The sequence below is a fragment of the Stegodyphus dumicola genome, chromosome 2 (assembly GCF_044657685.1).
Source record: "Stegodyphus dumicola isolate Sdum_Otavi_A_Nest chromosome 2, ASM4465768v1".
Classification (NCBI taxonomy): domain Eukaryota; kingdom Metazoa; phylum Arthropoda; class Arachnida; order Araneae; family Eresidae; genus Stegodyphus; species Stegodyphus dumicola.
Window position 1 is genome coordinate 6,100,592 of NC_140769.1, and position 1,153,433 is coordinate 7,254,024.

Genomic DNA, 1,153,433 nt, shown 5'->3' on the forward strand with positions numbered 1-1,153,433 from the left:
TTAATTTGACTGATAAGGTGTTATTGAGACTACAAGGTTAAAAATAAAAAAATTATAAAGTAAAACATTTAGTTAAAATTCATAAAATCATTAATTAACTAAAAGGAGGAAAAAATTCTTATAATTTAATGGGAATAAAGAATTAAAAAATTCACTTCACAAAATTTATCTACAGTTTTTCTAAATTCTACAAATATTGCTTGTAGATTTCCTAAAGTCATAAAAAAATTAAACGGAAGATAAGAACAACATAATTCAATCAGTTTTAGAGCAAAAAATGCACAATTTAAAAACATATAAGAGAAAAGAAACTGAGATTACTGAGCCGGGTAACAGAGTGAATATATATATAAATATATTTATATACTTAAGACACAATAACACGCCGAATAAATACTAATTCAGAAGTGAATATATATATAAATATATTTATATACTTAAGACACAATAACACGCCTAATAAACACTAATTCAGAAGTCAAACAACAAAAATCAGCGTTATATATATCACTGTGAAAATTTTGTAAATATAACGCTGATTTTTGTTGTTTGACTTCTGAATTAATATTTATATACGTTTGGTGTAGCCGATTGCAACCAAAATACGACATGTTATAGCAGTCCTATTTACAAAATTTCAACGTTCTGAGGCTACTCGTTTTTGAGTTATGCGAGATACATACGTGCGTACGTACGTAGAGACACCACGAAAAATTCTCTTCAGAATTCATTTTAAATCAGTTTTTAATTTTTTTGGAGGAAACGAGTCTTTTATTCGGTCTTTACGTACAGATGTTACTCAAAAACATCGTTAAATTGAATTCGATAGCGGTCAAAATGGGTATTTTCGTTGAAATAAGTTGCCTGAAACTTTTCGCGGTTACAATACTTCCTTTTTACTTCGTACAAGGAAGTATAAAGGTCTTAGAGAGTAGAATCGGAGCGTGTTCTGTCTGCTGAAGGCCACGTTGCTAATTTTTTTTCACCTGAGAATAGTATTCTGCGGCGTTGCATTATTCTCGCCATTAGGCTCGTCACGCCGATCTTTTAGGTCACAGCCAACTTGCGCGTTACTTTAACTGTGTTACTTACTATTACTTAGTTAAGCCAAATGCTTCATCTTTGATTTAAGCCAAAACTGCTGGCTGTTTTTTGTAAGCACGAGAGCTGCCTTCTGTTAACTTTTATTTGAGTCAAATAAAACGGTTCTTTACACCCTTTTTCCCTATCTCTGCGGTATTTTAGAAGATAAGCAAAAATTCACTTCTTAAAATGCTTCCTAAGAATACGAGACGTTATAAATAATTAATTTAATCATAAGGCGCCTGAACAGGGACGTATTCTTGGAGACAACTGGAGTTGCAGGGGCGTATGAACATTTTTCACAGTTTTGATTTTATTCATTGCCTTTTCGTATAGCACCAGTGAGGTTACAACTAGAAAGGTTCGCGGCCATGCTAAAGCGCTGTTAACCAGCTTGCATAATGCATATAATGAAGTTTGTCTAAAAAATAGGTTATTGCTTAGGAATCAACTAATTGCTTATGCTTTGATATATTATGAGTATAGGCCCACCAGCGGCCGAGCGGTAAAGTCGCTAAACACTGGTAGTTCGGTCCGATGTTCGAATCCCGCGAACGGGCTGGCTGCATGGGCGTTTTCGTGGTTTTCCCCATGTGTAACGTGTATACGAGCCAGTTTCCCTTAGAAAGTCCTCCACGAAGGCATCCCTCCCCTTAGGCAGATAGCACTCGAGGCTTTGCCATGATCACACACACACACACACACATATGAGTATAATAATAAAAATATATGACATATCATTAGGCATTACAATGAATTTGAGATTTTCATTTGAATGCGTGCTAGGGATGAAGTATGCAATTTTTTTTTTATGACGTGGGTTACACGTCGTTAGAATGCTAGTATAAGTGTAAGGTGTAAGATTGCTATTCAGGATCATTCATTCGAGGTTCAGACTTGGTGCGTGAAGGTGCAGTTGCCCCTCGCTCCCTATTTTTGGACTTCGCTGATCTTTTTGCAAATTTCGAACTTAAATTCGACAGCCACACAATACTGACTTCGTTTACGATATCTGACCCAGTCCCATAGGCGGTCAGAGATATTTTATTTCTCAGTTTCAACGTGCCTAGCTCAGGAAAAGTAGGTGGCCAGTGAGTTTGCTCTTGACTTTTCCTGCTAAGCCAAATCGTGATACACGAGGTGACCACGTGCATCAGCAGTTTGAATTTAACAGCATTATTTAATGCTAATTCATCGGTTTGTAGTTTAGTGAAGTGCATAAAAGCATTCACTGTATTTTCCGCCTACGCATCCGCCTGCAGATCGAGCCAGTGCTCTGTTCCGGGGCGTAGGACTCCGTTGTTTTGGTGTCGGATTGCTTACCTTTTCATGCACGACCATGGAGAGGCTTGTTGAGAACTATCATACCCAGGTTTCAGCACTAGAATGCACCAGGGGATGCATTCTAGTTAGGAATCGTTCACTCACTGATGTGGAAGTAAAATTCTACAATTTTTGATAAGCTCACTAGAAATGATACAGGCTTTACAAAAGCGATCTGAAAATATTGATGCTAAACAGGATGATGTTAAAAAGGATCACGTCACACTATTGCTAGTACAAGCCAAAGTTATGCTGAAAATAAAAGAGCTAGAAGTCCGATTAATTTACACTCAGATACCACAGCTAGTGCAGATGAGGAACTCACGCTAGATAAGGAACTTAGCTTAGACGGTGATATTCCCAAACGTAGACGTGGTGATCAGACAGTCCGAACTAAAATTCTCAACCAGACGGCTAAGAAAGTTAAGCATACCTTTTTCGCACTGTTCGAGGGTCTAGTGAGAGTATCATGATATGGGGTATGTCCTGCTGGCATGAAAGGGGTGCCCTGGTGTTCCTCGAGGGTAAACAAACAGCCATGAGATACCTAGATATACTGATAGATCGAGAGAACCCTGCAGTGTTTCATTTTTACCCTGATGGTGACGGATACTTCATTGGCGATAATGCAACTATACATCGTGCCAGAAGTGTTGAAAATTGGTTCGCTGAACACAAGTCTGACTTCCAACACCTTCCTTGGCCACCAAACAGATCGTATGTTAACCCAATAGAAAATGTGTGGGATGGGGTGGAAGGACGCATCCGACACCACTTTCCTCTTCCATCTAATCTACAAGATCTAAAAAGCTGCATAGACAATGCATGGTTTGAGCCATGATTCTGAGTCGACTTCTGAGTCGACTGAGTCGACTTCCGTCCCGGGTATAACGGGTATACCCATACGGAATTAGATGCCAACTCCGCGGATATTTATTGTACCACATAAAAGATGTACATGGGCACGGTTACAGGGCCCTTGATGTCTTGGTTACATTCTATTGTCAACAGAGAATAAGGGATTATTAACATAAGAGATACATAGATTATACAATAATTTGAAGCTATTAAGACTGTACATTTTACATGAGCTATTTTTGCATGAAGATGTTTGAGTGCGAATATCAATGTGTCAGTCGCATGACAATACCCACTATTGGTACTTTTAATGTTATACATGTGACTTACATTAAGCTATGAGGTGAGATTTTAGGAGCAATACACGGGGGAGCATCGATAATCATACACTGTTAGTACCATACGTAAGACATACATTGAACGTTAGAATTGTGCTTTAAATACTACATATAACAAGCATTATACTAAGCACTGAAACAATTAAGACTGTACATGATGTTGGTAATACATGAAGATACCAATGCGAGCCAATTGGTGCTGATTGACACTGTTAATGTCGAACAGGATATATATATTATGCTGTAGAAATGCACAGTAATACCAGTAATACTTATAACATACCAGTACATATGAAAGCTTATGAGAAATTGCGTGATAAACATGAGTGCTGAGAGAACATGATGACACATAACAACGGGGAAAAATAATAATAATAATAATAATAAATAATATTAATAATAATACAAATAATATACATTAAACTGATTAATAGTACTTTAGAAGCCATACAGGAGAATGTGTGAATGTACATAAATGCTAACGATACTGACCAAACTTGTTACATACATTGTGCTGTAGAAGTGTACATAAATACATATAACTTACATTGAGCTGAATATAAGCACTTATGAAACTATATAAGAGGATGGCGTGAATGTACATGAATGCTGAAAGAAACATGAAGGCACAAGTGTACGGAAAAAGAAAAAAAACACAATGTGGCAGATATATGATCAGGCATGATACATACATTATACTGTAGATTTTACAATAATACATATAACGTGCATTATACTGAATATTAGAACTTAGAGGCTATACAGGAGAATGTGTGAATATACATGAGTGCTGAAGAAACTGACCAAACGTGAAACATACATTATGCTGTAGGAGATATAACATACATTAAGCTGAATGCATGATATAACATACATTAAGCTGAAGCTGAATACATGATATACAAATGTGCTGAAAGAAACATGGAGGCACGTGAGTACGGTCCAAATATGATACATACGTACATACATTATGTTGGACAAGTTATGCTATAGAATTTACAATAGTACACATAGCATACTTAAAACTGTATATTAGTACTTTAGAAGCTATGCAGGAGAATGCGCGAGTATACTTGAATGCTGATGATAGTGACCTAACTTGATACATACATTACGTTGTAGAGATTTATAATAATACATAGAGCATACATTAAACTGAATATTAGTACTTTAGAGGCTGTACAGGAGAATGTGTGAATATGCATGAATGCTGAGGATACTGATCTAACTTGAATCATACATTATGCTGTAGAAGTGTACAAGAGTACATATAGCATACATTAAACTGAATATTAGTACTTATGAAACTATACAGGAGAATGCGTGAGTATACATGAAGGCTAAAAGAAACATGAAAACACATGAGTACGGAAAAAGAACAGTGTGGCAGCCATTTGGCCAAGCATGATATAAACATTAATGCTGTAGAGATGTACAGTATAACATTTAAAATACATTAGGCTGAATATTAGTACTTTTGAAAATATACAAGACATGTAGCGGCGCTAAGTGTGGTTACCGAGATGTGCACCCTTCTGTTGGCGTGCCCCTCCCTATACATTATGAGACACTCGTCTATTACAGCCTTGATCTTTAGCTGATTCTGCTTGAGTTTTTTAGTGGTCTTTAGCCAGTGAGGCCAGTAGCTGTCATCATTCGGCTTTCTTAGCCTGTACTGTTCTCTGAAGCTGCATGAGAATAGGAGGGGGTCTGGGTCGCCAACCTCACCACATTCGCAGGTGTCACTGTCCGCGAAGCCGAAGCGATATTTGTATGTGAGGAATGGACCATGTTCCGTAAGAAATTGTGTTATATAATAAGTGGTAGACTGGGTCTCTGTCCTCACTTTCGGTATGAACTTGTAAGCTCGACGACCCGTGGTGCCCTGGTCCCATCTCCTTTGCCACTCTGTTATTAACAGCTCTAGCGAGTGCCGCTTCATAAATGTGATCGGCTTTAACGTGGCATCCTCATCTGTGTCGGCCGATTTGGCTGCCTCCTTTGCCACCGCGTCTGCCAGCTCATTACCTAGGATGCCAGTATGTGCTGGCACCTAGGTGAGACGTGGGGTTTTTACTTGGCTAAGATGGAAAATCTGCCTCCTTATGTCTTGGACTATGGGGCTTCGCGCTCTTTCATTAGCTATGGCAGCCAGGCTTGAGGCTGAGTCGGTGTAAATTTCTATGGGAGTATGCAGGGCATCCGCACTGTATTTCAGTGCTGCGTTGATTGCCAGTAACTAGATAATGCATGGTATTCTGTGGACGTAAATGTACTCTAGAAGCATGTAGACTCGATGCCCAAAAGAGTCAGCGCAGGTTCAATAAAATATTGATCTTGTGTTTCTAATTCATTGGCCAATATGTACACATTATGAGTATAATAATTAGAATGCTTATTCGCCATTATAATTATGAAATAAACATAATATATGTGGCGTATTACGATTACATTGATATATTATATCAGGAATTAAAAAATTATCATTGTTGTTTAAATGAGGATACCTTCGAAATAGAAGAATTTGAAAAAAATTATTTCGCCATTAAAGTTCTTTACCAAAATCCATTGGATAATCTGCGATAATAAAAAATCTGATGTAAAATTTCCGCGGTTAAATATTAAATTTTATCATTTAACTTACCAAAACTGGCTTTCATTTAAAGATTTGTTTGTATCAACAGCCCCTAATAACTATTCACTATCTGATTCATAATAATGAAATCAATCAGATTCATAATAGTAAGTCACATAAATCGAATGCTGCCAAATTATTATAAATAGAGCGCTGATTATTATTAGTGGTACTTACCTGTTATCTCAACCAACCACAGTAGAGGTCTTTTTTCAGAATAGGCTTTCAGTAACACTCTACCGACTTTAGGGCTCTGGATATCTTCTTCAGAAGAATATATATCTATATGTAAAAGAAATATATATATAATAAAAAACACTGTGCCATTAGTGTAATATGAGTGTGGCATTATTGTAGTTAGATGACTTGGTGAATGAAAGATGCAACGGGTTGACAATGGTTCTCTGCATTATAACTGCACGAAGAAATTTTACTGCGTATTTAGAAAGATGACTTGGCGGTAATTTCCACGCATTATTCCTTGATAATACACATTAGCAATGTGGGTGAGTTATGTACTCCCCAATTTTCTACAGCTTACATTTCTTAAACAATGGAAGAAAATTGGAAAAGTAAACTCTGCGTGGCTAGCGGCAAGGCGACACAAGCATCTAGAAGCAGAAGTGAAGAGCGAAAAAGAAGTTGCGATGCAATTAACCTTTCATACCGAATTTCATTTCAGATTACATGACATATATACATTGTAATGTTGCGCGCTTCCAACCTGCACGCAACAATAGTGGTGACCGCTGAGAACTGAAAAGTAGACAAAGTCTTGAGAAGGGTTTAAATCCCTTTTTATTCAACTTTAGAAATTACAAATGCGTGCTCTTGACGCTCACAAACTACGCCGACCCGGCGGTAAAATAAAAATAAGAAACTGAAAAGAGATAATAACAAGTGACTAACTACGAGGCTCTCTAAACGTAACTAACCTCACCGCGTTCTAAAATACCGCTGACAATTCAGCAAACTTCTGAATATTACGTTGAAAGATTAACAATCTGCCGAGGCAAGCACATAGGCCGAAACGCGTGGTTCTTCAATTTCTAACTAGCCACCTCCACGCTCGTGAAGCAAGAAAGCACACTTTCGAACTCGTTTCCCTTCTATTTAAATCAGATTACTTCCGCTGACAATTTGAATCCTTGCGCGTTCTACTAAAATTTACATACTCTGGCATTGGCAATTCCAGGGGAAAGTAAGGCTTGACAGGAAAGATAGTTTAAACTTAAAATAAATGTTAGTTAAAATAAATATAAACAATACATTTGCCGCTGCCAGAATTTTGTAAACTTGGAAGCAGGTCCTAGAAACGACCTGTTGAAAAGTTTCCACAATTCTGAACTAAATTTTAAGAGCCTCGTTTACATAAAAAAAATCTGTTATCTCACAAAAGGTAGAATAAATTTCTGTAAATACTTATTTAATTCTCTCTTCTTACAGCAACCTTTCCTGGACTTCAGCAATCAATCTGTTCTCTTCCTTCCAGCATCTGGAAGGAATAAGTATCAGTATCTTTCTAAATACATTATAATTTACACTTTCTTGACACTGAATAAGTTTTTGTTTTTGAACGATTTATTTTCCTTAGTTACTGCTTAATTCACATTCATTCAAGTATTCAAGCATGAATTTAACTTTACCCTGGCTCTCCACCATGTGTGGTGTCAAACGGGAATATTCGTGTTTTAGTATTGCAACACTTCCCCTAGCCACAATGGTTTGTTAGAATTCAACGACCAAATAGACACACCTTACTCGACATTCTACAACTCGATGAGCTACTTTAACATTCTTAAAATTCAAGTGTAGGTGGAGAACCCTACAAAACACATTCATTCTAAATTCCCCCTCATTCATCTTTAGACATGCAGGCTTTCGCTCTAAAGCATAATTTTATCTACAGTTTAATACTTAGATTTGAATTCATTGCTTTTGAGCATTTACTTTTAGCATCTAAAATTTTATGCTTCTAGACTAAATTCTACTTTTACATAACTTTCAAGTATTTACGTATATTTACAAAATTCTAACACATATGATTTTTACAATTTACCATAAAATGAATAAGAGAAAAATAAATTTTTACTTTACTCATTCTTCGCCAATCTGGCGGCACTGAAACTAAAGTTCTTATTAATACAAGAATACGAAATTATTTTTATCTTCGGCCAAATTTTGGCTTTAACATAACAGAATTAGTCTTTCGACCAACAGAAACTGCTTGTTCTTAGATTTTACACTTAAAGAAAATAATACTTTTGCCTTAGCTAAATAAAGTAAAACAAAACTAAGTCTCGACAAACTAAGTCAAACTAAGTCGAGACACATTGACTTCCGTCAAAACATAGAACTTCGTATTTACGCATAACATTTCGGAACAAAAGAAAAAAATTTTATAGAAGATTTTAACTTATCTTTGAGTTTTCGATGATTGGAACTCCGACATCCTCTTCTGGCAGAATTGCTCCCACGTTATAGGTTTCATCGACGTCAGTCTTCTCCTTGGTGTCCTCCGAGTGTCGTCCACGTTGCTTTTTCTTTTTCGCCCTCTGCATGCTGGCCTCTTGGAGTGGTAGTCGTCGGGTTGCTGTCTTTTCCGTTTTTCCCCTGGACGGCTGGTCTTGGCGTCCTCCGGTCTGGAGTCATGCTTGAATTTCTTCTGTTGGTGGTGGTCGTTTCGTTCCTCTTGCTGTCTTTTCGTTCTCGGGAACGGCGGCCTTGTTTGCACCTGACTCTATGGCCCTGGAAGCGTTCTCCTCGATGTAGAATTTCTACTGCGATACGTTGTAAGTGGTGTTTTCCTCTTTACCAAGTTTTCTTTACGCGGCGGCTTTGCTTTCTTGTATTTCTTAAATGCTGGAGTCTGAAAGATTTCATTTCTTCTTTTCGGTACCGTCGCATGGGTTGTAGAAGGGCTGGGCTTCTCTTCCGTTCTCTGCTTCTTGGGTAGTGGAACGGGTGACGTTACTTCTGGACCTTCTACTTCTTTTACGCTTGAGTCCTGCAAGAAACTTTTAAGGATTTCAAAATAATTTTGATTATAATATTTTTTCACCTGGTCGGGACTTGCTTTACAGATTTCCCCTCTTTCGTTCCCTGGACGGCTGGTCTTGGCGTCCTCCGGTCTGGAGTCATGCTTGAATTTCTTCTGTTGGTGGTGGTCGTTTCGTTCCTCTTGCTCTCTTTTCGTTCTCGGTAACGGCGGCCTTGTTTGCACCTGACTCTATGGCCCTGGAAGCGTTCTCCTCGATGTAGAATTTCTACTGCGATACGTTGTAAATACGTTGTAAAATACGTTGTAAAATAATTTTGATTATAATATTTTTTCACCTGGTCGGGACTTGCTTTACAGATTTCCCCTCTTTCGTTCTCTGGATGGCTGGTCTTGGCGTCCTCCGGTCTGGAGTCATGCTTGAATTTCTTCTGTTGGTGGTGGTCGTTTCGTTCCTCTTGCTGTCTTTTCGTTCTCGGGAAAGGCGGCCTTGTTTGCACCTGACTCTATGGCCTTGTAGAAGGGCTGGGCTTCTCTTCAGTTCTCTGCTTCTTGGGTGGTGGAACGGGTGACGTTACTTCTGGACCTTCTATTTCTTTTACGCTTGAGTCCTGCAAGAAACTTTTAAGGATTTCAAAATAATTTTGATTATAATATTTTTCACCTGGTCGGGACTTGCTTTACAGATTTCCCCTCTTTCGTTCCCTGGACGGCTGGTCTTGGAGTCCTCCGGTCTGGAGTCATGCTTAAATTTCTTCTGTTGGTGGTGGTCGTTTCGTTCCTCTTGCTGTCTTTTCGTTCTCGGGAACGGCGGGCTTCTTTGCACCTGACTCTATGGCCCTGGAAGCGTTCTCCTCGATGTAGAATTTCTACTGCGATACGTTGTAAGTGGTGTTTTCCTCTTTACCAAGTTTTCTTTACGCGGCGGCTTTGCTTTCTTGTATTTCTTAAATGCTGGAGTCTGAAAGTTTTCATTTCTTCTTTTCGGTACCGTCGCATGGGTTGTAGAAGGGCTGGGCTTCTCTTCAGTTCTCTGCTTCTTGGGTGGTGGAACGGGTGACGTTACTTCTGGACCTTCTACTTCTTTTACGCTTGAGTCCTGCAAGAAACTTTTAAGGATTTCAAAATAATTTTGATTATAATATTTTTTCACCTGGTCGGGACTTGCTTTACAGATTTCCCCTCTTTCGTTCTTAAGGTACAATACGACTCCCTTGATTTCCTGAATTACATAGGGGCCTTCAAATTTTGGAACTAACTTTGCAGTAAAATTGTCTGGGGCACTTGATAAAGAAAATTTCCGCTTCAAAACTTTATCTCCAACTTTAAAATCTGCTTCACGGCGTTTTCTATCATAATATAACTTTTGTCTATTTCTTGCCGTATCCGAGGTTTTAACTGCCTGGTCAATAAGTGTTTGCACATCTTTCTGTTTAAATTCTTGCTCTCTTTGTTGCACAAAGAATAATTTATCTAAAGGCGTAATTAACTTTCGTCCTAAAAATAATTCTGCTGGGGTTTTTCCCGAATGTGAGAACATTGTGGCTACATCGATTCTTGTATCGTTATCACGCGCGAGCACGTGCGTCGAAAGGTATAAAAACTGGAAGAACTGGTTTGTCTCTCTTTTTTTCCTTTTTCCCCTCTTGCTGCCTGACGTCGTGTTAACGAGTGTGTGGGCCTTCCACACTCAGCAGTCGCCATTTTGTTCCTGTCTAATTTTGCAGAGAAAGAAGCAGAATGAAGAAATCCAGTACTTAAAGTAGAGTGTTTGATTTGAGACTCACTAAGTCCGGCTGACGTGAATAACATAAAAAAAAACGCGCAAGCAGAATATAAGTAACTGTTCGACTTCAAGATGTGCTTGACCAGCAATGTGTCACCACGTGATGACGTGTAAAAATAATATGAATGTAAAAAGAAAAAAAGAAGAGCTTATAAGTGTGTAACCAGACCGCGCGATAATACGAAGATAAAATTGACCACGTTTCAACCGCAAAATTATTCGATGGGACAGGATTGCGCAAATAGTCACGCTTCGGCATTCCACGGACATTCCATTTCAGTTATCGCATTGCGTGTATCTAAGTTATGATATTTTAGTGTTTATATGTGTGTGATAAATGTGTCTTATTTAATCCAGAAAGTATGTGTATTAAAATAAATATGAGATTTGAAAAAGAAAATATTCGGCTCATGCATGCATCAGTGGGTAAGTCTTGTTAATCTATTTAGTAATGATTATGCAATGTACTAAACACCAAATTTTAGTTTAAAGTATTTACGCAAAATTAATTTGTACTTGATATTCTTAGTATCGACACTTTTGGCGATCACGCCCGTAACACCACATTTATGGTGCCGTGATCAGGATTATAATAATAAAGGCACATTATGGTGCCGTGACAAAAAAAAAAAAAAAAAAAAAAAAAAGGAAATTAAGTTTTAACTGTTTCATTTCAGGTAGAGAACCATTTTATGCCTAAAAATATAACTACACATGTGATTCCAGTTTGATAATTGCTTAAATATTTTGAATTTTGTGATGATGTCTGATATCAAATAGGTGAATATTAGTAATGATTGGATAAAATTTTGAATTTTGTGTTTATCTGATATGAATCATTAAGAAAAAGTTGAAAATTGCATATGTAAAAAAAAAATATATATATAGAATTCCATATGACTGTTTCCTGCTAATGTGAAATAATTTAATGATAAAAAATAGATATGTGAAAATGGTAATATCAATTCAAAATTGGTCAGTATTTAAGAAATTATTCCTGAATGTATATCATATTGTGTGGTAAGGACTATGTAATAACTTGTATCCATGTGAAAAATTTCGATAAGTTACAATAGTGTATTTATGAATGTACTATACATTAGAAGTAATAATAATAGTAATTTAGAGTGATACTAAAGTATAGTAAATTGATTCAGAATGGCTAAGAAAAATAATGTAATGAATATGAGTCTGGCTACTGCTCTGCCTACTTTTTCAGGGGAGCATGACGAAAATATAACGTTTTTTTTAGATCAGTTATGCCAAATGGCAAATTTAAAGAACTGGAATGAGAACAGAAAAAGTTTGGTGTTAAAAATTCAATTGAGGGGTAAAGCATTAAAATTTGTAATTGATAATGAATCGTGTAAAGATATGTCATTTGATGATTTAAAAGCATTACTAAGTAAAAAATTTGCAAAATCTCAGTCATTTGACACAATTCAAAATAACTTTAACTCAATTAGACAGACCCCAGATCAGTCAGTCGAGGACTTAGCGGAAAAAGTGAATACTTATGCCACAAAATATTTTGGGTGCTATCCTAGTTCGAGTGAAGAGGTACATAACCTCACTCAAAAAGCAATGCTTTCAAAATTCTTAGAAGTAAAAAATTTGCAAAATCTCAGTCATTTGACACAATTCAAAATAACTTTAACTCAATTAGACAGACCCCAGATCAGTCAGTCGAGGACTTAGCGGAAAAAGTGAATACTTATGCCACAAAATATTTTGGGTGCTATCCTAGTTCGAGTGAAGAGGTACATAACCTCACTCAAAAAGCAATGCTTTCAAAATTCTTAGAAGCTCTCAGACCAGATTTAAGACTGGAGGTTAAAAAACTAGGACCTATTGATTTTGCTACTGCTGTTAAACAGGCAAAGAACATAGAAAAAGCATTGGAGGATTCTGGTAATAGCTCAGACACATGATTTTTCACCTGAATTAAATACATTAATTATGCAACAAATGCAAAATAATAGAGCCATTGAGGATTTGTCAAAAAAATTCAATGAAATTTTACCTAATGGTAGTGTAAACAATGTAACTAGCCTAGAAAATAATGCTACACAAAGTAGTAGTAATAGAGAGTCTTGTCATATTTGCCAACAGAATCATTGGACTACAGAGTGTCCTTATTTTTCTTCAAACAATAATTTTCAATATTATAGACAGGCTAGAAACAACCAGAGAAGAAATTTTTATATGGGTAACTTTATCAATAGAAGGAATAGATATAATAGTCGGTATGCTTTCATGCAAGGTAATAGACTACAGAACAGTAATAGAAATAGGCCACATTACAGAAGATATAATACTCGTACAAATAATTTAAACTAATGAAGGGTACTTGCAGATCTCCCAGATACACAAAGTATTACTCAAGTGCCCATAGAAAAATTTGGGGGAAACAAGACAAAATAAAAAAAATAAGGAACTCAAATAGTCCAAATACACATAAAAGATTCCGACACAAAATTAAAGAAAGTAATGAACAAAAATTGGTAGCTTCTTGCCAGACTAATAATATCACAGAATTACCAGTAATAGAAATCAAATTTGGCGACTTTGTGGTAGAAGCATTACTTGATACAGGTGCAAATTTAAGCTTAATACAGCCAGACACCTTGCAAGTAATAAAAAATTACACAAATATTCATTACTTAAGCAGATCTGTAAGAATACATACGCTAAATAATGCTACTATCCCATATGTATCTGCTGTAAACTTAAAATTTCGTTTAGGAAATAAATGGCTTGCCAACCAATTTTTTGTTACACAACATAATTGGAACACAAATTATCAAATGATTTTAGGGTATGATTTCATTCAAAAAAATAAGATACTTATAGATGCAGATAAAAGTCAGTTAATCATTGATAACACATATTTTGATCTTTTGGACAAAAGAAAGAACTGTACTAATATTAATGCAAAAAAGGTAGACAAGAATAGTAGACCAGAGGAGTCGGATATTGTAAGAGTAGTATTGAATACCAGAATTGCGCCAAATACAGCAGAGATAGTAAAGTTAAGCATTCCAATTAATATGCAGAAAGAAAAGCAAATAATGTTCTCACCAGACAGGCGAAAAGTGGGCAAGATAGGTGTGACTGATTCAATTCATGAGATAAGTGACAGGCAATATATATTCACCATAATTGAAAACAATTCCAATGCCGCAATTATTCTAAGAAAGGGTGAAAAGATTGGTAAGGTATATAAAGTCGAAGAAAAACAATTTGAAAAACCTAGAGAGCAACAAAATTTGCAGATTAACCATATAACTTTAAAAGAAATTAAACAATTAAGAAAGGAGGAATTAAGCCCAGATGATTTTGATTTAAGTCATTTAGAAGCAGAACAAAAAAATAAGATGATTGAAATGCTCATGAAAAATTCAGCTATGTTTTCAAAATCTTACACCACTCTGGGTGAGACTGATGCTGTCGTGCCACAATTTAATTTATTACATAACTTTCCAATTCAAACTAGACCATACACTATTCCTCGCATTGCTAAAAAATATGCCCAAGAGGAGATAGCCAAATTGTTAGAAGCAGGTATTATAGAGCCATCGACATCGAGTTACAGTTTTCCAGTAATTTTTGTCAAAAAGAAAGCACCACCTAATACTGATCCTAGCAAATTAAAATTTAGAATGGCAGTAGATTATAGATTGTTAAATTGCATAACTGAATCATATCAAATATGTCTACCTAAGATTTCAGATATTTTGCCTAATATAGCAGGTAAAAGTTATTATTGTGTGCTAGATCTTAAGTCAGTATTTTTTCAAATAAAGTTAGATCAGAAAGATAAAGAAAAATTAGCCTTTTGCACGGAACTTGGCAATTTTCAACCAACTCGGTTACCTTTTGGTGCAAAAAATTCATCTGCTTATTTCCATACTCTAATATCAAAATGTTTAGGTGAATTGCAGGGTCCAAATTTACAATATTTTCTAGATGACATAATTGTTGCAGCTAACAGTATAAATGAACTAGTAATTATTTTACAAAATGTGTTTGACAAGTTAAAAAAATTTAATTTAACATTAGACCCAGCCAAATTGCAGTTATGTAAACAAGAGATTACGTATTTAGGTTTTTCGGTTAATAAGAATGGTTTTGCTCCTTCAGATGAGAATATTCAGAAAGTAGCCAAATTTCCTAGGCCAAGAAATGTGAAAGAGGTTCAAACATTCATAGGCATGGTAAATTATTTTCGACACTTAATTTTTAATTATGCAGAAATTGTCAAGCCAATAGTAAATTTAACAAGAAAGAATATACCATTCATGTGGAACGAGAGATGCCAAAATGCATTAGATAAAATACAAGAATTAATTTTAGAAAAACCCACAATAAAAAACATAGAAAATGATAAATCTTTATATTTAGTAACCGATGCTTCTAGATCAGCCATTTGTGGCATATTAACGCAAAAAACTGATGAAAAGTTTTTCCCAGTACAATTTTACTCAAAAATTTTAACACCTGCTGAGGCTAGATATCCTTCAATTAGGAGAGAACTTTATGCAATCTTCAGATCAGTAAAGCAATTTCACGAACATCTGTATGGGAAAAAATTTATAATATTAACGGATGCTAAACCTCTGACTTTCCATATTAGTCTTGACAAACAGCCAGATATTGTAGCACGCTGGTTGTTATATTTACAGGAATTTCAATACACGATGGAGCATATTCCTGGTTTAAAAAACCCAGCAGACTACTTGTCAAGAGTTTCAGAGGATGTAGTGGTAAACAATGTAAATATATTTAAAACCAATGATAATTTGTCTATTCAAAACATAATTAGTAAACAGCAAAGTGATCCAGACATAAAATCAATTATAAAAAAATTACAGGATAACCACAAAGAAAGTGTAGAACAATATTTTATTGATAGTCATACAGATGTAGTAATGATAAAAGTAAAACCTGTAAATATGAGAAAGAAAGACAGAAGTATCCAGAATAAAATTCTAATTCCTAAGGCATTAATTAAAGATGTATTACAGACAGTTCATGCGCCTCACTTTGGTATTCAAAAGACATATGAGTTTGTAAAGGCAAAGTATTATTGGAAAGGTATGTACAGCGATACGAAATGTTTTGTAGAAAAATGTTCAGATTGCTTACAAAATAAGTCTAGACCTCACAACACTCTGCCAAGTCTAATTCCTAAGAAAGATCTTGCTCCTGGAGAGATGATAGCTATAGACATAGTTGGTAAACTGCCAAGATCCATAGATAATAAGTTTTATGTACTCACTATCATTGATCATTATTCCAGATATTTGGAAACAGTTCCGTTAAACAACTGCACTTCTCAATCCATCATAAAATCTTTAAATGATTATTTTGCCAGATTTGGCATTCCAAAAATTTTGTTATCAGACAACGGTTCCTATTTTTGTTCCACAGAATTTACTCAATTTTTAAAATCGCTTAAAATAGAACACAGAAAAAGTTCAATTTATTATCCACAGTCCAATGGGTTGATTGAAAGAGTTCACAGGGTAATGAAAGAATCAGTTGCAGCAATATCAAACAAAATATTTGAATGGCCACAAAAAGTACTGATGTTTAAACTGTATTATAATAATGCTAAACATTCTGTAACTCAATTTTCACCAGCAGAACTATTTTTCGGTAGAACATTAAATACTCCCATAGATAGCAATGATCCTCTTAAATTAGCAGAAGATTTCCAGGAATATTCCAAAAAAATAAAGGAACAATTGAGTAGAGATAAGCAACAAGTAAAACTAAATGAGGATGAATACTTTAATTGTGCAAAAAAATATTTGAAAGGGAGAAAAATTCCAGAATTGAAGTCAGGGGATAAAGTTTTTATGCAGGAATTTACTGATCGAAGGGTGCTACATCCAAAATACAAGAGGCCATATGAGATCATTAAAAAGCTACGAAATGATAATTATATAATACAATTAGAGAATAAAACCACTAAAGTTCACGTAAGTAAATTGTTTTTACAAAAGCCTTCAAGAGTAGATTCAACACAAAATGAGGATTAGGAGTGTAACACAATTGTAAATTGTCGATCAGCAAATCAAAAAAAAAAAGTGTAAAGAAGTTGTGATTATGATAAGAATGTAGTATGTGTACAAGCTAGATAATGAATGATGATCATGTGTGGTATGGGTCAATTTAGTGTAATAAAGCGCTAATTGCACGATTTTGGTAGAGTTGGCTGGTCCATATACCAGAAGAATTGAATTGTACTATGCAGGGTCTCATTGATTAATAGGTAGCAGATTCAAAAAAAAAAAAGTGTGGTTCAAATCTCCTTGTCTTACGGCTGAATCAAATTGAAGGTATGTAATTTAGTAGTGGATCTAATACAAATGTAGCTTGTAACAATGTCATGACATATTGGTATATGAAATGTATATGTAAAATGAATATGATCAAATGATAAAAGTAGCTATGTAATGAAATAGTGAATTTGATTCTAAAATGTAAAGAAGGAAATAAGGTAAACAATGGTTAAGAGGAGTTCCATCAAAATTGATAATGCAAATGTTCTTAGTTTAAGTGATTGATTGGATATTTAATCATATGTGAATTGTAAATTATGTGTCTTAAGTGCCAAATTTTCATTGCCTGGAATCGCATCTGTGGTGATATTTTAGGAAAGAGTAGACATGCATGAGTACGTAAAAGAATAATACTAATGTAAAAAATATATATCACAAAATGTTTAAAATGCTGTTTTTTTTTTTTTTTTTTTTTTTTTTTTTTTTTTTTTTTCTTTTTTTTTCAAGCAATGTGAAATATTAACGTGAAATATGTGTGATAGTGCATACGAAAGCTCAACTGTGTTCATAGAATGAGGAATGTAGGGAGTGCCAACGAAATGATAAAGTGCAGTGCCTTTGCAAATGATGTAAAGATTGGTGTGAAATGTGTATCTAATGCAAACGAAAGTTCAAGTGTGTCCAGCAGAGAGGAATTCCATTTGTCCAGTGATGGGACAATTTTTTTTTCTTCGGCCGGAGGGAATGTGAGAACATTGTGGCTACATCGATTCTTGTATCGTTATCACGCGCGAGCACGTGCGTCGAAAGGTATAAAAACTGGAAGGACTGGTTTGTCTCTCTCTTTTTCCTTTTTCCCCTCTTGCTGCCTGACGTCGTGTCAACTTGCGGTTGTTCCACTGGTTCCACCACCCTCCGGTCCATCTCCAGCACAACAGAACTGTCTTGATAATTCAGTTTGGCCTTCGCGGCTTTTAAAAACTGCATACCTAAAATAAGTGGATTTTGCAAATTTTTTACTACAAAAATTAATACTTTAAGGCTTTCATTTCGGACCTGTATCTTTTAAGATAGTTTTCCGATACATTGACAAGTTTGTCTTTGCGCTGCTATAATTTCTGTGTTTTTATTTTTAAATAATCGAAACCTATTAAAGTTCTTCTTAAAAAAAATATCACTCATAAAATTACCTTCTGCTCCTGTATCGATGAGGGCTTCTACTGGTACATCGCCAACCAGGACTTGTATAATTGGTAACTGTGAGTTCTTTACGATGACCGTATTTACGTGTCTTCTTGAGGGTTTTTTTAAAACTTCCGGGGTCTGGACCCTCGCTTTCACAGGCCCCTCTACTCGTTTAAAGCTTTGCTTTCAACTTCTGCCTTCTGGGTACGCGGACGGTTGTTTTCGAATTTCCTTTTTGGGCCTTGACCTTCGAGCTTCGATGAGTTAGCTTGATAGCTCTTTCCCCCATAAGAGCGGTTTGCATTTCTGGTCTGCTCATTTGAAGATTGCCTTCGGATACTTTGAGAATACGATGCCCCTCTATCTTTTTCCGCTATTCTGCGATTTTGGAACTTGACCGCTAATTCGAAGAGCTCCTACAATGTGCTTGGGTTTCTAATTTCAAAGTAATCTTGAACAGCAGGTAGTAATCTTGGTAAGATTATTTCAATAATCTCCGCGTCGGGTTTCTTCCCATACAACATATCCGTCAACTTAATTTTTCGCAGAATAAAGTCCGTCAACTCTTCTATATCCCGTTGATAAAAACTATATAGTTCGGCTTCTAGCCTTGCTCGATCTTTCACTATGGGGAAGGCCTTTAATAACGATTTTTTGAAATTTTCAAATGTATATGTCTGGCCTCCGAATTCCCCTAATAAAAATTTGCCTATATTCTTCCACCATAGCGAGGCCTGTCCTCTTAGTGCAGATGTGGCGATGGCACCTTTTTGTCTTTCAGGCACAGGGTAGAGCTGGAAGTGATTTTCTAGGCCTTCTAGAAATATCGCCACCGAATTTTTTCCGTCGAAATTGACGTTTGGCTTAATTGACGCTCTCATCGTCTGGACCAGGTATCCAAATCCTTCCAATTGGCTTGCCATTTCTTGTTGATGTCCAGCAGCTTCCATCCAATTTTCGGCCATTTCAGTTCGACAAGTGTTCGGGCGCCAATGTAATGTTGCGCGCTTCCAACCTGCACGCAACAGTAGTGGTGACTGCTGAGAACTGGAAAGTAGACAAAGTCTTGAGAAGGGTTTAAATCCCTTTTTATTCAACTTTAGAAATTACAAATGCGTGCTCTTGACGCTCACAAACTACGCCAACCCGGCGGTAAAATAAAAATAAGAAACTGAAAAGAGATAATAACAAGTGACTAACTACGAGGCTCTCTAAACGTAACTAACCTCACCGCGTTCTAAAATACCGCTGATAATTCAGCAAACTTCTGAATATTACGTTGAAAGATTAACAATTTGCCGAGGCAAGCACACAGGCCAAAACGCATGGTTCTTCAATTTCTAACTAGCCACCTCCACGCTCGTGAAGCAAGAAAGCACACTTTCGAACTCGTTTCCCTTCTATTTAACTCAGATTACTTCCGCTGACAATTTGAATCCTTGCGCGTTCTACTAAAATTTACATACTCTGTCATTGGCAATTCCAGGGGAAAGTAAGGCTTGACAGGAAAGGTAGTTTAAACTTAAAATAAATGTTAGTTCAAATAAATATAAACCCTACAACATATATATATATATAAACTAAACTAAGTGGCGTAACATCTCTAATGGGCCAAGGCCTGCAGTGCCCGAAAATCTGCTATATTGACCGTGGGCCCCGGGGTGCGTAAGCATATGCCCTGAACAAGTGGTCAGCTTGTCGCAGGACCCCCAGTGTTTAGTCCCCAAGCGAACTAGGTACTTATTTTATCGACCCAAGTGATAGAAATCAAGGGATGAAAGACTGAGTCGACCTTGCCCAGCCTAGGATATATATATACCTTAAGTGCATCCGATTGCAACAAAAAGGTGAGATGCACAACTACGTGTTAGAACAGTCCTATATACAAAATCTCTACGTTCTGAGGCTACTCGTTTTTGAATTATGAGAGATACATACGATATATATATACACCTTAAGTGCATCCGATAACAACAAAAAGGTGAGATGCACAAATACGTGTTAGAACAGTCCTATATATATATAACGTTCTGAGACTACTCGTTTTTGAGTTATGAGAGATACATACATACGTACGTACGGTGGTCCGTAAGTGCGTATAGACATCACGAAAAACAAATATCTTCTGAATCATTTTTAAATCCTTTTTGCAACCCGTTTTCAGAGAAAAAGTCCTTTATTCTGTCTTTACGTACAGATTTCACGCAAAAGTATGGTTAAATTGCATTCGGTAGCGTCAAAATGGATATTTTTGCTGAAATATGATACCCGATAATTTTTGCGATTACAATGCTTCCAAGGAAGTAAACAAAGTCAGAAAGTGTTCAGATTTTAATGATCGCCGAAAGGGGTTCTTTAAATTTTAATATCCTGTATTAGTAGAGATTATCGATAGAGATGACTGTGGTGGGATAACGAAACATTTTAAAGGATGTTAGACGAATATGCATTTACACGAACATAGGAACCTTATGTATCTTCTGCATATTTGAAAAGTGAAAAAAATTGGCATGTAGTTCTATCAAAATACTTAATGTTTTTGATTCGATGTGTCACGAATTAAATGCTTATTTTCCCAGAAATTTTACTTTTGATATATGTTTATATTCTCAGCCGTGTCTGTTAGAAAGTAATACTTAATATAAGCTTAATTTTAATTAAAAAAATCAATTATAATTGTGTGCAGTTCCTTGAACTGATTAATTAATATTCATTATCAACTCCCTAAAAAGCGCCTGAGGGTATATTTCAATTTAAAGGAGAGCGATAAAACATGGTGATGTTTCACAGTTATTTACTTATTAATCCCTGAATAATTCGCTTATCACAGACACATTCTAAAGAGCTAAAAATATAAATGAAGCTGCTTGTGTTTAAATATCTGCTTCAATAAAAGTTATATTACGCTCGGAAAACTCATTCATTCCAGTTGAGTAACTCTCTGCATTAAACAGAAGGCGTAAAAAAACAGGAATACAAAAGGTGATTGCAGTTACAGTTATCAATAGAGGTTTTATTATTTTTTTATGCTTATATTTTTTTAAATTATTATTAAATACCAAGGGAACATTGAATCGTACTCTTTTGTAGTTTCAGTTTTAGGAAAAATATTAAACAGTGCTTCAGGCAATTGCCAGAATACGTATTCGCCATTATGATTTTTATTTGAGTGCTTAATTTCTAGGTAAAAATGAAAATATTTCTCTCGGTCCTTTTATACGCATTAATTCTGAATTTTTTTCCTCACCGAAGAAATGATGTATGGTTTTTAAAAATAGATGCGGGGGGGACATCGTATCTACTGCCTTAAGGAAAGAGGCTTGCACAGAATAAAAGAGGCGTACATCTAAAAACGTTGGCATTCAGGTGAAGATATGTATGCTGGAATTTTTTACAGTTTCAGTTGTCTAAGGATTCGAGTTATACACCTGAATTATTCATTAAAAATACATTCAGCTTCCCATTATTTACCTTAAAGGCAGAATGAATAGGTAGTGGATGAAGTTCAAAGGAATTTTTTAAAACAGAATTCAATATTTTGCAAGTTGAGAAAGAACTAGATTTAATATTTCGAAATGTTTAATAACTAATATTTTTGCTCTGAAAAATTTTACTTTAAATAATTATTTTCTCAATGCTTCTTGGAGATTTGTGGCATACTTATATGATTAAACATTAAAAAATCATGCAGTTTATAAGCTCTTTACGTTTTAAATAATAACTGATTATTCACAAAATGAATGAAGTTTTGTTTAATTAGAAAACTTTGTATATTAATGCACATCTATGTACATTATGTAAGCCTTAACCAACACGTCTTGCAGATATAGCGATGATTTTGCTATTGTATGAATTATGATTCCGCTTTGTCCCTTTAGCCGAAAAGGGACGTTAGTCCCAAATGTATCGAAACTGCATTTATATTAGTCTCCAAACTGCATTTTGTGTCGGATCACTGAAAACGTGAGCTTGCTCTGATGTTACTGTCAGACAAGTGAAATAAGTCACAAGATATTTAACAGACCCTGTTTCGTCCCTGCACGAGGAATTTCGTAGGCTTAGGCTGACTATAAGTCAAACAAGTGAGCAACAATCAACAACAACAACAATAATGTGTATGTGAGCCGGATTCCCTTAGAAAGTCCTTCACGAAGGCATCGTTTCCCTTAGTCATATAGCCCTCGAGTACTTCGTCGTAATTAAACAAACCAAACCGAACATTTCTCGTATCGTTCTCTAATTTTCCATTGTTTCTGTTTCTTATGTCATATCTAGGGTTATCGGCCTAACGGTGAAATTGTATACATACACATTATTGCATCGTATACACATATGTATTATATTGTATCATATACACATTGTTGTTGTTGTTGTTAATTGATGCTTACTTGTCTGACCTATAGTCATCTCAAGCCCACGAAATTGCTCGTGCAAGGACGAAACAGGATCTGTTAAATGTCTTATGTTGTTGTGAATTATTTCTTTTTATTCTATATTCTATATATTATTCTGTATTCTTATTTTTTATTCTATATATTATTCTATATTCTTATGTTCAGCCTGTAATCTCTTCAGCCTGTAATCTCTTAGATTACAGGCTGACAGTAACATTAGAACAAGCCCTTTAACCCGCGGGAAGGGGCGTAGGGTATATCATACTCCAACCTTACATAAAGGTGGAATAGTCCTAACTTGTGAAACTGAAATTCTATGCTGTATTTAGTAGCTGAGTTTCTAGTTGTGGTTGACGTTTACAACCGCTTTTCTTTGCCTGCGTGTTTCAGAAAAAGATTTATCGGTATTTTGTTGGAACCTGGGGTATGCCACACCCCATGCGCCTGTCCGCGTAAGTGTTTTTCTGATTGAATATTTAGTTCAGAAATTTATTTCTAGAGTTTAACAGTAAATATTTCTACTCGCAAGTGATTTTAAAGTACTTGACATTAAATTCTTAAAAATTTCTAACTGCATTATGATAAAAAGAATGACTTCCTATGAATTGGAGATGCAACGCCTGTTAGATTTACTACAAATATTTGAAAGCGATGAAGATTGCATTTCGGAAACTGAAGATGAAACTAGGAATATTTTCTACACTGTTTTGGTTTCGATAAGATAAAACATTAATTTCTAATGTTCCTAAAAAAGGAAAAACTGTTCTTATGCTTATATAACGATTATATAACATTATATAACGATCATACTATAGATGATACTATTGGAGAAAATAAAACGTCAGGAATTATATGCTTTTATAATATGACTAAAGGAGCAGTGGATATGGGGAATGAAATGTCAGCCAATTGATATGGATATGGGGGATGAAATGTTATTCAATTGCCAGAATAACCAGGAGGTGGCCCATTGTAATTTTCTTTCCTGCCCTGAAGGTTGCTGTAATAAATGCTTGAATTATATTACGTTCAACCGCTAATCCACCAACCAGAAACAGAAGTCTGTTTTTGAAGGACTTAGCATTACAATTAATGAAAAAAAGTATTGAACAAAGAATCGGAGATTAATACTTTACCAAGAAACTGACGTACTGTATGCAAAACAAAAGCAGAGCTTTCGATGAAGAATTAAAACGAATACATGAAATTCGAAATAACTAAGTATGAAAGATGGGATAAATTGCCCTCGCGCCAAGGACAGAAGAACGTGAATGCAATGTTTAAAATGTGAAAACATTCTGTGCCAAGAACACATGAATGTATTTCGTTCAAAGTGTGAAAAAATAAAATAAGCATTGTGTAGTAGAGATGCAATGAAACTTAGAGGCATGATGTTTATTCTTTTACTAATCTTAACTCTAAGATTATTTTGGAAATTAAGTTTTTGAAACCCAATTATTATTCACGTATTTATAATACACGAGAACAAGAAAAACAGCTTTAAAACTAAATAAAACTATTTTTATCGTATTTTAAATATTGGAGTATGTGATACCCCACGCGCCCACTCTAGTAACTTTTCTTGGTGCGACTTCTTGGCTCTTCCATCCCCAATTTTGATGGAGTGAACTCCGCGGGGAGGGGGGAACGGGTCCGAGGGTCTCCCACGCCCCTCTTCCCCTACTATCACCTCTCGAGAGGACTTTCTGCTCGCCGCGTATTTAGAGTGCCCGCATGCCGCACGGACGCTATACATTTACAAATATCCTTTCCTTCTCCGGGATTCGAACCCGCTTCCCTCGGCCCGGCAGTCAGTGACGCTAACTACTAACTGGGCGGCATACATATTATACGTGGGGCAAACTATGAAAAAGACCATGCAGCCAGCCCGTTCGCCGAGATTTGAACCCGAGATCGATCAACCAAGCCGATAGCTTGAACAAAGATGCAACTACCCGACATGGAGACACATAGATTATTATAGCATGGCCTTCAAAAATCTCTTAGATTACAGGCTACGGCACAATGGCAAGAAGAATGGGACTAGAGCATGATAGGCCTTCGTACACAATATCATATATAGCATATGTAGATTTAGAACGTAACATCTCTAATGCACCAACTAGTTCGATATACTACTGGCCTCGGACCCTTACTTCAATACTATGCTCGACATGGACTTAGTGGTGACACTGAACTCTGCTGCTGCGGAGACATCGGATCATCAGAACACTGTCTCTCCACATGTCCAACATATCCACTGACTACTAACTTGCATATCCCATTGCCGAGTACTAATCGGCAGGCCTTCTGCAAGTTTCCAATTAAGCAGCAACATTTAATACAAAAAAATCCGCCTAATGGATAAATTATCTTCATTAGTCATGAATTTATGCCAAACAAAATAGGTACTTCATAGATTGTGATCACTACCACTCTGTATGGATAATGAACATCTCTGTGCACTTATTAGCAAGAATTGGCACTGTAGTACATATAAATGTAGCATATGTGTATGCGGTAAGTGTATGCTATATAGTACTGTTATAGTTAGTATAAGTCATGATTGTAAGTGCAAAAATAATGGTATATAAAGATGCAATTATCTTATGTAGTTAGTTTTCTGCACCTGTATGCGTAGCATAATGATTGCACCAGTATGCGTCATGTAATGGCAATTGTATGATGTACATGCCATATACCGGCATGTACATCATACAATTGGTATTTGTACTTTAAGTTTATAATACGGTACCATGTACCGTATTATAAACTTAAAGTACTATGTAGTATTTAACTATATCTGTATTTAAATTAAATAAATGTAATGTCATATGTAATTTTTATCGCACTGGTATACAGCACATAAGTTCCGATCGCAGAGTTTAAATTTATAGTGGTATATATAGGTGTAATTAGCATATGTAGTTAGTTTTCTTCACCTGTATGTGAAGTATAATGGTAATTTTATAATGTACATATATTAGAGTAATGTATAGATATGGTGTATTGTATTATATACTCAAAGTCATGTAGTGGTCTTTAACTATATCATGTATAGTCTTTAACTATATCTGGGCTCAAATTATATGAACGTAATGTCATATGTAGTTAGTCTTCGCAATGCTATATAGCACATAAGTTCTGTTTGCAAAGTGTAAATATAATTGTATATATAGATGTAATTGGTATATGTACACTGGTGTGCAAAAATTAAGGACCAGACGGTTTTTTCAATATAACTTTGTACAAAAGCTTTCCAAATCAACACATTTAATACCGTAAGATCTCCAATACGTAAGGACATGAGTAATGTAAGCAACACTTACTAAAAGAGAAATCAGAGGGATAAAAAGAAGCTTTATTGAAGCCTATCGAAGCTCCGGAATCGTTACTGGTGGTAAGGTACGAGCTGCCAAGCGTCTGCCTAGAAAATCCCATACATGCTCGATGGGATTGAGATCCGGAGATCGTGCCGGCCAATCCATACGTTCAATATCCTCACTCTCTAAGAGCTGTTCGGCAGCTACTGTGCGATGACATGGTGCATTGTCGTCCATGAAAAGGAACTGCGGACCCATAGCGCCTCTATAAAGACGCACATATGGAAGAAGAATCTCGTTACAACAACGGGTCCCGTTGACTGAACCTGCGTCGAAGATGTGAAGGTCTGTACGACTACCAAGCATGATGTCTGCCCAAACAAGAACACCGCCACCTCCATACCTGTCCCTTTCAATGATGTTTGAGGGATGATTGCGGCTTCCCCGCTCTCTCCAGATGAGTATGCGATGAGAATCGCTACTCAGACTGAATCTGCTCTCATCTGTAAAGAGTACTCGTCCCCATTCATTGTCTCTCCAGTTCCGGTGTTCCCGGCACCACAGAGAACGCCTTCTCCTATGAGCAGGCGTTAGAGGTACACACCGTACAGGGCGTCGTGCAAACAGACCACCACCGTGCAGTCTTCTGGCCACGGTAAAACGCGATAACGGTCGTCCAGTCGCCTGTGTCGTGTGTCTAGCGATAACTCCCGCTGTCTGCCGCCTGTTTCTTCTGGCCTGTAAGGCAATATACCGGTCAACTGCGGGTGTGATTTTTCGTGGACGACCACTACTAAACCCCCGGATAGCTGTTCCTGTAGTTTGAAATTGTCTCCAAAGTCGTGAAACGATACTGTGAGCAATTCCGAACTCTGCAGCCACACTTGTCACACTGCGGCCTTCCTCCAACTTCCCAATGATTCGACCTCGGGTAAAAGCATCCAGATGTCGTCTAACAGATTGATTATTCGCCATTTCTCGCTGAGGCAGCAACTCGGTGTGATTTTAACTGCTATACGGAGTGCAATCTCTTTGCCAGAAATACTGATCTTACACCGACAACATGCTTTATACTTCTCAGACACTCCCCCCATTACGTCTACCTGCATATCTGCGCATGTGCTACCGTACATCACCTTACTTAATCTCCTGATTGGTCTTTCTGTCCGCTCTGCCTCTTCGTTCAAATGATATGCTAATTTTTCGACTTCGTCCTTAATTTTTGCACTCCAGTATAGTTAGTTTCCTTCACCTGTATGCATAATATAATACTTTGCACTTGAATGCATAAATTGTATAACGTACATACAGTAGTGTATAAGTATGGAGTACCACTATACATACTTAAAGTGCCATGTAGTATTTCAATATATCTATGTTCAAATTACAAGAATGTAATGCCATATGTATTTTGTCATCGCAATAGTTACATATGTATAGGTTTGGTGTACCTTTTTGTATACTTAAAGTACCGTGTAATATTTAACTGTATCCGTGAATGTAATGTCATATGTATTTTGCCATCGCACATGAGTTCTGATCGCAAACTGTAAAAATAGTGGTATATGTAGATGTAATTGGTAAATGTAGTTAGTTTTCTGCACCAGTATATGTATCACCTGCATGCGTAGTATAACAACATTCTGTGGTCAAATTATAAGAATGTAATGCCATATATATGTTACGGTGAAACACCGAAATGGTGAATGTCAACATTCACATAGTCGCTTGGTGAATGTTCGAAATATTTTCCAAATACTCTTATTTCTGACTTAAATCTGTAAATGTCGACATTCACCATGTACACTGTACATTCAAAGTGAGAAAGGAAAATAATAGAAGTTAAAAACTTACTAAATTATGTGATTCAAATCTTATTTATTGCAACAACTTAAACTATTATGACACTTTGAATTGCAAAAGAGGCCCTTACTCTTACAACTGCATTTATTTGTGGAACACTTCCTTTTCTCATGACAGCGTTATACTCCTCTCTTTTCGACCTACACTAGAATATATCCGTGACTGTCGACATACACCGGTAAGGGTCCGTATATACAAGAATGTAATGCAATATTCGATCTTCCACCAACGTATTTGGTGAATGTTGACATTCACCGGTGAAAGTCGACATTCTCCAATTTCGGTCTTTCACGGTAACATATACACTGCACAAAAAGAAAAAGGGTTCTAAATCTCCCGTTTTACTGGGCCGACTGACGAAATTTAAATTGCATTTTTCATGTCTCGAAAGCACGACTTAGGGTATGTATTAGATTTATACATAGCATTGTTCTATAATTTGACACAAAATCGGACTTTTCCTGAAATGACATGACAATTTATCCATATTTCGATTCTCCGACTCAAATTATACCAAACTGCCAAGTTTTGTAAAAATCGCACTACTTATTTTTTAAAAATTAGCTCTCAAAATTTTAGCTCCTCATTGTTAATTGAATTTGATAACTATTTATTAATATCTCGTTTTTTATTAAACTTACTTGATTAATTGTTCCAGAATTTGAAATTTGGACTTATTTCAAATATAATTCGCTCATTCTTTAAGATTTATTTTTAAAATTTGTACTTTTAAGTATTTTTTTAATTTTTCGAAAAATTTTTTGTGTTTATAACCTATGAAATTTTTAACATCGTCTTAAAGTAGATGTATTTCTAGGCACACAGGCAAAACATTTGAGTTTTTTTATTCAGAATTTTCTAAGATATATAGGAGTTTACATATTGAGGCGTTTTGAAATTTGGCATCTTTTTTTACAGCGATAATAACGTCAAATGTCGTTTACGCACTTTGTTAAAATTATTTGAAATTATTTTTCCCGCTCGTCTACGATGAAAAAAAAAAGAAAAGGAAAATAGGTTGATGTAAATTAAGAAGTCCGCCAAGTAAATTATTCTTGGCGAAAACTGAAAAAAACACGCCAAGATAATTTTTTTAATTTCTCCGTAAATTTCGCACCAAATTTTACAAAATTTAATATTTAGTCATAATTTGAGCAGCAGAATCAAAATATGGAAAAACATTGGTATGTTATTTCAGAAAAAGTCCGATTTTGTGTCAAAATACCTATGTTAAAATGATGCTATATAAAAATCTAATATATATCTTAAGTCGTGGTTTCGAGACATGAAAAACGCAATTTGAATTTCGTCAATCAGCTTAGTAGAACGGGAGATAAAAATCTGTTTTTTTTTTTTTTTTTTTTTCCAAAAGTGTACCATGAACTTGGGTGGGAAAATTAGCTGCGCATATATATAGTATGTTAAATATTACTTGAACTATTTTTGGAACGGTTATCAGAATCATGAGTAGTGTATTATAATGCCAACTATTGAACTCTAATCTTTATAATATATTATATGTATTATAAAGGAACTCTAACCTTTATAATATATATAACCTTTTTTTAATAGGCTTTGGAGGTTGGTGTGAGCTCAACTACTATGTAACCCCATTAACATCTGAGGGGGTTCTCTTGATCATGGTGGGCCTGGTGCTATACTGATTAACCGTTATGGTAAAGGGATAGTGCCCACGTTCCCCGTTTCTTATCCTTATCCTTACCAGTGTCCAGCAACTTTACCGCTCGGCCGCTGATGGGCGGTTACGGAAAAGGAAAAAAAAATAATAATAATAATGCAAATATTCATACACCTGGATATACATTCATAATAACACCAAGTAATTGTTGCTACAAATTCAAAGTAAACTATTCACCGTAAGAATGAATATCAAGGAAAAGAAACTGCATGCACTACCAACAGTGAAAAAAAAAATGCTACGCGAATTACACAATATAAATAATGAAACTGCAAGGTGGTCATAAAAAAACTTCCCCGATATATTCAAACCGATATATAAGAACTCCTAGCGGCCTATCCGCTCAACCAATCGAAATGAAATTTCATAATTGTTATTTCAAGGTATGCGCTGATGATTTAAAACAACAAAATTCTCACAATTAGTGTTACAGTGAAAAAAATTCGAAATTTAGACTAACACGGAATTGCTTTTGTATATTTAAAATGTGATAAAATATGTAATGTAATTCTATAAAAATATTGAATGGTTTTTAATTAGATTTATCTTGAATTAATTGTTTTTTATTTAAATTGATCAGATTAAAAAGTTGTAGGGTTTATATTTATTTTAACTAACGTTTATTTTAAGTTTAAGCTATCTTTCCTGTCAAGCCTTTACTTTTCCCTAGAATTGAAAATGCCAGAGTATGTAAATCGTAGTAGAACGCGCAGAGTATTCAAATTTTAACAGAAGTAAATTGAGTTTAAATAGAAGGGAAACGAGATTGTAAGTGTGCTTCTTAAATCGCGAGCGTGAAGGTTGCTAGATAGAAAGTTAAGAACCGCGCGTTTCGGCCTGTGTGCCTATTTCGGCAGTTCGTTGAATCTTTCAACTTCTTAATCAGTAAGTTTGCTGAATCTCAGCTGTATCTTAGAACGCGGTTAAGTTAGTTACGATTATAGAGCCTGGTAGGTAGTGACCTCGTTATTTATTCATCCTGTCATTTATTTTTAGTTGTATTTTTCTATTTTGTTACACCGCCGGGTCGGCGTAGTTTGTGAGCGTCAAGTGAACGCATCTGTGATTTCTAAAGTGGAATAAAAAGGGATTTAAACCCTTCCTAAGAGTTTGTGTAATTTTTACAGTTCATAGCAGCCACTACTACTGTTGCTGACAAGTTGGGGCCACGCAACATTATAAAGTAAAACGAAAATATTCTCAAGAACTGCATCTATTAAGTAGTTGAGCTTGTTAATTAATAACGTGCAGAAAAAGAATATCTTACTTTTTTCCGAATTTAACAGACATTTTTTATTCGTAAAAAGCAAATTTATAGTTAATTAAATTTTTAATGAAATTGAATTACAAATAAATTATAAATTATTGCTGCGAACTAATCTAAAATATCATTTAAATTCTGAAAGCATATGTAAATTAAGTATCAAAATCTATGAATATATAATTCCAATAAATTCCTTTTTTCCGAGTGGCAACAGACTGTGAAATAACGCATTAAAGCGAAGTAACGCTAAATTAAATGAAAAGTGAAGCAAAATCTGCTTTCAAGACTAATAGCCCTGGACAAAAAAACTTAATTTAATTTTGCTGTACCTGTACAAAGAAAAGTGGACGGCATATGTGGAAAATGATGAGGAAGATGTCATTGTTTGGATGGGAAATTATCTTCCATAAAAACACTTAGTAACAATTTTTAGAAGCATCTTTTCATTAGATCTAAACGCTTGAGATTCACTGGGCCTCTCTTACATTCAAAATTTACTTAACTTGATTTTTTGCTGTCTGTGCCTTAACCCTTTGATAGCCAAACCGCCCGAGACCGCCTTTCATTCAAACGACTGCACCCGCCCGAAAGTACCGAGATTGCGATGTTGTTTTCTTCCTTCCCCCCCCTATTATGTGTAGTAGCAGGTGCAGTTTCACCGAATGCATTGTATCAGTTTATTGCAGTCATCTTGTTTTAAAAGCCTAATGGAAGCTTCTTTGTTAGGAAGCAGAAAGAGTGTCATTTTAAAACTTCACTCCTCATTGTGCGTTAAGGTGCGGGAATGGGAGGAAACGGGTGGTAGGGGGTAATAGACAGGGGCGGCAGTTTCGGTATTTTAAGTATACAGGTTAGCGAAAGATTCGGTTTTCTAAGTGTTAAAATGCTTCTTAAGTGATACAGAGATTGTCCCTGAAAATTCTTATGCTGTAGCTTGCTACTTTTTTACCAGGGTGGTATCTTTTAATGAAAATTTTGCATCTTTCCCCACATTCCACAAATTTCACGAATCAGAAAATTGGAATCATTTTTTTTCCTCTTCTCCTGAAGACAATTTTCTCAAAACCGCCTTTTGTTGCTTCTTGTTATAGTTGTTAAAGTTTTTCCCGTTGAACTCATTTTTATGAATCCCGAGTAACTTCTCTACACTTTTTCGTTTTTGATGTCATAAGCCATGGTTTTTCAAGATACATATCGTAAGTCCTAAGTGTCAAAGGGCTCGAAATATTTACTTGCATGGCAATCTGGGCATAATATTTTTCAGGTAGAATTCATGGTCCTCTAAGTCACTTGATGCCAGGCTTTGTTAATGAAAGTTAAGCAATAGAAAATATTTAAATGGAGTCTCCAGAGTCCCAAAATATTAATTTTGTTGTCAGAATATTAATTATGTGCCACAAATATTATATTAGCGTACTTTTTTATCAAGGAGAAATTATGCTATCATACTTTTTGTCACGTAAAGGAACATTATGTTACCATAATACAGGAGAGATTATATTAGCATACTTTTTGTCAGGTTAGAATACGTAATGTCATAGATATTACTTTAAGTTTCTAACAGCTTTACTGTGTATTCTCGTTTCCTATCTATTATTTCTCATTTTCTATCTACTATTCCTTGCCAGAATGAGATTTTAGGAAAGCGTTTTATGCAAATGAGTTAGAAGGAGTATCTAAGGAAGGTTCAGCTTACTTCAAGAAAAGAGACAAGAAAAGAGAGCTTAGAACTCCTTAGTGGCGCGTGTTTGCCGTATTCGTTATTAAATCTACTACGCTCGGCCGTATTATACTGTTGATAATCGCCGGCTAGTTTAAACTAAGGTCCAACTACGTTAGGTATTTGTGTCTAGCTTCGGCTAAGTCAGTTTAGTTTAGTATTAGTTTCTTATTATTCATTTTTTTCATTAGAAGTCACTTCCCTGTACGCCCGAGAAAGAGCCGTCTATTCAGATTTCTTTGAGTGAATAAAGGGTACTTTAACTCTTCTCTGGACTTTGTCGTTACCTACTTGAACTCAGCAATAAGTCGCTCCACAGTTTAGTCAGTTTCTATACATTCAGCATAGACGAAGTAGTGAAGAACATTATAATGCTAGCATACTTTTTGCCAAGTTAAAACACATCATGTTAACATATTTTTTCAGGTTAGAAGACATTATATTAGCACAATTCTTGCTAGATTAAAAGACGTTATGTTAGAGCATTTTTTGCCACGTTGAAGCACATTAAGCTAGCACACTTTTTACCAGTTATAAGACATTACGTTAGCACACTTTTTCAGGTTAGACTTGAGCAAGAAAGTGTACTAAAACTTAAAATAACTGATAGATATGTGAATTGAAGTTTATAAATTGAAAACCCTGCGTTAATGTAAACATGCTTCGAAGCCTAAGATCTTTTATTAAACACAAGTCAAATTTTAAAATCTTCTTAAAGCACTGTTGCGTGGAGGAATTTTGTAAGTAGCTAAGAACGAATCAGTCTAAGAAATTTTCCGCTCATTCTAAGTATGAAAATTTACTCGCATTAAAACCTCTTGCATGTCGAATATTCGTTCAAGTTTAAATATTTAGAAGTATTCCAAAATTCAATAGTGCTCTTAGTTTAGGGAAATCTTACTGAAATCCAGAATTTCGAACTGTATATTCAGGAAATAACTTTATAAAATTCAACTCAACCCAACTAAAATGTTTATTTGAATAATCTCATCGAAGTAGTTCTCATCGATCCTAGTTCCTTGATTAAGTTGAAATAAAATCTTTGAATTTAGAACATTCGTTGAGGGCGTCAAAATTCTATTGAATTTCGGAAATTTCCGTAGCTTTCTCAAAGATATATATATGTATATATTTAAAAATCTTATATATTCCTGGAGTTGTGGTTTAAAATTTGAAATTTTTAATTCTCTGTGATAACGGGAGGGATAAGATGCGAAGTTTACATATGCATAATGGTATCACTCTGATAAAGCACTAGTGTACTGCTTCAGCAAAAGCTTTTACTGTCACAATGTGTATCTCGCTTTAGAAACATTTTAAAACATGCAAAATAACAAATCATATTAAAAAACTTTCGAGTGAAATAGAAGCCTGGGGAATTTCAAGCTAAATCGAATGGTGCGTAGATATACAGAAAAGATAAAAGAAGATCTTCCTATAAACAGTTACCTGATGTTTTTATCGGGTAGGGACCAATAACATCTTTCTCATCATTTTGCACTTACGCCATCCACTTTCCATTTTGCTCTGGTACAGTAGTTTTTTTTTTTTTTTTTTTTTTTTTTTTTTTTTTTTTATTTGCTTAGTATTGTGTTTATCTTAGGTTATAATTTCCAATTTTAATTTTTTAATATTATAATAATTAAATTTTTTAATGATTTCCATTGATTTTTGTGTTATGAACTTGTGTACAAAGTACTGCTGTAAAATTTAGCTAAGGAATCATCCGTGGTCTAGCAACGAATTAACCATTTTTCTTCATTGGCTCGACAGCCCAGGGTGAACATTGACCTTCTCCAGGCATCTCTGCTTTTGGCAACTGTTTTCCAGCTTTTGACCTTTCGAATGTTGAGGTCCTTTTCAAAACAAACGGTCCATCGTACTGTAGTCTACCCCAAGGTCTGCTCGACAGGCCAGGGTGAACACTAGCAATCTACAGGCATCTCTACTTTTGGCAGCTGTTTTCCAGCTTTTGACCTATCGAATGTTGAGGTCATTTTCAAAACAAACGGTCCATCTTACCGGTAGTCTACCCCAAGATCTGCTCGACAGCCCAGTGTGAACACAAGCCTTCTATAGGCATCTCTACTTTTGGCAGCTGTTTTCCAGCTTTTGACCTTTCGAATGTTGAGGTCATTTTCAAAACAAACAGTCCATCTCACCGGTGGTCTACCCTAAGGTCTGCTCGACAGCCCAGGGTGAACACTAGTCTTCTCCAGGCATCTCTGCTTTGGGAAACTGTTTTCCAGCTTTTGACCTTTCGAATGTCGGTCCATCTTACAGATGGACAATCGGTAACAATCGGTCCATCATACCGATGGTTTACCCCAAGGTCTGCTCGATAGCCTAGGGTGAACACTAGCCTTCTACAGGCATCTCTACTTTTGGCAGCTGTTTTCCAGCTTTTGACCGTTAGAATGTTTAGGTCATTTTCAAAACAAACGGTCCATCTCACTGGTGGTCTATCCGTCTATCCCGAGGTCTGACTCCCATGGGCTTTGCCAGAACGATTTTGCTACAACACCGATTTTCTTGCATTCTGGCCAGATGACCAATCCACTTAAGTCTCTGTAGTTTGAAGAATTTTAGATCAGGGTATCTATCGATCTGATATAGCTTCACGATTATTCACACGGGCTGCAAGAAGTATGCAACGCAATGCACTTCTCTTAAAAATCCTTAAAGCTACGTCATCATGTAAAGTCAGCGCCCAAGCGAATTAATCCGTTTTGTAGTATTTCCTACGAACAAAATTGTTTCGGTTTAAGAATATTTCGATCGACTAACAGCCTTGAGGAAAAAATTAAATTCCTGAACCGAGGTTTTATTCTATCACTATCTATTACTTACTCTTGGGGTTTGATCTCTTTATGATACATGTATAGAGTTCTTCAAAAATAATAAACCAGTACAGTAGACGCTGCTTGATGTAATCGCTGTAAATGTTACCATCCGGATATTATTATCCCATTGTGTGAACAATAAGTCGGTTAATATTATCAAAATATATTGAAATGAATTTTTACTTCCTTGTACGAAGTAAAAGAAGGACTGTAATCACGAAAAACTTCGGGTACCATATTTCCCCGAAATTATCTATTTTGACTGATATGAATGCAATTTAATGATGTTTTTGCGTGACATCTTTACGAAAGAATAGAATAAAGAATTACTTTTCCCAAACCGTATCATAAAACTGATGGATTAAAAGGGATTCAGAAAAAAATTTTTCGTGACCTCTGTACGTACATAATGTATCTCGAATAACTGGAAAACGAGTAGCCTCATAAAATTGAAATTATGTAACTAGGACTGCTACAGCATGTACTTGTGCACCTCCCTTTTTGGTGGCAATCGGAGGCACCAAAAGTAGATAAATATATATGTATATACATATATACCCATTCTGTTACTCGTCTCGGTGAGCTTAGTTTTTTTCTTCTTATATATTCGTGAATTGTGCATTTTTTGCTTTATAAATGATTGAATATGTTGTTCTTATCTTCCGGTTAAGGTTTTTTTGCCTTTAGTTAACTTGCATGTTATTGTTATAGAATTACCATAAAATTTGAAAGTCGTTTAAGTGCGGCTAAGCCTAATTTTATTACAACAGCAGCCATATTGGTTTACATTTGAAACTTTGCAGAATAGTGGATTTGTTGGCAATCTAAAGGAACTAAGCTTCGCAACAAAAAAAGCAATGTCTGCTTTTATTATTTCAAATTAAATCATGCTTAGTCCATTCTGGAATTATCATTAAAGTTATTAAATTATCCCATATATTGACTCAGCACAGAGTCCACAACAAATTAAATCAGTTTCTACGCCTTCAGTGTCTTTTTGCCGAGTGAGACCAAAAGTAGGCCTTCAGTTTTGTGCATCGAAAATGTATCTTCTTGGCCGCTGGCCGAATTGCTTCTTTTTGCGTAGAAAGTGCAATTTTAATTGTAAAAATTGTTTTAATTGTATTTGTTGTTTTATGTTTTCCTATATCTTAACATGTTTAATGTAGATATTTTGAGTTTTTATGTATTTTTGCCTTGCTGCGAAGTGAGAACTGAGTTAATGGAATAAGAAAATAAGTTTAAATGAAACGCGGGAAAAAATGCGTATAACTTCATATTCCGAACAAGGAAGTCATGTGGTGTACATATCAGAATCTTCTTAAACTGAAGTAAAGCTGTCAAATAAAAAAATCATCGTATAATGTTGAAATTACTAAATGACATGAAAATAATGGATTTCATCTTAACTAAAGAACATGAATTGTGAGAAATTTAACGCTCGGGAGGTTACTGATGAATGCCTCAAATCCCAATCGCTTTCTGAAACTAATCCAAATACATTATGTACTAAACTTTCTGTAGAAAATAATGAAGAAACCGGAAAATGTCAAGCAAATACTGAGATAAGTTTTCCCCCACCCCAAGGGCTTCCAGATGCCCATATTTGCAGTAGGATTACGTCATTCAAAATTAGATGGCTCTAGGTACCGTTGTTTTATCACAATGCGAGAAACATACGTACATTTATGCAGATTCTTCATAATTTAATTTCGTTAATAAAGGGCTCTAATATTTGGTGTTATCAATTTAAAAAGTGATTCGCCGTTTATAGTGAAACAAAGCAAAATGCCAAAACGAAATTAACAGCCGTTCTGGACAAATTGCCCTTTTGGGCTAAAAAGCTGGAATTTTGGGGGGAGGGGGGAAATAGCCTCTACTGGACACGCCATTTTAGACTGATCAGGTCCGGCACTAAACATTTTGCCTTCTGTGCAAACTCCACAACTCCAAAATCCTGCTGTTCGGTTCCTTCTTAAATTCTAAAACTTTTGCCGCCCCAAATTCTGCCTTTCGGAGCGGCTGCACACACTCTGGCGCCGGTTCTGAATGACTGCGGTTTCGTGAAATGGAGAATTTCATTCAGACAAACGCACTGCTTACTCCAAACAATTCCATTCAAAATGAGTGTAATCCGCTGGTCTTCTAAAAGTTCATTTCCCGTCCCCACGCCTAACCATCCTGGGACGAAGGACATACGTAAGGATATATATATATATTTCTCTTACCCTCCTCGTCGGCAATAAAAGAAAAATTCCCACTTTTAATGCAGCCGGAGACCTGGTGTTCCTGCGGTAAATAGGGCATGACACTGAGTCTCCGACAAGCAAGACTCACTTGCAATACCAGAGGGGGCAGGGCGCGAGTCCGGGCCATTAATATCTGCCGGCCTTCCTGGCATTGAGGGGGCCACAAGGGAGAAGGGTCTTTACCGGGGGTCACGGTTTTTGTGCATTGTCGTTTAAAGTTTGGCCTCCGCTTTTAAACTGTATCAATCACTGACTAGATACCGCAAAGAAGCGTGAAATTGCGACCCTATGTTAACTAATCGGTTTTGGGTTAAAGTCCCTCGCACGATATAAAAAAGGTGGCTAGTCGTACGGGTCGCCATTGTTGTCCACTTTGCCTTTCACTGTAACGCTATTAATTGGTTTTTAAAAAATTCCTTCATTTAATAGATTGGTTAATTGATTTTTTAATTGTTGCACGCTTTTTTTTTTTTTTTTTTTTTTTTTTTTTCCCTAAAGGCATCATTTAAGAGTAAAATATCTCCATTCTTCCCCCCCCCCTTTTTTTTTTTCTTAAATTTTAACTTATCACTAAAGTTATTTTTTAAGAGCATTAAGGATTTAGGTGTATCAAAAATCAAGAAAATTTAAACATTCTACTAAGATTGTTTAATATGGGCAACTGGAAGACCAAATTTGAAATTTGGAGTTTCTTTTATTATCGATTTCATATTTTGTAAAACTTTAACGAATTTTTTATTAACAAACTCAACGATTTAAAAGCGAGCAAAGGGCAACACTATACAGGAAAAAAAAGACCTTTTAATCTCCAGCGCGCGGAACTGTGTATCGGAAATTCTAAAGATATACTCATTTTAAAATTATTTTGCGACATTGCTGTTTAACTGAATTTTATAGTTTAAGTGCAAAGAACATGATATTTAATAAATATAGGTAACACGCAAAACGTTAAAAAAACGCCCCTTTAAACGTAATTTAAAATCTGAAAATATTCGTTTTTTTTTTTTTTTTTTTTTTTTTTTTTTTTTTTTTTTTTGCAAAGTGCAAAGGGGCTTTTTTCCTGAAGGACTATTGTTTTCGTTTTGCGATTTTGCGTTGAATCACTATAAATGTCCCTTTCACTTTATATTTCTCGCATTGTGATAAAACAACGGTACATAGGGCCGTCGAATTTTGAATGACGTAATCCTCCTACGAATATGGGCATGTGGAAGACCAAATTTGAAATTGTCTTATTATCGATTTCATAATTTGTAAAACTTTAACGAATTTTTGATTCACAACTCGAGGATTTCAAAGCGAGCAATGGCAACGTTGTCCAGAAAAAAAAAAAAAAAAAAAAAAGAAAAGAAAAATTTATCTCCATCACGCGAGACTGTGTATCGAATTTTCTAAAGATATGCTCAATTTAAAATTATTTTGCAACATTGCTATGGTTCATGGTTTAAGTGCAAAGAACATATTTAATAAATAAAGGTAACACACAAAGCGTTAAAAAAACGCCCCTTTGGACGTAATTTAAAATCTGAAACCTTTCAGTTTTTTTTTTTTTTTTTTTTTTTTTTTTTTTTTTTTTTTTCGCAGTGTACGTCTTTGTTGTCCCCCATACATTTACCTGTGCCTGTACCTCTAACTAGACATCTCCCTGTTTAAATGCATCTTTATTTAAATCAATTAGATTAAAAAGTAGATAACATATTTTTAAGAACTGGTTTTTTTTTTTTTTTTTTTTTTTTTTTTTTTTTTTTTTTTTTTTTTCAGTTATTTGGTTTGAGTAAGAGAAAATTAAATTTGAAAGTTAAATATCTTGCGCTTAAATGAATGGCAACACATTTACCGAATGATAATATTCTGGAGAGACGGAGACAAGAGTGTTTTATTTTGAACAATTTTGCCAGTTCTCAACTTCAGATAGTCATGTTTGTTAAACACAAATTCGTTAAATTTGTACAAAATAGGAAATAAACCAAAACCAAATTCAAAATTCACAATTGAGTTCCAGTATTGGGGCATACATTCGAGTGGAGGACTACGTTATTCAAAATGGGATGGCTCTAGGTACCGTCGTTTTTCACAATACGAAGAACATACATACACACATGCAGATTCCTTATTATTTAATTTCGTTAAAAATAATACAGGACGATAATATTTGTTGGTAACAATTCGAAAAGTGATTTGCCGTTTCTAGTGAACCAAACGCTTTCTAGTAGCGCGTTTTGAAATTTAGCATATTTGTTGAAAGTGATAAAACAATAAATGTGGCTTAGACACTTTGCTAAAATCATTTGAAAGTCAGAAAGATGTGACTTTTTTTCCGCTCATTCAAAATTTAAAAAAATAGGAACGAGATGCCTTTTTCCGCTCCGGCATAATGGAAGGAAAAGGAAAATTGGTTTTCATATATTAAAAAGTTCGCCAAGTGAATTGGAACTTGGCACAAACTGAAAAGAATTGCGCCAAGATAAATTCTTGAATTTCTGCGTTAATTTCGCACCCAATTTTACAAAATTTAGCATCTAGGCATAATTTGAGTCGTAGAATCAAAATATGGAAAACAATTGGTATGTTATTTGAGAAAAGGCCGATTTTGTGTCAAAATACCTATGTTAGAACAATGCTATATATAAATCTAATGTATATCCCAAGTCGCGCTTTCGAGACATGAAAAATGCAATTTTAATTTAGTCAATCTATCCAGTGTAACGGAAGATATAGAATTGTCCCTTTTTTTTTTTCGCAGTGTATATTTCTGCTAAATTATTTTCCCTTACAGGAATTTGGAAGAAGGCGTAAGCCAGAGAAAGTCCTGAGCAAAAATGTTTCTCGAAGGAGGCGAAAAAATAAATGCAGTCTTAAAAATATAATGTTAATCATGTTAATTTAAATGAGATTTTGTGATTGAGAAGTGTCTCAAGTATTTACGTTTAGAATTTAAAATTCATAGCCAAGGTCATTAAGAACTTTGGTTTTAGAGTAATTTAAAAGTCTGATGGGGGCCAATGTAAGCTAGTCTGTATTAATTTATAATTATGATTTAAACCCTTACCAGAACAATGCAAATTGTCAAACTAGAATGAAATGTATTTAAGTAGAGAGTTTTTAATATTTCAGAAATCTTGGCAGCGACACCAACAGTTTACATTCTATACCGCCCAGCTCTGCTAGATAATATTTCGGCTTTAGCCTTTTTTGGCTAACTGACGTTCATACGCGCTATTAAAGCTTTGATCTACCTTAAGTAGGCTGGTTTGTGCAGTCTCCAACTATCTAAAATTCAGACTTTGCTTTAAACTCGTTGAAGTGTCCGGCCGTGTCCGTGCTTTACACAGAGGGAAAAGGCTTCATTTAGGTGGAGGGGATAGCCTTTTCAAAATCTCAGGTAGACAGTGATTTCCTTTTAATTTGGTTTAAGGTCAATTGTGCAAAATTTTACCAAGCTCGAATAAAATTGCTGTCAATTGTAGAATTATCACAACAGCATGTAACGTTTTAGTAAGAACTGATATTTGCTTTCTCATCATTTATTTTTTCTTGTATTTTTATAGGTTGTAGGGATTTATATTTATTTTAAATAACCAATTTTATTTAACTTGTTTTCTTTCCTATAAGCCTTCATTCCCCTAACTGTCAGTGCCAGAATATTTAAATTTGGTAGCGCGCGTGAAGGAATACAAATTCTACCTTGAAGAAAGAGTTTTAAAACCGAGGTTCAGTAGGAAAGAGAGTGAGAGAGAATTAGGCTACTGCCGTCATCTCTGTTGCGTAAACGTCTGTCCCAGACTTATTGCGGGTTTTCGTGGCATAATGGCATTTACTTGCTGCCCCTAGTTTTCGACGGGAGTTTAAGAAACAGGAATTAATCTGAGCCCTGTAGTTTAGTTCAACGACTTTTACATATCTTCAAATCTTTAGTGAGTTCTTTGATTTCGGTTACCGCCCAAGCAGAGGCGTAGTTTGTTAACGTCGGGTTGACGCATTGTAAATTTTAAAGAGTTAATAAAGGGTACTTTTAACCCTTCTCTTATGCAGTTACTACTCTTACAGTTCTCCCACAGGAGTTAATCAAGTGGACTCTATAAGGTTCTTACTTGCTGTTTTATTAGCCCAAAGGGCGTTAGACCAGAAGGGCTATTAATTTCAAAACGGCATTTTGTGTCGATTCACTTTTCAAACTAATGCCACCAAATATTATCCCCATGTATTATATTTAAAGAAATTAAATAATGAAAAATCTGCATGAATGCAGGAATGTTTCTCGCATTGTGAAGAAACAACGATATCTAGTGCCATCTATAACAGAAAAAAAAATACGATTAGAAGGAAATAAATCAGTGTATCAAGCTGAAGCGGTTGGAATTAGAGAGGCACTTCGGTGGAGTTATAAAAACTTAAAACAATACTTTACAATACATATTTATTCTGATGCTCTCTCGGCCCTACAAGGCTTGGCGAATCCGGAACCAAGCAATAGAGTTCTTTTGGATATAAAAAAGATTCATAACAAAATAAGAGAGAAAAATGGTATATATTTTCATTGGGTCAAGGCACATATTGGTTTTACCGGAAATGAGAGGGCGGATATGCTAGCTTAAAAGGCATCCCTGGGAGAGGGTGATATTTATGACAATCTTAATGATTCCAGAAGAATTACCTTGAGAAAAATGAAAGCAAGTATAACTGAGAAATGGGCTCGGGAATGGAATGGTTCAAATAAAAATAAGGATTACTTAAATGTTAACCATAAAAAAGAAAATGAATGAATTTAATAATATAGATACTATTCGAGTTATCACGGATCATGGTAGATTCCCGGCCTATTTAAAACGTTTTAATCTCCAGGGCAATGATCAATGCTTGGCTTGTGGGAAGTACGGAAATGCAGCTCATTTCATGGAAGAATATAAACTGACCGAGAATGTGAGGACGAGGTTCGGAAAAATAAATGAACAGAATGTAATTAAAAAAGAAAATTCTTGAATAGCTATGCAACAGAAATTATGAGGATTGTGAATGAAAACAAGACTGTCATAGGAATAGGACATTAAATATTTTAGTTTTTCTTTTGTTTACGAGTTTATGCGTTGGGTGAGTGAGTTATGTGTCGTCTTACTATGTTTTGTTTTCTAACCGATTATGCTTTGTATTGCGTGAGTGTATTTTTAAAGATGCACAATCTGTGTTAATCTGTTTAATCTGTATTTTAATCTTTTGTTTCTATCTTTTAACTGTATTTTTGTTTTTCTGTGTCGGCTGTGCTGCGTTAACCATGAGGCCGATTGTTATCGTCCAGGTGGGTTGCAGCATACTCTTAAACTAAACTAAACTAAACCTAGTGCCATCCAGTTTTGAATAGCGTGGTCTTCCAACCGAACATGGGCACTAGAAAGCCCGAACTTAAAATTTCGAATTTCTTTTATTATCTATTTAAAATTTTGTAAAATTTAAAGAATTTTTGATTGAGAAACTCAACTATTTCAAAACGAGCAATGATAACAATGTAAGGGAGGGAACCTTTTTATTTCTAGCGCACGAGACTGTGTATCGGAAATTCTAAAAATGTGCTGATTTTAAAATTATCTTGCAATATTGCTGTTGAATTGAATTTTATTGTTGAATTGCGACGAACATGATATTTAATAAATAAATGTAACACACAAAACGTTAAAAAAGTCCCTTTGAACGTAATATAAAATCTGAAATTTTCAAACTTTTTATTTCTTTATTTTTTATTATTTTATTTATTTATTTATTTATTTTTGGGAGGGCGTACTTTTTCCTAACTCTGTTGTCTGCTTTACTTGCTTTGTTACCGGTCTTTTTTCGAAAAGGAGCTTTCGGAAAATCACCGTCCATTTTGGCCAGCATCATTTGTTTTCGAAATATTCTCAAAAACTGATAGAAAGCTCACTAAATTTCCGTTTAATATTTCTGCATTGTTCTGGAAATTTCTACATTATTATAAAGAGTAAACGAACATGGCGCCATGCAATGCTTTAGTAGAAACTGAGAGCGAGAACGCAACAACGGCGGCGTAACCTAAGAAGGGTGATATATAAGCATAAGGTTCTAATATAAACACCCTGGGTGTAGACCCCATGGGGTTATTTTTTGAAATTTTATGTAGACAGTGACCTTTCTCTTGTTTTGAAGGTCACTTGCTCCATATTTCATCAAGATCGAAATAAAACTGTAGATTTGTATGACTCGCAAATGAAACTTATTTGTAAGCATAAAATGTACTTTCCATTCATTTCAAGAACTGATGAAAGGGTTAGTTAAAAACTTCTCAAGATTTTTGTTATAATATTTCGGACGAAGCGAAAGTTCGCTAATTAATTAACGGAGTTTGAAGGACTTTGAGTTAATAATATCTAATTAGGACCTTATATGCTCATAATCTAATCAAATTTTTATATTCTACCAATATGTAATGAACTAAACCTATATATACTTTGGTAGGTGCCACAAATTATAATATCTTTTCGCCAAATTGAATAAATAACTGTTCCATAAATTCGCATTTCAACTCTCTATACCTATCACTGGTAGTAAAATTATGCATCTTATGTCAAGATTAATACGATGAGGATAAATACAACTGCCATGCTGAAGGTTATTAGAATCTCTCATGCCATGAGTCACGAATGTGTCCTCAATTATTGGATTTTGTATTTCGATACCACACCATTCAGTTTTTTTCAATGCCTCTACAGTCATGCATATTTTTCGAAGACAGATTTCCTGGATTTTATGCGGTTAACGCGCATCAATTTCTATAACAAGATAGTTGTTGTTGTGTTATTGCGATTTATCTCATTTGTCTGACAGTTAAGATCAGAACAAGCCCATGAAATTCGTCGTGACAAGGAGTTCAAGATTACTCCTGTCGTTGGCAAGAACCTTGAGCACTGTGTAGGTGACAGTAGTTCGTTCCTCCCCCCCAATTTTGATGGAGAACATACCTGGGGACGGATTCGAGGGTCTCCCACCCCTCTTTCCCTACCACCAAACTCTCGAGAGCACTTTCGGCTTGCCATACATTTTGAGTGCCTCATGCCGCAGAGACACTATACGTTTACAAATATCCATGCCTTCTCCGGTATTCGAGCCCAGGCTCTTCGGTACCGCAGTAGACTCCCCTAACCACTATACCGTCTGGGAGGCAAAATAGTTATGCTAAGGGCGATTAAATGCATGGTAGTTGCACTTGGTAGTTTCAAAAACAGACATTCTATTAATTTTCTTGTTGCTGCTAGAAAATATGAAATATGTTGTTTTTTAAATGTATATTTTTGTGGTACAAATAAGCCCATTACGTTATAATTTAAAACCTATCTGAAATATATTATCTAGCATGTATTGCCAACAATTGGTTTAGTTTAGCCTGAAAGAATCTAATTGTTGTTCTGAAAAAAAAATTTCTAATATATATATATATATATTTATATGCATTTAAGTTATAATCAAAAATCTGATGTGTACATAATATGACATCCTTGTACGGAGTATTAAATTATACGCAATTTTTCCTGCATTCCATTTAAACTCACTTCGTCGAATTTCACTACAGATACATTTCTCATTCAATTAATTCAATTCCCGCTTCACGACAAGGCAAAACTACATTAAGCCTCAAAATGCCTTTATTAAAAATTGAAAAATATAGAAAAATATAAAACACCAAATACAATTAAAGCATTTTTTTTTTTTTTTTTTTTTTTTTTTTTTTCAATTACAATTACAGTTTCTACGCATAAACAAGCAATTCGGCCAGCGGGTAAGAAGGCAGATTTTTCGGTGCACAAAATTGAAGTTTACTTTTCGTCCCACTCGGCAAAAAGACACTGAAGTTGCAGAAATTGACTTAACTCACTATTACGCTAAGTTCCAAATGTAGACAAATATGGCTGCTATGGTAAAAAAAATTAGGCTTAGCCACACTTGAACAACCTTTAAATTACTGATAATTCTACACTATTGCATGCAAGTTAACTAAAGGCATAAAAACCTTAACCGGAAGATAAGAATAACATAATTCAATCATTTTTAATGCAAAAAATGCGCAGTTTACCAACATATAGGAATAAACAAACTGAGCTCACGGAGCCGAGTATATATATATATATATACAAAACAATTATTTTGAAAACAAAACACAAACATGCCTAGTGTTTTCCCGCATTAAGCTACAGAAAAATTATCATTAAAGACAAATTGCATTCCATGGAGGTCAAAATGGACATTTTCGTTGAAATACGATATCAAAAAATTTTCGCGATCACAATACTCTCTTTGCTTTGTACAAGGCAGTAAAACGTGATAAATGTCTAAATGGAAATCACTAAGCTTAAGTAAGTTTCTAATTGTGAAGCTAACTAATTGTGGAACACAAATAACTCATAATTTCGTGACAATCGATGCCAAGTATTTTTTTACTAAATCAGAGGCAAATTCGTGAAGTTTTTTTACACATTACGGAAATGATGAATATATCCATCCGCCTTTACGGATATGTTGGGCATGTATACGATAAAAAGTTCCGTCCTGAAACTCATACCGCATACTGCGGTAGAGAAGAACCAGAGTACGGTTACGAAGATACTAGAGATTAGCCAGAATTGTGTGTGGAAGTACACTGCTGGCCACCGTAAATGCAACACCCTGAAAGAAGTATGCAAATAACATGAAATTTACAACATGCATTAGCGGAGGTGAGATATGCAAATGATTAGAATTTCAGCGCAGACGCACATCACGCGCGCATGTGGCGACGCTTTAAAGCGCTATTTAAGGCTTGGAGTTTTCGACAATTGTGTTTTTCTTGTGGTTTAAAAAAAAAACGATCAATTATGCCTCGTAGTAAACAGCGATCATCATTTGATCAAGTATAAGAGTTCGACAGAGGAAGGATAGTGGCTCCAGTGTCTGCGCGTACCATTCGACGCCGTTTTCAGCAGAGTGGTCTGTTCACAAGACGTCCATTGCTTCGTCTACCCTAGACGCAGAACCACAGACATCTCCGCCGCCAGTGGTGCGATGAAAGAAGGATGTGGACGGCAGAATGGAATGAAATTGTCTTTACTGACGAGCCACGCTTCTGTCTGCGACACCACGATGGTCGGATTCGAGTCTGGAGACACCGTGGAGAGACGATGCTGAACAGCTGCGTTATGCACCGCCACACTGGACCTGCACCGGGTATTATGGTATGGGGCGGTATTGGATATCACTCTCGCACTCCTCTAATACGCATTGCCGGTACTTTAAACAGCCAGCGCTACATATCCGAGGTGTTGGAGCCAATTTTCCTTCCTTACCTTCAGGGCTTGCCCACAGCCATATTTCAACAAGATAATGCGCGACAACACGTGGCACGCATTGTCCAAGGGTTCTTCGTCAATTGCCAGATTGAATTGCTTCCCTGGACGGCTAGCTCTCCGGATCTTTCGCTGATAGAAAACATGCGGTCCATGGTTGCTGAACGATTGACCCAGATTACATCCCAAGCTGCCACACCAGATCAACTTTGTTAACGTGTGGAAGCTGCTTGGTCTGCTGTACCCCCAAGAACACATCCAAAGTCTCTTTGAATCAATGCCGAGGCGTGTGGCAGCGGTGATCTCCAACAATGGGCGGCTACTCTGGCTACTGATTCTGGAAGGAACCACACTTCAGAAGTCTATAAATTGAATCAATTGATACTTGGTCAATATGTTATCTACTAAATAAATTTTGCTGTGATATCTCTTGTCTTTCTTGGTGTTGCGATTTGGGTGGCCAGCAGTGTACATCCTTGACAAATCCCCAAGTAGGAAACCACATGGAAGTAAACTCGAAGACTGTGCGGCCATTGTTTCAACGCGTCAACTCCTCGTCCTTTGCGCTTTGTGCATTTTTAGAGGTAAATATTAAGTGATATTCTTGCAAATAGTCACTACTTTTGAGACATACTTTGAATGATATATATCTACAAATAGTTTCGATAATGCTATCTGCCGTAGTCAAGCGAACAACTGCCTTATTGAAAGAGGTAATTATAAATGTGTTCATTCAACTGTGCACCAGTTAGTTTTCTAGTCCTTATACCCACGTAAATCCTCTAAATGAAGCCACAGATGACTGTTACGCTACCAAAGATGAGTATATTACGTGTTTCTAAAATATCTAAAAACTTAATGAGATTGTGACCCATAAAATTTTAATATCGGTTGCTTAGTTTATTTTCTATAAATTTTAAATTATTTCTCAGACATAAGAATAACCCCCTATTTATGTTCTTGAGAAGCAAGGTGTGACTGTTATACGACGATCTATCTCTAATCACACTACTTTAAAATTAAATACAAGAATTTATTTGGGTAACTTTACTTTGGATTCAAGCTAAAGAGCGTAATAAACATAATTTCTAGTTGCGCTTAAAATACGAAAACAATGAGTAGAGACATTAGAGGTTTCTTATGCTGGAGAAGTGAAAAATGAGCAATGCCCCTGCCGGGACTCGATCCCGGAGCTCTCGAATACGCGACGAGCATGCTACTGTTACGCTACGAAGGCGTGTAGAAAGGAGGGAGAAAATACCTTACATAGTTCCCTTTTAAAGGGCAACTGGAGATTAGGGGACTCAGTCGCCAAATCCTGGTGGTGGAATATCATCATCATCATCTACCACCTTTTAGTTCGGGCGACATTGTAGAATCATTAGGATTTTTTAAGTAGGAAACAAGAAAAATGAGCAATGCCCTTGCCGGGACTCCGATCTGGGCCTCTCGAATACACGCCGCGTGTGCTACCGTTACACCACGAAGACATGCAGAAAGGTAGAGAGAAAATACAATCTAAATACAAGCTAAGAGAGCCTTTAAATCCTAATAAACTGCTTCTAAAATTTCCTTGTGGTGAAGTGAACCCACCATCGGCCGAAATTGGACACCTCAACTCGGACCCGAATCCCAGCGAATGGGCTGACTCTTTGGGATTTTTTGTGCTTTTCCCGTACATGTAAAGTAAATAGCCTTAAAACGTCCTCCACGAAGCTATTCCTCTCCATAGGCAGATTGCTTTACTCATTTAAACTAGCCTAATCTCTCCTAACCTGTGTAAAGGTAACAGTACTAGCTATCTAAACAATTTAGCACTGATAACACTCCTAAACATATATGGTCGCACTGGTACGACTCAGGTTCGAACTATCAGTATTCAGTGGTCTTAAACGCTTAGCCACTAGTGAGGCCGAAGACAGAAAAACTAATTTGTCTTCCTATTTTTTAACTTTCTTGTTAAATAACTCTGCACTTAGACACCACATTCAATGTTCTTAGTGCATTTTTCAAGAACAGTAAATATTAAGGCATGTCATCATAAGACCAGTCCAAACCTTAAGGAAATGAAAATAACATTTTTATTTAGGACTTAAATGAATAGAAAGTACTGTTTGTGAGAGAAACGAACCTCCGCTACTTGCGACTATTTAAATTAGCATAAGGTAACGATTCAATTCAAATAACATAAAGTTAGCATAAGGTTAAATTAACATAAGGTTCAATTCAAATATAGGTAACATAGTAGGAGACTACACATGAGATAGATTACTTAAGCTGGCTCAAGGTAATTAACGGCGCGCATTTGAAACGTCAGCTAGCGAGATGCTAAAGCTGGAAATAAACTTAGGCAAATCTGGCGAGAAAACGAAACAGTAAGAGGAGACTGCCCGAAGCTCATTCGCTAAACATTCGAGCTTTCAACTTAAATAACCGATAACTAATATGCGTTCTGGTGAGGAGTATGGAAGGAAAAGGTTCAAATCATAATAACCGGTTAATTGACATAAAACCTTATACATTCTTTTCATTTTTTGATTTGTTCTTCAGTTGAAATGATTTCTTTTTTTTTGCCATTTCCAATTTCATCCTAAATATCGGTCACAATTTAATGCAGCCACATAGGCTAGCACCGCGTAACGACGCATTAAAAACGGGCGTTTCCTTGATCTGCCCTATTCCCTCCTTCATCTCCATACCTCCTCAGTCCAAAAAATAACTAAAACAAAATGATGAATCGCTTTTTCCTCTGACGGCAAGAGGGAGAGGGTAGCGATGGTGTCTATACATCCGCCGGCACCTTTAATGAAAAGGCTGCAACGCCAACTAAAAGATGAGAAGCGCATTAACTAACACGTTATCGGGCCACTCCTGGTCTCAAGAGGATCCTGCGTGGCCATTAGACGGCCAGCCTTCTACGTGCTCCGAGGAAGGATATAATGTCTAAATAACAGGTAAGGATCATTTGCAGCTATGCTATACCCTTTGATGAAGTCATTATTTGGAATAGCATGGTCCACTGCCTTTCGTACAGAGCTTTCGGAGGACGAACAATTGTTGTAATTGAAGACGAAATCTGATAGGCGACAAAAAGTTTTACAAATCTTTATTAAATGAGGATTCGGGGATCATTTTTTGTAATTATCTGAAGTTCTAAACTCTTATAATGGTAACTTAGGCATTCATTTTATTGACTTGCATAATTAACGATCCGTTTTCGGATATTAAAAGCATAGTATACTCTCGATTATCCGGAATAATGCCGCCGAAGTAGGTGGCGGCTAAATGAATTGCACGGATAATTAAAGCAATCAATTTATATGCATATGGTATGCGTTTATTTCTCCAAAAATCAACAATTTTACTTTGTTTTAGAGATCGTTTAATTTGTCAAATTTCATTGCGTATTTTCCGAAGTGGTATTTTATCATTGTATTCTGACGAGTTGCCGTCTCTTTAGGGCTCATTTAGGGTAAAACCATGTCAACATGAATGAATCTAAGTTTCCGTGCGTTGAGAGTTTCATGCTGTTTCGGTCGCACTGTCACAGTCACTTGTGAAAGCCTTTAACTGCCCCCGCCCCTTGTTTTTTAAACAATATACTGAACAGTTTGCACATTAATTCCGTATTCTTCAACTAGTAGCTTTATTATTGATTCTCCATGTTCAGATCTTAGGATAAATGTCAGTTCTTGTTTCATTGTTAAAAACACCTCTCTTGCACTTTGTACTGGTAGCATGTCCTTTATTCAATTTTTATTTCTAAAATTTAAAATCAATTTTTTAAAGAATAGCAAGGAAATTTGTACAAAAGTACGTAGAAAACAAAAAACAGTCCCCATGATTAAACAATCGAAAGATGCCTTACGAATATGTACACTGCGAAAAAATAAAAGCACAGTTCTATATCACCCGTTCTACTGGGCCAATTGACGAAATTCAAATTGCGTTTTTCATGTCTCGAATTCGCGACATAGAATATATATTAGATTTATATATAGCATCATGCTAACCTAGGTATTTTGACACAAAATCGGACTTTTTCTGAAAGAACGTGTCAATTTTTTTCCATATTTCGATTCTATGACTCAAATTATGCCTAAATATTAAATTTTGTAAAATCTGATGTGAAATTTACAGAGAAATTTAAAAATTTATGTTGGAGCATTTTTTGCAATTTTCGCCAAGAATAATTCATTTGGCGAACTTCTTAATTTATAGCAACCTATTTCCCTTTCCTTTTTTCATTACAGATTAGCGGGAAAAAATTCATCGTTAATACTTCCAAATAATTATAACAAAGTGCGTAAACCACATTTGGTGTTATTATCGCTTATAACAAATACGCCAAATTTCAAAATGAACCAATATGTAAATTCACGTATATCTTAGAAAATTTGAACAAAAAACTCTAATTTTTTGCAGGTGTGCCTAGAAACACTTAGAGAAGATGTTAAAAATTTTATAGCTTATAATAAAAAAATTATAGAAAAATTTATAAAAAATATTTAAAAATAAATATAAATTTTAAAAAAACAAATCGTAAAAAATGTTCGAATTATATTTGGATTAAGCCTAAATTTCGAATTTTGGAAGAAAAAATCAGGTAAGTTTAATAAAAAAAGAGATATTAATAAATATGTATCAAATTCAATTAGCATTGAGGAGCTAAAATCTTGACAGCTAAATTTTTTTAAACTACTCCTACGAGTTTTGCAAAACTCGGCAGTTCGGTATACCGTGAGTCGTAGAATAGAAATATGAAAAAAACATTGGCATGTCATTCCAGAAAAAGCCCGATTTTGTGTCAAAATACCTATATTAGAACAATGCTATATATAAATCTAATACATATCCTAAGTCTCGCTTTCGAGACATGAAAAACGCAATTTGAATTTCGTCAATCGGTCGATTACTCCATCTCATTATTTAGGTTGCCAACACTTTTATTATTATTCGTGATATAAAATTGGAGATGAATTTTGTCAAGAGAATTATTTAATCTCTTATTCCCATTAAATCATGTGATAAATTATTTTTCCTCTTTCAGTTCATTCATGATTTTATAAATTTCAAATAAAACCTTCTTTTATAATTTTTTTTCCATTTTTTCACTATCTTTTTATTTTTAATGACATGTTATCAATCAAACTGTTCAAACTGGAAATTAATTTTTGAACAATGAATAATCGCTTTTATATTTTCAACAACTCTATTACGTCGAATGGTAGAGAAACGTTCAGTGATTTCGCGAAAAAAATTAGAAGTTAGTTTGAAATCTCATATAAACTTCATTTAAGAGTTTTTCTACTCTGTCCGATGGTGCAAACAGTAAAACTCTGAGAATTTTAGTTTGTTCATCAAACGAAGTAATGTGTGAAAAATCGTTCAAAATTAAAGTATTGATCAAATTTTGATAAAACACTTTTACGAAATTGTACTGTCCGCCACATTCAGTGTGTGCGCAAAATTTGACTTCATAGCTTCATAGTTTAAAAATGAATGGCGAAGGTTTAATTATAATAAAAAATATTATGCGCAAGTTAAATAATAAACGTGGCTGGTTTTACGAAAATATTAGAAAGTACAATAAATATTATTTGTTTTAGCGTTTCAGCTTTTTTTAGCATATATCCGTAAAACACAAGGATAATATTACATCAACTCTCAAAATGATATGCTGATAAACAGGAAAATGTTTAAAATCCCGCAGTAGATTTCGTTAAAACCCTCTGACAGGCCCAGAGTTTACCTAAGAAATCTCCAATTTCTCACAACTGCTATGAGAAAAAAATTATTTTCTTGACTTCAATGGCAGAATACTTGTGGTACTTCATACATGGATTTATGTACATTTCCATATATTGCTTAATTTCTTGGACATATATCAAGATGCACGTACCTATACGTTCTATGTGTACGTGTATACACTTCCTTAAAAAGGTCACAAAAAATATTCTACGCCATATACATACTGTCCTGCCGGTCAGAGGATTGGCCTGCCTTGAATTTATGTTTACCGTCATTGTCGAAAAGAAGAAGCGACATTTTCTCTTCTGTTTGACATTATAGTATATATTTTTTAAATTGTAAAAAATTACCTAACTAATATTTTTTATTATTCTTGCTTTAAAAGAGGAGGAAGAATTTGCTTTTGTAACGGATACATTTGCAGATGTTGGAATTTTAATATCATAAACGTTAAATAGTCCTGTAAGGATTATGTTAATTTTATTAACAGTAAAATTTTAAGTTCCTTTCCTGTCAAATTCTTAACTTCAACTTACTACTTCCGGCCATAACGTAGTTTTGGAATCACGTCCGAATACATAATGAAGAAGAGCAGTATTTAACCGCGAAGTTTTACTTGCTCATTAAGAGAGAATCAGAGTTTCGCCTTTTGGGCTACTCTCTCTCAAAGCTGTTATTACGCTTATATCTCTTTAGTTTAAATTAGTTTTAGTTTACTTCTTAGCCTCTTAAGTTCAAGCCCAAGTGTCGGCTTTTACTGTACACTCCAAGACGGAGTTCTGTTAAATCTTATTTGAATAATAAAGGGTTACTTACCCTTCCATCTTGTTATTTCTTGTCACACGAACTCAAGCGATTATTCGCTTAACAGTTCTTAAGATTCTTCCCGTTCAGCAATAACTTAGCATTTACATAGTGAGGAACTCTACAGTTTAAAAAGTTCAGCAATTTTCGAAAATTCTCCAAAAACCCAGAAATTAGGTTTAAAAGTTTCAGAGAAATTTCAGTAAAAAAAATTGCAACTTTCTATGATGTAGTGAAAACAGTAAAATTCTGAAATTTTCAAATTTTTAAAATGCACATGTAATGAAAATGTACTAAATGATATGTAATAAAAATGTGCTACAGTAAATTTGCATTTGAAATTCAAAAAATTCTTCACGAAGAGAACAAAACAAATCTGGTTTACAAGCTACAAGATTTTATTCTTTTTCACTTTCTGATAATAAAAGGCACGTAGATTTGCGTTCGACTGAAATTTCACTGCTATAATTACAACAAACAATTATGAGATATGCACCCGTTCTTGATTTCATTCTTTTAGAAATGCTGTATACATCGTCTTCTTCCTGTATTAATGAAATTCTTTTTGTGATCTGTTGAGAAAAATCTACCAGTCTTTTTTAGTACTGATACTTCACCAAATTTACAAACAAATTCAACTATTAATCATTGTATTCGTGTTTAGGTTAGGCTGTCATATAATTTTCTGTTAGAGGTTATCAACAACTTCAGTTCCGGTTGAAACTTCCCAAAGAGTTCCTCGTCAAGGTCATGTTCAAGGTCATGTTTGAGAAGATGATTACCCAATTTTCTGGCCAGTCCCAAACCTTCTTTTATTAAACTGTATTTGGAACTACATCATTTTTTTCATTATTACTACATATTGTATATTGTTTGCGTACCTTGCACTGTGTACTGTGTAGGTGCTATGTGATGTGTACGTACTTCATTATCACTTCGTACATATCGTCTGGTTCGGAAATTTTCGTTGAAATATGATACCCAACATTTTTCGAGATTACCGTACTTTCTTTACTTCTTAGAAGGAAACAAAAAATCAAAAGGTACAGAAATGAACCTTGCGAGGATTTATCTATTTATTTTTGACTAGTAGTTAATTTTTAGTTACTTTTCTGTCGCTCTCTTTTCACCCACGTTTTTCATGCCAGGATGTAAATGAGATAGCCAGAGTTTATTCCGATTGCGGAAGAAAAAAGTGCTGTTAAAACGAAAGTTTCACAAGTTGATTTTAGAACGTGTTCTGCCTACTTAAGGTCACGTTGCTGCCGTGACTAATAGCGATTTGATTCTGTGGCGTTGAGTGCTTCTAGCCATTAGGCTTGACTAGCCGGTTTTCTACAAACCAGAGATTTCCTGCGCGTTACTTCATACTATGAGCCGTTAGGCTAATCTAACTATATTTGATTTTAGTTCAATACTACAAGGTATTTTCTCCTTCTTTTCTGCATGCCTTAGTGGCGTAACGGTAGCACAGCGCATATTCGAGAGTCCCGGCGAGGGCATTGCTCATTTTTCATATCTCTTCCTTCAAAATAACCTAATGACTCTCCAATGGCGCCAGAACTAAAAGGTGATGGAAGGAATCCTGGTGGTCATCAATACCAGAAAAGACGGTCTCATCAGTCGTATACTCAGACATGTTGGAAAACTTCCTATTTCTACAACTAAAAGTGCTCCAGCCACATGTCTTTTTGCAACAAGATGGTGCACCACTTCATTGGGGTACCATCGTTCGTAGTTCTTTGAATGACCATTTTACAGGAAGATGGATTGGGCGAGGAGGTCCAATTCCTTGGCCACCCAGATCACCTGATATAACGCCGCTGGAATTTTTCCTTTGAAGATTTATAAAGGACAAAGTTTACAGGAGGAAAGTGTGGAACATTGATGACCTAAAAGTCAGAATTACAACCACAATAGCTTCTGTGGATGCCGACATGCTCGCCGGTACCTGGCGTGAAATTGAATATCGACTTGATATTCTCCGTGCGATGAAGGGGGAACACGTGGAAGTTCATTGAAAGGGTCATGAAACTTTTTGAATCTATCTAACCATTTATGTTATTAATTTTAATCTATATTATTTTATGAGTTATTAAACATCAAAATGAGTCCGGGACTTTATAAACACCCTGTATTTCAGAACCTCGGTGATTATTTCTCCGTGATATGTTTGTCTTTTGGTTGTTTTAACAGAAAACTTTTAAGAGACATTGTGCCAAATGTGGCTTATTCAATGTATTTTCAGATTTTCCTACAAACAACCGAACATTAGTTCATTAAGAATTCATCGAAAAGGCCAAATCTGTCGACCATTTAACCATCTCGTTACCTGTGTACAGTACGTTATCCTATGTACACCGTAGGGGTGAACGATATTATACCCGCTAAAAAAGTGGGAAAAAACCGCATAACAGTAACCCAGCGTTACAATGTATGTCGAATCTATATCCTTTAGGTTTGGAACTTGCAGTGAGTTTTTGCAACTGCCTCTTAAACTATAACGTCATTCTAACAGTAAAACTAACTAACAGTAAAATGCCTCTTAACTATAACGTCATTCTAACAGTAAAATGCCTCTTAACTATAACGTATGATAATTTTAAGTGATCAGCATAGATTCTTCTTCAGAAATTTCAGGAACTTTACTTTTAGAAAACGGAAATCTTCACCTTTTCCATTCATTGCCTTCAGCCTTCACAAACATTTTATCTAACTTAACTAATAGTAAAATGATGCAGAATTTAAGAGAGAAAGAGAGAGACCAAAAGTAAGAAATTTAGAACTAATTTCACAAAGACCCAAAAGAAGTGAAGTTCAGTGCCAATAAATTTCAAAATACCCTATAAATATGTTAAATAAGAAGTGAAGAAATGTGGAATACTAAAATCTAAAATTTACGAAAAGCAGAAAACATCAGAAAAATATAAAAAAGACAAAAGAAGAGGAATTCAATGAAATCTTTTTGAAGCCTTCCCCGACGCAGCGTTAAGTAGGATATTCCGCAGAAATATTTCGAATAATTTTTTTCCATACACTATTTATTGAAAGGGATGCTTTAAATTCTCTTCAGATGCATGAGAACTCCGGAAAAATTTGAAAGCTTTCAGATTTTATGTTACGCCCAAAAGAACAATTTTTCATTTACATGCACATACACATTTCGAGAACATTTGGGATAATGTTCTTTTTGGCCAAAAATATTTAAAAACAGCCTGTGTTTAGAATTTCCGATAGAGAGTGTGGCGCGCTGGAGATAAAAAAAATTTTTTTTTCGTAAAGTGTTGCCATTGATCCCTTTGAAATTGTTAAGTTTGTTAAACAAAAGTTCGTTAAAGTTTTACAAAATTTGAAATAAGCAAAAAAACTATTTTAAAACAGCATAACTTTAGAATTTCTGATAGATAGTCTCGCTCGCTAGAGATAAAAATGTTTTTTTCGTAGTGTTGCCATTGCTCGATTTGAAATCGTTGGGTTTGTTAATCAAAGATTCTTTAATGTTTTATAAAGTATGAAATACACAATAAAACAAATTCGAAATTCAAAGTTCGGCTTTCCATGTGTCCATATTCGTGTGGAGGACGTTATTCAGAATCGGATGTCTCCAGGTAGCGTTATTTTTTCATAGTGTGTGAAAACATACATACATTTATTCAGATTCTTGATTATTTAATTTCTTTAAATGTAATACAAGGTGATAATATTTGGTGTAAAATCTGAAAAGTGATTCAGACTTTTACAGTGATTCAACGCAAAATCCCATTTCGAGACTGGGTTAACGCTGCTTTGGACTAACTGTTGAATTTAAGTTAACTTTAAAATTATGTTATAATGCTCTTCAGGTACAGAAAATCGCATTCAATACACAGCAATACTATGTGGTGCACAAGGAATTTAAAATTTTCAATTTAAAAAAATACATGCAGCAATTAATTTGAAAACATCCGCTCTTACGTAGTTTAAAATTTTTCGCTACACGAACCGAGAGACGCCCAGAAAACTCAGCGTATGGTTAATTTCTTAGCACATGCATTCACGAGAGAGATGGTTTCCTTGGCAAGATTTCAAGACAGTGTGTTTAATCTTGTGGCTGGATCCCTGGTGTCTTGAATAATGGGAGCTTTGCTCACCAGACAGAGCTGTGAGACTGCTTGACATTCGAGTTAACCTCTTGGCAGATGTGAATTAAGCGTCCGCGGTTGGCAGGCAGATATTTTTTCTCTCGATAGTGCGAGAAAGCGAAACTTTAATCAAGTCTGCAACCGCTTTCAGGACAGCTTGACAAAGTGGCTTGCACTGACTCTAACTTCCATCTAACACTAAGAATATATATGCCACAATTTGGAATCAGTTGAACCCCTACGCACTCTTTTTTTCTTATTTATTTGTAAAAGCGGTTGGGAGACGCGCAGTCTAGAATCATGTCAAACTGCAGAGTGAAGAAGCCATTATAGACCACATGGCTAATATCGTCATAAGGATAGAGCAGTGATTCTCAACCTTTTCGAAGCTGCCGCCCCCCCCCCAAAAAAAGGGAATAATTTTTCAACGCCCCCCTTTGTGACCTGCAATTTAGGTAGGGAAAAGGAGGGTTCCTGGATTTCAAAAGGCGAACATGCTAAGTAATTTTTTTCAGCAGAGTTACATAGTATTTTTTTTATTTAACTCTATAGTTTTGATTGGAAGGTAATTACATTCCTTTCGTTAAAACTGAAATGACTAATGGCAGAAAAAAAGTGATGTTTTATGTTTAAAAATTCTTTTTTCTTACTTAAATAATTAAAAAAGAACAGCAAAAAAGTACACTGAAAGAGTAATATCAATGAAAAAATCAAGTATGATCAGTGAAATGTTTGTGCTTGATGGTTCAGAGCCAGTTTCTGAACGTTCGGTTCAATATTTTTCGTGAAATGAAGGAGCAAGTCCCCTCTTTCTACGATTTGAAGTCTACTTCTCTTTTCTGTATCAACTCTTCTTCCAAAGGTATTATGAGCTACCCCGATTTCACAATTAATTTTGATAATATTAAAAAAGGCTGTCGTATTTTTTGATGAGTTTGCCAGTAACCCTAAGACAGACGGTGCCTTCAGAAATTTGGCTCTGATGTTCGGTAGAAACGACAAATCTTTATTTTGTTTGTCAGGATGAATTTTTTGCAGATTCAGCTCACCATCGCATGAGGGATAATCGATTTAATAAATTGGGGGGAGAGTTTTTAAGTTAAGTTCGAATCTAATAATCGAATTCTATTGTCTAAAGTATATGTCATTAAATTTACAGAGGCTGTTCGCACATATTTTAGACGATTTTGCTTTGCTGTAAAAAATTCACAGTTCATAAATGTACTTTTGCATAATGATGGTAGATTAATGACCCTTTTCCACCATTAATGACCCTTTTCCCAGTTAAAGTGCTATGAAAATAAGTATTTACAGAGGGTGTTCACACATTTTTGTAACGAATTTGCAAATATTTATATATAAACAAACCTTAAAACTTTATTTTCTGGTGTGTTCAGTCTGATAGCCCGTTTGTTAAACTATCATATTACATCTTGATTTCCAAGATAAACGTCCTTTTTTAAAAACATCAGAGTTGATTTAATTCCACTCCTCCTTCACGATCTTCCACGGTCCGTCCAGTGTTTTGGGATACCGCTTATAAAGAGCTTGTTTTAAAATTCCAAATGCACAGTAATCCGTAGCAGACATAATCAGGGGTCTTGGGTGGGATGCATTTAACCTTTCCCGGCACGCTACTTTTTAAAGTTGGAGTTTTGATTTAAAAAAAAAAAAAAAGGTAGGCAGTCTAATTAGGCGTAGAGGAGTACACAAGTAAAATTTTGTGAAGATAGCACTTATCGTTTTAATTCTGTGTGTGTGCCCAAAAAGGGCATACTGATTGAATAGAGCTTCGAAAAGAGTGCCGAAACGAGCATTGTTGTCAATTAACTGACCGATAAGATGCGGAGAAACAAAGAAGACAAACTCTCAGTTGTCCTAGATGATCGGTGAGCCCGGTCTGGACACACCTAGGGTTCGCCGTTTGATTTTAGGCAAGATTTCAAGGTAAAAATTTAAAACTAACATAGAATAAAGATATTAGCATACATCAAAAAATAACATAGAAATTTCTTTTCAAACAATTCCTTTTATATCCTTAAAAAATGTGGAAGATTTCTTTGAAAAATGAGGGTCTTAAAAAAATAAACATGGCTAAAATATATGGACTGGTTTGTGTTGAGCTGCCATCTACTACAGATAAAGAAGGTTCAGAGTAACCTATAAATCCTTTTTCATTCAATTTTTCTGGGCGTACAGAAGGAAATTTTTAGGTGTGTCCAGACCGGACACACTCTGCCGCAAAGGGTTAAAGGGAATAGCTGCAATTTCGGGTTCATTTCTCATTTGTTCAAAACACAGAGCATTAAATTTAGAGGTATGGCTTGGAGACTTCTTTTGGAACTTAACATAGTGAAGATTGTTTGAATAAAGAGATGGAATTTCTTCTTTGAAAATAGGTCTCAAAGCATATTTCTGATAGTAACCCGAATTAATTTTGACATTTTTTTCTACTTTCCTTATGTTAAATTTTCCGTTATAAGAGAATCCAGGTAATAACTGAAAAACCTTTAGAAAAACTTTCTTTGTTTTCTCTGAATCAGCAAATTTGGTCTTTTTCTCCTCTTTTTCGGTAATAAATCGATCTTTTTCTCTTGTAGTCAGATAAGTATATCCAAGGCTCATCCACTGTAACTATATATTTCCATTTTTGACCTGCGAAATAATTTTCATACGGCAATCTGCACATAGACTTAAGAGGAGAAACACGTTTCGGCGTTAGGCGATGAACATCATTTTTTGTCGTTGTTGTTGTTGCTTTGTTTTGTTTTGATTAGCTTTAAATCAGATTTTATAATTTTGTTCATAGTTCCTACAGAGATATTTAAAGATTTTTCAGTAGCACTTTAGAGGGCTGGATTTTCCTTTAAAACACAAGAGGCGACTTTACATTTAAAAAGAGCTGCACGTATCTTTGCTGCGCATGCATTTTTTTGCCTTTTTCCCAGTCGGATGTTAACTTTGACGTTTCTTTCCTCCCATAATAATTATGTCACTTATTTTACGTGTATAAATATTAAAACCACGCTCTTTACTTCCTTGTATGAAGTAAAAAGGAAATATTGTAATCACGAAAAGTTTCAGGTAGCATATTTCAATGAAAATATCAATTTTGACCGCTATCGAATGCAATTTAACGATGTTTTTGCGTGATATCTGTACGTAAGGACAGAAAAAAATACTCTTTTCCTTCAAAAAAATTATAAAACTGCTTTAAAATTTATTCTAATGAGAATTTTTCGTGGCGTCTGTACGAACGTATGTACAAACGTATTTCGCATAACTCAAAAACGAGTAGCCTCAGAACTTTGCAATTTTGTATATAGCACTGCTATAAAATTTAGATGTGCACCTCGTATTTTGGTTGCAATCGGCCGCACCAAACGTATATAAATATATTTATATATATATCCACTCTGTTACCCGGCTCAGGTGATCTCAGTTTCTTTACTCTTACATGTTTGTAAATTGTTCATTTTTTGCTTTAAAAATTATTGAATTATGTTGTTCTTATCTTCCGGTTAAGGTTTTTATGCCTTTACTAAATCTGCAAGCAATATTTGTACAATTATCAACAATTTAAAAGCTGTTTAAGTGCGATTAAGCCTTAAGTTTCAAATAACATAGCGGACATATTTGTTTACATTTGAAACAGCAGAATAGTAGATATGTTGCCAATCTAGAGAGACTAAGCTTCGCAACAACAAAGATAACGCCTTCATTTATTATTGCGAATTAAATCATGCTTAATACTTTCTGCAATTTTTTTCGAGAAAATAAGTGTTACTTCGATTAAGTGTTATTAAGATTTACTTCGTAATTTTTAATACAGATATTTTGAGTTTTTTACGTATGTTTGCCTTGTCGCGAAGTGAGAACTGAATTAATTGAATGAGAAATACTCAATCGTCTGTAAAAAACTGTTTCTTTTTTGCTTTGTTTGCTTAATTTCTTGTATGCATCGTTCTAGATATATTGGAGTATTTGAATAGAACATGTGGCAACGATTAGATAATTCTTCAAATGATATAAATTTTGTGCATTCTGAGTTATCGTATGAAACATTTGGTGCATTCTGAGTTATAATATGGTATAATATGCAATACGAAATGATAATTCTGAGTTAAAAAATGACATGGATGAGATGTGAATTTCTCTCTTGCAACGACGACTGCTCTTCTTGATTTTTGGTAAATATTATTTTTACTTGTTCTTCTCGATATGGCTAGTAATAGCGAACCACCAGATAGAGGCAAAATTCCTTGGCATATTACTTTCAGCGATTATGATGGTGCTACTTTGGTAGACGGTTGCACGGATTTTGGCGATTTCTGGGCGATATTTTTTTGGCTAGCAATACGACTTATGGTAAACCCATTGCTAGACAAGTTGTTTATGGTAACCGATACTTTGTTGTCATTTTATTTAAAAAATAATGCCCTTTATTATGCATAAATTCATGGTATCAATATACGACAGGTTAAAAAATGTGAGTACAATTTTCTTTTACTTCATAATTGTATACTTTAATTTTTATTAAAAAATTAATACAATGTTTTAAAAAATTCCTGAGATATTTATTGCCGCATATGTTTTAATGTTAAATAATTAAATCCTATAAAACTTATTTTAAAGTATTTAAGTAATATTTTAATTCTTTTAAAAGTTGGTATGATGTTTATAATTCGATATTCAATTTAAGTAATATTTTAATCCAATTAAATGTTGCGCAACAAAAAGAAATTCAACAAAATCAGTTCATTTTAGCAAGCATTCAGAACACCCCAAAACTAGCAAATTCTAAAACAGATGATAAAACAATAAATCAGAAGGATTGGCAAACTCTAAAGAAAACAGCAAAAAATTCCGAGTCTATCCCATCACCAGATATTCCGCAAAATAAGAGATTTGAAACTCTTAACGAAAATAACGAAGCTATGGAAGTTGCAGATGAAACGCAGACGACTACAACACAGAATAACGCAGAAAATAAAACGAATGGCCTGAAATAGACAAGATGCTCAGAGAAATATGTAAAAACGAATTTGAAGTTACAATCAAAGCCAGACAGATTTTCCTTTACACTACCACAGAAGCCGATTATAAAGCTACAGTTGATAAATTCCAGAAAGCACAGATTAGTTTTCATACGTACCAAATTTCCTCAGCCTCTTCAATTAAAATTATTCTTAAGAATATCCCAAGATCCTACACAAGAACAAGCAATTCACGTAGACTTAGAATGCAGAAGGTTCCCTATAATTAAAGTAAAGCAATTCACGAAGAAAGCAGAAGACCAAATTATCCGTTTACCTATATGTTTCCTTGAACTAAAAGAAATTCTTCAGGAGAGAAAATTCATCAATTAAACAATATGTTCGGATTCAATATCACAATAGAAAATTATCAGCCCAGAAAACGCCCAATTCAATGTTTCAATTACCAGGAGTTCGGGCACTCCCAAAATAACTTCTTCAAAAAGGTCAGGTGCTGTAAGTACGGACAAAATCACAGATCCAATACTTGTAAATTAAAACCAGATGAAAAACCAACTTGCATTTACTGTCAAGAAAATCACGTTTCTTCTTATCGTGGTTGTAAGGTATACAGAAAAAGATTCAATCATTTAGAGAAGATAGAAAAACCACAAGAAATTCCCACTAAAGATGACTTCCCCGAATTAATTCAAGCTTCAGGTTAAACTAATCAAGAAATGCCTAAAAGTACAAAGTTCAGTGACAAAGTTCAGCAGAAAAACCCGCAGGAAAATTTAGCAGAAATCATTAACATTTTCAAAGATTAGAAAACCCTTTATCTCATGAAATCAATAACCACAATAGTTCAGAGAATTAAATCAGCTAAATCAAATATGCAGAAAATTTGCCTAGATTTTCAAGCCATCGAGAGGATTTTGAACTTTGCATATCAAAATTAATTCGCAGCTTCTTTCAAGACAAGCATAGCCGAGCGGCAGAAATCCTCAAGCTGCAGATCCTCACATCGTGGGGCCACGTTTACTTCTCTGTCATTAAAAACACCCTACTTATAATATACTCGTAAAGGCCGCACTAGGCCGATTGCCTCTTAATTGTGTTATGACATAGACATAGACATAATTATCATATGAACGAAATATAACGCTGTTAAGCGAACCTAGCGCCAGAGTGTCGTTATGGTAAACAAATAGAGTGAATTTTAAAGAGTGCATTTATTCTATTGTAGTTTATGCGCTATCGACAAAGTAGATTTAATTCAATCCAATAAGTTTAAATTAAATGCAAGAAAAAATGCGTATGATTTAATATTCCGTACAAGGAAGTCATGTGGTGTACACATCAGATTTTTTTTAATCGAATAAGAGAATTTCTCTTCGGACAGAGCAAAAATATATCCTTCTACCCATTGTTTATTTTTCAGCGACATTTTAAAGAAAAGAATATTTTTAATGCTGCAGACGATAATTAAACCTTATTTCAATTCGATGCCAGTCACGTTTGTATTTAAAAATTAATGTTTAAATTCATGTACAAAATCAAAATCCTTACAAAAATGTGTAAGCACCCTCTGTATATGTTTCTACCTTTATTGGTATTAAATTAGTTAAATATTTTTGCTGTTTAGAAAGATATTTTTCGTGACCATTTAATGTTATCATACAGTTAATGTTGTCAAAATAGCCGTAAACATGATCACATTAGCCGGAGTATACTCAATTCGCATAGATTACCCCACTCGTTTTCCGGACAATAAGAAGGCAGGGATACGATATGTGTTCCATATAAAATGCACTTAATGTGCCTGTAATCTTTACCTTATTAAGCGTAGTATGAGCAGACAAATACATAATCTTTTCATTTAATGATATTCGTTAGAATATGATAAAATTAGGAGACATATTTTAAAGAACAAGTTTCTTTTAACCATTGAATAAATTACCAGCAATGTAAACAGTTAAAAGCACGCTATGTATTCAGACACCACGCATGACACTGGCTCAAATACTTCTACTTTTCTGCGAGTGCTGCCATAGGAGCTAACAGTAAACAAACTGAAATAATACGCGTTTGCTCTTTTGATCGAAGCTCTGGAGGGTGGAGGAGCAGACAAATCCAGACGCTGATTGCCAGCTTGGTTCTCTCGTTTTATATATACATGTTTGAATAACATTTTGCACGAGGCAACCAAATTGTGATTGCTTTTCATTAAGCGGAGCAGGAAAGTGGGCACGAAAGACACACCAGAGGGGGGGACGACCCGAAGTGTGACAGTTATTTATTGGACACGATTCATTATGTATCAATACCACTCTAGTAAATTAAGTTCCGTTTATGGATACAAACAAAAGTAGTAAAAATGTGCCTCCGCCAGAGGACGATCAACAAATTTACGTAGAAGGCCTGGCACGACATGGACTTCGAGGTGCCACTCTCTTTTATTTATTCTTTTGAAAGGGAAGTTTGTAGGGAATTCGAAGGGAAAATGCTTTGTGGTTTCACGCTTCAATATTTATTATCATTTGGCGGGTATTCTAAAGCAAGAGAGGAATTGTTTCTTTACTTGAAAGGGTACTTAGAAGTACTGTAATAACGTTTTAACGCTCTTTAAAAGTCATTCAATTTCTTCTGCTGTTTTTTTATTTAGTTTTTTTGCTGCTATCGTCACATATTTGAGCTTATTTAACCATTTGTGGGTTTTGGTGCAATTCAATACCTTTTTTAACCATCATAAAATTTGCATTAAGTAGTTATTTTGCTTGTTCTTACAGTTTATGATTCCTACACCCGAGGCGTAAACAGTAATTATAAAACATGGAAAATATATGGTGATTTCTAATGACTCCAGAATTAAGTATCTTACGCTTTCCCGAAGATAACTCTGTGTTGTTTCGAAGATAAAGAAAATATTTCGTTTCGGGCAGTGGCAAAACATTTCTTTCAAATGGCTGACTTTTGTTGATTAAAACTGAAAATCAAATGTATTACGCTTTGCCTAGTAGCAACATGTTTCTTTTTAATCGCCCAATTTTCTCATTAAATTTTAAACTTAGCCAAGTGGTATACAGTCACTTTTATATCGTTTATTTAGTTAATCAAAAATTCGTTGAATTCGCTCAAAATGTGAAATAAATAAATAAATAAAAATCGGAAAGCTTTCAGATTTTGCATTCCGCTCAAAGGGGTGTTTTCTTAACGTTTTGTGAGTTACCTTTATTTATTAAATAACATGTTCTTCGCACTTACACCATAAAGTTCAGTTCAAGAACATTATCGCAAAATAATTTTAAAATGAACGTATCTTTAGAATTTCCGATACACAATCTAGAACTGGGAATAATTTTTCCCCCATACAGTGTTGCCATTGCTCGCTTTGAAATCGTTGAGTTTGTTAATCAAAAATTCGTTGAGTTTGTTAATCAAAGTTTTACAAAACATGAAATAGATAATAAAACAAATTCCAAATTGCAAATTTGAGCTTCCAGATGCCCATATTTGGGTCGAAATGCACGTTGTTCAAAATTGGATGGCTCTAAGTACCGTTGTTTTATCACAATGCGAGAAACATTCATACATAGGTTGGCAACAAATCCACTATTCTGCTAAGTTTCAAATGTAAACAAATATGACTGCTATGGTTAAAAAAAAAATTAGGCTTAGCCGCACTTAAAAAGCTTTTAAATTGTTTATAATTCCACAATAATTGCATGCAGGTGAACTAAAGGCATAAAAAAATTAACATAAGTTAAGAACCACATAATTTGTAATATCAATTCAATTTGCAATCATTCAAATTCAAAAAGCATAAGTAAATTCATCTACATACATGAAAAAATATATAATCCTAAAATTTTATCTTAAAAAGTTTTAAAAAATTTTAAACTAAATTAATTTGCATTAAGTGAATAATTGTTGAGGAGACAAGAGACAGATGTTTTCAAGAGGAATTATATATTTATAATTCCCCATTTTGTTACCGGCTCGGTGAGCTCCATTATTTTATTCTTGCATGTTGCTAAATTGTGCATTTTTTGCTTTAAAAATGATTGAATGATATTGTTCTTATATTCCGGTTGAGGCTTTTATGTCTTTGATTAATCTGCGTGTAATAATTGTAGAATTATCAACAATTTAACAGCTTAAGTTTACATTGAAACTCTTAGTTGAATAATGAATTAAGTCAATTGGTATACCAACTTCAGTGTCTTTTTGCCCAGTGGAGTAAACTTTAAATTTTGTGCACCTAAAATTTTATCTTCCTGCTCTCTGGCCGAATTGCTTTTTTTTTTTGTGTGTGTGTAGAAACTGTAATTTAAATTGTTAAAAAAAAAAAAAAAAATGTTTAACTGTTTTTAACTCTATTGGTTTTTTTTTTTTTTTTTTTTTTTTTTTTTTTCGTTTTTTTAAAGTCCAAAGGGAAGTCCCTCAAGGACTATTGTTTTCGTTTTGCGATTTTGCGTCGATTCACTAGAAACGGCAAATCACTTTTCAAACTATTGCCACAAAGTATTATCGCCCTGTGTTATATTTAAAGATATCAAATTATGAAAAATTTGCATAAATGTATGTATATTTCTCGCATTGTGATATAACAACGATACATCGAGCGATCGAATTTTGAATGACGTAATTCTCCTACGAATATGGGGATGAGGAAGCCCAAATTTGAAGCCCGAACTTAAAATTTCGAATTTGTTTTATGATCGATTTCCTATTTTGTAAAACTTTAACAAATTTTTGATTAATAAACTCGAGGATTTCAAAGCGAGCCATGGCAACGTTGTACAGGAAAAAAAAAAAAAAAAAAAATTATCTTCAACGCGCGAGTCTCTGTATCGGAAATTCTAAAGATATGCTCATTTTAAAACTATTTTGCGATATTGCTGTTGAACTGAATCTTATGGTTTAAGTGCGAAGAACGTGATGTTTAATAAATAAATGTAGCACACAAAATGTTAAAAAAACGCCCCTTTGGACATAATTTAAAATCTGAAACATTTCAGATGTTCTTTTTTTTTTCTCGTATTTTACAATTTTTAATAAATATATTTTGAAGTTTGTATGTATTTTTGCCTTGCCGCGAAGTGAAAACCGCCTTATTCGAATTAGAAATATATCACTAATGAAATAAGGTTAAGGGAAGTGCAGCAAAAAAGTGTGTATAATTTAATAGACCATACAAGGTGTGGTGTCCATATCAGATTTTTGCATAACGTTATTTTGCTTATCAATGGTGTTCAGGTATCGATCCACTAAAAGACTCTAATTCTCATCTTAGATCAATTCAAAATGCATACGCACATGTGTAAGTTTGTTCAATGTTCGGATAATGTTTTCTGTTTTGAGTTAAATAGATTCTGTTTAACCAGTAGCTACACATTATCTTTGTCAAATAATATACGCATATACATAAAGAGGGAGAGAAGAATAAATATTTACCATAAAGAAAAATAAATTTAGGGGAAAATTATTCCCTACTCTCTGCGTGAATGACGTAAAAATGGGAAGCAAAAATGCGTGACGTGGAGATGGGTGGACGCTATTGCCCTTTATTTACAAATTTAGACACACGCTCTCCGAATTCGTTATAATGAAATGACACATCTGTAGAAGTAATCAACGACAAAGCTTCGAGCTCCGACTCTTCATGATGGATGGGGCCATTCGTAGGAGTCTACGTGACACATACATACAGCAATGTTCTTTAATAAACACGCCGATTAATTTGTTTTTCCCTCCATTCGTGTACTCTCTGCGTGAATTAAATTATTACTTTTTTGTATTTTTATTTGTAATTTTTGTTTCTTTGTTTGTATTCGGTATTAAATTACTTAACCCGATATTACGTTGATTATATTAAATAATCGATTGGACTCCAGCATTGATTGTTAATTTCCGGTCGATTAAAGATTGAATAAAAATTTACACTCATTCAGTGTAAGCAATTTTGCCGTATTATTTCTTAAGTTTTCGGAGAGAATCTAGAATTTCGTGTTTAATATTGTCGAGTGGCCCACCAGCGGCCGAGCGGTAAAGTCCCTGAACACTGGTAGTTCGGTTCGAGGTTCGAATCCCGCGAACGGGCTGGCTGCCTGGGCGTTTTCGTGGTTTTCCCCATGCGTGGCGTGTTAATGTGAGCCAGTTTCCCTTCCCCGTACAAATGAAGACGGAAAGTACTCAAGTCTCAACTCAAGACTTTATTATTTGAACTGAATAAGTAACCACTGATATGTTTGTTGCTTTCGTTACCAACCTCACTAGTACGGACAAAGGTCACTGAGCTCGGGACACTGCGTCATTGAATCATATGCTTCTGTCGTTGGCAAGAGCATCGAGCCCCATATAGGTGACAGCCCGACTTTAGCTCTGTTCCGTCTCTAATTTTGAGAGAGATCATTCCGGGGCACGGGTCCGAGGGTCTACCCTCTTCCCCTACCAACAACCTCTCGACAGGACTTTCGGTTCGCTGCATGTTTAGAGTGCCCCTTTATCGCACAAACACTATAAATTTATAAACATCCATGCCATCTGCGAGATTCGAACATGAGCTCTTCGGTACGGGAATCAGAGTCACTATCCACTATCCCGGTTGGGCGCCAACCACTTGTATATAGTTAAAGAACAAGCTGGAATGTTCTAGACTTGGAACGTCACAGAAAATTATGAACATTCTCCAATAAATGGAACATAAAGGAGGTAAATCAACAAGAGGGAAATGTAAGCAAATACCAGTTTTTAGGTGGCTTTGGCTTGCCTTTGATGAATTTCGAGCTCGGGACCTTCGGTTTTCGTATCCGACGTCTTACCCACTAAGATACGATGTGCTTGGTCGAAAGAAACAATTCTCAATACAATATTTTGTAAGATTCCAAACCTTGAGTGTCACTGCAATGTGTCTGGAACGTAGAGAACTGCTAAGAGAATAATCGCTTTAGTTCAGTAAACAGAGAACAGAACTCGAGAAGGGTTAAATACCCTTTATTATTCCAAATAAGGTTTAACAGATGATATCTTTTTTGGAGTTTACAATAAAGCCTCCACTCGGGCTTGAACTTAGGAAACTAAGAAATAAAACTTAACTAATCTGAACTAAAAAGATATAGCCGAAGCTATCAAGTTTCTAACAGGGTTGGCCCCTTAACGCTAACTAACGGCGAAGCTATCAAGGGCTTAAAGTACGGCCGAGTGTAATAATAGCTTAAGAGAGAATAACCTAAGAAGGCGAACGCGCTCTAGCCAGAATCACTGGTTCTGTCTCACGAAGTCAGTAGAACTTCCCGGTTAAATACTTCTCCTCATTGACATTCAAACGCGATTCTGAAAATATGTTCCGGCCGGAAGTTGTAAGTTGAAATTAAGGCAAGCCAGGAAAGTAACTTTAACTCAAAAGTAACTGTTAGATAAATTAAGATAAACCTTACAATTTATCTATGTTAACTTTTAAAATAATCTTCCCAGTCTACACTTGCTTTGACTTAAAAAGAATCTGATTTTTTTTAAATTTGAATTGTTATTTAAATACTTATTTTTCAAACCATTTGAGGGAAAAAATCAAAATTTTCTTATTAATCCTTTATTTAAAACTCAGAAAAATAATAATCTAAACGTAGAAAAATAATTTAGCTTGTAGTTAAATGGGAGTAAGAGATTATATAATTATCTACACAGTATTAATCTACAATTTTATATAGCGAATAATAAAAACCTCAGTCGCCGTTAAATAAATTTATAAAGATGACAGCTTATACTTTTTAAAATATAGTTTGAATATTAAATTTCGTGATTAAAGCGCCGACGCTTTTACTGTTTCTGGTATTAAAGTGTCAACTGATTTTGAAAAAGAATTGTTTAGTCTTTTGCTGGCATTTAACCATTAAGACTATTTAATTACTTTTTTATATTTAGATCATTAATTATTGAATGAGTTTTAAATACAAGATTATTTTAAGGAAATACATTTTTACTTCTATTTCTATAGCCTCAACGAGAAGCTATTATTTAGTTGAAAAATCATTTTTCAGCCATCAGTAATCACTCTTTAACTTCCGACAAATTTTTACCTCAAATCACCGAAAAACTCCAGAGTTTTTACCAAAAAAATCAGAAATTATATTTAAACTTTCATACAAATTTCATTTCAAATATTTTTTTCCGCTCTATCCGAGGGAGAAAACAATAAAATACTGCAAATTTTAGTTTTTTTGCTTAAAGATGTTTGCAAAAAATTATTTTAACATTCAGTTTAAAAAATCTCATGTCTGCACCACATGACTTCCTTGCACAGAATATTAAATTATACACAATTTTTGCTGCATTTCATCTAAAATTATTTCCTGGAATATTTTTAGAGATAAACTTCTCATTCAATTAATTTAGTTCTCACTTCGGGGCAATGCAAAAATAGATAAAACATCAAAATATCTTTATCAAAAACTGAAAAATATGGAAAAATATAAAACATCAAATACAACTAAAACAATTAAACAAATTTTTTTTTACAATTAAAATTAGGGTTTCTACGCAAAAACAAGCAATTCCGCCAGCGGGCGAGAGGGCCGTTTTACCGGTGCACAGAACTGAACATTTACTTTTGGTCCCAATCGGCCAAAAGACACTGAAAGTGCAGAAACTGATCTAATTCACTATTCTGCTGAATTTAAAATGTAAACAAATATGGCAGCTATGGTAAAGAGTTAGGCTTAGCCACAGTCAAACCACTTTTAAATTGTTGGTAATTCTACAATTATTGCATGCAGATTATCTAAAATCATAAAATCTTTAACCGGAAGATACCAACAGCATAAGTCAATCATTTTGAAGTTCATAACATAATTCAATCGAAGCACAAAATGCACAATTTAATAATATATAAGAATAAAATAAACTGAGCTCAGGACATATTTATATACTTTTGGTGAAGCAGTCCAATACACAAAATTTCAAGGCTCTGAGGCTACTCGTTTTTGAGTCATGCGAGATACACACATACGTACGTACAGACTTCACAAAAAAATCTCTTGTGAATTCATTTTAAATCCTTTTTGAAACCTGTTTTGGGAAAAAGAGTCCTTTATTCTGTTATTACGTACCGATGTCATGCAGAAAACATCGTTAAAATGTATTTGATAGCGGTCACTCATCCTCCGCAAACAAATGCAAGAAATGCAATAAAATGGTGTTGGTGTATTTAATTATGGCAAAGCACACGAGGGCTATCTGCCTAAGGGGAAGGATGCCATTCGTGGAGGACTTTCTAAGGGAAGCTGGCTCGTATACACGTTACACATGGGGAAAACCACGAAAACACCCATGCAGCCAGCCCGTTCGTGGGATTCGAACCTCGGACCGAACTACCAGTGTTCAGCGACTTTACCGCTCGGCCACTGGTGGGTGCAATAAAAATGGAAAAACAATTTGAAAGAGAAATGCCTGTAAGTTTACGATGATATAAAATTTGATATTGTGCGGGACAAAATGCAGACTTAAGGCGTAAGAAAATATCAAAAATTCTTTAATTTCGAACAAAGCGTAAAATGATTAAACAAATTCAAAATTCAAAGCTGTAGCTTCGATTGGATTCGATGCGTTTGGGTGTAAGACTGCATGTGCTCTAAATCTGGTGTCTCAAGATGCCAACCTCTGTCCATAATGCGATGAATGGTGACAATGAAGTTCCCAAATGTGTGTTAATATCATCTTAGCCCTTAATTTGTAGTGGGTACAATAACCTGAAACTTATTGCAGAGCCGAACTGACAATACTTGAGGCAAATTTCGAATCTGTGACTCTGTCCTCTTAATAGTAGTCTTAAATTACGTTCATATTAATACTCATTTTATATTTAAAACAAGTGTCTTTTTCACCCCATCATCTGCTGTATAAATGACAAAAAAAAGGCAAGAATCTTCGGAAATAAGTCAAAAATTATAAAAATTATCTCGTGATAAGTATTTTTACGTTTTACTCATGTCGCACAGCCGGTATAGCGGTTAGGGAAGCTAACTGCGATACCAAAGGGCCCAGGTTCCAGTCCCGGAGAAGGCATGGATGTTTGTAAATGTAAAACGTAAAATGTCTTTGCGGCATGAGGATACTCTAAATATATGGCGAGCCGAAAGTCCTTTCGAGAGGCTTAGAGTAGGGAAGAGTGGCTATAAATTTCATGGCCTTGTTCTGATGTTATTGGGAGACAAGTGAGATGAGTCAAAAAACAAGAAACACGTTTTACTCATAGTTAAGTTTAACTATCCTTTCACATCTTTAATCCTCATCATATGCATTCGTTTCGGTGCATATTCGACTGTGGACCCTTTTGATCATCGTTGACCCCCTTTACAATTTCGTTGAGTCAATATCAACCCCGTTGGAAACCCAAGGGAACTGAAAAGTGATGTTTTGCTAAATTTTTACTTCCTTACACGAACGGACTTTATTTCTTTGTAACATTCTTCGTCAGAATATTAAGTTATTTACAACATACCATTTTACAAAAATTTCATTACCAAAAAAAATTTCAAAAATTTTTCATTCTTAATTTGCTTCCGAATCTCGCTTTTGTAACTTCAACAGAAAATGCTAAAATTTTAAAATGGCGGAAGCAGAATTATTTGGTTAAATGAACGCATGCTGATACAAAGATAACATTAGAAATGTAAAAAAATTATTATAAAAAATTTGGCACAAACCAATTTCTTTTTTTTTTTTTTTTTTTTTTTTTTTTCCTTCAGGATATTAATTTTTATTAAAATATAGGCTTTGCGCTTACTCGCCTAAACCTGTGAATTTTTTTTAATTTAACATTTTAATTACGCAACTTCAGTGGTGATAATGCGCTGTAAATTTCCTAAAATAAGTGGCAGTGCTAAATGTTAGGTGTATTTTGTTGAAAAACAGCGAACTCATCTATAGTTTGCGCTTTTCATCTTAAATTCTCTGAAGCTTCCTTAACGGTATATGTGGCGCTCTCTACCGTCAGTAAATGACATTTTTAATTCGAAGTAAAAATTTATTTTCTTTTGTGAGATATTATTTTAAGCGATGGATGTTGTTTATAACCAAAAAAAGTTTTAAATTTGTCACAATCCGGACATCAAAAGACTCTTCGAAATTTTAAAGATTAATTAATTAAAAGAATTATATTGAAAAATAAAAAACAAAGATGATGTGAATGAAAAAAAAGATAGCCTTTAAAAACTGCAAAATCATGTATTACAGCAGTTTCAGCCTTCATAACGTCAACTTTTTAAGGTTTGCAGCTTTTCTTTAAGACAAAGTTATTAAATTGCATGCTAAAAAAATTAAAACCTAAAAGGTTTCAGATTTTAAATTACGTCCAAAGGGGCGTTTTTTAACATTTTGCGTGTTACATTTATTTATTAAATAGCATGTTCTACGTACTCAAACCATAAAATTCAGTTCAACAGCAATATCGCAAAATAATTTTAAAATGAGCATATCTTTAAAATTTCCGATACAGAGCGTCGCGCGCTGGAGATTTTTTTTTTTTTTTTTTTTTTTTTTTTTTTTCCCGTACAGTGTTCTTATTGCACGTTTAAAATCTTTTAGCTTTTTATTCAAAAATTCCTTAAAGTGTTACAAAATATGAAACCGATAATAAAAAAATTTCAAATTCAAATTAGGGCTTCCACATGCCCACATTCTCTGGAAGATTACGTTATTCAAATTTTGATGGCTCTAGGTATAGTTGTTTTATCATAGTACGAGAAATATACATACACTTATGCAGTTTCTTCATTCTTTAATTTCTTTAAATATAATACAGGGCTGTAATATTTTGCGGCAACAGTTTGAAAAGTGAACCGACATTTAAAGTTTCCAACGCAAAATGAAATTAATAGCCCTTCTGGGCTAACGAAAAGGCGTGTGGGCTAAAAAAAAGAACCTAGTGACTCTACAGAATATATCTTATTACTCACCACGAAAGACTGTTGTGAAAGGAAAGTACCATTTACACAAAACATCGTCTTAATGCACACATTTTGGTTGATTTTGACCCGCAGCCAAAAAACGTTGCTCAATACCTGTTCTGCATAATTCCTTGGTCCATCGCCTGTAGAAAGTTCGTTATGGTGGGTGGCAGAAACATGAAAGAAATGACAGAGGAGTTATTTTTATTTTATCCTTTTCAAAACTAAATAGATATCTAGCTTAGATATGTAAAAGCTTAGATATGTAGCTTAGATATGTAGAAAAATTCATTGCGGTGCTTGACAGGGGCGTAGCTAGAAGGGGGGCTTCTCTCCCCGGGCGCAGAATCCAAGGGGCGCTAAACTGATGTTACGACATTTTAGAATTAAATGTTTTCCATCCTTGGCAAGCAGTAGGGGGCGCGAAATCTTCAGCTGTCCCTGGACTCTGAAAACCCTAGCTACGACTCTGGTGCTTGAGCATTGCTGCATTCTTCTGATATGTGGCCCCTAGCGAGACTTGAAACTGAATGATGTGTTCTCTTCTTCACTAAAAAGCACTGTGGATCTGCTTCGATGGCCTAAGCATAAATTCTAAACTAAAATTTAAGTCTGTTCTCCTTTAATTACTTTATCAACTTCATCAATGGGACACAGCTGAGCTTTTACAGAAAAACCATACAGCATATAATTATAAGGTATTTTCTCTCTCCTTTCAGAGAAATATCTACTCCATCATGCATATAAATCTCCCTGGTTGCAGATCAAAACCCTTTATAATTTGTCAATCCACGTATCAGGCTTCTGCTTTTCTACTTTCGTTAAAATTATAAACTTGTATTATAGTTAGACAGGTTTGTAGTTATTAATACTAGAATTCACGAATCTCCACGCTCTGGAGATAACAACTAACCTATTCCTCACGTAATTTTCCCCACTTTTTTAACTAATTTTATCCATCCAAAAATCGAGAGGGGAAAATTTAAGCAAGTAAATTTAATTTCAGAAGAACGCTGTTACATTAAGAAAGTAACAAATGAAAAGTAGTCTTGTATAAACTACTGGTAACTATCACAACATTATTTCCTTAAAAGAAACCTACACTCCAATAAGAGTAAATAGTAATATTAACGTTACAATATGTGACGGTTACATCACGCAGAGCTCGATACCTTGTAAAGCCCCTGGGACATCTCACGTGAATGAGTCTTGACCACAGTCTTCTTCTTCTTCTTGAAGCTTGGCTTCCCTTTGGCGCCTTATGCTCCAACTTAAAATAACGTTATTTACAAGTTAAGCCACAAGGACGCATTCCCTCCAATTCAGGGGGGAACGTCAGTCCGAAAATTAAACCCGTACACTAAAAGTGCTTAAGAATTCTTTAAGATGTATTTGATGACAAATTTGCCTAAAAAATAATACCTCCAAGGTTTCTTACTACAATGATTTAAGAGATCAGCTAAGAGGTCAATATTCCTGATTTTCCTTTTCTTGAGCATAATGTTTCTGGCGCTATCGTACTTTGTGCAGTGAATAACTGCATGTTCAGTACTGTCAATCGTATAACATGAGTCACAAAAGGGCGAATACGCTCTACTTCCAACTCCTGTATCGGACTTGGAAGCGTCTGTAACGTAGATATTAAACCCTTGATTCACGTAATCATTAATAATGGAACGGAAAAATTGCTGTATCTCCACATCCGAAAGATTTTTATTCTGGAACTCATACTAATTAGTTTTGAAACAACACTTAACTTCTTCAGAAAAATCTAGTTCATTGTTAAAAGTAATGCACTTACTGAAATCTAGATCGAGATTGCTTAGCTTATCTTTAACACACTGGCTAATGGGCTTACGTATTTTGCTCCACTTGCATCTTTGCAAGCAATTTTTCAGATTTTCCGCAATGGGAGAGGCTGCTGACAGAGAGATATTCTTTATTAGGAACTTCATTGCGGTGATGCATCTTCTTATATCTAAGGCAAAGACCCTGCTTCAACATATAACAACGGGAGAGGAGTGCTGATAGGCGCTCCTATAGCCAGTCTTAAAGCATGATTATAAACTATTTCGAGCTTTTCCTTATTTTGTTGAGAGGTAGACAAAAGGAGACAGCTGCCATATTCTATTCTTCCTCTTATTGTAGCATTTGCAATATTAACGAGATCCACTTTTCTGGCACCCCACCTGGGGCTCGCGATAAATGTAAAAGCATTCAGCATTCTTTCCAGTTTCGGTACTATTTTATTAACATGGACGTTCCAGCTCAATTTACTATCAAACCACATGCCCAGAATTTTAATGTGATCTTCCGTGGGGATGCTAACACCATCAAGCTTCAATAGATTCTCTTCACTACTCCTTGTCCCGCCGAAAATAATCGATTTACTTTTCTCTGGGGAAATGCATACGTTCCACTCTTTAGCCCATCTATGCACTTTGAACAGCGCACGCTGCAAATTACTGACTACCTTGGAGGGCGAAACATCTGCACTGTAGAGGAATATGTCGTCCGCATACACGTAGCAGTCGACATCAGCCGGGATAATTTCATAGATATCGTGCATGAAAATTGTGAAAAAATAGGAGACAAAATGCAGCCCTGAGGGACTCCGCTGATAATATCATAGCTTCTTGAAACAACCCCTCTCCACTTTACTCTAATAGTTCTCTGGTTTAAAAAATTGTCCATCCACAGGATACTATTCCCTTTAACTCCGAATTGCATGATTTTATAGAGCAGGCCATCATGCCAAACTGAATCAAATGCAGCTTTGAGATCTAGAGCCACCAGTTGAACAACTTTCCTTTGCTTCCTGTGGTGCAGGATACTACTGAACAATTTATTAAGCAAGACCAGGCAACTTCTATCTGGAATAAAGCCGTAATGCATGTTAGAGAGTCTTTTACTTTGCTGGATACTCGGAAATAATCTATTGAGAATCATCCTTTCCATTGCTTTGGCAAGAATTTGCGTTAAAGAAATAGGTCTGTAGCTAAAAACCAGCGCACTGTCGCCCCCAGGTTTCAAAAACGGGATAACACTAGCTTCTTTCCAATTCTTAGGGATATGACCCAAATTCCATGACTTGTTGCAGGCCTCAAGGAGTGCATGCTTGCAATCATCAGGTAAAACTGTGATAGCATATCTTGTAAGGTCATCTTGTCCCTGAGCTGAGTTTTTGAGGCTCCTGATAGCTTTATCGAGCTCAAAACCTGAGAAGGGGTTATTAATACAGCTACTCTCTTCGTCACTAAAATCCAGGGGAATGAACTTTTGAATATTGAATCTTGAATAGTACTTAGCAAATACTACACTTTGCTCTTCAGGTGACCAGGCGTGGCCATTCTGGTACTTTAAGATATTGTTAGAGACTTGGACCTGACTTTTGTTATTCTGAATATTTTTAACTATCCTAAATAAATTGCCATCCTTTCTGGAATGACTACAAATTTTTTCCCAATAAAACCTTCTCTTGATATTAATGACCCTCTTAAGGTAAGCATTCCATTTCTTGTAAGAGATCCAGTATCCTCTTTAAAGATGAGCTTTAGCGAGTCTAACACATATCCTTTTCTGGCCAAGAATGAAGTTACATTCTGTGTCCCACCACGGGCTATTTTTGCGTTGAATCGCAATTTTTTTGAGGTTCTCCTTTTTCGTGGCGCTCAAGATGCGGTTGAGATTTTCCAGGTTTCTTTCTTCAGGGCGCAAAGCCCTGAATCTGTTACTGCTTTCTGTAGCTTTCAATTGACTATAAAGCTCGGCAGAGCACAAAGCGATGTCAATGCAGGATTCCATTCCTCCAGGACTTACATGAGTGGGCTTCCCTGTATTTAGAATGCAAAGGTTGTTGTTGTTACACCACTCCAAAAGCACCCTACCCCTGCTGACAGCCTGCTTGACCCCCAAGCCGGGTTGTGACAGTTGAAGTCTCCTAAGATAATAAACTTGCCGGGCAACGTAGCCAGAACTTTATCCCACTCTTTCACGCTGAACTGGCCATTGGGAAGGTAGACATTTATCACTGAAATATCGGAACGTTTTGCTCGGAGATCTACTCTCATAATTTCCCCTCCCGCTAAATCATAACTGCTATCTTGTACAAATAAGCTTGCCCATTGTTTCTTGATGGCAATCATTAGACCCCCGCCTTGGTAGAAGCTTAATCTATCTTTGCGAAAAATAACTTTATAGGGTAAGCAAAAATCGTCTAAATTAGAAAGCCAGGTCTCTGAATAATTAGCACGTCGCAGAAGAATTCTTTCCTGCTAATAATAAAGTTTCTTTTGTTGGAGATACTTCTTGCATTCCATGAACAAAACGTAGGTCCCATCGAACTAGATGAGAAAAAGAAGCAAAGAGAGAAGCAGGAAAAAAAACTTATTTTATGAATAAAGTCCCGGTTTCTAACCTTGGCCAGACTTTTTTTGGTTTGCTCATGTCAAACTTGCTTTAAATGCAGGCTTCCCTTGTTATAGGTTCTGATTTAGAATGGGGCTTCTTGCCCTTACTTCTTGCTACTTTTACTTCCGTATTATGCTCATCCAAGTCCAGGTCACTGTCAGACTCAAGAGCTCTTTTCCCAATATGCTTATCTCTAGTGCATTCTGATATCTCGCTCAACTTTGTATCGAGCTTGCTGAACAAGCTTTCATATTTTTGATCCAATCCTGCTAAGATTTTTTCGAAGTAGTCAGCCTGCTGTTTTAACGCACTTTCAAAAGATCCTTGCAGCGCAGCTATTATTGGAGTCATGACTTTCAGGAAATCTTCCTTTGCAGGAGTAGACACCTGAGTTCCTGCCACCTTCCCATAAGAATATTTGTTTGCTACAGCCTGCCTTGCTTCTACTACGGGAACATGTTGGTCAGCACTATATTTGAGAATATTGCCCTCTTCGATGTATTTGGGACAGTTCTTCGAGGTTGCTTCATGTGAGTTACTGCACAATGCGCACTTGATCTGCTCACTTTGGCATTGTGCCCTGGTGTGATTTTCGCTACATTTGCTGCATCTGACTAATCCTTTGCCTTGGATTGCCTTGGAGGACATTGCCTTGGATTATCGTAGGACCTTGTGATCCTATGTCTTGTCAGCCATATTTTTGCATATTCTGGCAAGTGGTGTCCTGCAATCGTAACGAGTACTCTTTCTGAAGGTTTCTTATTACTGTCTGAAATTTTCGCTAAAACTCTTCTTAAATTTAATACTTCAATCTCGTTATTATGATTCAACTCGTTAGCTAGCTCTGAGAGCTCAACTTCTACTGGAATGGATGATAGAAGAAATTTGCTTGTCAGTTCAGACATGGCAAGCATCGGGGAGACCTTTACATTATGCAATTCAGATATGTTTAAAACGTGCCATGCACATTCAGCCACCGAGGTATTTATTAGAAGCCTTCCATCTCTTATAATTTTAATAAAGTCAAGATTTTTAACTAAAGCCACTTTGCTAGATATTTCATCTTTCAAAATTTTAGGATTGTTTACGTTAATATTCTTCTCTATACCTTTAAGAAAAACAGTGTAATTTCTTATTCCTCTTTCATGATAAATTTTTAATAAACGCTCTGACGATATGGGCGGTTTGTACTGACAGTCCAGGTCAGAGCTCCATTCCATCTTTCTTCATCACACTTACGTCTGAGCGCAAAAAGAAAATGAAAAGGAAAATTCTCCTACCTGAATCTTCACTGAAAAAACCAAACCAGGAGAACAAGACACTCTGTTTTTAGCTTTACTTAAAGCACAAATTAAACACCACAATACGGGAACAAAACCCGCACTTTAACACGTAGCACTTCGCCGAAGTAAACAAACGCGAGTCGAAGAATTCACCACGCAGCTTCGCGTTCCTTCCTTCCCTCAACCTGACCACAGTCAGTACCTCCTACATACAAGATGTACGCATGTAGAAGGTACTGCCACAGTTCCTGAGAGGAACAAAAGAAAAGGGGTGAACAAAACATCCGGAACCGTGAACGCATTAGCAATAGAAGAGGCTAGAAATAAGGTGGAATCGCATGTTTGGAAAGTTTGTGAAGTGTCCGAATTCGCTTCACATAGAACCCGCACAATCTACGTTTCAAATAATAAGAGAAAGTAAAATAGATGAAATGCTAATATAAAAAGGCTTACATTTAATATAAATAAGAATAAAAAATCTGATGTGTATACCACATGACTTCCTTGTATGGAACATTAAATTATACGCATTTTTTGCTGCATTTCATTTAAATTTATTTCCTCGAATTTCATCAGAGATAGCTTTCTCATTCAATCGATTCAGGTCTCACTTCGAGGCAAGGAAAAATACATAAAACCTCAAAATAACTTTATTAAAAGTTAAAAGATATAGAAAAACATAAAACACAAAATACAATTAAAACAATTTTAAAAAATAATTTTTACAATTAATTAAAAGTAGTTTTATGGAAAAACAAGCAATTCGGCTAGCAGGCAAGAAAGCAGATTTTCCGGGCACAAAACTAAAAGTTTCTTTTTGGTCCCACTCGGCAAAAAGACACTGAAGATGCAGAAAGACTTAATTTACTATTCTGCTAAGTTTCAAATGTAAACAAATATTGCTGCTATAGTTAAAAAAAGTCAAGATTAGCGGAACTTAAACAACTTTTAAATTCTTAATAATTCTACACCTGTTGCATGCAGACCGGAAGATAAATGCAATCATTTTCAAAGCAAAAAATGCACAAGTTACCAACATATAAGAATAAAAAAAACTGAGCTCATTGAGCCGAGTAAGAGAGTGGGCATATATATACTTTTGGTGCGGCCGATTGCAACCAAAATGGAAGGTGCACAATTACATGTCATAACAATCCTATATACAAAATTTCAACGTTCTGAGGCAATTGATTATTGAGTTATGCGAGATACATACATACGTACAGACGCCACGAAAAAATCTCTTCTGAATCCATTTTAGATCAGTTTTATAATTTGTTTTGGAAAAAAAAAGTCGTTTATTTTGTCCTTACGTACAGATGTCACGCAAAAACATCGTTAAATTGCATTGGACAGCTGTCAAAATGGATATTTTAGTTGAAGTATGGTACCCTGAATTTTTCGTGATTACAATACTTCCTGTGTGGAGATTCGGATAATACTAAAATTCAAGAATTTCCGCATATAGTCCTTACTTATATGCTTCAGAACGAACCACTCTGGTGTACAAATACACTACAAAATATTACTTGGTAGCAAGGTAAGAAGATGCTTAAATTAACAAAATCGAAATTAAAATTGCAGTAGCACTTCCGCCAGTCTCATTTCAACAGATTTCAAGAAATCCTTTTACTTTATGTTGTAGAGTACCTCACTTTGGAATTCTAAGTTAATGTTGGAAGTGAGGAATCTAAGAACTGATAAGCGAATAATCGCTAGAGTTCGGTGACAAGAAACAATAAGATAGAAGGGTAACTAACCCTTTATTTTCCCAATAAGATTTAACAAAACTCCGCCTGGGAGTGTACAAACAAAACCCGCACTTGGACTTGAAAAAGACTAAGATTTAAACTAAAACTAAGATTAACTAAAGAAGTATAGCCGAAGCTATCAAGGTTCAATTTGAGTTGGCCCGTTAATTTATTTTACTACGAAGCTTAGCAAGGGCCTGAGTACGGCCGTGCGTAATAACAGTTTTGAGAGAGAGAGTGGCCAAAAAGTCAGACTCGCGTAAATCAGAGTTTCTGATTCTCTCTGACTCAGTAAGTAACTTCGTGGTTTAAATACCGCTCCTCCTCATTAAATATTCAGCAAATTCGAAAACTACGTTCTGGCCGGAAGTAGTAAGTTGAAGTTAAGAATTTGACAGGAAAGGAACTTTAACTTAAAATTTAACTGTTAATAAAATTAACATAATCCTTACAATGTTATTCGTATTCAGATCAGTCAATAGATTTTAACTGATAATGTCATTCTAACTAATAAATTGTTTTAATAAATATTCTCAATGATTACAGAAACATTTTTATTATAATTAGCCAAAGGGGCACTTTGCCCAGAAGGGCTATTACTTTCGTTTTGGCATTTTGCGTTGGTTGGCGTAGAAGGCGTTTCACTTTTCAAATTCTTGCCACCAAATATTAGAGCCCTGCATTATACAAGTATTGTATTTAAAAAAATTAAATAATGATTAATAACAAAAATCGAAAGATCGAGATGATCCTTTTTTTTTCGGTGATAAAGTTTTATACAGAAGATAATGTATATATAGCGATTACGTTTGGCATAATATTACAGACCATAAACTTGATGTACATTAAGGTTAGACTATTTCAATACGATCTGGTTAGAGAGATCGATGTCTTCATGAAGGACATTTTAAGGCAGGGATACTCAACTATGGGGAAATTTTATAGTTTAAGGGGGGCGAGGAATGCCGTCAACCTTTTATTGACCTATTAAGAGTTCGTTTTATTTTATAAATACAAAAAAAAAAAAAAAATACTTTTATTCAAGTTTTGGTGGTTATTAACGCTTTCTCTACTTTTCTTGAAACACATTAAAATAATCTAAATTTAAATAAATATAAATGCATTTTTACTTCCTTCTACAAAGCGAAGTACTGTAATCGCGAAAAACTTCAGGCATGGTATTTCAGCGAGAATATCCATTTTGACCGCTATCGAATGCAGTTTCACGATGACATCCGTACGTAAGAATAGAATAAAGGACTCCCCCCCCAAAAAAAAATTATAAAACTGATTTAAAATGAATTCTGAAGAGAATTTAGTGGCGTCTGTACGTATGCTCATATCTCGCATAACTCGAAAACGAGTAGCCTCAGAACGTTGAAATTTGTATATAGGATTGCTATAGCATGTAGATGTGCACCTCGTATTTTGGTTGCAATCGGCCGCACCAAATAATCTCAGTTTCTTTATTCTTATAAATTGTGCACTGTACTTGTATATAATTGTGCACCGTTTGTAAATTGTGCACTTTTTGCTTTAAAAAAATGATTGAATAGTGTTGTTCTTATCTTCTGGTTAAGGTTTTTATACCTTTAGTAAATCTGCATGCAGTTTTTTTAGAATTATCAACAATTATAAAATTGTTTAAGCGCCGCTAAGCCTAATAATTTTCTCCATGGCGGCCATTGTTCGTTTACATTTGAAACAGCAGAATAGTAGATTTGTTGCCAATCTAGAGGAAGTAAGCTTTCCAATAACGCCTTCTTTTATTATTGCGAATTAAATCATGTTTAATCCATTCTGGAATTTATTCGAGGAAATAAGTGTTTGAGATTTATTTCATAATTTTTAATATACTGTCTGTCTATGGTAAGAACAGCTCTCGCCAGTTTGTCTGCAGCTGTCTGTTGCCGTAGAAACGAGCCCTAACCCATTTTTCGTAGGGATGTCTTGAAGACTTACTTCTGAGTTTGCCACCTTGGCGCATTTAAAGATGATTTGGTGATATTCACATTTTGTTTTAGTTTCAAGTAAAATGCTTGTTGACCCTTTGCGTCGACCCCGACATCCAATTTCCGAAAATGAAATTCGATGGCGTAGATAAAGCTTTTGCAGTCAAGAAACGGTCTTTGATATTGCCGTGTGAGGTACAAGTCGCTGAATTTGCCATCCCTCTAGATGTACAATGAGTAAAAATAAACTTGTAGGGAAATAAATTTAAAAATCCGTGTTTATTTTTGAAGAAAAATTTTAATTTCGACATTTAAAAAAAATCATGCTATTATTTTGCTTCTTTTTTGTTTATTTGTTTGCTTGCAAAATCATAGATGACATCTTAGAAATCTACTTGATTGCCCCATTCTCTTTATATAGTATAGACGCACTTCATAAAATAAAATAAATTTAATTTTTATAGTTCTCCCCTCTAGCTGATCTACCGTGAACATTCAAAGCAATTTCTTCAGTCTTTAAATGACGTTCTGCTATGTTTTTATTTCAAAATTTTCTGTTAATTTATTGCTTGTGCTTTAATAATGACTAAAAATTTCATCATTAAATGTATATAGAATCATCTTGAAAGTAAAAGCGTTTTTTTACATACCCATGCTCTCAATAAATACTTTTTGCAAACATTTCTTCTTTTCTCATACCTTTAAACTAAACCAAAAGCTGTTTAATTTAATGGCGGAAGGAAGCGAAGGTGAATTAAAATCAAAACTGCTTTTCCCTTAATTACCAGTGATTTGGGTTGGTTTATATGATTACGGAAAGCCTCCAGGGTTAAATGACTAAGAGGAGGGATGCCTTCATGGAGGGCTTGCTAAGGGAAACTGGCTGTGCGCCCAAAACCGTATCATCTTGCCAACATTTCTTAAAAGTTAAATTGCTGTCAATCCATGTTTCATCGATGTAAACGATGTGGCGTTCACTTGCTCTGAGTTTTCTCATTTCGCGTAAATAATTGTTCCTCCAAAATACAATGTGAGGTCTTTCGATAAGATTTTTTTTTTCTACGCATTCCAACGAAAATTCATTAAACACAAAACTTTGCACAAAGAGTCTTTTTGCCACGGGAAGTCTATTTTTTGCCTCAAGACAGGCAGTAATTTCCGCACAGATGGCACTTTCTTTTCTTTGATGTAAAAGTCTTGTATTGTCTGCCGTAGAACGCATTTGTCAAAATCGTCAATTTCACACTTATGATTAGCAGGGCTTTTACATTTCTTTCCAAGTGTATTCAGAAGTTTATTTTCACCCATTGTTGATACTTCGCTCTTCAAAACTTAAGGAAGAGGAACTACTAAAGAGTTCGAAGCTTCAGAAGCGCAAAATTCTGCGACACTATAAACGATTTGACGTGACTGAGACTTTAAAGGTTGACCTTTCTTAAACTGGAAGGGCATTTTAAAAAATTGGCGATTAACAAAGCACTACGAAAATCAAGCTAAATAGAAGCGAATTTGAGCAAATGCACAAAAGCACAAAAGATATAACAACGAGAATAAAAAGAGCTAATAGTAATAATATAAGGCTTAAGAAAAGATGCGTGCAGCTGGAATGAAGCCGAGAAGACGAATGATAAATAACTAGAGAAAAGAACCGAAAAAAAGTTTCAATGAACCTCTTCGAACAACGCGGTAAAAGATTGCTAATATGGCTGGCGACATGCCGGTTTCTTGCCTGCTATTTCGCACATGCGCAGAAAGGTACGGAGGGTGGATGGATTGCCCCTTTAAAATAAGCTTCAGGGACATACACAGTGTCTCTTCAGTCTGACGGAGCCACATTTGCCTCGAGAAACCTTTACTTCTCCTTAGAGATTCTTTGGATAAACTTTCCTTAAGCCAACAGCCTCCAAAAACAAAATAACAATAAAGCAACTCTTGGTTCGTCTCTATTTGAAATATACTAGCCCTGTTGCTATAGCGACCGCCACTCGCCAGACACCGTGGCGGGAGCTGTTCTTACCGTAGACAGACAATACATGTTTCGAGTTTTTATGTATTTTTGCCTTGTTGCGAAGTGAGAACTGAATTAATTGAATGAGAAATACTGAATCGTCTGTGAAAAACGTTTTTCTTTTTGTTGTTGTTGTTGTTTGCTTAATTTCTTTTATACATTGTTTTAGATTTATTATACTATTTGAATAGAACATGTGGCAACGATTAGATAATTCTTCAGATGATATAAATGTTGTGCATTCTGAGTTAAAAAATGAATGAAATGTAACGCTGTTAAGTGAACCTAGCGCCAGACTCTCGCTATGGTAAACAAATAGAGTGAATTTTAAAGAGTGCATTTATTTTATTGTGGTTTAAGCGCTATCGACGAAATAAATTTAATTCAATCCAATAAGTTAAAACGAAATGCAAGAAACAATGCGTATAATTTTAATATTCCGTACAAGGAAGTCATGCGATGTACACATCAGATTTTTTTAACTCTGGAGAGGAAGGGAAGAAAGGATCATCTAGCAATGGCAAAAGGGGGCATCGACCAAAAAAGGTTGAGAATCACTGTTGTAGGGTAACTAACTGGCTTCTAATTCTCCTCGCATATGAGGGGAAAACCACGATAATTACTTATGCACCCAGTCCATTCACCTGAATTCGAACCTGAAACGAACTGCCAATATTCAGCTTTGTAACCACTCGGCTACCGATGGGACGATGGTAACCATTCGACTACGGTAAGTTAATTCCACTTTGTAACCACTCGACTACCTAGAGGTTAAGAAATAGACTTAAAATGCAGAGTTACTTTTTAATATCAGCGAAACGGAATTGAGAGTTGAAATCATCCTTTGATTTTATATAGAGTGAAGAAGAAAAGGATTAGAAAAATAAGAAGCTGCTTAGAAACTCTTCGTTATATGCTAACTAGGTAACTTCCATTAACATCAAGCTGAGAATAATAAAATGTGATTTGATCATGGAGGTTGGTCATTCTAATTACGACTAATTATCGAGATGATATTTTACGCTACAGAATTTTAAGAATATTTATGGAATCCCATTATGAGCAAATTATTTTTCTGTTAATATTTTTAAGCATTTTATTTATTTTTGCTGCTCGGAATTAATAGGGCTATTTATACCGAAATTCGACTGGAACTAATCCTTTCCTCTTCTACGTGATGAACTTTCCCCAAACAATAAATTATTTAAATTATTTTATGAGCTGTTATGCTGATGATACCGCCTTGCAAGTCAAATCAGAAAACTCAAAACATGAGATTCAGAAGCTCCAAGAATTAAAACCAAAAATCGATGATTGGCGCACAGCACAAAATAGAAATTATTCATCAATGTCCATAAATCTCAACTGTTAATTATTCGTAAAAATCACATGGATATTTTTTTCTAATTAAAACCTGAATCTTTTTGATGAAATTATTCCAAACGTTAGCAAAGCCAAATATCTTGCTATCATTTTCAATAGCAAACTTAATTGGAAAGATCACATCGAAAATGCTAAGAATAAAACAATAAAAGTCATTAACTACCTTTTTCTAATTATTCCAAATTAGGCTTGAGAAAGAAACGTCTCATTTATATCTCAATTGTACCTCCAGTCCTTACGTATGCTTCGCCGGCTTGGACTATTCTTACCAAAAATCATCTCACCAAACTCTAGAAAGTGCAAAATAAATATCTGCGCATGTTTAATTGCGAAAAATTTAAAACCTCATGCAATTTTAGAATCTCTTATTCTTCCTTCAGCAATTATTAATTAATTTAATATTGAAACTTTTAAAACTAAGCTAATACTTTGGCAAGGAGAATTGAACAAAAACAACAGAACATGTTTTTCAGAATTTACTAAAGAAAATAATACAGATTTCTGGTTTAAAGGAACATATGATAAAATTGACAGAAAACATTTTGAAAAATTTCCAAATAAGGAATTAAGTTGGATCCGTGACACATTTTTCTTTGGTATTTTCAATTTTAATGTACCCCTAAATGAAAAAGAACAATTAATTGATATTTCGAGGGAGGGAATACTGTGTGTTCAAGTTAAGGCTCTAACTTGCAAAAAATTTTAGTTATTTATTGCAAACGAATATGCTAATTTCAAAGAAATTAAAGTAAATTATTACGTGTCTTTACATAAAATTGTATAACCTTTAGTTTATATTTTAAAGCTAAATATAACCTTTAGCTTATATTTTAAAGCTTCCAAAATGCTTATACTTATGTCCAATTATTCCAAATTAGACTCGAGAAAGAAACGTCTCATTTTTATCTCAATTGTACCTCCAGTCCTTACCTATACTTCGTCGGTTTAGACTACTCTTACCAAAAATGATCTCAACAAACTCTAGAAAGTGCATCATTACTTGTGCACACTTCTACGTACGCAGTCAAAATTTGCGCGAGAGTTTTAAATTTTCCAACGTAAACTCTACACATGCACTCCTGTTTTGTATATATTACAAACAGTTATTTTTACCTAGTAAATAGCTGTTTGAAATTCGTTTGTATTTTGTAGATTTATTTTTATCTCTACCATGACTTTAATATCATATTCCAATCCTTTAGGAGTAGGAACTAGGCGTTCTAGGAAAAAATGTTCTCCTCTCTTTCATATTTTAAAATTTTCTCTTCTGAGAATTTCACTTGATGTATTTTTACGTGGAGTGCCGTTACGTTATGTATTTTTACGTGACTTTTTACGTTTAGGGTAACATTTTTGTTGATCCGGACATATTGCGAATCGCGGCATAATGTTGCCGATACCGAAACCGATCGGCTTGAAGTTGTCCCAGAACATCTAAACTCACCTAATGTATTTTAACTCGAAAGTAATAGGTTCGTAATTGTCAAATATATATTTGTAAAAATACGAAATTCGCATAGTTTAAAAATTGTGCAAGATTTTTCGTTTCTTGGTAACAATTCATTTCGAATATATTAGGCATTTCGTTTAATTGTTATTCGTAACGTGTTATATGGTTTTGTAATTTTAGTACCTTTAAATGGCCGTAATAGATTGTTTTCTATATTTCTTTATCACGATTTATGCATAATTTTAAATGCTTTATTGTTTTTAGGTTTTAATACAACTCTCTACTTTGATTGTGAATGTTTAGAGGAGAAAGTTCGAGCCCTTTATTTATTTATTTATTTCCTTTCAGTTTCCCATTAGGTAGTTTTTGTATTAGTGATTTTTTGGCGTTTCAACATGGCAGAAAATATGATACGTTTACAAGAGGAGCTTAATAATATACCACTTGCTGATGAAGATGCTCAAGGTAAATTCTTTTTCTTCCCTTCTCAGATATTATGGGAATGCTTTTAACTGTCGTGTTTTAAGTTTTATCGAAAATCTTTATTATCTAGTTAAATATCGTTATTCTTGTATTCGTAAGATGAGAGCGAAGCTGAGACTGAAGGCACAGAAGATCAACAAGATCTTGGGCACCAGAGTTTTGAATCAATTCCATCAGCATACACTAATGGGTCCAATAGTCCTGCGCCGCCTTGTAAGTAATTAATAATGTTTGTAAAAAGGAGAAATATTATCTATATTTTGAAAAAGCTGTAATTTTTCAATTTAAATTTCTTTTAAGTTAAATATAAGAATGGAAAAAACCTATGGTGTTGTTATAGTTATTGAAAAAGGAGAGAGAACAAGTTTTAGAAGTTGTTTATTTAAATTGAGGCATTCCTTATGTAACAATGATAGACCTCAGTATTCAAGAATATTAAAGGTTGCTAAAAAATCCATAGTTCAACATGTTATATAGCAGGGGTGGCTACATCATGGCTTGCGAGTCACGTTCGACTCTTATATAAAGTAAATGTATGAAGTAATAATAAGAAAAAATGGTAAACAAAAATGGTAAGTGTTCAAAAGAAGGTTAATAATTTATTTTAAAATAATATAGACGTGGATTTGGAGCTTTTGAAAAATATAATTCCCTGAATTGAGACATTTGGCTGTTATTAACATTAAGTTTGACCGCCCCTGTTATATAGCATAAACGGCATGTTTAATTTTGAACTGTACTTTTTTATTCCTTTGTAAGTATCCTCATGTATAGTTGGTATATCATTTTCTTAGTAGTAGTAGTAGTATTCTAATTTTTTTCAAATTATTTAATTTATAATTGGGGACAATGAACTTTAGATTAATATTGGTTTCAATAAAAAACTGTTCATGTTAGGAACAGTGATTTGCTGTTCCTAACATATACAGTTTTTCAAGGTGCAAATATTCTCTGTTTATGTATTTTCTTTTTCTTCAGAATAAGAGTTACCAAAAAAATGCCATAATGTAAGTCACTTGAATTAATTTGTCCAAAGCAGATGTTGAAAAGAGAAAAGAAGCCATTTTCACCTTTTCTTAACAAAAAAAGAGAAATAGCATATTTCGTAAAGAATTCATTGCAGCTTCTAGGGTTCCTGGAATGCCCAATGTAAAGCAAAGAGATAAGTTTTGGTATTGATAATGCTAGGTAAATATGATATTATCTTAATGCCTTTATTTTATAGATAACCTATTAGGTTAAGTGGGTAAATGAATTAATTTCAAACTGAATGACAGTTTTATGTAGTCTTTGCCATACTGAAAAAAACTTCAATATAGATTTTGAAAAGGGATGTGGTAGACTTTTTACTATCTGTTTAAATTTTATAATTAAATAAAAATCTTCGGAATATCGTAAGAGGTAGTTTGGCAACATTTTGGTAAGGCGATAAAGTTTACTAGCTAGGACTTTAGCAGTGTACATGGATAAAGTCAAGAGTGTGCGCAATGCCATTTTTGTGCAATTCTGAGATATTTTTTTTTAAGTGAAAATAGGTGGACGTGTACATGGATGATACCGTGTATGCGCAATTCTTAAAAACGCGGCAAGCAAGCTAGGACTTTGGCAGTGTACATGGATAAAGTCAAGAGTGTGTGCAATGCCATTTTTGTGCAATTCTGGGATTTTTTTTAAGTGAAAATAGGTCGACGTGTACATGGATGATACCGTGTATGTGCAATTCTTAAAAACGCGGCAAGCAGTGGGTGATTCTGCACTTTCTCCCAGTTTTACACCTAATCTTCATCATGATTAAGCACTTTTGTTCCGTAAACTTTCTAGCATAAGCGTAATTCAGCTAGCAGATTGTTGGAAAAAAATGTTAAGTAAAAAAAAAAAAAAAAAAAAAAAAAGCATTTACTTCATGAAAACAAAATGGCGTCCAAACAAAAACTAGCAGGTTGCTGTAGCAGGGTTGGTCGCCAAAAAATCGCCAAGTTACCATAATTCAAAGATTAACCCTTGTATGTTATAACTTTTTTAAAAGTAGGAAATGACTTAATTATTATTGTTGAATTTTTTGGAAAGTTCTCTATTTACTTCATGACATTAGTTTAATCGGTACTATTCGGTTTCGAGGGCCGTAAAAAATCGCCAAACTATTGTCGATGTCAATGCTGCCAAAAATAATTGCGGCAACCCTAACGCAAGAAAGGAAGTGTAGTAGCGAATAACTATTTAAGATTGATGTTTTAATTTAGATGAAAAGTTACTTTCATATAGTACTTTTTTATTATTATAATTTATATAAAAAAGGCTAAACATGACTGAATGGAAGCATAAGAGTAAATAACTATTTCAGATTATTATTTTAATTTAGATAAAAAGGTTAATTTCACATCATACAATTTATTATTATTATTATTTATATAAGAAAGGCTAAAATAACTGAATGGAAACATACTCATTACCGGTTTCTTTCCTGCACCGCCATTTTGCTACCGTGTTATCGATAAAGCATAATTTCATCTCATAATTGTTCAAGCATAATTTTCTATCATGAATGATGCCTTTTTTTTTTTTCTTTGAAAAAATTCTATTGTAGACTTTTCTTTACTCGGCAATTCCCAAATTGTAAAATCCATAGCTTTATCATAAAGAGAATAAAAAAATTAAACTAGTATTTCAATGGCGACTTGCAAATATAGAACTATCTAAAACTTACGAAATTTGAAATCAGCACGTTCGCGAGATTTGGCGTGGCGTGCTGTTTAATGAGCGAGTTTGCTAGATTTGGCGCTTTTGCGCATGCATTTTTGCTGCAATTTTTTACGATCCCCGAAACCGAATTGTACCGTTTAATCATCATATAAATTAAAACAGCTTTATTAAGCTGCTGAAAACAAAGTACATGTTTTGAGATCAGTACAGGAATAAGAATGTAGTTCTTTTGGAGTTAATAAATCATAATTGTATTATAAGGTTCTTATATAACCGTCAGGGAAAATGTAAATCTTCTGTTTTAGTTAATATAGTTATGACTGTTGTTCTAAATAAAATGGAGTATTTTTGAGTAGCAAAATTAATTGTGCATTTTTACATTTAATTGCTTGTTAAGAAATGCAATGTTAAGATTCTAAGAGATGTAATATTTATAGTACAAGTACTGTTTCTGTAATGTTATTATTCAGGAAATTAAATATATCATAATCGGAAAAAAATATCTTGGGTTTGTTATAAATTACATTACAGAATTGAAAAATAATGCATACTAGTTTTAACTATCTGGAAGTTTAATAGATGGACAAAATGAAACAAATACACTCTTTAAATGCATGCTGCATTTACATATTTTCTCCCCTTTTTTACTAATTGTATTGTACAAAAATTTAGAGGGGAAAATTATGTGAGTAATTTAATTTCCAAAAGATGTGACAGTAAGAACAAAATAAATGAAAAGTACTCCTGAATAAAGTGGCGGAAACTATTCCGATATTGTTTAAAAGAAACCTGTATTCCAATAAGAATACATAGTAGTATTAACATTACAAATATTTTTATTTGTACTGTCTTGAATATCTCTTGCTCAGGTATCAGTTGCGAATTTAATACTGCTGTGTGTATCATCTGCTATGCTTGCAAGTTGTCATTGTCTTTATTATCATTCACTCTGTTTTTCCAAAAGCAATGACCCTTAGAACCATCTAAAGCAGCAGTTCTCAACCTTTTGACTAATAAATACCACCTAAACAAAAATTGATATCCTTTAGTATCACCACTACAAAGTCCTACTACCACCAGTCCTCTTGAACGAAGCTCAGATCGGATAAATTTATGAGTGTTAGAGAAAAAACTCAATCAGGATGTTGGGGTTTTAATTTTTGAATTATTAGTTAAAAATACTTTGCTTCTTTGCATATCACCAGTTGAGAACCCTTGATCTAAAGCATCAGATAGCTTCATTTTCTTGAAGATATTCACTATTACTGCTTCATCACTCACAGTGTGTGCATCCAAATTCCACAAGCAACTATATTAATGAAATGAAAGTGTGAATAACTATGTGAATGAATTAATTTTTTTTTTAATTTAGGCAAACCCATTTTCTGAACTTCTTGAGGGAGGGGAAGCTAGCATGAATGCTTAAAAAAATTTCAGAACCTAGTGGCTTTAATACCTAAGGGGGAAGTACACGAGTAAATATGGTATATTTATTATTTTTGAGTGCCAGATGTGCCAGAAGTCATTCTGAAGTATTTCTTTTTTATTGGCTAATATTTATATATTTATTAGTGCTAGATCCGGATTTGAGCCCTGATGAAATGGAAGAAAAAACTAGATTAATTTCTCAAGTGTTGGAATTGCAAAATACTTTGGAAGGTATGCATTTTCTCTTATTCTTTAAGACATCTCAGATTGTTTAGTTAACAGAGTAATGTAGGCAAAGATTTTTTCTTTTGTGCATATAAACAAACATTATTGCATTTGCTGTTAAGTTACTGAGTACGTACCATGTAGTATACTGATACTTTGATATGTATTCTCCAAAGAATGTTATTATTTATTTATTATGAAAAGATGTTTAAAAATGTAAAAAATTTAAAATACTTTAATTTCATGGATGGCTTCTAGGACAAAAAGAGAATGTTTAAATTAATTATCAAGCTGTATCTCATTAAGCAAAATTCATTTGAGTTTTGGATGAATAAATTTTATTTCTAACCCCCTTTCCATTTTATGTTTTATGTTGTATGTGTTTGAAAACCTTCTACTTCTTTAAAACATTTTAAGCAGCAATTGACTGTCATTGAAAGCATTATTTTTGGCACTATTGTAATTAAATACTTGGTTTATTAATAATTGGTAGCTGATTAAAAAATATTTTGACTTGCCAGCTAATAAATAGGAAAAGATGGTCCTGATGCAAAAAAGGCTTCTTTTTACAATTATGTATTTTCACGCTCTCGAAATTTGTTCCTTAGAACCAATGCAATTATTCGAGATCATTTGTCACTGACCAAGGATTTTGTCCCATAGTCATTGATAACGCTTTTAAAAAATTTTCAATATGCCATCAAAAAAGATGTTCCACCATTAGAAATAACATTAATAACCTTGTTGTGCTTCCATTTCATCCTTCTGTTAGTTCTAAAATAGCACAAATTCTCCAGAAGTTCAATTTTCAAGTCAGTAAAATGCAAGCTTCATTTCTTAGAGATTATCATTTCCGACTTTACTTCTTGGGGAATTTATAGCATATCATGTTAGTGTGGTTTGAGATACATCAGGCAAACGAAAAGAGTATTCAAGTTTCATATCAAGAGACATGAATGTTATGTCCCAAAAGGGAAAATTAACAAGTCTTCGATAGCTAATCATAGTTGGAAATTTAATCATAATTTTGACTTCAAAAATTATTCAAAAGGCTTCTTCTGTTGGATGAAGCTATTCACATTCACAAAGATTTACCTTGTTTAGTTAATAACGTTAAATTCAATCCAGTCATTCCTGACGCTTTTAAAATTCTACTAACTTAATTTTTAAATTTTCATTACTAATTTTGCCAACAGATGGCACTACCTTTTCATTCACTTTACTGCAGTAGGGTTTAAATAGGGCCATTATGATCACTGCAAATTTCTTTGCTCCTGATGAAGAGAGACTTGTTTGCCCTTGAAATCAATTGAGTTTTTTGTCTAAATCTACATGAAAAACAAGGTTATTTTCCTTATTTATTAAAACTTACTTACCTAGTGCAAGTTTGTGGTTTTCATGTTTTTTTTTTAGAGATTCCCAAACCATTGATGTTTATTTTAAATCATCTGACATTATCAACATATGGAAAGAAAACACACATCGGCAATTTAAAATACAAGTTTTAATTATTAAATAAGGTTTATGCAATACATTAAAAATAAAAAAAAATAAAAAAATTCTTACAATGTGAAAAATCTTTGTGTGTTTTTTTTTTTTTTTTTTGCAATGTTCTCCCTAGGCACACAGCAATCAATTTTCACTTAAAAAAAAAAAAAAAAAAAAAAAAAAAAAATTACAGATTTGCAGACTTGGAATTCTGCAAACTTCAGCAATGCTAATTATCTATGAAATTGTGATATCTGGCGACTGTTTGGCGACCAACAGAGCATGCTTGGCGCAGGTAGCTCTTCTTCGAGAAGGGTTAATGTATTTATTAGGAGTTGCATGTTAGCCTCGGAAGAGGAAGGTAGTAGATTGTACTATGCGGTAGGAGCGACGTACTGCTCTGAGTAACTATTATATTATGCTTTGAATTATATATTTAATAAATGTTTGTTTCGTCTTGCTAAATGGTGCCTTATTAAACCATGAAGTCATCACAACACGCTCTCTTTCGAGAAAACCAGAGAGGTTAGAAGCTTAGAGCGTTGAAAACGGAAGAGGCGTAAAGTTAAGCCTAACTAACGAAAGAAGTGTTCATTTGCAAAAGAGAGTAAAAACGTGAGAATTATTTAATCGAGAGTTTGAAAGGCTTGATTCTAAAGGAAAATAGAAGAAAATGTTCAAAAACGCAAAGAAAGAGGATTTAGTAACAGTTCTATTGGAAATTGGCGAAGAAGCATCCCCAGATTTTAAGCTGGTAGAACTGAAACACAAACTCCAGAATAGCAAGGAATACATCGAAGATGCTGATTTCGTGAAAGAAATTCTGATTACTACAGTGGAGAACAGAAAAAGAAAAGAAGAAATGGAAAGAATGCAAATGGAAGAAGAAAGAATAAGAACAGAAAGAGAACACGAAATAGAACTAGCGAAGATTCGAGCAACTCAAAATGAAGGAAGTAGAAGTCCAACACCTTTAATACAAAACACAGAACGAGAAACCGAAATTTCCCTGGACAAGCTGATCAAAGGAGTAGAAACACTGACTATACCAGTACCGAAGAGAGCAGAAGAATGGAATATATTTTTCGATTCTATCGAAAGAGCATTTAAGCACAAGAAGGTTCCTGAAGAATACAAATCAGAAATATTATTGAAATTAATTGGAGAAAAAGCTTCAAATGTTCTTGTTTATATAAAGGAGGAAGATCTGCAAAATTACGAAAAAGTGAAAACTCTTGTTCTGAAGGAATATCAACCTACTCCTCAAACCTGTTTAGAAAACTTCAGAAAAACTAAACGTTATTCCGGCGAAACGCATATCCAGTTCGCTTCAAGACTAACAGCTACATGGGACTATTACTGCAAGTCAAGAGAAGTAAAGGATTTCGAAACACTCAAGGAGTTAATTATTTCCGATAAATTATTCCAAGCATTAGATGAAGAAACAGCTGCACACGTCGCAATACGCCAAGGAAATAAATGGCTGAAGCCTCAAGAATTAGCTACAGAATGTGATATTTATTTCACGGCCAAAGGAAAATCTTTCGACGAAGTTCGAAATGGAATTAAGCGATCACCGAGATTCCTGGATACAACATGTGCACACGACAAATATATTCCACCACCCATGAGAAAAGAATATCCAAAACACGAAAGATTTCACGCGAGAAGAAAAGAATGTTATATTTGTGGAAATTATCAACACATCGCGAGAGATTGTCCAGACAAAAGAAGAAAGAACGAAACTGCAGTAAATAAGAAGGGAAAGGATGATTCCAAAACTCAAAAAAATTCAAACAGAACATCAAAAGAAGAAGCCATCGTAGCTAAAGTAGACTCATCCCATCTACGATCCTAATTCGCAGAACGCATCGTTCAGCCACTGCAAAAAGTAGATATTTTTATTAACTCTGAGAAAATTGAAGCTATCGTAAACTCTGGAACGCAGATAACGATCGTACATTCATCGCTCATTCCAAATTTAGAGGAGAGAGAAGGAGGTAAAATATTGCTAACACCTGCTTTCGGACAACCAATTGAAGCAAAAGTTTGCCGTGTACCTATTTACCATAAAGATCATGGAAGCAATATATTTAATTTTGTGGATACATTAATTGCAGTGACTGATAAGCTAAATGTGCCTTGCCTAATAACTCCAGAAATATACGAACTGTTGATTAATCCTGCGGCAGAAGAACCAAACGCAGAAAGAAATAATTACGGAAGCGAAAACTTACAAACTTTTTTCGCCAATGCACAGTCAAATGACAGCGTCGATTCCCCCCCGCTAATGCTTATGGAGGAGAAAAACGAAGAGGAGGAAGTCAAGAAGGCGAGTGTTTATGTAAACACAGACTTATCGTCTGCTGAACGCCTACGCGAAGAGCAAGTTAACTGTCCCTCGCTGAGAGAAGCATGGAAGCTAGCAATAGAAAAAAAAGGAAATTATTTATTGATCATCTTTTACATCACCAAGAAAAAATATTAGGACAGAATGTTTTTCAGTTAGTGCTTCCACTTAGTAGAAGAGCACAAGTGTTGGAATTAGCACATAGTTCCATTTTCGGTGCACATCTTGGGATAAGAAAAACAAAGGAGCGAATACGATATTCATTTTATTGGCCTGGATTAGCACAAGATGCTGAAACCTTTTGTAAAACGTGCAAAGATTGTCAGTTGAAAAGTCCAGAAAAGCGATCTGACAAGATTCCCATCACACCGGTCAGAAGGCCAGGATTACCTTTCGAAACAGTTAACATCGACATTATTGGACCTATTGAACCTTCCTCTGCTAGGAAACATAAATATGTGTTATGTATGGTAGATCAACATTCCCGATGGCCAGAAGCCATTCCACTGAGAAGCTTGACAGCAAAAGCCACTTGCGACGCGCTTTTGGAGATTTTCATGAGAACAGGAATCCCTAATACAATAGCTAGTGACAACGGAAGTAACTTCGTTTCAAAATTAACTAAAGAATTTCAGAAAAGACTAGGTTCTCACCCTAGGTTCTCTACACCTGCTTACAGTGCTTCAAATGGATTAGTAGAAAGATGGAACAAGTCCTTCAAGCAAATGTTACATCATGTCATCAGGACTGATCCTTCGAATTGGGATAAGCACATCCCATACCTGCTCTTTGCATACAGAGAAGTACCAAACTGCACCACGGGTGTCTCACCATTTCAGCTGATGTATGGAAGACAACCAAGAGGTCCTTTAGCAGTACTGAAGTCTTCATGGTCAGGAGAAATACCTATACCACCTAATCTAAGTGAATCGGCAGTGGATTACTTACAACTTTTAAAAATAAGGTTAGAACAAGCAGCCGAACAAGCCAATTTAATTGCAAGTGATAAACAACAAAAATATGCTGAGTACTTTAATCGGAGATCAATACCAAAAAATTTCAAAATCGGAGAACAAGTTTATTTACTCATACCAGATTCAAATAACAAACTCTATGCACGATGGACTGGTCCAGGAGAAATCGTGAATCATTGCCCACCTCATTCCTATAAAGTAAAACTACCTGATGGAAAGATCAAACATGTTCATGCAAATAAAATTAGAAAATTCCAAGCTAGTGTCAATGCAGTTGGAGTGATATTTGAAAATGAAGAAGAATTTGGAGAAATTATAACTTTACCAGGAAAAGATCTCTCGACCCCCCTGGAAGATTTTAAAATAGATGCAAATCTGAATTTAGAAAATTTGAATCCGCAGCAGAGAAGAAAATTGATAGCTCTTATCAACAAACACCGAGCACTATTCACCGGAAAGCTGAAAATAGCTAAAGTTGAAGCTTATAAAATTAGATTAATACCCAATATGGAGAGGAAGAAACCTTACATTTATAGGATTCCTGAAGCATTGAAACCCAAGGTCGATGAAGAAGTAGAAGAATTATTGAAATCGGGACTAATAGAAGAAAGTAATGCAGAAATAGCTCATCCAGTAGTTTGTGTAAGCAAAAAAAATGGAGATATCAGATTGTGCTTAGATTATCGAGCTTTGAATGCAGTGACGAAGCCAGATGACTTTCCTATGCAAAATGCCATTGATTTAATGTTCAGTATAGGAAGAGCCAACTACCCTTTGGATTAAGGAACGCAGCAGCAACTTTTCAGAGAGTAATGAATAACGCACTGAAAGAATTTCAACAATTTTCAAGAGCCTATATTGATGACATAGCTATATTTTCCACGGATTTCGACACTCATCTCCGACATCTGGATAAAGTTTTTACCAAACTAGAGTCACTTGGATTTACTATCAATTCGAAGAAATGTTCGTTTGCAAAACCTCAAATTAAATATTTAGGACACATCATTGGATCAGGAAAACATCAACCAGATCCCGAGAAAATAGAGGCAATCAAGAAGCTGGAAACGCCGAAAACGAAAAGAGATCTTAAAAGTCTGTTAGGACTATGTAATTATTATCGCGATTATATCCCAGGGTATGCAGAGATCGCCTACCCACTCACAGAACTCACGAAAAATAAACAACCGGAAATACTCGAATGGAAAGAAATTCATGAGTCAACATTTCAACAACTGAAGGAACGATTAGTGATGTCAACGGAGCTGATCACCCCAACACTGCAGGATCCGTTTGTCATTCATTCTGATGCATCCCAAATCGGAATAGGTACATGTTTGTCACAGCAAAGGGGAGAGAAGCAATTTCCCATCTGCTACGCGAGCAAGAAATTATCGAAACCTCAACAGAGCTGGCCGACTATAGAGCGTGAAACTTATGCTATAGTATGGGTATTGAAGAAGTTTGAACCTTGGATATTCGGTTCATCGGTGAAAATTGTGACTGATCATAATCCTCTAGCCTTTATAGTGAGAAATGCTCCGCAATCGTCCAAATTACAACGATGGGCCATAGCTTTGCAGAAATATAATCTCGAAATAGAACATTGCCCTGGAAAAAAACTGTCAAACGCGGATGCATTATGCAGACTTCCCACTTGTGAACTTTGAACATTAATTTACTGTTCATCTTCACGAACATTTTGTATAGTTAATAATTAGATAGTTTCTTTGCTTTTCATAATCATTTTATAATTTTGTGCAAATAAGATGTTTATGTAATTTGAAATAGATAGAGAAATTATTGGATAACAAATATTCGAGGTAAGTGGTAAATTTAGATATTTGTCTCCCAAGGATTTAAATCATGCTGCAGCATCATTAATTAAAAGGAATGCTAAGAATATAATTTTATATATATATAAGAAACTTAATAATTTCACTGTCATCATTGGAATAATACTAGGGTATATTTTAACATGTTTATAAAAGAAAATATCAACTTGGTTTCTTTGAATTAAGAATTGATAAATTGTTACAATAATAATAAGGTTTGGAACAAGTGAAGTTAAAAATGATTTATCTATGTTTATATATAAAAATGTGTTATCTATGTTTATATAGTAAATTGAGGTATGTCTATAGTAATTGAGATTTGAAAATTAGGAGAGAATGTATAAAAGTATATGTAGTTTTTTTTCTTTTTCACGTTGATCGCAAACAGTTGCTAGATTTTAGTTTCCAGATTGCTGATTGATTTGTAAATAATATCAACAACAATCTTACGACGGGGGTGTGATATCTGGCGACTGTTTGGTGATCAACAGAGCATGCTTGGCGCAGGTAGCTCTTCTTCGAGAAGGGTTAATGTATTTATTAGGAGTTGCATGTTAGCCTCGGAAGAGGAAGGTAGTAGATTGTACTATGCGGTAGGAGCGACGTACTGCTCTGAGTAACTATTATATTATGCTTTGAATTATATATTTAATAAATGTTTGTTTCGTCTTGCTAAATGGTGCCTTATTAAACCATGAAGTCATCACAGAAATGCATTTCTTCATTGTTCCCTTTAGAGATTTTGTGGCTTTTGCCACAAAATTGCTGCATTGTTGCATTGCAAATTTGCTGCATTGTGGAATTAATTTTATCTGAGATTCTTCCATTGCTGGCAAATTCCAAAAGCACATGTTTTAAAATTATGGTTAAGGTAAAAATTACCATGTTTTGTTTATAAAAACAATTCAAGCTTGGAATACAACAAAAAGAATGCATAAAAAAATAGTGACAGTGCATGACTGAAGGATTGTTATGAACATGATTACCTGAAGAATGGTGCCAGAGTTTGGTATATTTGACATTTCGTTACACTCTTTCACGTTGCATTTCCAAAAAGTTTGTTTTCTAGAATACAGCATCACTAAATGTGAATCTGACCATTAACACCTTTGTGGCAAAATATTACATTCCTGCAAAAATTTTTCAGAAATTTGCAGGTAAATCCCACAAGCACATATTTCAAAATTCAGCTTAAAACCAAAACTATCGCAGTTTGCCTTTAGAGCTTCTAATATAACCAAAACAGCATGCACCAATGCTGCTTATTTAACCACTTCACTTACAAAATTTTTTGAAAAAATTGTAAAAAATGATCACATTTTTTTTATTTTATTATTAAATACCGTCAAAAGTTGTTAATTCGGACACCCATAATTCGGAATGATCTATAATCCGGACCTAAAAGCTACAAACTTTCGCCGCATGCGTGTAAGACCTTTACGGCTGCGAATATGCGTGTGTGCATGCGCGTTTAATGCATAATGGACGGTATAAGCTAAGCTAAAATTATCTAATTCAGTTAATGTTGCAGATTGCGTTGTTCCTTAATCTTCGAATTGGATCTGGTTTATTATTTTTTGCAGACTGTTAGAGCAATTTTATAAAAGTAAGCTTGAACTTTCGATTATGTCAAATAGAATTTCCGATATATATTTACTAATATGTAAAGGATCTACAAAGCAAAAGTATGTTTCGAATTCCATTAAACAAAAAGTGGAATTGCTGCAAAAAATGGATAAAGGTAATAATCCTTTGTTTATCTAACCATTCCAAAATCTGTTTATCAATTTCATGCTGCTCTGCGGCGAGGGGAGGGAGGAACGCCGCGGCGCGCAATGAATTGGAAGTTGATCTGTCAGCACTATCCTTATCTTCAGGGCAGATTTTTTATTTTATTTGGCTTATAATTTCTTACTAAATGTAGTATTTCATCTCGATGTACTCTGTCTTTGATATGATTTAAATCAAATTCCTCATCATTATAATTCGCTTCCGATGGTGAAGAAAGTGACAGAGGTTATTGAAAACGAAAAAATTTCGATTGACAAATTAGTCGGTATTCTAGACACAGCAATTATAGGACTTCAACAGCGGAACTTTGTAACTGAAGAAGAAATTATGTCTGTTTATAGAATTAAAGAGAAAGTATTATCACATAAAACGAAGCAACTTAAACAACTTACATTGAAAGAAATGTTTAATAAAGTAAACAAATAAATATTGAGGGTTTTTTTTTTATGTTGATACCCTTTAGATCATAATTGTTCTTTATTTCATAAATTACGGTTCCATATTTTTAATTTTATAATTTCTGCATGCCATCTTACCAGATTTAAACTGATGATCTATAATCCGGAAAAATCGATAATCCGGAATCGCCGAAGTCCCGACGAGTCCAGATTAATGACTTTTGACTGTACAACGAAATGAAACAAATCAAAATATGTAGGTTTTATATTGAATTTTTAATTTTTTGAAGGTGTAAATGCATTTAGTTTTAATATTAGTTTACTATCCCGAGTTATCTCGAGCGAATGAAAACAATTTAAATATTAGTCTTTGTATGATAGTTTTTAAAACAAAGCGCAACACAAAGCGATACCTGACATTCTATACACTTAGCAAACTGCCAATCAAAGCTGAATATTTCCTTTCATTTCCTCAAGGCTGAGTAAAACCGAGATAAAACGAATCGTAAATCAAATTGTGCTTTGCCCGGGATAATAATTAACTGCAATATATACGAACCAAGATAACTCGGAATAATCAGGCAAGCAGTTAAACTTACAGTTATCCATAGTGTTATCTGAGTTGAACACAACTTCTACCAAGGTAGTTGTGATTATACCAAAGTATCCCTAAAGCTAATGTGAGAGCTGTATTATTTTTAAATCCTTACAATCTTGAGTGCTTATGACCAAATAACATCTGAAATTTCACTCCAGTTCGTATAGTGGATGGATTGCTGTGGGTTCACGTATCGGAGAAGTTTTTTATAACCACCCTGTACATTTGATGTAACTCAAATTGATATTTTGAGTATTAAACCTCTGACTGCTTATCCTGCGATTTTTACGAACAACATGAAAGTAACAAAATTTTATCATGCCACAGTTTTTACAGGTTTTCCCCTCTATTTAACAGCACATTTTCCCCCATTTAATCATTGATAATGCTTTTTCTACAGTATTTTAAATTTGAGTATTTTGGTCAATGGATGAATTATTATCACATCAATTTTCAAGTTTCCATAGTTACGTATGGTACATCTAGAAAACCTAGTGTTGAATTTCAGATTATGTGTAATTTGTATTTTATGCATCCTTTTATTTAATTTTATTTACTTAATGTTTTTCAGCCACTAATAATTATTGCAAGTTCTGTTTCTTGGAAGTGGCATTCACACAACTGTTAGGAGCAAAAATATGTGTGTGTAGTAGTAGGCTTGTTAAAGAATGTTTTATTTAAGATCCAAATTTATTTTCAAACATAAATGGTATTTTAGAATATCAAATTTGGCAAAAATATTATTACTCTCTAGAGTCCATAATACTTGTATTAAAATAGTTTATTTTAATGCATAATTGAGTAGCTAATTCTTCTCTCAACATTTCAAGGTTTCAATTCATCATTTTGCTAGCCACATGTCTCTTAACCTCGTAAAGAAGAGCCTTGGAAACCACATATGCTGTTGTTGTTGGGGAAGGGAAAAAAATCTGGAAGCTTTCAGATTTTATATTACGCCCAAAGGGCCCTTTTTTTCAACATTTTCTGTGTTACTTTTATTTATTAAATAATTGACTGCAATATGTGATCTTCACATTTAAACTATAGAATTTAATTCAATAGCAATATCACAAAGCAATTTAAAAAGAGCATGTCTTTAGAATTTACGATACACAGTTTCGCACACTGGAGATAAAAATGTCCCTCCCTCCAGGTACAGTGTTGCCAGTCATTGAGTTTGTTAATCAAAAATTCATTAAAGTTTTACAAAATATGAAATAGATTATAAAACAAATTCCAAATTTGTGGCTTCCAGATGGCCATATTTGAGCATCGCTGTTTTTTCACTGTGCAAAAAACGTACATACATTTATGCAGATTCTTCATTATTTAATTTCTTAATAATATAATGGAGGACTCTAATATTTGATGGCAACAATTTGAAAAGTGAAAAGCTGTTTAAAGTGAACTAATGCAAAATGCCAAAACGAAATTAATAGCCCTGAGTAAATTGCCCCTTTGGGCTAAGAAAGAAAAAAAAAAGCTGAAACTGATAAAAAAACATTAAGACACTTAAATTTTTTGCAAAGATTGAGGACTTGGACGGGAAGCTTGTTTTGAAATTTATCACACTCAACTTTATTTATTGTGTAATTAGTGTAAATATTGAATATTGCCCTTAATATACATACTTTACATTTATATTCTATAAAGTAAATTGTAATGAAATCAAGAATTATTTTCAGAATTTTTGTCTGTATATGGTTACTCTTAAAACTGATTATTTATCAAAGCTTGTTCTTATGCACAAAATCTATATTTAAAAATAATCTTGGTTACAAAAATGTGCTACATATTTTAACCTTCAAATGCACATAGATTTAAAATACATAATAAAAAGTATGCGATGTACCTGTGGATATCATTGGTAGCTCATCCCATTTAGACCTATGAGCTGTAACAATATTTTGAACAACTTTGATACATATGCAACGTTTTTCAAAGTCCTTTACGTTTGTTTTTGTTCTGTGTTGATAATTACACTCAAATGCCATATATATATATATATATGTGTGTGTGTGTAAGATATAACAAAATATGATGGCTGTTCTATGAAATGATTGGTAACCTCAAAATTAACTATTCTAGATTTTATGTTCTCCTTAAGTTCATCTGTTCTCCCAAATTCGAGATCTTTCCACATTACATAACAACCTGAAATTAACCAATCACAGCTTAGATGTACTTTCTGCACCTACTTAGTATATATACTGCTCGCAAGCAAATACATCATTCCTTTTCTTAGCTTCCATGCCAACATCCACGCTGCTTAAGCTTCCCAGTCTAAAATGCCTATGTTTTACTTTTAAAACCAGTGTCATGATTGGATAAATGTCTACCAAGATGATTTGATATTTGTGAAAATAAAGATTGGTGATTCATCAAAATTCAGTTTTGCTATTATAGTTTGTATGCCTTTCCACTCAGTCATGTCTACAGCCACAAGTTAAAAGTACCGGATTCCTCCTACGCAATTAAAATACTACATATATGTAAGCTAAAAAATATGAAAGAAAACTTCTGATTTTAATTGGCTATAGCCTCTTTTATGTTTTATTTAATTTGGAGACTTCCTTTCTCTATCTTAAAAATAGCACTATAAGTCTGAACTGTGCCATTCAAATTAATCATGGAATCCTGCATAATGCAGATACCTCTTGCCCAATCAAATAATTGTAAACCAAAACTTTTTAACACTTTGCAGGCCGTGCATTTATCAAAGTGCCATTACACTGCCGCCGGTACACGCAGGTTCTACTGCTCGCTAATGGTGATATTTACGCAATTTTTCGAAACATAAGTAGTTGGTATATAATTATTATTAAAGAAATCACTAAAATAACTGTTACACTATTTTTATTCCATTTTATTCCAATTATATTTTTTAATTAGTACTAAAACGTTTTATTTAAAAAATTTCACTGCTAGGATCCATAGTTCTTTTTAGTATGATAATTCTGAAAACATTTTCCAACTTGCAGAAAAACGTTGCAGGAAGAACACATGTATGCAGTGGAACTTCTTTTCTTGGTGGCAGTGCAGACTTTACAGGCCCTTCTCGCGTTTTGAATTCTCCCATTATCACTAATACGTGTTATTCTATGTTTTCTCATGCTCCTAGTAAGTCTGCCTGGTGGATCAAACCTCGGCGATCTATTATTATATTGAGCAGCTGATCTTGATTGTTTCTCCTCTTCATTCCCATTAATCCATGCTAGTGCAAGGTTTAGTAAAAATTGTTTGAACCTAATAGGATTTTCAGAATTTTTTATGTATATCTGGAATGCATTGAGTAATGCACAGTTTATGAGATATAAAACCTTTTTTTTCATCCATTTTTTTGTTTTGTGAAGTATGGAATAACACGATAGGTATTGATCGACGTGATCAACACCTTTCATAAATTTATTATACTCTTGTATGCAAATTGGTTTAATGCACTTCTTTCTGGTTCTTTTACTCACACATTCGATCATGTCTGCTGAATGTATCGTAGAAATCATCATTATCAATATTTTGGCCGAATTCCATTTTTGTACCATAATTTTCCCTTTCGTACGAAATTCCATTGACTTATTTTTCAATGTAGCAGATTTTAAACAATTTGGCACTCCTCTGTTTACTCTGGTTGTGCCACAGATGTTTGTTTTATGCTTTAGTAACTCCTCTGCAACCTTTACACTATTGTAATAGTTGTCCATATATACATCGTGCCACAAATTTAAATATGGCGATAGCACGGACAATATTGTCGCAATTAGAGATTTTCCTTGCTCGCAATATATTTCTAAATTGCATATATAACCAGATGTCACCTCGCACACCATATGGACTAAAATTCCATATTTTATAATTTTCACAGGATTATATGTACGAAAAGATAGCCTGCCCCTCCATGGAATGATACCTTCATTCAGCGATAATTCTTTCCCGGGTTTATAAATGTTTTGAAACTTTTCTACCAGGTACAAGTAAACTGGTTTTATTTTATCAAGTCTTTCTTGGCAATGTTCATTATTACTGAAGTGCCAATACTTCCATAACTGCCGAAACCGGTTCCTTGGCATAGTATTCCCAAAAATAGGTGTATGTAATCCAGGGTGAGTAGACCAATAATCGTCTTGTTCTGGTTTTCTTACTATTCCCATTAGGATAACAAGCCCCAAAAGTTTTTTTCATTTCTACAACATTTGTATCAATCCAAGCTTTATTCTTTGTTGATGCATTGTTGTTATCATTATTCTGCTGATTATGATATAAGTTTGTTTGTGTGGCAAACAAATTAACTAAATCGTCCCCAATGAACAATTTCGCAGTTGATAATATATCTGGTGTGTATAGTACCTGTAACCCAAACCGTTCCAGGCAAGCATAAAAGTTAGGTTTAAAATCAACTTCTGACCAATCATTTGCCACAGCTCTTTATCACTTTCAGATTCACTAATTATTGGTCTTCCCTTATTTTTGAATCATCTCACAATTATATTGCTCCTACTGTCCGAATCACTTTCACTATCAATGCAGTTATCCTCTTCTGATAACAGATCAGCATATATTTCCTCATCGAAGAGCACTTTGAAGGATATCTTTAAATCTAACATAAGTTTTCGATACGTGAAGGCAGCGAAAGACAGTCTCAAACTAATAAAACAAGCTTCCACGGAAAAAGATTTCAATAATAGACAGTCTGGTGAATTTGGAGAGGAAAACAGTTGAAACTAATGTTTCCTGATTGTCAAATGTTTTGCTATAGTATGTCTATCTATACAAACGTCGATGTGAAGCATCGTTGTCGGCAAAAATAAGTCATGCGTACGTGACAGTGGCCGATAACTGTTGGCGAGCAAAAGTCACGCCAGCGTGACAGCGGCCCACAAAGTGTTAACTCAAACTTTTGACTCCCTCCTTTCTTCCTCTGAACTGATGTGTCACTTTTCGCTTCAATTTCTGTGCTTCGTGAATGCTTCGCTATGCTAGCTTCTATCATCATAGTATCAAAATATAAAATGTTCTGGTGCCAAGTGAATTGTGGTCACAAATGTGAATTTAAATAAAAAGGAAATTAATCCAGATCAGTTTGTTACTATTTAATATGAATCAAGTATCTACGCTAAACAGCATTTCTACACTTCTACACGTCTACATCTCGGTGTTCTTATATCAGTGCTTCAAAAATTGTGCTTTCATTACATTTTTATGTGTAAGATAAAAACTATGAAAGCAAACTTCTAATCTTTATTGGCTATAACCTCTTTTATTATTTATTTAATTTGGGGACTTCCTTAACCTTAAAAATAGCACTATAAGCTAAATATGTCATTCCTTTCCTTAGCTTCCACCCTGCGAAGAGCTCTGCGCCGCTTGTGCTGTCCAAAATGTTTACATCGTACTTTTAAAAATCTTGTACATGGAAATTATTGTGTTCTCTCTATGATTAGAAAATATCTTGTCTGCAAAGTGGATGATTTTTGATATGTGTGAAAATAAAGGTTGGTGATTTGTAGAAATCTAGTTTTGTTATCTTCAACAGTACGCATTCAACCCTCAGCCATGACGGATATTGAAAGCAATTAAAAATTCTAGTGTTTTCTTCTATTCATTAAATTATGACATATATATATATATATATATGTATTTTATTTGCACCGACAAAATTTATGCATTTATCGTTACTACAACTTCTCATCAGGTACTGCTTCTTTCTGATTATTCACATTCCCTCCCAAAAAGTCATCAAAGTGACTGATTCTTCTTCAAGCTAAGATGCAAAATACAGCAACCATTCATTTTCAGAAATGAACGTGCTCTAGGAATTACATAAAGCAGCAGCCAATTAACAAAATTAAAAATGTAAAAAATATCCATGATAAAATGCTTTTTTGGTTCCATTCTGTCCATGTACAGAGCAGAGCAGTTTTAGCTTGGGAAAAAATATCAGAGAATTGCAGAAACTCGGCATCACATATAGCTTGACATTGTATAAAGTGTTGGTTCTTTCCACATACATCGCAATTTATTTTCACTTAAATAAACATCGAAGAATTGCACAAATTTGATATTGTGCATGCTTTTGTTTTTCCATGTAGGCAGTAATCTGTTTTTGCTTTGAAAAAAGAACAGAACTGCACAATTTGTCTTCGGAACTTTACCTTAAAAAATTTTGATCCATAAAATTTTATTGCAAAGTTAAATTTTGTGAAATGTGGATTTTTGCATTTAGGCAAAAAATGCCATATTTTTGAAGAAAATGAAACACTTTCTTTTTCATCAAATTCCAAAGTTCAATTACAGTTTTCCACAAGGGGAAAATGCTCTCAGTGGAAACAGACACTAATGAGCATTGAACTTGAAGATGGAAACATGGCTTTTGGTGGAAATTTTGGCTTGTCTGCTGCAGGTATAGGTGTACTTGGATTGTCACATAAATGCATTTTCATGATGTCATGGGTTGCCCCGTGCTGTCATGCTTCATACCAGCTGACTTTTTTTAGAGCTTTCTTATTATTATATGAATGCTATACATCTCACATAACAGTTTTCATAATTAGCTTTTTATTATTTGTATTTTTGCATCACTTAAGAGTGTTCAAGTAAACAGTTTTATATGGCAGTCAGTCTTCAAAACTGTTGATCTTTAGAACTATGAATTAATCTTTAGAATCTTAAGAACTGCTTTAGAACTCTGAATGTGTTTTTGTACAAAATTTTATGAAGACATTTTACTATTATGTAGGTATGCAGTCTGGCAGATGAATACACTAACTCATAACTATTATGTGATTTTCTTTTGCATACTATAAATAACAGCCATTTTTTGCTAATGTGCAAAAGCATGCCTTCATATCTAACATTCTGGCTCTCATTTTTTTAATTACCGTATTTGACAGCATATAAGATGCACTTTTTTTCTTAAATTTGGTCTCAAAAAAGTTACCTGCATCTTATACGTGAAGGATATAGGTTAATTTTCAATACTGAATGCTATTTTTAGCTCGATAAAGGTCTAGACACACATAACGTTTTCTACATCTGCCATAATTATTTTGCGCATGCGTGAAATATCTGTCGCCAAAAAGTGCCAAAGCTCGAAGCTGATGTCGAAGTTCGAACAGGTTCGACGGTCACATTACGTCTATGGAGCCTTTCCTTCTTTACATAGACTTTCTTTGACTCAGCCGACACACGTGTCGGTATCAGTGCTACTCTGTATAAATGTGTCGGTATCGGTGCTACTCTGTATAAATGTGTCGGTATCGGTGCTTAAAACTACTTGTTTAAAAAAAAATACCCTGGAAAATATGACTACAGGAAACAAGAGATTAAGCTATACAATTCAGTATAAATTAGGAGTGTTAAACTATGCCAAAGCACATGGAAACAGAGCAGCAGCAAGGCATTTCAGTCTACCACCTACCAGAAAAATTATATGTACTTGGCGACTGCAGGAAGATCAACTGAAGACTGCTAAAAAACATAACCTTCGATCCTGAACTTGAAAATGCCGTAAAAATGTGGGTCATAAATAAGAGGAAATCTGGGATAAGTGTTTCAACCAAAATAAATCAATGAGGCCAAAGGATTTGCAGAAAAACATGGGAATCAGAACTTTTCAGGGTCTGAGGGCTGGTGTTACAGGTTCATGAAAAGGCAAGGCTTATCAATGCACACAAAAACAACTATTGCACAGAAAATGGCAGCAGATTATGAAGAAAAAATACTAGCATTTCGTAGGTTTGTTATAAATGCACGCAAGAAAACTTCTTTTGAGCTTGGTCAAATAGGAAATATGGATGAAATTCCACTCACATTTGATGTACCATCCAACAAGACTGTGAGTATTGAAGGGTCTAAATCAGTAACCATAAAAACCACAGGTCATGAAAAAACCCGATGTATGGTAGTTCTTAACGGAACAGAAGATGACACATTATTCGAAGAAGGTGATACTAGCGATGACGGAAACAGTACTGATGACGATATTCTCGTTTTCGATGATGATGATAGTGAAAAGGATTTTTATGATTTTGAAAGTGGTTAAAGTCTCATTTCATGATAGGCAACGTTTTCATTGAATCTTGAACATTTTCCTTGAATCTGTGTTTTTTGTTGTTTCTGCTTTATTTTGCATTATGTTTGATTGCTTGCCATTCATTCATTTATTCATTATTGAAATTTACATATGTTCAAAATAGCTTGCCGTTTGTTAATTTTCCTTAAGAAAAATATGTTTGGTAATTGCATTTAATGATTGTTTATTTGGCTTTTATGAAACGTAAGAACTAAAACCACATTTTAAGTTATTGTGGCACTATGCTGTCGCACGGACTATGGAAACTTTTTTCCCTTGTGTGTGGTCTTCTAAATAAGGGTGCGTCTTATATGCCATCAAATACGGTATTTTTTAGCTTGACAAAATCATGTTCAGCAAAGTTAACTTTCTGTGGAAAAATCTGTTTGGTACAATTCAGATTAAGAAAGTATGTATAGTTCAAACCTAAATATTGTTGTAATTAAAAAGGGAAAATGAAACAAATTTTAATTGAAATGATTTTTGTTACCGGTTTTTTAAAAAGTCTGGCAATTTTTGCTAGGGACAATTGATGCTACTCTTTTAAAGTTCCATGATTTCACAGAGCATTTCAAAGCCTCTCATAAAGTGTCCTCCTCTTCCTTCATTTGGGTCAATCTCCAAAGCAAAATCATCTAACAATTCATTTAATTTCTTGTAAGTTAAATGTTTTGTAAATGTAAGTTTTATCTTCTTCTTCATTATCGCTGGTGTCTCGTATTCTAAGATCATCCAATTCTTCATTCATCATGTCTTGATTAATTCTTTGACATTTCCTTCTTTTACACCTGAAAGTCATCGATTATAAATTGCTTTTGCAATTTTCAAGTTTTCTTTGGCTTCATTTTCCATTGATGGAAATCCTTTAAAATTGTTAACTTCTGGCAAGAGGTAATGCTAGCAATTATTATTAAATCATGATGAGTGAATGCTGAGCCATATGTGAATGAAATTCTAGGGTTAGATAAATTAAATAGAAACAATTAAGAAAATGCATCTATGTGAAATCATGTTACTCAAATCCGCGCTTGGAGGAATTTACTGTATCTTATAAATGATTTTGAAGATTTCATTGAACTATTACAGTACAAAATCATGAGTTTATATTTCACAATTTTTGCGCTGATAAAATGCTCAAAATCTACTCTGTCAGAAACTTGATATGAACTGTGAAAGTATTTAAAAATTACATGAATTTATCTTTGTCAAATGTTCTCTTGGTGTGAATAAATATTTCAAAATTTCAAAGAATTAAAATAAGTTAATACTGTATGTTGAGAGGAAAGGTTACATTTAGGAAATTGTTACCGTTTCTTGCAGAATTTTCAAATTTATTTTAATATTTTATGCCATTTAAGAACAAAAGTTTTGAAACATTTTTAACATGCTTTCTTGTTAGTTGTATGTTGATTGTGAAAGTTGTAACTGATTTTTTTCAAGTATTTTCATCCCTTCTTTTAAACATATTAAGGGAAATGAATTATGAAGAAAACTAGTTTACCTCTATTTTGAAATTTAAAATTGAGGAAACATGGATCTGTCAATTAACCGTAATGACAAATGGATGCTAATGAGGATTTTTTTTTTTGAGAAACTATTAGGATTTTGTTTAATTCAGCTGTTACTTATTGCTAGAACCCACGGAGAAGGAATCTTAAGAGCTTATTTTTATATTTTTTATTTTTATTGTATTTTAGAGCTTATTTCTGCATAGTAATTTGAAAATTCAGTTTCTCCTTCCAATTTCTTATAGATCTGTCTCAGAGGGTAGATAGTGTGAAAGAGGAGAATCTGAAACTGAAATCTGAAAACCAAGTTTTGGGGCAATACATCGAGAATCTTATGTCCGCATCAAGTGTGTTTCAGTGTACATCACCTAAAACCAAGAAGAAGTATGTGTATATTTCTAATAAAATACTAGTTTTATTCTCTTTTAAACTAAAGAGTTAAGGAGAGTATGGTCTTTAATTTTATAAGGGCGATTGAGGAACTTTTGAAAGCAGTGTAATTAATTTTAAAAAACTTATAAAATGAAACTTTTTGCACCAAAAGAAATCAGAAAGAACATTGCCATTCAGTAGATTCTGAGCCACTGTGATATTTTTAGAAATGAGCAGGCAGATATATTTGCGAAGGCCGGATCCCTTATGGCCCAACTTGATTCCCCTTTGCCTTGTGTAATATTAAAAGAATTGTATATAATAAAATGAAAAATGGCAGAATGTCCTTACATGTTGCTGCAATAGTGGATAAGAAGTGGAATATCCTGCTCAACAAAAGAAATAAAAACCCCTTTTGCCTTACCACGGGCTGTTGGAGTTGCTTGTTTTCGTTTGACAACTGGCCGTTATTATTTACAGCAACAATTACATTGGATTGTCGGATTCAGCTTGTTTCCCTTTGTGACATCAGGTTGATATGGAAGGTGACCACCTCAAGAACTGCCATATTAAAGTTTACTACAGAAAACTCTATCGAGGCTAATTTTTATCCATTTTTTTTAAAAATTCTGTCATTATTCTTATTGGGCTGCTTGTCAATTAATGGCAGAAGTGCCAAAGATGGGCATAGGATTAAAAAAATATTAAAATACTAATGAACTGCTGACCAATAAAAATATATTTACAGCATATTACCACGAAGGAAGGATTCTTATATTTGATCTGTTCCCTAGATTGAGCATATGATTAGCCCTCGGGATCACTACTCACTTCCCCCCAAGCATTTTTAATGCTATATAAGGAGGTGCAACTTGTTGCCGTGATTGAGCCCATGTTGTGGGTATGGCTGCAAGCCCTGTGTGTTGATGTGAGTGGTCATTGCATTGGTGAGCTTCTGCTTCCATGCATGGGTGTGCTTAGTTTGGCCCGTTTGTTGCACTGTGGAGCACAGTATATGTGATGTACTTCATCATTGGTCTTCTACTGGGCAGAGGTGCATCCTATTTGAGGTCATGCACTGTGGTGGCCCTGAGGTGTGAAACATGCCAGTGTGACTATGTGTGCTGAAAATTGCAATCTTTGCCATAATAATTTTGTGAGTTTTTCTGAATATATCAGACAAACAAGATGCAACAAGATCTATTAGCAGTTTAGGTGAAGTGTGATGTAAAAGTTCCCAGTGTCCTTGGGATAGTAAACAACCCTGGGATTTGATTGTGGATCTTTTATATGGCAGTTAAATGTTATACCACTATCGCAAAACAGCTGTGGAGCAGTAGATTTTAATATTTAAACTGCTTTCTAGAACAAACGTGATTAGCCTTCGGGATCATTGCAGACTTTTTCTAAAAGTTGTTTCCACACCTAAATTCAGTAAAATTTTATAATTTTTGATGAAAAAAGTTTGAACTTCACACTAATCTTTGAAATTTTATCTGGCAACACTGTATACTGCAGAAATCATGTAACTGTGGGAGATGACAATTCCTAAATGGCATTGCTTCGGAAGAAGGTTGCAGTGCATATTGTGATATGCAGAGTTGAAATGCAGTGATGCACTAAATGTTAACAGAAGCTATCAAAATAAGCCGTAGATGATCAAAATATGCATGTATGTACAAGGTGTCTGAATAAAATGTACCTAATTTGGAGAGGCCGCTCTATTTAACAGAGAGTTTAAAAGCGTAAGAAAACTGCAAAATTAGATACCAATACTTACAACGTTTTTATTAAACAATTAGTAAAATTCCACCTAAGTTCCCGTATTAGCCCTGAGAATGTCCAGTTCCAGCCATGTCCGCTGTGGGGCCCCATCTTGTTGGAAGATAACAGTGGTTTGTAAATGCTGCATTTGGGGTATTGCATAAATTTGTAACATGTCCAGGTAAATATTTGCTGTCACAGACGTCTCGGCAAAGAAAAATGGTCCTGTGACTGTATCATGTGATAGAGAGCACCAGATACTGATTTTTGGGTTGCTCCATTCCAATTCGTATAGTGAATGGGGATTTTTTGAGCCCCAAATTCTGCATTTGTGCTTATTAATGTTGTTGCTAACATGAAATGTCATTTCATCTGAAAAAAAATCTGATGTGTACACCACATGACTTCCCTGTATGGAATATTAAATTATACGCATTTTTTCTTGCATTTCATTTAAACTTATTAGATTGAATTAAACCTACTTCGCCGACAGCGCATAAACCACAATAGAATAATGCACTCTTTAAAATTCACTATATTTGTTTACCATAGCGACACTCTGGCGCTAGATTCACTTAACAGCGTTATATTTCGTTCCTATTATAACTCAGAATGCACAAAATTTATATCATTTAAAGAATTATCTAATCGTTGCCACATGTTCTATTCAAATACTATAATAAAGCTAGAACTATGTATAAAAGAAATTAAGCAAACAAAACAAAAAAGAAACAGTTTTTCATAGATGATTGAGTATTTCTCATTCAATTAATTCAGTTTTCACTTCGCGACAAGGCAAAAATACATAAAAACTCAAAATATCTGTATTAAAAATTACGAAGTAAATCTTAAATGCTTATTTCCTCGAAAAAATTCTAGGAAAAAAATTATTAAGCATGATTTAAATAATAAATGAAGGCATTATCTTTGTTGTTGCGAAGCTAAGTTTCTCTAGATTGCCAACAAATCTGCTATCCTGCTGTTTCAAATGTAAACGAGCAGTGGCCGCCATCAAAAACATTATTAGGCTTAGCAGCACTTAAACAATTTTAAAATTGTTGATAATTCTAAAAATATTGCATACAGATTTACTAAAGGCATAAAATCCTTAACTGGAAGATAAGAACAACATAATTCAATCATTTTTAAAGCAAAAAATGTACAATTTACAAATATATAAGAGTAAAGAAACTGAGATCACTGAGCCGGGTAACAGAGTGGATATATATATAAATATATTTATATACGTTTGGTGTGGCTGATTGAAACCAAAATACGAGGTGCACATCTACATGTTATAGCAGTCCTATATACAAAATTTCAACGTTCTGAGGCTACTGGTTTTTGAGTTATGCGAGATACGTACGTACGTACATACGTTCGTAACAGACGCCACGGAAAATTCTCTTCAGAATTCATTTTAAAGCAGTTTTATAATTTTTTTGGAGAAAAAGAGTGTTTTATTCTGTCCTTACATACAGATATCATGGAAATACATCGTTAAATTGCATTTGAAAGAGGTCAAAATGGGATATTTTCATTGAAATATGCTGCCTGAAACTTTTCGCGATTGCAATACTTCCTTTTTACTTCGTACAAGGAAGTAAAAAATATTGAAATTTTTGCATAATTTTATGTCACATTGTATTTGCCCATCCAAGGTGTGCAACTAAAAGGGAGAAAAAGAGCCTTATTACTGAAAAGTTGACTACAGGAGAGTAGGTTTCATCATAGGTATCGTGTTTAATTTGCCGATAACCCTGAGCCACTAAACGAGCTTTAAAATGAACAATGTTTCCAAATTCGTCACGTTTAATGTTGAAAATCTACCTGCAACCTAGTGGAGTCTTGTCTTTAGGAAGTAGAACAAGATGCCATACCTTATGCTTTCGCATGTTGGCCATTTCCTCTTCCATTGCCTCTATCCATTGAAGCTTTTCTGTGAATTTCATTGCCTGGTTATAAGTGTTTGGAATTGAAATCTCTAGTCAGCTATCTCGGGTATATGACATTGAAGGAGTGCTAGTTGGGTTGATTTCAGCACTATAAGTATTGCTTCCCTTGAAATCAAACAAGGTAGGATCATACTGAATATTATGTTCAGTGCAATACCTTTCTACATCATTTGGTGATCGTAGTCTTTGATTAGACCCCCTCCCAAAATAATACACATCCGTATGAGTGCCGTCTGGCCTTGGAATAGGTTTACGAAGCCAAGTTACTTGTCTCAATGTAGATTGAGTGTCAGTGCCAATTGTAGAAGAAGGTACATTGGTATAGGTTCTTTCCTCTATTTCAGGAAAATAGCCAACTGGAGTATCAGTAGATTGGAACTCTACCCTTTCTTCAGATTCCAAATCAGGAAGGGTGCCCAGTGCAGCTCCACTGCCACTTTTCTGCATTCCAATTGACTCTTTAAAAGTAGCATTTAGGGTTTCTACTACCTTTTGCTCATTTTCTAACCAAATCTTGTACCCTTTTGTTCGTACACTGTACCCAATCAATCGGCCCTTCGTTGCCTTTGGATCAAGCTTAGAATTTCTTTTAGCCTTTGGAATTCCCACATAGGCAATCGTTCCAAATGCCTTAAGGTGACGTACTGATGGTTTCCGCTTAGTGTACAATTCGAATGGGGTTTTATCTTGGCCCTTATGACAAATTCTATTAAATGAATATGCAAAAATACATTACTGCATCTGACCAAAATTCGGAACTCATTCCACCATCATGTAAGATTGCACGTACATTGTTGAGAGCTGTCTGGTTAAATCTCTCACAAACTCCATTCTGTTCTGGAGTATATACATCTGTAAATTCGTGCTTTACACCATTTTTATTACAATATGACCTGAATTGATCATTATCATATTCTCGCCCATTGTCAGTCCTAAAGTATTTCAATCTAAGGTTCAAAGATCTTTTCGCACGTGCTATATGCCTTTCAAATACTTCAAACACCTGACTTTTCTCCACAATGGGGTACACTACCACGTAACGAGAATATTCGTCAATAAAGGAAACGAAGTAACATTCACTATTCCTACCTGGAATGTTAATAGGTTCCCATACATCAGAAAAAACCTTTTCAAGTGGCCTCTTTACTTGAATACCTTCTAAGGGTCTATAGGAGATTCGTCTTTGTTTATTGATTTGGCAATGTTCACAAAACAAATTAGGTGAGTGCTTTAACACGGGAAGACCTCGAACTGAATGTTTCTTACTAGTCCTGACAATAGCACCATAATTTATATGACCAAACCGACCATGCCATAATTCACTATTGTTATGCTGAACTGTGTATGCCTCAAATTTTACAGATTTGCCCCCCTTTTTCACTATTTTCGGGAACACATGATAGTTACTTCCTATCAACTTAGCCTTGTACAAAGTTTCATTTTCATCATCAGTAACTTTAATTTGCCCATTTTTACCATAAAATCTCGCTCCATTGATATCCACCCTAGGTCCAGATATTAAATTTCGTCTCAGTTCAGGTGAGTATAACACATCTTTAAACAAAATAACCGTATCCCCAAATTTCATTTTAACAGTACCCTTCCCATGAATTGGAAAAGTTACCCCATCAATAGCTACTAGCATATTCTCGTTTTTCACAGGAGAAAAAGTATCAAACAATTCACGATTTTTACAAAAATGATGAGATGCAGCAGTATCAAATATCCAACTATCATCATTTTCCTCCAAATTGTTAACATTAGCTTGAGCTATAAAATGGGACTGAGCATGGGAATTATTTTTACCTTTACTCAACTTGGGTTTATTCTTACACTTAGAAGATGCTTTATTACTACAAGATACAGCTGAGGAAACAGAAGAAGCAGGCGAGGGTGATCTGGAAAAATTACCTTTCATTCTACAGTATTTTTGAATATGACCTGGACGGCCACATTTATAACACTTGAGCCCTTTAATCTGCTTAAATTTGTGTTCACAGTTAGTACTTTGGACTTCTATAGTCTTATTAGAATTTTCCCTATCTATCTCTCTTAAGACGCGTTTCCTCTGCTAGTATTTCAAGTTCAACATTTTTAAATATGAACTTTTCATCTGGCCACCTCAAAACATTCTGAACTACTTGATCAAATCTATCTGGAAGGAACCTAAGAAACTGGAAACATATATATACGTTTCTTACAGCCTGATTAATATCAGCTAATTGTTCAGTTACACGTTTTAATCTAGAAGAAAAGAAACTAATACTTTCATTTGGCTTAATTTTACAATTTAAGAACTCTGAAAACAGGGACATATGTCTAGACCGATAATCTGGCTGGAAGTATTTGGCAAGCGTATTCCATGCCACTACCGGGTCATCAATTTCACATATCAAGTTTCTACATTTAGGGCTTACATTCATATAAATTAACGATAATGCCAAACGACTTCTATTTTGATAGTCGGCAATAATTTCTTTTGTTAATACCCTTAACATCATGTAAATCAGGACATTTTTCAATACCTTTAACCAAAAGCCATGCATTTTTCTCATTTAAGACAAACTTCATATCTTTGGACCATGTAAAGTAATTACATGCATCAAGTTTAGCAATATTATGCATAACACTAACAGTAGCCATATTTGAATTTTAACAAAAACCGCCCCCCAATCTCTTAAGTCCTAAATTCTCCTAATCTAAAAATAGCATCTCCTAAGTGTAAGAATAAACCCAAGTTGAGTAAAGGTAAATGCCGCCTTTATTGAAGAACATGGATGCCGCCCATGGCAGTCACTCACATGGTAGCCTCTGGAACCAAGGAATTTATTCTGGAACAATCATCTTGTGGATATGAACAAAGGAACTTATTCCGGAACAATCATCTTGTGAACAGGAACCAAGGAACTTTATTCACCGGACTGCATGCATCCTTCTGAAGGGGCTGGAAACCGCACACCTAAGTGCCAGGAAAGCAGGAACTAAAAGAAGGGTTGAGCCAGAGCGACGTGAGATACTTATAGCAGAAGTAGGCATGACTTCATCTCACGGTAACCAATCAGCTATCGGCTTTCCAGATGACGTAACATCACGTTTCGTTTTTGCATCTCAATTACGTTGAAACTGTCCATTCTCAACGCAAATAGTGGCAGTAAGAAGTAAAAGTAACTACTATATTACATTAAAATAAGACCTAAACTAAATAAATATTTCAAGGAGGAGAGATGATGCAGTAAAAGGTTTACAATACGTTATATTTTCCAACAGGAGTAGCACATATTGAACTCAGCGCATGTGCAAGCTGGGATAACGTTCTCCACTTGTATTCCCACAAAGTTTTTTTCTTTCTCCGTCACCTAGCTGCCTGTTCGTGCTCGTTTGTAGCGTATGCCTTTTCGTAGTGTAGTATATACGCCCATCGGCACCAGCTCTTTGATGTGTCTTTTGCCGATAAGTGAGGTAGGTGCTACCAATTTTTATGACCTTCAATATTGGGGACACTATTGCAGATTTCAAATATTATAAGAAATTTAATAAATGATATTTAAGGAGCTTCTTCCGCACCCCCAAAAATACATTCCCGCATCCCCAGTTAAGAACCACTGATCTAAACAATCATTGAATCAAAGAAACATATAAACAATCATTAATTGACAATCAGGGCCGCAGCTAAACCTGTTGCTGCCTGATGCAAACTCTGCAAATCCAAAATTCTGCTTCCTGTTTCCTTTTCAAATTAAAAACATTTTGTTGCCTTTGAATTTCGCTACCCGGTGTGATTACACTGATTGTGCATGTTCTGGTGCCGGCCCTGATGGCAGTTTGCCTTCAGCGAGTGATGATGTGTCGAAGACATTGTGAAGTTTTGTAGTGTTTTTTCCCCTTCTAATTACAACTTAATGCAGTAAAAAAGACTCTTTCAATTTTTAAATATTTAGATTCTTCCACTAATATAAAAATATTGTATACTTGTAAATATTGATCTATCACAAATAAATACTTGTAAATATTGATCTATCACAGCTTTATAATGCTCTTGAAACTTTGGATTCTTCTTAAATCTGCATCACAATGGCTCAGATCTTTTTTTTTTTTCTTCTTCAGAATTATCTTGTTATATCCCTTTGTGTTCATTCCATGACAAGCAACTCGTATATTTGTTGTCCTTGAATTTTACTAATTCCAAAAATTTTCTCAACATCTTCTAAGCTGTGACCATCATCAGATTTATTAGAAATTTCCAAAGCTTGCAATTGCCATAAATTTCTTATCAATTTATTTAATAAATTATTTTTAACTTTAATCACATTCTCTGTGATTTTAAATGTTTCTGATGCATTACATGCATTTTCTGTTCCACTTACACACCATCCAAATTTATTTTCTACCGTCACTAATAATGAAAACATTTGGCAGACTTTTTCTATAAAGCATCCATCTAAGCAATGGCAAGCAAATGTAATTTTTCAAGATTTTCTTTATAGAACTGGGTACTCTTCTGTTTCGGGGACTCGATTCAGAAATGTATGCAGGTATGTATGGATAGATGTGTTCATGTATGCATATATATAGGTACATATGTATGTGTGTATACACACACACACATATATGGACATACATACTCCTCTGAATCTGGTCCCCATAACAGAAGTACCAAAGCTATGAGATAGAATCAGGTCACTACTTTTATTTTTATGTTTTTGAATAACATTATGTTCCTTAATTAACAAGAATAAAATAATTATGTGTAGACATTGATCAGTTTAAATTTACTAATAAATTTGTAAAAAGAAATGAAACAAATTATTTAAATGGCTTACTTTTAGGAAATAAATAAATTTTGGACACTGAATAATTTTAATTTATCATATACAGTCAAAAGTCGTTGATCCGGACTCATCGGGACTTCGGCAATTCCGGATTATCTATTTTTCTCGGATTATAGATCATCGGTTTAAATCTTGTAAGATGGCATGCAGAAATTCTAAAATTAAAAATATGAAACCATAATTTATGAAATAAAGAACAATTATGATCTAAAGGGTATCAAAATTTACAAAAAAAAAAAAAAAGCTTAATATTTATTTGTTTACTTTATTAAACATTTCTTTCAATGTAAGTTGTTTAAGTTGCTTCGTTTTATGTGATAATACTTTCTCTTTAATTCTATAAACAGACATAATTTCTTGTTCAGTTACAAAGTTCCGCTGTTCAAGTCCTGTAATTGCTGTGCCGAGAATACCGACTGACTTGTCAATCAGAAATTTTTCGTTTTCACTAACCTCTCTGTCACTTTCTTCATGGCTTTATCCATTTTTTGCAGCAATTCCCCTTTTTGTTTGATGGACATCGAAACATACTTTCACTTTGTAGATCCTTTGTGAGCTCCAGCATTAGAAATTCTATTTGACATAATCGAAAGTTCAAGCTTACTTTTTATAAAATTGCTCTAACAGTCTGCAAAAAATAATAAGCCGGATCCAATTCGAAGATTAAGGAACAACGCAATCTGCAACATTAACTGAAATAGATAATTAGATAATTTTAGCTTATACCGAACGTTATACATTAAACGTGCATGCGTAAACATATTATGCGTGTGTGCAAACATATTATGCGCATGCGCGCGCGCATATGTGCAGCCGTAAAGATCTTACGTGCATGCATCAAAGCGACGCATGCGCAGAAAGTTTGTAGCTTTGAGGTCCAGATCATTGCTTTGAGGTCATTCCTTGTAGCTTTGAGGTCATTCCGGATTATGGGTGTCTGAATTAACGACTTTTGACTGTATATATTTTATTTACGTATAAGCCACACATGGCTCGTGAGCCATGCTATGGCCACCTCTGCAATATATATACAATACTTTGTCTCCAAAAACTTTGCTTGCTGTTTCTTGATTCTTTTTACATCTGGGATTTTTTCTAATACATGCTGTAAAAAAATGCACTAGACAATGACATCAACTCAGCATTTTCGTTTGAATTGATGTCATTTAGGAATCGTGATCTTCTTATCGTGAAGTGTTGCCAAATGAAACTTTAAAAGTTGCTTTGCAGAACAAACTTTTTTTTTTTTAAAAAAAAATCTTTGTTCATTGTCATGTTATTGTGAATTTCTATTAGAAGTCTTGTGAGCTGTATGATGTAAATAAAGCCCATTAAAAGTATTATATGATGAAAACTTGAAAATTTAATATATCAGTAATATAGAAAGTAGAATTTGGTAAACAGGAAGATGATAAGATGATCTGGAAATAGCATAATTAGAACCATGATGCTGTTTGTTTCAAATATGTAATGAAAGACAACTGAAATACTAATGCTGTCTTCTTTTAATGGTGAAAATTCAGCTAAGCTATACAAAGTATTTTGTGTATTTTCAGATATAATTTGTCTTCTGTTAATAATGAAACATAACTTGTCTTCTCTTAATGATGAAAATTCAACTGAAAATAAAAAAAAAAAAAAAAAGTTTCAATTCCTGTATTTAAAATTTATGTGGTTTTCCCCATGTGTGATATGAATATGAGTGAGTTCCCTTAAAACGTCTTCCACAAAGGCATCCCTTCTGTTAGACCAATAACCCTTCTATGCTTTGCTAAATGAAAAAAAAAAAAAAAAAAAACTTATATGTAATCCTCCCCCCCCCATGATGAATGTTTTGATGTGATTTATTTGTATAAATCACATCAAAACTGCATATTAGCCATGCAAAACTACATATAACTGCATATTAGAAATAAAATTCATAAAAAAAATTCATCAGATATTGTTATGCATTGTTTGTGATTAGCACACACATATATTGTTCTGATCTTTCAAAGATTTTTTTAAGTGTTTTCATTGTTAACATTTTCTGATTAAGGAATTTCATTTATTTAAAGTATTACTGAAGAATAATTTAAAAAAAAATTAACAGAAGTACGTAATATAAAGCATCAAAATGTCTTTTTACTATTATAAGTAAAGAAAAAAATAAAAATATGATGCTACATGGAATGACAGTAATAAGCAGAATTAGCAGTTTATTTGTATGGTCATTTGTATGATCAAATAGTAGAAAATAGTCTATTAATATAACATTATGCAGTATGGCACAAAAAGTAGAAATATTTTCTATACATATTTTGGACATAAAAATTATATTAAGATATATATAATTTTTAATGAAATTGTATGGATTGTGTTTATGTGTAATGTACCAAAATTTTGTTTTAAATCTTATCACATTTTGATTTTACAGGGGTTCTTTCAAGGGGAAGAAGTAATTTACATTGCTAACATTTGGTACAGCTTTTTCTGCAAGGAAAAAAAAAAAAAAAAAAAAAAAAACTAGTCTTATTTAACTAAGCACAAAGGCAAGATGTTTGTGCTTTTGGCTTTCTAACACCTATGTCTGAACAAAAATCTTGTGTACAAATATTAATTGTAATCAAGTTATACATAAAATGTATTGTTTTATTTTCCATATATATATATATATATACTTTTTCTTTGCCAGTTTCTTTATCATGCATTTGCTTTGTATATAGTCGCATTTAATTTTATGTTTCTTATAGTATCTGTTGTATTTAATAAAATTTTTTGTTTCAGTGTATTTGCTACAAATATTATATTATTTTAGGAATAATGAATTTATTATGAGTTTTTCCACTTGTAAAGTAGTGCTAAAGTATTTCTTATGTAAGCTAAAGTATTTCTTATTTTAAAGTAGTGCTAAATTATTTCTTATGCATGGATAGTTATTCTTTAAAAATCTTTACACAAACTGCCATTTAGTAACCAAGGAAAAATTCTAACATTCTAAACATATCTTAAGATTTTAAACAATGTTCCCAGATACAGTAAACTCTGTTGTGGCCACTGACTCCAAAAGTGATCAGTATTTCTGAAAACAATATATATATATGTTGATAATTATAATATACTTTTACGAAAATCGTTTTTAATCCAACCAAGACCGTCAAATATATTTATTCCCGTCAACAGAAACATTATAATATTGGTATCAACATAAAATCTTTCTACATAGAATACGAATTAAGAACTCCCAACAAGCAAAAGAAAAAAAAAATATTCTTAATTTCAACATAAGGTAATTTATTTTAGATTTGTTTTTAATGACACATTATGTTTTAAATGCTTCATTTCATTCCTGAAAATTATATTTTTTGTATAAACAAAAATAATTTTTGTATAATTTGTATAAAACATAATGTCTTTATACAAATTTTTACATTTTTTTTTTTTTTTTTTTTTTTTTTCCTTGCTGGACTAGTAGCAAATTGATGTTCAATGATGCCATGGCAGTTCATTTCTGCATTTGAGATTCAGGGTTCATAGCCACATTTTAGTTAAAAAAAAATAAGCACCTATAAGCACTTTTCAAGCACAGTTTAAGAAAAAAATAAGCACTTGTCTAATTACATTATACACAACCGCATAACCTTAAAAATTAGACTTGTAATTTAAAATAATGAGAAATGGAGTATTTATTGAGAGAGAATAAGCATTACCTCAACCATGGAAAATAATTACTTTTTTTTTAAATTTTAAATAACAGTCCAATTTACAGAACTAGTTTACAACGAGAGGAAAAAAACTATACAGAACTAAACTATACAAGATTTAATGATGAAATTTCAGTTCAAAATAGAGAAAATAAATAATAATAAGAAATATTTATTGTATTCGCGTGGAACCAAATAATAAATACAATTCATTTTTTCACTTATATTGATATTTAAATAATTTAAATCTAAATTCTGAACATTTTCTAAATTTTCATTGTATATCAGTTTTCCCGTAACAGATATTGCAAGCAAAGTAATTTAAGTAAAAAAGAGGAACATTTCTGAAATCAGAAGACAGAAATTTGCTTCATGCAGTCATCCTCTAAAAAAAAGCTTAACTAACCTGCATACTTAGAAATTGGCGAATATTCGGACAGTCGAGCAGAAGGGGGGTAGACTGTAGCCGCTCTTTAGATTTCTCCGCTAAATAAATGCTTTTGACATTTTGATATATGCAACGTATAAAAATAAACCAATGGAACTGAAAAGTATTCTGCTTAGCAAGCACAGTCAAACTCTTTTAAGTGTTCATAAACAAATCTCGGACAAAACATCAAAATTAATTATCTCTGCAAGATATGGCAAACGTTATTGCGCAATACGTGCGCCGTAATTCTTCCCTACATGATATTACGCAATCGGAACCAACAGCTGCCGGTGTTGGGAAAATAAAGAACTAAATAACTGGGGTGTTTTTCATTCTAATTTTCAACAGACGGCATTAAATTTCCGGAATAGAATCATTCTTCGCTTGGGTTGGTAGACTGCAGAACTTTTAGTCCTATTCAATCCAGATTGGAAAGTGACAAAAAAAAAAAGGGGGTCCGTGGCTTGTTTTGCAGCGAACTGTAACAGTTTCAATATTCGATATTTTGTGAAGAAAGGGGAGAACCTCCCAATCTTCGTGCTGTATAATGTATTGGCCAAAAAAATGAAATTATTTTGACTATTCGATGACTTTCCCTTTATTTAAGCCATTCCGAATATTATTCCTTAGAAAGCTAATAATCTGTGTTAAAACACAACCATTTTTGGAAGTTTACTATACTTCAGCAGTTACTGCAACTATGTTATTATGAACATTCATGTGCTCATAATATAAGCATAATGATCATAATAAACACGAATATGAACTGGCCAAGCGGAACGAGAATGCAAATTATTAAGATCATGATCGAAATTCAAACGTGTGTAGTATTTGGGTGGGAGGAAAAGAATGCCGAATGTACCGGAATTTTCTACTGCATTCGCAATTCTTTGACCAATAGAACGACGGGCACCTGTCTGTAACCTTTCTTACACACCATAGGTTATGTTAATGCAGAGATAGGGGGAAAAGCTATTTCCGGGAGTATGATTCACCATCTGACATTCCATATCAGGAAGAAAAGTTGTTTATTTAGTTTCGACGTTGGTACGGGGAAAAATAGCGCGTTCATTAAAAAAAAAAAAAAAAAACCACTAAAAACAAAAAAATACGGGCTTTAAAGAAAAAGTAAGCACCTATAAGGGCCTTTATATTTTATTTTCAAATATAAGGACTTATAAGCACTTATAAGGACCGCTACAAACCCTGAGATTATTTGTTATGTGTGTGTGTAGTGAATTTTAGAAATCATGATTATCTTAAGATACTTGTGAAAAAAACAAAAATTAAATTTAGGAATAAAATTGTCATTCAAAAATCACTGTTGGCAGAAAAGTGTCAGTATAGTAAAATATCCAAAATGTTTAAAAGGAAAGAAAGAGATCAAGTAAAATTTTACTGTATGAGCAGAGAGAGTTTTTGAAATTACAAACAAAATTTTATATAAGACCTTTTTTGAAGCCTTCTTTTATATTGTCGCATAGATGAAGGGCTCCTACAAATGAACAGGCAAGTACTCAAGACTTTTTATTAACTTGAACTGAATGAAGAGATACTTATATACAGCTGGTGAACATGCTGGAACATTCCAAACTGGAAATGTTCTGGAAGAATAAGAAGGAAATTTACATAAATAAGTAACATTAACAAAGAAATTAACGTAAAAACCAATTATCAGGCATCTTGCCGTTGATGGGTTTCGAGTCCTGCGTCTTCTCCGCTAAGCATGAGGAGCTCGGTCGAAAAGAGCAATTTTTGCTACATTTCCCCCTTCTTAGGAAGAAGCAGCGTCCCGCTGCGATCTGGTCTGGCTTCTTGTAACAGGTCTCCTGGAAATATTGGGCTTTCCTTCATCATCTAGTTGTACTTTTGGATCAAGCTTCAATCTCAATATGTGAACAACGTCTTTTGAATTCTGAAGTTTCTTATTTTGTTCCATACTTTCTACTTCATACGTCATGTCAGAGAGCTGTCATGTTATTTGATATGATCCAAAGTAACGTCTTAGGAGCTTTTCGGATAGCCCAACCTTTCGTACTGGAGTGAAAACCCAGACAAAGTCTTCGATCTTGTTAAACATCAATTCTTCTTCAGCTCTAGTGATCAGATGCTGCGCATCTTCGGAATCTTCGATACTGTATGGGAAGATTACGTCGAGAGGAGTCTGGATATCTCTGCTATAAATGAGAAAGAATGGGCTGAATCCCGTTGTGTCTTGTTTGGCTGAATTATAGGCATAGGTTACAAATGGTAGAATAGTATCCCAATTTTTCTGTTCAACTTACATGGACAACATGTCTGCTAGTGTCTTATTGAATCTTTCAGTTAAGCTATTAGTCTGAGGGTGGTAAGCAGTTATCAGAAGATGAGACATCTTGCATAGATGAATTACTTCTTTAATAACGTTGGATAGGAAGTTGCATCCTCGGTCACTTATCATTTCATTGGGGGCACCATGCTTCAGTACAATTTCTTCAACTATATACTTGGCAATTTCGCGCCCTCAGTTGTCGGTATTGCCTTTGTGACTGTAAATCTGGTAAGGTAATATGTGCAAACTATAATCCACTGGTTCCCATTTCGAGTAACAGGAAAGTGTCCAAGTAGATATATTCCAATTTTGGTAAATGATGTGTCAGGGTGTTTTATAGGATGAAGCTGTCCTGGTGGACATCACGGTGGCGATTTCCGTCTTTGGCATTCTCGACAGTGTGGTACATACCGCCGTGTTCTTCCATATAGCCCTGGCCAATGGTACTTCCTCCTTATTTGGTCGTATGTTTTGGCAAATCCGAGATGGCCAGTGGTTGGAGCATCATGAAGACTTCTTAGAACCTTGCTACAAAGTTGCTTTGGTACCACCAAGAGCCATTGCTGTCCCATAGGATCATAGCTTCTTTTGTACAGTGTACCATTTCTGATTTGATAATTTTGATATGCGTCACCTCTCTTGAGAGTTGTAATGATGGATTTTAATCGTTTGTCCTTCTGCTGATCTTTTCCGTAATCTATGATCACTGCAAAGAAAGGGATGTCTTCATTGTTCTCAATTATTGGTTCTATAAGAGGCTTCCTGTATGTAGTGAATCTGTATCGGAGTGTTTACGATCGCTCTTGTAGATGATATTTATGTCCTATTCCTGCAACCTGAGAGCCCACCATGCAAGTCTTCTGGATGGATCCTTAACATTGGCCAGCCAACATAAAGAGTGGTGATCTGTGACTACCGTGAAGAATTTTCCGTAGAGGTATTTCCTGAATTTACTAATTGCCCAGATGACGGCAAGGCATTCTTTTTTGGTGGTGGAATAGTTCCTTTCAGCTGCAGTAAGCGACCTAGATGCATAGGCTATTGGTCTTTCTTTGCCATCCTGGATCCGAACCAGTATTGCACCGATGCCATAGCCGCTAACGTCAGAATGTATTCTAGTTTCTGCGGCTGGGATAAAATGTCCCAAAACAGTACCACTGGTCAGCAGCCTTTTGAGCGTTGCGAAAGATTCAATCTGTAACGCATTCCAAGAAAATTTTGCATCTTTCTTCAACACGTCATGCAGGGGCTTTGCGATATCTGCGAAATTTTTGATAAATCGTCGGTAGTAGAAAACAGAAAACATTGGCGATATTTTTCGGAACAGGAAACTTTGCTACATCCTCTACCTTTTGTGGATTGGGATATATCCCATGTTGATCGACTAAGTGTCCCAGTACAGTCAGCTTCTTTTTGCCGAATGAAAATTTTTTGGAATTTAGCGTCAGTCCTGCTCTTTGGATACATTTCAGTATTTCCCTTAAACGCTTTTGATGTTCTTCAAAATTAGGTGCGTACATGATTATGTTGTCGAGGTAGCAAAGACAAATATTCCATTTGAAACCTCTTAGTACCGTGCCCATCATCCGTTAAAATGTGGCTGGAGCAATGCATAATCCGAATGGCATGACTTTAAATTCATGACCAAGGGCTGTCTGATGGTTGTATCACATCTTTTTTTAGCATTCGTTGCACTTCGTCTGCAATCACACGCCTCTCAGTGGCGCTGACACACGGTATGGCCTTTGTTTGATTGGTGCACTGTCACCTGTACCAATCTTGTGCTTGTACCAATGTCCACTAAGCTATGAGGAGCTCGGTCGAAAAGAGCAATTTTCGCTACATTATAAAAGATCACTTTTTATTACTTTAAAATATTCACTAACAATAATCGAGAAAATTATGTATAAAATAAATCATTTCCTAAGACTGTTTTTTGCAATATTGTTTTTTTGTAATTTGTAAATTACTCGCTAGTGTTACTAATAAACCAGTATACCAAACTTTTTGATATTTTTATTTTACTCCTGGAGGAGTATATTTAACGAACTTGAATCTGGTAAATTTATTACACAATTTGATAACCTTCATAGAATACTTCCATTATTACATATTTTGTTGTTTATAGACCATAAAAATGATTCTATGTGTTTAAAGAGAATAGCAAAAGAAAATGCTCTATGGAAAAAAAAATAAGATAAAATGATGATGATTCTGCTAAGCATGTGCAAACTTATAGGAGGGATCTATTGCTCAATGAAACTTGGAATTATGTAGCAATACAAGAAAGCATCATCTTCATGTGTTAATACAGTCGTTTTCACTATAGCTAGACAATCATTCCCCACCTTTTCCAAAATTTAAAAAATACATATGCTTTAAGATTTAGATTTTTTTAGTTCAAAGGAGCATTAGCTCAGATGGGCTGTTATTCTTGATGCGGGATTTTGTGTTGAATTACTGTAAAAGGCTAAATCACTTTTCAAATTATTGCCACCAAATATCATCACCTTTATTACTTTAAAAGAAGAATGTGCATTAAGTACATTCATAGGAAAATGTGCATGAATGTAGGTATGTTTCTCACATTGTGAAAAAATGACAGTACCTAGAGCAATTAAATTTTGAAAAACATAATCCTCCCCCCGAACATGGGCATCTGGAAGCTCAGATTTTGAATTTGTTTTATTATCTATTTCATATTTTTTAAAACTTAACGAATTTTTGATTAACAAATTCAGCAAAGCAAGCACTGTACGGAAAAAAAACATCTTTATTTATATTACTGTTGAACTGTATGTGGTTTAAGTGTGAAGAACATATTTAATAAATAAAGGATAATACACAAAATGTTAAAAAAATGCCTAAATTCACGTATATCCTAGGAAATTTTGAATAAAAAACTTTAATAATATATTAATATAAAATTCTTTGCAGGTATGCTTAAGGTTATAATTTAAAAGTTTTACAAAAAATTTATAAAAAATATCTAAAAATACAAATTTTAAAAACAAATCATAAAAAATGGCCAAATTTTATTTGGAATGGACCTAAATTTCGAATTCTGGAAGAAGGAGTCAAGTAAATTTAACAAAGAACAGAGATAGATATTAATAAATATATATAAAATTGAATTAACATTGAAGAGCTAAAATTATGAGTGCTAATTTCATTTGGATTGAACCTAAATTTTGAATTCTGGAAGAAGACAAGTAAGTTTAATAAAGAACAAAGATATTATAAATATATACAGTACAAAGTCCAAAATTCGGACGTCCATTATCCGGAATGATCTAAAATCTGGACCTCAAAGCCAAAAGCTTTTTTTTTTTTTTTTTTTTTTTTTTTTTTTTTTTGGTATGCATGCACATTTGATTTTTCCTTCCATAATAAAGTCATTTAAAAATTCCGATTCTTAATTTCACTTGGGCACTATATAAAATACCTCATTATGGAAAAACAATCGTGTAAGCATAAATTTGTGAGATTAATAATTTGGCTCTGCAGTTGAGTATCTGCTTGGCATACATCTCAAACTAAACATTCACCTATTTTATATCCCTGATGCCACCTGGCGAGTCATTATTTATTATATTTTGCTTTCATCACCGCATGTTTTTCAAAACATGGCAGCTTCAGTAATAACTCGTGCAGTGATGTCTAAACTTTTTTTTATATTAGTAATTGAATAACAAGAGTATGGCAACCTTTTATGCTAACATTACATTTGGCGATGATTATAGATTTTTAAATGCTATAAGAAATGTTGACGAAGAAAAATTCAACAAAAATTTCTTTTCATATGGTAAAAATAGATTTTGCTAATGAAACTCATAGACCAAAAGATTACATTTGGTGTTATTTTATAATTAAGAATAAGTGATATGTTATTCACCATAAACCCAGAAGCGACGGCAGAATTTGGGGAAGACAATTTTTGCAATTTGGGGAGAGACCGAGTGGCAAAATTAAGGGATGAGAAGTTTTTTATGATTTAGGGAAAGCACCTGGAATCCAAAGTTTAGGCGCGTCGGAAATTTAGAACTTCGGAAGGCACTTTGTAGCAGAATTAAGGACCTGTAGAGACTGCACCAGGTGGTATCTAGCCTCAGCCCTAGATAAAGCCTTAAGTATATGAGGGAGTTTACTTATTTAGGACTCGGATTAGTTTGAAGCATGTGCAAGAAATACACGTAGGTACAGTAAATAACTAAACTATTTAGGCTTAATTCAGTACGCAGTAGGAGCAAGACAAAATTTAGCGAAACAACTTGGCTTTCGTCGCCAATCTTGTGATACACAGCCAATAATGCATAATGGACGCTATAAAGCTAGGCTAAAATTATCTTTACTGATTCTAAGGCATTTCAGTTAATGTAGCAGACTGCGCAGCTCCCTAATCTTCTAATTTGATCCAGCTTATTATTTTTTGCAGATTGTTATTATTACGGCAATTTTATAAAAGTTAAGCTTGAACTTTCGATTATGTCAAAAAGAGTTTCCAATTCTGGGTCTGCCTAAGAATCTACAAAACGAAACCATGTTTTGATATCCATTAAACAAAAAGTGGAATTGCTGCAGAAAATGGATAAAGGCATATTAATTATGCAAGGAGCATGGCATTAAAAAGTTGACTGTACATGACATAAGAAAAAAGAAAAAGGAACTTTTTGAATTTTTTGTGGAAGCAACTTAACATACATTGAAAGAAATGTTTAATAAAGTAAACAGATAAATAATAAGCTTTTTTTTTTCTGTAAATTTTGATATCCTTTAGATCATAATTGTTTTTTATTTCATAAATTACGATTTCATATTTTTAATTGTATAATTTCTGCATGCCACCATACCAGATTTAAACTGATGATCTAATATCCGGAAAAATGCCAAATCTAGAATCGCCAAAATCCCGACGAGTCCAGATTTTAAACTTTGTACTGTATCAAAATTAATTAACATTGAGGAGTTAAAATTATGAGAGCTTTCGTCAGTCAGCACGGAAGATATAGAACTCTCCTTTTTGTTTTGTGCAGTGTACATTAATAATGTTCCATCGTATTTAAAAGTTTTAGATAAACTAAAATATTTCTTCCATACTTAGGATTTCTCAGTTTAAGAATATTACAAAATGAAATTAACAGAAGAAATAAAATTTAGAATATCTAATTAATTATTAATATATTTTATATCAGAATCACATTTAAAATAGTTAAGTGTTTTAAAGTGAATTTATATCAGTTTGGAGTTCTTTTGAAATAGCATCTCTGCACAGCATGAAAACTTCCTAAAACTTCCATGTTCTTTATATTTCAAGCTTGGCGATTACACATGTTAAGTGAACTCAAGAATTAAGTGTACACTATTTATTACCTCTGTCGCTGCTTTACAAAGGATGGTATCCTAAAGAAAGATATGATCATTTCTCACAGCTGAACAATGCCATTACTGCAGGAAAATAGCATTTCTGCTCATGCATTGTTGTGAATTTTAGTTTGTCTGTTTAACATTCAGTCCTCCCAGAAGTTTATATATATTAACTGTTCAGAAAAACAAAATTGGAAACATTACTAGTCCTTTAACACATTATAAGGTCCTAGTCATGTACATATGCATACTGCAGTTTAATTTGATGGCTCTTAAATTTATACATAAAACTCAAGTAATTTGATGTAAAACCACAATTTTATAGTTTAATGTTGAGATGTCATCATGTTAGGTGTATTTATGAGAATAGCTGAATAAATTTAATTATATAATGGAAGCATATATCATCAAAAAATGATTTTAATATTTTAAATGTTATTATATAAAATGTATTTAATCAAACTATCTCTCAAATATGAAAATCTAGATTACTTGTAAAATATACACAATTATAATACAATAAGCTTTTAAAATATATTCTCTCAAGCTGATTTTTAAAATCCAATTCTTATTCTTTCTGATATCGGCATGACAATACATTTTAGCCCAGAAGGGTTATTAACTTTGTTTTGGAATTTTGCATCGGTTCTTTTTTTCAAATTGTTGCCACCAAATATGTTAGCCCTATATTATAATTAAGGAAATTGAATAATGAAAAATCTGCATGAATGTATGTATGTATGTTTCTTGCACTGCGAAAAAACAGTTGTACCTAGAGACATCAAATTTACAATAAGTTGTCCTTCACTAGAATATGGGACAAACCTGATAATTTTAAAGCGAGCAATGGCAACACTGTACCGGGGAAAGGATTTTATCTCCAGCACGAGACTGTGTATCAGAAATTCTAAAGCTATACTCTTTTAAAATTATTTTCTGATATTGCTGTTGAATTGAATTTTATGATTTAAATACGAAGAACATGATAGTTAACAAATAAAGGTAACACACAAAACATAAAAAAAAAAAAAAATAATAAAAAAAAAAAAAAACCCTCTTTGGGTGTTATATAATTATTTTTTGAAAGTCATATCAAACATATCACTTTTTTCATTATTCATTTTGCTGGGTTGCAGTTTTTACATTTTTGTCATTTTCCGGTGGTGATTTGGGTGCAGGAGGTACTTTAGGAGGTATTATTATACACTTAAGAGCATCTTCCTTTTGTCGAACATCTAAGATTCGGCATTCATTTTTCAGTTCATTTTGCAATTTTTCAAATACTTTTTTCTGTAAGGATAAAAGAATTTTCAGTAATACAAATTTTACAAAGAAAACATTATTAAAAAAATTAATGAAATACTATGACACAAGCAATTTCTACTTCCACAGTTTTCTGAATTGTGTCAAGAAAGCTACATCCCAAACATTTTCTCTTAAATTCTGTTGGGATGTTTTATGGTTTATGCATTTCATTAAATACTTGGACTAATGAGGTATCAGCATTCTTTGATCTCATCTAAATAATAAGTAAAGTCCCAGTGTTGCCATGTCTCCATGTCACCTTACTAGATTTAAACTGATGATCTAGAATCTGGTAGACTTTTGGCCATCTAGTGCAAATACTGCCACCTGGTTCCTCCCAAAATTGTAAAACATTTACTGCCCCTAAATTATATCTGCTGGTATAGTTACACGGGTAGCAACAGTTCTGACGCTGGCCCTGCTTAGATGTAATGATGTAGAAATATTGGTTGCACAGATATTGATCGGTTATGAAAAGCAAACTGGGCAGCCAAGGCAGATTAAATGTTCATATTTTCCAATTGACATTTGTGGCCACGATTCACTTAGCACTCTAATGGGGGCCTATTTCCAGAACGTTTATATTTTTGATATTGCTGCGGTAGGATGAAAGCAGTACAGCAGCAGAGGTAGAAGCAAAGAACATAGTTATCCAATATGGCAGCTTATCAAGGGAAAAGTTTCGGTTCTCGAAATTTTGAGTTCCAGATTAGCTACGTCATCATCATTATTAAAAGTCATATAATCTGAATTCATCTAGAAATGATGCAGTCCATAAAAATTATTACTATCTCTAGAATAGAGAGGGGAAATACCTAAATTAAAATGAGTAATGGCTATTGTTAACTAAAATTATAATTTTGATTTACATATTTTTTATCTTACATATGTGTTTTTTCCATTTAAGAAAAATGAGAGCTCAAGGTTGGGAGACCTTTGTAATAGCTGTCATTTTTGTAATTACTTAATTATAAACTCAGGTATACCATCAAACAAATCTTATCCTCAACTGATTAATAACAACAACAACAACAACCTACTTTTCCTGTATCATTTACCCTGAGATGCCTTTTGATTATTGCAGCATTTTGAGCAATTAGTATATAACTCAGTTAATAATTCCACTTTTTTTGCTTATATAAATAAACTTCATGATTTAAAATTATAATTCTTATGTTATAAACTATATTTTGGATAAAGGGATTGTATATTTTTTGTGTGTTATGTACAGCTATAAATTTGCGAGGAGAAAGAGAATAGAATGTGCTGCACTTGCTTTACAGTATAAAAAAGGTCAGGAATTTGCTGATCGAATTAAATAAATGAGTCAATACCTAAGTTTATCAAATAAAATATATATATATACCCTTAAGTCTTGTGATTCATTATTTCCTGAAGTTATAGCAACATGGACTTCGCAGTTTTTAGAAATCCATCTTTGTATAGTCTTTATCTTCGTGGTCAGATCATGATCTGCTATTCGACCATTAATTGGTAGTTTTTTTAGAACTTTAGCATTAGATGTTTTCTTTTCTTGCTTCAGCACATCAGCACTGGATATTAACTTGTAAGCAGGATACATTTTACCAAATTTTGTATCATATACCCTCACCAATCTAAAATGTTTGAGGAAAAAAATGATAAAATTAATCATTTTAAAAGCACTAATGTATTTCTTTTTTTTTTTTTTTTTTTTTTTTTTTTTTGTTTAAGCTTATGCAGATGCTATAAAAGATCTCATACATGAAACAAAGAAGTACACAAATACACTTCATAATTTACAAATTTTTCATATGACATTAAATAGAGATTTATATAACTTCAGCATTGTTGTTAAGTACAAATATTTTTTTCTCACCATTCTTAATGATAATATGCTTTATTTTCACAAATAAAATATCTGTTAAGATTTGACAATATTTTAATACTCTCCCACCAGTTAACGAAGATGTTTGCAGAAGTTTGAAGGAAGATATAATTCTTTTTTTTTAGTTAATCAACACATACAAATTATGAATAACACAAAAAACTGAAATAGATATGAGCTGAAGTTTGCACTTATCATTCTGGTAGAAATTTGAAAGGAACAGATCATTCAGTCTCATAATTCTAAAAACAGCCCACTGCATGCTGTTCAGTAGAAAGTAAATATTGCATCAATAATTTTTTCAAAATGATTGAAGTTGAAGAATAGAGAAACAGCGGTTAATCCTCCGACACGCAAGGCCGTACAGCCTAGAATATTTTTTGTGTTGTTTGTACGAACATATATATATATGTATGCATTTTGAAACACGTCCAAGAAATTAAGGCAATATATTAAAGGTGTATATATGCAAGTATAAATTAACAGAGATATTTTGGCACTAAAATAAAAAAAATACCTCTTTCTTGTGGCAGTTTTCGGAAATTTGGGCTTTCTTAGCGAAACGTCCCAGATAGAAGGTTTAAACTATATTCTTCTCATCAAAAATTAAACTGTCTAATCAAAGATTAATCAAGATCACACAAAAACCCGCTCGGAAATTATATGAAATGTGTAGTGACATCATGATTATTCATTACTTGTGTTACATCATACCATTTGCTGACAATTTTGTTTCTCAAAAATGGTCAAAAGGAACGTACATTAATATAGAAGTAATTAATTAAAGACAAAATGTTCCACATCTTTGCATGCAAAATTCTAGATTTTTGAGGATTTTTTCTTGAGAGAATTTTTCCATTCCTAGGATCAATTTAAATTCAAGACTTTCAGTTGGGGGGAGGTGCAGCTTCAAATTAATGATTTCTTTTAGCTGAAACAGCATTTTTCATCAAATTTTCCTTTATTGTAGGTGAAAACTTTTATTATGTATATCTCAGCAAGTACACAAAAGTATAGCATTTTCAGCACACTAAAATATAATGAATATTTCACTAATTAAAAATTTACTATGTTGACACCACACAGATTTTCTCAGTGCAAACAGCCAAAGTTTGCATTGCAAAACAGATCCAAGTATTAAGACTCAGGTAATAATCTTTTTTATTAATGCAATCACTTTCACACATATGGGCAATTTTTTATTTCTTTTATCAAATGATGGCTTACAAAAAATTATATATAACATGTATTTATACCATTACCTACTTATTTTGTGTTTTAATTAAGTATTTACTTTCATCTTAAATATCAATAAATAAACATATTTAAAAGCAAGTCTTCACTTTTATTTGTTTGGGTAGACATTTCGGTGCTTAAGAACTAAAACAACCACCTTGGTGCCATACAGTGTTTTTTTTAAAGCAAAAATAATGGTGACTTATAATTGCAAAAACATAGTTACACACATACATATGATTACACAGTACATAATTTTCAAATCTAGACATATAATATCCAGACTGATCTAACATATGGGTATCTTGAACACCCAATCAGTGTCGTAGCTAGGGTGGGGCACGGGGGGTCATCTGTCCCTGGGCGCAGCATCCAGATGGTGCCAAATTGATGCTACGAAATTTTTTTAAAGAAAAGTTTTCCATTCTTGGCACACAGAAAGTGGACGCAAATTCATCAGTTATCCCCGGGCGCTGGAATCCTAGCTACGCTACTGCACCCAATCAAAACAAATAAATAATAATTAAAAAATTCTCCCCTTCCTTGCAAAGTCTAGGAATAGAGGATATAATAAGAAATGGAAAAACGTGCTATAAATGCGATTTTCCTCCATACTGAATGATATTCCTGCATATCGCTAACGCCTGCTGGCTAGGAAGTCACGCTGTAGCCAGTAACTATGCATTGATTGACATTGTATTGATGTTGGCCAGAATTATACTTTCAGCCCTTCAATAGTTATGGGGAGGGCAGGACAAGTGTTATATATTTTGCTGCCCAGTGCAATCTTTTTGGGCTCTAAATTCTGCTGCCTAGGGCCTCTTCTAAATTCTAGAAATTCTGCCATCCCTAATTCTTGCTGCTTGGTGCTTCTCCAAATTCTAAAATTTTTCCCACCCATAAATTCTGACACTTGATCCGGGTGCACTGGTTGCATGTGTTTTCACACTCTCCCTGTAGCGGGGGGCATTTTTCTAGCTGATTTAAGCGATAAGTGAAACCCCAAATGTGGCATGTTACCTTATTAAACTGTTGATCTGAAATCCGGAATCACCAAACTCCTAATGATTCTGGATACCTAATTGGATTGGATTCTCCTAATGATTCTTTGCACTGTACATATATTTTATGTTTTAATTTGTATTTATCCCAGAAATAAATCAGTAAAACCTAATTACAAGCAAGTTCTTATTTCTTTTAAAGGAATTTTTATGGTGATCACTTTAAGAATAGATTTCTTCAGCAATTTTTAGGTAAAATACCACATTCCTGCAGAAATTTCACCATGGTTTCTTCCACTACAAATCCCACCAGCATGCATTTTTAAATTCAGTTAATGGCAAAAAAATATCATTATTTTTCTATCAAAAAGTTGGAGTACAAAAAAGAACATGTACGAAAAGCACATGGTTGCCTGAAGAACTTATGAGCGTAGTTGCCAGAGTTTGGTGACTATTCTACTAAGCTGAATGCACTAATATTTAAGTACTGCCGAAACTTCATAGCGACTACTTTAATAATACATTCAGGATTGTTCCCTTCAGAAAATTTACAGCAAAATACTGTATTCTTACAGAACTTTACTGCAATTTCTTTCATAGCATGCAAATTCCCATGAGCATATTGGAAACAAAAATATCATTATTTAACCATAAAAGCAATTGGAACTTGAAAAATATCATTAAGTATGCAAACAGCAAACCAAAGAACTGTTATGCATATGGTTACCTAAAAAATGGTTATATTCATGTTTGAATTGAGAATTTGGCAACTTCTAATAAAGTAGTTGTGCTAACATACATGTACCTAGTTAGACACTATATTTCAAATGTTGATTACTTATAAAAACTCGGCGCCTATGCACATCATCTGATTTGTATCAACCAAATGAGTCAGCAAAAGAATTCAGAATCAGAACCACCATTTTACAAAAAACTTCATTTTGTTGCATTAGATAAAAAAAAAAATTCATCAAAATTAAGGTAGTAACTTAAAATTAAAAATCTAAGAAATCTACATAATATTTTGCAGTATGTATAGATAATTCTTGCAAGCGTACTACAGAGGTCCCTTCTTGGGCCCACCCTCTTCAATATTTACATAAACGACATTCCCACTGCACTCGCAATGTATGCAAATGATACAGTGATCCTGACACAAAGTGCATTTGTTAGCTATCCAAAGCTTACAAGTACACATCCAAACACTTGAGATTTAGTTGGAAAAAAAGACTCAAGCCATCCTGTAGGTACCTCATATTGGGGTGAATCTCAGTAATTCTCTTACATAGACCCCACACATCACATCTATTATTAAGAAGTTTAAAGCCCGTAAAGCACAACTCTTCCCCTTAATTGTTCGAAACAGCATTCTATTTACTGACAACAAGCTACTCATTTACAAATCCATCTTCCGTCCAATATTATGTTATGCATGCCCTGTATGGACTTGCTCTTCTCATACTAATAGAAAGAAACTCCAAATGGCACAAACTGCATTTTGCGCCAGATAACAGATTTGCCATGGTACATATGTAACAACAGAATTCACCAGGAACTGAAAGTCAAAATACTAAGTGCCTGTTGCTACTGGCTTGCTAAAAACTTTTATTAACATCAAAATCTGATAGATAATCCTGTTATCAAAATCTGTGACTATGATGTTAACGACCCTCTGAACTGTAACAGACCAGAGTCTGTTCTAAACATGAATAATGATCAATTACTGTTCGTAATTTTGCCTGCTAGTTATGTGCATTTCTGCTGTAATGTGTATGCTCATATTTCACTTAGTTTCTCTGCATACCTAATTTCAACTCAACATATTGTAAGTTCACCCATACCTTAATTTATAGCAAGTCTTATCTCATACTACCTTACTTGAAAGCACTGTTACTTACATGTAATAATTAAAAAGTAAGATGCAAAATTATTACATCTTACTTTTTAATTATTGTTACATGTTTTCAGGAATTACAACAGTTCGACAGCTTTCTAGTTTAACAGCTCTATTACATCTCTTACTATCAAAGTTAATTTTACTCATTATCTATATCATTCAAAGTTATTCAGCTCATATATTAAATTATTTTGCCAATTTATTCCTAAAAAAAAGTTACTATTTTAGATTTAGTTTATGTTTTTGATACTGATTAGAAAAGTACAACTCTATTCAATTAGGGCTAAGGTCTCGCACCTAGGTATCCTGCTGTGTACACCGTTCCACAGAGGAGATATAATGTTGCTTTTAAACTTAAAATAGTTAAATGAAACCCAGGGTTTAATCCTAGTATATGGTAGACAACGGATCTGGTGACTTTCGCCAACATTATGGTGAGCAGTTATTATTTAATTTTCCATTTGTTCTTATATTCATACTGGAATTTATACACGTTATACGAATGTACTTGCCACCTGGCAAGTTAAGTTCATATACAAAATTCGTAACTTACGAAAGATTATGTTTTCTTGCTAGTTTTTCAGTTTCAGGTTTAGGTTTTAAACCTAATATTTTATCATCCTGATCAACCAATGTCACTAATTCAACAGTTTCTTTCACTTTTCTTTTAGGTGTATTCTTCTCGCACTGGAGAGGACGAAAAAAATGTATATTACGAGTTATAAAAGTCAATTTACGATAAGACTCCGCAATTCTGAACATCCTATGATCTAAATATTATTACAGACAACAAATATATTTTAATTAGTTCTAAGCCCGTTTTAAATATATTATTTCCTTTGTATTCACCTACAATCAGTTGTTCTAAAATTATGAATCGGAACAGAATAATGATTCTGATCTTCTCTCTAACTACCAACAATAAATAATAAATGAAATACTCCTAACAATCACACCAAGGTTCTTTAATATACTATCACACTATTAAAGTAAATAAACATTATGAAAAGCTGCTATCAGCTGTGTTGAGTTGTTTACATTGACTTCAAAAATTGCAGTGAATGTGAAAAATTTTTGTATTATGTCAAATATAATAAAAATTATTTCACTTCTAAAAGTTACATCGAGAAGTTTTCAAGCTTATACTATGGCTACAATAAATCAGTATGTTGCAAAGAATAAATATATAAATACATTTAGTAATATGGCAACAAATCGAATGTGTGAGGTGATCTGTTTATGTTGACTGTTTAAACTCTATAAACGTAATTCAAAGCAATGACCCTTTTATCGTAAAATATTTTAGTAGAAACAGGATCGTTCTGTTTTTAGTTTTCTGTGTTTTCTGTGTCTTTTATTAAACATAGAAATATATAAATATTCTTTTGCCAATGTATGGATAAAACATGATTTTGTGATCCTAAATATGTTTTATTGATTACTATCTGTCACTGACTCTTTATTTTAAAATCAACAATGGTGATTAATAAAAATTATTGTCATTCCTAATATGCATGTTTGAAATGCTTCTGATTTTAAACAGTTTTCCCGAGTTATTGTCTTCTGTAATAATATTCCTTAAATTAACATAAAATATTTTATATTTATTTTTCAGAATCCTAGGTTTAAATTCCCATAAAAAAGTACTGAAATGCCGTCGTTAAGTAAATTAGATGCTATATATCGCAGCATTATGCTGGCGAAGTTTTTTACGAAAGGTTGGGGCAAGCCTGATAATTTGAAAAGGTATTTATTATTTTTATATTAACAAATTAAAATTTTAATGTAAAGTAAAATTTATTCTTAATGCATTAATTTGAGTTGTTATGAAATTTGTAAATATTTTATAGAATTTAATGTTTCGTGACCATATGTATTGATTTCTAAAATCTTTTGATTCCTTTAAAATGACTGATTTAATTTTACTTTTAGACTTTTTGCGTTTCGTAAAGTGATAGCAAATCGTGAGACATGTCAACATTTAGTGGAATCTGATTATCCTGTTATCATTGACAATGTATGTAAAAATTTTTTTAGTTATTCAACTATTAACTTTTCTTTTTAAGTACTTATATATAATTTTTAAATGTGATCTCAAAATTATTATTAAATTCTTATTGTGTATTTTTATTTTAAAGCATAAAAGCATTTAAATATATTTAGAATTAGAATGTAAAAAGATGAATCATAGAAGATCATAGAAAATTCTATGTCATTTGAGAGAATGCTAAATTGATTTTCCAATCATGATGAAATTCTAGGAATTTAAATTTTTTATAATTTTTGAGTTTCGTATGTATGCATATTCTATTAGGGTGTATCATATCATCATTACATACAGTGGCTCACATTTGTTTTCAGACATGTGGGTTTTTCAGTTTTATTTGTAAGTATCAGTTACTAAATGTTAGCAAACTGGCTTTCTTTCATGTATACTATTGGTCATCTTTTTATCTTTTTACTTGCATGTTTTGAAAATAAATTCACATAAATATTTAAACACTTTGAACAAACAGTTCATACTCAATAAGAACACGGTACTTCGATATTTTATTAGATAATTAAATTACACTTTTCATGTGCTTTGTCATGAATTCAACTAATTTTTTCATATAAGAATGTCCATTTTGTTCTATTTTTCCGTATGTATTGTTTATAGTAGAGCTGTGAAAGAAATGTCATGTTTCCTGGTTCTTTTTCCTACTCCCTCCATACATGTTCAAAGTAATTTTAATTCGGAAAATATGGAAAAAGCTTTGATAACTTCAAACCACAAGCAAAGTAGAGCAATAGGCTTTTCTAATTAAGTTCTTTATTAGATTCTTCACAAGAATTAGTCCATCATAATTTTAGAAGTTTAGAATTCATCTATCATATCCAAATCTATTAAATCTTGACTTATCTGTAAAAAACACTGCTTCAGTAAGATAAATCTTTGGCTGATTGCCCACTTTATACATGAGCCCTAATGACTGTTCTGATAATTTCACGGTTAACTTTTATTCAACTGTTCTTTTAAATCCCATACAAGTTTTATGATACTAATGTTTGGGTTTTGTTTGATATTTTGTATTATTAATCTCCAAATCCTATGTATTACCTTAGAATATGGTCCAGAATTTAGGGCATTTTCAACAGCTCTTTGGAATTCCCATCATTTCATAGGATCAAAGATAGCTGAACATTTTGCATCAAGATTTTTTTTTTTTTTTTTTTTTTGATATTTCAAATACTTTTCCACCTTTAAAATGATGAATTGTTAAATATCTTAACAGAACTTGCTGTTAATCCGCAGCATCTTGTCATGTTCACTTCATATATGGAACTCTTTGTATATTTTTCTATATAATTGATAATTTGCAAATGCAGATTATAGTTCTTGTGATGTATTACCATTTAAAACAAAAAAATTATAAAAAGAAACATAATCTGTCAAAACATTTCAACAAAACTTTCCAGTGTCCAAATTATTATATGAGTTACTGATTAAGTATATTTTAACTTGATATAGAATTAATTTAGAACTGTTGAATATAGAATTAATGTAGAACTGTTGAGTATTCAACATTTATGGCTTGGCTGCAGAGATTATAAAATATAAAAAAAAAATTATTTATTTTCATTACACAAAAATATATTTGAAACTTTTGGGATAGAAAATCCCTCTAAAGACTCTGCTAAATTTTGTTTTGCTAAGGTGACCAATTTTTTTACAATGAAAAGGAGGACAAAAAGTTTAAGAAAAAAGTAAATCGCAAATAGATGAAACATTTTATTAATTTAAACACAAATACAACAATTATGTCTGCATCCCTTTTAATTATTTAATTAAAGGAATATTTTTCTATTGAATGAATTTTCTATTGTTTTGTCAATATATCATTTTCTAACAAAATAGTGGAAATATTGGAGCAAGAAATATTCTTCATATTGAATTTTACAGTAAGTGCTGCAGCTAAAGTATCAGCATTCAATCTTGATTTCTTACTTGTCCAAAAATCATTACCAAATAAAATATACTCCTTCAACTGCTGCATTAGTTCCAGGGCAACACAATGTAAATTCAACAAGAATAACTAAATTTTCATATGGAATGTGTTCATTTTTCAAATGGTTAAAATTTTCCACTCATCTTTTATCAATTTCAATATGTTGATTTTTCCCATTGTTGTAATTTATCAATGTTTAAATATACATTCAATCTTCTAATTTCTTCAAACAGATGATTGTCATCAATTTTAATATCGGGCATTTCTTTCGATAAAAACTCAAGACAATTTTCAATATCTACCCAGTTTACTTGCAATGAAGTCAGAAAACACCATTTAAAATTGTTAGGTACTGTTCCGTTTTGAGGACCGTAAAAAATCGCCAAACTGTTGTTGATGCCAGTGCTGCCAAAATAATTGCGGTAACCCTAACATAAGAAAGGAAGTACAATAGTAAATAACTATCTAAAGATTATTGTTTTAATTTATATGAAAAGTTAATTTCATATAATACTTTTCTATTATTATAATTTATATAAAAAAGGCTAAACATAACTGAATGGATTCCTGAATCGCTATTTCAGTACCAAGTTATCGCTAGAGCATAATTTCATCTCGTTGGTTGTTCAAACAAAATTTTCTATAATGAATGATGCCTTTTCTTTGAAAAAATTCTATTGCAGACTTTTCGTCATAGGCTATTCCCAATTAAACTAGTATTTCAATGGCGTCTTAAGAAATATAGAACTATCTAAACTTATGCAATTTGAAATCAGGGCTTATGCTAGATTTAGTGCACTGTTAAATGGGCACGTTTGCTAGATTTGGCGCTTTTGCGCATACATTTTTGCTGCAATTTTTTACGGTCCTCAAGACGGAATAGTACCAATTGTTGTTTATTGTGATATTTGTTTCTGACCATTCTTCGACATATTGGAAACATATTTCATAAAAATTTTGTGCTTCTTTGGTAAACTTTTCCATTATGCCCAGATTTGATTCCTTTAAGTTTGACAATTTCCTTTTTATTGTTAAAGAAATAAATTTTTCTTCAAATCATGATTTATATTGAAGGACAAAATCGTTCAAAATAAGGCAAACTTCTGTAGCTGAAATATGTTCGCCTTCAATCTTTTGAATCGTTTTGTGGAAAACAGATGCCTGATTATGGACAAATTACGTTAATACCTCTGATAATTCATTATTGAAAAAAGATTCTAGAATTTTTGGACATTTGTCTAAACTTAAAAAATATGAATCGAGAGGCTAAAATAATTGTAAAAGCAGGTATTAAAGCAAGCCATTTAGCTTTTGAATATCCTAAAAGTTTCTTGTATTCAACATTTGCATCTTCACAAAATTTTTTCAAAGTAGTCACGCAAACCATAAAACGACTAAAATAAAAATAAATTGTCATTATTATTACCTTACATCTTTTGTCGAATGCTGTGTTTATTGCATTCGACAGAATATGTGCATTACAACCTATGCGTAGTATTTTCTTTTGGAGTAAACATTGTAATTTTACATAGACATTACTTATTCCTTTGCGTCTTCACCCTCCAGAATTTGTGTTTGTATTATCCGCTGTTATTGTAACAACTTTATATTTCAAATTGTTTTCATTTATGAAATAATATATGGGGGTGGGGTTCTCCGAAATTTCAGCAGTTTCACCCTCAATGGACTCTAAATTTAAAATTTTTGCATGAACGCCCTTATTAACATTATAATATCTTGCTAGTATCGGATACAATTTTGTTTCATTATGATTTGAAGCATCAGATAAAACCATTACAAATGCTGTATTTTTTAAGTCTTCTGCAAGTACTGTATTATCACAGTAATTTTTGAATACTGATTTAATAATAGCCCCACATTTGGTCTGGCACATGAAAATTTAGAATTGTGAAAGTTTTTCAATAATTTCATTGTACAATTCATACTACCAAAATTTTGATTGTGAATTATTGTATGAAATGAAAATATTCGCTCCATTACAGCTTCCATTGCAGTTTTTCCTTTTTGGAGTAATTAGAAGTTTAAAAAAAATTTGTTATTTTACTACTGGAAGTTGATGCATCTAATGATTGCTTATGTTTGTTGGTGTTTAAGTGCTTAGTTATGGCTGTCTTGCCTCCAACTGCAATACAAAATTCTCCTCTGCGAATATTGCAGAAAACAATGGTGTCTTTCTTTGACACAAGAAATGGAAATATTATTGATCATATGGATTTATCCTAATAAATCATAGTGTTTCTTTAACATGCCAAAAGGAAATTAAGAATCTTTCCACATACTTATGTTATTAAAAATGTTTATTGCACATGCATGAAGCATTAAGTATATGCTAAAGCAAAACACTAACTAAAACTCAGAATCTAATGCTTTCTCCCTTTCCACAAAAAAATTTCTTGGAAGAACAAAACAAAACAAAACAAACAAAAAAAAAAAAAAAAAAACTGCTGCTGCTGGTTTGAAAGTCTGTATATTGGACATCGGGATTTTGTACTTTGTACCATAGTTACAAAATGATTACCTTTTATAAAATATGTTCCAAAATATCTAATAAAGAAATTGAGATTATTTTTCTAATTTTGCAAGTTGAGAATTTCCAAGTTAATTTCCTTGATGTTGCTTTTACAAATGTGGTAACATTTATTCCTATTTTTATGTTATTTTTATTTTTGCTGAAAGCCAGCTGTGTTTGTAATGGGACAACCACTTTCATTTTTTAAATATATTATTCTTGTTGTTAGTCATATGATTATATTTTATGTTGATACACACTGATAATTTAAGGTCTGATGTGTCAAATAAGAGAGTTTTGTTTTGTTTTGTTTTTTTGCTTGTTTTGTTGCTATAGCTGTTATAGCTATTTGTTTATCTGGTAAAAAAATTTTTTGGTGTGTGACTAGCTGCTTACATTTATTATTATAAAAAGGAAAAATTATAATTATAATTTTAATGAGCCCAGCTAAGAAATAAATATGAACTTCATTTATTGCTTTTAAATTGCTTAGTTTGTTAATTAATAATAGACAGATTAAATTTGTCTGACACTTTGTTGTACAGTAGATAAAAACATTTTATTTTGAGCAGTGGCAGCATATTTCTTTGAAATCGCTGAGTTTTTTTTATTAAATTTGAATTATAGATATGGCAACAGATCGCTTTGGAATTCATTATTAAAAAAATTTCTTAACTCTTTCACATTGAAGTTGCCCCAAACGCCCGACCATTCAGACATCAGCAGGTTGCCTGAATTATTTTCTGCCTGGTGCTTTTCTCCATCATATTAGTGTATGGCTCATTACTTTTGGATGTTGTTGAATGACATGGCAATCATTTTTTGAAGCAACTAACAATAGTTCTGTTGTTTGAATGCAGCTTCCTTGTCCTTTGTTAAGCGTCAGTGTTTAGCTATTGATGCCCGAAGTTGCAATCCTATCCTATGGCAAATGGTGAAAGCACATGAAGATTCCAAGAAAAAAGTTTTTGCTTTACTTAAGTAGGTTATTTTTAGTGCTGTAGCATTCTATTTGGCATGGGGGGGGAGGAAATCCATTCCAACAAAAATACACATGTATGATACATGTTTGAGTGAAACTGATTTGGGTCTGTATTGATGCAAAAGAGTTGAAATTCCCACAAAACATGAAGTAAATAAAAAGCAGATTCAAAATTTGGGTTTTGAGATGTGCATGTTTAGGTGAAAGACTGTGTGTGTAACATTTGGTAGATCAAGGTGCTGCCATTTTCCCACAGTGCAAGGAACACATGTACAAATATTTTATTATTTAATAATGGGTTTCTTAACATTGAATCAGATCACACACATAAACAAAATTCATGAGATTCACAAATGTAGTAGACTGTTTCACTGTTAATATCACTTCTATTAAAAAATATTATTTATGTACGCAAATGAGAACCTACACATATTTTGCTCAGATGGACACTCTTGCCGTCTGCACCTTAAAAATTATTCTATAATTTCATTAGAACAGCACAACAAGAGCACATACACACAAACTCACAGTAGGGGGGGGCAGCCAGATTTCTCAAATTAAACAAAACTCGAATATTAGATCTTGGTATCACTTCTTTTCTGCTTTAACAATACAGAATAAAAATTTTAGGTATGTATTGGTTATAGAAGCCTTGAAGTCAAACACTAAAAGGTAGACATGCTAAATTCTGGCTTCTATTGATTGCTGATATTATAATTATGTGCCACAGTTTTCAAATATCCTGGCTTATACCAGTTATTGATATTACAGTATCAACAACCCTGTTATGAGGGTTTACGATTATGATGTGAATGACCCAAATGATTGTAAATGCCCTATGGCCATACTTAGTACACATATTATTTAAATTGACATACTTTACTTGTATTGTACATTTGTGACTTATGTTATAATTTAAGTTCACCAATTGACTCACTCTGTCTGTGTTGTATGTATGTATTATATGCATTTCTAGACTCAGGTTAAAGCCAGCTCGTTTTTCCTTTCTCAGTCCCAGATAGCATTTTTAGTTCTTTATTGGAATTTGGCGCAGACTTTATTATTGCTAGAATTACCAGTTATCTCACTCTTCTTTTACTCAAAAGTTATAACATAATAATTTTTTAAAAAATTATATTCTATGTTAGTTACTCATGACAACATTCGAAGCAACCTACATATTCAACAAAGGGTAGGGTCCTTGATCCAAGCACCCTGGTGCTACACCGCTTCCGTGTGTGAGTAAAGTTGTTGATATTATAAATAGGTGGTATTATTTTGGAATACTAGTAGCATGTTAATAACAGTTAGTTTGAATTTAGTGCCATTTTATTCATGTTAGCTAGGTTTTTCTGCCTTTTTGCTGCAAAGATTAAAATCTTTAATTTGCCGATGAACAAAGACGCTATAACAGAGGATCTTAACTAGAGAGGAATTTTATAGTTTCAGGAGGGAAAAATGTGGTCAGATTTTATTTATCTGTTAAATAAGTATTTAGTTTTATTCTATGAATATAAAAAAATAATTTTATTCAAGTTGTAGGGAATTTTATCGTAATTAACCAGTTACTGTATATTCAGGCGTATAATTTGCACTTTTAACCCCAAAAATGTGATCAAAATTTACGGGTGCTCATTGTACACCAAATATGAAAAGGATAGATTAAAAACATGGAAAAAATCATCATACAAAGTTACATTTTTACTTGTACTATGCTGTTTATTTAAAAGAAATAACATACCTTTTGAACTTAAAAATTTTCGTTATCGGATAACATGAAAAGTTCATCGTATTCATCTTCTGTTATATCTTCAGGCACATCATCGATTTCTGTTTCATCTCTACCATCACTGTTACTCTGATTCATAAATAAATAATCATCATCCATTCCATCTTTCACCAACACCAAACATCCTTGTTGTAGCACGATTTCCATTTTCTTTCGCAAACTGAATGACTTTTGAAACCAGCACTGTGTTCTTTCATTTGGCAGAAGCCATATTTACTACTAGAAGGAACAGTAGATTAATTGTATTTTCTGTTGTAACTAAAACCTTCAAAATCTTGGCTTGAAATGACCACAGAAAGAGAAACCATCTGAATCATAATTCCGTGAATCCTTTCAGGTTGGAAGTGCATTAGTACTCTAACTTATATCCCCCTTTTTTTTTAAATCCTACAATAGCATTATCTTGGACACTTGCACTGAATACAATGTACCCTCTTTGCAGCTATATTTACTCCCTTAAGCTATTCAGTACGGCGTGTCATATGTGCATCAGTGAACATTACCTCATGGCCGGGTGTGTCATATTTGAATCGCTATTTATTTCCCTCCTATGGCCGGCCGTACCACATTTGACTTTTTAGATAGAACGTTTAATTAGTATTTTTTGTTGCCGTTAGATGTAACTGTATGTCTGTTATGCGGAAATATATTGAAAGTTTAAGTATGTGTACCTTCATTCCTATGCAATGTTTTTTATTTTTGATATTTTGTTTCGGAATGAGAGGGAGATTCGTGGGTGGGTGTTGAGCAGTGTAATGTCTCTTTAACTACATTTGATATAAACAAGTGCATGTTTTCTTGATGCTTTGAAAGGTACTTTTTATTTTTATTTTCGCGATATAGGTATTTGAAACATAGAAGAATGCTAATTCGTTAGTGTTGAGTAATGTGATGGCTCTTACTGTGTCATTTCATATAAACAAATGAACATGTTCTCGATGTTCTGGAATACTTTTAAAATTAATTATTTTATTTTTTATCCCCGTATAGTGGAGTAGATGTTCTATTGTTAGAGACTTTTTTTTCTGGCATTGAGACGAATATTTTGTATGGCTTAGAGAAAGTTTTTTTTTTTTTTTTTTTTTTTTTTTAATGTTCTATTGCTGGTGTTCTATTTTTTTAATGGCAAAACGAAAGCGCTATCTGACCATAGAAGACACACAAATGCTAAATGAGTCAAATTTGCTGATATTCTATTCCCGTGACATTTGCAACATTGGACTTTGCATACACCCATGTTTCAAAAAATATCATACACTGTCTCTTTTTTGAAACATTGCTTCCTTTTCGCTGTTTGCACATTGACTTTTTATGAAAGACAGTTTTAATATTTTTTAATTATATGCTGTGTTAAATAAAATCTGCGATTGCTTGGATGCTTTTCCATATATATAATTGTGGGATAAAGGAAAAATTATTTAATTGTGGGATAATGGAAAAATTATTCTCATAATGTATCAAAAATTGGAACAATTGGATGACAAATTTAATTTATATGAATTTTTTTTCCAATGTTTGACTTAGCAGTGCGAATTGCCCATCCCCACAACACGACGCATCCGGTTAATGCGCCGTCCTAAGACAACGCTTCGGTAACAGGGATGCCTGTCGTGAACAGGTTAAGCATTTAACCCACACGCATGCTGTTCCCCTTACCACTTGTCAGTTCGGAATACCATTGTTCGAAAGGCTAGGACAAATCTTCGAATAAGTGACCTTGTAATATAAGAGACTGCACATGTATCTTTTATGTTTCTTCCTAAAGAATTGGGTGCACATTATATGGAGAATAGAATATAGCTATATATATATAGAAAAATATAGCTCATAATTATAGATGCATACTGGAAAATATGGTATTTATAATTTCAGCCTTAAATTGTGCTTCTCTTTTCCATATTTCTCACCAGAATGCAAATGAGTAGTCAGAAATTAAACTGAAGTTTTTAAATTTTGTGCCTGCTACATTTTAATTTCCTGCCAGCTCTGTCAGTTGCAATTATTCAAATTTGCATTTACTTGTGGCCAACATTTTAGTACTAACACTCCAGTAGAGTAGTGAGCTAGCTTCTAATATAGTGATTAATTGAGTAGTCTTTGACTATTAATCCAACCAGAACATGTGCCAAAATGTCATTTATTACCAAATCAGGAGTTTATGTATTTCTTAGAATGTCATTCAGCTTATGTGGAGCATCTGCCATGTTTCAAATAGCTGTGGTTATTATCCTAAGACCTGTCCTCGAAAATGTACATTTATTTATTTAGACAATATAATAGTTAGGAGACAATTGATGAATATATTTGGAATTTACACAAATTGTTTTCACTTCTAAAAGTTGCCAGTGTAAAGGTGAATGATGCCAAATGTAAATTTGCAGTCATATAACTTTGTTATCTGGGCTTTAAAATATCTTAAAGGGGAATCAAAGCTGAAGATTCTAAAATCATAGTGATAAAAATTTTACAACAAAAAGTTGGCATTATTCTTGGGCTTTTGCTTCATTATAGGACTTTCATCAAAGATTTTGCTCATATAGCAGAATCACTATTAAACTTGAAGAGAAACAAAAACACCAGGTTCACCCAGTCAGCAGAAACAAACACAGCACTTGAAAGACTTAAAGCAGCATTAATTCAAGCTCCCATCTTGAAATTTCCTGAAGCAGACTGCAAATTCAGAATTTTCACAAATGTATCTGATTTTGGGAAAGAAATTATACCACTGTCGAGAGCGAAGCATTAGCAGTCCTTTTGGCAATACTGAAATGTCAAGTGTATTTTGGGAAGATACGAGGTAATGTGCATACCGATCACACTGCTATCACCCGTTTGTGTTCCAGGAAGAATTTATCAACCAGATTCATATGATGGGCTCCTAAAATGCGAGAATCTCTGCATATAATAAAAGAAAGAGTCAGCATGTCTTTCATGCTGCGTGTAATAGACCCAGGAATACAAAATTTAGTATATAGGTGCATCTAGATAAGAGTCAGTGCAGCTTGAAGGTTTTTTTTTTTTTTTTTTTTTTTTTTTTTTAATTTGAGTGAGTTTTGTTTGTTTTATCTTTTCGATTTTATCACATCATTTTGAATAGTTCCATTCTTTTAGAAATGTGGTTTTGGCAACAGTTTTTCATTCAATTGTATACTGGACTGCTGAATGTTGAAAATCAGCACTGTTGCGACTTTGAAAAATGAGGGCAATAATTCTGTGCAGTTTTTAAATTTAATGTTTCTCTTAAATACTGGATGTTTGTTAAGAGAAGGCAATGGAAAGTTTGTTAATTTATTTGTTTGGATAATTAATATTTGTATTAAGAAATATTGCTTATTTCATTGTAATTTTGTTGTATGCAATTTTTTTTTTTTTTTAATGAAGTTGTTTTGCAGAGTAATATTTTGCGCAGTTTCTAAATTAGTAGATAAGGTAGTTAAGGTAAACAGTAAGATTTCTGAAAGGACAAAATGACCAAAGCTTATGTCAGCTATTATCTAGCACTATTATGAGCATGCTGATATGCCACTAGAACAAGAGGTTTTGGGAAATCGCCAAGTGTGAACAGTGAAGGGCTATCTAGAAATGTAGTGCATATATCTGGACTACAAGGTCCTAAAAGGGAAGGATGCCAGAAATGGTGGAAAAGAGAATTAAAAAAAAAAAAAAACATAATTTTGACGAGTCTGGAAAAAGAAAAGCTATGAATAATGGCGGGCTGACATTTTAATTCTGATGCTCTGGTAGAGTAGTGTGCCAGCCTCTAGTACAATAGTTATTAATTGTTTAGTCTTTAACTACTGGCACACATTTAACTAAAATTTTGGTTTATTTGCATCAGTATGAATTGTGGTTAATTTGTAGCACAGTAGAGTGTGTTTGTGTCCTAATTTCTGTTTAAATAAAAAAGGTTTTTCTTTAATCTTCTTACAACTTTGTTCTTTCAGACATAGTAGTAACTCACTTGATGCCTGTTAGGGTATTTTCTCCCTCCTTCCAGCATGTGTTCGTGGTATTACAGTTAGTACATCCGCGTATTTGAGAGGTCCAGTTTTGAGTCCTGGCGAAGGCATTGCTCATTTTGCACATCTCTTACATCAAAAATACTCTAATGTTTCTACAGTGGCGCCCGAACTAAAAAGGTGATTAATGTTGATTCTTTACCAGCAGGATTTGGTGGCTAGGTCCTCTAATTCCCAGTCACCCTTTAAAAGGGGGAGTATATAAAGTATTTTCTACCTCCCTCCAGCATGCCTTTGTCGTGTAATGGTTAGCACACTCGGTGTGTATTCGAGAGGTCCAGGTTCGAACCTCAGCGAGGGCATTGCTCATTTTGCACATCTCCTGCCTCAAAGTAACCTAATAACTCTACAGGTTTATTGGACTAATTAATTAGCATTACCAAATCAAGTATAACCCTACAAAGTTTTGGTATTTATCAACATTTCGTCTATTTTAGTTTAATTTAGAAAATGCATTAAAAATAATCTAAATGTATACAAGTGTATTATATGCATTTTTTGGATTTTGGAAAAGAGGAGGTATAATCTTAGGTAATAGTGAAAAGGGTGTACAGAGCAAAATGGGTTGAGAGCCACTGTGCTACGGAACTTCTTTCAACTGAAGAAAATTTTGCCATAACTGTATTTTTGTCCACACAGTCATGCCACGTGGACTTTGGGGATCCGCAAAATAAAAAGGATAGAGGCACTGTAAGATAGCAGTTGGTCTCATATCTCGCAGAATATATGTTGCAAAATGCTACCAGTAATGATAAATATAATGAAATTTTATCAACAGTAGTTCTGCTATGACTGCCACAAATTTCAATGTAACACAATATTTTTTTTATTGAGTAAATTTCATCAAATCTCATTATAATTAAAATTTTTATCTCTATTTTTGTTTTGAATTTATCATATCGGAAAATATTGCCAATGTTCGTGTTGGCAACAACTCAGAAAAGCAGTCACCAATTTGTGATCCATATAACTGATAAGAAGCGAGTTTTACAATAAAAATTAAATTTATTGCACATATATATACTAAAAAATTCATTGTAATTGAACAAGATACTAAAGTTCGTTATCAGTTTTAATGCCTAATTTTTATGGTATATATATCTGTTCTACTCAATGAGAGCATTTGTGCTCTTTAAAGTACTTCTGCTCCCCTAATTTCTGCCATGTATGTGTATTTAAATTGTGTAATCTTATCAATTTTCCTTCTTTATCCTTCTTTTGATTTGTGTGTGTGTATATGTATAATTAATAAATACAAAGTAAAATACTGTTCAAAGGTTTGATTTAAATTTATTATGTATATATATGTTGTAGTGAGTGTTAATAAAGTAATTTATATTTGGCTTCAGAGATGATGTAACAGAATTGTGATTACTATAGTGGTAAAAATTATTGTGGGAAAATTTTAAGATTTTCTTATTTTAGTATTTATAAACTGTATCTGTACTAAATCAAATATTAAATCTTTTCCATTATAAGATAATATTCCATTTTACAGATAATTTCTGTAAAAAATTATGTGGAATATTTGCACCAACAATACATTGTGGTATTAGGTGTACTTCGTTAAAATTTTACTTATTGAAATTTTAACGAATATGGAATTCATATATGAAATGAATTCATATGGAGAAACCGGAATAAAGATAAAAACCATATGAACAAATCTTAATCAACATTGTTGCCTGTTGTCCACATAAATTAAATATCATATGCAATATGCTTATCTCTTCTAACATTCTTGTCTGCTACAAACTGTTATAAATAAATAGTTCTTAAAATGTGTTATTCTGTTTTAGTTTCTTTGTTTATTGAAATAATTAACCTAATGTTTAAAGAAATTTTACCCCTAATGATGCTTAGTAATTGAAAAGATTTAATAATCTTTTGAGAATGAATCTGATTTGTAAAGTAAATCTTGTGATGTTTGTTCTTCATATGCATCATCGTTTAATTCAATAGTTAGCTTGTCAAGTAATCATTTTTCATCTTTTAGGTTGAAAAGCATCCTAATTATCAGATTCTTGATGGACATTTACTTAGCCCTTTTGTGAATCATTTACCTGAAGTTGTTCCAGAAGAGTCAAAAATAGCCAGGTGTGTTTTAAGTTTGGTAATTTTAGTATGTAATTTGAAAATATGTTTCTTTACTTGCTTATGTCAAATTTCTGTTTGTTATTTTGTTAAGCCGTCAAAGTAACTGCCCTTTCCATTTGATAAAAATAAAGTACAGTTAGGTCTCACATAATGAATATAGTTGGTCTCACTTTATCATTCATCATGTGGAATGCTGGGTCACATAGCAATAAGTTGGCAAGAGACACCACTGAAAATTATGACATAGAATGTCCTTTCATTCCTTGGCCCACCAGCGGCCGAGCAGTAAAGTCGCTGAACACTGGTAGTTCGGTCCGAGGTTCGAATCCCGCGAACGGACTGGCTGCATGGGCGTTTTCGTGGTTTTCCCTATGTGTAACGTGTATACGAGCCAGTTTCCCTTAGAAAGTTCTCCATGAAGGCATCCCTCCTCTTAGGCAGATAGCCCTCGAGGCTTTGCCATAATCACACACACACTTTCATTCCTTGACCTAAGTCACATTTTGAAAAAAAATCTTTGTTAGCAGTCTCATTTTTAAAAAAATGACAAGAAGAGTGAAATATTTGTGAAATGTGGGCAGACATATCTTTAATTATCTCCCAACAATTAATCTAAATGACAAAATTTTGATTCTACAGTTATCAATATCTATAATAAGACTTAGCATAATGTTGTTTAACAACATTATGCTAAGTCTTATTATTACATTACTATGTGTTTATGCACACATTGCTATGTGTTTATACACACATAGCAACATTATGCTATGTGTTTATTATGCTATATGTTGTTTTCACAACATTATGCTATAAGACAGATTTACCATCATTGTATCTGGGAGGACAAAGGATCTCGAAATAATTATATAATAGAATGTCCCTTAATGAATCAATAATATGCTAAATTTCCAGCAGCTAATGCCATTTCTTTGAAAAACTTCCTTATTAAGCAAAGCCATCTTATTCTTAAAATTTGTAAAATTATAAATCTATTTCAGCATTGGGAAAAGATATTTGCCGACATATTTAAAAACATGAATATAACAGTAATGTACTTGCTTCTTCTTTACCTGTTAACCATTAGTAAAGATCAGATATCCTTATTCATCATCAACTGAACTGAACTGCATTATGCAGATAATTTTAATCCTTTTCTGAACCTGATCCAGAATTACTAAACATAAAAAAATTTCATTGAAAACACCACTAATGCTGGAAATTTGTTAATCATTTATTAATTATAAGAAATACCTACATATGCTATACATGTACAAAGTCTCACTTTTTTTTTTTTTTTTTTTTTAAGTTCTAATTAATTTGAGTTATCCACTTGAGTCATTTTCTTATTTCAATATTTTATCATATTATTATAAATTTTGAAAATGTTATGTGCCTTTTAAAGAGACACAATAACACACAGGATTTTCCTATCTACTTGACCTATAACCTAATAAAAAAAATCATTTTTTTGCGTTGTGTATTAACCGGATTAACCCTGAAATAAAACTAAGTTGTGGACTAGTGAAAGACATGAGCACAAATAAATATACCATTGACTGATCCAGTAGAGTATGATTATTTATTTAACCAGTTATGATTAAATTTTAACCAGTTAGGGAGAAATAATTGAATAAAATAAAAGGTATACTTTAACAAAAATAAACTCACAATTTTCCTTCTAAACATTCTGCAATATCAAACATTATATTGAATTCATACTAGTAAGCATAATCATTTACATTGTATGATAGAATAACATACCCTCCCTGGGGAGAAAAAAAAAGGAAAATAATATTTAACAATTTACACTTTGCAAGAGCATTCCACACAGAGTAAGCATTTATGAACTTAGTTACATAAACAAAATGATACTAATTTCTTATTGCACATTTTAAATTTTTGAGTTTTGAGATGAGAGAATAAACCGGAATGATACTAATTTCATATTGCACATTTTAATTTTTGAGTTTTGAGATGAGAGAATAAACCGGGTAAAATATTTAAAAATAAAATCAGGCTTTACATCTTAACAGACAACTTATTCCAACAGCGTAGTAATGAAACCCAATTAATTTCACCTGATATAAAAATCTTAACGATAAAAAAATTTTTACTGCTTTAATTAAATTATTTAACTAATAATACATTTCCCTAGCCATTCTAATTAAGTTATCTATAACAAGAAAAAAAAAAAAATTTCTCAAGTACAGAAGAAATAGTGTATAATAAAATAAATCAACCATTAACTATTGAGAAAAAAAAATGTAAAATCACTTAGCTGTAGCTTCTAGGATGCCTGGTTGGTGAGGTGGTCAAAGAAGAATTTCTTAATTTAACAGGTCACAACTTAAAATCCAGATGGATTGTAGAAAAGTTCTATGGAAACTAATTTCTTGAAGGATAAGCATAAAAAAACTTCAAACTCAGATGGCTTGTAGAAAAGTTCTATGGAAACTAATTTCTTGGAGTATAAGAAAAAAAAAAAAAAAAAAAAAAAAACTTCAAACTCAGATGGCTTGTAGAAAAGTTCCATGAAAACTATAATCATTGAATTTCTTGAAAGTTGAAGCGTCACCAGCATTGACCTCTGTTGAAGAAATTTTTGTTGGATGAATACTTGACTAAGGACTAGAACTGGAGCAGGTTATCAACAATTTTCCTCAATAGGTAGCATCCTTGAAGATGGCTCTGCAACAGGTCATCAATTTTGACGAGATTTTTGGTTTTTGTCTGAAGATCACTGAGTGTTGGACATAAGCCATTGTTAAACTATTTATGTGTATATTATGTATATACATGGGGGTATTCACAGCAGATAGAACATTTGGAACTTACTGATAGTAAACGCCGAGGGGGAAAAAATTATGCAGATGAAAATGGGGCTGATGAAATTAATCCGTAGTATTCTTCTTTCGAGGGCAAGAGCCCCGTAGATTACGCGGAAGAGACTCCGCCATTTCTTCCTTTTAGCCGGCTCGCAGAGCACGCACCTCAGCTTAATTCGTGGCTCAAAAGTGTGATAAGTGAAAAAAAAAGTCAAAAAGTCACCTCGTCCCACAAAACAACCCGTTAAAAGGGAAAGCGCCGGACTGCCAACTTGGCACAACTCACTCCTCGCCAATAGTTAAACCAGTTGCAACCACAGCATTCCTTCATGTTAGCAAACTCGCCAAAGCCACCATTTTTAAACCCCAACGGAAATTCTAAGTCGCCAAGCTGCCGCCAAATAACCCCGCCTAGTGAAGGGAGAAAACTTGGAATTTCAACAACCCTGTAAGCAGTCTCAACGAGGGAACGCTGAAACTCGAAAAAATGACTATTTTACCAGAAAAGGGCACTTCTTCCCCCCCAAAGGAGAAATCACAATGAAAATGGGAAAAAATCTATTAATTAAAGCTCATAACTAAAATGCAATTAAAGTTAGGAAAATGAAAGTTATGTCAAATTAAAGAGCTAATTTTTCTGCAAATAATGATATTAAATACTAAGAAATCAAATTAATTTTTAACCTGAAAAACTGAGTTTATTACATGAAAAATTCACCTATATCCATTGTCTGAGTGTACCAGTTTGAAGACGCAGTTCGCGTAAACTCGAATAGCCGAAATAGATTACACTAGAATTAATAAGCCAAATAAAAGACTATAACCAACTTGTTGTGTAGCTCAAATTTTGAATAATTACAAATTAAAATTTTGATTTTTATGAATCACTTAATAATATTAAATTCGCTACACAACATATATATGTAAGTAATTTTAGTGAAATTGTAGTATGTGTATGATGTAACATGCAATGCTTGAAAAAGAAAACCTCTACCAGAAACATAAGGTTACAGGTCTATTACAAGTCTATTTAACATTGAGGTTAATGGCGTATCCCACTAAATTGACGATGGCTTTGGTGACTAATTTTTGTAGCCAAAATTTGGCAATCATTTTTATCCAATCGACATTTTTATCCAATCCCTGTATAAATGTAATTGGTAATTTAATTGAATGACTGCAATTGATATCATTATGTAACTGTAAACTTATCCAGCCCTTATATGTAACTTTAACCATATATACCTTCAAGTAATTTCAAGAAGTGGAAGGTACTAGAGATTTCTCAGCAGCTGGGGCAAAACCATACAAGCCCGGAATGATCGGCAGATCTCAGATTTTAGTTCAGAGCTAACTTCAGAATACAGAGAAATCTCTGTGCCTGCTCTGCTCTTTACATGCACTATTCATTGTTCTGTTGAATGTTCTTAGTAGTTTAAAGTGATAACTACTGTCGGTCTTTGAAGGGAACAGCTTCCACCATAGTGTCTGGCAGATGGTGGTCATTATAGCAACAAGGCTAGTATGTTTCAGGTACGGATGAACGAGTGAATGCTTTATAGTTATTTGTTTTTGGCGACTGTTGGCTGAGGGGGAAAAGAGTTTACTCTTCCTCTTCTCAGTTTCGTGTGTCTTTTCTCTTCAGCCTTATATTACTTTTAACTATTTTTGGTCTTGTTGTTAATTCTTCTGTACTGATATATGTTAACTTTTTTTTTTTTCTCTTTATTTAAGAAAATTCCAATTTAAGAAAGGTTAACCTTTAAAATCTGAGGACTTCAAATGATGTACAATGTTGCAGAATGTTGCACTTCTTAAGCTTTGACGAACTTTTTAGTAGTTCCTTTCCCTCAAGTTTTGAAGATAACATTTTAAGCTACCATTGTTATTGTGGTATACAATTAAAAACATGAGGTGAAAATAAACTTCAAGGTACACCTGGAAAGAACTTAAAATACCTACTGATCAAAACTATGAAACTGATAATGTTGATAAATGTACAAGAGTATGGAGAATATGGATAAAGCAGACAAATTTTTATATTAAAGAAAAGAAAGTGCCAACTGTACAGAAATTACTGTTTGGAATAAATAAGAAATAGGAAAGAAAATAGACTTTTCATGGCAAAAATACTGTGTAAAGTTTTGCATTCAATGAATTTTTGCTGGAAAAAATGCATAAACAACAACAAAACAATAATAATAGTAATAATAATTTTTATCGAAAGACCTGATATTGTTTTTGGAGGAATAATTATTTGTAAGAAATGAGGAAACTTGGGGAATGTGAATAACACATTGTTTACTTTGACAAAACATGGATCGATAGTAATTTAACATTTGGATTGATAGTAATTTAACATTTAAGCAATGTTAGCAGCATTACACAGTTTTGGGTGCACAAATGAATGTTAATTTAAAAAATAGACTGCTGTTGTCCATGCTGGCTCTTCCACAGGATTTGTTTCAGGTTCTCAACTTGTGTTCAAAGCATCAGCTCAAAGCCAATATTACCATGGTCAAATGAACTGCAAAAATTTTTAAAAATGCACGTAAGAAAAGATTCTTCCAATTTACAACCCCAGAATGTGGTATGCGTGGTAAGTTGGCTAATGAAGGAAATGATATGCTGTGATCCCAAAATGCAAACAGTAGAACTGTTCAACTTCATAAAATGCAATCCTCTTAAAAAAAAAACTAATCTATAAAATTGACAACGTTATAAAAGAAAATGAGCATCATGTTTTGCATTTCCCTCCTTAACACTGATCTAAATGCAATAGACTATGTTTAGTCATCAGTTAAAAGACTGATCATGAAAAAGAATTACTGGTGGCTTAAGATTAGAACATTTGAAAAGTTTAATGCAGGAAGCTTTGGATGAAGTCTCTTCTCAAGAATGGATGGTGCAATGCAACTACATAGAAAAAACGTGAAACTTCTTATTGGGACAAAGATGAATTTCTAGAAGAGTTAGTTGATGACTTCATAATTCAAACTGACAGCTGTGATTCTGATTCTAATTCAAAAGAAACAGAATTTTGTGGCAGTGATTTCAACAAATTTTCAGATATTGCACCTCTATAAATAAATAATAAAATAATTCAACATTTAAGGTGTTCACCTTAAATGTTGAATTATTTTTGGATAAGTGGATAAGATAAGTAAACCAAGTAAGTTTGAATGCCAGTAGTTCAGTTTGGCTCCAGTTCCAGTGAATGGGATGGCTGCATGGGCATTTTTGTTGTTTATTGTGATGTAATGTGGATACGAGCCATGTTCCCATAGAAAGTCCTCCATGAAGGTATTCCTCTTCTTCAACTGATAGCCCTCTCATGTTCTGCCATAATCAGATAAACCAAACCAAATTACTCAGGTATTAGAAAAAAAAAATGGAGAGAAGAAATATTCAAATTGTGGTTGCTGAGAGCTTCATGAATGATATTTCTAGATTCAGTGTTTTCTTTGCCACAATATAAATGAAAGACTACCAAAAGTGGGTAACAATGAGCCTTTGGCTGAGGTTCCCCCCCCCTCCTTTGTGGATAATAAGGTGCACTGTAAGGTTGTTTTATTTCCCAATGTTGTGTTCTTGAGCACTCACAAACCTTTGGCATACTTTGCATAAAAATAAATTCTTAATCTTTGATGAAAACTAAGTAAGTTTAATTTTTATTATAAAAAATATTAATACAAAATTATGTTAATGCAGCAAAGCTCACTATAGTTATAAAATCCAATATATAATCCAAAATATACTTATATAAATAATTATATAAATTTTGTATAATTTTAAATATAAAATAGGTAACTGAATAATTAAAAAGACCTTAACTTTGTTCTGATTTTAATATTTTATTATGTTACTTGCTATTACAGTGTCTTTAAAAAGCAGCAGCAGCATAATAGGTGAATGGGAATCAAGCTTGGTAATTTAGATAAAAAACAGTTTTGATTTTAGCCCAACTTCTCTGCTCCCTATCCCCATTAAAATATAAAGCTTTTGATTTAGTATTTATTGAGAGTGTAGTATGTAAACAAGCACTTTTACTTTCAGATGAATCCATATCCACTAATGATTACATTTTTAGTCATTATTAAAGCACAAGCAATACATTAAGAGAAAGTTATGAAATAAAAAAACGTTACAGAACCTCGTTCAAAGACTAAAGAAATCGCTTTGAATATTCACAGTGGCCTTGCTAGAAGGGAGTGGTCTGCTCAGACAGTGCATTTTTTGGTGCAGAATTTTTTTGCGTGAAACATTATTTTATAGGGGTTAGTCGTGGATCCTTGAAGCATATAAAAAATAATGTGATTCTGAGTTGTATACCAAATTAAATTGAGGAAAAAAAATATGTACTCAAAGTATTCAAATTCCCTACAAGATTTCAGAAGTTACATACAATTGTTATATCTTTTTTATTCCATTAAATCCTGGTGACATTAGTAAGGAAGAATATATCATTGAATGAGAAGTATTTCAAAGATTTATTTCTGTTATTGCTAAGGGAAATGAAGCAGGAATGTGGAAAGGTGGTCCTAGTGAATTTTTACCTGTTTATTCTAAAGTCTGATCTCTAGAACAAAATTTCAAATATTGTAATGCTATTCTGAGCTTTCCTGATAACTGCTGTAATTGTTGCTTATTGTGAGAAGAGCTGTCTGAATAAAAATCTTTTAGAAAGTATTTTGGAATTATAAAGGTTAATTTTGCATTTAGGAAGTATTTAAGAACTATAAAAATTTATTTTGCATTTAGGAAGTGTGTCCTTAGTATACTACAGCAAATGGGACAATCAAATAGATCTCTAACATGTCATCGATGGTTTTGTAAAATTAAAAAATAAATAAATAAAAAAAGGCAAAATAATAATATGATTTTAAAATGTTGGAATTATAAAATTTTCCTTCAAAAATAAGCATAGAGTTAAAATTTATTTCCCCGTAAGTTATTTTGATATATATTAACTCATTTGTACATCAAGAAAGATGGCAAGTTCAGTGACTGCCTCAGGTGACAAAATCAAGAACCTAGCTACGTCCCTGAATATTCATTTTTGGAAATTGGATGCTGGGGTTGACAGCAAAGGGTCAATGAGCATTTTACTTGGAACTAAAATAAAAAATGAATATCGCCAATTCATCCTTTAAATGCGCCAAGATGGCAAAATTAAAAGTAATTCTTCAAGACACCCCTAAGAAAAATGAGGCTCATTTCTAAGGTAAGGCAGCTTCAAACTAGCTGGCAAGAGCAACAGCACTGATTACAATACTGACAGTACTGAATATGCTCTGTCATATTGACAAGACCTGTATGAGTACTTTTATTGAAAGCTCTAGAACTGTGAAGTATTTCTTTTATGAAAATTAATTTGTCAAGCTATCATCAGTTCTCTGTGCACTTAATCCATTTTGAACATGTACGCATGTAACAATATTATTTGTAATGCGTTTTGTAAAATAATTGTAATTAAATGGAGGCAAAATCATTCTAAAATTATTTCCCATAATTCAAAGATGGCCATGATTTTTTGTACATAATAGTAGTTCAGATAGTGCACTACTGCAGTACAAATTGGAGCATGTGATGATTTCATGCTAAATATATAAACAGTTTAAACTAGGTTAGCACTTATTTTACGTAGTGACTATTTCTTCTTAGCATGAAAAATCGCTCAAATGCGTTTATTATGTGAAATTAATTTATGGTATTTTTAATTTTTTCTTTCAGGTTTCAAGTGCTTCTTCCAAATGTCTGGTCTTTTGAACCAATGCGCCCAATTTGTTTGCATCTTGCTGGTACCGGTGATCATGTAAGATTATTTGTAATTGGAATTTAATACATGAATGTTTATATCTATAATCAGGCTTAAATCTGAAACCAAATTTAAATATATTTCCTAGCATTATTAATATAACTTCATGAAAACTGAGATGATGAGATTATGTGATGTGTCCATGTTCATGGGGAAAGTTAAATGAAAAACACAGAGCATTTAAAAGTGCATATGAGTAGGCATTACAGTGTTCTACATTACAACAAAGTCAGTTTTTGAGACCATTAAATTTTCTGGAATCGTAAAACATGAGAAATCAACTATACCCTCACTGAGATTCAAACCACAGATCTTCCAGTGCTACGTAAACATGATAATTACATATCACATGGAATTTGGGCCACCCAAAATAAATCAGAATGCCCTCATTATTCATGCGAGAATGTAATAATGCCTTAGATTCTCCCTTATGTAGAAGACTAGCAGGTTGCATAGTTAGATGCCTAGAGTAGTTATCATAAAATGTGTGTGTGTATATATATAATGATTTTTAATAAGTCCGTTTAATGCATTTCATAAATATACTATTTAATATTTCTAATTAGACACCTTGTGATATAACTGAATGCTTATTTATTTAAATCAATCAGATTAAAAAGCAGAAGACACATTCTTAATAACTGCATTTACTGCTTTTAAATTGCTTAGTTTGTTACTCAGTAATAGGCAGATTAACTATGAAAGTTAAATATATTATGCTTCACTGAATGGCAATATGTTGGCATGTGAAAGATAGAAATATGGCATTTCAGATAGTGAGAACACAGTGCTTTTAAATAGCCAAATTCGTTGATTAAAAATAATATCTTACATTTTGCCAAAAGGCAACAGTCTGGTACACTAGAGGTAAAAATGTTTTGTTTCGAATAATGTAGCCATTCCTCACTTTAAATTGCTAAATCTGTTAATAAAAAATTCATTAAATTGCACAAAATATGAAGTAAATCAAAAACAAATTTAAAATTAAAAATTTGGTCTTTAAAGTGCATGTGTTCATATGGAGAAATATGGGTATTCAAAATTCGGTGGTTTTAATTGCTGTAGCTTTTATGCAGTGTGAGTAATGGCTTACACCGTAAAAGTATACATGGAAGGAATAGTGTAATTCCTTATACAGATAAAGGTATTAACCCTTCAAGCAGCCAAGGGCTTGGCCCTGCCCAAACCTTAAACTTCCCCAGAAGGCCATAAATAAATGTTATTTTCTTGATTATAATTTCAAAATAACCTTCTTACACTATACTTTGACTCTTTTTTCCAGCTTAATTGTCTAAACATATTTCGAAATGCGTGTCTGTGTATTACGATAAATATTTTTGAATTTGTGTACATCAAAGAGCCATTACATTATGACCACTTTGTTAATAACATGTAGGACCACCTTTAGCCTCAAAACTGTCAGCACCTGGCGTGGCATTGACTCCACAAGGTGCTGATACGTAGTCTGAGGTATCTTGTACCAAGCACTCACCCACTGGTTCTGCAATTACCACACATTGAAACAGGGCACGAATTTGATTTGGCAGCACGAATTTGATTTTCCAGATAGGACCACAAATGCTCTATTGGATTAATGTCAGGTGAATTTGGAGGCCAAGACATGACTTGAAAGTCACTAGAATGTTCCTTGAACCACTCCCTGACGATTCGACTCTTATGACATGGTGCATTATTCTGTTGGTAGACACCATCCCCTGCTGGAAATACTATTGTCATGATTGGTTGAACCTGGTCTGAAATGATGTTCATGTAGCACACAGATGTCAGGGATTGTTCTATGGGGATTATGGGTCCTAATGTACTCCATTAAGACATTGCCCCCACCTTAATACCCCTACCACCGGCTTATCTCCACCCAACTGTGCATTCGGAAGCCAGGGTTTTGTTTGGAAATCGGCATATTAGCACATGCCCTTTGATGTGATGGACAAGAAAATGTGATTTGTCGGACCATGCAACTTTCTTCCATTCTTCTTATGCCCAATTTCAATGTTTCTTGGTCCATTGCAGATGCAGCTGGTGATGACGTGCTTTCAGTGCAGGGAAATGCTTCGGGCTCCGGTTGCAATGGCCCATACGCAGAGATGTACCCTGCACAATGTGTTGAGAAAAACTGTCTGGGTTGCCACTGTTGTAAGCTCTTCGGTCACTTTGAACAATGCGTAGCAATCTCCGCTATCCTCAGGAATCAATGCACCGTCAACGAAACAATGTACGAAATCTGAGATCCAGAAACATCAAGACTGCGAATCCGGATTTCAGAAATTTCCATATTTTTAGATCATCAATTTAAATCTAGTCAAATGACGTGTAGACATGGCAACATTTGGACTTTATATTTGGGTTAGATAGAAAAATGCTAGTACTCCACAATCACTGAAGGGCTGATAATGTGATATTGGCTAACATTAATACTTAAATGTATGTATTCTTATAGGCTGTCATGCGACTACCTGGCCAGCAGGTCTTTTAAAGTGGCATACAGGAATTTCATTAAGCTGGGGAAAAAGTCAACATCCCCCCCACCTGCTTCCCTTGAATATTATATTCTCCGTTCCTCAACATTGTAGAGGTGGGAGAATTTTTTTTATTATTAGTCAATTAATTATTTTTAGGCTAGTGGTCCAAAGGTCTGGACTCTGTATGGCAATTTTTATAAATGTTTATACTGGCTCGGTGCCAGCATTTTTAGGGCCGAAGGGAGTCAGTACATTTAGTACATATGAATAGTTAAATGTGAAATATACTTTTATTTAATAGTCACTTGTTAGAACCATTAACTGCTGTCCAAAAAGGTCAATGCTTCGGGTAGCCTCCTATGTTACCTATGCTTGAAGCCAGTCCTGCATTTACAGAATAAGAATTAACACTTTGTAAAATCTATTTCAATACAGCATTATTATTATTATTATTATTATTATTATTATTATTATTTTCAGTTTTACTGGCGGAGAAGAATATTAATGGCTCGACCACTCCTAAAAGAAGCTGGAATTGCTTCGATTCTGCTGGAAAATCCATTCTATATCCTTTGTGCTGAGTTCAGAATATCATTTATTTCCTGCAACTTTAAAAATATACTTTCCAGTTGATCTAAGTTTAATATTTTCTTGAACTCTCTTCCTTTAAATCTGTGATTTTCTCTTCTGTTAACTTAGCTGTTTGGTGTTTAATGTCTATTATTATATTAACAGAGAAAATATGCAGAACATAGCAATTATAAGAATATCTATTTTGCATGCAATTAAAGTTTGATCATTTGTATGTGCTTAGAAGTTGCATGTCCAGTTATTAGAATAGATTATAGTAGATCAAGGGTTTTCATTTACCTGAAAAATCCTGGAAGGGCAAGACATTTCTGAAAAGATCTGGAAAAAATGTACTTTTTTCGTAAGAAAATATAAGAGGAGTTAAAAAATGATGATAAGTTCTTTGAAATAATTAAAAATGAATGTTTTAAATGGCCCACAGTTAACACAAATAGTCGTTCTGGAAAGAAAGCACGTGAAGAGCGTTTGTGATCTTCATTTTTCTTGCAGAAAGTATTTTAATGCATAATGTACCTTTCTTACTCCTGATGTTCTTTTTTACCTAACCCATAATGTACTATGTTTTATTACTCTTTTCTTTAGAAGTGCAGCTAGGAAGTCATTGCATTATGTGATTTTGCATTATAATGAATAATTACATCAACAGTATATCTTTTCCAATCCAGTGTAATTTTAAGCTTCTCGGTTTATTTTAAAACAGAAGAAATATTTATTATGAATGACATATTGTTATAAATTCCTTCTGCAGACTGAAAGCGTGTTTTTTTTTTTTTTTTTTTTTTTTTTAATACAATTTAGTAATTTTTTAGTAATGTAAAAATCCTACCTAATTTTCTGCATCGCTTAGATGCATATTTCTTATACTCTTTCCTTTGCTTCAGGGTAGTAAGTGAAATAAATTAAACTTTACTGTCATTAATTATTACATTATAGTTCACAGTAAATATATAAAAATATTTACTCAAACATGATTTGATAATTAATTCCTTATGTTTGATCAAGAAAACTGTTTAGCAGGGAACAGACCCCCTAAAATATAATATTTTTTCTTCTTTTGTGCTATATGTAACTGAAAATAATAATATATTTTGTGGCTATGGGATCCATGTCTTGTAGAAACATATATTGCAGTTGCAAATTTTATTATAGCTTACAGTATATTTGTATTTATAGAGCATAAATTGAAAAGTTAAATACAGTTATGGAATTAATGTATTAGTAAAAGGGTATAGTATTTAATTTATTATAAAAGGAAGCTGAAGATTTTATTTTCTTTAATTGTTCATAAATGGTTCAAGAAAGCCCAAGAGTCAGAGGTAAGCATATTTAATTATTGTTTTAAATACACTATTTTTTTAGATAGAGTCAAGATTTTTTAGATAGAGTTAGATTAATCTAATACATATCCTAAGTCACGCTTTCGAGACATGAAAAACGCAATTTGAATTTTGTCAATCAGCCCAGTAGAACAAGAGATATAGAACTGCCCCCCCTTTTTTTTGTGCAGTGTACATTTGAATTCATTGAGCTTATTTAAAAATTTGTATTGGCAATCTTAATAATTGCAGTAGTCACTGGTGATCCAAGACGTTATGATCTGTTATAATATACAGTTACTTATAAGTTATAATCTGTTATAATATCAGGTTATAATCTGTTACAATATGCTTATATTGATCTGTTATAATATGAAATTATGATGTGGTATTTATCATTATGATCCCGCCCAATCAAGATAATGGTTAGTGATGCTGACTGCCGTACCGAAGTGCCTGGATTCAAATCGTAGAGAAGGAATGGATGTTTGTAAATGTATAGTGTCTGTGTGGCAAGTAGGGTAATCTAAATATGCGGTTAGCGAAAAGTCCTCTCGAGAGGTTGGTGGTAGGGGAAGAGGGGTGCCATACCTACAAGGTGCTCTCCTTGAAAATCGAGAGCAGAACTGAGCAAAGTGGTACTATTATTTGCATGGTGCTCAAAGCTCGTGCCAACAACAGGCACAGTCTTGCATTCCTTGCCATGATGAAATTCGTGGTACAGTACAAAGTCTGTAATCCAGATGTCCATTATCCGGAATGATCTATAATCCGGACCTCAAAGCCACAAACTTTTTTTGTATGCTTTATACATGCGCATAATGCGTTTACACATGCGCATTCGTAGGATGTGTCTCTAGATACGTTAAAAAATACTTGGCATAATTTATGGCCAGCTACCATATTTCATGGGGAGGACGATGAAGATAATAGCCACGAATTTGAAGGTTTTCGGACATCGCAAACTAAAGGTGAAATTTTCCAGTTATTGGATTTTGTAAAGAAATGTGGACAAGCGGTAATAAATGAAGATGATATAACAGAAGTTTTTCTTTGTGACGACAATGCCTCAGTAATCAGTCAATTAACGGATGGCAAAATCTGTAGTATGGTTCTAGATCCAGAAAATACTGCTTCCGATAGTGAAGAAAATGACAAAGAGGTTATTGAAAATGAAAAAATTTCAATTGACAAGTTAGTCGGTATTCTTGACACAGCAAGTACAGGACTTGAACAGTGGAACTTTGTAACTGAACAAGAAATTATATCTGTTTATAGAATTAAAGAGAAAGTATTAGCACAAAAAAACAAAGCAACTTACATTGAAAGAAATGTTTAATAAAATAAATAAATATTATTAAGTTTTTTTTAATACCCTTTAGATCATAATTGCTATTTATTTCGTAAATTACGGTTTCATATTTTTAATTGTATAATTTCTGCATGCCATCTTATCAGATTTAAATTGATGATCCATAATTCGTAAAAACCTTTACGGACTTTGTACTGTATTATTCTGATGTTACTCTCAGACTAGTGAAATAAGTCACAACAACAACATGTTATGTTATAATATGCTGTTTCTTGTTTGTTGTTATTTGTTCTGAATATGCTATTGCTTATCCAAATAGGTAGACTCATCAGAGCTGTACTAGCTGTACCTTAGAAAGGATCATGTATTACCAAATCTCTACCAGCTAACTCTCTTAATTCCTATTTTGACAAAGTAGAGCCAATTCTAATTTGTGGGATGTTTGAATAATTTGGATCTTAAAAATCTGATAGTGAGACAACAAAATAAAAATATAAAGTTTTCATATATTTCCTTGAATCACATTTCTGTATGTTGCCATTTTCATTCTTTTGCCTTGTTCATCAAAGAAGTCTGAATTTTGCAATTTTCAAGTTATGTTTATGTTTTGTACATTTGGATATTGTGCTTTGCTTGTCTGATTTCATGCATTTTGCTTACAAACATTTTGTTTTCTATTCATTTCAGTGAGGGATTTTTTCTGCTATTTGTGTGTACTTTATTATTGCTCAGTTAATTTAGTTTGATTTTCTGCATTGTTTATCATGCCTTCATCCGTTAATCGTTTCACTAAATTATGCCTGAAATGGCAAAAATTCCTGAATCATCTTGACTTTTTACTTAAATGTAAATGTAAAAAATTGATCCCCAATTTTATTCAAATCAAATCTAATCAAAAACCTTCGAGTCGCGTTTCAAGAATTCTGTTAAATTGCAAAACTTGCCTTACTTCGGTCCGTGATAAGGGATACACGTCAACAATTGTCCAAAATTGAACATGAACTCTATAAGCTTCATCTGGAACTCGCTAAAACATATCCAAAATTCACTGCCCTTGAACAAAAGTCTTGGTCTAGAACGGAGAATGCAGTTAACCGTCATAAAAACACCCTTGCAGTTAAATTCGAAAAACTTCTTTTACAGTCTTCCAGTTCAAGTAGTTCAAAAAATCTTCCCATTGTAAACATCAAGCCAATAGTTAATATTTCTAATGTTAGTCTTTCAGAAGAACAAGAGAGAATTCTAAAATATAATTTTAACTTCTCACAAACCTGTAAACCCTCGATTCCAAAGATTTTGGCTCCTATCGAAAAAGCTTTCAAGTTCAGTAAAGTTTCAGATTCACAGAAAGAAATGATTAGGCATCTTATCGCTCATAATGTGAAATTCAATAATAAACCTTTGAAACCAAATCTAACTGCGAGAGAAAGAGCTACAATGCGCGAGATTCATTCTAACCCGGATATTGTCATTTCAAAGGCCGACAAAGGTGGCCAGATAGTCGTCATGGATAAGAACACTTACATCGATGGTGTCACTAAACTCTTAAATGAAGGACCATATAATCTGATCCCTAAAGATCCTTCACCTTCGGACTTATCCAAAATAAAAACTGCGATCAAATCTTCGCAAATCATTTCAAGCAACTTAAAACATTCGCTTATCCCATCTGTTGCGAATTGTGCCAGATTATATGCTCTTCCCAAAATTCATAAAAGTGGTATTCCTTTCCGCCCTATTGTATCAAATTTAGGTACTGCCTCGTATCCATTAGCTAAATATTTAGTTTCTAGATTTTCCACTCTATTAGACAATAACATTTACACCATAAAAAATTCAATTGAGTTTGTAAAAAAGGTTAAAAACATTTCTCCTCGTAATTTACTCATAGTTTCTTTTGATGTAAAATCATTATTCACCAATGTCCCAGTGGAGAGTGCATTAAGATGTCTAGAAACCAGACTTCGCGAATTTCATTTCTCTTGCATCGAAATTGATGACCTAATTTCTCTCACTCAACTCTGTTTGAAACAAACACATTTTGTTTTCCAAAATAAATATTACAAGCAAACTGAGGGATTAGCCATGGGAAGCCCCCTCAGTCCCATCCTGGCTGATATCTACATGCATTATTATGAATCAAAATTGTTTGAAACTTTAAACTTCCCGGCATGGTTCCGCTACGTAGACGATACTTTTACCCTGTTTGAAGGTAATAAAGATGATTTAAATAGAGTTCTTTCAACAATGAATTCTATTGATCCTGCTATTCAGTTCACTTTTGAACTTGAGACTTGCAATTCTCTTCCGTTTCTCGACATTCTGGTCACACGTAACACATCCAACTTCAGTACTACAGTTTACCGTAAACCTTCATCGGTTTGCCTTCCACCACACTTTAAATCATGTCATCCGACTAAACAAAAGTTAGCTTCATTTTATTCCTATGTTTTCCGTGCTCTTCAAGTTTGCTCCTCCAAACTAGCCCTTGATGAAGAACTAAATTATTTAAAAGCAATAGCTATTGACAGGGCCTTTCACCCAACATTATTAATCAAGCAGTTAAAAAATTCTCATCTCAACACACTAAAAGCCACACTCTTATTTTAGGAGATTATAAAAATTCTGTTGTCATTCCCTTCTTTCCATCAATTAGCTATAAAGTTGCACATATTTTGCAGAAATTTAACTTTCGGGTTGTTTACTCTCCCATCAATAAAATTCCAACTTCTATACTCAAGGACCCCATTCCGGATATGAATTCCTGGGGTATTTATAGGATTCCTTGCCAGTGCGGTTTAATTTACATTGGCCAAACTAAGAGAGCCTTAAAATTTCGCGTCAAAGAACATGAGGCATATGTTAGAAAAAAGGAAACACAGAAGTCTTCTGTTGCTCAACATTGTTGGTCCGAAAATCACACTTTCAATTTTTCTGCTGCCAAAATTATTCAAAAAACATCTTCCATTGGAGAACTGGATTTTCTAGAGGCATTTCACATTCATAAAAATCTTTCTGTTCTAGTTAATGATCCTAATTCCAATCCAAATTTGCCTTCGGCTTTTAGAGAAATTATGTTTTAGTTCTGGTTTCGCCAACAGATGGCGCCACTTGCTTATTCTTGTCCAGGCTTTCTTATCTTATCTAAACATTATTTCCTATATTGTTCATTTGCGGTTTTGCAGCTGAAGATGATGGTTCGGTAAAACCATCGAAACTAGTCCTGTGAAAATTTTGTGAATTAACGCTGATTTTTGTTGTTTGACTTCTGAATAAGTCTGAAATGTTATACAGTTAAAAGTCGTTAATTCGGACACCCATAATTCAGAATGATCTATAATCCGGACCTCAAAGTTAAAACTTTCTGCGCATGCGCCGCGTTGGCACATGCGCATAGACGTTTACGTGTGCACGTAAGACCTTTTACGACTGCGCATATGAGTGTGCGCATGCGCAGAATATGTTTTCGCATGTGCGTTTTATGTATAACGGATGATATAAGCTAAAATTATCTAATTATTTATTTCAGTTAATGTTGATGATTGCGTTGTTCCTTAATTTTCGAATTGGATCCGGCTTATTATTTTTTGCAGACTGTAAGAGCAATATTATAAAAGTAAACTTGAACTTTCGATTATGTCAAATAGAATTTCTGATTCTGGAGCTCCCAAAGGGTGGTACAAAACGAAAGTATGTTTCGATGTTCATCAAACAAAAAGTGGAATTGCTGCAAAAAATAGATAAAGACATGAAGAATGTGACAGAGAGGTTAGTGAAAATGAACAAATTTCGATTGACAAGTTAGTCGGTATTCTCGGCACAGCAATTAACGGGACTTGAACAGCAGAACTTTGTAACTGAACAAGAAATTATGTCTGTTTATAGAATTAAAGAGAAAGTATTATCACATAAAACGAAGCAACTTACATTGAAAGAAATGTTTAATAAAGTAAACAAATAAATATTAAGCTTTTTTTTTTTTTTTTTTTTTTTTTTTTTTTTTTTTTTTGTAAATTTTGATACCCTTTAGATCATAATCATTCTTTATTTCATAAATTATGGTTTCATATATTTAATTTTAGAATTTCTGCATGCCATCTTACGAGATTTAAACTGATGATCTATAATCCGGAAAAATCGATAATCTGTAATCGCCGAAGTCCCGACGAGTCCAGATTAACGACTTTTGACTGTATCACTCATTTTATATCACAATATGCATTATCATGCTAAGAGACTTTATTTGAAGAACATAATTGGCACATATATATACAAGAATATATATGTTAAATCAAAATTATAAATTATCATTAGTCCTTAATTCCCCCTCTGTATTCTAAAAATTGAAAAATCATGATCACTTTATTGGACTGCATCATTTCTAGATCAATCTATCTCGCATGGCTTAGTGATGGTGTAAGTCATTGGGAACCTGAACTCAAAATTTTGAGAACTGAAACCTTTCTAATTTAAACCAAAACCTTTTCTTGGTAAGCCTCCATATTGGATAAATGCAGTCAAGCTCTCTTGTAGTCAAGATGTTACATTGCTCCCTTTGCTTTGTCATGTTGCTAACTACGCCATTATCTAAAATCTGGTACTCTGCACAAAATTGTGGGGTGCTTATTGTGCCTATGATCATGTGTCACAAAAATATATTTACGATAATTAGTTTGTGTCCAGCAATAAAAATTATATTCAATTAGGGCATGTCTTACTGCAAGTCTCTCCTTCGAGAGTCATCTTTTTAACAGTGCAGTAAAGTCTCTCCAAGTTATGCACAGAACCATTCTCAATCTGTTGCAGGTTAATCCAAATCATGATATTACACATATGTATTTAACAATTATGCAAGCAGATGCATATGTCAAATTATAATCCACGTAAATGTTTAGACCAAGAGAATTTCTGCAAATTTTTTGTGTTTATGTATTTATTTACTAGCAGCTACTCGGCCAGCTTTCGTCTGGCTTTTAAATGTGCCGGAAAAAAGTGCCTAAAGGGAACACCAAACATTAAATTTAAAAACTGCACAGAATTTTACTCTGCAAAACAACTTCATTAAAAAAGTATTACATATACCAAAGTTAAATGAAATAAGCAATATCCCTTAATACAAATATTAATTATCCTAAAAATAAATTAACCAACTTCTCGCTGCAAAATCATAAGAATTCAGATGATATAAATGAAGTTAAGAACTTTGTTTCCTAAAAAAAAGTCATGCAAAGCTTTTTATATAATTAAAATTATATATAATTAAAACATAAATTTAAAAATATACATAAGCAATAAATCTCATATGCAAACCTCTTTGCCATTAGCTAATAAAGAAAGAGAGGGGGGAATAAGGAAATTCTTTCTGTTGTGCCTCGTGAGACACATGCGAGCCAGAATAAGAAGATTGGAATGTGCGTGTTGCGTGTCCAAAAATCAAAAGAAAAGAAACCAGCATTTTATCTCGTATTTTCAACAATCAGTAGTCTGAATGAAAATCTGTTACCCAAACCACATTTCTAAAAGAATGAAACTATTCAAAATGATGCAATGAAATCAAAAAGATGAAATAAAAAAAATCTGTTTTGAATTTTGAAAAAATCGAGGGGCACTGGTTCTTGTCTAAATGTACCTATATACCAAATTTCACAGCCATGGGTCTATTAGCTTATGCACAACACAAATGAAAGACACACAGACTCTTTCTTGTATTATATGTAGAGATTAAGAAAATCTATATTAAACATTTGGTTATCTGAAAAGTTTGTGGTTTTCTTCTGATTGTTGCATATCTAAGTATTTTGTTAATGCTGATAAAGAATGATCTTGATTAAAGCATATGTTAAATATATTTCTTCTGTGTGTGCTACATAATTCTAACATGTGATTTTTTTTAATGCACTGCTGACAATAGAGAACTCAAAAGTTTGTTTTGTTATTTTATGCTGTTAAAAAGTTTGTTTTGTTATTTTATGCTTTATGCTGTTTAAAAAAAGTAAAAAATGCTAGCCAAATTGTTCGTAAATCATGGTCCACAAATCCTTCCTAGGTAAGGATTTACTGTATTTGTTTGAAATATATTATGTGTGCCTTAAGAATAGGCATTTTCTTAGACGAAAAAATATGTATTACATAAGCATTGTGTCGAACATCTAAGTATTTGATATACACATTTGTGCTGAATGAATAATGCTTACAATTTTTTAAAATTCACGATTATTTTTTTACGAGACGTATTCGGAAACTAAGTACCGTTTTGAAAAAAAATAGTAAAACAATTTTTTCGAATCCAATTTTTTTTTTTTTACATGAAAATACATGTCTTAAACTATTTTTCAACATAGTTTCCGCCAATGATCAAACACTTGTCATAGCAGGTGACCAGTTTTTGTATACCATCGTCAAAGAAACTTCCTGCCAGCTTCGATAACCACGACTCCACAGCATTTTTCGTGTCATCGTCAGATCCAAAGTGCTTGCCACCAAGCTCGCGCTCATCACCTGTCACAATTTGTTTTAAAAAGTTTTCTCCCTCATCACTGTACTGCGTGAGAAATGTCAGGGCACTACCAAGTCGCTTTGTTTTGTGAACATCAGTGAGCACTTTTGGAACCCATCAGGAACACAGTTTGCAATAATTCAAGCGGTCAGACACAATTTCGAACAAAACAGTACGTGACATTTGTGGAAATGCCTCTGAAAGGGTTGTCATTGTGAAGCATCTGTTCTTATGAATTGCTTCATCAACTTTCCTTACCAAATCATCGGTGACAACAGAAGGCTGACCACTCCGAGCCTCGGCGTGGACATTTGTTCGACCTGCATTAAACATTCTTACCCACTTTCTCACCATTCCATCACTTATCGTGTATTCACCGTAAACTTCTGTCACTTGACGATAAATTTTGGCCGGTTTAACATTCCTTGCGTTCAAAAATTTAATCACGGCACGAATCTCACGGTCAGCGGGAGAACTAATTGTCTTACACATTTTGAATGTGCACAGCAAACTGAAAACACAAGATAGAGCAACCAAAATGGCAGCAATTGAAAGTCAGTGAACAAGAAAGACTAGTGCACATGCGCGGGATGCCTACCACAGCGCTGCGACGGCGCTAGAATGAAACGGTACTTAGTTTCCGAATACGCTACGTAAATAATTTAAAAAAATACACTTGTGTTTGCAAACTGCATGCAGTAATTTATGAAGCAGACACGGATTTTAAAAATAATTTTTGTAGGATTATTATTATTTCAAAAGTATTACCGTATTTGACGGCATATAAGATGCACTTTTTTTCCTAAATTTGGTCACAAAAAAGTTACCTGCGTCTTATACGTGAAGGTAATTGCATTCAATAATTGTTTATTTGGCTTTTACAAAACATGAGAACTAAAAGAAACCATGCTATTGAAACTTTGTTTCCTTATGTGTGGTCGTCTAAATAAGGGTGTGTCTTATATGCTGTCAAATACGGTAATTTCTATATCATCTTGGGAGAAAAATGTTTATCTAATAACATAAAAAAATTTCATAAATTTTTATTTGCAACTTTTATTTGATGTCATTTTTTTAATTTAATATTGCCATATGTTTAATGTACTTTATAGGCGATCAAGTTTACATAATGTTTCTGACATATTTGTGATGGGTGGATGCTTAATTCTCGAAACCCTTGCCTTGTTTCACTGGTGTGAAAGAGAAGGTTTTGGGCCTTTAGGAATATCTGGAATATCAATGGGTGGGCATGTAAGAAGAGAAAAAAAAAATTTTTTTTTCATATTTTAATGTTATCTGATTTGTTATTTTATTGTATGTTTTTTAGTTTTAAGATGATAAACTTGCCAAAATTTTCATAAGAAAATTTGGTGCTTACATATTAAAGCAACTACTTTGGCTCCACGATGTGATTTTTTTCAACACTATTTTGATATCATTAATCAAATGGTAGCATTAAGTGATTAGAAAATCATCCTTCACAATCTCAATGGGATTTAACTCATTTAATATAAATATAACTAGAAACATGCAAATACTTAATTTCACAGTATTTTAATTAGCAAAAAGTTTGTTCATAGTTGATTGTCTACAACTATTACACAAAAGTTCATTTATGAAGTGTTCACATTCATAATGTTTCTGGAAATTATTTGACAGATATAACTTTAGCAGCAAACTTTGTTATTAACAGCTTTATTTTCACTATGCATGTATCTATAAACAATATTTTCTCTTTCTTACCATTGGCTAAACCAACCAATTGTTTACTACAAAATCATCTTTATCTATTTTTATGGTTAATTTTTCAGCTTTGTGCTGCATTAGAGGGCCATTGACTGCCACATCCTTTTCATGAATGTTTTTAAACCACATCATTAGCGCTTCCTCAGCACTGTGATATTATTTGCAAATCAAATCAAAATATGATATGCATCTGTATCAATTTTTATTTCAGTTTTGGTTTGATTTGCAAATAATATGTTCACAATCCTTCAGAATCTTGCATAAGAGTGAATGAGAAATATTTAACTTAAAAACTTCTTTCTGTTGACACGTTTTTCAGATTCACTCGTAGCAATTTAACATGTCAATTTTATTCCTCAAATGATTGCACATTTTGTTAGATTCAGTGATAAAAATGACTAAACAGAATAAAAAAGGTGAGCATTTCCTAAAACAGAACATTTATAAAAATATAAAGCTCAAAGCAAATGAAGAGTTCTTGTGGCACAAAAAGCAATGTCGTTAGGAATTTTGCTTTGTTAAACTTGTTATTCTAGTTGATCTTCCTTAAACTTGGAGGAAAAAAAATTTTCCTTAATATGTGCTTGTCTTAAATCAAAATCAAGCTGCTTGGTGACATGTTTCTATCATTTGGCGATTTCTGTACTCTTAGACATTTTTTGATGATGTCATCTTTTATTTGGCAACTTTGCTTCAGTTTAAAAAATGCATTCTGTAACATTTTGATAATATTAACCACTTTATTGATCACAATAAGTGATGTATTTTCCATGTTTTCGCATAGGCGCGACTTCGGCAGTTCAATAACACTATCTGAATGCTAGCATTAACCGCTGTCACACTAAGTGATGCCTAGTATACATACATACCGGAATATTTTGCATTTCAGTTAAGTATTTATCCCCAAAATGAATCAGAAAACAGATATAAAAGTGGGTTTTTGTTTCTTTTGTTGTGGTGGAAATTTTGCAGTACTCACTCTAAGAACAGATAAAAAGCAATTTTTCTCTTTAATTACTTTTGTTAAAATACAACATTCCTGCATAAATTGTACTGCAATATCTTCAACTGTGAGAAAATCCCACAAGGTCATGTTTTAAATTTGAATTCAAAATAAAAAATATGTTGTATCTACACCATGGGAATATATATATTATATATATGTGGAAATGAAACTTTGCTTGCTAAAAACTCAACACTTGTTATGCACTGGTTGCCAAAGTTTGGCACATTCTGAAAATTTGACAACTTGTCAGGGGTTGTACTAATACGCAAGTGCTGAAAAATTTTCTGATATTTTGATTTAGTCTGCTTTATAATTTTGAATTTTAAGAGCGAAAATGAGAGAATGAGTTTTAAAAGTAAATTTGCCATATCTTTCACAAGAGCAAATTTTGTTGTATTTTGATATTGTCTGATTAATTATTTTAGTAACTTTTTTTTGTGAGGTGGGGGGAATTTAAAGGTGCTAAATTTCTCGTACTTTTCACAAATTAAGAGAGTGGAAAAAACATTTTTTTTTTTTTGGTAAAATTACAAAATATTTGGCAAATGATGCCTGTTTAAATCGAAGTCATATTGATTATCGATGAACTTTGTGGCTTTCACACAAAAATTTTTTGGTTAATTAAATATCACTCCCCCCCATGTAAAAATTAACAAATTTCACATTCTGTGCAATTTCTTAAACTTAGTGCAAAATTTTCATATACAACATTAGAAAACCACACACATCAAAGAAAATTAATTCAAAATTTGAAAATAACACAGTTTTTATATAAATAATTGTGCTTTACTTTTTTATTAAAATTTAAATATACAAATTAATGTTTTAAAAAATACTGTGCCCATAATAAAGGTAGAAAGTATATGGGGGGAGAGTGAAAAACTAAAATGTTTAAAAATGTGAGCAAGTCAAATGTAACATTATGAAATAGCTTTCAGAAAACAGGAGATGAGACTTATGTGAACATTTTATGGGGAAAATATTGTTATACCTTTTAAATCAATAGTTATATTTTTGATATCAAAAGTACAAATTGAATAAAATAATTACAATTGAATGTGAATAGAAAAAAATTATCTGTATTAAATTCAGTATCCTATGCAAGAAATTGTTAATATAGTCTGCTTTTCAGCATGGTCTCATAAAATTTCTTTTACTTTATTGTATAAATAAAATTATACAGTTGAACCTCTGTTAATGGGCCCTCTGACTAGCAAGGCTATATATACAAGCTAGAATATTTTTTGTGACATCGTTAAGAAATTATATATATATGCATCTTGAAATATGTTCAAGAAATTAAGGCAATATATTAAAAGTACATAAATCCGAGTGTAAAATACCAGGGACAGTATGGCGTTATCAAAAAAATACTTCTCATGGTGGTCACCCCCCCCCCCGCAAATCTGGGCTTTCTTAGGCAGCCATATGTTGGTCAGAGTCTTAAACAACACTTCTTGAATTCGCAGATCCTCAAACTAAGGAATCAGTGCAGTTTTATTTGGCAGACACTTTTTGATGATCTGTCTGATAACACACAAAAGCCTTGGTCCTGTGAGTGTCCTCTAAGAGGAGGTTTGACTGTACTTTTATTTTTAATATATATGAATGTTTAGATTTAACCATTTATTAAGTATGTATTTTTCTTAATTGTAGATGGCTTCCCTTGCTGGTTGTAGTTGGCATAAGCCTATACCAATTATACCTTGCCTTTCTTGGACCACAGCTTCCTGTGTTTTTACAGAGGTTGGTAACTTCTAGATAAATGGTAATAAACTAATGTAATAAGTGACTGAGTGAGTCATGCCAACTGATTTTTAACACCTGAAATACATCTCAGAATTATTTTTATTACTTTCATATTAATATTTAATTTATTGTTTAAATTTTTTGCACTCATTTATTGATAGTAGCAAGTGCATTATTCACTCTACTTAGGATCTTGATAAATGTGTGTAAGCACTTTATTATAGTGGTATTTTCATGAAAATAGTTTTTATTTATAAAAACTTAATTGTAATTATATTGAAAAGAAATATATATTTTAAGCCTAAAGCAGAGTTTTCCAGTGTAGGCAATATCACCCACAAGTAGGCATTAAGGATACCTTAAGGAATATTAATGATCCACTGAGCAGCAAGTTGGCAATAAGAATATGCTTGGAAACTTTGCTAACACACTTTTTAAACAAATCTTTAAATATTCATTTGATTATTCAATATTGCAGTCAGGCATCTTTACAATAATCATACCAAACCAAGTTAGTTGACCTTCACACAAGTTGGTCAAGTTGCATGTAGATTCATATTTATGTTCCGAGGGGATGAGACTTGGTAATTGTTAGCCTAAAACCTTAAAGTAACTGAGAAAATTTGAGAGTAAATAATGACAACCTATTATTTTTCTTTTATTTATTAAATTCTTTGACATATACAGAAAAAATACACTTATTTGTATGTAAATAATTATAAATGTATTTATTTAATATTATAACTTTTAATTTTAAGGCTGATATTGTTTTGATTTTAATAAAATTTGTAACCATAGAGAAAAATTACTAGAAACTATTTTTATTCAAATTGTAGATTCTCATCGATCAGCCCTGTTCTTCCCCCCCCCCCAACAATTTCCAACCAAGGTGATTTTTTTTATTTCAAAAATTTGAACTCGGGATATTTGTAGTTTGAAAAGTATGAAAAAAGGTTAGTTAAATCTGTAACTCTTACCAGTTAAATCGTAACCTGTATACAAGTTCTTAAATTAATGTCAAATAATGCTAATTAATTTGTGAAAATGTATATACCAGCCATGAAAAACTGCATGCAGCCCACTTGTTTGAGACCACTGATTTATAGGGTCATCAGGCTGCAGTCATGGGGAATCCTGCATTCCGCTGCCAAAATAGGTGGATCCATCACTTCATAAATGTTTAATTGGGTGTCATAATAGGATTCTATGCATCTTTTTATCAGATTCATCACCATAAATGCATTAAGAAGTTTTTAAATAGTTACTATTCTGTCTCTGTGTTGTAAGAAACTGTCAATTTGATGTAATGCAAATACAATAAATGCCTACAATTTTATATGAGTTTGTTTATAGTTTGCATGCAAAAGGCATCTAATATGTGATTGTTGCTAAAGTGGAGGGAATTATACTTTAAACTAATACTAAATTATAAAGTAATTTTACTTTTTTAAAACCTCTCCTATTATTAAATTCCAGTAATTTGACGATTTTGCTTTATTCTGTATTCTCCCACATTACACATTATCACATATATATAAAATTGTATATTAGGAAAATACATTCTTGTCAAATTTCATCCTTATTTCTCAGGGTCATCTTTAATTGGTATAATATGTAAAACAAGACTGTTCTGTGTGAAAAATTTTCACAATTAAAGAAGACTATTAAATTATATTTTTCTACGAAAACACATAAAAAATAATCTGTCTTGTAAAAATATATGCTTTATTTTAATTTCATTGTTCTAAATGTGCACAATTGCATCACTCTACTTGCAGGTTATAACTAAATATAATTTATCTCTCTATTAATACTTCTAATAACAGCTAACTGTGATAATTTATAATAAGCCATTTTTCATAGCAATTATAGTATATTATAATAATTAAAATGGTAAGAAATAATACTTTAGCTATTAACTTAATGTAATATTTAAGTTTACATAAAAGAGTGATATTGGCTATGTTTTTAATGACAGAATGATTTTAAAGCTCTTTTAATTAATATCAGATTAAGAAACAAAATGCTTTGTATTGCAAACAAAGTGGTGATTTCTATTATGTATTGTATGTCTACAAAGTTTTAAAACGATTTTCATAATCTAATCGAATAAAATATAGCACATGCTTATATCAAAAATATAAATGAGTATTTATGTATATCTCTGTAAAAAGCATGCTTTTGCCTTTAAGAAAATATGGAAATATTCATTAAATTATGTACAAATGTATTTAGAATGAAAATTAGAAATTATTCATTCATAAACTCATGTGAATAGTTATTAAATATATAATGATTATAAATATATATCTAAATTTATGATTATAAATATTATCAAAATGTATAATGACCTTAACATTTAATTGTAAACATAAATTGAAATCCTGTTGACAAACATGTTTGTAAAAACTATTTAAGCAAGAATTGTTCATACTGGAAAACAATCTATTAAAAGATATTATAAAGCAGTCTATGAGATGTGTACTTAATCAAGTAGTAAAGTATAATTTTTAGAATGTGTGTTATTGAAATAAAGGATCAGAAGAATTTTGATAAGTATTAAAAGAATTATTTCAGTACATTTTATAATGATTCAGTTAGAAATTTTAAATAATATTAATTAACCTCCTTTAGTTATTCCTTTCAGATATACTTGTAGAAAGTTAAGTACATGGAAATCAGAAATTAGCAGAATTGTTTAATGCATTTAGTTATTAAAATAAAAGGTGCAGCAATTTAAAATGAACCAAATAGAGCATTAATTGTAGAGCAACTATGAATTTTGATTTAAAAGATACCTCAGAGGCTGAAAATCATCTCATATTGGGAAAGTATTTCAGAAGTGCTGTAAATAGAAAAGAAATAATACACGATTTTAATAATATAATAAATAAACTTTGATTTTAATTTTTTAATTGTAGCACAAATAAAATTGAATTACTTTAAAACTTTTTTTTTTTTTAATGTAATTAGTGAAAACATTTCACTCAGATTAAAACTATTCTGAGCATGGAAACAGTGTAGCACATGATTCCTTTCAGAACGAAATGTCATTTAAAAATGTATTCTTTCACATACTTAGAATTCTGAAATATTGTAGAAAAAGAAAATATATATATTTATGATATAATCACGAAATGTTTACATCAGAACATGTCAAAACCTTTATTTATTTATTTACCATCTTAATGGCAAGTCACTGAATGTTTTGTTAAGCAAGAAGGTTTGAAGGGTTCACGGTTTGAAGGGAGTTCAAGCGAAAAACCAAGTTTGGGCCTCTCTTCTTTACTACCTCCATGATGTCACCCTGTGATTAAATGTGATGTCACCCTATGATTAAATGTGATGTCACCTTGTGATTAAAGCAAACAGAAATGTTACATCTGGCTAGATAGTTGTGAATCTTGCCAACACCATCAGTACTCATGTACTTTGAGAATCATTTCTCAACCATTAAATAGTGTTAGTTTATGTGTATGGAAGCCTGTTGCATGCATTCCACTATGAATACATCATTGCTGGGAAAGCTTACATTGACATAAGGAGCATATTGGTTGGGGTCAGCAACTATGTTTCAACATCGTGTTCTCGCTTCATCGGCAACAATGATCCTGGATGCCAGTTAATGCCAGGAGAGAGGGGGAAGCTTATCATCATACTGTTCAGGAACTGATCTTTATAGCCAAAGGGTAAATGAATGGGAAGGCAGAATTCTTCACATCTTTAATAGAGGTACATTGACATCACAGTGATATTGCACCAAAATTTTCCTGGCTCATGTCTGTTGTTTCCATGGTGCAGTTAGTCGAGACTTCTGTTTGTTGATGACAGTGCTTGTCCGTGTATGACAGAAGTATCCTATTAGAAGATATTGAACGTATGGCATTGCTTGTATATTTCCCGTACCCATAAAGTATTCTTGGGATGCATCGGGCAGATGTGTTGCTCGATAAACAGAACCATCCATGAATCATATAGAAACTAAAAATCTCCCTGATAGATGAATGGGGAAAATGCCCCAAGCTGTCCTTAGTGGACAGCATGTATAACAGATGCAAGATATGCATCGGTGTTCAAGGAGGTTGCACTCATTTCTGTCCCTATTTTGAGCGGAGCAAGCATTTAGTAGTGTTGGGTTTGAATCCTAGAGAAGACACATGTATTTCTAAATGTATGTTTTTGTGACATAGGACACTTAAAATACCATTCCAAATATCAAGCCGAAAGTTCCTTAAGGAGGATAGTAGTAGGGAAAAAAGGCAGAGGATACCCTTAGACCCATACCCTTAGGTGTTTTCCATCAATATTGGAGTATCTGGGCAAACTCATATTGTCATCTGTAATAGCAGATAATGATCTGTAAGGTGATTAATCACAAAGTGCAAGCTTCTCTTACTTGGTCATATTTTAATTTATTGACTTGTTACAGATCAAGATGATTAAGAACAACAAAAACTCATTAAATTTAATATTACTTTCTATTCTCTAAAATGAAATATCATTGTGAAAGATATGTTTTATGAGTTTTTCAAAAATAAAAATAATAATTAAAAAAAACTATACTAGGGAATTAAAAGAGTATTCCAACAGCTAATTTAACAAAAGCATCCTGAAGTTGTATAAACAAGCCGAAGAGATATGGGATATTATGATATTAGGAGACATGTATATAAAATAGCTACACAGTGATAAGGTTGCTTTCTTCAAATCATGGTATTTTATGAATTAGCCCTAAAATTGTAGGTGCAATATATATCTTAAATAATCACTTTTTCTTTAATTATCTCATTAGAAAGGGATGCATTTTCTCATGTAGCACTGAAATTTATTTCAAGTGTTATAAAACCATAACTCTAAAAACTTCTTTGCTGGTAAATTTATTTCTGTTAGTATTTTTCATTAACAGACATTAATTTTCCATCATCAGTTAGAAGTCAGATAGTGGTTTAAGGCACATAACAAATTAAACTGAGATTTATTGAGTTTATGTATTCTCATTCATGTGTATTCTCTATTTTCCTTAACTGAATACTACATATATAGCTTTAACGTCACTTAAATATAATTAATTATTATGTGACAATAATTAACTACAGTGCAAGATATTTAGTCTTCAGATTTTAATCTGAAATGTTGAGTTAAAAAATGCTTTTAAATATGAGAATATTAAAATAATATATTTTTACATTACATGTTTTATGACACTCCCCTTTTTTTAATATTATATTGAACAATGCTTCAAAGAGAAAAATAAAAATTGTTAAATTTTCAGGGTGTTATGAGTGCTGGTATTCCATGGCCATTGCTACAAAATCAGTACTCTTCAGACCATGTATATCAAGATGAAATATGGAAAATGCTGCACTCACCAGAAGAGGTAATTTATTATCCAGTTATGAATATTTTAATAAGTGTTGCATACTGAGATAGAAAAATGTAATCAGCATGATTCTGAGACCATAAATGTGCTAAATTATCATTTTCAGAAAAGTGCATTTAAAGGTTTAAGTATAAGACAAAGTTACTTTTTTGTCTGACTCATCAAAAATCTCGCATGATATAACTACTTTGGGTTTATTAAAGGAACTAATTATATACAAATGTAATTCATTTGTATGCAGGAGAATCATAATTCAAATACAACAGATCACCATTACATTTGTTCGTGTTCTCCCCTAGCTCTGTCTCTAATGCTTCTTTAGTTGCACTCTCTAATAGCAGCTCTCTTACAATGCCATCTGTCAGTGTCTTTATTCACAGTTACTACATAATCAAATCAATATCAGACTGAGAGATTAGATACGTCAATAACTATCACGTATATAAATCTAACATCCGTTCAATTGCATTGATCATTTTCAAAATCTGTTCTTCCTAAACTCCCAGAATGCCTGTGTTTACAAATTTTTGTTCAAAAGCAATGCCTTCTTCACTAAGTAGTAAACTGCCTGGAAGTTAGCATTAATTCACTTAACTGAAGTGGTTAAATTAGGTCCTTTGTTGTGTATTATCACTTTGAGCTAAGATCACTTTAAGACCACAGTGCAGAACAGCAGCAATGAAGCCCTGATGCTGGGAAGATCCATTTTATACTCAGATATATCAGGTACGAACAAAGGAACTAGTTATTAGTTGACAAAAACTGACAATTTATTTATCGAGTGTGTCGTGCATTGATGTGATCAGGAGGAGCATTAAGTTAGGCAGTCAAACTATTATCTGATGTCCAGATGCAAGGGTATTTTGGGTGCTTCTAACACAAGAGCAAATGCCATTTATAAAGTTCTGTATCTTATTGTACTGTGCTTTTTATTTACTGCATTAGCTGTCTTTTTATTTATCTGTATATATGCATAAACCTGATACACAACAACTGGATGTTAAACTTCATAAAAACGCATGTACATTATCTTTATCTGTATTAAATTATTTATCTTTAGCTGTTATCTCTAAAACATGTTACATACTCATCATGTAAAACATCTAATTGATCTTACCCACTGTCCCATAAAATGGGTTGACTTAATGAAGATTACTAAAATTATAAACTATCATATGGTATTGATTTTCAAAATAATTGACAACCAGCTACAAGATAACTGACAACCTTTCAAAATAACTGACAACCAGCTACAAGATAACTGACAACCAGCTACATGCTATAAAATCACATTGCATCTTACAATCTTGCACATCATGCCAGATCGCCATCATAGTAAAATGTAGTAATATTATAAATTTACATATGATACTAGCTTTTACAGTTACATGACAGCCAAATGCATTTTTCTTTATATTTTCAATAAGGAAAGTTTTTCTTTTTCCCGTTTAGTGCAAGAACATTGTAGATAAGTCCACATAACTATTTTGTGAGTTATATATTTTTAAAATTGTTTTTCTTTTCCTTTTTGCAGTCAGATGCCTTTAAAGCTGGTATCCTTTTCTCTCGGAATTATCCTTCAAGCTTAGAAAGAATGGAACTGTTAAAACAAGAGGAAAATAGCAATGACAGAAATCCACACTTAAATGAAAATTCCATTTTGTATAGTAAATCCAAGTCACATCAGTTGTTAAGCCCATCTGAACTTTCTAAGTTGGAAGCATTGAATTTCATGAGAGGTATCATGGATGAATGCACTCATTTAGGTAATTTTACTCCACCTGTGGATCCTAGTCTTTCAATTGTAGTGACAGCTGAGCATGATGCTTATGTTCCAAGAGATGGCATTAAGTCCATAGGAGATCTGTGGAAAGGTTGTGAAGTTCGTTACATTGATGCAGGACATATTACGGCCTTTCTTTTTAATCATGGAGTGTTCAGGTAAATATCAATATTATTTTGTAACTTGATATATACTCGATTCTTATAGTGCCTAATGTGATATTCCATCCTTGTTTGAGGAATGTTTTTTAAAAAGAAAATCAAAAATTTAAATCATTGACTAAATACTTTTTTTGCTATCTAGATGTAAAAGAATCAAGCATAATATTTAATCATCATAGAAAATGAGCTATGTTTTTAAAAGTACATTGATGATTTGGAATTATTAATTTCATTTGGGAGAAAAATTAAAATGAATAGTTAATAGAGAAGTGCTTAGGAAAACAAAAATTGATATTTGTGCCAACTATCTGTTGATGCTTTTTTGGTAATTAATTATATTTTGAACATCCATTCAATTAAACAAATTTTTATGAATTTATTTTCAGCAGGCAGCATTCAAAATTATATGAAACAAACTAGATATTTATTATCCCACTGATTGAAAGTTGGCTACCATCAAAGTATGAAAATTGGCTTGCTAAAATTAAACCAATCTTTCCTGCACAATTCTAAATCTTCTTTATTTGCTAAACAACCACGAATCACTCGTTATTTACTTCTATAATCTGCAATCTAAAATTCAGGATATTAAAAAAAACTGTATGAATATTAGTTTCAAGTTTTTAGATTAACTGACACAATTAAAAACCTATTACCCAAAGCTCTGTTTAATATTATGATTACAAATTTACCACATTTTTATTATGTTCGAATCTACTACTTTTTGTTAGTCCAGCTGTTCTTTTCCCTGTTCAACTGATTTGAATTCTCTTGACCAGCTGTAAATGAACCAGAGTGCAGTTAAAATTGTGATTCAACAGCCGTCAGTCATGCTCTTTTCAGAATGGACATTCTCTTGTCATAATTTTTCATGGTGCATTGCCATTGTTTATACCTTTTCAAATAATGTACTGTATCATGTCATTACTACATATATGTTTTGATGGTAGGTTTCGATAACTTTGAAAATAATCTGTTGCTTGCTTTTCTGTAAAATGCTGGTTCCAAATTTTAATTTTTTTCCCCTTTGGAAATACAAGGGCAAAATACGGCAGCAACGGTTAATTTATATCCTTATTCATAAAAAAAGTGGCTGATCGAGAATCATTTGGAGACACATCATACAAAGTTCAGATGTTATAAGTATGTTTAGACATCACACATATCCATATGGAGACAATTTCATGGTCAAAAGGACAATACGCAAGAAATGCAAATTATTATTCTTCACGGACTCTGTCTCCTTATGAATATAGCTAAATAAGAACATGAGTAACCTCCCTTGAATCGGTTTCCAGTCCTTGTTATAACAGTCTGTCAGCAGTTGCTAACATCACATTTCTGCCGTACATCTACAATTCCACTGTGTGAGAACTGAAACATAATTGTAAGTTTTTGGGAAAATAACGTGTGTCTGGCAGTAATGGAGTACTTTTGCTTTATTCTTAGGTAAATCTAAAAAACTCATAACATAAAATGCAGTAAAAATTAATGAAATGAACAAATAATCTTCAACAACTTTTCACAGAAAATGAGGTGTTACCAAAAAATGATAAATTGCAAATAGATGTTACTTGAATTGGTCTAAAGCTGACATTCAGCTAAAATATTCACCTCGTCTGCTTTTTTGAATTTCGATGACTTCTGGCAAACAAATGGTCATGTACCATTTGGAATGACTGTCCTGCGTTGCTGTGACCAGTAATGCCGAAGAAACAGGCAACCATTTGCTTTGATGTGCTTGTTTTGCAAACAACTTTTGTTGGATTTGGCTCATCTTGGAAGACCCATACAGTCGACTGCTGTTTTGTTTCAGGCTCATATGCATACATGTTATATGTTATATGTCACCCACATAATGTTATACTCAGAATTTGATGTACATTGAACGTTTTCTTCCAATATTTCCCTGCACCAATTGACACTAGCCTTCTTTTCTTCTTCTGAGTGTTTGTCATATTATGCTGGATCCAACATGAACAAATCTTTTCTATGGCCAAGTGTTTGTGTAATATATTATTGATGCTTGTCATATTAATGCTCAAAGATGCCTCAGTCTCATGTTATGTCACATGATTTTGCTTTATCAGTTCACGCACAGCATTGATATTTTCCGGCACAACAACCGGTTTTGGACGACCTTCACAGAATTCGTCCTGGAGTGAAGGTCAACTACTGTTTAATTCATTATACCAGTTTTTTACAGTGCTGTAGGATGGCGCTTTATCGCTTTAAAGAATTAAGTTTATTGAAGCACTCTTGTCTTGATAATCCATGCCAAAAGTTATGAAAAATAATCGCACAAAAATGTTCACGAGTCAATTCCATTTTTTGCCCGAGATGAATTTTTCAATTTATTGTAAACACAAATCGTGCTAAAACGGCAAAATGTTCTGAAGAAGTTGTGAATAAAAATATCAAACTTTCAACTAAAATTTTTTGTGTTACCTAGCACACTTACTGTTGCCACATAACAGAATATCGACAAAGGATATACCTTATGAGGTGCACTTTAATTTTTTAAACATTTAATAAAAATAATTGACAAATGTTATATATATTGAGAAAAACTGTCATATTCATTGGAGAGCAGGTGGGAAGTGATTTACACAAATCATGCAATGAACATGAAATTGGTAAACTTTTAAGATACTAATTTTACACCAGAATAACACACATAATGCTAATTAACCACTGTTTCATTGGCAAACTTAAAAAAAAATTAATATTAATGAAATTATTTAAAATATAATGGCAAATATACTATTTACTTTTATCATATTTTGTAAGATTATTTCATGTGAACCAACATTAAAAATAAGCACTAAAAATACAAAATGTTATATAAATTTCCTCAATGAAAAAGTTACATTCAAATTAAATATTTCTATGAATTTATATATATATATTTAACAAACATTCTTTATTCGTTAAAAGCAAATTTAAAGAAAATTATATATCTATATATATTTATTTAAGCATACAAGACCTTACTGATAGCACATAGTAACATTTTACTAAGTATTATGTATAGTTTTTATTTTGTGAGGCTTCTCCTTGGGACTATGGAACTGCAAAAGACAAATCAGTATGGTGTAGAGGTATGTGGGACATTTTTGCCATATTTTATCTGTGAGGTACATAGGGCTTTGCTTTCTTCATTCCCACTGGACTGATCATTTTGAAAAGGGACACGTTTTATTAACAATTATTGTCAACCTGTTTATGATTGCTGTATTGAAATCCTCCGTATTTCTGAATTCACCATTGCCATAGAATACATGAATTTACAACACTTAATCTCCAAAATGGAAAGTCTTATGTCACTGTTTCTTTTTCCTTTCTTACACACTTTTCAGATGATCAAATAATTCATGAAACTTTTGTTGTGTTGCACTACAGCATATAGGCAGTAAGTTTTTAAAATGAATCTAGCCTTTTCTTTCCACCACTCCAGGGATCAAGTAGCATTGCCAAAGAATTAACAGGATTCTTTTCTGAACCCTTTTCATAGATTTCAGATAAACAATGCGACTTTGATTTACTTCCCAATCAAAATATCGCTGTTTTTATCTGATAGTTTGACTCAGGTTTGAAAGGCAAATGGGCTGGCTCCATGATTGGCCTTCCCCTTTTATAAAATGAATATGAGCCCGTTTTCTTCAGAATGTCTTCTTACAAAAGTATCTTTCCTCATAGGCAGATAGCCTTCAAGTGCTTTGCTATATTCACATAATCTAACCCAGTTAAAATCATTTCACACAAAACCAGTTTCATCACAACTCATCCACCACATTTCACTAGCTTCATTGGCAAATATTACTGTGCAGAACTGTATGCCTTTAAGTTTAATATTGATTCATCAGTGGCTACATTTTTTTCGTGCACTAATAGTGTTCACACTTCATACATTTTGTCAGATACAGTCTTATTATCATTTATGTGCAAATGAGCAATAATACAAGGAAATCCTTTTACAATATTTGCTGTAAAATATGAGTCATGAAGCTCTTTTAATATTGATCAATAGTATCTGTAATTTGGTGATTCCTTCATACCCAGTAAGAAATCAATTTCATACATTCACTTTGCATATATATTTGAAATAATAAATGTTCAATGAGTGGCACTTTAAATGTTTTAAAAAATATTTTGTAGATTTTTTTCCTGTAAATCCACAAGTTCTGTAAAAGGTTGATGTGAGATGAGTTTAGGATTAATGAAGAAGGTAGTGGCATTTTAAAGATATTTAATAATGAACAAATGAACATGATTATGAAATAAAGTGAAAGGAAGTATGATGACGACATAATAACATCAGGATCCATTCTCCATGCTGCCGTCACAGCATTTCAATGAATTCCAAAAATCAGATTTTTTTGTAAGTTTCCCTCTTCATCTTGAATTTGTCTAGCCACATTTTTTTTTTTTTTTTTTTTTTTTTTTTTTTTTTTTTTTCCAGTCTGCACCAAGAATAATTCACTTGGTGATCTTCTTAAGCTTGGACACACCTAAAAATTTCCTTCTGTACGCACAGAAAAATTGAATGAAAAAGGATTTATAGGTTTCTCTGAGCTTTCTTTATTTATAGTAGATGGCAGCTCAACACAAACCAGTCCATATATTTTAGCCATGTTTAGATTTTTAAGACCCTCATTTTTCAAAGAAATCTTCCAGATTTTTTTTAGGGTATAAAAGGAATTGTTTGAAAAGAAATTTCTATGTTACTTTTTTGGCTGTATGCTAATATCCTTATTCTATATTAGTTTTAAATTTTTACCTTGAAATCTTGCCTAAAATCAAATGGCGAACCCTAGATATGCCCAGACCGGGCTCACCGATAATCTAGAACAACTGAGAGTCTGTATTCTTTATTTCTTCGCATCTCGTCGGTCAGTTCATTGACGACAATGCTCGTTTCAGCATTCTTTTCGAAGCTCTTTCAATCAGTGTGCCACTTTGGGCACACCCACAGAATTAAAATGAAAAGTGCTAGCTTACTTTTTTACTTGTGTATTCCTCTAGGCCTGATTAGACTGCCTATCATTTTTTTTTTTTTTTTAATCAAAACTCCAACTTTAAAAGGTAGCGTGACGGAAAGGGTTAATTTACAGCACCCTATTTTTTGCATCGTGAATGAGAGGAAAAAGTCACATCATTCCTACTTTCAAATAATTTAACAAAGTTCCTAAAGCACATTTGATGTTATTATCGCTTTAAAAAAATATACCAAATTTCAAAATGTGCCAATATATAAATTCGCATATATCTTTTGAAATTTTTAATAAAAAACTCTAATCTTTTTCATGTATGCTTAGAAATACATCTACTTTAAGATAATGTTAAAAATTTTATAAGTTATAATATAAAAATTTTTTTGAAAAAATATTTAAATATACGAATTTTTAAAATAAATCATAAAAAATGTGCTAATTATATTTGGATTAAGCCTCTATTTTTTTATAATTCTGGAAGAAGGAATCAGGTAAGTTTAATAAAAAAGATATTAATAAATATATATCAAATTTAATTAACATTGGGGAGCTAATTTTTTAAAAACTTGAGTGATTTTTTACAAGACTTGGTAGTTCGGTATGATTTGAGTTGTAGAATCAAAATATGGAAAAAAAAACGGTATGTCATTTCATGAAAAGTCTGATTTTGTGTCAAAATACCTATATTAGAACAATGCTATATATAAATCTAATACATATCCTAAGTTGCGCTTTCGAGACATGAAAAATGCAAGTTGAATTTCGTCAATTGGCCCAGTAAAACAGGAGATATAGAACTGCCCCCCTTTTTTTGTGCAGTGTACCTATCTAGTTATGGCTTTTGAATATTTCTAAATTTTGACATGTGGCATTTGCATTAATGAAGTTTAGCCACAGCTGATCTGGTATCTTAATTAGCATTCACTTACAAATAAGGTATAACGAAATTGTAATAATTTTATAACTTGTAAATTTTATTACAGGAAAGCAATAATTGATGCTTTTGAAAAAACAGTTCAGAAATACCACAGAAGCAGCATCCTTCTAGAAGACTCAAAAATTGAGCAAGATGCAAATTCTTGACAATAATCTTGTTCATCACTCATTTATTTTAGGAAACCGCCTTTAATTTTTTTTTTTTTTTTAAATCATAGTCATGTATATAAATTATGTTGATCTTCCAGCAATGGAAAAGTTAATTAAAACATTCAGATAGTGATGGCAGTCATATTTTATATATGAAAGTGGAATTAGAGCTGACATATGAATTGAATTTGTTATATCCGATGTTTTTATTGCAATATGTTTTAAATAAAATGATTTATACACAAATTTGTCATTTCGTTTTCGTATATTTTGACTCTTTTATTAACCATCCCCCTTTTTTAAAATTATTTACTATTTTTCATTATCACTAAGTGTGCAATGATTTACTGGTAAAACCTAGGAATGTAACTTGCAATCTTCAAATAAGAACATATATGAAATACAACAGCAAACTATTTTAACATTAAAATTCTCTAATAGTCTACTTTTATATATTTCAATTTAATTATCCATTATATTATTAATTTCAATTTAATTATCTCAGTATATAAAATTGTTAGTATTTATGCACAAGATGACTCTGTATTTTGTCTACTTTGTAAACATGTCCTTAAGATTATTCACAATCCCAGGTTAAATTGAGAAGCACAATTAAAGATATGAGGGTTGGAACTTTAATAGTGGCAACACAGCTGAAAAAAACGCTACGCAACAAAACCAAAGAATATCGCGTATACCACAAGTAAACTACATACCTACCTTACCTCTCAGCAAAAAGACTTGTCCTGCCTACATCATGCGCATGCGGAGTGACGCGAAGAACGAATCCTTGTATTAGCTCGTGGTCTAAAGTAAGTGTTGTCAGGATGTTTTCAAAACAAGAACAACTATGTTGGATAAAAATTGAATGTGCCAGAGGTCGTACAGCACGACAGTGTAATCAAGGGCTTCAAGAGGCTTGCGGGGAATCTGCATTGCCTTACAGAACCGTAGCAAGATGGGTGAAAGCATTCAATGAAGGACACCAAAACGTGGCAGACATGCTGCGGCCAGGTCGTCCGAGTGTCAGCGATGCAGACGTGCAAGCTGTTGCCACACTATTGGACAGTGATCGCCGCCAAACGATCCGTCAGCTGGCCGGACAAACAGGATTAGCGCATATGACTGTGCTGCACATTCTGAAGGAACGCCTGTCCATGAGAAAAATTGTTCCACATCAATTGACGGAAATGCAGAAATGGCTATGATACGATGCTGCCCGAAAGTCTGCCTGCCGACTTTTTTACGCCGTATCATTACGCTGGATGAGACTTGGGCCCGATCGTACCAGCCAGAACTGAAACGCCAATCAAACGAATGGCGTCATCACGGGTCACCACGACGTTCGAAATTTCATCAGAACCCCAGCAATGTGAAAGTTATGGTGATTCTCGTGTACGACTGTGATGGTGTCATCCTAACGCATACCGTTCCCCCATAGCAGACCGTCACTGCGCAGTATTACTGCTCATTTTTGAAGCACAATCTCCAACCAGCTTTGAAAAAAAAAAAACGGCCACACTTTCTGCAGAACACTCCTCTCATTTTGCATGACAATGCTCGGCCGCATGCAGCGCAAGCTGTGACTGATTTCTTTAAGCGATGGGGCTGGGAAGTGCTTTACCATCCACAATACTCCCCAGATCTAAGCCCTTGTGACTATGACTTAGTTCCCAAGATGAAGGAACCACTTCGTGACACTCGCTTCCAAACTGTTCCTGAGATTCTTGCGGCAGTAGACTGGTCCATTCAAACTATCAACAAAGCAGGTGCTGCTACAGGTATTCTGCGACTTCCACATCGTTGGAAACGGGTTGTACACAATGCTGGCGACTATATTGAAGGACTGTAAAACATGGTGACATGAATCACTTTTGTATTCCTTGTAAATAAATAGTTGCCACTATTAACCCTCGTACAATAATATATAGGTGACAATAATATGTAGGTGATGTAAACATAATTTCAAAAGCTTTAACTAACTCTTAGGAAATAGGGCTTAAAAATTAATACACATGAAACTTATGACAATTAGTGAAAATAGTCTGTCTCCATCCTTTTTAGAAATTGTTTAGATTATATTTGAACTAGAAAGCCCAGCGATCATACGAAATGACCACTGTTCTAGATATTATAAATTATAATTAAAATGATTTGTGCAAAGGTGTCTGCTAATTTAAACTGAATTACCCAGGGCAAGCGGTGAGGATGCCCCTTTGCTTACTGCCCCATGGTGTTTCCCCCTTCTTCTTGCTTAATTGCTTAAAGTAAAGTGCAATGAAGGAAACTACTGGCGGTACATTTCTTAAGAGCCACCGCTAGCTCAATAAATAAAGGTGATTTAAATGATAAAATGTTAATTCACATGTCAAAGTTCCCTTTATACACAACATTTCTTTCCAACATTTTTAAGCTCGTCTTGCAGAGGACCATCAATTATTTTTAATTTTACATCCCATCTTTCATGAACTCTTGAACAGGCAACATAAAGTTGATGGTGTCCAAATGCATGCTCAGGTAAAAAAATGGTAACACACTTAAGTGTTTGGCCCCAAGACTTATTGATGGTCATAGCAAAGGCAAGTTCTGCAGAAAATTGTCTACGTCTCAATTGAAACGGCATCCCTGTGCCGTGGCAACTTCATCCCATTGGCTAGTACAGTTACGCAAGCAACCCATAAACTAGCGACGACAAACAGACACTTAAGCTGCATATATATATGGGGTGAAGTAAGATTATCTCCTCCAAAACGGCTGGCTCCCGGGCTTAGCGAAGCACACCGTTGGATTCCGCAGGTCTGTGGCACGCTATTTTGACCATTCGCGTCTTCTTGGGACTTTAATTAGCCGAGATATTAATTAAGAACTAATTTCCCCTACATTTTCCACTTTCTTTCTTGGGTTTTCCCTATTAGAGGGATCTGGCTACGTGCCAAATTCTTTTTTCTCGAATATCTACGGAACGGCGCCAAGTTGAAATTCGAGACGCGTATCCTTGGATTCCAAAAAATTATCTGAATCCATCGATACCGTTCTCATCTTCGTACGACTTTAATCGGCCGAGATATTAATTGTAAACTGCGGAAACGTTAATTTCCGTGCTCCTTTTTCCGAGTGGCAACAATAAACTATCGGCGACACACACTTTAACCGCTTATGTATATAAAGAAGAATGGATAGTTTTATTTATCTTAATTCTGAAATTAATTGCAATAATATTACTGAAATACAGAAAAGAATATAATACTTATGTGTTAACACAACTGCCTAAATAGAAGACACCAAATTTTTAGAATTCGGCATACTTTGGCAACTATGCATTTAACAAGCAATCGAGGTAGATGGGGCTGTCGGGAATCCAGAAAAGCTCCCATGATGCTGGTGGCCATAAGTCAGCTTGTCAACTGATGTTGGTAGTTCAAAAATCGCTTAAACATTAATCAAAATTTTGCAAGATTCATGCAACTAAAAGCAATAAACTAATTGGAAGAAAAATATTTTAAGACACCAAATAACAATAATACATTTTCATAATTGTGTTTGTCAATGTTTTCATTGTAAGATAGTCATTATGCTTGTTATTTTTCAGTTTTGTCTTGCTAATTGAGTCTGTAATTGATGTTTAAAGCATTATTAGCAAGAATTGCTAAGCTGTGGGCACCAGATGGTGTGTGTAAAAGAATAATTTTCTGAAATGTTTTCTTTAATAAATTGCTACAATAATTGTATTAAATAAAATACCACTCTCTTCAGAAGGCACGCCAAAAGGATGCTTTGTTTTGTGGGGACGAACAATTCATGCTACAAAGCCTAACTTTGGGAAAAAAATCTGCATAAATTAATTTGCGGTGAAATTATTCTAATTTTTGGCACATCATGAAAGGAACACTCATGTATTCATCATAATTAATTTTACAACTTTATATTTTCTTAAAAAATTGTATAAAATCAAATGATATATTCTACAATAAGATTTTTCACTTTCTTCAAATATATGTGGAAACAATATCCAAATAATCGGATCTGATTAACAAAAAGAGAAATTATTAAATATCTCTTTCATAAAAAAAACTAACATGAAAACAAGAAAAAAGAATATTTCTTATTATTTCCATCAAAATAATCAAGCCAAAGATTACTTTCATTTGCACCAATGTCAAATCTAAAAATTTCACTTATTTTTAAAGATGATGGGGTAATTCTAAAATGAATTTTTTGCAACCCCCCTTTTTTACTGTGTATTTTATAAGATCATCATAAAAAAAAAGATTTTTATAGTATTTCTAGTATTAATATTATTTGGTTCTACAAAATCAAAAGGTTTCAAATCTTGAAGTGTCCTAGTTAAAAATGTGGAAGGTATGCATGCTGTGATTTCTATATGTGATAATATATCCATAGTACAATCACTATAACTATTACTTTGCTCTTTAGAAATATCATTGTCATTAGTATCAGAAAAAAATGACTCTTTGATCATATGTATATATTCTTCTTCTGTTAAATACAGAATTTTGTTTTGCCATTTGAAGTTAAAAAAAAAAAAAATATTTCGCTAAATGATGCATTCATACACAAAACATCTGTCTCACCAGATGCAAGGCTATATCTAGTGGCAACAAAAATTATTTAAATGTTCTATCTAAAAATTCAAATGTGATATGCTTGTCCTCGGAATCAATTTAAATATGACACACTCCGGCTGTCAAATATTGCAGCTGATGCATATGTGACATATCCATAGTAATACAAGTAGCAACAATTGCTAAGCTGTGGGCACCAGATAGTGTCTGTAAAAGAATAATTTTCTGACATGTTTTCTTTAATAAATTGCTACAATAATTGTATTAAATAAAATACCACTCTCTTCGGAAGGCATGTCCTGCCACCCAGGAAATTTCATAACAATGCCATCACCTTTATGAAAAACAACAGCTACTCACTTAGCATCTTCACAAGTGTATTCTGGCACCTGGATGAAGGTTGCATTCTTCCTGGTACAGACTGAACTTCATAAGGGTTGTGGGCAGCCCTTGTATTTTAATGAATAATTCAAGTATTATCCTTAACCTGCTCTGCCATAGGCACTACAGGTGGTTAATGAATAAATGGCCAACTTGCAGAAAAAGTGCAAATTGGTTGTACCCATCAGACAAACTCCATTCACCCTGCAAGCAATGACGCAATTATCATATATATACTTTTCATTGCATTCAAATTGCAGTGTATTTTATAGGCAGATTTAGATTTTTTTTTTTCTTAAGTTCTACTCTCAAATAAGTACTTCTGGGTTTTGGCCGCAATGGAAATAACTATGGCAAAATTTCTAGGGGATAAACTGAATAATTGATTCAAATTCATTCTTAAAGTGACTGCCACTGGATTTCTGCCAGAACAAAAGGAAAAATATTGAGCTTGTAAATATGTTTGTTGATTGACTTTTGGCATAAATACTTAATTAAAACATATATCTTCTTCTTCAATGGCCAGACAGCCCAGGATGGGCCCTTGCCTTCCTCAGAATCGAATTCCAAGCTCTTCTATCTCAGGCCATGGACATCCAATTGGTTATTTTTAAAATTCTTAAGTCTGTTTTCAAACAGTCGAGCCACCTAAGTTTAGGTCTCCCTCTTTTTCGGGTGCCAAATGGTCTGGCCGAGAAGATCATTTTAGTTACTTGATTTTAATCCATTCTGCACAGGTGTCCTGCCCATTTAATTCTTTGAATCCTTATATATTTTACTATATATATTTCTTTAAAGCATTTATAGAGTTCAGAGTTAGTTCGCCTTCTTCAAATATTGTTATATTTTATGCCACCAAAAATACTTCTCAAAATTTTTCTTTCAAAGACAGAAATGATACTTTTAACTTTTTTTGTCATCGCCCAGGTCTCAGCAGAGTATGTAAGAATGGGTCTGATTAAGCTTTTGTAAATTATACGGATCTCAGGCATTAAATCATTGAGAGTATTAACCTCTGATCCTAAATATTTAAATTTGCTAACAGTTTCAAATTCGTAACTCCCAATTTCAAAATAGAGATTGCTGTTATTATCACATGGCATGTATTTAGTTTTATTTTGGTTGATTGCTGGCTGCAGCCTCTAGAGATGTAAAAGCCTGTCTAAGTGACTCGGGACTGCGTGCGGCATGTCAATATCGTCAGCAAATGCAAAAATCTGAACAGATTTGTTAAAGATAGTTCCACAAGTATTAATGTTGGAGTCTTTTATGATTTTTTGGAGGGCAAGGTTAAAAAGCAAGCAGGCCAGTGCATCACCCTGTCTGACCCATTTGAAACAATAATAAGCTCAGATAGATTATTCTGGATTTTAACCAGAATATATTTGTCTAAGTTTGTAAGAATAGATTTGCCTAAGTTATGTCTCAATAGAGTAATGCTGACCAAATTTATAAGTTTTTCAGGTATTGCAAATTCTCTCATAGCTTCAATTAAATATTTTCTGTTTATTGAATCGTAGACAGTCTTAAAATCAACAAAAAGGTGGTGTTTTGCAATACCATATTCATTAGTTTTTCCAAAATTTGCCTAATGTTAAAGATTTGTTCTGCTGTAGATCTTCCTTTGCGGAAACCACATTGGTAATCACCCATAATATTTTCTGTATAAGTTACAAGTCTACTAAAAAGTATATTGGAAAATAGTTTGTAGAAAACACAAAGGAGACTGATTCCACTGTAGTTGGTACATTCCAAAATGTCTCCTTTTTTATGTATAGGACAGATGATCCTCAGTTTCCAATCTTTGGATAAAACTTCTTGGTTCCAAACTGATTCGATGAGGTGGTGTATTTCCTCAATGTTTTAACCTGCAGCATTTTTAATGAGTTCTGATGTAATTAAGTCAGGGCCTGGAGCCTTGTTATTTTGAGCTTTTTAATTCCTTCTCTAACTTCTGCCAAAGATGGTGGCAGGATACTATCGTTTTTTTTACAGAGGTAGTTGGTTGAAGACCCATCCCGTGTATGGTCATTCAACAAATTACTAAAGTGCTCATTCTACCTGTGGAGTACCTCTTTTCTGTCATTTAGAATGATGATGTTTTTATCTCTACAGGCAGTAGTTCTAGGCTTAAAATCTTTGTGGCCAAGATTAATAAAATATATATCTATATAATAAAAAAATTTTTGAAACTATCGGTCAGCATATTTTATCTTCTGTAAAAAACAGCAGAATTGCACTAAGGCGGTTGTATTAATATGTAAGTACGAAGAATCTTACATGCTAATAGATGCCTCTATGATCTAGCATTCATAAAATTGGGCTTAATCTCAACAAGAAAATCAAAATAATGCTTCATAAAACTATAACATAACCCATATTAATGTAGCCTTCAGAAACCTGGCAGAAATTTTAGTGGCAATTATACAGTACAAGGAATGAGATTTGCTAGATTTATTGAAAGAATAGATATAAGGAAAATTAGTAACCAGTACAATTTTTAAATCATGGACAAACACTGAGCAGAATACATGAAAGATTGAACTGGCCAGAGAATGTTAAAAATCTTAAATCCATCAATATTTAAAACCAAAAGGTTAACTAGATACTAACCAAAAAGGGAGCTAGAAGTAATACCAGAGAAGAGCAGTGAATCAGTAAAATCTGAAAGTGAGAAACATTAGTTTTTTTGCACCATTTTTCTCCCAATGTAAGTAGTAATTTGTTTTTGCTTTAAAAACACACAAGCTCGGAAATTATGCACTGGTTTTTACAGACATGTGCTATGCACATAGCTGAGTTGCAGCATATTGCTTTGCTAATATTTTTTCACTGGTCATGCAGATAATCAGAAAGTATTTGAAAATATTATACTTTTATTGAATAAAATTATTTTATGTATGAGAGTATTGATGAATTTTTAATTATATTTTTACATTTATATGCATTTCTTATTTCAAACAATCAATTATAACAGCTAAAAAAATAATTATGATTATTTACTTATGCAAATGAACATGACAAAAATTTACACATATCATGACATATTATTTAAAAAACAAACGATTCATCAAACGTTTTTTGAATTAATAAGTCTATTAAGTTTAACACAGCTCAATAAAAATCAGTAGTCTATAAACTTATTAAAATTGGACTGCTTGTTTAATAAATTCATCGAAACATGCAAGAGCTGTCTAATAAGAAGGATATTTTCCTAGACAATTTCTCTAAGAAAACTGCTCATATTCACATTAAACTGGGGGGGGGGAGATCCACATCCACACTGTTTTTGCTAGCCTAGAAATTTAAAGAACTACCAGAATTCCAGCATTAGGAATTTTGTTTTTTTTTTTGGGGGGGGGGAGGGAATAGCATTTTATTTTTTTCTTACGGAAAACTTTTTAATTTTTTAGATCATGTCTTTATCTGCTTGTAAATTGCAAGCAAATTCTCTTAATTTTTCTTTCTTTTGCAAATATGTCAAGATTATTTTAGAAAAATTCTTTTTTATAGAAATAATTAAGGACCTATGAGCAAACAGGAACTGAATAAATTCAGTTAAAAATACTATCTATGCTTGAACTTCATTTTTGTAATACCATCCTAAAAATAAAATAGATCCGTAAGTATGATGCATTATTATTAAGCATAACTTAATTAACATAATTATTAATAAGTTTGAGAATAAAATAAACTTTATAAAATTTATCAAGTAGCATTAAATTTTTTATGCTTATAATAGTTGAATATATTTGAAAGAAGATAAGTGAAATTTTATTTACATTTTACTAACAGTTAGCTTTATGTTGATTTTATGTTTCATTTTGTCACATACTTGCTCAATCTAGAGGTTTACTAGATAGCAGGTAGATTTTTATGTCAAACGGCATAGGTTAAAATAAGAAGTAAAATAATAATCAGCGTGATTCATAACAAAAGACTGGCTGTTGTCACCACTGCTGCTTACCTAGAGAAAGACCTGCTGTTCAGAACAAACCTGAAAGGCCTGATGTAGCCAAGGCTGGCAAGTTTTGAAAGCTAGTTGGGCTCTGTCTGATGCAGTTAGTGTCGTAGCTTCATGTAAAATTCCAGGGGTTGTAACCCAGTTAACATACTTTAAGGTTCCAATAAGACGCACAAGACGTGATAAGTTGTTTGTATTATAAGTCTTACTAGATGCAAAGTTTTACATGAATTTTTACATTTTTGCATTTAATCTTGTGACCATGATAAGGAATAAAGAAAGGCAGCAACTCATTTTAATATGCAGAAATAATTTTTAAGGGTAAGCAGTCAGTTATCAGTAATTAAATTAGGTAGTTAGTCATTATGCATTTACATAGCCAATACTAAATTTTATTTATTTTTTAACAATATTTGTTAAAAAAAGCCCTATTAAAATCACAATATCGTAAAGTTTCACAGTTTAAAACAGATGCAATTTATAATATTGATTCTTAAACAATATTAGGATACTTACACATTAAAAGCTACAAAACATTTGTTTTGTAACAATAACATTCAACACAATATTTATGCACCTTTTTAACCCCTTAACTGCGTGGGCGTATAAATACATCTTCCTCAGCTGATGCGTTAACTGCCCTTCCGAAATGCTATCATTTAATTAAGATGTAATAACATGCCAAACAAATATTAATTTAGAAGTCAAACAACAAAAATCAGCGTTATATTTTCAAATTTTCTCAGGACTAGTTTCGATGGTTTTACCAAATCATCATTCTCAGTTGCAAAAATGCAAATGAACAAGATAAGATATAATGATTAGATAAGTTAAGATAAGAAACTGGGAATAAGCTACTGCCGCCATCTGTTGATGAACTAAAATATAATTTCTTTAAATAACTCAGGAATTCATATCCGGAATGGGGTCCTTGAGTATGGAACTCGGAATTTTATTGATGGGAGACTATATGACCCAAAAGTTAAATTTCTGAAAAATATGTGCAACTTTATAGCTAATTGATGGAAAGAAGAGAATGACAAAAGAATTTTTATAATCTACTAAAACAAGAGTGTGCCTTTTGGTGTGTTAAGATGAGAATTTTTTAACTGCTTGATTAATAATGTTGGGTGAAAAGCCCCTCTCAATAGTTATTGCTTTAAATAATTTAGTTCTTCATCAAGGGATAGTCTGGAGGAGCAAACTTGAAGAGCATGGAAAACATAGGAATAAAATGAAGCTAACTTTTGTTTAGTCAGATGACATGATTTGAAGTGTGGTGGAAGGCAAACTGATGAAGGTTTACGGTAAATCGTAATACCGTAAACCTTCCAGTAGTAGTTGGATGTGTTACGTGTGACCAGAATGTCAAGAAATGGAAGAGAATTGCAAGTCTCAAGTTCAAAAGTGAACTGAATAGCAGGATCAAGAGAATTCATTGTTGAAAGATATTTATTTAAATCCTCTTTATTACCTTTAAACAGGGTAAAAGTATCTATCACCTACGTAGTGGAACCATACCGGGAAGTTTAAAGTTTCAAACAATTTTGAAGCAATAGCTATTGATATTAATCAAGCAGTTAAAAAATTCTCACCTCAACACACCAAAAGGCATAACTCTTGTTTTAGGAGATTGTAAAAATTCTGTTGTCTTTCCCTTCTTTCCATCAATTAGCTATAAAGTTGCACGCATTTTACAGAAATTTAACTTTTGGGTCGTTTATATACCCATCAATAAAATTCCAACTTCTATACTCAAGGACCCCATTCCGGATATGAATTCCTGGGGTATTTACAGGATTTCTTGCCAGTGTGGTTTAATTTACATTGGCCAAACTAAGAGAGCCTTAAAATTTCGCGTCGAGGAACATGAGGCATATGTTAGAAAAAAGGAAACACAGAAGTCTTCTGCTACCCAGCATTGTTGGTCCGAAAATCACACTTTCAATTTTTCTGTAGCCAAAATTATTCAAAAAACATCTTCCATTAGTGAACTGGATTTTCTAGAGGCATTTCACATTCAAAAAAATTCTTTCTGTTCTAGTTAACGATCCTAATTCCAATCCATCTTTGCCTTCAGCCTAAGAAATTATGTTTTAGTTCTGGTTTCATCAACAGATGGCGCCAGTAGCTTGACTTTTGTCCGTTATTTCTTATCTCTTCTCATCTAACCACTACATCCTATCTCGTTCATTTGCGCTTTTGCAGCTGAGAAGGATGGTTCGGTAAAACCATCGAAACTAGTCCCGTGAAAATTTGAAAATATAAAGCTGATTTTTGTTGTGTTTGACATCTAAATTAATATGCTATCATTAGCTTTTGTTGCTACCAGTAAAATTATTCACAAAGCTTTGGAATGCAACATCACAATGACCTTGACAGAGTATGCAATTTAGGTTACTATTTCAGAGAAGGGGGGGAGAAATTGGAGGAGAGATATTTCTGAAATGGTTAAAGTAATGATTGTGCGGTTATTGCTTGTGTTTCTGTTTGAATAAAACATACTTTTTTTATTGTGTCTTCTGTTTTTGTTTACTGTTTGTAATAGGTGCATTTTTTTATGAATATGTATGACAGAGAAATACATGATTACTTTCCGTGATGTTGAGAACCAGACACCTCAGAATATGCTATTACGTCAGATGACAAGGATTACAAGGATTATGACTATTCTCCAAAAGATGCTCGACGTTGTGTACGACTTGATATGAAAAATTTGCCTATACCGCTTCCACACTTTCCATTTAGCTACATTGAGTTTACAAGTTATAACACTGAAACCTGATATTACAGTTTACTAATCTAAAAGTAAATTGGGTTAAAGTGCAGAATTGCCCACTTATTTGTTTGGCGCTTTTTACAAGAGTAAGAAGAACTGGATTTTTGTCAATTTTCTTTGACTTTTAAAGTGAAAATAGGTCAATGTGTACATGCATAAAGTCAAGGGAAGGCACAATGCCATTTTTGTGCAATTCTGGGAATTTTTTTAAGTGAAAATAGGTCGATGTGTACATGGATACCGAGTATGTGCAATTCTTAAAAATGCACCAAGCAGTGGGCGATTCTGCACTTTCTCCGTAAATTGATCAAAACTCCATTTTTGGAGATCTTTTTAATTATACAAACATCATTTTTATTATATTTACATCTTTTTCATTATACTTTTAATCTAAACATTAAATTTTGTATTTCATTTAATTATTTTTTTTATTCTTTATTTTGTGGAAGTAAACAGTTTTTAGACAGCAAAACGTGCACTTATTTTCCTCCAATACATCGCATAACTATGCATGCCTGTGTGAAAAACAGTGGCACTGAGGAGTGAATCTTGAACATTTTCCACGGCAGTTAAGGAGTTAATTCAAAGCCTTCCCAGACATTTTGGCTAATTTATATCGATTTCCTTCCCTTTAAGCATCTTTTCTAACAATTAGAAATTTGTCTCAATACACAAACCAGTGTTCTTACTAGGTTATGTATGCTTTATCTCCTAACATGTCAACCTCTCCACTATGTACCTTTGAGTGTTTACTTGATCTGGTAAAAGTTAAATAGTCCAAACTCCAAACCGCCTCCCCCAACAGATGTGAAGCAAATTATCACTATGTCTGAAAGTAACTACAAAGTCAAACAAAAGTTTAAATAAGAGGAACTTCGAATATAAAGCCATATATGCTAACAAAATCAATTACAGCTCGTGGTGATGCAATTAAACAAGAACAGTCAAATTCAAATTAAAAATGTGGACTAGTGGTCAAAGATTGTACAATTCAATTTTAATTTAAGCTGACTCAGTAAGTCTATCATTATAACTAATTTAAATTTTAGCAATGATAATGCAAAGACAAATACAGTCAAATACCAAAAATCTGCCAACTCCTGAAATCCGCATTGCGTCTCAAAATATAAACATTCAGTTTATAGGTTCCGGAAACCGCAACATTGAGTACGAAATACCAAATAACGATGTCATAATTACTGAATAATAATGAGTCATAATGGAAATACCAAATTATTGACATCATGATAAAAGTTTTTTCCCTTCTAATCTGCATCGAGGTAAAAAAGCAGACGATTCACTGAACTCTTCTTTCAAGTTCACGATTCACATTGTTGTATTTTCTGACCTTTGTTATTTCACGAGATTATTTAGTGCTGTCTTATTTTTTATCTGTATATTTTGTGGATACATTAAGAATATTTTAAATTTCAGCCCTTTTTTTAATACATTTACAGATAAGAAATGCATTCATGATTTTACTGCTTGCAACGTTGAAAAACGTAAACATGTTGCATTGATGGTAATGCAAAAAATGCAAATTCTGCAAAAGATGGAGACAGGTGCTACTCCTCGGTTTATAGCAGAATCATATGGAATTGCGATACGATTGAGTACGATATACAGAAAAATAAAGAAAAGCTGTTGAAATTTTACAGTAACAGTGATTCTAACACCGGAATCCGAAATCGAAAATCTTTGCACGAGGCAAAATTGGCAAAACTTGATGTTGTGTATATATAATACAATGAATAATATAATCAATTTATATATATAATAATAATTTAATGCATATAAATTATTGCAATAATGTATATAATAATTTAATTAAATGTATCTAATACACCTTATTTATTTTGCACTTTTAGTCTGAATATTATGATTTATCTTTTCTGTCCTGAAATCCGCAAAACCTCTGGTCTTAAGCTTTGCAGATTTCTAGACTTCTACTGTTAAAAAATATAAGAGCTGGCAGGAACTAATGCAATGAGCAAGCAGAAGTCAGAAACACACTCTGTCTTACACTCCAAAAACCTCAGTTTAAAAACTGTCTAAGTGATTTGCATTTTGATGACGAAATAGAAATTGGAAATTACAATAAAAGCTGAAATTATAAACAATTGGGTAATTTACATAATAATAACTGTACATATCTTTGAAGAATAATTTTCTTTCTCTTTTGTATTTAGTTTCTTCAAAATGTTTCCTTTCCATTTTAGAATTTTTGGATTTAATTAAGGATTTCTGTTATTCTAAAAAACACTAAATGCATTTAGAATGTTGAGAAAATGCGGCTAATTTTATTTTAGTAATATGAACATTCAGAAGAAATATGAAATAGATATGGTAAAGGCTGGTTACAGAGCTGATGTGGCAGAATTTTTAGAATTTAGTGACACACCGAACAACAAAATCTAGAAATGGCAAAACTTTTAGAAATTAAAGCAGGCATTGGAAGCAGAATTTAGGATCCACAGAGATTGCATCATGTGGGAAAATGTCTAGCACCAGCCTTGTGTATGATGCACTAAGACATATTGCATGGAACTTTCAAATTGTCAGTTTTCAATTTCTTTATTAATAAAAAAATTCCTTTCTATAATGCCTGTTCATGTGATAAGATTAGAAGTATTTTTGATATTTTTCATGCTGGTGTCTAGTGAAAAGTGGAAAAAATAAAGGGAAAAGAATCAGAAGTGAAACATTAAAATATTGTGTTTTAATCATCTGGAATTTCTGATATTCTTCAAAACATAAAAAATTCATCACAAAATTTCTATAAAATGCATCTATTACGTGTTAATACCATGGAGACATTTTCCATTTTGTCACATCTTTCTGGAATCTTCAAGAATCCTGGATCTATAAATCTTGCCCTCAAATCCTAAAAAAAAAATTACCCCTACCAATTCTATAACAGCAAAAAGCCAGAAATATTTTTTTTGGGGGGGGGAAGGGGTAAAAAAAAAAAAAAAAACCTCACAGGGAAAAAGTGTAACATTAATTTTATAGAGAAAACTGATGCATATTCTGAGAATGCTGAATATTCTGAGACAATTACAAGGGAAAAACTCTTACCATGAAAAAATTAAAAAGCAGACATATTTAATTAATTACATAGCTATTTTGCTTTTGATAAGAACCATTTCGTAAATTGTGCTTCAAAGCATTATACCCTGTTCATTTTTCAGATTCAAAATATTGTATAATAAGTGGCCAAAATTGAACTAGAGAGTAAAAAATAAAAATGTTTTATTTTAAAGTTACTTTTTAAATAATTTCAATATATTGCCATTATTTTAATGAAATTTATCAATGTTACAATGTTTTAAAAAAAATCATGGAAAAACACCCAGATCTCAGAATTAAAAATGTTCTTTAGAAACTGATCTTAAAATTGTCAAGATGTTGATAAGTCACCAGATTTAGACCCATTTAATAAAAGAATTCATATATCCAAAAGCAAAAACCTGATTAAGAGCTCTTCATTAAAAAAAATTAAATAATTTCAAAATGCTTATGTTGCTCAGAAACTCGAATATCCCACCATTTATATTATAAATGGGAACAAATTGTAACCCATTCAACTATTCAAAAGATAATCATATATATCAATAAATCGCCAAAAATATTCCTCCAAAATGATTATTCACACTCAAAATGGCAGTCATAAAAACAGACGGAAACTTCAGACGATTAAAATTAAGGACCTTCTGCCAGGTCGAAGTTAAGGACTTTTAAGGAACAAAAATCAATTCCAAAAAACCCAAGGACTTTTAAGAACCGTGTGAACCCTTTAGATGTTTAAAAGCCTGCATGGAAGCTATATTAAATGATATAAAAGAAACTGATTTTTAAAAGCAGTAATTAACGATTCCTTAAATCTTTAGCAGTCAGGCATTTCAGCGAGATTTGCATGATTAATAACTTTACTTTATTTTTATAACCTGTAATCATCAATATGTTACTTGGATTATAAAGAAAATATGAAAGAGAAATATTTTAAATAATAAGACAGTATATACGAATTGGCAACAAATGTCAAGATCAGATTAAAAGTCGTACAGCCACACAGAGTTATTACAGACAAAGTTGTTTATAATTATGCATTAAATCATAATTATAAACAAATTATGCTTTAATGTGCAAACAAAAATTTTTGCGCTTTAAAGCATAATTTGTTTTGTTTTGAATTTTGTGCAGTTGATTCCTATAACCACAGAATTTTAACTCAGTAATTGATACAGTTATCTGGAAAATGTTAGCACTTGCATATTATACCATTGATTGTAAAAGTAGCAAGGGTGATGGTGGCCCCATTTGAAAAATACAGAAAAATATCATACAATAAAAATCCTATGTAATTTCAAATAATTCTGATTATTATTGTAAAACATTTCATACAATTGCCTATCTTTTTGGCTTTACAACAGTTTTTAAAAATAACTCCTAAGCTAAGCTTTCCTTTCCTTTGGAAACTACTGCATTTGTATTTTCTTTGCTGACAACTGAAAATTCAGTATGAACAGCAAGATATTTAGATGTAGACAATGGCAAAAACACAATTGCCAATTTGCCATCAAACAGAAGTACAGATGTTATGAGTGTGCTTTATGTTGCGATTATCCATAAATAATGCTAAATCATACTATTCCACATGAATTTCATGGTTGACAGGATAATATACATAAGTACTGATAATTTTCCTATTTTGCTTGAGTATGGAAAAATTATTTCTCACAGTTCCAGCTGAAGGGTTAAAAGTGATAATCACAATATTTTAGTCACAAACATCTATATTTTGGCTCTCCAGTAGCCAAGTCACTGAACACAGATAGTTTATTTGGGATTTGAATCCTGACGAACAGGCTGCATACATGGACATTTCATGCTTTGTGTAATGTGAATATAAGCCAGTTTCCTTTAAAAATCTTCCATGAGGCATCATTCCCTTTGAAAATACCGCTGTGTGCAATGCTTTACACACACGAAAAAAAAAAAAAAAATAGAGGAGGGGAAATATTTTCTTCAAAATTTTAATCTGAATTTAATTACAACTCAATTAGTCAGGTTATGCTGCTTAAATACAACAAAGCACATGAGAACTATTTACCTAAGCAGAAGGTTTCTTTTGAGGAAGATTTTCTGTGGGAAACTGGTCCATATGCATGTTACACATGAGAAAAACTATAAAAACATCAATGTATCATCTTTGCATTGCTGGATTTGAGCTTTCATCAAACTAATGATGTTCAGCATCTTAAACCACTTGGCCATGCATGGGCCATCAATTAGCCAGGCACAACATAATCACTATCTTGTCAAAAATACAGGTACAATTATTAAATCATGTATTATATTAATCACACAATATGAGAAATATTGCCAACTTGCAACAAACAAAATATATTTATTTTCTGTATTACGAAATACCCAGCACTAGTATATATTTTCCAAGTTTATAATTATTTTAATTTTGGGGAGAAAAGCAGAATAATATTAATGTCATGTTAATCACAAATGTCCTTTCTTAAAAACAATATATTATGAAACGCATAAGCATAATTCTAATATTTCCACAACCAGCCTTTATCAACACATTTCCTTGTCAGATGTTTAAAGTAATTTTTTCTTCAAATGCATAATTATGTTACCTGATGATGTACAAATTTAATTCCATGCACTCTTTTAGTCACTGGCAATAATACTTCATTTTGAGTTTAGACATTTGAATTTTCTGGCAGACTACAGCCTTATCATTATCTATTTTTTTAAATATATCAGCAAAATAAGTTGAATTCTTCATGGTAACAAAGGAGATGTTCATTCATTTGTGGTTAAGCCTACAAAATAGTACTCCATAAAAATTCCTTAACATGTTTGTAATATGAAGTATCTTCACCAATGAAAAAAAAAAATTGTTTTTGGATTAGTTGAAAATTCATCTTATCAGCACAATGATATACACTAATCCAACAATTTAAGAGTGAAATCAACCTCGTTAGAATGATTTTACCGTTTTCTTCTCAACTAACATGAATAAAGCTCAATTAAGGATATTTACGCACAGTTACTATCAGAATTCACATCTGAAAGCTGAAGCAAAGCTTCAGCTACTATATTTCTTTCTTCTTTCAATACTTTGCTTTCACAAAATTCTGGTTTCTCCGTCTCTTCAGATGCAAGATTTTTCTTTCTGAAAGAGAAAGTTTAATGTTAAATACACAATTAATAAAAATTACAAAATTTAATCTTATCATGCAAAACATCAAAACTGAACTAAAGTAATATATTAATAAATAATTTACTTAAAATATATTAATTAGTTGAAACTGCTTTCATAAAATTCAGCACTTTTTTAAAGAAATTTAATATTTTGATACACATGACTAAAATCAATATTTCAAAGCTTTATAGCTTTTAAAGAATATGCTACATGTATATAAATGATATGAATGAAAGTCAGACCATCAGATTAAAGAATTAATCACTATGTACAGCACTAACTGAACATTAATATACATGGATTAGCCAAAACATTATGACCATCCTGATAATATCATGCTGCTTCATTTTTGGCATATAATATATATGTATCCCCTCATGTAATGGATTCAACAAGTTCTTGATAAGTGTCCACAGAAATGTTATGTCAGATTTACAAGAGGTCCAGAAGTTCCCTTAAATTTTAATGCAGTTGATGAACTCCAAGTTAGCATACTGCAAAATTTCAATATGTTCCCAACAGGAATTTTATATCTAAGAAGTTAACAGGACAAGAAATTAATTGAAATGCATTTACATGTTTCTTCGAAATTTAGCCTTTTGGCAAGTAGTACATTCAGTCCTGCTGGTAGAGTCTATTTCTAGAACAGATGATGGAAGCCATGAAAGAATGTAACTGGTCAGCAATGATGTCCACATAAAATGCAGTTGTCATCATGTGTGTTCTCAACTACCAATGTTAGAAAAGAAGATTATGCCAATACTGACAAGGTATATTGTGCATTTTACAGAATCCTTACATTTTGACCTAAAACACTATTTTTGTAAGATTAAGTCCGTTTCAGATTAAAACTTTTCATGTAAATCAAAATCCATAAAGAAGATTATCCATCTAGAGCCTTGGCAATAGTCAATGTTCAACCTCAAGTAAAATATGCTTTATTTTCAAACGGGCAACAAAAAAAAGTATGCATTCTACAAGTGAACTTGTGCTTTCTTGTTCTCAATGTTTGCTGATTTATGCTCAAGGGAAATTTGTTATGATAAAGCGTTGTTTACTGTAATCTTATGAATATCGTTTGATGTTATGCAAATTGTATTTCTTTCTTTGTACCGAGGAGCGGCGCAGACGCAAATTTGCTAGGTTTTTAAAGCTTGCGTTTAGAGCTTTGAGGTTGCTGTGAATTATTGGAGTTTCAACTAAGCAGGGGTTCTTCTGAGTTTGTATTGGTAAGCCGCTACTGAGTTCGGAGTTTGCAGTGTGGTCTTCGCCGTTCCTCAACTAACTTACTGTTTGAAAGTCAATAAAGAAGTTTCCGTCAACGTTATGATTCTGAGGTTTTCCAGAATCTAACCAAATTCAAGAAACCATGAGCTGCAGTGACCGTTGGAGGAACGTGCAAAGGTTATTTCAACATTTCTGGAATCGATGGAGCAGTGAGTATTTATCTAGATTGCAGCAGAGACCCAAGTGGTGCAAGTTACAACAAGATCGGAAGATTGGTGATATGGTTCTTATTAAGAACAAAAATCTACCTCCACTACGTTGGAAATTAGGTAGAATTACTAAAGTGTATACTGGTCTTGATGAGAAAGTTCGAGTGGTGAGTTTACACACGTCTAATGGTGAAATAAAACGACCTATAGCAAAGCTATGTGCTTTGCCATTTAATTACTGTTTTAGAGACTTTATTTTTCAGGTTTATGCAGTTCAACAGTTTAAATTTATTGTTTGAACCTCCTTGGGACTTCAAGGCTGGGAGTATGTTCGATGTTATGCAAATTGTATTTCTTTCTTTGTACCGAGGAGCGGGGCAGACGCAAATTTGTTAGGTTTTTAGAGCTCGCATTTAGAGCTTTGAGGTTGCTGTGAATTACTGGAGTTTCAACTAAGCAGAGGTTCTTCTGAGTTTGTATTGGTAAGCCGCTACTGAGTTCGGAGTTTGCAGTGTGGTCTTCGCCGTTCCTCAACTAACTTACTGTTTGAAAGTCAATAAAGAAGTTTCGGTCAACGTTATGATTCTGAGGTTTTTTTGGGTTCTATACTGAAGTAATATCAAGTCAATTTACAGTCCACTATTTTTAACAACGGATCGTACAAATATACTTGTGATCAATATATGTTTATAATTTAAGCTACAGACACTGTTCTGTTTATGAAATCAAAATATGTTTAACATCCTTTGTATTTTCCAGTGAGATTGAGAGTAATTTAAGAGCAACATCTTAAATTGCACACATTGCATTTTGAGAAAGCAAAATAGGCTTTTGCTGATAATATTTCCTGAATGTTCAAAATATGAATTCCTTGGTAAACAACAGAATTTTTTACTATGATTTAAAAAAAGGCCTTTATTTTAAATTTCAAACAGTTTATACTGAGACCAGGGTAGCCACTGACTTTTCCAGGTGTGTTTCAAGAAAATTCCAGTCTATCTGCATAATGCCTGTTGGCTGTGCTAAGAAGTAAATTAATTATGGTATTACTTGAAAACACGAAAATTTTCCAATTACATACGACTTATATTCCCTAAGCATTACTATTATAACTGTAATAGGAGTTGTTTTCTCCACTAAAGATTGAGATTAGAATCTGCCCAATCTTTAATAAAAGAAGGCTTTTTTTTTTTTTTTTTTTTTTTTTTTCAGCTAAACGAAAGAAAGAAATCTATTTAATGATATTTTTAAAATAAATTGAGGCATTTTATATTTATTTCACATCATCCATAAGCAAAAAATATATGCATTAAATTTCGTGATGGTATGTCATCATACTGCTAGAATTAATTTCAGGATTATGCTAGAGAAAATTTACTGATATTAGGAAGTATTATTTACTAATAATAAATAAATTTAGAGGGAAGAAGCAACATTAAATGATATGAGTAACATAAAAATAAAGATAATTACTTAAAAATTGAATTAGAATAATCAACGATATTTTACGAATATAGTTATATTACATGGTTAGCCTAGGTGACTGATTACTATCTTTTTATTTTACTGCAAAATAACAAATAAGGCAGTTATTAAAAAGGGGGAAAAAAAGGCCAAAATGACCCGTTTACTGCTCATCATAAAGTCTCCAAATCCCGTGTGTACCGTACATGGAGGTTATTCTAAACTAGGTTTTTTTCAACCTGTGGCCCGCTGAAGGCGTTTTGGTGGCCCCACAATGGAATTTGAAAAAAAAAAAAAAAAAAAAAATTGAAGAATTTAAAGAAATTTTGATTTATAGAAAAATTGCCTTGTCAGCTTTTTCTCATAAAAAACTGTTTTTTTTTTTCCCCTCTTATTCTTGATATTTAAAACATTTCATTGATATGCCTGATATTATTAGAGAGAAAAGTTTCTGAAAATGGTGAATTTTTCAAAAATTTCATTTTATCTTATGTAATTTTAAAAATAGAAAAACTGAGCATAAAATCTCAACTCCATAAACAGAGCAGATTCTTATCTCTAACAGGTTTGCAACAGATGTCAATCTTTCGCCAGTGACCTTGAGCGTGCAGCTACTATAGAGGGGGAGGGCAATACATTAAGAGAATTCTATATCTCCTAATGTTGCAATTTCTTGTCAAACGGAACAGTGATCATAAACATCCTGTTTGATTTGGTGAAGACCTGATAATGTGAACTCCTGATAATGCATTTATGGTCTTTGAATGAGTATACATTGGCAAGCCACGTTAACAAAAAAAAAAAAAAAAAAAGAAAATTTGAAGGAAAAGTGTGATTCTTTCAAGAAAAATAGTCAGATCTTTATTTTTTATGTTGTACATAAAGGTTTGTCTTATTTGCAACAACAATGTAGCTGTGATGAATGAATACAACATTAAGAGATATTATGATACAAAGCACAATGAGAAATTTTCTGCATTGGGAGGTCATTTTGGAAGTAATAAGGTGAATGAATTAAAATCAAAAGTAAATTTTCAGCAGTCTTTCTTCACCACAGCGAATAAAGAATCTGAAAACAGTGTTCATGTTAGTTACATGATAGCAGAAAAAATTGTTAAGTGTGGAAAACCCTTTGCTGATGAAGAATTTGTAAAAGAATGTCTTTAGAGTGCAGTTGATGTGCTTTGTCCATATCGAATATTAACTTCTCTGGTGTGACAGTAGCGAGACAGATAGAGGATCTGGCGACAGATATACTTAGTAAATCCAATTGCAAAAAATTTGAATTTTATTCTGTAGCTATTGATGAATACACAGATGCAACAGATACTTTGCACAAGTAGCCATTTTTATTTGTGGCATTGATAGAGACTTCACAGTGATAGAGGAACTTGCCAGTGTCGTTGCCCTTAAAGGTACAACACGAGGAACAGATTCGTATTCGTGTCTGACACAAATTTTGGATAAATGTGACTTAGATTTCAGTAACGTATCTGCTATAACCACAGATGGTGCTAAATCTATGATTGGAGAGAAAATAGGAGTAACAACATTACTCAAATCTGATGTGAAGGCAAGTGGAAATAATACTATGATGACTTTTCACTGCATCATAGACCAAGAAAATTTGTGCAAGAAATCATTCACAAACTTTTAACATCTGATGAATGTTGTAAAATTGGTTCTTGAGTGATTTGGAAGCTGAATATGGTGATGTTGCGTATTATGCGGAAGTATGCTGGTTGAGCCTAGGAAAGACGCTCCAGCGCCTGTTTTCTTTGAACAGCAAAGTTCAGCAATTCATGGAATCTAAAGGGAAATCTATTCATGAATTCAGTGATGAGAAAAAGTTGAGAGAATTTGCATTTCTTGTCGATACTACAGGTTATCTCAATGATTTGAACTACTGCTTATTGGGAAAAGATCTACTTGTTCATAATCTTTATTATCTTGTGAAAGCTTTTGAGACTAAATTAATCCTGTGGAAAAGTCAGTTGTTAAATAAGAATTTCACTCACTTTCCAAAATTGATGGAGTGTGTGAAGAACTCCAAAACATCGAATTCAAATAATTATGTACAACGCATTTCCAAGTCGAAAGAGGAATTCAAAAGCAGACTTTCCGATTTTCATGAAAATGAAATTTTTATGAGAATGTCCTTCTCGCATTTTCAATAGACGTTGGAGGTGTTCCACAGGAACTTCAATTAGAATTTAGAGATTTACAGTGTGACTCTGCAGTAAAATTCAAGTTTCTTGAAAATCCTGCATTAATTGATTTTTATTCGAAGTACGCGACCAAAGACAAGTATCCAGGAATTCGTAAACATGAACACTTCATGTCTTCTATCTTTGGCAGCACCTACATATGTGAACAGCATTTTAGTAAAATGAAAAATCCTAAAATAAAAAACAAGAACACGGCTGACAGACGGACATTTCGAGGAAACTTTCCGAATTGCAACAACACAGATTAAACTGGATATTGAAGATTTAATCAATCAAAAGCAATGTCAAATTTCACATTAAAACTAAAGTAATTACCGTCTACCGCTAGTAACGCAAGCTTTTTTTTTTTTTTTTTTTTTTTTTGTAAATACATTTTGTAACATCATTCTGTACAATCATCTTTATACTTTTTTCATAGTTAAAAAAAGTTGCAAAACATTTTAACTCTATTTCCATTTGACTTTTGGAATCAATGTATATTCCAAAATTATAAAAATACATTCTAAAAGTATAAACAAATCTGTAACACTATCTCTTCAATTAGAATCAATTGTAGTCTTGCAAAACGAACCTCCCTTTTATTGCAATTTTCTGACTACACTATTTTTTGACAGACATGTGGCCCACGGATCTTTGTGAATTTATTGATGTGGCCCTCGAGCATGAAAGGTTGAAGAACCCTATTCTAAACAAAGAACGGCTATGTAAAGAAGAAAAGGTTCCATAGATGTAATGCTATTACGCCACTAGAAAGCGAAGGAGAAATTTGTCAAGGTATCTGGCGATGGAACCTGGCAGCCAGAATTTCCCTCTCCGTGATGTGTACAGGAAATTGAGGAACACGTGTTAAGAAGAAACGTTCTTTGACAAAAAAAGAAAAACTACGAAAATCCATTCTTAAATTATTGCGAACAATTTATTGACAAAACGTTTCTTCTTGGATTTTTCACAATAATCTAAAAATGGATTTTCGTAGGTTTCCCCCCCCCCTTAAAAATAACTAATCCATGAATTAATTTACTTGCTCCAAAAAATATTTTCTTTTCCTTTAAAGTTTAAAGAAATTTTAAATGATATTCATTTTATGAACTCCTGATAATGTGATCTTCAAACTTTGACATCGGCTTTGAGCTTTGGCAACAGATATTTCGCACATGCACAGCTGTTTCCCTCTATGTTGGAACAGAGGCACGTCTGCTGTAGAGAGGACTTTTCCAGATTCTTTTCCGGACTTTTCCGGGTTTTCCTTCTTTACAATACATATTCTTTGATTCTAACCTTCATGTTACCAGATACTAAGATTAAACCTATTTGTTTTATACGAGAATAAGTACTTTCTTTAGTTCAACATGCACTGCACATGTGATTCTCGAGGTTACTGGAAACCCAAAGTTGCAGGAAACTTGCTTTGCTTTTCTAAAAGGAGCTGGGAAAACTGGCTCTATGCCAGCTCCCCAAATGACGCTCATGCGATACACAATTCGCCAATAAAGTGATCTCTTCCAACATTGATGCAAGACTCGATTTTTTTTGGCGGAATCATTGTATGAAATTCCCTTACTTTTTTTTTTTTTTTGGTCAATTTTTGAATTTCCCGACTTTTTCCGGTTTCCCAGGTAGTGTGGCAATATTGTGAGACAGAACATGTTTCATATTCACACAATACTTATTATCTGGTTGCAATGAAAGTTTTCTGCCAAAAACATTACCGACATAAAAAAACTCCCAAATTCATCTTTTCCTACTTCATACATAGCTTTTAGAGCAAGGGTTAGGAATTTCTCCCTGGGGTGATTTCCTACTTTCAGGAGAGTATGCAGTCAGGCTTTTATTTAACTTTTAGGTATTTAATTTTATTTTATGAATATAAAAAGGTATTTTTATTCAAGTTTTGATATTTATAAATATTTTCTACACTTTTCTTATTTAATGCATAAAATATATTAAAAAATAATCTAAATTTAAATAAACATAAATGCATTTTTCGAGTTTTGGAAAGGAGTGGGAAAGATCATCTAGCAACGAGGAAAGGTGTGCACAGGGTAAAAAAGATACAGAATTATGTGTTTTAGAGAACACAGGCAAATCTACACACAGCAAAGCCTTTTCATTTTGCAATCATAAAAAATGTTTTTTCAAAATTCTCCCCCAAAATCCATTTTCTGGAAAGAATAAAGGTGTTCATGTCTTTTGTCCTTTAAAAATATTCAGATGACAAACTCAAACATTTTTTAAAATTTACATTGTAAAACTTTCCTAATTTACGATTAATACAGAAATTAATAAGGGCATTTGAATGTTTGACCTCTTGAATCTCAGGAATTCAAAATAAAGTTTACCATAAACCAACTGACAACCCAGGAACAATCCTGTATGATTCTTTTTCACTTCATCCTCATGAAACTACTGCTTTTTATTTTTACTAAAGATGAGTTAAAAAAATCAGTGATCAATTTACCATTCATCAAAACAAATAATAAAAAGTAACAAAAAGTACAAGGAAACCAAAAATGTTCTTACAGTTTTGGACAGTCAGAAAGAAAGTCATAAAACAAATAATAATCACCATCAGCATCCAGTGCCTTTTGCCAACAAGTGGCTAGCTGTGAGATGACATTTAAAACTCGGGAGTCTTGGATGCAAAGAAGTCAGTGAGGACCTTTTCGAGGTCTGGCCGGTTGTTGAAGGATTTCCCACAAAGATGGTTGTCCAGGGAACGGAAAAGGTGGTAGTCTGTTGGTGCGAGGTCTGGGGAGTATGGTAGATGAGGTAGTGTCTCCTAGCTCAGTCGCTGGAAGGTGTTCCAGGCCTCTTGAGCCACATGCAGCCTCGCATTGTCATGCAGGAGGAATACACCCTTACGATTAACCAATGCTGGCTCTTTATGCATCAGTGCCTGCAGGTACTTGTAACATACATTCCAAATGTTACAAGTACCTGCCTGCTGTGATGGTTTGGCCCACTGGCAGGAGCTCACAGTACACCACTTGGCGACTAGTCCACCAGACACAGAGCATGATCTCGAACGGGTGGAGGAAAGGTCTTGCAGTGCAATGCACAGGGGCACGTGGTGACAACCAATGTCTGGAATGCCTAGGTGTTTCATACTGGACCCACTTTTCATCGCTGGTGAGGACTCGATCAAATATGGATGCACCGCGGTTCCATGTAAGCAGTGACAAACAGGCAGCAACACGCTAATGCTTGTTTGCATCGGACAGTGAGTGCGGTACCCAACTGCTCAGCTTGTATGCCTTTCCTATATGGTGCAAATAGAGTCTGATCATTTCATCAGATACCTAGAAGTGTGCAGCAAGCTCACACATGTTTGGCTACTGTTACTCTCTATGGCTGCTCTCAGGCTCTCATCGTCCAGCGCATGTGGTCAACCACTGCATGGTGCATCACTAAGAGATATACCCTGACCTGAACTTCTGGAACCATTGCCTAGTGGTTCGTTTATTAACGGCATCATCCCAAAAGGCCTGCAAATTTGATGACTTCATTCTGCTGCTGACAGGCTTACTTTAAAATCGTTCAGCAAACAACTCCGAACGAGCGGCATTGACACGTCCATTTCATTAAGTCAGTGTGTGAGTTGTGTTTGAAGTACCGATGCAACATGCTTTTATACTCTTGGTCAATGTCCAGCCTACCATCCTAACCACTTCATCGCCAGGTTTGGCAACTATTTTTATGTTAGGATTCACTCTTCCAATGTCATATCAGAAACGGCAAGAACGTTTTTGGTTACCTTGTATTTGTAGAAGATGGAATTTGTCAAACAGGTGATACCTTTTATTTTGCTCCGTCTTCTCATTTTCACTGGTTATCACTTCATCATCAATGGAAGCAGATGGCAAAAACAAGCTGGGAACAGCAGTCCTTTTTAAACGTGGTCTTTCTGCTAAAATATCTGTAATAACAAACTTTTAATGAACAGTCTTGCATTAAAACTATATTTTCATCAAATCTTACTTATCCTCCTACTTGGTGCTTAACTTTAATTTATACTATCATCAAGTACTATAGTTTAAAAATATACTTCCCGATTATCATCCTCCCTTTTCCAAAAAAAAAGTATTCACGAGACAGAGCACTATGTTACACAATTAGTTATGAGGCAACTCACATTATCCCCCCAAAAGATGGATTTCTAAAAAAAGGTATAAATTTTATTACCAATATTTTTTTGTCTTTTTAATTTTATTGACTGACTGCTCTTGTATAGAATTTTTAGCATGCTTTCATTTTCAAAACAGCTGTTGATTTTCATGCATTAACTATCCAAAAAATTAATTGCCAATGAGTTTGGAAATGCTCTCAAAAGCCCGGGGTGGGACAGGTAATCAGAAAATATCGAAACAATTTTATATCAAGAACAGATAGATGCATAGTATTTATTTACAAAAGTTGATGCCAATTTTATGTTAAAAGAGCCACTTCATTTAGTTGCCAAAATTGGCAAACTTATTACCCAATTATCAAATGGGTTAATTTGAATATTGCCAAAGGCTTCTGCAGCAGCTGTGTCAACAAGAAAGCATTCTAATGGTGTACTGAATGGTAAGAAAGCATTACAATAGTGAAATAATAAATGTGTAAAATTATTAGCAATTAATATTTATAAAGTAATTAAAAAATTATATATGTATCCACAACAAAAAAGGAGTAAAGTGCAGAATCGCCCACTTATATGGTGCTTAGCGATGTGTACATGGACAAAATGGAGTGCGCAATGCCAAGTTCGTGCAATTCTCTGATTTTTTTTAAGTGAAAATAGGTTGATGTGTACATGGATAGCGAATTTGTGCAATTTTTTTCAAGCCTGCAATTTTGTGAAACGCACGAAGCACTGGGCTATTCTGCACTTCCCCCCCAAAAAACGTTTTGACTTTGGATGCCTCATGCAAAGCTATCTAATCTTCACAATTTTGGCAACCAGTTATTTAATTTTGAATTTCGACAAATTTCATTTCATCTGAATAAAATTGTAACATATGATCTGTTTCCAGTTATAATATTTTGTTATTATATTAAGAGTTTAATTTATACACTATGTGATAAATATTTTAAAGGCATAATTTTTATCATTACACTAAATTGCATAACACAAAAATCTGAGATGCGAAAGTTGATATTTGTTAAAACTAGGCAAATAGCAACCTTGGCTTGGTGAAGATTTTGTATACAATCACACAGGTTCCTCTTCTTCGAAATCATAAACTTTTTTTAATATTATATAATTTCCTTACAAAAGATTAAAGAACATATCATTATTTTAAATTTTTGCCAATTATTTTTTATGTTAATTATTCACCATTCACTGCTTTGCAACTTTTTTTAGCCCAAAGGGCGTTAGCCCAGAAGGGCTATTAATTTTGTTTTGGCATTTTGCGTTGATTCACTTTTCAAACTGCTGCCACCAAATATTACAGCCCTGTATTATATTTAAATAAATTAAATAATGAAGAATCTGCATAAATGTATGTGTGTTTCTTGCACTGTGATAAAACAATGATACCAAGTGCCATCAAATTTTTAATAACATAATCCTCCACCGAATATGGGCATCTGGAAGCCCTTATTTGAAATATAGGTAAAAGTATATTTACAGGTAACCCTTGGCGAAACTTGGTAGTACAATGGTTACCGAGTTTGTACAATTTTTTGCTTGTTATTTTGGGTTGTGTAGCGACACAAAAATTGTCGCTACACAAAGCGAAAATAACAAGACAAAGAATTGCAAAAACTCGGTATCCATGTACACATCAACCTACTTTCATGTAAAAAAAAATTCACAGAATTGTGCACTTTTTTGACTTTATCCATGTATACATCGACCTATTGTCACTTCAAAAAACATCATAGAATTTCACATACTATGCTTTATTCACTCTCTTGACTTTGTCCATATACACATCAAACTAGATTCACTTAAAAAGTCAAAGGAGCAGCCAACAAAAAAATATATAATCTCAATAAACTACATTTTAAATCAAACAATGAAATAACATAAAAAAGGAAATTCATCTTTGCACTACACAAAGGAACTATCCACTTTCCTTATTTTCGTATTAGCGCATCTTCAGTCAAACAAAATTCTTTAACAGCATCCAAAAACTTCCTAAAATTATCTGAACTAGAATTTGTATACCAGCATTGACACATAAATTCCCAAAATAAGAGCAAGAGATATCCTCCGTAGCGATGTTCGACCATACACATTTTCTTTCAACAAACAGGACACTTAATAATGACTACTAAGTAAATCTTCATTTACACACCAGTCAAGTAATGCTCTTTTCTCCTTTCTTTAAATCATACAGAAACTTCAAATTGATCTTACCACATTCAGGCGTTTTACCATCTAAACCACAAAACAAGCAATATACTTCCTAACCAACACATATGCATCACAAGCCCTTACGAATCATGCAACCGATTACGTCATAATAAGGTTTCCATAACATTCAACTACTCAGGCTACCATAAATGAAACAACAACTTTGCGATAATACAAGGGGTACCCTTCTCTCTACTCTAAACAAAATTTGCTTTATTATCTATTTAATACTTTGTCAGACATGAAAGAATTTTTCATTAACAAACTCAACAATTTCAGATCGAGGAATGGAAAAAAGAAACATTTTTATCTCCAACGCACAAGACTGTGTATCAGAAATTCGGAAGCACTTCCGCAGAGAACCCGGTAAATGTAAACATCGCCAACTATGGCGATAATAGTTCAAACCTGGTAACCCAGCCGATTTATCATATTCGCTTGTTCGAAGTTTGCAACCATTTCTCTTGCGTTCATTTTGTTGAAATATCATTGTTGTTGCTCGCATTTGCAAATTTACAGTGTCTCACAAAAGTGATGGGACACTTGTGCTTTACAAAAGGAAACTGTAATAAAATTAATTAAAAAACATGTAAACATTTTTGTGGGTGTGTTTCATACTTAAATTTAGTAACAATTATTACATAACATACATTTTCTCAAAATATTAAAATATTAATTTAATAAAAAATACAATTGTTTAGAACGGAGCAAAAAATGGCTCACATAAGTGATGGAACACCATTAGATACTACTACATACTACAATAAAAATATTTTTGGGTGTTTTTATTTTACTCAAAAGCAATTGGCAATAATTTATAAAATCGTCTGCAGTATTTCTCTCCAGTTTGTTTTAGAATTTTTGTGTTTCTTAGCTCTGTGTAGCCATGAATGCTAAATGAAAAGAAACTTTGCCTGAAATTCGAAAATTAGTTATTAATGTGCATATTGAACGTGGAAAATCTGTTAGAGAAACTGCTGAAACAGTTAACTTGAGTCATTCAACAGTTTTCAATATCATTAAACGATATAAAAATAATCGGTTGATCTTTAGATTATGGTAACTTGGTGATTTCTTGGCGAAAATTTGGCGACCAACTCTCCTATAGCAACCCTCTATTTTTTTTTCCTGCCGCCATTTTGTCTTCATGAAGTAAAGACATGTTTCTTTTCTTTTTATCTACTGAACACTTCTTCCAACAATCTACTAGCCGAATTACACTTATGCTAGAAATTTTATGTAACAAAACTGCTTAATCATGACAAATATTCACTGCAAAATTGGGAAAAAGTGCACAATACCATACTCCTTACGCGTTTTTCAAAATAACACATACAGATAAACCATGTACACGTCGACTTATTTTTACTTAAAAAAACATCCCAGAATTACACAAAAATGGCATTGCGCACACTCTTCACTATATCCATGTACACTGCTTTTTTCTCATAAATTAGAAAAATTTCACGAAAATACATGACAATTTTCTGAATCTTTAAACCCGGTAAAAAGAACATATACGAAATTACCTAATAACGAAAAAGTATATACCCTTTCCAAATATGAACATTTCCGCGTATAAAATAAATAAAATATCCAAAAACTTTTACCTCTAAATTATCTATTATATTATAAACGTCACCAACGAATTCATACCACAAACATTACAAATACTTAGTCTCAAATATTTAAATTATTTCCATGCACGTTTACTTCAACTAAAACGTATACCAAATTCCTACAAACATAAAATTCACAAAATAACTATCATTTAATTAAAATATAATTAAATTAAAAAACACTATTTAAAATATAAATAAGCACATTAAATTAATAAAAATTAGCTTACAATCCTAATTACTTTAAACTAAATCATTGCTAATAACAATTTTCCCAATAATACCAAATTACTTTACTGCCACCTTACATTTAGAACAATGTATAAAAATAATATCCTCAAATAATTAAAAATACTAACTTACCTAATCTTCTTCAGAATCTTGCTTACATGGTGGATACACTTTTATTATGTATTCAATACAATTATTGAACGATTTTTTCTGCGAATTTTTCCTCCACAGTTCCTCCGCTAAATAAAAAGCAAAATTCTCTTTATCACAATGCCTTGGAATGGCGTTTTTTATAGCACTCCACGTGCCCTCTATTGTATTGGTATGTGCACCTGTTTCCGGATCTTTAAAATAATATTTTTGGTTCACAGCAAGATGTTTAAAACCTTCATCTTCAAAACATTCATACGATTTTTCACTTTAGACAGCGCCATACAATCCCAAAATTATTCAACCCTACTTCACACAACACACAATGAAGCTTAATACAAAATAATATACAGCCACAGATATTTTTCCAAATTCCCCCCTTTTCCGATTAAAGAACCGTAATTCGTCCATTAATATCACATGACATATCCCATGATCTCTCATTTCCCTCACACAAAATAATGCGTAATCGGAACTGAGTACTGCTCACATTATTACCAAAGTCCCAGGTAGTAACCTTTATCACCTCCAAAATGTCGCCAAACTACCAGTTACCATATTCTAAAGATCACCCAAAATAATCATACGATTCAGGATAAAAGAAGACCTGGCCGACCATCAAAGCTATCCAATGGAAGAAAGCGAATTATCGTTCGAAATATTAAAACAAAATCCAAGAATGAGTGCTCCTAAAGTTGCTGCTGATTTACAAGCATTATATGGAGTAATTGTTAATCCTGAGACTATTAGAAGAGTAATTCGATCTGCTGGATATGACGGTAGAGCAGCCAGGAAAAAATTCTTCGTAAGTGAAAAGACTAGAAAACTCAGACTGGCTTTCGCAAAATCCAACATAAATAAGAATTCTGATTACTGGAATAAAGTTATATTTGCTGATGAGAGTAAATTTAATATATTTGGTTCTGACGGTAGAATCTTGGTGTGGAGAAAACCCAGGAAGAATTTCGCAAACAGAACTTGGTGCCAACAGTAAAACATGGTGGAGGAGGAGTTAAGGTATGGGGGTGCATGTCGTCCACTGGAGTTGGTAATTTTGTTTTTATTGACAGTATAATGGATCAGTACAAGTATATTGGGTACAACTCTGATATACGCCCTAATTTCAGCAAATGTGGCGATATGTGTTCTGCGCTGGTTTTTGGCGCGATTGCGTGTTCTATGGCAACTCTGTTGACGTTGAACAATCTTTAGCTAGAGCTTGTTGATTCACGTCTGTGTCTGAGAAGATGGGAGGGAAAGATAAAGAAGTTGTTGAATTGAAGTTCGGCAAAATGAAATATCATTGCGGCCATCCTGTTGAGGGATAGTGGGTATTTGGAGGTGTGGAAAGAGGGTCTGGGAGATTATTTTTAATGGCTGTGCATGATAGAAGTAGGGATTTGTGATTTTATTTATTTGTGAACCATAGTATGAATTTTCTGGAGTGTGTCTGGCTGTCATGTAAATACGATAGTGATTACGTGGCGGCATTTAAAGGCGGTACGAAATTGGTATTTCTGCTGCTTGAAAAAGCATTAATTCATGGTAAGTGCATTTAATTTTATTCTTGTTCTTATTTTGTAGAATGTTATGTTCATTGGTTATTTAGTATGAGTTTCTGTTGTTATTGTTGTTTTTGAAACAAAACGCTGTGTACATGGTATTATTTGAAATTTATTGTTATTATGTTATTTTACTAAAGCGAGGTGTGCATAGATCGTAGATTCGTTCCTTGCCTAAATTGTGCAATTCGTAGGTGTTTTTTTAAGTTTAAACAGGATGCTGTGTACACGGTATTCTTTGAAATTTATTGTTGTTATGTTAATTTATTAAAGCGAGGTGTGCGTAGTTTGTAAATTCGTTCGTTGCCTACATTGTGCCATTCGTAGACTCTTTTTTAAGTTAAAACATGTCACTGTGTACATGGATTCTTGTCAAATATTTTTGGTTAGAAACTTTACGTTTTTGCTATCTAAATGTTTTGTTTTTCTTTCGGATTTTTAGCTTAAATCGTGTGTTCAAAACGTAGTTTTTGCATGTGCGAAAACCACGTTTTTGGAGACATTTTAGGCTTAAATTTCGAAATATAGACAAAAAATTTAGATAGTAATATGGCAGCGTGAAGTTTCTCGCCAAAAATGTTTGGCGAGAAATTTGGCGACTTGAGGGCGCATATTAGAGTAGTTCCGTATATTGACATTTTAAATCAAAATTTGAAATCTTCAGCACGAAAATTGAAACTTCATAACGATTTTAAATTCTACCAGGACAATGACCCCAAGCACCCTGCTTTGAACGTTAGACTCTGGCTGCTGTATAACTATCCTGAAATAATAAAAACACCACCACAATCTCCAGACTTAAATCCCATAGAGAATATTTGGCAAGAATTCGAATCAAGAATTCGCAAACACACCATTTCTTCAAAATAACAACTAAATTGAGCACTTTAAGAAGAATGGGGTAAAATCACTCCAGAAATCCCAAAAAATTAGTCGAATCCATTTCAAGAAGATTAAATCATGTTTTAAAAGTAAAAGGAAATCCAACAAAGTATTAAAACCTTTTAAAAAGTATTTTTTGGATAAATATTTGATGGAAAAGTAAGTGTCCCATCACTTAAGTGAGCCATTTTTCGCTCCGTTCTAAACAATTGTATTTTTATTAAATTAATATTTTAATGTTTTGAGAAAATTTTCGTTACGTAATAATTGTTAATAAATTTAAGTATGAAACACACTCACAAAAAATTTGTACATGTTTTTTTAATTTATTTTACTACAGTTTCCTTTTGTAAAGCACAAGTGTCCCATCACTTTTGTGAGACACTGTACATTATTCTTCTCTTATTTATTACTATTTTTTCTGAAATTTTTAACGACGAATAGATAAAAATATTTTCGTAGATAGAGACCAGTTCTCGGTTTGGGATGAAAGGAAGAAAATACGGCGGGAGGGGTGAATGTTAATTTGTAACACGGCTGTTCACGTTGTGTGTTCTTAATTATTAACAGCTCTAAGAAGCATGAGGTTTCCAACCTCTAAAATAATTTGTTTCCGTAGGCCGCAAAAATATGCATGTGCATTTTAAATAATTAAATAATGCTTTTATTTTTATTATTGGTTATTGTCATCTAAAATTATGAGAATAAATCAATTTTTATGGCGTAAAATTTTAACAAGATAATATATTAATTCAGAAGTCAAACAACAAAAATCAGCGTTAAATTACAAAATATATTGTTAATGCTTTTCTAACAATAACCTTTCAGAGGATGGTAGGTGTGACATAAATAGATGATTTAATTGAAATAAAAAAATAATATTGATTATCTAAGATGACAGAATAGTTTGATGCATCACCATGGTCATCAAAATTAGCAAACCACTGCTGGTGTAAGGAATATATTATTTTCTGTGTTAACTGGAATTTAAGACAAAAAATTTTTTTCGTTTATCCCGTTTAACCGGTTTATTTCAGTACATTAAAACTAATTTATATTTTTAAATGACTTTTTATTTCCGTTATAAATGCTTATATATTGTCTTATGCTTAATATATTCTTTTCTGTGCTAACTTGAATTTAATTCAAATTTATTTTCGTATATCACGTTTAACCAGTTAGTTTGTAAGGATCTTAAGTTTTACTAACGTTTATTTTATTTTAAATCTTTACTATCACTTCTTATTTTCTACTTCCGGCCAGAATTATAAGCGTTAAAGTATTTATGCAAAGTTTGTCTGGCGAACGCCAAGTATTTAAGTTGTGGCTTTTTGCCAAGCGAGAGAGAGGAAGCAGTGAGTCGAAGCAGGCCGCTTACCTTAGAAGTTTTACGCAGTTGCTGGTTGCCTTCCAGGCTAGAGGTTTTAATCCTCTTGATAAATTTTAAACGTATTGTAGTGTTCACAGTTATCTGTACTACATACGGCTTCCTGTTAATATAAGGCCAATCTTCCACGTTTATTATTTTAAAGTTAAATTAGAGTTTAGTTCTATTTTTATATTTTTACATTAGACCCCAAGTAGCGGGTCTGTGTATTCCGAAGTACGGAAGTTATTGTAAATAGAGAAAAATAAAGGGTTTTGTATACCCTTCTTGTGTATCCTGTTTACTTCCCACAGTTTTGAACATAGCTTTGGTAAGCTCTCTGTTCCGAGTCAGGTCCTTGCATGTTCCCGAAGAAGGTTAGAAGGAACATTGACCCTGATAGTGGCGCCCAACGAAGAAGAATAACCATGGCCGAGTTTCAAGAAGAACCTGTGCTGCCTGCAGAAACGGATCAGAATCCAGAAATACCAGCTGCCGCCCTGGAAGGATTTGGTTACATCGTCCAGACCATGCGCGCTTCGATGAAACCAGAAGCAACATTTAATGCAAATTCACCGGTGACCAGTTTTTTGGAAAAATTGGATGACCACTTCATGCTCTACCCCGTGGACGAATTTCAAAAAGTTACCTTAGCTACCAGCGCTTTGAGGGGTCAAGCGCTTAACTGGTTCAAATGTATAGGCAGAAGTCTCTTGGGTCAAGCAGGAAGTCCCACCTATACTTACGAGAATTTCAAGACTGCCCTAGTAAAAGCCTTCCCTGTCGTAAGGGATCGTGCGAAATTAGAAACGGAACTTTTTAGTATATATCAACAAAGAATCGAAAACCTCTCAAGCTTTATTTTAAGAAAAATTCACGTCTTCAAACTCTTGTATGGAAACCGTCCGGATCCTGAGATAATTCAAGTGATTTTGCCGAGGTTACTGCCCCAAGTGCAAGACTTTATTGAATTAAGAAATCCGACTACACTGGAAAAGTTATTTGAGCTAGCAATCCAGTTTGAAAATAGAAGAACGGCGGACGTCGAAAGAAGACGCCAATATCAACAGCGAAACTAATTTGGTGCGCCAAGACTACAGCAAACTCAAGCACACGGCTACGGAAGCAAAGCGAATCAGTGGGCAAGGAAACCCGAGCATTCAAAAACAGCCGGCGAACGTCGACAGTTCAATAGCAATCCAGAAAAAAAGTCTCAAGGCCAGGGGAAAAAGAAGGAAAGCACGGAAATGAAAAATAAGTTAAACTAAAACGGATTTCTGCTGACGAGAGGGTGCGGAAATCCGAAGGCCAAGAAAACCCCTCTTCCTTCAAGTTAAATACAGTAATGGTGAAAAATTTGACTCTTCCGAAGATTAAAGTGTTGGTGAATAATATCCCAGCCACCGCACTCCTGGATACAGGCGTGCAGTGTTCCTGTGTGGCAGAAGAGTTTTTTAGGAAGTATTTTCGGAAATACCGCATATATAATTCGGATAATACGACAGTGTTAGCGGCGCAAGGAGAACTATATAAGTGTATAGGTAAAGTACCGCTATATGTCCGTATCAAGGACGAACAAGTAAAGGTGATGTTTTTTATAGTAAAGAATCTGCAAGCACATATAATTTTAGGAATACATTTTCTTTCAGACGCACACGCAATGCTGGATTTTAATGAAGCGTCCCTTAAGCTGACAATAAAACCAGTTCGTGCAGAAAAGGCTGAACCGCGGATGTTAAATCTTGACCACCTGCCTAATGACGAGCAAGGAAGAATCCGACAAGTGGTAAGTGAATTTGCTTCGTTATTTAGTGATATTCCAGGATTTACTCAGGTTACTAACCATAGTATCGACACCGGAGATTCACTGCCAGTTCGCCACAAACCATACCGGTATGATAAGAATAAGGAAAAAATTATAGAATTGCATATCACTGATATGCTACGTAAAAAGATCATAACGCCCATCTCAAGTAGTTATGCTAGCCCGGTGGTTTTATGTAAGAAAAATAATGATTATCCTTTGACGCATCCAAAAAGGTGGAGATTCGCAATCGATTACTGTAAATTAAACTCCATAACTAAATATCCGGTATATCCGTTACCTATAATTGAAGAAATTCTAAGGAACATAACATCCACCAAATATATGACGACTTTAGACTTAACGACTGGTTATTTTCAAATAGGGATTAGGCCTGAGGACGTGCCTAAGACTGCTTTTACAACCAAGTCTGGCACTTATGCATTTTTGCGTATGCCGTTCGGCCTTTCAGGGGCCCCGGCAACATTTCAGTGATGTATGGACATTGTGTTAAGACCTGTTCTTGGAAAGTCCACATTTATCTATTTAGACGATATCATTATTACTAGTGATAATCTCGACCAACATGTACAGGATTTAAGACAGGTGTTTTCTTTATTAAATGAGGCCGGTCTAAAAGTTAATGTCGAAAAGTGCAAATTTGCAGCCCCTGAATTAAAATATTTAGGTTACAAAATATCTCAGGAATAGAGACAGACGAATCAAAAATAATTGCTGTACAAAAGTATCCGACTCCAAACACGGCGAAGAAGCTCTCTTCTTTTCTAGGACTTTGTTCATACGAGGGCCATCCAGGAAGTAGATTACGTTTCCGTCTGTGTCCGCTAGGGGCGGGGCTAGCGCGGCCATCTTGGGGTCAGAGCGTTGCGCAGCTCAGTCTGCATCTAGCCGTGCTAGTGAGAGGTTCGTGCTGTGCTCCGTTCAGATACTGTGACGGTTTGAAATGTCTGCGTTAATTGAAAATCCCGCGAGGTGCGCTCAGTAATAAGGTTTCTGACTGCAAAAAACTGTAAACCGATAGAAATCTATCGGCAGCTTCGTGAAGTGTATGGGGACAACATTATCACTGAAGGTGGAGTGCGTCAGTGGGTCATAAGATTTCAAAATGGCCGAACCAATGTTCACGACGAAGATCGAAGTGGGAGACCCAGCATAGTGACCGCCGAACTTCTCGAAAAAGTCGATGCTAAAGTCCGTGAAAATCGAAATTTCACAATAACGGAACTTTCTTTGAGTTTTCCACAAATTTCGCGAAGTTTATTGCACGTAATCATCAGCGAAAAGCTTGGTTACCACAAGTTTTGTGCAAGATGGATTCCAAAAATCTTGACAGAGGACCACAAAAATCAGCGAATGGCTGCAGCGTTGAACTTTTTGGACGCTTACCATAAGGATGGTGACTCTTTACTCGATCGCATCGTTACTGGTGACGAAACATGGGTGAAACATGTGAACTGTAAAACGAAATTGCAATCAATGCAGTGGGGGCACACAAGTTCTCCCCAAAAACCCAAGAAATGCATGCAAACAATGTCGGCAAGGAAGATGATGGCAACTGTTTTTTGGGACAGAAAAGGTGTAATTTTGGTGGACTTCCTGGAAAGAGGCACTACAATAAACTCTCAAAGGTATTGCCAAACTCTCCAAAAACTCAGAAGAGCAATTCAAAACAAGCGCAGAGGAATGTTGAGCTCTAAGATCTTGTTGATTCACGACAACGCCCGGCCCCACACGGCAAATGTCACTCGTAAAGTTCTTGAATCTTTTAAGTGGGAGTTGTTTCCTCATCCGCCGTACAGTCCCGACCTGGCACCGAGCGACTTCCACCTATTCCCAGCAATGAAGAAGTGGCTGGCTATGCAGCGTTTTGATGACGACGCACAGCTGCAAGAAGAGGTAATGAAGTGGTTGAAGGCGCAGGCGGCCGAATTTTTCGACAAAGGAATTTCCAAGCTCGTACATCGCTACGATAAATGCCTTAATTTGTATGGTGACTATGTAGAAAAGTAGTATTTGAGTGTGGCTTTCATCTGTATATAATAAAATTTGTTTCCTATACTTTGTTTATTTTTTTATTCCAAAACGTAATCTACTTTCTGGATAGCCCTCGTATTATAGGTCCTTTATAAAAGATTTTGCAGCTATCGCTGAGCCATTGTTAAAATTAAAAAGGAAAAAGGCAAGATTGTCGTGGACGGCCGAAGCCAATAGTGCTTTCGAAAAATTAAAACAAGCATTAACGCAAGCCCCTGTGTTGAAATTTCCTGAAAAGGATGAGAATTTAGAAATTTCAGCGGATGCTTCGGATTATGCGGTAGGAGCGGTACTTTCGCAAAATCAGCAGCCCGTGGCATTTTTTAGCCGAACTTTAAATCAAACACAAAGAAACTATTCCGCGACCGAGAGAGAGGCACTTGCAGTTCTGTTAGCAGTGCAAAAGTTCCGAGTCTATTTTGGAAAGGCGCCAATAACAGTGTACTCTGATCATGCGGCGGTAACTAGATTGTACTCAGGGAAAAACTTATCCCCAAGGTTAATAAGATGGGCACTCAAGCTACAAGAATATAATCTGGTAATCAAGCATACCCCCGGAAAGGAAAATATCGTAGCAGATGCCCTATCAAGAATTAAAATAGATGAACAAGGTAATACGGTAAAGGTGGCAATGCTCACAGCACGTACAATAAATTCCCGAGAAACTGTAATAACCGAACTGGGGAAAGATCCTGAGTTTGGAAGCATTTATGAGTATTTAAAGGATCCTGAAAATTTTAGCCACCAAGATATTGTGGCGATAAGAAATATGGCGGCCCATTACGAACTAATAGATGGTCTATTATTTTATACAAAAACTACGAATTCCAACAACGAATTTCGACCTGTTATCCCAGCTAGTCTTAGATTAAATATCCTGCAGGAGCTCCATGACAGCCCTTTAGCTTCTCATGCTAGTATTCGAAAAACCATCCAACGCGTACGCGAGGCAGTCTATTTTCCTGAACTGCAAAAGTTAACAAGGGCGTATGTCCAGTCCTGCCCAACATGTCAAGCAGTTAATTACATCAATTTCCGCCCGGCCGGGTTTCTAAATAGTATTAAATCCGAATTTCCAAATGAAATAATTGGCATCGATTTATTGGGCCCTTTCCCAAAAAGTCAATTAAATAAAAGTCGCTATCTTCTTGTTATGGTTGATCATTTTAGTAAATGGACCGAAATTGTTCCCTTAAAACGAGCCTCCGCGAAATTAGTTACTGATTCTATTTTAAATAAATATATTTTAAAATACGGGGCGCCCCTAAAAGTTATATCGGATAATGGTCCTCAATTTGTAAGTAATATATTTGAAGACATGTGCCAAAAACTGGGCATACGTCATTTAAAAATGGTCCCGTATTGGCCGCAATCAAATATAGCGGAACGGATCAATAGAAATATAGTGAAAATTATCCGTAGTTATGTTAAAAATTTTCATAAAAGCTCGGATAACTATGTCAATGAATTTGCTTTCGCCCTTAGGACCGCAAAACATGATACAACGGGCAAAACTCCTGCTGAGTTATTTTTAGGCAGAAAGATTATAACGCCGTTAGATAAATTATTTTATGTGCAACAAAGAGCCCCAGAATTTAAAATGGGTGATATAGAAAAACTAATTAAGGAAGCAAAGAAAAATACTGAAGTAGCACAGAGAAAACAGAAACTCTATTATGACTTGAAACGACGGGGAGTAACTTATAAAGTAGGGAATGAAGTTTTAAAAATTAAGCATTCACTTTCTTCAGCACCAGAAGATAAAACTGCCAAATTTTTTCCACGATTTGAAGGACCATATGTTATAGAGAAAATAACTCACGCTGTAGTAGTGTTAAAAGCTAGAAATGGTGAAACCTGCTCCGCAAACGTTGATCAAATCAAACCCTACTATGATCGTAATGAAATGAAAATTTTTAAAGATCTTTTGCAGGATCCGGCACGGCAGACACCGCAGGCACAAGCTCCAGAGGTGGAAAAAAGACAAGAACAAGGGCAAGCCATTAAGAGGCAGGAGCAAGTGAAAAGAAAGTTTCCCCGCGGAAAAATTGAAGGTAGCAAGAAAAAGAAGCCGTTCCACCGTCCAGAAAAGAGAGTTCACGAACACCCCCAGAATGAAGAAGGGAGAAGGACGACGTATGCAAAGAGAACCAGGAGAACTGACGGCAACTATAACCCGGCTCTAAAACGGAAGATCTACTCATCCGACAGGACTCTCCGCAGCAAATGTCGCCGAACTGCGGAAGGGCCACCAGCGACGGAGGAAAAGTTACAAGGAAAATTTGAACGGCCAGCAACGAGGTCCAAGCAGGAACACGAAAGAAGTTTCCCGGTTCCGCCAAGACCAGCTGCCATCAAACGACCAAGACCACAGGCAGAAGCGAAAAAGAAGGTATTCAAGGGTGACAGAACTGGAGAAAAAAGAAAGCATCTAGAGGAAGGAACTGAAGGGTGAGCCCGTACAAGAAGGAGGATAAATCAAACAACTATCTGCACTACCTTTAAGGACTGGGCCCAGAAAAGAATGGCCGAATATCACAAAGATAAGTAAAATTTTATGTTACTTTGCAAACTTAAGTTAATCTTTCATTCTTACTGCAAGTGGCAGATTTCAAGAAGTTTTACCTCATGCGAGGTCTACCTTTATCGCCAAAAGGGCGAGAAATGAGTTGTTACCGATTTTGGTATTATGTTTTTTCAATTACTCGCACGTAAAACTAAAGTTGATGTATAATAGCATTGTGTAAAGACTTAAATATTGTAAAAAGTTATTGTATAAATATTATTTAAAACATTCTGGCAAGAAAGAAGTTTTAGTCTGAAAGACTTTTTGAAATGTATTATTTCAATGTAGAAAGAATTGGCACTTGCTTTGAAAAGAATAGAAGTTAACAATGTACTACTAATGTATGTTTTCAAATGTATAAAATTAACGGCATGTTAATATGTTCTTATATACAATGTGAACTGTTATTTTAAATGTTAAGAAATACCGTGATATGGTAAAAGTGAAAGTAATGTTAAAATTTTTTTTTATTCGTGTGACTGTAAAAAGACTAAATCGTGGTGAATATGTGTTAAAGGTTGAATAATGTAGTTAGGCTCTCTGGCGCTACACTTCAGAGTTAGCCACTTTCAGAATAGTACCTCAGGGTCTAGAGTTGAAATTAGGGTGTGTTACGAGGTCTTGGTATGTTGAATTTTAACACGTTAGTGTTTTGATTGTAGGAGGAAGTGTTGAACACATAGACATAAACACATTCGTGTCTGGTGTTCTTTTACAACACATGTCAGAGAGCACGGGGAGAGATAATTAAAATAGTCATGAATGAAATAAGAATGTTAAGAGAAATATAATTATACATGTTACTTGCCATTTCATTGTGTAACATTTCATTAAACTAGTTTTCCTTCCAGATCTCTGGAAGGAACCAGATTTGAATAAAAGCTCCTGTTTAGATGCAGTACAGATGAAAAAATTGTGTCCTGGGAGCTGCTATTGTAAAAACAAATTTCTTTCTTTTAAATTTCTAGTTTCTAGCAAAAAATGTTTGTAAAAGATTGGCCTCACGTTAGATTCTAGAGCTAAAAGTTTTCAACCAGGTCGTTTTAGACCTCAGTTTCAAACTAATTAACTCTGGTGGGAAGTATGTAAGGATCTTAAGTTTTACTAACGTTTATTTTATTTTAAATCTTTACTATCACTTCTTATTTTCTACTTCCGGCCAGAATTATAAGCTTTAAAGTATTTATGCAAAGTTTGTCTGGCGAACGCCAAGTTGTGGCTTTTTGCCAAGCGAGAGAGAGGAAGCAGTGAGTCGAAGCAGGCCGCTTACCTTAGAAGTTTTACGCAGTTGCTGGTTGCCTTCCAGGCTAGAGGTTTTAATCCTCTTGATAAATTTTAAACGTATTGTAGTGTTCACAGTTATCTGTACTACATACGGCTTCCTGTTAATATAAGGCCAATCTTCCACGTTTATTATTTTAAAGTTAAATTAGAGTTTAGTTCTATTTTTATATTTTTACATTAGACCCCAAGTAGCCGGTCTGTGTATTCCGAAGTACGGAAGTTATTGTAAATAGAGAAAAATAAAGGGTTTTGTATACCCTTCTTGTGTATCCTGTTTACCTCCCACACTTTTGAACATAGCTTTAGTAAGCTCTCTGTTCCGAGTCAGGTCCTTGCATGTTCCCGAAGAAGGTTAGACGGAACATTGAACCTGATAAGTTTTACATCTACATGCTTATTATCTGTGAATTTTTACTACCATATGCTTGTTTTGTCTGCTAACTTGAATTTACATGCACTAAAAATCACGTTTAAAAAATATCACATTTACAGCTCGGCTCATCGTCGATGAACCGCGAGCTTGGCGAGTAAAAATGCAACGGCGACAACGGATTCTTTCCCGAAGTGCCAACGGGTTCTCTGCGGATGAAAACCCCAGAAATTCTAAAGATATGTTCATTTTAAAATTACTTGGTAAAATCCTAGTATACGGTGCAGCCTTGGCGCGATTTTAAAAATTATCACCAACACCAAAAATTACCAAAAGAACGTCTATTTATATATTGTGATAGTATACTATACACTATATATTATATATTATCACTATATACATAATATATACTATGTATAACTATATATATTCTTTGAATACCCGTTTACTACTTATCGTATATGTCCCGTTTTTATTGCTCATCATAAAAGTAGCCAAATCCTGCGTGCACCGGATACTAGGATTAAACCACTTAATTTGTGATATTTCTGTTGAATTTAATTTTATGGTGTAAGTGCAAAGAACATGATATTTAATAAATAAAGGTAACACATAAAACGTTAAAAAAACGCCCCTGTGGGCACAATGTAAAATCTGAAATCTTTCAGATTTTAAAAGTTTTGATTGTATTTTATTCTTTTTTTAATTCTCCATTTCAAGCGGCTTTCCGTCAAACTACTGTACTTTAGAAAATCAAATTTTTAGTTGAACGTATGGTAATTTTCGATGGGTTAATTTTATACACACATAATACAGTGCCTCCAACTGAAAGTTTGGTCAAATTATAATTTAAGTTCTACTTACAAGGTAAAACGTAATCCGTTTTCTGAAAATGTTTAGAACAAACGCACATTCTTTTGGTAATTTCTCTTCCAATCCGTAAAGCACAAATCCACTTCAACCTTCGCCAACGAGCAACATCATCATTACTTTTTGTTAATCTAGGAAATTTATGAAAACTTAATTCAGGATTCGTAGAGCCTTTAGATTTACACTGAGGAACGCAGCAGTAAGTATTGTCTTTCTTACCTTTGTAAATTTTTTTACTGTTATATATAATTTTAATCATATCGGACAACACACATAAACTAAGAACTATAGCCCGCGTTCATTCGCAAAATGACTAACACATGCACTAGATCAAAATGTAAACAATATACCGCTGAACAACACGTTGCCAGTTTTATATAAGAAGTAAATTCTACGGTGTAAATTTGGAAGCAACTTTGCGTTGTTTGCTTGCATTATTATGAATTGAGATTTTTTTTTATTATTATTTGTGGAATTGTAAACTGTAATACTTGATTCAAACTGGAATACTTGATAAATTCCTTTTCAAATTTCATTTTGCTTAACTTATAAGCGCTGTTTCAAGGAGAAATCGCGTATACACCTGGCTACCTTGGCCGAAGGCCCTACCCCTATCGAACAAAATCTTAAAAAATTACTAATTATGTCAGCATTAACACAAAGAGAATTTCTAAATAATAAAAAAATGATCTATATGAAGAGATTTAAGTAGAAAGTTACATAATAAATTTGGTCACAAGTAACTTTAAGGTACGTCGTTATATTATAATAAAAAGGTAATAAAGTTAAGCAAAATATTAACATTAACTTATTAATAACAAGTTAATATAAGATCAGAATTTAAAATGTGTAAACTTATAAATGTTCTCTAAACAATCATTAGTATTTTTTTTTTTTTTTTTTTTTTTTGAAGAGCAAACTCGATGTATAACAGTGAGCCTACAACTCAACACAGGTAAGTTAATTTTATGTTGTCAAACATGGAGGACGACGCTGAGGAAATGTGTGAACTTCGTAATATGAAAAACAGACAGTATCGTCATGCACGTGAATGTGAAGAAGATTCTGATTCAGAAAAAGGGAATGAACATTTTTCCGTTGATAAACAGGACTCAGACATGGCGTCTGTCATGGGATTCGCGAGTTTTGGAAAGAAAGCTCGAACATTTGACTTTGAAGCACTATTTGAACAAACTAGAAGAGCTGCAAAAGAAAAATTTGAGAAGAAACATTTAACGGATGAAGGAAAATCTATTAATGCGCATTGTGGTAAATCGTTTTCAGATGAAAGTACTGCAAAAACTAGTACTAATATCTCATCTTCATCTGATGACGATTCTTCTGAATCCGATAGTGAATTAATTGGACCCCCGGTACCAAAGAGTTTAGAGGAAGATTCGGCGAAGAGTAGAATATCCGCAGCCGAAGTTGACCAAGATTTTGAAAATGACGAAGAATCTTTGGTGATGTTGAATGAGAGATATAAAACTATTCCTGCTAGCCATGAAGTACATTTGGAGCATGGTGATAAAACTGTTTCTGCACTAAGCTTAGATCCCAATGGAGCTCGTTTAGTTACTGGTGGTTATGATTTTGATGTTAAATTTTGGGATTTTGCTGGAATGGATGTATCTTTGCAGTCATTTAGGAGTTTGAGACCTTGCGAATGTCATCAAATTAAAAATCTTGAATATAGTGTTACGGGGGATGCTATACTAGTGATTGCTGGAAATTCACAAGCAAAAATACTTGACAGAGATGGATTTGAACTTATGGAATGCCCTAAAGGTGATCAGTATATTTCTGATATGGCCAAAACAAAAGGACATTGTGCTATGTTAAATGACGGTTGTTGGCATCCACGTACCAAAGAAGAATTTCTCACTTGTTCAAATGATGGAAGCGTACGGATTTGGTTGATGGATGAGAAAGCACAACAACAGAATGTGATAAAGCCAAGACAGCAAGGTGGTTTGCGTGCCTTACCTATATCTTGTCGATACAGTCGAGATGGACTTCTTGTAGCAGCTGCTTGTCAAGATGGCTCTATTCAAATGTGGGACCACAGAAAGCATTTTGTAAATACTTGTCTTTTGGTTCGAAATGCTCACGACAGGGGTACCGACACATCATCTTTGGCATTTTCGTATGATAACCATTATCTTGCTTCGAGAGGTTGTGATGATACGTTAAAATTGTGGGATTTGAGAAATTTCAAACAGCCTATAAATGTGGCTGGAAATCTGTTTAATAGATATCCAATGACTGATTGCAATTTTAGTCCTGACGACAGTTATGTTTTTACAGGTGTATCCTTAGAAAAGCATGAAAAGGTTGGAAAATTAGTATTTTTTCATAAAAATACTTTCCAAATTGCATATGAGCTAGATGTAGGGGATTCAGATGTAGTAAGAAGCTTGTGGCATCCAAAATTGAACCAAATTCTTGCAAGCACAAAAAAGGGTATTGTGAAAGTATACTATAATCCAGAACTCAGTGAACGTGGTGCTAAATTGTGTGTTGTAAAAAGCAAGAGAAAAGTCAAAAATGCTGAAATGATATGTGAACAGCAAATCATAACTCCTCACGCTCTACCCATGTTCAGAGTTGATAAGCCAAGGAGTACTAAAAAACAAATGGAAAAAGACAGGAAAGATCCTGTTAAATCTCAAAGACCAGATCTTCCAGTTACGGGCCCGGGCCAAGGTGGCCGTATAGCTTCAGCTGGTAATACATTATCTTCTTTCATCGTACGAAATTTGGGGCTAAAGAAGAAGGTGGATGATACGTTAGATCCTCGAGAGGCTATTTTAAAATATGCTAAAGAAGCAGAAGAGAATCCATATTGGGTGACACCAGCATATTCTAAGACTCAACCAAAACCTATTTTTGTTACAGATGAAAAAAGTGATGAACCACCGAGCAAACAAATGAAAATGTAAACTTAAAATGAGCCGAAATATTCCGTTTGCTGAAAAATACATACAAGCATAGTTGACATATTCTAAGAATTAAGCTAAAACTTTAGAAGAGAAATAAAAATTGATAAATGTTAGCAAAAGAAAAACTGAAGATATTTTTGTTAGTTTTTATAAATAATAATTGATTCTGCTTACAATAAAAATGTTATTTTATGAAAAAGAGAAGCACCAATATTTTAAAATAGCTTAATTCTGGATATATGATTTCATAACCCATTTCTAATCATCGATATTGTTGCGTGAGTACGGGTTCGTTATGAAATGAATGCACTGTACTTTTCCATTTTGCCGCCGCAAGCGATAAAGTCGCCAATAATGGTACAACCAATGCCAAATGGAATATTCTCGCTGGTAACCTTTTACGCCTCATTTTTAAAATAAGTTGCAGCTTATTCTTATCAGATTGATTGTTTCTTTCAATACTGGCATATAATTACATAGAATTTTTATCATAGTTCAGTTTTATGTCTAAGGCCATTTTCGGTAATTAAGTCAATTAGGATGCAATCACAGCTCTTACCAAAGCCAAAAATATAGAAAAGGAAAGTCAAGGGTTAAATTCATCAATTCTAATGAGAATGCATTAGTGAAGTAAAGCACTGCAGTTTTACATAATTTCTAAGTAAGCTATTCGTACACATTGAAATATTTCCTGCATTTAAACTTGTGTTCCAAATTAAGATTTAACTTGAAATGAATGTAGATAATTACTGAGAGCATTAGATTTTTGTAGAGTAGTTTATGTGAGATGAGATCGCTTGGGGTCACGTGATATGAACCGCCGAATTAGGATGTTGAACCATGAAAGCATAGCAAATTCCTAAATTAATGTCTTTTATTGGCTTTTTATAAAGTTTTAAGCGATATTAAAATGTTTATGCCGTAAAAAAAGAATTCTTAGAACTAAAATTTTTTAAATATTTTTTATGTGTATACTGTATGTTGTCACCAATAAAGTCTGCTTGGTGAGATTTGCGCCGGCGAAACGGAAAAGTACCGAATGCACAAGTGAAAAAATGAACAAAATTTATTATTATCACAACAAAAATGCTTGAATTTTTTCAGATATTCATGCAGTATTACAATAACTCACAGTAGTTATCTTTTAACTACTCAAACGTTCAATAGAACTTAATTCAAAACAGCTAAAGAAAGCTAATCCGCGAATTCGCTACAGTCAACAAGAGCAGTTTTCTAAACAAACTTGAAACAACTAACTAAAATACAACGAATTGAGAGGTTTTCCTCCTTTTATAAGATTTTAAATCGCGCGAGAGAATTTTCTGGAACTTTCTCGAAATCAAAAAGAGATATTTATTTGTTAAATGCACATGCTCTTGTATTTTTAATTTTCCGTCTTAGCTTTCCTTCAATATTCATCATGCGCTACACTGCACGGGAATAAAACAATTTAATTTATATTTCAACTAGCGTTACCTATTTAAATACCAAATCTGTAACAATATATTATGATGCATTATCATAGTTTCATCATATTATGACAGGAAAGGTAGACAAATTTATTATTTGTAGTAGTGTCTGTGGATAAGATGTTTACTAGTGCACTATCAGGTAACAAATAGCATTGAGCAGTTAATCTAAAGTATGTTAAATTTCCATTTTCATTATTGTTAATCAGCTTAATTTAGTTAGAGACTTCTTAAATAATAATATAACTTTTTTAATATGATAGACTAATATCTAAATATTAAAGATTAAGCTTTTGACATCTTTAACCTTCTCAGCATTATGAACGGATTTTGGTTGATCTTTACATTATGGTAACTTGGCGAAAATTTGGCGACCAACTCTCCTACAGCAACCCTCTATTTTTTTTTTCCCGCCGCCATTTTGTCTTCACGAAGTAAAGACATGTTTCTTTTCTTTTTATCTACTGAACACTTCTTCCAACAATCTACTAGCCGAATTACACTTATGCTAGAAATTTTATCTAAGAAAACTGCTTAATCATGACAAATATTCACTGCAAAATTGGGAAAAAGTGCACAATACCATACTCCTTACACGTTTTTCAAAATAACACATACACATAAACCATGTACACGCCGACTTATTTTTACTTAAAAAAACATCCCAGAATTGCACAAAAATGGCATTGCGCACACTCTTCACTATATCCATGTACACTGCTTTTTTCTCATAAATTAGAAAAATTTCACGAAAATACATGACAATTTTCTCAATCTTTAAACCCGGTAAAAAGAACATATATGAAATTACGTGATCGCGAAAAAGTATTTACCCTTTCCAAATATGAAAATTTCCACATATAAAATAAATAAAATATCCAAAAACTTTTACCTCTAAATCATCTATTACATTATATACGTCACCAACGAATTCATACCGCAACCATTACAAATACTTAGTGTCAGATATTTAAATTTTTTCCATGCACGTTTACTTCAACTAAAACGTATACCAAATTCCTACAAATATAAAATTCACAAAATAACTATCATTTAATTAAAATATAATTAAATTCAAAAACACTACTTAAAATATAAATGAGCACATACATTAAATTAATACATACATAAATACCCATTTCGAATTCACTTTAGTTACGGCCATGGGATCCAAAAATTCATGAACACTGTTTCACACAACACAGAATAAAGCCAAATACAAAATTTCCAGATTTTTTCCCTATTTCCCCCCTTTTCCGATTAAAGAACCGTAATTCATCCATTAATATCACATGACATATCCCATGATCTCTCATTTCTCTCACACAAAATAATGCGTAATCGGAACTGAGTACTGCTCACATTATTACCAAAGTCCCAGGTAGTAACCTTTATCACCTCCAAAATGTCGCCAAACTACCAGTTACCATATTGTAAAGATCAACCCGGATTTTTCCGTATTAAAAGATGGCTTTCCAAATCGTCAAGCACAGATTATTTTGCCAAATTTTGATGAATCCGAAAGCATTTCAAACGATTTTTTCTACCTTACTTTTTCCGCCTTGAAATCGTTGAGGACGGAATATTCTCTACTGTCGTTCTGTCCGACCTCCTGTTGCGCTTAATTGGTAGTGGGGAAACAGCAATCGTTAGAGAAAGATGTTACAATGGGAGGGTCATAAATAAAAACATCAAATCTACCCGTACCATCTGCCGACCTGAAGGCGATTTTCATGCCGAAACTGGAAAATACTGGAAAGCCTTCAACACAAACTTTTCTGTATGTGAAAAATTTGCGAAACAAATTTTCTTCTGCAAAAGTAAATGTAATTTGCACGGAACCCGTGAACAACTTTTAAAGAATTCAGCATCGGCTAATTTACAAATAATTTTTTTTAGCATGGTATAAATACTTAAACAGGTATCATACAATGACTGTAGAAACAGAGAAATTTAATATAATTTTTGTTTTAGCTGTGGGCATTGATTAAAAACACTGTATTTTTTAAAATTATTATAACTGTTCACAAAAAGAGTTACTTCAATCAAATCTTGTAATTCCATCTCAAACTGATGTGTCAATTATATGTTTGTATCTAAATTCATTTAGTTGTGTGAATGTGAAGTATGGACATTTTATTATTGCAGTATGAGAACAATGTGCGTTTCCTTAAAGAAAAATTCGTTTTACTCTTCTGATTTCTCGTCTAAAACGAACTACTGAGAAACTTCTTTGGCATGATATGAAAATCATTCGCAAATAATATCGTATTTGAATAAATCGTCTTTTGGCGTTGATAAAATAAAATACTGAAAGTACATGAAATCGCATGAAAATGTATTTTTACCCTAAACAAAATACTTCCGTTTTACTGAAAGTGTTATCGAATAAAAAGGTCCGAACAATATTTGATTATGAATATTTTACTGTTATGAAGATGTGTTTATTTCCAAATTTCAAAATGGTTGGGACATAAAATTCTCAGCAGGTAAGAGTAAATATTTATGAAAAATGGTTGTGAGAGGAAAAAATGTAAACTTTTTATAAAATCGTCACAAGCATTATGCAAAGGTGGAAAAAATATGATGGTGATCTGGGTGATGCAAAAAATTTCGAAAAAGGAAATAAGGAGTTCCGATTATTTGTCAATATCAAGATTTGAAATGACACAATTAGATGCTCAGATAAAAATAGACAACTCTAACTTTCACGGAGGACTTTGGATATGAAAACAATTTGCTATTTACGAGTATGGTTAATTAAAACAAAGGAGGGCTATCTCTGTATGGGAAGGAATGCCTTCTTCTAAGACTTTTTAAAGAAAACTGGCTCGTATTTACGATACAAGTGGGAAAACTCAATTCCAGATCAAACTACTAGTGTTCAGTAACGTTACTGCTCGACCGATAGTGGACATCATTTATGACTAAGGACTGATAAGCTATGTTAAATTAGGTACTGATTACCATTTATTTTTAAATTCATTAGTTAGTACTTATGCTTGGGGTTTTACTAAAAAGGCCAATATATGCAAGTATTTCTTGAAATCAGTTTTCACATTTTATTGACATTTTATGTGCAGTTTATATGGCATCCTTCCTTCACGTCCACTCGAATGATTTCACAGCCTAAGAACAAAATAGAACTATTTAAAATTAAATATCTATGCTTCGCTTGAAATATTTCTCTTTGGTTTGGTTTCCTTGAAAAAGCGCTTGAAGGCTATCTGAATAAGGAGGGATGCCTTCATGGAGAATTGTCTAAGAGAAAATGGTTTCTATACATGTTACACAATGGAAAAATCAAGAAAAAGGTCCATGCAGCCAGCCCGTTTGCTGGGATTCGAACCGAAATACCCGTGTTCAGCAATTTTACTGCTTGGCCGTTGGTGGGCGCATCACCTTTTGAGATAATTATCATAATATTATATGTTTTAATGGGCATCAATAACAATCAGTGCTTACTGTTGTGATTTACATTTCCAGTGATGTAGTAATTAATACTCTTGTGTATTTGACGGCTCTGTGCCTAAGAGCAGTAAAGCTTCAAACGAGGACTTCATAAGCAGAACTGGCTCATATCCACATTATACATGGAAAACCGCCGTAATTAATACAAATGTGGGATAATTTTTCTTGTAACTGTCAATGATACCAATCGTACGGTTTGATATTCACTTTCGGAGCAAAAATACATTGAGAACGAAATTAATTTGGGAAAGAATTGATGAAATAAGTATTATAAAAAAGCAAATTCCTTTTATATTTTGGGTCATTTATTACCATTTACTTTGTGTTTTAATATCTTTTCATATTTTATTTCAGTATTGCTTTATTAATTCTTAAATATTTTGCAAAATGCGAAAAATTTGTGAAATTCATAAACTCTTTCAATTCTAAATATAATTCTCTTTCCCAGTTCTAAAAATATATTCTGGATATTATAACAAAAAGATATAGTAGTCAATAAATTAATATGCAATTATTGTTAGTTAAAGTGCATTTTGGTAGTAGATTCATGATAGTTGTAATGTGCACGTGCTTCAAAAAGGTTGCGCGACTAAACAATTTTTTCACAATTCTGGGCAAAACCATTATTTTAATTTCAAATAAATAAATAAAAAAAAAAAAAATAGGCTTCCGCACAACGACAGTTCTTCACTCATTTTATTACAAATGTATGAAGCAAATTTCTTTTCATTCTCCAAAAGAAATAAATATGTCAATGAATAATATGTTTTTCAATGTGCTATTAGAATAAGAAATCCATACTCGTCTGAAGCAAATTAACTGATATATATTTTTAATCAAAATTTTGCAGGAGAGTATTCAAATATTACTTTCAAGCACTAACTACACAGAAGTTGCATTTTTAAGTTTTTAAACGCAGTATTCGATAGTTTCAGCATCTTTTATAAGTGTTACGAGCTGTCTTACTTCTCTAAATTTTCTTTAGCAAGGTAAGGAACAACGCATTCAATGGCACTTTTTTCGCACAATCGCTTTACAGACACTTAAATTTCGCATAGGTTTGTCATATATTCGTAGCCGAAATAGTCCATAACTGAAAAGTTTAACTTTATTCAATTAATTTCTTACATTAAAGTCATAGCCGCTTGCATACTTTTTAAGATTTTCCGGATAAATAGGTATTCTGCTTAAATAGAAATTGTAAAGTCATTTGAGATATATTTTTTCCTTCTTAAAACAAGATATTTAACGGTAACACAACAGTATAATATGTCATCATAATATCAGCTGAGAGTTGTAAAAGAGTAAACACGTTACATTCCTACTAAACGGTTTATATAACTCTCCTTTTATAAAAGCTCGAAAAACAGAATATAGTATACATTACTTGCATTTGGTGAATTAACGTATTAAAGGCATTGTTCTATATGATATAAATATTTGCTTGTTATTTTATGAAATAGAGTAGTTGGAGCCCATTCAAATATCCTGTAGAATTTTAACAAATTATTTTATAGGATACAAATATGCACATGCTTTTTATAAAATATGCAAATATAATTCTGTTTTATTAAAATTAAGGGTTATGAATTTTATTTTAATATAAATATATTACTCTACATAAAGAAATCTACAGCTATCTTTATTGCCCTTATTTTTCTATTATTATCATCGCAAAAAAATAATAGCATTTATCTTATAATAAGCTAATTAGATTAGTTTAAAAATACAATCTGAAAACTTTTTATCCTTCTTGCTTCAGTTTTTCTTATGACAGTTACACACTTTCTTTAACTTGATATAAGATCCATTTATTTTAAATACTTTTCTAAAACTTTCTTTTTAATTTTAAATACTTTCTATTTCTTTTTTAAATACTTTTTATTCTAAAGAAATAAGAAAATAATGCTAGCGCAAACCATTTGGTTGAAAAGTTATGTAAAACTGGGTTCAGTACCCAAAAAAAAAGTAAATTAGCTAAAAAGGGAAACGTCCAAATGAGCAATTTTTTAAATTTATAGTCACATACATGTTTCGAGAGCATTTGGGTTAACGCCACTTTGGGCTAAAAATATTTCAAAACAGCATAGCTTTAGAATTTTCGATACACAGGCTTGCACACTGGAGACAAAAATGTTTTATTCCTTACAGTATTGCCACTGCTCGCTTTGAAACTGTTGCATTTTTTAAATCAAAAATCCGTTAAAGTTTTACAGAATATGAAATAGACAATAAAGACAAGTACCATATACCAAATCCGGGCTTTTAAATGCCCTTGTTCGGGTGGAGGACTATGTGATCCAAAATTTGATGACTCTAGGTAACGTTTTCCCACAATGCGAAAAACATACATACGTTCATGTAGATTATCATTATTTAGGTTCTTTAAATAAATACAGGACGATAATATTCGGTGGCAATAGTTCGGAAAAATGATTCGATGTGAAATGGCGTTTCGAAACTAAAAGCCCTTTGTGCTAACTCTCATTTGGGCTTTGAAAAGGAATTATCAAATTAAACACATTGAAATAAAATCCGAAAGCTTTCAGATTTTATATACTTCCAAAGGGACATTTTTTGATGTTTTGTGTGTTATTTTTATTTATTAAATATCATGTTCTTCGCACTTAAATCGCATAAATTCCACAGCAATATCATAAAATATTTAAAAACAGTATATCTTTAGAATTTCCGTTATACAATCTCAGACGCTGCAGATAAAAATGTTTTATTCCTTACAGTGTTGCCACTCTCGCTTTGAAATTGTTGAATTTTCTAATCAAAAACTCCTTAAAGTTTTACAAAATATGAAAGAGATAATAAATTAAATTTGAAATTAAAAATTCGTTTCTCTAGGTTCGCATGCTCGGGTGGAGGATTACGATATTTAAAATTTGGTGGCTCTAGATACTGTCGTTTTTTCACAATGCAAGAAATATACATCTATTCATGCAGATTCTTCATTATTTAATTTCTTTAAATATAATACATGGCGATAATATTTGGTGGCAACAATTTCAAAGATGATTCACTGTTTATCGTGAAATTACCAATGCCCCATGGTACGTTCGAAATCACAGACTGCATACTGAACTGAAAATTGACCATATTAGGACCTTTTACTATCGCCTTGCTAAGAAATTCCGTGAAGACCTGGAGTCCATTAATTACCCTGCAATTAAAATTTATGATTATGACGTAAATGATTAATGTAACAACAAAAGGCCTATGGCCATTCTTAGTGACACTCTGGATTAAGGTGAATTGCTTCTTGGCTACCTTCTGTATGGCATGCTTTTGTATTGTATAGTATTGTGTATTACTGTTAGTTTTAAATTGTACTATTTAATTAGGTTATTCTATGATTGTAATCACATTTTCTGTTAATACTGTACACTGAGTCTTGCATTTACCAAATTTTTGCATGCTAATTATTATGTTATACTATTTTTGCTCCTATTGGCTCAAAGGGCTTCGCAGTGTTTCTGGGCGACATATTCATCATGAACCGTGTATGCCTTTGTCTGTTACTGATATTTATCCTAACTTCTCTTATTAAGCCCATAATTAATTAAAAAAATTATACATCTAAAAAATTTTTAAAAAATTTAAGATATTCTGGGCATATTTATATATTACTATTAGTTAAACTTTGCATTGTATACGAATTAGCATATTTTCGATTGGGGGTAGGGCCTATGACGCAGGCACCCCGGTGTTACACCATCACTCGTTGTGTACTTCTGTTTATAATGAAGCGATAAAAAATGCCGTTTTGAGACTAGCAGCCCTTTTGTTCTAGCGTCCCTTTGGGTTAAAAAAAAAACTACGATTTTGATAAACTGCTTTATATATACATGCATATATATATAAGTATAAGATCTGTTCTTAAATTTCGTATTATGCACATATTCATTGTAAAATTGAAGCATTTTGCAGATTTTCCTACAGAATTTTACTCACAGAAATGCATTCTTGAATTCTGCTGAATGTCTTTCTCCTACGATACTGAGAAATGTTTGGCCTCTATTTCTAAAAACAGATCAAGTATTTTCAAATAGGGTGCATGTTGTAAAGATGCGGTAAATGTAAAATGAATAGAAGAAAGAAACAGGATATTCTTCGAAAATTAGGGAAGGGACGATAAGAATGAAAGGCAATATGCATGGTCATTCCACGTATTATATATGGTACCTTTGATGTAAAAGACTTCTTTACTGCTGTCCACGAGTAAGGACCCCCTGGACATACATAACTGTTATCTGTTTCTGTTCATTTACTGGGCTAACTTTAGAACTTTGTGAAAGAAAATTGTAAACTTTAGAACAATGCGGAAGAAAATTCAAAAGTGCAATTTACATTAAAATTTTTCCAATATCGATATTACCTGCTAATTGCATTAAAATTAGCTAACGACAGAGTACAAGAAATATAGTAAGACTAGAATTCTCTTATTGCAGGTGTCAAGTTTACTACTGTATGCGAATAAAATTTTTGAATTGGTTTCGTCTAGTTGAACCTTGCTAATAGCCGAATAGTAAAATACTTGATGGATACTAATAGTTTCATTTAGGTTCGAACATAGGTGAATGGGCTGACTGCATCATTGGTGTTTAGTGCAAAGTCAGTTTCCCTTAGAAAACCTTTCATGATAGCAGCCCTCATATAATTGCAATAAATAGCTCTCTTATGCTCTGCAATATCCGAAAAGTCTAAACTATTTTTAGTTGAAAATGACTAAATTACGCGTTTTGTTTTGAATAAAAAAAGGGTATATGTTGAATTTTAGTTTCTTAGAGGTAAGAAGGAAAAAAAAAAAGATTATATATTTATTTTTAACTGAGCCAGCCAGTTATATGAACAAAATTTAATTTTGCTTCCTTTAGTTGAAAATATGTCATGCATTTTGGTGAATAAAAAGGGTTTTACACTTCAGTTTTGCTGTAGCCATCTGTTTTGTATTTTATTTTACGGAAATTAAAATCTTAAATATTTATTTTTGTTGCAAACCCTAGGTTGGGAAAACGTTCTTTATATTAAAAAAATAGCAGTCCCACATGTGGATAATAATAAATAAATATAAGCCTATAGGAAATAAACCTGTTGCCCAGATATTCTTGGATATTTAGGTAGATTGTGATCATATTATCCTGGGTATTCGTTGAAATTAGTTGAATTTCAATTGAAAAGCTTACTTCTTCTTCAATGCATGTTTGAATAATTTCTAATATCTGCATTTCTGAGCTTGTATATTAACACACAAATATTCTTGAGAAAACCTAACTGAAACAAGATGAATCTAATCATGATCAGTTTTACAGAATTTTATTTTAAAATTTGTTATGATTTGCATTTCTTGAGTGCAAAAATAATTTTTTTCGTTTCATGTTTCGAAACTTTCCCGATTATACCCTTTAAAAATAGCTGCATATTATTATACTGAATAATAAAATTTAAGAATGTAGTAAATTCTGGGAAATAATCTTAATTCAATGTATCGAAAACCAAATTATGAATATAAATATTAAAAAACTTATGTTTCTGTATTAGGTAGTTACCTTGAAAGTAATACTGATAGAAAATGTTTAGTAAAACCATGCATTACCTCTAACTATAATATTTTGAAAAAATATTTTCAATTTTCCGACTGCACATACAAAAACTTATGTTGCATAAAAGGCATCAAGAGCGTTGGCCCATCAGGCAAGCAATCATATATAATGGGTAAATTAAGTAATTAAAGTGAAGGTTACCACTAGAAACACAAAAATATTTTGATATTATGCCCGCATGCATATAGATTGCTCATAAAGAGTTAAATAAATAAATATATATATAAGCACGCACACATATACATATATACTGGTTTATGAACAAAAAAAAAAAAAAAATTAAACAATTATAACTATTTTCTTTAATGTCTTGATTTGCAGTTTTTCACAAAATTTAGATTTTGTAACATAAATTCCGACTTACTATTCCAAATCGAATCACAAACGCTAACATATACACCTTCTTGGAAACTACCAAAGGGCAAAGTTTTGACAGTGATTGATATTTTTACAGCCGACCTTATTAGAGTCGGCTGTAAAAATATCAATCACTGTCACTTGATGATTCTCCGCAGGTGTGGGGGGATAAAAAAAACTACTTAACGCTTTTCGTACATTCTGTGAAAGAAAGGTTCCGCGCTTTTCAAAAGTTTTTGTTGACAAAGCTGGTGACGCTTTGGAAAAGAATACCTTATCTTTCTCAGAACCTCCAGAGGGTTAAGTTTGTCAATCAAAATTTTATTTATGTACAGAAGGTGTCATGTAATGTGATCATGTTTGTCCACAACAATTTTGAACACATTAACAAACAATAATATTAAACTATGAGAAAAAATATCCTTTAAACAAGCAATGGAATTTAACTAATTTAATAGCATTAGAAATATCGATGAAAATTGCAAAAGTTTGTTTATGAACTATTCATAACACTTCTGGAAAGAAGATCGAATCGTGTCTAATTTTCCTCAAAACGGGTAAAGGTATTTCTATGAGAAATCTTTTCCCATAACTGCCCATCTTAAACTTTTTTCCGTAATGTTAAGAGGTTGACTTAAATTGAAAGCAAGCTCTTTGGCAACTAAATCCCTTACTTGGCAATATTTCTTTGTCACTTGGCAATTTTTATAATTTATTTTGACCATATTATATATACATGCACAAACTGTATTTTCTTCCTTAAAATCTCTCGCAAAAATGTTTTGCAGATTGTCTAAGTAAAAGGTTCAATCATAATCATATTTCTTAGTTTTTGAATGAAATTATAACTCCAGCCAAAGTTTAAGTAAGATGAAAACCAGTATTTTTATTTAACTATTTATCATAAATTTTTCAACTTTTATCATCTGGTTATTTTAAATATTTATTATTTTATTTTTCCTGATGGCTTGGCAGGTATAATTTTAGAAATTAAGCTCTGGTTATGCCTTTATTGCATGTCATTTTCTAGTCTTTCCCACCGTTAGAAACTGAACAGCCACAGCACTGTTTCCCCCCCCCCAACTATCATGCCTTTTTGCCGAGTTTTTCCCCTCAGCTCTTCTGTAATGGATTATTTGATATCACATTTTTACTGAATGCATCAGTTTAGCACACAAGAGTAGTTTTATTGGGTGTATCATTTTAGCAAATGCTAAAATTCAAATAGCTTTAGAAAAGAAGCAATTAACGAAAGGAGAAAATCATATAGGTAAATTTCATTCTTTAAAGTGAATTATTTTGAAATGGATCAACAAAATTTTAAAATGTCATAGATATCATTTGGCGGAAGAGGAGGGGGTTAACGAACTGTTGGGCAAAATGCAGTTTATTCCACTGCTTGATGATAAAATTTTTGGGAAAGGTAATAAGAGCATTTGAAGCTCTTTGAGACAGCAGATCACAGCAAGCAATGGGCTTACACCCATTTTCACAGACTTGTTTTTTGTGTTTTAAAATATTAATTACTTTTAGTATTCAAGAAAATTAAGTATAAAATAAGTCAGCATTTCTTTAAAGTTGCTGCTGTGCTGACAAAACTGCGAAACCAAAATCTCTAATGTGCTTAACTGTGCAAATTTCAAATATTACCAGAAGCTTGTGCAGTAACCAGCTTTGGCAAGGAAGAGCAATAAGCCATTTCCAAATTTCTTTTATTTTGCTTCCTCATTTTTTGCGATTTTCCTGATTTAACTTTCTAGTTTGTAATTTTATTAATATATATATATATATATATATATATATATACTGATTTGCATATAAATAAAACTGATTTATTTTATTAATAAACAAATATATGGGCCTTCAGTATTTTTCTTTAATAGGCTTTAACAGCAAATTAATCCATTTCGCAAATCATCGCTATATCCAAACGAGAGCTACTCTAAGAAAAAATATGAAAGTTATTTGTGGGTTATATTAAAGAAGATTCGATGTATTTTAGACTGGTATTTTTGGCTCTAGTGTAGAATTGGGTGCCCCTTCGATTAGCGACAATTTTTTGTAAAATTTTGGCTATGAAATCTCATTTCTGGTTACCATAATAGTTTAACTTTACTTTAGCGTCCTGATTTTTTTTTTTTTTTAATAAAAATAAATTGATGTGTACATGGTCAAATTTAAAGCAGTGCGCAATGCCTAGTTTGTGCAATTCTGGGATTTTTTTTAAGTGAAAACAGATCGATATGTACATGGACACAGAGTTTATCCAATTCTTTGACTTCTTATTTTGGTTTTGTGTTGCGACCATCTTGAAATTGTGTCTTCCTGGCGCCAAAAAACAAGGGGCACCCAATTGTAAACTTTTACCTTATTTTTTACCTTTTTCACACTTGAGTACCATTTTAACCCGCGGGAAAGCGCATGGGGTGTATCATACCCCACCCCTACATAAAAATAAAATATTCCTAACTTGTGAAACTGAAATTCTGTGCTGCATTCAGTAACTGAGTTTCTAGTTGTGGTTGACTTTCAGAACCGCTTTTTCTTTGCCTGTGTGTTTCAGAAAAAGATTTATCGGTATTTTGTTGAAACTGGGGTATGACACACCCCACGCGCCTGTCCGCGTAAGTGTTTTTCTGACCGAATATTTAGTTCAGAAATTTATTTCTAGAGTGTAAGAGTAAATATTTCTACTCGCAAGTGATTTTAAAGTACTTGACATTAAATTCTTGAAAATTTCCAACCGCATTATGCTATGGAAATTTCCGGTTATGTTTTTACCACCAATCCTCAAATTCCATATCACAGATTATGTTCTTACTGCATTAATATAAATATTAACAAGACATAGTGCACAATAAAAATTAAACTTTATTTAGGAACATCGCGCATACTCCCCGACAGCCTGCCTGTTTCGCTCTGCTCGCTACTCGTAAGAAACTTCTCCTCTAGGGTTGCCACACTTATCGGAGGGCGCAAGGCGCGCTCCTTATCGCCATCACCACAATGCTAAAAAGAATGACACCCTATGAATTGAGAGTGGAATTCATCTCTATGAATTGGAGATGCAACGGCTGTGAGATTTGTTAGAAACTGAAAGCGAGGAAGATTGCATTTTGGAAACTGAAGATGAAACTAGGAATATTTTCTACACTGTTTTGGTTTCGGAAAAGATAAAACATTAATTCCTAATGTTCCTAAAAAAAAAAACTGTTCTTATGCTTTCAACATTATATAACAATCATACTATAGATAATACTATTAGAGAAAATAAAACGTCAGGAATTATATGTTTTTATAGTGTGACTAAAAAAGCAGTGGATATGGGGGACGAAATGTCACCAATTATTCAATTGCCAGAATAACAAGGAGGTGACCAATGGTAATTTTCTTTCCTGCACTGAATGTTGCTGTAATAAATGCTTGAATTATATTACATTCAAGTGCTAATTCACCAACCAGAAACAGAAGTCCGTTTTTGAAGGACTTAGCATTACAATTAATGAAAAAAAAGTATTGAACAAAGATCAGAGATTAATACTTTGCCAAGAAACTGACGTACTGCATGCAAAACAAAAGCACAAGTTTCGACGAAGAATTAAAACGAATACATGAAATTCGAAATAGCTAAGTATGAAAGATGTGATAAATTGCCCTCGCACCAAGGACAGAAGAACGTGAATGCAATGTTTAAAATGTAAAAACATTCTGTGCCGAGAACACATGAATGTATTTCGTTCAAAGTGTAAAGAAATAAATTAAGCATTGTGTATTAGAGATGCAATAAAACTTAGAAGCATGCTGTTTATTTTTTTATTATTTTCATTTATCTTAATTTTAACTCTAAAATTATTTTGGAAATTAATTTTTTGAAACCCAATCATTTTTCACGTATTTATAATACACGAGAACAAGAAAAACAGCTTTAAAACTAAATAAAACTATTTTTATCGTATTTTAAATATTGGGGTATGTGATACCCCACGCGCCCACTCTAGTAACTTTTTTTGGTGCGACTTCCGAGTTATATCAGTTTTTGCAGTTTCTATTGTTTTTTAAAATAATAACTTATTTTAAATACTAATATTCTCTTCATTGCCCATCTTAAGGAAAAATAGCAGAAATGCGGTAATGAGTTCAAAATCGAAAATTCTAAGCCACAGATTTAATTTTAAAATACTTGTTACATAGCTATAAATGTAGCTTTACATTATATATTGATGATGAAGTATTAAACTTTTAATTTAATAATTATTTTTACTACCTGAAAAGTGTATAGTAATCGCTACACGTATCAGTAGCCAATAGAAACCTTGTGAGATCATTGAGCTTGCTTTAATGTACTGTAATTTCAGGTAAATAAGGTGCGGCATATCTGACGGGGCGATGTAGCTGAAGGAATTTTATTTTTTCTTTGTCTTTAGAATGTCGCTAGGTTAGATCATAAGTCAGGCACAAGCAAAACGGTTAATGTAGAATTGGTTGTGATAGTTTAAACTATTACGGGCGCTTGAGTTGCACTAAGGCAGTTCAATAAGTTCTGTCTTGCATGAAAATCACTTAACAGTAGGGTACATTCAGTTCTAAAGACACAGTAAATGCATGTACTTTCTGTTGGACTCTGGGGTTTTCTTTGCATTTTCCAATGATCTTTTTTTTTTTTTTTTTTTTAATTTGTTTATTCTTCTACATGTCTCACTACTTCATGGTTTGCTTACTGCTTACTTGTTTCACTGACTTGATTGTTTGCACTAGTTGAATTTAAAAAAAAAAAAAAAAAAAAATATTATTATAATTATGGCTCCTACTCAAATAAAATGTTATACAGCTGCTTTTAACTTTTGGCAGTGAAGAAGCGATAGAAATTGGAAAATGAAACACAACTAGAGAATTTCAAGTTAATGAGAGATGCATTCAGTGATGAAAGTCTGAAGAAAGATTACGGAAAATGCCTAAGATGAAAAGGTCTTGTTAGACTAGCATCATAGCCTAGCCTATTTGGGATGACAATTTAGAGAAATGGATAATTTTCAAGAGAAAAACAGTTTAAAGGGATCATTATTTGTGCCAACAAAAAACAATGGATGTGAGATGTTGTTGTTTTGGCTGAATGAAATTTATTGAAAAGTAAAGGTGCTTTTTTCCAACCTGGGGTATCATTGCTATGGAAACAATGAAATCCTTTTTTACTGCTTATGGGTAAAATCCAAAGCAAAATAACTTAGAACCAATATTTCAGTGATATGAAATGAGCATACAAACATTTTACATTGGAACGTAGTCACATAATCAAGACCTGTTGTAGGCTAAATAAATTTACTTTTGTATACAACTATGTACAGGTTATATCTAAAAAACTTCAAAATAAATTTTCTCTACAATAGAAGCAAGCAAAACCCTGCATCTGTTTCTTTCCCTTTTGAATACCATTTGCCTCTTACACCCACCCTAAAATTGAAAGGAAAAGTGTGCCAGAAATGAGGAGAGGGTTTTCTGCTTTTCTGCAGGGCTGAAGCCAAGTCAAGTTCAGGACTTGGTAGGGACAGTAACTTCTTGTCCCCGCGTTCCTTGAGAGAAAGGGATGTTACAACAGCCACTGGATCTCACCATCAATAGAATTTTCGAGCACGAACTATGAAAGCATTAGGATGAACAAATGCAAAGCGGACTCCATTTCTTCACAAATTCTTGACTCGTAAGAAAAGCTTCATATGAAGAGGGTACCCCATGGGTCAATAAAACATGGCAATTAATCTGTGCTGATACGAGTGTATTGGCATTACATTGGAAATCATTGAAAAAAATGAAAATAAACATAGTAACATTCAAAGAAGTGAACAGAAAAGATTAAAACGGAATGATGAAAGTGACCTTGATGGTCATTTGTTAAATTTATATAATTCTGACATTAATGGATTAGGTTTTGTATAAATAAATGTAGTTTATTTTAAATATAAAATTCTGTTTCATTATCTAATTTATGTATTGTTTTTCATAATATGGTAATTTATGTTTTTTATAATATAGTAATTTATCAAATCAGTAAAAATGTCTATCAGAAAATGGTCATTTTTGGCTAGTTCAAGGGAAGATGTTATGTTACAAATGATATAAAATGTTATCAATGATGATTTCATCAATATGAAAGGTAATTATTAAATGATTACCTTTTATATTGATGAACACTGAGTATCAAGTTTGGGGATGCTTTACTGTGGCTTATCCGATGAACTTCCAATTCTTTTTAAATCAGCTATTATATGTGCAGTGCATACTTCAGGGTTGCTCATCTACTCTAAAGGTACGGTACTTAAGTTTCTTGAAATCAGGCCAGAAAAAATAGTTTAAAATACAAAATTTTATGAAGCTTATTGCAATGCTTATTTAAAAAAAAAAAAAAAGAGTTCTATGCTAATTAACTGCTATGTCTATTCATTACCACCACAGTTCATCACAAAATAATTTGCAATTATTTGTTACAATATTTCAGAGTTACTGATAGATATGTTTGCTATGATAATTTTAAAAACTTTGTTTTTAACACTTCTTTTTAAAGTTGAAAATTGTCTGAAAGCAAAATGATAAAACATTCTACCATTTGAATAAAATTAAAATTAGAAATATACAGAGTGGTTTACAATTTATATTACGACAAAATTTCATTGTAGCTATCCAATTTTGTTCTGGATACGAATGATAGAGTACACAAAAGAAACAGCTAGAATTTTTTAGTTGACTAGCTATGAGGTTTTTTTTAATGACAGAAATCCAAGTAAGGACCATTTTGAATAATTGACTTACAAGGTATAAAGCAATGCATTTTTATAGCATTAAATACTATAAATGGTAGGCCATACAAATCACCAATTGGCAACAGTCTGTTAATTATTGTAAACAAAATTCCGAAGAGGTTTTTTTTTTTTTTTTTTTTTTTTCCCCCTCTTAAGTATTTAATATTATCCTGAGCAGCTTCTCAAAGGTATGAAAAATATTATTTTGAATTATATATTTTTCAAGAATGAATTCAAGAATGGAAATGTTTACGTAAGTAATGCTTCAAATCTTATTTGAAGCATTACTTACATAAACATTTCCATTCTTGAATAAACATTTCTCTTTGATTTGTTGAATGAGCTTTTGGCATTTAATGCAGTAAATTAAATTTCTTTTATGAAAATAATTACTATAAGCAAAATTATTGCAAAAATTGGTAATTGGACCTTCGCTGGCACCTGCTGATACACCAACAATCTCATGGGTGTCTTTTGGGTAATAAAATATATTTTTGATGCCAGCAAATCAGTTAAATAAGTTTTTCAGATAATGTTTCCCAAATGCATCTGACAGATTGTTATTCTATAGAGCTTGTGTTTCTCTGTGCCTGGATTTCACTAAATAAGATACCTACTTTCCTCAGATTAGTTTCCAGTTCTTATTCTAATATTTTTTCATTAATATTATATTTCTATCCTACATTTTCGTTGCATGAGAGCTGTAATAGTTAAGATCTTTTCATAAATCGCCCCCGGAGATGAAGACTTACTTACGTATTATTCTTCGGCAAATCTGGGACATGCAAAATGCAGTAGAAATCAATCTGAGAAACAAATTTTACCCCAAGCATATTCAGTGAGAATAGGGTTAGGAATGCATTACAGATATGCACTTGTGCTAACTGGTCTGAAGTTGACTTTGAAGAAAAGAAAATGTCATCCTTACCTTCTCTTGGAAAAATAAAAATGGACTCTTCGCATGGAAAAATAAAATCAGATGTTTCTTGAAAATGCTGGAACAGTTTGATTGCCACAACACTTACAGAAAAGCAAAAGGTCATGGATTGTATGCTGGCAATGCATCAGTGGGTATGGCTAATAAATAACAAAGCACTATTTTTTTTTTATAAAATTATTAATTCAGAAGAAAAGCACCATCTTTTGGTAAGGAGATGCCAAATCTTTCATTTTCAGTCTCTTTTCTCGTTCACAATAGAATTTAATATTTCTTGGTAATAAAATATTACAAAATAATCTGATATTTTCCCAAGTAGATAAAATGCAACATTTCTTTAAATGTAATGAAAAAAGAAATGTTGGATTGTTTAACATGTTGACTGTCGTGTAGGTCACTGGTGGCCGGCTCTCGACTTGGCTATAGCGCTGTGGGGGGCCTCTGGTGACATGACCATTAGTAAAATTACATAATTAGAGTAATCGATACTGATAAATTTTGAAGTAATAGCATTGTTACTATAATGGTTTGAAGAATAATAGGTGGGGCACTGGTGATCTCCACCACAAAAAATGCATTAAACATGATTATATAACTTACACTATCTTCTGTACATAATATGTGTCGCATAATAAAAAATCATGTTGGCGCCATAGACAAACTAGTAAAATGTGCGCAGCAATCAACGTGTTAAATAAATGAACTGAATACTCCCTGGGAAAATATCACATTATTTTGTAATATTAATTTATATATTTTATTTTGGAATCATTTCGTAAAGAAGTGTGTTATTTAAGAAATGCAATACTTGCAATAACGTTCTTTTATTTAAATTTGAAGAATCACAGTCTTTTGAAAAAATATGCAATTTTATATTCTGACAAATTTTTTTATATTTATACCACGACAAATGAAAGCATCTGATCTAACTGGAAAGACTAACACCAAAAATTTTTTGAAAATTCAGGTACCTTTAACAGTTGTGAGATACAAGGCAGGAACCCTACTTCAGCAGCTTTTGATCTGACGTTTGAGCTGGAATAGTAGTAATCTAAAGTGATGATAAAATAGATAAATAAATAAATCTGAAGAAGTTCAGATTTTAACATCTCTCAAAAGATCTTCTCCCTCACCTCCTTTTATTTTGTATGCTTTTGCTAATATCACAGTTGATCACTTGTACTCCCTCCTAAACAGTTAACTTTCAATTTTAACCAGCCCTGACCAAGAAATTAAGAATTTAAAAAATTTGTTTTGTCTCAGTTACTTAATATTTACCCATTTCTAAATTCAGCTTGTATAAGGTACTTCTGAAATGTTTAATAAAGTAAACATATAAATATTAAGCTCTTTTTTTGTAAATTTTGATACCTTTTAAATTATAAATGCTTTATTATTTCATAAATCATGATTTCATATTTTTAATTTTATAATTTCTACGTGCCATCTTAGTAGATTTAAAATGATCTAATATCCGGCAATATCCCAAATCTGAGATCGGCAAAGTCCTAACGAGAGTCCGGATCTTGAACTACTGTGTGCATATATATATATATATATAATAAGGAATGTATATTTTCAGTTAAACTTCTACCCAACAACTTTAGTAATTCATGAAAGTTAATTTTGTGTCTAGTTAATTCAGGAAAATTAGTTTCAATTAGCTGTTTTCAGCTTTAAAAATATAAAAAAATTAGTTGTTTTCAACTAATAATTGCATCACTCACCATTAGCAAAAATAATGCATCACTATCAACAACAGCTTTTTTTTGGGGGGGAGGGGGGTTGGATCGCTAAAACTTGGTGAATGTTATCTCTTAAGAATGCAATATTAAAATTTAATAACATTCTTCTGAAAGCAGCATTCCTTTTATAAAATACTTAATTGTCTATTGAAACTTCAAAACGTATTTCCAAACTTCACTTTTTTTGGCTATCGTTACCAAATTTGCCCTTGGCGACCTAAAATCGAAATGGAGCCAACAGATTTTCTGCGAAATCGATAACAAACCCTCTGAGAAATAAACTCAGAATCCCAAAATTCCATACATATGCGTGCAAAAGAGAATAAACTCCGTAGCAGGTGATCAAAAATTAACTTACGGCTTAATTCAAACAAACACAGAAATTAAGCTAAACAAAACCATGTAAAAACAAATTGAAATGATAAAACGAAACTTACCTTTCATGTGAATTTTCCGCGCTGACTTTCCCATTTTAGAAATATCAGTTTGTTTCAAACAAAGACCACATTTAGCTTTAAAAGGATTGTCATCCATCAATATCCAGTCTTTGTAGTCAGCTTGATGATGCCACAGTTTATTGAAAATGCATTTTCCAGGCATCTCGTTCCTATTGGCGTCGGAGCGGTTGTGGCCTTCCAAGTTGGAATTGTTCTAATTTTAGCAAATATTTTCAGAATCCCGCCCCCCTTTTTTTTTCTCGAGCACCTTCATCATCACTTTCGCCTCTTAAAGAATTTCCGGCTTCATGCTTTCGTCATAATCTGCCTAAATTTATGGATAACACCTATTTCGAAAGATTAGGTAAATAGCAATCAGACACCTGATACTTTCGTTCTAGGATGACTTTTTTTTTTTTTTTTTTTTTTTAATTTTTATTGTTTGCAATGCAAATCTGCCAACAGATTGGTTAAGAGCCCTGTAATTTTAATTCCATATTCAGGAGAAATCACAATTCACACTGAAAATAATAAGAAATGTCAAATGAGCAAAATTAAGGACTTTTAAGGACCGTACAAATCCTGTCTAAGTAATTTTCTGCACTGCCATGCAAAACCATGTGTGTCAATTTCTGTTCCTGCTTTTCTTCTCCACTGTGGACATAAGGATTGCAAATGTGAAGACAAACCTTGCTAAAAATTTCAGAGCAGTTTCTGTTTTTTATTTCTCCACCGTGGGCATGAGAGTTGCAAATGTGAAGAAGATCCACACTCAAAACATTAGAGTGGTGTCTGTTCCTCAAATTATTTTGCCCTGTCCTGATAATTTATATTATAAGGGTTATTTGATAATTTCTTGGGGTCTTCTCTTTTCTTTTCCCTCTTTCTAGGTTCACTATGTCTCATAACCTGAAAATTTCCTTTAGCGAATATATTATTCTTGAATAGTTTTGAAGTTATATAGTTTCTCCACTAACATGAGCCATGATTTTATTTTACCACACTCATCTACCTATTTTTCTTTAGCTTTGGCATTCATGCACTTTTTTATCTGCTTTGCAACCATCAGTTTTTCCAGCTCAGAAAAAGTATTTTCTTCTAAACGTTTTATCCATCTATCAAAACAAGTCTGCAATTTATATATAAAAGCTTTCCACCTATTGTTCAGCTCTGTGTGATGGACATATTTTTGCCTAAAGGATTTTGGGCCTAAACAGTAACAATCCAGCAAAACAAATTTGATTTGAGCATACTCTCCTGTTTTCATCATTGTTTCACAAATCATTATCTGTCTTACCTCCACTGGCAAAATAGCCATAAGCTGGGTAGGCCATTCAGTTTCTGAAAAAGCCATAGATTTAGCTTGGCATTCAAAAAGAACTAAATATAGACTAATATAACTAATACTATTTGCCCTGACATCAAATTTTAGTATCAGTCTTTTCTTTTCAAGCGTGTTCCACTGAAACAGAATATCTGAAATATTGCGAGTGGATTTCCTGATGCTACTCACAGTTGTAATTCTAAACATCTCTACCTCAAACTTTCTCTTTTCTCTCTCTGTTTCATTTCAACTCTCTTCTCCTCCTGTTAACAGTCAAGAGTGGCCATAACTTTTTCTTCTTCATAACTTTCTCTTTTTACAATTATATCACTTAAATGTGCTTTTCTCATTCGTGGATCTGCTCAAGACCAAAATCCTCAGCTAACTGTACTAGCTTCTCATGCTTGGCTCTTAATAAATATGTCATTTTTATATTTCAACCAAGTTCTAAATTTCTTCTCAGCCATTTACACAGTATTAACACTTCCTAACCATTCAAAATGAATATTACAATTTGCTATATCAATATTCAAATTTGCATTAACATCAGTTTACACAATAAGATATAATGCATTGACAGTATGTAAGAGAAATTTAACCTCTTATTATTATACGAATGATTTAACCTCTTATTTATAATATGATTTAACCTCTTATTATTATACGAAAAAATGTTGGAATTTGAGAGTCGATTTTGTGAGCTGGAAATATACTTGAGATCTTTGTAATGAATATTTTTATTCCACAAACTTGTTTACACCAGTTTAAAATAAGCATGAATGTGCTCAAGTCGGAATTTTGACAGTGCTCCCTGCATCAACCCTTTTTTAAATCAGCCATCAATGTTATAAGAGAGTATGCAGTTTTCACTTGTTATGGCTCCCACAGCCAATTTTCCTTATCAATGAATATTGTTATATCAAGCATTACTTACATTTAAATGGATCTCATTGTCTAACAGTTTTTCTATTAATATTTTGAACAAAAATTTCCCCAAAAGTGTACTCTATTAAATAGAAATAAATAAATAAAAAAGGCTCAGTATATATATATATTTTTTATTTTCAGCCTAAACACTTAGGCTTTATTTAAATCACACTTTTATTGAAAAATAAAAAGACCTTATTGTGTAATTCATAATTTTATTAATTTAACATCAAATTCCATTTATCAATTTTTTACTTATTACACTGAATAACTGCAGTTACTGATGAAACAATAAATAATATACTAAGCCAACACAAGAATAATATTGATTTTTCTTAAATTCAAATTTGATACAATTTTGTATAAGAAAATAAAGCACTGAATAAAAAAAAAAAAAAAACAGAAACAAAACAATTTATTTTATACAAAGTACTTAACTAACAATAGGTTAAATGAAAATCAGATGAATGATGAGGACATTGACTGCTTTTATTATAATTTAGAGCCCTATTAAACACATGAAATATTTTAAAAACTTGTACTTTATGTTGCGTACTTAGTATTAAAAAAAAGTACTAACATAAGCATTAACTTTGTGCTTAAGAAAAATTGACATTGCTTATAAAATAGTTTGAAAAATTCAAGCAAACAATATCTACAAATCAATTGAAAGTTTAAAAAGAATAAATTCTTTAAAATGTGTACTTTGTCCAAAATATGAAGTTAGAGACATCTCTTATTTCATAAATATTACCTGCATGCTTTAGATGTAATGCTTTTATTTATAGCTCATGACTAAAATACTTCTTTATAAGAAATTTTAGTAATGTCCCCATCTAAGCCAAAGACGGAAAATACATTTTCATGCGAACTTCACAGAGTTCACTTTTCAGAATCTCCAGCAAAACTATACAATATGTACAAATATTTCTTATACTCCAGATATGTGCACATTTATATTAATTTTCACATGTCACTTATTGCCTGTTCTTCCTGGCTGGGAGCTGGGCCTTGTAAAGGTCGACGAAAAAGCAAGATATGAGGTTCTGAAATGAAAATAATTTTTCCTCAAAACATTGGACAGTAAATTGAAAAGCATACTCGAAATTTAGAACTCTATTAACAGCTGAGAAGAATAAAAATTTTAAGCTTTTTCAATAGCATAAAATAATATGATACTTTCTTATGTAGTGTGCTATCTATTGTTTTTAGTTAGTTATTATCTTAAGTGATGAATGGTCTCATAAGGGACTGGACAGATTACAATATGATCATTGAATTGTAACCACCAGATTTTTGTAGACAATATAAATATTTAAATAACTGAAATCATACTGAGGAATTTTGAAGCTAAAGATTCTCTACAGCATTTGGAGTACTACATAACAAATACATCCACATTATTGTACGGGAGGAATTAAGAAAATTCATTAATGAAAATGATGACAATTTTTTTACCATACTATGTGACATTTGTACAGTATACAGCCAAACAATTCACAAAAAAAATTCCTTTAAGGATCACTCCTGCTTTTTTTTTATAAAATTGGAAATAATTTAAATTTCATGGAATTAAAAATTTAATACAGTCAAAAGTCTTTAATTCGGACACCCATAATCCGGACCTCAAAGCTTTCTGCGCATGCGCCGCATTGACACATGCGTATAGGCGTTTACGCGTGCGTCTAAGACTTTTACAACTGTGCATATGCGTGTGCGCAAGCGCAGAATACGTTTTCGCGTGCGTGTTTTATGTATAACGGACGGTATAAGCTAAAATTATCTAATTATCTATTTCAGTTAATGTTGATGATTGCATTGTTCCTTAATCTTCGAATTGGATCCGGCTTATAATTTTTTGCAGACTGTAAGAGCAATTTTATAAAAGTAAACTTGAACTTTCGATTATGTCAAATACAATTTCCTATGCTGGAGCTCCCAAAGGATCTACAAAACGAAAGTATGTTTCGATGTCCATCAAACAAAAAGTGGAATTGCTGCAAAAAAATGGATAAAGACATGAAGAAGGTGACAGAGAGTTTAGTGAAAACGAAAAAATTTCGATTGACAAGTTAGTTGGTATTCTCGGCACATCAATTACGGGACTTGAACAGCAGAACTTTGTAACTGAACAAGAAATTATGTCTGTTTATAGAATTAAAGAGAAAGTATTATCACATAAAACGAAGCAACTTAAACAACTTACATTGAAAGAAATGTTTAATAAAGTAAACAAATAAATATTAAGCTTTTTTTTTTTTTTTTGTAAATTTCGATACCCTTTAGATCAATTTAGATAATTGTTCTTTATTTCATAAATTACGGTTTCATATTTTTAATTTTAGAATTTCTGCATGCCATCTTACGAGATTTAAACTGATGATCTATAATCCGGAATCGCCGAAGTCCCGACGAGTCCGGATTAACGACTTTTGACTGTAGGATATTATTTTACACAATGATTTTTATTGATGTATTCTTAATTGCTTGTATTTATCTTTATATTTAAAAACAGCATCCTATCTAAGAACTAAATAAATAAGTAAAAGCAGTAGATCACATACTGTATCATTACCCTTTCTTATAATATCATTTTCCAAAATTACTCACCAATGGTAACTGTGAATTGGTTTTTAAAAAAAAAATACCTACTTTTGTATCTTATAGGTACTGTAATTTTCATACACAATAATAAAAAGAAGCATTTTGTTTTATTTTAAAAGAAGCATATTTACATTTTTTCAGCAGGCTGTATTATTTGGTTAAATATAAAGCATGGAAATAAATGTGTACTCAAACACGTCTCAGTTGACTATTGCTATCTGTACACACGTATCCTTCCTATAGGACGATAGGGTTAAGTACCTAGAAAATAGCGTTTTATCCGAGATTGACAACCAATATAAAACAAGATCGGTTCCAAGAACCTTTAAAAACAAAATATTTTTTAATGGCTCTCGCTGTTTTCTTATTTAAATTTAGAATATTTGCTATGTGAAATGCCTTTTCTCCTCTTAACAAACTTGCATTTGATTTATTCAATGAAATAAATTTTCTTTTAAAAGTTGTCTTTTTACTTTCAGACGTAGTTTAGAATTGAAATATTTAATTTTGTAATAGTTACTCCTAACAATCATAAAGTAAATTAGTAACACATACTGAAAACTTTTTTTTTAAAGTTTCTCGAAAATTACAACTATACAATCCACGAACTGAACTCTTGGGGCACCATATATATGTATAATCTTTATTTTGGTCATAACTTAATTCCAAAAGAATGCAGATATTCCCAGAATTTATTTTATTTTTGCATTTATAAATAAATAGGTTGCATTACACATGATGGTTTAGTATTAACTTAATTTTGTAAATGTTTTGAATAAAAGTCGTGTTAACAAAGTATGTACACACGCAGATTATTATAAGAGGTTTTACCTATATTCATCAACGTACTAAAATGAAACCGAGTTGCCATGCTAAACCATGGTTTCTGTAACTTTTGTGCAAGAGCAAAACTGTGTTGTAGAAAACATATTATAAGATGGATACCTGCACTTGGAAACAAGCCAAAAACACATCAGTTCTACTGAATATTGAAACTGAGGGTTCTAATTATCAGAAAGTACTGATAATTTTGTTGTCATACGTATTAAGATAATGAAAGCTATTAATGTTACAAATTACATTCTTTTGAAAAGTGCACAATTATGCATGCCATATACTAACAAGAACACCATAAGTCTATACATATGTAATAACTTTGAAGAGAAAATGGAGATACTTGCAATTATGGCTGATAGAACGGTTGACAAAACAATGCTTTTGTTATAGACAAAATTTTTTAATAAAGGCAGATAAAATTGGCATTAAACATGTCCATTCTTAAATGAAATTTTACATTTTAATATCTGAAGAAAGTGCAGCTGCAAAGAGCAAACTTAGAAGGCAGTGATGCGAGAGAAGGGATACAACATATCTAATGATTTAATTCAGCTTATTATTTAATTTTACATTTTTATTTACAAGTGGGAAATTATTATTGCTTGAAGCATTATGTAAGAATCATATGAGAAGCATTAATGTTGAAATGATGTACGAGGGGTGATCCAAAAAAAAAGTTTACAAGGCAAATGAAAAAGTATTTATTAACAATAGAAACAAGATACAAATGGGAATCAAGTGACACATCTGGCCTTCACTTTTCCACATAGTCGCCAAACCTGTTTAGGCATTTGTCAGAATGTTCGACCAACTTGTTTATCCCGTCTTGGTAGTAATCGGGGCCCTGCTCATTGAGCCATTTCTTGGCAGCTGTTTTCACTGCATCATCTGAGGTGAACCGTGTTCCGGATAAGTACAGCTTCAACGCCGGAAAAATGAAATAGTCACTTGGAGCCAAATTGGGATTGTATGGGAAGTGATTCCAGACCTCTCACTTGAACCTTTGCAGCAATTCCTGAGTCTGACGAGCTGTATAGGGCCTGGCATTGTCATGCAGAAGAATGACGCCTCTGCTCAGTAATCCAGGCCGTTTGCGTCGGATGGCTTTACGCAATTTCTTTAAGGTGGCACAATAACGATCGGCCTTAATGGTATGGCCACGCTCCAAATACTCATTTAGGATAACACCAGTCGTATCCCAGAAAACGGTTGGCATCACTTTACCAGCAGAGGGTGTGACCTTAAACTTCTTCCTTGTCGGTGATCCAGCGTGTTTCCACTCCATCCTGGCTCTTTTGGATGTGGGGATGAAGTGATGAAGCCATGTTTCATCACCAGTAATGATGCGATCAATGAAGTGTTGGCCGTCTGAATGGTATCGCTGAAGAAATGTGAGGCTGCACATCATTCGAGTGGTCTTATGCTCCAAGGACAACGCACGTGGAACCCACTGGGCACAAACTTTGGAATATCGCAACTCAATGGTTACGATAGGCCGAACGTTACCATAACCCAGGTCCAACTCTGAGGCAATCTCGCACACGATTACTCGTCGATCCCTTTGGATGATTTCTTCAACACGTGCCGTGTTGATATCCGTCCTTGAAGAACTTGGACGGCCGCTCGCTTCCATATTGTGGTTTTCCACATGCTCCCTGCCCGCTTGATAAGAACGACACCAGTTCGCTACCTGTTGTCTACTCATTGCTTTGTCCCCGTATACCTCAATAATTTATCTGTGAATTTCGGATGCGGCCACATTCTTGGCTCATAAGAATCGAATTACGGCTCGCACCTATATGTGACACCACTTTTCTAGACGTCGTACCATTACTGTCGCTCTTAAGTGTTTGCGTACTGACGCTACTTACTCGTAGAACCGCTGTAGGACAACTAGCGCCATCTGTCAACCACCCTGGGTGGAAATATTTGCTCCACAATTATTGCGTTTCAAATGCTTCTGCTTGTAAACTTTTTTTGGATCAACCTACATATTTTGTTTGTACTCTTCTTCAAGTGCCTTGTATGCAGATGTATATCTCTTTTTTGCATTTTATAAATGTCGTCTGCTCAGCCGGGGCTGAGGCTTGGTAGCTAGTGGTTGACTTCTGCCGAGTTAGTAATCAATTCTGCATGGATATATCTATACCTTGGTCGGAAGCCAACTCAGCGGTTTACCTCCCATAACCACTATAACGTCTGGGCTGCGTGTACCTAGCTAACATACGAATAAAAAGAAAATGTTAACAGTGAGTTTGGAACATTACTATGCTATATAAAAAGGACAGAATTTATAAGTATCATGTATAAAAAAGCCAGTTTGAGGACTTTTTAAGTCCAAAGAGGCAATTTGCCCTGAAGGACAATTAATTTTGTTTTGGCATTTTGCATTGGTTCACTATAAATGTCCCTGTGTTCCATAGGATAAGGCCATCTGAAAGCCCTAATTTGAATTTGAAATTTGTTTTATTATCAATTTCTTATTTTGTAACAATTTAACAAATTTTTATTAGCAAACTCAACGATTTCAAAGAGAGCAATGGCAGCACTGTACGAAAAAATTCAGCGAGAGAGACTGTTCATCGTAAATTCTAAAGCTTGCTCATTTTAAAATTAATTTGCGATATCGTTGCTGAATCGAATTTTATGGTTTAAGTGGAAAGAACATGATATTAATAAATAAAAGTAACACACAAAACGTTAGAGAAACGCCCCTTTGGGAGTAATGTAAAAGCTGAAGGCTTTCAGATTTTTTCTTCCCCCCCCCCCAATTGACTGCAAAACAAATATGTATATTTAAAGACAAAAACTTGCCGGGCAGTTGATAGTAACAAATATAGAAGGGGAAAAAAGCATACAATATGCTTAGACAACTCATTTCTGTGCACTACATTTTTTGCTGGCATAGAAAGAAATAAAATAGTTAGTACAATAATACACAGACATGCCATTCTAAAGATACTGAAACTATTATAAATACAGAAATTGTAGCAATAATGGAAATGAGGACCTGATTATATTTGCTTAAACGTTTCTATATACATATAATTAAAACCAAGGGGTAAAATGAGTTGTAAACCAAACTTAAGGAATTTAATTTATACTTGATAATATTCATATGATAAATCTCCGTGTCTGTGTGGTGTCATTTTCTGCAAGAAAAGCAGTTGTAACTTGGAATTACGGATTGTATAGATAATGAACTCATGCTCGAGAAAGAAATTCAGAGAACATCCGTTTTTTTAAAAAAAAACTTCCTTGTTCGAAAAGCGATTATGCAATTATAAAAATCCATCGTAAATGTCTTTCGTTTTTCCGAATAATGCAATTATTACATTTCAAATGCTTCTGCTTGTAAACTTTTTTTTTTTTTTTTTTTTTTTTTTTTGGATCAACCTACGTAGTTTAGAGAGACATTTTAAACAATTAATAATTTAAAGGTCAGAAATGGAGAATAGTCAAATGAATATGAAGAGTCACTTTTTTTTTTTAAAATTTTACATATATATTTAAAAGTTGAGATCAATAAGTACAGTAAATAAATTTCTGGTATACAGTATAGTTGGTGCTATTAGCCGAGAGTCGTCAGTGAAGCTTGAAGTCTGTCAGTTACATAGTACATGAAGCTAAGTTGTTATCCAAACATGCAGTTTATGTGTATGCATTGTGGATATAATGTATAATGCATCAATGCTGTTACTGGTGAAATGAGGCAATGTATGAACATGAAATATTGTTTCATACTTAGAAAAATGTCAATGGAATGATACATCACGCTGTGCCAGGTGTATGGAAACAGCACTTTATCAGAAAAGTGTGTGCATGAGTGATACAAGCACTTCCTCATCAAGTGGGATAGTGTAAAAGATGTCCAATGACCAGGCAGGCCCGTGACGTCATGCTCTGAGAAAATTTGCCTGATCAAAGATTATCAGTTGGAGGTTTAAATGATGATAGAGACCACAGGAGCGTCACATAGGAGGACAGCTTATGCAAATGTAACCAAAAAGTTGGGTAAGCATAAACTGTGTGCACACTTAATGCCTCACGACTTGATCACAATCAGAAATTAAAGAGAAGAGAGGCATGTAGAGACTGTCATCAAAGTGGATAGTGACTCCACCTTGAAATTCATCAAGGCAAGGGCAAGATTACACCTGTTGTTGATTTATCATATCCCTATCAGTTAAATGATTTAGAGTGAGTATTTAAAGCCTGCCCTTTTAAAATAAAACAAAATTTATTATTAATTTGTTAGTATTGAAATTGAAGTTTCTTGTTTTGTCAATTTCAATACAAACAAATTAATCAATTGGACTTCCAACATCTCTAAAAAAGTTATTAGTAAGACAATTTTAAATCAAATGCAACATATTAAAAATATTTGTACAGATACAATAGATCTACAATGCAAAATTTTGCTCCTTATTAAAATTCTCAAAAATAATCTAATATCTAATCAATTTATTAACCATTGTCTTAAAAGGGCAGGCATTAAATACTCATCCTAAATCATTTAACATATGATAATTTGTTCCTAAACCTGAGAAGGTGGTATAAGTTGGATGACTATCAGTTGGAGAATTTGTACATAGTGTAAATACAAAATTGTTTATAACGTAGAAAGCTTATTGTTTTCAGACTTTTCTTATGCTGTTACTAAAAAAATGAGCCTATTTCATAATCTTTAATCTGTCAAATAGCTCGTTGACAGTAAAAATTACTTTTTTCCTTTTCTAATTTTCCTCCTCGTTCCGACACGACAATTAGCCAGATATTAATTAATTTCCATTCACTAGTTAGTATATTTAAAAATTTAACAGACATTTTCACTCACATAAGAACTCCGCAACAAACGTCCCTCCCCTGTCCTGTAATAATTCTAACCGCTGCCGATAACAGAATTTCGGACAACCCCTTCCGAGTAAGACACAGAAGAGACCACTTTACAGACATCTCACTAGAAAGAACGTAAGTTTAATGCATTTTCTGGCCTTTTATATATTCACGTACATTTAACATTTTACTTTCTTATTATATATATATTTCAATTTTTATTTGATTTGTTTTTGCAAAGATAGCATTGTTATGTTTCTTAATTTTTTCATGTTTATTTCAATTACTTTGAGTTCTATTTCATAACTCCAATTAAGATTGTTATGTTTATTTTTATAAAAATAGTCTTGAATTAACATGCATAAAAGCGAAGGTGTTGGGAAACATTTACTCAAGTATCTTGTAAATTTTACTACATGAATTGCTTTTCACTCAAATTTTATAAAGAATCTTGTATTAGCAAAAATGCTTCATTCAGAATGAGTTCTTTGGTATTCTACTTTGGTTATAAATCCCATCACTTCACGGAACTACAATATTTACCTAACTTAAATGCCAGTTTGGCATCATCATTCTTACTTGAGTAAAAGACAAAATACCTTTGCATTTATTAATTATTGTTCATTGAACGGGAGTTTCTTTGTTTCCCTTGAAAAGTCAACTAATTTCCGATCAATAGCAATAATTACTTGTTTTTAATTGTTAATTTCTTTTTCAAAGGTTGAAAGTTTGTTATTCATGATTTAAATTCAAGTCCCCGTAAAACGCTTTTTTCATAATTTACATTCAAGTTACTTTAAAACACAATTTTCGGAATTAAACTTCCTACATATGGGTTCCCTCTTTTTTGATACTTCTACTAAATTTATATTAGAAGATAATATAATCAATATTTCTTTAATATATATATATATATATATAATTTGCTATTTAGAGCATAACTCTAGATACGTTTTCAGACATAGATATAGCACATTCTGCGCAGTATCTTTATCTAAACATATCTTGCTCAACACAGTATTTTAGCATAGAAAAGAGCATTTTTAGTATGTATATGTCTCTAGATCACCAATTTGAGGTAATTCAATCATTTTTTAAAAATTGAACAAAGTGTTTGTAGAAAAAAATTTAATTTAATGCCACTATTCTTTGACAGCACTTTAATTTTGAGTGTGAACTTATTTAGCCTCAAAAGTGGCCAAGAGATTAAGCCCTGTGAATATACGGAGTTTGTTTCAGGTTTAATCTAAGGCGAACTGCTGGTTGCATGTTTGGTTTACTTGGTTTTTCCCATGAGAGAGTTTCCTTCAGATAGTCCTCCATAAGGGCATCCCTCAAACACACAGCTGCTGGGTGCTTTGTCATATTACACTAACCTAGGAGTAAATTAACTTCTTTGTTTTCATGCCAGCGTCAGTTTACAAATAGAATCCTTTAAAAAAAAAAAAAAATCACTGGTTTCAAAAATTTTTATAGTTAAAAGATAAAGGCATCATGATTTCAATGAATGAGAAAGTGAGTGAGTATTCAGAAGAAAAATGTAATGAAAAGATACCGTTTACTTACAACAAATACCGGAGAAAATAAATGCAGTTCAAATATTAACAGGGTTCGCACACATTTCTGCAAACGGAAATTAAGTACTTTCAAGGACCATTAATGAAAAAAATTAAGGACCTATGACTAAATGGGAACTGAATAAATTCAATTAAAAATATTATCTAAGCCTGAATTTCACTTTTGTAACATCATTCTAAAAATAAAATAGATCCCTAAGTAGTATGCATTATTACTAAACATGAATTAATAAACATAATTATTAATAAGTTTGAGAATAAAATAAACTTTATGCAATTTATCAAGTATCATTGAATATTTTACACTTATAATAGTTGGTCATATTTGAAAGAAGATAAGTTACATTTACGTTTTACTAACAGTTAGCTTTATGTTGAATTTTTTTACATCTCATTTCGTCACATACTTGGTCAGTCTAGAGTTTTAGTAGCAGGCAGATTTTATGTCAAACGGCATAGGTTAAAATGAAAAGTAAGATCATAATCAGCATGATTCAGAACAAAAGACTGAATGTTGTCACTGCTGCTGCTTGTCTAGAGAGAAACCTGCTGATTAGAACAAACCTGAAAGGCCTGATATAGGCATGGTTGGCAAGAGTTGAAAGTTAGTCAGGCTCCGTTTGACGCAGTTAGTGTCGTAGCTTCATGTAGAGTTCGAGGGGTTGTAACCCAGTTAATATACTTTAAGGTTCCAATAAGGCATTAAAGCACCAGAGGTGATAAGTTGTTTTGTATTATTTTAAGTCTCAGTAGATGCAAAGAATAAGTTTTACTTGAATTGTTATATTTTCATATTTTATCTTGTGACCATAGTGAGTATTATTGAAAGGCAATAACTGGCTTTAATATGTAGAGATAATTTTTAAGGGTATGCAGTTAGTTATAAATAATTAAGTATTTGATAATCTTAGTCATTATGGATTCACACATAACACTATTAAATTTTATTTTTTAACAATATTTGTTAAAAAAGCCCTGTTAAAATAAAAATCTAATAAAATTTCACAGTTTAAAATACATGTAATTTATGACATCGATTCTTAAACAATATTAGAATAATTACATATTAAAAGCTAAACAATTATGTTTTGTAACAACAACACTCAAGAAAATATTTATCCGTCATTTTAATTCAAAGCTTTCCCAGACATTTTGGTTAGCTTATACAATTTCCTTTTCTTTAAGCATCTTTTCTAACAATTAGAGATTTGTTTCAATATGCAAACCAATGCTCTCCCTAGTTTCTGCGTGCTTTATCTACTAACTTGTCAACCTCTCCACAATGTACCTATGAGGGTTTACCTGATCTGATAAAAGTTATATAGTCCAAAACCACCGACAGACGTGAAGCATATTACTGCTGTGTCTAAAAGTAACTGCAATATCAGACAAAGGTTTAAATAAGCCTTTTATTTAAAAAGAACTTAGAACATAAAGGCAAGTTCTGATGCTAACAAAATCAATTACAGCTCACGGTGACAAAATTAAACACGAACAGTCTAATTCAAACTAAAAATGTATAGTGGTCAAAGATTATACAATTTAATTTTAATATAATCTGGCTCAGTAACTCTATCATATGAGGAAATAGAAATGGGAAATTATAGTAAAGGCTGAAATCATAAACAATTGGGTAATTTACATAATAATAATTGCATATATCTTTGAAGAATAATTTCTTTATATACTCAGTTTCTTTCTTCAACATGTTTCCTTTCCATTTAAAAATTTTTGGATTTAATTAACGATTTCTGTTATTCTAAAAAACACTAAATGCATTTAGAACATTGAGAAAATGCGGCTAATTTTATTTTAGTAATATGAACACTCAGAAGAAATATGAAATAGATATGGTAAAGGCTGGTTAAAGAGCTGATGTGACAGAATTTTTAGAATTTAGTGACAAACCGAACAACAAAATCTAGAAATGGCAAAACTTTTAGAAATTAGAGCAGGCATTGGAAGCAGAATTTAGAAAGGCACTACGCAGCAGAATTTAGGATCCACAGAATTTATTACATCAGGTGGGAAATGCCTAGTGCCAGCTATGTGTATGATGCATTAAGACATATTAGATGAATGTTTTAAATTATAGGTTTCTTTATTAATAAAATTTTCAATTTCTTTATTAATAAAAATAATTTAATAATATTATAATAAATAAAAGTCATAAAAAATAATAAATAAAAGTCAATTTCTTTATTAATAAAAAAATCCCTTTCTATAATGCCTGCCGATGTGATTAGAATACAAGCATTTTTGATATTTTCCATGCTTGTGTCTAGTGAAAAGTAGAGAAAATAAAGGGAAGATTAACATGTTAAGATTCTAGTATCGGAAGTAAAACATTCAAATATTATGTTTTCATTGTTCTTCCAGACGTTCTCCAAAAAGTAAGAAATTCATTGCAAACTTTCTGTAAAATACATCAATTACGTGTTGAAACCATGGAGACATTTTTCATTTTGTCACATATTTCTCGAATCTCCAAGAATTGTGGGTCTATAAATCTTGCCTTCAAATCCTTCTAAACTTTCCAAGCTGCAATATCTAAAATCCCAAAGAAAAATTATCCCTACCAATTCTGTAACAGCAAAAAGGCAGAAATAATTTGGGGGGGGGGAAGAAAAGAAAAGAAAAGAGGGAAAAGTGTAAAATTAATTTTATAGAGAAAATTAATGCATATTCTGAGACAATTACACGGGGAAAACTCTTACTATGAAAAAATTAAAAAGAAGACATTTTTAATTAATTACATAGCTCATTTTGCTTTTGCTAAGAGCTGTTTCGTAAACTGTGCTTTATAGCATTATACCTTGTTTATTTTTAAGATTCAAAATATTGTATAATAAGTTGCCAAAATGAAACTTTATAATATGACAGCGAAAAATACAAATGTTTTATTTTAATGTTATTTTTTAAATATAATTTCAGTATATTACCATTATTTTAATGAAATAAATCAATGTTAGGATGTTTAAAAAAAACGTCGAAAAATTCCTAAATTTTGGAATTAATTATCTATAGAAAGTGATCTCAAAATCTCCAAAATGTTGAAAAATCGCCAAATTTAGAACCGTTTAATAAACAAATTCCCATCCCCGAAAGCGAAAAGTTGTTTAAAAGCTCTTTATTAGAGAAAATGAATTTCAAAATGCTTATGTTTCATTTCTTGCTTAGAAACTCAAGTATGCCATCAGTTATATTAGAAATAGAAACAAATTATAACTCATGAACCCATTCAACAGATAACCATATATACATCAGTCAATCGCCAAAAACATTCCTCCAAAATGCTAATTCACACTCAAAATGGCAGTCGTAAAACAGACAGAAATTTCAGATGATTGAAATTAAGGACCTTCTGCTGATTTTGGCCAAAATTAAGGACTTTTAAGGACCAAAAAACGATTCCAAAAAATCTAAGGACTTTTAAGGACCGTACGAACCCTGTATTAAGAAACGTTTTTCTAAAGTGTGATTAATTATGTCACAGAAAGTTTTTTTTTGCTGGACATTTCCCCATAGGAATTATATAAAAATCAAATGTTACGTTAAATGATCTTATTTAAAATTGTATGGCTCTTCAGATCGGACTTTTAGAAATTAACAAACATTCTAACTACTTAAAACACTGCGTTCAATCCACTTGTAAAAAATAAGAATCATACTACGATACTCAACAAAGTATATCTTAGTAACAACAGTTGCGATGAAAGAATTTTTAGGTTCACTAATTTCCTTAATACGGTACAAAGTCTGTAATCCAGACATCCATTATCCGGACCTCAAAGCCACAAACTTTTTTGTATGCTTTATGCATGCGCGTGCATGTCCCATAAATTGCTTCTCACAAGTTTCACCACCTGAAATAATTCAAAGTATCTCTGCTGCTGATAACAGAATTTCGGACACCCCCCTTTCTGAGTAAGACACAGAAGAAAACACTTTATAGACATCCCACTAGAAAGAACGTAAGTTAATGCATTTTCTGACCTTTTATATCTTCATGTACATTTCACATTTTACTTTCTTATTATATATATTTCATAAATTGCTTTTCACTCAAAATTTATAAAGAATCTTGTATTAGCAAAAATGCTTCATTCAGAATGAGCTCTTTGGTATTCTACTTTGGTTATAAATCCCATCACTTCACGGAACTACAATTTTTACCTAACTTAATTTGCCAGTTTGGCATCATCATTCTTACTTGAGTAAAAGACGAAACACCTTTGCATTTATTAATTATTGTTCATTGAATGGGAGTTGCTTTGTTTCCCTTGAAAAGTCAACTAATTTCCGATCAATAGCAATAATTACTTGTTTTTAATTGTTAATTTCTTTTTCAAAGTTTGAAATTTTGTTATTCATGATTTAAATTCAAGTCCCCGTAAAACGTTTTTTTTTTTTTTTTTTTTTTTTTCTCATAATTTACATCCAAATTACTTTAAAACATAATTTGCGGCATTTAACTTCCTACATATGGGTTCCCTCTTTTTTGATACTTCTACTAAATTTATATTAGGAGATAATATAATCAATAGTTCTTTAGTAAATTTATATACACACACACACTGGTGGATAAAATTGAGATGGAACACCTTTTCCCATATACCTTGAGAAATACTGGATAGAAATAAATGGAATTGGGTATGGTTATAGTTTATTGTATGGCAATAATGTGTACTAAACAACAATGAAAATGCCATTCATTAGTATGAGTTATGACCAAGAGTTCAATGTATCCAAACATGAGGTTGAAAGATGGCAGTGAAACTGTGGCTAGTATGGTGTGTGTGGTCGCCTCTGACGGACAGTCAACATGCACAACATGCTGTTAACTAAAGAATTGAGGAGTGTCTGTGGAAGTAGCACTCACTCCTTCACCAGAACAGTTTTTAACTCCTGAATGGTTCTGGATGGGGGTCGGCAATTTGTAATACCCTTCCCATGAACATTTCAAGCATGTTTAATAGTAGTAAGGTCAGGAGATTTGACTGGCCAATTCAATCGGTGAGTATATCGCTTTTTAGATAGTTATCAACCAAGTGGGCCCTATGTGGTCGTGCATTGTCGTCCATAAAAATGAATTCTGGGCCAACAGCAGACCTGCAAAGTTGCAAATAAGATTTTAAGATCTCCTGCCTGTACCTCTGGCCATTCGTGGAACCAGTGTCAAAGACATGGAGTGGTATGTGGGCATCTCACATGATCCCCACCCAGACAATTACTATATTGGTTCGCTTCCATGATGTTGCTGGGATGATATCGGGTCCCAGGCAGGGTTGCTGGAGTGACTAAAAACAGGTTGACTCCGACTCCAGATTTTGTTGGACAATTTGAATTTGAAATGAAATTAAAATGAATTGAAAAAAATTAATGACAAGCTGAGTTATTATTATTTTTATTTATGAACTGTATACATTAATAGATAGTTATTTTCTATTTTATTGACATACAGTAAGACCCCGCTTAACGCTGTTTCGTTTAGTGCTGTTTCGGTTTAGCGCTCTTTTATTTCAACCCGGGGATTCTCCGAAATTGTGCGCAGCGCTAGGTTTCCAAATAACATATCCGAAACAGTGTAGTTGTGTTTCTTGCTTTGTGGACGCACTTTTATCATTTGAAACATTTGTTGACATTATTGTAAGTTTAAATTTGTATAATACTATAACGATTAATACAGTGACAAATATTATGATCTTTAGTTTTTATCATGGGTGATAATAAAAAACAAGAAAAGAAAGCAACCAGAAAAAGCATTTCACTGGAAACTCAAATGCAAGTGATTAGAAGATTAGATTCTGGTGAACGTCAATCTCAAATTAGTGCTGCATTTGATTTTGGCAACTTCAACAATAAGGACAGTTCTTAAGAATAAAGAAAAAATACTGTCATCGGCAACTGCAACTAGAATTACCCGTTCTAGAAATAACATTATAGAGGAAATGGAAAAACGACTGTCTATATGGATTGACGACGAAATTGAACGCAATATGCCATTAAGCCAATCTATCATAATGCCTTCGTGACAAAAAGGCAGAAAATTGGAAACCCAGAATAGACTGAATGATCTGACTGAGAATTTTATTTGTTTTTAAAAGTATATGCGTTTATATTGTTTTTATTTTTGTAAGAAATAAATGTTTGATTTTATTTTTATTAAAAAAACATTATTAAATTTAATGCCTAACCATTTTTTATCCGTCTTCCCCTAACCCCATTATTTACATGTTAAGATAGCCTCGCTTAGCGCTGTTTCGCATTACGCTCTACTTCGATGGAACGTATCCCCCGTGTTAAGCGGGGTCTTACTGTATAAATAAATAAATATAAGGGAGGAGGATGGATGTGATATTTGCCATTAGTGATTAAACTGATTCATTTAGTTACAAATCTCACTGGCAAATTTAGGTAAGCAGCAATAGCAGCAAAAACTCCTAAAATTGATGCCATTCTTGGGAAGCGAGCAGGAAAAGGAGCAATTATTGATCAAGCAACATGATAAGGAAGTTCATATTTGATGATAAAGATGTTTTTAGAATTAAGAACTTTTTCAGGAGATGTAGATAACCCTAATGTTTCTCTAACAGAAAGACTGTGGAACGATCTTGCAGAATTGGAAACTCTTCTTTCTATACAATATATATAGCCACAAAAATGCTGCAATCTGAAGAACTTACAGGAGGCGAGAATAGAAGAATGGGATGTTTGTTCTTTCTGAAATGGAGGGTTTATTGCAGAAGGAATCATTTCTTCAATGAAGAAAAGAGAAACTACTTTGCTAGACAATGAGATCTTGCTGGGTTTAATATATGGAGATCCGAAACACCGAATTTTCTTGGTTAACAATTGGATGAACAAATTAAAAAAGGCAAAGAAAGTCATCTATGAACTTTCATTAAGAATGAAATTATTCTCAGAACAATTGGAGAATTCGAATCAGGACAGTCAAACTGCAGACATTGCAACTGAATCTGTATCATCCTTTTCTAGCGATGAATTAGACTTTGAGAAATATTTTTGGATAATATTGAAAAGGCTAAGGCAAAGCGAATAAAAATAAAGAAACAAGAGCCTTTAGATATAAAAATGAAAAAATACAAGCATATACGATAAGATTTCTATACGGACTTTGAAGAAATAGAGAAATATGATTGCACTTGCAAAGACACCTCTTTCAGAACTTATAAAAATCAATCCTGAAAGGTTAAAAGAAGAGCCCTAACAGTAACAACTCTTCCTCCTACTCAAGTTAGTCTGGAAAGACTCTTCTCAGCTCTGAAGTTTATCAAATTGGATCTATGGATCTAAAATAAGGTTGTAGATTGAATCTGGACTTATCCATGAAGACAGTGTTAACCCGATGAAGATGTGCTCAGTGTTGACTTTGTATGCACCATTGGTAAATGTTCTCTTTCGAGGGAGGGATTGAGTAGGATGTAAATAGCCGGCTTTCTGACATAGAGTCCTGTCTCAGGAACCTTCTGGCAACTTTCTTCATTGAAATTGATGTTCCTGTGGCAGTAGTGAGGTCATGAGACCGTTGTTTGATGGTAGACATCATTTGGTACTTGGCTGAAAGTACCCAAAACTGGTAGTCATAGGTCATTGTGGCTCTCGGCGAACCTTGTCTTGGTTTTTTGGACACTGGCCTGCTGTTATTAAACTGATTCCACAAATTAGAGATGACACTTGGCATTACATCCAGTTCTCATGCAACCCGAGTTTGAAACTGCTTTGCCTTAAGCCTAGCCATAATTCTCCATCTCATACCTTTGTCTAAGCGATGATGTGTACTCATTTTACCTAAAAAACAGCAGAAAACAAGACGATTATTCAAGAAAGATAATAAAAATCACTTCTGTGTTACAGAGCGGAATGAACTGAGCAGCTGGACGCAGACATTTATACTTCCTGCTGGCATAGTGACGCCCACAGGAATACATAAACTCACCTCAGTGACACCAGCACCACAGTGACATTTTATGACAACAAACTGCTCAGCTTTTGTGTGGTATTTTAAGAGAAATGTGGGAAAATATTTTCCATCTGTTAATTTGTCCACCAGTGTATATGCAGGGTACATAGAAAAGTCTCTTTAACCTGAAAATTCTAGCGAATGGGGAGAGCTACAGCTATGCAAGTGAGGTAACAGTATAGTAAAGAGACTATGCTTGACTTAATGCAAACAACAGCATGCATTTTAGCCCTTCAATCTTACATCATATGTCATACCTCCCCCAAATAGCTCTGCTGTAACTCATGTCTAGTTAGTGCTGCAGTTTCACAGAATAGCATAAAAATATATATTTACAAATTACAAAAAGGCAGGATAATTTTTAATTTTATCATGGAGTTATTAAGTACCAAATTTATTTATACACCTACAACTGACTTGTAATTTTAACTTGAAACATAATCATCTGAAAATACTGTTTCATGTATCTCAAGGATATTAAGATTCTGTAAAATGGAAAAATTCTTAATGGTACATTTAACTTACCAGGATCATGAATCATATAATGGATCCATCCCTGACTCTGCTGAACTCCAAGACTTCTCCATTCATTTTCAGTCATCAAGTGAGTTTTTGGTATCAATTTTGCTATTTCTTTTGGAACAATAACATGCCTAGAATAGTTTTTAAGGCTTATTAAAAACACACAGTATACATTTAAAATGGTGAAAACTCAATAAAAAGACTTTGGTTTTGATTTCAATATTATTAATTGTTTTCTTTGAAATATGTTAAGCATAAACACTAGAGTTAAATATTTTGGAAAATGTACATACACTGCCATGTAATTTGACTGTCTAATTTGTAGTGATCCCTGATCGCACACAACAGGATGCTAATTGCCATTTTGACAAGCACTTAAACCGTAAACTAGAAAAATGTTTATCTGATGGATAAACTAGAAAAGCACAGGGAATTTGGATAAACATTTTAGTTTTTAAATTTTTTTTAGAAAGAAATGCTTATGAAAATTAATTAGAAAGTGCTACATAGTATTGCAGAAAGTATTATAAAGCATTAAATTAGAAAGTATTAGAATAATGGATTGATTTAAGAAGTAGTTAAATATTCTGGAAAGTTCTAAAAAACTTTTTAACACATCAGCATCTTTTTATGCTTAATGCCAAACAACATACACAAGAAATTTATATCCTTGTAGTTTCTTGTATTTTTTAATAAAAATTAAATAATTCTTCTTATGAAAATAATTTTTCAATCAACTAAGTGAGTGGAAAAGCAAATACTCGTACTACTTTCATAGAAATTTTGTGTTTATGTATAATGTTTCAGAATTTTTTCTTAAAATCTGTGAATATCTTACTAGTACAGTCAAAAGTCGTTAATACGGACACCCGTAATCCGGACCTCAAAGCTACAAACTTTCTGCGCATGCGTCAACGCATAATGCATTCACGCATGCGCATAAGCGTTTACACATGCGCGTAATACCTTTATGCATGCGCGTTTAATGTATAACGGACAGTATAAGCTAAGCTAAAATTATCTAATTATCTATTTCAGTTAATGTTGCAGATTGCGTTGTTCCTTAATCTTCGAATTAGATCCGGCTTATTATTTTTTGCAGACTGTTAGACCAATTTTATAAAAGTAAGCTTGAACTTTCGATTATGTCAAATAGAATTTCAGATGCTGGATACTGCCAAAGGATCAACAAAACGAAAGCATGTTTCGATGTCCATCAAACAAAAAGTGGAATTGCTGCAAAAAATGGGTAAAGGCATATCCTTGTTTCTCTAACGATTCCGAAATCTGTTTATCAATTTCATGCTGCTCTGCTGGGGGGGATGTTGCGGCACGCAATGAACTGGCAGTTAATCTGTCAGCACTATCCTTATCTTCAGGGCAGATGTTTTTATTTTATTTGGCTCATAATTCCTTACTAAATGTAGTATTTCATCTCGATGTACTCCGTCTTTGATATGATTTAAATCAAATTCCTCGTCATTATAATTCGCTTCCGATAGTGAAGAAAGTGAAACAGATGTTATTGAAAACGAAAAAATTTCGATTGACAAATTAGTCGGTATTCTAGACACAGCAATTATAGGACTTGAACAACGGAACTTTGTAACTGAACAAGAAATTATGTCTGTTTATAAAATTAAAGAGAAAGTATTATCACATAAAACGAAGCAACTTAAACAACTTACATTGAAAGAAATGTTTAATAAAGTAAACAAATAAATATTAAGTTTTTTTTTTTTTTTATGTTGATACCCTTTAGATCATAATTGTTCTTTATTTCATAAATTACGGTTTCATATTTTTAATTTTATAATTTCTGCATGCCCTCTTACCAGATTTAAACTGATGATCTATAATCTGGAATCGCCGAAGTCCCGGCGAGTCCGGATTAACGACTTTTGAATGTATCTGGAAATACAAATATGGTAATATTACCAAAAAGAGTTGTAGAAATAAAATAAAAAAATAATTAAAATTTTTTAGCCTGTATATTTAAAATTACCAATGTCTTAAATTCGAAACCCTTTGTGGTAGAAACCAGAAATATTCTGGAACTAGCAAATGAAAGAAATAAAAGGAAAAGAAATTGGTCACCAAATAAAAAGAGAAAAAATATAATCTAAATGGTTATATTAATAAATTATTTAACATATTTATTTGTTACACAATAATTTAAATTATTATTTTATTATAGGATTATTAGATTAATATTTTATTATATGATGATTTAAAGTATCTAACATATACCAACATTTATTATTTAAGTAAGTTTTGCAGGAAAATAAAACTGTACAGCAAAAAAAAAAAAAAAAAAAAAAAAAAAAAAAAAAAAAAAAAAAAATTGCTGAGCTGTACAGCATATGCATGCGTCATTTATCTTTCTTCAGTTAGCGAAAAATTTCTACATTTTTCACAGCCAGGTATGCTTACAGTTTTCAATTTTCTGTCATCAGAAAAAAACATTTTTTCTACACACACACACAAAAAAAAAAAAAAAAAAAAAAAAAGAGGTACTTTACCCCCCCCCAAAGAATTTGTAAAAATTGTATGTTGGATATAGTACTCTGTTACTGTAACTGTATATTGGAGGGGGGGGGGAACTTTTGGCCACTAAAAAATTACATTTTTGGCATATATTTATATGTATTCTGTGTTGCATATATATTTTATAACTTATTGTTCTAACTGTTGCACATTTCTATAAATGCATCTCATGTGTAGTTTATAGGTAAAAGCTACTTATAAGGGGAAAGTTGGAGATGTTTTCCTAAAAAATCGTCAAACTATCAATATTCATCATTACTCGGCAAACATTATCAGCATATAAAAAGCAAACAATTAAAAATACAAATTTGAATTCTGAAATAAGTATTACATGATTTATTAAACATTATACATACTACAGGATGGGCCAAAATTCATTAAGGGGTTTTAACATGTAATATTTTCCATGACAATGAGATGAATGTGAATGTGTCTTCTGATTGCTGTAATGGAAGTATGGTAAAAAATTCGGTACTTTTCCGTTTGGCCGGCGCAAATCTCGCCAAGCAGACTTTATTGGCGACAACATACAGTATACACATAAAAATATTTAAAAAAAATGTTAGTTCTAAGAATTCTTTTTTTGAAGGCATAAACATTTTAATATCGCTTAAAATTTTATAAAAAGCCAATAAATAAAGACAATAAATTTGTAAAAAGACATTAAGAATTTATTATGCTTTCATGGTTCAACATCCTGATTCGCCAGTTCATATCACGTGACCCCAAGCGATCTCATTCACATAAACTACTCTACAAAAATCTAATGCTCTCAGTAATTATCTACATTAATTTCAAGTTAAATCTTAATTTGGAACAGAAGCTTAAATGCAAGAAATATTTCAATTCTTACGAATAGCTTACTCAGAAATTATGTAAAGCTGCAGTGCTTTACTTCGCTAATGCATTCTCGTTAGGATTGATGAATTTAACCCTTGACTTTACCTTTTCTATATTTTCGGCTTCGGGTAAGCGCTGTGATTGCATCCTGATTGACTTAATTACCGAAAACAACCTTAGACATAAAACTGAACAATCTGATAAAAATTCTATGTAATTATATGCCACTATTGAAAGAAACAATCAATATGATAAGAAAAAGCTGCAACTTGTTTTGAAAATGAGGCGTAAAAGGAATATTCCGTTCCAGCGAGAATTTTCCGTTTGGCATCGGTTGTACCATTATTGGCGACTTTATCGCTTGCGCCGGCAAAACGGAAAAGTACCAAAAATTCTAATCACCATTTTCCTCTTATGCTGCAGATTGTATAAAGCAGACTGCCAGGAAGTAAGAGATGGAAAAATTTCCAGTTGTACACAGAACAAAAGTTGTTATTATATTAAAATAAAATATTAAAGTTATTATTAACCGCTTCCCTTACACATTTTTTTGAAAAAAATTGCAAAAAATCATCACATTTTTTTTTTATTTTATTATTAAATACTAGGAAACGAAACAAAACAAAAAATATAGGATTTAAGTTGAATTTTTAATTTTTTACAGGTGTAAAAGCATTTAGTTTTTATATTAGTTTACTATGCCGAGTTATCTCGGGCAAATAAAAAAAATTAAATATTAGTCGTTGTATGAGAGTTTTTGAAACAAGGGACAACACAAAGTGATATCTAACATTCTATACACTGGTATCTGGTCTCTTCTCTTACTGGCTTACCTCTGGAATTTCTTTTGCGGGAGCACAGAGGACACTGTCTCATTGGATTTGATTTTTTTTCAGTAACAGGAATAACATCTGGAAAATGCCTTGAGGTTATAATCAATATTTGAAAAATCATCGCTTTCGCTTTCTTGCATCATCGCCATTTTACTTTTTTCAACGCAACTATCATTCTTTATACATTACTAATCCACAAGCCGACGTATACTAGACAATAGGGAAAACACGTGACCAGTCCCGCCCAAAAAAAAAAAAAAAAAAAAAAAAAAAAAAAAAAAAACGCAAAACCATCTGCCAATAAAAGCTGAATATTTCCTTTCATTTCCTCCAAGCCGAGTGAAACCGTGATAAAACAAATTGTACTGACAAATCCTGCTTTGCCCAGTTTTCTCGGGATAATAATTAACTGCAATATATACGAACCCGGGATAATCAGGCGGTTAATATTTCATAAAATGGAGGTAAATTGTCATAATACAGAGAGGATATTGCCACCAATTTCATGCTGTATGCACGTTCTGAATTAGCGATTAGTCGTTTGGCTGGATGTTTCAGAGAGCATGGTTTGATAGCTGATTTCCTGCGATTCAGAGGACCATACTCGGCATGAACACAGCAATTGAAGGGATTCAGTCCACTTTCCAGTATTTCTTGAAAAAATTAAAAAACGTTCATTACAGTGTTTTACAGAAAAATTAACTTGAAGACTTTTAAATTTCAATGGAACTTTTAATTTGAATTTATTGTTAAAATGCTATCTATAAGATTTTTTACTTTAACCCTCTGAGCATTATGACTGGCTTTATCCGGTCATCAGAAACTTTGCTACTTGGCATACATTAGCTTATAATTTAAAATGTTTTGCTTTATTACTTTCCTTAATATTGTAAAAATCATCTTAACAAATGTAAGTTTATGAAAATAAAGACTAAATTAAGTTATCATGCAAACTCAATTAATAAATGCTGTTAAAATACCGGTCTTCATGACGGATCTAAAATCCTGTGCCGCTCAGAGGGTTAAAAAATTATTTATATCAAATTTCAAGACATTTTTCCACCATTGTATTTTTCCTTTCTTTTGCTACTGCTGTAATGTTTTCTTCTAAAAAGGCTTTTCTGTTGACAAACCTTTTTCTCTTTGAAGGAGGGGAATATGTAAGATAAAAAAATATGTGAATCAAAACTATAATTTAAACTAACAGTCTTTAATTCTTCCTTTCAGTTCTAAAAATCGTAATAACTTCACTCAATTGAGTATTTCTACATCATTCCATTTTGCATGGCCTGCGCAGTGCTGATGATGCAATGATCAGAAACTGAAACTACCACCTTAAATCAAAACTTTTTTCTTTGTGTGCTTCTGTCTTGCTTAACTATGCACTTTAGCTTTTCTTTCTGCTCTGCTTGGACGTAATTTTGCTACGCCCATTTTCAAAAAGAAAACGGTGGAGCGATAGAGAAGCCTTTTTGAGAGAAAAAACATTAGAGCAGCAAAATATGAGAAATATAATTTTGAATTTAATAATAATTTTAAGCACTATATTCTTTAAAAATAATTGCACATTTTTGAAGTCCTATTAAGATTTGAGTCCAATCTGTAAAAAATGCTTGTTTCTGCAACATTCACATCACAATTTTGATACTTCAGGGAAGGATTTCAAAACATTTTTACACATATCACAATTATAAAAATTTTACATACCCATTAATAATTACCAATAATCACAAATCTTAAAATTTTACACCATAATAATTTTCACATTTATAACTAATATTTTAACACTTGTAATAGCATGATTGAAATAATGGTTTTTACTTTTATTACTACATTTTACAATTTTATTTTATTACACAAACTGGAAGAACCCACAGCTTTCTTGTAATACACACATCCAGCTATTTGTGCAAAACCATTTAAAAATGACTCGTATTTTTCATGAGTGGTTAAGGGTTGCTTTGGCAGTTGCTTATAAAAGCCTCCGTTCCTTGTTTAAAGGAAATTAGACTTTTTGAACTGCTACATTCCATTTATAAAAAAAAAAAAAAAAAAAAAAAGTTATTTGAAAAAAATAAAAATCTTATATAAAATTTAAATAAAGTGGGAGCCTCCAAAGTTTATATTATATGAGAAGGGTAAAAGGAAGAATTAGGCAGAGGTAAAACACAGGCCTCTGTTTCTGAACCAGTACTCTCTCAACATACTTTACATATGAATATGTGTGAAGTGAAATAAATCTTAAACTTAAGCCTCCTATGCAAATTATTACAAGAATGGAACATAGAAAAATTCTGAATACTGTGGCAAGAGTCCTATTGAAGAGTTGCCATAATGATACAACACTGGAGGTAAATAAAAGCTAGCCATATGTGCCGCTTCAGTCATTTTCAACTTGAGGGTTTTATATCCAAGAAATATCAGATTTACCCTTAAGAGTCACATTTTGGAAAGCTCAACAGAAAATGACAAGAGAATTTAAAAGTATTCCAAAGACTGACTAAGCGTGAAAGCATCATATGTGTTATAAAATTATATCAGCATATCAATAGATAGATATATAAAAGGTGTGACAAATTGTACCTTTCAAATATTCACCAACATAAGTTATTATTTTGTTCATATTTTATTTTTATCTTTGAATAATGCATGCTGAATTTCATTTTTTGACGTGTTTGTAACTGCACGATTTTTTAGTAGTTAGGTTCTGGCAACAGTAAAATAATGCTAAGTCTGTTCTATTCTTTTTAATTTTAAGAGAAATTGATTTTTTTTTTTTTTTTTTAGTTTTAAGAAGAGAAGGCATCTTTTTGTGATATTTAAAGATGCAGACATTGAGTTTCAATGTGCTTATGTCTAATAAATGTGTTTTATTAAACAACATTGAGTTTTAATGAAACCTTATTGACTTTGGAGTATTTTTGAGATGCAATTATTTGTCAACTGGCATCCGGAAGAAAGGATTGGAACTGCAACTAAAAGTAAGCAATTTGTTTTCATTATTTTTAAGTATGGAAGCTTTAAAACCAGCATGTAAGCAACATCGTATTTTCTAAATCGTGTAATGAATTTGATCAAAGAGAAAATAATTCATGTGACGAAGAAAAAATTTTAGAATTAAGGGTTATTCAAGAAAAATCAAAATGAATGATTTCAGCTGAAAACGATTTTAAACAAGAGCTATTTAAACAAGTTATTGATGGGAAAATTATCGAAAAAAGAGGTTGGTGAGTCAATCATACTTAGATAGATGGAAAAAGTTAGAATATAAGATGAATAAATTATTAAAAGCGTCAGAACAGAAAACTGGTTTACATATAGGATGTCCGTCAATTTCGCAAATTCCTAATACAATGTTATATTATCCCAAGATAAAATTACCAACATTTAATGGTGATTTAAAAAATTGGCTTAATTTTTGGGGACAATTTAAGAAAATTGATAAGGACCCTAATATTGATAACCAAGATAAATTTACATATTTATCCCAGGCCTTGTAACTAGGTTCTGTTGCAGAAGAATTAATTAAAAGTTTTCCACCAAAGTTATGAGAAAGCTGTAAAACAATTACATTCGCGTTTTGGAAAGGATAAACTGTTAATTCAAGTTTATGTAAGAGATTTATTGGCTTTAATACTTCTAAAGCAAAACCAGGGTGGTCTTTAAGATAACTTAAGATAAACGAAATCGCGTTGCTGCTTTCTCTGCCTGAGACATGGAAATTGAGTAATGAAATGTAATGAGAAATCGAGTTGCGTACTATATGGGAAAAGACATCATGTACTTCTATGCAGAAATATAGATAAAGTAAGTGAACAACCTTCTAATAAAAAGGAAACTGAGTCTATTAAAACTGATCTAGGGAGAGATCATGCACTTGCTAATGTATCAAGAGCACCTAATGTTATGTTACAAACATTAACTCTGATTTTAAGATGCAATGGTAAAAAGCGTAAAGCCCGAGCCATTATTAAGTTTGAACCTCATTCTAAATTCAAAAAGAAAAACAAAAGAGCAAGAAAGGGAGAATTAAAAAAATATGAAGTTGGTTTTATTATATGGTGGATGATGTATATAAAGAGAATTAAGTAATTTAATTCTCTTTATATTCTGTATTCCAAACCAATTTTATTAATCCTAATTTAGTTGGAATCTAAGCTTCGTGCTTTGGAAGTTCTAGGGATTACTAGAGATAAATATGCAGCCATGCTTTTTTCCTCTTGTTGAGTCTTCTTTGCCTGATGAGACAGAGCATATGAACATTACCGAGCAGTTAATCATAGATCTAGAGATTTAAATCCACAAAACGGGGAAAATTCTGAGTAGTCAAAAATAAGAAAAAATAGATCTAGATTATTTACTTGAATTTCTTCAAGATGAAGTAGAATCAGAAGAGCGAATATCTCTAGCTTCCCAAACATTTGATCAAAAGAAGCCAGGAAAATATGATAACAAATGCAGTATTAAAATACCTTTTGAAAATAAAATCAGGAATACTTGAATACTTAATCGAAATCTAGCAATCCATTGCTTGTGCCTAGTACTTCCGAACTTTTACATCAGCCCAAGGGCAAAAATTGTGCATATTTTGTTCAAATCCTCATAATTCTTGGGATTGTAGGAATGCAAAAAATATACCTCTAAATGAGAGAAAAGCTATTGTTGGGAAATCGCGTTGCTGCTTTCTCTGCCTGAGACATGGAAATTGAGTAATGAAATGTAATGAGAAATCGAGTTGCGTACTATATGGGAAAAGACATCATGTACTTCTATGCAGAAATATAGATAAAGTAAGTGAACAACCTTCTAATAAAAAGGAAACTGAGTCTATTAAAACTGATCTAGGGAGAGATCATGCACTTGCTAATGTATCAAGAGCACCTAATGTTATGTTACAAACATTAACTCTGATTTTAAGATGCAATGGTAAAAAGCGTAAAGCCCGAGCCATTATTAAGTTTGAACCTCATTCTAAATTCAAAAAGAAAAACAAAAGAGCAAGAAAGGGAGAATTAAAAAAATATGAAGTTGGTTTTATTATATGGTGGATGGTGTATATAAAGAGAATTAAGTAATTTAATTCTCTTTATATACTGTATTCCAAACCAATTTTATTAATCCTAATTTTCATACAATATAGAATCTGCAAGTCTGTCAAATTGATCAATACTCATCCTGAAGTTATTAAAAAACAAGTAATATATATATATATATATACATTTATATTTTGACATTATATTATATTTTGACTGTATATATGCAGTCAAAAGTCGTTAATCCGGACTCGTCGGAACTTTGCCGATTCTGGATTATAGATCATCAGTTTAAATCTGTTAAGAGTGCATGCAGAAATTATAAAATTAAAAATATGAAACCATAATTTATGAAATAAAGAACAATTATGATCTAAAGGGTGTCAACATAAAAAAAAACCCCTCAATATTTATTTGTTTACTTTATTAAACATTTCTTTCAATGTAAGTTGTTTAAGTTGCTTCGTTTTATGTGGTAATATTTTCTCTTTAATTCTATAAACAGACATAATTTCTTGTTCAAACCTCTGTGTCACTTTCTTCACTATCGGAAGCGAATTATAATGACGAGGAATTTGATTTAAATCATATCAAAGACGGAGTACCTCGAGATGAAATACTACATTTAGTAAGGAATTATAAGCCAAATAAAATAAAAACATCTGTTCTGAAGATAAGGATAGTGCTGACAGATCAACTTCCAATACATTGCGCAACGCATAAAGTTTCAGCTATAAAAAAAAAAAATAATCTGATTCGGACAACTTGCCGCAAACATACAGAAGCACAGCGAAGTAATAAGATATAGGTCTGTTAACGCTATACTACAGCATCACATGATTTTTGCGCAAAATAATTCTATTGGTTAAACGCACTCGTTTGGATGCTTTTACGCTGGTAACGTAAAACTGCGTTCGTCAGCTACGTTTCGAACGTAATCGTGTGGACGGGCCTTTACAATCTCAGTAAAACAGCTAAAGAGATGGGATACAAAGCCTTAAGAAATGAATAACTTCAACACTCACTGTTCGGAGGAAGAAATACTAAAATGTATAAACATGATGTGTTAATGATATCTTTATCAAATATAACATATAATTGTCATTTCGAAGCATTAAGCCAACTTGTAATTATGTGATACCATGCCACCAGTAGCATCGGAATTGTGTCTAAAAGAACTTGTAGACTTAGGCATTTATCCTGATGATAAGGAATGTGGGCCTATTGAAATTTTAATTGGAGCTGACATATCGGGCAAGTTGATGACTGACGGTGTCGTCCAGTGAGAGTACATCTTTAAGTTCAATGTTAAATAAAAATGCTTGTATAACAGATTTGTGGACATTAGATAGTTTAGGTATCGGAGACCTATCAGAAAGCAAAACAAAATCCGAACTTGAGGGAGCTGCTAAGTCCCATTTTTTAAATACCGTGAAAATCGAGAATGAACGTTTTATGGTAAGTCTACCATGGATTGAAGGTCACCGTCTACTTCCAGACAACTATGACTTACCTCTCAAAAGATTGAATTCTACATTGAAGAAATTAAAAGCTGATGGCTTGTATGAAGATTACGGAAATATATTTCAGGATTGGTTGAAAGAAGGTATCATTCAGTGAAAAAGATGTTCCTTGTCATTATCTGCCTCACAGACATACTGTTAAAGAAAACAGTACAACACAAATCCAACCAGTATTTGATGCTTCAGCAAGGGAAAAAGGGTCACCCAGTCTCAATGAATGTTTAGACAAGGGCCCAAACCTCATAGAACTAATTTCTTTCATTTTTACTAGATTCCATTTAGACAATATAAGTGTCGTTGCAGATATTCGAAAAGCTTTTCTCCAAATCAGCCTTTATCCAAATGATAGAAAGTTCCTAAGATTCCTGTGGGTAAATAGCAACAATGAATTGAAAATTTATCGTCACTGTAGAGTTGTGTTCAGAGTTTCAAGTAGTCCTTTCCTCCTTGGAGCTGTTATTCAGCATCATTTACAGACTGTTCTAATAAAATGCGTAGAAGAACAGTCCATTTATCCAAAAGAAATTACACAGAAACTTCTTAGTAGTTTCTACGTTGACAATTGTGTCATGAGTGTGAAAGATGAATCTGAATTACAAACTTTCATAACAGTGGCTTCAGAAGGAATGGCAGAAAGACAGTTTGATTTGAGAGGATGGGAAAATACAGATTCTTCAAGACTTTCTCTTCTTCTTCTTCTCTTAAATGTTCTTGGATTAATATGGAACAAAATGAGAGATAAGTGAATATATCCAGTTTTGAGAATCTGTGTACAGAGAAAATTACGGAAAGAACTATTTTAGCTGCTGCTCACAGAATTTTCGATCCTTATCCAATAACCTTAATTTCCAAACTTCTTTTGCAACATTTATGGAAAGCAAACATCAGCTGGGATCAGGAAGTAGATGCAGATACAAAGAAAGAATTTTTAAAATGGCTGAAAGATGTACCTTTGTTGTTTGAAATGCCAAGATCAATCAAATTTGGGAAAGTAAAGGATAAGCATTCTTTACATGTTTTCTGCATTTGCTCATGCGACAGCAGTCTTTCTTCGTGTTGAAAAAGAAAACTCGGTGCACATTCAACTTATACAGGCTAGAGCAAGAATTTCACCCTGTGGAAAAAAAAGAACTAGCATTGCACAATTGGAGCTTTTTGGTGCTACTATCACTGCATGACTTTTCTCAAGCATACTAAATGATCTTCCAGTTAAAAAGGTTTACTGTTGGACTAACTCAACGACTGTGCTCGCTTGGATAAGAAGAGAAGATTCGTGGGACGTTTTCGTCCATAATAGAGTAAAAGAGATATTACATTTGACATCTAAAGAAACCTGGAGATAACGTTCCCAGTACAATGAATTAAGCAAATGGTTGATCTTTACATTATGGTAACTTGGCGATTTTTTGGCGAAAATTTGGCAACCAACTCTCCTACAGCAACCCTCTAATTTTTTTTTCCCGCCGCCATTTTGTCTTCACGATATAAAGACATGTTTCTTTTCTTTTTATCTACTGAACACTTCTTCCAACAATCTACTAGCCGAATTACACTTATGCTAGAAATTTTATCTAACAAAACTGCTTAATCCTGACAAATATTCACTGCAAAATTGGGAAAAAGTGCACAATACCATACTCCTTACGCGTTTTTCAAAATAACACATACACATAAACCATGTACACGCCGACTTATTTTTACTTAAAAAAACATCCCAGAATTACACAAAAATGGCATTGCGCACACTCTTCACTATATCCATGTACACTGCATTTTTCTCATAAATTAGAAAAATTTCACGAAAATACATGACAATTTTCTGAATCTTTTAACCCGGTAAAAAGAACATATATGAAATTACCTGATCGCGAAAAAGTTTATACCCTTTCCAAATATGAACATTTCCACATATAAAATAAATAAAATATCCCAAAACTTTTACCTCTAAATCATCTATTATATTATACATGTCACCAACGAATTCATACCGCAAGCATTACAAATACTTAGTGTCAAATATTTAAATTATTTCCATGCACGTTTACTTCAACTTAAACGTATACCAAATTCCTACAAACATAAAATTCACAAAATAACTATCATTTAATTAAAATATCACTAAACCATGTACACGTTGACTTATTTTTACTTAAAAAAAATATCCCAGAATTGCACAAAAATGGCATTGCGCACACTCTTCACTATATCCATGTACACTGCTTTTTTCTCATAAATTAGAAAAATTTCACGAAAATACATGACAATTTTCTGAATCTTTAAACCCGGTAAAAAGAACATATATGAAATTACCTGATCGCGAAAAGTATGTACCCTTTCCAAATATGAACATTTCCACATATAAAATAAATAAAATATATAATTAAATTCAAAAACACTACTTAAAATATAAATAAGCACATACATTAAATTAATAAAAATTAGCTTACAATCCTAATTACTTTAAACTAAATCATTGCTAATAACAATTTTCCCAATAATACCAAATTACTTTACTTCCACCTTACATTTAGAACAATGCATAAAAATAATATCCTCAAATAATTAAACATACTAACTTACCTAATCTTCTTCAGAATCTTGATTACGTGTCCGATAAACTTTTCTTATTTCTGTTTCAGGATCTTTAAAATCATACTTATAGTTCACAGCAAGGTACCAGGTAAAATAAATAACTTAATAAAACATCTTTACTTCTATCTCGCACAACCTTAAAGAAACACTTATTACTACCCCTTTCAATCCTACTAAATACTCATTTCGAATTCACTTTAGTTAGGGCCACGGGATCCAAAAATTAATGAACACTGTTTCACACAACACAGAATAAAGCAAAATACAAAATTTCCAGATTTTTTCCCGATTAAAGAACCGTAATTCGTCCATTAATATCACATTACATATCCCATGATCTCTCATTTCCCTCACACAAAATAATGCTTAATCGGAACTGAGTACTGCTCACATTATTACCAAAGTCCCACGTAGTAACTTTTATCGCCTCCAAAATGTCACCAAACTACCAGTTACCATATTCTAAAGATCAGCCAAGCAAATCTTCCAAGCAGAGGTTGCTCTGCACGACATTTTGCGTCTTTGAAGTGGCTCTATCTACCTGATGAAATGTGGCCTGTCACTGAAGATATTACATGTGAAGAGCAAGTAAACAAAGAACAAATGAAGAAAATCGTTTCTCCTATGCTGACTGCTGGAGTCAGTGCAATTATTTGTCAAAAGGAATGCACAGAAAGAAGATTAAGCAATGGGAAAAATTATTTTCTTTATTGTTATTATTTTATTTTTTAAATTTGTTTTAAAATTATGTAAATATTGTAATTAGAACAAGCCATTATTTTTATAAACAAAGATTGAACGAGACACTTTTTAATAGAATCATCTAATACAACTAAATCAGTTTATTCAAATTAGGTATTTTCAGTTAAAGTAAACTTAGTAAACAAATTTCAAGAAATAAGAAAAACATTATTTTATTCTAGACAAACTTTCAAATTTGATCTTGAATTTATTTTTCAACAATGATCTTAAAGCTCGTATAGAAATAACAAGTGTGAAATCTGTATATCTAATTTATACAGTTTGCTTTAAAATTAACTACCTCTGATTTTTACTATTATAATTAATTCATATCGATTCATAAAATTCAGTTACGGCATTAATGCATATATGAATTCAACTCATGATTAAATAATATTTCTGCATGGTACTGAAACTTGAAAATATCCTTACTTTAATAAAAAGACACAGTTTTCGTCAAAATAAACAATTTAATATTCAGTAAAAATCGATGACATAAACGTACTGCAGTAAAATTCATAAAATATTGCATAAAATTAAAATTGCCATTAAACCAAATCAAAATTATTGTACATAAAAAATTAAGCATTCCAGGTGCTTAATTTTACACCAATTATTAATTAAAAAAACTGTTGTAAAGAAATTATAAAAAATACCTCCTTAACATATCTAAAGTCTAATAATCTTATAATAATCCAAATACGCATGCACAACATGAATGAAAGAAATCCAAAGAAATCAGCCCGACAAGATGATGATATACCATTCATTCAGGAAGATGATGATAAATGGGGTAAAAGCAACAAATATAACTTTATTTTTGACATAATTTATTTATTTACATATATATACATACAAAAATTGCATTTAAATATTAAATTACATACCATTATAATCTATGTGCTTATTTTTCAGAGTAAGGGAACACAGACCAAGTTTTAAAACTGGAATAAATGATAAGAAAAGCATACAAGTAAATTGTTTACTATAATTTGTGTAAATGTTCAGATGGTCCACAAATTTTGATTTAATACCTTTTTGTTTTTCACTACATGAAATTGTTATTTTTTATTTCCTTTTAGAATTCAACCAAAAAACAGAGCCCAGAAAACAAAAGGATGGAAATGTTGCGAAAATGTAGCATATCTTTTACAGAAAGAGGTAAATGTGTATTTCAGTTATTCTCAACTTTTATTTTGACGTGAGAGCTATTCTTTATATATTTTGTTATTCCTTCATTAAAATAAACTTTCTTTCACAGCTGCAGATCCAAAATGTCATGAAATACTATGACAGAGGTAAGACAAAATTTTAACCATTCACAGCTTATGTTTCAAATTAGTGCTTCACTTTATTTTAATACTACTCCTTCAGTAAAAGCAACTGTAAAATTTATTTAGTTATTATTAGTATAAGTTTACCTACTTATTTTTCAGTAAAAAAAACTTTATTGCAAATTAGGTAATCCAAAAAAATAAATAAAAGAAAGAAGAAAACTAATTTTGACAGATAAATTGACAAACATAGAGGTGAGTTGATTAATTTAAAGGTTTCCAGCCTACTTCTTACCAGAAAACATTTTATTGTTAAGGATAATTTATCACCCCTTTCAGGTAAAGAATATTGCAGAAATGAGAAATGAATCATGGAAAGAAATGAATCTTCAGTCAGAAAATATACAGGTGAATTCATTACTTTTAATGTTTCCAGCCTGTTTATTTTAATTATGTATTTTCATACTACGTTTAGTATTTTAATTTTACCGTTTATTTATTATTTTAAATATAAGGATTCAATCTTACATTATTAACTTCTTAAACTTGCCACCCTTTTGTGGTAATTGTGTATTTTTGTACTATGTTCAATTATTATTTTCTAGTTAAAAAGAGTATGTAGTTAACAAAAGATTAAAACTAAACAACAGAAAGAACACTTTTAGAAAAAATATTAAAACATTTAATAAAAGTGTTTATATATACGCTAACTTATGTTTTCATTATCGTAACCTTGTTTAGTTATCTTGTATTATGAATATGCATAATATGGATATTTTGTTTAGGGACTTCAAAAATAACATTTTGCTGCCACTTAGACGAGGGAAGAAGCAGATGGAGAAATCAACTCGGATGACAAACCCAGTACCTGGGGGTATAGCCAGGTTTTTCTTTCAAGAAACACATCCGAGTTGAAACGACTGATGCGGGCCACACCTGAAAGCGAAGGAACTGAGCAACTGCTGCCACCGCAGGAAATCTCGACGATCATGAAATTTAAAATCTTGTTTACTTATCTTGTATTTTGAATATGCATAATATGGATATTTTGTTTAGGGACTTCAAAAATAACATTTTGCTGCCACTTAGACGAGGGAAGAAGCAGATGGAGAAATCAACTCGGATGACAAACCCAGTACCTGGGAGTATAGCCAGGTTTTTCTTTCAAGAAACACATCCGAGTTGAAACGACTGATGCGGGCCACACCTGAAAGCGAAGGAACTGAGCAACTGCTGCCACCACAGGAAATCTCGACGATCGTGAAATTTAAAATCTTGTTTACTTATCTTGTATTTTGAATATGCATAATATGGATATTTTGTTTAGGGACTTCAAAAATAACATTTTGCTGCCACTTAGACGAGGGAAGAAGCAGATGGAGAAATCAACTCGGATGACAAACCCAGTACCTGGGGGTATAGCCAGGTTTTTCTTTCAAGAAACACATCCGAGTTGAAACGACTGATGCGGGCCACACCTGAAAGCGAAGGAACTGAGCAACTGCTGCCACCGCAGGAATTCTCGACGATCCTGAAATTTAAAATCTTGTTTACTTGTATTTTGAATATGCATAATATGGATATTTTGTTTAGGGACTTCAAAAATAACATTTTGCTGCCACTTAGACGAGGGAAGAAGCAGATGGAGAAATCAACTCGGATGACAAACCCAGTACCTGGGGGTATAGCCAGGTTTTTCTTTCAAGAAACACATCCGAGTTGAAACGACTGATGCGGGCCACACCTGAAAGCGAAGGAACTGAGCAACTGCTGCCACCACAGGAAATCTCGACGGTCGTGAAATTTAAAATCTTGTTTACTTATCTTGTATTTTGAATATGCATAATATGGATATTTTGTTTAGGGACTTCAAAAATAACATTTTGCTGCCACTTAGACGAGGGAAGAAGCAGATGGAGAAATCAACTCGGATGACAAACCCAGTACCTGGGGGTATAGCCAGGTTTTTCTTTCAAGAAACACATCCGAGTTGAAACGACTGATGCGGGCCACACCTGAAAGCGAAGGAACTGAGCAACTGCTGCCACCACAGGAAATCTCGACGATCATGAAATTTAAAATCTTGTTTATTTATCTTGTATTCTGCATATATAACATGGATATTTTCTCTACAAAAAACTCCAAATAGTGAACTGCCAAGTAATACTGCTGAAAACTGCAAAATGTGGTGCTGAATGGTAAGTAATATAAAATATATGTGTACACATTAAAATTAGAGGATTATGGCTCCTGGCGAAACCTCGTAAAAAAAAACGCATCAGGATTCCTACCTCCTAGTCTTACACGTACTAGCTTAAAAATTGGGATTATTTGTAACTATTTTGTTTCACTAATATCATTAATCACATTTCTTACTGTTTCTATTTTTTTTATCAAATTTAGATTTAATTAAAAATCACTTTAACCTGCATGTAACGTCATGTAATGTGAAAATAGTGCCTATTTTTTAAATGAAATTATATGATAATACCCGCATAAATATTTTTTATAAATAATTGATTTAAATATAATTATAAAAACTAATTTACAAAATTTGGTAATGCTTCAATTAAAATGAATAGTCAAAAAGCAGAAGAAAAGATTTTTCTTTTTTTAAGTACGTGTAAGTCTTAAGGTGATGTGGAAATGGAATCATTTCTAATTTCAAAATGCAAAATGCTTGTAAAAATTGTTCTTTTTCAGATCTGATGAACAGGCCTCGATCTATAAGAGTGGAGTTCAGTGAAACGAAGTATTGGATTTTAACAAGGAAGGAATCTATAACAGTTTTTCTTGTGAAAAAATGAAATTTTATAAGTTATCAGCAGAGTCATAGTTACTGTTTTCAGCACCCAGGGAAAACTGAAGATTTTGTGCCCCTCCCGACTACTGGCCAAAAATGGAAAACATTCAACTCTAAAAATTCGTAACATCATTTTGGCTTCCCTTGGATGATGTGCCCACGGACATATGCCCCCTTTCTAGCCCTGGTTATCATATACACAGTTTCTTGTGAACTTGTTGACTGTGAGAACCTGGATACATATTTTCTTGCAAAACTGTGAGAAACTAGATAAAAATTTTCTTGTGAAAAGATGAAACTGTGAGAACCTGGATAAAAATATTCTTGTGAAAAGGTGAAACTGTGAGAACCTGGATAAAAATTTTCTTGTGAAAAAGTGAAATTTTTATATAAATATAAATAACATAATTTAAGAAGACAAAGATTGTACGAGCAATGTCATCTAGGGGTAAGTACCTTCATTTTGCAATATATGTTTACATTGATAAATTAAAAAATATGAAATTCTAGCATATTGAAACATAAGTTAAGAAATATTTGTTTAAATTTATTAATTAAAAAAGGTGAAATTCTTACATATTGAAACAAAAGTTAAGAAATATATGTTTAAATTGATTAATTAAAAGAGTTGAAATTCTTGCATATTGAAAAATAAGTTAAGAAATGTATGTTTCAAAAAAAGTTGAAATTCTAACACAGGGAAAAATAGAAAATATATGTTCAAATTGATTAATTAATAAAAAAAAATGAGTGCTATATACTGAAAAATAAGTTTCTTAAAAAGAACTTACCATATATTACAAATACCTTAATAAATGTTCTAATTTTTCATTTCTCATCCATATATATCATGTTTAACTATCATACACTTACCCGCATAAACATAATTAATTTAAATATAAATTCATTATTAATTTAAATGCCAAATAATATAATGCCGAAATTACATGCAAGTCAAATTTTTAGGTTGGAAGCTTTCTTTTAAATCGATTGTTTACAGTTTGAGCGTAAGTACTTCTTCGCCCTATAGCGTTTCATGCAAAACATTTCACTCGTTAAAGTACACGTTAATTAAAATTTCTTGTTCTATTACTTTAGACTGAATTACAATTAGTAAGTTATCATATCATGCTTAGTAATATAACATTAACTATGTTGTACAACATTGAAGAAATAGGGAATGTCAGGCGTCATCATGTCAACATGAACAAGGGTAAGTTCAATTTTTCCTTTTGGCAGTTCAGAATTGTTTTCCCTGTCCACTTCCCTCGGATAGGGAAAACAATATTTGGCCGCCATCTTGGATTTCAAAATGCGCTTTTTGGCGCATTTCTGAAATCCAAGATGGCGGCCAAAAACTCGCCAAATTCAGCCAAGAGCCGGGTATCCGAAATGAGCCACATATCCCATGATCTCTCATTTCCCTCACACAAAATAATGCTTAATCGGAACTGAGTACTGCTCACATTATTACCAAAGTCCCACGTAGTAACTTTTATCGCCTCCAAAATGTCACCAAACTACCAGTTACCATATTCTAAAGATCAGCCAAGCAAATCTTCCAAGCAGAGGTTGCTCTGCACGACATTTTGCGTCTTTGAAGTGGCTCTATCTACCTGATGAAATGTGGCCTGTCACAGAAGATATTACATGTGAAGAGCAAGTAAACAAAGAACAAATGAAGAAAATCGTTTCTCCTATGCTGACTGCTGGAGTCAGTGCAATTATTTGTCAAAAGGAATGCACAGAAAGAAGATTAAGCAATGGGAAAAATTATTTTCTTTATTGTTATTATTTTATTTTTTAAATTTGTTTTAAAATTATGTAAATATTGTAATTAGAACAAGCCATTATTTTTATAAACAAAGATTGAACGAGACACTTTTTAATAGAATCATCTAATACAACTAAATCAGTTTATTCAAATTAGGTATTTTCAGTTAAAGTAAACTTAGTAAACAAATTTCAAGAAATAAGAAAAACATTATTTTATTCTAGACAAACTTTCAAATTTGATCTTGAATTTATTTTTCAACAATGATCTTAAAGCTCGTATAGAAATAACAAGTGTGAAATCTGTATATCTAATTTATACAGTTTGCTTTAAAATTAACTACCTCTGATTTTTACCATTATAATTAATTCATATCGATTCATAAAATTCAGTTACGGCATTAATGCATATATGAATTCAACTCATGATTAAATAATATTTCTGCATGGTACTGAAACTTGAAAATATCCTTACTTTAATAAAAAGACACAGTTTTCGTCAAAATAAACAATTTAATATTCAGTAAAAATCGATGACATAAACGTACTGCAGTAAAATTCATAAAATATTGCATAAAATTAAAATTGCCATTAAACCAAATCAAAGTTATTGTACATAAAAAATTAAGCATTCCAGGTGCTTAATTTTACACCAATTATTAATTAAAAAAACTGTCGTAAAGAAATTATAAAAAATACCTCCTTAACATATCTAAAGTCTAATAATCTTATAATAATCCAAATACGCATGCACAACATGAATGAATCATGTAAACTTTCATATAGAACGATCAACTTACCTGTATTCAAATTTGTCATCATAATATTTATCTGAATAATAAATATTTTTATCAGCCATAGTTGCACACAGTTAACCAACCAAGGATAGATTGACTTCAAACTGAGTATGAATTTATAAACTCAATAACAGTGTTAAAAAGCACAAAGCGCCAAAATCTCCTTTAACACAAATTCGAAATTCGCCCTCTTGTTACGTCAATGGTCACAGTTATGAAGCAGAAATAGTAAACCGTTTTTTAAACTCAGGACTACTGTTCTGCCACTCATTAAAAATTCCTGACATTTTTAAGATGATGAAGTTGATGTTTTTAAGATGTCGTAAAATGTTCAACTTCAACGGGTGGTTTGCATTGCACGAAACCTATTGTCATCATGCATTTTTCTTTCCAGTTACAAGATCTGAAATTCCTACTGACTTCACGTTTTAAAGTAAATGGAAAAAAAATTGCATATAACTGTTAGATTAGAGTATATTAGCAGTGATCTAAATTCCTATTTTCTTGTAATGAAGGTTCTGAATTAAGAGATGAAAGCTTATCATTTCAATGATTTATCAGATTCTACATGATTTGGAAGCACTTAACATAGGTCCCGTTTGCCTAGGAAAATCATTGAACCTCTTGATTCCATCCGTAATTATTTATGTCTATAGTGTAAAAAAGTTCATTATTTATTTTAATAATGAGCTTATTATTTATTTATTTTAATTATGAGCTCATTATTTGGAGTTTAGAACGTTCTTTGCTTCGACCCTCGCTGAACCTGAACTGAAATGCGTTGACTGTGTTTTGTTTACATTATATGTAAAAGGCAAACACTAAGCGTTGAGGTTGTTGAAGTTTCAGGTACTATTGGGATAGTGATTTCACATTTTATTTTTTAAAAGGTTTACAACTGTGTGATAAGATAATGGATCGACTTAATTCAAACTGTCACAAATGCCATGATATGAAGCAGCTGTTGGACGAAAAAGATCGGGAAATAGAAAAATTAAAACTTCAAATTGTAGCGTTAACGGAATTATTGCATAAATATGATCAAAAAGAAAAACGTAATCAGTTTACTTCAGTGGCTAAAAATTTAGAAAGCAGTGAAGCAGCTTCTTGTGACTCGTATACTTCTGGCAGTCAAAATATTAAAATAAATGCTGTTTGTTCTAAGTATCGTACAGTTGAAACACAGACTTCGGAATGGGGTGATTTTCATAGAGGTACTTATAATTACAACAAATGTTCAATTATTTATTTTGTACTTGTTTTAGTGGTAAAAGTTTACAATTGGGTGCCCCTTGTATTTTGGCAATTCATTTTTGACGCCAAGATCGGCGCCAGGAAGACACAATTTCAAGATGGCCGCTACACAAAACCAAAATAAGAAGTCAAAGCATTGCATAAACTCTATGTCCATGTACACATCGATCTGTTTTCACGTAAAAAAACATCCCAGAATTGCACAAACTAGGCATTGCGCATTGCTTTAAATTTGACTATATACACATCAAACTATTTTTATTCTAAAAAAATCAGGAGGCTAAAGCAAAGTTAAACTATCATGGTAACCAGAAATGAGATTTCATCGCCAAAGTTTTACAAAAAATTGTCGCTAATCGAAGGGGCACCCAATTCTACACTAGAGCCGTTTTAGTTTCCAATATAAATGCTGGTATCTTTTTAACCTATATATGGGCCATATACCCATTTTTGGGTGAAATATCCTTTTACTGACACCCTTGTTAAGTAAGACGATGTGTGAGGGTGAGTTCGGCGCGAGCCTTAGTGCGATTTTTGGCACCAAAGGTGTGGGTTAAATCTCACTTTCACTAATATTTTTTGGTAAGTTCGTCATATCATGTACATTCTTAACGTACCACTATATTTCATATTTTTATATGTTTTAGTGTGATACTGATTGTAATTAATCCTAGTATCTGGTGCACACGGGATTTGGCGACTTTATGATGAGCAGTAAAAACGGGACATATACGATGAGTAGTAAATGGGTCATTCAAAGAATATATGTAGTTAAACATAGTATATACTGGCGATAATTTTCAAAATTGCGCTAAGACTGCACCGTATACTGGGATTTTACCACAGATTGTCTCTCATTTAAACGTTTTCGCCCAAAGTGCAGAATCACCCACTTCTTTGTTTGGCACTTTTTACAATTGGATTTTTGTCAATTTTCTTTGACTTTTTAAGTGAAAATAAGACGATGTGTACATGGATAAAGTCAAGGGAGTGCGCATTGCCATTTTTGTGCAATTCTGGGATGTTTTTTAAAGTGAAAATAGGTCGATGTGTACATGGAAACCGAGTATGTGCAATTCTTAAAAATGTGCCAAGTAGTGGGCGATTCTGCACTTTCTCCCTAATTTTGTTAGTTTTTCACATATTTTCATGGTATGTGCATATTATTGCAACCAGCTTAGAAGTTGTGAAATTTTCAGAAGTCTTGAAACTCCAGCAACCATGCACACAACAATTTTTGGTACTTTTCCGTTTCACCAGCCCAAATCTCGCCAAGCAGACTTTATTGGCGACAACATACAGTATACAAATAAAAAGCGTTAACAAATGTTAGTTTCGCGAATTTTTATTTTGAAGGCATAAATATTTTAATATCATTTAAAATTTTGTAAAATGCCAATAAATAAAGACAATGAATTTGTAAAAAGACATTAATTTAAGAATTTACTATGCTTCCGTGGTTCAAAATCCAGATTCGCCGGTTCGTATCACGTGACCCCAAATGATCTCATCTCACGTAAACTACGCTACAAAAATTTAATTCTCTCAGTTATTATCTACATTAATTTCAAGTTAAATCTTAATTGGGAATACAAGTGTAAATGCAAGAATGATTTCAATTCGTACGAATAGCTTACTCAGATATTATGTAAAACCACAGTGCTTCACTTCGCTAGTGCATTCTCATTCGAATTGATGAATTTAACCGTTGACTTTGCCTTTTCTATATTTTCGCCTTTGGGTGAGCAATATGATTGCATCTTAATTGACTTAATTACCACAAATATCTGTAGGGCATAAAATTGGTATCTGGTAAACATTCTATGTAATTGTATGCCAGTATTAAAAGGAACAATCAATCTTGTAAGAAATGGCTACGATTTGTTTTGAAAATGAAGCGTAAAAGGTTACCAGCGAGGATATTCCGTTTGGCATCAGTTGTACCATTATTGGCAACTTTATTGCCTGTGCCGTCAAAATGGAAAAGTACCCAAATTTTCAGGTAAGCATAATCATCATAAGTTACATTTCAAAAATTCACCGAATTACCTTTTTCTTCTCTAAAAAATCGCCAAACTGTTCCAAGGTGGTTGCACTAATACATAAGTACCATTTTCATAAATGCAATTTTCGATCTGCCTGCAATGCTTAATGCTAATTTATTTTTTAGGTAATCTGAAAATAGATATTACTGTGGATACCAGTCATATTCATGAGGTAAGAATTAAAGAAAATACTGTTATCTGAACATTTTGAATGTATATGTCTTTCATTTATTTGCAAAAGTTTTGAGAAATGGACGTAGGCAAATAAGAGATTTTTCCTCAGAATTAGCATCTTAGATTTATTTGTAATCTAAAATGACAGAAACAGACTGACATTTGATAAATAATTTGCCATTCCTTATATTTTGATTAATTGAGTGAGCATTTTTATCACTCATGTAGTAGTGGAATTAAAAATTGTCTGAAGTACTGTTTAAATGATCTGATTACATTGAATATTTATGCTTCTGTAGCACATAATCATGCAGTCATATAATATCTGATTAACCACTTCAAAACAAAGAGAAGAAAATATTTTAATTCCTTTCATCTGTAACAGTTAAAAGGCGCCTGGGGGAGGGAATGAGATCCATTCAACTGAATCAAGATGATGGCAAGTTGCTTTATTCAGATGACATAGTAGAAGTATTGGATTCTTGCAGCAAGAATTAGAAAAATCGCCTATGCATACTCTGGAAACAGAACCAGATATTTTCTTATTGTTAGCTAAATCTACTGATCAGTGCACCTTAAGTACATATATAAAAAAATGTCTGAATTGCGTACAGCTTGGTTCTGGCTAACAACTTAACTGTCCAAAGCTGTATCATTGAATAACTCTAAATTTCATTTGCTGTTCTAACATGTGAAATAAATGTTTAAATGGGTTGATTTTTCTAAACTTTATGAGAGCAGAAATATACTTAAAACTTTCCCTTCTTTACCTTTTTTAAAGATCAATCAAAATTCTATGCATTGAGTTTTGGCTAATCTCTACATATAATAAAAAGAAGAGTCTGTCTGTGGATGTCTTTCATTCATGCTGTGCGTAAGACCCAAGACTACGAAATAATACTCCTAATAGACCCAAGGTTAGGAAATTTGGTACATAGGTGTATCTAGACAAGAGCCAGTGCACCTTGAATAAAATTTTTTCAAAATTCGAATGAGGTTTTTTTTTTTCTGAATTTTATGTTTTTTTTGATAAAATCACATCGAATTGATAATTCTCTCTCATTATATCACACTGTTACCATTGTTGCTGATATCAGCACTGTTGCCACTTGGAAAAAAGAGGGTGATAATTCTGGGTAGTTTTTAAATTTAATGTTTCTCTTGGATGCTAGACATTTTTTAAGAGGCAGTTGGATACAACTTTTGTCGAAAGGACATTTGTTTTGCGGTACATTTAAAAGCCAGACAAAGACTGGCCACGTAGCAATTAGTCTTCAATAAATGTATAATTAACTGTTACTAATATATCTACCTTTATGCAACGTAGTTGTAATTATTAGCATTAGTGTTTTAGGTACTTTTTTGTTATGCACCTGCCACGTCTTTTGGCGGGATTTTTAACTGTAAACGCATAGTTAAATATGTTAAATTAAATTTACACACACAGGCAAATGCTCCTCAGAGGATGCTAAGATTGGGTCTTGCCTTGTATTTGGCTTCTCTTTTGTAGGTGCCCAAAAGTGTGACTGGTGCATAATGGGAAAGCACAGCTTTTTATGTAGGATGTAATGAAATGAAAACATTTTTAAAACTTATCTTGCAGCCTTCTAATTCTGTTTCCATCCAAGATTACATTTATGATGAAGCTCATAAAATGTACTACAGCCCTTCTACTGGTTACTATTATGATGAAGTAAGTTAGTTTTTTTTTTTTTTTTTTAAATATCTCTAAGTTGTGATGTATTAAATAATTTATGTATTATCTTGTCAACTGTGAAAGCTGGCTGCGATGAACCTTTTGGATGCCTATTCTATGATCACTGGATCCATCTACTATTTGCTCGAACAATATTGACTCAAAAAAAAAAAAAAAAAGGGGGGGTATCGTCTGCTGCTTCCTACTTAACAAAGAAAGCCATTCTGTGGTCCTGGGTTGATGGGTGGGTGGATTTCATCAACCCAGAACCATTTGACTTTATTGAGAGGGAACAAGGCTTTAGATCAAACACAGTACAGACAAGTGATGAAATTTATAGCACATGCCGACTAAAGTTCTAGGAGTATTTTCCCATCATTTCCCTAACTCGCACGCCACATTTGTAGTTAAAAAAAATTACATAAAACAGCATTATGATCAAAATGCAGCAGAAGATGCTACTGTGTTATGTGGAGGGAAATTCTGCCCTTTTTTTTTAGGGGGAAGTTAACGCAGGAATTTACGGCTAGGGGGGATGAAGAAATCTGTGATACCTTTGCCTACAGCTTAAATGCACAAGGAAGATGTACGAAAGCAATGGAGAAATAGATAAGAGTAAATAAATTAAGCTTATTTCAAATCTTTTTAAAAATTAACAATTTTAAATATTTATATTTATACTATGATTAATTTGCATTGCAATCTAATTGCAAAGTTTTTTATTATTATTATTTTATTTCATTCACACTCACATCAAAACTGTGTTTTGATGCAATTTATTTTCCAGTTAATATTAGAAAAATATTTAAGATAAAATTAGAAAGAAAATATTTCTTCCTTTTTTTCATTTTCATGAAAATTATTTCTTTAACCTTTTGAGGCCGGGGCTTTGGTAGCAGTAAAAGCCTTGAAATTACAGGGAATCTTGAATAGAATGCTTTCCCCCCTTTAAGAAATCACCTCCTATTTGCAACAAAGATTCTTGTGTGTAGTTTAATGGATTCTCAGAAGGGTGCATCTATGTCACAAAAGGAAGGGAAGTGTAGGGATTAGTGACCAGACTTCAAGATGCTTTTCGTCGCTGAGGGAAAATTTCATATTACAGTTGTTCCGGATTGAGACTAGTGGGAAATGAATAAACCTCTGTTGAAGAAGTTGCCATTCTTTATATATTATAGGACGTTACTTTTGTTTTTATAAAATTTTGGTTTGAATTTTAAATTACACTGCAAAACTATGTATCTTTACTAAATGCTTACAATAATTATTTCTGTCGTATCTTTATGTTAATGTTATGTCAAAAAATATTTCAACTATTGGATTATTTCCTTGGACAATTTTAAATTAAACCAGTCTTTATCTCAGTCTTTTTTTTTTACTGTTAAATGTTCTTATAATTTTAAATTTGTTTTATTATATATTATCAAATACATAGCTATATCTTTGAACTTTCTTCCATACAGGGAATAATTAAAAAATAAATGCTTAAATCTATAGAAATGATTAAAAATTAAAGTTCAGTGGAATTGTTAAAATTATGCTCTATAGGCGTAATGAAATTTTAATTTTACATAATTGTTCAAAATCTGATTGATAACATACTATTTAAGGAGGAAACTTTCAGCAAATTAGAATATAACTGGTTTAATTAAAAATAATTTTATTTTATTCTAGACTGTTGCAACTGTTGCTCTCAGGGCTACAATGTGCAGGTTACAAATTAAATAATCACAGCAGGGATTATTAATATAAAGATTTTAATATGGATGTCTTGCACAAGCGGAGAACGTTATATTACTCTAACAAGTGCATACATATATTGAGTGAAAAGGGAGTTTCTCTGCTTAGTTCACAGTTAAAGAAAAAATAAGAATAATTAAAAATAGCCTAATCAAATGCATCTGCTCCTTCTGTCAACTTCGCCCAGCCACTGCATAATCGTCTATCTGAAGCAGCTGTCTCCTACATTCTCCCCCTTTTTGAGTCGACTTCAGGTTGGCTCAAAGATGTACAGTACCTGGTCGAAGAGATCTAAAATCTTGACACTTTAGCACCTTGCAGGATGTCACTAAAGTCATTAGAATATGAATGCTCATCACTAGAAATAGAAGAAATAGGATTAGTAAAAGAGTTATCATGTATGGGATCAGTAGGGGTGTCCGTTAACTGCACTTCCAATGGAAAGACTCACTGAATGGGACGAAGCAGCGTACCAGCTTGAGTCTTTAGTTCTACAGTTCTCACCTTGCCATCTTTCCCGGGAATTAGTCGAATGACCTTAGCTAAAGGCTAGTGCATCTGTTTTTTGATGTCATCTCCTATATTTATATTAGGGCAATTTCACCCAGCCGTAGCTCTGACAATGGACCCTTCTTATTTTGGACCAGAAGGCCTAAATATTCTTTCCTAAATCTATACCTTAATTTATTAAGTAGTTTTTGGTGATGTCTAGTCCTTTTTCGAATTCCTTTTGAATCACAGAAATCAACATCGGGAACACCTAAGCTACAATTCTCGATGAGAAACATGGCTGAGGAAAGTGGGATTAAATCAACCGGATTTTCGGACAGATAGGTAAGAGGTTTAGAGTTAATTATTGACTCGCAGTCGCACAACACTGTGTACAACTCCTCGGTTGTAAGAACCGCGTTAGCAAGTGTCCTTCTCAACAGTTCCTTTACTACACGAACTAACCTCTCCCACCAGCCTCCCCACAAGGTGGCTGTGGGAGGATTTATCTTCCATATTATGCATCGTGTAGCCGTTTGCCTCAAAATTTTTTCCCAATCGATGTTAGTAAGTTCTCTTTGTGCTCCTCTTAAATTAGTTCCGTTGTCGGAATAAATTATTCTCGGCCTCCCCCTTCTGGCTACGAATCGTCTCAATGACAACAGGAATGCATCGGTAGACAATGAGGAAGTCTATTCCAAATGAACGGCTCTATATATTTCACATGTGAACAAAACAATCCAAACTTTTTCACCTCCCTTCACATACAAAGGTCCTGCCAAATCAACTCCTACCACCTCGAACACCACTGCGTCATTGACACGATCGCCTCGTAGAGACACCGGCTCGCAATCGGGAGACTTGGCTTTGTAATGATTGCATCTTACACAGTTTTTTACAACTTTCCTGACCGCTGTTCTGCCTCTCACTATCCAGAATCGCTCCCTCAATTTTCCGAGTAATATTTGAGTTCCAGCAGGACAATTTCGTAAACGATAATATTCGATCAAAGGCTGGGTGAAAAAGCACCGGTCTGGTAAAATAATAAATTCAGGTTTTTCTGATCGCTCTGTAATGCACGTTTTCACCCTTTTTATACTCTCTCTGTCTGAAATGACACTCGTATTGGGAATAGTTTTGGCAGAGGGAAAATACATATTTTGTACAATTTTTATAAGAGTTTTTTTCGGCATATTCCATCTCATGAACAGTTAAATCTCCAGTCTCTCAAAATGCACATGTACTTTTATAGCCCTATAACTAATCGAATGATGGATTGAAAATTCGAAAACCTAATTCCATACAAAGGTATTTCCTTTTCAACTGAATTAAGGTTACACAATCTGACCTTCCTTTTTTCTCGTTCTACCTCGCAGGTCTCGTAAGCCAAACGGTCTGGTGGCCAGTTGTTAATAGGTTCCAGGAGGGACCCTCCCACCAAAGAGAATCGGAAAATGAACGAGGAGAACTGCCTCTTGAAAGTATATCTACTGGGTTTAAATCACCTGGTACATGGCGTCAACACTGAGAAGGAATCAGACTGTTTCTTTCTTTTATGCAATGAAAACTGACCAATCACAATTGTTTTTAATCCACCAGAGTGCTACCATAGAGTCACTCCATGCAATTATTTTCAAATCAGACAAATCTAAGGTGGTGTATACTGTGTGAACCAGTCTTGTGCTAATGCAACAGGCCATCAATTCTAACCGAGTATTGTCAGAGATTTTAACTGCCCTACCCTGGATTTGGCTCTGATCAATTGAATTTTGACTTCCACGGGTGTTACAGTTCTAATGTAGACACATGCACCATAGGAACTCTTACATGCATCAATGAATAGCTGTAACTCTGAATTCTCATTTATCTCTATGTATCGTGGAATACTAATTTTTTCAAGTTATTTAATTTCATCACTTCTGTAAAGTTTTCTGAATGTTATCTCGCAAGTGGTCATCCCATTTTAATTTCATAGTGTAAGCCTCCTGTAATAGTAACTTAGGTAACTAGGTAGTTGGACTCAAAAAAACCCTGCCGATCAAAAATATGTACCATAGCCAAAATATTATATTTACTTATCTTATTATCCATTTAATAATTAAGATTGTCTTTTAATGTATTGTTATCCAAATCCCATTAGATTCCAAGAAGAGAAGTTACACCCGAACTACGGGAAATACAATGACCTGGAACATTACTTTCCCAACCCAGTAGGTTAAAACATCCCCAAGCCATTACTTCTGTCACCTTAACTATAAAATTTTCTTGTTGTTTGATATCATGAACCCCAGTGACACAATTGTCAACATAAAACAAATGCTTTAATTTTTGGGTCACATCGTCAAAATCGGCAGGGGAATTATCCAAGAGATGCTCTATTGATGCAGAGAGTTGGAATGGAGATGAACAAATGCCACTCTGCAGTGTCTGTAAATCATAGGTTCTTCAAGAGTTGGAAGAAAAAACGTCAAATAATCTCTGTGTTCTGGGATAATACTCAGCTGAAAAAATGCTTTCTCTATGTCCGATGATAAACCAACTGCATACAGTCTAAACCTGTCAATTATGTCAGGTGCGAGTTCAATTAAATTCGGCCCTCTATTGAAACAATCATTTAGGGATGGTTGATTTCTCTCTTGGGCTGAAGCGTCGAACACTGGTCTTACCTTCATTGTCTGGCTAGTATGCTTTATAACAGGTCTATGGGGCAAATGATAACTCAAATTATCAATTTAAGTTTCAGGAACCTTTTCTATTACTTTTAGGTCTTCCCATTGCTTAAAAACTACCTTATAGTTATCTAACTGATTTTTCTCATTAATTCGTTGACACATTCTTTGATGCCTTTTAAAAGTCATAGACTTATTGTTAGGTAACAGAATTTCAGATTTAAAGCGTAATGGCAATTCATATCGGTCATCAGGAAGAACATTTAAATTCTCTTTAAATTGCTTAATGGTGTCAGAGTGAGCAAGTTTACGTTTAACATCTTCAGTTGGGTCTGCTATGCCAATGGCATCTAAATTCTAGAGTTCGGTTACACCAAGATTAACGCAATGCAACGAAACTACATTATTACACAAATTATTTTCTAGTAATGCTGGAATAGTAGCTGAAGTAGGTTCTTTAGATAAGCTGTTTACTTTACCAATCACAGTGTATCCGAATTTAGTCTCAACTACAGTTACACTCGAGTTCAGTTTCAGAGAGCTGCCAGTAATAATATCCCTAATGGCATCTGCTCCTAAAAGCAATTCAATGTCATATTCTTTAGCTTGCAAATCATACAAGGTAATATTTCTTTCTTTTAATTCTTTCAGGGTATTGGGATCAACGACTTTTGGAACACATCCAATTTTATTTTGAGAAAGTACTTCAAAGTTATGGTCGTACATGCCCTCAAAATTTCTTAAATTAACATCAAACACTAAATGGGAATGAAGACTTGTCTCTCCCCCCCCCCAAACAAGCTGTGTATAATGGTTTGTTTTGATTTAGGACGCAGTTGCAAAAACATGGTGACCCTTTCTGAAAGATAAGATTTCTGTGAACCACTGTCCAAAATCGTACGAACTGTAAGTTGTCTACCTTTGAATACTATTTTAAAAACAAGCATTTGCAAATACAGATTTTCATTAATAGTTGACTGATTAGACAATACATTACTTGAAATAACAATACTGTCAGTTTCATTTGGATTTACAGGTTCACCATGTGAGCACATAATGGTATAGTGAAATTTATCACAAGTTAAACATTTTACTTTATTTTTGCATTCCCGTGAACTATGTCCAACTCATAGGCAGCGAAAACAGGTGCACTTTTGCACCAAAAGCTTTCGTTTATCTTCTAAAGACATTTTGTGAGCAGAAAAACATTCGGCAGAATTGTGGGATTTCTCACAAAAAATACAACGTAAATTTCGCCTACCTGTATTGTCTTGAACATTTACCAAGGCAGCAGCTGTAGAGCAACCCGGATCATCAGAATATGTATGCGAATGTGCAGAATGTGAAGCTCCCAACCCGGTACGAGCGAGCTTAATTATTTCCTCACTTTGCACTTCATTTCGAAGAAAGCACAAAAGTGTATCCAAAGAATGTGCACTATCTTGCTGTGGCGCAGATCTTCCATCGAACGGCTTCTTTTCCACGCACGAAGAACAGTCTCTGGTAAAGAGGACTCAACAAGTGGCTCCAAAAATTCAGCAAATTTTTCCTTAGTTCTACTGAGGCTTTCGAGTGCCATGAGCTTTCTCTCAAGTAAATCATAAAGTTCTGGTAAATCTCCTTTAATGCGACCAACAGCATTTTTCATTACTATGGAAAGTAGATCCTGTACATAAATCTAAACCAAAAGTTCATCTCTCCTGAAGCGTTCTTTAAGTTGTGCAATTACCTTTGAATAGTTTTCTTTAGTTGGCGAAAACTTGTTACTAGTCTTGACTGACGCTTTAGAATCTGCTACCACACATTGTAATAGATCAGTGTTTGTAGCGGTCCTTATAAGCGCTTATAAGTCCTTATATTTGAAAATAAATTATAAAGGCCCTTATAGGTGCTTATGTTTTCTTTAAAGCCCTTATATTTTTGTTTTTAGTGCTTATTTTTTGCTTTTAGTGCTTTTTTTTTTTTAATGAACGCGCTATTTTTCCCCGTACCAAAGCCGAAACTAAATAAACAACTCTTCTTCCTAATATGGAATGTCAGATGGTGAATCATACTCCCGGAAATAGCTTTTCCCCCTTTCTCTGCATTAACATAACCTTTGGTGTGCACGAAGAGTACAGACAGGTGCCCGTCCTTCTATTGGTCAAAGAATGGGAAAGCAGTAGAAAATTCTGGTACATTCGGCATTCTTTTCCTCCCACCCAAATACTACACACGTTTGAATTTCTATCAAGATCTTAAAAATTTGCATTCTCGTTCTGCTTGGTCAGTTCATATTCATGTTTATTATGATCGTTATGCTTATATTATGATTTTTGTATGAATGTTTATAATAACATTGTTGCAGTAACTGCTGAAGTATAGTAAACTTCCAAAAATGGTCGTGTTTTAACACAGATTAGCTTTCTAAGGAATAATATTTGGAATGGCTTAAATAAAGGGAAAGTAATCAAATAGTCAACATAATTTAATTTTTTTGGCCAATACATTATACAGTACGAAGGTTGGGAGGTTCCCCCCCTCTCTCCGCAAAATCTCGAATATTGAAACTGTTACAGTTCGCTGCAAAACAAGCAAAGGATTTTTTTCTTTTTTGTCACTTTCCAATCTGGATTGAATAGGACTAAAATTTCTGCGGTCTACCAACCCAAGCGAAGAATGATTCTATTCCGGAAATTTAAGCAGTCTGTTGAAAATTAGAATGAAAAACACTCCAGATTGGTAAGTCTGTTTCTTTTCCTTTATTTAGTTCTTTATTCTCCCAATACCGGCAGCTGTTGAATCCGATTGCGTAATATCATGTAGGGAAGAATTACGGCGCACGTATTATGCAATAACGTTTGCGATATTTTGCAGAGATAAATTAATTTTGATGTTCGTTCCCAGATTTGTTTATGAACACTTAAAACTTGGACAGTCGAGCTTGAGGAAAAACTGATATACGATGAAAATTTAGAAAATGTTCAGAATTTAGATTTAAATTAGTTAAATATCGATATGAGTGGAAAAATAAATTGTATTTATTATTAAGTTCCAAGCGAATAGAATAAATATGCCCTATTATTATTTATTTCTTCTATTTTGAACTGAAATTTCATCATTAAATCTTGTAATATAGTTTTGTTCTGCAAAGTTTTTTTTTTATTGTAAACTGTTCTGCAAATTGAACTGTTATTTAAAATTTAAAAAAAGGTAAATATTTTCCAAGGTTGAGGTAATGCTTATTCTTTCTTAATAAATACTGCATTTCTCATATTTTAAATTACGAGTCAATTTTTGAAGTTATGCAGTTATGTATAATGTAATTAGACAGGTCCTTATTTTTTTCCTTAAAATGTGCTTGAAAAGTGCTTATAGGTGCTTATTTTTTTAACTAAAATGTGGCTATGAACCCTGTAGATACTAAAATTTGTCTTCATCCACAATAAAATCATCTGTGGGAATTTTTTCAAACTGGGACCAGAAGGCAAGAAAGTCTTTGGGTTCTCCACTAAATGTTCTCAAATCAAGTTTCGGAAGCTTGAATTTCCTATTTTGCTCAGTTGTTTTTCCTTCCATAACCGAATTTCTCTTTTTTGCATTGTCTAAGAGCGAACAAATCAAGCAGAACTTGTCTCGGTATTGTTCTGCTTTAAAAAATCTTCCGAATGTTCGTCTTGAAGGATATCGAAAAATTCGAGAGTTCTTCTTGAGTTGTTTCTGAACGTGTGAATTTGTCCTGAATCTGTTTAAACAACGTACTGACTTCGTCACTTCCTAAACTTTTGTTTTTGATTTTCTGAGCTATATCGTTGCAGCATACCATAAATGCTGTTCTCAGCAACTTTCGTTTTGTTTTCAAAACTTTGATATCCATATTTCATGAAAAATATAAAATAGTGGATGCCAGATTTACTATGTTGCAACTCTCAGGGCTACAACGTCCAGGTTACAAATTAAATAATCACGGCAGGTATTATTAATATAAAGATTTTAATAGGGATATCTCACACAAGCGGTAAACATTACATTACTCTTACAAGTGCATACATATATTAAGTGAAAAGGGAATTTCCCCGCTTAGTTCGCAGTTAAAGAAAAAATAAGAATAATAAAAAATAGTCTAATCAAATGCGGCGCTCCTTCTGTCAACTTCGCCCAGCCACTGCATAATCATCTATCTGAAGCAGCCGACTCCTACAGTAGACTGTTAGTACTGCAATGTCCAACTACATAAGTGCTACTAATTAAAATTCAGTTCTTTTCCAAAATTAATGCATTATAAAACAGATGCTCAAAAACTGTTTTTTAGAATATTTTAGTTTTAAAAATTTGAAAAAAAAGATTATTTAATCATTTACCTTTTTATACTGTTTATTGAAAATTAGTAAGTGGTATATTTCAAGTATTAATAATATAATGAAATTAAGTCATTAAAATGTCAAATTATTTAGTATGCAAACCCATAGTTCAAAACATAAATTCCATTTGTCTCTTTTTTTTTCCCATCTGTCTAAAACTAAATTTTCAGCCTCTCTAAGAAAACATGTTCACTCAGGTATCAAAATTTAGGTAATTTCTTAGTGCAAAGGGTTTTTCAAATTGAAGCAAAAATTGTTTGTTATGCATAGTGTCTTCAAAAACTGTGGGACAAAAGTTACACTATAATTAGTTGTTGTCTTCAATACTGTATTATGTTATTCTATATTATGCTACATAATTTAGCACATTAAGAGAAATTTCCAGATAATTTCAGGTGCCCGGTCAACAAAATTCTCTCCTGTTTGAAATCATGGTCCCATGTGAATTTTTCTATTTACTCTATTGTTTAAACCAGTTCGTTTCAACTGCAGACTGTCTTTGTAGCAACTTTGACATCAACCATGGTGGCATATTTTATATGGTGGAATTTAAATTCTATGATATATTAGCGAGTATCTTTACTCGCAGTTACTAAAAAAATCTTCATTGTCAGGTCATGCAAAATCTATACTGACACAGTTGAATTAACTGTTTTTCTCTTTTTTATTGAAAATTTGGCAGCGTTTCATTAACACCTCGGTCACTATGCTGTCGTATCGAAACTATTTCATAACTGAGTGCCCCCAGGAATTTGTCCTTGAATGTAGTTGCTGAGATATATGTCTAATGAATGACAAAGGCATTCAATCACTTAAAAGGTCAAGGTTCAGAAATTCAGATGGGGAACAATGATTTGTAGCTTTTACATCCTGTTTGTATTCTCGGAGCTCAAGGGACGGTGAAATTTCACGAATGCTACTCTATTCCATTCTGAACATCTTACCTCAAAATTATTTACCGTGAAATCGACACTGATACGGAGGTACCTTTTAAAATAAAGTACATCAGTACATCTGGAATCTAATGGCTAGAGATGACCTTTCAAACTGATTGACTAGTTTTAGTGTATTTACGATTGTAAAACTACTGTTGTTTCTTTGACACAAAATTTATATTTATGTTCTTGTGATTTGTCTGAATAACAGTACCATCACAGTAAACTTCCATGTGTGAAGGTTACTTCAGCATAAACAGATATATATGGAAATAAAGATAGACAGAACTGTTAAGAATGAGCTGATAAGAATGTAAGAAAAAGTGCTTGTACATGTATACAAGGACTTGGGAATTTATATTTGTTTATGGAAATTTATACCTACATACCCATGTGGTATGTATGTCTACACTGATATAATATGGTATAAGTACCACCAAGTAAGTCGCCATCACAAAGTCAATATAACTATCAATATAATTATATCCTTTTACCAAAAATACCAACCCCCCCCCATTAACATAAAAAACCACAAATTTCATGTGCCAGATGTGTGTGTGTGATTATGGCAAAGCCTCAAGGGCTATCTGCCTAAGGGAAGGGATGCTTTCATGGAGGACTTTCTAAGGGAAACTGGTTCGTATACACGCTACACATGAGGAAAACCACGAAAACTCCCCTGCAGCCAGCCTGTTCGCGGGATTCGAACCTCGGACCGAACTAGCAGTGTTCAGCGACTTTACCACTCGGCTGCTGGTGGGCCCTCATGTGCCAGATGAAAAGAAATTAAATAACGCTGGATATATATCAGTCAAATTTAGATCCAGGCAGTGTTCATTTTGTAGCACAAGGAAGAAACCTCATAGAAGATACATGTGCGAAACATGCAATGTGGGTCTATGCATGTACTAAAAATACAAAACATGCTTTGAACAGTGTCACAAAAAGTTTGTTCTTTGAAATTAAAAAAAAAAAAAAAAAAACACTGAGTCTTTTTTTTTTAATCCTTATTTTACTGAGTTTTTTTTTTTAATCCATTAAGTCAAACGTCCTTATTATATAGGTACTTATATTTTCACTGCTACAGAAAAATTACATAAATGTTTATTTTTTAATTTTTTATAATGATTTACTTTGTAAAATAACGTAAAAAAATTATATATAATGCATTTCTTACATACATTTTTTAAAAATTCGTAAATTTCGTCATTTATTGGAAACGTGCACAGAGAAAGGTAAGTTTTTTCCCCCTACTATCTCAGTAAGTTTCAAAGGCCTAGATGCAAGGTGGGTTTCACAGTGCGACCACCACCCACAGAACAATTTTAGATTTTTTTAAATTCGTATATTCTTTGTCTCTACGATCATAATATTCAATTTCTTGAGTTTTTAGATAAAAAAATTATAAAGATAATATCGTGCACGCCAAAGGGTTAAAAAAGAAATCAGACAAAGAGTTACAGAAAACTCTCTCTTTCCCTTACAGCAAATATATTTGCCTGTTACATCAAACACAGTTTTATTCTGTCGTCTTCATGTCTTACTGAGATGTTGTTTATCCTTCTGTGTAGAAATTAGTTGTTCTTTTAGTTATCATTTTAGAACTAACTATTTTGTCATTATACCTTTAAAATGCTTTGCCCTTCAAAACTGTAATTTAAAAATCATTGCATTATGTGATTGTGTGTCTTAATAATTAACTATATGAATTAAACATGTTCTTCAGTCTAGTGTAATCCTAAGCTTAATAGTTTTATTTTGAAACACTCTAGTATAAGATATGTACAGTCCTTTCATTTTTTATTTATTTATCTAGTAATTTTGACTGAAACTTACATACAGTCCTTGATTTTGCTTGTCTGATACCATTGTCCCTTTTCTATAACCATTTTACATGTCAATTAATATTTTGGATGAATATGGAAGCTAAACTGTGTGGACTCATAGTGGAGACATTGCAAATTAGCCTTGTAAAGAACAAGGAACAATCAGCCACCTTGGAATGAAATTTTTGAGATGCCCAATTGATTATTTATCCAATCTTTCAAATCAGGTTCATCAACAAGAATGCTATCTGTTTGCTTTGAATTAAAAAAAGTGAATAAGATTTTATTATTCAGATTTTATTATTATGCCCAAAAGGGCATTTTCTTAATGTTTTGTTTGTTACCTTTATTTATTAAATATCATGTTCTATGTACTCAAACCATAAAATTCAGTTCAACCGCAATATCACAAAATAATTTTAAAATGAAGATATCTTTAGAATTTCCGATACAAACTCTCACACACTGGAGATAATTTTTTTTTCCCCTTCAGTGTTGCCATTGCTCACTTTGAAATCCTTTATTTGTTAATCAAAAATTTATTGAAGTGTTACAAAATATGAAATCGATAATGAAACAAATTTCTAATTCAAATTAGGCTTTCACATGCCCATATTCTGAGGAAGATTACGTTATTCAAATTTTAATGGCTCTGGGTACCATTGCTTTATCACAATGCGAGAAACATACATACATTCATGCAGATTCTTCATTATTTAATTTCTTTAAATATAATACAGGGCAATAGTATTTGGTGGCAACAATTTGAAAAGTGATACAGCCTTTTAAAGTTTTCGACGCAAAATGCCAAAACGAAATTAATAGTCTTTCGGGGCAAATTGCCTCTTTGGACTAGAAAACGTTTTAGACTGAAAATTTCCTTAGATTGTGCTTTTTTTAAATGGATGTTTTTAACAAATCAAAGAGTTTTTTTAGTAGTAATGATGTAAATCACCTTTATAATATATGTAACTATTTAAAGTGTAAAACATAAAAGCTTCAGGAACTTATATTCCTAACTTAATATCTTGATAACTTTTAGAGAGTTGATTTTTATGTTAAATTATGCTTAGTAATGCATCCTACATATACTTCTGTTTTATTCACAGAATGGCATTACAAGAGTAAAGCTGATTTGCACTTCTAATTTCTTTATCTTATCTGATTGTTGCTCTGTTTCGGGATTTGAGAATAAAAATGCTGTATTCCTAAAGAATTTTTTCTTCCATTGCTGCATATTCAACAAACAACTATTTTAAAATTAAATTTATAGCAAAAAATATCAGAATTTGTCAAACAAAAATTGAAATTTAAATACAACAAAAAGAATGCATATAAAAATGGTGGCATTACTTGACTAGAAGATTATTATGAATATGTTTGTCTGAAGAACCTTTATGTGCATGGTTGCCAGAGTTTAGCCTATTCTGGTAACTTTGCAATTAAGGTGATTGCATTAATACTTAACTACTAAAAAATTATGAATGATATTTAATTGTTTATTGATATAAAGCTATATCTTGATTATCTTTATTTTGGTTCTAAAATTGACTTAATTCTTATCCACATTAAATTGAAATAAATTCCATTATTTTGATAACTGCAGTTGTTCAGTATTGAAAAATGTATTTCTTCAGAAGATTTATTGTTACATGCAAGCCACATAGATAATTTAAATTAACTTCAAAACTTCTAATGTTTGCTTTCTCTTTGTTATTTGAATGTGTTTATAGAACCTCTAAAATGTGATGTATCTGATCTTGATCATTGCATTACGATGCAAAAAAAAGTTGATTTTACTGAAGGAGGGTTTTCAAGCACAAGTCTTATTCGAAACACTTGGGTATAATCAGTTTTGCATTTTAAATTCATCTGAAAAAAACCTTCCAAAATGAAAGTTGTAGGGTTGCTAATAATAACTGGATCTAAAGGCTAAAATCATGCAGACACTACTATAATTAAGATACAATAACACACTGAACAAATATTAATTTAGAAGCCAAACAACAAAAATCTGCATTATATTTTCAAATTTTCACAGGACTAGTTTCAATGGTTTTACCGAACCATCATCCTCAGCCGCAAAAGCACAAATGAACAAGATAGAATATATTGATTAGATAAGATAAGAAAGCCTGGACAGGAGATAAGCTAATGGCACCATCTGTTAATGAAACCAGAACTAAAAAATAATTTCTTTAAAGGCTGAAGGCAAAGATGGATTGGAATTAGAGTCGTTAACTAGAACAGAAAGTTTGAATGTGAAATGCCTCTAAAAAACCCAGTTCACTAATGGAAGATGTTTTTTGAATAATTTTGGCAGCAGAAAAATTAAAAGTGTGATTTTCAGACCAACAATGTTGGGCAACAGAAGACTTCTGTGTTTCCTTTTTTCTAACATATGCCTCATGTTCTTTGATGCGAAATTTTAAGGCTATCTTAGTTTGGCCAATGTAAATTAAACCACACTGGCAAGGAATCCTGTAAATACCTCAGGAATTCATTTCCGGAATGGGATCCTTGAGTATGGAACTTGGAATTTTATTGATGGGAGAATAAACAACCTGAAAGTTAAATTTCTGCAAAGTGAAGCTAACTTTTGTTTAGTCGGATGATATAATTTAAAGTGTGGTGGAAGATAAACCGATGAAGGTTTACGGTAAACCGTAGTACTGAAGTTGGATGTGTTACGTGTGACCAGAATGTCGAGAAACGGAAGAGAATTGCAAGTCTCAAATTCAAAAGTGACTGAATAGCAGGATCAATAGAATTCATTGTTGAAAGAACTTTATTTAAATCATCTTTATTATTTTGGAAAACAAAATGCATTTGTTTCAAACAGAGTGAGAGAAATTAGCTCATCAATTTCGATGTAAGAGAAATGAAATTCGCAAAGTCTGACTTCTAGACATCATTAAGCACACTAAGAAGGTGGGAGAAGTACCTTATAACGCATATACATTAAATTTTCCATTCAGTATTGTGCAGTTCAAAAGATTACTTGGCATAATATGCATAACTAAGCTTTACATAATATGCATAGGATTACTCACGGAAAATCAGAGAAATGAATGATTGAATTTCAGCAGAAACACTATAAAAATTTTAACAGAATTTCTGTTAATAAAATATTATCTTTTATACATAAACTTAATGAACTTTTTTTTCAGGTTTATTAATAGCAAAATTGCTGTTTTAGCTGCTTAATTTCATTCATAATAATATAATTAAATAAAATACTGAAATGAGAAATCAAGGTGTATAAATTTATTAGGCTAATTATATTACTGGGATTTTAAAAATATATGTGTAACAGTTGCTTTCATTGTAAATCTTCTTCATCCTGAATACTAGATGATATTTAAAAAAAAAAAAAAAAAAAAAAAAGTCTGATGTGGTAGGTGATCTGTGACACTGAAATTTCACACATTAAGCTTTTTACATAAACGTATATAAATACAGCTACCTATATATTTTGTAAAGGAAGTCCATAATATCAACGGCTGTAGTATTGATACTTCATTGTTAAAGCAGCCATTGCCTTTGTTGGCATCTGATATGTGTAAATATTAAATCAAATGATTAAATTTGCCAGTTTTTGTGATTATGCAAGGTGGCTTCTTTAACAAAAGAATATACTATTATTTTTAATGCAGTATTTTAAACATTTGATCTTGTACTATTTGTAAATTTTAATTTCTCTAATTTTTACTGATTTTGCAGAATAGAGGACTTCTTTATGAACCAAAAACAGGTGCTTACTACAAGTATGACTACTCCAAAAATGCATATGAGTTATTTACTGAGGATAAGCATGATGATTCTGAAAAACTTGCTGATTCTGTTGTGGATAAAGTTAACAACTTGCATCTTGATGATGTTGATGATAATATTCCCAATGTAAAAACCGAAGCACATGCCACTGAAGTAAATATTTTTTTAATAAATATGCTACCATTATTATTTTAGTATGCCATATTTGATTTATTATGGTATTTCTTTGCCCTTTTATTAGTCCGTTGATTCAGATGGGAATATCCCTGATGCTGCAGATGAAAACTGCAATGCTGAAGTAACTACCGATTTGACAGAAAAGAAAGTTGGTAAGATGGTTTATTTTAATTTCAGTATGGTTTGTCTATACTTGAAGAACCTAAATTCCTAGCATTATTTCTAAATAACAGATAATCATATAAAAACATAAAAATTTCATATGTGACGTGGAGATTAATAAAGACCCTAAAACTTCCATGTTTGATTTAAAGTGCAATTTTTCATCTCATTTTGTATTTAATGCTCTGTCATTATAACACTGTGTTACAGTTCTTTCTTGTAACATGTGTGATACAGAATTAAAAGTGCTTTATACTGAAAATTGAGAATTTTTCAGTGAAAATATTTAATATTTGCATGGTATGAAAAATTGTATACCAATGTAAATGCTGTAACATAACCAAAGAACTGTTTGTCAGTATCTTTTTAAAATGTGCAAGTTTGTAATTTTGCTCAAGTACAGTGTCTTCTGACATTTTTTTGCACACAGGTAAAAATAGAAGTGGACAAGACACCAGAAATTCACCATTCGTGTAGTCGTGCTGCATTAACTGTGAAGTTGTGCCCCAGCTTTGAGGGAGAACTTCCAGAAAGCAGTCTGAGGGTTTCTAATCCCTCTTTCCCTACCACCAATGTGTCAAAAGGTCTTTCGGCTCATCATGTATTTTCAGTGTCCCCTTGTCGCACAACACTGTACGCTTACAAATATCTACATCTCCAGAATTCAAACCTGAGCCTGCTGGAATGCCAGTCAGTGTCACTAAGCAGTCGGCTGGGTGGGCTATTCCTTGCACACAAACAGGTCCCATTTTTTAATAATGGTCATATTTTGTATCCTATGATGGAAATGTTTGAGGGTGTGCTAGCTCTGAAACAAGGTCTGTTGTTTATTTCCTGACCACAAGAATGATAGAGATTCATCATCAGATCTTGAATTGTATGGCCTGAATACCATGAGTTCTCAGATGGCGAGACTGTTTAAGGAAAGGAACCATCCTTGGGACAGTTGTCTGTAATCCCCAGTTAGCTTGCACATTTGATAGATGCTATGACTTAAGAAAATCGATGATTTACCATTTGCATGCCACTAGCAAATTTCCTGTAAATTTCATTATAATTTTTTTACAGAATTATTAGAAAACTTGGGCTGCAGTAAGCTCTGCTTTTGATTAATTCAAAAGATGTTTATCGAAAAAAATAAATTAAAGAAATTTCACAGTACTTTGACATTTTTTACTCATTACCATAAAGATGATGAACTTTTAAGTCATATTATCATGTAATTTAGGCAGAATAAATAATATGAGTTTCAGTTGAAAATTCTTTTGATCATTCTTTTATTTTAGGAATAAGGAAGATTTGGAAACTAATACCCTCCCTTTCCATGGATGGAAGTTAAGATGTACTAAAAATAAAATGCCTCCGACGTTGGGAGTGCTGATATGGACAGAGAAAATGATAAATAACTTCAATGATAAAATAATTAGCTTCATCAATTTAACAGAATAATTAGCTTCATCAATCAAAATTTGTAATAAATATGGTATAACTTTAAGAAAAAAGTTTATTTTCTTACATATGTTGCAGATAAATTTGCGATGCTGAATTTCCTGAAAATCGAAATTTCATTTATTTACATCTAAAATGAGCACAGATTACAGGCATTCAGGGATTAAATGATCATAAAATTATCAAAATTCTGCTGTGCTTTGTTTTTTAAACTATTTGTGTAGATTTTTTTTTAATTTTAATATTACAATTTAACATAGATAAAGTTTGTGTTAAATATATGTGTCATTTCGCTTTTATTTAAAAAATTTTAAAATCTTTATATTTGGATAAATAAAACAATTATTTTTGACATTATTGCTGAATGTTAACATATTTATGTGCTTGCTGAAGCTGTGTTGAGGGTTAAGTAATTTGTGAGTTTTGATATTTATGTGTTTTCCTCTTATTTTTTATCTTTGTATTTCAGATGAATGTGATTCGGTATGTGACTGGAAACCTCCTGAAGGGACTTCTGTAAGTGATAGGGAAACCAATAATATAGTGATCTTTATTGTGGCATGTAATTATAAAATAATTTACTGCATGCTTTTTTCATACATGTATTATATTTTTCTTCAGATGACAGTTGCAGATATGGTAAAAGAAGTTGTAGAAGAACATAGTGGAATGTCCGATTATACATATGATGAACAAAGCAAGATGTATTACTGCTCATCTACTGGATATTTTTATGATCCGGTTAGTGAAAGAGAAATTTTGTAAATATAAGTTTCCAGTACTTATGTACTATCGCAGCCACCTTAGTAGAATTCACCAACTTTTCAGAATGTGCCAAACTTTGGCAACCTTGTGCATAAACTTCTTCAAGCCACCATACACATAGCAGTCCTTTAGTTAAATAATGCCACCATTATTGTATGGGTTCTTTTTATTGTATTCTATGTTCCTATGATTTTTATAGATAACTAATGATATTTTCTGCCTTCAGTTCAATTTTAAAATGTTGCTTGTCAAATATGCCAGCAATGGAAAACTGCAGTAAAAGTTCTGCAGAAATATAATATTTTTTTACAAAAGTGAAAACTGATTACTTGTACATGGAAAGAAAAACAGCTCTAAAAAATTAAAGAAGAATTTTGTAAAAAATATGTTTTATTTTTTAATGTATAATATAATTCTTATTTAATGTTTTTAATTTGCATTCTGAAAATTTTGAAAAAGTGCTTTTTATTTTGATATGTTGATATTGTTTCCTGACTTACGATACATATCAACGGTGTGAGAATGTTTTTAAAAATATTGTGAAGCTTGGCAACTAGCACTACAAGATATTTCTCCTGCCTTCATGGTGTAGCAGTCAACACACTTGGTGCATATTCAGTCCATGGTTCAAGTCCCAACAAGGGCATTGCACATTTTTCACAACTCCTGCTTCGGAATAAGCTAATAACTCTGCAATGGCACCCAAACTAAAAGGTGGTGAATGATGATTTGGCAATTGGGTTTCCTAAAACCCCAGTCGCCCTTTAAAAGGGAGATTATATAAGATATTTTCTCACCTTCTTAGCATGCCTTTGTGGTGTAGTGGTCAGCACACTTGGTGCATATTCGAGAGGTCCGTGGTTCGAGTCCTGGTGAGAGCATTGCTTATTTTTTATCTCTCCTGCTTTTTTTTTTTTAAAAAAAAAAAACCTGATGTCTCTATAGCACCCATAAATAACTTTTATTTTTTCATCTGTAAAAAACTGCCATATTGTGCCAAGGTAGTGGCATTAATATGTAAGTACCAAATTTTCTTTTAAAGGTTACTTTTTTATATGTATTCTTATATTATATTAAATACCTTTAAATAGACCTCTTCAATATTTCTTATTGTTTTTGGTTTTCATGTTTGATATTTTGGCAAAGCAGGAAATATTGCATTGCATTTGTGAGAAATAATATGTATTATACACTTTGTGCAAATGCATTCCTTTGGGAGAAAAAAGGCAGCTTGAAGAATTAAGTCTGTATTTTATTAAATAATTGAATTATTAAATAAATGCACATTTGATTGAATTATTAAATAAATGCACAGCACTTCCATGCATTAATTTGTGATGGTGTAGTAAGAGTGAGGTTTTTTTTTTTTTTTTTAAACTGTGAGTTTTTTATTTATTTTACTATTTTATTTGATGTGTTATTTATTTTAATATGTTATAGAAATATATGTTCTTATCTTCTCTGGCTATAATTTCTAAACTAGTAAGTCTGTTATAGATTTTTCACCTACAATTGTTTTAGATATTAAACTGAAATCTGCATACCAAAATTAAATCGCAATTTCTTTTTAATCGAATGTTTTTATATTTTCTATTTCTAAATATATATACCAGGGGTGGCCAAAGTATGGCTCGCGAGCCTGATACGGCTCTTGCAGGCAATTTGTGTGGCTCATGCATATAAAATATATGTATGAAATATGGTAAACTAAAACTATTCAGTGCCCAAAAGGAAGTAATTAATTAGTTTAGACTCTTTTTACGAAGTTATCAGGGATTTCTTTCTATTTAAAACCTCCTCCACTACTTCTATAATGATGTAAATATGAACTTGTGGCTTTTAGAAAATCTAGATGCGGCTCTCGAATATTCCTGAATTCAAATGTGGGGCTCTTACTGACATGAAGTTTGGCCAATCCTGATATATACTTTAATAGTTTAAAATTTTGATAATAAAGGCATCAGATTGTGAAATTATAATAGGGAGTTTTCAAAATGAAATTTTATTTGAGAGGAAGGTTAAAGATATTAGATAAAATTTTTGCTTGTTAGCTGAAAAAATGTCATATATTTATATCCTTGAATTCAGCGTTTGGAATTTAGGGAAGTGAATTTCTACAGTATTTTAGAAATATATTTATTTCTCTATTTTTTGAAGTATTTTATACAATTTTATGTTTATAATCTTCTATAAAAGTAAATGGATTAAGTTCATGGCATCTGAAAGTATATGTTTTTCTTTCTTAAATATCAGATAGGTAATAAGGAATTATTACATCTGTAGCTTTGGCATGAATCCTTAATTTAGAAACTGATATCTATAACTTAAGCAAAATAAAATTTCTCAAAAATCTTTTTTTAACTATTTTAAGTTCCTCTAAAACATTAATGTGTAATTTATTATATAAGTGACTTTGTTTACTGTTTAGGTTAGAAGCCTTTGGAATTTTAAATCTCAATCTAACTCATATGAATAAAATATGAAATGCAAATGAACTTTTGATTAATTGATACTACCATGGAAAATGCATATATATTCCATTGTTGTTATGCTATAGCTGTTGCTGTTATCTTCAGTGTTAAATTAAGGATTTCTATAATGCAATAATAATAGGAGAGAACGCAGAAATGAATTAATTTTTGTTTAGATATTAAAAGTTTTATCAAAATGTTAGTAATAGTTAGTGAAAGAATAAGTATTTAGTAATTGAATATTTATAATATTTTATATGTTCAGTTATATGATATTTATTTAATATTAATATTTGAGGTTTAATATTTGCAGATAAGAATGCTTTTGTATGATCCATCTTCTGGGATTTATTATCTGTATGATAGTGATAAAAAATCATATTCATTTTACTGCAAAATTGACCCAAACTCCAACACTGCAGAAACTAAAAATATGTCTGAAGAGGACAAAAGCTTGCAAAGGAAGAAAGAAAAGCTAAAAGCTAGGAAGGCATTTTGGAAAAAGAAAAACGTAAGTTTTTATATTGTCACGTATTTTATGTTAAGTAACTAATTTTTATTATTTGAACCTTTACTGTTTAACTTATCCTTTTCATTGCCCTCACTAGGTGTCAAATTTAGTTGAATAGTATTTAAGGTGGGGGTTTTGAATATTTTAGAGGTAGAGCTTTTGGTTTTCACACCAACTGTGAAAGTTGTACATAAGTACCAAATTCTTCTCTGTCAATGTATTTGGGGAAAAAATGTTAAACTATATTATTGCTTAATCAATAATGGAAGTATTAATTTGATGATTGATTCTGTCTATTGTGTTTACTTCTTGAAATTTTTTAAATCATGTTGTATGACCAATCTAGTAATGTTTTTTTATTTAAAATTTTTTTATGAAATATTTGCCTGAAATGTCATATAAACATATGTTTTCCACTTTATTTATTTATTTTTCAGTCTCAAGTATCTGAAAAAAGCTGTAAAAGTGAAACTGATACTGAACCTTACCTCTCTCCAGGAAATTCTGAAATTAGTGAAGAAAATTATAGTTCTTTAGAAGAAGGAGAAATATTTTCATCTGATTCAGAAGATGAAATATCTGCACCAAAAGGCAATATAAAAGTACTTTCACCAGAAAGTAAGATATTGCATATGTAGTAAGGTTTTTACATGAACGTGACATTTTATAAAATTTGTTATATAAGAATAAATTTAAAATATATATGTAAATTCTGCCTTTAAAAGTATAGAACTGTTAATAAAAAGGATTATAAGTGCTTTATAATGTGCTATATATTTAGCATATTTTACATTACTTCTTTAAACAATCCTTTTGTTGCACTCTTTGGTCTAAAGATTAGTGTTGCCACCTATCATGTCATTGGGCCTGGGTTCGAATCCTGGATATTTTTAAATGTAAAATGTCTTTGTAACATAGGACCATATATTTAAAATACACCTGCTCTTAAAGTCCTCTCAAGAGGTTGGAAGCATGCAAAGAGAGGTACGAGATCTTTGGGCATGGAGATGCAGTGATGACAAAACTGCAAAAACTATGCAGTGATGACAAAAGGACTTATGCAAATGGGAGAACTGCCTTGAGATGACTGTTATAAAGTGACAGATTATAGCTGGATGAGTTTCTAGTTACACTATGAAGGCACACATGAAGGAAGGAGAAATTGCCATACATAATCAGCCAATCCAGATGGTAATAAGACATTGTCTTTCATATTTTACTCTGGATATCTCTAGAGACTGTTAAGTGTTTTAGAGCAAGTAATAGGAACAATCAACAGCACTTTTGCTAGTAATTTGACCACTGATTTTCCATTTGCTAGGTGGTTGTGCTAACCACTGCATTACAAGAATATGCACAGATGGAATGGCATAACTGCCTACAAATTTACATTCAGTTTTCATTTTAAAGTTGATAATCACACTTTTGGAGTAAAATACATTGCAAAACTTTTCCTTGACATTTTTCTTTCTTTCTTTTTTTACTCTATTCAGATGATTTACAGAATTTCTATTCAGGATAAAGAACACACAGGAATGCCGTTGACAGCAGTAATCCCATATAATGTGTCTGCCATGAACAAAATGTTAATGATAGCCGCTGAACCTACTAAATAACAGAGAAGGAACTTAACATTGGATCTGCCATGCTTAATATTATTCATGAAAAATTTCTTATTGAAAAAAGTAGTTTGCCATTGGGTTTCCCATTATTTATTTAACTGAACACCAAAAGGAGGAGCATGTCAGAATCAGTAAAGAAACTCTTAAATTACTTAAAGATGATGGCTGATGCATTATTTCTAAAATCGTAACTGGTGATGAAACGTGCATGTCATTTTTTTGACAGCACCATTTTTTTGACGTTCCGACACGTCAAGAAAGTAAAGTATGGGTCTACCCCACAATGGTAAGAAAACAATGTATCATGGAAAAAGTAATGTATGCCGCTTCCTTCACAGTTACAGAATCGATCACAGCCATCAAGCTGGAAGGACAGAAGAAAGTCACAGCTAACTGGTACACCACTAAATGTCTTCCAGAAATTCTTCAAGAACTTAATGTCAGAGGATTCGGGCTCCACCATGACAATGCACCTTCCCATTCAGCAAGATTGACATTTGAGTTTTGTGATCAAAAACATCATAGTGGTAGAACATCCACCCTATTCACCCAATCTAGCTATGTGTGACTTTGGTTATTTTTTAATCTAAAAAGAGCTTACATGGACGCCGTTTTCATTCCAAAGACGAGATTGATGTGACTATAAATGCATTTTTTTTCTTTGATTCCAAGAAATGAATTGTTTGAGGCATTTAATCTGGAAAATTCGCTTACAGAAGTTCATTGTTGCTGTAGGAGATTGCTTTGAATGCTCCTAAAATTTCACAAATATAACTTTAAAAATCTATATGTATCTCGAAAATTTCAGAGTGATCTTCATAATAGCTCTATTTTAAAAAGTTATCAATGAAAAAGTAATTATATCTTGTCAAATTCAGCAATTTTTTTAAACATTGTTAACAGAAAAAAGAGAAAAAAAGAATAAATGTTTCAAAAGTTTAATTCAAATAAATCATCGTAACATTTTCTCAAAAAATTATAGTAAAATCTAAATTGTGTATCTAGGGCTTGTGTTTAAAATCTTCTTTTTGCTTTGATTCCATAATATCTGTTCTGAACTTTTATTTAAATTATTTTCAAGCTTAAACTTCAGTCATATTATCCATTACTTAAGCATGAGTTACTTTATTAAGTTTAAACACATTTTTAAGTTTTCATTTTACTCTAGCATTTTGCTATTTGATCAAGCAATTACAAGTCAGTTTATTTAGTCATGGAAACTACATCCGTACTTTTTATTAGTCTTTGTTTTAAACTAATTCAAAACTAATTATTTCAACTTAATTCATGAGAAAAACGTACAGCATTTCTCTTTAATTAATGCCAGTCTAACTTTTTTTTTTGTTTGTTTGTTTTATAAAGTTTGGTATGATTCTCTCTTGTTTGATAATCAGAGTTCATTTAAAGGAAAAATTATATTTTTATTGTTTTTAAATACTTTATTTTGATGTTAAATATTTGTTGATGTACTGGTTTTGCATTTTGAAATAAAATATTGGCACATTTCAGATTCATCTGATACTTGGCCTCCGTCTATAAGAGCAATTGTAGAAAGCTCGGAGAAATTGAAAATTGGTTCTTTATTGTTGATTACATGTACAGGAGGCATAATTGGCCGAGATAAGAAAAATACGATGTATATACCAGATATTAGTGTCAGTAAGGTAAAGAAAATTTTATTTTTATTATATGGAATTAAAACTATTTTAGAACAAATTGCAAAATAATATGTATGGTGATCAGTCTTTGTGCAGCTAATTTAATTTTATAATGAGCATTCAGTCCCCATCTCCATTTTAAAACTGTTCAACTTTGTCACTTTCAAATTTTATTATAAACAGAATGTCTCTAGTTAAAAGTTTTGTCAAATTCTATTAGATTTAATAATGCTTTGACCGGATAAAATTATTTAGTGATTCTTAAAGCTTAGTTATGATATATTCCCTTGTTTCAAAAATAATGTGTTTCTCAAGTAGATTAAAAGAATATGTAAAATAATTTGAAAAATTTTCAATGTTAAATTGTTCCCTAATATTTGCTTCAAGTTCTGTAATTATGGTCAACTTTAATGAGATTTAATATAATCTGTATGATAGTTGTTTACTGATTTATAGATATTTCTAGTTAATTTAAGTCAAATCATAGAAACATTATATGAATTGAAAAAAGTCTTTATTGTTTAATTCTGTTGGCAGTGTTTAATCATTTAAAATGAATATTTGCTTTTTTTAATGTTCCAAAAACAGTTAGTCAGAATTGGTTTATGAATGATGATTATATGATAAAAATATCATCATGTACATGTAGTTGGTATTAAGTTATGTTTTATATATTAATTAAATTTAATAAAAAATGAATACACATTTTAATAAATTGAACAAGTATTAAATAATTTTTTATAGTGTTTCAATATTTACTAGATTTTTAAAATCTTGAAAATTATATTTATAATTTCTTTTTATCTATTTATAAAAAAAAATTCAGCTTTTCTCAAGAGGGCAGAACTATTTATTCTTTCTTTTGTTAACAAATGCTTAAGGGAGAAACTGATCATAAATTTAAGCCAACTGCAAGCTACAGAGGCTGTTTGCACACTTTTTTAACGAATTTGCTTTGCTATAAAAAAATAAAAAACTGCTTGGAAAAAAATTTTTTTAGCTGCAGCTATACTTTTGAAAGTGTAAACTATCATCTGCTATTTGAAAATTTTGTTTTCATGTAACATGGCACTTTTAAAGAAGCAATGAATGGAAAGCTATGCTTGTGCTTTTCCTGAAAAAATATTCATATTTAATTATTAAAAATGCCATGAAAGCCACATTTTTTGGTAGCTAAGGTAATGATAGATAACATTGTTGATAAGAAAGGCAAAAAACATCCAAGTTCAGTTCCAAGGAGAAAAATTGTTAAAAATAGATATACAAGGAAAACACTGAATGTTTCAAAGGTTGCAAAGGTAAGAACTTTAATGTTAAAAGAAAATCTTCAAAATCAAAGGACAGTTGCATAATTGTTAATGTGCTCAGTATCAACTGTAAACAAATTGATTAATGCTGATTTGAATCTTAAAAGGGCAAAAAAAAAACATAATGTGAATCATGTTTTTCCACGATATATCGCCGAAAGCAGAACCTGCTGCAGAATTCTCTATGAGAAACAATTATTTGGACAAAAATGGAAGAATGTTGTCACAATAGTTGAATCCTGGGTATATTTAAATGACTGCAATAAAAAGAGATCTATTTGTTATTATCAAAGAGAAGGAAAAAATGTTACAACATGGTTCAAAATCTAAAGAAGTTTTTCAAAAGGATTTATTGTGTTGGTTTTTGATGTAATGACAATTAAAAATTGCAGAAAGCTGTTAAGGTCAATTCCAGGTAATATCAGAAGCACATTTTATAAATTTTCAAATATGAAATATCTTCTCTTTACCCACAGTGCCATCAGTCAGTAGAACTGTATCAAGACAAAGCAAGCTGCTGCACCTCAAAATCCGCTGTTATTTACCCGGAAAAAATGGAAGAGAAAATGTGTATCAAGGCAATAAATACCCTTCACCCATATCCCTACTAAATCTCCTGATGTATCATCCACGGATTTTTGCTCTTTTTAAAAAGTGGATTGTTTAGACTTGTTCAACCCTGCATGGACTTCGGAAAGCTGTTCAAGAGGAATGGAATAAAATACCTCTTCTGCTACTAAGAAAAGCTTTATTGTTGTGGAAATTGCAGTATAGAAAGAAAGGTGAAAAATAAGGATTATTAAATATAGCATTTAAAGTACAAAAAGTTTAGGTAAAATATTTCTGTAAATACAATGAAAATCATCTAAATGTGTGAACAGCCTCTGTATAACAATTTATTTTATTGCTGGTTTTCTAAGAGAGTGAAACTGTTTCTTCTTTCTTTTGTTAACAAACGATTAGAGAAACTATTTATCATAAATTAGTTAAATTAATTGAGGAAATTACAAGCCATGACAATTTATTTTTTAGCTGTAAATGTTACGTAGCATATCAGGAAATATTACAGTCAAGTCCTAATTGACCAGCATAGTGTGGTGATGATATCCACAGTTAACCTAAACTCATGATTAAACTTAGGACAGAAAAATTGTAAGAAAGAAGAATAATTAATTATATAATTAGCAAGAAGTACATTTGATAATCTGCATAGCCATTTAAAAGAGTTATCATAAAAATTTAAAAAATATGTAATGAGTCCAGATAGTGTCATTTCATAAAAATACTTAATATTTCTAATTAGACATCTCATTTAGATGCATTTTTATTTAATTCAATCAGATTAAAAAGTGGAAAATATTTTTAAGAACTGTATTTATTGCTTTTCAATTACTTGGATTGCTACTCAGTAACAGAAAGATTAAATTTGAAAGTTAAATACCATACTATTTACTGAATGGCAACTTGCTGCTAGTGCATGGAGATAATAAGTATTCTAATTGAGGGAGTGATAACACATTGCTTTCAAATAGTCAAATTTGTACTAAAGTTGAAAGATTAATAAATTATATTTTGCTGAATGGCAATAGTCTGATGCACTGGAGATAAAAAAAATGTTTTATTTTAAACAGTATTTTTCCTTCTTACTTTCAAATCACTAAGTTTGCTAAACAAAAATGAAACAAATGAAAAACAAATTCAAAATTTGGCCTTCAAGGTGCCCATGTTCAGGTTGAGACAGAGCTATTCCTTGAAATATTTTCTTCCAAAACTAATTTAAAGGCAGGCTTTTTTCTGGGGCCTAACTACATTAAATACATGTATTCCTCAAAACATGCCATTCAGCAAAGTGCTGAAAGGACATTGTTTTCTGGTCAGATAGCAACTTAAGTGGCTAGTTGTAATTTATAATAGCTCTACTTTTGAATGTTATCAACCAAAATAAATTATATCTTGTCAAAGTCAACAATTCTTTTTAACCATTGTTAAACAAAAAAGTGAGAGAAAAATATCAAAAGTTTAATTAAAATAAATTATCATAATATATTGTTACGAATTTGGTATTTAAAAAGCTAATGTTAGTTCAATTATGAATTAAATGGTTTTATTTCTCGCGCAGTGCAGCGCGTGACGAATATTGAAAGAAAGCTAAGCCGGAAAATTGAAAATACAAGAGCGCGTGCATTAAATAAATAAATATCTCTTTTTGATTTCGAGAAAGTACTGGAAAATTCTAGCGCGGGATTTTAAAATCTTATAAAAGGAGGAAAACATCTCAGTTCGTAGTAGTTGCTTAGTTTGTTGTTGTTTAGAAAACTGCTCTTGTTGATTGTAGCGAATTCGAATTCACAGATTAGCTTTCTTTAGCTGTTTTGAATTACGTTCTATTGGACATTTGAGTAGTTAAAAGATAACTACTGTGAGATATTGTAATACTGCATGATAATTTGAGAAAATTTAAGCATTTTTGTTGTGATAATAATAAATTTTTGTTCATTTTTCATCGGACTTGTGCATTCATTTCATAACGAACCCATATGCACGCAACAATTTTTGGTGTCAGAAGTGCGATTTTGAATGCCAATTACAAGAGTGATGGAAGAACAATTCAGGCAAATGATGACTGCATTTGCTGCTTTCCAAGAAAAGATGGAAGGGGCCGTGAACTCCATTAAGGAAGAAATGAAATTGGGCCAGGAATCCGTTAAGGACGAAATGAAAGCCGTTCAAGCTGGTCAAGAAGAAATGAAAAGAGAAATTACCTGCATAATAGAAAATAAATTTGAAGCTATAGAAGGCAGAATTGACACAGTTGAAAATAAAGTTTGACAAATCGAAGAAAAAGTTTCTTCCATAAAAGATCAAATTGAAGAAAGAGTTTCTTCGGTGAAAGAAGAAATAGAAGAAAAAGTTTCTGCTGTGAAAGAACATATAGAAGGGAGAGTTTCTGCTGTGGAGGAACGAATTGAAGGAAGAGTTTGTGCCGTCCAACACCAAATCGAACAACAAATTGATGATAGGGTTTCTGCAGTAGCCAAAGAAGTGGATATTTTAAAGAAATTCGTAGCGACGGCAGGGAACAATAGTGATGGTTTAAATTCTTGCCGATGCCTGCTCGTCCACCTCTGAAGCTATCCACACATGATGGGAAGACCTCCTTGCAGGTGTATAAGACACAATTTTCTATCGTGGCGGATGCGAATGGATGGGATTCCCAAGCTAAGGATTGTCATCTCGCTGCTTCTTTAAGAGCCGACGCAGCGGATATCCTTCAGACTCTTCCCGAAAACAAAAGGTTAGATTTCGAAGCTCTGTCCGGCGCCTTGGAGCTGCGTTTTGGGGAGAAGTGTTTAAAAGACTACAGCAGGCTCCAATTAAAATCTCATCAACAGAAGCCTACCGAAACACTTTAGGAGCTCGCCACGGATGTTGAAAGGCTGTCCCATCACACCTTTTCAGAATGCCCGACAGAAACAAGGGAAATCCTGTCCTTGCAATACTTTATCGACGGCATCCGAGATACTGAAATACAGAAAGCTCTACGAATGGCGGATGTAAAAGATTTAAAAAGGGCTCTAGTGTACGCCATGAAATTCAAGGCAGCCCAGCAAGCCACTCGTCGAGACCGCCACCCAGTCAGAGCTGCTCAAGTCCAGGAGCCAGGGGATCAAGTCACTGCTCGTCTAGACGATTTAAATAGACAACTGAATGCCTTGAGACGGAATATTGGTGATAAGAAACCGACCGTTAAGTGCTGGAACTGCGGTGCTGAAGGACACATATGACGAAACTGCAGAACACCCCAGGGTACGGATGTTAAGACCGTTCCTAAGAAACAGCAGGGAAACTAATTAGTGGCCATCTCGCGGGGCGGAGGTCGCAGATAATGAAAAGCCCCAGTTTAAAGCGCTTCAGATTTCTGCAGTGAGAGGCGGCAGTAATAGACTTTTCATAATAGGACATATTAATGGAGTTCCCTGCAATATGACTATAGATACAGGAGCCAACGTTACCATCATCCGAAAAGATTTGGCTCAGCAACTGGAAAGCAAACTTATCTGGACGCCGCCCTGCGTTACCCTACAGACTGTGTCCGGTAGGAAGATTGACATCGATGGAAAAGTAAATGTCAACATCACGTTTGGAAGTGCCGCTTGCCATCACACGACATATGTAGCAGAGATCACTGATTCTTGCATACTCGGATTGGACTTTCTAAGGAAATACAATTTTTCCTTGGACTTTAGAAATAACGAATTGCATTCTACATCTGAGGACATAGCGTTGTTTGGAGTTAATGATGTAAAAGTTAAATCTGTCCATAAAATCATAGTACAAGACAATATCACAATACCGGCAAGAACAGAAATTTTACTTCCTGGATCCATAGCCGAAAACAGAAATTTCCGCTACGGCATCATAGAATATCCCGATAACTGTAATAGCCCAAAAGGAGTACTAGTAGCCTCAACACTCGTCGACCTATCCAGAACGGTTATCCCGGTGAGAGTTGCCAATGTAACTGAGAAGGTGGGAATTATTAAGAAAGGTGAAGTGGTTGCAGCATGTACTCCAGTAACCACCGTTGAAAGAAAGAGTAACATCCAAGAATCCGTGTCTTCAGAAAGCATTACATCAGAGTTACTTCAGAATGTGCAATTAAACGATGAAGAGAAGAATGCTGCTGATCGCGTCATTAAAGATCTTCAAGTTGTTTTCTCCCGCTCGTCTTCTGACATGGGTCGAACTAATTTGACACAACATAGAATAGATACTGGCGATCATCCCCCGATCAAGCAACATCCAAGACGTCTACCTTTTGCTAAACAGGAAGAGGTGCGAACACTGTTAAAAGATAAGGAAGAAGGCGATGTCATCGAGCCTTCAGTAAGTCCATTCAAAATCTTCTCGTTAAGTTCCTCAATATCTTTCTGTAACATTTGCAACTTTGTAAATTTATCTTTAATTATACCTGTTGAAAATTTCGTCCAAATTCGCTTTTCAAAACATTAACAGTCTTGGTAAAGGAAGAACGCAATCCTCTGCGTTTTGCAGTTAAAGGATTCATAATAAAACTATAAATTAAACCAGCTTGCTTTACTTCACAAAATACCATTCAACAAAATAATTATAACAGGAACCTCACCGCATTCTGTCGCGGACGCTACTGGTAACGAAAATACCAAAAAATATCAGAACTACATCGAGACTACCCTTCAACGGTTGTTCTGCACAGGTTCTTAATATACGTATATAAACCTTAATAATAATTAGACACAGTGAGTCTACTATTAGAATATCTGTTTACAATTTCAATATTTATAGAAAAAGAAATAAATTTTATCTACTTGAATTCTGCACATGCTTCTTGACGAATAAACACTTTTATTCATACTCGACATCAGCATTTTCATAGTTTCTTTGAAGTAAAGCAGGAACTAGGACATTATTCAATAAACAGAACACAAAATACAATATAATTCAATTCAATTCATATCAACATTAAATTCTTAGAACACTTCTATCACTAAGCAAACACGGATCAGAACGTGCGTGCTGTTGCTGAAAACTGATGCCATCCACAAAAAAAGGATACTTAAAACTCGCGTCATTAAAACATTAATAGTCTCGTGTTCATTCAATAAAGTTATTCATAAAACTGTCTCGTGGATATCTTCCGAAGTTTATTGAAGACATTACGTAACAGATGGTTTTGTTTTGCACCATTAATTTGTGATAGAAATTTTTCCATCATTCTACAATAAACAAATTTAACTTTTTTCAGACAGTGTCCAGTTAATCTGCATCTGGTTAGTTAAGAGTTGATTGTACTTCTTTAATAATTCCACTACACATTTTTAATTTCTTATCCCTCATATATATGAATTCTACTTTCCACCATGAATAAAACATTTGTTTTATTTATTAAGGTTATATTTTAAGCATCCTACATTTTATTTTATACTATCATTGCTGACTTCAGCATAAGTAGAATGTTTCGGGTTTAGTTTTTATGTATCACGCAAGTAGTTTCAAGAACAAGTTTGGGAAAATGTATCTAATAATCATGATAAAAAATTTTTATTTATTCTTGTATTGCTTTTGAATTTAATGCTATTTCCATGTCACACTTGCTGTATTGAAATTTTAACTTACAAGCCAAATCTAGCAATGAAAAACATAATTTGTAGAATGAAATAAAATAATGTTCAGGGGAAAGAGAACAAGAAGATGTTTTTGCCACTTACTCAATATTCTCATGCTAGGAGGATAGGAGTTTTCTAATTTTTTGTGTTTTATTATTCTCTAATGGTACTGTTAAGTACTGAAGGAAGAGGGAATATTATGTTAAAAAATTATGTTCTTAACTTTCATTGTAGTGATCAAGATGTTGGCATTTTATTATGTAACTGTGTATTTGCATTTCATGCTTTTAAATCTCAAGTTTATAATATTTTGGATCATATTATGTATTTTGTATATGTTTAGGCTCATGCAGAGATAAAATACAGTAATGAACTTTGTAAATACAGCATTGAAGATTTAGGAAGTCAAAATGGCACTTTTATAAATGATGTGAGACTTTCCAAGGTAATATTTTAAATGTATTCGTTGTTTATATTAATGCATAAATGTGAAAAAGTGCTTTTTTACCTGTGTCTTTTCATGGAAGTGGCCTGAGAATTTCAATCCTATGAATCATATGATAGATTGAAATGATCAGGGAAATGTCATTAACAATATATGTTCTAGTTAAATATGTTAAAAATGGCTGCATTACTCTGGCTGATATAGTAAAATTATATCACTGCCAAAGACATTATGAAGCAAAAAAACTGCCCTTTGTCCAAAATGTGATCACCCTTAATGCTGTATGAGTGATGCACCACATTTTTCATGTGATACTAAGAAATGATGTGTTACTGCAGTGTATCATTGCTGTGCAGGCGTCATTTTCAGCTGAAGAATATTTTTAGTAGGTTCTGATATGCCAAAAAGTATTTGAATTCCAGATATACTTTATAGGATGCTTTTTCGAACTGAGAACTATACAGGCTGATCCATCCGTTGAGTATTTTTACTTTCCATCTTGCTTCCATCCCCCACACACAATACTGTGGGGAGGGAGATGTTATTATCCATAAATAGAAATTCAGGGCAAGTGGTATATCAGAACAGATAAACATAAGCAAAGATAACTTTGATATCATAGCATTTACCAGTTACAATTGTCCCACCTACATTTTCTAATCCCTTGACATTATATCCTGCCATAAGAGACAATATATTGAGTCAAAAATTAAATCAGCAAACACTTGGTTTTTATTTTATTAGACCCTTTAAAATTAGGCAGTAAAGCAACTTTTTAGTTTGGTGCAGATTTTAACAACTCAGTTGACAAATACGAACGGAATTTGGCACTGAGACTCAGATTTTGGTTCCTTCCCCCCCCCCCGGTCAGTCCCATTTTTTATCCATACGGCCAGCTTGTACCAGCTAGGAGGATCAGGGCTGTGCCCTTATAATGATGATGATAATGGGCCCTTCTTCCTCAGACAGGAGCAGTGACTTTGTGAAACAAATATAACAGGGTTCATACGGTCCTTAAAAGTCCTTAATTTTTTCAAAAATGATTTTTGGTCCTTAAAAGTCCTAAATTTTGGCCAAAATGAATAAACGGTCCTTAATTTTGCTCATTTGACATTTCTTATCATTTCTAATGATTGCCATTTTATGTGTGAATTGCGATTTCTCATGAACATGGAATTAAAATTGCACTCTTAACCAATCTGTTGGCTGGCGGGTTTGCATTGCAAACGATAAAAAAAAAAAAAAAAAAAAAAAACACACAATTAGCTACCCGAACGAAAGTATCGGTGTCTGATTGGCTATTCATCCAATCTTTCGAAACAGGTGTTATTCATAAATTTAGGCAGATTGTGACGAAAGCATGAAGCCGGAAGTTCTTTAAGAGGCGAAAGTGATGATGAAGGTGCTCGAGAAAAAAAAAGGGGGGCGGGATTCTGAAAATATTTGCCAAAATTAGAGCAATTCCAACCTGGAAGGCCACAACCCTTTCGACGCCAATAGGAACGAGATGGCTGGAAAGTGCATTTTCAATAAACTGTGGCATCATCAAGCTGACTACAAAGACTGGATATTGATGGATGACAATCCTTATAAAGCTAAATGTGGTCTTTGTTTGAAACAAATTGAAATTTCTATAATGGGAGAGTCAGCGCTGAAAATTCACATGAAAATTAAGTTTCGTTTTATCATTTCAATTTGTTTTTACACGGTTTTGCTTAGCTTAATTTCTGTGTTTGTTTCAATTAAGCCATAAATTAATTTTTTATCACCTTCTATGGAGTTTATTCTCTTTTTCACATACTATATGTATGGGATATCGGGATTATGAGTTTATTTCTGCAGAGGGTCTGTTATCGATTTCGCGGGAAATCTGTTGGCTCCATTTCGATTTTAGGTCGCCAAGGGCAAATTCGATAACGTTAGCCGAGAAAAAGTGAAGTTCGGAAATACGTTTTGAAGCTTCAATAGACATTTAAGTATTTGGTTTAATCCTGTGCTGTTGATAGTAATGCATTATTTTTGCTAATGGCAATACAATTATTAGTTGAAAACAACTAACTAATTAAAAATTTTTTAGTATTTTTAAAGCTGAAAACAACTAATTGAAACTAATTTTCCTGAATTAACTAGACGCAAAATTAACTTTCATGAATTACTAAAACGTTATTGGGTAGAAGTTTAACTGAAAATATACATTCCGTATATATATATATATATATATTTATACAGTACAAAGTCCGAGGTCGGAACTTCGGCGATACCAGATTTGAGATTTTTCCGGATATTAGATCATTTTAAATCTACTAAGATGGCACGTAGAAATTATAAAATTGAAAATATGAAATCGTGATGTATGAAATAATGAAGCATTTATGATTTAAAGGGTATCAAAATTTACAAAAGAAAAGAGCTTAATATTTATATGTTTACTTTATTAAACATTTCTTTCAATGTGAGTTGTTTGATTTGTTTTCTCTGCTGATACTTTAGACTAATACTATAGACATATAATTTCTTGTTGAGTTATTAAGTTCCATTGTTCAAGTCCTGTAATTGCTGTGTTGAGAATTCCGAATAACTTGTCAATCAAAATTTTTTCTCGTTCAGTAACCTCTATGTTACTTTCTTCACTATTGGTAGCTGGATTTAGAACCACAGATTTCGCCCTCCGTTAATTGATTGATGATTGGGGCGTTGTCATTGCAATGAAAAACTTCTGTTTAACTTCCCTAAATTCTGCCGCCTGGTGCGGCCATGCGAGCTTTGGCGCTGGTTCTGGCTTTATGTGAATAACAAATCAGTTATTCTTAATTCAAATAGCACTAAGTATAATCGTTTGTCCTTTGAGTATCATTAACAAAATCTATTTTCAGCATAAGGAAAGAAATTTCTGTTAAATCTCCCCTTGTTAACATTTTAGCGCATTAAACTTAAATCTGTAATCGGATAATACTCTGTTATTTGGTGTCGCTGCATGAGTCATCACTCAAGTGGTCATCCGTTGATAAACATGCGGTGATGAAAGCAAAATACAATAAATAATGATTCGCGATTTCGGCATCAAGGATATAAAATATTAGTTAATGTAAAATTAACAAATGTTTCGGTTTGAGATTATGCCAAGCAGATACGCAGCTATGGAGTCAAGTTACTAATCACACAAATTTATGTTAAAATAATTATTTCTTCAATAATGAGATATTTTATTTAGCGCCAAACTGAGATTAAGAATCGGGATTTCCGACATGTTTTTTTATGATGAGGAAAAAAATCTAATGCCCATGCATAAAGCATACCCCTTCCCTCCAAAAAAGCCTTAAAAAATTGGTTGGTGGTGGCTTTGAGGTCAGGACTTTAGATCATTCCAGATATTGGATGTCCGGATCTCGGAATTTGTACTGTATATATATATATATATTAAAAAATGTATATTTTCAGTATACATTTCTTATTATATATATATATATATACATTATATATATATGCGATACTTAATTTTACTAATGCCTTGCATGTAATGCCCCTTTTAGCTGCAAAACATCTTTCCCTTCTCAACTGCAGAGTTTCTTCTAACAGTATCGTGAATTTTGTCAAGTTAGAAGAACCATCTACTTCAGGAAAAGATGTAACTGCTAATTCAACATCAATAAGTGTAGAAAATAATAAAATTAATTCTTTTCTTTTCAAATCTGAAGTTACAGATGCAGAAATATTGTGGGCTTTTAAGTGCATCAAAAGCCACTATCCTTTTAAATCGTGCGATGATATTGGGCCTTTATTCACTAAAATGTTCCCAGATAGTTCCATTGCAAAATAGTTTTCATGTGGTGAAAAGAAATGTGCTTATATCTGTTATTTTGGTCTTGGCCCTTATTTTAAAACTTTGTTACTAAAGCATTGTAAAAATGCTGAGTTTTTTACTCTCCTGACTCTTAATCTGACAAATCAAAAGAAGCAACTAGATATTTATGTGAGGTACTGGCATCACGAAAATAAGGTCAGAAATCAGTACCTTACTTCTGCATTTAATAGGGTATGCAAAAAGTGAAATTATTTTATCCAAATTTTATGAATGTGTTGAAAAACTAGACTTGTCAAAACTCTTACAAATATCGATTGATGGTCCTGCAGTAAACTGGAAATTTTATGATTTATTGCAACAGGACTTGACAAAGGAATATAACATTCAATGTTTGACATTAGGGACATGTGATTTACACATTCTTAACAATGCTTTCAAGCATAGGATGTCATCCACTGGCTGGGACATTCCATCATTCTTATCCTCCTTATATTGGATTTTTAAAGATTCTCCTGCAAGACATGAAGATTTTTTAAGTATATCTGGCTTAAAAAAGCTACCTGTGAAGTTCTGCTTTTACCGATGGTTGCAAAATGTCCCAGCAGTTGAAAGAGCCATTGAAATATGGGATGACTTGCTACTGTACATTAAAGAAGTTGAAATGGGGAAGTTTAAAAAAAATTCATCGAAATCCTTCTGAAATATTTTGGAGGCAACTAAAGATAAAACATTTCTTATAAAATTAAATTTTTATCTCTCTCTCTGTCGAAAATATTATTGCCTTTCCTTGAATATTATCAAAGTGATAAACCACTTATTCCCTTTTTTGCTGAAGATATCTTAAAACTTGTAAATGATTGCCTTCAGCACTTTAAAATTTTGAAACTAGAATATTCAAAAATAACTAAAGCAGAAAATCTTTATAAATTTAATTTTAATGATCCAAATTGTTATAATGATAAAAGTAAAGTTCATTTGGGATTCATTGCTGAGCATTTAATGAATGATAAATGCCGCAAGAAGGACATTTCACAAGCTGAAAGTTTTGCATTGAAACAAGGTCAACAATGTGTCTTAACAATAGTACAACACTTAATGTCTAAATGTCCAATAAATTATTCTCTTATTCGAAATGCATCTTGTATAGACCCGCGATTGATGGTTAAAAGTCCAGAAAAAGCCCAGAACAAAATGAAAATAGTTCTAACTGTATTAATGCAGAATAAACGTGTTTTACAAGATGATTGGAATGAAATTCTGCTGCAATTTGGAGAGTTTCTAGACAAAGTAGTTAAGACAAATTTACATGAATTTTCTACTTTTGATCCTCAAAATCTTTTTCTTGACACATTTCTCACTTCTTATTTTCATGATTTTCACTATTCAAAAGTATGGAAAATAGTGAAAATGATTCTTATCTTGTCACATGGACAGGCCTCTGTGGAAAGGGGCTTCTCTGTAAATAAAGCAATTGAAATTGAAAATTTAAGTGACTCATCATACATTTTTCAATGCACAGTATTTGATTACATAAAATTTTCTGGAGTTGTTCTTAATATCAAAATTAATAAAGAAATGAGATCAGCAGCAGCTTCTGCAAGGTCTAAATATATGCAGTATTTAGAAGAACAAAAATCTTTAACTAAATCTGAAAATTCAAAGAGGAAAAGAAATATTTGAGGAAGAAATTGATTATATGAAGCAGAAGAAAAAATTTCTTCAAAGGGACATTAAAGATATTAATGAAGAAGTAGATGCTTTAGCAGATGAAGCTGAGACCAGCATGAACATTGATTTGTTTATCAAAGCAAATGAACTTAGAAGAATAGTTAAAGAAAAGGAAATAGACATAAATAAATTAGATGTTAAAATAGCTGAAAAGATTTCAGATTTAAAAAAAGCACAAATGTTTTGTATCTTTTATTGTACAGTTTATTATTCTAGTATCTTTCAAAAAACCAAGGAAATAAATTGTATGTTTATAACGTTGCACGCCTCCAACTTGCACGCAACCAAGAGGTGACTGTGAAAACTTGTATAAAAGATAGAAGCTTGTGAAGGGTTTAAGTCCCTTTTTATTCAACGTAATAAATTACAATTGCGCTCTCTTGACGCTTACAGACGGTGCCAACTTGGCAGTCAAATAAAAATAATAACCTGAAAAGAAAATAAAGACAAGATTCTAACTACGAGGCTCTCTAAAATAACTAACTCACCACGTTTTACAATACCGCTGCTAATTCAGCAGACTTGAAGCTCACTGGAACGATGACCACTACTTCCCGCCAAGCACATAGGCCGCAACGCGGGGTTCTTCAATTCTCGCTAACTACCTCCGCGCTCGCTAAGTAAGAGAATCTCCCACACCGAACTTGTTTCCTTCTGTTTAAATCAGAATACTTCCGCTGATAATTTGAATCCTTGCGCGTTCTACTCAAATTTACATATTCTGGCATTGGCAGTTCCAAGGCTTGACAGGAAAGATACTTTAAACTTAAAATAAATGTTAGTTAAAATAAATATAAACCCTACATGTTTACAAATCAGTTATTTTAATCTGCAAAATATTCTTACATTGTGATTATAATAGTAGTTGACTGTGTTTAAATAAATATCAAATAAGTTAATAATAATCATGTAAATCTCTAAAATAGTAACTGTTATTAGTGTAAATTACACTTATACATGTTTTTAAAGAAATTATGTTCCTAATTTAATGTTATCTACTTCATAACTTGTAGGGAGTTAGTTTAATTTTCAAAATTGTTTTATGGTAAGTATTAAAGTGAATTTAATAATAGTGCATAATACACACTTCTGTTAGTTTCTTAAAGTGAAATTACAAGGATGAAGTCGGTTGTATGGATAATTGCTCTATTCTATTTGTTTTTTTGTTTGCTGATAGGTCCTTAATTTTTTCTTTGATGGCCCTTAAAAGTCCTTAATTTTCATGTAAGGAAATGTGTACGAACCCTGTATAAGCACATCATGTAATACTGAAGAATGTAAAGATGAAATCAGTGAACTAACTCTCTTTACATGTTGGTATAAGAGATGTCATCTCAGTATTAAGATTAGCGATATAGCATATGTTAAATAATTCCCAGAAACAGGTCATTAATGAACTTTTGCATAACGCTTGCAACAATTTATTAGTAATGGTTATGTCCTAGTTAAAATCCTGTGAAAGTAAGTATTTGTATGTTGCTACTTATATTACAATGGATGGTGTCAGTTGATGAAACCAATAAATATCACCTTCTCTCAGAAAATATATGGGGAAAATATTGTATACAGTTTTCATGCAACTCTTGTGTCAGTCACTGGAGAATGCTTAAGCTGTTAAGTTATTAACTGAGAGAAAAACCCAATATAAAATTAAAGCTTCTGGAGTTTCCTTTGCAAAGTTTCTAAAAGTATTCAGTTGAAGATCCTGTTGATACATCTGGAAGACTAGTTCTGTGGTGTATGTAGAGATTTTGTCACTTGGGACAGCCCTTTATTTTGTCATCTGGGCCAATCCCTGATTTTGACTTTTTTTTTTTTTTTTTTTTTTTTTTGACAAATAGCTAAAAAAAGTCAAAATTACGTATAGAGAAGTAAATTTGGACTCTCTGTATATTTTGAAGAAACATTTTAAAATTGTTGTAATTTTGCGTGTTTTTTTGCTTGCAAAACTATTGATGACATCATAGAATATTGTTAGTACAGAAAAATTTCTTAAGTATGAAATAAACATTTATAGTTCATAAATACTCATGACTTTTATTTAGAAAGCTCTTTCAATGACTAACAGAACTTAAACAATTGTGAGGAAAGTTGGTGATTGTATTTTAGAATAAAAACTGTAAAAATTCAAAAGGACCACCTTGCCATGTTCCTATTTTATTTTCCCTGGTAATAGTGAAAAGAAAACTGAAATATTTTCTGCTTAATAAAGAATTCTGCTTTATTAATGTCACTGCAATCATAATTTTGTTGATATTCGGAACTGGATTGTGTGATCAATTAATTACCTGTGCTGTTTTAATAACTGACATAAAAATATTTAATTTAGTTTTTAAATCACCTCGTTTAGAAATATTCAATCTATTTCTTATTTTCAATTCTAGTTTTGTGTTACTCATATTTTTAATTCTGTTTTCTTTTGTTCCCATGTTTTACTTTTTTATAGTGTATTTATTGCATAAATATTGCATAAATATTTATATATTTAATAAATACTGATTTTTTTAAATATTAAATAATTTTAGTGCATTTTCCCCCTTATATTTAATTTCTTCCTTCCTTACTTTCTTCCTATTTCCTTATACATATATTTCTTTCTTACTATGTAATACAGCTATGAAGTAAAGAAGTAGTTATCAATTTCATCATTATTTTTTTAATCAATGGGAACTTGATTTTGTTGATAGTCGACCCTGATCCTCAAGGATCAATACCAACCCTGTTGGGAACTTCTGCCCTAGGGCAATCAAAATAGATCATGGCTTTCAACAGGGATATTTTTAGAGAATAATATGTGTTTTTCTTTTACAGAACTACATGAATCATAAAGGTTACTCACACAGGTAAATACCATGCTCTGAGGGATACCAGATATCTTTGTCACACTTATAATAGTAAGACTCCTTAAATTTTTCAATAATGCAACACAAATAAAATCACCATAATTTTCTTGATGGGCTATTTCATCATCTTTAGCTCAGAAGAAAATTTTATACTAGGTGCATAAATGATGCATGTTGTGTCTAGTAGCTCATATTGAATTTATGCTTTTGAACCTTTGCTCAAGCTGGTTTGCTTTGCTGTTTTTGTATACAGCATTAAATTTTGTACTTACATCATAAGTTTGTTTTGCAGTAAGTTTGCAGTTTGTTTGTTTTTTGTAGAAAAAAAGTGTGCGTGAATTTTATGCAATTCATATTTGCATAGGTTTCAGGTAATGGGCTGCAGATCATTGCTTTTCAGTTATAGATGATGCTAATAAATGTAACAGTTTTCTGCTGTTTTGCTGTTCATCTCTATTTTTTGCATGGGTGACTATTGACCCACAAAGCCCGTCGTTGATGTGACAGCTTGTTATTTGCTCTTCTGAAAGAGAAAAAATTGTTGTGTGTTAACATTTTAATCTTCCCTCATTACCTCCCCCCCCAAAATAAAATGAGCATTTTGCATTTGATTACTGATCATTTTCTTTGCTGCTACATTAGGAAAATTCATTTTTGGCTTAAAAAATGTAAAATTTAAAGTAAGGCTAAAAACCAATCATATATTGGCATAAATTTTGAATGATACAATCAATTTCAGTTCCCCCCTCATTTACTGGCTCATTTGTAACCAATGCAATTGTTTAATTCATTTTGGGTATCTTTTTAAATTGGGGACTATTTGAAATTGTATAGTAATTCATTCTATTTCTAATTTAAATCACTTGGTAAAGCCACAGTGAAAAGCTGGTGGAAAAAATAATTTAAGTAATTTAGACAGAGCAAAAATTAATTGGACGAAGAATGAATAGAAATTATTTATAATAATAGTTAATAAAATTTAGCACTGTTTAATGTTTTTATCCAATTGAATTGTTGTTTCATTAATGACAAGTTTGTTTTTCAGTCTAAAGAAAAAAGTGAACCCCATATATTAACCCATGGAGATATATTAGCTTTAGGTTCCTGCAGATTCTTGCTTCATATACATGTCGGTTTTGAAACTTGTAATGAATGCGAGCCTGGTCAAGTTTTAGCTGAAATTTCTGCTCAAGGTAATGCAATACTTTTTAAATGTCTATGCAGTTTTAATTCATGTGCTTCTTCTAGCATCTACCCAATGTGTCTGCTGCATTTTCATTTGAAAAGGCTTAGTTTTATGTGATGATGTTAAAAATAAACAGGGTATTTTAAAGTTAATGGAACAAACTTTGAAAGAGTGGTGGAACATGTTAAGTGTGTAGACACTTCAGGATGCTTTTCATTTTTCTACACATCTTCCTTTTAGACACAAATACCGGTGATGTATCCACCTTCTCCTTGCTCACATACCTGTCCATTCCAAGTTACTAATGGTGGTGCATGAACCTTGAGCCTGATACTTTAGCCATGAATATTGCATGGAAAGTGACATTTACATCTCGGTGAAAATAAGGTTATAGAATAATTGTGCAAATAGGATTATACATTCTAGGATGAAATAATGCTTGGTTTCGTGTTTGAAGTTTGTTCTATTAGTTTTGAAAATTATGTTTAGCTATGGTTAGAAGGGAGAGACACTTTGAGTAGATTTTTTTAATCCTGTTTCCTGTATACTTTCTCATATTCCCTGATAGGCAACAAAACAATTTCTAAAACATACTAAGAAGAGGTAAAAAGTTTTGTAATAAAAATTATTTCTTTCCCCCTTGTATCGTACTTCTTTCAAGACTCGAAATTTTTTATTTAATACTTCTTGTATCTTAAAAACTTTAATGCTGTATTCCAAATATCCAGGAAAGTTTAATCATTCTTTGAGTGCTCTAGCATGTTTTAGATTCCTTTAGCTAGCAATTTGGGATTTTGTACATTTATCTCAAAGTATAAAAATCTGATGTGTACACCACATGACTTCTTTGCATGGAATATTAAATTATACGTTCTCCCCCTTGCATTTCATTTAAACTTATTGGATTTAATTAAATCTACTTCGTTGATAGCACATAAATCACAATAGAATAAATGCACTCTTTAAAATTCACTATATTTGTTTACCATAGCGACACTCTGGCGGTAGGTTCACTTAACAGCGTTATATTTCGTTCATATTATAATTCAGAATGCACAAAAGTTATATCATTTGAAGAATTATCTAATCATTGCTACATGTTCTAGTCAAATACTATAATAAATCTAGAATAATGTATAAAAGAAATTAAGCAAACAAAACAAAAAAGAAACAGTTTTTCACAGACGATTCAGTATTTCTCATTCAATTAATTCAGTTCTCACTTGCGACAAGGCAAAAATGCATAAAAAGTCAAAATATCTATATTAAAAATTTTGAAGTAAATCTTAAACACTTATTTCCTTGAAAAATTCCAGAAAGGATTAAGCATGATTTAATTAGCAATAATAAATGAAGGTGTTATCTTTGTTGTTGCAAAGCTTAGTCTCTCTAGATTGGCAACAAATTTACTATTCTGCTGTTTCAAATGTAAACAAATATGTCCGCCATGTTATTTAAAAATTAAGCTTAGCTGCACTTAAACAGCTTTTAAATTATTGATAATTCTACAAATATTGCTTGCAGATTTCCTAAAGGCACAAAAAAATCTTAACCAGAAGATAAGAACAGCATAATTCAAACATTTTTAAAGCAAAAAAATGCACAATTTACAAACATATAACATTAAAGAAACTGAGACCACTGAACCGGGTAACAGTGTATATATATAAATATATTTATATATGTTTGGTGCGGCCGATTGCAACCAAAATACTAGATGCACATCTACATGTTATAGCAGTCCTATATGCAAAATTTCAACGTTCTGAGGCTACTCGTTTTGGAGTTATGCGAAATACATACGTATGTACGTACAAACACCACAAAACATTCTCTTCAGAATTCATTTTAAAGGAGTTTTATAATTTTTTTGGAGAAAAAGAGTCTTTTATTCTATCCTTATGTTCAGATGTCACACAAAAACATCGTTAACCCTCTGAGCGGCACGAGTTTTTTTGGATCTGTCATGAAGACCTGTATTCAAAGACACTTTATTAAGCTAAATTTGTATAGTTACTTACTTTAGGCTCTATTTTCATAAACTTACATTTATTAAGATGATATTTATATTATTAAAGAAAGCAAAATATCATAAATTATAAGCTTAATATATAACAAATGACAAAAAATCTCATGATTGGATAAAGCTGGCCATAATGCTCAGAGGGTTAGCGGTCAAAATAGATATTTTCGTTGAATTATGGTGCCTGAAACTTTTCGCGGTTACAATACTTCCTTTCTACTTCGTACAAGGAAGTAAAAAGTTATAAAATATTTAAAACATGTTTTCAGACAAGAAAAGTATTCATTTTTAGTACTGGAAAAGATAAGCCATATTGCTTCAAGTATGTGTTTATAGAAAAAGGAAAAGAAAGTTGCCATACTTCTGTCCTATATATTGTTTTTTTTTTTTTTTTTTTTTTTTTTTTTTTAATATATGTATATAAGATTAAAACTGAAAGGAATAATAGTTAATCAACTTTTTAACATATTTAAAAGCAATAATTTCACTAAATTATTCTTTAGTTGTTATATTTGATGGCTTAAATGTTTTTTGACAAAAGAAGCTTCTGGACATAAATGGATTATTCATTTATAACAAAGCCCATTTAAACTATCTGATTCTTAGATAAAATGATTAAAAAAAAAAAAGCTAGACTATATTTGCATTTCATGCAAAGGGAACCAAAATGTTCTCATATATCATGCAGCACTATTTTTATTTTTGGAATAAATTATTATATTGTGAGTGTTCTTTAATGTTTAGCGTTTTGAGTAATGGTCAACTAGTTTTTGAACATGTTTATGACTCAGTTTCTATGTATTGCCCTGAAGCCTTAATTACTATTTTCTGCTGGGAGGGAGGGGAGAGGTAAATTCTAGAAAATGTCCAGGAAAGTATTACAAATTGTTAATGTTATTATTTTCAACATAAATACATTACATTCAACTACTACTCAAAAGAAAAAATTGTCCTTTGCATTTTGACTGATTTTGCCTGAGCTGAAATTATATGTTTTTGATATTTAAAGTGTTTTAACAATCTGTATTACTAAGGTTTGCAATTTTTCATTAACGGTTGGTTCTCAAGATATTTCAGTTTCAGTTTAAAATATCTTTTTCTCCCATGTAGAAGTAATAATATTTGTTTAATAGTTATTTTTGAGAAAGAACATAATATTTAAGCAATATATGGTATGTTTATTTGCATTTTATACGAAGTGACAATAGTGAGACTTGTTAGTTTATTACCATATTCTTGTTTAGGTCTATAAATATTTTGTATATAAAGTTGTACTCAAAATTAAAAGAATTTTTACATTTTTTCACTTATTGACCAGAACTGATGGACAGATTTCAGTGAAATTTGGCAAGGGCACAGGTTAATATATAATTTTTAAAAAAAAGTATTCTTTACTACAGTCATGGTACACATGCATGATCACACGTAAGGCTGATTGGTGCAGCAAGATCTAAACCAGAGATTATGTGATTAAACAAAAAAGGGTATCTGATAGGGAATGTAGTGTCTTCTAGCAGTTATGCAGCTCTCAGAATGTGACTTTATGCTAGGGCAGTTTATGTGTCCCTCTGACAATCAGTCCCATTCCTGCAGTAGTGTGAGGTTTCTGGGAAGAGGAAAATGAGTAGCTTGGCCACCTAATAGTGTCCCAAATTTGTTTTATTTAAATTAGGTCTGGAAATCTAGCTGTCCAATCTATTCAGTTAATATCTTCAATTTTCGGAAAATCATTTACTAGACCAGCCCTATGAGAACAAACATTTTTATTCATAAAAATGAACTGAGGTCCAACGACATCTCTAAAAAGGTGACTCACTTCAGACTCCACTTCTGTCATTTCCACATCTTCTTTTACCACTTTCATCTGTAAGAGTTGCCCTCGCAACTTTTCTTGGCCGACATTTATTTCTTCTTGTCTGGCTTTCTTCCCTTCCAGTCCGGTTTCTATCTCTTTCATTGCGACTTTGATCTCTACTCTCATCTCTTCATATCCAGCTTTTATCTCGGCTAAAAAGTCCATCAAAGTCTTCATTCCCTCCGCTATGGCTTTCCTCTGCAGACGGGTCACTGGCATTCACTCACAAATCCCATTTCTGACACCAGTTGTTATGTTATTTTCTTCCTTCACGTTCGTACGGGGTTTGTAGATTTGGAGTGAATAACGACAACACTTGATGAAGTATCGAAACACACTTTATTTAGCCAATATTAATCAGGACAGCTCCAAAATCACGCCTTAGAGTCATCGAACTGTTATAAACATGCTGACACGTTCAGCAACACAGCCTTCACACTGTCAGGCAATAATGGTGGAGACAGCTTCAATGAAAAGCACCAGAGTACAGCTCCCAACTCTGCTCGGTCGTTCTCGGAACTACACATACTCTCGAGACTTTCTACGCTACAACTCACGATGCACTCGATGACACACAGAGCACAGCTCCCGACTCTTCGGTTCAGTTGTTCCCGGAGCTTAACACACTCTCTCGACGATGCACTAACCGCGATACACTAAGAGACTGTTCGATGCACTCAACGACCCACTCAGCACTCACTGGCCAGCTGTCAACTCGATCGACTCCGCACGGACCGACTAACTCGAGACACTATCTTGCGCTCCAGACAAGGCGTACACTCTGACTGCGGGCCAACAGGCTTTATATAGCTTTCGGCTTGTGTTCGAGAACATTCTGGGCTAAACCGGTAAGAATTCGTTCCAGAAGGTTCTCCATCCATCCATGGCACATCGCCAATTTTGTCACCACATGTGGCAACCCTGTTTTACTTTGCCATTTTATGGCAACCCTAAAACTGCTTTGCTTTATCTTACCACGCCTGGACATTTTGTAACATGTATGGATAGCAGTGCTAGTCTGCATAAGGCTAATCTAGTGAATGATTTTTTGGAAAATGAGGATATTAACCAAATTGATTGATCAACCATATCTCCATATTTAAACCCTATAGAACAAGGTTGGCCGAATTTCATGTTGGTAAGAACTGCACTGGAAAGTTCAAGAGATGTAATAGATTTTCCAGAAGCTACAAGTCAATACGTACATCATTTTAAAAGTAGTGAAACACGTTGCAAATGGAAAATATCTGATAACTTTGTAAAAAAGTGAAATAAATTAATTGCTATCTTTTGAACACTGAGTGGTTTTGGTTTACATATTTTATACATACGTTTTATGTAAAAAAGAGCTGCACCACTCATCTGCAAGTATACTGTACAGCAGTCTTGGTGTTGTATACAGCAGTACTATGACTGCTGTACAGTAAGTACCATGACATGACTGCTGTACAATACCAAGAGTTGCGCACGGCTTGCAAGTCATGACATTGCCATCCGTGCTATAGAAGATATGTGAGGTTTTTTTATAAGAACAATTCCAAATCATCTTCCTTCTCCTGTAACTGTCCAGGACTTGAAAACAGTATTGTTGCATTTTCAGTATGAAATCGTGTTGTGACAGCTGTATGACTTAGGACCATGCTCTCTATCAGCCTTCTTATTTTACTCAATCATGCAGCCTTTGGTTTAGACTTTCCAGAGTCTCATGAGCCTTGCTGACAATCATGCATGTATGCCGTGACTGAAGTATGATTTTTTTTCTTTGCATTATATCAGCCTCTATCCATACAAAATTTCATTGAAATCTGCTTATCAGTTCTGAAGATAATCAATTAAATAGGAAAATTCTCGTAATTTCGAGTATTAGGATATGTTTCATGTGTATAAACATGTCATTGTATAAAAATATGTTTCATGTGTGTTTATAAAAGCAGTTAAACAAGCTTAATTGCAGCTGAGATAGGAAAGTTAATGTGAACACAATTTTATACTGCATAATTTTTAAATGCAGAGGAAATACAAATCAAAATGTAAATGAATTAGAATCTTTAATATAATTTAATGCAAATTCATATATTTTTCTTGTATTAATGATAATTATTAAGTATTAATGGTAAGTTTATTAATTATTTAATGTAATGTTAATGAATTTTGATATTTGTTGATTTGATATATTACATAGTTTAAGAACGTGCATATTTTATAGAAAGACCTGAAGTTGTATTTAAAACTAAAAAAGAGAAAGAGAAAGAAAGACGTCAAGAACTTCGTAATCTGAAGAAGAAGTATGGTCTTCAAGTAAGTTTTTTTTATTTGTAAATTTTATCGATTTATATATTAGTATTTGCCTTTGATTCCATTGCCAGTTCATACTGCAAGGAAATTCCACAACCTAGAAGGAAAGAGACAGAGCACAACTCAAAATTTTCATTCTGTGCAAATGAATCTATTTAATTTTGAAAGGTTAATTCTAGAAAGGCTAATTGATTTATTTGGAGCAGAAATTCATTAAGAAAGAAAAATTTTAACCTTTTTGCTAATATTCTAATGTCAAAAGGGCGTATACCTCGAGGAATTGAAAGTTAAAATATTAGGAAGCGACACTTTCTTTGACAAAATAAAAAATGTTAAAATTACACAATTATTATATCTTGATATAATTATATCTTACAATTATTGTACCTTGAAGGTCTCAGCCATTAACTATAATCACTATGTATCAGAAATGTTTTTCTAAAGCGAGTAAGACCTTTTCAGTAGCATAAAATGTGAGGATTTCTGTTATTAATAATCGGACTGTTTGCTAGTAAGACACATTGCATAGTTAAAACATTTTTAGAAACTATACATTATTATTATTATGTTAAAGAAAAATTTAATATTTATCTTCAGTATTATATTTTTGGAAAGAAATCTTAAATAAGCCCTTGAAATGACAGATTTAAGGTGCATATCACACTTAGGTATGCATAAAAACTTTTTTCTTTATAGAATCACTTTGAATTTAGATTTGTATTTAGAAATATGGTCAGAAATTTAAGTGAATCTGTTTTATTTCCTTGCATAAAGTAAAGGAAGAATGGTAATCGCAAAAAAAATATTCGATTTGAGATATCATTGGAAATATGCATTTTGTTACTATTTTTTGAGGCAAAGTGACGTCTGAATGTATGGACAAGATGTTACGTATGTAAGTATGTATCTAGTATAACTCAAAAAAGATTAGCCGTGGAATGTTGAAATTTTGTGTATGGGGCCATTATAACATTTGGTTGTGCACATCCATTTTTTATTGCAACATATACTTTCATTTATAGAAGTGTTTTAAATAATGAAAATATTCTTGTTCTAGCTATTTCAAATTTAAAAAAAAAAAATTATTTTGGACAAAAAGCAAAATCTGACTCTTAATGCGGTCTATACAAAAAATTGACCAGTATATTTAATTTTAAATTTGCAATCTTTTATGTCGTTTTCAACTTGTCTTGAGAGGTCAGTTAATTAAGTTGTAATAATTTGAAGAAATAAATTTAAATGAAGTGCATCAAAATGATTTAATAGGAATACAAAGGAAGTCATGTGTTGTACAGAACAGATTTTTCATTTTAACCTGTAGGGCTAACAAATTTGGAAATTTTTTCTACTACATGAAAAGAGGGATTCCCAAAAAATGAAATATATATTTAAACAAAATCAATGCCTCAATAACTCATTTTTTCTTGTCGATAAATTTAAATATGTTCACTCATTACTTATAAGTAAGTAAAATTGTAAAATAAAATTTAAGATTTATTTGATGAATGAAATTTTATAAAAATTTACCTTACTATTGAAAAGACTCATTTTGAAAAACATGAAAAGTCATACATTTTTAATATTAAAAATTCTTCATTCCTGAGTCATTTTATAAATCATTTTTGTAAGTTTGAACAGTGTCAGTTTTTCGAATCCCCTTATATATATAGTACAAAGTCTGAAATCCAGACTTGTCAGGACTTCGGCGGCTCTGGATTTGGGATTTTTCCGGATATTAGATCATCAGTTTAAATCTGGTAAGATGGCATGCAGAAATTATACATATGAAAACGTAATTTATGAAATAAAGAACAATTATGATCTAAAGGGTATCAAAATTTACAAAAAAAGGCTTAATATTTATTTGTTTACTTTATTAAACATTTTTTTCAATGTAAGTTGTTTAAGTTGCTTCCACAAAAAATTCAAAAAGTTTCTTTTTCTTTTTTCTTATGTCATATACACTTGACTTTCCAATGCCGTTAAAGATAATTTTACCCTAGCTTAACAGCTTTATCATTATTAGCTGTTTATCACTAGATTGGCGACAAAAGCCAGTTTGTTTCGATAAATTTTGTCTTGCTCCTATTGTGTACTGAATTAAACCTGAATTGTATTAGTTTAGTTATTTACTGTAAATACATTTATGTCTTGCACATGCTTAAAACTAATCTGAGTCCTGAATAAATAAACTCCCACATATACTTAATGCATTATCTAGGGCCGGTTCTAAATACCACCTGGTGCAGTCTCTACGGTTCCTAAATTCTGCTACAAAGCGCCTTCTTAAGTTCTAAATTTTCACCGCACCTTAACTTTGCATCCCAGTGCTTTCCCTACATCATAAAAAACTTCTCTTCCCTTAATAGTAGGGGATTCTTATTTATTTATTAAGTGTAGGGATTTTCTTATTTTGCATAACAAATTTATTTTAAGTTTTCCTATTCTCAACTTCCCCATCTTTTCTCTCGCCAGGATGTAAATTTAAAGTTAAGTGCTATTTAAACGTGTGATTATCTCAGTTTATTCAGAGCATGTTTCGCTGGCCTAGAGAACGTTTCGTTGTTATTTCGCGGTCACGCCAGTAAGCCTCTTGGCCAGTATCATGCCAGTTAGATTTCTACGAGTCCATCTCTTAGGAGTAATTTTAAAGTGCGTTCTTGCACTCGTTTATTTTTCAGACTTAATTTATATTATTGTCTAATTTTAGTTACCGCTGTAAATGAACGGTGTTCTGTAGCGCACGAAGTCCGTGCTTTCTGTTAAATTACTTTGATCTAATAAAGGGTTATTTTGCACCCTTCTTCTGTGCTGGTATTTAATTCACGCCTGTGCGAGAATTTGTCAGGTTCATTGTAGGATCTAAGTTAGTGTATGTGGAAAAGTAGAGATAGATCTTACAAAAGTTGCCACTTGATGCTTCCCCAAATTCCAAAAATTTCTTCATCCCTAAATTCTGTCGTCCGGTGCCGACATATTCTGCTGCCGCTTCTGGGTTTATGGTAAATAACATATCAGTTATTCTTAATTAAAATATCACTAAATGTAATCTTTTGGCCTATGAGTTTCATTAACAAAATCTATTTTTCGTGTATGAGAAAAATTTTTTGTTGAATTTTTTGTCGTCAACATTTCTTAGAACATTTAAAAATCTATAATCATCATCAAGCGTAATGTTAGCATAAAAGGTTGAAATATTCTTGTTATACTAATATAAAAAAAAAGTTTAAACATTACTGCATGAGTTGTTGCTGAAGCTCTCATGTATTGATAAAAATGTGGTGATGAAAGCAAAATATAATAAATAATGTCTAGCCAGGTCGTCATCAGGGATATAAAATAGGTGAATGTTTCAGTTTGAGATGTATGCCAAGCAGATACTCAGCTATGGAACCAAATTATTAATCTCACAAATTTATGCTTACATGATTGTTTTCCATAATGAGGTATTTTATTTAGTGCCAAAGTGAAATTAAGAATCGGAATTTTTAAGTGAAAATCTCCACATGTTTTCTTATGGAAAGAAAAATCAAATGCGCATGCGTAAAGCGTACAAAAAAAAAAAAAAAAAAGTGGCTTTGAGGTCCGGACTTCCCCGGATAATGGACGTAGATCATTCCGGATAATGGACGTCCTGATTTCGGACTTTGTACTGTATTACTCTACCTATATGCTATTATTTCAAATTTTAAGTGCTTCAGTTCAACAAAAAATAACTCCTGTAAAATGTCCAGTACCCGGTTTTGAAATTATTTTACTCCAACATACATATCTAAGTTTCAGTCCATCCATGGATGCCTTCAAGTAAATGCTCCTTAGGAAGTCTTTATGAATAATACTGTTGCCTTAAATAGAACATAATAATTTGAAAAAATATTGCTAAGTCTTATTTAAAAGACATCTATTTAAAATTATCTCCTTAAAAAGAGGAGAGTTGTCTTAAATTTGGAACTTTTATCTTAACTTACTAGCATTTTGGTGCTTCAAACCTAAACGTATTTTTAGAATCAGGAATGTTCATTTTACTTTTTAAATTCAAAACTTGAAAATAAATTTTTGGATGGTTTATTTGTTAATACTCCCTCAAATGGAATTGTTGAAAATGGATTTTTCGATCGTATGCTTTATTGCCCTACATTGCTCTTGCTCCTATAAGGGGATACTGGAAAAAATAATTCCCTTTGTTATTTTAGAAGATCAATAAAGATATATCAAAAGATAAACTTACCTTTTTTTCTTCTTCTTGGTGGACGGCTGAGAGGATTTTCTTATGTGAACTCATAAGACTAAAATTAGGAGGCTTCCTTTAAACAAACACAACACACTTTGTTAGTATTTACAAATATTTACAAAGAATTAAATTGGTAGAAGGAACTTAATTACAAATATGATAAGCAGCATTCATTTTTTTACTTCCATTCCATTCTCATGCTATAGTCTCTCACTGATCTTAATTAGAACAAAAAAGAGGGGAAGAATGCCCGCCATCTAGTGGCAAGAATGTGACATCCTCCCACCTTTTGATTTTACATCGATGAGATGGGAAAATCAAAACAAAATTTATCAATAATCAAATAATAGTTCAAGTACAACTTTCACAAATATGAAAAATTAACAATTTAAAAATATGTAATAGGTTTTACAGTTTTACGTTCATATCACTGTCACACTCACTGGCAGAGTTCTTTCTGTTCATGTTCAAGTCACTAAACAATTTAGATGTATCAAGTTTGAGAGGAATTGCAGTTTTCATTTTGACAACATGTTCTTTGTTGTCTTTTCCAGGATATGTTTCTACAACGCTACCTATTGTCCAATCTATTCTCTTCTTGTTGTCGCTGCCGACAAACATTAAGTCATTTTTGTTGAGAGTCCTAAGTAGATCGTTTAGGTGGTTTTTGCACTAGGATAGCTAAATATTCATCACAAAATATTTTGTGAAAGTGTTCTCTTGATTTCTGGAAGAACTTGTATCTTTTTGTCAGATTGATGGTATCTAGGTGGTGTAAGTCTGTTACTCCGACGTCGTGCACATCTTGCAGAAACATTGAAGGAGTTAGTGCTGTAAGATCATTTGGATCTTCTGAAAGGTATGTGATGGATCTTGAGTTAATCACCAATTCGACATCACAAAAAATATAGTCAGAATTTCTTCATAAGAGACACAGGCTTCGTAAGAAGCTTCCCGAGAACATTTCTTAACATCTTCTTCACTGTTTGTATTAACCTCTCCCACCAACCGCCCCACCATGAAACCAGTTGGGGGATTAAACTTCCACCGTATTCTCATACTGTTTGAATGACATTCTATTTCTTTCCAATTTACTGATCTTAACAGATGTTCAGTTCCAACAAAATTAGTGCCATTGTTGCTGTAAATAATTCTTGGATGACCACTTCTGGCAATAAATCTTCTTAATCCCAAGATGAACCCATTTGTTGATAAACTTTCTATCAGCTCAAGCTGTATCGCGCGATAGACTGTGCAAGTTAAGAGTGAGATCTATGTCTTTTTTCCTTTCTGAAATAAACTACATTGACTCTGGTTACTTCTAACACCAGAGCATCTCTAACTCGATATTCAAGAAGAGGTGCTGGAACAGTCTCTATATTCTTTGCGCTATATCTTCTACAACAAGCATACTTCATGAGTACGTATTGTTTTTCTTCCTCTCAGGATCCATAATTTCTGTCAAATATTGGATAGTACGAATTGCACACCAGTGTGGGATAGTCGCAAATGATAATCTAAAATTAACCTATGAACTAAATCATGATTTGAGGGCAATACAGTTGGACAGAGACAATTTTCTTCTTCCTCTCTTCTAGCAATCTTGGTCTTTAACCAAATAAGGCCACCTGAGTCAACAAAGGTACAAAGATTTTTAACTTTAAATTCTTTGCCAAATGCTTCTATCAGCACAATCTTGCATATTTTCTTTTCTACGGTTTCTATTTCAGGGACAGAAATTCTCCTGATTGTTTAGAATCTGTTCTTTTGTGGTTGATAAATCTGCATATCCAAGCTGTTATTCTTAACATTTTGTGGTAAGATGAATATTTCTCAAAAAAATATTCTACCCTTTGTGTATTTAGTGCAGAAATGACCGATTTTTTCTGAATTCACTATTTCCATGTCCAGTTTTTCCCTTTGTATAGGCCATTCTTCCTGATTTATCTTCAGCCAGTTGGGGCCCTCCCACCATCTAAGTGCTAAAAGTTGTTTGGCGGTGCAACATCCTTGATGGGAAGTCGGCTGGATTTTTTGTTCCAGCAGTATGTTTCCTCACATTTGGATTCATCTGTTTCCTAATCTCCCTGACTCTGTTTTCCACAAAGACAGCCCAGACGATCTCTTCCCTTTGAATCCACATCAAAACTGTTGTAGAATCCATTCAAAAATGTGTTTCCACATTTTGCCATTGTAAACTATTTAAAACGGAAGAGCACAGTCTGGCACCTATTGTGGTACCTAGCAATTCCAGACAAGGAATTGTGATAGTCTTCATAGGAGCTGCTCTAGACTTCAATGCTAACAGATGAACTTCAACTCCAGAATTCGTCACAGTTCTCAAGAAAACGGCAACAACATATGCATTATTACTGGCATCACAGAATGTGTGAAAGTTTCAGAACTTCCTGTTGTCCTTGCTGGAATGCATCCAATGCAGGAGAGAGATTTCTTTTAAGAGAAAAAAGCCTTTATACCAATTCATAAATTTTTGTTTTGTACTCTCATCGACTTCAGTATCCCAAGAAATTCCTATTTTCCATAGGCTCTGCAACAATATTTTAGGATATAAGAGAACAGGACTCATAATTCCAGTAGGATCAAATATTTTGTGTGTTACAGCAAGAAGTGTTCTCTTTATTATTATATTTCTAAATTTTCCAACCAATTCAGATTTAAAGTCAAATTATCTTTCTGAGAGGCCATAAGAGGCCCAATACTGGTGAAATAGTTTCCTGTTTCAAGTTATCTCCTGTACTAATCAGCCTCAAAGATTAAACATACATTATTTCTCAAGATCTTTCTTCATACATTATTTCTCAAGATTTTTCGATGAACTGGATCATCTCGGATTCATTGCCAAAACTGGCAACAGCATTATTTACGTAGAAGCTATGCTATCGTCTCCGTATCATATTGAGAATTTTTCATGTACTTTTGTAGATGGAATTCTGTAACAGATTCCAAAAGGAAAGGACTACTCTTAACCCCAAATACTACTCTAGTATGACAAAATATTTTTGTTTTCTTTTCTTCCACATCATTCCACCAGAAAAATTGAAGTCAACCTCTATCTTGAGGCTTTACACTGATCTGTAAGAAAGCCTTCTCAATGTCTGCTCTAGTAGCAAACTTGCCTTCACGAAATCTCAACAAAAGAGAAAGAATTAGTTCTATAAAATTTGGTCCATACTCCAAACACTGATTTAGAGAAGGAGACGATTGTTCCCTCACAGACGCATCAAACACCGGGTGAATTGGTATTGAGCTATTTTCTTTGATCACCAGTCTGTGTGGCAAATAATGTCCATAGTCAACTTCTACATTTTCTGTAACTTCTTTGATCACCCCTAAGTTATACCAGTTGTTAAAAACTGCATTGTATGAAGAAAATAAATTTTGAGATAGAAGTTTCTGGGTGGTAGACTGTAGACGTTTCAAAGCTAAATCCTTGTGGGTGAGGAGTGGTACATGATTTTCCGATCATGGAAGTGCGACTTCATAATGTCTCTCTTCGTTTAGAGATACAGAATTTTGGAACTGCAATTTTGCTTGCAAATCCCTTTCTTCTCTTGTCTTCTTTGTAACTGGATCTGTTATTTTGAACCAAGTCTCCACAGTTTTGACAGCTTAACATCAGTAACAAGCAGATCTGCCACTCTCATAACAGAATTAGCATCAGTATTTATAATAAAATGCATCTTTCCCATTAAAGTCTATCCCAACAGTGTTCCGATAGCTACCGGTCCGCAAGACAAATGTCATTAAAGAGTTTACCCGCAACGTCAGCCCCTATTAACAGATCAATTTCTAATGATTTATCTTTCCCATGGATTAATTCATCTGTCATAACAATGCCATTATCTGAAAGTTTTTTAACAAATGGTTCTAATTTCAGAATAGGAATTTCTGAACCAATTTCCTGTTGGTCAAATATTTCAAAATTGCAGTGGTAATTATCATTTACATTGCTTAAGTATACACAATATCGAAAATGCTTCTCAGAATGTTCTTTACCACCAGATAAATTATGAATAATGTTTTCCTCCTTAATGTTTTGGTACTGCATTTCCCTAACGACACGTTTACTTAAATAAGATCGTTGAGAGTCTGTATCCATTAATGCACGAATTATTTTTCCTCCATTTGTACCCCGTAATCTCACATACAATGTTTGTAAGAGAACGTCATACGTACATGTTCTGTTACTTAACGCTGCATCACCAATCGCATTTTGTTTTAGTTCCGAAGTATTTTATTTTTGTTCTTTATGTTCCTTCAATTTTTCTTAATTGCACATAACCCTGCAGTGTCTGCCATGCTAGTTTTCACAAATAATTTTAGACCTGCAGTCCTGAACCTATGCCCGATTCTGCAGCATAAAAAGCAAGAAGATTTCTTCGATGATAATTTTTTCTTATTATCTAGCTGCATTTTTAATGCAGCTTTACATGCTCTTAAATCAGGACCCTTTCCGCAAGAAAAGTGGATGGTTTGTTTACTTTTCGCAGTGTCTGTGGTGTCAAAAAGTCCAACGGCAGTAGGAATGTTTTATGTTTCATTAGCAGATGGCAGGAGGGTAGAATGTTTGACCTTACTTTCAAAACCGAAACCTTGCTTTGCCAGCGATATTCCCTCTTCACCCTCTACTTCAGATTTTAGAAAGTTCATTAATTTAGTAAGTTTATTTGATGATTAACTAGTTTCGCGTAAACCTACACTTCTTTCCCATACTCTTAACAACATCTTCCGCCAAACAAGATTCAACGAGAGGGTATAACATACATGCGTATTTGTCAGACGGGATGTTTAATGTTTCGAGTGCTCTCAAATGAGTTGCAATTTTATCGTACAGTTTGCGAGTCCTGTCGGTGTGTTTTGGCTTAATGAATTATTCAAAATTAAGCTCAACAATTCTCTCACATATACTTCTATGAGGAGATCCTCTTTGCTGAATCGAGCTTTAAGGCACCCAATTACTTGGTAATAATTGTCGGCCAATGGGGGGGAAAGAATCAACGATATCTCTTGCATGTGAAACCTTTAACAATTGCTTGAAATAAATATTGAAATTTATCTTCAGGTGGAATTCTGGATCATCGTGAATTTTCTTAAATTGACCCCAGAAGCCCAACCATTCCTTAACATCACCACTGAATTTCTTAAATTTTTGTCAGTTTGAACTTTTGATTTTTAACTGTAGAATTAAGAGTACTGTTATTCGCCGAATTAGTATTACTCATTATTCTTCGTACCTTAGTTCTAAGGCTCACATATTTTTCACCATATGTTACACTACCCTCGTATTTTTTATCTAAACTCACTTCAAGAATATATAGGATCATCAGATAACAATTTTATAATTTCTTTTTCTATCAAATCAAGCACTGACCGTTTTTCTTCTCTGTCATTAGGATTTCAATTTCTTCTATATCATGTACTTCTTTTCTTAAACAGTCTTCCACTTTATTAGATATTTGTGTAAAAAACACTTCTTAAAGGAGTATGTAATTTCTTTAAACCCTCCATTTTTAGAGTTTATAAGTAATCATATATTTACACACAATCATAAAGTAATACAATAAATAAATCCTTCAAGTCGTCTCTGTTTGGGTGCCAAATGTTATTTTAGAAGATCATTAAAGATATATCAAAAGGTAAACTTATCTTTTTTTTCTTCTTCTTGGTGGATGGCCGAGAGGATTTTCGTATGTGAACTCATAAGAATAAAAATAGGAGGCTTCCTTTTAAACAAACACAACACACGTTATTAGTATTTACAAATATTTACGAAGAATTTGATTGATAGAAGCAACTTAATTACAAATACGCTAAGCAGCGTTCATTTTTTGCTTCCATTCCAATCTCACACTACAGTCTCTCACTGATCTCAGTTAGATCAAAAAAGAGAGGAAGAATGCCTGCCATCTAGTAGCAAGAATGTGACACCCTTTTTGGTGGCTTTAGTATTTTTCATTCTTCTACTCTGAGCTGACATTTTAAAGATATTTTTAGAATTATTAGTGTGTTTGTTTCTTGCAGGTTATGATATTTTTAATCATATTTACTTATAGTAGGATCCCCTGTATTGGCAGAATTAAATAGAATTGTATAATTGAATGTTTTAACAAATGAAATTGCAGGATAAGAGGAAGAACTTTTCTTATCTTGCTATGTAGGGTAGTTTTACTGTATAAATTCTAATCACACAGATAATTAGCATTTTGCCATAGCAAAATATTGTATTTAATTAGGTAGTTCGCCTTTCACTTTAATCAGACATGTGCTCACATCAGATATTTTTCTATATCTTTATTTCTCATTCTAAAATGTAAGGAAGATCTTGATTTCAAGTAAACATGGTAACTCTGTCCTGCATGAAAATCCTCTTCACCAAACTTATATGTTATTTCAATAATTTCTACCTATGCAACCCTTACACTGACCTGTAATTGTCATATTATGTAGCTAATTCTAAACGCCAGCAACATGTTTTGATTGATTGCAAAGTAGGTGTAAGGATGGCTTATATAATATAATAAGTTGTTACTGCATACTGGTTGCGATGTCGCCAATTCTGCGTTTTCTTCTGCCAATTCTGTTCAATTCTGCGCCAATTCTGTCGCCAATTCTGCATTGGTTTAGGGAAATTATGCACAATCTGGCAATACAGGAATTATGTCGTCATTTCTGGTACTCTCAATATCCAATGTTTCTAGAAAACACCAGATGTACAAAATGAGTATATAAGCATCTGGCCGGTTGGAGGAGGATCAGTATTGGATACACAAGCAAAGTGCAAAGAACTAGCGAATAATGATAGTGTTGTAGAGATGCTATTATTTTCACCAAGTGTAAATGACATTGTCGCAATCCTTAAACCAAACAGTTTCTGTTATATATATGGTGAAGAGGCACTGAAAGCTCAATGAAAGACTTTGAGCCTATGACTTATAATTTGGGTGCAAAGTTGAGAATAAAGACAAAACTTGGCATCCTGAATTTTACTGGTATGCTTGCTCAAGAACTTTAACAGGATGGCTATGGGGTGCTCATAAGTCTGCAAAGTTTGCAGTATCACTGATTTGGCGGGAACCTCAGAAACATATTGATGATTTCTACTTTGTGTAACAAAAATTCTGGCGTTTTTCTACTAAAAGCAAACATAAAATTGAATATTATGAATTTAATTGAATATTATGAATGAAATTATGAACCACAAGGTTCTCAAGGAAAAAATGATTATGAATGCAGTGTCAGGAAACAGCCCCATTTTATATCTCAGGAGGAGCTCAATGATCTTATTCAGGATTTGGATTTTCCCAAAATAGCACTGCTTGGATCTCTTTTACAGAAGTGGAATCTGTTACAAAAGGAGTGAAAATTTCCATGTTTCATTAAAGGCAGTCTATGCTGGCAGAATTTTTCTCTATGCCAAATGACTTAATTTTACTGTTACGATATTCCCGGTTTAATGAACAAACTTAGCCTTCTATATAAACTTAATGAGTGACAACTATTCATTGACTCTTCAAGGACTAGGCTAAAGGCAATTTTATTATTTAATGGAAATGAACAACCATCTGTTTCTGTGTGTCATGCTGTAAATATGAAAGAAATGTATGAGAACATGCATATATTCAAAGCATAAAATATAAAGATCATAAAGAGAATTTCTGTGCCAATCTAAAAGTTGTTGCATTACATACAGGTCCACTGAATGGCTATACCAAATATTGTTGTTTTTTATGTGAATGCGACAGCGAGCCAGAAACCAACATTTTATCGTTAAAGAATGACCGTTTCATGAAGACCGTGCCCAGTCTGGAAAATGCCCTATGAAAATGAACCCTTATTAGAGATGCAGAAAATTTTTTTACCTTCTCTGCATATAAAAATAGAGCTTGTAAAAATTTTTGTTAAAGCCTTAAATAAAGAAGGAAATGCTTTTTTTTTTTTTTAATTTGAGATGGAAATTTGTAGGTAAAAGGGAGGCAAAGCTTAAAGCTCCTTAGGCTGCAAGTAGAAGAACATTTTAAAGATGAAAATTTTGAAACTACATTTTTGAAAAAAAAAAAAAAATAAGGCATGGAATGCCTTCAAAAATATATGTAAGAAGACCCCAGGTAACAAGAAATTGGAGAACTACAAAGATTTAGTTGAAGAACTTATCCATTATAACAAGATATTTCACTCCTGTTTAGAATTATTCTCTGACAATTTAGGTGCAGTTTCAGATGAACACAGTGAAAGAATATACCAGCAAATTGGTCAAATGGAGAAGTGGCATAGTGAAAAACAGACCCCAAACATGTTAGTGGACTACTGTTAGATCCTCAAATGTTGAATTCAAGTGCAAAATAATAACAAAATAATTTATTTGATTGTATTATACTTTTTTGATACAAAATAAAGCATGTTTTGTTAAAAAAAAAATTAAATTCTTGAAAATTCCCTGGATTGTTTATGAATTGGTATTCTCATGTTTTGTATTCTTCTACCCTTCCCTGAAACCTTATGGGTGATAATTAGAAACTGAACTCCTATTCGAATTCAGCACATCACATTAGGTGCAGAAAATGCAAAAAAATATCAGGGAGTTGGAGAGCTGCAAAAAATTTCAAAATGCTGAACAGTGTTATCCGTTCACCAAGCCATCTGATCTTCTGTATAGTGAGTATATTGAGGTTATAATTTAACAAATTGCTTAACCAATAATTATAGTCTTTTACTGCAATGTAAAATGATCCTTTCCATTTCATTTCCTATAATAATACCAAAATTTTCATCTTTAGAATTTGCAATAAGATTTTTGTTTCAAGGAGAGGTCTTCTGCCTCTCCCTCAACCTTCTTTACCCCTCACAAGGGAAGAGGCCCTTGAGAGAAGCCACTAAGTGCGCTGGCATAGCTTTCAGGTGTATTCCTAGAACTAAATGAACTAAATCTTTGCCTACGAGATAATTCTTTGAGTGTTGTTAATGCCCCTGAGAAATTAAAGAAAGCTTGCTTTGTGGGTTAGTTGTGTAAAACAGAGAAATTTTTCACCACTCTTAAACTTAAATCCTCTTTGGTAGAAAATAATATCGTTATCTGAAAAGGTTTGGTTCATTTCGTTGTGGCAAAGCCCTTGAGGGCTATCTGCATATGGTGCCTTCATAGAGGACTTTATTGGAAAAGAATTATATAATGATATACATGATTGCATCTCGAAACTTTGTTATATTTACTACTTGGAAACTTATTTTCCAGTTAGTAAATATAACAATTTTTCTTTGATTCTTGATCTTTTGCATTGTAAGTTTGAAATTAAAAAACTGTCATTGAATGAATGAGAACAGTTAATTGAACTCTGTAATGAAATCAGACTAAAAATAAAATTCTGAGCAGAAAATATGGTTAATTTTTGAATATCATTATTAAATACGAGGTGTATTCGGAAACTAAGTACCGTTTTGAAAAAAAAATAGTAAAACAATTTTTTCGAATCCAATTTTATTTTTACATGAAAATGCATGTCTTAAACTATTTTTCAACGTAGTTTCCGCCAATGATCAAACACTTGTCATCGCGGGTGACCAGTTTTTGTATACCATCGTCAAAGAAACTTCCCGCCAGTTTCGATAACCACGACTCCTCAGCATTTTTCGTGTCATCGTCAGATCCAAAGCGCTTGCCACCAAGCTTGCACTTCATGTGCAGGAACAAGTGATAGTCGGACAGCGCCAAGTCCAGGCTGTACGGCGGGTGATCGAACTGCTCCCAATGAAACTGTCGGATTAACGATTGATTGACACCAGCAGTATGGGGCTGAGCATTGTCATGGAGCAACACAATTCCTTTACTGAGCATTCCTCTTCATTTGTTTTGAATGGCATGCCTTAGTTTTGTTAAAGTCTCACAATATCGTGCTGCATTAATGGTTTCACCTCTGGGAAGAAATTCAGTAAGCAAAACGCCTTTCCTATCCCAGAAGACAGTGCACATGATTTTTTGTGATGACATTGTCACTTTGAACTTTTGTTTTTTTCAGAGAATGAGTGTGTCCCCACTCCATTGATTGTTGTTTCGATTCTGGTGTGAAATGACACACCCAAGTTTCATCACCTGTCACAGTTTGGTTTAAAAAGTTTTCTCCCTTATCACTGTACCACGTGAGAAATGTCAGGACACTACCAAGTCGCTTTGTTTTGTGAACATCAGTGAGCATTTTTGGAACCCATCGGGAACACAGTTTGCGATAATTCAAGTGGTCAGACACAATTTCGAATTAAACAGTACATGAAATTTGTGGAAATGCCTCTGAAAGAGTTGTCATTGTGAAGTGTCTGTTCTCATGAATTGCTTCATCAACTTTCCTTACCAAATCATCGGTGACAACAGAAGGCCGACCACTTTGAGCCTCGCCGTGGACATGTGTTCGACCTGCATTAAAAATTCTTTCCCACTTTCTCACCATTCCATCACTTATCGCGTATTCAGCGTAAACTTCTGTCACTTGACGATAAATTTCGGCCGGTTTAACATTCCTCGGCCTCAAAAATTTAATCACGGCACGAATCTCACAGTCAGTGGGAGAACTAATTGTATTAAACATTTTGAATGTGCACAGCAAACTGTAAACACAACATAGAGCAACCAAAATGGCGACTATTGAAAGTCAGTAAACAAGAAAGACTAGTGCGCATGCGCGGGATGCCTACCACAGCGCTGCGACGGCACTAGAATGAAACGGTACTTAGTTTCTGAATACGCTACGTAGTAAACTGTACAGTGATGCTTTAAAAATTATAATTTAATTTGCTTCTACGTATCTGTATAAAAAAAGGTTTTTATCACTAACTCAAGTGAAAACAAAGAATCGAAATCGACTTAATGTACGTACCAATCTCAGATTTAGCTTGCATAACATGCATCCAAACATTGATCAGCTGTGCAAGAATTAGCAGCATCATCCACATTGCTAATGTGAAGTACAACATTAATTTAATTTTTAGTTAATAAAATAAAGATTATACAGACTTCAATAACCTTGAATTATAAAAAACAAATTTAACTTTACTTCTATTAACTTAATCAATTAATATCAATATAAAGCAAAATAAATTTAAATTTTGTATTTTAAAAACATAAATATACTGTGTAATATACATAAAAAATTTTCTTCCAGAGATACAAAGGTAAGGTGACCTCCAGAACATTCTAATTTATGAAAGTTATCCTACTTGAAAAGTTTGAGAAAGGGTGACCTATATGAAACACCACCTTTCTAATGAATGTTATCTTGGATTTGGTTACATTTGTTATGCAAGATTTCACTATACCTTGTTTTGTATAACTCTTCTTTTTATTATTTTTTATCAAATCAAAAGAATAATTTCGTGACCTTTAAAAAAGGAAATAAGAAAGCATAGTGATAAATGTGAAGAATGGGTAAGCTTTAAGACCAATGAAAACTACCATATCTGAATGCTAATAACTTTTGTTAGTGTTTTTTGCAATTATGATATTTATTCATTAATGAATATGTCTAATATTGTACAGTGCATTCTGATGTACTTAAATGCATATGTTACATTTAGGGTATGGCATATGAGAATGTAAAACTTCTTAATAAAGATGCTGGATATGAAGATAAAGCTAAAATCAGACGTCAAACTGTTGGCAGTGAGAATCCATATGAGAAAACTGAGGAAGCATCTGTTGACCAGTAAATATCATTATGTTTAAGAACAAAAAGAATTTTAATGACTGTTACTTATCAGTTAAATTATCTAAGTTTTCTAGAATTTTTTTTCAATTTTTCAACCATCATTTCATTTCTGTTATTTGTTTCAAATTTAATTTTCACAAGTCATATGTGGTAAGTGCTTTTTCCCCATCTTTCGTTTAGAACCCATTTGTTGTCTTTCCTTTAATTGCTTAACCATCTGAATGGCCTGGGTTTTTGGATCCGTCTTGAAGACCTGTATTTAAAGAACCTTTATTAGCTAAATATGTATATTTACCTATTTTAGTCTATATTTTCTTAAACTTACATTCATCAAGATGGAATTTATATTATTAATGAAAGTAAGAAAGCAAAATATCTTAAATTATAAACATATATATATTGCAAGTGACAAAAAATCGTATGACCATATAAAGCTGGTTATGACGTTGAGAGGATTAAGTGAAAAAAATCCTATGGATTTCTTCTTTAGTTTCATTTTTCGTTGGGTCATACTCTAAATAAGAATATTGCTTCTTCACTGACTCATGCTCTAAATAGCCATATTTTTCCTTGAATGGGAATTTGACTCCTGTGTATAATGTATGAGGGGGTACCCTAAAATAACCAGTTTTATTTTTAAGCAATAATATTATACTTTACTTGTATCTTTTCATAGTCTTAGTCCCTTTTCATAGTGCTGTCCAAGAGCATTGCTTTTCTTCCACTTTGCTTTTTGCTGTAAACATGGTAAGAATTCTAAAACATTTGACAGAGAATATTCACTGCAAGCAGTTTATTTTCTTACATCTCATGCACTTCATTGAATTGCTTTCTAGCCTTTTGAAAATTTTCTTTTTCTGCGTGAGTAGAAAAAAATTGCACTAAACAAGAAGCAATTTTGAGTAGTGCAAATAGTGTGAGTGATATAAAAACGTTATGTTGTTCATTCCCCCAAATTATCAGATTGAGAGAGTTTTTTCCAAAATTTGGTCACTAGTCTTTTGATGCATTAGTGAGTTGCACTTTTGCAGTATTTCTTTGGTTTCTGTTCATCAATAAATGTTTAAGTTGTAGCAATCTTCCTTTGATTTTTTGAATCCTTTGCCATTTTTGAGTCTGCAAAAAACCACTCATACACTTGTGATTTACTCAAACATCATTTTTAAGGTTTTCTGAAGCATAAAAATGGTCTTAGCTGCAGTTTTCATCATCGAAAACAAAATTTCATGCATACTCTTTGTTCTTTATGGTTACTTATTGTGGCATTTATTGTTAAGTTTTACTGATGAAATTGTATTTCATTTCTTTGTTTCCTTTCTGACTCTTTTTGTTATGAGGTTTACTCATTCCAGAATCTATGTAGATTTTTGAGTTGCAAGCAGTTTTACTATAAAGAGATTACTAATATGTGAGCAAGAGTTTGGTTCTCTGGTCCACTACTGCTCTTGGCTCACTTGGATTTTACTTTGGTCCACTGCTGCTTAAAGTAAAATCTATTGGTGAATGCTGGTCTTGATGTGAATGCTGCAGGCTGAGTTTAGACCCCATTTTGGTAAGCAGTGTGTTTGAATTTCTGTCATGGTCTAGGCAAAGCATGTAGTCTCTATTCAAGTTAAATTTAAATTGTTAAATGTGTACACATTGTGAAAGAAAGCTTTGTGGTTTAAATTAGATGCAGGTTGGCTGGTAAATTTATGTTTGTATATTTAAATTTTCATCAATGACCAGTGGTGAGATAGAATAAACTTAAAGTATTTTGATTCTGTGTATGTTTGTTTGATGGTTAGACATTTTAATGGGGATTATTCATTTCCCATAATTTCATTCCACACCTTATTGTTATTGTATTGACCTAGCTGAGTATTTTAAATACACAGCAGGTGTGACAATATAAAAGAAGAATAGCGAAGTGCTATGAACAGAAATACACAACAGTCAGCACCAAGGTCGAACCATTCTACTCAGATTGATGCCAGTTACCAAATTAATGGGAAAACTTCTAAATTATAACAAGAGTTAGTAACACGATCTGTAATTATGAAATGCTTTCTTGCAGTGTTTTCATTTTGTTTATTTTGGGTACCCCTATGTGTATGATGGCATGTGTATGCAATCTATATCATAATTTTTTATTTAATATGTAAGCTAATAAAGTATCAAAATTGAGATATGGGAGCTGTTCATAAAAGATTTGTATAGTTTTAAATAATAATATTAAAGTTCTAATCTGAACTAAATATCAGTGTGGTATTTTTTAATGTAATCCTATCTAGATGTTACTTATAGAAATATTGCTAACTGTTTTTGGACTAAAACCATCTTTTGGTTTGTCCCGCATAATAGCTTAAGATGCTCTGATCACCGAGTTGAGTTTACACATTTTCTTTTGAGATTAGGAAAAGGGGAAAAAATTCTACAGAGCTCAATGGGGAGTGTATGGAGAATATAGAAAAGTTTTAGTGTTCTTTTTTATTCATTTTATTTGTCCCATGCAGACAAGCATGTTGCAGTTTTCAACTAATGTTCTGGTTGTATGTGCAAAGTCCAAAATCTGAACTCTCTCTGTATTTCGGCAATTCTGGAATGCGAATTTTCTGGATTTTAGATCATCATTTTGAATTCATTAAGATATGTAGAAATTATAAAATTAAAAGTATGAATTTTTAGTCCAAAGGAGCAATTTGCCCTGAAGGGCTATTAATTTTGTTTTGGCATTTTGCATTGAAAACTTTAAAAGGCTGTATCACTTTTCAAATCATTGCCACCATATATTATTGCCCTGTCTTATATTTAAAGAAATTAAATAATGAAGAATCTGCATAAATGTATGTATGTTTCTTGTATTGTGATAAAACAACAGTACCTACAGCAATCCAATTTTGAATGATGTAATCTTCCATAGAATATAGGCATGTGGAAGCCCTAATTTGAATTTGAAATTTGTTTTATTATCGATTTCAGATTTTGTAACACTTCCATGAATTTTGATTAAAAAACTAAACGATTTCAAAGTGAGCAATGGCAACACTGTACGAAAAAACATTTTTATCTCCAGCGCGTGAGACTCTGTATCAGAAATTCTAAAGATATGCTCATTTTAAAATTAATTTGCGATATTGCTGTTGAACTGAATTTAATAGTTTGAGTACATAGAGCATGATATTTAATAAATAAAGGTAACAAACAAAACGTAAAAAAAAGCCCCTTTGGACGTAACTTAAAATCTAAAACCTTTCAGATTTTTCTTCTTTCCTTTAATGAAATAATGAATCATTTATAACCTTAAGGAATCAAAATTTACAAAAATTCAATATTTATTTGTTTAGTTTGCTAAACATTTCTTTTGATGTTACTTCGTTATTGCGCTCATACTTTTCCTTTAGTTTTTATAGACACTTATAATTTCTTGTTCCGTTATAAAGTTCCATTGTTTAAGTCCTGTAATTGTGATCTTGAGGATTCTCAATGAAGTATCAAAGTTTTTTTGTACACTTTATTGTTCATAGCAATATTTTATGGATTAAGGATCTTACTACAAATTTCTTCATCTGTCATTTGATTACTGGGGCATTATCATCGCAATGGAAAACTTCTCTTCATTTATTACCACTCCTCCATATTTCTTTTCAAATTCTATTAATTGTAAAATGTCACATTTTGTTTGCCAAACTCAAAACCTTCAAATTTGTGGCTATTATCATGAAACTTAGGTAGTGTCTGCTATATACTATTAGTGATGTATGATGAGATTGGCAACTAAAAATATAGTGTTCCATTAAATTATATCATTCTTCCTTTGCGTGCCGAAGAAGTTAAGCTTGAATTGTAATCATTTAGTTATTTAGTATAGCTTTTCCTATTTTTCGCATATGATGCATATTTAGTTATTTATTATAGCTTTTCCTATTTTTCGCGTATGATGATTTAGGCTTATCTGAGTCCCTACTAAATAAATACTCATATATACTTAAAGCTTATCCAGGATCGGCACTAGACATTTTGTTGCCTGGTGTAGTTGCTGCAGGTTCTTAATTCTGCTGCCAGGCATTACACTAAATTTTAAAAACTTTGCAACCCCTAAATTTTGCATGCTTGTCCCTTCCCTAAATTCTAAAACTTTTGCTGTGCCAGCAAACCTGAGCTTATCTGAATAACAAACTATTAATTATTTCAAACAGCACTGAATGTAAACTTTTGGCTCAAGAGTATCATTTACAAAATACACTGTTTGCATATAGAAAGAAATTTCTATTAAATTTGTCCTCATCAACACATTCAACACTCTGCTGTGCAGTTGATTGAAGTTTGTAATGATTGCCAAGCATAATATTAACATAAAAGTTTGCCATGCTGTTTATTATTCAATTACTAATATTAAAAAAATATTTTAAACATGCCTGCATGAGCCGTTTCATGTGTTAATAGTCATACATAGGAATGAAAGCAAAATAATAATAATAATAAAAATAAAAATATCAGCTAGATTGGGGTCAGGGATATAAATTTTTCAGCAAGTTAAAATCAGTAATGTTTTGATGTAGAATGTTGTATGCCAAGCAAAGAAGCCACTACAGAGCCAAAATTATTGATCTTACAGATTTATGTTAATAAATGATTGTGTTTTTTGGATGCCTTTTATTTACTGTCCAAGTGAAATTAAGAATCAGGAGTTATAAAAAATATCAAATGTACATGTGTGAAACATTAAACATAGTAAAGAATTTCTTTAAAAGAAAATTTCTATTGGTCGTAAAGTCCAGATTTTGGACTTTGTACTGTACTGTTTGTTTGTTAATTGTTAAAGAATTTGATTATCAAAATTTTCCCAATTAACTTTTTAGTGCTTCTTCAATTATAGGCTTTAGGTAAATCAATAATTTGCTACAGAAAACAAGAAACTTATTTTTTTACCACATAATTTAAATAATGGTATTAAATTTCTTAATTTAATTTTTAATTAAAAATTAAGCAATTTATATTAAATTGCTTAATTGCTTGCATTAAATTTCTTAATTTAATTTTTAATTAAAATTAAGTAATTTAATACTAAATATATAAAAAAATCACATTAAGCACAGCCATCACATTAATCAAACTTTTTTGTGTAATGAGGGTCTGTGATTTCATTTCTAAAATCTTGTTTACATTTGTAAAATGGAAATAATAATAATACAAAAAACAATAAAATATAAATTTAATAAACCTTTTTTTTTTTTTCAAAATTTTGGTTCATATTCATAGTCTAATTGTTATCTTTTAAGTTATTTATGTGCAATTATTTGTATTACAGTTATGTCATATGGCATACATTAAAGAGAAAACTGTAAGGGGGCTGATAAAAAAGGACATTCTTTTATAGTGGATTGTTGCATTGGGAATCCTTGGTCTAGAATATTATTTTTAAATATGAAATATCTAATTTTCAATGTAACTTTCCGAAATTTATATTACACTATTTGTAAGCTGGATTTTATATCTTGCTCATAATAATGAAGTGCTTATACTTATTTCATTTTAAAACTGTTATAGCATTGCATCTAGTCATTTATAAGTTAAAAATTTAATGTTTTAAAATTATATATCTGTGACTTCTTTCTAAACCCTTTAGTTATTTGTATATTTTTACTTTTAACTGGATTTTAATTTTTGTTTAGGATGATGTCAGAATCAAATAAAGGTTATCAAATGCTCAAGAAAATGGGATGGAAAGAAGGAGAATCTTTAGGCATAAAGGAATCAGGAATTGTAGAGCCAGTATGTAATTTGCTTCTCATAATTTTTACCAATTTTAGACCATAAAATGTAATGACAGATTTTTGTTGCTTTACAGAAATCCTGCCATGACTTTTATAAACCAAAATGGTAGAAAGTAAAGAAGCATTTACTATAAATTTATACGGGAAATTTCTTTGATCATTCTCACATCTTAAAAAAAAGTATCAAATCTTCTTAAATCTAAATTTATTGTAAACAGTTATAATTTATTAAATATATAGACTGACTGTATAAATTGAACTAATTTAAATACAGTATAGTTTCCATCTTGAAAAAGTGAACACACGGAAGCTATTAAATTGTTGTCCACGATGATCATGTATTGAGATATCAGAGATTTTTGCATGTCCTCTTGTAAAGGTGAGAGAGAACAAAGATCAACTTTTATCATTTTTCTTTTATATCCATCTAATCAATGAATCTATAATTTGTGTACTTGCCTAACCTATTATCAAAATTTTTTGTTTTGTGGCCCAATGGGGAAAGCTTAAAGGTAGTATGCTTAGTTGCTATAACTAGTACTTTTTTTTCTATTATATTCTTTATTGCACAATTCTCATGGAATCAGCACTTTTACAATAACTACCTTAAAAACCTATCTGTGAAATATGATAAATATCAATTAAATAGTGAAAAATGTTTTGTAGGACAACTTTATTAGTTGAAAACAGTCCCTCACAATACTACCCCTGCAATTCAGTGCACTTGTGCCAGCTCTTCTCCAATCCAAAAACTAGTTGCAAATGGTATGCTAAAATCAATGCCCGTTTACTACAAATTTCAACTCTGTGAAAATATTCAATTATCAAGAGTGCTAAATGAACTGGCATATTGTGTTATAAGTTCTAACTTCATGTCACCAAATCTGGCTTTGACAGGTAATACTAGGGCACATAAATGTTCAAGGTTTATATTTGTGCAAATTGCAGCATCTTCCTTCTCATTGTCTCAACTGATTCTTGACTACTCTTTAAACTGTGACCTCATTCCGACACATATGCTTGCAATAAATGATGTTCACTGTACATACTGTGCAGTTTGTTAAAATTTAACATAGTTTGTCAACCCAGTGAAAAGCTTAATGACAATTATTTACCAAATTTTTGCCCACCAGCAGCCAAGCAGTAAAGTTATTGAACATTGTTAGTTAAGTTTGGGATTTGAATCTTGGTGAACAGGCAAGCTGCATAGGTTTTTTTTTGGGGGGGGAGGTCATGTTTTTCCCCATGTTTAATGTGTAATGAGCCAGTCCCCTTCGAACGTCCTCCACAAAGGCATCGCTGCCCTTAGTCAAGTAGTCTTAATGTGCTTTGCCATAATAAAATAAATTAAACCCAAACTCCTGAATTTTTTTGTCTCAAGCATTTTTGTGGCAGGCATTCTGGAAGTATTAGTTTTAGAAACTTCTAATTCTGCGCTCTCAAATGTTACTATTGCACAGCTTGGAAGGTATATACTAAAATATACTTGCTTTGCTATGCTCATATGGATTTGTGACAGTGTTGGCAATTTTAGAATTACAGATCACATTATTTAATTGTTGTCTGTCATGTATCACAATTAGTCAGTTTTTTATGCAGTCATTTCATAAAATAAATGCTGAACCACCTTTTTTCATAGAAGCAAAAATCTTATTCAGATATTTTTTGTTAACAAAAAATTGTACCTTATTTAGGTCTACCATAAAAGCAAATGTTCATGAAGTGCGGATGCTTAGGTATGATCAGAACCATCTCATTTTGCTTATTTATTTTATAGGATAATATTTTTAATATTGAACACGGTCAGTTCCCGAATAGCAGGGTCTGTATTTAAAAAATCAGAAAGAAAAAAAAAATTGTATTGTAAAACAGTGGGAAAATTACTATCACTTATCATTAGCATTTGGGGGGAGGGAACTATCTGTAGAAAATACAAAAAGGAAAATAAAAATACAGGATATAACAGCAGTGATAACAGATGATGTAATAGTATTTTAGAGTTGCTTTTATCTATAACAGTATGCAATTTAGCTATACTTTATCTGAAATACAAAAGTATTGTTAAGTTATTCATTAAAAGTAAATCATTCAGCCTTAAAAATAAATCATGTGCACAGCCATTAATCTTTTGGTTCACATTAACTGCTAATGAAATGCTAAAGTAATGTAAACTTGTTTTTAATACTCATTTAATTTATGTAACCAAACATATTTCCGCCACTCTGTATAGTGTTAGTTACTTTGAATACCGCACCAAAGGGCATGTATTCAAATCCCAAAGAAGGCATGAATGTTTTACATGTATAGTGTCTGTGTAGCATGGGGAATATTTGAAATATATGGTGAGGCAAAAAGAGGGGTTGGAAACCTTAGAACCTACCTTTAGGATGCTGTCCTTCAAAAATTAGGACAGAGTAGGGCAAAGTCATATTGTCACCTGTAAGGTGCTCAAGGCTCATGCCAACAACAGACACAGTCTTGCACTCTGGTTATTATTATTAATAATATAGTAATTATAAAGAATAATTTATTTACGTGTTCAGCCGTAAGGATTACGTGGATGCCTTTGTGGAGGGCTTTTTAAGGGTAACTGGCTAGTATTACCATGTTACACATGGGTAAACTATGAAAATGCACATGCAGCCAGCCCATTTCCGAGATTCGAACTACTAGTATTCAGGGGCTTTCTCGCTCGGCCGCTAGTGGGCCGCTATCTTGTACTACTTGTCACAATAAAATATGTAGGCTTGTTTTGATAAGATCAGACATGTGAAATTGCTTTGTTCTCTTGATGAAACTGCTTGAAAATACAGGCAAATTATTAATAGCTTTTTTTCTGTTAATTTTCCAATTAAAATATGAGTTATTTCTCTCCTTTTTTACTTCCTTGTATGAAGTTAAAAGGAAGTATTGTAATCGCGAAAATTTTCAGGCATGGTATTTCAACGAAAATATCCATTTTGACTGCTATCGAATGCAATTTAACAATGTTTTTGGCGTGACATTTGTACTTAAGGACAGAATAAAAGACTCTTTCCCCCCAAAAAAAAAATATAAAACTTATTTAAAATGAATTCTGAAGAGAATTTTTCGTGGCGTCTGTACGTACATATCTCGCATAACTTCAAAACGAGTAACCTCAGAACATTGAAATTTTGTATATAGGACTGGTATAACATATAGATGTGCACCTCGTATTTTGGTTGCTTTGGCCGCACCAAACATATATAAATATATGCATATATATATCCACTCTATTAACCGGCTCAGTGATCTCAGTTTCTTTACTCTCATATGTTTGTAAGTTGTACATTTTTTGCTTTAAAAATGATTGAATTATGTTGTTGTTCTCTTCCAGTTAAGTTTTTAGGCCTTTAGTAAATCTGCTTGCAATATTTGTGGAGTTATCAACAATTTAAAAGTTGTTTAAGTGCAGCTAAGCCTAATTAATTTTGTGATGGCGGACATGTTTGTTTACATTCTAACCCTTTGACGCGCGTGATATTATTTTTGTAATTTTTTTTACTAAAAACTCTAGAAATTAAATATTATGATCCTAGAGACAAATAATATTTGAATTTAAAAAAAATCTACTCTTGCCCATTATTCTGTGGGTGGTGGTCGCACTGTTAAACCACCGCGCGTCTAGGACTTTGAAACTTACTGATGTAGTAGGAAAAAAAACTTACCATTTTCCACGCATGTTTCCAATAAATGATGAAATTTACGGATTTAAAAAAAAAAATTATGTAAGAATTGCATTACATATAATTTTTTTACATTATTTTACAAAGTAAATCATCAGAAAAGATTAAAAAATAAACATTTATGTAATTTTTCTATAGCAGTGAAAATATAAGTACCTACATAATAAGAACATTTGGATAAATGGATTAAAAACTCAATAAAATAAGGATAAAAAAGAACTCAGTGTTTTTTTTTTTTTTTTTTTTTTTTTAAATATCAAAGAACTATTTTTTTTGTGACACTGTTCAAAGCATGTTTTGTCTCTTTGGTATTTGGTACATGCATAGACCCACCTTGCACGTTTCGCACATACATCTTGTTCTATGAGGTTTCTTCCTTGTGCTACAAAATGTACACTGCCTGGATTTAAAATTTACTGGTATATGTCTAGCATTATTTAGTTTCTTTTCATCTGGCACATGAAATTTGTGGTTTTTTATGTTAATGGGGGAGGGCTTGGTCTTTTTGGCTTTGTACGGATTGTTCGTTTCCCATTCATACTTATTTTATTCGTATTTCGTCCCAAAATAATCAGAAAATATTTTTAATTTAAATAAAACTTTTACACAATTTCTATTTTTAATTATAGCAAAGTATACTTACATTAACTTTAAACCACAGGAAATAATTTATAAAATCACAATACTAGCTTGGGGAGTAAGTGTGTTGATGTCAGAGAAAAGTATTTGTAAAAGAAAGACCTTTTTACTGGGCAGGTGCATGTATTGTTTAGTAATAAAATAACTCTGTGGTTTCAAAGCCCTTTATCTATATCCGGGTAAAAATAAACATTCCTATTTGAACATCAAGCGAACGCCATTGAGAAGCAAACGCCAGTGCTTTCAAGGCGCGACCACCGAGCCTCTAGAGGATTGTAAGCATTGTGACACAATGCTCTAGTGGTGCAGTGGTCGTGCCCTGAAACCACATAGCAAATGCCATACATATAGAGGTTTTTTTTATATATGCAGTTTAATTACTGCAATTTTTTATTGTTTATGATAGAAATCATGATGTGCGATGACTAACTTTTGAAATTTAAAGTTGTTCGTATTAATAAAAGGAAGTTATTTTGTCTCATCGAAAACAAATTTTAAAAGGCATCCGATCTGAAGTATTAATACCTAAAACATATATGATTCTACAGTCATGTTATTTAGATGTAAAAGATCAGTAATCAATTCATTTTCACTCAAAAATTTTGGAAAAAAGAGGAAGAAAAAATTCGGAAAATGGTGGTTTCAGGGCGCGACCACCGCGCATCAAAGGGTTAAACTTGGCAAAATAGCGGATTTTTTTGCCAATCTAGAGAAACTAAGCTTCGCAACAACAAAGATAATGCCTTCTTTTATTATTGTGAATTAAATCATGTTTAATCCATTCTTAAATTTATTCGAAGAAATAAGTGTTTAAGATTTACTTCGTAATTTTTAATATAGATATTCTGAGTTTTTATATTGGGTCAGTCCATAAATTTGTGCGCATTTTTTAGTAAATTTTTAAATAACATAAAAAAACACAATTTAATATTTTAATCAATTATATATCTTCCTCCATTATCTACAATGTCTTACCATCTTACAGGCAGCTTTTTTATGCCATTGCTGTAGAAAGACTCTGGTTTTGATGCAAAAAAAACTTGAAAGTTCATTGTGTACATCTTGTTTAGAATTTAATTTTTTTTCCCAATAGAAAATTTTGTAAGGCATGAAATAAATGAAAATTACTTGGGGCAATATCTTGGGAGTAAGCAGGATGTTGCAAAAGCTCCCAATTAAATTCACTAATTTTCTGCAGCGTTGTTCGAGCTGTATGTGGTCTAGCTTCATCATGATGAAACAACACTTTCTTGATATTCACCAATCGTGGGCATTTTTTGATCAATTCTGAGTTTAGATGGCAAAGTTGCTCACTATAAACTTCTGAATTAATAATTTGATTTGGTTCTAACAGTTCAAAACATTCTGAACGGGGTTCATCATCCATGCTGCTTTTTCCAACTTAAAAATTTTTAAACCATTTCTGGGCAGTCCTTACACTAATAGTGTGTTCACCATGTACACTATTCATTTTTATTGCTGCAAACTTGGCAGATTCACCACACAAAAATAAAAAAATGTAGAGCAGCATGTTTGTACTGATTATCTATATTCATCTTCTATGGGTACTAAAATGCATTCGATATTAACGAAAGTTAGTGATGAACTGAATAATATGTTAGTCAAATGATGACAAGTTTCAACAGGTTCAAAATTGTATTGTTTTAGTAAATGCGTCATTGTGAATTCCACATGTACTCTTAATGCGCACGAACTTATGGACTGACCTGATATATTTTTGCCTTGTCAGGAAGTGAAAACTGAATTAATAGAATGAGAAATACTGAATTGTCTGTGAAAGACTGTTTCTTTCTCTCTTTCGTTTTTGCTTAATTTCTTTTTTACGTCGTTTTAGATTTATTATAGTATTTGAATAGGACGTGTGACAATGATTAAACGATTAGACAGTTCTTCAAATGATATAAATTTTGTGCATTCTGAGTTATAATATGAATGAAATGTAACACTCTTAAGTGAACCTAGTGCCAGAGTGTCGCTATGGTAAACAAATATAGTGAATTTTAAAGAGTGCATTTATTTTATTGTACTATCGACGAAGTAGATTTAATTCAATCCAATAAGTTTAAATGAAATGCAAAGAAAAAATGCATATAAATTAATATTCCGTGCAAAGAAGTCGTGGTGTACACGTCAGATTTTGTTTTCTTACAACTGGGTCATGAATGAATCATGATATCACTATAGTGTTACCCTAATTAATTAGGAGTTTACCGTATTATTCATATTCAAATAGATATTGGATTGCTAGAAATTAATCACACATTTATAAAATGTCATTGATCACTATTTTTTAAGATTAAGGGGAAAATGACTGTATTTTAATCTACAATTTTTTAATATATTCTCTATTAGATAGAATTTAGTCATTACCTAATACAATATAGTAAAAGCTCTGTACTTGATGGTTGTAATGCATTTATTCTTCGTCATTTTAATAATAATAAAAGTACAAGTTTTTGTGTAACTGTATGTAAAATGATGTCTGAGAGTAAAAGTTATTTCAGTATAATAAATTTATTGTATACAGATTGAGCGTGTTTCGAGATACCTAGATATCATGAAAGTATCATGACTATGCTGATAAATGTTTCCATTCAAGTACTAAGAACAGGTAAAAATCCCAAAGCAAAAATATTTAATGATTGATTGCAGATATTGATTTTTGTAGTATGGTAACTTTTATCAAAAAATATTTTTAATTGTTGTTTCTCATAGAAAATTTTAGGGGAAAATATTAAAGCTTTATGATCTGGCTGTGGGAGAAATGTGCAGTACTGAAGAGCTTTGAAAAATAAATTATCATGTTGCATATTAAATGAATTTCATGTAAAATGTTGTTTGTTTTTCACATTTCTTAAAGTGCTTCTTCTTTAATTACTGATCAGAGAGAAAATAGAGCCATTCTATAGCATGTTTTTATCATCAATTTTTATGCACAACAATTCAGATGTTACACACAGGAAATATATGTGTAACCAACAGTTGCCAAAAAAGACCGGGTAAGAATTTTTGTGGACATGATGCATATCTTGGAGACTTGAGAAGGCTCAAAACTTTCTTATATGTAAATTAGGAAAATTGTTTCTCCTATGGTGATTTTTGGTTTGGTTTGGATTTGGTTTATTTGATTATGGCAAAGCACCCTAGGGCTGTCTGCGTAGGGTGAAGGATGCCTTCGTGGATGACTTACTAAGGGTGATTTTTGCCATTGTTTGGTAAATTAATATTTTACTAAACTATGTGCATCATTTCATTTAGTGCCTGTGAAGCACAGGGTAAGAGCTTCCTAGAATTTTGCTTATATATTTGTTAATTCAATTTTGAATAATGAAAATAGCACTAAAATGGAAACAGGGCTGTGTAAAATTCAATCCTCTTACTACTTTTTTTTTACTTTTACACTGCTAAGGAGGACTACTGACCGGGAACAAGCCCTTGCAGTATGATGTCCGCCCTGCACACATTTATTAAGTCTAAATTAAAAAAAAAAAAAAAAAGATTACAGAGTCACATCTAGATAGGGAATACAAAGGACTACCTTGAATACATATGACATTCCTGATAGCATAAATTTAAAAAAAAAAAAAAAAAAAATCTTAGAATTACACCTTTCTTCTATTAACTTTCTAGCCTTACTGAAACCTGTGTTACTGCAGTTAGCTTTACTGAAACCTGTGTTACCTGTTTTAGACAGAACAGAAGCTTAATTCGAAGAGAAGTTATAAGAGATTAATAAGAGAAATTCGTTTCCTTATAATTAGGTTTGTCAGTCATCCCAGTTTGATGGTACAATCCCTCATCCCAGTCAGTGTGTACTTTGTTCCAGTTATTTGGTAAAATTTTAAAAATACGAAATATACAAGAAGTGAAGATTAGTGCAGCCTTAGGTAGAATGGCAATTTGGCAATTAAAATATCCTCTCTGTTACACTCTTTATTGCCAATCTAAAAAGAAAAGAAAAATTTATCTAATTTTAATGTTATCTTGCTGTTTTTGCCCAAAATGATAAAAGATGCCATTCTTACATCGAGCTACAGAAAAACTAGTATAGATGTCGGATCATTTGGTAAGTCAGAATCTTTTATTTGGATAACCAACAGATAATTAACATGGTCTGAAACTGAAGCTTCAGGTGAATAAATAAATAAATAAATAAATAGAACTGTCACAAATAATACAATAAATGTGGATCAGCTTCTCGGCAAAATACTGTTTGCAAGATTTTTTTTTTTTTTTTTTTTTTTTTTTTTTTGTGTGTGTGTGTGTGTATGAGCTAATTATCAAATTTTGAAAAATAGATAAAATTTTTCAGTCATTTAAACAGGAATAAAAAAAAAAATTCATCGCCCAGTTCACTCAAATCATGGAATATATTTTCAACATTCTGTGGACATCAGCACCAGTCGAAAGAATATTTGTAATAATGAATATCATATGATCTGAAAAAAGACACAGAATGGCTGAATTGTCTGTCAAAACTTTACAAAGCTGCAAAATTAACAAAGAATTAAATTGCAGTCAATATCTCAGTGCCATTAAAAATAACAAAGAACTTTTACAGAAAGTTTACTCTAGTGATAAAAACTAATAACTTCAGAATAATAAGAAATGTTCAGTTATTAAACATTTCTTCTAACTCACCATTGTTTTTGTTAACAACTTCTTTATTTAGATATATTTTATCGTAGATCCTTATCTTAGTAGATTTCATTCTCTTTCATTCTTAGTAGATTTCATAAGAAAAACTGGCCTTCAAAATAAATAGCGAAATTGTGAATTGTTTTTAGCGAAGTTAAATATACAAGTAAAAAATACTGATCTTTTAAGTAGAATATTATATATATCTATATATATGGAAATGAAATATTCCTTTTAATTCTAACATCAAGCTTTTAAAGTAAGAACTGCATATTAGTTAAAGCTCTAGTTACTGGTGTCAAGGCTGCAACGATCTCAATTACCTTTTGTAATGAATGCTTAATAAACTTGTATGTATTATATCTTCGTTTTGCTGTACTTGGATAGATGACTAAATCTGAAATGTATTTTCTTTAAACGTGTTCATGGAAGGTGGGTGTTTTTAGACACTGTTTTGCCGTTTTTCTTTTTTAGGTGGTCATTTTGTGCAAATATGATATGGAGTATGTAGGAATCCACCGGAAGGAAAAAGGAGCTGGGGAGGGGGAAAGGACAGATCTTCTGCGCATTCTTTTAATGTTGGAAAGTTAATTCTTTTAATGTTCTCTAGCAAATGATACTAAATTAATTGCTAGAGAACTTCATAAAGTATAACTTATAATTTAACCTTATAAGCTATTTCGCGTAACTACTTTATTGCTGCCGAACTCGCAGTAAACATCTCCTAAATCTCCCCTCCCCCTTTTTCTTGGCAAAAAAGAAAAAAATTGAGGTCGCCAGACCTGATGAAAAAATGAACGAACAGAAGCAAAGAGAAAAAAATATTTTCATCCTGATTAAAGATCCTCAAATGGAATAAAAGTTCTTTTCTCCGATCTTTACGAGTTTTATTCCCGGTTGTTATCGCTTGCTAACATGTAACGCTTCGATGAATTCATCATTTTTTTGGTGTTCCGCAGCCCTCTTAATTCGCGCTCTTCCTTTGTGGTCAGCTTGTATCAGATCTCTATTACTAAGTGATTCTTCTGCTCAAGGCGGTCTGTGTTGACGAAGCACCTTCGCTTTGCGTTGCTGTTTCTTCTGGTAGTTCATCCTCCGTCTCCTTTCTAATGATAGCTATTTAAAACTCATTTATCATTTCCGTCTGACAGGCTAGTCTGCGAGAGAGTTCGCTCTCTGCCTCGCCCCACGCATATTTCAATTTTTGGCAGAAAACTAGGTTTTATTTTGTAACCGAGACGATAAAAGAATTTAAAAAAGGATTCTGCACGAAATAATGCTACTTTTGCCCCCTCTTGTTGAGAATCGTAACTCCACCCCACCTGCTAGTTTTGTCATCGCCTAGAATCAGCATTATGTTAGGGCGTACATCCAACTTTTGCACGGCAGCGTGGGTCACATGATTATAAACCCATACGTCTGCATTTTGTGTGGTATTTCTTTGATGATAGTGTTGAAATATTCCTCATTAGACGCTCAGAAGTATCAATTTTATTCCAATCCACAAGAGTTAGTTGATGTGTAACCTCTTAGTGAACGATTTAAGTTAAGAAAAAATACCGATGTAGGTTAGGTACTGTGTAATTTCTTTCGAAAGTCTCTGATAGTTCAAAAGGAAGAACATATTTTGTCATAAATACTACTTTCTGTTTAAAATACCATCCTGTTCCAATGTAAGATGTTATTTGGCCCCTTAAAATCTCATGAAAATCGTACTTCTCGTTCATGTGCAGTTGAAGGTTTGAAAAATATGCGGAGATAAATTAATTATCTATTATTTTTTTCACATTTTCGTTAAAAAGAAACATATTTGCTTAGTTTTTCTTTAAAAGTATATTATTTAGACCGTCTCAGTATCTTTCAGAATAGAGTAAATCCTTTTCGAATGCGGGGGCTACGTCATTAATACATAAGCGCATGGGGTAAAATCACGTTCCGCAAAGTTTCTATGAAAAAAAAAATTGTGTTTGGTATAAATCAGGTTAAAAAAGTATGTATAACCTTGTGGAGTCTCTTTTGGAGAGCATAAAATGCCAACCCTACTGAAGACGAGATAGCGAATTCTCGGAAAAACAGATGACTGCCGACGGAGGTTGTAACAACCTTTTTATTTTAACCAGAGCTTAAATTGCGCTGGAGCCTACCTGAGGCCGGCTGCGATACTTCTCCGTTTTTGAGATAAATTATACTTTTAGCTAGAGCGCATCGAAGCCCTAAATAAAAAAGCTCTGGCACTTCTTTTATGTAAGTGAACTACAATTTCGGCAGTCAGACTTCATTTACATAATAAATAAATGCCTTAAAAATCAATTTTATTTTCTGAATGCTGGCCTGTTATTCACTCGGACTCAAAGCTTCGATAGCAGTTGTAGACTTTTAAGGCAAGAATAGCCTCCTCCCACATATCAAAGGCTTATTCTCTAGGATATGCAATGAATTTATGAGAGCGGGTAAATTTCTTGTTCCTAAAAGTACTAAAAGTGATCACCCTCATCATGCACGTGCCACTCCTAATGCAGAATTCCTGTAGATTTGTTGAGCATGTAACTAACCCAGAGGTCCCCAACCTTTTTGAACATTCTAGAATATCTATTGGACGGCGGGCACCATTCACTTTTTCAAGGGAAATTTATAGTTGGAATTAAATAAAGTTAATAATATATACACATAAAAGAAAAAAAAAAAAAAAGAGATCGCATTTCGCTTTGTGTTGGTATTCCGTTGAACGCAATTTCTATTTCATTAAAAATGAGAAAACTTTCAGGTGGAATTTATTGAAAACCAAAACACTTTTATCGTGACCGTACAATGGCGGACCCACTTTAAAGTATCGGCGGGCGCAGAATTGGGAACCCCCTGATATAACCAAACGCGAGGACCACTACTGTCACTTGTCTTATGTTTATTATGACCACTACTGTCTTATGTTTATTCCCATGTTGTTATCGAATCGTATTCGGGGAAAATTTCTGCTTTGCGGCTAGAATTATATCGACAGGGCATCGCGAACGGAACTATTTTCTCTTTATTACCAAAGCTACACGTTTCCGTTAAAATTTTCGCCCATATCCTGGTATAAATAAATATATATTAATATGAGAATTCTCACTATGCTTCTCAGTGATGCTTTAATGCTTTTTATCTTTTTTCCATTTGGTGCTGCCAAAAAAAAAAATAAATAAATAAAATACGTCCTTTTTTGACGGTACATTAATTATAAAATCAGGGATTAAATTCAGACAGAGATCGGCTGAGCTGCTTCTTAGCTTTGGAGAGGAACTTTAATTCCAGTCGAAGCCCCAAATAAGGACAGGATCCAATAATACTGTTTATTTAAAATTGATTGAATAATTTATTATATTTCTGTTTATCTCTTTACATTTCTTTTAATTTAAATATAATTATTTTATTATTTTAATTTTAAGTTATTTTATTCATTTATTTTTTCCTTCATTCCTGACAGTCTTCCATAGGGCGCACTTCTAATTTTAGAAATTAAGCCCTGATTTTAACTAAACTGAACAGACCATGCACACACTCGGTGCTTACAACTAACATGTTAGCGAGTTTTATATTCGCGCTAGAATGATATTTAGCTTAAATCATCAGGCCAGTTCCTCCTTCTCCTTCACGAAAGAAAAGCAAAAAGAAAATGGTGGCGTATATGAATCATTACCAAAGACACGGTACCTTTAATGTACAAAAAAAAGGGGGGCAGTTCTGTATCTCCCATTCTCTTGGGTCGATTGACGAAATTGAACTTGCATTTTTCATGACTCGAAAGCGTAACTTAGGATATGTATTAGGTTTATATATAACATTGTTCTAACATAGTTATTTTGACACGAAATCGGACTCTAGTTCGGTCCCTGTATCGCCGTAATAAACATTGTTTTTGATTTTGTGTAACTGTATTAGACCGTTGTATGCCTTTTCGGGAAGCTGAAAGTGCTAGAAAATATCTCGGAGGCCTGGTGAAAACTAGTATATAAAGTCGGAGAGACATCTGGCCAGAGTTGTTGCCGTTGTGAGTTGTTAGCTCAGAGAAACTTTGGAGTATTATGAAAGCTTCGCCTTTTAGATGCGCGTTGGTTGCCTAGTGTTTAACGTTCTTAGTAGTTTGAAGTGTAACTACTGATATACTGTGAATTGTAACTAATGATATACTGGTTACTGTGAATACCTCTGCAAGTATTTCTGTGGAAAGTTCCAGAACTCTGAAGTGTTCTTTTGATAAAATAAATTTATCAACCTATCATCGGACTTGTGTGCATTCAATTTAAAACGAACCCATAAGCAGGCAACAGTACTTAATTGTTCCTGTGACTGTAGCTAAGGCTGAACGACCGTTTTCAAAACTGAAATTAATAAAAACATCATCTGCGAAGCAATATGGGAGAAGAATAATTTCTCCAGTTTAGCTTTGCTCTCAATTGAGAATAATCGAGCCAAAAAATATTAACTTTGATAAAAGAATTAATGCGTTTGCTGTTTAACAGACACCAGCGATTTTTGTAATCCAAATCTAAATATATATATATACTAAATAATAATTTGTTAGTAAACTTTTTTCCTGATTGCCCAAATTAATTCAGTTCCCATTTCGCGACAAGGCAAAAATACATAAAAACTCGAATTATCTTCATTAAATATTGAAAAATATAGACAATAAATGAATAAATAAATAAATAAAACACCAAATACAGTTAAAACAATCAAAAAAACAATTTTTATATTTAAGAATTAGAGTTTATATGCAAAAACAAGCAATTCGGCCAGCAGGCAGATTTTTCGGTGAACAAAACTGAAAGTTTAATTTTTGTTCCACACAGCAAAAAGACACTGAAGGTGCAGAAAGTGAATTCACTGTTGTGCTAAGTTTCAAATGTGAACAAATATGGCTGCTATGGTAAACAAAAATTAGGCTTAGCCGCACTTTGAATAACTTTTAAAGTGTTGATATTTCTACAACTATTTCATGCAGATTTAACTAAAGGCATAAAAACCTGAACCAGAAGGTAAGAACAACATAATTCAATCATTTTTAAAGCAAAATATGCGCAGTTTACCAATATATAAGAATAAAAAAAAAAAAAAAACTGAGCTCACCGAACCGGGTAACAGAATGGGTATGTATATATTTCATAATTACAAAACAATTTTTTAAACAAAATGTAAATAGTAATGTAGTATTTTCGCGCTTTGAGCTGCTGAAAATTATCATTAACGACATAAAGTAAGAAATTTAGAACTAATTTTTCACACAGACCAAAAATTTTCAAATTCATAATTAATAAATGTAAAATACGTAATTCTATAAATGCAACAAAAAGTTTAAAAATTTTTAAAACCAAAATTTCAAGCTAGCAAAACTCTTTTTTTTTTTTTTTTTTTTTTTTTTTTTTGTGTGTGTGTGTGTGTGTGTGTGTGTGTGTGTGTGTGTGCATGTGAAATTCAAAGAAAAATTAACATAGCAGAAAAAGAATTCAATCAACTACGATGCCATTTCATCAGGGGTGAGGAACAATGAAATTAATTGAAATCTCTCTTCTACAAAAGTCCTTGCTTTTGTGTATTCAGAATTAGCCGATGAACCATTTCAATGTATTTTAATATGAACCATTTCAATGTATTTTAATTATAATAGTTCACCCGAAAATTTTCGCTTTCCCCCAAAGCAAGGAAAAAACAAAAGTAAATTCTAATTAGAATCTTGTATCTTAAATAAAGAGAATTCTATACTTTAGTGCGGCCTATTGCAACCGAAAAGGAAGATGCACAGCTACATGTTATAGCAGTCCTATATACAAAATTTCAGCGTTCTGAGGCTATTCGTTTTTGAGTTATGCGAGATACATTCATACAAACGTACGTGCGTACAGACGCCACGAAAAAAATCTCCCGAGTCCATTTTAATTCAGTTTTATAATACGTTTGAGGAAAAAAAGTCCTTTATTCTGTTCTTAGTACATATGTCATGTCAAAATATCGTTAACTTGCATGCTATAGCGGTCAAAATTGATATTTTCTTTGAAATATGATACCCGGAATTTTTCGTGATTGCCATACTTCCTTTACTTCGTACAAAGAAGTAAAAAGTGGTTAATGTTTGAAGAAACAATAAAGAGGTGAGCACAGCATTGTAATGTGTTTCTCCGACTCCCCCCAGCTTCTAGTTACGCATCCTGTTTCCTCCCGTAAGAAAAATACCGTTGTACTTCTAATAGTCATATTTGCAGAATTGAGTCATATGAGGGGTAGTCAGGGGTTAATGCTGAAGAAAATTTTAACTGAAAACTAGCTTGTTAAAGGATGCTGAGAAGAAAGAAGACGTCAGGCAGCGTCGTTTGTATTTGATTATCCATTACCTCTTCCCCCCCTCCGGTTTAGTCTCCCCGTCTCGACATGCGTCATAAATCAGAATCCCACCTCTTGGTGCAGACATCTGCGGAATGTTCTTTGACGAAATTAGACAGAGCAAAGATAAATCGCTGGAGAATGCGCAATTATTTTTGTTCCAATTTTGTCCGCCCGCGCTCAAAACTCACCTTCAGTGCCGATCTTATTACTTTCAAACCAACTAACCATCCCAGAAATAGTGGAAGAAAAGCAGGGGAAAAAACACATTGCCTGTCTCATTGTTTTCTCCTTAGACGTTCAGTTGAAAACAATGTATGTGTCTTCTGGAGAATGTTTGCGTTTCTTTTGCCAAACTGGAATCTAAATAAAAAGGATTTTATTAAATTGGTTCTGGTTTTCTGCAGAGGACAAAGTGGCATTTAGGACGAAAGGCACTTAACGCGTTCTTTTGCCTCTTGCCTGGTAATTCTGTTACTTAATTTCCGAATTTGTCTTCCTGGGTTTTTCTAGTAGACTGCCATCAGCTTTTAACATGAAATTGTGGACATATAAATTCAAAAAATGTATGTGTTATTAGCAGACGACGTTAGTGAAATGTGTATAGTTCGTAAATTACATCACTGCGTCGAATAATCTTCAGCATTTTTTAAATGTTTGTTTATCGATTATAAATTATTGTTGCATGAATTCAACTAAGGTATTAAAAAAATGGGTGTTAATTTTTGCTGGATGTTTAAGGAGGGGACAGAAATTCTTATTTTCATTTTTAACTGATGCCAGTTTTTATAATTCATTTACCACAAGCAAGTTGGTGGTAATACCTAAAATGAAAGGTTTCAGAGAATTAACTTTTTCGAATCATGATGCCATTGCGTATCAGGACTTTTATCCATACAAAAGTTTTAGGCTTCGGAACTAGTGCAGTTAGACTAGTTAAGTAAAACAAAACAAAAAATCTGATATGTGCACCACACGACTTCCTTGCACGGAATATTAAATTATACGCATTTTCCTGCATATTTAACCTTGCTTCGTCGAATTTCATTAGAGATATATTTCTCATTCAAATAATTCCTCACTTTGCGACAAGGAAAAAAATACATAAAAACTGAAAATATTTTCATTAAAAATGGAATGATATAGAAAAACATAAAACATCAAATACAGTTAAAACAATTTTTTTAAAAAAAAATTTTCAATTGAGATTACAATTTCTATGAAGCTTAGTTTCTTTAGCGAAACTGTTGGTAATAAAACGTATTCCAAATTTGGGCTTCCAGATGTCCATATTCGTTTGTGGATAACGTTATTCAAAATTGGATGGCTCTAGGTACTGTTGTTTTACCACAGTGAGAGAAACATACACACATTTATGCAGATTCTTCATTATTTAATTTCTTTATATATAACACAGGGCGATAATATTTGCGGCAACAATTTGATAAGTGAAACGGACATTTAAAAGACATTAATTTATTGAAAATGCCAAAATGAATGGACCTTCTGGGCTAACGCCCTTTGAGCTAATATTAAAAAAAGATAATTTAAATAATTTTTTTGAAATTCGAAGCCAATTTATCTAAAAAGAATTAAATAAGGACATATTAAGTAACCATGTAATCGAATCTTATCACAGTTTGTGAGATGGCCTATTGCTCACTGCACATCGTCTAGTTTGTAATATCTTCTCTTTATTGTTACTACCACAGGGCTTATTGATGTTTGTTAAAATCATTACCATTTTTAGGAAGATTAAAATAAAAAAATAGCATAATTACAACGCTATCCATTTGTTGCGATCTACAATAAATGAAGGTCGTGTAAACAGCTATTTATATACAAACATCGACAATATTCGATAATTAAACTAATAGAATCTACGTGCCAAAATCACCCATATGCACAAAAGGGAAACACAGATATGTCTGTTCCTTTAGTGGGTTGAAAAAGGTATTAACATTTTGGCATTCAGTGTTGTCGGATATTGCTATTGAAAAGCGAAATAGTTTGTACAGTGTGATTTATGTACACTCACGTTGAATACTCTGCTGTCAACTAGAGTCATCCCATTCGAAGTCCAACCGTATAACAGCAGTTATTGCTGCCCATAGTGGCTATTACACGTGCCATTAAAATTTTCGTAATTTCCCGATGAAGTGTTAAGTGTTTTGTATACATTTTACTATTTTTTTCACTCTTTTCTCAGTTTATCATATAAATGTACAGTTTTCTTAGTAAGATGGCTTGCAATTTTATTATTATTATTATTGTCGTTTTATGTGTTAAATTTATTAGCTAAATATTATGTTCTTCGCACTTACGCCACATAAAATTCAGTTGAATAGCAAAGTCATAAAATATTTGAAAATCTTCGGAATTTCCAACATGCAGTTTCGCGCGCTACAGATAACAATGTTTTTAATTCGTACAGTGTTGCCACTTCTCACTTTCAACTCGTTGAGTTTGTGAAAAATTCATTGAAGTTTTGCAAAGTATGAAATATGAAATTCGGACTTCCAGGTGCACATGCTCTGGTGGAGGAGTACGTTATTTTGATGGTCCTGCGTACCGTCCTTTTTTCACAGTGCGAGAAACATACGTACATTCTTGCAGATTCTTCATTACGGAATTTCAAGTAATACAGGGCAATAATATTTGGTAGCAACAATTTGAAAAGTGATTCAGACATTTAAAGTGATACGCGATCAAATCCCGTTTCGATTGCCAATTCGTGCTAACGCCTTTTAGGGCAAAAAAAAATAAAAAATAAAAAATAAAAAATCTAAATGTTTTTAGATTTTACATTACGCCCAAAGGGACTTTTTTTAACGTTTTGTGCGTTACCTTTATTTATTAAATATCATGTTCTTTGCACTTAAACCATAAAATTCAATTCAACAGCAATGTCATAAAATCATTTAAAAAGAGCATATCTTTAGAATTTCCGACATAGTCTCGCGCGTTGAAATAAAAATGTCTACCCCCCCCCCGTACAATGTTGCCATTGCTGGCTTTGAAATCGTTGAGTTTCGTAATCAGAAACTCGTTAATGCTTTACAAAACATGAAATAAATAATATAAAACAGATTCCAAATACGAAATTTCGGCTTCCAGATGCCCATATTCGGGTGGAGACGTACGTTATTCAAAATTGGATGGCTCTAGGTACCGTTGTTTTATCACAGTGCGAGAAACATGCCTACATTTATGCAGATCCTTCATTATTTAATTTCTTTAAATATAATGCAAGGCCATAATATTTGGTGGCAGCAATTTCAAAAGTGATTCGCCGTTTATAGTGAATCGATGCAAAATGCCAAAACGAAATTAATAGCCCTTGTGTGCTAACGCCCTTTTAGCCAAAAAAGGTCTTAATTTAATTTTGAAGAACTTACTTCATTCCATTGGCATGGGCAAACAGTAAGTGCAAAAACTTTGAAGTCCATAGCTTTTCAGGAACAAGATTAAAAATCAATGACAGTATAGACCGCAATGGAATAACTACGAGTGAGCTTACACACTTTTGATGTATACACGGACAATGAGTTTACAAGTTAAATGATTCAGTGGGCATTATGTGATCGCGGTTAATATTAGATTTTGGATATTGTTATCGAATTACCGAAGTCCCGCCCGTTTGTATACGAAAACGTGGAAAAGAAATCGGATATTGGGATTGACTGAATATTCGGTTAATATTATCAAAGTGTTACAGATTGAATTTTTTAAACTGAAGTAGAATCGCTAACCACGGACCTCTGAAATACCGGCTCAGTGTACTGACCAATACACCACGAAGGCACGCTAGGAAAGCGGGAGAAGTAACTTATAAGATTACAAATTTGCCAAATGACAGAAAATGTCGCCAAGAAAGAACAGCTTGATTTTGAGTTTAATAAATCATTTAAAATTAAGCAAAAAAGACAGCCTTTAGTTTGGCGTATATTTGGAATAACTCTGTCGATTGTCAATTTCAAGGACGATCAGGTTCATCTTTTTCAGAAACAGAGCGATTTCTGCAAACACTTTTTTTGGGGGGCCCCTTCTATTAAAAATGTTTATTTGTTCAACCAAACTTTAAATCTTACCTTGATCTGTTCTTTTCGAATTTAATAAAATGATTCATGCACAAAAGTTTCGGTTTAGTTAATTATAGCAGCCGCCCAGAAAAACCTTAGAATTTTTATCCCAAAGGGGTTTAGGGCAAAAGGGCTATTAATTTCGTTTACCATTTTGTGTTGATTCACTTTTGAAACTGTTGCCACCAAATATTACAACTTTGTATTATATTTAAAGAAGTTAAATAATGAAGTATATATGTATGTTTCTCGCACTATGATAAAACAACGTACCTAGAACCCCTGAAATTTTGAATAAGCCTAAATTTGGAATTTGTTTTATTATTTATTTCATATTTTATCAGACATTAAAGAATTTTTGATTAACAAACTAAATTATTTCAAAGGGAGCAATGGCAACAGCGTTCGGGGGGGGTTATTTGCAACGCGCGAGACTGTGTGTCGGAAATTCTAAATATATGCTAATTTAAAAATTATTTCGCGAAATTGCTGTTGAATTGAATTTTATGGTTTAAGTGCGTAGAACGCGATATTTAATAAATAAACGTAACACAAAACGTTAAAAAAACGCCCTTTGGACGTAATGTAAAATCTGAAATCTTTCATTTTATTATTATTATTTTGTAATATTTTCAATCTGATAGGCCATTTATTGAACTATCATTACATCTTGATTTCCAAGACAAGTGCCCTTTTCTTAAAACATGAATTACTTAATTATTAAAATTAAATTAATTTATTCCACTCCTCCTTCACAAACTCCTCACCACTCTTCCTTCCAGAGTCCATATCAGTGTTTTGGGATGCCGCTTTAAAGTGCTTGTTTTAAAAGTCCAAATGCACAGTAATCTATCGGAGACCCATCAGGGTACTTGGGTGGGATGTATTTAAAGGGAAATAACTGCAATGCCGGTTTCATTCCTCATTTTTACTTCCTTGTACGAAGTAAAAAGGAAGTATTGTAATCGCAAAAAGTTTCAGGCAGCATATTACAACGAAAATATCCATTTTGACCGCTATCCAATGCAATAACGATGTTTTTGCGTGATATCTGTACGTAAGGACAGAATAAAATACTCATTTCCTTCAAAAAAATTATAAAACTGCTTTAAAATGAATTCTGAAGAGAATTTTTCGTGGCGTCTGTACGAACATATATCTCGCATAACTCAAAAACGAGTAGCCTCAGAACATTGAAATTTTGTATATAGGACTGCTATAACAAGTAGATGTGCACCTCGTATTTTGGTTGCAATCGGCCGCACCAAACGTATATAAATATATTTATATATATATCCACTCTGTTACCCGGCTCAGTGATCTCAGTTTCTTTACTCTTATATATGTTTGTAAATTGTACATTTTTTGCTTTAAAAATGATTGTATTATGTTGTTTTTATCTTCCGGTTAAGGTTTTTATGCCTTTAGTTAACCTGTATGCAATATTTTTAGAATTATCAACAATTTTAAAGTTGTCTAAGTGCCACTAAGCCTTTTTTTAATGGCGGCCATTGATGTTTACATTTGAAACAGGAGACTATTGGATTTGTTGCCAATCTAGAGAAACTTAGCTTCGCAACAACAAAGATAACGCATTCATTTATTATTGCCAATTAAATCATGCTTAATTCTTTCTGGAATTTTTTCGAGGAAATAAGTGTTTAAGATTTACTTCGTAATTTTTAATATAGATATTTTGAGTTTTTATTTATTTTTGCCTTCTCGCGAAGTGAGAACTGAATTAATTAAATGAGAAATACTCAATCGTCTGTGAAAAACTGTTTCTTTTTTGTTTTGTTTGCTTAATTTCTTTTATACATCATTCTAGCTTTATTATAGTATTTGAATAGAACATGTGGCAGCGATTAGATAATTCTATTCTTTAAATGATATAAATTTTGTGCATTATGAGTTATAATATGAACGAAATATATAAGTTAACTGTTATATGATTATTGGATTATATAACAGTTAACTTAGTTTCCGTTATATAATTATTATATAAGTTAACTGTTATATAATTATTAATACTGTTAAGTGAATCTAGCTCCAGTGTGTCGCTATGGTAAACAAATACTAGAGTGAATTTTAAAGAATGCATTTATTCTATTGTGGTTTATGCGCTGTCGGCGAAGTAGATTTAATTCAATCCAATAAGTTTAAATGAAATGCAAGAAAAAATGCGTATAATTTAATATTCCGTACAAGGAAGTCATGTGGTGTACACATCAGATTTTTTCAAAAAATAGAGCAGTAGGTTTAAAGGTGTGGCTTGGAACCTTATCCTGATGAAACGTGACAGAGTGAACATTGTTTGGATAAAGAGATAGAATTTCTTCTTTAAAAATAGGTGTTGAAACGTATTTCTGATAGTAATCCGAATTAGTTTTGATATTTTTGTACTTTCCTTAATTTAAGTTTTCGCTATAAGAGAATCCAGTAATAACCATAAAACCTTTAGAAAAACTTTCCTTGTTTTCTCTGAACCAACATATTAATTCTTTTTCGGTAGTAAATCGATCTTTTTCTACTGCAATCAGATACGTATATCGAAGCTACAACAATATATTTCCATTTTTCACCTGCCAAATAAATTTCGTACAGCCGTCTGCACAGTCTTACGCCGAGTAACATGTTTCGGCGTTAGGTGACGAACATCGTGTTTTTTTGTTTTCATTAGCTTTAAATCAGATTTTCTAATTTTGTTCACAGTTCTTACAGAGGTATTTAGAGATTTTGCAATAGCTCTTTGGCGAGCTGGATTTTCTTTTTAAAGCATGAGCTGTGACTTTAGATTTAATAAGATCTTTACGCACCATTGTTGAGCATTTTTTGCCTTTTTTCCAGTCCGATGTAAACTTTGACGTTTCTTTCTTTTCATATTAATTATGTCACCCTTTTACGTGAAACTTGTCTTTTCACATCTTTTTTTAATAATTGAATAAGATTATTTCTCTTCGGAGAGCGCAGAAATAATAGCCTTCGATCCATTGTTTATTTTTCAAGCGACATTTTAAAGAAAAGAATACTTTTAATGCTGCAGACAATAATTAAACCTTATACCAATTTAATGCCAGTCAAGTTTGCATTTTAAAATTAATATTTACATTCACGAAGAAAATCAAAATCGTTACAAAAATGTGTGAACACCCTCTGTATATGTTTCTAACTGTATTTATACTAAATTAATTAAATCCCATTTCTATTTTTATAGGCTGTTTTTTCATCGTTTGATGTTATCATTTCGGTTAATGTTACCAAAATAGCTGATGATTAATGTTCCTGATAATTTCCCGATACGTATTGTTCAAGCGTTTCGTTGCCGCTTTCTTCAACGTTACGTTTTTCTTCTGTTTCAAGTTTGTAGGCAAATTTTGAATCGCACTTTTCAGACGTTTCAGACATACTTCATATGCAGACAAGGGACGTGTTTACTTTCAGGGAAGTATCGTTGCTAAAGTTGACCAACCGCTTGGCCCGGGCTCAAAATCAGGCGGAGGAAGAACCCAGTCGGCGCCCCGTTAAAGAAATTTCGGTCTTGTTCTCCCAGACGTAATTTTCTTCTTCTCTTCCACCCTCTCGATTTCTTTCCTTAAGATGATTAATTGCCTGCGCAATTATTTCGTCTCGCGAATTTTCTGCTTTTGATTGCGGTCGAAGGATAAGGAACTTTATACTTCTTTTAGGTATTGTCTGCTTCATCATATTCTCCAAGATCTTCTGAAACACAAATTATGAAAAGGGAAATAGTTTTAGATGCCGTGCGTTTCGTGGAGTTTAATGACTCGAGAAACCAGAGCAGTACTTGCTGTAATGTAATGCATTGATTCAGCACGTTGCCAATTAGTACTAGTGTCTTTGTCACTAAAATATGGCATAGGATGAATACTTTTTAGGACAGGGATTCCGAAAATTTTCGCATCGACCCGTACGAAAAGAATGGTCTTCTTCCTCGCTCTCCTTAGATATTTCTGTTATAATATGCAGCATGCGACATAATCCAGCTTACAACAATAATGCGGCATACAACATTAAAGTAATGGACAACAGTAACAATTAGACTAAGAATATGAATAAAAGTTTTTCAAAAATAAAATAAACATCTGAAGGCTTTCAGATTACGCCCAAACGGCGTATTTTTAACGTTTTATGTGTTACCTTTATTTATTAAATATCATGTTCTTCTCAAAATTCAATTCAACGGCAATATCGCAAGATAATTTTAAAATCAGCATATCGTCAGAATTATCGATACACAATATTTCAACGAAAATATCTATTTTGACCGCTACCGAATGCAATTTAACGATGTTTTTGCGTGATTTAACGATGTTTTGCGTACGTAAGGACAGAATAAAAGACTCGTTTCCTCCAAAAAAATTATAAAATTGCTTTAAAATGAATTCTGAAGAGAATTTTTCGTGGCGTCTGTACGAACATATATCTCGCATAACTCAAAAACGAGTAGCCTCAGAACATTGAAATTTTGTATATAGGACTGCTATAACAAGTAGATGTGCACCTCGTATTTTGGTTGCAATCGGCCGCACCAAACGTATATAAATATATTTATATATATATCCACTCTGTTACCCGGCTCAGTGATCTCAGTTTCTTTACTCTTATATATTTGTAAATTGTACAATTTTTGCATTAAAAATGATTGAATTATGTTGTTTTTATCTTCCGGTTAAGGTTTTTATGCCTTTAGTAAATGTGTATGCAATATTTTTAGGATTATCAACAATTTTAAAGTTGTTTAAGTGCCGCCAAGCCTTTTTTTCATGGCGGCCATTGATTGTTTACATTTGAAAAAGCAGACTAGTGGGTTTGTAACAGATAACGCCTTCATTTATTATTGCCAATTAAATTATGCTTAATCCTTTCTGGAATTTTTTCGAGGAAATAAGTGTTAAGATTTACTTCGTAATTTTTAATATATTTTGAGTTTTTATGTATTTTTGCCTTCTCGCGAAGTGAGAACTGAATTCATTGAATGAGAAATACTCAATCGTCTGGGAAAAATTGTTTCTGTTTTGTTTTATTTACTTAATTTCTTTTATACATAATTCTAGCTTTATTATTTATTATAGTATTTGAATAGAACATGTGGCAACGATTAGATAATTCTATTCTTTAAATGATATAAATTTTGTGCATTATGAGTTATAATATGAACGAAATATAATACTGTTAAGTGAATCTAGCGCCAGAGTGTCGCTATGGTAAACAAATACTAGAGTGAATTTTAAAGAATGAATTTATTATATTGTGGTTTATGCGCTGTCGGCGAAGTAGATTTAATTCAATCCAATAAGTTTAAATGAAATGTAAGAAAAAATGCGTATAATTTAATATTCCATACAAGGAAGTCATGTGGTGTACACATCAATTTTTTTATTATTATTTTATTTTATTTTAAGACCAAAGGGGCTTTGTCCCTGAAGGACTATTGTTTTCGTTTTGCGATTTTGCGTTGGTTCACTATAAATGTCAGTTTCACTTTCCAAACTGTTGCCACTAAATGTTAGAGTCCTGCATTATATTTGAAGAAATTAAATAATGAAAAATCTTCATAAATGTATGCATATTTCTCGCTTTCTGATAAAATAACGGCACATAGAGCCATCCAGTTTTGAATGACGTAATTCTCCTACGAATATGGACATGCGGAAGCCCAAATTTGAAATTTGTTTTATTATCGATTTCATATTTTCTAAATCTTTAACGAATTTTTCATTAACAAACTCGAAGATTTCAAAGCGAGCCATGGCAACGTTGTACAGAAAAAACATTTTTATCTCCAGCGCTCGAGTCTGTGTATCGGAAATTCTAAAGATTTGCTCATTTTAAAACTATTTTGCAATATTGCTGTTGAACTGAATTTTATGGTTTAAGAGTGAACAACGTGATATTTAATAAATAAATGTAACACACAAAATGTTAAAAAAAAAACGCCTCTTTGGACGTCATTTAAAATCTGAAACCTTTCAGATTTCCCCGGCCGCGGTACAGTATTGCCATTGCTCGCTTTGAAAACGCAAAAACTCATAAATACTTTACAAAATATGAAATAGAAAAAAAAATCTGAAAGGTTTCAGATTTTAAATTACGTCCAAAGGTTCGTTTTTTTTTTAACGTTTTGTGGGTTTTATTTATTAAATATCATGTACTACTTACTCAAACCATAAAATTCAGTTCAACAGCAATATCGCAAAATAATTTTAAAGTGTGCATATCTGTAGAATTTCCTATACAGAGTCTCTCGCGTTGGAGATAATTTTTCTTTTCCCCCGTACAGTGTTGCTATTGCTCGCTTTGGAATCGTTTAGTTTTTTAATTAAAAATTCGTTGAAGTGTTACAAAATATGAAATCGATAATAAAACAAATTTCAAATTCAAATTAGGGCTTCCACATGCCCATATTTTATGGAAGATTACGTTATTCAAATTTTGATGGCTCTAGGTACTGTTGTGTTATCATAATGTGAGAAACATACATACATTCATGCATATGCTTCATTATTTTTTTTAATTTCCTTAAATACAATAAGAGCGATAATATTTGGTGGCAACAATTTAAAGAGTGATCCGCCGTTTATAGTGAGTCAACGCAAAATGCGAAAACGAAATTAGTAGCCCTTCTGGACAATTTGCTCCTTTGGGCTAACAATTAACTATCAATTTTACGAATAAATCTACGTAATCAATACGATCTTGATTATGCCGGTCTACTGCCATTGCAGATCGGGTTGTTTTCCCTTGATCATATTGACCACCTTTAAAATTTTATCGACGTCTATAGGAACTCCTCTTGGAGGATCAGCAGCCTCTATACGAGCACAGATTCATACGGCGGCTCAAAAACTGATTTCGATTGTACGTCTGAGACTATTTTGTGCCTGTAGTGATCGTATGCAGTTACCCCTAAAAATCAAATAATTAAAAATAAAATTCATAGTCTTAAATATGCGCTGTTACCGTATAGAGGCGTTTTCATATACTGTATCTAATGTCAGTTATGCGCGGGTGTCGATCTCACGGCTTGTCAATGCTTTGATGGTCTAAATCGTATCTTAAAAATTCTGATGTTGCCACAAAAATAACTTCTTTGCACGGCCTATTAAATTATACACATTATCTGCTGCATTTCATGTTAAGTTATTTCCTCGAATTATTCCAACTTAATAAACTGATTCTTCTAGACAAATTGAAAATGACATCAAAAATTGCAAATTGTGAAATTAAACCGATCAGTTTTTGTCCTACGGAAGTCAAATTTCTTGTATTCGTACTTTTTCATAAAGTGTATAAAACTTTCGCAAACATAAGTATAGCATTAAAACAATGCCGGCATTAAAACATTTCGTTATTTGCCCCAATTGCCCCAAATTATTTTTTTTAATTTGACATTAAATATGAATATTTTCGTCCTTTAAAACACTTCTCTCTTTTTGCAGCATTTATACTTGTTTCCTCGAATTATTCTAACTTATTTAACCGATCTCTGAAGGTAAGTTAAAAATAACATCAAAAATTGCAAATTTTGAAATTAAATATCCCGGTTAATTTCATTATTTAAAACACCTCTGTAACTGGAAGTAGATGATTACGACCAACGATTGTAAAAATTAAAGGGGGGTAAGGACTTTTAAGCAGAATAAGGCGGTAGATATATATATATACGTTTGGTAGATATATTTAATAACCCAAATCATAATTCCAGAGTTTATTAAGAATAACTTAATCGCAATAATAAAAGAAGACGTTACTTTGTTGTTGCGAAGCTTAGTTTCTCTAGATTGACAACAAATCCACTGTTCTGCTAAGTTCCAAACGTAAACAACTATGGCTGCTATGTTAAAAAAAATTGGGCTTAGCCGCACTTTTAAATTGCTGATAATTCTACAACTATAATATGCAGATAACTAAACGCATAAAAACCTCAACCGAAAGATAAGATCAACAAAATTCAGTCATTTTTAAAGCAAAAAATGCACAATTTACAAACATATAAGAATAAAGAAACTGAGCTCAGTAACAAAGTGGATATATATAGATATATATAATATACTTTTGGTGCGGCCAATCGCAACCAAAAAGGGAGGTGCACATCTGCATGTTATAACAGTCCCACTTACAAAATTTCAACATTCTGAGGCTACTCGTTTTTGAGTTATGTGAGATACATACATAAATATATATATATAAGTATAGACGCAACGGAAAAAATCTCTTCTGAATACATTTTAAATCAGTTTTATAATTCGTTTGGTGGAAAAGAGTCCATTATTCTGTCCTTACATACAGATGTCATGCAAAAACATCGTTAAATTGAATTCGATAGCGGTCAAAATGGATATTTTCGTTGAAATATGGTACCGGAATTTTTCGTGATTACAATACTTCCTTTACTTCGTACAAGGAAGTGAAAACAATTTTTACAATTAAAATTATAGTTTCTACGCAAAAACAGGCAATTCGGCCAGCAGGAAGCATAGCAGACGTTTTTGGTGCACTTAGAGAAGTTTATACATAACTTTTATAAGTGCACCGAATATTATTATAAGTTTCCTTTTGGTCCTTTGGAATATTATTACAAGTTACCTTATTATTTTATGTTTCCTTTCCTTTTTAAGTTTCTTTTGGTTATTATTATAAGTTTCCTTTTGGTCCCACTCGGCAAAAAGACACTAAAGGTGCAGAAAGACTTAATTCACTATTCTGCTAAGTTTCGAATGTAAACAAATAAAACTGCTATGATTAAAAAAAACAAATTTGGCTTAGCTGCACTAATAAATAATTTTTAAACTGTTGATAATTCTAAAAATATTTCACGCAGATTCACTAAAGGCATAAAAACCTTAACCGGAACATAAGACGTCGATTTCGACTAGCTTCTGTGATTATAATGTAATTAAACCACACCGAACTCGGCATGTTTCTACCTCCCTCTCCCCAGTCGAAGTTATAAGAAACTTTTCAGTTGGAAAGGCAAGGTAAGAAATAAAATAAAACTTGTTTGTTCTGCTTCCGGTTGTTTTCGAGACGGTGAAATGTATATAAAACTGAATAAAAATATCGCTTAGAAGCTTGAATAACGTTAAAGTTACATTGTTTAAAAACGTTCAAGCACACACGCCTCTCAGGTAATCAGTGTCAAAAAGCTCCAGCGACTCGCTTCACTTGCGGAAGATTCGTAGGCCGGGTAGCATGCGAACCATATACAAGCTAAATAAAATCTGTTAAAACAAAACACTCAATTTAGCTTTCTTTTCTGTCTTCAGAAGTGCATACAAAGCTCGAGGCAAGCACCTGCGAGGTCCTCATAGAGCGTCAGAGAGCGCGTGTGCAGTGAACGCCACCTATAAAACAACCATTATCTCTCCACCGTTGAACTGGTCCATCCAAAAGAAAAGTGAAGATTAATGATGCTAGAGGAGACGCTAAAATAACAGTAGTAGCAATACAGTTGCTAGTTTGTATCCACGTGTCTAGTCCAGCGTCTAGTGATAGCTGTAAACGATCGGAGATTACGTAGAGGTTCTTCTTCTGTTACTATTAAAACAAGGGGGAGGGAGAAAAAAAGGAAAAGTCAATGGCGTTAACTATACACAGCGTATAATTTTCTCATTATGTATATTGGCTGCCTGTGATAATCAACGCCCGCTCATAGGTAAATGCCATCTGTGATAAATTATTCCCAGAATAGCTGAACTAACACGAAAAAAAAATATATACATATATATACGTATATATATGTACGTAAATAAATAAAAACTAGCTTTTACTATATCGTAGCGCCCCTTCCGTATTTGTTCCTCTTCGTATATAACGATACGTATTTGTTAATAGAGGGAAATTTGTTTTGTAGCACTGCTTAGTGTGATCACGTTGTATCATTTAAATCAACCTAAAAATTTTGTAATTCGAAGAGGAAAAACAGAAACAAATGTTAATTGAAAGGATACACGATATAGTAAAAGCTAGTCTTTATTTACTACTACTTGGTAATTATGCCATGATATTAATTTTTTAAAAAGCTGGTGAATTTGGCTTGGAATAATGACTGATGGAACTCTTTAAAAGCTCCGCGGTTAGGAAGGAAGAGTTTTTCAATGTCTTTCATAAACTGTCCACTTCTTTCTCATTTGGATCAATCTCCATGGCGAAATCAGACGGTTCCTGTGCCTGACAAGAGATACGGCAAACGGACAACTTGCCCTAGCCATCTCTCTGCCAATTCCATTATCACTTCTCGAATCAGGACTGCAGCGTCCCTGTGGAAAGCTAATTGGACTCAAGAGCTAACCGGTAGGAGGATATTTAACTTCCTGACAATGCCCTCAATGGTCAGTACAGGCAGAACAATGACATATTTCCTGACGGGGCATGGCGCCTTTGCAGCCTATCTGTTTCGCTTTGGATTGCACCACACAGTTTCATGCATATGCGGCTCAACTGGTACCATCGATCACTACATGTTCGAGTACGAAATCACCAAAGACCTACATTTCCGGCCGTATACAGCTGAAAATGCCCAAGGATGGCTGAAACAACTTCAGAAGAGTAAGCTACTACGAAACAAACTTAAAACTCTCATAGACTACTTGACAATGAACTGCGAAAATCTAAAAGAAATCTACAATTGAAAAAAAAAAAACCTCTCAGCATAGATCTAGCGTCTGAGTGGTGTTGTAATGAACTTGATATTTTCCAGCAACATCTCCAAGTGTTCTGTACCAGTAATCGGTACAAAATGCCAAGCAGATATAGAATGGTGAACCTCGCAAGTTTTTCAATGAACACATAAAGTGTAAGTTCTACACACTGATCTGTATTTCTTAGCGTCATCAAGCATAACATAAGTGAATAAGAGCATAACATAAGTATATATAAGTGAATCATCAAGCAGACTATACATAAGTGAACTGTAAGCACATATGGTGTACATTAATATACACAGTCAATATTGTTCAATATAAAATGCAACTGAATAACTTCTTGTATCCAAGTTACCACCGACTTCTAGAGTAAATGTTCTTTGTAAACTCAGAATCACAATGCATAAAACATTGCTAAAATACTCATTCAGCACTGTCAAAGTCTTGACAGGGTCTCTTTAATAACCATAGGTCACAAATACCCATCTTCCGAAGTAACTTTATAAATTCAACTTCAAATTTTATCAGTTCATTAAGATTATTCGCTGGGGCTAGCGAAAACAGAATGCTCCACCAAGTGAGTGCAAATGCTGATAGTTATCTAGCAGGCGCTACAGCAGCTCAGCTGGTGGTAAGTAAGTAAGTTCCTGTGCCTTTTCCAACACATTATTTTCATTATCATTGCTTTTACTGTGGGCTAATGTTATAAGATCATCCAAACCTTCATTCTTCGTTTCATTTAATTTTTGACATCTCTTTATTCTATGCCTGAAAATCTTTCGCCTCCAACTGCTTTTGTTCGATTTCTTTGGCTTCATTTTTAATCGATGGAAGTCCTTTAAAGTTATTGATAGTGTCTGGCCTGAGCTGATGCCAGCAAGTATTAAATGCTGATGAATGAACGCTGAACCGCATATGAATGAAAGTATAGCGTTGGACAAATTAAATGGAAAAAATTAAGAAATGCGTGTGTGCGAATTGGCATTGGGCAAGGATTTAACCGAATGGTAAAATTAAGCGACGAAAAAAATGTTTTTCAGAATATCAATGGAAATTAACTAGTTTCATAATATTTACTTTCATGGCATATTAATTAAAAAAAAGTCATTAACAATTGATTTTCTGGAATTTCTAGAATTCTGGGAGTTCATTTTTTGAAATGTTCATATGGTTTTTGGAAATTATTGGATCGAATGCTGTACCATTAATCTTAATATTCATAATTTATCCCTCATCTCAGCATTTGTAAAAAATTCACCGATTTCTTCATCGTCTTCGTCAAATAATTTATCAGATGATATGCCCGCATTTGCTTCAGAAAGCGACAGGCAGATATCTTCTATCATTGAATCTGCAGCTTGACGTTTTTCGTCAGTATCCATCCAAGCAATTAAATTCCTTGGCATGCTTAAAACTGTTCTTTATTGTCTCTTCTGAGGCGCGGCTCCAAAGATCCTGCTTTAGAAAATTCATATCGAAATTTTCAGAAATATAGATCTCTGAAACTAAGAAAACCGTATACTGGACATTGGGATCAGAGGTGGAAAATTCTTCCCAGACATTGAAACGGTTCCTCATTAGCCTTCTTATCTTGAAGATAATTGATGCAGAAAAGCCTTACATTGTTCGAACAGATGTTACTAAGAATATGCTATTACAGGAAATAAGTTCAGAGGAACACCTAATAGAATATGCTAGGCATTTGCTGTCATCCGCCGAGAGAAAATACTCTCGAACACAACGAGAAGTCCTCGCTGTTTTGCAGGCTTTGAATAAAATCCGTGGCTATATTGACGATCAAGAGATTACAGTGGCGTCCTGTCACCAACCACTAAAACGGATTCTAAAAATCGCCGAGATTAGACTTGCTAAATGGGCCATGCATTTACAATCTTGTATTTGGAGATGGAATACATATCTAGCAAATATGTTGTCTTGCTGTGTATGCAACTATGAGGGAAACTGAAGTGATTCTGGTTGACCAGTGATGTGCCAACCAGAAGTGCAGCAGAATTCACTGAAAGATATAAATCTTAAAAAGATCATAGAATCTTTCGGAAAGCGAAGTAAACGATTAAAAACTTTCCTAATTAGACAAAACGATGTTAAATAGTGACTAAGCGAACCCTTCTGATCCGATCCGATAAAAATGAGTTTTGTTCTTACCTAGTGTACGAGTACAAATGCAAAAATCTCAGGTGTGAGTGTTGGAAAAAGATATAAATGTGAAAAGCAAAATCCAGCTGTCTGCTCTGATTTTGACTGTAATTTCATGAGCTCGACGCAAAATATTCTGCAGCACTTGCAGCCACATGTCCTTTTGAAATATTCTTTTTATCGTAATTTTAAAATAATACCGATATTTTGAACGCCTAATTGTTGTTTGGGAATTTCGTGCGAAAGTATCTTAGCTTCGACGCTGAAACAATATTGGCAGCTTTCTAGGCAGGGTCATCTTGACAGGGCTTCGGCGTTTCCATGTGATGAAACCTTTCTATGGCAGATATGGATTCATGATGGGAATATTGTACTACTATAACTATGGCTAGCTACTCTTTTCTGGTAACACAGGGAACTACAGAATAAGCAGCTGTTCCGTCTGAAAGGCTTCCAGCTTTTTCTGCTCATTTAGCGGCTTTTATTTAAAAAAAAAAGTAATAGAATAATATTACAAAAGTGAAATTATTATCATTGAGATTATAAGCAACTTTTGTGACTGCTACTTAGGTTAATAACTGAGAATTATACTGCTTTGACATAGTATGATAAGATGATAGTTCATACTGAGAATTATACTGAGAATTATACTGCTTTGACATAGTATGATAAGATGATAGTTCATACTGAGAATTATACTGCTTTGACATAGTATGATAAGATGATAGTTCATAAGAGTCTGAAGCGAGTCTGCCGATGAGATTTATTCCTGAGAATCTGCTGAAAGCATTCATGAGCAATGTTTGTTTTATAAGGCCAAAAATATAGATCTTTGGTTATTTGACGCTGAAACAAGTAGTGTTCTGATGGACCTGGTAAGCCACAAATTGCAGCTGTTTTTGTTATGTAGCCCGAAACGAAATACGTAGGCCATAAAAACTCCATGAGCTGTCAGAAGGTTCTTTTCTTCCAGTGACTTTTTGTGACCATGAAAATTTCCATTGTCTCATAAGATCTTAAGTAAGAAATTGGATTAGGCAAGGAAATAATTGATGTTAAAGTACTGTTGCAACCTGTCGTGCTAGCTGATCAGCGATCTCATTGCCGACAGTGCCCACATGGGCACTTGTCTAATATAATTTTGGTTTTGTACCTGTTGGAATTTTCTGGTAACACAGTAATTTTTCTCTGGTTTAGATAGACACTTGCTCCAGTGTGCTACTGCAACACGCTCTTGACAATTTATTTAATGGGACAAAACAACACCGACACTCTCATTGCCTCTATCTGTGTTAAAAATAAATGGTTTGTCGAGCTAAAGATATTATAGCGCTATATTTAAGAACTGGGACTCTTTTTCGAAAATAGTTCAATGCTTATTTGCATGTTTATGTTTTACTATGCTCTCTTACGGACATCCCACCCCAAGAAAAGTTATTAAAATGTCTTAGATAACCATTTAAAATTATACAAAAACATAACCATTAAAAATTGTTCGACGGCCTTGTGTTCTACCTCTGCGTTTGGAAAACTCGGTGTAGACGAGTGGAATACTTCTGTTCCAAGCTATTACACTTTTTTTTAATTCGACCAATTATGTTCTAAAATATTAGAAAAGAAAGACAGTTTTTTGCCATCTTTCTTTTAGTAATGCTATATTTCGAAAATCTGTAAATTCCATAATAAATCATCATTAAAACTGTATACCGCTTATTATGTTTGAGGACAGGCATTGCTTATGAATATGGGTTTAATGCTAATTCGCTTGTTAATGTTTTATTTGAGTATTTAAATTGCTGAGAAAATACACTCGCTCTTTTAATCCCCCCCTCAAAATTAAAATTTTAGATAACATTTAAAATTATAGCAATGACCTTCTGTTGAATCTCTGCTTTTGACATTACAATTTTCTCTGGGCAAAACAACCTCTAGGTGAGTGCAATTTACCCTTCTCGCTATTAAATTTTCTTTAAATTGCGCAATTATGTCATGAAATTTAGAAAATTATAATTTGCTATGTAGATTCTGCCGTGCGACGCATTTAATTCTAAAATCTAATAGCTTATTATCCTTTTTTTTTTTTTTTTTTAAATAAGTTTTTTTATCAGTGTGTTTTTAAGCGAAGAATAAAAACAGCGTATAGAGATATATTATTATTAGAGCTTTAAAGATATCTGACAGAGATGTTTATGGAAACAAGACTTTATAGCTTTGTTTTCCGAAGTTCATCATCTCGCGATTTGTGTCTGAAATAAAAAAATAAAAAAAAGAATAACTCGCTAACCTTATCGCCATCGTACTCATGAATAATCATTAATCTGACTTTCATTCATTCGATGCGGCTTTTTTCATAAATAAATTATGAGGATGGTAATGTCGAGACAGCCTTGAAATTTCCAAGAAAATTAGATCGAACGTCTTTTTTTTCTTTTCTCGCGGTTTCCCCTGACGTTCTTTTTTTTTAAGCGATCGCTTCTACGTGTTTTATTTTGTTTTCTTTCAAACCTCGTGCTCAACGTTTAGTTTTTAAGGTAACAGGTAAAATAAAGATAGTTTAGTACGGCTTTCTAGATAATCGGTGCGGTTCACGAAAAAAGAAAATGGAATTGAAGCGAAGTCATTAAAGCAGGCGATTTGCAAGTCTCATTAATCCATTATTCTGTCTGCGAAGAGTCTGCTGTGTTGAGAGACAGCGAAAAGAAGTCTATGATTCTCATCTCCTTATAGACCGGCGTTACCCTCAGTATGGACCTCTGGAATCGACGAAATTTTAAAGGGGATTGATAGCTAAATATGCACCGACAGCCGGGGGGAGCATTTGTTAGGGGACGCCAAACTGATGTCACGAAATTTTAGAATTAAATACTTTCCATTCATGGCGAAAAGGGAGGCGAAATCTTGAGTTGTCCCCGTGCGCTGAAAACCGTAGCTGCGACTCTGTGATCAGCATAATCAAGATTGCATTTGACTACAAAAAATATATTAATAAAATAGATAATTGTTTATTTCTATATTATATGAAAGGTGTTCTAATGAAAAGGTACGAAACGTCGTAACAACCAAACCGATTGAAATTTGAATATGTCGCTTTGGACTGTGAAAGATGTTAAACCGGCGCCGGATCATCGCTGGAGCAGACAAGTCAGTGAGAAAGTGGAGTGCCAGTTCTGCTCCATATATGGCCACCATCCGGCGATGGATATCGGCCGGTTTAACCCCTTCAACAATCAGCAATCTGGTAACATCTCGCTGCTCCTCAGTCGTCGAATTTTGCATTGTGAACACCAAGATGTCATCACACGAACTGCCGCATCAGTTGGACGGAACAGACAACTGCCTACTTCACTCCGTCGTCATGTGCGGGCGTCCTTAGATGGTTCCCCACATTATGCCAAAGCAGCATATTCAAATTTCAACCGATTTTGTTGTTACGAAGTTTTGTATCTTTTCATTTGTACTCCCCTTATGCAGAGTCAAGTCTTAACATGGATACACAAGTTTTGAAATGTAAAAGTCATTCGAGAGAAATCTCTCTTAAGTTTAACGTTTTATCTGTTACCTTGTAAAGACACTAGGCTATTTAGAAGCAGGAGAATTGAAAAATGAGCAACGTCTTCGCCGGGAATCGAACCACGGACCTCTAGAATACCGGCCCAGCGTGCCGAACCACTACACCACGGAGACACGCTAGGAAGGTGGGAGAAATACCTTATATACTCCCCCTTTTAAACTGGGGTTTTTAGGGACCCAATCGCCAAACCCTGGGTAAGGAGAAATCATCATCCAACACCCTTTTAGTTCGGGCATCACTGTAGAGACACTATTTGGAAACAGGAGAATTGAAAAATTAGCAATGCCTTCGCCGGGAATCGAACCGCGGACCTCTGAAATACCGTCCCAGCGTGCAGAACCACTACACCACGAAGGCACGCTAGGAAGGCGGGAGAAATACCTTATAACCTTTATTTATTAAATATCGCATTCTTCGCACTCAAACCATAAAATTCAGTTCAAGAGCAATATCGCAAAATAGTTTTAAATTGAGCATATATTTAGAACTTCCGATAAGCAATCTCACGCGTTGGAGATAAAAATGTTTTTCTGTACCACGTTGTCATTGCTCGCTTTGAAATCCTTGAATTTGTTAATCAAAATTCAATAAAGTTTTACAAAATATGAAATCGATAAAACAAATTCCGAATTTCCAATTTGGGCTTCCACATGCCCCTATTCGCAGTAGGATGACGTCATTCAAAATTCGATGGCTCTATGTACCGTTGTTTTATGACAACGCGAGAAATATACATACATTTATGCGTATTTTTTATTATTTAATTTCTTCAAATATGATGCAGGACTCTAAAATTTGGTGTCAACAGTTTGGAAAGCGAAACGGACATTTATAGTGAACCAACGCAAAATCGCAAAACGAAAACAATAGTCCTTCAGGGACAAAGCCCCTTTGGACTAAAAAAAGTAGTTTCGTTTAGAAAATTTTTATCCTTTCTAATTGCAAACTGTAATTTTGTGAGAGTTTTAGTTTGCTCTTTAAACAAAGGTATGGAATCGTTTCAGCATTAAATTTTACAAAATCTGAATCAAATTTTAAAAAACTCGCTTCGCTTGTATTTTACATTCCACAATTAGTATGTATATGTGCAAAATTTTAGCTAAATAATCTGATAAGATTTTTGTACCCGAACATCACCTTGCTGCGAAACATTTTATTACTTTAGATGTGCCATTCTTATGTAATTTATAAAAAAAAAGGTGCTAGACATTGGAAAGGGCATTTTACTGACAACAACAACTATTATTTAATCATTTCAATAAACTGAATGAAATGAATTTAATTATTGTTTATTGAAACGTTTTCATACTGGATCCTTTTTAATGTGATTTTCGTCACTTGTGTTCTCCTTTCTATAAACAGCGAGCAGGAGACTTAATTTGTACGATAACCTACTTATTATTGTGTTTATAATTGTCAGTAATACAGACCACGTGCTTGTTATTACATTTTTATTTGACAGTTATAAATGCGATAATAAGCAAGTGGTCTACATCGTTGACAATTATTAATGTCACTGATACTAGCCACGGGCATATTATTGTGCTTATTATTGTCAATTAAGATATGTTTATTTAATTTTTACTTAACTGACAAACTATTTAAGAGCTAATAACACAGCTGGGATTTCGTATTTGGATTTAATCGGTGAATGTTTTTATGGACCACATTTTATGTATGTAGTAAACATTTCTATTCAGTCACGCAGCTGTATGAATGAAGTGGACAGGAATTGGCCGAACGTTGAACACCTTCATTTCCCATTCTCGCTCAGAACTTCGGGCTATGGCTATACGTTTATGTTTTCCGTTTGTCGGAAAGCCAGGGACATGCCTTTCGAAGTCATCCCACCCGTGTTGCTTCGAAACTGACCTCTGGCAGAACACTTATGGAATTCTTTCTGAATGGGAAGCGCGATCCGCGTCACGTAAGGACCTTATGCAGGTAAAGAGAGGGAGGCAAAAGATGAAGGGAGATGTAGGCAATGATTCTCGTTAATTTCCGTTGCCATTCCGAAAGGAAAACGCAACGTGTGTGGGCCGTGGTGTGGTTCCGGGGGTCGAGGGAAATCGACAATCGATGAATTCCGAGAAGTGGATTCCAGGATCTCGGAGAGAAGTTAGCTGTAAAAGTAACTGCAGAGCAGCACAGGTGTTAAGTCCCGAATTAAAAATGGGTTTGGAGTGTGGTTCCCAGGAAAAGTCTTCTGCAGGTGCACTTGAAAGGAAAGGGTGGAGGGAGGAGTTCTATTGAATTCCGGTATCACGTTTACTTTCGTTTAGTCTTTTTTCGGCGGATTCCATTTCTTGGCGAAAAGGATTTTTAATGTTCTTTTTGCGGAACCAGTCGTGTGAATTTGCCAGCGTTAAGTTCACAGCTTACGTGTTTCACTTAGATCAAATCATCATTCTCTGAACAGTTTGCCATTTTTTTAGTCTTTCAGGGAAGGGGGCAGTCATGATTTATAAATTTTCCACTCCGCTCTATATAAATAGGCATTCAGATAAATAACATCTATGGTTTGGGTCCTGTAATGCGTTAGTTACATGAGTTTTTATGGTTACATGAGTTCGCCATGGATAGTTTAAATATGAATCGGTGTACCATAGAACGATAACCTCAAAACGAACGGTACGCAAATATATTTCAACTATGTTGTAGAGATTTCACAGTTATCTGAAGTCCAAGTCTATTACCATTAAAAACAAACATAAATGAAGGACGAGAAAATCCATAAGTGGATGCGATATAAATTTTATTGAAAGATTGCAGATTTTATTTCGTATATTCATACATGTCAAAACATAAACAAGCTCCGTTATGAAATTTTGGCCTAAGAATAATCTCTTCGTACAAGAATATACGTTTATTATTATTATAGGCGAACAGCTTTTTTTTCCATTCTTGAAAATTAATAATGAAAAAAAAATCTGAAGGCTTTCAGATTTTATATTACGCCAAAAGGGGCTTTGTCCCTGAAGGACTATTGTTTTCGTTTTGCGCTGAAAACTTTAAAAAAGGCTGTATCATTTTTCAAATCGTTGCCACCAAATACTATCGCCCTGTATTACATTTGAAGATATTAAATAATGAAGAATCTGTATATATATGTACGTATCTTGCATTATGATAAAACATTGCTACCTAGACCATCCAATTTTGAATGACGTAATCCTACTGCGAATATGGGCATCTAAAAGCCCAAATTTTAAATTTGTAATTTATTTTATTATCTATTTCATATTTTTAAAAACTCTGATACAAACGAATTTTTGATTAACAAACTCAACGATTTAAAAGCAAGCAATAGCAACACTATAACAAGGAGGGGGGAAATCTTTTTTTTTTTTTTTTTAATCTTCAGCGCGCGGAACTGTGTATCGGAAATTCTAAAGATAGGCTCATTTTAAAATTGGGCCCACCAGCGGCCGAGCGGTAAAGTCGCTGAACACTGGTAGTTCGGTCCGAGGTTCGAATCCCGCGAACGGGCTGGCTGCATGGGCGTTTTCGTGGTTTTCCCCATGTGTAACGTGTATACGAGCCAGTTTCCCTTAGAAAGTCCTCCACGAAGGCATCCCTCCCCTTAGGCAGATATCCCTCGAGGCTTTGCCATAATCACACACACACATTTTAAAATTGTTTTGCGATATTGCTGTTGAACTGAATTTTATGGTTTAAGTTCAAAGAACATGATATTTAATAAACAAAGGTAACACACAAAACGTTAAAAAAAATGCCCCTTTGGACGTAATTTAAAATCTGAAATCTTTCAGATATTTTTTTTATAACGTTTTGTGTGTTACTTTTATTTACTAAATTTTCTCTGCACTTAAACCATAAAATTCAACAGCACTATCACGCAATATTTAAAAGAGCATATCTTTAGAATTTCCGATACACAGGCTCGAGTGCTGGAGATTCCTTGGGGAAGAAGGGGAGGGGGTCTCTCTGAAGTGCTGCCATTGCTCGCTTTGAAATCGTTGAGTTTCTTAATCAAAAACTCATAAATGCCTTACAAAATATGAAATAGGTAATAAAACGAATTCGGGCTTCCAGATGCCCATATTAAGTTGGAAACTTAAGTTATTCAAAATTGTATGGCTCTAGGTACAGTTGTTTTTTCACATTTCGAGAAATATACATATATTCATGCAAATTCTTCATTATTTAATTTCCTTGAATATAATATAGGGCGATAATATTTGGTGGCAACAATTTGAAAAGTGAAACGGACATTTAAAGTTTTCAACGCAAAATGTCAAAATGAAATTAATAGCCCTTCTGGGCAAATTGCCCCTTGTCGGCTAAAAAAAAAAAAAAAAAAAAAAACTGAAGCTTTCAGATTGTACATTATGCCGAAAAGGGCATTTTTTTTGACGTTTTGTGTGTTAACTTTATTTATTAAATATGATGTTCTGCTCACTTAAACCACCCAAACGTTGCTATTGCTCGCTTTGAAGTCCTTTTGAGTTTGTTAATGAAAAATTCGTTAAAGTTTTACAAAATATGAAATCGATAATAAAACAAATTCCAAATTATGACATCTAGTTGCCCATATTCATTGGAGAATTACGTTATTCAAAATTGGATGGCTCTAGGTACCGTCGTTTTATCACAATGCGAGAAACATGCTTAGATTTATGCAGGTTCTTCAGTTTTTAATTTCTTTAAATATCATACAGGGCTCTAATATTTGGTTTCAACAATCTGAAAGTGAAACGGAGGTTTTTGTCGCAGGCTACAAACTTTAATCAAGTTGTAAGATATTTTAATTACCCAATTAAATTTCAATCTTTACTATAACTTCTGTACTGCCATGGCAGGATGCTTGTTAAATTAGTGTGCCTATCGTCCATATCAATGCAGATTGCTCTTTATTGTTGAATTACAAACGTACTCAAAGGTGGCTGACGTCAACCGAATGTTGTCGAAAGCGAACTGAAAGGCGTACAGTAAGTTATATGTTGAAGACTTACTTCCTCTTTGCAGCTGTTTTCACGTGGTCGTATAAGATGAGATCGACAGAGTTAAAGTTTGGCCATCTACCGACAGAGAGAACAAACACCACCGAGAAAAAGTCATGGACACCCACCGGACAAAGTCGTCCTGTGACAAAGTCGGCCCACCGGAAGTGACGTCACAGGATTTTGATATGGTACATCTCCTGGACGAAGTGGTCGAAGATCATATTGTTTCTTCTAATTTTCCGCATTTGACGTTGTTACTTTTTTTTTTTTTTTTTCCTGAGATACCCCGCATGCTGTAATTTCTACGACTGAAAAATATAGTCAGAACACTCATTAAAAGCTGGCATGATATAGATCAAATCTCCAAGCATATTTTTACCATAAAAATAATGTGTCAAGTTACTTAAGCACGTGAGACAGAGTAGTTTTTTTTTTTTTTTTTTTTTTTTTTTTTTTTTTTTTTTAAATCCATAATCTTTTAAAAACCATAATAAAAAATCAGTAATCTTTACCTCGAATTATGTAAGATTATTTTGCATCACTTGTGTTTTAACAAATGTTTTCTTCATTGCTGTCTTTGAAATAAAAAAAATTTAAAAAAGAAAATCTGAAAGTTTTCAAATTTTAACTTACGTCCAAAGGGGCGTTTTTTTTAACATTTTGTGTGCCACCTTTATTTATTACGTCATTCAAAACTGTATGGCTCTAGGTACCGTTGTTTTATCACAACGCGAGAAACATACATACATTTATGCATATTCTTCATTATTTAATTTCTTCTAATATAATACAGGGTGGCAACACTTTGAAAAGTAAAACTTACATTCAGAGTGATTCAACGCAAAATCGCAAAACTAAAACAATAGTCCCTCAGGGATAAGGCTCCTTTGGACTAATAATATTTTATATAAGTTAAAAGTATGTAATACATTTTGTAAACTGTATATGTCATAATTAAGAAAACTTCCAGTATAACTTCTATGGAACATTTTGACATGTAGGAATTGACTTGAATTTCGATTATTTTGATTAGGGTAAAGAACATTAATAGGGCGATCTGCCTAAGGAAAAAAAAAATGCCTTGTGAAGTTTTTTTGGGGGAAGGGGGGACTGTTAATAGATAAAAAGCTCATAGCAGATTGCATTCACTGTTATCATTAACGTTTTGTAAAATTTGGACTTGCACCACTTTCCCAGAAAACGGCTTATTTGTCACATGGTAGATGCTGTGCTGCCTGCATGTTCGACTTTGAGGTGTTTCAATGCCCTCCGTTTCAGTGCTATATGTGAGGTCTCTATATTAGCGCTTTTGGAACGCCCTTTGAAGCCTTTTACAAGACGCAGTGGGCTCGATATTATTATAGTTGGCAACTAAGTGGAAGAACTTAGGCAACTAAGTTGAAGAATAATATTCTTGACAGAGTTCAAAAACCGACGAGTCTTCATATACTAAAAAGCAGCAGGAAACTTTGAGTTCGTGCGGCCTTGGTACGGCCAATTGCAACGAAAAGAGGATGTTTGCAATTACATGTTACAGCAGTCTCATATACAAAATTTCAGCGTTCTATGGCTACCCGTTTTTGAGTTATGCGAGATACGTACGTATATACGTACAGACGTCACGAAAAAAATCTCCATTTTAAATCAATTTTGCAATTTGTTTTGGAAAAAAGGAGTCCTTTTTTCTGTCTGTACGTAACGACGTCACGTAAAAACATCGTGCAAGTGAATCCGAGAAAGGTCAGAATGGATATTTCCGTTGAAATTACGATACCCGAAATTTTTCGCAATTATAATACTTTACTTTGTTTAAGGAAGTAATAAGAGGACTACAAAGAATTGCCTTTTTGATCATTAAAGCTATATATAGTGTGTGTATATGTTTAGCTTAAATTTATTGTCCACATTTTAACATCATAAACGGTTTGTACTTTTTTTTTTTTTTTTTTTTCTACTCGTTGTCACTGCGATAATATGTAAGCACCGTCACCATTCCGACACGTTTTTCAAATTTCATCTAGTCTCCCTGAGGGCTTCTTGTCGATGAGTCCGTCTGTCTTAATTGGCAATAATAAGCACGTTGTCGATAGCATTCGAAATAATAAGCAAAATAATAATCACATAGTCGACTAAAAGGCAGTCTTTCTCACTTTAATATGCATAAAGAAGGGGGGCAAGATATTAAAAAAATAATGTAGCAAAACCTGCCTGAAACGAAATCCCTGAAAGACTAGAAGGCAGTACGGTTTTTTATCGCGGAAAAATAATTTGAATTTGAATTGATTTATTAAATGTTGTAGACTAATTTATTTATTTATTTCGATATCCCTTTTTAAACTGGATATTTTGTATTCCCCTTTCATAAAATTTGGTTTGAATGTATCCTTTCTTTAATGCTTCTCAGATGGTTGAGTGTAAGGGTTTCATAACTGGTTTCTTGTATCTTGTTACGTATCAAATTTTGAATTGCTTTCTTGTTGTCACTGTTCAAGAGAATCAGCTTTATAACGGTGCGTCGTCACAGGTGCCTGCACTTTTATGCATGTTGGCCACTGTTGAAGACAGAAATCTTCTTAAGGGTTATAAGGTATTATCATGATCTGAACCTTTAGTATGACCTCTTCTCTCCATAGTTCTCACCAGAATGCAAATTACTTGTGTATTTAAGCTGAGAGTTTAAATGTTTAGATGAGAAATTCTGGCAGTCTCGTTACGCCAACTCTTATTCCGGCTTTAACATTTTGCTAGTCGACGTTTAAAGTACGCTCCGGTACTTATTTATCTTGAGCTAGCTTAAGTAGTTTTTTTTTTTTTTTTTTTTTTTTTTTTTTTTTTTTTTTTTTTTTATGTTGTCGTCTCATACTACGTTACCTATATTTGAATTTAATGTTATCTTAATTTCACCTGTATTCAGGGTACCCAACATAAAGACGCCAGCAATCCTTATGAAAATCGGTTTTCTAATTTGAAAAACGCAACCTTTGTAAAATTGCGAGCACCTTTATAGAGGGTAGAATTTTCGTTTCCTTTATTAATCAGAGTGGCAAGTTAATAACGTACTAACGCAGTGTTGCCGGAACCTTTATGAAAGTAACTTTTTTCTAGTGAAAAGCTATAAGAGTGCGGGTACCTTTATGCCGAGGCATTCTTGTAAAAGTTTATTCAGGGTTGCCACGCTACCTGGAAAACCTGAAGAACCGGGAAAAGTCAGGGAATTCGAAAATTGACCAAAATATTCAGGGAAAAGTCAGGGAATTTAAGTATTTTTGTCAAAATCTGGAAAAGTCAGGGAAGTTCATACAACGATCCAGCCAAAAAAAGCGATTTTTGCGCCGACGTCGGAAGAGGTAACTTTTTTGGCGAATTATGTATCACGTGAGTGTCATTCGGGTAGCTGGCATAGAGCCAATTTTCGCAGCTCCAATTTGATTGGCTTTTAGAAAGGCAAAGCAACTTTTGGTTTCCAATATTTTCGAGAATCGCATGTGCAGTGCATGAACTAAAGAAAGTACCTGTTCTCATATAAAACAAAATGGGTTTAATCCTAGTATACGGTACCATGGAGGTTAGAATCAAAGAATATGTATTGTAAAGAAGGAAAACCTCTCTGCAACAGACGTGGCTGTGGCTCCGTTCCATCATAGAGGGAAAACAGCTGTGCATGTCTGATATATCTGTTGCCAAAGCTCGAAACCGGTGTCGAAGTTCGAAGGTCACGTTATCAAGAGTTCATAAAATGAATATCGTTTAAAATTTCTTTAACCACTTGCGCTAAAAAGACGTGCCACGCACGTCAAGATGCTTTTGTCTCAAACCGCGAGCGACGTGAACACGTCGATAAGCATTTATCGCAAAAATGAAAATAACGTGGTGCTCACGTCGCCTAACAACGAGATTGTTTATTTCTCGAGTTACAGCTCTGGATTGCACTCGCAGATGCGGAGCGGCGTAAATGAGACACTTTACCGCTTGTTATATTGTAGCGCACGGCACCGCAACCGTGAAGTTTAGTCTTAGCACAAGTGGTTAAACTCTAAAGGAAAAGAAAATATTTTTTGGCGTAAGTAAATTAATTCATGGATTAGTTATTTTGAGGGAAAAAAACAAAAAAACTACGAAAATCCGTTTTTAAAATTATTGCGAAAAATCCAAGAAGAAACGTCCTTTGATAAAACGTTTCTTCTTGGATTTTTCGCAATAATTTAAAAACAGATTTTCGTAGTTTTCTTTTTGTCAAAAAGCGTTTCTTCTTAACACGTGTTTCTCAATTTCCTGTACACATCGCGGAGAGGGAAATTCTGGCCGCTATGTTCCGTCGCCAAATCCCTTGGCAAATTTTCCCTCCGCATTCTAGCGGCGTAATAGCATTTTACTGATATGGAACCTTTTCTTCTTTACATAGACGTTCTTTGGTTAGAATAATAATGGGATTTGGCGACAATTTTCAAAATCGTGCCAAAGCCTTACCGTATACTAGAATTTTACCGCAAAATCTTTTTAAACCTTTTTTTTTTTCTTTTTAATAAATACCTTGCCGTTTTTCAGTAAAATAAAAAAATAGTAATCAGTCATCTAAGCTAGCCATGTAATATAACTATATTCGCTAAAATATCGTTGATTATTCTAATTCAATTTTTAAGTAATTATTTTTATGTTATTCATATAATTTAATGTCGCTTCTTCCCTCTAAATTTATTTATTATTAGTAAATAATATTTCCAAATTTCAGGAAATTTTCTCTGGCATAATCCTGAAATTAATTATAGCAGTATGATGACATACCAAATTTAATAAAAATTTAATGCACACATTTTTTCCTTATGTATGCTGCGAAATAAATATAAAATACCTCAATTTATTAAAATAGATTTCTTTCTTTCGTTTAGCTGCAGAATGTCTGCAAAAAAAGCCTTATTTTATTCCAGATTGGGAAGATTCTAATTTCAATCTTCAGTGGAGAAAACAACAACTATTATAATTATATTTGTGTTTTCAAGTGTTAAGGTGCCTTTTAAGAACATACCTCACGCAAATTAAATTTACCTAAAATCTAACCTAACTATTTAGCATTGCATTGTGATTTATAAGGACCGGATTAGCCTCGTGTTGAACTGGTGATGATCATGAGTAATAATTAAATAAAACATACATTTGTTATCCAATATATATATCTTAAATTTTATTAAGTTTCTTAAGTGGAAAACTAAACAAAATTATCAAACAAACTATACCAAGAATAATTAAGAATAAATGTCCTCTGGGATTTATTAAATAATTAAGTGAATTTGCTACACAATACAAGTAATACCATAATTAATTTACCTCTTAGTACAGCCAATGTACATTACACGGATAGACTGGAATTTTCTTGAAACACACCTGGAAAACCTGGAAAAGTCAGGGAATTTCATTCTCCTGTTTGAGTGGCAACCCTGTTTATTATCTTTTCTGGAAACAGCCGATTTTTTGTAAAAATGTCATCCCTTTTATGCCGGGGCATCGCTATACAGTGATCCCGTTCAACAAAGCCCGTTTAAGAAATTTCTGGGCCCCCCGGAAGTTAGATATGGGTGCTTCCCAACAAGGTGCCCTTTAAAATTATATTTTCTGAAGTTTCATTACGTAATTTATTACCACTACGATTCTTTACCACCGTAATTTATGACCTCTAAGGTGAGATCTGTGGACCGCCCAACGTGGTTCCCTTTTAAAACTATTTTCTGTATTACGTTTTTATGGATTATTACATAATATATTACCACCACGATTTTTTACCACAAACATTTACTACCATAATTTCTTGCCACCAAGATGGGATATGTGGGCCCCATCGAAGCTCCTTTTAAAATTCTATTTTCTGTACCAAGTTTCTATATGTTATTACATAATTTATTACCACTAAGATGTGCTATGTAGACCCTCCTACAACGTGCTCTTTATTCTATAGCAGGTTCCTATAGATTATGATGTAATTTATTACCAACATTTCCAGGATAAAAATTGTGACCACTTATGTAATATATTTGTTTATGAACAATTTTCTTTACCTGCCCTATGTGTTTACCCTTATTGCATCAGTGACCACCAAGGCCTCTCCTGCTCTTCCAAATAACGGCAATAAAGCACTGACATATTCCAGCTCATAAATGCCCAGCAACGGCGGAGCGGTAAAGTCGCTGAACACTGGTAGTTCGGTGCGATATCGGAATCCCGCAACAGACTGGCTGCATGGCCATGTGTAACGTGCGTACGGGCCAGTTTCCCTTAGAAAGCTCTTCACGAAGATATCTTTCCCCTTAGGCAGATAGCCCTCGAGGCTTTGCCGCAATCACATAAACCTAAACCATAAAACTTTACCAAACCATTAAAAAAAAGACGGCAGTTCCCAGTGGATGTGTACACCAATAGTAACTGCCACCTGCCAAGCTGTTATGCCCTGGTAATAAGAGAATCTTGATTAGAAATATTATTTCAGATTTTTTAGTCCAAAGGGATTTGAATCCCGAAGGACTATTAGTTTCGTTTTGGCATTTTGCGTCGGACGGATAAATGTCGGTTCACTTTTCAAACTGTTGCCACAAAATGTTAGAGTCCTGCATTATATTTGAAGAAATTAAATAATGAAAATCTGCGTAAATGTATGTATATTTCTCACATTGTCATAAAATAACGGTACATAGAGCCATCGAATTTTGAATAACGTAATCCTCCAACGAATATGAGCATGTGGAAGACCAAATTTGAAATTTGTTTTATGATCGATTTCCTATTTTTTAAAACTTTGACGAATTTTTGATTAACAAACTCAAGGATTTCAAAGCGAGCAATGGCAACGTTGTGCAGAAAAAACATTTTTATCTCCAGCGCGTGAGTCTCTGTATCGGAAATTCTAAAGATATGCTCGTTTTAAAACTATTTTGCGTATTGCTGTTGCACTGGATCTTATGGTTTAAGTGCGAGGAACATGATATTTAATAAAGAAAGGTAACACACAAAATGTTAAAAAACGCCCCTTTGGACGTAATTTAAAATCTGAAACATTTCAGTTTTTTTTTTTTTTTTTTTTTTTTTTTCCCCCTTGCTTAGGTTTATTATATTGCGGTCTTCGGAGCTGCCATTCGCCTTTCAGTTCTTCCACAAAGTCGCAATGTAATTTTTGATAAGTATCGAGCAGATCTGCACTAAATGTAAATATAATACGAAACATCTTAACGGGGGTCTCTCATAATTTCGGGGCCTTCGTCACGGTGTTGTGGGGTCCTTAAACCGAGCCTACCTTAGGTTCAGGTACTGTTCGTTGAAAATATCTAAACGTATTTCCGCATCAAGGTTCTTTAATATACTAAGGTTAGGCCAGGAACGGAAAAAGCGTGCCATTGGTTGCTGGTAGTGACGTCACCTGGGAGACAAGACGCATCGGCCGACGCGTCTGCTACATGATTTTGGTAATGGAAAAAATGTAAACTAAAGCAAAATGATCATTTTATATGTGGTAGATACACGGGAAATACCGGGTATATACTTTCCGATTAAGTATTTTGTTAAAGAAAATGTTTATTTTATACACAGAATTCTTACGAATGCTGAAAATAATTGTAAACATTAAATTCTTTTCGTAAAGGAAAGCATTAGAAAATGAAAAACGATATTTAAGTTAATTAAGGGAAATAAATATTGTAAAACAAGGTATTTTTCAATATTTTTTCGTAGTATTGTTTGCACTAAATAAATCTTGTTGAACAGAACACATTATGGCATAACTGCTAAGACCATGGTAAAAACATAATCAAAAAGTATTATTCTATTTATTTTCATTGCTCATGCACTTTTTTTAATACAAATGAACTTTGACATTCCATGAGAAATATATGATCGTGATTTTCAGTTTAAATTACATATCTCAAGCAAAAATGTATATAAAAAGATTTGACTTAACAAATTCATATTTAAATACCATAAAATTCTACAAATTTCTTAATATCCGTCATTATACTTTATACTGTATAGTCATAATCTCCTATGCTACGTACTGTATAGTCATAATCTCCTATGCTACGTACAGCTTCATTTTCGTGATTATCACATTTGGTGTAGAAATTATGTGAGGCAATTAAGATCTCGCTATCTAATCGCTATCTAAAATCGCTATTTGATTTTTATTCCACGATGGGCCCACCAGCGGCCGAGCGGTAAAGTCGCTGAACACTGGTAGTTCGGTCCGAATCCCGCGAACGCTCTGGCTGCATGGGCGTTTTCGTGGTTTTCCTCATGTGTAACGTGTATACGAGCCAGTTTCCCTGAGAAAGTCCTCCACGAAGGCATCACACCTATTACGCAGATAGCCCTAGTGTGCTTTGCCATAATTAAATACACCACCACATCTTAATTTCAATTCAGCCTGTACATAAATTAAATATTTTTAATTACTAATATACTGTATTTTTATCAGGTTGTTTCTTAAAATATTTTTGTTATACTCGAAATATGTGTTCAATATTGAATTATTTTTCTTTCTCTTATAATTAAAAACAAGTTATATGGAATCAAAATTAAAACATATGCAGCAGTTAAATAACACTGAACAGAATATCTTACTTACTCTTTCGCTATTTGTATTCTAGCATTATACACAGATTTGTTTTCCTTCAGGTTCAAGCATGTGTAAGTTATACCAATTAAATTACATCACACGTACCTGTAATGCATCAGTTTAATAACACTGAAGGAAATATGTCACTCACTCATTCGATGTTTGCATCATAGTGTGGTCGAGAAATTGTTCTTTCCTCACGGTGAGGCATGTATCAGTTTACTTAGTTTGCAAAGCTTAACCCTGACGCTGCTTCAATACATAGAATTACGTTTGGGATGTAAAGAAAGTAACCAAAACACGTGAATGAAGTTGGATACGCGAATTTATTAACTAATCATTCAGGTACTCAGTATTGGTAAACTGAGTTTAAATATCTCACTACGATGTAAGTCTCATACACAAAATGAAGATTATGATTAAAAAAGGATATAAAATGAGAAATTTTTCAATTTAAATGTAAAATAGCAGTAAAATGAAAAATAAATGTAAAATTACATCACAGTTATGTATGAAAACTACATAAATTCATTAAAAAATAGTTATTTTATCTGGTTGTAAAGAGTGTTTTCCGCCAAAAAACGTATTAACGTGTATAATTCTGACACAACGCTATAACACAATTTGCCACTTCCGCCTAGGTATAATAGCAAATTAACAACACAAATCAAATCAAACTGTTGATGCAACGAAAGTAAACAAACGCCAAGAACTAACACTGTCACCCACATGACGTCATGCGTATGTGGCATAACTTTCTTCCTGCACTGCGCATCGCTCTTGGGCCCCCCCTGTTTCCGCATATGGAGAGATCAGTTCCTCGAATCCAAACTGCAGAGGAACGCCTATTCTTGGGGCGAGGTGCGAATTTTAATAGTCATGCGTGCAGAGGCATTGGAAGATGATTCGTGCCCCCCTTTCTTTGTCCATTTTCACTTAACGATGGAACGGAGGAAGTAGGGCGGGGAAAAAATTCTTTGTCCTTCCTTTGAAGGTCAGGTTCTGAGTCAGACTCGAAGAGGAAATCGGAAGAGAGCCCAATCTGCGTCTGAAGAAATTAAGATTATTGAGTTACCAATAATGTATTCTCTGCACCATTGAAAAATATTAACGCGTAACGTTTGGTTAAAACAGCTATCATGTTTTAGCTTACAAATTGTTCTGTGTTTCTCTTCGTTTCCAAGCCGCACCTTTTCCCCCTTACGTAAATGTCGCTAAAATTGAGATAAGTCTTAGAATCGCGGATTTTCCAAAATACTAATTTAATTATTAAGGCCCAGTGGCGCAGTGGCTAGCGCGCAGCACCACAGGTCCGGGGCTCGGACCCCGTGATGGGCAAGGTCGACTCAGCCTGTCATCCCTTTATTTCCATCCCTTGGGTCGATAAAATGAGTACCAAGTTCGCTTGGGGACTAAACGCTGGGGGTCGTGCGACAAGCTGACCACTTGTTCAGGGCATATGCTTACGCACCCCGGGACCCACGGCCAAGAAAGCAGATTTCGAGGAACTGCAGACCCTGGCCCATTAGGGCTGTTTGCGTCACTGAGTTTAGTTTTTTAAATTAATTATTGGAATTAATAAAAAGTAGTATATTAAAAACTGTTTTCTATATTATTTGAACATTTTACATAGCTGCCAACTCTTCCGGTTTCTCATCACGTTCCCAGCAGATAACCAAATCTGTAGATTTTTAATTTTTAACCCTCTTAAGGAAAATGCTTCATAGCAATAAATGAAATTTATTGAATTAATGAAAAATAATCCCCCCTCCACTTCTAATCATTTCCACAATAATTTTTCGCATTATATCAAAAGGGATCTCGAAATACGATTTCATTCGTTCATTTCATTCACATTTCGTTCCTGTCTGTTGCCATTCGGAAGAACGTAAGATATTATTCTTTCATATTTAATCAGTCTGTTATTAATTTATAAACTAAACTTTTTAAAAGCCATAGATGCAGTTCTTAAGAATATTGTTACACCCAAAGAGCTATTAGTCTCAAAACGGCATTTTGCATCTTTTCACTTTCTGCGTTCGTTCACTTTTCAAACTGTTGCCACCAAACATTATCGCCCTGTATTATATTTAAAGAAACTAAATAATGAAGAATATACATGAATCTTTCTCGCATTGTGAAAAAACGGTACCTAGAGCTATTAAATTTTGAATAACGTAGTCCTCCAACCGAACATGGTAAATTGGAAACCTGAATTTTGAATTTAGAATTTGTTTCTATTTCGAATTTTGAGATAATTTTTGATTAACGAACTCAACGATTTCAAAGGGAGCAATGGTAACACTGTACCGAGGGGGATTATCTACACCCCGCGACACTGTGTATCAGAAATTATAAAGATATGCTGTTTTCATATATTTTGTGATAGTGCTGTTGAATTGAATTTTATGTGATTTAAGTCCGAAGAACATGATATTTAATAAATAAAGGTAACACACAAAATGTTAAAAAAACGCCCTTTTGGGCGTAATATAAAATCTGAAAGCTTTCAGAATTCTTTTTTTATTATTATTATTTTGAATCTCTTTGATTTCAATGATTTTATCTAATTAAAAGCATTAAGTATTTCTATAGAATAACATGCATATTTTTTTACATTTTAAATATTCAGAAGATCTATAACATTCCCATGTTAGTCTAAATGCATATTCATCTAATAGCCTATATAGCATATTTCTCTTTCACTTCGGCCATTCCATTGATAATCCTTACTGACAAACCATAGCCCTTTTGGGAGATCGTTTAATCTTTTTTTTAAATGAGTCTTCCCCCTCAATCTGAATTATTAGTCCAAAGGAGCTTTATCCCTGATTCGTTTTGCGATTTTGCCTCGAATCACTCCGAATGTCCGTTTCACTTTTCAAACTGTTGCCACCAAAAATACCCTGTGTTATATTTTAAGAAATTAAATAATGAAACAACGGTACCTAGAGCCATCCAATTTTGAATGACGTAATCCTACTGCGAATATGGGCATTTGGAAGCCCCAATTTGAAATTTGGAATTTTGTTTTATAATCGATTTTATATTTTGTAAAACTTCAAGGAATTTTTGATTAACAAACCCAAGGATTTCAAAGTGAGCAATGGCAGCATTGTAAAGAAAAAACATTTTTATCCCCAGCGCGCGAGACTGTGTATCGGAAATTTTAAAGATAGGCTCAATTTAAAATTGTTTTGCGATATTGCCCTTGAACTGAATTTTATGGTTTAAGTTCGAAGAATATGATATTTAATAAATAAAGGTAGCACACAATATGTTAAAAAACAAAATCTGAAACCTTTCAGATTTTTATTTTATATATATATATTTCTTATTAATACATTTTATTGAATCATGCTAAATTTAATTTGATCTGAGTTGTCTTAAACTACTGCAGACATTTGTGTAAAGGAAGTATTGTAATCCCGAAAGATTTCGGACATTTATTTCAATCAAAATATCCATTTTGACTGCTCTCGAATTCACTTAGACGCTTCTTTGCGTGACATCTGTACGTACAGACTGAGTAAAGGACTGTTTCTTCTTTCCAAAAAAGATTGTAAAATGGATTTAAAATGCACTCTGAAGGGATTTTTTCGTGACGTCTGTACGTACTTATACGTTTGCATGTATCTTCTATAGTTCAAAAAGATTAGCCGTAGAACATTCCAATTTTGTGTACGGGACTGCTATAAATAACACATAGATGGCACCTTCGCTTTTTGTTGCAATCGGTCGCACCAATATATATATGTGTGTGTGTGTGTGTGTGTGTGTGTGTGTGATATTTAAATGCGTAATCGGGCCGCCTGAGTGGAAAGACGAACAGATGACACCGACACAAAATAAATGAGACAAATTCCCAATCTTTATTTCGACGCATATAAAATCATCTCAGTAGCTATTTATACAATCATAATGAATTATAATAATTTCGTATGTGCACAGGCTAATAGGGGCGACATCATTTAGACTCACAAGCGGAGCAGCGAGTATATTTTATCAGTGGCTAAGCTACGAAAAGGATGTCGCAGTTTTTTGTGCCAAGAGTATTTATAATAAGTACATGTAGAAAGTACTGTAAGCTATGATTGGCTAATCTTAGGTTGTTATATAACATAGAAGGATCTCGAATTTGGGAGAACAGAGGAATTTAGGGGGAGAGCACCAAATCTAGATTCGTTAATTTTGAGGTCGCCAATTATTTTTAATGCGGCTGTCAGATTTTCTTATATCTTACTTACATTTTTGCTTTAAAAGTTACTGAATTATGTTGTTCGTATGTTCCGGTTAGGGTTTTTATGCCTTTCATTTGCTTGCAATTATTGTAGAATTATCAACAGTTTAAAAGTTTAAGTGGCGCTGGGTCTAACGAGACTGTCATTTGTTTACATTTGAAACTCATAGTAGAATAGTGAATTTAGTCAGTTTATACACCAACTTCAATGTCTTCGCCATTGGGACCAAAAGTTTAAATTTTCAGTTTTGTGCACCTAAAATTTCGTCTTCCTGTCCGTTGGCCGAATCCCTTGTTTTGAGTAGAGACGCTAATTTTAATTGTAAAAACTGATTTTTTTAATTTTTTTTTTATTTTTTTTTATTTGATGTTAAGGTTGTTCTGAATTTTACAGCTTGTAATGATGATGTTTTAAGTTTTTATGTATTTTTGCCTTGCAGCGAAATAAGAATTGAATTGTTTGAATGAAAAATACAATCTAATCAAGTTGGAAGAAATAGGTTTAGTGAAGTGCTGCAAAAAATGTGTATAATTTAATAGGCTGTATAAGCACGTCATGTGCTATCCACATCAGATATTTTGTATGAATGTTCAATCAGTGTTTAATTTGTTCATAATTGTATTCAATTACGTTTACTTCAGTAGGTGGTACAGCTATGCTTATCCACACAAATACTGTGTGCATTAATTATCAATTTAATTTTAATCTTATTTAAAAATACAGTCGAACTCGCTTGTAACGAGCTTGAAGAAACCGCGATATTTACTTTTTATAACCGAGTACTCGTAAAAAATGGGTTCGTGAAAAAATAAAAAATTCATATGTACTTACTATATTTATACAGACGGGTCAGGTCTGGGAGACGTCATTGCTTTCGAATATTTTATATACTATTATGGAACAGAGATTGAGAATAATAAATTTAAAGTCAATATTTATAACTCAGTTTATCAAGCAGAAACTATGGCTATTTTTTATTCACTGAAATGGATTAAGAAGACTCTTAAAGGGAAATATGATATACATAGTATTTATTCTGACAGTTCTTAAGTTCTCTGACGACCTGATCAAGACAACCCTTTAATAGTAGATATTAGAGAATTATATAAAGACTTGAGAGAAGATCACAATATTGTGTTTAATTGGGTGAAGGCACACGTTGGACATTTTGGAAATGAGAGGGCGGACGCACTGACCAAGGAGGCAACTGCCGATGTTAGTGCTCGTGATGTTGATGTACAGGGTTTCAACAAGGAAAGTTGTGACTATTATGAAAAATTATATTTATGATAAATGGAGGGAGGAGTGGGAAAGGTCTGATCGAAATAAAGGTTATATATAAAATTTGTTAAACTTAAAAAAGGTTTATGTTATTCAGACATTGACGTTAACCAAATCATTACAGGTCATGGCCGTTTTCCTTTCTATTTTAAAAGGTTTAAATTACAAGAGTCTGACCTCTGTGATATCTGTAAAGAACCAGCACTGCGGAGAATTATGTGGAAACGTGTAAATATTTTACTGATATCAGGAACGAGTTTAAGAAAAATTATGTTTTTTAATATATATGATATTTTAAATGATTTTAAAAGACTGAAAAAATTTGCCAGGGAAATGATGGAGAAGATTAATCACGATAAGCTTGCAGTAGGAATTTTAATTTTGTTTTTTTAGTTATGTTCTTTATGTCTGTTTGTTGAAGGTGTTGTTTCTAGCTTGCTCTGGCGCAGCCCGCAAAAAGGCCGTAGGGCGACGTAAAGTCTGTCAGGAGGTGCCTCATATCGTATCATATCATATCATGTACTTACTATATTATATGTAGTCTTTATTTACTTTTTATTTCTGTACGGTACAAAAGAAGTTGGCTAATTTGATTTGAACTACCCTATTGTCTCTTTTTTGTGTTATTGTTCCTCTGGGAAGCCTCGTGGCCCGAAAAACATCGTCATTTGCACCCCTGGCTTCGAAAAACGTTTGAAGCTTTTCTGCGCGCTCAAAACCCATTGAGTATGTTGGGGCGGCTCAGCTCATAATTCTTCACATTCGTCGTTATCATCGTTGCTTTTATTTTTTTCATCTGCTTTAGCTTGAATTTCAGCTATAATATCCCTTGGAGTAGGTATCTCGGAAATGAGACATTGGGGTCAGCAGATACATAGTTTTCAAATTCTTCTCTACTCATTTCCAAATTTTCCAAGACGTCTACTTCTTCCTCAGTAATTTACCCCTCTTGAGAAAGGTCTAGTCCAATCTTACAGAAGCAATTTTTAATGATGTAACGTATCCCCGTGCATCGTTCATTAAATATACCGTTTCGAGTACGTTTAATGAACATATGGATTTGAGGTTGTTCCTATTTTTTTTTTTTTTTTTTTCTCTCGTGAAGCATCAAAATCATCAAGTGCTTACGAAAGTTTGCTTTGAAACTTCTGATGATCCCGTGATCCATAGGCTGGATAACGCTTGTAGAATTCGGTGCTAAAAGTTCAATCCTGATCTAAGGTAAAAAAGGCCGCCATGAAGTATTCATCACTAACTTCCGGTTGACTTCCGAATGTTAAAGAAATTTTTCCAAGAAAGGATTAGCTGAGCTGGAGAGCTGGAAGTCAATAAAAATTTTATGAATGACAAAAATACTGCTCGCTATAACCGAGGTTTGCTCGTTAAAGGCGAGTTATGCTCGCATAGACTTAACATTGTACCAATCAATATTTTATTTCCTCTTTATATCCAATTTCTCGTCAAACCAAGGCTCGTTATACGCGAATTATCCTAGTTTTATAAATGAAACCTTTCCTTCACTACTCGAAATTTTTTCAGGATAAAATTGTAAGAAAAATTTTTAATTAAATTAGCAAAGAACATAAATTTAGAATGTCTAATTAAATGCTGATATATCTTATATCAGAACTGAAATACAAATAGTTAAGTTGAACATGTATCATAAAATAAATTAAAGTCAATTTGCAGTTACTCTGAAATGGCGTCCGCGTGCAGCGTGAAGTCTTCTTCGCTTCTCCCGATTTATTTGCAAAAATTTCCTTTTTTTAGCAGAATTTAAGGTTGGTAGCTATGGTTTTTAGTTCAACTGCTTAGAACTAAAGGAAAGAAAGCTTAGAACTAAAGAGTAAGTTTTTTTTGGGGGGAGGGGTGATACTGAAATCCGTGATGTTCCATTTCAGCCTTTCCCGCTTTATAGCTTTATAGCTATAGCTTTCCCACTTTATAGCTTTATAGCCAGCCACTTTATAGCTGAACAAAAAATGTTGTAGCTCAAATTGAGTTGCTAAACTAAAAATAAAAATAAAAATTGTCGTCGATCCTACAGAGGTATCCTATAATAATTTAACGTACTTCTTATCCTATTGATTGTGCGCTGTTCCCAAATAATAAGCCATGTACACTGGTGTGAAAAGTTAATAGAATTTGCAGATTATACCTATTCTTACGAAAAGTATTGAACTAAACGTACTAATTATGCTGTCAAAGGATTATGCAAATATTCAGAGCCGCATATATAAGCTTGCACGTGCGTGTCTCCAGATCTCTGATTATGGAAAGGATATGAGCGTACGAGAAATTTTTGGCGATGTGTGTGCTCTTATTCCTTCACGATTCGCCGTGTTTCTGTCAAGAGTTGGGTATATTTTACTAGAAAGCCCGGCGGTCATACGAAATGACCGTTGTTCTAGGTATTATAAATTGTAATTAAAATGATTTGTGTAAAGGTGTCTGTTAATTCAAACTGAATTACCCAGGACAGGTGACAGCAGGGACGGACACCCGGACGGCTTACAATGACTACTCGGGTGCTGTCCGGACCCTGCAACTATCTGTAGTTGAAACTTTAAATAGACATAAATATAGTAATTTACAAATAGACCTAATCGTGTAATCACACGATGCGTCAATGTACATAATGCAACACACTAAGATACTGTAAACTCAAAGATAGACACAATACACCAATACACATAATTGTGACACACTAATACGCTATACACCAGTATTCTATACACTAATATACTATACACCAGTATACTATACAATAATTCACTAATATACTATACACTAATAGATAGAAACAATACACCGGTGCGCATAAATGCGACACACTAGTATACATTGACACTAATACATAAGTGCCATATACACAAAAATACACATAGGTAAGATAATACAATTATTCTATTATTCTATTATACAATTATTCTATTATACTATACACGTGGATACAATACACTGAGATAGGTAGAAACTTACGCTAAATTACGATATATAAAAAAGTAAAGTATTGATACACATAGATACTGCGTAAATTCTATATATTTTAAAATACACTTTTGTGTAAATATTAATAATACACAGTACTACTACAGGTGTTACTCTGTATGTTCTTAGATCTTGAAACATGACAACATGATGCTAGAATATATTTATAGACACAATAAACCAATGACACGATGCGTCAATATACATAAATGTTTCACACTAATATACTATTCAGTAAAAGATAGACACAATACACCAATGCGCATAGATGCGACACACTAATATACTATACACGTATATACTAAACACTAATACACGATACACTAAAATATAGGCACAATACACCAATGCATATTAATGCGACACACTAATATACTTTACACTGATATACATTGACACTAACACGTAAGTACCATGTACACAAAAATAGACGTGAATTAGATTCTACAACTATTCAATTATACTATTGTAACATACACGTGGATACAATACACTGATAATACGTGAATACAGTATACGTAAATAAGATTAAACAATTATACTATACTACTGTTACAGACGGCTATGACGCCCCTTTGCTTACTGCCCCGCAGGGTTTATTCCTTCTACTTGCTTAATTGCTTAAAGTAGAGTGCAATTAAGGCAAACAAATGTTCACCTTCCCCCTGACACGCTCAATTTGCGTTCAGTTGTAAACCATTTCAAAAACAGATGATTGCTAATGCAAACAAATGTTCACATTCAACCTGACACGCTCAATTTGCGTTCAGCTCAAAATACAATGTCGGAATAAAATTCGGCAAAATTTTAAACTCTTTACGCGGAAGGATATTTAGCTTAGGAGTTTGGGTAAACCTACCTGATGAGATGTACTACGCAGAACTCGTTAGTTGGTTTCGTCTCCTTTCATTTATCAACCTTTGCAAGTTTCTAGGTAATTCATATGTAAATATAGTTAAATGCATAATAAGCAACAATTGTATGAATTAAAAAATTTAAATATTCTTAAATACCATGATAATTTAATTAAAACAATGATAACTGCATGTATGGTATCAGTGTATATGGACTATTTGAATGCCGTGGCAACTTCGCCCCATTGGCTAGTATAGTTACACAAGCAACCAATAAACTATCGACGACAAACAGACACTTAAACCGCATATAATATAAAGATAAGGTATCGGGTAAAATGAATAGCCACAAACGTATGGATGACAAAACGGGGTGGAGAATTATCGGTAGATTGGAGGCTGGCCAATCACAAGCGCATGTGGCTACAGAGCTCAGTGTAACGCCCAGTGACATCTAAAGTTTGTAAAAACAGTTTCAAGACACTGAATCCATACCGAGAAGACCTAAGTAAGGCTGATCACGGTCCACAATGGCGAATGAGGGTCGTTATTCGCCACTTTCAGTGCGGCTGCCCAGGACAGCTACAGCTAGCTTCACAGCTCTCATATGCCACTGGAATCTGAGTTTCTCGATCGACAGTTGCCCGAAGGCTTCTTGAGATAAAGCTATATGCCAACCCCATTGTTTGCGTCTCGCTCACTGCAGCACAAAAGAAAGTGCGTTTAGCATGGTATTGACAACGTGCGGCTTGGAGCAAAGATCAATACAGCACCGTGCTGTTTACCAGATGAATCGAGATTCAGCCTGCACACTGATCCCTCATTAAGAAAAAGAGCATTTCGATGATAAAGGCGTAATGGTTTGGACATGCATTATGTTGTATGGACACACACTCCTGTATGTGTTTCACAAAAGCTTCCTGACTACTGTGAAGTACAATGAGGAGATCTTAGAGCCTTATGCGCGACTTTTCAACGGCGCAGTTGGTCCTAAGCTCCTGTTAATGGACGACAACACTCGTCTACATAGGACACAGCTGGAAAATGAGGATAGGCGTCACATGGATTGGCCTGCCAGATCTCCTGACCTTAACTCTATACAGCTGTAGTTGACTCCCGTAGTCGTGTCGATGCAAATAAGAATCATTGTATTATCCGTAGCGTGGTGTTCATTTCCTTCACACATGTTACTGTGGATTAACGCATAGATGACACCTTTTTATTGTTTGTTTAACAATAAACTTTAATAAGTAAACAATTCTGGATTATTATACATTATATGTACAAGTATGAATAGGTAAATCCGGCATTGTCTCCTCCGGATGAGAAAACAATCTCTGCATAACCAAAAAAAAAAAAAAAAATTATGATGGCCCTTCAGCCCCCAAAAATCGGACCGTCCCGTCCGGCATCCAGGGTCAAAAGAAGTCCTTTTGCCCTCACTGTCCCTGTTCATCCTTTCTCTCCTTTCTTTTTCTTGTTTTTTATTACTTCCGTCCAAAAACCATTCGGCGCCCGCCAGGGATGGCACCGTCGGGTTAATTATTCCGCTGGCCAAGCTTTTCCTTCTCGGGCTATGGGCATTACAATCCTATTACTCTTATCTGAATCATTATAAAAATTTGTTTTTATCATGTCGATGTTAAAAAAATTGTTACTGTCTGTAGCAGAGGTTCCCCAGCAGTGTCTACAGGACCATCGTAGGGGTTGATGAAGTTTTAAGGGCTATTGGCACTGATGTTTATCTGTGCTGTCGGACTGAGTTCTATGTGCCCACTAGCTTTGCTATACGTGAAGTTCAGATTTTTCATCTCGCCCCGCTATGAGGAAAAACTGACTTTGGAGCTGCGTCAGCTATGCCAGATGTCTCCGTTAGCTCAGATTTCCCCAATGTGAACGGCGCTTTAAAGGGGGTCAGTTATGATCAAGGGGACGATAGCAGAATATGCTTGGGTAATTCGATCGGCATAATGAAGATGCCACTGATTAATGAAGATACCATTTTATGAAATTATGCGTAAAATTGTAGTATCTTTTGTATAATGTAATATGAAAGGCCTCAAGAGGCGAAGCTGTGCCGGAAAAATAAGATTACGGAGGGCAAGTCTATTTTAAATACTGAGCTAAATGGGCATTTCAGTTAATTGGCGAGGGTTTTGGCGCCTAATTTTTGTCACCAAACTTGGCGAAATCTTGGTATAACCGTTATCGATAACTGTAATTGATCCCTCTATTAACTGTAACCGTCTATGTCTTCCAGTATTTCGAGGAATGCAAGGTACTAGAGATTTCTCAGCGGCCGGGGGGTGGAAGGAACTTTATAAGACCGATGACGGTATTAGATCTGAGAATTTATTTCTGACTTCGTAGTATTTAGGGATTGCCGTAGGAGCTTCGCTCTTTGAATGCACTCTGCGTTGTGTTTAAAATGTTATTAGTAGTTTGAAGTGGAAACAACTGATTGTGCTGTGCCATACTAAGAAGAGCTCTACAAGTACTTTAGTGAAAAATTCCAAATCTATTGAATGTTTCTTTTGGGAAAATAAATTGTATAACCCATCACCGGTTCTGTGAGTATTCAATCCATTACGGTGTCAGTATCGTGAAACTGATAATTCTTCATTGATATAAAACTATATCGCGTAGTAAAGAAGAACTGCTATGTAATAAGTATAAGGTGAAAATACACAAAAATCTTGTATTTTAAAAGCAAATATTGTGTGCGGTTGGTTTCGTGGTAGATCGACTGCGAACAGAACCGATGTTAGCTTGATAGTTTATCTGTGCAATTTGAATTTACGCTTCAAACTAGAAAGAACGTTAAACATAACTTGATTCTAAGCTCATTTAAGAGAGTTAAACTATGAATCGTAGGTTAGGTTGGCTTGGGTTGGGCTGGGCTAGGTTAGGTTCCGCATAAAACGTCGCGGAGAAAAAAACGCAAGACGAAAACGTAGTGGTACAAAATATCGTCGATAAGAAAAAAAAAAAAAAAAACTCCGCTGTTTGAAAATATCGTCGTAAAAAATAAAGCACCCACAAATCATCTCAGAAATGTATTTTTCCGGCTTTAGAAATTGTAAATGGATATTCGCATAATGATCTGTGAGCGCAAAATGGAAAAAAGGATAATTTTACTTTTTTTAACTGGTAATTTTTTGCTTTAAAGTTAAAGAAAAAGGCTGCATAAGATTTTCGTGATTTTCCTGAAGCATAATGTGAATATGAACCAATCCCCGAGAAAATACGCCACAAAGCTTTCCCACCCGTTAAGCAGATAGCCGTAGTGTGCTTTGTCGTAATCTAAATAATCCACCCCTACTGAAATATTATGTAGTTGACTTTCGTCATAAATAACAAATCGACATCCAAGTAATTTATTGCATGCTGTGCATGAAACTTTTAATGACACTTATTAATGATGTATTAATCACCCTTATGAGTTATTTATGTAAGTTAATTCTATTAAGCGCTGTAAGTTGCATTAATTTTCTATGCTTGAGTTTCCTTCTTACTTTTCAGCAAAAATTTATTAGTTAATAAATATTATGAAAGCAAAAATTATCCATCCTGCGCTCACCAATCATTATGCATTTACAACTTTTAAAGCCTGAAAAACGCATGACTGCGATATTATCGTCATACGATGATTTGTAGGTGCTTTATCTTTAACCACGATATTTTCGACGACGATGGTTTTAAACTGTGAGGTTTTTGAACCGCTTTATTTTCGACGACGATATTTTGTACCACGATGTTTTAGAATTGCGATGTTTTCTCTTTGCTTTCTTTTCTCCCACAACGTTTCCGCCTTGCGTTGTTTTCTCCGCTACGTTTTCGGCTGTAACCTAGGTTAGCTCAGGTCTTTTTTGGGGGTCAACACATATCTTGTATTATTTTCTATCATCCTTATTCTGTGGAAGTACACGCTTATATGTTATTGCATTTGTAATAAGTTAAATGTTGATGTTCACTTCATTTTCTAAGTTTACTGTAAATAATATTTCTTATTTTAGATATCTTTGCGACCTTGGACAAGCAAAGCCGGACTGGGATCGCAGGAGTCTATGTTTTCCGGGCAATTCCTTCGGGATGAAAAACGTAAAAGGAAGTGGGTTGCAGCGCAGGAACGGTACTTCCAATTAAAGTAACAGTTGACAGCGGTTTCTGTGGCGTGAAAATATGTTTCCATTTTACAGAAATGGATAAATAAATGCCCTGGGCAACATTGGTGCGAGCTAAAATTTTAAGAGAACTGAAGTTGATCTCAAGCAACTTAGTGCCACAGAAGATATTCATCCATTGTGTTTCTTTTCAACCTTCAGTTGAGGATACATTGGCGTTCACAAGTATCGCAACTCAAGGAAGAAGTACATTAATTCTAAACAAAAGATCATTGGCAACATTTTGTAGAAATTTACTGACATTGTACTGTAGGTTAATTGGCATATTTTTCTTTCTAGTGCAATACACGAATATCTAAAATTTTTGTTACTTAAGACCAGTTTGCAGTTCTAATTATCATTTTTTTTCTTCTTTCACTTAAATACAATAATAATATATATTACAAAACGGGGATTAAATTATAGTTTTGTATCAAAAGGAAATTAATTTCGGAACTCGCAGAAGCACCATTTCGCATGCGCATAACCATAATTGTTAAATAACTTTTAAAATCAAGATAAAAAATGGTATCTGTTCTTGCTTCAAGGTTTCTTGGTGAAATACTATCTGTTTCGTGATGTGTTTCTCGCTCTTGTAAAATGAATGAGACTTTTTCCTCGTATTAATTTCTTCTACTTAACCGGAGAATCAGAAGTGTACACGATTATTCCTCTCTAGTGTAAAACGTTCATTTGCCATCTTGTTATTTCTGCCACTAAACAGTGTTTTATGAATTTATTTTTGTTAATGTTGTGCATTCATGTTGAATTTTATTAGCTTTTATGTCTAATGTTCATATGCGTGTTGTTTTATTGTACTGCAGCTCTTCTCATAAAGCATGATGTATTCTGTTAAATTCTATAAAGAATAAAAATTTTACATGTGTTGCGTTTACAACTAAATTCAATATAACACAATAGTTCGAAATTATTTAGCAAATAATACTTAAATCTTTGACGAAATTCGACCAAATATTTACATAGCTGTAATGTTAAAATACGCAGGCTTGTGCATAGCGATTAGCGCTTTTCCCCAAAAAATAAAGACCATATTCTCTTTGCACTTAACGAAGATTTTAATATGAAAAGGAATAAAATTTAACGCAACTGTTTGGGATAGAACGATTATTAACCACTTCACCATTTTTCCCGAAACAGACTCGTCGATTTGAAAAGTGTCGTCAGGCATCAGCAACCACACACTGGTCGGCATGACGTGTGGCCTGAATCGTAGTATCATGAACAGTTTGCGCGCAATTCCATATTCTCCAGGAGTTTTTTTGTCGATTCGCCATGTTCAGATCTTTCGATTATTGTAAGTTTTTGTTTCAGTGTTAAAACAACTTTCTTGCTCTTAGTACTTGCGTATTCTTTATTATTAATTTCTGTATTAATTCTAAAATTTTTAATAAGTTTCTGAAAGAATAAAAAGAAGATATGCAAGAAAGGAATATGAAACAGGAAAAATTCCAGTCATCAACCGAAACGATATCTTCGACAACGCATGCGGAAAATTGATTGTATGAGGTAACCGTGGAAAGTAAATCTAGAGATGCATTTCAGCGATTTTTCGAACATGCTTGGATTTGCGCGCATAGTGTTTAGTGTCCTTTCATAGACTCCGCCACTCACGGATAACCACAAAACGGATAATCCGCACCTGAATAATCGAGAGTACATTGTTAATATATTTATATCTAAAGATATGTACTATAATAAAAATTTTATTAAAGTTGTAGAATTAACTAGCAGTGTGAGTATAACTGTGTGAATGCGACGGATATGAAAAAAAAAAAAAAAATCGATTGATTATCAACAATGAATTATCCCATTTAGAAATGGCATCTTTAATGCTGAATAATTTTTGTGAGTTAGATAAAAATACAATAAGAATATGCTCTTGTTTCTCAACGTTCGAGTACATATCCATTTTACAAATGGTGTCATGAATAATCACGACTACATCTGTCGTTGCTCAAAAGGCCTTTAAGAGGTTATCATACATGGCTATAGTCCCTGCTAGACGGGACTTCTGACAAACGAGATTCTGGTAGCCCTGGCTTAAACGGGAGGATTATTAGAAAAAAGAGCCCCGCCTGAAGCGAAATCCCGCCTAGGTTGCGGCTACGCGTGATTTTTTCAAACCTCACCGAAAATGTCTCGGCTAGACCGTCACCATCGAGATAGATAAGGCCTGCGCTCTGAAACGAAACTGGCTTGTGACGTCACGGTTAAGGGACCCTCAGCAAACTTTTTGTTGGCTTTTATAAGTTGTAATTTTTTATTCATTATGTTTTAAGAATTGAATTTATGTTTACTTTTGACATCTGAAGCATCATCCCTTGTAATAATTACTAACACTAGTAATATAAAAATTGTCAGCAAAATTTATGATTATTTATTTTAATTGGAAACTAATTTTATATGAAATAACTGTCCTAAGGGGTTAAAATCATAACACTTATTTCATTACATAATATGTAGAATATCAAATGCAGAGTAAATTTGATTCTTGACAGAGTACTGTGTTCTTAAATTTAAATATCAATGTTTTTTGCAAATCATTAAATATCATTTTATCATGATGAAACTTAAATGCATATGTTTAGCTAATATAGCTTCTGTTCACTTTTATATATGTTATTATCATGCAATCAGTTTGTTTAAAATTTGTTATGCAATATAAATCTTTCTGAGAATGATAGAAAAGTTTCTAAGTAATGTATATAAGATTCATATTAAGGTAATTAAATTGCGAAACTGCAAAATGAAATTTTAAAAATATACAGTAATTGAAGAAGCAGTAGTAATTGAATTCATATGTAGACATACTTGTTTCCATTGTATTTCAATTCAATGCAATTTTAAAAACAATTTTTTTAATTATCTTTTAAATTACAATCTTTAATTTGAGTACGTGGCAGCACCAAAAGCTATGTAAGTTAAGTTAAAAAAATTGCTTACATTATACAGAAAAGTTTTGAACATGATGTTAGGATTTATATTTTCTTTTCATGTGGATATTAATAGAAAAAGTATTTTCAGAACAGAGGTAACGCTTATAGTTAAATAGGTATGATGTAAATATTTGCAAGAAATTTCAGTTTCTAAAAGTTTTTTAAGTATTTCGTATATTTTAAAAATATTTTCAAAAAAATTGTGTATAACTTTATTTAAAAAAACTTTTGTCCTGTCTTATTTGGAATTTTAATATTGATTGTCTTCAGAGCTATGTAATAAACATTATCTCAATTTAACTACAGATTCTGTCGAATAATTATGTAGCATTAAGAGGAAAACATTAACCGTAATACAGATGAACATACAATATGTAAGTAAGAAATAATTTTAAGACTACACTATTTAGTAATTTATTACATTCAGAAAAATTTTCTGACTGATATAAGGCATTTAAATGTTAGTCTAAATATTAAGTAGTCTCTTGCATTCGTTTGATGTTTTATAATCCTGCTACATTAATATGATAGATATAAAAAATATGCAATAATTATAGAATGAGAGATAACATGTGTTCCCACTGGCAAACATTTTGTTAAAGTAGTGGGTGAAACAAAAAAATTTGATGCGGTGATGAGAATCAACGAGAGACACAAAGACAGTGCAGAAAAATCAAAGTAAAAATTTTAGCTACTTGAATTTTAAAACCAATTTTTCTTCAAAGAAATTATTTGCTTTTAAAAGCACCACACCATTCTCAAATAATTTTGTTTTGAAAATAAATACTAACGAAAGAAAATGAAAATATTTCATATTCGTATAAGCTTTGTAAAACATTATATTGCCGCTTGTAATTTTGTTTTAGACTGATTTTATAGTATGAGATACCAATTTCATAGAATAGGTTTAGAAAAACGGGTGTTTAGCAAGGAAGCTAAACTGCGCGAAGACCGGTCCCCTAACAGTGACGTAGTAACTCAGTGCGCAGGCTTTATCTATCTCGATGGTGACGGCTAGACCTGAGTCCCGGGTAGAGACAACCAATCAGACGAAAGTTCTGCTTCTGAAGCCTCACGTGATCCCAATCTGAGCGATAATCGATTAGTGTTTGCCGTTCAAGTCTTTGTAGTAAGTGAAAATGGTAACCTAGCTACGTGGGTTTCCTGGAATTGTGCGGATTTTGAGAATTGTCCCTTTCGACGTCATGTCCCGCGTAGCCAAAACATAATGTGATTGGGACTTTAGATACATGTGATGAAAGAGCCACCTTACTGCCAGCTACAACCCGAATTCTATTAAGAACACGCTGATGGGCGAAATCCTGATGTGTCATAGGTTTCTTTCTCCTACCACCAATGAATCGAACGCAAGTTTCAGGTCGATAGATTTTAAGTGCCTGTGCCTGTTCCGCAAAGATACGGCACTGTTACAAATGTTCCTGCTTTATCCGGGATGATAAATCAGACCCAGTGGCTTAAGCCGGATCATTAAAACGGAATTATAATAAGAATTTAGTACACTATAATAGGTTTGAACCGGATTATTGGATTACTGAAAAGCATTGTAGGGATGGGTACCTGCTGCAGAGGAGGAACATACCTTCGTCGAGAGCTTTGTAATCAGTTCAGGCAGGAGTTAAGAGTTTGATTGAGTCGATTCTTTCGTTCCATTTCTTCGTTCGATTCTTTACGCTTTTCGTTGCAGCCTCGCTAACCGGTCCCGATCTCACTGTTCGTTCGATTCTTTACGCTTTTAGTTGCAGCCTCGCTAACCGGTCCCGATTCCACTGTTCGTTCTATTCTTTCTGCTGTGGCTCCTTCCTCGCTGAATGCTCATGAATCACCTATCGTTCCGGATCTTTTTTATCAAGGTTTTTATTGCTGAGTTGTGAGTCGTAAAAGCAATCAATTCATTTCAGTGAGCGAGCAGTTCTGATCCGATCCCATAAAAAGAGTGGTTTTGCCCATCTCTAATTTGAACTGAACTGAATGTTGCTCAAGTGGACTGACGGCCTTAGCTATGCAAGGTTCCGCTTGGCAGATGCTGTCCCATCACGACTCCCGAATCCTACAGCATTTTTCATTTGGCATTAAAAGAGGTACATAGTCACAAAAATTATTTTATATAGTTTTTTTTAACAGTCTGCACTTTCCTGTTGATTAGATCGATTTTAATTTAATTTCTAAAAAGTACTTTAACAACGACACTGGATACAGTACTACGATACTTTACTCTAGGTAGATGCAAAAGGACACTATCATGTTTAAGTTGAAGACACGAAATAATATAAATCTTGGTTAAACAAATATCTGTTTCTAACTGTAATACAATGGTATTAGATCAATTTAGTATCGTACTTTTCTGAGTACAAAGCAATACCCACAAAACTTGACATTACAATACTTTACACTGGGTTACAATACTTTTTACACTAGGTACAATACGTTTTGACACTATGATAAATAATTTTAGGACGAAGTTTAATACTTCATTAAATACAAATGCAAAAATCTGATTCAGTATATTAATTTTCTCAAATATACTGATATACTTGAATTGATTGGCCTATGCTCTGAATTCAATAATTTCAAATAGATAATTGAGTAAACACGATATCTTACATGGATACCCTGAGTAAATACAATATCTTACATATATGTTTGCCTATGTAAGTAAAAATTGGAAGTTATGCTTTAACCAAACTGACAGCTCATTGAAATGCCCTTGCTACCGAGAGGAACTGGTGCGTCAACTTGGGCAAAACCTTCCCAATGTAAATTCGCATGGTTTGAGTCAAGAATTAAAGAAAATAAGCTTTCTACAAACGCAAACTCCGGAAGGCACCAGCTGCAACACTCAACCAGTCTCCATTTCTGTGCTACAAGAACCATACATCTTGAATGGAAGCATCCTGGGTTTACCTTCAACGTACAGATTTTTTCTCTCTAAATCTAATATGGCTGCAACTGTCTACAACGGACCTATGGTTCCAGCAGGAATTTTGCTGTATTCTGTGTCATGGACCGGTCACAGAATGCAGTAACAATCCTGCTGTGCATCAAAAAAGGAAAAATACATAGTAACCAATACTTATGCCCTCCTCCAGTCTCCCAATAGAGGGCTTATTGCAGGAAATAAACCCAGCACCTCATTCAGCTATAACTTGAACTACAGTCTTAAGATGACGGAGAGAAAATAAACGCTGTATGGCTATGACGAGTTACTAATCGCAAATAAGAAGAGTTGGCTACGACGAAGTGCCTATTTTAAAGTAACAGATTCTAAGATATGACATTAAGCTCTCGAAAGAATGTGTTTTGGTGGTTAAGGAAATATTGTCAGATCTTCTGAGGATGTGGTGGCCCGGAAGCCTAGGCTGACTAGTGCGGCTTTTGGGTCATTCCTTCTTGTGTGTGGTGCCATCTATTAACACTGATTGGAAGTGCGGCGTACGAGTTTGCAATGTGCTTCGGGAAGTTAAATGATCCTGAAATTCGATTGTGCATCAGTTACGTGGTGCTTCATGGTGAACCAACTACTTCATGGTGCGAGCGTATGATTGGCTCTTGCAATCGCTAGAAGCTACTTCTCGAAGCGTGTTTAATGCGATATGAGGAGACTCGACTTGTCGTCGCTGTTGTGGGCGTGTTTGCGAGCCCTGTTCGTTGATATGTTTGATCGCTGTTTTGGTAGGCTGCGGCTTCAGTGTGTTGGCATGCTTAGCTCGGCCCGTTTTGATTTACTGCGGACCAAATGACGTCATTTTTCTCCAGGGTGGTAGAAATGGGTGATCTTGTAATGTTCAAAGTCATCCACTGTAGCGGTCCCGAAGCGTTAGGCGGCTTAGTGCGACGTTTCGATCTTTACTTTAGCTTGTGCCGCCATCTATTAGCACTGATTGGAAGTACGTATTATCGATGTCCTTGGCAATATTAAACGGCTTTCAGATGGATTTGATGGTGGATGTCTTACAAGGGAGTTAAATACATTAGCAATCCCAAGGCATTAGGCGGTCTAGTGGACGTTTTGATGTTTGCTTGTGTCGTCATCTTTTAGAACTGGTTGGAAGTACGTTTTCTCGATGTCCTTGGCGATATTAAACGGCTTTGGGATGGATTTGATCGTGGAAATGTTACATTAGCGGTCTAGAAGCGTTAGGAAGCCTAGTGCGACGTTTCGATCTTTGCTGTTTGCTTTTGTCGCCATCTAATAACACTGACTGGAAGTACGTATTCTCGATGGCCTTGGCGATATTAAACAGCTTTGGGATGGATTAGCCACTGATTGGACGTACGCACACTATTAGCGTTAGGACGTACGCACACTATTAGCCACTAATTGGACGTACGCATCGTGGATATTGTTACGAAATGTCCAGCCGCGGTAAGATAGCTTCCCCGCTAAGAAAGTTTAGGGTTGCTAGAAAATGGTAAAAAATGCAGGGTTGCCGTATTTTTCGAGACATCGCCTGTTTTGGGAACAAAATTGGCGATATGCTATGGATAGACGGATGGAGAACCTTCTGGAACGAATTGTTCCCGATTTGGCCCAGAATGTTCTCGAACACTAGCCAAAAGCTATATAAACCCTGCTGGTACGCGGAGAGTCAGTCAGTGCCTAGTCCTCAGATTTGATCATAAACTGTATCGCGAGTTGGTGCATCGTTGAGGCTATCGAATGTATCGTTTAGTGCTTCGCGAGCTGGAGCGTGGAGAGTGTCGAGAGTACGTAGAGTTCCGAGAACAACTGAACCGAGTCGGGAGTACTCTTCTGCTTTGCCGTGAAGCTGTCTTCACCGTTATAGCCTGAAAGCTGTGCTGCTGATTGTTTCAGCGTGTTTGCCGTTTCGACAACTGTAAACGTGTTTTTAGAGCTATCCTGAGTAATCCTGGCTAATAAATTTTGTTTTCATTCTCCATCAAGTGTTGTCGTTAATCATTCCAGATCCACGAATCCGTATGTCAGAAAAACGTAACAATATGTTACATAGCAGTTAAATACATTAGGGGCTTAGTGTGACATTTCGATCTTTGCTGTTTGCTTGTGCCGCTGTCTATTAGCACTGATTGGAAGTACGTATTCTCGATGTCCTTTGCGATATTAAACTGCTTTGGGATGGATTTGATCGTGGGTATGTTACATGGCAATTAAATATATTAGCGGTCCCGAGGAGTTAGGCGGCGTTTTACGTTTCGATATTTGCTTGTGCCGCCATCTATTGGCAGTGATTGAAAGTACGTATTTCTGATGTCCTTGGCGATATTAAATGGATTTGATAGTGGATATGTTACATGGCAGTTAAATACATTAGCGATCCCGAGGCGTTAGGGGGCGAGCGCGACGTTTCGGTGTTTGCTTGCGCCGCCATCTATTAGCCACTGATTGGACGTACGCATTCTCGATGTGCTTGGCTGTATTAAACGGCTTCGGGATGGATTTGATCGTGGATATGTTACATGGCAGTTAAATACATTAGCACTATCACAAAAGATCTCTCACAGGATAAATTTTGATATTTTAACTGCTTCCTCATGCGAGCATACGATTGGCCTTTGGGATCGTTACAAGTATATGATAAGTAGAATTTCATATACTCACTACGTCTTATATGATGTCGAAGAGACTTAGCAATGATGTCCTGAATATATACAGAGACGTGATCTTAAGCAATTCGTAGGATTATTTTTAGGAAGATATTCCCAAATGTCTGGAAGATGCGCATCGAGCCGTTGAGGAACATCATCATTATATCCTGAAGAGAATGTGTGCTATACAGAAAGCTCTTGAGGAAAACATTTGATTCAAATGTAGCAGAATTTGTATGAAGTCGTCGTCTTAATGAGATCATCAGTGCGATTATGTTGTTTACTAATACTGAAGACAGAAAATCAAATAAATTTGAACCAACGATGAAGAAAAATATACATGCCTCTTGGTATGCCTGCGGTGGACCACAGAAAGATAAGAAATTCATGCCTACAGTCTCCTCACAAATCGCAGTCTTTTACTTGTTACCAGATATGAGACGGGATGCTATGGTATTACAGGAGAAGTAAACTTGTTCGTAACGCGTCCACTTGACATTCTAAAAGTCATAATTTTAGAGATCTGCATAATTTCTGCCATCAAAGGCTTTCGAATTCACGGGAGCCAATTAACCAGTGATCCTATAGCTCCTCTGGTATCGGCTTCAACTATAACGAATCAGAGCACGTAAAATACAACCAAAAAAATTAAAAGGGAGTGATTAATTCAGTCTGCTAACGATTCCAAACAGAGCAAGTACACAGAACGCTCTTTACTACTAAAAGAACCCTCACATGATGAGTACAATACTTATCTTACGGATAATTTGTTTTTATACATTCATCGTCATTTGTCGTTATTATATTGTCAATAGACCATCTCGTGGATAAACATATAATAAGTGTGTTTTGAGCTCAATATGCAGTCACAAATCAACCGACTAGCAATCATTATCATGGAGTCGCTCCTAAAGCGCACCAGCCCCGCCCACATTGCAAAGCGCTCACAATAAAAAGCCAGTGTATTTAAGCCTGGGAATATTATAATTCGTTCTTGGTTCTGTTCTCAGAGTCTAAACGGGATCACTTTCTTAGAGGTTTTAGTGAATTTCCCATTGCTTATCTTATCTAATTTCCCGTGAAAAGTTCTCCATGAAGGTACACATTTCTCCTCTGTAACAGATAGCCATCTCCACAGTGTTTTACAGTAATACAATAATCCGGGTCAATCACATTAAAAGATAGTGTACTAAATTCTTATTATGATTCCGTTTTAATGATCTGCCTAATTTACTGTGTCCAATTTGTCATCCCGGATAAAGCAGGAACATTAGTAACAGTGCCGTATCTTTGCGGCACAGGCACTTAAAATATATCGACCTGAAACTTGCGTTCGAATTATTGGGGGTAGGAGAAAGAAAGCTATGATATACCAGGATTTCTCCCACCAGAGCGTTCTTAATAGAATTCGGGTTGTAGCTGGCAATAAGGTGGCTTTTCATCACATGTATCTAAAGGCCCTTTTAGCTGTGATTATTTATGACACCATTTTCAAATGGATATATACTCAAACGTTGGAAAACAAGAGCAAATTCTTATTGTATTTTTATCTAATTCGCAAAAATTATTCATCATTAAGGGTGTTATTTGTATACGAGATAATTTATTGCTGATCATCAATCGGTTTTTATTCGTCCCCCCCCCGTAATTTTTCATGCTCGTGACATTCACACTCATTACTTCTACAATTTCAATAAAATTTTTATTATAGTGCAGATCTTTAGATATAAATATGTTAATATATGCAGTGTACTCTCGATTATTCGGGTGCGAATTATCCAGTTTGTGGTTGTTCGTTCGTGGCAATATCTACGAAGAGACACTCAACACTAAGCTTGAGTGCATAAACAAACATGGGAAACTCCAAGCGTGTTCTAAAAATCGCTGAACTGTTTCTTTAGCTTTACTTTCAATGATTACCTCATAGAAATAATTCTACGCGTGCGTAGTTGAACACATCTTTCGATTGATGACTGGAATTTTCTTGTTTCATACATATTTTCTTGCTATTTTTTTAAAAACTGATTTAAAATTTTAGAATTACAAAATGAATAAAGAACGTACTACAAGTTCAAGAAATTTGTTTTAACACTGAAAAGAACGTTATATGAATGGAAAGATTTGAACATGGTGAATCGACAAGAAAACTAAGAATATGGAACTGGCGCGCTAGCTGCTTAAAAAAAAAGTCACACAATACACATAAATTAAAAATTGAGTGAAACTCGACAAATACTTTCTCAAAAACAAAGCAAAACTACTGATTTTTACTTTCGTCTACGAAGTAAAGGCCGTATTGTAATCGTGAAAAATTCCGGGTATCATATTAAAAAAAAATTACCATTTCAATCGCTCTCGAAACCATTTGAACGATGTTTTTCGAAACATCTGTATTTATGGTCAGACTAAAGGACTGTTTTTGCGAAAAATGATTGTAAATTGGATAATGGCTTTAAAAGAGGGTTTTTTTTTTTTTTTTTTTTTTTTTTTTTGTGATATGTACAGATGTCAAAAAAAGATGTACACACGTACCGGTAGACGTTCATGAATTATGCAAGATAAATATGTACGTACGTTCTCACATAATTCAAGAACTAGTAGCCGTAGATCGTCGAAATTTTGTATATGGGAGTGCTATACCATGCAGTTATGCACATCCCTGTTTCGTTGCAATCGGCTGCACCAATCATATATATACATATCTATTCCCACTCGGTTACCTGGCTCGGTGAACTTAGTTCTTTGTTAGTAAATTGTGCATTTTTTTTTTTTATTTTTTTTTTTTTTTTTATTTTTTTTTTTTTTTTTTGTTTAAATTCATTGAATTGTGGGGTTTTTATGTTCCGGGCAAGATTTTCATGCCTTTAGTTAATCTGCATGCAATAATCGTACAATTATTAACAATTTAAAAGTGGAGAGTTAAGCCTAAGGAACCGCCACTTATTTACATTTGAAACTCGGTAGAATAGTAAATTCAGTTTCTGCACCTTCAATGTCTTTTTGCCGTGTGGGATCAAAAGTAAACTTAGTTTTGTGCACCAAAAAATCTCCTTTCTTGCCCAACGGCCGAATTGTTTTTGCGCAGAAAGTCTTAACTTTAATTGTGAAAAAAAATTTTTTTTGACTGTGTTAACTGTATTTGTTTTATGTTTTTCTGTATTTTACAATTTTTAATGAAGACGACGTTTTGAGTTTTTATGTATTTTTGCTTTGCCGCGAAGTGAGAACTATATTAATTGAATGAGAAATAGCTCTCTAATAAAGTTCAAGGAAATCAATTGTAGATGAAATGCAGGAAAAAATGCATATAATTTAATAGACCATACAAGAAAGTCATGTAATGATCACATCAGATTTTTTAAAGAAACAAACGCATACAATATGACTGAAAAATCATGGTTTGGGTTTTCGATGACATTCATAATTTGGCTTATCCCCGGCACTACCCAGATAATCCAAATTATACTGTATATAAATCTATAAAATAATAAACGTCGTAAAATATATAATAAAAAATAGCTAAAAAAAGAAAATCTTAAAAGTTTCAGATTTTAAATTACGTCCAAAGGAGCTTTTTTTTTTTTTTTTTTTAACATTTTGTGTGTTACCTTCATTTATTAAATAAATAATAAAATTGTTCTTCGCACTTAAACCATAAAATTAAGTTCAACTGCAATATCGCAAAATAATTTAAAATTGAGTATGTCTTTAAAATTTCTGATACACAGTCTCCTGCGCTGGAGATAAAAATGCTTTTTCTGTACAACGTTGCCATGGCTCGCTTTGAAATCCTTGAGTTTGTTAATGAAAATTTCCTTAAAGTTTTACAAAATATGAAATCGGTCATAAAACAAATTCCAAATTTGGGCTTCCAGATGCCCATATTCGCAGCAGGATTATGTCATTCAAAATTGGATGGCTCTAGGTACCGTTGTTTTATAACATTGCCAGAAACATACATGCATTTATGCATGCATGTATGTTTCTCGCAATATATGCAAGACGTAATTTAAAATCTTCATTATTTAATTTCGTCAAATATAATGCAGGGGCAGCAACAGTTTGAAAAGTGAAACGGACATTCAGAGTGATTCGACGCAAAATCGCAAAACGAAAACAATAGTCCCTCAGGGATAAATCCCCTAAAGTCCTTCTAAAATATTTATGTAATAGTAAATTAGGAAGTAATCGATAAAAACCTGAGAAATATTTGAGTAGGTCGACCGCCAAAAAGTTTGGAGACCCTGGATTAGTAATAGAAATATTTGCCAACAACTTTCCTGTACAATAGTCCTTTGAGCAAGCTCACTGTACAGGCAGGGAAGCGTCGCGTTTTAATCATCAAAATATTTTACTCATTCTTGAATAATAATAATTGAAAGTGGATTTATTATAAAAGTGACATTAATCGATCAATCTGTTACCAATGGCGTAGCTAGAGGGAAGCGGTCCTCCCTGAGCGTCACATTTTGGGGGCGGCATTTTTCATAAATATATTTTAGGGGATAAAAATGTGGATCTACGAAACAAAACTAATTGAGCTTTATTGAATTATAGCTAAGTTCTCTACTGTTATCTGTCTAAGGGGCAGGATGTTATCAGGGGTGGGAGGGAATAAATATCTCCGGCAAGGCCTTAAATATGTGAACTGGCTCATAATTACGTTACGAAAGGGAAACTGGTTCATAGTGACGTCATGAACGGCTGAATGGAATATTACATACCGTAAGTCTGTGGTCTTAGACTGGTATCTTGCAAGGCGCATGCGGCCGACGAACCTATTCCAATTATGCATTTGTTGCCAAAATGGTATTGCCAAGATTTCAAGACATTTGAGGTACGAATTTATATTCTTTCCATTTCCGTTAAAAAGAACATCAATAATGCAGCAAAAATTCTATAAATAGAGCTAATTAATTTACAATATGAAATAAATGTTATCCAAACATATTCTTACTTGCCAAAAAATAAATAAAAATGGGAAAGTTTTCAGATTTTATAGTACGCCCAAGGGGGCTTTTTTTAATGTTTCGTGCGTTGCCTTATATATTAAATATCATGTTCTTCGCACTTAAATTATAAAATTCAATTCAACAGCAATATCACAAAATAATTTAAAAAGAGCGTATGTTTAGAATTTCCGATACACAGTCTCGTGCATTGGAGATAATTTTTTTTTTTTTTCGTGCAGTGTTGCCATTGCTCGCTTTGAAACCGTTGAGTTTCTTAATCAAAAATTCGTTAACGTTTTACAAAATATGAAATAGACAATAAAATAAATTCCAAATTTGGGCTTCCAGATTCCCATATTCGTATGGAGGACTATGTTATTCAAAATTCGATGTCTCTAGGTACCGTTGTTTTTCCATGGTGGAAGAAACAGATATGCATTCATGTAGATTCGATTCTTCATTACTTAATTTCTTTAAATATATTGCAGGGCTCTAACATTGGGTGGCAACACTTTAAAAGATGATACGCCGTTTATAGTGAACCAACGCAAAATGGCAAAACGACATTAATAGCCCTTCTGGGAAAAGTGTCCCTTTGGGCTAATAAACTCAGTTACGATTTTTGAGATAAGAAAATTGCTTTGTATTAGAATACAGTTGTATGAGAATAGCTTTAACAGTTGAAAATTAATAAAAAGAAACCTGATTGACCGACGAGTGTTTATAATCCTCGATGAAGATTGCTTCTAGCAATTTCTCTCCGAGGCTACAAACTTTATCAGAATCGAAGCGCCATCATGTTTCAAGAAAAAGAAGTTTATAGTTGTTTACACACAAAGTTATGTATGTATTTTACTTATGTATCGAAGAAAAATTTAATAAATAAGAGAGACTAAACTGTTATTTATTCTCAAGTTGTATCCCATTTGAGAAACGTTCTCAGAATACTTAGAAAATTTTCATAATTTATTTATTTTTAGTTTAATTAATTTAATTTAAAGAAAGTTTTTTAACGTTTAATTAAGCATGTTAGAATTACTTGAAAAAAGTAAAAAGTGTCAGACTTAGAATTTAATATTAAACTACGAGTGAATTTGGAGTTCAATGTGTAATCCAAAACGAATTATCTTAGAGATATGTAAAATGTACAAAACTTAAAAATAAAATGTACTAAACTTCAGATTTTAAATAGAAACTATTTTTATCTTTTGCAATATTTCTATTACTTTTTATATGTATGTTGTTTTGATAAATATTTAGTAAACGAAATTATTAAATTTTTTTTATGTTGTTGTTTGTTTGAAAATATTTTTTATTTTGTTAAAAAAAAAAAAAAAAAAAAAAAAAAAGGAAGGAAAAAAAGTATTCGGAAACGTTTCAGATTTTAACGATCGCCCAAAAGGGTTTGGTAACGTTTCTTCACATTTGCGCTGAGCTCGCAGTCTGCTGTTGCGCTCACTCATGCTACCTCTTTTTTTTTTTTTTCCTTGCTGCTGGTTTGAAATAGCTTAGTTTGTAAATCCACAACAGAGAGATTGAAAAATGAAACTCCGCATTTATAGTGAGTGATTCGATGCAAAATCCCATTTCGAGAACAATAGCCTTTATGGAGTAAAATGAAAGAAGAAATTCGAAAAATAAAAAATAAGTATTATTTTAAAATACAAATTTAAAAAATAAATCATAAAAAATCGGAAAGGTTTCAGATTTTAAATGAAGTCCAAATTGCGTTTTTTTAACGTTTTGTGTGTGTTACCTTTATTAAATATCATGTTTGCACTTAAACCATAAAATTCAGTTCAACAGCAATGTCGCAAAATAATTTTAAAATGAGCATATCTTGAGAATTTCCGATACACAGTTCCGCGCGCTGGATATATATATATATATATATATATTAGGACTGTAACATTTGGTGGCAACAATTGAAAGTGATATGCCGTTTATAGCGAATCGACGCAAAATGGCAAAACGAAAAAAATAGTCCTTCAGGGACAAAACCCTTTTGGACTAATAATAAAGCTAAGTACTAATAAAAATTTCAGATGGTACCTGGTCCTGTCAGTGTTTCACATTTTGCATTTGGCCCTCATGCAGTTTGAGTTTGAGACCTCTGTCCGGCAATACGCATTATGTAAACGACATGGCAGCGAGTCATTTGTTTGAGATTTGATTTCTAAACAACGGGCTGGTATTGGTATTTACAAAATTACTGGTAATATAAAAATACTTTAACTACCAGTGTTCAGCCGTTTTATCTACGCGGTCATGTTGAGATGCAGAATCACGAGAAACGAAACTACGAAACTGAGAATGAAACTGAAGAAAATATTTTTATTGCTCTGTGCAGAGTATTCCAGGAAATTGCAAAGATACTTCAGTAACTTTGTTGTTAGACTTTCATTAGTCCGTGTACAAACTTGAAGGTAAAAATACGAAGCCCAATTAAATAATGATCTGAATCACATAAATAAGGAACAGCTTTTTGCTGAGAGGGAAATACATCCTTTAGATCCCCAGAAAAGTTCCGGGACAAATTTTTTTACTTCAGAGTTTGCAGTACTAAAAATGAACGAATGTTGTTTTTATTTGTTACCTGGTATGTATTCTTACCTGACATGGCCTTGGCCGTGTTTCCCGCAAACTTACCAGGTGGTAGGGTTGTGTTCAGCAACACACTGTTCGGATTCTTGTCTCATTCGTTAAGGTGGCACAATGGATGCTGATTGTGAGCCAAAAAAGAGCGAACATTAAGTTCTGCGTTAAGTTCGGGAAAACCCCTAATGTAATGCGGAATACGATTCAGCAAGCATATACAGGCGAGGCACTTTCAAGAAGTCGTGTTTTCGAGTGTCGCAAAAGGTTTCGTGAAAGCAGAGATTCAGTGCTAGACGATCTCAGAACTGGTCGATACATACCGATGAAACATGGAACGTTGTGTAACTGTGCTATGATATCAGAAGTGACTGAATTTGAATCTGATGTGTGTCACAAGATTTTACGCGAAGATTCAGGGAAACGGAAACTTAATGCAAGAATCGTCCCTCACTCACTAAAAGAACAGAAAGAGGAAAGACGAAGAATTCCTGCTAAACTATTGGATAGAGCCGGACGTGATCCCACAGTGTCAAGATTATTGTGATTTGTTCTTGTTTCCGTGAGTGAAAAGATAACTGAAAGGAAATCTTCAAGATTTTTGCAGACATCCAACGGGCTGTGGCAAATGATCTTGCAAGCATCGCATTGTAAGATTTCCCTGCTTGCTTCCAAGACCTCCAGAAACGTTAGCAGTCGTGCATAAATAGCCAAAGGGACTGCATTGATAGCAGCTAGAATCATTACTTGGTATATGCAATTTTCTATTTTTTACGACCTTTCTTCTGGAACTTTTCTGTCAAAGAACGTACTTCAGAGTTTTATCTGTGTTGCTGACTGGGAGAAGTGAAAGGATAGTCAATTTGAACTTTTGCAATTTATTCTAAAATACAATATATCCAAAACGATCTTCAGAATATTGTAATTACGTTAAGTGTTACTTATTGTGAGAAGAGTTTTTTACATGCAAACTGGTTAGGACGCACTTAAGACCTAACAATATATCTTGTATTGAATAATGGAACAAACTTCTAGAATGTCATCGACGATTTTATTTAACAGAAAAATGTTAGAATGTTGGAATTTATTTCAAAAATTAGCACACAGCTTTTTATTTTCATATATGTGGTCTTGACATTTCGTAGATTTCAATTTTGGTTGTGCATTGACGGATAATGGCGAAAACATAGCGAACGAAAACGTAGCGGAAAAAACAAAGCAAGCCTAATGTTCTAGTTAAGCCACTTTCTGTAACTAGGATGCATATTAATTCTTTACTGTTGTTACTCAGATATAAATAAATTTATTATTCGTTGCGTTAATTTCGTACCAGATTAAAAAAAAATTAATTGAAATACTTCGTATACAATTTATAGCTTATAGTTGACGCTGTGACATATAAAAATTCTCAACAAGTTTGGTGTCTACACAGGAGAACTCACATGTCCTAGCTTTCCTACGGAAAACAATTTCGCTGAAGTAGTAATAAGAGGTTACGACGGCAAAATAGTGCTAATTGGAAACTTACTCCAAGGGAACTGAGCGTTCCAACAAGTGTTACAGGAAGTGGGTGATCATGTTGAAAAATAAACGGATGTATCCTTGACCTATTGCGAGGTCGTGTGAGCCAGTCCCAAAAATTTTTCTTGACCTAAATAAAATTGTAACTTATTTTTACAATCCTTTTCATGGTTATCCAAAAGTTCATAGTGGGCTTTTTTTTTTTTTTTAATTCCCCATCGTCTGAATGCCTCTGATCACAGAAAGCTTAATCATTGTATAAGGTATTTCTCCCTTCCTAGCGTGCCTTCGTGGTGTAATGGTTCTGCACGCTAGGCCGGTATTCCAGAGGTCCGTGGTTCGATTCCCGGCGAAGGCGTTTGCTAATTCTTGATCTTTCCTGCTTCCAAAAAAATACCTAATGTCTCTACAATTGGATCAAGGATTACTTTGAAATAAGACAAACAATATCTTCAAAACTGATTCCCTAAAACCAAAAAAGTAATTAATTCCGCTTTTCTTGGAATGTTCTTGTTGAAAATATGTATGGATCAAGGGAAGAAATCCTTTGCTTCATCCCACTGAGGAATCCAATCTAATCCTCATATAACGATTTTCTCGTTTAAAGGAGTGCTTCCTTTTCCCGAACATAAATCAGAGGGGAAAATCAAAGTTCAATAAATATTGTTGTTTGTGGTCGGGTTCGCAGTAGATAGAATGCACAAAGGTGACAGGTGACGCAGGACGGTGGCCCCTAGTATCTACCACAGATCAGCAGGTGTATGCCCCTCATCTTCCATTACCCACCGAAGAATTTTAGAATGTAGGTAAGATGCACGTCCATACAAGGACTATTCAATGCACACAGAACCGATGATAGCTTGATAAAATTTATTTTTACCAAAAGAAACACTTAACAGATCTGAAACTTTCCACAAAAGCACTCGGGCAGCTCCTCTCGGTATAACAGATCACAATCAGTAGTTATGCTTCAAGCTAATAAGAACGTTAAACACAACGCAATGCAAAGCACATCTAAAAGGCGAAGCTCTCGCGGATATCTCAATACTCCGAATTCGCTCTGAACTAACAACTGAGCAACTGATGCTCTTTCCTGTCTTGTACAGTTTTCTCCCAGTTGCCGAGAAATCTCTAGTACGTTTCACTTCTCCAAATTACTGAAAAGCATGTGAAGACCGGATGAGGTTATAGTTACATATAGGGATCAATTACATGTATTAAATCACAATATTAACTACAAGTACGCAAGGACCGAATCCAAATGTCGCCAAATGGATAGCCAAGTTTCTCGGCTTTTATAGATTTCTTGCCAAATTTGGGGACGAAAATTAGTCGCCGTAGCTTGCGATATCTCGCCAATTTAGCTTCATTATCAGCATTGGCACGACAGCCTCTTGAGGACCCTAGCCTTCTTCAGAAGCCTTTCCCATTCCACTCTCCTTCCACCAACTGACCAGTTCTTAAATTTTAGAATGGCAAAATCCTCATCCAGGCAGCCTCTCCATATTTTCTCAGGTCTTCCTCTTGATCTTCTGCAAACAGGAGTTGCATTTAAGAACCTAAGGACCGCTCTTTCTGCATTTATTCTGAGAAGGTGTCCTGCCCATATCATTCTACTTAATCTTGCGGATTAATAATAGATTCATCTGTATAAATTTTGTAGAGTTCGAAGGAGATAGCCATTTACTCAGTGTTAAATAGACTTGCCTCCTGTAAACGTTTTTTCCCGCCATAGCTTCGTCTCTTTCAAACATTTCAGTTATATTATTAAAAAAAAAATAAATGCTACAATTTTAAATATAACTTCACTAAAATTATTTGCATAGGTACAAAATTCGTAGTAAAATTTTATTCCTATTTAATAAACAGTGCAAATTCTCTGATCATTTTCTATCTCTGAAATCTTTACATAACTTTTCCTGACATCAAACACTATGTAACATAGATTCTACTTTTGAAAGCAAATTCTCACTTTGTAGTCGAATATTATCACAGAGAACTCTGAAAAGCATACTGGGGGGAAGAGGGCTTAAACGTCCTAGATAAACCGCCTTTCCGATTAAGGGAGCACAAAGATTTAGAATCATGCAAAACTGAAAATTTAAGAATTGCGGCACTTTCTTTGCTGAAACTTCTGACTGAAAGTAGAACTGTGTTATGGTACAGTGCCATGCAACACAAGCCAGTTATTCGAATCAACACTTTAAGACGTAACGCAGTGAATTCTTTTTACGTCTGTCCATTACAACTTTATCAAGTATGCAATTCACCATCTATTCTCCAGGGTGTTTGGTGTATTTAATTAGGCCAAAGCCTCGAGGGCTATCTGCCTAAAGATAAAGGCTTCCGTCCTAGGGACAAATCAAGCGGAGTAATGCCAACTCAGAGGAAAATTCGAGAGAACCTGGCCGACTGGATGTTTATAGCTTAGACTGAGGTAACTGTTATCTCTTTAACCCTTTGTTCCATCATGTCCACTCTAGTAGACAAAAGTTTAAATTTGTTTATTCTTCTGTAAATGCCTTGACAGATTCCATTCCTGTGTTTATTCATTCTATATTATTAGAACTTTCAACTGTCGATCCTAGATGGCTGTATAGTATCACTCAGTAAAGCATTGCTATTTGGAAAATGGCTGCTACTCTTGTTTCCAAGTTAGTACAATTTCTCATAGTAAACATTATATAATATTGCTTACAGTTTCTTATACTGCCATTTTTTATTCATAACTAGCAGCTTCGCTGCCAGCCTACGTCTGGCTTTTAAATGTACCGGAAAAATGGCTGAAGGAAACACCAAACGTTAAATTTAAAAACTGCTTAGAATTTTACTCTGCAGAACAACTTCATAAAAAAAAGCTATTACGTATAGCAAAATTACAATGAAATAAGCAATATCCCTTAATACAAATATTAGTTATCCTAATAAATAAATTAACCAACTTCCCTTTGCAAAATCTTAAGAACTCAAATGGTATAAAGGTTGTTAAGAACTTTGCTTCCTTAAAAAATCACTCAAAAACTTTTCAATATCTTAAAAACAGTGAAATGAGCAATAAATAACATAAAAGAATACAAAAACAAAAATTTCTGAAAAACAAAGTATAATTAATGATATTTTATCTTATATTTTCAAGAGAAAAAAATTACAATGAAATAAGCTATATCTCTTAATACAAATATTAATTATCCTAATAAAAAAATTAAACAACTTTCCGTTGAAGAAAAAAAATCATGAACTTTTCAATATCTTACAAACAAAACTTTTCAATATCTTACAAACAGTGAAATCAGCAAAAAATAACATGAAAGCAACTCAAAAAACATAAACTGCCGCGCAGAATTTCACTCTGCAGAACAACGTTATAAAAAAAAAATCAATAAAAATGCATTATATATATATAGCCAATGAAATATGCCAATCTCTTAAAAAGAGTGACCTAAGAAATACGATGAAAAATTGTTGCCAAACCCATATTTCTAAAAGAATGAAACTATTCAAAGTGATGCGATTTCATCAAAAATCTATTAACAACAATAAGACTGTTGCCAAAATCACATTTTTAAAGATATGACATGTGAGAAGTATACTCGGAAACATCATTTAAAAAATTCTTTAAAAATATAAAATATTATTATTTTTCCCAAATTCTTTTTGTAAAAGCAGTCGCAAGGATGAAAGTTTAACGTATCCAAAAATCAAAGAAAAATAAACTGTACATTTTTAAAAATAAACTTTCCCTTTGTTAAATAAATTCGTATTTAATCGATTTATTGGAACACGAAATTTATTTTAAGTTCGTAAAATAGTTAAGTGCCTACGTTTTATGACGATGTGAAAATGAAGTGTGTAGAGTAAAATCTCCATTTTCTATAGCCCATTATGTCTCAAAATGACGCGATTTCGTAACAAAACATAAAATAAAAAAAATTCGAATTCGAATTTCGAAAAAATCACTTCGAGGTGCACTGGTTCTTGTCTAGATGCACCTATGTACCAAATTTCGTAGCCGTGGGTCTATTAGCTTACGCGCAGTGCGAACGAAAGACACACACACACACAGACAGACTCTTTGTTTTATTATATGTAGAGATTAGTGATTTTAGACATTTTATTTTAAATGTCAGTTTGAGAAAACTGTGGAGTGGGTAGATAAAGATCTACCGAAAAGAGTGAATTGAAACCCAAATGGACTGCTTATCGAGCCAAAACACCACTGGAAATGTTTATGTTTGGCAAGGAATTTCTAGAACATTTGACATTTGAATCTAAATAGGTGCAGGTTACAAAATCGTCGCAAAATGAATTCAATCACGATCGACGAAATGAAGGTATTTTGGAGGATCTGTATGTACATGTCAGTTGTAGATTTACCATTTAGAAGATGGTAACTGATCATTGCCAACAAGGCAGGAAATGATTTCAAATTCAATGACCGTAAATCGTTGGGAAGAGATTTGTATGCATGTACGTATATGCGTACTGTCCACTGTAGGGAACAAACTGTAGCAATTATTTAAAACGAAATTTGAATAAAATTAATTTTTTTATTATTACTAAGGTTTTTTCAAGTAGAAAAAATACAAACATTTTCGTTTAACTTATTTATTTCGTTAACATTATTTGTATGCAACAAAGGGTTAAGTACCGAAGACGTCTTGCATGGTGATGTTGCGTACAATTAGCAGATGTATGTTGCATACAATAAAAATGCGTTGCCCAGAAGGCGAAGTTTGACGATGCAACACTGAATGAATGAACTAATGAGTGCGCGCTGAGTGCTGGTGTGCCATTGGGCGTTGAAAATATCTAAATGGGAATTCTGAGTAAGACCTTCTAAGGGAAACTGGCTCGTATACGTGTTACACGTGAGGAAAATCACGAAAACGCCCATGCAGCCAGCCCGTTCACGGGATTCGAACAGAACTACCCGTCTTCAGCGATGTTACCGCTCAGCCGTTGGTGAGCCTCCATTCTTCAGGGACAAATCACAATGGGCTCTCGATTATTCGGGTGCGGATTATCCATGCGTGGCTGAGCCCACGCGGGCACACTCAGCGCTACGAGCGAGAGTCTGTAAAAAACAAACACGAGCTAGTTCGAGCATGCAGAAAGATTCTTTCTAATCTAGAAATTGGAGATTTATTGCATTGTGAAAAAGTCAAAGTAGTAACTGAAATCGTGGGCTAAAAAATTGAAAATGTAAAACTCTTCGAAAATTCGGTAAAACATTGCATGAATGATTCGATGGGGGATTGCTCTGCCCAGTGTTTCAGCATTTGAGTGATGCAGCATTTGAGTGATTTCACAAGATCCTCAAAATGCAGTTAGAACTCTGTCCCACTTTGTTGACTAAAGGAGATTCAAATACAATGATAAAATAGCACCCCGAAAAATACTCAGAGAAATTCGAAATATATTTAAATGTTCTTGAAAACAAAGCAAAATTAATGAATTCTTTTAAGAAATAAACACATAGATTTGCATGAAAATCGAGAGTTTGGATTATAAGGTATTTTCTCCCTCCATTTCGCGTGCCTGCGTATGTAATTGGAAGCATACTGGATGCTTATTCGAGAGGTTTAGGATTCAAGTCCTGGCAAGGGATTGTGTATTTTTCAAGTCTCCAGCTTAAAATAATAATAATAATAATAATTAATAAATAAATAAAATAAAAAAATAAAAAAAAAATAACTGATAAATATGATGTGTCACAGGACTTCCTTGTACGGCCTATTAAACTATACACATTCTTTACTGCAAAATTAAACTTATTCCTCCGAATTTCCTTACAGATATATTTCTCATTCAATTAATTCAGTTCTCATTTCGCCACAAGTCAAAATTACGTAAAATCTCAAAATATCTATATTAAAAACTGAAAGATATAGAAAAACATAAAACACCAAATACAGTTAAAACAATAAACAATTCTACGCAAAAATAAGATATTCGGCCAGCGGGCAAGAAGACATATTTTTCAGTGCACACAACTAAAAGTTTACTTTTGATCCCACTCGACAAAACGACAATGAAGTTGCTGCAGAAACTGACTTAATTCACCATTTCTACTAACAGTTTCAAATGTAAACAATCGGCGGCTTCGTTAGGCTTAGTAGCACTTAAACAACTATTGATAATTCTACAACTATTACATGCAGATTATCTAAAGGCCAAAAAACCTTAACCGAACATGAGAATAACATAATTCAATCACTTTTAGAGCAAAAAAATGCACAATTTACCAACATGTAAGAAATTGAGCTCATCGAGCCGGGTAACAGAATGGGTATCTTTTAAGCATTTTCAATCAATTTCTACAGATTGTAACAAAAGGCAACTAACATATCATCATTGCAAAAGTAGACAGCACTGAGCAAAATAGACCTGAAAATAAATGCAGTCAACTGAAGAAGGTTTTATGATTGCATCATCGGCTTTGTTAATGTATGAGGCTCCGCTTAATGCGATTACGCTTGTCCACGGCTGTTTCGTTAACACAAGGTGTTCCACTGGAAAGGATCTCCGGGGAAAATATGATAAAAGTCTTATAACAAGAGGAAATGAAATCAAATTTTTACATGACTTGCCTTTACGTTTGAGAAGTGAAAGTACATTACAGGAGATGTGGCAAGTGACACTTTCCCCACCCCCACTGCATACACAGTTCAGCACGGCGCTACATTTTCGCGTATGCTGCTGCCAGGGTACACGTGGTATAGTGATGAAGCGTGGTTCCACTTGTCGGGATACTTGAATTAACAAAATACGCTCATGCAGTAATGACAACCACCATGCAGTCGTCAAGGAATCTCTTCATTCACAGAAGATGGGCGTGTAATGTGCATTAACACAGCGGCGCATCTTTGAGTCAATATTTTTGACACTGTTGTCACCAGTGAAGTGTACCAGGCACTGTCTTATGAATTTGTGAACTAGTTGGATGATCAGCAGCTGATAGTTGGCTGGTACCAGAAAGATAGGGCTACATGCCACACATCTATAGCGAGTGAATGAGTGACGGGGGGACGGGGGCACCATTCCTCTAGCATCGTGGTAAATTTAATTTAGTGCCACGTACACCGTTCTCTAGAGATAACGCCTTGTAAAATCGGAAGGAGCCACACAAGTACCTCGCCCCGACCGCGCCTCCCAATCACATTATGTTTCGGGTACGTGGGGCTTGACGTCGAAAGGGCCAATTCTCAGAACCAGCACAATTCCAAGAAACCCACGTAGCTAAGTTACCATTTTCACTTACTACAAAGACTTAAACGTCAAACACTAATCGATTATCGCTCAGATTGGGATCATGTGATCCTTCAGAAGCAGAACTTTCGTCTGATTGGTTGTCTCTACCCGGGACTGAGGTCCAGCCGAAATATTTTCGGTGAAGTTTGAAAAAAATCCCGCGTAGCCGCAACATTGTTTCCGTAACTAGGCGGGACTTCGCTTCAGCCGGGGTTCATTTTTCTAGAAATCCGCCCGCTTAAACCAGTGCTGCCAGAATCTCGTTTCTGAGAAAAGTCCCGTCTAGCAAGATCTGTAGCCTTAATAATAACCTCTGATAATAACCTGTGATAACCTCTTAATGCATGGCCACTGCGCCGGTTAAACCACAGTTGGCAACTGGGAATTGTTATATTGTTGATATTTACATGGCACAGGTATTACAAATTGATTACATATTGATTACAATTTGGTTACATATTAGTACATATACACTGCGAGAAAAAAGGGGGAGAGACAGCTCTACATCTCCCGTTCTACTGGGCCGATTGACGAAATTCAACTTGCGTTTTTCATGTCTCAAAAACGGGACTTAGGATGTGCATTAGATTTATATATAGCATTGTTCCAGTACAAGTATTTTGACATAAAATCGGACTTTTTCTGAAATGACAATGAAAGATTTCTTTTCTTTCTTTCTTTCTTTTTTTTTTTTAAATATATATTTCGACTCTACGACTCAAATTATGCCAAACTGCCAATGTTTGTAAACATTGCACGAGCAATTTTTAAAAAATTAACTCTCAAACTTTTAGCTCCTCCATGTTAATTGAATTTAGTATATATTTATGAATATCTCTTTTTTAATTAAACTTATTTGATTCTTCCTTTCATATTTCGAAATTTAGGTTCATTCCAAATAAAATTCGCCCATTTCTTATGATATATATTTTTAATTTGCATTTTTAAATGATTTTTATAAATTTTTCGGAAAAAAGTTTGAATTATAACCTATGAAAGTTTTGCCATAATTTTATATGTATTTCTAAGCATGCCTGCAAAAAATTAAGAGTTTTTTATTCGAAATTTCACGGGGAATTTACATATTGGCGCGTTTTGAAATTTGACAGATTCATTATAAGTGATAATTATGCCAAATGCGGTTTACTCACTTTGTTAAAATTATTTGAAAGCCTGAATGATGACTTCCCCCCCCCTTTCGCGTTACAATGTAAAAAAGGAAAAGGAAATGCGTTTCTATAAATTAAGAAGTTCGCCAAGTGAATTATTCTTGGCTCAAACTGAAAAAAAAGGCACCGAGATAAATTTTTAAATTTCTCCCCCAAAATTACAAAATTTAATATTTAGGCATAATTTGAGTCGTAGAATCGAAATATCGAAAAATATTGGCGTGTCATTTCAGAAAAAATCCTATTTTTGTCAAAATATCTATGTCAGAATGATACTGTATATAAATCTAACATATATCCTAAGTCGCGCTTTCGGGGAATGAAAAACGCAATTTGAATTTCGTCAATCGGCCCAGCAGCACGAGAGATATAGAACTGTCGCATTTTTTGCTTTTTGCGCGGTGTACATAAATATTACACATTGATTACATATATATACGTATTACATATTGATTACATATATATACGTATTACATATTGATTACATATATATACGTATTACATATTGATTACATAGCATGCATACGAGCATGCATAGTGAGTATGACTGCGGTGGTATCATTTTTCTAGACTCCCCCCCTTGATTTTTTTCTATGGGGTCGGCTCAACAAGCACAAACCGCGCACCGTCGACGAGTTACGTCAGAAACATTCGCCGTGAAATCTAGGCAATTATTCAAAATTTGTAATACAGCCTAGATTTCACGGCGGAGTATTCCATTCACCATGGAATACTTTCACAGCATTTTAGTTAGGAAAATGCGAAAATTTGTTTATGAACTCTTTACAATGTCTTTAAAGCAAAAGTTTATTCATGAAGTGTTCATAATGTTTCTGGAAATTATTTGACCTCTAAGCTTAATACTTGGAGGATGTCCATCGTTGAACTCAAAATCTATGCCAAACAAAGTCCTTTTTTTCCTTCTTCTTATTATTATTTTAATCCCAAAGGGTCAATTTACTCAGAAAGGCCATTAATTTCATTTTGGTATTCGGCGTTGGCGTCGTTTCACTTTACAAATTGTTGCCAACAAATATTAGAGGCCTGCATTATATTTAAATAAATTATACAATGAGGAATCTGCATGAATGTATGTGTGTTTCTCGCACTGTGAAAAAGCAACGGTACCTAGAGACATTGAATTTTGAATGACGTAGTCCTCCACTCGAATCTAGACCCCAATTGGAATCTGGAATTTGTTTTAATATCTGTTTCATATTTTATAAAACTTTAACGAATTTTTGATTAACAAACTCAACGATTTCAAAGAGAGCAATGGCAACACTGTACGAATTTTTTTTTTTTTTTTTTTTTACCTCCAACGCGCGAAACTCTGTATCGGAAATTTGAAAGATATGCTCATTTTAAATGTTTTATGATATTGCTGTTGAATTGAATTTTATGGTTCAAGTGCAAAGAACATGATATTTAATAAATAAAGGTAACACACAAAACGTCAAAAAACGTCCCTGTGGGCGAAATATCAAAGCTGAAAGCTTTTAGATTTTTTAAAATTTATTTTGATTTTTTTAAATGGTTGATTAAAATCCAAATCAAACTATTTAGTGACTTAATCCTTTATTCGGTGACAATTCTCTGCCACTTAGAAAATTTTTATAATCCACTTTCATCTTAATTAGCGAAGTTACTTCAGTTTTAAAAAAAATTCATTCTGCAATTGTTCGATCGTATTACAAATGGGCGGAACATTGGCAACTCGGTAACTATATCGAAATGATTTCATAAAGCCCGTTCACATTAAGTGGCATGTATTGTATCACGACACCCATATAATTACTTTGCATTACTTGCATTGATTTTAGTTAACATACACTTCTCTCAGCACGACTCAATACATTTCACATCCCTGGCAATTAATTCTTCAGAGAACTGGCCGATCGATAAAGGGTTACCATAATATGCCGATTCGATTAGCTCCAAAGGCAAAAACATTCCTTGGAATCGAAGTGCCAGTGCGCATTTTCCAGCTCCCACGCTAATTTTCGAGCGCGAAATCTTCGCGTAATTTGGCGCATACCTGTCTGATGGCAAGGCTACACACCCAGTCACACCGATGGCTCTTCTGTTCGCGGGCAAGGTCAGGGTTCTGAGTTCCTCGAAGTGGAATACTCCCTGTTCTAGCAGAAACAGGCAGCCCGCGGAGGACCTTGAGAAAACCACACGGCGGACCTTCCTTTTTAATGCTTTGTTTCATTAGTTGCTCTTTTTTGCGCATCCTGATGGTTGTGCCTGATGGCAGTCACCTTTTCTCACCTGAAATTATGTAATGACTTTTATTAATCACGTCCACGGCGCAGGAAGACATCTCGACTTCCTTAGGTATTCTTCTCTCTTAGCACTGTTCCCTAGAAGCGGACTGGGAAACCGGGAAGTTGCGGTTGAATCAGAATGGAAATTCTTTCAATCATTTCGAACAAGGACAACCGAACTAGCAACAGCAAGTGAACTAGACTGATTAAAACGATACGTTGTGAAAGACCTTCGGGATGTTCCTGGGACGATCAACAAAGGAAAAAAATAAGCCAAGCTCATTAGATAAAAGCCCCAGCCAAACGTTTAACCAAATGTATTTGGAAAGCTGACAAATTTATTTTTATTAATAAAAGAAAGAAACGTAACGTGAAAGGAATCTTCTTTTAATGTCGCATCAAGCATTTGTTAAGTTTTTTACGTTCTCGCCGAGCATCGTAGGTTACCAATCCATTCTTCGAATCACTCCTGCTATCACAATTTTTTCGGCCTTTTCGTTTTATTATTAAGTACCAGTTTCTTTGCCAATTTGTAGAGACATTAATTATTTTGAAGCAGGAGACATGAAAAATTAGTAATCCCCTCACCCGGACTCGAACGTGGACCTCTCGATTGCGCGCTCAGTGTGCTACCGTTACACCACGAAGGCATGCAAAAAGGAGGGAGAAAATATCTTATATACTCCGGGCGTGGCCTGTTATGACCATGAGACTAACTTGTTTGGTTAGGTGGGTGGAGCTGAGCCCACTACTGCCGTCACCATCGAGATAGATAAGGCCTGCGCTCTGAAACGAAACTGGCTTGTGACGTCACGGTTAAGGGACCCTCAGCAAACTTTTTGTTGGCTTTTATAAGTTGTAATTTTTTTTTCATTATGTTTTAAGAATTGAATTTATGTTTACTTTTGACATCTGAAGCATCATCTCTTGTAATAATTACTAACACTAGTAATATAAAAATTGTCAGCAAAATTTATGATTATTTATTTTAATTGGAAACTAATTTTATATGAAATAACTGTCCTAAGGGGTTAAAATCATAACACTTATTTCATTACATAATATGTAGAATATCAAATGCAGAGTAAATTTGATTCTTGACAGAGTACTGTGTTCTTAAATTTAAATATCAATGTTTTTTGCAAATCATTAAATATCATTTTATCATGATGAAACTTAAATGCATATGTTTAGCTAATATAGCTTCTGTTCACTTTTATATATGTTATTATCATGCAATCAGTTTGTTTAAAATTTGTTATGCAATATAAATCTTTCTGAGAATGATAGAAAAGTTTCTAAGTAATGTATATAAGATTCATATTAAGGTAATTAAATTGCGAAACTGCAAAATGAAATTTTAAAAATATACAGTAATTGAAGAAGCAGTAGTAATTGAATTCATATGTAGACATACTTGTTTCCATTGTATTTCAATTCAATGCAATTTTAAAAACAATTTTTTTAATTATCTTTTAAATTACAATCTTTAATTTGAGTACGTGGCAGCACCAAAAGCTATGTAAGTTAAGTTAAAAAAATTGCTTACATTATACAGAAAAGTTTTGAACATGATGTTAGGATTTATATTTTCTTTTCATGTGGATATTAATAGAAAAAGTATTTTCAGAACAGAGGTAACGCTTATAGTTAAATAGGTATGATGTAAATATTTGCAAGAAATTTCAGTTTCTAAAAGTTTTTTAAGTATTTCGTATATTTTAAAAATATTTTCAAAAAAATTGTGTATAACTTTATTTAAAAAAACTTTTGTCCTGTCTTATTTGGAATTTTAATATTGATTGTCTTCAGAGCTATGTAATAAACATTATCTCAATTTAACTACAGATTCTGTCGAATAATTATGTAGCATTAAGAGGAAAACATTAACCGTAATACAGATGAACATACAATATGTAAGTAAGAAATAATTTTAAGACTACACTATTTAGTAATTTATTACATTCAGAAAAATTTTCTGACTGATATAAGGCATTTAAATGTTAGTCTAAATATTAAGTAGTCTCTTGCATTCGTTTGATGTTTTATAATCCTGCTACATTAATATGATAGATATAAAAAATATGCAATAATTATAGAATGAGAGATAACATGTGTTCCCACTGGCAAACATTTTGTTAAAGTAGTGGGTGAAACAAAAAAATTTGATGCGGTGATGAGAATCAACGAGAGACACAAAGACAGTGCAGAAAAATCAAAGTAAAAATTTTAGCTACTTGAATTTTAAAACCAATTTTTCTTCAAAGAAATTATTTGCTTTTAAAAGCACCACACCATTCTCAAATAATTTTGTTTTGAAAATAAATACTAACGAAAGAAAATGAAAATATTTCATATTCGTATAAGCTTTGTAAAACATTATATTGCCGCTTGTAATTTTGTTTTAGACTGATTTTATAGTATGAGATACCAATTTCATAGAATAGGTTTAGAAAAACGGGTGTTTAGCAAGGAAGCTAAACTGCGCGAAGACCGGTCCCCTAACAGTGACGTAGTAACTCAGCGCGCAGGCCTTATCTATCTCGATGGTGACGCTACTGCTACCTTATGTACTCCTTATTTTTAAGGGCGACTGTGGATAAGAGACTTCCAATCGCCAAATCCTGGTTGTGAAGAATCATCTTCGTCCAACTGCACTGCAAGGCGCCGAATGTGCTACAGTTAAATTATTGTTGCGTGACAACGGATTCGTAATAGATTGAACGTACGCAGAACCGGTGATAGTTTGATAAAATTTATTTTACTAAAAGAAACACTTCACAGGTCTGGAATTTGCCACAAAAATACTCTTACAACTCCTCTCAGTATCGCAGAGTACAATTAGTAGTTACACTTAAAAAAAAAAAAAAAAAAAAAAAAAAAAAAAAAAAAAAAAAAACAACTAAGAACGTTAAAGAGTGCAAAGCGCATCTAAAGAGCGAAACTTACCAGTTCCCGAAATTACTGGGAGGCATATGAGAGCCGGATACGGTTCCAGTTACATATAGGGGTTAATTACATTACAATTACATAATGAGATTAATTACATTTATTCAATCAAAATACCAGTTACAGTTGTGTAGGGAGTGGACCAAAGTATCGCCAAGCCTGGTGATGTTCGCCAAATTTCTCGCCAAATTTGGAGAAACAAATTAGTCGCCAAAACCGTTGTCGTAACTTGGCGGTATCTCGCCAATGCAGCGAGAGAGCCATTTACCCAGTGTTAAATAGCGTAATGGCAAACCGCACATTGAGTTGATCAATGTTAACGAATTTCGCATCCTGCGCATGCTCAGTGGTTTACCGTTGGCGTGGGAGGAAATACTGGCAACTAAGGGGGGGCATAAGCAACCCTACACAAGCCTGCGCGTCATGTAAGTCTTATCAACTGTTAACAATTGCAATACTACCGAAATTTGTTTGTGTTTCAATGCAGTTGCTTCTGTTTAATTTCATTTTGGTTTATTTTGTTCATAAACGTTATGTTTAATTTCAGTTATTTATAATAATTTCCTTGATTTAATTCAGTAATTTAAACTGGATTCATTCTTTAATTCGTTAATGTATATACGAATGGAACGTATGGTAAATACGCAATTGCTTTTATACCTCAGAAGTATAATCAATAAAGATTCAGCTAACATATCTTGTAATGTTCCCTGTTTTGTAATGAAGTAACTTACAACATAATAAGTTTCAAAATCTCGAACTGTTTATGCCCAGATAACAGAATATCAACCACACACCGTATTTATCTTCTTTTAAAATTGTACTAAAGTCGTAATTGCGCCAAATTCTCTTCTGGGCATGCGCAGTACGCGAAATTCATTTAACATTGATCAACTGAATGTGCAGTTTGCCATTACGCGTGTTAAATAGACTTGCTCCTGTATGCTCATTTTCCGGCACAGCTTCGTTTCTTTTAAGTATTTCACATTAAATTATGCAAAAAAATTCTAGAATTTCACATATAATTTCACTAAATTTATTTACATATACACAAAATTCGTAACAATAGGTTTAGAATTCCCGATAAAGTGTTAGGGATTGCCATATATTTTTTGATATTCACTGTATTACGTTTTTAAAATTAGCCCCTCGAGCGGCCAGCTTCCTGAAAAAGTTATCATAAAAAAAAGAAGTAGGTAATCATTCATTCGCGATAATGCTCAAAGTCATTTCACGATAATGCTTAATATTTCTAACGAAACATCTCATGATTTAAACGCATTATTATATAAATGAGTCAGGTTAAAAATTAGAAAAAATATTAAGAACTGCATTTATTGCTTTTCAATCACTTCGTTTGCTACTCCGTAACAGAAATATTAACCTTGAAAATTAAATATCTTACGCTTTACTAAATGGCAAGGCGCTGGTACGAGGTGATAATAAGTATTCTATCTGACGCAATGCAACACATTGCTTTCAAATAGCCGAATTTTTTGGACTAAAATCGAAAGATTAATAGCTTACATTTTGTCAAATGGCAATAGTTTTGTCATACACACTTAAACGCCCCAACCTTTAGAGATAGACGGTGGAGGACTAACACCCTCGGACAACGCAGGGGGACAATTTTGTTTCGCACAGTCTGGGATAAGTACAAGAGTCAAAGCTGGACGGCTTCGCATCCACCATAAAAAGAACAAAGTCACAGTAAATACATCGAAAGTACCATATGGTCCCTGCCGAGCCTTAACCTACCACAGTATGGATCAAGGATGGCCAAACTTCAAGACAATGGAAGCCGCATGATAGATTTTATGAACGTTCGAGAGCCGCAACTCCAAATTCATATCGTTTCAAAAATAATGAGATAGGTTTTGAACATAAAGAAACTTTTGAGGCAAATTAATGAATATGTGATTAATATGATTGTATATAAGTGTGAATAAATATATCTTATATCTACACTGTTTTGTGTTCAGAAAATTTAAGTCCCAAGAAATAAAAATTTGTTACTCTTGTACTGGGCAACTGAGCGTTTTTTCTTCAGGGAGAGAAACCAAATATTGTCTTCTGATTTCCTTTATACCTCTCCTTTTATAATTATTATTGTTTCACTTTATTACAAGTAAAATGAATCGGAAGCCTATTAATGGTCTACAATTACATAAAAAATATTAACTGTTTAAATTACAAATCGTTATTTAAAAGAAAATTGAGTGCTTTTTTTTTTTAATTCATTTTCTGTCTTTTAGAAAGGATAAATTAAACGATACACGTCAACGCACACTGCAGAGAAACTGTTATTCGAAAAAGACTATTTATTTAAAAATAAGCTATTAACTTGTTTGAGCTTTTGCTTAAAAAGTAATTTTATTTCTCCACACAATTAATATAAGGACCATCATCCTATGATCATTCGAATCTTCGGATTCTAACCTAAAAATTTGTTAAAAAATTTTTCCCAAAACTTTGGAATAACTATTTTTATTGATGGCCAGTATAGAATAATTCACAAAAAAATAATGTAATTGCAGTTTCAGTGGTACTGGAATAATCAATATGAAGGCCCTGACTGAAACAGTATTTCAGGGTGGCATCCAACAGAATCTGCCGGAATGTTTTAGTAATCAGTACACTAAGCATCACTGAAAATTCTCGATACTTACCGCTCGGATCCTCCCGATAATTTTGGACATAGATAATGAAGTTCAGGCGCATTATCGAAAATTCTCGAAACTATCTCTCGAATCGTCCCGATAATTTTGGACATAGATAATGAAGTTCAGGAGCATCATTGAAAGTTCTCTAAACCAGCTCTTGAATCGTTCCGATAATTCTGGACATACATAACCTATTGCCAATAAATCTAGTACTTCATACCGGGCTATATAAACGCTTCGTCGAGCACATATTCCATCCGTCTACCAGCCAAAATCTTCAACCTAGCTGTTTAATTCTGAACTGTTTTTCAAATACATAGCAAATCAAAACTAATGTTGAAGAAAGAAAATATACCTGTAACTACTATAATGAATTTGTTTCGCAAATCCAGATAGAACATGAATGAGTAACTTTTCATATTTCGATGGGCATGGGCAGATGTTCGATGTGGAGACCTTTTGTAACACGGTAGACGTCTGCACAATACTTTAGTTCCAAAGCTCTTGCCAAATAAATGTACGGATCCACCGTATTTTAACTGCTGGAAACATAAAGGCTGCCAAATCACTTATCGTCTCATCTTCAATTTCTAAGTAAAATAAGTCAGAAAAAAGTTTAAAATAAATCATTGTCAGCCTAACGGTTACATAGAACAACTTTCCGTTGGGTTACCTAACCTGTGTACAGAAAATAAACCTCAAATGGCTTGGTTTGGTTTATTAGATTACGGCAAAGCACTCGAGGGCTATCTGCCTTAAGGGAGGGATGCCTTCGTGGAGGACTTTCTAAGGGAAACTGGCTCGTATACACGTTACACATGGGGAAAACCTCGAAAACGCCCATGCAGCCAGCCCGTTCGCGGGATTCGAACCTCGGATCGAACTACCAGTGTTCAGCGACGTTAAACCTCAAATGGAGTCTGAAATGAATTCTGTAGGCAGAGGATATTTTAGAAAATAAAAGATCAGGCTTTAAAATTAAACGTTTACGGGAGCAAAATTTCGCATTACTGTCTGAAATTTGTAGTGACCAAGTAGTGGATCATTGTACAACTAAACTAAGTATTGTTTTAAGTTTGTTTACTAAGCTTTTATGAAGGACGTGTCAGACGTACATAAAGATCGAAAATTAGGAAGACAAAATATATCAACAGATTAAAAGAGGTGTAATGCTGGTATCAGGGCCGGGGCAACCGTTGTAGCTCAGAGCAGCAGTACTAAGGCTGAAAGTTTTAGATATGGCGGGCCGAAAAATGTCCATAACCTAGTGCGATATTTGCGGCGACTCTAAGCTAGTGCCTCTAACCTAGTTCCAGCAAAATGCCTCTAACCTAGTTCCAGCAAAATGCCTCTAACCTAGTGCGATATTTGCTGCGACTCTAAGCTAGTGCCTCTAACCTAGTGCCAGCAAAATGCCTCTAACCTAGTGCGATATTTGCTGCGACTCTAAGCTAGTGCCTCTAACCTAGTTCCAACAAAACGCCTCTAACCTAGTGCGATATTTGCTGCGACTCTAAGCTAATGTCTCTAACCTAGTTCCAACAAAACGCCTCTAACCTAGTGCGATATTTGCTGCGACTCTAAGCTAGTGCCTCTAACCTAGTGCGATATTTTCGGCGACTCTAAGCTAGTGCCAGCAAAATGCCTCTAACTTAGTACGATATTTGTGGCGACTCTAAGCTAGTGCCAGCAAAATGCCTCTAACCTAGTGTGATATTTACGGCGTCTCTAAGCTAGTGCCTCTAACCTAGTGCAAGGTAGAAAGAAAGAAAGAAGGTCATCAAGCAAGAAAATATCGTAAGCTAAAGAGATTTTACCAATATCAATATGCCGAGTTTGACAGCAACTTTTCAGAAGAGAGACGTCTGTGTTGTGTTGATCCCTCATTGCTCGATATAAAGTTCTTGATATGAAGATGTGATGATTAAAGTGAAAGATTTCTATCGGAAGTAACAATATTTGATAAAATGGGAATTAAACATTTTGACTAAAATTTAAATCGTTGTCAAACCAGTGATTCTTCCCAGGACTCCAAATATTTCAGCATGCACAACCATTGGTGAAATAAAATTATGATCTTTTCTTAGGATTATCAAAGAATTATTACGAAAGATAGTGTGGTGTGGTGTATTTAATTATGGCAAAGCACACTAGGGCTATCTGCCTAAGGGGAGGGATGCCTTTCGTGGAGGACTTTCTAAGGGAAACTGGCTCGTATACACGTTACACATGGGGAAAACCACGAAAACGCCCATGCAGCCAGCCCGTTCGCGGGATTCGAACCTCGGACCAAACTACCAGTGTTCAGCGTCTTTACCGCTCGGCCGCTGGTGGGCCTGTTACGAAAGATAGAGTTTCATGTAGAAAACGTATTCGTTAAGCGTATCATTGTGAATGGCTGCGAAATACGTGAAGCAACTGCATAAAATTGTGTGACTTGCTTAGGGATAGGAAATTAATTTGAAGGAGTTCTACAGAAAGCTGAGATAAGTCTCCTAACCAAGTAAGAGGAAGAAGGTTTACTGCACCATAAATAAAATATTTCACAGATTCTTCAGAAAATTCTTCCACAGATTAAAAGAGCTCTATATGAATTGCAAGGCAAAACAGGAGTTACTCACGCCATTCAAGGACTGAATAAAAGTAGTGCCCTACAACAAATAGTAAATCTTCCAGATGAATCGCAAAGTAACGTACGTCTGTGGAATGCAAGCAGATACTACCTGAAGTAAAATTAACTTGAAAGAAAAAACATTAGTGAGAATAAGTAAATAAAAGTATTAACATTGAATTTTACATTAACTTCGTATTAGTATATTCCGATGACCATTACCTGTTCAAAAAATAACATAGCCGGAATAGTAGTTATCAGAAACGGAATTATTTGTAATTTTACGTATTTATTGCTCTGATGACAAGTCAGCAATGAACAGTTTCAAATGTATCAAATTTTTACATACATAATATAAGAAATTAAATAAACGATTAATGAAGAAATGTGGCACTGCATTATTTCTATTTCAAATACCATTTGTATTAAAAAATTAAACTATATTTATTTAAAATAAGTCGTATTTCAGATGGCAAAGGATCGTAAGTAGCTCACGAGCCGCATTTAAGTGTTTGAGAGTCGTATGCGGCTCGAGACTGCGGCCGAGCCGCAGTTTGGCCATGTCTGGTATGGACGATAATTGTAATCACTGTGAAGACTGTTAATGTTTCCTCAAAAGTCGAGTCTGGCCATGGAGGTAGGAAGTAAGAAGGAGAAGCCGTAACCGTCTTCTCCCATACACTGCTTTGAAGCACTGGCCATCTTTTCGTGATAACCAAAGCATTCACTGTCTTACCATTAAGATCACTGGATTTTGACGGATGTAAATTATACATATAAATGTATATATTTTCTTTTTCTGCAATATTTCAGAGTCCTAAGTATGTGAAAAGAATACATTTTTAAGCAACATTCCAATCTGAACGGAATTAAATGCTATACTTTTCACAGAATGGTGATCTCAGAACGGTTTAATTTGAATCAAATATTTTCTCAAGTTTTCGTTAATTACATTAGAAAAACAATTTAAGGTAATTCCATTTCATTCGGTTAAGGATTACAAAAATTAAGATCAAAGTTTGTTGTATTAATAATATTAAAATTATGCATTATTTCTTTTCTATATATAGAGCTTCTTCCTAACGTACTTTCTCAAATATGGCATGATTTTTTAAATTCTGAGGCATCTTTTAAATCGAAAAATCGAAGCCATTTTATAAATAATGCTCTATTCGGTCCATTTCAAATAAAAGCACGTTTTATTTTAATAGTTATAACGTATTTCTCCCTCCTTCTTGGTATGCCTTCGTGGTGTGGTGGTATTCCAGAGGTCCGCGGTTCGATTTCCGGCGAAAGCGTTGCTAATTTTTCATTTCTCCTGCTTCCGAAAATCTTAATGTCTCTACAGTGGCGCCCGAACTAAAAGGGTGTTGGATGATGATTCTCCTCAGCCAGGATTTGGCTATTGGGGCCCCTAAAAACCCCAGTCGTCCTTTAAAAGGGGGAGTATATAAAGTATTTCTCCCGCCTTCTTAGCGAGCCTTCGTGGTGTAGCGGTCTGCGTGCTTAGCGCGTAATTGAGAGGTCCGCGCTTCAACTCCCGGCGAAGGCGTTGCATATTTTTCATCAGAAAGTTTGTGTCACCACAAATATTTTTATAATTTAATCTGCTTCGTGACAAAAAATTTTTATGCATTCGCTTCATGTTTCCACCTTGCGCGCACAGTTTAAAACATTGTGTTGCATAATTTAATTCCATATTTAATATATAGATTTTGTAACATTTGGACACTACTGTTAACCCCAAATCCTAAGAATTTCATGTTCAATTTAATTTTATTTGGAGTTCAGTTTATAGAATGTATTTTATTAAAACAATCTGCAATGTTTTCGTGCATAAAACTTTTTAGTATTAAAATATTCATCGGATTTTTTGTTCAGTTAAAAGAGAGCGTTCATATAAAGAATTCCGTCAAACTCCATTTTTAAAATATCATGTGCGCAGGTGAAAAATGACACAAAAGAATTTTATCACGAAGCAGATTAAATTATAAAAATATTTGTGGCAACACAAACTTTCTGGTTACTAGTCCCAAAAGCAGCTATATTACATAGTCAGCTGTAAAAAGTTGGAAGTAATAGCTTTTAAAAAATAAAATATCGCCATTCTTGCAACAGTCACAGATTTGAAGATCGTAAGGGTTTTAAGGTGTATAAATGACCCCATAAATGACTGCCAGGGAGTTATATCTTATTCAAATATTTCAGGATGCAAATTTGATTGACTCGTTGCTACTTGTCGGAAGATACCTTCAGTACCGGATTTTGCAGTAACAATAATCGTTTTGTTTGGGTTTATTTATACGTGAAGAACGTTTTTTTTCCCCAACTGACCAAAAAAAAAAAAAAAAAAAAAAAAAAAAAAAAAAATCTGAAAGATTTCAGTCAGATTTTAAATTACGTCCAAAGAGACGTTTTTTTAATGTTTTGTGTGTTACCTTTATTTATTAAATATCATGTTATTCGCACTTAAACCAGTTCAATAGCAATGTGGCATTTAATTCATTTCAATTCAATAGCAATGTGGCAAAATAATTTTAAAATGATCCTATCTTTAGAATTTCCGATACACAGTTCCGCGAGCTGGAAATAATTTTTTGCCTCCCCCGTAGAGTGTTGCCATTGCTCGCTTTCAAATCGTTGAGTTTGTTACTTAAAAATTCGTTAAAGATTTACAAAATATGAAATCGATAATAAAAAAAATTCCAAATTTTAAATTTGGGCTTCCACATGCCCATATTCTCAGTAGGATTACGCCATTCGAAATTCGATGGCTCTATGTACCTTTTTTTATCACAATCCGAAAAATATACATACATTTACGCAGATTTTTCATTATTTAATTTCTTCCAATATAATGCAGGACTCTAACATTTGGTGGCAACAGTTTGAAAAGTGAAACGGACATTTATAGTGATTCAACGCAAAATCGCAAAACGAAAACAATAGTCCTTCAGGGGCTAAGCCCCTTTGGACTAAAAATTACATTACGCCCACAAGGGCGTTTTTTTAACATTTTGCGAGTTACCTTTATTTATTAAATATTACGTTCTTCGCACTTAAATGATAAAATTCAGTTCAACGGCAATATCGCAAAATAATTTTAAAATGAGCATATCATTAGAAGTTTCGACACACAGTCTCGTGGGTTGGAGATGGAGATAAAGTTCCCCCCCCCCACCCGTAGAGTGTTGCAATTGCTCGCTTTGAAACCGTTGAGTTTGTTAATCAAAACTTCGTTTAATTGTTACAAAATATGAAATAGATAATGAAACAAATTTCACATTCAGGCTTCCAGATACCGATATTCGAGTGGAGAACAACGTTATTCAAAATTTGGTGTCTGCAGGTACCGTCATTTTATCACAATGCGAGAAACACATTATATTAGAAACACATACATTTATGCAGATTCCTCATTATTTAATTTCTTTAAATATAAAACGGGGCGATAATATTTGGTGGCCACAATCTGAAAAGTGAACCGACGCAAAATACCTAAACGAAATTAATATCCCTTCTGGGCAAATTGCCCCTTTAGGCTAGGCTAAAAATAAAGGTTAGCAGGAATGAGTGTAACAGCAGGCTGATAGACTGTGAGCGTAGAAAACTTTAATAAACCCTTTGGGTGATCATTAAAATTTGAAACCTTTCAGATTTTTATTTTATTTTAAATGAGCCCGTCAGATATTTTTATCGTCCCTCATGAAATTTTAGTTTGACATTGCGATAAGGTGCGTAGTGAAAATAAAATCAGGTTCATATCATAGATAAAAATATAATTATGGAAGTAAGAATTAAAAAAATGATGCGTGTACATTCGTATCAAAAGTTATAACGGTTGCGATAACGCCCGCGTCTTTTGTTCGTATGCAAATCATCCAGACGCATTCATCACGGAAAAATTCCTTCATGATTCATCTGTGGAAAAGTAACAACAGACTAGGTGTCTCTCAACTCAAACTTTTAAGGACTTCGCAGACGCAGATCGCATATTTTAAATAAGCCGCGAATTGAAGAATTATTATTTCCGTCAAGGACGCGCTTTTAATCTTGCCCCAGCGTATTTAAGCAAGTGGTGGATGAACTTTTCAACTCAATGATGATACTAAATTATTTCTGCGTGAGTGATTTAATTGTCAGTTACTCCTAATTTGTTTCTTACGAGCTGTTTTGATTATACTTTATGGTAACTGCATACATTTTTTCTCCTTTTTAAAATGGGTATTTAAAAAATTTTCGAGAACGTGTTAGTTAATTGAAATAAAGTTTTTTATTAAAAAATTTAACAGTAGGAGTGGCTTAATGTGATCATGTCTATCCACGGTTATTTTGATAACATTAACCGAATGATAACATAAACCGATGTGATAAAAGTATTCTTCAAAACAGTAAAATTGAATTTAATTAATTCAATATAAATATAATAAGCAACATGTTGTTAGATACATTCCAAATGCAAAACTTTGTTTATGAACTGTTCATAATGTAATAAATGCAAAAGTTCATTCACGAATGCTAATTTTTAGCTCAGAAGGACTATTAATTTCGTTTTGACATTTTGCGTTGATTCACTTTTCAAATTGTTGCCACCAAATATATCCGACCCCGTATTATATTTAAAGATATTACATAATGAAGAATGCACATAAATGTATGTATGTTTCTCCCATTGTGATAAAACGACGGCACTTAAAGACATCAAATAACGTTTTGAATAACGTACGTTTCCACCCGAATAAGAGCATCTGGAAGGCCGAATTTGAATTAGTTTTATTATCTATTTCATATTTTGTAAAATTTTAACGAAATTTTGATTAACAAACTCGACTACTTCAAAGCGAGGAATGGCAACACTGTAGGAAAAAAAAAAAAAAAAACACTTTTATCTCCAGCGCGCGAGACTGTGTATCGGAAATTCTAAATATGGGCTCATTTTAAAATTATTTTGCGATATTGCCATTGAAATGAATTTTATGTGTTTAAGTGCGAAGAACATGGTACTTAATTAATAAAGGTAACACACAAAACGTTAAAAAAAGACCCTTTGAGCGTAATATTGAATCTGAACACTTTTAAGATTTTCTTCCTCTATCATTATTATTATATATATTTTATTATTGTTTGACCGATGTTATACACCCGTAACACTTGGAAGGCGTCCCTTGTTGTAAAAGAACAAGAAAAATTTTATATTAGTAAAAAAACTAACAGTACTTCCGCTTAGATCAGGGGTCCCCGAAATTTTCGGCCCGCGGCCCATATTGGCTCTTTCACGAAGCTTCGAATGCCAAGATCCAGTTAATTCATCATACCATGGCGATGCAATTATGATGAAGAGCATACACGTTATTAAGCGAAGCAATGAAATTCTTGCGATTAGATCTATACGCTATGATCTTACGAAGAGCCTTGTTTTTTAGACTTTCATGCAGTTTCGCCTAACATAAATTTCTTAAAGCTGTTTTTAAACATTTGCAAAAATATATTTTGGTCCTAGAGTGTTAGAGATTTCTTCGGTTTAGTATGTCCTTCACTTTTCAAGGTTTTAAGGGTTTCATTTGTTTTCATATTCTTCACTTTCACCTCCCCCTTGTCACAATTTATCAGCGCATTTTGATCAGGTGCAAACTTTCGCTCATAATTATTTCATATTTTGGGCAAGTTTTAAATTGAAAAATAATCTCCAAAATTAAAATAAATTGCAACATATACATAACAAAAATTAAGATTTGAATAAAATCACTACTGAAAATTCCTGTGAACTAACCTAGAATACCATTATGAAAGTAAGAAATATAACGCATAAAACGTTTATTCTTGTAAAAAGTACAATGAGGATTTTTTACTTCCTTCTACGAAGTAAAGGAAGTATTGGAAGAGCGAAAAATTATGGATATCACATTTCAACGAAAATATGCACTTTGATCGCTGTCGAATCCATTTAACAGATTTTTTTTTTTTTTTTGCTTGAAATCTGTGCGTATGGACAGAATACAAAACTCTTTTCGCAAAACGGATTGTAAAATGGATTCAGGAGAGATTTCTCGTGAGGTTTGTACGTACACTGCTCAAAAAAAAAAAAAAAAAAAAAAAAAAAAAAAAGGGGGACAGTCCTATATCTCCCGATCTACTGGGCCGATTGACAAAATTCAAATTGCGTTCTTCATGTCTCGAAAGCGCGACTTAGGATATATATTAGATTTATATATAGCACTATTCTAACATAGGTATTTTGACACAAAATCGGACTTTTTCTGAAATAACATACCAATTTTTTTACATATTTCGATTCTACGACTCAAATTACGTCTAAATATGAAATTTTGTAAAATTTCGAGCGAAATTTACGAAGAAATTCACAAATTTATGTTGGCACTTTTTTGTCAGTTTGCGCCAAGAATACTTCACTTGGCGAACTTCTTAATATATGGCAACCTAGTTTCCTTTCCCGTGAGAGGAAAAAAAGTCACTATCGTTCCTTTTTTCCAAATAATATTCTTTATATTATATTTTTAATTATAACTTATTATTTTAAGTAATTTTTTCTTTTTCAAATTTCATTTTAATTGTTTAAGTTGCACGTTTTTTTTTTTTTTTTTTTTTTTTTTTTTTTTTTTTTTTCGAATAACTGTTTTAAAAATTTCTATTTACCTATTCGAACTGCGTAAATAAAGGTGCAGCGTTTATTTTTTTTCAAATAGTTTTCTTTATATATATTTTTCGTCATAGATATTATTTTAGGTAATTTTTAAATTTTTATACTTTTATTTTAATTGTTTGTGTTGCATTGTCTCTTCGGATAATTGTTTTAAAATTTTCTATTTATTCCTTCGAACTGAGCATTTTAAATATATTTATTAATATCAATTTTCCAGAATTTGATTTTATTTATTTGAACTGCGTTTCGTTCGGAAGAATACTTTGTAACCCAGACTACGATGAGTTTGAAAACTGCATACTATATTAAAAGAGAAAATACAGTAAAGCACAGTTTTACACGCCTTTCAATATTCCGTTCAGAAAAGATATATATAAATAAGAGAGATGTATAACCGACATTTTAACTTAGGATGACTTGCATACACTGCTTTAAACAGTTTTATCATTGTGCCCATTGCTTTACACAATTTTATCCTACATTTGGTTTCTTAAAATGCTATTCATATTTTAGTCAAATATTTTATTTTTGAAATCGCAAGAATCAAATATCAGAACATTGAAAAGTTTTAAATTAAAAAAAATACAAATACTAAATTTTACGAAAAAATTTATTTTTCTTCTCTTTTTCTTTAAGCATTCTGAAAGTATATTAAAAAGTATCCAACTTTTCGAAACATTTTGGTATTTCTGACAATCATTTTAAATAAAGTTATCGCCTTCCTTATTATCGCCTTATTTCATTAAGGCCCACAAACGGCCGAGCGGTAAAGACGCTGATCACTGGTAGTTCGTCCGAGGTTCGAATCCTACGAACGGGCTGGTTGCATGGGTGTTTTCGTGGTTTTCCCGATGTGTAACGTGTATACGAGCCAGTTTCCCTTAGAAAGTCCTCCACGAAGGCATCCCTCCCTTTAGGCAGATAGCCCTCGTGTGCTTTGCCATAATTAAATAATCCAATCCAATCCTTAATTAAATATAATTGATTTGTAACTTCTACTAGAACTGACGTTAAGAATTGAAGTGCAAATAAATAATATCGTGTGCAGTCTTGATTAATATAAAATTAAAAATATTTGCATTCAGACAGAAAGTTTTTTGAAAAATTTGCGACTACTTTATAAGAAGGATTTATTAATAACCGTAATAATTACTTATTATATTACTGATGATTAGGAATCAGTTCTTGACAATTACATTCTAAATTAGAATTTTAAGAATTATTAGAATTTTAAATTAGAATAATGAAAATACGCTACGCACAAAAATACATTTTAGATTAAAAAATGAGTTGATTTTTTATGTTTTAAAACTTCTTGAATTCATTTAATAAACATTGTATCCTCGTTGTTAATTGAATTCAGAATGTTGGGTGTCGTTTATATAATTATTCTTACTTGTCCACGGAAATCCAGTGATTAAGTAGCTGCAGATCATTTCTACATAACCATTGAACTTCCCTTAATTCAGTCTCTAGAGGGTTGTATATTTATATCATGATTTGACTTTTATAAAAATGATTATTCTAAATCTTTTGTTTCTATAAAAATATACTGTGCTTTAAAAATATGGATGATAGTACCAGCCGCTCTTTCAGCCACTTCAAAAGCATCAGTTTGTTTAAAAATAAATTGTGCAGTTAATGTCATAAAATTCAAATAAACATCAAACGAAAATTCTCAGTTTTAGACAATTCGATTTAAACGAAGTAAAGTAGCAGACGATAAAACGCCGAAGGTAAAAATTTACTCTTACAAAAACTTACTCTTATTTAAAAAAAAAAAAAAAAAAAAAAAAAAAAAAAAGATAGAGAGAAATTAAAAAAAATATTTAAAAATTTATTTAAAAAAATAGCTTTTCATATAGTATTAATAAATATTTATTACGCATCACTGAGGGAAAAAATGTCATATAATTAATTCTCCGTAAAATTTTACTTGAAATTAAAGGTTAAAAATAGCTGTGGCAATACAGCGTAACAAAAATCCATAGACCACATTTGGCGTTATTATCGCTCAAAAAAGATGCCAAATTTCAAAACGCGAAAATATGTAAATTTGTGTATATCTTAGAAAAGTTTGAATAAAAAAGTCTAATTTTTTGCAGGTATGTTTAGAAATACACCTACTTTAAGATGATGGTAAAAATTTTATAGGTTATAATTCAAAATTTTTTTCGAAAAATTTATAAAAATTATTTAAAACTAGAAATTTAAAAAAATAAAACACAAAAAATGGGTAAATTTTATTTTGAATGAACCTAAATTTCGAAAAGTGAGAGAAAAAATCAAAAAAGTTTAATAAAAAAAGAGACATAAATAAATATTTGCCAAATTCAATTAACATTGAGTAGCTAAAATTTTGAGAGTTAATATTTCAAAAACTACTCGTACGATTTTTACAAAACTTGGTATTCTGGCATAATTTGAGTCATAGAATCAAAATATGTAAAAAAATTGGTATGCTATTTCAGAAAAAGTCCTATTTTGTGTCAAAATACCTATGTTAGAATAATGCTATATATAAATCTAATATATATCCTAAGTCGCGCTTTCGAGACATGAAGAACGCAATTTGAATTTCGTGAATCGCCCCAGTAGATCGGGAGATATAGGACTGTCCCCCTTTTTTTTTTTTTTTTTTTTTTTGAGCAGTGTGCGTACGTATGCATGTATCTTGAAAAACTCAAAAACGAGTAGCCTCGAAACGTTGATATTGGGTATATGGGACGATAACATGTAGTTGTGCACCTCGTTTTTTGGTTGCAATCGGCTGCGGCAAAAGTTTGTATTATGTATATATATGTAATGATAACACAAATTTTGGAAGCACTGAAATACGAATGCTGAGACGTAGATGCGTAGAAATATTAATTGCGTAGAAACTTGATGCTTAGAGCGTCCACGACCCGGATTAAATTCCTTTTTTATTTAAATTCTCATTTTGTGGCCACAATTCCCTTGGCACTCTACTCGTGCCTATTAAAGAGCATTATATATGTAATGATAACACAAATTTTAGAAGCACTGAAATACGAATGCTGAGACGTAGATGCGTAGAAATATTAATTGCGTAGAAACTTGATGCTTAGAGCGTCCACGACCCGGATTAAATTCCTTTTTTATTTAAATTCTCATTTTGTGGCCACAATTCCCTTGGCACTCTACTCGTGCCTATTAAAGAGCATTATATATGTAATGATAACACAAATTTTAGAAGCACTGAAATACGAATGCTGAGACGTAGATGCGTAGAAATATTAATTGCGTAGAAACTTGATGCTTAGAGCGTCCACGACCCGGATTAAATTCCTTTTTTATTTAAATTCTCATTTTGTGGCCACAATTCACTTGGCACTCTACTCGTGCCTATTAAAGAGCATTTAAAATTTTGATATGCGTCTGGCCAAGAGAAAAGCACAAGCAAAAGTGACGCATCAGTTCATAGAAAGAAGGGAGGGAGTCAAAAGTTTCAGTTTTTAGTTTTGGTTTACAGTTTGGTGATGGGTCAAGAGGCATCTGCATTAAGAGTTACGTAAGATCGCATGATTAATTTGAATGACGCAGTTTAGAATTAAGCGCTATTTTTAGGACAGACAGATGAAGTTCCCAAATGAAATGGAAAATAAAAGAGGTTATAGTGAATTAAATTTAGAAGTTTGCTTTCATATTTTTTATCTTACACATATGTATATGTATATACGCACTCTGTTACCCGGCTCAGTGAGCTCAGTTTTTTTTATTCTTATATGTTTGTAAATTGTGCATTCTTTGCTTTGAAAGTGACTGAATTATGTTGTTCTTATATTCCGGTTAAGGCAACTCATACATCTTAAAACCCATAAGATCTTCGAATATATGACTGTTGCAAGAACTGGAGTAACTCACTTATTTTAAAAGCAATTACTTCCAACATTTCACAGCTGACTAAAAAATATAGCTGCTTTCTGAAATAGTAATCAGAAAGTTTGTGTTGCCACAAATATTTCGATAATTTATTCCGCTTTTTTACAAAACTTTTCGTCCTGTTTCCACCTTGCGCGCACAAATTATTCATCTTTTATAAAACTTGGAAACTACGGTGAACCAAAAGTTCTAAGAATTTCATGTTAAATTTTTATTTTATTTGGAGTTGCATTTATAAAATGTATTTTATTTAAAAAAATCTGTAATGTTTTCGTGCATAAAATTTTTTTAATATTAAAATATTCATCCGACTTTTGGTCCAGTTAGAGAATAGTGCCCATATAAAGAATTCCATAAAATTTCAAGTATGTACCATTAGCCATTTTTAAAATATGAGCGCAAGGTGGAAACATGACGAAACATTTTGTCACAAAGCGGATTAACTTACAAAAATATTTGTGGCAACATAAACTTTCTGATTACTATTTCAGAAAGCAGCTATTTTATGTAGTCAGCTGTAAAAAGTTGGAAGTAATTGCTTTTAAAATAAATAAAATATCCCAATTCTTGTAACAGTCACATACTCGAAGATCACAAGGGGTTTAAGGTGTATGAGCCCCCTTAAGGCTTTTATGACTTTAGTTCATCTGCATGCAATAGTTGTGGAATTGTCAATAATTTAAAAGTTGTTAAAACTCCTATTGAGCCTAACGAATCCACCTTTTGTTGTTAATGCAGTACAGAACTGCATGAATACGCGTCAGCTCGTGCTGCATTCGCATTCGTGTACTAATGAGATGCCATTTCGAGTGTGACAGTGATACGGATCGGTGGAGTGCACAGCATCGTGCCTTTGCTGCTGAAAGTTAGTTCAAGAATAACTATGTTATTGCTACCCAGCGTCTGTTTCGGCAATATTTCAACTTGGGACGTCATGGGAAAGTTCCAAATAGACGGACTATTGTGAGGTGGATAAGTGCATTTCGAACAACAGGTTCTGTTTCGAACGACAACTGGCAAACCGAAAAGAAGTGGAAGAACTGTGCGGACACCAGAAGCCGTGGAAAATGATCGTGCTGCAGTATTGCGTAGTCATTCGCAAACTTTGCATATGTCCGATCGCTTATTCAGGAGAATATCCCAGGCAATCCCGTCGGCAATGTCCCAGGGAATACGTTGCGCCGAGTTATGGCAATCTTCTAACACCGCCTAGATGAATGTGTTGTGCAGAGAGGGCATCATTTGACATTATATTCAAAAAGTAATCCACGCAATGAACAATGACTTACATATTAGTAAATGGCATACCTTTAACTCTTAATTGGCATAAGAAGGTAATAAATAAATTACAGTTACTGCCTTATGGTGTGTTTTTAATATCCTACTATGAACGCGGCCGCACCCTGTATATGCCCGCATTGCTTCCACAAAGTCGATTTTATAATGTTGTAACGATCATAATTGAAAACTCGTATTTCTTTAGTTGTGCCAACATTGCAGACTATGAGAGATATGTGTAGCGATTTTTGGGGCTGGAGGGAAGTGTAATTACTCTGAAGGAAGGCGACATTAGAACTGCTAAAAAACAAGTTCCAATTCTGGAGTGTTTTCTTTGAGATTTATTTTGGTTCGTCTTGTAACTCGATAGAAGTGTTTACACTCGCACGCAGGTTCTGAGCCACTTGCGAAATTCGTGAAGACTACCACATACTGCTGGCACCGAGAAAAGAACAATGAACTTCACTTTTTTTTTTTTTCACGAACGTACAGAGCAAAATATACGACTGAAAGGACAAGTGAAACACTTCACACAGACTCGGAACTAACTGTGAACATTTATCTTGTCTCCATCATTATTTATCCGCTTTCCCATCAACAATCAAGGTTTTTAGAACGAAAAATAAACTGCCGTGTAATTTTAAAAAGAAGTATTTTTTGTAGTGCGAAAGAAGATACAGCCAATAAAAAGCGCTAGTCGTAAAAACAGAACACAAAAGAGAAATGCAAATGAAAAGAAGAAGTAACATACACATTTTTTCTTTAGCCACGAGCAACTTTTCTGAGCTTGTTTTCTTATGTTTTACTTTTTGTTGTCCTCAATCCCTTTAAAGTTATTGCACAGAAGACCTGAACATCCTTCTTCTCTCCGAAACTTCTTGCTGTGTAGCATTTCTCAGTAAAGGCAGCTGACCGCTGAAGAAAGGTGGACGAGGGAAAATTATGCTAGAAATATTTTAGTACCTTTCAGTTTTTGTGGAAAAGTGCCGCAGTAGTAAATATGGGCGTGAAAGGTGTCCGAATATATTGCGCGTTTAGTAGAAAATAATGTGTCAGTAAGCTTGAGAGTTCCGTAATTTAAAATCGCCCTCTGAACCGGTAAAAAATTTTCTTGCAGGTAAAAAAAAATGAAAAACCCTGGGCTGCAAAGGTGAAACTTTATTTATTTGGCACTTACGCTTATAAATGTTAGTTGTACAACATGTAATTAAAGTTTGTTTGTTTATTACTGAGAATAGATGCATGATGCTGAGGAAAAGGACCACTCTTGGAAAGCACAAATGGAACTGGCTTTTAAATCTCAGTCGACGGCCGTCTCTGTTCTAAAGCTTTCTTCGAAATTTTGGGCTAAATTTATGACGTTCTTAAAAATATGTAAATAAACGTTCAGTGAAAGAAGCGCTTCCTCTCGCAAGAGCAAAACAATAACTTCGGAAATAATCAACTAATCTTACTGTTCTTCACTTATACGCCTTCAGCCAGTTAGATTAACATTCGAATAAAAATAAACGTTTTTACAGTAAAATTGAACACGTTTTGAACGTGGTGCAAAAGCAGAACAGAAAGGCAGCTTGTAGAATTAAATATTGCGATGAAGAGTCATTAGGTTATTTCGAAGCAGGAGAGATGAAAAATGAGCAATGCCCTCGTCGGGACTCGACTATCGAACCTCTCGAATACGCGTCGAGCGTGCTGATCGCTACACCACGAAGGCATGCTAAGAAGGCGGGAGAAATACCTTATAACGAAATTAAACAAACATATTCCGGTTTTAATGTATATCATTCAAATCATCTACATATTGTAGAGTTCCTCGCTTTGTAAAGGGTAAGTTGCTGTTGAACATGAAGAACCTTAAGAACTAGTTAGCGAATAATCGCTTAAGTTCGTGTGACAAGAAACTACAAGGAAGGATAAATAACCCTTTATTATTCCAATAAGATTTAACAGAACTCTGTCTTGGAGCGTACAATAAAAACCGACACTTGGGCTTGAACTTAAGAGGCTAAGAAATAAACAAACTTTATCTAAACTAAAGAGATATAACCGAAGCTATCAAGATTCTAACCGAGTTGGTCCCTTAACGCTAACTGACTGCAAAGCTATCAAGGGCCTGAGTACGGCCAAGCGTGATAACAGCTTTGTGAGAGAGTAGCCGAAAAGGCAGACGCGCGCAAATCAGAAACTCTGATTCTCTCTAACTCTGCAAGTAGACTTCGCGGTTTAAATACCACTCCTCCTCATTAAGTATTCAGAAAGATTCCAAAACTACGTTCTGGCCGGAAGTAGTAAGTTGAAGTTAAGAATCGACAGGAAAGGAACTTTAACTCAAAATTTAACTGTTAATAAAATTAACATAATCCTTAGAATATAATAATAAATGGAAGAGTCTGTCTGTCTGAGTGTGTGTGTCTTTCGTTCTTGTTGCGCGTAAGCTAATAGACCCAGGACTACGAAATTTGGTACGTAGGTGCATCTAGACAAGAGCCAAAGCACCTCGAAGGAATTTTGTTCAAAATTCGAATAAGATATTTCTTTAATTTTATGTTTTTTGATGAAATCGCGTCAAACCGATGGCACCCATTGTTGCTGATATAGAACTTTGCCATTGTTGTTGATATCAGCACCGTTGCCACTCGGAAAAATGAGGGCAATAATTCTGTGCAGTTTTTAAATTTAATGTTTCTTTTGAATGCTGAACGTTTGTCGAACGGTTTGTTTTTCCGTACATTTAAAAGCCACACGAAGGCTGACCGCATAGCAGCTAGTAGTGCATATATAAAGATAATTTAAAATTTCGTTTTGGGGTAAGTTATGTCAATGATACATTTGACGCTTTTGACGGCAATAGACGCAATTTACCTCAAGTTCTGTCAACGATTCTTATGTGGATGGAAGAATCTATTCTGGTGTTGTCATGATTCTATGGATGGCAGGTTTTGTTTGCCCCCCCCTTTTTTTTTCTTGACACTTCAGTTTTAATTTTCATATCACATTGTACAAGAAATCTTCCTTTGTTTATCTCCCATCTCTTATTCCCGGTATTGACTTATGAGGTTTTAACTATTTATTTTTAACTAGTAGTTAATTTTAAGTGTTAGTGCTTTCCTGTGACTCTCTTTCCACCCACACTTTCCATGCCTGAACGTAAATAAGACAGCAAGCGTTTATTCAGATTGAGTGAGAAAAAAGTGCTATTTAAGCCAAGGTTACGCAAGTTAATTTTAGAGCGCGCTCTAAAATTAACTGAAATGAACTAAAATTAACTAAAAATTTTGTACTGTGACTTATTAGCGATTTGATTCTGTGGCGTTGAGTGCTTTTAGCCATTTGATTTGTTTCGCCGGTTTTCTACAAACCAGAAACTTTCGTGCGTGTTATTTTTATCCTGTGAGCCGTTAGGCTAATCCATTATATTTGATATTAGTAACATATTTATGGCAGAAGTGTTGGCTTGTGTAAACTTAGTTAGGTCATTGTTATTTCTTTGTGTTCAAATAAAAGTCTCTTGTACACCCTTCTTCTGATTTTGCCTTTCTGTATTCACAAAACCAGAAGATAATTCTTCTAGAGTCTTTTTAAAATCTATAGTTTATGCTAAAGAACACCAGACTTTATAGACTCTTTGGAGGTCAATGGAATTTTTAAGGGCATCAATCATGATCAAAGGTTCGATAGAAGAATATACACTGGCAGTTGATCTTTACAATCAATAAATACCCTTTTGATTAGAAAACACAGTTTAATAATGAAATTGATAATTAATTCTTTACGGTATAAATTTATATATAGTAATGAAGAAATCACATAAAAATAATATAAGGAGGAAAAGGCATTAAAATTATTTAATATACTTTCAAGATTAATACTATTGTTTTAAAATGTAAAAATTTTTATATGATGAAAACAATATAAAAAAGTCAAACGCAAAAACACACGAAAACAGTATAAAAAAATCTGATCTGGATACCACATGACTTCCCTTATATGGCCTATTAAATTATGCACATTTTTTACTGCATTTCATTTAAACTTATTTCTTCGAATTTCATTAGAGACATATTTCGCATTCAATCAGTTCAGTTCTCCATTCGCGGCAATGAGAAAATACATAAAAACTCAAAATATCTTCATTCAAAATTGTAAAATACAGAAAAATACAAAACACCAAAGACAGTTAAAACAGTTTAAAAACAATTTTCACAATTAAACTTAGAGTTTCTAAGCGAAAACAACAAATTTGGCCAGCGGGCAAGAAGGCAGATTTTTCGGTGCACAAAACTAAAAGTTTACTTTTGGCCCCACTCGTCAAAAAGATATTGAAGGTGCAGAAACTGGGTCAATTCATTATTCTACTGAGTTTCAAATGTAAACAAATGGCAGTTCATTGGGTTTAACTCGCCACTTAAAGTTTTAAATTGTTGATAATTCTAGAACAATTGCATGGAGATTAATTCAAGGCATGAAAACCTTAACCGGGACATAAAAAAAAAAAAAAAAAAAAAAAAAAAAAAATACAAAACTTACCACCATATAAGAGGAAAAAAGCTAAGCTCACCGAGCTAGGTAACAAAGTGGAAATACACACACACACACACACACACACACACATATATATATATATATATATATATATATATAATGTTGTATGATCTTAAATCCATTTAGTGCGAACACTAGTTATTATTACTTGCGCAATTGCTGCAAAGTTAGTTAATAATAATTTATTTCCTAAACAGTATTGATTAATTGATTATATTATCTCCTAAGTTTAATTAAAGTAGAATTATTTTAAAAGTGTGCATCCATACTGGTAAGTTATATTTTGAAAGATGTTTTGAAGCAATTTGAAAGCAAAATGTTAATAATGTTTTAACGGGGACTGGAGTTAAATCATCACGAAGAATAATATTTCAAATGTAAAAGGAAAAATTAAAACATGTAATCATTGTCATTGATCGGAAATTAGTTGACTTTTCAAGGGGAACAAACCAACTCCCGTTCAATGAACAATAATTGATAAAAATACGTAAATACGAAAGTGTTTCGTCTTTACTCGAGTTATAATTTAAAGCCAAACCGGCAATTCTAGTCAGGCCAAATATTTCCGCGAATAGTAGGAATTATGAACTAATGCTGATACTCAAAGAATTTATTCTCATGAAGCATTTTAGTCAATTCAATTTGGAGTAAAAATCAATTACTGTAGAGAAATCCTGTAAAACTCGAGTAACCGTCCCCGACACTTTCATCGTTACGCATTTGAGTACTATATTATTTGTAGAAATTAAACATTGGAAATTGTCATTATGAAATCGAATTCAAAGTAAAGTTGAAATAAACATAGAAGATTATAAAAAATATTAATAATGCAAACTTTGTAAAAACAAATCAAAGAAAATATAAAAATAATATAAAAATAATAGTAATATAAATAAAATCAGTGAATGTACATGAAGATATAAAGGCCAGAAAGGTATTAAGTAACTTACATTCTTTCTAGTGGGGGAGTTGGCAAAGTGTTCTCTTCGTGTCTGACTCAGAAGTGTAGGGTGTCCGAAAATTCTTAGCGGCAGTAGGGGCTTTGAATAATATCAGTCGGTAAGACTTGGGTGAAGTAATTTATGGTAGTGGGTGGGACTTGGAATTCTTGAGGGATGTATTTTGTGGAGTTCTTATCTGAGAGAGACCGTCTGTTAAGATTTTTTGAAAAATTGATTATATTATCTCCTAAGTTTAATTATAATAGGCTTATCTTAAAAGAGTGAATCCATACTAGTAAGTTATATTTTGAAAGATGTTTTCAAGTAACTTGAAAGTTAATTGTTAAAAATGTTTTAACGGGGACTGGAATTAAATCATGAATAACAAAATTTCAATTGTAAAAGGAACATACAACTGGTGCAGCCGATTGCAACGAAAGGGAGGTGCACAGTTGCATGATATAGCAGTCCCGTATACAAAATTTCAACGTTCTACGGATACTCGTTCTTGAGTTATGGGAGATACATACATGCGTACGTACAGAAATCAAGAAAAATCTCTTCTGAAGCAATTAAAATTCATTTTACAATTCTTTTTTGCAAAAAAGTCCTTTATTCTGTCTGTTCGTACAGATGTCAAATAAAAATATCGTTCAAATTGTTTTGAGAGCGATTGAAATGGATATGTGATACCCGAAGTTTTTCGCAATTACAATACTTCCTTTACTTCAACGAAGTAAAAATACTGAGAATTTAAAACTAGAACGGAGAAAAAGAAACCAGTTGAATATTTTTGAATGCGGTGATTTAGGATTTAATTTAGGATTTATGTCGAATATTTTAAAAAATTGCATCAATACATCAATCTCAGCCATTACATTCATGAAAATGGAACTTAGTGCAATTAGAATCCTTGATTTTGCTTTCGAAAACTGTTTTTATTCGTTATAGTAAACAATCCAAAAAATAATAAAGCATAAATCTAATGAACCACTTTTCGCAAAACTTTCTTTGGTATTCTTAGTTAAATTATACTTTATTTTTTCTTTGCTTTGGGGAAAAGCCAGAATTTTGGGGTGAACTATTATAATTATAATTTAAGTTCATTGAAATGGTTCACCGCCTAATTCTGGATACAGAAAAGCAGGGGGGTTTGTAGAAGAGAGATTTCAATTAAGTTCCTGCCCCCCTGATGAAGTAAAGTTGGGGTTGATTGAATTCCTCTTCTGTTTTTGTTCATTTTTCTTTCAATTTCATAATTTTTTAAGTGGGGCTTTGCTTGTTTGAAACGTTTTAACATTTTAAAATTCTTTGTTGCAATTATATGATTATTTGAAATTTATTAATTATGAATTTCAATTTCTTTGTGTTAGTATTAATATTAGTTCTAAATTTTTGCTTTGATTGAATTATGTTGTTCTTATGTTTCGGTTAAGGTTTTTATGCTTTTAGTTAGTCTGCATGCGATAGTTATAGAATTATCGACAATTTAAAAGTGCCGCTGTGCCTAAAGAGGCCCCATTTGTTTACATTTTAAACTCTTAGTAGAATAGCAAATTAAGTCAGTTGATGCACCATCTTAAGTGTCTTTTTACCCAGTGGTACCGAAAATTAACTTTCAGTTTTGTGCATCGAAAAATCTGTCTCCCTACCCGCTGGCCGAATTTGCTTGGTTTTGCGTAGAAACTCTAATTTCATGTATTTTTTTTAACTGTATTTTGTGTTTTAAGTTTTTCTTACATTTTAAAATTTTTAGTGAAGATGTTCTGAGTTTTCATATATTTTTGCTTTGCCGGGAAGTGAGAACGGAATTGAGTAAATGAGAAATATATCTCTAATTAAATTCAATGAAATAAATTTAAATAAAGTACAGTTATAAGGTATTTCTCCCGCCTTCTTGGCCTGCCTTCGTGGTGTGGTGGTCTGCAAGCTGTGTGCGTATTTCAGAGGTTCCAAAAATACGTAATGTCTCTACACAGTATAACTTAATAAGCCGTACAAAGGTGCCATGTGGTGTGCATATCAAATATTTTTTGTTTGTTTTTGTTGTTGGTAGAAATAAGATTGTAGATGTTAATTAATGTCAGTTCCAGTCTTAATGGTAATTTGAAGAAAAAAAAAAAAAAAAACTCCTCTTAGAGGTTTGAAACTGAAATATTCGCAGATGAGAGAGGCATGTTGAACTTTCCTGGGCTTTCTTAGGCATGATGGTTTTTCGGTGAATATACCAAGAAAATTCTAAGAAGATATATACGTCACCCAAAATCAGAAAGAGGTCAATTAAAATACCGCAACATTGTCTGTGGTGGCCCTTATAAGGTCCTTGTCCCTTGAGTTATGAGACAGGGAAAGCTATTGACAATTCTAGTCTCTTTCTTTGCGTCTAGTGAGTAATTGAAGAGAGGGTATTAAACCAAAATGACTTTGCGGTCACAAAAAGTTCATTTTCTTGCTGAAAAATATTACGAAAATGCCTATTCTGCGAAATTTCTTCTATGCAAACGTAATTAAGGATAATAAAGTGAAACATTTGAAGCATAGGGTTGGTAACCACAAATTAGCAATACTTATCACACTCAAATCAAGTGCATTGTTTTTTTCGCTTTACACAGAAAATCTTATCCTGGTAAATCGATTAGTTACGCACATTATTTTCAGTGTTTTAGAATTCATTGCAATATTATAGGATATAATTTTTAAAAGTTAGTAAAGGCATTAAATGAGGTCAAAAAGATTAAAAAATGTCTAGGAAGCGAACATAAAAATCTTCTTTAAAATCTTGGAAGTGTTTATATACGTATATATATATATATATATAAAACAATATATTTTCCGGGAAAGTTTATTGCGTTCTCCGTAATTTTTTTTTTTTTTCCCTGATTTTTACTTCTTTACAGCGCACATTATTCATGCATTTTTACAGCATATTATTGATTTTAAAAATATAGTAATTATTTCTATGTAATTTTCCCACAATATCCGTGTATTTTATATTGTTGCAAAATGTCCCGTTGCGGGTTGCCAGAAAGTGGCAGGGAAAGGCAGAATTGTCAGATTTGGCAGCAAAGTTGATGATATGCAATAGACGAAGCGAGAACATTCTAGAACGCATTCTCAGCCGTTTTCTCGAAAATGTTCTCGAAGGTAGGTTAAAGTTTATGCCTATACGCGTAGTAGTAGTGACTTGAGTTCAGAGATTAGCATGAGAGCGATCGACCGAGTCGGGAGCTGTACTTTAGTGCTTTGCCGCGAAGCTGTTCTTTACCATTATAGCCTGAAGGCTGTTTTGCTGATTGTTTCAGCGTGTTTATCGTAGTTTTCGACGACTGTAAATGTTTCTATGGAACTGTCCTGCGTAACATTGGCAAATAAATTGTGTTTTGATTCTTCATCAGGTGTTATCATCAGTTACTCCCAATCTACGAATACAATGAACGAAACAATATGTTTAATTCCTTGCTATATGATATAGCTATCAATCAATAGCTAATTATTAAGTTTAGAATATAAAAATACTTTTTGGATAAATGGTATCTTCATTTAATTTATTATTGTGTCCATTATACATTGAATTGATGTCGACAATAATATATATTGATGCCGATCCTCTGCCGCTGTTGATTACATGCTGTGACGATCCGAAGTCATATCGATGCTATGCACTGTCGATCCTACGGTATGTCGATCATCTGCCGGTGTTGATTATATGCTGTGACGACCTTACACCATGCCGATTCTATGCACTATCGATCCTGTGCTATGCTGATAATCTGCGGTGCTGATTGTATGTTGTGGCGATCCTACGTCACGTCGATTTTATGCGCTTTCGATCATCTATCTATGTTGATTAAATGCTGTGACGATCCTACGTCGTGTCGATTTTATACGTTGTTGATCTTACGTTATGTCGATCACCTGCTGGTGTCGATTCTATGCCGGCGTCGATTGTATGCAGTGACCATACTACGACCTGTCCAGCCTGCAACGGGGTCGATTCTTAGCAATGACAAACCTACGACGTAGCGATCTTCTACCGCTATCGATCTTACTCTATGTTCATCACCTGATAATGTCAGTTCTTTACAATGTCGATTCCATGAAGTGTCTATCCTCCGCCGATGTCGATGCTACTCAATGTTGACAAATCGGCTTTTGTATTAAGTTCACTCAGGTGTTAGTCGCTATAGTCAAAAGTCTGCCATTTAAACTACTTTCCGATAAGCTACCGAGTTCAAATTTTTCCCCAGGCATTTTATGGATGGCAGTGCCATTTGGTGAAGCAATATTTTAAAAATCCATTTTAGAGTTTTTAAAATATTGCACGTATCTCCGTTTAGTGAACAAACTAAAAGTCGCAAAATTTTATTTTTTTCCACCATCGGATAGAGTGTAAACACGCACTTAAGACTGAAAAACATGCTTAACCTATCTTTAAAGCGATAATACTTATCTAAAGCACAGCAGGACGAATTTTACATTTCTCCTCAGACGAAAGGACAATGTTTTATCACAAAATGCTTTCAAAACAGAATATCCGTTTTTCTTCATAAATTTAAGTTGGAATTAAAAACCGTGCTTTCAACAGATTAATCCAATTATACACCTGTCCTTCTAATTTTCTTTTAGCTTGAAGGCCACATTTCCGTTGCAGGAATTTCCTCGTCTTCGAGACCGTCTGACCTTCGGGAAACAAGAGGCAATCATTTCGAGAAACAAAAATTAGATGAGCAACAATTTTTTTTTACCCTTCCTTCAGCTTTCTTTTTCAATGGAATCTGCTGAACAGGAAATGAAAAATAAAATTTCCCAATGGAAAAATATCACAAGTTCCTTTACGTTCAGGTGGTATAGACTACTGAAAAGTTGAATACATGCATTAATCGTAGACGTTACCAAACGGTCTGTTAATTGCTGCTTCATGTAGTATTATCTGATGAGTCACTTTCATATCCAGGCGTCCTCTGTTTTACTCAAAATACACTGCACTCTCGATTATCCGTGTGCGGATAAACTGATTTGCGTAATAATATCCTTATGTCCCCACGCACGAATACTCAACGCTATGCGCGAGAGTGAGTAAAAAAATATCTGACGTAGACACCACATGACGTCCTTGTACGTCCTATTAAATAATACACATTTTTTGCTGCATTTCAATTAAACTTATTTCTTCGAATTTCATTAGAGATATATTTCGCAATCAATGAATTCAGTTCTCACTTCACGGCAAGGCAAAAATACATGGTGTAGTGGCTTGCACACTGGGCCGGAATTCCAGAGGTCCGCGGTTCGATTCCCGGAGAAGGCGTTGTTAATTTTTCATCTTTGCCTACTTCCAAAAATACGTAATATCTCTACAAGTTAAAAAACAATATTTAAAATTAAAATGACAGTTTCTACGCAAAAATAAGCATTTAGGCCAGCAGGCAGGAAGTCCGAATTTCAGTGCACAAAATTGAAAGTTAACTTTCGGTCCCAGTGGGGGAAAAGATATCGAAGTTGGTGCACCAACTTCTTTAATTCACTCTTCTACTGAGAGTTTCAAATGCAAACAAAAGACGGCCTCGTTAGGCTTACCGCCACTTTATTGTTGATAGTTGTACAACTGTTGCATGCAGACATAAAAACAGTAACCGAATATATATATATATATATATATATACACACCCAAACGTATATTGGTATTACGCAATGTTTGGTGCTACCGACTGCAACTAAAAAGGAAGATGCACAACTACATCTTATAGCAGTACCATATACAAAATTTCAACGTTCTATACCGTTTTTCAGTTATATAAAATGCATACGTAGGGGCGTACGTATAGATGTGACGAAAAGTTTCTTTTAAATCCCTTTTAGATCCATCCTCCTAACCACCGTCCCGGTTAGGCGGCCTTCATAGGTATTCACTGTACCATCTAGGTAGCATTGTCTTTTCGTAGTGTGGGGAAAGGAACTCACGTATTCAGTTAAAAAATATTAGAGACAAGAACTATATATACTTCTATGTATACTTAATTTGTGGGCGCTTAAAATGTTATACATGTTCAAAACATAAATAACGCTGTAGCTTTTTTTTTTTTTTTTTTTTTTTTTTTTTTTTTTTTTTTTTTTTTAAAGGAGGAGACGTGAAAAATGTGCAACGCGCTTGTCGAACCCTGGAGCTCTCAAATGCGCGTCGAATATGCTACTATAATATTAATGATATTAGATGACGAAGACTTGCGATAAGGAGGCAGAAAATACCTTATATACTCCTCCTTTCAAAGGGCAATCGGTGATTAGAGGAGCCAACTGCTAAATACTGGAGGTGGCGAATATCTTTCACCCCCTTTTAGTTCGGGCGCCATTTCTATAGTCCTTATTTTGAAACAGGATTTCTATAGTCCTTATTTTGAAACAGGAGATATGACAAATATTCAATTCTCCGGCCGGGACTCGAATCCTGGACCTCTCGAATACGCGCCAAGTTGCTACTAATTATACCACGAAGGCATGCGAAAAGGCGGGAGAAAGTACCTTATAACTGCACCTAATAAAAAATAAATATTAGACTCATTATTCTAATCTTAAATAAACCTGAGCTAATTAAGTTATGAGCTCAAAGTTATTTAAAATTACTATTATTATTTACTCAGCATCATTAAAGAACGATACGAACTTGTGATATAATTATTTTATCAAAATTTTTCACGTTTTAAATCATTCACACTGTTATGTTCTCAACATTCTTCAGTCAAACACTGAGATGAATTATTATTTAAAAAATATTTTATGCAATTAACAGAGTTCATATTTTTAGACAAAACTAGCGGAAGTACCCGATACCAGTTAAGTTAGAAAAAACAGAGAGAACGATACCGCTGTAATCCTTCTCTAATAACGATGGAAGAAATATGATTCATAGTCATACATTTTTCAGTCTGTTGCGATATAGAACCCACATAAAAAATTTCGATAGAAAAATAAACTAATTCTTTCTCATTATATCAGCAACAATGCCAAGCAGTTTTGAATGATTTTCGTCTTTCTAATGAAATGATTGTAAAAGCTCAAAAGTTCCATCCAATATTATATTCAATTTTAGTGGATTTAATGTGGCACAAATTTATCATTATTGATCAGAAATCAATAACTCGAACAAACAAACACACACACACACATAAGCATTCTTCTTTATATGTAAAGATTTTGTAAAAATTACAAATTTTTGAATAACAAACTCTACTCATTATATCAGCAACAATGCCAAGCAGTTTTTAATGATTTTCGTTTTTCTAATGAAATGGTTGTAAAAGCTCAAAAGTTCCATCCAATATTATATTCAATTTTAGGGGATTTAATGTGGCACAAATTTATCATTATTGATCAGAAATCAATAACTCGAACAAACAAACACACACACATAAGCATTCTTCTTTATATGTAAAGATTTTGTAAAAATTACAAATTTTTGAATAACAAACTCTACGATTTGAAAGCGAGCAGTAGCAACACTCTTCGAAATAAAGCATTTTTATCTCCAACGTGCGAGACTGTTGCCACTCTAAAAAAATGAGTACGAAAATTAATGTTTTTAGAGTTTTTAATTAATATCTCGGCTCATTAAAGTCGCACGAAGATGGGAAGAATGCAAATGGCTTCCCACGAATTTTTGGGATCGGGAATAATGTACTTAATATTTGGCAATGCTATTTTTATTTCATTGTAAATCTTCGGAAGTTTTTATTAAGAAACTCTAAGATTTGAAAGCGAGCAGTGGCAACAATTTTCGAAATAAAGCAGATTTTTATCTCCAGCCTGCGAAACTGTTGCCAGTCGGAAAAATAAAGGCGAAAATTAGCATTTAAAAGAATTGTAGATAGTTTGGTGACGATAGCTATAGTAGTGACTGAGGTAATCGCGAACAAACACACAGGCATTCTTCTTTATATATAGAGATTAGTTATTCTTCGTTATTGGTCTTGCGCATATATTTAAATCAAAAAGTTCGGACAAAATTTGCATCGGACACATAAAAGTCAAGAGAACTTTTATAGATATTACAGGTATGTGCAAACAGAGCATTCTGTATTCCTCCCCACTTGGCAACTGGATAAATTTCTCATTCGTTGACAGATCTCGATTGTGACATTGCGACATTTTGATTAATTATCCCCGCTGTTTGAAATTTGAATAACACAGCACGTCGGACGAAAATAAAACTTCGAATTACATGATCACCTCGAATCACATGATGACGTCGGGAAAATTCACTGCGCTTTATTCTTTTCCCAAAAAATATTAATAATTCATCAGTGCTGAAATCAAAAACCCATGTCTTAAACAAAATTTAAGTAAAAGAACAACGACTAAAATTGTTCTTCAAGTTTCGAGAACCGAAAAGCAAATGAAAAAATATGATTTATCCTGGTAATAATATTCTTTCTTTAAAAAAAACAGAGCATTTTAAGATCATTGAAAACTTCTGTTGCCATATTAGAATTGCAAACTTTAGATGTTAATTCTTGTTAGGAATAAGAAAAAATAATAGCATTTGAATTTCGGTGTTTCCAATTTTGTTTATGCAATCTTTTATTAATGAAATCGAGGGATACGAATTTAATGTATCTAGTGAGATATTTCTTTTTGGCCAGCAGATTTATTTTCTTTGGTTCAACTTATTTATTTATTTGAAGTTATTAGCCCAAAAGTGCTGTTAGTCTCGAAGTACAATTTTGCGTTGCTTCACTTTTCGTTCGAGTCTGATGCAATTTGGAAAAACGTATTGTTCTGTCATATTCAATCTGTCAATCAATTTAATTAACAAATATAATAATATTATTATTATAATTAATATTTAATTAACAAAGCAAACTACTTAAAACAATAGATGCATTTCTTAAGAATATTATCTTTTCTTTTGAATTTGATTCATTTAAATAAAAATCTGATATGGACATTAAATGCCTTCCTAATACGGCCATTTAATTTTTACACATTTTTTGTTGCACTTCATTCAAGTTTATTTCCTCGAACTTCATTAGATATGTATTTCTCATTCAATATCAATTCAGATCTCCCTTTGCGGCAAAGCAAAATACAAAAAACTCAAAATACTTTCCTTAAAAATCGTAAAATACACAAAAACTTAAATCATCAAAAACAGTTTATAAAATATTTCTCCTGCCTTCTTGGCATGCCTTCGTGGGGTGGTGGTCTGCACGCTGGGCGCTTATTCCAGAGGTCCGTGGTTCAAGTCCCGGCGAAGGCGATGCATATTTTTCATCTTGCTTGCTTCCAAATAACCTAATGTCTTTATAGTGGCGCCCGAATTAAAAGGGTGTTAGATGATAATTCTCCTCACCCAGGATTGGGTCACCTAAAAACTCCAGTCGCCCTCAATAAAAGGGGAAGTATATAAGGTATTTCTCTCGCCTACTTCTCATGCCTTCGTGGTGGGGTGGTCTGCGCGCTGGGCGCGCTTATTCCAGAGGTCCGTGGTTCGATTCCCGGCTAAGGCGTTGCATATTTTTCATCTTGCCTGCTACTAAATAACTAATATTTTTATAAGGTTAAAGGAAAACAATTCTTGTAGTTAAAAATAGAGTTTCTACTCCAAAACAAGCAATACGTCAACGAGAGCAGGACAAAATTATCGGTGCACAAAGCAAAGTTAAGTTTCTGTCCCACTGGGCAAAAACACACTCAATTTGGTGCACCAGTTCCCTTAATTCACTATTTCACTAAAAGATTAAAATGTCAAAATTTGCGGCCTCATTATGCATAACGACACTTGAATTTTTAAACTGATGATAATTCAATAACTATTTCATGCAGATTAATTAAATGCGTAAAAACCTTAACCAGAACAACATGATTCAGTCACTTTTAAAGAAAAAGAAATGCGCAATTTACCAACACAGAAGAATAAAACAAACAAAGCTCACCGACCCGAGATATGATAATCTATTAAAAAATAATTTCTTTTTGAACTAACACTTATATATAGTATATATATATTGTTACGAAATGCGCAGGCGCGGTAAGATGGCTTTCCCGAAAAGCATTTTTAGGGTTGCCATAAAATGGCAAGAGAAGGCAGGGTTGTCACATTTGTCGAGAATTCGTCCATTTGGCGACAAAATTGGGAATATACCACGGACGGATGGAGAACTTTCTGGAACAAATTCTTACCGGTTTAGCCCAGAATGTTTTCGAATACAAGCCGAAAGCTATATAAACCCTGCTGGTCCGCAGTCAGTTAGAGATTGCCTCGTCGAGGGCGAGTGAGTGTGTCTCGTCTAGAGTGCGAGTGTCTCATCTAGTTGTCCGTGCGGAGACAATCGAGTTGACAGCCGGCCAGCGAGTGCCGAGTGGGTCGTCGAGTTCACCGAAGGAGTCTATTAGTGCATCGTCGAGAGAGCATGTTGACTTCCGGGAACGACTGAACCGAAGAGTCGGGAGCAGTGCTCTGTGTGTCGTCGAGTGCATTGCGAGTTGTAGCGTGAAGCGTCTCGAGAGTACGTGGAGTTCCGAGAACGACCGAGCAGAGTCGGGAGCTGTATTCTGGTGCTTTGCCGTCAAGCTGTCTCCATCGTGATAGCCTGACAGTGTGAAGGCTGTGTCGCTGATTGTTCCAGCGAGTTTAGTACATCTTCGACGACTGTAAACACGCGTTTTGGAGCTGTCCTGATAATACCGGCTAAATAAAGTGTGTTACGATACTTCATCCAGTGTCTTCGTTATTCACTCCAAATCTGCGAACCCCGTACGAACGTGAAGGAAGAAAACAGCGCAACAACTGGTGTCAGGAAGAAAATAACGTAACAATATATATACGTTTAGTGCGGCCGATTGCAACGGAAAAGTGAGGTGCACACGAAGATGTAATAGCAGACCCATAAACAAAATTTCAACGTTCTATGGCTAATCGTTTTTGACTTATGCGAAATACATACGTGCGTACAGACATCACGGAAAAATCCCTTCTGAATCCATTTTAAATCGATTACAATCCGTTTTGGGGAAAAAAATTCTTTATTCTGTCCTTACCTACAGATGTCAGGCAAAAACAACGCTTAAAAAGCTTCGATAGCGATCAAAAAGATATTGTCGTTTAAATAGGATACCTGAAATTTTTCGCGGTTACAGTACTTTCTTTACTTCGCACAAGGAAGTGAAAAGAAAATCTCCTGAAAATATCTACATGAAACTTACGTTACTTTTTCGTCTAATTTAAAATTTTATATTTGCACGTTGTTTTTTACTGAATGAGATTTGCCCTCAGAGTATTAAGATGAGGGAAAAAAATCATTCGATTAAATGATTTCCAGAAATATTATAAACAGTTTATACAGACATTAGGTAGTTTATTGAAGGATAGGACATCAAAAATGAGCAATACCCTCATCGGGACTCGAGCCCCGATCTCTCGAATACACGCCGAGTGTGCTGCTATTACACCACGAAGGTATGCAGAAAGGAGGGAAAAACACCCTATAAGCTTCCTTTTAAAGGGCAATTAGGGATTAGGGAACCCAGTCGTCATATCCTGGTAGGGAAGAATTATCATCTACAATTTTTTAGTTTGGGCGCCGCTATAGAGTAATTAGGAATACTGGCCGAGTGTGGTACCGTTACACCGCGAAGGCATGCAGATAGGAGGGAGAAAATACATTGTAGTGCTCCTCTTTGCTTATGATGAAACGTCGAGGAACCTAGTCAAGTACGTAGCGAATTATCGCTGAGTTCAGAACAACTAAGACGTAGATTCGAGAAAGGTTGAATTACCCTTTTAGTCACTCAAATAAGAATAACAGTCGGCTCCCTTCTTGGGCTTACAGGAAAGCCTCTGCTCGGGCTATAACTCAGAATAAGAAATAAGAATCTAAACTAAAATTAACTAACTAAGACTTAGCCGAAGCTAGGCTAATATCTCACGTAGTAGACGCTCAATTTAAACGATCCGGCGAATATCAACAGCAAGTACATTGCGCCCCCCTTCCCGGAAGAAAGACAGTTCTGTGTCTCCTGTTCTATTGGGCCGATTGAGGAAATTCAAACTGCATTTTCCATGTCTCGAAAGCGCGACTTAGAATAAGTATTAGATTTATATAGAGAATTGTTCTAATATAGGTATTTTGGCACAATATCGGACCTTTTCTCAAATGACATGCCAATTTTTACCATATTTCGATTCTACGACTCATTATGCCTAAATAATAAATTTTGTAAAATTTGGTGCGAAATTAACGGAGAAATTCAAAAATTTATCTTGGCGAATTTTTTCACTTTGCGCCAAGAATGATTCACTTGGCGAACATATAGTAAGCTATTCAGAAGTCAAACCACAAAAATCAGCGTTATATTTTCAAAATTTTCACAGGATTAGTTTCGATGGTTTTACCGAACCACCATCCTCAGCTGCAAAACGGCAGATGAACAAGATAGGAAATAATGATTAGATAAGATAAGAAAGCCTGGACAAGAATAAGCAAGTGGCGCCATCTGTTGATGAAACCAGAACTAAAACATAATTTCTTTAAAGGCCGAACCAAGGCAAAGATGGATTGGAATTAGAATCGTTAACTAGAACAGAAAGATTTTTTTTAATGTGAAATGCCTCTAGAAAATCCAGTTTTCCAATGGAAGATGTTTTTTGAATAATTTTGGCAGCAGAAAAATTGAAAGTGTGATTTTCGGACCAACAATGTTGAGCAACAGAAGACTTCTGTGTTTCCTTTTTTCTAACATATGCCTCATGTTCCTTGACGCGAAATTTTAAGGCTCTCTCAGTTTGGCCAATGTAAATTAAACCACACTGGCAAGGAATCCTATAAATACCCCAGGAATTCATATTCGGAATGGGGTCCTTGAGTATGGAACTCGGAATTTTATTGATAGGAGAATAAACGACCCGAAAGTTAAATTTCTGCAAAGTATGTGCAACTTTATAGCTAATTGATGGAAAGAAGGGAATGACAACAGAAATTTTATAATCTCCTAAAACAAGTGTGTGCCTTTTAGTGTGTTGAGATGAGAATTTTTTAACTGCTTGATTAATAATGTTGTGTGAAAAGTCCCTGTCAATAGCTATTGCTTTTAATTAATTTATTCACATTAAAAAAAATCTTTCTGTTCTAGTTGACGATCCTAATTCCAATCCATCTTTGCCTTCGTTCGGCCTTTAAAGAAATTATGTTTTAGTTCTGGTTTCATCAACAGATGGCGCCACTTGCTTATTCTTGTCCAGACTTTTTTTATCTTATTTAATCATTATTTCCTATCTTGTTCATCTGCCGTTTTGCAGCTGAGGATGGTGGTTCGGTAAAACCAACGAAACTAGTCCTGTTAAAATTTTGAAAATATAAAGCTGATTGTTATTGTGTCTTAATATAGTAACCTATTTTCCTTTCCCTTCCATTGTGCAGGAGCGGGAAAAAGTCAGAGCGATCCTATTTTCAAATAATTTTGACAAAGTGCCTAAACCACATTTGATGTTATCGCTTTCAACAAATATGCCAAATTTCACAACGCGCCAATATACAAATTCACGGATATCTTCGGAAATTTTGAATAAAAAAACTAACTTGCAGGTGTGCTTAGAAATGCATTTACTTATAATGATAAAAATTTTACAGATTTTAATTCAAATTTTTTTTTGAAAAATTTATGAAAGTTATTTAAAAATACAAATTTTAAAAATAAATCCTAAAAAATGGGCCAATGTTACTTGGGATGAACCTAAATTTCGAAATGTGAAAGAAAGAATCAAATATAGTTTTAAAAAAAGAGAGAGATTAATAAATATATATCAAACTCAATTAACATTGAGGAGCTAAAATTTTGAGAAGTAATTTTTTAAAAACTACTCGTGCTATTTTTACAGAACTTGGCAGTTTGGCATAACTTGAATCGTAAAATCGAAATATAGGAAAAAAAGCCATGTCATATTAGAAAAAGTCCGATTTTGCGTCAAAATACCTTTATTAGAACAATGTTATATGTAAATCTAATATGTATCCTAAGTCGGGCTTTCGGGACATGAAAAAAGCTATCTGAATTTCGTCAATCGGCCCAGTAGAATGGAAGATATAGAACTGTTTCCACCTTTTTTCCTCCGGCCGAGCATGATAGATTCAAGAATGAATTAGCCAGAAGGCAAACGCGCCACTAAGGATTTCTAAGCATTCTTGTTCGAAGTAAGTTGAACTTCCTATAAATACTACCTCATTTGCATTCAACGCGATTCTAAAATCTCATTCTGACAGAGAGTTGTAAGTGAGAAACCAGAATTGAAAAGACGGGCTTTCAAAAATTGTGAATGGCTGTTATAAAACTAACATACACAAGTTCGTAAAACGAATTGTCGTGTTAAAGACATTACGAAAAATTAGATAAATAAACAAACACATTTCTGCATTTTGCTGATTAAAATTCAGTGAAACTTATCTTTACGTTTCTTGTGTTTACATTAAATTAGTTAAGTTCCTTTACTGATGTGAAGAATATGTCTTCCCACCGTTTCATGTTATGTTTCGGTTAGTCTTATTAAAATAGCGATGTCTACTACAGTAACATTTAGTAAATCAAGGTAAGTTAGTAAACTCATGCATATTTATTAATTACGTAAAGATCACGGGAAGTTTGGCTCCAATCAAAATTTAGGAAAAGGAAGCTGACGAAGTAGCAAACACCTGATAAAAATGGCGAAAAGAACGTCAAGCTGCTTAAAATTTGTGGACACAAAAATGAACTAGCTATGGAATTAAAAATCTTTTGATCAAAACGACTGCCCCAAAATGCAAAAACGATATAAAAAAGACTGAAGCAACAATTTCGCCATAAAATTTGTGAGTAATTGATTCTGACCGGAAATGCGTGGGTTATCATCATAGATGATGAATCGTATTTTTATGTCTGATAATAATAGCATTTTGTTCCTGCGCACTTCTTGACTAACCCTAAAGAAAAATAATTCGCATGAAAAATAACGACATGGCACGCCATAGACGAAGACGGCAATATTTCAAAATCGGTCTTTTTTTTTCTGGGAACTGTAAACTGTTCCGTTTATTTAAACTCGTGCATTAAAAAAGGTTTGATTTCTTTCATCAAACACCATCAATAAAAAAAAATAGTTTGTTAGCCGCCAGGCATTAGAAGAAAAATGTCAATAATTTTTAAACAACCGAAAAAATTAATTTCGTGTCTAAATTTGTAGAGACATTAGGTTATTTCAAAGCAGAAGATGTGAAAAATGAGCATGCCTTCGCCAGAACTTGAACCACGGACCTCTCGAATACGCGTCGAGCGTATTGACCACTACATCAGGAAGGCATGCTAAGAAGGCGGGAGAGATACCTTATAAATTAAATAATCGCCTCCCAACCGTATAGTGGTTAGCGTTGCTAACTGCCGTGCCGAAAGGTCAGGATTCGAATCCCGGAGAAGGCATGGATGTTTGTAAATGTAAAGTGTGGGTGCGGCATGGAGGTACTCTAAATATGCGGCGAGCCGAAAGTCCTCTCGTGTCAGTTGGTGGAAGGTGAGAGGGGTGGGAGACTCTCGGACCCGTCCACCCTGCGGTGCTGTACATCAAAGAGACTAGAGGCAGGACAAAGACAAACAGAAGTGGACAGATGGCTAAATGTGAGTCCTCCTGTGGTTCATAGACTTTAGAGGCAATTTCAAACCACAGATTCGGCATTTAGGAGGTTCAGCCAAGGACGGCCAACTGCTACGACGAGCGCCGATGACCGATATTTGACATTATGTGCACGCAGGAATAGAACCGCTACTCCGACTCTTCTTAGATCCTCCCTTGCTGCAGCCACCGGAAGGTTCGTGTCAACGTCAGCTATGCGTAGAAGGTTTCACGAAGATGGTCTGTATGCGAAGCGACCAGCCATTTGTGTTCCGCTCATGTCACGCCATAGGAGGGACCGTTTTCAGTGGGCACGATAACATGTCCACTGGACGCCTGATCAATGGAGGGCGGTTCTCTTTACGGATAAGCCCAGGTTTAGTCTAGAAAGCGATAGTAGGCGTTATTTGATATGGAGAGAACTTGGAACCCGTTATCATCCGTCAAACATCCGTTGAAGAGATGCATACGGAAGAGGCAGTGTCTGTGTTTGGGGTGGCATCTCTTTGGGTGGACGCACAGACCTCCATGTCTTTTCAAGCTAACCGTGAATACTCAGATTTATAGAAATGACATCTTTGATGTTTATGTGCGCCCATATGCCGGGGCAATAAGTGATGCTTTCCTGTTACAGGACGACAACGCAAGACCACACAGGGCTCGCATCGTAGATGATTACCTTCAACAGGAAACAATTATGCGCATGGAGTGGCCAGCTCGATCCCCAGACTTGAATCCTATCGAGCACGTTCGGGATGCTTTAGAGAGACGTCTAGCTGCTCTCAATCCGCCCCTCAGATCCTTGTCGCGCTTGCAACTGCTTTGCAAGAGCAATGGCTCTCGCTTCCTATGGAACTGATAGACCGCATAAATGAAAGTATTACACATCGCTGTATGTGCTGTATTGCTTCTAGAGGCAATCATATTCCACATTGAAGGTACTTTTCCTATAGCAAACTGACACCTTCGATTTGTTCATTTTATACATGTGCTAATTTCTATACTACCATATTTGTCTGGTAATTTTTTTTTATGTTATATGATACCTTACTATGTGTTGTATATTGTGGGTAAGTTTCATTAAATTCTACATGTAACTTTTTCAGTAATCGTGATTTTTGTGATTTTTCCTTAATTTATGATAACCAGTGTACTAGCATGTAACATGATGCTAGGATGTCCTGAGAATATAGTGGCGTGCACTATTATGTTCACCGGAAGATGTTATAAGGATAATTATTACAGGATACCCAAAGGATACGGTAAGTAGGTCAACAGCTTTAAATCCTTAGGCCATTCCGTACATTGTCGAGAAGACCCAGTGAGGATGTGCTGGAGATAACTGGGATGTCGCATTGTGCACCTGAGAAGGCATAAAAACAGGATATTTCTCTTTGTTGTGAGATGCGATAGCTAAAACTATATACAATAGGCGTCGCTAAACGTGAAGACGTTTGTCTGCGGCTAATTTGGTATCATTTAACGAATGATAAGATTAAGAGATGAGAAATGAATTTCCTCCGAAACAGCAATGCAAATCAACTAATCTATATATAGATAAAGAAGAATGTCTGTGTGTTTGATTCGCAATTTAACTCAGTCGTTACTACAACTATTGTAACCAAACTTTGTACCACGGTTTTCTGGGTCCTGGAAAAGGTCGACCTCCACATCCCTCCCCCCGAAAAAATAAATAAAATAAAAATAAAATAAAATAAAGTTAAACAAATCTAAAAGTTCTCAGATTTTAAATTACGTCCGAAAGGGTAATTTTTTAACGTTTTGTGTGTTACCTTTATATTTTAAATATCACGTTTTATGTTTTCAAACCATAAAATTCAGTTCAACAGCAATATCACAAAATAATTTTAAAATGAGCATATCTTTAGAATTTCCAATACAGAGGTCTCGCACGCTGGAGATAATTTTTTTTTTCTCGTATAGTGTTGGCATTGCTCGCTTGGAAATAGTTCAGTTTGTTAAACAAAAATTCTTTAAAGTTTTACAAAATATGGAAATAGATAATAAAACAAATTCCGAATTCGGGCTTCCGGGTGCTCATATTTCATCAGATTTATTTAATTGCATTATTCATGATAATTCTTTTCGGTGACTAGCAATTAAAACACCCGTGTTTTAAATTAATGTCAAACATTTACTGTGAAAATGACGCAGTAGTCCAAATACAATAAAATCCCCCATCGCTCGAGTACAAACACTCACAATGCCATGTGATTTGTATCTCGCATGCAGATGTTAACTCTGCAGAACATGATAGCATGTAAGCCCAGTATGAAGATTTGTGACGCTCACTTTGACATTTCATTCACTATCCTAAGAAAAAAAGCATCAGTCAACAACATTCAATCAGACCTTTTTGAAAAGAAAAGACCCTTTTTTTTTAACAAACAGAAGAAACGCCTGCTTTCATAAAAGAAATCATCTTCCCTGGACACTTACAGGTAGCAAACATAGATTAAACTCATAATAGGCACAATGCGGTTGCAATTTGAAAGCTAGCTACAGGAACATGACCAATAAACACCTTATAGTTTCCTTTCTGTTCTATTTTTGATTGGGAAAATTTTACGACCTATCCCTGAAGCAACATATTAGCATCTAGGGCAGAGATTTTACGACTTTTAAATTGGAAGACATCGATTGCAATAATCTCTAAGAGGTTGTCGAACTTTAACCCGGGGCCTCTTATTCCCCTCCTCTTTTGGAAATAATCTGAAACTTCAAGACAGAGTTGCCTTGATGTTATCATTGCCACTTTTTTGATTAAATAACTAAACAGCTCGTTTGCAGAAATATTTCTCCATATATTGAATACTGTTGAACTGAATGTATTACCAAAATTAATTTACCTCATTTTCGATTGACTCATTAAAATGAAATGAAAATTAAAACAAATTCCTCCCCCCCCCAGTTCTCGCGAAAATACCAATCAGGTTTGTAGCATTTTACGTTAATTAACTAATTATTATTATTTACGTTTACTGTAACTCTTCTTTGCTTGGTCCTCACCAGAATGCAAATTAGCTGCAGCGCAGTTAAGCCGAGAGATTGGAGATCAAAGCTTCTGGTAGTCTCGCTTGCAATCGCCAGCTCTGCCAAAATGTACTCCGGCATGAGCCATTTTGTAGGCCGGCTTTAAAAGAGAGTCTATAATTTCTTGAACCAGCTTAACTATTTTATATGCAGTCTCATACTGCGTTATTTTAATCTGAATTTCAATTTATGTTACTTTAAATCCAGTTTCGTTCTGAAGCATAAATAGTGTCTTCTATTAAATTTACACAATAATAAAAGGTTCTTTTAATTTTCGACAGACTTTTACATTTTCACTTCCTTGTACGAAGTAAAGGAAGTATTGTAATCACAAAAAATTTCGGGTACCATATCTCAACGAAAATATCCATTTCGACCTCTATCGTATGCAAGTTAACGATGTTTTTGCGTGACATCTGTACGTAAGGACAGAATAAAGGACTGTTTTTGTCAAAAAGGATTCTAAAATGGATTTAAAATGGATTCAGATGAGATTTTTTTTCCTTGACCATCTGTACGTACGTAGCTATGTATGTATTTCGCATAACTCGCAGTGATCCAACAGCCGTAGAACGTTCAAATTTTGTTCAAATTCCCTTTCAGTGGAACAATTAAAACTCTGAACTTATTTCTTACAACTATAGTTTTGTGATTCTCTAGAAACCTGCTCTCTGCACAGAACTAACAATAAAATTCTAAAACTAAATATTTTTCAGGAAGTTAAACTCACTTTTAATACGGGAGGATAAAATTTCTTTTCTTTCCTAAAATAGGAATAAACTTTCCTGGCACATTTTCAATAAGAACTCTCGGTAAACTGTAAAAGAGCTATAACTTTTTTTTTGACTTGATGTAAATTCATTCAGTAAATTGGTGGAGTTTCAGAGTGGATCATCCAACTCAAATCCATACAATACGCTTGCTTCCAGCTTGTTTTGATAGCCAAACGCTTTCAGAAATTGCGTTTATTAGAAATTCCAGAGTCACACAACATTTTTTAAACTCCAGGGTCAGAGCGAATATTTAATATGAAAATTTATTTCGTATATACATACCACATCCCAAGTAAACTGAGCAAATTCTAAGTGTATGATTAAATTCCCCTTTTGATTTAAAAAAATGATCTGAAAGCTTCCAGAATTTATATTACGTCCAAAGAGGCCTTTTTTAACGTTTTGTACGATACCGTTATTTGTTAACTATCATGATCTTTGCACTTAAGCCATAAAATTCAGTTTAACAGCAATATCGCAAAATAATTTTAAATTGATACACAGTCTCTCGCGCTGGAGATAAAAATATTTGGTACTTTTCCGTTTTGCCGGCGCAAATGATAAAGTCGCCAATAATGATACAACTGATGTCAAACAAAATATCTTCGCTGGTAACCTTTATGCCTCATTTACAAAACAAGTCGCAGGCATTTCTTACCAGATTGATTGTTTCTTTCAATACTGGCATACAATTACATAGAATATTTACAAAGATAATTAAATTTTATGTCCTAAGACCATTCGCGGTAATTAAGTCATTTAGGATGCAATCACACAGCTCACCCGAAGGCGAAAATATAGAAAAGTCAAAATCAAGGGTTAAATTCATAATTTCTAATAAGAATGCACTAGCGAAGTAAAGCACTACGGTTTTACATAATTTCTGAGCAAGCTATTTGTACAAATTGAAATAAACTTGTATTCCAAATTAAGATTTAACTTGAAATTAATGTAGATAATTACTGAGAAAATAATATTTTTGTAGCGTAGTTTACGTGAGATGAGATCACTTGGGGTCACGTGATACGAACCGGCGAATCAGGATGTTGAACCATGATAGCATAGTAAATTCTTAAATTACTGTCTTTTTACAAATTTATTGTCTTTATTTATTGGCTTTTTACAAAATTATAAACCATATTAAAATGTTTATGCCTTCAAAATAAAAAATTCTTAGAACTAGCATTTGTTAACATTTTTTATGTGTATACTATATGTTGTCGCCAACAAAGTCTGCTTGGCATGATTTGCGCCGGCGAAACGGAAAAGTACCAAATATTTTTTCTGTACAACGTTGCCATTGTTCGCTTTGAAATCCTTGAGTCTGTTAATCAAAAATTGGTTAAAGTTTTACAAAATATGAAATCGACCATAAAACAAATTTCAAATTTCAAATTTGGGCTTCCAGATGCCAATATTCGCAGTAGGATTACGTCATTCAAAGTTGGATAGCTCTAGGTACCGTTGTTTTATCACAATTCGAGAAACATACGTACATTAATGCAGATTCTTCATTATTTGATTTCTTCAAATACAATACAGTGCGATAATATTGGGTGGCAACAGTTTGAAAAGTGAAACAGACATTCGACGCAAAATCGCAAAATGAAAACAATAGTCCCTCAGGGACAAAGCCTCCTTGAACTAAAAACAATGCATTATTATTAATAAACAATTATTATTAATTAATATATTTGAAGAAATTATTTATTAATTAATATATTAGAAGTAAAACAATATATTATTAGTAATACAAATTATTATTAATTAATATATTAGAAGAAAATTCGGAGTCTTATGTTTTAATATTTACTGCAAGATCTAAGTAAATAAATTTCAAAAATACAAATTTTTGGAAACAAATGTGAGTCATTGTATGCTGTCGAAAATTACAGTTGGTTCATTGCCCTAGTTAGAGTTAAAACTAAAACAAAACACCACCGTTTTTCCCACTGTGAGTCGGCAATTTACTTTTGCCGGCTCGTAAAATTTTCTTTTTCTTAGTTTCAAAATGGTTAATATCAAGAATAATGGCCAGACGTAGACGAAATGATATCTATTTTTTGATTATTTCTTAAATGCTCCTTCTTCTAAAGGGATTAGGGGTCCCAGTCGCCAAATCCTGGTGGGGAAGAATCATCATCCACCATCTTTTAGTTCGGCCGCTACTGTAGGGTCATTAGGTCATTAGGGTTTTTTTGATGCGGGAGTACATGAAAAATGAGCAATGCTCTCACCGGTACTCGAACCTAGACCTCTCGAATACGCAGCGAGTATGCTAACCGTTACACCACGCAGGCATGCAGAAAGGAGGGAGAAAATACCTTATACCTTTTATGCTTTAATTTTTTCATTTGTTGAAATGGGCGTGGCCTGAAATGACCATAAGACCAACTTGTTTGGTTAGGCGGGTCGGGCTGCGCTCACTACTGATACTATTGATACCTTATAACCTTAACAAAACCTTTGGTGGGGAACTTAACCTTAACAAAATCTTTGGTGGTGGGTGTCTGAGTCTTTCAGATTTCTTTTCTTTCTGTATTTTTTTTTTTTTTTTTTTTCTACAAGATGTACCTTAAAAGAGTAGATAAAACAGGTAGGAATCACCGCATATATTAGAAATATAAAAGTCCTTTTTGGATTTTTTATAGGTGCAAGGCTATGCGTAACAAGTTGATGAGCCTATTCAGAATGTACTATGGTTTGCCTTCCTAACACCGCCTACATTAAAAGAATGGACAAATCAGGCAAAAGAGCAGAAACATTTCAACATTTGCGCTGTGGATCGGTAACAAGTATGGTACTGGAAACTGTAATGTTTCCAGCTTCACGTTATTAATGATTATCTTGATAGAACTGCGCGAAAAACAAGAGGCTTTCTCCGTATTACGTAACAGGTGTAGACATTTTCTGATCCATTAGTAACTGCCTTTCGCTGCAGTCTGTAATTCGATGCTGTAAGCAGAACCTATTAAGTACCCAGTTGCTATCCCTCAAACAATTTGCCGCCGAGGCATCTTCAGTTGCGGATCAAGTTCGCCCCTCGCCATTCCCGAGTCAAGACCCTCTTTGTTCTAGGGGTAAGAGCCGCCCCGCTGACGTCGTGATTGACGTCATACCCTTCCGTGAATGAGTTTCAATCGAGTGATTTTTCTATGAATAAGGAATCTTCAGCATCTGCACTCTCTGGAAGCTTCGCCGCCCAGACGAATTCCTGTTCGAAAAGGGAGCACGAAAAAAAAAAAAAAAAAGAAAAAGAAAAAAGAAAGAAAGAAAGTAAAGGAGGAGGAATTTTGTAAAAGTGGCAAATTTATGATTTTTAGTCACGTGCGCTAAAAATTACAAAAGTACAAACTGCCGTAAAATGTTCAAAATAAATTTTAAAAAGATACAAAAAAGAAAAAAAAAAATCTGAACTTTCAAATTTTGTAGTACGCCCAAAGGGACTTTTTTTAACGTTCTGTGTGTTACCTTTATTTATTAAATATCCTGTTCTTCGCACTTAAACCATAAAATCCGATTTAACAGCAGTATCACAAAATATTTAAAAACTAGCCTATTTTTAGAATTTCCGATAAACAGTCTCGTGAGCTGGAAATAAAAATGTTTTTCGGAAGAAAAACAATTTTATCTCATTTTATATTTAATATTTTTATTTATTTGATATTAAACATTTTTATTTTTTATTATTTTTATTTATTTATTTATTTATTATTTTAACGTACAGTGTTGGCATTGCTCTCTTTGAAATCATCGAGGTTGTTAATCAAAAATTCGTTTTTACAAACAAATTTACAAACAAGTTTTACAAACAAATTCCAAATTTGGTTTGTTGTTATTTCACAGTGCGAGGAACATACGTACATTCATGCAGATTCTTCATTATTTAATTTCTTTAAATATAATGTAAGACTCTAATATTTCATGGCAATAAGTCGAAAAGTGAAATGCCATTTTAAAGTGCACGACGCAAAATGTCAAAATGAAATTAATAGCCCTTATGGGCAAATTTCTCCTTTGGGCTAAAAAAGAAGGTTTTCATATAATAATCTTTTAATTTAAAAGTCGCAAATTAATTAATGAATTAAATTAGAAAAATAATTTATTTTATAGCTTCATGAGAACAAGAGATGATTAATTAAATCAGGGTTTCTTAACGGGATTGGTGTTGACTCCCCAGGGCGTCGACTGAATTTTTAAGGGGGACAATGATGATTAGTTGGTCGACAACTGAATATGCAACGGTAACTATTTAGAAAACAAAATTTTAATTGGCTTACGTTTAGTTTTTAGCCAGTTATTTTATGTTAATTTACTTTTCCTATCCTCCTCATTTCCATTTTCCAAGTAAATTCTTAGCTCCATGTTAATTCCTATCCTCCATGTAAATTCCTAGCTCAGGTGATATTCAAATAGAGTAGAAAGAAGAGACTATTTAAAGCAAGGTTTCAGAGGGTAGAATGAGAGCTTGCCTCGCCTGCTGAAGGCCACGTTGCTAATTTGATTCTCTTGCTAGTACTCTGCGGCGTTCCGTTATTCTCTCCATTAGAGTTGTTACGCCGCCCTTAGGTCAGAGCCAGTTTGCGCGCTGTTCTGATTGTGAAGCGTTAGGCTAACTTACCAAGTTTTAGTTAAACCATTATCTTTGATTTAAGCCATAATTGTAGCCATTATCTTAGATTTAAGCCATAATTGTTGGCTTGTTGTAAGCACGAGTGGTGCCGTCTGTTAACTTTTATTTGAATCGAATAAAAAGGCTTTTCCCTGTCTCTGCAGTACTTACAAGACATATCGAAAATTCGCTTTTAGTCTGAAGGGTCACCAAAGTATAAGAGACTGTGTAATTTAATGATAAAATTGATAATGAATTCCAATAAGCCAGCCCACCGCCTCACGCTGTACGACATTTTTGAACAGTTTGCAATTTTTTCATTTGCGTCTTAAAGACGTATCCCCAGATAGGACCGACGTAGGTCAGCATGGGACGCAACATGGTCTTGTAAATGAGTATCTTGTTGTCAGAAGAGAGAACACTGCTCCGAGCAATTAAAGAGAAAATGTGAGTTTGCGAACTTGGTAAGGAGCTGCGTAATGTGAGGGGTCCATGCCAGCCAATGATCAAGGATAACACCTAAGTAACGTTCCTACTTAGTCAGGGGATGATAACTTTGAACATTTGAATATGACTAGGATCTGAATCTCTTTTCCTAGTAAAATGAACTGCTTCCGATTTCTCATTTTAATCTTCCAGGCATGAAGACAGGAATCCAGTGAACGAATGTGGTGATTGCGCCGAGAAATGCATTAATTAAAATTGCTGTATCATCTGCGTACATTGTAAGAGTGTATTGCATTGGTATGTGGTGTATGCGGGATGTCGTTCGTGTAAATACTGAATAATATTGGGACCGGGAGGGACCCTGTGGTACACCAGCCCAAATGGGTCTGAGGGTGGATAGCGTGTTACTGACACGAACGACAAAGTACACTAAAGTGACAAAAGTCATGGGATAGCAATATGCAAATATACAGATGGCAGTAGTATCGCGTAGAAAATGTATAAATGCGAAGTGCTTTGGCAGAGCTTTCGTTTGTGTTCAAGTTATTCATGTGAAGAGGCTTTGACGTGATTATGGCCGCACGACGAGAATTAACAGACTTTGAACGCGGAATGGTAGTTGGAGCTAGACGCATGGGTCATTCCATTTCGGATATCGTTAGGGAATTCAACATTCCGAGATCCACAGTGTCAAGAGTGTGCCGAGAGTACCTAATTTCAGGCATAACATCCCACCATGGACAGCGCATTGGCCGACCACCTGCACTTAACGACCGAGACCAGCGACGTCTGCGTAGAGTTGTCAATGTTCACAGACAAGCAACATTGCATCAAATAACCGCAGAAATCAATGTGGGACGTACGAGGGACGTGTCCGATAGGACGGTGCGGCGAAATTTGTCTTCCTTGGGCTATGCCAGCAGAAGACCGACTCGAGTGCCTTTACTGACAGCACGACATCGCCTGCAGCGACTCTCGTGGGCTCGTGAGCATATCGGTTGGTCCCTAAACGAATGGAAAACCGTGGCTTGGTCAGATGAGTCACGATTTCAGTTGGTAAGAGCTGATGGTAGGGTTCGAGTGTGGCGCAGACCCCACGAAGCCATGGACCCAAGTTGTCAACAAGGCACTGTTCAAGCTGGTGGTGGTTCCATAATGGTCTGGTCTGTTTTTACATGGCATGGACTCGGTCCTCTGGTGCAGCTGAACCGATCATTGACTGGAAATGGATACCTTCAGCTACTTGGAGATCACTTACAGCCATTCATGGACTTCACGTACTCAAACAACGATGGGATTTTTATGGATGACAATGCGCCATGTCACCGGGCCACAATTGTTCGCGATTGATTAGAAGAACATTCTGGACAATTCCAGCGAATGATCTGGGCACCTAGATCGCCCGACATGAATCCCATTGAACATTTATGGGACATCATCGAGAGGTCAGTTCGTGCCCAAAACCCCGCACCGTCAACACTTTCACAATTATGGACGTCTATAGAGGCAGCATGGCTCAATATTCCTGCAGGGGACTTCCAACGACTTGTTGAATCCATGCCACGTCGAGTTGCTGCACTTCGCCGGGCAAAAGGAGGACCGACAAAATATTAGGAGGTATTCCATGACTTTTGTCACTTCAGTGTATCTGTCTGTAAGATAGGAGTGAATGATGTTTGTAATGTAAGCTGGGTAACGCAGGTAAGCTAGGTAATGCATGAGGCCCTCCGGCTAGACGCGATCGAAGACCATGTCTACATCTAGGAATAAGCATCAGATACATATTTGTTCTGCAGGCTAGCAGAAATCATTGCTGTTAGCCGGTACAGCTGGTGAACAGTTTAGTGTTTTTTCTGATTCCATATTGTTCCGTGAGTCGGTCCATTAGGCTGCTTGGCTGGTTTCAGAACCGGTGAGATAATTGCAATCTTCCAGATGTCAGGGTAGTGCCCGAGTCATAACATGGCACTTATAATTTTGATGAGCTTGAAGATCATGAAGGCTCCCATACTCTTGAGCATTTTATTCGAGATGTCGAACTCAGGGCTCTTTTTCACCTTAACTGTTTCAATGTAACCAAGGATCTCCGACGGACAGACAAGAGAAATTTTGGTAGTGCATTGTTGTGTAGTGGAACTTGTGAGTATGCTTGCGACCATCTGTTCTGTGAGTTGGGGTGATATGTTGTTTGTGCGAAACTGAGCAGCATAGTGATCGACAAGCGACTCAGCTTTCTCAGTTTCGGTGTAGGCAATTCCATTCAGGCCAGTTAAGGACGAAATTTTGGTGTGGCATCTCTTTAGTTTGGAAGTCATTTTCCACACAGAATTGTAGGAGCTGTAGAATGAAAAACGGACCTGAATGGAAAAACAGAGCAGTAAAGCTGTAGAACAGGGGTTCTCAACCGGTGGTACGCAAAGAAACAAAGTATTTTTAACTATTAAATTCAAAAATTAAAATCCCAACATCCTGATTTTTTTCTCTAACACTCGTAAAAGTGCGTGATCTGAGCTTTGTTCAAGGTCAATAGCCGCTTATAGACTTTAGCAAGAGGCGAACGATCTGTCTGCAAGGTAGTTTTCGTGGTGCTTCCGTGTTGTACGTTTCACAATTATTCTTTTAGCCGTGGACATAACAAAATTTGCCATAAATGATGTTTTTCAAAAGTAATGATACAAATGGTAACTGTATTTAATAGGAAATAAAAATAAGTTCCTGTAAAAAAGATAATAGTATCTTATTAATTCCCTTAGATTTTACCGATTTATTAGCATGTCAGCACTTTATGTCGCCATTTCCGGACTTATATTTTGCTCCATTTTAAATGAGAATTTTTTACGTCAGTTTGCTGTCGCTAACAGTAGGTATTTTGTCTTCTTGTTGATTTGCATTTCTTAGTTTTAATCACTTTATCTTCTAACCGAACATAACCATTGGAAGCCCGAATTTTGAATTTCGAATTTGTTTTATTATCTGTTTCAAATTTTGCAAAATTTTAACGAATTTTTGATTAACAAACTCAATGCTTTCAAAGCGAGCAATGGCAACTCTGTACGGGGCGGGGGGGATTATCTCCAGCGCGTGATACTGTGTATCGGAAATTCTAAAATGCATTGCAAATTTTTCTTGCCCATTCTTTAAGAATATTTATACTCAGCGATATTATTTTCTATAAAAACTATTTCTACCATCCCCGAAGCACCACACCATCCTCATTCTTAACAATATGCATTAAGTTTTTCGGACCCGTTTTTTATTCGCCTTTTGCAAAGCAGACCCAGAAGTATTAAATTGTGAGTCGTTTGTAAATACAATGTTAAGAATTTTGTATTTAATTAGATAATTTTAGTAGAATTCTTGTATTTTTCTGTGCAGTGCAGCGCGAGACAAGTTTTAAGCGACAGCTGTGCCGGAAAAGCAAAAATACAGGAGCACGTGCATTTAACATTGAGTAAATGAGTATCTCGTTAATTTATATTAAAACTGAATAAATATAATGGATCACTACGTTAGCTGTTATCGTAATTGCTGAATTGCGTAATTGATTATTGCTTTCCAGAAATCTCGAGAAGCAGAAAGTACTAGAAATTTCTCACGACCGGTTGAAAAGTACAAAAAACAGAGAGAGAACATCTTAGTTCAGTTGTTTAGTTACCTGCTGTTGTTATTTTTGTAAGTTCAGCGTGAGATTGGATTAGCTTTCTCTTTGCATTGCGTTCTATTTTAACGCTTTTGGTAGTTTGAAGTATAACTACTGATTATATTGAGTGCTATTGTGAACACTTGTACGAGTATCTCGAAGAAAATTCCAGAGATCTGTTATATTTATATTGATAAAAATAAATTTATTAATCTTTTATCGGACTTATGCATTCAATTTATTACGAACCCGTACGCACGCCACAATAACATTGTTTGAATATGATAAACCCTTGCTTAACACGGAATTTTGCGAATGCCATGTGTGTATTTTCCTTGTTTTCTTGTTGACGAAGAATTTCCTTCTTGCTGTTCTAAATGCGCTATAAGTTTCACAGTACGAATATATTAATTTTCTTTGATTTTTCGTAGGATAACTTTCCGACTCCTTATTAGTTTGGAATGTGGTTCAGAAATCACTGCTATCAACAGTTCCATGCAATTTCCATCGTTTTATAACATCAAAGGAAGTTGAACGCTTACATCAAGGATTTTGGGGATATTTCAAATACTTTTACCATTTTCAAAATTATGAACAGGTAAATTTCTAACAGAAATTGTCCTTGATTTGTCTAGTCCTAGTGTGTTCCTTCAAGTGTAGAATTTCTAACATATTTTGCTAAATAAGTATTAATTTCCAAACGCAAACGATAATTCTTGTCATGTGTTTTCGGTTAAAATATATATATATAAGTCTTTTTAGCTTGTTCTCCTTTTTTTTAATTATATATATATATATAATATTGAAGTAAAGCATAAAAAAATCTGAGAGGTTTCAGATTTTAAATAACGTCCAAAAGGGGCGTCTTTTTAACATTTTGTGATTTACCTTTATTTATTAAATATCTTGTTCTTTGCACTTAAACTATAAAATTCAGTTCAAGAGCAACATCGCAAAATAATTTTAAATTGAGCATAATTTTAGAATTCTCGATTCACAGTCCCACGAGCTGAAGATAAAAAAGGTTTCTCTGTACAACGTTGTCATCGCTCGCTTTGAAATCCTCGAGTTTGTGAATCAAAAATTCATTAAAGTGTTACAAAATATGAAATCTATAATAAAACAAATTCCAAATTTCAAATTCAGGCTTCCAGATGCCCATATTCGCAGTAGGATTATGTCATTCAAAATTGGATGGCTGTAGGTACTGCTGTTTTATCACAATGCGAAAAACATACATACATTTATGCAGATTCTTCATTATTTAATTTCTTCAAATACAATACAGTGCGATAATGTTGGGTGGCAACAGTTTGAAAAGTGAGTGAATCGACGCAAAATCGCAAAGCGAAAACAATAGTCCCTCAGGGACAAAGCCTCTTTGAACTAAAAACAATATATTATTAGTAATAAACAATTATTATTATTTAATATATTAGAAGAAATTTTTTATTAATTAATATATTAGAAGTAAAACAATATATTATTAGTAATAAAATTATTATTAATTTATATATTAGAAGAAAATTCGGAGTCTTATGTACTGCAAGATCTATGTAAATAAATTTCAAAAATACAAATTTTTGAAAACAAATGTGAGTCACTGTATGCTGTCGAAAATTACAGTTGTTTCATTGCCCTAGTTACAGTTAAAACTAAAACAAAACACCACCGTTTTTCCCACAGTGAGTCGGCAATTTACCTTTGCCGGCTCGTAAAAATTTCTTTTTCTTAGTTTCATAACGGTTAATATCAAGAATAATTGTTAGACCGTAGACGAAATGATATCCATTTTTTGAATATTTCTTGAATGATTCATCCAAAGTTATGTCTGCGTGATTCGTCGTTCTTCTTCAAAAATCATTACACGTGCGGCTAAACAGATTTTTAGAGGTCGGCGCGCTGTTACGTCACAGTCCCGTGAATGGAGCTTGTATTGCGTGGTCCTCAATGAGCGTAATCCCGCCTTCCAGTCACGTGGTTACATGCGCAGAACTTCTCTCGAAACTCACGCATTCCGAGATTTTACTACGCGTTTGATTGATTGTGGTCGCCTAGTTTGGTGATTACTCGCCCATTGGCACGAAAAATGAGTTTTTACATGCACTTTTATTTTCTTACCTAAGTTGCGCAGGAAAGTCGAAGGCTGTCGATTTGTTGCCACAAGAACACTTTTTTCCCAGAACAAAATAGTTCTTTTAGATGCGATTTGAATTTGAATACATAGAAACATCACAATGAAAAGTATAATCAATTTTTTTTCAAATACTTTTTTCTGTATTGCCTTGCGTGTTGTAAAATAAATGTCATCAAAATATTCCTTGTAATAAAATAATTTGTTCAAAAAATCTGAATTAGTAATTCACGTAATAATTCGAATACTTCAAATTTTTCTTGAGATGTATCAGCAGACGATGTTTCTCGTTACAATTTTTGCTTTCTTTTACGAAGTATAGGAAGTATTGTAATCGCGAAAGTTTTGGGCTTCAGATTTCAACGGAAATATCCATTTTGACCGTTCCAGAATCCATTTTGACAATTTTTTTTTTCGTGACATCTACAAAAAAGACACTTTATTCCAAAACCGGTTGTAAAATGAATTCAAAATATAATTTTTCGTGACGTCTGTACGTACGTATGTACCTCGCATAATTCAAAAACGATTAGGAGTAGAACGTTGAAACTTTGTATATGAGACTGCTATGACATTTACTTGTGCACCTGTATTTTTTTATAGCAATAAGCAGTTTTCGCATAATTTAAAAAGCGGCTAGCTGTAGAATACTGAAATTTTGTATGTGGGACTGCTGTAACATCTAGTTATGCCTCTCTCTATTTTTTACTTCCTTACATGAAATATTGTAATAGCGAAGAAGTTCGGTTTTCCGATTTTAAAGGAAATATCCATTTTGACTAGTTCCGCTGTGACGCCTATACACACATATGTCGCATAACTTAAAAAGGGTTTGCAGTAAAATGTTGAAAATTTGTATATATTCTTATAATATCTAGCTTTACACATCCCTTTCTGGTTGCAGCCCACCAGCGGCCGAGCGGTAAAGTCGCTGAACACTGGTAGTTCGGTCCGAGGTTCGAATCCCGCGAACGGGATGGCTGCATGGGCGTTTTCATGGTTTTTCCCATGTGTAACGTGTATATAAGCCAGTTCCCTTAGAAAGTCCTCCACGAAGGCATCCCTCCCCTTACGCAGATAGCCCTAGCGTGCTTTGCCATAATTAAATAAACCAAACCCTTTGTCGTTGAGCTGAAGATAAAAATGTTTTATTTCGTAGTGCTTTAACTTCTCGCTTTCGTTTCGCTCAGTTTCTTAAACAAAAATTAAGTTTGTTCAAAATAGGAAATAAATCAAAAATAAATTCGAAATTCAAATTTCGGGATTAGAGATGCTTAGAGATGAAATTAATTTTATTATCTATTTCACATTTTGTAAAGCATTTATGAGATTTTGATTAAGAAATTCAACAATTTTATACGAGGGACTTGACGTCGAAAGGGACAATTCTCAGAACCTGTACATTTCCAGGAAACCCACATAGCTGGGTTACCATTTTCACTTAGTACAAAGACTTGAACACCAAACAGTAATTGTTTATCTCTCAGATTGGAATCACGTGATACTTCAGAATCAGAACCTTCGTCTGATTGGTTGATCTCTACGCGGGACAGAGCTGCAGACGAAACGTTTTCGGCGAGATTTCAAGAAAATCCCGCGTAGCCAGTACATCGTTTCTGTAGCTAGGCGGGACTTCGCTTTCAGCAAAGCTCTTTTTTTCTAGGAATCCTCGCGTTTAAACCAGTGCTACCAGAATCTCGTTTCTCAGAAAAGTCCCGTCTGGCAGAGACTGTCGCTAGATGTGATAACCTCTTTAGGTATGAGAGCAAAATTTGGTTGTTTAGTTTTATTGTTCAAGTCCTTTCTTGTGAACTTTGCGGAAACGTTTTGCAAGTGATAAATCTGCATATCCATTCCTTAATTAACTCATATATCATTATCAAAAATTCATTTTTATTGTCTAGATGCTATGCCAGTAATCAATGCTAGTCGCAAGCCAGTCTCAATTTTGTGCCACGGTTGATTCTGGGGCGTGCCGTTTGCTATGCAATGTACGCTTTGCAAAGAAAAAATGGGACAGTTCTATATCTCCCGTACTACTGCTCCGATTACCGAAATTCAAATTGCATTTTTCACGTCTCGAAAGCGCGACTTAGGATATCTATTAAATTTATGTATACATTGTTCTAATATAGGTATTTTCACACAAAGTCGCACTTTTTCTGAAATGACATGCCAATTGTTTTCCATATTTCGATCTATGACAGAAATTATGTCTAAATATTAAATTTTGTAAAATTGGTGCGAAATTTACGGAGAAATTCAAAAATTTAGCTTGGCGTATTTTGTTCAGTTTGCGCGAAGAATAATTCATTTGGCGAACTTCTTGAATTATGGCAACTTAATTTTTCTTTCCTGTTTTGCATTGCAGACATGCGGAAAAAAGTCATCTTTCATACTTTTCAAATAATTTTAACAAAGTGCTTAAACCACATTTAGCTTTATTATCATTTATAACAAATATGCCAAATTCCAAAATGTAAGTTCATGTATATCATAGAACCTAATTTTTGGAATCAACCTAAATTTTCAAAGGTGAAAGGAAGAATAAGTTTAATTAAAAAAAAAAAAAAAAAAGAGAGAGAGATTATCAAACATATACCAGATTTAATTAACATTGAGGAGCTAAAATTTTGAGAGCTAATTTTTTAAGAACCACTAGCGAGATTTTTACAAAACTTCACAGTTTAGTATAATTTGAGTCGTAGAAGTGAAATATGGAAAAAAATTGGCATGTCATTTCAGAAAAAGTCCAATTTTGTGTCAAAATATCTATATTAGATCAATGCTATATATAAATCTAATACATATGCTAAGACGCGCTTTCGAGACATGGAAAACGCAATTTGAATTTCGTCAATCGGAGCAGTAGAACGGGAACTGTCCCATTCCCCCCCCCCCCGCAGTGAACGTCGCGTGCTGTGTCGATTCTCGTATTGTAGAACTCGTGAATGTAATATAATTCCCATCGCCCTTATCCTGATTTTAATCGGTAATAACGATTCGTTTAAAATGTTTCGGAGTGCTGTCTGCCACTTCAGTCAAATTCAGTTTCCTTTTAGTCTTTCAGAGTTTGAAACCGTAATAGCAAATGCTTTCGTGATGCGCATATCGTTCGAAATGTGAAGAGGCAGAGAGAGTAATACGGAAAATACAAGCGAAGAAAGTGCTGACTATTACATTAGTCTCGACATAGCAACGATGTTAAAATCTTTTGGACTTCCTCGACCGAAAGGGATTCGAATACAATAAAAAAATAGCACTTCCAAAATTACGCAATGAAATTCGACAATAATATTTAAACTTTCTCGCAAATAAATTAAATTTACTTATATTTTCTATATATATTTATATTTTTACTTCCTTGTGGGAAGTAAAAAGGAAGTATTGTAATCGCGAAAAGCTTCAGGCAGCATATTTATACGAAAATATCCATTTTGACCGCTTTCGAATGCAATTTAACGATGTTTTTGCGTGATATCTGTACGTAAGGACAGAATAAAAGACTTTCCTCCAAAAATATTAAAAAACTGCTTTAAAATGAATTCTGAAGAGAATTTTTCGTGGCGTCTGTACGAACGTATGTACGTATCTCGCATAACTCAAAAACGAGTAGCCTCAGAACGTTGAAATTTTGTATATAGGACTCCTATAACATGTAGATGTGCACGCACCTCGTATTTTGGTTGCAATTAGCCGAACCAAACGTGTATAAATATATTTATAAATATATCCACTCTGTTACCCGGCTCAGTGAACTCAGTTTCTTTACTCTTATATGTTTGTAAATTGTACATTTTTTGCTTTAAAAATAATTGAATTATGTTGTTTTTATCTTCCGGTTAAAGTTTTTATGCCTTTAGTAAATCTGTATGCAGTATGTTTAGAATTATCAACAATTTAAAAGTTGTTTAAGTGCCGCCAAGCCTAATAATTTTTTGGATGGCGGCCATTGCTTGTTCACATTTGAAACAGCACAGTAGTGAATTTGTTGCCAATCTAGAGAAACGTGGCTTCGCGACAACAAAGATAAACGCCTTCATTTATTATTGCGATTTAAATCATGCTTAATCCTTTCTGGAATTTTTTCGAGGAAGTAAGTGTTTAAGATTTACATAATTTTTAATAATTAGTAATTTAATTTTTAATAATTAGTAATTTAATTTTTAATAATTAGTAATTTTTAATATAGATATTTTGAGTTTTTATGTATTTTTGCCTTGTCGCGAAGTGAGAACTGAATTAATTGAATGAGAAATACTGAATCGGCTGTGAAAATCTGTTTCTTTTTTGTTTTGTTTGCTTAATTTCTTTTATACATCGTTCTAGCTTTATTATAGTATTTGAATAGAACATGTGGCAACGATTAGATAATTCTTCAAATGATATAAATTTTGTGCATTCTGAGTTATAATATGAACGAATTATAACGCTGTTAAGTGAACCTAGCGCCAGAGTGTCGCTATGGTAAACAAATAGAGTGAATTTTAAAGAATGTATTTATTCTATTGTGGTTTATGCGCTGTCGGCGAAGTAGATTTAATTCAATCCAATAATTTTAAATGAAATGCAAGAAAAAATGTGTATAATTTAATATTCTGTACAAGGAAGTCATGTGGTGTAGACATCAGATTTTTTTAAAGGAATAAACTCATAAAATGTGCATGCTGAAAAAAGCTGAGAGTTTGGATTATTCGTGTTTTCTAATTATCCGCGACCTGCTTCTCCGGCATTAGCCCGCATAATTGAGAGTACAGTGTACCTATTTTCTTCGCACAGTTGCAGCTCGTGTTTCGCCAAAATGAAAGCATTATTTCGAGGGATCTATTTGAAAAGTAAAGGAGAGGTTTTCCGCACTCTAAGATGGCAGCTACGAGACATCAGCTGAAGAGGAATCACTGATACGTAGTGTATGATGCCTTCCATTTATTTCGTAGAAATCGCAGATATTATATGGAGAGACTGCGATTATTTTTACCTATGGTAGTAAAGTTTTTTTAAGGAGCTTTGTCCCTGAAGGACTATTGTTTTCGTTCTGCCATTTTGCTTTGGTTCACTATAAATATCCGTTTCACTTTTCAAACTGTTGCTAACAAATGTTAGAGTCCTGCATTATATTTGAAGAAATTAAATCCTGAAAAATCTGCATAAATGTAGGTATATTTCTCGCATTGTCATAAAACAAAGGTACATAGAGCCATCGAATTTTCAATGACGTAATCCTACTGCGAATATGGGCATCTGAAAGCCCAACTTTTAAATTTGGAATTTGTTTTATGATCCATTTCATATTTTTTAAAACTTTAACGAATTTTTGATGAACAAATTCAAGGATTTCAAAGCGAGCAATGGCAACATTGTCCAGAAAGAACCATTTTTATCTCTAGCGCGGAAGACTGTCTATCGGAAATTCTAAAGATATTGTTACGAAATGTACAGGCGCGGTAAGGTAGCTTCCTCGCAAAGCAAATTTAGGGTTGCCATAAAATGGCAAATGACGACAGGATTGCCATATTTGGCGAGAAATAGCCCATTTGGTGACAAAATTGCCGATATACCATGGACGGATGGAGAACCTTCTGGAACGAATTCTTACCGGCTTATCCCAGAATGTTCTCGAACACAAGCCGAAAGCTATATAAACCCTGCTGGTGAGTGCGAGGTAGTTCGTGTCTCGAGTTAGTCAATCCGTGTGGAGTCGATCGAGTTGACAGCCGGGCAGCGAGTGCCGAGTGGATCGTCGAGTGCATCGAAAGAGTCTCTTCGTGTATCGCGATTAGTGCATCGTCGAGAGAATGTGTTGAGCTCTGGGAACGACCGAACCGAAGAGTCGGGAGCTGTGCTCTGTGTGTCGTCAAGTGGATCGTGAGTTGTAACGTGGAGAGTCTCGAGAGCAAGTGGAGTTCCGAGAACGACCGTGCAGAGTCTGAAGATGTACTCTGGTGCTTTGCAATGAAGCTGTCTCCACCGTTATAGCCTGATAACCTAAAGGCTGTGTCGCTGATTGTTCCAGCGTGTTTAGATCTTCGACGATTGTAAAAAGTGACTTTGGAGCTGTCCTGATTAACATTGGCTCAATAAAGTGTGTTTCGATACTTCATCAAGTAGTGTCGTCGTTATTCACTCCAAATCTACGAACACCGTACGAACGTGAAGGAAGAAAATAACGTAACAACTGGTGTCAGAAAATAACGTAACAATATGCTCAATTTAAAATTGTTTTGGATATTGCTCTTGAAATGAATTTTATGGTTTAAGTGTGAAGAACGCGATATTTAATAAATAAAGGTAATACACAAAACGTTAAAAATGTGCACCTCTAGACGTAATTAAAAATCAGAAACCTTTCAGATTTTTTTTAAACTTTTTTTTTATTGTGTTCCTGAAATTAAATTTTTTTATGCTTCACTTCTTGTTTACAAAATTCATGTTTTAAAAGAAACTATTTTTCATTTTCAAAATATATTTAATAATTTATGCCTATTTTCCTACTATTTATTTTCTATGATTTTGTTTGCATACTGCATGATATAGCTTTATATCAGGGGCTCCCAAAGGAATGGACTCCTGGCAGTCAAACTTTGAAAGGAGTCAGTGTTGATCAAGGGGTCAATAGCCGAATACACACCGCCAATTGCTGGTCAATTAAATTGTATCCCATTGATTACAAAAAACATAAAGGGAAATAGATATGAACATATATAAACAGGAGGAAATGGATAATTTATAGAAAAACAAAAAAGAAAAACGTTTTCTTAAAAGTGGTCGACTCAAGAAAAAAGGTTTGGAATCCATGTTTTATATCAAAAAACAATTAATTATCAGTTTCATTAACAGATTTTTTATAATCAATGAAATCTTGACCCTTGTACCGTTTGTTTTTCTTTAAAACGATCAACTCGTAAGGTAGGTAAAAACCCAATGTTGGCTGCATAAAGCTCTTAGCATAATTTTTACATTTATATTCCCAGTGTCTTTAATGATATATACAGAACAAAGATATTGTTATGAAATGTACAGGCGCGGTAAGATGGCTTCCCCGCAAAGCATCTTTAGGGTTGCCATAAAAGGGCAAGGGAAGGCAGGGTTACCACATTTGGCGAGAAATTTGGCGCGGTAAGGTAGCTTCCCCGCAAAGCAAGTTTAGGATTTCCATAAAATGGCAAATGACTTCAGGGTTGGCACATTTAGCGAGAAATCGCCCATTCGGCGACAAAATTGGCGATATACCATGGACGGATGGAGAACCTTCTGGAACGAATTCTTACCGGTTTAACCCAGACTGTTCTCGAACACAAGCCGAAAGTTATATAAACCCTGCTGGTCCGCAGTCAGTGTGTGTGTGTGTGTGTGTGTGTGCCTCGTCTAGCGAGCTGATGGTCAGTCATTGAGCGAGTGTGTCTCGTCTAGCGAGTCAATCCCTGCGGAGTGGATCGAGTTGACAGCCGGGCAGCGATTGCCGAGTGGGTCGTCGAGTGCACCACAAGAGTCGTAGTATATCGCGGTTAGTGCATCGTCGAGAGAGCGTGTTGAGCTCCTGGAACGACTGAACAAAAGAGTCGGGAGCTGTGTGCTCGTGTGTCGTCGAGTGCATTGAGAATTGTAGCGTGGAGAGTCTCGAGAGTACGTGGAGTTCCGAGAACGACCAAGCAGAGTCGGGAGCTGTATTCCGGAAAGCAAAGTCGGGTGCTTTGCAGGAAGCTGTCTCCACCGTGATAGCCTGATAACATGAAGGCTGTGTCGCTGATCGTGTCAGCGTGTTTATAGCAGTTCATCGACGACTGTAAAACGTGTTTTGGAGCTGTCCTGATAATACTGGCAAATAAAGTGTGTTTCGATATTTTATCAAGTGTCGTCGTTATTCACTCCAAATCTACGAATCCCGTACGAACGTGAAGGAACAAAATAACGCAACAACTGGTGTCAGAAAGAAAATAACGTATATATTTATTAACAAAGTCTTGTTGTTAGTTTCATAACTCGCCACAAAATTAAAATTATATTGATTATTTCAATAGTTCCTCCGAGATAGACTCGTCGATTTGAAAAATGTCATCGGACGTCAGCAACGACACACACTCGTCGGGGTTAAATGCGGCCTGGAACGTTCATCCGAGAGAGAAGTCGCTTAACTTAAATCACCTTGTTCAAAAATATTTAATCTCTTTCTTATTCTCCGTTTGAGTTTTGCGTTTTTTCCCTCTTATACTGTTTCATTTTATTTTTTTATATTGCACTTATTGCCTTAAAATTTATATATGAATTTCGTCCTCACTACATGATATTGCTTTTCATCGATATACAAATTAATTATCAATTTTATTACAAAGTTTTGTTTTGTAATCAAAGGGATCTTGATTTTGTAGATCAATTGCCGGCGCATATTAGGCTATCGACCCCTTGATCATGATTGATCGCCTGAAAAATTCCACTGGGCCTCAGCGGTCAATATCGACTATCAGGAACTCCTGGTTTAAAATGACAAGCCATAAGGAGCATATCAAACATTATTTACTGGACGAGTTTTGCTAGCAGAAAAGTTACCGCTAAAGTTCGGAAATCTGATAATCTGAAAATTATGTAGCTAATCTGTAGATTAAAACTAAGGTGATCCGTCAAAGTGCGAAAATTGTTCAATTTCTCAAATTACCTAGATAATATGCACATTACTTACTAGGCACTCGTTAAAGTGAAAATATGATCTTTGCAGGCAAAGTTTCTGTACACTTAAATTAGCACAATATTATTTATTTTTCAGTATCTAAAAATCGAATTAATACAATCAAACAGGCTACAAATTAGTTGATAGAATAAATCATCAATCAATCAAAAAACTATAATACAAAGAATAAAATGGTTTAAAATATCATTACAGTTAAGGAAATTAGGTTATTTATTTATTTTTCAATATCTAAAGAATCAATTTAATGCAATCAAACAATCAACAAATTAGTTGTAGAATCAATCATTATTCAATTAAAAACTTTAAAACAAAGAATCAAATGGTTTAAAATATTATAACGATTATGAAATGCATTTGTCAAACATATGATAAAACTATACTTATTTATCAGTGCAATCTGAAGATTGGCGACACTTCGAATTGTATGGCAACTGGTTCTTGTCACAAGCACACCTGTTTGGGGTACATTTAGATTTGCAGTCACATTTTCTGTAACTCTGCCCATGTTTTATTGCTGTCTGACGTAAAGATATTTCTACAGGAGGGCCAACTTCTTTCGTTCGAATTCTATACAATCCATTGCTCATTACAAGCAATAGATTCAGATCTTGTATAGAATTGTTTTAAGACGCACACTTTTGAACTTCAACGATATGGAAGCCGTTAATGTAACATTACCTAGATGTAAAATGCCAAAAACTTGATTCCGCACTTCGGAGCAAATCAGTTAATTTGCAGATTAGCTACGAAATGTGCATATTAACGACTTTCGAGCATTAGGGGTAGCAAAACACCGCAGTCACTACTTGCCACAGCTCTTTCATATTATGCATGAAAAGAATGTGGATGTTAGTATAGTTCAACCGCGCCTTCCGCGACCGTGAGCACGAACGCACATGCGCCATTCGGACCGATTTATTGACAAAATAGCGCGTATGAACATCACTCATGAAGTAAGGAATTTTTCCGTTCTTCGTTTTTCCTTGTCTATTTCATAGCATTCAAAGAACATTAATTAATCTAAGATAATATACTAATCATCATTTGTAATTAGCTGTTTGATTACATTGTGTTTAATTTTGTGCATTTATTTCTTTATTTATATATTCGTAAAAAGATGAGTGTTATCAAATCTTAATTTTGCTATATAAACACAATGTTACGAAATGCCCAGCTGCTGTAAGATCGCTTCCCCGCAGAGCGGCTTTAGGGTTGCCAGAAAACTGAAAGGGAAGGTGAGGTTGCCAGATTTGGTGCGAAACTGCCCATTTGGAGACAAAATTTACGATATGCCATAGACGGAGCGAGAACATTCTAGAACGAATTTTTACCGGTTTTCCCCGAGTCTCGAAGGCAGGCCAAAAGCTATAAATACCCTGCTTTTACGCGGAGGAGTAAGTATATCGTGAGTAGAACGTTAAGTTCAGTAGTAGTGTCGTGAGTTTAGAGGTTAGCTTGAGAGCGACCGAACCGAGTCGGGAGCTGTACTTTAGTGCTTTGCCATGAAGCTGTCTTTACCGTTGTAGCCTGAAGGCTGTGTTGATGATTGTTTCGGACTGTTTATCCGTAGTGTTTCGACGACTGTAAACCTGTCTTTGGAACTCTCCTCTGTAATACTGGCGAATAAATTGTGTCTCAATTTTTCACCAAGTGTTCTCGTCAATGATTCCAAATCCACGAACCCGAAAAAGGCAACAATAATTTTATCATAAAGTGTAGTAAATAACTACTGTTGTATAATAGCTGTTATTAAAAATTATTTTATCATAGAATTTTCATTGCTATGAATTCTAATTTAATAATTAGTCCAATATTCTTATATATTCATTACAATGAATAACATGATCGAAGTGGGAGGAACTCAGATTTATTTTAGAAGAAAAGAACGAAAATAATTCTTACATAAAAGATTACAATATTGGCAAATGTCAAATTAAATCAATCAATATAATCAGGGACGACCCCTCTCAAATGGGATAGATACCTGTTGACTACTATTTGTTTAACAACAGAAAGAATATTTCCGCTAAAAGATATAGTTTCATTATTTTTAGGAATCTCTTTTTTAAACGTAAGCAGTGAAATAACCACTGTTCCGTAAAACTCATATGTTATAACTAGAAAACCCGGTGGTCATACGAAATGACCGCTTTTATAGATATTACAAATTGTAATTAAAATGATTTGTGCAAAGGTGTCTGCTAATTTAAACTGTATTAATTATTGTATGTAAACCCAGGGTATGTAATTATTGTATGTAAACCCAGGGTAGGCGGCGAGGAAGCCCCTTTGCTTATTGCCCCACAGGGTTTCCCTCTTCTATTTGCTTAATTGTTTAAAGTAGGGTGCAATGAAGGAAACCACTGGCGGTACATTTCTTAAGAGCCACCGCTAGCTCAATAAATAAAGGTGATTTAAATAATAAAATGTTAATTCACATGTCAAAGATCTATTTGTGCACAACATTTCTTGTGTAGATCTTTCCATCATTTCTAGGCTCGCCTTGCAGAAGACCATAAATTATTTTTAATTTTACGTTAGTTTATCAGGTTCTGTGTTCCTCCTTACTTGCTTTGGGAACATTAAATGTCCTGACTTGGAACAGGGAGCTTACTAAAGCTATGTTCAATAAATTTGGGAAGTAGACAATACACACAGGAAGGGTATACGAAACCCTTTATTTTTCTCTCTTTACAATGATTTCCGGACTTCGGAATACAGAGACCAACCACTTGTGGTCTGAACGTAAGAATATAAAAATATTAACTAAACTCTAACTAAACTTAACTTTGGATTAATCAAACAAGTGCCTACTCCAAGATTGGCCGTATATTAGCAAAAAGCCGTATGTAGTACAGAGAACTGCTAACACTACGATACGTTTAAAATTATCAAGAGGATTAAACCTCTGGCCTTGAAGGCAACCAGCAACCGAGTAAAACTGCTATGGCGAGCGGCCTGCTTCTAATAGCTCCTTCCTCTTTCTTGCTTGGGAAAAAGCCACAACTTAAGTACTTGGCGTTCGCAAGACAAATTTGCATAAAAAAGTTAAAGCTTTTAATTCTGGCCAGAAGTAGAAAATAAGAAGTGATAGTAAAGATTTAAAATAAAATAAACGATAGTAAAACTTAAGATCCTTACATACTTCCCGCCAGAGTTAGTTTGAAACTGAGGTCTAAAACGACCTTGTTGAAAACTTTTAGCTCTAGAATCTAACGCGAGGCCAATCTTTTACAAACATTTCTCACTAGAAACTAGAAATTAAAAAAAAAAGTCGTATTATCCGAATTATATATGCGGTATTTACGGAAATACTTCCTAAAAAATCTTCTGCCACAGAGGAACAACTGCGCGCCTGTATCCAGGAGTGCGGTGGCTGGGATGTTATTCACCAACACTTCAATCTTTGGAAGAGTCAAATTTTTCACCATCACTGTATTTAACTTGAAGGAAGAGGGGTTTTCTTGGCCTTCGGATTTCCGCACCCTCCCGTCAGCAGAAATCCGTTTTAGTTTAAATCTTGTTTCTTCCTTTCCATGCCTTCCTTCTTTTTCCACTGGCCTTCAGACATTTTTCCTGGCTTACTATTGAACTGTCGACGTTCGCCGGTTGTTTTTGGATACTCGGGTTTCCTTGTCCACTGATTCGCTTTGCTTCCGTAGCCGTGTTCTTGACTTTGCTGTGGTCTTGGCGCACCTAATTGGCTTCGTTGCTCATACTGGCGTCTTCTTTCAATGTCCGCCGTTCTTCTACTTTCAAACTGGATTGCTAGCTCAAATAACTTTTCCAGTGTAGTCGGATTCCTTAATTCAATAAAGTCTTGCACTTGGCGAAGTAACCTCGGCAAAATCACTTGAATTATCTCAGGATCCGGACGGTTTCCATACAAGAGTTTGAAGACGTGAATTTTCTTAAAATAAAGCTTGAGAGATTTTCAATTCGTTTCTGGTATATGCTGAAAAGTTCCGCTTCTAATCTTGCACGATCTCTTACGACAGGGAAGGCTTTTACTAAGGCGGTCTTAAAATTTTCGTAAGTATAGGTGGGACTTCCCGCTTGACCCAAGAGGCTTCTGCCTATACATTTGAACCAATTAAGCGCTTGGCCCCTCAAAGCGCTGGTAGCTAAGGTGACTTTCTGGAACTCATGAACTGGATACAGCATGAAGTGGTCATCCAATTTTTCCAAAAAACTGGTTACCGGTGAGTTTCCATTAAATGTTGCTTCTGGTTTCATCGATGCGCACATGGTCTGGACGATGTAACCAAATCCTTCCAGGGCGGCAGCTGGCATTTCTGGATTCTGAGCCGCTTCTGCAGGCAGCACAGGTTCTTCTTGAAACTCGGCCATGGTTATTCTTCTTCGTCGGGCGCCACTATCAGGTTCTGTGTTCCTCCTTACTTGCTTTGGGAACATTAAATGTCCTGACTCGGAACAGGGAGCTTACTAAAGCTATGTTCAATAAATTTGGGAAGTAGACAATACACACAGGAAGGGTATACGAAACCCTTTATTTTTCTCTCTTTACAATGATTTCCGGACTTCGGAATACAGAGACCAACCACTTGTGGTCTGAACGTAAGAATATAAAAATATTAACTAAACTCTAACTAAACTTAACTTTGGATTAATCAAACAAGTGCCTACTCCAAGATTGGCCGTATATTAGCAAAAAGCCGTATGTAGTACAGAGAACTGCTAACACTACGATACGTTTAAAATTATCAAGAGGATTAAACCTCTGGCCTTGAAGGAAACCAGCAACCGAGTAAAACTGCTATGGCAAGCGGCCTGGCTTCTAATAGCTCCTTCCTCTCTCTTGCTTGGCAAAAATCCACAACTTATGTACTTGGCGTTCGCAAAACAAATTTGCATAAATAAATTAAAGCTTTTAATTCTGGCCGGAAGTAGAAAATAAGAAGTGATAGTAAAGTTTTAAAATAAAATAAACGTTAGTAAAACTTAAGATCCTTACAGTTTACGTTTAATTTAGAGTTCTTTCACGAACTCTTGAACAGGAAACATAAAGTTGACCGTGTCCAAATGCAGGCTCAGGTAAAAAAATGCCAACACGCTTAAGCGTTTGACCCTGAAATTTATTGATGGTCATAGCAAAGGCAAGTTTTATAGGAAATTGTCTACGTCTCAATTTAAACGGCAACACTGTGGCGTGGCAACTTCACCCCATTGGCTAGTACACTTACGCACGCAACCAATAAACTATCGGCGACAAACAGACACTTAAGCCGCACGGTGTGAAGTAACAACATGGGGTGAAGTGACATCATCACCTCCGAAACGGCTGGCTTCCGGGCTTAGCGAAGCACACCGTTGGATTCCGCAGGTCCGCGGCACGCCATTTTGACCATTCGCGTCTTCTTGGGACTTTAATTAGCAGAGATATTAATTAAAAACTAATTTTCCCCTACGTTTTCCCAGCATTTTCACTTTCTTTCTTGGGTTTTCCCTATTAGAGGGATTTGGCTAGGTGCCGAATTCTTTTTCTCGAATATCCACGGAACGGCGCCGAGTTGAAATTCGAGACGCATATCCTCAGATTCCAAAAATTTCTCCGAATCCATCGATACCGTTCTTATCTTCGTACGACTTAAATCGGCCGAGATATTAATTACTGCGGAAACGTTAATTTCCGTGCTCATTTTTCTGAGTGGCAACAATAAACGATCGGCGACACACCCTTTAGCCGCTTATAAAGATTTATTTTTAACATTTTTGGTTTCCAGCATTGCACATCTATGCGAATCTTGGCGTTAATTTTTGTGATTATGAAACAAAGAGGCGAGAAACAACTAACGATACTTTCGCCTAACAGCACAAGGACTTCCCCTCCCTCTTTTGATGCAAAGTTCTCTCTTTCCGACGAAGAACGAACTCTTACCCTGCAGCACTTAATTAACAGCCGTTTTAGACGATCCTAAGTGTGATGGCACTTAAGTGAAGATGGCAAGAGGTCATATATAATGGTGGCAGTTATGTAAAATATTATTTTATTTTACTGGCCCTTCTTTTTTGTGATTAAAAAACGGGTAGAACTTTTTCGTATACCTCATATACCATTTAACTTTATTCTACAAGGATAAAATTTCAAGAGGCCAGGTACTTAAACTGCTTTAACAATCTGGTCACCTCCTTGTTGCACTTACTGTACACCCATTAGAATCGACCCCAGATAAACTCATAGCTTGAGAAAGGTTGCGCGTTTCTTAAAGCGATAGAATGCCTTTTATGTGCATTGTAAGTCTGTAGGTAAAAGAGTTGGACGATCTGCTCCGGAGCTGATTCAAATAACCGATTCACTTTACTGTATAAATTTAATCCGATTTCAGAAAATGAAGTTTCAACCCTTTTACAGTTCATGGAGAGCTCTTTCTGGATGAATGCCAGGAATAAAGACCTGCTATTTGTTCATAAACTGACTCATTTTAATGAGCAAATGAACACCTGATTGGCGAAAAAAAAATGGTCTTGTTGGAAGCGTGCCGGGGAAGTTCTATTTCCATTTTAGAGGAGAAAAGAATGTTTATCTTCCCATGTTATATGTGAGTTTAATTTTTATCATTTCCCAACTTTTTGAGAAATTCTTATTCTAGAATTTTGTTGTTAATTCTGAGAAAAAAGGAGGTTTTGGGTAATCTCAAAACTACAGTTGAAAGATATCAGTCCAGGGGAGTTAGCATTTGACCTAGTTTATTCTTCCGATCCCACGGCTCATTCGATTCTATTCACTGTTCTCTTCCACCTCGCTAACCGGTCCCGATCGCACTGTTCGTTCGATTCTTTCCGCTATTCGCTCCGTCCACGCCAACTGGTCCACGCCAGATCTTTTTCATCAAGGTTATTGTTAGTGAGCGGTAAGTCATAAAAAAGAACCGATTCACTTTAGACAGCGAACCGTTCTGATTCGATAGGATAAAAGAACGATTTTGTTCATCTCTAGTAGTCAATGGTTGGCTGGGAACACTTCCATCCGAGATGGTTGTAAGCAGTGGCTGGCTGTCGAATTGCTTAAGAAAAAGTCTGCTGTCCAAAAGCACATAGTCCTCGAAGACTTTCTATAATTAACTGCTGGTTAACTTTACATGAGGGCTATTTAAGTTCTCAGGAGTTTCGAAATAAGATAATAATAATAATAAATAAAAAAAAAACTGAAGATGATTTTAGTATGTCCAGAAGATATATATATATATATACTATGCTGTGCTATGATATGTATTTTAATCTTTCTTTCCTCAACCAATTTCTCTATGGCATGCGTGTAAAAGCTCAAAGGATTGGATGTTTGTGAAGACTCGTTGTGTCGTTAAATTTCTTCAAAATGAAGACCAAAAATGTGACGTAAATTCATTCGTAGACTGCGTAATATCTATGCAAAAATATACCCAAGCTTTTAATGATGACTGTAAATGGTATCAGGAATTTCAAAAAGGATGCCTGAAAAAGACGGGAAGAACGTCTGCGGTCACAGATATTTTTCTCATCGAAGTTATGGACCAGTTGACAACAAACTTCTGTGGCATATTCTATGTTCGCAAGGGAAGCAGAAAATGCTTGGAAAACAATTTTATTTGAGATACAAAAAATTTTTACCTTGCCACTTTCGAAACAACATCCACCTGAACACGAACGCCTGCCTCAGCTTTCCTGCCATCTCCTGAAGCATCGGGAGAATGCCTCTTTCAGTACCTGTCGGAGTTGTCATTTTGCAGCGTCTTGGATGGTTTGAATTGTCAGACATCGTTGGTCATAGTGATCTGAGTTGGTAAGAAAGAACAGTTAGAGATCTAGTGATTAAAATGGATGTTAACAGATAGGTATCTGTTACTGCGCTAACAGTTTTTTAACTGGTGATCCTCAACAAAACTCTTACACAGCTGCCACACATTACATCTATTATCCAAAAGCTTCGAGTTCGTAAAGCTAAACTATGCCCCTTAATTGCTCGAAACAGTGTTTTATCAATTCACAACAAGTTACACATTTATAAGTCCGTTCTCCGTTCTCTACTCTGTTATGTTAGTCCAGTTTGGGCCTATACCAAAAAATATAATAGAAAAAAGCCACAGACTTGCCAAAATTTTGTTCTTAGGCAAATAGTTAAAGCGGATTGGTATATCTGCAACAATAGAGTTCATGAAGAACTGGGAATGGAGCAACTACATTCACCTATCTGTATACAAGGTGTGTCAGTATAACGTTGACAAACTTTCAGGGGAGATAGAGAACACTTAGACGATGGGAAATCTATTAAGAAAGCATCGTTGGTAATGCTTTCTTGGCGCGGTAGTGACGACGCAAAAGTCAGGAAAGAAAGGACACAAACGGGGGGGGGGAGAGAACATGTTTATTATTATGAGTGCAACAAAAACAAAGAAAAAACAGCATAAAGAGACAACGATCATCATCAAAGAATGTGTTCGAAATTACCCGAACTGTGATGCATGAACCGCTCGTCATGCATCTTCCATTCGTGATGCAGATCTTCCATGCGAAGACGTCAGGCTTGCATCACGGCCCGAGCTCATAATTTCGAATACCTTCTTTAATAACTATTGTTGTTTATTTTTGTTCTTATTTGTTGGTTTCTGCTGTACTAAGTATAATAAAAAATGTTTTGTCTCACTGTTTATGTCCTTCCTTTTTTTTCTTTTTGTGTCGTCACTACTGCGTTAGGAAAGCGTTTCCGACCGTGCATTGCTATGTGATTTCCCATCCTCTAGGTGTACTCAGTCTCTTCTGAAACTTTGTCAACGCTGTACTGATAAACCCTGTATAAGCGAAATATCACTGAGTCATCACCAGAACTCCGAAACTATACATCCGATTGACTTGTAACTTCGCATAGTTACTCATTCCATGTTAACTTCGCATAGTTACTCATTCCACGTTGTAGACGCGCACTAAGAACGGATTTGACGTAAATCCTGTCCAAAATAGATTTTTGTTATACAATAGAAGTTTTTCATACATTTAGTTTTCTAATCCAAGTTCAGAATTTTCTTTTATTTTTGCCAAAACCAGGTATGAAATACAATGTTGCCAATGAACGCATTTTCCTTTAAAATGATCAAATTGGTAAATACTCGTAACTTGCATCTATCCAATGAATACAAGCAACATTTAAATGAAAGTTAATAATAATATTTATATTTAACTATTATTATAAGTTTCATGAAAATAAATGTTATTATTAAGAGAAATAAATTATTGTGATGAAAAATGAAAACGTTGTTGTTATTTATAAAAATTGCCATACATATAAAAAATCAAGGCCAAATAATTATAATTGATTAAAAAATTGATAACAAAGATAATAACACTTATTTTCATGAAACTGACGATAACAGTTAAATATATATAAACCATAGTTTTATGTTGGCAATTTTTCGCGGTGTAGACCTACCGGATCCCGCCAGTTAAATAATGGGAACGCATTCCAATACCTCATGGGTGATGTGGAAATATGTGCAGGTCAGATTCACTAATTGGCACTATATTTCCCGATTTTAAATTAAAAAAATTTACATTAATTATCAATTCGAAATTAGACATTTCGTCCATATAAGAAGTCTAGATTAACAGATTCACATTCAAATAGATAGTGTGTCCAGCAAAGCGGGCGGATACCAGGTAGTATTATTATAAACTTGCTAAAAGCTTTTTATGAAAGACAAAAAACAATTAACAACCCGGCCATTAAAATTTGCAATTATGACTACAATGATCTAGCCCATGGCCCAACTGAATGCATATATTATGTAGTATTTATTATAATGCCTTTACGGTTTATGTTAACCTTCTCTTATTGCGTCTGCTATGCATTGTTTTAGTCTTACCTTCATACTATTTATATGTAACTTGTCGGATTCAAATTACCAGTGTTCGCCTAACCTTGCCTTTATCCATACGCTAACCAGCTCGACGACTTCTGAGCTGCATTCATTTGACATCGCTTTATGCCTTTAGTTAAGCTGCATGCAATAGTTGTAGAATTATGAACAATAGTTGTAGAATTACGCGATATACGATTAAGCCTAACGAACAGCCATTTGTTTACATTTGAAACTCGGTATAATAGTGATGTAGTCAGTTTTTGCAGTGCCTTTTTGCCGAGTGGGACCACAAGTAAACTTTCAGTTTTGTGCACCGAAAAATGTGCCTTCTTGCCGCTGGGCGAATTGCTTGTTTTTGCTTAGAAACTCTAATGTTAATTGTAAAAAAAGAATTTAAACTGTTTTAACTGTATTTTGTGTTTTATGTTTTTCTGTCTTTTACAATAAGTGTTTATGTATTTTTGCTTGACTGCGAAGTGAGTACTGAATTAATTGGATGAGAAATACATCTTTGACGAGATTCGAGGAAATTAGTTTAAATGAAATGCAGTAAAAATGTGTGTTATTTAATATACCATACAAGGAAGTCATATGGGGTCCATATCAGATTTTTAATTCAATATTTAGTGTTAAGTAAAAATAAAATTCAGCTGAGAAAGAATTTTAGTTTTTAAAACCTTTGGCCTTTGTTTCTCTTTATCTCCTTTTTTAACCTAAATTCTTATCAACATAAAAATCATAATATCAAATTCTAATTAAGGTTTCAATAGAATAAAAAATAGAAACCATAAAGAGAATTGAAAGCTGAATATATCTCTACAAAATATTATCGTCACTACACAGTTATTTGAATAATAAAATTAAAATCACCTTTCTCAGATGATGAAAGAAAATTCGATCGCAAGCCACAAGTAAAGAAACAGAGTTACGCTTTGCCGGAATGGCAACTTCAGAAGAATGTCCTCAGGATCGTCATACAAGAATTGTACTCGGAATTTTGTTTAAGACGCATCAGTTATATATTTATTCTTTAAATAAAATTTAAATATATAATCAAAGATAGATTTTATTATTGAGAAGAGTCTAGTTTTTACTTCATTTGAATAAAGTGCGGGAAGATGAATTCCGGTTCAGCCTTGAAAAGGGAAGGAACAAGAAACCTTACTGTCACTATTCGATTTTCGAATAAATGCTGCAGAGTTTGATGTCTCTAGGTATCGTTATTTTTTTCACAGTGCGAAAATTCATTCAAATTCTTCATTATTTAGTTTCTTTAAATATAATACATGACGATAATATTTGGTGGCAACAGTTTGAAAAGTGAACCAACGCAGAAAGCGAAACGACGCAGAATGTCGTTTTAAGACTAATAGCCCTTTGGGTATAACGCCCTTTTGGGCTAAAAACAAAAAGGAATTTGAAAGGTTTTATGTTTTAACAATCGCTCAAAAGGGTTTGTTAAGGCTTTTTTGGCTCCCGCTGAGCTCGTAGTTTATAAATCTGCTGTTGTACTCACACCTGCTAGCTTTATTATTAAGCACCATTTTCTTCGCACTTACGCGATATACGATTCAACAGCGGAATCGCAAAATTTTCTAAATCAGCATAGCAGCATTTGTTTAGAATTCCTGATGCAGTGTTAAGTGTTCGCATAAACATTTTTCCATTTTTTTCAATGTTTTCTTAGTTTATAAAGTCTTTTCTTCTTCCTTTCCACATGCCTTCGCGGTGTAACTGGAAGCACACTTGCCGCGTATTCGGGAGGTCCGGAGAAGAGTCCCGGTGAGGGCACTGCTCATTATTCAAGTCTCCAGCATCAAAAAAGCCCAATGACTCTAAAAGTTTATCATATCAATATTCAGGTTTCTTAGTAAGATAGCTTACAAAACTCCTTTTTTTAGGTCTTTTTATTATTTTATTATTTTTGTGTGTTAACTTTATTATTTATTAACTATGACGTTGTTCGCACTGAATGCCACATAAAATTCAATTCTACAGCAAAATCACAAAATATTTGAAAACAACGTATCCTTGGAATTTCTGGTAGACAGTATCGAGGGCTGGGTATAAAATTTTTTTTATTCCGTACAGTGTTGCCACTGCTCGCTTTCAAACTCTTTATTAATCAAATATTCATTAACGTTTCACAAAACATGAAATGAACAATAAAAATATAGAACTTCGTTTTCTGAAAATGCTGAATCTTTTTAATTATACAGATCACGAAGTAAATGCATTTTTATTTTTTAAATCAATCCGATTCAAAAGTGGGAAAATTAAGCCTTCTAAAAAACTGCATCTGTGGCTTTGAAGTAGCTTAGTTTATTAATTCGCAAAAGTTTGAGAGCTGCATTTTACCGAATTGCAACAGATTCGAATGAAAAGTGAAACGACGCATTTGTAATAATTCGACGCAAAATGGCAATTAATAAAATCTCGATGATAATAACAGGAAAATATTCTCCCCTTCCGAGGTGAAATATATGACTGTCGAGTTTAAAGAGTGACAAAAAAATAAACTGCATTATTATTATCATCCCCATTTCAAGGTCCTGTTTTTAGATGACCAGAAGTTGCAGAGTTCTTCGACTCCGTTTGTGTCCTGCTCATTAGCATGATCGGCGGAGTGCGAGAGAAAGTTGGCGACGGGAGCTCCTTTTTGGTGTGGCAACCCAGTGTTTAGGTATGGAGCCGGCAGAGGAGAGAAGACAGAAGAGAAAGCAGTCGAAAGTGTGCGAGAAGTTGTCCTTGTATGCTCATAGAAGACCATGGTCGGTCCATCGCCTACGGCGGGCCATCACCTGATGTTTCTCGCAGTTGCTGCCGCCACCGCTATCCTGCTCCCGACATCTCAAGGTAAGCGCCTCTCCTCTCCCGGTATGCCACCGCACTTGCCGAAAACGTCCCGCCGAAATCCTCTTTCGAAGATGGAACAACAAACTTTGCATCACGCTAATCCGAAACTGAAATTGTCCCGAATTTGAAATTGAGCCGAAATACCTTTTTACATTCCTTTTCTGAATTCAAAATCTCGGTTTAAAAATACACTAGAACTCCAATTATCCGAATCAACTGGGACCGGAGCCTATTCGGATAATCAACAATTCGTATAACTGGATTTTTTTTTTCGGAAGAAAGGGTCTACGCATACTTTAATTAATTACTGTATGTTAAAAATGGGAGAAAAAACTATTTTCAAAGAAAAAAAAAAAAGGTTTTAATTGATTAAAATGAAATAGCAACACTTTTGTATACATGTTATGTAGCGTACTGTACAGTACTTACAAGAGCTGAAAGTCTTTGCTTGCATCTCGGTCAAAGTAAGCTGCTTGACGTGCACCGTGCCTTTCTTAGCCACCCGTTACTTGCTCAAAGGCAGGGCTTCTTAAACATTTTTCAGTTGCGATCCCTTTTTATAACGGAGATTTTTTTTCGCAACCCCAGGACCCCCATAAGCATTGAGCAAATCCGACACACGAGTGAGTGAAACTGTCAATTTTTTCACACATACCATTCAACATACTATTTCACTTTTGTGTCATTAACATTAACTTTTTATTTTAAGACAGGGAACAATGTGAAAATTTAAAATAAGTAACAGGCGAAATGACAGCGTCACGTGCAAAAGCAAGTGAAATGAACGCTTATATTATTAAAAAAAAATGTGCCGAAACGTTTTCGTTTTTTTTCTATGTCTGTATTGTCTTTATGCATTTTCAGATACATTATGTAAAAATATTTGGTAATTGTAAAATTATTATAATACGTTAGAGAAATATCAAAAGTGCTAAAATTTTGGCGACCCACAATTTAAGAAGCTCTACTTTAAAGGATGAACAACTAAGCTTCTTAGCTAAGCTCGTAGCTTTTTCACAAAGAATCGGAGCCGAAATTCGGTTTCCCATAGAACTTTGCTGCAAAAACCACTTGAAAACGACACCATATAAATTTTTGTCTGTTGCTGCCTTGATTTTCTTGCAGAACTTCGTTTACAAGCAGTTGGCGCGAAGTTTAAAAGTGTACATTTGCTCCTTTTAATGTCTGAAATCGTTGATTGTCCAACACTACGTTTCCGTCTTAGTTTTTTTTTTTTTTTTTTTTCTTAAACTCTGAAAACGGTTCGGATAATCAGCGATTCGGATAATTGGAGTTGTACTGTACAGGAAAAGGAAATACTCGTGTTTATAATTAACAGAAAAAATACTGCTAAAACAATTTCATTGTTCTTTCCAGCAGTATAATCCGGAAAATAAGTTCATTTAATTTCGTAAATTGATCCGATATTCAAAACTTTAAAAGTAGCGCGCAAATAACATACGAAACTAAGTTATATGGCATTCTTAGAACAAAAATTGCGAAAGAATTTGAATGCTGATGGTTCGTGAGGAATATTTTCATCGCTTTTGCAGTATATAAATTAAAACCTTTTTTTAAAGAGTCCGGTTAATCCGAAACCCACTTTATCCGCCTTCACTAAATCGGGAACTGATTGTTCAAGAGTTTTCACATTTCGTCCAGTGTTAGTTTTCATTCTCTATCAGTGCTTTTAAAGGGTCTTCTGCCGATTGAAAATTTAAAAAAATTGTAAAACAGTTTCATCATTTTTTAAATTTATTTAGAAACTACCACAAGTATTCTTTATTTCGAGCGCATTATTTCTGTATGTAATGAAAACACTCTAGCGTATAATGATTCGAATTTTGTTTGATTATTTTTAATGTGGACTCTATTTTTGTTTTTAGTACAGGAAAACTTATGAACAAACTTTAGTTAGATCTTTTACCACCGTTGTATTCCGCGGGGGAAAAATCGTAATATTTAAAATTTTGTGGAATTTTTTTTATGTTCTAACTTTACAATCCAATGGAAAAACATTTTTTCTTCGCTTCAATTTTAGAGATACCTTCAAATCTGGTGCGTCTTTAAACTTTTATTATGATTTGTTTTCTCCACTAAATTATTTATAGTTACTTTATAATATTTTAAACGTAATGTCTAACACTCATCATAGAGAAATAAAATGTTCTGCTATGAAAACTATGTATGAAATTCGATGATCGTATTTGAGCAGACGCCACATGCAGGAAAAAAAAGTTTACTATTATTTATTTTTTTATTATTATTAGTGTGTTTTAAAAATATCTTGAATATTAACCATTTTTGTATTCAGTATTAAGATGTTTACTGTTATACTATTTTAGAATTCGACGCATATTCCTTCAGAATAGCCATCTTATTAAAAAAAGAAAATTTCTTCCTCAACAAGCATCTTAAAATGATATTTCTTATCATTTATCACATCTTTTAGTTTATCTAATATACACATATCTTAAGATTTTGTTAAAACTCACCATCGTATAACTATGGGCAATAGAATTTCTTGTTGCTCTTCTTTCTGTAATCAACGAAAGTGATAAAAGTGGCGATATGGCGAATTTTCGCGCCAATTCGTGAGAGCTCATTCGCCATGGAGAGCAGTTGGTGAGTTCGACGAGCTGTTTGTTGCTCTACGACCTGCGACGATGCTGCGCTCAAGAGTCATCTCGACTTTGCAGTTAAATGTGCCGAATCAGTTGAAGTCGATTAGACGGCGGCTGGTTTTGTTCGTTAAATAATTATGACTAGTTAAATTTCCGGGTTGTTATTTTGGCGTGGCTGCGTTTAAGCCAGAATGCCGTTTTATAAATTTCCATTAATGGATCAGGAGAAAATCGTTGTTTTCTAAGTCAGTGGTCTCAAACCTGCGGGCCGCATTCGCCCCAGAAGGAATTTTGTCCCGCGGCGAATGCATTTTACTGTGATAATGTAAGGATTTCAAGATTTTTAAATTCGAATTTGTATTATTTTCATTTCAGTTAAAAACGAACATGAAAATTTATAAATTGAGCTAATTATATTTACTATGTGATATAAAATTTATTAATAGAATTTAAGATACAGATTCGATTAGCTTATACGCGTATTTATCAAAAAATAAATACACTCAGTTATGAATTTTTGCATTAAGGATAATCACTTTATTTGGGTATATATTTATTTATAAGTGAACAAGCTTTTTTTTCTTTTCAACCGTTAAAAAATGAATGAGAAAAGAACCAGATTGACCAATGTCTACATACTTTATCAGCTACTAATTATTTGTGTAATTATTAATTTCTGGTGTATACAGTATTTCCTCATGTATCCTGCCCAGCTTTTTAACGTTAGGTTCTGAAAATTTTTTAAATATTCGCATAATTTCCTCATTCACATATAAATTTTCAAATACGTGATTTCACTTTACTTCTATTATTTACGTTCCAGTTCATTGTCGCCTTATCTACTGCTGATGTATTCATTCTTTCGAAACCCGAGTCTTTTGACCGTTCCTTTTCTCTTTCTTTCCTCTTATGCCCATCTTGGAAAATGCGGTCAAGACTCATTCATGTGAGGTGCCCCTGGGGCTTTACAAGGTAACTGAGCTGGACACGTTGCTCAGCGGACTCATTTACCGTCAGATATCGGCGTAATATCCATCATATACTGTAATGCTAATATTAATAAGTATTCTAGTTGACCCTGTTTAGCACTTTTTAGGGAAGGAAAAAAAAAAGGCATTTGCTGTAGCTACGCAGTGACTCGCACAGTAAATAAAGAACAGGAAACCTATATACAGTAGGCAAATACTTTCCCATTAATATTCATGTATAATATATATGCTGAAAATTTTAGGGCAATTTACATGTCATATACAGTCATTTAATAGATTAACTTGTTGCTCTTGTCGTCGCCACTCATCTCACTTGTCTGACAGCAAGATCAGAACTAGCGCAGGAAATTCATCCTGGCAAGGAGTGCAAGACAGTGCCTGCCGTTGGCAAGAGCCTTGAGCACTATACAGGTGACAATTTAGACCCCCCCACCCATTTTGATGGAGAGCATCCTGAGGAGACGTGTCAGAAGGTTTCCCTCCCCTCTTTCCCTACAATCAACCTCCCGACAGGATTTTCGGCTCGCCGCATATTTAGAGTGCCCCCATGCCTCACAGATACTGTAAGTTTGCAAATATCCTTTAGGATTCGAACCCGAGCCCTTCGGTACGTAATCAGAGCTACTAACCACCATCCCGTTTGGGCGGCATAGATTAACTTTGACAGCTTCCTAAAAACACATGAATTCTACTTACTGTAATTACTTTTGATAGTATTTAAATCAACAGTTCAATAAAAGACACTCGATAATAAATAAATAATAAACAAATAAAATCTGAAAGTTTTCATATTTTAAATGACGTCCAAAGGGGCGTTTTTTTAACGTTTTGTGTGTTACCTTTATTTATTAAATGTCACGTGTTTCGCACTTAACCATAAAGTCGAATTCAACAGCAATGTCGCATAATAATTTTAAATTGAGCCTATCTTTAGAATTTCCGATACACAGTCTCTCGCGCGCTGAAGATAAAAATGTTTTTTCTGTACAGCTGTAGAGACATTAGGATTTTTTTTTCTTTTTTAGAAGCAGGCAAGATGAAAAATTAGCAACGCCTTCACCGGGAATCGAACCATGAACCTCTGGAATACTAACCCAGTGTGCAGAACCACTACACCACGAAGGCACGCTAGGAAAGCAGAAGAAATACCTTATACAACGTTGCCATTACTCGCTTTGAAATTGTTGAATTTGTTAATAAAAAAATTCGTTAAAGTTTTACAAAATATGAAATCGATAATAAATTTCAAATTACGGCTATCAGATGCTCATATTTGGTGAAAGATTACGTTATTAAAAATTGGATGGCTTTAGGTACCGTTGTTTTATCACAATGCGAGAAACATACATACATACATTCATGCAGATTCTGCATTATTTAATTTCTTTCAATATAATACAGGGCTATATATATGGATACGCGGGAGTTTTGCTATTATTTGGCGAAAGGAGTTTTTACCGCAAACGTAAATTAATTTTATGAAACTAGGACACGTTTGTAGATTTCCAACATTTTTCAGAGGAGGTAAGAATCTTTTGAACAACTCTTATGATTAATTAAAGAACTATTTATACCTATTCTTGCAGAGAGAATTAATCCAAGTTAAAATTTTTCTGTAATGGTTTTCAAAGCAAGGTAATCTGAATTATAAACGCTTTTATTCCAGGCTGAATACTCAGTTCTTTGTGAATATATTAACTTTACAAATTTCTGTGTAAAAGTATTCGATAACATAATTATTTTTCTAGCTAGAAAATTCGAGGTTATTGAACTTTTACCCATAATTTTGTTTACTGGTCGTGTAATTAACCCATTTTGGAGCAAGGCAATTTCATTCCTTCGTATAATCGCTATCATCGATTGTTTACATCGTTATTTTGGAAAGTTTGTTAAATTTTCGGCTTAATCGTTTGCGTAATAATCTATTCTGAGTAAGTTAACCGGCTGAATAATTCATCCGTTTTCCATAAAGGATTTAATACCTGCGCAAACTTTACATCGCAATTGCATTTTCTATCTTCTTCCATATTCATGTCCATTTATTTTCACAACCATTTGTCGTAAACATATACTTACAGTTACAGAAATGCTTTCAATAAAAAAAAAATCATATTATGCTATTTTCAAATTCGAATAAGCAATTTTATATATATCACGAAATATAACTTTTTATATGCGTGCAATTCCTATAGTTATAAATGGTAAAAGTTCATAATTATTCTAAAAAAATAAAAAGAAGCACAAAATGCACAATTCTCTTATAAGAAATTAATGGAAAGTTACATAATCTATAATATGTAATTATAATTAAGTAGCTGAATTATCAAACATCTCAGTCTGAGATCATATTCAGGGATCGTACACAAATTGAAGAGCGAAATACGTAAATTCGTACTTATCTAAAAATGAAATATTAGTTTAGGAAAAAAAAAAATATTTCAATTTAAGACAGCAAGAATCGGGGTGATATTCATTAATTTGCGGGACTAATTTCGACTTCTTCAGCTGCAGAAGTGAAAATGACGAAACAGAAGCCTGTGCTCAGGCGATAACAGCGAGGGGAAGCTACTGGTGCCATCTATTGATAAAAAATGAAAGCAGTTACGAATTTTGAATGAAAACAACTAACAATTTCTTTAAATTTGAGGTTAAAGACGGATTGGAATTGGGATTGTTAATTATAACTGAAAGATTTTTAATAAATTTGAAGAATCTAATTCCCAACAGAATTTTTTTTTAATTAACTTTGGATGCAAAAAAATGAAAAATGTTATTTTTCTGACCAGCAGTGTTAAGTAACAGAGGATTTATATGTTTCGTTTTTCCTAACATATGCTTCATGTTCCTTAGCGCGAAATTTTAAAGCTCTTTTAGTTTGACCATTGTAAATTAATCCTGTGTATACCGCCTTGTTCTCAATGGTGTCTCTAAATGTGAAACTGCTAATTTTATTGATTAAAATAACAGCTTAGAAAAATGTTTCTGATGTAATTAAATAACAGTTATTACTCATTTTCAAAACTAAGATTTTTCGCGCACGAAAAAGATTTTTTTAAGATGGGTCAGTTTTTCGAGCACGGGAGTCAAACAGTTCTTTAATTAAAAATGTGTTTACGAATAGCAGTTACGAAAATAAAAAATCTGATGTGTACACCACATGACTTCCTTGTACGGAATATTAAATTATGCGCATTTTTTCTTGCATTTCATTTAAACTTGTTGGATTGAATTAAATCTACTTCACCGACAGCGCATAAACCACAATAGAATAAATGCATTCTTTAAAATTCACTCTAGTATTTGTTTACCATAGCGAGACTCTGGCGCTAGATTCACTTAACGGTATTATATTTCGTTCATATTATAACTCATAATGCACAAAATTTATATCATTTAAAGAATATAATTATCTAATCGTTGCCACATGTTCTATTCAAATACTATAATAAAGCTAGAATGATGTATAAAAGAAATTAAGCAAACAAAACAAAAAAGAAACAGTTATTCACAGACGATTTAGTATTTCTCATTCAATTAATTCAGTTTTTATTTCGCGACAAGGCACAAATACATAAAAACTCAAAATATCTGTATTAAAAATTACAACTTAAATCTTAAACACTTATTTCCTCGAAAAAAATCCAGAAAGGATTAAGCATGATTTAATAGGCAATAATAAATGAAGGCGTTATCTTTGCTGTTGCGAAGCTAAGTTTCTCAAATATTGGCAAAAAATCCACTAGTCTGCTGTTTCAAATGTAAACAATTAATGGCCACCGTAAAAAAAAAAAAAAAAAAAAAAAAAAAAAAAAAAAAAGTCTGAAATTTTTCAGATTTTAAATTACGTCTAAAGGGGCGTTTTTTTAACGTTTTGAGTGTTACCTTTATTTATTAAATATCATGTTCTTTGCACTTAAACCATAAAATTCAGTTCAAGAGCAATATCGCAAAATAATGTTAAATTAAGCATATCTTTAGAATTTCCGATATACACAGTCTCGCGAGCTGGAGATAAAAGTATTTTTTTTTTTTTCTATATAACGTTGCCATTTCTCGCTTTTAAAGCATTGAGTTTGTAAATCAAAAATTCGTTAAAGTTTTACAAAATATAAAATCTATAATAAAACAAATTCCAAATTTGGGATTTCAGATGCCCATATTCGCAGTAGGATTTCGTCATTCAATATTCGATGGCTCTATGTACCATTGTTTTATCACAATGCGAGAAATAGACAATCATTTATGCAGATTTTTCATTATTTAATTTCTTCAAATATAATGCAGGACTCTAACATTTTGTGGCAACAGTTTGAAAAGTGAACCGACGTTTATGAGTCCGACGCAAAATGCCAAAACGAAAGCAATAGTCCTTCGGGACTAAAATCCCTTTGGACTAAAAAAATAAAAAAAAAAAAAAAAAAAGGCTTAGCGGCACTTAAACAACTTTAAAATTGTTGATAATTCTAAAAATATTGCACACAGATTTACTAAAGACATAAAACTTTAACCGGAAGATAAAAACAACATAATTCAATCATTTTTAAAGCAAAAAATGTACAATTTACAAACATATAAGAGTAAAGAAAATGAGATCACTGAGCCGGGTAACAGAGTGGATATATATATATAAATATATTTATATACGCACATCAACATGTTATAACAGTCCTATATACAAAATTTCAACGTTCTGAGGCTACTCGTTTTTGAGTTATGCGAAATACGTACGCACGTACGTACATACGCCACGAAAAATTCTCTTCAGAATTAATTTTAAAGCAGTTTTATAATTTTTTTTGGAGGAAACGAGTCTTTTATTCTGTCCTTACGTACAGATATCACGCAAAAACATCGTTAAATTGCATTCGATAGCGGTCAAAATGGATATTTTCGTTGAAATATGCTGCCTGAAACTTTTCGCGATTACAATACTTCCTTTTTACTTCGTACAAGGAAGTAAAAAGGCTCTGTAAACAATTTTACGGAAAGAGTGTATGTATAGGTAAAGAAGAAATTTCGGCAAATAAAATTTAAATCGGAATTGGCTCAACGTATAACTGTTAAAGGTATCAAAAAGTAGTAGGTGTTAATATTAAAGCGGAAAATTTAATGTATATATTTGCACTTTTTAGTTGGGTTTCTTTTTCCTTATATTTACTTTTCAAAAATTTGTTTCGTTCGTTTTCCTCATATTTAAATTACTCTAAATTTTTCGTTTTTCAGGAAGTCTATTTTAGCCAATGCGTTCTTTTTATGTTAATTCTTTTCTACAACCTCTCTTCCTTCCGTCGACCTTCAACAGAATGTAAATTAATTTGTTTTAAAATACCACGCGAATTTGAATTTAAAAAGAACACAACTGTATGTCTACTGCAATCCATCCAGGAAAAAATCCACTCGAGGGGATATAAAACTTTTAGATTTCGCCCTCCACGGTGGTCTCAATCAAAATTGGGAAGATCAGAGTGAAAGAAATCTATCACATATAGGATGTCTAAAGACTTGGCCAAAGACGGGTAACAGTATTCCGGATCTGGAGGATAATCAAACATCAGGAAAATAATCGATCCACATAATTAGAGTTCCGGATATATGGAATTTTATTTGTACCCATAAAATTCTAGTTTTTGCAGAATTATTAGTATATAGCAGACTTTGTTTGTGTAAACTGAGTATTTTGACTCCATTCTTTCCATGAGTTTTATTTAAATGTAATCTTGAGGTATGATTATAGCATTATAAAATACTATAACATATAACGTATATCTTCAAACATGTTTTCCCTCTAACATTTTAGCGATAGTTTCTGATAATTTAAAAAAATATTTACGTCATTTTCTCTTCCTCTGTTGTACATTGTTTACCCTGTATTCAATTTTTATTTGCATTAGCATTTAACCCCTTTTATTTTCCCTTGCATTTGTTATTGGAAACATATTTTGTGCAAATTCATCGTTAAGCTAGCCGGACATGGTAGGTGTTCTGACATTTAGAAACTTTTCATACACGGGATTTCACCTTACTTCTGTTGTTTATGTTCGAACTCTTTGTCACCTTGTCTACTGCTGATGTGTTCGTTTTCCAAATCCGTTTTTTTTTTTTTTTTTTTGTTCCGGGATGTTAAATCCGGGTTTTTGTTCATCCCTATCTCCTACGTTCCTCCGACGTCATCTTAGAAACTACGTCGCTCTTAGGACTCACTCGTGTAAGGTGCCCCTGGGGCTTTACAAGGTCAATGAGGTGGACGCGTCGCGCTCCGGCTCAATTACCGTCAGATATTCGCACAGTGTCCATCAGATATTGTAATGCTAAGATTGCTATATATTCTTATTGGAATGTAGGTTCTTTTATTAGGCATTTTCTCCCTTTACGTAAGCCTTCGTGGTGTAATTGGAAGCATACTCGACACGTATTCGAGAGGTCCAGGGTTCGAGTCCCGGCGAGGGCACTTCTCATGTTTCAAGTCTCCAGCATAAAAAATCTTAACGACTCTACGAATAGCGCCCGAACTAATAGATGGTGGACGACAATTCGCCACTACCAGGATTTGGCGATTGAGTATGCTAATCCTCAGCCGCCCTTTAAAAGGAGGAGTATGTAAAGTATTTTCTTCCTTCTTTCCGCATGCCTTGATGGCGTAACTGGAAGCATACTCATCGCGTATACGAGAGAGCGAGGTTTCGGTATCCCGGCGAGGGCACTGCACATTTTTTTACGTTCCAGCATCGATATCACCATCGATAAGAAGTAATACTCTGATAATTACCTGTAGTTTATTCATGACTAATTTCCATTTGCTGTGTTTTTAACTGTAACCGCGTTCTTCGGAAACTAAATGACTCGCATAATTTTTCCCTCTCGATTTTCGAACGATAAAATTAGTTTAAAAAAAAATTGAAAACGCGCGAGGAGATACGCTAATAACAATCTTTTTTAGTAGATTTTTCTAGCCAACATGTTCATTATAATAAAAATTTAAATATCCGGATACTTAAAAGTTTCATTTAAATTTTGAAAATCCGTTAAAAGACGTGAAACAAATTTTAATTTTTTGGAATATTTTTGGAACTAGAAACCTGATCAGGTACCTTAAGTTATCAAGAAAATAACCAGCGTTAACATTCTAATTATGCTTTGGTAATGCGAATTTAAATATAGTCAAGAAAGTACCACTTATTAGACTAAATTTGTGTAATCTAGTAAGGTAAGGGGGAAAAATAATAAATCTCTTCTAGGAATTTCGACTGGAATTTTTGTTCTAGGATTCAGTCACGAATACCGGTTTGTGATTTCCAGTGAAACACGAGTAACAAAGATGACAAAGTATTGCAAAATCTGTTTGATTTTTGTTCACTTTTTCACTAAATAATAAGTGTCATAATAATAACAAACTACCCGATAACTGGAAAAGAAATTTAATCTCTTCTTGTCTATCATTGTACACCTTGCACACACACACAAAAAAGGGAGGAGGTTCTATAATTCTCGTTGTACGAGAGGTATAGAACCTCCCCCTTTTTTTTTTTAAAGGATGTATAGAATAGGATGTATAGATATGATTTTTTAGAAAAGGGTAACGTATTAGAAAAATATTGTCGAAATTGAACTCGCGTTTTCCGTGTCTCGAAAGCGCGACTTAAGATATATATTAGATTTATGTATAAAGCATTGTTCTAACATGGGATTTTTAATAAAAATCGGACTTTTTCTGAAATAACATACCAATTTCTTCTCCAGAGCTAAATGAAGAGTCACTTGAAACCTCTTCTAAGATCGCATCTGAGTCCTCATACAACAAATTGTCGTCTGTACCATCCAGTCTCTGTTTTCACAGCATTCCATGAAGCTCTGACCCATGCACAAAGAAACTTCGCAAGGAAACAAGAAAAAAATCGCATTAGTTCCGAATAAACTGAGTATCGACGTATAAGACGGATCCCGTTTATCAGACCTATTTTCAAAGAGAAAAAAGTGCGTCTTATACGTCGGACAATACGGTATTTATTAATATCTTTTTTCTTAAACTTATTTGAGTCTTCCTTTCACATTTCGAAATTTTGGTTTATTCCAAATAAAATTCGCCCATTTTTTATGAATCATTTTAAAAATTCATATTTTAAAATAATTTTTCGAAAAAAATTTCAATTATAACATATACAATTTTTACCATCAATCTTAAAGTAGATGTATTTCTAAGCATACCTGCAAAAAATTAGTATTTTACTCAAAACTTCCTAAGTTATACGCGAATTTACATATTGGCGCGTTTTGAAATTTGGCATATTCGTTATAAACGATAATAACGCCAAATGTGGTTTACGCACTTTGTTAAAATTACTTGAAAGTGTGAATGATGACCTTTTTTCAGCTCGTGCGAAATGAAAAAAAAGGAAAGGAAAATAGGTTGCTATAAATTAAGAAGTTCGCCTAGTGAGTTACTCTTGGCGCAAGCTAAAAAAAGTGCGCCAAGATAAATTTTAAATTTCTGACCTAAAATTTAAAAAAATTGATATCTAGGTATCATCTGAGTCGTAGAATCGAAATATGAGAAAAGATTGGTATGTTATTTCAGAAAAAAATCCGAATTTTGTGTCAGAGCACCTATGTTGGAACAATGCTATATATAAATCTAATATATATCCTAAGTCGCGCTTTCGTGACATGAAAAACGCAAGTTAAATTTTGATAATCGGTCCAGTAGAACGGGAGATATAGAACTATCCCTTTTTTTTTTTTTTTTTTTGTGTGTGTGTGTGTGTGTGTGTGTGTGTGTGTGTGCGCGCGCGCGCGTGCGTGCATGCATGCATGCAAGGTGTTCTTGCTGTGGCTGCACTTTCTCACGTTTTATATTCGAACATTTTCTATGTTATTTTTCGTATTCTAACTAGGACAAGCTTCATTCTGTATTTTCATTCTAATGTCTGTTTAAAATTTAAAATATAAACGCGGAATTTTTTAAACGAATACTAGACCATTCTTTTAAAATCTACATTGTAAGTTTATATGGAGTTATCGTATTCTCCCGTGAGGGCTTTCGGGAAGTCAACGATTAGGCGCGTGACATTTGGAAGACCTGTGGCCAGAATCTTGGCGTCTCTGAATGTGATTTTTAACGTTTCCTTTATTCTAAAACTTAAAATTGTGTATAATAGTGCCCTAATTAATGTAATGACCTGGATTTGGTCGACTGGGGCTTGGGCGTCTTTCCAGTTCTCTCCAAGTAGGGCAGCATGTAAGAAATAACTGTGTGTCCCGCGCATGCACTCGTGATGTAAGTGGTTAGTATATCGAGTCGGCAAGTGGAAGATACGTGGTTCAAATCCCATTGAGGGTTGATATTTCATTCTGCTTAGCTTCGTAAAACTTAATGGGTCTTTACATTGGCTTCACAATAAAAATTTTGTGGATGATGACTCTTCATCCACTGTATTTGGTCGACCGGTTCTTTTATCTCTTTCCAGTCTTCCTTCAAGTAGGGGGAGAATGTAAGGAACTAATGCATTCACCCATATGTACCGTAACTACTGGTTCGAAGGGACAGGTGATTTTTTATCTTGGCAGCATCGGAAAAACAAATAATCACTTGCAAGCTCTATCTGTTAATTTTTTTTACTGAAAAATTGTGTACATTTTTCTGCAACTTACGCAGTTCATACTTACGAAGAATATTAAACTTTGCGTAATCAGTCACTCACGGCTATCCGTCTAAAAGGGAGGGATGCCTTTGTGGAGGATTTTTCTAAGAATAAGGAAATAAGGAAAGCCTCATAAACGATCTCGCAGCAGTGGCGCAGCTAAAAGGGGGCGGTCCGCCCGGGATGGTATATTTTCGGGGCGACATTTTTCACATGAAACGTTATATTGTAAGGGTCAGTCATATGCATCGTCGAGGCGCGTAAAGAGTAATGAGATTCTGAATTGCCATAGCGAATTAAATTGAGAAAAATGTAGTTTCCATTCTACAAAAGTATTCATAGAAATTCACCACGAAATTTGAACAGCTACATACTCGTTATACTTTCTTTAGATCATCGAAACTTTTGGATCAAAATTACTGTAAATACTTGCCGAACGGGATTTAGTCTATATGCGTTAACTTAACTATCTCCATTTTATTTGCCCAAGCGAGAAATTCAACTATACGTGGTACGCTGCAGAGCCTATGCGATAGTCTTCCTTGATGACTAGTTTGAACATTCATTCTTTAAAGAAGTCAAGCAGTGTTTAAAACAGCAAAAGCTGGGTTTTTAAAGTTCTCCTGATTCTCAGTGATGCTTCAGGACACGGTACCAAAGCCGTCACAACATTGCATACAAATATACCCCGTAGCACAGAATATCCTCAGGATGTCCTATTTAAGTCGCAATATCCCGGGACATACTTAGGTTATTCTGAGTACGTTGATTCTCAGATGACCTGAGGACATCGTAATTTAACATCCTGAGGATGTCTAAGTCCCTATATGCCGGGATATGCGAGGATGTCCTGAAGATGTTGACATCCTGAGACTCTCGGACATCCTGAGAACTTGACCAGTATCACATACTGAGGATATTCATACTGTAGTTTTCGGAAGATTTTCGTTGTTAAACATTCTGAGAGATTTTATTCTTTCCAGCGAACGCTACTGCCTAATACAGACATTGGATCATTGTTTGCTGGCATCAGCGCCGGACAGAATGTTAAAAGCAATGTTAAAAGATTTGCATCGATTGAAAATAAAGACAAGAAAACTGCACAAATTGCAAAATGCAATAGGCAGCAAAAGATGTTCGGATATGTAAGAAGGAGACATCGAAGAATTAATCGAGAATGACGACTGACAGTTGAAGAAGTGGATGATCTTACAACCCCAGCCAACGGGGAAAGCTGCGATGGGGAAGAAGGCGAAGAGCCTTTAACATAACAAGAGGCTGAACGAATTATTAAAAAGGGCATAGAAAGATAATTAAAAATCATTTACCCAAAATTTGATACTGGAAACAACTTTATTTTTTTATCAGGATAGCGATCCTAAGCACGCGTTCGCCTTTTGGGTGTCAGTCATTGTCCACAAGTTTTGAAAGACAACTTCTGTAACCAGATTAAAACCCAACAGAACGCATCGGGAGAGAATTTGAGGTTAGAATAGAAAGACACAACATTAAAACAAAAAACGACCTAAAAGCAGTCGTAATGGAAGAGCATTGATGCAGATGTTTTTAAAAAAAAAACTCGTGAACTAACTCTATGCCGATACATTTAAAAGTTGCCTTAAGTGCTACAGGGTATACTACAAAATACTACTGACAGAAATACTACCATATTTACTAATATGTGCAGATCTCTTTAAAGTATGAAGACTTTTTTCAGGTAACTTTCGTAAAATAATTATCGTGTTCGTAAAATAATTATCGTAGAAAATTATTATGTTCGTAAAATAATTATCGTAGATTTGCTAAGAGAAATTTATAGATATTATTAAAAATATTTCATTCTAAAATATTAATTTTTATTAATGAAAAAGCAATATTTCGCTGAAATTCGCAAGTGTACGAAAACATTTGGAAGCGATTGTAGTTATAATTTAATCGGAAAAAAACCAAGGGAATGTTTAACAGATTTGCACATTTTTTATTTATTTCAATTAATTTTATTCAATTATTTTTGTTTCAATTTTGATATGCGTATTTTCTGTTGGAACTTTGACCGCTATCTTGATCTAATTTTTGATTTAATTATTATTAGTCCAAAGGGACTATTGTTTTCGTTTTGCGATTTTGCATCGAATCACTCTGAATGTCCGTTTCACTTTTCAAACTGTTGCCACCCAACACTATCGCCTTGTATTATATTTGAAGAAATTAAATAATGAAGAATCTCCTAAAATTATATGTATGCTTCTCGCATTCTGATAACACAACGGTACCTGCAGCCATCCAATTTTGAATGACGTAATCTTACTGCGAATATGGGCATCTGGAAGCCAAAATTTGAAATTTGTTTTATGATCGATTTCATATTTTGCAAAACTTTAACGAATTTTTGATTAATAAACTCAAGGATTTCAAAGTGAGCGATGGCAACGCTGTACAGAAAAAACATTTTTATTTCGAGCGCGCGAGGCTGTGTATCGGAAATTCTAAAGATATGCTCAATTTAAGATTATTTTGCGATATTGCTCTTAAACTGAATTTTATGGTTTAAGGAAGAGGAACGCGATATTTAATAAATAAAGCTTACAAAGCGTTAAAAACAAAACGTTAAAAAAAGTTCCTTTGGACGTAATTTAAAATCTGAAACCTTTCAGATTTTCTTTTATTTTTTTCCTTTTGATTATTTATATATATTAATTATATATGTGTGTGTGTGCATACTGCTAAACATAAACTAAAACTGAGTAAGACATTCTGCTCTATAATATAGAGTGATCATCTACCTAAGGAATCTGTTAAACACATTAAGTTACAACTCGAAATACAGGTTTTAACTTTGGGAATAGCGAAAGAAGAAAAAATATTTAATGTCGAAAAACCCACGTGCTAACTTCACAACAATTTGCCCTATGCAGCAGACGCATAAATTCTAAACTGAAATAAAAAGAATAGTTTAAATAACGCTCAAAGTAAGTAGAAAAAAAAAAAAAAAAAAGAATGTCTAACGTATTTATTTCACTATTATTTTTATTCAAATTTAAAAAAGATTTTTAATATACTAGTATAATGTTCATAAGTTTTAAATTGCATTGGCGCACCTTCCTAAAAGATTGATTGGAGCCTTAAGAAAAATATAAGCTTATCTCTAAACTTATAAACTTGATGGAAGACTGTTCAAAGATATTCTCCGGCAATTACTAGCACTGAATGCTAGTTAAAGTAACTAGAGTAACATGATGGATGAGGTATTCGACGAAGTACTGCTGTATTTTAGCCAAAGTATCGACGAGCATATAAAATAGTACTTCATGAAAGTCCAGTTTCATTTTTGAATGCGCTGTAAATGTCAAAAGTCAGAGTGTTCAGTTAGAATTCGTGACTGAAGCCACAAACATATCTCTTAATGATTGTTTTGATAAAACTCCTGAGCGATCATCAGGTGGTTATGAGAAGATACTTGATCTGTGTGCTTATAGAGACATTATTTTTTTTTAAAGCTGGAAAGATGAAAAATGAACAACGCCTTCGGCGGGAATCGAACCACGGACCTTTGGAATATGCTTCCAGCGTGCTGACCACTAGGAATGCATGCTAAGAAGGCAGCAGAAATACCTTATATACTCCCCCTTTTAAAGGGTGACTGGGGTTTAGGGGACCCTGGGTGAGGAGAGTCATCATTCACCACTCTTTTAATTCGGACACCATTGTAGAGACATTAGAAGTTTTTTAAGCAGGTGAGATGAAAAGTGAGCAACGCCTTCGCCGGGAATCAGAACCACGGATCTCTGGAATACGCTCCCAGCGTGCTGACCACTACACTACGAAGGCATGCTAAGAAGGCGGGAGAAATACCTAACTCGAGAGATCATCTATACCCTCACAACGATTCAAACTCTGAACCCCCCTATTCTCAGCCGGATGTGCTTCCAATGACACGCACCTTCCAAAGACATGCAGTAAAGAAGGAGAAAATTCTATATAATCTTACTTAAAGGGCAACTGGGGAATGAGGGTCCCTATTGCCAAATCCAGGCGGTGATAAAATATCATTTCGGGAGTCACTTCTAGAGGTTTTAGAATTTTTTAGAGCCATAAACACCACAGAATCGTCGACGCCCTTACCCGCTTTCGAACTTCTGATCTCCCGACTGCTAATCGAACGTCCTTCTAATTACACCCGGAATATGTCCTTCTAATTACACCAGGAATATGTCCTTCTAATTACACCAGGAAGGATAAGGAAGGAGAAGTAGTATTAGGATTAGTCTCATCCCTTTAAAAAATTTGAAAAGCATTGGAATTTTCTTTCAAAGTCTTGAATTATTCTGTATTTACGTATCATTTAGAACTGTAGTAGTGTTTCTCCATGTAAATTACACTCCCGGTGTAATGTAAATTACAGTAAAGTGTAAAGTACAGTAAATTACAGTAAAGTGTAAAGTACAGTAAATTACAGTAAAGTAAAAGTGCAACATCGTAGGAGACCAGGTTAATATATGAGTGATCTCAAATTCAAATTGCATGGGCGATGAATGCTGGATTTGGAAACAGCACATGGACTAGAACACTTTTTGACAAAGTTTAAAAAACCCTTGAAAAAAATATGAAAGCTTTCACGTTTTACTTTACGCCCAAAGGGGACTTTTTTTAACGTTTCGTGTGTTACCTTTATTTAATACATATTATGTTCTTTGCACTTAAACTATAACATTCAATTTAAGAGCAGTATCGCAAAACAATTTTAAAATGAGCATAGCTTCAGAATTTCCGATACACAGTCTTGCGCGCTGTAGATAATTCCCCCCTACAGTTTTGCCATCGCTTTCAAATCGTTGAGTTACTTAATTGTTGATTTTTCCACTAATAATCCTATGTGATATATCTGACTTCGAATCTAAAATTTTCTGAAGAACACAAAAACCTTGTCTAAAACTTAAAGGTTTATTTAACTGGAACTTCAACACAGATGAAAACTTAACATCATAAACGAAAACTTAACATCTTGGGCGGAAAACATTCAAAGTGCTTTAAAGTAACAGCTATACCGGCACGGTGAAGAACACTTTCCCTTAAAAGACAGAATCCATCTAGCCCTTTCGGCATATATCTCCATTCGCTGAATTCAGACTTCCGCTCCTACGTGTTTTGGACTTAAACGGCCAGGCTGGAACTGGAATAGGACTGGATCAGGACCGGAGCAGGACTGGAACAAGACGGGAACCGGAACAGGACTGGATCCGCAACAAGACGGGAACCGAAACAGGACGGGAACCGGAATCTCTCATCCCCTGGCTTCTCCCCCGGGCAGGTCAAATCTGGCTCGAACTAAAAGGAACTGCCGTGCCACTAAGGAAAGCACCTTTTATTGCCGGCAGTTGCCGTTACTACAGGCGATTATGCAAATATTTAACATAATCAAAAATTCTATAATGTCTAACAAAATATGAAATAGATAAAAAAAAACAAATTCTAAATTAGGGCTTCCAGATGCCCATATTCGGTAGAGGATTACGTTTATCAAAACTGGATGGCTCTAGGTACCGTCGTTTATCACACAATGCGAGAAACATACATACATTTATGAAGATTCTTCATTATTTAATTTTACTTTAAATATAATACAAGGCGATAATATTGGGTGGCAACTATTTGAAAAGTGAAACAACGATTGTAGTGAATCAAGTCAAAATGCCAAAACGAAATTAATAGTCCTTCTGGGCAAATTGTCCCGTTGGACTAATAATTTATTTTTAACCTTAACCGGAAATTCCAGAATATTTAAACGCCATCGGCTGTCGGCTGGCAAACTTAAATTTCCTGACTGTACCAGCGTGAGCAATTTTCCTACATTACCTTAATCACGTCGGCTGATTAAACAAGCATACAGTTATAAAGCTTATTTATTCCGCCATTTTTCTTCCAATAGCCATGGCATACATACGTCGAGGATATATGTGTCTAAAACTACAAGCATCACATTTGCAACAAAATACACAATTAAAATCTATTCGAGGGTCGCGAGTTAGGGACGAAAAGTTTATTTTACAGGATGAATCTGGAATATAGCTGTACCTTTGACCACATAATGTGATGACAGTACTGTGAGTGGAGGAAGTGAGATAACGCCGGTTGGAAAGCCCAGTCTTTAAACTATAGGATAATAAGAACAATGCCAACCAGACTCATTTTATTGCCTCTTTAAATTACTGGCCGTTTCGATCGCTGCCTTTTTTTTTACCTCATGTTTCTGTATCGTGCTTAAGCGAGGACTTTCAGAAACTTTTTCCTGGATATTTTCCATTGTTGCATTACCTCAAAAACGACAACAACAATGCGGCATTAAAATCGCGTATATTCACTGTCAAATACGGTATGTAATCGTCAGCGCCGCAGCGGATGTGGTTCACTTTCCTTACCCGACAATTATATTTTTGAAATTTATTTCCATGGATCTTGTACGAAATATTAAAACACAGATTCCAATTTTTATCCTTAATTAAGCCAAAGGTACCACTGTTAGCCCAAAAGGGCTATTGATTTCGTTTTGGCATTTTGCGTTGAAAACTTTAAATGTCCCTTTCACTTTTCAAAGTATTATTGCTCTGTGTTATATTTAAAGAAATTTAATAATGAAGACTCTGCATAAATGTATGAATGTTTCTCGCATTGTGATAAAATGACGGTACCTAGAGCCATACAATTTTGAATAACATAAATCCGCCACCGAATATGGGCACCTAGAAGCCCGAATTTGGAATTTTTTTTATTGATTTCATATTTTGCAACACTTTAACGAATTCTTGATTAACAAACTCAACATTTCAAAGCGAGCGATGGCAACACTGTACGGAAAAAAAATTATCTCCAGAGCGCCAGACTGTGTATAGGAAATTCTAAAGATATGCACATTTTAAAATTTGAACAGTCATTAGGTATTTTCGGAAGCAGGAGACTTAAAAAATTAGCAACGCCTTCGTTGGCAATCGAAATAGGGACCCCTTGAATATGCGCCCAGCATGTAGACCACTACACCACGAAGACACGCTAGAAAAGCGGGGAATACTTCCCCTTTTAAAGGGCGACAGGGTTTTTTAGGAGACCCAATCGCCAAATCTTGGGTGTCGAGAATCATCATCCGCCACCCTTTTAATTCGGGCGCCACTGTAGAGACATTAGGATTTTTTGGAAGCAGGCAAGATGAAAAATTAGCACGCCTTCTCCGGGAATCGAAAAACGGACCTCTGGAATACGCGCCCAGTATGCAGATCACTACACCACGGAGGCACGCTAAGAAGGCGGGAGAAATTAATTATTTTTGCGATATTACCATTAAACTGAATTTTATGGTTTAAGTGCGAAGAACATGATATTTCATAAATAAAGATAACACACAAAACGTTAAAAAAAGAGCCCTTTTGGGCGTAATGTAAAATTTGAAATCTTTAGATTTCTTTTAATAGTATTTTTTTCCCTCTGGTTTAATATATGCTTGTTACAAAATAAATATCATCAAAAGATTCTTTGCTGTAAAATAATTCCAGAAGTGTTAATCAGTAACTCTCATAAAAATGGGGACATTCGAAAGTTTTGCTGAGATGTTTTGGAATACGATATTTCTGTCATATGTTGTTGGTTGGTATTTTAAATAAATACACGTCACATGAATTATCGTCTGTTCTTGGAAAGTAATAGATATTTAGCAAAATATATTAACAATTCTATATCTGAAATTACAAATTAACGATAAATTCTGCTCGAAATTTAACCATTCACAGTTTAAAAAAACTATTAAAGTAGTTGAAATATAAAAAACAATTATTGATGTAAAGCGTTCAACTATCTATGATGCATTAAAAGATCGAAACTGCATGGAGCTGTTGAAAACGTTCAGAAGTGTGGACCACATTCCAAGTTAATACCAAGGAATCGCAGATTTATTCTACGAAACGTCGAACAAGACCCAAAAATTAGCGCTGTAAAATTTGCAGCGGACTTAGAAGAACATCTTGCAATAAAAATTAATCCTAAAATTTAATATCCATGAGTTGTGTATGCTACATGGAATACGATGGGCGATCAGCAAGAAGAAAATTCTTCGATAAGAAGAAAACAATGAAGATATGTCTTATGTCCGCAAAATCCATGGTGAGCAAAGGATCTATCCTATTGAAATAATGTTATATCTGAAGACGAGTCAAAATTTAATCCATGGTAAATCCATCCAAACTCCATGGTAAGCAAGGATTTATCATAGTGAAATAATGTTATATTTGCAGACGAGTCAAAATTGAATATATTTGTATCAGACGAACAAATTGCTGTTAGGTGAAAGCCAAATGACGAATTGAATCCAAAAAGCTTAGTGCCTACTTTTAAGCTTGAGTTATAATGATTTAAGTATATTTCACTACGTCTGGGATGAGAAATTTACTTTTTATACAAAATAATATGGATCAGCATAAATGTATAAATATTTTAAATGGAAACCTGAAAGCATCCGCATAAAAACTTGGAATGCAAAATACATTCAAGTTCTTTCAGGGTAACAAGTCTAAGCATACAACATTAAATGCGCATTTGTGATTATTATCCAACCGTCGTGAATTTATCAAAACTCCTCCACATCCTTCTAACTTACAGCCTATCGAATTTGTACGGAATGAGTGAGAGAAAAGAATAATTAAACATGGCATTTCTTCGGAAGCCGTATATTAAAAGCAATTCTTGCGAAGGAATGGAACATTCTTTATCGAAGACAACAGTTAAATCCACGTTAATGCGTATGAAAAGTGGAATTTTAGCTAAAAGATGTATAAAATATTTTCGTGTTTAAAGTAAATATAAGCTACTTGTTCGTGAGGTGCATTTTCAACGTTTTGAATAAATTATTTTTCATACTAAAAACACTTCGATTAACATTTTTCACAAACAAGCGCGTCTTAAAAAAGATGATCAAAAATATGCATGAAAGAAAAAAAGTTATTTCTCTTAAATCCTGCAATTGGTATTTGCACAGAAAAACTGAAAAACAAGTTATAAGGTATTTTCTCCCTCCTTCCAGCATGCCTTCCTCGTGTAACGGTTAGCACACTCGGCGCGTATTCGAGAGGTCCGTGGTTCGTCATCCTGGCGAGGGCATTGCTCATGTTTTATGACTGTTGCTTTAAAATAACCTAATGACTCTACAGTGGCGCCCGAACTAAAGAGGTGATGGATGATTATTCTTCACCACTAGGATTTGGTGATTGGGTTCTCTAACCCCCAGTCGCCCTATGAAAGAGGGGAATGTTTTCCCTCCTTCCAGCATGCCTTCGTGGTGTAACAGTTAGCACAGTCGGCGCGTATTCGAGAGGTCTAGGTTCGAATCTCGGGGTGAGAGCATTGCTCAGTTTTCATGACTCCTGCTTTAAAATAACCTAATGAATCTACAAAGTGTCCAAAAACAAATATGAACCGCTGTATATTTTGCTGCTGCATGCTCAATGTTCAGAAAGAAATTATTTGGTATGATAACATGATATTTTAAATTTCGTATATCACTCACCATGAGAGGTATCCTCAATATACACTGTGTCCACAAAAAGACCTTACCCAGCCCTTAATTTGGCCACCACTGGCTTAGTATATCACTCATCATGAGGAATATCCATCAATATGCACCTTTTCACGAAAGACCTTACCCAGCCAACCAGCCTATAAGGGATACCCCTCAGTATACACCGTATCCACAAGAGACCTTACCCAGCCTTTAATTTGCCAACTACTGGCTTAGTATATCACTCATCATGAGGGATACCCCTCAATATACACCGTATCCACGAAATACCTTACCCAACATTTAGTTTGGCAATCGCTGGCTTAATATATCACTCAGCCTATGAGGGATACCCTCAAATAGGTCTCACCCAGCCTTGAATTTGGCAACCGCTGGCTTAGTATTATCACTCACTATGAGAGTTATCCTCAATATGAATCGTGTTTACAAAACTCCTTATCCGGCCATTAATTTGGTAACCGTTAGCATATAATACTTTACAATATACCACGTAGATATTTATGGCTGTGAACTTGTAAAACAGGAGGAGCGTATATACGCAAAACACGCGCTTACATGTATACACCGTGTCCACAAAGGTTCTTACCTGACTTTAATTTTCGCAACCGTTGGCCGTAGAGATATGCTTTCAAATATAGAAATGTTTTAGGCAGAAAATGTTTCGTCATTTTTCAATTTTAAAAAAAATCAATTCTATAAAAGTATGAAACCTAAATTGCTATTCGCTGCCCGGTCCGTTACCTATACACTGGTGGGCAACTGCTGGCGACGAATGACAGTAGCAACGACAGCTACCACAAAATGGAGGACAGGAAAATGTGAAAATTAGTATACGTGCAGGATACAGTAAGATGTATTGTGCGTATGCAAATTTTGGATTGTCGAAGTTGTTCGTCACGAGATGCGGTGACCAAAGAAATGAAGGAGTTGATGCGCATTTACCTTTGTTGTTCAAAAGCAAACTTTAATGGGAAATAATAATGAATTGATGAACATGCAAACAAATGGAATGTGTAGCAAACGTCACGGGAGAGGTCGTGTTCGCAGTTCGACGCCTGCAGGAGATAGGTACGTAGTACACTGACTACCAATAAGTATTTGGACACCTATGCAAATGACGATATCTGCGGTCCTAAGGTACGTCACGGACTCCGCCGGTATATATCGTGTAGGAAACAGCATCGGCTTTAGTTGCATGCAAGATGCTTCGCAGTTCGGAGCTCTCTGATTTCGAGAAAGGTATAATTATCGGGTATCACAAATGTGGCCGATCCTTAAGGGACATATCTAGCCATCTGAAGTACCCAAAATCGACAGTGGCCTATGTGATTAAGAAATGGAAGGTGAGCGGTGATTGTCGCAGTGTGCCCCGAGTCGGCAGACTAACGAAACTAGGAGATGGAGACCGACGAGGGCTGTCCAGAGAAATTCGGAAGAACCGCACCCAACCGATGGCCCTCATCCGCGAGGAGTTTCAACAGGCATCCGGAAGTATTGTTTCAATGAATACCATCCGTAAGGAAGCACATCTGCTTGGTTTTCATGGTCGTGCTGCTGCCCATAAGCCTTTGATCACAAAGTCCAACCGCGGTGCTCGGTTAATGTAGCGCAAAGCACATCGAAATTGGACCGTAGATCAGTGGAAACGGGTTCTTTGGAGTGACGAATCAAGGTTCACCCTTTACCGTTCGGATGGCAGGGTCTGGGTCTGGCGTCTACCTGGAGAACGTCTCCTGCCAGAATGCATTGTGCCAACAGTCAAGTTCGGCGGAGGTGGAATTATGGTCTGGGGGTCGTTCTCCTGGTATGGGCTGGGACCCTTAGTCCCCATTCATGGTAACCTCAACTCCGATGGCTACTGCACTATTTTGGATGACAATATGCTTCATACGTTGTGGCACTTTTACGGGTTGGACCCCTATTACTTTCAGACGACAATGCCAGTTGTCATGTTTCGACGTTAACCAAAGCTTGGTATGGTGCCTATGGAATTCATCGAATGGACTGGCCTGCCCAGAATCCAGACCTGAACCCTATCGAGAGTCTCTGAGACGAGTTTCATCGCCGAATTCAGGAGTGCACTACCCGTGAAAAATTGGTGAATGAACTTCTATGTCTTTTCCAAGGCGAGTGGAAGAAAATACCACTAGCTGTCATACAAAGACTTGTGGAAAGTATGCCCCGGAGGGTCCACGCTGTAATTACCTCTCGTGGAGACTCTACCAACTATTGATTTTGAATAAAGTTAGTTTTTCTTTTCTATCACAGGTGTCCAAATACTTATTGGTAGCCAGTGTATTAGCGACGAAAAGAACCGGCGCAGCACAGCTATTTTGGTACCTAATCAGTTACTTGGTGCTACTGGCAAGCGAGTCTCTCTAAAAACTGTAGCCAAACGTTTGCTTTAAAGAAAACTATGCGCTCGCAATCCTTTTGTGTGCATTCCATTATCCAGACTGCAACTTATCTCCCGTTTCCAAAGATATCGCGATCATCGTAATTGGACTCAGTAGATCGGGGCTTGTGTACTATTCTTAGATGACAGTAGATTTAGTCTTTTACGGATTATGGATTCCAACTGATCTGCTGTAAGAGTGGTACTGCTTGTCGTCCAGAAAATATCCAAGAAAGAACCAATATCCGAGATGGAATATCATGGCAGGTCGCACGCCCCTGTATATGATTGCAACTGGGACTGTGCAACGATACATTGGTGATGTTCTGCTGCCTCATGTTCGCATATTCCGTGGCGCTGTAGGTGATAATTTTGTTTTTGTGGACGACAACATGTCATCGAACAGTTGCTGTCTAGGAGTGTCTAAAAGAGAGGATGTTCAACGCCTTGTGCGGGCAGCACCTTCCCCAGATCTAAATCCATTGAAAATGTCTGAGATGCTTTAGGGAGGAGTCTTGTTGGTCGACAATGCTCCCAACAGATGTTGGATAATGTTGTGCAAAGTATACATACTTACATCGCTCTACATTGTGACGACATTACATGCCAGAATACCTCCGGACGGTGACTGCTTATTTTCACTTTTACGTATTCGCAGCAATATGACCCCTTTGCCCCTTAAAGACTTTTCAAAACCTTCTACTTTCAAAGCCAGAGCACAATAGATTATTTTTATGGTTATGTCTTAGTATTCTTGCATTATTTTATTTCACTTGAACTGAGAAAAGACAAAAAAAAAAAAAAAAAAAAAAAAAAAAAAGAAAGAAAGAAAGAAAGAAACATATATATACCAACACTTAACACTGCATCGGAAATTCTAAACAACAGATACTGCTATGCTGCTTTAAAAGTTTTGTAATTTGTTGAATTCTAAATGGCGTAAGTGAGAAGAAAATTATGCTCAGTGACAAAACTAAAAAGACAATAAATAAACAAAGCTTTCAGATTTTACATTACACCCAAAGGGACTTTTTTTAACGTTTTGTGTGTTACCTTTATTTATTAAATATCATGTTCTTCGCACTTAAACCATAAAATTTAATTCAACTGCAATATCGCAAAGTAATTTTAAAATGAGCGTATCTTTAAAATTTCCGATACACTCTCTCGCACGCTGGAGATAAAATGTTTTTTTTTTTTTTTTTTCTCGTACAGTGTTGCCATGCCTCGCTTTGAAATTTTTTTTTTTTCGTACAGTGTTGCCATGCCTCGCTTTGAAATCGTTGAGTTTGTTCATCAAAAATTCGTTAAAGTGTTACAAAAATATGAAATAGATAACAAATTCCAACTTTGGGCTTCTAGATGCCCATACGTTATTAGAAATTCGATGGCTTTAGGTACCGTTGTTTTATCACAATGCGAGACACAGTATTAAATTTTTCTTCGATGTATAAATAAAAATCCTTTATTTGTATGTAAATCATTATAAACGTTTTTTATTTCATACTACAGCTTGATACCTTTTCAGATCTGTTTCAAATGTCTGTAGTTTTGGTAAGAAATTACTATAAATTATCTTTATCACGGATTTCAGATGCTCATCGGTCACTCAGGTTTTGTTCTCATTAATTCTTAACTATCCCCCGCTTCCCCCAAAAAACCTGCTGTTCATATTCTCAAACGACATTATTCTTATTAACCGAGTTTATTTGTTCTTTGTACAAATAAAAGCTGATAAAATCTGTATCTTCGTAACTTTTAATAAAATTTATATCATATTATAAATTAATTAGTTCTATTTATTGATTGTGTTATTCATGAAACTCGGGTTTCGAGTCACTGAAATATTGATATCTTTAGAACAAACACCATAATTAAATTGTCTTCACGGGCCGCATAAAGTTTTTTGAGAACCGCATGCGGCGTGTTAGAGATCACTATACTAATGTCGCAGTTGACGGAGCACTTAAGTCTTCAAACTAGATTTCAAGAATTCAATTTCACGCATACATTTTGCAAAAAATGTTTTAGCTCCTGAAGAAGAGGGACCTATATGTGATCGCTCTGAATATCGATAAGATTTTGTTCAAAATCTTCACCAAACTAGCATTGCTTTTTTTAGCCTAAGTATGTAATAAATATTTGCTATCCATATTTGCAGTGCCGAAAACTTCAGAAACATTTATTTAATAAAAGCCATTAAAACAATAACAAAATGCGATGTTTTAAAAGAGTATAATTCCACATTCACGTTAATTAAGTTTTTATCATTAGAAGCATTAATTTAACAACTGAAGAAAACATTCATTAATTTTTACCGCAAAGCTAAAACGTGTCATCGGTAAACTTTCTACCGCGCGCTCGTAATAACATGCGAAATGACCGTTAACGATTTTTAGCAGTTCTGATGCGTTTATTACCCCGACATTTAGTTAAATATTATTTCTTAACTAGTATTTTGAAAACGGCTGCACGTGTGGCATGTGTTTATCTTTTACTACACAGGTCGATAACCCACAGTTACAGTTATGAGCAGAGGAGATAAGCCGGTTATTTATATCTTCCAAGGGTACACAAATTTAAATAGGATTCATGTTTGGATGCGCCGACACGTGGGCTGCTCTTTTAATAACATAATTTAATAACAGGGAGCATTAATAACAAGTTTGGTTATTAAATTCCGTAAGTTTTACTTCGTGAATTAAAGTCAGGAAAACACCCACGCTTCTTAATCGAAATACTTTTCAGGCGTTAATAGGATGGCTATTCTTTTATATTGCCATTAATGTTTAATAAGGGCTGTTCTAATGATGGAGAAATCCAGGTGCGTAAAATCTTAGTTTTGTAATGACCACAATTATTTTCAAATATTTCTTTCCGTTACGAAATTCATTTGCATGTCAGTTCAAGATGTAGTTGTATAATTTTTTCTCTGGGCTGTCTGCGTACGAGGCTTGCGATAAATAAATTTCGGCAAGAAACGGTATTTTCTATTTTTACTTCCCTGTACGGAGTAAAGGAAGTATTCTAATCACGAAACATTCCGGGTATCATATTTCAACGAAAATATCCATTTTGACCGCTATCGAATGCAATTTAACGATGGTTTTGCGTGACATTAGTACGTAAGGGCAGAATAAAGGACGCTTTTTCTCCAAAAGAATTATAAAACTGATTTGAAATGGATTCAGAAGAGATTTTTTTTGTGGCGTCTGTACGTACATATGTATGTATCTTGCATAACTCAAAAACGAATAGCCTCGGTGAAATTTTGTATAAACGATTGCTTATTTCATGTAGTTGTGCATCTCCCATTTTGGTTGCAATCGGCCACACCAAGAGTATGTAAATAAATATATATTCGTGTTGGGGAAGTTTTTTGTAGGCAAGAGTTTCTAAACTATGTTTTTCTAAAACATTTGGTTTTCTACTCTTAATTGACCTTTTTTTTAATTTTAATTCTGCTCTTTACTTGCTATTTTCTCAAAATTCCACTTGTTTAAATTTCTTTTCAGTAATTCACAACATTTGGTTTTACTTTTAGTTTTGAATTTTACCTTTGATTACATGGATGACAAATACGAATTGAATAATTGAAGAGTTAGGCTTGGAGGCAACTTTCCCTTGATAAGTCTGTCTCCTGCCTGCTCAACAATTATTCACTTATGCATTTTTATAAATTTTTTAGAATTAAAAACTTTTTAGAATTATATATTCATAGATTTTTATACTTGCACTTGATTTACATATGCTCTCAGAATTTAAATGATATTGTAGATTAGTTCTCAGCAATAATTAATCATTTATTTGTAATTCGATTTCATTTTTTAAAATTTAATTAAAATTTGCTTTTTACGAATAGGGAATGTTTGTTAAATTCAAATTTCATTCCTTGTATATATATGTTGTATGTTGTATGATCTGGAATTCACTTAGTGCGAAATCGAGTTATTCTACTACTTGCGCAATAGCTGCAAAGTAAGTTAATAATAATTTATTTACTAAAGAAATATTGATTATATTATCTCCTAAGATTAATTTTAGTAGAATTATCTAAAATGAGTGAATCCATAGTTACTAAGTTTGATTCCAAAAACTGTTTTAAAGTAACTTGAATGTAAATTGCTAAACATTTTTAACGGGGACTTGAATTAAATCATGAATAACAAAATATCAATTGTAAAAAGAAATTAAATTAAAAGCAAGTAATCATTGCCATTAATCTGAAATTAGTTGACTTTTCAAGGGGAACAAACCAACTCCCGTTCAATGAACAATAATAAGAAATAAATACGAAGGTTTTTCGTCGTTTACTCAAGTAATAAGGCGATGCCAAATTGGCAATTTAAGTTAGACCAAATATTTCCGTGAATTGAAGGGATCAAGAACCAATGCAGAGCACTAAAGTACTTATTTTGATTAACCCCTTAACTGCCGCGGGCGTATATATACGCCTTGCTCAGCCGATGCGTTAACTGCCCCCCAGATGCGCAGCCGATGCGTTAACTTTGCGAATAATTTTAGGTGTAGCAGCGCAAAGCAAATGATAGCAGTTTGGAAGGACGTATATATACGCCTGGGGCAGTTAACGCATCGGCTGAGAAAGGCGTATATATACGCCCGCGGCAGTTAAGGGGTTAAGCATTTTCGCTAATTCAATTTTGAGTGAAAAGCAATTTATGCGTATATATATATACATATATACCCACTCTGTTACTCGGATCAGTGAGCTCAATTTTTTAATTCTTACATGTTGGTAAATGACGAATTTTTTGTTTTAAAAATGATTGAATTATGTTATTCTTATCTTCCGGTTAAGGTTGTTAAGGTTTTTGTGCCTTTAGTTAATCTGAGTGTAATAATTCTAGAATTATCAACATTTTAAAAGTCCTTTAAGTGTGGCTAAGCCTTTTCTTTTTTTTTAACTATAGCAGCCATATTTGTTTACATTTGAAACTTAGCCGAATAGTGAATTAAATCTTTCTGCACCTTCAATGTCGTTTTGCCGAGTGGGAGCAAAAGGAAACTTCTAGTTTTGCCCACCGAAAAATCTGCGTTCTTGCCTGCTGGCCGAATTGTTTGTTTTTGCGTGAAAACTGTAATTTTAACTGTAAAATTGTTTTTTTTTTAATTGTTTTCACTGTGTTTGGTGCTTTATATTTTTCTATATCTTTCAAGTTTTAATATTAAATTAATATTTTATAATGAAGATATTTTGAAGTTTTATGTATTTTTGCCTTGGCGCGAAGTGAAAACTGAATTAATTGAATGAGAAATATATCTCTAATGAAATTCGAGGAAATAAGTGATTCGATGAAATGCAGAAAAAAATGAGTATATATAATTTAATAATCCGGACAAGGTGATTGTTGTAGACGTCAGATTTATTGTAATACTCCGTACGATGATAATTTAATATTCCGTACAAGGTGATACAGATGTGGTGCACATATCAGATTTTTTTATATAAAATACTTGCTTATTGAAAAAAATAAATACCTTTTTCAAGTTGTTTAAAAATGTATGAAGATTTTAATTGTGGTGCAAGTCTACGTTCAATAATGAGAATATTAATTTCGTTATACCTTTCGTATATGCGTGGAAAAATATCCGGCGAGCGTTTGGTATTGAAATAAGTTTAATATAGCTAAGTTTGATATTTTGGTTGTTTAGGGTTAGATTAGGTTTACTGATTACGGCTGTCTCGTTTAAATATTTTACTGAATTGATAGTTGTTAGCAGACAATAACACCAATCATGAAGGGAACAACTGTGGTCCTGTGATTGCAACTTTCTGCGATTTTGTCGCTTTATCCGGATTTTTTTTTTCGGACTACCAACTCTAGGCACTTCGAAAAAAGAAAACAGCTTGGAAGCATTCCCAGTAGTACTGATGAAACAGCATTGGTAAAGATTGGACACGTTCCAAATGGCAGGAAGTTTGAGGCAATAAAGTGAGCCTGGTTGATATTGTTGAATATTTTTCTTGGGTTTGAAGATTTGTTTTTCCAGTGTGAGTCTTTCAATACTGCCATCACGAGATGCAATCAAACGTGCAGCCATACTTCTGATCCACCCTGTTGTTTGAAATATGCTAAAAGGCTAACAGATTCATGGAGTTAAACAAACTTTCATCCAAATCGAAAAATTGGGTGAATGACGTTAAATATCTTGTAGAGACATTAGGCATTTTTTTGAAAGGAGTGATGAAAAATGAGCAACGCCTTCGCCAGGATTCGAACCACGGGCCTCTCGAATACGCGCCGAGCGTGCTGACCAGTACACTACGAAGGCATGCTAAGAAGGCGGGTGAAATACCTTTTTAAAAAGTGGAGAAGGGAGAGGAAAACAAACAAAAGAAAAGGTGGAGAAAAAAGAAATTAAATTTGCCTTTATAAAATAAAATTTTCCGCATTAATGCAAACAAAAACAAGTAAAACGTGTTTTATTAAATTCAAAAGAGACTTAGTCAGAATCCCCAAAGGGCTTTAATTCAGGTTAGCAATTATTATAAAAGTAACACAGTTATTCTTCTACAGAATGCGCAACGGGATGGACCCTTCGTCGGATCTAAATTCTCAATGCTGGTATATGATGAACAGTCTTAAGATAGTATAATGAAAAAGAACTGCGAAAGGATTCTCAGGCTGCCTTTTCAAGCATTCACTGATGTAGTTTTTAACATCTTAGTGCTTAAGGAACTACTTCAACAAATTAGACATTCAAGGAAGAGAAGAATTTATTTGGGCTGTAATTCGTGTCCATTTCGTCGATACGTTTGTTTATTGCGTTGCTTCAAATGCCAGGGCCTAGGCCATCAGAGTAGAGACTAAAGAATCTCCTGCTTGCGTCCAGTGCGCAGACTCACACGAACATCCTTCTAGGGACTGCAAAAACCCTGTTACCTGTGTCAATTGTACAAAATCCAACCAAATCATCAACACATCATTTGACACTAACCATCCGGCTAATTCCAAACAGTGTCAAAGCTACAAGATGGCATTGCAAAAGCAACTTTGGATACAGTCACGCACTAGAAACCTAGTCAATATTTTACTCTTGATAATCTGACCTTCATGCAGTGTAATTTACAAAGATCATCTTCAGCTACCTGTCACATTTTACAACATGAATTGGAATCAAAAACAGACATCTGATTATTTTAAGAACCCTACATTAACCGTGATATAACTTTGGGAGGCTCCACTACCTTCAATAAAGTCTTCTTCTCAAATAATCACTTGGCAGCGATAGTTTACAACAAGCCACTTAATTCAACGCAGTGGAAGAAAACAGATCACTCAATTTCATTCTTAATGGACTCAGCAGATCTGAAATTTTTAATAACCTCTGTCTACTGTCCCCTTATTAAAGATATTGATTCCGTTCTGTTTGAATTAGATTTTCTGAATTAGATTTTCTTAATTCCGGTCCTTTCAATTTCTGTATTATTGGAGGAGATTTTAATGCCTCTAGTTCCCTGTGGGGCTCCTCAAGAGAGGATCCTAGGTCAGCTTCAGTATAAGATTTTATTTATTCTCAGCGTCTTGTTATACTGAATACCACAGACTCACCTCCTACGTTTGACACTATTCGTGCCAAAGGTTAGCCGGACTCCTCACAATCCTTAAAGAAAACAGGCAAGATAAACAACATTCTATCATAATTAGCCTGGTTATCCAGGGGCCTTTGACTCCTTATGGTGGCAGGACATCTTTCCTCCTAGCACCTAAAATACAGAATTGGAAGGTTTCTGACATGGTTACACTTAGCGATCACAAATGCATTACCTTCTCCTTTGATTCTCCTACTGCAATAATAACTAAACAGAGATTTAAAACAACCTACGGAGGAATAAAGAAACTGAAAAGAAACATAGCCCCTTATGTAGATAAACTAATAGCTATTTTTCAGAATTGTACTCACCGCCAAGAGTTAGATCAAACTTATGACAATTTCATTTAATGCAGTATGCTGGCTTGTCGAAAGACTTTTCTCCAAAAGAGTTACACAACTAGAACTACAGTAGCTTGGTGGACAACAGAATTAACAAGAGAGCGAAGTTTGCTTAGAGCACAACGCAGACGTGAGGATTGTACCACGGATTTGAACTCAAGACAACAACTATTTATTTAATATAAAAAAGCCCAAGCGATCTATAAAACAAACTTACAATTGGCAAAAAAGAACTGCTTGGCGCAATTACCGTACACGTACTGCCGAGAAATTCAGTGCTCCTTTTAAAATAGCGACTGATCAATTTTTAGGCCAACAACTCTACTTGCCAGTCTCCTTCCTACTGCCACCAACTTTCATGATATCGCTCAGCATGTACTTAAGACTTCTTCCAACCAGATGCTATCTCGGAAGATCTTGCAGAGCATGTAACCTTGCGTTCTAATTTTGATACTTACACGCTCTTCAAACGTTCTTTTGCAACCAACACCTACACTGGTTGAAATAGACCGAATCATTCAGCATTTAAATCCAAAAAAGGCTCCTGGCCCAGATGGGTGAGATAACTCGTACATTCAACTTCTTTTCAAGATTAGTCCGGCTCTTATCATTGCATTCATTAATTCATGTTGGAAACTTCGTCACTTTCCAGCATCTTCGAAGAAAGCTGAAGTCGCACTGTTTCATAAAAAGGAAAGGATCGATCTAGACCCGATTCGTATCGCCAGATCTGTCTGCTTCCCTCTTTTGGTAAGCTCTTGGAACGTGTTATTCTTGACAGACTTCAATACTTTCTTCATAACAATGATATTCTGGAAAACAATCAATATGGCTTGTTGCGTGGAAAATCTACAGAGCATGCTCTCGCAAGGCTCCTCACAATCCTTAAAGAAAACAGGCAAGATAAACAACATTCTATCATAATTAGCCTGGATATCCAGGGGCCTTTGACTCCTTATGGTGGCAGGACATCATTGATTTTCTGGTTACCATGGGATGTCCGTGGGACCTTCTGGACTTGATTAGAAGCTACCTACAGAACCGCTCAGTACAATTAACTTCTGACTCTGGCATAACAGAAGACAAACTACATTTTCTCTAACTTGGTAATTTTTATTATATATTTTAAGCTCACTTCAGTTAAAAAGAAATTAATTCTACGATATTTTGATCATATTAATTGAACTGTTGATTGTAATCAAAGACATATTTTCTGTGTTCTCGTGTGCAAAATGGCGGGACTTCAGAAATTCGGTAACAATATCCGTTAAATAACTTTAACCATAATCGTTATCAACTTGTATTAATGGAATCCGAATAAAGAGAAATGAGTAACCAAGTTATTATCAGTTTGTCGTATTAACACAATAGCTTTCAGAATAAAAAGCTGAAATCAGCCGTAACACCTTCAAAAGAAGCTGCAAAGAAAGCAGTTAGTAGAGCAGAAAGCATTTTTTATTAACCCCCCAAGATAAAAAAAAAAGTTGATAAGGAATGCCTTTTATGCAAACGAAATTAATCTACTCACACGTGCAGTAAATTTGCGTCATGTCATTGAATAGATCGCTGGAACTCTGCCAAAGGGCATGAATGTTGATTTAATTCCCCGCGAGCGAACCAACACAGCTTTAAATGTGGTGGAAATGTTTATCCACAGCCTTGATGCAAAGATCTAAGCCATCATACTTTATTTATGAGCTTTAAATTTAAGTCAGTAATTGCACTTAAGCCACAGGCAGCTATTTCAAGCAGAGGTTTCAGCGCTTTTTTTTTCGGTATAGTTTCAACAGTACGGGATCACATTGTTGCAAGTAGAGATTCGTTGATATTTCTTTAAATAATCACTCCAGATAAGCATAAAACAAGTGACAGTTTATGCTAAAATTAACCAGCACAATAAATAACTCGAGAAGAATGTGCATATTAAGCAGTTTCTCCTCTTAATGCATGGCACGAGTAATATCATCAATTCTGATAATCCCTCGCAGAGTAAACCAGCTAACCGCTAAATTTTTCAGATAATTTACAAATGATTCCTAGCTCTCGGATCCCTGTTTATTATATACGGGCTCACCAGCGGCCGAGCGGCAAAGTCGCTTAACACTGGTAGTTCGATCTGGGCTCGATTCCAGATGAAAGAACTGGATGTATGAACGTTTTCCTGTATATGTGTAACGTGCATACGAGCCAGTTTTCCTCAGAATGTTCTCCACGAAGGCATCCATCCCTATAGCCAAATAGCTCTTGATGAAATAAAACAAACAAGACCAAATGTGACGCACAATCAGCACAATAATTCTTAACAAAATTAGACACACAGCCTTCTTGGACGCTTATAATGGACGTCCATGTCTTCCTTAAGATTGCGTAGTGTGGTGTATTTAATTATGGCAAAACACACTAGAGTTATCTGCCTAAGGGGAGGGATGCTTTCGTGGAGGACTTTCTGAGGGAAACTGGCTCGTATACACGTTACACATGGGGAAAACCACGAAAACACCCATGCAGCCAGCCCGCTCGCGGGATTCGAACCTCGGACCGAACTACCAGTGTTCAGCGACTTTACCGCTCGGCCGCTGGTGGGCCCTTAAGATTGCGTAAGACGCAGAGAGTGTCAGAAACGACGTTGGAGGTGTTTACGAGGGCAATCATGGCCAGATATAAGACGGAACAATGGGACCGATTTCTTTCCAGACCATTCGGTTACTTCAAGAGTCTGTCTAAGCCATCAATTATTTTTATCTACGATTTCATAGAAAAAGGTGTCCTTGAGAGCTTTCATAACAAGAGTGTGCCTTTTGGTGTTAGGAGATTATAAGAATTCTTTTGTTATTCCTTTCTTTCCATCAATTATGTATAAACTGTACGTATTTTACAGAAATTTAACTTTCAGGTCGTTGATTTTCCAATCAACAAAATTCCGAGTTCCATACTTAAGGACCCCAATCCAGATATGAATTCCTGGAGTATTTACAGAATTCTTGCCAGCGTGGTTTAATTTACATCGGTCACACTTAGAGAGCCTTAAAATTTCGCGTTAAAGAACATGAGACATATGTTAGGAAGTCCTCGATATACCAGTATTGTTGGTCCGAAAATCCCACTTTCCATTTTTCTGCAGCGAAACTTATTCAAAAATCATCTCCTATTAATGAATTAGAGTTTTTAGAGGCGTTTCACATTAAAAAAATTCTTTCTGTTAAGGATCATAATTCCAATCCATCTTTACCGTCAGCCTTTAAGGAAATTATGCTTTAGTTTTCGTGTTTCATCAATAGATGGCGCCAGTAGCCTAACTCCTGTCCAACCAGTCTTATCTTATCTAATCACTGTATCTTAGCTCGTTCATTTACGCTTTGGCACCTGAGGATGATGATGCGGTAAAACCATCGAAACTAGTCCTGTGAAACTTTGCAAATACACTGACTACCAATAAGTATTTGGACACGTATGCAAATGACGATATCTGCGGTCCTAAGGTACGTCTCGGACTCCGCCGGTATATATCGTGTAGGAAACAGCATCGGCTTTAGTTGAATGCAAGATGCCTCGCAGTTCGAAGCTCTCTGATTTCGAGAAAGGTATAATTATCGGGTATCACAAATGTGGCCGATCCTTAAGGGACATATCTAGCCATCTGAAGTACCCAAAATCGACAGTGGCCTATGTGATTAAGAAGTGGAAGGTGAGCGGTGATTGTCGGAATGTGCCCCGAGTCGGCAGACCAACGAAACTGGGTGATGGAGACCGACGAGGGCTGTCCAGAGAAATTCGGAAGAACCGCACCCAACCGATGGCTCTCATCCGCGAGGAGTTTCAACAGGCATCCGGGAGTATTGTTTCAAGGCTTGGTATGGTGCCAATGGAGTTCATTGAATGGACTGGCCTGCCCAGAGTCCACATCTGGAACCTATCGAGAACTTCTGAGACGAGTTTCATCGCCAAATTCAGGGGTGCACTACCCCTGCAAAATCGGTGAATGAACTTCTATGTCTTTTCCAAGGCGAATGGAAGAAAATACCACTAGCTGTCATACAAAGACTTGTGGAAAGTATGCCCGGAGGGTCCACGCTGTAATTACCTCTCGTAGAGGCTCTACCAACTATTGATTTTGAATAAAGTTAGTTTTTCTTTTCTATCACAGGTGTCCAAATACTTATTGGTAGTCAGTGTATAAGGCTGATTTTTGTTGGCTGACTTCAAAATTAATAAGCTTTCCTAACAATTTATTTAAGCCAAGATTTCCATCCAGGAAAAATCTGATGCCTGCCAAATCTATGAAATAAGAATTCTGTTGCGTGTGTTTGCCACAGCTCGTTTCCACTGTTAAGCTTCTGTTTAAACTGTTAGTGAAATTCCCAGATTTGAAATGGCACAACCACTAAGTGAAGCCACATTCATAGCTCTTAATTGCTTCACCTTCTAACAATCGAACAGAGGGCTTTTCGTTATTTTTCAGCTATAATGTGAATGCGAACCACCTTTTCAATGCTTTGTCCCAACAAACAGACAATTAATGTAACTAAAACAACTTAATTGCTTAACTGAACTTATTTCGGAAAAAACTTCTGTTGGAGTTGCCCATAAACGCAGATATCTTTTGCCGCTTAATGTGGTGGTGTTAATGTTCTCGCTCGGATATTATTATCGAATAGCTGAAGACCCGCCAGTTTTTATGGAAAATACATCGGTTAATGTGATCAGCAAATCGCTTATCAGATTATCAGCAAATCGCTTATCAGATCAGAGATCAGCTTATCAGATTATTACAGAACGGTTTCTTTAAACTGAAGTTAAAACGACAAATGACGTCCAAATAGCGTGTAGAAATTGCCACATGACAGATACATGTCTCCAAGTAAACGATTATGTCAGCAAGCAGTCCGAATTGGATTTAAGGCAAGCACACGCCCCATTTTAAAGCGATTCAGATTTCTGCAGTGAGTGGTGTCAGTAATGGACTCTTCATCATGGGACATATAAATGGAGTTCCTTGCAGGTATAGGTAGAAGTATGGAGGATGACAAGGTATGGTTATAGAAACCGATTCTAGGGAAAGGGCTTACTCCTAAACTACAGCTGCGTTGGAACGGTCCTTTCACAATCTTAAACAGGCTGACAACATCGTAGGTCGGATGCGTAAGTTATCAAATTCTAAGCATAAAGTTAAGACAGGTCTTACTATGGCAACAGTACGTAAGTTATCAAATTCTAAGCATAAATTATCCAATTCTAAGCCTAAAGTTAAGACAGGCCTTACTATGGCTTCAGTACGTAGCCCCATACAATGTAATTAGTATAATAAGTCAATGGCTCTATTTGTATATAAATTTGTAAATTTATACATTCATTTATTGGTTTAGTATTTGATTTTATTGTGATTATTGTTTTAGTATTGCATTGATTTTCCTTAGTGTTAAGCATGGCTTCCTGTCCAGAGCTTGTATTTCCCGGGACGTGCAATCTTTTTGAAGGGGGAAGTGTTACGAATTTTTTACATATATAACTAATTTTAATGATTGTTAATTAAGTATAGTAATAATTATATGTGAAAGCGTAGTATTTTTTTTTTAATAATGTAACATGAAAATCTAACGAAGCGAAGCTTTGCAGGAAAACTAAGAATAGAGTGGGAATTCTATTTAACGTTGAGTAAATGGCAGCCTCGCTAAACTGAAGAGACGCCAGGGTGGTGATGTCTTTTGCGATTTATTTTTGTTGCTAAAATTGGTGAAAAATCACCAAAAATTGCCATCTGGCGACATTTAGGTCCAGTCAATTTATAATTGTAATTAGTGTTGTGATTGAATAAATGTAATTGACCTATACATGCAACTGTAAATGTATCCTGCCGTCATATGTCTTCCAGTAATTTCGAGAACACCAGAGATTTCTTGGCGGCCGGGGGAAGACTATTGGGGAGAAGAATACTTTCTCTAGTCGTTGCTAGTCAGTTGAATACGGAGTATTCAAATATCCGTGAGAGCTTCACCTTTTAGATGCGCTTTGCATTGCGTTGTGTTTAACGTTCTCAGTAGTTCTAAGTGTAACTACTGATTGTTCTCTGTGATACTGAGAAGAGCTGTACGAGTATTTCTTGGGGAAAGTTCTAGAACTGTAAAGTGTTTCTTTTGGGAAGATAAATTTTATCAAGCTATCATCGGTTCTTTGTGCATTTAATCCATTACAAACCCGTACGAACGCAATAATATCAATTTAAACTGCGTCATTTCAAAATTAATCCGTATCTTTTGATCTTATATATATATATCTTGCATAGTGCTTCTATGCAGATACCTTTTAATGTATAAATGAATAAGTTTTCAGTTTGAAAACAAATCCTTCCCCACACTAATACAAATCTATTCAACGCACACCCATATATGTATATATATATATATACATATATGTATATACATATATAATTTAAAGTAAAGTAGAAAAAACAAACGATAAAAGACCTATGTTGTCAAAAATTTTGCGCATTGTGCTGCAAAATTAAGGAAATAAGAAGATAAACTTTATTACGCACGCTAAAAAGTTGCTAAAATACTATGGTTCCGTGAAAACTTTAACATAAGCAAATTTAGTTGCAATAAATTGTGTTAAAAGAGAAAAATACAACATTTGATTATTTACAAGTAAAAATCAACAACAATAGTAAGCTACATGCTAAACTAATTAAGTATATTTAAAACACAGTAAAAGTACTAACTAATTAATCAAGTTAAAAATAAAATTAAGAAGCGGTAAATGGTTGATTAGCATGATTCGAAGTTCATTATGGCACGTCAGGGGAAATATTTATAATGAATTTTGAACCAAGCTAATTCCATCACGCGTTTCGCCGAAACAGACAACTGAAACTGTACGCGACACATTTTTCAATGAATTAAATATATATAATTGTGCAACACAAACGTATGCGCCTAACGCATGGTTAAATATACTTCTATCAGATAACCTTTATATATGAAGCTCGTAATATGTGAGGCTATCTCATACTCAACTCCTACATTTCTCCCTGTGTAAAGCAGCTTAAAGAAATAGAAAACATAAAACAAACGGAAAGTTTTTAGATTTTATACTACGTCCAAAGGCCTTTTTTATAAACGTTTCGTGTGTTTCCTTTATTTATTAAATATCATGTTCTTCGCACTTAAGCCATAAAATTCAATTCAACAGCGATAACGCAAAATAATTTAGAAAGAGCACATCCTTAGAATTTCCGATACACAGTCTCGCGCGCTGGAGATAATTTTTTTCCCCGTAGAGTGTCGGCATAGTTCGCTTTGAAATCGCTGAATTCCTTAATCAAAAACTCATATATGCTTTACAAAATATGAAATAGATAATAAAACAAATTCCAAATTTGGGCTTCCAGATGCACGTATTTGAGTAGATACGAATGTTATTAAAAATTGAATGGCTCTCGGTACTGTCGTTTTATCACAATGCGAGAAATATACATACATTTCTGCAGATTCTTCATTATTTAATTTATAGAATATAATACAGGGTTGTAATATTCGGTGGCAACAATTTGAAAAGTGATTCAGACTTTTCAAAGTTCCGACGCAAAATGCCGAAACGTCAAAAGTTTTCGACGCAAAGTGCCAAAACGAAATTAATAGCCCTGAGCTAACGCCCTTTGGGTTAGAAACGCCCCTCCCCGGGCTTAAAAAAATTCTTACTGTATGAAAGTCGATTGCAACATCATTTCTTCATATTCATGTTAGTTTGCCCCTTAATTTTTTTTTTTTTGATATGTTAGGATTACCTTGTATTATCGAGATGAGTAATACATATATAAATATGTACTCTAGGCGATTATCGACAGCAGTAATATTTTTTCTAAGCGGCGTGGACAGCTTTCATGACGATGAATACTGGTGGAGATTCAGGTATCGCTTGTGGTCAGGTAAAGACGGCTTCCATAAAATTTTGCTTTTTTAAAACTCATTGGCGGAACGAGGGGTCCTGCATTTCCTCGCCTATGGCCTGGGGTACAGCGCGTTGGTGCCGCAAAGTTCATTGCTCTGGAGGAGCCGCCAGCAGCAACGTCTACTTGCCGTTCCTCTTCGACATCTTTTCTGACGGCTCTAAATCCACCGATATGTGTGCAGCAAGAAATAATAATAATAAGGCGAGCAAAGTAATAAAAAGAAACGAGAAGCAAGAAAAAAAAAGTGTGACCTTGACAGACAAAACTACTAGACACGAAAGCTTAGAAAGCTTAGAGCGATCCAACTTACCCAACGTCCTTCCAGAAATTTTTTTTTTTTTTTGGTTAATTTTTTCGCGCTCTTTCCTTCTCCTCGCGAGTCGCGTTGGAGAATGTTATTTGTATCGGCGTCGAGGTGTTTTCTTTTTCTGCGTCTGTAGTAACCGCGGCAATTAAAAGTGCGTGGGATTTTCTTTCAACTCGTTGATATGCATTGTTTGGTTATTCTTTCTACGTGTAGGTTAGTGCAGGATGTGAAGGAATTCCAATGTTTTTATTTCTGCGCATAGTTTTTGAAGGATCATCGTCTACCTACTATATCTGTTGAGTTTCCTTGATCACAAAATGGGCACACTGCTTTAAAAAATCTACTTAAAACTGTCCTATAAGCTGTGTCATGACTAGCTACAGAAATCCAAGCAAAAGATTTTATCCTAAAATAATATGATTGCCTTTCATAATAATTACCCAAAACATTCTGTTAAAATTTATCTTTTTAACTTAAAACAGGAATTCCAAAACTCTTCCTTCTATTGAAGCCTTTCCAAACAGTGATTTTCTTCATGGACTCCTATACTACGGATTTGTCATGATTATCCTATTAGCGACTGAAATCCACGCAAAAGATTTTAGCCTAAAATAGTATAATTATCTTTTATAATTATTACCGAATAAATTCAGTTAAAATATTTATCTTTTTAACTTAAAACAGGTATTTTAAAACATTTCCTTTAATCGACGCCTTTCAAAAGAATGATTTTCTCTCAATGACAACTAGATTTTGTCATGACTGACATATTAGCTACTGAAATCCAAGCAAAAGATTTTAGCCTAAAATGATATAATTGTGTTTAATAATCAGTACCGAATAAATTCAGTTAAATTTTATCTTTTAAACTTAAAACAGGACTTTTTAACTTAAAACAGAGCCGTTATATTTTCTTGCATCAACACCTTTCAAAACAGTGGTTTTCTTCATCGAATCCCTATACAGGTTTTCTCATGACTGTCATAATAGCCACTGAAATCCAAGCTTCATTAGCCTAATCATTACCCAATAAATTCAGTTAAAATTTATCTTTTTAACTTAGAACAGGGATTCCAAAAATTTTTCTTGCGTCGATGCCTTTCAAAAAATAATTTCGTCTTCGAACCTCTTGCATTTTTTCTCTGTAGTATACGTATACTCTATAATCATAATACAAATAATTGTACACAAAGAGCTTAAAGACAACAATTAGACTAATAATACGACAAAAGTTTAGGAGAAAGTGGTTCACCAGATTTATATTTAATTAATTTTTGTATTGTTATTATTTTTGAGTTTTACAAACATAAAAAAGGTTACAAAAGAAAAAAAAAGAAAGAAAGAAAAGTAAAAGCAATATTAAGCAGATAAAATGAGGGAAAACTTAAATTTCTCTGCATGAAAAAGAATGGACGCCATTAATCGCAAGTAATCAGGTAGATATTATTGTTTGGGTGGGAAATTAATTCCCTTTCCATGAAAGCATCAGATAACTAACTGTCTTCAGGGTCATTTTATTCTTTTATCTTTTCTTCGTCTCTCACTCGAATCTGCTTAAAAATCATTGGACCTGTGTTCCCAACAAAATTTACCAAATGTGATTTATTGTTGTTTTCTTTTTTAAAATGTCATGTTTCTGACGTGAGATATGACAATGTCATTGAAAATGCTTACGCTATAGCCTGCTACTGCTTTAACAGTCCGATATCGTTATAAAACTTTCCATCTCATCATATTTTATAGAATTTCACGGATCAGAGAACGAAGATCATTTTTCTCCTCTTCTGCAGACATTACATCCACAGTCACCTTTTTTTAGTCCGAAGCGGCTTTGTCCCTGAAGAACTATTGTTTTCGTTTCGCAATTTTGCGTTAGTTCACTATAAATGTCCGTTTCACTTTTTAAACTGTTGCCATCAAATGTTAGAGTCTTGCATTATATTTTAAGAAATTAAATAATGAAGAATATGCATAAATGTATGTATGTTTCTCGCACTGTGGTAAAAATAACGTACCTACAGCCATCCAATTTTGAATGACATAATCCTGCCCAAATTTGGAATTTGTTTCATTATCGATTTCATGTTTTGTAAAATTTCATGTTTTTTTTTAATATTGCTGCTGAATTGGGTTTTATGTTTTATGTGCAAAGAACATGATATTTAATAAATAAAGGTAATACACAATACGTTAAAAAAAGCTCCTTTGGGCGTAATGTAAAATCTGAAATGCTTTTAGATTTTTTTTCTCCCCCTGAAGTTGTAATTCTCTCTGTTAGTACCAGCGGTGAAAAAGTGTTAAAGTTACTGTTAGTACCAGTGGTGAAAAAGGCTTAAAGTCACTGGTAGTACCAGCGGTGAAAAAGTCTTGAAACTCACTTTGTATGCGTATCACTATGTCCGAACGATTTTTCAGATTGTTGCCACCAAATGTTTTCACCAAGTGTTATTTTTAAAAGATTAAAAATGAAGAATCTATATGTAGTATATAAGAATGTTCCTCACACTCTTGAAAAAACGACGGCACTTAGAACCACCAAATTGCTAATATATATAGTCCTCCAACTGAACATGGGCACCCGGAAGTTCGAATTTGTTTTGATTTATTTCACATTTCACACAAATTTACCGAAGTTTTGTTTAACAAACTCCGCAATCTGAAAGCGAAATACTGCAACACTGTTCAAAATAAAATATTTTTATTTCCAGCGCACCAGACTGTTGCCATTCGACAAAGTGGAAGACATTTATTTTTCAGTTTTAATCCATACATTTACCAATTCGAAAGCATGTTGCTACTACTTCAAACAGTATACTTATTATCTCCACGCACCAGCGTGTTGCCATTCAGAAGCGTAAGATAATGAAATTTAAAATTAAACTTTTATTTACTGAGTAACAGACCAAGTGATTTAAAACCAATAAACGCAGTTTTAAAAATATTTTAATGCGATTGATCTAAATAAAAATGCAATTAAATAATAATAATATGTAACCAGAAATATGAATTTCTGATTATGAGATGCGTAATCAGAAATATGAATTTTTAAAAAATCGCACTACGTGGACTCGTTAAAATCATTGTACACTTTTTCGTTTTTACGATAACTACTTCCATGGAGATAAGAATAAAAGGAGGGACCAACCCCGCACTACAAGTGAAGCAGTGCTCCCAGGCTTTGGTCTCCAGATGGGGTATTTTTTGTTTGCATCCAGAAGCTCCCTTGACAGTGCTTTGATATGACAGCGCTTTGATTCAACATATGACAGTTCCATACCATACATATCGAAAGGCGGGTCACTTCCGCGTAAAAGAAATATTCATTGTGCGATGGGTAATAGCAATTTGTATAGTTTAGTGACATTTACGAAAAAATCACATCTTGGCTATTTTTCGATAACTTACAACAGCGATTTTGATTATGAAATTGGTTTTATAAAATTCTAAGCTATTTAATTACAAAAATATAGATTTTAGCAAAAATGTTATGCGTAAAGAATAAAAAATACCTTACAGTACTTTTAAAATTGTATACGTCTTGCGATACCCATTCACTACTTTTATTTTATGTTCCAAATGCCAAAATGTTTTAAATAAAATACAATTTTTGGTCATTCACTTATTATTGTAACATGTGCTTGTTAAAATTTTTAGAGGAGAGGCTTCATAGTGCTCATTTTAAACTCGTCATTTTATTTTTATATAACTGAAAAATAATCACTTTGGATTTACATTTTGGGTTAACTAAAAAATGAAATTATAAGGTATATTTCTCCCGCCTTCTTAACATGCTTTTGTGGTGTAGTGGTCAGCACGCTCGATGCGTATTTAAGAAGTACGTTATTCGAGTCCCGGACAGGCATTGCTCATTTTTCATGTCTCCTGCTTCCAAATAAACTATTTTCTCTACAGTTGCGCCCGAACAAAACAACAACAAAAAAAACAAAAAAAAAAAAAATTTGGTGGATGGTGATTCTTCACTACTAGGATTTGGCGATTGGGTGTTCTAATCCCCAGTCGCACTTTAAAAGGGGGAGTATATAAGGTATTTCTCACACCTTCTTAGCATGCCTTCGTAGTGTAGTGGTCAGCACGCACGACGCGTATTCGAGAGGTTCGTGGTTCAAGTTCCGGCAAGAAGATTGCTATTTTTTCATGACTCCTACTTCAAAATAACCTAATGTCTCTACAAAATTACCACCAAAAATCTGGAAGCACTCAGATTTGATTTTATATCACGTCCGGAGGGGCATTTTTTTAACGTTTTGTGTGCTACCTTTATTTATTAAATATCATGTTCTTCGCACGTAAACCACATAAAATTCAATTCAAGAGCAATGTCACAAAACATTTGAAAATAGCATATCTATAGAACTTCCGCGCTGGAGATAAAAATGTTATTTTTCGTACAGTGTTGCCGTTGCTGACTTTGAACTCGTTGAGTTTTTTAACCAAAAATTCGTTAATGTTTTACAAAATATGAAATGGATTAAAACAAATTCGAAATTCGGCCGTCCATGTTCGGGTGAATTTGATGGCTCTAGCGTGAAAACATACATGCATTCATGCAGATTCTTCATTACTTAATTTATTTAAATATAATCAGTTCCGGATCTAGCGGTGGGCAAGCCGGGGTTCTTGCCCCGGGCGGCAACTCTCGTGGGCGGCAAATTCAAATATAACGCTGGATCGTATTTGTTCGCTAAAACAGCTCACTAATTTTAGTACAATGTTAATAGTTTTAAGGCCAAGTTTAAAAACCTCTTTTAAGAAGATTTATAATTAAATACTAAGAACCCTTTTAAAGGAACATGAGTTAAAATAAAGTTAAGTACAGCCGATTATAACTATAAATATAAGATCAGAAAGATGCAAATAGAGGGACTCCAGGCGTCACTGATAGAATCAAACTGACCGTATCAGTAACGTCTGAAGTCCCTCTATCGTTTCCAGTCTGGCCGGGATGTATTCAAATGAGAAATAGGACGATAGCTTGTTGAAGGAGTCGCCTGGTTTCCATAGCAAAGTCTGCTGGGAAAGAGAAGCATTGTAACTATTTTCTAAGATCTAACCCCCCCCCCAAAAAAAATAACCTTGGGCCATCACGTTCAAATGAAATAATCCAAATTAATATTCGTCGAGTACATACAAGACACCATCATTATGTCTTCAAGATGAAGCAAGGCATTTAGATTTCTTTGCAGCCAGTCGGCAACATAGGCTTACCTTTGGTTTGACTCGGAACAGTGGAGCTTATTTTGAATTTTAAAGCTAGATTAATTTTTATGGTTATTTTTTAGTTTTCGGGTCTCTTCTTTCTCTTTATTTTTAGTTTTATGGTCTCTTTTTTAAAAAAACATATGCTTGCTTTTAATAGCCTGCACTATATTTAGCGAGACGCGACCATTATTTATTTATGATTATTTAGGACTGTTCAGTGTAATTACATCAGTTCTTAGTTATTCTCATTAAGGCAATTCATAGTGAATTTCATTTAGATTAAAAGAAACCATCTGTGCGCTGAGGGGGAGAAAAGCGGAATATAGAAAAAATGCCAAACAGAGAAAACAAATGTAAGCTAAGATGGAAAAACAACTTTAAGGAAGAAAGTAAACTGTCAGACAGACCCTGCCGCAATTCCGATTATGCTGAGATTCTAGAGGGTATTAATATTTCTTTCAATTTGCACGACCAAACATGACTGCCTATATCATCCCCAAACAATCTACAAGTCAGCATTTGAAAGAACAACCTTCTTCATCGACATCAAACGAATAGCTGGAGGACATAAAACCATGATATAAAGATCTCATCATTTAGTTTGCGGCGGGCAGCAAAAAGACGAAAAACTAAAAACTTTTGATTTGTTGGACCCATGCAGTTGGCTGGTCATAGAATAAAATAAAAGATCACCAACAAACTTTCTTAAGCAGTCAGTAAGTATTATTAGCCAGTAAACATCTAGAAAACGTAAACCTCAGTCCCACTGAACGTGATGGCAGACATTTGACATGTAATACAGAACATTAATAAATAATGAAAAGCTTAGGAGATCTTGGTTTACATATTCTAAAAACAAGAATGCAATGTTTTGTACCGTCTGCAAGATTTATCAGAAACATGGTGCTGCCGCTACACTATACTAGAGGATTCATTAATTGGAAAAACGTTTTAAGAAACTTAACTGAGCACGAAGCGTCTGGAATCCATAGAGGTGCATCATTTAAGAGGAAAATTCGAGTACAACAAATGAAATCGTTCCAAGGTATCGATCACGACACTGAGCGACTCATTCACACAGAGGAAGAAAAATTGAGAGAAATTCTATATAGTCATGGATGCGGTACTGTGTCTTTCAACAAACTGTCGTTCTTTTCTTGGGTCTGATGATATCCCAAGTAACCTGCTCACAAAGTATCTTCGACCTATAGAAAATTTTCTGAATTTAATCTCTCCGCTTGCCAAACATATTTCAATTTGCCAAACATAATTCATCAAGTACCAGTCAAAGCACCAAACAAAGGTAAAGGTATCATATTTATCAAAGATAATTCAAAATGAAGTTATTAACTTAAAGGCAAAACAGTCTGAAGTAGCATTTTAAACGACATTAAAGAAGCCAAATACTTCACAATAATTCTCAATTACACTCCATATGTGTCTCATACGGAAAAGAATGAACCAGGTGATTCAATACGTAAAAACGTGCGGTAATGCGTGTAAGATAAAGGACAATTTAACTGACTTCATAGAAGTTGGTGGAAAAATAGGAGAATGTATTTCTGATGCATTGTAGGAAATTAGTGTGTTAATTGACACTTGATGGTTTAGATATTGGACAATGTCGGTGTCAGTCTTACGACAACGGGTCTAATATGGCTGGCATTTCTAAAATAGTACAAGATAGGATTACAGAAATGAAGCTGGAGGAATTTGTACCATATTTGGATCACTCCTCGTATCTTGTTGGTGTGCATTCTACTTCTTCGTGCCCGAAAGCAGTTAATATGTTTGGAATTACTCAGAAAATACTTCGCTTTTTTGTCTGACGCACTACTCGATGGTATATTATGAAAAAATGTACAAAATACAACTTAAAAGGAAGCAGCGAGACAAGATGGTCGGCAAAATATGTGGCTGTGAAAGTCCTTCTAATGAATTTACCGGAAATATTAAAATATTTAAAAGAAATTAAAGATATTCTCTTGATGCGGAATCAAACCACGAGGTGGGACATTTGGTATATGCTTTGAAATTTTTTGAATTTACTATCAACCGGAAAATTTGAGCTAATATTTTCTTAGAATTCAATCGAGTAAATATAGAAATTCAAAAGGAATTCCTCTTCTGCGTTCTGTGTAGTTAACGAAAGAATTGACCAAAACTGAGGAATTATAAAAAATGAGAGAAAAATTCTATGGAATATTCGATACAAGAGTCTAAAACAGTAGCCGAAAAAATCGCAGTTGAGTCTATTCTAACAAAGGAAAAATTCCACAGCACAAAAAGCAATCTGATGAACTGTTTGATGACGAATCACGAACAACACTTCAACCTGTTCAGATCGAAGTTTCAGTAAATTAAAACACATTAAAAATATCTACGACTATCGGTGAGCCAGGAGCGTTTATCAAGTCTCGCGATTCTGGCAACCGAAAATCAAACGACAGATCAAATTATGACAATTCCTTGCAGTTATTTGCAGAACAAAAGGCTTGCAGAGTAAAATTTTAATTTCTGTTACTAATACCGTGATATTTTAATAGCGTTAAGGCAGGTAAGAACTTAAATTTGCTTATGAAATAGGAAGTATGAAAAACAAGACAGGAAGCACGAATACTCTGAGTGATAGCGCATACTCTGTATAATCTTTTCAGAATTTTTCCTTTCCACAATAGCCGATATTTTATGTGCAATAGTCCCATTAGTGGCTGAGCAATAAAAGCCACTGTCACTAGTAGTTCGGTCCGAGGGTCAAGTATATGTGAATGTGATGGCTATATGAGCATTTCCGTTATTTTCCCCGTGTGTAACATACATAAGAGCTAGTTTCCCTTACAATTTTTTTTCCAAAAGCATTCCTCCTTTTCCATGCAGTGCCTAATGGCGAAACACATAGTAAATAATCAGACAAATGTCCTCAGCAGTGGCCGAGTCATTAAGACCGCTGAGTACTGGTAGTTCGACCTTGCCTGGGTTCAAACCCAGACGAACGGGCTGGTTGCATGGCTTGTTTTCGTGGATTTCTTCATGTGTAACGCGAATACGAGCCAATTTCCTACACGAAAGTGCCTCTTCTCTAAGCAGATAGCCCTCCTGTCTTTGCCATATTCATATAATCTAACCTAACATAATTTAACCAGTATGCAGTAACACGGAATAGTGAGAAGCTTAGGAGATGCCCCTTTTCCCTAGAGCGGAAAAACCAATGGCTTCGAGGACTGGAGGGTTAGAAGCACTTCAGGATTAGAGTTAGGATTAGGATTGAATCCGAAAGCAAGCTCACCAGAAAGGCGGTTCCCCTAGGAGGGGACGATTTTCTAATTACGTAACTTTGGTACGTATTTTTCCTTTATTAAGAAAAATGCTCGTAAGGAATTTAGTATAAAATGGAGCTTAGGTTTTTACCTCAAACCCTACCTATTTCTGTATTTATTAAACAAATTAAAACTTATTAGAGAAAATTTAAGGATGATGGGTGAGGGCGTCAGTTTTAGCTTCTGCCCCACATCAGAAAAATCAAAGATCCGGCGCTGAATATAATGCAGGGCGACAATATTTGGTGGCAACAATTTTCAAAATGAAACGGACGTTTATAGTGAAACAATACAAAATGCCGTTTTGAAACTAATACCCTTTAATTTTTAACATGAGAATAAATGCATAAAATTTATTATAATTTTAAAAGTGTTTATCAGTATGATGTATTATGAAATATAATTGAAATAAAACTCCTTTGTAGAATATTATATTATGTTAAAATATTCACCTATAATTTAAAATAAAGCAGCACAATTTAGAATTTTAAACAAAAACTTTTAAAAATTCATTTTTAGGAAATTTTAGTATTTTTCATTTATTTACTCCAATAAAACGCATAAAAACTGTAAGAGAAAATTGTTTGGTTGAATTTTTCTATTAGTTCAGATATTATTTTCTAAAAGAAGTAAGTACAAATTTTCTTACAGCATAGGAATTCAGACTTGAAAGCATGCAACAGAAAAATATCCAGACTTGAAAGCATGCAACAGCTTTATAATAATTTAGAGCAGGGTTTCTTAAACTTTTATCAGTTTTTTTTATTGCGACCCCCAGGACCCCATAATATTTACGAAAATTTTGTGGAACCCCATAAATATTGCCCAAATCCGACACACCGTGAATGAAACTGACAATTTTTTCACTGTTAATCTGTAATTTTTTTTTACTGTTAATTTCTAAATTTAAGACATAGAAAAGTGAAAATTTTAAATAAGTAACAGACGAAATGACAGCGTCACGTGCAAATCAAGTAAAATGAACATTTATATTATAAAAAGAATGCGTCGAAACGTTTTCGTTTTTTTTTTTCTTTGTCTATATTGTCTTATCTTTATCTATTTTCAGATACATTGTGTAAAAATATTTAGTAATTGTAAAATTATTATAATAAGTTAAAGAAATATCAAAACTGCTAAAAGTTTTGACGACCCCTGCTGCAGGTCTCGCGACCCACAGTTTAAGAAACCCTGATTTAGAACATTAATTATGCTTGACAAACATGCTAAATTTTTAAAAATCAATCTCGAGTTTCAAAAATAAGAATATCTAAAAATTCTAGTCTGTGAAATGAGGGACTTTTTCTTGAAAATTATACACGCTGCAATAGACAGTTATTGTTAAGTTTCTGCAAGTCGTCCCTATTCCTATGTATGTGGCCCGACGTATGTGGTCAAGGGGACAGCCGGGAACGTGTCAGGACGAGGAAGAAAACCGATTTTTTATATGGTCCATGGCCAACAATTGGTGACGCTTCAGTAATCTGAAATCTTCCTATTTTCTAGCGAAGGTTACAAGTAATTTTATTTAGAGTGTAATTCAGGAAGGTAGTAAGTTCATAGGAAAGTTATAATTTCTCATTCAGAAGTCGACGTGGGGGGGGGGCGTAAGAGAAGTTCCTACTGCGAGGAGTGACGTAATCCTGGCACGTTAGGCAGTTCATAAGTCCAGTCACCACGGTAATTAAATGGTACTTTGGCAATGCAAATACTGCTATAGAAAATCATTTATTTCCTTTATGAACATTTTTGATATTCGTAACAGGGAGACTTCGGGGAATGCGTCTGTCCCTTCGAGCTGTAGAAACTGTGTCTCCCAAAGTTTCTTTTGTTCTTGGCCTTTAGGGGGCGGGCGATTGATGCGCTGAGTTTTTAGAAATCTATTTCCAAGATTCCTTGTTTCTGCTCATTCGTGCCTGACGAGCGACGCGAACATAAAAAAGGGGGGAGGGGAAAATCCTCCACATGCCTTGGTTTTATTACCGTTCTGCCAAATCCCCTCTTTCATATTTACTTATTTATTTGCCCAGACCCTTAAATGTTCATCTGCCAAGGAGAGGTATGCAGCAGAATTTTACGACCTTTCCTTGGTTCGGGTGATCGCACTGTCTCCAATAAGCTTTATCGGAAAAGTCGGCACGTGTCGAGGAAGGCAATAGAGATGACTGTCAGACTCTGCTTTAAATTACTGAAACAGTTAAAACCCCGTTTAATTGAATTTTGCTTAATGAATTTAATTGAATTTGCTGTGAGATAAATTTGGTAAGTCAGAAAGTCGCTCATTCGCACTTTAAAAAAAAAATGCAAATTTTATAAGAGTTCACAAAGAAAAGGTTCAGTTTCGCCGAGGAATAAGCATCTGAAATTTACCTGTTTTGCACTCTGGGGGAAAAAAGAGAGAGGAACAATTCTATATTTTCCCTTCTACTGAGCCGAGTGACGAAATTTAACTGTCTGAATTTTTCATGTTTCGAAAGTGCGACTTAGAGCATATATTAGATTTATACATATAGCATTGCTCTAACATAGGTATTTTGACACAAAATCGGACTTTTTCTGAAATCATATGATTTTATTTCGTATTTTCATTCTACGTTTCAAATTATACCCAAGTATTAAATTTTGTAAAATTTGGTGAGAAACTTATTGAGAAATTTTAAAATTTATCTTGGCTCAGCTTTTTCAGTTTGCACCAAGAATGGGGGCTAAATTCTTGGCTAAATTAGCACTTAGCTAAATTTATGATCGTTTCCCTTTCGTTGCGCACGAGCGGGAAAAAAGGTGCGTCATTCTTTCCTTCAAATAATTTTTAAAAAGTGCATAAAGCACATTTGGCGTTATTATCGCTTATAACAAATATGGGAAATCTCAAAATGCGCCAGTATATAGATTCACATACATCTTGAGAAATTTTTAACCAAAAACTGTAATTTTTTTTCACGTATGCCTAGAAATACATCTGTTTTAAGGTGATGGTAAAAATTTAATATTTTATAATCCAAACATTTTTTTCTAAAAATTTGTAAAATTTACTAAAAAAATAGAAATTAAAAAAATAAATCAGAAAATATCTGGAAATTTTATTTGGACTGAACCTAAATTTCGGACTCTAGAAGGAATCAAGTAAATTTAATGAAAAAGATATATTTATAAATATGCATCCAATTCAATTAACAATGAGGAGCTACATTCTGAGAGGTAGTTTTTTTTTGAGTCTGCGCGTGCGAATTTTACAAAACTTTGCTGTGGCATAGAAATATGGAATAGAAATATAGAAATATGGAAAAAAATAGGTATGTCATAAAAAGTCCGATATGTGTCAAAATACGTATATTGGGACAATTCTGTATATAAATCTGATACATATCCCAAGTCGCGATTTCGAGACATGAAAAATGCAAGTTGAATTCTGTCAATTGGTCCAGCAGATGGGGAGATATAGAACTGTCCCTTTTTTTGTGGGGGGAAGCAAAATGTGCATCGTGCAATCCCACCGTACACTCCGCATCAAGTATTTATTAAAAATAATGATTTAGGACATAAAGAGATTATAATTTAGTTTCAGTACCATTTGAAATTCCGAAATTAAATTGAGAACATCTGTTTTGATCCAACAAAAATTACAGATCAACATAATAAGTAACATATAAACTTAATATGATAAATGTAATAAGTACTGAGAACACAGTGTTAGAATATACTGTACCAATATACTAAAGAGGTGTTCCACGGCGTCAAATAGTTTGAGAATAACTTCAGAAAATACTGTGAATAAGAATTTGAGAGCTCGGGAATTTGGGAATACAAAAATTGGGCGTACAGAAAATTATTTTTGACAAGAAACCAACACAAATTTTAAAAACTTACTTAAAATGATATGCTGGAGCAAGTTATTACAGTTTATGAAATGCACAAGGGGGAATCCTTTAAGACATATCCACAGGATGTAAAAGTTCATTAAATTTATGCAGCATGAGGAACTAATACTTGAGAAAGGTCTAGGCCGTAGGAAGAGAGTCGTTGCATAATTTTTCAAAACTTCGATGTTTGAAATATTGATGTTTATCTTTAACTAGCGGAAGTACCCGATTCCAGTTAAGTTAGATTTAACGTAATGTATCTAACAACAGAGAGAACGATATCACTGTAATCCTTCTCTAATGACGATGCAAAATAATACGATTCATACTTATACATTTTTCAGTCTGATGCGATATGGAACCCACATAAAAAATTTCCAAAGAAAAATAACTAATTCTCTGTCATTATATCAGCAGCAATGGCACGCAGTTTTTAATGATTTTCCTCTTTCTAATCAAATGGTCGTAAAAGCGCAATTTCCATCCAATATTTCATCTATATTCAATTTTAGTCAATAATTAAATGTGGCAAAACATCGATGAGAATTGATCAAATATCAATAACGCGAACAAACACACAAACAGACATTCTTCTTTATATATATTGTTGCGTTTTTCTCTGACACCAGTTGTTGCGTTATTTTCTTCCTTCACGTTCGTATGGGGTTTGTGTGGATTTGGAATGTATAACGACGACATATCGAAACACACTTTGTTTATCAATATTAATCAGGAAAGGTCCAAAACACTTTTACATTCGTCGAAGATCTACTATGAACACGCTGGAACAATCAGCGACGCAGACTTCATACTGTCAGGCAATAACGGTGGAGACAGCTTCACTGCGAAGCACCAGAGTACAGCTCCCGACTCTGCTCGGTCGTTCTCGGAACTCCACGCTACAACTCGCGATGCACTCAACGACGTGCAGAGCACAGCTCCCGACGCTTCAGTTCAGTGAATCCCGGACTTAACACACTCTCTCGACGATGCACTAACCGCGATTCACTAAAAGACTCTTCGATGCACTCGACGACCCACTCGGCACTCGCTGGCCGGCTGTCAACTCGATCGTCTCTGCACGGACTAACCAGATGAGACACACTATCTCGCACTCTAGACGTGGCACACACTCTGACTGCGGGCCATCAAGGTTTATATAGCTTTCGGCTTGTGTTCGAGAACATTCTGGGCTAAACCGGTAAGAATTCGTTCCAGAAGGTTCTCCATTCGTCCATGGTATATCGGGCGATTTCTAGCCAAATGTGGCAACCCTGCCTGTCCTTGCACGTTTTGTTTCGATTTTGAGTTACGCGAGATGTAGGCATGCATCTACAGACGTCACGAAAAAATATTTTCTGAATACATTTGAAATGCACTTTTAATCTGTGTCGGGGGGGGGAAGTGTTCTCTTTTCTGTCCGCACGTACAGATATCTCGCAAAAACATTGTTTAAATGGATTCAACAGCGGTCACGACAGATATTTTACAAGTATTTGCTTTATTTCGTGCAAGGAAGTAAAAGATGGGTTTGCAGGAGCGAATCCAAGAGCAAATTGGGTAACCTGGTGTGTTCAGCGAGGACGTAATAAAACCTTAACAAATCCTCTAGTGCGACGTTAAAATCTGAATGTTTTCACTAGGAATCAGTAGGTCACTTGCTAATGTTTGCTTAATTTTGTTCCTTATAACATTGCGAATGTTTTCTTTCTTACTTTTATTTTATCCTTGTTCTGTATCTACCCGTACCCCTCACGTAAAAGAAATTAAATGAACGAACGACACTAATCAAAATGCACATAACAGCCGAGTGTGAAACTTATATATGATCATAATCCTCATCAACGTTCTTAAACAAAATTCTGCGATTTTCCTTTCCTTTAATATAAATCTAGGTTAGGATTAAATGCCTGTTGTTTTCGAAATGGATTAATTAAATAGGAAAATGTCATTAACATTTTGAGACAGCAGAGGTCGTTTAATGTGATCGTGGTTAATACCATCATTCGGATATTATTATAGAATTGTCGAAGTCCCGGAAACATGGAAAATACATTGCGTGTTGTAATCAACAACTCAGTTAAAATTATCAAAATCTTTTAGAATAAAATATTTAAATTGAAGTAGATTATAAGAATCGCCAAGCGGCAAAGAAATATCGCTAAGTATGGGATTAGGCTGCCAAAGTTTTATTTAGTTCCGGCAAAGCACTCGAAGGCTACCTGCCTATGGGGAGTGATACTTTCATGGAGGATTTTTTAAGGCAGCTGGCTCGTATAAACGTATAGTGAAAACCACGAAAACGCCCATGCAGCCAGCCCGTTCCCGGGATTCGAAGCTCGAACCGAACTACCAGTGTTTAGCGACTTTACCGCTCGGCTTCAGGGCGATCAAATACAGATCCTTCATTTTCAAGAGCAAAATGATTTCTAGAATGACAGCATTGCTGCCAAACTAAAATTGCATTTTTGCCGAACTTAAAATTTTTAAATTGTCACGCTTTCTTTCGATGAAGGACCCTTCCTTGGCGTAAGCAGCGGTCAAATAATTTCCAGGAACATTATGAACGAACTTTCATAGAAAAGCTTCTGCACTTTCCTAATTAAAATGTTGTAAAGTTAAATCCTAATTAATTAATTGCTCCTAAGTAAAACGTACCTCCGAGACATTTGGCTAAGTTTGACAGTATTGAAAATTTTAGGTTTTTTTAAAAAAAGAAAATCACTCTAAAGACCTTAATAGGCATACGTAGTAATGCGAGTACTTACGTATTATCGCAACCACCTCAGTAGAATTCGTCAAATTTTCAGAAATCAGCAGACTTTGGCAACCATACGCATAACAGTTTCTTCTGTAAAAAATCCCCAGATTTCGCCAAGGTGGTTGCACTAATACGTAAGTACTGTTTTGCCGACATAATTCGCTCCGGGAATGTGTTTGCAACCCTAAACAAACGAATATCGTAGTTTACATTATGAAAAAAGCCACAAGAAAAGGTTCGTCAGAATCACATTTTTAAATATTTACCTGTGCAGCAAATTTTGCTTAGAAATCTCATTAAATTTACCTATTGTAGTCCTGTTCATCAAGATAGTTAAGTTTACGATAAACATATTAACAATTCTAAAATTATTTAAATATTAATAATTTTATCTAACAGTAGTATTGAAAACAATAAATTCAAATTTATGTGTATTTAAAATCGTTTTTAAAATTTAACTAAACCAAACGAATATATCATTATCGTAGTGTTAATTTCAGACTGTTGCTATGGTGACAATTTTCCTAAAAAAAAAAAAAAAGAACAATATTGTTTATAAGAATGTAAGTTGATGGATGGATTTTAAGTATGTTAAAGTCCACGGAAAGAGTAAATAATTGTAAGTGTTTATTGTAATAAAATTGCGCCACTAGTATCAACATTGTTTTATAATTTTATGCGTCATCATTAATTTGGGGACCACATTTATAACCAAAAGGAGTAAAGCTAATAAGAGGGTGGCGCCATCTTTCGGTAGAAATAGTAATGAAAATTAAAAAATGAAGTTAATAGAATTTTAAAAACGTTACTCGAAACGAAGGACTCGATTGGAATGAAAGTCATTAAGTACACAAGATAAATCTTTGTGGATGTGAAAAGCTTCAAGAAATTCCAATTCACCAATTGAAGAAGCTTGATTAGCGATCGAAGACTTGTTGATTTCACTTTTACAGATATGAGATTGGTGTTCCTTGATGCGAAACTTTAGCCGATGTATCTCAAACCACACCAAGGTATGCTATAAATATCCCATGAATTAAACTCAGAAACGAATTATAAAACTGATTTAAAAAGAAATCAAATCTGTAATCATAGGCGAACCATAGATTTTACTGATAGGCGAGAAAATGAGTTAAAAATTGAACCTCTGGAGAATACGTGAAATTTCATAACTGACAGACAGATGAAATAAAAGCACCACAATTTTATTAGTATTACTTTTAACTGCGGAATGTCTTTGAGCGTAAGTTGAAAATTTTATAAAAGCTTTATCAATGTCCACTGGAGAAAATTTCGTTTAATGGTAATCTCATCCCAAATAATAGAGCAGCCGAAGATTCTGAGGAACAAACTTTGCGAATTGCTACGTAATTGTAAAAAGAAGCCTTTTTTTTTTTTTTTTTTTTGCTTAGGTTTGTCGAATTTGACATGAATGAGAGCACGTTGCATTTTTCCGCGTATAATCATCGATCCACAATAACCCGCTGTTCTTGGTAACTCTTAAATTTCTAACTGCGTATTCCGTGGAATTTATAACTGCGTATTTGCGATTCAACGAGTAAGCAAGGACAGCAGAATTTGCACAACGCATGTGTCGATTCTAAGTTTCATTTATCGATATACTCTGTTTTTTCGCCGTTAAATCGTTAAAGGCATCCGCATATACTAATCTATTTAAATTTTATACATTAAATAATTCTTTTTACAAAATTTGTGTATAATTTTATATCACGGGAAAAAAAAGCCGTAGGCGCCTATTTTTATCACTGAAAAACAAAGGCATGGGTGCGGAACGGGAAAAAAACCAAAAACCTAATAATATTGCGTTTCCCAAAAGTATAAACTATTAACTTTATGTATTTTATCAAAAACGCACACGCTTTTATTATTCGTGATAAAAAATTGTTGATGGATTTTTGAATTATTTTATATAGTTATATGGAAGTAAGGGAATTACTCAATTACTTGCTTCCATATAACTGTATGATAAACTGTGTTCTATTTTTAGTTTATTAATTATTTTACGTTTTAAGTAAAAGCTTATTCTATAAAAACCATTTTTCTTCCTCGTTCGAAGTAAAAGTATTCTAATCACTAAAAATTCCGGGTACCATTTTCCAACCAAAATATCCATTTTGAGCGCTATCGAATGCAATTTAAATACGTTTTTGCGTGACATCTGTACATAAGGACAGAAAAAGAGGCCCTTTTTTTTTCTCAAACGAATTAGAAAACTGATTTAAAAAGGATTCAAAAGAGATTTTTTTCGTGGCGTCTGTACGTACGTATGTATATCGCTTAACTCAAAAATGCGTAGCCTCAGAACACTGAAATTTTGTATATAGGACTGCTATAACATGTAGTTGTGAACCTCCCTTTTTGGTTCCAATCGGCCGCACCAAAAGTATATATATATATGACATAATAAAAGCAAGAAAAAGCTGGAGCAGTGTTGATGTATGCGTAGATCCATTTTGAAGAGGAAGAATTCTGATTGCATAGTAGGCTAATATATTGACTTGGTAATATCTTAAGAAACTTTGCAGTCGAGGCAGTTTTAATTCCATTTTATTTTCCAATTGATGTTTGTGGCTACAATCACTTGGTATTCGAGTCGTTCCCTTTTACAGAACATTTACATTTTTGATATTATTGCAACAACAAGCAAGACAGCGAACGTACATCCTAGCACGGTAGAGAGCGAAGCTGAAGTGCGTAGTTATGCAAGATAGACGCATATGAAGGGAAAGGTTTTGGTTTAAAGTTTCAGTTCCCAATTATTACGTCATCAGCGTGCGTTGCGCAGCTCATGTAAAATAGAATGATCTAGAAATGACGCAATCCAGAGAATTTATTATGATTTTTAAAACAGAGAGGAAGAATTAAAAAGTTTACCGTTAATTTAAATTATAATTTTGATTCACATATTTTTTATCTTATATATATATATATATATATATATATATATACTCTACCCGGAGCTCAGTGAGCTCATTTTTTTATTCTTATATGCTGGTATATTGTGCACGTTTTGGTTTTAAAAAATGGTTGAATTATCTTGTTCTTATCTTCCGGTTAAGGTTTATGTCTTTAATTAACCTGCATGCAATTTTTGTAGAATTATCAACAATTTATAAAAGTTGTTTAAGTGCGGCTCAGCCTAGTTTTTTAAACCATAGCAGCCATAATTATTTACATTTGAAACATAGCTGAATAGTTAATTTTCTGAACCTTCGTTTCATTTTATTTATTTATTTTTTTATTTTTATTTTTATTTATTTATTTATTTTTTGGCCGAATGGGACCAGAAGAAAACTTTTAGTTTTGTGCACCGAAAATTCTGCCTTGTTGGCTGCTGGCCAAATTGCTCGTTTTTGCGCAGAAACTGTAATTTTAACTGTAACTTTTTTAAAAAATTTTTTTAACTGCATTTGGTGTTTTATATTTTTCTATATCTTTCAATTTTTAATGAAAATATTTTGAGTTTTTATGTATTTTTGCTTTGCCGCGGAGTGAGAACTGAATTCATTGAATAAGAAACATATCTCTAATGAAATTTGAGGAAATAATTTTAAATGAAATGCAGGAAAATGTGCGTATAATTTAACATTCCATATAAGGAAATCATATCAACTTTTTTATTTATTATTTTTTTCCATGGAAAAAATGTAATGCTCCGAAAAACTACGTTGAATTTAATGGTCATTACAAACTATCTTTGGACGGAATTCGCCAAATTCGACCAGTCACAGTGCAAGTGCAGTGAAACCTCTCTCGATGACCACCTCTATAAATAACCCAGTACCATGGATAATTCAAAAAACATAGATAATCGAAACTATCAATTTTCATGCATATTGTATGCGGTTATTTCTTTAAAAAAATCTGATGCGGACAAACACGATGTCCTTATATGGCCTTTTAATTTGTACCCATTTTTTGCTACGTGTCATTTAAACGTATTTCCTCGAATTTCATTAGAGACATATTTCTCATTCAATTAATACAGTTCTCACGCCGCGACACAGCAAAATTGCATAAAATTTCAAACCATCTTTATAAAAATTGAAAACACAGAAAAACATGAAGTATCAAATACAGTTAAAATATTTCTAAATTAAAATTAGAGTTTCTACGGAAAAACAAGCAATTGGGTCTGCGGGCAAGAATGCAGATTTTTGGGTACACAAAACTGAAAGGTTATTTTTCGTCTCACGCGGCAAAAAGATGTTGAAGGTGCAGAAACTGACTTGATTCACTGTTCTAGTGAGTTTCAAATGTAAACGAACGGCGGTTCGTTAGGCTTAACTCGCCACTTAAAACTTTTAAATTATTGATAATTCTACAAGTATTGCATGCGAATTAACTAAAGACGTAAAAATCTTAACCGGAACATAAAAGCCACATAACTGAATCACTTTTAAAGCAAAAAATGCACAATTTACCAATATATAAAAATAAAAAAACTGAGCTCACCGAGCCGAATAACAGGGTGTGTGTGTGTCTGTATATATATATATTTATATACTTTTGGTGCGGGCCGATTACAACGAAAAAGGGGAGGTGAACAACTAGATGCTATAGATGTCGCATATACAAAATTTAAAGTTTTACGGCTACTGGTTTTGGAGTTAAGCAATACATACATACGTACGTACGCTCGTACAAACGTCACGAAAAACTCTCTTCTGTATCTATTTTAAATCCAATTTACAACTCTTTTTGTCAAAAACTGTCTATTATCCTGCCCGTATGTAAAGATGTAAAAACATAGTTCAAATGGTTTCGAGAGCGGTTGAAATGGATAATTTCGTTGAAATATGATACCCAGAATTTTTTGCGATTACAACATTTCTTTTACTTCGTACAAGGAATTTAAAAAAATCAGAAAAATAACTTTGTTTTTCATAACATTCAAGTATTTTCGAATTTCACAGCAGATTTTTCGAAGCGTTGTTTCATCATTGTAACCCAATCCGCTGTGGTAGGTGAAGTCTTTGGATTTCTACATGCAAATTTGATCGCTGACTGGCATTCTTTCTGCTTCTTTCGGGTTAAAGCATGTTAGCATAGCTAAGTTTTCATTTATTGAGAGTTCCCTATTCTTTTTGGGCTAGAAAGACCTGCCGCACTCTACAATCTCTTGTGAAGGCCTCTAACTTCTGTTTTAGTTTAACAATACACATCTCGAACAGTTTACGGGAGAATTCCTCACTCTTCGGCGAGCTTTACGGTAGTGTATTCGCCATGTTCAAATCTTTTGATTCGTGTTAGTTTTTCCTGTAATGTAAAACAACATTCTTGCACTCAGTGCTTGCGTAGCATGTTCATTATTCATTTTTTAGACTTAAAAACCTTAGATTAATTGTTAAAAGAATAAGAAGAAAATACGTACGAAAAAAAAAAAAAAATTCTCAGTGGTGGACCGAATGCATACTTTCAACTGCGCAGATGCAGTGTGTATGAGGTAATCGTTGGAACCAATCTGCCGAGCGGTTAAGTTGCCGAGCACTGGTAATTCTGTCCGAGGTTCGAATCCCCCGAACGGGCTGGCTGCATGAGAGTTTTGGTGGTTTATCCGAAAGTATAATACGTGTCATTTTCCCTTAGAAAGTCCTCCACGAAGGCATCCTTTCTTTTAGGCATATAGCCATTGAGGCTTTGCCGTAATCATAGCACAGCGTTGAGTGCACGAGTATGAGCACTGCCAAGCACAGATAATCCCAAAACCGGATAATCGGCTTCCAGAGATAATCGATAGCGCACTGTATTTATAAGAGAATAAAGGAAGATCCGTATATAAAATCACCTTTCTAAACTAATTTCTTTCGAAAAAGACCAAAATCATCTGGAACCGGGAGTGGTTGTACGGTATGTTAGGTTATTGAAGCTGGAAACGTGAAAAAACAACATAACTATTGCGGGGATTCACACCAAAGATCTTCCACTTGCTAGCTAAACAAGTAATCGTGTACGGCACAGGGAATGCGATAATTCCGTACGTTCTCCTCCCTGAAATCGTAACTGGAGACTAGACCCAGTCTATAAAATCCAAACGGTGACAAGCTATCGTCCATTGCATCTTTGGTTAAAGCGCCACTGTAGACTGTATCAGCTTTTCGAATCAGAAAGCAGGAAAAAAAAAAACAAATATGCCCTTACTGGAATTCGAACCATCTTTCAACTGTTAGCAAAATGTGCTTACCAGTTACACCATGTGAGCACGAAAGGAAGGGGCGATAATTATTACGGTCCGAAGGATATTTCACTGTAGGTGACCAGAGGTCTGAAGACGGAAATGGATATTTATGAAACTTTTTTTTGCTTTGTGTTAAACTTTAAAATATTTTTCTGGTTAGGCAAAATCTTTCCAGAAAACTAAAAAGTCTAGTGACGATACATTAACCCGATAAGTAAATTTGACTGTGAAGTCATTAGAGCTGAAGTCATTATTTTTAGCGACAATTTTTTTTTTTTTTTTCTGCGTGGTTATGTGTTGAGCATGTTAACCTATGCTTGTCATGCTATTGCTCCCCACCTTTTTTTTTTTTTTTTTTTTTTTGCTTGCTTAAGATTAAGAGCATTGTTTCTTCCTTCATTTCGGGTTAAATGAGTCGGTTCGATGTACGGTAAATTAGATTCCATTTAGCGATTCGACCCGGAAAGATAAACCCAATCTTCATGCTCGAATACTGGAAAAACTTAGCTCGTGAAGAGGCATCGAATAGTTGATCTCTAAAAGATTAAGAGCGTTGTTTCTTCATAATGAGAATACAATATACTGTCGATTATACGGGTGCGGTTAATCCGTGCTAGGTGGTGCTCGCGCACCGACGCTAGTCTGCCCTCCCCAAGAAAAAAAATCTAAAAGTTTTCAGATTTAATATTACGCTCAAAGGTTTTTTTTTTTTTTTTTTTTTTTTACGTTTTATGTATTACCCTGATTTATTAAATATGTTCTTCGCACTTACATCATAAAATTCAATTCAACAGCAATATCGCAAAATAATTTCAAATCTTTAGAACTTCGGATGCACAGTCTCGCGCGCTGGAGATAAAAATGCCCCCCCCGCAGGGTGTTGCCAATCATCGCTTTGAAATCATTGAGTTGGTTAATCAAAAATTCGTTAAAGTTTTACAAAATCTGAAATAGATAATAAAACATATTCCAAATTTGGGCTTCCAGATGCCCATATTCGGGTGGCACGTTACTCAAATCTGCATGGCTCTAGTCCCCGTTGTTTTATCACAATGCGAGAAACATACATACATTCATACAGATTCTTCATTATTTAATTTCTTTAAATATAACATAGAGCGATAATATTGGGTGGCAACAATTTAAAAAGTGATACAGCCTTTTAAAGTTTTCAACGCAAAATGCCAAAACCATATTAATAACCTTTTGGCCTAAAAAAACACGCGCGAGTGTTTAAAAACACATGAAAGTCCGAGCATGCGCTAAAAATCGCTGAATTGTGTCTTTAGGTTTATTTTCAACGATTACCTCGTAACAATTCGTGCTTTATGTGCAAACTGAAAGACATCGTTCAGGTTAATCACAGCAGTTTCTTTGTTTCTTACGTATTTTCGTGCACACTTAGGAGTTTTTTAAAATTATAGAACTAAAAAATGAATACGGAATACGTTAAAAGTAACTAAGAACAAGAAAGTTATATGCTAAGCGAGTATAGAAGCTATTATTATCATTATTATTTATGTTATTTGTGTTCCCCGCTAAGGCACTACACGGAAGCGAGGGATGCGTTCGTGAAAGACCTTCTAAGGGAAATTGGTTCGTACATATTACACATGGGGAAAACCACGTAAACGCCTGCAGCCAGCCCATTCGAACCTCGGACGAAACTACCAGTGTTCAGGGACATTACCGCTCGACCGCTGGTGGCCAAGTACTGAAGTTGTATGTCAAAAAATTGTAAATGTGAAATTTTTCTAAAATGTCGATCGGGGAAACATCGAGGGATGATTCGTTGGCGATTCTACTGGCCTTGGCTTTCGATGCTCGGTTAGTGCGGATATTATTTCAAATGTCTCGAGAACAGAAAACACAATTTCAGTGACACCGGAAATACCAACCGAAGATGATAATGACGATTGCATTAGTCCCGAGATAGTAGTGATTTCTGTTGCAACTGCGCTGGGCTTCGTCGAACACAGGGGTTGGAGTATAATGATTAAAACAGCTCTTCGAGAAACAAGCTGTGAAATTCGGAAAAGAAAAAAAAATACTGAATTTTGTTTTTAGCCCAAAGGGACTATTATTCTCTAAACGGCATTTTGCGTCGTTTCACTTTCTGCGTTCATTCACTTTTCAAACTGTTGCCACTAAATATTATCTCCATGTATTATATATAAAGAAACCAAATCATGAAGAATCTACATGAAAGCGTGAAAGTTTCTCGCATTGTGAAAAAAACAACGCTACCTAGAGCCATCCCATTTTGAATAATGTAGTCCTGCAACCGAACATGGGCACCTAAATGACCGAACTTCGAATTTGTTTTATTATCTATTTCAAATTTTGTAAAACTTTTAACGAATTTTTGATTAACTCAACGATTTCAAAGCGAGCAATAACTACACTGTACGGGAGGAGGGACATTTTTATCTTCAGTGCGCGAGACAGTGTATCGGAAATTCTAAAGATACGCTGTTTTAAATATTTTGCGATATTGCTGCTGAATTAATTTTTATGTGGTTTAAGTGCGAAGAACATGATATTTAATAAATAAAGGTAATACAAAAAACGTGAAGAAAAACGCCCCTTTGGACGAAATGTAAAATCTAAGAGCTGTCAGATTTTTTTTTTTTTTGTGTGTGTGTGTGTGTGTGTGTGTATACCTGAAAAGAAAATGCGCAAAAACATGTCTCGGTTCATTCTTTCCAAGCAACAACCAATTCGTAAATAGTTTTTTGTTGCCAAACCAGGAAACAAAAACTTTTGACACTTCAGATTAATACGTGTGACGTCATGATTTAAATTTAATCTAATATAGCAACTTTTTTCAACAGCAATAAAAGAATTATCGTGGTAATAACATATCGCGTCAATTATCCTAACCTGAAACAAAAAAGTTGCCGACAGCAGCTATTTGCTGACATTAAAAAAAATTTTCGACATACGATGACGTCACATGCGAACAGGTGCTTTTTTCAGCGTCAGACTATGACCTTATATAATAATATGTATAAATTTTGGCAATGCTATTTTTATGTCATATTTTGTAAAACTGAAAATTTTTTTATTCATAAAGTGTACAATTTGAAAGCGAGCAGCAGCAACACTTTTCGAAATAAAGCAGATTTTTATCTCCATTGCGCAAGTCTGTTGCCACTCGGAAAAATTAGTGTGAGAATTAGTGTTTTTCAGAGTTTTTAATTAACATCTCGGATGATTAAAGTCGTTCGAAGATGATATTGGTCGAAATGTCTTCTCACGAATTTTTGGAATCAGGAATAATATATTTTATGTTTAGCAATCCTATTTTATTTCATATTTTGAAAAGCTTACACATTTTTTCTTAAGAAACTCCACGATTTAAAGACGAGCAGTGGCAACACTTTTCAATCTCCAGCGTGCGAGACTGTCGGAAAAGTGAGGTAAAAAATTAGCGTTTTTCCGAGTTTTTAACTAAAATCTCTGCTAATTAAAGTCGTACAAGGATGAGAATGGTTGAAATGGCTTTGCCTTTATTACTGTATTTTTTAAAAAAGTACTCGGTTAATTGAGCGTATTGTATAAGCAAATGGTGGGGGACAAAAAAAAAAAAAAAATCTGACGAAACGAAATAATATTGATCGAAATTAGTGTAAGGAATTTTTTTATGGGAAGTTCGTATAAGAAAAATCGGTTTTTCACCTCTTCTCGACAGCACGTGAAATTTCCAAACAGCTATCCTGTGAATGGAATAAACACCAGTTTCATTTATTTTTCAGATACAATAAATAAAGGAAAGTTATTCATTGGGCATTCTATTCCTTTTTAAAACAGGCAAGTAAATAATACAGAAAACCTTAAAACAGGCAAGTAAATAATACAGAAAACCTGAACTGCTGCGTTTAATTTTTATTAGTTTTTAGCAAGTTCAGGCATTCCGTTTTCGCTGTGAGTGGAATTTTACCATCGATTTTTAACCTACTTCCTGATAAGCTATGGAGTTCAAGCTTTGTACGGATGCTGTTTGTCGATGTCAATACAATGTGGTGAAACAATTTTTGTTTAAACTTTTATTCAGATTTTTTTATTTAATCTTTAAACGATTCTTTTCACACAGCTTCGGTTAACTAATAAATTAAGCATATCAGAATTTTACTGTTTCGAGTACAATGAAATTTGTATGAAAAAGGTTACTGAATTTCTAGTTTTTTCTCGAATTTTTGTAAATCGCTCGATTTTTTAGACTGTTTGACGTGTAGGATTTTAGAATTTCAGCATTTAAAAATAAATTGGATAAAAAATTTTGAAATTTTCACAGTTCATAAAACAAACTTTTCGCCTTCTTTCAGAACAAAAATCATATAAACATTTTAATTGAGCGATGTTCTACAATTTTTATTTTATTTATTTTATTGCATTTATTTTATTTTATTTATTTATTTATTTTTTTCAAAAAACATGTCGAAGTCTGAAGCAGACAGGAAAAAAAGAATTTTCTCGCAGAATTTTTTTTTTTTTTTTCTCTCTCCCGTTTGTCATTTTGGTACAACGATGAATTGCCGATAATCCTTTTTAAGAATAAAGGGCCATTAGGACAGAAGAGTTCTTAATTTCAGAACGGCACTTTGCGTCGATTCACTTTTCAAACTATTGCCACCAAACATTATCGCTATGTGTTATATTTAAAGAAACTAAATAACGAAGAATCCGCATGAATGCATAAATGTGAAGAAACAGCGGTAACTAGAACCATCCAATTTTGAATAACGTACGTCTCCACGCTAATATGGGCACGTGAGCACAAATTTGGAATTTGTGTTACTAATACATTTCATATTTTCTAAAGCATTTATGAGTTTTCGATTAAGAAACTGAGCGATTTCAAAGCGAGCAGTGGCAAAAGTGTACGAAAAAAAGAAATTTTTTTTTTCCCTCCAGCGCGAGACTGTGAATTGGAAATTGAATAACGTAGTCCTCCAACCGAACCTGGGCACTTGAATGCCCGAATTTTGAATTTCGAATTTGTTTTGTTTTGTATTTAAAATTTTGTCAAACATTAACGAATTTTTTATTAAGAAACTTAAAGATTTCAAAGCGACCAATGGCAACACTGTACCGCCCTCCCCCCCCCCCAAAAAAAAAATCTCCAGCGCGCGAGATTTCAGTATACCGAAATGCTCGTTTTAAATATTTTGTGACATTAAGTGCGAAGAACATGGTATTTAATCAATAAAGGTAACACACAAAGCGTTAAAAATACGCCCTTTTGGGCTTGGTATAAAATGTATAAACATTCAGATTTTTAGTCCAAACAGGCAGTTTGCCCAGAAGGACGATTAATTTCGTTTCGGCATTTTGCGTTGAAATATCGGTTCACTTTTAAAATTGTTGCCACCCAATATTAAAGCCCTGTATTATACTTGAATTTCGTTTTGGCATTAAGCGTTGATTCACTACAAGCGTTGTTTCGCTTTTCAAATTGTTGCCAAAAACTACTATCGCCCTGTGTTATATTTAAAGAAATTAAATAATGAAGAATCTGCATAAATGTATGTATGTTTCTCGCAATGTGATAAAACAACGGTACCTAGAGCCATCCAGTTTTGAATAACGTAATCCTCCTGCGAATATGGGCATCTGGAAGCCCAAATTTGAAATGTTTATGATCGATTTCATGTTTTGTAAAACTTTAAAAAATTTTATATTAACAAACTCAAGAATTTCAAAGCGAGCGATGGCAACGTTGTACAGAAAAAAACATTTTTATCCCCAGTGCGCGAGACACTGTAGCGGAAATTCTAAAGATATGCTCAATTTAAAACTATTTTGCGATATTGCTTTTGAACTGATATTTATGGTTTAAGTGCGAAGAACGTGTTATTTAATAAATAAACGTAACAAACAAAATGTTAAAAAAAAAACCCTGTGGTGTAACGGCCGAAACCGCTATGTAAAGCTGGGTTGTGACACAGGGTTGAAATGAACTTCAATAATAATTAATAAATCTTAATAACTTATAATAATTAATAATCGTACTAATCGTAATGACTGCATCATTTTTAGATCAGTCTGTCTTGCATGGTTTGCGTAACGTCGGTGACTTAGCAGCTCATTCGGAACTTGAAATTTCGGGAACTGAAACCTTTCTGACCTAAACCCAAACCTTCTCTTGTTGAATATCCATACTAGATAATTGCACACTTCAGCTTTCTTGCTGTCAAGACGCTACTTCGCTCTGCTGCTATTTACGCCGTTATCTAAAATGTAATACTCTGTATAAAACTGTACAGTGCGTATGACGCCCATGATCATGTGTGACGAAAAATATATTTTCGATAACTAGTTCGTGTCGAGCAGTAAAAATTTCATTCAATTCGACCACGTCTGTCTACGAATCTCTCGAGTGTCAGTTTTCTTACCACGCAGTAAAGTATCTCCAAATTATACTGGATAGAACCATCGTCAATCTGTTGCACCTTACCCCAGGTCTTCATATTGCAATTATATGTAAGATATAATTTGGAAACTGTTGACAGGAATATTGTTGGGTGGATTTGGAGTGATTGATGACAACACTTAATGAAGAATCAAAACACAATTTATTTGTCAGTATTCCGCAGGAGAGTTCCAAAGACACATTTTACTGTCGTCGAAAAGCTACGATGAACACTCTGAAACAATCAACAACAGGCTATAACGGTGAAGACAGTTTCAAGGCAAAGCACTAAATATGAGCTGTATGACTCGGTTACTGAATACTCGGTTGATCGCTCTCGAGCTAATCGTTGAACTCAAGACACTACTATTGAACTCAATCTAGATACTGTCAGGATACTGCTCACGATATTTCGCGTAGAGGCAGGGTTTATATAGCTTCTGAGAACCTGTCTACAAGAACCTTCGCCCTAGAGAATGTTCTTACTCGGTCTACGGCATATCACCAATTTTGTCGCCAAATGGGTAATTTCTCGCCAAATCAGGCAACCCTGCCTTTCCCGGCCACTTTCTGGCAAAGCGGGGAAACTATCTTACCACAGCTGGGCATTTCGTAACACTATTCATAAAGAACGATCTGCAGTATTGACCGATGTTAATATTTCTGTATTTTTGTTTTGTATTTATGGCGAGCATTTTAATGCTAACACTGATAAAGTGGCTGATTAAACGCGTCTGTTTATTACTAACTTTACATTTTTAAGCGTTTCCATAAGAAAAACAGCAGCAAGAGTCTAGCTAGATAAGGAAGCAGAGAGCGAATGGGACGTTTCTAAGATAAAGCTCCAATTTAAAGTGGTTTAGTTTTGGTTTAGCTTTATTTTGATCGATTAATAAATTGTTTTCTAGGAGTATTATTGGCTGAAACTTTATATGAGTACCTGCGTCATGACAGCTACGCAAGAATCATATGGGCATAAATCAATTTGGAAATGGCGCAGTATAGAGAGAGTTATTATAAACGGTTAATACTTTTAGAAAACAGAAAGAAGTAGCCAAGTTAAAATTTAAAGTTAAGCGGCTATTGTAAATAAAAAAAATCGAACTTTGAATTACGTATTTTTTGTGATACATTTACATATATCTATATAGAATGAAATAAAAGAACATTTAATTGATGAAATCATATCTGGTTTCTCAGAAAAACTGCATTGACCTACAGCAGGTGCGAAAAACCACGTGGATTTGAGGAGTTGAGGAAAAACTTATTTTTACGTTCTGGTCTGTTTGAATTACAGCCATTCTACGCAGCTGCTTCCTTCTTCTTCTACCTGCTGTGTTAATATATGATTATATTTACCACCGAACAATGACATCTGGTGTAATTAATTGTAGTGTTCTTTCAAACGAAAGTCGTAAACAAAAGAATCAAACATTATTACTTCAGTGTGTCTGGATGTCTTAATTTGTAGAACCAGCAAAATATGCTGGAGAACAGGATGCTATTATTGTGTTCTTCTCTGTCGAGAATGGCAACATAAGTGTCAACGCCAAAAGAATATTTTTAGCTTGAAGTGACAGCACAGTTGTCAACGTTGAGGGCGTATTATTTATGTTCATCATTTACACTTTCAACAGCTGATTCCTTATCCGTGGCAGAAATAATGTGATTTTGAAATATGACTCTGCTTTTCGGAAGACGTTTTTTGTAAGCATTAAAATATCTGAACATATTATTGCAAGCAATTATCCTGTTGATTGTAGAGATCTAATCAAAGAGTGCCCCATATAAGAAGTAATAATGAAGTCCGTGTTATGGGTTTTGTGCTCAAAACGCGTTTAAGAAATAAATATCTTTTTTAATGAAACGTCGGAAAACATTTACAGATTGTAGGCAAATTATCTTGAAAGTTTTTATTGTTGCTTTATCTAGAACGAGTCTAGTCTTAATTCTAACTAGTTTTTTGAAAAATTACAACCGACAATTATATTTTTAAAATGTTTAGAAATCGTTTGCGCTTGCTTGTTGCTGAATGGTGATTCAGAAGGAGGGTGACATTAAATACTATAAACTTACTGAGTTTTAGTGGGAAACGTTCCACTACATATGTTTCCAGAGCTTTAGTTTTATTCATTCGATATTTATACATGGTGTCCCGAAAGGTCGTTTCCAAACCTTATGTACTGGTCTGTCAGAATATGACGAATAAGTTGTACATAAGAAGTTGTGTCCGAAGATCAAATTGTGCGGTGCTACAGCAACGCAATCCGTATCGATCTGTTGCGTATCGATCGTTTTTTCCATCGATATTTGCGATTTGGGATGCTTCACAACGTCGACGCATGGATTCACGGACTCGTTTAACTGATTAGGTGTGTCCCGGACACGTGCCGCCACTCCTACGACCTAGGCGACAAGGACGACGTCAGTTGTTATGAGTCTGTCGTATACCAGCAACTTTATGTATCCCCAAGAAAGAATCCATTAGATAAGGTCAGAAGATTGTGGTGACTATGCGACTGGTCCGTTTCTGCCAGTTCCGCGATCTAGAAAGGTCCTGTCGAGGTACGCGTCGCACATTGATGCTGAAATATGAAGGCGCCTGTCAAATTGAAGCCGGATGTGTCGGCGTAAAGCTGCTGGAACGACATCCATCAAATTTGGAAACACCTCTTTTTTAAAAAAAAGTATGTAAGGGCCAATGAAAAAGATCACCGGTAATACTAACCCACACGTTTATAGTAAAGCTTGATGATTTGCATGGTGGCGTGTACTCCTGGGGTTGTTACGTATTCCATATGCAAGATGTGGGAATTCCAGGCACCGTTCCGTAAAAAACTCGCTTCAACAGTAAACAGAATCCACGATGAAAAGCCTGGCTGTAAGTTACGTGCATTCAAATACCAACGTGCAAAAGCAACATGTTGGGGACTGTAGTCTTTACATGTGGTAGGGGTGCAGGGTGTGTTGAGAAAATCCGCAAACGATTAAGTTGTAACGCCGGTAGAGGGCGCTTCTATGTACGCCGAATATTAGTTGCTTTGATTAAGTACGTATAAGTAAGTACCACCGATGGCCTACGAGCCCTTTGAAACAAATGATTTATTTTTGTTAACCGTGCAGTTCTATCCTCCCTCAAGATTGGCTTAGCGTGTCCTCTTGTAATATGCGCATAATCACTGATGACCATTATGCGATGTAATATGCGCGTAATAGAACGATGTGCAACCAAGTCGTGTTGAGTTGCTCTGACAACTGTTCCCGCGTTGCTATCAATTTCCCATATAAAACGTTCTATTACGTATTAGTTCCTGTTCTGTTAAACGTTCCTTTACATATTAGCTTGTTCTAGGCCATGTGTGCGTGTAGTACGTCGCCGGCAGATGTTGCTGTTTACTGGGAAAACTCATCCTCATCTAAGCTGCGATCAAACAATCAATGGCTTCTCAGACATCTGTTTGGAAAGCGCTCTCGGCGAATGCGTCTCGCCACTTGTCAATTTCCATCTGTGACCCCCACAAACTTGATACATATCGGCCAATGCATCGTTACTGAATCGACGGATCTTTTTCCCACAGTTTTCGCCTGAAACGATCAACCGTTTCACTCTCCAATGCGCCTGCGAACATTGCCTTAGCGGCCCGCGAGTCAGACACAACTTTCTATTATTCGTTGCGGTCTGACAGACTAGCACGTAAGGTTTGTTAACGACCTTCTGAGACACCCTGTACTTCAAATCCGGGGAACGAGAATTTATTATATAATAGACGGATCGCGGTTAATGTTATTATACGAATATTATAAATGAGTTGAGGAAGTCCCGAAAACATGGAAAGTACCTCGCTTAAAGTGATCAACATTCGGTTATTATGATCAAACATTACTGGCTTGAATAATTAAAAGCGAGTATAATTTTCTTTTTGTTACTTAATTTCTTAACACCAATATAACAAACATTAAATTAATTTTAATTAATTGTATTTTAAAAATATAATTAGACGGATACAGTGTAATCTAGATTATCCGGTTTGCTGATATAAATCAAACACGCCCAAGCCCGAGTATGTTCTAAAAACCACCGAAGATAGTTTCTAGATTTAATTTCTAAGGTTACTTCGTACAATTCATTTGTTCTGCATGCGCATAGTCGAAAGCATGGTTTCAAATGCTCTCTGGAAATATTTTTTTTCAATACGTATTTTTCTGTGCATAGTTTCTTCGTCTTCTTTTAGAAGCTGATTTAAAGTTTTAAGGTATTTTTCTCCCTTCTTTCCACATGCTTTCGTGGCAGTGCAGGATTTACGTATAAGTTAAACAAGCTATAGCTTAGGGCCCTCGCTTTCTTGGGAGTCCCCAAAAATCCTTTGGGTATCCGAAAATCATATTTGGCACTGACGTATAATATCTGGACTCATAAAGGTCCCCTTATCTCAAATATCTCTGGGCCTTATCAGGTCTAATCTGGCCCTGCTTCGTGGTGTAACGGTAGCACACTCGGCTCGTATTCGAGAGATCCAGGTTCGAGTTCAAGCTAGGGCATGGCTCATTTTTCATGCCTCCTGCTTCAAAATAACCTAATGACTCCATAGTGGCGCCCGAACTAAAAGGTGGTGCATGACGATTCTTTACCACCAGGATTTGGCGATTGGATCCCCTAATCCCCAGTCGCCCTTTAAAAGCAGAAGTATGTAAGAGTTTTTCTCCTTCCTCTCTGCATGCCTTCGTGGTGTAATGATAGCACACTTGGCGCGTATTCGAGAAGTCCAGGCTCGAGTTTAGGCAAGGGCACTGCACATTTTTCACGGCTCCCGCTAATGACTCTACAGCCCTTTTCCAGATTCTAATCGCTAAGCCCCGTTCACAAGAGCAGATTCGACCGGTAGCGGAAACCGGTTCTTCCAACGTGTCCCGTTCACTTGGGACAAGCATTAACTGCCTCGCCGAATTGGAGGCAGAACTTAGTTGAATGTTCCGTACCTCTCGGGAGCAGGGCAAATGGGGAGATTTCCCGTACTATACTGCGCCGTTCACTTAATTTTAGTTACTGCTCGCTGGACTGTCAGCGAAACAATCGCGCTGATAGATGTCTAGGGATGTGATAGCAAAATTAGATAGAACTGTACAAGATACGCAAGTTATAGACAAATACAGACAAGGTTATCTCATGCTAGGTATTCCAGAAATATCGTTCAAATTAAAACTAAAGTTAAGACAAGTGCGTATCGGCTTCAACGCGACAAGGGACTCGGTACCTTTTGAATGATTTTTTTTTAAAATTTAAGCATTTTCATCTACTTCTTATGAATATTATTAAATGGTTTTCTGAAACAAAATAATTTTAAGCTGAAAAAAGTTTTTGCTAGTATTTTTTAAATTTAAATTTTTGAAGAAAATTTTACAATTAAAATATCTTTCTTCTCCTACAATTTTCAATGTCTCCCTCCAATTTTTTTATTGTATTTATTAGAGTGTTCTTAATAACTTCAAGTCATGATTTTGAAATTAATGAATTAGTTTCTGAGGGAAAAAAAATACTCTTATCTAAAATCTTTAAAAGAAATATGATCTCAGTCACATTTTCATTTCAAATAATTTTTTCCTTTCAGTATTTTGCAAAACCCATCCTTGTTTCTATAAAGTATATAATTTTAAATAAGCAGTAAAAATAATAAAAAAATTAGTCCCTACCTGTATATGTTTTAGGATTTTAAGTAAAAGGATTTATTGAAAAAAATGCAAAAGGTTTCTCAGTTTGCATTTGCAGTTTAAAGAATACAAACTGTCTAAATAGACATTTAATGATTTCAAATCTTTAAAATTTTATTACTGAATTTCAGTACACACATATATATATAAATCAAACCTAGCGTTATTTATTTAATTGGTAAATATAAACATAAATTATAAACCTTTTTTAAAACCTTATGTGGCCAGAAAAATTGCAAAAACTCATAAAACGCAAGCAGAATTTTTCTTTACCTGTTTTTGTTTGTAAAACACGTTCAAAACAATTTAATACATTAATTATAATATTGTTGCTTGCGTACGGGTTTGTAATAGATTGATAATAGTTCGTAAATGATTGTCATTGCACTCAAATCCGATGATAGCTTAATTAAATTTATTTTATCAACAGAAACACTTCAAATTTCTGGAATTTTCCACAGAAATACTCGTACAAGTGTTTAGAATATCACTAAGTATAATCAGTAGTTATGCTTCAATCAAATAAGAGCGTTAAACACAACGGGATGCAAAACGCATCTTAAGATAAAGTTAACTCAGAAATATCTCCAATCTAACGCTGAACTAACAATTGGAAACAATAACAACTTATATAGCATAAATAATGTCCTAAAAATGGTGTGGTATAATGAGATTATTACTTTGAAACCGATGTTTCGAATTGATGCCCAAGAAGAACCAATATTTCCCATTCTCCTTCCTTGCACATCTTTCAAAAAGTAAAAAAATCATCCAATTAATTTCCTGTATCATTTTTTTAAATGCGAAACGTTTGTTTTATAAGCTGTAAAAATGTCGGAAGTTTGTAACCGATATATTTTTAGATAGGAAATTTTAAAATTAATGGGCGTCAAGAAGTCTAAAAATATGAACGATTTTCAAAAATTCTCTCAAAATATTTTTTAAAATTACGCTAAAAATTTCATTTCATTTTTTCCCTCCACAGTGTGTTATGGTGCAAACTATAATATTCTGAGATTCTCAGTTTATTTGTTAATATTTGCAAAAAATCGTTTCAACTTTAAATTTGAAAAAAATCTAGTCCTCTAAAAATCAAAAGTGTGACACCACATCCACAAGCAATGTATGTACAAAGTTTGAGTTCTATATCTTATCGGGAAGTAGTTTAAAAATCCATGACCACCTTTTAAAAATAGCGACAAGCACCAAGAGTGAACTAAATAATAGCTTATAAAATAATAATTAAAACGAATATATTTTTTAGGAACCATTACGAAAGTTCAGGTACCAGTTGCGAAAGTTTAGATTACAAAATTAACAACAGTAAACGTTAAAAATGTGTAAACACTATTAGAAATCTGCCAATTCGGAGACGTGATTGTTCACAGAGGCTTAGGTCTAAAGGGGAAGGAATACGGTGGTCTTCTGAACGGGTCCTAAAGACGAAACTCTTTCATGTCTCCTTTTTCTCCCCTTGCTAACGGCAGTTGTGCGAAGGAGCGTTGCATGTGAACGGGCTTAAGAACGATTTGTTTAAAATATTCGGAATTGCTGTCTGTCATTTCCGTCAAATTCCGTTTCCGTTTCCTGAGTTCGAAACCGTAATTGCAAATGTTTGAGCGAAGCGCATACGGTTTCAAATGTTACGAGAACAAAAGAGGCAGAGAGTGATACGGAAAATACAAGGGAAGAAGATACTGACAATTGCCTTAGTTCCGAAACAGCAGAAACTTCGTCGATGAAAGGAGATTCGAATACAATAATAAAATACGCACTTCCAGAAATACACAGTGAAATTCGACAAATATTTAAATGTCCTCAAAAACAGAGTAAAATTACTGGACTTCTTAAGAAACAAACATATATAATATGCATGAAAACTTATAATTTGAATTGTCCGTTTTTTCTATTATCCGTGACCTGCTTTCCCAGGTAATTAGCTCGGATAATCGAGAGATATGCTAAAGCATTGCTTTCGAAGAGGACAAGAGTAAGATGGTCTGCAGAACATTCTAATTTATGAAAGTAGTCCCCACCTACCATAGCGAAAACACTACTACGCTAAATTAGAATTTCGTTTAACGTTTTCACATTCATTTCAAAACCGAATGAGCACATCAAGGACTACGAGAAGTTATTTTCCATGCAATTTAAGCACAGTGGCATAGGAAATATTTTATGAGTATTTGTAAAGCTGCGATAGCAATGCCAGAGAATAATTTAAGTGAAAGCAAATGAAAGAAATTACTGTTGCTTTATGTAAGCATCTTCTCCAGAACTGTTTTACAGCAGGAGGGGGTACGTATAAAAAAAGGTGGCCCACACACTTTTATGCTTAGAGGGCCATAACGAAGGGATTATGCTGGAGACAGTCTTCTGTATGCTTTAAAAACCCGCCGAAGACAACAGACAAGAGGGGGGGGGAAGAAGAAATAGGTTTATGCGTCACGCAGAATTTTTCAGATTTTACGATCCGACCCAGACCGCAACGTGTTCAGATTGAGAGTACGCTTCCAACAACAAAATTCCCCATCGCAGACGGAAAAGAAAGCGAAGCAGAAGAAAGAAGAGGTTTTCTATTTCCGTGCCTCGTAAATCTACGGCTTTTGTTTTGTAAGGCGTAAATTACATTGCTGCTGCTCCGAGCACTATTTGCATCCTTCGCTCGTCGGACACGTCACGTGCTTTCCTTTTTTTCCTACTGGCTCGTCGCCAGATGACCATCCCTTTGTGGGTCGCTGGCCGTTGCGGGACTTGTTGTATCTGTATCTTTAGCCTGAAAACTGGTATGCAGTCCTGAGAAGGACTTTTACCAGGCCAAAATACCCTTATTAGGGAGCCTAGCTGTAAATATCCTCCTGAAACAAACGTTTCAATCGGAGCAAAGCACCTCCTTAGTGCTGAGAGGGTAAGAATGTGGCATTTAGAATCGTGGAAAAAACAGTATATGATGATTCCGTGGTAGTAATGGCATTTTCTTATCGGGAAGATATGGCATATGCAGATGGCATTTTAAGTTGATAAGCAACTGATGATTATAGGCATTAGATTTGGGCTGCGTTCCGCACGTCCTTCCATCGTGAGGCTTGAGTGCTGACTGAAATGGTATGGGTGATGATCTGGATATTTTTAAAGCGAGCGCTACTCTGATTCGTTGAAAAGATCACGTGAACACATATACACATTTGCGATTTGCCAGTCCTTAATTTTTAGTCCATCTGTGTAATCGCATGAAAAATAAAGTAACTTGATTAAATATGAAGAAAATAAAATAAAATATATACACATATGTACATTTACCATCTTTCGTTATGAAAGATGGTACGCGGTTTGTTATGTCGCTGAATCAGAGTAGCGTCGTAATTTAGAAGGTCGGTTATTGTGGAGTCTGGATGTTTACTGCAATTTAAGAAGAAGTTGTGGCTGTTTTTGATGATTTCACTATTCAGTGGCAAAATTTTGAGGTCTCTGTGGATAGTATTGTTTCTGATGTACCATGGTGCATTAGATATTATACGGAGCATTTTATTTTGGAGAGTTTGAAGTAGTTCTCTATTAGATTTGGCTGTAGCTGCCCAAGCGGGAGATGCATATAATAAAATGGGTCGGATGGCTTGAATGTAGATTAATCTTTTAGTTTTGAGGCTGAGATGAGAATTTCTGCCTGTGAGTGCAATGATTGCGTTAAATGCTTTAAAGGCTTGATTTCTTGTGTAGAGCATGTGTTTCCGGAAAGTGAGCTTGTTATCGAGGAATACTCCTAAGTATTTTACTTCGTTAGCTTGAGGGATGGTTTGATTATTGATACTGATATTTTCAAGTTGTCGTCGTAGATTATTTTTCCTGAAATAGATGAGGGTGGATTTGCTTTCATTTATTTTAATTTTCCAGGCTTTGAAATATTGTGAGACTATGTTCAGATGCTTTTGTAGATTTTTATTAGCTTTTTTGGGGTTTATGGATTTGCTGAGAATAGCCGTGTCATCTGCGTAGCTGTAGATTTGAACATTTGGATCAGTTGGTATATCATTGATATAGATATTAAAGAGGGTGGGAGAAATTACAGAACCTTGAGCTAGTCCCGCAGTGGGGTAATGCATGGTTGATAATGAATTTTTTACTTTGACTTGATAAGATCTGTCTTTTAGAAAATTTGAGATGAGCACAATAAGGCTGGGTGGAAATTGATAATTGATTAATTTGATAAGGAGTCCGTCCAGCCAGACTTTATCAAAAGCCTTCTCAATGTCAAGGAATATACCGGCTACTGTTTCCTTTTTAATGAAACTTTCACCGATATACTCCACTAGCCTGGTTATTTGGTGTACAGTTGAATATCCTGAACGGAAGCCGAATTGATGATTTTTGATGATGTTATTTTGATTTAGATGGTCTTTAATTCTTTTGATGATGATTCGTTCAAAGATTTTCCCTATGGAAGGGAGAAGAGAAATAGGTCTATAATTTGCTGTATTAGATGGGTCTTTTCCAGGTTTCTTTAGGATGAAAATGATGGCGTGCTTCCAGCAGTTTGGGAAATAGTTTTTTCTTAGACATGCATTGTATATATTACATAAAAGGATGATTGCTTTTTTGGGTAGGTTTTTAATGGCTTTATTGCTGATTTGGTCATGACCTGCTGCTTTTTTGACATTGAGATTTTTTATAATATTTCTTATTTCATTTGGATTGGTAGGGAGGTTTGGGTTATTGCTGTTTTCTGAGATGAAATGGTTCACATGATTAATTACATTAATATCGTTACTGCATGGGTATGAGCTGTTGGAGAATTGGGATTGAAAGTCGTTGGCAAAGATTTCTGCAAGTTCTTCGGTTTTCGAGATAGTGGTATTGTTTCTTTTGATAGGGCCTATTGTGTAATTCCTGTTTTTTAAAACCTTTGCAATTTTCCAGACAGAATGATCGGTGTTGCTTAAGCTGGATACAAAATCATTCCAAGCTTTGTCGTTGTGGTCTTTCAATAATTTCCTGAGTTCTTTTTGGGCTTTGTTGAATTTTCTTTTATCTCTATGATCTTGAGTTCTTTGAGCTATTTTTCTTAGATTATTTTTCTCGGTGATTTTTTGAAGAATATAAGGAGGTAAAGTTGCAGGGGTGTCTTTGCTAGCAGATTTGGAGTGATTAATGGCCTGATTTATATGATTATTAAGGTAGTCTATTGCCGCTTCAATTTCTGGGCCTGAACCTAGGCTGGTAGTGGCTTGGATGTGCTGGTTGAGGAGGTAAGTGAAGTTGTTCCAGTTTATTTTGGTTCTTAGGGGTGGAAGGCCATGCCTAAGTCCATATAGTGTGAATTCCATGGGTAGGTGGTCTGATGAGAGGCAGTTTGCAACTTGGATATTAGGCGTCTGTTGTATGTTATTGGTAATGACGACGTCAAGGACATCGGGTTGACCGTAAAGAGTGGTAGGGATGTACGTGGGGTCTTCAGGGGCGTAAATTTCAGCGTTACTATTGAGGATATAATTATTTAAGATGATGCCATTATTATTGTTGGACTTGGAGTGCCAGTTTTGGTGCTTACAGTTGAGGTCTCCTGCTATTATTGTAGGGTATCCTAGATTGAAGATGATGTCTAAGTCATTGGTACTGATGAGGTTATTAGGTGGTTTATAAGCAGAAATAAGAAGAAATTCAGTATTTTTACTATTTAATATACAGGCTGTAGCTTCCATGCTAGAGAGTGAGGGTAGATTGAATGGGTAGCAATTAAGATAACGTTTTGTGGCTATGAGGGTTCCTCCGCCTCTGTTGTGGATCCGGTCGGTACGAAAAACATCATAATTTGGGATTTTGAAATTGATTGCCGGTTGTAGATGAGTTTCTGAGATCATTAATATGTCAATGCTATTTTTCTGTAAATAATCTTTCACTTCTGTAAGTTGTCTTTTAATCCCGTTACTGTTGAATGCGGTGAATTTTGCGTAGTTGATATGCTGATTATTGTGGTTACTATTAATGTTGACGTTATTCATAATTATGGTTTTCGAATACCCGTATGGCCTCCATGGCCAGTTTTAATTTAGATTGGTTTTCTTTTACATTTCTGAATTTTATATAAATTTGGTAGAGTTCCTGAATAAAAGCTTGAAAGTCTTCGAATGATTCGTCTTTTTTGGTGTTAATTTCTTGGTTTTTCTGGGGTTTCGTATTTGTTTCCTTTTCCTTGATATTTGCTGTGACGCTTGCATAGGATTGGTTCTCAGTAGCTGGTTTCCTGGATGTTGATTGGCTCGAAATGGTGGGGGTATTTTGAATTTTGCTCATTGCGCTGGGAATTATATTTGAGTGCTCTTTATTGCCTCTTGCGGTGTGCTTATTATTTGGGTGCTCTGGGCATTTTAAGTCACAGGCTGCATGAGAGCCTTTGCAAAGAACACAGATAGGAGAAATCTTTTTTCCTTTTTGTGGACATTCAAATGATTGATGCTCTTCTAGGCATCTAACGCATCTAGGGGTATTGTGGCACGCTTTTTGAGTGTGGCCGTATCTTTGGCATTGAAAACATTGTGTAGGGCCTGTTTTTCCTTTGTACGCCACTATTCTGATTTTCATGTCAAGGAGAAGTTTGACACTGAACATCCGTTTACCTTCTGGGGTGTTAGCGGCTTCAATATAAAACATAGGTAGTTGTGTAGCTATGCCGTCACGCATTCTGGTCATCTGTTTGACTTTGTTTATGGGTAATTTGTAGTCCTCAATTAATGCTTCCTTAACTTCGTCTTCCGTATAAGTTGTGTCTAGACCTTTTAAAACACCTTTAAGTGCTTTATCCGAATGTAATAAGAAGGTATGATATGGGATTTTTTCTTTGTCACATTTATTTTGTAGTTTTTTGTAATCTTCTGCCGAAAATAGTTTAATTACAAGGTTTCCATCTTCTTTTTTCGCTTCTATTTTTTCAATGCTTAATCTTTCTTTTAGATCCTTCCTAAGATCTTTCCAGGATATTGTGGCATCGGTAATAATAATTGGGGGTATTTTATTAGCTATTTTGGCGGGTTTAATGAATTGGGTATTGGAGTTTTGTTCTTCTTCCATTTTATTGCCGTCATCAAGGTTTTGATCAATTTTAAGGGTGCTGAACTGATTTGATAATTGTGTAGGAGGTATTTCCTCAATAGAGTCATTTGAGTGACGTCTATGTCTTTTCCTAGGTGCTTGTGTGAGCCACGCGTCATTTGTGTTAATTGAGTGCTCTTTGGTGTTGGTAATTTTATGAAATTCGTCAGGGGATAAAGAATTGTATAGAATTTTGATGAGTAAGTCTCTATTATCGATTTGTGGTAAACTGTTTAAATCGTTTTCAAGTTTTTGAAGTTTCAATAAGTTGCTTTCTGATAAATCTTTTGAATCATTGTTTGCCTTTAAAAAGGCAATTTCTTTGATAAGCCTTTGTTGTTTGTTAAAGATATCGAGTTTTTCGAGTTCCTGATCCGTTATCCTAATTTCGGTTTCCATTTTCGAAGTCATGCCGGTGATTAGATAAGCAAAATTTATGATAGAGAGAGATGATGTCACTGCCCTTACTGGATGTCGTATGCGAGAGAGAGACAAAACATACTTACTATCATAACAAGAAGTTCAAGGAGGGAGAAAAAACGTTCCTGTCTCTATGAGCTCAGGGGAACGACTGTGACGACTTGTTGACGGTGAGCACATGACAGCGGAGGACATGCTGTCCTCAACTCTTGTTTTGCAAACTTTTTGAATCGTAAGTGTTTTGCTACCGAACTGCTTCCTCTTTGGAAAGATGCAAAACAGACGCCGGCGCGTTGTTTTGACGGGGTGGAGGCTCTGGATGCTGATCAATTATACGTTTCTTTACGTTTATATCGTTCCCTGGTGAATGATTTGTTACGGGCTATCACGCTCGGTGCCCATAAATACAAGCGGAGAGAGTTATTTACAAGCGTTGTTTTTGTCGGCAGTTGTTGAGTAAGAAGGTCTTGGAAAAGCGTTTATATTTTCGAAAAACCGTTTATGTTTTATACGATTTTGTAAAGCCTTGACCAGAATTTTGCCATAGCTGACTGATAATCATTGGGTAGTTAAATCACTTCGCTTTCTCCGATACTATCCATCAGACCTTGGGGAAAATGCTTGGAAGGTAAAACTCTTTCTCGTGGCATTTCCTAACTCTGTATGTTCTCGCCGACTAGAACTGACCATAGTTACGTGAATAGTTTTTCACTCTAACGCTCGTGAATAGTTACGTGAATAATTTTTCACTCTAACGTTCGTGAATAGTTTGTAGAGACAATTAGGTATTTTTTGGAAGCAGGAGAACTGAAAAATTAGCAACCGTTTTTGCCGGGAATCGAACCACGGAGCTCTGGAATACCGGCCCAGTGTGCAGAACCACTACACCACGAAGGCACGCTAAGAAGGTGAGAGAAATACTTTATATACTCCCCCTTTTAAGGGGCGACTGGGGTTTTAGGAGACCCAATCGCCAAATCCTGGGTGTGGAGAGTCATCATCCACAAACATTTTAGTTCGGGCGCCACTGTAGAGACATTAGGTATTTTTTGGAAGCAAGACAATTTAAAAATTAGCAACCGCCTTCGCCGGGACTCGAACCACGGACCTCTTGAATACCGGCCCAGTGTGCAGAACCACTATACCACCAAGAACACTAAGAAGGTAGGAGAAAAACCTTATAAGTTTTTCACTCTAACGTTCATGAATAGTTACGTGAATAATTTTTCACTCTAACGTTCGTGAATTGTTACGTGAATAGTGTTTTACTCTAACGTTCGTGAATAGTTATGTGAATAGTTTTCACTCTAACGTTCCTGATTAATTTTACACTCTAACGTTCGGGCTTCTTGTGATTTTATTTACTTTTGTTGGAGTTGTAAATTTTCAATTAAGGTAAAATAACGCGCTGAACAAATACTAATTTAGAAGTCAAGAACAAAAAATCAGCGTTAGATCGGCAAATTTTCACAGGACTAGTTTCGATGCTTTTACGGAACCACCAAAACTAGTCCTGTGAAAATTTGCGAATATAACGCTGATTTTTGTTTTGACTTTTAAATTTCTAAATCTTCAATCGTAATAAATTTTAAGAAATCATTTTTAGCATCGGATGTCCTGTTAGTCTTGAACTTCCCTTTCTGTCTGTATCACTTTTAAAACTGTTGCCACCAGATGTTATCTGAATATATTGTTACGTTATATCCTTCCTTCACGGTTGTACGGGGTTCGTAGATTTGGAGTGAATAACGACGACACTTGATGAAGTATCAAAACACACTTTATTATTTACCAATATTAATCAGGACAGCTCCTCTTTGGAAGTCACGTTTTACAGTCGTCGAAGATCTACTATAAATACGCTGGAACAATCAGCGACACAGCTTTCACACTGTCAGGCAATAACGGTGGAGACAGTTTCCTACAAAGCACCACAGTACAGCTCCTGACTCTGCTTGGTCGTTCTCGGAACTCCACGCTACAACTCGTAACTACTCTCGAGACCTAACTACCACACAACTATTCTCGAGACTCTCCACGCTACAACTCGCGATGCACTCGACGACACACGAGCACAGCTCCCGACTCTTCGGTTCAGTCGTTCCCGGAGCTCAACACGCTCTCTCGACGATGCACTAACAGCGATACACTAACAAACTCCTTCGGTGAACTCGACGACCCACTTAGCACTCGTTGCCCGGCTGTCAACTCGATTGACTCCGCATGGCTGGCTACACGAGGTACACTCTCAGAGACACACTGACTGCGGACCAGCAGGGTTTATATAGCTTTCGGCTTGTGTTCGAGAACATTCTCGGCTAAACCGGTAAGAACTCATTCCAGAAGGTTCTCCATCCGTCCATGGTATATCGCCAATTTTTTCGCCAAATCGGCTATTTCTCGCCAAATGTGGCAATCCTAATACTGCTTTGCGGGGAAGCCATCTTACTGCGACTGTACATTTCGTAACAATATTATTTTTTTAAAAAATGTGAAAGGTTTCAGATTTTAAATTACGTCAAAAGGGGCGTTTTTTTAACATTTTGTGTGTTACCTTTATTTATTAAATACTATGTTCTACGTACTCAAACTATGAAATTCAGTTCAACAGCAATATCGCAAATTAATTTTAAAATGAACATATCTTTAGAATTTCCCATACAGAGTCTCGCGCGCTGGAGATATACATATATTTTTCCCGTACAGTGTTGCCATTGTTCGCTGTGAAATAGTTTAGATTTTTAATCAAAGTGTTACGAAATCTGAAGTCGATAAAAAAAAAAAAAAAAAAAAAAAAATTCGGATTCAAATTAGGGCTTCCACATGCCCATATTCTATTGAAGATTACGTTATTCAAATTTGGATGGCTCTAGGTACCCTTGTTTTATCACAGTGCTGGAAACACACATACGTTTATGCAGATTCTTCATGATTTAATTTCTTTGAATATAAAAAAACAGCCCGATAATATGTGGTGGCAACGATTTGAAAAGTGATACAGCCTTTTAAAGTTTTCAACACCTAAACGAAATTAATAATCCTTTAGGGCAGATTGCCCCTTTGGACTGAAAATATAATGAAGAATCTGTATGTGTATATGTATTTTCCTCGGATTGTGGAGAAACGACGGCGCCCAGAGCCACCAAATTTTGCAGTCCTTCATTCTGACATGGATACCTCGAAGCCCGAATTTTCAATTTCAAATTTGTTACCCAAAGGGGCAATTTGCCCAGAAGGGCTATTCATTTCGTTTTGTCATTTTTCGTCGGTTCACTATAAGTTGTCTCCAGATTGTTGCCACCAAATATTAGAACTCTGCATTATATTTAAAGAAATTAAATAATGAAGAATCTGTATAAATGCATGCATTTATAGTGCGAGAAACTGACATGCATATCTGTTTCTCGTACTATGAAAAAACAACGGTACCTAGAGACATCAAATTTTGAATAACGTAGTCCTCCATTCGAATACGGGCATATGGAATTCCGAATTTGGAATTTGTTTTAATCATCTATCTCATATTTTGTCAAGCATTAAGAATTTTTTATTAACAAACTGGACGATTTCAATCGGCAACACTGTACGGGGGAAAAAAATATCTCCAGTGTTCGAGACCGTGCATTGGAAACTCTAAAGATAGCTTTTTTAAATACTTTGTGATATTGCTGTTGAATTGAATTTTATAAAGTCATATTAAATAAATAAAAGTGACACACAAAATGTTAAAAACGCCCTTTTAAGCGTAATAATTTTTATTTTTTAACATATTGTTTTATTTTTACTTTTTTTTCTTTTTTGATTTACTTCATATTTTGTACAAAACGAATGAGCGATATCAAGGCGAGAAGGAGCAACACTGTACGAAATAAAACATTTCTATCCCCGGCGAGCTAGATTGTTGCCATTCGACAAAATGAAAGATTTAGCTTTCAATTTTAATGTACAAATTCGACTATTTAAAAGCAATGTATTTCCACTGCCTCAAATAAAATACTTTTTATCTAAGTGCACCAGCGTGTTGCCATTCAGTAATAGCAGACTATTTAACTTTAAATGAGTAGCCAAGTAGCATTGAAAAGCAATAAAAAGCAGTTCTCAAACATATTTTCTCTGCTTTTTAATGACCTTTTTCAATAAAATTACATTGAAATCATAAGAGACCTAATTGCAGATATAAAATACTTTTATGAAATGATATTAGCTGGACCCATTATAGCTTATATTTTGTTTTAGTGATAACTCTTTTAGGTGACTAACCGTTCGAGCGGATAGTTTTCAAAGATATAATATAGCGAACACAACAAAAAATGTACGGGAATTTTAAAGATATGCTGTTTTTATGTATTTTGTAAATTTCTTATTGAATTTTATGGTACATAATTGCGCAGAAATCGGTAATACAGCTAAAATGATTTTTAAAAAATCTTAAAGCTCTCAGATTTTATATTACGCGCAAAGGGTCTTTTTTTAACGTTTTGTGTGTTACCTTTATTTATTAAATATCATGTTCTTCGCACTTAAACCATAAAATTCAATTCAAGAGCAATATCAAAAAATATTTTAAAAGAACGTATCTTTAGAATTTCCAATGCACAGTTTCGCGCGCTGGAGATAATTTTTTTTCGTATAGTGTTTCCATTGCTCGCTTTGAAATCTTTGAGTTTGTTAATCAAAACGTTTCGTTAAAGTTAAAGTTTCGTTCGTTAAAGTTTTACAAAATATGAAATAGATAATAAAACAGGTTTCAAATTTGAGCTTCCAGATGCCCATATTTGCATTAGGATTATGTTATTCAAACTTGGATGGTTCTAGGTACCGTTGTTTTATCACAGTGCGAGAAACATGCATATATTCATGCAGATTCTTCATTATTTAATTTCTTTAAACATAATACACGGCTATTTGGTGTTCAACGATTTGAAGAGTGAAACGCCGCAAAATGTCAAAAGTATTAGCAGGCGTGATTGTAGGGGCAAACTGGTAACCTGCGATGGTCAGCGACAGTGTAAAAGGAAATTAGCAAATCCTCTGGTGTGACGTTAAAATCTAAATTCTTCCAGAATTCTCATTTTTTTTTTCCACTTGCCTTCGTTTTGTTCATTTAGGATTATGTTAACAGCAAGAAAATAAATGTAGCCATTGTTTAGAATCAATTAAATTAATATTAAAACTTTATAAACATGGATTTTAATTACGACATTTCCAAGAACAAAAAAGGCAGGATGACGATGTTTCGAAACATTCCACTTTTAAAGTGGGAAACGAATACTTTACTTTGTGAAGTGATGGGATGAGAACTGATGGAAGGGAGAATCAGCTGTGCAGCTCTCCTCTTGACGCGGAAGAACACCCACTAGCGGGTATCTTCCGACATCGGAACGGAGCGCTCTCAAATAAAATATCCCCTACCTCGTCTGGTATGTACGAACGAAAACACCATCACGTGACCACCGATCATCAGATCCATAAATCAAGAGGTAAACAACTCCGTCAGCATTCCATTCAAGGTTTTTCCATAACGAAGAAAGGATGTATCTTCGAGATAGTGGCACGCGAAAACCCGATTCGTGAAGCTAACACAGATAACGCGTTTTTAAATTTTACAATGGCTTCAACGTGAGCTTCTTCTACTAGAAAATTTAGTAAACAAAGAAAAATGTAAATGTTTGCAAAAAAAATGCTCTTAACTCCGTACGAGTTTGTACGAGTCCGATATCTGGGACTATTTATCTAATTTGTACGATTCGCTTCAAAATTATAGCAAAAGTCTCTCAGTTTCGAACTTTGGCGATGTCGAATTATTACACACGCCAGATTATCAAATTGAATAAAAAAAATAATAATAAAAAAAAAAAACTTCGATTTCGAGGGTGATCAGACACGGAACCCTTTTCTTCAGGCGGGGGGAGGAACTGCAAAAATAAGTAAAATAGCGATGACCTGTTTGCGTGGAAAGCAATGAATGGAGCAGAGTGAATACGAATACGAACATACAGCCATCTGCATTTTTGAACAACTTTTTAAACTGAAGTCGCAAACTAAGAGAAAAATTCGCTTTAGTAAGGTCCAAAGCAAATTATAAACATTGTACTATTATTATGAATTTTTGGATGCGGGAGATATGAAAATGTGAAATACCCTCCCCGGGACTCGAATCTGAACCTCTTGAATACACGGCGAGTGTGCTAACACCACGAAGGCATGCAGTAAGGAGAGAGAAAATACTTTATATATACTCCCCCTTTTAAAGGGCGACAAGGGATTAGGGGACCCAATCCCCAAATTCTGGTAGTGAAGAATCATCATCCACTACCTTTTAATTCGGGAGCCGCTGTAGAGCCATTAGGATTTTTCTGAAGCAGAAGCTATAAGAAATGTACAGTGCCGTCTACAGGGCTCGAACCTTGACCTCTCGAATACGCACCGAGTGTGCTAACCATTTCACCAGGATATGCAGTAAGGAGGGGAGAGAATACCGAGAATCTGAAAAAATGCCAAGTAAGGCAATCGTCAATGATTTTGTCTGTCAAAGCTTGTTTTCAATTTTAATCAACCATTTAAAACAAGGAAACCTTAGTTTGGTTTAGATTTTTAATAGCTTTATCGATATATCAAATATATATTCTTGAAGAACATATATATCAAATATAGATATATTTCTCAATCAATCAATCCAGTTCTCACTTTGTGAAAACGCAAAAATACGTAAAAACACAAAATAAATTCATTAAAAATTGTAAAATACGGAAAAACTTAACGCCAAATGCAGTTTAAGAAACAATCTTTGTAATTAAAATTAGCGTTTCTCCGCCGAAACCACAATTCGGCAAACGAGCAGGAAGACAAAATTTGCAGTTTACAGAATTGAAAGTTAACGTTTGGGCCCACTTGGCAAAAAGCCACTGAAGTTGGTGCGCCAACTGACTTAATTCTCTATTCTAGTAAGAGTTTGAAATGTAAACAAATGGCGACCTCTTTAGGCATAGCGCCACTTAAACTGTTAAATTTTTGATAATTCTAAAGCTACTGCATGCAGATTAACTAAAGGATTAAAAACATTAATCGGGACGTAAGAATAACATAATTCAGTCACTTTTATCCTTTATTTTGTCCATACGTCCATATGTCATATATATATATATAAAAAAAAAAGTCATTCAAATGTATTCCAGAGCGATCAAAATATATATTTTCGTTGAAATAGGATGCCCGAAAATTTTCACGATTACAATAGTTCCTTTACTTCGTACAAGGAAGTAAGAAAATATAGAGAAAGAAAAAAGAAATGTAAATCCTCTGAAAACAAAAATTAGGTCAAATTTTAGGTAAAAAATTAATTCAAATGTCAAAACTTTTGGCTTATTTAAAGTTTTACATTTGCACAATGCTATACATAAATCTAATATATATCCTAAGTCGTGCTTTCGAAACATGAAAAAAGCAATTTGAATTTCATCAATCGGCCAAGTAGAATGGGAGATGTAGAACTGTTTTTGTTTTAATCCAAAGGGGCTTTGTCCCTAAAGGACTATTGTTTTCCTTTTGCGATTTTGCGTTGGTTTACTATAAATTTCCATTTCACACTTCAAACTGTTGCCACCGAATGTTAGTCTTGCATTATATTTGAAGAAATTAAATAATTAAAAATCTGCATACATGTATGTATGTTTCTCTCATTGTGTAAAATAACGGTAACTAAAGCCATCCAGTTTTGAATGACGTAATCCTCCTACGAATATGAACATGGGGAAGCCCAAATTTGAAATTTGGGATTTGTTTTATTATCGATTTCATATTTTGTAAAACTTTAACAAATTTTTGAGTAACAAACTTAACGATTTAAAAGCGAGCAATGGCAACACTCTACGGGGGGGGGAGACTTTTTTATCTCCAGCGCGCGGAACTGTGTATCGGAAATTCTAAAGATACGCTCAATTAAATATTATCTTGCGACATTGCTATTGGAACTGAATTTTATGGTTTAAGCGTAAAGAACATGACTTTTAATAAATAAAGGTACTGTCGGACCACGTATTCCAGATTTATGTAAACATCCGGTTTGGGGCGGAAGTGGACATATCTATCAGTGATGTAGGCGTGAGTGCAGTAGCCCGGTTAGATTTAAATGGTTCTTCCATTTAACACTCTATCTTTCGAGTGCTGCGCAACAGAACATTTTTGTCTGCGCTTTATACATTTTAAGCTGATGTAAGTGAAATTTTAAATTTATAGAATTAAATTAAAATGCATAGAAAAATCAGATCGTGACATTTAAAAGAAAAACCAATAAAAGAACTGTAATAGTAAACTATTTTCTTACAATTCATCATCAATTTATAAATATTTTAATAGATAATATTAATTTAATAATGATTTAATAGATAACAGTTAAATTAATAACAATTTAGATAATGCATCTTAGTTAATTTTTGGCATTTTCAAACATTGAATGAAAAACTTTTTTCTGTTAAATATTCTTTAATAAATTACATTTATTAATATAATTGAATGATCTATACTTCTTAAAACAATATGAAGTAAACTCCAATCATGAAACACAGCAATAACTTTTATTTTTAACTCAAAAATGGCGACATACGAAGAGAAGAAAGGTATAAAAACTTATTTAAAAAAAATAATTACATACTTCGTGGGAGAAAATGCATGCGGCTCTCGAGCCCTGCGTTTCAATATTGCCAGTATTTATTATTCATCTATTTCATATGCACGAGAGATTAATAACGATATTAAAGCTGTTACACCCTCTACGACCTCCCAGAGGAAAAAATACCCACGCTTTTCACCCACACCCCTTCAATTAAACTGACCCATCTTGGCTCTCAGGCAAACTGCTCTCGCTAGTGTGGTTAGACAGTAACACACAAAACGTTAAAAAAAGCCCCTTTGGACGTAATTTAAAATCTGAAACCTTTCAGATTTTTAATATTTTTTCAATATTTGATTTTTTTTCCCCCGCTCCGTGAACATAAAGAAAAGAAGAAATATGAGTTGCGCAATGTGTAATGATGGGCTATCCAAAGAATGCTTTACCCTGTATCATACGATGTAAAATCTATTTCATATAAGAAAGTTTTACAGAATAATAGGTGTGCTTATAGTAAGCCGATCGTTACGTGTACCATAACTGTGGCTGGGACGTATGTGTCCCAGCTTTTGTCTTGAAAACAGTTTCTCAAAAAAATCCCAAATGCTAAATTTACCTTATTCATGACTTTGTTCACTTGGATAGAAAACAAGGTAATTTTTATTTTTTAAATTCAGACTTAAAAGTGTTAAACTGAATTAAATTAATGCGTCTGATGCCATGATGAGGAAGATAAATGTGGGGAAAGAAGGCAAATGAAGAGACTCAAAAGTATGAAATGAAATCAAGTAAGAAGGCTGCCAGAGATTGAAAAGATAGTTCTCCAGAGAAGGTCTGTGGGGCTTCATCCAGTTAGGAAGTGCGTTTCTGTATTCAGCTGTTGAGAACAAGGACGGTATATCAACGATGGTACCCTTCCACTCAGGGAAACATATGCGGGAGAGCAAACAGTGTTTTCTATCAGCTGAGAGATATTTTGGGGAAGTCTGGGTCTTTGCCCAATTTATTCTGTCATCTTTCAGCTGGCGCTAAGAGCTGAGTTACTCTCAGGAGCTCACTCACACACAGTTCATGCACGTGTGGTTGTTATGCTGAAATCAGGATGTCTCGAGAGTTCATGCGTAAACGCATTGAGGAATTTCAGTTGGAGTAAAAGTCAAGAAAGGATCAAAAGAGTTTGCAAGGTGAAAACCGTCATGATGCATTCTTCTGAACAAACATTCATAGCTGTCACACCATTTCTTAGTTTTCTTATGCACATTTCTCAGTTAAAAATGCTGTTCCATAGTCTCATGCCGTTTTCTAGCCTTATCTTCACTCTGTCATTGGTTTTGCTTTAACCGGCTAATATTTTCTCATTGGTGTGCTGGTAAAAAAATGTTTCGCGTTTCACCAGCTGATGAAATAGTACAGAGTGTCTATAATTAAACAACCCTATTTCAAAGCTGTCTACAAGCGAAACCAGCGATTAGAAAATTGTGAGGGGGACTCATTGAAGGGATAAGAATGTCTTTCAGAAAAAAAAAAAAAAAAAAAAAAAGTCCAGATTTTACATTACGCCCAAAGGGGCGTTTTTTTTAGCGTTTTGTGTTTTGTACCTTTATTTATTAAATATCGTGTTCTTTGCACTTAGACCATAAAATTCAGTTCAACAGTAACATCGTAAAGCAATTTTAAAATGAACATATCTTTAGAATTTCCGATAGCCAGTCTCGCGCGCTGGAGATAAAAACTTTTTTTTCCCCGTACATTATTGCCATTGCTTGCTTTTAAATCGTCCAGTTTGTTAATCAAAAATTCATTAAAGTTTCAGAAAATATGAGATAGATAATAAGACGAATTTGAAATTCCAAATTTGGGCTTACAGATGCCCATATTCGGGTGCAAACGTACGTTATTAAAAATTGGATGGCTCTAGGTACCGTCGTTTTATCACAATGCGGGAAACATACATACATTTATGCAGATTCTTCATTATTTAATTTCTTTAAGTATAATATAGGGATAGTAACAATATGAAAAGTGAACCGAAGTTTTCAACGCGAAATGCGAAAACGAAATTAACAGACCTTCTGGGAAAATTACCTCTTTGGACTAAAAATTAGTTCCAAATAGTGTCACCCACAGAGCATTATAATAATAAATTATGCACTTAGCCACACCTTTACAATATTTTTATAATTTTACAAATTGTGTCACAAAAAACAAACAAACAAAAAAAAAACATGTTGCAGGATGATGGCAATCATTTTCAATTACCATCTGAAATCTCAAGATGACGTATTGCACAGTCGACCGAAGTATGGACTGGAAATGTTCAGCACGTCCCATGAACAGCACGTCGCATGAAATGACCAGGTAAAGTTCCTGGATTGTCACGACTTACAAGATGTTTCCAATGTCCCCAAAGCCAAAAATCGCATAGATTTGAGGTCTTTTGATCGGGAAAAGGCCGCACATTAGTGCCGGCTGTTTTGGTAAAGCAGTCTTACTACCAAAGCGCGATCTCGTAAACTTATCGTCACTGGGAGCAACAAGAACATTGAAAACAGTCTCCTTGAATGTTTCTACGTTTTGTAACAGCTGCTGCATGAAGTCTACAAAGATTAAATTTTTGCTACAGATTTACGAAGTAAAACGCCTTCTGGTGACGCTATTTGCAACTATTTCTTTTCCTCTGAAAGACATTCTTATCCTTTCATTATGTCCGCCAGAAAATTTCACAATTTTCTAATCACTGGTTTTGCTTGTAGATTGCTTTGAAATATGATTCTTTAATTATAGAACCTTGTATTTCATAAAGTCAGGGCTTAAATTCAGAGACAGCCCGTTGATGAATTATCCGTCATTAATTTATTAAATTTATTAATTTTAATAATCTGGATTCCGCAAATGGGTTCGTAATGGATTAGAAGCGCACAGAACCGATGAGAAATTGATAAATTTATTTTCCTAAAAGAAATACTTTCACATATAAGTGCTTGTACAGCTCCTCTCAGTATAACAGAGCACAGTCGGTTGTTACCACTTGTAACTACTAAGAACATTAAACAAACTCGATATAAAAATCCTCAAATGTGCAAGCTCGCACATTGATCTCTCAATACTTGGAACTACATTCTATACTAAACTGAGAACTGGTATTCTTTCCGATCTTATATAGTTTTACTCCGTCCGCCGAGAAATCTTCCTTTTCCCAAAATTACTGAAAAGTGTAGGATCGGATACAGTTACAGTTACACTGGGATCAGACCAGGTACAGTTTTACATGGTACATAGGGTTGGATACAGTTAGGTAGGGATCGGACCAGTTACAATTTTACGCGGATCAGACTAAGTCGCCGTATGATTGCCAAGTGAGGCGATTTTTGCCGTTTTTCTCCCCAAATTTCGCGACAAAAATTGATCGGCAAAACCACTTACAAAGGGTCGGAAAAAGTTACAGTTGCATAGGGATCGGACCAGTTATAGTTTTACACAGATCAGACTAAGTCGCCATATGATCGCCAAGTGAGGCGACGTTTGCCGTTTACTCGCCAAATTTCACGACAAAAGTTAATCGCCAAAACCACTTACGTAGGATCGGATACAGTTACAGTTACGTAGGGATCGGACCTGTTACTGTTTAACACGGATCAGACTTAGTCGCCATATGATCGCCAAGTGAGGCGACTTTTCGCGACAAAAATTGATGGCCAAATCCATTGCCTTTGTAACCTCTTTTTTTTTCCGGCTACGCTTCCAACTCTTAAGGCCTTTCGTGTTGCATAAAATTGTTTAAATATCTACAAAATTCCTAATAATATATAATGGTAAGTAAAACAAAATAAATATGCGTCGTTATCATTATATCCCTATTTACTGCTTTTGCTTACGTAATCCTTCCATCTCAAGTAAAACCTGTTCAATTTTTTTTAATTTTTTAAATTTTTTTTAATTTCTTTTTTTTTTTTTTTTTTTTTTTTTAATTTTTCACCTCCGACAAAAAAGGGGAGGACAATTCTATATGTAACTTCGCCTTCTGGCGGAGGGGGGGGTGACGAAATTTACTTGTTCTTTTCATGTTTCGAAAGGCTGACTTAGGATATATTATATAACATAGTTCCAACATAGGGCATTCTGAGAGAAAATCAGACTTTTTCTGAAATGACGTGCATTTTTTTTTCATATTTCGGTTCTGTTACTTAAATTATGCCTCAATATTAAATTTTGTGTTACATTAGAAAAGTATTATATTAGATTTATATGTAACATTGTTCTAACATAGGTATTCTGACACAAAATGGAACTTTTTCTGAAACGACATGCCGTGGTATTCTGACACAAAATCGAACTTTTTCTGAAACGACATGACTTTTTTTTTTTTCCCATATTTCAGTTCTACGACTCATTATGCCAAAGTGCCGACTTTTGCAGAAATCGCACGAGTACTTTTTAGAAAATTAGCTCTCAAAATTTTCCAAGATATGCGTGAGTTTATATACTAGTGCGTTTTGAAAGTTGTCGTATTTCTTATGAGCAATATTAACGCGAAATCTGGTTTACGCATTTTGTTAAAATTACTCGAAAGGATGAACGATGCACCTTTATTCCTCTCGCGCACAATGGAAAGGACAAGAAAATAGGGAACCACAAATTAAGAATTTCGCCAAATGAATTATTCTTGGCGCAAACTAAAACTAAAGTGCGCTAAGGTAAATTTTTTAATTTCACGGTAACTTTACCAAATTTTACAAAATTTAATATTTAGGCACAATTTGAGTAATAGAATCGAAATATAGAACAGCATCGGGATGTCATTTCAGAAAAGGTCCGATTTTCTGTCAAAATATCTTATGTTAGAATAATTTTATATATAAATATTACATATACTACGTCGCATGTTCGACACAGAAAAAACGCAAGATGAATTTCGTCAATCGGTTCAGTGAAAGGGAGATGTAGAACTGCCTTTTTTGTCTAAAGGGCGTTAGCCCAGAAGGGCTATTAATTTCGTTTGGCATTTTGCGTTGAAAGCGTTAAATTTCGGTTCTCTTTTCAAATTATTGCCACCAAATATTAGAACCCTGTGTTATATTTAAAGAAATTAAATAATGAAGAATCTGCATAAATGTATATATGTTTCTCGCATTGTGATAAAGCAACCGTATCTAGAGCAATCCACTTTTCAATAACATAATCTTCCAATTAATATTGGCACCTGAAAGCCCGAATTTGGAATTTGTTTTATTATCGATTTCATATTTTGTAACATTTTAACGAATTTCTGATTGACAAACTCAACAATTTCAAAGCGAGCAATTTCAACACTGTACGGAAAAAAAAAATTCTGTCTTTAACGCGCGAGACTGTGTATCGGAAATTCTAAAGATATGCGCATTTTAAAATTACTTTGCGATATTGCTGTTGAATTGAATTTTGTGGTTTAAATTCAGAGAACATGATATTTAGTAAATTAAGGTAACACACAAAACGGTCTCTTTGGGCGCAACGTCTCTCTCTCTCTCTTTTTTTTTTTCTGCAGAATGTAGCTGTAAGCCGATTCCAGCAGTCATTGTTCGAAGCGATACGTGGCGGAAGACGCCGTCACAATCTGACGTTTCAGATGAAATCCTGCGTTAGCGCCCTCTGCTTGTCAAGTATTTATCTTCTTCTTAACACCAGGTTTTGTTTCTCAGAGTTCGATGTTGTGATTTGTCTTCGAATCCCTGAACCAAGGCTGTTTGTTTACAGAGTAACTTTGTAATATAATTACAGTTACCGAAATGACATCATCTTCGAAACGAAAAATGGAAATAAATAATAGAAGCATTGGCTAAAGAGTGAGGAGATGGGGGTCCCCTGTGGACAAGAGCGATGACATCCTGAAGCGAGCCTGCATAAAAGGAGCAATTATCCCCTGTGGCGAGGCACGCGAGCAGTTCGAATCTTCGGTGATGGAAAATTTACAGCTGCTCCGCGTCTTAGCAGGGACTCTTAACAACAAGACCGAGAGGGGCGAAGTGATTTACCGTCTTTTCTTCCGCTTTGCTGTTCGCTCTATTTTGGTACAGGCTTGATGGACGACGTCGATGGCGTAGCTTAGACGACAACACTTTTCCTCTAGTTGAGAAATGTTTGACAACAGTATTGCATCACCGGGAATGTAGAACCCCAAATCTTACGTTTTTCGATAACAATAAACCAAATGCCTTAAGATAACTTTACCGTTATTTCAGCTTCCTGAGTTTTCAATTTATTGCTGTTATCAATACGATTTGTAACTTCTGCCATTTCTTCTTAAACATTTGCTTGCTAAGAAAGAAATATTTGTTAATGATTATTTATTATCTCGTATTTTTCTTTCCTGCTAATGCAATTACAGCAGACCCCAAGTTAGCAGAGTAGATACCGTATTTCCTCGTGTTATTTTCTCCCAGTTTTTAACTAATTTTATCGTCCGAAAATCGAGATGGGAAAATTATGCGAGTAATTTCCGAAATATGCCAATGATTATAAGTTACGGAGTGCCTATCATGTACCTCCACATCAGAAAAATATCTAAGTAGTGAGCAAAAATAAAAAATAGGAAAATTGCATAATTGGTTATCATGATGCACACTAGAGGGAGCTACATTAGCTCGGGAAAGTTTAGGGATAGGAAAAATCACGTTTTGATTTTTTTGAAAGTTTTATGATTTTAATTTTATTTATATTTTTTAATTATATATATTTTGGTATTTTTAAAAATTTTTATAACTCATAAAAACAACACTAAAGCAAAAAGCGGAAAGGAAATATTTTACAGATTAATAGGCTCATTGGCATATGGCACTAATCATAGTGAAGTAAAGATTAAATTTTCGCTACGAAATATCCAGGGCAGAAACTTATTTCTGCGGGCATGATGTGATTAAATAGTGAACAGATTGATAACAATGTAGAGGTGGCCACATTTCAGTAATATTGGAGTAGCAAAAAGCAATTATGGCAGAGCAATTACATGGCAGTACGTCCTTCCTTCATGTGCCGGGCACTGGAATTGAGAAGAGAAATTCAGCTCAGCTCAGTTCAGTTTTCTATGGTCTATGGCGCGTGTCTACGCCTTTTAGCTGGAGAATAGATGTCGTATTCGCGTCCCATGATGGAGCGAGGTCTCTTCTGCCAGCTGCGAATAGCAGGATCGTAGGCTGGTAACTGTTGAAGTGCACGGTTATCAGTCTGTTCAATATTGAGGAATAAATTTTGACTAAGTTTTTTAATAACAGCGTCTATGGGTTTAATGTTAAGATTCGAATGAATCACATCAGTGCGGACATAATAGGCTGCATTAAGGACTAAACGTAGGGTCTTACTTTGAAAGCTTTGAAGTTTTTTGATGTGTGTTTTTGCAGCTGTATTCCAGATGGTGCAAGCATACAAAAATATTGGTCGAATGATGGAACTATACAATTGACAGAGCGCTCTTTCCAGCTAAGAGGGGGTAAAGTTGGTTCTGACGGTTTTCGCTTTATTGAGTGTATAATCAATATGAAGACGCCAGATTAATTTGGAATCAAGTATCACTCCTAGATACTTATATGAATTTGGCCAAGGCACATAGTCATCGAAGAACTTTAAATTAATGGTAGGGTACGGGATTCGGGCACGTGTGAATATCATGGCAGCACATTTAGCGACGTTAATTTAAATTTTCCAAGTAATGAGCCAGTGCTCAAGGCTATGGAGATAACTCTGAAGATTGGGAGCCAGAATATTCAAATGATATTGTTCTGTTGGGATGGCCGTGTCATCTGCATAGAGCGCTAGAGTAACACTGGGTGATTTTGGAATGTCGTATATGTTGAATATAGTCGGTCCAAGTAGACCACCCTGAGGTACGCTTTTTAGGATTGGACGGGGAGCCGAACTGATAGAATTAACTCGTTCTGAGAAAGAACGATTAGTAAGATACGAGTTAATTATGTGAATAAGTTGAGCCGGAGTACCAAGTTGCATGCGCTTGATAATAATACCCATATGCAAAGTCCTATCAAATGCTTTGGCTATGTCAAGAAAAAAAGCGCCAGTAAGCATTTTGCTACGAAAGACTTCGTGAATGAACTCCACTGTCCTCGGAAGCTGGTGCGTTGTGCAGTGTTTTGCTCGGAAACCAAATTGCTCGTCAATAAGGACTCTTTGGCTCCAGAGAACATCATTCAGGCGTTTAAGTAGCCCAAATTCGTAAATCCTTGATAACGAAGATAGGAGGCTGATGGGTCTATAATTTTGAGGATTTGAATCGCACAGGCCATTTGGAATAGGCACAATAAGTGCTGTCTTCCAGCTTTGAAGAAAATATCAATGCAGTAACATATAATTTATGAGCATTACTAAGAAGAATAGATAGTTGGTGGGTAGGTATTTAATCATGCGATTAGAAATAGAGTCCAATCCGGGCGCTTTCTTAGGATTTAATTTAGCGATATATTCGCTAACTTCGTGCATGTTTGTATATTGTATGTCTCTCTGACATAAAGTAACTTCCGAAGAACTCTGTTACGGTCACATAAATGAAAAGAAGTCATGGATAAACTACTGGCAACTTATCATAGTTTTCGATAATAATCGCACGTATGGATAAAATAATTGAAAATCTGCATGAAACGAAGGTTGGATTTTGCCTATTTAAATGATTAACTAAAACCGTAACCAAGCTGTTTGGCGAATTAATTCATTATTGGCGACATATTATATTATGTCGACATAATATTATTATATACTAGCTGCTGTGCGGCCAGCCTACGTCTGTTTTTTAAATGTACCAGGAAAAATACCTAAAGGGAACACTAAACATTAAAGACTGCCCAGAATTTCACTTTGCAGAATAAGTTTATAAAAAAAGCAATAAAAATGTATTAAATATAAAAAAAATTACAATGAAATAAGCAATATCCTTTAACAAAATATTAATTATCCTAATAAATAAATTAACCAACTTCCCGTTGTCTTCTCTCGGCAAACGTTCAGTTTCCAAGAGAAACGTTAAATTTAAAAACTGCACAGAATTATCGCCCTCATTTTTCCGAGTGGCAACAGTACTGATATCGGCAACAATGGCAAGAGTGATATATCAGCAGCGATGGCTGCGTGCCATTGTTGTTAATATTATGAGAGATTTGGCATTAAGATTTGGCACGATTATGAGAGAATTAAAGATATGGCACGATTTCATCAGAAAATGTAAAGCAGAAAAAAAAATCTTATTCGAATTATGAAAAAATCGCTTCGAGGAGCACTGGCTCTTGTCTAGATGCACCCCTATGTACCAGATTTCGTAGCCCTGGGTCTATGCTTACGCGCAGCACGAACGAAAAACACACAGGTACAGGTAGAAGCTAGGCCAGCACCTCCGTAGTACCACAGGTAATTGAGGTATTGCTGAACCTAGCTAACTGTTAAACTTTCCACCCCAATTCTGAGGAAGAACACCCCGGGGACAGATTCTTCCTTTTATATATATAGATAATAATATTATTATTATATTATTGGCGACATAATATTATTATATCCTTTATTGGTGGCATAACATTATTGGCGACATAATATTATTCCATTATTGGCGACATAATTCCTTGTCAATTTTTAATATCTATTTTTATCTTATTTGGGAATTTTATTTTACTTTAAAAAAATATTCTGTATTATTTTTATCACATTAACCGAATTGTTGATCATAATAAGCCAAGTTTTTTCCATATTTTCGTGCATAAACGAAAGGAACTTCGGTAATTTCATAACAGTATCCGAATAACTTTAACCTCGATCGCATTAAGCGGGGTTTACGGTTGAACTCTTAACTGTTTGTGGGAGTGTTCTCTTTTGGGGGACACGGAGCTAACATTATTTTACAGCATAGCGAAAATTTTTGTATGGACTGGCATTTATACAGTCAATTTCATCCTAGAATTCTAACTGCTAGTGTTTGCATCCAAATTATTTTCGCATTAGATTTTTTCGTGCTTGTCTCTCTGTAGAGTGAGGGGTTGCTGTATTTTGGGCTTTTAACCCGTGTGAGTTACTGCTTGAAGATAGCAATTTTTTTCAAGCATTACAAGCTGTGGTGGTCTCATCGTTTGCGGTTGTCACGCTAGTTTGCATGTTAATGAAAACATTTATGAAGTTTCGATGCAAATTTTAAGAGCGGCCTTTGGCAACGACTATGATTTAGGATTTCGTATGCGGCAACGAACTTGTTTTCTTTCGAATTTATAGTTCATTTGGAAACGGATGTTTCCTCGTGAGAATAAATTATCGCCAGTTTCTTTTAGGTTGCTGCGACCTTCCTAAGTTCGCAAAAATGATGCACCTCAAACATGCATTTCTAGTATTTCTAGTACCCCTCCCGAATTCCAAAAAGTTTAAACTTTTGTTTCCTTCTTCTTGACTATTTTGTAAGTAACTCATCATAACTAATCTGTCGCATGAATTTGCAAGTGGATACATGATGAAATAAAAAAAAAAAAAAATCGTGAAATAAATTATTTGCGTATATCTCTTCTTAGTTTCCTCACTTTTTCTCCCGTATTTTTCAGGGTTATAGATTATTAAAATGATTTATAAGTAAAAACGATAAGATATATCTGAAACTTTCGCTTTTTTTTTTTAATATTCGACATTTGTTCTACAGAGGTTCCTCGCACACTTTTTAGACGATGTTCATTGTAATTACAGAAATATTTTACTTAAAATTTTTATGTTTTAAATATTCCATTTGGTAACCCTTATTCTTCACTATCTTTATAGACCGTAATTTCAAAAACAATAAAGTCTTTTGTGGTATTTTATCCCTTTGGACGACTCCCTTTTAAAAGTCCAAAAGCGCAAAAATACATTAGTGCTAGATCAGGAGATTCAGTAGGGATTATGATTATGTCGTTGCTTGCTTTGTCTTGATGCAGTTCTATTGACTGATTATACCGAGTATAAAGACAAGGTATTTCATATCTGAATATTAGGTAAAAAATATATTTTTGATAATATGGGAAGTTGGTATCAACTTCTTCTCCTCTCTCTTTATTTTTAATTTGCCATTATATGAAAAACCAGCAACAATCCTAAAACTCTTAGAAAAACTTTCTTTGTTCTTGAAACTTGTTTATAAGTTTTTTTATGATAATAAATGATTTTTGATGATAATAAAAGATTTCTTTGATGATAATAAATGAATCTTTTTCTATTGTGGTTATTTAAATATCCCCTAGATTCATCCTATTGTGGCAATATTTTTCAATTTTTTGTCCGCATAAATTTTTCTCATAAAGAATTCTGCAGCGAATTTTGCGTTCGAGGATATGTTGGGGAGGGAGACAATGCACATTACTATTCATAATAGTACACAGACTTATGAACTGTTTACTATTAAAAATAGTGAACTATTTATGAATTATTAACTATTTACCAATTGTGAACTATTATTGCATTTCAACAAACCATCAAAATCCTACGAAAAAATAACGAAAATTTTGTATCTAAATCTTTTTTTGTATTCTACATTACGCATTTTATGTTCTATGTACGTACCATCAAAATTTCTGTTAATATTTATATGAATTCTGTCAATGTATGTCAATTATATGTAAAAATTATGTGCACATCAAAATCAAAATTTTTATTGTAATATAAAATTTTAAATAAACGTGGTCCCACTGAGTGAGCAATAAAGCTGAAAGTCTTCATGGCGGCACAGCTGCTCACCCAGTGGTCTCCTGTATGTGCTCTCCAGCCCGATTAGGTACTATGAACAAAAAATATTTTAAAAATAACCGTTCATTTATATTTCTTAATTGTTAAAATATAGTCATAAGAAATATCTTGCAAGACGTTATAAAATAATTGATTGCACGACTGATGAAATTGATAGCGAACATAGATAGATGGCTCATCAGGGGAAAAGTACTTCAACGATTTGTAGAACTTCCTTCGCCAGTAAAGCAGTTTTAGGAATCCGGAAACGAAAGTTATAAAGAATTGGACGATAATAATTGGTTATCCGATCTATATTTTCTCAAGGATATAACAGCTAAACTGAACAAAGATCTCCAGAGAAGGGGAAAAAAAAAAAAAAAAAAAAAAAAAAAAAAAAAAACTTTTTTGAATAGACCGGGACTGTAACTGCTTTTCAGATAAAGTTAAATTTGTGGATTAATCAGATGAAAGAAAAAAAATTTCACCCATTTTCAGAACTTATCAAGCCATATTAGTAATTCAACAGAGAAATGCTCGGAAAACCTAAATACACTGAAAAATAATTTTGAACTCCGCTTCTCTGATTTCCATATAGTTCAACAAATATTATTATTCATCTCGAACCCATTTGCCGGAATTAATATTTCAGATGTATAACATAAGATTGGAAATATTTTTAACAAAAGAGTTGATGTTTTGGAAATGTGCTCGTGAGAGGCCACAGAGGTTAGGCACCACTGCATTATACTTTTTGTCTTTTTAATTTTCAAATCACTTTAAGTTGACACTGAGCATTTTAATGATTTTGCAACTATCCTTTGACTTGGCGAATTTTCCTTTAGTAGTAAAGATCTTACTTTTGCAAAATCTGAAACAATTCGTTTCTTCCATGGATACGTATTTAGAACAATTTTTCCATTGGAAGTTAAATTTTGACCCTTTTTGTTTCCTTTGTTATTGGCAACATTACCTGATCACAAACAATGACCTTACGTCCATTTCTTCGTTAAAAGCGATATTTTGCATGAAAATAAAACTGCCAGGTGGCAGACGATAATTTATACTTTCACAAATATAGCTGGAGTTGAAAAAAAAACCAAGCAGAAAATTTTTTAGCCCTAAGGGCGTTAGTCTTGAAGGGCTATATAACAATATATCTGATTATTGCATTAGGGTCCAAGAAGAGACTATATGGACGGGGCCGGTTCCAAAGAGGACGTGTGGACACCCTAGGTATCGATGAAATTTTAAAGGAGGCCCATGACCATCAAGGGGTTGACTTGAGGTCGATAGTCAAATATGCATCGCCAGTTGATAATCATAATCAAGATTCCACTGATTGCAAGCAAAATTAATTAGATTGATAAGCATTTATTTAATCACGGAAAATATATCATCTTCGATTTTTGTTCTAAAACTGACCTATCTACATGTAAAATGAATCGAAAAGAATTCCATTATTTTAATAACTTAATGCGATTGGCCGTTACTTGAAAAGGACTGTTATTTCCTCGAAAGGTACGTTGCCACAAACAATTCACTTGCGAAATTTAAAAGATTTTAGTATTCGTTTCCAAGACATTTCAGATTTGAATGTCCCAGCATGGCTCATAGAACAGCTAAAACGCGATAACCTGATCTTAATATTATGATGCAAGAAGAGTTGATTTCTCTGAAGGAGGATGTTCGAAAGCACAAGCCTTATTCGAAACACACGAATGCGCTAAGTTTTGGAATTTAAAAGTAATGCGACACAAATATTCCCAGCCAAAAAGATTTGAACGAACCAACGTTTATTCACTTTTTCCCTCAGTTTTGACTTTTCACCTTTCAGTTTTGACTGGGTTTAGTGAAGCCAGTAATTTACTACGAAAAACATATTGCATGCTGAATATTTTTGAAGGATGAAATTAAAAAATTAAGTTAAACAATTTTATGCCAAATATTTATAAAAAAAATACACCAATGCATTAAGGTTAGCCATTCGATTAATTAAAATAGAATTTTTATGCAAATAGAATCTGTGATTTTCTTTCTGAAAACTAGTTTATATTTGTACGTAAAATGAAAAATGATAAAAACACAAAAAATAACATAACATAAATCTAAAAGTAAATAAATAAAATCTGAAAGGTTTCAGATCTTAAATTACGTCCAAAGGGTTGTTTTTTAACGTTTTGTGTGTTACCTTTATTTATTAAATATCATGTTCTACATACTTAAACCATAAAAATTCAGTTCAACAGCAATATCGAAAAATAATTTTAAAACTAGCGTAACTTTTAGAATTCGTTGAAGTGTTACAAAATATGAAATCGATCATAAAACAAATTACAAATTAGAGCTTTCACTTGCCCATATTCTTATGGAAGATTATGTTATTCAAATTTGGATGGCTCTAGGTACCGTTGTTTTATCACAATGGGAGAAACATGCATGCATTCATACAGATTCTTCATTATTTGATTTCTTTAAATATAATACAGGCAGATACTATTTGGTGTTAACAATTTGAAAAGTGATTCGCCGTTTATAGTTTTCGTTTAACGCAAAACGCCAAAACGAAATTAATAGTCCTTCGGGACTGATTATCTATTATCATGTTCTTCACACTTAAAGTATAAAATTCAGTGCAAGAGCAATATCGCAAAATAATTTTAAATTGAGCCTATCTTTAGAATTTCCGATACACAGTCTCACGATCTGCAGATAAACATGTTTTTTCTGTACAACATTGCCATTGCTCGTTTTGAAATCCTTGAGTTTTTTAATTGTTATTTAATTTCTTCAAATACATACATACAAGAAATACAGGGCGATAATATTTGCTGGCAACAGTTTGAAAATTGAAACGGACATTCAAAGTGATTCGACGCAAATTCGCAAAACGAAAACAGTAGTCCCTCAGGAACAAAGCCGCTTTGGATTTAATAATATTAATTTTAATATTAATAATAATATTTTAATAATAATAACCATTTATTTTGCAAAACTTTTGTTCGTGTTCTTATGTGTAATACTTATCTTTAAGTTGTTTGTGGGCAATCATATGTACTACGATTATGTTGTATGCTTTATATTATAAAGAAAAATGTAAGGGGGTCTATAAAGCATGCCGTTTCTTTAAAAGGGGTTGGAGCAAGGGAAAGGTAGGGAATGCCTGGATTAAGGAGGAACAACATACGGCGTGACGAGGAATATTGGGAAGTAGTGAATCACGTGCCGACATACTTTTGTTTTTGCTGATAGGCGGATGTTAAATAATGGTGGGAGTGACAGAAAAAATGAATTCTAGGAATATTTTTATAAATAAAAATTCTTTGAATCAAGAGTTCAGCAGCGTAAGCTTCGAAGGACGTTAAAGAGAAATAAATCGCCGCTAAGCTTATTTTTGGCATATCTCTTTTACAAACATTTCTGTAGTAACCTTGGAGACCAACATATCATGTGACATGAATAAAATTTTATTAATTGTAATTGAGATTGATAACACTTTACATTAACTAGTTTTTTTTTAATTACTTTCGCTTTTAAATGCAAATGAACACACATCTACATTTTCTGTTATATGAAATACACACTAAATATTCATTTGTATATTTCGCAATCAAGTGTTAACTAGTGACTGGAATTCTAATTCAGAAGTCAAACAACAAAAATCAGCGTTGTATTTTCAAAATTTTCACAGGACTAGTTTCGATAGTTTTACCGAACCACCATCCTCATCTGCAAAACCGCAAATGAACAAGATAGGAAATAATGAAAATTTTGAAAATACAACGCTGATTTTAGTTGTTTGACTTCTGAATTAGAACTTGTTCGGAGTGTTATTGTGTCTTAATTAGTGACTGGAATATTTCATATAAATAAAAGACATAATTTATTACAATTATTGTTTTAAATTATGCAATAAAAGAAAATTCGAAATCTTTAAAAACATCTTAAAAAACTATATTAAGATAATGCAGTACAATGTTGACTTCTAAACGGCTTTCAAGCATAGCACCCATCGCTTATGAGAAAAATCTAAAACTGTGAAGGGAAGACTAATTGTTGAGCTCTTCATGAGACATTTCGTGGAGACCTCTTCGTAAAGGTACGAGCACCTTCATGGCTGCCATCATAAAGGTACAGTATCTCTACGATAGCTTTTATAAAGGATGCTGTACCTTTATGAAGGAACACTGCAGAAAAAAAAGGGAAGACAGTTCTATATCTCCCGTTCTACTGGGCCGATTGACGGGATTCAAATTGCGTTTTTCATGTCTCGAAAGCGCGACTTAGGATATGTATTAGATTTATATATAGCTTTGTTCTAATATAGGTATTTTGACACAAAATCGGACGTTTTCTGAAATGACATGCCAGTTTTTTTCCGCATACTTCCCATTCTACGGCTCAAATTATGCCAAACTTCCAAGTTTTATAAAAATCGCAGGAGTAGTTTTTAAAAAATTAGTTCTCAAAATTTTAGCTCCTCCATATTAATTGAATTATATATATATTTATTAATATCTCTAATATTCTATTAAACGCACTTCATTCTTTCTTCCAGAATTCGAAATTTAGGCTTAATCCAAACATAATTCACACATTTTTTTACGATTTATTTTTTAAATTTGTATTTTTAAAAACTTTTTATAAATTTTCCGAAAAAAAAAAAAAAAAAAAACTTGTATTATAAGCGATACAATTTTTAACATCCTCTTCAAGTAAATGTATTTCTGGGAAAACCTGCAAAAAATTAAGAGTTTTTTTAATTCAAAATTTTCTATGATATACAATGAATTTACTGAATGGGGCGTTTTGAAATTTGGCATATTTGTTATAAACGATAATAACGCCTAATGTGATTTACGCACTTTGTTAAATTTGAAAGTATGGACGATGACTTTTCCCCGTTCGTGTACAATGAAAAAAATGAAAGAAAAATAGGTTGCTGTAAATTAAAAAGTTAGGCAAGTAAATTATTCTTGAAGCAAACTGAAATAAAAAAAAAAAAAAAAAAAAAAAAAGCCAAGATAAATTTTTGAATTACCAGAATGAGTTTTTAGAATCGCGTTAAATGCAAATGAGAAGTAGAAAGTATTTAAGTCAAAGTTCCACTGACTTCCAGAGAGAGGAAGAGTTAGGCTTCTTGAATAACGCGCGTTTGCCTTCTGGCTACATCTCTCTGACTATTACTACGCTCGGCTGTATTACGTGCCTTTTGATAGTTTCGCTGCCTAGTTTAATATTACGGGTCAAATAGGTTAGAATTTGTGTTAGCTTCGGCTAAATCTTTTTAATTAGTGATTAGATAGTTCTTATTTCTTACATTTTAAGTTAAGCCCAAGTAGAGGCTTTTTGTACGCCCTGAGAAAGGTGCCGTCTGTATATTTTTAGTTGGAGTAAAATAAAGTGTAATTAACCCTTCTTGAGTTTATGTTCCTGTTCTTGAACTTAAGCGATTATTTGCTTAACTGTTCACGAGGTTCCTCAACACTTAAGTTTAGTAGAATAAAAGGGGGGAGCACTACAAGGGAAATATTTGTTCATATTTATTTGCTATAAAGTCTTTAGCGCTCATTCTTAACTGTCAGCTTCAGAATGCTGCCATTTCATGTTACATAAGATCTTCAATTCATCATACAAACTATATTTGTACTGGGGATGGGGAATTGAGAGTTTAGAAGCAATAAGTTCATTTTTTTTTTACAATGTACGTAACTGATTTAATTAAAAAATACCCAGAAGATAGTTTTTTAAACATTTCCAATAAAATTTTAAGTAACATAAGATGTTTCTTATGCATTTTTACCCGCCAGGAATAGAATCTTTTAATTTTTTAACGATATGTCTAATTCTGTGTAACTTATATTGCACGTAATTCGTGTCGTTTATAATTCGTCAAAATAATAATTTTAACTGTGAGTGCAGCTAATAAAACATGTTTTCAACATCTTACATTACATTATGTACTAATGCAGAATAATAATTTTTTAATATACAAATAAACGAAATCAATGTTTTGAGTTTATATAATATTACGGGTTAAATAGGTTAGAATTTGTGTTAGCTTCGGCTAAATCTTTTTAATTAGTCATTAGATAGTTCTTATTTCTGATAACTTGAGACTATTCAGATTACGAGAAAATTCCCTAAAAAGAAAACGCCTCCATAATTGAGGAAAACTTTAACTTTGAGATTGCTATCGCAAAACTTAGTTCCAAAAATCGAAAGATTAAAGCATGAAACATAGCAGTGGTTATCGAATACATTGTGTCCTTCCCTAGCAACTTGTCGCTAACTCACGGGAAAGAGTCAGCATACCGAAATGCCCATTATTATTATTTTTTTTCCTCCCTTTCTCTCCCCTATACCTGCGAAGGTTGGTGAAGGTCATTCCTGAACCTGCCGTCTTGTCTGGGAGATCCGAAAAATTCCTTGGCAGACGACTAGGCCACGTTTTTCCTCTCACCTGTTCCCCACTCACTCAGCTTCGCAGACGAGGGATTTTTGTTTTTTATTTTCCCCCTTTTTTTTTCCCTGAAGGGAAGTACGACGCAACAGTTATGCAAAATAGTCTCCAAAGGATTGGCGACGGTGGCAGTTTAATAGCTCGAACTCTGAATGAATAAGCGAAGTAATTTAGTCATTTACAGTAGAACTTAAGACACAATATTCATTATATTATTAATACATTATATTATCATAATATTTATTATGCAGTCATTCAAATAATATTGAAGTTGTTACTAGCTTTCTCAACTTTGGTTAATAAGCCAAAGGGAGATTTTGCCCTGAAGGACTCTTAATTTCGTTTTGGCATTTTTCGTTGAAAACTTTTAAAGGCTCTATCACTTTTCAAATCGTTGCATCATATATTATCGCTCTGTATTATATTTAACGAAATTAAAGAATGAAGAATCTGCATAAATGTACATATGTTTCTCGCGTTGTGATAAAACAACGGTACCTAAAGCCATCAGAATTTGAATAACGTAAATCTTCCATAGAATATGGGCACGTGGAAGCCCTAATTTGAATTCGAAATTAATTTTATTATCGATTTCAGATTTTGTAACACTTCAGCGAATTTTTGATTAAAAAAACTAAACGATTTCAAAGCGAGCAATGGCAACTTTTATCTCCAACGCGCGAGACTCTGTATCGGAAAGTCTAAAGATATGCTCACATTAAAATTAACTTGTGATATTGCTGTTGAACTGAATTTTTTAGTTTGAGTACGTAGAACATGATATTTAATAAATAAAGGTAACACACAAAACGTTAAAAAAAAACCGCCCCTTTGAACGTAATTTAAAATCTAAAACCTTTCATATTTTTTTTTTTCTTTGTAGATTTATGTTTGATTTCAAGAACGTGATTTTTAAATTCAGTAGAGGTTACAATATTTTTAATTTCTATTGTATTTCCTACAAATTTTTAATAGTTACAATAGTTCTTTTACACGCATTTTACACTTTCGCCGAATAAAATAATTAATTTTTGAAAAAATGAGATATATGTATATAATATGTGTGTGTGTATTTGTGTATGTGTATATATATATATAGATTAAAAGGTATTTAATGTTCTAAAAAGCCTAAAACCTGCGGTTGAAGCTGCAAGGTAAGAAATAAATTTTATTTATGAAAAGAATTTAAATTATCTCCTAAGATTAGGAAAAAAAAAGTCTGATGTGCTCACCATATGACTTCCTTGTACGAAATATTAAATTATACGCATTTTTTCTTGCATTTCGTTTAAACTTATTGGATTAAATTAAATCTACTTCGCTGACAGCGCATAAACCACAATAGAATAAATGGATTCTTTAAAATTCACTCTATTTAATTCAGAAGTCAAACAACAAAAAAATTTTCACAGGACTAGTTTCGATGGTTTAACCGAACTACCATCCTCAGCTGCAAATGGCGCCACTTGCTTATTCTTGTCCAGGCTTTCCTATCTTATCTAATCATTATTTCCTATCTTGTTCATTTGCGGTTTTGCAGCTGAGGATGGTGGTTCGGTTAAACCATCAAAACTAGTCCTGTGAAAATTTTGTAAATATAACGCTGATTTTTGTTATTTGACTTCTGTTTTGTTATTTATTCGGCGTGTTATTGTGTCTTAATTCACTCTATTTGTTTTTCATAGCGACACTCTGGCGCTAGGTTCACTAAACAGTATTATATTTCGTTCATATTATAACTATGTCTATGTCTTATCACTTAGTAAGAGGCAATCGACCATTAACGGCCTTTACCAATATATTATACTTGACTTTTAAATGCTTGAGGAATCGAGTAAGTTGTATCCAATAATATGGAAGTACTTGTGCACATGCTGTGCTAGAACTCAAGAGATTACTAGCGACGGAGACTCCTGTGCCGCCATCCGTAGAATAAGTAAACTTTGAACAAATGAGGCGCTCGTGTGGCGCCATCTATTAGTAGGTATGAAAAGTATTTTAGTTGACTGCAGCTCTGGTGGCGTTTTCACAGACGATTGAGTATTTCTCATTCAATTACTTCAGTCCTCACTTCGCGACAAGGCAAAAATACATAAAAGCTCAAAATATCTGTATTAAAAATTACGAAGTAAATCTTAAACACCTATTTCCACGAAAATATTTCAGAAAGGATTAAGCATGATTTAATTCGCAATAATAAATGAAGGCGTTATTTTTGTTGTTGCAAAGCTACGTTTCTCTAGATTGGCAACAAATCCACTACTCTGCTGTTTCAAATGTAAACAAGCAATAGCCGCCATCAAAAAAATTACTAGGGTTAGCGGCATTTAAACAACTTTAAAATTGTTGATAATTCTAAAAATATTGCATACAGATTTACTAAAGGCATAAAAACCTTAACCGGAAGATAAGAACAACATAATTCCATCATTTTTAAAGCAAAAAATGTACAATTTACAAACATATAAGTGTAAAGAAACTGAGATCACTGAGCCGGGTAACAGAGTGAATATATATAAAAATATATTTATATACGTTTGGCGCGGCCGATTGTAACCAAAATACGATGTGCACATCTACATGTTATAGTAGTCCTATATACAAAATTTCAACGTTCTGAGGCTACTCGTTTTTGAGTTATGCGAGATACGTACGTACGTACATACGTTCGTACAGACGCCACGAAAAATTCTCTTCAGAATTTATTTTTAAGCAGTTTTTTAATTTTTTGGAGGAAAAGAGTCTTTTATTCTGTCCTTACGTACAGATATCACGCAAAAACATCGTTAAATTGCATTCGAAAGCGGTCAAAATGGATATTTTCGTTGAAATATGCTGCCTGAAACTTTTCGCGATTACAATATTTCCTTTTTACTTCGTACAAGGAAGTAAAAACGCATTCCTTAATGTTATTGAGGGAAAATATATTTAAATCACTTGCAAGAGCATGCTAATAGGCATCAACTTAGATAGTTGTTAAAAACATAAAAAATCAAATACTTTAAAATGCTGAATGTTTTAAGGGGAAAACAATATATAATTATTATCTTACTTTCGAGCTATTGTGCAAGTATTAGAAAATCTTGTTTTCGAACTAAGTTTCGTTCTCTCTCTCTATATATATATAATTTTTTCAATAAGAACAAATATACATGTAATAATTCGGTGTAGATGACTTTGCTCACAGTGAAAGAGACGTGTAGATAGTTTGGCGATTAGGTGATATATGAGATGATTCAAAACCGGAAAAGAAAAAAAACTTTAGGAGAAGTGGTGTTCATTCAAACGCGGTTTTATTCTCTTAAGCCGTAGCCTCGAAATTCTTCTTTTTAATTTGGGAAAGTCCCCTCTATTCTAAAAATAATAATAACCTTTTCGAAATTTCATCATATCTGAACATTAATTTCGCATTATGCCACCTTAATCTTCTGCATTTCGTATTTCTCAGCCAATTGGATTTAATAAAAAAAATAATATAAATACCACTACAGTCAAGTATGCCCTCTATCCCCTTTTTGCCGCGTACATTTGCTTGCTAAGTGACGTCTCTTCGCTCAGCTGCATTCTCAGTTATTTAAAATATAACCAGTCTATATAAAGAAAGGTGAAATTACATATATATATATGTAAAATATAAAAAATACGATGGCTTTGCTCTACGGGAACAGGCAATCTCTAATTAATTTTCCGCAATTTCAGGATCTTCCCCATAGAGCAGTACTTTCGAGAACATTCTGGCATGTTATGTAACCGCTACTATAAATGTAAAATTCGCGCCATTTTTCGCCAGACTGCTTTTCTCTTCCTGCCGCTATCAGACCTTTGCCGTCTGTCCTTCTTTGTTTGAATAGTATGACGCAGTAAATTTAAAGTTAATCCTATTTAGTTTAATTTACTATCACATATGTAATCTTGGAGAATTTGAAAGAATAATGATTTGCCATTTGAATTGAATAAAAATGTGCAGTTAGAAGCTAAATCCTTCGGTGCCATCATTTCTGCTATATCCCACTCCGCCAAACAACGCACGGACTCGGATGCCAAAGACTGGATATCGCCTTACACTTCCAGCCACGATGACTGCAAGCTGATTACTTTATGTTCCCGGAAATATTACATACATACACACACATATATATACAGGGTGTTCATAAATGAATGGCGTGGTTTTAAAAATTAATAATAAATCGATGTATTACTTTATATGAGCAAACCTTATAGCATAAGCAGCGGCAGCTGTCCCAGTTTTTGATGCATTAATCACAATCCTTCAATATGTGCACCCTTGGTCACACGACACACATCTACAGATTAATCAAATTTTTCACATACTCGGTGTAGCATGTCCGCCATAGTGATCTGCAGTGCATGCTTTATCCCACCACAAACTTTCTCAAGGGACACGGGCACTGGAGGTACATAAACTCAGTCTTTAACAAAAGCCCTACATAAGTAATCGCATGGTGCTAAATCCGACGAACGAGATGGCCAGAAGAGAAGGTTGCTGTCTGCTGTTGCAGCACGTATAGTCCAACGTTGGCGAAGAATACGATTAAGAAGCTCTCGTACATTCCTATGAAAATTTGGGGGGGGGGGTGAGGGAGCAACGTCCAATCGTAAAATGTAATCATCATAACTGGGTTCAGCTAGGTTAACAACCAGGTTTTCAACATGTCTAGAAATGCCACCAGTCACAGTTTCTTCGAATTAAAACGTTTGTGCATTTTCTCGCGGGACACTGCACAGAAAACGTGCACGAAACTCAAAATGCATTCAATCCAAACGGACCTCTGAGATAGTCTTTTCCTGTTGCGGCGCCATCTTGGAAACCGGCGCTGCGGCTGCGTAGTAAGCATGGCAAGCAGACAGCAGGGAGCACATGAGAAACTTGTATGTGCTTATTTGCCAGTGCAACATGGGTAAGGTAATACATCAATTTATTAATTTTTAAAACCACACCATTCATTTATAAATACCCTATTGTTTATTATACGCTACTTGCGATTAAAATTGCAACACCAGGAAGGAATGATCTGACGAAGGTCAAAATCACATGAAAGGAAGAAGAAGTTGGAATATGCAAATGATTAGTATTTCAGTGCATTTAGACGACGTACGACGGAGAAACGACACCTGAAGCCTTGCATTAAAGAAAAATTATGTAGCGGATTTCTCATTCGGAAAGTGCTTTTGTAAGCTTGAAGTTTGCTCAGAATATCGTGTTATGCCTCGAATAAGAAGAGGAAATTTAGAATTTGTTTTATTATCGATTTCATATTTCGTAACACTGTTAACGAATTTTTTATTAACGAATCCACGATTTCAAAGGGAGCAATGGCAACTCTGTACGGGGGGGGGGAAATTATCTTCAGCGCGTGAATCTGTGTATCGGTAATTCTAAAGACATGCTCATTTTAAAATTATTTTGCGATACTGCTGTTTAATTAAATTTTATGGTTTTACGTGCGAAGAACATGATATTTAATAAATAAAGGTAACACACAAAACGTTAAAAAAAGGCCTGCTTGGGCGTATTGTAACTTTTTTTTTAGTTGTAGAGACATTAGGTATTTTTGGAAGCAGGCAAGTTGAAAAATTAGCAACATCTTCGCCGGGAATCGAACCGCGGACCGCTCATTTACGCGCTGAGCGTGCTGACCACTACACCACGAAGGCTCGCTAAGAAGGCGAGAGAAATGCCTTATAAGTAAAAACTACAAAACTTGTACTTCCTAGTAAGTTTCTCATTTTGATACATTGTTAATTGTTTACACTTCTCCACGAAAAATTAACATCTTCGGTCCTCACATCTGCAAAATTTTATTTATGACATAGTTTCTTAAAATGTCCTTAATTAAAAATGGATCTAGATACCATAAATAACCATTCTAAAAATAAACAGCTTGTGCCATTCCATCTTTTTTACTGCATTCCTTGCAATCAGCACGTGTTCGGGTGGGCTTTTGATCTCTACGTCAAAACAGATATATAACTCTTTCTTCCATTCTCAACAAATGGTTCAAAATTCATTAAAAAGTAACCTTTTCCCAATCCTATTTCGCAACAGCTGTGTGCGTTTGAAACGTTTTATTGCAGTCCAGAAAGCAAGAATCTGCATACTATCATGCTGCTGTCATTAATGTGTATCGTTTATCTTTTCAGATTGAAATATATTGTCGCGGTGAATTTGTGGCAATAAATCAGAAATCAAAGTGGCTGTTGAATGTGCGGAAATAAACATAAGTTTTAAAGTACTTCCACGTTTTCATTAATAATCAGTGAGTGGGTTGGAATATTTTATCTCTTTCAAAAATTCTTGAAACGTTAGCTGTAATGCTGCGTTTTTTTTTATTTAGAATACATTAATCTCAGCTTTTTTATAGTACCTGGCATATTTATAGCACCTATTCCATCATAGCATTAATGTAATGTCTTGACAACTGTGATCATCACGATCATAGAAAAAAAAATCTTACTTCCGAGATGAATTTTACATAGATTTGTTGCTATGTTTTAGCAGTACATGCCAGGAAAACTGCAGCCATAACAACACATGAATAATGTTGCAGTTTGGAACTAAGTTGTTACATTGTAGCATTACGCACTCTGCGCAAGGAAAAAAAAATTGAGGGAGCAGTTCAGTATCTCCCTAGTTCTACTGAGCCGATTGGGGAAGAAATTTAACTTGCGTTTTTCATGTCTCGAAAGCGCGACTTGGGACAGTTATTAGATTTACATATAGCGTTGTTCTAACATTTATTTTGACACAAAATTGGACTTTTTCTGACACCATATACCGATTTTTTTAGTCCAAAGGGGCTTTGTCCCTGAAGGAGTATTGTTTTCGTTTTGCTATTTTGCTTTGAATCACTATAAATGTCCGTTTCACTTTTCAAACTGTTGCCACCAAATGTTAGAGTCCTGCATTATATTGGAAGAAATTAAATAATGAAAAATCTGCATAAACGTATGTATATTTCTCGCCTTGTGATCAAACAACGGTACATAGAGCCATCGAATTTTGAATGACGCAGTCCTCTTACGAATATGATGTGGAAGAGCAAATTTGAAATTTAGAATTTGTTTTATTATCGATTTCATATTTTGTAAACCTTTAACGGAGTTTTGATTAACAAATTCAAGGTTTAAAAACGAGCAATGGCAACACTCTACGGGTAAAAAAAATTATCTTCAGCGGGCGCGAAACTGTGTAATATGAAATTTTAAAGAAAGATATGTTCATTTTAAAATTGTTTTGCGACATTGCTACTGATCTGAATTTTATGGTTTAAGTGCAAAGAACATAATATTTAATAAATAAAGGTAACACACAAAACGTTAAAAAAACGCCTCTTTGGACGTTATTTAAAATCTGAGACCCTTCAGATTTTTTTTTTTGGGGGGGGGGTAGTTTTTTTTTTTTTTTTTTTCTTAACTTCTTTAACTATAACACAGGGCGATAATATTTGGTGGAATCAGTTTGAAAAGTGAAACGGACATTAGTTTTTAACGCAAAGTGGCAAATCGAAATTAATATCCCTTCTGGGCTAACGCCCTTTAGCCTAAAACAAAATTGCCAAGTTATTTTATCTGTTCTATTTCGCTTATCCCATTATTGACGCGTTAAGATGACCTCGTTTTACGCTGTTTGGTTGGAACTTTTTGGAACGTACCCCTCCGTTAAGCGGGATCTTAGTGTAATAAGAAATCTACAAGTGCGAAAGCTATAGTTTCTTTTTCTTTGGAGGGGGGGGGGTGTTGAAGCTATTCCCAGTTCTTCAGCTTGTTTTCTTTGCCACTGATGAATCACTTTCCCGTAATATGCTTCGCTGCTTGGTTTGTGTTTCTACCAGACATATCGCCTCGTCTTTGAAATCCAATCCGTCTTGCTGCAAGATTCATTTGACACAAGTAAACAGATCAATTGGCTGAAGACTCGTGTCCCATGAAACGTAATAAAACGCGAGATATGCGTCGAGGTTGTGGGGTGAAATCAAAAAAGATTCTCTTCCGAATCTGTCACTCGATTTAGGTCGAAAGGAAGGCTTGATTTATGGCTGGAAAACAGACTTGTCAGCGGCTTTGTTCTTCACTGGCTTGCAGCCACGCTGACATATAGCGTTCATATTTCTTCCGCCCAAATGGTAGCACCTAGCCAAGTTCAGGTTAATAAGGGTACCTAGATAGTGTAATACGTAATTCCCCCCCCCCCACTGTTCACCTTTTTTACATTTTGGATACTATTCTCATTCTTTGCTCTTTTCCTTCCCCCCCCCCTACTTGGCAGTATTATGGTTTTAATGAAGGGATAATGCATAATATAGTGAACCAACGCAAAATGCCAAAATGAAAATAATAATCCTTCAGGGCAAATTGTCCCTTTGGACTAAAAATTTAAGAAAAATCTGAAATCTTTCAGATTTTACATTACGCTCTAAGAGGCATTTTTTTTTTTTTCAACGTTTTGTGTGTTACCTTTATTTGTTAAATATCATGTTCGTCGCACTTATATCGTAAAATTCAATTGAACAGCAGTATCGCAAAATAAGTTTAAAATGAGTATATCTTTAGAATTTCCGATACATAAGATAAAAATGTTTTTTTTCCTCTTTCTTTCTTTCTTTCTTTTTTTTTTTTTCATACAGTGTTGCCATTGCTCGCTCTGATAGCGTTGAGTTTGTTAATAAAAAATTCGTCAAAGTATTACAAAGTATGAAATCGATAATAAAACAAATTCCAAATTAGGGCTTGCAGATGCCCATATTGCAATGGAACATTTACGTTATTCAAAAACTGTTGTTTGTTCACAGTGCGAGAAACATACATACATACATTCATACAGATTCTCCACTATTTAATTTCTTTAACTCTAACGCATGGCGATAATATTCGGTGCCAACAATTTGAAAAGTGAAACAGACATTTACAGGTTTCAACGCAAAATATCAAAACGAAATTAAAAGCCCTTCTAGGCTAATGCGTGTGGGCTTAGAAGAACGTGTTTCAAAGAAAATGATATATTTCTTTGTAGTCGCCAAAATTATCTTGTCTCCATCTTGATTTAAGAAAAGTCTGGCCCTTTTAATTTACGAAGATCTGTGAAATAACGTAAAGGAAAATCAAAAGCTTGAGAAATTAGGAATGGAAATATTTTTGGAAGCACTTCTTTAACCACTTGGCAACAATTGACGTGTCTGGCACGTCATTTGTTTCCCATGCCAATGAACACAATGAAGTGCCAGAAACGTCAAGCGATTTAAAGAATTACTTAATAAATTTGAACTTGCGCAAAGACTGTTCTTTTTATAGCGATAAGGCACAAGGTAAGTGACAATCGTAAAGCCCTATTAGTGTGATGCTTCTGGTTGCTTTATTATGTCGGATTTTATTTTTTTTTTCCTAAAATAATAAGTATCTGAAATTCTGAAATAAATGGAGACTTTTCATATGCAAGCATTGATGATAACGAATATTTTATTTTTGTGGATAGGAATCGTCAAATAATGGAAAGGAAGCACTACATCAACACATGTGGGACACTGGTAGCGATGCTGATAGAACTGGACAGTAATGTATAACTTAGACATCAGGGTTTTTTCGGTTAATGGTCTCAAACGCAAATTGCGTGTGGCCCGATTGCGCAAGCAGCTGACGGACCTAAATTTGAATTTTAACAAAATTGAATTGTTTCATTTAGGGTGAGGTTGAACAAAGGTTAATGTGTCGCAGAGCAAAGGTAAAAGTCTTGACGAATGCTAGTTTAGTTTCTTATTCAATTGTCAATTTCAATTCTAAATGTTAATTCCTTTTCTTTTTTTAGCCAACAAGGGCTATTAGTCTCGAAACGGCATTTATCGTCGAATAAGTTTTCAGATTGTTGCCACCAAATATTATCGCCCTGTATTACATTTAAAGAAATTAAATAATGAAGAATCTGCATGAATGTATGTGTATTTTTCGCATTATTCAAAAATCAAAGATATCTAAATCATCAAATTTTGAAAACGTATTCCTCCACCGGAACATGGACACCTGGAAGCCCGAATTTGGAATTTGTTTTATTGTCTCTTTCATATTTTGTAAAACTTTAACAATTTTTTTTTATTAAAAATCTCAGCAGTTTCAAAGCGAGCAGTAGCAACACTGCACGGGGGGGGGGAGATAAAGATGCGTTGGTTTTGAATATTTTTAGCACAGTGTGGCATTAGACCAAATGCTCTCGAAACATATATGTGTCTGTAAATGGGAGGGGGGGGGGAACTTCCCGTTTGGGCGTAATATAAAATCTGAAAGTGTACAGATTTTATTTATTTACTTTTTAAAATTTATATCAGCGTTTTTATTTGTCGTAAATTCTGAGTATTTTTCGGAAAGGTGTATTACATTTTGCTTTCGGAAATAAAATTTGCTCCCTGAATTTATAAAAATTTCGTTATCAAATAGTTGCCAATCTTTTAATTCTTTATCTGCAAATCTGCTCTCAAAGTGCAAACATACACTAATTCAGAGGTCAAACAACAAATACTAATTCAGAGGTCAAACAACAAAAATCAGCGTTATATTTTCAAATTTTCACAAATTACTTCAAATTTGTTCGGCGTGTTATTGTGTTTTAATTTGCAAACGTACACGTTCAAAATTGAATCGTTAGCTGACGTATCCGTATTATTTTGACATTTCGGTCATATTTCTCCTACAGTGTCACTCTAAAAGCTTTCGCATCCCGAATAGTTACCTTTTAATCTAACTTATTTAATTTTAAATTCTACATTCCAGTCAGCATCAGTAATTGTTAATGTTTGTTGCGACATCATTTCTGCACAACGCATCCGCTTTGTAGCGTGAGATAGGTACGTGGGAAATAAATCTTTCTAGGCATTTTATTCCAGTACCTTTAAAAACATTGCGCAGCTACACAATACAGCTTAGAGGAAATGCAATTTATAAGTGAAAGAATTAAATACGAAAGTCTAACGCAGAGATTCCTAGCGTGGTCTTTATTGATGGAGTGTTTAAAGGCTCGGGCATGATTAAGGTGTCGGTAGCCAAAAATGCGCAGTCAATTAATTCACAGAACAAAGTTTAATAATTAAACTAGCGGGCTGCGGCCAAAGCAAAGTTCTATGTACACGTAAAGAAAATGCATAAAACCATTTCACTATGAACGAAATCAGTTCATTCTTTCCAAGCAACAACCTATTCGTAAATATTTTTTTTTTTTGTTGCCAAACCAGGAAATAAAAACTTTTCACACTTGTTATTAATACGTAAACGTATGACATCATGATTTAGATTGAATATAATATAATAGCTTTAGATTGAATATAATATAATAGCGTTTTCTCCATATCAATAAAAAATTAACGTCGCAAGTCAGTTATCCTAACCCGAAACCAAAAGGTTGTCAACAGCAGGTATTTATTTAAAATATTGACATTACGTTAGAATATGACTTTATATAATAACAATATGTTTAATGTTTGGCAATGCTGTTTTTATTTCATCTCTACATATAATAAAAGAAAGAGTGTGTGTGTCTTTCGTTCGTGCTGCGCGTAAGCTAATATACCCAGGGCTACGAAAATTTGGTATATAGGTGCATCTAGACAAGAGCCAGTGCACCTCAAAGCGATTTTTTTTTCAAAATTCGAATCAGGTTTCTTTTATTTCATCTTTTCGATTTTATCGCATCATTTTGAATAGTTACTGTTGCCACTCGGAAAAATGAGGGCGAAAATTCTGTGCAGTTTTCAAATTTAATGTTTCTCTTGGATACTGGACGTTTGTTGAGAGAAGCCAACGGTGTTGGTGTATTTAATTACGGCAAAGTACAATAAAGCTATCTGCCTAAGGGAAGAGATGCCTTCGCGAAGGGCTTTATAAGGAAAACTGGCTCGTAGACACGTTACACATGGGGAAAACCACGAAAAACACCCATGCAGCCAACCCGTTCGCGGGATTCGAACCTCGGACCGAACTACCAGCGTTCAGCGACTTCACCGCTCGGCCGCTGGTGGATGACAAGGCAACGGAAAGTTGATTAACTTATTTATTAGGATAATTAATATGTCTATTAAGGGATATTGCTTATTTCATTGTAATTTTGTTATATGTAACAATTAATTTTTAAAAAACTTTTTTGAAGATGTTCTGCAGAGTAAAATTCTGCGCAGTTTTTAAATGTAACGTTTGGGTTTTCCCTTCAGGCATTTTTCCGGTACATTTAAAAGCCAGACGCAGGCTGGCCGCGTAACTGCTGGTATTTTATAAAACTTAGAAATTTTTTATTAACAAACTCTACGATTTGAAAGCGAGCAGTGGCAACACTTCTCGAAATAAAGCAGATCTTCATCTCCAGCGTGCGAGATTGTTGCCACTCGGAAAAATGAGGGCGAAAATTAGCGTTTTCAGAGCTTTTAATTAATATCTCCGCTAATTAAAATCGTACGAAGATGAGAATGGTCGAAATTTCTTCCCACGAATTTTTGGAATCCGGGGGTGGGGTACTTCCCTCGAATTTCAACTCCCCGCCTTTCCGGAGGAGATAATACCACAAACAAATAGACAGACGCGTACAGGTTTTAATAATACAGATTAAAAATTAATTATTTATCGATAAAAAAGCTGTATCATTTAGTCAGGAAGAAATCATATAAAAAACGTATAAGAGAGACAATACGCTAGAATTATTTAATACACTTTAATAATGCATGAAACTGTTTTAAAATATATACTTTTTTATGCAATAAGTCGAATATAAACCAATTAAACGCGAGAACACAAACACATAAACAATTTGCGAAGAAGGCTGAACTAGTATGAAAAACAAGAAACAGGTTAAATATTATTGAACCAGCTGGGGTTTTAAAAATTATGCATCAGTACATGAAATGGATCATTAAAATCGAACTTTTGTGCAGTTAGAAACTGTGATTTTGTTTTACAAACTTGTTTATAACTGAAAAATTAAAAATAATAATATTACAAAATGTAACTAAACACAAATCTAATGAACCAATTTTTTCTAAACATTTGTTCCGATTCTTAATCTAATTTTTATCGTTATTTATAGGCAATTATTTATATTACTTTTATGTTGTATGCTGACATATTACACAAATATAAGGGGGGGGGGTCTGTGAAGAAAATTGTTCTTTAAAAAAAGTAGATGCAACAAAGATGTTTGGATTTCCTGTTCTAATGTAAAAACACATTTTACTGAACATTCTCCGTTGTATATTTTCTGTTACTATTGATGTGAGAGCTAAAGTACGACTGTGAACTAATGTTGAAAACATGAGTGTTGAAGCAATAATAATAATATAATATGAACACTGCCCATAAACCCTGGACTAGCTTGCGAATGAAGATTTACAAGTATTCCGAGATGAGTTAGCTTAAAAATTTTCCGGCTTCGTTCGCGAGATGATGTAATAGACTATCGAATTTCCTTTTTCATAAAAACGATGTAGAACGTTGAGGGGAAAAAAAAAAAGAAGGAAAGGAGAGCTACAGCTGTTCTTGGCCAAGACGGGTGGAGGGGCACGAAATAAAAAACCTCTAGTTGTGGAGATGCACTTAATAAAAACACTAAGTTGGCAACAAACCTGCAGAGAGAAGCGATACTGTGGAAAAAGAAAAGAAAAGAAAAAAAAAAAAAAAGAGAGAGAGAGAGAGAGAGAGAGAGACGTAAAATGCTGGTGAGCGGAAGTTCGATTGGTCCTGGCTCATGTGCACCTTTTTACATCTTCAGTTACTAAATGTCTCTGCCTTTGACGGTATCCGTGGCGAGTGGTGACATACGAGGAAAATCTGAGGAGGTCGGCTTTTGCAACTGTTGTGAAAAGTTTGTAAGAAAAAAAGAGAAGGAAAGAAAGAAAATAGAAGAGGCGGGAGAGCGTTAGGGGAAGGTGTGAGAGATGCAGAGGATCAGGTGGCACCAAGTGACCTTGACCGATAGAATGAATCGTCAGTGTTCCTGTCGGCGCGCTGTCTGTGTGTCGTAGTTTCGTTTTTTGGAGATACCATGCTTCCTACTTAACTCTAACCGCAATGTGGTCATGTTGAAATTGCTCATCCTGGCAGCAAGAGCATGGAAATGGTTCCGAACCGATAAAAATTTCACATTGCCTCGGATTATCACATTTAAAATTGCCTCAGATTATCACATTTAAAATTGTAGGTACTTCTTCTCTTGTATATTTAGCTAGAGTAAGCGCTCTATAATGTGATCGCGTTTGTCCTCGGCTATTTTTATAACATTAACCGATTCATAATGTAAGGCATTTTCTTCGTCCTTTCTGCATGCCTTCCTGGTGTAAGGGTAGCACACTCGGCGCGTAGAGGTCCAGGCTCGAGTCCTGGCGAGGACATTACACATTTTTCAGCTTCCTGACATCGAAAAGAACCTAATGTATATACACTGGTGCCTGAACTATAAAAAGGTGATGGAGGATGATTCTTCACCATCAGGATTTGGCGATTGGGTTCCCTAATCCACAGTCGCCCTAAAAAGGGGGAGTATATGATATGATGATATGAGGGACGCAGCCCGACCCCTCCTGGCAGACTTTACGTCGCCCGATGGACTTTTTGCAGGCTGCGCCGGAGCAAGACACTTTCAACAAACAGACAAAGAGAACATAACTAAAAAACAAAATTAAAATTAAAATCCCTACTGCAAACTTATCATAATTAATCTTCTCCATCATTTTCCTGGCAAATTTTTTCAGTCTTTTAAAACCATTTAAAATATCATATATATTAAAAACATCATTTTTCTTAAACTCATTCCTGATAGCAGAAAAATATTTACATGTCTTCACATAATGCTCCGCATGCGGAAAGGAGGAAGTATATATTTTCTCCCTCCTTTCCACATGCCTACGTGGTGTAATGGTAGCACAGTCGGCGCGCACTTGAGAGGTCCAGGTTCAAGTCCCGGCGACGGCATTGCACATTTTTTCCATCGCCTGCTTCAGAAAAAAAAAAAAAAAAATCCTAATGTCTCTGCAATTACATTAAACGCCGATGAAAATATCGTTTAAAATACCAATGGAATTTAAACTCATTTAATATAGATATAACGAGAAACATAAAAATAGGTACTTTCAATGCAGCATTTTATTTAGAGATATGCAAAAGCTTGTTTATGAAGTGTGCACTATGTCTTTAATGCAAAAGTTCATTTATGAATTGTTTGTGACGCTTCTGGGAATGATTTGACCGATATTATTAACCGTACTCTTAATACTCTTAGATCATTACTTATTACACGAGAACTGCCAATGGAAAAGTTAAACTTAGGCATAAAAGCAATCTTAGCTCGAGGTACATATTTTCAGGGAAAAAATTCCGCAGATAATTTTTTTGGTTCTTAAGAAGAGGGACTTATATCTTATCCCCTCTTAATCTATACAGTTATTGAAAATCTACCTTATTGGCTATGTTTTTCTGTCATTTGGGAGTATTTATAATTTACTTTGACCTTTGCAATTTCTTATTTTAAACTAATCAGTTATTGCGATTTGGATCTTTACTTTAACTTCTTCCGTTCGTATCTCGTATACCTCACCAGAATGCAAATTAATTGGTTGTGTGTTTAAGATGAGGTTTGGGGATCTTAAGAGAGAGAGAGAGCTCCTGGCACTAGTGTAGTGTTCTTAGATTCCGCTAGCTATAGTTAAATGTAAATATCTCGGTTTTGCATTCTCTCGCCGCCGATACTTCAAAACTCACGCGGTAAATTATTTGAGCCGGCTTACGGTTTAATATTTAACTGCGTAATGTTAAACTACTAATTAAGGTTTTAAATTTATTCAGTGTTCTCATTTGTTTGCATCACCAAAACGGTCGTTAGTGTAGTCTCTTCAGCTCAATAAAAGTTTGTTTTAACTCTTTGAAGGCCAAAACGCCCGAGACAACCTTTCATTCAAATGACAACAACCGCCCGAAACGGCAGATATCGCGATGATGTTTTCTTTCCTTTCCCTAAGATTGTACAAACATTAGGTTATTTCGAAGCAGCAGACTTGAAAAATGAGCAATGCCTTCGCCGGGACTGGAACCACGGACCTATCGAATACGTACTGAGCGTGCTGACCACTTCACCACAGAGCATGCTAAGAAGGCGGGAGAAATATCTTATAAGGTATGGAGTAACAGTAGCAGTTTCCCCGAAATGTATTGTATCAGTTTATTGCAGACAGCTTGTCCTAAAAGGCTCATGAAAGCTTCTTTGTTAGGAAATAAAAAGGATGTCATTTGACATCTCCACACCTCTTTGAGCGTTAATGGACCAGGAGGGGAGGAAACGGACGGTCCGGATAGTGTATGAGGACGGGCGTTTCGGTATTTTAAGCATACAGGTTAGAAAAGGCTTCGGTTTTCTATGGGTTAAATCCTTCGTAAGACTCTGTCGTACTATCTCAGACGTAACGATAACTCGTTACATGTCTGTTAGGGTTAAAGTGATAAAGTTAGAATAATATACTGAGGCCGAGATGGACTCAGCGAACTTGCCGGCGGAGAAGTACACTTGCAATACACCTCGCCAGATGTTCTCATCTGTATGTATATGTAGCTAGTGCTTTCTAGCACTAGCTACATATACAGGTGGTTCAAAGACGGAGAATGGCTCAGGCTGCACCTACAATGTACTCTAAGAAAGAGAAGTGGTCAAAAGTTGGGAAAGACGACTGGAAGACTACCGTCTTTCATGTGGAACTTCTAGCATTAAAAGCTGCCATCAGTTTGGCAAAATACTAATTAGCAACAAAGGGTAAATATATATAGAGACTTCGCCTCAAGTTTGGTAGCCATCCGAGGGCAAAAGACTAGGCGTCCTTTAGTGCAAGGCTTACAAAAATGATATACTCAGTTTGATCTAGGTTCCAGCTCACGTGGATATTACTGGCAACGAAGTGGCGGACTTGCTTGCGAAATCTACAGCCAATGACCTCAGTAGACTAGAAAACTCAGTGTGCCATGGTCTTATTAAAAAACAAAAATAACCCTCAACAGCCTTCTACAAGAATAACGAAAAAGATAGGAAAGAGAAAGCACAGGGATGAGAACCTACAAATTCTTTCTGATAGTATCACACTCAATGAAAACACACCAGCGGACCACAAACTCATTTATAACCTGGCCATGGTCTCTTCCCACATAATCTGAAGAGATTCGGCAAACCAGACTCAGAATTATGCGAATGTGAGCGGTAGGCGATGCAAATCACCACCTCTTCAACTGCCCACAGATCGAAATATTGCATTTTAAAACACTAAGTAGTGAATACTGACCGCAATGGGCGGAGAATACCTGTGGCAACAAGCAAGCGAAAAGTAAGATACAGGAGGGGATCAAACTATACTCAGCAAGGTATCAAAAATTACTTTGCCCTTAAGAATTGGATCACCGCAACATAATTTCAATAGCATACCAAGGTGATGGGGAGAGGCTTTGCAAAAGTGAAGCACATTGAACTGATAACTTGAGGATAATGGAGCAGCAGATTAGTGTAGTTATCTTTAACGACAGTTAATACCCAACAAATTGAACAGTAATGAATATCCTCCCTTGATAATTACTACAACTATAATAGCAGTTGCAATATTCCAAGCAAATCAGCTAATAAAATTCTTGTCATCATAATGCTAATTAATATATGGAAAATATATTCCCGGGCTGAGTAATATAGATAATTTGAGACTCCAGTCTTAAAGAATAAAGCTTATGTTCTCTTATTTTAAAGTTCTTAATAATATAGCATTCGTTTTATGTGGGGGTGGGATTACCCCACAAAACGAATCCGACTTGTACACAACATGACTTCCTTGTACGGAATATTCAAATATACGTATTTTTCCCTGAACTTCATTTAAACTTACTCCTCCAATTTCATTATATATATTTTTTTTTATTCAATTAATTCAGTTCTTACTTCGCGACAAGGCAAAAATACATAAATCCTTAAAATATCTTTATTAAAAATTGAAAAAATAAAAAATGTAGAACACCAAATACAGTTAAAATAATTTTAAAAAAACTATTTTTACAATCAAAATGACAGTTACTACGCAAAAACAAGCCATTCGGCCAGCGGCCAAGAAGGCAGATTTTTCGGTGTACAATATTGAAAGTTTACTTTTGGCCCCACTCGGCAAAAAGACACTGAAAATGCAGAAACTGACTTAACTCACTATTCTGCTAAGTTTCAAACGTTAACAAACATGGCTGCTACAGTAAAAAAAAGTCTGATGTGTATACCACATGACTTCCTTGTACGGAATATTAAATTACACGCAATATTCCTGCATTTCATTTAAACATATTGAATTAATAATTAACGAATTTTGAATTAAATCTACTTCGTAGATAGAGCATAAACCACAATGCACTTTTAAATGCACTTTTTAAAGTTCATTATATTTATTTACCATAGCGACACTCCCGTGCTAGGTTCACTTAACAGCGTTACATAACATTCATTTTAAACCTCGGAGTGCACAAAATTAATATCATCTGAAGAATTAATTACCACATGGTCTATTCAAATACTATAGTAAATCTAAAATGATGTATAAAAGAAGTTAAACAAATAAAAAAGAAACAGTTTTTCAGCGCCGCTTATCTAATGCGCATGCTCTACTAATTAATTCAGTTCTCACTTCGCCGCATGTCAAAAATACATAAAAATTCAAGATATTTTCATTAAAAATTGAAAGCTATAGAAAAATATAAAACACCAAGTACACTTAAAAACAATTTAAAAAACCAATAAAATTACAGTTTCTACGCAAAAACAAGCTAGTAACTTAAATCATAATTCCAGAGTGAATTAAACGTAATTTAATTCGCAATCATAAAAGAAGACGTTACTTTGTTGTTGCGAAGCTTAGTTTTAGATGGCAACAAATCTACAATTCTGCTGAGTTTCAAATGTAAACAAATACGGCTGCAATGGTAACCAAAAACTACGCTTAGCCGGCCCATTGCAACCATAAATGAGAGGTGCACATCTACATGTTATACAGTCCTATACACAAAATTACAATGTTCTGAAGCTAGTCGTTTTTGAGTTATGCGAGATACATACGTGCGTCCGTTCATACATACAGACGCCACGAACAAATCCCTTTAGTATTCATTTTAAATCATTTTTATACTTTATTTGGGGGGGAAAAAAGTACTTTAATCTGTTTTTTTACGTACATATGTCACGCGAAAACATCGTTAAATTGCATTCGATAGCGGTCAGAATGGATATTTTCGTTGAAATATGATACCCGAAATTTTTAGCGATTACAATACTTCCTTTTTAATTCATACAAGGAAGTAAAAATGCATTTAAATCATGTGATGTCTAATTAAAATATTAAACATTTAATGATTCTATGCTTTCTTATGACAGCTCTTTTAGGCGGCTCCCCGCAAGACCGGTTAGTTTTCAAATAAATAATATAACGAATAATAATAATAATAATAAAACTAAAACTTTCAAATTTTAAATTACGTCCGAAGGGGCGTTTTTTTAACATTTTGTCTGTTACCTTTATTTATTAAATATCACGTTCTTCGCACTTAAACCTTTAAATTCAGTTCAACAGCAATATCGCAAAATAGTTTTAAATTGAGCCTATCTTCAGAATTTCTAATACACAGTCTCGCGCGCTGGAAATAATTTTTTTTCTGTACAACGTTGCCATGGCTCGCTTTGAAATCCTTGAGTTTGTTAATCAAAAATTTGTTAAGAAGTTTTACAAAATATGAAATCGATAATAAAACAAATTCCAAATTTCAAATTTGGGCTTCCACATGTGCATATCCGGTAAAGATTACGTTACTCAAAATTCGATGGCTCTACGTACCGTTATTTTATCACAATGAGAGAAATATACATACATTTATGCAGTTTTTTTTTTCATTATTTAATTTCTTCAAATATAATGCAGGACTCTAACACTTGGTGGCAGCAGTCTGAAAAGGGAAACGGACATTTATAGTGAACCAACGCAAAATCGCAAAACGAAAATTAGTCCTTCAAGGACAAAGCCCTTGGACTAACAATAATAATAATTTTTAAAAATATATGGTAGTACCTAACATTTTATCGGTGATACTGTAGATGGGTTGTTTTTAAATACTTTGTGATTTTGCTCTTGAATTTTATGTAGCATAACTGCGACAAAGAGTTGCTTAATAATAAAACAAAAAAGAAATACATATCTGAAAGCCTTCGGATTTTATATCACGCCCAAAGGGGCGTTTTTTTGACGTTTTATGTATAACTTTTGTTTATTAAATATTATGTTTTTCTCACTGAAACTTAAAATTTTTGTACAATATTGCCATTGCTCGCTTTGAAATCGTTGAGTTTGTTAATTAAAAATACGTTAAGTTTTGCAAAATACGAAATAGACAATGAAACAAATTGCAAATTCGAGCTTCCAGATTCCCATTTTCTAGTGGAGGACTACGTTATTCAAAAATTGATGTCTGTAGCTACCGCTATTTTTCTACAGTACGAGAAACATACATACGTTCATGCAGATTCTTCATTATTTAATTCCTTTAAATGTAATGTAGGGCTCTCATATTTGGTGGCAACAATTTAAAAAGTGAAACGTTTTATAGTAGACGCTGTAAAACGCCAAAACGAAATTCATAGCCCTTCTGGGAACATTTCCCCTTCGGGCTAAAGAATTGTTAGTAGGCGTGAATCCAAGAGCAGATTGGTTGCTCAGCGACAGTATAAAGAATCTTAATAAAACCTCCGGTGCGACGTAAAAATCTAAATTTCTGTTTTTTTTTTTTTTCCTTAGCATTTGAAAGTGATTTGTTGGGCCCTTCGAAATGCGGGATATCTATTGGTAGGGTCTCGTAAAACCGCCTCTAAATTGCTCTTAACAGAAGAGCATTTTGTTTAATTTTTATTGAGGCAATTCGAGGTTTCTAAATTTTCCGATTCTAGACTACAACAGGAAGAAGATTGATTGTAACTGGTATAGCGCTGAATTTCAGGAACGGTCTGTATTGTATTACACTTAAGCGTGAGTTTTACTATTATTATGCTGTTAGAATCGTTGGATATAGGTTTATACGATTTCCTTTTTATTCCTGATTACATCACAGCAAAACGTTCGAACATACCAGCGGAGGCCGCAGTCAACTTAACGTAAAATCATGTGGGCGCGTTTTCGAAATCATAACATCCACTGATTAAGTAAAATGCCATGTTTTTGCGATTCAAACATCGCCCTGTTTAATGAAAGGTCAGAAATCCGGCATTCCGTCAATTGACTTGTTTTTGCGCTAGCCACGTGTTCAGTGACGGCTGCTATTTCAGAAGATGAGACTGAAAATGTCTGAGAAACAAAGCCTTGATTTACTACGTCGCGTCATCACTAATGGAGAGCGGATGTTTTCAAGCCGACGTTCAGGAGGAGCATGAATGAAGTTTCCTGTCCGAGGTCATGCTTGTTTACTTGCTCCGTCCATTCATCGTGCCATTACTATAACTACTACAACTACTATTATGAAAATCGAAGCGCCCTCTCCCGAGCAAAATGTAATATTTGCTTTGGTTGGATTTTTTTTTTTTTTTTTTTCCGTGTGATGCGTTGTTGTTATTTGGCGTGTTGTTTTCTCGGCAACTGTGGTGGGAGGTGTTTTCGATGATGTCCTTTTCTCCTTGGAATGACGTTTCGTTCATCTTGGAATGATTCCAAGATTCCGTTACTGAAACGCATATCCTGGGCTGATTTAAATGTTTTCATGTTGTCATTCTCTTGTCATAGTTATTACGTCGGAATGTTTTTGTAGACCAAAGGGCTATTAATTTTCTTTTGAAATTCTGCGATGATTCACTATAAACGGCGAACTACTTTTTTAAATTGTTGCCACCCAATATTACAACCATGTATTATATTTAAAGAAATTAAATAATGAAGAATCTGCATAAATATATGTATGTTCCTCGCTCTGTGATAAAACAACGGTACCTAGATCCATCAAATTTTGAAGAACGTACGCCTCCACCCGAATATAGGCATCTGGAAGGCCAAATTTGGAATTTGTTTTATTATATATTTCCTATTTTGTAACACATTCATGAGTTTTTGATAAGAAACTCAAGGATTTCAAAGCGCGGAATGGCAACACTGTAGGGGCAAAAAAAAAAAAGCATTTTCATCTCCAACGTGCGAGACTGTGTATCGGAAATTCTAAAGGTATGCTCTTTTCAAATATTTTGAGATATTGCTGCTGAACTGAATTTTAGGTTTAATAAATAAATGTAACACACAGAACGCTAAAAAAAACGCGCCTTTGGGACGTAATATAAAATCTGAAACCTTTCAGTTTTTTTTTTTTTTTTTTTTAAATTTCTTTAAAGAATTAGAAGCTGAGTGCTTCTGATTTTCTTCTGAAGTTTTTCTGATGCTATGCATGCTTTCAAGTTTTTTTCTTATGCAATGCATGATTCTTTAAATTTTTTTATGCAATGCTCGATGCAAAGATTCTTTCAAGTTTTCAAACTTGAAATTTAAACTTTCGAGTTTCAAGATGCAAAGATTCTGCAGTATATGATGCAAGGTGTTTTCGACGCTTTTGTATCTTATTAGATGAAAGATGCTTTATGCTTAGGTAACCCGCCGGCGATTGACATAGAGAACTCTGCGAAGCTACTGGCTAAGATCTATACCTAGGCAGTCTCGGCCACGAGGGTATAACATTTATGAACTGGGTGGTTCTGAAGGCCACGAAAAGTCACTCTTTGGCCGGCCCGGTGGTCCGTCCTAGCGCGGCGTGGTTCTAGTATCCCGGGGGGGGGTAGTGTTCCTGGGTTCGCTGGATAATGTCCGTTGCGACGGGCTGCCTGAGGGTCTGGTAGGTAGCAAATTAACGAACAGTGCCGTCTGGCGGTGCGTCTCGCTCTCCAAGGTGCGAGAGGGGAGATTGAACCTCCGCGCCTCGTTCTGAGGGGAGTGAGAACCTGTAAATGCGATTCAGTCTCGCGAGGCAAGGAAGCCTTTAATTGTTATTGTTATGCTTAGGTAGGCTTATCATATTACTTTTTGCTGAAACCGGAACAGTTTTGAGAAAACACTCACAACGGAGAATAAAATCAAGTACCTAGGATTGAAAAATCTAACTAAAGAAATTGTAGGATTATTAATATTTAAATTAACCAGTTATTTATGATTTCAGCTTTTTTATCACTTCTCCTTTCCGTTTTCTCACCAGAATGGAAATCAGCTAGAGAGTATTTAAGCTAAGGTTTGGTTTAGTGGTTTAATCTCGAGGGATATCTGCCTAAGGGGAGAGATGCCTTCGAGGAGGACTTTCAAAGGAAAACTGGCTCGGAAACACATTAGACACGGGGAAAACCAGGAAAACACCCATGAAACCAGCCCGTTCGCGGGGTACGAACCTCGGACCGAGCTACCAGTGTTCAGGGACTTTACCGTTCGGCCGCTAGTGGGCACTATTTAAGCTAAGGTTTTTGGATTTTAAGACAGAGCACGCTCGCCAGCTCTGCTAAAACTGTAATGCTTCGGCTTTGCATTATTATTTAAAGTTGATGCTTCTACACAGGGGAAGGCGTGGGACATATGCCTGTTTACCACTGTTAAACACCAGGCGTCCCCGTCTTCCGTCACCTGTCACCTGCTACCGGCAATTAAATTGTTACGCCAGTGAAACGTTTTAAGCCAACTTCGCGTTAAATCTGTTGGGTAGTCTTTGAGTACTAGACTTAGTTTAACTTTTGGAAACCGCCTGTTACTTTAAGTAAGTTGCATCGCCAAAAGTAGTGGCTAATTTGCAAGCGCGATATGTGCCTTTTATGTTCACAAGTTCTGTTTCAGTAAAAGGATTGTTTAAACCCTTTCCAGGTTGTATTGTTACTCCAGACCAGCGGTAATTCTCTTTACGTCTGTTAAGAGTTTGATGCTAGTTTATGCTCTCAAAGGAAGTCAAACACTATAACGTTTATAATTTAGTTAGTTTGTTATATTTACAGCAAAGCTTTTACGTTCAATTCAGCTGTTTTACCTCTTTCTTCCGACCGTAGGATGTTCATTATTGAGAATAATGTTTCGACCGGGTCCGATGTACATGGCACGCTGAAAGTTTATTCTGTTACTTGAGCAAGATTGGGTAATGAAATATTTTTTTTTTTTTTTTTTTTTTACTTTTAAATGACTGAAAAATTATGCCCATTTTTCTTCACAAATTTTACTTTTCTAATTTTTTGCTCACCTCTGCTTTATAATAACCTAATGACTCTACAGTGGAGTCCGAACTAAAAGGTGGTGGATGATGATTTCTCACCACCAGGATTTGGCGACTAGGTCCCCTAATCCTTAGTCCTCCTTTAAGAGGGGAAGTATATAAGGTATTTTCTCTCTCCTTGTCTTCGCGTTATGTCCAGGTTCGACTCCGGGAAGGTATTGCTTATTTTTCACGTTTGCTTTAACGTAATGACCCTATAGCAGCGGTTCTCAACCTTTTGAGTAACGCGTACCACCTAAACAAAAAAAAAGAAAACCTTTAGTGCCGCCACTACTACAAAGTACTACTACAAAGTACTACTACAAAGTACTACTACCACCACTACTCTTGAAAAAGCTCAGATCCCATTAATTTAGAGAAAACACTCCATCAGGATGCTGGGGTTTAAATTTTTGAATTTAATAGTTAAAAATACTTTGCGTACCATCTATTTTTCTCTTGCGTACCGCCGGTTGAGAACACCAGCTCTAAAGTATTATTTGCGACACTTTCATTCATTTTTACCTCGAAAAGCTTCAATTTCAGACCATTTAATTCACTTTTGTTTAAATTGAAAGAAAATTAAAGAAAATTTTGTTTATCTAACTAAAAGGTTTTGTTCCACAAAAATTTTTTTTCTTTTAGCTCAAGTACTTCTAGATATAAAATATATAGATTGGTAATAATCCGTGTAGAAGAGGGCTAATTTAATTACCAAATGGCCTTTTTACGTAAGGCTGAACTGCTTTTACTTCTGGTACACTAGGCACTTTTAAAATTTTATCAAACAACCGGCACAAAATGACAAACTGGTCGGACGCAGAGATCACATCATCGAAGTAGAGCAGTCCCGATCAAAGCGGATCGTCAGGGGAATAAGTGTATGAGAAAAGTATATTTGCATGTATGTCTGATTAGTTAGTGATTCCATGCTCAAATTATACTTTTTTTTTAATATTATTGAATATTTGAAAAAGACTAACATTCTGGAAAACTTTTTGTGGATTTATTTTATAATATTAAGGATTTTTACTATCTCGTTGGCTTCAATAAGAAGCACTGATGATATATTATTTCCCCATGTGGCTTGGTTTCTTTATTTTTATGATTTCGGTATAATTTTTACCACGGAACAAATTTTCGTGATTATTTTCGCGAAAAGGAGCACTTTTTTTAGTCCAAAGGGGCTTTCTCTGAAGAACTATTGTTTTCGTTTTGCGATTTTGTGTTGAATCACTATTGTTGAATCACGATTGGGGAAGAAATTTAACTTGTTTTTTTCATGTCTCGAAAGCGCGACTTGGGATAGTTATTAGATTTATATATAGCGTTGTTCTAACATTTATTTTGACACAAAATTGGACTTTTTCTGACACGATATACCGATTTTTTTAGTCCAAAAGGGCTTTGTCCCTGAAGGAGTATTGTTTTCGTTTTGCCATTTTGCGTTGAATTACTATAAATGTCCGTTTCACTTTTCAAACTGTTGCCACCAAATGTTAGAGTCCTGCATTATATTTGAAGAAATTAAATAAAGAAAAACTGCATAAATGTACGTATGTTTCTGGCATTGTGATAAAACAACGGTACACAGAGACATCGAATTTTGAAAGATGTAATCCTACTGCGAATATGGGCATGGGGAAGCTCAAATTTGGAATTTGTTTTATGATCGATTTCCTATTTTGTAAAATTTTAACGAATTTTTGATTAACAAACTCAAGGATTTCAAAGCGAAGCATGGCAACGTTGTAAAGGGAAAAAAAAAAAAAAAAAAAAAAACATTTTAATCTCTAGCGCGCGAGTCTCTGTATCGGAAATTCTAAAGATAGGCTCAATTTAAAATTATTTTGCGATATTGCTCTTGAACTGAATTTTATGGTTTGCGCGAAGAACGTGATATTTAATAAATAAAGGTAACACACAAAATGTTAAAACAACGCAACTTTGGACACAATTTAAAATCTGAAACCTTTCAGTTTTTTTTTTTTTTTTTTTTTTGTTGTTGTTGTTGTACAAGTCTCCCTCTTATAACACAGTTTCATTCTAGGACGTTAATGGATATGCGCAAGCCCTCTTATAATAGTTTTGTATGTACATATTTCGATAACACTATTTTTATTCTAATCATTTACAAAATTACGTTACGTAATATGTGTCATCGTGCGTAGTACACAATACCAATCTATATATTTACACACACAATAATGAAAAAAATTCCAGGAGAACCCGCATTTTCTCACATCTAAATTCTTAGCCCAAAGTTGCCATTTGCCCAGAGGGGCTATTAATTTCGCTTTGGCACTTTGCATAGTCCACTGTAAAACGGCGTTTCACTTTTCGAATTGTTGCCACCAAACATTAGAGCCCTGCCTTATATTTAAAGAAATTAAACAATGAAGAATCTGCGTGGATGTATGTGTGTTTCTCGCAGTGTGAAAAAACAACGGTATCTAGAGCTATACAATTTTGAATGACGTAATCGTACTGCGAATATGGGCATCTGGAAAGCCCAAATTTGGAATTGGTTTTATTATCTATTTCATTTTTTGTAAAACTTTAGCGAATTTTTTTATTAACAAGCACAACGATTTCAAAGCAAGCAATGGCTACACTGTACGGGGGGGCATTTTTATCTCCAGTGCGCGAGACTGTGTATCGGAAATTATGAAGAAATTTATTATTTTGAAATTTTGCAGTTAATTATTCGCAAATTTGAAATTTAAGTATTTTGCGATATTGCTATTGTATTGAACAGTAAACGTTAAAAAAGGCCTCTAATGTAAAATCGGAAAGCTTTCATTTTTTTTATTTTATTATTTTTTATTATTGAGTACATTTAGTTTGTATTAGCATTTCATCCATTTTACACTAATGTTTCTGAAAAATGTAACGCCATGAAGAAGTTTATTCCGCATGTTACTGATAAAAGTACAAATAAACGACCGCCTCCTCCCCGGAAAAAAAAAAAAAAAAGTCTGATGTGTACATCACATGACTTCCTTGTACAGAATATTAACTTATACGCATTTTTTTTCTTGCATTTTATTTAAACTTATTAGATTGAATTGAACCTACTTCGCCGACAGCGCATAAACCACAATAAATTAAATGCATTCTTTAAAATTCACTTTGTTTACGACACTCTGGCGCTAGGTTTACTTAACATTATTATATTTCGTTCATATTATAACTCTGAATGCACAAAATTTATATCATTTAAAGAATTATCTAATCGTTGTCACATGTTCTATTCAAATACCATAATAAAGCTAGAACTATCTATAAAAGAAATTAAGCAAACAAAACAAAAAAGAAACAGTTTTTCACAGACGATTGAGTATTTCTCATTCAATTAATTCAGTTCCCACTTCGCGACAAGGCAAAAATACATAAAAACTCAAAATATCTCTATTAAAAATTACGAAGTAAATCTTAAACGCTCATTTCATCGAAAAATTCAAGAAAGGACTAAGCATTTAAATAATAAATGAAGGCGTTATCTTTGTTGTTGCGAAGCTAAGTTTCTCTTGATTGGCAACAAATCCGCTACTCAGCTGTTTCAAATGTAAAGAAGAGCAATGGCTGCCATCAAATTAAGCTTAGCGGCACTTAAACAATTTTAAAATTGTTGATAATTCTAAAAATATTGCATACAGATTTACTAAAGGCATAAAACCCTTAACCGGAAGATAAAAACAACATAATTCAATCATTTTTAAAGCAAAAAATGTACAATTTACAAACGTATAAGAGTAAAGAAACTGAGATCACTGAGCCGGGTAACAGAGTGGATATATTTATAAATATATTTATATACGTTTGGCGCGGCCGATTGAAACCAAAATACGAGGTGCACATCTACATGTTATAGTAGTCTTATATACAAAATTTCAACGTTCTGAGGCTACTCGTTTTTGAGTTATGCGAGATACGTACGTACATACGTTCGTACAGACGCCACGAAAAGTTCTCATCAGAATTCATTTTAAAGCAGTTTTTTAGTTTTTTTGGAGGAAAAGAGTTCTTTCTTACGTATAGATATCACGCAAAAACATCGTTAAATTGCATTCGAAAGCGGTTAAAGTGGATATTTTCGTTGAAATATGCTGCCTGAAGTTTTTTGCGATTACAATACTTCCTTTTTACTTCGTACAAGGAAGTAAAAAGGGAACGTTTGAAATCAGTATTTTATGTGCCCGCCTTGCTGAACGATGATATCCTGTCCACATTATGGCATTGAATCATACAGGTTCTGATTGTAATCCCGGGGAATGAAATTCCATTTGTATGATTTCGAATTTCAGTCTCAGTGCACCACCGAGTGAGTCGCCGGCCGATGACATCTCAAAAATGCTCATTTTCAAAGCCTTGGAACAAGATTGTGGCTAATGTCGTATTTCCTAGCAACATCTGTTATTTGTAGCCTGAGGAAAAACGTCGGGAATCCAAAATTTGCATATGCACAACACGTCTTTCTGTATCTCACACTTGTACTAATTTCAGCATTTTCTTGCATTCCATTTTGTGGTTCCATTTTGCATCTTTAGCAGTTGTCCACCAGTGTATGAGAAAACTAAATCAAATTCATTGACTCGAATTACTTTCTTGTGGCGAAAGAAGCATCACCTTCATGTAACATAGTAACACCTGTCAATTTTTTTTTATTTGTTGTACAACATCCTCGCACTGCCGTTAAATAATCCTAGGCATTAAACACCCGTGACTCTCTAAACTAAAAGGGAGAGCCTACCGTCAATTTTTTGTAAAGCGGAGACCGCTTTTATAAATTAGAATATTTTACACACCACCTTAGTCTAATACCCTTCCAAAGAAAATCTTTTAACATATGCTTCTTACTACCAGTATAATTATACTTTAAAAACATAATTAATTAAAATTTATGTAATTTTGCACTGCTATTACATAATTAAGTTAATAGAAGACGATTTATATATCTGTAATAATTCAAATATAAAAGAGTTTAGATAATCTTTATCTTGTTAGTTAAAAATTAAATGTTAGTAAATACTTAGATTAATGACATGAACAAGCCTGTCGATTCTTGCATACCTGTTCTATTTCTGTTAATAAGCACCGTAGTTATAGTGCTTCAAATCCCTCTTTTGTTACTAAGTTTAGAGTGAGAAGTCCATAGGTAGGGAAACTGGTAATACATTTCATTAAATATCAGTTTTGGGAGAAAAAGTGATAGACGGTTGCCATGTGTAATTTCCAAACTCGGAGATTTTTCAACTATTGCGTAGTACAGAAGTTAATTTGAAATTTATTTGCTGTCTTTTTGGAAATTTAGTACGACTACTTCGAGGATCGTTTGTGATTTGCGGATCATAGATTGAGACATTCATCTTAACATACACTAGTGTGCAAAACTTAAGCAACTTTTATTGTTTGGCCTGGAATCACACGAAAAGTAAACTGGGAAACAAAATTCCCACTAAAGAGGCACAATGTAATACTTAAGAGAAAAACTACAGTAGCAAAACAATGAATAGGATGCATACAGCAAGGACTGAACAAGAAAACACTTTACTGACAGAATGGAAATGGTTCAAAAAATTGTCTAGCCAAGAGGGAGAATAACAAACCAAAGAGTTTTAGTAAGGGATATGATGGAATGGTAGAATTGCACCTTTAGTCGATACTCAAAACCAGGTTATCTATTATTTCTTGAGGTATGAGTTGCTATTCCTCAAGGAGCATGTGCTTCAATTGTCTGATTTCTCCGGAGGGTACGATCGAGAAGCCAGGTACGATTAAGTATCCCACACATGTCCAATGAAATTTAAATCGGGGGAGTACGCCAGCCAATCCATTCTGTGCATATCTTCACTTTCCACGGGGTCCTCATCAGCATGGCTCTTGTGTGGCCGTGCATTGTTATCTATAAAAGCAAAATCGGAAGCAACGGCACCCCTGAAAAGACGCATGTGGGGGAGGATAAATTCATCGCATTAACGATGTACAGTAGGTGAACCTCTGTCAAAAATGTGATGCTTCGTTCGTCAGTTTATCATAATGACTTCCCGTACAAGCATATCAAAACCATTCTATGGTCTCTTTTCCTGATGTTATTGAGATGAAAGCGTGTCCATATCTCTCTATATATCAACTAGCGCCAAGAATGGTTTGTCAGATTAAAACGACTTTCATTGGCAAGGAGGACGTGACTAAATTGACGAGGTAGCCAATCTTTGTGTTCTCAACATCATCGTAAACGGTATCACCGATCTATTGGTGTCAGTGGTATGCAGGGTTCAGGAGGGTGGGTCAATAGACCACCCCTGTTTAGACATCTGACCACACTAAACCGGGACATCTGCCGTCCGGTTGCCGTGCGCAACTGCTGTGCAGTATTGCCCGCTGCCTGTTTCGATCTCTTTTTGTGCTGGGTCATCAGCCACCGTTGGTTTCCTTGGCCGACCACCATTAACCGTTCTTAACGTGGATTAACTTGGACCTGTCGTTTGGAAGTCTTTACAAATTCAAACAACACTTTTATGAATTCCAAACCCTTGAGCAACAAACGTCAATTTACCTCCTTCATCGAGCTTGCTATTCTACTACGTGTACAGTGTGTCTATCACAAGAAAAGCTCTCGCCAGTTGGTCTGCAGCTGTCTGTCGCCGTAGAAACGAGCCTTGACCGTAGGGGTGTCTTGAAGACGAATGATAACTCTTTTCTACTCAGCCAACAGTCGCCAAAAATAAAGTAACAATAAAGCAACTCTTAAAATATACTAGCCCTGTTGCTATAGCGACCGGCACCGGCCAGATACTGTGGCGGGATCTCTTCTTCTCGTAGACAGACAGTAAAGACGTCCTCGTGTTTTCTTGTAGCTATACTGCGCATACGATCACTCTTTCCGTTGCAGAAAAAAAACCTTGGAAATGCGCCTTTCTACTTTTTAAGGGGTGTTGGAACCCCAAAATCTTTAAAAAATTGTGATTTCGGATTTTTGCATTATCGAATTCTCTACTCTTTTATCTTTTTAAAAATACCATTCTTTAATCTGCATGAAAATTAGAACTGTAAAAAAATCTAGTTTTGTCATCTACTGCTTTGATCAATGAGGATTTTTACATAAAGGCGCGTTTTTCTCCAAACGTGATTTTTTTATACTCGATGTACCTTTTCTCAGGAACTAATGCTCACAGGTATCTAAATTTTTTATGGCTTATTTATTATGTTCTCTTATATTTACTGAAATGAGCTTTTTGTAATAAACTTAGTTTTTTTTTTTTTTTTTTTTTTTTTTTTTTGTGTGTGTGTGTGTGAGAGAGAAAAGTGCTAAATTTTACTATGCCTAACAAAATATTCTGTAATTTACTCTAAAATTCAAAATGCTTCAAAAGCTCATTTCAGTATAATCAGATAGGTATACCTTAATTACATAAAACATTTGAAGCTTGTATCTACAACAGATTTTGAGAAAAGGTACATCGAAAATGGCCAATTTAACATGGTCCCTAGTTGCCTCGAACTATGCGCGCTGACTCCTTGCATTTTGTGCCCATCTGACGTAGCCTTTGACATCATGTTGCTGACATATGCATCATATTTCTACTGAGTTGGCTTTTTACTGTACTGATCGCAAAAATCCCTTTTCAATAGTTTCACAGTTCATGTTGAAAAATGAATTTGTTGCGTAAGTTTTGCACACTAGAGTATACAAAAATTTCTTTATATTTGTGTAATGAACTTTTAACTATTTAATGCTTATTGTTTGGCTCCTCAGCGGCTGAGGGGTAAAGGACGGCTGGACACTGATAATTTTCTCGGGGTTCGAGTCTTGGGAAATGGGCTGTCTGCATGGACGTTTTCGTGGCCTTTCCCATGTTTAACATGGATACGAGCCAATTTCCCTTAGAAATTCCTCCATGAAGCATCCCTCTTTCTCCGTGTAGTGCCTGATGACAAAGCACGTAATAAAAAATGCTTATTATTTATTAAGCATAACTTAATATATTTATAAGACATGAGATCTAAATGGAGAGAAGATGTCTTTTCACGTGAAATACTGAAACAATAAGATGAAATAGACTAGATAAGATGAAATACTGAAGTAATAATTATCAAAAACATTTAAACTGAGCGTACAGGTGCACAAGTACAAGTAAAAGTGAGACTTCTTATAGACTTCACAGTGCAACAGAGACTTCTCTACGGATTAGAGATCGGCCAAACCGTTGTTTTACGAAATCGGATCAGAAACGCTCGCTCTCTGAAATTATTATAATCTATTATTTTATTAACTCAACATTCACGAAAAATAACTTTCATAAAAAAGATTTGAAACAAATTAAGAGCGGTTAGCGAGGATGAAGCGGAGAACGAAAAAAGTCGAACGAACAGTGGGATCGGGACCGGTTAGCGAGGTTGGAGTGAAAAGCAAAAATACCGAGCCATGGAATCGGAAGAATGAATAAACTCTCTCAACCAAATATTAACTCTCTCAATTGATTTCTTTCAACAATATCTTTGAGATTTCTTTGAACCTCCTTTCTACACAAAACGAACAAAATTGTAGAAAAGAAATTTTCAAAAATTTGGGAAATGTTAAAATTAAATTCGCTTTTTAAAAGAGAGGATAAACATTCTTTCTTCCCCTGAAATAAAAATTGAACTTTCCTGGCTCTTCCAACAGAGCTCCGTTCTTTTTTAATCAGTCAGACGTCAGTCCACTCCGTAGAATGAATCAATTTACGAACGAATAGGAGATTTCTTTCCTGGCACTCTTCTAACGATAGGTAAACCGTAAAAGAGCTGCAACTTCGTTTTCTAAAATCGGACTAAATTCACATAAAGTAAATCAGCTCTTTGACTCAATTCTAGAGCGGATCGTTCAACTCTAGAGCACAAACGGGGAAATGTGATTGTTCTTTACATTATTTTAGTTATTGACCACTTCGAACTAAATTTGCAACTGTTGAGAAGTCAAAATAGATATCCAGTTCGAATGAAGAACTAAGTTTCTTATTTATTGGAAGGGGAAAATCAGTCTATCGAAGAATTTATTGCGTATTGCGAATACTGTCTTTTGTGTCGCATAAACATCAGGCTGCAAGTTGCGGTAATACCATGCTTGTACAGCAAATTGGTTATAAATTTAAGTTGATTCAACGGATCATTTTCCAAAATAGCACGATAGTTAGAAAAAAATGACTGGGTTGTCGCATTTAAAAGTAGTTAAGTACTTCAAAGTTAATTAATATTATGAACATTTTATATGAGCCAATAAATTAAAATTGGTTCAACGCACCATTTTCTAAAATAGTCCGATAGCTACGAGCAAAAAAAACCATTGTATTGTCGAATTTAAAATTCGTTAAGTAGTTCTAATTAGTATTATGAACATTCTTTTTATGAGCCAATAAATTTAAATTGGTTCAACGTACCATTTTTCAAAATAACGAGCAAAAACTCACTATGTTGTCGCATTTAAAAGTGGTTAAGTAGCTCCACATTTTAATGTTATTAACATTCTTTATGAGCCTATACAAAAATCTATCTGCCTATTAATTGCTACTTGAAGTCATGAAACACTTCCATTTTATTTGTCAGACACAAACTTCTTGAGACCACTATATGCAGAAAGAATTCTAAGAGATTTACGGCGTATTGTTCACATGTCCATTGATTCTGGAATATTTGTTCTGGTTTTTTAGACTCGCCAGACAAATTATGTGTCACATAATGTTATATGCAAGTTAGTATGAGTGACATCATTTTTTTTCAAGTAGTGTTACAGCACTTAAGAACACAGACTGAGGAAAATAAGAGAATACAACAAAGAAAGTATTAATATGGTAGTACATCGTAAAATGTCACACGCTGAAACGGATTAGGTAATAAAATAGACGAATCTAAACGGAATTTCTTGTTTTTTTGTCATAACTTTTGAGTTAACCACCTTTATTTGTTCCTAGTAAGTAACACACAATTATTTTCCTACTAGTGTATTATATGTTTGGAAAATACAGTTAAAAAATCTGATGTGTACACTACATGACTTCCTTGTACGAAATATCAAATTATACGCATTTTTCTTGCATTTCATTTAAACTTATTGGATTGAATTAAATCTTCTTCGTCGATAGCACATAAACCACAATAGAATAAATACACTCTTTAAAATTCACTATATTTGTTTACCGTAGCGACACTCTGGCGCTAGGATAACTTAACAGCGTTATATTTCTTTCAAATTATAACTCAGAATGCACAAAATGTATATCATTTGAAGAATTATCTAATCGTTGCCACATGTTCTATTCAAATACTATAATAAATCTAAAATGATGTATAAAAGAAGTTAAGCAAACAAAACAAAAAAGAAACAGTTATTCACAGACGATTGAGTATTTCTCATTCAATTAATTCAGTTCTTATTTCGCGACAAGGCACAAATACATAAAAACTCAAAATATCTGTATTAAAAATTACAACTTAAATCTTAAACACTTATTTCCTCGAAAAAAATCCAGAAAGGATTAAGCATGATTTAATTCGGAATAATAAATGAAGGCGTTATCTTTGTTGTTGCGAAGCTACCTTTGTCTAGATTGGCAACAAATCCACTATTCTGCTGTTTCAAAAGTAAACAAGCAATGGCCGCCATCAAAAAAAAAAAAATTATTAGGATTAGCGGCACTTAAACAACTTTAAAATTGTTGATAATTCTAAAAACATTGCATACAGATTTACTAAAGGCATAAAAACCTTAACCGGAAGATAAGAACAACATAGTTCAATCATTTTTAAAGCATAAAATGTACAATTTACAAACATATAAGAGTAAAGAAACTGAGATCACTGAGCCGGGTGACCGAGTGGATATATATATGTATAAATATTTATATACGTTTGGTGCGGCCGATTGAAACCAAAATACGAGGTGCCCATCTACATGTTATAGCAGTCCTATATACAAAATTTCAACGTTCTGAGGCTACTCGGTTTTGAGTTATGCGAGATACTCGTAGGCACGTACGTACGTACGTTCGTACAGACGCCACGAAAAATTCTCTTCAGAATTAATTTTAAATAAGTTTTATATATTTTTTTTAAGGGAAAGAGTCTTTTGTTCTGTCGTTACGTACGGAGGTCACGCAAAAACATTGTTAAATCGCATTCGAAAGCGGTCAGAATGGATATTTTCGTTGAAATATGCTGCCTGAAACATTTCGCGATTACAATACCTTCCTTTTTACTTCGTACAAGTAAGTAAAAATATGAGTAAATTTAATGTCAAAATTTAAAGAAATTACAACCTTAGTTTACGAACATGTTCTTTCTTTTTTCTATGGTCATTAGTCAGCCGAAATGCTTGTAAACTGGAACAGTTTTTCTTAAAGAAATCTATGTAAAATGGATTGTAAAACTGATCTGTTTTTGGACACCAGGCGATTGATTAAAGCTTTACAAAGTTCATAAATTAAAAACGATAGAAATCATTATACATATTACAGGGTCATTAGGTTCATCGTTGGTTCATCGTTGGAGGAGACATGAGAAAAGTACAATGTCCTTCCCAGGATTCGAACATCGGATCTCCCAATTACTAGATGACGTACTATCCAATTATACCACTAAGGCATGCGGAAAGGAGGGAGAAAGTACCTTATATTTACAACTGAAATTAAATATGAATATAATTTCATTAACAACAGATATTAAGCTAAAAAGAAGCATGAGTATTGGTATTAAAACTAGAAATAAATTATAATCCACTTCCTAAGGGCAAAAATTTTCTAATATAAAAATTCGAGACTAAAATCGTTTTCTTTGAGAAAACTGAAAATTAAATAATAACTAATTTGTGTTTAATTTAAAAATTATATAGCGATAATTAATTGCTCTGAGTGAGTTCATTAGGGAAAGGGCTGATCTTCAGTTTATTTTCATTATATGGCAAAATCCAAAGTCGTGTCGCTAATTTGTGATCGCTCCAAGTGCACGATTTGACGTTAATTCAGTTTTATTCTGTTAATATTTTTATTAATTTAATTTAATTTATTATCTGCTAGCCACTATATATATATAAAAATGACAATGAAATATGTCAATCTTTTAAAAACAGTGACATAAGAAATACAATGAAAAATTGTAGCCAAACCCATATTTCTAAAAGAATGAAACTATTCAAAATGATGCGATTTCAATTTAAATCTATCAACAACAATAAGACAGGAAAATTGTTGCCAAAATCACATTCTTAAAGATGTGAGATGTGAGAAGTGTACTCGGAAGCTTCATTTAAAAAAAAATTTAAATACAAAATATTATCATTTTTCCAAAACTCTTTTTGTAAAAGCAGTCGCAAGGATGAAAGTTTAATGTGTCCAAAAATCAAAGAAAAATAAACTGTAAATTTTTAAAAATAAACTTTTTTAGAAAAAGTCCCGTTGAAAAGGTGTTAAGCTCACTTTCTTAAATAAATTCGTATTTAATCGATTTATTGAAACACGAAATTTATTTTAAGTTCATAAAATAGCTAAGTGCCTACGTTTCATGACGATGTGAAAATGGAGTGGTTTAAAGCAAAATCTCGCTTTCCTATAGCCCATTATGTCTCAAAATGACGCGATTTCGTCACAAAACATAAAATAATAATAATAAAAAAATTTCGAATTCGAATTTCGAATAAATCGCTTCGAGGTGCACTGGCGCTTGTCTAGATGCACCTATGTACCAAATTTCGTAGACGTGGCTCTATTAGCTTACGCGAAGCGCGAACGAAAGACACACACACAGACAGACTCTTTCTTTTATTATATGTATAGATAGATATATATTGTGAAATTATTGTATATTGTTGGCTTCATTACTTAAAGTTTTTAAAAATGCATTAGCGTGTAGATTTGAATTTTTGTTCCTATTTTTCTTTTAAGTATTATTATTTATTGTGTATAGGAATCCAGGGACGTAGGCAATGAATTTAGGCATGTTCTCGAAGCCATTATGTTAGTGAATTAAAATCAAAGCTTAATTGTCAGCTGTCGTTTTTCTTTAGAGCGAATAAAGAGTCCGAAAATAGTGTTCTTTTTAGCTACATAAAAAAAAAAATTGCTAAATGTAGAAAAACTTTCGTTGATGGAAAATTTGTAAAAGCATGTCTTCAGTCTGTAGTTGATGTGGTTTTCCACTACAGGCTCAGGCTATTTCGAACATTCGAAACGCGTCGAGAATCTAGCAGCCGAAATATTCAAGTAATTTAAAATCGAAATGCATTTATGTACTTGCGTTTTATTAGCAAAATAAAGAATATGAATCAAAAACACGAACACTTCTGAAGATCAACAATCGCAGTATACTTTACGAATTGCAATAACACGGATTCTCTGGAGTATCGAAACTTTATAAACAAAAACATTACCAAGTCTGTACCAACCTGGCGAAGTGAGGAGTATGTATATAACTTTAAATCAACACACGTGTTACTTTAAATGAAGCTCAAATGTATTTGAGACAAGTTTAATGTATAGAGACTGATTATTGCAATTTATAGTAAGCGCCTTTTAGTGTGATCGCGGCTAATGGTATAATTCGAGTATTGTGATCGAACTAGTGAAGTTTTGTCCGTTTGTATACGATGTAGAGTCGTTAGGTGAAGCAGAAAACGTGAAAAATGTGCAATGTCCTCAGCGAGAATCGAACCTTGCAACTCTGGAACGCACGTCGAGTATGTTCCTCAATTACACCACGAAGGCATGCGGGAAGGAGACTGAAAGTACTTTATATACTCCGCCATTTAAAGGGAGACTGGGGATCATAGATCTCAGTCGCCAAATCCTGGAGGTGACGAATTATCGTCCACCACCTTTTAGTTCGGACGCCACATCTAGAGTCATTTAGAATTTTTTTAGTGTCACGAAATTGAAAAAATGCGCAATGCCCTTGCTGAGATTCGAACTCCGGAACTTACGAATACGCGTCGAGTGTGCTTCCAGGTACGCCACGATGGCTTGCGGAAAGGAGGGAGGAAATACCTTATAAAACGTAGGAAATACATTGCTTATCCTGATAAAAGATTTGGTTCGAAATTTTGCAGACAGAATTTTTTAAGCTGAAGTAAAATCACCAAATAAAAGATAAAAAATCTTCAAACAAAAGACAGAATTGGCAAATAAAGTTTGAAATACAATATAGAAATGGACAAATGGCAGAGACATGTCGCCAGGTAAGGGATTAAGTCTCTAACGATCGCGTTTTCGAAGTTTGACAGAGATCGAATAGATTCATCAGAATTAGCGAACAATAGATTTTTCCGCGCCAAAATATTGGAAAAAATTCGAGTTGAAGCGTTAATGACAGAAGAAGATTTCCTGAAACAAATTCAAAAACACCATGTGGTACACTCTCTGAAGACCAAAATAAGGAAATTGGTAAATTTCCTCCAAATACCGAGATAAGGAATGTTCTGTGATTATTAAGATTAGGGCCACAGGATCGGTAAAATGGTGGTAACTTGTGGAAATGTTATGAACAGTTCAAAAAAGGAATTTTTGCGTAAGGATACCAAACAGTTAACTGTTAATGACTTTTCCCTAATTAAAATGCTTTTATAGTACCTATTTATATATATTGTTGCGTTTCTCCGAGTTCGTGGATTTGGAGTGATTGATGACAACACTTGATGAGGAATCAAAACACAATTTATTTAGCTAGTATTGCCCAGAACAGTTCCTAAGACACGTTACAGGCGTCGAAAAACTACTAGGCTATCAGGCTATAACGGTAAAGACAGCTTCACGGCAAAACACTAAAGTACAGCTCCCGACTCGGTCGATCGCTCTCCGAAGCTCAACACATTCAAGATAAAATTCGATGATACCTCGAGGATGCAATGACGATATACTGCGTACAGGCAGGTGTTATATAGCTTTTGGCTTGCCTCCGAGAATATTCTGGGCCAAACCGCTAAGAATTCGTTCTAGAGTGTTCTTCATCCGTCTATGGAATATCGCCAATTTTGTCGCCAAACGGGCGATTTTGAGCCAAATATGACAACCCTGCCTCTCCTTGCCATTTGCTGGCAACCCTAAACTCGCTTTGCGTTTAAGCCATCTCACCGCAGCTGGGCATTTCGCAACATTATTTAGTTATATATTTAAGTTAAATCAGCTAAATTCCATTGTTATTTTGAAGGATATTTTTTTCATAGCCTAATGTTATAATTCGGTTAATGTTCTCAAAATAGTTAAGGGCAAACGCGATCCCATTAAGTGGTGACAATTGTATTAGTATTACACAGATGGGAATTCTAATCTTAAGTTGTGTTTAATTCAGTGTTGTCTTAAAATTCACTAACATCAAACTTTTTTTGTCACAGGTGGACAGTGTTGGAGCTTGGTGAATCGAAATGGAAGGTGCACAGAAAGTTTACGTACCAACGTAACCAGGGAAGAGTGCTGCAGCGACGGCAGCCCTACAACGGCTTGGAGTTCTAAAGATCTCAGACCTGGAGATCTCTTCTTCTGGATATCCCTGGGTGGTGGTGTAGCTTGCAAACCATGTAAAGGTAAATTCAGTTATTCATTTTTAAATGTAACTTCAAAAGCTTTATTTAATTTTATACAGGTCTCTGAAAAAATGTTGTGGTCCATAACAAAATTAATCAGCTCCAGTACGTACACAAATAACAAAAACACGATAGAAATAGCGATATTCAGTTCCAGTTCTTTCTAGAGTTGGACAAAACCCATCTTTTATGGAATAGGATCAGAACAGTTCGCTCACTGAAATGATTCGGTTCTTTTCTTATGACGCACCGCTCAATAACTTTGATGAAAAATATTCAGAACGGCGGATGAATCAACAGCGGCTAGTGAGGATAAAGCGGGAAGAATTCGAACAAACAGTGGGATCGGGAAAAAGAATCGAACGAAAAGTGGGATCGAAAGAATGGACTCAAGCAAGCGCCCGAACTAATTTTTTCATCCGTAGTTTTGAGATTCCCTAAAACCTCCTTTCTGCACAGAATTAATAACAAAATTCTAGAACACAAATTTTTCAAAAAAATTGTGAAATGGTAATAATTAAAATCACTTTTAAGATGGGAGAATAGCAATGTTTTCTCCACTAAAATGGAAGTCGAAATTTTCTGCCACGCTTCCAAAAAGAGCTTCGTTCTTTTTTCGCCTATCAAGCGTAAGTTCACACAGTAAAATGAATCAGTTCGTGACCGAAAGAGCAGATCTCTGTTCCCGGCACGTTTCCAACAAGAACTCTCCACGTACTATAAAACAACTTCCTTTTTTGAAATCAGAGTAAATTCGCTCAGTAAAGTGAATCGGTTCTTTGAATCAGTTCCGGCGCAGATTTGGTTTGTTATGACAAAGCACACTAGGGCTACCTGCCTAAGGGGAAGGATGCCTCTGTGGAGGCCTTTCTAAAGGAAACTGGCTCGTATACACGTTGTACATCGGAAAAACTTCGAAAACGCCCGTACAGCCAGCCCGTTCGTCTGGATTCGAAACCAGATCGGAACTACCAGTGTTCAGCGACTTTACCTCTCGGCCGCTAGTGGGCCAGTTTTGGAGCAGATCGTCCAGCTCTAGGACTTAGCTACAATAAGTTTTCGAACAGTTTTATTCTGATCGACTGTTGCCCTTCGCTGAAAGATCTGTGAAACTAACCTTAAACATTACTGTGGGCCATTAATGGCTTTGTTTTAGATTCCACAAATTCCAGGACCTCTTAGTTCTTCGCCCAGTTTTGAGGAAGAGCACCCCGGGAAGGGAAAGGGTGTCTCCCACCATTCTCCCCTTCCACCAATCTACACAAGAAGACTTTCAACTTTGCCGCATATTTAGATTGCCGCACCGACGCTATACATTTACAAACATCCATGTCTTCTCCGGGATTCGAATCCGGGCACTTCGGTACCGTAGTAGGCTGCCCTAACCACTATACCGTCTGGGCGATTATTTTAAAGTAAATAAAAAGAATTCAAGCCTGTAACTTGATTCAAACAACAAAATTCTTGATTTGCGACTCTAATACAAGAGCTCAAATTTCATAATAAAAATATTCTAATATCAACGTAATAAATTTGCCACTCTAATACAAGAGCTCAAATTTTATAATATAAACATTCTAATATTAACGTAATAAATTTGCCACTCTAATACAAGAGCTCAAATTTTATAATATAAATATTCTAATATTAACGTAATAAATTTGCCACTCTAATACAAGAGCTCAAATTTTAGAATAGAAATATTCTAATATCAACGTAATAAATTTACCACTCTAATGTAAGAGCTCAAATTTAAAAAAAAAAAAAAAAAAAAAAAAGTTAAATATTTTGACGCTTTAATCCAAAAGCTTAAACATAGAATATCGTTCTGTTAGTTTAATTCAATAATAAGATGCAACATTTTCATAAAAAATGGCACAGTATTCATTAAAACTTATACTCACAAGTACTATATTTTCTTTTCTTTTAAATAAACTCTGATTTCACACCTTTCAATTCCAGCGACTACCACCAGATATTTATTCTTGTGTAGGTTTGTAATGAAGTTTAAACAACTTTCGCCATTTTTGAACGAACAACAAACTTTATTAGTCAAAACTTACAGAATAACTGGAAAACATTTTTAAGCGCGCGCATCGTCTGCGGATATTCTTTGCGGATAATCGTTAGCGGTAATGAGATACATTCCGGTGACGTCGGAGATCACGTGATGTAAGAACTGCTAATGTAAACAAACAAGCTTCTGTTGTGCTAGATGTTTTGAAAATTCAGAAACATTGTTTATTTTTAATTAGTTATGAAATTTGCATTTCATCTTTAATTATTATTTCATCCATAAATTAACTGTTCATTCATTTGATTAGTATAAATTTTGGTAACTCTTATACAGTGTCTCAAAAAAGTGATGGGACACTTGTGCTTTACAAAAGGAAACTGCAATAAAATAAATTTAAAAAACATGTAAAAATTTTTGTGGGTGTGTTTCATACTTAAATTTAGTAACAATTATTACATAACATTCATTTTCTCAAAATATTAAAATATTAATTTAATAAAAATACAATTGTTTAGAAGGGAGCAGAAAATTGCTCACTTAAGTGATGGGACACTACGTACTATGCAACAAAAATCGTCTGAAGTAAGTAATAAAAATATCTTTTGGGGTATTTATTTTTACTCAAAAGCAATTGCCAATAATTTATAAAATCGTCTGCAGTATTTCTCTCCAGTTTGTTTTGAAATTTTTGTGTTTTTTAGCTCTGTGCAGCCATGAATGCTAAACGAAAAGAAACTTTGCCTGGAATTCGAAAATTAGTTATTAATTTGCATATTGAACGTGGAAAATCTATTAGAGAAACTACTGAAACAGTTAACTTCAGTCATTCAACAGTTTTCAATATCATTAAACGATATAAAAAGAATCATATGATTCAGGATAAAAGAAGACCTGGGCGACCATCAAAGCTATCCAATGGAATAAAGTGAATTATCGTTCGAAATATTTAAAAAAAAATCCAAGAATGAGTGCTCCTAAAGTTGCTGCTGATTTACAAGCATTATATGGAGTAATTGTTAATTCTGAGACTATTAGAAGAGTAATTCGATCTACTGGATATCACGGTAGAGCAGCCAGGAAAAAATTCTTCGTAAGTGAAAAGAATAGAAAACTCAGACTGACTTTCGCAAAATCCAACATAAATAAGAATTCTGATTACTGGAATGAAGTTATATTTGCTGATGAGAGTAAATTTAATATATTTGGTTCTGACGGTAGAATCTTGGTGTGGAGAAAACCCAGGGAAGAATTTCGCAAACAGAACTTGGTGCCAACAGTAAAACATGGTGGAGGAGGAGTTATGGTATAGGGGTGTATGTCGTCCGCTGGAGTCGGTAATCTTGTTTTTATTGACAGTATAATGGATCAGTACAAGTATATTGACATTTTAAATCAAAATTTGAAATCTTCAGCACGAAAATTGAACCTTCATAACGATTTTAAATTCTACCAGGACAATGACCCCAAGCACAGTGCTTTGAACGTTATACTCTGGCTTCTGTATAACTGTCCTGAAATAATAAAAACACCCCCACAATCTCCACAATTAAATCCCATAGAGAGTATTTGGCAAGAATTGGAATCAAGAATTCGCAAACACACCATTTCTTCAAAACAACAATTAAAATCGGTGCTTCAAGAAGAATGGGGTAAAATCACTCCAGAAATCACAAAAAAAATTAGTCGAATCCATCCCAAGAAGATTAAATCATGTTTTAAAAGTAAAAGGAAATCCAACAAAATATTAAAACCTTTTAAAAAGCAAAATTTTTGGATAAATATTTGGTGGAAAAGTAAGTGTCCCATCACTTAAGTGAGCCATTTTCTGCTCCGTTCTAAACAATTGTATTTTTATTAAATTAATATTTTAATATTTTGAGAAAATGTATGTTATGTAATAATTGTTACTAAATTTAAGTATGAAACACACCCACAAAATATTTTACATGTTTTTTAAATTTATTTTATTGCAGTTTCCTTTTGTAAAGCAGAAGTGTCCCATCACTTTTTTGAGACACTGTATGTTATTGTTATCTTCATGATACTCTTTTGTTCGCTGATTTACCATGTTTTGATTCTTAATATTTATTTACGAATTCTTTCCTTAATCTGATACTTAATTCATTTATAAAAAATGTAAAAATCAATACATAAAATCCTGTTTACATAGATTGCTCTTCTACACTGAAAAGAAAGTTACTATAAATATTTTGAAGTCATAAATTTATCAGCATAACAAGCAGAACAGTAAATATAAATAGCTGGTTTTTGAAAATCGTAATAGCCAAATTTCCGGAGCACTGTAAATGCAGTTGGCCCTTAAATCATGTAAGAATAACGATGCCAATGTTCTGCGCAGTTCAAAATTAATATATAATCTTATACAACTTAAAATTTATACTATAATATAAATGTCAAAAAGCAAAATATAGAGATTTGTGCAACTGAGTTCACTTCAGTACTAGCTGTAAAACTAATAATTTCTCATAATACATTTTTCTTCATTTTATAGTAATAAATAATAAAAAAGTACTATCTGTATATATTTTAAATATTCAAAACATAAATTTGAAGTTATGTTTAATCTTGTAAGTTACATAATTTATGTTCAGCATTTTTACTTCCTTGTACGAAGTAAAAAGGAAGTATTGCAATCGTGAAAAGCTTCAGAGGCAGCATATTTCAACGAAAATATCCACTTTGACCGCTTTCGAAAGCAATTTAACGATGTTTTTGCGTGATATCTGTACGTAAGGACAGAATAAAAGTCTTTTCCTCCAACACCCAAAAAAACTAAAAAACTGCTTTAAAATGAATTTTGAAGAGAATTTTTCGTGGCGTCTGTACGAACATATGTACGTACGTGCGTACGTACGTATCTCGCATAACTCAAAAACGAGTAGCCTCAGAACGTTGAAATTTTGTATATAGGACTACTATAACATGCAGATGTGCACCTCGTATTTTGGTTTCAATCGGCCGCGCCAAACGTATATAAATATATTTATAAATATATCCACTCTGTTACCCGGCTCAATGATCACAGTTTCTTTACTCTTATATGTTTGTAAATTGTACATTTTGTTTTTTTAAAAATGATTGAATTATGTTGTTTTTATCTTCCGGTTAAGGGTTTTATGCCTTTAGTAAATCTGTATGCAATATTTTTAGAATTATCAACAATTTAAAAGTTGGTCAAGTGCCGCTAAGCCTATTTTGATGGCGGCCATTGCTTGTTTACATTTGAAACAGCTGAGTAGTGAATTTGTTGCCAATCTAGAGAAACGTAGCTTCGCAACAACAAAGATAAACGCCTTCATTTACTATTGCGATTTAAATCATGCTTAATCCTTTCTGGAATTTTTTCGAGGAAATAAGTGTTTAAGATTTACTTAATTTTTAATAATTAGTAATTTAATTTTTAATAATTAGTAATTTTTAGTAGAGATATTTAGAGTTTTTATGTATTTTTGCCTTCTCGCGAAGTGAGAACTGAATTCATTGAATGAGAAATACTCAATCGTCTGTGAAAAACTGTTTCTTTTTTGCTTTGTTTGCTTAATTTCTTTTATACATCGTTCTAGCTTTATTATAGTACTTGAATAGAACATGTGGCAACGATTAGATAATTCTTTAAATGATACAAATTTTGTGCATTCTGAGTTATAATATGAACGAAATGTAATACTGTTAAGTGAACCTAGCGCCAGAATGTCGCTGTGGTAAAAAAATAGAGTGAAATTTAAAGAATGCACTTATTCTATTGTGGTTTATGCGCTGTCGGCGAAGTAGATATAATTAAATTCAAGAAGTTTAAACAAAATGCAAGAAAATGCGTATAATTTAATATTCCGTACAAGGAAGTCATGTGGTGTACACATCAGATTTTTTATTTTAAAGTCATGTAGCTGAAAAAGATTTTCAAATGTATTTATTGAAAAGATCTATCATAGGAAAATAGACAAGTGTAATTCTAATGCATATACCTAAGGCACATTTTATCTCAAACTATGGACTGACACAATCATTGATTTTCAAGGACTAAATATGCATGCTAATTTAATATTTAAACTAAAAAAAAAAAAAAAAACTCATCAATTTTTCATGAAAATTTAGAATTAAGACTAAATTCTTATAAAAGCATCCTTTTATATTAAAAAGTTCAGTATTACTGATGCTTTTAATGTTGCAGCTGTTGGTGTCCTTAATATCTGCAATGGAAGGTATTAAAAAAATTAACATTCCGATATTTATGTGTATTCATTAAAAATCGATTACAACAGCTAAAATATTAAAACATGTCCTGATGAAATTAATAAAATTTTAGCTGCATAAAATATTCTATGACACTATTTAATATTAATGAGAGAAAATTGGCTTTGTATTTATGTTCTTGCAGATAAACAAATCTTTCACGGCTATTTCAGTAATTTAGAACAACTATTCATGAACTATGTATATACTATTATTACACTTACATTTAAAAGTTTGGAAAACGTTATTCAAGGTCTCGGGAATAGTTTTCAATTAACTCACATACACTTAAGATTCTTTAAAAAAAAAACATTATTAATACTGGTAAGCATCACGCATAAGAAAAATTTATAAATATTACTTCGTTTTCTGAAGAAATTTGCACAGATGTTTCATAATTAATTGATTTCTTCATTTCGGCCTTAACCCTTTCGCCATCCTCTCCTGTCCGCGAAAATCCCCCCCCCCCTCCAGCGGCCGTCTGCTTTTTCGTAGCGTATAATGTTGTTTTCTCTGTACATCATAACTTTCCATATATGACTTTCGTACTGAATGAATGTCAATGAGTATTAAGTAAACTTATAAGGAAATAAAGCATAATGGGAAAAATAATAATAGCTGTGCTTATTTCTAACAGCAGGATAATTTGGTAACATCTGATCCAGGCGGTCCACTCCTCCCATTTTGTTGTTGTAATCTTTTTCAATTATTGGCTTCTTTACAGTTCTTTTCCGTGTTCCATTATCAATCATCGAGTTATCGACTGTACTCATTAAACGTATATCCTTCTTGTCTTTCCAATTCACAACCTCATTTTTTCTCTTTTTCTGCTGAGTAGACGTTGAAGCCATCTCTCACTGTAGGAGAAGGCTTGAAGTGCGTTACGGCCGCCCTGAGAAAGTTTCACTTGAACGCGCTAGACGCGTTACGGACGACGAAGAGAACCGTGATAGCCGGCATTACTTTGAAACAAATATTGTTCACATGTTTTTGCTTGAATATTCTTGTTGACATCAAGGGAAGAGAAATCATTTTCAAACGTATTTTTTAATTTTCCGCAATCGCCATAAATTTCTAAATTCGAAAAATCAAATTAATTTCAGCGGAATATCTGCAATCGACTCCATTGTAAACATAGCGCATGCGAATGTTGTTGCTATTAAACCACGTGACCACATTTTCCCTCTTCTTCTCTTGCGGAATGTATCTCATTTACATTTCTTAGTGGAATTATGTCGGTAGCGTCTAACATAGCTATTTTGATAAAAAAAAAACCGGATTTTTTCTGAAATAACATACCCATTTTTTTTTATATTTCGATTCTACGATTCAATTATGCCTAGATATTAAATTCTGTAGAATTTGGGGCAAAATTTACGGAGAAATTCAAAAATATATCTTGGCGCAATATTTTCAGTTTGCGCCAAGAATAATTCACTCCGAACTTCTTAATGTATGGCAACCTATTTTCCTTACCCTTCCATTATGCCGGAACGGGAAAAAAAGGCACCTCTTTCCTATCTTTTTATATTGTAGATGAGCGAAAAAAAGTCATACGTTCTTACTTTCAAATAATTTTAACGAAGTACGTAAACCACATTTTCGTTATTATCGCTTTCAACAAATATGCCAAATTTCAAAATGCGCCAATATATAAATTCACGTATATCTTCGGAAATTTTGAATAAAAATCTGTAATTTTTTGCAGGTATGCTTAAAAATACATCTAATTTAAGATGATTGTAAAAATTTTATAAGCTATAATTAAAATGTTTTTTTTTCCGAAAAATTTAGGAAAATTATTCAAAAATACAAATTTAAAAAATAAATCTTAAAAAATGGGCGAATTTTATTTGAAATGAACTTAAATTTTGAACTGTGTAAGAAGGAATCGAATAAGTTTAATAAAAAAAGGAGTTATCAATGAATACATACCAAATTGAATTAACATTGAGGACATAAAATTTTGAGAGCTAATTTTTTAAAAGAGACTCGTGCGATTTTTACTAAGCTAGGTAGTTTGTTGTAATTTGAGTAGTAGGATCGAAATATGGAAAAAAATGGCATGCCATTTCAGAAAAAGTCCGATTTTGTGTCAAAATACCTATGTTAGAACAGTGCTATATATAAACCTAATACATATCCTAAGTCGCGCTTTCGAGACATGAAAAACGCAAGTTGAATTTCGTCATTCGGCCCAGTAGAACGGGAGATATTGAACTGCTCCCTTCTTTTTTTTTTTTTTTTTTTTTTTCGCAGTGTACATTGGAAGAGGAGCTAGAAGTGATCTTCCCCCTTACCTGTACACACAGTTCAGTATGACGCTGCATTTTCGAGTATGCTGCTACCAGAGTAGTGAGTGTCACTCCTTGGATTTCACGACGGATGTTCCAGTGTAAATCGTCGATATGCGTTGTTTGTTCTTGTGCGCATTACCCTTAAGACGACCCCATAGAAAAAAACTCAGTCTGAAAAAGTGGGAAAGGTGATTCAACCGCGTTCATATTCCCTACAGATTTGTGGCATGTTGCCACACCTTGCTGGTAAGCCAAGTGTCATCATTCAATTGGTTCACAAATTGATGAAAAAGTGCCGGGTACCCTCTCACTGGTGACATTAATCTAAAAAAATTGGCCCGATAATGCGCCGCTGTGTTAATGCACACCCACCTTCTGTGATTGAAAGGGTTCCTCGACGGCTGCATGTTGGTTGTCACTACTCTATAAAAGTGTGTTTCGTTAGTTTACGTTAATCTGACAAGTGGAACCACGCTTCATCACTCTACCACGTGTAATCTGGGAGCAACATACACGAAAATGCAACTCCGTGTTGAACTGTGCATACAGGAAGGAGGGGATCACATCCAGCACCTCTTCTAATGCACTTTCTCTTCTCAAACATAAAGGCATGTTATGTGAAAATTTGGTTTCATTTCCTTTTGTTATAAGATTTTTATCACACCTTTTCGTGTGCTGTGTAGAGTGGGACACACTCTATTTGATCAAAGCAAACTTTTTTGTGTTGCAGTAGCATAACCGCAACCGCATTCGTGAAATACTACAAGGTCCTTCTTCATAACAGTTGAAAATCTACAACCAACTCAGTCCGCTAAACAGAACAAACATGTCACATGTGCAGGGGCCACCAAGCAAGTATAAGTATAGGCCTTCGCACCAGTTGTCTAGATAAGTAACATCCTCGGTTCCTCATGGTGCATCTGTGTAGCCAACATCAATACCTCTGCCACAGCCAGCAAATCGCCGGCACCTCCACACATTTCGTCTGAGCTGTCAACTGAACAGAACAGAAGAGGACATGAAAGCTCAGACAACCGGGGCCGTCATGGCTCATGGCATACAAATTCAGGACTGAGTTGTTCTCATGAAAAAGACGAAATGACGAAATCATAAGCAAGTAAGGGAAAGGAGGAAGCTAATTGTCTCGTAGGAGATCAGTGTGTGTTGGTGGTAGTGTAGAATATCCAAGATCCCGTTTCGAGAAAAAATACCCAATCAAAATATTAGCAGGCACGTGATAATGGCAGATCTAACCACATCGTGGCTAGTCCCTCCATTTTATTGCACTTCGATGATTAAAGACAAATTTTGCTAAAGACATTGAAGACGAAAGTAGTAACGAAATTTTGCAAAACCTGCCCGAAGGTCAACAGAACATAACCAATTTGAAGTCTGAAGCATTACTTCTAAACATATAGCAAGGTTTCAACTTGGTACGACTTTCTGAGACACACTTTTCATTCCAAAGCGCCAGAGCTTTAAAGCCGTCAATGACAAGAGGCGGTCGTTTAGCTTAGCTTACAGTTGAATCTGTTGTATCAAATATGTTTATCACGTTACACCATGTCAAATTCAGATCCGATCGCGATAACAAAAATCTGATGTGTACACCACATGACTTCCTTGTACGGAATATTAAATTATATGCATTTTTTCTTGCATTTCCTTTAAACTTATTGGATTGAATTAAATCTACTTCGCCGACAGCGCATTAACCACAATAGAATAAATGCATTCTTTAAAATTCACTCTGTTTGTGTACCATAGCGACACTCTGGCGCTAGGTTCACTTAACAGTATAATATTTCGTTCATATTATAACTCAGAATGCACAAAATTGATATGATTTAAACAATTATCTTATCGTTGCCACGTGTTCTATTCAAATACTATAATAAAGCTAGAACGATGCCTAAAAGAAATTAAGCATACAAAACAAAAAAGCACTGTTTTTCCCAGACGATTGAGTATTTCTCATTCAATTAATTCAGTTCTCACTTCGCCACAAGGCCAAAAATACATAAAAACTCAAAATATCTGTATTAAAAATTACGAAGTAAATCTTAAACACTTATTTTCTCGAAAAAATTCCAGAAAGGATTAAGCATGATTTAATTCGCGATAATAAAAGAAGGCGTTACCTTTGTTGTTGCGAAGCTAAGTTTCTCTACATTGGCAACAAATACACTATCCTGCTGTTTCAAATGTAAACAAGCAATGACCGCCATCCAAAAAATTATTAGGCTTAGCGGCACTTAAACAACTTTAAAATTGTTGATAATTCTAAAAATATTGCATACAGATTTACTAAAGGCATAAAAACCTTAACCGGAAGATAAAAACAACATAATTCAATCATTTTTAAAGCACAAAATGTACAATTTTCAAACATATAAGAGTTAAGAAACTTAGATCACTGAGCCGGGTAACAGAGTGAATATATATATAAATATATTTATATACATTTGGTGCGGCCGATTCCAACCAAAATACGAGGTGAACATCTACATGTTATAGCAGTCCTATATATAAAATTTCAACGTTCTGAGGCTACTCGTTTTTGTGTTATGCGAGATACGTATGTACGTACATACGTTCGTACAGACGCCACGAAAAATTCTCTTCGGAATTCATTTTAAAGCAGTTTTATAAATTTTTTGGAGGAAAAGATTATCCTTTCCTTACGTACAGATATCACGCCAAAACATCGTTTGCATTCGATAGCGGTCAAAATGGATTATTTTCGTTGAAATATGCTGCCTGAAACTTTTCGCGATTACAATACTTCCTTTTTACTTTGTACAAGGAAGTAAAAAGAGACCGGAAAAGATGAAAGGACGTTTCTTCTAAATATAAATATATATATTTATTTCCAACACGTTCCTTGTTATATTAACTTGGAAGCCAAACAACAAAATACAGCGTTATATTTTCAAATTTTTCACAGGACTGATGATGGTTTTACCGAGCCATCACCTTTAGCTGCAGAAGCGCAAATGAACGAGATAAGATATAATGTCACAGTTCAAATGATGCCTTCCACCACACTTCAAATCATATCATCCGACTAAACAAAAGTTAGCTTCATTTTATTCCGATGTTTTCCGTGCTCTTCAAGTTTGCTCCTCCAAACTATCCCTTGAGGAAGAACTAAATTATTTAAAAGCAATAGCTATTGACAGGGGCTTTTCACCCAGCATTATTAATCAAGCAGTTAGACAATTCTCATCTCAACACACCGAAAGGCACACTCTTGTTTTAGGAGATTATAAAAATTCTGTTGTCATTCCCTTATTTCCATCAATTAGCTATAAAGTTGTATTGCAGAAATTTAACTTTCGGGTCGTTTATTTTCCCATCAATAAAATTCCGTGTTCCATATTTAAGGACCCCATTCCGGATATGAATTCCTGGGGTATTTACAGGATTCCTTGCCAGTGTGGTTTAATTTACATTGGCCAAACTAGGAGAGCCTTAAAATTTCACATTAAGGAACGTGAGACATATGTTAGAAAAAAGAAACCACAGAAATCTTCTGTTGCCCAACATTATTGGTCCGAAATCACACTTTCAATTTCTCTGCTGCCAAAATTATTCAACAAACATCTTCCATTGGTGAACTGGATTTTCTAGAGACATTTCACATCAAAAAAAATCTTTCTGTTTTAGTTAACGATCCTAATTCCAATCCATCTTTGCCTTCAGCCTTTAAAGAAATTATGTTTTAGTTCTGGTTGCATCAACAGATGGCGTCAGTGGCTTATCTCCTGTCCAGGCTTTCTTATCTTATCTATTCATTATATCTTATCTTGTTCATTTGCGGTTTTACAGCTGAGGATGATGGTTCGGTAAAACCATGGAAACTGGTCTTGTGAAAAATTTGAAAATATAAAAATGATTTTTGTTGTTTGGCTTCTAAGTTAATATTTGTTCGGCGTGTTATTGTATCTTAAGTTCCTTGTTGTCAAAACCTTGGCAAGTAGAACATCAGAGATTCCCAACTTTTTTTTCCGCATGGACCTTTCTTAAAAGAAAGTTTTCCCTCATCGACACCCTTACGTTTCTATCTATGATATTCCATAATATGCAGCGCACAGTATAACCAGATTGCAAATAATTACAGATAAATTACTTAATTAGACTAGGAATACGAACAAAAGTTTTGCAAAAAGTGGTTTTTTAGATGTAAGTTTTATTATTTTTTGTACTGCTATTATTTTTCGACCAATATAAACAATTTTCAGAAAGAAAATAACAAGTTGTAATTGCAGAAAGTTCAATTTTGATGAATGTGATGTCGGAGATTGAAGAATTAATGCAGGGTTTTACATATTTGGCGTAAAATTCCTTAACTTAATTTTTAAATCACCTTCTTCAAAAATATTAACCGGTTTTTTTCTCTGTGTTCTAGTGTATTTGTAGCCAAAAAAGCCTCTTAGTGCCATATAGGATATTAGTCTCCAAACGGCATTTTGCGTCGAATCACTTTTTCAAATTGTATCACTTTTTCAAACTGTTGCCACCAAATATGCATTATACTTAAAGAAATTAAATAATGAAGAATCTGCATGAATGTGTGCATGTTTCTCGCACTTTGAAAATACGAATACAACGTACCAAGCCAATTTTGAATAACGTAGTCCTCCACACGTACATGGACACCTGGAAGCCTGAACTTTCAATATCAAATTGAATATCGAATTTTGAATTTCAATACCGAATTTCAATATCGAATTTTGAATAACGTAGTCCTGCACACGAACATGGACACCTCGAAGCCCGAATTTTCAATATCAAGGATTTCAAGGCGAGCAATGGCAACACTATACGGAGTAAAAAAAAATTATTTTTAGTGCGCAATACTATGTGTTGGAAATGTTAAAGATGTGCTGTTTTTAAATAATTTTTTATTTTTCCGTTTGATCGAATTTTATGTGGCGTAAGCGGCCAGAAAGTGATATTTAATAAATAAAAGAAACACACAAAACCTTAATGATATAACGACTGAAAAAGGTTTTGTAAATCCATCTTAGTAAGAAAACTAAACATTGGTATGTTGAATCGAGGGGGGGGGGGAGGGTAACCGGAAAAGTCTGCATCGGGAATTTTAAACGTATACCGCTTTTAAAATGTTTCGTAATTTTACTGTTGAATTGTAGATAGCTCAAGTGGGAATAAAATGATACTTGATAATTAAGCTAAAAAGACAAGGGAAAAAAAAAAAGTTTCGTAGGAGTGAGTATAACAACAGACTGGTAGACTGCGAGCTGAGCGGGAGTGTGTGATAAACCTTAGCAAACCCTTTTGTAAGACCATTAAAATCTTAAACCTTTCATAATTTTTTTTGGGGGGGGCGCGAGAACGTTTAAAATAACATTGTTCAAAAAAAGCAGGCTTCAAAATAGGTGATCGGTAGTATATATATGTAAAAGAAAAATAAAGTCGTTTAGCTAACTGCTAGCTTACAATTTAGCTAGCTTGCATTTTACATTTTTATATTGCACGTATTGCCTTAAAAATTTATATATTTTAAAACACTATTATGGATCTTTAATGCGTATTAAATGATTTTAGAACATTTTCCTCCTTATTTATTTTATATGATTTGTTCTTTACTACATGATTTAGCCTTAATGAATTTTATTATCACATTTTGTTTTGTAATCACAGATAACATGATTATGCAGATTAACTGCCGGTGCTCAGCTATCGACACCCAATCGACCCCTTGGTCAGCATTGACCCCCTTTAAAATTTCATGGAACCATAGGCATAGACCCTTTGGTCCCTGGTATTAAACAGTTAATAAGCATTTTTTAAAGAGTTGCATGCATTTTTTAATTATGTAATACAGATATATAGATATACTGCAATATAGATACATTCCTTAATTAGCACTTTTATAACGACCCATCTCAGAAGGTTACCATCTGTCTGAAATGTATCCACTCTGAGGGGCTTTGAATTAGGTGGCGTTAGTAAAAAGTATCGCAGCAGTACCATCAAGTTTTATTTTGTTTTGTCAAATGGTAGTGCTGTTGAAGGGAGCATTCAAAGAGTGCAAAAAAGGTCGTACACGTGTTCAAAAAACAAGCACCGCGAATTTCAGATGGTGGGTATGCCGGATGATGCTTACGCGCCATTTTTATGGCCGCCTTAATTGTCAATGCAGTATCTAAAAGCCATTAATTAGGCCATTTGCTGGAGGGTGAGAAGCGTTTTTTAACCATTATATCGATTAATCATTACTATGGTAGGAAATGTTCCCCGATCGTGTGTTTGTCTGCTCGTCCTGTGAGGAAAAGAAAACGAATGGATATAAATGAACGCTGGTGGATTACCGATCTTGGCGTCGTCTCTTGAAGCAGGTCAAACTCGTGAATGTAATTATATGTATCAGTTTTCTCAAACATTTCATCCTTGACTTTACTAAAAACGTTGAATAAAATTTTCACATTACGCCCAAGCGGACTTTTTTTTTAACCTTTATGTATTAAATATTATGTTCTTTGCACTGAAACCATAAAATTCAGTTCAACAGCAGTATCGCAAATTAATTTTAAAATGAGCTCATCTTGAGAATTTCCGATGCACAGTATCGCGTGCAGGATATAAAAATGCTTTTTTTCCGTACAGTGTTGCCATTGCTCGCTTTGAAATCCTTGAATTTGGTAATCAGAAATTCGTTAAGATTTTACATAATTTGAAATAAATAATAAAACAAATTCGAAATTGAGAATTTGGGCTTCCAAACGGTTGGAAGACTAGGTTATTCAAAATTCGATGGTTCTTGATATCGTCATTTTTTCACAATGCGAGAAACATTCATTCATTCAGGCAAATTCTTTAATATTTAGTTTCCTTAAACACACGGCAATAATATTTGGTGGCAACAGTTTGAAAGGTGAATCAACGCAGAAAGTGAAAACGACGCAAAATGCCATTTTAAGACTAATAGTGTTTTTTAAAGAAAAGGGGGAAAATAATATCTAAAAGGTGTCAGATTTTAAATTACGTCCAAAGGGGCATTTTTTCCCACATTTTGTGTGTTACCTTTATTCATTAAATATCATTTATATATTTTAATTTATATATTTTAATATTTATCGCACTTAAACCATAAAATTCAGTTCAAGAGCAATATCGCAGAATGATTTTAAATTGAGCATATCTTTAGAATTTCGGATACGCAGTCTCACACGCTGGAAACAAAAATGTTTTTTCTGTACAATGTTGCCATTGGTCGCTTTGAAATCCTTAAGTTTGTTAATCAAAAATTTGTTACCATTTTACAAAATATGAAATCGATGATAAAAAAATTCCAAATTTAGACTTCCAGCATCTCATATTCGCAGTAGGATTACGTCACTCAAAATTGTAGGGTACCATAGTTTTACCTAGGCTCTAGGTGTACCATAGTTTACTTAGGCTCTAGGTGTACCATAGTTTTATCACAATGCTAGAAACATACATACATTTATGCAGATTCTTCATTATTTAATTTCTTCAAATATAATATAGGGCGATAATATTGGGTGGCAACAGTTTGAAAAGTGAAACGGACATTCAGAGTGATTCGATGCAAAATCGCAAAACGGAAACAATAGTTCCTCAAGATGAAGCTCCCTTGGGAAAAAAAAAAAAAAAAAAAAAATAGCAGGGTCAGTCCAGTAGTGGACTAGTAGTAATCTCCGATGCTCTGCAAAAGCCCCTCCGATGCGCGTTAAAATATCCTCTTAGATTATCTTTTTTTCCTTCTCTTGTGCAGTTCTGCAGTACATTCTACATGTCATAATTATGAATTTAAAGCCCAAAGGGTTTTGCTTAGATGCGTAACACCATAAATAACAAAAACATCCAACAAAAGTGTGAAGTATACAAAATGCCTGCTTTTCATTTAAGCCGAATTCATGATCCTGCAAGTTCGTAATTCCAAGGCTTTAAATAATACAGAGATATACAATGGAAATATTAAGATAATGTTTTAAGAATAACTTGAATGTTCATTATGTAGGATACGTTACCTCAAAACATCTTTCAAAAACTACATGTTTCCGATTTGAGTGTTCGTAACTCGAGACACCATTTGTCATATGAGGCGTGTTCAAGATGACTTGTTTGTAATTCGTGAACTTAATTGTTAATCAGGTGAGGCGTTCGTGTTCCAAGGTGCTTGTGTATTCTCTACAGTGGCATCCGTGCATCCCAAGGTGCTTGTGTAAACACCCAATATAGTAGATGCTAACTAGTCATTATCAGGATTTAGATATCTGGGCCTCGAGTCTGTCCTCAGTCGCCCTTAACGTGGCGGAGACTAACAAATGGAAGTTCTGTATACAAACAAATTACAAGTAAATAAACTCTAAACAAACGAATTAAAAATGTTCCAAGTTCCAAGTACCGCTGGATGCGCCGCTGTTTAATTTGCAGGATTTGCAAGTTTTGTTCCGGCTGTCTGAGTTAGTTGCTATAGAGCGCTGAAAGTAGGAGAATACATGAGTGAGACCTAAGTCAGGATTGCAGATGTTGAGAGGGCGTGACTACCTTGTCACGTGAGGTGTGAAGAAGTCGTTAATACGTTGCGAGATTTCAGGTTAGAAATGCTGAAGAAAACCTTAAATGTACAAATTTGCAGAAATAATTACATAAAAGGGAAATTTTTCTAGTAATCATCAGAGTAACAACATATGGAATAAACCAAATTTCATCACATAATACAGTCTAGCAGTCCTGTAAGTTAAAATTCTGAGTCCATGATAACGTGATGGGGGTGGTGTAAACAGAATCATGGTTTCATTATAACAGTCGAAGATGTTTCAGGAAAGCAATAATTTTAGTAAGAGTTACAAAATAACAAAATAAATGCAGAACAAATGTTAACACAAAATACATATATTACAAATTCAAAATGTCTATCCCAGAGTATACTTAGAATAAGTCACATATCACGTGAGCGGAATCAGGCATTCTGATTCGCTTAGCGTAAACTTGTCCAAAACTGATGAAAAGAGTAAAATAATTAAATAATGGTTTGCAATAGCGAAAAATCACTATTTTTCTCATTTCTTCAATATGATAAATATAAGGAATACCAGAAATTTCAGTCCTAAAAAATGCAGAAAGTCCTACGACAAGACTGAACGTAGAACTCAAGTTCTTAGGTCACGAGGGAGGTCACTCTCCCAGGCGCTGACTTTTAAAAAACGAATTAAAAACTAACAAGCAAATCTTTATATATATAAGCGCTAAGGTGTGTGTCGCCAATAGTTTATTGTTGCCACTCTGAAAAATGAGCGCGGAAATTAACGTTTCCGCAATTTTTAATTAATAAGTCGTACGATTAAAGTCGTACGGAGATGAGAATGGTATCGATGGATTCGGAGAATTTTTTGGAATCTGAGGATACGCGTCTCGAATTTCAATTCGGCGGCGTCGTTCCGTAGGTATTCGAGAAAAAAGAATTTGGCACGTAGCCAAATCCCTGTAATAGGAAAAACCCCAAAACGAAAGCGGAGAATGTAGGGAAAACGTAGGGTAAAATTAGTTTTTAATTAATATCTCGGCTAATTAAAGTCCTAAGAAGACGCGAATGGTCAAAATGGCGTGCCATAGACCTGTGGAATCCAACGGCGTGCACCGCTAAGCCCGGGAGCCAGCCATTTAGGAGGAGATGATATACCCCATATATATGCCGCTTATGCGTCTGTTTGTCGCCGATAGTTTATTGGTTGCTTGCGTAACTTTACTAGCCAATGGGCTGAAGTTGCCACGGCACAGGGTTCCCGTTTCAATTGACACGTAGACAATTTCCTGTAAAACTCCCTTTGCTATGACTATCCGTAAGTCACAGGGCCAAACGCTTAAGCATGCTGGAATATTTTTACCTGAGCCTACATTTGAACACGGTCATCTTTATGTTGCCTGTTTAAGCGTTCGTGAAAGAATGGACGTAAAATTAAAAATAATGGATGGTCCTCTGAAGGCGAGCTGAAAAATGATGGAAAGATCTACCCAAGAAGTGTTGTGTACAAAGAGATCTTTGGCATGTGAATTAGCATTTCATTATTTAAATCACCTTTATTGATTGAGCTAGCGGTGGTCTTGAGAAATATACCGCCAGTGGTTTTCTTCATTGCATTCTACTTTAAGCAATTAAGCAAGTAGAAGGGGGTACCCCGTGGGGCAGTAAGCAAAGGGGCGTCCTCGCCGCCTGCCATGGGTAATTCAGATTAAATTAGCAGAAACCTTTGCACAAATCATTTTAATTACAATTTATAATATCTAGAACAGCGGTCATTTCGTATGACCGCCGGGCGTTCTAGTAAGCTATAAACAAACAAATTATAAACTCACAAACAAATAAACAAATTACAAAGAAATAAACTGTATACAAACAACAAGCATATAAACAAAGAAAAACAAATAAACTATAAACAAACAAACATAGTACAAATAAACAAACATATAAATAAACTGTTAATTAATTTTTTATTGATATAAACTCTGTCATATGCTAAGAAAGAACTTACTTAACATAAATATAACCCGAGAATTCACCCAAAGTCTTCAATATACTTTAAAAATCAATAGTAATTTTTTTAAATAGAAATGTTTTATGCAGGATGATGTTAAATATAAATTTCTTTGAAGGAGGATTTTAAATACAAATAATATACAAAATACATGGGTAGGTTAAGTTTTAGAATTTGAAAGTCATCCCAAAGATATAATCTCAAATTAAAGACTGTTACTGAACTAACACTACTGAGTTGTACATCCGCTTATCCAGTGGGCCCAGCGGGGCCGTTCCTAAGCCATTGGCTGGCCGCGCACTTTCTTAGGATTGTCGGCTCCAAATTAAAACAAAAACGCTCAATGATTAATAAAAGTTTTATTTCATACTCACTAAGTACTTACATATGACAAATTTAATAAATATTTAGTCGTGGTATTGCGAGAGTCCGGCGGCCCGCGTACTTTTACTCGCTGCCTCCCTGCCATGGGACACAGTTTCTCTTAGAAAGTTCCTCACGAAGGCATCCCTCCCTTTAGGCAGATACTCCTTGCATGCTTTGCCGTAATCAAATCAAACAGTCATCTAATGGAAGCAGGGTTTGTTTTGTCAAGTCGATAATTTACAACAAAAAGCAAGAAACAAGCTTAATATTTTTGAACGAGGTAATTTAAAAATTGCATTAAGGAACTTTATGTCAAATATTACAAGATTTACATCAATATATCAAGCACAGCTATCACAATCGTTAAAAGTCGAACTCTGATGCAATAAGAATCTGTGATTTTGTTTCTGAAATCTTGTTTGTATTTGTAAAATTAAAAACAAAAGTTTGATATGGTCACAATATGACTTTCTTGTGTGGCCTATTAAATTATACACAATTTTTGCTCATTTCATTTAAACTTATTTCCTGGAGTTTCCTTAGATATATTTCTCATTCAATTAATTCAGTTCTCACTTCGCGGCGAAGCAAAAATACATAAAACCTCAAACCATTTTCATTAGAAATTGTAAAATACAGGACAGGAGAAAAGTGTAAGGGGCACCATTACGTCGCCATAGGTAGAAGTGGTATTGCCCCTGTACACCACTTCTGCCTTTGTGAAATACTGAAAAACATAAAACACCAAATACAGTAAAAAATTACGATTAAAATTAAAGAGTTTTTACTCAAAAATAAGCAATTCGGCCAACGAGGGAGAAAGCCGATTTTTCGGTGCACAAAACTGAAAGTTGACTTTTGGTCCTACTCGGCAAAAAGACAGTGAAGGTGCAGAAACTGACTTGATTCAGGAGTCTACTGAGTTTCAAATGTAAACAAATGTCGGTTCATTAGTCTTAACTGGCTATTTTTAAATTGTTGATAATTCTACAAATACTGCATTCAGCAGAACATAAAAACCCTATAATGCAATCACTATTAAAGCAAAAAATGCATAGTTTATCAACATATAAGAATAAAGAAAACTTAACTCGCCGAGCCACGTAACAGTGTGGTAATATACATATATATATATTTATACACGATTGGTGCAGCCGACTGCAACAAAAAAAAAGGGGAGGCGCACAACTGTATGTTATAGCAGTCCTGTGTACAAATTTGGAATGTTCTACGACTACTCGCTCTTGAGATATGCGAGATACGTACATACATACAGATGTTAAAGAAAAAATCGTTTCTGAATCCATTTTACAATCCGTTTTAGCAAGAACAGTTCTTTATTCTGTCCGTACGTAGAGATGTCACGTAAAAACATTGTTAAAATGGTTTCGAGAGCGGTCGAAGTGGATGTTTTCGTTGAAATATGCCACCCGAAATTTTTCGCGATTACAATACTTCCTTTACTTCGTACAAGAAGGTAATGATACAAACAGTAATAAAACGTAAATCTAATAAATTTTTCGAAAGCTTTGTTCATATTCTTAGTGTAGTGCTGTCTTAAAATTATTCATGTGGAATTATTTATATTATGACAATGCTGCAAGTTGTAGAGAAATATTTAAGGGGTGTGGAGTCCGTTACATTACTTTTAATCCATAATATGTGAAAAATGAGCAATGCCCTGGCCGGGACTCGAACCTGGACCGCTGGAATACGCGCCGAGAGTGCTGACCGTTACACTTCGAAGGCATGCTGGAAGGAGGAAGAAAATCACCTTATATACTCCCCTTTTAAAGGGCGACTGGGGATTAGAAGTTATCATTGTATTTATACATGCAACTGCAAAGTACCCGTGTAAAGTATATCTTATGTCAATATTGTCTGTAATGCAAATTATGCACCATTAATATGTAAGTATTATGGATGCTGCAATGTAAACAAATGCCCAAACATGGCGTTAGCGTGCCCCATGTCCGTTAGGGTGCACTTTATTAGTTAGTGCAGTGGAGCGATACCAGTTTTACTCATGGCGATGTTCAGGTGCCCCCTGTACTTCTTTGGCTGTCTGTCTGTCTGCAATTAAAGGACCCAATCGACAAATCCTGGTGGTGAAAAATCATCATCATCCACAGTTTTTAGTTCGGGCGCCAGTGTACAGTCATTAGGTTATTTTTAATTCTGAAAATGTGAAAAATGAGCAGTGCCCCCACCGGAATTCGAACCTGGATCTCTTGAATATTCGCCGAGCGTGCTGACCGTTACACCACGAAAGGCATGCTGGAAGAACAGAGAAAATACCTTATTAGGGGGAGGGCCGATGAATAAAATCGTTCCTTCAAAATGGGTCGATGTAGGAAAAAGTCTGGTAGTGTTTGATGTAAATAATCACAAAGAAATATAATTTATACTATAAGGTATTTCTCCCGCCTTCCTTGCGTGTCTTCGTGGTGTAGTGGTTCTGCACGCTGGGCCGGTATTCCAGAGGTCCGTGGTTCGATTCCTGGCGAAGGAGATTGCAGATTCTTCATCTTGCCTGCTTCCAAAAAATACCTAATGTCTCTACAGTGGCGCCCGAACTAAAAAGGGTGTTGGATGATGATTCTCCTCACCGAGGATTTGGCGATTGGGTCCCCTAAAAACCCCAGTCACCCTTTAAAAGGGGTGTGTATAAGGTATTTCTCCCGTCTTCCTTTCGTGCCTTCGTGGTGTAGTGGTTCTGCCCGCTGGGCCGGTATTCCAGAGGTCCGTGGTTCGATTCCCGGCGAAAGCGTTTGCTCATTTTTCATCTTGCCTGCTTCCAAAAAATACCCAATGTCCCTACAGTACATACAAAAATAAGATAATTAAATTACATAAGAAAACTTTTAACAAGTCAACTAGCCAGCAAATGGTTAAAAATTGATAGCAACAAAAAAACATTCAGCTATCATAGTTTCTTAGTTGTTCGACGAACCAAGCGGATCACAAGTTTGTTTAAAGCAATAATTTTCAAAAGTTTTGTACATTTCACTTTTTCATAATAATAATAATAAAAAAAAACTATTATAGCTTAAAACGCGAAAGCTACAACAAACTATTAAATTGGCAAAAAAATTGCTTATGTCTCAGAAAAGGAAATTGTATTCGGAATTAAGTCAATTGGATTGTGAAGAGGTTTTATAAGTATCTACCTACTTATTCCCAACATGCAAAAATGAATTTTCTTTTATTGCTGCATTTTGCACTGTTAGTTGCCATTAGGAAGACTGCTTATTAGCGATTTCCTCGAAAATTCCCACAAAGCTAATGAAACCCCAAAGAACTTTATTATCAGCATGAATTCCGAACGTGCACGTCTTTCCCTGTTGCCAAAGAAGACCAACAAGTTTTTCACTTTTTCGTTTCGATTGCATTTTTACCGGGAACGGTTGAGAGCATCGGAAAGCCCCAATTGAACCAACATTTTATTGGATTCTTATTTGCTGCGTTGCGAATACGGTTAATTTAGAAGAATTTTTTTTATCACTTTTTGGGTAGTTTTTGCATTCTATGCAGATGGAAAATTTTGCCGCGAATCACAATTGGTTGAATTTTAAGATGAAAGTCTGGGAAAATTGTAAATATTGGGAGAAGAGTGAAATATTTTATAGCAGATAAATTTAATCAATGGAATAAAGTGTGAAGTTGGTCTCAAATTTGAATCCGGCAAATTGTTCCGTAATAAGGGTAAATAAAGGTTTATTGATCCTCTGGTTTTGCATAGTAATTTATAAATTTGGTGGTTTACTTTATTAAAGACGTGACTTCGGGATTTGTGAGATTGTCTACCCGAATATTCTTACTGTCATTGATAAAAGGCTTCCAGTTATCTACAATACAGGGTGACCCAAAAGTCAATAAATTCACGGTAGAATTGACGTAATGTACATAAAATTGTACGTAGAATTGACGTAATGTACGTAAAATGTACGTAAAAATTGACATACATGATTGAAATGACACGGGTTTTTACTAAAAGAAACAAATGCAAAAAAAAGTGGGCAGCAAAATGTCAGTGATGCTGCATGAAAATCGTGTATGAAATGAGCTGTAGCGAGAAAGGGAATCAGTCCCTTCATGATACTTTTCTATCCTCGCCTTCGGGTGTTGGTGACGGTGTGATGTAGATTTATCACATCAATCTTGATCGGACCTCTTTCTCTTCCAGGAAATGTGTGGTTCTGCTATTCAAACTGTAAATATGCCGGATGCGAGGTAGGCTGATATGTTACAGAACCGCATCATCCCTAGTCTGGCTAATAAACACTTGGTATGAATTTTATGCAGGACGGGGCTACACGTGTGAAAGATCTCTTGCACACATACATCATTTGGTGAGGATCCCGTACTGAGCCAACACTTGAGTCAGTTTTTGTCCTCTCTGGTCTCCAGATCTCACACCGTGTGATTATTGGTTATGAGGATACCTGAAATCGCAAGTCTACCGCGATCGTCCGATCTCACTAGGGATGCTGAAAGAGAACATCCGACGGCAATTTCTCACCATACCCCTACAGATATGCTGTACAGTGCTGTTTACAACATTGTCCCTCGACTTCAGGTATTGTTAATGAATGACGGCCAACATGTTGAACATTTGTTATGAAGAACATATTCTTTGCTGAAAACAAATTATTATGCTAATTATTGCTTTTGTTATCAAATGAAGCTCCACCTGTTAGCCGTTTTAAGCACTTTTTTTGCTTTCAATAAAACCCCGTGACATTTCAAGCTTGTGTGTCAGTTTTTACCTCTCTAACTACAATATTCAGTGAATAATTGAATTTTGAAATGTCAACGGACTTTTGGGTCATCCTGTACTTCATTATAAAGTAATCAGCCGTTAAATTGTTGAGCAGGGATTGCCAACGGGATCGGTATGGACCCCCTGGGATCGCTTAAAGGGGGTCTATGACGATTAATGGGTCGATAGCCGAATACGAGGGACGATTCATAGACATAGATCAAGATTCCGTTAATTATAAAAATATATTAGTAAAATTGACAAGGACGAATGTCAATTAAATTATGACATTCGTACGAAAGAATTCTTCGTCAAAAGAAACACATTTCTGAGTTTTATTTCCATTATTGCTAGGGAAATCGTGAAAGGGCAGTCCTTTTCAACTGCTGCAGTTTATTCTAAAATACAACCTCTGAAACAATGTTCTGAATGTTATAATATACAGGCTGTTCGCATATTTCTAGCCCAAAGGGCTTTAGTTCAGAAGTGCTATAATTTCGTCTTGGAATTTTGCGTTGGTTCACTATAAATGTCGATTCAGCTTTCAAATTGTTGCCACCACATATCAGAATCCTGTGTTATATTTAAAGAAATGAAACAATGAAGAATCTGTATGAATGTATGTATGTTTCTCGCATTGTGATAAGACAACGGTACCTAGAGCCATCCAGTTTTAAATAATGTAATCTTCCATTGAATGGTTGGTTGGTTGAATTTTAATGGCACAAAACCTTGAAGGTTATTATGCGCCAGACGAATGGTGAATGAAATAAAAAATGCTCAAACACACTGTATGAGATGAATTGTTCAAACGAACCTGTAATGCTGATGAAGGCATGGAGAAATGACTTTTGAGAAATGCTCTAGCAACAGGTAAAGCAGGCTAAAAGGAAAAATCATATGGTAAAAAGAGACGTCTTTTAAAAATCTTATGAGGTTGATGTGAGGGTTTCTTCCAGTGAGAGCTGTTAAAACATTCGTACAGTTAAAATGATATTCACGTTTCTGACTAAAACCAGGACAGCAGGTTAAAATGTGATTGACGTTGTAAGTGCCACAAATAGGCTCATTATCTCCTTTCAAGAGATACTGGTATGTCAGTCTGCAGTGACCAATTCGTAGAGGAGTCCGTAGTACATCCTCCTTTCGATTCCCAATAGTCCAAATTGGGTTTTACCTGCCTTAATTTGTTCAGTGTCTGGCATTTCCAAAGTTCTTGCCACCCGGACAAGAATTTTGTTCTAATGTAATTCCGTGTGTCTGTAAAAGACCCATCATTTTCAGAGGTAGTATCAGCAGATATTGCTGCGACATCGGCGAGTTCATTGCTTTTGATGCCAGCATGTCCAGGCACCCAGCAGTACGCAATAGAATAATAACCCGCGTTTCTCAAACGGAGGTGTGCCTTTAAAATTTCTAAGACGAAAGAGTGGCTAGTATTTGTATTTATTGATTCAAGAGCACTCAGAGAGTCAGAGTAGATGATGAACTTTCTGCTATTCTGCCTAGAGATAAAGATTAAAGAATTCAAAATGGCAAACGTTTCTGCAGTAAAGACAGTGCAGCTTTATGAAGTTTACTACTCCTGATTTCTTTATCACAAACAAAAGCTGCCCCTACATGATCACGATTCTTTGAGCGATCAGTAAAATTTGCTTTATAGTTAGAATCACTGCTTCTATGCGATAGGAAATTTTGTTGATATTGGACATCATTGGTACTGCTCTTCTTAAGTTCTCCAAAAATGTTAAATAGCTGAATATTCACTTCTTGCCAGAGAGCAATACCAACTTCCACTAAATGTGGGTATCTGGAAGCCCAGATCAAAAGTAAGTTTTCAGTTTTGCGCACGGAAAAATCTACCTTCTTGCCCTCTGACCGAATTGCTTGTTTTTGCGTTGAAACTTTAATTTTTAACTGCATGTTTTATATTTTTCAATTTCTAATAAAGTTACTTTGAGGCTTTATGTATTTTCCCCTTGTCGCGAAGTGAGAACTGAATTAATTGAATGATAAATGTATCTTTAATGAAATTCGAGGAAATAAGTTTAAATTGAAATGCAGTAAAAAATAATATAATTTATTTTCCGTATAAGGAAGTCATGTGGTGTACACATCAGATTTTTTTAAAGAAATATTTAGTGCCTTGAATTAAAGCACGTAAAATTCACACCAGGGGTTATTAGAAATAAAACCGTCACACCGTTTTCAAGAATTAGTAAACAAAATATTTTTCCGCATCTCCCCCCCCCTCCCAACTGCAACGTTGAAATGCAACTTCCATTCCCCTCCCTCTTGCTTCTGAAAAAAATAAAGAAGGTTAAGAAAAGCAATAAAATTGCACTGAATACGGTGATTCACATTTCCATTTCCAGCATTCCGTACAAAAACGTATGTTTAGACCCGCATTAAATAACGTGTCTGATCACGTACCCAAAAAACTGGCGACCATGCAGTTTCCCAACTCGAATGGTGATATACCTTTCTCCTGGCAACTAACTCATACCTGGAACAACACCCAACTGGACCTAAGCTCCTAGCGAACATCGTCTCCTGGATGACGTGGATTGTTGAGCTCTGGAACGCGAGCTGACAATGGTGTGGGTGTGAGAAAAAAGTTCATTTCTCAGGGGCTAATGTTCCAAGGAACAGCTGCTGTCATTTTTCTCTGTGTCAAAGTGGATTTTTTTACCTCATCCGCCCCCCCTTCATCCGGCAAAAGACGTCATTGGTTAGGTCCCGCCCTTGTTTGTTCAATAACGATGCATGAGCCTCTATGGATGGTATTTGGTTTTTCTCCTGATAGCCAACTATTACCGAAATTACATTTTCAGAATATGTTTGGCAGAACAAAGAGAAAGTGGAATAACGTAAGAAGGGCTGGCTGCAGGTATGAGCTGAGACAGTGGTCTCACACTCAAACTGCATGTAGGCCAAAGACGTATCTGAAAACAACAACAAAAAGGGGCCGATTTTTTTTAGCACAAAATGAAAAAGACAAACAACAAAACAAAAATGTGTCAGTTTGCTTTGTCAACAAAACAAATATGTTTAACTAAATTAAAAATTTTATTGACTAAATATTTATTGAAACTTAATGACTACAGTGTACAAAGTTTAATGTGATCACGTTTGTCCATGACTATTAACCGAATGATGACATTAAACGACGAGATAAATAGCCTTCAAAACAGCAAATGAATTGACTTAGCGTAAATATATAATTAAGTACTTTCACAACATTTTAACTAGGAAAAATGCAAAAATTTATTTAATAGCCCCAAGGAGCTATTTGCCTAGAAGGGCAATTAATTTCGTTTTGGCATTTTGCGTTAATTTATAAGGTATTTTTCCCGCCTTTTTGGCAAGCCTTCGTGGTGAGGTGATCTGCACGCTGGGCGCGTATTCCAGAGGTGCGCGATTCGATTCCCGGCGAAGGCGTTGCTAATTTTTCATTTTTCCTGCTTCCAAAAAATTCTTAATGTCTCTACAGCAGCGCCCGAATTAAAACGACTGTGAATGATGATTCTCCTCACCAAGTACTTGGCGACTGAGTCCCCTAAAAGCTCCTGTCGCCCTTTAAAAGGGGGACTATATAAGGTATTTCTTCCGCCTTCTCGTCATGACTTCGTGGTGTGGTGGTCTGAACGCTGGGCGTGTATTTCAGAGGTGAGCTGTTCGATTGCTGGCGAAGGCGTTGCTAATTTTTCATTTTTCCTGCTTCCAAAAAATTCTTAATGTCTCTACAGCAGCGCCCGAATTAAAACGACTGTGAATGATGATTCTCCTCACCAAGTACTTGGCGATTGAGTCCCCTAAAAGCTCCAGTCGCCCTTTAAAAGGGGGACTATATAAGGTATTTCTTCCGCCTTCTTGTCATGACTTCGTGGTGTGGTGGTCTGAACGCTGGGCGCGTATTCCAGAGGTGCGCGATTCGATTCCCAGCGAAAGCGTTGCTAATTTTTCATTTTTCCTGCTTCCAAAAAATTCTTAATGTCTCTACAGCAGCGCCCGAATTAAAACGACTGTGAATGATGATTCTCCTCACCAAGTACTTGGCGATTGAGTCCCCTAAAAGCTCCAGTCGCCCTTTAAAAAAGGGGGCTATATAAGGTATTTCTTCCGCCTTCTTGTCATGACTTCGTGGTGTGGTGGTCTGAACGCTGGGCGCGTATTCCAGAGGTGCGCGATTCGATTCCCAGCGAAGGCGTTGCTAATTTTTCATTTTTCCTGCTTCCAAAAAATTCTTAATGTCTCTACAGCAGCGCCCGAATTAAAACGACTGTGAATGATGATTCTCCTCACCAAGTACTTGGCGATTGAGTCCCCTAAAAGCTCCAGTCGCCCTTTAAAAGTTGGACTATATAAGGTATTTCTTCCGCCTTCTTGTCATGACTTCGTGGTGTGGTGGTCTGAACGCTGGGCGCGTATTCCAGAGGTGCGCGATTCGATTCCCAGGGAAAGCGTTGCTAATTTTTCATTTTTCCTGCTTCCAAAAAATTCTTAATGTCTCTACAGCAGCGCCCGAATTAAAACGACTGTGAATGATGATTCTCCTCACCAAGTACTTGGCGATTGAGTCCCCTAAAAGCTCCAGTCGCCCTTTAAAAAAGGGGGCTATATAAGGTATTTCTTCCGCCTTCTTGTCATGACTTCGTAGTGTGGTGGTCTGAACGCTGGGCGTGAATTTCAGAGGTGAGCTGTTCGATTGCTGGCGAAGGCGTTGCTAATTTTTCATTTTTCCTGCTTCCAAAAAATTCTTAATGTCTCTACAGCAGCGCCCGAATTAAAACGACTGTGAATGATGATTCTCCTCACCAAGTACTTGGCGATTGAGTCCCCTAAAAGCTCCAGTCGCCCTTTAAAAGGGGGACTATATAAGGTATTTCTTCCGCCTTCTTGTCATGACTTCGTGGTGTGGTGGTCTGAACGCTGGGCGCGTATTCCAGAGGTGCGCGATTCGATTCCCAGGGAAAGCGTTGCTAATTTTTCATTTTTCCTGCTTCCAAAAAATTCTTAATGTCTCTACAGCAGCGCCCGAATTAAAACGACTGTGAATGATGATTCTCCTCACCAAGTACTTGGCGATTGAGTCCCCTAAAAGCTCCAGTCGCCCTTTAAAAAAGGGGGCTATATAAGGTATTTCTTCCGCCTTCTTGTCATGACTTCGTGGTGTGGTGGTCTGAACGCTGGGCGCGTATTCTAGAGGTGCGCGATTCGATTCCCAGCGAAGGCGTTGCTAATTTTTCATTTTTCCTGCTTCCAAAAAATTCTTAATGTCTCTACAGCAGCGCCCGAATTAAAACGACTGTGAATGATGATTCTCCTCACCAAGTACTTGGCGATTGAGTCCCCTAAAAGCTCCAGTCGCCCTTTAAAAGTTGGACTATATAAGGTATTTCTTCCGCCTTCTTGTCATGACTTCGTGGTGTGGTGGTCTGAACGCTGGGCGCGTATTCCAGAGGTGCGCGATTCGATTCCCAGGGAAAGCGTTGCTAATTTTTCATTTTTCCTGCTTCCAAAAAATTCTTAATGTCTCTACAGCAGCGGCCGAATTAAAACGACTGTGAATGATGATTCTCCTCACCAAGTACTTGGCGATTGAGTCCCCTAAAAGCTCCAGTCGCCCTTTAAAAAAGGGGGCTATATAAGGTATTTCTTCCGCCTTCTTGTCATGACTTCGTGGTGTGGTGGTCTGAACGCTGGGCGCGTATTCCAGAGGTGCGCGATTCGATTCCCAGGGAAAGCGTTGCTAATTTTTCATTTTTCCTGCTTCCAAAAAATTCTTAATGTCTCTACAGCAGCGCCCGAATTAAAACGACTGTGAATGATGATTCTCCTCACCAAGTACTTGGCGATTGAGTCCCCTAAAAGCTCCAGTCGCCCTTTAAAAAAGGGGGCTATATAAGGTATTTCTTCCGCCTTCTTGTCATGACTTCGTAGTGTGGTGGTCTGAACGCTGGGCGTGAATTTCAGAGGTGAGCTGTTCGATTGCTGGCGAAGGCGTTGCTAATTTTTCATTTTTCCTGCTTCCAAAAAATTCTTAATGTCTCTACAGCAGCGCCCGAATTAAAACGACTGTGAATGATGATTCTCCTCACCAAGTACTTGGCGATTGAGTCCCCTAAAAGCTCCAGTCGCCCTTTAAAAGGGGGACTATATAAGGTATTTCTTCCGCCTTCTTGTCATGACTTCGTGGTGTGGTGGTCTGAACGCTGGGCGCGTATTCCAGAGGTGCGCGATTCGATTCCCAGGGAAAGCGTTGCTAATTTTTCATTTTTCCTGCTTCCAAAAAATTCTTAATGTCTCTACAGCAGCGCCCGAATTAAAACGACTGTGAATGATGATTCTCCTCACCAAGTACTTGGCGATTGAGTCCCCTAAAAGCTCCAGTCGCCCTTTAAAAAAGGGGGCTATATAAGGTATTTCTTCCGCCTTCTTGTCATGACTTCGTGGTGTGGTGGTCTGAACGCTGGGCGCGTATTCTAGAGGTGCGCGATTCGATTCCCAGCGAAGGCGTTGCTAATTTTTCATTTTTCCTGCTTCCAAAAAATTCTTAATGTCTCTACAGCAGCGCCCGAATTAAAACGACTGTGAATGATGATTCTCCTCACCAAGTACTTGGCGATTGAGTCCCCTAAAAGCTCCAGTCGCCCTTTAAAAGTTGGACTATATAAGGTATTTCTTCCGCCTTCTTGTCATGACTTCGTGGTGTGGTGGTCTGAACGCTGGGCGCGTATTCCAGAGGTGCGCGATTCGATTCCCAGGGAAAGCGTTGCTAATTTTTCATTTTTCCTGCTTCCAAAAAATTCTTAATGTCTCTACAGCAGCGCCCGAATTAAAACGACTGTGAATGATGATTCTCCTCACCAAGTACTTGGCGATTGAGTCCCCTAAAAGCTCCAGTCGCCCTTTAAAAAAGGGGGCTATATAAGGTATTTCTTCCGCCTTCTTGTCATGACTTCGTGGTGTGGTGGTCTGAACGCTGGGCGCGTATTCTAGAGGTGCGCGATTCGATTCCCAGCGAAGGCGTTGCTAATTTTTCATTTTTCCTGCTTCCAAAAAATTCTTAATGTCTCTACAGCAGCGCCCGAATTAAAACGACTGTGAATGATGATTCTCCTCACCAAGTACTTGGCGACTGAGTCCCCTAAAAGCTCCAGTCGCCCTTTAAAAAAGGGGGCTATATAAGGTATTTCTTCCGCCTTCTTGTCATGACTTCGTGGTGTGGTGGTCTGAACGCTGGGCGCGTATTCCAGAGGTGCGCGATTCGATTCCCAGCGAAGGCGTTGCTAATTTTTCATTTTTCCTGCTTCCAAAAAATTCTTAATGTCTCTACAGCAGCCCCCGAATTAAAACGACTGTGAATGATGATTCTCCTCACCAAGTACTTGGCGATTGAGTCCCCTAAAAGCTCCAGTCGCCCTTTAAAAAAGGGGGCTATATAAGGTATTTCTTCCGCCTTCTTGTCATGACTTCGTAGTGTGGTGGTCTGAACGCTGGGCGTGTATTTCAGAGGTGAGCGGTTCGATTGCTGGCGAAGGCGTTGCTAATTTTTCATCTTTCCTGCTTCAAAAAATACCCAATGTCTCTACAAATTCACTAATATCACTACAAAACTAAAGTGAACGGCGAATCACTTTTTAAACTATTGCCACCAAATAATAAAGCCCTGTCTTATATTTAAAGAAATTATGCATCTGCATAATTCAAGAAACTATACATTATCATAATTAAAGGAATTATGCATTTGCATAAATGTATGTGTTTGTCGTACTGTGATAAAACAACGGTACCTAGACCCATCCAATTTTGAACAACGTACGTCTCCATCCGAATATGCGCATCTGGATGTCCAAATTTGGAATTTGTTTCATTATCTATTTCATATTTTGTATAGCATTTATGAATTTTGATTAAGAAACACAATGATTTCACAGCAAGCAATAGCAACAGTGTACGGTGTAAAAATTAAAATAATAATAATAATAATAATAATAAAAATTAAAAATTAAAAAAAAATTTAAAAAAACTCCAACGACTGTGTATCGGAAATTCTAAAGATATGCTCTTTTAAGCATTTTGTGATATTGCGTTTGAATTGAATTTTATGGTTTAAGTGCGAAGAACATGATATTTAATAAATAAAGGTAACACACAAAAGGTTAAAAAATGATCCTTTGGGCGTAATATATAAAATATGAAAGCTTTCGGTTTTTTTGTGTGTATGTGTGTGTGTTTTTTTTATATGAAAATTCATTTATAACCGAAGAAGTTTTTGACACATAACAAATACTCGTACAGCATCCTTTATCCATTGGAAGAAAGCATGCAAATGTAAAATTTAAAATTAGCGAAAAAAGCAACATTATTTTGGGATTGATGCATTTAAAGGATTCTTTTATCCCCAAAACCAGCGGGAAAAGTCTGCAGAAATGCTTTTGCTACTGAACAAGAGGCATCTGTGTCTTATCACCTTCAAATCACCTTCAAAATTGACAGAGTTATTCCTAATCTACTCTTTCTAAGGTGTCTTGTTTGCGTCATTTTAAATGGTTGGCTAAAACTGGAAACATGCTGTTTGACGACATAATCTTTTACTTAGCAGCATTTATTTCAGTGACCTTGGCCTATTTTTATAAACCCTTTTGACTTTATTCGTTTGGTGTTAACAAAATATCATGGTGAAACTTGATTACATTAAGTGGCGTTTACTGTATGTTCTGAAAAAGATACATTTGCTTTATATTTGACAATTCTTAATGGGCTTTCGAAGCCTATGAGCACTTCAATCGTTTTGATGCGTTTAACCAGTTAACTGTGATTGACGAGTATACTCGTCATGGAGAAGAGGCACGATTTTGTGTATTGACGAGTATGCTCGTCTTGCGTGTGTTATGTTTATGAAATGGAAAGATAAGTGGGTAAGTACTGTACATAATGACAACGTAATAGAAACAGATAAAAGAAAAATAATAATAAAGAAACCAGAGCTAGTGATTAATTATAATAAAAAAAATGGGTGGAGTGTATAGGAGCGATGGAATTATCATAGCGTACTCCACAGCAAGAAAACGACTCAAAAAGTACTACAAAAAGATATTTCTCCATTTCTTGGATATTATGTGTCTGAATGCATTCATATTATATAAAAAAAATGGAACATTATCGCGTATCAACGTTTTGCTCAAATTTATTGAAGACACTTTTGCGACGTATCCAATTGAAAGAAAGAAATCGACACAAACTCGGCCATTTAGACCTCGAATTTAAATCAACCAATAAGTTTAAATTAAGATTAAATTAAGATTTAATTCAATCCAATAAGTTTAAATGAAATGCAGCAAAAATGTGTATAATTAAGTGGACTGTACAAGGAAGTCACGTGGTGTTCACATCGGATATTTTAGATTTATTATTAAGTATCGTTTTCTTCGAACTTACGTCACATACAGTTCAACAAGAAAATCACGAAATTTTTAAAAGCTGCCTAGCAGCATGCGTTTATAACTCCCGGTGCAGTTTTGGCATAACATTTTTGTTTATTTTCTTTCTTTTCTCAATTTATTATATCAATATTCAGTTTTCGTAGCAAGAAGGCTAACAATTTTTTTTCTTTTTATTATTAAATTTTTGTATGTTAACTTTATTTATCAAATGCCACGCTTTCGCACTTTACGCCACATAAAATTCAACAGCAAATTACAAAATGTTTGAAAACATCCTACCTTAAGAATTCCCGACCTATTTTTATATTTTCTATAGCATGTTTTTAAAAAATAGACGTTTGCGCGGGTTCCCTCTTAAAATGATTGTCATAAAAAATAAATAGAATATTATGATTTTAGCTAGTGTAATTTGCCCAGCTAAGTGATTTTATAGAAATATTCAGTATTTCTAATTAAACGTCTCTAGATTTTTTAAATGAATCACATTAAAAAGCAGATAAAAATATTCATCAAAACTGTGTTCAAGACCGATGATTTCGCATGGTTTTAAATCGTTATTAAATTTATTACTCAATAACCTGACAGATTAAATTCCAAAGTATCTTAGGCTTTGCTGAATGCCAATGCACTGACAGGTAAAAGATTAAAAAGGTTTTATTTCCATCCGTGGCAACATATCGCTTTCTTAGAGCCGAGTTTGTTAATTTAAACTGAAAGATCAATATCTGACATTTTTCCGAATGGCAACAGTCTCGCGCGCTGGAGATAAAAATGTATTTCGAACAGTGTTGCCATTGCTCGTCTTCAGATCGTTGAATTTGATAATCAAAAATTCTTTAAAGTTTTACAAAATATGAGGTAGATAATAAAACTAATTCAAAATTAAGGATTCCAGGTGCCCATGCTCGAATGGAGGACTACGTTATTCAAAAGTGGATGGTTCTAGGTACCATCGTTTTTTGACACTGAGAGGAACGTACATACATGCAGATTATTCATTATTTCTTCAAAAATAATACAGGGCGATAGTATTTGGTGGCAACAACTTTAAAAGTGATACGCCGTTTTTAGTGAACCAAGAAGGTTAGAATAGATAGCGCAAGCATGACGTCACAGAAATGAAGCAAAGAAATGTCAACAACGTGACGTCACGGCTTATCAGGCTGCCATACAGCGTGTGGATATGGCTACGAAACATTTTGGTAAATAAAATTAGATTCACTTTGAGAGCAAATATCGATATCCGGAGGCTCAAAAAAGTGTCTGTAGGCGTAATTTGCATAAAATACCATTGAAACGTTCACTGGTCTTTTAGATTTTACTATGTATTCATACGTCTTATAGTTATCATTTACACATTTTCATGTACCTAAATTTTATTAAATTTGAAAAGGATATTTGCAGTCTTCGTGATTTTTCTATGTAGTAAGTAGAAAATTATTCAGAGAACTTATTCATTGAACTATGAACATTCAATGATGAACAACTAATATGTAGAAAACACCGATTAGAATGTAAACAAAACCAGGAGTCAGCCTATGGCAGCACCCATGATAAGTCGTGACGTCATACCGTGACGTTTTATGGCTTCGTTTTTATTGCTTGGGACATACGGAGGAGGCTTACTCCATTTATTAGAAACTCCTTGTAGTGAACTAACGAAAAATCCTGTTTCGAGATTATATAGCCCCTTGAAGGTTAAAACAAAAGTTGTATACTTTTTGTGCTGTGGTCATTAGGGTATTTTTTGAAGGAGGAAATGTGAAAATGAGCAGTTCCCTCGCCTGGATTCGAACCTGGGCCTCTCGATTGCTCGCCGAGTGTGCTGACCATTACACCACGAAGGCATGCTAGAAGGTGGGAGCAATACCTTATATACTCCCGCTTTTAAAGGGTGACTCGGGATTAGGACTCCCAATCGCCAAATCCTGGTGGTGAAGAATCATCATCCACCATCATTTTTAGTTCGGGCGCCACTGTCATTAGAGCAATTAGACTATTTTTTTTTTAAACAGGCGATGTGAAAAATGAGCAATGCCCTCGCCGGGACTCAAACCTGGACCTCTCGAATACGCGCCGAGTGTGCTGAGCATTACACCACGAAGACATGCTAGAAGGAGTAAGAAATGCCTTATAGTGCGACATAAAATAATCTTCTTTCTTCTTTTCAAATGCAGTCCACTATAGTAATCTCTCATAAATATGTAATTCGCTAATTTTCAGAATTAAATAAAGATTATTAAATATTATGTATTTTCTTTATTCGATAGTGTCCTGTGATGGTGTTAATTGCGGAAAAGGAATGAAGTGCATCATGCGCAGGCAACGACCTGCTTGCGTCTGCGCACCCACCTGTTCCCGAAAGAAAAGGCAAATGGGAGAGGTTTGTGGTTCAGATGGCCGGACGTACAGACATATCTGTAGGCTGATAAAGAGGCAATGCCGGAAGAACAAGCAGTTGACTATCGAATACTTCGGAAAGTGCCAAAGTCAGTATAATGATTAATAATATTCATGAGTACGATAATAGCGAGTATAATGTTTAATTGCATTTATTACTTTTAACAGCTTTTCTGTTCTGTGCATTCCTTATTTCTTTTCTATCAGAAGCTGAATCATCATCTTTGGCTATCATAAACTTTAGCTGGAACTCAAATTTTAATAACCGTAAAATCGGGTAGCAAAGACAGGTTTTCCATATTTAGAGTCTTTACTTTCTAAGAAGATAGTTCTATGAATTGGTAATACTACTATAGGATAGGTTTTGCATATAAAATTATCTTCACTCATTACCATCTAGAAGAGATCTGTATGAATTGTTAATACCATTCCATATTAGGTTTTGCATGAATTGGTAACATTATTACATATTAGGTTTTGCATATAACAATATTTAGAGTCGTTACGTTCCAAAACGTTAGTTCTATGAATACGTATTACTGTTACATAATAGGTTTTGTATATAACAACATCTTGACTCGTTACGCTCCACAAAGCCAGGTCTATGAATGTATAATGTTCTGTGAATTGGCAATGCATGTTAGATTTTGCATATAGCAAAATATATATATGCATATAGATATTTGATCATAATGCAATTCAACCAATGTTTTTCGTTATTGAAAATACCCTAAAAACATTTTACAAAAATTTCTTTGGAAATTAATGTTATTTTCAATTTTTTTCCTTGCTAAACATGTAGAGTCATTAGGTTATTTTGCATCTAAAGCAGAAAGACGTGAAAATGTGCAATGCCCTTGCCGGGGCTCGAACCTGGACCTCTCGAATACCCGCCGAGTGTGCTACCTTTACACCACGAAGGCACGCAGAAAGAAGGGAAATAATGCCTATATACTCCCCCTTTTAAAAGGTGAATGGGGATTAGGGGACCCAATCGCCAAATCCTGGTGGTGAAAAATCATCATACACCAACTTTTAGTTCGGGCGCCACTGTAGAGACATTAGATTTATTTTGAAGCAGAAGACACAAAAAATGAGCAATCTTAGCTAAGTGCCGTTGTCAGGATAGCTACAAAATGACTTAACAAGAAATCTTCAGATTTTCGAAAAATTTATTATGCCATCAAGAGTTTCTTTAACAGTTTTCATTTTTCCCCCATCTGTGACATGCAATTGTCTTATATACACTCGCATATATTTGTATTTAATTTTCACTTACGTGCAAATAAGATTTTAAGTATCACTAAATACTTAAGAGATACATCTCAAAAGTAATCCGATTGAACTTCATGCACCAAAGTTCATAAGTGTTTTGGAAATCAAAGGATGGGATTTTTCAAAAGACATCTTAAAAACACTTCAGCTTCACAAAAGTTACTATAGTGAACTTCATGTCTGAACAAAAACTGCAGCCAGTAAAATTTACAGTTGCTTTCAGTTTGCAGTGTAAAATATTCTGTTTAAAGAAATTTTGTGTAGATCTCACTAAGAAGCAACTTGGTGAGAATCATAAAAACTAGGAACAGGTTTCAGAACTATCCAGAACGCAAACATAATTGGTTTCTGATAAACCATCGTATTCATTGTTATTGTTGACTAATGATGACTTGTCTAAACTATAGTCACCCCAAGCCCACGAAACTACTCTTGGCAAGGAGTGCAACGCCTCTCATTGGCAACAGCCTTGAGCACCTTACAGGTGACAGTGCGATTTATTGCAGTTCCACCCTGATGGAGAGCACCCAGGGGGCACGGGTCCGAGTCGCCCACGCCTCTTGTCCTACCACCAACCTCTGGAGAGAACGTTCAGCTCGCCGCGCCGTATATTTAGAGTGCCCCCCATGCCGCATGGACACTATACATTTACAAATATCCATGCCTTCTCCGGGATTCAAGCCCGGCAGTCAGCGACGCTAACCACTATACCGGTTGGGCGGTATCTTGTTCAGTGAAATTTATTAAACTTCTTTAATCCGGTTCGGATTTCAGTCAGCAACAGTAAAAGATTTTCAACATACAGGGTCATCCCGAAACACACACTTTAATGAAATAAAATTTATTGTTTGTTACTACCAAAAGTAGTTATAGGTTAATGTAATCATACATAAGTTAGAATATCTTTAATACAACCTTCCTGCACCTGAACCTGCACGGTTGTTTACAGCGCTCAAAGTGTCTGAGAGACGTCTAGACACATAACACAACGACGAGTGGTTGCTTGAACGACGTTGGTCAGTGTGTCCGCGGTCACTGCGAACGTTGGTAAGAACAGTTCTTTAATCAGCTTGCCCTCATCCTTTTTTGAGTTTAAAAAAAAATGACAGATGTCATTTATTATTAAATTAAAATATATTATTAGAATAATTAATTATTCTAATAATGTATCTTAATGAAATATTAATTATTAATATTGGTTAAAATAGAAATTAAAATCACTTAAGTTGTCGTTCCTTAAGCAGATCAGCTGATTGTTCTATACAATTACTCTAACCACTTCTGATTGTTCTATACAATTAGCCAAACGATGACAAGTTTCAACAGGTTCAAAATTGTATTGTTTTAGTAAATGCGTCATAGTGAATTCCACGCATACTCTTAATGCGCACGAACTTATGGACTGACCCGATATATTCCTCTTGCAGCGGCCTCGTTATGGTCAATATGTGTTGCGCTTACCTTGGGTGCGTTCGAGTACATTCTTGGCAGACGGATGACACGGAAGGCAGATGGATGATTCTATATGTGACACGACACCAGAGTTAAGCTAGGGTTTTCCCGAATTTCGATATGCTGAGCTCAAAAAGTTCGCTATCACTGCCCTAAGCACTTAAAAGATTTTGATGCCTCTCACATATTTACAATACAATGCTTTTCCTTTTGTTCATTGCTTCTTTCTCGATCTTGTCTTATCTGCACCATGGCAAAACCAGCAATGAAGCATTTTTGTGGTGCCTCCATCCTTGGTCCCTAAGAACCTTTCTGTGGTGTTCCCTTTTCTTGATGCCGTAAGCATGCACTTAATTTGCTTAAACATATTACAGTCATGACAGTACCAACATGTGATGAGCAAACACCATACTATACATGTTGTAAAAATAATAAAAATAGTTTTGTTACATATTGTAAAGATAGCAAATGTACTTGTAAAGATAATTCAATTCAGCTGCGAAACCAATACGCAGATCATCTGTTAAAGTGTGTATACATTTTTCTAATGGACAGTGGTGTTTGGATCTTAGTAGGATAGCAGTATAAGGTAGCTTTATTTGCATAAGTGAAGTAACCTTACTTTTTAATATTTTAGCTAAGAATAGTCGAGCTTTGACAGCGACTTTCTTGTATTTTAGAAAATTGTGAGAAAGTCCAATGTGCCGGACGAAAAACTTGCCTTCTGGACCAGATGCTGAGGCCCCACTGCGTTCGTTGTCAAGGCTACTGCTCTTCCAACTCGCTTGGCGATTATGTCTGCGGAGCGGACAATGTCACTTACAGCAGTTCCTGCCACATTCGACAAGCCGCTTGTGTCAAGGGAAAAGCGGTTCCTCAGGCTTACAGAGGGAAATGTAAAGGTACGTATCTGACTATTACTTCCTACTTAATAAACGTAAAGAAGAAGGGGGGATCTATAAAACCTCTTATGCGCTTCGTAAAAAGTATTCCAGTTGAGATATTCTGCAATTTTATAATAATTCTGCAAAAATCTGTGGACTGTGGTTTTACGGAAGTTTAGGTCGTAACTGTTAGGTTTCACTAATAATTAAACTTACGAGTAATTTAAACACTGCCCTGTTTTTCCTTTTTAAACTCAAGTCACATATATTCGCTCAGAGCAGAAGATTATGCAAATTAAGAATACGCAAAAGCGAGTTCAAAAACGTACTGAGAGGCCTAGTGTTCCGGTTTACCGTACCAGTTGATAAGTAACTGTTAGCACTTAGTTGGTAGGCGACAACCAGGTGCACTAAAAGACAGTTTGCCTCAATTTTGTTAATATATCGATGCGTTGTACGGGTTCGGGGATTTGCAGTGATTGGTGACAACACTTTATGAAGAATTAAAACACCATTTAATCGTCAGTATTGCACAGGACAGTTGCAAAGACACGTTACAGACGTCGAAAAACTACTATAAACACGCTGAAACGATCAGCAAGACAGCCTTCAGGTTATCAGGCTACAACGTTTGAGACAGCTTCACGGCAAAGCACTAAGGTGCAGCTCCCGACTCGGTCGATCCCTCTCCAGCTAACCTCGGAACTCAAAGCACTACTACTGAACTCAAGATATTCTTCACGATAAACTCGATACACTCAAGTTAGACTGACGATAAACTTCTACTCTGTGTAAAGGAAAAGTTTATGTATCTTTTCTGACCTGCCTTCGAAAACATTCCGGGGCAAAATAGTAAGAATTCATTCCAGAACGTTTTTGCTAGGTCTATGGCATATCGCCAATTTTGTCGCCAAATGGGCGATTTCGCACCACATCTGGCAACCCTGACTTTCCGTTACATTTTGGCAGCCCCAAAACCACTTTGCTGGGAAGGTATCTTACCGCAGATGGGTATTCCGTAACAATATGATTGATAAAGCAAATCGACTGTATTTTATCTTGCACGCTTTAGCTTTTTTGCTGGCCACCAGGAGGGGAAGAATAAAGTGTCGCTAAGTTTTAATCTGCCTAGGGGTGTATGAAAACTACTTTTTAAGTCATTACCAGAATTAAAAATCGCCAGCATCAAAGGAATAACTCTCGGTGAAGGACTGTTGGAAGGGTTTCTAATATTTTTCTTACATTGACCTCTTTTCAGAGAAGGATTTTCTTCCTTCACATTTTAATGTTCAATATTCAGCATACAGTGTAATCACAATACAAGTAATTGCACATTAATAACTTAAAGATAACAATTAAATTAAGAATATGAACAAAAGTTTTGGAAGAAAAAGGGCTTATCAGATTTATGTTTTATTGTTTTTTGTTCTATTATTATTTTTAATTTTGCAACTATCAACAAGTTTTCAGAAACAAAATCAGATATTAATTGCACGAAAGCTCGATTTTAATTAATATGACGGCTGCACTAGATGTACTGATGCCTTATTTTAATATTTGGCGTAAAACTGTTTCATTTAATTTTCAAATCACCTCATTAGAAATATTCAGCCTGGATTTTGTTCTCCGTTTTTATCCTAAATCGCAATGCAACAAAAAATTTTAACAACAGTTCAAGAACAGCTCCTTATATACATCTTCTGGAGACCCATTCATTCATTGGACACCAAATTTTAATCATTTGCATATTTGGTCAAAACATTTACGCATACGAAATTTCAAAACAATCGGGGGATTCCTTCTTGGTGCGTCGATTTTTTTCCCCTTTAGAGTGTAATTCCGCTTTAACGAGAGTTTAATTGTGAATAAGTACCACACGATCTAGAAGAAACCCTTGTGCTAACTGTGTTTGTGGCATTGAGGATGCAATATCCACTTCCATTTCCTACCTCACCTTTGCTGCCATTTGTGCAGATGGGCTAACAGTTAATGTGAGTGTAGTAGGGCTGTAATGTGAGTGTATCATTCTGTTAAAATAGTAAATTCTGCAATGTAGCGAGGTGGTAGAGAAAAATTTTGTTCATAATCCGTATAAATAAATTCATTATTCCAGAGCGTACAATTCGCAACGGCAGTGTTTTACCTTCTACTTTCCATCCATGATCCTGTCCTCCTTTTAGTATTCCTTAGCCAAGTCTCGGAAGACATTGCAATAAGCTGTAGTTCTTTTTAAAATTAAATTTTTATTTTTTTATTTCATTCATGGGATCTGACAAGCAGGATAAGTACCTAACGCAGCAGACCAGCTATTCTGTCAATGGCTGGGGGGTGAAAAGGTGGATTTACGTGTCATCGAGTTCGTGAAGGAGGGGTGACAGTTTTGTATTTCATATTCCATTGACGACGATTCACAGCCGGAATTATTGACGCTAATTTCACTGAATTTCTTTGTCTGATAATCTTAAAGTCTGAATTCGTAGTTATTTAAAATGTTATTAATAAATTAATTATTCTATAATTATAGAATAATTAATTTATTAATGGAATTCTATAATTATAAACCGTAATAAATTAATTATTCTATAATTATGAAACTTGAGGACAGTATTCTCAAGAACATACAGATAAGTATTTGATCAAGCATTTAAAGAACTAAACAACTTATATAATGATAAACATATTTTATTTCATTATTAACATTATTTTCTCGTGTGCCGAGCGTACGTGTATTAACAGAGTGAATAACCGTTAAATACTAGTAGTTGATCCAGGATTCGTTTTCAGTCCTTTTTAACAGATAGCTGTGACATGCTTTTCCATAATGCAAGGAAACCTGTAAGTCAACAATATATCTGTTGTTAAGATTTCGCATTCCATCTTACACATTCTAGACCTACGTAGGACCTACATAGTTTAAGAATAAAAGTTCTGTTCGATCTTATATGTAAGGTGATTCGCGTAAGCGTATATAAATTTCAGGCAGAGATAGATTAAAAGACGATTCGCATAGCAACTGCATAGCAATGTAGGGATATAAACTCATTCGTAGCGTGCTAGAGGACGTTGTTATGTAACAAAAAAATATCCGCTCGCGAAATTAGGCCTTTGGTAATCAACTGCAGAGGAATTAATTACAGGATTGGGGCATTCCCACTACGCGTGTCTCTAGGACTCGGACTGTGGTCCCCTCACCCCGCAGAACCAGCACAAAGGTTCAACCTCCGCCTCGTACCTTGGAGAGAGAGAAATGCACCTCCTGAACGGAAGTCCAGACGGCACTGGTCGTTAATTTGCTACCTACCAGTCGCTCGGGCTACCCGTCGCAGCGGGACATTACCCAGCGAACCCAGGGGCCCTACCCCCACGCTGCGCTAGGACGTGCTGGACTCCCGGCCGGCCAATAGTGACCCCTTTTCGGGGCCTTCAGAAGCACCAAGTTCATAAATTTTATACCCCGTGGCCGAGGCTGCCTAGGTAGAGATCTTAGCCAGTAGCTTCGCAGAATTCTCTACGTCGACTCCCGAAGGTGAACTGCAGAGGAAGTAGGATAGAAGATTTCAATAATTCCGAGATAGCAGATATGCATCTAGCATATGGAGCGGCGGATTCTAATGGGAGAGCGACTTTGCACCTGTATAATGAGCGTAACCCGAATAGCCAGATTCCGTATCACCAGGTGCTTGCACGGCTACATCAATGATTGTGCGACAAGGGATCTTTCGGAACAAGTCAAAGGAATAAGGAACGAATGATACGGACAACCTGAAATAGAAGAAACGATGCTTCATTACGCAGAAAGAAATTCACATGTCAACACTCGAGCGATCGCTAGAAACGTCGCGGTTTCTGAAACCATCCGTCTACACAATCCTGCAATCTAACCACCTGTATACCCCTATCGTCCACTATTTCCTGCTACACCACGAGTTGCATTTACCGAATGATAGAAGCAGAAGTGTATGACGGAACCCCGTTTTCAGGCTGTTATCCTGTTTGGCAACGAGGCAGAGAAGGCTGCTACAACGCGCATAGCAGTGGGCAGCCCCAGAAGTACCCCATCACTGGTTATTTTTGCAGTGATTTGTCACGGATCGTTAGTGATCACTTAATGGTCCGATATATCATGCATGTTGGTCTGGAAGGAGGGTCTTGTTAAGATTTTCATGGAGGAAGTTTTGCCCGGATTATTAGACCAGCAAAGCATCCAGCAGCCGCGATGCAACTGTATTATTATTTAACCGTGCTGGTACCAAATCCCATTTTACTCTTTCCGTTCGGCAACACTTACATTCAACAGAACAAAGGTGGATTGGCTATGGTGGTCATATTCATCGCCTAAACGTTCCCCGCCCTGCCTAGATTTCTTTTTCTGGGGTTTCTTGAAAAGCCTGGTGTACGAAATACCCATAGCCAGCGAGGAGGATCGTGTGATCCGTCAGACTCCCGGTAAATTCCGAAAGGTTCGTGATTCTATGCTGCGCCACCTTAGCTAGCGATTGTAACTTCGAACACTTACTATAGCCTCTAATACTGCAACTGATTAAAATAGTACTATTCATATTTCTCTCTCTCTTTCATTTCTTGTGTTTTCTTCTCTGCATACTAGCTCATGAGGATTGCGTTTCCATGCTATGCAACTCCATCGTCTTAGAGTAACGTACTTCTCTCTGAAGTTTGTACACGCTTAAGCAAATCACCCTGTAAATGATAAACCACTGTAATTTGAAATTTACGAAGAACTTGTATTCTGTTGCATGGATATTAGCAAAATTCAACTTTTTGCGTTGCAGGAAATGTAGTTCTATGGGCTTGACGTACCCTTTATGTGCTTGACCATCAAGTAAGTTCTACAAAATTCATGCATCAAGCAAGTTATTTTCAAATTTTACTTTCAGCGCGACCTATCTACCAAAGGCGGAACGCATACATGTTTAAATTTTAAAATAATGGACGTCCAAAAAAAAAATAATGAACGAATTTCGGAAATTGTCCAAAAATTAGAAAACTTGAAACAAATTTAATGTAAAAGACTTTTTTCCCTCTCTCTCTCTCTGATGCTGCAAACAGGGAATTTCTGAGATTTTTAATCTATACGTTAAACAAAATTATGTTCAAAAATCATTTCAATAATAAATTTGGGTCATATTATAGACAAAGCGCTTTGCATTATCATCCACAAACAGTGCTTGTACAAAATATGAACTCAGTAGCTTGCAACAAACACCACGAGTAGTGAATCAAATAGTAGCTTATAAAAGTATAAAAAATGGTCATGCAGGTGCAGTCATTAGATCTATGCAGAGGAATGAAAAACCATTGAAATGTCCAAAAGAACATATTAATGAATTCTTTTACGAGTGAAATAATAATGAACCAAATCTAGCAGGTGAAACCAGAAAAAGCACTTTTACTGATCATTTAGGTTTCAGAAGTTTTTAGTACTTTGCGAAACGCAATACTTTTTTTAAAATAACAGTACAAGAGATGCTGGCGAATGTGATTGCGGTCCATTTGTAGAGACATTAGGTATTTTTGAATCAGGATAGATGAAAAATGAGCAATTCTGTCCCCAGACTCGAACCACGGACCTATCGAATATGCGCCGAAGGTGCTGACCATTACACAAAGGCATGCTAAGAAGGCAGGAGAAATACTTCATAAATTTTATTAGTACTATTTACGTGTTCACTCTAAGGCACTACATGGATAGGAGGGATGTCTTAACAACTTGCGTCACGGTTGCGGTGCCGTGTGCTACAATATAACAAGCGGTAAAGTGTCTCATTTACGCCGCTCCGCGTCTGCGAGTGCAATCCAGAGGTGTAACTCGAGAAATAAACAAGCTCGTTGTTAGGCGACGTGTGCACCACGTTATTTTCATTTTTGCGATAAATGCCTATCGACGTGGTGTTCACGTCGCTCGCGGTTTGAGACAAAAGCATCTCGACGTGCGTGGTACGTCTTTTTAGCGCAAGTGGTTAATGTAGGACTTTCTAAGAGATACCGGTTCGTATTAACAAGAGAAACTGACTTATAAAAATATTAGAAAATGAATTTTTATAACCGAAATAAATTCTCCAAATACAGTAGAACTTCATTATCCAAATCAAATGATACCGGACCCAATTCGGATAATCGAAAATTCGGATAAATGCATTTTTTCCGAAGGAAGGATCTACATATACTTTTATTAATATAATGTAATTTGTATGTTGAAAATGGAAGATAAAATGTATTTTTAAAGGAAAAGAGGCTTTAATTAATTAAAATGGAAAGGCAACACTTTTTCGTACATGTTATATAGTGTACTTACAAATGCTGAAAGTCATTCCATGCCGAACATCTCGGTCAAAGTAAGTTGTTTCACTTTCCTCGTCCATTTTCGAACAGCCAAGTCGCGCGTCCGCTTGGCCATGAGATATTGGATTGTGGTCACACTAGGGCTGATGCTTCATCCACTTCAGCGCAATTTCAAGGTCGGCAAACGCTTCACTAGCTGATGGTCACTAGCAGATGGTCCCAGCTCTAGAACAAACAGGATCTCAAATTCATATCCCGTGGCCTAAATCAGCATTAAAGTACAAACTAAAACCAATGGCGAATGAAAAGTGGCAACGTCAATGGGAACAAGGACCACAAGGACGATGTACATTCGAACTACGACCCAAGACTGATGAAAATACCACAATTTCAACCTAATTCCTCACCCAGTACATCTCGGGTCACGGTCCCTTCCCCAAGTATTTTTATGATCGCAATATGGCTACGTGGTATAGATGCATATACGGGTAAAGCGGAGACCCTGAACATTACATGTTTCAGTGTCCACTAACGTCAGCCCATTACATTCGCCATCCCACCGATACTGGAATAGAATAGTATTAGAATAGATTCATCATTAGCACCATAAAGTTTTCCAAAACATCAAAAATATTATTGATTTCTTACACCGCGAAGGACTGGAACTGTGTCATCCATAGCTTACAACCCAACATAATCCTCTAAGTTCATAAAACGTAACAATAAGAATATCCACTCTCATATTATAACAAGAGTGCCTTTAGAAAACACGCTTAAATATCTCCATTAATTGAGACAACCGTGACTTTTCTCATTGTACTCAAACTATGAACTATTTCATAAACTGTATGCTGAACTATGAACTGCACTATGAATGAACTTGTGTAACACCCTCCAAAAAAAAAAAAAAAAAAAAAAAAAAGAAACACATACCATAACCCCCCTTCCTCGCCAACAAAGCTCCAAACCGAAACACAAAAGAAATATGTATATGCATCTGTAAATAAGTTATTGTAATTATTGTATTTATCCATTCAACTGCAAAGTACCCGTGTAAAGTATATCTGAGACAATATTGTCTGCAATGTAAATGATGCACCATTAATATATAACTGTGTATTATGAAAGCTGCAATGTAAACAAATTCTCGAGTATGGTGTTGGTGTTTGCCCGGTCAGGGTACACTTCCATAGATGGTTAGTGCAGTGGTGCGATAAGAGTTTTGCCCATGGCGATGTTTTGGTGCCCCTTGTACTTCTTTCTGTCTGTCTGATGGTCCCGTGTCTGCTTCAGCTTCGATATTAACCCGCGGGAAAGCGCGTGGGGCGTATCATACCCCAAACCCTACATAAAAGTGGAATATTCCTAACTTGTGAAACTGAAATTCTGTGCTGCTTTCAGTAGCTGAGTTTCTAGTTGTGGTTGACGTTCAGAACGGCTTTTTCTTTGCCTGTGTGTTTCAGAAAAAGATGTATCGGTATTTTGTTGGAACTGGGGTATGACACATCCCACGCGCCTGCCTGCTTAAGTGTTTTTCTGACTGAATATTTAGTTCAGAAATTTATTTCTAGAGTGTAACAGTAAATATTTCTACTCGCAAGTGATTTTAAAGTACTTTACATTAAGTTCTTAAAAATTTCTAACTGCATTATGGTAAAAAGAATGACTTCCTATGAATTGGAGATGCAACGCCTGTGAGATTTATTAGAAATATTTGAAAGCGATGAAGATTGCATTTCGGAAACTAAAGGTGAAACTAAGAATATTTTCTACACTGTTTTGGTTTCGAAAAAGATAAAACATTAATTCCTGATGTTCCTAAAAAAGGAAAAACTTTCTTATGCTTTCAACATTATATAACGATCATACTATAGATGATACTATTAGAGAAAATAAAACGTCAGGAATTATATGTTTTTATAATATGACTAAAGGAGCAGTGGATATGGGAGATGAAATGTGAGCCAATTATTCAATTGTTAGAATAACAAGAAGGTGGCCAATGGTAATTTTCTTTCCTGCACTGAATGTTGCTGTAATAAATACTTGAATTATATTACATTCAAGTGCTAATCCGCCAACCAGAAACAGAAGTCTGTTTTTGAAGGACTTAGCATTACAATTAATGAAAAAAAGTATTGAACAAAGATCAGAGATTAATACTTTACCAAGAAACTGGCGTACTGCATGCAAAACAAAAGCAGAAGTTTCGACGAAGGATTAAAACGAATACATGAAATTCGAAACAATTAAGTATGAAAGATGTGATAAATTTTTTGCCCTCGCGCCAAGGACAGAAGAACGTGAATGCAATGTTTAAAATGTGAAAACATTCTGTGCCAAGATTCACATGAATGTATTTCATTCAAAGTGTGGAGAAATGAAATAAGCATTGTGTATTAGAGATGCAATGAAACTTAGAGGCATGATGTTTGTGTTTTATTATTTTCATTTATCTTAATTTTAACTCTAAGATTATTTTGGAAATTAATTTTTTGAAACCCAGTTATTATTCACGTATTTATAATACACGAGAACAAGAAAAACAGCTTTAAAACTACTTTTATCGTATTTTAAATATTGGGGTATGTGATACACCACGCGCCCACTCTAGTAACTTTTCTTGGTGCGACTTCCGCCGGGTTAAGGTCATCACCTTGCTCGATACTTTCACGTCTCACCCTTTTAATAAGGTCATCATTTAGAATTTGAAACCCAGGATCTGACGATTGACACACCATCCATTCTGCTGTATCCTCTACACTGATTTCTGAACATTCAGGCATTTTCAAAAGAATGTTTCCTAATTCCTCAAGTCACACGTCATCCTCATCTCCTCCTGTCTCTTCCCTTTCCTTTTCTTAAGTTTTTTTTTTTTTTTTCCTTTTTTTCCTTTTCTTTCTCTTCAGTTGATTCTGGAAAATTCTGAAATTCTGAAAGCGATTCGGATAAACATCGGTTTGGATAGTCGGAGTTGGGATAACTGGAGTTGTACTGTACTGTCAAAATAAGTTTTTAAAATTGCCAAATGACTGAGAAAATGTCACTAAGAGATTAAGTGAACAAACGGCTTGGTTTTTGTTTTAGTCAACTTTATAAAATCAAGCAGTCTTTTGTTTAGATTCACGCAGATTTTTAAGAGCTCTGTTGATTTCGACGACATAGATCTTTCTTCTTCAAGAAAAAAACCAGGTAACACCTGGTATACACCTGGGTAAGAAGAAGTAAAAGAGAGAAAATATTTGCTAAGGTCTTTCTGAAACAAATGCAAGCACGTCATGTAGACGTTTTTCTGAAGAACATAAAAATGAAATCGGAGAATTCCCTTTAAAGGCTGATCAAAGTATTAAGATCAGGTGTACAGGATCTGTCAAAATTTCCAGAAACATTAGACAGTTCGTAAACAAAATTTCGGATAACGTTTGCAGACATTCCACAAGTATCTATTTTTATTGTAGTTAAATTGTAAGTTTTTATATGTTTGGACTTATATTAAACTAGCGGAAGTAACCGATGACAGTAAAGTTAGTAAGTTAGATTGAGTTACTATTTTGTGAATACGTTATACATCGTCTAAGAAATGTGTGAACAGTCTCTGTAAGCTTCCGTCCCGTATGGTAGGCATGATATATCCACCCATCCAAATAAGCATAATAGGTCTTGCTAGCTTTGCACAGGTACTGCCTTGCTTCAACATGTAAACACGTAACAAACATGGAAAATTACGTTTATTGATTTTACAGGTTTATTATTAACTTGGTTTATTAATTAACTAGCGGAAATACCCGATGCCAGTTAATAAAGATTGAGAGTAATGCATCTTACAACAGAGAGAACGATACCGCTGCAATTCTTCTCTAATAACGATGCAAAAAATACGATTCATGGTCATAATTTTTCAGTCTGATGCAATATGGAACCCACATAAAAAATTTCCATAGAAAAATAAGCTAATTCTCTCTCATTATATCAGCAACAATGGCACGCAGTTTTTAAGGATTTTCGTCTTTGTAATCAAATGGTCGTAAAAGCACAAGTTCCATCCAAAGTTTCACCTATATTCAGTTTTAGTCGATTAAATGTGGCAAAAAATGGATCGTAATTGATAAGAAATCAATAACGCGAACAAATAAACACACAAACAGAGATTCTTCTTTATATGTATAGATTTTGTGAAATTTACAAATTTTTGATTTATAAAATTTTGATAAGTGAAAAAATTAGCTCTTTCATAGTTTTTAAATTAATATTTCGGCTGATTTGGCATCGTCGACAATAATAGGATGACGCGGCAAGCTGTGAAAACAAATCCTTTTTTTTTCGATGAGAGAACACAGACGATTACGGATTAAAATGATCTCTGTTTCACGGGGAAATGGTATATACACCTGGGTATCTGGGCCGAGGATGCATTTGGGTATTGAACAAAATTAAAAATTATTACTTTTGTGTGCATTAACACAAAGAAAATTTCTAAATTTAAAAAGAAAAAATTAAGACGATTACGCGGTTGAACGATGAGTGAATGCAAAAGACGATGACTTCTCTTTCATCTGTAAATAATCTCATCTTTTTCCTTCCACGCATGTAATCATTTTGTAGTTTGTAACAACTGTTCAATAAATTCACAGTTTCCATTAAATAGTCAAGCTATTTGTAAATCGAACTAGTGTATTAGGTTCTAGAGAGCCATCTCGGAAGTACGTTCACAGACATCGTACTTCCTAGACAGTAAGTACCGATCCTACAGATTATGGGGGCTGGCTTACGAAGTCGTATGAAGATGTGAACAGTCGAAATGGCTTCCCACGAATTTTTGGAATCGGGAATAATGTATTAATTGTTTGGCAATGCTATTTTTATTTCATTGTAAAACGTAGAAGAAATTGTTTATTAACAAACTCTACGATTTGAAAGCGAGCACTGAGAACAACGTTCGAAATGAAGCAGATTTTCTTCTCCAGCGTGCGAGACGGTTGCCACTCGAAAAAATGAGTGCGAAAAGTAGCGTTTTCAAAGCTTTTGTTTTATAAAAGTGGAGGTCGACCTTTTCCAGGACCCAGAAAAAGATTGTAGAAAGTTTGGTGACGATAGCTATAGTAGTGACTGCGTTAATAGCGAACAAACTGACTTCATTCATTATATATATATAGATAGATTAGTTAATTTTCTATGCTATTTTAAGCATTATATGCTGTACTATTTCTATGCTATGTTAAAAATTCTATTTTGAGGACCATATTTCCCTTTATCGTTTAATATTAGTTTTCGGTCAATATGTCAAAATGGACATGGACAAACGTGATCAGCGTTTAAGCGGCACCTACTCTAGATTCGTTTATAATAGCCAACAGGTGAATATTTTATAAATGTCTATCAAAGCAGCTCCTGTTACATTGCTAAGGTGATTTTGTTGGTTTTACAAAAAAAAAAAAAAAAAAAAAAAAAAAGACTGAAAGCTTTCAGATTTTATATTACGCCCAAAGGGATTTTTTTAACGTTTTGTGTGTTACCTCTTTTTATTAAGTATTATGTTCTTCGACTTGAACTAAAAAATTCAATTCAACAGCAGCAATATCACAAAATATTAAAAAAGAGAATATCTTTAGAATTTCGGATACAGAGTCTGTAGCGCTGGAGATAAAAATGTTTTTTTTTTTCGTACAGTGTTGCCATTGCTCGCTTTGAAATCATTAAGTTTCTTAATAAAAAATTCAAATTTTGTAAAGTTTTACAAATTTTCAAATAGGTAATAAAACAATTTAGAAATTTAAAATTCGAGCTGCTAAGTGCCCAGATTTGGTTGGAGGACTACGTTATTCAGAATTGGGTGGCTCTAGGTAACCTTGTTTTTTCACAATGCGAGAAACATTCATGCAGATTCTTCATGCTTTAGTTTTTTTAAATATAATATTCGGTGGCAACAGTCTGAAAAGTAAAGCAACGCAGAAAGTGAAATGACGCAAAATGCCGTTTTGAGACTTAATAGCCGTTTGGGTCTAACGCCCCTTTAGACTTGAAAAAAAAAAAGCACAAAATCCTCAAAATCCTTAACTTTTGAATATACTAAATATGGCAATCCTATTGAGAAAGGCTGCAGTTCGACTTCAAAAACACCGCCTACTAATGCTAAATAATTGCGGCAACCTCTTAATCGTAAGCGGAATGTTAAAAACTACTTTCTGTAAAAGAAAGTACAAGTTTCTAAACGTTGAGCAGACGGAAGATGGGGACAGGATGTACCCGCCTAGGCAAGAAAGTGGATACTCTTTTAAAATGAAGTGCAACTATGTGAGTTTGTAGTACCTTTCTTCTCTGTTTTATTTACAAAGCATCATTAATCTTTAGGAGTCTGACATGACTCTTGAAGATTTGCTCTTCGCCCGTTATGTTTTTTGAACTGTTTTTTTCTTTTATTTATTTCGCCAACAGAGGGTAAACGTGAATTCGAGAAGGGGAGGAAACGAGATTCGGAAAAATAAGTATAGAATTACGTACCCTCGAAAAAAAAAAAAAAGAAGAAGAAGAGGTGAGGCATAACACTGAACACAGTCATCATGCCACATAAAGCAGTTCTCAGTATCACACGTGTTGATACTTGTATTGAATTAGTTGCGAATTTTAAGTGTTACCTAAATTACTATAAGAATTTGTAACCGTCGCAACTGAAATAGACGAACCTGAGAGATAACTACACAGTGAACATAAAAAAAGCTTTTATTTAAAACTCAGAACATAATTAATGAACTCGCAGGAGGAAAATAATTAATCTTATATTGCACTGGAACAAGAGATTAAATTATTCTGTTTGCAAAATTCATCTGCTGTTTTATATCACGAACCTATAATATAAAAGGAAGAGTCTGTCTGTCTGTGTCTTTCGTTCGTCTTGCGCGTAAGCTAATAGACCCAGGGTTACAAAAATTTAGTACATTAGTGCATCTAGACAAAAGCCAGTGCACCTCTAAGCAATTTTTTCAAAATTCGAATGAGTTTTTTTTAATGTTTTTTATAAAATCGTATCAAATCGATAGAGGGCACGCAGCCATAGTCGCCGATATCAGCATTTTTGCCACTCGGAATAATGAGGACGATAATTCTGTGCGGTTTTTAAATTTAATCTTTATCGTGGACACAGGATGTTTGTTGAGAGAAGCCAACGGGTTGTTGATTAATTTATTTATTAGGATAATTAATATTTGTACTTAGGAATATTGCTTATTAGTCCAAAGGGCATACGTTATTCAAATTGTAGTGCAATTGTTTTCGTTTTGCGATTTTGCGTCGAATCACTCTGAACAGTTTAACTTTTCAAACTGTTGCCACTCAATATTGTCGCCCTGTATTATATCTCAAGAAATTAAATAATGAAGAATCTGCATAAATGTATGTATGTTTCTCGCACTGTCATAAAACAACGGTACCTAGAGCCATCCAGTTTTGAATGACGTAATCCTACTGCGAATATGAGCATCTGGAAGCACAAGTTTGGAATTTGTTTTATTATCGATTTTATGTTTTGTAAAACTTTAACGAATTTTTGATTAACAAACTCGAGGATTTCAACGTTGTACAAGAAAAAACATTTATATCTCTAGCACGTCAGAATGTGTATCGGAAATTCTAAAAATAGGCTCAATTTAAAACTATTTTGCGATATTTCTCTTGAACTGAATTTTATGGTTTAAGTGCGAAGAACGTGATATTTAATAAAATAAATAAAGGTAACACACAAAATGTTAAGCTTTGTCCCTGAAGGACTATTGTTTTCGTTTTGCGTTGAAAACTTTTAGGCTGTATTACTTTTCGTTGCCACCAAATACTATCGCCCTGTATTATATTTGAAGAAATTAAATAATGAAGAATCTGCATAAATGTATGTATGTTTCTGGCATTGTGATAAAACAACGGTACCTAGAGCCATCCAATTTTGAATAACGTACATCTCCACCCGAATATGGGCATCTGAAAGGCAAAATTTGGAATTTGTTTTATTATCTATTTCATATTTTGTAAAGCATTTATGGGTTTTTAATTAAGGAATTAAACGATTTCAATGCGAGCAATGCCAACACAGTACGGGAAAAAAACATTTTTATCTCCAGCGCGCGAGACTGTGTAACGAAAATTATAAAAATATGCTCTTTTTAAATTATTTTGTGATATTGCTCTTGAACTGAATTTTATGGTTTAAGTGCGAAGAACATGATATTTAATAAATAAGAGTAACACACAAAACGTTAAAAAAAAAGCCCCATTTCGGCGTAATATGAAATCTGAAAACTTGCAGGGTTTTTATATATATATATATATATATATATATATTCTTGCAGTATAAAAGTACTGTTCCGAAAGAAAAGCATCTGTAACCAATTTCAGTGTGTTTATGAAGCATCTTTTGAGTATTTAGCAAGGTAGACCGGACAAGTGTACATGTTTAACTGTTTTGAATGAGTGCTACTTGAATACAATAAGTACAGATTTGAAGATTTGATTCCTTTTCTTGAGTTCTTGCAACGAAGAGGTGTTATCATCGAATGACATGAAACTATACGACCGATTCTTCACCTGGTGTCATTCTTTAAATCTGAAGGCAAAGGGATTAAGTCCATCGAAGTTATAATATACATGAACAATGGATGGTATTTTTTAAACCGTGTGCCAATATTCATTGCTTTTCCGAATTACTGAAAATCTGCGAATTTTATTTTTGCATTCCTGCTCATAGTGCAACCGTTGAGAGGTGTTTTTTTTTTTTCATTGACGGTCCTAGCAACGGAATAAACTTAATGTGGGGTCCATGGCGGTAAATTATGCTCGAATTTTTATAGTAGTTACTGGCGAGCAAGCCCGATAAATGAGTGAGCTGCAACCAAAGCAAAATTTAGAAGTTCTACGTACCCATGAAAAGCAAATGTATAAAAACATTTCAATATGAATGAAATTAGTTCATTTTTTTCGAAGAAAAACCAGTTCGTAAATAATTTTTTGTTGCCAAACCAGGAAACAAAAACTTTTAACAGTTCAGATTAATACGCATGACGTCATAATTTAAATTTAATGTAATATAACAATTGTTTTGAATATCAATAAAAGAATTAGCGTTGCAAATTCATATCGTGTCAATTATCCTAATCTGAAAACAGAGAAGTTGAAGAATATTTATTTAAAATGCTGACATTAACGAAACGTTTTCGACTTACAGTGACTTCGCATGCAATCGCCTGCTTTCTTGTCAGAATATGACATTATATAATAATAAAAAAAATCGTTTAATGTTTGGCAGTGCTAGTTTTATTCTTTTTTACTTCCTTGCAGAAGTAAAAAAGGAAGTATTGTAATCGCGAATGTGGTGTATTGTGGTTTTCAGGCATCATATTTCAACAAAAATACCCATTTTGACCGCTATCCAGTGCAATTTAACGATGTTTTTGCGTGACATCTGTACGTAAAACAGAATAAAAGACTCTTTTCCACGCAAAAAATAATAAAACTCATTTAAAATGAATTTTGAAGAGAATTTTTCGTGGTGTCTGTACGTACGTACGTATCTCGCATAACTCAAAAACAAGTAGACTCAGAATGTTGAAATATAGTATATAGGACTGCTATAACATGTAGATGTGCACCTCGTCGTATTGTGGTTGCAATCGGCTGCACCAAACGTATATAAATATATGTATATATATGTATCCACTCTGTTAACCGGCTCAGTGATCTTAGTTTCTCTTATATGTTTTAAGTTGTGCATTTTTTGCTTTAAAAATGATTGAATTGTGTTGTTCTTATCTTCCGGTTAATGTTTTTATGCCTTATATAAATCTGCATGCAATATTTGTGGAGTTATCAACAATTTCAAAATTGTTTAAGTGCAGCTAAGCTTAATTAATTTTGTGATGGCGGACATGTTTGTTTACATTTGAAACTTGGCAAAATAGCGGATTTTTTGCTAATCTAGAGAAACTAAGCTTCGCAACAACAAAGATATCGCCTTCTTTTAGTATTGCGGAATAAATCATGTTTAATCCATTCTGGAATTTATTTGAGAAAATAAGTGTTTAAGATTTACTTCGTAATTTTTAATATAGATATTTTGATTTTTTATGTATATTTTTGCCTTGTCGGGAAGTGAGAACTGAATTCATTGAATGAGAAATACTGAATCGTCTGTGAAAAACTTTCTTTTATGTTTTGTTTGCTTAATTTCTTTTATACATCGTTTTATATTTATTATAGTATTTGAATAGAACATGGAGCAACAATTAGATAATTCTTCCAATTATATATATTTATATGCATTTTGAATATGAACGAATTGTAACGCTCTTAAGTGAACCTAGCGCCAGAGTATCGCTATTGTAAACAAATATAATGAATTTTAAAGAGTGCATTTATTCTACAGGATGATCCAAAATTCATCATCAATATTTGGTGGGGATGTAGGTTATAAGGAAAAGAACGAGATTTCACATGCGCATATGCCATGTAGTAGGGCAAAATGACCCCAGTTCAATAATGGAAAGAACACATAAAAAGGAAGTAGTAAGGAAAATAACATTTATTATCTTACATGTAACATTGCTTTGCATCGGTTTTACAGACTTACAAGAGGTGCTCGAACTGCTGACCATGTGCTAGAATGCATGACTCACAAAGGCGTTGCATGGACAACCGGAACTTCTGGAATATATGCCTGGGGCATTTTACATGCATATCTGCAAGTTCATTTCACGTATACCGGTTCATGTTACTTCTGCAAAGTCACCTAGTCGAACGACGACTGGCTGCACACGTCAAACACCTGTGGTTATGTATGGAAGTTGTGTACACACCTCTACACTACCATGCGTTCGTCTATGCCCGTACTTTTTATATGAAATCTCCTTCTTTTCCTATTCCCTAACTCCCCACCAAATATGGATGATGAATTCTAAATCACCCTGTATTGTGGTTTATGCGCTGTCGACGAAGTAGATTTAATTCAATGCAATAAGTTTAAATGAAATGCAAGAAAAAATGCGTATAATTTAATACTCCGTGTAAGAAAGTCATGTGGAATTTGTGCACGGAATATTCCGTACAAAGATTCCGTCGAAACATTCCGCAATAATTCCGTGGGAGAATATTCCGTGCAAGGAACACATCAGTTTTTTTTTTTTTTTTTTTTTTTTTTTTTTTTTTTTTTTAAACCTTACAAATTTTTTATTAACTAACTATGCGATTTGAAAGCGAGCAGTGGCAACACTTTTCGAAGTAAAGCATTTTTGTCTCCAACGCGTGAGACTTTTGCCACTCCGGAAAAATTTAAATTAATGTTTTCAGAATTTTTATTTTATATCTCTTCTGATTAAAGTCGTACGTAGATGAGAATAGTTGAAATGGCTTCCCACGAATTTTTGGAATCCAAAACAATATATTAAATGTTTGGCACTGCTATTTTTGTTTCGTATTTTCTAAAACTCAGATTTCTTAACAAACTGTACGATTTCAAAGCGAACAGTGGAAATACTTTTCGAATTAAAGCAGATTTTTATCTCCAGCTTGCCAGACTGTTGCCACTTGGAAAAAATGAGCGCGAAACTTAGTGTTTTCGGAGTTTTTAATTGATATCTCGTTTGATTAAAGTCTTACGAAGATGGGAATGGTCGAAATGGCTTCCCACGAAATTTTGAAATCGGAGGGGAACTGAACTCCTCCCCGCCGTACTGGAGGAGGTAATGCAACAGACAGACAGACGCTCAGAGATTTTAATAGTGTAGATTTATTAAGAAATGAAATTTTATTAAAAAATAGGTAGTTATGAAATATATGTTTAACTGTCTGATTGGTAGTAGCACCATGTTCTAAAAATTATTTTAAAGTTATTTTTGTTTCACAAGAAAAGCGTATGTATCTTTAATTTTATTTTGAAATGTCTCCTTTCCAAAATAACTCCCCCTTGTTCACTTTTGCAGATGGTAACCGTAGTCGTGACGTAAAATTGTAGATGGATTTTATAAAGAGAACTATAGGATAGATGAAACTATAGAATAAATTATTTTTCTACTTTGAGTTCATAATTATTTGATAAGTTTTAACTAAAAGCTTATATATTTTTTTTCCTTTTACTTTACAAAGAAGGCTTCTAGACGATGTCCCAAATTAGAGCTGTGCTAAATTAGCTATTCGTAATTTCGAGAAACTAAGTCCATTTGACGCCGTATTGTTTGCAAATCTAACGATTTTGTTCCCTTTTTATGCTTAGATTGTTTCGTATAATGATTTTCTTTTATTGTTCTGCGCCTTGACTCACATGTTTCGTCTACGACTTCTTAGTTTTTATAGTTTCTAAACGGATTTTGGGCATGTGCGCGATCATTCCGATCTTTTATTTTATTTTTGAAATATATAAACATACTTTTCTGAATATGATGAATATTTCTGAGAACGTTAGTTCAATAAATGTATAGGAAGTAGAAATGAAAAGAAAGTAAAGAAAAAAAAATTGACATAACTTATTATATGTTCTGTAAAGCGATCACTTCCAAAGCAAATTTAAATTGTCTGAAATTATGCGTGGCCGTCTTTGAGATGTTTAAATTTTAAGTTTGGAGCCATGCGTGACCGTCTCTTGTTTAAGCTCCAAACATGGGTGGCTGTTTTGGAGATGTTTAACTGCTTTTAAATTAAAAAAAATTTTAAAGTTTGCTAAAACGTGGCCGGTACTGTTCTGTTTTGGAGATCAGATTCAGAAACGTACGTATGTATTCACGTGTGTACGTATGTATATGTGTAGATGTATACACGCACATAAATTCGTATGTACAGCTGCGCAGAAAAAAAAAGTTCTTTATCTACCGTTTAACTGGGCCGATTGACGAAATTCAGCTTGCATTTTTCATGTCTCGAAAGCGCGACTTAGGATATGTATTAGATTTATATATAGCATTGTTCTAATACAGGTATTTTGGCACAAATTCGGACTTTTTCTGAAATATCATACCGAATTTTTTCCATATATCTATTGCATTACCTTCGGTATAACCTTCGATCCATTGTTTCTTTTTCAGCGACATTTTAAAGGAAAGATTATTTTTAATGCTGCAGACGGTAATTTAAACCTTATTCCAATTTAATGCCAGTCACGTTCGTATTTTAAAATTAATATTTAAATTCACAAGGAAAATTAAAATCGTTCCAAAAATGTGTGAACACCGTCTGTATAATTTTCGTGCAGATTATTTTTAATCAAGTATCAGCAACTTGACTGGATGTTACGAAATTCACGTTCCTGTGTTTATACCAACACTAGTTTAATCGAACCGCAAACTGGTTATCAGAAAGTGCCGCCGAAAAAACATGATCCGATCAAGAACTCTTGCATACTAATAAAAACACTAAAAAATAGCGACCGAAAAAAAATGTCAAAAAATAAGGAAAAGATGGAAGCTGAAAAGATATTAACTTCCGTCGTGCTTAAAGCAGTCTACCTTCGCAAGGTCATTGAAACTCCCGATTGGCGACCAATCGACTGTGGCACAAGGTTTCTCACCCCCTCTTCTCTCCTGCGACCCCCTGAATGCGTCTAATTGTAAGTAAATTTAGTCGTTCTATTTACATATGCGTTCTTGGAACTTTCGTTTAATTGGGCGGTTTTTTACAAGAACAATTCGAGATATGTGAAGTACGGTATTTTGTTCTTCGCTTTCTCGCTGTCGTTCAGAAGTCTTGTTTGAGAGCTATAAAAGATTTACAGAGACAGTGGATAATGTGCAGTGTTCTTCTACCTACAGTTTTTATTGTTTTATTTTACAGATGCTACATCGTATTAATGTGACAGTGTTAATTTATTTTAAAACTCTTAAAAACAAAATATTTAACCTAACAAAATGTAGTTGAGGTTACTTGAATGTGGCGGAGCCACGAGGGCTATCTGCATACGAAGAGGGATGCCTTCGTGGAGTGCTTTCTGCGCAGAAAACTGGTTCTTATTCGCGTTACACATGGGAAAAAACAGGAAAACCGACCATGCAGCCAAGCCGTTCGCGGGGCTTGAACCCAAGCAAGGTCAAAATGCCAGTAGTCGTAACCATTCAGCCGCTGCTGGGCTTAAAATACAACTATTTTTTTTATATAATAAGCTTTTATTTAAACAAAGTGGGTTTGACTGAGAGAAACTTTTAGTAAGTCAAACCCACTTTGTTTTCCAAAATGCATATTTTCGTCAAGTTGAAGGATTGGCTATGGGTAATCCTCTCAGTCCGGTACTTGCTGACATTTATATGCACTATTTTGAGATGAAATTATTTGATAAATTATCTTTTCGTCTTTGGATTCGGTATGTTGACGACACTTTCGCACTTTTTGACGGTTATAAAGAGGATTTATTCGAGATTCTATCTATTATGAATTCAATTGATCCAGCCATCCAATTCACTCTTGAAATTGAATCCAACAATTCCCTCCCCTTCCTTGATATTCTTATAATCCGCAATGAAACCGATTTTAGCACCACTGTGTACCGTAAACCCTTTGCAGTTTGTTTGCCACCCCATGCCAAGTCATACCACCCTGTTAAGCAAAAAATGGCTTCTTTTTACTATTATGTATTCCGCGCGCTTAAAGTTTGTTCCTCCGAATCTTTGCTAACCAATGAACTTAATTATTTGAGAGCAGTTGCGATTGACCGTGGATTTTCTCCCGTGATTATTGATAAAGCCGTTAAAAAAAAATTTCAGATTCCCATCAAAGAAGACATTCCACTGTTAGAAATAATATTAATGACCTTGTCGTGCTTCCATTTTATCCTTCTGTTAGCTATCAAATTGCATGGATTCTCCAGAAATTCAATTTTCAAGTCGGTTTCTCCCCTATTAATAAAATTCACCCTTTCGATTCTAAAAGATTGCGTTTCTGTCTTGAATTCTTGGGGAATTTATAGTATATCGTGTTAATGTGGTTTAAGATATATTGGCCAAACAAAAAGAGCGTTGAAGTTTCGTATCAAGGAACATGAATCTTATGTCAAAAAAGGCGAAATTAACAAGTCTTCAATAGCGTATCATAGTTGGGCTTTTAATCATAATTTTGATTTTGGGTTTGCAAAAATCATCCAAAAGGCTTCTTCCATAGGTGAATTGGATTTTCTTGAGGCTTTTCACATTCACAAAGATTTAGCAAGTTTAGTTAATGATTTGAAGTCCAATCCAGTCCTTCCTAATGCCTTTAAAATTCTACTATCTTAATTCAGTTATTTTTGCCGATAGATGGCGTTACCTCCTCGCGTTTGGTACTACCAGAGGGTATAAAAATCCGTTCAGTGGTTGCTTTCCATTATTTGAAGTTAAGATTTTGAGCGTGAGGTGCATTTGCCCCTCGCTCCCTATTTTAACTTCGCTAATATTTCTTTATGCTTGATCGGGCCCACCAGCGGCCGAACGGTAAAGTCGCTGAACACTGGTAGTTCGGTCCAAGGTTCGAATCCCGCGAACGGGCTGGCTGCATGGGTGTTTTCGTGGTTTTCCCCATGTGTAACGTGTATACGAGCCAGTTTCCCTTAGAAAGTCCTCCACGAAAGGCATCCCTCCCCTTAGGCAGATAGCCCTAGTGTGCTTTGCCGTAATTAAAAATACACATACACACTTTATGCTTGATCAGATAGCCTGGCTCAGTAAAAGTAGGCAGCCAGTGCAACTCTGATTAAAAATCTAGTTATAACCACGTGCAGTGCTGATAAGGACCACGTGTTTCTTTGACTCCTTCTCCTATTTTCTTCTTTCTATGTATTTCTTTTTCCTGATAAGGAGGGACCTTTAGCTGCCCTCGAAATCGATTGAGTGTTTCATTATACCTACGCTAAATACAAGGTTGTTTTTTACGATTTTGATTGTCACATTAGCGTGTTTCTCTTCTAGTCTAACATACTCAATATTTAGTCAGGTGAATCAAATCTAAACACTTAGCTTATCTTAGGTTATTGCATAGTGTAACCAATTAGATACATACTGTTTATGTATATAGTTTTGAAAGTTTCAGTGTGGTGGCAACACTAACGGTGTAACGGTCATTATTGTGAGTTGGTGTGTAGGGTGTGGACATTATTTGTGTTCACGAATTTTTGATTTTGTATTTGTTGTTATTTTGATGTATTCAAAGTTTTAAAATTGTTTGAACAAGTTTATAAGGTATGTATTATTTCATAAAATTGTTATTACACATTTCTCTATCATATATATTTTTCGTAAAAGTTATGGTGGACGGTACCACGGGAGGTATAGACGTGGCTGTAGTGCGTTGAATAGTCGACAATGATACCGTTGAGGCGATTCGGGCCTGGTGAACAATCATGCTATCTTGCATCTATATTTAATAATATATAAATAATTTATAATCTTTAATAATATCTATCTTTAATAATATATAAATCATCTATATTTGTGCTGCTTAGCCTTCCAGAGCCTTAATTTCGTCGGCAATTTCCTTGTAGCAACCATTGTTGCCAACGTCTTTGCACAGCAGTGTCTGTACGTTGCAGGTGGCGGCCTATTTTTCGGTATGACCACCCGGCTTCACGCAAACCTACATTGCGGTAACGTTTGAAGTCGTTTAGTTGTCTGTAAGGTCTTCGATAGCGTCGTAATGGCGTCTTTAGTTCCTTCTTTACGGAATTACAATGGCAGCAACAAAAAAAAAAAGAAAAAAGAAAAAAAAAAAAGAAATTTTTCGCCTGTGTTAGTGGTTTTATACTTTTTGCGCTATGATCGCAATTCAAGTTCGTTTGCCTTGAAACTTGATCATTTTCATGTTCGATCAAGATGTTTTTCCATACCAAATATCGCCACAATCACAAAAGGCCTTCTTGGTGCTTCAATGTTTTTGCAAAAGAGTGTATTTTTTAAAAAAAATTAGTTTAGATTTTTTTAGTATTTTCCCTATTTTATTGGATATCAATTCTAATGTATTTTTGACTTCAAAATAAAAATTGACGCATTTAACGGTTAATGGCAGTAATATATGAAATAATTATATAGACCAAATTCATTTGCAGTTTTATATTACCAGTAATAAAAGCACGAGAACTAGGTTTATTAATTCCCCACTGTGCATTGCCATCCACAAAGAGCGTTTGTACAAAATTGGAATTGGACAGCTTATCGTGAAGTAGGTTTAAATTCGATGACAAAATGTTACTCGCATGAGTCAACTAAAAATATTATAAAAATGTATTGAAAACAAATAATTTTAATTTAATAATGTGTCGAAAATAACATGATAGGAAAAACCACCTTCACATTTCTTCTGTATTCTAATGGTAGTTCCGAAGAGTTACACCAATGCATAATTGAGAAATGTACACCGAGAAGATCCAAAATGATTATAAATGAATCAGATATTTATTAATAATTATTAATAAATAAGAATTTAATTTTACGAATAAGTGTGAGATATTTGTAGATATCTGATATTTAAAAATAAGATAATTATGTTAGCGCAGGCATTTTTCATTGGAATGTACTTTTTTGAATCAAAAACCAAACGATTCTACTGGTATTACCACAAACGTCACAAAGATTGCTATCCTTTATAATTTTAAGGTAAACGACCTCATTGAAAAGGCCGATTCTGTCTAAAAAAAAAATCTCAATTTTTTTAGTTCACATTTTTAAATGCCACACACTTAACTATCAAAAACAACTTTTCTTTTCTTGATATATTTGTCAGAAGTAGAGATATACCAGTTTTTCTGAGAGTGGACAAACCGGAAGTTATTGTTTGCCACAACGGAAGTCAAAAGTTTAAAGGGCAAATTAAGAATGCAATTTTCGCCCTTTTTTATGTTATTTGTTAACTAAATAATTTTAAGCATTTCAATTAGTCTGGAGAAATTGGCAACGTATTTTTATTATGAATTTTCTCATTTTCGTTTCGCAGACAGAATAGTCGTGTATATATGTCATGTAATGTTAATCTGAGAACTTTAAACGCGATTTTTCATAATTGTTTTTAACGGTTTATTTCACAGCAACCTTGATGACTCTAAAAGTTCCTTGTTGAATCACTTGAAATTTTAAAAACAGAGTTTGTATATTATTATGCATGATTTAAACTAAATCATGCATAGTTAAATCATGCATAGTAATAATAAAGTTTAACGAAATTTAAGAGTTAAATAGCCTTACAGAATTTAAATTACTTCAAAACGGCATTTTGCATCGATTCACTTTCCAAAATGTTGCCACCAAGTATCGCCATGCTTTATATTTAAAAAAACTAGATAATGAAGAATCTGTATGAATGTTCCTCGCATTGTGCTAAAACAATGATACTTAGAGCCATCCAATTTTGAATAATGTACGTGCCCACCAGAATATGGGCATCTGGAAGCCCTAATTTGGAAATTGTTTTATTATCGATTTCATATTTCGTAACAATTTAACGAATTTTTTATTAACAAATCCAAGATTTCAAAGGGAGCGATAGCAACTCTGTACGAAAAAGAAATTATCTTCAGCGCACGAGTCTGTGTATCAGAAATTCTAAAGATATGCTCATTTTAAAATTATTTTGCAATATTGCTGTTTAATTGAATTTTATGGTTTACATACAAAGAACATGATATTTAATAAATAAATTTAACACACAAAACGTTAAAAAAAGGCCTCTTTGATCGTAATGTAAAATCTGAAAACTTTCAGATTTTTGTTTTTAGTCCAAAGGGGCAATTTGGCCAGAAGGACTATTAATTTCGTTTTGGCATTTTGCATTGGTTCGCTGTAAATGTCGGTTCACTTTTCAAATTGTTGCCACCTAATATTATCGCCATGTATTATATTTAAAGAAGTTAAATAATGAAGAATCTGCATGAATGTATGTATGTTTCTCGCATTGTGATAAAACAACGGTACCTAGAGCCATCGAATTTTGAACAACGCAGTCCTCCAACCGAACACTGGCACTTGGAATTCCGAATTTTGAATTTGTTGTATTATCTATTTTAAATTTCGTAAAAGCTTAACGAATTTTTGATTAACAATCTGAACGATTTCAAAGCGAGCAATGGCAACAGTGTACGAAAGAAAAAAAAATCTACAGCGCACGAGACTGTATATGTCAACAGAAAGGGAATTCTCGTCTTCTACGATAATGCAGACGTTATACGGCAAAAACGACCAAAGAGAGGATCAAAACATTGGGCTGGGAAGTTCTGCCTCAGGCCGGGGTCCTATTTCCCAGACGTTGCCCCATCTGACTATTACCTATTTTTGGCCATGGATAACACCTGCGGGAGCAGAGCCCCGAAAACACGACGATGTCATAAAAGGAGTATTACAATTTTTAGTCTCCAGAATTTTTTCCCCCAGAAAGAGCTTGTATAAGCTTGTATGCCTCGTTGGGAACTGAAGCCAATGGTGATTATTTCGAATACTGAGATGGACTTTTCAGATTTTCATAGACCGTTTTTGATGAGATACGAAAACCGCACGAACTAACTTTCTTGCTTGGTTACCTGATAAAAGTACGACTTTCATTGCAGAGAAGAATGTTACACCATATATAGGGGAATGGAAATTTTACTACTATCTGCCTGACAGAGTTGCTGTATGGTATTCAAACAAAGAATATAATAAAATATATAAATGAGTAAACAATAATATAATAAATAAGTGTTCTGAAAAAATTACGGCTTAAAATGAGTATTCTTTATACACCTGAATATCCCCATCAACTATAACGAAAGGTGAAAAATAGCAAGTCTGAAATGTTAAGGTTCTTCAGTTCTCATCCAGAACACATGTAGAAGGGGGGGGTGAAAAAGCCTGAAATGGCACGATATTTGTTGCCACTTTCAGAAAGCCTGAAATAGTATATCATAGATAATTTCATACTTGTCGCCAATCTATTATCTTATTCATTGTTGCTGACTGATGCTCACTTGTCTGACCTAAAGTCAGCCCAAGCCTACGAAATTCCTCATGGCAAGGAGCGCAAGATACGCCTGCCGTTGACAACAGCCTTGAGCAGCTTACAGCTGAGTTCGATTTAGCTCAGTTGCACCCCAATTTGTATGGAGAGCACCCCGGGGGGACAGGTCCGAGCGTTTACCACCCCTCTTCCACTACCATCAACCTCTCGAGAGGACTTTCGGCTTGCCCCATATTTAAGAGTGCCCCCATGCCGCACGGACATTATACATTTACAGACATGCATTCCTTCTCCGGGATTCTTCGAACCCGGGCCCTTTGGCATGATACTCAGCGACGCTAGCCCCTATACCAGATGGGTAGCTATCTTATTCATAAATATCTTGACTATCTCATGTTTTAGAAGTTAGTGAGCGAAAGATTTAGTAATCAGATTAATTATTTATATTTTTTTTTACTAAAGTCATGATATTCGTATTATTCTAATCCTTAATTTTCCTTAACTTTAACATTTCAATTTTTATCGTGTTATTTAAATGAGCTAAAATAATCACAATTGTTGCGTGAAATTTGCAGTTTTTAACTTTATGGTATGCCACATAACATCCATCTCTGAGATCTTTCTTATAACAGAAACCGTAAATTTAGAAATCTGTAGTTTTTGGCAAAGTAAATATTTTAAATTTATTTTAAGTATAATAAAATCCACACAAAATCCGAGGAAAATATTATTTGATACTCTCAGAAAAGAATGTGACTGACATTAAAAATTTGAACTAAGAATTTGTTTCGCGTTTTTTTACCAATTATGAAGTTTTTTAATAATAAAAACTCATCAGACGGAACTCGAAAGTATCATTTTTATTTCTGAATTCGCTGAATTTTGACTCATTTAAAAGCAGAAGTAAAGTTTAGTCTACTCCCTTCTTGTTCGAATTCGGTGACAACGGACTTTGACCTATCAGAAATGAGGTAACCGAAGCATTATGATACCCGTGTCGCTACGTAGTTCATTGTTATTGGCCTTTTCTTCGTGAATTTTTTTTTATAATATGAAGTATTGCACCATTTGAGAATTATTTTGTCTTTAACTAGTGAGCTACATCTTTTGTAAGTTATTTTGTTTAGTCTTGATATAGGAATACGATGTTTTCATGATAGTATTGGTGAACACAAAGGAATAGCATTTAAATGTTTCCCAAACTAATGCTATTTTGAAATGTTGCACAGTTGAGTACAAATTGAAGTTTATAATAATAAAATGTGTACTGTCGTCCAAAAAATTTGCAACATCCATTTAAAAAAAAAAAAAAATCTGGTGTGGACATAATATGACTTTATTGTAAGGCCCATTAAAATTATGCTCATTTTTGCTGCACTTCATTTAAAACTTGCTTATTTCCTCGAATTATCCTAATTGTATCAACCGATCGCCGAAGGCAAGTTGAAAATGACATCAAAAATTGCAAATTTTGAAATTAAATATCCCAAACAATTTTCTTCTCACGGCAGCCAAATTTCTCATAATTTTGTTTTTTCACAACGTATAAAACTTTCCAAAATATACGTATAGGAACCGGGAAACCGTATTAAAAATTAGATTTCGCTCTTTGTTCAAAATTATTTTTTTTCCATATTTCAAACTGACGAAACATGAATATTTTTGCCATTTAAAACACTTCCGCATTTGGAAGTATATGTCTACTACGAAGTATATGTCCGATGATTGGAAAATAAAGGCCGGGTAAAGACTTTAAAACCGGGTAAAGGGTAGCTGTGTATATATATATATACATATATACTCACTAGTTTCCGAAAATTAAGGAAAATCACAAAAAAATAAAGGCTTTGAGATTTTATATTACTCCCAAACATTTTTTAAATATTTTGTATGTTACCTTCGTTTATTAAATATGTTTTTCGCACTTAAAATACAAAATTCAATTCAACAGCGATATCACAAGATATTTAAAGGAGCATATATTCAGAATTACTGATACACAGTCTCTCACGCTGGACGCAATTTTTTTTTCGTGCAATGTTGCCATTGCTCGCTTTGAAATCGTTGAGTTTCTTACCAGAAACTCATAAATGCTTTACAAAGTATGAGCGGATCTGCTATAACCTCGGATGGTACTAAATCTATGAATGGAGAGAAAATAGGAGTAACACTATTACTCAAATCTGATGTGAAGGCAAGTGGAAAATAATACTATGATGACTCTCCATTGAATCATGCAACAAGAAAATTTGTGCAAAAAATCCTTAAACTTTGAACATGTGATTAATGTTGTAAAAGTTAATTTCATTCGGTTAATTTCATTCGGTCTAAAAAAGTTAATCACAGGCAATTTCAACAGTTCTTGAGTGATTTGGAAGCTTGCCGCCAGGGGCAGTTTGACCAACTACTAATTTGAACACCCAGTGGGGGATTGTGAGCCGTGAGCAGGTACTATGACCTTGATTTTTTAATAATTTTATTATCTGATTATGAGCTATACACATATCCAGTTTCATCAAAAACAACTACTTCCTTCATGGTGCTTCAAATTTTTTGAAAAAGAGTGTACAGTGGTGGCCAAAATTGTGGACACTTTTGGAAATTTTTATGTTTTTGAAATTTGCATGCTTATAGAAAACGTTACGTTTCACAAAATGCAAACTTGTATGTATCATTTGAAAGAGCATTTATTACTGAATTCAATACAAAACACACACAAACTTCAATTATTTGCAATACAAAAAAAAAAAGTCAAACGATAATAGTTATCGATATACATTAGATAGTGATGATTGCAGTGAGTTATCAGTACTTAGTATGGTACCCTTTATTTTTGATTACAACTTCACACCGACGTTTCATTGAGCTGACAAGAGTTTTAAGCTCTTCTTTCGTTATTACATGATGCCAGGAAACAATTATAGCCTCAATTAGTTCCCTTTAATTTGATGGGCGCCTCATTCGGACAAGAGTTTTCAAACGGTGCCACAAATTTTCGATAGGATTGAGGTCAGGACTGTTTCCTGGCCATGACAACAATTTAATGCTCTTTGTACGAAACCACTCTTCCGATATTTTGGCCGTGTGGCAAGGAGCAGAATCCTGCTGAAAAAATAAACGAAGCATTGTTGGGAAAGAGATCTCTGAAGGAAGGTAGAAGTTTTGGTTCTAGAATAGTGTCAATGTATTTTCTGGCATTCAGTGTCCCATCGATGACATGAAGGCGACCAATACCATCTGCTGACATGCATGACCAAATCATAACACTAACTGGGTTCTTCACAGTTGCTTGAATGCAGTCAGGATGTAGCTCTTCTCCTATTCTACGTCTTACATATTTTCACCCATCACTACCGAAAAACGATATCTTAGTTTCATCACTCCATATAACTTGTGACCACTGATACAAAGTTAAGATAAGCATACAAAGTTCAAAAACGTAAAAATGTCCAAAAGTGTCCACAATTTTGGCCACTACTGTATAATAAAACAAAGATTCTGTGTGTCTTTCGTTCGTGCTGCGCATAAGCTAATAGACTCAGGTCTAGCAAATTTGGTACATAGATGCATCTAGACAAGAGCCAGTGCACTTTGGAAAGATTTTTTCAAAATTCGAATCAGGTTTTCTATATTTTTTTATTTTATCTTTTTTGATGAAATCGCATCATTTTGAATAGTTCCATTCTGTTAGAAACGTGGTTTTGGCAACAGTTTTTCATACTATGCTTTGTATACTGGACTGCGGACTGTTGAAAATCAGCATTGTTGCCACTGGGGAAAATGAGGGCGATAATTCTGTGCAGTTTTTAAATTGTATGTTTCTCTTGGATGCTGGACGTTTGTTGAGAGAAGGCAACGGGAAGTTGGTTAATTTATTTATTGTGATAATTAATACTTGTATTAAGGGATATTGTTTATACCATTGTAATTTTTTTATAGGTAACACACTTTTATTGAAATTTGTTTCTTTTTTTTTTGTGGATAAAGTTGTTCTGCAGAGTAAAATTCTGCGCAGTTTTTAAATTCCCTTTAGGCATTTTTCCGATACATTAAAAAGCCAGACGAAGGCTGACCGCGTAGCGTCTAGTTTTGAATAAATAACTCTATAATATATGCTTAGAAATACATCTACTTTAAGATGATGGTAAAACGTTTATAGGTTATAATTCAGAATAATTTTTGAAAAATTTATAACAATTATTTAAAAATATAAATTAAAAAAATAAATCATAAAATATGGGCGAATTTTATTTGGAATGAACCTAAATTTCGAAATATGAAAGAATAAATCAAATACGTTTAATAAAAAAATGGTATTAATAAGTATGCATCAAATTCAATTAACAATGAGGCTAAAATGAGCTAAAATTTTGAGAGCTAATTCTTTAAAAAAACTACTCGTGCCCTTTTTACAAAATTTGGCAGTTTGCCATAATTTGAGTCGTAGAATCGAAATATCGAAAAATATTGGCGTGCCATTTCATAAAAAGTTCCGCTTTTGTGTCAAAATACTGTACTAGAACAATGCTTTATGTATAAATGTAATTCATATCCTAGCGCTTTCGAGATACGAAAAACGCAAGTTGAATTTCTTCAATCGGGCCTTTAGATCGAAAGATATAGAACTGTCTACCCCCTACCTTCTTTTTTTTCTCTCCTCGTACTATACACACAAATTCTCGATTATTTTAGCATTTTTTTAAAGTAATACATGACTATATATGAACCATTTGAAAAGTGATGCGGGCAAAAAGTGAGTTTGGAAACTAATACTCCTCTGGTGCTTATAAGACTTATGATAACACTCACAATAAAGAGCTTTTATGTTTCGTAGGTTGGTGAAGTTGTATGTTTTCCTTATGTTATATTCTTAGCTTCATTGATCCAGTAACAACAAGCAGGCTCAACGAATGTATTAATCAAGTCTTCCGAGACAGTGTTTACGACAAGTATGGTGCAAATGACTTTGGTTGTAAGTACGTGTTTTCATTTTCTGTTTAAACTTTTTCTCAAATTGAATAATTCCACGCTCCTGAAAAAATTGTACGGAAGATATATTTCATAATTAGGCGAGCGCAAACTTTCAAATCCATGGTAAATGCAATAATAATAAAAACACAAGTGACCGTTACATCTTTAGAATTTGCATTCTCGTTGCCAGTTTAGAAAAGACATTCTTTTACTTTTTCGTAAAAAAGTTAACATTGTAACGACTTTAGACGTAAACAATTGGCGACTTCATATGAACCAATCTTTTGGCGAGTTTAGCGAAACGTTTGTCGACGACTCGTGTCCCGATAACAGAACAGTACCATATTGTCGATCCTTCCGCTATGTGGTCTTTGATATCAGTGTGCTTGCTTCCCGGTTTGAATCCTGAATAAAAAGGCTCTCCCCACTTTCCGAGCATAACCCACCGAATGTCGCAGTGCTGTAGATGTGCCCTAAACAAAACAAACAAAAAACAGGCATATTGTCAGCAGACATTACATTTTCCAGAAAAACAAATGAAGCAAGTAAACACTAGTACGCCTGCAAGCATGAACGTAGCTAGCTGAAAATTTAAACAGTTAGGAACATCAAGCGAACATAAATCTAAATGTAAATCTCTGGCAGAAGTTTTAGAGGGAATGTCAAGGCAGACATGCTGCTCTTAAAGCCTGTTTATCCACATTTTGGCGAGGAAAAAAATTTTCCCTGCTCGTCTCTATTTAAAAGAAAGTTCTGGATTAGAGGTGAACTATTTTGGGTGGAAGCGTTTACTTAAGATAGGAAACAAGCCTAAGAGTTGAAAAACAACCGAATATAGTTCAAGAGAAGACACTGTTTTTTTTCTCGTGATCACGGTAAATTCCGGAACAGCCAAACAAAACATAGTTAGGAAAAGGAAAACAAGACAGATCCGAATCGGCATCGTTAAGGTTTAACTAGAGAAAAAGTGTCTGTAAATGTTTACGACTTTCACTTTTCTGGAATTTCAGAACTCATCAAGAAAGTCGTTTGTTCGCTTATAAATTACCCTAAAGTGAGCTGAGAAGGCGATATACTGTCGACAATCGGGAAATTCAAACGTCCGAAGATATATTCGTGAGCTCTTTTCCCGTGAATTTAATTTGCCGTGGCAACAAAAAATGCACGTTGCTTGAGTCATTTTTAAATTCGAACATAATTATAAAGAAAAAAAAAAAAAGAAAGAAAAGAAAATCTGAAGGCTTTCAGATTTTATATTACGCCCAAAAGGATTTTTTTTTTAACGTTTTGTGCGTTACCTTTATTTATTAAATATCCTGTTCTTCGCACCTAAACGACATATAATTCCATTCAGCAATATCACAAAATATTTAAAAGCAGTATATCTTCAGAATTTCCTATACACAATCTCGTACGCTGCATATAAAAGTTTTTTTTTTTTTTTTTTTCCCAGCAGCCATTGCTTGCTTGAAAATCGTTGAGATTGTTAATCAAAATTTCGTTAAAGGTTTACCAAATCTGAAATAGGTAATAAAACAAATTCAAAATTCGGGCTTGGAAGTGCGCATGTTCGATTGGAGGACTACGGTATTCAAAATTGGATAGCTCTAGGTACCTTTGTTTTTTCACAATGCGAAAAGCATTCATGCGTTCTCTTTATTATTTAGTTTTTTTAAATATAATACAGGGCGATAATATTTGGTGGCAACAGTTTGAAAAGTGAAACGCCACAAAATTCTAAAACGAAATTAATAATAATAAAAATTCGAAGCGTAAAAATCATGGCCAAAATATTTAAACTACGATAAATAAAGTACGATACGGTTAGTCAAGAAAATTCAAGGGAACAATCATCCCTTGAATTTTCTTTCTCAATTAGAAATCTTTAATGTAAATTAAACAAACTTGCCGAAGAAATCAGAAAAAAAAAATATTTTATAGTTTTTTAGTGGCCTTTTTCTCAAATTGAATAATTCCACGCTCCTGAAAAAATTGTACGGAAGATATATTTCATAATTAGGCGAGCGCAAACTTTCAAATCCATGGTAAATGCAATAATAATAAAAACACAAGTGACCGTTACATCTTTAGAATTTGCATTCTCGTTGCCAGTTTAGAAAAGACATTCTTTTACTTTTTCGTAAAAAAGTTAACATTGTAACGACTTTAGACGTAAACAATTGGCGACTTCATATGAACCAATCTTTTGGCGAGTTTAGCGAAACGTTTGGCGACGACTTGTGCCCCGATAACAGAACAGTACCATATTGTCGATCCTTCCGCTATGTGGTCTTTGATATCAGTGTGCTTGCTTCCCGGTTTGAATCCTGAATAAAAAGGCTCTCCCCACTTTCCGAGCATAACCCACCGAATGTCGCAGTGCTGTAGATGTGCCCTACCGGCGTAGTGTTTCGCTGAGCGAACAAACTTTCGTCAGTTTCAGCTATTTTTCCTGGTCTACCTATTCTTCTTTTAGATTTTTGAAGTAAATCTAGCGAGCAAACTTCCCTCATAAAACTGTTCCAGTCAATCATGGACCCAATTTTGAGCTGTTTCTTGCACCACTTCAGCGGCGTTAGTTCGTCTGCCCAATAATAAATGAAACTCAGAGCTATGTCATTGGCTGCCCGCGTTCTTTCCCAAGATTGTCCCCTCCCCCCCAAAAAAACTCAATGATTTCTAAAATTTTTATTTCATACTGTAAATATAAACTATGTGGTTTGTTTGGTTATGCTAAGCACTTCTTCGAGGTCTGTCTCTACTTTAGTAGCTTAAGAAACAATAAAAAAATTGATTTTGAAAATCCCTTTTTATGTTATAAATATTTCGCACAATTATGTAAATCTGCTATGAAAATTACTAACGGTGAGCGCCGGGCAGTGGGAATCGGTGGATGATTTTTGCTTTTTATTGCCATCACTCTTTGGTCTATTTTACTAATTTTTTGTAACCATTGTTTGTGTTTGTTGTTCGCGCATATTTTTTTTTGGGAGGGGGTGTCTTTGGTGTCTGCCTTTTGTTTAAATGTTTGCATTTGTCCTTTTTCATGTTTTTAATTATTATTATCACATGATTCTTTTCATTTAGTTATTTTATATTTCAATTATTTTTCTTTGTTGAATTGGGCGTGGCCTGTTACACCATGAGACCAACTTGCTTGGTTAGGTGGGTCAGGCTACGTCCACTACTAATACTTATGCATATTATAAAATATGAAAATCACCTCCATATGACAAGTACTTACAATGAATTTAATGAATTTGAGTTATTTAGTTGTGGTATCGCGAGAGTCCGGCCGCCCCTGATTTTCGCCGCTCGCGTACTTCTACGTGGTGTAGCGCCCCACTAGGAACGGCCCTGACCCACACACACTTTTGTTTACATATAATTTCATTTCGTGGTCATTTATGCATATTCAGTTGCGAGAAAATATATTTTTTTTTCTTGGAAAAACAGTACAGCATCTTTCTCACTCTTCGGCAAGTTAAAAATTATCAACATTTTCTTAAAATGATTGATTGAAAAAAAAAAAAAAGAAAAAAAAGAAAAAAAAAAGAACCCTAGGTTTAATCCTAGTGCACGGTACACACGAGATTCGGCCATTGTTGGTGACTTTATGATGAGTAGTTAAAGAGTCATTTTGGTGTCGGCGACAGTTTTCAAAATCGCGCCAAGGCCGTACCGTATACTAGGATTTTACCAAAAGCAATTATAGTTTTACGCTGTTCATCAAATTCAACAAAAATGAAGTTTATATAAATGTTTAAATTGAAAAAAAAAAGGCAAGGTAAAATCCTAGTATACGGTGCAGCCTTGGCGCGATTTTGAAAACTATCGCCAACACCAAAAACGACTCAAAGAACGTCTATGTATATACTATACACTTTATACTATAACTATATACATAGTATATACTATGTATAACGATATATATTCTTTGAATGACTCGTTTACTACTTCATCGTATATGTCCCGTTTTTACTGCCCATCATAAAGTCGCCAAAAGTAACCAAATCCCGTGTGCACCGGATACTAGGATTAAACCAAAAGGCAATTTTGATAACAAGCGGTCGAAAGTGAAAGTTTACATAAATGTTTAAATTGAAAAAAAGGCAATTATAATATTACGCAGTATTGCGAGGCCGTGAAAATCAAGTAGATTTACAAATTAATTATAAATTAAACGAGTGATTCGCTTTATGAAAATGAATTGTTTAATATTGGAGATTGTTCATATTCTGTTGCATTGTCGCCAAAACGAAAATAGTGCTACCTAAAACGCCATAGATCGTACACAGGACGAGGTTAATCTTCGGATTATGGTAACTTGGCGATTTTTTGGCGAAAATTTGGCAACCAACCCTGCTACAGTAACCTGCTAGTTGTTTTTGGACGCCATTTTGTTTTCACGAAGTAAAAGCATGTTTTTTTTTCCCCCTCAACATTTTTTTCCAACAATCTGCTAGCCGAATTACGCTTATGTTAGAACTTTTATGGAACAAAAGTGCTTAATCGTGACGAAGATTAGGTGCGAAATTGGGAAAAAGTGCAGAATCGCCCAATGCTTGCCACGTTTTTAAGAATTCTACATACACGATATCCATGTACACTTCGACCTATTTTCACTTAAAAAAACATCCCAGAATTGCACAAAAATGGCATTGCGCACACTCTTGACTTTATCCATGTACACTGCTAAAGTCTTAGCTAGTAACCTTTATCGCCTTACCAAAATGTCGCCAAACTACCTGTTACCATATTCCAAAGATTAGCCCAAGACGACTTACGCACTTGATTGCGCTATCCTTAAACAATTAGTAGTAGATATCTAATCAATTATGCCATGTTATACGTTGATGTAACAGAACAAAACTTTGTTAAGGGGTTCTTTCTAGGAGAACATTAGAAGTATAAAACTGAATGAGAGCATTTCAGCTGATAGATGCCAAATGGTTGTTAGCGAAGTTTGGTCGAAATCGCCAAATGGAGAAGTTCAAACTACAACCTATGCTACTTCCCTTAAGGTTTCTAAGATAGATGCATTTAAGTAAAAAGTGCGAAAAATGTATAGCAAGCATTGAACAGGAATGAATAAGGGGTAGAGGAACTTTTTTCAAATGCCATACAAAATTTGGAAAAAATGCCGAATGAAATGGGGGGAGGAGGGTAAAGAAAACTTGATACATTTCACAAAGCATAAATATAGAACTAAAAACAAGAATGTAGAATCTTATGAAGAATAAACGAAATTACTGACCGATTTAACATTTTCACAGAACACTAAGAACATTGAATTTTATCAACAATAAGTGAGAATGCCAATTGATTTTACATTTAAACAGAACACTAAGAACATAGAATTTTATCACGAATAGTTTAGTGAAAAAAATCCCAGAGAGTGCACAAAACGGATAAACCGTAAACCTGGCGTTCGATTGTTAATTGGAGCTCAGACTTTGATGAAAAACACTCAAATGCACATCTTTGGTTCGCAGTGTCTCAACCTCACAAACGATTGCAACAAGTTAATTATCTAATCAAGGGTTGAATATTATCAACTAACTCCAACTTCCGCCGTATGCCAAGATTCAAATTAAAAGTTCATACTGTGTTCCGGCTGTCAGAACTTCGTATCCAATAGAAGGGAGTTTCGAGTTAGAATGAGAGAAGCACAGTAAGTCCAGGAGGACAGGATAGAAGATGGCGAAGGGGACATTTTTGTTAATTTCGATGTAAAAGTTTCGGTTTTTTGCATAAATTTCACAAAATAATGAATTTTTCATCACTTTTCTAGTGATTAAATTTGAGTACAATTTATAAAAATAAATCTCATAAATTCAGAAATATAACTAAAATTTTGAAAAGAGCGCTTCGAACAAAATCGGTTACCTAACATGCAAACTATTAAAGACAATTAGCAATACAATTACTAGAATTGGCATATTTGGAAGTACTTGATAAGTTTAAGGTTCGCACTTACTTTCAAGTTCTTTGATCTGTCTAGGTAACATTTGAATCCTAGGAAAAATCCAGGTGTAAATCTGTCAATTTAGAACAGTCACGGTGAGCCAGATTTTCTTGCAGCACTTGTTTCAAGCACTCACGTTTTTCCTTTAAACAAGAAATGTTTGCTTTGGCAGCATTTGTATAAAACTGAGAAAAGACCGTATTGTCTTAATAAGAATTCAACTCGTAGTTCTTTATCACGGGAATGATTTCGCAGTTCATATCATCGTGATAACAATCTTCGTTATCCATAGCAGAACTCCAGCAAGTCCTTAACTCCCCCCCCCACGCAATCAAAACGTGAATCTATACGTTACGCATCTAAATCATACACAAGACAACCAAATGGAATAGAAAAAATATCCTAACTTCAGCTAGGGTTATCACAGCTAAAACTACCGTCGTTGGCATCTTACTTTACGACGATTTTGTTGGAAAATATTGCACCGTTTTATCTGCTTGGCAACATATTTTTTGCTTTCCAGAATTTCCCCACCCCCTCCCATTTCAGCTTATATACAGGTTTGGAATTTTGGGCAATTTTTTTTTAAGAAATGCTCTCTTGGATTGATACAGTGATTGGCTTATATTCGGAAATATATGATAATCAAATTCTATGTCGTAAAGGTAACCGTTCTGCTATCGGAACCGAATTCAGATATCGTCCAAAAGCTAACGATCTAGCGAAAAATTCGAAACGTAAAATTAATCCCCAAAATATTTACTCTGGCTAAATATGTTAGTCAACACGCAAAAATTTTAACAAATGCATACACTATTGAAGAAGAAATTACGGTAAAATCCTAGTATACGGTGCAGCCTTGGCGCGGTTTTGAAAATTATCGCCAACACCAAACATGATCCAAAGAACGTCTATATATATACTATAGTGTATATACATTGTGTATACATAGTATATACTATGTATAACTATATATATTCTTCGAATGACCCGTTTACTACTCATCGTATATGTCCAGTTTTTACTGCTCATCATCAAAGTCGCCAAAAGTAGTCAAATCCCGTGTGCACCGGATACTAGGATTAAACCGAAATTACACAATTTAAATTCTGTAAGGCTAATTCTGTAAGGAAAATCCAAGGAACAAAATTACCCGACAGTTTTCGTAAAATTAGAAATTTCGAATGTAAATAAAGCAATTTGCCAACAAATCAGAAAAAAAAAATCATTTTATGGTTTGTCGTGCACACTGAATAATTCCTCGTTTCTGAAGAAATAGAATGGAAGATGTTTCTTCTTTAGGCAAGTCCCAAATTTTCAACTCCATGGTAAATAAAAGAATAATAAAAACACCAGTTACAGTTACATCTTTAAAATTTGCATTCATGTTGCCAATTTTGAAAAGGCATTCTATTACTTTAAAAAAAAAAAAGTTAACATGATAAAGACTTGAATCATAAACAATGGCGACTTTATATGAACCAATGTCTTGGCGAGTTTAGCAAAACATTTGGCGACGATTCCGATCCTGATACCAGCACAATACGTCATAAATTTTATCTTCATAAATTTATGAAGCGCGTCGTGATATAAAGTTATAAAAGCAATGCTTCCCAAACTATTTCTTAAGTGGGGAATGCTTTAACGAATTAGATTGTTCTGCAGACCATATTGGCTCTTCAAAGCAAAATTTTTAGCATATGGCCAGTAGACTTATATTTTAAAAATATATAATATAAATTTAATTAACATTAATTTAACTTTATATTGGTATTAATCAATTAATTAGAATTTAAATGATATTTTAGATTAGTTCGCAGCAATAATTAATCATTTATTTAAAATTCAATTTCATTTAAAATTTAATTAACTGTAAATTTGCTTTTTACGGATAGAGAATGTTTGTTAAATAAAGAAAAGTTTGTTTTTAATAATTAAAGGCTATAAAAGTTTCAATTATCTTTAGCTTATTAACTAAGCAATTGGTACTTACATTAATGAGATAGATAGTGGATTCTTCCACAGTTTGTTTATGTTTGGATGTATCGAGTGATCCAAAGGTCCGTTAACATTTGAAAATTTAATAATTCACTGAAAACTGTAGGCAGTGACACACATGCTTGAAATGTCATGGGGTTTTAGTGAAAGCAAAAAAGTGCTTAAACCTTACAACGCGTCGTATGATAACAAAGGCAATAATTAGCATAACAATTGAGTTTTAGCAAAGACTATGTTCTTTATAACTAATTTTCAACACGTCAACCGTCTCATCAACATGACCTGTAGTCGAGGGACAATGTTGTGAGTAGCACTGTACTGCATCTCTGTAGGTATGGTGAGAAATTGCAGTCGGATGTTGTATTTTAGCATCCCTAATGCGGTCGGACGGTCGTAGTAGACTTGCAATTTCAAATAACCCAACAACTAATAATCACACGGATTGGGATTTGGGATCCTCAGATGCCAAGTATGACGGAAGTGGAGGTTATGGTCAAAAATATGTTGGCCCAATATTCGTGCCGAGTTTTTAAGATTGCTGATGTTTACAGTTTCTCGTGCGTTTGAACCCAGACAAACGGTATGGTTTCATGGATAGTTTTCATGGTTCTTTCATGGGGAATACAAGGCAGTCTTTCTTAAAAACTCCTCCACAAAGGCATCGCGAGCCTTCTGAAATAGGCCTCATGTGCTTTGCCATATTCCGATAAACAAACAAAACCAAAAGCTTGTCAGGTATTTCCAAACTTTCTGGAAAGCTATCGAGCTCAAATTTTGTATACACACTGTTTGTGGATGATAATGCAATGTGGTGAAGCGATTTTTTTCAAAATTTGATTTAGATGTTTTTCGGAAATTCAGTGTTTAACTTCCGTCATATAATGTTTAACCACATACCTCGATTTAACGAACGAACTAACCACGTCTGAATTTAACAGATTCCATCGTCGAATAGACCGAAAAATATTCTTTTCATTGCAACCGGTATGAAAATCTTAGCTTAAATTCTGAAATTTTGGCGAATTTTTGAAAACTGCTGAATTGTTTAAAATATTTTTTGATATTTATGATTTTAAAATTTCAACATCTAAATAAAAGTTCCGGTGTACAAAATGGTAAATTAACTTTCGGTCTCACTGGGAAAAAAGATACTGAAGTTGGTGCACCAACTGTTCTACCAAGAGTTTCAATAGCAAACAAACGGCGGCTTCATTAAGCCTAGCGCCACTTTTAAATTGTTGATAATTCTATAACTATTGCATGCAGTTTACCTAAAGGCGTAAATACCTTAACCAGAACATAAGAACAGCATAATTCAACCAATTTGAAAGCAAAAAATGCACATATACGAATAAAAATACAGAGCTCCCCAAACCGAGTAATAAAGGAGGAACATGATGTATATACAGGGTTTCTCAAAAGGTCGCTGCCAAAATTAAGTTGCTCGTCTGTCATACCACAACAAACAAGATTTACTTAGGAATATGTGTCTGAAAATGCGAACGGCGACCGCTAGAGGGCAATGTTCGCAGGCATATGGGAGAGTGGGAAGTGAGAACATTTCAGGCGAGGACGTTGCAAAAAAAGGATTAATTAGTTTACTAACTCAATTCTTTATGGATTTTTTTTTTAAAAAAAGGTTATTTTCGTTGAAACATGATACCCGAAATTTTTCGCGATTCCAATACTCCTTTACTTCGTACAAGGAAATAAAAAGTTAATTATTTATGCATTTGAAAATAAAACTAAATTAATAGGTTTCGTTATTCAGGCATCGCACGCTTTTATTATTCGCGATATAAAATTGTAGATGAATTCTGGAAAGAAAATTATTTAGTCTATTATTTCCATTTACCTGTATGATAAATTATTTTTCTCCTTTTAGTACATTACTTATCATATCCATTTTACATAAAAACTTAACATATAAAACCGTTTTCTCTGAATTGTATTTGATTATATTCGGAACCACTGCAGATAATTTGTCATAATTGCTAAATTTTTGTTTAATAATTATCTTCCTATTTGTTACGAAAGTTGTTTTCTGTAGCCCAAAGGGACAATTTGTCCAGAGAGGCTGTTAATTAATTTCGTTTTGGCATTTACCATTAAAGGACGTTTCAACTTTTCAAATTGTTGCCACCCAATATCAGAACCCTGCATTATATTTAAAGAAATCAAATAACGAAGAATCTGTATGAATCTGTGTATGTTTCTCGCACTATGAAAAAACAGCGGTATCTAGAGACATCAAATTTTGAATAGCATAGCCCTCCACTCGAATATGGGCATCTGGAAGCCCAAATTTGGAATTTGTTTTGTTATCTGTTTCATGTTTTGTAAAACTTTAACGAATTTTTTATTAACAAACTCAACAATTTCGAAGAGAGCAATGGCAACACTATAAGGGGGGATACTTTTGCGTCCAGCACACGAGGCTGTGTATTCTAAATTTAAAGATGTGCTCATTTTAAAATTATTTTGCGATATTGCTTTTGAATTGAATTTTATGGTTTAAATGAGAAGAAAACGATATTTAATAAATAAAGGTAGCGCACAAAATGTTAAATAAACGCCCCTTTTTTGGCGTAATCTGAAAGCTCAGAAGGGCTATTAATTCTGAAACGGCATTTTGCGTCGATTCACTTTTTAAATTGTTGCTACCAAATATTATCTACATGTATTATAAATAAAGTAAATAATGAAGAATCTGCATGAATGCAGAAATGATTCTCGCATAGTGAAAAAACAACGATACCTAGAGCCATCCAATTTTTAATAACGTACTCTTCCAACTGACGGAACATTAGCACTAGGAAGCCCGAATTTTGAACTTGTTTTGTTACCTATTTCAAAATTTTGTAAAACATTGACGAATTTTTTATTAGGAAACTCAACGATTTCAAAGCGAGCAATGGCAACACTGTACGGGGGTGGGGATATCTTCAGCTCGCGAGACTGTGTATCGGAAATTCTAAAGATATGCTGTTTTTAAATATTTTGTGATATATCTGTTGAATTGAATTTTATGTGGTTTAAAGGGACGGTGGACTTTAAAAATTAGTTTTTTAAGTTTTTGTGTTTTTAATAAGAAATTTTATAGATATACATATAGTAGCATCAGTTTGTAAAATATATGTTCAAAATGTTTTTGGGAAAATATCTCTTTTTGTTAAACATTATCACAAGTTTAAACTTTTAATAACCTTATATCCGAAAACGCATACACAGATCTATTGTAACATAGAACAAGATAGTTTCTTTCAAATATCATTCATTTTTAACTAAAAATGAGACGCATGGAGCATTTTCAAGACATACGAACTGCGAAAAATACAGGATTTAAAGCTTTTCTTCAAACTTACCTTTAATACATGGTCATGAGAAACACCAAATTAACTTTAAATATGAATGAATATATAGACACTAGATAACATTTTCGCATCATTTAATTATTTTTAATCTCATAATATTAATATAAGAATAATAAACATATCGCAAATTGGTTCGTGATTAGAAGTTTGAGGTAAAACAATTTGAGGTAGAAATAATTTATGCATTATATCCAATGAAACTTTTAAAATTCACTCGCATCATATGTTTCACCTTCGTTTGTTATACTTACATTATCTTTTAATGTTTTACAATATTTTTTTACTATTTCTCTTTTTTAGTCCAAAGGGATTTGAATCCCGAAGGACTATTAGTTTCGTTTTGGCATTTTGCGTCGGACTCATAAATGTCGGTTCACTTATCAAACTGTTGCCACAAAATGTTAGAGTCCTGCATTATATTTGAAGAAATTAAATAATGAAAAATCTGCATAAATGTATGTATATTTCTCGTATTGTGATAAAACAACGGTACATAGAGTCATCGAATTTTGAATAACGTCATCCTCCAACGAATATGAGCATGTGGAAGACCAAATTTGAAATTTGTTTTATGATCGATTTCTTTTTTTTTAAAACTTTGACGAATTTTTGATTAACAAACTCAAGGATTTCAAAGCGAGCAATGGCAACGTTGTGCAGAAAAAACATTTTTATCTCCAGCGCGTGAGTCTCTGTATCGGAAATTCTAAAGATATGCTCGTTTTAAAACTATTTTGCGATATTGATGTTGCACTGGATCTTATGATTTAAGTGCGAGGAACATGATATTTAATAAAGAAAGGTAACACACAAAATGTTAAAAAACGCCCCTTTGGACGTAATTTAAAATCTGAAACATTTCAGATTTTGTTTTTTTTTTTCCCAAGCAGGTAAACTTCTCTTTTTGCTTTGGTTCAAGCGACGTTGATCACGTTTTTTTGCAATGAGTAGAGAAAACGAGTTTGTTTCTTCCTGTTTTAGGCGTATAACATTCACGTAACTAAAGTTAAATTCATTAATAGTTGTCAATACTGACATTTTTAGCCTTTTTTTTTTTTCAGAAATAAACACTTCTTTTGAGCAAATATATAAATTATTACATCAGTAAATAACTGTTTAAATACTTTTTTTTTTAAGATTCTTCTCCAAAATTTAAAGGGCAAAGTTTACGTTTTTTACACATTTTAAATGCTTTCAACTTCCTTAAAAATTAGAATATTTTAACTTGGTCTTTTGCATATGATGTAGTTACGTATATGGAATATTATGAGAGTTAAAAAAAAAAAAAAAAAAAAAAAAATTCAGTATTTTGGTTGATTTTTAGCTATTTTAAAGTCCACCGTCCTCTTAAGTGCGAAGAACGGGATATTTAATAAATAAAGGTAATACACAAAACGTCAGAAAAACGCCCTATTGAGATAAAATCTGAAAAACCTTAATACTTTTGTTTTTTTGTTTGTTTGATTTTTATGTCTTATTGTGACTAATGCCGGCAATATCTTCTTTACAGCCAATGCTTCTTGCGAGAACATCCGCTGCCGCAAAGGAAAGCGGTGTCTTATTGATACGAATGGTGGACCCCCACGTTGTGTGAGCTGTCCCAAACAGTGCCCGATAGCGAAGACGGAGGCGTTGTGTGCCACCAACAACTATACTTATTCTACCTGGTGCCATATTATGCAGGACGCATGCAAACATGGGGTGTTGTTGGAAATGAAACATGAGGGACCTTGCGAAGGTAACTATCTTTTCTATTAGTTTTTGCTTAAAAACGATAATTATACAAGTTGTGACACACACACACACACACACAAAAAGGCGGGGGACTTCTGCATTCGGTGCTGCCATTGCTAGTAACAGTTCTTGAACGAAGTTTTTCTTAAAGGCCCTTCATAAGATTCTCCGTTTTTGTCTGAACCTCTTCAACTGATGCAAAATCCCTTCCCTTTAAAGTATCCGACCATTTTCGGAGCACTTTTTTTTTTTTTTTCCAAAAATGCTGTATAAGTATACTATAAACAAATTTTCTCATTTATTATCTACATAGATTAATTATGGAATATCAATGGATACTATTATTATCCTTCAAAAATATTAAATTTATGTGAAATTTTAAGCAAAATTTAAAACAATTTGAATCATTCTACATGAAAAAATATTAAATTTATATTAAAAAAATTCATACAGTAATAAATTATATGCTGTTATCTAGGGAATGACATGAAATTTTAAGGATATCTTGAATAATAAAAAAAATTAAGAATTTAAAAATTTTTAATGAGATTTTCGATAAATTCACGATGTTATTATTTAAATAACAGGCCACAGTTTAAAAAATATTTAACATATAAATATTCTGGTATGTCATTTCCTAGATAACTACGTATATATATATATTAAGCGCACAAAATTTCGTAAAAATAAAATAATAATAATTTTATTTATCTATAATATATCTAATATATATATCTAATAATAATAATTTTATCTTGCACCAAGTAAGCAAGTTTTTAGACAAAATAGATTTTGAGAAAAATGCATTTAATGTTTAAAATGCTATATTTTTATTATTAAATCTTCACCTAGATACCTAAAACTCCCCATCTATACGTTATACCTTCCTTTTATTCAGGTTTATCTCTTTTGCTGTTTATATTTAGCCTGTCTGTTTTTTGTGGCAATTTTTACTTTGGGTAGTGAGGGATATTTTGATTTACTTATTCGCTCCATGTCGAGCTTACTAAATCTCTCGACTGCATATTCACCTTGTTACATACCTATGCAATTTAAAATATCTAGTAAGCCTAAAAGCCCTCTATTTAAGTGTATAACATCCATATATGCCCCCAATTTAAGAGTTTGTAATTCCACATTGGCATCTATCGATATAAATTTCCAAAAAATGTCATTAAAATTTTGTTTGCATTTTGTGTTTTTCTTTATAAGCACTCTTGTAAGAGCTCTGCTCACATAGTTTTAAATATACACTCTGAAGAATATTCATTACATTCTTTGGCCCAGTCCTTTTGGATTTGTTTGTGTACACTCTTGTAGCTGATAGAGCTCGCTGATATTTACAATAAATGTCTGGTCCATCTGGGCACTGGCCATGCATAGCTAGTTTTGCACTCGAGAAAAATGTGAAAAAAATAGAGCAATTACAGCACTTTCCATTCATTGTTCCTGATTCTAATTCGAAGTTGGTCAATAAAGACATCCATTAGTGAGCAACATTGAACCCTCCATCAAGATATTTTTGTTTTCCCTTTAATTTTCTAACTGTGGAACGAGGCTTCTGGATGACTTATGTGTTCATATTGTTCATATTTGGTGACACTACTTAAATATAAATATATTTTACGACAGAAATCGCTTTCAAAATATCATCGTCAATATCTCCTGCCGATGAGAAACATTTTAGTTTTAGTTCACTCAATGGGAATTGCTTTATTAACATCATTCTCAATTTCCTTCACAACCCGTTTCATAAATTTGTTCCTTACGCATTTACGTTTACAAATACGGCTTCCATTTTTTTATCACCCTTTATTATACTTTTAACTCGAATGTTAATAAAAATAAAACAAAGACTAAGATAAATCTAATTGCAGTATGCGATATTTGGAATCAAATGAAACTCATACGCTAGCAAGGACATACGCTTTCAACAGGTAATTAATCAAAATATTGCATTTTATTGGAAATAATTTCATGTTGCTGCACACATTATAGATAAGATTATTTTAGTTTCTTCTCTTTAAAAGTCTTTAAATTACATTTCCCAGGTAAAAAAAACATTTTTGTCCATTTCTAGCTCTTTTCAACCCTTTGAATGCGCACTTTTCGGTGATTTAAATGCCCATTTTCGGTTTTTACTTCGGTTTTTACGTCTTTATGAAAGCCTTAATATCTCGGTTTCTAATTAACGTAGAAACAAAAGCAGATCAGTTTTGGAAAGCTACATAAACAGTCTCTCCAGTGAACAAATAAAAGAAAATCGCCAATTTTGCCAAAATTGCCTTTTCAACGTGTTCGGATACCTTAAGCAAGATTTCAATTTAGGAAATAAAAAAAAGACGCATGGAGACAAATCAGGTGAATAAGGAGGATGCCCCTTCACAGTAATGTTTCTCTGGTCAGAAATTGCTTGACAGATAGGGCCATTGGGAACGGGTGCATTGTCCTGGTGCAACAGCTATTCATTACTCCACAACTGTGGCCTTTTTCCCCTAATTTTTTCACGAAGTCTTTTTAGTACTTCAGCGTAATGTTGATTTATAGGTTCGAGTCCCGGCGAAGGCATTGCTCATTTTTCATGTCTCTTGCTTCAAAGAAACGTAACGAATCTACAGTGACGCCCGAACTAAAAGGTGGTGGATGATGATTCTTCACCACCAGGATTTGGCGATGGGGTCCCCTAATCCCCAGTCGCCCTTTAAAAGAGGGGAGTATATATGGTATTTCCCCCTCCTTTCTAACGGTAGCACAATCGGCGCGTATTCGAGAGATCCAGGTTCGAGTCTCGGCTAGTTTATTGCACATTTTTAACGTCTCCAGCATTAAAATAACCTAACGGCTCTAACTTTTGAATGCAGATCACGAATATGAACTAAATAATGATAATAGCGACATTCGACGTTAAGAAAATGTATTTCAGAGTTTTATTTTGTGTACTTCTGACACAGTACCACAATTTTGTGTTACTGTCCTGTACTGATACGCGACTCTGGAACAGTATATGATAACGAAGAACAATTCTGCACAGGATGACGAAAAAATAGCACACTGAACTCCTATTTGTGGAATAAAAGGATACACATTGCTGCATTACTGTTATTATTTTGGGAGTTTATCTTTATTATTGCATTTATTGTATGATAATAGCAACTGAAAAGGAACAGGAAGAGGAAAGATACGTAAACTTGTTCTTAGCGACGTTAGCGGCTGTTTTAAAATTTTCAAAGTTTTTCTTTGAAAATGTGGATTAACTACGTATATATACTACGAACGTCACGTATCTATTTCAACTACAAAATATGAAATAGATAATAAAATAATTATAATTTTGTATCAATTTAAAATCTAATTCATATTTTGTAACACTTTAACGAATTTTTGATTAACAGAATCAACGATTTCAAAGCAAGCAATGGCAACACTGTACCGAAACAACACTTTTGTTCCCAGCGCGTGAGACTGTGTATCGGAAATTCTAAAGAAATGCTCATTTTAAAATTATTTTGCGATATTGCTGTCGAAATGAATTTTAGAGTTTAAGTGCGAAGAACATGTTATTTAATAAATAAAGGTAGACCACAAAACGTTAAAAAAACGCTCCTTTGGGCGTAATGTAAAATCTGAAAGCCTTCAGTTTATTATGAGTCCAAAGGAGCTTTGCCCTTGAAGGAATATTGTTTTCGTTTTGCGATTTTGCGTTGAAAACTTTAAAAGGCTGTATCATTTTTCAAGTCGTTGCCACCAAATATTACCGCCCTGTCTTATATTTGAAGAAATTAAATAATGAAGAATCTGCATAAATGTATGCATGTTTCTCGCATTGTGATAAAACAACGGTACCTAGAGCTATCCAATTTTGAATGATGTAATCCTACTGCGAATATAGGCATCTGAAAGCCGAAATTTGAAATTTGTTTTATTATCGATTTCGTAAAACTTTAACAAATTTTTTATTAACAAACTCAAAGATTTAAAAGCGAGCAATGGCAACAATCTACGTGGGGGGGGGGGAAGAAACCTTTTTATTTCTAGCGCGCGGAACTGTGTATCCGAAATTCTAAAGATAGGCTCATTTATAAATTATTTTGCGACATTGCTGTTGAACTGAATTGATATTTAATAAATAAAGGTAACACACAAAACGCGCCTTTAGACGTAATTTAAAATCCGAAACCTTTCACGTTTTTTTTTAATTATTATTATTATTTATTTATTTGTGTTTCTTTTTCCTGACGTTCTTCCATAAGTGCTCGGGCAATTCTAATTTTAGAAATTAAGCCTCTTTAAATATGTTGCAAGATGTAAGGAAGCCGTCCAGACTTCTAATTTCAAGTTTTTCTTTTTTTAGAATCCTCCTCTCAGCAGACGAACCTCATCCCTCTGAATGTGTTCGAATCACCGGATCACCTATAGTGTCTAGCATCCGACGCGTCTTCTGGCTCTTGCTTGCCGCACTGACGACGTGTTGTTTCCACGAAGCCAGGTGCCGCTACTGATTGGATGACGTCACATTCCGATTTCGATGACGGAGAGCCCCCTAGTGGTCCAAAATAGAAAACGCGCCAAATGATGTGTTTGTGGAACTGTAATTTCTCTCCGTGAAGGATTTAATTATGTATTCTACATGTTAACTTTTTCAAAAACCACTAGCGCTGTGTTTGTTATGGTTGTAGCTTCGAACTCACAGTTGGTCAGTTCCTTCGTTCTTGATGTTCCCCCTTCCTCCCTTTTTTTTAATCTCCGTCTTCATATTTTCATTTTTTTTTTTTTTTTTTTTTTTTTTTTTTTGTGTGTGTGTGTGTGTATGAAAGACGTTTTTCTCACGTTTCTTACATAAAGGTTGCATCATCTTAATGGTCGCAAGAATTCAATGCCAAAGAAATTTTAATAAGTGCTTACTGTAAAAAAATCAACGAATAATTTTTTAAGTTATATTAAATATTGCTCAATTATTAGAAAATTGTCAAAATTTAGGTAGCTTAAATCATGTTATACAATGTCCTGAAGTGATCCAGGTGGATACATATGAATTAATATTGTTATTTTGTCGTTGCTCTTCGTGTTAATCTATTAATAACTTCCCATTAATGATTAATTATAGCTGAATATTCATTTATGATATTCCAATTTCAGCTTTCAAGTTTATTTCACAATTATTAATATCATTAATTGCAGGGTTTTATAGGAAATAATGGAAGGTAAAGGTTTATATTATTAAATATTGATGAAATAAATTTTATCAGGCACTGGGTTTTATAGGAAATAATGGAAGGTAAAGGTTTATATTATTAAATATTGATGAAATAAATTTTATCAGGCACTTTTGGAATGTACACTGCTGGGAGCGGGAAAGGACAATTCTATACCTCTCGTTCTACTGGTCCGATTGGCAAAATTGAAATTGTGTTTTCCATATCTCGAAAGCACGACTTAGGATACATATTAGATATATATATAGCAATGTCCTAGTATAGGTATTTTTACACAAAAATCGGACTTTTTCTGAAACGACAGCCAATTTGTTTTCCATATTTCGAATCTACGACTCAAAGTATGTGCCAACTGCTAAGTTTTGTAAAAAGCGCACGAGTAGTTTTTAAGAAATTAGCTCTCAAATTTTACCTCCTCCATGTTAATTGAATTTGGTATATATTTTATTAATCTATCTTTTTTTTATTCAAATTATTTGATGCTTCCTTTCACATTTCGAAATTTAGGTTCATTCCAAATGAAATTCGCCCATTTCTTATGATTTATTTTTTAAATTTGTATTTTTAAATAACTTACTTTTTTTGAAAAAAAAATTGAATTATAACCTTTAAAAATTTTAACATCATCTTAAAGTAGATGTATTTCTAAGCATACCTGCAAAAAATTAGAGATTTTTATTCAAAATTTCCTACGATATACGTGAATTTACACTTTAGCGCGGTTTGAAATTTGGCGTATTTTTTTTTAAGCGATAATAACGAAAATGTCGTCTACCACTTTGTTAAAGTTATTTGAAAGTAGGAATGATGACTTCCACCCCCCGCTCGCTCACAAAGAAAAAAGGGCAAATGAAAATAGGTTGCTGTAAATTAAGAAGTTCGTCAAGTGAATTATTCTTGGCGCAAACTGAAAAAAAAAAAAAAAAAAAAAAAAAAAAAAAAAATTGCACCAAGATAAATTTTTAAATTTCTCCGTAAATATCTCACCAAAAATTATAAAATTTAATATCCCGGCACAATTTAAGTTGTAGAATCGAAATATGGAAAACAATTGGTATGTTATTTCAGAAAAAGTTCGATTTTGTGTCAAAATACCTATGTTAGAGGAATGCTATATATATATTATACGAAAGTAGAAAGATAACATGAACAAGAGAGACCTTAGTGGTCAAGACTTCGGGTCTTGGGCTAATTTACTATTTGTTGAAATTCTTTGTACATATTTACTGTGTATTTGAAATGTTTTTAATTATTTGCGAGCATCATATTAAAATTATTAAAATTTTTGTATTAAAATTTATTAGTTTTTTCCCTCATTTCTTTTTGATTTTGAAGTTATCTCGTTTTGTAATTTTTACATTAAGTTTTTACGCTATAACTTTAGTATTGTTTGTGGTTTTTACATGATGTAACTATTTTACTCGGGAACTACAGTGTCAAATGTACTTTTCAGCAATAACTTTTAAACATTCCTCTTCTTCGCAAATATATATATATATATGTAATATATACCCTAAGTCGCGCTTTCGAGATATGAAAAATGCAATTTGAATTTCGTCAATCGGCCCAGTGGAACAAAAGATATAGAACTGCCTCCCCTTCTTTTTCGCAATGTACAATAGATACTGTTTAATGTGATCGCGGTTAAAGTTAGCATTCGATATTGTTACCGAATTACCGAAGTTCCGCCCGTTTGTTTACAAAACTACGGAAAATACTTATGTACAGTTCAGTTAATATTATTAAAATATTATAGAATAAATCTTTTTAAACTGAAGTCGCCAAATAAGTTCAAAATACATTATAGAAATCGCCAAATAGCAGAGAAATATCACCAAGTAAGATATTAATTCACCAAACAATCTGGTTTCGATTTTAACGGACCATTTTAAATCAAGCCTAAAAATGCAACCTTAGTATATGCCTAAATTTTGAATAATATTATTTATTTTGAGCGCAGTCAGCCACAGGTCTTCCTTCTTAAGGTATTATTTTTAAAAAATCTACAGAATTTGTTTACACTCTTTTTTTTTTTTTTTCTGTTCCTGGGAGGGGTGGAGAATCAATATCTACTGGAGTGTCCCCCCTCGCTCTTTCATTTCCCTAAGGGAAGATCCACGAAAATATCTACTGAAGTGTTTTCCCCCCAAATTTTTTTAATTTTATATTGGCATGTTCTCTTTCAAAGAAGAATGCCCTCTAAGTATTAAAATTTCAGATTCAGCATCCGTCAAATTGCTTCCAAAAATAAACATATCTTTGCCTTTTCCTAATTAAAATGCTGTTGAAGTACCCATTTATATGCTTCTCCTTAATATTTATTTTAAATTAGTTAAATTCCATCGATAATTTGAGGGGCATTTGAAAGGCAAAGTAAGGATTAAATTGTGGAACTGCTTGGTTTTCATTTTAGTCCACCATGTCAAACTAAGCAAAAAAGACAACCTTAGTTTAACGTAGATTTTCAATAACGTCTACAGAATTTTTTTTTTTTTTCCTGAAAGTAATAAAAAAAAATCCCTAAAAATATCTACGCTAAACAAAGAATGCCCTTTTTGTCTTAATTTAAATTTTACATTGAGCAAGTTCTGTTCAAATGAGAGGATGCCGTTCGAGAATTAACCCTTAAATGCATGAATTTTTGTTTTTATTTTAAAGTCAAAAATACATTAGAATTGATAACAAATGAAATAGGAAAAAATCCTTAAAAAAAATTTAAACTGTTTTTATTCCAATTTTTGAAAAAATATTATTAACTTTTACAAAAAAAATGATAGGCAAATAATAATTTTATGTAATAATACATACCTTAGAAACTTGTTCAAACAATTTTAAAACTTTGATTACATCTATAAGGTATTTCACCCACTTTCCTAGCGTGCCTTCGTGGTGTAGTGGTCTGCATGCTGGGCGCGTATTCCAAAGATTCGCGGTTCGATTCTCCCGTCGAAGGCATTGCTAATTTTTCATGACTCCTGCTTCCGAAAAATACCTAATGCCTCTCTGCACATCAAAATAACAACAAACACAAAATCAAAAATTCGTATAGTGGTGCCACCGCACTTAAACTTTCAAAACTATATACGTAAACAGTATATGTTTCTGGCTGCATGCATATTAAATCAGTTAAAGATGACTGCCATTTTGAAGGATATTTTTCTCATTGTTTTCTATATCATTCGGTTAATTTTATCAAAATAGCGGTGAATAAGAGGCATCTACTACTGTATTGATATTTGCTTCTTCCTGCGCCCCCCTAGTTCACAGTACCGTCATCCTTGATGAGACACAGAATCTTTTAATGCATTTCTTTTTAACATTTTGACTAATTTTTGTAATTAAAAATTCTAGAATAGAAATACTTTTTAAACTTGCCACTTTTTGCACTTTTTTGCCACGAAACAGTTTTCATAAAAGCAATTAGGTAGATGCTTTTTAAACTTCTAATATAAATTACGCTTTGAATGCATAAAGTTGTAATTTTATGGTAGGTAATAAAGTTTACAGTTTTTTAGTTATTACAGAAATCCTGTTAAACCAAAAATTATGCCAGGTTAATTATGTAAAGTAATTTAGTAAGTATATCTCCAATTTTTTGTGGGGGGTGGGGTGGATAGTATACATAATTTAATGTTTTGAAAAACATATTCTTCACATACTGCGAAACCTAACAAGTTTTAGTTCCTGTTGCAAATACTGCTAACTTCAATTTTATTTAACTTTTTGTTTTCTCTGGGTCTACAATTTTGTATAAGATACAATATCTAATATACTGAGTCTCGACCTATTTTGCCCCATGTAGCCATTTCACCATTGCTGGAAGATCATTTCCCCTTCCTTTCCAAAACTCGAAAAATAAATAAATAATTATATATGTTATAATTTAATGTGTATAAGGAAAATTTTCGGTCAGTCGTCATGGCAGGGGTAGAAAGCTAGAGACGAAGATGACAAAATTGGTTTTTTATAAATCACCAATCTTTATTTTCACACATATCCAATTAGTTTAGCAGATACTTATTCCACCATAATTAAGTACGATTATATTTCTATATATATTGTTTTTTTTTTTTTTTTAAGAAATGACGTAGGCATTTGAGAAGCGAAGCCGCGCGGTTAGGGAAAGCAGCAGAGCAGCAGTTAGGGAAAGGAAGAATGACGTAATTAACTCGCCAGCGGTAATTATAAAATAGTAGACGCAATTGTAGAGATAAGCTGTGATTGGTTAATTTTAGGTTATTATATAACATGGTAGAATCTCGAATTTGGAAGAACAGATGAATTTAGGGTTAAGCACATAATCTACAATTGTTAATTTTGAGATTTACCTAGATTTAGATGATATTTTACCGTATTTTGTAAGGTAATCTAAAAAATGCTGATAAATACCCAAACTTAAATAAAAAGTAGTTATCTACATTCATAATCCAAAACTAAATACTTAACAACTAAATAAAAGACTGACGGTATACCCTCTTTGAAAACGTGAAATCCCCCCCCGCCCGATTGGAAACCCCTGATTTAAAATCTACAGTAAACATACTTAATGTTTGTCCACGGCTATTATAACATTAAACAATGAGGGGAAAATGTCCTTCAAAGTAGCAGCGAAATTTAATGAAATATAACTAAAAACGTGTACATTCAGAAATTTGGGGTATATGTGTTTAAAGTAGTGGTAGAGAGAAACATTTAACCGTATGGTAAAAGAATGCGAATTACTTTGAAGATGCAACCTTTAAGTTATATACACAAACGTCCGTTTGTGTGTTTATTGTTTGTGAAAAACGTCTGTTATTTATATTTATGAAACGGGTATCTCATTTCATATTGTTTTTGTCATTAGCATATAAATAGAACGATCATTAAAGAAAAGCTTTTGTTTACAATGTGCGTAAACCTGCATCCGAAGGTTCCGTGCAATTTGTTACGTTCATCCATCTTATTGCACGCACCTTAAATAATATGCAAGCTACGTGATGAAAAGTATGGCGTCATAAATATTAGAATCCTGGTCAGTTCCAAGCCAGTGGCCGATTTAGTTACTTAGGTTTGTTTTTAAGGTACAAAGAAGATTTTTGTTTACTGCTGGATGACATTTTAAGTTATATTTAAGTTCTTTTTTTTAATTTGTATTTTTGAAAATAGAGTTTTTAGTTTAATGTGCTGTAAATTATATTGTGTATGTATGTCCTAATGATCTAGTTTGCTGTGTAGGTTTCATTGTGTACTTGTGTGGCCAAGAAAGCGATTGTTTTCTTGCCACATTCTTCTTGCAATGAAAGTGAAAGATTCTGTCAGATGTATGATCTTGTAAAGCAATGCGTTACCAAAAAAAAAAAAAAAAAAAAAAAAAAAAAAAAAAAAAAAAAAACCTAATTCTAATTCTGTTTTAAAGGAATGGTAACGAGAAGGAAAAAGTAACGATCATCAGACTGTCCTTTGAATCTTGCTTAATGAATATATTAGTGTAAATCTAAAACTACTTCTATCCCTTAAGAGAGATTTGTTTAATTTTTGCGTTAATAAAGTACAAATTCGCTTTATAAAATCGTCTTAAATTTCTGGATTAAGTCCAAAATATTCCCGAGGTTTGCCAGCTAATATACGGAATAATTTTCAGTAATTTTGCAGAATCATTACGCATTTGTGAATTTTACTTATTGGTAACTAGATAGCTTCTTTGCGTATAGTCCGCTTTTACTTTGGGAATACAATGGTTGCGGCATTAAATATATAGACACTTCAGAGCTTAAAAAACATTATAAGTCTTAATATAGGTATGTAAACTTTCCAGTAAGTCTAAACGTATGTAGAGAGCTAAATATAGAAAACTTTTATACACATTTATTAATATTAGTGGGCATCTTATGCATTGTTTCGGCCATATTTGTTAATATGAAATCTTACTGGGTTGATCTTTGTAGATCATTTCGTTGGATTAGAACGAAAAACAGATCCGCGATTACAAAATTTTTGACCCATGTCTTATTTTCGTTGTTGGAGTGTAATTTTGAATTTTGTAATAAGTTGCATACAAAAAAATTAAATTTAGAACGTACTGTTTTACAACGGAGGGAAGCAAATGTTCGAGAATTTAATGCTCTGGAAAAAAGAGAGAATTTAGTGCATTGGAAAAAGAAACATTTCGATGTTGTAAATAATATGTGTATTTCCTATGTCATTTTCTGTCTAGATCTAAATGTTTTCTATGATATATAATGTTGAAACTATATGATGTCATTTGATATGTACAAGTTTAAAATAACTATTGTAAATGTTTGAATTGAAAATAAAGCATTTAAGTGTCTCATCAGCTGTGCTGCACTTTTTTCTCTTTGCCGATGTTTTTATATCTTAGACTGACGTTAATGAAACTTACTCAGATACGATTGGCTTACCGGTATTTTTGGTCATATGCAGTGTAGTGGCGATTATTTGGGGTAATGCCGGAGAAGCTGGTCACGGATAATTGAAAAACGGGATAATCCGTACTATCAATTTTCATGCACATGTTACGTGTTTATTTCTTAAGAAATATGATGTAGGTTCGCCATGGCATCCTTGTACGGCCTCTTAAATTATGCACATATTTTGCTACATTTCATTTAAACTTATTTTACCCGAATTTCATTAGAGATATATTTCGCATTCAATCAATTCAGTTCTCACCTCGCGGCAAGGAAAAAATATATAAAATCTCAAAGCATCTTCATTAAAAACTGTAAAATACAGAAAAACCTAAAACACCGAATACAGTTAAAACAATTTTTGCAATTAAAATTAGAGTTTCTGCACAAAAACAAGTAATTCGGCCATTGACTTCTAATTGAGTAAATAACAGGATCTTTTACTCCGTTCGCAGTCTCTGTTTTAATTTTCAAGACACAGCGATAAGTCGCGTACGTCTTAGGTAGAGTTCTTATAGTTTATGTTACTAAAGAGAACGACACTCTAAACCCTTTAGAGACTTTCCGTCAAAATTCTGCGCTCCTGAAGAAGTTTTTCAACGGTATCTGCTATCGCGAACAAATTCCACAAGTGCCAGTTTTAAGATACAGTTTAAAATATCACGATTTATTTGTAAAAAATATCACAATTATCATATTTAAAATATCACGATTTATTTGTAAAAATTATCACGATTATCATATTTAAAATATCACGATTTGTAAAAAATATCACGATTATCATATTCAAAATATCACGATTTATTTGTAAAAAATATCACGATTATCATATTTAAAATATCACGATTTATTTGTAAAAAATATCACGATTATCATATTTATAAAAAAATATCACAATTTAAAATATCACTATTTATTTATGAAATCCGCAGTAATACAAAAAAAAGAAAAAAAAAAAAAAGTTCTCAACGCTTTCAGATTTTGTATTACGTCCAACGGGGCGTTTTTTAACGTTTTGTGTGTTACCTTTATTTATTAAATATCATATCTTTCGCACTTAAACAATAAAAATCAATATAACAGCAATATCGCAAAATATTTAAAAGAGCATATCTTTAGAATTTCCGATACACAGTCTCGCGCGCGAGAGGAAAAAAAAAATTTTCTTTTTCGTACAGTGTTGCCATTCCTCGTTCAAAAGCGAGGAGTTTAAAAAATTCGTTAAAGTTGTAAAGACATTAGGGTTTTTTTTTTTTTTTTTTTTTTTTGAAGAGGATAGATGAAAAATTAGCAACGCCTTCGCCGGGACTCGAACCACGGGCCTCTCGAATACGCGTCGAGCGTGCTGACTACTACACTACGAAAGCATGCTAAGAAGGCGGGAGAAATACCTTATAAAGTTTTACAAAATAGGAAACAGATGATAAAACAAATTCCAAATCTGGACTTCCAGATGCCCATATTCGAATGAAAGACTGTGTTATTCAAAATTCGATCTCTCTATGTACCCTTGTTTTATCACACTGAGATAATACATACATTCATGCAGATTCTTTATTGTTTAATTTATTTAAACATAATGCAGGGCTCTGATATTGGGTGGCAACAATTTGAAAACTAAAAGGAGAAAAATAATTTATCATACAATTTAATGGAAATAATAGATTAAATAATTTTCTTTCCAGAATTCATCTACAATTTTTATCGCGAATAATAAAAGCGTGCGGTGCCTGAATAACGAAACCTATTAATTTAGTTTTATTTTCAAATGCATAAATAATTAACTTTATATTTCCTTGTACGAAGTAAAGGAGTATTGGAATCGCGAAAAATTTCGGGTATCATGTTTCAACGAAAATAACCTTTTTTAAAAAAAAATTTCCATAGAGAATTGAGCTAGTAAACCAATTAATCCTTTTCCTGCAACGTTCTCGCCTGAAATGTTCGCACTTCCCACACTCCCATACGCCTGAGAACATTGCCCTCTAGCGGTCGCTGTATTTGGTGGCAACAATTTGAAGAGCTAAATGCCGCTTATAGTGACAACGCAAAATGCTAAAAGACTGGCCAGAATTTGTCACGTTGTGAAAATCTGGCGACTTTTACTAAGGTGGTTCCGATGAGAACAAGTACTAAAACGATCTAAATTAGTTGCTATCTAGATGTTTTTCAATCGCATTTTCAAAATTTTCAAAATTACAGGATCGTGGCATCGAGAAGAGTGCGACTTAGGAGGAAATGGACAAATACTGGCTATGCAACATGAAAAATTATGACGAGCGATTTAAGTTTTTTTTTTATGTATTGTTGTTATGTATGTTTTTTATGCATATGTTGAGTAACTAAATAACTAAAGAGTTTCTCTTCCTGCAAACTTCTGCTGAAATGGCTGGTGCAAGTTTAGCAACATCTTCGCCAGTTTTAATGGTCGGTGAATCTCATAATCGAACATGATGATTTGCTATGTTGTTTATGTCTGATATGTTCTTTTTCTCCTTCGAAATTTCACATAATCTAAATACAGGCGTTTGATATTCAAGCTGATAACAAATCAAAAGACTCCATGCATAATTTTTAGTTCGAGAATTTTTCCTTCTATTCATTTTATTCCACCTCGAATTGCATGCGCTCAGTTATCCAGAGTTTTAGCGTATCCGGAATATGGTATTTTCCGATTTTTTCGGTGCTTAAAATTAATTTCCTTCTTTTTACTTCCGTGTACGAAGTAAAGGAATTATTGTAATTGCGAAAAATTTCGAGTATTGTGTTTTGACGAAAATATCCATTTTGACCGCTCTCGATTCCATTTGAATAAAGTTTTTGCCTGACATCTGCTCATACGCATAGAATAAAGGTATCTTTTTTTTTCAAAATGCATTGTGAAATGGATTTAAATTGGATTCAGAAGAGATTTTTTGTGACGTCTGTGCGTACGCATGTTGGTATCTCGCATAATTGAGAAACGAGTAGTCTCAGAACTTTGAAATTTTATATATCGGATTGCTATAACATGCAGATGTGTACCTGCTATTTTGTTTGCTATCGGCAGCAGCAAAAGTACATAAATATATGTATTATATTCCCAATCTGTTATCCGGCTCGGTGAGCTGAGTTTTTTTATTCTTATATGTTTATAAATTGTGCATTTTTTGCTTTAATAGTGATTGAATTATACTGTTCAGGCTAAGGATTTTAATTCTTTAGGTAATCTGCATGGAATAGTTGTAGAATTATCAACAATTTAAAAGTTGTTTAAGCTCTGTTAAGCCTAACGATGCCGTCATTTGTTTACATTTGAGACTTAGTAGCATAGTGAATTAATTCTTTCTGCATCTGCCTCAGTGTCTTTTTGCCGATTGAGGCCAAGAGATTTTGTGAACCAAAGAATCTGTCTTTTGGCCTAATTTTAATTAATTTAAACTCTAATTTTAATTGTAAAAAAATTAATGGTTTTTAACTCTATTTAATGTTTTAGGGATTTCTGTATTTTACAATTTTTAATTTGGTCTGTGCTTTTATATATTTTTTTCTTGCCGCAAAATGAGAACTGAATTGATTCAAAGAGAAATATATTTCTAATGAAATTCGGGGAAATAATTTTAAATAAAATGCAGCAAAAAGTGGGCGTAATTTAATAGTCCCTACAAGGAAGTTATGTGATGTCCACATCAGATATTTTTTATAACAGATAGTAACTGCATGTTTTAAGATTTGGCTGTGTTCAGATTTTAGTCTCTTGAAATTCCCATGAGGATTCCTACAGATTTTTTTAATTTACGTGTCTCGGCTACCTTTTTGTATTCCTTCCGAATTAGTTTAACTGGATTCAGAAAGTTGGTGCATTCTTATGAGTTGTCGGGAAGAGGAGATCTCTCAGACTTCTCATTTCATTCCTTTAGAAATTACAAGGCTGAGAGTTAGTTCATTGATACAATTAAAAGGAAATCCACGTTCTACTGCTCTACTGTTGAGTGAGTTGCTTGCTTCTGGGCCCAATTCCAAAGCAGATGTCGCCGCACCTATCGAGGAAGGGGTGAGACGAGGGAGGGGGGATCCAAGCGAGATTCGGTTTCCCGAGGACAAATGGATTTATCCACGACAAGACGGATCACTGCTGTCTCTGGACGTATGGTCTAAAAGGAAACCTCTAATTACTCCAAAGCTGGGTGTGGCGTTCTAAATGAGATGGATTTGAACGCCTCGGGCTCCACCACCTCACTTCTGTGATGCCAACACGAATTCGGCAACGCTCAACGGAGGAAGATCTTATTATTTTTTTTTAACCGATACGTCGGAGGTTAGAGATCGCAGCAGCAATTTAATCGAAGTTCTTCTTGCACATCTCGAAAGTAATAGTTCCCAGAATGTTGGAATGTTGCGCAGTTGCCAGCCACCTCGACAAGCTGTTAGCCGGCCACGTCGTCGACGGCGAGAAACAGACTGATATGTGAAATTAGCATATAAGTATGCTATTTTTAGTAGTTTAAAACCCTATCCAGTTCGTTTTTGTCATTGATAAAAAAAGCTTTCGTCTGCGAAGTCATTGAAGTAATTAGCGGTTCAGACGATAATTATTTGAATAGAGGCGTATTATCTGGTGGAAAGGTCTGTTAACTTTTGTGAATGAAAGAATGTTAGGAAAAAGAAAAGGGCGATATGATATTTCAAAAGCAGAAAATTTAAATAGAGTTCGTCATGGCTGTTGTTGGCTTTGATTCTTACTTTTTGTTTCGTCTCATCACTTCTTTTTATGAAAGACTGGTTGACTCTGAAGAAAGTTCTTTTTTACTTCATTGTACGAAGTAAAAAGGAAGTATTGTAATCGCGAAAAGTTCAGGCAGCATATTTCAACGAAAATATCCAATTTGACTGCTATCGAATGCAATTTAACGATGTTTTTGCGTGATATCTGTACGTAAGGACAGAATAAAATACTCTTTTCCTCCAAAAAAATTATAAAACTGCTTTAAAATGATTTCTGAAGAGAATTTTTCGTGGCGTCTGTACGAACGTATGTACGTACGTACGTATCTCGCATAACACAAAAACGAGTAGCCTCAGAACGTTGAAATTTTACATATAGGACTGCTATAACATGTAGATGTGCACCTCGTATTTTGGTTGCAATCGGCCGCACCAAACCTATATAAATATATTTATATATATATCCACTCTGTTGCCCGGCTCAGTGATTTCAGTTTCTTTACTCTTATATGTTTGTAAATTGTACATTTTTTGCTTTAAAAATGATTGAATTAGGTTGTTCTTATCTTCCGGTTAAGGTTTTTATGCCTTTAGTAAATCTGTATGCAATATTTTTAGAATTATCAACAATTTTAAAGTTGTTTAAGTGCCGCTAAGCCTGATAATGTTTTTGATGGCGGCCATTGTTTGTTTACACTTGAAACAACAGAATAGTGAATTTGTTACCAATCTAGAGAAACTTAGCTTCGCAACAACAAAGATAACGCCTTCATTTATTATCGCGAATTAAATCATGCTTAAACCTTTCTGGAACTTTTTCGAGGAAATAAGTGTTTAAGATTTACTTCGTAATTTTTAATACAGATATTTTGAGTTTTTATGTATTTTTGCCTTTTCTCGAAGTGAGAACTGAATTAATTAAATGATAAATACTCAATAGTCTGTGAAAAACTGTTTCTTTTTTGTTTCGTTTGCTTAATTTCTTTAATACATCGTTCTAGCTTCATTATAGTATTTGAATAGAACATGTGGCAACGATTAGATAATTCTTTAAATGATATAAATTTTGTGCATTCTGAGTTATAATATGAACAAAATATAATACTTTTAAGTGAACCGAGCGCCAGAGTGTCGCTATGGTAAACAAATAGAGTGAATTTTGAAGAATGCATTTATTCTATTGGGATTTATGCGCTGTCGGCGAAGTAGATTTAATTCAATTCAATAAGTTTAAATGAAATGCAAGAAAAAATGCGTATAATTAAATATTCCGTACAAGGAAGTCATGTGGTGTACACATCAGATTTTTTTTTTTCTTGGAAGTGAAGAATCTTATGAACTGATAAGCGAATAATTGCTTGAGTTCGTGTGACAGGAAACAACAAGAGAGAAGGGTAAACTAACCCTTTATTATTCCAACTAAAGTTTAACAAAACTCCGTCTTGGAGTGTACAGTAAAGCTCACACCTCGTCTTGAACTTAAGATACTAAAGATATACTTAATATACTTAAGATACTATCTAAACTAATCTAAACTAAAGAGGTATAGCCGAAGCTATCAAAATTCTAACAGGCGTATTCTCAATAATAAATATCGTATTGTCTGAAGAGATAGTACAGCTGAATCAACCGTAAAAGAAAGCTGCAAAATGAACAGAGAAAGTTTTCGATGCCATAAAAAATAACAATTTTTTTTAAAAAAAATTCACACTAGAGATAAATACTAATAACTTATTAATAATAATGATATGTATTCAATGGAGCTATTAAAAATTTCTATTAATTCACAATCTTTTTTTATTAACAAATTTAGATTGTTCAATCTTAGGTACTTATCACAATGGTTTTATTTTCTGTTGCGACTATTTTCTCAAATTTGTGGCGGTTTGAGCAAAAGATTATTACGGTAAGCCTATTTATTGGTGACTCTTCAAAGAAAGTTGAAAAAAAGTACATGAATGCTATATTCAAGCTTATTTGTTCGTTTTCCCCGTGGTCAGATTTCAGAAATCAAATCAGAATTATATACAGCACGAAGGGAAATTACTGAAAAATTGTCAGAATGTTGGCTGATTTAATCTATTTAAATTTTTAATCGAGATTAACTAATAGGAAAGTCTAAAAAGATTTCTCATCAAATTATTTATGATAGTTTTAATAGAGGACACCAAATCTGACGAAGTTAAATTAGGTTAAATGATTAAGATAGCTTACTTACGAGAAGGCTGTTTCCCGAAAGAAATATGTCTTCGCACAGGATTTTACATGAGGAGTTGGCCCATATTCATATTACAGATGAATAAACCATGAAAGCTTCTATATAGAATGCCCATTCATCGGAATTTTTATCCGGGTCGAAATATCAGTGATCAGCGATTTTATCCGCTCGGTTATTGGTGGGTAGTGGCGTAGCTAGAGAGGGAGTTCCGTCTGTGGGAGCACATTAAGGACGGCATTTTTTGCTTGAAACATAATTTTATAAGGATTACTTAAATGGATCTGCCGCCCAGTCGGTATAGTGGTCAGGGAAGCTGACTGCGATGCCGAAGGGCCTGGGTTCGAATCCCGTAGAAGGCATGTTTGTAAGTATCCGTCCCTTCATAGGAAAGGCGATGGTGGCCCCCCTATTAGGTGCCTCCAAAATAAAGAGACCACCACATCCGGTCTTGTATAGATTAATGGACTGGGTTACATTTGTAATTGTTCACAATCTGCCATTGGGGAAAACAATTAAATGGATCTTCCATGAAGGTGACGAACAGTTCGATTCCAAGTTGCCGTAAGGATTTAAATTCAAAAGAAAAGAGTTTTGACTCTAGATAAAGTATTCAAAGAAATTTCCAATCATTCAAAAAGCCACATGCTTTTGTTATTCCACAGACTTTTGTTGCATCGACACTTCCGAATGTAAATCACGAATATCAACTGAATTATGATCATAATGGCACTCTTATAAGGAAGAATTCCTCTTTAAGGAGAGAAGTATTTTTCAGTTTAATTTCCTTTATTGCCTAGGAAATCGAAAGAGGAACGTGAAAGACTTTTTGAAATTTTGTACTATATTTTAAAATGCAATCACCAGAACCAGTTTCCAAGTATTGTAATATTAGTAGTTTGAAGTCGTTTCTTGGCTAAAATGTTTTTTTTTTTTTTTTAAATTTTCAGAAATTTTGAGAGGTACCGAATTTTTGGGGTTGAAGAAGCAAAAGTTATTGCAGCCCATGCTAAAAATTGTGCATGTATAGGAAAAGTCATATTAAACGTTCATGTAAGAAATGAGCGTCAGAAGGCGGTTTTCTTCTTTGTAAAAAATTTGCAACCACCGATAACTATGGGAATGGATTTTTCAAAGTCGGCAGGGGCAACAATTACTGTATTTGCCGGTGAATAAGACGCATCCCCTTTTTTAAATACGTTTTTGAAGGATAAAACTTTATTACTGATCATTATAATAAATTCACAGTATTTTTAAATATGATGTAATACGAATACAAAGTAATACTTTCTGCAAATACCCAATCTATCCGGGAAAGAACACCTTTTAATCTTTTTCGTCGAAACCCAGACACTCATCTCCAGAGCTAAGTGTGAAGCCACTTGAAACCTCTTCTAAATCAGCATCCGGGTCCTCATTCAACAAACTGTCCTCTGTAGCATCCAGTGCATTACTAATGCCACACTTCTTAAATGATTTAACCACTGTCTCCGTTTTCACAGCATCCCATGAAGCTCGGACTACGAGGAGCAAAACAACTGCAATGACTTTCATCCAGCAGCTTTTAATCTCTCTGACGGTATCAGTATAAACGACCAACCAATTCAGAGGTACAGTAATAACCTTTTCACAGATGGCTCCAAAACTGAGAACGGCACGGGCAGCGCCTTTTGTAGACTAGAAAATGGAGTTGTAACATTCGAGTGGAAAAGGAAATTAGGCTCGAACAACTCGGTATACCAAGCAGAGCTTCTAGCTATCAGTGCTGCAATTAGATATGCGAACACATGTCAACAGGAGAAAGTCTCCATACTCAGTGATTCGGCATCAAGTCTGGCGGCTATCGCAAGTCAAAACAGCCGGAGTCCATTGGTATACAGAATTCAGAAACAGCTTCTGATAATGCCTATTTCGCAAAGACCCACTTTAAAATGGGTTCCCGCTCACACAGAGATTCAAGGCAATGAAGCCGCTGACCTACTGGCCAAGCAGGCAGCCAACTGCACGGATATATTAGAAAGACCAACTAAACTTCCTTGGTCTCATATTAAGCGAACAACTTTGACAAGTCTGCTACAAAATTGGCAAAGTAGATGGACAGAGGCAGAGGTAGGACGAAGGACATTTCGCTTACTGCCAAAAGTTAACATGGAAATAAAGACCCACTGTGCTAGCCTAACACAGTTCTTGACAGGTCATGGACCATTCCCAGTATACCTGAACAGATTCAGACTTAGGGATACTCCTTTCTGCGAATGCGGAGAGGAAGGCGACACGGACCATTATTACTTCCATTGTGTACATACAAGAACCTGGCACTTGAAAAAAACCAGCGGATTGTGCCTGGGCAATGTGGACGACTAACACACTCAAAAACCGAATAGCCCTTGATAAAATAGAGAAAATCTCAGGACACTGCCTAAGCAGAAACAACCGTGGATAATATTATAATGTTTCAAAAGTTCAGAACTTAAAGCAGATAACCAGAATAACGCTTAGTGCCTTGCAGTTAACAATATGTAAAAACTGTTATTATTTTATAATATTCAACCTTGTTACTCTGGAGTCCGTTTGAATTCCGTTTGGTTCATGTCCGTGGTTGGAAGCCATCATAGCGGTGCACTCACTAACTCACTCCTTCTTCCTGATAGTGTAGCCTCAAAATTTGAAGACTGCATGCACCTGTTTTACCTCTCCTTCATAAATCCCTTAAATGGTTCATTAATGCAGACATCTAAAGGTTGAATCTGACTAGTTAGGCCTTCTGGAATTACAGCTAACTGTGTTTTCAGTTCTTCGAGTTTATTTTTAACACCTTCTGTTCTGTGAATATCGACTGAGTGTCCACGTATAAGATGCAGTATCGACGTATAAGACACACCCGATTTTTCAGATCTATTTTCCAAGAAAAAAAGTGCATCTTATACGCCGGCAAATACGGTAATTTGGGGAATCCCACGGTACAACTGGACACATAAACCAGCTGGAACAAACACCATTGTAACCACCGGCTCTGGAACTGACGCGAAGCCGCAAGAAACGTTGAAGCTGAAACAGCTGGTAAGAAATTTTGCTCATTTGCTTGCTGAGGAACAAAGGCTAAAGATAATTGTAAAACACAGCATCGACACAGGGAACTTCCCCCTCTCCGCCATAGAGCAAAAACCTAGCCCTATGATAAAGTGAAAGAAGAAATAACTGAGAAGCACATCGCAGAGATATTAAAAAAGAAAGTCGTAATTCCCATATGTAGTCCTTACGCTAGCCCAGTAGTACTACGCCATAAGAGAAATAATCTTGCACCAACGGACCACAAAGCTTTGCGTTTTGCAGTTCATTATCGAAAATGAAATAGCATTTCTAAATATCTCATTTATCTATTGCCCATAATCGAAGAAATAATTAGGAAGTTTAAATCAATGAATTACGTAAAGACGCTAGATCTTATCTCAGGATATTTTCAAATATGTTTAAAATCAGAGGATGTGCCGCATTTATTACAAAGACAGGGAAGGAGAATGTCGTTTGTCTTATGTTGGCCGTTTGGCTTTCTGAGAATGCCGTTTGGCTTATGCGGAGCTCCCACCAAATTTCAGAGGCGGGTGGACATTGTACTAAGAACTAATCTCGGAAAAGTACTTTTATTTACCTAGATGATATAATTGTAACTGGCAAGACTATAGACGAACATATTTGCGATTATAACTAAGCGCTTTCGCTTCTAAACGAGGCAGGATTAAAATTAAATGCATCAAAATGCCAATTTGAGGACAAGGAACTTATTTACTTAGGCTATAAGATAACTAAGGAAGGAACTGAGACCGAGGATTCTAAAACAGTTGCAAGAAACTAATACTCGCCACCAAATGCAGCAAAAACGTTGCCCTCATTTTTGGCTTGTGCTTCGATTATAGGACTTCTATCAAAGACTTCGCACAGATAGTAGAACCGCTGTTAATTTTTTCCTAATGGCGGGCACTTGCCCATAACGGCATTGGCTACTCCAAAGGCCAGAACCGGTGGCCGTTTTATTGTGGAGGCACCTAACAGGCGGCCACCGTTACCTCCTATGTGGAGACACGCAATTTACATCCATGCCTTCTCCGGGATTCGAATCCAGCACCTTCGATATAGCAGTCGGCTTTCCTAAACACTGCACCGTCTGGGCGACGCTGTTAAAATTAAAAAGAAAGAAAGTCAGATTTATTTGGTCCGCTAAGCAAACACAGTGTTCCAAAAACTTAAAACCGCATTAATACAAGCTCCAATTTTGAAATTTCCTGAGGGCGACGGGAATTTCGAAATCCCTGGAGATGTATACGATTATGCGGTTGGAGTCGTGACGGTCATCCAGTTTCATATTTTAGTAAGACCCCTAATCCAACTCAGAGGGTTCATACGTCTAGAGAAAGGAACCGTTAGCAATTCTTTTGGCGGCGCAAAAATTTCGAGTGTACTTTGGAAAAGCACCTATTAAAATTTACTGAAATCATGCTATCGTGAGTCATTTTATTCCACAAAAAATTTATCTCAGACTTATTAGATGGACCCCTAAATATGCAAGAATAGGACTTGATAATTAAACATACTCCCGGAAATTTCCCGCAAGATTGTTGGCATTTGACGAAGCGAAAGACATTTAAAATTGTTCTCGAATTTAATTTGTGTATTATACATAAATAAATTAGCGATTTAAAAGCAATAAACGCAGATCTTTATTTCTATTATTATTAAGTACTAGCTGGACCCGCGAAATTATACGATCTGGATTTATTAAAATCATTACATATTTCTTATTTCTTTTTATAGTGATTATTTCGCGCGCATAGGCACACCTGCGATTAATATCAAAAGAAGAATTCAAATATCTGATTATGTATGGAACAGGAAGCGGAAAAGAATATAAAATAACTATAATAGTTTATTGCTATAATCCAGAAGACACAAAAACACTTTTTTTTTTAGAAATTATATTTGCATTTTCTTTAATGATAACAACTAATAGGCGTTTTAATAGCTAGCATTTTCTGAATTTAATCGAACTATTTTCTGTTTTTAATCGCCATAAATGCCGACTATTCCAAACAACGTCCTTCACTTTGAGTGGGCAACACAGAACCTAAAACTAAATCGCATAGGAATTTATATTCTAAACTAGTCGTAAAAAGAACGATTTTATTCCATAAATAGCGCCCTTTTACTATTTTATAGCATGAAATCCTCTAGCAATTCGGTATCGTTTGGCATGAAAGAGTCGTTCACTGCGACTGAAATTCTTTACAAACCGGACGGGAAACAAAAATGCCAATTCTTATTACTGCGTCTTTTTTTTTTTTTTTTTTTTTTTTTTTGTGAGAGAGAGAGAGAATTCGTATATTTCATTTAGAGTAAAAACATTTGAATGCAAATAAAACTTTTATGAATATTTTTAACGCAGGGGATATTAATTTATTATGCTTTTCATCGAAGAATTATGTTTCCGTTTACAGTAGTCCACCGGAAGCTTGATTCGTTCGCTAAATATACTAGAAACTTCAACTTTCATTTTCTGACTTCTTCCTTTTACAAGGAAAAATAAATTTTCGATATTTATGTGGTTTCGGGACTTACATGTCATAAATTTGCTTTATTTGCACGGATTAAAATTTTTAAATGTTTTATTGTTATAGTCTTAGATTCCAGATATAATACTAAATTTAATTTATTCATAAAAAGAAATAAAGAAAATCTGGAACGATTCAGATTTTAACGTCGCAACAGGAGATTCTTTTAAAGTTTTTTTCCTTGCTCTTGCAAAGCATAAAACTTGCATTTAGAAATTTATTTGCATAGATATTGTTTTATTTAAATACGGACTTCAAATTTTTTAATATATCATATTTTGTTTTACTCTAAGCCTCGCTTGTCGCAAAATAAATACCACCAAAATATTCCTTGTAATGAAATAATTTATTCAAAAAAATTTAATTACTAATTTATATAATAATTCGAACTTGACTTCGAATTATTATATAAATTAGTAATTAAATATATATTATTATATAAATTAGTAATAAACTCCAAGTTTTGTTTCCAATGTTTGACAGACGAAGCTTCTTTTGTCATAAATAATTGTCTTAATAAAACTTGAAACTGTATGGAATTGAAACTTCAGTAGAACTGTAACCCGAAAAAAAAATGCATTCACAGATAATTTTTTTGTCAAAAATTCCTGTATATTGTGCTATCATACAAGAGAACGAAAATGCCTAGTAACTTTAGGGCTTCATGGCTTCCGTAAAACTAGCGGTCATTTCGGATGTTGCAGCAGAACTTTCTACAAGGCACAGGGCATATAACATTTCCTAGCAAGTGGACAAAATGATACTATCCTGTACTTCATCTGATAACATTTTTGCACCTCAGACACAACTGCTTGTAAGTCAGATTCTACTGAAATACCCATGACAACATCGGCATCTGGCTGGTGCTGGCGTCTTCTGTGATCTGTTTTCCTTTTAACTACGTGTTGGCTCCCCATACAACCCATTTTGACGGTGAAGTTGAGGCCATCCGTTTAGCCCTTCAATAGATTTCTGCCAGTCTCTCTCCTTTTGATAAGGCTTTCTTTCTTTCCACCGACAGCGAGGCAGCCGATCTATTGGGGCAGTTAGCAATTCGGCCAGATAGCCCCGCTGACGGAATTAACTTGGTCCACATAACACACTTTGGTACATATTGTGCTCAACACGAATGCTGGGGGCATTGCAAACAAATGCTGGGCGCGAGGATAGTGCAGTGATGGAAGTATTGTGGGTGAGGAGAACAATTTCAATTTCCTATTTACAAAGCTATGGATAGGTGGTTACAAAAGGCATCCACAACGTGAACAATAAACGCGTATAGTGTAATATATGAGCAATTACTTAGCAAGTAACCTAGGAAAAGTGCTTGTGGCCAGAGCTGCAGGCTGTTGGACAGAATTCAGACATTTATTGATTCCAGTAGCCAGCAACAAGCCAGGCTGTTGGTATGCGTGGCGCGTTTCCCGATCCGGCTCGACTCGACACCGATCCTCGTCAGTATTCTTTGATCTACGTGTTTGTGCGCTTGTGCGTTAATTGTTTTTTTGCATTTAACGTAAAAATAATTATTCCACGATGCCTCCCAAGAAGAGTGTTGCCTTAGATAAGGCTGCATTTAAAAAGGAGAAAGCCATGGTCGTTGAAATTAAGAAAGAAATCATAGATAAACATAAGCGTGGTGTAATTGGCGAAGTTACGGCCGTTCGACATCGATGATTTGCACTATTCTAAAGAAGAAGGAAGAAATTAAGAAACTTGATGTGTCCGAAGAAGTTACCGTTACGGTCCAAGCACCATACAAAACTCCTAGAAAATGTTGAGCATAGTATAGATCGATCCAATAATATCGATCCATCGATAATATTTTCTCCAATAAATTTTAACAAAGCTCCAATAGAGCGATTAGGCAAAAAAGCAACTAAAAAACATCTTTTTCGTTCTCGCAAATTCCGTCGCATAAAATCTATGGAGGAAAGAAACGACCAACGCTGTTTTTTCGACGCGAAAGCAGACTTTTGTCAACTTCGACAATATTACCCAGAGCTGTCTGTCTTAACTGACGATCTAGATCAGGGGTTCTCAACCGGTGGTACGTAAAAGAAAAATAGGTGATACTCAAAGAAACAAAAACTCTCGTGAGGAAAAAGACCGGTGATTGAGTTCTAACTGAAGATTTCAAAACTAACACACTTCTTAACGTTTGGCTGAACCTAAAAAAAAAAAGAATTTAAAGGCATTTCAAATAAAGCTATTAAATTTTATTGCTTTTCTGCACAACCTATTTGTGAGAATAAGGACTTTCTTCCATGTTATATTTGAAAAATAAACACAGAAAAAAATTAAAAGTGGATTCTAATTTACGGTTAAAACTAAGTGAAATAAGTGCAGATATAAATTGATCTCTCTTAAACAGGTGCAAATTTTAGAATAAAAGTATTATAACTTAAATTTGGATAATTTAAATGATAACCAATATTTAAATTAACATTTTTATGAGTGCATATTTAATAAAAATATTTAATAGGTTGTGCAAGTGGCAAAATATACTTTTTTTAATATTTCTATTGAGAAATTGAAAAATAATCATTGTAAAATGCAGTGGTGGTATTAAAAATTTTAAGTTTTTGTTTAGATGATAGGTGTTAGTCAAAAGGTTGAGAACCGCTGGTATAGATTACTACTAAAAACATTTTGCGAAACCATATGAATTTTCAACTGAAATTAAGATTCAGTTTCATAAAAAAAGTGCCCTCTCTTACTAAGGACTCTGATGCGTTTCGGCTGGAATTTTGATTTATCTCAAAATTCTAAAGTACCGAAACCCGACTCCTCTGATATCTTTTTAACTCTATTTTCAGGAAATTTTCTTCAGTCTAAGTATTAGAATATTATTTCGACTTTCCTTTTTCAAAACCTCAAACCTCCAACTGAAACGATATAGAATTTCTGCAGTGCCCGTAATCGAAGATAAAAAGAATCCAGAAATCCTTAAGGCAAATGTTGTAAAAAAACAAAAAGTGAAGTAAACCGCTAATGAAACTATAAAATATTACCTAATTCTATACCATTTTATTAGCAATAATAAAACAAACCTACAGTTCTCATAAAATACTTCTCGAAGAATAACGGGTGTTGGCAGTCTATTGCGAAAGAATAAGCAATAAAATATAATTGCTTTAAATTACAGAGGTTTTTGCTGGAAGTTGGGTAACAGGTTTTGTTACGAGTTATAAAGAATTTCAGATTTCTTATAAAATATTTCTTGAAAAGTATGAGTAGAAGAGTAAGAAATAAACACAATTAAATTTAATTGCCTTGAATCACATGACCTATTAAGAACTATAAAGGAATCTAGAACCCTTACAAAATCCTTCTCGGAGAATTATAGTCAAAACAGTCAAGGATAAAAACAATTAAACTTAAGAACGTTAAACTAAACTAGCATTTGTAAAGAATTCTGGAATTCCATTAAGTGGTTTTCAAAGCGTAATGGCCAAAAACGTCAATAATAAAAATAATTGAGTTCAACGTCTTGAAGTATGAGATTTTTTAACTGCTATAACGAATACTTACACTCGCATAAAATACTTCGCAAAGAGTAATAGTTGAAAGAGTTAATATTAAAAGCAATTAAATGTAATTACCAGAAACGAAAGCTTTTGTTAGCAGTTAAGAAAAAGACTAAAATTTTTGTGAACGATTTTTGAGATGACGAAAACAAACGATAATTTATTGTAGTACATTTTATTGCCTTAAATCAGAGGCTTCGTTTGTAGTTAGAAGGAAATCTTAGATTCTCATAAAAACCAGCGATAAGGTATATAGTGCTATTATTGCTTTAAATAAGTGTTTTTTTTCCTGTCCGAACAGTTCCGTGAATTCCATAAAATACTTCTGTAAGATTAACGGACAAAACAATCTGTGATAAAGTATAATCATTTAAAACTTAGTTCTTCTAAATCAGGGATTCCCAAACGTTTCCTTGCAGCAAACATTTAAAATAAAAATAGTTTCTTTTTCTGACCTCCTTATATTTTACTTTACATAAAATGCAACGTGATCATAATTACAAATAAATGCATAAAAATAACTTAACAATTAGCCTAAGAACGACTTAGACCAACAAAAGCTTTGGAAAAAATAGGCTATTAGATTTGTTTTATTATTTTATTAGTTACTGTATTATTATTGTTTTACGTTTTACAAATATAAAAAATTAAAAAAAAAACTGAAAGCTTTCAGATTTCATATAACGCTCAAAGGGTATAACGCTCGCTTTCAATCATCCGATTCGAACTTCCATTATAAGACGCTGTTTCGAATACAGAGTGAATCCCAGAGAGCCCAATATTGTTTTGTCGTAGGATGATAGAATGCTATAGACTCGTATAGTACACTCGTGTAAACCAGTCTATAGTCGTATGACTAAAGACTTCATATAGGCTCTTCTACGGCTTTATTTATGGCGAGCAACTCTTTTCTGGTGGCACAGTATTTTCCTCTCCGGTTTAGACAGACACTCGCTCCAGTATGCTAACTTTGTTATATCTGAAAAAATTTACGTTGGTGTTTTAATACCTTATTCCTTTATAACTTAACTGACTGACTGTGGTGCCGGATAAACTAACAAAACAAAAAAAATCAAATATCAAATAATTCACATTCAAAATCTAATTCATATATCATTTCGACATTCTTATAAACATTCGTATAGTGGTAGTACAATTTAACTTTTAGGTTTGCGTTGTGAGTAACCTATGCAAAGGGAAAAAAATCAATACCCCCAAATTCAATTAAACTCCATGTTTCTTAAAAGCCTTCCGGCTCAAACAAATGGAGAGCCATGACAGACCACAGTAAAATATGCACTAAATTGAACAAAAGAAACACAGTATATATAACAAACACATTTTTTAATTTCTAGAATATTCAAACATATGACAACTAGGTAAACTGATTAGTCCCCTACAATTTAACCTTAAGATGCAAATTAACATATATATCATTTTAAATCTTACACTCATGTTAGGTGTACAATTTTTTTACATTACATAACTCACTAGTTTAAATAGAAAAGACAAAAAGGAAAAATCACTCACAGGGTGAAGTTCATACATTAAACTCCTATGCCATCATCGACTGATTACTATGGAGTGTTAATAGTTCAACAGATTGTCCAACTCATTTGGTTGATCCTTCGAAGAAATCGGGAATGCCATCATCGACTGATTAATACGGAGTTCTAGATAGTTCAACAGATAGTCCAGCTGCTTTTAAACCAGGAACGCTACGCCTTCAGCAAAATCAAGACTCAAGGAAAACACAGGTATCAGGATACTTCCTTTAAATCAGGAACAGTCTTTATCAGGAACGCTAACGCTTCAACAAAATCAAGACTCAAGGAAAACACAGGTATCAGGATGCTTCCCTTAAATCAGGAACTGTCTTTATCAGGAACGCTAACGCTTCAACAAAATCAAGACTCAAGGAAAACACAGGTATCAGGATACTTCTTTTAAATCAGGAGCACTTCAATAAATTCAAGAGCCCCAGGGAAAAAAATACTGGTATTAGAAAAAGGTAGGGAGATCCGGGACGAACACCTGTATTAAGGTAACCTCGAGAATGTCAAATTAAAGTTCTTGGGAAAATATAACGAAAAAGCAGCAAAGCTATATTTTGAATAAGCACTTAGTCTCAACTCGAGCAAAATTCTCATCAGCTGAAAGCCGACAGAAATTCAAGACCGCAGCCCGCTGGTACACGGCATTCGCGAGAGCAAGACCCGCAAGGGGTCAAGCCCCCGCCACTCGTTTTCTTCTCTTACTCTTCTTGAAACTCAGAATCAGAATGATCTCTAGCCTGGTGCAAGCACCCAGGAAATCTTGGTTTCTCCGCCTGTGTGAGTTCATAGGCTTTCAAAAAAATCATACAATTAAATCTTACCAATGCCGGAATTTTATGTTATCTAAATTGAGAAAATGACACACCCATGACGAATCAAACACCAGAAAATCTGACAATGCAATCCGAAAAACATCTGCACACATAACGTGCGAAAAAAAATGGACCCCCCAACTAACAAGCGAAATTAAGTTCCACGAGAATCCAATTACCCAAGGTTAGTTTAACCCCCACTGTCTTGAAGTAAGAAAACTGCAACCTTAACAAAGCGACAGGAAAACGATTTCCGTTTCACACGCCAAGAGTTAAAAGGGCGACACACAACTCCCAACTGCCTCCATTGTTAGTAAAAGGCTATAACCAATAAACCAGATGTGTGTCCTCACAACCGTCTCCCGCCTTTGTTACAAATCCTACTCAAGAACAACAAGTTAAACAACACCTTAAGAGCCTAAGAATACTTTTTTCCAGATTAAAATACACATGAATACAAATAAAAATATTAGAATAGTAATAACTTGAAACACATATTAATAATTGAAATTCGTGACGGGTTCGAATGTTTTAGACCTGGAGAACCTGCCAGCTTCGCCTTGCAATTGCGTACTATCCCCAGCTCTGTCAAAGTTTTCCTCCGGCTTTAGCTATCTTGCTAGCTGGCGTTTCAATACGCGCCATTAAATACTTGAGCCAACTTAAGTAGTCTATTTGTGTTATCTAAATTTGAATTAAATTCATACCCCCCCCCAAGTAGCAGATGTTTATCTGTAACATAAATAGTGGCTTCTTTTTATTTACGGAGTTAGATAAAAAAGTTATTGAACTTTCTTATTGTCATTATATCAGACTAAAGTGATAACTCTCATTTTTCATGTCTCCTGATTCAAAATAACCTAATCAATGTACAGTGGCGCCCGAACTAAAAGGTGGTGAAGAATACTTCGTCACGAACAGGAATTGGAGATTGGGTCCCCTAATTCCCAGTCGCCGTCTAGAAGGTGGAGTATATAAGATACCAGAAGTGGGTGCAGCCCGGCCCACCTAACCAAACAAGTTGGTCTAATAGTCATAACAGGCCACGCCGGAGTATATAAGGTATTTTCTTCCTCCTTCTAGTTCACGAAGGCATCCCTCCCCTTAGGCAGATAGCCCTCGAGGCTTTGCCGTAATTAAATAACCTAACCTTCCTCCTTCTAGCATGTCTTATTGGTGTAATGATAACACACTCCCCGCGTATTCGAGAGGTTTAGGTTCGAGTCCCGGCATATTTCTCATGCCTCCTGTTTCCAAGAAACCTAATGCCTCTACAGGACTTTGAGTTAAGCTTCTAGACATAGCAGAACCCAAATCTGTAGCAAATGTTAATTTTCATATCATTCATTGTTCGCTAATAGTGATTGTGAGAAGGTTTCCTCATTTAGAAAACACATTCTATTACTTCTGTGAGTTAAAAAAATCTCAAGAAAACATTTCCGTTCCCGAAGAAAAAGTTCCTTTACCTACCGAACTGCTATATGATAGAGCAAATCATAATATTTGGCTTCGATGACTAATACAAAATCGCGATGCTGATGATGGCCAAGTCTACGAGAGCGGAGCGATCAAAGTTCACCGCTGATACAGTTGACTCAGTAACACATGAAACATTGAGATGTTTCTCACAAAGAGCCTGCAGCTGAATAATACAATGAATTACCAGAGCTTAGCCTTTTTCACAAGCCATAAAAAGGTTAATCGTTTTCCAATTCCATATTTTTACTACCATGAATTGCGACACATTTTAACTGAATTCTATTTCAAACTGCACTGTGTTAGCGTTTATGCCACTTGATCGAAGATAGCTCTGGTTGTAGTTGTTCCATGCATATTATTCAAAGGATTAATTCATCAGTCACCTTATAAGGTATTTCCCTCTCCTTCTTAGCATACCTATTTAATGGTCAGCCCACCGAGCGCGTATTTCGAGAGGCCCGTGGTTCGAGTCCCGTCGAGGGCATAGCTCTTTTTGTATGTCTTCTTCTTCTAAGTGACCTAATGTCATTACAACCTCAGATTAAGTACTAATCTCTTAAATAAACAGAAGCATTTGGGCAGTATCATTAATGTCTGTCAACTTATGCACAACCAACGAAAAACAGTTGAAATGTTTTGCTTTCAGTTTTAACTCACTCTTGATATGGTTTCCAATGTTCTCAACTCTTCGAACAGTTATTTGTTATTGCCAAAGGATTGACAAATCAAAACAAATCTATTTTCTCTGGGCACATCCCTTCCGCAGCCGCAAGCAAACATGACTTAATTAATTTACCCCTGGTCTCTCTGTCGTGGCTAATAAATGGGCTATTTCGTAAGTTCACTTTAAATTACTAAATTAAAAGTGTTTAAAGTGTGTTTTTTACGAATAAATCGCGTTGATGATGAAGCATTTCGTTTTAAACTTTACAATTGTTTTACCAATCGTCCATTTTCCGTGAGTTTGGGATACAGCAACGAGCACTTAGATTGATAATCATGGCATATATTGTACACTTTTCGCAGAGCTATCATATTATTACACAATAGAAATAATAGTTTGTCATTTAATTCTGTAACAAATAATTCACACTCCACTCTGCTTCAAAAATATTATAGGCCTGGTTCCAAGCAGTCAGGTCAATATTAATCAAAGTCCTTACAAATATATTGAAATAAATATTGTTATTATTAATGATAGTATTAAAATAAGTATTATTATAGTGGAACTCAGAGTAGGCATTATGCTACCACTGTAGAGCAGAAATATCCGAACTTTAGGTATTCGGATAATTTTGAACTACTTCTGTCTGGAAATGTTATTATCAGAATTATTTATTATATTTCTTGAGTATAATTTTAAAAAAATTGGCACAGACACTACGTGACAACCCTGTACGGAATATTAAATTATATGTATTTTTTCCTGCGTTTCATTTAAACTTACTTCCTCGAATTCCATTAGAGATAGATTTCTCATTCAATTAATTCAGTTCTCACTTCGCGACAAGGCAAAAATATATAAAACATTAAAATGTCTTCATTAAAATTTGAAAATTACAGAAAAACATAAAACAACAAATACAGTTAAAAGAATTAAGAAACAATTTTTACAATTAAAATTAGAGTACAGAAGGCAAAAAGGCAGATTTTTCGGTGCCCAAAACTGAAAGTTTACTTTTGGTCCCATTCGGTAAAAAAGCACTGTAACTTAATTCACTATTCTCCTAAGTTTCAAATCGCTCCAATAGGTATGTAGCAAAATGAATTCAGTCACAATCGACGGAATGAAGGTATTTTGGGGGGATCTGTATGTACATGTCAGTTGTAGATTTACCATTTAGAAGATGATCATGATCACTGCAAACAAGACAGGAAATGATTTCACATGCAATGACCGTAAATCGCTAGGAAGAGATTTGTATGCATGTATGTATATGCATGCTATTTACTGTAGTGAACAAACTGCAGCAATTATTTAAAACGAAATTTCAATAAAATTAATTTTTTGTATTATTACTAAGGTTATTTTAAGTAGAAAAAATATAAACATTTTCGTTTAACTTCTCTAGATTAGTTGTATGCAACAAAGGGTTAAAAACAGAATAATTTTAAAACATCATTCAAAAGAGCACCATTTACTGAAATTTGCAGACACAAATTCATAATTTCTTTTTTATTCAATTCAGACGATAGTTTTACTGAATTATAACACTAAGAATATTTCAAAACTCCTCTACGAATCCCCTCATTTCTCCAGGAAATCATGTTGCGTTGCATCTATGCCTCTTTTTACATTTACACGTTTTCGCGGGTGCGTGAAAGTTTTCGTGAAGACGTAGGTGGAATGATCCTACACTTCAGACTTATAAAGCAATATCAGACGTTTTACATTCCCATTGCAAACTTCAGCTCAATTCAAACTTACATTTTACTATATTTAACCCACGCATTTCTAAATATAGTAGTAATATCGTTGCTCCGTTCATTGCTTACAGAAAAGGGATTTTTACATCTTCTGTACGAATTTTAAACTTTATCTCCTCAATAGATCCAGCTATGTTGAAATAAGTTTCACAAAATGCATCGGAAACGTCTTGATTCGAATATTAGAATCCTTTTGAAAATTCGAGAAAAAGTAAAAAGAAATTCCTGTAAATCTCTTTTCACTGCCTACACACAACGTTAGCAGGGAAAACTTTCACAAAGTGCTCGAATTTAAACCGGGGGAATCCCCCTCCTGGCGCGTATTTTATTGTTTAAGAACGGAATGCGATCAGCCATTTATTTACCTGTTAAGTATTTAATTCTAGTTTATGAATATAAAAAATTTATTCAAGCTCTGGTATTTATCAACGTTTGTTTTTTTACATCTCTTAATTTATAAAACGAATTAAAAATAATATAAATTTAAATTAACATTTACGTATTTTTCGAGTTCTCGAAAGAGAGGGAATGATCATCTAGTAATGATTAAAGGAGTGTATGGAGCAAAAAAATCTGAAAAACCACTAATTTAAAGTCATCGCAAAATGGACCAGGCTTCTGAAGTTAATTAATTCTACAGACATGAGAAATTTTTCATAAATAATAATTCAAGCTTTAATAGGAGGTTCGCAACGAAAGTAGTTTTTAGGAATAAAAAAAAGATGGATTTAGTTTGAAGGATTGCGTAGCAGTCTTGCTAGCTTAGATAAAATAATACAAGGCACTTAATAATCAACTCATTTTGTTCAAATTAGAAGACATTTTTACAATCATGAAAAGGATGTATGAATTCCTGCGCCCAGAGAAAGTAGATCCCGGAAACCTTTCCAATTCACCTTTGAAAAAGGTGAAATAAATCATTAATTCATCCACGGAAAGATTTTGAGAATTCCCAGTCCAAAGAAAATAAGTTCTCAAAACTACTAGTAACAGTCAAAACATAAAATAACATTTAAAAAAGTAAATGTTGTAATAAACACATAGTCCACATAAATCATTGATTCACACTGTGGTCAGTTTTGACCACCAGAGAAAGGGCTGATGAAATTTTAAAATAATCAATGAAGATGAAAGGGCTTGTAGCCAAATATGCACTGATAATTGATTGGCATAATAAATAAAGATCTCCATCATTACCAAAAAAAAAAAATCTGATGTTTATACCACATGACTTTCTTGTACGGAATATTAAATTATACGCATTTTTTCCTGCATTTTACCTATTTTCCCGAATTTCATTAGAGATATATTTCTCATTCAATTAATTCAGTTCTCGCTTCGCAGCAAAGCAAAAATACATAAAATATCTTCATTAAAAATTGAAAAATATGAAAAGATATAAAACACCGGCTACAGTTAAAGCAATTAAAAAAATTTTACAATTAAAATTACAGTTTCTACGCCAAAACAACCAATTCGGCCAGCGTGTAAGAAGACAGATTTTTCGGTGCACAAAAGGGAAAGTTTACTTTTGGTCCCACTCGACCAAAAGACACTGAAGGTGCACAAATTGACTTAATTTATTATTCTCCTAAGTTTCAAATGTAAAAAAATTACGCTTAGCCGCACTTAAACAAATTTTAAATTGTTGATAATTCTACAACTACTGCATGCAGATCAACTAAAGGCATAAAATCCTTAACCGGAAGATAAGAATTGTTAGAGATAGAAATTTGCATTTCTCCTTTTTGCGGGTGCGCTGAGCAGAAAAGGAGAACTGTATAGCTATGTGGAAGGTTCCTGCCGATGAGGAGAGACGAACAGAGAAAGGGTAATCGGTTTTCTCGATTCTGAGGGTCCTGATGTCTGGCCTCCCTGCTACGCTTATCTAATGATGTCTGCGGCCGTGGTCAGCCGCAGTGATTATCTCAAGCGTGGTGCAGAACTTGAGGCAAGGAGCCCTACTAAAGAACAGTTCAGTAAAACAAGAATCTCTTCAAGCATTCTGGATTACCTGTCTACATCGCCAAATACCTACCTATGTCAAAAAGACTGTTAATCAGGATCAATTCACATTGTACCAATCTCGTATATTTCGTATGTTATCCATCGTATACGTTCATTAATGTTATCTGACACGTCTGTATTAAGCCTGCCACGTATGTTCATCTATGTTGTTAAATCTTAAGGATAGAAGACACTAATTAAATTTTATTTTTAATTTTTCAACTTAGTGCAGTTTATACTTCTGTAGGTTAAAACCTCGCTTCTCCTTCTTCGTTCTGTAGCTTAAAACTTCGCTTAAAACCATCACTGCGCACAACTCACAAGGTTTTTCAAAGAACACCAAAATCTTCAAATACAACAAGAACAACATAATCCAATGAATTTTTAGCAAAAAAATGCACAGTTTACCAACATATAAGAATAAAAAAATTTGAACTCACGGGATCCGAGTAACAGAGTGGGTATATACATATTTATATAGTTTTGGTGCGGCCGATATCAACCAAAACGGGAGCGGCACAACTGCGTGTTATAGCAGACCTACATACAAAATTTCAACGTTCTGAGGCTACTCATGTTTGAGTTATGCGAGATGCATATATACGTACGTTCGTACGTAATAAGACATCACGAAAATCTCTTCTGAATCCATTTTAAATCCTTTCCGCAAGCTGTTTTGGGAAAATGATTTCTTTATTCTGTCTTTACGCACAGATGTCACACAAAAACATCGTTAAATTGCATTCGAGAGCGGTCAAAATGCTCAAAATGATACCTGAAAATTCCTTTACTTCGTACAAGGAAGCAAAAATAAAAAGCTTTTATTTAAAACTCAGAAATAATTAATAAACTGAAACGAGATAAGTGATAGGTGATGGAGGATGTGGGCACTGTCCCTTTACCTTAATGGTGCACCACGTCCGCCATTATCCAGAGCCGCCCATGGGGTTCGTTGCGATCGAACTGCCCGGGTTCCAGTGTTTGTTGATATCTAAGAAAAATATAAGTACATGGCCATTACTTTTCACTGGCAATTAGTGTAGTGTGTTTATCTAGCATTGAATAAAAAACTATACTACCAGTTTTCTAGTCTGCCTCGGAACTGAGATTTAATAAGTAAATATTTTATTTAGTACTTTATTAAGATTTAGCTATACCTATGTAAGGATTATGTTAATTTTATTAACAGTTAAATTTTGAGTTAAACTTTTTTCCTGTCAAATTCTTAGCTTTAACTTACTACTTCCGGCCAGAACGTAGTTTTAGAAGCACGTCTGAATACATAATGAGGAAGAGCGATATTTAACCGCAAAGTTCTACTTGCTGAGTGAGAGAGAATCAGAGTTTCTGATTAGCGCGCGTTCGCCTTTTTGGGTACTCTCTCTCAAAGCTGTTATTACACTCGGCCGTACTCAGTCCTTTGATAGCTTTACAGTCTATTAACGTTAAGGGGCCAACTCTGGTAGAATCTTGATAGCTTCGGCTATATCTCTTTAGTTTAGATTAGTTTTAGTTTACTTCTTAGCCTCTTAAGTTCAAGCCCAAGTGTCGGCTTTTATTGTACACTCCAAGACGGAGTTCTGTTAAATCTTATCTTAATAATAAAGGGTTATTTACCCTTCCATCTTGTTGTTTCTTGTCACATGAACTCAATCATGTGTATATATCAGCATCATACCTGCTCTGCATAAAGTGTTTCTATCATGTGTTAGCCTAGGCTCGGTCACTATGAGTTGTCTCATTAAAATATTGCTACGCACATACTATCATATGTTCTAAGACCAACTGTTCACCCTAATATTTATTTGCATCATATGCTCCCATTTGTATTATATCTGCTTTGCATCATGCGTTTCTGTTAGTATAACATATGCCCTGTACCATGTGTGCTAATAAGCTATTTATCTGTTCTGCATCATGTGTTTTTCATTAGTATCATCTCTGTCCTGCATCATGTGCTTTTAAATAGCATCATATCTACCCAAAGTCATGTTTTTTATCAGTATTATAGTTGCCCTGCATCATGTCTTTTAATTAGCTCTATATTTGCTCTGTATCATGTGTATATACTATTAACAGATTTGCTCTGCACATGTGCTCCTATCATGTGTTAGCCTAGGTTCGTGCACTATGAGTTGTCACACCATAAGTATTATTACTCATATACTACCATCTGTTTCATATGTAACACAAAGAGTTCATTGCTAATAATTATTTACAACTTATGTTATTATCTGTCTTATAACTTAGTGTAACATATGCAATGTTATACGCGTGCTTTATATCTGGCATGCACCATGTGTTTTCACTTGTATCACAGCTTTATCTCTGCTCTGCATCCTGTAATCTTACCAGTATTATTACACGTTTTTATATATCACATAGTATCATATCTCCCCAGCAGTATATGTTTTAAGAGCATCATATGAATGCATTATTAGTACTCTAGTCTGTGAGTAGTATCTTCTGTGTATTTTAAGTGTTTTTATGTCCACTGTATGTTCTAAATGTTCAAGTGTTATGTGTTTCAGGTTATTCAATGTTGTTATGTGTATTATGTCTTATATTATTATGCCACCTCTTTTTTTTTTTTTTTTTTTTTTTTTTAATTTCCTGCAACCACTATAATCCTAAAACTTTCAAATGTCATACACATCACTCGTAATGTAGACTATGTCAACCGCCCCTGTATGGCCATGTAACTTTCTCAATAATACCCAAATAAACTCCCAAGGCAGCCTCATGAGGCTCCAGGGAGTTGTTGCCACTAGATAGTGCAGGACGCGGGGCATATGCCTGTTTACCTATGTTAAACATCAGGCGTCCTCGTCATCCGTCACCTGTCGCATGAACTCAAGCGATTATTCGCTTATGAGTTCTTAAGATTCTTCACATTCAACTACAAATTAGCATTTACAAAGTGAGGAACTCTACACCATGATGATAACTTATTCTCAAAACTAAAGGCTCCAAGCTTATTTAAATTTTGTGTTCGCACAGGTTTATACTTAACTTTATTTAGTTTTTCGCAAGCAACATTGGTTAAGTTAAGTTCTTAGTTTGAATATTTTCATAAGCCTGTAACATTTTAGATACTCTAGTCTAAACGTTCAAGAACCTCAGATTAAGTACACAAACAACTAATTTGCATTCTGCTGAGAGCATGGAAAGGAGAAATTATAGAAAAGATTTAAATCACAGTAATTGATTTATTAACAGAAAATATTTTATAAGCTAAACAATAAAATTGTATTACAGATTAGCTAGTTTGTAAAGACCATCCAGCACGCAACATGAAAAATCATCTACGACCTCGCCGGGCCGGCCCACCAGCGGCCGAGTGGTGATAACCACTGAACAGTGGTAGTTCGGTCCGAGGTTCAAATCCCGCGAAGGGGCTGGCTGCATGGACGTTTCCGTGGTTTTCCTCCATGTGTAACGTGTATACGAGCCTGTTTTTCTTAGAAAGCCCACCACGAGGCTCTCCCTTGCTTCCGCGTAGTGCCTAAGGACGGAGTACGTAAATAAAGACCTCGCCGGAATTAGCATTGCAGATGTTCTAATTGAGAGTTCATGCAAAAGAATAAATTCCCTGCAATCACTCTAACTTACTGGGCGAATGGGATGAGGCACAAAACCCAACCGAACAAATTCGGGCGGTGAGGAATTATCGTCCCACGCGTACTAGTTAGAGGAGATACTGTAGAAGACCATTAGGTTTTCCTGATTAAGAAAGATTCCCTTAATTATTATTAATTATTAAGGTAATTTTCCGTTTCGCCGGCGCAAATCTCGCCAAGCAGACTTTATTGGCGACAACATACACAAAATGTGTACAGTATACACATGAAAAATGTTAGTTCTAAGAATTTTTTATTTTGAAGGCATAAACATTTTAATATCGTTTAAAATTTTGTAAAAAGCCAATAAATAAAAACAATAAATTTGCAAAATAACATTAATTTAAGAGTTTACTATGCTTTCATGGTTCAGCATCCTGATTCGCCGGTTCCTATCACGTGACCCCAAATGTTTTCATCTCACGTAAACTACACTACAAAAATCTTAATTCTTTCAGTAATGATCTAAATTAATTTCAAGTTAAATTTTAATTTGGAATACAAGTTTAAATGCAAGAATTATTTCAATTCGTACGAATAACTTACTTAGAAATTATGTCAAACCGCAGAGCTTTATTTCGCTAGTGCATTCTCAATAAAATTGATGAATTTAACCCTTGACTTTTCCTTTTCTATATTTTTCCTATATTTTACCCTTTTCTATATTTTCGCCTTCGAGTGAGCGGTGTGATTACATCGTAATTGACTTAATTACCGCGAATGACCTTAGTACTTCAAATTGAACTATCTGGTAAAAGTTCTATGTAATTGTATGCCAGTATTGAAAGAAACAATCAATCTGATAAGAAATGGCTGCGACTTGTTTTGATATTGAGGCGTGAAAGGTTACCAGCGAGGATATTCCGTTTGACATCCAGTTGTACCATTATTGGCGACTTTAACGCCTGCGTCGGCAAAACGGAAAAATACCATTATTAATTATTAATTAATTTTCTGATTAAGAAACATTATTAACCATCTGTCCCTCACCGAGATTCGAACCATTGTCCTTCCATTTGTTTAATGAATTTGCTAACCACTTGCACCAGAACAGCACGCATGGGAGAATGCGGAAAATTCTTACATGTTGTGAAGACAAGAATTTTTCCGAACCTAATAAATTTAGAACCATTAGATAAGAGTTAATTAAGGGTTGTTTACTTGTAGAGACATTAGGTTAATTGGAAAAGCCGGAGAGATGAAAAATTAGCAACCGCCTTCGCCGGGAATCGAACCACGAACCTCTGAAACACCGACTCAGTGTGCAGAACCACTACACCACGAAGGCACGCTAGGAAGGCGGGAGAAATACCTTATATACTTTCCTACACGCAATTTAATTTATTCGTATTTTAAATTTAGTTTTTGGCTTTTATTAATTTCTCTTAGTGTCTGTTAGGACTGAATCCATTAAGGTTTATGATATGCTTGCTGCGAATTGAGGTTGTACATCTCCTTCGGTGCGAAACTGTCATCTCTTAACTATTTTTAATCTTAAACTGTATTAGCTGTTCTAAAATAGCAACTTCATCCTTCAGAAAAAGTAATCTTTTTTATAAAGTTGCGAAGATATTATCATGCTGCTAATAAAGAAATGATGCAGAAATCCCTATTTCTAACAAACCTTTTTCAGTATTAGCCAAGCATTTTCAAACACCTCCTCAGTCGTTTCGATCGGAAAGTTTAAGAACCGCTAATTTATATTTTATGTATAAATTCCAGGCATTCCAACAATGCAGATATGTTATTTTTAGCTTTTAACTTTTTGAGCTTCCTTAAGTTAATTATGGGCTTTCATAAAAAGCCCATCTATTTTTGTATAAAGAGGCAAAAGTTGTAAGATTTTTTTTTAATATATTGACTTTAATGATAAGACGATATTTTTATTCGAAAAATACTCCCACTCATCTCTTATAACCTTAACTTTATACAATAATTCGATGCTAAAAAGAATCGATATGCCGATTTTAGCATGAAAAAAGAAAATCTGCGTTTGAAAGAAAAAAAATCTGAAAGGGTTCTGATTTTAACGTCGCACAAGAGAATTTGTTAAGGGCTGTATTTGAACATTGGATATTAATAATAATATAATATAATATAATATATAATTTTTCTAATATAATTTTTTTGTCTTTTTAGCTTTATTCTTAAGCATCGCTTTCTTCGCACTTGCGCCGTGTAAAATTAAAGAGCAAAATCACAAAATACTTGTATTTAAAAACACCATATCTTTAGAATTTCTGAAGGAAGGTTAGGGTTTTCCACACCTTTTTTACATATTCATTATATTATTTCTTTGAAACCTAGCTGCTCGAGTCGTCAGTCCCTAAAGGCGTCATCATAATAAAGAAAAAAATATATAATGAGTTCAATGAATATGGCTAGTGTCATTTTATTAAAATTGGCTTCAAGTCTGTGAAGAGTTTGATGTTGGTGTGTGCTACCAAAGAAGACCAAAATCTATACAGTTTGATAGGTTTTCTCTTAGTTAACTAATCTTTTATTCAAATTTTTGTTATCTTTCCTGAACTCCTCATCTTCCCCTCGCATTTCCTCGCCAGGATGTAAATTTAAAAATAAGTGAAATGAATATTTAAACGGATGAATCTTGCAAGTTATTCAGAGCGTGTTTTTGCTAAACAGCACACGTTGCGTTGCTCATCTTGCTGTTACTCTAATATGCCCGTTGGGCATTTCGAATAATTGTCACGCCTGTTAGGTTTGTTGAGTCAACCTGTTAAGTTTGTTGAGTCAAACGTGACTTAACGTGCTAACCCACCACTGTTCTATTTATACTATAACGTTTAAGTTTCCCCACAAGTCGTCGGTGTTATTGCAGAGCACGAAGTACGTGCCTTTCTGTTTCCCCCATAGGTGAAAATAATAAAGGGTATTTTCACTCTTCTTCTGTGCTGGCATTTACTTCACGCCTTTGCGAGAATTCGTCAGTTTCATTTGTAGGATCTAGATCAGTTTATGTGGAAAAGAAGAGATAAATCTTATAAGCTTACATATATGTAGTTAGTCTAACAATAACTACATTGCTACGACTCAAATTACGGCAAACTACCAAGTTTTGTAAAAATCGCACGAGCAGTTTTTAAAAAAATAGTTCTCAAAATTTTAGCTCCTCAGTGTTAATTGAGTTTGGTATATAGTGATTAATCTCTCTTTTTTTTTTATTAATCTTATTTGATTCTTACTTTCACATTCCTAAATTCAGGTTCATTCCAAACAAAATTCATTAATTTTTATGATTTATTTTTTTAATTTGTATTTTTAAATAATTTTAAATTTTTCAAAAACCAATTTAAATCATTAGCTATACAATTTTTACCATCATCTTAAAGTAGACGTATTTCTAAGCACACCTGCAAAAAATGTCAATTTTTTATTCAAAATTTCCGAAGACATACGTGAATTTATCTATTGGCGTTTTTTGAAATTTGACATATTTGTTGAAAGCGATAACACATCAGATGTGGTCTAAACACTTTGCTAAAATTATTTGCACGATGTGACTTTTTTTAACCCTTTGTTGCATACAAATAATCTAAAGAAGTTAAACGAAAATGTTTGTATTTTTTCTACTTGAAATAACCTTACTAATAATAAAAAAACTAATTTTATTCAAATTTCATTTTAAATAATTGAGGTCCACCAGCGGCCGAGTGGTAAAGTCGCGGAACACTGGTAGTTCGGTCCGAGGTTCGAATCCCGCGAACGGGCTGGCTGGATGGGTGTTTTCGTGGTTTTCCCCATGTGTAACGTGTATACGAGCCAGTTCCCCTTAGAAGGCTCTCCACGAAGGCATCCCTTTCCTTAGGCAGATAGCCCTAGTGTGCTTTGCCATAATTAAATACACCAACACACACCATTTTAAATAATTGTTACAGGTTGGACACTACAGTGGACAGCATGCATACAAATCTCTTCCCAACGGTTTACGGTCATTGCATTTGAAATCATTTCCTGCCTTGTCTGCAGTGATCATTGCCCTCTTCTAAATGGTAAATCTACAACTGACATGTACATACAGATCCCCCAAAATACTTTCATTTCGTTGATTGTGATGGAATTCATTTTGCCGCGATTTTGTAACCTGTACCTATTGGATTCAAATGTCAAATGTTCTAGAAATTCCTTGCCAAACATAAACATTTCCAGTGGTGTTTTAGCTCGATAAGCAGTACATTTGGGTTTCAATTCACTCTTTTCGGTAGATCTTTATTTACCCACTCCACAATTTTCTCAAACTGACATTTAATATAAAATGTCTAAAATGACTAATTATGAATAAAAAATGGCAGCATAAAAAGTGTAAGCAATATTATATAATGTTTACTTACTATGAGAAATTGTATTAACTTGGAAACAGAAGTAGCAGCCATTTTCCGAATAGCAATGCTTTACTTAGCGATGCTATAGAGCCATCTAGGATGGATCGACAGTTGAAAGTTCTAAAAATATATAGTGAATAAATAAACATAGGAATGGAATCTGTTAAGGCATTTACAAAAGAACAAACAAATTTAAATTTTTGCCTACTAGAGTGGACATGATGCAACAAAGGGTTAAGCTCATTCACAATGTAAAAAGGTAGGAACGAAGTGCTTTTTTACCTCTCCAACATAATGGAAGGGAAAGGAAAATTGGTTGCCATATATTAAGAAGTTAGCCAAGTGAATTTTTCTTGGCCAAATTGAAAAAAAATTCGTTAAGATAAATGTTTGAATTTCTTAGTAAATTTCGCACCAAATTTTACAAAATTTAATATTTGGGCATAATTTGAGTCGTAGAATCGAAATATGGAAAAAATAGGTATGTTATTTTACAAAAAGTCAGATTTTATGTCAAAATACCTATGTTAGAACAGTGCTATATATACTAGAAAGAACGTAAGTTAATTAATGCTTTTTCTGGCCTTTTATATCTTCATGTACATTCCTTTTTCTTATTATATATTTTTTAATTTAAATTATTATTTTTTATTTTTTGATTTGTTTTTGCAAAGATTGCATTATATTTCTTATATTTTGTAATTTTCTAATGTTTATTTCAATTACTTTGAATTCTATTTCATAATGCTAATTTCCAATGTTTAATTTTTACAAATAGTTTTGAATTAAAATGCATAAACACGAGGGTGTCGGGGGGACAATTACTCGAGCAATATCAGTTTTACTGCAGAAATTGCTTTTCACTCAAAATTGAATTAGCTAAAATGCTTAATCGGAATGAGTTCTTTGTTTCTCTGCATTTTTTCTTGATCCCTTCTATTCACGAAAATATTTGGCCTAGCTTGAATTGCCGGTTTGGCATCGCCTTATTGCTCGAGTAAAGGACGAAACACCTTCGTATGTATTTCTTAATTATTGTTCATTGAGCGGGAGTTGGTTTGTTTTCCTTGAAAAATCAACTAATTTCCGATCAACGGCAATGATTACTTGCATTTAATTTAATTGCTTACTTTTAATTTATTTATCTTTACAATTGAAATTTTGTTATTCATGATTTAATTCAAGTCCCCGTTAAACATTTTTAACAATTTACATTCAAGCTACTTTAAAACAATTTTCGAAATTAAATTAACTATGGATTCACTCTTTTAAGATAATTCTACTAAAAATAATCTTAGGATATAATATAATCAATATTTCTTTAGTAAATATATATATCTAATATATATACTAAGTTGCGCTTTCGAGATATGAAAAATGCAATTTGAATTTTGTCAATCGGCCCAGTAGAACGGGAAATATAGAAGTATCCAATTTTTTTCCCCAGTTTACCTAAAAATATTTAAACAGTATCAGTCTATTGTCAGCTTATAGTAGTTCTAAAAATAATATTTAATAGGCCGTAAAAAGAAATCATGTGGCGAAGAAGTCCACATAAGATTTTTTATTCAGAATAAGCACTTTTGTTCCAAATCTGACCGCCAGTGATACCATGAGTCTCTTTTCAAGGGCCTGTTTACTTTGCCCGTACGTAGAGATTTAACACAAAAACATTGTTCAAATAGAGTGGAGAGCGGTCAACATGGATATTTTCGTTGAAATATGATACCCTAATTTTTTCGCGATTACAATACTTCATACGAGGAAGTAAAAATTTCCAAACTGTTCCAAGCTGTTTGTGTTACTTAAGTATCAAATATACATCATGAGAATCCACAAGGGATAAAAAAAAGCGTACTGTACTGACTATTGTCGCGTGTATACTATGAAGGTAAAAAGGAACCTAAGTCTACTACTTCTTAACCTATGGTGTATGCGCCAAAATATACCAAAAAGAGAGCAATTCTGTAGAATGTAGGACCCGGTTGACACATAATGAAAAAGAACCTATTTATTCCATTAGCGAATTTTGTAAGATATATTTTAATTTTATTATAGTATTTTAATTTCAATGTATACTGCCTTCCCCCCCCCAAAAAAAAGAGGGAGAAAGTTCTATATCTCGTTCTACTGGGCCGATTGAAGAAACTCAAATTGCTTTTTCTATATCTCGAAAGTGCGACTTAGGATATATATTAGATTTGTATACAGCGTTGTTCTAATAGAGGTATTTTGAAACAAAATCGGCCTTTTTCGGAAATGACATGCCTATTTTTTCCCACATTTCGATTCTACGACTCAAATTATACCTAAATATTCAATTTTGTAAAATTTGGTGCGAATTTTACAGAGAAATACAAAAATTTAACTTGGCGCATTTTTTTTCAGTTTGCGCCAAGAATAATTCACTTGGAGAACTTCTTAATGTATAGCAACCTATTTTCCTTGCTTTTTTTCATCTCAGACGAGAGGAAAAAAGGTCAGCGTTCATACATTCAAATCATTTTTAAAAAGTATGTGAACCACATTTGGCGTTATTATAGCTTATAACAAATATGCCAAATTTAAAAACGCTACAATATGTAAATTCATGTATATCTTGGAAAATTTTGAATGAAAAACTTTAGTTTTTTGCAGGTGTGCCTAGAAATGCATCTACTTTCAGATGATGTTAAAAGTTTTATAGGTTATAATTCAAAATGTTTTTCCGGAAAATTCATAAAAATTATTTAAAATTCAAATTTTAAAAATCAATCATAAAAAATGGACGACTTTTATTTGGAACGAATCTAAATTTCGAAATATGAAAGAAGAATCAAATAAGTTTAATAAAAGAAGAGATACTAACAAATACGAGTATATACCAAATTCAATTAACATCGAGGAGCCAAAATTTTGAGAGCTAATTTTTTAAAAACTACTCAAGCGGTTTTTACAAAACTTGGCATACTTTGAGTCGTAGAATCGAATTATGGAATTATGGAATTGAGCATGTCATTTCAGAAAAAGTCTGATCTTGTGTCAATATACCTATATTAGAATATGTCCTATACCTATATAATGTCAAAATACCTTTGTATATAAATCTAAAGTTGTATATAAATCTAATACGTATCCTAAGTCGCGCTTTCGAGACGTGAAAAACGCAATTTGAATTTCGTTAATCGGACCAGTAGAACGGGAGATATAGAACTTTCCCCTCCCTCTTTTTTCGCAGTGTACTTTCCTATCGGTTTTTGTTTCCACTTACAATTCCTACTCGAATGAGTTTTTAGAATCGCTTTGAATGCAGATGATTTAGAAGTAGTATTTAAGGCATGTGAAATTTACTTCGAGAGAGAAAGAGAGCTAGGAATCCTGGGTAGCGCGCGTTTGCGTTCGGGCTGCATCCCCCTCGACCGTATATTACGTGCCCTTTGATATTCGCCGGCTAGTTTAAATTAAGGGATAACTACGTTTGATAATTGTGTCAGCTTCGGTTAAGTCTCTTAGTTAGTTCTTATTTCTTCTTTTGATTTCAAGCCCTAGTGGAGGATTTGTTGTAAGCCCGAAGAAAGGGGACAACTAATTAGCGCATTTTTTTTTCAGTTTGCGCCAAGAATAATATCTTATTTTCAGTGTAAAATTCTGATGTGTGCACCACATGACTTCCTTGTACGGAATATTAAATTATACGCATTTTTTCTTGCATGTCATTTAAACTTATTGGATTGAATTAAATCTACATCGTCGTCAGCGCATAAACCATAATAGAATAAATGCACTCTTTACAATTCACTATATTTGTATACCATTAAATCTACTTCGTCGATAGCGCATGAACCACAGTTGAATAAATGCATAACTATGTCTATGTCTTATCACTTAGTAAGAGGCAATCGACCATTAACGGCCTTTACCAATATATTATACTTGACTTTTAAATGCGTGAAGAATCGAGTAAGTTGTATCCAATGATATGGAAGTACTTGTGCACATACTGTGCTAGAACTCAGAGAGTACTAGCGACGGAGGCTCCTGTGCCGCCGTCCGTAGAATGAGTAAACTTTGAACAAATGGGGCGCTTGTGTGGCGCCATCTATTAGTAGGGATGAAAAACATTTTATTGACTGGAGCTCTGGTGGCGCCATCTCTTGCAGGATGTATTGCAAGGCATTTTTAAAATTTCATAAAAATTATTCTGATAAGCAATAATTGGTAACTAAAATGATGAAAAACACAGTTAGTAAAAGAACTTATTCTTATGAAGCATTTTAGCCAATTCAATTTTGAGTGAAAAGCAATTTCTGTAGAGAAATCCGAAAAAACTCGAGTAACCGTCCCCGACACCTCCGTGTTTATGCATTTGAGTTCTATATTATTTGTAAAAATTAAACATTGGAAATTGTCATTATGAAATAGAATTCAAAGTTGAAATAAACATAGAAGATTACAAAATAAGATAAATAATGCAAACTTTGTAAAAAGAAATCAAAAATAATATAAAAATAAAATATAATAAGAACAATGAATGTACATGAAGATATAAAGGCCAGAAAAAGTATTAAGTAACTTATATTCTTTCTAGTGGGGAGTCGGCAAAGTGTTCTCTTCGTTTCTGACTCAGAAGTGTAGGGTGTTCGAAAAATTCTTAGCGGCAGTGGGGGCTTTGAATAATATCAGTCGGTAAGACTTGGGTGAAGTAATTTATGGTAGTAGATGGGACTCGGAATATATACATATATTTATATACTTTTGGTGCGGCCGATTGCAACCAAAATACGAGATGCACATCTACACGTTATAGCAGTCCTATATACAAAATTTCAACGTTCTGAGGCTACTCGTTTTCGAGTTATGCGAGATACATACGTACGTACGGATGTACGCACAAACGCCACGAAACATTCTCTTTAGAATTCGTTTTAAATTAGTTTTACATATTTTTGGTGGAAAAACAGTCCTTTATTTTGTCCTTACGAACAGATGTCAAGCAAAAACATCGTTAAATCGCATTCGATAGCGGTGAAAATGGATATTTGCGTTGAAATATGATGCCTGAAACTTTTCGCGATTACAATACTTCCTTTTTACTTCTTACAAGGAAGTAATAATAAAGGGTATTTAGCCTTTCTTGAGTCTACGATTTTAGTTATTTGAACTCAGCGATAAGTCGCTTAACAGTTCATTAGGTTCCTCAACGTTTATTTAGTAGAATAAGAGTGAGGAACTCTTATTCTACTAAATGAACATTTTTAACCCCTTGCCTGTGGAATATATTTGAGGAAAATGCGCCAAAAATGGAAATTTTTTTTTTTATCTTTAATTTTGTTCGTTATTATCATCAAAATGTTAAAAATAGATTATTTAAAAAATTAAACGAAATAACTATTTATTCAATATTTTCACCTATATGGGAAATGTTAACGGATTATATAAATTTTGTGTTCAAATAAAAAATAGGCAAATAAATCAAATGAAATAATTTTCAAGATAAATAAATTGATACAACAATATTATTATTTATATCAACTGTCATGAATTTCATATCCCTCAGACTTTTACTGTGGATATTTACATGAATGAGCCAAATTTTGTGCAGTTTTGCATTAGGGTGCGTTTCAGGGTCGACTTCTTCATTGTTCACAAAATGTAAATATTTTCTTATTTGAAATCTATCATAGGACATAACTTTGCGAAAGCATGAAGTTTCAAGATATGTCTTTTTTTGACAATTTTAGATCCGCGGTTTTGGCTTCAGGTATTGCCTTTCAATACATTGCTGTGCATATCTGTCAGTCTCTTCCGTAATAGTGTAAATCAAATCATCATCGAAAAATAGTCCAAAATATTTTCTTTTTCTTGAGTAAAAGTAGAAGTATCAATTGTTGCACCCACTTGTGGTTGCTGGAATGGGAATCTTGGAGCGGCTGGAGATTATTCAAACATAGCGGCATCCAAATTCGGCATGAAAGAGTTTCTCTTTCGTCGTCACTTTCGGAATAGTCATACTCTCCTGTTGAAATACTGGTATCTGAACACGAAAAGCCTAACAAAATTGGCGCATTTGAGTTGCCCGAATTGAGTTAGGGCGTCACAGGCAAGGGGTTAACCCTTTCTGGCACGCTACCTTTTAAAGTCGGAGTTGTGATTTAAAAAAAGAAATGTAGGCAGTCTAATTAGGCCTACAGGAGTACACAAGTAAAATTTTGTGAAGATAGCACTTATCGTTTTAATTCTGCCAATAATAATGCCCAAAGTGGGCACACTGATTAAATAGAGCTTCGAAAAGAGCGCTGAAACAAGCATTGTTTTCAATGAACTGACCGATGAGATGCGGAGAAAAAAAGGATACAGACTCTTAGTTGTCCTAGATGACCGGTGAGCCCGTTCTGGGCACATCTAGGGTTCGCCGTTTGATTTTAGGCAAGATTTCAAGGTAAAAATTTAAAACTAATATAGAATAAGGAGATTAGCATAGAGCCAAAAAATAGCATAGAAATTTCTTTTCAAACAATTCCTTTTATACCCTAAAAAACTCTGGAAGATTTCTTTGAAAAATGAGGGTCTTAAAAAACTAAACATGGCTAAAATATATGGACTGGTTTGCGTTGAGCTGCCATCTACTATAAATAAAGAAGGTTCAGAGTAACCTATAGTAACCTATAAATCTTTTTTCATTTAATTTTTCTGTGCGTTGTAGGGTTTATATTTATTTTAACTAACATTTATTTTAAGTTTAAACTAGCTTTCCTGTCAAGCCTTACTTTCCCCTGGAACTGCCAATGCCAGAGTATGTAAATTTTAGTAGAACGCGCAAGGATTCAAATTATCAGCGGAAGTATTCTGAGTTAAATAGAAAGGAAATGAGTTCGAAGTGTGCTGTTCTTACTTCACGAGCGCGGAGGTAGTTAGCCAGAAATTGAAGAACCCCGCGTTTCGGCCTGTGTGCTTGTCTTGGAGAATTGTTAATCGTTCATAGTGATATTCAAAGTTTGCTGAATTAGCAGCGGTATTGTAAAACGCGGTGAGGTTAGTTACTTTTAGAGAACCTCGTAATTAGAGTCTTGTTATTATTTTCTTTTCAGGTTCTTATTTTTATTTTACCGCCGAGTCGGCGTAGTTTGTGAGCGTCAAGAGCACGCACTTGTAATTTATTACGTTGAATAAAAAAAGACTTAAACCCTTAGCAAGACTCTGTCATTTTTCCAGTTTCAACAGTCACCTCTTGGTTGCGTGCAAGTTGGAGGCGCGCAACTCTACAGCGTACAGAAGGAAATTTTTAAGTGTGTCCAGACCGGACACACTGTGCTGCAAAGGGTTAAACATAAAATATCATTGGTAATTTTTATAAATAATAAAACTATAGCTATTAAGACCCTTCCGCACAATAATTACTTTGAAATTAATTTTAAAATATTTTAATTGATTTTGAAAAGATATTCCGTTTCCTTTTTTAATTCGGTGGGTACAACGGTAAGCAACGCAAATCTTAATATGAGGAAACTATCGAAATCAAAAGTGTTTCATGTGCAGCAGTTCAGGATAATAATCCTAAACCCAATATAAACTGCATATTAAACACATATCAGAGTAGTTCTTGGAACTGTCATGGCTCACGCCATAAATCTTTCTTAGAATCAAAAATGTATGTTTAGTAAGGTTAACAGGCTTCATCTATTAGTGTGATAACTGGTAAGTTCCCTATTCTCTAACGGATCGAATAAGGCTTTAAATTTAAATGACCAATCAACGTACCTGTGTTTTGTCCAACGTTCAACCTTTGTTTTCACTACCCCAATTATCTGTCAATGTAATTTTTTAAATGTGCATATTGACGTTAAATCGTCAAGCGCGCGAAGAAAACTAATTTGTTTTTACTCCTGAAGGGTCTCTCTTTAACAGTTTTTGATTACTCTCATTTTCGATAGCATTACTTGTAAATGTAAATATTGATCACATGAATGCAGCAGCCACAATTTTTTTTCTCTTCGCTTTTCTGAATCAGCCTAACCAAGATGCTAATGTCAGTTCTAACTGTGTAAATCATAACGAAAGTGACAATATATAATACTAAGGTAAGCAGCTCGTGCCTTAAATGTCATTCATTTCAAAAAATCTGAAAACTCTCATCGAAACAGTTCGCACAAATGCGAATCTTAATATTAGATTGTAATAATAATGTTTTTAAAATCCTACTTATTGTATTACATTACAGGATGTTAAATTCCCCGATTTCTAATATATAAAAAAAAAACTTACCTGGTTGCGAAAATAAATGTTTTAAAATTTAGGATTACGTTTTAAACTGCTATACAAATTGCAAAGAACAATTAAATCAAACATTTTGATATTTTTCAGTGTTTTCAAATACCGGGTTAGTATTTTTGTGTGTTGATATATTCTGATAAACTTTGTGAATAAACATGCAATAAGAGACACCATGCACACACACACAAACAAACAAACAAAAAATAACTACTTTTACAGTTCCAAGCATTAATAAGTTTTACAAATCTGGAGTAAATCCGAATATCTTCATCATTTTCATCGATTTACATGCCATATATAAATCGCACAGAGAATAAAAATAATCTTATGCGGACACCACATGACTTCCTTGTTCAACCTATTTAATTTATGCACATTTCTTGCTGCATTCCGTTTAAGCTTATTTCTCCGAAATACATTAGAGATGTATTTCTCATTGAATCAATTCAGTTCTCATTTTGCGGCGAGGGAAAAACATGTAAAAACTCAAAACATCTTCATTTAAAACTGTAAAACACAGAAAAACCTAACACACCATTTAGAGGTAAAAAACCGATGAAACAAACAATTTTTACAGTTAAAATTAGAGTTTAAATTAATTAAAATTAGGCAGAAAGACAGATTTTTCGGTGCACAAAGCATTTGGCCCCACTTGGCAAAAAGACACTGAAGTTGGTGTAGAAACTGACTTAATTCAGTATGCTACTTGTTCCTACCGAAGATAGCTCGAACTTATTTAATGAAACTTAACTTCAGTAAGTGGACTGTAATATTAACAATAACACATTTATTTTAACAAAAACAACATTATTGAATACTAGCACACGCATGTGCTAGTATTCAATAATGTTGTTTAGTTACCTATGCAACTTAGCTAAAAGCGAGCAACCATATGCTCTTACATCAAGTCAAAAATCATACATACTAATAAGGCAAAAACGAAATAACTTTAGGGTTACACTAAAGCCAAACTCTGCTTGGCGTGAAACAATGCTGCCAAGAAATACTCTTTCAGACACCGAACAAAAGTTTCAAATGTTTCAAATGTAAATAGTTTCAAATGTAAATAAATGGCGGTGTGGTTAGGCCTAGTGGAATTTAAACAACTTCAATTGTTGATACTTCTGTAACTATTGCATGCAGATTAACTAAATTCATAAAAACCTTAACAGGAACACAAGAAATATATAATCCAATCACTTTTAAAGCAAGAAATGTAGAATTTATGAACATATAAGATTAAAAATCTGATGCGGACAACATATGACTTCCTTGTAGGGAATATTAAATTGTAAACACATTTTTCTGCACTTGTCATTCAATTAATTCAGTTCTCATTTCGCCTCAAGGCAAAATTACATGAAACCTCAAAATATCTTCATTAAAAATTGAAAAATATAGAAAAAATTAAAACGACAAATACAGTTAAGGCACCTAAACTACTTTTATAATTAAAATCAGAATTTTTGCGCAAAAACAAGCAATTCGGCCAGCAGGCAAGAAGGCAGACAGACTTTTCGGTGCACAAAACCGTTTAGTTTATTTACGTAGTCACCGTAGAGTTTACTTTTGGTACAAAACCGTAGAGCTTACTTTCTGTGCTACTCGGGGAAAAAAAAAAAAAAAAAAAACTTTGAAGATTCAGAAATTGACTTAATTCATTAAAGTCATACAAGGTCCCTTCGTTAACATCCAAGGTTCTTTTAGATATGGGTGGATGTGGCGTTATACCAATAAACCAGTATGGTAGAGAGATGGTGCCCACGTCCTCCGTCACTCACTCACTATTCTGACTTAATTCACCAATTTTCAAATGTGAACAAATATGGCTACTATGGTAAACAAAATTTAGGCTTAGCCGCACTTAAACAACTTTTAAATTGTTGATAATTCCACAATTATTGCATGTAGGTTAACTAAAGTCATAAAAAGGTAAGAACAACATAATCATTTTTAAAGCAAAAAATGCACAATTTACCAACATATAAGAATTAAAAAAAATGATCTCACCGAGCCGAGTAACAGGGTGAGTATATACATATATATATATGGTGATATATATATATATATATAGGGTGAGTATATATATATATATATATATAATTAAAGAATCTAAATTTAAACGTGAAACGTGAATTGGAGTCAAAACAAGTCAATTGCAGCTACAGCGCAGGACGGGTATACATTTTTAAAAAACATTTTGCCTCTTTTTAAGTTTTCCTTATGTGTATATGTCATATTAAAAGCACAAGGAAAGGAAAAAGACGGGACACTGTAGATGCGTGATTAGATCCATATTGAAGAAGAATTTTGATTTTAAAGTATTTAAAGAACTTGGCAGTCGAGGCAGTTTTAATTCCATTTTTATTTCCAATTGATATTTGTGGCCACAATCACTTGGCACTCTAGTCGTGCCTTTCCACAGGTGGTGACAGGTGACGGAGGACGGGGACGCCTGATGTTTAACAGAGGTAAACAGGCATATGTCCCGCGCCCTCCCCTATCTAGTGGCAGCAACTCCCAGGAGCCTCATGAGGCCACCTTGGGAGTTTATTGAAGAATTTTACGTAATTGTACATGGCCATACAGAGGCGTCTTAGGAATACATTAGTTTTGATCGATAGGCGGATGATTTGTTACATCTTGGTTTTTAGACACTGTTAGACACTAATTACAGCATATACATACACATACAAGTACATACAATTGCACATATAAAGATACATACAAAACACTTGTAAAACACATATAAAAGCACATATATAACACATATAAAACATGTAAGCACATTATATAAAAATAGAAATTAGATACTAGTTTGCACACACTTATACAAGTAAAACACATACTTATAATGAAACATATTTAAGCTAATATATAGTATACACTTACACTAACACATTTAGATCATTTAGACACATTTAGATCACATATCACATGTAAAATGCGCAAATAAACATACATAAAGCATGCAGGCACACTGTAGAATATTAAATTTTGTTATTAGATGATATAGTGATTACAGATGAAACTTTACTCTGGAGAATACATTATGCAATACGTTATATCAGGTACACAATACTTATTTAATTTGAATAGATATGCAGCGCTTTTTATATACATAATGCTTACAGAATTGATACACAATGTAAAAACAGATACACTATGCTTGTAAAGCATTAGATATTAGAATTTATACTGCGCACAATTGTACAAACGAAATAAGACACTATACTACTATATACAACACAGTTATGGTGTACAATTATGCAAACACAATTATACTAACGTATTAAAACGCAGAATAAAACACTATACTACGGTATATAACACAATTGTGCACAATTATATAAACACAATTATACTTACACATTAAAAAAAATCTATACTATTGTATACACACAATTATAGTACGCAGCACCATGCATGCTATGTTGCCAAGCTATATATTTCTATGCGAAGCTATGAGATTATACAGGTAATGCAGATACAATATTGATAGATATAGATGAATTATACATTATGCATATGTCAGATACAGTGCAGATATAATACAGATAGTTTGAGTAATACAAATATGATGTGCAGGCAATAACTGTAGTGGAGACACTATGTTATAGAATGCGCTGAGCTTATTTTATATTATATTAGATGCACAATGTTTATTGGATTAAAGTAGGTACACAGTACTTTTTATATACACATTGCTCACAGAACAAATGCACAGTGCAAAGTCAGATACACAACAGGTTGTAAGGTATTGCAGGTAATGCACACAGGTAATGTAGATAGTTGCATAGTAATTATATGCTTTATATACAGCAGATACTGTGCAGAATTTGACAAATTCAGTGCAGAATGAAGTGCATATTTATTGCAGATAGTTTGTATAACGCGTTTGTGTAATACAGTACTGGCAATGACTGTAGGAGAAACACTATGTTGTAGAATACACAGTGCATATTAGTATTGTAATAGATACATGATGCTTGTTATATACACAATGCTTACAGAATGGTTACACAATGCAAAGTCGGATACACATTTGTCTTACACTGTTCAGTTAAGCATGGACTAGCATGGACATGGAGGCAGTAACCTGTGATTAGTCAGTGTTGAGCTCTGTACACTGTTGATAAGTTCTGTACACGATTTGTCAGGGCGTTCCAATTACTCTGCGCACAGTACCTTATACACTGATATATAACTTGCAGTTGTTGTAATAACTGTGGTTATTCCAGGAAATACTTCTATAGATATTTCAGTCGTTGTAACTACTAAAGAGACACAATGCAGGTAGCAGTCTGTTCATAGTCAGTAGTTTGCTCTATTACTTAGTAGCTCTATTAGTAGTAGTACTGTACGCAGTAAGCAGCTATGTCTGCAGTTATGTTGCAGTGCAGTTATGTTATAAGCGCAGCACATAATTTAAACATATTGTAAGTTGCATTCAGCTGATTGTCAGTATAAGAGACTGTCAGAATTCTGTTGATGATTTGATAGTGAAAGCTGACTGTGGTTGCTTTATGAGACGCCTTAATTGACGCTAGTTTGGTTGGCAGATATCTTGCCCTAGGTCGTTGACCTGCCTAATTATTTGGCAGATCTTTTTGACCGCTGGTGGATGCTTAATGATGAATCGTTTATATGATTCTACATTTTTGATATTGTTGGGATAGAAAGCAAGCCAGCGAAATTACATCTTAGCACAGTAGAGAGCAAAAGCTGAAGTGCGTAGTTATGAAAGATGGAAGCATGCGAAGAGAAAAGTTTTGGTTTACAAGGACAGTTTCAGTTCCCAATGATTACGTCATCAGAGCTGCGCCGATCATAGAGTGATCTAGAAATGACGCAATGCAGAGACGTTATTACGATTTTAGAATAGAGAAGAAGAATTAATGTTTATAATTATAATTCTGATTCATATATTTTTTAATGTATGGAAAATTACCTTATGATTCCTTAATTCAAAATCAAGAATTGTATCCGTCAATAGAAGAAGCCAGAAAAATAGCTCAAAAGAGATCTGATGATTATCATAATGTAAATAAAGAAAGATATGATATTCATTTTAAACCTAGTAATTTTAAAATTGGTGATTTAGTAATGTATGAAGAATTTCAATACCCTAATACACGTAAATTATCTCCTCCATTCTCAGGACCTTATAAAATTTTAAAACAATATTCTGAAGTTACTTATGAAACAGATAAACCTAATCCTTTAACTAAAAAGAAATCAGAAATTGTTCATTCAACTAGATTAAGACCTTTTAATCCAGCAAGTGAGTTTAAGTTAACTGTCCGAAATAGTAGAATTCCTATCTCTGTTCAAAATTAAAATTAATTCTTTTTAAAAATTCTCTTTTAAACATTTTCCTGATTATGACCTTTAATACCTGATTTAGACTTAAACCCTAACTATGACAAGTTATTTTCCCGACTATGACAAATTATTCTCCCGATCTTGACCTTTTATATCTTTCACATAATTTGAATTATTTTGTAGCAAAAATTTTCTTCTTATTGTAGGATAATATTTGTTTCTAATTTACAACATTATAAAAAAGACTTTAACTTGATTATACAAGTTATCTGTCTTATAATTTTGATTTTATATGATCTTTTATTTTTCTAAAACCACTTTGAGGTAATGTATAATGCCAAAAACCAGTTACCTTGTATTAGGCAACGGAGGTTTTTCGATATTTGTACCTAGCACCCCCCAACCATCAGCAAGTAATCACGCTGATCTGTTGGCGAGGACATGCCATAGTTTTAAAGTGAAAGTGTTCATGTTCTAGTGTATAATTGTATTATTTATATTGAATTGTTTTTTGAATAAATATAATATTTTGTATTGAAGTGTAAAACATGTCAATCTTTACGATGAGAGGAAAAAATGCATCATATTTGTGAACTATCAACATGCATCATATTTGTGGACTATCTGGCATTTAGAGATTTTACCAGATATTTTCATTCTATTCGAACTCTTTTTATGAAAAGGACTTTCCAAAAAAAAAAAAAAAAAAAAAAAAAAAAAAAAAAAAAAAGGACATTTTTTAACAAAATTGAGGACTTTTGTAATTATAACTTATTTATTTATCAGTATTCCATATTTATTATGTTATAGTCTTAAAATTAGTCATATATTGTATATATATTTATAACTCATTGTTTTAATGTTCAAAATTTCATATGCTATAAAGTCAAAATTTTATATGAGAAAGTCATGAACTATGATAGGCCATAGTTAAAGCTTGTACGCTATGTGCTGGATGTTTTCATGTCTTTTCTCATACTTTTGCTTCACTCTTGTACTAATGCTTTTCTCACCCCGGCCTCTCTTTTTGACGGCGGGGGGGGGGGGGAAGATGTAAAATAAAAAAAAAAAAAATACGATGGCTTTGCTCTTTGCGAACCAGCATCCTTTAATTAATTTTCTGCACTTCAGCATCTCCCCTTAGACCATTACCTTCTAGAACATTCGCACCTATTACATAACCTCCTCATATAAATGCTGCGTCATAAGTTCTCCTAGACAGATGCCTTCTCGCCTTCGTCCTGCTAACGCTTCCGCTATGCTCCTCTTTCTTTTACAATTCCTGATTTTACCAAACTGGAAGCCTCGCAATACTTCTAAACAAACATATCCATCAGTAGGGCTGTCCTCTTGAGCTAACCAGTGTGTTCTCTGCACTGGTGGCCCAGGGTGCCTAGGCAGTTACTTGAAAAGGCCTCCGTTCCTTGCATTAAGGTAACTGGCCTTTGAGAACTGCATTAATACATTCCATAATATAATAATAATAATAATAATAATATAAAAAATTTACATGCATTCATAAAATGAGAGCCTCCAACATTATCTTGCATGAAGAGGGTAAAAGGAACAACTGTACAGAGGTAATTACAGGCCTCTGTTGAAGGAACCAGTACACCCTCAGCATACTATACTTAACACACAATAACCCATAAATTTTAACATGCATTTACCATAATTTCATATTACTTATCTGTACTAATTTCACTTATTTTTAACATCTTTATTTTTAGAATAATTATAAAATTCGTATTCAAAATTCTCAACAAAATTTCAAAAACATAAAAACTTATCTTTATATCCTTCCCTATGAATAATTTAAATAGCTTAAAATTAATTACTTAATTTGCTCACACATAATTATGAAAAATTAGAAAAATTAATGAACAAGAATTTCAGATTTTCTCAAAACAAATTGCAGAAATTTTAACCAAAGTTGAAATGAAAACTATAGAATTCGCAGCACATTAAGTAATTTAGTTCCTGAGCTAGATTCACACGAATGTAATAATTTTTGAGCTGTTGAAAAAGCGGAAGTGCAAATAATTTTCTGTCGCACATACTTGCAAACACTAACTCGGATCGACCTTGAACTCGCTGTAATGCTTAATTCCTAAACGGTAATTCACTGATGATTTCCTTTTCACTAGGCTTTCGAACTTCTCAATTTATTGAGAGATTACTTTCAATCTGTAAACACTATGCGTGAATATTTTTGAAGCACTTGCAAAACACGACAGCAGAAGAATGATCTGTTATTTTGTAAACACTGAAAAAACAATCTTGATGATTCACTTCTTTCACATTATCTTGGATTTATCACAAAACGATGATTTGAAGAGCTGAACTAAATTGTCCATTGAGGTTTCAGGCTGCAGGAAACTATCCTACCGACTAATTAATAACTGTAATGTTTTCAGTTATTCCATCACATCGTGGGCGAATGGTGAGGCTATTCGATTACACGTTCTGGCAGATAGTTGACGAAGCTGGGATGATTGAAGTACGGAGAAAAATGACGACTCAGGACTTTTCACTTTTAACAGCAAGCATATCTTTATTTTAATTTATAGCAGATGACTTTTTCCAGATGAAGTTAATCAAATAACTTATTCAGTAATTGAACTATTAGATACGACTGACTTTAAACTTTAATACGTCACAACGTTCTAACAAAGAAAGAGGAGCATAGCGGAAGCGTTAGCAGGACGAAGGCGAGAAGGCATCTGTGTAGGAGAACTTACGACGCAGCATTTATATGAAAGGTTATGTAACAGAGTAGCTTCTAGAAAAATGTAGAAAAACTTATGACGCAGCATTTATATGAGGAGGTTATGTAATAGGTGCGAATGTTCTAGAAGGTGATGGTCTAAGGGGAGATGCTGAAGTGCAGAAAATTAATTAAAGGATGCTGGTTCGCAAAGAGCAAAGCCATCGTATTTTTTTTTTTTTTATTTTACATATATATATATACTTTTGGGCTGAGGCCGATTGCAATCAAAAAGGGAGATGGATAACTACGTGTGATTGCAGTCTTAAATACAAAATTTCAACATTCTGAGGTTAGTTGTTTTTAAGTTATACGAGATACGCACGTACGTACAGACGTCACGGAAAAAAAACCTCTTTTGAATCTATTTTATAACCATTTCACAATCCGTTTTGGGGAAAAGAGTCCTTTACTCTATCCGTACGTACGTACAGATGTAACGCAAAAACATCGTTCAAATGCGATTGAGAGCGGTCAAAGGGGATATTTTTGTTGAAATACATATTTTCGCGATTACAAAACTTCGTAGAAGGAAGTAAAAGTAAATGACAACACTTAACATTCTATAAGTTTGAATATCGATCAGGTGACTACGTCCGCTGAACACACACTTTTTTCCCCTTCGTTTTTTCTAATATAAGATATCTATGATTATTACTTTATTTCATGAGTTTTATCAGGAAAAAGCGTTGAGGTAATAATAAATCAACCTTCTTTGTTTGCTAGTAAGAAATCTATGCACACTTTGCAAGTAGATAAAATACGACTAAATCAACGAAATTATCTTGTAGATACTCTATAATACACAAAAAGTGCGTTAACACTTAATGCTTGTAATCTATGTCGGAGACAAAAAGGGGCACGCAATAAAAAACATATCCTTATAACCAGAAAGAAATTGTCGATTAGGTTTGACCGGTTATTTTCTACGCGGTACTGTGTTTGCAATCAGATGATGGATGAGTTAATTATATTGAAAACAATTTTTATTTCTTTTTATTTTTTTTATGAATCATTCGCTGATTAGGTCAAACAACAGATTACAAGGAAGAGCAAAGTAAAAAAGCAAAAGCATTAACTAAACTTTCACGGTACATTATTTCTAAGTCTATCTATTATTAAAAATGTCTCGTGTAATGATGATGGCAGCAATTTATTAAATTTACACGTAAGACAGTTTGAGAGACTTTTGGTGGACAGGATATTATCATTCAAGCTCAAAAACAAACGTAAGGCATAAATAATACCTTACGTATTACTCAACGTTGAAAGCAACATATATCCGTTTCAAAAATGGCTTTAATCGACTGCCTACCAGTAGACTGGAAAACTGAAATACATTGTTGTAAAAAGCAAGAAAATTAATTTTCTTACATGGCAGGCCGCTTTCACGCATTTTTATGTAAAAGTTTTTCATGCATTTTGATATATCCATTAACTGCATATATGCTTCAAATAGCGAGAAACACCAATTATTAAAAGAAGAGTATATTTATTACTGGCCGCGTGGTTCTTAAATGTAACTGGCAAATGCCTAAAGGAAACACCAAACATTAAATTTGAAAATTGCATAGAATTTTACTCATTAAAAATAAGCAGAATAACTTTATCAAAAAAAAAACTGAAAGCTTTTATATTTTACATTAGGCCCAAAGGGGCGTTTTTATAACGTTTTGTGTGTTAGTTTTATTTATTAAATGTCATGTTCTTCGCACTTAATCCGTGAAATTTCGTTCAACATCAATATCGCAAAATAATTTTAAAATGAGCATATCTTTAGAATTTCCGATACACAGTCTCGCGCCCTGGAAATAAAAATGTTTATATTTACCCGTACAGTGTTGCTATTGCTCGCTTTGAAATCGTTCAGTTTCTTAATCAAAAATTTGTTAAAGTGCTACAACATACGAAATCGATAATAAAACAAATTCTAAATTCGGGCTTCCAGATGCCCATATTCGAGTGGAAACGTACGTTATTCAAAATTTGAGGTCTCTGGATCATGGAGGTAAGAAAGGAAGGAGTGGCCAACCGGCACTAGAAGTGAAGCACTGCTTCCAAGCTTCGGTCACCAGATGGGGTGTTCTTTGTTTACATACAGAAGCTCGCTTGGCAATGTTCTGATAGTATTTCGACACACGACAGTTCCATACAAATCGAAAAAGGGACACTTTCGCATGAAAGAAACATTCATTGTGTGATGGATTTGTATATTTTAGTGACATTTACGCAAAAATCCCATCTTGGTTATTTTTCGATAACTAACAACAGCGATTTACTACAAAAACATAGATTTTAACAAAAATGTTATGCTTAAAGAATGAAAAATACCTTATGGTACCTTTAAAATTGTATACGTCTTTCGATACCCTTGATAGAGTATTCGCTACTTTTATTTTATGTTCCAAATGCCAAAATGTTTTAAATAAAATAATTTTTTTTCACATCCATATATTATTGTAACATGTACCTTTTAAAATTTTTTAGAGGAGAGGCTTTACTGCTGCTCATTTTAAACTCATCGTTTTAATTTTATATATCTAAAAAATAATCACTTTGGGCTTACACGTTTTACTTATTTGGGTTAATTAAAAATTAAATCCTTGTTTTATTCCCTTTCAGAAACGTTCAGAGAAAGTTAAGTACAATTTAATGTATTTCGCCAATTTCTAATAATTCTCTAATTTAAAATGAACCTTATAGAGCTTTAATTATAAATTGACTTATATTTTTTGATTTAAAATATGCCTCAGAAGCCAAAAAATCATATCATATTTAAGAAAGTATTTTAGGAAGAAGCGCTATAAATAGAAAAGAAATAATGCATAATTTTAATATTAATAATACAATAAACTTTGATCTTAATTTTTGTACCTTAACCGAATAAAATCGAATTACCTTAAATTTTTTTTCTAATGTAATTAACGAAAATTTGTGAAAATATTTCATTCAAATTAAACCATTCTGAGAAAACCGTTCAAATTTCAATAAAAATTGTATTAGGTATAAAAAAATTACAATGAAATAAGAAATATCCTTTAATACAAATATTAATTATCCTAGTATATAAATTAACCGATTTTCTATTGACTTCGCTGGGCAAGCGTCCAGTATCCAAGAGAAACATTAAATTTAAAAACTGCACTGAATCGCCCTCATTTATCGCTCTCAAAATTATCGCCATCATTTTTCGGTGGGAACAGTGCTGATATCAGCAACAATTGCTGCCTGCCATTTATCGATTTGATGCGATTTCATCAAAAAACATAAAATAATTTTTAAAAAATTTCATTAGAATTTTGAAAAAAATCGCTTCTAGATGCACCCTATGTACCGAATTTCGTAGCCTTCGTAAGCTTACTCGTAGCACGAACGAAAGACACATACAGATAGACTCTTCCTTTTGTAGATATATATAAGAAACCGCCTCATCAATGAAGTAGTTTCATTCTACTATTACGATAAGTTCTCATTTCCTTTCAAAACTGTTGCCACTCAAGTTCTCACAAATATTTAATAGATAAAAGCCTGCGTGATTAGTCGCCTAAAATAATTATTAAAATAATCTGATGCTGAGAGCACATAACTTCCTTGTACGTCCACTTAAATTACTCAGAAGGTGTTTACACATATTTGTAACGATTTTGATTTCCTCCATGAATTTAAATATTAATTTTTAAATACAAACGTGACTAACATCAAATTCAAATAATGTTTAGTTATCGTCTGCAGCATTAAAAATATTCTTTTCGTTATTATTGCCGCTGAAAAATAAACAATGGATCGAATGCTATAGTTATCGTCTGCAGCATTAAAAATATTCTTTTCGTTATTATTGCCGCTGAAAAATAAACAATGGATCGAAGGCTATAGTTATCGTCTGCAGCATTAAAAATATTCTTTTCGTTATTATTGTCACTGAAAAATAAACAATGGATCGAAGGCTATACTTTTGCGCTGTCCGAAGTGAAATATTATTCAGTTTTTTAAAAAGAAGTGAAAAGCGTTGTTTTAATATTCCTACACGTAAAATAAGTGACATAATTAATACGAAAGCAAAGAAACGTGGAAGTTTGCATCTGACTGGAGAAAGGCAAGAAAGGCATAGCCAACTACGTAACCAGCACGTACAGCTCTTATTAAATCTAAAGTCGCGTCTCATGTTTTAAAGGAAAATCCATCACCACCACCCCAAAATAGCTATTTCAAAATCTTTAAATATCTCTGCAGGAACTGCGAACAAAATTATAAAATCTGATTTAATGCAGAAAAACATGACGTTCATTGCCTAACACCGAAACATGTTTCTCTGCGTAAAATTGTGCAGTATGCTGTATGAAAATTCTTCGGCAGAAATGCAAACATATATTTATAACTGACGCGGCTTGGATATAATTATCTGACTGAAATAGAAAAAGATCGATATACTACCGAAAAAGAGAAGAAAAAGAAAAGTTTTATGGTTATTACCGGATTTTCGTAGAACGCAAAACTTAAAATGAGGAAAGTAGAAAAATACGTAAAAATTAATTCGGATTACTATCAGTAATATGTTTTGACACCTACTTTTAAAGCAAAAATTCCGTCTCTTTATCCAAACAATCTTCACTGTCTTAATTTCCATTAAGATAAGGCTCCGAAGCCATACCTCTAAATCTACTTCTCTGTTTTTTGAACAAATGAGAAATGAAACCGAAATTGAAGCTATTGTTACGTTATCTTCTGACACCAGTTGTTACGTTATTTTCTTCCTTCACGTTCGTACGGGGGATCGTAGATTTGGAGTGAATAAAGACGACACTTGATGAAGTATCAAAACACACTTTATTATTTACCAATATTAATCAGGACAGCTCCAACACACTTTTACAATCGTCGAAGATCTACTATAAACACGCTGGAACAATCAGCGACACAGCATTCACACTGTCAGACAATAACGGGGGAGACAGCTTCCCTGCAAAGCACCAGAGTACAGCTCCCGACTCTGCTCGGACGTTCTCGGAACTCCACGTACTCTCGAGACTCTCCACGCTACAACTCGCGATGCAGAATCGGCGACACACAGAGCGCAGCTCCCCACTCTTCGGTTCAGTCGTTCCCGGAGCTTAACACACTCTCTCGACGATGCACTAACCCCGATACACTAAGAGACTATTCGATGTACTCGATGACCCACTCGGCGCTAGACTTCGAGACACTCGCTCAATGAGTGACTACCAGCTCGCTAGATGAGGTACACTCACTGACTGCGGACCAGCTGGGTTTATATAGCTTTCGGCTTGTGTTTGAGAACATTCTGAGCTAAACCGGTTAGAATTCGTTCCAGAAGGTTCTCCAACCGTCCATGGCATATCGCCAAATGTCGCAAAATGGGCGATTTTTCGTCAAATATGGTAACTCTGCCTTCCTTTGCCATTTTATGGCAACCCTAAAACTGCTTTGCGGGGAAGCCATCTTACCGCGCCTGTACATTTCGTAACACTATTCCCTTTAAATGCATCCCGCCAAGTCCGCTGATGTAACTCCTGTGGATTACTGCGCATTTGGAGTTTTAAAACAAGCTCTTGATAAGCGGCATGCCGAAACATTGGATGGACTCTGGAAGATTGTGAAGGAGGAATGGAATAAAATCAATCTTCATGTTCCGAGAAAAGGACTTTTATCTTGGAAATCAAGATGTAATACAATAGCTCAGCAAAAGAGCTATCAGACTAAACATGTTTAAAAACAAAATTATAAGGTTTTTTTATATATATTATAAATCTTTGCAAAATCGTTATAAAAATGAGTAAATACCCTTTAAACAAATTTTTTGCTGCACTTCATTTATACTTTTTCTCTCGAATCCTTCTAACTTAATTAAGCGATTTCTCGAGGCAAGTACAAAATGACAGTAAAAAAAATTTTTTAATCACATGTATCGGTTAATTTTCGTCGCGCGGCAGTCAAACTTCTTGTAATTTACTTTTTTATATAACCAGTATTAAAAATTTCTCAAATATAAGTATCGGAACTGGGAGATAGCATTAAAAGTTACATTTCGTTATTTAAAGAAAATTATTTTTTTTAAATTTCGCATTGCCAAATATAAATATTTTCGGCATTTAAAATACTTCTGTAAGTGGAAGTATATGAATGCGATCAACAACTGCGAAAATAAAGGCCGTGTAAGTATTTTTAAACCAGGTACCCTTTAACTTCACTCCCCTCTTTATTCTAAAAATGGAAAAAGCAATAACTTTGCTAATATAATGTCTACTTCCTGGAATTCTGAAAAGTGATTCATCATCTGATCTCTGTTGCGTTATTTTTCCTGGAATGCAATGAAATCTTAACCCATTATCCTAATATTAATCTGTTATATATCTGAAATTTAATTCGCTGAATGTAAATATTGTAATGTGATCCGAAATGTAATCATACCTTGATATAAAAAGTCTTTGCTCCGCAATCTCGCTCTCCTTCTGTACGTTTCTAGTTTATGCATTCATCTACCAGATCGAGTTATTAAACAAGCTTCTTCCAACTTCATTACACACGCACACACATATTACAGATATACATATATATATATGTGTGTGTGTTTATTCCATCTCTTTATCCATGCAGAAAATGCTTCATTTTCTTTCATCCATTCCCATGTGTTACAGTAAAAATGATAAATCTGTGATTATATAAAATTACCGATGATTATACACAATCACCACTGAATTTAGCAAATATGATAAATTATTTTATATTTATCAAAATTACCGGTTAGTTTGTAAAATTCCCAACTCGTAATGGGGAAGGTAATAAATTCGGATTATTTTGTGGAAACAAACCAAACCCATATTCTATGGGGAAAAAAATCATTTATTTTCATTTACATGTAAGTTTACTTCTTTAGACGTATTACAGAGGCTGTTCACACATTTTTTAGACGATGTATATTGCATTCACAAAACTAAATTACATAAAATTCTTGTGTTTTAAATGTTCTATTTAACATCCCTTATTCTGAACTATCTTTCGACGCCGCAATTTCCAGGATAATAATGCCTTTTGAAGTGGCAGAAGAGGTATTCTATCCCATTCCTCCCGAACAGCTTTCCAGAGTACTGTTAGGGTTTTGGGACAACGTTTAGATAATGCAGTTTTTAAGAGTTCGAAAACACAAAAATCCATAGGTGACACATCGGGAGATTTAGTAGGGATATCAGTGAAGGGTATGGCCTTGATACCAGTTTTTGTTCCATTTCTTTTAGGAAATTTACAGTGAATTTTGATGTGTGACTGCTAGCTTTGTCCTGATGGAGTCTCACAGATGGATGGCACTGTGGGTAAAGCGATGGTATTTCATTCAGAAAAATTGGCGATAAAATATATTCCTGATAGTATTTGGAGTTAATCTTGACATCTTTTTGCACTCTCTTTATTTTTAATTTGCCATTATAAGAAAAACCAGCAACAATCATGAATCCCTTAGAAAAACTTTCTTCTCAATTCTTTGAACCATGTACTTAAATTTTTTTCTCCCCTTTTATGATAATAAATGGCTCTTTTTTTTTTTTTTTTTGTTTTTTTTTGTTTTGTTACAATCATTTAAATACACCCATGCTTCATTTATTGTGACAATTGCTTTCCATTTTTCTTTGGATAAGTGTTTCTCATATAGAATTCTGCAGCGTGTCCTGCGTTGAGCGATATGCTTTGGAAGAAGACGATGCACATTGCGTTTTTTCGCTTTCTTAAGAATTAAATCAACGTTTATCATTTTATTTACAGTGGATACCGAGCATTTTAATGATTTTGAAACTGTCCTTTGACTAGGGGGATTTTCTTTTAACATTAAACAACGTACCTTTGCAATAGTCGAAGATGTCCGTTTTTTCCTTGGATACTTGTTTGGAATTTTTGTCCCACTTGAGGCTCCAATTTGACGTTTTTTTCCTTTCTTGTTGATGATATTACCTATCGACGCTTTAGCTATCACAAAACCATGACTCTCACATCGTTTTTGGATAACGGAGTATGCATATTTCTCTTCGGAAAGAGCGTAAATGTAGCCTTCGAACCACTGCTTTGTTAAATTCGCCGTTTTGAATAAAAACAAAACTTTCAAGCCACAGACGATAATTTTGACTTTTAAAAACATAGTACAATTGCAATTACTTCTTTTGCTGCAAACGATTTTTTATTACCGCTTACCAAAATCGTCTAAAGAATGTGCGAACACCCTCTGTAGACTGTTTTAGAATTACAAAGCTTGCCAGATTTTTTTTACATTTTCACTTATCATCCTAATCACCACTAAATTTGGGAAATATCCGACTCGTAATGGTAAATGTGATAAATATTATGACTTATTGGGCCAGTAGAATAGAGTACAGATTTTTGTTAGTAGTTACTACTCAGATAGTTTTTGGTTGGACAATATGGCGTAAGAGACCACGAATTACAATATTTTATATTTTACAATTAAAAAGGCAATAAATGGTTATTTTAGCTCACATACATTTATTTAGCCTGAACGAAATTTGAATAAGGGCCTGGCATATGCTGTAAAATGAAAACAAAATGCAATGTACATGAGCTTGTACAAAACAGTTGCACATAAAAAAAAACTGCAGTTACATATAAAAAACAAACTAAGCCCATATTCTACTGGGAAAAAAAACATTTTTCATATAACGTTAAATGCTCTTACTACGAATTACTAAATATTTTAAGTTTACTTATTTAAGCATATTAGACTATTATGACATTTAGAATTACGAAGTTTGCCAGATTTTTACTTCCTTGTACGAAGTAAAAAGGAAGTATTGTAATCGCGAAAAGTTTCAGGTAGCATATTTCAACAAAAATATAAACCGTTTCCAATGCAATTTAACGATGTCTTTGCGTGATATCTGTACGTCAGGACAAAATAAGACTCTTTTCCTCTAAAGAAATTATAAAACTGCTTTAAAATGTATTCTGAAGAGAATTTTTCGTGGCGTCTGTACGAACGTATGTACGTAGGTACGTCCGTACGTACGTATCTCGCATAACTCAAAAACGAGTAGCCTCAGAACGTTAAAATTTTGTATATAGGACTACTATAAAATGGTAGATGTGCACCTCGTATTTTGGTTGCAATCGGCCGCGCCAAACGTACATAAATATATTTATATACTATATATCCGCTCTGTTATATATGTTCTGTTATATCTGTTCTGTTATATCTGTTCTTATATGTTTGTAAATTGGACATTTTTTGCTTTAAAAATGATGGAATTATGTTGTTCTTATCTTCCGGTTAAGGTTTTTATGCCTTTAGTAAATCTGTATGCAATATTTTTAGAATTATCAACAATTTTAAAGTTGTTTAAGTGCCGCTAACCCTAGTAATTCTTTTGATGGCGGCCATTGCTTGTTTACATTTGAAACAGCAGAGTAGTGGATTTGTTGCCAATATAGAGAAACGTAGCTTCGCAACAACAAAAATAACGCCTTCATTTATTATTGCGAATTAAATCATGCTTAATCCTTTCTGAAATATTTTCGTGGAAATAGGTGTTTAAGATTTACTTCGTAATTTTTAATACAGATATTTCGGGTTTTTATGTATTTTTGCCTTGTCGCGAAGTGAGAAATCGTCTGTGAAAAACTGTTTCTTTTTTATTTTGTTTGCTTAATTTCTTTCATACATCGTTCTAGCTTTATTATATTATTTGAATAGAACATGTGGCAACGATTAGATAATTCTTTAAATGATATAAATTGTGTGCATTCTGAGTTATAATATGAACGAAACATAATACTGTTAACTGAACCTAGTTAGAGTGTCTCTATGGTAAACAAATAGGGTGAATTTTAAAGAATGCATTTATTCTATTGTGGTTTATGCGCTGTCGGCGAAGTAGATTTAATTCAATCCGATAAGTTTAAACGAAATGCAAGAAAAAATGCGTATAATTTAATATTCCGTACAAGGAAGTCATGTGGTGTACACATCAGATTTTTTACATTTGCACTTATCAGACTCGCATTGTCCCTTACAAACACATCGCTGATATCCCTGACCTCCAGACAGAGATGTCTTTCTAACTCATTCTCAAAGTGGTATTGCTAGATCTGGAACATCGTCAAGCAAAACAAATGTTTCTTCAAAAATTGTGAATTGATTTCTGGTATACAACTGTGAAAGTCTTCCTTGTGTCGTTCCTAAATGATAAAACTCTTCGTTTTGAGCTTCTAGTATCACCGCAAATAAATTTCGGGGTTCACTTCTTGCTCTGTCAACGTTTGGTATTCGTAGTTTCACTGTGTCACCAACTACACCAGCAGAAAATTTAAGATTTGAAACCTTCAACATTTTCTTTGCTTGTAATTCTAAACCTTCTTTAGCACTCATTCTATGTTTTCTTACTTGCTCTTGCCTGCATAAAATATCTGTGTGAATTAGAGCGGCTGATGCTGCTTCATTCTCTTTCTGAGTCTTAAAATTAACTTCAGATGGAGGGTAATTTTTAGATAGATCGTTATTATCCATATTAGAAACATTTTCGATTCCGCTATTGGTGTTTTCAGAAGCATTAGTAACTGTTTCGATGAATGCCTGAAGCTCTTCTTCGGTTCTAAGATGCTCGATAGAGTGATTCGGGAACGAATACGTTTTCAAGCCAAATTTTACAAGCGTCCCAAACATTGCTTCATAAGGAGAACACTTGATGCCTTCATGAAATGCTCTTTTTTTCATAAGTTGCGCAAAACGTAGCCTTTCGGACCATTTACTGGTGTGATTGCTTTCCAACCAAGAACTTAGCATATTTTCAATATCCTGGTTTGCACGTTCAACCGAACCTTGAATCTGACTGTGCCTAGGTTTTCCGTGCACAATTTTCAGATCCGGCCACATTGCACAAGCTTATTCTAAGATTTTATTACTAAACTCACGACCTTTCTCACTTTGCAATACACTAGGGGCTCCAAATATAGTTAAAATATCAATTAGATGACATGCAACCTCTTCTGCACGTTTGCTTTTTAGGGCACGCAACTGTACGAACTTCGTCAAGTGGTCTTGATAGACAAATATAAGCTTAAAGCCATTATCTGGTTGCGACTGCTTGTCAATTAGGTCCACCTGGCATCTTGAGTTCATCTCTTGAAAAACCATTGGCCTAAAAACAAGTCCTTGTACCTTGGCCATTTTTTTTTTTTTTTTTTTTTTTTTTTTGTTTCTTTTGACAACTTTCACACAAATTTAAGTAAATTATGACTTCTTCGGTAGTAATGCTTTTGTACTTTTTTGAAGTTGTTTTAACATCCTCTTTCTACCACCATGGCCTATTGATAAGTGTACCTCATGAATTATGGTAAAAATTTCTTCAAAGTACACGTAAAATCTAACATTGGAGCTGTCTTCATTTACGGGAAAGATAAGTTTTTCAACATTGCTTACTTTCATTACATCCTATCTTTTCAGTCTCTGATAATCTTCCGTTTTTTTCCCACTACTTTTGTTTTTACTATTATTCACTTTTTTTTAACAAATCATCATATCTTTCTTTGATCAGAAAACCACTGTTTGTTTTCTTAGCATCCATAATATTAAATAATTTGGAATTAAAACGCTCAAGCATACCAGCCATTATTCAATGTTTTATTTTTTACGAGAGGGTAGCGAAAAAGGTCTACATGCAACGAAATGAGAACTACTTCTGAAATCACGTAATTGTCACGTGTTGATAGAAGCAAGCAGTTGCGCAAACTGAACGAATTTTCGTATAGTGACTTTATATAATGGTGACATTCCCCATTATGAGTTGGAGATTTTATAAACTAATCGGTAAATTTGATAAATATGAAATAATTTATCATATTTACCAAATTTAGTAATGATTACGTATAATCACCGGTAACTTTATATAATCACCGAATTTATTACTTTTACCGTAACAAATGTTTATATATGTAATATTGTGGCAGTCGGGCACATGAGTGAAGCTTAGCAATCTGGTCACATCAGAATTCTGGACATTGTTATGGCTGAGTGTAAGGCGGCATCCAATGACGACACAGAAGTATTTAAATTTATAGCTCCATATCTTTATTCAGTTCAAAAAGCAGATCATTATTCTTTACTAAATAAAATTAACTTTAAATTCACTGCGTCCTAGTATTCGAAAAAAGGGAGGCAGATGAGAAGAGCAGCAGCATTAGGTCTTAACAGCAAAAAGCGGTCTCTGATGCAAAATGGCGCGAATTCATTTATAGTTACGTAATATGCTCGAATGTTCTCGAAAGTACTGGTCTAGGGGGGAAAATCTTGAAATTGCGGAAAGTTAATTAGAGGTTGCTTGTTCGCATAGAACAAAGCCGTCGCATTTTTTTATATTTTACATATATACACTACCCGACATCGAAAATGCAACACCAAGAAAGATTGGCCTGAAAATTATGCAAATTTCAGGGTATTTTCATGATAAAGTTCAGGAAACCTGCAGAAAGTTCAATTTTCGTCCCGTTATTTCTGCTGGGGAAATCGTTCTAGAAAATTTTTCTCCGAGGGCCTGTAATAGCAGAGAATGCCAGGCCGTCGTTATTGGAAGCAGTTCCAGCAGGTGACAGGGACAGGGAAAAGTGGACGGAGCACCAGAACTTCGTCAGTGACTTTTACAGGTGTTGCTCCGCCGCACTACTGTACCCCGCTGGGCTTTTAGTTGGCCCGCATCAGATGCTAGCCTACCAGGACATTTACATAGTAATTTTACATTAATATTAGACTTACGCATTGAATATACAATTACAAAGACATAGTATACAATTATTGAAAAGAAATTAACCTATTAACAAAAGTTGGATTATGGCAAATTGATATAACATAATTACTTCAATCATACATACAAATTTTCATTGTACATTGTACTTCATACAAACAATATATTTACATTAGTATATCTAGTTACATCGAATTAAAATAAAATAAACATAATTTTTAGGGAATTAATTGAAGTTTTTTTTTTTTTTTTTTTTTTTTTTTTTTTTTTTTGTGCATTTTATTATACTTAGTTGAATTACCAAGGCGAATTATCTTTTTAATACATTTCCTTTCATTTTTTAACTTGTTACACACAAATGTGTTAGCAATTAATTAGTTCCTTTATTAAAAAACACATTCCGTCAAAACATTAATTGTTAAATACTTGCTTTATTCAGAAACATTACCGTCAACATTACTGCTCAAAAAAACTTACAGTTCAAAATATTATCGTTCTGAAAAAACTGTTGTTGCCAATCGGGAAAATACATTTTAAATAAAATTAATACGTTGCGTTTACAAATGCATCAGCACTGAAGTCTTACATTATTATTTTTGTAAATTAATGTATCATAAATACAGAAAATATACATTAGAAAATCACATAATACTTACATTTACACTAATATATCTAATAGAGTCGTATATTATTTATATTATTTTTTAATTAATGATTTAATTATTACAAGATTTTCCCCCTCATCTCCTAATACAGTCCAAATTCTTAAGGTAACTATTTTATAAAAACTATTCATACAATATTTAGCCTGTTTCAGACATTTGCAATATTTCTGAAATCTTGCATTATTTTTGCAAGTTGTGGAATAAGAGGTATTTATACAGATGTGATAGCATCTTGACATATGTCTTCTCTTTTATATGCGAAAAGTTTCTTCATAATCAAGGAAACCTTTTGTTGTAATTGAGGTATCGTTAGCATGCATTTAATGTACTCAGGCGTAATTTGTGACCTTCCTTTGCAGTGTAGCTCTTTTGTGAGCTGGCACTTGAAAATATAGTGTTCTGGGTCTCCCTTTTCCCCACATACGCACTTGTCTGAATCGCTCAAATTTCGTGCAAAGTAATACCTGGGGAAAGGACCATGTCCAGATAAGAATATGTTGATGAAGAAGTTATAAGAGATTGTATCATATGTGGGTTTCTTGTAGAAGTTGAAAAGCCTTCTACCTACTTCTGCATTTTCCCATTCAGTTTGCCATTTTTTTAATGTAATTTTTTTCAACATATGTTTCACATACGATTTAGGGAATGGGACATTGATTGGAGGTAGAGATGGGTCTTGAGCTGCATTTTTAGCAAGCGCATCTGCCCTTTCATTTTGGGCTTGTCCAGCATGCGCTTTTACCCACTTTATTTTTATAGATGTTCTCTTGTGCTGTGATAATAAATCGTAGATATCTTGCACTATTGATGATTTGTTTCTTGCATAATCGACAGCTTTAATTGCCGCTTGGCTATCACTGTAGATGGTAACATATGTTAGATGCTTTTGATGAGACCATAGAATAGCGTGTTTTATGGCTGAAAGCTCAGTGGAAGATTTAAGAGGGCCATGGTGTTTGGATTGAGAAGGGCAGGTTGGTCCATATGGCAAATTTCCGCTGGCATACACCTGGGCGCACCTACAGTGCACAGGCTGTGGTGACGATGGTTGGAACAAGGGAATGTGGCAAGTTCGAGGACTACCGGTGCTACGAGAGTGACGTCGGCACGCGTGGATCGACGCATCCGTCGACATGCGGTGGTGCACTCGCAAGTCACTTCTACCTCCATTCTGCAGCATGTTCAAGGCATCCTAGATGTTCCCATATCGACCAGAATCATTTCCAGTCGATTGGTGGCTAGTGGCCTGCACTCGTGGCTTGCGTTAAGAAGACTGACATTGACCACCACATCATAGACGCCAAGTCTGCAATGGGTGCCCGGTCGAGCGATGTGGGCGACAGAATGGTACAGGATCGTGTTCTCAGATGAGATACGTTTCTGTTTCTCCAATGATAGTTGCCGCGTAGGGGTGCGGCGTTGATATGGAAACAGGTCTCATCCGGCAGCAACTATGGAACGCCCCACCGCTCAACAATGCAACATCAGGTTTTCGGGAGCAACTGCGCACGATTCCGGGTCATCTGTATTCTCATTCAGGCACTATGACAGCCCAACGATACATGATGTGGATTATGTGCTGTGACAGGTTACACTCCCCTATCTTCAGAGAGTGCCCGATGCACTTTATCAGCAAGGTAACGCTCGACCACACACTGCTCGCATCAGCCAACGTTGTGGCAAATTGTTGACAGGGAATAGAGAGCCATTCCTTAGGACACCATCCGTAATCTCATTGATTTTGCACCTAGACGTGTTGCTTCGTGTATCGCCGTCCAAAGTGGTTTCAGAAGACGCTGTTCTCGGTCTGTATTATGGATAGCATTTCGAAATAAAGCGAATTTTTTGTACTTTGCTGTCTCTTGCGAGTTTCATGATTTTCTCGCCATTTCAACTTGTTGCATTTTCAGCGCCGAGTAGCGTATATATGTATGTTCATACGTGCGAGGTACATGCATACAGACGTCACAAAAAGTCTCTTTTGAATCCATTTTTAGGATCCATTTTAGGAAAAAAAGTGATTTTTATTCTTTTTGTACGTACATATGTGTCGCAAAAAAAAAAAAAAAAAAAAAAAAAAAAAAAAACGCGTACAAATGGATTCACAGGCAAAATAAATTTGAAAGAAAAAATAAATACCTTACACTTTTCTGATTCGTAACACACTGAAGCGTCGGAGATAAAAATATTAAATTTCGAGCAGTGGCAGCAAGCTTCTTTTAAATCTCTGACTTTCTCGATTAAACTTAAAAGACATAGCTTAATGCTTTGCGGTATGGTATGGCAACACATTCAGTTGTTCGAACAGTTCACGGTTTACGAACATTTCGGTTGACAAATAGCTTTCAGGAATGAATAAAATTCGTGAATCGAGCCTCTACTGTATTAATAAATGAGTTGAAATCTTGGGGCTTTGGTGTAATTCTCGATGTGTTTTGAGCACAGCATTTACGAATAGGATCTTGAGTGAGATTCGAATCTTTAATATTAGTGAGGTGTTTACTAACAAAACTACTGAAAACAAATGGTTGAATAATTTCATATGGTACATGCTTTTGTATTTATTACACTCCAAATTTTCTAAAATCGTTATAACTTTTCCAGGACTTTTGCAATAACCTAAATTTTTGTCTTACTGAATAATTCGTGAAACGTTTTTTATTTGGACACTATTGTTGTAGAATAAAATTTTGCTCGAATGTTGATGTGTATATAAAGTTCAGGCCTCCTAGTCAAGTGAATAATTCCTTGATGCACGGAGAGTTCGATGTACTTTAAATATTTTTCGTCTGGAACATTTTCCGTCTCGTGAAATATTCTTGAAGCGTCGGTAATAGCATAAAGTCGTCTGTAAAATTTGTGAAACTTTTCAGACACAAATTTACTACTTTGAAGTTTTGTTTAAGAGTCTGAGTTAGGGGCTATACATTCATTTGGTAAAATATTTTCAGCCACGTAGTGAATAATTGCTCTATTGACGAAGCAGTAGAAAACAATTTTCCTGTTATTTGCTTCAGAATTATCAATGCCATAAATGATTAACATAATTACCGCACCTTACCGCTCAAACGTGCTAAATCATTATTTTCAATTATATCGTCGAACCCCCTATAATGAATTTTAAGGGAATAAAAGTTTGTTTCGTTGTGTCTGTCATTCGTTAAATCTAGTCAGCTTAGAGGGGGGAGAAAGAACATCTCGTGAAATAATGTAAAAATTTATTGATTTGGTTTATTTGATTATGGCAAAGCTCCCCAGGGAAGAGATGCCTTCGTAGAGAACTTCCTAATATTTAGCTTGGTTTGGTTTATTTTATCAAAAGAAGTAAAGCGAAATAGTACTTCACAGTAAGTAGATGTAAATAAAGTTTTTCACAGTAGTTTAATTAGCAAAAGGAAAATATTCATAACCTTTCTGGAAATTATTTGACCTATGTTTCTCCCGACGGACCTCCTTAATCGAATGAGAACATGAGAATGTAAAATTTTTAATCAAGCAAAAAAGCAACCTTAGTACGGTGATGATGTTTTTGGAAAATTATTTGGGGAAAATATTTTGTATAAATATTTTTTTTGCTCCTCAAGACTCTGATTGATTTGTACCTCAACGCTTTCAAACTCAACAGATTATTGAAAAATACTGGTCCTCTCTTTTCTGATTGAGTTTGAGATTTTCCGAACTGTGTTGGGCAAAACTTCAAACTTTTCTAGGACAGAATCCCATCTTTCCGAACGGTAGTTTGAAATATCACTTTGTATTTTCCCGGTCAGATAATTAATTCTACTTTTAGTGACGGGATTCTTGGTGATCTTGCGGTTTCTCTCTTTAATGAGGTCTATCATGCGAGTCGGAAGTAGTCCAAGTTTTCAACTTTATGCCGACTTGGGATAAGCTTCGAATATTCAGAGTAAAAGATTAGATCGTATGATGAAGAGAAACCAGAGCGTACGCGTGAAACCTGAAAGGGAAAACAGCGGGAAATCTGTAGGCACAAACACGCATGTGCAAGGGTGCGGCTTAGACTCTGTGTCGCAGGTGTGAACGGAATTCCGGCATTTTATTCCTTGGGAATATGTCTCTGTGGCGTTTACGTCGCCGTCTGAACGTAGCCAAGGTACGACAAAAACGTCAAGGGCACGTAAAGTCTCAATGTGATAGATTTTCTTTCCATCAGTGTTGCGTTTTGACTTCTACTACGAAGAGAGGTAGATAGATAGTAACTCCCTCTCTATATCTTGTTAATTCTCGCATTCTGATGACATGGATAGTGCCTTTCGAATTCATTCATATTTTATCAATTCTATGTTGCTATTTCTTAGCAGTTTTCTTATTACGGCTTTTATGTGTTCCTCAGAGTTAATTAAAAAGGTGTGTAAGAGGACTCCTTCAGTTTGAAATGCTATAGAGTTTGATGTTGGGGTATCTCCCTTCAGGTTTCCTTTAAGTTTCTAAATTTCCATTCCTTCATTTCCTTCTTTTAAATCTCCCCAGCTTGCGCTAAAGTCTGCTAGCACCATTGGAGGAATGTGTCCAGCCGTTTTTTTTAGGTTGTGAAATTCTCCTAAGTTTTTGCCTTCATCCATTTTATCCTCAGGGTTGAAGTCAGCAACTTTATTTTTTTTTTGTGCCGTTTCTTTTAATTCAGTCTTTGAATGTGTTCTCTTATGGGTGATCCTATGCGTTTGGTAATCTTCAGCATCGGTGACAATTGATTTTTTTCTCTGCCTAATGACCTGATGGTCAATGGCCAGGCATGTGATAAATAAAGTTCTTTTTCTTACGCTTTTTATTACTAGCTTTACGAGTGAATTTCTTTCTCTGTGTTTTCCGAGAGATCGCTATTTCTAGTTTCCTGTGCTATAAATATGTCTATTTCACGTAATTTATAGTAGAGTGCTTGCATATCGCATTTAATTTCACCTGCGGTGCTCAGTTTCTGAATGTCTGATTGTAAAATTCTTTTAATGTAGATTAACTTTCGGGGCGTTAGATTTTCCATCGGGTCCACAATGGACCTTGCGATGAAAATTCCTTAGTAAAGCGTTCGAAAGGCGAACGTGTATGCGAGAAATTTGAGACACTTTGTCTCAGTAAGAGTTCAATGTCCAGAGAAATCATGAAGTAAACCGCAGGTGTGGCGCCATCTGCCGGTCAGGGTTTCTTGCAGTAGCTGTTGAGGTGTATTTTCAGAAAGAAATACAAAATCGGAAATCAGGTCACGTGACCACTTCGAGGCGGAGCTAGAAGAGAGCAGGAGTAGGAGTGGGGAGATAGGATACGTTGCTATATTAGACTTGTAGGAGTTCCCTCCCCCCCCTAATTTTAAGATAGCTGATTAAGAATATTCAATAAGTGGGCCACGTACGGCCTTCTAAAATAGTCATCTTCTATTTTCTCATAATTCAGTAAATCCGCGAAGTCTGCAGTTAAGTTTTGCTCGGCTTTTCTGTGAAAGTTTTCATTTAACTTATTGAGGTGATCCTGAATGTATTCGATTTACAGTTTTTTGTGGAAATTCTTATTTCTGAGAAAGTAAGGTGCTCCGGTTATTATCCTTAGAAATTTATTCTATAGAACTTGGAGTTTTTTGACATCGTTCTTGGTAGCGTTTGTCCACATGGGTGAAACATAGGTGAGGATGGGTAGTACATATAATCGCTGTATAGATTCTTTTCTTTCTTGCCAGATCTGGATATGAGTAATCAGAGAGAAGAAAGTATTCTCATAAATCCATATGCTTTACTCCGGGTAATTCTGATATGAGTGCTCCATGTAAATGATCTGTTGAATGTTACGCCGAGATACTTTGCCGAGTTGATAATCGGTACTTGCTCTCCGAAAAGGGTCACTGAACTGGTGATGAGGTCTTTAATCTTGTATTTTCTGATGAGCAGAATCTGCGATTTAGTGGGATTAATGCTGGTTTTCCATGTAGCACACCACTTTTCGATGTCTGGGATTTTATTTTGAAGTTTCTGGAGTTTGTGGTTAGGTTTCCGGGATCTTCAATGAGCGCCGTATCATCAACGTAACATGCAAGCATAAAGATCCTCTGAGAATGGAAAATCATGAACACAAATCAAGTACAAAATTGGGCCTAAGATGGAGCCCTGAGCTACACCACCTTGAATGAGCAACAAAGTGAAAGCCATGGTTGCATTTATACCCAAAAGGAGAAAGTCATCGAGAAGATAGCATCATCTCTAGGCAGAAATAGAACAGAAAAGTGAAAAATTATGTTAGAATTTCAAAAGCGTTAGGAAAGATTCGATTGAGACTAAAGTTATTAGCTTAATAAGACAAATCTCTGTGAAAAGCTTTAACAAAATCTAACTCACCAGTGAAAGAAGCTTTTCGGATAATTTTTGCAAATCCATAGTCAAATTATAGGTAAATTTCTATCTATGATAAACTACCGAAGACATGTTAACTTCGTCTTTTGAGACATGAGATTCGTGTTCCTTGATGGAAAACTTTAATGCGATTTTAGTTTGACCTATATATCTCAAAGCACACTGGCAAGGCATGCTACAAATTGCCCAAGAATTAAAGTCAGAAATCAAATCTGTACTCATAGATGAACCATAGATTTTATTGAAAGGCCAGAAAATAACTTGAAATCTGAACTTCAGGAGAATTCATGCCATTATTTAACTGATAGAAGGACGAAATGGAAGCACGACAAGCTTATTAATGTTATTTCTAACAGCGGGATGATGCTTTCTTTGACGGCAAGATGAACATTTCTAAAAGGCTTTATCAATGACCACGGGGCAAAATACTCACTGATGGCGGTCAATGGCACTGGTCTCAAATAATTTAGTTAATTAACAAACAAAACAGCCTCTTTTCTTGCCCAGAAGGCTATTAATTTCGTTTTGTCATTTTGTGTTGGTTCATTGTAAAAGTCTGAATCAATTTTCAAATTGCTGCCGCCAAATATTAAAGCCCTGTATTATATTTAAAGAAATTAAATAATGAAAAATCTGCTTGAATATGTGTATGTTTATCGCACTGTGAAAAAACAATGGTACCTTGGAACATCGAATTTTGAATAGCGTAGTCCTCCACTCGAATATGAGCATTCTGAAACCCAAATTTGGAATTTACTTTATTATCTATTTCATATTTTGTAAACCGAACTTTAAAGAATTTTTTATTAATAAACTCAATGATTTCAAAGCGAGCAATGGCAACACTGTATGGTAGAGAAACATTTTTATCTCCAGGGCGCGAGACTGTATATCGGAAATTCTAAAGATATGCTCTTTTTAAATTATTTTGCAATATTGATGTTGAATTGAATTTTATGCTTTGAGTGCGAAGAACATGATATTTAACAAAAGCGTTAAAACAACGCCCATTTGTATGTAATATAAAACCTGAAATCTTTCAGACCTCCCCCTCCCGGAGGGCATGACTTAGCATCAGGAGGCAAACAAAGAGAAAAGGGGTTTACTGTATATAGTAGTGATGAAATCAGATTCATTGAGGATTACAAGGATATTAAGGAAGTAAAGCGTATTGTCAGATTCAGTTTGAAAAGCGAACTATACGACTGGATCGGTTAAATTTATACCAGATAAAATCTTGGATATATCTTCGTTATTACTATTTTGCCGTTTGCATTCGAAGCTCTACGACAGATTTTCCCAGAAGATTCCAGGCGCCCATTCTACAGTATAAAAATGGGTACTTACGTATTATAGCAACCGTTTAGTAAAGTCGGCAAATTTTGAGAATGCGCCAAACTCTAGCAACCTTGCAAATATAAAACTTCACAGTTTTAACAAACAGCATCGCCATTTTGATATGCGTTATTTTTTGCTGTATTCCATATTCCAGTGGTTTTTATACGTCAATCGTGATATTTTTTGTCTTATACTCAATATTTTAAATACGCGCTTGTATTTCGCTGCAGTAGGAGAAACTTTTGCAAAATATCTGCAAGAATACATTAACTTACAGCAAAATCACCATGCGAAGAAATATCCTTCAAATTAACAATTTAGTTTAATAAATTTAATATAAACATATAAATAGGCACTTTCGTAGAGTTTTAACTAGAGAAATTCAAAATCTTTCTTATGAACTGTTAACGTTTCTAGAAATTATCGAACCGACGTTGTGCTACTCATCTTAATACTGATTGGGCATCCCTCATAAGGAAAGAATGTAAAATTTAAATTCAAGCAGAAAATCAACCTCAGTTTGGAATAGATGTTTTCAAGGGAAAAAAAAACTGCAAACTTTTTTTGTTCCTGAAAGAGAGAGATCTGTGTTTGATCCCTTCAAAATTCATAAGAGTTATTGAAATTCCATGACAAAAGTGAGTTTTTTTTAATACGAATTTTAAAAGGCTGACTAAAATTGAAACCAAGAAATTTGGCTGCTGATCTCTAACTTAGCGACACTTGTCTCCAACTTTTCAGCTTTCATAATGCATTTCAAACTTAGTTGGTGACTTTACTTCGATTTTAAAAATTTATTCTATAACATTTTGATCGTATTAACTGAACTGTTGATCCAAGTCAGCAATGTATTTTCTGTGTTTTTAGTATATTAAAGTCCGGAACTTAGTAATTTGATAACAATACATGTTTGATAACTTTAATTGCTATCTTAGCAACGCCTTCCATATGTTATAAATAATAAGCAGTCATTCTTTTTCTTTCGTAAAAAATCTGCAAACTGCGTCAAGGTGGTAACATACACTCTGCTCCCCCTCCCAAGACCGACTGAGGAAATTTAATTTGCTTTTTACAGGTCTCGAAAGCGTGACTTAAGATACATACTAGATTTATATACAGCATTGTTCTGACATAAATATTTTGACATAAAATCGGACTTTTGTGAAATGATACTTACAGTTTTTTCCTCATTTCGATTCTACGATTCAAATTATACCTAAATATTAAATTTTGTAAAATTTGGTGAGAAATTTCAAAATATATCTTGGTTTACGTCGTTCGGTTTGCGCCAAGAATAATTAATTCACTTGACGAAATTCTTAATTTGTAGGGACATTAGGTATTTTCTGGGAAGCAGGAAAGATGAAAAATGAGCAACGCCCTCGCCGGAACTCGAACCACGAACCTCTAGAATACGCGTCCAGCATGCCGACCACTACACTGCGAAGGCATGCTAAGAAGTCGGGAGAAATACCTTATATACTCTCCCTTTTAAAAGGCGACTGGGGTTTTTAGAGGACCCAATCGCCAAAACCTGGGTGTGGAGAATCATCATCCACCACCCTTTTAGTTCGGGTGTCACTGGAGAGACATTAGGTTATTTCGAAGCAGGGAAGATGAAAAATGAGCAACGCTCTCGCCGGGAATCGAACCACGAACCTCTGCAATACGCACCCAGCGTGCTGTCCACTACACTACGAAGGCATGCTAAGAAGGTGGGAGAAATACCTTATAAGGTATAACAAGAATCTGCAATTGATGAAATCACGTGAGGGTTTCTTTGAAGACTTGAAATAGATTAAAAACTCTTTATCCCTTCTCAGTTTAATCCCGTATGACAATTCAGAATCTAATTATTCTTCAACTGCCTTGACCTAACTAAACCCCCTATAAAATAATTTTTCCTCAAAAATTTATCGCTTCTAAAAACCTGCCACTCTGGGTGAACCGACCCCTTCAGCCCATCTACAGCTATGCCACTAGCTATCTCGAAGTTTTTCAATAAATTGTTCCTTTTTTTCTATTTAATTGAAATTATTATTTAGAGAAACATAAAGAACCTCTAACTCTCAACAACATGCTCTTGCGCATAGATTTCATAATATGATTACAAAAGTTAAAAATCGTATTATCATCAAGTATTATTGATTGTATTTACAAGCATTGTAATCACGAAAAAGTCCGGGTATCATATTTCAACGAAAATATCCATTTTAATCGCTATCGAATTGCAAGTTAACGACGGTTTTGCATGATATCTGTACAAAATAGAGAAATCTCTCACCCAAAACGAGTTGCAAAATGGATTTAGAAGAGATTTTCCCGTGACATCTGTACGTATGTACGTATGTATGTATCTCGCATAACACAAAAACGAGTAGCCTCAGAACGTTGAAATTTTATATATAGGACTGCTATAACATGTAGTTGAGCACCTCCTGTTTTGGTTGCAATCGGCTGCACCAAAAGTATATAATTATATTATATAGTATATCGACTCTGTTACTCGGCGCAGTGAGCTCAGTTTCTTTATTCTTATATGCCTGCAAATTGTACATTTTTTGCTTTAAAAATGATTGAATTATGTTGTTCTTATCTTCCGGTTAAGGATTTTATACCTTTAGGTAATCTGCATGCAATAGTTTTAGAATTATCAGCAAGTTAAGTCCAGTATTGTTTTATCAAAGCAGCCATAATAGTTCCACACAAAGGTCTGAAACTGAATTTCGAATTAATTTTATTATCTATCTCCCATCTTTTAACATTTTAACATATTTTTGATTATCAAACTATACGATATCAAAGTGAGCAGTGGCAACACTGCACGGAATAAAACATGTTTTTATCTCCGTATACATCGGAAATTCCCAAAGATACGCGGTTTTTAAATATTGATCGATTTTGCTGTAAACTTGCTTTTAAACTTGTAATTTTAGTATTAAATTGCACACCGCATAGGTGCCAAGAAGATGATGCTTAATAATAAAGCTAAAAAGACGAAAAGAAATAAATCCAGCAACAGTAGACTGGTACACTGCGATCTCAGCGATAGCGTAAAACAAACCTTAACAAATCCTTTTGGGCGACTGTTAAAATCTCAACCATTTCAGATTTTGCTTTTACTTCTTTTTAGCCCAAACGGGCTATTTGCCGAGAAGGTATATTAATTTCGTTTTCGCATTTTGGTTTGGTGTACTCAAAAACGGCGTTTCGCTTTTCAAATTGTTGCCACCCAATATTACAGCCCTGCATTATACAGGGTGTTTATAAAGTCCCGGACCCATTTTGATGATTAATAACTCATAAAATAATGAAGATATAAATAAACTTATGGCATTTATTGATAGATTGTAAATAACGTCTGCGCGTGTGGTTAATTTCAGATAATTTCATTTTCCAGTTTAAATATCTGTACTTTTCTAAATATCGTCTGCTTATTAATTGCATTTTTCTCTTTTTTGTTTTTGGCATCTTTCTGGCATTGTTAATCGCCATAATGTGCTCATATGGGAATCCGAAAACTCCCATGAATACCGTGAAGCACAAAGGGATTCCCCAAAGGTTAATGTGTGGTGTGGAGTAATGCACGACCGAGTCATTGGGCCTTTCTTTTTTACAGAAAAGACGGTCTCATCAGTTGTATACTTTGACATGTTGGAAAACTTCGTATTTCCACAACTAGAAGAGCTTCAGCCACATGTCTTTTTGCAACAAGATGGTGCGCCACCTCATTGGGGTACCGTCGTTCGTAGTTCTTTGAATGACCGTTTTACAGGAAGATGGATTGGGCGAGGAGGTCCAGTCCAATTCCTTGGCCACCCAGATCACCTGATAGAACGCTGCTGGACTTTTCCTTTGGGGATTTGTAAAGGACAACGTTTACAGGAGAACAGTGTCGAACATGGATGACCTAAAAACCAGAATGACAACCGCAATAGCCTCTGTGGATGCCAACATGCTTGCCGGTACCTGGCGTGAAATTGAATATGGATTTGATATTCTCCGTGCGACGAAGAGAGCACACGTGGAAGTTCATTGACAAGGGTCATGAAACTTTTTGAGTCTATCTCACCATTTATGTTATTAATTTTAATCTATCTTTATTATTTTATGAGTTATTAAACATCAAAATGGGTCCGGGACTTTATAAACACAATGTGTTTAAAGGAATTAAATAATGACAAATCTGCATGAATGTATGTATGTTTCTGGCACTGTGAAAAAACAACGCTACCTAGAGACATCCCATTTTGAATAACGTGGTCTTCCACTCAGATATGAGCATAGCCCAATTTTGGAATTTGAAATTGCTTTATTATCTATTTCATATTTTGTAAAAATTTAACGAATTTTTTATCAACAAATTCGACGATTTCAAAGCGAGCAGTGGCAACACTGAACGAAAAAAAAAAAAAAAAAAAAAAAAAAAAAACACTTTTACTCGAGCATGCGAGACTGTGTATCAGAAATTCTAAAGATATGCTTTTTTAAAAATATTTTGTGATATTGCTGTTGAATTGAATTTTATGGTTTAAGTTCGAAGACTATGAGATTTAATAAAGGAAACACGCAAAACGTTAAAAAACACCCCCTTTCGGTGTAGCATAAAATCTGAAGACTTTCAGATTTTTACTTTTTTTGAATATTTTTTGGAGGGAGGAGTAATTTTAATTTCAAAATATAAACATGCTTTCAGAAACAGGTCACGAACTCTGACTATATAAAAGTGCAGTTTTAATTTGTGTGATGGCTTAATATAATTTTTAAACCACCTCGTTCATAAATACTCTGCCTGTTTTTTGTTTTTCCTTCTAGTTTTGCTTTCTAAGCATTTTTTAAATTCGTTTTCCGTCTGTTTTGGGTATTGTTTTTGTTGTTGCTAATGCTGACTTGTCTGACCTATAGTCATCCCAAGCCCACGAAATTCCTCGTGGCAAGGAGCGCCTGTCTTTGGCAACTTGAGTACCTTACTTATGGCAATGCGACTTAGCTCAGTTCCGTTCCCAGTTTTGATGGAGAGCGGACGGGTCCGAGGGTCTTCCACCCCTCTTTCCCTACCAACAACCTCTCGAGAAGACTTTCGGCTCTCCGCATATTTAGAGTACCCCCCACACCGCACAGACTTTATACATTTACAAACATCCATGCCTTCTCCGGGATCCGAACCCCGACCCTTCAGCACGGCAGTTAGCGACGTTAACTACTATACCAGTTAGGGGGCTGTGTTTATGTGTTTTACTTTTATATAGTGAACTTACTGCATTAAAGATCTACGTATTTAAAAACATTATCCATTTTTAAAATGTATTAAATAATTTTTAAAGTATTCCCCCCTGATAATTATTTCATATGATTTCTTCTTTACTACACGATATCAGTAGAAAATTAATTATCAGTTTCATTTGTTAGTTTTGTTTTATCAATCAAATCTTGATTATGCCGACCAACAGCCTTTGCATATTCTGCTATCGACCCCTTGGTAATCATTAAGCTCTTTAAAATTCTATCGAAGTACAGAGCCGTTGAGAATCTGTGATTTAAACGAATGAGACCTACAAACAACCGAAGTTTGTTACGAACCGTTACCGAAGACGGGTAAAAGTTTTGCTTTTGTCATTCAAAATTGTGCCGTGCCTCTAGACATAGTAAAAAGAATGACTTTTTAAAGTTTCCAAATTGCACTTGAAATGTCTGTTACTGAATATTTTCTTTATGCTTCGGCATCAAGAATTCATGATTTTCTGCCACTTTCTCTGCACTTGTCGACGTCTTTCTTTTTGCTTTTTTTAACCAAAAGTTTTCTCCTTGGGGTAATTTTCGGGATAGACGAATACAAATCGCTAAAACTGTTGTGGCAAGGATCAATACCTGAGGTTTTTGCCCTCAGACTTTCCATTCGTGGAGTAAGATATTTGCAAGAATCATAAAAAAGTACTTGAGAGAGAAAACACAAACAACTTGAAAAGATCCCAGACGCTGAAGTTTAAGCATTCAAGTTTATTGACGCTATACAGCTAATATTAAGAAATAGTTGGAATGAAAAAAAAAGTTATTAGACGAGAAGATAGACCCAACGACAAAACGAAGACATAAAAGTTTCGAAATTTAAGGAATTAGAATAATAAATTCGCTATAATTTTGCTTCAAAATGGCTCCAAACAGAATTAAAAAATAATAATAATAAAAAAATCTGAAAGAGTTCATATTTTATAATTACGCACAAAGGTGCGTTTTCTTAACGTTTTGTGCGTTACCTTTATTTATTAAATATCATGGCCTTCGTACTTAAACCATAAAATCCAGTTGAATTGCATAAAATGCAATTCAACAACAATATAATTGAAAAACAGCATATCTATAGAATTTCCAATACAGTCTCGCGCTGGGGAGATAATGTTTTTTTCGTACAGTGTACAGTGTCGCCATTGCTCGCTTTGAAATCGTTGAGTTTGTTAATCAAAAATTCTTTAAAGTTTTACAAAATATGAAATCGATAATGAAACAAATTCCAAATTTGGGCTTCCAGATGCCCATATTTGAGCGGAGGACTACGTTATTCAAATTTTATATCTCCAGATACCGTTGTTTTTTCCACAGTGCGAGAAACATACATACATTCATGTAGATTCTTCATTATTTAATTCCTTGAAATTTCTTTTGGGGCTCTAATATACGGTGGCAACAATTTGAAAAGTGAAACGGCGTTTATAGTGAACCAATGCAAAATGCCAAAACGAAATTAATAGCCCATCTGAACAAACTGTCCCTATGGACTGAAAAGGGAAAAAAAGAAAGTCTGAAGGGATTCAGATTTTAACATTGCACCAGAGAATTTGTAAAGGGTTTTTTATTTCTTTTGTTGACACTTACGCCGCACAAATTTTAAAAGCAAAATCACTAAATATTTAAAAACAGTACATCTTTAGCATTCTTTTTTTTTTATTCGCTATATTTATTTGTTTGAAAACTAGTTGCTCTTGCGGTCAACCGCATAAACAGTTACTATGAAAAAGAAAAAAAGGTATACAATGATTTAAATGAGTACAGCTAGCATCAATTAAAAAAACATTAATATTTCTATTTAGACATATCTTGATTTCAATTAATTTTTATGTAAATCAGGGGAGTTACAACCCCTTTTCAGCTTTGCTTCACGATTGAGAAGGCTGCATAGCCACAGGTCTGTTTTTTGTGTTTCTTTTTCAAAAAAATTTTTTCTTGGTCTTAGCAAGACCCACTTTGTTTGTTTTCTTTTAAATTTAATTTTAGATCTCTAAAATTTATAAAGGTTTAATACTTTAAGCTTGCAGGTCCAGCCCGTACGTTATTGTATATTTTTTGACTAATAGCAAACCGCTATTTATTTTAATTTTAATTATATCTGTACATCGGAGTTGCATTTACATTTTTTACACCTTAATGTGTCATTTTGTGCGGACGCGTCGGGAAATTGGAACAGAGAATTGAGACTAAAAAAAAATTTTCTAGGACAATTCATCCAATTAATAAAAAATTTCGTAACGCAAAAGTTTCAGTTGTCTGTTTCGGCGAAACGCGTAATGGAGTTTTCGACGTTTAACCAGACATTTCCCTTTAAAAGCCACGTTGGATCTCGAATTAAGCTAATTTACCATTTTCCGCTTTATAATTTTTATATGTTTTTATTTGTTTTATTTGTTGTAACTTATTCCATCGATTGGTTTTTTACTGTATTTTTTGCCATTAACTTGTTTCCAACGATTTGTATTTTACTGTGTTTTATATTTTACATTTTATTTCATGTTTTGCCTAATTTTTCACCCTTCAGTGTCATTGTTTTTTTAAAAAACTGTGTTGAATTTTATATATATATATATATATATATATATATTAAGAGCTGTTTTTATTGCTTTTCAGTCACTGCGTTTGCTACTCATTAACAGAAATTTAAATTTAAAAGTAAATATCTTACGCTTTGCTGAATGTCAACAAGCTGGGGAAGGGAGATAATAAGTATTCTCTTTGAGGCAATGCTCGTAGCAACACATTATTCTCAAATAGCCGAATTTGTGGATTAAAACAGAAAGAAACTATCTTACATTTTTCAAAATGGCAACAGTTTGGAAGGTTGCAGCGGAAAACATCGCGGCAAAAACATCGCGGAGAAAACTTCGTGGTACAAAACATCGCACAGAGGAAACATCGCAGTTCTAAAATATCGTGCTACAAAATATCGCTGTCGAAAATAAAGCGGTTGAAAAACTTCGCAGTTTAAAAGCACCATCGTCGAAAATAAAGCGGTTGAAAAACTTCGCAGTTTAAAAGCACCATCGTCGAAAATATCGTGGTATAAAATAAAGTACCTACAGATCATCGTATGATGATAACATCGCACACATGCATTTTTTATCATGCATAGTGACATATCATGTAACTGACTTTCGTCATAACTAACAAATCGACATCCAAAACATTGATTACACGCTATACATGAAAATGTTAACGACACTTTAAGGATAAACGGAAACAAAACAATATGTAATTTTCATTCAAATAATATCAGATTAACAAATGTGAAAGAAAACAATTCGTTCATTAATTAAGCAATTTTTATAAAGCTAACCTCATGGAGTTATTTATTTTCCTTTTTCTAAGTATTTTTATACTGTATTTTTCATGAAAAATTATCAGTTAAACTTAATATAAAAAAGCTTAATTTATTAATGACGTTTGTTAATTAATTATATAAATTTAAAATTCTACTAAACTTTTTAATTTGCATAATTTTCAACTCATTTTCAATTTTTTAATGCTTAAGTTTCCTTCTTATTTTGTCAGCAAAAATATATTAATTACTTCGTTCAAATATATTAAATACAGAAGTAAAAGAATCCCTCTTTCTTTCTTGCGCTCTATGATCTTATAGATACAAACATGCATTTACAACTTTCAAAACCTGAAAACGCATGTTTGCGAACGTTGTCGTCCATACGATGATTTGTGGGTACTTTATTTTTTACCACGATATTTTTAACGACGACATTTTTAAACTGCGAAATTTTTGAACCGCTTTATTTTCGACCATGATATTTTATACCACGATGCTTTAGAATTGCGATGTTTTCTTCCAGGATGTTTTCTACCAAGACGTTTTCTCATTGCGTTGTTTTCTCCGCGATGTTTTTGCCGCGACGTTTTCGATTAATATGCTTTATTTTGACTTCTGCTATTAAAATCGCTTAGTTTATTAAACAAAAATTCCTTAAATTTGTACTAAATATAAAGCATTAAATTATAACAAAAATAAGCATATTTTTTTTTCTTTGTTTATGGCGTAGCATACAATGGTATTCGCCAAAGAAGGGGATGCTCACTGAAACGCTTTCAAGAGAAACTGGCCCGTATACACGTTAGTTTCAAGCTACACGTAGGAGAACCCACGAAATTGCGTATACAGCTAGCCCTCTCGCGAGAATTCGAGCCGCGAATCGATTTATCAGTGTTCGAGATATTTACCGCTCGTTTGCTGGTGTTTAGTCGAATTTTGTCTTATAAATGTTTTGGTTTGATTTGGTTTATGTGATAATGGCAAAGCACTCAAGGGCTATCTGCCTAGGAGGAGGCAAGCCTTCGCGAATGACTTTCTAAAAGAAACTGGCTCGTATACACGTTACACATGGAGGAAGCCACAAAAAAACCCATTCAACCAGGCAGAAATCATGTCAGCTAGGTAATGGAGACCCTGTTCTCTGGTTAACAGTCCGTTCGCGGGATTTGAACCACAGACCGAACTACCAGTGTTCAGCGACTTTACCATTCGGTCGCTGGTGGGCTCCTCTTATAACTGAAAAGATACAGAGATTTTCCAACAGGGAAATTAACTTTACTGAAATTTGTGAATTGATTATATTTTGATTAAAAACATCATATATATGATTTAAAATATATATATATACAAGATTGCCTTACTTTGACTCCAATTTACTTATAACTTTAAATGCTTAAAATTTATGCATATATATATATATGTGTGTGTGTAATATATTCAGGAGCAGGAATTTTGATGGCGTAGAAGTGTTGATCCATAATGACTAGGAAATTGGAGGCGAAGGCAGATTAAATCTTCAGTTTTTTTATTTTCAGCAACATGTTGCGGCTACACACAAGTCGACATATTAAATGTGCCTGTTCCAAAGGGCTTACATTTTTGATAGATCTGCAGCAAAAAAGAAGAAGCAGACAGACTGCAGTCCGGCTAAGGCAAAGCGTAGAAAAGAAAGTGCGTAATGTTCAGGATGAAATTGTAAGTCAAACTGAGTTAGTTTTGGTTCTCAAAGCATTTTGATTGGATAGTTAATATTGCTGTAAAATTATTATTGGCTGCTTGAGTTTCAGTTCAGTTTACATCACCAGAATTACGTAAGAGTCATATAACATAGATTTTTCTCGAAATAACGCAGTGCAAATAGAAGTTGCTATTTTTAGCTAATTTAATCTTTTACATATTCTTTATTTTTCTTACATGTATATATAGTATATAATGAAGATTTTGCCGCCGGACATTTTCAGCCAAACATGTTAAAAAAATTTTCTCCCTGGGGGAAAAAAAATTCCCTAAAAACAAAGCTGACAAACTAAGGTTGCTTTCTTTTACCTAATTTTAAATTTTACGTTGGCATGTTCTCTTCCGAGTATTAAGATTACGGTTGCAGCATCGGTCAAATAATTTCCGGAACTGCTTTGAACAGTTCATAAATGAACTTTTGCATTAAAGACGTTCATAAAAAAGCTTTTGCCTTTTTCTCATTAAAATGCTTTGAAGTTACTTATTTATATATTTCTATATGGTACCGGGACCGGAATCTGAAACGTATGAACGTGTGTTAGTATATATTTGCATATATGTGTATATGTTACCCGCAAAGTTTGAAATCCGACATTCCATATGATGCCTAGGCATTGTATATAATGCCTAAAACTAGCCGGCAATGTATGAAACGATTCATATTTCACGCATTTCCTAACACGTAATGAGATTGAGCTGTACATCCACCTCTGTAAGCCCTGCCAGAAAAAACAAAAAGGTATTAAAAAGGGAATTGTTTGTAATGATTGTCTGATTTAATTTCCGTTGCCGTAGATTTTACCGATTCCCAGTCTCAGGCAGGTAGGAAATACAAATTTATTATGCTCTATCAAGATCATCTCACTATTTTCTTTCACATATTCCGAATAACAGTTTTTTAATGGCACTTTTTCATTAATCTTTTTCAACCCAACAGCGGCCGAGCGGTAATGTCGCTAAACACTGGTAGTTCCGTGCGAGGTTCGAATCCAATAACAATGAAATAAATCATTCAATTATTTCATTGTTACAAAGTATTCATTGACAAAATTTTAATATTTTTCTATTTTGCACAACATCTTCCTATCCATCAATTTTTCTCTCCATCGGGCAACTCCTTCTTGGTGCGTCGATTGTTCTTTCTGTAGAGTGTATATATATATATATATAGTTTTAGTGTGGCTTTTAGTGTCATACGGGCTGGCTGCATGGGCGTTTCCGTGTTTTTCCCCATGTGTAACGTGTATACGAGCGAGTTTCCCTTAGAAAGATCTCCACGAAGGCATCCCTTCCCTTAGGCAGATAGCCCTCGAGGCTTTACCTCAATCACACACACATTAATTTTTCAAAATAACGTTTGTATTCTTGAGGAATGAACGACTTTTAAATAACAGTATTATCATAACCTGTTTTCACACTTTGCCTAAAAGTCCTTTGTCAATCTATAGAAAGCCTAGGTATTATATAAAGGGTGAGCCATCTAACTTTTGGAATTTGAATTGGCTATAAAAAAACTAATGAATATATTTTCAAAATTATGAGTTTATTAGAAAGATTTGGCATTTTCATTTAAGAATGAAATACAATATTATTGAAATGACGGCTGGCTTAACACTACCCCATCCGATTAACCTAATTTTGCACAATTTTCGATTGTTTGGGGTCCAATCGCATGAATGGCAACTTCGATTTCCTGTTTTAAGGCATCAATCGTCTCTGGGTCGTTGAACATGGGCCTGAATCGTCTCTGGGTGTTGGGAAAAAAAAAAAAAAAAAAGTCTCAGATTTTAAGTTACGTCCAAAGGGCCGGTTTTTTAGTCCAAAGGGATTTGAATCCCGAAGGACTATTAGTTTCATTTTGGCATTTTGCGTCGGACGGATAAATGTCGGTTCATTTTTCAAACTGTTGCCATAAAATATTAGAGTCCTGCATTATATTTGAAGAAATTAAATAATGAAAATCTGCGTAAATGTATGTATATTTCTCACATTGTCATAAAATAACGGTACATAGAGTCATCGAATTTTGAATAACGTAATCCTCCAACGAATATGAGCATGTGGAAGACCAAATTTAAAATTTGAATTTTTTTTTTTTTTTTTTTTTTTTTTTTTTTTTTTTTGTGTGTGTGTCTGTGTGTGTGCGCGCTACCTTTATTTATTAAATATCACGTTCTTCGCACTTAAACCATAAAATTCAGTTCAACAACAATATCACAAAATAGTTTTAAAATGAGCCTATCTTTAGAATTTCCGATACAGAGACTCACGCGCTAGAGATAAAGTGTTTTTTCTGTACAACGTTGCCATCGCTCGCTTTGAACTCGCTGAGTTTGTTAATTAAAAATTCGTTAAAGTTTTACCAAATAAGAAATCGATCATAAAACAAATTTCAAATATCAAATTGGGTCTTCCACATGCCCATATTCGTAGGAGGATTATGTCATTCAGAATATTTTCCCATCATGTAATATTATCCTTCGGTTAATGTTATCAAAAATATTATCATTTGGTTAATATTATCTTAAATATTATCATATGGTTGTTATTAAAAATATTATCATTTGGTTAATGTTATCAAAAATATTATCATATGGTTGTTATCAAAAATATTATCATTTGGTTAATGTTATCAAAAATATTATTATTTGTTTAATATTATCAAAAAAAGCTGCGAGCAAACATGTTCACTTAAGTGTTGCCTACTGTGCTCGGTTTAATCCAGACTTTCGTAAGTCCGGACAGATATTACGCTACTGAGCCCACACTACAGAGCTTGTACTATCATGGAAGGTACAAATTTGATAAATTTGATAATCGAGGCTATGTTCCCGAAGTCTGTCAGATGTTATGACTAATATGCTTTGAGGGAATTGCAGAGCGCTGGGTATTGCGTAAATACTTCTCAGGCGACATGATTTCTCAGTCGGCAAGGGCAAATACTTTGGTTAGACTTCAGATGGATAATAGGAAGGAACCTATCAGAATGCTGCAAAAAGTGGGTTGGGCTCTTAGTACGAAGAGATTAATTTGGCCACCCTCCGGCGATGAAGAACATAATTGAAATTCGCAATCCTTTGCTTTTTCTTGTACACGAGTTTCTTTGCCAATAACAACCCAGAGAAGCGATTTAAATGAATGCTTTTAACTACTCGGCTCCGACCTTGAGGGGAATGTTGTTTACAATGAAAAGGCAGTGCCTACAAACATCAGATACAAATTAAGAAGAGCGCGGAAATGTAAAAAATTCCGCCGAGGTCAATTACGTGAAAGCACTGTAAACAAATATAACAAGGTACTAAAACTTCAACTAAATTCATATAAGCAAGTTCGTTAGTGGAGTACTCAAGCCGTTTCATTACTTTGAGAGATGGAATTCTACATGAGTGGGGGTCTCGGTCGTTGTTTTGCTCTCAGAAAAATACTTTGATTAAAAGCGCCAAATATGCTTGAATGTATTTTAAAGTGAGATATAACTTCTAAAGAATATTTAAACTTCTTGTAAGCCACATAGTATTTCCTTACACAAGGCTTACAGAGGAAAGTAAAAAAACAAACGATGCAACAATATAACACGAAATAAAATAAAGTTACAAATTCACAGATGAAAAAATGTAAGGAATAAATATACAGAAAGAACTGAATGCCATTGTATCTTGAACAAACACATAGAGATTGAGGGGGGAGGAAACTTAGTGTTTAAAAGAATTTTACTGAAAATGAATTCTTTTGTTCCTTTCATAAGCTTTGAACGGTAAAACAAATGCTCGACATTTCGAAATTCCACGAAGACACAGAAACACATCAGATCCGTATGACATAGCTCAAATCTCTTCAGATATGAATCGAAATTACGTACCTATTTAGATATTTGATAATTTCAAAATTGTAGAAAAAATGCTTTTTATTGACTCTGATAAGAACAGGGAGGAAAAAAATAATTTATTAGAGTGGCAGTAATAGAAGTATTCCTGTATGATTCATTTTCACTTGAAAGTTCCACAAGCGGCCGAGTAGTAAAGTCGCTGAACATTGGTAGTTCGATTCGAGGTTCGAATCCCGCGAACGGGCTGGTTGCATGGGCGTTTTCGTAGTTTTCCCCATCTATAACATATATACGAGGAGTATATATGTTATAGATGTATACGAGGAGCCAGTTCACCTTAAAAAGTCCTCCATGAAAGCATTCCTCCCCTTAGGCAGATAGCCCTCGAAGCTTTACCGTAATCTCATAAACCAAGCAAAACTATTGCTTTACTCCAAGTTTGTTTCTTGAAAAATAACTTGAGCAGAATCACTCTAGGGTTAATTTGAAGGTTTGTAGTTTGTTTCCCTTGTAGCTAGCAATCAGCTCATTCATTTCTTAGACTACCCGTGGGCCACATACATGAGAGACAATGACACCAGCAGCTTTATTATTAAGATCTTTAAGAATCGCCCGAGAGGTGACTACTAATTTATTATAGGGGAAGATATTCATAAGAATGAAAGAAAATCAGAGCAAATGAAAAGGTTACAACGTAACAAACAATGATTAGCTATAATGTGAGATTTCGGTTTATTTATTTACGGCAAAGCATTCGAGGGCTATCTGCCTAAGGGATGCTTTCGTGGAGAACTTTCTAAGGGAAACTGCTTCGTGTTTCTAAGACAACTGACTTTACCGACCCATCTCCAAAATCTGAACTACACGAACAACGGAGCTAGTGGACACATGAAACTGACTCCGTTAGCTCAGATAAAACCCAGTCTGAACGGCCTTTTACACATAGGAAAAATCACGAAAACACCTATGCAGCCAAACATTCGTTGGGATTTGAATCCTGGGCCGAGTAACTTTATCTTGGGGGGGGGACGAAACTCGTTAAAGTCGCGAAGCATGTAGCAAAAATTCGCGAGCAGAATACGACTCGCACGTACTGTAAGTTCGTTTAGCGAAACAATTCTCCGTACAGTACTTCTGTTATCATTTCGGAAAGACAGATGTCTGCAAGAAACAAAGTTTTGACACAGGGAACTAGAATGTAAATAAGTAAATATTATACTGTACATTTTTAATTGAAATTTACATTTACAAACCAATTAAGTTCTCGAAACATATTCAAAGTCGTTACTTTAGATCGAGGCTCATTCTTAATTTTTTTTTTTTTTTGCATACACAGATTTTCTTCATAAAGTAGCATGTTTAAAAAAAAAAAATCTGAAAGCTTTGAAATTTTACATTACGCCCAAAGGGGCGTTTTTTTAACGTTTTGTGTGGTACCTTTATTTATTAAATATCATATTCTTCGCAATTAAACCATAAAATGCAGTTCAACAGCAATATCACAAAATAATTTTAAAATTAACATATCTTTAGAATTTCCAATACATAGTCTCGCACGCTGGAGATAAAATGTTTTTTTCTCTCTCTCTCCGTACAGTGTTACCATTCCTCACTTTGAAAACATTGAGTTTGTTAATCAAAAATTCTTTAATGTCTAGCAAAATATGAAATATATGATAAAATAAATCCAAAATTCAAAATTAGGGCTTCCAGATGCTCATATTCGGCGGAGGATTACGTTATTCAAAACTCAATACTCAACTCGTCCATAAAACGCATTCAACAGCAATATCGCAAAATAATTTTTAAATGAGTATATCTTTAGACTTTCTGATAAACACTCTCGCGGGCTGGAGATAATTTTTTTTTTTTTTGTGTGTGTGTGTGTGTGTGTGTGTGTGTGTGTGTGTGTGTACAGTATTGCTATTGCTCACTTTCAAATCGTTGAGTTTCTTAATCAAAAATCCGTTAAAGTTTTACAAAATATGAAATAGATAATAAAACAAGTTCCAAATTCCAAATTTGGGCTTCCAGATGCCCATATTCGGGTGGAAATGTATCTTATTCAAAACTAGATGGCTCTAGGTACCGTTGTTTTATCACAATGCGAGAAACATACATACATTCATGCAGATTCTTCATTATTTAATTTCTTTGAATATAATAAAGGGCTGTAAACTTTGGTGGCAGCAGTTTGAAAAGTGAACCGACATTTAAAGTTTCCAACACAAAATGCCAAAACGAAATTAATAGTCCTTCTGGACTAATAACCTATTTGGATTATAAAACTTTTACCATCACGTTAAAGTAAAAGTATTTCTAAACTTACCTTCAAAAGCATTAGAGATTTTTATTCAGAATTTGGCCCCAAGACGTACTCGAATTTATATCGTTACGTATTTTGTATTTAGTTAGCTATTTTTGGTACAATTATAATTAAAATTGCTTTGTATACGTGCGTGCAACGCAGCGCGTCACGAGTTTTAAGAGAAAGCTACTCCAAGAAAGTAAAAATAAAGGAGCACTCGCATTTAATAAATTGATATCGCGTAACTTCACACTTTTGCTTTCCAGAAACTTCGAGAAAATACCAGAATTTTCTCGTGCTTGATTAAAATGCTTATAAAAGCCGGAGCAAAATATCTGAGAAGTTGTTTTAGTGAGCTGCAGTTATTTACTCCGTTCTTGTTGTTGATAGTAGCGAATTCGCGGTGAGATCGGATTAGCTTTCTCTGCACTTTGAATTCTGTTCTATTTACTGTTTTAGTAGTTTAAAATATAACTACTCTATAATATTATGATATTGTACGAATATCTGTGAGGAAATATTAGAGCATTTTGTTTTATTTCTTGTTATAAGAACTTTCTATTGGACTTGTGCACTCAATCTATTACGAACATGTACGCACGCAAAACCTTTTGGTGTCAGAAGTGGGGTTTCCAATCACAAAAGCGATGGAAGAAGAAATGAGACAGTTGATAACTGCATTTGGTGCATTTTAAGAAAAGATGGAAGGGGCCATCAACTCAGTTAAAGGAGAGATGAAAGCGAGCCAAGCATCAGTTAAAGAAGATATGGAAGATATCAAGAAAAGATTGAAGCACGACAAGGAGACATAAAAAGAGAAATTACCTGCATAATAGATAATAAATTTGAGGCTACGGAAGGCAGAATAGGCGGTTGAAAATAAAGTTCAGCAAATTGAAGAAAACGTTTCTTCTGTCAAAGAACAAATACAAGAGAGAGTTTCGGTCGCAAAACAACAAGTCGATTATAGAGTTTCTTCTGTAAAAGATCAAAGAGGAGAAAAGGTTTCTGCTGTGGAGCAACAAATAGAAGTAAGAGTTCTGCCGTCCAACAACAAATTGCTGAAAGGTTTTCTGCTGCCGTCGCCAAAGAAGTTGAGATCCTAAAGCCTTTAAAATGCCTATGCTCTCAAAATGTGTAGCCTCTGAAGACTTCCAAATAATGGACAAAATCGTTGCACTGTTACATTCTGGCCAGTTGCTAATAAAACGGATGGCGACCTTTACTCATAAAATGTCGCAGAATACAAGCTATTTCAAAAGTGAGTATAGTATATAGCGAATAAAAGGCGAGGATCACTGCGGATGTGTTTGTAGAATGCCTCAAGAAAATCATCAAGGCATTAAGGCTTTCTTGAGGCAAAAAGCCAATAAGAAAAAAATTAAGGAATTAGAAAATTCAAATGTTTATTTTTTAAAATTATTTTTATTTATTTACTTATTTATTTGCATAAGATTTAGTCTTTTTTTATGTTAACGTATTTTATTTTTGCGATTAAAAAATGAAAAATTTGAACTAATTTGAAATATGAAAAATATTTTAACAAACTAAATGTAGGACGATAAAACTTGGTAAAGCAATGGCATTGTGATAAAATCGTGGTAAATTATTTGTATGCATAGCATTCTAAATTAAAATGAAGGGAAAACAATCTAAAAGCTTTCTGATTTCATATTACATCCAAAGGGCCGTTTCTTTAACGTTTTTTAACATTTTGTGCATAACCTTTATTTATTAATCATCATGTTCTTCGGACTTAAACCATAACATTCAATTCAACAGCAATATCACATATCACAAAATAATGTAAAAAGAGTATATCATTAGAATCTTCGGTACACAGTCTCGCGCGCTGAAGATAATTTTTTTTTTTTTTTTCGGTACAGTGCTGCCCTATCTTGCTTTGAAAGTTTCTAATCAAAAACCCATAAATGCTTTACAAAATATTAAATAATAAAACAAATTCCAAATTTGCCTTTCGAGATTCCTATATTCGGGTCGAGACGTACGTTATTCAAAACTGGATGGCCCTCCTAGGTACCATTGTTTTACTACAATGCGAGAAACATACATACATTTATGCAGATTCTTCATTATTTAATTTCTTTAATTATAAGGCAGGGGATATTTGGGGGAAACAATTTGAAACCTTTTAAAGTTTTAGATGCAAAATGCCAAAACGAAATTAATAGCCTTTCTGGGCTAATGCTCTTTGGACTAATAATACAACTTTCACTTTCTCATTTACATAGCTTTTCTGAACGACCCATTTGAAAGACGCGTTAACCGTATTTTAGAGTGTTTTCTCTTTTAACGGAGAATGCAATTTTCAAAGGCATCGAAACGAGTACTGGGAGATAAAGCATTCTTTCGAATAAAATGCTATTCAAATATATAAAATTAAATTAAGCAAAAACTCTTACACGAATAAACATGTTTAAAATACGCAACGCGAATGAAGAAATAGAAATTTTTAAAATAACTATTTTAGGAACTATAATTCAACCACACAAATCAAGTAGTTGAAATGAAATTCTAAAAAGGAGAAAAATAGCTAAAAATAACAACTGTGATTAAAAAATTTAATATTAAGTAGGAAAATATGATACTAATTTTCCCCTCTCACAAAGGGAAAGTGAAATAGCTTACTAAGAAGTTATTACTTGAGCTTTCGCCAAGTGAATTACTCTTGGCACAAAGTAAAAAAAGTGTGCCAATGGGAATTCCGAATTATTGATTGAATTTCACATCAAGTATTGTAAAATTTTGTTTTTAGGCCTAATTTGAACAGCAGAATCAAAATGTGAAAACATGTGCTTAAAAGGAACAATTTTTTTTTTCTGCATGCATTTATCGTTTAAAAATTATCTTTGTCGCTGAAAAATTCTTTAAATTGATATTTCGGAAGTCGGTACCCCTATATTTAAAATACACTCTTAGAAAAAAAAAAAAAAAAAAGGGGGGACTTCAAAAAGCTTCACAAAGTGAAAACGTCAGTAACGCATTTGTCCACCTCTGGCCCTTATGCAAGCAGTCATTAGGCTTGGCATCGATTGATAGAGGTTACGGATGTCCTCCTGAGGGATATCGTGCCAAATTCTGTCCAACTGGCACGTTAGATCGTCAACTTCCCGAGCTGGTTGGAGGGCCCTGCGCATAATGCTCCAAGTGTGCTCAATAGGAGAGAGATCCGGCTACCTTGCTGGCCATGGTAATGTTCGGCAAGCAGTAGAAACATGTGCAGTGTGGGGGCGGTCATTATCTTGCTGAAATGTAAGCCCAGGGTGGCGTGACATGAATGGCAACACAACGGGCCTTAGAACATCGTCGACATACCGCTGTGCCGTAAGGTTGCGACGGATGACAACCAAAGGGGTCCTATGAAAGGAAATGGCACCCCAGACCATCACTCCTGGCTGTCGGCCTGTAGTTGGTATCAGGTTGGTATCACACCGCTGTCGGGCCGTCTCCAGATCGCTTTCGTTGGGCGCCGTGACCTTAGCCCCCTTTCTGCGAGCCGTCTATGAATGGTCCTTGCGGTCACTGAAGCACTAATTGCACGTACAATCGATGATAATGATACATCTGGGGCTGTGAGTGCCGCTCTGACGATTGCTCGGTCTTCACGTTCTGTCGTTTCTCTAGGCCTACCGCTTCCTTCTTGACGCTGTGTGCGGCCATGATTCACCCATTCCTGCCAACATCGTCTAATAGTGGCATCGCTCCTGCTCAAATGTCGAGCTATTCGCCGATAAGACCAGCCGGCTTCTTTGAACCCAACTACACGACCTCTCTCAAATTCTGACATCTGCGCATATCGTTCGCGTACCAGTATGCGAGGCATAGTTACTGTCTACCAGAGTAGAGACTGTCAAGACGTCCCAGATACCCCGGATGATATCCCTTTCGAAACGGAGGAGATTAAGCAAGTCTTCAAATACCTTCCACTCAAGAAAGCGCCAGACCCTGACGGACTGGACTATGCAATCATCAGGGTCGCATACACTGCCTGCCCAACATACTTCACGGCCTTCTTTAATAAATTACTAAGACAGCAGATATTTCCATCGGCCTTCAAAAAGGGCCAAGTCGTATTCTTTCTTAAAAAGAATAAATCACCAGAAGACCCAAGCTCCTACAGACCGATATGTTTATTGGCTGCGCTGGGGAAGGTTTACGAGAAACTTCTGGTGAATAGGCTAAAGTACCACCTTCACCGTACCAAATTCCTTAGCAATAACCAATATGGGTTCAGAACTGGCCTCTCTACAGTACACGCCCTAGATAAGATCAGAAGCCACATTAACGATAATAGAGCCAATAACCGGCACACGGCATTTATATCACTAGATCTTCAGAGTGCCTTTGACTTTCTCTGGTGGCCTGCAATCAAGCAGGCCCTCAGGGAGGCAAAGTGCCCTAGGAATTTATATAACATCTTTAACGATTATCTGGACTCAAGAAGTCTCATAATCGCAAACAATAGTGGTGTCTATACAGGTGACAGGTGACGGAGGACGAGGGCGCCTGATGTTTAACATAGGTAAACAGGCATATGCCCCGCGTCCTCCACTATCTAGTGGCAACAACTCCCTGGAGCCTCATCAGGCTGCCTCGGGAGTATATTTGAATCTTAATGAGAAAGTTACATGGCCATACAAGGGCGGTTGACATAGTCTACATTACAAGTGATGTGTATGACATTTGAAAGTTTTAAGTTTTAGGATTACAGTGATTGTTACAGGAAATCTAAAAAAAAAAAAAAAAAAAAAAAGGTGGAGGTGGCATAATAACGTAAGACATAATACACATAACAACACACTTAAAATACACAGAACATACCCACAGACTACTAAGTAGAGTACTAATAATGCATTCATGTGATGCTGTTAGAACATATAATGCTGGGCAGATGTAATACTATGTGACATATAAAAACGTGTAATAAAACTGCTAAGATCACAGGATGCAGAGCAGAGATAAAGCTGCGATACTAGTGAAAACACATGGTGCATGCCAGATATAAAGCACGCGTGTAACATTGCCAGATATAAAGCACGCGTGTAACATTGCCAGATATAAAGCACGCGTGTAACATTGCCAGATATAAAGCACGCGCGTATACTAATTAAAACACATGATGCAGGGCAGTTTTAAGACAGATAATAACATAAGTTGCAAATAATTATTAGCAATGAACTTTTGGTTTACATATGAAACAGATGGTGGTATATGAGTAATAATACTTATGGAGAGACAATTCATAGTGCATGAACCTAGGCTAACACATGATAGGAGTACATGATGCAGAGCAAATATGTTAATAGTATATACACATTATGCAGAGCAAATATAGAGCTAAATAAAAGACATGATTCAGGACAACTATAATACTGATAAAAACACATGACTTTGGGCAGAGATGATGCTATTTAAAAGCACATGATGCAGGACAGAGATAATACTAATGAGAAACACATGATGCAAGCGTGAATATGATACACATGGTACAGGGCATATGTTGATTTTCTATTGCATTTATTGCTGAAAGGCTGTCCGTGTATATGGTAGCTGCATGTATATTGTTGTTGAGTATATGCTGTACCGCTGCTGTGAGAGCAGTAACTTCCGCCTGAAAGACGCTGTTTTCCGGTTTCAGATGTCCTTTCCATGTGTATTCGGTGTTGGAACCATCATAGTGTATAAAGGCACTACCTACTCCATGTTCATGCTTCGAGCCATCCGTGTATATCTTCGTGAGGGTGTCTCGATGAAGGCAGTTGGATTTAACTGTGCGTATGCCTGTCCCTTTTATTGAGGGATGTGTACGCAATACGTCGCCCCGATGCTCATATTGGACTGGGTTATAGGTAGTGTTTCCAAATGTCGCATCTCGGCGCAAGTGGATCAGTTGGGCGTATGCAGATTCCATTAAGGCTTTGATATGCAGTGGTATGATACCAGCTAGTACCTGTGCTGCATTTGTGGCTGTAGTTCGATATGCTTTGCATAGGTTTATCGCAAAAGGTCTTTGCAAGGCTGATAGTTGACGGATTTTCCTGGCTCCCATTGGGTTTGCCCAGATTGGGGCTGCATATAATGCGATTTTCTCTGCAACTGTGAGATATAACAGTTTCTGAAAATGGGGGCTCTGACCCCAATTCTTGCCCTGAAATTGGCGCGCTGTTCTCGCTATTCGAGATGTTTTAACACGAAGGTTTTGTATATGAGGAATAAAGGTTAGACCGGAGTCCCATGTTACTCCTAGATATTTAAGATTTTTAACGAACTTAATATTTCTCCCGTTTAATTTAATACAGGGCCGTCGTGTTGGATTTGTTCCTGGCCTTGGAATGATCAACGCTGTTGACTTTTCTGTTGATATTTGAAGCTTAAGTCGAGTGCAGTAGTCAGCAAAAAGTGTGCAGACTTCTGTGCCGTTTTTCTCCAGTTCGTTGCGTGTGCGTCCTCGCACCAGTGCAGCATCATCTGCGTAGGCGACAACTCGCGTGTGTGCGGGCCAGTCTGCAGCGAGCACTTCGTTAAATGTGATGTTCCATAGGAGGGGCCCCGCGCAAGAGCCTTGCGGGCAACCTCTCACTTGGGCTTTGGATGAAACACCTGCATCGTGGGACATTATTAACATACGATCTTGTAAGTAGCTTGTGATTGTTAGATAAAGGTTGGTCGGGCATTTTGCATTGCGTAAAGCTTGTTTGATTGCTGGCCACCACAGAGTATCAAATGCGCTGGCCAGGTCAATCGAAATGAAAGCCGTATGCATATTATCATTTCTATTCTTCTGGATGCAATGCTTGATTGTTGAAAGGGCTTGAACGGTGGAAGATCCTATGCGGAAACCGAATTGTCTGACACTTAGATATTTGGTCTTGTGCAGATGATGACGAAGTCGATTGACAATCAGCTTTTCATACACTTTGCCCAGTGCAGACAACAAGCAGATTGGCCTGTAAGACCGCGGTTCAGCTGGATTTTTGAATTTTTTCAAGAACAAGACTACCTGTCCCTTCTTAAATACGGTTGGGAAGAGCTTTGCCTGAAGTAATTTATTGAAGAATTTAGTGAAGAAATCTGGATTGGCTTTATATGCAACTTTAATTATTGAATAGTCCAGGCCATCCGGTCCTGGGGCTTTTTTCAGGGGTAGGTAGCGAAATACATGAGCGATTTCTTTTGCTGAGAAAGCATAATCATCTGGCGTATCTGGGATAGTTGTATTGTTTCGCACTGCACGTTGTTCCAGTGTATCTTCATGCGGATTGTCCTTTGCAAAAATTTCGTCAAGAAGGGTGGCAGCTGTAAACCCCGCTGGGTTTGTTGAAAGACTAGCTGTTGGAACCTGTGCATGAATTTGTGCTGGTTTGAATACCTTCTGTGTTGCAATCTTATGTAAGATCCCGTAGGGATTCGTATTGTTGTTACAGAAGGTACGCCAGCTTGTCACTTTTGCAGCGAGAATATTCTTCTTATATTTAGCCCGCTCTTGCTGGTATGTAGTCAGAATCTGTGCTTTGGTCTCTCCGTCCACGTTGCCTCTTAGTCTGCGGCGCAAAGCTCTGCATTTTTGTCTTTGTTGCCTTAGTTCGCCGGTCCACCAAGAGATTCCTTGTAATTTCTTGGTTGTACGGAGGGGTAAAATTTGTTGACATATTTCATTAAGTTCCTCTAGAAGTCCGCTGCAATTCTTTTGCTTGCAGGAGACGAGTAAAGGCCTGGGTCAATTGTCTAACCTTGTTACCTGGCAGCCTATAGCGTTTAATTATAGAAATGGTGGTATCTGTTTGTATAGTAAATTCTACGTATTTATGATCTGAACAACTTTCAGAGTCTGAGACATGCCATGAATGTATGTTGTTAGCAATATCATAAGTTGAGATCGTTAAGTCTGGCCATCCTTGATTGTACGAATTATCGAATGTAGGTGGTGCATTCGTTGTATTGTGCAATTGTAAATTGTTTGCCGCAATATAATCTTCAAGCTCCTGCCCTTTTGGATTTGTGGTACTATACCCCCATATAATATGATGGGCATTAAAGTCGCCTCCTATGACTTGAGCTGTGTTTGGAAATTTTCTACTTGTTTCGCTTATGTGGGCGACAGTGCTGTCAATTGCATCTGTTGGTGGTGAATACACCGAAGTAAGGATAAATTGCATATTTTCAAAAATGATTAGAATGGCGACATAATCCCTATGCAGCTTGATGACTTGTGGTGTCCATGCGGGGTTGCAACAGGCAATTGCTACTCTAGGAGCAAGATCTGCCGTCGGGGACTCCTTTTGGTATATTTTCCATGCAATAGGTAAGCTAGCGACGTGACCTTCTCTACAGTATGGTTCCTGCATGATTACGAGGTCTATGTCGTTGGAAATAACTTGCGTGAGGACATGAGATGTTGCTGCCTCAGCCCTTTGAAGATTGATTTGCAGGCATTTGATGATACTTGTGCTTAGTGTACCTATGTTCCTGCTTGATGGAGGTATAGTATGTGGAGAGAGAATCTGCATATGATTATTGTTATTATTAGATTGGATTACAGGCGTGTTGTTGTTAGCATTAGTAGCAGATAGACTATTCATAGATAGTGCTGCGTTTGATCCGTTCGACGTATCTCGTGTATGTTGGACAGGCAACGTCATATGCTGGATGGTCGCAAGCTTTATTGTCTCGGTTGCGGTAGTTACTGTCTGCACAGTTGATGCATGTGGCTCGTCTGGCTTGACAGTCTTTGATTGCATGATTCCCCGAGCAGTATGCATAATAGATTTTATTTTGGCATCCCTGCTGGGTATGGCCAAATGCTTGACAGCGGTAGCACCTCTTAGTGTTGAAGTACTCTGAGATTCGATGTGCCCGCCAGCCGATGAGTAGTTTTCTGGAGCGCATGAGTTGTTGGAAGGCATCGGGATTACATTCGACAATCCACTTGACTGTGCTACTCCTTTCTTTGAGCCTGTACAGGATTTTGGCATTATTCTTGTTAATATGGAGTTCTAAACTGATGACTCGTCCAAGTTCCTCCTGTGTAACGCTTAATGGGATATTGTGTATAGCAACCCTGAGAAGCCTTGTGCTTGGGACCTTGGTTTGCAAGAATTCTTTAGCCTTTTCAGTCTGCAGTTTTTCCGAGAGTGTGTGAATGTCCTCCTTTGTATGGCAATCCACTGCAAGTCCTTCCTGCGGGATGTATCTTAATGCTGCTACTTGAACTCCCAATGTGGGTAACGGAAATTCAGCAGTCAATTTTTCTTTTAACACTTTCCTGGATGTTGTGGACGGGTCTTTAGGGTAGATCAGCAAGGTGTGTTTAGGCTTTTGCGCCGTTACACTTGCGTAGGACTTTCGATTGTCTGTTGCCTTTTGCGCTAGATTAGGTGCAGCTGTGATGTGTTGCTGTTGACTTGCTAGTTCACACGCGAAAATACTGGATGTGTTGACTGCTTTATCGACGGTATCCGGAGGTGGGATATACTCAGATACTCCCAAAGCCAGAATTCGGAAGGCTTCAACCGTGTCTATCAGTTGCTTTCGCAAGCCTAGGGGTAGAATATTTTTGCCACCTCGAAAGGAAGTTGCGATCTTTTTAATTTCGTCAGTGAGTTTATCAATCTTCTCAGTATAGCCTATGTCCGAGGTAATGAATGTTTGCAAAGCAAATTCTCTCGAGTAAGTGGAGGAATCTGTGTCACTCATCGTATGGGAAAGGATGTAAGTTTTTCTGTACAGTACTGAGTTTGGTGCTGAATTTTATATTTCTGTCTGGAATACAGGAAAAAATCAAATTTTCTTACCTTGGCAGCAGTATTTCATCTGTCCTTCATCTGTATAAAGGTATTCCATAGTAATCCAAAGGCACATAGACACTGAAACACAACACTGCACTGTAATAGGAAGTCAAACTACGCAATTTTGCAGCTTGAAAATTCTAAGTTAATAAATGTCGAAAAAATTATATCTTTGGAACCAGTGGGCCGATCACGACCAAAATTTGAAACTTCTGCTTCTGAAGATAGATGATGAAGATTGCCGTTTATTCCAGCATGATACAGCAATTAGGAAATTAATTAGCAGGCAGCTAATAAAGTGTCCACTTCATAAAAGGAAAGCTGTTGCGAATGTCCTTGACGAAAACGCGCTACCCCGAGGGGGGGGACGGTGGCACCTAACGGTCGAAAATGCAGCGTGAGCGAAAAAAGCGCTAAATTAAATGAGTAATTTCTGCATAATTATTCAACCAATTATCCAATCTTGATAAACTTATATCAAAATACTGCTGAGATGATCCTCTATCCGGCTATGTAAAAATCCGGCTGCTACGACATCCGTCGGTGTATCCACGGGCTGCGAAGTTGAGGAACACGGCGAAAATGGCTCCAAGTCGTGAATGATAGTGTTAAAAACTTTGAAGTTCCATAAAAAAAACGACTAAATGTCGTAATGACACAATTTTTATATAAGTGTACTGCTGATGATGTCAGCTACACGTAGCAACTACTTTTACAGCGGTACGTTGAGAACTTCCGCTGATATTAGGCAAAAAGGCGGAGCGACAAATACACGTCCTGACAGCACGGCACTCCCTGACAGATGTCAGTGGTGTCTATACAAAGAAGCAGGAGAGGGGCTGCCCAACTCAAGATGTCTCATAATCGCAAACAATAGTGGTGTCTATACAAAGAAGCAGGAGAGGGGCTGCCCACGAGGCTCTTGCGCGGGGCCCCTGCTTTGGATAATTACGTTCAATACGCTACTACAACTCAACTGGCCTGACCACACCAAGGTAGTGACGTATGCCGATGATGCGGCACTGCTAGTTACTGGCCGTACGCGAGACGAACTGGAGAGGAACGGCTCCGCCACTTGCTCCAAATTCTATGACACGTGCCAAAAGCTGAAACTCGTTATCTCAGCTCAGAAATCTACGGCCATGGTCATACCGCGTCCAGGTACAAACCCCACGAGACGACCTTGCATTAAGCTAATGGGCAGAAACTTGAAAATCACCAAAACGTTGAAATACCTTGGAGTCACGTGGGACCAAGGCTTGACCTGGCTACCACATTGACAAGAAGTCAAAGTCAGAACAGCCAACATTGCAAAGAAAGCCAGGCAGTTTCGGGGACAAAACTGAGGGCAGAACCCTTACATTCAAAAACTACTCTACTTAACGGTTGCAGAAAGGATTGTACTCTATGCCTCAGCTATTTGGGCACTACCAATGGGCAGCCGTAAAATAAAAGCCCTGTCAACAATACAAAGACCTTTTGCTCTCAACATTAGCAAGGCATATAGAACAACCGCTACAAATGCAGCACTTGTGCTTACCGGGCTCACACCCCTTCACATCAGGGCCAAGTTAGAAGCAATATATGAGCGGGTAATAAGATTAAAGAAGAATGCTGCACTCGGCACCACAGTCTTCAGCACGCAGCAGTACGAAACACCAGGCAGCACACAGCACGTGCACCCAGCACATGAAAACTCGGGCATACACGTAAAAATAGCAAGGAGATCTACGCCGCGAATAGAGGATGTACCAGTCGCCTCGCAATTCTACACAGATGGCTCCAAACATGATAACAGAGTGGGCTGTGCTTATGCTTATTAATAGCATGGTACACTTCACAGTCAATGGAAAGGCCATCTTGCAGCTCACAATAGTATTTTCCAGGCGGAAGCCTTAGCAATTGAAGCGGCAATACAGTACGCACATGACATACAACTTGCACGAACAGAAATCTGCACAGATAGCATGTCAGTGCTGCAGGCATTAAAGAATCATCATCACACATCTCCCATAATCCTGCAAATCCAACAGACATTGCATAGCAACCAGCAATCTAACTTCAAGCTAAAATGGGTAAGAGGCCACTCTGGGATCGCAGGCAGTGAGATGGCAGATCAAATGGCCAATGAGGCAGCAACCAACAATAATGCATAGGCTGTCTCAGCACTAATCCCGGCGTCATTTTTAAAAAGACAATTAAGAGACATAGGGAATAAACAATGGCAACACGAATGGGAGAATGGAGATACCGGCAGAAGGACTTTCGAATTCTACCCTGTAGTAGATAAAGAACACTTACAGGCCATACCCCCTTTGGTAAACTATATCACGGGGCATGGCCCTTTTCCCACCTTCTTTTATAACCGTGCTATCTCCATGACAGAAGCGTGTGTGTGCGGGGAAATTGGCTCCCCCGACCACTACGTGTTCAACTATAGCCTCACGACGAGCCATCACCTACCATATCCCACTACGGATATAGTACCTTACAAGGGGTTCATCATCAAGCACGCACCTGCGATAAGAAATATATGTAAAATTATACAGCAGCTGAGCGCCAACCAACATAGGAATAATAGCACACACAGCGCAAGAATTCTATGTCTCTATTGTAACTTAGCAGGTGTTATGTCTAAAATTGTAAATATGTAAGTGTATAAGTAAATGTGTAATGCAAGTAATAGTGTAATGTAAGTAATTTAATCAATGAGTGTAATACGTCGTACTATGTGTACTTTTAACATAACGTAATCGGTAATGTAGTCATTAGCGCGTGCAACGCGTGCCACATGTGTATTATTTTAAGTAACGCATATATGATTATAAGGCAAAGTATGTGTGCCTATCTTGTTACATAGCATAATGTCATTTAAGAAGTAATAGCAATAATGTAAACTATAAGTAATCCAGTTATAAAGTAACTTAGCAAGTTCGCAATACAATTAGCTTAACGTAGTATACCGTCAGGTTATAACTCTAATAAGTGTAGATTAATGTCATGCATTATGTATGTGTAGTCTAATGTCATGTGAAGTGTAAAGTATGCATGTACTAATTCATGCAAGTATTATGTATAAGTTTAATGTCATGTCATATATCATCTATGTAATGTCATGCTTCATGTATGCATTATGGCATATGAACACACAGGTCAACCATTAACATAAGAATCTGTACAGAACCAATGTCAAACTGGAATAGCCCCTGTATGGCCATGTAAACTTTTTCATGAAGGCTCAGTAACTCCCGGTGCGCCCTTGTGGGACCCCAGGGAGTTCTATCTATATAGGGGAGAGCGTGGGACATATGCCTGCTTACCTCCGTTAAACACCAGGCGTCCCAGTCCTCCGTCACCTGTCTACCAGAGTACACGGAATGAAATTCGGGAAGAATTTATGACTTGGAATCGTAATTTCTCCTCTTAAATATCCTGCCAGTTGCGCAGATCAGATGCATTGTAGCGAGAATCGTTCATTCATTGGCAGCCAAAATGTAAAATTTTGCATTTTCTGTCGAAACCTGTATGCATATCAATCTGTGTCCAATTTGCATGTCTTCTCGGTGCGTTGTGGTGCGTCTTTTTTTTTTCCTAAGAGTGTAGATTTAATTTACACTATATCCAGTTGATATTTTTTTAATATTTCTAGCTCTCAACAGAATGAAAACGAGGCTAAAGAATATTTAAAACGAGGAGTTTAATTGCTATAGATATACTCATTACCTACTTAGAGGCATACATGACAACTTGAAAATTGCCTCTGTTGTTGACCACATCAGTGTTGTTGTGACTTTATCTCACTTGTCTGACAGTAACATCAGGGCAACCTCATGATATTCATTCTGGCAAGGAATGGAAGATTGCACCTGTCGTTGGCAAGAGCCTTGAGTAACATACAAGTGACAGTACGACTTTGCTCAGTTCCGCCCCCCCCATTTTGATGGAGTACTCGAAAAACACTACCAAAATAACCACTCACCCTAGGACTTGATGAGTCTGTTGGTGGCAAAAGGAAGGAAATGAGTTTTTGGACAAAATTGTGACTGGAGATGAATCTGAAATTCACCTGAAACGAAACATAGCTCCCTCGAGTGGAAACATTCCACTTTTGTCGACTCGAAAAAAGTGTCCAATTGTTCCATCTACAGGAAAAGTGATATTGACGCTGTTTTTCGACAAAGAAGGTTTAGTGCACACAGAGTTCATGCCAAAGGGTGCCACAATGAACGCATTTTCTTATTGTGAAACACTAAAACGATTGCGATAATCCTTTAAAGATAAACTGTCGAAATGCATTATGCTTCTGCGTGCAGCAAAACAAACGTGCAACCTTCTGAAAAAGTTTAGGTGGGAAGTATAGGATCACCCTCCTTGTAGCCCAGATCTTGCACCGTGTGACTTCCGACTTTTTGGTCCCATGGAAGCAGAACTTTCAAAGCAACGATACCACTCGGATGTCGAGGTGAGAGCTCCAACCCAAGAATGATTATTGGGCATTGGACAAGATTTCATTGCAGAAGGTATCGAAAAACATGTACCGCACCTCGACAAATGCTTCAATAACGGAGGCAATTACGTTTAAAAGTAGATTTTTAATGGAACTTAGAGATACAAATAAAGTTATTTTAAAATTCCTATCCCGTTTTGTTTTTTAAGCAATACAACTAATATTTCGAATGACCCTCGTATCATGTTTGCAGATGCCATCTAATACCTGTTATTCCTGGTTACAGCTAGCAGGCAGGATGGCATTTTTAACACTTCTCCAAAAGGTTACAGTACCACATATACATACAGTTTTACATGGACATTTTTACATATAATACTGTGCATTTACGATGCTAGGATGTTAAATACAGCTGTCTGTTATAACTTACTTAGCTTAGCAGTTACATTTCCTATTTGTTAGATATTACTAAAGATTCATTTTACTAAACAGTTTCAAGAGGTTACTTTGTAAAAATGTTAAAACTAAACTGCCCAAGGAAGTCATTTTGACTGCTTTTTAATTTCAATTAGAAAAACAATTATGTATAAAATGACAGAATTTCTTAAAATTTTGTGATATTTTGTACAACATATAAATGCGTTTACTAATAATTGTAGTTACCCCTCCCTTCTTTCATTTCCTTCTTTCATTGGGAAATTTTAAATAATCGAATGACTCTTATTATTGCATTAAGTAATTTTTTTATATGACCAGTTCGGCTCTGTATTGAAATAACAGTCTTCATTTTTTTTTCGATTACTGTCACATGATAACATACAAGTGCACGATAAATTGTCGATTTGGGCGTATACTTGATGAGTTGCTGTTTCTCAATAAGCTAAAGTAGTACTTGCTATTCGAACCTTTATGCAGTGATACTTGTTCTAACAAGTTGTTTATTTTATTTCTTTTGCGCCTTAAATTCATGAAAGAAATGTCGAATAGAAGCGAGTTATTGGAAAAGTTAACGAACATAAGTGAAGAGTGCTCCAATTTAGAATCAGATGCAACAAATTCTGAACTTTCATCTGAAGATGAAGCGGATTATATTAAAAGTGAAACTTCTGACACTGAAGATAGCGATGAAGAGTCGATCACCAATGATGAACATGAAAGTATCATCAGTATGTCCAGGAAAAGGTGTAAGGTGCTAAGTAGTTCAGACTCTGATGAAGAAACTGAAAACACCTTGCAGGAGACCGAAACAGCTGCCTATGGTACTGTGTGGTCAAAATTTGACGAAGGTGGTATTCCTGGAAGGTTACCATCTACTTGTATTTTCAAGGGTGTGAAAGGGCCAACAGGCTACGCAGATTTGTAAAGTATGACCTTGCCACAAAAAAAAAAAAAAAAAAAAAAAAAAAAAAAAAAAAAATATATATGTGAAAAATGTCAAAAGTATGTTTGCGAAAGATGTACAAATAAAAAGATTTCTACTTTCATTTGCAAAAACTGTACAAATAATTATTATTTCCATGAATTATTTTTTCCATGTGAAGTAAATTTTTTATTGTTAATATTTACTTATAACTTGTTACATAACTGTAAATACTATAAAAATATTAAAAATTAGTTATTCTTTCAAAATGGAGTCATTTTGACTGCTTTTGAGCAATATAGGTATATACTAAGTTTCAGTCTTTCTAGTGTTAACAAAGCACATTACTAATTAAATACAAAATTTACAGTTGCACAAGGTTAGTAGATCCGTTATGAAAAACAAAATTCACACTTTTACATAAACAAGTAGTTACAATAGAATCAATTAAAATCTATATACTCAAATGACCAAAGTAAACAAATAGGCGCAAAGAAGCTATGATCCCAATAATTAAATATAGTACAAAATATTTACTAGTTATGAATTAGATACATCATCAATACATGTATTGAACGCTAGAGAAACAAGGTATAAAATGATTGGATTGGTCAACCAAATGTATTAGATTAATACAAAAATTAGGGAAACAAAACTAAAGCGATACTATTCCAGTCGACACAATCACCGTATCATAAACATTATTTAGAATATATTTTACAGGTATACTAAAATAATACTCCCTCAGGACCCTAAGATGCTATAACAGTCCCAGCCTGCATAATGTGCTGCACAATATTTTATGGTTTGTGATAGTTTGTTAAGCGCACTTTTATTTTCTTATAGTTAGCACTTTTATTTTCTTATAGTTATTACTTTATACTTAGCCGAAGCTAAACACAAGTATCTAACGTAGCTAGCCCTTAATTTAAACGGGGCAGCGAATATCAAAAGACACGTAATAATACGGCCGAGCGTAAAAGCCTCAAAGTGACTTAGTCCAAAGGCAAACACGCGTCACTAAAGATTCGAAGCACTCTCTAACGAAGTAAGTTTGAACCTTCTTTAAATACTTCTTTTAACTCATTTGCATTCCATGCGATTCTAAAAACACATTCTGGCAGGGAGTTGTAAGTAGGAACAAGAATTGATAGGAAAGGTTATCTAAATTAAAATAACTGTTATAAAATTAAAATATGCCTTACAATATGTTAAAAAGGAATTCCATTTGAACTTCCCTAGATCATACTTAACGAAAATTCAGATCATTATAAAACAACACGCACCAAAATTTTTCTCCAGAAATACGTACGCACCAGTTTGATTGTCCACATGGGAAAATGTTATATTATCCCTGTTTACGTGAATACATATGAAAATGCCGGAAAAAAGACAAAATCTATTTGAACAGATTTTAGCCGATGCTGTTGCTTATCATAAAATCATAAAATTAAATACGCTGCTCAAAACAGTTATGGGATATTATAATTTTGGATTTGAACTGCAGATGAGGAAATGTTTCAGTGACTGATATATGATGTATAGGTGTTGAAAGATATGAGAAAAGAAAAAGATGCAACGAACAAGGAATAGTTAAATTTTATCGAGGATACTTGTCGGTAAACACAAAATGCCCAATTTCTACATATTATACAAACAAACAAAAAATGTGATATCACGGATACAAATGGATTTCAATAAAGTGGTTCTTCCTGACCGTAAGCAACGTCACACACCTACGAGGCGTGGAATCAATAAGGTTACTCGGGTATTCCTGTTGAAAAAAGCTTTCAGACAGCTCTATTGCTTCTGTGATAACTGACTAGCAATCCTTCTCTTTAGAATGTCCCAAACATGTTTTACTGGTTTCATTTCTGATGAACATGCTGGCTAATCCATTCGAAGGATTCCTTCGTCGAAATAATTCACTAGCTGAGAACGATATGGCCGGACGTTATCATCCATGAGAATGAATTCAACCTCTATTGCTACAGCGTAAAGGACGACAATAGGTCTGAGGATCTCATCCCTATATCGCTGAGTCATTAGTGCTCCATTCCTGATAATGTGCCTCCGCCAAACTGGACACTTTCATGCGCAATGGAGGAATATTCTGTATACCAAAGTTTTCTTCAGATCAGAATCAGCCTATTATCAGGCTACATTAAAGCGGGACTCGTCAGTGATCAGTACGTTGCTCCAGTCATCTCCTGCAGATCTGAGATGCTCCTGTGCCTACTTTCGGCGTCAACACGGTGGTCCTATGTCAACGAAACACAAACCATCGGTCAGCGAACATACAGACCCACATCGTGGAGTCGGTTTCAAACTAGTAGAGTCGAATCTTTAGTAGCAGTAGCCCTCTGAAGGTGCTCTTGCAAGAAAGTGGCGTTCATAATGCGGTTTCTTCAGGCCATTATTTAATCTGACCAATCCTCAGTCTGTGTTGTTCCACGCATACTACCAAGTCCCTATCGTCGACGAACATTTCGAGTTTCCAAAAACCCGATTCCATATTCTTGAAATGACACTTGGAAAAACTTTTAATGCTTCTGCTACAACGGATTTGCATTTGACCCGCCTCTAAACGACCGATGGCCAGTTCAACTAAGTTATCACATGAGACATCGTATTCACTTTTTACGAAACATATTTTTCATCACCTGCTACAGAAGGGATATTGCAGATCGCTTTTGACTCCTTATCTAAAACGCATGGTTTTCGACATCACAGACAAAATTTGTGTATTCCCAGCTTTGTAAATGTTACGGTTTTCCTTGTTAACCTCTTCTATTTGATTTTTATTAAAACAGTTGTCAATTATATCGTTATTTCATACCGAACTCACAATATCCTGTAATTGTTTTAAGCAGTGTATTAGGTGCTCAAAAGTAACTCAGGAATTAAATTTATTTATGCATGAATTGTGAAAGTTGTGACACGCAGTATACACTCCGTTAACTCGATTAACCGGGATAATGCAGGAAAAGACAGTCGCGGATAATTAAAATTATCCGCGACATAATTAAAGTTAAACATGGATAATTCCAAAGTATCAATTTTCATGCGAATATTTTAACGTACTCAAAAACAAAATAAAATTAATGATTTTCTTTAAATATATGAACGCATCTGCTTCCCCGACATTAAGCCGGATAATCGGCATACTCGTTGCAAAAACTCGTCTCGGTTATACATTTTTTCATAACTTATGCATAAATTACTGGGACATGGTTAACTGGAACCGATTTACGATTTCAGCGAAAACTTCTAAAGAGAGCTCTGATGCAACCATCTATGAAATTTCATCCGCTTCATAATCCCAAAAGCAATCACGTGCAAGGGAAAGATGCGTCGCCAAACGCAGCTCAATGCAGCCAGCCCATCCTTTCGGAGTGCTAAGCACGTCTGCGAAAGTACTCGAGGAAAACATCCAAACATTTCAGTAGGAACCAGACGTGATTGATTATGTGAAAAAGTACTGCAACATTGTATTTCTTTGTATCAAGATTTGTCTTGACGATAATTAGCGAATAAAGAGGGTGGCGAAGTATTCCGCGCACTTATGAAACCCGACGAGGTAAAAAATATACTATTGCGGGGGAAGAGGGGAAAGAAGAGTAAGCGGAAAGCCATTTCAGACAGTGTAAAAACTAAGGGCGCACACCAGAAACCACACATGTATGATGCTACCTAGACGATGCGTGTAACTACACCGCAATAATGCTCTTTATATTGAGATTGATCGCTGTTTACGAAATAAAATGTGGAATTTTAAAAATACAAAATTACAGCTTCTATGTGGGCACCGTCTTCATTTCAAGCCCGGCTGACAGTGATTGATGGGTGTGTTCTTTTTCTCCTCCAGCTACTCGAAGGTCGAGAAGTTTGAGGGGATGGAAAGAATTAAATACTTGGAGGAGAGTTGAGATGAGGGTTTCCTCAATGAATGATATGCGTCTTTGTTCGAGTCCTGTGTATTTAAGACATTGCCCCCTAGGTTTCGCGATTAATATTACTACAGAGTATCTTTATTTGCCATCGCCAGACACCTCGCAACCTTTGGCGGAAGAACCCGGATCTTCTTGCAGTGCTGCCAAACAGTATGTTATTCCAGCAGTTCTACCATTCTTCCTCCAAGAAGTATCCTCGAGACAATAGTTAATGCCATTTAAAGAGAAAGTTTACAAAAATGTTATGGCATCACTAAAGAGGTTAGGTATTCTGGCCAACAGGGTAAAATCGTTAGCTTATCTCTTCAAAAAGAACATGATTCTCAAGTTAATTTCTTGGTTTAATTTGCAGCCATCGGTCAAACTATAAAATATATTTGAAATGCTTATTGGCAAAGAATGTGTAAGATATTTCTGTTACTTAAACAGTTATGTTTCGAATCTGTAATGTTACTTTTCTCTTCGAGTTTTCTTGTCATAATGCAATTTAGCTCGCGCGTATTTAAGTGAGGGTTTGAGAGTGTTTTAATCATAAAGTGTTCAGCCTGCTGAAGGCCACCGTTCTAGCTCCTATTCTATAATAAACATTTCTGTCTACGGCGCTGCTTTATTACTATAGATTCTGCTGTTACGCCGGTGTAGGTTAAGACCCAACTTGCGCGTTCAAATATCTCTGCGTAGCCTTTGGCTAATAAAGACTTAGATTTAGTTTTAATATGAAATTCTACTCTTGAGTTCACGCTATAAATGCTGGCTGATTTGTAAGGACCAGATGTACCTTCTGTTCAACTTACAAGTACTTAGTTTTAAATGAAAGGATCTTTTACATCCTTGATACGTTTCTGTTACTTATCTAGGCATACCGATAAGTCGCTCAAGTCTAAGTAAGAGTCTTGACTTACCGTACGTTACCAAATTACGGGAGACTGTAAAAATGTTTTAACGCGTGTACGGTAACATAAAGAGTATATGTTCTATGCAACTGATTTAGTTCATTAATTTGGGTCTTCAAAAGAATATTCTAAAAATTCTCAAATCAGTTAATTACAAGTTCATTTGCTAATATCAATCAAACTGTTCTAGTTCTTGAAAGTTAATCTGAAACACCCATTAAAAATAATTCATTATTATACAAAGCAACACAAACGAAAGTTTAGGTGTCTTAGATAATTATCTCAACTCACAAACTCACGTACTCACGTCTTTGAAAGAACACGTTAAAACAATAATTCACAATTAAATTGTATCGCAATTAATCTGCTGTTGTCGGTCAAACTGCTGAATTCCTTGAAGGATTCATTTAAATTAGACATTAACAACTAATTTATTATCACACATAGTAAAATAAAAGAAAGAAACTAGATGTTCAAATCAACCGTTTATGCCAAGAGAGTTGCTTCGTAACTAATCTGCTGTTGTCGGTAACATTGCTGGGTTTCTGCTGAATTATTAAGTACAGTAACATAAATAAAAGGGTTTAAATGTTCTAGGCAATTGACTCAAATCACTAATTTATGCATTTAAAAGAACACGTTAAAATAATAATTCTTAAGTGACTTCAATTAGTTTAGCAGTTTCACCAACAACAGTAAGTCAATTTCGTAATTAACTTACTGTTGTTGGTGAAACTGCTAAACTCGTTGAAGATTCATTTAAATTTCAGATTAAAAAGAATTTATTATTATACATATCAAAATAAAAAAAGAATTTAGATGTTCGAAGCAATTGACTCAAATCACTAGTTTATGCCTTCAAAAACAATTAATTTTCAAATGAGTTGCTTCGTAATTAATTCTGCTGTTGTCCGTCAAACTGCTGAATTCTTTGCAGGTTTAATTAAAAATTACAGATTAACAAAGAATTTATTATCACACATAGTAAAAGAAAAGAAAGAATTTAGATGTTCGAAGCATTTGACTCAAATCACTAGTTTATGCCTTCAAAAACAATTAATTCTCAAATGAGTTGCTTCATAATTAATCTGCTGTAGTCCGTCAAACTGCTGAGCTCTTTGCAGGTTTAATTAAAATTACAGATTAACAAAGAATTTATTTTCCTACATAGTAAAATAAGAGAATTTAGATGTTCGAAGCAATTGAGTCAAATCACTGGTCAATTGCTATGCCTTCAAAAACTATTAATTCTCAAGTGAGTTGCTTCGGAATTAATCTGCTGTTGCCCGTCAAACTGCTGAATTCTTTGCAGGTTTGATTAAAAATTACAGATTAACAAAGAATTTATTATCACACATAGTAAAATAAAAGAATTTAGATGTTCGAAGCAATTCACTCAAATCACCAGTTTATGTCTTCAAAAACCATAATTCTCAAGTGAGCTCTTTTGTAACTAATCTGTTGTTGTCACTCAAACTGCCGGGTCCTTGCTGCATTGTTATGTACAGATTGTGCATAAATCAATGGATTTAAATTGTCTAGGTAATGAACTCAAGTTTATGCTATCAAAAGTAGCCGCTAAAACTCTAATTCGAGTTGTTTCGTAATTAACTTGCTGTCGTCGGTCAAACTGTCTGATTTCCTGAAAGATTCATTTAAGTAATAGACTATCAATGAGTTTATTATTACATATAAATAAATAAATAAAAGAATTTAGACGTTCTGAGCGAAAGATTCATTCAGATCACCAGTTTATGCTTTCCCCCCTCTAAAAATTAACTGGCTAAAACAATAATTCTCAAGTGAGTTGTTTAGTAATTAACATACTGTTGTCGATCAAACTGCTCGACTCCTTGAAGGATTCCTTTAAGTTATAGATTAAAAAAAAGTACTATTACATGTAATGACATAAAACAAAGGATTTAGATGTTTGAAGCAATTGACTCAAATCATTAGTTTATGCGAGAATAATTCTGAAGTACATAGCTTCAACTCCATGGTTCCTGCTCCAAATTACTGCATTATTATACAAACAATAACATAGTAAATGAACGGGTTTAAATGTTCTAGACAATTGAAATCTCTAGTGTATGCTTTTAAAACACTAATTCTCAACCGAGTTGTTTCGTAATTAACTTGTTATCGTCGGTCAAACTGCTGGATTTCTTGAAAGACACATTTAAATTATAGATCATCAAAGAATTTGTTATTACATATAATAACATAAATCAAAAGATTTATATGTTCTAAGCAATTGATTCAGTTTGGCAGTTTATACCTCCCACTCTGCTGAACATAAACAAGCTAAAATAATAATTGTCAAGTTAGTTGTTTCGAAATTAACTTTCTGTCGTCGGTCAAACTACTAGACTCTTGAAGGATTCATTGAAGTTACAGGTTAACAAAAAATTTATTATTACATATAGTAAAATAAATTAAATTATTTATATGTTCTAAGCAATTAACTTAGATCACCAGTTTATTCCCCTCCCCCCCCGTAAGAAAACAAGCTAAAACAGTGATTCTCAAGTGAGATGTAACTTATCTGCTGTTGTCGGTCAAACTGAAGGGTTCCTGAACAATCTTCTGCATTATTATATACAGTAACATAAATCAACGGATTTAAGTGTTCTAGGACTCAAATCACTAGTTTTTGCCTTCAAAAGAAGAAGCTAAAACAACAATTCTAGAGTGATTTGCTTCATATTAAACTTGCTGTTGTCTTTTAAACGTCTGAACTCCTTGAAGGATTTATTTAAATTATAGATTAACAAATAATTTATTATCACGTATAATGATCTTTGATATCTTTGATATAAATCAAAGAATTTAGATGTTCTAAGCAAGCAATTGACTCAGAACAGCATTTTATGCTTCCCCCCCGGAAAATAAATGGATTAAAACAGTAATTCCCAAGTGGGTTGTTTTGTAATTAACTTGCTGTTGTCGGTCAACTTGCTGGACTCCTTGAAGGATGAATTTAAATTATAGAAACAAAGAATTTACTGTTACATATAAAATAACATAGAACAAAGGATTTAGATATTCGAAGCAATTGACTCAAATCATTAATTTATGCCTCCAAAAGAAGACGCTAAATTAATAATTCTCTAGTGGATTGTTTCATAATCACTTGCTGTTTCTATAAAGCTGCTAGATTTCTTGAGGGATTCACTAAGTTACAGATTAGTAAAGAATTTATCATTACAATCTACTAACACTGCCAAATGATTGTAGGAATTATTAACGGTAAACGGAATGCCAACAGTGTTTTGATGTAATCAAAAATATAAGTGTTTTAACTAAAAATGGTCTTTTATTATATTTTTATTCGTAATTTAGTGATTTTAGAATTTCACAGAACTGATTTGAAGTTTTTACTTGTAATTTTACTCATTTTGATTTATTGAGATGTTAATGATTTTATGCCTTGTTATTTCTTAATTCTATATATCCTTGTGTCTTTTTACTTGATGTGCGTTAATTGTGTGTTTATAGTTTGTGTTTCAATATTGTGATTGTGCCTGAGTTTGGTTTTGAGGTGGGATTCTTTATTTTGTGGTGAACTTGGAGGCGACCCAAACAAGGCAGTTCTAATTTTAGACCAAGTGGATCGAGTCGTATTCCTTTAATTTGTACCTCCCCTTTTAAGTGGCGACTGGGAATTAGAGGGCCCAATCGCCAAATCCCTGGGGTGAAGAATCCTCACCGACCACCTATTAATTCGGGCGCCACTGTAAAGTCATTAAGATTTTTTGAAGCTGGAAGATATGAATGAATGAGTGAAAAATGAGCTATGCCCTCGCCGGAACTCGAACTCCGGACCTCTCGAATACGCGTCGAATGTGCTAACCATGACACCACGAAGGCATGCTGGAAGGAGGGAGAAAATATCTTATACCATAAATGGAATGTCTTCACTGGCAGCATAAAATTCGAGGTGCCAATTTGAAACCACTGCCCTAGCTCTCTAGATCCAGGCCCTAATTGGTGTCGGTTGATTGCTCTTATAGTAAAGCCTGATCGCTCTCCCTGATCCTTTAGAAGCAATAGTTAATATTCTAAGGGCCGCCCTGATAACATAGTGATAGGCTACCCGTCTGGCGTAGCCTTGGCTCCGATCAAATACCGGGGAAGACATGCATGTTTGTAAATGTATAGCATCTTCAAGGCGCAGAGGCAATTGAAACACTACTTCGGCGAAGGTTGTTTCAACAGATTATTGGTAAGTAAAAAGAGGTAAGAGACCCTCAGATCGTTCTTTAGGAGTACAGAGCTAAAATACTGACGGATGTTGACCATTTCCGACGAGTGCATTAAGTTGCAAAGGGCCGGCCTTTTGAAACAACAATTTGTTCTAAGGTTTTATAAACTCTTTGTAGAGTTATCATTAATTTATCACTAAGCAGTTAAATCTTGTTCGTAGCAAATAAAGATGCAATACATGAGAACACGTGGATACCAACTGACGATGTGTACAACCTTTTATTTAGCTATTACACCCAGGGTGTTAGCACATACTTTTAGACGATTTTGCTTTGCTTTCTTCGAATTCCCAGTGGACAACGAGATTTTTCCCAAAGTGTTTGTCAATGACTTATGTGTAGACATTCTCAACCGTATTATAATCTCACTCAATTTTTCAGTGGGCATGCGAATTCTGGAATTTATTACTTCGTTTCAGTATTGTTACTAGTGGGCTGTGTGCTTGCCGCGATGCTGTGGAAGATATGGAATATTTTAATGCATAGTAGATTGCATGCAAGTGTCAGAAATGTATTTAAAGTGAGTTTGGAGCAGGTCTCTGTTTCCTACTCTCCTGTTTTCTATGATGTTGTTAGAAGCTCCGACGCCTTTGCAGTCTTGCACGACTTTATTTGTTCTTTCAATGTTTAGTATTATTATTTATATCATTGGATTTTAATCTTTTAAGTGTCATTGTATTATTTAGCGTATTATCTATGTATGATTACGTTATGTATTGATGTGCTGCATTATTGATGTACCATTTTTCCTTTGTATCAGAATCATTTTTAAGTATTGTATTATTTCATTTTTATTATTATTGTATTAGTCCAAAGGAGCAATTTGCCCAGAAAGACTATTACTTCCGTTTTGGCATTTTTCTTTGATTCACTATAAATGTCGGTTCACTTTTCAAATTGTTGCCACCAGGTATTCGTGCCTGCATTGTATTTAAAGATATTAGATAATGAAGAGTCTTCATAAATGTATGTCTGTTTCTCGCACTGTGATAAAACAACGGTACTTAGAGCCATCAAATTATTTTATTATCTTTTTCATATTTTGAAAAAATTTGACGAATTTTTTGATTAACAAACTCAACGGTTTAAAAGCAAGCAATGGCCATACTGTACAAAGGGGGGGGGAATTAACTTAAAGCGCACGAGACTGGGCATCGGAAATGAGATACATTCATGGACCTTATAAGAAATAGACTAACCCAGTGGGCGGGGCGTGCGTCACACACATGTCGGGAAGAGAGAGTAGAGACGATTTAGTTTATCGTAAGATTGAAACATATGGCGTTTGTATCACATAACTCTTTTTAATTATTAAATGTGATACGTTGTATAAATGATGAGATAATAAAAATCACAGTTTTTGCTAATAAGATTTTATACATCTCATGAAACCACTTTTTAGTGCATTTTGAGTTTTTTTTTTTTTTTTTTTTTTACTGCATTTTGAGCATAAGCGTAATTCTTGTCTAAACATCATTACTTTGATAAAACGGTAAAAACTCTAAACAAAAAATTTATGAATTTATTTTTGCCTACAAATAAAGTAAAATTAAGTAAGATTGATAGTACATGATGCTATGAAACAAATAAGGTAAAATTAAACAAGATTTGGTAAATTTTTTTTTTAATTATATGAACATTTTCAGGCAGTAGTAGCAAATATTTATCATTTCAAATGTTTATAGAAACCAAGGATTGTTTTATCTATTTTTCTGTTTTCAAAATTATTATGGTATTAAAAGATGATCATTTATGACAATATTAATAACTCATAAAATTCGGAGCATAAACTTTTCTGAGTATAATGAAAAATTAAAAAAAAAAAAAAATTCGCAGTAAATAAAAAAATCTTATGCGGAACTAGAAATAAATTAAAAAAGAATAATTACTGTAAAATACAAGATATTATATGTCTAATCTTAAATTTTTATTAATGCTCTTAAAGTAACCTTGTAATTTTATATACCTGTAAATACTTTAAGCAGAATGACTATACATCCATAAATACATATGTATGAAAGTAAACAATTTAGGATATTTGTTGCATTGAAAAATTCGCTTACTTCACTTTTTATTTCAAATATTTGTGAAAACAAGATTATATCTATTTATCTATTAATGTAAATACACACACCTATATATATATATATTTAGAGAGAGAGAGGAAGAGAAACAGATAATGTGGTTTATTGATGCTTAAATAAAATTAATTTAGTAAATCTGCTTCGAATATTTTCTCTCTGTTTAGATTCATTGTAACATGCAACTGCATGATGCATTCTGATTTTTAAATATTGAAACATCACTGCTTTAATTAATTTAATTAGGTGCTTTTTATCTGGCTCATCATCATAAATATGGTTTTGAAGAGAAGGAAATATATGTGTTCCTATGCTTTTTAAGACTTTTAGAGTCATGAAATTTATAATATTTTTTTTATTCAATTTAAACTCCTTTTCAGTCTGCCTAAAAATTATTTCTGCATTTTTGCAGATCATTCGGACGTCACTGGAAGGAGAAGTCAAACCTTTACATCCAGATTTATAATATTTGAAACCTAGCAAACCATCATATGGTTCTGTTTAAACTAAAGCTGAGAAACAGATATTACATTTTACTTTATAAGCTAAGCTTTTAACAACAAAACCAGCTATATAAGATGTATACTTTTCTTATTTTTGATTAGTTATAATGCTAGAAATTAAAATTTACCTATAATTTCAAAAAGCAGCAAAAAATTATAAATTTTAAAGAAAAACTTAAAAATTCATTTTTAAGCATTTTAGTATTTAGCTATAGTTTAGTATTAGTTATAGTTTTAGTAATTGTAAGAGGAAATTACTTGGTTGAATTTTTCTGTTAGTTCAGATTTAAATATTATTTTCTAAAAGAAGAAGTTACAAATTCGCGTACATCAGAAGAAAAGCTAAAAATATATACAAGTCTGAAAGCATGCAACAGCTTTATAATTATTTAGAACGTTAATTATACTTGAAAAACATAATAAGTATTTAAAAAGCAATCTCAGTGTCAAAAATATTTAAAAATTCTTACTTGTGAAATGAAGCACTACCACCAGCTTTTTCGTGACAATTGTACGCGCTGCAATAGCCAACCATTGCTAATTTCTGGAAGTCGTCCCTACTCCTCCGGATGTGATCAAGGTGACAGCCGGGAACGCGCCAGACAAGGGAGAAAACGCAATTGGGTTAGTCTATTTCTTATAAGGTCCATGGATACATTACGATGACATCAGAGATCACGTGATTTATGCTTAGCTAATGTGAACAAACAATGCAGATGACCTCAGAGATCACATGACTTATGTATAGCTAATGTAAACAGCAAAGTCATTCTTCCGCTTCTTCTCTTGCGGAATGTATCTCATTCTAAAGATAGGCTCATTTTAAAATTATTTTGTGATATACGAAGAACGTTTAAGTACGAAGAACATGACATTTAATCAATAAAGGATGCACACAAAATGTTAAAAAAGGAACAAAATCTAAAAGGTTTCAGATTTTAAATTACGTCCAAAGGGACTTTTTTTTTTTTTTTTTTTTTTTTAATTTTGTGTGCTACTTTTATGTATTAAATGTCATGTTCTTCGCATTTAAACCATAAAATTCCGTTCAAGAGCCATACCTCAAAATAATTTTTAAATGAGCATCTCTTTAGAATTTCCGATACAGAGCTTCGCTCGCTGGAAAATGTTTTTTCTGTACAACGTAGCCATAGCTCGCTTTGAAATCCTTCAGTTTGTTAATCAAAAATTCGTTAAAGTTTTACAAAATATGAAATCGATTATAAAACAAATTTTCCAAATTTCAAATATTGGGTTCCAGATGCCCACATTCGCAGGAGGATTACGTAATTCGAAATTCGATGGCTGTAGCTACCGTTGTTTTATCACAATGTGAGATATATACATACATTTATGCAGATTCTTCATTATTTAATTTCTTTAAATATAACACAGGGCGATAGTAGTTTTTGGCAACAATTTCAAAAGCGAAACAACGCTTGTAGTGAATCAACGCTAAATGCCAAAACGAAATTAATAGTCCTTCTGGGCAAATTGCCCCTTTGGAACTAAAAACACCCCTTTGGGCGAAATGTAAAATCTGAAAGCTTTTTTAAGTTGGTTTATTTTCTTTTATAGAAGTATTAACATAGCTTAATTGTTCATGGTATATTTAAGTATTTTTATTGTAATAGTATTTGTGTTTTGCATTTTTTCTTTACGCTCTCCAGACCTTAATACCTTGAATTGCATCTTCTTGCATTATGAGTTTTTTTATTTACAGCCTGTAAGCCTCGTGGAATGCTCCCCACGAGAAATTTTGTACTTGTTTTTTGAATTAAAAGAGGGTATATATGTATATGTATTTCTCTTGATTATATATAATTTGAAAATTGAAATAAATGAAGAAAATGATTCATGATATAAGCCGCAATATGAATGCATCACAAATGACATGACAGAACGCAAATATAGAAATTCATAATATTTGATAATTTACCATCGATAGACGCATACAAATGTGGGTAGACAAGAAATTAACTATCATATTTGTTACCAAATAGGAAATCCAGTGGGATGAAATATGTGCAAAAAGAGCGGAAAATCAGTAAAAGGATGAAAATCCTTGATAATGAAAATTTGATCTTGCGCAGTCTTCCAGGGGTAGAGGGGCAGTGGTGGATGGGGCTAACAGGAATTTGGGAAATTTCCCGTGGCGCCGGTGCCTGTGACTCTGATTACTTTGATATCGATAGGTTAAAATGATGAACCATTAATCACAATCGTACAGCAAAAAATATAAATGAAAGAAATGATAAATTTATTCGAAGGAAAAGATTTAATGACACTCTTAAAAAAGCTGATGTGTGCACCACATGACTTCGTTGTACGGAATATTAAATGATACGCACTTTTCTTGCATTTCATTTAAACTTATTGGATTGAATTAAATTTACTTCGTCGATAACGCATACACCACAATATAATAAATGCACTCTTTAAAATTCACTATATTTATTTACCATAGCAACACTCCGGCCCTAGGTTGACTTGACAGCGTTACATTTCATTCATTTTTTTAACTCAGAATGCGCAAATTTGATATCATCTCGAGAATTATCTAATCGTTACCATATATTCTATTCAAATACTATAATAAATCTAAAGCGATGTGCAAAAGAAATTAAGCAAATAACAACAAAAAAGAGAAATAGTTTTTCACAGACGATTCAGTATTTCTCATTCAATTAATTCGGCTTTCACTTCGCGACAAGGCAAAAATACATAAGATCTCAAAATATTTGTATTGGTGGTATTTAATTATGGCAAAGCACACTAGAGCTATCTGCCTAAGGGGAGGGATGCCTTCGTGGAGGACTTTCTAAAGGAAACTGGCTCGTATAAACGTTACACATGGGACAAACCACAAAAACACCCATGCAGCCGGCCCGTTCGCGGGATTCGAACCTCGGACCGAACTACCAGTGTTCAGCGACTTTACCGCTCGGCCGCTGGTGGGCCAAAATATCTGTATTGAAAATTATGAAGTAAATCTTAAACACTTATTTCCACGAATAAATTCCAGAATGGATTAAGCATGATTTAATTCGCAATAATAAAAGAAGGTGTTATCATTGTTATTGCAAAGCTTACTTTCTCTAGATTGGCAAGAAATCTACTATTCTACTGTTTCAAATGTGAACAAGCAATGTCCACCATGGAAAAAGTTATTAGGATTAGCGGCACTTAAACAACTTTTAAACTGTTGATAATTCTAAAAATATTGCGTACAGATTTACTAATCCTATATACAAAATTTCAACGTTTTGAGGCTACTCGTTTTTGAGTTATGCGCAAGATACGTACGCCACGAAAAGTTCTCTTCAGAATTCATTTTAAATCAGTTTTATAATTTTTTTTGGGGGGGAAAGAGTCCTTTATTATGTCCTTACGTACGGATGTTAAGCAAAAATATCGTTCAATTGCATTCGAAAGCGGTCAAAATAGATATTTTCTTTGAAATATGATGCCTGAAGTTTTTCGCGATTACAATAATTCGTTTTTACTTCGTACAAAGAAGTAAAAAACGAAATATAAACTAACAGAATTGTATTAAACTCAATGTTTTAACTTCATCCTAGTTTTCTTGTCTCAAATTGTAATCGTCGGGTCTAATTCTGTTCATAGGGAATTTTCAAGTCTCGTCACCCGAATGATTTATAAAATGTTGCAAAGATGCCGCCACATTTATACATCTAGATAAATAGCGGACTTAATGGGAAAACTCTGCTAAAAGTAATATGTTCATGAAGATTTTTGTTCCTAAGGGAAATATGAATATTTACAATGACATTGACTTGAATCAGTTAATTACAGGTCATGGGAGATTACCCTTTTATCTGAAAAGATTCCATGTTCAAGATAATGATTTAAGTAAAGTATGTACAAAAGTAGGCGACAATGTCCACTTTATTACAGAATGTAAGTTAACCAGATGCATTGATGGAGCGAACATAGATTTTATGAAAAATGGTTTACTTAGGGCAAGAGGAATAGCGCATAAGATTATGAAGATTATTAACAGCAATAAAGAAGACATTGGCATTATGTGATTCGTGTATTTGTATAGTTGTGTGGTGATTTTTGTACTGGCATAACCTGCATATGATCATAGGGCAAACTTTGTTTTGCAAGGTGGACTTGGCTACGCCCTAACAAAACAAAAACATCTAGACAACTGTTCGCAAAAACTAAGACCTTCACGCGGGTGTTTGATAAGGATTGTTTTCATCATGATACCGAAACTCATAAGGATGCTGGCACTTTTGTGCTTTTACGTCAAGGCACCCTTTAGTCTTGGAAAGTTTACAGACTGTCTCTCGGCAATGTACGCCATTACCAGTTCCGCAAAACGGCACTGGTGCAGGAAATTCTAAATAGTACAATAAGCGTCCTTAGAAAACAGGCCATAGATATGTAGAAAACATTTCTTTAACATTTAGAGCAGCGGTTCTCAAACTTTTGTCTAACGCGTACCATCTAAACAAAAATTGAAAACCTTTAGTACCACAATTACAAAGTACTACTACCACCACCACTTTTGGACAAGGCTCAGATCGCATAAATTTACAAGTGTTAGAGACAAACCTCAATCAAGATGTTGGGGGGGGGGTTAATTTTTGAATTTAACAGTTAAAAATACTTTGCTTCTTTACGTACCACCAATTGAGAACTCCTGATTTAGATAACAGCTCATGTTGGTCACAAAGGCAGTGAAGAAGCAGACGCTTTGACAAAGGAGGCAGCACAGGGAATCGACGTTTGCATTCCATGACCAGCCTCCCACCTTAAGCTGCAGCTAGGAATTCTCATAAAAGAATTATGGCAGAATCGGTGATATAAGCTCGACCTCGACAATGAAGTCCCCCTCCCTAAGCCCACTCCTAAAACAACTGACGTGGTTCATCAATGGTCGCAACCCCTTTCCCACATACTTCTATGAAAGAAATACTGTATTAATGTTTTTTTCTTGTGCGTGTATGTGTCGAAAGGGGAGACCCTGAGCATTTCCTATTCTCCTGCCCAATGAACCACTTTAGGAAACTAAACTTAAAACAAAAAGTGACCTCAGCCTTGAAATTTGCTGCAAAAAGCAAATACCTGAGGCGAAAAATACCGCAGACAGTTTATTTTCTAGCCTTAGAAGGTAAGAAGCTCTTTAGTGCAAGATAGCTGCACAAGGAATACTATAAACATCAGGGGATTTAACAGAAAGCTCAATTCTGCGCTTGTAGTAATTGAAAACTCAATAACTGCTGAAAGCTCAGACGAACGTTGGTAATTCCGGCGACCCGCTGACCGTAGCCGAGTTAATGATACTGATTGCATCAACCCACAGATGCTCCATGACATTCCGAAGATGCTGCTTATTTAGACAACTCATTCAGGGGGCTTTTACGTACAGACTTAGGGTAAATTCTATGTGGTAGGGCTTTCACATGCCATATTCTATGGAAGATTACGTCATCCAAAATTGGATGGCTCTAGGTATCGTTGTTTTATCACAATGCGAAAAACATACATACATTCATGCAGATTCTTCATTATTTAATTTCTTGAAATGTCACTTCATACAATTATACTTATTATTATCAGTTAATTTTATTTATATGTATTCCTATGTATGTAGTATTTGTATTTTGTTATACTGTTCTTGTATGTAAGCGTGTGTACTGAACCTGATTATCCAAAATTCTTCATGTATAATTTTTCATGACTTGTCTCTGTTTGCTTTCATACTCAAACAAACAGACATGTATGTTTTCAAACATGTATTCCAGTTTTTCCTCCTTACTGCTCCGTGGAATCGATTCAGTTGTTTGACTTCTGACTTTTGTTTGGCCTTGTGATGCATGGTGATGCCTTCTCAACTCTGACCTCTAATTCACTGGTCTCTATTGTCTCAGGGCCTCTTTTCAGAAGCTTGAAACGTCGCGCGATATATCGGCTATATTTGAACGGATACGGATAAGGCCAACAGTCGAGAGAGACTTCTTGCGTGAACGTTCCCTGCCTCGTGCTTTTGGTAAATCATCAAGAGTACTACATATCTACCTTCTCAAGTCAACCAATCTTTTGCAGTTTTGCATCATTTGGTTACCGTAAGAATGAAGGTGGAGGTTTTACGGTTTTTCGTTCCCTTCAAAAGGTCGAGGATTTACAAGCGAAGCTGCAAACTGGAAGACCACTGCAAACCTTTGACGAAAATCTGATTAGGAATTCTTCGTTTATGATGAATGAACAAGATCTTTCGACGCCCAAGTGGTTAGCGTCGCTAACTGCCACCCTGAAGGGATCGGGTTCGAATTCCGGAGAAAACATGGACGTTTGTAAATGTATAGTGATCGTGCGGCATGGGGGCACTCTAAATGTATGGCGAACCGAAAGTCCTCTCGAGAGGTTGAAGGTAGGGGAAAATTGGGTGAGAGACCCTCGGACACTCCACCGGGGTGCTCTCCATTAAAATTGGGGGCGGAACTGAAGTAAATCGCTCTGTCACCTGTAAGGTACTCAACGCTGTTGCCAACAACAGGCGTAAACTTGTGCTCCTTGCTACGAGGTATTTCAGCGTGGGCTGACGATAGGTCAGACAAGTGGAGCATTAGCAACAACAACAAGATCTGTCTCTTTTCCAGCTTAGAGAAACAAAGATTAGCTCCGCTTATCTGCCCTACGCTGTAAGTAACACGGGAAGACATAAGAGGATTATTTACTAAGTATGAAGTAAATAATTATACCGGAACTTTTACCAGAGACAAAATTAATATTGTTTTGACTCTGCCAAAAATCGAGATCTCGCGCTGGCCGTGTTCTTGAAAAACGAAATACAGTTTAGCACACGAAGGATGTGATGTGACGTGATTGTGATTACGGCAAAGCCTCGAGGGCTATCTATCTGCCTGTGGCAAGAGATGCCTTCGTGTAGGACGTTCTAAGAGAAACTGGCTCGTATACACGTTACACATGGGGAAAACCACGAAAACGCCCATGTAGGCAGCCCGTTCGCGGGATTCGAACCTCGACCCGAACTACCAGTGTTCGGTGACTTTACCGCTAACACGAAGGATCAAACGCCTTTAAAACTTAAACATGAATGCGAAAGAAGTTACAGCCGAACTCTGCCAAGAAGGCTTTCCTAAGTCTCTCTGTTCACTAAGAAATCCGAAAAGGTACGGAGCTGAAACTTAATGTATTTTTTGTCTCTTTGAAGAGAATCTACAAAGGAGAAATATTTGTAAGAAGAAAGCAATTCTCGACCTGAGTGTATCGGAGCACTATATATAAGATATCGGAGTACTATGATGTTTTTTCGTTGTCAACGATATGGCCATGGACGTCTTAAATATAGACAGTATCACTTCGCTTGTAAGTTTCCCAAAGAAGAAATCATGTTTATTGGAAATTGGATCACGAAGCTTTCCCAATTTATGTGAATTTCGTCTAAAAATTCCCAAGTTGCAAACCTATCCCGATGCCGAATAAATCTGCCGGAGCCTCTTCAATTAGATATAACACTCTTTGCTTCGAAAAACCGGCTGGATGCGAACAGACTTTCGCGAAGAAAAAAATATTCAGTTTCGATGAAACACCCGAAATTTGATTTCCAAATGGATGAAACTCTTTGGCTATTCGTTTCTAAATTCATCGAATTTTCGGAGGAGCGCAAGAAGATCTATTCTCCTCAAAAAAAAGTCTTACTTGCTCTTGCTATGGTAGAAATGATGATTAAAGCAGAATTTTAATATTCTACAATGAATTTTGGAAATTGAACTTTCTAGTAAATACTCAGATGCCCGATAGATGGCGCCACCTCACTATCAAGTACTTTATTTCAGGACTCGGAAACGACTTTTCTCATGCCTGTGATGTATGTACATGGCGAGTTTTTGCATGATGAGTCCGCGTGACATTATAATATAGAGAGAGACGGACACATTGTGAGTCATTCGCGGCAATAACAGTTGAGATGATTTCAGTTCAGAAAGTCAAATTTTAAAAGTTTGCATACTACTGAGAGAAAGTCGAATTTTCCTCATGGATTGTTTTTGTTTAGTTGAAGTTCCTCCTTAATATTACAAAAAGCGAAATACAGCAAAGATAATTTATGCTCTGGATTTATTTGTAGCCCCTCGAAGATATTCCTGTCTACAGGGTTGGATTTACGTATTTTATGTCTTGGAAATTACGGTGAAGAAAGATAGTGAAAAATAAGAGTTATCAAATGGTACATTCACAACACAAAAATTTCAGGTAAAATATTTCTGTAAATACAATGAAAATCATCTAAAAAAATATGCGGACAGCCTCCGTATACTGCCAAAAAAATTTGGTCAAAATTCAGGTTGTCTCAAATAAGCAAAATTCTGCCTTGCACTATATAAACCATTCAAGCCTTATTATTATTTAATTCAGAAACTAAAAATTAATAAAAGCAGATATTGAATTTTTATATTTTTACACAAACTAAACACTTGTTTTATAAACTGAATTTATCTAATATTTTAAATACAGACAAAGTCAAATTACAATACATTAATGTTTCGTCATTTTTCTTTTGATGCTTTCTCTTAAATGGCCTTATAAAAGCGGTCTTAAGACTGCAGTCGTAACTCTTTCTCGACTAGTACCTGCAATATCCAGCATCTACTAAATGCTTCACAGTGGTTAGTAGCTGTCATATCCGGCATCCATAAAATGCGTCTTATTTGCTAACGGTGGTCGCCAGTGGCGTAGCTACGGTAGGGCAAGGGGGGACATCTGTCCCCGAGGGCAGCATTCAGGTGGCGCCAAATTGATGTTACGAAATTTTAGAATGAAATGTTTTCCATTCTTGGCACACAGAAATGGGCGCAAAATCTTCAGTTGTCCCCGAGCGCTGAAAACCCTAGCTACGCCTCTGGCCGTCGCAATACCGATTGCAAAATTGGACACCATTCATTTGACTAGCGCCCAAGAAAAAATTCTGCACACAAGTTAAGTCTGTTTGCTTGGAATCGTAACTTCCGTTGAATATTTTTTTGGAGGCGAATGGTGTGGAAGAAAACGAAATACAGAAATGACTACCGGCTGTGCAAAAATAGAGCAAGTTTATCTTAAAAAGTTTTCCACGAATACATTTTTCTTTCTTGGTCCTTACATGCTTTTCTGTATTAATCACTTAAGTTCATCGTATACCTATCTTTTATCTAATTTGTGAAGTATTCCTGTTTGAATACTTGTATTTGAATTTGTTTAACTGATTTTAAAGTACATGTATGTTTTGATCAATGCGTGGGGAAATCATGGACCTTATAAGAGATAGACTAACCCAATGGGCGGGGCGCGCGTCACCGACATGTCGGCAAGAAAGAGTAGGGACGATCTGGTTTACTTTAACACTGAAACCTATGGCGTTTGTATCACATAACTCTTTTTAATTATTAAAATGTGGTACGTTGTATAGTGATGAGATTATGAAAGCCACAGTTTTTTCCAAATAGGATTTAATACATCTCACTAAAGCACTTTTTACTGAATTCCCCGCATTTTTTTCACGCGTAATTCTTGTACGAACATCTTTACTTTGGTAAAAGGTAAAAACTCTATGAACAAAATTTATGAACTTAATTTTGCGTTTAAAGAAAGTAAAATTAAATAAGATTGATAGTACGTGATGCTTTGAAATAAATAAGGTAAAATTAAACAAGATCTGATCATTTTTTTTTTTTTTTTAAATTTAATGAACATTTTCAGGCAGTGATTTTCCAAACAATAATAACATTACAAAACGATCATATTTATTTGATTATGTGATCATTAAATTATTAACATTAAAGTGGATTAATTATTTTAATAATTCATAAAATTCGGAGCATAAAATTTTCTGAGCGTAATGAAGGGGGAAAAAAAAGATAAAATAAAATTTAGAAGCACTCAGATTTTATATTACGCCCAAAAGTAACCTTTTTTTTTTTTTTTTTTTTTTAAAGTTTTGTATGTAACCTATATTTATTGAATATCATGTTCTTCGCCCGTAAACCACATACATTTGAAAAGAGCATATCTTTAGAATTTTCGCACTGGGAATAAAACTCGGGTTCGGGTGGAGGATTACATTATTCAGTCACAGTGAAAGAAACATACATGTATTCATGCAGATTATATTATCTCCATTATTTAATTTCTTTACATACAATACAGGGCGATAATATTTGGTAACAACAATTTGCAAGGAGACACGGACACATATAGTAAAACAGCGCAAAATGCCGCTTCGAAACTAACAGCCTTTCTAGGCTACCGCCGCTTTGGGCTAATAAATTAAATTTACAGTAAATAAAAAAAAATCTTATGCAGAACTAAAAAGAAATAAAAAAATAATCACTATAAAATACAAGCAAAATTAATTATTACGGTTAAATACAATTTTAATATTAGAATTAAATGTATAAAAACTTTTATGGAGTCAAAAGTGTTTATCACTATGTATTATGAAATATAATTGAAATAAAATTCCTTTATAGAAATTGTGCTATAATACTCATCTATAATTTTAAAAAAGCAGCACAATTTAGAATTTTAAACAAAACTTTCAAAAATTCGTTTTTAAATATTTTAGTACTTTTTACTTATTTACACCAATAAAAAGCATAAAAATTGCAAGAGAAAACTGCTTGTTTGAAATTTTCTATTAGTTCAGATTTAAAATATAGTTTTCTAAAAGAAATAGTTACAAATTTCTTACAGCATAGGAAAAGCTAAAAAAATATCCAGCCTTGAAAGCATGCAATAGTTTTATAATTATTTGGAACGTTAATTATGTTTGATAAATATGCTAGATTTTTAAAAATCAATCTCAATTTCAAAAATAAAAATATGTAGAAATTCTAATTTGTGTAATGAGGCGCTACAACCAGCTTTTTCTTGACAATTATACACGCTGCAATAGGCAACAAATGTTAAATTTCTGCAGGTCGTCCCTACTCCTCCGGATGTGATCAAGGTGACAGCCGGCAACGCCTCAGACGAGGGAGAAAACCCGTATGGGTTAGTCTATTTCTTATAAGGTCCATGGGGGAAATGAGGAACTGTGGCACCGAGTGGTTGTAAGCATTCCATACTGCATCTTTTCTTAAGAGTACAGCCGGTTAAAAGAGAAATGTATTTTATTTACTTATTGTGTATCATGCGCATGATAAATAAAAATGTTATACATGTGCGCAGGATTGTGTGGCTCAAATGTTTTATTAAAATAGTCATATTAAAATGCGTTAAATTTTTTTAAGTTGGTGACTATAGTAGATCATTATATGGAGTTTCTGTCATTATTATCTATTTTGTATAATTATTTGTGTGTAATTTTATTTACAATCTTTGAGAAGTTAAATGTCAAAAAAGCTGTAAAAGTTTATTACTAAGCAATGTTAGTTTGAAACTTCTATCTTAAAATAACTGTGTTAGGCCTTTTAAGTTAATTACTAGGATCATTATTTGGAACTCTACTCAATACTTCGTGTAATGTATCATAACTATGTAGGAGTTTTTTTGTAAGGCATGATAAATTAAATTTCGTTCTCAAAAGTCTGTAAGAGTTCAGTGCTAAATAAATTATTGTCAATGTGAAATATGGGTATCTTTCAGAAATACTGTTTTTCAGGCAGAACTTTTAGCGATAAACGCTGCTCTCACTTATGTTAAAAGAAATCTATTGGGCAAGACTAAGATCTTCAGTGATTCATTATCTAGTCTGCAGGCTATCTCAGACATTACGAATAGAAATCCGATTGTACAAGTTATTCAAGAGAAATTGCTAAGATTTAATTCATCTGAAAGACCACTTCTTACCTGGGTGCCAGCTCATGTTGGCATACTGGGCAACGAAGAAGCAGATACTTTATCTAAATGGGCTGCTAATGATATCAACGGAATTGAAAATCCAACGAAATTGCCTTTTTCACACTTGAATAATAATTAAGAGCGAGACTTTAAATACACTGCTTGTGAAATGGCAGGAAAGATGGACTAATGACTCCACAGGAAGACGAGTCTTCTCTTTCTTTCCAAAAGTTTCACTCAGTCAAAGAAGCACATCGAATTTTTATACTCAATTTTTCACTGGTCATGGACCTTTTAATACATATCTCTTTCGATTTGGACTACGTACGACTGAGCTTTGTTCTTGCGGGGAGTTGGGAGACCCTGAACACTTTATCTTTCACTGTCCATTTACTAAAAACCTTCACTTGAATAAACCTTTAGATCAACACAGGCCAAAATGGGCTGAAATGATATTAAAAAACTCTAGTGAGAGTAAGAAATTTAAGGAAATTATGCTTTTCTGTCAGGAATTAAATTTTTCTGTAAATAATTCTCTCAGATCATCTCTATTGGGAGTGAGTAATTGACTTTCAGCAACTGTTAGATTTTTACTGTATAATGGTAATTGTTTAACTTTGTGTGTTTGATGCTTATTATTGTTCAGTTTTGTTGTTTCCACTACTTATGTTACTGATTTAAAATTAGAAGTGGTTTTACGTAGAACAGACGTATCTGACATTGAATGCATCTATGCTCTTATAAATTGTAACAGTTAATTGTAGCTTATTAGTTTTGTAATTGTTAATTAAATTTAACTGAAAATTTTTGTGACAATTTTATTATTTTGCATATTTTAATGCGTTCTTTTGTAATTGAATTGATTCACTTTGGTGAATTTGATAGGCATTAATTGTGCATTCTATTATAAAAATTTGCATTCATGATAGTTATTTTATATTAATTTTCTTTACTTTAATCTTGAATGCATTTTGTTTTTGATTTTGAAATTCTGTAAAATTTTGTGTCGGCATTTTTCTAGTATTGCATTTGTCTTAGCGATGCCAGCAAACCTAATCTAGAATAATTATTTTATATACCTTTTTGCACTTTTCTGAATTGAATAGTTGACCTGTTTTTGTGAATTTTATTGGTTTTACTTGAGTTCTCTATTGTAAAATGTGCATTTAAGGCAGTATTTTATAATAATTTTCTTTGACTTATTTTTGAATGTATGTGGTTTTTGGAATCGGAATTTTTCATATATTTATGTTGGCATTATTCTTGTACTGTATTTCTATCGCGTCGCCAGCAAACCTGATGTAGAGTTTTTATATTACTTGGAGTGGTTTTGTTTTTAAACCAAATTTATGTTTTGCATTGTAATAATATCTCAGGTTCAGTGTATTTTATGATAATATTGTTCAGGTATCATAGTTATTGGTTCTTAATTCTGAATTCATATGAAAAAATTTTATTTGGCAGTTTATTATTGTCTTAGTTTATCTTTATGCATTTTTTTTTCCTAAATTGAATTGTTCTTCTTGAATTTGTGAATCTAATTGATATTAATTGTGTATAATGCAGTAATGGATGTATTATATTTTGTTTGTACTATAGTTTTTATTTAAATTAGTTGGACTCAGTTTTGAAAGTATTTCGTATTTTCAGTACAAATTATGAAAGTATACTCGGTTTATTGTTTGAATGCTATAGGTACTACTTGTAACATGCTTTCTTTAGGGTCTTTTATGACTATGTTACTTATGTTCTTGTGTTCTTGAAGGCCTTGTATGCCACTGTAAACTTATTCTGCTTAGTCATAATAAATAGCTTCTGGAGGCAGGGGCTTTAATCCGTGTAAGGCAGACATCATGTCAGCTAGGTAATGGAGCCCCTGTTCTCTGGTTAACAGTTAAGTTACAATGAATACGTTAAAAAGATATGACTCAGCAATAATTAATAATCATGGTTAGTGGTTGAAAAAAAATATTTCAAGTTAACAAATTTTTGTACACTAAGTTGGGAAAAAAGCGACAAAGTTTCATTTCCATGGTTGAATTACAGTGAATTATTAATGTATGTACCGTGTGTATTATAGACTTTGAGTTCTCCTTCACAAAAGTGACTCAAATTTAAAATAATACGTTAAAACTCAAATTTAAAATAATACGTTACAATGTGGATATTCTTCTCTGTAGTTAAAAATAATTCAATCTTCTGTACCTTCTTAAGAGAGTAATACTGTGATAAGTTCAAATATATGTATTGTTTACAAAGTTATGCGGTAAATGGTGAAATCATATTAAGAATCCGAGTGACGGTTAAAGGAAAAATCAAGGTTCAGTGTATGTTTGGTGATTTAAGTAGGATGTGTGCAAAAAAATACAAGATATTTTTGTAAAATATTTCAAAGAGTTAACAACATTTCTGCTAGTAGTATAAATTAATCTTACTACTGAATAAAAAGGAGTGTTCTGAATAAATACGTACAAATGTCTGTAGAGTAAAATAATAAGAAATGAAGTACTATTGCTATATATCTAAACTAAACTGGGTAGAAATGCCCTATGTATTGGTTTTAGTGGGCCTCATACCATGAAAATTTATTATTCCTTATAAGATTTGTTCAAAGTCAGTAGGTCTTGCAATAACAAAACTTGTCTGTATTTATTTTTGGGAAAAAGAAATCAGAAACGTACCATGAATATGTTTTAAAACCAGGATAAAAGTTAAATATGAGGAGAAATTTGTAAATGGAAAGTGTAAAATTTACATTTCTTCGACACAGTTTGATGAATCTTTTGAATAAAAGTAAAATGTGTGAAAGAGAATTCGTATTGTTTTGCATAGTATTTCATAAAGTTAATACAGTCATTAATAGTTAGTACAATACATTAAAAGAGAAAATTCTGAGTATCTCCAATTCAGTAGTATAAAAAGTAAGAAATGTAGTATTTCAGTTAAACTATATAGAATGAACATTGTGCGTATTGGTTTAAAGTTACCGAAAATGTTATCCGTCAGAGTGAAGTTATATGCATGTAAACTCCAGTTTAAAATTTATAGACAGAGAAATGTATGTAAATTTACTTTTGGAGAAATGGAGATGTAACATCATGTTCTATTTAAAACAAGGAGGGGGGAATTTAAGGGTAAAATATAAATGTTAAAAAAAATTGAAAGGAAAGAAAAAAATTAAAATTTCCGTTTGGAAGTAAAATACATTAAGGAAAAAAAAAAAAAAAAAAAAAAAAAAAAACTGCATTTGTGTACAAAAAAAACTGGAAAAAAAAACACCTTCTGAAAATAAATATTACTTTTGTAAAAAAATAAAGTTAAAAATGTAGTAACAACTTTTTTTAAATAAAAAGCGAAAAAGAAAAATTAAATTTGTAAAAATAAATATTACTTTTGTAAAAAAAAATAATTAAAAAAATTAAAGTAAAAATACAAAAAGGTATAAATTTGGAAAAAAACTTTTGCAAAATAAAAAAGTAAAAAGGAAAAATTAAATTCTTAAAAATAAATATTACTTTTGTAAAACCAAAAAGAAAGTTAAATATAAAACAAAATTAAAGTAAAAATACGAAAAAGAATAAATTTAAAAAAACTTTTGCAAAATAAAAAGTAAAAAGAAAATGTAAATTAAATGTAATACAAAAAATTTGTAGAAATAAAGGTTAATTTAAATAAATTAACCTTTAAACCTGCGAAAGTTAAAAATAAGATTTATGTTTGGAAAAGAAAAAAAAAAGGGGAATGAAAAATTAATAAATTAACTTTAGTAAGAATGAGAAGAAAAAGAAAACAATTAAAAATATCCTAATAATAAAATTAAACTGTGGGGAAGTCTTACATTTAAAACAGCAAAGAACAGAATGATTTAGAAAGCCAAAAGAAATCCTTCTCCGTTTTAAGGAAGAATATGATTGGTCATCAAAATTGTATTTCTTCGCCGTCGTGGAAAAACAAATGTGTAACGCGGTTTTCATGTCAAAGCAGGTTCGCGCATGCGCAATCCTTCCTAAGCCCCGTTCACAAGAGCAGATTCGACCGGTAGCGAAAACCGGTTCTTCCAACGTGTCCCGTTCACATGGGACAAGCATTAACTGCCTCGCCGAATTGGAGGTAGAACTTGGTTGAATGTTCCTTACCTCTCGGGAGCAGGGCAAATGGGGAGATTTCCCGCACCATATTGCGCGATTCACTTAATTTTAGTTACTGCTCGCTGGACTGTCAGCGAAATAATCGCGCTGATAAATGTCTGGGGATGTGATAGCATCCCCCAAAAATTAGATAGAACTGTACAAGATACGGAAATTATAGACAAATACAGACAAGGTTATCTGATGCTAGGTATTCTAGAAATATCGTTCAAATTAAAGCTAAAGTTAAGACAAGTGCATATAGGCTTCAACGCGAAAAGGGACTCAGTATCTTTTGAATGATTTTTTAAAAAAAAATTTAAGCATTTTCATCTACTTTTTATGAATATTATTAAATAGTTTTGTGAGACAAAATAATTTTAAGCTGAAAAAGCGTTTTTGCTAGTATTTTTTTAATTTAAATTTTTGAAGAAAAATTTTACAGTTAAAATGTCTTTCTTCTACAATTTTCAATGTCTCCCCCAGTTTTTTATTCTATTTATTAGAGTGTTCTTAATAACTTCCAAGGAATGATTTTGCAATTAATGAATTAGTTTCTGAGGGGGGAAAATACACTTTTATCTAAAATCTTTAAAACAAATATGATCTCAGTCACATTTTCATTTCAAATAATTTTTTCCTTTCAGTATTTTGCAAAACCCATCCTTGTTTCTATAAAGTATATAATTTTATATAAGCAGTAAAAATAATAAAAAATTTAGTCCATACCTGTATATGTTTTAGGACTTTAAGTAAAAGGATTTATTGAAAAAAGTGCAAAAGGTTTCTCAGTTTGCATTTGCAGTTTAAAGAATACAAACTGTCTAAATAGATATTTAATCATTTCAAATCTTTAAAATTTTATTACTGAATTTCGATACGCACATATGTATATAAATCAAACCTAGTGCTATTTATTCAATTGGTAAATAGTATAAACATAAATTACAAACCTTTTTTTAAAACCTTATGTGGCCAGAAAAATTGCAAAAACTCATAAAACGTATGCAGAATTCTTATTTACCTGTTTTTGTTTTGTAAAATACGTTCAAAACAACTTTAATACATTAATTAATTATAATATTGTTGCGTGCGTACGGGTTTGTAATAGATTGATAATAGTTCGTAAATGATTGTCATTTCACTCAAATGCGACGATAGCTTAATTAAATTTATTTTATCATCATAAACACTTCAAAGTTCTGGAATTTTCCACAGAAATACTCGTACAAGTGTTTAGAATATCACTAAGTATAATCAGTAGTTATGCTTCAATCTAATAAGAACGTTAAACACAACGGAATGCAAAACGCATCTTAAGAGAAAGTTAACTCAGAAATATCTCCAATCTCACGCTGAACTAACAACTGGTAATAATAACAACTTATATAGCATAAATAATGTCATAAAAATAGTGTGGTATAATGAGATTATTACTTTGAAACCGATGTTTCGAATTGATGCCCAAGAAGAACCAATATTTCCCATTCTGCTTTATTGCATATCTTTCAAAAAAGTAAAAAAAAATCATCCGATTAATTTCCTTTATCATTTTTTTTAAATGCGAAAGTTTGTTTTATAAGCTGTGAAAATGTCAGAAGTTTGTAACCGATATATTTTTAGATATGAAATTTTAAAATTAATGGGCGTCAAAAAGTCTAAAAATATGAACAATTTTCAAAAATTCTCCCAAAATATTTTTTTTTTTAAATTACGCTAAAAATTTCATTTAAATTTTTTTTCTTCCACAGTGTGTTATGGTGCAAACTATAATACTCTGAGATTCTCAGTTTATTTGTTAATATTTGCAAAAGTCGTTTCAACTTTAAATTTGAAAAAAATCTAATCCTCTAAAAATCAAAAGCGTGACACCACATTCACAAGCAGTGTATGTACAAAGTTTGAGTTCTATATTTTATCGGGAAGCAGTTTAAAAATCCATTACCATCTTTTAACCATAGCGACAAGCACCAAGAGTGAACTAAATAACAGCATATAAAATAATAATAATAATTAAAAAGCATATATTTTTCAGGAACCATTACGAAAGTTCAGGTACCAGTTGCGAAAGTACAGATTACAAAATTAATAACAGTAAACCACGTTAAAAATGTGCAAACAGTATTAGAAATCTGCCAATTCGGAGACGTGATTGTTCACAGAGGCTTTAGGTGTAAAGGGGAAGGAAGACGGTGGTCTTCTGAACGGGTCCTAAAGACGAAACTCTTTCATGTCTCCTTTTTCTCCCCTTGCTAACGGCAGCTGTGCGAAGGAGTGTTGCATGTGAACGGGGCTTAAGTGACATTATGGTGGACAAGGTGAAATAACAAGTTTGATAACACGAAGGGGTAGCTTAGAGATAACGCTCTTTTCTCCCGTGCAAGAGATGGCAAGTTCGTTATTTTTAAAAATCGCACAATGATGTAAAAGTTATTCATTAAATTACTATACTAAAATAAAATAATAATGGATTGAATAATTAATGATGTAATAAAAAATTAAAAACAATAGTTCCTAATTTAAAAGATAAAATAATTAAAATTAATGACGTACATAATAATTAATATTAATCACGTGTTAAATAATTAAAAATAATAAATTAAAAACTGACATCATTCCAAACACGTGGTTTAAGAGCTCGTTGCTATAAACATAAACAAATATTGTCGTTGCCACAAAAAATAAAAATTTTGAATAGTAGGGTCGTTGCCATAGAATAACAACGAAATTTTGATGACGCCTACGTCCTCTCATCCACCTATGTCACTTTCAGCACTCACGTGATCCAAAATGGCGGAGACCATGCCTATTTTCTGTGACGTCACTTCCGCCTACCGGTTACGCCCGCTTACTTCTCACGGCTCTCTCTGGGGCGATTACAACACCCCCAATGTTTATGAAATTCCCTTCTCAGTCACCCGACCTCAATCCCATTGAAAATTTATGGGAGACGCTTGTTAAAAATGTTAAATCCAAGCACATTGCTAATAAAAATGAGTTAATAACTGCTCTTAAACAAGAATGGGAGTCCATATATCTAGCTCAGTAGCAGCAAATTTGATTTAATCAATGCCAAGGACACTCGAAGCCGTTATTCACGCTAAAGATTATCTTAAACTATTCAACATTATGTGTAATACACGAATATCTTTCACACCCAAGATGATGAATTTTATTTCTTTTTAATGCTTTTGTAAATGTCTCATTTATGCATGCATTTATTTTCATGTAAATTTCACATGGAAATATTAAAGTATATTTCATTATCCGTATTTAATTACTTATTGTGAATATTGTATAAGTCGATAGTTTTTTATAAACGAGGCATTTTTGGACAATAACACTTACCATTAATTATTATATACTACACTTTCTACACACACTGTAGATATCCATAGAAAATTGAGCATTGAAAATCATTATAAAGCTAACAATAATATCCATTTGGTGATAAAAAGACTAACACTCGAGAGAACATTTAGGAACTAAATTTTTCATTTTAATGAAATGCCCACTAGTAGTCGAATGGCCAATAAGTTCATAAGTAGTAATCAATAAAACAACCAAACACTGGTAGTTCTACTCATGTTCGAGAGAGCGAAGAGGTGGCTGCACATGCACTGTAGTGACTTTATATACACTCATGTCCATAAATTAAGGATAATGCAAAATCAGGCAAAGGAAGAGTTAGAAGCAAAACAAATTTGACTTATTTGCAAAGCTTATTTATTAAACAAAAGGTAAAGAGCAAAAAAATATGCTATATGTTTGATATTATTAAAAAAATTAGCGATTTTTTCTCCTTGGAGCAAATTACAAAAAAAAAACCCTATTCACAAAAAACCAATATTACATGGTTGGTATGATTGTTAATACATTGTATGTCTCCCAGACGATGCAATACAGTCAGTACAACGCCTAGGCATGCTGAGCATCAAATTATCGATCTGATCTTGGGAGATATTACACCACTCAAAAAGCAATGCTCTCCAAAGTTCCGGTAGACATGTAGGATGAGGTTGACGGGCTGCAACTCGTCGGCCAAGCATGTCCCACACATGCTCTACTGGATTCAAGTCCGGTGAGAATGCTGGCCAGACCATACGGGTGATATCCTCCGATTGAAGGCATTCGCTTACGATGTTTGCACGGTGAGGACGAGCGTTGTCATCCATAAACACAAATTGTGCGCCCGTGGCGCCCCGAAACAAACGTACATGTTGTTCCAGAATGACGACCCGATAGATTTGGATTGTTATGGTTCCAATTTGAACATTCAGGTCAGTTCTGGAACGCAGAATAATTCCACTCCAAACGAGCACTCCTGCACCACCGTAACGATGTCATTCAAAGATGTTTTCTTGGTGGTAACGGGTACCTGGAGCTCTCCATATGAAAGTCTGCGAGAATCAGACTGCAAACTAAACCTGGACTCGTCGGAAAACATCACACAAGCCCACTGTTGCGGTGTCCACAATGCATGCTCTCTACTCCAGGCTAACCGCAGACGACAGTGAGTTGCAGTAAGTGGAACGCATCTAACAAATCTACGAGCATATAGACGAATCTGCCCTAAGCGTCTGTACACGGTCTGCCTTGAAATTGTCGTACCAGTGGCTGAAGAGAGCTGAAGAGACAGGTCTGAGGCTGTGCTCCGCCTGTTTCTTTTGGCAGTAACTGCCAAATACCGGTCCTCATTCGGCGTTGTAACTCTGGGGCGACCTGTGCTGTAACGTCTACTCACATTACCGTCATCTTGGAATCGTTGCCAAAGCCTGGAGATGACACTGAGCAATTCCAAGTTCGTCTGATACTTCCAGTTGGGTACGCCCACATTTCAGACTGCCGATAATTCTACCACGTAAAAAATCATCCAAATGCCTCATTTGTGTCATAACTATTCGGTTATTGCACTGAAATGCTTATAAAGCGCCTGCGAACAATTTTACTTCTTTGCCTGCATTCCTTATATATCACTCTCTTACACTCTCGTCATTGTGACGTACCATCGGTGTCATCTGGTTACTTCCTGAAATTTGCACATGATTTTTGAAGATGTTGTAGTGATTTTACAGGTGATATATTTATTTTAGAGTTCGATTTCCGCGTGACTCCGAATTATCCTTAATTTATGGACATGAGTGTAATATAAATGCCAGCTAATTTTAATCAGAAAGCCCATACCTAAGGTGTTTCTGTCGTCAGTTTAGGCAATTACTTGTCCAGCATTTTGCCATATTCATAAGCAAAAAACAAATATTCTACACGAAACATAGAAATGTAAAAAACGCAAACCTTTGTTAAATGAGAAATCTGGCCAAATTGTGTGAATCGTAGTTTCAATGTATTTGTATTTACTGCGTGAAAAACTTATTAATAAAAACGATCGCAAAAATTCTTCCAAGGCAGTTTTTCATCGCGACTGACAATTCAAGAAAAACATTTAGGGTCTAATATTCAAACGACAATATCCATTTCGTTCGTTTAAACTTTAATATAAAATATATATATATATATATATATATATATATATATATATATATATATTAAGAAAACGTTGTTTTATTCCTGTTACATGAAGAAAAGGAAATGAAGAATTTCTGGAAAGGGAAATTCGGGCACATTGAAATACTGATAAACTAATTAAAAAAAAAAAAAAAAAAAACCCTCAAGATCAATTTTTTTAATTTAGCTTAAAAAGTAATAACGTCGCTTTGCAGTTATATCTGCGTGCATAAATGAGATATTAAGACGTGTAATTAGAATATTTTTAAATTACGAATCACGCCAAGTTATATACAAAATTTTTCACAGCTTACCGCGATCATTCTGAGTTTATACGTATTAAATTGCTTAAAATCAGTTAAGATACTTCGCAGCTAAGATATTTCAGCTAAGACACCCAACATCGCAGTTGTTGAGCAAATCCTTAATTAAAGCCAGAGCGCTCTGGAGCTTCAGATAAGACGAGTTTCGTTATCTTGCTGGACAAATGAATCGGCAGTGCTAACAGAAAAGTTCGGTTATTGAAACAGCATTTGACTTAGTAGCTGTTAATAAAGCTCATTGTTAACTGTTTAAAAGTGACAAACATAGTTATAACATAACTATTTATTTCACGCATATCTGAAAAACATAACTACTTATTTAACCGCATAACTGATTAACATAACGTCTTTTCAACATAACAACAATTTAAACACAACAACAATTTCACGTTCGCTTATTTTTCATACTTTCCAATTAATTCTATTATTACGTGATATTTTCAGTATGTTTCTTTAATTTCATTCGAGATAACTACATTTGATTTGATTTTGTTCATTACTATTTGTTGTAGTTCTGCTTCTAATCAGGATTTAAAGTCTACAAGTTATCGGGACAAGAGTGGTCGCCAAATGTTTCGCTCAACTTTGTTGACGCCAGAGGCGCCATCTGTAAAAAAATGTATAATATTTTGTGTTTTAAAGAGATGACGCTGATGTTTTTTATAGCGCCACCTTGCGGCCATTTTGGTTTGAGTTTTGAGTGTGTTCTGAGACGCCGCCGAGAGATGTGAAATAACTATGCGGCTTTTTGAGTAATTACACTGGTTATCATAAATTAAGGAAAAATCACAAAAATCACGGTTACTGAAAAAGTTACATGTAGAATTTAATGAAACTTACCCACAATATACAACGCATAGTAAAGTATCAAATAACATAAAAAGAAATTACCAGACAAATATGGTAGTATAGAAATTAGCACATGTATAAAATGAACAAATCGAAAGTTTCAGTTTGCTATAAGAAAAGTACTTTCAATATGGAATATGACCGCCTCTAGAAGCAATACAGCACATACAGCGATGTGTGATGCTTTTAATTATGCGGTCTATCAGTTCCATAGGAAGCGACAGCCATTGCTCGTGCAAAGCAGTTGCAAGCGCGACAAGGGTCTGAGGGGAGGGGATTGAGAGCAGCTAGACATCTCCCTAAAGCATCCCAAACGTACTCGATAGGATTCAAGTCTGGGGACCGAGCTGGCCACTCCATGCGCATAATTGTTTCCTGTTGAAGATAATCATCTACGATGCGAGCCCTGTGTAGTCTTGCGCTGTCGTCCTGTAACAGGAAAGAATCATCTATTGCCCCGGCATATGGGCGCACATAAGCATCAAGGATGTCATCTCTATAAATCTGAGCATTCACGGTTCCCCTTGGAAAGACATGGAGGTCTGTGCGTCCACCCAAAGAGATGCCACCCCAAACACAGACACTGACTCTTCCGTATGCATCTCTTTCACGGATGTTTGACCGATGATAACGGGTTCTAGGTTCTCTCCATATCAAATAATGCCTACTATCGCTTTCTAGACTAAACCTGGACTCATCCGTAAAGAGAACCGCCCTTCATTGTTCAGGCGTCCAGTGGACATGTTGTCGTGCCCACTGAAAACTGTCCCTCCTATGGCGTGACGTGAGCGGCACACAAATGGCTGGTCGCCTCGCATACAGACTACCTTCGTGAAGCCTTCTACGCACAGTTGACGTTGACACGAACCTTCCGGTGGCTGCAGCAAGGGAGGATCTAAGAAGAGTCGGAGTAGCGGTTCTATTCCAGAGTGCACATAATATCAAATATCGGTCATCGGCGCTTGTCATAGCAGTTGGCCGTCCTTGGCTGAACCTCCTAGGTGCCGAATCTGTGATTTGAAATTGCCTCCAAAGTCTATGAACCACAGAAGGACTCACATTTAGCCATCTGGCCACTTCTGCTTGACTTTGTCCTGCCTCTAGTCTCCCAATGGCTTTCTGTCGTAAAAAAAAAAAAAAAAAAAAAAAAAAAAAAAAAAAAAAAAAGATTATTAGCGTATGCTGTAGAACTGAATTTAGACATTTCAGAAGCGAAAACTATATCAGATTTAACTGATATAATTAAAAACAGTGAAAGCTATAAGAAGGATCCTGTATTAGTTGAAGGTATAGCTAATAATACGAGCTCGTATTGTTGACGAAAGAAAAAGTGACGAGAGCCGATTGCTCGAATTTGAGAAATTGAAAACGGAACGAGAGAAATCGGAACTAGAACTCGCGAAGTTGCGAGCAGAATCAAAAAGCGAAAACCTCATGGAATAACAGAAAAGGGAAAATGTAGAATCTCTTGACTCTCTTATTAAAAGTATACGGACATTAACAATTAAAATTCCAATTAGACCGGAAGGCTGGGGTTATTTCTTTTTATCTTTAGAAAGGGCGTTCATTTCTAAAAGTGTTCCAGAGAAATTTAAATCGGAAATTCTAAATTTGTTGGGAGAAAAAGGCACAAATGTTATTTATTACATACATTAAAGACGACTAGTGGAGATTACTCGGAGGTTAAAGAAATAGTGCTAAGAGAATTCGAACCATCCCCCCAAATTTGTTTAGAAAATTTTAGGAAGACACAATGAATGACGAATGAAACTTATGTACAGTTCGCGTCTAGATTAACTACGAGTTGGGATTATTATTTGAAATTGAGAAAGGTAAACGACTTTGAAATATTAAAACAATTAATGGTCTCTGAAAAAATATGTCAAGCACTTGATAAAGAATTTATGTGTTTTATAAACGTGGAATTGTTGGTTTAAACCTGTAGAACTGGCTAAGGATTTATATTATACTTCAAATGGTAAACCTGTAGTGGATAATTCTAGGCTGAGTAATAAAAGCAGTTACCCTAAAAATGTGTCAAAGGTTTTTTTAACTGACGTAAAAGGAGAAAGTGCAGAATCGCTCACTGCTTGGAGCGTTTTTCAAAATCGCCAACTTGGCGGGCTCTCGCGTCTTGTCTCCTGGATTTGCAACCTCTCCAGAAGACACTACGCAAGGCGCGACATTTACAATGGCGAACAGGTAAAATAAATACAAAATAAAAGTTGAAGCAAAATTTTGAAAACTGAAGATCCTTTAAAAACAACATAATAATTTTAAAAAACAAACAGGGTTAAGAAAACATACTAAGCTTCAAAAACATAAAATCGTTACAAAACCCTGAAGAATTAAAATACATTCACCTATTAAAAAAATTGGGGAACGTGCAGAATCACCCACTGCTTGACGCGTTTTTAAGAATTGCTCAAACTTGGTATCCATGTATACATCGACCTAGTTGCACTTAAAAAGACGTCCCAGAATTGCACAAAAATGGCATTGCGCACTCCTTTGACTTTATCCATGTACACATCGACCTATTTTCACTTAAAAAATTAAAAACCTATTTTCACTTAAAAAAGAAAATTGACAAAAATTCAATTCTTCTTGCTCTTGTAAAAAGGGCTAAACAAATAAGTGGGAAATTTTTAAAGCTGGAAATCCTTTCAAAAAAACCCCCAATAACTTTAAAAACTAAAATCGTTTCAAAAACATAGTTTAAAGAACATAAAATTTTCACAAAACCCTGAAAAATTAATACTTTCACTTCCAAAAAATTTTTAAATATCAAAATCTAGTCCTTACAAAAACATAATTTTACAAACTAAAAATCGTTTCAAATACTTAAAATCGCTACAAAACACTGAAAAATTAAAATACTTTCACTTACCTGAAAAGGGGTAATCCACTCCGCTCAGCCGGACGAACGAAAAGTAACGAATTCTCAAAATGTTTCAGAATTATTGTTTAAAATAACTACACCTCTATCATCTATTATTGTCTACACCAATCAGAAATTCTAAATTTTAAAATACATACTGAGCACGCGCGAAAATGCTCCAAATTTCGCGCTCAAAAGAAATTCTCAATTTAAAATACATATTGGGCATGCGGGAAAATGCTCTGAAATTCGCCTTCTCAGCAGCAAAATCGGCGCGTATTATAAATCGCGCGGTATAAATTGGCGCGTAGCCAAATCCCTTTAATAGGGAAAAACCCAACAAAGTGAAAAATGTAATTAAAAAGTAGTTTTAATTAATATCTCGGCTAATTAAAGTCGCACGAAGACATTTTATAGCCTATAACCTTTTCTAATATATCAAAAATATTTCTTGAAAATTTCATGATGATCGGTTAAGTAATTAAGGCGTGAAAGCGTAACACACAAACAAACTCACATTCGCATTTATAATATTAGTAAGGATGACAGTTAACGATAGAGTTAAGCTAGTGAAATCGAAACATCTATGTTTCAATTGCTAAGGAAATCATAAAGTGATTGATTTTAGCAATAAATTCCTTTGCGGTATTTGTAAAAAGGAACATCACGTGTCTCTTCATTTTCCTCGCGAACAAAAAATAAACAAAGAGGTGGTTTCGCAAGTGGTGAGTCATGAAAATAAAAATATTCCTTCGAATTTGGATGCTTCGGCTCCATCATTTGAACCTCTGCAAGTTAAGCGAGTACTGATCAAAATTTATTCTCAAACAACGTTCAATCTCGCGAATGAATTAAAAGCTGTCTTACTCAGCACTTTTGTTTGTTTAATTAAAGATGCATCGGGTAACTTTTTAAGGGGTTTGTTAGATGTCGTTGCCAATTCAAATTTGATGAACAAAAGGTTAGGAGATTTGCTTCAATTAAAGGGAGAAAAAACTAACATTTCTGTGTCAGGAATAAATAATTTGTCTTTGAATATAAAATCTAGAGTTAGTGCAACTATCTTAAATATAGACAAGAGTTTTGACTTGAGTTTAAATTTTTTGATTCCTAAAATAACAGAATATACGCCCTTAGGCCTCTTGAAATTAATGTTTCATCTTTAGATAACATCAATTTAGCAGATGACAATTTTTTGAGCCAGGTCCAGTTGAATTTCTTATAGGTGCAGAACATTTCTATGAGGTTTTAAAACCAGGTCAAATTTCCCTTCAGGATTCAAATTTAAGATTACAGAATAGTGTTTTTGGCTATATTGTAAGTGGGACTTCTCCTACTATAAGAGGAAAGTAAATTACATTGTGGGTTTATTACAGATAATTTGGAGTTAGAAAAAACAGTGAGAAAATTTGAGGAAATAGAAGATGTTGAAACAGCCATTCCAAAAAATAAAGAAACAGCAATATGTGAAGAACACTATGTGCAAACTCATAAGTGGAATAAAGAAGGGAAATACATTGAAACAATGCCACTAAAGAAAGATCATATTTGCTTAGGAAATTCAAAATATTTTGCCCTTGAGAGATTAAATTCCCTATAGAAAAGATTACTTAAAGACCCTGAATATTTAAGTTTGTATCAGGATTTTTTAAAGGAGTATGAAGAGCTAGGGCATATGACTGAGGTTAAAGAGAAAGGCGAGCCTAGGGTAGTATACTATATCCCACATCATGGTATATATCGTCCTCAAAAAACAACAACTAAACTGAGAACAGTGTTTAATGCATCATATTTAACATCAAATGGAATTTCGCTAAATTCTGTACAACATAATAGAGGGGTTATTCAAGATGATCTCTTTTCGATTATGCTTATATTTCGAAAGTATCCATTCGCATTTACGGCAGATATTAGAAGAATGTACAGAATGATTGAAATTAACCCTGAACAGAGATCCTGTGGAAAAAAGAAAGTGAAAACCTGTGAAAATCTACGAGCTTAATACTGTAACTTACGGTTCGCCACACTTAGCTATGAGAACTCTTAAACAATTGTCGATTGATAAAGGTCCACAATTTCCATTAGCTGCACTAGTTTTACTTAAAAAAATTTTAATACAGCTGAAGAGTGCAGGAATGACACTGCACAAGTGGTGCAGTAATCATGCTGAACTTGCAGAAGAAGATACACCTATCCCTTTCCTAATGAAGAAGAATCTACAACACTTGAAGTATCCTGGAGGTCTAGAACAGACTATTTCTGTTTTAGAGTGAAACTCGATAATGACATAGTTGTTACTAAACGACAGATATTGTCCACAATTGCTAGATTGTTCGACCCGATTGGTTTACTAGGGCAATCATAAGTAAAGCTAAGATATTCCTCCAACGCTTGTGGTGGTTAAAGTTGAATTGGGATGAACCACTGCCAAAAAAAGAAGCTGATGAATGGAAGAAGTTCTCTACTGAATTGGAAGTTATAAGTAAAATAGGTGTGGTGTGGTGGTGTATTTAATTATGGCAAAGCACACTAGGGCTATCTGCCTAAGGGGAGGGATGCCTTCGTGGAGGACTTTCTAAGGGAAACTGGCTCGTATACACATTACACATGGGGAAAACCACGAAAACACCCATGCAGCCAGCCCGTTCGCGGGATTCGAACCTCAGACCGAACTACCAGTGTCCAACGACTTTACTGCTTGGCCGCTGGTGGGCTATAAGTAAAATAGAAGTTGAAATGTTTATCCTTATTGCAGAAGTAGACCATGTGGAACTTCATGGATTTGCAGATGCCTCTGATATAACATACGAAGCAAGTGCCATTCGAGAGATGGAGAAGTGAAGACAAGGCTAGTGACTAGTAAATCCAGAGTCTCGCTTATTAAACGAGTTACTGTTCCGAGACTGGAGCTTCGTGCGGCAGTCCTACTTGCAAGGTTAATGGCTAGAATAATATCTGCATTAGAGATTCATGTGAGCAAAGTGTATCTGTGGAGTGACTCCATGATCGTGCTTTCATGGATACAAAAGCCTTACCAATTGAAGACGTTTGTTGCAAATCTAGTGGCAGCAATTCAAGAACTGACAAATGATCATCAGTGGCATCATGTGTCATCAAAGGAGAATCCGAGTGATCTTATATCCCAAGGTTTGGACCCTAGTAAACTTCAACTGTGGGAACTGTAGTGGTGGGGTCCCCCATTTCTTCTTCAACCTGTGATGATTAAGTGCCAAGATGATATCCCTGAGGAGTCCGAAGAACTGTATCTTTGCGAATTAAACCCACCAGCAGTAAGTGAAATATGTGCACTTATTAACACTTCTGAGACTTTAGATGTCATCAATAACTGTTCGTCTTAAAACAAATTGCTAAGAGTACCATAAATCTTGATTTGAAAATACAAATTTAATTAACTTTTGTGTGTGTGTGTGTGTGAAAAAATAAAGAAACTTTTGCTCATGCTTTGGCTAATGGTTTAGATTTTTTGCTGATATACCCAACTTTTAATCCACAAAATCCTCTATATAAAGAAATCAGTGAAATATGCTTGATGTAGAAAAATAACAGAATAATGTTTGGTTAATATTTTATACTAACTTATTAATATTGCAAAGTCTGATAGCCATTTTGTAGCATTTTTAGCTGTTCCGAGTCCCAAGCAGCACGATCTCGCTGTTGAGATTTTATGTCGAGAAAACCCAGTACAGTATTTTTCCATCAGTCAAATTCACCACAATCAATCGCATCATAATAGGGTTTCCATAACATTCAACTACTCAGGTTACCATAAATAAACAACAACTTGCCGATAATCCAAGGGGCACCCTAAAATATAGGCTAACCTAATTGAAGTAATTTCCTCATTTTTTCCGAGTGCTCCAGAAACTATGGAAAAGCAAAGAAGCTATTCATTAATAGAATTGATTCCTCTGTTTATTTTTCAGAAACTGTGCTTTATGGCACTTATTTAATAACTGTGCTTATTTTTCAGGATCAAAGTATTTTCAGTGCATTTGCATTAGTGCAATCACCTTGGTGCTGTTTGGGGATTTTTTACAGAAAATAAAATGTGAGAGTTAATTTTTTGATTACAATTAACACTCTAAGCGGTAATATTTTTTGTGATATCTTCAAGAACGTATATATGCGTGCATATTAAAATATGTCAAAGAAATGAAGGCAATATATCAAAAGTACACAAATCCAGGTATGAAATACGAGGAAAGTTTTTACATTAAAGTAAAAAAAAAAAATTGTTCTCATAATAGTTTTGCGAAATTTGTGCTCTTTTAGAGAAAATCCTGGCCACTCAGAGGGTTAATAGTGAATGTGGTTACCTAAAGAACTGCTATGCACATGGTTGCCACAGTTTGCCGACATATACTAAGGTTAAAATATAAATAGGTGATAATACGTCAGCACATTTTCGTTTTAAAATATGATGGAGAGTAACAAAAATGCATTACTTGGATGTTCTTTCACCAATGAATAAAAAAACATATAATAGTTTTCGAATAACTATCTAGTATACATAAATATCTTACCTACAGGGAAATGATGAGGGATACTCAGATAACCGGCATTTGGCCAGGTTCCAGAAATCGCACTCGCCAACTTGGCCGATAGGCACAAACAGTTGGAAGAGTGTTTAGGTTGTCAGCCCAGATGTTAAGTAAGATAAGGAAAAGGAGAGGGATATTTTCTTTCTATATGGTTGATACTTTGCATTGAGTGTCATTACTTTACAGATAAATCTTTGTACTGATGATCACATGACTGTTTATTTTCTAAATAAATTAATTACACTTGTAATTAGAATAAGATAACTTTATTTTCATACAAGAAAATTAGAAAATATGCTCCTTTTCCGTACTTATGAATGACATTATTATTATTATGTATTAACATATAATTAATTTCTAAATAAATTAATTAAAATTTTTAATTATAGACTTGAATAAATTAATTACATTTCTAATCAGAATAAAATAATTTTATTTTTATAGAATAATATATGCTCTTTTTCTAACTTATTGTTCGTATTTCCAGATAATTTCTAATTAGAATGAATTTTTTTTTAAATTATGTACTCAATATTTAAATATATGGGAGACTGGCCATAACAAACAGGAATTAATTTCTAAATAAATTAATTGTACTTCTTATACAAATATATATTTTTTCTTAATTTATGGAAGTCATTTGTTTAATCTAACCAAATGCTTTTTTTCTACTTATGTCCATTATAAATATGATTAGGATTATTTAGAATATCAAAAGCCCTCCCGTTCTATTTGCTTAAGGAGAGGGAAGTCAGTTAGCCATGGCTTAACTCAGAGACGAACTACCAGTGTGCCACAATTTTACCCTTTAGCCGCTGAAAGACACCCTATATCATAAAAGCAAGTTTTTAACCCCTTACAATTAAATTTACATTTAAATATAATTATTAAAAATGCAATAAAATAATCAGACTTTGAAGTGGTAATAAGTTAGTATAAAATATTAAACAAACATTATACAGTCAAAAGTCGTTAATTCGGACACCCATAATCCGGACCTCAAAGCTACAAACTTTCTGCGCATGCGTCGCGTTGACGCATGCGCGTAAGACCTTTACGGCTGAGAATTTGCGTATGGGCGTGCGCAAAATACGTTTATGAATGCGCGTTTAATGTGTAACGTACGGGATAAGCTAAGCTAAAATTATCTGATTATCTATTTCAGTTAATGTTGCAGATTGCGTTGTTCCTTAATCTTCGAATTGGATCCGGCTTATTATTTTTTGCAGACTGTTAGAGCAATTTTATAAAAGTAAGCTTGAACTTTCGATTATTTCAAATAGAATTTCCGATATATATTTACTAATATGTAAAGGATATACAAAGCGAAAGTATCTTTCGGAGTCCATTAAACAAAAAGTGGAATTGCTGCAAAAAATAAATAAAGGCATATCCTTTGTTTATCTAAACTTTAACGTTTGTTTATCTAAACATTGTTTATCTTTAGGCGTGCAATGAATTGGAAGTTGATCTGTCAGCACTATCCTTATCTTAAGGGCAGATGTTTTTATTTTATTTGGCTTATAATTGCTTACTCAATGTAGTATTTCATCTCCCGTCTTTGATATGATTTAAATCAAATGCCTCGTAATTATAATTCGCTTCCGATAGCGAAGAAAGTAACAGAGGTTATTGAAAACGAAAAAATTTCGATTGACAAATTAGTCGGTATTCTCGGCACAGCAATTATAGGACTTGAACAGCGGAACTTTGTAACTGAACACGAAATTATGTCTGCTTATAAAATTAAAGAGAATGTATTATCACATAAAAAACGAAGCAACTTAAACAACTTACATTGAAAGAAATGTTTAATAAAGTAAACAAATAAATATTAAGCTTTTTTTTGTAAATTTTGATACCCTTTAGATCATAATTGTTCTTTATTTCGTAAATTACGGTTTCATATTTTCTGCATGCCATTTTACCAGATTTAAACTGATGATCTATAATCCGGAAAAATCGATAATCCGGAATCGACGAAGTCCCGACGAGTCCGGATTAACGACTTTTGACTGTACTGCTGTTTTTCTACTTCAAGCATATTTCAGTGTTTTTTTTATAGAGAGGATTTTGTGGATTAAAAGTTGGGAATATCAGTAAAAAATCTAAGCCATTAGCCAAAACATGAGCACTTATTTTTTTCACAAAAGAACAAATAAAAGTTAATTAAATTTGTATCTTCAAATAGTTGAAAAAGATTTATATTTATAGATTTTTCTGATGTGTTACTCATGTTCCTGTTTGATAGTAATAAATGTAATGTAAACTCAAATTTCAAATGAGTAAAACACAGAAATTTTTGTATTTGCAACAAATGCATAATTGAAATACATTCGCCGACCACAACAAATTGCTTCGGGGGCGCCAGTTCGAAATCACTATTATAGACAATGTTCAAATTGCCCAAAAATAATATTTTATGATTTAGCTTTTCACGGAACAAATACAGACAGATTCAAATGACCTTATCCTATTCTATTTGATCGGTCTCTTTCTGAAATTTAAACAATTGCATAACATCATGAAAAGTCATAGAAGCACTTGTTACAAATCTTGTTTCCCTGCAGTTATGTAATTCAGGATTACATTTCTTAGGTTACCTACATGAAAATTATTTTTGTACTTAAACAAGAAAAAAAGAATAAAAATAACCCTCTTAACCTTGTTTAGGTTAAGAGGGTTATTTTTATTCTTTTCTTCTTCTTAACCTTATTAGTAAAAATTATGTGCATAAAAGAATCCAAAATGTAAAATATAAACCTGACTAGGTGATTAAATAGCCAGGGAAAGTGCAAAATCGCACACTGCTTGGTACATTTTTCAAAATCGCCAACTTGGCGCGCTCTCGTGTCTTGTCTCCTGGATTTGCAAACCCTCTAGAAGACACTATGCAAGGCGCGACATTTACAATGGTGAACAGGTAAAATAAAAGTTGAAGCAAAATTTTGAAAACTGAAAATCCTTTAAAAACAGCATAATCATTTTAAAAAACAAACATGGTTAAAAAAAATAGTAAGCTTCAAAAACTTAAAATCGTTACAAAACCCTCAAGAAATGCATTAACCTATAAATAAATTGGGGGAAGTGCAGAATCACCCACTGCTTGACGCGTTTTAAAGAATTTTACAAACTCGGTATCCATGTATACATCGACCTACTTTCACTTAAAAAAACATCCCAGAATTGCACGAAAATAGCATTGTGCACCTTTTGACCTTATCCATGAACACATCGACCTATTTTCACTTAAAAAGTCAAAAGAAAATTCACAGAAATTTAATTCTTCTTACTCTTGTAAAAAGCGCCAAACAAATAAGTGGGAAATTTATAAAACTGGAAATCCTTTCAAAAAAAACCTAATAACTTCAAAAACTAAAATTGTTTCACAAACATAGTAAGTGTAAAGAACATAAAATCCTTACAAAACGTAGAAACATTAATACTTTCCTTTCCAAAAAATTTTAGAGTATGAAAATACAGTCCTTACAAAAACATAATTTTAAAAATTAAAAATCGTTTTAAAAACATAGTAAGTTTCAAATGCTTAAAATCGTTACAAAACACTGAAAATTTAAAGGGTAGAGTAGACTTTAAGGTAACCCTTGTATTATGGCGAAGTTGTTTGATTTATCACCAAGTTGTAGTTTCATTTATGGTAGCTTGAGTAGTTGAATGTTATGAAAAACCTATTGTGACGTAATCGGGTGCATGATTCTGGGAAATTTTGAATGATGGGATGTTTCGTAAGCGTTTTTGTGTTGTGTGATGGTTTTATTCTTTAGATGGTAGAATGGCCGAACGTAGTAAAATTAATTTGAAGTTTCTGTATGATTTGGAGCGAAAGGGGAAAAGAGCTTTAATTGACTGGTGTGTAAATGAAGGTTTACTTAGTAGCCATTATAAGTGTCCTGTATGTAGGAAGGATATGCGTCTAGTCAAACGTAAAAACCGTTTAGATGGATTTGAATGGGTTTGTAGGAAGAAAGGTTCAGATGGTCACTATGTGAAGCGTTCGATCAGAAAGAGTACCTGGTTTGAAAAAAGTCATTTGAGTATGATTGATATTTTGATTTTTACGTGGCTCTGGGTGTACGAAGCGAACTCGAAAATAATGGTAAGTGAATATTTGCTTTTGGTAGTGCTTAAATGTATAACATGTTTTTCCTTTTTTATGTTATTTTATTGAGATTATGTATTTTTTATTTGCCTATATTGTAGAACTTGGTGCTCCTTTGACTTTTTAAGTGAAAATATATCGATGTGTACATGGACAATGTAAAGGGAGTGCACAATGCAAGTTTGTGCAATTCTGGGACTTTTTTTAAGTGAAAATAGGTTGACATGTACATGGCTAAAGTTAAAAGAGTGTGCAATGCCATTTTTGTGCAATTTGGGGATTTTTTTAAGTGAAAATAGGTCGACGTGTACATGGCTAAAGTCAAAGGAGTGTGCAATGCCATTTTTGTGCAATTAGGGGATTTTTTTAAAGTGAAAATAAGTCGATGTGTACATGGATACCGAGTTTGTGCAATTGTTTGTCTTGTTATTTTGGCTTTGTGTAGCGACGATTTTTGGGGTAAAAATCGCCAAACCAAAATAACGAGTCAAAGAATTGCACAAAATCGGTATCCATGTGCCGCCAAAAATCGCCAAGAGGTACCCTAAACTAAACTTTTATCAATTTAAAATACTTTCACTTATATGAAAAGTGGTAATTGATTCCGCTCAGCCGAAGAACGAAATTCTCGAAATGTTCTCAAATTATTGTTTCAAATAACTGCACCTCTACCATCTATTATCATCTACACCAATCAGAAATTCTAAATTTTAAAATACATACTGAGCATGCAGGAAAATGCTCCGAATTTCACACTCAAAAGAAATTTTCAGTTTAAAATACATACTAATATGCTCTGAAATTCACCTTCCAGAACAGCAAAATCGACTTGGATACCACATTTGACACACTTATCAATCTCGTAAAAAGCGCCAAACACAGCGCGCCAAATAAGTGAGCGATTCTGCACTTTACCCAAACAGCCTGCAATAGATTTCGAGGATGGAATATTATCGTGGAAATATATGCATATTTTATTTTTTTAAACTTTCATCTTTAACTATGCGATATATATCGCATTTTTGTGGTCATTACTGAATTTATATAAAGAACATGTTTTCAAACATACATAACATTATTTCAGATAATTGTTCAAATTAATGGTAAGAGTTAATAATGTTGGAGTATAAAAGTTAATAATGTTGGAGTTATATATATATATTATAATATAAAATACTAGGTTAAAAAAAGTATGTAGATTTACTTAATCACAACAATAACTAACCATTTACAATTTGTTCTATATGTATGGTTTACCTTCTCAACGCAAACACTACACTTTGCCTTGCGCTATTTTTGCCCAACAGAGCTTCCCCCCCCCCCACAATATTGAGCTGAAGAAGAAAGTTTTGGAAAGTGCTTTTTGATGCCATTTTCCTCTTGGCGTCAAAAAATTCCTCCTGAGGATATGGCGATTTTTCGCACTTCAAGATGGCAGAAAAAATTGCGCAAAGTGCCGCTTATCTGAGTTTTCCTAGTTTTCACAAATGTCTTTCTATATGCTTTACACACATGGGATTGCTCCAGTTGATATGTTCAAGATTGTATTGAAAATATCTGAGATCTCATTTTGCCTTTCAAAGTTCCTGTAGAAGCCTGTGCTTCTTTTGTGAATGTTATACACTGAAACATTTTATACTAAAGCTGCATCGTCATGGTCTTCAATAACTGTTCACCATGAAAGAAAATATCTAACACATTTTTCACTACAGGCACAAAAGACAACATTTCTATCATTAATGTCAGACCTGGATTCATATCTATATTAAATTAAGAAAGAGAGAAGTTTCATACAATTTACAGTATGTATATGGGATGAAACATTTTGGCATATTTTAGAATTTCAGAGTTAAAATTACTCAAATAAACTGCACATTTTGTTAGACAACATAATGAAAACACTAATTATCATAAAAAATGTCTTCTTTGTGAAAAAAATGGTTTATTTACTTATTTTGATCAAATGAGAATTGACATACCTCACTCAGGGTCACCGGTAGGTTTTATGCCATTCAGTATAATCTCTGCAGAACCTAAATTATGCCACTGAGTATTTAAGTCTAAAAATTTTGCTGCCCATAAATCCTGTCATCTGATGCAATCAAACCAGGTTTGAATTTGCATAATTAGGTTTCTTGGCTGCAAACAGAAATGCTTACTGAAAGGCTAAATAAAACTTGTTACTAATATATGCTGAAAAGAGAGGAAGTTCTGCATGGATAAACATACATTTCGGGTGAAGTGCAGAATCGGCCACTTATTTGGCACTTTTTACAAGAGTAGGAGGAATTGGATTTTTGACAATTTCCTTTGACTTTTTAAGTGAAAATACATCGATGTGTAAATGGACTAGTAAAGTCCAGGGAAAGTGCAATGCCGAATTTGTGCAATTTTTTCATGTCAAAATAGGTCGATGTGTACATGATATACTGAGTTTCTGCAATTCTTTAAAATGTGCCAAGCAGTGGGTGATTCTGCACTTTCCTCTACATTTCTTCAAATTCTTCACTGCTTCAAATGACTTGTTACACATATAACTCATGACATTTCTCTTGAATGTGGTACCCACATTTAAATCATCTTTATATACAAATAAAATTTTAGATAACTTACAGATGAGGTTTCTTTCCTAAGTGAATTAGCATATGCACATTTAAATTGTTCTTTTGATTAAATGACTTCTTACATACATCGCACACATAAGGTTTCTCTCGAGCGTGAATTAACATATGCCTGTTTAAACGGCCTTTTTTGCTAAACGTCTTCTTACATACTTCACACATATACGATTTCTGTAGCATGTGAATAAGCATATGCTTCTTTAAACTATCCTTTACACTGAACATTTTCTTACATAGTTCACACATATGAGGTTTCTCTGTGTGGATAAGCATATGCTTTTTCCAATTATATCTTTTATTAAACGATTTCTTGCATATTTCACACACATGAGGTTTCTCTCCTGTGTGAATAAGTATATGCTCATTCAAATGATCCTTTCTTCTAAATAACTTGTTACATACTTTACACATATGAGTTTTCTCTCCAGTGTGAATACGCATATGGCTGTTTAACATATATCTTTCATTAAACGACTGCTCACACACTTCACAAACATGAGGTTTTTCTCCGGTGTGAATAAGCATATGCTTTCTTAAACTACACTTTCGACTAAATGTGGTCTTACATATTTCACACATGTGAGGTTTCTCTCCAGTGTGAATTAACATATGCATCTTTAAAGAACTGTTTACTCTAAATGATTTCATACATACTTCACACCTATACGGTTTCTCTCCTGTATGAATACTCATATGCTCAATTAAACCTCCCTTTTGACTAAATGACTTTTTACATACTTCACACTTATGAGGCTTCTCTCCTGTGTGAATACGCATATGCATTTTCAAACCCATCTTTTGCCTAAATGACATCTTGCATGCTTTGCACACATGAGGTTTCTTTCCAGTATGAATGAGCATATGCTCATTTAAACTCCCCTTTTGACAAAATGACTTCTTACATACTTCACACATATGAGGTTTCTCTCCTGTGTGAATAAGCATATGCATTTCCAAACTAACCATTTGTCTAAATGGCATCTTACATACTTCACACACATGAGGTTTCTCTCCTGTATGAATCAGCATATGCTCCTTTAAATGACTAAATTTACTAAATGGCTTCTTACATACTTCACACATATGAGATTTCACTCCTTGGTGAATGACCATATGGTCATTTAAAACACTGCTTTGTCTAAATGATTGATTACAAACTTTACATACGTAAGGTTTTTCTTCTGTTTGCGAATGCATAAGTCCTTCTAAAATACTGTCTCTTCGAAATGATTTGTTACATATCTCTAAGAAAATGCAGTATACAGATAACTATGACTGATAGCCTTGATAACATATAACACCCTACATACTTCAAGATATTCATGCAATGCACGAACTGAAAATGGGTTGCTTTCACCCTGGCTTATCAATGCATGCTATGCAGAGTCTTATTTGGTGTTTGATGTTTAAGTGATTTGGTTTCTAAAAACACTTCATTAAATATAAATTTAATATTTTTCACACAAATGTGATTTATTGTCCGATTTTATAATTTTTTTTCCCTTGTCCGATTTATGAAGTTACACAATTATGCCATTCACGTACATATCGATTGCACGAAATTTTGATTTTTTTCCAGAGTTTTTAGTAAAACAGTGAATAAAGATGAATTGACACATTTCACCAATTTCCGAAGTATATTATCCTAGATAACAAAAACTAGTTGATTCATTATATGTTTGCTGATTAAGGACAACTGTATTAACAATAAACTGTAAAGAAGAAACTTCTTTAAATAAATTTATTATCAAGAAAACACGAGAAAAGAGACGATAACAAGCTTCTTTTTCAAAAACATATTTTACCGGCTTTTTTCTATTCCAAACTCTTGTACTGTTGCCACTATTTCAAAAAGAAAATCACATGGCGAAGAGGTTGACGCTAAGGCTACTATAAAGGACAAGCGCCTGGCCCCAGGCACCACCCCTGTTCTTATTGGTTGCCGTTTATGACGTCATGCTGTAAAGATACCATTATCTGTTTCGTTTGAATTATGTCAAGGGGAACTTATAACTACATTGGATTTGGTTATGTCCTGTGTTAATGTGAATTTGTGCGATGTAACAGAATAATTGCAATTAAAACGAACCTAACAATATAAGAAAATATGTCGGCCCTTTTTATATAATTTGTTAATGCTATTTCTTGACATTGCTTCGTCAGCAATGTCAAGAAATAGCACTTAACTCTTACTGTGTAAATAATGTCTGCCGCAGTTTTAAAGAATTAGCGGTTTATTTTGCAGAAAAGTGTTTTTAAAAGTGATATAAATGTAAAAGCTAGTTATTGCTTTATAAAAATTAATTGTTTGTTAACTAAATAACCTTCCTTTCATTTATTGTTTGTTATATAGAGATTGTTTGGTATTAAAATTGCTCGTAGTCAGATTAATTTTTTTCTTTCTAATTCTAGGCATTAATTTCTCTTCATTTATGGTTAAAAATAAGATAAAGTGATAAGATATTTTTAAAGCACTAAAAATATCGTTTATTTGACTTTGTCAATTGGATTTATCGTGCTGTTTTTTTATGCATTATTGTTTTGTTTCTTAACTTTTATATCTTATAAAAAGTGTTATTGTAAAAGTATTTTATACTTATAAAAAGTGATTACTTTTTATCTTAAGTCAATTTTTATCATAAAAAATGTTTATTGTCAAACGATATTCATCTAATGACAAAAATACTGCTAAACGGTTATCGCCTGCACATCGATTTTCACGTTTTTTCTAATACTATGTATATTAACAGTATATTTCTGAAGCTGCTTTTTATTTTTGTAATTTTTTCCCAAATACGGCAAATTATTCTATCGTCAGCCAGCGCTTTGCCTGTTTCAGCGCTAAAATGACCTTGGGCTCAAGCTTTTGGCGCACAATAATGCCGCGGAGAATTCTTTCGGTCACTGTATGACATCAGAAGTCGTGTCCAATAAGAACTTGGGTGGTGGCTGGGGCCAGGCGCTTGTCTATAAAGGGGAGCTGAATCATCATCCATTTTGAAGCTAACTTGTTGGTATTCGCTATTGGATTAGCACTGATTTCTTGACATATTTGTGGATCGATTCCGACCTAATTTTCAGAAATATGGGTGGTTGTGCTGCACCAAATTGTTCGAATCAGTCTAAAAATAACTTTAGGATGTTTCGTTTCCCTAGAAATGAAGAAAGACGAAGAAAATGGATAGTTAATTCTCGTCGAGATCAATGGATCCCGGGCCCAGGAGCGTATCTTTGTGAGGTAAGTTCAGCTTCGTATTTTTCCATAGAATGTTAGAAAAATTACTCTTCTTGGTACTTTAAAATATTTATTTTCATTTAACTGTCACTTATTGACGATCAACTGATTTTATAAGTACAAAATCAACTGCGGAATGTGTATGTGCTTGTGCAGTAAAATATCGTTGTTTCTTTTGTTATCGTGAAAAGTTTATACCGTTTGTAAAATTTGTATCATACATTTCATGTAAACTTTGTGCTCAGTTAGAAATGTGATGTGCCTTTTTCTTTAATTTTACTGTACGATTGGTGATTTAAAGTAGCATTCTATGTTTTGATTCTGATGTATTGTCGCCAAATCGGATAGTTGGCGCCAATGTTAAAAACTGGATGGTATGATCCAAATAATAAATGATTTTGTTTTTTCTTTATAGTAAGATAAATATATTCTGTATTTTTAGACATTTTTAAGAAGTTGAATATTAATTTAAATATTCGATGAATCGTTTTGATCCCATTATTATCCTTTATTGTAGTAGTAAATCTTAATGTTATATTTTTTCCCTTTTTAACTATAGGTACTTTAAATTTATTTTTAGTGTGTGAGCAGGAAATATGTTTTAAGTAGTTTTACAAACATGATTACCTTTTAAAAATTTTGTTCTATTTTCATAAAAAAAATTTAAATTTATCAGAAAATTACATTCTTAAATTAATATAATATATGTTACTGTAATTAAATACTAGTGCTTTTGATTTTAATGTTAAATTTCATGCATGCTTTTGTTAAATATGCAGGTACATTTTGAAGAAAATCAATTTGAATGCTCTAGGCAAGATGGACGTAAAAAACTCAAGCCCAATGCTGTGCCAACTCTTTTCAATGTGCCTAATCCCACACAACTGTTGACCCCACAACGTCTAAAAGGCATTGGTTTACCAAAGCACCGTTCAGTTACATCCAATTTTTGTAATGTATGTGTTTTTTATTTTTATGGTTTTTCATAAAAAAAAAATGTTTTTATTACAAATGGACTAAATTGCTTTATAAAAGAATCAAAATATTGAAATTAAGGCGGCATGTGATAAAGCTGTAATTACAGTCCCTAAGATTAGATTAAAAAATTAAAATTTTGCTGTTGTTATATATATAATTAAGTATGTACTTTGTTATTATAATCATATATTGAAAATTAGGCATAAAACCTCAATTTGATGTAGTTTTTGGATAAAGTTTTTGTAGTTTTTCGAGGACAGTCATACATGGATCTGGTTTCTTCAAATTTGCTCCTAAAAGAAAGAAACCTGTATCTGATTGCCTTCAAAGTCAAAAGAGTTTAAATCAAAATTTGTATTAAACTAAAGTTGCTTTTTTGCTTAATTTTAAATTCCAGATAAATAGAGAGAAATATGTATGGAGTAAGTAAAAGAAATAATATTGAAATTAATAACTTTAATCTTGAGTAATACAATAATATAGTTATAATACATTGATTTAAATGTATATTTTAATGTCTTATATGTCTTGTCTGAATGTTGTTATTTTTTGTTTAAAGATTTACAAAACTTATTAGGATTATTTATATTATTTATTATTAAAATTACATTAAGTATATTTTATTTATCAGCATTTTCAGGTATCCTTACTTATATGTGTTTCATAATTTTTGCATCTTCAGGATGGCTTGCTGCACAGTTTACCTTTATCAACTGAAGCGATTTCTGTTGCTGAACCATCTGTTGTAAGTCTTCATTTGAACAGTTATTAAATATTTAGTATTATAAACTTTTTCTAAAAAGTATTAACACTGCTTCTAAAATTTAAAAATATATTAACGTAATATTTACTTATGTTTAAGAAGTATGAATGCTATGAACAGTCCAATGTATTTATGCTTTTTTATAAGTTGAAAGTTACTTTTAAAATGGTAATGATTATTTGTATTTATTTTTATCCGATCAGAGTTTATAATTTCTTTCACTTCCACGTATTTCATATATTATAATTTCTTTTAGGTTCATTTGCCACAACCTTCTTCATATTTTGAAGAAATAAATTTTGCTGCCGAAGTATCTGATGTAAATTGCCATTTTGCACTTCTAAAAAATGTTAATAGTTTTTTAACATCTATTTGTAAACTGTACTATGTTTTTTTTTTTTAAATGTTTCCATCTTCATAATCATGCACTTTATTTCATTTCAGCAGTGGTTGCAAATGTGTACATTACAGTGCATCTCAGGTGTGTTTGCAACAACATTTAGCATTACCTTCTGATTAAATAACAGCTGCTAGTAAAGAATCTATGCTATGTTTTCATTTGAGCAGCTATTAAATGTCATATGTTTTACATATATTAATCAATTTTTATACGATTTCTGAAATATGAAATTGTTTGTCTTATGGTTGCTAAACAGCTGTACTATATCTGGCTGTTGTGCTATGGAATTATTTTTGAATTTTGAGTGTTAACAATTTATTATCTATTTATGAATTATAAAATGTTATGTAAAATAATTATTTCTTAAAATGAATGTAGTTTATATTATCTGTATTTCTAAATTTCTTATATATATATATATTTCAGGTTTGTTTGCAAGAACAAGCTTCAACTTCATCTTGTGATAAAATGCCATCTATTTATGAAGGATCTCATGTAAGTAGATAATTAGTGTATTATTAAATTGCTTGCTTATACAAAACATTTCTATTAACATTTTTTTTTTTTTGAGGGGGGTAAAAGGTTCATCAGCATTTACAAATTCTTTGTGTACATTTCAGGTTTGTTTGCAAGAACAGCCTTTAGCCTCATTTTGCAATGAAATACCATCTATTTGTGAAGGCTCTGATGTAAGTTGATAACTAATGTATAATTAAATTGCTTCCTTATATACATTTAAAATGTTCTATAAAGTAATTTTTTGGTAAAAGGAATGTAATTAATTTCATCAATAGTTGCAAATTCTCTATGTAAATTTCAGTTTTGTTTGCAAAAACAACCTTTAGACTCATCTTGCAACCAAATTGTAATTAATTTTAATTAATTTCATCAGCATTTGTGAAGGCTGTGATATAAGTTGATAATTTGTGTTATTAAATTGCTCATGATTATGGAGATAATCGATCCCTTGAAAAGCTGGAAGTAAATTTTAAAAATCTATTTTTAAGTGAAATAAATTTTAAATATTAGAAAATAAAACAAAAATAATCTAGAAAATGCTGAAAACAATAGAGTCAAATTTAAAAACCCACCACAGTGTAGGAAAAGAGACCTGGAAGTTGCATTTTTATTTTGTGGATTTATTATCTGTTTGGCATTTAATCCAAAGGGGCTTTGTCCCTGAAGGACTATTGTTTTCGTTTTGTATTGAAACACTATAAACGGCTGCATCACTTTTCAAATTGTTGCCACCAAATATTATCACCCTATTATATAGTGAAGAATCTGCATAAATGCATGTATGTTTTTCGCATTCTGATAAAACAACCGTACCTAGAGCCATCAAATTTTGAATGACTTAATTCTACTGTGAATATGGACATCTGGAATCCCGAATTTGAAATTCGGAATTTGTTTTAATATAGATTTTATATGTTGTAAAACTTTAACGAATTTTTGATTAACAAACTGGAGGATTTCAAAGCGAGCAATGGCAATGTTGTACAGAAAAGACACTTTTATCTCCGGCGTGTGAGACAATGAATCGGGAATTCTGAAGATATGCTCATTTTAAAATTCTCTTGCAATATTGCTGTTGAACTGAATTTTATAGTTTAAGTGTGAAAAACTTGATATTTACTAAATAAAGGTAAAACGCAAAATGTCAAAAAAAAAAAGCCCCTTTGGGTGTAATTTAAAATCTGAAACCTTTCAGATCTTTTTTGTTTGTATGTTGTGTTCCCCCCCCTCTTCTTTGATGATTATTCATATAGATTTTTTCTTTATTCCAGGATGTTCTTTTAAGGAATTTTATAAAACAGCAGACTGAATTGATCTCGCTTCTGCAATGCCAGAACAAAATATTACTGAAAGAACTTAGAGCAACCAAAAAAAATGAAATTAATGTTTTAAAAAAATGGCATAGCACTGAAATTCAACTTCATGACCTTCAAGTACAGCATGAGGAATTGCTGAAAGGAGTGAAAACATTTCTTTCAGATGAACAAATAGCAATGTTGAAAATTCCTCGTAGAAGCATTGCAAAATGGTCTAACGGGGGAATAATAAAAGGCCTCAAAGTTAGATTTGCCTTGGGCAAGCATGGTTATAATTACTTGCACAGAATAGGTTTTCCTGTGCCTTCATACAGCACTTTAAATAAAAGACTTCAAGGTCTTGAAATTAATTTTGGAGTCATCAGTGACATGATTGAACATTTGAAAATTAAAGGAGAAAAAATGAATGCTAGTGATAAAGACTGTATTTTATCATTGGATGAAATGGAGATTTCTGGCACTCCTGATTTTGATATTTCAAAACGTAAGTTTATTGGTAAATGTACATTAGGAAATCAAAAGGGTGCAGGAAATCACTATTTAGTTATTTTACTAAGATGTCTGAAGCTGAAATGGAAGCAAGTGGTTGCCCATGAGATAACTGGACAGGTAACAGGATGCCAGCTCAAACAACTTGTTGTCAATGTTATCGAAGCTGCCAATTCTGTTGGATTTAATGTTGTTGGTATTGTTAGCGATATGGCAGCAGTAAATAAAGCCTGTGGAATTCTTTGGGAATATCTGTTTCTCGAAACCAAAGAAATAATTTCACTGCTGAAATTAAGGGCAAAATTATTTATGTATTTGCAGATGTGCCACATCTTTTAAAAAATCTCTGGTCTGCAACTCTTAATCATAGTATAAAACTGCCCAGTTATGTTTGCAATAAAGAAAATTTGGTTACTTTGCATATATCTGCAGGATTTATAAAAGATATCTGGATTACTGAAACAAACGAAAATTGTGGTTTGAGAACTATGCATAATCTCAGCAAAGAAGACCTCTTCCCCTCACATTTTGATAAAATGAATGTTGCTTCTGCTATGAGGTTTCTTTCAATTAAAACAGCTGTAGGATTGGAGAAGGCAGTAGCTTTAAAAGAGATAAGCCCTAATGCTCTTACAACAGCATGGTGGATAAGATTTATATGTCAGTGGTTTCAAATGCTATCCTCTAGATGTAGAAAGAACTCAATTTCTGTGACAAATAAAAGCAAAAAAATTGAGTTACTTTTTGAATTTATTAATGTTATACAGCTTATAGAAATTGGTAAAGGGTGAAAACCATTACATATTGGTTTGATTCTTTCTACTTTATCAGCCATACAGTTAGCAGAGGCATGTTTTCTGAATGATTTTCAGTTTATTTTGACGAGCAGATTGACACAAGATGCTCTAGAAAATGTATTTTCTCAGATACGCAGAAAAGCTGGTTTGAGGCCAAGTGCTTTGCAAGCTGTGAAAGCATTAAAGCTTATCTGTTTATCTCAGTTTATATCTGACATTAAGAACTCCAGATATGCTACTGATTCAGATATTTACTTATTAAACTATGCAAAAGATGAATTTGAATTTCTGAAGGAGAAAAAAGCTTTAGAGCCTGTTACCATACCATAAGTTTCTGATGTATCTCTACAGAATCTCACCCTTAGTGAGGAAAATAATGTCTGTTATATTGCAGGAGCTGCAATAAATTCTGTTTTGAAAAATGCTTGTAATTCATGCTTACAGTTTCTCTTAGTTTGTGAGCAAAATACTCCTTCCATTGATGAAAATAAGCAGTACATAATTAATTTTGCAAATTTAGGTGGGCTTAAATGTCCTTCTCCAGAAATTTTTAAATTGTGCCTTCTGTGTGAAAAAATAATTCAAAATTTTCGAGACAAAATAATACATGGAAATGTAACTATGGATGTGGAATTTGTTAATATGATTTGTAAGAAAGCAGGCAAGGTAAATATTCCCTCCTGTTGCAATATCAAAACAAATATAATAAAATATTATATGACGCCTGTATCTCTAGTATAGTACGAGTCAGCCTGTATCTCTAGTAGCTCTAGTTGACGCTATCTACGTTGCGTTGACATCATATATGTTCGTTGACTACACATTGCTTTCCAGTGATAGAAGTTATTCTGTTTTATATTAAAAACGACTACCTCAATAAACTAGGCCTAAAACGTAACGTGAAACAAATCATGCTGCAACCATAAGCAAACACAAACATATTTTTGAAGACGTACCTCCATCGCTCGGCACTAAATCCCCGAACGCGTAGGCAGGCCACGTGATCGTCACTTCATGCGTCATGGACCTTATAAGAAAAGACTAACCCAACTTAGAGATACAGGCTGACTCGTCAGCCATTTTGAATCTAAGCTTTAGGGTTGCAATTTAGGTGTGGAGCGGCAGCTTTGGCTCTTTAGCGCTGTCCGCTAAAATTTAACATTCTAGAGAATCCGAATTTCAGCTTTTTTCTGCTTCCATATAAAAATGTGTGGCTTTTTTCCCTTCTTTTGTCTGCAGTTCAGATTCTTTCTCGTATTTTTTTTTTTAAATTGCCAAATTTCTCGTATGATTCAAGTTATTTTAAAAGTTTCTAAAACATTTTCACATATCATATATCAAATTTGTATTTTTAGTTAAAAATACTTTCTTTTTGAATTCCTTTATTGAATTTTCAATTTTTTCGGTAGTCTTCCGTTTCGCCGGCGCAAATCTCGCCAAGCAGACTTTATTGGCGACAACATAGAGTATACACATAAAAAATATTTAAAAAAATGTTAGTTCTAAGAATTCTTTTAAAAAAAGAAGGCATAAACATCTTAATATCGCTTAAAATTTTATAAAAAGCCAATAAATAAAGACAATAAATTTTTAAAAAGACATTAAGAATTTACTATGCTTTCATGGTTCAACATCCTGATTCGCTGGTTCATATCACGTGACCCCAAGCGATCTCATCTCACGTAAACTACTCTACAAAAATCTTATGCTCTCAGTAATTATCTACATTAATTTCAAGTTAAATCTTAATTTGGAACACATGTTTAAATGCAAGAAATATTTCAATTCGTACGAATAGCTTACTCAGAAATTATGCAAAACTGTAGTGCTTTACTTCGCTAATGCATTCTCATTAGAATGGATGAATTTAACCATTGACTTAAACTTTTCTTCTATATTTTCGGCTTCAGGTAAGCGCTGTGATTGCATCCTAATTGTCTTAATTACCGAAAAAGGCATTAGATATAAAACTGAACTATCTGATAAAAATTCTATGTAATTATATGCCAGTATTGAAAAAAACAATCAATCTGATAAGAAAAAGCTGCGACTTGTTTTGAAAATGAGGCGTAAAAGGTTACCAGCGAGAATATTCCGTTTGGCATCGGTTGTACCATTATTGGCGACTTTATCGCTTGCGCCGGCAAAACGGAAAAGTACCTCTCATTGATATTATAAATATAGCTTAAACATGTTTTATGTGCATACTCAAAGGGGGGTGGGAAGTAAACCTTGATCTGTTTTAAAGCAATAAGTAAATAAATAAAATACACTGGTTTTATTAGAATGTCAAAAAATACTGTTATGTATTCTATAAACAAATACAAATTATCACATCATACTACATAACCCTGGTACAAAAGAAGAAATGTCTGATTAGGAACATACTCTATTTATTGGTAAAAAAGATGAGTAAAACATATGCAACATCTCATTATGAAAAATCCTGCAAGCCATTACAATACTATAAGACATTGATTAGTAAGGTAAACATCAGTTGATCATTCTTTCACAACAGCAATAAATATTTCATTCAAAATTCCTAATAACATGCCAAAACAGATTCACAATTGATGCCTCATTTAAGGTCACACAAAAGTAAATCCGATTTAGCTGACTATGAGATCTTCTATTGTAGAGGACTTTCTAAGGAGAACTGGCTTGTATTCACATTACACATGGGGAAAAACCACAAAAAAACCAACCATGCAGCCAGCCTGTTCGCAAATAGAACAGAAGATGGAACTCCCAGCATTCAGTAACTTTAACCATTCAGCTGTTGGTGGGCCTAATTATTATTCGAAGAGACAAGCAGCAATTTTTCAGTGACAACTACTCTACTTTTTTACAGACAGAACTGAACAGCAAAAACTTCTTAAACTCTTGATTAGATTCTAGTTTACTTTCTTCCTTTTAAAAGCAGGAGATGCAAAACTTTGCCGCTGCTGCCTTTTATTTTGAAGAAGCTTCTTGAGACCAATTCCACGGGCAGTCAAATAATATTTTATTATATTTATTTTGATATTGCAACAGGAGGGAATATTTACCTTGCCTGCTTTCTTACAAATCATATTAACAAATTCCACATCCATAGTTACATTTCCATGTATTATTTTGTCTCGAAAATTTTGAATTATTTTTTCACACAGAAGGCACAATTTAAAAATTTCTGGAGAAGGACATTTAAGCCCACCTAAATTTGCAAAATTAATTATGTACTGCTTATTTTCATCAATGGTATTTTGCTCACAAACTAAGAGAAACTGTAAGCATGAATTACAAGCATTTTTCAAAACAGAATTTATTGCAGCTCCTGCAATATAACAGACATTATTTTCCTCACTAAGGGTGAGATTCTGTAGAGATACATCAGAAACTTATGGTATGGTAACAGGCTCTAAAGCTTTTTTCTCCTTCAGAAATTCAAATTCATCTTTTGCATAGTTTAATAAGTAAATATCTGAATCAGTAGCATAACTGGAGTTCTTAATGTCAGATATAAACTGAGATAAACAGATAAGCTTTAATGCTTTCACAGCTTGCAAAGCACTTGGCCTCAAACCAGCTTTTCTGCGTATCTGAGAAAATACATTTTCTAGAGCATCTTGTGTCAATCTGCTCATCAAAATAAACTGAAAATCATTCAGAAAACATGCCTCTGCTAACTGTATGACTGATAAAGTAGAAAGAATCAAACCAATATGTAATGGTTTCCACCCTTTACCAATTTCTATAAGCTGTATAACATTAATAAATTCAAAAAGTAACTCAATTTTTTTGCTTTTATTTGTCACAGAAATTGAGTTCTTTCTACATCTAGAGGATAGCATTTGAAACCACTGACATATAAATCTTATCCACCATGCTGTTGTAAGAGCATTAGGGCTTATCTCTTTTAAAGCTACTGCCTTCTCCAATCCTACAGCTGTTTTAATTGAAAGAAACCTCACAGCAGAAGCAACATTCATTTTATCAAAATGTGAGGGGAAGAGGTCTTCTTTGCTGAGATTATGCATAGTTCTCAAACCACAATTTTCGTTTGTTTCAGTAATCCAGATATCTTTTATAAATCCTGCAGATACATGCAAAGTAACCAAATTTTCTTTATTGCAAACATAACTGGGCAGTTTTATACTATGATTAAGAGTTGCAGACCAGAGATTTTTTAAAAGATGTGGCACATCTGCAAATACATAAATAATTTTGCCCTTAATTTCAGCAGTGAAATTATTTCTTTGGTTTTGAGAAACAGATATTCCCAAAGAATTCCACAGGCTTTATTTACTGCTGCCATATCGCTAACAATACCAACAACATTAAATCCAACAGAATTGGCAGCTTCGATAACATTGACAACAAGTTGTTTGAGCTGGCATCGTGTTACCTGTCCAGTTATCTCATGGGCAACCACTTGCTTCCATTTCAGCTTCAGACATCTTAGTAAAATAACTAAATAGTGATTTCCTGCACCCTTTTGATTTCCTAATGTACATTTACCAATAAACTGACGTTTTGAAATATCAAAATCAGGAGTGCCAGAAATCTCCATTTCATCCAATGATAAAATACAGTCTTTATCACTAACATTCATTTTTTCTCCTTTAATTTTCAAAAGTTCAATCATGTCACTGATGACTCCAAAATTAATTTCAAGACCTTGAAGTCTTTTATTTAAAGTGCTGTATGAAGGCACAGGAAAACCTATTCTGTGCAACTAATTATAACCATGCTTGCCCAAGGCAAATCTAACTTGGGGCCTTTTATTATTCCCCCGTTAGACCATTTTGCAATGCTTCTACGAGGAATTTTCAACATTGCTATTTGTTCATCTGAAAGAAATGTTTTCACTCCTTTCGGCAATTCCTCATGCTGTACTTGAAGGTCATGAAGTTGAATTTCAGTGCTATGCCATTTTTTTAAAACATTAATTTCATTTTTTTTGGTTGCTCTAAGTTCTTTCAGTAATATTTTGTTCTGGCATTGCAGAAGCGAGATCAATTCAGTCTGCTGTTTTATAAAATTCCTTAAAAGAACATCCTGGAATAAAGAAAAAATCTATATGAATAATCATCAAAGAAGAGGGGGGGGAACACAACAAACAAACAAAAAAGATCTGAAAGGTTTCAGATTTTAAATTACACCCAAAGGGGCTTTTTTTTTTGACATTTTGTGTTTTACCTTTATTTAGTAAATATCAAGTTTTTCACACTTAAACTATAAAATTCAGTTCAACAGCAATATTGTAAGATAATTTTAAAATGAGCATATCTTCAGAATTCCCGATTCATTGTCTCACACGCCGGAGATAAAAGTGTCTTTTCTGTACAACATTGCCATTGCTCGCTTTGAAATCCTCCAGTTTGTTAATCAAAAATTCGTTAAAGTTTTACAACATATAAAATCTATATTAAAACAAATTCCGAATTTCAAATTCGGGATTCCAGATGTCCATATTCACAGTAGAATTAAGTCATTCAAAATTTGATGGCTCTAGGTACGGTTGTTTTATCAGAATGCGAAAAACATACATGCATTTATGCAGATTCTTCACTATATAATAGGGTGTTAATATTTGGTGGCAACAATTTGAAAAGTGATGCAGCCGTTTATAGTGTTTCAATACAAAACGAAAACAATAGTCCTTCAGGGACAAAGCCCCTTTGGATTAAATGCCAAACAGATAATAAATCCACAAAATAAAAATGCAACTTCCAGGTCTCTTTTCCTACACTGTGGTGGGTTTTTAAATTTGACTCTATTGTTTTCAGCATTTTCTAGATTATTTTTGTTTTGTTTTCTAATATTTAAAATTTATTTCACTTAAAAATAGATTTTTAAAATTTATTTCCAGCTTTTCAAGGGATCGATTATCTCCATAATCATGAGCAATTTAATAACACAAATTATCAACTTATATCACAGCCTTCACAAATGCTGATGAAATTAATTAAAATTAATTACAATTTGGTTGCAAGATGAGTCTAAAGGTTGTTTTTGCAAACAAAACTGAAATTTACATAGAGAATTTGCAACTATTGATGAAATTATTACATTCCTTTTACCAAAAAATTACTTTATAGAACATTTTAAATGTATATAAGGAAGCAATTTAATTATACATTAGTTATCAACTTACATCAGAGCCTTCACAAATAGATGGTATTTCATTGCAAAATGAGGCTAAAGGCTGTTCTTGCAAACAAACCTGAAATGTACACAAAGAATTTGTAAATGCTGATGAACCTTTTACCCCCCTCAAAAAAAATGTTTTGTATAAGCAAGCAATTTAATAATACACTAATTATCTACTTACATGAGATCCTTCATAAATAGATGGCATTTTATCACAAGATGAAGTTGAAGCTTGTTCTTGCAAACAAACCTGAAATATATATATATATATAAGAAATTTAGAAATACAGATAATATAAACTACATTCATTTTAAGAAATAATTATTTTACATAACATTTTATAATTCATAAATAGATAATAAATTGTTAACACTCAAAATTCAAAAATAATTCCATAGCACAACAGCCAGATATAGTACAGCTGTTTAGCAACCATTAGACAAACAATTTCATATTTCAGAAATCGTATAAAAATTCATTAATATATGCAAAACATATGACATTTAATAGCTGCTCAAATGAAAACATAGCGTAGATTCTTTACTAGCAGCTGTTATTTAATCAGAAGGTAATGCTAAATGTTGTTGCAAACACACCTGAGATGTACTGTAATGTACACATTTGCAACCACTGGTGAAATGAAATAAAGTGCATGATTATGAAGATGGAAACATTTAAAAAAAAAAAACATAGTACAGTTTACAAATAGATGTTAAAAAACTATTAACATTTTTTAGAAGTGCAAAATGGCAATTTACATCAGATACTTCGGCAGCAAAATTTATTTGTTCAAAATATGAAGCTGAAGGTTGTGGCAAATGAACCTAAAAGAAATTATAATATATGAAATACATGGAAGTGAAAGAAGTTATAAACTCTGATTGGATAAAAATAAATACAAATAATCATTACCATTTTAAAAGTAACTTTCAACTTATAAAAAAGCATAAATACATTGGACTGTTCATAGCATTCATACTTCTTAAACATAAGTAAATATTACGTTAATATATTTTTAAATTTTAGAAGCAGTGTTAATACTTTTTAGAAAAAGTTTATAATACTAAATATTTAATAACTGTTCAAATGAAGACTTACAACAGATGGTTCAGCAACAGAAATCGCTTCAGTTGATAAAGGTAAACTGTGCAGCAAGCCATCCTGAAGATGCAAAAATTATGAAACACATATAAGTAAGGATACCTGAAAATGCTGATAAATAAAATATACTTAATGTAATTTTAATAATAAATAATATAAATAATCCTAATAAGTTTTGTAAATCTTTAAACAAAAAATAACAACATTCAGACAAGACATATAAGACATTAAAATATACATTTAAATCAATGTATTATAACTATATTATTGTATTACTCAAGATTAAAGTTATTAATTTCAATATTATTTCTTTTACTTACTCCATACATATTTCTCTCTATTTATCTGGAATTTAAAATTAAGCAAAAAAGCAACTTTAGTTTAATACAAATTTTGATTTAAACTCTTTTGACTTTGAAGGCAATCAGATACAGGTTTCTTTCTTTTAGGAGCAAATTTGAAGAAACCAGATCCATGTATGACTGTCCTCGAAAAACTACAAAAACTTTATCCAAAAACTACATCAAATTGAGGTTTTATGCCTAATTTTCAATATATGATTATAATAACAAAGTACATACTTAATTATATATATAACAACAGCAAAATTTTAATTTTTTAATCTAATCTTAGGGACTGTAATTACAGCTTTATCACATAATGCCTTAATTTCAATATTTTGATTCTTTTATAAAGCAATTTAGTCCATTTGTAATAAAAACATATTTTTTTTATGAAAACCATAAAAATAAAAAACACATACATTACAAAAATTGGATGTAACTGAACGGTGCTTTGGTAAACCAATGCCTTTTAGACGCTGTGGGGTCAACAGTTGTGTGGGATTAGGCACATTGAAAAGAGTTGGCACAGCATTGGGCTTGAGTTTTTTACGCCCATCTTGCCTAGAGCATTCAAATTGATTTTCTTCAAAATGTACCTGCATATTTAACAAAAGCATGCATGAAATTTAACATTAAAATCAAAAGCACTAGTATTTAATTACAGTAACATATATTATATTAATTTAAGAATGTAATTTTCTGATAAATTAAAATTTTTTTTATGAAAATAAAACAAAATTTTTAAAAGGTAATAATGTTTGTAAAACTACTTAAAACATATTTCCTGCTCACACACTAAAAATAAATTTAAAGTACCTATAGTTAAAAAGGGAAAAAATATAACATTAAGATTTACTACTACAATAAAGGATAATAATGGGATCAAAACGATTCATCGAATATTTAAATTAATATTCAACTTCTTAAAAATGTCTAAAAATACAGAATATATTTATCTTACTATAAAGAAAAAACAAAATCATTTATTATTTGGATCATACCATCAAGTTTTTAACATTGGCGCCAACTATCCGATTTGGCGACAATACATCAGAATCAAAACATAGAATGCTACTTTAAATCACCAATCGTACAGTAAAGTTAAAGAAAAAGGCACATCACATTTCTAACTGAGCACAAAGTTTACATGAAATGTATGATACAAATTTTACAAACGGTATAAACTTTTCACGATAACAAAAGAAACAACGATATTTTACTGCACAAGCACATACACATTCCGCAGTTGATTTTGTACTTATAAAATCAGTTGATCGTCAATAAGTGACAGTTAAATGAAAATAAATATTTTAAAGTACCAAGAAGAGTAATTTTTCTAACATTCTATGGAAAAATACGAAGCTGAACTTACCTCACAAAGATACGCTCCTGAGCCCGGGATCCATTGATCTCGACGAGAATTAACTATCCATTTTCTTCGTCTTTCTTCATTTCTAGGGAAACGAAACATCCTAAAGTTATTTTTAGACTGATTCGAACAATTTGGTGCAGCACAACCACCCATATTTCTGAAAATTAGGTCGGAATCGATCCACAAATATGTCAAGAAATCAGTGCTAATCCAATAGCGAATACCAACAAGTTAGCTTCAAAATGGATGATGATTCAGCTCCCCTTTATTGTAGCCTTAACCCAACTGAGTTTCCTCCCTCTTCTGACGCGTTCTCGCCTGTCATCTTGATCACATCCGGAGGAGTAGGGACGACTTGCAGAAATTTAACATTGGTTGCCTATAGCAGCGTGTACAATTGTCAAGTAAAAGCTGGTTATAGCGCCTCATTTCACAAATTAGAATTTCTACATATTTTTATTTTTGAAACTGAGATTGAATTTTAAGAATTTAGCATATTTATCAAGCATCACTATCGTTCCAAATAACTATAAAGCTATTCCATGCTTTCAGGGCTGGATATTTTTTTAGCTTTTCCTATGCCGTAAGGAAATTTGTAACTACTTCTTTTAGAAAATAATATTTTAAATCTGAACTAATAGAAAATTTCAGACAAGCAATTTTTATGCTTTTTATTGGTGTAAATAAGTAAAAAATACTAAAATATTTCAAAACGAATTTTTGAAAGTTTTGTTTAAAATTCTAAATTGTGCTGCTTTTTTAAAATTATAGATGAGTATTATAGCACAATTTCTATAAAGGAATTTTATTTCAATTATATTTCATAATACATCATAGTGATAAACATTTTTGGCTCAAACATTTTTGAGTAAAAGTTTTTATACATTTAATTCTAATATTAAAATTGTATTTAACCGTAATAATTAATTTTGCTTGTATTTTATAGTGATTATTTTAATTTATTTTTAGTTCTGCATAAGATTTTTATATGCTGTTAATTTAATTTATTAGCTCGAAGGGACATTTTGCGCTGTTTCACTATAAATGCCCGTGTCTCCTTGCAAATTGTTGTTATCAAATATTATCGCAATGCATTATATTTAAAGAAATTAAGTAATGAAGAATCTGCATGAATACATGTATGTTTCTCGCACTGTGACAAAAACGACGGTATCTAGGGCCATCAAATTTTGAATAATGTAATCCTCCACCCGAGCATGGACATCTGGACTGCCGAATTTCGAATTTATTTTAATCTATTTCATATTTTGTAAAACTTGAACGAATTTTTGATTAAAAAACTCAACGAGTTCAAAGCGAGCAATCGTAACACTGTACGGAAAATAACATTTTTTATCTCTAGTGCAGAAATTCTAAAGATATGCTGCTTTCAAATGTACGTGGTTTACGGGCCAAGAACATGATATTCAATAAATATAGGTAACACACAAAACATTAAAAAATGTTCCTTTTTTTGGGCGTAATATAAAATCTGAGTGCTTCTAGATTTTATTTTATCTTTTTTTTTTCCTTTATTACACTCAGAAAATTTTATGCTGCGAATTTTATAAATTACTAAAATTAATAACCCACTTTAATGTTGATAATTTAATGATGATATAATCAAGTGAATAATCGTTTTTTAATGTTATTATAATTTTGAAAATCACTGCCTGAAAATGTTCATTAAATTTTTCAAAAAAATTATCAGGTCTTGTTTAATTTTACCTTTTCCTGTTTAATTTATTTCAAAGTATCACGTACTATCAATTTTATTTAATTTTACGCAAAATTAAGTTCATAAATTTTGCGCTTAGAGTATTTACCGTTTTACCAAAGTAAAGATGTTTGTACAAGAATTACGCGTGAAAAAAATGTGCGAAATGCAGTAAAAACTGCTTTAATGAGATATATTAAATTCTATTTGAAAAAAAACTGTCACTTTCATAATCTTATCACTCTACAACGTGTCACATTTAATAATTAAAAGCAGTAATGTGATACAAACGCCATAGGTTTCAGTGTTAAAGTAAACCAGATCGTCCCTACTCTTTCTTGCGGACATGTCGGTGACGCGCGCCCCGCCCACTGGGCTAGTCTATCTCTTATAAGGTCCCTGTCATGCGTAAGCGACGTCACAACGAAGCACCGCCCAGCATCAACTACAACTTCGGTCGGTGTAAACATCGTTAGCAACTTTGATTCAGAAATTTGAAATAAGTCTTTGTGGATATCTGTGAATATGTGTGTTTGAACGATTTCAAGCATTATACAACTGAATGGCTTGGTTATGTTTCTCCGTATAAGAATGCGAAAGAATAAATAGTGATAATTTTTTTAAATTGGTCTTATATAGAAAATGTAGTTAGTGCACGTAAAAAAAATCTTCAGTAAGATATTCTAGTATCAGATATTTTTACATGATACGATTGCTTTGATCATGATGCGATTGTTCACTGATTAAGCTAAACTTAGCAAAATTTAGTCTATAAATTTCTCTTTCGAAGAATATTCAGAATAAAACTGGGATTATGGTAACCTCACAGTAAGATTAATAATTTAATTCACAATAGAACTGAATAAAGAAAATATAAATAAACAGTGTTATCTGTTATTTTGTAATCAGACTTATAGATTCCAATAGAAAACAATTCCAATAGATACAGAAAAATAGATTCCAAGTTTTTGAAAATGACAATCAACTGCATTTCCATATATTTGCTATTTTTTTCTCGTATCACATCATTCATCATCATGGGCAAAATTGTGAATAAAATTTATATAGTTGCTACTAAAACATCTGTGTGTTTTATTGGATTTATGATGCTTGCATAATAACAGATATTTGTCGTGCCACCATTCATACTTGTGTATAAATATCTGACTCTCATATAACAGTTTATAATGATATCAAGACAATTAGAAACTGAATTTCTTTTCTCCTGGCAAACTAGGATTTGTGTTTGCTCGTTTTCAAAATCAATTTAATTTTATCCAAAATCTTGACTCCTATTTTTTTTTACCTAATTTTAAATAGTTTCCTTTCCAATTCAATAAAGTTAAAAAAAAAAAAAAAAAAAAAAAAAAGTAGACAGTTTCTATTCTCTGACTTCGCAAATTCAACAGATAAATAAGTCAGAAATTACAGAAAAAATGACAGTTTTTTATTGCAAGCAGAGGTTAGGTGCATTTGAGTAAAAATTTTATTATACGATACAATTAAAATATAAAATGAGCAAAATTTCACACATCTTGTAAATACTATTTGCATCATTATCATATTTTTTAAACAAGCTCGCATGTGTTAAAAAAAAATCATGCACAATGTTCCTATTAAAAATTTTATGCTAATTTTTTCTCTAATGAGTATGTTTTTAAAATGTTTGTGTACTTTTATCATGCATCTTAATAACACAAGTGAAACTGAAAAAAATTAATAAATATCACATTTTATATGTGGCGCTCAACACACTTTTGTTCTGCAGTGTTGCCTCTGCTATAATTTTATGGAACACTGCATTTCTGAATATTCAAAAAAATGGATATCAACTGTATTGTGCATCTTTATGAAAGATAGATTAAATGCAGATTCTGCCAAATTGGGAAATAATAGGTAGCAGTGCCAAGAACGCATTTTTTTTTTTTTTTTTTTTCTACATATATCAACTATTCAACTTACTTTCTGTGTTTTCAGCATTCGACTTTACAACCTGTATTTCTGACACTGAACTTGATTTAGTATTAAACTATTATTTTCATTCTCAGGTATGCATACATGGAATTAGTTTCATTAGTTAAAAAGATTATTAGTAAGTAAGATGCTTGCAATGGTATATTGATAAAGTTATATAAGCATGCAAGAAAAGAATTGTTTTAAAGGGTTATCGGTTATTCAATTATGGCAAAGCACACGAGGGCTATCTGCCTAAAGGGAGGGATGTCTTCGTGGAGGATTTTCTAAGGGAAACTGGCTCGTATACACGTTATACATGGGAAAAACCACGAAAGCACCCATGCAGCCAGCCCGTTCGCGGGATTCGAAACTCGGACCAAACTACCCGTGTTCAGCGTCTTTACTGCTCGGCCGCTGGTGGGCCATTTGTTTTAAAGGACATAAATTATATCTTAATAGAAAAATCAACATAATCAGCAAACCAATCAATAATATAATTTGCTATTTCAGAATTTTCAGCAACAATACATTTTCTTTTTAATTTTTCAAAGCTACGAAACAGAAAATAAATCCATGACTGTTTCAAAATTTAAATACTCAAAGAAAGTGTGGAGAATAAAATATTATTTTAATAACGAATATTTATAAGGAATAATGTTTAACATTTATAAGAACTGTTCAGATAAACTATCACTAACAGCAACACATGCATCGCAACCACAATGAGGTAACTGGCATATACTTTGAAAGATGGTCGGCATGTACTTGAACTTGAAAGATGGCTGCAATGGTGCTAATTTGGTACCAAGGTCGGAATAGGGTTTCAAAAATTTATAGTTAACTATCACAAATTCTGCAAATAAAAATATAAAATTGGCATATAAAAAATTTCTTCAAATTTTGTACATGCCAAACAGGTATTATATCTCCTTTTGTGATCTAGTTTTTGGCTAGCCTATATCAGATAATATAACAAAACAGTTTGCATCATACAGGCAATCAGTCTCTTCAAAATTTGTTGCACTATGCATGAACTATCTTTTCTGTAAATACTTGTTTGATAGTTCATAACATAGAGTAAACTTGGAAAGATTTGCTATGTACTGCTAAGCAACTTTTGCTGTATTTAATATTACTATCACATTAGTGTTTATAGAGTATAAACTCTGAAGGCAAATATGATACCTCGTGTTTTAAAGAAATTATTCTATACTTTGCTATTAACGTAATTGGTACAGTCTATAAACAAGCTATTCTTTTTTCTAAAATTACAATTTTAAGTTTTTAAATTATTGGATATAGTTCTGTTTGGATCATAATTATACTTATAAATTAACACTGCATTATTTAGATTATAACAAAGGACTGAACAACTATTTGCCTAAGAGGAAGAATGCCTTTGTGGAATACTTTTTATAAGAAAATTCCTCGCTTCCATGTTACACATGGAAAAAACCACAAAACTCTCATACAGTCAATCCATTTGCTGGGATTTGAAACTGGGTTGAACTAACAACACTCCTCAGTTTTACCATTTGCCTATTGTGAGCCATTTCCGTCGCAGGAAAATATTGCTAATACACATTAAATATGGGTCCCACCAGTCGTTGAGAAGTTATGACCACTGAACACTAGTAGTTCAACCCAGGTTTGAACACACTCAAATGAGCTAGCTGCATGGTTGTTTTTCTCCTTGTGTAACATAAATTTGAGCTAGTTTCCCTTAGGAAGTTCTCCACCAAGGTATTCCTGCCCTTAGGCATGTAGCCCTTGTGTACTTGTTCCATATTAAAATAACCTAACCTAACTTTAAATTTGAATGCAGTGTTCACAGTTATGGTAAATCGCACATTTTAAGGTATTTTTTTAAAATTTCTTGAACTATAGAGAAAACTACTCATTATCTGTAATATGTGTTATTGATCGTTTCGCATTCCTAGACATCCATACCCTGAAAGGTCATTAGGCCTTTAACTGTAATAACTCATTTGCATCATTGGAAAGAAACATTATATCTATTGCAACGATTCATCCGTTTTTCTATATTCTCCTTTTTCTGTATAACATACCTATACGTCTAAGTTTTTGTGCTTTTGCTCTCACCATATATACACAGTCATCTGTTTTCAGGTATGGAAACATCTGAGAATATTATAAAATTGGTATGAAAATTCTAAAATCAAAAAGAAGAAAGAGGTGCATCATGTCTTTAAAGCAAGCCACATTACAGTCTTATGCATGCAGAAGACTAAATATGAGATATTGCTGAAAAAAATCAAAACTTCACTATGCTGTCCACCACTAGGCTAAAACATTAAAATTCCCATTGGAGGGATTATAATCTGCAGTCATGCTACTGAAAAACCATCTGGGAGAATGCTATACATATGCCTGGGTTGAATAATAAATATTTTTTGGTGACATCAGGGGTTGCCACGTAAATGCTTTTTGGCAACATGGTGCGTTGTTTCATCAATATATTCTCGTGGCTTATCGGTGGAGATGTACCAAAAAATCAACTGGCAAAATATTAGGTACTGTTCCATTATCGGGACCGGATTAACAAATGTATGCATGTACACATATATGTGTATGCGCATACCCATACATTCATACTTACATATATGAACACATACATCCATATATAGAGAGTGATCTGATCTTTTTTAAAGTGACAGTGTTTGGAGCGCCCTGTAGTGCAATCTAATAGCCGAAATGGTACCAAACTTGGCATTTGACTAATCAAGACATGGGACATCAAGACATACAATCGTACAATTGAATTATTAATGTTTATTTACTACATTAACTTCCTCGGTGAGGATTTAGACCATATGCAATGTGAGCACCGTTCTCAGAAATAACACCGTGCATTCTGTGCACAACGTTCTCCGCAGCCGTATGTAACATATCACGAGGAATATTCCGCACAATCTTTATTATGTTGTCCTTTAGAATAGACAAATTTGATACTCCACCAACATAAACTTGAGATTTCAAATAACCCCAGAGTCAAAAATCGCACGGTGTGATGTCAGGGGAACGAGGCGGCCATGCAAGTGGAAAACTGCGACTTATGACTCTATCATCAGTGAAATTTTGGCGCAGCAGCTGCTTTACCTTATTACTAATGTGTGGCGGAGCACCATCCTGCTTAAAGATTGTCTGTTGTAGACGGTTTTTTTGCTGAAGTTGTGGAATAACAAGCGTTTGCAGCATTTCGTGGTACCTTTCTGCATTTATGGTGCACGTTTGGGGTCCTGTTGGAATGATGGTCTCAAAAACGAATGGTCCAATTACGAATTCGGCTGTGAAATCACACCAAACAGTGACTTTTGGGGAATTTAATGGGATTTCGTGCATGGTGTGGGATTGCTCAGAAGCCCAAATTCAGCTATTTTGTGTGTTTACGGACCCCTTGAGATAAAAATGGCACTCATCTCTCCACAGAATGCGCCATGTGAAAGCATCATCAATTTCTACCCTGGCAAGAAACGATAGAGCGAATGTCACTCGCTTATCATAATCACTTGGTTTCAATTCGTGCAAGCAGCTGATTTTGTAGGGGTAAAATCCAATAACGCGCCGCAAAACTCTCCATACCGTGGAATAATTCATGTCCAATTGTCGAGCTACACCCCGGGCGCTGCTAGTACCAGCAATGGTTCTCTGCGATCCTTCGACAATTGCAGTTGCCACATCTTCTGATACTGGTTTACGTCCTCTCCCAGCGCGAATGGTCAGTAACCCCGTTTCCTCGAGCTTCTTAATCATTTTCTTAAGATCATTCGGCGATAAAGGACCCTTTTGTATTTTTTTTCTGGTTCGAAATTCTCGAAGAGCTGCGGATGCATTACATTTGATTCATGTAATACAGCTTCACCAGTAACGCACGTTCCGGTAACATGAGAAGCATGTCCACTGGAGCTCGTTTATTTCAGCTGAGATTATTTGTCGGAGCTGTCTGCTACTTGCTTTTATAACCCCTATTACTGTCATCGCACAATATTTGCATTTTTCTTTGATACCCTTGTTTTATGCTAATTCTCGTTATTGTAAGCTATGGCAACGTCACAAAATGCCCTACCGGGGATTTTTGGAACTATTTTTTTTTTTCACGGAATCCTTTTTCCCATGTCTTGATTAGTCTAAATACCAAGTTTGGTGCCATTTCGGCTATTAGATCGCGCTACAAACACTGTCACTTTAAAAAAGATCACCCTGTACATGCATACATATCTACATTTCTGAATTAGGTCCTGATAAAGGAACAGTGCCAAATATTATACAGAAATAGATAAATTATGCGTTTAATAGACAATACAGTGGCTATTAAAATAATGCCCTCACTAACCAATTAAAAATGCTTTTTACCTACTTCAACACAGCTTCTTTCTGCTCAGACATTTATAGATTTAGAAATTTCCTGCGAGGAGACATCAGTAAATTTTCAAGTGCTTGCTATATAATGTAGAGTTTTATGAAATTAACTAAAACATACGTAATACAGAGTAATGACACATTTCTATATTAAAAGAAATTAAAAGATATTCACAATTGGAGGACATCAAAATGAAAACACACTGATATGGCAACGAAATGAACTGAAATATAAACAAAACCTTAGTTTTAAAAATGCTACGATACTTCTTTAGTATTGCAGTTTCCATATTTTTAAACCTCAAGCTGGCATCAGAATGTTCACTTCATGTCTTATGTACACTTTGTTGCTGCCCTGCTTCCTCAATTGCTTTTAATATGGCATAAGAAGCATTCCAAGGTCTCAAAGCTCTCCACAATCTTTCTATATTTTATATATGAGCAGCTGTTGTTAGATCAAGAAAATGAAATTTATTGTCCACAGAAAAATGTCTGTTAGCTTGTACACTCTCGTAAAAATGTTTCAGTGAATAGTCACATTTTTGTAGTGTTTCTTCAATTTTATGCTGTTACATACAGTATTCTGAAACCACTAAACCAGCTGTTAAAACATATACTTTTCTTTCTTTCTTTTGCATATTTCCAAGCTGCACCTCTAAATGCATTCACTGATGTGAAATTTTATTTAATGTCCATTTTTGCATATTCGAATGGGATGTAAAATATGTGCATTTCTTGAAAGAAAGATATAGCAAGCATCTTCCTTACTTCTCAGTAAATTAAGAATTTAAAGATTAAAATATAAATAAAATTCATTAAGATGTAGAATACTGAGAGCTCTTCTTGTGATGAGAGAATTCTGAATGATTATGAATTATTAGCATTTGCATGATAAGAAATATGATAACATGGTTTCCTCGAAGCTCTTCTCATTGCAATCAAACTGTAAATCATCATTGTTGGGGCTGCCAGATGTTTCAGAATAGTTTACATTGGCAATTTATCAAAAATCTTGACACCTTTAAAAACAGGATCCATAATAATAAGGAAGAAACAATATAGCACCCTTATCAAAGTTTGGTTTAATTTATTTGGTTATAGAACGTAAGGGCTATCAACCTACAATGATGGATGTCTTTGTGAAGGACTTGTGCGGACTTTGTGCGGAAACTGGCTCGTATCTACATTAAAAAAGCCAGGAATCCATTTTTAAGTTATTTTTAAAAATGGATTCCAGGCTTTTCTAATGTAGACGGGCCCACCAGCGGCCGAGCGGTAACGTTGCTGAACACTGGTAGTTCGGTCCGAGGTTCGAATCCCGCGAACGGACTGGCTGCATGGGCGTTTTCGTGGTTTTCCCCATGTATAACGTGTATACGAGCCAGTTTCCCTTAGAAAGTCCTCCACGAAGACATCCCTCCCTTAAGGTAGATAGCCCTCGAGTGCTTTGCCGTAATCTAATAAAACCAAACCAAAAACTAATGTAGACGTTTTGCCAAAAGGCTTTCATCGATTTCTACTATGTGGTTATGTCCTCCGATGTTTTTTTTTTTTTTTTTTTTTTTTTTTTTTTTTTTTTTTTGTCTTGAGAAAAGGCTGTGAGCGCAAATTCTCTTAAATATTTGTTGAAATATATCACTATCTTGTTACTCACATCTAACTGTTCTTTTCCCAATTCAATAGTTGTTAACTCTTTGCACCAACAATATATAAATCTGAGTGCAGACAAAAAAGTAATATTGAAACCCTCCCCCCAACCTAGTTCCTTTTCAAATAGATACTCCCTTTTCGTAAATTTTAACGTTACAATGCCGATATTTATGTGATTTCAATTAAAGCTTCATATCGGGCTTGTTGACGCTTTTTTTTTTTTTTTTTTTTTTTTTTTGTCGATTCTAGAATCCCATAACATTGAAAATACTCAATCGCATTCTGTTCTGTAGTAGTAAGTAGACATCAAATGTTTATAATTTTATGGTGTAAAAGCAGAAAAATAGCTGTTAGAACTGAACTCTTGTTTAAAAAAACACAAATGGTTTATCAAAGTAACAATCATATATTTGGTATATAGTTTTCCAGTGTTGGCGGTCTATCTGAATATAACTGCGGGTTGGTTGCACCCTTACATGACGTCTGTCTTCCTAACTGGAAATGGAATCTTCCAGCAGAACAAAGACCCGTGTCACATGGCTCGAATTGTGTTGGAGTGGTGTGAAGAGTATAAGGATGAATTCCAATCTCATCAATTCGGTTCTTAACCTGATAGAGCACATTTGGGATGCCATGGAACGGCAGCTCACAGTTCAAACACAACCATGTCGGAATATCTCAACTCTGAGTGACCGCTGTTTAGACATTTGCTTTAGACTGTATCCAGTTATTAACCAAGTGGCATCCGTGCCATTCAGATTGCAGCTGTTTTGCAGGCGAAAGGTCACGCAATGCGTTACTGAGTAGGTAGTCATACAGTGTATATTTAAAATTCAAAGTAAAATACCATATTTACTCAAGCATTCCCCTCTTCTCCTACTAATTTTACCGCTTGAAAATGGGAAGAGGAAATATATGTAAGGTATCACAACTTCTAAAGAGACAAGGAAATTGATAAACACAGCGTATCGAAACAACAAACGTGGCACATACATATTATTTCTAAAGAGAAGAGAGAACTGGTAAATACAGCACAATAAAAAGCATACGCAATCACAGACTCATTTTTTATATCATCTGTTTCAATGGTCATATCAATTTGAATAAATTCTTTTTATTTAGATAAAATTATTTCCTATTTGTGAACACATTTTACTTCTGAAAATCGGTGTTCTTGGTAACTGCCTAGGTCACCTATGCTTCAAGCCGGCCCTGCCTTTCATACAAAATAGAAAATGGCATGTGATAAATGTGTGCTACTAACTGCTTAAAAGGTCATACTGTAGGCTGCTATCAAAAAGAAAAGATATATATAATATCAAGTTATTTGTATTGAAATATATATAAGGGGTGTTCAAATGAAAAGGTACAAAACGACGTAACAATCAAACCGGTTAAAATTTGAATATGCCGCTTTGGCATAACGTAGTGAGACATCTAAGGACGCGAATGCAGTATGAGACATAATTGGGCGCATGGGCAAGCGCCCGCACATGACGCCGGAGTGAAGGAAGCAATTGTGTGTTCCGTCCAATTGATGCGGTAGCGCGTGTGATGACATAGTGGCATCCACAGTGCAGAATTCGACGATTAAAGGAGCGGCGAGATGTTATCCGATTTCTGACTGAAGGGGGGGGGATAAACCGGCCGATATTCATCGACGGATGATTGTCGTACACGGAGCAGACTGTATGTCCGACAAGTCATTGAGAAAGTGCAGTGCCAGTTCTGCTCCATATACAGCCATCATCCGGAGATAAATATCGACCGGTTTAACCTCTTTCACAGTCAGAAATTTAATAACATCTTGTTGCTCTTCAGTTGTGAATTTTGCATTGTGAATGCCAAGATGTCATCACACGCACTGCCGCATCAATTGGACGGAACACACAACTGCTTTCTTCACTCCGGTGTCATGTGCGGACGCTTGCTCATGCGCACAGCCACGTCGGATACTGCATTTGCGTCCTTAGATGCCTGACTACGTTATGTCAAAGCGGCATATTCAAATTTCAACCGGTTTGGTTGTTACGACGTTTCGTACCTTTTCATTTGAACACCTCTTAAAGTAGAGAAAAACGTTAGTATAAGTGAAAAGGTCTTTGTTTAATTCATGTAAGGAATTACTTCCGTCTATCCAATTGAGAACTATGAATTTAACAAAAGGATTTATACATTATCCTATAAAAACACACTGTAAAACCAACAGCTAAATATCAAGAAATTATCCAAACTGGCATATACATACTTTTAATCAATTTCTGAAAACTGGAACACAACATTCTGGAAATCTCACCTAAATTCACATAAAACGCTAAATTATACTGCAATTTTTTTTTAATTTCTAGTTACAATTAAAATTTATTAAGGTTCACTGTTGAGTGAGAAATTATGCACTTTAAGGGTATTTACTGAAATGATAGAGAAATTTGGGTGGAAATTAAAGATATGGATTTCTAAATACATTAAAAGTAAGTACAATAAGAAAATTTTACTTTTTCTAGAGAAAAGTTTGGTGCTTTTTATTTTTACATTATTAGTTATTATTATTGATAAAAGACGATAAAGTTATCTTCTTTTTTATACTTTCTATTATAGAATAACAGATGCTATAGTTTTCTACAGAAATATGCATGAAAATGTTGGCTATTGGCCACTGGTTTGTTATTCTTGAAACATACAATAGATTTTTTTTCAGAGTAAATGTCATTTCTCATTTTATTTCTTTCTTTCTGTGTTGGGGTGATTAAACTCAAGGATAAACTTCTTACACTTCATAAAGATTTACAATAGACATAGTAGCATGTTTCTTTCACTCGAAATATGAATTTGACATGTATCTTTGCAAAGAAAAGTGGTGCATGCTATCATACAGTGAGAAATATAAAATATTTTGTCAAATGTCAGCCACTATCAAAACTGAAGGAACAGCAATTTGTTATTAACCAAATAGCTTTAATTCAGAAGCAATTCAGTGTATATGCTGTTTCTAAATATCTTTATTTGTTAAAACCTGGTGCTTGCTAAAGGCGAAATTTTTTGTTTAATAACTGACAAATAAATTTAAATTTTATGTAATGCAATATGTAAGATAAACGATGAGGTATGCCTGAAAACGTTTTTATACATATGCATCATTGCAGTAAATACCTTGAAATCTCGGGCTATTCATATCAAAATTTTGTTTTGATTAAGAATGCTCCAAAATGTTTTAAATATAATATATTAAATAGCCATAAAAATATCTATTTCACCACTTTATCTACTGGGATTTCTAGTTAACTTGAACGATACAAATTCAGTAATCTTATGTTTATTGCACTGGATGGCAAAATTTCCTACGAAAAGATACTGTTTGAAAATTACTAAGGAACAACTGATTTATGCAAATTTTTCATTTCTGACACTTGTGCAAATGAAAGGAAATATAAGTATAGAGGATGTTGTAGGGCAAGATCCCTTAGTGCAGCAAAAGGCAGAGGAAACATATCTATTGTTTTCTTATTCAATACAGACTAATATGTTGCGAGATCCTGGAAATCATAACTGTAAAATTTAATTTCTGGAAATATTACCGTAAATTTTATATTCTGACAGTAAAAATGCCTGCCAGACATCATATGAGTGTGTATGATTGCTGTCAAGCCGTTGCACGGCTTGAGACAAGACAAAGTATCCTTCGTTACTGCTGTGTGGAAAAAAGCTGGAGGCCTTAGGAAAGCTACCGCACCTACAGAGGATAGATATATCAGTTTAGTGGCAAAGATAAAAAAAGCTACAAAAATGATTGTCAGACAGCCATAAACCATAGCAGTGCTACCAAGACTGTTTTGACGTTTTTGCAAGATATTTTTGCCTTTCTCACCGATTGTTTGCTTCTTATGCATGGAAGTATATTTCACATGCATTCCACTACAAGGAGAGCATGTTCAAAGAAAATTATGTTGTTATAAGGACCATATTTGCTAGGATTAGCAAAAGTAGTGTACCTATTCTCTGAAAATTCTGCAGCACTATGAATAGCAATTCTCTACAGCAGCTACAGCAGAAAGAGAGGGAAACTCATAATCATCACCGACATGTGAAAAAACTCATTACTATGGTTAAAGAGTAACTGCATTGGGTGTATATCATGCACTGTAGCAAAACTCCTTTGATGAAGGAACAGTGACATCATAGCAGCATCGCCTTGAAATTCTCCTGGATCATGTCGATTTCTTCCAAGGTCATTTGATGCCGAATTTCTGTTAATGGGTGGCAATACCCACCTAATGAAGTGTCTAAAACACTTACGAGGAGGATATTGAGTAAGATATAAATCCCATTTCAGATAAAAAAATTCAGTACTTTAAAAAAAAAATTATAGGTTGTAGACCACTTCAGCCGTGTTAAGTAGACTGTTAATGAAGTTAACTGGATTTCATTTTCTTGTAAAATTTTAGTAAGAAGAAGAATTTCTTGCTGTTGTTGTTCAATTTCTGTGCATACTTTCTAAATTCTGGTAATTTGATTAAAATTGTATTTGCAATAACTTTTTTAGATATGTTAGTACTCCAATTTATAAGTTTAACTGTTGAAAAATTGGACGCTCTTCTTTTATCAAAATATCTTGCTTCTTTAAGATTATAAATGCTAAGATCCAGATAACTTACAATTAATTGATTTTAATTGGTCTTATTAAGTTTTAAACAGTTTGGGTAGATGTTGCTTATTTCAATAAGCTTATTGTTGTAGAATGTAATAATATCATCAGTATATCTGAAAGTGTGTGCAAATTTACCGAAATCATCTTCTCAAAAGTTTCTAAGAAAGTCATACTCTTTATAAAATCGATAGAGGTTACGTAAGTGAGTCGAACAAGAACATCCCATTAAAATACCCTTTTTGTGTACATAAATATTGTTTGCATGCTTAATAAAGTTATTAGAAGTGAGAAATGAGATAATCTTTCCATTTTTATAAATATACAGTACAAAGTCCGTAATTCGGACTCATCGGAACTTCGCCGATTCCGGATTATAGATCATCAATTTAAATCTGGTGAGATGGCATGCAGAAATTATGCAATTAAAAATATGAAACCGTAATTTATGAAATAAAGAGCAATTATGATCTAAACGGTATCCATATTTACAAAAAAAAAAAAAAAAAACTTAATATTTATTTTTTTTTACTTTATTAAACATTTCTTTCAATGTAATTTGTTTAAGTTGCTTCGTTTTTTGTGCTAATACTTTCTGTTTAATTTTATAAACACACATAATTTCTTGTTCAGTTACAAAGTTCCACTGTTCAAGTCCTGTAATTGCTGCGTCGAGAATACCGACTAACTTGTCAATCGAAATATTTTCGTTTTCAATAACCTCTCTGTCACTTTCTTCACTATCGGAAGCGGTATTATCTGGATCTAGAACCATACTACAGATTTCGCCGTCCGTTAATTGATTGATGATTAGGGCATTGTCATCGCAATGAAAAACTTCTGTTATATCATCTTCATTTATTACCGCTTCTCCACATTTCTTTACAAAGACCAATAACTAGAAAATTTCACCTTTAGTTTGCGATGTCCGAAAACCTTCAAATTCGCGGCTATCATCTTCACCGTCCTCACCATGAAATATGGTAGCTGGTAATAAATTATGGCAAGCATTTTTTAACATATCTGGAAACACATCCTCCCAACGCGCATAAAGCATACAAAAAAAAATGTTTGTGGCTTTGAGGTCCGGATTATAGATCCTTCCGGATAATCGACATCCAGATTACGGACTTTGTACTGTAGTATAGTACGCATATAAGGTATTTCTCCCGCCTTCTTAGCATGCCTTTATGGTGTGGTAGTCGGCACGCTCGGCGCGTATTCGAGAGGTCTGTGGTTCGATTCCCGGTGGCATATTTCACAAGTGCACATCTGTGTAGCCACCGAGGGGGTGGTTTCTAAGATGGACCAATAGGCATCCAGTAATATTTCTGTCATGTCACATTATCTTTCGCGTGCTTTAAGATTTGAGCAAGATGGTTGAAAATATTCTGCCACGCAATTTTCTACACAAAATAATTAAAGCATTGTCGATTTCTTCTGAAACTTTTCATTGTGAAATTGGATCAAATATAAGCAATTGTGAAGATTTCACTGCCTGGTTGAAGGAATTTGAAATAAATACAAACAAGTGCTGGATACTCCGCAAAATTAGCCATGTGAAATATTACTTAATAAGCAGTAAATAAGATGAAGAAAGAAATATGTGATAACATCTGAGCCCAAATGATATCTTTACATAAAACTATGCATATAAGAAAAATATTTATACCAATTATATATGTAAATAGAAATTAATAATTTTTATTGCAGTTTATATGAAAAGATGTTATAATAACCAATGCAGAATTTTGTTCAAAGTGAACTTTACTAGATGCGTATATATTTAGTGTTAAATTTCACATTTAATAACTGCTCACTCTTACATGTACTGTCTACTCAAGAAGTACTCATCAAACTGAACGAATTTATCTTATTCACAACGAATATATTCAATTTACTCACACATTAACTTTTAATGTTAACAATGGATATAATCAGATCATACGCAATATTACTCTGAATCTCACACTTTAAAAAGCAAAAGAATGCAAGCACTGAAATAAGAAACACTAGATTCATTGTAACACTTCCAGCCCTTCTCAGCAGAATTAAAAAAAAAAAAAAAAAAAAAAAATTGTACACTTAAATTCTCTTAATCCGCAGGTGTTAGTAAATGCACAATATTCGAAGCTAATTGTAGCTTGAGTCCTTTTCTCAATGTACGGAGCTGCAATATGCCGTGAACATCAATCCAAATATCAATGCGTGATAAAAATCGCGAAAGTGAAATGTCAGCGATTCATGAAACTCATAAAATGAAAGCACTACGAGATTTTCTACTATTACGCCATACATTTATAACTAGGAAACAAATACAAATTAAAACGTAAACAACATACGCTCATAGGCTTGAAGATTTAGCATCACAAGAGCAATAGAAGCTCTCATTGGCCCATTTTCGAGACCCCTCCCTCAGTGGCTACGCTGATGTGCACTAGTGAAATATGCTTCCCGGTGAGGGCATTGCTCATTTTTTATGTCTCCTGCTTTAAAAAAATACCTAATATCTCTACAGTGGCGCCCGCAGGATTTGGCAATTGGGTCCTCTAATCCCCAGTCGCCCATTAGAAATGGAAGTATATAAGGTATTTCTCCCACCTTCTTAGCATGCCTTCGTGGTGTAGTGGTCAGCACGCTGGGTACGTATTCGAGATGCCCGTGGTTCGATTCCCGGTGAGGGCATAGCTCATTTTTCACGTCTCTAGCTTCGAAATAACCTAATGTCCTTACAAGCATTTCAGGAAAAATATTTGGGATTTCAAAAAGACTTTCACAGATTTCTTTAAGTGGAAGAGATGAGTCGAGATTTTAAGATCATAGCAGTCAGTATTGTAAACTTTTAGATTTTCAGTTTTTTTAATTATTTGTAAGTTTTTAATAATCCAGCAATAGTGCTTATCAATATTAGATTTATCAAAGAATAAATTATATACTAAATAAGGCAGACTTCTAAATCCATTATTAAAATTCTTTTTATAGTTTCTAGCACTATTTACTATATATCTAAATTTGACAGGACTTTGATGAAATTTTGGAATTGCATATAAATTGGGAAATCTATTGTTTGTAGTAAGAGAAATTATCCATTTTTGTAAAAAACCATAAATTTTCTTGATTAATGACTTTTCTTTATTTTTGGAAGTATAATATAGGGTGTTGAATTACGCAGCTTCTTTTCAATAAGAGAATTACATAACTTATAAACTACTACAACTACTGCATGCTCTACCAATTTTTGTAAAAGTAAACTTTTTTTTTTAATTGCGAAAACTTCTGAAATAAATCTTTCCAATTTTTAATTCCTTTAAATCGTTGAACTTTATTAATATTCTTTTTGCTTGGATCTAATACTTCTTTTTCCCATTCCTAAAAAAAAAAATGAGTTGGTAAACTTAGTAGAAAACTTGCTTTCAATATAAAATTTCCAATATCTCCCTGAAAGACTTTCGAAACATTTGAGCTTAAACATACTTGTCTAAATTTTGTACTTTTTTTTCATTACCTGCTTTAATTCTTGACCAGTATTGTGTTCCTTGGGATTTTAATGACTTTAAATTTCATATCTTTCGTGTCTTCGTGGATCTGGTTCTAAATTTCTTACTATTTTCTCTATAATATATATATAAATATATATATTACCTGAATTTGCAAATAATCAATTTCATAGCTATCAAAATTTAGGATGAAAGAAGAGATTTTGATTTCCCTACTATAAAACTCATCTACTGGCACTCCAATATCTCCAAAAGATTAATACTTAATACCTTAAATACTCAACTCCTTAAAATAAGAAATATTTGCAACAAAGTCGAATACCCGACTTTGTTGAAAATCACTAACTTAGAAAAAAAAATCACTTGAAAGAAAAAATCACTAACTTAGTCAAAATTCTCTCAGAGAATCATACACCTCTATTCAAAATTTACATAACTCCTTATAACCTCATTTACAAAGGGTGTCCCGAAATTAACGCAAGATTTGAATTCAATATGAAAGACAGTTTTTAGTCTTTAGATATTTTTTTTAGTGAATCATAAAAGTACATACGATAGGGTTATTTATGGAATAACACATCAGGCAAATAGTACTTTTTTGGGGACAAATGTACTTTTTTGTCCCCCTCTAGCTATACCCATGATGCAGACATACTTGTTTTGTTTATTTTAGGATTGTTCTACAAGCGAACCCATCTTGCTCTCTAAAATGTTACCGTGGTGACTATAGCTTGTTATTAGCAATATTGGCTGATCTTTAGAATATGGTAACTGGTAGTTTGGTGACATTTTGGAGGCGATAAAGGTTACTACCTGGGACTTTGGTAATAATGTGAGCAGTACTCAGTTCCGATTACGCATTATTTTGTGTGAGGGAAATGAGAGATCATGGGATATGTCATGTGATATTAATGGACGAATTACGGTTCTTTAATCGGAAAAGGGGGGAAATCGGGAAAAAATCTGGAAATTTTGTATTTGGCTTTATTTTGTGTTGTGTGAAACAGTGTTCGTTAATTTTTGGATCCCATGGCCCTAACTAAAGTGAATTCGAAATGGGTATTTAGTGGGATTGAAAGGGATAGTAATAAGTGTTTCTTTAAGGTTGTGCGAGATAGAAGTAAAGATGTTTTATTAAGTTATTTATTTTACCTGGTACCTTGCTGTGAGCTATAAGTATGATTTTAAAGATCCTGAAACAGAAATAAGAAAAGTTTATCGGACACGTAATCAAGATTAGGTAAGTTAGTATTTTTAATTATTTGAGGATATTATTTTTATGCATTGTTCTAAATGTAAGGTGGAAATAAAGTAATTTGGTATTATTGGAAAATTGTTATTAGCAATGATTTAGTTTAAAGTAATTAGGAATTGTAAGCTAATTTTTATTAATTTAACCCTTTGAGGGGCGGTATATAAAATAAATTAAACTGTCGTAAAATTTTGCATGAACTATAACTTATGGACCCTAAGGATACAAAATTGAGACTTTAAAAAAATCTAGAGCGAAATCCTGAACTTTGAGAGCCGGTATATATTTTATACCGGCGCCCCTCTGAGACATTTTTTTCCAGGTAGCTGCGAACTGTTAATCTTTGTTTTTAAAATTAATTTTGGGTACTTTTGATGTGCGTCTGTAGTGATGAGTGCTTTAATATAGTTATGCAAGTCTAAAGACAATTTTTTTTTTAAATTTTGGCAGAAATTTAAAATTTTAAAAATAAAATTTATGTTTTTTTTATGCACTTTGATGACGCAACCCAGCTGAACATACTTATGTAAAATATGGGTAAAAAGCTTTTCAATTTGATTTAAATTCAATATTATTTTATAAAAAAATTTAGCAAATATAACACTGCATGTGTAAATCGTATCATGCTGTAACTGAACTAATATAATATTACAAGCAGATGTAACTGAGCCGAAAATTAAAAAAATTGAAAAATGAAGCACTACGACCGACTCAGCTGAGAAAGTATGTTGCATTTTTGAAGTAGTATTTTATACTTTAGATAATATGTGAAAAAACAACCATGCTTCATACTATGATACGAAGAATCCCCCCCCCTCCACGCACACACACTTTAGATTATCAAGGACTGTAAGGGTCCCTTTTTTATTTTTTGTAAATATTGGTTGTAATGTATCTTTTTGTTCAGGAAGAAACGCCGTTAAACAATTTTATTATTTGATACACCTCAAAGCTGTTATTCTGATTTTCAACCCCTTTGGCTGCATAGGGGCTCCTTTTCAACTTTTGGATAAATTTTAGTTTGCATCTAAAATGGGCCTTAAAAATATTTTTCCTCCTTTCACCAACTGTGAGAATTTATTTTGGAAACAACCTATTTGTATCAACGAGAGCGCAGATTTCTCTTGTGTTTTTTAGTCTTTCATCTGAAATTAACAAAGAATTTCCCTAAAGAATAAAAGCATGCTTTCAAACCAGCAGTTTTTGTGAAGGAAGAGCGACGGAGAGCTCGCGACTTCGGGTGAGATGGACCTTAAATACATTTCCATTTTAAGTGAGCTTTCCTTTTGTGTGATCTTATCACACCTCACAAAGGGAAGAAGGCGTGACTCCCAAATGACAAATTAGTTGTCAATCACCTCTTTCATTTTCCTTGCATTCTAGAATTTTGGAAAACACGAAGCAACGGGTGTCTTTTGGGGGCTAACATGCCATATTTAACCCCCACAATTGTTTAAAGTTTTGACCCCAGATGGCAATTTTGAAATCAATGAGTCTTTCTCTTGGAAAAGAGATAAGTGCTGAAATAAAAATTTTAGCTTAACACAGACGAATGAAACTCGAGCTGAGTACACAAAGAATAAATGAAATTAATATACTTGTATTCAGTCCTAGCGTAGAGTCAATAAACTCCCCATTCCTCCATGAACATAATACTGAATCCTAAACGACTTATAAATTAATCATGAAAAATTATTACATCATAAACTGTTATAAAAAATAAAGAAATTCTTTCATGTCACAGAGTATAGAAGGAGAAGACTGGTGCTGCCATCTATTGGCGTGGTACCCTCAGTGTGGGCGCCGGTATATATTATATACCGGTTTTAAAATCGTATAAATAATCTTCTGTTAATTATCATTTCTGACAAAAATGAAGTAAATATATAAGATTCAGCATGTGTACGTCATATATTTGCAGGTTTTGAATCTTTTCTTTCCCTCCAATAGAATTTATCAATCTTCCAACATGATACCTTGCAAAGAGGTACAGTCAAAAGTCGTTAATTCGGACACCCATAATTCGGAATGATCTATAATCCGGACATCAAAACTAAAAACTTTCTGCGCATGCGCCGCGTTGACACATGCGCAGAGGCGTTCACGCGTGCGCGTAAGACCTTTTACGACTGCGCATATGAGTGTGCGCAAGTGCAGAATACGTTTTAGCGTGCGCATTTTATGTATAATGGACATATAAGCTAAAATTATCTAATTATCTATTTCAGTTAATGTTGATGATTGCGTTGTTCCTTAATTTTCGAATTGCATCCGGCTTATTATTTTTTGCAGACTGTAAGAGCAATTTTATAAAGGTAAGTTTAAACTTTCGATTATATCAAATAGAATTTCCGATATATATTTGTTAATATGTAAAGGATCTAAAGCGAAAGTATGTTTTGAAATCCGAAATCTGTTTATCAATTTCACGCTGCTCGGCGGCGGGCGCGTAATGAATTGGAAGTTGATTTGTCAGCACTATCCTTATCTTCAGCGCAGATGTTTTTATTTTATTTGGCTTATAATTCCTTACCAAATGTAGTATTTCATCTCGATATGCTCCGTCTTTGATATGATTTAAAACAAGTTCCTCGTCATTATAATTCGCTTCCGATAGCGAAGAAACGTGACAGAGGTTATTGAAAACAAAAAAATTTCGATTGACAAATTAGACGGTGTTCTTGACACAGCAATTATAGGACTTGAACGGCGGAACTTTGTAACTGAACAAGAAATTATGTCTGTTTAATAGAATTAAAGAGAAAGTATTATCACATGAAACGAAGCAAAACTTAAACAACTTACATTGAAAGAAATGTTTAATAAAGTAAACAAATAAATATTAAGCTTTTATTTTTTGCAAATTTTGATACCCTTTAGATCATAATTGTTCTTTATTTCATAAATTACGGTTTCATATTTTGAATTTTAGAATTTCTGCATGCCATCTTACGAGATTTAAACTGATGATCTATAATCCGGAAAAATCGATAATCCGGAATCGCCAAAGTCCCGACGAGTCCGGATTAACGACTTTTGACTGTATATTAATTTCATAACTGCAAAATATTGAGCATGCATAGGGTGATGCTACCATTTAGAATTGAAAGGAAACACTAGAAACTTACGATTATAGCTTTTGGTGTAGAAAAATTAGCATTTTTTCGGAGGTTAAAAAATTGACAAACAACCGGTATATATTATATACTGGTGCCCTTCAAAGGGTTAATGTATGTGCTTATTTATATTTTAAGTAGTGTTTTTGAATTTAATTATATTTTAATTAAATGATAGCTATTTTGTGAATTTTATGTTTGTAGGAATTTGGTATATGTTTTAGTTGAAGTAAATGTGCATGGAAATAATTTATTGACACTAAGTATTTGTAATGTTTGTGGTATGAATTCGTTGGTGACGTTTATAATATAATAGATAATTTAGAGGTAAAAGTTTTTGGATATTTTATTTATTTTATACGTGGAAATGTTCATATTTGGAAAAGGTATATACTTTTTCGTTATTAGGTAATTTCATATATGTTCTTTGTAACGGGTTTAAAGATTCAGAAAACTGTCATGCATTTTCGTGAAATTTTTCAAATTTATGAGAAAAAAGGAATGTACATGTATATGGTGAAGAGTGTACGCAATGCCATTTTTGTGCAATTCTGGGATTTTTTTTTTAAGTAAAAATAAGTCGACGTGTACATGGTTTAGTGATATATTTTAATTAAATGATAGTTATTTTGTGAATTTTATGTTTGTAGGAATATGGTATACGTTTTAGTTGAAGTAAACGTGCATGGAAATAATTTAAATATTTGACACTAAGTATTTGTAATATTTGCGGTATGAATTCGTTGGTGAAGTTTATAATATAATAGATAATTTAGAGGTAAAAGTTTTTGGATATTTATTTTATACGTGGAAATGTTCATATTTGGAAAGGGTATATATTTTTCATTATTAGGTACTTTCATATATGTTCTTTGTAACGGGTTTAAAGATTCAGAAAATTGTCATGCATTTTCGTGAAATTTTTCTAATTTATGAGAAAAAAGCAGTATACATGGATATAGTGAAGAGTGTGCGCAATGCCATTTTTGTGTAATTCTGGGATGTTTTTTTAAGTAACAATAAGTCGGTGTGTACATGGTTTATGTGTATGTTTTATTTTGAAAAACGCTTAAGGAGTATGGTATTGTGTACTTTTTTCCAATTTTGCAGTGAATATTTGTCATGATTAAGCAGTTTTGTTAGATAAAATTTCTAACATAAGTGTAATTCGGCTAGTAGATTGTTGGAAGAAGTGTTCAGTAGATAAAAGAAAAGAAACATGTCTTATGACGGCGGGGAAAAAAATAGAGGGTTGCTGTAGGAGAGTTGGTCGCCAAATTTTCGCCAAAAAATCGTCAAGTTACCATAATGTAAAGATCAACCGCAATATTTTGTCCTGCTGAAATTTTTTATTGAAAGATTAATCAGATTTATGCTACGAAGAATAATGATCTGTGAGATGGTAAAGATGTTTTTGCACAGTACTTCTTCCCTCATCGAATCATTTTTCAATTTTTCTTTTATAATATTGATTTTGATAAGTAGAGTTTTCTGTCTGTTAGATAAAATAAATCCATTACTATACTATCTCACTAGATAGTATACTATTACTATACTATCTCACTAGATAGTATACACCAGATTTGGTATGAAATGCCCACATTTGTAAATATTTGGAGACAAAATTGACAATATGTTAGAGATTGAGCGAGAACAATCTAAAACATATTTTTAGCAGTTTTCTCGAGAATATTTTCGAAGGTAGGTTAAAGCTATATAAATACTGCCTGTCATGGAAGAAAGTAGGGTCTTGAGTTCAGAGATTAGCTCGAGAGTGATCGAGCGAGTTAGGAGTTCTACTTTAGTGCTTTCCCATGAACCTGTCTTCATAATCACCATTATAGACAAAAGGCTGCGTTGCTGATTGTTTCAGTGTGTCTTTTGCAGTTTTTTAACCAGGGTCTTTGGAAAAGTCCTTGTAACAATGCTTACTAGTAAATAAATTGTGTTTTGATTCTTCATCAAGTGTTAGCATCACTTACTCCAGAACCACAAAGCCGTAGAACACAACATTATTAAACATAATATTTTTTTTCGCAATTATACAGAAAATTCAAATATAAAACTAACTAAATGAAATTTATCAAGCAAATAGCATTAAATTACAAAATTTCTTGAAACATTTGCATTTCACAATAGTCGAACATATTTTAAAGATGTTTAGTGGCCTTTTATTAGTTTTACTAACAGTTAGCTTTAATTCTTTCTTTTATGTTCATCATGCTCCATCCAGAGGTTTACAAATATTTTAAGGACAGTGGCTCACATTAAAAAAGAAGTAAAATCATAATCAGCATGATTTGACGCTGATAATAGTGTCCATTTAAATCTATAAGAAATCCTTATAGAATTACTATGAAAAACTATCATTATTAAAAAACATTTTTATTTAAAAACTAATATTCAATATAGGAGCACTATTGAAATTGTGAAAAGCTAACTTTAAAACTTAAAATAACAGATAATTAAACATACTATTTATGACATTGATTCTGAAATGATATTATGATAATTATACATTAAAAGGTACAAAAAACATACGTTTTATAGCAACAACACACAGTAAAATATTTAAGAGCTTTTTCAATTTGAAAATTCTGTTAATCATTTATCTGGTGGCAGCACTAATTTAGATTTAATTAGGACCCACAGAGATTGCGCCAGGTGGCCAAAAGTCTTGTGTCAGCCCTCTGTATGGTGCACTGACACATATAAAAATGGATCTCAAAAGTTTCAATTTCATTATCAACAAGAAAATTCTTTTGCACAGATATCTGTCCATGTCACCTGTCCTGTGACAAAATTGGAACAATTTTTGCAATTTTCATTGCTTGTTTCTAGTGAAAAGAAGAGTGAATAAAAGGCAGATAAACATCTTAAAGAAAATAACACTGAAGATCAAAAGTAAAAAATAAAAATAATTTTGCTTTCATTTTTCTTTAAAAAAATATGAAAAATTTCCTGTCAAATCCATTATATGATAATACTATGATACATTTTTCATCATGTGACATTTGGTACTATTCCGTTTTGAGGAACGTAAAAAAATTGCAGCAAAAATGTATGCGCAAAAGTGCCAAATCTAGTATACGCGACCATTTAACAGTGCACCAAATCTAACGTACACACTGATTTCAATTTGCATAAGTTTAGATAGTTCTGTATTTCTTAAGACACCATTGAAATACTAGTTTAATTTTAAAATCCTTTTTTGATAACGCTGTTGATTTAACACTTTCCGAATTGCCCAGTGACAAAAAGTCTGCAATAGAATTTTTTTCAAAGTAAAGGCATCATTCATTATAGAAAATTATGTTTGAACAACCAATGAGATGAAATAATGCTGTAGCGATATCTCGGTAGCGAAAATAGCGATACAGGAATCCACTCAGTTATGTTTAGCTTTTTTTATATAAATTATAATAATGATCTGAAATAGTTATTTACTCATATGCTTCCATTCAGTTATGCTTATCCTTTTTTATATAAATTATAATAATAAAAAGGATTATATGAAATTAACCTTTTATCTGAATTAAAACAAAATTAATCTTAGTTAATTTACTATTATACTTCCTTTCTTGCGTTAGGGTTACCGCAATTATTTTTGGCAGCAATGGCATCAACAACAGTTTGGCCATTTTTTACGGTCCTCAAAACGGTATAGTACCTGACATTTTTATGGAAACAGATTTATAAAGCTTGCCTTAAACTCTTTTCAAGGCTGCCAGGCATAAAATCTAATTGAAAAAGTATACATACTAATCCTGTATGAGCAAAAAGGCAGATTTTTGACTTAAAAAAAAAAAAAAAGTTGGAAAAGAACTGCATAAACTGAATTTTATACAGAAAACTGAGATATTCATTTGAATATTTGGTACTTTTAGGTTATCGGACTGGATTCAGAAATGCACATTTGTATGCATATGTGCACATGCATATATCTGTATGTATACACACATGTGTACATATATACGTTGCATACATAAACACATCCATCCACACTTATATACATACATTTCTAAATCAAGTCCTGATAGCAGAAGAGTACTGAATATTCTGAAGCAATTACAATGGATAAAGCTGTTATCATAAAAATATACAAAAGAAGACGAATGAAATTAAGTTTAAACCTTTATAGCACTAGCTTATTGCTTTCGCTAACTGCTTTGGAAACTTCCAGCTTGCAAAAGCTACTGATTATAGCTTTTATTACCTTGTTTACTTTTCAGTTCTGTGATTTATGGCATTATATTTTTTATTTTCTGAATGAAAATATTCTAAAGTTGCCAAAAATGGAAAATAATTTCAATTTTGCCTGAAATTACGACAGATAAAACAAAAAGTGTATTATTTTAATATTCTTTCATCCCTGGTTGCAAAAAACACAGAACAATAATAAATATGAATAAATATCCAGTATACATAGATTTCTTACCTCCAAAGAAATGATGTTTTTTAATTTTTAGAAATGTCTTTTTATATACTTTACACACCTACATTGCATTACTTGGTATGCCGAAGATTTGACTGAAAATATTTTAGAACTCATTTGCCCTTCCTAACAATGCTGTGGAACCTTGTATCAGTTTTCTGATTGATATGCACTGAAACATTTAATACTGGAGCTGGATAGGCACAGCGTTTAGTACTTCTTCATCATGAGCCCAACACATTTTTCATGACAGGCACAAGGAAGACATTTTTAATAGTAATAGCACAACTGCTCTTCGTATCTACATTAAATTCTCAAACAGACAAGTGTAACACAAAACACAAGCAATTTACAGTATGCATACGAGATGATACATTCAGCCATATTTTAGAATTTCAGTACTAAAAGTACTTATATATATAGCCCATTTCATTAGGCAGTACACGTAAACACTACACATTAATTATCATACAAAATGTCTCAAGGAATGTCTTCTACTGTGTAAAGAAATACATGGTTTGTTGATCAAATGAAAATTCATATATGTCACACAGGCTCACCGGTATCAAGAGATTACAGTACATGATTATATGGAATGGAATAAAGCATTCTGTATAATCTCTGCAAGTCATAAATTTCATCACTGAACGACTGGGTAAATTCTACAAATTTTACTGTGGCTAAATTATATCATCGGGGAAGATCAAACCAGACTTCAACTCATACAATGAGGATTCTTAGCTGCATACAGAAGTACTTATTGCATAGGTAAATAAAAGTTGTCACTAATATGGGCTGAAAGGACAGCAGCTTTCTCTTTTGTGCAGATTTCTTCAAATTCATCAATCCAAATGACTAGTTCTTATACTGATATCCACATTTAAATGAATTTAACATACCTTACACACACAATTTCTCTCCTATGTGAATAAGAATGTACTTGGTTAAATTACACATTTCACTAAACATCTTACATACTTCTCACGAATGAAGTTTCTTTCCCGTGTGAATGAGCATATGCACATTTAATTTCCACTTTTGGTTAAATGACCTTTGACATATTTCACACAAATGAGATTTCTCTTCTGTGTCAGTAGGCACATCCTTTTTTAAACAGCCATTGTCACTAAACATCTTCTTACATTTCTCAAACATACGAGGTTCCTCTACTGTGTGAATAAGCATATGCTTGTCTAAAATATCCTTTACACGAAACATCTTCTTACAAATATCACACATATGAGGTTTTTCTGCATGAATAAGCATATGCTTGTTTAAATGAGTTTTTTGATTAAACGATTTCTTACATACTTCACACGTGTGAGGTTTCTCTCCTGTGTGAATAAGTATATGCTTATTTAAATGATGTTTTCGTCTAAATGACTTATTACATACTTCACACACATGACTTTTGTCTCCAGTGTGAATAAGCATATGATTGTTTAAAATACTCCTTTCATTAAATGATTTCTCACATACTTCACAAATATAAGGTCTCTCTCCTGTATGAGTAAGCATATGTTGCCTTAAACTACACTTTTGTCTAAACATTTTCATACATACTTCACAAACATGAGGTTTCTCTCCAGTGTGAATTAGCATATGGGTCTTTAAACTCTTATTTCCTGTAAATGATTTCATACATACTTCACACATATAAGGTTTCTCTCCTGTGTGAATAATCATATGTTCATTTAAATTTCCCTTTTGACTAAATGACTTCTTACATACTTCACAAACATGAGGCTTCTCTCTTGTGTGAATAAACATATGCATTTTCAAACCAATCTTTTGTCTAAATGACATCTTACATACTTTGCACACATGAGGTTTCTCTCCTGTATGAATGAGCATATGTTCATTTAAATTCCCCTTTTGACTATATGATTTCTTACATATTTCACAAACATGACGTTTCTCGCCAGTGTGAATAACTGCATGCATTTTCAAACCAACCTTTTGCCTAAATGACATCTTACATACTTTGCACAAATGAGGTTTTTCTCCTGTATGAACGAGTATATGTTCCTTTAAACCACATTTATATCTAAATGACTTACTACATACTTCACATATATGAGGTTTCTCGCCTGGGTGAATTAGCATATGCTCTTTTAAAACACAGTTTTATCTAAATGATTATTACAAACCTCATATACATGAGGTATTTCTTCTGTTTGAGTATGCAGATGCCCTTTTAAAATATCGCTTTTTCCAAATCTTCAGTTACATACCTAGAAGAATATGAAATTTCTGCACTACATAGATAACTATAATTGAAACTTTTAATACCAAACACCTGCCTATGAACATCATGATGATGTCCATGCTCTGCACGAATGCAAAATAGGTTGCTTAACAAAGATTTCACCCACAATAGTTCAAAGAAGGTTCACTCTACCTGTCGGTGTCTAAGGCAAATACATGTAATTATATTTATAAATTTATCAATGCATCATTATCTCGTGTTTGATGTACGGACGCCTGGATTTCTGGGTGCACTTCATGAAATATTATGTTATTATATTTCACACAAATATGATTTCTTGTCCGATTATATAAACGTTTAATTATGAAATTATGCAGTTCTGGTATACATGCACACGTCGACTGAAGAAAATTTTGGTTTTTCTGGAGTTGTTGGTTAAACAGTGATTAACAGTTTAAAGATGGTACTTATTTAAAAGTGCAAACAGTTTCCACATTTCATAATTTGGGAAGTACTTTATCCAAACATGCATATCAAAAACAGTTCAAGCTTAGCTTAAACTTTATTACAGGTTCGTTGATTAAGGGACCAATGTATAATTAGCATACTGTAGATATAAACTTCTCAAAAAAATTATTAACAAGAAAACAGGTGTAGAATAAATGATAACGAGTTTCCTTTTATGCAGACATATTTTACGGATTATTCTTGTTTTTTCCCCAAACTCGTTTTGTGTTGCCACTATAGCAAAACAAATTGCAAGGCGAAAGGCTTGACAGACAACGGTTCAATAGTGCAAACAATGTCGCTATGCACCTGCTCAGGGGGGGGCCCAAGAGCGATGCGTAGTGCAGGGAGAAAATTATGTCATCTGCGCATGACGTCATATGGGTGACAGTCGTTAGTTCTCGGCTAAGGCTACTATAAAGGGTATCTATATCTCTAGTAGCTCTATTCTCGGCGTTTGTTTACATTCGTTGCATTTGATCTGGGATACATTTGATTTGTGTTGTTAATTTGCTTTTATACCTAGTCGGAAATGGCAAGTTGTGCTATAGCGTTGTGTCAGAATTATAGAAGGAAAACTAAAAGTCAAGGCATCACATACCATCGTTTTCCAAGTGATCCAGAACTCCGTAAGTTATGGACTATTCGCTGCAAAAGAGCAGATAATTTCAACATCGAAAATGCCAGAATACGTGCTCTTCATTTTATCATAATTTTCCTTTTATGAAGTAGACTTATAGCGAGATATTTAATCTCAGTGTCGTGTTTACCAATAGTGACTACCTGAATGATTAGTTGATAAATTCGCTTATCCAAGTATATTAAAGAACCTTGGCACCTGCTTTCCAGAATGCATCTTACCAAATTGGAGAAGAGCTTTTAAAATTACAATTAACCCTACGTAAGGTATGTCAATATTTCTTCATCAGACTGGACTGCCATACTCTAGCCGAGCGGAAAAACGCAAGGATTCACCAAGATCTCGTAAGATGGTATGTAGAAATTACAAAATTAAAAATATGAAATCGTGGTTTATGAAATATTGAAGCATTTAAGATCTAAAGGGTATTCAAATTTTCAAAAAAAAAAAAATGTTTAATATTTATTTGTTTACTTTATTAAACATTTCTTCCAATGCAAGTTATCTAAGTTTTTTGTGTGTGTGCTAATACTTTATCTTTAATTCTATAAACAGATATAATTTAATTTATATAAGCTATTCGCACCAACACGCATGCGCATTGAATTGTACGATCCGTCATTTGAGCCCAATCGAAAAGAACGGATTCTACGTACGCGAACTGCCTAAGTGTTGTAGTGAATCACTTTTTTTAAAGGCGGGTTACTATTTTTTTTTAAAGGCGTAGTTTATCATTTTTTAAGCGTTGGCGACTTTCAAAAATTTAGAGAAGAAAATGGGTTCCTTTTCTTATAAAAAGAAAGAACACATTTACTTTTATTAATATATACATAAAAAAGGGCGGATTTCTATGTTTGCAATGTGTATCGTTTTCCTGAACGGATGGAATAGTTTAAATGACTGATTTTTTTGGGGGGGTGGACAAAATCTTGCTTATATTTTTCGTACTTCTTAGAATACATTAAGCACGCTGGGCCGGTATTCCAGAGGTCCACCATGGTTCGATTCCTGGCGAAGGCGTTTGCTATTTTTCGTCTCTCCTGCTTCCAAAAAAATACCTAATGTTTCTACAGTGGCGCCCGAACTAAAAGGGTGTTGGATGATGATTCTCCTCACCCAGGATCTGGCGATTGGGTCCCCTAAACTAAAACCCCAGTCGCCCTTAAGAAAGGGGGTTGAATATAAGGTATTTCTCCTGCTTTCCTAGCGTGACTCAGTCGTGTAGTTGGCAGCACACTGAGCCGGTATTTCAGAGGTCCATGGTTCGATTCCCGGCGAAGGTATTGCTAATTTTGTATCTCTCCGACCTGCAAAGAAACCCTAATGCCTCTACAGTGGCGCCCGAACTAAAAGGGTTGTTAATGATGACTCTCCACACCCAGGATTTAGCGATAGGGTCCCCTAAAAACCCCAGTTGCCCTTTAAAAGGGGGAGTACATAAGGAGCCATAGATTTATTTGGAGAATAAAAGGCTCGCAGAGCCCGTAATATTTTAAGAACGTTAGGTAAAAACTTAAAATTATTAATGAAATAAGAATTATGAAAAGAAGTACAAATACTAACCTTTTCCTTTCAGCAGTAGCCCGTACTGTTGTTTTGTATACTAATGATAGTTAGTTACGTAATTAATTAGTTCATCTATTGTCCCAACTTATGTGATTTAGTTTGTAACTAAGATTATTTTTATTTCGAGTGCATATTTGGTTGAACGTTAGGACTTATTTCCTTATTTAAGTATGCTATTGAAAAAAAAAAAAATGAATTTAATTATTCATTGCATTACTGATTTGTAACTTGTATGTGTTCATTTAAGCTGTTATTAGTAATGTGCCGTTTCTATTTTTCGTAATGTGCTGAACTGTTTAGTATTTATTACTGAATTACTGTCCATTAATATGGCTAATTATTGTTGCAAATATTGCAAACTGCATATTTCAGAGAAAACGTAAATTTGATTATTACAGCGCAAAAATAGTATTTTGTGTGAATATATAAATAGTTATTAAGTTATCGGACTGTGTGAGGACGATAGTAGTGTTGGAGTAGCCTATATAAAGGCGTTAAAGTGAAGTGGAATTTTAAAGTGCCAGTTTAATTTAGAGAAATTAGTGTGTTAATTATTGAATCCACTTCATTCTTGATTTGTAACTTGTATATATTTATTTAAGATATTAATTAGTAATATGTCATTTCTATATTTTTTTTGCTATGCTGAACTGCTTTAGTATTTAGTACTGAAACATTTTCCATTGGTCTGGTTAGTTATTGTTGCAATTACTGCAAAATTGCGGACTTTAGATAAAATGTAAATTTGATTATTACAGTACAAAAGTAGTCTTTTGTGTGAATATGGAAATATTTATTATGTTATCGGGCTCTGTGAGGACGATAATAGAGTTCTTGAGTAGGCTACGTTAAGCTGTAAAATGGCTTATAGGCTACGTGAAGATTACTGTAAAATGGAATTTACTTTGAAGTTACTGTTAGTATCGAGAAATTGGGATAAAAGTATTCAAAAATTGCATTAGTGATTTGTAGTTTCTTTATATTTGCTTAAATGAAAATTGTTATTATTTAGGAATGTGTGATCCCCATTTTTGTACTGTGCTGAACTATTTTAGTATTTAGAATGAAATCGTTTTTTATTAGTATGAGAAAGCATTGTTGTAAATATTGAAAAAAATCCCTATTTCAGGGAAAATGTAAATTTGATTATTTACAACTGCATTACGAGGGTTCGCATGGGGTTTTAATTATGTAACATTTGGTATGTATGTCGGACCACCAGGCGGCTGAGCGATAAAGTCTGAACACGGGGGTTAGAATCCTGCGAATTAGCTTACTGCATGGGTGTTTCCGTCGTTTCGCTCATGGCTCATGCATAACTTCCGTAAGAGCCAATTACTCTTAGAAAGTCCACAGCGAAGAGATCTCTCCAGGCAAGTAGCTCTCTTATGTTTTGCCATAAGTAAAGAAACTAAGCCATTTGTTATGTATATTTCTTTTATAAAAAATGGCATATAAAGAATTTCTTACTGTAAAATGGAATTTACATTTTATCTCAACCCTACCTATTTCTGTGTTTATTTAAAAAAATAAAATTTGTTAGAGAAACTTAAAGGAAGATGGGTGAGAGCGGCAGTTTTTTGCTCCGCTTAGGAAAAATGCTAAATCCAGCGCTGGAACTAGATAATAGTACGCAGGCGTGTAACACTTCTTCAATTGACTTTAATTAATGTTAATCGTATGTAAATATTTTGTAACCTAATTAAATACTTCTTATTTATAAATAAAATAAAGTGAGAAAGAAGTCCGATTACTGGATTACCACCACAGATGGCAGCAATGTAAAGAACCTTTCGTTTCAAAACCAATCTTACAACGGATATATCTTTATCCATTTTTTGCAGCAATTCCATTTTTTGTTTAATGAACATTGAAACATGCTTTCGCTTTGTAGGTCCTGTTGCAGCTTCAGAATTAGAAACTCTTTTCGAATAATCAAAAGTTCAAATTTTAATTTTCATAAAAATGTTGTGATACCAAGCTGGCAAAAAATAAGCTGGATCAAATCAGAAAGTTAAGGAATGTGCTAGGTTACCTGAAATTCCGTGGAATCAGCCAAGTATATTTTTAACCTAGCACCGGTTCTGCGTTTATGTGAATAACAAATCAGTTATTCTGAATTCAAATAGCACTAAATGTAATCGTTTGGGCTATGAGTATCAACGAAATTTAGCAAAATTAAATTTTAGCACATAAAAAAAAATTTTGTTAAATTTTTCCTCCGTCAACATTTCTTAAGAGCATTTAACTTAAATCTATGATCATCGAGAAGCGTAATGTCAACATAAAAGGTTACCATACTGTTTGTCATTGAATTACTAGTATACACTACTGGCTGCCGTAATGCAACACCCTGAAGGAAGCATGCAAATAACATGAAATTTACAACATGCATTAGCGGAGGTGAGATATGCAAAATATGCAAATGATTAGAATTTCAGCGCAAACGCACATCACGCGCGCCTGTGGCGCCACTTCAAAGCGCTATTTAAGGCTTGGAGTTTCGACGATTTCAAGTTCGGCAATTGTGTTTTTCTTGTAGTTAAAAAAAAAAAAGATTGATCAATTATGCCTCGTAGTAAACAGCGATCATCGTTTGATCAAGTATCCGAGTTCGATAGAGGAAGGATAGTGGCCTACCGAGAGTGTGGATTATCTTTCAGGGAAATCGGTAGTCGTGTTGGACGAAACCAAACAACTGTAATGCGGATATGTGACCGTTGGATGCAGGAAGGACCGTTGGTACGACGGACTGACGCGTTCGATCGCATCCACCTCAGTGCACCACTTCACATGATGACAGAAATATTGTGCGCATGACAGTGACGGATCGCTCAGTCACATCACGAACCATAGCATAGCACATTCAGTCTGTAACGCATCATCCAGTGTCTGCGCGTATCATTCGACGCTCATTTACAGCAGAGTGGTCTGTCCGCAAGACCTCCATTGCTTCGCCTACCTTTGACGCAGAACCACAGACGTCTCCGCCGCCAATGGTGCGATGAAAGAGGGATGTGGAATGAAATTGTCTTTATTGACGAGTCACGCTTCTGTCTGCAACACCACGATGGTCGGATTCGAGTCTGGAGACACCGTGGAGAGAGGATACTGAACAGCTGCGTTATGCACCGCCACAGTGGTTCTGCACCGGGTATTATGGTACGCGGCGGTATTGGATATCACTCTCGCACTCCTTTAATACGCACTGTCGGTACTTTAAACAGCCAGCTCTACATCTCCGAGGTGTTGGAGCCAGTTGTCCTTCCTTACCTTCATGGCTTGCCCACAGCCATATTTCAACAGGATAATGCGCGATCACAAGTGGTACGCTTTGCCCGAGGGTTCTTCGTCAATCGTCAGATTGAACTGCTTCCCTGACTGGCTCGCTCTCCGGATCTTTCGCCGTTGACCCAGATTACATACCAAGCTGCCACATCACATCAACTTTGACAACGTGTGGAAGCTGCTTGGTCTGCTGCACCCCAAGAACACATACAAAGTCTCTTTGAATCAGTGCCGAGGCGTGTGGCAGCGATGATCTCCAACAATGGAGGCTCTGATTCTGGACTGTCTACTGATTCTGGAAGGAACCACACTTCACAGAAGTCTATAAATTTAATCATTTCATACTTGATCAACATGTTATCTACTAAATAGATTTTGTTGTGATATCTCTTGCCTTTCTTGGTGTTGCAGTTTGGGTGGCCAGCAGTGTACAAATGTTTAGGCATCGCTGCATGAGCCATTACTCAAGTTGTCATATATTCACGAACATGAGGTGATCAAAGCAAAATATAATAAATCATGATTCGATAGGTTGGCGTCATGGATATTAATATATTAGTAGATGTTAAATCAACGATATTTCTACGTAGAATGTTTTGGTTTGAGAAGTATGCCAGGCAGATACACAGCTACGGAGAGAAATTATTGACCACACAAATTTATGCTACAATGATTGATTATTCAATAAGAAAGCATTTTATTTAATTCTGAAGTACAATTAAGAATTGGGACTCTCCAGATGTTTTACTATGGGAGGTGGAAATCAAATGCGCATGCGTAAAGCACACACACACACACACACACAAAAAAAAAAAAAAAAAAAAAAAAAAAAGCGGGGGTTAGTGGTAGCTTTGAGGTCCGAATCTCGGACTTTGTACTGTAATGATTCTTCTCTGCCTGAAAACTTTTCTCTATTTTATAGGTTTCTCTATTTACGCTACTGCTGAATCTTTGGATAAGTTACCCTAATATGATTTATCGTTGTTATTTCTTCATATCAAAACTGATTTGGGAACTACTTTTTTTTTCCATTTGGAATAATTATTCATAATGGCATAATACCTGTATACAAAGGACTCAGTTTATAATTGGTTTTCTCCAATTAATAAATTCACATAATTCATTCAATTAATAAATTAACATCATTGTTATAAATAATTAATAAATTAACAATTATTTAATTAATTAATTAACACCATTTAATTTATTATACCATTGTTGTATAAGAGTATGTATAATTAAAGTAATGTATGTAAGAATCAAAGCTGGCTATATGACAAATGAGTGGGTATCTGAGTATAGGTGTGCATTTAGTTACATAATTAACATTCATTTATTGTTTTACAATGTTTTACACTAATGTTATATAACATGTTAAACGTCAAGTCTATTTTACTTGTTCGATATCTAAAGTGTCGATAGGTAATATCATCAACAAGAAAGGAAAAAAACGTCAAATTGGAGCCTCAAGTGGGACAAAAATTCCAAACAAGTATCCAAGGAAAAAACGGACATCTTCGACTATTGCAAAGATACGTTGTTTAATGTTAAAAGAAAATCCTCTTAGTCAAAGAACAGTTGAAAAATCATCAAAATGCTCGTTGTCCACTGTAAACAAAATGATAAACATTGATTTAAATCTTAAGAAAGGGAAAAAAACGCAATGTGAATCGTCTTCTTCCAAAGCATAATGCTCAACGCAGGACGTACTGCAGAATTCTATATGAGAAACACTTATCCAAAGAAAAATGGAAAATAATTGTCACAATAGATGAAGCATGGGTGTATTTAAATGATTGTAACAAAAAAAAAAAAAAAAAAAGAGCCATTTATTATCATAAAAGGGGAGAAAAAATTTAAGTACATGGTTCAAAGAATCGAAAGTTTTTCTAAGGGATTCATGATTGTTGCTGGCTTTTCTTATAATGGCAAGTTAAAAATAAAGAGAGTGAAAAAAAAATGTCAAGATTAACTCCAAATACTATCAGGAACACATTTTATCTCCAATATTTCTGAATGAAATACCATCACTTTACCCACAGTGCCATCAATCTGTGAGACTCCATCAGGACAAAGCTAGCAGTCACACATCAAAATCCACTGTAAATTTCATAAAAGAAATGGAACAAAAAACTGGTATCGAGGCCCTTCATTGATATCCCTACTAAATCTCCCGATGTGTTACCTATGGATTTTTGTGCTTTTGGACTTTTAAAAACTGCATTATACAAACGTTGTCCCAAATCCCTAACAGAACTCTGGTAAGCTGTTCAGGAGGAATGGGATAGAATATCTCTTCTGCCACTTCAAAAGGCATTATTAGCCTGGAAATTGCGGTGTCGAAAGATAGTTCAGAATAAGGGATGTCAAATAGAACATTTAAAACACAAGACTTTTATGTAATTTAGCTTTGTGAATACAATATACATCGTCTAAAAATGTGTGAACAGCCTCTGTATTTTATAAAAATTAAATATCAAATTATAATTAAATGTTTTAATTTTAACAAAAACAGAAAATACAAATATCTGTGAATGAAAAAATTTGAAATAAAATATATCAACTACATTTCATTATATGCACAATTCATGCCAGAAGTTACCACACACTGTTTACTTCTCTTACCTCTTGATCTTTTATAAGGTTTTAAGAACTAAGGAGAGGGATTTTTTTTTTTAAAAGTTTTTACATTCTTCTAAAGGTTTCCCCATTCAAGATTGTCTTTAAATCTGAAATTTGTTGTTAGTAAAAGAAAATCTTATTGAAGAAATACTGTTCACTGAGTTGAAAATTTTCCACTGTTAGGAATTTCATTATGCAGTTTTCATGTTAAAACTGTCTCAATGAAAACCCAAAAATAATTTATCTGTCATGCTTTTATGTAAAATTTAATGTTTTTAAAGTATAGTTATAACATACAAGACATATGTTTTTCCTATAATAAATAAGCAAACAAAAAGAACATGGGATTTGCAATTTCGAGACAAATTTAACAACGGGCGCATGCAAACCTCCTACAGTTCACCACTGAAGGTATCATAATGGACTTTTTGTACTTCATTTCATGTTGCAATAAACCTAATATTACAAGTACTAAGAATAGACTAAATAGGTTTTACTTGCATATATCAGACTTAAATTTTAAGACATTTTCAACTCAGAGTAATTGTCAAGCAGGTTCCTTTCCATTGTAGAACTGATGGTAATGAAAAAGCCAATTCCCTCACAAAGAAGGAACAAACCTGACGAGAGCATTAGTTTCCACTTTCTAAAGCTTTTGACAAGTTTAATTTGTAGATTTTTCATGCAAAGTCATTGCAAAAATGTAATAAAAAAACCTGGCATGCTGTTTGTTTGAACGATCAATCCACCAAAAAAAAAAAAAAAAAAAAAAAAAAAAAAAAAAAAAAAATTTAACCTTTTTTAAATTTTTTTTTTTTTTTTTTTAAACTGAAGAATACAGAAGAATATTGGGATATATTTCAGTTAATTCTCAAAACTGAGGCAAGGTTTTATGCTAAGTTGCTGTTTTTGCCTTACATTAATTACATGTTTTCTAAAGTATATTAAGTATGACATACTTTAGATTTTTAGTCAGTTAAGTATGACATACTTTTACCTGCTCTTGAATGTCAGCAATATTCATTTTTACAGACAACGAGTTGCATCAGAATAAAGAATTTTAGAAGTAGATTTAAGTTTGTTTCACAGAAGATTCATAAGTATGTTTTACAGAAATATAAATTCTAATAGTATGAGAAGCCCATAACTTTAAAATATGTACCTACAAATGTTTCCCATATGAGCATATTTGGTTATATGATACCTCTTCTCATACTACTTGATAGAGTACTCTAGTTGATCTGCTTTTGTAATACTTACAAGACACATAACAGTTTCACTGGCATGTTGGTGTCCAGAGCCACAGTAATCTTGTTTTGCAGACCAGATATAGTATTGGGTATTTATGATACAAATACTTTGTTTTCATTTAATATTTTATGGGAATCATCAGACCAGATACGCTGAACAAAATGTATCAAAAAGCACATTTACTAGGAATTAAACCTAATTGTCAACATTCAGCAATCTTACCACTTATGGGCCTCTTTTTCAAGTGATTATGAACTACATATATATAATACATCATAAAGAAGGTTTTCACATTTTACTTTCCTCACGTTATGCTACTAATATTTTTAAAAAAAATTTTTTTACACGCATTAATCCTTCATACACATGCTATGTTTGTAAAAGTATTGCACATAGTCTACTGGGAGAAAATATTGTTGCAGAAATCAAATATATAGGTATTTGATTGCAGTATTTTAAATTACACTGAGATTCAAACATAAAAATTGGAAGACTTTTCTAGTGTATTATGTACATTTCTTATGTGTTAAAATTGGAAGAGAATTCCAAATGCTATTAGATAAATAAAACAATTTAAAAATTATATATTACCCTTTTAAAAAATATAGTATACTTGAGATTTTTACTATCTCAAGTGTTATTTTAATTTTTCAATTTTATTCAGTGTGTTAAATTTCTTCAGATCCAAGCATCACAAGAAAATGCAATACATTTAGAAAAAGTTAAAATATCAAATTGAAATGCGTTAGTACTTAGGAACTTTCTGAATAAAAATATAAGCAAAATTTCAGTACCTAATATTAAAAAAAGAAAAAGCAACATACGTAGCATGTTTTATAAGAAAGGGCCATTTTGTGCATACACTAACAGGTGGCACGCACGCCACAACGAATGCTTGCATCATGTCCCGGCATCTCTTGGAAACAACTGTGCTCAGTTCCTTGGATCTCTTGGAAACAACTGTGTCGATAACTTGTACGGTCATGTAATATTATATAATGTACAGTAATGTAAAATGTTCAGGATTATCGAATTGGCTGCCCCGTCTGAGGTACAGTCAGTGATGTGTTTTTTGTTGGCAAGAACATGTCTGCTGCAGATATTCACCAGCAGATTTGTGAAGTTTACAGAGCCACTGTCATGACTGAAGGCAAAGTGCATAAGTGGGTCAGAGATTTCAAAGCTGGCTGCGACAATATCCATGATGAGCTCCGCTCCGTTCACCCATCTGTGATCACAGATCATATGGTGGCTTCAATTGAAGCAGAAATTCTTGAGAACAGATGCTTCACCATAAGCTCTCTTTAAATGAGTTTCCAGAAGTGTCTAGGTCAGTGCTGCAGAAGATTGTTTCTGAAAAGTTAAGGTTTATGAAACTGTGCTCCCATTGGTCCTAAACTTCTAAAGGAGGGCCATAAAAACAAAAGATTTGAGTGTTTGCTGAATTTTTTTACTCATTATAACGGAGAAGATGATGCCATGTTGAGTCAGATCATAACGGGAGACGAAATGTGGGTTTCATGTGTCACACCCAAATGGAAGCAACAGAGCATGGTGTGGAGGCATATACAGTCTCCTTTAAGGGTCAAGGTCAAACAGAATCTGTCCCAACAAAACAGTGCAAGATCATGGCATGATATTTGGGACCATGGCATCTATTTTTGTTTTCTTGATCAGCTTCGTGCAATGAGTAACCACCATAAATGCGGTAGCCCACGACCAAACCCTACAAAAGATACATAGAGTGATTCAAAACTAAAGACGCGACATGCTGACAGAGGGAATTTTGCTACTCCATGACAATGCATGGCCTCACACCACAGCTCAGACTTGACCTGTATTGGAGTTTTTTGGCTAGGAAGTTTTGGAACATCCTACCTACAGCCCAGACCTTGCGCTGAGAGATTTTCATCTTTTTCGCTATCTCAAACATCATCTCGGTGGCAACCACTACAACGATGATGAAGATGTGGAACGGCTGTGAGCTCTTGGTTATCGGAGCAGACGGCGAGTTTCTATGAAAAGGATATTAAAAATTATATTTCTAAGGTATAATAAGTGTTTAAACAAACTTGGAAACTATCTTGAAAAATAGAGAAACGTATGCAGAATCTAAAAACAAATTTGCTTTTTGAGAATTTTCTTTTGTTAGATTTTTTTTTATCAAACAGCAATTACTTAAAAATACCCCTTGTATTTTCTGCAAGATAAAACTTAGAAAGACTTTTACATGTGTATTTGTAACTTTTACGTCTGTATCTGATCAGATAATAAATGCTCTCTGTAATTTTCAGTGCTACAAAATGAAGTGGAACATTCTACACAGTGAATAATTTTTGGTTTTAAAATACTGTAAAAAAAAAAAAAAAAAAAAAAAAAAATGCAGGTGATACACTAGTACACTTTTTGGGGGCTTAAAATTTTATTACGCATTTCACTCGAGAATCTCCCAAATTTTCCATATTCACTTCATTGCCTTTTACAAAAGTTAAAAAATTACTGAAAATCTCAGGGCTTAATGTCTAAAAGAAGAAGTGCCAGAGCCCTATGAAAGACCATCACGAAGTTAATGAGTATCAAATTAATTAATAATTATTTAACTTGTAATTATTATTTAATTAATTCACAATTGATTATTATACGGATATTTTAATAAATAATAATTGATTAATTATTATTTATTAAAATAATTAAAGATTAAAGTAATTAAATAAAATGTAAAGAGATAAATAAAAATTTAATAAGCGATTTTTTATATAATTTTATTGCTAAAAATAAAATTTTCTACATGAAATTTCTACTAAAATAATTGTTCCCTTATATAAAAAAGTGACGGAGCCTTCTTATTTAAGGCTCTGGTGGGATCCGGCTCAATTTAAGCTCTGAAAAATCTAAACAGAAAAGATACATCAGCAAAGATACAGGCTGAATATGAATCAAAAACAAACCCTTTAATTGTTGGCATTAAAACTTGGATGCCAAAAACAGTCCTTAGCAGTAGCTTATTCTGATTGGTTGAATTTCTTCAGTTCCTGGCAGGTTTTAGCTGCCCATGCAGCGATGTCAGTGGCTTTAGCAGTGAATTATTCGATTCTTATACGGATATTTTATCAGACACAGAACTGCATCCTTTTGCTTAACATCTGCTCCATCCATAAATGACAACTGGTCTCATACCCTGAAAGATTTACAGCCGCATTCTTATACTGATATACCTGGTATTAATTATAATACAATAGATAGTGACTGTGATAAAGAAGAAGATTTTTTCGCATATTTTTTTTATGATGACTTAATATATTTAACTATGGAACAAACAAATAATTTTGCAGATTTTGACCTACAACGAGATCCAAACTTCAATGGAATGTCTCTGGTCTCCTGGTCCTTCTCATTTCAGTCCAATGTCATATGAGGAAATTAACCTTTTTTTAGCATTAAATTTGATAACAAGTATAATGAAAAAACAGGATTTAAAAATGTACTTTATTACAAATCAAATCAGATAAGTGATACTCCATTTTTTAATAAAATGATGTCAAGAGACAGATTTTCTAAGATATTACATCTACACTTTACACCAGAAAGTAGTGCTAGAAAATTGGACAAAAGGAAACCAATTATTCAGCCACTTGTAAAAAAATTAAAAATATATATAAACCAAAAATGTGTGTCTGTTGATCAATCTTTGTTTATGTTGAAAAGCAGGCTATGTTCTAAACAATATGTTCCATTGAAATGATTTTGATATGGTATTAAAATATAAAAACTGAATGAATCTGATAAAGTTATGCCTGGAACTTTTGATAGATACAAGCAAAAATACTAATCTTACAGTGAGAGGGTGCCTATATGGTGAAAACATTGTGAAAACCATCATAAGTGACCTTTTTGGAAAAAAGGATACAATTTAGACCTGGATAGGTTTTCACTTCACCATCACTTGCATTATATTTACATGATGCAAAAATTAAGTTTTGAGGCACAATCATGAAAACGTGAAAAGATCTGCAAAAAATTAGCCATCAAAATCGATGAGACAAAATGACATAGAGATGTAGTACTACAAATATGGATTTGATTGCATTTGAAGATAAAAAGAAGGAAGTATAGCTTTTAACTACAATGCATGAACACTAACTAGAAGATTCTGGTAAACAAAAGTACGAAAACGGGATTAGAGAAAAACATCAAACTTTGAGGGAATAATGTGTGTGGTCCCATACTTGACAATATATCACAGAGAAAACAAATTTTAAATTTCATTGTAAATTTATATATGAATGTATGGATGTAGCTGAGTGAATTTTTGTTGCTTGACATTAAATACTTTAATGAATTAACAAATGCTGAATGTTTTAAAATTACTCCTTCATCATCTATATATATCATTACAGATGCAAAAGTTATACATATTTCTTTAATTCACTAAGTATAAAGATAATTGTGTTTTCTATAATATTTGAAAAAAAAATTAATTGGAATCAAAATGTTTTTTGGGCAAATTTCCTAGCAAAGTTAGGTTTAGTGAGCCAGCAACGGAGACAGTGCTGCTGTCCAGAAAGAATTAAGGGCGCCATACACAATATTTTTCCTCCTTATTTTAACATTTTGTTTCCACATATGTGAAATTCTCTGAATTAGATTTTTTTTTTTTTTTTTAAGAAAAAACAGATTGCTGTGTGTATGGGAAGAAACACAATGAAAAAAAATCAAGAAGTAAGCATGTCTTGTATTGGAAAAGATGAATGTATAAAAATAGGCACATCATTGGATACTTTACTAAAACAGATATAAGCATACACAAATAAGCATTTCTCTAAAAAATTCTGCAACAAAATTGTAAACGCTCTTCAGCCACCAAAGAGTTCAATTTATTGGAAGCAGAGTAGACAATCAAAAAGTAACACTTATTTATGTACAGATAATACTCCAGATATGAGTTAGTGTGCTCATTTTTATGCATTATTTTGAGTATAAAAGGCAGCATTATTTCTTCAGAAAAACTTATTACATAATTAAACTGTAAATAGATGGGAAAAAAAAACACCTCATACTTTAGAAAAATTGAATAATACATTTAAAATAACTTTTTTTTAGCAAATCTCTCTCAGAAAAGTAAAGCCCTCAGGATTAATCATGTTAAGAATTAAATGCTATTTTAGTTAATGTTTGGAAAGTCTAAACTACTGTATCCATGCGAGGTACATGGACATTTTTTGCACATGGAAACTGAATACATTTAAGGACCATCAAATGAAAAAAAAAATTAAGCACCTATCAGCTAATGGGAAATGAATAAATAAAAGTAATTATTGATATACAAACTTAACTTTTGTAATTCTATTCTAAAAATCACACAGTTCTCCAGCAGCGGAAGTAGTATCCATTCTTCTGAAACATAATTTGGCTCTACTCTTATATGTGCCCTCAGGTCGCCAAATGTACAGATATGTGTTGTGCGCTGGTTTTTGGTGCAATTGCTTGTTCTGCGATGGTTTCGGGGTGATGTTGGTTTCTATGGCAACCCTTTTTACATGGAAACTTGGATTTTAGTACTGTAATGCTTTTAGTTGCTAGTTGGTTCATGAGGTGTGTGGTTTTAAATGATTTATGATGCAACCAAGGGCATATATGTAATGAAAGACGTGTTGGCAAAATCTTAGTCGTGTGGCCTGGTACAACTATTTTTTTGGGTGGCTGGAAATTTTACAAGTATTTAGGAGAAGAAGGTTTTGAACATTTATTTGTGAAACATAGTATCAGTTTTCTTGATAGTGAGTCTGTCTGTATATGATAAAGATTACTTGGCGGCATGTTAAAGCTACGTTGCTGACTTATAATCGGAAATGCGGTTTGGAGTTTTATTTGGTGATTATATATTTTCCCATCATTGTTCTGAAACGGGAAAAGATGCTTTTAACAAATTTATGGTGAAATTGTTTTGGTAATGTTTGAAATTGGTATTTCTGCTCTTCGAAGAAGCATTCACTCATTTTAAGTGCATTTTGTTATATTCTTGTTCTTTTTTTTCTGGAATGTTATGTTCATTGTTTTTTTAGCATGAATTTCTGTCATTACTGCTGTTTTTTGGATTGTTTGAAATTTATTTTAGTTTATTTTGTTGATTAGTGTGCAATTCGTAGATGTTTTTCAAAATTTAAACAGAACACAGTGTACACGGTATTCTTGAAATTTATTGTTATTATGTTAATTTATTAAAGCGAGGGGTGCATAGATTGCAGATTCCTCCACTGCCTAGATTTAAACAGAAAGCTGTGTACAAGGTATTCTTTGATTTATTTAAGCTAGGTGTGTGCAGTTCGTAGATTACTTCGCTGCATAGATTGTTCAATTCTGTGATTTTTTTCTTTAAATTAAAACATATCACTGTGTACATGGATTCTCATCAAATATTTTTGGTTAGAAACTTTACGTTTTTGCTATCTAAATTTTTTCTTTTTGTTTCGGATTTTTAGCTTAAATTCTGTGTTCAAAACGTAGTTTTCGAATGTAGACAAAAAAAGTTCGAAATGTAGACAAAAAAAATTTAGATAGTAATATGGCAGCATGGAGTTTCTTGCCAAAAATATTTGGCGAGAAATTTGTCGCCAACCGAGGGCGCATATGAGAGTAGCTCCCATAATTTAATATTTAATATAGTTAAAAAGCAAATTCAAAAATAAAACTAACTTCATAAAATTTATCAAACAACTAGCACTAAGCTACAGAATTCCTTGAAATACAGTCAAATACCTGAAATCTGCATTGCCTTTCAAAATATAAACATTTAGTTTATAGGTTTCGGAAACCACAACATGGAGTACGAAATATCGAAAGAAAAATACTTACTGGATAATGACGTCATAATTAGCGAATAATAATGAGTCATAACGGAAATGCCAAATTATTGACATCATGATAAGAGTTCTTTTCCCTCCAATCTGCATCGAGGTAAAAAAGGCAGATGATTAACTCAACTCTTCTTTCAAGTTCACGCTTCATGTTTTTGTACTTTTTGAGCTTTATTATTTCATGAAATTGTTTAGTGATGTCGTTTTTTTATCCGGATATTTTGTAGATAAATTAAGAATATTTTAAATTTCAACGCTTTTTAATACAATGACAGATAAAAAACGCACTCGTGATTTTACTACTTGCAACGTTTTAAAACGTAAACACGTTTCATTGACGGTAATGAAAAAAGTGGAAATTCTACTAAAGATGGAGGCAGGTGCCACTGCTCGGTTTGTAACAGAATCATGGAATTGCCACACGGGCTGTGTATGATATATGGAACAATAAAGAAAAGCTGTTGAAATTTTACAGCAACAGTGATTCTAACACCGGAAATCTTTACATGAGGCGAAATCGGAAACCTTGATGCTGTCTTGTACGAGTGGTTCTGGCAGTGTCAGAGTGATGGGGTACCTATTTCAAGGAAGAAAAGGGGAAGCAGATTCATGCTGATTTAAAAATAGAGGAGCCTAATGTAAATGAACAATATAATATAATCAGTTTATATATGTAATAATAATTTAATTCATATAATAATTTAATTAAATGTATCTAATACACTTTATTTATTTTGCACTTTTAGTCTGAATATTATCTTTTCTGTCCTGAAATCCGCATAACCTCTGGATCCAAGCGTTGCAGATTACTGGACTTCTACTGTATTTATATTTTACATTAGTCCTACGTAAGTTATTTCTTTCTTTTATGCCTCAGTTCATCATGTCCTTACTCAGTCCACAGGTTTATGCACATTTTATGCCCAGCAGCTAAGATTAAAATGAAGTAAAATGATAATCAGAACCATTCATAAAAGAAGCTGGTACCACCGTGCTTGCTTGACTAGAGAACAAGTCACTGATCAAAACAGACCACAAGTGGTTGGCATGGTTGCTAAGTGCTGAAAGTTTGTAATGCTCTGTCTGTCTGACCCTATTAGAATTGTAGCTTCATGTAAAATCCTAACTCAGTTAATAAACTGTAAAGGTTTGGTAAGCCATTGAAGCACCAGAGAAAATCAATTCTTTTGTACAGTACAAAGTCTTTAATCCGGACGTCCATAATTCGTAATGATCTATAATCCGGACCTCAAAGCTGCAAACTTTCTGCGCATGCGTAGCGTTTACGCATAATATATTTACATATGCGCATGCACATTTAATGTATAACAGATGGTATAAGCTAGGCTAAAATTATCTAATTATCTATTTCAGTTAATGTTGCAGATTGCATCATTCCTTAATCTTCTAATTGGATCCGGCTTATCATTTTTTGCAGATTGTTAGAGCAATTTTATAAAAAGTAAGCTTGAACTTTCGATTATATCAAAAAGAGATTCCGATTCTGGAGCTGACAAAGGATCTACAAAGTGAAAGCATTTTTCAATGTCAATCAAACAAAAAGTGGAATTGCTGCAAAAAATGCATAAAGGCATGAAGATAGTGACAGAGAGGTTATTGAAAAGGAAAATATTTCGATTGACAAGTTAGTCGGTATTCTCGACGCAGCAATTACAGGACATGAACAGTGGAACTTTGTAACTGAACAAGAAATTATGTCTGTTTATAAAATTAAAGAGAAAGTATTAGCACAAAAAACGAAGCAACTTAAAGAAATTACATTGAAAGAAATGTTTAATAAAGTAAACAAATAAATATTTTTTTTTGTAAATTTTGATATCGTTTAGATCATAATTGCTCCTTATTTTATAAATTATGGTTTCATATTTTTAATTTTATAATTTCTGCATGCCATCTTACCAGATTTAAATTGGTGATCTATCATCCGGAATCGCCAAAGTCCCGACGAGTCCGGATTAAAGACTTTGTGCTGTATCAAGTCTCATTAGCTGTAAGTAATAAAGTTTTATGTCAATTTTTACATATTATAATTTGTTTTGTGTCATACATTCACAATAATGATTAACACATTCACTTCCAGTGAAAATGATACACTCTTTTGAAAAAAAATCAAAGCACCAAGAAGGACTTTTGCGATCATGACGAAATTTGGTATGCAAAAACATTTTGATCGAACATGCAAATGATCAGGAATTGTGACCATAGCGCGCATATCTAATGCGCAATTCGCAAAGTATAAAACCAGTATCAGAGGCAGGAAAATGATCCTTTTTTGTTGCTGCCATTGTAATTCCGTAAAGAAGTAACTAAAGATGTCATTACGATGATATCAAAAACCTTACAGACAACTAAACAACTTCAAATGTGGTCACATTGTAGGGTTGTGTGAAGCTGGGTGGTCATACCGAACAATAGGCCGCTACCTGCAGCGTACAGACACTACTGTGCAAAGATGTTGGCAGCAATGGTTGCTACAAAGAAAATGCCAATGAAATGAAGGCTCTGGAAGGCCAAGGATCACAAATGCGAGGCAAGATAGGATGACTGTTCACCAGGCCCGAACCGCCCCAACGGAATCATTGTTGAGTATTCAGCGCACTACAGCCCCGTCTATATCTCCCGTGGTACCATACACCATCTGACGGCGCTTGTCTGAGGCGGGGTTACACTCACAAAGGCCTTTAAGACGTTTGTCTTTGACCCACAACATCGGCTGAGTCATCTGGAGTGGTGTCACAGCCAATTATCATGGCTGCCATCAGACTGGCATCGTACAGTGTTCAGTGATGAATCCCACTTCACTCTTGAAGCAGATGACCACCATGTTCATGTCTGGAGATTGCGGGGCCAGCGGTCCCAATCAGCCTTTGTTTTACAAAGGCATACAGCCAATAAACTCTGATATGATGGTGTGGGGCACTATTTCTTATGACAGCAGGTCATCTTTAGTCATCTTCCGTACATCTTTAACAGCTCAACGATATGTTGATACCATCCTGCAACTGCTTGCATTACCTTTCATGGCACGTCATCCTGGGGCCATTTTCCAACAAGATAATGCTAGACCACATACCGCTCGCATATCTCTGGACTGTTTAGTTGTGGTTGATACTCTTATTTGGCCAGCAAGGTCACTAGACCTTTCACCAATCAAGTTTGTCTGAGGCATGGTAGGCCGCCAGATTCGGGCACCACAAAATATCACAGATCTGGAACGACATTGATGAATGCCTGGCAGAATGTGTTGCAGGATGACATTAGGAACCCATACTACTCCTTGCCTTGACGAATTCAAGCATGCATTGCCGCCAGGGGCAGTTCGACCAACTACTAATTTGAACACTCAATGGGTGGTTGTGAGCAATGAAGAGGCACTATGACCTTGATTTTTTAATCATTTTATTATCTGTGTATGAGCTATACACATCTTCAATTTCATCGAAAATAAACACTTCCTTCATAGTGCTTTGATTTTTTTTGCAAAAGAGTGTATTTCCATCATTGGAAGCTGTATTACAAAATAGTGATTTAATGGTTAAAAATGTTACTCATATTTCACTTGTAGAACCAGAAAAACATTTTATTTTCATGCTTTGTGTAATATTTCTTTCATATGAAGTCCTGCATTCAGACGCGTCATGCTTTTGTAGCCATGGACCTTATAAGAAATAGACTAACCCAAACGGGTTTTCTCCCTCGTCTGAGGCATTGCCGGCTGCCACCTTGATCACGTCCGGAGGAGTAGGGACGACTTGCACAAATTTAATATTGGTTGCCTATTGCAGCAAGTATAATTGTCAAGAAAAAGCTGGTTGCAGTGCCTCATTTCACAAATTAGAATTTCTACATATTCTTATTTTTGAAATTGAGATTGATTTTTAAAAATTTAGCATATTTATCAAGCATAATTAACATTCCAAATAATTATGAAGCTATTGCATGCTTTCAGGATTGGATATTTTTTTAGCTTTTCCTATGCCGTACGGAAATTTGTAACTACTTCTTTTAGAAAATAATATTTTAAATCTGAGCCAATAGAAAATTTCAAACAAGCAATTTTCTCTTTCAATTTTTATGCTTTTTATTGGTGTAAATAAGTAAAAAATACTAAAATATTTAAAAACGAATTTTTTATAGTTTTGTTTAAAATTCTAAACTGTGCTGCTTTTTTAAAATTATAGATGAGTAATATAGCACAATTTCTATAAAGGGGTTTTATTTCAATTATATTTCATAATACATCATAGTGATAAACCCTTTTGACTCCTTAAAAATTTTTATACATTTAATTCTAATATTTAAATTGTATTTAACCATAATAATTAATTTTGCTTGTATTTTATAGTGATTATTTTTTTTTAATTTATTTTTAGTTCTGCATAAGATTTTTTTTTATTTATTTACTGTTAATTTGATTTATTAGCCCAAAGCGGCGGTAGCCTAGAAAGGCTGTTAGTTTCGAAGCGGCATTTTGAGCTGTTTTACTATAAATGTCCCTGTCTCTTGCAAATTGTTACCAAATATTATCGCGCTGTATTATATATAAAAAAATTAAATAATGAAGAATCTGCACGAATGCATGTATGTTTCTCGCACTGTAACAAAAACGACGGTATCTAGAGCCATCGAATTTTGAATAATGTAATCCTCCACCCGAACATGGGCATCTGGACGGCCGAATCTCGAATTTGTTTTAATCTATTTCATATTTTGTAAAACTTTAACGAATTTTTGATTAACAAACTCAAAGAGTTCAGAGCGACCACTGTACGGAAAATTACAGTTTTATCTTCAGCGGAAATTCTAAAGATATGCTGTTTTCAAATGTATGTGGTTTACGGGGAAAGAACATGATATTCAATAAGTGCAGGTAACACACTAAACTTTAAAAAAAGGTTCCCTTTGGGCATAATATAAAATCTGAGTGCTTCTAGATTTGATTTTATCTTTTTTTTTTCCCCCTTCATTATGTCAGAAAATTTTATGCTTCGAATTTTATGAATTATTAAAATAACTAATCCACTTTAATGTTAATAATTTAATGATCATATAATCAAATAAATATGATCGTTTTGAAATGTTATTATAGTTTGGAAAATCACTGCCTGAAAATGTTCATTAAATTTAAAAAAAAAAAAAAATTATCAGATCTTGTTTAATTTTACCATATTTATTTCAAAGTATCACGTACTATCAATCTTATTTAATTTTACGTTATTTGTACGCAAAATTAAGTTAATAAATTTTGTGCTTAGAGTTTTTACCGTTTTACCAAAGTAAAGATGTTTGTACAAGAAGTACGCGTGAAAAAAATGCGCGAAATGCAGTAAAAAGTGCTTTAATGAGGTATATTAAATCCTATTTGGAAAAAAGTGTGGCTTTCATAATCTCATCATTATACAACGTATCACATTTAATAATTAAAAAGAGTTATGTGATACAAACGTTATAGGTTTCAGTGTTAAAGTAAACCAGATCGTCCCTACTCTTTCTTGCCGACATGTCGGTGATGCGCGCTCCGCCCACTGGGTTAGTCTATCTCTTATAAGGTCCATGTTTGTAGCAGTGAATGATTTAACGAAAGCTGATAACTCATTTTAACCCCTACAGTTAACTTCCAACGATGAAGAATTAGTTACAAATGATTAACTTAGGTAGTTAAATATACTTAGTCCTTATAGCTTTGTTTTTAAAAATTATTTCATAAAAGAGCATTATTAAGATCATAATAAGATAATTTTACAATTTAAAATGACAAACTTTATACATGTAATTTATGACAATTGCAAAATGATATTAGAATAGTTATATATTAAAAGCTACAGAAAATTTATCTTTTATAGCAATAAAACACAGTGAAAAATTTATGCACCCTTTTAATTTGAAACGTTAAAATCTTTTAAGTAATTTATAGCAATTTCCTTCCTTTAGCACCTTTTCTAAGTTTGTCTCAATAAATAAATCAACGTTCCTATTGGTTTCTGTTTCATCTCCTAATTTATAAATGCTTCAACAATATATCTTCTAAGAATAATTTTCTTTCACTTCATGTAATCATTTTCTTCCTCAATAAGTTTTTCTCTTTGTTTTAGAATTTTCATATTTAATCAAAGATTTCTGTTATTCTACATGTATTAAGTATGTGTAAAAGATATGACTAATTTTCTTTCTTTAATAAGTTGAGCATAAATACTCGTATTAAATAATATATGGTCAAGGCTGGCAGTAGAATTTTTTCAATTTAGTGAAGCACACAGCAATAAAAATTTGGGATTTAAAAATTTTTATCATTTAAGCCAGACACTGGGCAGAAAAATTGGGTGGGAAAATGTTAAAATTTAAGGAGTCACTGACAAAATTAATCCTTTTATTTCACTTTTTTATTAACATAAAAAATTCTTTATTGTAGAACGATTTTCGTAATATTCCATTCTTGTGTCTTAAGAAAAGAAGAGAAAATAAAAGGAAAATAAACATTTTAAGAGAATGACTCCGAAGAACAGAAGTAGAAAATTAAAATAATTTTGCTTTAAATGTTCTCCCCTCCCCTACCCCAAAGAAAAATTAATCACAAATTTCCCGTTAAATGCATCCATTATATGAAAAAATTATGAAGATATTTTCCCCTCTGTCAAACTTTTATGGAATTTTATATTTCCATATATACAACCTTGCCTTCAATTTCAAGGATGCAAGGTATAAAATAAAATTTAAAAAGTATCCCTACTAACTCTATGAGCAAAAAGCCATAATTTTTCCAACTTTTGGAAAAAAATCAGAAAAGAAAAAGTGTAAACTGAATTTAACAGAGAAAAGTAAGATATACATTTGAACATTTTGAAGCGATCATATGGGATACAGCTGTTATAATGAAAATATACTAAAGAAGACAAATGAAATTAATTTTATAATAATTACACTAGCTCTACTGCTTTTGCTACATGCTTCAGAAACTTCCACAGTTTCTGAAGCCCTTATCAAAAGCAAAAAAGCTAACACCTTGTTTATTTTTCAGTCCTGTGCTTTAAAGCATTTATTATTTTATTTATTTACGGAATCAAAATATTGCCAAGTTACCAAAATGAAGAGCAGTTTCACCTTAAAGTATGACATCAGCAATAAAAACGTATTATTTTAATATTTATTTCACCACTGGTTGAAGAAAAGATAGAGAGTTTTTGAATAAATACCCAGTATACATAGGTTCCTTACCTGCACAGAAATGATGTTTTTCAGTTTTTACAAATGTCTTTTAATATGCTTTACACACGCAGCATTGCTTTAATTGGTATGCCTAACATTTAACTAGAAATATTTGCAAACTCATTTCCCCTTCCTAAGATTCCTGTGGAGTCTTGTATCAGTTTTGTGAATGTTATACACTGAAACATTTGATACTGGAAATAAATAGGTATAGTCTACAGTACTTGTTTATCATGAATAGAAATACCAAACACCTTTTTCATGACAAGCACAAGGCAGACATCTCTATCAGTAATGGCACAGCTGCGATCAGTATCTGCATTAAATTCAGAAAGAGCAAAATTTAACACAAAACACTTATAATTTATGATATGTATATGGGATGAAACGTTCAGCTACATTTCAGGTCTAGAAGTATTTATCCATGTAGCACATTTCTTTAGGCAACAGAGTTAAACACTGAGCACTAATTATTATGCAAAAATGCTTTGAGCAATGTCTCCTCTTGTGGAAACAAACAAATGCTGAATTGCATATTCTGACCAAATGAAAATTTATATACATCACACAGGCTCACCGGTAAGCTTTATGCCATTTCATATATCTCTACATATCCTCAATTCTGACACTGAGAGCCTCTCTACATTTTATATATTTTGTTCCCTGTAAATTATGTCATTGGGTCAGATCAAAGCAGACATGAACTCGCATAAAACATTTCTTAGCTGCATGGACAAGTGCTTACTGCAAAGGGAAACAAAAGTTGTTACTAATATATGCTGAAAGGAAGAGTTTCTCTTCTGTGTATATTTCTACAAATTCTTCATCACACTAAATAACTTGTTACTTACGTAACTCATGATGTTTTTCCTAAAGCTGATATCTATTTAAATCATCTTTAAATGAATTTTTACATACCTTACACACAAGGTTTCTCTCCTACGTGAATAAGCATTGTTTAAATCACACTTTTCACTAAACATTTTCCTAGATAACTCAAAGATGAGATTTCTGTCCTCTGTGAATAAGCATATGCACATTTAAATTCCACTTTTGACTAAATGACCTTTGACATACTTCACACACATGAGGCTTCTCTCCTGTGTGAATAAGCCCATGCTTGTTTAAACTACCTTTGTTACTAAATGTCTTCTTACATACCTCACACACATGAGGTTTCTCTACTGTGTGAATAAGCATATGCTTGTTTAAAGTATCCTTTACACGAAATGTCTTCTTACATAGTTCACACATATGAGGTTTCTCTGTGTGAATAAGCATATGCTTGTTTAAATGAGTTTTTTGATTAAATGATTTTTTACATACTTCACACATGTGAGGCTTCTCTCCTGTGTGAATAAGTTCATGCTTATTTAAATGATGCTTTCGTCTAAATGACTTATTACATACTTCACACACATGAGTTTTCTCTCCGGTGTGAGTTAGCATATGATTGTTTAATATACTCCTTTCATTAAATGACTTGTCGCATACTTCACAAACATGAGGTTTCTCCCCAGTGTGAGTAAGCATATGCTGTCTTAAACTACACTTTTGTCTAAATAATTTCATACACACTTCACACACATGAGGTTTCTCTCCAGTGTGAATTAGCATATGCTTCTTTAAACTATTATTCCCTGTAAATGATTTCATACATACTTCGCACATATAAGGTTTCTCCCCTGTGTGGATAATCATATGCTCATTTAAATTCCCCTTTTGACTAAATGACTTCTTACATACTTCACAGACATGAGGTTTCTCTCCTGTGTGAATAAGCATATGCATTTTCAAACCAATCTTTTGTCTAAATGACATCTTACATACTTTGCACACATGAGGTTTCTCTCCTGTATGAATGAGCATATGTTCATTTAAATTCCCCTTTTGACTAAATGACTTCTTACATACTTCACAAATATGAGGCTTCTCTCCTGTGTGAATAACCTCATGCATTTTTAAACCAACCTTTTGTCTAAATGACATCTTGCATACTTTGCACATATGAGGTTTCTCTCCTGTATGAATGAGCATGTGCTCCTTTAAACCACACTGAAACCTAAATGACTTCTTACATACTTCACACACACGAGGTTTCATACTTGAGTGAGTGAGTGTATGCTCTTTTAAAATACTACTTTGTCTAAACGATTTATTACAAATCTCATGTAAATGAAGTTTTACCTTCTGTTTGGGTATGCATGTGCTTTTTTAAAATATTGCTTTTTCCAAATGATTTGTTACGTATGTACTAGAACATGTAATTTCTGCCCTACATAGGCAACTATCACCGTCAGTCTTGATACCATATAACTCGCTACACATCTCAAGATGACGTTCTGTACGAATGCAAAATGGGTTACTTTATAATGATTTCAGCCACAGTATTCATGGAAGCTTCCCTCTAGCTTTTGCTATCTCACGAAAATACATGTGATTATCTTCGTAAAATTATCAACGCGTGCCATGCATGAGACTTATCTGATGTTTGATGTATTCATGGATTATCCTCATAAAATTTTCAATGCATGCTGGGTTCAATCTGTAATGTAACTTATCTAGTGTTTGATGTATGCATACCTTAATTCCCAGGGACATTTCATTAATACTAATTTATTATATTTAACACAAATATGATTTTTCGTCCAATTACATACCTATGTTTAATTATAAGGTAATACAATGTTCCCATATATGCAGACATCGATTACAGAAAATTTTGATTTTTTTTTTTTAGTTATTAGTTTGAGTAACAGTTTAAAGATGGTACCTATTTGAAAGTATTAAACAGTTTCCGCATTTTACATGACAAACCTTGCGAAGTACATTATCCTAAAAATTACCGAAACCAATTTACTCTTTTTTTGCTTACATCTCATTTATACAAAGAACTGAGTATGAACTCCGTGATACAGACAGACAGACAGACAAAGTAGACAGATGTCTTTTGTTGCACCCGCTAAGTCTTTCTGCACCGATGGGCGAAAAATCAAGCATAGGTGCGAAGGAAAGGTATATAGAAAGAGGGCAATTTCGTATTTCACTCCGTGATACAATGTAAATCCTGCACATGCTAAGGCTTTCTGCCCGCAGATCGCAACACCAATCTTTGAAATGGCAAATAAAAGGAAAGAAATTCTGTTTGAGAGAAACGCAGATAAAAGGGAGGATTAAAAGAAGAAAGGATATTGTGAAAAACAATCAGATATTGTAAAAAAGATTGTAGAAAGGATTGTGTGTCCAGAAAAGATTAAGGCTGTTCTCCGAACAATAACCGAAAAGAGAATAAGGATAAATTTAAGACAATCATTAAAAAAAAAAAAAAAAAAAAAAAAAAAAAAAAAAAAACGCCTTATGGTCGCAATATAAAATCTGCTTTCTTTTACACATACCTAGACGTTTAAAGAGCATTTGGGCTAAAAATATTTAACGATAGCATTACTTTAGAATTGAAATTAGGTATTAGTAAGCATTACTTTAGTACTAAATATTGAAATTTTTATACAAAATATAAATAAATAAATAAAAGAAATATTTGCTCCACGTTCGTACGCATTCCTAATTTCATGGAGCAAGAATTTTCTCTTTTCCTCTCTTGTTAGCCAAGACTACAAACTACGAACTCTTCCGAGAAACTACAAGAACAAGATCAACAAACTACAGTCTCTTCCAAGAAAAAAGCCCTTCTCCCCACTTAACCTTTAGCGGCACGCTATGCCGATACACCTAAAACTTTCTCTCTGTACACACAGAAAAAATGAATGAAAAAGGGTTCATAGGTTAGTATAGGTTACTCAAAACATTCTTTATTTATACTAGATGGCAGCACAACACAGAACAGTTCATATATTTCAGCCATGTTTAGTTTTTAAAGATCCTCATTTTTCAAAAAAATCTTTCAGATTTTTTTAGGATATAAAAGGAATTTATTGAAAAGAAATTGATATGTTATTTTCTTGGTTGTAATGTCTTTATTCTCCATTAGTTTAAAATTTTTATCTTGAAATATTGCCTACAAATCGAACCGCGAACATCAGCTTTGCCCAGAGTGGGATCACTAAAACACTAGGACCAGGCCAACAACTCTGTGTCTTTGTTTAACTTCAGCTCTCCGGTGAGCTCATATACAATAGAAAGGCGACTCCACATCTATGTTTTCATGTCCTGTTTTTCTTTCTTTCTTTCTTTTTTTTCTTTGGAGGAGGAGAAGAGCCTTGGCTGTCAACTAAGAAATTGTTGGCGTGATTTTCTGAAGGTCAGGGTGTGTCATGCTAAAGTGTCTTTCCTTCGTTAGATGGTGCCAGGGGTTCCACTAGAGAGAGAAATTTTAATCCTTAGTCTTTTTTCTTTTCTGTAAACAGTAGATAATTTGGTTTCGAATCCGCCTTGGATGAACGGAATTCGTACAGTCATGAGTAAGTAAAGAGAGGGTGTACAAGAAATAATATTTAAACATATATATATTTTTTTCCTTTTGAATGTTTTATGCGAATAAAATGTGATGTCAAGAAATAAAGTGTGTTTTCTGTGAAGAAGATTCTTCCTTTCAGCTGAGATAGACATCACCAGAAAAGGTATATGAATTTTGTTCTTGTTTTTAAAATCAGATAAATACGTGGAACCTGCATATGTCAGTGGATGTTGACAACTTTGATCTACAGTAATTGATTAATTACGTTATATAACTATATTAGCGTCCGCCATTCAGGATATGTTGTCGTAAAAAACTAGTTATTTATGCTTTAAAAACGGAAGTATTTGAAATATGTTTATTTTCTGAAGATGCATTTTGTTGCATGAAAGCATGCTAATATTTAAGTTGAATAGAAATAGATATTTAGTATTTTCAGCTTAAATAGATTAGAAATTTTATGTTTTTGAATAAAGATAATTTGAACTTTAAAGAAATTAATGCGTGAGAATCCAATTAAGGATTGAGGAAATAAGATTAGGTTAAAGGTATTACTTTAAGATTTAAAATAAAAAATTGAGTGCAGTTTAAAGAAGAAAGGGATGTTGATATGCTAAAGAAAAAGCGTACAACGGCATGCAGTGCTTTCACGAAAATGGTTAAGGTTCTAAGGAACGAATAGATAAATTTATGAAGTTACAAAAGATAATTGCTGAATTAAAATCTTACGACTCAGAGAGACTAGATTTATTGATTAAAGGCAAAGCCGCTGAAAATGATCTAGAAACCTAAGTTCTAAGCTTCGAGGATGAATTCATCACAACTGAAAGAAAAGTTAGTGAATTTCTAAATGTAAGCAAAGTTCCAAATGACACAATTTTTAGTAATTCTGATATCAGTAGTAACTCTAAAGTTAAACGTTATAAATTACTTAAATTGAATATAATACCTTTTGATTCTCAGTTAATTAATTATTTGCCATTTTGGGCACAGTTTAACAAGATATATGAGGATAAAGAATTAGATGATTGTGATAAGTTCCAATATTTGCTACAAGTTGAAGGACCTGGAACTCGAGCTAGGCATTTATTAGAAAGTTACCCGAAAACTTCAGAAAATTATTCGAAGGCTTTTCAAGAGCATTATGGGGATAAAGATATTCTTATCGAAGTGTACGTCAGGGAATTTTTGAAACTAATTACAGCAAGTGTTCAAGCTAGGGGTAAAGACAGATTATCATTGTGTGACTTGTTTATCAAAGTAGAAGCACATTTAAGGTCTTTCGAATACATGAGACTTGATTCAGAAAATAAATTCTTCATGACAGAATCCTGCTTACCTGATGATATTTTAAGAGCATGGCAAAGATACAATATTAGGGAAAAGGAAGATTCTTATAATGAAGCGAGTTTTCCGAAGTCGAGATTAACGTTGTTAATGAACCTTTTAAAGAGGGAGGTAGCGGTTGAAGAAATATTACAGTTAGCTAAGTCAGGCATTGAAATTATTATCCCAAAAGAGAAAGTAAAAGGGAAAATTCTGGAGAGGGATAACAAGTACCCTACTGCAGCTGGTTTGTTTGCTTCTAAAGAAATGTTGTGTTTGTTATGCGGTAAGTCGCATGAAAGTAAGGACTGCGTAGTCGTTCTCTCTGGAAGAAAAAATAAAGAAAGTCAGGGAAAAGAACTGTTGTCTGAAATGTTTACGCTGTGGCCACAGTGCCAAACTGTGTAAAGTTTTTGTACGCTGTGATGTCTGCTCAAAACCTCATGAATAGCTTTTCTGCCCCGAAATAGACAAAACGAAAGAAATTAGTGATAAAAGCAAACCTCCAACGAATATCCAGAACACACTTGCAAATCAGCAGTGCCCTCATGACACAAGAAATGCTAATTAAGGGTAATAAGATAATTAGGAAGGTTAGTGCCTTATTGGACAGTCAGTTCCAAAGCTCGACCAAGAAAAGATATGTGGGAAAATTCCACGCATTCCAAAGCAGTCTGCTCTAGAAGAGCTTAAGAAACATAGACTATATCAGATATTGTTACCGCGTTTCCAGAAATGGAAATTTTAATTGGCAGTGACGTTTATTGCCAGCTCCTAACGGGGCGAATCAAGCAGCTGAACAATGGTATAACGGTAATTCAAACAAAACTTGGATGGACAATTTGCGGTGAGTATCCATCCCAAGGTTACTTGAGTAGTGGTATAGATACGTTGAAGACTAATTTATCTCTGAGAGAACTTAACGTTCCAGATTTATGGCAGCTAGAAACAAAAGAAATTAATGATCCCGATGAAACTTTGTCTGAGAAGGAAGAAGAGCTAGCCCATGACTTGTTCCTTAATTAACTTATAAGAAGTGAAGACAGGAGTTACCGTGTTGGTCTTCCATGGACTTGTATTAACCTAAACATTCTCTCAAATAGAAATGAAGCAGAAAGACGTTAGTTTAGCGCTACCAGAAGACAAAAGCCAGCCCGTTCACCGGGATTCGAATTCCGTACTAAACTACCAGAGCTCAGAGACTTTACCTCTCGGCCACTGGTTGACTGTTTCATTTCTGTATTTCTAATAATGTTTTATTACTTTTATTACAATAAATTATGACAAATATTATTATTAATATGAATTGTATTTTGTATATTATCATATGCAAATCTCTTGCGCTTGAATGTGCCAGAATAGTATTGGTATATTTAATTATGGAAAAGCACTCTAAGGCTGTCTGCTTAAGGGCTGTCCTCGTGGAGGACTTTCTAAGGAAAACTGGCTCGTATGTACATCACATATGAGGAAAACCACGAAAACGCACATGCAGCCAGCCCGTTCGCCGGAGTCGAACCTCGGACCGAACTACCAGTATTCAGTGACTTTACTGCTAGGTCGTTGCTTGGCCTCACAACAATAAAAACGCGCGCACTATTATATACTAAAAGCAAATTTACACCAAAAGATCTCAATTATACAGTTTTTCACACGTTTCATCAGCGGAAATGATGCCATCCTAACATCCCAACATATTTTTACAGATTTGGGATTTCAGACACTAATCGTTAGGCGTGAGGCGAGCACGGAACCCCGGAGTACTACATAACAAACTTTCAAACAACAGTCTACAAGCATTCAGCAGATATTAAGGTGAAACTCGTATGTGAAAGATTGCATCCGACGTGGAAACTGAATTTAAGTCCTCCAATGCTAGTAGACATGCTATGTCTGAAATAGTATGAAAAATACTTAAAAAAGGTTTAAATAACATCTTTTTTATTTAATCATCAACTTGTAACATAAAAGGCCCGACTCATGCTGCAGACAAGAACCACTACTCGTGTCGTGTAAATTATGCCATAACAGTCAAATAATTTTAAACGTTGCCAAAGTGATCTAAGACTACGCAGTCCAATAACCAAGTTGCATAAGTAATTTTACCGGCGCATAATTTTAAAGCTTCGGCTGAGAGCGAATGCAAAGTCCAGATCATTACTTTTAGATAAAGTGCATAATTCTATCAGCCCTATGCAAAGAATATGTATTGTTAAGAAGGAAAACTTCTCAGCAGCAGGAGTGGCTTCCTTCGAACGAAAAGGGAAACAGCTGCGCATGCGTGAAATATCTGTCGCCCAAATGCGCCAAAGCTCGAAGTTAATGTCGAAGTTCGAACAGGTACGACGGTCACGTTTATCAAGAGTTTAAAGCTGTGTGACTCCATTTTTTCCCTCCATATTCATGGATATAAAATTAGACATCAAACTGCGATATAGATAATGCAAGTTCAACAGCCAGTAAAAGTGAAACTTCACCTAATTTCTTATTCATCTTAATCCGTGTTCCTCAATTTCCTGTACACGTGGTGAGGAGAAAAATCTGAGGTACATCACAGAGGGGGGAAATTCTCGCCAACAGGTTCCGTCGCCAAATCCCTTGGCTAATTTTCCCTCTTCTTTCTAGTTTACATTACGTCTATGGAGCCTTTCCTTCTTTACATAGACGTTCTTTGCCCTATGTGAGTGCCAGAAACTCTCACTGCGATTTAAAAACGCTTAGCTTATGTACACTAAAAGCTAATTTGTGTTCTGGTGAGGAATGTCGAAAGAAGAAGTTAAAGTAAAGATCAAAACCACAATAACTGGTTAGCACAATCTTATGTTTTCCTCACCAGAAATTTAAATAATCGCTAACGACCTTGACTAAGGTTTTAAATTCTAAGATTTAGAACATAAGCCAACCTTAACCATTATCTAACTAAATCTTTAACTTCCTGGTATTGAAAAACTTGAGATTACTTTTTAGAAAAAATTCATGCCATCATTCACGTTTCGTCTCTTTCCAGGAATCTGGAAGAGGAAGTAGTTTAGTCAGAGAAATATTAAAATATACACTATTCAGGTTACCATTCACAAATTCATATAACCTTTAACACTCTAAATTCAGTTCTCTCACCCATGCTGCCCAGCACTGTAACTGGTGATTAACTTGATTAAAACTGATATAAAATTACAACTTTTGTAATTTAAAAATTCCACCTCTGTGAATAAGTATGAATATTTCAATAATAAGGTAATTAATAAGTAATAGTAATAGTAGAATAATTTAATAGTAAGGTATATTTTAATTTTATGACAGTTATTTTAATTTAGGTCGCCTTTTCTGTCTTGCCTAGCTTCAGCTTACAACTCCCAACCAGAATGAGTTTTTAGCATCACGTTAGATGCAATGAGAAGGAGAATTGTATTTAAGTCAAGTTCCACTGACTTCGCCAGAGACAGTTAGGATTATCCTGAGTAGCTCTCGTTTGCCTTTGGTTTACGTCTCTCTAAGCTGTTATTAGGCTCGGCCGTATTACGGCCTTTAATATTACTGGCCAACTACTATAGAACTGTGTTATTTTCGGCTCTTAGTTAGTCAATAGTTAGTTCTTAACATGGTGAGTTTTAGCCCAAGTGGAAGCTTTCCTGTATGACCTAAGAAGGGGGCCTACTGTTAATCTTATTTTGAGCAAATGAAGGGTAATGAACCCTTCTTGAGTTTACGTTTTTATTCTTGGACTCAAGTGATTATTCTCTTAGTCAATAGGTTCCTTATTGCTTGTTTGGGAAACTTCTGAAATCGCGGGGGGGGAGGAGGGGGAATTTTTTCTTCACTTCAGCGGAGAAAACTACATACGGAGAAAAATGGTTTTGCTATCGTGAATGAACGTGGTCGCTTTAAAAAGATGATGGTTTGATACCAGTGTTTATTTATGCTATTAGGATTGTTGGTATATGCATATATAAGTGTGTATTCAGAGAACTAATTCGTAGCAAAACCATCTCCCTCAGATGACCGTCTCTGAAAGAAACCACTATTTCTGAAAACATAAGTATTCACTGTGCAAGATGATCACTCGCAAAGAAAAATCTGAAAGTGTGGGTGGTCGCCTTAGAGAGATTTATTTCGTAGATGGAGCCTTCCTTCTCCATTTCTGGCACCATAAGTATATATCGGTATTGCGCATCACCTCTCTAAGACGACCACTTGCAAAGATGCATTTTTATGTGTGGCTGCTAGCCTTAGAGACACGTCATTGTGTGTGGCGTATATAATTACTGTTATTTTTTCCGACAGCAGTTTTTTAAAATCCTATAAATTAGCATACATAGTGAAAAATCTCTCTAAAACGACCACCTGGGTTTCCAAGTTATTTTGATAGTCTTAAAGAGGTCATATTTAATGCTCATATTTATTTATATTCTTAGACATACTGATCGTCTTAGAGAAGACGTGGAGCAAGAGGGTTCAATGTATGTTTTTTAATTTTAAACCTTGCTTTCTATTGGTTGCAAAACTGAAATAACCTTAATTTCAAAAGTATCAAATAAATGAAATAAAAATAAATAAATAAATAATAGAAAATAATCAATAGAAAACAAGAATACCAATGAATTTTGGTTTACTGATACCAGTACTAATTTCACTGTGTGTAAGAAATCTATTGACGCCAGTTAGAAAATTAGTATAAACCCATATAGACCAATAGAAGATTTATTTAGTATATATTTTGTAATGTATTTTGCAGTAATTGACAAAATAACAGATAATCTTAGTAAAACTTAAATTTTATTTTTAGTTTGCGGAGATAGATAATTTGAATACAATTCTTTAGTGGCAAAATTTTCATACAACTACTAGCTGGTAAAACTTCAGAAAATTAATTTTAAACAATTTCTTACGTTGCTGAGCAACGGTTACATCATACAAATATGGCGTTTCTACGTTAATAATAAACATAGTTATTTGTTAAATAACAAACTATTACAACCTCTCCAGATAAACTTTAAGTTATATTTTTATAAATTAAAGTTTATAATTTTTTTTCGAAACAACAGAATATCAACACAATACATAAGTGAAATATTACATATAATATAATAATATACAGTAAGGAAGAGAGTCAATGCGTCTACATTTTTATGGTTTTTACCACTTCGATGAACGACCGTGTAATTGTAGGGTTGTAGTACTAGTGCCCATCTCATAAGTCGTCGATTTAGACTCACATTATTTTTTAGCCAAACTAAGGGATTATGATCAACATGATGAGGAATTTCGTATGCCCATCTAAATAACATTGAAGTTCCTTTACAGCAAATATTATGGCGGCGTATTCCTTTTCTGTGGTAGAGTATTTTTTTCAGTTTCTGTAAATTTCTTACTGAGGTATAATACTGAATACTCATTGTCTCGTTCATCTTTTTGAGCTAAAAAGACACCCATACCAGAGTCTGAAATATCAATTTGCAAAATAAACTCCTTATTGAAATCAAGTGAGTGTAATAGAAACTTTTGCGGCAGTTTTACTTTTTCAACAACTCTCTCTTGTCTTTTTAGTTTCTTTAAAAACTTCTCCTTGACTTGCATCTCAACTCCAGAACTTAGCAATTCATATAGAGCTTTTAACTGAGAATCGCTTAATTTTGTCAGTTCTTTCTTGTCAGATAGTTTTTGCTCTTTGCGAGATGAACTTTTGTTCTTATCTGCTACTTGCATTCTCATTGAATGTGGCAACTTTGAATATCCTTTATCATGTTTGTGCCTCTTTGCTAAGTTTTCAGACACGTGTATAGATTCTGAACGTATTTTTAATTTCTTAGCTTTAGAAGCACCTTCATGAGTTGTTTTATCAAAATTTCTTTGATCTGCTGTTAACAAACTGTCAAACACATCTTTTTGGAGTAGAAGGAACTTGGGAACTTGTAGGAGAATACTCATACACACTATCCACAGAAGATGAATCAACAGGTAAATAAGGGGAGTCAATTTCCATATAAATAACTTCAGTGCTCTGATCAGGAGATGAACGTTTAGGTTGTTTATCAGACCTTTGTGAAGCATTGACAGAAGCTTGACCTTTAGGAGGGTGAGTATTGACCAAATTACCGTGAGTCTTTGTTTGGTTCTGTATCAAAGATGTATAGTTCATCATTTGATCCCTATATTTTTCAGGAATAACAATTAATTCCCTTTCATTTCCACTTTTATCTATTTTATTTTTCCCCAACAACCCGTTTTCTTTTACTTTGAAATCATTTGTCTGGCTGGAATTTTCACTTTTAGCTTCGCTAAGCAATGAGGTTAGATCTCCGCTTTTGCACTGGGATTCAATTAATTCTTTAGAATTGACATTATTTACTTTCTTAATTTCTTTGTCTTCCTCATCAGCTTGCGGTAAAATATGTTCATCAGTCTCAGTAACAGATAGTTCTTCTTGTTTCCCCATTTTGGTGTCTCTACTTCGATTTTCTTCACGAGATCGTTTTACATGAGATCGTGTCAAAACCGCATTTATCCATTCTAAATTTAAGAATTGTTTATCTTTGAATAATTGAGCAGTTTTGCTACCCAATACGTATTTGCCAGGATCATTTGTACCAACAGCTGCATTTGTTTTTATATGACCAAGTTCACAATTAATTTCAACTTTAGCTAACGGTAGACACAATGGTCATTTAAAATCTATTGTACACAGACACGTTCTTCAGTCATTTTTGCGTTATCTATGTATTTTCGTGAAATAACATCTACAGTGGCTCCTGTTTCTCGAAGAATAGGCATTTCATTCCCATTAATAAAATCGTAAATTGTATATGTCTCTAACAAATCATCATTCGAAAATACGCAATTTACATTTTCATTTGGTTTTTCATTTTCATGTGGTTTAAGTGAGAGCACTGAGGCTTAAAATGTTCATATGACCCACACTCGAAACAACGTGGTCGATATCTTTTGTCATATAAATTTTTTTTGTTTTTTGTTTTGGAACTGATTCCTTTGTCGATGATCTTTCTGGTGTTTTGAATTATCAAAATGAGGCGAATGCTCTATTTTTTCCACAAAATTATCATAACGAGGTTTAAATGATCCTTTGTTAATTTTCTCAGTCTGATTGGTAGAAAATTTAGATTTTATTGTTTTTCTCACATCTTCAAAATCTTCAATTTTCTTAACCATATCAGTAGGTGAAATGATGGTTGTCCATTGATCCATAAAATGTTCTTTGAAATCAGGAGAAGTACGCTTTTTCTAGCAATAAGCTGAACAATATCAGGAGGCAGCAATGAAATAAGTTGAGTCACTTGATTTTGCAGCAGGTATATTCCTAATTTTAGCTTGACGCTCAAATAACACAAGAAATAAACTTATTTCATCTTCTTTAGGGTTGAAACGTGGTATGAGATCGTGAATTCTGATTTTTAAAGGCTGCTCAGGTAACTGCGTAGTTTCTACCGGCTGTGCTGATGCAGCGATTGCTTCCAATTGAAGTTTCTGTAGTTCAAAGGCTCTAATTCGCTCTTCTCTTTCCACGTTCTTCTTTTCTTTCTCTTTCGCGTTCTCTTTCATCTCTTTCGCGTTCTCTTTCTCTTTCTTCTCTTTCGCGTTCTTTTTTCCCTTCTTCTATTTCGTGTTCTTTTTCTCTGTCTTCTCTTTCGCGTTTTTTTTTCTCTTTCTTCTCTTTCGCGTTCCTTTTCCCTTTCGCATTCTTCCTTTCTTTCTCTTTCTTCTCTAATTGCAGCCAGTAGTTCTCGAGAAAGCTCCTCATCATAACCGGGACTTTCAGTAATCAATTTATGCAACTGAGCAATCTTAAATTCAGGTCTCATGGTTAAACCTAACTCTTCTGCCAGTACTTTTAAATTCTGTTTTTTTTTTTTTTTTTTTTTTTACTTCTAGCTAAGAATGACACGTTGAACAAGTTACCTTTAACCTCTTCGTCATCCGTAACGCGTCTAGCGTATTCAAGTGAAACTTCCGCAGGGCGGTTTTAACGCGCTACAAGCGTTCTTCTACATTTTAAAACTTTTAAACGTTTAAAACGCTTTCTAAATGCTTACTTGTTTGAGTTTTTATTTTTGTTTGCTCTAATATCTCCTAGATGGCAGCACTAATCAGGCATGCTATTTCTAATTGCATTTGCCCCGGGTTTATGAATATTGGTGTCATTTTACATAAGATACAAGACAGTGAGAGATGGCTTCAACGTCTACTCAGCAGAAAAAGAGAAAAAATGAGGTTGTGTGAATTGAAAAGAAAAGAAGGATATACGTTTGATTAGTACAGTCCATAATAACTCGATGAATGATGTTGGAACACGGAAAAGAACTGAAAAAAAAATAATTGTAGAAGATTACAACAAAAATGTGGAAGGAGTGGACCGCCTGGAACATATGTTATCAAATTATCCTGCTGTTAGAAATAAGCAGAGATATTATTTTTCCATTATGCTTTATTTCCTTATAATTTTACTTAATATTCATTGACATTCATCCACTACGAAAGTTATGTATGGAAAGTTATGATGTACAGAGAAAACATCATTACACGCTATGAAAAACAGACAGGCCCGCTGGGGAGAAATTTTCGAGGACAGGAGAGGACGGCGAAAGGGTTAATAGGCTTTCTTTTAAAATTGAATCTAAACGATCGTACTTGTATTAAAAATGTATAATTTCTGACGAAACTTAATTTATCAAAATTCCCACTAACCAATTGGAGATAATTATTTAAACAACTTTGCCAGTTTGGTACAAAATAAAATAACACTACGCCGGGTTGATGTTTTAACTCTCTATTCACAAGCCTCGTTAGCTATAACTATATAAACACCTTTGAAAGTTAGGCAATATAATGGAATTTTACACACTTCAGTTTGACGATTTTACTATCTATCTCCACGCCTGTTTTGCAAAAACCTGGTTAAAACAATAACAAACATAAAACATAAACAATAACGATAGCAAAAACCTGGTTGACGATAACAATCTGTAATACGTTAGAATGACGTTACTATCTACCACACGCCTGGATGGCGAGAACTAAGAAAAGTCTCTTTCCAATTCTGCAGTATAATCAAATCACACTACGTCAGTTTGACGTTACTACTTATTTTCCACGCACCTGCTTGGCAGCAAATTTAAAAACTCAAGTTCATTTTTTTATGAATGTTGTGATGGCTTACACATATCAATTATCAACAAAAGAATTCAAAGCAAATAATAATAAAGCCTAAATAATAATTTTAAAATACTTCTTTACCACAAATATCAATTATAAATTACTCCTAATATGTTTAGTATCAGTTATTTTACACAGAAATTTTTGCTATTTAAATATAATTCTGAAATGAAATACTAAAATTCAATCAAAACTTTCTTATGAAACCAAAAGTTAATCTTATCTTCAGAGATCAGCAATATCCTGTTCTGATTCTTTTCTCGGACGCAAGTTGTAGAAACACACAAGATAACCTTTGAATGATCCGCTTCCAAATATGGCTTTAAAACTGCAGACTTCTGACATCCATTTCTCCTTGAAATAAATAAACTCGGGAATTGGTATTAGCAAACTTGTAATTTTTATTACAACAATTTATTATTGTTATTTTTATTATTTATGCTAAATTTTTTAATTTAGCAACTTTCTGGGATCAGGAGACGAGCCCCATCGAAATTGATAATTGCACTCCTAATTTCCAGTATCTCGGTGGAACCTCCAATTTTATAAGACTGTAATGTATGGTGCTACTTTGGTTGCACGGATTTTGGCGATTTTTCTTTTGGCGAGTAATACGACTTATTTATGGTAACCGATAATTTGTTGTCATTTTATTTAAAAAATAATGCGTTTTATTATGCATAAATTCCGTGTTTTAAATATTATTTATGGCCTTTAAATATTAAAAATCAATTTAATTTTGCATTTTTATTTGAAATAAAAATTTTATTGTTTATGATATTTTATGAAATTTTATGTTGTGGATGATGTAATCAGTGACGTCACCTGACTTTAAAAGTAATTGGTTTTAATATCTATAAATTTATTGTAATGTTTTAAACATTATTTATGGCTGTTAAGTATTAAAATACAATTTAATTTTGCATTTTTTTAAAAATGATTTTATTATGTATGATTATTTAAATAATTTTAATTCTAGGCGTGATCTAATCAGCTCTCTGATTGGTTGTGGAATATTTGTGCATTAACGAGCTGTAATCAGCTCCCTGATTGGTTACCGAAAATTTGTGCATTACCGCGCCATTTTAAAATTTAATTAATATCTTCGAATTCTTTCAAAAATGTCTCTTTCAAAGATGAATGTTGTTATTGGTAAGTACCAAGAATTATTGCTATCGGAATCAAAAAATTGTCCTTTGAGACCTTATTTTGGCCAGCCTGGCTTTTCTAATCAAAGATTTATTTATAAATTGTTACAAGGGTCAGAGGAAATTAAATTTAAATTTTTGAAGGAAACCTGGCTAATTGCTTCTTCAATGAAGTGCGAAAATGCAGATCACAGATGAAGATCGTTAGGAGAGCCGATTCTGAGGACGGACGTATATGGTATTGTGATCATGTTGGAAGAAATAATCGCTGTAACGGTAAGAAAAGTTTTAGATATTCCTCCTTCTTTGCCGACAATAAACTAATTGCTGTCATTTTAGCTCTAGTGCACGAAGCGTTCTTATTTATTTATTTTAAAGTATTTAATTTAAATAATATTTTAATTCTTTTAAACATTGGTATGATAGTTTCTAATTCGATATTCAATTTACGTAATATTTTAATCCAATTAAACTTTGGCGCAATGTTTTTATAGAGGTATTTTTATTCTATTTCTGTGCTGTATGATAGTAATAATTTAAACTTTCTTTAGTATTTTATACTTGTAGTAAATGTATTTATTTACATTTGCCTGCCATTTTAAAAAACAACGTTTTCAACAAAAAATTAATCCATTACTTTTAACGATATTTATTTTTTTAAAGTTTCGAATACTTTACTATGCGAAAAATAACGTAAAAACGGCTTTTTTCAAGATGGCTGACGATTGTAAAAATCACGCCAACAATTGCGCCAAAGTAAATCGCCAAAAATCCGTGCAACCGTCTACCAAAGTAGCACCGACAAAATAACAGATAATCTTCTTAGTTTTCTTATTTGTATTTTATTTTACCGTACACACCTTTATGGTGTACAGTAAGATGAATCCTTACTTGTGAGGCCCCTCGTGGAAACTTCAAGAAAACAATAAATATTTTATGGATAATAAATATAATACGCATAATGTTCAATGTGCGCAAAGCCAAAATTGTGCAATTTTCTGATGCGTTTAATCTAACACGAATGCTGTATACAAGAGAAGATCGAAATTACTGTTCTCCCTATGTACACAGGGATCTCTTTTGGTTCACAAAAAATCAGGGAATTGCGCAAAATAAAATCAACTGCTGATAGACTGGATCTATCTAAAAGAATATTACATTCGTTTTCTGCAGAAATGAAGGGAAATACAAACTATTAACGTACAAAAGTGTCTACGAAAATTTAAGAAGAAAAGGAAAATAGTAATAATTGCAAGTGATGTTATATTGTTTTCTGAGTTATTGTGTTGACAATAAATGTAATTTAAATGTGTATAGTAAGGAATCAATAAACATTAGTATATCATGCGTAAGATAATCTTAAAAGAAAAAGAAAAGCCTTCCCAAAAAAGTTCGAACCAACTTTTTTTTCACTCAAATTGTATTGGATGAAGCTGTTTAATTTAATTAATTACGTAATTTAATAAACCTAATTTCTAATGATATTTTATTCTTCCGTTATTTACACCGTGTTCCTATTGTTTTGTGCACTGATTTAATTCACGTAACCCACTGAAATAATTACTCCAGATTACATTCTAAGAAATCTAATTAGTTACTAACTATAACTCAATTCTGAACAGCTTCAACTGTCTGACTCTGATTAATTGAGTCGTCTGTATGTCGAATTCTTTCGTGAATCTAGAGCGTGATTTATTCCTTCGAGACCGATGAAAATTTCCTCATTTTATTTATACACGTGCCTTCGCATTGTATTTGTACACGATATTTTTTTTTGAAAGAGTAATTATTATTGAATTATCAGTTGAGTATTAATTTGTATCTCGGTAAATAATGATTCCAGTGACTTCAATTTATATTTAGTTTACACTTTAAGCAATAGATGGCAGCACTATTAAATATGACACAACTTAAAATTTAGCGAAACATTTGAGAATTTTTATTGTAATGTTTCTTGACCTTTTTTTCCCATGCAGGAACTTTAAAAAAATTGATGCACTGCATGATTGTTACACATGATTAGTAATTATAATTAATTTATTGCGATGTAAGATCGAATATTTTATGATTCAGTATGTTGTTTTCCCAGTATGTTCTGCTTCCTGTATGTTGGTACCTATGTTCTGTTTGTTCTTCGGGCTATTCAATTCACCGATAAATGATACTTTCACCCATTAGCGTGGCAGACAAAAACGGTATTATGATTTGTGATCTGACTCCGGTACATCCGAAAATGGAGTTGCTTAGCTTTTCCCAAATATTTGATTTTGTTCAAGGAGGCGTAAATTCTCGCCGTATTACTGAAGCAGAGAGAATTCTAAAAGGGAAACATTTGGTAATGCAAGGGATGTTACTTGAAAAATCCAATGTACAAATTTTGGCTTCCTATTTAACGATTAGTTCCATAGCGTCCTGATTGCATGAAATCGAAGGACATTGTTAAAAAAGAAGAAATAAAATTATAAAAAAAAAAAAAAAAAAAAAAAAAAAAAAAAAAAAAAAAATTCTTGTTCATGTAAAGGAGGAACTGTTGGGGCTTGAACTTATACAGAAACTAAATAAAGATTAATTTGGAGTCAGAGCCAACAGAACTGCTGGCTTTGTAAGCATTGTGTCGCTGTTTTATTGTATTGCAACAGGTAGCTGATTTTAACATTCACCGATTGTAAACAAATGATTTCATATGTGTTTAACCTGGGATTTCCAGAAAAACTGTGCAGTCAAAAGTGTCTTTTTTTTTTTAAATAAAAATGATATCGAATCATTATATACTAAAAATATTCTGATCTCTACATCAGTACTAGAGAAAGAAATTCTACCATATAACATGTATAACTTTTGAGTACATGATATTAGAAGCATTTTCTTTAGATTTGTCTTACGAGTGGTTAAAACGACTGAATACTGATAGTTCAATCTCGTCACAAATCTTGGTGAACGAGTTGGCTGTGCAGGTTTTTGTTCCTCTGATTTTTCGCACGTGTTTTGTGAATACAAGCCAGTTTCCCCTTTAAAGTTCTTCATAAAGGCATTCTTCCTCAGGCTGATAAGCAATGTGCTTAGCCATATTCAAATACCCCAATCTAACCTTACCTTTCCTTTAGATTCTAGTTTTCACATTGAAAACCTTTATAAATGCTTCAAATTTTAAGGATTCATAATAAACGTATTATTTAGAAATGTGTTTATTATTGCTTTTATATTAAAAGCATTTAAAAGTAAAATATCAATTTAAAAAATAATTGAAGTTTTCTTTTAACCAGTTTTGCTTTGCTAATGCTGTTTTCAATTATTAATTTTATATCTGAGCCAAAAATCCAAGTCCGTTAAAAGTCTATGTGATAAGTCTATTAATTAATTACATTGTATGAACTTCATCATCTTTGAATATGAAACACTAAACTAACACTTCGAGTATGAAACATCCTAAGTGAAAACACCGAGTCCATTCCAACCTAATACAAGAATAAATTATACTTATCAAAATTCACAGTACAAGCTTGCCCGTATTATATTACACAAAGATTAAAAACCAAGTCTCCACATAGGAAATCTTCACACTGATATGATGTCTTGTATTGAAACAGAATTGTAGCTACATAGATGATGTGAATTACATTATGCCAATGAATTATTTAAACCTCCTAAATAAATTATAGCATTTAGCAAAAATTTCAGATTTGTTGTAAAATGTGTCATGTCTTTCCGTAAGCTATAATAACTTCACACATTATCTACATATTTTGCTGTCAGTCAAGAAGACTGATGGAAATATTATCCTCACAAAAAATTATTTTGACAGATATTTATAGAAACAGATCTTTCTTTTTGAGTTACATGATCAACAGAAACTATACAGATATAGCATATAAAAAACCTTGAAAAATGAAATGTTGAAACTCGTGGAAATTTGGGAGGAACAGATGCTATTTATTTGGTTAGATAATCAACAAATAAAAGTGGTTTATTAAGGATTTCTGAGAGTTATATGAAACCACGGAGAATTTACGAGTATGCTTTGATATCCTGCTTATCCATTATTGGGGCTAACGCTACATTATTATCAGTTTTTGTTTGCCAAAAATGGTCGAAGGTAGAGTAAAAGTATTAGGAGTTTGAAGATAATCATCAATATACCATAATATCTTTGCGTAGAAATATAATACTCAACAACCAAAAATAAATTATAGTTATCAAATGAATTTTCGTGTGCCATAATGGTTTCATGGGAAAATATAACACATCTCTTCGATCAAAAACTGCAATCATTATATACAACAGCCATTTCATTAAAAAAGGAGCATAAATTATATTAATCAGATAAAGTTTGTTATAAGAGGTTCACTATCTGATTATAACTAAGAAGCCATTTCAAGCACCATAATATAATTTTCATAAGATCTATCCCATTCCATCACAGAATATTAAAAGCATTTTGATAGAAACAAGAAATTTTATGGTCATTTTCCAACCATATTCTAATATTCAGATTGTAGATTTTAAAATTTTGTCATTAAAAAGTAGATTTTATAGAATGTAAATTTTCGATTCTTTCTTCTTAGTAAAAACATTGTATTTTTAAAGAAATCCATCGTTTTCTTTCTTGTACGCAGACTTCAGAATTCTATTGTAATACACTATGATAAAAAAGTAATTATCAGTGAAATGACAACTAACTATAAAATATGTAAATCCATTTGTATGCGCTGCCTTTGGTCGCATATGAACTAGAAATGCATAAAAAAAACCTAATACTTTTATAAAATGCTGAAACTAGGGGTTGGATAATCTGAAAATACTTAAATATTTAGTATTTGAATGAGGTTGATTGTGTATGCTTTATATAGCTTTGTCGAAAAACAATGTACCATTCGTATGTAATAATAACACAGAATAAAGTATATTAAATTACTCTTGACAATTTTCAGTTTCTTGGTGCATATTTCATAGCTAATTATACACATGTAATATGAATATGTGCCAGTTTCCAATGGAAAGTGCTACACAAGGGCATCTTCTATACCGTTAGCGGACTTTGCTGTAATCAAACAAAGCAGAACCATTCTACCTTACACTGTTCATTTAACAAGTGCGACAAAATTTGGTACACTTCTGTTATCAGGACCGAATTCAGAAATGAATGTATGGATGAATATGTTCACATATACTGTAAGGTATTTCTCCCGCCTTCTTGGCATGTTTTCGTGATGTGGTGGTCTGTACGCTGGGCGCATATTCCAGAGGTCCGCGGTTCAATTCCTGGCGAAGGCGTTTGCTCATTTTTCGTCTTTTCTGCTTCGAAATAAGCTAATGTCTCTACAGTGGCGCCCGAACTAAAAAAAATGGTGGTGGATGATGACTCTCCCCAGCCAGGATTTGGCGATTGGGTCCCCTAAAAACCTCAGTCACCCTTCAAAAGCGGGAGTATATAAGCCCGCTGGCCGCGCGTTCGATTCCCGGCAAAGACGTTTGCTCATTTTTCAAGTCTCTTGCTTTCAAAATATCCTAATGTCTCTACAATACACGTATATATGTACGTATGCATGTATGTTTGTGTATAAACACACATATAGTGCATTCACACATTTCTGAATCCTGTACCGATAACAGAAGAGTTTCTATATATAAAACATAAAATGTGTATATCTTTTGATAAGGAACAATATTTCTGACTTGAATCAGTTATCATCATTTAATGTAAAGTGCAAGTGAAAAACAGAAGAATAATTATATAGAATTAAGATGTAATGTATATTTAAAAAATTTTTCTTTAATGTACCTGTTCTTTTATTCATAGAACATTATACTTGCATTTTCTTTTATTAAATTAGTAAAAATTAAAAGTAAATAGTGATTGGCTAAATATGGATATGCTCTTGTGTGTTTCATGTGGTTCCATTTTCGGTATTTACTCTGTGACATACTGAATTTCATTTTTATTTGGCAATTGAATAAATTAATTGTGATGGCGTGTGCTGAGAAATGAAATTTTGTGAAGAATATTTAATATTTGCCAATAAAAATAGGAATACTTTAAAGTTTCTATTAGCGTTTTTTATACTGTTATCAAAATGTGACTTGCGAAAATTCTTTTTTTTATGGTAAAATGTGAATTACATTAAAAGGGTATCATTTTATTTTAATTCCTTTATGAAAATAGTTAACATAAAAGCCACACAAATCTCACTAACATATAAAAAATATAGCTCATGTAAGTTTTATAGGCATAATGGAAAAAAAAGGGGATAATCAAAGATGTTTTAAAGCAAAAGAAAAGAAAATTGTACACTATAGTTCTATTAGCAACTCAAAATATATATTGTGATATATTCTAAAAGCAAAAATCATATAATACATAATGATATAAATTAAATATATATAATAAATATATAAAACTCTATAATGAATAATGATCATAACTATATAATAAATGCTAACACACATTATATCACGGTATATATCACTGCTGTGAAAGGAAGAATATTTGATTAGAATTTTACCTTTTATATACATTTGATAACAAAGAGTAAAACATAAAGATGACAAAAAGTTATGAAAACAGGCTATGCAACTTAAGAAACAACAAGTTATATGAAATTCCCTATAAGTTACTGCGGTATCATGAAACACCATAAATAACCATATCGTAAACCACTAACACCATAAATAACCATATCATAAGACACTATAACTTAATACAATATCATAAGATATATTACCAAGATAAATATCATTTTCCCTTCTTTTACATCAATAATCAGTTTCTCTTCAAAAATTCTAGCGATGAATGCCAAAACAGATTTATTATTGGTGCCTTTGATGCAAGGCCCCACAAAATTAAACTTGATTTAGCAAATTTCTGAAACACATTAAAATCAAAAGTGTTAAGTTACAGTAACATCTATTAAATTATTTTAATTACATGCTAAGAAAGCAGTTGCCTGGTAAATTTTAATTCTTATATGAAAACTGAATTAAATTAAGAATAAGTGACTAAGCTTGTACAGATTTTGAGACCATATTTCATGTTCATACATTGAAAATAAATTGCACTTAAATGAAAGAGCTGGAAACATAGTCTGCATGATGCATAAAATATGATCAAATCTATTTGTTAAATACTTAAATTAATGTTTACTTTCAGGGATGTAGCTAGATGGGGACAGCTCTTATATATCATTCTGAGAAATAACTTAAGATTGATTTGCAACTCTTGGTATAAATAAAGATATTTTTACCAAAGAATTATTTTCAGACTTTTTACTGTCACACTAAATGTAGAAGTTTTGATCTACGATCTGAATATTTCACCCAGCCTCATCATTTAATGACTTAATGTATTTTTGCTCATCCGAAATATTTTAATGACAAATTTATTCATTCATTTACAATGTTTATCAGATGTTGTCAAATCAATGTGTATATCTGGTGTACCGAATATATCTGATGTTATCAAAGGTTTTATTATTCTTACCATTTTTTATATGTACTTTAATTTTCTTAGTAAAAGTGCTGCATGAAAAAATACATACTGGCAATGCAAATTTTAAGACTGTGCCAGTGTTGACAGTGAAGATTTGGTCGAATAATGTCACTAAATCAGTCACAATTTTTAGTCACGAGTTAAAAAAAAAACCACTAAATCTTCTTAAAAGCACTGATGAGGCATCCAATACGCATATATTTTCAATGAGGCTTATATTCACAGGGGTATCAACACTGCACAGAATAGCAAAGAATCAATTCACACTGATTCTAGTTGCTAACATATAAGCAACACGAATGAAATTTTTATAATGACGTAATAATAGTTAAGAGTATTAATGGATATTTGCTCCAGGAATACAGCTAATATAGAATATGTTTGAAATAAATACGATTACATGTTTAAATAGCTATGGAAAATCTTATTTCTTGCAACTAAAAAGGTGTGTATTCATGTATTATTCCTGTTCTACTAAATGTTCTACATGTTCTTATTCTATTAAATAAAAGCTTATTATAAATAAAATAGGAATGCATAAACAATCTAATAAATTCCTCAACTGGTCTATGTTGCATAAACAATGTGATATATTCCTGAACTTTATTCGCTACCCTGTATATCTGTATACACATGTCTGTTTACGCTGTTTCATTTACTCGAAAGTTATTTAGTTGTATGCAATCCTATTTTGAATAATGGCTGAGAAATGAAATTACATAAAAGTCTCTCCCCTATCAATATTTATCACTGAACAGATACTTGGGTGTTTTACATTACAGAATAACATGTGCCGAAAAATAGTCTAAAAAAAAAATATATATTCTCCAGTTTGATATTTCCAGTGAGAAAAACATACTTTTATCATTAACTAATTTTCACTATGGAGAAATTTTTCTAAACTACTTTAAAAACTTTTTATTACTAATATTTACTTCAAAACGAACATTGCTATAAAAGATAAGAAAAGACATTTAACTGTGTGCAACAAGTAACAATGGTATGTATATCATTCTGTAAAAAATTGTTTCGCGCATGCTATTCTATAGTGGAAAAGATTTGATATCTGTAATACATTTTATACTATTATTCTTACCAAATAATCATAGCTGTTTTCTGGACTTGAAAATCTTTATGCTAACTATCCGCAACCACTAAACAGTTTAAGAGGAACTTTCGAAAAACGCACACACATACACATTTAAATATATAATTGTAGAGACATTAGGTTAACTGGAAAAGCCAGAGAGATGAAAAATTAACAACCGCCTTCGCTGGGAATCGAACCACGAACCTCTGGAATACCGGTGTGCAGAATCACTACACCACGAAGGCACGCTAGGAAAGCGGGAGAAATACCTTATATAATATACGAGGAAGAAATTTTGCATATATAAGTATTACTTTTCTTACGAGGAAAAATGTAATCAGTTCTTTTTTTTTTTAATCCTTAGAACGCACTTTCACATAATGTCAAACTTCCTTTCCAATTCGAAATACACGAATCCACTTCTTGCTTCGCTTTGCTATCTTGTTCGCTAGTTTTCGAACCAGAAATGCGATGGAAGCATAATAAAGGTTCCTTGCAAGCTGGTGAATTACTCTGTGGTACACAACAAAACGTGTGGTCTGTACTTCTTTTTAAGTTATACATAATGCCCACAACAATCAAAAATAAATTTTTAAATACTTTTCGATTACAAAACACGCTTCACAAACTACTTAGTACTGTCAAGGAAAAATATCTTTTTTTTTATGTTTCCACCTTTTAGCCGCTAGATGGCGTATCAGAGCGCTGGAATCACGGATAAGAACTAAGTTTTTAAATTTCATTTCCTTTGTACACTGTGCCAGTCATGGAGGTAGGAAGTAAGATGGAGTCGCCCTAAACAAGTTTCTCCCGTTCTCTGCTCTGAAGCACTGGCGATCCCTACGTGGTGACCAAAACATTGAGTTATTTACCATTGAGTTCAATGAGATTTGACGCGTTCGGATGCAAATATTTTGTAATTAGGTCGTAAATATACATATAAATGTATATATTTTCTTTTTCTACAACACTTCAGAGTCCTAAGTATGGTGGTGTGGTGTGGTGTATTTAATTATGGCAAAGCACACTAGGGCTATCTGCCTAAGAGGAGGGATGCCTTTCGTGGAGGACTTTCTAAGGGAAACTGGCTCGTATACACGTTACACATGGGGAAAACCACGAAAACACCCATGCAGCCAGCCCGTTCGCGGAATTCGAACCTCGGACCGAACTACCAGTGTTCAGCGATTTTACCGCTCGGCCGCTGGTGGGCCCCTAAGTATGTGAAAACAACATATTTTTAAACAACATTTCATTCTGAACGGAATTAAATGCTATACTCTTCACAGGACAGTTTTCTCAGAATAGTTTAATTTGAATGAAATATTTTCACAAGTTTTCGTTAATTACATTAGAAAAAAAAATTAAGGTAATTCGATTTTATTCGGTTAAGGTACAAAAATTAAGAACAAAGTTTATTTTATTATTAATATTAAAATTATGCATTATTTCTTTTCAATTTTAGAGCTTCTTCCTAAAATACTTTCTTAAATATGACATGATTTTTTGGCTTCTGAGGCATCTTTTAAATCGAAAAATGTAAGTCAATTTATAATTAATGCTCTATTCGGTTCGTTTTAAATTAGAGAATTATTAGGAATTAGCGAAATACTTTAAATAGTACTTGACTTTCTCTGAACATTTCTGAAAGGGAATAAAATAAGTTTTTTTAAAGTATTATTTAAAACTTGTAACTGAGTTATTATAAAATGTAAGGGGAATAATTCTTTTAATTATACCTATCAGATTTTTTTTTACCCTTCATTTCAACAATACATATTCCAAAACTCTTTATTACGTTCTTAAGTGCGCATCTCATAGCATTTGCTTTACAATACCTTTTAACAGATTGCTTTCCAATACGAACAATTCTTGCTTAAATAGTTTTATAACGTATTTGTCAACAAGATTTCAATTTATGTTTACAATTCAATATTAAGGTTATTATATATTTAGATAATATTTATAATCATTATAAATTAGATACATTTAATGATTAGATTTCTTCACAGTACTTTCACAGTTGTTTATAAGTCAATAAATTCTTCATTTCAAATACATTTATAAATAATTTAATGAATATTTAAGTATTTTGTCAAAGGCAGATACATGCTTTTTGCAAGCACATGCATAAATACCCATACATATTTCCTATTTTTCATTTCCGGCATGTGCAAATCTTTAATTTCTGTGCATTCACTATATTTTTCGTGTAAAGTAATTTTCACTAATTTAGCATACACCCGAAAGTTTTACATAAAAAATATATATGAATATAATTTGAATGAAAATTATAAGTATTATTTTTAATACCCACTTAAATGGTCACATCATCTTGACCGCACATGGTACTTCCGCAAAATTCGCAAATGTATCCCTCTTCTGTTCCACACATTTGTGTAAAACTGTACATAATTTTACACAAATGTGTGGTTCCAAATCAAGGGAAAGCTAACTTCCTGGCATATCTGTGAATATATATTTATTAATTTTGAAGAGGATTGCAGCATTTGATGGTAATTTTATTTTTAATTAACCCAAATAAGTAAAACGTGTAAGCCCAAAGTGATTATTTTTCAGATATATAAAATTAAAACGATGGGTTTAAAATGAGCAGCAGTAAAGCCTCTCCTCTAAAAATTTTTAAAAAGTACAAAAGTACATGTTACAATAATATATGGATGTGTAAAAAATTGTTTTATTTAAAACATTTTGACGTTTGGAAAATAAAATAAAAGTAGCGAATACTCTATCAAGGGTATCGAAAGACGTATACAATTTTAAATGTACCGTAAGGTATTTTTCATTCTTTAAGCATAACATTTTTCTTAAAATGTATATTTTTGTAGTGCAACAGCTTAGAATTTTATAAAACAAATTCATAATAAAAATCGCTGTTGTTAGTTATCGAAAAATAACCAAGATGTGATTTTTGCGTAAATGTCACTAAACTATACAAATTGCTATTATCCATCACACTATGAATGTCTCTTTCATGCGAAAGTGTCCCTTTTTCAATTTCTTTGGAACTGTCGTGTGTCGAAATACTATCAGAATCTTGTCAAGCGAGCTTCTGAATGTAAACAAAGAACACCCCATCTGGTGACCCAAGCTTCAAAGCAATGCTTCACTTCTAGCGCGGCTTGGCCCCTCCTCCCTTTCCTACCTCCATGGTGCCAGTGTTGCTTGATTGTGCTATTCTTTTCAATCAGAATCTTATAGAATCAGAATATGTTCAATACTAAGAAGGGGAATTAACTGAAAACCGTTAACAATTAAAGTAAAGCAAGAAAAAAAAAAATTAAAAAAAGCAAATACCCAGCTCAAACTAATTATTTCAACAACATAAACTACCCAAATACGAGATTGCGCCTGGCGGTGGGTATCAACGAATTAACTAAAAAGAACAACAGCCTAAAATTAACCGAGGATTAATTAAGAGAAGAGATGAAAATTTAAACAATGGAAACTTAGCAACAAACTTTCAAGATCTTCGTCAAAATGAATATACACATATTATACCCGAACACCGAGTGTTGATTCGAGCTCAGACTTTGATGGCAAACACTCAAATGCACATCTTTGGTTGGGCAAGGTCTCAACCTCGCAAATGATTGCAACAAGTTGGTTATCTAAATCATTAGGGGAAAATTATCTATTAGGGGGAAGAAACTGCTATCTTGATATCAAGTATCAAGGTAGCAGTTTTACCCCATCGCCACCTTCTATCCTGTTGTTGAATCACTAAAAATTAAGGGGGTATTTAACTTTTAAACCTTTAGCCCTGAAACTGACTTTAAACATTATTAACTTATAAGGTATTTCTCCCACCTTCTTAGCGTGCCTTCGTGGTGTAGTGGTTCTGCACGCTCGGCCGGGCTTCCAGAGATCTGTAGTTCGATTCCCGGGTAGGGCGTTTTCTCATTTTCCATCTCTCCGGCTTTTTCAAAAATACCCGATGTCTCTACAGTGGCGCCCGAACTAAAAGGATTGTAGATGAGGAATGGCCATACCCAGGATTTGGCGACTGGGTCCCTAAAAACCCCAGTCGTCGCCCACCGAGAAAAAATTCTGAACCCACCGAGACAGGTAACTTGGATTATATATATATATAACGTTTGGTACGGCCGATTGAAAAGAAAAATGGGAGGTGCATAAGTAGATGTTATAGCAGTCCCATATACAAAATTTCAATGTGTTTCGATTATTCCTTTCTGGGTTAGGCGAGATACATACAAACGCACGTGCGTACTTCTCAGTCCATTTTAAATCCATCTTTTAGATAAATCTTATGTCGACACCACATATGACTTCCTTGTACGGCCTACTAAATTTTACACATTTTTTGCAGCATTTCGTTTAAACTTATTTTCTTGAATTCAAGTAGAAATGCGTTTCTCATTCAATTAATTTAGTTCTCACTTTGCGGGAAGGGGAAAATACATAAAACTCAAAATATTTTCATTAGAAATTGTAAACAGAGAAAAAACATTAAGCACCAAAATATAGTTAAAAACACTTAAGAAATATTTTAGGATTAAAATTTTAATTTCTAAGCAAAAAAAGCAATTCGGCCAGGGGTAGAAAGACAGATTCTTCGGTGCACAGAACTGAATGTTTACTTTTGGTCCTACTCGGTATAAATACACTGAAGTTGGTGCACAAACTTAATCCACTATTCTACTAAGAGTTTCATGGGGCCTCGTTGAGATTAGAACTTTTGAGTTGTTGATAATTCTACAACTATTGCATGCAGAAATCACTAAAGGTATGAAACCTTAACCGGAACTTAAGAACAATAATTCATTCACTTTTTAAGTAAGAAATGCAGAAATTACCAACATATAAGATTACAAAATTATTTGACTGAGCCGGGTTATAGAGAGGATGTATATATACGTACACATTCAGTGTGACAGATTGCAACCAAAAAAAAGGGGGGGGAAGATGCGCAACTACATGCTTTAGCAGTCCCATATACAAAATTTCAACGTTCTGAGGCTACTCGTTTTTGAGTTACGCGAGATACGTACATACGTACGTACGTCCACACGTTACGAAAGAAATCTGCTTTGAATCGAGTTTAAACTCGCCTTACATTCCATTTCCAGAGAAAAGTGCTCTTTATTCTGCCTGTACAATTATCAATGCATTGTGCAAATAGATCCGAGAGCGGTCAAAATGAATGAAATATTAAAATTTTTTGCGTTTATAATACTTCCTTTACTTCGTACAAGTAAGTAAAACATTAGATTTTACTAGAAAGGTTATACATAAAGTTTATTCTGAAAAGCGATTCTTGATTTTTCTGAGGAGTTATTTTATTTTACTTTTGAATCCTCTGTTGAATATTTGGTCAGCTTTGTGGAGGTAAAACTTTGCTTTAATAATATTTCGTTGGCATTCTTTTTATAGCTTTTCTTTATAATTGTGCCATTCTAATGAAAAGTGCATACGAGTGAGATTTATAGCAGTTCCAAAAGCTTGTTATCTCTTGTAGTTTCAGTTAAATGCTTCTGGGTTCGTGCTGTGAGATAACAGTATATTATAGCTCCACCTATTCTTCTGAATTCTTAGGAGTCTGAAATAAATAGTTGTAAAATAAAATTCAGAAAAGTTATGCATTTTTTTGGTTTAATCTATTGTGTGAGACATACTTTTCGTTATTATCTAAACTATCGATACAAATAGAACTCGTAACGATACAGTTATTTTCTCAGTGGGTAACTAACTGTTATTCAAATCACAACTAAATATAGTGAAATTTCTGACCGTCTCTCTATGGCGGCTACAAATATCAGTGACAAGTAGTTTCGAGAGCGTTAACGCATACAGTTATTTATCATGACGTCTGTAAGATGATCACTTCTACCTACAGAAAACCACAATTATCTGAAATGGCAAATGTTCTTGTTAGAGAAGAATCACTACATATGGAAGAAGTGTTGTGGAATGAGTGATTCTTTCGCTTTCATAACTCATTAACAGATGGCAGCACTATGTATTGAGACATTCCTTCCTTTAGGAAACAGTAAAGCTGTTCTCTTCGTTCACCAAAATTTTCTCAAGATTTTAACTCTGCGAAATCCTTGCTTTGCATATAATTAGCATGTACGTGTAAAACCCTTTTTAATTGGAGACTGGTTGACGAGGCTTTTATTGCGTGCGTCCTCCCATGTGCACTAATACATTCTTCTTTAGAATTTCCACATAGTTTGCTTAACTAAGTAAGGCGCAAACACTGTTTGCCTATAGGAAGAGATGGTGTTATTGGTTCGGAGGAAACCACGAAAACACCCAAGCGGTCAGCTCCGTCGGCATGATTCTTACTTTATAATTTCAATTTAATACACATAAAATTTTTGACATCGTTTTTCAAAAACCACAAGTTCCAGTTACATTTGTTGAACATTATATTTCGGTGTTTTTTATGTTCAGATCTCATAAATTTATTTAAAAATAAACGCTAAAAATTGCTTTAATTTGACGTATTCGTTTTACTTTGATTTCCAATTACTTATAATAAAAATTATATCAAACATTAATTACTCAAAGAATTAATATGCATTTCTTTAAACTACCTAGGTCTTCGAACTTTTGTAATATAAGGTACTTCACCCGTCTTCTTAGTATGTCTCCGTGGTGTGGCGGTCAGCACACTCGGCGGGTATTTGAGAGGTCTGTGGTTCAAGTCTCGGTGAGGGTACTGCACATTTTTCATCTCTCCTGCTTCAAAATAATTTAATGACTCTACGGTGGTGCCCGAACTAAACAAGGTAGTGGATGATGATTCTCCATCACTTGTATTTTGCGACTGGGTCCTCTACTCCGATGCCTCGCGTAATGAACGTGGTAATAGTGATGTAATGGTGCATACCTCGTGTTAAGAATAGCCCGCGAGTAACAGTAAATAAGGAACTAAATTTGTTTTAGGTGCTCGTAAATAAAAAAATATTTGCAATTATGTTCCCGAACAAAAAACAAAAGTAAGTACCGTATTTGACGGCATATAAGACGCACTTTTTTTTCCTAAATTTGGTCTCAAAAAAGTTACCTGCGTCTTATACGTGAAGGACACAGGTTAACTTTCAATACTGAATGCTAGTTTTAGCCCGGATATAGATTTAGACACACATCTACATGTGTGTGGCCTTCTAAATATGGGTGCGTCTTATATGTCGTCAAATACGGTAAGTAAATAAATAAATAAAAATCAAAATAATATGACAGCTTTCAGATTTTATATTGTGCGCAAAGGGGCGTTTTTTAAGGTTTTATGTGTTACCTTTATTTATTAAATATTATTTTCTTCGCACTTATTCCTAAAATTCAATTCGACAGCAATATCACAAACTATTTAAAAAGAGCATATCTTTAGATTTTTCGATACACAGTCTCTCGTGCTGGATATAAAAATGTTCTTTTTTTTTTTTCCCCGTGCAGTGTTGCCAGTGCTCGCTTTGAAATCGTTCAAAAACTCAGAAGTGCTTTACAAAGTATGAAACAGATAATAAAACAAATTCCAAATTCCAAATTTCGGCTCCCAGATGCCCATATTCAGGTGGAGACACACGTTTTTAAAATTGGATGGCTCTAGATACCGTTGTGTTTTTACAGTGCTATAATAAAGGACACAGGCACCCAAAAATGATTTGAGGTCTAGGGAATAGTGGATAAGAGCGAGTGAGATTCAAAATACAGGGAAGTAGAAATGATATTGTAATGTTGATATTACTATTTATTATAAGTAATATTGTGGTAGTTAATGGTAGATTATCCATGATTACATTTCTTTTTTCATGTTCTTGCTGTAACCACGTCCTTTGGAAATTAAACTAATTCTAAGAATTTTCACTCTCAATTTTCATACGACAAAATTAGATAAATAGGCGAGAAAATAGGTAGCAATTTAATTTGATCGGGTATCGTTCAAATCATCACAATTTTATTAAATGTAGTAGATTGAAAAAAATATATTTCAAATGGTAGTATTATTGAAGTTAAAGAAACGTTAACAATTTTCTGTGAGGTAGAGATTTTCTATTTTTTGGAAAAAGTAATATCTAGACACCTTTTTTTCAACATAGAAATGAATTAAATAGAAGAGAAAAGTTCGAATAATTTTCAGGTAGCTGTTCGTACCTACGGTGTACAGAAGACAGTCGATATTTATTTCTGAAAGGAAAAATTGCATTTCGATTTGTTTACTTTAAATAAGGTTGACCAAGAGGAAAGACGGAACAAATAAATTTCAACGAGCAGGAATTGATTGCCTTTATTCCCTTCTCTTTTCACTGAGCATGTGCCCTTCCCTACACACGCTGGACCGGCTCCTGTTATAAGTAATACTTCATGAGAAATTTCTTACTTTTAGAAAGGTTTATTACCCTTTCTTACACTTCTTACATTCTCTTCAAAAACTCAAATTCCGTTTTAAACACAAATAAAATTTTTTCGATTTCAGTTGTGTTCAATAACTTCCAACTGATTAAAGAAGAGAATCCGATAAAAGCAAGCCCTAGGGCGATATTTCGCTCACCTGTTCAGAGTAAAAATGAAACAAAACTGTCTTCTTTGTAAAAAATTAGTTTGTTTTTATATATTATTACGAATTTCATATTTAGATAGGTAATTTTAGAAGAATAATAATTAAAATTATTGTAATTCCCCGTGCAATGCAGCGCGAGACAAATTTGAAGAGAAAGTTATACCAGAAGATTCAGAATACAGGGGGGCATGTATTGAGTAAATGGATATGTCGGTAATTTGTATTCAAATTCAATAACTGTAATTCCCCACTATTTTGGCTCTAACCGCAATTCCATCCTCTTATTTCTATTCAGATATCCCTAGAAGCAGAAGATACTAGATATTTCTCGCCACCGGTTGAAAACTATTTAAAGCCGAAGAAAGACCATCTGCTCTTAATTGCCTACTTACTGTTGTTGCGAGTTCTTTAGTTGCGAGCGAGCTTTCTCCTTAGATGCGCTTTGGATTGCATTGTGTTAAAAGATCTTAGTCGTTTGAAGTGTAATTACTGATTATACTGTGTGATGCTTTGAACACATGTACGAATATTTCTGTGGAAAATTCCAGAATTCTGAAATACTTCTTTTGATAAAAATAAATTTTATTAACCTATTATTGGACTTGTTCATTCAATCTATTACGAACCCGTAATTTAGCAACATTTTTTGGTGTCAAAAGTGGGATTGAATGCAAGTGACAAGAGCGATAGAGGAAAAATTAACCCTTTGCGGAATGGTGCGCCGGTATGGGCACACCTAAAAATTTCCTTCTGTGCGCAGAGAAAAATTGGATGGAAAAGGATTCATAAGTTACTCTGAACCTTCTTTATTTATACTAGATGGCAGCACAAGACAAACCAGCCATATATTTTAGCTATGCTTAGTTTTTAAAGACCCTCATTTTTCAAAGAAATCTTCCGGATTTTTTTAGGATATAAAAGGAATTAATTGAACCGAAATTTCTATGGTATCTTCTTCGCTATATTCTAATCTCCTTATTATATATTAGTTTTAAATTTTTACCTTGAAATCTTGCCTAAAATCGAATCGCGAACATTAGGTGTGCCCAGATTGGAATCACTGGAACACTAGGACCAGACCAACAACTGTATTTCTGATTCTCTGCAGCTCTCCGTGAGCTGTTTCACAATAGAAAGGTGTGTCCACAACTGTGTTTCATTTCCTGTTTCTCTTTTTTTGGGGGGAGGGGGAGGGGAGGTTTGGTTATCAACTAAGAAATTGTTGGGGGTGATTTTCTGAAGCTCAGGGGTAATTAAATCAGTTAGCTGTTTGATTTTTCACTAGAGAAATTCTCTTCTTCTCTTTCACTTTCGTTCAAAGAAATTTTGTTAGGGCTACGTTTTGATAGTTTTGTGTAGTAAACTTTTATTTAATTTTATTTTATAGTTTATAATGTATTTCTCCCATTTCCCTAGCGTGCCTTCGTGGTGTAACGGTAGCACTCTGGGCCGGTATTCCAGAGGTCCGTGGTTCGATTCCCGGCGAAGGCGGTTGCATATTTTTCATCTTTTCTGCTTCCAATTAACTTAATGACTCTACAAGTGGCGCCCGAACTAAAAAGGGTTGTGGATGATGATTCTCCTTACCCAGGAATTAGCGACTAGATCCCCTAAAACCCTAGTCGCCCTTTAAAAAGGGGAGCATGTAAGGTATTTTTACCGCTTTCCCAGCATCCTTCGTAGTGTAGTGGTTCTGCAGGCTGGGCCGGTATTCCAGAGATCCGTGGTTCGATTCCCAGCGAAGGCGTTGTTAATTTTTCATCTTGGCTGCTTCCAAAAAAATATCCTAATGTTTCTACAAGTTTATAATTTCTAATTGTAGATATAGCATTAGTTTATTTTTTTCGGATTTTTAATTATTTTCCAAATGGATCGGACAGAGCTGCCCATTTCTGAAGCGCTGAAAGTGCTACACGAATTGCCTTCAGATAGTTAATCTGATACGGATCCCTGTATATGTGCAAAACATGCAATGTTGGGTTGTGCTTTTTTAAAGGTGGTGTCACTTTCTTCGAAATGTACGACTATGAAAAAACATAGACGAGAGTATAAGTATGAAATGTAAATAATGTAAATATCATATATTGAAGTTTTTTTATTTATACGCATGTAATCATCATACAACCAGGAGGTGTAGTTACAATTGTTAGGAGGTGTAGAGTATCAGGCCTCCCCGTGCACATCCTGGGTAATGCTAAATCTGCTACGGTGTTCAAAATCTAGTGTTTTCTAATCGTAGGCAAAATTTTTACTCTTTTACGCGTTTCTCAGCAATGCTCGTTTCAGCACAATTTTCGAAGCTCTATTCATTCAGTGTGCCCTCTTTGGGCACACCCACGAATTAAAACGATAAATGCTATCTTCACAAAATTTTACCTGTTTACTCCTCTAGGCTGATTAGACTGCCTACCCTTTTTTCCTGACGAATTTCAAACTTTCAAAAAGAAAAAGATAGCATGCCGGAAAGGGTTAAAGCAGTTGCTGACAGCCTTTTATTCTGTCAAAGGACAAATAGAAGAGAGAGTTTCTGTCGTGGAACAACAAATTAACCCTTTAACTGCTTAAGACGTGTTTAAACGTTTTTGGAATTTCCTTTAAAAATGCTTAAGACGTCTTTACACGAATTTCAAATCGCACGAAAAATACTTAAGACGTGTATACACGAAGCCCGAATTTCGCGAAGATTGCTTAAGACGTGTTTAGACGACGCGATCTGGTCTTCCTTCCTCTACCTTTCTGCAGGCGGCTGTCAGTTGACACAAAGGTCTTAATAGGGTGTGAAGTCTCTTTGAAAAGAGCACTTTACGAAAAAGTCCTTAGAGTGAAGTATCATTGTCAGACAGCAGGTATGTATTATCTGTGTGCCGACTAAAAGTTTGCGAAAGAAGATAAATCGTTTTACAACTGTTTGCCTTGTGGTACTTTTTACAAAGTCAAACAGGATCCGACGTTGTTATAGTACATTGCCGAATTTTAGCAGAAACAAGAAAAATTAAGAATTGTAACGGAGAACGAATTTATGCCTATATGTTATATAGAATCAAATATTTTATTTTTGTATTGAAAAATGATTACAATTTCTGATTCGTCAGGAAAAAATATAAAATGTTGCAACCAGTTTTCTTGTTTGCCCTCGTATTTCTAATGAGCGTTATTATAATGGTATATTCTTCTTTTTACATTCTTAAATGTTAAAACTGTGCTTTAAGCATGCCTGAGTTTTGTACTCGTATGTGTGGCTCTGTGCTCCGTAGAAATGGCGAACTGACATATAAAAATTATATGAATGTTGAAAGGAAGATATTCTACTCGAAACTTCAACTGAATGGAGTAAATGAATACGCCGAAGGAATTTCTAGAAATATCCGTTTTAAAATTTTATTATTAAGATTTTAAATCTAAAATGTTTTAAAATATAAAGAAAAAAATATATATTCCTTGAAACATTTTTGGAAAGAAATCTATCGATATAAAATCTCTTAAAATTAATGGAGTGTAAATTAATTAAAACAGGTAGTGTACGGAAGGGTTAGATATACTCCGCACAAAAAATTACAGTCAGAAGATCAATTATTTAAAGAATTAATTACATTGAAAGAATTTAAAATAAATTAACATCTGTCCAAATGTCAGTGCTAACAGCAATAGCACGAATGAAAGTTATTCTTTAAATTCCGAACTTAATTCATCCGTCGGTACGCGATGATTGTGTATTTACGATTACTTTTCTTATGGATACTACAAAAGGCCGCCAACGAAGTAGCGGTAAAATCGTTGAATACTAATAGTTTGAAGCGGGTTCAAATCCTGACGAATGGATTGCCTGCATAAAAGTTTTCGCGAATCTTTGCTGCCCATGTTTAATGTGAATATAAGCCAATTTTAGTTAGCTTTTCATGATGACGTGCCTTGACTACGAGTTCTCGCTCGGGTTGTGTTTGGTTTGGCTTGTTAGTTTATTAAGCACGTGAAGGCGATCTGTCTAAGGGGAGGTAGGAGGTATGCTTTCGTGACAGATTTTCTAAAGGAAACAATCTCGCACTACAAAAAGTTAAAACCATAAAAACGCGCAATCAGCTTGTTCACGGGGGTTTGAATGCAGGTCAAACTACCAGTATGTTAAGAGAAGCGATTTCAAAAATGTTTAATTATTTTATTTAGTTTGTCATAAGCTAAATAAAATAATTAAACATTCTTGAAATCTCTTCACATTACTGAAATGGCAATAACTTCGAATTATACTATGCTACCACTTTTCCTCTAATACGAAATTTTGAACTTTTCCGTTATCGGACAGCCCACCAGCGACTGAGCGGAGTCTAACGGAACAACTGGTGGTTCTGTCCGGGGTTCGAATCCCGCCAAACGGGCTGGTTGCCAGGATGATATTCTTAGTTTTCCATATGTGTAACATGTATTCAAGCCAATTTTCGTTAGGCAGTCCTCGAATGAAGGCATCCTTCACCTTAGGCAAATAACCATCGAGAACTTTGCCATAATCAAATAAACCTTTATCCATAACATGCTTCAAATGTTTTTATGTTGAAAAGTGCATGCGCCAAAGTTGGCCCCCGTTGAATGAAATATGTTGTTTATTTTGTCTTTGTTTTTTATAACAACAATGTTCTTGTTTTCAGAATCTGAATTATCAATAAAATTCTTTTAATAATCTGCAATTCTATTTTGTTTTTTGTTTAATGAAAAATTAATTTAAGCGACAAATTTCTTACATTTAGAAAAATTTTCGATTTTCGAAACGAGTTGCTGTCAAAAGCGCATCTTCTCGTTGCTGCATATATTTATTTAAAGCAAACTGCTTGGCGCGTGTGCTTTTATATTTGAAAAGATCCAGAGAATTTTCAACAGCGAAATAAAGTTATTAATTTTACTGAATTTTCTGGATTCTTTGTGTTTTGAGGTAAGGGTATATATAATCAGGATTTTGCGGCCAGACATTCCCAGCGAAATATATTACAAAAAATTATATATGTAGAATTAATGTATATTATGTTTAGTATTTGAATTTATTAGTGTTATTACATTTCAGTTTATCAGTGTAAGTTATATCGAGATTTAATTGTGTTCGATATAGGAATTTTATTTGGTTTATATAAATCCGATTCGTTTAATAATATTATATTTATTAAATACTATTTATTAGGTTTCCAAATCTGTCAAACCCAATCAATGGCCTCCTGGCTTAGATTTCTGATTATCGCTGTTTCGACTCATATTCGAACCCAAACAAACGAACTGGTTGCATGGTTGAATTTTGTGATTTTCCCTATGTGTAACATGAACATGAGTACGTTTTACTTAGAAGGTCGTCCATGGAGACATTCATTGCCTTCGGCTGATAGATCTCGTTTCCTTTGCCATACTCAAAAAATCTAAAAATTTTTCAAAAAGACTAACAGATGCATATAAGAAAATAAAATTAAGTAAATGCATATAAGAAAATAAAATTAAGTAAATGCATATTAAAAAAACTGAAGTAAATGCATATAAGAAAATAAAATTAAGTAAATGCATATAAAAAAACTGAAGTAAATGTATATAATGAAAAAAAAATGAGGTAAAAACTAATTTTTAATAATTTTTCAATACAGTAGTTTTTAAATTGCTTGTTTTCAAATTTTCTTTCATTTTTATGTATTTACTAATATACAGTTTATGTGTGCGAAAATGTGCTTGTTCGGCATATCCATATATATTAATTAAATAAATCTGATTTGAAAATGCATGCACTAACGCGCTATTCTCGTAATTTGAAAAACACTAAAGTATTGTCTGAGAAAAATATTTATAAAGAAAATTAAATTTCGTCTCCTTACTCGGTGCTGTGTAAAAAATTTAAATAAGCTTATTAATTTTTTTCTTCTTTATTAAAAACAAATTAGTACCCTGCGCTGTACCCTGCGGCATTAAGACGGTCATCACGGAGAGTCTAGCCTTTTGCAATTCTCTTGAGAGCTCACATCTACCGAACAATATCTAGTAATCAATCTCACTTAGCGGAATCATTGAAGTAAAATTCTGGGAGGGATGGGAAATAACAAAAGAACTGCTTGACAATTTTCAGAGGTTTAGGGTTATTTTCGCGACATTTTACGGGAAGTTCGGTCCAAAACTAGCGACAATTTTAAAGGGATTCGCAGAAAATCACTCGACAGACTAAGGGTTTTAATGACAGAGTTTCTGCGGGTGCCTAGCAGACCAGTTAGGCCGAAAACTAGCGAGAAAGTGTTTTATGTTCACGATGAAATTTTAATTCAGAGTGAGTTAGTTTTGGTTCTCAATGAATTTTGATTGGATAATTAATACTTCTGTAAAATTATTATTGGCTATTTGAGTTTTAGTTCCATTTACATCATCAGAATTGCTTAAGAATAATATAACATGGATTGGTCTCGAAATGACGCAGTGCAAATAGAAATTACTATTTTAAGAACATAGAAGGGGAATTAATTAACGTTTCTAATTTAAATTGCAATAGATCTTTCACATAATTTTTTCTTACACACACACAGTTTCAAGTGTAACTACTGATTATACTGTGTGATGCTACAACACTTGTACGAATATTTCTGTGGAAATTTCCAGAGTTCTGAAATACTTCTTTTGATAAAAATAAATTTGATTAACCTATTATCGGATTTTTTCTTTCACTCTACTACGAACTCGTACACACGCAATATGTTTTGGTACCAGAAGTGGGATTGAATGCCAGTGACAAGAGCGATTAATGAACAATTAAAGCAGTTGCTGACAGCCTTTGCTAAGATTAAAAAAGAGACGGAAGTTCGCCAAGTTTACGTTAAAGAGGAGAAGAAACTGTTCAAGAAAGGATGAAAGCACGTCAAGAAAAGATGGATGCTGGTTAAAGCAAAGACGGAATCTGGTCAAGTACCTGTTCAAGGAGGCATGAAAGCTATTCAGGAATCTCTTAAAATAGATATGAATTCTGTTCAAGAAAAGACTGAAGCAGGACAAGAAAAAAGAAAAGAGAAATTACCCGAATAATAGAAAACAAATTTGAGTCTATGGAAGGCAGAATAGACGAGGCTGGATATGAGGTTGGACAAATTCAAGGAGTAGTTTCTTCTGTCAGAGAAGAAATAGAAGAGGGAGTTTCTGCCGTGAAATAACAAACTGATGACAGGGTTTCTGTGGTCGCCCAGCAGACCAGTTACGCCGAAGATTAGTGAGCAAGTGTTTTATGTTCCCGATGAAATTTTAATTCAGCGTGTGATAGTTTATGTTATCAATACATTTTAATTCAGTGCATCAAATTAATTTGCGTTGGTAATTGAAATTATAATATATCTTTCACATATTTTTTATTTTTCTTACACACACACACACACACTATATACAGGGGTTGGACAAAAATATGGAAACACCTTTAAAAAACATGTTTCTTTGCTTAATATGGTGTAGGAAACCCGTTGGCATCCAAAACAGCTTGCAGTCTTCTCGGAATGGATAAATACAGTTCCTGTATGTTTGCCAAGGGAATATTAAACCATTCTTCCTGCAAAACGGTGGCAAGTTCAGATAACGATGTTGGCGGTGGATAACGAGAACGCACTTTCCGTTCCAATGTAGACCACAAAGGTTCAATAATATTCAGGTCTGGTGACTGTGGTGGCCAGGGGAGATGGGACAACTCATCCTCGTGCTCAGAAAACCAGTCCTGGACAATGTGAGCTGTGTGAACAGGGGCTTTGTCGTCTTGGAAGACACCATCACCATTGGGGAACAAAGTTTGTACCATGGGATGAACTTGATCGGCCTAAATGTTCACATAAGTCTTGGCAGTCATGTGCCCTGACACAGTTATCATGGGGCTAGCAGAGAACCACGATATGGCTGCCCAAACCATAACAGAACCCCCGCCATGTTTCACTCTTGGCAACAAGCACTCTGTATTATAGGCTTGAGATGGCGTTCTCCAGACGTAAACTCGGCCAAAAGTGGGAAACAATGTGAAAGAAGACTCGTCAGACCATATTACTCGCTTCCACTGCTCTATAGTCCAGGCTTTATGACTTAAACACCACCTTTTCCTGTTACGGGCATTAGCATCACTGATGAGTGGCTTCTCAATTGCAGCACGGCCAGCAATTCTCTGTTTATGAAGCTCCCTTCTAATTGTTTTGGTACTCACAGGGTTCGGTAACACAACATTCATTTCAGCAGTAACTTTTGCAGCTGTGTTCTTCTTATTTTTCGTCACAATTGCCCTTAATGATCGTCTGTCACGATCACTCAGGACACACTTTCGTCCGCGCTGTGATTTAGCAGATGATGTTTTTCCGCTTTTCAAATATGCGGAATAAATCTTCGATACAGTACCTCTTGAAACACTAAACACCTCGGCTACCTTCCTTACGGAAGCACCTACCATACGTGCTCCAACAATTTGCCCACGTTCGAAGTCTGTTAACTCTGACATAATGCAATGACAACCTAACATAACAGTACTCCGACAACAACTGAACTGTTTAGCACATTTACGAAGTTGTATAGGTGGCGTCAGTAGTCAAAAACGCCAGCGCCACCTACATATTTCATTAAAATCAATCTTTCTTTTCAAACATGCATTTCGCAAGGTGTTTCCATACTTTTGTCCATCCATTGTATATGTAAAATATAAAAATAGGACAGCTTTGCTCTATGCGAACCAGCAACCTTTAATTAACTTTCTGTAATTTAGGATCTTCCCTCTAGACCAGTACTTTCGAGAACATTCCAGCCTATTACGTAATCGCTTCTATAAATAGCGAATTCGCGCCATTTAGCATCAGAAGGTGTTTTCTCTCTGTACTGTCAAGATCTATGCCGCTGCTTCTCATCTGCATTTCCTTTGTTCTAATTCTACGATGCATTGAAATTAATTTATTTAGTAAAGAGTGTGATGATATGCCTTCAAATTGAATAAAGACGTGCAATTAACGGTTAAATTCTTTTGTGTCGTCCTTGGACTAAAAAGCCTCACTCATGTGCCCGACTGCTAAAATATCACATATATATACCTATGCATATTAAGTTGATGTTTTTTATGTTAAATAGCTGATAATTAGGAGTTTTATACTTTTTAAACTTTAACTCAACTTAACACATGGTGCCGGACAAAAACTAACGAAAATGAACCATTCATCATAAGAACAATCGTATAGTGGTAATAGTTTAGTACAATAGGGCGCGTTGTGAAGCCCACTAGGGAAAAACAATAATCCGAATTCAATAAAGCTCCGTGTTTGTTAAAAGCCTACCCGCTCAAACAAATGGATTGACATGACAGACCACAGTAATTAATTTAATAATGAGACACACACAAAATTAAGCAAATGAAACATAAAACATGTATCAAACATATTTCTTAATTTCTCGAATATCCAATTTCAGATAGCTGGCCAGACTACCCTTACATATAACAGTTATTAATATTTCACATTATGTATCAATTCAAAGGTTCATTTATCAAAATCAAATTTCCAAATTAACATAATAAAAGATTCTCATGATTATTCGCTAACATTAAATTATATATTTAAAGTGGATCTCACCTAAACTAATCAAGAATTTTACAATTTACAGAATTACACATATTAAAGGCAACAATTTCAAATTCTGCTTAAGGTACCAAGCAATTTTCTCATTATTAAATTAATTTTCCCTTTCTACTAAAATGCAAGATTAGTTAACTTTTTCCGGACAAATAATCTATGATTCCTGCAAATAATATTAAAAAAATAAGGAACTTACAGTTATTAGTCAGGAAAAACCTTCATCACTCGGACCAGAATTTACGATAATTTCTAGAATAAATCACTTATTACTGAGTGAAGTAGAATTTTCGGCATCACACTGCTTTAGCCGGCTTACTAGGTGGAACTCGACGAAAGACGACACCAGTGGATTTTTCCGCATCACACTCGGTCCAGAATTTACGATAACTTCTAGAATAAGTCCCTCATTGCTGAGTCAAGTAGAATTTCTCGCATCACACTGCTTTAGACGGAGTACTAGCTGGAACTCGACGAAAGACGACACCAGTGGAATTTTCCCGCAGAATAACGTAAAGCATTTACTCCTTTCGATCTAAAATTTACATCAGCTACAAACGGAGAGAAACGTCGCACCAACCCGCGGGCTCAAGCCCCCGCAAAAGGACAAGCCCCGCCATTCTTTCTTTTTTTTCTTTACATCTCGTCTGGCCAAGATTCCCTTCCAATCTCAGACTCCGCTCCGACACGCGAGAGCAAGACCCTCAAGGGGTCAAGTCCCCACACTCTTTTCTCCTCTTCCTTTTAGCTCAATATCAGAACCCGAATGACTTCTAACATGGTGCAAGCACCGAAGTAAACTCTGTCTCCGCCCCCGGAAATTTCAAAGCCTTACCCAAAAATCATAAAACTAAATCTCACCAATCCCAGAATTTTACTTTATCCTTAATTGAGAAAATTTCACCCCCACAACGAATCAAAACAAGGCACTCCTGACCATCTGTGCTTTGAAACGTGGGAAAGTAAAGTGTAGCCCCCCGGTTAACAAGCGGAAACTAAGCGGAAAGAAATCCAATTACATAAACTTACAACAAACCCCCACTCTCTTGAAGGGAAAAAAAATATTGCAACTATAACAAAGAGAGAATGAGAAAGGCAATTTATGATTTTCGTTTCAACGTCATTAGTAAAGTCCCCAGCTAAGAAAACGACAACACCCTAACTGCTTTCGGGACATAACATTTCAATTAAAATTCGCGACATAACATTTATGCCTAACTCACACTCACAATATTGGAATATATATATACATACATATATATATATATAATTATAACTATATATACATATATATATATAATTATAACTATATATACATATATATATATAAATATATATATATATATATATATATATATATATATATATATATATATATATATAATATATATATATATTTAGTTCCTTGTACGAAATAAAGTAAGTACGCAATCGCGAAACGTTGCGGGTACCATATTTCACCGAAAGAATCCATTTTGACTGCTCTCGAATCCAATGATGTTTTTGCGTGACATTTTATAAGTGCGGATAGAATAAAGGATATTTTTTGCCCTAAACGGTCTTTAAAAGTGATTCAATTATGTAGTTTTTATGTTAAGTTTTTTATGCTTTTTGTTAATCTGCATGCAGCTGTTTTAGAGTTACCAACAATTTAAAAGTGGAACTAAGCTTAATAATGGATATATTGTTTAAATATGACTTCAGCATTTTTCTCTCTAGTGGGACAAAGTTAACTGAATATGGGTGCAACGAAAATGTTTCCTCTCTGCCCATTGGCCGAATTGCTTGTTTCTGTGTAGAAACTTTGTAACTTAGTTTAATTTTAAAATTTGTTTTTTAAACTGTTTTAACTGTATTCGTTTTTTTTTTGTTTTTCTAGATTTTACAATTTTTAATAAATGTGCTTTTGAGTGTTTATGTATTTTAGTCTTGCCGCAAACTGAGAGCGGAATTGATTGAATAAGATATGTATCTCTAATGAAATACGAGGAAAACGTTTAAATGAGTTACAGCAAAACATTTGCATAATTTAATAGGCCGCACAAGGAAGTCATATGGTGTCCACATCCGATTTTTACTTCCTTGTACGAAGTAAAAAGGAAGTATTGTACCCTCGAAAAATTTCGGGTATCATATTTCAACGAAAATATCGATTTTGACCGCTATCGAATATCGAATGCAATTTAGCTATGTTTTTGCGTGACATCTGTACATAAAGGCAGAATAAAGGACTCTTCCCCCCAAAATTTATAAAACTAATTTAAAATGAATTCTGAAGAGATTTTTTTCGTGACGTCTGTACGTAGGTATGTATGTATCTGTCTCGCATAACTAAAAAACGAGTAGTTTCAGAATGCTGAAATTTTGTATATAGGACTGCTATAACATGTAGATGTGCACCTCCCATTTTGGTTGCAATCGGCCGTACCAGAAGTATATAAATATATATGTATATATATCCACTCTGTTACTCGGCTCAGTAAGGTCAGTTTCTCAGTGAGGTTTTTATACTTTTAGTAAACCTGCATGCAATAATTGTGGAATTAACAACAATTTAAAATTTTTTAAGTGCGGCTAAGCCTAATATTTGTTTAGCATTGCAGCTATGTTCGTTTACAATTGAAACTTAGCAGAATAGTGGATTTGTTGCCAATCCAGAAAAACTAAGCTTCGCGACAACTAACGTCTTCTTTTAATATTGCGAATTAAATTATACTTAATTCATTCGGGAATTATAATTTAAATTATTAGCTTGTTTTTGCGTAGAAACTGCAATTTTAATTGTAAATTTCTTTTTACTTCTTTTAACTGTACTTACTGTTTTACATTTTTCTATATCTTTTAATTTTTAATGAAAATATTTTCTATTTTTTATGCATTTTTGCCTCATTGTGAAGTGAGAACTTAATTATTTAATAGCGCATGCGCATGAGGTAGGCGGCGCTGACTCGCCTGTGAAATTTTTTTAAATCTGTTTAATTTCTTTTATATGTCTTTTTTAGTTTTATTATAGTATTTGTATAGAACATGTGGAATTGTTCACATGATACAATTTTTGTGCACTCTAAGTTATGAAATGAATGAGATGTAACGCTGTTAAGTGAACCTGGGGCTGAAGTGTCGCTATGGTAAATAAATATAGTGCATTTGGGGGCTCTATTGTGATTTATGAGCTATCGACGAAGTAGATTTAATACAAAATTTAATAACTGTTGATTCAATATGTTTAAATGAAATGCAGGAAAATTGTTTATAATTTAATATTCCGTACAGGTAAGTCATGTCGTGTACATATCAGACATTTTTTATATTACATGACGCAGACTTCGAAAAATTGTTTTAATTGCATTGTTATTGTGAATCCATTAAATCGCACTGGAACACTTTTACGGATAGAGCTTGAAGAAAAACACAACATTAACTCTCTGATATAAGATTTGAAAAGAATATACTAGTTCTATATTTATCTTTCCTAGTAAGTTTCCGTGTTTTTGAAGTGTAGTGGAAGCTGCTTTAAAGAAACACTTTCCGAATTCGTTCTTCTTTTTAAATGATTTGGAGAATGTTTAACCGGAATGAAAAAATGCTTTTGAATTTCAGTTCAAATAACTCGAAACTCCGATCTCATCGTATTCCCACCACCATCAGTTTTCAAGGATATTATCAATATTTGGATTTGGCTACCTCTTAGCAAAACTAATCTATCTTAGGTACTGCAGAATGCAGAAAGAGTAACCTTTGCATTATTATTTGTCTTTGCACTTTCACCGATACACGGGCTGAAAAGATTTCGCTTTTCAAACTCTTAAAGAAGAAGATTTATTTGATTATCAGGACTGGTTACAGATTAATATATCTGGGGAGAGACTCGAATGGAACTATGCTTTTACTTAGACAATACTACAGAATGATTTTTTTATACGAATTCTTTTCGAAATCGTTGGTCGTAGTCATATACTTCCAATTACAGAAGTGTTCTAAATGACGAAAATATTCATATTTTGGCCGATGTCCACTTTTAATTTTTTTTTCGGCAAATAACGGAATCAAACTTTTAATGCTACCTTCCGATTCCAATGTTTATATTTGGGAAAGCTTTAAACTCATTATGAAGAAATAAAAATACGAGAAGTTTTTCATTCGTAGGACAAAAACTGACCGTGATATTTAATTTCAAAATTTGCAATTTTTGATGTCATTTTCAACTTGCCTCGAGGGATCGGTTAATTAAATTAGAATAGTTGGAGGAAATAAGTTTAAATGAAGTGCACAAAAAATGTATATAGTATAATAGGCCATACATACGCTGTCCACATCAGATTTTTATTTTGGTATTTGCCATTCCCTGCTTTAAGGAATTACATTGGAACAAACTTTATTTCCTTTCTATGTTCTCATATGTATATAGGAATTATAAAGTGTGTTTCAAGATTTCGGGAACACTTAAATGAAATGCAGGAAAAAATCATTGTAGCTAAATGAATAGCTACTACTAAAGACTAAAGTCAAAAACTAAAGTGGTAAATTATTTTCTCATCGCAGGTGTGACGTACCTGCTAAGAATACCGGGCAATTTGACGAATTTGTTAAGGTTTGCGAAGAAACTCATAAAATTCAGCTAAGAATGATATTTTCAAAATTCAAAAAGCAACATATTATTACGAAGCAAAGAAAGAATAAAGTAATGGCAGTTGTATTTCAATATTTGTTGAAAGTCATATGAATCACATCAATATAAAACATTTTAATTCTTTTGCAATGAATTATTTTTAATTTTTAAAATTCATTTTGCAATGAATTTATTTTTAATTCGTTTTCAATGAAATTAGACAATTTATAGCATATACACGTAGGTATGAGTGTGTATATAGATATATAAATGTATGCGTGTGCATATGCAAATATGTAAAATAAAAACATGTAAAACAAAATTATAACTTTATATTTGCTAAAGACGCTTAAGCGTCCTATTTAATTGTGTGTTTTTCCTCTCTAGATTAAAAACGGTAACACGTGTAAGACAAGTCTCTTAAAATTTTGTCATTTCAACGTTAATTTTTGGCACATGATTTTTATATAAAATAAATGGCGCAGGTACTTGCATAATGCTCTAGCCAATAATATGTTACAAATTCCAACTTGAAAAACCTTTAGAAATCAATTAAAAAACTGTCGAAGCGAAACTGAATGAATCTTAACCTAACATTTTGATTGGAAACTTCCTATTTTCTTCTACACTTCTGTATTTTGCTAGCTTGTTGTCGGTTGCTACGCTTTGTTCAAATTTATTAGATCTCCATTAGTGACTGAGTGGTTAAAACGACCCAATTTTGAAATTCAACCCGGGTTCTATCCTAGGCGAAAGAGATGGCTGTTTTCTCAGAAAGTCCTCCACGAAGGGAGTTAACTCTCTTAATGCTTGTTCATGAAAAATTACCTATACTTCAAATATATCATAAAATTATAAAAGGTACCGGTGAAACTTAGCATTCTATATCAGGCGAGCAGGTTCCAGGGTTATCTGCGTCGTACCTCACAGATATCTCTCCCGTTTCACGAGCAAAACCAGAAAAGAGTTTGTAAAATATGTAACGTCATGTTTTTTAAATAGTTTTCAGTATAACTAAATACACAAAATGTGCCGCCCAATCGGTATAGTGGTCAGGGAAGATGACTGCGATGCCGAAGGGCCTGGGTTCGAATCCCGGAGAAGGCAGGGTTATAACTGTCCGTCCCTTCATAGGAAAGGCGATGGTGGCCCACCTATTAGGTGACTCCATAATAAAGAGACCACCACATCCGGCCTTGTATAGATTAATGGACTGGGTTACATTTGTGATTGCTCACAATCTGCCATTGGGAAAAAAATACACAAAATATCGATTAATAACAGCTTAGTAGTGAATTTGTCATATTTTCTTCTGCATCTTCGTCCAAATTTGTATATCATTAAATTATGAAATCTCCCAGCCTCACAAAAGTATATTTACAAAAGGTTGAAAAGTTTCAGATTTTACCGGTCAGCCAAAAGGGTTTTGTTATGGTTTTTTACACTCTCGCTGAGCTTGCAGTCTACAGCCATTTGCTGTTACACTCGCTCCTACTGACCCATTTTTTTTACCTTTATTATTAAGCATCATTTTCTTTGTACTTACGCCATATGTAATTCAACAGCAAAATTACAAAAATTCTAAAAGCAACACAGCAGTATACATTTAGAATTCCTGATACAGCGTAAGTGTTGGCATTCATTTTTCGTTTTTTTTTTCAGTCTTTCCTCAGTTTATGATATCAATACTCAGTTTTCTTATTAAGATGGCTTGCAAAACTTATTTGTGATTTAATAATTAAAGTTTTCTGTTAATTTTATTGATCAGATACCTTGTTCTTCGCTCTTACGCCACGTGGAGTTTAATTCAACGACAACATCTAAAAATATTTAAAATCAGCATATCTTTAGAATTTATGATAGAGAGTCTTCCGCGCTGGAGATAAAACATTTCATACCGTAAAGTGTTGCTCATTTTCAGATCGTTGAGTTTGTTAATCAAAAATTTATTAAAGCTTTACAAAAATAGGTAACATAAAATTCGAAATTCAAAAATTCGCACTTTCAGGTGCACATATTACGACTACGTTATTCAAAATTTGCTGGTTCTGCGTACCGTCCTTTTTTTATCAGTGCGAGGAACATACATGCAGGTTGTTTTTTATTTCAATTTATATAAAAATAATACAGGGCGATAATATTTAGCGTCAACAATTTGTAAAGCCATTTGCCGTTTAGAGTGGACGACCCAAAATCCCGTTTTGAAACTAATAGCCCATTCGGATTAACGCCCTTTTGGGCTAAAAAAAAAAAAAAAAAAAAAAAAAAAAACAGATTTCCAATGTGAAACAAAATGAGATAAAATTAGACACTACTTGCGCAGTTTATTTCTGTAAAGAGGATATTCGAATTAGTCAATTAAAAACTAAAAATGCCATTACACATACGAAACGATTTTCTTTCCAGGAGTCTGGAAGGAAATGAGTCAGGATTTAACTTCTGACATAGTAAATTCTTGTAGCCTTTAGTTCTTTTATTGGAAATAAGAATGTTAACTTTCTGAGAAAAATGTTGGCTCAGATTTAGTTTTAGAATATAAAAAGTTCTATCAAGGGGATTAAAACCTTTGTTTTCGAAAGGTTTGAATTCCGGCGAGGACTTGTGCAAGAATTTAGTTTAATTAGCCCATTATCTTAGGTTTTGGATTATACTGTCACTTCTACTTTTCCTCAACTCTCTCCAGGATGTAACTGAGAGAGTGTTTAGTTTAGTTTAGTTTACGAGTATGTTGCAACTCTCCTGGCCGATAATAATCGGCTTCATGGTTAACGCAGCACACCCGCCGCAGACAAACAAAAATACAGTTAAAAGATAAAAACAAAAGATTAAAATACAGATTAAACAGATTAACACAGACTGTGCACCTTTAAAAATAAACTCGCACAAAACAAAATAAGGAAAATCATAAGCATAATCGGTTAGAAAAAAAAAAAAAAAAAAAAAAAAAAAAAAAAAAAAAAAAAAAAAAAAAAGTAAAACGAACTCACTCACCCAACACATAAACTCGTAAACAAAAGAAAAGTAAAATATTTAATGTCCTATTCCTATGATACTCTTGTTTTCATTCTCAATCCTCATAAATTCTGTTGCATAGCTATTCAAGAATCTTCTTTTTTCAATCACATTCTGTTCATTTATTTTTCCAAATCTCGTCCTCACACTCTCGATCAGTTTTCATTCTTCCATGAAATGAGCTACATTTCCGCACTTCCCACAAGCCAATCACTGATCATTGCCCTGGAGATTAAAAGGTTTTAAATAGGCCGAGAATCTAAGATGATCCGCGATAACTTGAATAGTATCTATATCATTAAATAGATACATTTTTCTTTTTATGGTCAACATTTTCAAGTAATCCTTATTTTTATTTGAACCATTCCATTCTCGAGCCCATTTCTCAATTATACTTGCTTTCATTTTTCTCAAAGTAATTCTTTGGAATCATTAATAGCGTCATAAATACCACCCTCTCCCAGGGCTGCCTCTTTAGCTAGCATATCTGCCCTCTCATTCCCGGTAACACCAATATGTGCCTTGACCCAATGAAAATGTATGCCGGTTTTCTCTCTTATTTTGTCATAAATGTTTTTTATATCCAAAAGAAGTCTATTGCTTGGTTCCGGATTCGCCAAGAAGAAGTGAGAGAGAAGTGAGAGAAGAAGTGAGAGAGCATCAGAATAAATATGTATTGTAAAGTACTGTTTTAAATTTTTATAACTCCACTGCAGTGCCTCTCTAATTGCAACCGCTTCAGCTTGATACACTGATTTATTTCATTTTAATCGTATTTTTCTATAACAGATTTCGTCTCCGTAATAAAAAATAACAAAAGCACAACAAGTTCCTTCTTCGTATCCGGAGCCATCAATGTATATATCAATCATGCCAGTATTCATATAATCTTTATCGTACGGTATACCCTTAAAATCTTTTGGATGTATATTAATACAATCTTTTCATGTCAAGCCATTACCATTTAAAACATCACCATTTTCACATGTTAAAATCTTTTTAAAACCAAAGCTGAGTAAAAAGTTTTCATAATAAAAGTTATAAAAAATTGAGAGTGGAGGAATGCCAGCAAGTAAGCAAATAACTTCAGTAGAAACAGTACTGAAAGCTCTTGTGATTGCAAGCAGCCAGCTCCTTTGCAGTGAATCCAATTTAGTTCTCAGTACAATCAATTCCCCTGCCCGGCAGCCCCACATGCCAATACCATATAAAATTTTTGGCCTAATTACATTTAAATAAATATCTCTAAGGATGGTGCTTTTTAGCTTTAAATTTTTTGAATCAAAGGTACGTCTATAATATTTTAAAAATTTGTCTATATCTCCGTGAATCGCCTTAAAATGTTCAATAAAAGTTAGCTTTTCATCAATAATCACTCCAAGATATTTAAAGTGACTTTTAAAATTAATCTTTATACTATTAAATTTCAACTTTGGTTTTCTAATAGCCTTACCACCCCTAGGAAAGAAAATGGCATTTATGTTTTCGTTGTTAAACTCTATATTATCTTCTGTACTCCAGTTCATAAAATTTTCCTCTAAACTCTTAAAAGTGTTTTCGAGTTAAGGGTTATCGTAGACAATAGCCAAAATATCATCTGCAAAGCAGACTAATTCAACACCAGTCACGTTAATAAAAATTTTACTGACAATGAGGCTCCAGAACAGTGGTACTGAGACAGTGTATTTAAAAACAGAATACTTGAAATTGAGAGAAGATTTTTATGAAATGTTTTTTAACAAATGTGGTTTGAAGAATTTGATAATGGTCCAAAAGGCAAATATTCCAAACAGCAAAGCATTCACGGCTTTAATAAGTTAGAAAGTAACGTAAATAAATAAAAATTACTGGCCAAATTTTGATGGATATTTTTTGTTAATATTTAAATGCGCTAAGAGAATAGAATAAAAACTGCAATTTTGCCCAAAGAAGAATCTTTAATTGCCAAAAGGAACATAATCTATTTGACAGGTACTTTCTAAATTTGGTATTAAAGCTTTGGAATTCTCTCCATAAATTTGTTACGAAATACGCCTATGAATATTTTCAAGAAAAGCTGCATTAACTTATTGATAATGGATTCTGAATAAATCTATTACGAATTCTGTATAAAATGCATTTAAAACGTAATGGATTTTACTTTTATTTTTTATAGTACAAGGACTACATTACTTCCTTTCCTTTTCTCCATGAAGGTACTATGTAGAAACTTACATACAGATACCTTCAGCTCTATTGAAACTGTTCAGCGAAAATCTTCATTTAGCTTTTTAATAGTTTTTCAAAATGTTTTTCAATTACTGAAAATATTCCGTCATGAAAAATAAGCGTTGTTTGGCTCTCTCGCTCCGTCTATTACTCACGCTCCTCCTAGCGGCTTTTAGAAGTCGATTCCTCGAATTGCTTTGAAATTATTTTTGTTGAAATAGCTCAGATCTCTTCATGTAACTTTTTTAGTAATTTAAATTCGAAGTACAAAAACAGACGCAAAGGAACCAAGCTGAATAGTAAACATAATCTGGGAGCAGGGAATCTCTAGAGCAGTTGACATTACCGTGGTTTCCAAAGAAGGAAAGGGAAGGAGGGAGTTTCAGCCCCGATTTCAAGAAATAGAAAATGCACCCAATTGAAATCTGAATGTTATTAAGAATAAAGAGGGTATGTTTCATTCACTTTAGACGCATCCTAACACACTATCTTGATGACACTTCATTTCTTTTATTAGGTCACACGATTGTAAAAACAATATTGTTAGACCAAATAGAAGACGAAATATCACGGCGGTTAACGTCACTACCAAAGACCCCTTTCTTTCTAATTGCAGTATGAGAAACATATTATTCATTGACATATTTTTTCTTATAGAGAATAAAAAGAAATTTCTTTTGTAGATTTGCAATAAAAGGTGAGATGTGACCAAAAATTGCTGTTGTGTAGAAGTCTATTTTATTTTACTTAATTTTTGATTTGGAACCTGGTTCTGTTCTAAATGGTTAAAAAAATCGTTTAGTGAGGCAGTCTTTTTGAAGAACGTGAACATTAAAAATATCCTGAATCTAATACCAGAATGCTGTTTAACTACCCATAATTCAGTATTATTTCAGTGCATATTACATCTTTTGTTACTTTATAATATCAGGAATACATTTTTAGGACGACAAATATAACCACATCTGTATCATTTTACGGTGGTTTCCCCATGCGCAAGGTGGAAATGAATTAGTTTCGCATAAAATGTCTTCCATTGAAGACTCAGTTCCTTATGTAGATAGCCCTCAAATAGGCAAAACCGTTAATAACGTGGTTAACATTACCGGAAATGTAACTCACAATAGTCAAAACAGATTAATGTTAATTACATAAGTTATTATTAACTCAGCAAGTAGCTGAACACTGGTAACTCGGCTCAGGGTCCGAACGAGCTGGTTGCATAGGCGTTTTCATGATTTCTTTCCCTCAGTATATTTGAGCCAGTTTCCCTTAGAAAGTCCTCCATGAAGGTATTCCCCTTTCGGCAGACAGCCCTCGAGGGCTTTTCTGAATAAATCAAACCGAAAAGAAATATTTGACATGAAACATAGATATCAAATTTTAAACAGCGCTATTTTGTTCTATGAAATTATTTTAGTTGATACTATTTTAATGGGCCGACACCACAATAATTGAACATAAAATGTTATTCAGATGTAAAAGCTATTTTCAAGAAAATAAATTCGACGTAAATTGTTATTCAGATGTGAAAACTTATTTCAAGAAATACATGCATATATTGTGCTACTTTTTAGTAAAACCCCAAGCATAAGTATTAACTTTAGAATTTAAAAATAAATGGTAACCATAATTTTAACACAGCTTATCACTTCGTAATCGTAAACAATAGATTTTATGCAGAAAATCCTCCTCGAAAGCCAGATTTTGTCTATTTAGCTTTATTTGTGTATCTAATTGTGTCATTTAAAATCTTGATAAAAACAATGAATCGGAACTTCTCGTTCCCTCTTTCAAAATTGTTTTGTATCACCCAGATCACCATCATATTTTTTTCACCTTCGTATAGTGATTGCGACCATTTTATAAAAAGCAATTTTTTTCTAACACATTTTTATTCTATTAACAGTTATTTTCCCCAAATATTTACACTTAGCTGCTGAGAATTTTACGTCAGAATCGTTTTGAAATTTGGGAATACGCAGCTTTGAATAACGATAAAAATATTGATAATTGGATATTATTTAGTTTACTTTTTATTAGGTAACAGTTTCAGTAAAACGGCAGAATTTGGATTAAGGTAAAATAACATTGATATGATTTCATGTACCTTGAGTGCTAACGAATTTTCTCTTTAAGGAAACGGAACTTGTCCTCATATTTCACAGTACGATATTCCCAAACTTCACATTCACGCAACTAGATGTATTTCGATATAAATATATAAATGATCCGTTAATTTAAAATTGAATTAGACGATTTAATGTCTTTCAGATGAAACACTAATTTTTTTAAACGTAGGTTCCGTGCAAATTCCATTTTCTCTGACACCGGGAATTCTATTTCACAGATAAAAGTTTCGTATAGCTTTTTGTTGAAAGCTTTTCACTATTTACCAGTTTTGGTACGAAAATCGTCCTTACGTCAGTAGATGGTATGAGCATATTTGAGTTCGTTATTTATGACCCTTGCACTGTAACATATTTCTCTAACGATGGCTGTTTCTCCACTACCAGTTAAGAACGACAGGAGATTGAGGGAACGACGATACGGAATATTACGCTTCCAAAAATATTTGAAAACAAAATGAGAGGCAGAAAAAACCGTTTGTAACGAATTCCGTCGAGAGTTGAGAGAATTTTCCGTGCGTAATAATTGAAAAGATATCTTTCGATACGGAATTGTACGTCCTTAACGCTGAGAGTGTTATAATTTCATAACTTTTTTATGAAAATTAACAAGAAGTATGACACAGAATATTAATATAGTTCCAAATTTCTTTGACTCAATAGAATAAATAAAAAGATTCTTAAAATCAATATATAATTAATTAACAAAACTAATCGCTTTACATTGCAGCAACACACCCACGCAAAATACAGCCGACTGTTACATCTCTAAGTTTTTTAATTTCGATCCCTAATATAAATCAATTATTTCCAAAATTTCTGAATCTATACTAACATATGCTGCTTTCATGTTTTGGTACTTACGTGTTAGTTCAACCACATTGAAGAAATCACTAAAGTTTTCAGAATGTGTTGAACTCTAAAAACCATGGGCATTTAGTTTTTAACAAAGTTAGTTGCCCTTTTCGTATGCGTTCTGGTTATTGTATACCGAGTTTGAATAGTTTTTATACACAAATCGTAATACTTTTATTATAAATTAAATTTTTAAATAAACGTTTTTGGGATTCGCATGTAATTGAGTTCAGTTGCCACAAAATTGTTAAAGAGGGCAGTAGTTTTAAATCTGTTCTTAAAAAGGGATAGTCCCAAAATTCTTAATAAAATAATAATAAAAGGTCGCTGTAAGTAAGTTTATTGATTTTTTGGATATACCCAATTAAACTAAATATATACCTATAATAAATGATTGTTTGCAATTATAAATCCTTCATTCTTTTTCACCCAATTGCGCTAAGGTGGTTGCGCTAATACGTAAGTATCCATGAATCGTGTCATTTTACTTTACATTCTATTCATAACACTATTAAAATATAACTGCCAGTACTGTAATGAATCTCATCATCTGAGTCTGCCTTCCTACTTATAACCGTACCAGGGTGAAATACATATTTAACATAAATAAAAACATAAAAAGCGATTGTCTTTTGTTCATAGTTCATAATACAACAAAAGGAGTGACGCCTTGTTGATATGATATTAAGAAAGACGGCTTCCATAGCTATGGACATGGGTTAAAATGCCAAAGAAGCCCTTTGCATATTACCTTTGCAGCACTAGGGCACTTCAGGTACTTATGAGCCGAAGGTGTTTTCGACAGATTAGTGGTAGGCGAAGTGGTGAGGAAGAACGTACTTTATTTAAACTGCGAAGAAAATCGTTTATCTGATATAATTGTAACATATCAGGGATAGGTATTTCATTCTCCTAAGCATAATTTATAGCACGCTGTATTAGCATCTGCAATTGATTAATAATGGAAGTCATTAGTAGTGCCATCAAACAAGAAATGTGACGGCTAGATGTAAGCATCTATGTCATCTACCGTCATCGCATAACTTTGCACTTTCTCGTAATTTGTCATCTGCCGTAACTTTGCACATTCCTGGTCATCGCTATCCCCCGACTTGACTGCGATAAATTTCTGGTGAATCATCTGTAATCTAGTGACGGTCTATCACATCTAATGACTGTCTGTGCTACACGGGACTTTTTCGAGAAACGAGATTCAAGTAGCACTGGTTTAAACGGGAGGATCCCGAGAAGAAACAACTCCGCTGGAAGCGAAGTCCCGACTAGCTACGGAAACGATGCGGGAGGTTTTAAAACCTTGCCGAAAATGTTTCGGTTGCAGCTCTGTCCCGGGTAGGGATCAACCAATCAGACGAAAGTTCTGCTTCTGAAGGATCACGTGTTGCCAATCTGAGCGATAATCGACTATTGTTTGGTGTTCTATTCTTTTTAGTAAGTGAAAATGGTAACCTAGTTACGTAGGTTTCGTGGAAATGTGCAGGTTCTGAGAATTGCCCGTTTCGACGTCCAGTCCCTCGTAGCGGAAACATATGTGAGTGTGTACACGTCAAATCCACGAGATTTATTAGAAAAGAAAGATACCTTAAAAGGTGAAGTTACACAGAGTTTTCCTGCGATGCTGTTCATTGTTGTCAACGATCTTCCGCATGCAATTCGTTACCGTCTGCGTAAGTGGGCACGTTGAAGACTTGTCATTCTAATAAAAGATTTTCCTTCTCCTCTCTTGTGTTGTCATTGGTCCTTTACAATGCATCGCAAATGTTTTACGCAGACAATTTTCGTGATACGTGTATTCTTTCAAAGCCACTTATGATGCACTGATGAATTTGCGCAGGAAAAAACAGGGTGTTGTCATTCAAAAATTTTGAAATAAAAGAAATAAATTAAAATTGGAAGTAAAAAGCTGGCAGTAGATACTTTACACCGTGAGCTCAAATTTCTAACTTTCTCATTGTATACTAAACATTTAAATAAATTGAAAAATCAAAACAAGTGCAAGCACTTTATTTCTTGTAACGTGAATTAAAAAATTATAAATGTGAATAATTAATTGGCGTATTAATCTTATTCGTAGTGAAACCCATGAAACTTTCGATCAAATTAAAGACTGAATTTTTAGGAATATGAATTTCCATTAATAAACTGTTATCTTAAACTCTCACGCCTCACTTTCGTAATAAAAAATTCAAATCTACGTTCTCATATTAAAACAATATTTATAACGCAAAATATTAAATGTATAACGTAATAACAAAAACTTAGAACCCTAACTTAATTACGAAAGAACTTACTGAAAATCAGATAAATAGTAGTGCCACACTTATTATGGAGAAAACTTCCAAAATAACACAATGTTCACGGTCTGAGTTTCATGAGAAAATAATTTCATCTCAAGATGTATCTTCGAAATTTCTTTAACCGAAAATTTCCTTGGGGTGCATAGCATAAAGATTCATGACCGAAAATATTTTTGATTTCATTTACCTTATATAAAATCGCATTAACCTATGATATGATCGGAAAACATTTTATAATTTTGCTTATCAGAATTATTTCCATTAACAAAAAAGGCCTTTAAAATGCCTATAAAAGGAATATTTTATAGGAAGAAATAATAATTCTTACTGAGATTTTCTGGCCAAAATTTTGTCAATATTTCAAATGAGCTTATTACTATATTTCTAAACATTCAAAAATATTCTTGAAACAGAAATAATCCGCCAGTATATAAATAAGGACTGAATATAATACCTCTTTTATTAGTACATTCATCCATTATTATAGAAGGGGATTTCAATTTTTCTATCCATATCAAAATATGTTTACTGAGAACGTTACGAATCGGTATATTCTTCTTTTTTGAAGATCTATTTACAGTGGGACTTGTTATGGAATTTGCACTTTGTCCGGGGAGGTGCGATGTAAGAAAGTTTACTTATTATCCCTCTGGGAGCTCTCTCGACCATTCTAACTCCTACTACGGAAAGCAGATTGAGATGAGAAATCGTAGTTGCTTGAACGCTAGCAGGAGCGTGTAAAAAATACTTGATACTTGAATAGCATCACTGTTAACTAATTATCTGTTACATTCATGTGAGTAATAAGATACTCAGATTCCATGGCTTGAGGTATCGTCTGCAAAAACTTTTCTTTCTAATTAGTATTTTCTTCAAAATCTGTTGTTATTTTGCAATTTATTATTTCACTGTGCAATGAGTGTTGAGGGATCATATATTTTCAAAACAACACCAAGACACACTCCAGATGAAACGCGTGAGCTGATTTTGTGAAATTTGCAGAGAAAAAGATTTAATATTTATTATTTTGTATCTTGTTTTTTCGTATACACCGCATTTTCGAATCTGGCCAAATTTTTATGAATATTACATGATTTTCTCCATATTTTGTTGTTTTTATACTTTATTAGTATTTATGAAGTACTTAAAAGCATTTTGCACCAACTGCAAAGATTATTTATTGAATATTTAGTGAATTTCTTCAACATGGATACTAAGCCTACTCGTATAATGTGGAAAAATCAGCGATTTATTTATTTTACGCTAACGAAGTTAACTATCGAAGTTAGCTATCGAAGTTAGTTATTTTACGCTATCGAAGATCTGGACTCCATTTTCTGTTTTATTACTCCGAAAAGTTATGTGGTTTCATTTAACCTATTCGCCCTGATTCCTTAAACTTTATGTTTGCATTTCTATTTTTGAAAATTTTCTATTTTTGTTTTAGATTATAATGGCTGCTAGCTGTGGTGTTTTTTACTGATCTTAATTACGTAAGTATTCCTAACATCTTAAGATGGGTCAAACTTCTTCAAATGAAGCAATCTACAGTGAATGTACCGATTCACAAATATTTGCTGATATTGGAAATTTGGCTCAGGAGTAACTAAATTCCTTACAGCAAAAATATAAATGAAGGGAACAACTTCCAAATCTCCTTGTAGTAATCTTTATGAATTAACGATGATAACATACCTCCTGGTGTTTGGCCATTAGGTGACATTGTTGAATCCATCCTGGAAAATATGCTAGAGTTGTTACAGTAAAGACCTTCGATGTTCATTTAAAAAAACCTATGGTAAAACTATAGTACAAGTACGCTTATGCATTATAAGCGTACTTGTCAGATTCGGATTTCAAACGGTAATACGTACAAACTGAATAGCCCTTAATTTGCAGAATAATGTAGTAATTGTTATAATTCATACACAATGTCTCCATATTTGTATTTTGTAATCTATTTCTAAACACGTGACATATATAAGTGCAATTGAAAGATTTATACTTAAAAAGGTAATTTGTTAAATACGAGTAGCCTATAATCCGCACAAATTGTTACTACTCTTAACCAAATTTTTCATATGTATATTATTGTAATAGACCTGCTGTTTGGAGGATAATGACTACATTTTGTGTTTCTATTTTAAAGTCCAAGTATTTATAATGTCATAACTCTATAATCTTATTGTGCTCAACTATGTAATTGTATGTTAACCTACGTAAAGTTTCTGCCCTTGTTTGGCACTGTACTTTTTATTCCTAAAAACAAATTAATACTGGAACCGGCATTTTGGCTTAGAGTATTCCCCGAGGGCACGTTGGTAGGCTGGACTGCAACCGGCGTCTGGTGCGAGTCTCACGTGTGGCCTCTTCTGGTCTTGCTCTGGATATTGGAGTACGTGGCGCGAAACCAATTAACCATAACGGTAAAGGGATGGTGCCCACGTCCTCCCGTTCCTAGTCCTAGTCCTATAGTAAAACTTCTACCATTGCCATTGTGTTGGAAATGATCAATTCTTAATGCAATGCCAAGGGTGGAAGTATGTTTTTATTTATTTAATATTCGAATTTTTTTTTGTTTAACATTTATTTTCTCAATTTTTAAATATATTGTTACGAAATGTACAGGCGCGGTGGGATAGCTTTCTAGCAAAGCAGGTTTAGGGTTGCCATAAAATAGCTAGGGAAGGCAGGGTTGCCACATTTGACAAAATCACCCATTTGGCAACGTTTGCCAACGAAATTGGCGATATGCCATCGACGGATGGTGAACCTTCTGGAACGAATTCTTACCGGTTTAACCCAGAATGTTCTCAAACACAAGCCGAAAGCTATATAAACCCTGCTGGTCCGCAGTCATTTAGAGTGTGCCGCGTCGAGAGGGCGAATCAGAGTGATTCGTCTAGAGTGCGAGTTAGTGTGCTTTGAGTTAGTCCGTGCGAAGTCGATCGAGTTGACAGCCGGGTAGCGAGTGCCGAGTACGCCGAAGGAGTCTCTTAGTGTATCGCGGTTAGTGCATTGTAGAGAGAGCGTGTTGAGCTCCGGGAACGACTGAACCGAAGAGTCTGGAGCTATGCTCTTTGTGTCGTCGAGTGCATCACGAGTTGTGGCGTGGAGAGTCTCGAAAGTACGTGAAGTTTCGAGAACGACCAAGCAGAGTCGGGAGCTGTACTCTGGTATTTTGCAGCGAAGCTGTCTCGACCGTTATAGCATGATTGCCTGAAGGCTGTGCCGCTGATTGCTTCAGCGTGCTTATGGTAGATCTTCGACGACTATAAAACGTGACTTTGGAGCTTTCCTGATTAATATTGGCTAAATAAAGTGTGTTTCGATATTCCGTCAAGTAGTGTTTTCATTATTCACTCCAAATCTACGAAACCCGTACGAACGTGAAGGAAGAAAATAACGTAACAATTGGTGTCAGAAGAAAAACGCAACAACTGGTGTCGCAACAAGTGGAATTTGCGAGTGAATGGCAGTGACTCGCCTGCAGACGAAAACCAAGGCGGAGGAAATGAAGACATTGATGGACTTCTCAGATGAGATCAGAGCCGGACAGAAGGAATTGAAAGCTAGATGTGCTGAGATAAAGGCCGGATATGCTGAGATAAAAGCCGGATATGATAAGATAAAAGCTGCATATGAAGAGATGACAGCTGATATGAGAGCTGGACGAAAAATGAAAGCCGGCCGAGAATAGGTGCGAGAGCAACTCCAACAGCTGAAAGTGGAGCTTGCAGAAGAAATTGGAGCCATAAAAGAAGATGTGAGAATGACAGTAGTGGCATCTGGAGAATTCAAGGATGAAGAAATGAAGAAAGTAGCTAAGCGAACTGCCTGAGAAAGATCCAGAAATGATCGGTGAAATATTTAATAGGATTAAAGAAAAAAAAAAAAAAAAAAAAAAAAAAACGAAAAAATGAAGAAATAAAAGGCATGAAAGAAGCTGTTCATTCTCAAGTGCCTGAAGTGGAAGAAAATGAAAATGCGACTGTTAAGTTCGTCAAAACTGATAGTAAAGTTATGAAGTCGCAGTTAGCGAGTATTGAACCATCTGAAAATGCATGTAATGCAGAGATGAGAGAAGTTGATGTGCAGCTTAAGCAGTGTGTTCCAGTATTGCAAGAAAATTCACTCACCTCGCAAAATATGTGCGCGTCTCATAGTGCAGATTTTGCAGACAAGGATTTGATTCTAAACCTGGATACTTGTGTTTGTAAAGAATCGGGCTCCGTTCATGTCTTTGATACAGAATTTGGAGCTGGTTCCGAGGAAAAACGAGTATGTACCAGCTGCTAAAAATACCGAGTTGAACTGTATGCATGCTGCGAATGAACTACAGAGTGTTGAACAAACTTGTTCACATCTCCCTGTGGATGAAAAGTCTGAAAGGTGTGAATCTTCAGACTGTGATATGCAAAACATAAAGATATCTGAGAACTGCAGTGGAAAAGTATTTGACCCTGGTATATTTTAGTGAATAGACTGAGACTGAAATTCATTTTGAACTTTAATTTCTATAATTTAAAATTATTATGTGTTTAATTTGTGTATATAACTTGTACATAGTGTAAATAATTGTTTCTTTAGTTATTTTATTTGCTTTATTATGCTTTATGTTATTTTATTTGCTTTATTATTTGCTTTATTATTTTATTTACTTTATTATGTTTTGTTTGTATCAAATTTGGCTTCTGACCAAGGGTTGTACTGCCTGGGACGTGCAGTCCTTGGGAGGGGGCAGTATTACGAAATGTACAGGCGCGGTGAGGTAGCTTTCCCGCAAAGCAGGTTTAGGGTTGCCACATTTGGCGAGAAACCGCTCATTTGGCGACATTTGGTGACAAAATTGGCGATATGCCATGGACGGATGGAGAACCTTCTGGAACCAATTCTTACCGGATTAGCTCAGAATGTTCTGGAACACAAGCCGAAAGATATATAAACCCTCTAGTCCGCAGTCAGAGTGTGCGTGCCTCGTCGAGAGGGCGAAACAATGTGCCTCGTCTAGAGTGCTAGTTAGTGAGTCTCGAGTTAGTCCGTAGCGAAGTCGATCGAGTTGACAGCCGGGCAGCGAGTGCCGAGTAGGTCGTCGAATGCATCGAAAGAGTCTCTTAGTGTATCGCGGTTAGCGCATCGTCGAGAGAGCGTGTTCAGCCCCGGGAACGACTGAACCGAAGAATCTGGAGTTATGCTCTGTGTGTCGTCGAGTGCATCGCGAGTTTGGCGTGGAGGGTCTCGAGAGTACGTGGAGTTTCGAGAACGACCGAGCAGAATCGGGAGCTGTACTCTGGTCCTTTGCAGCGAAGCTGTCTCGACCGTTATAGCCTGATTGGCTGAAGGCTGTGTCGCTGATTGCTTCAGCGTGTTTATGGTAGATCTTCGACGACTGTAAAACGTGACTTAGGAGCTTTCCTGATTAATATTGCTAAATAAAGTGTATTTCGATATTCCGTCAAGTAGTGTTGTCATTATTCCCACCAAATCCTCACGAACCCCTACGAACGCAACAATATGCTATCATTAATGTACGATATTCTTGTTATCGGCAAAAGGTTTTGTTTTGCTATTGAATTTTTGTGAATGGCAACTTTGCTCACATTTAATCGGTTTTTTTGGTACAAAAATAAAAAGAATAGATTTCTTAGCCGCACTGCACTGCAGACATTTTTCTGATTAATAATATTCCATGTTTTTGAATGTATATTGTATTTCCTACTTAACTAGCAAATAAAAAATAGATGAAGTCAAATCATTTTGCACTGACATACGTAAAAATGCTTTACAAATGAATACATTTTTAACAAAGAATAAAATATAGGATTAGTCATCTTAAAATTATATATATATATATATATATATATATATATATATAATACTGTAATTACGTTAAATAGGCTGCTATAGGTTTAGTAAATGTCTTAGAGACAATGGACATTACTGAGTACCTTTGTGCACATACATTGTAAGGCAAATCGGTGACTACTACCAGACATAAAAGCTTAAGATTTTTTTGATCCGCACCAAAACTGTAAAATTAAAGTTCAAAGTTAACATAAAGGAAAATAATATGTGTTAAATTCTATAAAAGAATAGCCTATCAATCCTGGGAATTCGTAATGCTACATGCATCTTAGTTTTATGCTATCGTGTTTTTTGGCGATGTATCATAAGAGCAATGTTTAAATGTAAGCTGTTCGGATAAATTTCAGTTGAACTATACAGTTGAATCTCTCAGTTGAGTTGAAATATAAAGCTAATGGATTAAAAAATAAACTCAGTTTTTGGTAATATTCTAAATATTTGAATAATATTTCCGAAATTTCTTGTTCAGTTTATTAATTATTTTTACAAACAAAAGTTCCATTGCTCGTTAAAATTTAGTATTTAAAATCATATTTAAATTTTTTCGTTATAACTGAGTAAAATTGGGATTTTATTTTGAAATGAGATTTGTTACAAAAATTTTCGAAGAAAAGAATATTTAGAAATGCTCTTCAACAAAAATTGAAAATCTGATATCTTTTATATGTTTTATAGATGATCTTTTATATGTTTGATATGAAAAATCTTTTATATGTTTTATAGATGATCGCCACTAAACACGTATCACCGTATTTAACTTTGTTTAAGATAACAGAAGCATATAGGTATATTGCAGAAATGTAGTTCTACAGTTACACCTAAATGAAAAATCGATAATGAACATTATAAAAGCAAATCCTGAAGATATTATAAACTCACAAGTTAAATTATATATATATATATATTAAAAAAACCACCCGATAACGGTAAGCTTTCGTACTGTTATTGAACGTTGACAAACGTTTATTAATTCTCGCCTGCCTACCCTTTCGGGATATGTCTTTGCATCATCGACAAAGAATTACGGTCATAAAAGCCACGACTGACGGAATACTAGCAGATGATGGAACACAACTAGAGCTTGGGAAAGTGAGATAAGATCGAAGAATTCAGTTTCTGTTGGTGTCGCAGAATATACCCTACGAAAGGAAGAACAAATTAGGGCAACAGTAAACATATGATAGAATATCACGTAGAAATACGTAAAGAAATAAATATAAAGCGACAAAAAAATCTCCGAAAGGAAATCAAATGATCAAATGTAAAAAATATGTTGTATGAGGTAAAAATGTAATTTCAAATGATTAGGAAAAGAGCTGTGTTTTGAAAATAAAATGAACCTGGAGTTAGTAGAATTACTTGTCAGAAGCGGGGGAAATCTGAAAGTAAGTGGCAAGAAACGTGAGTACTGGAATATCTATAATTCTTAAGAGCTGAAATAAAATTTGAAGAACGTACGTGAATGGAAACCATTAATTTATTATATCTTGAACGAAAATAAATAACCGAATAAATACTTTTTAGTAAATAAAAATGACAAATTATAATTCTTAACTGTATAAGGTATTTCTCCCACCTTCTTGGCGTGCCTTCGTGGTGTGGTGGTCTGCACATTGGGCCGGTATTCCAGAGCTCCGTGCTTCGATTCCCGGCAAAGGTAGTTGCTAATTTTTCATCTCTCCGGCTTTTCCAATTAACATAATGTCTCTACAGTGGCACCCGAACTAAAAAGGTGTTGGATGAGGATTCTCCACTTACATTATTTGGCGATTAGGTCCCCTTAAAAAAAGGGGGAGCATATAAGGTATTTCTCCCACCTTCTTGGCGTGCCTTTGTAGTGTGGTGGTCTGCACACTGGGCCGGTATTCCAGAGGTCAGTGGTTCGATTCCCAGCGAAGGCGGTTGCTAATTTTTCATCTCTCCGGCTTTTCCAATTAACCTAATGTTAACAACTGAAAGGTCATTGAAAGTGTTTTTTCTGAGATAAATAACATTAGTGAAATCTAGTTTTGAAAATGAAAAATTTCCTGCAAAACTCAGCAGCATATTTACAACATTTTTCACTGTGCTTCCCTGAGGACTATAGCCAAGCATAACGACAGAAGTTTACCACGGTCTAAATAAAAAAATGCTCATCGCGCATGACTGAAGAAAAAGAGGTAGTAGTTTCCTGAAACTTACGGACTAATTGAAAAAATATTTCAAGGAGAACTCATGTTTAAATTTATTTCTTTTATCTCAGATAAGAGCTTTATCCATATGCCAGTTTATAACTCAAGTTCCATGAACAGTTTTAGCTCCAGAATTTTGTTTTCACTTACAATTGAAAAAAGATGTGATGTTATGTTACAGATATTAGAAAGTTTGTCACTGTTGACAGTTCCTTCTAATTACGATGCACTTAAATGTGTTTTATAAATATTTAAAGTAATTTTAAAATAGCATTATTGGATTTTATGGTTGCTGTGTTTCCTATTTTCAATGCGCACTGCAATAAACTAAAAAAGCAGATGTGTACACCACATAACTTCCTCGTACGGAATATTAAATTATACACATTTTCCCCCTGCATTTCATATAAACGTATTTCCTCGAGTTTCAGCCCACCAGCGGCTGAGCGGTAAAATCGCTGAACACTGCTAGTTTGGTCCGAGGTTCGAATCCCGCGAACGGGCTGGCTGCATGGGCGTTTTCGTGGTTTTCCCCATGTGTAACGTGTATACGAGCCAGTTTCCCTTAGAAAGTCCTCCACGAAGGCATCCCTCCCCTTAGGCAGATAGCCCTAGTGTGCTTTGCCGTATTCTCAATACACACACACACACACACCTCGAGTTTCTTAGAGATATATTTCTCATTCAATTAACTGAGTTCTCCCTCCACGGCAAGGCAAAAAGGCAAGAAAAGCTCAAAATATTTTCATTAAAAATTGAAAGATATAGATACACATAAAATACCAAATACAGTTAAAACAATTAAAAATAATTTACAATTAAAATTACAGTTTCTACGCAAAAACAAGCGATTCGGCCAGCGGGAAAGAAGACAATGAAGAAAGCCACTGAAGATGCAGAAAGAATTAATTCAATATTCTGCTTTGTTTCAAATGTAAATAAATATGGCTGCTATGGTAAAAAATTAGGCTTGACCGCACCTGCACAACTTTTAAATTGTTGATAATTTTGGAACAATTACATGCAGATTAACTAAGGGCATAAATCCTTAACCGGAAAATAAGAACAACATGATTCAATCATTAAAAAGAACATAATTCAATTTTTAAAGCCAAAAAATGCATAATTAAACAACATATAAGAATAAAAAACCTGAGCTTACCGAGCCGAGTAACACTCTGTCATATTTAATATGAATAATTTTTTACCATAACAGCCAAATTATACATATATGTATAATTTGGTATGGCCGATCGCAACCAAAAAGGGCGGTGCACAACTACATGTTATAGCAGTCCTATATACAAATTAAAGTTCTGAGGCTACTCGTTTTTTAATTGTGCAAGGTATATACGTACGTACATACATGCGCACTTAGAAACGCCACGAAAATAATCTCTTCTGAATCCATTTTAAATCAATTTTTTAATTCGTTCTGGGAAAAAGAGTCCTTTACTCTGTCCTTACGTGCTGATGTCAAGCAAAAATATCTTTAAATTGCATTTGATAGCGGTGAAAATGGATATATTCGTTGAAATATGGTACCCGGAATTTTTCATGATTATAATAATTTCTTTACTTACCACAGTGAAGTAAAAACTTGCAAAAGTAAATTATTTCAAGACTTTTGTAACATGAATAAATGTTAATTAGAAACTAATTAATGTGAATAATTGCTTCGCAAGTTATTTTTATTCATAGATAAAAGAAAAGCATTAGCCAAAACTTTCGGTCAAATTGACATGCAAAATTTTAATGAAATATATATAGTAAGGTAGTGATCTTTTCTTAATCTAATACAACACACATCTTCAATTTTCAATTTTCGTACACATTTGGAAAAATAAGAATGTCAGTTGATTATCTCTATTTACAATTGCGAACACAAATTTTAAAACTTCAAATCTATGCACTCATAGCAAAACAAGATTTAAAATATAAAGTATTGAATATGTATTAGATTAAGAAACTATAGAATTGAATGTCGAAACATGCAAACCTAGTTTAATTACGAGAATAGTTATTGAAAATTAATTAGGTCGCATTACCAAAAACTAAAGGAAAAGAAATTGGCTGAATAACACAATGCTGATTGTCTGATATGAGATTTCTTAAGCAAATAAATTGATATATAAATAGCTCTTCAAATTTTCTTTCTTTTAAGATCCTCTTCATGCGGAATATACGATACAGCTACTCAACAAAAAAAAAAAAAAAAAAAAAAAAAAAATCTCAGAAATGTACATTACAGCTGGCAAACATTTCCTAACTTGGCGTTGAATATTTCCTTAAATAAATAAAAATAATTTGACAAAAAAAAAAAAAAAAAAAAAAAAAAAAAAAAAAAAAAAAAAAGACCTTTTATCAGAAAAAAATAAGAATCCTTGGGCACATTTTATATGAAACCAACATTTGATTTTATCGAATATAAATTTTCCGAGCAACAGTTTTGTTAATCTTGGAAATTAGCTTATTGATGCATTACTGAAATTTCAAAAAATAACTGCAGGCAAAAATAATACATCTCTATTAAAGCATGAGCTACACACATCATCCCTTATATTTGTGCATGCAATGAGGAATTCGTTATGAGGATTTCAGCTCTTCTGTCCATTATAAAACTTATTTACTCTGGAACTGGAGGAATATAGGTATCGTTCTTAATGGACATATTGCAGACTTAATTCTTTAGACACTCTTGAATAGAATTTACTTTAATAAATAACATACGTTTTGTTGCATTCATGAAAGCCAAGTTGTATTTGCCATTATTTCACGGTGCAAAGAACAGCATAGCACTTCGCTACAAAACACAATGAGTGCATACAATATACCAAATATGCGAGCTCATTATTTTTATGAACGTTACGAAGGAAAAGATAATATTTATAACCTTTTCTTCTTCTTTTCACTAAAAAATATCTGGCGTTTCCTGAGTACTAATATTTCAAGTTTTATTTATTCAAAACTCAGGGTATTCTAAATAAAAAATCCCTTTTGGAGTCTGTATCAATAAGACATTGAGATAAGGGAACCTGGTACGGATGTTTTACTTACAAGCATTCCTATATGAACTAAAGTACACTTAAATCACGATCAGCGTCTCAGCGAGTTTATAAGTAATATGCTACCTTACATAAATCCCTCACCTTGAATATTGCATCAACAGTACATAATAGGTAATCCACACGAGTGTTCCCGTGTAAGGTAATATTAGGCAAAAAAGAAAGCTTAGTTAGGCTAGTTAAACGAAAGCTTAGTGTTTAGAGGCTTCTCGAATAAAACGAGATCTGAGGGCGAGCAGATGTGAAGCAATAATAATAATAATAATAATAATAATAAAACTCTACTGTTCTTTTCTATAATTTTTAATAATATTCTGCAATTTCATTTTTGTATATTTACTCCGTATTCCGTTGAAACAGCAATTTTGCATGGTCAACAGTATATGCATGTAAATACTATAGACATTGTTATAATGAGAAACAGAAAAATTCAGAGTAAAAGTTTTAAAATAGTTTAAAAGCGTAGTATATATTTAAAGTATGATTTATCACAGTTAAGTTTATATTACACATAATTTTATTTTAACTTCGCTAGTACACCAAAAATTCAATTTAAAATACCATTACAAAATTACAATATTTACAGGTTTTAGCTGAAATTTAAATAGTACATGACAATAATGAACAGGCAGAGTACGTTTTTTAATGCTTATATGCAACGTTGAATTCTCTAAGTGAATAAGCTTAGCTATGTAACTCAGCAAAAATATAATTTCCCAATTATTTTAACTCATTAAGTACTGCAGCTTCATCTTGGTTTTCATCTATTTATGGTAACTATGAAATATTGTAGTATGGCTTTGGGTACGGCTAGACAACATAGCTGAGAAATCACGTATAGAATTTTAGAGATACAAGAGTATGGTATATTTCGTTCGTTGGTTTTACGAAAATTACACGAATCTGAAAAAACTGACAATATTAATAACATGCATATATTTTTATAGAATAATTTATAAATACTTCACGAATTCTAAAAAAGATTTAAAAAGCCTAGAATTCTTGGTCTATGTAAACTCTAGAATTGCATTTATATTTTTCTCTTCCCCTTTAAAGGCAAAAAGAAGAGTATAGCAATGAGATTTTACGAGTAGTATTTTTAATGTTATGCTTAAATAGCTTGTAAGGATCTTAAGTTTTACTAACGTTTATTTTATTTTAAATCTTTACTATCACTTCTTATTTTCTACTTCCGGCCAGAATTATAAGCGTTAAGGTTTTTATGCAAAGTTTGTCTGGCGAACGCCAAGTATTTAAGTTATGGCTTTTTGCCAAGCGGGAGAGAGGAAGCAGTGAGTCAAAGCAGGCCGCTTACCTTAGAAGTTACTTAGTTGCTGTTTGCCTTCCAGGCCAGAGGTTTTAATCCTCTTGATAAATTTAAACGTATTGTAGTGTTCACAGTTCTCTGTACTACATACGCTTCCTGTTATTATAAGGCCAATCTTCCACGTTTATTATTCTGAAGTTAAATTAGAGTTTAGTTTTATTTTTATACTTTTACGTTAGACCCCAAGTAGCGGGTCAGTGTATTCCGAAGTACGGAAGTTATTGTATATAGAGAAAAATAAAGGGTTTTGTATACCCTTCGTCTGTATCCTGTCTACTTACCACAATTAGTGAACATAGCTTTAGTAAGCTCTCTGTTCCGACATAGCTTTAGTAAGCCTTCCCGAAGAAGGTAAGAAGGAACCATTGACCCTGATAAGCTTTCCATATGTAAATGCTTAAATAGCTTTCTTTTTATTTTGTATAGGCTCTAAACAGGCACCTCCTCCCAAAATATTTATATGTATTTAAAAACAACACAGAGCAACAATTTAGTTCTAGTGTCTTAAATATATTTGTGGGATTTTAAATCCATAGCTTAATATTTTTCCTCGCGCGCTGTCTAAGTTTTAGCTGTTGACTGCATGAGTGAAAATTGATAGAACTTTCGCCACTTTGTTTTATGAGAGGAGATGTACGATGATATAGATATAGTATTAAGAGATGTAAGATGATATAGATGATGTATTAATAGATGTAAGATGATATAGATCTTGTATTAATAGATAAACGGTGTTATAGATACTGTATTGATAGATGAACGATCTTATGGATGTATTAATATTTCATTAAATGTGTTTTGTTTGAATATGAATTGTGATTTTGAAACTAAAGAACCCACATATTAGTATAAGAAATACACCGGTTCTGGATCATGAGGTGCTCACAGACGACCATCGCGTGTTTAGTAATTGTGACGTCTCCCCTATTGCAGCTCCCGGAGATTAACAGTGGACCATTAGGACGTTTCGAATAAATCATCTGAAACGAACTAATACTAGTCGTAGCATCAGGAATTTCTCGGTAGGCCCAAAGTAAGTATGGTAGTTTTTTCTCCCAGTCTTTCGAATTTTCTCTGATGATATGATATATCATTCTCTTTAAAACAGCATTAAATCTTTCTATAAGACCGTTTGAACTTGGATAAAGTTAGCTCCTTGATCTGATACAACTATTGGAGGGTTTCCAGTTCGTGTTAAGATATGCAACAACGCATCACATGTGAATTTTGCATTCAGATTCCTCAATGGCACTGCTTCTGCCTATCTCGTACATTAGTCAACAGTACGCAGAACATATTTATAACCTCGATAGCTTGGTTTCACAGGACCAAGGAAATCTGCATTAATTATCTAGAATGGTTCGTTAGAACTTATCAGTGACGTAATAGTAACTTCATCAAAGAACACTTTTGAGTTTGAACTTGACAAGAAGTACAAGTTTTACAATATCCATTCACATCTTTCTTGATTTCAGCCAATAGAATCAATATCTCAGTCGTCCGGCTCTCTTCTTGGTTCGCAGGTGACTTCCCCATAAACTAGAACGAGCAAATCCAAAATTTGTTTTCTTCTTGCTTCAGGAACAACTAACTGGTGAACTCTTTCTCCTAAAATCTTATCTTTGTGAAACAAAATGTTGTCAATAACAATAAAGTTATTACTTCCATTCTTAGCATATTGTCAGCTTGTTTTTAAAGATAGATTATTCATTTATTGAATCCGAAACAGTTCTGAATCCGAAATACAGTGATTTTGTATCGTACCATCTTGAGAATCAACCTTACCTGCTTTTTCATGTAGCAGAACACTACATTCTGTTATTTTCTTAAGAAATTTATTACATTTTCCATTAATAGAGTTTTCTCAATAATTATAAATATTTCGTCAAAATTTTCAGTTCCATAAAAAAGCATTTTAACTAAGCTATCATTAGTAATATTTACATTTTCGCATTCAAAATGAAACTTTTGTACACCATCTTCAATTAACACATTAAAAGAGCTTTAACGACAAAAGTAAATCATCAGTTTTGTTATCTACCACTGCGCATGTTATAAAAATAGGTGATTTAAATTTACCAAAAGTATGTTAAGCCTTATCTTGCTGGTAAAATATCAACCTTAACAACAGTAATTGCGTGCCTGCATTAATTAATTTAACAAAAAGAAATGAGTGTTGTATTAATTAATTTAACAAAAAATAAGTGTTGCATTAATTAATTTACCATCAATAAGTGTTGCATTAAGTAATTACATTAATTAATTTAGTATAAAAATAAATGTTGCATTAATTAATTTACCATAAAAATAAATGTGGTGTTAATTAATTGCATTAATTAATTTAACATAAAAATAAGTGTTGCATTAATTAATTTACCATCGAACTGAGTATTGCATTAATTAATTGGATTAATTACTTTACCATAAAAATAAGTGTTGCATTAATTAATCGTATTAATTAATTTACCATAAAAATAAGTGTTGGCAAGTCATCGATTAATCCTCTAGCTTCTTGATTCCCACTAAAATATTTAGAAGAACGTTTTGTGGTAATGGCGTTAAAATTACTCTTAAATAACTTTTTCTTATATTCATGCATTTGATTGAGCAGGCCAACTTTTTTGTTCTACAGCTTGTGAGGTTTATCCTAAGTTTTTAACAGTTAAAAATCATAAGTTATTTTTATTTAAAGCTACTTTCCTGTCCCTCCTAATTTCAGATTACAATTTCCTACCAGAATGTGTTTTTAGAATCTCGTTTAATGCAAATAAGTAAGAGCGGTATTAAATTGAAGTTCCACTGACTTCATTAGAGAGCCACAGTTTCTGACTAGTGCGCGATCGCCTTTTGGCTACACTCTCTCTAAGCTATTACTACGCTCGGCCGTATCTAAGGCCCTTGATAGCTTCGGCAGCTTAGTTGATTAAAAGCCAACTGCTCAGAAATCTTGATAGCTTCGGTTACATCTTTTGAGTTAAGCATTATTTAAGTTTTATGTCTTCAAGCCCAAGTGAAGGCTTTGCTGTACGTCCTGAGAAAGGGACCATCTGCTAAATTCTTATTTTGAGAAATAAAGGATAATTAATCCTTCTTGAGTTTTCTGTTTCTGTATTCTGAACTAAAGCGAATATTCGCTTTAGTTCAGAATACAGATTATAAGTCCTGTTCGCGAGCTACCTACACATTTAGCTGTTAGATAAAATGTTGAAACGCCACAAGTTCCTATCGAAACAAAGAAAGCACCCATTAGAATCTTTTAAACTCCTTTTCTTTCTTCCGGCGACATAACACATTTTTTCGAAACGTGATTTTTCGCTTCCTCAAAATAAACAAGAAAAAGTTCGAGCAACTGCAATTTTGTTTACATTATGGGAATGACTAGTCGGATTGGCGTTGGAAGAATTGTGAGTGCAGAAATTGTTTCGTTTTTATTAGATGGAATAAAATGCTTTTCAGGAAAATTCAGATAACTTTTACAGTAAGATAAATTTAATGAAGTTCATTCTCCGCTTTCGATTTTTGCTTTGGAAATTTCACGAGTTCTTCCGCATTAAATTTTTTTTCATCTGCTTTTTGACGAGGAAAATCAAACATTATATCCCTAGGAATACGTTTCATTAATAAAGGATAAAGTAAAATATAATTATCTCAAAGCATGAATATTATTCGAACTTCAGACAAGTCTTAAATTTAACAGCTTATGTATGTACGAAATAATGAGGAGATCTTTCCGATAAAGTATTTCTTTAAGAATGTTAAGTGCTTCTTTAGAATTCTCTGGAGATAATGATAATCCTTCGACAGTTTTTAAAGCTACACCACCTAATAAACTAAGCAAATAATTGAACTTATCAACTTTAGACAAGCTTTCATTTTGATTTATTTGCCGCATCCAGAGTATTCTAAAATGTTTGCCACACTTCAGCATTTCCATAAAATTTATCAATCGTAATATTTGGCGACGTAACATCGTAATCGGAGCTTCTATTAACAACACCAGAAAGGATAGATACATTACTATTATCATGAGAAGAACTATTAGAGACTAGTGAATTACCGACATTTCCTTTTTCTTTTAATAATTTTGCGTCTCTGAAATTCCATCTTGCAATTCTTTCTTTGCATTCCAGAGCACTTTCTCTGTCAGTTTCAATTTAGCTTACATCAGTTAAATTTTTAATTTTTTACCTAACTCATTCAAAGAAGCTGCTTTTACTGTAGAGTTTTAAATGAATTAATAATATGCAAAATGAGCAAAAATTTACACATATCGAGAAATCATTATTATTCATAACATAGAATGGGGTATCTCAAAATTACTATGGTTTCATTCTAATACAGAACAGTTCACTACATTTTTAATACGACATTTACAATTTCATCACAACAAAATTCAGTTCCAAAAGTTATTATTATAAATTATTTTTTATTATTATTGATTTCAGGTGAAGGTCCATTCAGATGAAGGACCAATCTTTAAACTTTTACTTTTCTATGTTGCAACGACTCAGATTTTCTTACTAAACAGGATAATTTAAGAAACACTATGCTAAGCATAAGAACAAGAAAGAAAAATAATTTTGACTTATCTAGCAGGACAGTACTCGAAGCTGGAACAGGGCGGTGGCTCTGAAAAACGAAAGGTTGGCTGACAGTCCATGGATACCACATTCTTCACATAGTCGTATTTCACTTTAATGGCAGCACTGAAGTTCAATAACGGAGATTTTTGGGAATTAACCACACATGTCCACGGGATGCAGGAAGATATAAAATCCCACGTGAAGTATAACTTCTCAATCTTACTGATGTCTGGATTACACGTGGCAGCAAGAAGACCAATAGACGAGATTCTAGGTGTGATTACATAATTCAGCAATTTGTAGCAAGATACGAAAATCCCATATAAAGATATAACTTCTCCATTGTTAATACAGTCGGAATTTCACGTGCATTAGACGAATACTAATTCTTTGCGCATGCTCACTTACACGCTTACACAGCTAATGAAAGTTTTCATAACCATGACATTGTTTTTCTCACGAGAACTGTTAAGGGTAATTCGCCTCGTCTAAGGAATCATGTTACGTTAAGTCAAAATAATAGGCACGATCAGGCACATGGTGGAAAAACAACTTTCTCAGAGGAAAGTCGAGCAAAAAGTGATTAAGACACGAATATCCTACGCGCGATCACACAAAAACTATATACCAGAAAATTCAAAATTTCGCTCTCGCTTAACACGATTAAATTCACTATTCCGCCACACTGATCAAAAACAATGTTCTGCGCAAGCGCAGCCAGTCAAAACTAGTAGTCAACAGTGAACACCCCTTTGGCAAAATCTGTTGACCTTTTCGCGTAACCTCACCAAAGAATATGTATTGTACATAGACTTTCTTTGACCTCACATCAACACTTGACCTTCTCTGAAAAATATCACGTGCTCCAGCTCCCCAATGCAGAAGCCCTCTGGAATCTTCCACTTGCTTCTCGTACTTCGAAAATAGAATAACACAGCAAAAATTCACATGGCTAGCCTTCCTAATTCTTTTTTATACAAATTATTTTCGTAATTCAGAACTTTAAGGAAATTCTAACCTTAGCCGAGCACTTCTAATTGTCATGCAATGCTGAATATGCTTCTCTGTGATTTGCTTTTTTACGCGGTTACAGCGATAGGGTCTAGTTTTTATTCCCTTATCACTTTTTAAGTCTATTGCGTGTTGAATAATCTGAGTAAGCCCAAGTGTTTCAGAAAATATTTTTACCAATTCCGCCAATTTCTTTCTGGTTCTTGTCTTTTCTGAATTCCATGTATCTCCTCCTGAAAATTAATGTGGGCTCCAGCTCTCTTCAGGAAATCTGTATCTAGAATGCCCGGAGCCTGCAAATTTCGCGTAATAAAAATATAGATTTTTGAACCTCATTCTTCACTTCTAAATTAAATGTTGCTTATACTATAGATGCACAGTTTTTGCCCTGAGTAGCAATAACTTTGGTATTTTGAACATTAAACAATCTGTATTTTTAAAAATTTTTAGGAAAGAAATCTTCCGAGCTAAAATTTGCTTAAGCTCTGTGTCTAACAAGGCCTTTGTTGGCCCATTATTTAATACATTCTGTATGACAAGGCAAATTTTTTATTATCACCGCATTTAAATGTACTTTCGAGGGATTTTTATGCGAGATGCTGACTGCACCTTCCCTTCAGTACTCCGGCTTAGTTTGACTGCTGCTTTGCCACCCCTTAATCTTGCGGCCTACTTTGGCAATCATCTTTCTTCGTTTCTTGAAATTTATTCCAGACGTTGTGCTCGATCAAATTTCAAGGCCAGCTCATGCAATTGCTCCGAGGTGCTGGGGTTTCTCAATTGAAATCAGCTTATATGCGGTCAAGTCGTAAATTTTTAACCCTTTTCTCACGGAGGGAGTTGAAAAGGAGGGATAATCTTGCTCTGGATTTTGAGAAAAATGTGGGGTCGTTTAAACATCTAACTTCTCTACATTCAGTTTTGTGCTGAGGAATATACAAATTGGAGTTTTCGAATGAATGCAATTTTGTACAATGAAAATGCATTATTGAACGATAAATTGTAAGGCAAATAACATCTTTTTTTAAAGCCATAGGAGTAGAAAGGCAGATATTTGTTACATGTATGAGTTTGTAGTAAATATTGAGTTTTTCATTTCGAATGCTATATTACATGTATGCGAAGTAGCTGAGTATCTGAGAAAATAGTCATAACAAAAATGGCTTTCAACTTTTTCACGTCTAAGGACTGTTTTTCAATTACATTGTGGTCGCTGCTTTTTGGCTAATTTTCTAATGACATGTAAATAATAATTGTTTTTATTTGAGACTTAAGAATAAAGTAACGCAAACTAGACTGCAGAAAATTCTTCTGAATGAAGTTAAATAATACTGAAAAATACATTATTGATACACTTTTGGGTTTTACATGTAGTAGTTAATATTTCCATATTATATGTATAGGTATATATAAACCTATACATATAATCCTCAAATTATATGTATAGGTATATATAAACAGAACAAAATATAGAACAAAGTATAAAATACCAAAGAAAAATATATTTATTATACAATGTTCATTACCATACATATATATACGTAATATCAATATAAATGGTTGGTTAGGTTTCGTAAATATATAATTTATTTCTATATTTTGTATTATACGTATCTGAAGTTTAATTTTACTTGTTCTTCTTTTGGGTTACGAATTTATTGTTAGGGCCTTCATAGGGATTAAATTATATGCAATCAATTAAGACCCGACTTTTCTTTCTTTTAATAATTATATATATTTATATACTATTTATAAGTATACATAAAATATGGCAGTTTGTTAAGCTACATATTTATATATTTATTTGTTGGGTTTGGTTTTTTTGATGATATCAAAGCATTCGACGGCTATTTGCCTAAGGCTAAGGATTTCTCGTGATAAGAGTCAGTTATGCACGTTACACATGGGGAAAAACACAAAAACGCCAATACAGCCATCCCGTTCACCGGGATTCGAACCCCGGATCGACCTACCAGGGTTCAACGACTTTACCGCTCAGCCGCTACTGAGGCACACACACACATCCACACATATACATTAAATCATATTTACATGTCGTTTATAAAGTATAATTGAGTGCAATTTAATCATAAAGTCATAAAGAGTTAGAAAATATTCTACGGAATTACTTCGCTTCGTAGACTTTTTGTTTAAGCTTCACCATATTTCTTAAAGAGAATCTCAATGCTAGTTCCATTTCCAAGCCGTTTATGTACCTTATTTTTTATGCTTTGAATAATATTTAGAGAATTATTTCATCTGATTATAGCTAAAATGCAGTTTTTTTAATGAAGAATTTAAGGATAAGAAGAGAATTAAGTTATTTTCTAATTATTCTTGAAGCATTTAAATTATTTCATCTGATTATAGCTAAAATGCAGTTTTTTTAATGAAGAATTTAAGGATAAGAAGAGAATTAAGTTATTTTCTAATTATTCTTGAAGCATTTAAATTTAGAAAAAGGGCACATTAATACCGGATCACTAAACTAAGGTGCTCGATAGAGGACAGATTAATTAGCTACTAAATTTTGATTTTTGTTGAGTAAAAATGAATTCATCTGCATTCTGTAAGAAAGCAAATATTCAAAAATGTTTTTTTATATTCTCGCAGCCATAATATTTTTCTTAAATATTCAGCTAATTCATATTCAAGTATTCCAATCCATTATAATTAGTAATAAATCGATATAGTAAATAAATAATCAAAATCAATTAAATGGAAATTTAACTTCAAAACCTTTCGCATACTATATAATTTGTCTCCATTCTAGTACCACGCACATCCTTGTATACATTACTGACTTGCAGTGAAGCATAGAGGAGAACTCTGTAGCTCCATTCAAGTTTTTATTCCTGATATACTGATACTGAATGAGACCTAAAACACTTTTCTTTTACAATATATCTCCTCTTATGATCCCTTAAGGGCCGTTCCCACTGGGGCTTATCTGAGCTAACGGAGTCAGTTCCATGTGTCGACTAGCTCCGCTATGCCTGCAGTTCAGATTTTTCTACTTGCTGCCCTGTGGGGAAAACTGGTTTCGCAATGAACGTCAAGGTCCCCCTCTTGACCGCATTCGAGAAGCCACCTCTCAGTTCTATGAAATCTTGGATCTGCGGCAATACTTGGAGCAAAATAATCTGAGTGCTTTCAGCATCGGCCTTTTCCCTTACAGAAAAAAAGCTAGCAAATTAGTAAACTTAATTAACAACCCAAGAGGAGTAACGGGGATAGGCAAAATATCAAAAATGGGAAAGAGTTTTTGAAAGGAGAAACTTAATGACAACAACAACCATTTCCAAAGCATTTATTTTTGTATAACGAGATCGTGAATGGGTTAATCTACTGTTTTCTTAGTTAAGGTCTGTGATACAGCAGCAGAGGAAGTATTTAACCTTTACTTTCTTTATCTTATAAATTGCTTTAAATGCTGTAATCCGATTTACGATAAGCGCATTTTAAAGCTAATCCGATGAGTCAACTAGTAGCATGCTTTAAGTCAGCGGTTCTTAACCTTTTGACTAATGAGCATCATCTAAACAAAAATCGAAAAGCTTTAGTACCACCATTACATTTTACAATATTATTAAATTTAAAGCTGGGCTTTTGATAAAATTAACAATTTTCACTGCTTGATTCGAAACCAGTTTGGCTTCTAAAGCTTCAAATGAAATGAGTAGTAAATAAATTTAGTTTCAGGTCCGACTTTCTTTATTTTCGAAATAAAACCGAAATCTTATCCTGTTGAAGCCCGAGCGCCGTCACTGCAAACGGCGATGCACTTATTCCAAGAAACATCATTCTCAAACTTAAAATTGTCAATTACTTTGAAAATTTCATTTGCAGTTGCTCTAGCGTGAAGAGATTCACAAAATAAATGCTCTTCGGCAATTCGTTTAAATTCTTCGAAACGTATGTAAACCAATAATTGAACAAAATTATATTAGTACCTTCATCCAATTGTAATGCGAAATACACACGGTGTTTTATTTTTTAAATGTGTCTTTTATGGAATGGTATCATTTGATAATGGAATATTATTAAGTTTATGATGTTGGGAGGCCCCCAACTTGTCAGCAACAATAGTAGTGACTGCTATGAACTGGAAATTACACAAACTTCTAAGAAGGGTTTAACTCCCTTTTTATTTCACTTCAGAAATCATAGTTGCGTTCACTTGACGCTCACAAACTACGCCGACCCGGCGGTTGAACAAAATAGACAAAAATGCAACTAAAAATAAATGACAGGATGCATAAATAACGAAGTCACTACCTACGAGGCTCTATAATCGTAACTAACTTAACCGCGTTCTAAGATACAGCTGAGATTCAGCAAACTTTCTGATTAAGAATTTGAAAGATTCAACGAACTGTCGAAATAGGCACACAGGCCGAAACGCGCGGTTCTTAAAATTTCTACCAAGCAACCTTCACGCTCGTCATTCAAAAAGCACACTTACAATCTCGTTTCCTTTCTATTTAAACTCAACTTACTTCTGCTAAAATTTGAATACTCTGCGCGTTCTACTACGATTTACATACTCTGGCCTTGGCAATTCTAAGGGAAAGTAAAGGCTTGCCAGGAAAGATAGCTTAAAATAAATGTTAGTTAAAATAAATATAAACCCTACAAGTTCATTAGCCGCTTTTTCGTTGAATAATGTTAAAACGATATATTTAGCTGCTGGTAATATAAGGTGTTCTCCAATAGTGTAAGCCTGCGCAGATTTGGTAATTCTTAGGCTTACTATATAGCTAGCTTCCAAATCTTTTTCACTTGTAGTAACAAAATCTTTTATTACTTGTTTAGTATTTTCGAACTCCGATAATTTCCTCCTAAAATATTCTTCAGATTTGTCCTTTCAACTGTCATAATTAGATTCAAGATGTCTTTTAGGAAATGATGGTTTCATACTTTGATTGACTAACAGTTAACCGAAGACAACACACTGAGGTTGAAGGTCCATTTCATCTCCAAGTAAAGCTAAATGATTCATTATATTTTTATAAACAATTTTTATTTTATTTTCAGTATTCTTAGTTTTAGTAAATTAACATGCATACATCATCTGTGGATCCTCTTAGTCAATCCTAGGGATTTTTCCATTTTGAAAAATCTAGGTTTGTTTCGTTATTTTTCTCAAATATTTAAATGCACAACATATTATTATTTCTTCAGAAACAAATGACTATATTCTCAAATCGCGTAGAAAAGTAAGGAATACAAAGCAAGAAGAAGACAAAATACCTGCTGTTAGAGACAGTAAGTCGACGAAAAAAATGATTCTAATTGAAAATATAGCCCGGAAGTGGTGGCGAATAAAGTGTAGATATACTAATAAATCGATCAACTCTAAAATAATTAATGAGACAATTTTATATCTTTATACGAACTTATTTTTTTTCTATTAAACCATTTCTATTACTCCTTTTAAAAACATCACTTATGACAAATTTTGTTTGTGGCTAAAAGAATACTTGTGAAAATAAAAAGGGATTATTTTGCTATAAGTCTATGAGCGGTATTGACCTTGAACAAAGCTCAGCTCGCATAAATTTACCAGTGTTAGAGAAAAGACCTTAAAAAGCATATTGAAGTATTTAATTTTTGAATATGATACTTGAGGATACTTTGCGTATCACCTATTTTCTCTTGCGTACCATCAGTGTTACGCGTACCACCATATTTATTACGCATAGTGGTAATGAGAGTTTGAAGGATTTCTTGGAATTTTGAACCTGTATTTTATTGTTTGTGTTAACTCTATGCCAGATTTGTAGTTTATGAACTCACGTTGTCCCAGGGATTTTGAGTCATTATTTTCCCAAATGTGTAGATACGTGGCAATGCAGGGCAGGCAAGAGTAAGCTAGCCATCATTTTGTTCTGCTGCTACTTAGGGTTAGAGGCGAGTTTGGTGTGTTAAGCTGTATATAGCTGTGAAGTCTTTCATCCACTATTGCTCGACGAATTACCAAAGTGACACCCCATTAGTGACTCAGGGCGTTCAAATTATTTGTAGTTTGTGTGAGGCTGGATTTTATTAGGAACTCTACGTTTAATCAGTATCTCCACTTGAAAAATACAGTGGCAATACTTAATCTGATCATCGATTATGATCAGAATAACTGTACCATATGATCAGTCCTATTTACACAAGTCAGAGTGAGCTTACAATGTAAGCAATAGCAGATAGGTCCGTTATTGATGTAACTATACTGGAAGCAATGGAGAAAACTGGACTATATCCACATCTCAGGTAGAATTCTTGGAAAATTAGGGAGTACTGATACTCTACAGCGCAGCATATGTGTAGCGTCTAGTTTGTAGCTCCCTGGAATTACATTGAAACAATCTGAATCATTGCAAGTCTGAAATGTTACCATATATTATTTCGAAGATGCATTAAAATCTAATATGAACTTCGGGAGCTCTTATGATATGAAGGGTGGAAGGGGCGCTCAAGAAGTTGTGGCTTGACAATTTTTGCTGAAATGGCGGAACTCTTGACAGTTGTGACAGCGCCATATTCTGTAGTATTGTTTTATGATACAGGAACAAAAGCCTATGAAGACCTTTCTTTCCACTAAGTACTTACACTTGCTGAGTCTACTTTAGTGATTGAGTGAAAGGCACCATTACGTTTGGTAAGTTGATTTTAGGAAGCGATGTAACCATCCTCCTATTAAAGAAATTAATTGTGATGTTCCCCTGTAATGTGCTCCTTACAGGTACCTAAGGGCACTCTTAGGACTGTAAAATGTTTAATAGGACGACAAAGCTCTCTTAGGTAAAGGATGTCGTGAAGGTTCTGCTATTTTTCTATTACATGCTTAGGTTTTAGCAGGTGGAGCCCTTCATTTGCAACTTATTCGAGATTCCTTTGTTCTCGGTCGTACTACTGCGACTCCTGAGTGCGCAGCTTTGATGCCAGTCACCAATTGTACTTTTAGTAAACTACTATATGTAAAGATGTGAAAATGAGAATTCCAAAAATGTTACCAAAACAGCTAGAATGAAAAATTGCATATACTAAACAAATTGCATGCATTAAAAGGGAGTAATAGTGCATAAAACTGGCTCAGAGTTAATAATGATAACACTGTTAAAAAGCAAATAGTAATAAGTTTCCCTTAGACATGTCAGAAAGGTCGTAAAGTTGTTTCTAGATGAGAGTACTGACTACCTAATTAAGTCAACTGGACCGAGTTCCGGCTATGTCCCTAAGTATAAATCTTGAGGATGAGATTACTATAGCACCAGGAAAGGTGCAAAATGTTTTTTTTACTATTAAGACTAGAATTAATCATTAGGTAATTTAATATAAGAAGAGTCATCAAAAAGGAAATCAAGGCTGAGTTTAAATCAAGAGAAGCACAATGGTAAGCAAGGAAGTTGTAAAATCAGTAGAGGGTACATAGTATCAAATCAACATTAAATCCACATATTAATACCAGAATGCTAATACAATTAACCTGAGGCAAAAAACAAAGGCCAAGGTCATACTTCAATCGCATTACTAATCAAATTTATCACTATATAATCAGCAAAAGAGCACGAAAATCACACTTTTATGACAAAATGCAATACTAAACTAGCATCAAACAGCAAATGAAAGTTAACTGAGCGCATGCTATGCTTGAATACAGTAAGGGACCTTAACGACTGCGAAAACCTTGCTGAAAGACGAATTATTGCTTACAAAAATGGCAGTTAAAAATGGCTGCCTACGATAAGACATGGTAGTGCGGTTTTCGGAGTCGGTTCTTAAGTATTAAAAAGTTATAAATAACAGACTTCTTGTGAAGGTTTCAAATAATGAAAGCACTACAATGCCGAAATGATAAATTGAAAACAACTTACTTTGGCTATGAAGAAGGTATCTGGACGATGTTAGTTCCCTTGGATGCTATGCTTTGATTAAAATATATCCACAATTACTGGACTTTGAAGAAATATTAACGATATCACAGACATTGGATACACACACAATGCTCGGGCGAAAGTAAGCATGAGGTAATATAACTAATTAAACGCATTTTTGCACTAATAAGGAAAGTTAAAACCGGAGTCAAGCAAAACACGTCTTCCTTCCATGAGTTTTAGCCCAAACAATATGAGTGCTCCATCTCCTTCTTAACTAACAGAATAATCCATTTTTCTGTTTGGAATAGTTAGCAGCTTGTGGATAACTGCCTTGTTTTCAGCTATAAAAGTATTAGGCTAGTTTTTGATGGCAATCCTTAAAAAACCTGAAGCAGAAATTGAAAATATTAAAACGCAACCATACAATAACTTACTGGAAAGAAAAAGGAAATGCTAGAAAGTGCTCTAGATAAAAATGAATGAAATAAGTTAGAGGTTTGAAGTATTTTTAATAGCATTATCCTGTTTCCCATTAACCAGTAAGGCCAAATAACAAAGACGTAATATTTTACGTCTTTGTTATAGATAATAGAAATGAATCCTCGACACGCAATTAATTGATGCTATCCTTAGTAAAAGAACGATAAGCAGATGGTATAGTATGTAACGAAAACAGGCATGAAAAACTTCAAAAGTTACAAATCAGAAATGAGAGCCGCAAGAACTGGAGAATACTTGTTAACTATTGGTATACTTTGATTGTCTCGCCTGCTTTCATTTATTCCCTTTAGCTAAGTTTCTTAATTTTTGGCCTTTATATTCTATTTAATAAACGTTCACAGTTTTGGTAATATTTCATTAATAAACAAAAAAGATAACTTGGACAAAAAGACTATTCACTTCAGTTTGATTACTAACAGGCTTTCCTAGAAATTAACATGGATACCAGACGCAGCCAAAGAATTTATTGGAACTGAAACTCTGCTTACTAAAAGTTGAATTTTTATATTTTCCAGCTGAAGATTATTTTTAGTTTTTTTCTATTTTGGACATAATTCAAGCACGAATAATTATAAAATTGTGATAATAAAGGGTAACGGAATTGTTAAAATTCAGTTACGTGTTCTTACATTAAACTTAGCTTCGATGAGGATGGTGGTTCGGTAAAACCATCGAAACTAGTCCTGTAAAATTTTGAAAATATAACGCTGATTTTTGTTGTTTTACTTCTGAATTAGTATTTATTCGGCGTGTTATTGTGTCTTAATTATTAGATGATAAGATATTTAATAATTGCAAAATAATGCCAGCGGTAGTTTATAGAGGTATAGGTAAACTGAACTAGCACATACGGGTACATACAGACACAAGCACATAAAACACGACAAGCATAGTGAAATTGCAATACTAGGGACGAAACTAAATTATCATGCAGTTAGATGTTAAAGATGACGCATGATGCGCATTTTAAGAATTTGAAAAGTTGCATCATATGAAGGCAAAATTAATGCGAAAAGAAGTAAGCATCGTAGGTATCGGAATGCAAGCGCATAAAGCGTAGAGTTCACACTTGAGTTCCTTGAACACAGCCAAAGTGAAATTCCTGTCTTGTCGGAATGAATCTGGAGGGAAGTTCCAAACCTGGCACAAAGTTCTGGAACAGAAATTCAGCAGTTGTGACAGCCTCTTGGTCTGGAATTGGGTACGTTTCGGATCATTTCATTTAATAGTCCATGTCAATGAGGATATATTTGTTGCCATCTGTGGTCCGCGGCAAAGGCCCAAGTATGTCGAGGGCAATTCACTTGAAAGACGCTCCCTTACGTTGTATTTTGCTGCAGCCTTCCCCGGCTACTCCCCTTCGGTCCTTTCTTGGTTCTGAAAGCATCGCAAAATCGTATCAAGTTAGAGCAATATTCTTTCAGCGAACACGTTTTAAGGAATGTTAAATATAATGTACAGTTTGTTGGAAATAAGAGAAAAACACTGCCCCGGTTTAAAATAAAACTGAATTTCTGAATGAGAAGAGACGTAAAATAAAATGCAAAAAAATCTTTAGAAACATCAAATATTTAAACAGGAAAGATTAAAATGAATGAAAATTGAGATATAATGTTGAAAAAGATGAGACCATTGGTTTTTAAACTAAATGCTATTGCAAAACATTATTTTTTAAAATTTTCTTCATTTCTTTTTAAAATTATGTCTTTTTAAATAACACAAGTTTTATTCCTACTTTACAACGTTTAGTGCAACATTAAGAAAATTGATGCTAATTTCTAGAAATATTTACTTTACACTCATTTGCTATGTGTATGGACTGACTGAAAATTTTTTGAACTGTGTTTATTTCTCTTCTCCGATACTGCAACACAGTGTATTTTATCGAGATTATAACTTGCTGATGCATTTGAATGTGCAACTGAACTGATATGGTTTTTAACATTTGGTCATTGATAATGGAAAAATTTAGTTAGGTTCTGTTTCCGTGAATCAGGAAGATATACGTGCAAAAATATATCGTAAAGGTTGGATTTAAATTCATCATTAACTTGGGAAGAGCACTGATGAAACACTTTAAAACTTACTGCATGCTTCATGGTGATGAAACACCATGAAGCATGCAGTAAGTGTTCATGGTGTTTCAGTGGTGTTTCTCCGTCGTTCTTCATAATTTAAATGACAGATCCATTTTAAACACAGTAATATGCGAGTAACTGATGAAGCACGTTCTGCCAGATCATTCCTGTGGTTGCGAATTCAACATTATTGAGTCATGGCATACTGTGAAAGATGAATTTTTCTTAGAGTCTTGTAAAATCATTTGAGTGGATTCCCGAATAGAGAAAGATTGGATTTGTTCAAGGAGCGGTAGATGTTGCTCCGAAAAATGCCTGGTTTCATGTTGATGTAGGACCCACAAGGGGCTGAGCGATGAAGTCGCTGAATATTGCTAGTTCGCTATGGAGTATTTTCATATAGGGGAAATTTTCTTCAGGTTCTAAAAACCATTCAGTGACATCACCACACGCAAAGTAATGCATGCCGTAAAAGTGTTTCTTGAGATTTTTAAAAAGGAAACAATCATTCGAAGCAAGTACCGAGAGTGAGGTAATACTTGCAATAAGGCGATATATTAATAACGCTATGTTAATAGTATGAAAACTTAATGAACAATGAAGCAAACAAAAGGCTCAATTAGTACACACATATCCATATTTTAAAATCTATAAGTGAATAATGCAGTACAAATATAGACCATCTGCGTAAGGAAAAATGATTGCAAAAAACCTTTGGTTCAGTAAAAATAATTTGCTGAGTAAAAACCATTCAGACCTTAGAAGACCTTAGAAGCATTGACTTGAGATTCAATGCTTAAATACTGCTTCATTCTTCTCTTTCGTTTTATCCGTTTTATTTTTACAACACTTTCAGTTTCTTGAAATCAATCATCTAGATTACAACTATTTATTTCTAAAAATGTTTACTTAATAACTTAAAATTCACCTTGTAGAGACAACAGGCATTTTGAGGGCGGAGAGATGAAAATACAGTAACGCCTTCGCCGGGAATGGAACCTTGGACCTCTCAATTGCGCGCTGAGCGTGCAGACCACTACACCACGATGGCTCGCTAAGAAGATGGAAGAAATACCCTATATACTCCCCCTTTTAAACGGCGACTATGGGTTTTAGGGGACCCATTCGTCAAATCCTGGGTGAGGTGAATCATCATCCAGTACCCTTTTAGTTCGGGCGCCACTGTAGATTCATTAAGTTTTTTTCGGAAGCAGGAAAGATGAAAAATTAAAAGCCTTCACCGGGAATCGAACCGCGGACCTCAGGAATACCAGCCCAGCGTGCAGACCACGACACCACGAAGGCACGCCATGTAGGTGGGAGAAATACCTTATGTACTCCCTCTTTTAAAGGGCGACTGGGGTTTATAGGGGACGCAATCGCCAAATCTTAAGTGAGGAGAATCATCCTCCAACACCCTTTTTAGTTCGGGCGCTACTGTAGAGAAATTAGCCCCCCCGGGGGTTGACTCAGGCGAATGCCTGGGAAGTACTGTTTAGGATCTGTACCTAGGCAGTCTCAACCACGGGGGCAAAATAACAGACTTTACAGAAGGCCTGAGGTCTCTCGGGACAGAGTAAGGCTCGGCAGGGACCGTACTGGTACTGCCTTGTCTGCCCTTACTCTGTGGGGTCGCAATATGATCAAGGGTGGGGCGGCACTTAATTCTGATAGGCGCCTATTAGGCCGCATTAGGACGGAAGCCATCTCGTTCCCCACGAAGGCACGCTAGGAAAGCTAGAGAAATACCTTATAACCTCTTAAAATAATGAATGCATTTTATGCTGCAATAAAAATTACTACTAGGTATTTTGCATTAAGATACACTGATGAATATCTTAATATGTCTTCGTATGATAATATATTATACTGCAATTACAAAAATAACTTGCTGTTGCATGCGTAAGGGTTCGTAATAGATTGAATGCCGAAAGTCTGATGAAGAGTTAATAAAATGTATTCTTATCACAAGAAATAAAACAAAATGTTGAAATTTTTCCTTACGGATATTCGTACAATATCACACAGCAGTTATATTTTAAACACCTAAAACGTTAAATAGAACACAATTCAAACGAAGAGAAAGCTAACCCGATTTCACCGCGAATGCGGTACTGTCAGTAACAACAAATTAGTAAAAAACTGAATTGAGATGTTTTTCTCCGGTTTTTATAAGCTTTTTAATCATGCACTAGAACATTCTGGTATTTTCTCGAGTTTTCTGGAAAGCAAAAGAATACAATTACGAGATATCTGTTTATTTAAATGTTAAATGCTCGTGCTCCTGTGTGTATACCTTTTCGACGTAGCTTTCTCTTAAAATTCGTCACGCGTTTCATTGCACGGGGAGATAAAACAATTTTAATTATAATTCTACTAAAAATATTAAATTAAATAAAAAATCTGTAACAATAAGTTTCCTACATAGCTGAGTTTTGGACTTTGGTAATTTGATTGCATAAATTTAAAAATGGCAAATTACTCTTCATGTCACTTGACATTAAAACTGGATTGGTTGAGTTAAATTATTTGTTCTTTAAAAAAATATGCTAATACTAAAAAACTACTGTTGGATGTACATTGTAAACATATGAAAGTTTTAGGAAAAGTAATTTAAAACATCAGCACGTTTCACTCTAAAGACGATTAAATTGATGATTATAGATGAAAGCTTTAAATTTCATTCCAGGAACTGTTGTCGGGTTGCCTGAGAGATGATATAACTGAAGAAAAATCCGAAAAAAAAAATAAGCAATTTTTTCTCGCTTGTTGAGTGAACTGAAGAGGAATGCACTACCTCATTCAATGGCCATTGAATAAAAATACAAGTTCAAGCCGCTTCTTTTTTATGCTGGGTTAAACTGATGCGAAGGGAATTGAAAGTGACACTTATGAGCTCCTCTGAGATACAACGTATTTAGAGGATCATTGCCATAGTAAAGGATACTTCGGAGTCTACGGCATTGATTGAAAAATAATTGCCTTTTCCATTCCTTTTTGAGGCTTTCTGGTTCAGGGGGTGTATCCTAAAATATAGTAGACTTGACAACTTAAATTGGGATTTCTCCCTTGTTCAACGGGAAATGCAAGAAATTTAAATAGAAATACTGACTTTGCTCCAGGGAGTCAATAATTTTAGTATCAGTTTAGTATCACGGAACAGTGTATTTGCTTTTAATCTTGCCTTTACCAAGAAATACCAAGAATACCAAGAAAAAAAAATGCTTTAAAAATTACAATTAATACTTTTTCTGTGCGCTTTGTTTAATACATATTTTTAATTTCCAAAAGTAAACTATTAAAAGATTTAGCGATACGTATTTTCGACTCAGATATTTGTTTGCTCTTTGTACTTTATAGGAAGAAGAATTTCTAGTTTTTTTCAATTTCAAATTTAGCTCCAGTTCTTTTTAAATTAAAAAAGTCTAAACGAAAGATAAAAATAGCATTCAATATTTGTACCTTTATTTTACATTCAGAATATGTAGGTGTTACTTTAATTTCGCTTTTCTAAGAAGTAAATAAATAGAAATGGTAACATTTTTAGGCGTCTTTCATCAAAAGTGTTTCACTGTAGGGGATTGCTTTTCATCTTTTTATCATTTTTGAATGGAAGGTAAACTCATTTCATCATTATAAGAAGAAAAACTTGGCTTTGCAATATTCTAGCTAAATGTATAGTCCTTGAAAGCTAGAATGGTGTATCGCAATGTTCTAGTACGTAAATAACAAGACCAAGGAAATGTTAAATTTAGCTTTTATTCCCCAAGTAGCACGGCAACATCTTAACGACGTTGCAAACTGGTCGCGATTCATGTTGCTAAAACGTCGCAATATGTCGTCTTTAAGGCTTACAAGCAAGGCTAATAATATTTATGCTTATGGATAAAGAATTAGAGAACGGCTTAGAAAACGATTTAGAAATGAATATTTAGGACGGTTGATAGAAAATAATAAAACCACAATAAATGCGATATGAGAGAAGGGGATATCGTTCTTCTTAGAGACGACAACTTAAAAAGAAACGGTTTGCGCTTAGCCAAAGTAAACTCATGTCCATAAATTAAGGATAACGCAAAATCAGGCAAAGGAAGAGTTAGAAGCAAAACAAATTTGACTTATTTGTAAAGCTTATTTATTAAACAAAAGGTAAAGAGAAAAAAAAATGCTATATGTTTGATTATATTAAAAAAATTAGCGATTTTTCCTCCCTGGAGCAAATTACAAAAAACACCTATTTACAAAAAACCAATATTACATGGTTGGTATAATTGTTAATACATTGTATGTCTTCCAGACGATGCAATACAGTCCGTACAACGCCTAGGCATGCTGAGTATCAAATTATCGATCTGATCTTGGGGAATATTACACCACTCAAAAAGCAATGCTCTCCGAAGTTCCGGTAGACATGTAGGAGGAGGTTGACGGGCTGCAACTCGTCGGCCAAGCATGTCCTACACGTGCTCTACTGGATTCAAATCCGGTGAGAATGCTGGCCAGTCCATACGGGTGATATTCTCCGATTGAAGGCATTCGCTTACGATGTTTGCACGGTGAGGACGGGCGTTGTCATCCATAAACACAAATTGTGCGCCCATGGCGCCCCGAAACAAACGTACATGTTGTTCCAGAATGATGTCCCGATAGATTTGGCTTGTCATGGTTCCAATTTGAACATGCAGGTCAGTTCTGGAACTCAGAATAATTCCACCCCAAACGAGCACTCCTGCACCATCGTAACGGTGTCGTTCAATGATGTTTTCTTGGTGGTAACGGGTACTTGGAGTTCTCCATATGAAAGTCCGGCGAGAATCAGACTGCAAGCTAAACCTGGACTCGTCCGAAAACATCACACATGCTCACTGTTGCGGTGTCCACAATGCATGCTCTCTACTCCAGGCTAACCGCAGGCGACAGTGAGTTGCAGTAAGTGGAACGCATCTGACAGGTCTACGAGCAAATAGACCAATCTGCCCTAAGCGTCTGTACACGGTTTGCCTCGAAATTGTCGTACCAGTGGCTGAAGAGAGCTGACGAGACAGGTCTGAGGCTGTGTTCCGCCTGTTTCTTTTGGCAGTAACTGCCAAATACCGGTCCTCATTCGGCGTTGCAACTCTGGGGCGACCTGTGCTGTAACGTATACTCATATTATCATCATCTTGGAATCGTTGCCAAAGCCTGAAGATGACACTCTGGGCAATTCCATGTTCGTCTGATACTTCCAGTTGGGTACGCCCACATTCCAGACGGGCGATAATTCTACCACGTAAAAAATCATCCAAATGCGTCCTTTGTGTCATAACTATTCGGTTATTGCACTGAAATGCTTATGAAGCGCCTGCGAACAATTATACTTCTTTGCCTGTATTCTTTATATATCACTCTCTTACACTCTCATCATTGTGACGTACCATCGGTGTCATCTGGTTACTTCCTGAAATTTGCATATGATTCTTGAAGATGTGTGTAGTGATTTTACAGGTGATATATTTATTTTCACCAGTTCTATTTCTGCGTGACTCCGAATTATCCTTAATTTATGGACATGAGTGTAGTTAAAATGTGTCCTGGTAAAGACAGAAAAGTATTTGTGGCAGAAGGCAAGACCAAACATGGGACATATTTGAGATCTGTCCAGAAATTATATCCCTTAGACGACAAAGACAAACTGTAAAAGAAGAACGATCCTGATGCAGTGACCAGTAATTTTAGTTCAACTCGTTACGCGAATACTCCAAGTGATTTTGAACGTCTTAAAATTATGAGGTAGTCATTCAAATATTACCACTTGGACGTCCTTTGAAAAAGAGACAACGAAAGAACCTGTAACTCTGAAAATTATTCAGCCTCAGTAATAAGTATCTGAATATCAAAAGGAAAGAATATCGCGAATGTTCTCCTACCTCTCTAACTGTGACTGTAATAAGAATCCTAAGTTTTGATGTCGAATTGCAGCCGCCTAGAATTTTTGAGTATGTAGTTTATTTTGTAAAACGCTATAAAATGCGCTTGCAACTTTAATTGCTTTATTAAATGTTTTCAAAAAATGAAATCACTATTGTGAATTGGGCTGAATCTGAGATTTTAGTTATTAAAAGATTATGTTTAACCATTGACAAATCTAATTAGTTAAGACGGAAGTAAAAGAGTTCAAAGTGAGTATTCTCCTTTTTTTATTGAAAATTGTTTGGAAAAATATGAATCGCTATGTCATATGCAGAAAGTAACCGAGGATTGCTCGGCCCCCCTAATTTACTATTTTAGACATCATGACGTATTTAAAGCTGAGAAATCTACGGAACTTCTTATGGTTTTCAACCGGTCTTCAACAGATCTCGAAGGTATAAAATAAAAGCAGAACAGAAACACGCCAAGTGAAACAAAATTTGTAACACAACCTTGATTTTGCCGTAGATTTAAGTCAATTATTTAATCTACTCCAAACTCAAGGTTGTTGTATTAATAGTTTTTACCATAATATAGTTTTAATAGCTGATATTAAACTAATGTTTAGGCAAATTTTGATAGAACCAACCCAGAGAGATTTTTTAAGGATTTTGAAGAAACCCACAGAACATGAGACTGCAATAAAGTACGAATTGATTAGAGTGACTATGGCACCAAATGAACACCATTTCCAGCTACTAGAGTCCTAGAGTCTTTAGACGAATGTGATAAGTTCCCCTTAGCTGCCAAAGTAAACTTTTCGGCATATATATGGATGATATTATAAGCGGCAACTAAGATATCGAAACCTGTAAAATTCTTAAAGATCAATTAATTAAAATATTTCAGTCATGGCACGTGTCTACATAAATGGAATTCAAACTGTGATGATTTCTTAGAAATAGAACGGCAAAACTCCGAAGACAATTTATCTGTCTAGATGGCAGAAACTTCTATTAAAACACTAGGTATGATTTGGAATTTGAAGAAGATACAATTATTTTTAAAGTTACAGTAAAAATGCAAAAGGCTTATAAGCTAAACTGTATTACCCATTCGGTTTTATTGGACCTCCTGTAACTAAAGCTATTTCCTCAGGAGCCTTTGGCTAGAGAAACGTAACTGGTGATGATGAATTTACCGATAATTGAGAAATGAATGGAACTGTTTTATTCGTACTTTAAAGGAAATTAAACTATTAGTATTGTTAGACACATCTTGATCCTTAATTCATTCTTTTACTAGGTTTTTGTGATGCTCCCATTTCAGCATATGGAGCAATTGTTTATCTAAGAAATTATAATAGAAACTCTTCTTCAACAACCAAATTGCTTGCCAGCAAGTCAAGAATTTCGCTTTCAAAAACAATATCCATTTCTCGATTGGAACTGTCTTTTTGCTTGTTACTCTCAGAAACTGCTAAAAAATCATCCTTTTACTAAAACTAGATAGGGTCAACAACCTGTTGTATTCGGACTCTACTACCTCTCTCGCCTGGAGAGTCTCTCTCTCATCAATTCAAAACTTTTGTAGGAAATTGAGTATCTAAAATTCAATCTCTTTCATAAACTTATCAGTGCAAACATATCTCATCCAGTGAAAATACTGATGCTCTAATATTTCGTAGTGTTGATTCTTCTGACGTCAAGTATCTGAACCTTTGGTGGACAGGACCACTTAGTGCTGCGGAAAATACCTTGGATGATTACAATGAAAATGAAATGGATTCCACCGAAAAAGGAACCGTATTTGCTTTTTATTCAGATCTATATATCATGTATTATTGTTGTATTATATCACCTTTGAGTTATTGATTTATTTTCTTACTTTTATAAACCTTGTGTATACTTTGTGGAACACGAGGAGTTTTGCATTTATTTTCTTAAATAAAAAATAAATCACTTACGAATAATTACATAAAAAAATGAAGGCTCCTACTCAGAGTCTGCAGTAAAACAGTGCACGATACTGATAAACAGCTGAACACGCCTGTTAAATTGCTATTATGTGGAGAACAATTTCACAATTTGAAAGGTCGTGTTGTTACAGTAACTGAGTATGCTCCGTGCATAGTTTCAACCAAAATTGTATTTGGAAATCGAAAGTTTAATTGTCACAAATTTAAATTCTGTACTATGTTACTTGACGTTAAAACATATTATTTGAGTTTTATCGCTTAAAAAGAAAAATCACATTGCTGTGTAAAACTCAATTTTTGTTTCACTGAATTAAGTAAACGCCTTTGAGTCTTCATCTAAACATACGACAATTTAAATTTTTAAAAACAGCAATATAAAATTCCCTTGAAATCTGGTTAAATTAATTTTTCTGAATGAAAGCTTAAAACGCATTCCGTAGTTGAAGGCAAAGTTGCCTTAGAGATCAAACTAAATGCAGAATTATGAGAAGTAGCATAAAGAAAACTTATTAACATCGCCCCGTACCATATCAACCGAATAATACTGACGTTTCTCTTAAAAGCACAAATTGAAAATAAATTAAAACTTCGCAGCTTCCCCCTTCGGTTATCTCTCGTAATGTGTTAAATTACCGTAGGCAGGAGGGACATTTCTCAGCTCGACGTACGCGGTTTCTCCATACTTTACTCCATGCTCCATACATATACATTTCCCCATACTTGCATACTTTTCTCATCGTTTAAAACCAAATGTTTTAATACAGAAATGTAATCCTTTTTTTTAAAGATTTTTGACGCCTCTGCCTTTGCTGTATTATAAAGTATTCTAAATTAGATTTCCTCCCTTTTCTCTCGAAAAATGAGAGATTTCGATGAAGCTAATGATTTTGCTGCCGAGAACAGAAAATTTCATTATCGACGGTTCTTATTAAAGACTATGTTATGCTATCCTTATTCTGAAAATGTAATTTATTTCAAATTAGAGGTAACATTTTTTATTTCTTTAACGCTGGCAAGATTTATTACTTTTCGCATGTCTTTTCTTTTTCACTGAGTGTCTTTCCTGTAAACATTGTTTGATTTCGAAATCCATCAACTTCTTAATTTAAATCCTATTCAAAATCGAAATGCATTCCAACTACAGGAAAAAATTGTTTATCCAGATTGTGTATTTGAAGTATTAAGCAGATAAATGCTGATCTGAAACAAATTAATAATGAACTTTGACCTGAGGCATTATAATTTACTTTTTCCTGATTCTTGACTCTCACTACTATTAGTTTCTTTAACGTTTGTTTCTTCCCGTATTTTGTCACATTTAAGCGGATAATATTAATTCATTTATTTATAAGGTATGCCTTCTGTCTTCTTCGCATGCCTTCGTGGTGTGGTGGTATGCAGGCTGGGCGCGTATTCTAGAGGTCCGTGGTTCGATTCCCGGCGAAGGCGTTAAAATTTTTCACTTCTCCTGCTTCCAAAAAATACCTAATATCCTTACATATTAAAGAAAAGAACAAAATCGGAATTAAAGCACGTGTATTATGCCTTCTTTTTTTCCTTTGAAATCGTTTTCTACAGCAAAATAAACAAAACTCCTCATTATGGAACAAAGAATTTTACTTATGTTTAGTCATGTGGAGAATCAATAGAGAAATGCTTTAGAACTGCTAAATTCCATTTTCTTTTCCAGCAGATTTTTTCCCGCCTTTTTTTTAAATGGATTGTAGCAATTTTGTCATATTTTATCTCGAACGATGCTTTACCTTTTTTTTTTTTTTTTTTTGCCATACCTTCAATCTCTTGTTGAGTTTTCTCATTTTGTTGTTTGTTTCAGTCTTGTTATTTACTTCTAATTTTAGAGAAACAACACGTCCAACAATTATTTTCCATTTTTAAATTTAAGTACCCATATAGAATTCAACTCCCGAAGCAGACAAAAACCGCGAAGCAGTCGGAAATATTTAAGTGTTTTTATTAAATCTCATATTTTCAGAAAATATTTTGACATTTCATGCACGATTTCCTATGTATTTTTTGCTTGTTTACAGTTTCTTACTTTGGAGCTTTTAAATATCTCTTAAAATGAATAAAAACGTCTCAAAGTCTTAAGGATTTACCTTTTTATATTTAAGTTATAATACTGATGTCATTACGTCATTTTTTGCATACAGTTTCGCTTTCAGTAAAAGTATGCTAATTTTTATACTTAGCATTTTGCACATTTAACAATTTTTTCAAATAAATTGAAAGTCTGTTTATTTTGGAAGTTTTTCTTTTTTCTGATTCTTACAATAAATGTTTTCCCTAAATTTTGTTTCGTACACGAAATTCCTTGCATTCATCGAAATCCAAGAAAGTGTGCTAAAAATATGACTTAAGAATAAAATACAATTTTTTCAAATAACTTGAAAGTCTGTTTATTTTGGAAGTTTTTCTTTTTTCTCATTTTTACAATAAATTTTTTCAATAAATTTTTTTTTCGTACACGGAATTCCTTGCATTCATAAAAACCCAAGAAAGTTTGTTAAAAATATGATTTAAGAATAAAGTAATGTGATTTTTTTAGCAGTTATTTACATTTAATTCAATCTGAACAACTGTGGTTATTTTTATAAAACAACATGGGAAAAATAAAATTTTAGTGCATAAAAATATTTAATAGGAATTATAATGTAATGAATAAAAATAATATTTTAGTAAGATAACTTTAACAGCTTTTAAAGATGTTGGTTATACTGATTGAGAATGAATGTATTGATTGAGAATGAATGTATTGATTGAGAATGAATTATACTGATTATAATGATTGAGAATTCTTATGTTATAATTACGGTCTAAAAGCTAATCATACGAATATTAAGGAAAAGGAATGTACATGACTGCACAGTTTAACTCATTAATTAATAAGGTATTATGACATAATGAGATCATAACTGGGGTATTTCGCTTCTTCCGTCTATTCCAGTATTCCTTTCAAAATGGCATTGTCAATAGCTTTCACTATTTAAATGCATATCTCACTCAAGCTATCACCTAGCTACATAAAAATGGATAAGTAGAAACACTTTTCTTCTTTCTTTCTCAGAATTTTTTCAAATTTATTGCAGTGCTTCTTCCCTTTTGATAAAACTGTTTCAGAGGTATTAGTTTCTAGGTGTCAGAAATTAAAGCTCTGAGTGTATCCTCGCCGAGATTCAAACCAAGAATCTTCCAATTGCTACCTGAATGTGCTGCTGTTTGTACCACAAAAAAAAAAAAAAAAAAAAAAAAAAAAAAAAAAAAAAAAAAAAGCAGGAAAGATTTGGCTTGGTTTATTTAGCTACAGCAAAGCACAATAAGGCTGTTTGCTACTGGAATATGATGCCTTCGTGGAGGAGATTCTAAGGGAAACTGGTTCGAATATACGTTACATATGGGGAAAACACAAAAACGCCCGTGCAGACAGCTCGTTCGCGGGATTCAAACCACGTTTCCAGCGACTTTACCGCTCGGCCGCTGGTGGGCGCGAAGAGAAGAATTACACTAATTCCTTATTTAGTAAACTGTGACAAGCTCACTTATATTTGAGCAGTCTGAGCTTTATACAATTTTAAATATATCACATAGTAATCCTAATATATTTCGAACCACACTGATACATGAAAAACTACAAAAATCACTTTTAGGGCTCTCCTAAAAATTAAGAAATATTTTGAAAGCCATAATTTCTTTCAGAAACATCCTACTCAATTTTATTCGGCAGGTATCTCGTAACCGTCAAGTAAAATTGTAACAAAAGTTGTTTTAAATATTTCTAACATGTTTTTTATTAGTAATTCTCTTAGTATTAATAAGACATGCTGCAGGTGATGTGCTTTCGAAAACAGAGCCCTATTTAAATGATCAATTGAAGTTGCATTACAAATACAAGTAGAGCATGATTTTGGATGATAAGTTTTAAGACCCTCTTGAACGTATAATCTCGAATTTTTGTTTGCGAGGAGGAGGAGAAAAAAAATATCTGAAAGTCTTCAGATTTTATACTATCCCAAAAGGGTGTTTTTTAACCTTTTGTGTGTTACGTTTACTTATTAAAAATCATGTTCTTTTCGAACTTAAACTACATAAAATTCAATTTAACAGCTATATTACAAAACGTTTGAAAACAGCTTATCTTTAGAATTTCGAGTCGACAGTCTCGCACGCTGGAGATACAAATGTTTTTTTTCCGTACGGTGTTGCCATTGCTCACTTCGAAATCATTGAGTTTGTTAATAAAAGATCTGTTGAAAATTTACAAAATTTGAAATAGATAATAAAACAAATTCGAAATTCAAAATTCGGGCTTCCAAGTTCCCATATTCGGTTGGGAAACTATGCTATTCAAAATTGGAGGCTCTAGGTACAGTTTTTATTTCACAATGCGAGAAACATTCATACATTTATGCAGATTCTTCATTATTTAGTTTCTTTAACATTCCAGCACGCGCGCTTGGCAATTTTAAATGAGCGTATTTTTTACGACATCCGTTATTTTACCGTTTCTGGCAAGAAAAACGACAGAAATGACTGAATATTGATAACAAATTTATTAAGAAATAAATTATTATCCTTATTATTGCAAAATATAAATAATATCACATTCAAATATAAGTAAATTATTTTTAAGTTCTTATGTTAGTGAGATGGAAATGCAATGATGTATTTCATTATTGTACATTCAATGATGTATTTCATTATGCAATGATGTATTTCATTAAATGTTGTATGTTGCATTTACGCACGCAACACTTTTTGGTGTCAAAAGTAGGACTGAATGCCAGTGACAAGAGCGATGGAGGGACAATTAAGGCAGTTGGTGGCAGCTTTTGATGCGTTCAAAGAAGAGATGATAGCTGGACCAGATTCCGTTACAGAAGAGAAGAAATCTGTTTAAGAAAGATGGAAGCTGGTCAAGTATCTGTTAAAGAAGAAATAGAAACTGTTCAGGCATCTGTTCAGGAAACTATTAAAGCAGAGATGAAAGCCTTTCAAGAATCCCTTAAAAAAGAGATGAAAAGTTTCAAGTAAAACTGAAAGGTTAAGAAGAAATGAAAAGAGAAATGAGGCTATGGAAGGCAGAATAGACGAAGCTGAAAATAAAGTTGGACAAATTCAAGAAAACGTTTTTTCTGTCAAAGAACAGATAGAATAAAGAGTTTCTGCCGTGAAAGAACAAATCGATTACTGAGTTTCTTCTGTCAAAGAACAAATAGAAGAAAGAGTTTCTGGCATGGAACAACAACGAATTTCGTATTTAGATAGGTAATTTTAGTATAATTATAATTAAAATTGCTGTATTTACCCGTGCAATGCAGCGCGAGATAAATTTTAAGAGAAAGATATTGCGGAAAAGTAAAGTACAGGAGCACTTAAATTTAAAATTGAGTAAATGGTTATCTTGGTAATTTGTATTGAACTTGAAAAAATGTAATTGACTACTGTATTAGCTGTAACCGTGCTGTATTAGCTGTATCCTCTTATTGCTTTCCAGAAATATTGAGAAGCAGAAAATACTGGAAATATCTCGCGCGGCCGATTGAAAGCTATAAAATGCCAGAGAGAATGTCTCAGTGCAGTTGTTTAGTTAGCTGCTGTTGTTATTCTTGCGAGTTTAGCCTGTTCCTTTTTGTCTTGCGTTGTATTTTAACGTTTTTAGTAGTTGAAGTATAACTACGAATTATATTGCCTGTAGGACAACGGCTTGAATTTGGCCAATGACTGTCCAGATGAGGGTTACCATTAACTCCGCTCACATGAGTGATGTCATATTTCTGACGTTTGTTTACATTCTAACTGTTCGGAGTTACGAAGTGCGTTTTTTGAATGTACATTTAGTTTTTCGGATGCGTTTATATCTGTATATAACGATTTAGTGTTTGTTTCGGAAAATTAAGGATTATTCTACGGTTCCAATACAAAATTCGATTTATTCAGATGGAAGTTACTGATAGCTGGAAGATACATGTAAAGTGTGGTTTACAAATTATTCTGCATATTGATAATCAGAAACTTTTAAGTGATAACGACTTAAATCATCTAATATATAAAATGTACCTGCGGGAATTAAACCAAGTGAAGTTAATGTTAAGTTAGTGAATCCAAATGCTATTTTGTGTCAGTAATTAATGCAGTAAATATTTTGAATCAAAATGCCACCAGTAACTATTGCAATGAATTGACATAGTGTGTGTCAAGAAATCCTTAAAATACATTTCATATATATCTCTTTGAATATTTACAACATTATTAACTGTGTTTTGATTAAGAAATCAATATGCTTTACAGGATTCAATATGCTTTCTTAGAAATAAACTTCATTTCATTATTAGAACGTAAAGAGTATAAAAGATGAAAAAGTGTGGACACATCTAATGAACATATTGAAATGTAATTTAGTGGTGAAACTACTGAAGTTAAATGATGAACATGTTATTTCATAAGAACTGAATATATTTAAGATTGTAAGGATCCTAAGTTTTACTAACGTTTATTTTATTTTAAATCTTTACTATCACTTCTTATTTTCTACTTCCGGCCAGAATTAAAAGCTTTAACTTATTTATGCAAATTTGTCTTGCTAACGCCAAGTACTTAAGTTGTGGCTATTTGCCAAGCAAGAGAGAGGAAGGAGCTATTAGAAGCAGGCCGCTGGCCATAGTAGTTTTACTCGGTTGCTGGTTGCCTTCAAGGCCAGAGGTTTAATCCTCGTGATAATTTTAAACGTATCGTAGTGTTAGCAGTTCTCTGTACTACATACGGCTTTTCGTTAATTTACGGCCAATCTTGGAGTTAGGCACTTGTTTATTAATCCAAAGTTAGTTTAGTTATAGTTAATATTTTTATATTCTTACGTTCAGACCACAAGTTGTTGGTCTCTGTATTCCGAAGTTCCGGAAATCTCTGTAAAGAGAGAAAAATAAAGGGTTTCGTATACCCTTCCTGTGTGTATTGTCTACTTCCCAAATTTATTGATCATAGCTTTAGTAAGCTCCCTGTTCCGAGTCAGGACAGTTAATGTTCCCAAAGCAAGTAAGGAGGAACACAGAACCTGATAGTGGCGCCCAACGAAGAAGATTAACCATGGCTGAGTTTCAAGAAGAACCTGTGCTGCCTGCAGAAGCGGCTGAGAATCCAGAAATTCCAGCTGCCGCCCTGGAAGCATTTGGTTACATCGTCCAGACCATGAGCGCATCGATGAAACCAGAAGCAACATTTAATGGTAACCAGTTTTTTTGGAAAAATTGGATGACCACTTCATGCTGTATCCAGTACATGAGTTCCAGAAAGTCACCTTAGCTACCAGCGCTTTGAGGGGCCAAGCCCTTAATTGGTTCAAATGTATAGGCAGAAGCCTCTTGGGTCAAGCGGGAAGTCCCACCTATACTTACGAAAATTTTAAGACTGCCTTAGTAAAAGCCTTCCCTGTCGTAAGAGATCGTGCGAAATTAGAAACGGAACTTTTTAGTATATATCAGCAAAGAATCGAAAATCTCTCAAGCTTTATTTTAAGAAAAATTCACGTCTTTAAACTCTTGTATGGAAACCGTCCGGATCCTGAGATAATCCAAGTGATTTTGCCGAGGTTACGTCCCCAAGTACAAGACTTTATTGAATTAAGGAATCCAACTACACTGGAAAAGTTATTTGAGCTAGCAATCCAGTTTGAAAGTAGAAGAACGGCGGACATTGAAAGAAGACGCCAGTATGAGCAACGAAGCCAATTTTGTGCGCCAAGACCACAGCAAAGGCAAGAACACGGCTACGGAAGCAAATCGAATCAGTGGACAAGGAAACCTGAGTATCCAAAAACAACCGGCGAACGTCGACAGTTCAACAGTAAGTCAGAAAAGAAGTCTGAAGGCCAGCGGAAAAGAAGGAAGGCATGGAAAGGAAGAAACAAGATTTAAACTAAAACGGATTTCTGCTGACGGGAGGGTGCGGAAATCCTAAGGCCAAGAAAACCCCTCTTCCTTCAAGGTTTAATTCCCGCAGGTACATTTTATATATTAGATGATTTAAGTCGTTATCACTTAAAAGTTTCTGATTATCAATATGCAGAATAATTTGTAAACCACACTTTACATGTATCTTCCAGCTATCAGTAACTTCCATCTGAATAAATCGAATTTTGTATTGGAACCGTAGAATAATCCGTAATATAACCGTAGAATAATTAAATACAGTTATTGTGAAAAATTTGACTCTTCTAAAGATTGAAGTTTTGGTTAACAACATCCCAGCCACCGCACTCCTGGATACAGGCGCGCAGTGTTCCTGTGTGGCAGAAGATTTTTTTAGGAAGTATTTCCGTAGATACCGCATATATAATTCGGATAATACGGCAGTGTTAGCTGCACAGGGAGGAAGATGCAAATGTATAGGTAAATTACCATTATACATTCGTGTCAAGGACGAGCAAGTAAAGATCATGTTTTTATCGTAAAAAATTTACAAGCACATGTCATTTTAGGGATAGATTTTCTTTCAGAGGCAGAAGCAACGCTGGATTTTAACGAAGCGTCCCTTAAGCTGACGATGAATCCAGTTCGAGAAGAAAAAAGAGAACCACCGACGTTAAATCTCAACCACCTGCCTACGGGAGAGCAACAAAAAATTCGACAAGTGGTAAGTGAATTTGTTTCGTTATTTAGTGATATTCCCGGATTTACTCAAGTTACTAATCATAGTATCGACAATGGAGATTCACTGCTAGTTCGCCACAAACCATATCGGTATGATAAGAATAAAGAAAAAATTATAGAGTGGCACATTCGAGATATGTTACGTAAAAAGATCATAATGCCCATCTCAAGTAGTTATGCTAGCCCGGTTGTGTTATGTAAAAAAATAATGACTATCCGGTAACACATCCGAAAAGGTGGCGTTTTGCAATTGACTATCGTAAATTAAACTCCATGACTAAATATCTGGTATATCCGTTACCTATTATTGAAGAAATTCTAAGAAACATAACTTCTACCAAATATATGACTACGTTAGACTTAACGACTGGTTAATTTCAAATAGGGGTTAAACCGGAAGATGTGCCTAAGACTGCTTTTATAACCAAGTCTGGCATTTATGCATTCTTGCGTATGCCGTTTGGCCTTTCAGGGGCACCGGCAACATTTCAGCGATGTATGGACATTGTGCTAAGGCCTGTTCTAGGAAAGACCACATTTATCTATTTAGACGATGTCATTATTACTAGTGATAATCTGGACCAACATGTACAGGATTTAAGACTGTTTTCATTATTAAATGAGGCCGGTCTAAAAGTTAATGTCGAAAAGTGCAAATTTGCAGCCCCTGAATTAAAATACTTAGGTTACAAAATATCTCAGAAAGGAATCGAGACGGACGAATCAAAAATAATCGCTGAGCAAAAGTATCCGACTCCAAACACGGCAAAGAAGCTCTCTTCTTTTCTAGGACTTTGTTCATATTATAGGTCCTTTGTAAAAAATTTTGCAGCTATTGCTGAACCATTGTTAAAATTAAAAAGGAAAAAGGCAAGATTCTCGTGGACGGCCGAAGCCAATAGTGCTTTCGAAAAATTAAAGCAAGCATTAACGCAAGCTCCTGTTTTGAAATTTCCTGAAAATGATGAGAATTTAGAAATTTCAGCGGATGCTTCGGATTATGCGGTAGGAGCGGTACTTTCGCAAAATCAGCAGCCCGTGGCATTTTTTAGTAGAACTTTAAATCAAACACAAAGAATTATTCCGCGACTGAGAGAGAGGCATTTGCAGTTCTGTTAGCAGTGCAAAAGTTCCGAGTCTATTTTAGAAGAGCGCCAATAACAGTGTATTCTGATCATGCGGCGGTAACTAGATTGTATTCAGGGAAAAACTTATCCCCAAGGTTAATAAGATGGACACTCAAGTTACAAGAATATAATCTGGTAATTAAGCACACCCCCGGAAAGGAAATATCGTACGCAAAGGTGGCAAAGGTGGCAATGCTCACAGCATGTACGATACATTCCCGAGAAACTGTAATAACCGAACTGGGTAAGGATCCTGAATTTAAAAATATTTATGATTATTTAAAGGATTCTGAAAATTTTAGCCACCAAGATATTGTGGCGATAAGAAATAGGATGGCCCATTACGAACTAATAGATGATCTATTATTTTATACAAAAACTACGAATTCCAACAACGAATTTCGACCTGTTATCCCAGCTAGTCTTAGATTAAATATCCTGCAGGAGCTCCATGACAGCCCTTTAGCTTCTCATGCTGGTATTCGAAAAACTATACAACGCGTACGCGAGGCAGTCTATTTTCCTGAACTGCAAAAAGTAACAAGGGCATATGTCCAGTCCTGCCCAACATGTCAAGCAGTTAATTATATTAGTTTCCGCCCGGCCGGGTTTCTAAATAGTATTAAATCGGAATTTCCAAATGAAATAATTGGCATCGATTTATTGGGCCCTTTCCCAAAAAGTCAGTTAAATAAAAGTCGGTATATCCTTGTTATGGTTGATCATTTTAGTAAGTGGACCGAAATTATTCCCTTAAAACGAGCCTCCGTGAAATTAGTTACTGATTCTATTTTAAATAAATATATTTTAAAATATGGGGCGCCCCTAAAAGTTATATCGGATAATGGTCCTCAATTCGTAAGCAATATATTTGAAGACATGTGCCAAAAACTGGGCATACGTCATTTAAAAATGGTCCCGTATTGGCCGCAATCAAATATAGCGGAACGGGTCAATAGAAATATAGTGAAAATTATCCGTAGTTATGTTAAAAATTTTCATAAAAGCTGGGATAACTATGTCAATGAATTAGCTTTCGCCCTTAGGACCGCAAAACATGATACGGGCAAAATCATGCTGAGTTATTTTTAGGCAGAAAGATTATAACGCCGTTAGATAAATTATTTTATGTTCAACAAAGAGCCCCAGAATTTAAAATGGGCGATATAGAAAAATTAATTAAAGAAGCAAGGAAGAATACTGAAGTAGCACAGAGAAAACAAAAACTTTATTATGATTTGAAACGAGGGGGAGTAACTTATAAAGTAGGGGATGAAGTGTTAAAAATTAAGCATTCACTTTCTCCAGCACCAGAAGATAAAACTGCCAAATTTTATCCACGATTTGAAGGACCATATATCATAGAAAAAGTAACTCAGGCTGTAGTGGTGTTAAAAGCCAGGAATGGTAAAACCTGCACCGCAAACGTTGACCAGATTAAAACCATTTTATAATCGTAATAAAATGCCAATATTTCAAGATCTTTTGCAGGATCCAGCACGGCAGGCACAAGCTCCAGAGGTGGAACAACGACAATCACAAGGGCAAGCCATTAGTAGACAGGAGCAATTGAAAAGAAAGTTCCCCCGTTGGAAAACTGAAAGTAACAAGAAAAAGAAACCGTTCCACCGACCAGAAAAGAGAGGGCACGACCACCCCCAGAATGAAGTAGGGAGAAGTACGACTAATGCAAAGAGAGCGAAACCTCGACTAATGCAAAAGGAGAAATGACAGCAACTATAACACGGCTTCAAAACGGAATATCTACCCATCGGATAGGAGTCTACGCAGCAAATGTCGACGAATTGATGAAGGAAGACCAGCTGCAGATGCAAAGAAGCAAGAAAAATTTGAACAGCCAGCAACGAGATCCAGGCAAGAACGAGAGACAGTTGTCCCGGTTCCGCCAAGACCAGCTGCCATCAAACGACCGAGACCAGCTGCCATCAAACGACCGAGACCAGCTGCCATCAAACGGCCGAGACCACAGGCAGAGGCTAAAAAGAAGGTCTTCAAGGGTGACCGAACTGGAAGGAAAAGAAAGCTCATGGAGGAAGGAACCGAAGGGCGAACCCGTACAAGACGGAATATCAACCAGACTGTAGTCTTCGCCACTTTCCAAGCCTGGGCAGAAAAAAGGATGTCTGAATATCACAAAGATAAGTAAAACTTTATGTTACTTTGAAACCTTAAGTTAATTTTTCATTCTTACTGCAAGTGGCAGAATTCAAGAAGTTTTACCTCATGTGAAGCCTACCTTTATCGCCGAAAAGGCGAGAAATGAGTTGTTACCTATTTTGGTATTATGTTTTTCAATTACTCGCGAGTAAGACTAAAATTAATGTATAATAGGAATGTGTAAATACTTGAATATTGTAAAAGCATTGATAATCTTTGAGAAAGGTACCTTAAGAAAATTGTAAAAATTATTATATAAAATTTTATTTAAAAGATTCTGGCAAGAAAGAAGTTTTAGTCTGAAAGACTTTTGAAATGTAGTACTTCAATGTAGAAGAATTGGCACTTGCTTGGAAAAGAATAGAAGTTAACAATGTACTACTAATGTATGTTTTAAAATGCGTAAAATTAACGGAATGTTAATATGTCCTTATATACAATGTGAACTGTTATCTTGAAAATAAGAAATACTGTGATATGTTAAAAGTGAAAGTAATGCAAAAAAAATTAACTTATTCGTGTGACTGTAAAAAGAGCAAATTATTGTGAATATGTGTTAAAGGTTGAATGAATGTAGTTAGGCTCTCTGACACTACACTTCAGAGTTAGCCACTTTTCAGAATAGTACCTCAGGGTTTAGAGATGAATATAAGGTGTGTTCTGAGGTCTTGTTATGTTGAATTTTAACACGTTAGTGTTTTGATTGCAGGTGGTAGTGTTGAACACTTGTACATAGACACGCTCGTGTTTGGTGTTTTCCTTTACAACAAATGTCAGAGAGCACGGGGAGATAATTAAATAACGTCATGAATGAAATAAGAATGTTAAAAGAGAAATATAAGTATTCATGTTACTTGCCATTTAATTGTGTAACATTTCATTAAACTAGTTTTCCTTCCAGATCTTTGGAAGGAACCAGATTTCAACTAAGAATCTACTGTTTATAGATACAGTACAGATGAAAAATCTTGTCCATGGAGTTGATAATGTAAAAACGACTTTTTTTTAATTTCTAGTTTCTAGTGAGAAATGTTTGTAAAATATTGGCCTCGCGTTAGATTCTAGAGCTAAAAATTTTCAACAAGGTCGTTTTAGACCTCAGTTTCAAACTAATTAACTCTGGCGGGAAGTATGTAAGGATCCTAAGTTTTACTAACGTTTATTTTATTTTAAATCTTTACTATCACTTCTTATTTTCTACTTCCGGCCAGAATTAAAAGCTTTAACTTATTTATGCAAATTTGTCTTGCTAACGCCAGTACTTAAGTTGTGGCTTTTTGCCAAGCAAGAGAGAGGAAGGAGTTATTAGAAGCAGGCAGCTTGCCACAGTAGTTTTTACTCGTTTGCTGGTTGCCTTCAAAGCCAGAGGTTTAATCCTCGTGATAATTTTAAACGTATCGTAGTGTTAGCAGTTCTCTGTACTACATACGGCTTTTCGTTAATTTACGACCAATCTTGGAGTTAGGCACTTGTTTATTAATCCAAAGTTAGTTTAGTCATAGTTAATATTTTTATATTCTTACGTTCAGACCACAAGTTGTTGGTCTCTGTATTCCGAAGTTCCGGAAATCGCTGTAAAGATAGAAAAATAAAGGGTTTCGTATACCCTTCCTGTGTGTATTGTCTACTTCACAATTTATTGAACATAGCTTGAGTAAGCTCCCTGTTCCGAGTCAGGACAGTTCATGTTTCCAAAGCAAGTAAAGAGGAATACAAGACCTGATAAGATATGCTACCAGCTTTGATATTTCAAGACTGTTGGATATGCTTATCTATGAAGATTAAATCACTATTAACTGACAAATTATGGTTCTGGTAAAGCATATATCATATTTGGAATCTTAGAAAGGAAGTTCATTGTTTTTCAGAAATGTAAAGAAAATAATACTGAATAACTATAAGTGCTTAATGTAATAGACCTACTGAAATCTAATTTAGCTATAAAACTGCAAATGCTAAATGATGCTGAACATAATTTAGCAAGAACTGAATTTAGAAAGATATATTACACCAGTTATAATACCTATTTCAAAACTATCGGAAATGCCTAACAATGAATTATCATTACGTGTTCTAAGGTGTAATGCTGAATTGAATCCAATAAGTATACTTTTATTTTCTGGAAACATACCTTCAAGTGAATTGTGTGAATGTGTGTTTATAGTTCTTTACATCTAGTTAAATACAGTAAAACTTACATAAGCCAAAACTGAATGGATTAAAAAAATAACTTAAAGTTGTATTTCGAATTTTACATTTTGTCGTAGTAAAGACTGATTACCTGGATTTCCACTGATGGTTGGACTTGATAAAATATGTCTTGCACCGACAATTTTTTTCTGAGAAAAAGCATTTCATATTGATTTTCTGTGCCATTTTTGTGCAATTCTGAGATTTTTTGTAAAGTGAAAATAAGTCGATGTGTACATGGATACCGAGTATGTGCAATTCTTAAAAACGTGTCAAGCAGTGGGGGATTCTGCACTTTACCCGAAATTGTATCGCAGAGTTTTCATCATGGGCATTTCCCAAATTGTTAAATCCATAGGATATCAAAAAAAGAATTAAAAATTAAACTAGTATTTCAATGGCGTCTAAAGAAATATAGAACTATATAAACTTGCGCAATCTGAAATCAGCACGTTCGCTAGGTTTGGCACGCTGTTAAATGAGCGTGTTTGCTAGATTTGGCGCTCTCTCACATACATTTTCGCTGCAATTTTTTTACGGCCCTCAAAACGGAATAGTACCGGACTTTCTAAGGGAAAATGGCTCGTATACACTTTACACATGGAGAAAACCACGAAAACGCCCATGCAGCCAGCCCGTTCGCTGGATTCGAACCTCAATCTTTCTATACATATATATATTGAAACAATTTAGTAGATATTATATATGTATGAGCCATGCATCAACTCATGGCAATTGAAATTGAATTGTTAGTAAGCAATTAATGATAATAAGATGCGTTACTGATGTATCTAATAAGATGTATTATTGATGACAGTACATGAAATTAATCAAAACTGCAAGATATCTGGTTAAAAGGTACTATTCTATTTTCGGAACCAGATTTTGTATGGATGTATGTATTCATGTTACGTGTGTGTATGCACATACACTTATACACACGTGCATAGGCCCACCAGTAGCAGAGTGGTAAAATCTTTGAACACTGAGTTCGAATCCAGGCAAATTGTTCGCCTTCATGGGTGTTTTACCAGCCAGTTTCCTTTAGAAAGTCCTCCACAAAGGCATCCCTTCCCACAGGCAGGTAGACCTAGTGTACTTTGCCGTACTAAACTAAAATGAAACCCAAACCACTCGTGGATACATACATTGCATGTCTGAATCCTGTCCCGATAACAGAAAAGTACCGGTTAAAATTGGGCTTTTAAAGATATGTGAAAAGAGTTTTGAATTAAAATCCAGACTATAATTTCATTGTCTTGTAATAAATACATTGGACTTAAGATTGCACTGTAACTATTTAATATGAGTTCCACTAAGCTGTCAATAATGCTTTATACTTACATTAAGTACTGAAATTAAGATCAGAATGTTATGAATTAGTATTATTGTTCGCATAAGTGCTTCAAATTTAGAAGTCCACTCTATTATCAATAATTTAACATTCATTCTTAATAAATAAGAACAATATGATACTAATTATTACATTTATTTATTTACAAGTTCTATGAATTGCAATAATTTCCTTTTCCAATATCTTCTTTCGCAAAATACTTTGTCTATAATTCCTTTTTTAAATGTTAATTTCTCTTCATCATAAGTAAAATATATGCACACATTATTGATGAAAAATTATTTAATTAAAATGTTCAAAGTATATGTTACAGAAAACAAACATATTGATGTCTATAATACATTTATTAAAACTTATTTATTTATTATACTAAAATAATCAAATTCTCAGATTAATAGATAGAGTTTGAAAAGCAGAGGTCTAAGAAATTGTGTAACATTTATTTACATAAGAATGACTGTATATACATAATGATCACAAGTTGTCTTTTACTCAGACATTTCATGCTAACCTGTTTTTATTGCATTCGAGTTTTAAAAATAAATATTTTTAATGATTTTTCTACTACTGTTTCAAATTCTGATTTTTATGTCAGTCAGAAATGATTTTCTTCGAGTATACAGAATTAAATTATTTATTTCTGGATTAGTCATCGAGTAATTTAAAATAAAATACTTAGTACTATTACAAAATTTAAGAACTCCAACTTTTAACATGCTGCTTTTTATCGCATAAAAAATAACCAAAATGTGAACTTGTAATATTGAAAAATTTCTCTCTGAAGTAAAATTATTGCCACTACATAATTTCAGCACAGACTAAATATTACATTATATAAAAGAATATAGTGTATTGCCTGTAAAAGTAATGATACTTACATATTAACACAACCACCTTAGCTCAATTTGGATTTAACACATGAAGAGGTAAAAATTATTCATTGGGTGCAAGTTGATGGTTTTTACAACTTTTCTTAAATAGATATCCAAATTATTGATATCTGTCATAAGTTGGCTAACATTATCAAATTATGAGAAGAAAACATACTTTAGAATTTAAAATATAAATTTTAATTAATCAATAAGGAAATAAAGCATGTTCATCTCCAAATCTTTCTGTAATTATTTTGCCCTGTTCTTTTCTCTAAGTGGTTTGTTTTTGCTTGGAAAAAAAATTAAATAATTTCAGAGACTCGGCATCACACAAACTTCAGCAGCATCGGCTATCTACCAAATGTATTTCCTTTTTGTTTCTTTTAGAAATTTTGTGGCAAACTTTTGTTTTCCTGTTTTGTTCCACTGTAGTTTTCTTCATTGTTGATACAGGGGTTGGACAAAAATATGGAAACACCTTTAAAAAAACATGTTTCTTTGCTTAATATGGTGTAGGAAACCCGTTGGCATCCAAAACAGCTTGCAGTCTTCTCGGAATGGATAAATACAGTTCCTGTATGTTTGCCAAGGGAATATTATACCATTCTTCCTGCAAAACGGTGGCAAGTTCAGATAACGATGTTGGCGGTGGATAACGAGAACGCACTTTCCGTTCCAATGTAGACCACAAAGGTTCGATAATATTCAGGTCCGGTGACTGTGGTGGCCAGGGGAGATGGGACAACTCATCCTCGCGCTCAGAAAACCAGTCCTGGACAATGTGAGCTGTGTGAACAGGGGCTTTGTCGTCTTGGAAGACACCATCACCATCGGGGAACAAAGTTTGTACCATGGGATGAACTTGATCGGCCAAAATGCTCACATAAGTCTTGGCAGTCATGTGCTCTGACACAGTTATCATGGGGCTAGCAGAGAACCACGATATGGCTGCCCAAACCATAATAGAACCCCCGCCATGTTTCACTCTTGGCAACAAGCAGTCTGTATTATAGGCTTGAGATGGCGTTCTCCAGACGTAAACTCGGCCAGAAGTGGGAAACAATGTGAAAGAAGACTCGTCAGACCATATTACTCGCTTCGACTGCTCTATAGTCCAGGCTTTATGACTTAAACACCCCCTTTTCCTGTTACGGGCATTAGCATCAGTGATGAGTGGCTTCTCAATTGCAGCACGGCCAGCAATTCCCTGTTTATGAAGCTCCCTTCTAATTGTTTTGGTACTTACAGGGTTCGGTAACACAACATTCATTTCAGCAGTAACTTTTGCAGCTGTGGTCTTTTTATTTTTCGTCACAATTGCCCTTAATGATCGTCTGTCACGATCACTCAGAACACAATTTCGTCCGCGCTGTGATTTAGCAGATGATGTTTTTCCGCTTTTCAAATATGCGGAATAAATCTTCGATACAGTACCTCTTGAAACACTAAACACCTCGGCTACCTTGCTTACAGAAGCACCTACCATACGTGCTCCAACAATTTGCCCACGTTCGAAGTCTGTTAACTCTGACATAATGCAATGACAACCTCACATAACAGTACTCCGACAACAACTGAACTGTTTAGCACATTTACGAAATTGTATAGGTGGCGTCAGTAGTCAAAAACGCCAGCACCACCTACATATTTCATTAAAATCAATCTTTCGTTTCAAACATGCATTTCACAAGGTGTTTCCATATTTTTGTCCATCCACTGTAAATTCCAAAGAGTACATTTTAAAATTAGGCAAAAAATATCACAATTTGTTCATAAAAAATGTTGAAACTTGAAATACAACACAAAGAGTGTATACGAAAATGGCGACATTGCCCTATTAAAGGATTGTTATGAGTTTGGTTGCTAGAGTTTGGCACATTTTAAAAATTTGACGAGTTCTACTGAGGTGGTTGCAAGTAATAAATTAATTGCATTGTAATATGTGCAATTTTTACTGTTAGGAATATAAAATTTTTACTTATAATAAATATCTGAATATGCTAATTATTTATTTGCCCTCTTATGTAATTTTGATAAATTAGCCACTATTTATTTTACATCAGTAATCGTCAGACTCATTTTAAATTTAGTTTCAGTATGAATTTCTTTTGTTCTCTGCTATCTGATGTTTAAATTGACGTCATGTAAAGCAACATAAAAAATATATGAAAAGCAGACAAATGAACAGATATGAAAATTCATCAGTTCAGTTTCATAGATATTCCGTACAGTAAAACCTCTAAGTTAATTAATAGGTGGGACTAATGAAAAGTACAACTTCACATACAGGATCTGTCAGAAAATAACATAGAAACTTTAACAGATGATATCTATATATTGGTTTCAAAGTTGAATTATCTTTATAATATGTAGTACATTTCCTTAACATGTTCGTATTCTCACATATATGTAACACATGACAATGAACCAAAATGGATTTGGAGGACTTTGAGGGATATTTTGTAGTACAAGAAATCGGTTAGGCTAGAGGTCCTTCATCAAAACATTATGGCAGAATGTGCAGCAGTTGCCTCAAACACATCGACTAAACATTGTTCAAATAACTGCTCAGTATTGTGCTATATCTATAGCTGTTAATGGCTACTGCTGTGACTGAGCAATCTAAGTAATTGTACAGGTACATATTCATAAATATTATTATTAAACCTAGTATAGCCTATGATATGTATGATTTAATTAACTTATAATTAAGTTCAATACTAAAGCACAAGAATTTTCTTTTATTATTAAAGTGTGTGCATTTTTCTGATAGGCCTTTTATAAATATAGATGAATTTTAGTTTAATAGGACCGAGGGCCAGACCACTATCACTGAGTGGTAAAGTCGCTGAATGCTAGATATTCAGTCCAGGGTTTAAATTTTGCCAAATGCGCTGGCTGCATGGGCGCTTTCATGATTTTCCTCAAGTGTAATGTGTTTAAGAGCCAGTTTCCCTTTGAAAGTCCTCCATAAAAGCATCCCTCCTGTTAAGCAGATAGCACTCGAGTGCTTTGCACAATTAAATAAACCAAACCAAACCAAGGGCAAACAAATCACTAAACCGAGGGCACTAAATCACGCTATTTGGCCGGTCAAAGGGATAATGTGCAAGAACCAAAAACAGTATTAAAATTAATACACTGCATTTTTGTGGATGCCAATTGCCTCGTATTTAACACACATTTCTAATTAGCATCTATGTACCCCAAAGCCTTTTATCATTTGAGCAAAGGATCTTTTGTCAAACTTGTGACTATCATACATTTTTCTGGTGGATTTAAAACTGTGTAACTTCACGTTCCCTTAAGTCAAGGATGAATATTTCACAACATGTGAAGAAAACATATATTTATTTTCTCATATGTCGAACTTTGTTTCAGTATTATACTCAAATATAAGACTTCATACTATATTTAAAGTTTATATATATATCAATATACTAGAGCCTGATCTTTACATTAAAAAAAATCACATCACAGGAAACGAAATTTGGGATTAACATTACATGATATTCAAATTTATATAATTTTAATTTCAGCTTCAACATTATTCATTTCCTAGATTAAATCTTAACATGGAGGACTATTTAGATATGTTATGTCCTACACTTGGAAAACACTTCCTTCCCTGCAAAAAAAGGGGCCTACCAGCGTCAAGCGGTTAAGTCGCTGAACACTGGTAGTTCGGTCTGAGGTTCGAATCCCGCGAACAGGCTGGTTGCACGGACGTTTTCATGGTTTTCCCCATGTGTAACGTGTATACAAGCCAGTTTCCCTTAGGAAGTCCTCCATGAAGGCATCCCTCTTCTTAGACAGATAGCCCTCGAGGCATTGCCATAATTCACATAAGCCAAATCAAACCCTGCAAAAAGGTTAGAAACAGATTATCCTTTTAACACAGTAAACCTTTTCTTTGTGATCACTTCTGAAACTGACTCCTTCTCCTAAATATACAAATTCTGGTACTGAACATCTTTTTGAAATGACAAGCTCTACACAAAATTAAAATCATGTAGAACTGCTGGTGGTCATCTTAGAGAGGGTTCACTGTATTTATTAAAGGTCAGAAATGTATTCAACTATTTCTAAAAATGCAAATTAATCAACACAATCTGGTATTAAGTACTTTGTTTCTGTAAGCATAATTAATAACAACTTCCGAGTTTGATTTAGTATGTATGATGACAGTTTATTACATTAGCGAATGTCATTTGTTTGACAAATATGAAGAATTTCTTTTGAGGAGCTGTTTTGCTTGCAGGGTTGGCTTGGTTTGTTTGATTATGAAAAGCATGCAAGGCCTATGTAGGAGGGATGTCTTTGCGGAGGATTTTCTAAGGGGAAAAAACTCTCATATTCATGTTACGCATGTGGAAAACCAGGTAAGTGCTCATGCAGCCAGTCTGTCCAACTGGAATCAAACTCAGATCGAACTATCAGCGTTCCAGTCACCACACACAGCGTTTCAATCACGCTGTGTGTGGAGGGTCATGAAGGTTAGGCTAGGTTAGGTTATTTAATTACGGCAAAGCCTCGAGAGCTATCTGCCTAAAGGGAGGGATGCCTTCGTGGAGGACTTTCTAAGGGAAACTGGCTCGTATACACGTTACACATGGGGAACACCACGTAAACACCAATGCGGCCAGCCCGTTCGCGGGATTCAAACCTTGGACCGAACTACCATTGTTCAGCGACTTTACCGCTCGGCTGCTGGTGGGTTCGAGGGCCATAAAGGAGAATTATTACATGCACTGAAAACTGAATTCTAAATTAAATGTATAAAGAAAGCAATGGAAATTCATTTATCAACACTAGTTCTTATTAAATTAAAATACTACATAAAATAAATTTATAAAGCTATTGAATGAAAATTTTCTGTTAACATATTTCAGACATGTGTAAGGAATAACAGATTATTTCTAATATTAAGTAATTTTCTTATAAAGGAATTAAAAAATAAAAACAAGCAAAAGCTTCTTTAGAGAAATTATTCTACTATTAAAAATCATATACTACTGGAATTAACATCCCACTTTATCCCAAATTAAATAAATGCATTTTTAAGTGATAAATCAAGTTGTGCAGAAATATTAAATATGAATACAATCATCTTTATTAAAAAAAAACTGAATGTGAAGATGTGAAAAATTAAGAGAAAAAAGCTTTGTAGATTATTTGCTAGAAATCTGACATTCTGAAAAATGAATACACGCATAGACACACTCACTCATATTTATATGCAAACACACACATATTGATAGATATAATTCACATATGATTAATTATATATTGAAAATATATGTATGTGTGCATGCGTCTGTATACACACTCACGCATATAGTGAGAAATTTTGTAAAGTTTGAGACATAAATTTATATTTCTTCTGGAACAGTAACGAAATAATACTTTAAAGGAAAATTTTAAAAAATAGTATCACTAGAACGAATTTATATTGCAAAGTAAAAATGTTTTTCATTCAAACAACGCACTTCTTAACGTCGAATAGCAGAATGTAAACAAACGTCAGAAATGTGATATCACTCATGTGGGCGGAGTTAATGATGACCCTTATCTGGATTGTCATTGGCCAAACTCAAGCCGTTGTCCTAACAGTGCACATTTTGCTTATATGCTACCCGTACGCACGCAATGTGTACTTGTTTTTATGAAATATTTGATGAACCAACCTAGATAGGTTTTTTTAAGCCTAATATTAAGTAGTCATACTTTCAGTTAATTATAATAGTAAATGTATCTTGAAATTCGAAATAATAAGAATGAATAATAAATAGTGACTGAAAGCTCATAAAGCATTCATGAATTTAACTTCTTTCGTAGTTCTCAGAATATTATGATATTTTAATAATTCGAAAGAGCTACTAGTCTAAGACATGATTTTGCTTTGATACATTGCGAACGTGTTATTCCACATTTCATTCGAGTCAGTATGCATGTGGAAATGAATTTAACAATATTGATATATCTAAATTTTTTAATAGAAATAAATTTAAATTATTAAACTATAAATATTTCGAAATTTTTCTTGCATCATATGACGTGCTAATGAAATGCAGTTCCGGTTGAAACGTTTCCAATCATAAAATTCTATTAAGTTACGTTATCCAATAGTAATTTTGTCTCATTAGACACATGTTTGAAATACTGAATTTTTAATTCTCTTGTGATTAGGTAACTTATTAAACTGCCGTACTACTCAAGAAAATGGCTTTCTCTGTTAATTAATACAGGTTGCTTAGCAAAATATGCAAAAATGAGGGCATATTTTATCCGATGGTAAGTAAAGGTGAAATTTACACTAAAGTATTTTATTATTGCACTTTCGGTTTCAATTCTTTGTATTGAGTATTATTATAATTAAAATACATTGGAAAAGTTTATCGGCTAATTCTGGATACAGAAAAGCGAGAAGGTTTTGTGGAAGAGAGATTTTAATTGATTTCAATGCCCCTCTTCCTGACGAAGTAGCCTTGAAGTTGATTGAAATCCTCTTCTCTTACGTTCATTTCTTTAAATTTTATTGATTTTTTAAATTAGGGTATTACTTGTTTAAAATTTTTAGTTTTAACATTGGTTAAATTCTTTCTTGCATTTATTGGATTTTATGAAATTTATTACTTATGACTATCAAATTTTGGTCTTTGTTAAAAATTGGTCGTAAATCTCTTACTTTATATTTTACTGATATTTTTTAGCGTCTTAATGCGCGAAAATACTAGATATGATTGTAATAGATTTTAAATATTGTATTGTAATTATGTATATATATATCTATGTATATATATATATATATGTAAGATAAAAAAATGAAAGCAAACTTCTAAATTTAATTAACTATATAATCTCTTTTATTTTCGATTTCATTTGGGAGCTTCATATATCTGTCCAAAAAATAGCGCTTAAGTCTAAACTGCGTCATTCAAATTAATCATGCGATCTTGCGTAACCCTTCATGCAGATGCCTCTTGACCAATCACCAAACTGCAAATGAAAACTTTTCTCTTCTTGGGCTTCCATCTTGCATAACTACGCACTTCAACTTTACTCTTGACTGTTCTGAGATGTAATCCCGCTGGCTTGCTTTCTGTCTCAACGATATCAAAAATGTAAATTTTCTGTGGAAAGGCACGACTGGAGTGCCAAGTTATGGTGGCCACAAATTTCAATTGCAAATAAAAATGGAATTAAAACTGCCGCGACTGCCAAGTTCTTTAGATATTACCAAGTTAACATTATTGGCATGTTGCGCAATCAAAATTCTTCTTCGATATGGATCTAAGCAAGCATCGATAGTACTCCGGCTTTTACTTGTGCTCTTAATATTTCATATATATATAATATTAACAATGGTCCTCGATTTCCACCCCCCGAAAAAAAAGACGGTACCAAGCGTTTTTGTTTCTATTTCTATAATGCAAAGATTTAAACATATCGCTCGATGTCAACTGTGAACTCGCATTTTCTCTCCGCATCCATTTCGACTGTGGCAACGGACATCCGCTAGAAATACTATAAATACATATATTTAAGTATGCGTTTATATGTAATAAGGCGTATGTTTTACATAATGATATTAAAGAAAAGACATATATATTTGGAAGTTTCGAGTAGTTTATTTTTATTCAAAGTTATTGTCGACATCTCTTCCTATATTTATAAATTATAAATGAAAGTAAATGAAGTAAGTATAAGGACAAAATTTAATACAAAAATCATACATATTGTATAGTGAAACTATGCAATCTGTAAATGTTCCTCAAAACTTAGATTTGTTTAAATTAACACGAAATATTTGAAATCTTTACATTCAAAATTTTTTATGCGTATGGGTTTTTAATTTGTTTTTTTCGAAGTAATAAAGTACAATTTTTTTCCCGTCTGAATTATCACGAGTCATAATTTAATGATCAAAAATCTAGATGGGTCTAGTGCAGACCTTCGACGAATCTTAAGAGAATATCAAGCACTTCCTTTTTTTGTAGCATCTGCAGTACTGTATACAAAGAATTTCAGTTATAACAAGAGAGTTTCTAAATACAGCGTCATTGCGCAATGTTCGATTGTTAAAGTGTATTATTTTCTAGATGCCTTTTATAAGTTTCCATCTGTTGGTTGTAGCCATACTCTTAAGTGTAATAAAATTTACATTTTCCTGATTACGTGTATTCTTTATCCTTAAATCGATTAATGATGTGGTGTCAAAATGATTTCCAGATGTTAAAATAGTTCAATATTTTACCTAATCTTCTGCGTAATTTAGGCTTAAAATATTAGAATCGGCACGTAGTAAGTGGGAAAGGATCGTCGATTTTTTTAGCAGGTGCTATTACCGTGGTTATTATGGTTAAAAGGATACTGCACATCAATCGAAAAGTAAAAAAAAAATTTAGAATGAACTATTATTAGAGGTTTTGCTATATTTGTTAAAACAAACAAGAATTTTAATGAGATTTCCTCCTTTACAACGGTCTAAGACAGCAGAATACGGAAGTTCCGTGGTACTTGTCTTTCGACAAGACGCGTAATGAATCTTAACTCAGCTTTCATTATGATACACTTTCAAGGTTCTCTCGAACTCCTGTTTTGAGATTTTCACAGAATTGATTAATAGGGACTTGAGCAAACACAATTACAGGCTTCATTTTCTTTGATAGATTTTTTCCGAAATATTGAGAGGATCTTTAAATAAGGTGTAGAATTTTGTGAGAACTCTTTAAAACTATGGATGGAAGAATTTTGTAAACAAGAAAAGAGATTTTTACATGACCCAGTAAAAACGTAATTCTGGATAGCAAGCTATTTCCCAAATGCCGCTCAGATGGTATAGGGGTTAGAGGAGCCACCTGCGATACCCAAGGGTACGGGTTCAAATCCCGGAGAAGGTAAGGATGTAAACTGTCTATCCCCTCATAGCAGATAACGGTGATTGCCCATTAGGTGCTCCCGGAATAAAATGGCCACCACTTTCGGCCTTAGATGTAGTCAATGCTAGAAAAGCAAATGCCCACCGAAAAAAAATATTTGCCTAGTTTTAATAGGCTAAGAGGAAGTTAAAGCGCTAAAACTAGCATTTTCAAGCGAAGTAGTTGTAAAATTAATAAGAAATGCAATATAGTAAGAAGGCTTAATTACTTAAGAGAAACAAAATCTAACTTGTAGCCTTTTTTTTCTGATTATGTTACTTGGATTTTGATTTTATTTTTAACTTTTCAATATAAAAAAATACTCTAATTATTCTCCTTTTATCTTTCAGATGATTGGATAGAAAAGTAATTATATTCTCATAAAACCCTTCCCTTTGTTTCAACGAAGGAAATCCGTTTTCAGAAATAAACAGTAGTAATGCTAGTTCTCTTCAAACACCTTGGTTCTCCATTAAATTACTCAGTCGCTAGTGCAATTCGATGCGTGCCTTTAAAGTTCTCTTCATTCGGCAAAATAGCTTTAAAATTCTGCTAAACTCGCTTTGTGTGATTTGGACTCCCACGTAAAAAGAAACTGAACTGAATAGAAAGCATAATCTCGGAGAGTCGTACCTCTTTTAACGGCTGTTGTTACCGTGGTTACAGAGTAGGAAGGGGAGAGTGTGAGCTCTACCCCCGATTTCGAAAAACAGAAAAGGTGTCCAATTTAAAAGTGAGTGGCGTTACGGATGCAGCAAGCATACTTTCCTATATGGAGAAAAAAAAGTATTTCAGGAAAAATGTGTTTTATTTTTTTAATGCATCCTAATCCTTAGTTAATAATTCGAATTGTATTTTAATACGCTGAAATGTGTTTCGTTTGAATACACTGAAAATGTTTTCAGGCTTAAATATATCGTTAGTTTAAAAAAATATATCGGCTTAAATATATCGCTTAATATATCGTTAGGCTTAAATATATCGTTAGTTTCTTTTTAAAATTTCGCAAAAATCGACAACTTGCACCAAATAAATTACTGTACTTTGTAATAAATCGAATAATTACGTAAAACATGTTGTGCAAAGATAGCTACGTGAATACCTAAGTACTGGCACATGTATGTATCATTGTTGTTTGAGAAAATAAGCTAAATATGTATTTCGTACATGTCTTTTTCGTACATGTACCCCTATAGCCATGAAATGATTGTCGTCTTTATTATTTTATTGGAGTTACATATGCATTAGGAAATAATGGCATTAATTAAAAATCGCATAAATCATTTGCATATAAAGAACTGCTTTGAGATGAGATGGTATATATATATATATATGTAACTGATTGTTTAGAATGGAAACTTTATTAATCTCTTTCTGTAACTGGTAGAAATATACCATATGTATTCATTTAACACAGGGCACATGGTAATTAATTTAAAGAAATAGATGAATTATAAAGTTGATAGGGGTGTTACGCTCTGTTTTTCCCTCCATTGGTCTTCCAATTCGCTCTCTCGAATGTTCGTAGCTCCAGAAAATCAGCTTTTGACTGATTAAACGGAAACCTTATAAATTTTTCTTTTCTTTCATCTAAATAGAAAGGTTTTCACGAGAAGCTTCATCTAAATTAATTTTTCATTGACAACATTCTTTAATCTCCGAGAAATGGATATGGACAGGATATCTTTCATATTCCATTTCATTAAATACTTAATAATGCCTTTCAGAAACCCACATTTCGAATAACAATAATAATTATTTTACAGACTAATAATTGAATAACACTCGTATGTAGTATTTATTGCAAATTACACACCTGTTATATTTATATTGTGCTAAATAAATTTCATTGATAATTAATGCAAACCACACATATCAGCTAAAGTTATATTAGATTTCCTTCGCAGTTTACTCAGTGAGGGTTTCAAGAAATAAGCTTATTCTTTAATTATAACTTCAGTTTTCATTTAAATATTACAAAAGCGATCCCGCAGTTCTATCAAAGTGGTTTACTTTAACTTGCTATATTGAATTCCTTTAAAATCTCTAACTACGGAGTGGAACTACAAAATATTGAAGCTAGTGAATTTTGCTAGTTCGTCAAGGAATGGAAATTTGCAATGATATAGATTATAGAATAAGTACTGGATTATCCAAAAGTCCGTTAACAAAATCAATAATCCAAAAATCAATAATTCACTGAGTAATGTAGGTAGAGATGAAACACCTGACATACATGCTTGAAATGTCTTGGGGTTTTATTGACAGCAAAACAATGCTTAAACGGCCAAAAGATGGCTCCTCATCTGATAATAACAGCAATAATTAGCATAACAGCTGACTTATTTGCAAAGACTGTGATATCGCCAATCGATCAACAATACCTGTAATCGAGGTACATTGTTGTGAATAGTACTGTACAACACAAATGGCGAGAAATTGCTGCCAGATGATGTCTTTTAGCATACCAAACGAGATCGAAAGATTTGCGATAGAGTTGCGATTTCAGGTAACCTCACAACAAATAATCAGACGGATTGAGATCTGGGGAATTAAGAGGCCTGAGATAAGCGGCGGCTCAGCACGTGAACCTTACCAAACTATGGGTGTAAGAGATCTTTCACACGTGCAGCACCCGTCACACAGACAGTCTGAACAGCAGAACCACGCATTTCCTCGAATAAAAAGGGTCCTATCACGATTGACGTGATAAATCCACATGACACCGTGACCAGCACCTGAAGGCGAGGATAGAAATGTGACAAAGTCAAAAGTCATGAAGAGAGTGATTCCCTCTCTCACTACAGCTCATTTCATCAATTTGTACCATGTACCTATATTATTACGTGAATTGTTGAATTTTCAAATGTTAACGGACTTTTGGGTCACTCCGTAGTGTACCGCATTTCTTTAGGTTGACTACACCAAATACGTTGCCGCAATATAACATCAACCAAGCTTTATTTTGGAATCTGGGGAATTAAGAAACAAACTACGAGGCTGTGTCGAGTAACGGAGGCAGCTCGATAATTTTAAATCCTAATTTGAACTGAAGCCAAGATATTGTTATATAGCTCAATATGGCGTTAAACGGATTTAAAGATTTGAGGTTTTAATAATGCCGAAGTGTTTCAAGTATAGATTCAGTCAAAATATTTCGCCTCTGAATGCTGAAATTTTGCATAATATTAATAACTACTCTCTACCAAATACACATAACCGTCGGTAAATCTGACTAAATTTTAGCATATGAAACAAACTTATCAAGCTCGTGAAGATGATTGGTGAGGAAGAAGATAGAAAGAATAGAATAATGGAAGATAAAGAGTAGATAGGAAATAACAGAATGGCAGAAAATGACTGATAGAAAAGAATAAACTGACAGACATTTAACGCCAGAATTAACTGGTAATAAAAAATTAAAAAATGGAAAATAAAGAGAAAGAACAGCTTACAGGTAATGAAAAATGGAAGCTTAACAGTATAGTTAGTTAATCAGACTTCCATCTTTGGTTTATTAGAAGTTTAGCTATATTTATTTATTTATTACTTTCTTATTATTAATCAATCAATTTAAAATTTCCTTTCTTTAATTCGTCAAACCTTTGTTCATTTTTCATTTCTTTCTGTTTAAATTTGTTCTTTCAATTAAAAAAAAGACTCGCTTTTGAAAAAAAAAAACCTTCTCTCTTTTTTGTTTTTCAGGGCAGCCCATTTATTTAACTTGTGTCACCATTTTATATAAATTGAGAAGAAAAGGTAAAGCGAGGGGAAAATGTGTTCGGAACCACACTTCTCTGTGGCGGCAGCCGTTTCCATGGTAACAAAAGAAATTTGGAATGGATTTTGATACTCAAGTTGCCGCACCATTTCAACAAGTAGCTTTCGGGCTTCGTCTTATTTGGAGAGCGTACTGATAAATAGTAAGTTCATTTCATTGCGATACAATTTGAACTCTCATCACGGAATCATTTAAATGCCTTTTCATTTTCAGAATTCCTTTAATCTGACTTTTGAATACTTTTGATTTTGATTTTACTTCTTATAACAGTGTTGTTCTTAAGGAATCATTGAACGTTACAAGTTATCCAAAAACACAAGTGAAAAATTTATAAAGAACTGCGACATTATTACTGCAGTTCTAGAAAGTAGAATCAGAAGAATACTAAAAAGTAGTCTAGTACTAGAGGGTATAGTGAGAGTATGCAACAACTCTATCAGTGCGAATGAAATTACCAAGAACACAGTAACCACAGTGAAGGAATTAGTATAAAAGTGAAATATTCAAAGGGAAAAAGCAGCACGAGTGCTTTTAAATGCAACTGTGGACAAAACACCTGCGCACTCAAAAGCATAAAATTCCTACAGTAAGACGAAAGATAAACTCAGCAACGAGAGATAAAGATCGCAAGAAAATATTATGACAGTTCCATAAACAACGTGCAGTGTATAAAGAAAAGGAACATGAGAAACAAAATTATAAGGACGGCAAGAATATTGCAATTACAATTCAGAAAAATTGACATCACTTGAGAAATTGTTTCTGACAAGATCTTTATCCCCACTCAGATTCCATTCCCTCTCGTCTTTGGATTATGTCACACTACGACTGAAACAAAGACTTCAATTGAAATAATTCTGCTATATTCTTCAGGGACACTGAATAAGTTTCCACAGTTCATCGTCAAAATATATCAAAAAAGTCCTCAGCCCTAGACAAAAATTAAGATTCGAAATATTACAGAGTGAATTTGTTGTTACTTATGCTCACTTGTCTGACCGTAACACCAGCGCAAGTCCACGAAATACCTCGTGACAAGGAGCGATAGTTTTACGCTTCTCGTTGGCAACAGCCTTGAGCACAGTAGAATTTTGCTGAGTTCCGAATTTTGATGGAGAGCACCCCGGAGGTGCTCTTCATCAACCATTACGGTCTCCTACCTCTCTTCCTTTCCCCAAACCATACGAGAGGACTTTTGGCTTAGCGCATATTTAGAGCGTCGCCATGCCGCACCGACACTATACATTTACAAACATTCATGACTTCTCCGGGATTCGTACCCTGGCCCTTCGGCACGGCAGTCAGCAACGTTAATCATTATACCGGTTGGGGGTACAAAGCGAATGTAGTTTAATAATACACAACTAAAACAAGAAAAAACTGCCAGATCCCAAAGCTATCGATAATGGAATAACCATACTGATTCCCGAAGACTGCTCATCCTTTTTCACAAAATATTTCAACAAAAACCTACCACTATCTTTTCCAGATTTCTTGAAAGTTGTTCAAATAGAGGTATTTGCAAAAAAAAAAAAAAAAAAAAAAAAAAAAAAAAAAAAAAATTTAATCCCAAAGCTTAATATCCCATTATCTTTCTACGTTCAATAAATAAAGGATTTGATAATTTTCGTATAATATAACATCATATTTACAAGCCAAACATTATTAGCTTTAACCAGACCAACTTTCCCCAGAAATATTATACTTTCTATTCGCCTTCTGAAAGACATTTTCCCCTCAGGGGCTCACCTTCTGGGAGTACGGGTGGGGCAATCCCGAGGTACTCTAGCCCTTCAAGAGATGACTTTCTTGGTGTGACGAGAGTCACGATCCTGGAGCCCTTAATGATCTTTCATCTCTTCCTTTTCATCTCCCCTCTTCTACTATTTTCATTTCTTCCTGTGGTTTTCCTTTTCGGAGGCTCGGGCTCAAAGTGAAATTCTGTCTCATCCCTTTGTATAGAGTTTCTTACGGAGAAAAACCATCTACGCGTCTGCCGTGCGTAAAGACCCTGAGGCTGGAAAGGAGGGTCCTAGTAGTTGAGGGGCGAGATACTGTCCCCAACACACTGCTTTGGCCTCTGCTTCACTGCTTCAGATTGAAACGGGGGGCTCTTAGTTGTCCCCGATAGAGTCAATCGGCTGGTCACTTGTCCTTTAAGACGGTTGCTTTGGGATAAGCTTTCAGGAGAGCTAATTGTGGAGGCTTCAGATTGCGTATAGACCCGGTTAACCCTGGCGCAGATTTCTGCGTCCCCTTGTTGGACTCCGTGGTGGGTGGGGCTGCCAGGTCCAAATCATTTCAGCGCTTAAGATGGCTAATTCAAAAATATATTTAATTAAAGACTTTCAGTCCCGTCGCTCAAAGCGCTAGTTCTGAAAAATCTGCTAAAAAAGTATGTACAGATGCAAATGCCAATGATCCTAACAATAGTCTCCGTTTCCTTGTTGTCTCTAGTCCTTCTGGCGAGATGCAAAAGATATCTCCTTTGTGATAAATAAATGCACCCATTTTTGTATTGGTGAGCCCAGAAATATAAAGCGTCTCCGCTCTGGAGACTTGCATATTGATATAACTTCGACCAACCAATCTGCTTCCTCACTTCAGATAACCAAACTTGTTCAAGCAAATGTCATTGTAACAGCGCATAAGTCATTGAATTATTGTCGCGGTGTAATCTCAGAAGTCGACCTTCTGCCTGTTCCCGAAGAAGAGTTCGTTTCCGAGTTAGCTGACCAAAAGTTTTGTGCTGGAACGCTGATCAAGATGCGTAAGGAAGGTCAGTTTTTGGAGACGAAACACGTCATCTTGGATCTGCCGAAGAATATCAAGGCTCGATATCTTAATTGTCCCATAAGACCGTATAGTCCAAATCCTATGCAATGCTTCCAGTGCCAGCGTTTCGGCCATTTCAAGATGTCATGTCGTGGGGACCTGACGTGTTCTCGATGTTCGTCGGTTGGCCTCGATAGCGATAATTGCACAGCTTCGGCACTGTATATAAATTGTAAGGGTGACCATCCAGCATTTTCTCATTCCTGTCCAAAATGGAAAACAGAAAAGGAAGTACAGGCGGTAAAAGTCACAAGGAACATCTCATATACTGGAGCCAGAAGACTAGTTCAAAGCACACAGCTTCAACCAAATAAATCATATGCCAGCGCCGTTGAATCAACTCGTACCATTGCCACCCAAACTTCGATAAGTACACAGAATCCACCAAATAAAACCCAGCAGCCTGAAAGCAAAAAAAAGGAAAATCCAACACATGTCATTTAAAATAAAGAAATATTCAAAGCAAACCAAAAAATGTCCCTCCAAAAGCAGTTAACAAAAATAGAAGTCCCAGTAATAGCTCTCTAAATAGAATGATTTACTGTGAATCTGTGAATTATTAACTAAATTACAGCATTATAAAAGAAGTATAAGTAAGTGTAATAACAGTAGCAATATCATTGCTTGCTGGGATTGCTTATTGATTGATATCTTACGCTTGATATACATACAAATAAATTACGCTAAAATACATGTAAAGATTTAAATAGTATGTTTTGTTACAACAACCTTGATGTTACAAGAAAAGTAACTTTACAGTTAATATGGACAAGTAATAATATGCAAAATAGTAATTAAATGAAATTAATAATATAAATTATTTTAGAAAAATAATGGTAATAATTAGTAGTATTGATATTTGAATATTAAAAGTAATCCTAAAATATCTGAAATTCTTGTATGAATTTAATACCAGTCAAATATCATAAATTTTTCGAATTTTTAAAAGTAAATTGCAGAAATTCGTCTTGGAATAAGACTCATAAATTATCTTTACTTGAAAATAAGCGGTAAAGAAACTTCAGAGAAAAAATAACGTCAAAAGTAAAATGATACTAAATCACTTTTATATTATTTTTATTAAATCCTCTTTTGTTAATAGCAATAAAAATTACTAGACCGCTCTAAACCTTTCTTTATTCACATATATTTACAGCTTTGTTATTTCAAATAACATTTAATATCTTTAGAATATCTTCAAATTCATATTCATAAATCTTTTCTGAGTCCTACTTAACTTTGTTAATACCCTTTATTAATATCTACAGAATTATTATATCCCGTGTTTTCGTAGTACACTGTAAAAAAAAAACCTCGAAGTTTACAGACAAAAGTCTTGTATAGTTACAGAAATGCGAACAATTACGAAGGAAATACCTGTAACGAACACAGAACCAAACGAAACTGTAAACTCTACAGGAGTTTTTCAAGAAATTTTGCTTGGATTTTGTCCGTAGCGTGTGATCACGTGGCTTAAAACGGCTGAGAGAGAAGAACCAATCAGGAAGAAGGTGGAAAAACAGCGTCTTAGCGGGAGAGTTCAACGATAGTCGCCATGTTAGCCATTATTTTTGCTATGGTCGAGGTAAGTTCGAAATAGTGTTTGACGTGTATTTTACTAATTTTATGTAATGTATTTGTTATGTTCTTTACACTATCTATAATTAAATTCTTTTAATGTTTAGCTTATAATTCTAATGCTCCTAAATAAACCTGTGTTGAATTATTGTTAGAGTTCAAATCACAGAGCTTGTGTTCCATTTAGTAAAATAACAACTTTTATTCGTTACATCTGCAGGTGTCTGCAGTTAAACTGCTCATATTTATAAACAGAAACAAATTTGTTAATATGTTAGTTTAAAAACAAATAAGCTTAATATTAATGTTCTATCTATAGTCTAATAATTCTCATGTTAAATATTTATGTATATCTTTTAAAACATATCGCGTTAGAATATTCATATTTTTCATTTTGTTCACAAATGTAACATTATTATTCCATACATGTTATCATTAATCCCAGCGTGAACTGCTTTAGAATATTTTTCAGAGCATTATTACACTATGTATGTTATTATTAATCTCAATGAAAAAGAAAAAATAAATGTAATATATTTAAAAAATTCGACAAAATAACTTAACATACATTAAAAATGGAATATCATTTCATTAATACATGCGATAAGTTCGCCTTAAAAGATTATATAGTTGGATAGCAATTACATATTTGTAAAAGTATTCAATGTATATTATTTTTTGTGTTAAAGATAGTTTTAATCCAGGACAGTCTTTACCAACTTATAAAGCATCTATTAAGTTACATTATAACCAACATTTACAAAAGGCAATCGAAATGCCGTGACTTTGACATATTTTTAACTATGATGTAACATACTAGGAACATTAAAGAAAAAAAAAATCTATTTTTTCCTTTATGCTTGTTGAAAAGTAAAATATTAATAAAATGGTACAACATTCATTCTAGTACTTACAATGTAAATTTACATATAAATTTACTATAAATTTTGGTGCAAAGTTCATTATAAAATGCATTTGCTAATATTTAATAGTTATAGCATTCAATATCAAATCATGGAAATATTAGTAATGATACGTCAGTTGCATATATTAATTTCAATACTCAGCTCAATGCCAAATTTCTTCTATATCTAAGATAACATGTATTTTTTGAAAATAATTATTTTGTGTCATCTTTTCATTTAAAAATCTCTTTCAGATATATTTTAATGTGAATTATTTTCAAAATTATCCTCATTAGAATGAATGTTGTTCTCTTTATTATGTTTGAAACTGCCGTTACGCTAAAAAATATATTCAGAAAACTATTTATTGCTGAATGTTTAAAATAAGTTCTACTGCTCCTTTTTGACAAAGAGTATCCATTTGAATTGCAGTTGGTTTTAATTAATCGTTGGTTGTATTTTTAAGAACTACTTGATAAAATTCAACAAATTAGTTCAATCTATGAGTTCATCTGAAAAACCTAAAATTTTTATTCCAATTCTGTATGTGTATATATTTCAAGAATGAAAAAGAATTACAAATTCACTATCCAACAATACTGAGTAATATGTTGTTGATATAGCCAAACTTAAAATGACCCATTTTAAAACCAGATTAAATAAATCATCGCGTATTTTCGGTCATCGAATTTCTTTGGCGTTAAAAGTGTCATAGATTTAGTAAATCCAAGGGTCAAGGTAAGCTCAAATATTTTTTTTCATAGTTCATATTTGCTAAGTTATTTTGCTGATGCAAAAGTTATGTAACTTATGCAAACATATGCTTAGAGTATTTGAACTAGTGTTGAAAAATCACTGGAATTTAAAATGTAATTGACAGTATGCCTTAAAGCTTGTTTTGGTAAAAGCATATTTATGGGTGCCCCTTGGCAAAATTTGGCGATTTTTGGCAGTACATGGATACCGAGTTTGTGCAATTCTTTGACCATGTTATTTTGGCTTGTGTAGCGACGATTTGTGTGCCAAAAACCGCCGCTACACGAAGACAGATTGCACATACTCGGTATCCATGTACACATCGACCTATTTTCACTTAAAAAAAATTTGTGAATTGTACAAACTTAGCATCGTGCACTCCCTTGACTTTATCCATGTACACATCGACCTATTTTCACTTAAGAAAACATCAGAGAATTGCACAAACTTGCGCTCCCTTGATAATACAGGGAGCACCCTTCAATATACTCTAACTGCTGTTTTTCATAAATTAAAACATTTTAGGCATTTAAGATATCTTCCTGTAAGTTACAACTAAATGAATGACTCTTAAGCATAAAAATTTCAAATTTTTATCCTTAAGAGTAGAAGGAGTTATACACTTTTTAAATAACAGTGTCAGAAAAATATACTTTTTAAAATATGTAAACCATTGTTTGAAGTATAGAAAAACCTTCCTTAGCAACTATACCTCTTTAAGTGATTATGTCAAGTATTCTGGTGATACAAACATTGATATTAATTATCACTGAGAATCATGCTTTGTGAAGTAACCACCTCCATTAAATATCAAAATTGTACAAAATTATGGAAAAGTTATAGAGTGGTTTTACTGTATACTTAAAGTATATCATATCACTGTTAGATATTGATGATGTAAAAGATATTATCTAATCATAAATATTTCAAGCATTAAATAGCTTAGTGTAAGTCAATAAGTTTTCAGATTCTGACTTTGTACCCTGTCTTTCACTATGTAATATTTTTCTAGCAACTGTGTTAAGTACTAGTAAGTAAGTTTGTCTTAAATACCACTTAATGTAATCAGGTATCATCTGTTCTGTCTGTAAAACTTAATCGTAATAAGTTAACAAATGAATATCTGTAAAACTAAAGATGACACTCTATGTAAAAAATACAAGTATTAAAATGTCTATGAGAGGAACATTTAAAATATTAAATCCACGATCAATTTTTGCGACATATAAGATAGAAAATACCCAAACTGACTAGTTAATTCAGAGGATGAATGCATTGTTCATGTGTTTGTTAATTGTGTAAGTATTGAAGTTCATGCATTAATTGTTGATAACTATATTATTGGCCTTATATATATATACTTGCATTTCAAAATTTTGTATATTTTGCCAGTGAGCTAAGTATTAAATGCTGTTACATATAAGTTCATATTATGTGGAAAAGTAGTTTTTTTTAGTAGTAACACTTTCTGAGAATTTTTTAATGTTGATCATCAAGCTTAAAGCATATGGCTGAAATTACCAGTATTAACCATAATTTAATTATTCTCCTGTTTCAGCATTTCTTAAACTTTTTTCGAATAGAGATTATGTGAATTATCATAATTTGTGAATCACCTTGCTGCTGTTCCCTTCAAAAGCAATTTTTTAGCATATATTACTACTAGTACACTTATATTTTAATATATAATTAAAATCCGTTATATTTCATAATTAAGTCCATTGAAGAAAAGTTATATTTCTAATATTTCAAGATTATTAATGAGAAGGATGATTTGTAATTCTTGCATGGCTCTTCTATGTTTGGATATATGATGGTAAGACCACAGTCTTAGTGGATATATGATAGTATATTTGGATATATGGTGGTAAGTACCACAGTTATAGTGCTTTAAATCCATCTTTTACTGCTAAGACTGAGTGGGAAGTCTGTAAGTAGGGTAACCAATAATAAATTTCATAAAATGTCTGTCTTACGAGAAAAGGTGATAGATGATTGTCATATGTAACTTTTTAAACTCTGAGATTTTTCAACTAAATTTTTTTGTCTTCTTTGGAAACTTCGGAGGACCATGAGGGCAAGCTGTATGATCCACAGATTGAGAAGTGCTACCTTAATACATTTCAATTTCTAGAGAAATTAATCTTAAAAAAAATCTGATCATTATTAAAACTACTTTACAGATTTATTTTATATTACAAATAAATATAGTAAATATCTAATAAACCTCAAATTATTTTCTGCAAAATGAATTATTTAAATTTGTACTGTTTTTGCTTCAAAAATGGATGATACATGTAATTTATGATTTCATGAAAGGACCAAAAGGAATCTTGTTTGCAATTTAATTATTTAATTTAAAAAAGATTTAAATCATTTGGAATATGTGCAAGTGCATGCAATTATTATGAAGAGATTCTAAATTAAAATGTCACATAACAAATTTAGAATATGTTATGTACTTCTAACGAATGTGATTTTTTCTTTATTTAGGAGCCATGCTTTGAATCCTAAGAAGAAGAGGACTGCACCTTCACAACTAGTTAATTAAAAATAACAATAATATAAATTTTACCTATTTTTTTATTTTATTTTCCTTTTGGATAGTTTTCAAATAAAAATAAACCTATTTTTGTTTCTATATTCTGTGTATTGGAATAAAGAGTCGAAATCCATTGCAATATCCAATATTTTCAAAATATGATATTTTTTGAAATAAAATATATGATTATGGAATATTACGTTAAAATGAAATGGTTCCTTATGTAACCTGTATGTTACACTAAAAGGCTTCATCGAATACTTGTAAAGTAATGAGCAAATACTAAGTTAATATCTTGTGTGAATGAATATTATCTTACAGAATTTTTTATTCCATAAAAATCTATCTAAAAATATAATTTTGTTGAATGAAGATTTAAACATTTTTTCCCGAAGATTTAAAAAGTCGTTTGAAATAATGATAACAAAAACATTAATCTGAACCATTTAATAAATGAATAGAAAATTTTGAAAACAATTAAATCATCCACAGGAATTTTGAAATAATCATCGTATTTTTGACATCAGTTAAAGAAAGAAAATCTGAGTCATTTTGATTATAATGATAAATTAGTTCCATTAATAGTAGGATAGAAAATTAAAATTTTAAGGAGCCATTATGCATTATCAATTTTTCATTAAAAATTTTTAGTTTATTACTACTATCATATCAATTATTAATGCTGAATTCTTTATCTTCAGTTTTTACATTCTTTTCTTAATTTTCTAGGCATAGCAGAGAAAAATATAATTATAGGATCAAGGCATTTCCAAATACATTATATTTTCTTCCTTAAATTTTTAAGATCATTCTATATTCATCATGTATTATAGACACAGTATCAGGGGATTCTGTTCAATTTTTCAGTTAGAATTTGGGACGAAGTTGTGAAGTCATACCTACATTAAATGCTTGAATTGATTATTTGAAATATGACAAAGCAAGAGAGGGCCATCTGTCCAAGGAAAGGAATATTTTAGGGAAAACTTCATGTTACACAAACATTTACACAGGCAGTCCATTCTCTAGGATTTAAATCTAGAGCCAAATGCTAGTGTTCAGCTTACTGTCTGGCTGCCTGTAGGCAATAAATGTTTTAGTAGAAGGAATACTTGAAAAATTAAATTTAGGACTAACTAATTCTTCAATTTTGTATTCAATGAGAAGAATGTAATTTATTAATAAAGTTTTAAATCTGGGAAAATACCTGTACAACTGTCCGATTAATTAATCTATTATTTCAATTAATGGTCAGTAGCAGAAGAGATTAAAAAGCATTTATGCCTAAAAGAATTATATGTTGTAATTAAAATGAATAATGCAATTAAGCATGAAAATAATTTTGGATAACTTGTGATAACTGAATTTAAGTTCATTGTTGAGTTACATAAGTAATTTTTTTTAGAATTTGAAAAAATATTTAGAATTGTTTATTGAAACAATTTCATTAAAATATTTTTTTACTGTAATCATATCCAATTGCAGTCTCTTTAGATTACACTGTTGGGTATAAGGAGAATGGTTTAGTTTACTTAAGTATGGCAAAACACACTAGGACTATCTAAGTGGAGAAATGCCTTTGTGGAGGACTTTCGAAGGGAAACTGACTTATATACATGTTACACACGGAGAAAACCATGAAAATACCCATACAACCAGCCCATTCGCGGGATTTGAACCTCGGACCGAACTACCAGTGTTCAGCGGGGGAATTCTAGAACATTACTAATTTATTGCCAAAAAACCATTAAGTCTAATACACAAGTTTTTTTTCCAGCTATTTCGTGATGCATATGTAACTTTGAGATGTCTTAAAATTCAATAAAGGAAAGTAATGCAGATGAAAGAAAAACATAAAATTTGAGCTTCTTTTTAACATTGGAAATATTTTGAAAGAAAATGTTGTATATCTTTTAGAAAATCTAAGGTATTTTTCCTTAAAAAAAAAACTTAATATTTAAAGTTACATAACTTCCCTTTCCCCACAAATAAATAAATGCAGCATATTTTGTTACAAGCAGTAGCTGTAGACATTTCACATAAAACATATGTTCTACATGTGTAATTATTTATAGTAATATTACAATCAAAATATTTAATATTTAGGAATACATCATTTTTGTATTTTGTATAAGACAAATATGTTCTATATGCATAATTATTTGGAAGAACTTTTAAGTAAATTATCTGCAACTTTTACATATATATCCTTTAAAATTTCACATGAAAATACATGTTCTTATATAATCACTTGCAATAACCTTACAAGCAGAACACTAGTAATCTACAAATATTCCCTTTAGTAATTCACATTCAAAAATTACGATCTACTTACACTATTATTTCCTGTAATCTTTACAGATGTTTACATTGGTAAATCACATATGAAAAACATGTTATACTTACACGATAATTTCCTGTAACATTACAGATCAAAGATCTGTAACCTTTACAGGCATATGCTTCGGTAATCAACATACAAAAACTTTGTTATGCCTACAGAATAACTTCCTGTAACATTACATGTCAAACATCTGTAACCATTACAGGTATAATCTCTGTAAAGTTACTAAGAAAATTCCTGTTTTGATTACTCAAATAATCCATGGCTTCCCAGTTTCCACGACTTTTCTTAGTAACTTTACAGATTTTTTTTTACAGTGTAGTGAAATTCGTGATCCTACCCCCCGAAGAAAAGTTGAATAAACGTTATTAAATAAAGAGGTTAGCACGTACGAACTTTGCACCTATTCCCGAAATTTCAAACTTCTAATGCCTGGAGCGAAGCTGTATACTGTGATGGTTGATGGCCAATGTTTTAATATTGTTTGTTTAGTGTATTATGGCACAGCACACAAAAGTTATCTATTAAAAGCATGCATAGGTACGAAAAGACATATACATGCATTCATACATTCTGCCTTTAAGAGTTCGAAACTTTAGTGCAGATAAAATGACAATTCATGATAAAACACGAAAGAACGAATTAATTATTCTTGTTCGAACTTAATTGAAACTGTACTTTCTGAGAACATAAGTGTTGCTGTTTAAAAGCTGGTAAAATATTGTTTTATAATTTTAGTGTTTTCTTCCACATTAAGACAGATTTAGACAAATTCTCATTTAATGAAAACATATATTTTTTTGGAAACTATACTTCGCCACGTTTGACGCGCTTTAACGGAAATTTAGAAACCCTAAATTTAGCAAACGATAGTAAATCCAGCCTCTCAGACTCAGTGTAGCTGTAAATCTATTCTGAAAGTTTGGCACTGATGTGCCCATTCGGGTGCAGTTCTCTAGTTAGTTAGTATATGCGGGCTATACCATTTTTGTCAATGACGATGTCGTGGTGCCCCATATACTTGTTACTGTAACTGTAACTGTAACTGCAAATATATTCTCTTCGAGTAGAATACAAATAAGAATTTAAAATTAATACGATTAATTAAAAACTTCGTTGATTTTTAAATAAGGATGGTTAAAATAAGGTTTAAATAAGGTTGAGGATTTTTAAATAAGAAGCAATGTTTAAGTTTTTTTTTCGTATAAGGTCTGTTGGAAAAACACTGGTTTGAGATATACTATTTCAATTATTTTTTTTCTTAATTACTTCTTGCTTTCTACAAAAAATAAATTGGACGTTTATTTTAGTTAGAAGGATAAAACGTCCATATTTATGCATACAGAGAAAGCTCGCCACATTCGGAAATAAAATGAGCCTTGCATTATAGAATATTCTCCATTCATCCCCTTAATTGTTCGAGTTTTATCGCCTATTTCATTTTCTATTGTGAAAGCAATGAAAATTTAATAATGCACTTCGCTTTCCTTCCAGATTAACTTTCTTAATTTTCCTAGGCCATTGAAAAGTATGAGCGAAAATGTCAAAAACAGATTTCAGAAAATTTGAATACAAAGCATAAGTGTTTACGCATTCAGAAATATTCCGAGGATGCATCTCAATCTCCTCAATTTTAATTACAGCAGAAAACATTTAAACGATTTTAGATTTTCATCAAATGCTTTCGCAGTGGTTCTTTATGACAAATGTGCGGAATAAGAATAAAGTCGCCTAAACGTCATACGTCAAACGGCTTAACAGATATATAAATTTTCATTTTCTTGTAATCGAAATAATTTAAAGAGAAGCTTCAATTGAATTCAATTTTCATCCACAGCGTTCTTTAATTATTGAGAAATGGACGTGGGTATTGAAGCATCTATTACTTTCTAATGAACACTTGAGAATGCAATTTAGCAATCCGAATTTAGGGTAAAACTCAGTCGTTGAAATCTTCCTCTCAACGTCTGGTCGTTAATAATAGCCTTGGAAGTTGATAACTAATTAATTTACTCATAACAGTTTAAATCCTTTCTCGTATACCTAAAAAGACCGAAATTGTATAGCAATCAAATACTTTGTTTTGATCCGTTCTGCGAAATTCACTTAGCACATACGTATTCAATCGGCTATTTAAATTAATATTAGATTTGATTTAGTAATGTTCTGATCGAAAACTGCATCGACTACGTATTGTTTTTCAATGAATATTGTTTGTAAAAATAGTTTTCTGTCTAAATCAAAAGGACAACTTTCGTTGTGTAGGACTAATTAAAAATCCTGAGTATCGGGTTTGGGCTTAAACTAGTTGTTAGCCAGCTCAAAGGTTAAAATTTCATAATGATATTGATTTTAGGATAAATAGCTTAATAAGTTCTCGTATTCCTCAATGATTAAAGAATTAAAGGCAATTAAGCACTAAATTAAAGAATTTCTTTTGCAGATTCGCTGATTTATTAATTTTGAAAGTTTGATTTTTAATGCGAATTACATTTGATATATAGTCAGACGTATTCCCAGAGTGATAAAAATTTAAAACAAAACTATTTTCAACTTTCAAGAAATACATTTATTGTGGGTTAAATTGATATTTTTTATTTATTATGAATATATTTTGATTTAGGAAACTAAAATAAAATTCTTCGCACTGTATGTTATGAAAAATTATGTTAATTTACTACGGGCGCGGGAATTCTAAACGTATACAGCTAACCTGCTTCCAAAATTTATTTTGGAATTTTGCTGATGAACTATATATGTCGTAAGTGCGAAGAAAATCATGCTTAATAATAAAACTAAAATGACAAAAAGTGGGTTTGTAGGAGGGAATATAACAGCAGATTGATAGATTGCTAGCTCTGCGAGAGCGTTAAAAACATAACAAACACTTTTGGGAGACCGTTGAAATCTGAAACCTTTAAGATTTTTTTCTTCCTTTTTTGTGATTTAATTTTTTATTTATGACTAAAATAAGAGAAGCAGCATTAGAAGAAAATAATATTAGGTTTTTTGTTGGGGAAAAAAGAGGGAAGCGTCTCAGGGACTGAAACTTGATTCAACGGATAGGCCGCTAAATTTTTATATATTGGGGAAGTTTTTTTTTTACTACTTGCATATAGCCATCGGTATTTTCCGGGGTGCGAACCCTTACCTGCTCTTTATTTCTGCAATATTTGGCAGTAGGCATATGCTTCCAGTTACATAAATGTTTTAAATGACGAATATATTCCTATTTTGACAATTACAAATTAATGAAAAAATAATTTTGAACAAATAACGAAATCTAACTTGCTAATAATAACCTAATGCGGTCTCCTGATTCTTACATTTGTGAAAGTTTTATATTCGGCATCACGATATTTAATTTCAAAATTTGCAGCTTTCTAATGTCATCTTGATTTGAGGGATCAATAAATTAAAATAGAAAAATTCGAAGAAATAAGTTTAAATAAAGCGTAGAAAAAAAAGTGTATAAATTAATAAATGTACAAGGAAGTCATGTGGTATCCACATCGGAATTTTTAAATTTTGAATATTAAGGAGGCGATTTATAATAAACCGTGTAAGGATTTATTTTATTCTAACAAGTTATTTTTAGTTTTCTTTCCTCTGATTTAAGTTTTCTGCCGGAATGAAAATTTGTTATGATGTAGTTGCAAATTCTCAATGTGTTTCAGAAGCAGTATTTAAGCTGCATTTCAAGAGTTCAAAAAGAGTAGCAACGAACTTAGTTCCGATGTTTATGCTGCGAGTTTAAAATTTGCTCTTTAGTTCGGTGTTCGGCACCTTTCATTTTATACTGATATTTCTCCTCTCGGATTTGCTGTGTGCAGCCTATTGAGCATTAGTTTAAGCTAAGGAGCTATTCACTAGATTACATAATTTACTAGTAATTTGTTGCATTTTAATCGCGAAAAATGTCGGGTATCATATTACAACGAAAATATCGATTTTGACCGCTATCCAATGCAATTTAATGATATTTTTGCATGACATCCGCAAGTAAGGACAAAATAAAGAACTCTTTTACCCCCCAAAAAATTATATAACTGATTTAAAATGAATTCTGAAGAGAATGTTTCGTGGCGTCTGTGCGTACATACGTATCTCGCATAACTCCACAACGAGTAGCCTCAGAACGTTGCAATTTTGTATATAGGGTTGCTATAACATGTAGACGGGCACCTCGTATTTCGATTGCAATCGGCCGCACCAAATATGTATGAATATATATATATATATATATATATATATATATATATATATATATTCACTCCGTTACCCGGCTCAGTGATCTCAGTTTCTTTACTCTTATATGTTTGTAAATTGTGTATTTTTTGCTTTAAAAAGATTCAATTACGTTGTTCTCATCTTCCGCCTAAGGGTTTTATGCCTTAAAGAAATCTGTAAGCAGTATTTGTAGAATTATCAACAATTTAAAAGCTCTTTAAGTGCGGTTAAGCCTAATTTTTTAATAACAAGGCGTCATATTTGTTTACATTTGAAACAGCAGAATAGTAGATTTGCTGCCAATCTAGAGAGATTAAGCTTCGCGACAACAAAGATAACGCCTTCATTTATTAATGCCATTTAAATCATGCCTAATCGTTTCTGGAATTTTTTCGAGGAAATAAATGTTTATTATTTACTTCGTGATTTTTAATATAGATATTTTGAGTTTTTATGCATTTTTGCCTTGTCGCGAAGTGAGAACTCAACTAATTGAATGAGAAATACTCAATCGTCTAGTGAAAAACTGTTTCTTTTTTGTTTTGTTTGCTTAATTTCTTTTATGCAATGTTCTAGATTTATTACACTATTTAAATAGTATTTAAATAGAACATGTGGCAACGATTAGATAATTCTTTAAATGATATAATTATTATGCACTCTGAGTTATAATATGAACGAAATATGATGCTGTTAATTGAACCTAGCGCAGAGTGTCGCTATGGTAAACAAGTATAGTAAATTTTAAAGAATGCATTTATTCTACTGTGGTTTATGCTCTGTCGGCGAAGTAGGTTCAATTCAATCCAATACGTTTAAACGAAATTGAAGAAAAAATGCGTATAATTTAATATTCCGTATAAGGAAGTCATGTGGTGTACACATCAGATTTTTTTTTCTGTTACGTTTCTGTTTTTAGCCACAAGTGGTGGTAATTTGTGATCACGAAGTGCGTGCATCTGTTGTAATTTAGTATTATATAAAAAATCTGATGTGTACACCACATGACTTCCTTGTACGGAATATTAAATTATACCATTTTTTCTTGCATTTCATTTAAACTTATTAGATTGAATTAAACCTACTTCGCCGACACCGCATAAACCACAATAGAATAAATGCATTCTTTAAAATTCACTTTATTTACCATAGCGACACTCTGGCGCTAGGTTCACTTAACAGTATTATATTTCGTTCATATTATAACTCCGAATGCACAAAATTTATATCATTTAAAGAATTATCTAATCGTTGCCACATGTTCTATTCAAATACTATAATAAAGCTAAAACGATGTATAAAAGAAATTAAGAAAAACAAAACAAAAAAGAAACAGTTTTTCACAGACGATTGAGTATTTCTCATTCAATTAATTCATTTTTCACTTCGCGACAAGGCAAAAATACATAAAAACTCAAAATATCTGTATTAAAAATTACGAAGTAAATCTTAAACGCTTATTTCCTCGAAAAAATTCCAGAAAGGATTAAGCATGATTTAAATAATAAATGAAGGCGATATCTTTGTTGCTGCGAAGCTAAGTTTCCCTAGATGGGCAACAAATCCGCTATCCTGCTGCTTCAAATGTAAACAAGAGCAATGGCCGCCATCAAAAACATTATTAGGCTTAGCGGCACTTAAACAATTTTAAAATTGTTGATAATTCTAAAAATATTGCATACAGATTTACTAAAGGCATAAAAACCTTAACCGGAAGATAAGAACAACATAATTCAATCATTTTTAAAGCAAAAAATGTACAATTAACAAACATATAAGAGTAAAGAAACTGAGATCCCTAAGCCGGGTAACAGAGTGGATATATATATAAATATATTAATATACGTTTGGTGCGGCCTATTGCAACCAAAATACGAGGTGCACATCTACATGTTGTAGCAGTCCTATATACAAAATTTCAACGTTCTGAGGCTACTCGTTTTTGAGTTATGCGAGGTACGTATGTACGTACCTCGCATAACTACGTACGTACATACGTTCGT

At 33.9% G+C, this 1,153,433-nt stretch overlaps 13 protein-coding genes and 1 long non-coding RNA gene across 19 annotated transcripts; 6 read left to right on the top strand and 8 right to left on the bottom strand.

The window, feature by feature from the left end:
* The first annotated feature begins 88,898 nt into the window (after positions 1 to 88,898).
* LOC118190642 (short coiled-coil protein homolog) lies at positions 88,899 to 124,541 on the top strand. 2 transcript variants are annotated; one of them, XM_085810409.1, is made up of 6 exons: positions 88,899 to 89,027; positions 89,354 to 89,470; positions 89,588 to 89,701; positions 93,761 to 93,847; positions 113,097 to 113,235; positions 124,188 to 124,541. In XM_085810409.1, the coding sequence occupies exons 2-6, from the start codon at positions 89,401 to 89,403 to the stop codon at positions 124,210 to 124,212; spliced, it is 435 nt and encodes a 144-aa protein (XP_085666535.1). In that variant the 5' UTR covers positions 88,899 to 89,027; positions 89,354 to 89,400; the 3' UTR covers positions 124,213 to 124,541. The 2 variants fall into 2 exon arrangements, with proteins under 2 accessions (XP_085666535.1, XP_085666534.1); XM_085810408.1 differs by having other exon boundaries at positions 88,963 to 89,107.
* Positions 124,542 to 130,682: 6,141 nt separating this feature from the next.
* On the bottom strand, positions 130,683 to 141,883 carry mIF3 (mitochondrial translation initiation factor 3). Its single transcript, XM_035364203.2, has 3 exons — positions 141,419 to 141,883; positions 136,231 to 136,480; positions 130,683 to 134,849 (listed from the first exon to the last, which is right to left on the bottom strand). Exons 1-3 carry the CDS (start codon positions 141,625 to 141,627, stop codon positions 134,673 to 134,675), a joined length of 636 nt encoding a protein of 211 aa, XP_035220094.1. The 5' UTR covers positions 141,628 to 141,883; the 3' UTR covers positions 130,683 to 134,672.
* A 253-nt stretch (positions 141,884 to 142,136) lies between these two features.
* LOC118193162 (cardiolipin-specific deacylase, mitochondrial) lies at positions 142,137 to 195,260 on the top strand. Its single transcript, XM_035364202.2, has 12 exons — positions 142,137 to 142,344; positions 142,481 to 142,611; positions 142,798 to 142,882; positions 156,171 to 156,271; positions 164,830 to 164,911; positions 167,875 to 167,959; positions 169,274 to 169,301; positions 178,222 to 178,360; positions 181,518 to 181,607; positions 186,883 to 186,987; positions 188,525 to 188,931; positions 194,912 to 195,260. The coding sequence occupies exons 2-12, from the start codon at positions 142,517 to 142,519 to the stop codon at positions 195,009 to 195,011; spliced, it is 1,317 nt and encodes a 438-aa protein (XP_035220093.2). The 5' UTR covers positions 142,137 to 142,344; positions 142,481 to 142,516; the 3' UTR covers positions 195,012 to 195,260.
* An 8,055-nt stretch (positions 195,261 to 203,315) lies between these two features.
* Positions 203,316 to 239,547, bottom strand: LOC118200152 (uncharacterized). 2 transcript variants are annotated; one of them, XM_085810411.1, is made up of 4 exons: positions 239,400 to 239,547; positions 239,175 to 239,311; positions 221,871 to 221,991; positions 203,316 to 212,917 (listed from the first exon to the last, which is right to left on the bottom strand). In XM_085810411.1, exons 2-4 carry the CDS (start codon positions 239,221 to 239,223, stop codon positions 212,782 to 212,784), a joined length of 306 nt encoding a protein of 101 aa, XP_085666537.1. In that variant the 5' UTR covers positions 239,224 to 239,311; positions 239,400 to 239,547; the 3' UTR covers positions 203,316 to 212,781. The 2 variants fall into 2 exon arrangements, with proteins under 2 accessions (XP_085666537.1, XP_085666536.1); XM_085810410.1 differs by having other exon boundaries at positions 239,175 to 239,525.
* A 596-nt stretch (positions 239,548 to 240,143) lies between these two features.
* Positions 240,144 to 242,326, top strand: LOC118200150 (WD repeat-containing protein 70). The gene has a single exon (XM_035372076.2). It carries the CDS (start codon positions 240,149 to 240,151, stop codon positions 242,120 to 242,122), a length of 1,974 nt encoding a protein of 657 aa, XP_035227967.2. The 5' UTR covers positions 240,144 to 240,148; the 3' UTR covers positions 242,123 to 242,326.
* Positions 242,327 to 265,378: 23,052 nt separating this feature from the next.
* Positions 265,379 to 304,518, bottom strand: Cks30A (Cyclin-dependent kinase subunit 30A). The gene is made up of 3 exons (XM_085810415.1): positions 304,312 to 304,518; positions 283,556 to 283,683; positions 265,379 to 266,238 (listed from the first exon to the last, which is right to left on the bottom strand). The coding sequence occupies exons 1-3, from the start codon at positions 304,368 to 304,370 to the stop codon at positions 266,159 to 266,161; spliced, it is 267 nt and encodes an 88-aa protein (XP_085666541.1). The 5' UTR covers positions 304,371 to 304,518; the 3' UTR covers positions 265,379 to 266,158.
* A 400-nt stretch (positions 304,519 to 304,918) lies between these two features.
* LOC118180362 (angiogenic factor with G patch and FHA domains 1-like) lies at positions 304,919 to 443,202 on the top strand. 2 transcript variants are annotated; one of them, XM_085810412.1, is made up of 16 exons: positions 304,919 to 305,522; positions 307,733 to 307,779; positions 309,385 to 309,474; positions 325,200 to 325,403; positions 325,492 to 325,579; positions 327,508 to 327,554; positions 327,660 to 327,779; positions 330,588 to 330,785; positions 331,223 to 331,403; positions 333,917 to 334,071; positions 341,862 to 341,963; positions 351,382 to 351,529; positions 357,607 to 357,698; positions 373,507 to 373,634; positions 379,292 to 379,391; positions 442,170 to 443,202. In XM_085810412.1, the coding sequence occupies exons 1-16, from the start codon at positions 305,222 to 305,224 to the stop codon at positions 442,302 to 442,304; spliced, it is 2,136 nt and encodes a 711-aa protein (XP_085666538.1). In that variant the 5' UTR covers positions 304,919 to 305,221; the 3' UTR covers positions 442,305 to 443,202. The 2 variants fall into 2 exon arrangements, with proteins under 2 accessions (XP_085666538.1, XP_085666539.1); XM_085810413.1 differs by having other exon boundaries at positions 304,922 to 305,157.
* Positions 361,917 to 559,318, bottom strand: LOC146998351 (uncharacterized). Its single transcript, XR_015039380.1, has 3 exons — positions 559,179 to 559,318; positions 542,745 to 542,908; positions 361,917 to 361,999 (listed from the first exon to the last, which is right to left on the bottom strand). It is a non-coding gene; the product is annotated as an uncharacterized LOC146998351 (long non-coding RNA).
* Positions 547,687 to 792,286, top strand: LOC118190099 (follistatin-like). Its single transcript, XM_085810414.1, has 6 exons — positions 547,687 to 547,843; positions 696,634 to 696,822; positions 732,770 to 732,988; positions 736,307 to 736,528; positions 780,534 to 780,761; positions 785,109 to 792,286. The coding sequence occupies exons 1-6, from the start codon at positions 547,756 to 547,758 to the stop codon at positions 785,171 to 785,173; spliced, it is 1,011 nt and encodes a 336-aa protein (XP_085666540.1). The 5' UTR covers positions 547,687 to 547,755; the 3' UTR covers positions 785,174 to 792,286.
* A 136,170-nt stretch (positions 792,287 to 928,456) lies between these two features.
* LOC118195875 (uncharacterized) lies at positions 928,457 to 944,554 on the bottom strand. Its single transcript, XM_085810416.1, has 2 exons — positions 942,681 to 944,554; positions 928,457 to 929,623 (listed from the first exon to the last, which is right to left on the bottom strand). Exons 1-2 carry the CDS (start codon positions 943,883 to 943,885, stop codon positions 929,605 to 929,607), a joined length of 1,224 nt encoding a protein of 407 aa, XP_085666542.1. The 5' UTR covers positions 943,886 to 944,554; the 3' UTR covers positions 928,457 to 929,604.
* Positions 944,555 to 945,353: 799 nt separating this feature from the next.
* Positions 945,354 to 958,591, top strand: LOC118190098 (uncharacterized). The gene is made up of 6 exons (XM_085810417.1): positions 945,354 to 945,926; positions 946,703 to 946,879; positions 947,584 to 947,646; positions 948,491 to 948,559; positions 948,685 to 948,753; positions 949,855 to 958,591. Exons 1-6 carry the CDS (start codon positions 945,774 to 945,776, stop codon positions 950,725 to 950,727), a joined length of 1,404 nt encoding a protein of 467 aa, XP_085666543.1. The 5' UTR covers positions 945,354 to 945,773; the 3' UTR covers positions 950,728 to 958,591.
* Positions 955,887 to 957,627, bottom strand: LOC118195873 (uncharacterized). Its single transcript, XM_035367211.2, has 3 exons — positions 957,499 to 957,627; positions 957,322 to 957,390; positions 955,887 to 956,222 (listed from the first exon to the last, which is right to left on the bottom strand). The coding sequence occupies exons 1-3, from the start codon at positions 957,625 to 957,627 to the stop codon at positions 955,887 to 955,889; spliced, it is 534 nt and encodes a 177-aa protein (XP_035223102.2).
* Positions 958,355 to 960,388, bottom strand: LOC146998352 (THAP domain-containing protein 2-like). The gene is made up of 3 exons (XM_085810418.1): positions 960,136 to 960,388; positions 959,183 to 959,359; positions 958,355 to 958,479 (listed from the first exon to the last, which is right to left on the bottom strand). Exons 1-3 carry the CDS (start codon positions 960,286 to 960,288, stop codon positions 958,390 to 958,392), a joined length of 420 nt encoding a protein of 139 aa, XP_085666544.1. The 5' UTR covers positions 960,289 to 960,388; the 3' UTR covers positions 958,355 to 958,389.
* Positions 960,389 to 1,001,589: 41,201 nt separating this feature from the next.
* LOC118195874 (uncharacterized) lies at positions 1,001,590 to 1,016,013 on the bottom strand. 3 transcript variants are annotated; one of them, XR_015039381.1, is made up of 3 exons: positions 1,012,951 to 1,016,013; positions 1,007,638 to 1,007,726; positions 1,001,590 to 1,002,041 (listed from the first exon to the last, which is right to left on the bottom strand). XR_015039381.1 is itself a non-coding variant. In XM_085810419.1 (1 exon), exon 1 carries the CDS (start codon positions 1,015,042 to 1,015,044, stop codon positions 1,013,938 to 1,013,940), a length of 1,107 nt encoding a protein of 368 aa, XP_085666545.1. In that variant the 5' UTR covers positions 1,015,045 to 1,016,013; the 3' UTR covers positions 1,012,862 to 1,013,937. The 3 variants fall into 3 exon arrangements, 1 of the variants encoding a protein (XP_085666545.1); XR_015039382.1 differs by lacking the exon at positions 1,007,638 to 1,007,726; XM_085810419.1 differs by lacking the exons at positions 1,001,590 to 1,002,041; positions 1,007,638 to 1,007,726 and having other exon boundaries at positions 1,012,862 to 1,016,013.
* Positions 1,016,014 to 1,153,433: the final 137,420 nt, after the last annotated feature.

Bases quoted from the DNA above. Each gene is read 5' to 3' on its own strand.
- LOC118190642 (XM_085810409.1), top strand. From the start codon at position 89,401: ATGGCAGAAAATATGATACGTTTACAAGAGGAGCTTAATAATATACCA. The intron at 89,702-93,760 runs GTAAGTAATTAA...TATATTTATTAG, and splicing joins CAATAGTCCTGCGCCGCCTT to TGCTAGATCCGGATTTGAGC. The intron at 113,236-124,187 runs GTATGTGTATAT...TTGATTTTACAG, and splicing joins TCACCTAAAACCAAGAAGAA to GGGTTCTTTCAAGGGGAAGA.
- mIF3 (XM_035364203.2), bottom strand. From the start codon at position 141,627: ATGTTCAGAATTGCGGAGTCTTATCGTAAATTGACTTTTATAACTCGT. The intron at 136,481-141,418 runs GTAAGTTACGAA...CAAACATTTTAG, and splicing joins GCAAGAAAACATAATCTTTC to ATTGGTGAGGGTATATGATA. The intron at 134,850-136,230 runs GTATATATATAT...TTATCCTTACAG, and splicing joins ATGAATCACAAGACTTAAGG to AAAAAAGTATTTGAAAAATT.
- LOC118193162 (XM_035364202.2), top strand. From the start codon at position 142,517: ATGCCGTCGTTAAGTAAATTAGATGCTATATATCGCAGCATTATGCTG. The intron at 156,272-164,829 runs GTGTGTTTTAAG...TTTTTCTTTCAG, and splicing joins GAAGAGTCAAAAATAGCCAG to GTTTCAAGTGCTTCTTCCAA. The intron at 181,608-186,882 runs GTTGGTAACTTC...TTAAATTTTCAG, and splicing joins CTTCCTGTGTTTTTACAGAG to GGTGTTATGAGTGCTGGTAT.
- LOC118200152 (XM_085810410.1), bottom strand. From the start codon at position 239,439: ATGATTAAAATTATATATAACAGTAAAAAAATTTACAAAGGTAAGAAA. The intron at 221,992-239,174 runs GTAAGTAGAACT...TTGTTATTACAG, and splicing joins AACGGATTACGTTTTACCTT to ATATTTTAGCAGAAAGACCA. The intron at 212,918-221,870 runs GTATCACCTGTT...TTTCTCTTTCAG, and splicing joins AAGACGGAGCAAAATAAAAG to AAAGAAAAATCTTGCATCTG.
- LOC118200150 (XM_035372076.2), top strand. From the start codon at position 240,149: ATGTTGTCAAACATGGAGGACGACGCTGAGGAAATGTGTGAACTTCGT.
- Cks30A (XM_085810415.1), bottom strand. From the start codon at position 304,370: ATGGCTGATAAAAATATTTATTATTCAGATAAATATTATGATGACAAA. The intron at 283,684-304,311 runs GTAAGTTGATCG...AAACTATTCTAG, and splicing joins GATGACAAATTTGAATACAG to GCATGTTATTGTTCCAAAAG. The intron at 266,239-283,555 runs GTAAGTTAAATG...TTTTCATTTCAG, and splicing joins TTATATGATTCATGATCCTG to AACCTCATATCTTGCTTTTT.
- LOC118180362 (XM_085810412.1), top strand. From the start codon at position 305,222: ATGGATCGACTTAATTCAAACTGTCACAAATGCCATGATATGAAGCAG. The intron at 309,475-325,199 runs GTAAGTTAGTTT...CTGATTTTGCAG, and splicing joins CTGGTTACTATTATGATGAA to AATAGAGGACTTCTTTATGA. The intron at 325,580-327,507 runs GTAAGATGGTTT...TTTGTATTTCAG, and splicing joins TTTGACAGAAAAGAAAGTTG to ATGAATGTGATTCGGTATGT.
- LOC118190099 (XM_085810414.1), top strand. From the start codon at position 547,756: ATGGTCGGTCCATCGCCTACGGCGGGCCATCACCTGATGTTTCTCGCA. The intron at 732,989-736,306 runs GTCAGTATAATG...CTTGTATTTTAG, and splicing joins ATACTTCGGAAAGTGCCAAA to AAAATTGTGAGAAAGTCCAA. The intron at 736,529-780,533 runs GTACGTATCTGA...TCTTCTTTACAG, and splicing joins TTACAGAGGGAAATGTAAAG to CCAATGCTTCTTGCGAGAAC.
- LOC118195875 (XM_085810416.1), bottom strand. From the start codon at position 943,885: ATGCATTCGCAAACAGAAGAAAAACCTTACGTATGTAAAGTTTGTAAT.
- LOC118190098 (XM_085810417.1), top strand. From the start codon at position 945,774: ATGGGTGGTTGTGCTGCACCAAATTGTTCGAATCAGTCTAAAAATAAC. The intron at 946,880-947,583 runs GTATGTGTTTTT...TTGCATCTTCAG, and splicing joins TTACATCCAATTTTTGTAAT to GATGGCTTGCTGCACAGTTT. The intron at 947,647-948,490 runs GTAAGTCTTCAT...TATATATTTCAG, and splicing joins CTGTTGCTGAACCATCTGTT to GTTTGTTTGCAAGAACAAGC.
- LOC118195873 (XM_035367211.2), bottom strand. From the start codon at position 957,627: ATGAATGTAGTTTATATTATCTGTATTTCTAAATTTCTTATATATATA. The intron at 957,391-957,498 runs GTAAGTAGATAA...TGTACATTTCAG, and splicing joins CTATTTATGAAGGATCTCAT to GTTTGTTTGCAAGAACAGCC. The intron at 956,223-957,321 runs GTAAGTTGATAA...TCTTTATTCCAG, and splicing joins CTATTTGTGAAGGCTCTGAT to GATGTTCTTTTAAGGAATTT.
- LOC146998352 (XM_085810418.1), bottom strand. From the start codon at position 960,288: ATGGGTGGTTGTGCTGCACCAAATTGTTCGAATCAGTCTAAAAATAAC. The intron at 959,360-960,135 runs GTAAGTTCAGCT...TTAAATATGCAG, and splicing joins CAGGAGCGTATCTTTGTGAG to GTACATTTTGAAGAAAATCA. The intron at 958,480-959,182 runs GTATGTGTTTTT...TTGCATCTTCAG, and splicing joins TTACATCCAATTTTTGTAAT to GATGGCTTGCTGCACAGTTT.
- LOC118195874 (XM_085810419.1), bottom strand. From the start codon at position 1,015,044: ATGAAACCTCGTGTGTGTGAAGTATGTAAGAAGTCATTTAGGTTTCAG.